Source organism: Orcinus orca, chromosome 6, assembly GCF_937001465.1.
Source record: "Orcinus orca chromosome 6, mOrcOrc1.1, whole genome shotgun sequence".
NCBI lineage: Eukaryota > Metazoa > Chordata > Mammalia > Artiodactyla > Delphinidae > Orcinus > Orcinus orca.
In genome coordinates, this window is record NC_064564.1 from 69,875,619 (window position 1) to 71,029,051 (window position 1,153,433).

At 41.8% G+C, this 1,153,433-nt stretch overlaps 7 protein-coding genes, 3 long non-coding RNA genes and 2 pseudogenes across 27 annotated transcripts; 7 read left to right on the forward strand and 5 right to left on the reverse strand.

Annotated features, from left to right (window-relative positions):
• Positions 1–35,142: 35,142 nt before the first annotated feature.
• PGM5 (phosphoglucomutase 5) lies at positions 35,143–221,745 on the forward strand. 2 transcript variants are annotated; one of them, XM_004276424.3, is made up of 11 exons: positions 35,147–36,097; positions 56,134–56,296; positions 63,177–63,323; positions 66,718–66,843; positions 71,070–71,260; positions 71,862–72,016; positions 147,547–147,662; positions 165,257–165,392; positions 169,026–169,209; positions 185,629–185,763; positions 220,234–221,745. In XM_004276424.3, the coding sequence occupies exons 1-11, from the start codon at positions 35,837–35,839 to the stop codon at positions 220,321–220,323; spliced, it is 1,704 nt and encodes a 567-aa protein (XP_004276472.1). In that variant the 5' UTR covers positions 35,147–35,836; the 3' UTR covers positions 220,324–221,745. The 2 variants fall into 2 exon arrangements, with proteins under 2 accessions (XP_049566802.1, XP_004276472.1); XM_049710845.1 differs by lacking the exon at positions 63,177–63,323 and having other exon boundaries at positions 35,143–36,097.
• Positions 221,746–228,547: 6,802 nt separating this feature from the next.
• On the reverse strand, positions 228,548–232,309 carry TMEM252 (transmembrane protein 252). Its single transcript, XM_004276423.2, has 2 exons — positions 232,032–232,309; positions 228,548–228,870 (listed from the first exon to the last, which is right to left on the reverse strand). Exons 1-2 carry the CDS (start codon positions 232,307–232,309, stop codon positions 228,633–228,635), a joined length of 516 nt encoding a protein of 171 aa, XP_004276471.1. The 3' UTR covers positions 228,548–228,632.
• A 159,258-nt stretch (positions 232,310–391,567) lies between these two features.
• PIP5K1B (phosphatidylinositol-4-phosphate 5-kinase type 1 beta) lies at positions 391,568–718,909 on the forward strand. 7 transcript variants are annotated; one of them, XM_033440218.2, is made up of 16 exons: positions 391,627–392,066; positions 497,847–497,931; positions 501,087–501,155; positions 553,255–553,296; positions 554,748–554,878; positions 567,069–567,186; positions 576,629–576,781; positions 589,248–589,547; positions 613,468–613,679; positions 615,015–615,098; positions 615,222–615,270; positions 618,111–618,195; positions 630,221–630,376; positions 641,881–642,025; positions 695,259–695,376; positions 718,162–718,909. In XM_033440218.2, the coding sequence occupies exons 3-16, from the start codon at positions 501,087–501,089 to the stop codon at positions 718,162–718,164; spliced, it is 1,665 nt and encodes a 554-aa protein (XP_033296109.1). In that variant the 5' UTR covers positions 391,627–392,066; positions 497,847–497,931; the 3' UTR covers positions 718,165–718,909. The 7 variants fall into 7 exon arrangements, with proteins under 7 accessions (XP_004276468.1, XP_004276469.1, XP_033296111.1 ...); XM_049710846.1 differs by lacking the exon at positions 391,627–392,066 and adding an exon at positions 474,858–475,096; XM_004276420.3 differs by lacking the exon at positions 553,255–553,296 and having other exon boundaries at positions 391,568–392,066.
• On the forward strand, positions 462,592–464,896 carry PABIR1 (PP2A Aalpha (PPP2R1A) and B55A (PPP2R2A) interacting phosphatase regulator 1). Its single transcript, XM_004276422.4, has one exon. It carries the CDS (start codon positions 463,304–463,306, stop codon positions 464,174–464,176), a length of 873 nt encoding a protein of 290 aa, XP_004276470.1. The 5' UTR covers positions 462,592–463,303; the 3' UTR covers positions 464,177–464,896.
• LOC125964623 (uncharacterized) lies at positions 511,894–513,255 on the reverse strand. The gene is made up of 3 exons (XR_007477814.1): positions 513,189–513,255; positions 512,952–513,045; positions 511,894–512,000 (listed from the first exon to the last, which is right to left on the reverse strand). It is a non-coding gene; the product is annotated as an uncharacterized LOC125964623 (long non-coding RNA).
• Positions 711,221–825,113, reverse strand: LOC117203876 (uncharacterized). The gene is made up of 3 exons (XR_004486817.2): positions 824,825–825,113; positions 746,852–747,671; positions 711,221–711,955 (listed from the first exon to the last, which is right to left on the reverse strand). It is a non-coding gene; the product is annotated as an uncharacterized LOC117203876 (long non-coding RNA).
• FXN (frataxin) lies at positions 763,393–785,454 on the forward strand. Its single transcript, XM_004276419.4, has 5 exons — positions 763,393–763,599; positions 770,246–770,343; positions 773,941–774,061; positions 780,167–780,264; positions 783,909–785,454. Exons 1-5 carry the CDS (start codon positions 763,432–763,434, stop codon positions 784,069–784,071), a joined length of 648 nt encoding a protein of 215 aa, XP_004276467.1. The 5' UTR covers positions 763,393–763,431; the 3' UTR covers positions 784,072–785,454.
• TJP2 (tight junction protein 2) lies at positions 824,239–956,665 on the forward strand. 5 transcript variants are annotated; one of them, XM_033440216.2, is made up of 24 exons: positions 824,239–824,410; positions 851,263–851,383; positions 912,783–912,836; positions 915,610–915,734; positions 916,897–916,999; positions 922,726–923,311; positions 927,314–927,417; positions 928,331–928,484; positions 930,018–930,126; positions 930,232–930,365; positions 931,810–931,876; positions 932,937–933,087; positions 936,810–936,918; positions 938,193–938,403; positions 939,259–939,446; positions 940,080–940,175; positions 940,909–940,988; positions 941,403–941,613; positions 948,452–948,552; positions 949,774–949,986; positions 951,175–951,285; positions 952,483–952,812; positions 954,612–954,697; positions 955,733–956,665. In XM_033440216.2, the coding sequence occupies exons 3-24, from the start codon at positions 912,792–912,794 to the stop codon at positions 955,896–955,898; spliced, it is 3,480 nt and encodes a 1,159-aa protein (XP_033296107.1). In that variant the 5' UTR covers positions 824,239–824,410; positions 851,263–851,383; positions 912,783–912,791; the 3' UTR covers positions 955,899–956,665. The 5 variants fall into 5 exon arrangements, with proteins under 5 accessions (XP_033296107.1, XP_004276463.1, XP_033296106.1 ...); XM_004276415.3 differs by lacking the exon at positions 824,239–824,410 and adding an exon at positions 871,724–872,352 and having other exon boundaries at positions 851,260–851,383; XM_033440215.2 differs by lacking the exons at positions 824,239–824,410; positions 951,175–951,285 and adding an exon at positions 871,724–872,352 and having other exon boundaries at positions 851,260–851,383.
• LOC117203875 (uncharacterized) lies at positions 875,786–879,984 on the reverse strand. Of its 2 annotated transcripts, none has more exons than XR_004486814.2 (3): positions 879,434–879,984; positions 878,675–878,879; positions 875,786–876,142 (listed from the first exon to the last, which is right to left on the reverse strand). It is a non-coding gene; the product is annotated as an uncharacterized LOC117203875 (long non-coding RNA). The 2 variants fall into 2 exon arrangements; XR_004486815.2 differs by having other exon boundaries at positions 878,675–878,850; positions 879,434–879,730.
• On the forward strand, positions 917,150–921,350 carry LOC125964751 (UDP-N-acetylglucosamine transporter-like; annotated as a pseudogene).
• On the reverse strand, positions 921,239–922,351 carry LOC101278578 (hypoxanthine-guanine phosphoribosyltransferase-like; annotated as a pseudogene).
• Positions 956,666–999,617: 42,952 nt separating the features above from the next.
• Positions 999,618–1,060,536, forward strand: ENTREP1 (endosomal transmembrane epsin interactor 1). Of its 6 annotated transcripts, none has more exons than XM_033440212.2 (11): positions 999,623–1,000,120; positions 1,010,130–1,010,186; positions 1,036,662–1,036,772; positions 1,044,169–1,044,297; positions 1,045,802–1,045,909; positions 1,046,030–1,046,163; positions 1,052,513–1,052,642; positions 1,052,816–1,052,894; positions 1,054,209–1,054,361; positions 1,056,618–1,056,910; positions 1,059,663–1,060,536. In XM_033440212.2, exons 1-11 carry the CDS (start codon positions 999,701–999,703, stop codon positions 1,059,864–1,059,866), a joined length of 1,818 nt encoding a protein of 605 aa, XP_033296103.2. In that variant the 5' UTR covers positions 999,623–999,700; the 3' UTR covers positions 1,059,867–1,060,536. The 6 variants fall into 6 exon arrangements, with proteins under 6 accessions (XP_049566880.1, XP_049566878.1, XP_049566879.1 ...); XM_049710924.1 differs by lacking the exon at positions 999,623–1,000,120 and adding an exon at positions 1,001,077–1,001,092; XM_049710921.1 differs by lacking the exon at positions 1,045,802–1,045,909 and having other exon boundaries at positions 999,619–1,000,120.
• The last annotated feature ends 92,897 nt before the right edge of the window (positions 1,060,537–1,153,433 follow it).

Below are 1,153,433 nucleotides of genomic sequence, written 5' to 3' on the forward strand. Positions count from 1 at the left end.
TATAGTCTTCATCTTTAGAAGTCAATTTGAGTCTTTTCCTATATCTTCCATTTCTCTGGTTAAAATGCTAAATCTTTAGCTTCTGGAACATATAGAATCCAGTTACAGTAACTGTTCCAATATATTTGTATACTAATTGAATCATTTGTGTCATTTCTGGATTGGTTTTGATTGATCTTTGTGTGTCATAGTTTCTTGCCTCTTCACAGCCCTGAGAACTTTTGATTGGATAACAGACATCGTGAATTTTACCTTGTTGGGTGTGTGATAAATGTTATTCCTATAAATATTCTTAAGCTTTGTTCTGTCACAGCATTCAGCTACTTGGAAAGGGTGTGATCCTTTCAGATCTGGCTTTATTAGGTGGTAAGAACAGCATTTAGTCTAGGGCTTGTTTGCCCCCTACTGAGGCAAAACCCATCTGCATCCTCGACTCTTGCCTCATGAATTGAGGTTTCCTACTCTAACTGATGGCACCAGGCACTCTTCATGGCCGCATGTGGGCACCCAGTGCTTTTCCCTCATGGGTCGTTCTCTCTCCAGTTTCAGGTAGTTTTCTCCCATGGATGCTCTAGTCAGTACTCTGCTAGATACACAGGGGGGTGAGTGTTCCCTGCAGTTCTGTGCAGCGCTCTTCTCCACAGTACCCTGCTCTGTGAATTCTAGCCACCTTGGCCTTCCCAGATTCCCAGTTCTGCCCTCTGCCCTCACGGAGACCCCTGGGCTCTGTCTGCATCCCCCTCCCTGTGCTGTGGCCAGGGAGCCCCACAAGGCAGTAAACAGGGACAATCGAAGAGCTCACCTCATTTGTTTACTGAAACTGGGGGATTAGTGTCCTTTGTTGCTTAATTCCAGTGTCTTGAAGACCATTGTTTCATGCCTTTTGTCCAGTTTTTTAGTTTTTTGAGGTGGGAGGGAGGGTAATTTTGGTCTCTGTTACTGTCTTGGCCAGAAGCAAGTCATTTACCCAAATATGTATAAATAAAATACATATTTATATGTATAAAATACATATTTATTTATGTATTTTATAAATACATATTTGTATGTACTTTATAAATACATATAAATTATATCATTACATATATCATTACATTACATCAAAATACATGTAATTTTATTTTAAGCTACTTTCATTTTAAGTCTTCTTTACCTGCTATCTAGGGCATTGCATCAATTATTTGGAAATTCTATTCAGATTCTATTATCTATCAATTTTATTTAAGGATAGTACGTGGGGCATTCCAGAATAGTCGTTAGACAAAGGGAGTATTGGGTCAGATAGAGAATCTCAGCTCTAATACCTAGAGTGACTTTATAATTTATTATGCATGTGGAGACACTGTTAAGTGTTAAAGGGGGTGCTTTAATAATTATGTCAGGACCATCGCCTAAATTGGACCATCCCAGGCGGCCTAGGACATATGTGTACCCCACCTCTACTCCGCCTTGTACTACTCATTACTTAATTCTACAGCTTTTATCGAGCTGCTTTATGCCTGGTGCTGGCATTGCCAAGATCAATAAGGCACAGGCCTTGCCTGAGGACTTAACCGAGAGGCAGGAGACATTTTGTTATGATTGAGTATGATCTGTGCTCTGACAGAGGAACACACGAGGAGCTGATGAGGGCCCGGTGAGGAGTACGTCTGACCCCAGCAGAGGGGCGGCTAGGGCAGCTCCACAGAGGAGATGAGTCTTGAAGCATGTTCACTGAGTTCTTGGGCTGAGAGGGGAGAGGGAAAAGGTATTCCAGGCAGTGTGTGTGGAGGCTGGGAACCAGGGGAACACAGAGTGTGATGAGAGAGTGATTCTGATTGGCTGGAGAACAAGGTACATGCGGAGCTGGGAGGAAAGGAGGAAGAATGCAGTTTCCATAGCAACGGCAGTTAATGTTCAGTGCTCACTTCCCACGTGCTGGAAACAATTCTGGCACTTTAAGCATAACTCATTTAATCTTTACGACAACCCAATGAGGTAGGTACTATTATTATACCCATTTTACAGATGAGGAATCTAATCTGAGGCACAAAGAGGTTAAATACCTTGCCCAAGGCCACACAGCAAGCACGTGGTGCATTTTGGAATTGAATCTAGAGTCCTTTCACTCTAAGCTTCTGAGAGCCAAGTGCTAAGAAGCCTTATTTTTCCAAGCCGAGGTGTGCTGAAGGCATTGTCCTGCAGGTAACCAGGAGCCTCTGAAGCATTTGACCAGGGAAGTGACTTGCCTCAAGGTGGCATAAGAAAGCAGTTCCGGTGAGCAGCCTTAAAGGGGGATTTGGTACTAGTCACAGAGATGGTGACGGTCTGAGCTAGAGCCGAAGCAGTGGCAGGGATGGACAGAGGGCATGGAGTCCCCAAACCCTCACGGGCAACATCCTTTGGCCTTGGTGATCACAGCGAAGGGTGCGGTAGGGTTCCAGGAAGACGTCTGATGTCCGACCTGTGCCCCTGCGTGGACACATTGGAGGAGGAGAAACAGGCTTGTCTGAGAAGGGAGTTCTAGACGATGACTTCCATCTTAGCTGTGTAGTATTTGAGGTGCGTGTACAAGTGCCAGGTGGAAATGTCCAGGAGGCAGTAGGAAATTAAAACCTAGAACTCAAGAGAGTGGTTTGGCGGGCAGGGGTGCAGCGTCCTCAGCTTGTAGGCAGGAGGAGAGCTGGCGTTTGGATGAGATCACAACAGGGGGTGAGTGGAAGAGAGAGGGGGTGAACACAGGGATGCCCCTCGTCAGCGAGTAGGAGGCAGCGAGGGGCTGAGAAGGATACAGCGGAGAACCAAGGGCCAGCGATGTTACAGATGCGGAAGAGCAACGGCAGGGGATAAATGAGTAGCCTGAGTCCAGGAAGGTCACATACAATGAAGACTGGATTTGGCCCTAGCAGGTCACGTGCAGAAGAATCCTGAAGGCAGGAGGAAAGCCACGGTGACTTAAGGGGTGTCTTCGTTTCCTAGGACTGCCATTAACAAGGTGCCTCAAACTGAGTGGCTTAAAACAGCAGACATTTATCTTCTCTAGTTCTGGATGCTAGAAGTCTGAAGTCAAGGTGTCAGAAGGGCCGTGCTCTCCCTGAAGGCTCTGAGAAGGGATCTGTTCCATGCCGTTCTCTTAGCTTTCAGTGCTGCCCGCAACCCTTGGCCTTCCTTGGCTTGGGGGCACATCACCCCAATCTGTGCCTCCACTGTCGTGCCGCTTTCTCCCTGTGTGCCATCTGTGACGACTCTTCTCATAAAGACACTGGTCACACTGGAGCCTTTACTTAACTAATTAAATCTGTAACAACCCTATTTCCAACTGAGATCACATTCTGAAGTTCCTGGGAAGGACATGAATTTTGTGGGGAGCACTGATCAACTCAGTACAGGGGTAAATGAGTAGCAAAGAATATTACAGACTCTGCTTTCAGAAGCTGGAGAGAGAACTGTTTCTCTGATGTTTAGCATGAACTTAGGCAAAGTCCTTCGGGACTTTTGTATTCCATGGAAGTAATGAAGAAGTGAATTTTATGGGTTTTCCCTATAAAAATGATGTAATATAGCTAGGAACGGCATGTTGAAGCATTCTTAATGAAAGTTTTTTCTCTTATTTTGAGAAACGAAAAAATTCTATTACTACTTTATTGATAGTTTACACTTTGCTATGATTGCTTCAATATTTTTAATAAAATGAATGAAATAAAACAATTAAAAAAAAAGCTGGAGAGAGAGAGAGATGGCGATAAAGGGAGGATTTTTTTTTCCAAGATGAGAGAGGCTTAAACAGGTACCTGTGTTGAATAAATGAAGGCGCCCTGGGGATGGGAAGGTTAGATTCCGGACTTAGAGCAAGGAGTTGATGGTGCAAGCCCCTGAGGGGATGGATCAATGGTGTGCAGCCCTGGGGTGGGAGCGAGTGGGGCAGGTGTGTGCAGATGCAGATGTGTTCGAGGATGGAGGGGGCAAAAAGCTGAGCGGGATGCAGCGTGACGCTGCGGCTCCGTGCGTGTAGGAGGTGTTCAGTAAGCAAATGAGGAGCAGATGTTGAAGTAAGCAGCTGAAACAACAGCTTGTGAAACTAGCCCTACTTTGTGGGTAGAGGATTAGTTAAGGATTCTGGCCATGGGAACCAAGAAGAGGAGGGTAATCTGTTCATGCCTATTAGAGAGCTTTGGGGGAGCAGTTTCAGTGTCAACCTGGACAATGTCCGTGAGGGCCGGAGAGAGAAGCCCTGCCATCAAGGGTGCCCACGCCTGACTTTGACATGAAGTCTTTGCCCGGCACTGAGGTTGCCCTCTATGTCATGGCTCTAGACTGTAGCAATGTGGGGGGAGTCATTATGGAAAAGGATGGAGGGGTAAGAATGAAGCCCCAGTGCTGAGATACAAAGAGGATTCTCCGTGGTAATCAGGCAGGGTGGTGGCAGTGCGGGTGGACGTAAGAAGACCTCTGCTGCTTCAGTGTCAGATGGAATTCAGTTCACGGAGAGCAGAGCCAGTCACCATTTGGACCCCTGTGTTGGCCTTAGTTTATTCTCAGACATGAGGACTACTGCTCAAGGTGAACTCGAGAAGGGAAACCCATGAGCACTTCCGAATGACAGTCACACACCTGCTGGGGAGGCCCTCCAGTCTCCCCATTCTTTTGCTTTGACGTCCCTTTGCCCTTTAACCTTAGAGTCTGCGTGAGGAACCAGTAGGTTTTAGGAAGAATTAGTCCAAATAAAATCCCTAGGATTTATCAAACGGAGGGGAAAGCTTAAAACAGTGTAAGAGTTTTCACAGGGCTTATTTCTTTCACATCAGTTTCGGGTCTATAGGGAGGAGCCTTTTCTGGATCAAACTATTTAATTGTTGTGGAGATCCTGGCTGAAAATCAGAGCAGATAAAAACCAGTTGAGGAAGGCTGAAATTCTAACCCTTTATGGTGTAAAACCAAGCCGAGCCCTAGCCCTGCGTTTTCACACATACATTTCAGTGAGGTGCCCCTGCAGCTAGAACAGTGGTTCTCAACCAGGGGTGATTTTGCCGTCAAGGGGACATGTGGCAATATCTGGAGACATTTTTTTCCCTCCATTTTTAAAAAATCGTGGCAAAACACACATAAAGTGTACCATTTTTAAGTGTACAGTTTAGTGGCTTTAAGTACATTCACACTGTTGTGCTTAAAGCCACACCATCCAGCTCCAGAACTCTTTTCATCTTGTAAAACTGGAACTCTGTACCCATTAAACGACGACTCCCCATTCCTTCCTCCCTCCAGCCCCTGACAACCACCATTCTACTGTCTGTCTCTATGTATCTGACTAGGTACCTCCCGAAAGTGGAGTCACACTGTCTGGGGGCATTTTGGATTGTCGCGGCTGGGGACGGGGCACCACGGGTGCTGCTCAACACCCTACAGTGCACAGAATAACCCCCACAATACACCATCCAACCCCAAGCATCAGTTGTGCTGAGGTTGAGAAACCCTGAGCTGGAAGAGCTGCGTTCATAAACCCAAACTGTGGCACATTAATCAACAGATACAGGTTATACCACAGTAATAGCCAACCTCCAAATCTCTGTGATTTAATATAAAAAAGTTTAATTTTAGCTCTAACACGAGGTACCCTTAGTCACTGACTGAAGCATGGTAAGTGTGTGATGGCTTTGAAAGCTCCCATTGGAAGAGCCCACTCACTTTCATTTACATCTTATTGCCCGGATCAAATCACATGCCCATGCCTCACTTCAAAGGGAGTGAGGAAGTACCTTTGTCCTCTATGCCTGTTAGGCAACTAACACATAGCAATTAAAAATAACCCTCATGGGGCTTCCCTGGTGGCGCAGTGGTTGAGAGTCCGCCTGCTGATGCAGGGGACACGGGTTCGTGCCCCAGTCCGGGAAGATCCCACATGCCACGGAGCGGCTGGGACCGTGAGCCATGGCCGCTGGGCCTGCGCATCCGGAGCCTGTGCTCCGCAACGGGAGAGGCCACAACAGTGAGAGGCCCGCGTACCACAAAAAAAAAACCCCCAAAACCCCAAAAAACCCTCGTGAAGGGAACCCTCTTGCACTGTTGGTGGGAATGTAAATTGATACAGCCCCTGTGGAGAACAGTATGGAGGTTCCTTAAAAAACTAAAAATAGAACTACCATATGACCCAGCAATCCCACTACTGGGCATATACCCTGAGAAAACCATAATTCAAAGAGAGTCATGTACCACAATGTTCATTGCAGCTCTATTTACAATAGCCAGGACATGGAAGCAACCTAAGTGTCCATCGACAGATGAATGGATAAAGAAGATGTGGCACATATATACAATGGAATATTACTCAGCCATAAAAAGAAACGAAACTGAGTTATTTGTAGTGAGGTGGATGGACCTAGAGTCTGTCATTACAGAATGAAGTAAGTCATAAAGAGAAAAACAAATACCGTATGCTAACACACATACATGGAATCTAAAAAAATTGGTTCTGAAGAACCTAATGGCAGGACAGGAATAAAGACACAGACATGGAGAATGGACTTGAGGACACGGGGAGGGGGAAGGGTAAGCTGGGACGAAGTGAGAGAGTGGCATGGACTTCTTATATACACTACCAAATGTAAAGTAGATAGCTAGTGGGAAGTAGCCGCATAGCACAGGGAGATCAGCTTGGTGCTTTGTGACCACTTAGAGGGGTGGGATAGGGAGGGTGGGAGGGAGACGCAAGAAGGAGATATGGGGATATATGTGTATGTATAGCTGATTCACTTTGTTATAAAGCAGAAACTAACACAGCATCGTAAAGCAATTATACTCCAATAAAGATGTTAAAAAAAAAAAATAACCCTCATGGTGTCAGCATCTGCTTGACGCGCTGGTATCCAGAGCAAGCCTTCCAGCAGGAGGGCTCAGGCTGAAGGTCAAGGGAAGCTGTGGCTGCACGTGCACCCGCTAGGGTCATTCGGTGATGACCTTGCTCTGCATCTTCAAGTCTTGCTGTCACATTGGCTGCTGCTCCACTTCCAGATTTCCTGTTGCTTCTCCTCCATCTCCTTTTTGGAGCTTTAGTCTACCTGCTTCTTCACCTGCAAACCCACTTCTTCTTTTGGGCTCAGGTAACGAGCAACTATGCCTGCGGCATCCTGGTACTTCCTGGGATCTCAGTCTTCATGACTTTGACCTAAAGGCTCTTGCATCGGACTGTTGGTTTCTTCTTTCTTTTTTTTTAATAGACTTTATTTTTTAAGAGCAGTTTTAGGGTCTCAGCAAAATTGAGTGGAAAGTACATATACTTCTCACATACCCCCTCCCCTCCCCATGCATAGCCTCCTCCATTATCAACATCCCCACCAGAGAGGTACCTATGTTACAACTGACAGACCTACATTGACACATTATTGTCTCCCAAAGTCCATAGTTTACATTAGGGGTCACTCTTAGTGTTGTATATTTTATGGTTTTGGACAACTGTATAATGACATGTATCCACCATTATATCAATAGTATAATGCAGAGTAGTTTCACTGCCCGAAAATCTCTGTGTTCTGCCTGTTCATCTCTCCCTCCCCCTAAACCCTGGCAACCGCTAATCTTTTTACTGTCTCCAGGGTTTTGCCTTCCCCAGAATGTCATATAGTTAGAATCATACAGTAAATAGCCTTTTCAGATTGGCTTCTTTCACTTAGTAATATGCATTCATGGCTTGATAGCTCATTTCTTTTCAGTGCTGAATAATATTCTATTGTCTGGATGTACCACAGTTTATTCCTCCATCCTACTGAAGTACATCTTGGTTGCTTCCAGGTTGTTGGCCACTTTTCAGAAAATGATTAACAGCAACTATGCTGAGACTCAGGTGGTTTGGAAAACATTTCAAATATTTACATGAGTAAACTCTTGCCCTCCATCCAATAGGTCATTAAAAAAAAAATCCTGGTGGTTTTTCATCCTGGCTATACACTAGAGTCACTGGAGGGCTCTTAAAAATACTCTGATGCCGGGCTCCATTTCAAGCAATTCTAAATTAATTGTTTGGATTTTTTATGTGCAGCCAGGATTGAAAAATCATCGTTTTATCTTTTCTGTTGGAGCACATTTTGCATGAAACTCATCCTGGTTGGTCCCATGAAGACATAGAAGTCAGATTCTCTGATCTGATAAGGCATTGATTAGTAACTCCTGTTCTTAAAACTTTTTTGTCTTTTCTCTGTTATAACAGAGGACCTCGATTGAATCAAAATTTACTCAAGTATATGGGAAGATTTTAAACTAATTATGAGGAAAACCTTGCCCTTAGCAGAGGTGCTCTTGAGGCTCACATCCATGTGGAAATGAAATGGGCCTTTGTCCAACTGAGAATAAAAACAATACTCATCACTTACTGAAGGGCAACTGTGTAATGAGCATCATAGGAAACACTTTTACGTATATTATTTAAAATTCTTTTCTTTAAAGTTTCAGTTTGAACCCATTATCAGTGTGACAATTTACTTGGAAGCCACATAAAAGTAAGAGAAAGCTTTTATTTTACCTTGCTATTAAATGTGGAACATTTTTTCCCCTAAGACCAATATATATTTTCTATTTTTAATTTATTTTAGATTTTTTATTGAGACATAACATTATATTAGTTTCAGGTGTACAACATAATGATTTGATATTTGTATATATTGCAAAATGATCACCACAGTAAGTCCAGTTAACATGCATCACCACACATAGTTACCAATTTTTTTTTCTCCTGATGAGAACTTTCAGTTCTTGACACGAGCATGCGAGGCTGGTATTACCATCACCTCTCTTTTGCAGCTGAGGAGACTGAGGTCCAGAAAGACTAAGGACGATCACACAAGTTGTAATTTGTAAACTTGGGCTTCGAACCCCTATCAAAAATTCACAGCTCTTGCTCTTTTTATTACATCACACAGCATAAACTCAGGGCAATCAGTACAATTTGGAGTCAGGACTTTCCTCCCAAAATATAAGCTGTGACATATATGTATCTGAGAATAATGTTCACGGCTTCCTCTTTACCCTGCAGCACCTGCATTTAGGCTTTTTGATGGCATCAAGCCCTCAGCCACCACTCTCTTGAGAAAGACCCTCTCATGGGTATATTAACTTTTCCAGGGCTCAAGCTTCCCTAAACCCTGTCTCTGCTAAACTATAGCCTCAGAAGTTGTATCTCTGCTGAGGTTATCTCAGGTATTACTGCAGAAAAGTCTTCAAAAGAATAACTATTATGGTTATGCCCTCCGTTTTATCGAGAGCTAGCTCTGAAAGTGTATTACCAGGTAGTAGCAAGTAGCACAAAGGGCTGGGAGCTTGAGGAACAGCTTTTAACAAGGTCCAGGGACAAAAAAAAAAAAAAAAAAGAATGAAGGCATGATTCCTCAGAGTGGACATGAGAATTATTTTCAAAGGAGGAAAGAATGCAATCTTGAGGCAGAATAATAAGGGGTAAGAATCAGTGGCTGAGGCCCCAGCAGTCAGGTCAAAACTTGTGCAGAAGGAAGAAATGTTTAGGATGGTGATTTGGGGTGAAGGGTTGGAGGGTTGGGAGCTGTCTTGGAGCAGTGCTTGCATAGCAAGCACACCATTTTCATTTCCATTGTGTGTTTATTTGGGATGACTTTGGCAGTGGGTCCCTGGAGTTTATAGGGGTTCAGAGCCCCTCAGGCACCCAAGGCACCATCATTGTGAGAAATGGAGTAAGAAGAAGAGTATAGAGTCATTGATGATGACATGGAGACATTTTGGTAGAACGAATGTAAAGGAAGTTGTTTTGATAACAAGTATCTGATCAAGGTCTTGGTGACTTTTTAGAACACAGAGTTGAAGACATTTTCCGTAATGTTTATAAGTCCCCTGTTACAGGGCCCATGTAATAAAGCTTTATTTTAGCTGATGTTCTCTGGCTGACGAAGACAGCTATCGTTCATCCATTTTTAGCTTTTAAAATTTTGTTAATGTCTCTGCTGCTGATTCTTCTCCAATTTTCTTTGTCCTTATGGGTCTGTGTCATTAAAACACTTTCCTCAGTGGTTTTGGGAGGAAGTTGAGACAAAGAGGTGTGCTCTGCCTTCCACATTTCTCCATGTGACTTTGGGGACCTTCATGGTCCTGCTCTGTATCTGGATATTTGTGTATTTCTCTCCCTCAGCAGAAATGCCATCGTCATGGGTCTGCATGAGGTCGGGATGAATTGGGCTGGACTTGTCACCCGGAATGGCTGAAAGATGACATATCCTGAGAGGCAAGTGCATGCTGTAAGAAAGAGGAACATCCAAGTCAGATGAGGGGCGAGGAAACTTAGGGCACAGGAAGAGAGGTCAGGGGCAGGTCAGGAATGGGTGCCTGAGGAGGAGAGGTCAGGCCAAAGGGTTTGGGACCAAGAACATCACAACCAAATCAAGGACCTCAGCAACTCCCTCTTTTTTTTTTTTTTTGCGGTATGCGGGCCTCTCACTGTTGTGGCCTCTCCCGTTGCGGAGCACAGGCTCCGGACGCACAGGCTCAGCGGCCATGGCTCATGGGCCCAGCCGCTCCGCGGCATGTGGGATCTTCCTGGACCGGGGCACGAACCCGTGTCCCCCGCATCGGCAGGCTGACTCTCAACCACTGCGCCACCAGGGAAGCCCAGCAACTCCCTCTTATTGGCCAGAGATACAGAGTTATTTAAAGGCTCAAAGACTGGCCATTCCGATTTTCAGCCTTAGGGCTTGTGTATTTATGTGTGGAGTATTTATGAATCCCTATCGGATAGGATTTGAGGGGAACCACAGCGCTCAGTTTACTCAAAGGATCAATCCTGGCAGCCTTGAAAGAGTCTGAAAAAGCTAGCATTGAATGAGTTTTTTGGTGAAAAATATTTGCTAGAATTAAAGCAAGCACTACCAGTTGGTTGCTTCTGCTTGAGAAGAGCCTTGGTAGGGAGCCAGCAGGGCTCACCTGACCCTGAGCAGTGTGATTTCCTGCAGTCCAGGACTGGTTGTTTGCAGTAACGTGTGCCTCCGTGTGGCCAAAGAAAGGGACTTGCTTAGATGTGAATCATAGGATATTAAAGCTGAAAAGAATCTTATGAAGGATGGCAAATTGGGTTCATTGTAAGGATCATCTCTGACCAATTGATAGTGGCTGCTAAGAGCCTTGGGTTAGAAAAGACTCCGAGGTCTTGTCTAGACAGAGAGAGAGCCATGGTCCACTGGAGAGTCTGCTGGGCATGGGGGCACATGGATGGGCGTGGTCATACCTGTAGCAGGATTTTGCCAGGCCCAGTTCTAGTTCTACGGGGGAAAGTGAGGCTCAGAGACATGTGTGATTTTTAGAGGTCGTCTCCTTATTGCTTTGTGTCAGCACATCTAGAACTTAAATCTCCTGCCTTCAAGAGGGTCAGCTGCCTCATTACCATGTCACAGGGCTAGGTTTTCCAGTTCCTCTGTATAATAAATATTTATGGAGGGCCTGTTTGGTTTCCAGCCCTGAAATAGGAGCTGTATATACATCAGTGAATAAACAGACCAAGTCTGTGTCCTCACTAACCTTACATTTTGGGAAGGAGCTGGATTAGTCATTATTAAGAGAAAGCAGGAAATGTTTGCTTTCTGAGGTAGGATACTGGAAGATAAGTCGTGATGAAAGGAAATCTGGGGACAAATCCCTAGCATAGGTATGTTTTAGCATTGCCGGGGTTGTGTGGTGGAGGGCACGGCTCTCTGCAGCAGTCAAAGGGCACCAGAAACCTCATCTCTTAAGACTCCAGGCTATCCTTGCTGTCCCTCATTCATGCCAAGCTCTCTTCTTCCTCAGAACCCTTGCACTTGCTGATCCCTCTGCCTGGATATCCAAGTGGCATTCCTTTACTTTCTTCAAATCTCTGTCAAAAATCCCCTTATGAGAGAGGCTTTCACTGGCCTCCATAGTACAGAGAAGCAGAAGGCAGCTGTGAGGGGAGAGCTTAGGCCACAGCTTTTATTGGGGTTCCCATCTGTGACTGGCTACTTTGAGAAGTTTTGGTGGGCTTTGGGCTCTAGAGGGTCTCCAGTTGCCTGGTACTTGGCCCTGGGATGATTAAGCCAGAGGAATATTGTTTCCTGGGTTGTAAGGGCCAGAAAGAAAAAGGATGGCTCTGGATTGGTTAGTGTGCCTATCAAAAGTATGCTCTGGCTGGGCCCTTTGTCATCTCTAAGAACTGGCTGACCCTGGGAGGAGCAGTCTCTCCTCAACTAGAAAGGTGTTTGAAGATGTCAAAACATCATAATATTCAGAAAATAAAGAGCAAATACAAAACAAACCCAAGCTGTCTGGCTCCAGGTCTGGAGACTCATCTGCCTTCGGAGCTTTGCAGGTAGATGGCGGGGCCGTGCACGCGTTCACCGGGCTCTGAATCTACGTACACCGTCACAAGTGCTGCGGCGGACTCTCAGGTGCAGTGCGAGCAGAATGGTTTTCAACCAGGAAAACTGCTCGAGGATTGAAGATTTTTGGAGCTGACCCGGGACTTTGGCAAGCAGATATTGGAGATAAAGAAGGGAGCTTACCGGCAGAGAAGCACCTCTGGGTCTGTTTCAGGGAAAGGCTGAGAGACCTGTAGGGTATTACAGGTGAGGAGAGGGCAGAGAGTGGAGGGCATTGAATGCCAGGCTGAAGAGGCTTGAGTTTGCTCTGTTTATGGAGAGGAACTATATGAGAAGGGCACACCTAGAAAGGACACTAGAGATCATTGAGTTCATGCTCTTTGTTTTATATGGGAGGAAACTGAGGCCTAGGTTCACACAGGTAATAAACGGCCAACGCTGGGAAATTGTGGAGGGGGCAGAGTTTGAGGAATTGGCAGGCTCTTGGGGTAACCACGGGCGGGCAGGGGCTGAGGGCTCTTGGGTGGGGAGGGGAACTACCCCAGACACAGGCTCCAGTCTGGGGGCAAGGGGAGCTCCTGGGACACCAGCAGGGACTAAGGAAACAGGCAGAGGCAGGAGCTGTGCTGTGCCTTGTTGCATGAGGGTGGCAAAGGAAGAAGAATTGGCAGAATGGTCAGAAGATGTGAAAAGAGACACAAGAAACTGAGACCATCTAGCGCCAGAGAAATCAAGGCAGGAGAGGATTGAAAACACGGGGCGGCCGAGGGTTCAAAGAGATTCAGAGTCTGAGTTAGTTGTGGACCAAGGAAATGGCTTTCTGTGTTACTGCTGTGAGAGGCACCCAGACTGCAAGGGAGGAGAGAACACGGAGGAGATGGGCGCCCCAGAGAATTCCAGATGCTGGCTGAAGTCAGGGAGGAGAGAGAGGATGGGCGCTTGAGAGAGAAACAAGTTAAACAATATTTCTTTAGGAGAAGGGAGATGTATTTTTTGGCTCAGGGGAATGAGTTAATCTTGCATAATGGGATTAAAGTTTTCTTTTTCTTTCATCTCTGAATCTTAGGTCTTTCATCTTGAAAATGGGGATTAAAAAGAATCTATGTCATAGGCTTATGAGGATTAAATGGGAAAACACACGAATAATGTTTAGTACGGTGCCTGGCACGTTATAAACACGTAATATATGGTAGTTATTTTTAATATTTTTTTACTACAAACTTGTGAAGGGCTCATCTCAGAGTCTTGAGGAAAGTATTACTTGCATTTTAAATCTTGGTACCTTACATTTATCACTTTATGGGGTCCAGTTGATAAAGAAGTACGAGTTCACGTATTCTGAAGGCCTGGGCTGGAAATAGGCCCAAAGATGCGTTCTTTTTATCTCACATACATGTGGAAATTATAGATTTTAATTAAGTGCTATTGTGTGAGCCCAGTTGCCTCCTCATGGGTGTTGGTGGGAGTTCACATCTCGAGAGAGAGAATTTGGTTTTGGATTTACTACTTACATCTGCAAGAGGAGTAAGTAAGCAGAGTAAGAACAGAAGACTCTCTGATTAGCAATTTAACTCTTTTTTCATTCTGATCTGAAACCTGCAATCCAAAATTGAGGCAACTTTTCTTATTTAAAGAAAACGATTTCCATAGGCTGGAATGATCTTGTTTAAGCAAGGATAAGTTGTAGATGATAGAGACGTTTCCCTTGGAGGAGTCCATCTCTGTGCTTTTTGGTGCAAACTCTTTGAAAAAGAGCCCCCGTCCAAAAAAAAGTGAGGGACTGACAGGAAACCAAGGGACACAATCTTTTTCTTTTCAGAGAAGACACCTGTGATGCCAGCTAGAGAGCAGGACCACATGGAGCGGAAAAGAATTAGTTACAGTCCTAAAACAGGGATAAATGCATCTGGTGTCAGATTAACTCCAGCAGACGATCTCGCTTGGTCTGAAACACTCGGACTCAACAGCATCCTGATTTCACTGTGAGAAACACATGTGTAAAGGCAACTTCTCAATAAGCAAAATGTGATTGGGTGCATCTTAGGTGGACACAAAGCAACAGGGGTAGGTCTTAAAAACATGACATTAAGTGTAACGATAAGAAATGAGATTTCTATTACGATGCCATTATGTAATTTAAAGCCACATACGCACACAGAGCAGCCCTACTCATTTGTACAGGGATACATGCATATTGAAGGACATAGCTGTAACGTATTAGAGAGGTTGCCTAAAAAATACGGAGGATGAGTGTGAGGATCAGAAATAAGAGGGAAAAAATAAAACGAGAGAGGCTTCGCACAGACTGATAATGACAGTGTGCTATGAATTGAGTATGAATTTAAAAAGAGAGAAGTCTTTTAGGTGTTGCTCTTTTCTTTGTTGCTGAGGATCAGAAATAAGAGGGAAAAAATAAAACGAGAGAGGCTTCGCACAGACTGATAATGACAGTGTGCTATGAATTGAGTATGAATTTAAAAAGAGAGAAGTCTTTTAGGCGTTGCTCTTTTCTTTGTTGCCGTATAATAAATCTGATGCAAAGGCAGAGTGCTTTTGGGAAAACCTGCTGTCCTAGAGGTAACATGGGTTTCAAGGGATTCCTCAGAGCAGTCTGGGGTGGCTTCCTGAGGGGAAAGCAAAGAGGCTGTGTTTTCCGCCAACTGTCAGATGCTGGGCACCATCTGTGGCAGAACTCCAGGGGGCGCCCTTCACACAAGCAGGGATGGCTGCAACCCGCCCATCTGGACTGGAACCCAGAGCCAGACTCCCTCAGGGTTTTTCCAGGGGCTGTATCCCAAGATATTTTTACAGCTTATGTTTAGAACTTGTTCTGATGGAAAAGTTATTTATGAGGATGAAAACAAGCAAGCTGGGAGTATTATACATTGAGAGAAATATGAGTATATGAGGGAACAGACGAAATACTTTAAGTGTTCATAATTAAACTTTTTTCATCCTTAAGGTGCTTGCTTCAACTCCAGCTTGTTTATGGGTCTAGAAAATTTCTTGGAATGAGTTTGAGCTTTGATCTCGTATGGTCTGTCTAACTAGCAGGGATTCCCAAAATGTGGTCCCTAGAACAGCAGCATTAGCATGGAGCTTGTTAGAAATACAAATACTCAGGCCCCACCAGGATCCCCTGAACCAGAGACTCTGGAGGTGGGGCCAGGCCATCTGTAGTTTAACAAGCCCTCCAGGTAGTTCTGAGGCAGTTAAAGTTCTAGAACCACTGATCTAGACTCCTCTTTCTTAAACCGGGCTGTACAGGCTTTGCTCGCTTATAACCTGCCAGCTTTTTTTTTTTTAATTATTTTTATTATTTTTAATTTTTATTTATTTTTGGCTACGTTGGGTCTTCATTGCTGTGTGTGGGCTTTCTCTAGTTGCGGCGAGCGGAGGCTACTCTTTGTTGCGGTGCGCGGTCTTCTCATTGCGGTGGCTTCTCTTGTTGCAGAGCATGGACTCTAGGCATGCGGGCTTCAGTAGTTGTGGCTCGCGGGCTCTAGAGCTCAGGCTCAGTAGTTGTGGCACACGGGCTTATTTGCTCTGTGGCATGTGGCATCTTCCCAGACCAGGCCTCGAACCCGTGTCCCCTGCATTGGCAGGTGGATTCTTAACCACTGTGCCACCAGGGAAGCCCAACCTGCCAGCTTTTTATAAGCTGAGGACTTTTGAAAAAAATACCTAGGGCCAGGTCAAACCCTAGACACTTACGCCAGAATCTCTGGGAGGTGGAGCCCAGGTATCAGTATTTCTTAAGTCTCTCCTTGGACTCATGTCCAAGGGCAGGCCTCTGCCCTTGGACATGAATGGGAATTGTCAGCTGGTCATCTTCCCTTTTATTTATTTAAGGCTTTGGGAACAAATGACAACCTCCTCTGGGCTTCAGTGTTCTCACCCATCAAATTACAGGATTGGGCAGTCACTAGACTCTCTAAAGGCATAACATTTTTGTATCTATGACTTTAAATTTGAGAAGGGGTGTCTAATGGAGAATACATGGGGAAGAGTGGAGGGCTTATTAAAAGTGTAGTTACACACTGAATTGTAAGAATTGCATTTTCTAATAATATGGTTGCCCAGTCAGGGTTTGTGATCTTATCTGATTATGGCATTTGGAGGAATGGGCGCATTACAAATAAAAATGAGATAAGAAAAGACCTTATTTGAACTTTGAACTTAATAATACTGCTGATTCTTCTCTTTGATTTGAGGAGGTTAAAGCTGTTGAAAATGTGTCCTGAATTGGGTCTATCCAGGCAAAGTGAAGATGGAGTCACTGTCTGGTGAATTTAAACAATGTAGTCAATAAAAAGGATAGTTGAAACTCTCTCTTTCATCAACACACATATATGAAGGGACAGACAAAATTTTCCATTCTTTTTTTTTAAGAATAACAATATAATTTATTATTTATCAAATTGATTTTTTATTTTATTAAAAATTTTTTTAACATCTTTATTGGAGTATAAATTGCTTTACAATGGTGTGTTAATTTCTGCTTTATAACAAAGTGAATCAGCTATACATATACCTATATCCCCATATCTCCTCCCTCTTCTTAATTATAGGGTTTGGGGAATTGAAATGCAGCCATAACTGCTTGCACCTCTCCACGCTCTCCACGCCAGCTCGCTTGCATACAGAGGCCTAGAGAGGACTTTTCCAAGTCAAATCTCCCTAGCCAAGCCTCACTCGCCTGTAACCTGCCATGTGCAGACAGAGGTCTAAGATTTATTTTACCTTAACCAAGAAGGAGCCAAAGAGTGGATGGAAGTCTTTATGGCTTTGTTGCTCTATGTGGAAAAGAAACAGACTGAGTGAATTTATGTATGATCCCTCAGGAGAAAGCATCTTTGTGCTATATTTCTTTTTGACCTGGAGACCCTGAAAGCAAGTTGGAAGAGGCAGTTCATAAAGTCTGGATTGGTGTGAGTTTTGGGGAGAGCCTTGATTACAAAGGAAGAAGTGCTTTATTTATATATACCAGATGTAATAGAGGATTCCCTGGTCTATCTTTCCAGGAGCTAGGAGCCTCTGGTGAAAATCACTTTGTCTCAGGTGGGAGTCGTTCCTCATCGGTCAGCAGAGCCTGATAAGAACATTTCCTCCCCAGGATTTGCTGGAATCTGTGTGTTCCCTTCAAATGATGACAAACTAATTGCACTGGCTTCCTGTCCCGTGCACAGTCTTTCTGCAGAGAATGGGGGAGGTCAACCTTTCTGATGAGCTGGCTTGCTTTTCTTTGCTGACATGGACCAACAGTGTTGCACTTAACATCTCTTACTGTAAGTGGTGCTGTTGGATCATTTTCCCATGTACACTTCCAATCGGTACCTAAGTGCATTTAGAGGATGATTTGTTATCAGAAGGATTGTTCCTTTTGACTCGTGGTATAATCTTTTTTCATATGATATTCTCTTCCTACTGAGATATGTGGAGACATCTCTGCCTCCTTCTAGTTTGCAATCCTGAGATTTCTCTTAGAGGCAATAAAAAAATTAAAGCAGTAGGGATGAGGTTTTGGTGCCTACTGGACATGCCTGTCCTAACCTAAGAGAGAAGCTGGGGGTTTGAGGATGCCCAGGAGCTGTGGCAGACAATGGTGTAAATAGATAGTGTGGGGGAAATGGGGAGGGGACTACAAATTACAGAAAATGAATTGATCATTTATATATAGAAGAAGTTTTTTTTTGAAAAGGAGCCTAGAAAGGTGCAGGAAAAAGAGAAGACTTTTGCCTTGATGATTAGCCAGGAGAAGTCATTATGGGCTGATTACATGTGTAAAAGCCATATTTAAAAAAAATGTATATGTATAGCTACATGTATGTGTGTGTTATTTTTATAATTAGCAGATGGATTCACTTCGTTTTTTTCCCTGGGCTGCTTCTCCAAGTTACTGTCCCCTGGCAGGCTCCGTTGCACTTAATGGCTCATCCCTGAACACTGAAGGACAGCTGAGCCTCATGACCCCTGCTCTGGGAGGGTTTGCAATGTAAACATTGCATCTCTAGGTAGCTCACTGCTTAGAGAAAGTATGTCACATTTTAAAACTGTGAGTCCTTTGTGATTTTCAGTGCTTATTTCATAAGCTTAAGAGACATTAGGCTTGTTAATATTTTTCACGGAGGAATGAGCTTAGTTGCTCTTGTAATTGATAAACTTGTTTTTCCTCCAGTGCCGTCAGCCAAGGTTCTGCAGCAAGAATAGGAGGATGACCAATGGACCAGCATCTCCTGCAGAGCATATTTGGACCATTTTTTACAGAATGAACATGCAAGAGCTTTAGTCTGGGGCAATCTGGCAGGAGAAGGCTGGTATACTTGGTTTCCTTCTGTCACACTTTTTGTGCAATGAATTAGACTTTTAAATCAGTAAATTCAGCGAGATGAGTTAGATCTTTGCACAAAAGCAGTGGAAGATTTCCAGCTGGTTGGGGGTATGATATGGAAATGTCTTGCTAAATCAGGGTCTGGTGGAATGTTGCTCTCCTGGCAGCCAGGCTCTGTTTCTCGGCAAGCAATCTGTTGGTTGCATGTAGGATGGAGCGCGCTGAGAGCGTAAGCACCGTCTTGCTTGTGGAAGACCTGGTGGTTCAGATGTTTTACATTAGGAACTGGGTGTGGGTTTTTTCAAGTTAAACTAAAGCAGCAGTTCTAGTAGGAGGAAACTCCCTGATCTGTGTCTTCTGTTTCTGGATGCTCTTCCTCAGAGAGCCAGATTTCAGCAGGAAGAGTTGTTAATGGTGGACTCTGGGCAACTGAAACCGTATGGGAGGGATGAGAAAGATGGAGTTATGTCATGATCTTCAACACTTTATTTAGAGGCTGTTGATGTTAGAATAATCAGTCAAGACAAACAAAGGCACTCACTTTGGATGAAAATTTTGTCTTGCCTTGCAGTTTTAGATAACTGAGTTCTAAGCCTCACACAGCAACACATTTTCCTAACTGATTTTTCCGGTTGTGCAAGCAGTGTCCAAATGATCAGGCAAATCTCTGGCTTCAGAACAAATATTTTATACCATACTGAGCCAGTCATCGGCACTTGCCAAGGTGAGGCCTGACCTCTCCTTTCCCTCCGTCTTATAGTTTCTGTGTATTAGGGATGAGCTTCCTCTTGATTCTGAGGATTGGCTCTGATGTAACCTGAATGAAGCCCTTAATATCCTTGTTCAAACAGAAACACAATTTGGCTCATCGTTTCTGAGTTCATCTTCGCATTTTCTTGCCTCTGGATACCTGGGACTTTCCTGCTGGAGGGCTGGATGTTGCTGTGTTCAAGGCTGTGCTATATCCAGAACTTGAGGCATGGGGGGAGGGGGAGTGCTCCTTCGGACTCAGGATACAAACTGGCAGGTGTTAAGGTGGGTGATCCTGGGTAACTCAGAACCGTCAGATTCCTGAGCGGGAGAACTAACTGCCCACACTCTTCCTGGCAATGTACATGTCCTTGGTCGAAAGAAGAGCCAGATGAGAATGTTGGATGAAAGGATGAAACTGATGTTCGTCATCATATTAAAAACAACTCAGATTGACTGGTCTTCTGATGGTGATCAGTGGCTGAACCTAGTAAACCTAAGTTAGGGCAGGTTCAAGGAGAAACCATGAGGTGGTTTTCTTTGTCACGTCCTGTCTTGCCTTTCAGTTTCCTGTCCCCACTCCTCAAGGATGCCCCCTGCCCACCCCATCTGACTCTCCCTTTCAGTGCCTTGCCTTAGGAAGGAGAGCCAACAAATTTCCAAGTGTTAGCATATATTCAGCCTTCCAGGATTTCTATTTCTGTTTTAATTAGGGAGCCCTAGGAGAAGAGCTGAGCACTCTAAGCTCCTAAGTAAAAATCTGAAAAGGTGGAATTTCTTATGACAAGGGGAGATATTTTGGGGCAAGTTGAGCTTTCCAGATGAGCTGGGAATGTGGGTGCCTGCTTCTTTGATACCTGAACTATGCCTTCATTGTAGTAGGTTAATTCCACTTCTCTTTTTCAAAATTTGGGACAATACTTGTAGTGGTTAGGCGATTTGAACCTGAGTTTTGCTATTTACCACCTGTGTGACCTTAGGTAAGTCACTTAATTGCTCTAAGCCTCAATTTCATCATGTACAATGGGAGTAATAATGATATCTTTTCAAAGAGTTTTTGTGCGCTTCTAATGGGGTAATACACATACAGATATATATATATATATATATTTTTTTTTTTTTTTTCTTATTTACACAGGATATTCTTTAAGGGTATTAAAAAATCTAGAAACATTTAGTTGTCTTTAGGGAGATAAACAAGGGCAGGGCTAGAACACTTCTCATTGCCCTTTTGTACTTTTTGAATTTGGAACCTTATGAATGTATAACCTACATACAATATTAAAATTAAAATGTCCTGATGTTGGGTTCAAGATGGCGGAGTAGAGGGACATGTGCTCACTCCCTCTTGTGAGAGCACTGGAATCACAACTAACTGCTGAACAATCATCGACAGGAAGACACTGGAACTCACCAAAACAGATACCCCACATCCAAAGACAAAGGAGAAGCCACAATGAGGCAGTAGGAGGGGCGCAGTCACAATAAAATCAAGTCCCATAACCACTAGGTGGGTGACTCACAGACTGGGGAACACCTATACCACAGAAGTTCACCCCCTGGAGTGAAGGTTCTGAGCCCCACGTCAGGCTTCCCAACCTGGGGGTTCAGCAACGGGAGGAGGAATTCCCAGAGAATGAGACTTTGAAGACTAGTGGGATTTGACTGCAGGACTTTGACAGGACTTGGGGAAACAGAGACTCCACTCTTGGAAGGCACACACAAAGTAGTGTGTGCATCAGGACCCATGGGGAAGGAGCAGTGACCCCATAGGAGACTGAACCAGACCTACCTGCTAGTGTTGGAGGGTCTTCTGCAGAGGTGGGGGGCGGCTGTGGCTCACCACGGGGACAAGGACAGTGACAGCAGAAGTTCTGGGAAGTACTTCTTGGTGTGAGCCCTCCTGGAGTCCGAGTCCGCCATTAGTCCCACCAAAACACCTGTAGGCTCCATTGCTGGTCGCTTCAGGCCAAACAACCAACAAGGAGGGAACTCAGCCCCACCCATCAGCAGACAAGTGGATTAAAGTTTTACTGAGCTCTGCCCACCAGAGCGACACCCCACCCAGCTCTACCCACCACCAGTCGCTCCCATCAGGAAGCTTGCACAAGCCTCTCAGATAGCCTCATCCACCAGAGGGCAGACAGCAGAAGCAAGAAGAACTACAATCTTGCAGCCTGTGGAATGAAAACCACATTCACAGAAAGATAGACAAAATGAAAAGGCAGAAGACTATGTACCAGATGAAGGAATAAGATAAACCCCCAGAAAAGCAACTAAATGAAGTGGAGATAGGAAATTTTCCAGAAAAAGAATGCAGAATAATGATAGTGAAGATGATCCAGGACCTCAGAAAAAGAATGGAGGCAAAGATTGAGAAGATACAAGAAATGTTTAACAAAGACCTAGAAGAACTAAAGAACAAACACCTAGAAGAATTAAAGAACAAACAAACAGAGGTGAACAATACAATAACTGAAATGAAAAATACACTAGAAGGAATCGATAGCAGAATAACTGAGGCAGAAGAACGGATAAGTGACCTGGAAGACAGAATGGTGGAATTCACTGCCACAGAACAGAATAAAGAAAAAAGAATGAAAAGATATGAAGGTAGCCTAAGAGACCTCTGGGGCAGCATTAAATGCATCAACGTTCACATTACAGGGGTCCCAGAAGGAGAAGAGAGAGAGAAAGGACCTGAGAAAATATTTGAAGAGATTATAGTCGAAAACTTCCCTAACATGGGAAAGGAAATAGCCACCAAGTCCAGGAAGTGCAGAGAGTCCCAGGCAGGATAAACCCAAGGAGAAACATGACGAGACACATAGTAATCAAATTGACAAAAATTAAAGACAAAGAAAAATTATTAAGAACAACAAGGGGAAAACGACAAATAACATACAAGAGAACTCCCATAAGGTTAACAGCTGATCTGTCAGCAGAAACTCTACAAGCCAGAAGGGAGTGGCGCGATATATTTAAAGTGATGAAAGGGAAGAACCTACAACCAAGATTACTGTACCTGGCAAAGATCTCATTCAGATTCAATGGAGAAATCAAAAGCTTTACAGACAAGCAAAAGCTAAGACAATTCAGCAGCACCAAACCAGCCCTACAACAAATGCCAAGGGAACTTCTCTAAGTGGGAAACACAGAGAAGAAAAAGACCTACAAAAACAAACCCAAAACAATTAAGAAAATGGTAATAGGAACATACATATCAATAATTACCTTAAGTATGAATGGATTAAATGCTTCAACCAAAAGACACAGGCTTGCTGAATGGATACAAAAACAAGAACCGAATATATATGCTATCTACAAGAGGCCCACTTCAGACCTAAGGACACATACAGACTGAAAGTGAGGGGATGGAAAAAGATATTCCATGCAAATGGAAATCAAAAGAAAGCTGGAGTGGCAATACTCATGTCAGATAAAATAGACTTAAAGAATGTTACAGGAGACAAGGAAGGACACTACATAATGATCAAGGGATCAATCCAAGAAGAAGATATAACAATTATAAATATATATGCACGCAACATAGGAGCACCTCAATACATAAGGCAAAAGCTAACAGCTATAAAAGAGGAAATTGATAGTAACACACTGATAGTGGGGGACTTTAACACCTCACTTACACCAAAAGACATCATCCAGACAGAAAATTAATAAGGAAACACAGGCTTTAAATGATACAATAGACCAGATAGATTTAATTGATATTTATAGAAAATTCCATCTGAAAACAGCAGATTACACTTTCTTCTCAAGTGTATAAGGAACATTCTCCAGGATAGATCACATCTTGGGTCACAAATCAAGCCTCAGTAAACTTAAGAAAATTGAAATCATATCAAGCATTGCTTCTCACCACAACGCTATGAAATTAGAAATAAATTACAGGGAAAAAAGCATAAAAAACACAAACACATGGAGGCTAAACAATACGTTACTAAATAACCAAGAGATCATTGACGAAATCAAAGAGGAAATAAAAAAATACCTGGAGACAAATGACAATGAAAACACGATGATCCAAAACCTATGGGATGCAGCAAAAGCAGTTCTAAGAAGGAAGTTTATAGCATTACAAGCCTACCTCAAGAAACAAGAAAAATCTCAAATAAACAATCTAACCTTACACCTAAAGGAACTAGAGGAAAGAGGAACAAACAAAACCCAAAGTTAGCAGAAGGAAAGAAATCATAAATATCAGAGCAAATAAATGAAATAGAAACAAAGAAAACAATCACAAAGATCAAGAAAACTAAAAGCTGGTTCTTTGGGAAGATAAACAAAATCGATAAACCTTTAGCCAGACTCATCAAGAAAAAGAAGAGGACTCAAATCAATAAAATTAGAAATGAAAAATGACAAGATACAATGGACAGTGCAGAAATACAAAGCATCCTAAGAGAATACTACAAGCAACTCTATGCCAATAAAATGGACAACCTGGAAGAAATGGACAAATCCCTAGAAAGGTATAACCTTCCAAGACTGAACCAGGAAGAAATAGAAAATATGAACAGACCAATCACAAGTAATGAAATTGAAACTGTGATTAAAAATCTTCCAACAAACAGAAGTCCAGGACCAGATAGCTTCACAGGTGAATTATATCAAACATTTAGGGAAGAGCTGACACCCATCCATCTCAAACTCTTCCAAAAAATTGCAGAGGAAGGAACACTCCCAAACTCATTCTATGAGGCCACCATCGCCCTGATACCAAAACCAGACAAAGATACTACAAAAAAAGAAACTACAGACTGATATCACTGACGAAAATAGATGCAAAAATCCTCAACAAAACACTAGCAAATAGAATCCAACAACACATTAAAAGGATCATACACATTGATCAAGTGGGATTTATCCCAGGGATGCAAAGATTCTTCAATATATGCAAATCAATCAATGTGATATACCATATTAACAAATTGAAGAAGAAAAACTATATGATCATCTCAATAGATGCAGAAAAAGCTTTTGACAAAATTCAACACCCATTTATGATAAAAACTCTCCAGAAAGTGGGCATAGAGGGAACCTACCTCAACATAAGAAAGGCCATGTACGACAAACCCAAAGCAAACATCATTCTCAATGGTGAAAAACAGAAAGCATTTCCTCTAAGATCAGGAACAAGGTAAGGATGTCCACTCTCACCACTATTATTCAACGTAGTTTTGGAAGTCCTAGCCATGTCAATCAGAGAAGAAAAAGAAATAAAAGGAATCCAAATTGAAAAAGAAGAAGTAAAACTGTCACTGTTCACAGATGACATGATACTATATATAGGTAATCCTAAAGATGCCACCAGAAAACTACTAGAGCCAATCAGTGAATTTGGTAAAGTTGCAGGGTGCAAAATTAATGCACAGAAATCTCTTGCATTCCTATACACTAACAATGAAAGATCAGAAAGAGAAATTAAGGAAACAATCCCATTCACCATTGCAACAAAAAGAATAAAATACCTAGGAATAAATCTACCTAAGGAGGTAAAAGACCTGTACACAGAAAACTATAAGACACTGATGAAAGAAATCAAAGATGACACAAACAGATGGAGAGATATACCATGTTCTTGGATTGGAAGAATCAGTATTGTGAAAATGACTGTACTACCCAAAGCAATCTAAAGATTTGATGCAATACCTATCAACTTACCAATGGCATTTTTTTACAGAACTAGAACAAAAAAAAATCTTAAAATTTGTGTGGAGACACAAAAGACCCCATATAGCCAAAGCAGTCTTGAGGGAAAAAAATGAAGCTGGAGGAATCAGACTCCCTGACTTCAGACTATACTACAAAGCTACAGTAATCAAGACAATATGGTACTGACACAAAAACAGAAATATAGATCAATGGAACAGTATAGAAAGCCCAGAGATAAACCCATGCACCTATGGTTAACTGATCTATGACAAAGGAGGCAAGGATACACAATGGAGAAAAGTCAGTCTCTTCAATAAGTGGTGCTGGGAAAACTGGACAGCTACATGTAAAAGAATGAAATTAGAACACTCCCTAACACCATACACAAAAGTAAACTCAAAATTGATTAAAGACCTAGATGTAAGACCAGACATAGAATCCTTAGAGGAAAACATAGGAAGAACACTCTTTGACACAAATCATAGCAAGATCTTTTTTGACCCACCTCCTAGAGTAATGGAAATAAAAACAAAAATAAACAAATGGGACCTAATGAAACTTAAAAGCTTTTGCATAGCAAAGGAAACTATAAACAAGATGAAAGACAGCCCTCAGAATGGGAGAAAATATTTGCAAACTAATCAATGGACAAAGGATTAATCTCCAAAATATATAAACAGCTCATGCAGCTCAGTGTTAAAAAAACAGACAACCCAATCAAAAAATGGGCAGAAGACCTAAATAGACATCTCTCCAAAGAAGACATACAGATGGCTGAGAAGCACATGAAAAGCTGCTCAACATCACTAATTATTAGAGAAAAGCAAATCAAAATTACAATGAGGTATCACCTCACACCAGTCAGAATGGGCATCATCAGAAAATCTACAAACAACAAATGCTGGAGAAGGTGTGGGGAAAAGGGAACCCTCTTGTACTGTTGGTGGGAATGTAAATATGGGGAACAGTATGGAGATTCCTCAAAAAACTGCAAATAGAATTACAATATGACCCAGCAATCCCACTACTGGGCATATACCCTGAGAAAACCATAATTCAAAAAGACACATGCACCCCAATGTTCATTGCAGCACTGTTTACAATAGCCAGGTCATGGAAGCAGCCTAAATGTCCACGACAGATGAATGGTTAAAGAAGATGTGGTACATATATACAATGGAATATTACTCAGCCATAAAAAGGAACGAAATTGGGTCATTTGTAGAGATGTGGATGGACCTGGAGACTGTCATACAGAATGAAGTAAGTCAGAAAGAGAAAAACAGATATCGTTTATTAACACATATATGTGGAACCTAGAAAAATTGTACAGATGAACCGGTTTGCAATGCAGAAATAGAGACGGAGATGTAGAGAACAAACATATGGACACCAAGGGGGGAAAGTGGGGGGCAGGTGGTGGTGTGATGAATTGGGAGATTGGGATTGACATATATACACTAATTTGTATAAAATAGATAACTAATAAAACTAATTTAAAAGAAAAAAAAAATTAAAATGTCCCTAAATAACTTACCAGGAGTTTGGTTAGAATAAAGAAATGTCACCTTAATGGCGACTGTCTCTTAGTTCAGGTCACTGATGAGTGCTTCACAGAGCTGGTCTCGTTGAATCCTCACAAGCGTTGTATGGGGAAGGTGCTCTAGAGGGATTCATGGCTGGGATATCAAAGCAGGGGCTTTGGCAGCTACATTCTGTATGTGTAATAAGTTTGAATTATTTTTGTTATAAAATACTTCAACCATACAGGAAAATATGCAGAAGTATTTTTCTATAATTATTTAAAGTGTTCTTAAAGCATGGTCATAGAGCTTAGTATCCAAACTGGGATACTCTTGAGAAAGAAGGGCCTTCTGTTGATAATTATGCTGGGTTAACAAATGTAAATTCAACAGGCTCAGGCTAACTGGGTCGTATGGGCACCTGGAAATCAAGCATTACTGTAACTGTTGAAGTCTCCCCTTGTGCCTCTTCCGGGCCCATGTTCTCCCCCGTCCCCCAAGGCAGCCATGATCTTGATATAGATGTGCGCACTGTTGATGATTTATGTCCATACTACATATGAGTGCATCATAAACTGTACAAAGTATTCCTTTGTGTGTTTCCAAATGTTACATAAATGGTATCTTATGTTGTCACTTTTTACTTCTTTTCCTGAAAAATTAAAGGAACTAGGGCCAAGGAATAATTATGTATTTGCTTTTGATTGGCGGCAACAGAAACTAATTCTGGCTAGCTTAAACCAGGGAGGGATTTCATAAAGATTATTGGGGCGTCTTAAGTACCCCATGACTGGGAAAGAGGAGTTCAGGACAGCTCCTGGGATTTGAGCAACAGGTAGGTACAGATTCAACCCCTCCCACACCTGTCATCAATATCAATATCAATATGGCCACAGTGGCCCCCAGTCTTTGTATGTCTGGGTTCCAATATTCGAATTCCAGAGACAGTAAGAGAATCCAGTTGGGCCAGGTGTCCTCCCTAGGTCAGCTGCCAGTATATGGTCAAGAATGCAGGGTAATGCAGAAAGGACATAACCACCGAGAACCTGTCCCATGGTATTGGGGCTGTTTCCAGAGGAGGGGAAACTGTGAGTAGGGCATCTAAAGAAGTGACAACGATAGTGAGCAGAGAAAATTTGGTGATGAGAGGGAAATCTCTGTGTTTATGGTTTCTTGTGAAGAGGAATATAGAGAAAAACACTTGTCCATTTGGGAATTCCCTTCTGGCATTTCTGAGGGAAATTTATATGGACTACCAAATTCTAGATTCTGAGAACTATCAGTTGAGAAATCCAGAAAACTGGAAGAAGTGTTATAATTCTCCTGTGAGAATTAAAGCTTAATAGTCCGTATAGAGACCTTACTGGTTTGAAGAAATTCACTGACTTCAAGTTGAAAGCAAGAGCAGGAAATATTGATGCCCAGAGACAAAGGTCCAGGTCAGCATTTTTGGGAACCGGGACATGAGCAGTGGAAGAGAAGCATCAGGGAGACTCTCTTGTGTCTGTTGCTCTAAGTGTCTTCATTGCTCTGTCCACTGCTGACAGTGAATAATTCTTGCAGATAAATATTAGTAAGTTTATAGGCCTTAGGATACTTCTTACAAATCGTATTAGTGGTGTTCTAAGAAATACCAGGTTTTGGAAGCAAAATATGTCCTTAAATTGGCTATTCTGGCAATTACTTCTCTGTAGTCCTCTTCACCTTGCCAGGAGATCCAAATATTGCATTATTTGAATTCTATTAGAACAATTGATGCTTTGTGGGGTTAAAAATTTCATTTAAAGAATGAGAATCTTTAAATATTTGTGGAATTATCTTCCAATTTAAAAATTATTTTTATTTAGCATTTATTTTGTGTTAACGTTCATTTCTTTTTAATGTTTTCTATGATCCTGTGTCTATCAGGTAGAGATCATTTTTACAGGTTATTGAATTCAATAATCTTGTCACAATTTGTTGGTTAATCATAATAATAAACCATACATTTGGTATTATACCTTGTTAAACAAAAGACCATGAAAACTTTTCATGTAATCCTATCACAGAAAAACTATTCTCTACTTATTATTTTTATTTATTTATTTATTTATTTTTTGCGGTACACGGGCCTCTCACTGTTGTGGCCTCTCCCGTTGCGGAGCACAGGCTCCAGACGCACAGACTCAGCGGCCATGGCTCACGGGCCCAGCCGCTCTGCGGCATGTGGGATTCTCCCGGACTGGGGCACAAACCCGTGTCCCCTGCATCGGCAGGTGGACTCTCAACCACTGCGCCACCAGGGAAGCCCCTCTCTACTTATTATTATGGTCACTTATTATTTTTCAAAAACATGTAAGTACAAGTGTTATGAAAATTACAGAATACTAACATGAATTCTGGAATTGCTGAGAATTCTCAGAAAGTCCATTTCCTCATTCTTGAATCCCAATGATTAATATCTATCAGAAGTTTGGACACAGTAAAAGGGAATAACACCCTATGTTGGACACCTGGCAGGGTCAATGATAAAACGTTACTGTTGAGCTCTGAGCTGCTGTCATGAACGATGTTCCTGAGTCAGTCACACTTGTTGGGGATCTCAGATGCACAAACAGAACTGTTGTTGGATACAAATCTCCAGGTTGATTTGGCTCCTACCGAAAGTTGGAAAAAATCAATTCCATGATAAATGAAAAGTGACTACTTTCTGGCTTCCAAGAAAACACTAGAAACAGGGGGAAGAAAAATGCCAAAACAGTGAAGGTACCCATGGGCATGGCTGTGAAGTTGGGAGCCATAGTTTAGTCTATGAAACTCCAACCACTGGCATCATTTTTGGGTTAAAACAGCATGTCCAGAAAATCCTAGGTTAAAATGCAGTGGTTGTGTGCATTGTTTCTCTATTTGCTTGAGTCACTTTTCAAATGTGTGTGTCCTCTGTAGATGTGCTCTGAGGGAATGGGGGAAAGGTTGGAAGAATCTCACAGAGAAAATTGGCCCGGCAGGGTGCAGAGAATTGTTGGGGATAGTAGTTCCTGGTTAAGTGTGTGAGTAAAACCTGAGCTGGACCTGGGCTGGGCTAGAGGGACTTGAGGATGGCATCAAACTGGCTGGTCTGATAACACAGTATTTCACTACCAGTCATGCAAATTCACCCAGACTTCATGGTTGAAAAAAACCCATTCATAAGGCAGGAATACTGGCTTGTACGGCAAGCCATGTTATTTAGCTCCATGGCATAGATGGATATAAAACAGCGTTTCAAAAAATGACTTTACATAGGAATGTTAAAATATTTATTCAGAGATTGGCCATATGTTGGGGGTCCCTTCCTAAAACCCAAACATAAAAACCACCAAAGGAAAATTCCATGTAGACTATGATTGCAAATGACTAATGCAATATAATTTAAGTAAAACATGGAAAATACATTAACTTTATTTATTTTTTTTTGCGGTACGTGGGCCTCTCACTGTTGTGGCCTCTCCCATTGCGGAGCACAGGCTCCGGATGCGCAGGCTCAGCGGCCATGGCTCATGGGCCTAGCCGCTGCGCGGCTTGTGGGATCTTCCCGGACCGGGGCACGAACACGTGTCCCCTGCATCGGCAGGCGGACTCTCAACCACTGCACCACCAGGGAAGCCCACATTCCCTTTTCAATAAAGATCTGAATTGTGTTCCTTTTTGAAGCCTTTAGAAACAAAATTCAGCTGTTAAAAAGTATTGAGATTCCTTTAGAAAAGTAAACTTTATTTGCCTTTTATAGAATAAAGAACTTTGATAACACTCTAAAGTTTTAAATAATCTGTTACTGTATATCATTGATATTTCTAGATACTGTGGGGGACACATGGAAATCAAATCTTCATTCTTGGCAGATCAGAGGCCTATTATGTTTAGGTAAAACTGAATTAAAATGAAACCTTTTGCTTTCCAAAAAGCACAGTTTTTACAAGTTAGTTAACATCAAGTGCTTTTCAGAGTTGACGCCAGTGCATGCAGCAGTCAGGAGGCCACATCTGCATTGGTTGTGCCCATCACCTTATGCTGGTCTCAGGAGATTTATGAACAGCATTTCAGTGTTCCTAGGCATCCTGTAATTACCTCCAAAAACAAACTCCAGAGGAACTGGAGTTTCCATGTGTGAGATGGATGGCTCTTTTTGCCCAGTTACGTATGAAGTCCTTAAGGGTCAATAAAAATAATTTTTTTCATCCTTAACACTAGTTCCCTAATTTGCATGTGATCTTATGCTAGATATTGTGCTGGAAGTTAATCAGACATAGTCCATTGATGCCTCAAAGACAATACTATTTGATACAAAGATTAAGAATTATTATGGTAATAATAATTATAGTAATAATTATTATAGTAATGATTATAATAACAATAATAACTATTTTAGTGATAGTAATAGTAATAATCATAATAATTACAGCAAGCACTTATTAAGCCCTTATTATGTTCCAGGCCCTGTGCTAAGCAGTTTTCACATATTAGGTCTCTGAATATGATCATCAACCCTAGGAGGTAGATAGCATTATGCCCATTTTACAGATGCAGAAAGTGAGCTTTAGAGAGGGTAAGCGACTTGTCCAAGGCCGACTGGGTAGTCACTGATGAAGGTTGGCAACAAAGTTTTGAAGCCTAGATGTGAGAACACAGAGACAAGTTCACAACCATTTATAAGATACACATGTGACATGCACATTTCCATCACTTGAACACTCACTTTAGTGGCCTTACACTGAAGGAAGTAGAGAAACAAAGTTCTGTTGGAATTACTATATGTTATTTCATTTGTTGGGGAACAGAAGGCTTAGTGGAAGGTGGCTTTTTAGGAGAAATATATAACTGACTTTCCATACCACTAGAAGGTGTTTGGGCAGATTAAAAAGGGAACTAGCGCTTCCTTAGAGGACTGCCCCGTGACATTTTCCACCTGCTTTTCTGCCTCTTGTCCTGTACTTTTGGCATTTCTTCTGCTCTTAAGAGTCAGTGAGTCAACAGTGTGTTTTTAGCATGCCCTGTGTGCACAGAAGTGGACTCCGACTCAGCAGGAATATAAAACTACCATGGGCCAGACCTGTGCCAGCCTTTTCTGCCAGCCAGGGGATCGGGGGCAGGGCAGTGTGGAAGAACAGAGTATAGAGAATAAAATTATATGTAAATGTATATGTGTGTGTGTGTGTGTGCGCGCGTGTGTGTGCGTGTGTATAAAATTCATTTTAAGTCTCATAATCACTCAAGGGTATTTTTTTTAACTGGGCAATTTTACCAGTGCCCCCGCTTGTACATTCTGATAAGTTCCTAAATGGAAGCCTGATAGAAGTTAATCTTTTAATGCCTCATAAGTAAAAAAGCAAATCATAGAATGATATGGCTCGAAGGGATCCCAGAGATCTACAGTGTTTCATGGAATATTAATGTCCTTGATCTCTTAATAGGTGTTTTGGAAATGGGCCCCATGGGCAAATAAAATTTGGGAATGCTGGGTTAAAGTTAAATAGGTATTTTTCCTGCGGAACTTCACGGCGTCTTTCATATGCTAATATGCTTTGTGAATCTCCAAAAGGGTGGATAAAGTCTGAAGTGTTTCAAGATGTATTTTACCCCACATTCTCTTTTTGAGAATTGCTGGTCTAGGTGAGCCAGCTAGTGTAGTCTCTACACGATGATAGCAGCTGACACCTTTTTAAGAGCAAGGAAATCCCAAGGGGAAGGAAGGATATATCGGTTGCCCCTGTTTCATGCCAAGAATTCTCAGTGAGAGGCCTTTCCCTGGAGGCTCAGAGAAGCCTGGAAGGCATCTGTAGGCGAACAGGGCCCACTTCATTGTGACCCACGCTATAGAGAAGCTCTGAACTCAGCACAGAAGGATGACCAGCCCCTTAAAATCAGGAAAATGTATTTATCCCTGACCTAGCCCACTGAGGACACATGAAGTGGGGAGGGGACTGTCCTAGCTGTAGCTCCAAAGCTAGTCTGAGTCCCTTTCCCTAAGCAAACTAGTTGTGTGAGTTTAGGTTGGGAAAAGCACTGGTTCAAGAAGACATTAAACTGATGCCCTTTCAGAGGTGTCAGTGTGAAAATGCGTATCATGAAACTCCAAGAATGGGATAGAGCATGCAGGATTTTAAAAAGTTACTTGACTATGAAACGCTTATGCAGCATTTGGGAGGCACTTGTGTTACAAGGAAAACCCTTTGGGAAACACTGATCTAATCCGACCTTCTCATTTTACCAGTGAGCAACTCTGGGCAGGCATTTCTTACCTGTGGAGCCCTCTCAGCTTCCTTTTCTCCATCACTGTGACACATTTGTTGGAATTAACTTGATCAAAATTGGGGGCAGCTTTGAAGAGATTTCTTTAGTTCATAAGCCCTTATTGTATGTTTCAAGGGCAAATTACTCTGTATACCTTGAGTTTCCATTGTCAAAAGCCACAGATTAATTCAACCAAACTTTATATAATATTACCTTTGCCCAAAGATGTTTACGTACAGTGGTGGTCTACAAAGATATAAAATGTAGTTCTTAGTATATAAGACATTGATAATAATGACAAATACTATATATAGATGGCAATAATATGAATATCTAACATTTATTGAATGCCCTTCTATTTGTCGGGCACTGTACTAATATATTTTCATCCTCCCAACAATTTATGAGGTCGGGATTATAATAATCCCCCTTTCACAATGATGATACTGAGGTGAGGAGAGGGTAAGGAACTATTCCAAGGCCACATACAGCTGGAGGAGAGAAGACATATAGAAAGGTGTAGCAGCACATGAAACATTCCTTATGAGTGGTACAAAGTGCTATGTGAATTCAGAGAACAGAAAAATAATATTCAAAAGACTTTAGCAGTGAAAGTGTCAATTATGTGGTGGGCAGTTACGGTTTGTTTGCCCATCTCTCCTGCCTTTGGGGACCAGCACCCCCTGACTTTGGAGGAACTTTGTCCCTTTCACTGTGGGGTTCCTGCTTTGTGGTTGGTTGCATTGCCTCAAACTGGACCAGAGTCTTTGGGAATTTGGGGATTAGAACCAAGGGAAGAGACTTTCCTTTTGGCTGGTAAAGCTGTAAAATCTTATCTGAGATGTGCCTGACTTGTCCTCAGCCCTGGGGAAGGAGCTGGGCTGTGGTAGGAGAGAATGATGGTGATGTCAAGAGAGAGGCAGGTCCTAGAAGTGCAGAGATGGAGTCCTGGAGACCTTCTGGTTATGTCTGAGGCTTGGAGGCTGCATCCTTTTCTTCTTGTCTGGGACAGAGGACTTACCACCCTCTCCTGGGAATGATACTGTCCTTCCTTGCAAAATGAAATGTTATTAGAAAGTGGTTAAAAAAAATCCCCCATCATAGAGATGTGCACAGGTCCTTAGAAGTGTTGACATTCTATTTGGTGCTAAGACAAGGCTCCCTCAACCATAAAGTCAGGAACTTTACAGGGGAATGGAGAGAGTAGAGGCAAAACAACAACAACAACACACACACACAGAACCTTCACTGTTGAAGAGAAAAGCTAGAGTCTCAATAGGATTCAGTTGATGACTTCACACTTTAATGATATTAATAAAAAGGGGAGGGGCCACATAAGAATTTGTACTGAATGTAGGTGCCATCTTGGCCACTTCCTTCAACCTCACAGAAAGCCTCCTTTTTCTCATCTGTAAAATGGGAATGATATGAATGCCATTACTACTTCTTTTAGTTGTTTTGAGCCTCCAAAGAGAAAACAGATGCAAGGCCTTTTGTCAGTTGCAAAACAACATATAAGTGTGAGCTGTTATTCACAGTCATCTTACTGTGATCAAACACTTTATAATCCTACAGCAAATCCAGCTTAGTCCCAGGAAGTGGACAATATTTGGAGGAGGAGAAGAAGCAGGAGATTTCAGTGACTTTAGTGGGCGCAAAAATGCTTTGAGGGTGAAAGGAGATAGAAGCAAAAATGAGAATTGTTTCTTCCCTTTTGGGGCTTTATCCTTTTTGCCTGTTGATTTTCTATGGGGAATTTCTTGATTTGGGATTTTTGGTGGGCTTTATGGAGAGAAGGCAGCACATCTCTGACCACCCCCCCTCCCCACCCCACCCCCAGATGCCAGAAAGCTTGTGAAAGGAGCAAGCCCAGTTCCTGGTACCCTGTCCTTGTTTAATTTGGGTTTGTTCATTCATTCCTGGTAGGACCTTACAAAGGGCTTTACCCTCCTCCTAGTGAAAGCGATGAATCCTGGTAAGAGCTCCGCAGTGTGGACACATACAGTGTGGGACAGCCTGTTTCTAAGCAGGAGCTGGGCCAGGGAGGGTGAAAGGGCAAGAAGAATAAGGAAATACGCGTCCACGCATCTGTGTTTCTGCTGTTGTGACCACCACAACAAACAAGCAAAAAAAAAAAAAGTTTTCTTCCTGAGAAGTGTGCTGCCTTCAGAGAGCCTGGGGAAAAGTGTGGATGGCTGGGTGGATCCTGCTGGATTGAAGGGCCTGACAGTATGTGATTCCCTGCAACAAATGGTAGTGGTGGGGTGTGTGTACACACGCAGACACACTCGCAGCGCCCAGCCTCCAATTTCAGCGCTGGCAGAAGATAACAATTCTCAGCTCGCTCTTCCAGGGTTATTTTTGGCTGGGGCTGTTCTCTGATGGCAAAAGGTTTCAGCCCCCTCCCAACTCCACCCCTGTCCTTGTTCAAAAGAGAAACTGGTGCTTGTAAACCGCTCACTCCCTGGGAGGCCGGGAGGCAGGGCTGCGGGTTGGAGGGGAGAGGGGCCGCGGGTACGGGGAGAGGACCCCCAATCCTGGTCAAGTTCTCACCACCCCTTCCCCGGCTGTTTTCTAGCGGAGGGTGTGCCGGGGGAGACGCGATCACCGGGGAAGGCTCGGGCTAGGCGCGCGAGGAGGCGTCCCCGGGATCGGGGTAGTTGGCACTGGGAAGGGGCTTTTGGGACACCCCGAAAGTGAGTCCAGCTGGGAGAAGAAGCTGCGGGCACGTCGGGCACTCCGGCCGGAGAGGAAGTTGGGCGGGTGCGAACTTTTCTTGGAAGGTAGAGGCCAAACTCTGCGGGGGCAGCTAGGGGCCGCGCGCAGAGGGAGGAGCGGTCGGCGCGGCAGGAGGGCGCGGGGCGCGGGCCGGCCGCAGAGGGGGCCGCGGCGCGAGGCGGAGCCCGGGCGCGCCGCCAAGCTGGTGGGGGCCCCGTCGGGCTGCAGATTCCCTCCGGCTCCCGGAGCCGCGGCAGGACCGGCCAGGAGGCGCCATGGAGGGGAGCCCCATCCCGGTGCTGACGGTGCCGACGGCGCCCTACGAGGACCAGCGGCCGGCCGGCGGCGGGGGGCTGCGACGGCCCACCGGGCTCTTCGAGGGTCAGCGCAACTACCTGCCCAACTTCATCCAGAGCGTGCTGTCGTCCATCGACCTGCGCGACCGGCAGGGCTGCACCATGGTGGTGGGCAGCGACGGCAGGTACTTCAGCAGGACGGCCACGGAGATCGTGGTGCAGATGGCCGCGGCCAACGGGGTGAGTGACATGCCGCCCCTCGCGTCCGCAGCCCCCCTCCTCACCCTGCCTTCTCCGCCGGCCTTCCCCAGGCCCAGCCTCGACCCCCACCCTGCTCCCGGGCTCGGCCGCTCCCCCAGGTCCCCTCCGCCCGCGTCCCGCCACCGCAGCTCCCCGCAGCCTCCCCGGCGCACCCGGGACGCCCGGGCTGTGTCGCGCCCGCCGCTCCGAAAGGCCTTAAGGGTTGCTCGCCCTTCTTTGAGCCCAGCCGGGCATCCCGACCGACCAGCCACATCGCCCTGAACTCTCTCTGGACTCTGACCATGTCCTGCACCTGCTCGCTGTTCTCGACTTTCTCTTCCCCAACCCTTTAAAAATATTTGCTCTGACCGTTTTCACTACCCTCCCGCTACCAATATATTGATAGTTGTCCCCCTCCCCACCCCACTTCTGTATCCCATTTGCAGTCGTCTTCTACTCCACATCTTGGCTCTGCCAAATTTAACAGTAGTGTTGGCTCCGAAGACAGACACACACACACACACACACACACACACACACCAGTGTTGGTTACTGACGTATTTAGCAAGCGTGGACCCTGAAGGTTTTTAATATCATTGGTTCATGGAGTTATATTTCATAATTGATTTGATTAGGGAAAGGATGGGACGGGAATCAGTGTGAACCTATACAGACTGGGCTCTCGGTTCTGGGGAGGCAAATCTCTAAATGGTCAGAAATGAGATTTGCAATGCTTTTCTTGAAGCAATTCCCAACTTCTCTCCAAGATGCCCTTTGGCAGTTGACAACATTTCATGCCTCTTCTCCCCTGCAGTTTTCATCCTCCTTTCCTCTCCCTTCTCGCACCACTTAAGTAGTCTTCTTTTGCAATCTGAATTCTCAGACCTTGAGTTTTTCTTTCTCCTTCCTTTCTCCCTATCCTACAACTAGACGCACCTTTTGACATATCCCCATACCCTGATTTCCTCCTTTCCAAAGCCAGCAGCGTCTCAAGAGGGATACTGACTTCAAGGGTCCCTGAATTCTCTGTGGGAAACATTGTCGAAAAGAGGAACTTAAGCCTTGTTAATGCAGTCAGATCCACACACATAGAACTTCCCTTTAAGTGAAACCTCTGCAGATGTATAAGTGAGTGTGAACATTTAAAAAAGAGAAACTAAACAATGATCTGGCTTTTGAATTCCCTCCTTCCCTCCTTTCCAACCCTATCCTTTTTAATTTTCTCATTTCTTGCTTAGAAAGACAACTTTGAGGTTGTCCATGCTTCACATTTGTCTACCCTAACTCCCCCTTTTCAGTGTTTCTGGAATAGGGAAAGAGGATTTTTTTTTTTTTTTACTAACCAAAAAGCAGTTGGGTGAAACAGGGCCTGGCTGGGGTGAGGGTGAGCTGGGTGGTGGGACTGTGATCTCCAGCCCCAGCAGATGATGCTGCTGGAGATTATAAGACTTGTATTTCTCTCTGGCTCCTCACTTGGGATTGATGAAAGTTGGCCTGAATCAGGGATTTGGAGAGAGGTTAACAAATGGTCTTTTACTCTTGTCTGACAAAGCCGTTCCCATGGAATGATGGAGAATAATGAGCCTTGGGAGAGCTGTGGCAGCTTTCATACTCCTTCCTGGGCCAGGTTTTCCAAGGAGTGAGAAAAACATGGCCTGTCCAATATTTATTGCGGGTCAGGAAAGTTTTGGAGTTACAGTTGTTGATTTGCATGGACGCGTTATTATTATGCTTTATTATTTCTTGGCACACTTTACCCTAAGGACTCTTCAGTCTCTTAACTTCAGTGGGTCTTCTCTGTAAACACATTTTATTGACTTTAAGAGTGGAGTTTATTTTAGGAGATAGTTAGCATACGTTAATATATACCTAAAATAGAGTCAAATTTAATCTACCAGTTGTTATGCAGGACAGAATGACAAACTAAAGTCCACACAGAAGCACCGTCTTTTATTTTTATTTATTTATTATTATTATTTTTTTTCTGTATGCGGGCCTCTCACTGATGTGGCCTCTCCTGCTGCGGAGCACAGGCTCCGGACGCGCAGGCTCAGCGGCCATGGCTCACGGGCCCAGCCGCTCTGCGGCATGTGGGATCTTCCCGGATCAGGGCATGAACCCGTGTCCCCTGCATTAGCAGGCGGAATCTCAACCACTGCACCACCAGGGAAGCCCGCACCGTCTTTTAAATAATCTGAAAGTATTAATTCTAAGATGGACGGGCATGGGGGAAAGGGATGGTTGACTCTTGTAACGATTTCAAACAGCCAGTTTTCACCAGTCTTTTCCTCATTTTGTTCAGCTTTGTGGGAGCTTTTGCTAAATCAAAGTGAATAATCAGAAGGCTGACTTCAGGCGAGAGGCGGTTTAAAAGGGACCACAGTAAGCAAAATTGGTCTTGCATGATTGCAAATTGATGGGGATGCACTTGCCTCCTAACTTGGCCTGCTGATTATACTCAGGAATAGGGAACTTCAATTCCAAATGCTTTGGCCTTTTTTTGATTTCCCATTGGATATTCATAGTAAAAAAAAAAAAAAAAAAGAAAATAGTAGAAGATAGAATTTATTCTCTTTGAACTGACTTGAATATGACCAGGTGGGCTGCATTCTCTCTCTCTGAAAAACCTTGGTTTTGATTGAAAAAGTTAATTTTACAAAGCCGTTTTTCTATAAAAAAATGGTTGTTGCTCTTCGCTTATGAAATTGCTGGAGGAAAACAGAAGTTTGGAATTTCTAAAACAATAAACTACACTATTAATATTTTAATATCTCATAAAGTTTGAAATAGATTCCTACACAAATACCTGTACAATTGGAGATTTTAAAAAACTTTCTCATAAAGTTATGAAACTTTAAAGCTTTCAGGGAAGTGTAGAGAATAGATTAACGACATCCATATGCCCTTGTCCTAGATTGTTGACATTTTTCTATGTTTGATTCATCTTTTCGAGGGTCTAAAGTATATTAAAATATATTAAAGAACATGACATTTTACCCTAAGTTCTTCAGTACGGATCTCTAAAAAAGAAGAACATTTTTCTTGATAGTGACAGTATCATTAACATCCCAAACAAAATAAAAAATTATTTCTTTACATTATTTATGACCCAGTCCACATTCAGATTTCTTCAATTATTCTGAAATGTCTTTTATACCTAATTTGTTCAGGCTTGTTTCTTCTAATCAAGGAACACACATTACATTTGTCTCAAGTCTCTTTTAACCTAGAAAGTACCTCCCTTTTTATTTTTATTTTGTTAACGAAATTGACTTGTTGCCGAGACTAGGTCGGTTGGTTTTTCTATAGAATGTCTCCTCCACCTCCTTTCTGGAATTTTCTGATTACTTCTTTATGGTGTCATTTAACTTTTCACTCTATTCCCTGTGTGTGTGTGTGTGAGAACTAGAAATCAGTCTAAAGGCTTAATTAGAGTCAGGTTCGGTATTTTTTTATAAGATTATTTCATAGGTGATGGTGTGTATTCAGTTGCATAATACAAGGAAACATAGTCTCTGGTTGTTCCATCATCCGTGATGCTGAGATAATTATAGAGCTATGGTGGTATGGTCCATTATTTTCCCCTTTGGGACTAGCAGTAGGCTGTGGGGTGCACTTTGTACCATGTGAATATTCAGTTCCTTATCAATTTTTACCCAATTGTTTTAGCATCCATTAATGATACTGGCTTGAGTTGATTATTTCATTAGGGGTTTCAAAATGATGATTTTCAAATTCTCTAATTCCATCTACATGTTTTAGTTGGCATTTTTCTATAAACTGGGTATTTTCCTCACTACTAGGCTATTTGATTATTCTGTAATATAGTTCCTTCTGGAAAGACAGAATATGTGTTTATTTCTCTCTCTTTTTTAATTACCAATTTTCAGAGTAAGAATTTGGTGAAATAGCCACCTCCATTGATGACACATGAATTTTGTTTTGTTTTGCTTTCACTTTTTCGAATATCACTATGGACTCCTGGATTTTTATATAATCAATTTGAATAGATTATTGAAGAATGAAAAGAAACTACCTTTTTTTTTAGTAGTTTTTACGGGGCTATGTGAATTTATCTAAAAAACCCCAGAAGTATTTTAATCCCCTTTTGAAGTTACAAACTATGTCATGCTATATAGAGCAACAGACAAACAAAAAACTAAGTATATGAAGTAAATAGTGTCATTTAAATGAATTGAGATCAGACTTAGTTTGAAACTAATTGATTTTTTTATCCTATTTCTATTTCCATCTGCTTTAGATCCTCCTCAGGGGTTTAGATCCTCTGTGTATCAATTTATTCTAATGTCTTAAAGAACTGAAAAGCCAAATGCATCATAATGGCTACAGGAATGCCTTTGCCCTTCTCTGGGTAGATCCATTTGCAGCTCAGGGCATTTGTCTTTCTTCCTCCTCTTTGTAAAAATCTACTTTTTTAGTCCTAAACTACCTTTAATATTGGACAGGTGACAGAACTGTATCTGCCTGAAGATGTTTCTGACTTTTTCTAAAGTCTTCTTTTTCTGAGATAACATTGTATATTGGCACTGTCTAACAGAACTTATTGTGATGATGGGAATGTTCTGTAATCTCTACTGTCCTAGCCAACTAGGACACTTGACTGTTGAATACTTGAAATGCAGCTGATGCTGCTGAAGAACTGAATTTTACATTTTATTTAATTTTAATTAATTAAGATTGAAACTTAGATAGCCACAAGTGCTTAGTAGGTACCATACTGGACAGCACAGTTCTATAATTTAACATTTAAAGTGTGTGTGTGTGTGTGTGTGTGTGTGTGTTTAATGGAGCCAGACTGTTACAATCAAAAGCAACTATCGGTTAAATAAAGGGAGGTCGACAAATACTACAAATACATAATTGGCAAACCCAAACCAGATTTCTTCATACAATAACCACACTCTCTTTTGACTTTAGCCCAGGAGGCAATGAGGTATGGTAGAAAAAGCACTGTATCAGCAGCTGGAGGGCTTGCCTTATTTTCCTAGCTCTGACATACAAGTTGCAGTGCAAATACTTTAGCCTCTTGACATACCAAGAAACCACTTGTTTTCTCATCTATAAATTGGGTATGATAGCATCTCTGAATTATCCTGAGAATCAAATGAAGCACTGCATATGAAAGCATTTTGTAACATCCACAGCACTAAGAAATGCAAGGGAGTATTACTATGGTCAGCTGAATACATCTCAGATAATAATGATTTGACTGCATGTATGGACTAACCTAGAGCTCTGTAACAAGTTTTAGCCAAGAGAAAATCCATTTGCCAGTTAGCCATGCACTATACTGGCCATATGATGATCAGCATTAATGATAATAATATTGGCATACAGTGCAGCTTACAGGATTCAAGAGCTCCTCAATGGCTTGTGAAATCTTTTAGAGGTAGAAAATGAAGTGAAATGATATGAGGAATGCTAGATCAGTGAGGGGCTTGGGCGTGCCCTCCGGATAGATGCTGGCACAGGTTGTATTTGATTGCAACAGGTCATAAAGACGTGTCTGTTTCCAAAGAATGAGAATACACTTGCCTTGGCATTTATGAGAACTATCTGGGCAACAAATTTTGGTTTGGTCCCAAAGACAAGGAACATATATTTGGAAGAGAAGCAGAGTGGGATATGGTGGTGGGTGGCCAGTAGTGATGAAAGAAGAAGGAAGCAAGAGAGGGAAACATGTACTGTAACACTAAGGCTTCTTTCCTGGAATGGATCTGGAAATCTGGGCGTGGCTAGCTCCAGGTCCTATCTCTAGAAGGCAAAAGAAGTGGGTGATGATTGCTCTGTATTTTCTATGGGTGTTCACAACAGAATAGGTGAATGGAATGGGCTACTATGGCCCAGATGTTAGGAAGGGCTGGTTTGTAATATATTAGAAAACCCTAAAGAGCCTCCCATAACTTTATCTTGCTTCCCTTCCCAAATCCTCATCCCTGAATTGTGGAGATGGAAAATCTATTATCTGAGCAAATAGCAAATTTTAGGGAGCCCTTCGTTCCACCCTTCTCCTTGTTTGGGTCTGTTCATTCTTGACTCTTTTAGCCTCAAGTCCTCATTCACTTTTTTATGAGGAAGTAAAAGGAGTGGGAGAGGTTTTGAGAACAGCTGGGCCCTCCCAGTTGCTGGGGTGTGTTATTTTAAGCTTTGTTTAATGTGTCCAGAGACCCAGATGGCATTTTTAACTAAGCTGCTTTATTAAATCTTGTGATAAAATATAATGATGTTTATTGAAAAGACAGATACCCATCAGCAACATTATGTCTGAAACCTGCCCTAAGAATTTTTTATAAAACATCTGTTCCCTTTGTGAACTCTGGAAGTTTGCTAGTTTCTGTACAGCCTTGAGGAATAGAAGTTGGAACCTATTTGGGGGGAATCTAAGGAGAGGTATTGGCTTTACCAACCTTACCCTTCATCTTTTGGGCTCCGGCCACTCTTCTGTTAGACAACAGTGACATGAATGGACACTGTAATAGGATTATTTGGGAATAATAGGCAGCAGAAAAAAAAAAAAAGGTCTGAATTTCCCAGGGATTTTTAAATTGAAAGTAAAAAGCTAGGGCTGCAATGTCCTTTGTTAGCCTACAGCCTTGACAGCTAATTGCAAACACTCAAGATTTGGCCAGTACGCCTTTACTGTTTATACTTGCATAGCCAAAGGGAAAGTTTTCGGTTCTTTCATCTGACTTGACTCGCATTACTTATGAATAAGAGGATATCTGGGGTATACACAAGACTTGTTAAAATCCACATTTTCTGAGCCTTTCAATACCTTTCATCTCCTGCATTGTTAGTGACGTCAAATTTTGGAGTAATGCCTGTATTTGTTTGAAGAAAAAAAATTTTTAGGAACACTGAATCCCCAAAGAAATTCTTTTTCTTGGCATAAAGTCACAGACAATTTTCTTTCCCTTTCCAAGTCTCTACTAATAGATGCTTTGTACACATAGAATACTTACTGCCTTTCTATTGTTTTCCTCTAATAAGAGTCTGGTTTGGTAGCTAGGGATATGTAGTTTTATATTTAGACATTTATAATAAAAAATAGAAAAGAATTTGAAATCATAGGACCAGAGTTTATCCTGCTTGACAAAAGACCTCACAGAATACTAGGAGGAGAGTTTTACAGCAGATGGTTAATATCTACTATATATGAAAAGCTTTCCCAAATCAATAAGAAAATTCAAACAGTTTAAAAGAAATATTGTCAACAGCAACCACAAATGCATGAAAAGGTGATCAACCTCATTAGTAACCAAAGAAATACAAATAAAAACAATCCATTAATTTGAAAAAAATGGAAAATACTCAGAGCTGGCATAGGTGTTGGAAAATTGTCATGTTTGTACACTGTTGGTGGAAGTTAAATTGATACAACTTTTTGATCAGGCAATTTGGCAGTATGTATCTAAATTAATAGAGTACTTGTCCAATAATCTAAGAATCCTTTACTCTAAGAATATATCCTATAAATTTTCTAATACAAAGGTAGAAACATTTATGTACAAGAATACTCACTGCAGCATTTTGCTAAAGAAAAACTTGGAGGGACTTCCCTGGTGGTCCAGTGGTTAAGACTTCACGCTTCCAATGCAGGGGGTGTGGGTTCAATTCCTGGTCTGGGGAACTAAGATCCCACATGCTGCTCAGCTCGGGCCACCCCCCCCCAAAAAAAAAAAAACTTAAAAAAACAAAACAGCTTTATTAAAAAAAAAAACTTGGAAACAATTTATATGTTCAGCAGTAGAGAACAGGTACATAATTTATGACACAACCACACTAGGAATGCATTAATATCCATAAGTGAAGGAGGTGGATCTATATGTGACATGAGAAAGATGTGGATGATAGTTTGTTAAAGTGAAACAAAGCAATTAGTACAGGGTCATGTGTAGCATGATCCCACTTTTGTGTATATAATTAGGCATAGAAAATAGGGTTGGAGGAACATAGTCCAGACAGTTAACAGTGAATATATCTGGGGTATGTGGGTGTGTTTGGTGGGGGAGGGGAATCCTTTCCCTTTCTACTCATATACTTCTCTTTATTAAGTAATTACACATGTATACATGCCTTGCTTTCATAATTAAACACATCACTAGAGAGTAGTTAAGAAAAAAAGGAGAAGCTCTGAATTTGAATCATTATACTATCATTTGCAACGTGTATGACTGTGGGGAAGTCACCTAGTTTTCTGGGGTTTGTTTCCTTGTTTATAAAAATAGGCACTGTCGTAATACTTGCCTCCCACATCTTCCAGGGGTTTGGGGAGGATTGAATGAGGTAATGGATTATTGTCAATTATTTTATTGATTCACATAGCACCACTATTACCAAACTATTTTTCTCTGATTAAAATAAAAGGACATGTGCATATATGCTTTTTATTCTCAGTAGCCTTACTGATCGAGGGCGCCCGTCGATGTGGTGATCACAGTTGCTTTAGTAAGACTTTCGGCATTTCTGCAGGCTGCTGGCTAAGGCTTGGGTGGCAACTGCTGAAGTCATGATACTCTCCCCTCTCCCAGCATGAATGCTCACACACACACACATACACTCACTCATGCACACACAAACACACATGTGTGCACACCCTGTCACGGTACTTGAGGTGGCAGCAGCTGCTCTGGCGTAGACTTTAACTCAACATAAAGGACTTCTTTTTGCGTGGTCTGTGCATTATTTCCTATTATGAATCAGCTGAGTCAATGCCATGCTTTTCAATCTTAAACCTTTCTGAGGCTCAGGCTACGTTAGGAGCAGACCCACCCTTCTATACCTGCTCCACTGCCCCAACTGAGGCCAGATCTTAATCTGCTCATTTCATGCGGATTTTCAAGCCTAATGGACTGGGCCATGTGAGGGATTACTGAGAGGAACAGACGAAGCAGAGGCTAAGAGACTCCACGCTCATCTGCTGAGTAGTCTGAAAATGCACAGCTGCAAGCTCTAGCGATGCTTTAAAGCATTTTGTCAGGATGTTTGTCAGGGTGCCTGTTCCTACAGCCCTGCTGAATGTTTGGTTAGGAGGCATAATCTTTTTTTGGACAGGATCTCCCAAATGTAAAGTGACAGATGCTAACGTGGAATATAATACAGAAGACCTAGCTTTGCTGTCATAAATAACAGTAAATTATTTAATCTTGCTGAGTTGTAAATCTGTGATTGCCAGAGGTCTTTAGTTCACTGGAACATAGTATAAGGGTTGGTGGCATTTAGCAAATGGACAGTAATTATTTCCCAACCAGACAGATATTGGTCTGATGGAATTTATTTAAAGATCCACATATATGTATTTTAATTGACTGTGACAACTACTCAGGGAAAAACACATAGCTATAAAGAGAGACTGAGATTTTTCCAGGAAAAAATACACACACACATATAGAGAGGAATATGTATATGAATCTCTATATATGTATTCTATCTATAAAAGAGCCAAAGATAGTCAGTTTTTTCTTTTGGGATTTTATATGTGTGTGTGTGTGTGTGTCTGTGTGTGTGTGTGTGTGTGTGTGTGTGTGTGTGTGTATACTGTCTACTTATAAAGGTTCCAGATGGAAAGTGTTCTTAAGCATTTAGATAGTTTATCAAATAGCATATGTGTGTACACATGTGCCCAGGACACCCCCTCCCCGAAGATACATCTTCTTCCCTGGATATATTCAAAAAGAGAGTAGAGCAGAGTCCCAGGTGACAGAAGTATCTGAAGACAGCATAGAGTTGAAGGAGGTGACTAAATGTTCCCAAATGACCTATGTTTCTATGATAATAAATAGAACTTGTGCTGGAGTTGGATGGACCAATAGTAAGAAGTATAAGTAGTATAAATCCTGCATTCCAGGCAGGATCTTGTACGGACAGCTCTCTGCTGTGAGATCAGTAACGTGGGTAAGTTAGCAGTCTGGCATGGGACATACCAGTGGACGGTGCAAGTCAGAGGCATAAATGGGGCAATGAAAATAGGAAGATCTGGGCCAAGACGAGGATACAGACATGAGGTCCTGTCACTAATCACCATGGACTTCAGCAGTTTCTTAATGAGCAGTTCTGGTGGTTAAAGAAGAAAGAAGACATTGCACTTATGTAGGTGTGTTACAACTAATTTTCTATTTAATTGGTGACAAGCTACTTTGAGTTAAATTTATTCCATAGGATTAAATTAGATAGTTTTAGTTTCACATATAAAAACATTTTTAGTTTCACATATAAAAACTTAGGTAAAAGAACACTTTTATATTGGTCAGTAAACCATGGTACATTTAAATAATGGAAGACTATACAGCCACTAAAATCATGTTGTGGAAAAATAGTCAGTGACAGAGAAAGATAGACTCCACAGAAGGGGTAGATATGTTAAGTGAAAGATGTAGACTACACGACAATCCCTTTTGTAAAAATATAAATATGTAAATGAGAGAGAGAGAGAGATATCCCAAGACACATAGACAAAGGTTAGACACTGAAATGTTTACTGTGGTCACTTTTAGGTTTACAGATGAGTTTTACTTTCTTCTTGCTTATGAGTACTTTCTAAATGTCATACATATACTATATATACATATATTTGTCATATATATAAAAGTCGTATATATATTTGTAATTAGAAAACCATTGCAGGTTGGTGAAACAACAAATGCATTCAACTACTATGAATTAGAAATTCATAATTAAGAATCAAGAAATGACACCAGCAAGGAAGGCAAGGGAAATATATCAAAGATTTATTGGGTGTCAGATGCTGAACTGGAGCTTGGCTGTGTTACTTTCTTTCACCCTCTATCTTTTAGGTAATAAAACTGAAATACAGAGGGTTCAGGATCTTGTCCAAAGTCATATAGCCGGCAGGTGGCAAGTCCATTTTTGCATCATTTCCCGTTGAATGCCAAAATCTCAGCTTATCTCAGGGCACTCAGCCCTGCTTTCTTGACCCAGATGGATCCAATAGTTCTTATCCTGGTACCTGGTTGGGTTGATCACCTCATAAAATGGCAGCAGATAGAGCCCTTTCTTCTTTCAGTGAGCCGAGTTCTATATCTTAAGGTAAAGATTTCAGTATCTTCCAAGCACTGAATTACCAGTAGGAACATAAGTTCCAATTTCATTGTCCCCATTCTGCACCCAAGAAAAGCTAGAGTGCCTGATCTTCTCAGTGAGACCTTGAGAATTGGTGGGCTGATTGAGGAATAGAACTGGGGCCAAACTTCCAGATGCCTGTGACTTTACTGCACCTGTTCAGATGTTGGGAATCAAATGTGAAATACAGCTTGGTTTGGTTCTAATGAACTCTCGTCTCACCCTCCAGCCCCTGGGTATGTGTGTCAAGGCTTCCAGGGGAACACGCATCTGAGGATGAGCTCGGTCTCCGTGTAACGAAACGTATAACTGCACAATTATCCATGTGCAAATGGAGAAGTCCCTTGATGTTTGGATAACTACATCCATGTCTTGAGTTTGTTATTTCTCAAAATTCCACTTAGCCATCTCCTGCTTACTCATGCACAGCAGTGATCAGGGGCTGGCACTCCTCTCTGACAGCAGGGACGAGAGACTGAAGCCTGGCCATCCACAGCAGCGTGGCTCTGGGATTCCTTCATGGCTTTTGTTTTTTGTTTAACCAAGAAGATGAGAAACAGGCATCTTTGTGTTTGTGGCTTTCCATGCACTTTGTAGGTGGACACGGTGGTGGCTGTGTGGTCCTGTACAGCACTCTGTCTGTGAAACATCAAGGAAGTTTCTGTTTAGTGCCCTTTTTACTCTCTCTGATTCACTTTGGGAATGACAGGGATGTGACACAGTGACCAGAGGTTATTGAAGAATGTCATGCTTACTTTTTCTTTTCTCTCTGTGGGACTCTTTTTTTATGACTTACTTAAAGTTAAAAGGAAACCAGAAAGTGGAAATCTTATTTAAGTGATTTCACACATGAAAACAATCCTGCTTTCTTTAGTGTTATGTTACTGGGGAAAAATCATTTGGTATCAAAATTCCACGTCTACCCTGAGATTCTAGCCTGAGGGTTTAAGTTGTATATTGCTGCTCTCTGGGACTTGAATCTGAGCTAATTAGCAACTGAACTCGTACTAAATCTAAGTTAGAAGAGTAGTTGTTAGTGTTCTGAAAAGAGGGAGCCATCAGAAATAAAATCATTAACAAAATTCGTTGTATATGGCACGTGGTGTAAAGTATGGATGTGCTGGGAGAAAGCTTCATGAAATAAAATTTTCTCTGTTTCAGGACACTGGTCTGTGGTATGTGGAAGGGCATATCGATTCCTGAGGCACTTGCTGTGCCCACTCATGGGTGGAGTAAATGGTGATGCAATCTAGGTGAGGCGTAAGAGTTGGTGGAAGACGCCGGCATCTAGTTAGAAGAATAAACTCAGAGGGATTATAAGTAACTGCACTAAGGGAAATGATTGATGGTAATTGCACATGGCTACCTGCTACATCCTCCCTTTCCCTAGCATTTAGCAGTCATGACTGGATAAGAACAAGTTAATGCTGGGTCTGTGTATCTGGGTGTCTGGGAAAGTGTGTGCCTCACGTATGTGTCTGCAGGCGCTGGTGTGACAGTGTTCTCATGGCTACCTGTGGATCCTGGTATCTGTCTGTATCTGTGTGCCTTCTGTGTGTGTGTGTAAGCAACGCTGGACTGGGGTCTACTTTGCCCCCCTTTCCTAGTGGGAACTGAAGGACATGTTTCTCAGTAGCAGTAAAGCCCACCCAGGTTGGTGCGCCATCTGCAGGGCTGGGTGGGATTTCCTTTCCTCCAGTCAAAGACGGACTGTATGGTATGGGTGTGACAGTTCCTCCAGTGCCCCTTTGGGAGGGTCAGCGAGGGAGCAGCAGAGTGCCATGGCTCAGACCTCCCCAGCCTGTGGTCTGGGTTTCACTCAGGAAGAGAAGTCAGATGTTGCCTGCTTCAGTGCTGTAAACAAAACCAAAGCCAATGATGTAAGTAGACCATCTTTTTCTTGCAAGGTAGCAGTCTGCAACATTGGCAGAGAATAGTACTTCTAAGACTTTTTCAGAAAGGGAAATGGTAGTTTAAGGGTTATTTAAGGTCTAAAATTGAATTTTAAATGTTGGGGGAGGGGAAGGGGCTTGGGGAAGGCAATAGCATGATTTGGGTCATGTTGAATTTCATGAAGAGTTTATATAATCTCATCTTACATGAATTTTCATGACCCTGAACCCTCTCAACTTTGCAGATGAAGACAAGGTGCCTCAGACAAGTGACGCAATTTGCCTTAGGTCAGGGGTGCAGCAAAGACTCATATCTAGATCTTTTAACTTTAAGTTGCGGTTGCTTTTTCTTTATACAACAGGGCTTCCAAAGGTTATGTTTCTTTGATCAATTACTAGATCTTGAAAGTCATAGCTTTTCTGATGACATTTGCCTTGGGCTAATTAGGAGAGGGAGAATTTACAGAAGAGGAGAAAACAGACACACAGAGAGGGTAATGTGAACACAGAAGTGGAGTTTGGACTGAGGGCTGGTCTCTGCTGGGGCACATAGGGCCCTCAGCGGTGGCCGCAGCCAGGTCAGCCTTGATGAGTGGAAGTCCATGTGCTGAGCCCACGCTTGATCTCCCTCCCTGCAGCCGTCGGCCACCCTGTTCACGAGCCCATTGGGCAATGACAGGAGTGGCTGGGGAAAGAGGCAGACTGGTTTGACAGAGCTGGTCCTTCTAGCCACTTGATTATTTAAATCCTCCTTTGCTGAGGTCACTTTTTGGTGAGCATTCCCACGGGGCACAAATATCTTCACGATTTTCCATGTCTTATCTTAGAAGCCTCATCACCCGCTCTCCTGCATCCCCTCCAGCAGTTGTCTCCTCTCAGAAGTCCCTCAACTATAGTTATATACAGTGTCCAGCATTACCTCATTTTTTTTGGTATTGGTGGGTTAATGAGCAGATCCACAGAGCAAAAACTTCCAGATAACTAGAATTTAATCTCCTATTAATCCTCCACTGACAACTAAAATGTTTCAGGTTGAAATTTTATTCAAGTGTATTTTCCCACTTTAATGTTAAACAGAGAAGCTATTACCTTTTAAAAAAATTCAAATTTAATAAACTGTATCTATAATCTCTCCTATTTAACAAATAAACCGTACATATTTATTTCTGTATTTTTCTAAGTGCTAGCCCCAAAGTGTACATAATTGTACATTGTTGTAATAGCTTAAAAGTTATTTAGATATCTGCATTTTGACTTAGCATTAAAGCATTGTCTGTGTTCCTTCTCTACTACTTAAGAACGTGTAAGTTGTTATAGCAAATAAACTTGAATATTTAAATGTTTTAACAAAACTTAAATGTTTTGTTATAGCAAAAAAACTTGATGTTTTTTTAACATCTTTATTGGAGTATAATTACTTTACAATGGTGTATTAGTTTCTGCTTTATATGAAAGTGAAACAGCTATACGCGTACATATATCCCCATATCTCCTCCCTCCCTCCCATCCTCCGTATCCCACCCCTCTAGGTGGTTTCAGAGTCCTGAGCTGATCACCCTGTGCTATGCGGCTGCTTCCAACTAGCTATTTATTTTACGTTTGGTGGTGTATATATGTCCATGCCACTCTCTCACTTCATCCCAATTTACATTCCCCCTCCCCATGTCCTCAAGTCCATTCTCTACGTCTTCTTCTTTATTCCTGTCCTGCCCCTAGTTTCTTCAGAACCATTTTCTTTTTCAGATTCCATATATATGTGTTAGCATACAGTATTTGTTTTTCTCTTTCTGACTCATTTCACTCTGTATGACAGACTCTAGGTCCATCCAGCTCACTACAAATAACTCAATTTCGTTTCTTTTTATGGCTGAGTAATATTCCATTGTATATATGTGTCACATCTTCTTTATCCATTCATCTGTCGATGGACACTTAGGTTGCTTCCATGTCCTGGCTATTGTAAGTAGGGCTGCAATCAACATTGTGGTACATGACTCTTTTTGAATTATGGTTTTCTCAGGGTATATGCCCAGTAGTGGGATTGCTGGGTCGTATGGTAGTTCTAGTTTTAGTTTCTTAAGGAACCTCCATACTGTTCTCCACAGTGGCTGTATCAATTTACATTCCCACCAGCAGTGCAAGAGTGTTCCCTTTTCTCCACACCCTCTCCAGCATTTATTGTTTGTAGATTTTTTGATGATGGCCATTCTGACAGTGTGAGGTGATACCTCATTGTACCTTTGATTTGCATTTCTCTAATGATTAGTGATGTTGAGCATTCTTTCATGTGTTTGTTGGCAGTCTGTATATCTTCTTTGGAGAAATGTCTAAAGTTGGTTCAGTGGGTTATGTAGGTTTCCTGGTGGAAGGGACTGGTGCCTGTGTTGTGGTGGATGAGGCTGGATCTTGTCTTTCTGGTGAGCAGGACCATGTCCGGTGGTGTGTTTTGGGGTGTCTGTGACCTTATTATGATTTTAGGCAGCCTCTCTGCTAATGGGTGGGGTTGTGTTCCTGTCTTGCTAATTGTTTGGCTGTGGGTGTCCAGCACTGTAGCTTGCAGGTCATTGAGTGGAGCTGCGTCTTAGCATTGAGATGGTGATCTCTGGGAGAGCTTTTGCCATTTGATATTATGTGGAGCCGGGAGATCTGTGGTGGACCAATGTCCTGAACTCGGCTCTCCCACCTCAGAGGCTCAGCCCTGACACCCGGCCGGAGCATGAAGACCCTGTCAGTCACATGGCTTTTGGGAAGTCAGGTCTTCTCCCATCATTCAGTAGGTGTTCTGGTGTTCTACATGTAGATGTATTTCTGATGTATTTGTGGGGAGGAAGGTGATCTCCATGTCTTACTCCTCCGCCAGGAGAGTTAAAGGTCTCCTCGGCAATTTTTATTCCCTTAAAAACAATGGAAAATTATTTCTCACTCACGTAATAGTCCAATGGGGATTTTGCTGGTGAACAAAGACTCTTGCCCATCCTGTGAGTTAGGCACCCAGGTTCTTTTCATCCTCTTGCTCTGGCATCTCCTCGAGCTGTGTGGTCACCTGTGTTGAGTCTGTGGAAGGGGAAATAAGCAGTGAGGAGAAGACGTATCTACTCCTTAACATCCTTAGCCCAGAAGGAACACACATTACTTCTTTCTCATTCTCATAGTAGTTTATCACTCATTGCGAGAACTGATCATGTGGCCACACCTAGATGCAAGGGTGGTCTGGAAAGTGTAGCCCCTGGCTGGGCAGCTGCTGCCCAGCAACAGTCCTGCCCTGTGAAAGGGGAGCATAACTTTTTGTGGTCTGCCACAGGTGCTCGGTCTTCATAATAATCCTTTTAGATGGCTGAAGAATATTCCATAAGTTGATACATCACACTTTATTTTACAGGTTCTTCATTATTAGTCATTTATAATGATTTAAAAAAATTTTTTTACCTCTAATGAATACCACTATAGGAAGTGTCTACACATAATACCTTTTTCCCCTTTAAAGATTATTTCTTTAAGAATAATCCTGAAAAATGGGAGAGAGGGAAAATTATGAACAAAAGTTACAAATATTTTTCACATTCTTGAATCTGCAGGTTTACTCCTTGAGGGTAGTGACTAATTTGTATTCATTACTGTACCTGCAGGGTCTTCTACATTGCCTGTTTCATGGTAATACTCAATAAAATAAGTTGAATGACTAAATAAATTTTAACAAAAGCATGTGGAACATGATTTATCTTGGCTCTGGATAAAATATGAGTGTGATTTTTGTCCTTTGTCTTTCCCTTCTCAATCAATGGCACCACCATCCATCGAGTTCTTAAAGGTAGAAGCTGTGAGTTGGCTCCTTTCCTCACTGCCCCTGTTTTAGTTATTTATTTCTGTGTAAGAAACCATGACAAAACTTAGTGGCTTAAAATAAACAAATATTTACTATTACAGTTTCTCTGGGACAGGAGGTAGGTGGTTCTGACTCGGTCCCAGTTGCATATTGGTGGGGGCTTTGTCATATGAAGCCTTGAAGGGCTGGAGGATCTAGTGCAAGGCGGCTCACCTGCATGGCTGGCAAGTGGGTGCTGGCTGTTGGTGGGAGGCTTCAGGTCCTCTCCATTCAGGTGACTACACAGGGCTCCTTGAGTGTCCTGGTGACATGGTGGCTGCTTCCCCCAGAGTGAACAATCCAAGAGAGCAGGGCAGAAGCAGCAATGTCATTTACTGGAAGTTACACACCATCGCTTCTGCAGTGTTCTACTAATCACTCAGATCTGCCTTGTTCGCTGTGGGAGGGTCCTGCACCGAGGCATGAATGCCAGAATGCACAGAGCATTGGGGACCATCTTAGGGGCTGGCTACTATATATCTCTTCCATATTTCATTCCACCCACATGTTCTGTTCATTCTCCTTCCAAAAATATATTCAAATGTAATCACTTCTTTTCATTTCTGCTGCCTCTGGTCTAGTCCAAGATGTTGTCCACACTCAGCTCTGCCGTGAGAGCCTTCCATCTGATCTTTCTCCTTTTGCTCTTGTCAGTCTCTAACGCATTTTGCATATTGCAGCCACTCCCGCATCATTCATTCATTTTTTTCAATTAATTAATTCAACATATACTTATTGTGTACTTAGTATATGCTAAGTTTGTTTTAGATACTCAGAGTATAGCAGTGAAAAAAACCAAAGTCCTTAGAACTTATATATAGTGGGAAAATAAACAAATAAAATGGAAAATATTAAGGGGTAATATGTGTAATACAGAAGACTAAACAGGATAAAGAAAATAGAGGCCAGTAGAGAAATTAGGGACTTATGGGTGCCCTACTGTATAGGGCTGTCAAGGGTGCTATCTTTGATTAGTTGACGTTGAAACAGTAACCCAAAGGATGGGGTGGGGCAGGCTTATGAATACCTGGATAAGAGTGCTCTAAGGAGAGGAAAGAGCAAATGGAAAGGCACTGAGCACACTTGATGTGTGTGAGGAACAGCAAACCAGCCAGTGTGGCCGGAGCAGAGGGAGGGAGGGAAGTGGAGAATGGCAGGTGATGGCAGTCAGATCATGTAGGGCCTGGTAGACCATGAAGACTTTGACTTTACCTGGGGTTGGTGGGAGACGAGGACAGACATTGGAATGCTTTGCTGATGTGAATGACTTGCTTTTTAATACGATCTTTTGGATTGCTCAGCCCATGATCTTTAAAAAATGTAACTGATATCAGGTCACTTCCACTGCTTAAAACCCTTCTATGGATTCCCCTTGTACCTAGAATAAAATCCAAGCTCCCTTAGCTCTTATAATTGTTACTGTTACTATTAAAATTAACACCCCGTTATTCTCTGTCACCAAAACCTGCTGATTTTTTCCACTATGTACCCAACTAGTAATTACTACTACCACTACTACTGTTAGGCTTATTTGTTTATAATCTGCCTCATCCACTTGCAAATATGTGCTCTGGGGAGGTTGTGGAGAGAGTGGGTCCTTCTATACTAAATTATCGCAAGAGTGCTTTGTTTTTGGAGCTCTTGTGTTTGCCCTTTAAAGGTTTTTTTTTTGGGGTCTATTTTCTCATTGTCATATCTGGTCAGTGACCTACTTCCCGCAATGCTATCGTTGGTGCCAGGGTAACTGCTGTTGAGCTGGACACGGGAGCTGGTTTTGGTTGTTGGGCTATGTCGGTACTTCTTAAACGTTAATAGACAAATGAATTATGTGGAGAAGGGGTGGGGTCTTGCTAAATACTGATCCTTATTCAGTAGGTGTGGGGTAGGGCTTGAGGTTTAACATTTCTCCCAGGCTCGCAGGTAATGCCCATGCCTCTGGCCCTTTGAGTAGCGAGGGGGTTTGATCACCAAACTTGGCTGAATACTGGAAACAACCGTGGAGCTCAGGATCCCACCCCGAGATTCCAATATAATTGGTCTGGAAGGCAGTCTTAGTACTGGACTAGACTACTAGACTACTTAGTACTAGAATTTTCTAGGCTTCACTAATGATTCTGATTTGTAGCAACATTTGAGAACCACTGGATTGGATGATGTTGGGCCCTATTTTAAAACAAAGCATATGGAGTAATGCTCTGCAGGGCTATGCTGTTTTCTTTCTTTTTAAAAAAATCAGTTTTGTAGCTATAGAGAGTCTGGCCACACTGATGGATGACCTCCAGATCTCTGCCTAGCATGGCTGGATTTCTCCAATGTCCCTAGCACATGTTGCCAAAATACGACTTCTGCCTTCAGGAGACTGGGCCTTCCCAGTGCAGTTAAAATACACTTGCAGACGATGAGGATGTAGCAGATCAGGTCCCTACTGTGTGAGCTTGTGCTGAGGCAGAGAAGGAAGCTGAAGCAGACAAGTGCTCTGTTTTTCTTTCTTGTAATTTCCAGCATGTACACGTGGGGTTTCTAAGCCAGTAATAAACTAAGAACTTCTTGTGTGATTCAAGCTAACCCTTTGGTCATCGGAAGTGGGTGTTTTCTTTAATATATTAAAAAAAATTTTATTTCATATTGGAATATAGGTGATTAACAATGTCATTTGTTGCAGGTGTACAGCAAAAGCAGGTGTTTTAAACTACTGAAAATCAATGAGGCAGATCCCATTTACAGGTTAATAACTGACTGAGATGTGGGTGTCCCACATGGTCTTGAAGACATGGGGAAGGAAAGACAATGCCTGAGCTACCCTTCCCCCCACCCCCTTTCACATGCCCCCCACCTTAACCCCACTCAGTTCTTTTTTTTTTTTTTTCTTTTTGTGGTACGTGGGCCTCTCACTGTTGTGGCCTGTCCCGTTGCGGAGCACAGGCTCCGGACGTGCAGGCTCAGCGGCCATGGCTCATGGGCCCAGCCGCTCCGCGGCATGTGGGATCTTCCCGGACCGGGGCACAAACCCATGTCCCCTGCGTCGGCAGGCGGACTCTCAACCACTGCGCCACCAGGGAAGCCCCACTCAGTTCTTTTTGCCAGGTGATTAGTGTGTGCTAATAGAGCCTGGGACACTTTCTCATTGAAATGCACTTCAATCCCATGTAACTGGATTGATTTTTTTTCCTTGGCTAATCTAGATTGGTCGGCTGATTATTGGACAGAATGGCATCTTGTCGACACCTGCTGTATCCTGCATTATCAGAAAGATCAAGGCAGCTGGTGGAATCATCCTGACAGCCAGCCACTGCCCTGGAGGACCAGGGGGAGAGTTTGGAGTGAAATTTAATGTTGCCAATGGAGGTATGTGGTTCAGAATATGGCTTAATTGTCATGATTTCTTTCTTTTTATATTGTCATAGTCTTACAGTGACCCACTGATGGTGGACAAGCAAGGAAGAGAGAAAATGGCTCAGAAATTTCTAGTGAGGTGCCTGTATTAGTCAGGGTTTTCCAGAGAAGCAGAACCAATAGGACACATAGACGGGCTCCAACCTACGATGGTTTGATTTAGAGATTTTTTGACTTTACAACGGTGTAAAAGCAATATGCATTCAATAGAAACTACTTCATTTGAATTTTGAATTTTGATCTTTTCCTGGGCTAGCAATGTGTGCGTGGTATGATTCTCTCTCGTGATCCTGGGCAGGGGCAGCAAATGCAGCTCCCACCCAATCACAAGGGTAAACAGCCAGTACACTTACAGCCGTTCTGTACCCATTCAGTCATTTCTGTTTTTTAGTTTCGGTAAGTATTCAATAAATTATATGAGATATTCAGCACTTTGCCTTAAAGTAGGCTTTGTAATAGATGATTTTGTAAAAGTGTTGACTAACATTGGTGTCCTGAGCACTCTTAAGGCAGGCTAGGCTAAACCATGATGTTAGGTGTATTAAATGCGTTTTCGACTTATGATGTTTTCAATTTACAATGGGTTGATCGGACTATAACTCCATTGTAAGTTGAGGAAGATCTGTATAGAGATTTATTATAAGGAATTGGCTCATGTGATTATGGAGGCTGCGAAGTCCCAAGATCTTTGGTCAGCAAGCTGGAGGCCCAGGAGAGCCAATGGATGTTAGGGTTCTGATCTGAGTCCGAAGGCCTGAGAAGCAGCAGAGTGTAAGGTCCAGTCTGAGTCAGGAGGGGCCAGTGTGTCAGCTGGAAACAGTCAGGCGGAGAGTGGATTCTCCCTTTCTCAGTTTTTTGTTCTGTCCAAGCCTTCAGTGGGTTGGATGAGGCCCAGCCACACTGGGGAGGGCAATCTGCTTTACTCAGTCTACTGATTCAAATGTTAATCTTTCCAGAAACACCCTCACAGACATACCCAGAATAACGTTTAAATGAACATCTGGGCTCTCTGTGGCCAAAGCAAGTTGACACATAAAATTAAGCATCACGTCGCCCAGGGTGACATGACGAGGAAATGGCATAACGGGATCTCAAACCCATTTTGGTCCTCTGTACTCCTCAGCACAGTGAAACGGTTGAATGTTGATGCTTATCTGACATGGAAGGACTCTGGATTTTAAAGTTGGAACAGACCCTCAAAATCATTTAGATCATTCCTGTCATTTTATAGGTGAAGAAATCAAAGCCCTGAGAGGCTGTTTGCTCAAGGTCACATGGTCAGACAGATGACTCCTTAGCATAAGTCCTACATTCTCTCTTTCCTATAGTGTTGACTTTCTCTCACTGACATGCCTAGAATTATTTCACTTTTTCTTATATTTATAGAAATTTATAGTTTAGAAGTCCTAGTGGGGTGGGATACGTGTATAGGGGTGAATTAAAATTTTTTTTGAACATATGTAAAGGTAGGAAGGATAATAAATGGATACCATGTTTCCATGACTCTGTGTTTCCATTTTGCTTAAAGGTAAATTACAGCATGAAGATACTTTGCACCCAAATATTTCTGACATCTCTTTAAAATAAAGACGTATTCCTGTATAACTGCATGATCACACCTAACAAAAATAATACTAATTCTCTAATATCGTCTAAAACCTAATCTGTATTCAGAATTTTCCAAGTATCCCCCAGATGTTATTTACATCTGTTTTGTTCAAACCAAGTTTTATCCCAGAACCATGCATTTCATTTGTTTTTTTAAATTTTAATTTTATTTATTTATTTTTTAAATTAATTTTTATTGGAGTATAGTTGCTTTACAATGTTGTGTTACTTTCTGCTGTACAGCAAAGTGAATTAGTTATACGTATACATATATCCCCTCTTTTTAAGATTTCCGTCCCATTTAGGTCACCACAGAGCACTGAGTAGAGTTACCTGTGCTATGTAGTAGGTTCTCATTAGTTACTTATTTTATACATAGTAGTGTAAATATGTCAATCCCAATCTCCCAATTCATCCCACCCCCCTGCATTTGTTTTTTAAGTCTCTTAAATCTCTTTTAATCTAGAATACTGAGTCTTCGTGTATATGTGGGTGGGAGCTGAATTTTAACCAACAACTGTTGCCATTATGAAGCATTCCTGGCCCAGGCAAAATAGCACGTCCTGAAGGGGAAGTACATGATTGCCCCCTCCTTGCAGCCATTTTGGACATTATCCAGAGAAAGAACATTACTCACATCGTGTTAAAAAAAACACCTTATGAGGAGGCTCATTCTTGAAAGTGTGATTCAAGAAACCCTGCTTCACTAAGAAGCACACCTAGGGCCAACATCTAGTCTTGCAGCAGCTACTGAATATTTCAGGAAAAAATATGCAGTGCATAGGTGTTCTGCACACTGATAACACGGGCCATTTCATGAGCTCAGAAGATGGGAATTTGTAGAGCAATGTAATATATAAGTTGCCAAACTAAATTGTGTATTTAAGCATTTAAATTAATGTCTGACTTCGTGTCTTGCAAGAGAATCTCAGTCATCTCTATGATAACTTGTGAGGCATAAGAGGGGAAGATATTATTTAAATAACCATTTCGTAGACCGAATTACAGGAGGTTATGAGACCTGTTCAGTTATATCCTGAATAGGGGGAGGGGGTTGAACTTATCGTTTAGCCTTTAACTCTGTTGAAAGTCCTTCCTCTTACATTTAATTCTTCATGTTTACCTGTCTTGGCATCATTAATGAGACTAACATTCCTGATGGCATGGAGAGATTCAGTTGGTTTCTTCCCACTTAGAGTGAGTTTTACCATGTTATCCTTCATCTGAAGTTGCAGACATTCATCTCTTCTATTGGGTGTCATACAAATACATCTTATGGCATAAGTTAAAAGCGAAGTGTCTATAGAATTAGTAGGCACATCCAGGGAAATAGGACACATCTAAAGCTATGTTGCTTTTAAATTATTTAGAGGACAGGACCTTTCTGAGCATGTTTTTAAATAGGGGAGAAGGTGCTAGAGGACAAAAGGAATCAGTAATAAAAATACTGATTTTTTGGAATAATAACAGTGTGCCAAGCTTCATAGTCAGAACTTTACATACATGTTCTCATTTAATCCTCATGGTTTAAAAAACTTGCCCAGTGTCACAGAACTCATAAGCTGTGGAGCTCATTTGGAACCTAGATTCTAAGAAGTAGGTAGAACTTCTGAGTAAGGAGGCAGAGATGAGGGAAGGAAGCACTTTGAGGGTGCAGAGTGGAAGTTTTGGGAAATAGTTGCCTATATCTGTTGAAAAAAAAGAAGAGGAAATGTAACTTGCTCAGATAATGGGGAAAGGATAGAGAAGGGGTTAAATGGAGATGTTTTCTAAAAGGTCCTCTGGGAAATTTGTTGAGGATTCCTGAGGGGTTGTGAGGACCGAGTTGAAGTTAAGCAGTCTCATTTTTCGGGGGAGCCAGTTGGTGTAATTTCACGACTGCCTTCAGCAATGCATGGGGGGAGTGTGGGAATAGCAGCAATGGAGCAGATGATGGTGATGTCCCGGGATTGGGGAATGGCAGTGTGGGCATGGCAGAGCGTAAGGTGGGCTGGTAGTTGTTAAGAGTGTCTTAGCTGACATCAGACTATTAGGAGTCAAACCCAGCCTCTGTCACATGAGTGATGTGACCTGTGTTAAGGTCACCTCTTCCAATTTCAGTTTCCTTATTTGGAAAATGAGGATACTAATGATTCTTACTTCATCTGCTTTTTGTGAATGCTGAATTCCACGTACGATGTGAAAGGTGGTATGTGTAAGTTTCAACAAATGTTGGCTTGTCTTATTGTACTAACAAAGGCAAGGCTCAAATGCTAGACCATAGGGTCCTTCTGGGATAAGAGACCAGTGAAATGAAATGGACCGATGGCCTGGGAGTAATCAAGTGATGTTGGGCATCAGTATAGGAATGAGGAACAGGTTCACAGGGGTACAAAGTAGGGTCGATGAAAGATTAGGAATTTGTGGGATTAAGATACTCAAATTTGATATTTTTGCAAGAAGCATATCAAAAGACAGTACTAGGACTGTACTAGGAATTGACTAAAATGAAGAGGGAAGTCACTGGAGTGGAAGATGTCAAGAACTGGGAAGATGTGAAGGGATGCAGAGGATGCTGATGGACTCAGAGGTTATCAGTGTTGCTTTTGGAAATCAGTGTGCTTTGGCAAACAAACTCAGATGGAGACTTTTAAAATGTGATGGAAACATCCCAAGAACGTAGTGTGGTGCCTGGGAGGCAGAGGGATAGACGTGTGTCATCTGGCAAGCATAAACAAATGCAAAAAGTAAATAGCACTCTTTACTTTTTAAGTTTTGCAAAAGAATAAAAAATGGTAAGGAGTGAAGCTGAGAAGGGCTATGTTTACTTCTTTGTGGTCTTCACTTTTCCTATGTGAGAAAACGTGGGTAAAATCTACTAGGCTATTTTCTATCCACTGAAATGGTGCTATTGCTATTCCTTTCCCCCCTCTCCCCCCGTTTTATTGAGATGTAATTGATATAAAAAAAACCGGCACACATTTAAGGTATGCAACTTGATGAGTTTGGTCATTATTCCTTTTTATATGTTCAGTGAACCTTTTTTGGGAGACGGTAACAGTGCTATGCTTTAAGGCAGCGCTGTTCAATAGAAATATATTGTGAAGCAGCTCATGCAGCTCAACATCAAAAAAAAACAAACAACCCAATCCAAAAATGGGCAGAAGACCCAAATAGACATTTCTCCAAAGAAGATATACAGATTGCCAACAAACACATGAAAGAATGCTCAACATCATTAGAGAAATGCAAATCAGAACCACAATGAGGTATCACCTCACACCGGTCAGAATGGCCCTCATCAACAAATCTACAAACAATAAATGCTGGAGAGGGTGTGGAAAAAAGGGAACCCTCTTGCACTGTTGGTGGGAATGTAAATTGATACAGCCACTATGGAGAACAGTATGGAGGTTCCTTAAAAAACTAAAAATAGAACTACCATACGACCCAGCAATCCCACTACTGTGCATATACCCTGAGAAAACCATAATTCAAAAAGAGTCATGTACCACAATGTTCATTGCAGCTCTATTTACAATAGCCAGGACATGGAAGCAACCTAAGTGTCCATCGACAGATGAATGGATAAAGAAGATGTGGTACATAGATACAATGGAATATTACTCAGCCATAAAAAGAAATGGAATTGTTATTTGTAGTGAGCTGGATGGACCTAGAGTCTGTCATACAGAGTGAAGTAAGTCAGAAAGAGAAAAACAAATACCGCATGCTAACACATGTATCTGGAATTTAAAAAAAAAAAGGTTCTGAAGAACCTAGGGGCAGGACAGGAATAAAGACGCAGACATAGAGAATGGACTTGAGGACACGGGGAGGTGGAAGGGTAAGCTGGGATGAAGTGAGAGAATGGCATGGACATATAAACACTATCAAATGTAAAATAGACAGCTAGTGGGAAGCAGCCACATAGCTCAGGGGGATCAGCTCGGTGCTTTGTGACCACATAGAGGGGTGGGATAGGGAGTGGGGGAGGGAGACGCAAGAGGGAGGGGATATGGGGATATATGTGTATGTATAGTTGATTCACTTTGTTATAAAGCAGAAACTAACACACCATTGTAAAGCAATTATACTCCAATAAAGATGTTAAAAAAAAAGAAAGAAATATATTGTGAGCCACATTTGTAATTAAAAATTTTCTAGTAGCTACCTAAAAAAGTAAAAAGAAGCAGGTGAAATGAATAATATATTTTATTTAACTTCATATATCCAAAATATTATCACTTCAACATGTTACTATAAAAATTATTAATGTAATGTATTCTATTTTTCTATAACTCTTCAAAATTTGATGTGTATTTTGTAACTGCAGCACATGTCAGTTTGACTAGTCACATTTCAAATGTTCAAGAGCCACATGTGGCTAGCAGCTATTGAATTGGGCAGTGTAGCTCTAAGCGCTGGGATATAAAAGAAATCAAGAAATAATTTCTGTTCAGTAGAAAGTTATAATATAGTTGGTGAGTGAGATCAATATACAAAGTTATCAATTATTTATGTTTTAGATCTTTCAATCTACTTATTTATTTGATTCCCAAACTCGTAAAAAACCTAAAGTTGCTTGCATGAAGATATAAAAATTAAAAAGAAAAGAAAAATTAAAGGAGGACAACCATTGATTTCATGTTCAGTTCATTTAAAGCCTATCACTTCACCTTAACTGTCAGCTTGACCTTGTGAGGAAGTGCATCAGATATTTTAAACCTCACTTTAAAAACTTGGGAGTCACGAGAGAGTGTGAGTTGGGGAAAATAGTGTATCCTGGTCAGCTTATGCATCAAATAGGCAGCAGATCTGGGAGTAGAAATCGTATTTTCTTTCTCTAGGTGCACTTGGGAAGCTGCAGTTAAAATCTGGAATCCCTCAGTTCTGTCAAATGCATATCCTGTTTGTGTCTCATATCCTGAATAAAGCTGATGACATAACCAGGTCTCCCTGGCAGGTGTGCAACTATTTTTAGGGAAGACACATCATTGTTTAGAAGTGGATTAAAACAAACCAACATGTGGGTTATTGGCCTACATGGAACAGGTGAGGCTGGACACGTTTCCTCCAGAGTGGAAGGATAAGAAATATCGAGGTACATCGAACTGTGAACTGGTGACCATTGTCTAGAGCAAAAATGAATCTTTCTCCTGCTTGGTGGTGGAGGAACTAATATTTCTCTGATTTAATTTTTAAGCAGATTTATTTTCGGTGGTGCATTATTTTCAAATTTTAGGTCCTGCGCCAGATGTCGTCTCAGACAAAATCTATCAGATCAGCAAAACAATCGAGGAATACGCCATATGCCCTGATTTACGAATCGACCTGTCTCGACTAGGAAGACAAGAGTTTGACCTGGAGAACAAATTCAAACCGTTTAGAGGTAACAGAGAAACAGTATTTTGAAGAAATCAGAATAACTCCGTGGATGGGGGTGACTCTGGTTTTTTCTTCAGGGAAAAGCACACACGAAAGTGATGGAATTATCAATCTCAGGAGTGGCACTTGATAAGTAGATGTAATCTGAGTGTGGTGCAGAGAGAAATAAAGGCAGCCAAGATATTTAGAACTGGCAAACTTTCAAAAACGACTTTCCAAACTCTCTATCATTTTTGGCATAGGGAACATTTCATGGCTGACTCTTTTACAGTGTTCCAGGAATAGGCTGTGGAGCCAAAACGTGTCTTTGCTTTTCTAAGCAATTAAGGTGAACATACCGAAATACTTTAGATAATTAAGAAGAGACCTTAAAAGGTAGTGGGGTTATTAAAATTTCCCATGGAAGGTAGGCATTTCTTTTCCAAGCCAGAACCACGCAGTTCATGTTGATTCAATGCACAAGTGATGATCACCTGCTCTACATTACACTCCGTGTTAGGAGATTTTACAAAGGAATTTACAAAGTACCAAATGGATTTAGGAAAATGGTTCAAGAATTGAAAAACTGGGATGAAGTTGTCAAAAAATATTATCCTGTACTATAGAATGAATAAAGCCTCTAAGTCCTCCATTATAACCTTTCAATTTGGAGATTAATATTGAACCATATAACAACATTAATGCCATGGATATGCATATCATTTTTTCACCCTTTATATTATCCTATTGTTTTTTTCCTAGAAGGCATATAAGTAGCGATAAAACTAACAATTTTTTACTCCTTCAGTGCCCCTATAAGCTTAAATCCAGTTTGTGTTAAGATGGTATCCTTATTTTACAAGTAATTTAATTTAGTTAAAAAGGTGAAATACCTGGCTTATGGCCACATGGTATTTTAGGGACAGAAAAGAGCTTGAAATGGACTGTTTGGAGTCACAGTGTTGGGCCAACTCTACCACATTTGTCTTGGAAGATTTTGAGTCAATTGCTTGCTTAGCTAGTGAGCAGAAATTAATTGAAAACCATGTGATATTTATTGGAAGCAACAGTTCCTGATTTTACTAATCTAGTTGAGAGTTTGCACACACACACACACACACACGCTTGCACAATCGCTTGACAACTAAAAGCAAGGGATATATTATTTATTTATTTTCAAATTTTATTTATGTATATATGTATGTATGTATGTATGTATGTATGTATGTATATGTCCGTGTTGAGTCTTTGTTGTTGCACGCAGGCTTTCTCTAGTTGTGGCGAGCGGGGGCTACTCTTCCTTGCGGTGCGCAGGCTTCTCATTGCGGTGGCTTCTCTTGTTGCAGAGCACGGGCTCTAGGTGCACGGGCTTCAGTAGTTGTGGCACAGGGCTCATTAGTTGTGGCTCGCGGGTTCTAGAGTGCAGGCTCAGTAGTTGTGGCGCACGGGCTTAGTTGCTCCGCAGCATGTGGGATCTTCCCGCACCAGGACTCAAAACAGTGTCCCCTGTATTGGCAGGCGGATTCTTAACCACTGCACCACCAGGGAAGTCCGCAAGGGATATTTTATGTTAAACAAATGATTTAAGTGTACTTGATTACATATGTTTAGAAGGACTGGCAAATAAGATGACTAAGAAAAAGCAGGTATTACCATCAGGAAGAAATTTTATTTATTTATTTATGGTATCTTCCCAATTGTATTTGTTGTCCAAGAGACCCAGATGTTTGGTGAGCTCAGATTCAGGCCCACTGCTCCAGGCACATTGCTAGCTTGATGAGTTTTCTATAATGCTACAGATACCACGAGGTAGATAGAGACATTCCCTGGCTCCCAAGAAGAATTTGGAGATAATTATTTGGGATAATTTATGTACTGTGTTCTTGCTGTTTTAAATGTTGAGCAAGGCTTGAGTTAATTGGAAACAAACCAGTCTTTGACATTTCACCTTAAAGGATGAAGAGCGTGAACTATGTGATGTGAACTTTCAGTTTTCATGGAATTCTACTTGCTTCCTTGTTTTTTACATTTCTGTTTGGTACTATGTGTTATCTGCTATAAATACCAAATGTATTGAGACAAGTGGTTCAGGAATTTCTGAAAAGAACCAGAATGAAATAATTGCCAAAAATATCCTAAATTGTAGAGTGAGTAAAACTTCAAGCCATAACCTTTTATTTTATAGATTAGTTTTTTATTGTGGTAAAATTTATGTAACGTAAAGTATATCATGTTAATCATTTTTAGATGTACAGTTCATATAGATTAACTTTTAATTTATCTTATAGATTAATATCCTCCAAATATCAAAAGATGATTAAAAACTATCTGTGTTCTGTAAACGGTAATTACATTATATTTGAATGGACACACATACTACCTTGATTTAAGTGCAAGAAAAAATATTTTTAGACATGTATTTGACTAGACGAAGGGACAGCTTCATATCACATATAAAATCTCATCCATCAAATATTGCTCCTGGATTTACTAAAAATTGTTAAAGGTGGATTGGTAATATCTTTAGTGCAGGTTTAAGTGTTTCAGGATTCTAAAGTAGTATGTTTTTTGAAAAATTTGAGAAACAGCATACATAAGTTTCAAAATTTAACTACGAATTTAAAAAGCAGGGCTCGTGGACAAATTTTAGTGCCTAAAATAAAATATTTATTACTTCTAGGAAAAGTACTTTCTGAGTATTAATTATGTACTGATTGCCAAGGTTGAAAAATGTGATGTATTCTGGGCTTTATGAATCTGTGAAATAAGTGGAAAAGACTTGTTTTGCATGCCTGGTCATTGGGTGGTGCAGGACACTGGAGAACATTTGTGTTTAATGAGGATTTCTAAATAGCTGGCGCTCACCCTGAAACTGGTACTAGACTGGGCATGCAGGAGACTTCACACAAACTCAGAAAAATATCCTTCACCACCAATTCAGAACCTGGATCTGGTTGGCACCATGGCATTTGGAAAGTAGGAGTCATTGTGGAGGTCACTTCTTGATTTGTTTCAGGCCAGTTGAGTCATTCTTTGGCCATTCCCCACAGGAGAGGCAACCGGCTGTGCCAAGATGCCTCTTAGCATTGAGGTGTTGCAGTTTGGGGGAGGGAAAGAAGGTGGGAGTAGGGACAGTAGGCATAGTTTTATCTTAACTACTTTATTCTTGTGGTTGATTTTTTTCACTTGCAAAGAAGAGTTTATAACTTGAGATTTTTCACACCTTTCGATCACCTGCAAACTTTGCAGCATCTTGATTGTGCTTTAATTTTTGATTTTGTCTGCAAATGGTTACTTCGCTTCCCACGTAAATGTGTGGGGTTATGATGTGATTGTGATCCTAATTTCATGCATTTTTATGCTTCCAAGTATTCTTCATGGGTAGTCACTGGTGTCTCCTTTTGCTTTCCTATCCTTAGTGGAGATAGTGGACCCAGTGGATATCTATCTCAACCTCCTTCGGACCATCTTTGACTTTAATGCCATCAAGAGTTTGCTGACTGGGCCCAGCCAACTGAAGATCCGAATTGATGCCATGCACGGAGGTAAATGCGTGTTCTCCTACCAAGTGGTGGGCAAGAAATGGTAAAGGAGACCTCAGTGTGTGTTGGGTTTCTGGGATTAAGAGGAAGGCTGGATTTATAGATATTCATACAGTGTGTGTGTGTGTGTTCAGGTATTTGGGATGCTCTGGAAAACTTCAGGGCTCTAATTTCTCTCTTTTGATGCAAATGAAAACAAAGCTTGAACAAAAGGTTTTGAGGCTATACCTGTTAGAGTGGAGATAGCAAAACTGTAGTTATTAAAATTGTTTTTTTTTTTTTTTTGCGGTACGCGGGCCTCTCACTGCTGTGGCTTCTCCCGTTGCGGAGCACAGGCTCCGGACGCGCAGGCTCAGCGGCCACGGCTCACGGGCCCAGCCGCTCCGCGGCATGTGGGATCTTCCTGGACCAGGGCACGAACCCGTGTCCCCTGCCTCGGCAGGCGGACTCTCAACCACTGCGCCACCAGGGAAACCCTCAAAATTGTTTTTGATACGTACACAGTTTAAAAGGTCAAATAGTTCAAAGTTTATTATGAAAAAATCCATTCCCAACTCCTTCCCCCAATTTCCTGCTTTTCAGAGGCTACCTTTTTTTTTTTAAACTCTTTCAGTGTTTTTTTTTTAAAGTATTGATCTTCCTGTTACTAAATACTATGATTATAATGCTCCTTGTTGATTTTTCAGTTTGGGGCATTACTGACTTCATACCATGGAAGATGAGGTTGTAGCTCTTTTTCACCCTCTCCAGTCACTAAATCCAAGCACACTTCCTTAAACTAATTATATCATCGTTTTGGGAAGATCAGTATCTACTGTCTACATTATCATAACACTGCTGAGCCATGAAAAATACTGTAATTATATTTTCCTTACAGAACAACTTCTTCTGTGGAATTAGTAATTGTCCTGTTTTCTCACTGTTTAGGTTTTGTGAAGTGTATTTACCACTCTTAACCCTCATATTCTCCCAGTGTCTAAATCTTCTCTCACTTCATTTTCCTGGAGACCTGGGATCTCCTCTGCTCTGCACTGGTTGCTCTGTGAGCTGCTGTTGTCCTGGAATCTCCACTTAGCATCATCCTGTAATTCCCTTTACCCCTTTCTTATGGTGACTCTCCTATTTCTGGATCCTTTGTCTTCCACTTTCTTGATTTACTCCTACATTTTGGAGGAACCAGTTCTCCAGGAACTCTGTGAGAGAAAGCTCATGGGAGGTAAATGTTTTGAGTCACTGTATATCTGAAAATGCCTTTTTTCTGTGCTCACTCTGAATTGCTATTTATCTGGATATAGAAATCTAGGTTGGATATTATTTTTCTTCAGAAGTTTGAGGGCATTGCTCCATTGTCTTCTAGCTATTACTACTGAACTCGAGAAATCTGATGCTGTTCTGATTTTTAATCTATGGTGTGAAATCTTTCTCTGTTCTTTTCTGGAGGCTTTTAGGGCCTTTGACATATCTTCAGTGTTCCTTCTTTTCACAATGATGAGTCTTAGTGTGAGACTGTTTTCCTCTATTGTGCTGAGAACTTGGAAGGTCCTCTTAATCTAGAAACTTGTGTCCTTTAATTCTGGGAAATTTTCTTGCATTACTTCTTGGATGATTTCCTCCATTATTTTCTCTTTCCTTTCTTCCCAGAATGGCTGTTGTTTAGATATTGGCCCTACTTGACTGATCCTTTAATTATCCTATTCTTTCCCCCACCACGCATTTTCTTTCTCTTTGTTTTTTCCTGCTTTCTGGGAGATTTCCTCAGCTTTATCTCCAAGTCTTTCCATTAAGTTTTTCATTCCACTATCATATTTTTAATTTCTCAAAACTTTTGTTTTGTTTTCCAAATAATCTCTTTTTAAAAATAGCTTCCTATTCATCTTTCGTGAATGCCATATCTTTTTTTAATAAGTCAGGTTTACTGAGGTATATAATTTATATGTAGTAAAATTGATACCTTGTTGGTATACAGTTTCATGAGGATTGACAAACATATATAGTCATGTAACCACTCTGACAATCAAGATATGGAATATTTCTCTCACTTCCACAAGTTCTGTTGCGGCTCTTTATAGTCTTACCCCTCCTCCTTCCCCTAGTCCCTGGCAATCACTCATCTGTTTTTTGTCCACACGCCCCCCCAACTGCCCCAGTTTTGCCTTTTCCAGAAAGCCATATAAATGGAAGCATACAATATGTAGCCTTTTTCTTCAGGCTTCTTTCACTCACCATAATGTTTTAGAGATGCCTTCATGGTGTTGTATATATCAGTAGTTATTCCTTGTTACTATTGAGTAGTATTCCATAGTAAGGATGTACTACATATTGTTTATCCATTCACCAGTTGATACAATTAGGGTTATTTCTACATTTTGGCTACTAAAAAACAAAGCTGCTATAAAGATTTATGAACAAGTTCTTTATGGGGATATATGATTTCCTTTGTCTTGGATGGATAAATACCTAGGAGTGGAAATGCCGGGTCATATGATGTATATGTTTAACTTAATAAGAAACTGCCAAACTGTTTTCCAAAGTGTACCGTTTGCAATAGCAGCAGAGTATGAAGGCTTCAGTTTCTCCATGTCCTCACCAACACTTGGTATTGTCAGTCTCTTCAGTTTTAGCCATTCTGTCACATCTTATTGATCTCTATTAGGATATGACTGAAATATACTTTAAAATATTTTTTCTCTTTATGTAGTTTCTGCTTTCTCCAGGTTGCTCTTTACTCTCTTTGTTTTGGTCTCATGTTAGATGCATTCCTCAAAAGTTTGGTGGTCGTTGGCTGCCTGGCATGTTTAAGAGGGAGGTACTAAAAATTTTGTTGGGAGCTCTGAGCCCATGTGTGGAACTTATCTTCCAAGGGCTTCACTCTGAGGTCTTCTGGCTGGGCTGTTTTGCTTTTTCCTATTGGGCTGGTTCTTTTCCCCAGAAAAGGCTCTTTCAGTTTCTTACCTTAGCTTTATCTGGCCTAGAAGGAAGACAGCTTCTCTTTCCAAACAGTTTGAGCGATGTTTTGGATTTGAGCCTCACTGCCTAGCTTGTACTGTGCGTTTGTCTCTGAATCAGTCACTCTGGTTGAGGGATGGAGGATACTGAGTGGCAGACCTAGGTCACCTCCCCAGCCTTAGGGTAAGTAGGGTTTAGCCACATCCTGATCACATGAACTGAGATGGGAAAAGGATTGGTTCTCCAAAGGAAACCCAAGATGCTGCTACTGGAGGAAGGGGAAAGGGGTGCTAGGCAGAAAAAATCAAAAGATGTTCACTCTTTGAGGTTTGAATTGTATTAGTGGAAAATAAATGGAAAGCAGTACTTTGATATATTTCAGCCAACAGGATTGTGCTGATCCCCAAGTGTGCTTGCTGTATGTTCTACCCCAGACTCCGTTCCCTTGCTTATAGTGTTCTTTCCATTTGGATGGCGTCCTCACTCCTGTCAAATTTATATTCTTCCAAGTCCTCCCACAAATGCTGCCTTCTTCTTGAAGCCTTGCCTGTGGTCATTTCTTCTTTCAAGCCATTGGATCGTATTATTTCATAAATATACATTGAATAGAACTAGTCTTACCATTGCAGTCACTCACCTGTAGATTTGACTCATCCCACTGCTAGACTGAGAGCCCAGTAATGTCGGAATTGGGTGCTTTGCGTCCCTTGATGCCCTCCATTCTTCACATAGGAGTTCCGTGTTAGGCACTCCACGGCTGTGTGTTGAACTGGAAAACACAGCTCCTTAACATTTATTTTGTAAAACGTACTTAGTTTTATATGCTTCAGTGTTTTACAGTGTTTAGTTATACACTTGGCAGAGTTAAAACGACTGTAGAGACAAAGAATGTTGCTAGGGCCTGTTAGTGCTTTTGCATATATTCAGCTGAAGCTTTTCGTACATAAAAAGTAACAGTCAATAAATCATTGTTAGGTAGTTGATTTATTTCTGGCAATATTTTAGATAAGTTTTGGAGAGAAATTTCATGGAACTGGATTATTGAATACAACTTCTATATGCCTGACACGGTCACTGGCACATAGCAGATGCTCAATGAGTAGTAGTTGAAGTAAATATTATTCTGTGTTGTGTCTTGAGAAAACTTGTAGAATTTACCTTTTCTTTTCTTGTGCTATTAAGTCATCTTCTTGTTCTAAGCAGAGCAAAACACCCTTGGTTGCGGGGGCGGGGGGGGGGCAGAGGTTCTGCAAAGATCTCATATTGCTGTGTATTTTTTTCAGTTATGGGACCCTATGTGAGAAAAGTCCTGTGTGATGAGCTGGGGGCCCCAGCCAATTCTGCAATCAACTGTGTTCCCCTGGAAGATTTTGGAGGGCAGCATCCTGACCCCAACCTGACATATGCAACGACCCTTCTGGAAGCTATGAAAGGAGGGGAATATGGGTTTGGAGCTGCATTTGATGCTGATGGGGTAAGTAGGAAAGTTTTCTGCATGCTGGTCCTTTTGCTATATAATGAGCCAAGCACTGGAAACCAGAGAGCTATTGGATACCTCTGGGGCTGACATGTATGGGGCATATGAGCCCTAACTGGCTCTGCATCTGCCCTTCTATCTAATGGCCAAGTATTGCGCTTAAATAGCCATTACTTTTCTTTTTTCAAGTAAGCTTATGTTATAAAGAGGTTATTTCTTTTTTAAAAAAATTCATGCAATACGTCTTTATTATGGCTGATTTTGTTGAAATCACCATGTTAAGAAGCGAGCTATTTTAGCAATAATCTCTGTTCTCCATTATGTTTGGGGGAAAGTGTGAATTAAGAATATAGAGCCTACTGAAGCCTGAGGAAGTCATCCACATTTCGACAGGTGGGATATATTCCCAGTCGTGTCAAGATCGTGGGCCCTATAATGTTCAGAGATCTTGGTTTCCCATGCCCTCTTTGGCTTCATTCAAGTTGTTTTATGTTGTTTAAATGTGGAATGGCAGTAAAGTGGCTTGTAATGATGATGGGAATGGGCTGCTGGCGGCAGATGCCTTTGCCTGAACATTTTCACACATTCTTTCCCACAGGACCGTTATATGATCCTAGGCCAAAATGGCTTCTTCGTGAGCCCTTCCGACTCCCTGGCCATCATTGCCGCCAACCTCTCTTGCATTCCGTATTTCCGTCAGATGGGGGTCCGAGGGTTTGGGAGGAGTATGCCCACCAGCACAGCCCTGGACAGGTAAGCAAGGAAGTCACCATGAAAGCCTTCATGGCAGGCCTCTGATATCAATGTTCCCTTTGCTGGTAGCTGTCACTTATACTCCCCTGCTCCACTGGGAACTTGTTGAAAGCATGGGAACTTAGAGACATGCTGTAGTATAGTGGGTAGGCGTGTGAAGAATCAGGTGGCCTCAACTTGATTCTTGGCTCTGCTACTTTTTAGCTGTTGGGAACTTGGGGGACTTATTTGATTTCTGTGCCTCTGTTTTCTTATTTTTAAAACGAGGGTTATAACAGTATCATCCTTACATGGATTGTTATGAGGTAGGATTGAGGTGATTCTTGTAAAACATGTAACAGAATGCCTGGTTCATTGTAAATATTTCACAAATGTTTAGTAAGAAAACTTACTAAATATGTAAGTGAGGTGGAAAGAACATGAGTCTTGAGGTCAGGTAATATTATGTTAAAATGCTCGTTTGTATCATCATCAGTTATGTAAAAACGGGGAAGATACATCATAGGTTTGTTGTGAGAATGAAATAAGATACTCATGGAAAATGCCCAATAGGAGACTCACTTAGTAGATAGAACAGTCTGAGGTTTCTTTCTCCTGGCCCTATCCATCCATCTTTTACCTTGTCTTATAAAACAGTGAATTTCAGAGACTAATATTTTCAAGCAACATATATTATTGTGGAAGCAGTATTTGTTTATAGTGGAAAGTTAGAAAACACAGAAAAATAAGAAAATGTAAACATCATATCTCTCTGCCTGACTTACTTATGTTAATTGATAAATGTATATTCCTTATTGGATCTCTTTATATACATATATAATATACATACGTAGTTCTAAATCATATATAATATACACAATATATAATATATATTTGCCTTTTTGTAAAAACCAAAAGGAGATCTGAAAGTACAGACTGCCTTGTAACTTGTTTTTTTTTCTATCAACAATCTCCCACTTTGTATTAATACATTTTTATGTCATCTAAAACCAAGATCATATTAAAATTTCCTCCGAGTGTCCCCAGAATGTCTTTAATAGAGGGTTTGCCCGAAGCAGCATCCCGTCTAACACCATACACTGCATCTGGTTGTTACATCTCTTAAGTCTTTTATAATCTACCACAATTCCTTTATCTTTTACTTAATGACAGTAATTTTTGAAGAGACCTGACCAGTTGTCCTGCAGAATCCCACCTTCTGGATTTGTGTGGTTATCTCTGCATGGTGTTACCATTCATTGAATCATTCATTAAGTAAATTTTATATGCAGTGAAATGAATAATCTTAAGGCTACAATTCAATGAGTTTTGAAAAATGTATACATCTGGGTAACAACCATCCAGAATAAGATATAGAACATTCCCATCAACCCCTATAGTTCCCCCATCCTCCTTGCAATACCCCTTAGGCAACCATTGTCATAATTTCTGCTGCTGTATTTAGGTTTTGCCGGTTCTTGAACTTCACATAAATAGAGTCATATACTATGTACTCGTTTGTTACTGTTTTTTTCATTTAATATATACTTTTTGATTCATCCACATCCATTGCCTCTGTCACTAGTTCATCCTGCTCTGTTGCAGTGTAATATGCCAATGTATGAATATATCACAGTTTACTTTTCCAGTCTCCTCTTGATGAACATTTGGGTTGTTTCCACTTATTAGCTACTATGAACCATGCCATTATAAGCATTCTTACACGTCTTTTTGTGGACACATCTACATTTCTTTAGTTAATATCTAGGAGTAGAATCCTGATTGTAGGGTAGATGTATGTTTAATTTTACAAGAAACTGCCAAGCTATTTTCCATCGTGTACTCTTATTTGCAATGTGTGAGAGTTCTAGTTGCTTCATATCCTCAACAACATTTGGTGTCGTCAGTCTTTTTTATTTTAACCATTCTAGTGAGTGCAAAATATTATCTTATTTTGGTTTAGATTTACATCGTTCTAGCGATGTTGAGCTCATTTTCATATGCTTATTGTCCACTTGTGAGCTCTTCTGTTACGTACCGGTTCAAAATGTATTTGCTCAATTAAAAATGCACTGTCTTTTTGTTATTGATTTATAGAAGTTCTTTATATATTCTGGATAATACATCTTTTTTTTTCTATTGGCCACACCGCCGGCTTGTGGGATCTTTCTTAGTTCCCTGACCAGAGACTGAAAGCAGGCCCTTGGCAGTGAGAGTACAGAGTCCTAACCACTGGACCACCAGGGATTTCCCTGGATAATAAGTCTTTTGTCAGATATATGTATTACAAACATTTTCCCCCTGTCTTTCACTTTCCTTTTCAAATTCTTTATTTTTTTTAACATCTTTATTGGAGTATAATTGCTTTACAATCGTGTGTTAGTTTCTGCTTTATAACAAAGTGAATCAGCTATACATATACGTATATCCCCATATCTCCTTCATCTTGCGTCTCCCTCCTACCCTACCTATCCCACCCCTCTAGGTGGTCACAAAGCACCGAGCTGATCCCCCTGAGCTATGTGGCTGCTTCCCACTAGCTGTCTATTTTACATTTGGTAGTGTATATAAGTCCATGCCACTCTCTCACTTCGTCCCAGCTTACCCTTCCCCCTCCCCACGTCCTCAAGTCCATGCTCTATGTCTGTGTCTTTATTCCTGTCCTGCCCCTAGGTTCTTCAGAACCATTTTTTTTTCTTAATGGTGTCTTTTGATGAGCATAAGTTTTCAATTTTGATGATGGCTAATTTTTTTTCTTATATAGTTGGTATATACTTTTTTTAATCCTCTATAGGAAATCTTTGCTTACCCAAAGGTCAAAAAGATGTTTTTCCTATGTTTTCTTCTAGAATCATTGTAGTTTTAATTTTTACATTTAAGTCTATGATGATTTTGAATTAATTTTTGAAAATTAATTAATTTTTGGCTGCATTGGGTCTTCATTGCTGTGTGCAGGCTTTCTCTCTAGTTGTGGTGAGTGGGGGCTACTCTTTGTTGTGGTGTGTGGGCTTCTCATTGTGGTGGCTTCCCTTTGCTGTGGAGCATGGGCTCTAGGTGCACGGGCTTCAGTAGTTGTGGCACGCGGGCTCAGTAGTTGTGGCCAGCGGGCTCTAGAGCACAGGCCCAGTAGTTGTGGCACACGGGCTTAGCTGCTCCGCAGTATGTAGGATATTCCTGGACCAGGGCTTGAACCCGTGTCCCCTGCATTGGCAGGCAGATTCTTAACCACTGTGCCACCAGGGAAGTCCCGATTTTGAATTAATTTTTGTGTGAGGTTCACTTTTTCCCCATATCCAGTTGTTATTGAAAACAAGTTACTTTTCCCTTGATGCATTTGTTAAAAATCAGTTGACCATATATATGTGGGTCTATTTCAAGATTCTCCCTCTGTCCCATTAATCTGTTGTCTATCCCTATGCCAATATTACATTGTCTTGATTATTGAAGTTTTAAAGTAGATATTTAAATCAGGTGACTCCTCCAACTCTATTTTCTTTTTCTCCATATAGACAAAGTTATGTATCTTAGGTCCTTTGCATTTCTATGTACATTTTAGAATCAACTTGTCATTTTTTTACCAGAGCCTGTTGAGATTTTGATTGAGATTGTGTTGAATCCATAGAGAAATTTAGGAAGAATTGCATTTTAATAATATTGAGATTTCTAGTCCGTGAATGTGATATATCTCTCAATTTATTTAGTTTTCTTTAATTTCTTTTGCATACTTTGTAGGTTAATTTCTCTTACGTATGTTTTGTAGTTTAGTGTGGAAGTCTTACACAATTTTTGTTAAATTGATTCATGAGTATTTTATATCTTTTCATGCTATTGTAAATGGAATAGTTTTATAACTTTAGTTTTCCAGTTGTTTGCTGCTAGTAATTAGAAATATAACTGGTTCCTGTAAATTGATGTTTTCTTCTTCCATCAGTGGGGAGATGAATCACATGCCTTTGGGATGCTCCCTATTTTACTTCTATCCCTCAGGTGATATTGATATCAAGTCATGGTGATGAACCAAGCGTCAACCTAAAATTCTTGCCTAGCAGCACCAAAAAGTAGGACGTATGATTCCATTTTTTCCCCTTTGCCTTTGTTTATATCTTTCTTTAAAAAAAAAAAAAAGATTCAGTGAATCTGTAGAGAGCAAAGCAAAAACCAGACCATCTCTAGAAATGGAGAACCCAGAGTCATAGAGGCTTCTGAGTCCTATGTGGGGTATTTAATATTGTGCGAGCATATTTAATAACCCCTTCCACTTATACAGAATCTTATAATTTAGAAAGAACTTTCGGAAATTTGAACTCACTTGATTTTTGCAATAATTTAGTAAGGTAATTGGGTAGGCATTAACTCTCAACATATTAAAGATGTTGAACCAGTTATCAGAGAGGTTAAGTGACTTGTACAAGGTTAAACAGCTAATAAGACAGCAACCCAGGATTTGAAACTATTGCATCTGCCCCATAACTACAACTTAATCAGGATGGTCCCTGAGAAACCAGTTGAAAATATTGCTCAACTCTCCTGTGGGGTAGTCAGCAGCTTTCTGTACCCTGGCCAGGAGAGGCTGGTTTTATTCTGACAACAAAAACCATTTGTCCTCTTTTCTCGTGGAAATTTCCCAGTAGTTCTTGATTTCACTTCATCCCCCCTTCCCAATAAATCTCTGTTTCGGTCAGAAACCAGAGGCCTTGCTTAGAAATTTCACAAAGGACCTGTTCTGATATGTAAGTGACCATTTAAAAGGATTATTCATGCTTGCTGGTTGGGATTCAGAATTCTGTGGGGCTCTGACGTGGTGATTTGTTTTGGGTATGTGATCTCTTGTGGAGTCCCAGGTGGATTCTCATGATGGACGCTTTATAAGCTTCTTTCTTCTTAGTAAAATAAATGCACCCTCAAAATTTTATCTTGACAGTGGTTTCCCATATAGGTTATTTTTTTTAATTAATAAAATCATAGGAATGTACCCATAAATGCCAGTCCCTGGCAGAATGGCAACGGAGTGGCTGAGACACATTCAATGATGCACTTGCCCAAACTCCTGGAATTCCCCAATAAGGGGGGCCTGCATCGTTGAAGCTGATGAATTATTCAGACAAACTTTCATTGTTCACAGACAACAGTTGTTCCCCGAGGGAAGACTTTTAGTATCTTTAATTTCTGCTCTTACAGTGTCACTGAAACAAGGATTCCATTTACCCCTGAATAATACAGTTTCAGTCTTGAAAATGGCATTCTTTTGGGGCTTTGTCATTCTGAATGTGTCTGATTTGTGGTTGCAGATGAAATAATTTTGCTTCAGATTATTTGAGAAGTAAAGCACATTCACGCTATGTTTGTGGCCCAAGGTCTGTCTCCACCCCATGAGGAGGTATTAAATAATCCTCAGTGTCATCATTCTTCAGTAATATTATGAAGCGCCCATCTGTGTTTGGGGCTGTGCTGAATGCTGTTTTAAGTAAGGCAAACACACTCAGACTTGAAGTCTCCTCGTTAGAGATATTTAGAGCCTCAAACACAGCGAGCATCCTTGTATACACTACAAGGGAGCGAGATCTGAAAAGTATGTTTTGACTACAAAGTCTGCCATATAAGGTCCACCACCCATAAACATGATGGTTTTTGCATTTTGTGTCACTCCTGTTTTTCACCATTTATTCACTGAAGAAATATTTATTAAGGGCCTTCTAGGTCCTAGAAAACTGTCCCTTGCCCTGATGGAATTTACAGTGTAATGGAGAATTTGAGTAATAACAAGTAAAGAAAAAAATAGAAGCACAAATTGTAATGCATGTTCAGGGGAAATGAACTTGGTGTGGTAATAATGGGCGGGTGTGGAACACCCTACTAAGATAAGGTAGCCAGGGAAGGACTTGCTGAGGAGGTTATGGGTAGGATCAAAGATTGGAAACGTGCAGATGGACCTGGCTTTGATGCTGAGATTAGAAATGGCCCATAACACATGTGAAAATACTTATTTTTTCAGAATGTAATCTACAGCTATTTGTTGCCAATCCCCAATGTGAAACATGTACTGTAGCTTTATCTTAAATATATTCAGGCGGTCATTGGAATGCAAACAGTGTTAATCCTGCAAGTATCTACTGATCTACGCTGACCTTGGTCCTTGCTACATCCTTTAGATCTGTGCCATTTTGTCTCCAAGGTCAGTCAGGATGCACGGCAGTAAGGGGAGAGATAGTGTTGTGAGCTAATATGTAATTACTCAGTCTCCCATACATCCCTTGTGCTATAGAGTGATAGGAATTATGAGAGAAAATACCCTTTATTGGAGTACTTATTGCCCTAAAACTCTCCATAGGTATTTAGGTCAGGGTCAAGGGAGAAAAGAGATGGCACCCTCAAAAGGGTTTGCTAAAAAGAATTTTGTAATAGTAGCTTAATGACCTGGTCCACAGAGGTATGGGTGAAGATAATGAAGGAAACCAAAAAAATCAAGAAGTGATGGAGAGGTATCCCAGGACTCACAATATCAAAAAGCTATGAATTCTCCCAGGACTAAAGGGTCAAGGGAGGGATCAGGGTAACCATAGCCTGGTGAGGTTTGGAGTTGTCAGGGACTGAGCTTGTCAGGGAGGTATAAATACCCCAACTTCTCTCTTTTCCCACCCTCTGATTTCCTGCTGATACCTCCTCTTGACCAAACCCAAGTGGAAGACAGAGGGTAACCTGTGGAGCTCAGCCTCCTAGGGAAGTGAATAGGGCAGAGATGGGCATAGAACGTAATGGGGACTCTTAAGGTGGAAGGGGGCAAACAAAGAATAAGCAGCGTAACCAGTACAATGGCCAGTCTTTCTGGTAATCTCTGCCCGCTTGTCTCCCAGTCTTATCCTTGTCCTAGTTTTTTGGAACTCGGGTGTAGTGAGTTGAGTTAATCATGCTCATCATTGAATAATCCTTTCGTAATTTGTCCAGTGGGAGACATTTCTTATTATTAAAAAATTAATGTATTTCTCTTTTCTTTGACTACCTTTCCCCCCAGAGACAACCACAAATGTGTGTTTATTGGGTGTCCTTTTCTTTGTGTATGTTGTTTTATTCGCATGTATTTTAAATGATTGTGACTAGTACCGTATAATAGATTGTATTTGGTTTCTTTTTTCCACTAAAGACTTTGTGTTAAGATCCTCTCAGTGGCTCTGTGTGTTGCTTCTAACTGCTGCATAGTAGTCCATCGTGTGTATCCACAGGTCACCTCTGTTCCCTCAGCTGTGAACACTCAGCATGCCTCTTACCTCCCATTACAATGAATAGCCCCTTGGGATTTATGTGAGAATTTCTTTCACATGTGTATCCAAGAGCAGAGTTTTTGGGTCAGAGGCAGTGTATACTTAATTTGACCAAATCCTGTGTTAGATTGTACTCTAGAATGGCTTCACTAGCCTGCTTTGCCCACCAGTTCCTGCATCTTCAAGACCAGGCCAATACTTTTATTGTCTAGCTTTCTAGTTTTCCCCCAGTAGAATAGATAGAGAGTAGTATACCGTTGCTGTATTAAATTTTCATTTCTCATGTTACTAATGAGCATCTGTTCAGATGCTTGAGATACTTGGGGATTTCCTTTCTATCAATTGTCTCTTCTTGTCCTTTGCCCGTTTTTCTATTTAGGGTTTTCTCCCCTTTTTGATGGATTTGCATGAGTTCATTGCATATTGTGGATATTAGGCCCTTGTTAATTTTAGGCACTTCTAATTTTCATCCTTTTTCTTCAGACAGAAATGAACCTGTGTTCTATATCCAAATTGCTGTCAGTAGACAGCTCTGCTATATACAACTCAAATTTATTATGTGTAAATAGCAATTTTTAAAAATGTTTCCCTAAAACTGTTCTTTTTTATGTTTATTATCTGAGTGAATTACCTATCATAATCCTAGATTTCTACTTCTTCCTCATTCCCAACACACCATTAGTCACTGGGTTCTGTTAGAAAAATCCCTGAAATAGTTCCTGAATCATTCTTTCCTCTCTGTCCCTATTTTTTACTTTCCTACTTCAGGTTCTCATAATCTTTTGCTTACATTATCGCAATAGTCAGGGAACTGGTCTCCTTGGCCCCAGACCTCCTCTTCTTTATTCCATATTCTAGAACACCTCAAGAGCGATTGTTCTAAGGCAGAGAGCCATGCACCTCCCTCCCTTGCTTAAAATGACTTGGTGGAGGGCTTCCCTGGTGGCGCAGTGGTGAGAGTCCGCCTGCCAATGCAAGGGACATGGGTTTGTGCCCCGGTCCAGGAAGATCCCACATGCCATGGAGCGGCTGGGCCCGTGAGCCATGGCCGCTGAGCCTGTGCGTCCGGAGCCTGTGCTCTGCAATGGGAGAGGCCACAACAGTGAGAGGCCCACGTACCGCCAAAAAAAAAAAAAAAAAAAAGTCTTGGTGGCTTCAGAAGCCTGCAGAATGAGATCCTATCTCCTGATTCTAAAACATGCATAATCTCTGGATTACTTACATCTCACTCTTGCCTACCATTTTTATCCTGCCCTCTAGACGTGTTATGCTGCTTACAGTTTTCCAAATTTGATGGCCTCTCACACTGATGTGCCTTTGCATATCCTGCTCTTTCCTTGAAATGTGTTCCCTTTGCCCCATCCCACCCCACTTTGTTCTTCCTGATCTTTCAAGACTTTGAATCAGCATCACCTTCTTAGTAAGTATTCCTTTGATGTCATGTTTCTCTACCCCAAAGCAATACACAGAACTTGCTCTTTAGAGATCCTTTTATCACAATTGTCACAGACATTGAAAACATATACTTGTCTGTCTCCTAATGTCCTGTAAACCCCCCAAAGGTGAAGGTTTTAGCCAGTAGCTTGGCATAGAATAGGTTCTCAGTATGCACTTATTAAATGAATGAATGAGATTTTTTCCCGTTTTGGATACTTCTTATTTGGGAGAAAAAGTAACTAGAATGCCACAGCTCTACGAACAAACATGCTTCTTTGGACATTTTTACAAATTAAATTTGTCGATGCTATCACCTGGTTGCACAGGAAAGTAAGTATACTGAATGATAAGAAGAAAATGAATGATGTATAATTGCACAGTCTTTTTTTGGGTCTAATAAAACTGTGCCTGACTTATGGTTTTAATTTACATTTAGGTAAGTTTGTAGCGAGTTGGATTTTAGTAATGATATGTGGGTATTGATTATAACAATAAAGATGAGATAAAAGGAAGCAACGACACAGCAGTTATTTCCTAGTCAATAACTAAAAACCACAGCCTGAACTTAAGCTCAGGTTTCTTTATTTCTTTTTTTTTTTTTTTTTTTGCGGTACGCGGGCCTCTCACTGCTGTGGCCTCTCCCGTTGTGGAGCACAGGCGCTGGACGCACAGGCTCAGCGGCCATGGCTCACGGGCCCAGCCGCCCCGCGGCATGTGGGATATTCCCGGACCGGGGCACGAACCCCTGTCCCCTGCATCAGCAGGCGGACTCTCAACCACTGCGCCACCAGGGAAGCCCAAGGTTTCTTTATTTCTTGCCCTGCTAAGTAGGGTGAGGAGTGAGGAGCTAAGTAGGACAGTTTGAGCATGCCTAGCATTGCCTTCCTCTATGCTTTTTGTGTTCACCTATTGGAGAGGATGCTGGCAATGATTGAGGCCTGCTTGTCAGTATTTCTGAGAGCTGGTGTCAGATGAGAAAGCAATTTCATGCCTACGTTCAGTAGAGGGCACTTATAAATTAATTAGCTAAAGCGAGAGGAATAAATTGGTAACATTTAAGACTAGAGGCTGCAAGAGCTTTGGAGATGTTGGATAAACCATCTTTTGTCAGTTGTTCAGAGCTGTCTTGGGTTTTTGCTCTCCGTGTTGATCAGAAAAACAATTTTGGATGAGCATTAAGTGACTTGCTTCCAAAACATATAATCATCATCACCCTTCCATGTGAACGCAGGCAAACCATTTTTAGAAATCAGCTTTCTCTGGCCTGCTGTATTTGCAAGGACTCTTTGCCACTCTTTGGTTCTGTTTCTAGAAAGGCATAGTCATTGTTAATGGTGTCCAGCATCCTTTTCTCAGCCCTTCCACTGACTTGGCACTTGTTGGCACTTGGCAAGTAATTCTGACCATTGGTGGGTTCTGCCAGTACTGAAAGAAGTTCCTTTACACCACTCTGGGCGATTGCGGATTAAAGAGCATTTTAAGCAGGGGTTTCGATGCCATTCAGTCTAGAGCTAAGTGGATGCAGTTGGTCTCCAGTGGGAATGTTGACTTTACGACCTGCTTTTATTTATTATCTCAATTTTGGTTTTTGGCGGGTGCATTTGGTTAATAGCCTCCTTTCTTTTTTGTGACTTAAAGATATTTATACACTTTAAAAATCAATCCCATTCGTTAATGCAGAGGGGCATGAGGTAATTTTTTGGGCTGATAAGAATGTTCTATATCATAATTATGGTGGTAGCAATACAACTCTATCTATCTACCTATCTGTCAAGACTCATGGAACTATATACTCTTAACATTGGTGAATTTTATTTTATATCAATTATACCTTGATAAAAGTGATAAAAATAATCAAACCCTATTTATTTGAAAGCAAAACAAAGAACTTGTCTTGGGTCTTCCTTTATGATTGGGGTCATGGATCGTGACTCTATTTGAATGACCCCAGATCTCAGAATCAAGGCTTGCATTTACCAGACCGTCAGTAAACACTGGCTGGTTCAGGTGAGTCCAGTGGTCTTTGGAGTCGCTGTACACTGTCTCCTTCTCTGTGGTGAGCCAGAACGTCAGTGTACTACCTGCAGGCTTGTCTTGCAAAAGACTTCCATTTAGAGCTGAAAGTTCTAAGATTTCAAGGTCATTAGTCAAATTTCTTAGTGACGTAAATATGTAAGGAAGACAGGATAGCCCAGCGTAACTCTTTGCTTGGTCAGTGTAACTGTATGCTTTGTCAAGCAGCCAGAGAAGCTTGGCACTTTACAGTGCTTTTAAATGATGGAAGATTATGATAAATCATCTCAGACCTGAAGATCCTCCTGGAGTGAAAGAGCTTTTTGTACAAAAAAAAAAATGGACTTTTTGTATTCGCTTTATAGTTTGAAATGAATTTTGTAACTCTCACCGAAAAATGTTTTCTAATGGATTTTAAACCTCAACCTGTTAGGGTAGTGTTAAGCTGAACCTGTTGGAACACTGCTTAAATTGCTAAATATCATCAATTTCACTTACCCATCAGGCTGAGGGAAGAATAGTATCGAAAAAACATGCACAGGGGAATCGAGAAACTGCCCCAAAGTTTTGCGTGCTCAGCACAGAGTAAGAGGAAATGCATTTTTATTTACAGTGGATTCTGTTACAGTATCTTGTTTGATATTCACACAAACCCTCAGAAGTATTTGTATCAAGTGCTATTATCAACATTTTATTTATAGAAAAAATATAATATTTGGAAATTAAGTAACTTGCCTACAGTTGCCCATCAAGAAGGAAGCAGTCAAGACTGGTGCCAGGTTGTCTAATTCCAAGTCTCCTAATTTCTTTGCTGTTCCTTATTGTTGAGAGCAGGAGAACATTCTGATTATATCAGAATGTCATTTGTGTCTATTGGCGTGTGTGTCTGTGTTGGGGGACCTATGTGTGTGGTGGATGACATCAGACAAGCAGAATTAGTTTCAACCCCAAGATGTCTTGTAATTTGACCTTGAACATCACTGCTGTTTAGTAAAGCTCTGGAAGAAGCAGTTCTTGGCTTTAATTTAAGACTTCCAGGAAACTGTTGACCGGAGTTCAAGGCAGCATTTGAATTTTATACCCTTACCTCAGGATTTGCTTGCAGTAGTAAGATCAGCAGTGGCTCTACGAAAAAACCTTTATCAGGTTTCGGCAGCCTTTCTCCATAACATTCTGTGTAAAGTGGGTGAAGCTGATAGGATTCCTTCTAAGAGTTTTTAATCTTAGGCAAGCAACACTGATGAGCAGAAACGTAAAAGATACCAATTAAGTACAATGGGGTCTTTTAGTAAATAATGTGCTGCCAGTTGTATATAAGATATCGATGCTTAGAAAAGGAAAAGAAAAAGAAAAAGAAATGGTGTCAGCTCCTGTCTGTATGCCCCAAACAGGTGAGGATAGAATTCAGACCTGGGAGTCCACTCATCTCATCTCTGATCAGGTTTCTGCCTGAGGTTTAAGTTTGTCATTTGGAATTCCAAGTTCTTTTACAGTCCCTGATTGCATCAGTGGTTTATATCCTAGCATGTTTGGTAAGTTGTTGCCTGTATTTAAGAATGCAAGTTCTCTATCCAGGACTTACAAAGAGATTGTATCAGTCAGGATCTTTGTGCTGCAAATGAGAGAAAACTAGCTGAAATGGGGCCTAAATAATAAAGGGAATGTGTTGGTCCACATTAACTGAAGTAGATTTGGCCTCAGGTGAACCTTGATCCAGCAGGTTAGTGATACCTGAATATTCCCTCCTCTCTGCTTTGCCTTAGGAGGTGTTACTTTCATCCTCAGGTGTTCCCTGCCTTTGGCTCTCCAGGCTCTCCCTTTGGTGGAGCAAATGTCTGCATGATTTCTAGGCCTCACGCTCTTACACTACCTTGTCTAAGAGGAGTTTTTAAAATATTTTTAATTTTTAATTTTTTTAAACATCTTTGTTGGAGTATAATTGCTTTACAATGGTGTGTTAGTTTCTGCTGTATAACAAAGTGAATCAGCTATACATATACATACATCCCCATATCTCCTCCCTCTTGTGTCTCCCTCCCACCCTCCCTATCACACCCCTCTAGGTGGTCACAGAGCACCAAGCTGATCTCCCTGTGCTATGCGGCTGCTTCCCACTAGCTATCTATTTTACATTTGGTAGTGTATATATGTACATGCCACTCTCTCACTTCGTCCCAGCTTCCCCTTCCCCTTCCCCGTGTCCTCAAGTCCATTCTCTATGTCTGTGTCTTTATTCCTGTCCTGCCCTTAGGTTCTTCAGAACCATTTTTTTTTTTTTTAGATTCCATATATATGTGTTAGCATATGGTATTTGTTTTTCTCTTTCTGACTTACTTCACTCTGTATGACAGTTTCTAGGTCCATCCACCTCACTATAAGAGGAGTTTTTTTTAAATTGAAGTATAGTTGATTTACAATGTTGTGTTAGTTTCAGCTGTACAGCATAGTGATTCAGATATATAGATAGATAGATATATACATACACACACACATATACATATGTGTGTGTGTGTGTATATATATATATTTCAAATTCTTTCCCTTATAGATTATTATAAAATATTGAGTATAGTTTCCTGTGTTATACAGTAGGTCCTGTCCTTTATGGTTATCTATTTTATGTATAGTATTGTGTATATGTTAATCCCAAACTAGGAGGATAAAACTCTGTATGTGTGTGTGTGTGTGTGTGTGTGTGTGTGTGTGACAAAGCTTTTCTAGAAAGAAGCAACTGAGAACATGTCCTTGAGTCTTGACTTTGGTTGGGGTTTATATCATCTCTGATCCATCGGTTCACTGAGGCCATGAAGGGTGGGAGATGCTGAAAGTTTTAAGCCTTTTCCCCTTATTAAGTGGAGCTGGGAGGACAGTCATTCCTTCCCATACCAAATGACAGAGAATGGATGCAGTTTTCCTCCAAAGCAAGATCTTTTCTTTCTCTTTCCAGAAGGAGTAGTGGTAGCAATTTAGGACCCAATAGATGACAAGGGGATGTGAGCTGGGTGAGTGCATTGGGGTGCAGTTCTGGAGGGAGAATTCAGGACCTAGTTAAGAACTCAAGAGGCCCTTCTTCTTGTTACCTCCTCATACCCCAGCCGATCCTCTACTACTTATGTAACTGACAACAGTGTTAGAGTGGTGGTGCTTACCCTGATCCTAGCATATGCTTGAGGATTCATCTGTCCTCTTTCCCATCCTCTTCTCTCTACGCTTCCTTCCTTTCTGTCTCTCTTCCTCCACCTCTCTTGCTCTTTCCCTCTTTCCTTCCTTGCTTCCTTCTTTTCTCCCTCCTTTATTCCCTCCCTCTCTCCTTACCTACCTTCCACTTTGTCATTCTTCAAAAACCATTTTTAACACCTACTATGTGCCAGGCACACTGCTAGGTGCTGGATACGCTGCTGAAATTCATCTCCTCTTCCACATCCTTTCCTCCTTTGTCAAACATCACCATCAACAAAATTTATTAATATTCTCCATGGAAGGTATTCTGCTAGATTCACAAAGGCTCATGACTTCAGTCTGAATGTTAATGATAGACTTGGAGAGTGTTTCCAAATCATGACGTTGTATCCTGCAGCTTGCCTTACACAGATTCTACTAAATTTAGGAGTGGGAGAGAAAAGAGAGTACGTGTGCTAGAAAAAGAGGACATAGGTTAAGGAGTGCAGACATTTCTGCCTGCCGGTGTACCCAAACGTGTGCGTGCATGGAGTGGAACGTGGTTCTCTTTGACTTTCATTGGCCTCTGCACTCAGACTACCTGGGTTTGAATCCTCTGCTCTCTGGCTCTGTGACTTTGGGCTGGTTCCCTAATCAGGGTCTTCCCTGCTAAATGAGATAATAACAGCATCATTCTCATTGGGATTAAATGAGGTAATGTATGGACAGTGCTTAGAGGAGTGCCATTCACAGTGAGAGCTCCAGGAAGGTTAGCTGTTATTATCATGATGATGGAATTTTAAAGATAACAAACTCAAGAATGGGCAGTGGATTCTAATAACTAGTCTGCAGTTCTTCCACACTAAGGAACTGGGACTAAACTTAGAGCCCATATCCCCCATGTAGCTAACAGTTATTGAGTGGTGTTCCTTCTATGGGTCCCTCACATTTCACAGTACAACAAGCTTTTAGAAGACTGCTGTGTGACCCTCAAATATCTGCATTTGGTAGTTTTTCAGATTACTTTGTAAGGAATGATTGTTAATTTTCTTTAGCTCTTCTCTGTGTGTAAATGGAACCTTTCAACTAGGGATCGAGGATTAGACCCATTGCCATTTGATCTTTTGCCTTTTTATTAATATCCTTCAAAGTTGTTACAGATGAAAAGTTCTTTGTTCATAGAAGCACTTGGACCCTGAACTGTTGGACCCTGGAAATCCCATCTCTTTAGAAAAACTGTATCTATGGGAAAACATAGGGTTTCTTTTTTTCTTTTAAAACACACCTGTGTCTGTCTGTATTTTGGCCAGAACCATGAAACCTCCAGAGTTCAAAGTTTTTTTCCTCCTGCTAATTCTGATGCTGGGATTTTGGTGTTGTGTTATATATAACGTGGTTTGTGTGCGTAACATAAGCACTTGCCCATTTCACGGTCTGTTCAGTATTCAGCCAAAAGCTAAAAAGGTAAAATAAGAGAAACATTATGACCAAATCAATTGCTCTGTGATATACCCGTGTGTGGGGAGGAGAGGACAGAGGAGAGATTTGTGAAAGTGGCTTTCTTTGTTATTAATATACCACTAGCTACTTCCTTTCTTAACAGTTAGCATCTCAATCCCAATTTATTGTTGTAATGGTTGTTTCCTGCTTTTATAATGACTTCTAAAAAGTTTATAAGCTCCTCTGTAGTCTGTTTATTTGCAGACTCATTAGCCAAGTCCTCTGGTGCACTAGGGAGAGTCTTGGGGGGTGGAAGGGTAAATACTCCTCCCTAAATGAGGTATATTTACGTGAATATTATCAAAGCAAGTAGGTGCCAGGAGCATGAGAAATTTGAGAATGAGAGTTGATTTGGACAAGGCTGTTTGGATTTTTGGTGGAAATTTCCATCTGAGGACCAACTCCTGAAGTAGGTCAGAGATCAGGGGCTGTGTTGTGGCTCTGGGTGGGCATGACATCAAGCCAGGGCGGGGGGACGAGAGGGAGCTCTCATGGAGATACGGTAGAATCAAACAGAAAAGGAGATATGTGTGTGAGCATGTTGGTACTTCCGACTGTACTACTGATTCTTATCATTTCTCAAAGCCTGGCTCTCCTCTTCTAGAAGGGAAGTAGTCAGGGCTGGTATAGTGGCCCTTCTCCACAGAGCTCCCAGGGACTCACACTCCTTCTAGCTCATTGCTCTGCCTCATGTGGGTGTAGCTTGTGCCCTCATGTTTCAAGATTGCAGGAGCTCCCACTACCACGTCTGCATTTTATGCAGCTACTGGAGTACAGGATAAAGAAGAGCAAAAGGAAGAGCAAAGATAGATACACAATCTTTTTAAAGAGGTTCACAGCCTAGATATTTGATGCTTTTGCTTATATCCTACTTGCCAGAACTTAATGATATGGCAACACCTAGCTGCAAGGGAAGCTGGGACATGGCGTCTTCACTCTGAATGGCCATGTGCACAGCTCAAAATCAAAGGTTTTCTATCAAGAAGGAAGGGGAGAATAGTTATAGCGGGACAACTGGCAGTCTCTGCCATGGGTTTAATTTAGGTGATGTTCTAAACATTCTTTATAGAATATTGTACACTATGCAGTTATAAAATATTATTTTCTCTAACCTTTGACATGGTGAAAATCTTTTATTCTTTTCTTTACTGAACAAGTTAGGATGATGACATAAATGATGACGATATGAATGATGATGATGAGGAAGAGGATATGATATTCCTAATCTACCAAAGAAAAGATAAACCGAAAGGACAACTGAATGAGAAAAGTCTTATTTCCCTCATTTTATAAATAAGTAAATTGATGCTCAGAATGGAAGAAACCCACTAACACTGATCCTCACCTGTGGAGTTATGATATAACAACAAAGATTGGGAAGCAAGGTTTTGGGGAAGGAAACAAGGTGATTTTTAGTTGTAAGTAACAGAAACCTGAACTCTAAATGACATAAACAGTAAGGGAAAGGTGTAGCTCACATATTAAAATGTCTACAAGGGGGCTTCCCTGGTGGCGCAGTGGTTGAGGGTCCGCCTGCCGATGCAGGGGACACGGGTTCGTGCCCCGGTCCAGAAAGATCCCACATGCCGCGGAGCGGCTGGGCCCGTGAGCCATGGCCGCTGAGCCTGCACGTCTGGAGCCTGTGCTCCGCAGCGGGTGAGGCCACAACAGTGAGAGGCCCACGTACCGTAAAAAAACAAACAAAAAAATAATAATAAAAATAAAATGTCTAGAAGGAACTAGCTCCAAGGGGGAGGAGGCTAACTCATCGCCTTGGTCTCATCATTAAGGAGCTAGGTTCTGTCATCCTCAGGGTGTGGTCTTTGTTCTTGGTGAGCTTTCCTCATGGATCGGCTCCAGCAAGTCTAGATCATTCCCCTACATGTGATGTGGTCTTATGGAAGAAAAGGGACTGCCTTTTATTTATGTGTCTTTTGAAAGTCAAGGAAACTTTTCCGGAAACCATCCAGTGCCGTATTTTTTCTTTTTTATAGTACATTCACTTTTGCTGAGGGTAAATAATAAAGTCATTGTTCTGCTAATGAGTAAATTAGTGTGAATGACTTCGGGTGGGCAACTGTCAGTAGCTGCTAATTCATTTAAAGTGTTTCCCCGGTGTCAAAAGACATTGTAGAATTATGGATGTTTCCTGAAAATGCCATTGCCTTTGATTTCACTTGCTTATTACAGTTTGTTCACTTACTTATCAATAACATTTATTGAATACCTTCTCCAGGTGAGATGGTGTTAGAAGTGAATACAGTTCGTGCTTACCCTCAAAAAATTTATGACTAAGTGAGAGAGACAGATATCCTGAGTAGCACTTACAATGCAACGTGAGGAATGCCATACTAGGAGCCATGAAAGTGCTGAGAGGAAACCATTTACGCTGGCCTGGACCAGGATTAAGACTTGTGGCTGTAATGGAACTTTCTTCTCTTAGGTTATGAATGTCTCTAGTGAGAAGCCCTTGAATGAGCTCCACAGGGACCACATTTTATTCTTTATCTTTCTTTTTAAATCTGAGTATAATGCTTTGACCATAGTAGTCGCTCATGGTGGTAAGCAGGGACGAGTCAGATCTGGAAAACAAAACATTCTGGAGCAAACCATCCACTGTGAGCAAAAAAGGTGTGACTATAAAGAGTAAGAGCTTTAGTTTCATGAAGACCTGAATTCAAGTGTGAGAGATCTACCGTGACTTAGCTGTGTAAATGTAGGGAAGTTACCTAACCTCTCTGTGCTTGTTTTCTCATCTGTTAAATGAAAATTAGAGTACTGGGGCTCCCCTGGTGGTCCAGGGGTTAAGACTCCACACTTCCACACTGCAAGATGTGCTGGTTCAATCCCTGGTCAGGGAACTGAAAAAAAAGAAAAGAAAAAGAAAAGTAGAGTACTTAACCTTGTTAGGTTGTTGTACAACTCAGATGGGATAATATGTGTAAAGTGATCAGCAGAGAATAAGCACTCAGTGGATACTGCTGTTATTATTACTTAGTAACATAGTCTACCTGATTTTTCCTCCCTCATCTAAATCTTCAGTTTTCCTGAATTGTTTGTTGAAGAAAATTCTTTCCCTCAATCAGAATGTTTCTGGCAACTGAAAGTGAGCCTTACGCATATTATGCTTCCTGATACTTTAGTTGAGAGTCATAGAGTTAACAGACATTTATAGTGTGCTTCTGATAAATATCACATGCTAGTATTTCCTACGTTCTGTTTATTCGGTGTTCTCTATTTCCTAAAATAGGAAAGGGTGCACTGCTGCAGAGTTGCCAAATTTTCTCCGCAAGTGGCCGGGTTTTCCTTAATTGATGAAATCACACTTTGTTGACTGGACCCATTTCCACAGGAACTTCTAGATCTCAGGGCTCATGCTCTGGGTGCCCCCTCCATCCCCTAAACGTGTTAGGTATTTTTAAGCCAAGAGTGTCAACTAGTCATGGCAGCTGCGTGTCAGAGACTGTATTTCCTCTAATTGGCTCCGGGGGCCATTCTCTTAATAGTTTCTCCCTTTTATAAAACTGGTGCCGTGTTCCATTTATGAGAAGAACACAGAATTCCAGAGCATGTTGTTTAGCAAATGGAACAGTGAGGTTAAGGAGAAATCCAGCTGCATGGAGGCCCCTGGTCTTATGTGTGGCTTGAAGAGATGGAGGACACTGATGTGTTCTTTGAGGAGAGATTCACAGTTTGACAGGAAACATCTAACCTTCATCTGCTCCAACCTCAACATGAGTGATGTGGTAGGAAACCTGTCGTGACTGTGTGGGTTCCATTTCTCAAGCCAGGGCTGGGCCTGAGATCAGGACTGTTTGGACACAGGCAGCACAACGTGGTTCCATTTGTCAAAATATGGACATAACAAGCAATGTTATTTGAGAGAATCCTGAGGCTACTTCTTATTTAAAGCAAACCATTTCTAACCTGTCTGGCTCTCTCTTCATGTCACTCTCTTTTGTTTTTGATGTTTTCTCTCCCTCATCACATTTCTGTTCTGGGTTTCAGTGATGAGTGTACACTTTTCAACCTTCATTCTACACCACATTCTCTCTCCGAAGTAAGAATGGCTCCCTGTGGAGGAGGATTCTCCCCAAACGTATCAAAATATCTCAGAAAAAAGAATGCAAACACACAGACTCACACCCACTCACACTCACAAAATTTTAGAGATTGTCATCTACCCCCCACCTTCAGGATTACTACCTAGAGTTAATTAAAGATGCTGTTACTGTAGGATTCGAATTGGTTTGCAGAGAAAACTGCCTCATTTTTCAATATCCAAAAGAGTAAAGTTGGTATCTGACACTGTCCAAAAATAACTGACATTCAAAAGAGTAAAGTTGGTGTTTGTCTCTGGAGAGTTCAAAGAGAGTGGAATTGCCATTAGGTCTGAAATAAATTGTGCATGCTTCTGGGAAGATGTAAGATCTGAGGAATTCCTTCTACAAATGCTCTGCCTATCTGATTATTGGTTAGCCAATGACTTCGCGCAATCTTCCAAAAACCCCACACTGAAATAGTAAGAAAAAATTAAATATTAGGTGAGGTACTTTGAGTCCAAGGGAGTCCACACAGGGAGTTATGGATGGCTCTGTTGGGATTGCTGCAAGAGTGCCCGAAGAGAGTTGGTGTATAAATACCCCAGCTCCCCTGACCCTCAGCAGGATCCTGAGGCATGTGTTTTCACAGGTTCCTAGAGCATCTTTGCAGGATTAAGTTTCAGTCACCTACTGTGATAACTGGCTTGAGAACCCAACCTTTATTAACTTTCTTCCCTTCTGTGTCTTACTTCCCTTCTCCCGACCTGTGTTCTCTCCACTTCCTTCCTTCCCCCACAGTGTGCGCTTGAATCCTTGCTTCAGGATTCGATCCTGCTCCTGGGGAACACAAACTAGGACGTCAGGAATATTTATCCTCTTTCTTCTCATTTGGTATTGATATATTTTAAAGCCCTAAAATTTCCCCGAATATGCAGATCCAATTATTTGTACCGGGCTTATGAAAAGCAGGGAATGAGAAAATTAAGGCACACAGAGAAACCTTACACAATTATGGTGAGATAACTCAGAAATGTGCCCAGCTCTAGAACTTTATCTCAGGCCCCTCTAAGCAGGAAATCTCAAAGGGGTGGTGCTTCTAGCTTTCATGATTACGTGTGATTTTGTTATTTTATGAAATCTACTGCTGTGCGACTCTGTTGAGGAAAGACAACTAGATAAAGCTAGAAAAATATACATCTGCCACAAAGGGAATTTTATCTCAAAAATGCTGTTTCCTCCTCAGCTCTGAATGTTGACAGATTCTTTCTTTCCTCACGGGGTTCAACAGGTTGGCTGGAAAGCCAGGATCAAATACCAACGGGAGGTGTAAAGACTGGGCAAGCTCGGGTCCCATGAGTAGCCATCCTCTTGCTAGGTCCTCCATCCTGATAAGATAACCACCCTCTTGACGGGATACAGGCCTGCTGGTGTCTTTATACTGTCTGCTGCAAGGATGGATAAAGTAGATACAGCTTTTAAATTAGGTTTAGCAGAAGGTTCCTGTGAAATAGGATTTCCTTGTCAAAAAACGGTGAGACATAGTGACAGACTATATTTGGAGTCCCTTCTTTGACAGTGGGTTATGCCTTTCAGGCTACTTCTGCTGAGAAGCACATGTGATAGCTCTTCACTCACTCTGAGATTTCTGCCAAACCTGGGGGACCTCTGGGAAGAAGCAGTGAGAGTCAAAGAATGAGGGAGTGTACTCTCCTGGGCCCTGGTGGGAGAGTGAAATGCTTGTGCCACATCTCCATTTGTGGAGAATTTTGATCAAGTACCTGGATGCCTTTTTTCATGGACCATTGGGTCACACATCCTCTCATTTCCATCATTCAGGGCAATATCCAAAATACAGGATAGGCATTTTTAACCACAAAGGTGTATTGAGAAATGAAATGAATGCTGGAAAAGGTACATTATATGCCTAATCAGGCAAGAAGAGGCTGAAAGCATATAGATGCTGCTAAATTCGGGGTCAAAATCTGTCTTCAAAACCTATTGACTTCAGCTGTAGCCACTGAGGCCTGCCTTCTTTTCCTGGCCATCGAGAAAGAGTTTTCTTCAGTGTTGACATCCACATTTCCCGGGATTTGATGGTATCTGCCAGGCTTTGGAGGAAGCCAGGGGAAGCCTCTTAGAGCTGCTCAGTTGAACCATGTCTCTCCACTGCCCCTGGCTTCCCAGGGACTTGAATTTCACTTTCTGTGTTATGGAACCTCTGGCAGTAACTGCTCCCTGCCTGTTACACTTCTTTTTTTGTAAATTAATTTTTATTGGAGTATGGTTGCTTTAGAATGTTGTGTTAGCCTCCACTGCACAACAGACTGAATCAGCCATACACATAGAGATATCCCCTCCCTTTTGGACTTCCCTTCCATTTAGGTTACCACAGAGCATTAAGTAGAGTTCCCTGTGCTGTACAGTATGTTCCCATCAGTTGTCTATTTTATACATAGTATCAATAATGTATATGTGTCAATCCCAGTCTCCGAATTCCTCCCACCCCACCCCTTTCCCCCTTGGTATCCATGCATTTGTTCTCTACGTCTCTGTCTCTACTTCTGCTTTGCAAACAGGTTCCTCTGTAACATTTTTCTCGATTCCACATATATGCGTTATTATGTGATATTTGCTTTTCCCTTTCTGACTTACTTCACTCTGTGTGACACTCTCTAGGTCCATCCACGTCTCTACAAATGACCCAATTTCATTCCTTTTTATGGCCGAGTACTATCCCACTGTATATATATGTACCACATCTTGTTTATCCGTTTGTCTGTCGATGGGCATTTAGGTTGCTTCTGTGACCTGGCTGTTGTAAATAGTGCTGCAGTGAACACTGGGGCGCTTGTCTTTTTCTGAATTATGGTTTTCTCTGGGTATGTGCCCAGTAGTGGGATTTTACCCTTCATTTGAGGCAGTTGCCAAAGCCCTCTCTGACACCACTGGAGAGAGGGGATTAATTCTCCCGTCTTTGATCTCTCCTTTTTTGCTCTGTTTCTGTCCTGACAAGAGCCAGAGCTGTTTTTCTTAGGGTCACAGAGGGCCTCTCTCTCTCTGCTTTGTTCTTCTCTCTGTCACGTCCCTGGATTATGGTCTCCTCACACTCACCTGCTTGCAGGGTCCCACGTTTTGTTTGCTGAGTTTGACCAAAGGCATCTCTGGCTCATATGAACTCCAGAGGTCAGATCTGCCTGCCAAACCCCAGTGCCCCATTCCAGAGGGCAAACCTACTGGAAGGCTTTTATATTTACCTCTGTGAACTCAGAGGAAGGAGTCCCCTGAGAATTTGCCCCATGAGTTTTCTGCCGCCTCCCACTCTGCCTCGGCTTAGACAAAGGCCTCCTGGGCTGTGAACCCACTGGGCCCTGTGCTCGACTTGACAGACAAGTGGTCTTATTTTTAGCTTACAGACCTTTTAGTTGGCATCCTGTCGCATTGAGGGTGTGAGAGAGAAGCGCTTTGGAAATCAGACCCTGTCACTGATAGCTTGTCCTGAACTGAAAGGGCGATAAAAGAAAGGATACCTTGTGTTCAGGAAAGAAGAGAACTGGGCTCTGCGTGGCCGCTGCAGGCTGCTTCTGTTTCTCTCGCCTTGCCGCCGCTCTTTGTGCAGATGACTCACTGCTCCTGACGCGCCTGCCCTGCGAGGTGCCGTGCCTTGGATGGCATCTCACCTAATCCCGTCTGAGCCCATGGGACTCGGTTTTAGCAACTGGCCGGTGGGAGTGGGGTGTGGCTGGCACCCCTGTTAGGGCCCTCTTCTCTTTGCCTTCAGGACCCCTCCCTCCAGGTCGTGTGCCTGGACCCCTCCTGCCAGCCCACAGCCTCTTGATTTGGGTGTCAGAGTCCGAGGGAGGAAGGAGGTGTGGGGAGATGCGAGTTCAGGAGGGAGGTTGATACAGCCTGAGGAACCAGGCTTATGTGAGCTAAGAGTCGACTGAAAAAAGAAAAGGTGGTAAGGATTTGGTGGCCTGTTTTAAAACGGCTGTAGCTTTTACTTAATACTTCACCAGGTGCCTCCCCCCACCTCCCACGGTGTATGTAGAAATAAACCTCTGCTTTGGGATTTTGACAGAAAAGAATCAGATTAAAGAAGACTTATGAAATTAGTATGATTTACTATAACACGCAATTGATCTCAGTTCCATAGCGTATTATGATTGCTTTAATTAGGAGGGAAATGCAGGCACTATGACGTGTACTTTCAGTTGTCTGAGAGAGAAGAAGATGAACAGCAGATAATGTCTTGAGGGCTTTGCTTACAGTTTTCAAGCTTTATGGCTGCTCACAATTTTCCATAAATATGCGGAGCACCCATCACTGGACGTTTTATGGGCAAAACAGCAAAATACAGGTAGATTTTTTTTTTACTTAATTAGTATATTTTAATTTTTTAATTAAATTTAATTTATCTTTAAATTTTATTTTTTTATCGAAGTATAGTTGATTTACAATGTTGTGTTAGTTTCGGGGGTACAGCAAAGTGATTCACATACATATACACATATCTATGCTTTTTCAGATTCTTTTCCCTTATAGGTTATTACAGAATATTAAGTAGAGTTCCCTGTGCTATACAGTAGGTCCCTGTTGCTTATCTATTTTATACACAGTAGTGTGTGTAGTTCCCTGTGCTCTACAGTATGTCCTTGTTGGTTATCTATTTTATATACAGTAGTATGTGTTTGTTAACCCCAAACTCCTAATTTACCCCTCGCCTCCACCCACCTTTAGTAACCGTAAGTTTGTTTTCTGTGTCTGAGAACACACGTAGATTTAATTATCAGCTCTCAGACCTCAGCTCTGTTCCTTCTCCTCCATTTCTACCGCCAGCCAGGCGTCCAGACAGAGGAGGGCGCCCTGCTTGGGAAGAGTGGTTGTAGATGGAGCCCTGCCTGGGGTGATTTGGCCTCCGCCAGGGCCAGAGTGGGTATTGCTCCTGACCCAGCTGGGCATTGTGAAGCTGAGGTGGATGAAGCCATACTTGAGAGGATCTGGGAGAGGGCATAGGACCCGGGTGGCTCCCACAGCTCCTCTGCAAACCATCTCCTCCTCCAACGCTTAGCTTTGTTTAGAAGCATTTCTTGGGAACCAGTACCCACTGCTCTTTTTATGTAGCATTTAAATGCTCCCAGTCTGGAAATGTCCGTCACCCATAGGGAATCATGCCCTCTGCATATTCTCAGAGCCCAAACGGAACACTTTCGTGGTAGAAATGAGAGAATTTTTGGTGTCACAACTAGGGTAGGCTTTGTGTCTTTTTTGAGATGGCCCTTTCCCCTCTTGTGAGAATTCTGTCAGGGTCTGACATTGTTTGGAAATCCTTGTTCTGCTGAGTGCTAGCCCTGCTGTTACAGTCAGATTCCAATCAGGTTGTGATGCTCCGTACTGAATGGTGCGGCTGCTTTTCATTTGGAGTCCCGGCTAAGAATAGTTGCCAAATGCATGAAAGTGCCTTGATTCCAGTATTTGGAGCTGTCACGCTTCGCAGACTAGATCAGGTTACCATCCAGCACTTTGTGCAAAGGTACACCAGGAGGAATCCCAGCTATCTAGTGGGATTGGCCATTCCTGCCTTACTGGGGGCAGGCATAGCCCAGCCCTCACTCTGGGACTCTGAAGACCCTGAAACTCTGTTACTCCCAGAAGCAAACCTCTGAGGTGTGGTGTGTTCCAAACAGAGACAGAGCTGCTTTGTTGTCTGTGATTTTGTGGGTCAGGGAAATAGTTAGAAATAGGTCACATCTGAAGAAAAGTCCTCTAACTGTGATTTTGAGTACAAATGAAGGAAAAGGATCTCTTTGAATTCATGCAGTAGGTCACAAGATTCATATTATCCATGAGGAAAAAAAACCACCTCACTGACCTTGAGCTTATTCACTTACAATGCCTGCAGATTAGACATGGGTTAGGTACCATGATGTATTTCATGAATATTATTATATCACATGGGGAAATGGGGAGCACTTTGTAAGCAGTCATGCGCCATACAAATTATTGCCATGATGAATTTTTCTTAAAATGGGTAACTTGAAGCATAAAGTTGATTAAGAGAGGCTATTGCCTGTGATCAGCTTAATATAGCCTCGTTTCTTAGTGTATGGCCAGATGTGGTGACTTAAAGCCTAGAGATTTTACTTTGCTCACCTGTGACCTTCAGGCACTCATCAGTAGGCAGACGATAAAGAGCCTGCTCTTGGTGCCTGGAGAATCCAGGACTTAGATCTAACTCTGCAGTGTACTAGTTAGATACCTTAATCTCTCTAAATTTCCTCATTTGTAAAATGAGGCTGTTAATACATGAATTGCCTCATGTGGTGGTTGTAAAAACTAAAATAAAAACGCATGGATGGTTTTGAATGTGCTATGAAACAGTGGAGTGTTAGAGAAGTGTAAGGTATTATGATGATCATAGAAGCTTTGAAAGAAGTTATATTAACTTGGGATTCCTGCTTTGGTCATGGATGGTTTCTTCTCTGGAAGGCAAAGCCGAGGAAAGATAGATGAATGAATCATGTGTGTGGGGTGTGTGTGTGTGCATACATGTACACACGTGGGTGCCTGTGTCCTGGTCATCTTCACTTTTGCATTAAATCCATTCACTGCTTTTCCCCTCTTTGGCCCTACATCTCAGGGAGCTACATTTCCCTAGGTCTCTGACGACTGCCAGCTTCCTACCTCAGAGGCGAGGAGCTAGTTCCTTTTGAATGGCTGCAGCATCTGGGCTCCTCTTGTTGCCCCTGTAGCCCTGAAGTTTGTGACCATTTCCTGATATTGCAAATCTCTGGTGGTCTCACTCTCTTCTGTTTGGCTGCTTACTCCTCCAGCTCCTGGATAGCTAATTCTCCATATTAAATTCCTACTGCTTGAAATACCTAGAGTTGATTCTGCTTTCCTGATTGGACCCTGGCTGATACAATATATTTGCTTCATAAGTGGATATTAGATTAAGACATGGGTACCAACAATTTGTAGCGAAGAAAGATTATATAGAATTTTAAATGAATATTTAGCAAACTTACAGTTCTGTAAATTTGGTTACCCTATTTTAAAACAGGGTACTGTGTTGAGTGTACCCTGAATCTGCTTGAAGACTTAGTTAAAATAAGCAGTTTAGCAAAGTTTGGGATCTAATATTCTGGAGCAGATTTTTTGAAAGTTTAGTTAACAAAAGTTTTTTCCCTTAAAATCCTTTTTTAAAACTTAGAGTAATCAACCAGATATTTTATGGTGCCTGAGTTTGCCAGATCTCAGCTTGGGTCTATGAAATGGGATAAGAGCTATATCATCATGTAATAAACATGAATGAAATAAAAACTCAAGCTTGATTTTACAGAAACCATGCTGAGAGAGGTTGTAATCTAAATCTGGGTTCCTCAATATTGCATTTACATACGATTAATTCTGAGTTCTGCTTATATGTTATCCTATATATTTGAGTCATTGTGTCTGTATAAAATTAAGGATAGGCACAATTGGTATGGAAACACAAAAGACCCCAAATAGCCAAAGCAATCTTGAGAATGGAAAACGGAGCTGGAGGAATCAGGCTCCTGGACTTCAGACTATACTACAAAGCTACAGTAATCAAGACAGTATGGTACTGGCATAAAAACAGAAAGATAGATCAATGGAACAGGATAGAAAGCCCAGAGATAAACCCACGCACATACGGTCACCTTATCTTTGATAAAGGAGGCAGGAATGTACAATGGAGAAAGGACAGCCTCTTCAGTAAGTGGTGCTGGGAAAACTGGACAGGTACATGTAAAGGTATGAGATTAGATCACTCCCTAACACCATACACAAAAATAAGCTCAAGATGGATTAAAGACCTAAATGTCAGGCCAGAAACTATCAAACTCTTAGAGGAAAACATAGGCAGAACACTCTATGACATAAATCACAGCAAGATCCTTTTTGACCCACCTCATAGAGAAATGGAAATAAAAACAAAAATAAAGAAATGGGACCTAATGAAACTTCAAAGCTTTTGCACAGCAAAGGAAACCATAAACAAGACCAAAAGACAACCCTCAGAATGGGAGAAAATATTTGCAAATGAAGCAACTGACAAAGGATTAATTTCCAAAATTTACAAGCAGCTCATGCAGCTCAATAACAAACAAACAAACAACCCAATCCAAAAATGGGCAGAAGACCTAAATAGACATTTCTCCAAAGAAGGTATACAGACTGCCAACAAACACATGAAAGAATGCTCAACATCATTAATTAGGGAAATGCAAATCAAAACTACAATGAGATATCATCTCACACCGGTCAGAATGGCCATCATCAAAAAATCTAGAAACAATAAATGCTGGAGAGGGTGTGGAGAAAAGGGAACACTCCTGCACTGCTGGTGGGAATGTGAATTGGTACAGCCACTATGGAGAACAGTATGAACTACATAAACTATATGTAGTTTAAAAAACTGCAAATAGAACTACCATATGACCCAGCAATCCCACTACTGGGCATATACCCTGAGAAAACCATAATTCAAAAAGACTCATGTACCAAAATGTTCATTGCAGCTCTATTTACAATAGCCCAGAGATGAAAACAACCTAAGTGCCTATCATCAGATGAATGGATAAAGAAGATGTGGCACATATATACAATAGAATATTACTCAGCCATAAAAAGAAACGAAATTGAGCTATTTGTAATGAGGTGGATAGACCTAGAGTCTGTCATACAGAGTGAAGTAAGTCAGAAAGAGAAAGACAAATACCGTATGCTAACACATATATATGGAATTTAAGGAAAAAAATGTCATGAAGAACCTAGGGGTAAGACAGGAATAAAGACACAGACCTACTAGAGAATGGACTTGAGGTTATGGGGAGGGGGAAGGGTGAGCTGTGACAAAGCGAGAGAGAGGCATGGACATATATACACTACCAAATGTAAGGTAGATAGCTAGTGGGAAGCAGCTGCATAGCACAGGGATATCAGCTCAGTGCTTTGTGACCGCCTGGAGGGGTGGGATAGAGAGGGTGGGAGGGAGGGAGACGCAAGAGGGAAGAGATATGGGAACATATGTATATGTATAACTGATTCACTTTGTTATAAAGCAGAAACTAATACACCATTGTAAAGCAATTATACTCCAATAAAGATGTTAAAAAAAAATTAAGGATAGGATATAAGTTCCCAAGTTCGTAGTCATGGAGGGCTTGGAGATGATTTTAAATGACTGTGTTGTACTATGTGATTAATGGGCTTTCCGATTTCAAAAGGCACTTGAAACAGCATGTAAAGAATTCTTTGAATCTTAGAAAGTTAGACAGTTCTACATTTGTTTTTTCGTCCCTCAGATCTTAACATTTCAGATACATCTGGGAAAAGACTTAAACATCTGTATTGAGGTTCAGAACAAGTATGAGAGTCAAGTGATGAGTTTTAACTTAGCTTACATTATCCATATTAAGAATGAAAATGAACAATTAAAGGCTGTTGATTAAATGATCAAAACACCAAACTTTTAAAGTATAAGTGTGTAAAAGAAATTACTCCTAACCTTATTTTAAAACATTGCACACTGATTATAATTTTTTTGAAGTTTAAAGCAGTTTGTCCAGTACCTTCATACTGTAAGTACTCAACAAATATGTGTTGAGTGAATAAACCACAAATAGAATTAAGAACGGGATATACTCCTGCCAAATCACTGAAGAAAATATAAAGCAGTAAAATTGAGGCACTATAGCAGTAGACAGAGTTAGCAACCAGTATAAAGTACAGAAAGTACAGAGCAAGATGACAGAAGGAAGTCCCTGATTTGTGTGCATGTATGGATTATAAATGTAAATGAATTAATATATCTTTTTAAAGGGCAAAGAGTCTCGGAATGGAGTTTAAATGGTTAAAAGTAAATTGTGAGGCAAAGATATATAAAAAGTTAGGAGAAAAAAAAGAAAGAAGAGCAAAAAGCAAGGTAAGAAAACGTTCAAGTAATGAAGATCAATAAGTTTTAAAATAGCTTTCATAAATATTTATGTATTAAATATCAGCATCAAAATATACAAATATTCTTAAATATGCAATAATTTTTTTTAGAAACTCCATAGAAGTGAGAAAACTTACTGTAATTCTCCTGACTTTTGACAGAACAAGTATGAGGAAAAATCCCCAACAAGAATAAAATAATGATTTGATGACTTGACAAGGTATTTAATAACATCAATTGGTTCCAATATGTCTGTATAGGAGGGTTTTAATCATCATCATCTTTTCGGAAGGGGTCTAGAGGAATCGTCTTGAAACTCCATTTGCACAGTAAGGACTCAGTTTTTGTTCACATTTAGTTAAATTATTGGGAGGGATTGAAGGAGATAATGAGGGTGGGGCAAAATTCCCCCACTCCCCACCTTGGTAGCACACTGATCCTCAAGATTCCCTGTATGCCCTGTTGCTCCCTCTTCCCCATTTAGGAGAGTAAAAAAAGTAAACATGTAGATGAGATAATTAAAGGAAATAAAATAAATTAGCATACTAATAGGACAATCAGTAATAGGATAAAAACATTCTGCAAAGGTAAAAATATTTTAAAAACATGCACAATAATTTGAATTCAAGAGTCGCAAAGCTCTTCGGGTGGCAAAGCCTCTTTGAAGGGAGAAGGCTCTAAGGAGCCGGACTGCAAAGCTTTGCACAGTCACGATTTGAATCAGGACTAATATGGGAATGGTAACAGTTTCAGGCAGGCCATTTCTCTCTCTCTCCCTTTTCTTCAGGGGCTGAGGTCCTTGGAGATCCATTAGCATTCCATGAATAATTAATAATTCTACACTACACTTGGAGCGGGCAGAGTGTGGTGTGCAGATACATAATCCTACCTCCTTCTTCTCTTTCTTCTCTCCTTGCCATGGGAGGAGCAGGAAGTGGATAGGGAAACAGGACAGCACTGGGGAGACAGAATTAACCCAGATGGGGAAGATGGGGCTGAATTTGAGGAGGCTGAGTTTTATTTTCAAACTCATCCAGATATCACTGCCGCCATGTCCCTTGACAAAATTAGAAGGAGATGCAGTTTGTGGACATTTCTCTCCTAACATCATTTCAGAACTCCTCACTCCTCCCTCCCCAGATCTGCCCTTCAGGCACCGCTGACCTCATGATGAACAAGGAGCGTGAAGTGTCTGAAGTTTTTCCCGTGTGGAGCTCTTGACAAAACCGGAGATGTTTAGCAAAGACAAGACTCAGCTTTGTAATTCCCACAGTGTTTCTCAACAACACTGCTCGTGAGAAGTGTTAATTGGTGTTCCAAAGCAAGGCAGAGGGGTTCCACAGGCAAAATAAGTTTGAAAAGGGAGGAAATAAAGATAGAATAGAGTGTTTTGTTTGTTTTTAAAGAAACTTTTAAAACAGTCTTTAACAGGTTGCTGTGATTCTCCGGTAGAGGGGTAAAGAATTCAGTCTTTCCCAAACTTATTTGAGAAAAGAACCCCCAACCCAGGTGAACCTATTAACATCTCTTAGGAACTAGGGTTCCTTGGGAACCACTTGGGAGAAATCTTAACCTAAGCCACTAAGTGGAAAAGCAATGGGTTTATTCTGTATTTAATCAGAGGGGAGATGCTGGTAGAAGTTTTAGGGAGAGACAAAATTTAACTCAATATAAGAGAAACTTTAATTATTAATTCTGCTCTGCAAAGGAATTAAATGGACATGCTTGAAATGGAAGCCCTGAAACCCACAGAAGCTAGTCAGCTCCATTGTCATAGATTTTACAGGAGGGAGGTTGAAATATTTGGTTTTAAAGATCCCTTCCAAAATCTGACACTCTGATTTCACGTTGCCCTCCCTACACAGACATGTCTTCTGATGTCCATGTCTTCCCTCTCTATCTGAAATTAACGTTATTATGTGATTAAACATATTTCTAGGAAGGCAAATTTGATATAAATCTCATTTCATTTGCTGTTCATTAAAAAAATGAAGTTTCTTATTCCAAATAAATGATTAAATTTTAATGAGAGATCTGTTTTTTGAGGATTTTCCTGTATGCTCTTTGTAGTCAAGGTCACCGCATCCTGTTTTCTGCCCTTGGCAGGCAAAGGGACAAGCTTAGGAACAATCCAGAGTATCAGAACTTCTACAGCAGTGAGAGAAAAAAAGAGCAAGAGGAAGGCAAGAGAGGCAACTCCCTTGATGACATGGTAGAAACATCCAAATAGCTACATTGTTTTCAAAAGATGACAGGCAAGGCTCATGGTGACAGTGTCCCATATGGTTAATGATGTCATGACAATCCAATCCACCATGAAAGGGAGAGGGGTGAAGTGTAGAGTAATGCAGATTCCAAGGTACTTTGCTGGTAAAAGGAGTTGTGGAAGCTTTCAATGGTGTGTGTATCTTAGAGGGAAGTGGGCTTGGAATTTTGCAAATGTATATTTGATATTACACTCCTTAATATACATAATGGAGAGAGAAAATCAAGAGCATACTCTCAGAGGATGCTGGGGTTGAATCAAAGCCTATCCTATGCATTGTCCTATTTTGCAGTTAAGATACCTAAATTCCAGAAATATTTTTAATACAGTTCAGTTCAGTGCTGCACATTCAGGTTAAAAGATTGTCTGCTTGGCATGTGGGAGGGAAACCATCTTGAAGCAATTGTATTCCTTGGTCAAACAGTAAGATAACACCTTAGCAACTTTTATTGACTTATAAATTAAAGCAGAGTTTTAACTTTCACTGCAGTAAAACCAGGACACAAAAAATGACAAGAGATGCCCAAAGTGGCTTTCTGCAACTGGGATCAAGATGAATTGTATTGAAAGAAGACTAGGATTCTCATTTTCCTGATTTTCAGTTTTAGATAAAAAAAGAAACACCTCCTGGTTCTCAACAAAGTTGTTTATCGCTGTTATTTGATGTGTGAAACCCCGTTATGCTACTCTAGATATATTTTTAAAATTAAATTTACTACTGAAAGCACTTTAAATTATTTAAAGATGTATATTGGTAATTAAAAACTAGCACATATTTCACCTATACTAGCCCAACAATGATTTGCATTTTCCAGAAACAGAGTAATATAATGGAAAGAAGGACTTTGAGAGTAGATGTCTTTCTAGTGTTTAAGTTTTCTCTTCTGACCTTGGACAAGTCACGTATCCTCCGGATCTCCATTCCTTAGGCATTAAAAAAAAAAGTGGCTTCATAATCATACAACTTATTTCCCAGGGTTGTTGGGAGTATCCAGTAAGAGAATATGTAAAAGCAGCTTGCAATTTTCAGGTTCCTTACACATCTGTGTAATCACTTTTAGTTCCTTTCTGGTCTTTGTTTATGTGTAAATGGTTCCAATCACAGTACCTTATACAAATTTGTGTTCTACTTTTTACATCTAACGTTATGTTGTGCTGTAATTTACTAGCTTTTCTTCTAGTGATGGACCTTTAAATGGTTTACAGTTGTTCCCTATTATAATAATATGGTGAAAAACATCTTTGTACATTTAAGCTTTTTTTTTGACCAATTGCTCTGGGACTAGTTCCAGAGGAGGGATTATGGAGTCAAAGTGAATGAACATTTTTTAATCTATCCTGTCTTTTGAGCTTTTCCCTTCATCCAAATACCCCTCCCTTTGGTAACTTTCCTAGAATGTCAGAATGCTTAAATGCCCTCTTGAAAGCAGCCAGCAGGATTCAGAATCTGCATTTGGTGGCCGTATTTCCATATTTAAACTCTATCAAAATGATTCAACTATAAGGCCTCCCCCTAGACTACTTGGTCTTCTGGGACAGGACTGTGCCTTAATCATCTTTGCATCCTAGTGTGGTCTGGCCTGTCATAAGATCTCAATGAGTGATGGTTCAGAGGAAATAAACCGAGCAGATGGCTAATGCAGGATAGGCTCCTTACCGTCACCTGACTTGCCAAAACATTCATTCATCAAACAGTTGTTAAAAATGCCAGACACTGGTGCTAGAAACTGGAGCTAGAGGGGCAAATGTAGCACAGGTGGCCTTATTGCCCTAAGAGCAGAATTCCCAGTGGGAGTGGTAGACTTTGGTCTTCAGTCTGCGAATTCCCCAAGAAGGGGTTAAAGGGTGGAGCTGGCCTGACCCATGTAACATGATTTCAGGGAAGGCTCTTGCTCTGATCAAATATTTTAATCATCTCCCCCTAATATCGGTCATTCTGTAAGCAAGATCTTGTTACAGAGGTTAAGATGACAGAAGGGGCCTCTGCTGTGTTGCTTGATAACCATATCTTGTGTCCGAGAACTCCAGACTGTGCTCTAAGAGCCAGGATGTGAAAACAGAGTTCCTTGACACAGCGGGGCTAGGGAGGGTACCCAAATCCCCTCTGGAGCAGAAGATCCCTGTTTGATCCTATTGAGCATCATACGGCCACCTGCTGTGGGCACGGATGCTGGGGGTCTCTGGCCAATGCAGGGAGGATCAGAATGCGGAGCTTTTGACTTGTATATGAATAAGTCCATGTCTAAATATCATGTGTATGCCACTTGCCTATTGCTGGAGAACTTTGATAAGGGGAGTAGAAATTGATAAACAGTTCGGAAAAGTTTGCCTTGGCCTCAGACTCTGGGTTGTTTTGCAACTGATTCCTCAGGAGTCTCTGTAATTTATTGAAGGCTGGCTGAAAGCCAATCTTGGGTCTACTCTGAAGCCTCTTGTAGTGTTGGCTCAGCTTGAACTCTGAGGGGAGAGATTGTCAAAGACAGCAGCTCTGCTCCAGAATTCTAATTACTGTTGTTTTCTGTGGAAACCCTCAGGGAACTCTGATACGGTTTTCAGACCCCAGATTGTTTCATGTTGGACAACCGCACTATTGAGCAATGACTTGGAGTTCTCTTTATGAGATAGAACATTGGGGCTTTCCTTTTACAGTATTCTGTTAAAGAGCTCCCCAAATTTGGCTAAAAAGTATACACTTGATTATGCTTTGTAGTACAGTCATCTGTAGAGTTTGGTAAAAATAAATGCACTGGACCTCACATACAGATGAAACTCAATTTGACAATATTTATTAATGTTCTAATTTGACCACGAAGATGTTATTTGCCCAAGATTGTCACTTAAACAATTGGGACTAAACAGTTTTTCTATGTTTCAGACAGAGTATTAATGATCTGCAAGTTTTAAAAGTCAAAAGGGAGATGGATCTAGCACAGTTGTCTTGCGTGGGGTATGGGTGGCAATTTCATATGTGCAGAGGTAGTTAGAGGTTTGGTGGGTGTTTGATTTACTTTTGACCACCCATAGATGATTTCTTTATCCAAAATTTATATTAATGAGCAAATGCTTTCAAACTTTTTGATTTCAGCTCCTATTTCAAAAGTACCTGTGCTTATTCTTTGCTTTGCCCCTGGCTTTCAGGCAGGCATGCTAATTCCTGTTTCTCCTGAGCCAGGATCACATCTTGTGTTTCGGCTGCAAGCTAACAACCTGTCAGGAGTATGGAAATATAGATCTGGAGTTTGTGATTCTGCATGGAATCAGGATTTCCAGGAGTGTCTGTTAGAGGACACTCTGCTCTGTGCTTCTCACTGCTTAATGTTGGCTCTTAATGTTAATTCAAAGCAGCTGCCGGAGACCCAATTTCCCCTGTAGGCTGCTGTCTCTGTCTTTCACATTCTGCAACCTTACGTGCACAGAAGTCCAATGCAACTGGTGGAATTTCTCTGAGTATGTGTGTTTTGGAGAATGATCCCCACAATTCAGATTTCCTGCATAGACTCATTGTCACATAACTGGGGAGGTGGAATCCATGGTGCAGGGCTGGGTTCAAATGCCAACTCCATTGCTTACTAGCTGGGTAGTCTTGGACAAATCTTCTAACTGTTCTGTCCTTTGCTTTCCTCATCTGCAAAATGAAGATGAACATTGTCTCGGTTTAGGTTTATCCAGTGGTTCAAGGTATATGGATAAAACACTCTAGGGTCTGCTTCAGTAATTGTTCTGTTGTAAGGATTATACCAGTCTTGCTGCAAGTATTATGTGAAATGATAATCTAAAACATTTAGGGTTGGAAGAGCCAGGTATGAGGCCTCTGCACATAGCCCCCCTGTGAGCAAGAGAAACCCGACTAAGCACCAAGGAAAAAAGAAACCCATCTCAGGGCTGTGACTATTTTCAAGGCTACTGTTTTTCTCTGTGGAACCCTGCCTTTGCAGCAAAACAAGGAAGAAGCAGGTGATTCTGATGTGCAGCGCAGAAGGACAGCCACTGCAGGGCAGCTTCTCCAACTCTGAAGGCACTCCAGCCGTGGGGCTGACAGGATCTTGGTGCTACGGCCGGCTGTCAGGCCTGAGCCTCTGAGGTAGGAGAGCCGAGTTCAGGATATTGGACCACCAGAGACCTCCCGGCCCCACATAATATCAATCGGCGAGAGTTCTCCCAGAGATCTCCATCTCAGTGCTAAGACCCAACTCCACTCAATGACCAGCAAGCTACAGTGCTGGACACCCCATGCCAAATGACTAGCAAGACAGGAACACAACCACACCCATTAGCAGAGAGGCTGCCTAAAATCATAATAAGGTCACAGACACCCCAAAACACACCAACAGGCGTGGTCCTGCCCACCAGAAAGACAAGATCCAGCCTCATCCACCACAACACAGGCACCAGTCCCCTTAACCAGGAAGCCTACACAAGCCACTGAACCAACCTTAGCTACTGGGGGCAGACACCAAAAACAATGGGAACTACGAACCTGCAGCCTGCAAAAAGGAGACCCCAAACACAGTAAGTTAAGCAAAATGAGAAGACAGAGAAATATGCAGCAGATGAAGGAGAAAGGTAAAAACCCACCAGACCAAACAAACGAAGAGGAAATAGGCGGTCTACCTGAAAAAAAATTCAGAGTAATGATAGTAAAGATGATCCAAAATCTTGGAAATAGAATGGAGAAGATACAAGAAACGTTTAACAAGGACCTAGAAGAACTAAATAGCAAACAAACAATGATGAACAACACAATAAATGAAATTAAAAATTCTCTAGAAGGGATCAATAGCAGAATAACTGAGGCAGAAGAATGGTTAAGGGACCTGGAAGATAAAACAGTAGAAATAACTACCACAGAGGAGAATAAAGATATAAGAATGAAAAGAATTGAGGACAGTCTCAGAGACCTCTGGGACAACACTAAACGTACCAACATTGGAATTATAGGGGTCCCAGAAAAAGAAGAGGAAAAAAAAAGGACTGAGAAAATATTTGAAGAGATTATAGTTGAAAACGTTCCTAATATGGGAAAGGAAATAGTCAATGAAGTCCAGGAAGCACAGAGAGTCCCATACAGGATAAATCCAAGGAGAAACATGCCAAGACATATATTAATCAAACTATCAAAAATTAAATACAAAGAAAAAATATTAAAAGCAGCAAGGGAAAAGCAACAAATAACACACAAGGGAATCCCCCTAAGGTTAACAGCTGATCTTTCAACAGAAACTCTGCAAGCCAGAAGGGAACGGCAGGACATATTTAAAGTGATGAAAGGGAAAAACCTACAACCAAGATTACTCTACCCAGCAGAGATCTCATGCAGATTCGATGGAGAAATTAAAACCTTTACACACAAGCAAAAGCTAAGAGAATTCAGCACCACCAAACCAGCTTTACAACAAATGCTAAAGGAACTTCTCCAGGCAGGAAACACAAGAGAAGGAAAAGACCTACAATAACAAACCCAAAACAATTAAGAAAATGGTAATAGGAACATACATATCGATAACTACCTTAAATGTAAATAGATAAAATGCTCCAACCAAAAGACCTAGACTGGCTGAATGGATACAAAAACAAGACCCATATATATACAGTCTACTGTAGACCCATTTCAGACCTAGGGACACATATGGACTGAAAATGAGGGGATGGAAAAAGATATTCCATGCAAATTGAAATCAAAAGAAAGCTAGAGTAGCAATTCTCATATCAGACAAAATAGACTTTAAAATAAAGACTATTACAAGACACAAAGAAGGACAGTACATAAGGATCAAGGGATCAATCCAAGAAGAAGATATAACAATTGTAAATATTTACGCACCCAACATAGGAGCACCTCAATACTTAAGGCAAATGCTAACAGCCATAAAAGGGGAAATCAACAGTAACACAATCATAGTAGGGGACTTTAACACCCCACTTTCACCAATGGACAGATCATCCAAAATGAAAATAAATAAGGAAACACAAGCTTTAAATGACACATAAACAAGATGGACTTAATTGATAGTTATAGGACATTCCATCCAAAGACAACAGAATACACTTTCTTCTCAAGTGCTCATGGAAGATTCTCCAGGATAGATCATATCTGGGGTCACAAATCAAGCCTTGGTAAATTTAAGAAAATTGAAATCGTATCAAGTATCTTTTCCGACCCCAGTACTGTGAGACTAGATATCAATTGCAGGAAAAAAACTGTAAAAAATACAAACACATGGAGGCTAAACAATACGCTACTAAATAACCAAGAGATCACTGAAGAAATCAAGAGGAAATCAAAAAATACCTAGAAACAAATGACAATGAAAACACGACGGCCCAAAACCTGTGGGATGCAGCAAAAGCAGTTCTAAGAGGGAAGTTCATAGCAATACAGTCCTACCTCAAGGAACAAGAAAAATCTCAAATAAACTACCTAAAGCAATTAGAGAAAGAAGAACAAAAAACCCCCAAATTTAGCAGAAGAAAGAAATCATAAAAATCAGATCAGAAATAAATGTAAAAGAAATGAAGGAAACTATAACAAAGATCAATTAAACTAAAAGCTGGTTCTTTGAGAAGATAAACAAAATTGATAAACCATTAGCCGGACTCATCAAGAAAAAATGGGAGAAGACTCAAATCAACAGAGTTAGAAATGAAAAAGAAGTAACAACTGACACTGCAGATATACAAAGGATCATGAAAGATTACTACAAGCAACTATATGCCAATTAAATGGACAACCTGGAAAAAATGGACAATTTCTTAGAAAAGCACAATCTTCTGAGACTGAACCAGGAGGAAATAGAAAATATAAACAGTCCAATCACAAGCACTGAAATTGAAACTGTGATTATGGTCACAGTTTCATATGGTCACCTTATCTTTTTTTTTTTTTTTTTTTTGCAGTACACGGGCCTCTCACTGTTGTGGCCTCTCCTGCTGTGGAGCACAGGCTCCGACGTGCAGGCTCAGCAGCCATGGCTCATGGGCCCAGCTGCTCCGCGGCATGTGGGGTCTTCCCGGACCGGAGCCCGAACCCGCGTCCCCTGCATCAGCAGGCGGACTCCCAACCACTGCGCCACCAGGGAAGCCTGGTCACCTTATCTTTGATAAAGGAGGCAAGAATATACAATGGAGAAAAGACAGCCTCTTCAACAAGCGGTGCTAGGAAAACTGGACAGCTACATGTAAAGGAATGAAATTAGAAGACTCCCTAACACCATACACAAAAATGAGCTCAAAATTAAAGGATTAGGATTAAAATTAGGATTAAAGACCTAAATGTAAGGCCAGACACTATGAAACTCTCAGAGGAAAACGTAGGCAGACACTCTATGACATAAAGCACAGCAAGATCTTTTTTGACCCACCTCCTAGAGAAATGGAAATAAAAACAAAAATAAACAAATGGGACCTAATGAAACTTAAAAGCTTTAGGACAGCAAAGGAAACCATAATCAAGACGAAAAGACAACCCTCAGAATGGGAGAAAATGTTTGCAAATGAAGCAACTGAGAAAGGATTAATCTCCAAAATTTACAAGCAGCTCATGCAGCTCAATATAAAAAAAACAACCAAACAACCCAATCCAAAAATGGACAGAAGACCTAAATAGACATTTCTCCAAAGAAGATATACAGAGTGCCAACAAACACATGAAAGGATGCTCAACATCACTAATCATTAGAGAAGTGCAAATCAGAGCTACAATGAGGTATCACCTGACACCTGTCAGGATGGCCATCATCAAAAAATCTACAAACAATAAATGCTGGAGAGGGTGTGGAGAAAAGGGAACCCTCTTGGTGGGAATGTAGATTGATACAGCCACTGTGGAGAACAGTATGGAGGTTCCTTAAGAAACTAAAAATAGAACTACTATATGACCCAGCAATCCCACTACTGGGCATATACCCTGAGAAAACCGTAATTCAAAAAGAGTCATGTACCACAGTGCTCTATTTACAATAGCCAGGACATGGAAGCAACCTAAGTGTCCATCGACAGATGAATGGATAAAGAAGATGTGGCACATATATACAATGGAGTATTACTCAGCCATAAAAAGAAATGAAATTGAGCTATTTGTAGTGAGGTGGATCGACCCAGAGTCTGTCCTACAGAGTGAAGTAAGTCAGAAAGAGAAAAATACTGTATGCTAACACGTATATTTGGAATCTAAAAGAAAAAAAAAAGGTTCTGGAGAACCTAGGGGCAGGACGGGAATAAAGATGCAGATCTACTAGAGAATGGACTTGAGAACACGGGGAGGGGGAAGGGTAAGCTGGGACGAAGTGAGAGAGTGGCATGGACATATATACACTACCAAATGTAAAACCGATAGCTAGTGGGAAGCAGCCGCATAGCACAGGGAGATCAACTTGGTGCTTTGTGACCACTTAGAGGGGTGGGAAAGGGAGGGTGGGAGGGAGACGCAAGAGGGAGGGGATATGGGGATATATGTATACATATAGCTGATTCACTTTGTTATACAACAGCAACTAACAACAATGTAAAGCAATTATACTCCAATAAAGATGTTAAAAAAAACATTTAGAATAGTTCCTAGCACATGATAGGCTTTTAGTATACATTAGTTTCCATTGTCACCTTAAGGGTCTCAAGAAAATATTAATGCTCTGCCTCTGAAACGAGACAGAACTCTAATTAAACTAAATGCATGCCTGCTGTGGGGAGTTTCCATTTTCTTAATTTCTGCAAGAGTAAATACAATCAATTGTTAAAAATAATCAACCAACCAGCTAACAAAACCAACCAACAAAGCCAATCAATCAACCAATAAAACCAATCAATTCAGATTCTAAAGCAGTAGAATGACGCTTAACTGCACTTCCTGCTAACACAAGTTTCTTAAAACACAATCTTACCTCAAAGAGTTCATCCAAATTGCCAGTTAATACTCTCCCTTCAAGAAGTATTTGTTGCTCTTATATCACACAAAAGACAAAACTCACTGCTTGACAATGTTCATGGTCAGTGTTTTTGGAAGTTAAATGAAACAAGTATATTTTGGAATGAAATAGTATAAAATATATTTGGAATGAAATGTGGTAAAAAATTTCCCCCAAATACAGTTTTTCATTGGTTCCTAGGAATTACACAGTCTTGGATTAAAGAGCACTCATCCTATTTGTCCTAGCATCTGGAGAAGAACAGGCCACAGTTTTTCTCAGACCTCCATCCCAGAGTTTAATGGCTATCACAGTTCTGAATTCTTTCTGAGAGATAATCTATGTTGTTGCAATTGAAGACAGTTTCTTTTTATCCTATCTTCCACACTCATCCTTTGAACAACAGCCAGGGATGGACTTGAACGTCATGATCCTGTTACACAGGGAAGAATGCCAGTGATCTAGAATAGGACTCAGTGTTGTTATTGCTGGGGGGAGGAGCAGTTTCTGGGTACCTGAGGCTGGTTATTATTTGCTTTATTCTCTTAACACCCTTCGGCTTTATTTGAAAGGCAAAACCCAATTGAAAACCTTCTGTTGTTATCTTGAGATATATCATTTGAAATGTAGAAATACTCTGCAAAATAAGCATACATTATTGAAATAGCTCTCAAAAATGAATACTTTGGGAAATATACAGTTTCCATTTGTCTTCTCTACAGTTTTGAAATTTAACCTTGAGATATTTGTCATCATTCTACAAGTTGAATTTTCCAGCTCAGATTAGAGTGGCTGTTACAGTTTTGTTTCATATTCCATTTCTTGTGCTTGCACTGGATGTGCATGAGCAATAGCCCTGAGCTGGGCTTGCACTGCTCCATGTCTCATGGATAATCAAATTAATACATTTCATGCTTTTCCTTTCCAGAATGTTTACTCTATTAAAATAAATTCTACTTACAGATATTTTCATTGTTTTTAATCTCTTCTAGCGTATCATTAATATAAGAGGTAAATAATTTAGAGCAAAATTAGGAGAGCATTTATATACTTTCCCCACTGACCTTCACATATTCTTATTTCCTTATTTAATCCTGATTTTCTCAAGACCCAATGATGTTAAATTCGTCCATCAACTTCTCAGGAATCAAATTTCCTTGGATGTTATTTCTAATTTGAGGACTTTTAACCCTTGTTTCCAGGTGTAAAAATGGCTTCAACTTTCTCATTTTTAGGGAAATCTCAGATTTCCTTTCCCATACCTGTATGTGTATATACTTGAGTTCTCCATATCTTGTCTCTTTTATGGTCAGAAATAAAGACAGCCAGAAAGTTTGAAAACTTCTAGATGATTGTTCTTTTCTAATTAGAATATTATTTTCTCACTTAATTCTTTCCTTAAATTCAAGTCCTTTGTCTTTTGAAATTAGGATAATCAATCATAATATGCACATAAGCATCAGATATTTAAATTTTCTCAGTAAATAGTTTTTGCAATGAATTTTACTCCATGGCTCTTTTTTTTTTCCCCTCCAGCTTTATAGAGATATAATTGACATATAACATTGTGTAAGTTTAAGGTGCACAATGTGATGATTTGATAGACAGATAAATTGAGAAATAATTATCACAGTAAGGTTAGTTAACACTCCATCACCACAAGTAGTTACCTTTTTTTATGCTGAGAACTTGTAAGATCTATTCTCTTAGCAACTTATAAGTCTACAACACAGTATTGTTAACTATAGTCACCATGCTGTATGTTACATCCTTGGAACTTATTTATCTTATAACTGGACGTTTGTACCCTTTGATTATCTTCACCCATTTCCCTCAACCCTCCACGCACCCCTGGAACCACCAGTCTACTCTCTCTTTCAATGATTTCTATTTTTAAGGTTTGACAAATAAGGATGTTTTTTCTTTTTGATGCTATTGTAAATGGGATTGTTTTCTTTTTTTTTTCTTCAGATAATTTATTGTTAGCGTTTAGAAACACAATTGATTTTTGTTTGTTGATTTTGTATCCTGAAAATTTATTGAATTCATTGATTAGTTCGTACAGTCTTTTGGTGGAATCTTTAGAGTTTCCTATATTTAAGATAATGTCATCTGCAAACAGAGACAATTTTACTTCTTCCTTTCTAATTTGGATGCCTTTTATTTCTTTTTTTTTTCCCAACTGCTCTGGTTAAGACTTCAACTACTCTGCTGAATTAGAGTGGCGAGAATGGGCACCCTTGTCTTGTTCCTCATCTTAGAGGAAAAGCTTTCAACCTTTCACTGTTGAGTGTGATGTTAATTGTGGGCTTTGCATATGTGACCTTTATTACGTTGAGGTGCGTTTCTTCTGTACCCAATTTGTTGAGTTTTTTTTTTGTTTGTTTGTTTGTTTGTTTGTTTTGCGGTACGTGGGCCTCTCACTGTTGTGGCCTCTTCCCCGCAGGCTCAGCAGCCATGGCTCACGGGCCCAGCCGCTCCACGGCATGTGTGATCTTCCCGGACCGGGGCACGAACCTGTGTCCCCTGCATCAGCAGGCGGACTCTCAACCACTGTGCCACCAGGGAAACCCTGTTAAGAGTTTCTGTTATGAATGGATGCTGAATTTTGTCAAATGCTTTTTCTGCATCTAACTGAGATGTTCGTATTATTTTTGTCTTTCATTGTATTAATGGATGTATCACATTGATTTGCATATGTTGAACTATCCTTGTGTCCCAGGGATGAATCCCACTTGATCAAGTGCATGATCCTTTTAATGTGCTGTTGAATTTGGTTTGCTACTATTTTGTTGAGAATTTTTGCATCTATATTCATCAGGGATATTGGCTTGTGGTTTTCTTTTCTTGTAGTGTCCTTATCTGGCTTTGATGTCAGAGTAATGCTGTTCTTATAAAATGAGTTTGGAAGTGTTCCCTTCTCTTCAACTTTTTGAAAGAATGTGAAAAGGATTGACATTAATTCTTTAAATGTTTGCTGGAATTCACCAGTGAAACCATCTGGTCCTGGGCTTTTCTTTGTTGGGAGGTTTTTGATTACTGATTTAATCTCCTTACTCATTGGTCTGTTCAGGTTTTCAGTTTCTTCATGATTTAGTCTCAGTAGTTTGTATGCTTCTAGGAATTTATCCACTTCTTCTAATCTGTCCAATTTGCCGGCAAATAATTGTTTCTAGTAGTCTCTTATGATCCTTTGTATTTCTGTGGTATCAGCTGATAATGTCTCCTCTTTCGTTTATAATTTTATTTATTTGATTCCTCTCTCTTTTTTCTTGGTGAGTCTAGCTAAAGGTTTATCAATTTTGTTGATCTTTTCAGAGAATCAACTCTTAGTTTTGTTAATCTTTTCTATTGTTTTCCTTTTCTCTATATCATTTATTTCTGCTCTAATCTTTATCATTTCCCTCCTTCTGCTAGCTTTGGGCTGCTTTTTTTCCCCTAATTCCTTGGAGTATAATATTAGGTTGTTTATTTGAGAACTTTCTTTTTTCTTAGTGTATGCATTTATAAACTTTCCTCTTAAAAATGCTTTTTCTGCTTCCATTTTCATTTGTCTCAAGATCATTTTTTTATTTCCTTTTTCTTTCTTCTTGGATTTAGTGTTTGTCAGAAGTGTGTTGTTTAATTTCCATGGATTTGTGAATTTTTCAGCTTTCCTCCTGTTATTGATTTCTAATTTCATACTTGTGGTCAGAAAAGATACTTGGTGTAATTTCTGTCTTCTTAAATTTGTTTAGGCTTGTTTTGTGGCCTAACATATGATCTCTCCTGGAAAATGTCCATGTGCAGTTGAGTAGAACGTGTATTCTGCTGATGTTGGATGGAATGTTCTATATATGTCTGTTAAGTGTATTTGCTCTATAGTATTGTTTCAATCCACTATTTCCTTATTGGTTCTCACCATGGTTCTTTTAAATACAGTTCTATGAATATCATACCTGCCTGTTCCCCTGGAATGTATTATATCCTGAATAAATTCTGGCCTTATGTGACTAAGTCTCAGAGCAGTGTGACATTCAAAGAAACAACCAAAAGCAAATGAACAGTGGTTCTAAATTTTGCTTGCAGTTCTCAGAACATGGTAAAGGGGATCCAATGTACAGATCTTGCCTAAGATTCTCATAACCCTGTTCTTCCATTTCCTTATTGTTGGAGACCCCCTGGAGCCTTCTTCTCCACTTTCTCTTTTCCATGACTCCCCAGTGCCCTCCACTCTTTTTTTACCTCTTGGATTCTGTCTTTCTAGTCCTTCCTCTTTCTTCCCATTCTTCTTATTTTGTGTCACAGGGACCCAGCAATTAAGTTGGCAAGATAAGAAAAAATCTCTTTAGAGGCTAGGCAAAGAGGAGGCACTAAGCAGGCAGAGACAATATTATCTTTACTGGGGAGCAGAGGCCTCCAGGGTTCAGAGTGAGGCTAGGAATACTCACATAATAATAAATTTCGTCTCTGTCTCAAAAGCATTTTAAAAAAGGACACGGGGATTTAATATAGCTATTAAAGCTCTTGCTTTACTTAGCTTAGGTTAAGCTTTCCATAACAGGCAACTTGTCCACAGTTCTCAAGCCTGTGGCAATGGAATGTGTGCTCAGAGAAACCCCTGATAATATATTTACAGTCTTCTTCTAGAAGAAGAACAGATACAGGGGCAAAATGCACTATTAAGAGTCTGAGTCTGTTCCATCTCAAAGGGTGGATTTTCTAGGATTCTGCTGTGGTTTTCCAGAATTTCCCTCTAGGAATAGGTAAAGGAGGCAGCTGGTTGGAAGGTGAGTGCTGGGGAGAATGAAACTTAGGTTTGAAAACACTTTATACAAGATGGAGAGAACGTCATTTTTCACATCAAAGAATACAGGGGTGGTGGTGGCTACTGAAGATCAATGCAGTGCCAAAGCTGCGCCCCCCACGTCCCACCCCCTTCCATCCAGTCCACCCCTAGGAGTTCCCACTGCTCATGTGCTAGCTGTTTGCAGCCCAGGAGTCTTTCCTGAATGCAGTCTGCCTCAGGTTACTAACATATTCTCAGATTATTCTGTTATTCTTGTTGGAGCCTTTGTGTTGTGTTGCTTTTTGTTTTTTAAAATTCCTCTCTCTATACATAACCACTTTAAACTGTGGTGTGTGGCTTTCCAGACATTGTACACACACGCACACACATACACACACACACAAATGCACATATGCACATACAGTTTTAATTTGTTTTTTAAACAAACAAAAAAATGAGGTCATACTTGCTCTTTGATCTGAAAATTGCCTTTTCACTTTACAGTTTTTCACGAATATCCATGGCAGAACATTTAAATATACTGTACAGTTTTTAACAGCTGTTTTATTCCATTGCGTGATAATGGAATCTTATACTCAACAATTCACCCATTGTTGGCCATGTAGGTTGCTTTCAGTTTTTCACTCTACAAACAATGGTGCAGTGGATATCCTGGTATATATATGTTGCACATTTTACTAGTATTTCTATACTATTGGCTCCTAAAAGTGTCCTTTCTAGGTCAAAGAGAGTATGCTTTCAAAATTGTACTTGCTGCTGCAGAATTAACACCCCTCTCCAAAGAAAAAACTTGCCCCCAGAGGCATGGGTTCTAATCTGAATGCTACTATTCCCTAGTCGTGCACTTTGAGCAAGTTGCTTCTTCCCTCCTCTGTGCTGGCTTCCTCTCAGTGAAATGAGGGAAGAGGAGCAGATGACAATCTCTGAGTTCCAGTAGCTCATGAACCTTTACATTTATAAATTGATGTTCCCCAATTTCAGAGAATTATATAGGACAGTCCCAAACCAATATGAAAATCTCCTCTTTAAAAGATTGCCGAGAGCAAAGGTAATTTAAGTTCCTTCTGATTTAGCTTTGATTAGCAAACAAATCCATTAACCCACTGGAGGATTCTTTTGAGACATTCAAGCTGTGAATTTTTCTTTCAGGGCTTTTTGAAAGCTGAGAGACAGTACTGAAAAAACTCCCATTTAGGCCAGATTTTGTTTATTTTGTCCAATTCAAGTCAGTTTGATGGCTGTGTGTTTATGTGTGCTCTTAAACATTCCCCAGTACTTGGACCGGGCACATTTGACCTGTTGGTCGACGAACAGATTTGGTTTGAATCAAGTTCCAAGTCAGATATAGCACTCATGTGATGGTAATCTTTCGTTTAAAGGCCATGTTTTGCTCACTGAACCTTGTAAAAATCAAATACATAAATAAAATGAAGAGGTTGGGAAAAATGTTATTTTGGTTTCTTTTAACCTTCTGCTTTTTGAGGGCTCAGAGCCAAAAGAAGGGGAAAGGTAGAACGATGGGGATTTTACTCTTTATTTACTTAACTGAACAAGTCTGCAGATGTTTGGAACCATCCCCTGTAAAATATATTACTCACCAGTTCTTAGGAGTCCCTCAAGGAAACAGTCCTGGTTTAATACCGCAGATAGCAAAGTGGATTTGAAATCTGTTCAGACCAACACAGGTATGGGTTAGAATTTGCATAGCTGGGATACATTTACGCCTACTCTGTGAGAGAGTGTTTGTAGTAATCCACGTGCTAGATAGCCAAAGGTCTGAAACCTAGTGTTAGAATTTTTGATTCTCTGTGATGTTGCAACCTAACCGGGGTGAGTGAGCATCACAAATTTTGCCAAAGAGTGATATTACTTTGACTTTTAAATGAATTTGAGCCATAACAGATTAGGCCAAGGGTGGCTGATCAGCTCAAATGTGGCCTAGTCACAGATTGGTCAGTGTCCCTTGAAATAGAGAGAAAGGTCTTCATAAACAGGAAATTAAAACACGATCAGATTCTTTTTTTTAGTCATCTTGAATTTAGTCGTGTGAATGTGACTAAACCAGGTAGGAATCCTCCTTAAGCAGGAGCAGAAGCTTTTAGGTCATAAGGTAGAGGAATCTGGTGGGGCTATGACAGTCATGAGTGAGTGGAAGTGAGAGGTAAGCCAGACCCAGAGTAATGAGAAAACAGAACCTAGAAGATAAAGTAAAACAAAAACCAAAAAACATATAGAATGGAAGATGATGCTGCCAGTGAGAAGGAATAGCTGGGTCAGGGTGGTGACAAGCCATGTCTCCTCCTTGGCTTTTGAAAAATGTATGTTTGTGAAGCCTGGTTATTCAGTGTTTCTTGGATTTCTTTTAAAGCTTGGCCTCATGATCAAAATATCTGTGTTCTCATTCTGCAATGTATATAGACTACTTCATCTCATAGAATCCTACCCTATTATTTGAGGTTAACTTGAATTGAGACTTTGTTCCTTGAAACCCGAGTTAAAAACTTTCATTATTAACTGCATTTTACAGATGAAGAAACCAAGGCTCAAGGTCATATTCTAGTAGGTTAAGGGGCTGGAATTTAGATTCTCTTTTATTTGACTCCAAGGCCCAGTCTTTTTACTCCACACTGTGTACTCAGATATATTTCCTGACATTCAGGTGTTTAACTTCAGTTTGGATAGCAATATGCTTTCACCAGTTAAGTGAACCAGCTTGGAACTAAGTGTAAATTCATCTTTATTAATGAATTTCTTCACTAAAATTAAATATGGTGTCATATTTATGCATAACTAACTCCTGATTTTCTAGTAGTGACAATAACTGAGTACTGGTTTGTATAAAAAAATGTTTGTAGCATACATTTCACTTCATTTTCTCTGTCAGGTCACATCACTTTGAAATTAAAATCAAATGAGACATGTCACATACCCTTCAGTAACTTGCAAATTAAAAATTCTTGGCAACATAAATTCAATAATTTCTGAGATTTTTCTTTCTTTTACTAATTTCCTCCCCTTGCTTCATTTCCTCCAGGTTCTTGTTGAAAGAGGAGGCTTTGCTAAAAAATATTCTTAATGGGGGAAAAGGAAGCTTGGCAAGTTCCATTAAATGATATGCCTTAAAGAAAAAGGAATTCTTAGTAATACCCCAGGGAGCCCAGTTCATGGGCAACAGTCTATAAATTGGTAAATATCTCTTTCCAAAGGGTGTTATACTTTACACATGTTGCTGCACCACAAAGTTTCCAAACAATGAATAGTTTGGCTACATGTAGGAGATCTGCAGGTATTCAAGGACCGACATCAAATTTTTCAAAGGAATACACACACACACACACGCACACGCACACGCACACACACATATACTATATAATACACAACCAAATTACTTTATAGAAATGCTACCAGTTTCTCTCTAGACCAAATGGATGCCCTGCAGTTACATTTTTGAATTATTTTGCTACCATTTAAAAATTGGTAGATTTTGTATAAAAATCCAGATTGTTATTGTTTTATTGAATAATTGCAGTTCTGGTGCTACTGGGCCTGCATTCCCGCATAGGAGTAGTTGTTTGGAGCTTACTGGAGGCTACCCCTAGCAGACATGGACTTTCTAGTTCACCACGGTCCCCATAATTCTCTGGTGTCATAGGTCCAACTGGTTGCTTAACCTGTGTGGCCTGTGGCGGCATTTGAGTTTGCAATCTTTGATTAAGGACCCAGAGTTCTTAAACTTTAGCCATTATCAGAGTGATCTGGAGTCGAATCTGAGCAGCTGCGGGTTATCTGTAGCTGGTTGACCATATTCTGAGAAATGGCTCTCCACAGCAGTTGTGCATCAACATCTCCTTTGGAGCTTTCCAAAAATCTACATTTTGTTCCCCACTTCCCAGTTCCCCTTTAAGAGCCTGTAGGTCTGGTGTGAAGCCAGGGAATCTGAAGGTTGAAAAAGCTTTCCTCTTGTTTCTGATTTTAAGTAAGATGAAGTAAGCACATTTTATACACCCTGTCTTCCACGGAAAGTAGCTTATAAAATCTGGACAGGAGTATGGAACGACTGTTTGAGGACTCGAAAAAGTAAATAGTAGCAGACAGATTGGGGAAGACCAGAACTTAAAGTACCACCAAACTGGTAATGGGTTTACCTTTTGGGTGTATCTAGTATCCTCCAGCTTGAACTCATTGCAGTCTAAAACCTGGAAGTGAACATCAGCACAGACAGAACTCCAGGATAAGTCCTCTTCTTCTGGCTCAAGGAGCCTAACACACGGAGAGTTTGTGTGAGGAGTTTCCCCAGTTTTCTTTTTTTCCTCCTTTTTTCCCATTCTCTCATGCCATAGCTCCCAAGAAGTTCAGGGGTAGCAGTAGCAATAGTAGTAAGGTGGCCAGCAGGAACCTAAAACTTAGGGGGAAGGAAACATTCCTCTCACTTGGAGAAGTAGTTCCAAGAGAGTAGAGAGAAACACCATTGCTTTGTTTTTCTTCTCTGTCTTCCCACTGCTTGACTCTCCCTATCCCCCGAAACAGGGGCAGACATGGGAAGTGTGTGGCAGAATGGAGTAAATAAAGTGCCAGCTTTCTGGTCAGAATACCAAAAAGAACTCCAGGAAAGCTGGAAAGTATCAGGGAGATCAAAAAGAGGGTGGGGTCAGGAAAAATGACCCTCAAGTTATGTGTATGAGCTACTGGGTTCGCTTCTGAGCTGAGCATGCATGGATCTGACCCTAAAACGTACACATTGGCTTTGAGAACTCAGCAGTACTGCAGAGTCTTTGAAAACTGAAATTATGTTAGACCAATTTACTAAAAAGACATAATAATCCTAAGCGTATATGCTCCTATAACAGAACTTCAAAGTATGTGAAGTAAAAATGGACAGAACAAGAAGGGGAAATAGAGAAATTCAAAATTCTAGTTGGAGAAATCAACAATTTTCTCCCAGAAACTGATAGAACAGACAAAACCAGATAGATTAGACAGAAAATCCACAAGGGTATAGAAATACTGTACAACACTATCCATCAGCCATGTGTTATTGACATTTATAGAACACTCTTACCATCAGCAGAATATGTATTCTTTTCAAGTGCATGGAACATTCACCAAGGTAGACCATATCCTGGGCCATTAAAACAAACAAAAATAACAAAATGTAAAAGAATTGTGTATTCCCTGACCATCAAGGAATTAGACTAAAAATTGGTAACAGAATGGTAAGAGGAAAATCTGTAAATATTTGGAATTTAAACAATATGCTTCTAAATAATCTGTGGGTCAAAGAGAAAGTTTCAAGGAAAATTTAAAGCATTGTGAACTAAATGAAAATAAACACAACACAGAAAAATTTGTGGGATGCAGATAAAGCATTACAGAAGGGGGATATTATAACATCAAATGATTATATTAAAAAATAAGACAGTTTTCAAATCAATAATCTATGCTTTCACCTTAAGAATCTGGGAAAAAAGGGAGCAAAATAAATATAAATCAAGTAAAAGACAGGAAATCATAAAGATAAGAGCTGAAATCAGTGATATTGAAAACAGTAAAACAATTAAAAAAATCAACATCCAAAAGCTGGTTCTTTGAAAAGATGAATAAAATTGATAATCTTCAATCTAGTAAATTTCTTCAATCTAATAAAGGGCATCTACAATATAACCTACAGCTAAAACTATAGTTAATGGTGAAAAACTGAATGCTTCCCCCCTCAAGATCAGGAACAAGACACAGTTGTCCACCCTCACTACTACTAATCAACATTGTCCTGGAAGTCCTAGCCAATGTGATAAGACATGAAAAGGAATTAAAAGGCATATAGAGAATGGAAATGAAGAAATGAGGCTATTCCTATTCACAGGTGACATGATTGTCTACATAGAAAATCCCAAGGAAGCCACAAAAAAGTCCCAGAACTAATAAAGGAAGATCATAGGATGCAAAGTCAATGCTCAAAAATCAGTCGTATTTCCTTATACTATAAATGTTCAGTTGGAAACCGAAATGACAAAAAGCAGTACTATTTACAATGCTCAGAACATAAAATACCTAGCTACAAATTTAATAAAGCACATAGGGATCTATATGCTAAAAACTACAAAACATTGGTGAAAAAATACCTAAATTGGAGGGACATACCGTGTCCATGGATTGGAAAACTCAACACAGCAAAGGTGTCATTTATTTTCAAATTAATATCTAGATTTAATACAATTCCAATAAATGTTCCCATAGGATTTTGGTAGATATAAACAGATCAATTCTAAAATTTATATTGAAAGGCAAAGGAACTAAAATAAGCAAAACAATTTTGAAAAAGAAGAATGAAGCTGGAGGAATCACATTTTCTAATTAGCATAAAGCAGCGTGGCATTGGCAAAGGGACAGACATATAGATCAATGAGACATGATAGAGAGTCCAGAAGGAGACCCTAATAAATATGGCAAGTTGATTTTTGACCAAAGCGCTAAAGCAATTCATAGAAGAGAGTATAATTTTTAAAACACATTGGAAGAATTAGAATGTCAGTCCAATTAAAAATGGGCAAAAAATTTGATCCACAGAGAATGTATAGATGCCAAATAAGCACATTATAAGATATTCAACATCATTAGCCTTTAGGAGATGCAAATTAAAACCACGGTGAGATAGCACTACATAATGATTAAAAAGGCTAAAATAAAAAATCCTGCTAATACTAAGTGCTGATGAGGATGCACATCTGGAGCTCTCATACACTGTTGGTAGGAATGCAAAATGGGACATACAGCTACTCTGGAAAACAGTTTGTCAGTTGCTTATAAAGTTAAACAGATGATTATCGTATGACTGTAATCTTACTCCTGTGTATTTATTCTAGAGAATTGAAACTTTAGGTTCACACAGAAACCTGGACACAAATATTTATAGCAGCTCTATTCATAATATTCTCCAAATGGAAGTAACCCAAAGTCCTTCAACAGGTGACTGGATAAACAAATTGTGATATATCCATACAGTGGAATACCACTTGGCAATAAAATGGAACTACTGGTACACACAACTTGGATGACTGTCAGGTGATTATGCTGAGTAAAAGGAGCCTGATTCAAAATGTCATATACTGTGTGAATCCATTTATATGGTACTTAAAAAGACAAAACTAAAGAGATGAACCCAGAGCAGTGGTTACCAGCGGCCAGGGCGGGTGATAGGTGTGACTATATGAGGGTGTTTCTTGAAGGTGATGGAAATGTTTTGTCTCCTGATTGTGGTGCCAGTTACATGAATCTATATACATGTCAAAATTCAAAACACACCAAAAAGTCCATTTTATTGTGGGTTAATTAAAATACATTGAAAAATCTTTCCTCCTAATGGTAAGTTGCTGTCTGGGTTGAACAGTACTTCTCTGGAGCAACTACCCAATGATGGGCCTCTTAAACAACAGTTTTGGAACTCTCCTTCAGAAACTTAGAACTCATTTTAGAGAATCACAGTAAATAGTAAATAACCTGCAAAAGGAGACAAGAAGACATTTCAATGCAAGAGCAGTAAAGAATCTGAAAGTTTGCCTTGCTGCCAAGTCAAAAGGAAAACACAAATATTTGTATAGCTTTGTAACAAAAGAGCCAGATGGGTTTTGTCAGGAAGACCTCTTAATGGCACTTACAGCTTTAAAATAACAAGCCTTGCTCCTATTATGTGGAAATTGCACGCAAATGTGCTGCATGTCAGGGACCACAGTGCTGCCCTGGGGAGAGGACGTTAAAGATAAAACCCAGACTGACAAGGAGGAGAATCTGTCTGCTTGTGTAGATGCGGTGAGCCCAATAACTTCTGGACGCTGGATCTTGAGATTGAGTGCACTACTTAGCAGGGTCATTTAGATCACTTTGCAGTTGTGGGTTCATGATTATTTCTGTTTTCAGCTGTACAGATAGTATCTTAAGCCCTTTAGTTTAGATGGAGTGTTTGGGGATCAAGGCAAAAGACTAGGCTTTTTTGAAAGAGTAGAGTGGTGGTTATTGATGGAGACAGGGGTTTTCAGTATTGCATCCCCACTCATCCAACTGCAAAGTCTCATATCCTTTCTGTTTCCAGCAAAGAGATATTTAACACCAACTTCCCTTTCCATAGAATTGAATCAAATGCTTGCCCATTATGGTTTTGGGTTAAGTAAGCAGGGGTCAAGTAGGGTTCTTGGCATATTAGTGACAGACCAACTTAAAAGGAATGCAATAGAAGAATAAGGGGTAACTCTGAGAATCAAAGGAAAAGCTGGTCTCAAAAATAATAGCAACCTGAGGTCAGGATGGCCATCATTACAAAGTCTACAAATAATAAATGCTGGAGAGAGTATGGAGAAAAGGGAACCCTTTGGTGGGAATGTAAATTGGTGCAGCCACTATGGAAAACAGTATGAAGTTTCCTTAAAGAAACTAGGAATAAAGTTGCCATATGATCCAGCAGTCCCACACCTGAGCATATATCTAGAAAGACAAAAGCTCTAATTTGAAAAGATACACACACCCCAGTGTTCATAGCAGCACTGTTTACAATAGCCAAGATGTGGAAGCAACCTAAGTGTCCATCAAGAGATGAAAGGATAGAGAAGTTGTGGTACATGTATACAATGGAATACTACTCAGTTATAAAATAGAATGAAATAATGCCATTTGCAGCGACGTGAATGGACCTAGAGATTATCATACTAAATGAAGTCAGACAGAGAGACAAATATCATATGATATCACTTATATGTGGAACCTAAAAGACATTACAAATGAACTTATTTGCAAAACAGAAACAGACTCACAGACATAGAAAACAAATTTATAGTTACCAAAGGGGAAGTGGGAAGGGATAAATTGGGGGTATGGGATTAACAGGTGCACACTACCATATATAAAATAAACAACAAGGATTTACTGTATAGCATAGGGAATTATATTCAATATCTTGTAATAAACTGTGATGGAAAAGAAAAAAATCTACAGATTAAAGAACAACAACAACAAAAAATAATAGGAACCTGGGTGCCAGGAATTATATATGGACAATCTTGTTAGACAATTGCCTTACAGATCAAGGAAGAAACTTTATACATTTTCCCCATGTCACTTCACTCAGAGCTCAGTCTAGGTTGAATCACATGCTTGCTCTTTGGCCAGGGAAGAGGAGGCCACCTTGAGTGACATGCAGTGGGAGAAGGGGGTAGGTCTACCAAAGGTGTTTCCTTGAGAAGGGGTTGGATATTGGACAGACAGAAACAACAGTTTCCAGATCACCATGGTGGGATATTCTACATTTTTAAAAATTAATTTTTATTAGAGTACGGGCATTCTACATTTTAAACTAAACAGCTCTGGAGAGTGTGTGACTGAGTGTGGGTATGGTGCAGGGAGGGGTGGGGAAGGTGTTACGGCAGAACAAGCAGTAGTCTAGGAACTAGACCAGGATCCCAACTCCCAAAGGACTCTGCCGTAAGGTGGCAATAAGATGCCATGGCAAGTTAGTTACTCTTCCTGGACCTCTGCTTTCCTTATTTAAAGAATGAAGAGGTTGGATTTGCTGTTCCCTAAGATGTCTTTTTGCTACAAATATTAAGAGAGGTATATTTTGGGGCCAGGGCCATGACTGTATTCCTTAGCTGGGTATAAGACTGTGTTAAATTCAACAGGATGTTTTGAGTGCTTATAGCAGTGGTTCTTAAATGCTAGCATGCATAAGAATCTTTGTGGAGGTTGGGTGGGTAGAGATGTCCTTATTCCAACGCATATTCCAAAGCCCTGTCCCCAGAGATTCGGATTCGGCCATGCTGAGTGGAGCCCAGGCATCTACATTTTAAACGAAATGGTCAGGTAGTTCTGATGCAGTTGATCAAGCCTGCAGACTTGCATACCTACTGGTTGGTTTTCAGTGAAACGAAAGGAAACCTTCTCAGTTGGAGCTGCAGTTATTACAAAATATTCAAAGTAGGGCAACGGGCATGGCCCTGAAAGCTCCCTCGTTAAGCCCACTAGATAGTGTGAAGATGCTGGGAAGACAGTGGACATCAGGGTAGCCAGGGACTCTACTGCCTTTGCATTGGGGCACAAGAGTCACAACCACCCAGGGCTCCTGCATTTTGTCCTCAGGCCTCTCACTCTGTTTGCCACCAGTGTAGCCATGTAATAAAGCTGTGGGGTAGAGAGTTGGCCATGAGTACCTTGAGAGTTTTCCTTATTGTACCAATCTTACGAGGCTCTTAAATAGACCTTTCTAGGTGAGGACATGTGTTTGGGGTCAGCAGAGTCTGATTTCTAAATTTCTGTTTTCAGAAGTTGAACCTCCAGGCTACACTTGCACATTAAACACATCTCATGTGGGGAGTTATGTTGAAGGATGCACAGTCCATTGTTTTCTTGAGTCTTATAATTTGTACTGTACCCTCTGTCTGGGGATCTCCAAGTGCTTTTTAAGAATATCTCACTCAAGGTGCTCCATGCATACATGTCATTTGTAAATGGTGAAGGAATATGCTTTATGTGTATAAAATGCCTGAATCCTTCTCTACTAGCTTGTACAGTGTGCCATTAAAACCTATAGTGGACATCCAAGCGTTTCTTGGCTTTTTGAGGCGGAAGAATTTGGTCATGTGGACCAGACTGTAGTCCAAATAGATTCAGAGTCCTGGCCAAATGAAAGTGAAGTACAGCCAAGGTGAAAGTAGTTTAAGTTGTGATATAACTTATACTTGGTTGTATCCAAGAAACCTACTTGTGTATTATATAATACACAAAATAATAGTGATTTAAAAATAACAATGCTGTGAGGACACTAACACAGTATTTAACTGTGGATATCATATGATTTATGATGTACAAAGCACTTTCCCATACACTTGTCTTCATTGGTTCCTATCTTAGGACAGAGACTGGATGGGGAAACTTGGTCTGTAACTTCTGACAAAATGGCTAAGGCCCTTTGTAGCTAAGAACTCTCTGTATTTGCAGCTGACTGTTCCTAAGTAGGACTGTGTCCCATTTCTGTGTTATGTTTCAAATGAAATTGTCCTTTCTTTTCAGATACTTGAGTGGTTGTGTATATGCCGTGTGTGTGTGTGTGTGTGTGTGTGTGTGTGTGTGTGTGTGTTGCATGGAGAAACAAAGGCTAGGGCTGGAGGGGGTGTATGCATGAAGGATACATTCTACAAGTTTTAATTCTTGCTTTATTTTTCTCTTTATCTGATTCTGAGGGGAGTTCAGCATATTCTTTGGCTTCGAGAAATGATATTTGAAAGAGGAATGAAAGTGTTTATTCTTCGGAGTTAAAAAAAACAACAAAACCTCAGCAAGTATGCATTCTGTTCCACTTGGTCTTGGAAGTCCTTTGCCAGCGAGATGAGCTTTATATCTTCTCTCTGGTGAAACTTCCCCACGTCTCCTGATCGACATTCCTCCACTTGTACGCTTCATAAATTAGGAGGGACGGTGCTGTTGTCATACTTGACCATATAAGGGAAAGAGAGGCCCCATGTTATTTGGTCCTGCACTCATGTCAGAACTGTATATACACTCAGGGCCTTTTAAGGGAACATGGTGCGTGCAGGGAAAACATCCCCAGGCAGTCCATCCATTTTCCTCGCTACTGCAGGGCTGGTGCCTGCAAGCTCTGTGTCACTCGGAAGCATAAATCACAGGGGGTTGCTGGCGCTGAGCTCAGGGGAGGAAAACCTCGGAGGACCGTGCTCGCTGCCTAGCGCCGTTGGCCTCTTCATTTTTACTAAAAGCCTATCTCACCACTTGGCCTTCTGACTTGCAGTGAGAACTTCACAACTTATACATCCTGATGTTCATTTGGACACCCCTCAGCCCGCTCCCTGTTACAAATTATTATGATGGCTGCAGTGAGGTGACCACGGCTTCCTTAAGATTTCAGATGAGTCTTGTCTGCACTGTAGCATTTGTCTCCATGTAGCATGAGGTCTCGACTTCAGAGAGGCTGGCCTTGAACCACAGAGCTTCCTCTTCCTAGCTCTGAGAACTCGGACACATTACATAACCTCTATGAGGCCCAACGTCCTTATCTAAAAATGGGGAAGATAAAGGCGGTAAAATCCATTTTAAAGTGTTTAGCACAGTGCCTGGTGCATAGTAAGTAAATGCTTGATACCTGTTAGCCGTTACTATTATTACTATTGCTGCCAGAAGAGAGCTATCGTTCTGCTCTTTGCAGCAAGAATTTCCTATAGCTCCCGCTGCTCCGATACAGCACTCTTTTTACCAACATTTTCTTTGAATTCAAAACACATCCAGAAGTCTTCTTAGCAGCCCTGAAGAATGTCTTGGCACAACTCATTGTACAGAGAATAGGTTCTGGAATCAGGCAGGCCAGGGCCTGAATCCCTGCCCAGCCACTTATCTGTTACAGCATTGGACAAACAACTTAATCTCTTGGTACCTCAGTTTTGTGGTGTGTAGTCTGGTGGTAATGGTTGTTTAAATCCAGGTATTTTGGTTGCCACGGGCAGAAATGAATCAAGTATAGAACCAGGACAAAGAGGGTTGATAGCAATCCTATAGAGATTTCACGGAAATAAACTGCAGTTCGGAGGGCTCTTCAGTGCTAATAGTAAGCAAGGTGGACGGACTTCCCTGGTGCTCAGTGGTTAAGGTGCTGTGCTTCCAACGCGGGGGGCACGGGTTCGAACCCTGGTCAGAGAACTAAGAGCCCACATGCCGCATGGCCAAAAAAAAAAAAAAAAAAAAGAGCCAACAGGTCTCGTCTGGCTCTGTCCACCTGGTGGACACCCGGTTCAGCCTTGGTCCCATCAGCTCAGATCACCCTGGCCGCAGGGCCTCTGGGCTGGGGCACTTTCTCTGGAAGAGGCAACAGGTAATGAAGCACAAGGAGGAGGAAAAATAATGCCTTGTGGGATTGCTGGGAGGAGTCAGTGCATTACCATAGGGAAGCACCCAGCATGGTGCCTGGTACTAGTCAGTGCTTGCTAAGTGTTCGCTCTGTCCCACCGCATCCCTAACTCCCTTCCCCAAGAGTAGACACTCCACTCCTAGAGCCATGGTACCAAAGATGGGGAGAGGAAGGAGCACTGATGTCACTTCCGGGTTAGAATTCAAAGGGAAAGAGATAGCTAAGTTTGCGGAAGAGAAAGAGAGGCCTTGAGAGGAGGGGGAGCTTCCACTTGGAGGCACATAGATTGTCTCCTCCGGTACAGCTAATCACACTCACTTCCTTCTTTGAATTCCACCCGCTTGAGCTACATTTCACAGAAAACAGAGTCCTGCATGATAGGTCAAAAGGACAGTAACACGACTGTGGGTCTCCTTCAAACTCCTGCCGCTCTGTTCAGGCAGGTCCAGCATCAGCCATGCTGCCAGGACAACCAGGTAGCTACATCATCCAGGCCAGGGGGGTGTTGGGGAGAACACTTAGGGAAGCCTGCACGGGACGTCCCTTGATGCCCCCGAACCTTCAAGGCAGAGCCCTGGTCCTGTCCAGAGGCTTCTATCCAGTACCCCAGGGGCCCTTGCTAATTTCATTAACAGACCTCCCTTCTCTTCTCGGGTTAGGTCAGAGGTTCTCAAACTGCTTTTCTGTTCACAGGCATAACCCACTCCCATCAGGAGCACCTGTTGTCCCCTGCAGTGATTCTCAGGCAGGTGGAGCTCTGCCTAGTAGAATCTCCCCACCTCTGAGTTTCTGATAATCCCTCCTGACCCTGTTAGAATGTAGCTCAGAGGTTGTTTTTCAATCAGTAAACATCCCTCAAGCACCTGTTCAGTACCTGACCCTATGCTAGGAGTTGATCTTCAGAGAAGGACACAGCCCTTGTCCTCCTGAAGCTGCTGGAGGAGATGGGCCAGGTCAGTGATGTTTTGCACGAGGCTATGGGAGAGCAGAAGAGACACCTGTGATGGGGTGATCTTGTTGCCTTCAAGGAACCTCTGTGGGTCTGGAGGTTCTTCCCAGAAACTGAGACTTAAAGGACATATAAGAGTTAGCTAGCTGAAGTGAGGGAAGCTGTATTCCTGAGTCCTGGGGGGCAGAAAGCATGGCTTATCTGGAAATTGCAAGCTTTTGGAGTCCCTGGAAGGTAAAACTGCAGAGTATTTCTTCAAGGGAGGACAGACTCTTTCCCTTGATGCCAAGCTTGGCTGTGAGTGCCCTGGGGCCCCCAAGGTCATAGCCCTTTTAGTTCCCATGCAGCACCTTCCCAGGAAACACTCTGTGCCAGTCCACAGTGGAGGGAAGCGGGTGGTGGCAGGTCCCGATCCCACACAGCCATCTCTCAGGTTCAAACCCCTCTGGCAGCCCCTGTTTCCTTGCAGGCTATCGCTAATGGATGAGTCACTTTTCTTTGAAGCCTTCAGAAGACCCACTTACCCCAAGGAGGGTGAGGATTTCTGCCTGTCAAATTGTGCTGCTTTTCTGGGATGTTTACTGTGTCACAAACACCCCCATCTCTTCCTGTGAGGACACTGAGACACACAGAAATGCAGCGACTTACCAGCAAAAGTTAGTGAAAGATGGAGTTAGGATTTTGACCCAGGTTGCTCCATCCAAGAAGCCCAAGCTTGTTCCACTCTGCTGCCCAGTCTCCCTAGAGCAGGGGTCCCCAACCTCCGGGGTCTAATGCCTGAGCATCTGAGGCATTTCTGTAATAATAGAAATAAAGTGCACAATAAATATAATGAGCTTGAATCACCCCAAAACCATCATGCCACCCCTGGTCCATGGAAGAATTGTCTTCCAAAAAACCGGTTCCTGGTGCCAGAAAGGTTGGGGACCACTGCTAGAGCACTACAGGAGAAGTGAGTGGGGAAGTAAACCCACTCCTCTCAGTAGCAGGTATTGTTATTATTCCAGTTTCTTGGATGTGAACCGCAAATAAAAGAGGATAAGTGGCCTATGAGGGTCACAGGATGAAAAGTATAAGAGCTGCACTTTGAACCCAGGCTTGTCAGATTTCAGAGAGTGCGGTACTTACAGGCTAGGGGGCCAGATGTCCCGCTCACATTTGCGGCAAGTGCTGTGGTGCGCCGAGGGCTGAACCTCAGCCTGCCAGGGTTTGATTGCCATCTTCCGTATTCTCTTGAGACAGACTCACATCTAGGCTAGCCCTGATGTTCAATGCCAATCTAAGTCTGGACTCCCAATCGAATAAGATCCTCTGAGGACTTCTTAAACATTGTACAATATGTACAGCAAAATTTGGTTATTAGCATTTTGAATACACGCACATATATATATGTATATATATATCATACATATATTTGTCATATTTAATCCAAATCCTTTACTCTGTATATATCTCTAAAGTAATAGAATGTTTGTAAATAAGGGTTTTATCTTGCCCAAAGTCTATATATATACATACAAATGTATATGGTTGCATTGCTTAATGGATCACCATCATTTGCATATAGTTTGTCTTCACTCACAGCTTTTTATAAACCTCCTAGAATAAGAATCTTCTAGAAATAAGAAACACTACTTGTTACAAGTATAGACACCAAGACCCACTATTCAAGATATTCTTGTGGAGGGGCCTAGCAATCTGTACCTTTAATAAGTACCCCAGATGATTGTTATTATCAAGAAAGTGTGGGTAGCACTGGTGTCTTCTGTGAAACTGAGTGATTAAGCATCGCCAGCTAGACAAGAGAAGAGGGAGACTCGTCCAAGCTGTGTGCCAGGTGAGGCCTTTAAAAACACTATCTGGGGGCTTCCCTGGTGGCGCAGTGGTTGAGAGTCCGCCTGACGATGCAGGGGACACGGGTTCGTGCCCCGGTCCGGGAAGATCCCACATGCCGCGGAGCGGCTGGGCCCGTGAGCCATGGCCGCTGAGCCTGCGCGTCCGGAGCCTGTGCTCCGCAACGGGAGAGGCCACAGCAGTGAGAAGCCCGTGTACCGCAAAAAAAAAAGAAAAACCACTATCTGGGTACCCAATAGATGTCATCTTACTCTAAGTTTATAAAAGTTTACATCGTAGGAAGTCATTTTGCTACTTTTATTTGAGTTGAATATGCACATTTGGTTTCACTAGGGGAAAGCACCCCAACTGTCATATTTCATCCAGCTAGAAAGTCTGTTACAAGTGAATGACCATATTTTTCTTCTGACCTTTGGAGCATTGCCTTGAGATTTTCCCAAGAAACTCAGTCAGTAGCCTAGTGCCAGGTTAGTGTGCTGGGGTTGCATGCCTCCATATCTGGCTTTCCAGATGGGCATTATTAACTGCATTGGATATTGGCAGAGAAAATGGGAGCTGGCTGAGAGAATTCTGGGATGGAATGTTCAGAAATAAATTTGTAGGACCTGCTGAAAATAAGTATAGTATATGCAGAATGTGGTGGGGATAAAGTGAAGGAGAAGATGAAGCATTCTCCCCGAAACCTTATTGTGCAAGAAACTACCTAAGATTCTGACAAGAGTTACACCACTTGCCCTTGCCCCCAACACACACCCACACACCCACACCCACACACACACACACACTCATACACACAATACACATGCATACACATGCCCACCCCCCCTCATGTCCACACACACACAAGCACACACATACACACACATGCCCACATGCCCACATACACACACATGCCCACACACACCCACACCCACACACACACACACACTCATACACACAATACACATGCATACACATGCCCACCCCCCCTCATGTCCACACACACACAAGCACACACATACACACACATGCCCACATGCACTTGGGTCATTTTATCCCTCATTGGCATCCTCAGCTTCTTTCCTAGGGCCTTTGATATTCATAGCCTTAAAAATAGAGACCTGAAAACAATTACAGTTGATCCTTGAGCAACACGGGTTTCAACTAAACGGGTCCACTTATATACAGATTTCTTTCACTAAATACCTACCACAGTAATACATGATTGGAGATGGGTTGAATCTGCAGGTGCAGAACCATGGATTCAGAGGCCTGACTGTAAAGTTATATGTGGATTTTCAGCTGCACAGGTGGTAGGTGGCCCTAACCCCTGTATTGTCCAAGGGTCAATGGTGTTAACTCCAAAATGAAGAAAACTGCAACATCGACATGAGTAACTGCTTAGTTTAATGTAAAAATGTAACATTTTGTCACTTTATTATTAAATTTAGTATCCAAGTAGTCAACACTTGAAAATAATTTGTAGTATGTATTTTCTCATTTTGAAAGGATTCCCAAGTGTACATGATAGATGAGAAATCTTGTCAATAGTTAATTGAGTGACTTGTAGCCTCATTTCAAAAACAAAATTATAAAAATCCTTTCAAGATTCTTTTAAAGCAAGAAGTCAGTTTTTATGTGAGATGTAGATATATTTTAATATGGTTGGTGTGATATGGGTTGAGGCCTCACCCTCACCTGCACACTCACAGAGTTCACCACTTCTGAGTGCTATTGGGTAGGGCATACGGTTGGAGGAAAAGAAAATGTGCTGTTTAAAGTTGTGTCTTCAACAGTCCAAAGACTGCAAAAGGCTTTAGGGTCCACCCTGAGTCATAGGACCATTGGGGAGGGTGTGATCCACCCCTTGCTACACCAGGAACGTGTTTAAGGGACTTGAGAGTCATAGCTTCTGCTCTGGCTACACGCAGGTGAAACTGATGGAGAGCTTCTGCATCCAGTTGCACAGGCTGTGCATTGTGTAAGGGCCCCGCATTCCAAGGGGCAATGTTCACGCTGAGGACACTTACATTTAAATATTTATTATGACAGTGTTTTCACAGGTGCATTAAAGTGCTCTCTTCTAAGAAAAGCAGTGTGCTACCACGCTTTTTTGAAAGCTGGAAATTATTGGGTCTCAAAGATGATGTAGTACCTTTAGCACCAGGGCACTGCTTGGGCTGCAGCCTGGGCCGATGGAAAAGGCAGTGCTTCTACCTCTCCACTCATCTGTATCATCCCTTCACCGTAGGAAGTGGTGTCTTGACCTGAAGAGAATTGTTCCTCTCACAGGAGACTATGCCCCTACAGTGGTTCTCAATGCCCAGAAGCCACCGTGTCCTCTGCTGACCCTGTCCCTCCTCTGTGGGTCCCCAATTAGGCCCAGCAATCAGCCAAAAACACGGAATGGATCCACACAGAGAAACATTTCCGTGCCTCAGTCTCTGAAAAGGGGGAAAGAACAGTTGAGAAGCATTGTAATTCCCCACGGAGGCTCTACTTCTTCAATTAATTTCAGGAACTGTGTGTTCTCACCAACCTATTTTGGTCCCCGTCCTCCAGAGACCACTAGGCCCTCTGAGAGAGAGTCTGTCCCACTGCATGGGTCACCCTGAATGCAAACAGCTGCTTTCCCCATCTCCTTCCTCTTCCCCTACTGCCTCCCTAGGGACAGAACCCCAGGACCAGATTTAGATAGCAGAGAGCCCTGCTGTCAGTCACCCTCACTGGCCCTGCCCCTGGACTGCCTGGATTGCCTATCAATCTTTTCAGCCAACTCTTTGTAATTAATTCCACGTGGAAGTTCATCCACCGTAACTTAATTTTATCCTGAGCTTTCAATGGTCTCATGTACTTGCTCCCTCTGGTATTTGAAGGACTTAGTTCTGGAATCTAAATGACGTTTGTACCCATGTAGGAGAAGTCTGTGTTCCGATGGAGCCCACAATGTTTGCATGGAATTAACAAATGTCATTAAGTACTTGCTCTGTGCCAGTCAGAGCCCTTACCCTCCAGGGGCTCACAGATTAGAGGCAGTCAGCTGTCCCAACATCTAATGCAATAACCTGTGCTGAGTGTGTAATTGGTAGGGTTTCCTGTGGCAGCACAAAGAAGGGACTGGACACATTGACCTGGATAGTCGAAATAGCCTGAGTGTAGGGGGCTGGATGAAAAGAGTGCTGGGTATCTTCCATGTGCCCCGGGATGCCTCTCCACTCTCTCCCTACACTCTGTCCCACAGGCTGACCTCTATGGACTGTATCAACTGGCTCATCTTCCCTCCTGATTTCAGTTGGGTTTGGACAATTGGGGGCACTACAGATGTCAGGCAGCTGGAGGAGAATGGGGTCAGGAATTGATTTCTCTCCTTGACGGTTTTCTATGGGCTGGCAACATGTCTCCTCTGAAGGTCATGGCTCCTGCCAGGCAGCCCTCTTCACCCAGCTCCGTCTCTGGTTCCAGGAATGAGACTGGGGGTGGTGTAATGCTCGCCCTGATGTTACTTGCCCTGGGGTACTGTACTGTCCATCGTGCTCCCCTTCTCCACTGCCCACACCTGCGTAAATAGCACCTGTGTTTTGGTTTTGTAAATTTATTTATTTTTGGCTGTGTTGGGTCTTCGTTGCTGCACACGGGCTTTCTCTAGTTGCGGCAAGCGGGGGCTACTCTTGGTTGCAGTGTGCGGGCTTCTCATTGCAGTGGCTTCTCTTGTTGCGGAGCACGGGCTCCAGGTGCATGGGCTTCAGTAGTTGCAGCATGTGGGCTCAGTAGTTGTGGATCACGGGCTCTAGAGCACAGGCTCAGTAGTTGTGGCGCATGGGCTTAGTTGCTCTGTGGCATGTGGGATCTTCCTGAACCAGGGATCGAACCTGTGTCCCCTGCATTGGCATGTGGACTCTTAACCACTGTGCCACCGGGAAAGCCCAGCACCTGTGTTAAACTCTCCTCAAATTACTCAATTTGAGTGTGTCATCTATTCCTGTTGGGACTCTTAACTGATATGAAGAGTATCCCCATCTATGTGAACTATGTGTGCCAGGATCTGAAGCTGCATAGTGCTTTAAGGAGGCTCTACCAAAATAGCAGTGTGCTCTGGCAGGAGGATAGAGGGAAATGCAGGAAGCAGCAGCTGGAGAGGTAACAATGCTAACAGCTGTTGCTGCTGTCCGTGCACTTCTCTGAATGTTTGGGGCTTCCCAGGGATCACCCTCACCCCATTTAGTCCTCCCTGAATAAGGAGATTCAGTGTTATTACATTTCACAGGTGAAAGAGCTGGGCTTATTGAGTTTAAGTAACTTGGCCAAGGTCACTCAGCCAAGAAGGGGTGGAGCTGGGTGGGGACTCAGGCAGTCAGAATTCAGAGTCCATCCTCTCGTCCACGCAAAGGTGTTTGGACTTGATTCCACGGCAGTGCACGTCTGCCTACCTTTCCTGTCCACTCAGCTTTACCTTGTGCTGTAAACATCATTTCCCACAAAAGGACATCAACTTCTCCAATAGTTTCTTTCCACATAACTATGTCTTATTAAATCAAAACTTTTTAAAAAGATAAATTAATGTGGCATGAGCTTTCTTTATACTTATCAGCAAAATTAAACCCAATCCTGAGTAAGGATGGACATCCTGGAAGGGTAAGTGCAGCCTTGAATATGTGATATCTTTCAGTTGGGGTGGGTGCTTCTGTGTCCCTTGATAAATACTCGTTTTCTCAGAGCCCATTTAGGGATGGCTGCCTGATGACTTGACATGACTTCCCAGGAAACGGCAAACTGGGTCATACATTAAGCCACAGATCTTTGAGAAAAGTGATAATGACATGATATTTTAATGTTTACCTCTGCTCATGGTATTACCCATAGAATGGTGATGTAGCATTACACAAATACTTCTTTTCTCTGGGTTTTGTTCTTCCTTTAAAACGAGTATCGGGCTTTCCTGGTGGCGCAGTGGTTGAGAGTCTGCCTGCCGATGCAGGGGACATGGGTTCGTGCCCCGGTCCGGGAAGATCCCACATGCCGCGGAGCGGCTGCGCCCGTGAGCCATGGCCACTGAGCCTGCGCGTCCGGAGCCTGTGCTCCGCAACGGGAGAGGCCACAACAGTGAGAGGCCCGCGTACCGCCAAAAAAAAAAAAAAAAAAAAACGAGTATCATTTTACAGCCGCTGTATATTTATTTAATGTTCCATGCCCAGATGTCCCATTTCTCCTGTTTTATGACATAAGAGCAATAAGATTTTTTAATACCATCCAGGAAAAGATGCTGATTGAATCCAGAAGAGGAAACACAGAAGGTTTTAAGAAAGAGAAGCTTTGTTTAGTGAGATGTTTTATCTCCTGGGTTAGAGCTGTCACATCAGTTAGTATTTACTACTTTTTGTCTACAGTTGTAAAGGAATTGATTCTAAATCTTCCAAGGGTATTATATAGGCTTTTAAAAAAGCTTCAGTAAGGTGTCAACATACTTTAAAATTCAAAGCAAAACAAAAAGACAAGAAGATGCTTCACTTTTTGCTCTTCAGGGAGCAATCTCATGGGAATCTGAAGGACAGCTGACAGTCAGTCTTCTCTTTACCGCTCAGCTTAACTGGAACACTTGGGGCTTAATATTTGCCAGCCCTAGCCCCTCAACAGTTTTTCTTTTTTGAAAATAATTAGAACCAGGAACAATTTACATCAAAGTTCTCAAGCATCAAGATGGTAAACATAGACACTTGTTGATTCCCAGACATAGGGTTCCCGAGTATTTGCGAGCTTGAGAGAGTGAACCTGTGATTCTTTCAATTTTACGTATTTTTCTCTTGGATCTTTGGTGCAAGTCCAAAGCCAAATTTTTTCTTTTAAGTGAACATCCTCAGAAATATGCCTGCCTTATGTTTCCTAACAAAACTTAAAATCTAATTGGGAAGGATCCTATTTTCCTCTGTAACACTTACCTAAAATGAAACTACAGAAGCTTTTAGATAAAGCAGCAAAAGCCCCTGGGTTTGGGGTCCCCCTTTGTTTGTTTTACAATTGCCCCAAATCTAGAATTTTTTAGGGAGCATGAAACATAGTTATATTTTGCTTTTTTTAAAAAAATAAATATTCTTTAAATGATATGTCCATTTCCCTTTGGATTAAGTGAAAGTTCCAATACCCAGAACAGTAATAGTGTTGTAATACCGTAGGACATTTCACAGTTGTTAGAGCACTTTCTTTTCTTTTTATACCATCTCATTTGATCCTTATGACTTCCCCGATAAGACAGGCAAGGGAGGTGTTATTTAGTATGTGAGTTTTGAGGTTTAGACCAGGCTGAGATACTACAGGCCCCAGGAACAAGCAGCTCGCTGCTGAAGTTGACATATATTAATATTTATGTATATGGTTGAAAAACTTTTGTGGTCATCTTATTGTGACAGCCTCATGTTTTATATTTATTTTACCTGAAAGTGTGAGTTGCTCCATTCAAAGGATGAGGAAGGAGTGAACTTTGAGATTGGTATTAGAAAACAAGGCCTAGTTGAACTCTGCTTAATTCTTATTGGTGAGCTGAGTAGGCTGCCTTAGAAATGCATTTAAAGTGCAAACTCACATAAGCCTTTTACCTCAGAGCAGCTCCAGCCAGCAGTGCCAGATATCAAAGAAGGGATCTGGGAGTGAACTCATCCATGTGAAAACACTAGGGGACAAACTTGCAGGCAGTTTTGTTCCATGTCTACCAGACCTTAACCAGCATGTCCAGAATGCTATTAAACTCCATCTTCAGTAGTTTATTTCCTGGGATGTTGTAAATAAGGCTAATTTAAACATGTACTCAGTCATAAATACTACAGGGGTTTTTTCTTTTAAATAAAACAGCTTATGGAACTCGATATCAAAAAAAGAAACAATCCAGTTAAAAAATGGGCCGAAGACCTAAATAGACATTTCACCAAGGAAGACATACAGATGGCCAAGAGGCACATGAAAAGATGCTCAGCATCACTAATCATTAGAGAAATGCAAATCAAAACTACAATGAGATATCACCTCATGCTGGTCAGAATGGCCATTATCAAAAAATCTAGAAACAATAAATGCTGGAAAGGGTGTGGTGAAAAGGGAACCCTCCTGCACTGTTGGTGGGAATGTAAATTTATACAGCCACTATGGAAAACAGTATGGAGGTTCCTTAAAAAACTACAAATAGAACTACCATATGACCCAGCAATCCCGCTACTGGGCATATACCCAGAGAAAACCATAATTCAAAAAGAGACATGTACCACAATGTTCATTGCAGAACTATAGACAATAGCCAGGACATAGAACCAACCTAAATGTCCATTGACAGGTGAATGGATAAAGAAGTTGTGGCACATATATATAATGGAATATTACTCAGCCATAAAAAGAAATGAAATTGAGTTATTTGTAGTGAGGTGGATGGACCTAGAGTCTGTCATACAGAGTGAAGTAAGTCAGAAAGAGAAAAACAAATACTGTATGCTAACGCATATATATGGAATCTAAAAAAAAAAATGGTACTGATGAACCTTGTTGCAGGGCAGGAATAAAGCGGTAGATATAGAGAATGGACTTGAGGACATGGCGTGGGAGGGCGAAGCTGGGGCAAAGTGAGAGTAGTAACATGAACATATATACACTACCGAGTGTAAAATAGATAGCTGGTGGGGAGCAGCCGCATAGCACGGGGAGATCGGCTCGGTGCTTTGCGATGACCTACAGGGGTGTGATAGGGTGGATGCGAGGGAGGCTCAAGAGGTAGGAGATATGTGGACATGTGTATGCATGTGGCTGATTCACTTTGTTATACAACAGGAACTAACACAGTATTGTGAAGCAATTATACTCCAGTAAAGGTCTATTTAAAAATAAATAAATAAATGTTAAATGAAGCATAATGTATATTTAACAAGGCACATCTCATGCGTAGCTCAAGGACTTTTTACAAAGAGCACACACCCATGTAACTACCATTGTAGATCAAGAAACAGAACAGCATTCCTGAAGCTCCCTCGATCCCCATTCCAATCACTACCTCCCCCTCCTCCCCAGAGATAACCTCTATCCTGACTTCTGTCACCAATGACTAGCTTTTTTGGGTTTTTTTTTCCAGCTTTATTGAGATATAATTGGCAGATAAAGCTATAATATATTTAAAATATACAACGTGATGATTTGATACTGATAGACATTGTGAAATGATTATCACAATCAAGTTAATTAACTCATTCATCACCTCACATAGTTTTTTTAGTGAGATTCTGCTTTCAGCAAATTTCAAGTACACAGTACATGTTAATAACTATAGTCACCGTGCTGTACATTAGATCTTCAGAACTTATTTATCTTTTAATTTTTTATTGAAGAATAGTTGATTTACAGTGCTGTGCCAATCTCTGCTGTACAGCAAAGTGACTCAGTTATACACATACAGACATCTTTAGAACTTGTTTATTTTATAAATGGGGATTTGTACCCTTTGACCACCATCTCCCCATTCCACCTCCCCACCCCAGTCCCTGGCAACCACCAATCTACTCTTCATTTCTAGGAATTCAGCTTTATTTTTTTTTCGACTCCACATTTAAGTGATACCTTACCGTGTCTGGTTTTCTCTCTCTGGCTTATTTCACTCAGCAGAATGCCCTCCAGTTTCATTCATGTTGTTGCAAATAGCAGAATTTCCTTCTTTCTTTATGGCTGAGTAATATTCATTGTATTTATATACCACATCTTCTTTATCCATTCATCTGTCATTGGACATGTAGGTGGTTTCTGTATCTTGGCTATTGTGTATAATGATGCAATGAACATAGGAGTACAGATATCCTTTTGAGATCCTGTTTTCATTTCCTTTGGATAAATATCTAGAAGTGTGATTACTGGATCATATGATAGTTCTTTTTTAATTTTTTGAGGAGAGGACCTCCATGTTATTTTCCATAGTGACTGTACCAGTGTACCTTCCCACCAACATTGCACAAGTGTTCCCTTTTCTCCACATCCACACTGGCTCTCTTATCTCTTGTCTTTTTGACAGTAGCCATTCTGTCAGGTTGGCTAAAAACCCAATAATAGGTGTGAGGTGATATCTCATTGTGGTTTTGATTTGCACTTCTCTGATGATTGGTGATGTTGAGCATCTTTTCATGTACCTCTTGGTCATTTGTGTGTCTTCTTCAGAAAAATTTATTTTCCTATTTAGACCCTTTAACCATTTAAAAAAAATTAGATTGTTTGTTTTCTTGCTATTGAGTTGTAAGCATTCCTTATATATTTTGGATATTAACCCCTTATTGGATATAGGGTTTGCACATATATTTTCCCATTCCATAGGTTGTCTTTTCATTTTGTGGGTTGTGAATATCCTCTTTTGTAAAGTGCCTAATCAAGATTTTTGCCCATGTTTTAAAGGTTATCTGCCTATTTTATTGATTTGTAGGAGTTTTTACATATAAACCACGTATAAGTCTTTTGTTGGATATATGTGATGCAGATATCTCCTAATCTATGTAGATGGAGGCTTTTTAAGAAGGGACTGAGAGTTCAGTATGTAGAAAATAGAACCAAGAGGTGTGCTCAGCTCTTAAGAAAGTGGATGTTTGAAGATAAATTAAAGGAAGAGCGACCTGGATCTTGTCCTTTTAAAATCTATTGGAACTTTCTTAAAGTAGAATTCCAAGAGTAGCTGATGCTGCCTCATGTACTTGATATAATTAGTCATTTTTTATTTGGCTGTTCTCTTGCAAGGTAAAGGAGAGTCATTAGTAACTGTTGGTATTCCAGTAGAATATTGTCACATACACTGATGTAGTACTGTGTAATTAAGTTAATACACATTTTAATACCTACTGTGGGCATGCACGGCGCTGGATGCGGGAGGTGCAAAGGTGGGTGTGCTGGCACCTCTACATGTAGTGAGCTTTTAGGAATCTTTCAGGATGCTTTTGTATCTGTTATCTTGTTTGAGCACATGAGGGTAAGGCGACCACCAGACTGGTAAAATAGAAATAATTTGTCCTTCTGTTTCTCAGACTTTTGACTCTCATATATTCACTGCCCTAATTCTGTAACATCTTTATTTTCAAGAAATGCCTTTGTCTTATCCTGATAGCCCCACCAATTAATACCTGGAGAAATTCTCTTTGCTCAAAATGACTAATTTAAATAAAACATGCAGAAATTACTTATCTCTTAATATAATATAAGGAACCTACAATGAGAAAAGACCATAAAATAGAGATACTTTTCCCCTTGCTATTCGACAATACTCCTTAAACAATAGATATTAGTCAACTGAAATCATGCAGAATTTATTGAGGGCAAGTCTGACAAGGTATTATGTTATCCTAGACATTGAAGAGCTATAAAGGTATATAAGATGCAGCCCCTGCCCTCAAAGAACTAACACACTGGTGGTTGTAGTGGTGGTATCTGTGTGTGGAGGGAGAGTGTTAAGAAGGTAACAACATATACAGTGACAATGTGAACATAAAAACCCCCTACCAAGAGAGGAAGCCTAGGGCAGGAAGGGTTACTTTGGATTGATAACGGCAATGAAAAAAGAATTGTATTTGTTACGATAATGGAGCTGGTGCTACAGAACTAATCCCAAAGTGTACAATGGCTCAAACATGGCAAGAGGTTATTTCTCAGTCATTAGAAGTTAAAAACAAGTGTTCCTGATTGGTGACTAATTCTGCTCCAAATGGTGATTCAGAGATCCAGATCCTTCCAACTTGTAGGTCCACCGTCTTCAACATGTGGCTTCTAGGATTGCTGGGCTTGTCCACATTAGACTGGCAGAAGGAGAAAGAGCATGGAGGATGGGAAATTTTAATAACCAGATTTGAAAAGCGTGTGCATTGTCTCCACTGGGGTTCCGTTGGCTAGAACTCAGCATGTGGCCACAGTGAACCTCGTGGGAGGTTGGGAAGTGTAGTCCAGCTGTGTGTCCAGGAAAAGATACTTTTGTTGACCACTAGCAGCCTTTGCCACAGGATTCATGATGGCAGGGCATTTAAGATAGGTTTTGAAGCAAAGTGAAGTATTTTGAGAGAGATTGGAAAGGAGGATTAATCCAGGTAATATGAAAAGCATAAAGAAGGACTTGTAAAAAGCAACAACAACAATGCAAGAGCATATTTAGAAAATAAGAGATGGTTCAGTTTTTAGCAGCATATGGGGAGTATCATGGGAGAAAGTATTGGCAAAATAGGTTGAGGCTATTTCCAACCTGAAGCCACATTTTTAGAGGTTTTAAAATCCACACTAAGAAGCTTATATCCACCATGTTTTTTTTGTTTTTTTTTTTTTTTTTTTTTTTTTGCGGTACGCGGGCCTCTCACTGTTGTGGCCTCTCCCGTTGCGGAGCACAGGCTCCGGACGCGCAGGCTCAGTGTCCCTGGCTCATGGGGCCTAGCCGCTCCGCGGCATGTGGGATCTTCCTGGACCGGGACACGAACCCGCGTCCCCCACGTCGGCAGGCGGACTCTCAACCACTGCACCACCAGGGAAGCCCACCATGGTTTGTTTTGTTTTGTTTTGTTTCGGCTACCAAGGCTCACTCCCATCTGCAGGAAAACTGTGGCCCAGATTCATTTTCTTTCTTTTCCTTCATATGCTGGTCTTTCCTAGAAAGTGAGTTTTGTTTGTCTCTGACACATGGTGGTGGTAGTCGAGGAGAGGGGTGCAGACCCTCAGCATGAGCTGCTTCATTTTTAGCTTTTGTACCAGAGACTCCACTGGGGCCTCCTGCCAAAAACCAGTCTAGAGCCTGGTATCTGCTGAATGTTATGCTTGGGATGGGTCCCAAGTTCAGTAGAAGGAGAAGGGAGGGGCATTCCTTTCTGACTGTAGGACACATCAACTCATGCTCAGGATCCGGGAATTTAATTACCCATATTGTTATCTTAGCTTGTACAGCTGCAGATGTGGCTCATAGTCATAAAAGTATCCGGTCCTTTAAAATCCAGCCTCAGCCTTCAGCCTGATGACCTCCTGACAGTGGTCAGCTGAGAAGGGTGGAGCTGGGGAAATCCTCTCCCCTCCTTTCAGTTCTGCCAACTTGGCTTTGAACCAACAAGAATGTTTTGGCCAGAGAATATATATCCCCACACCCTCTAGCCTCTCTCTTACCCTCACCTCTGCCCCATGTTGCATATTCTATTTCGTAATCTTATGCGTTCATTTTAGCTAAATTAATTTTGACCCCGGCTTTATTATGCGCTGCCCTAGAAGGCTTCAGTGTGAATGATTTCTCCTTCCTTGAGCTTCTGACCTTAAATTAATGGCTGTGAAAGCTTACCTTTGCTCTCCAATTTGGAGAGGATTTATTTCATTATTCCTACCAGGATGTAAACATGATTGTATATCTTTCTTAGACTACTGAGGAAAAGAGAACATTTGATGTAACACCCAAGCATCCAAAAGGTGCTTGTTTTCAAAGCAAACTTTTTTTTTAAGACTTTTTTTTTTTAAGTTGAACCTTTATTTATTTATTTATTGGCTGCGTTGGGTCTTCATTGTTGCGTGGGGGCTTTCTCTAGTTGTAGCGAGCGGGGGCTACTCTTTGTTGCGGTGCATGGGCTTCTCATTGCGGTGGCTTCTCTTGTTGTGGGCTCTGTGGGCTCTAGGTGTGCGGGCTTCAGTAGCTGCAGCACGCAAACTCAGTAGTTGTGGCTCGCGGGCTCTAGAGCGCAGGCTCAGTAGTTGTGGCATATGGGCTTAGTTGCTCCACGGCATGTGGGATCTTCCCGGACCAGGGATGGAACCCATGTCCCCTGCATTGGCAGGTGGATTCTTAACCACTGTGCCACCAGGGAAGTCCCTCAAAGCAGACTTGAAAGAGACTTGGCACACAGTTTTTTCAAGATTGTGAGCACATTAATTACATTTGGGTTCAATGGAAAGAGAAGTGTTATGTTCCTCTGGCAAGAGTTCTAGATATTTTTTCCTCTAGGTGGCCACAAAACAAACCTAAAGAAATCACTATTACATCGTGTCCTTTGTCCTATGTGCATTTTTCTTCCTCTTCTTCACCGAGATACCCTCACTGGTTCCTCTCCATGGTCACCTTCTGCACCTATAGTCATCAAAGGACTAAACCTTGCTGGTGGCAGGCATTTGATGTTTTTCTCTTTGGGTTGCCTCCATGTGGGGCTGATGAAACTCTTCAGGCCAGTGTCTGTGGCAGCAGCTCATTCCCCAGCCAACTTTGAGGTTTGTATATGTCTTGAAGCACTAAAACATTTGGGGAGACAGCATCGTGTAGTGGAATGGAACATGGACAGAAATTAAGCAGACTTGGGTCCAGAATCTAGCTTTGCCTCTTATCTCTGTGAGATCTTGAACAAAATACTTGACCTTCTGGGTCCTCTGAGCCTGAGTTTTGACAGTAAAGCTTAGTTTTAGCTGTTTTTAAATTTTATCTAAATGGAACTGTATAGTGTGTATTCCTTTGATACTGGTTTCTTTCACGTGATATTATGTTTGTGAGATTCATTCAAGTTGTTGCACGTAGCACTAGTTTGTTCAATGAAATTTATGCTATTGCATTATATATTGCAAATCATTTGTCCCTTCTACTTTGATGGACTTTTGTTTCAGTTATTACCAATTGTGATTCTATGATCATTTTTTAAAAAATCTTGTGTACATACTCTGTTGAGTAATGTCACCTGCTGGGCTCCCCAGGAAGCAGCTCTGAGATAGATTCGCTTCCAGGAACTTTATTCCTTTCTGCCATCAAGATCAAAGTTTCCTTCAAGAGCAATACCTATGGGGGAGTGAGGAAGGAGGATCAGACAGAGAAGTTGGAGCTGAAATGGCCCTACAGAGTTGTGCCAAATAGGGGCAAGAAGCCTAGACCTTTATACATCTCTCATTTGCCAGGCATTGGATGTGGATTGACCCAAGGAAGGGAGCATGATTTTGAGTGAGACATCTCTCTTTAGCAGAGAGTGGGGGCCACATCCGTGAGCTGTCACCATTCCTAGAAGCCATCAACATTCCTAGAAGCTGGTAGAGTGTTCCAGTCCTAAAAGTCCTAAAATGTGTGTGTGTGTGCGCGTGTGCGTGTTGGAGGTGAAGCTGAGCAGTGTACCACAGTGTCTACTACATCGTTAGTATTAACTTCTAGGAATTGAATTGCTGGTTCATAGGATATGTGTATATTCATCTTTAGTAGATACTGTCAAACAATATTCCAAAGTGTTTGCACCCAAATACCACCTTAATTTAAATTCTGAGATTCCCCAACTGGGATCTTACCACCAAGATAAAGGAATATATATAGAAGTGAAACATAAATGTGAGAATACGCTATACATTAACTGAACATCTTCTATATTATGGGGAAAGCAAAATTGAGTACCGTTGGAATAGGCTATTTATCATTCTCTACCTTATGGCTTGACATCTTGAAAACTGTCCATGTTGTTCAGGATGTTCTAAAATCTAGTTATGGCAGTAACAGATCTTAAAGACTTCCTTATGTGCTGAGGAAAAAAAAAAGGAAAGGAGAAATATGAATTAACTGTTGCCTCGAATTTCATTTTTCAGAGTGGCCAAATCAATGAAGGTCCCTGTGTATGAGACCCCAGCTGGATGGAGATTCTTCTCAAATTTGATGGACTCAGGCCGGTGCTCTCTGTGTGGAGAAGAGAGCTTTGGCACTGGTAGGCTTTATTGGGTTGGTGTTACTGGAGAGGGTGGCTGCAGAACTCTGTGACCCTAGTTTGGGGACCTGTGAGTCCACTGTGAAAGAAAGGCTGGTGAAAGAGTTAGAGGCCAAAAAAAAAAAAAAATCAGAGAAACCTATTGGGATATGTGCTGTGACACCTTCACGTCTTCTGCCCATTTCTTCTTCTTTTTAGAGAGAGAGAGAGAGAGAGAGAGAGGAAATATATCAGATTCCCATGTGTTCATCACATAGTTTCAACCATCATCAACTCCTGGTCAATCTTACTTTATCTCTACCTTCATCCACAAGAGGAGCCCTCCCCTCTGATTATTGTGAAGCAATCCTTAGTGTGAATCTTATAAGTATAAGGGGTACTGAGGGAAAAAAAGAAAAAAAAATATATTTTATATATATATATATATATATATATATATATATATATATATATATATATAACTGTAGTACCATTATCACACCTAAAATGTTAAAAAAATAATTTCTTCTTTCACTATTTTAAAGATGTCACACCATTGTCTTCTGGCTTGCACAGTTTCCAAGAAGTCGGCTCTAATTCTTACCACCATTGCTCTGTATTTAAATTTCGCCTACTTTCCACCTCTGGCTGGCTTCAACATTTTCTTTTTATCTTTTGTTTTTAACAGTTTAATAAAACGTATAGGTACATGTATATTTTTTTTAAACCCTGCTTAGCGTTCTTTGAGATTCTTGGATCTGTTGTTTGTTGTTTTTCATTAATTTTAGAAAATTCTCTGCCATTATCTCTTCTAATATCTCTCTTTCCTTATTCTCTCCTCTCCTCTGAGACTCTAATTACATAATGTTAGATAATTTGTGACCATGTGTTGTCTCAGAGCCCTTACATGCACTATTTGGTTTTGTTTACTCTTTATTCTTTTTGTGTTTCAGTCAAGATAATCTCTATTGGCATATCATTAATTCTTTCCTGAGCTGTGTCCAGTCTTTTGCTGAGCCCAGTGAAGGATTTCTTCATCTCTGATATTGTAGTTTTTATTTCTAGTATTTCTCTTTGACTCTTTTTAAATAATTTTCATCTCTTTGATGAAATTCCTGATCTATTCATGTCTGTTGTTTATCTTTTCCATTAGATCATTTAACATATTAAACATGGTTATTGTAAACTTTCTGTCTGATAGTTCCAATAACTGGTTATTTTCTAACTCTAGTTCTGTTGATTGCTTTGTCTTTTGATAAAGCAATGGTTTACTCTTTCTTTTTTTTTTTTTTTTTTTTTTCGGTACGCGGGCCTCTCACTGTTGTGGCCTCTCCCGTTGCGGAGCACAGGCTCTGGATGCACAGGCTCAGCGACCATGGCTCATGGGCCCAGCCACTTCGTGGCATGTGGGATCTTCCCTGACCGGGACACGAACCCGTGTCCCCTGCATTGGCAGGCAGACTCTCAACCACTGCGCCACCAGGGAAGCCCGGTTTACTGTTTCTTGATTTTTGCATGTCATAATTTTTCATTGAATGCTGGACTGTATGTATATAAGAACAGTAGAGACTCAGGTAAATAATATTTATACACAGAAATGGGCATACCTCTTCTTCTCTCAGGGCATTAGTGTGCAAAGTTACATTAAATATAGTCAGGAGTTGAGCTGGGTTTGGATTTTATTGTTTCTGTTATAATCTTTAGTATATCAATGTATCACAGGCTTCAAATTCTTCTGGTAGTGGGATATTTTTGCTATGTACTGAAAGTGATGATGGGGAGATGGAGGAGATTTTTCAGCGTTTCTGTTGCATTCACAGGTTTCAGCAGTTACTGCATGTCTGTGAGACAAAATAGACCTCTATTATTAGGTACTTGACCCTTTTCTAGTGGCAGCAGGTCTGTTTAGTATTGGTGTAGGATTCTGGGCCCAAGGTTTCCTACTCTTTGTCCAGGGACAGAGAGTTTTTACTTCAACCCCTATTTCAGAAGCAGTGGACCTCTGCCTGGATCCTAGGGATGAGAAGGTTTGAAGCTCAATCATCCAGGAGCTTAAGGCTTTTGTTTCCTATGAAAGAAATGTTTGGGGAACTAGAAGGGTTTCAGGCTTATCTCTTGGCAGGAGTTGATCATTTCCTGCATGTCAGCACCACCAAGTCTCTCTCTCTCTTTTTCCAGTCTTTCTTGTGAGTACCCAGTGGAGCCTATGGGAAATAACTTGGAATGTGCCCTTCATATCTGGGACTCCAAGCAATTTAAAACTATCATAATAGGCTATACTTGGTCTTTAAGAATGTTTAAAACTCTTATGTGACTTCTTATTATTCACCTGTATGGAAGCATCCTCTTTCTCCTGTGCTCTGCTAAAGGTGAGATGGTTTGTGTCCTGTCTTGCCTTGAGACTCTTTGGAATTCACTTTATTTCCTGTGACCTCAGATGGTTTTTTTTTAAAGTTATGCTGTAGTTTCCTGGCCTTTTCTTATTACTGGGATGGGAGTGACATTCTCTTATAGATTTCCACATCCTAAACAGAAGTGCAGAAGTGGAACTCCAAAAGTAATTTCTTAATAATTTCTCCTATTCTCAACATTTCCCTCGATAAATTTTTACAATTAGGATCCAAAAGATCTTACATCATAATTCGTTGATACCTCTTAAGTCTCTTTTAATCTGCATTTCTCCCCTCTACCTTTTCTCTTTCTAATTTATTCATTGAAGAAACTGGGTCATATGTCCTATAGAGCTTTTAACAGCTTTGATTTTAATGTTAATATCTTCATTTTCCTTTCTAATTTGTTTACATAACATATAAACATATAACAGATAAAGAAAAGCTATTGATTAATATGCCTTTTCTCTGGTTCACAGCCACCTTAACAGATTCTATCATTAATTATGACATTTTCTTTTCTAAAAAGTCTACATTTTTAGGTATACAGTCATATAATTTATGACTAAAGATTTTTTTTTCTAATATTTAGATCTTTTATTTCATATTCTTATGGCACTAGCTGCAATCTTCAAAATAATATTAAATAACAATTGTGATAGTTCATGATTTTAATGGAAATCAATTCAGTATTTTACCATCTATTTTGATGATTTCGTTTTAATATTGGTAAAATCCCTATCATGCTTATGTAGTTTTTTTTCCTATTCTAGTATTTCTTAGAATCACATTATAAATGGCTGATGGAAGGTGCCCTTTCAGAATCAAGTGATATATTAATGTTTTTTCTCCTTTATTATGTTAACGTAATGAAATACGATTGATTTGCTGATACCAAACCATCCTTGAATTCCTAAGAATAAGTCTTATTTGGTCATGCTTAAACAGATTGCAGTAAAACCACTCTAACTAGTCATAATGACAGCATTTCAGGCTATGTCAGGGTTCCTGAAGGAATTTTCTCCTGGGAAATTTTCTCCTTTTACCAAAATCAGCTAGACGCTAATAGCATTAATGGTGCAGAAGGGTTGGCAGGCACCTTTTTCTCCTTGGAAAAAGAGAGATCATATCAAGCTCTCTCAGTTACTACTGTTCGATCTCAGAACTTATGGATGGCAGGTCTGCTTGGGATAGTTGAAACTGTTATACTTTTTCTCTGCTGAGGCCCTAAAAATAGGTGTTCTGTGTATCCTTTTTGGTGTTCTGTGTGTCTAAACCAGTGACTGTGACTCAAAAAATCAGGGATTGTATATTGTATATAATAATTCTCCCTGCTGGTTATTAAAATAACACAAATCTAGCAACTGGAATGGAAACTGATAAGTCCAGGTTATCTCTCTCTCTCTCTCTCTCTCTCTCTCTGTCTTTATAAACATTTGTTCAGTGCTTACAATAGACCATAAATTTCTAGTCTTTAAAATTAAAGGATGAAGTACTTACAGAGTACAGGGCACTGTATTGGATGGTATGTGGAATACAAAAAAGACCATAGCCTTAAGAGATTCAAGATCTTTACATAGTTAGAAAGATGCACAGGTGAGTTTTCTACAAAGCAGAAACTTTAAAGTTCCACAATAGAGGAATAGAAAAAGTGCTGTGGGAGATGAGAAAAGGAGAAAGTGGTTTGGAACTGGAGGCTCAAAGCAGACTTCCTGGAAGAGATGGAATTTGCGTAGTTCTTAAAGAATGGGAAGGATTTGCACACATAAAGATGAAAGGACAGAGGCTTGTCAGATGGGGGCAACAATATCAAGAAAGGAATAGAAGTGGGAGAGTAGGGGCCATGTGTTGTAAGTAGCTAGCTGTTCAGTTTGTCTAGAGAAGTATTTTCCAAACATGAATCAAGACTAATTTGGGGTCATGAGGTTGGTATAGTCGTGAACAGCTTTTTAAGAAAATATAATAGGCTAGAAACTATCAGAATGCATTGTATTTAGGAAAGGTAAATGTTATTTTGAGAAATATTTATATGTAAATATGTGCACAGGTATCTACGTGTTTGCTAGATCTCACAGTAAAATGTATTTATTGTGGGTCATGGCCAAAAGACTGAAAAAGACTGGTCTATATCAGGGGTTGGCAAACTTTTTCTGTAAAGGGCCAGATAGTAAATATTTTAGGCTTTGTGAACTGAGAGGCTATGTACGGTCTCTTCCACAATTACTCAACTCAGTAACTGTAACACAAAAGCAGCCATAGGCAGTACATAAATGAGTATGGCTGTGTGCCAATAAAAGTTTACTTACAAAAATAGGCCTAAGTCCAAATTTGGCCCATGGGCTGTAGTTCACTAACCTCTGACGTATAGCGTAGGGTAGAGAAGGGAGTATCAAGAAACAGTCTTGGAAATACCAGTGGGGAGGGGCTCATTTCTGAAGCCCTTTGCCTGCTTAGCTTAGACGTTGAGACTTGACTCAACTGGAAGTAGGAAACCATGGTCTTCCCGGGGGGAGGTCTGCTTGCAGCCACTTTCCAGCAAGCTTTGCTTTCAGACTGTTATGCTGATTGCAACATGTAGGCTGGACTAGAAGGGACTTTTAAAAGCCTCTCATTGTTATATTTGCTTGCCATTTTCCTTTCAAGGAGCACAAGAGATTTTTCAATGTGTAGAGCTCTAAAGGTATTGCCCACCCCCACCATTCTTCAGGTTCTGGTGACACTGGCCTGATTTGCCAGGTGAAGCTCCTGAACCCAAGAAGTAGTTAAGTGACTCACCCAGGGCCCCAGAGCCTGGAAAAGGCCGCCACTTGAATTAAATTACAGTTGAACTAAAAGGTCTCCTGCCCTACGGTGTATGCTGCTTTCCACTGTGCTGATCAGTCTTTCCGATGAAAGCAATGGCTAATTCCATCTCTCCAGCACCCGACAGTGAATGACTGTTAGAAGGCCTGAGGAACTGGACCACTCAGTCTTGGAAGGAAAAAGTGGATTCATGCTGTTCCTCATTAATGCCGGTTCTTGGAGAGGCACTGAGCTGAATGTGTAAGAATCACCTGGGAAGCTTGCTAAAAATATAGATTTTTCTATCCTATCCTTGCTTGGAATCCCTGGCAAGGTGGAGCCTGAGAGTCTGCATTTTAAATAAGTATCCTCATGTAATTCTGATGTGCAGTCAGGAGTAGGAAACATTACTCTAGTGAAAACCAGTATTTGTTTTTCATCAGGAATGGTAGAAAGAGTGTGTCTGAGATGCCACCCCAAGTTCGGTTCAGGAAGTCTAGAGGCCTGGAATGTGAGGCTGATGAGTACGTTCAAGACCCTCACCTGCCACCTACAGACAAGCCACGTGGTCTCTCTGACCCCTTACAATTCCAGCCTGTAAAAGTCAGCTGATCACAGGAGCTCCCCATCTACCTTGGGATATAGTTCTCAAAACCAAGTGGGCTAATTAAGGAAGGAGAAAGCAGAGAGATGGCAAGATTTTAGACCTGAGACTAGGGAGACACTTCTAAAACTTATCAAAGCTTTCTCTAGTGGAGGCCTTTTTCAGTGCCCCGGGGGCATGGAGCTGTGTACCACCTGGGAAAGCATAGTTTAGTGCCAAGAAACCTTGAAAATATGGATCTGCCTCAGGCTCAGGAATGCCAAGCTTTTTGCGCAAGAGAAGAAGGATATACCCTGAGTGGAAATTTCCCTCAGGGGAAAATCAGCCGGCATCTTGAGCTCCCAGAACTTTCCAAGGTAACAAGCTGGTGATAGGATCAGAGTTCAGGCTTCTCTCCTGTGGAAAGGTGCAGGTCCTGGACAATAGGAAGCCTATATTTATTGCTCTGTCAAAGAACCAAGGTCATTTCAGAAGCCAAATCGTCTTTTGTGCTAGAGCCAGATATTCATCCACTTGCTGGGAAGGGCTTTGGAAAACTCTTTTCCGAGAGAAAGGAGAACATTTTACAAATCCTTTAACAGAAGAAAGCTGTTCATCTAAATGGCATTCTGGCTAACTCTCTCAAGTTCCAAATTGGAAGGAATCTGGACTTGTTCCCATACACAAAAGGGGATGTACTAAAATACTGAAACTAAGAGCTAAAAAACCAAAAACTTTGAGGTTTGGGGGCGATTTCTTGATGATGCTCTATTGGTTGCTATCATTGTCATCAGTTTTGTAAGAAGTCATACCATCTGGGGAGTGTATGAATTATCACGCCAAAGCTTGTCCCTTTACAGGTAACATAAAGAATTGCTCTGTTTGTGAATGCCTGGAAGACCTCCAAGCTGATCACCATCTTGAGTATTACTATTACTTTTGTTATGTATTTTTAAAAAGTTAATGTCAGTAGCCATATAAATTTGCCAAATAAAATCAGGCAATACAACAGTGTTTTCTCTTTCCAAGAAAGTGCTCTCTGTTGAGTTCTTCACAATAATAACAATTATCTTTTTAAATGAGCACTTAGTATGCACTGGGGGCATTGCTAAGCCTTTTGTATACCTCCATCTCTTTCTGGAAATTTGGAATTGAATCCAGGTCTCCTGGCACCAACATGACTTGTCCCTCATTGACACACCAACTTTTTTCACTGTGAACTCTGGTGCTCTTGACCTTGGCAATTTTTATATCTCTCCAGTCTCTAGCACAAAAGGAAGAGGCCCAGAGTATGTATGTGTTTCATTCACAGGAAATCTCGAGTATCTTTCCAATCTTTTGAGATTTTTCTGGATCCCTCTGCTTGCCATGCAACCGTAAATGCCCTGAGGACAGGGGCCATGTCTCTCTTGCTCAGCTCTATTTCTTATATATATGATAGGCTTTGAGTGATTATGGGTTGGATGGAAGGATGGAAGGAAGGAAGGAAGGAAGGAAGGAAGGAAGGAAGGAAGGAAGGGAGGGAGGGAGGGAGGAAAGGTGGATGGAAGGTAGATGGATGGAAGGAAAGAAGGGAGGAAGAAACAAAGAATTTCCATTTTGGTATTTCTTCTTTGCATTGTTAGTAGTTATATTTTTATCATTCTTGAGTGGTTGTATTTCTGGAAATCTGGGCATTAGGGTATCCCAAGATTTGGGAGAATTCATGAAAACAAAACCACATAAATATAGACCAGTTGGAAGGCGGTGAGGATGGATTTTATGAATGATATTAAAATTGGAATTATATAAAATTTTGAAATAAACTTTTGGTACTTTCAATTATCACATCATTATTAGCACAAATTAATAGCGAACAAAGTGCTTCTAGGAAAATTCATTCCCAAGACCTGTGTTAATGAACAGATTAAAAAATTTAAATCCTGTTAAGTATTTATAATTCATTTTATTAACGTATTTATTTCCTGGGGGGGAGTGGAGGCTGCTGACAATTACCTGTAAATAACCGTGTTCAATAGCGGCCGGGTTCCAGCTTTAGTGATCTTTTGTATATAAAGATCTTCTTACAGCCTTTAGCAGAGACAGTCTCTGCTCTATTGTCTTATGGTTCATATTACTGACTTACTCTCTGGTTGCTTTGTGAATGGACATTTTATTTTCCGTAACAGTTAAACAGTATATAACACTTTCAAGTTCCATACCTGCTTCTTCATCTGTATTTCACACATGAACTATGTACATCCTAACTCAAGATCAGGTTCACAGGAGTGCTGTTGAATATTGAATAGGTTTAACTGTCTCTTACTTATACAGTTATTTTTATTTAATGCCAGATTTTTTTAAGGTACAATAAAGGAAAGCTTTAGTTCATTCCCTATTTAGATAATCATTAACTCTACATTTGGCAGTTTTCACATCTGTCCAGTCTCTAGGCCAGAGAAGGAGGCCCATATATCTGTGAGTTTCAGATTATTGAGGTTCTACCACATTTCTTTCTCTTATTTCTGGCCGATTTGTGTAAATTTGGCTGGGTAGCAGATGTGACGTGAGGAGGCCGTGATGACAGCATTATCAGCACAAGGAGAGCAATTTCTCTGCTGGGCAAGTTGAAACAGGCTGTGTGCACATGTGCAATTCAATCTAGGCTGGGCCAGAGCACAGAGGTGCTGTGCTTGACGCTCCCCAAGAGCCTCCTTGTAAACTCTGAAAACTGAAACTCTCCTCTGGACCCTCTACAAACTCTCAACCCCTGTGCTGGGAAAGAGAGCTCCCACCTGGAGTGGAAAGAATGTCTCCATCAAAAACAAAACAAAACAAAACCTTTTCTTGGGGTCGCCACAGTTCCAGTTCCACTGACCCTTTCAATGATGAAAAGTGGCAAGAGGGGGTGTAGTGTGACACCAAAGTGTGGAGCAGAAAGAAAGGAATGGGGCCTCCCTCTGAGGCTGTGTCCACACTTACCCATGCATGCTGGGACTGGGAATCCTGGGAAATCATTCTTCAATCTTCACGGATTGAAGAATTCCAAACAGACTAAGGGTTTCCTTTCACAGTGTCTACTAGGGGGCTTTTAACAAGGGGGCCCATCCCTTGGTATTTAAGATGCAGTCCCTAAAGTTGTGCTTTGAGGCTTCCCCTGCTGCTCTCTCCCAGGTGCCAGGTAGCCCCACTGAGAACAAAGTACAATGCCTAAAGAGTGACAGGTCCTCAACCCTGTGGTGCAAGCTTTAAACCTGCTCGAGAGATTTCTGGTTCAGCTTATGACCAAGCAAGGAACAATTCTTAGAGGGTTGTGTTGTTCCCATCAGCACTGGAGACAAAGAAATGGGATGGGACATACGAGTCAGGAGGTCCCACTGTCCCGTACCTTGGCTTGCTCCTGTGAGGGACAAGTGTCAGCTGACCAGCCCTGACGTAGTTAACGCTTTCTCCTCCTCTGGGATAGATGGGATAGATGGTCTGGCTGCTGTAGGCTGCTGTGTTAATGAAACAGTGCTAATACTTGTTATTTATTGAGCATCTCTTGAGTGATAAGTACATTCTTAGGGCCTCTTATATGTCATTCCACTGAGACTTCTTGACTCTAAAATGAACTAGGGACCATAATGACCACAGATAAGGTAATTGAGGCTTAGAGAGGAAAGTCGAACCACTGGCCAAGTTCACACGGCAGAGCCAGGATTCAAACCCAGTCTTACTCTGCTGCTCCTGTTTAAGGACATGCCAAAGGTGTCCTTTTCTCCCATCTGGTTAATTCTTTTAGATGGGGATGGAATGCATGCCGGGGACGTGGAAGAATGGTGTCATGTAAGCAACACAGCACCAGGAGATGACAGTCCCGGTTAGACCCAGTTAGACCTTGACTCCCCCTCTCTGTCATTGAACTTCCTTACACAGATCACTTCTTTGGGCCTCAGTTTCCTCATTTGTAAGCTGAATCTGTTCAATGGGATGATCTATAAAGTTTTTTCCCATATATCTTTTTAGGTTGCTTCTAGCTTTTAGTGAGGAGTGAATCTGATGAATCACACTACATACTAGAGTTTCACCTGATCATTCATTTACTCATTCAATGAAGGTTTACTGTGCACCTTCTATGAGCCAGGGCCAGGATAGAATGATGAGTCATTTCAGATACGGGTCCTTCCCTCATGGAGTTTACAGGGTGTTGCAACGGTCAGGATACTAGCCAAGAGCCCTGCTGCATTATTGTGTCAAACACTATTATTATTATTTTCATCATCATCATCAAATTTATTGTTACATAGCGTTGGGAGCCAGGATGCCCACAGCACAGCATGAGCTACACGGTCGGTTACTGCCATCCTACCTTTCTTAGCTGACAGCTGGCTCTGACCCGCTTACATGCAGGACAGCTTTGTTTTCCAATTGTAAACATTTTAGAGCATTAATTTTTTAAGAAGCATTTCTTTTTTTTTTTTTTTTTGCGGTACGCGAGGCTCTCACTGTCGTGGCCCCTCCCGTTGCGGAGCACAGGCTCTGAACGCGCAGGCTCAGCGGCCATGGCTCACGGGCCCAGCCGCTCCACGGCATGTGGGATCTTCCCGGACTGGACCACGAACCCGTGTCCCCTGCATGGGCAGGCAGACTCTCAACCACTGCGCCACCGGGGAAGCCCAAGAAGCATTTCTTTTTAAGCATGGAAAAGTGACAATTTTTCCATGAGCCCTGCTTTTTGGCCAGATTTAAAGAGCTGAACATGAGCAATTTGAGACATGGAAAAAAAACAACAAAAACAACAACCTGTCACAGTTCAATAGCATGTTCTCAAATCTCCGATTCCCTGCAAGGGGTGCCTCCCAGTGTTCCCTCATGACTTCACTATTTTGAAAAGACAAATCCTTGAGTGGATAAAAAGAGGATGGAAAGAATTTCACTGCAAATTAATGAAAACTTCATCTGTAAATGAAAAGGGTAAATCGATAGGAGAGGAGAAGTAAAGGGAAATTTGGCAACTTCTCCTGAATGTCTAGTGTGAGGAGGAAAAAATACCAGTCCATCACCCAGATCTTCAGAAGGGTTGCCTCAGGTCTAACCACCTGGGGCACTTTATCTGCCTCATTGCAGCTCCTGAGGACCACTGGCTTTACTGGGCATTTCCAGCAGTGGTTATGTCCACAGGCGTTGGAGCCAAACTGCCCAGGTGTGAATCTTCTTTTCACCCCTTAGTGGCCATGTGACTTCATACAAATGACCTAACCTCAATCTCTTATCTGTAAAAAGAAGCTATCAAATTGTCAAAATTAGATAATGTATAAAGTACTGAGTGAAGTGCCTGGTGCCTTGCTGTTATTCTTCCAAAAATGGAATTTATCTTGCTGTGTAACTCCGTATCAAGAGCAAGTATACAGATATATTTCCTATCGTTTCTGGCTCTAGGAACTATGTGTGCTTAGATACGTGCTGTATATGCACATATCCTGAACACTGTCAGGAGCCTCTTTGAGCAAGTGGCCTTCCTTATCAGCTGGCCGGCCACCTTGGTATGCATGGGATGGAGAGGTTTCCTGGGACATTGTTCATTTCCTGTTAAAATGGGGAGAGTCCCAGGCACACCAGGATGAGTTGGTTACCCCACATTTGGCAAGGCCCTCACAAGATTTCCAGACAAAAGGGGTGGGGGAACACCATGATACTGAAGCTGGCTCCAGTGAGAGGCCCCCCCGTGAATAGGGCCAGGGGCATCCATTGAACTAGAGACCAATGACCACTTTCCTTTAGTGCCAAATTTGAGCAAATAGAAGAAGAGGCCTAATTCACTGCCCCTAAGTAATCTGCCCCCGATATGGGACTGTTTTGAGTAGGTTTCTCTTAAAACAGGTTCTCAACTCTGGCTGCTCATAAAAATTACCCAAGGAATTAAAAAATATATATACTGATGCCTGGGTCCCATTGCCAAAAATTCTGATTTTATTGGTCCGGGGTGGGGCCTGAGCATTGGTATTTTTAATAAGTTCTTTAGGAGATTCTAATGGGTAGCCTGGGTTGAGAACCACTAACTTATTTCTAGCTTGGAGTTGGCAACAGGTGCATAATGATTTATATTTTCCCAAATGACAAATTCAGACTTTCCTGATCTGAGTTTCAGCTGAGATGACTTGATCTTTTAGTAACATGTGTGGTGTTTTATTGAGTTGATTTGCCCGTGCTGGCATTTCCATTTGAGGAAAATTCCTTTGAGATTGAGTACTCTCTTTTGTCCCCCCGTTTCTTTTATGTCAGTATACTTACTGGTGTACTGCCTAGCTCAAAGTAATATGGTTTTAAAGCTTGAGAAAATTCAAAGTCTAGTTTTAGGGAATAGAAGAGTAGGGATGTTTCTGATAAGAAAAAAATAGACGTGTTTTTGGTGTCAGTTTTTCCTGGAGTTGTGGCGGGGAGAGCTGAGCCCCTTCCTTCTGGTATCTGGGTGGGGATGACTGCTTTTCCAGGCTGGTCAAAGCAAGTCTGAGTGGGCTTCAGGCTGGGCTAGCCTGGATAGAGGAAGACCAGTTGAGTGGTACTTACAGGCTTTGGAAATATGGGTTAAAGCTTCTTGCAGTGTTCTGAACCAGGTGGCAAGCTCTGGCTGCACCACCAGCCAGAAATCCAGAGAAAGCAAACTTCAAAAATTGTACTGTATTACTCAATGCTAAGGAGAAATGAGCTATTAAGACATGAAAAGACATGGAGGAACCTGAAATGCATATTACTAAGTGAAAGAAGCCAAACTAAAAAGTCCAATGATTTGATAATCTGGAAAAGGCAAAACAATAAAGATAATAAAAGGATTAGTGGTTGCCAGGGGCTACAAGGGAGGGAAGGATGAATAGTCAGAACACAGGGGAACTTTAGGGCAGTGAAACTGTTCTGTATGATACTGTAATGGTGGGTATATGTTTGTCAAAACCCATAGAATGTACAGCACCATCAGTGAACCCTCACCTGAACTATGGACTTTGGGTGATGATGTGTCAGTGTAGGTTCATCAATTTGTAACAAACAGCCCACTCTGGTGCAGGATATTGATGGTGGGGAGATTGTGTTTGTGTGAAGACAGAGACTCTTATGGAACTCTCCGTTCTTTTCATTCAATTTTGCTAGGAAGCTAAAACTGCTCTAAAAAATAAAATCTATTAAAAATTGTACAGGCAATAGTATGCATGTATAAATATTAGTGCCGAAGAATTTTTTTCTGGAATCTCATGTTCTAAAGATGGAGCAGCTGTGAATATATGAAGTAAAAGAGCTATTTTATTTGTTTTTCCCCAAACAACTGTTTAACTGTTCACAGAGTGTAGAGATTTTGCCTGGGAAGATAGGGAGTGAAACACAGGCTGAGTGAGCCCCTCTTTGTGGGCTGTCAGCAATAGTAGAAATGCCCTAGGGGCTATTGGGATGAATCTGAAGCTTTGTCCTTGCTAGTGGAGTCTCCCTGTGAGGTGAACGAAACACATCCCCTAAGCCCAGCTTCCCCCAAGGCTAATGTTGACAGCTCAGCAGTGAACTGCCTTCCCTGTTCTCATTTTCTGTCAAGTCCTAAAGCCTTACAGTACATCCTGAACCTAATCCCAAAACCTGTGAGCCCCACGAGGGAGTCAGATACAGTCTCTATGCTCTAAATAGCTATTACTCAATCTAAGAAATGGGATGAGCAATAGGTTCAAAATTCATCACTTGTTCATCAGCGGTGTTGATCCCTTTAATATCCCAGCTAACCCTTGGTAGATGGGATTTCATGTTTTCAAATGTGAATTTGTACACACCGTTGACCACTTTAAAATTTTTTTCTTATAATGAAAATAATATACATTTATTGTGGAAATACTGCAAAGGAAAAAGAAGCAAAACATTCGCAGTTCTACTGCTTCAGAGATAACACTGTTAACAGCTGGGCGTGTATCCTGTTGATAACCTGTGCACACACATAAATACATATCTAAATGTGTTTTTCTACCAAAAAAATACTGAATACTCTTTTTTGGTAACCTGATTTTTTAACTTGTATTAAAATTGGATGAACATCATTCCGTGTGTTACCAAAGATTCTTATTCAATATTTTATCTATCTACACAAGTTTTTGTCTGGATTTTCCACCATTTCCTATTCTTTAACAATTAGTATTCATTTTTCAACTTTCCCTCTTCTTTTAGAAACAATTTTTTTTCCTTTTTATTATTTCTTCAACTTTCTCTCTCCTTTAAGCTGCTTTAGTGAATGTCCCTTTGACTAAAATTTAAGAAATAGAATAGCTGGGTCCAAAGCTGGTTGCTATTTTAAGGCTGTTTATTATTATTGCCAAATTATTCCACCAAACTGTACACGTTTACACTGGTACTTTGCTAGTACTAGGTGTTCCCCTGCCCCTAATGAACGCTTGCTAATTTGAAAGTCCCCAGATGGGATTCCATTTTATGGACTTTTCTTTGACTGAGGTGAGATTGAACATTTTTTCAAATGTTTTTGACTGTTAATATTTTTCTCTTGAAAATTGCTCATTTGTGCCTATCCACCCAGTTATCTATTGGGGTTCCTCTTTTTCTGATTAACTTATAAAAACATTTTTAATGTAAAGTCTATTAGTCCTGTCATATATAGTGTCAGCATTTCTCGCATCCATTTTCACTCTGTTTATAGTGGGGTTTTAGGAAACCATTTGATGCCTTTGTATTTTCTGCACTTCCTGTTGAATTTATCTGTCACGGATACGGCATTATAGTTCACTTGCCTTAGAGTTATTAAAAGGAAAGTTGTTTCCCCAAAGCCCCCTCTAAAGCACATTATGAGAGTTCAGTGGAATCATGTGTGTGTAATTGCAAGTCATCAGTGTCTCTATCCCCCACCTCAAACAGCTGTAAAGAGCACAGTTAATTTTTTTTGATCATTGGCCCCTGGGCAATGTTTAACTTGTAGGTGAGAATATCCAAGCCAGTTCACAATTTACTATGTGGCTGGCGACAAAGGGTTGAGGTGGGTTTGTGTGGGCTTTTTTTTTTTTTTTTGATTCTGCTAAAATAACTTTATGTCTCTCTCCCCTAAGTTATGACATCTTATCAGATGTGAGACTTATCATCTAATGGGTCTATCTCTAGGTAATGTAATCCAGCTGGAGATTCAAGGTATGCAAAGCCCATGTTTTAAAACAAAAAGGTATTTCTCTCTAGACAGTAAATAAAAGTGATTTTTTTTCAGCTGTAAAAGGACAAAGGATTTTGAAATTATCCCACTGGGCAGGGCTTCCTAGACTTCTTTTTTTGCACTAGGCCATGGAGCTAACCCAGCATCTTCCAAATTTCTTCCATTTTTGTAGCAGTGTGCAGAGTGCCTTGGATGGGACTAGAGTCACTCCATGCTGTGATGATTAAAAGCCCAGGGTCTTCTCAGGCTAGAAGATGTCTAACTAGAAGATGTCTGGTTCTCACAACCAGACATCTAAAAGTGTCATCAGCAGACCATTGACCAGTGTATGGAGGAGTCAAAGACTTGATCATTTCTCCTTTTAAGTATCTTCACTGTCCTCTCAAGGTTGTATGTTTTTCTTTTTGAGGAAAAACATTTAACATTTAACACTGCAAATGTACCAAGAAGTATAAATGGTCCATAGCTTTGGTGAGACGTTCTCAAAGCTGCCTAACTTAACTAAGGTATTGTTTCAGTCCATTTTCAAAGTTTAAACAGTTCTGTGTCATTGGGTCTTCCTTTCTGAGTTTCTATGTTTCATAGCCCTGAAACCCAAGTACTGTTGTCCATTTTTATTGCTCTGTTGCAAGAAGAAATGATCCAACCCCTGGTCCCAGTCTCCTGGTCTTAAGACATTGCTGTAGCTAGAGTCAGAGGATAAAATTAAATGAATGACTGAGAACAATTTGCCTCAAAGCACGTTTTGAGGAATCAGCACCAGGTTGGTACTTTATGTGAATTACCAATAAGATCGACAACCAGACAACCACTTGTGACACCCCAGTCATTGATCTAAATACCTGGGCGTATTTAGTTACTTCATCATGATAGTAACCCATGAGGGAGGGGCTATTATTTCCCTATGTTACAGATGAGGACAGCAAGTCACATGAAGGTCAGTGGCTGAGCCAGAATTTGAATGTGAGCAATCTGACTCCAGAGCCTACCCACTGAGTGTGATTAAATTCATATGACAACCCGACAAGATGGGTGATGGTGTCCCCATTTTACAGATGAGAAGCTGAGACTCAGAAAGGTTAACAACTTTGCGATAACTTCTCACATTCCGGGGTAGTAGAAGAGTTTAGTTTTAAACCCTAATTCCAAAGCCTTCCCCATGCTTTTTCCATTATATCACCTTTCTTACACTACAACACATTCCTTTGTATTCAGGACAGAGCTTACAATTGGCCAATAGACAGATGCTTAAATGAGCCTCCAACATATTCCTCTGGGTTCTTTTTGCACAGGAAGCTACCTGTTTAGCCTGCACACTTGATCGTGTGAATGCCACAATATGAGCTGCCTCTCTTTCTATGTAAATAGCTAGAGGAATAAGCTTCCCAGTTCCTTCCTGCCTCAGGGACTTTGTGCTTTGTCCCCAGATCTCTGCATGGCTGACTCCTTCTTCTCCGGTATCAGCTCACGTATCATCACTTCAGCGGGGCTGACCCTGACTACCTGTATTCGTTTCCTAATGCTGCCATAACAAATTACCGAGAACTGGGTGGCTTAAAACAGCAGAAGTTAATTTTCTTCTAGTTGTGGAGGCCAGAAGTCTGAAATCAGGGGGTTGGCAGAGCCATGCTTCCTCTGAAGTCTTTAGGGGAGAACCTTTCCTTGCCTCTTTCAATTTCTGGTGTCTCCCTGCCTTCCTTGGCTTGTGGCAGCATAATTCTCATCTCCACTTCTGTCTTCACATAACCTGCTCCTTTGGATTTCTCCTCCCTGTGTCTTCTCTTCTCAGCATACTTGTCATTGGATTTTGGGCCCACCTGGGTGATCCAGGCTGATCTCACCCCAACATCCTTAACTTAATTATATCTGCAGGACTATTTCCCCAGATAAGGTCACATTCACAGGTTCTGGGTGGCCATATCTTCGGCGGGTAGAGTGGGGTTAGGGAGTACCATTCAACCCTACTCTAGGTGAGCTGCACTGCCCTAGTAAGGAAGTCTTTGCTGATATCGTGCTCTGTGACATTATCACCCAGTTTAATTTTTTTCATAGCTCTTGTCCTTATTTGACACATGTTGTTCTTTCATCTACTTTCCTGTCGCCTCCCTGCCTTCTTGAATTCAGACTTGTTGTATAAAGAGCTATCCTGTTCACTGCCGTATCCCTAGTACCTAGACCAATGCTTGGTGTACTGTAAGGATCACCGAATATTTACTGAATGAACGATACCATTAGTCAAATGTGATGTCAGCTTGGCTCTTGGATCCTTTCAACAACTTCCAGGATTTTATTTTACTTTTTGATATTGTTTTATGTTATTTGAATTTCGGTTGCATACTTTTAGAAATGCAAGTTTATTATGGGACATGGTTTTTTTTTTTTTTTTGCGGTACGCGGGCCTCTCACTGTTGTGGCCTCCCCCGTTGCGGAGCACAGGCTCCGACGCGCAGGCTCAGCGGCCATGGCTCACGGGCCCACCCGCTCCGCGGCACGTGGGATCCTCCCGGACCGGGACATGAACCCGGGTCCCTTGCATCGGCAGGCGGACTCCCCACCACTGCGCCACCAGGGAAGTCCTGTGGGACATGTTTTTCACACAATAGATAAATATATCCTACCATTTCAATGTAACACTCAAGTGCTAACTGGTCTTCATAGTTCATTTAGCTTTAACTTTTCCCCCGTGAACAAATCTTCAGCAGACTGTTCCTTTCTCCCATAGGCTCTGATCACCTCCGGGAGAAAGATGGCCTCTGGGCTGTCTTGGTCTGGCTCTCCATTATCGCTGCCCGGAAGCAGAGTGTGGAGGAAATTGTCCGAGATCACTGGGCCAAATTTGGCCGCCACTACTACTGCAGGTGAGAAGGGCAAGGGTCTCTGTATGGACCCTGGGAAACTGCTCTTAGAGAAGGTTTTTTTAAAAAAAAAAGTGGGCTAGAACCTTAGGAGGGAGGCATCTTTCAGGAAGATCTGAGGAGCACAGACGCTAGAGCCAGATAACCCTGAGAGGTGGTAACAGTGGTGTCAAGGAGTACCCCTCCCCTGGTGACACCCCCCTGTCATCTTTTCATCCTGCCTGTACGGTGGGCAGCCATCCCCAGAGGGAATCTGAACTACAGAACCTTGAAAGGTCCTTTGGTGGCCATGAAAGTTGTACAGTCATACTGGGGGCTTTCCTTGTTGGCTCTCCACCCATAATTATCAAGGAAAGGGAGGCAAAGACAGAAGTTCCCACTAATGGTCCAAACTGTAACCAAGATGCCTGAGCTGGCATCCTCTGAAGGGACCACATGGCTCAGGAGCCCCAGATTTTGCTAAAGTTTTGTCCGCATGAAAGGAGTTACAGAAAAAAGAAATATTACCCTGGGAAGGAGGGAGGGGAAAGGTCAGTGGCAAAGAGCTTAGGGTTGGGGGTTTCTACCACTTTCCTGTTGTTGAAGCAAGCGATGCGGGCAGAGTCTTCTGGCTGTGTGGCTGCCTGCTAGATATGCTAGTACCAAGCCATGGTTTAGGGGGAGCAGTGGTCGGAAAGGATGTTAACTGTGGAGAATGTGGGATTAGGGCAGGGAATCCTTGGGTAGTCTCAGCGGCTCTCTGTGTATTAAAAACAGAGACGGTGCCTCATTGGCTTTGCTTATGAATAGTTAACTACTTTGGATGTTTGGTTGCGTTTCAAGAGCTTAAGGGACAGAAAGAAAGCTTTAGACTTCCCTTATAAGGTGATTGTTTCTTCTCTTAAGAGGTCATTTACTTAGATAAATATCAGAGAATAAGGAAGCCTGTGATAGTTTTCAGTAGAATCAAAGAGACTGCAATACTGTGGGAAATGTAGACAGCGCCATCATATTCTTGGTGTCTGTTTAGTTAAGAAGGCTGAGGATGTGACAGGCGGGAAATCACCTCAAATTATTCATCGTGTTATAAAATAAGGACTCTCAAGGCAGGCGGGAACTTGTTTTATTCACTAGTATTTCTAACAAGTGCCCAAAATCCTGATTCCTGTGGGCTTTTTTGGCATACCAGAGGGACCAGTTGGCACAGCAAATCGTTTTATTGCCTGAGGCCGCTCCAAAAAATCCAACCTGATAAAATATATTATGACTGCCAGCCTCTGGCGTAGTGAGATCGCTTTGAGTCAGGGATGCGTTCCTCGTAATTTGTGGAATGATTATCTAGCTTTCTGCCAGCATTTTGAAGACATGGTATTATGATAAGTGTACTTGTAATATAGTTCATTTTTTCGTGGCCAAGAGGTTACATGACAATTACTTTTTTCATAACAAATACCATATTAGAGAATATAATGCAGTGGAGGTATAAATTCTTGTAGGACTTTGAATTATGTTTCAGATTTCTGTACAAGGAGATCACAGAGATAAAGAAAAAGGCAAGGGAATAGGTAGAATGAAAGTAAACATTTCCTTCAGCCTCTGGGAAAGGTAGGTTAAAAGTGCTTGTGAAAGAAAATGATTTCTAGCCTGACTGCTTTCTTGGTGGGGAGGAGATAATCAAACAATTTTGGCTTAACTAATACTGAGCCTGCAGTTGTATCTGAGAACCCAGATGATTTTCCTTGTGTGAGTGGACCCCAGAAGGAATTCTCCATTTTGAAATTTCTTTCCTTGAAAGTGTGTTGGTGGTGGTGATGGTCAGAGGGGGTTTTTTGGGGTAGTGAGGGGAAGGTAGAAAGTGTGTTGGTGGGGGTGATGGTCAGAGGGGGTGTTTTGGGGTAGTGAGGGGAAGGTAGAAAGTGTGTTGGTGGTGGTGATGGTCAGAGGGGGTGTTTTGGGGTAGTGAGGGGAAGGAAGTGCTAGAACCTGCATGTGCATGAAGATGAGCATTTGGGCAGCTGGTCTGATGACCTCAGCCATAGACTGGATGTGACCTGTCACATTAGCGTATTTTCTCAACTTCTGAATCTCTTTCAGTGCCTCTCTGTCTCCTGCTATACCCTCTCATCCCAACCTCCTGCCCCTCTCTGCTTGGCTAGGTTTTACCTTCCCAAAAAGTAATCTTTAAAGAGAATCTAGGATTAGAACACACACCTTGTGTAAGAGAGAACAGAAGAGAGGGGGGATGCAGGTGCAGGGGACCCATTGTTAGCCATGGTATCATTCCTTTCGGCCAATACCCTGTTGTCTGCTGAAGTCACAAAAGGTCTTGGGTGGGAAAAAGTAGTAACAACTATTCAGATCTTCCTTCTTTAGTTCACTCTGAGAACTCACCTTCTTTCCTGTTTACAGAGAGCCCAATGTGAGATCCCACCACAGCTGCGTGAGCACAGCTGCCCCACCTAGGGCTTCCTTCTTAAACAGAGCCCCGTGGGTGTGCCATAAGGACTTGGTCAAACCATCTGACATCGGGAAAGACCCTTCCTTATGGCAGTGACTAAGAATAAAAGTAATTAATAGTTTTAAGCACTGGTGTCGGGCATTGTGCCAACTACTTGGTATGCATTATCATATTTAAACTCCACAACAACAAATGAGATAAGGGTTATTTTTAGTCTTTTTTTTTTCCCTAATCACCTCCCAGCCCCATTGTTATATTTGATGTTCTTGGCTAGGGGGACCTTCTTTTTAATGGAATAATTGTGATATTTCTTCCAAGTTTCCAAGAGAGTTTTATGGTACATTGAATTCCCTTCCTCCTTCTCTCTTCCCCTGCCTTGATTCCTCTCTCTCCTTCCTTTCTTCCTTCACATCCTCCCATCTTTCATTCCATCACTTACAAAAAACACTACTTGTCAGAAGCAACAGAGAACAAAACAGGTAAGATCTCTACCCTCCTGGAGCTTACAGTACTCAGGGGCAAAGACAAGAAATAAGGAAACAAATATATAAACAAAGTAAATACAGATTGGGGTAACTACCAAAAGAAGAAATAAAGGATGATAAGAGGCGGGGGAGAGATAGAGGGAAGCTACCTTAGATGACTGGTCAGAGAAGGTCACTTTCTAGAGGTAACACTAAATTTGGAAGCTGAAGGAAGGGAAAGTGTCAGCTATTTGAGTAGCCTGGGGAAGATTGTACCAGGGAAAGGAAACAGATAGCAAGAGCAAAGGCCCAACGAAGGGAAAGGGCAAAGTGTCTCTGAGGACTGAAGAGGGGGCCCATGTGGCTGGAGCATAGCGAACCAGAGCGAGCGAGAGTGGGACAGAGTCAAATCAAGGACGTGGGCAGGTCAGATCCCACAGTGCCTTGTAGGCTGTGGTTAGGGTTTTGACTCTTGCTGTCAATGTGACAGGCATTTTTGGAGGGATTTAAAGGAAAGGATTGGCACAATTTGATGTTTACATGATGATGCTGGCTGCTGTGTGGGGAATGAATGGAGGGCTGGCAGGGGGAAGAGGGGTGACCAGCTGCAGATGCTTCTCTGTGCTGTTCTTCTTTAAACAAAACCAATGATTAAATGACCTTGAGAGGCCCACCCAGCTGCTGGTTCTCTGATAAGATTTGTGTTTATCCTGTGTCCTGCTCCTCCCTCACCAGGTTTGATTACGAGGGGTTAGAGCCCAAGACGACCTATTACATCATGAGGGACCTGGAGGCCTTGGTCACAGACAAGTCCTTCATCGGCCAGCAGTTTGCTGTGGGGAGCCACGTCTACAGTGTGGCGAAGACAGACAGCTTTGAGTACGTGGACCCCGTGGATGGCACTGTGACCAAGAAACAGGTACTTGCTATGAAATCGCCAGAACAGGTTATCAAGCAGAGGAGGGGTGGTGTGCGGTGGGGATGCAAAATATCCTACAACTGGAGAGATCTTCAGCGATGATCTGCTCCGAGCCCTTCATTTTACAGATGAGAGCCCTGTGGCCAGGAGAGAGGAAAGCCCTCGGCGAAGGTTACCTACCTCCTTAATGGCAGAGAGTGGATTAGAATACAGGGCCCTGGCTCTCTGTCCAGTATTCTCTCCACTTGGTAACTGATGGGCCAACACCACAAATAGATTTAGACCCAACATTTCTTTCTGAAATGTTTGCAGCCTGCAGTCCCTCTATATAGTGGCCATGACTGGTGACAGATTCAGAAAAGTTTCCAAGAGCAAGGGATCCCTTTCCTTGGGACCCCCAGGTACAGGGATGTTTCACCTTTTATTACCTTATGTCATTACCTTATGTCAATGATAGGAGCTTAGCCAGATGGGTTTGTTACTCCTGGTAGGGGAAGAGACAATTGGAAATTTTGCCCCACAAACCCCAAAGTAAGATTTGTGGTGGAGAATTATATTAAATGAAAGATAAGTGGCAAAATCAACCACAACTTTTATTATGATCTCATCTCTGTGAATTGTATGAGAGATGTTGAAAGCTATTACCATTATTTTTCTTCTTGATTTTGTTTATTTATTGGCTATGGCAATGTTGGCCACTCTGGGAGCACATTTTAACATTTATAGTCTAAATAAGACACTGAGTAATGTTAAGAGGAGTTCCATTCTAAAATCCCCAAATTCTTATCTTCTTATACGTGCTTCACCAAGTACAGACAACAAAATAAATCAGAAGCTGTAGGCTTTAGGGGACTAGATGTAACGGTAGATATTGCTATTTTTATTTTGACTGGTGTTTCATACATAGTCCTTGCCCTAGGGTCCCCTGACTTGCCGATGTTCCAAAGCCCATTACCCTCCTGTTACTCTTGTTATATTCTCCCTCTGGTCTGCTTAGTTTTGTAGTGATCTTTCATCTCTATCAAAATGTCAGTCTTTCATTCTTGAAGGCCTTCCATGGCTGGACAAATTCATTACAGTCTTACTTTGGAAAGGTGTAGGGTAGTGGAGAAAATAGTGTTTAAGAAGTTTGAAGACCCAGAATTGAATCCTATCCCTGCCACTTATTAGTTGGGAAGGTTGTTGGATTTCTTTGAGCCACAGTTTCTTCCTCATCTGTGAAACATCTATCTCACAGAGTTGTTTAAGAAATAGAACGAAATAGCATACATAAAAACTCCTAACCTTTACGCAAGGCTTTGTAGTTGTGATTTGTTTTGCACAAGGATGCTTTCTTGTAGAATGGATTGAATTCTCTCCAAAATAATACCAGTGAATCCCTGGAGATATGAAGCCAGCACACAGCACATGTGCATCTTTGAGCCGCCATGTCTCAGATAATCTATTCCAGTTTGGTACCATATTTTCACTTCTGTTTCACACAGGGTCCTCAGAACAAACTTCCCTAATCCAAGACTTATTTTGTTGTTGTTACTGTAGAATTTAAGAGTCGTAAAATACATGCTTTCTGAAGTATCCCTGAGAGGTTTTTTGTTCCCTGATGAGGAAGGCTTGAAAACTATTCCTTGAAGGGAATGTCTAGTCATTGGTAGGTTCTGGACCATATCAACTCATGCAGAGCTTGTTTGTTGAGCTCATTTGTTTTGCTGTTAAATCTACGAATACTCTACCTTGTTTCTTCTTCAATGCACTCAGCATTTGGGTGCTTTTTTTTTCTTGGCTTTTCTTTAATCATTCACACCAGGCTAATTCCTCAACTGGATCTCAAGTTTGGACTTCGATTTATTCTGTGTTCCTCCCCTTCAGCCCTGAATATTGGTTTCTATTTTTACTCCGGCATTTATTGATGTTTTCCCCATACTCTTTCATCTGTCCTCAAAGGTGACCATAAATAGACAAGTGCTACCAGGACCTGCTCTTGGGAGTTTCTCAAGTAACAAAGGAAGGGTAGTTGTTCATCTTCCTGGATTCCAGGACCCAAGTGATACCTTCATTAGCTGGTGGCCCTGAGTCACACTAGAGATTCTTGCTGGTCTGGGTTTGGCTCAGTGAGGGTTTCGGGAGATCAGTTAACACTCAGCGGCATCCCTATTGTCAGCAAGCCACAGATGGTTCTTTCACCACAGTTGTTCCTGTTGGAACAGAGGGGAAATTCCTCCACAGGTGTGGCCATTGCTAATCTTTCACCACTGAGGACCATGTTTCAGCACTCGTGGGATGTCAGTAGTATCAGCATTCACCTCAGGGGACAGTTGAGTCTGGGGCATAGTTTACGCAACGTTGTTGCAAAATAAACTATCCATTCCTAAAAGACATATTTGAATTTAAATAAACTAGTATTATTTTTAAATAGTCATAAAGTGCTTTGGTGCATTCATTCAGTAGGTATTTCTTGAGAGCCTATCAAATGCATAATATTGGTTTTTTTCATGGTGCAGTTTTTTAATATAAATATATAACTGCTCTATTGAGATATAATTCACATAACATACCGTTCACCTATTTAAAGTGTACCATTCAATGGTTTGTAGTACATAGAGAAAGTTGTGCAATTGTTACCACAATCAATTTTAGCACATTTTTTAATCAACCTCCCCCAAAATAAACCATCTACTCTTTAGCTATCATCTCCCTTCTAACCCCTGGGAACCAATGATCTACTTTCTGTCTCTATAGGTCTTCCTATTCTGGACATTTCACATAAGTGGAATCATATAATATGTGGTCCTTTGTGACTGGCTGCTCTCACCTAGCACAATGTCTTCAGGGTCTATCCGTGCTATACCATATATCACTACTTCATTCATTTTTATTGCCGAATAATAATTCCACTGTGTAGATAAACTACATTTTGTTTATCCACTCAGTTGATGGACATGTGAGATGGTCCTACTTTTTTACTATTATGAATAATGCTGCTGTGAATATTCATGTAGGTTTTTGTGTAGACGTAGGTTTTCAATTCTCTTGGGTACATACCTAGGAGTGGAATTACTGGATCAAATGGTTAACTCTCTGTTTAACCTTTAAAGAAGCTGCCAGATAGTCTCCAAACACAATTGTACTATTTTACACTCCTACTGGCAGTGTATGAGGGTTCCAATTTCTGCACACTTCCACCAACCCTTGTTATTATGTTTTTTCAATTATAGAATACTGTAACTTAAAAATAGTCTACTATATTATGGGTTATTTCAAGATTAAGATACAAGGAGACTTAACCTCCACAAGGAGAAACAGAAGTATGCTTCACCTAGCAAAACTGAAAGGAAACTTAATAATGTAACATCTCTGTTTGCTGTCGGAGGCCGATTGCTATGGTTTCTCCAGTGTTCTGTCATGTTGGAGTCAGACAGACATAGGTTTGAAGGCTGGCTTTGTCACTGCCTAGATTTGTGGCTTCGGGCATGTTACTTAACTTCTTTGAACCTCAACACAGTGAAGGAGAGGGGGAGGGCATGCTGATAATTACCATATAGGGTTATGGAGAAGGTTTTAGGAGAAAGACTTATAAAGCCCCCAGGCACAGTAGCTAGTACTCATTTGATGCTCAAGAAATATCAGTTCCTTCCCCCTTATCAGAAGCCTTAACTTGACTGCATGTCAGTCTGAGGAAAGGGCGTGAGTGGCATTTAAGTGTATAGGCTTAAAGTCAGATTGTCTTGGATTTGAGCTTCGGCTCTGCCACCTCCTGGCTGGGTGATCTTAGGCAAGTTACTCAACCTCCCTGTGCCTTTCTCTCCTGTCTGTGGAAATAGGAATAGTAATTGTGGCTAACTCATATGGCCATTGGGAGAATTCAATCAGATAATAGATATAAAGTCCTAGTACCTAATAAACATTAATAACTGGTTAACTAAAATAAGTTATGCTAAAAGAGCATCCTTGGGAAAGAAAGATTTTGGCATTTAATGAACCATAAATGATAAGCAAAGCAGTGGGGAAGAGCATATACAACAACAACTTTGCAGGGTGTCACGCGAAGATACGGGAAGGCCCCGTCAGTTTCTGAGCTATCTGTGAATTGATTCAAACTCACATTTCTCTGCCTCCCCCCAGGGCCCCCCACCCTCCATCACACATACATTTTGCTTCAGAAAGAAAAAGGTTTTTTAAGGCAGCTCTGTCCCCTTTTTGTCCTTGATTTGAGGTCAGAGTCAGGAAACAGACCGTGGGAAAAAAAAAAAAGCTGTTTTACATGTATCTCTAGAGATAAGAAATGCTTCTCCATCCAAAATGAAATGAAAATCCTGTTCTGGTGATAAGCCATCCCTCCCACCCGCACCCACCATCTACTCCACTCCTATGGAAATGTTCAGCAAAATCTATCCTGCCGGGCTTCCCTGGTGGCGCAGTGGTTGGGAGTCCACCTGCCGATGCAGGGCACGCGGGTTCGTGCCCCGGTCCGGGAGGATCCCACATGCCGCGGAGCGGCTGGGCCCGTGAGCCATGGCCACTGGGCCTGCGCGTCCGGAGCCTGTGCTCCGCAACGGGAGAGGCCACAGCAGTGAGAGGCCCGCGTACCTCAAAAAAAAAAAAAGAAAATCTATCCTGCCTGTGAGATCCTGTGGAGGTCATTCAAAGAGCAAGAAGGAACCCCCTGAAGTACTCATCCCCTGATGTGAATTCCCAGGGACCTCACTGGCTCACTGTGGCCTGTCGGGTCTCATGGAATTTACTATGGCTGCCTCCAAGTGTCTGATATTTTTGTGACCTTGGGTGCCAGGAGAAAAGTTGATGTATGTCTTCCATTAAACAGAACCCAAGAGAGGCTCTGATTTAGAAATAGCAGTTGAGAGGCGTGGTTCAACAATCGCAGCTCGTCTTTCTGTGGTCCCATGAGGATGTGTCACTTGTTATTTTCTGGTAAAATCTAGTCACATGAATGAATGATGATGGTTTCTTCAAATACGAGTGGGAAAAATAGCCAGTAGCTACTGTGAGAGTAGGGGAACAGTTGGATCAAACTGCTGACTAATTTAAGAGGTTCTTGATTTATGCCTTATAAATAGATGGGAGAGATGAGGAAGGGTTAGACGGCTCCTTAAGGCATGAAGGGTGGCCCAGTCTTTCCTCAAGGATGGATTCATTGTGCAAATATCAAGATTTTCCATGGTGCTTGGCGCGCTCTCTCTTCCCTCAACCATCACTTTCCCCGGGAACATTATCAATACCCAGATTATCTGTTAGTGTTTTCCTCCCCATCTCATCCTTCTAGCCCTGACTATGAGACTCTCCGGCTTTGGGAGAAGGGATGCTCCAATGCCGGTGCTATGAAAGAAAGACAACTTCACAAATGGTACCAGCACTGAATGATGGCATATTGCCACCAGGGTGGGCATCAGTCCAGAGCTATGACCTGTATTTTGAAAATTAGCTTTGAAATGAGAAACCTTGATACTTCAGGAGCAATATTTAACCAAACAAGTCTCTCTTTATGTCTCATCCAACTCCTTTATTTCTATTTAAAATATCAAAACTCATTAAATTCTATGAGTGCTGAAGTCATTTGCAAGTAAAAGTTCAGCTGATATTTAAAAAAAAAAAAAAACTGATGTAAATAAATGCATACCAGTTAGCTGATGTGGAAAACCAAATCCAATTTGATTATGTCAGACTAACTTTGAGCTTATTAATACCTCTTCAAGTTATGCAGGCTGTGTGGAAACATTTTTGATGTTGTCCTTAACCTGGAAAAAGAACCATTTGAAATTAGTTCAGAGACAAAGCACACTTTGAAGACTGATTCTGAAGTCAGTTTGCTTTTAGTGTTGTTATTTTAATATACAAGAAGGTATCTGTACTTCTTAATTTTGGTATTTAGAAATAATAAAGAAAGTGAATTGGCAATCTTGAAATCACATTTCAGTCGGACATGTGGTGCTTCAATATATACTGCAGTGTTGCCAACTCCTGGTCAACAGATATAGAGAAGTTTACTGAGGCCTCGTCTCTGGTGGCCTCACATGAAGGCAACTGAACAGTCTTAGGAAAATCTGGGGCCCCAGAGGGGCTCTCTACTCAGAGTTAACTGGTCATCCTTTAACTTCAAGCTTCAACTTTTATTACATTCCAATCAATGAACCAAGTGAGAGACTGTCATATTAACAATCCTTGTCCTATAATATGCCATTTGCTAGAGTGTGCTTTGGGCATCTAGAAGTAGAATTTAAGAAATCACTTCAGTCAGACTGGTTATCTCACCTACGGAATTTAGCTAAATCTGAATGTTAGTACCTATTAACAGTCCTTGAGTGACAGAAATGTTTAGGGAGTGAGGTGTAATCGTTAAATGTATACTGTGATCAAACCTGGGTTAAAAAAATCCTTTTTACGTTGCAAGTTGTGATGTCTAAAAAAATTTCCCTTAATAAATACACCTTCCTTTCCCACCTTAGTACAACATGGTGAAGGTCGTAGAAGTTTGATTCATTCACGTCTGCATCCATTTAATGACTATTTTCCAAACACCTACCACATGCAGTCAGCTTCCTGGGCATTGAGGATACAACAGCACACAGGACAGGCTAGCAGGGAAGGCAGACTGACATTAATCTTGTAATGACTACAGAGTTTGTCTAACAATATTACAGAGAAATCACTTATTTGGAAGTGCATAGCAGAAGAAACAAACCTAGACTAGGGCTCTGGAAAGCTCTCCATGGGGAGATGATACTTAAGCTGGGTCCTGAAGAATGGTTGGAAACTGACTCCGGCGAAACTATCTTATCAGACTACATGCTTTTCTTCCATCATATGTACTTAGACAGTTGTTTAGCTTTCCAGAGAAAGAGCTGGGTTTCCTATGGGCAATCACATTCCCCATGGGATGTTACAATAGCTGTGATTATGATTCTCAACTCCAGTGTTCATTCTACAACACTGTAGTTGTGGGAAATAGAGACAATTGGGCCGCTTAGTAGGATACCTTGAAAACTATGGATTAAAGAAATTTTTTCCTAATGGCTACTTTTCCTATGATTTTGCCTATTTGCCTTCCAAGGACCAAATATATTTTCAGTGCTTTGTAATGACCTGTTGGCTGATTTGGAAACAGAGAGAGGGAGACACTGTTTCTGGTTAGTTGGGAAGTTCTGACTCCCCTGCTTCCGATTTGTTGGAGTTTTGTTATAATGAATTACCTTCTCCTGACATAATTGATTGCTTTAGGGCTATCTTCTAAAATGTTGGTAGTAGAATCCTGCTAAGATGTGTGGTAAGAATCTAAGCATTCTGGAATGGCATCCCAGTTTCTTCCTACTGAACTACTAATGTCTGTGTGTAGTCAGGGGGGCAACTGTCACCAGGAAACATAAATATTAAAGGAAAAAGCTGCAAACTATCACAGGAACCGAGGGAGGAAGCTACCCCTGTTGTCTGGGTAAAGTATGTCTGAATCCCAAATATCCCTGAACCGGGCCTGGTGTTGAGTGAACAGGCATCAGCAGCCATTTTGGCCATTTTGGCCAAAGACCCAGGGAAATGGAACATGTGTGACCTAGTTCCATTGTTCCAGACTTGGTAGTTAGAATCTGGGTGAGGACTAATTTATGTCTTCACTTCCCACTTCGCTTCTCATCACCTAATGTGGTTTTTGCTGGATGTGTGTTGTAAAAGTGCACTTAAGAAGCCATTTGACCTTGATTTCCCCAGATAATTATTTGCAATTGTTGGCTCCCAAGAGTGCTGGTTGGTTGTTAAAAAAAAGGCTAGATGAGAATTGCTCCCAGGGGTAGGGCAGCTGGGTATGGCTGTGTAGTCAGTGCACTGCACAAAGGCACGGGCCTAATGCTGGAGGAGAAGCTGAAATCCAGACCAGCCAAGAGGAAAGATGCTCTCCTGTAATTTGTCCACCCAGAGAGGGCATTGCTTATAATTTATATGAGGGCATGGTATTCACTAGCAGCTGCCCAGCTCAGCCACTGGTGAACTCAGCTCACAGCTAACTCTGTGACTTAAACAAAGAAAAATGGGGTAATTCTAGGTGATTTTTTTCGTGGCAAGAAATGTCTGTCCAATCCAAATCTTCTGCTTTATAAGCTGCATGCTTTCTTCTACAAAATATGGTTCAGATGTTACACAGCGATATTTTCACCTTGAAGCGTTCCAGATAAATCGTTGGGATTTCCTGTGGGAGATAACATCTGAGTTAATCTCACAGAGTCACTCTCTTCCAAGCCTGTCCTGTCTCCAGGTTCATATGCCTGGGGTGGCCAACTGACTGTATATGCGACATTGTACCAGATTTCAGGGCCATATGCTGTTTTCCCCTGGAACTCTTCCTAAGTCGGTATTCGACTAGGTCAGATGCTGCCAAATAACTGTTGGTAATGTACAGTTCCTCCTTCCCCGCCTGGCTGCAACATGTCCTATAGTCTCCAAACTCACATCTGGCAGCTCTGCTTGTACTTAGCAACTTGCAGATTTCCCTGCGTTGATTTACACAAGGGCTTAAAAAAAAAAAAGAAAAAGGAAAACAACCCAAGATTCATTTATCAAACGTTTATCAGATACCTACTCTACAAAAGGCTCTGTGCCAGTTTGCAGGACCATACAAAACATATGAGATATTGTTCAAATATTTCACATGAGAAGCAATGTATGGCTCTCAGAGGTTTCATATGGTTCAACCTAAAATTATAAGCCTGTAGTGAGAAGACATAGGCTGAAACCCTGGCTCCTGCATTTACTGGTTGTGTTAATTTGAGCAGGTTTTCTGACTTCCCTGTTCTTTTCAGTAAAAGGAGGAGACGGCCTGGATGACCCTGAGGTCCTCCTTTCAAGACCTTAGGATTGTAAATTGACCATCCAGGAAAGAGAATTTTATTGCCAGGAAGCCAGTTCAGTGGGCGATATGGAGAAGATAAATGGTAACAGATTTTTGTGTTTAGTAGTGATTTCAGAGGACATGGCAAAGTTTTCAAAATAAAATTAATCTTAATTCTGCCTAATTTAAAAATAAGTATGTAGCATCGCACCACAAACCTTCGCCATTTAGGCTTTATATAGCAACCTTCTGCAAAATCTGGAAAGTTAGACAAGTTAGAGCATAGCACCATTTTCACTAAAAGCTTTAACATAAGAAAAATAATTCTATTTAGATAGTGATTTATAATTTTCAAAGCACTTTTCACATACATTTTCTGATCTGTTGCTCACAACAATCCAGTAAGCCAGGGTGTATTATTTTTCATCCGCTTTTTAGGAAACTAAGGCTTAGAGAGCTTAAATGACTTACTCAAGACCGCCAGCTAACAAGCCAAGCCAGAATTTCAGCTCAGTTCTCTAGTTATTCCTATATTGTTTCCAAACTCCGCAAACGGCAAACCGAAGAGGGGGCAAATCTGGGGAGGGAAAGAAATGCTACAGAGATAACTGGAAGCAGATTGCAGGATTTTTGTGTGGAGCAGTTCTTTAACAATTCTTTCTCATTGGGACAGAGCTAAGGTGGGCAAAACCCCACCCTGGTCACTGAGGCCTACAACTATGGCCACTCAAAGTGTTTCCCCTGGGCTGGAAGTGCAGTGCCCTTTGTGTACCCCACCCCATACTTAACATTATCTTCTCATGGAGGAGAGCATCTTCATCCCTTCTTTGAGCTTGGGGCTGTTGTGTCATCCTGGAAGTTCCCGCTCCTATAGCTGCTATGGTTACGGTGGTATCGTGGATTCCTTCACTGTTGCTTCAGGAATTCCTTAGGAGATTGTGCTAGAAACAATTAATGTCAGATGCTCAAGAGGAGATGCTTCTAGTGGTTCTGCTGCTGACAAGGCGCTAGGAGGAGGCTTTCAGGACTCAGCAGCAACATGATGTTTTATTAGGCCCCTGCGTTATGGCCTCCTAAGATCCCAGTCTGATGGTAGTATATGCAAGAAACCTCAGATCTTAAAGGCATCTTCCTTAAGACTGACGTGTGCTATAGTCAGTCACTTGGTACATGAGGGAGGTGACCTAGAAAAAAAAGGCTACGACAGTGCTGTCCGCATGTGGCTACACGTTAGAATCACCTGGAGAGCTTTTACAATCCCAGTGCCCAAGTCACACCCCATACAAATTAAATCACAATGTCTGGAGTGAGAGCCAGGTACCACTAATTTTTTAAAGACCCCTAGCTGATTTCAGTGTGCAGTAAATTTTGCAGTCAATAGGCTAGCTAATGATTTGTCCAAGATCACACAGCTGGGGACAGGAACTTACCATGGTTCAACTCCACTGTTTTTAGCTAAAACCGACCCTTGCCCTAAAAATGAAGGATGAGTAGACATAGTATCTTTCACAATTGCCCTTCAAGGTGAATATGTAGCCCCAGTTCATTAGTGAAGAATATGAGCGTGTTTCCAGTTGGCCTTGTTACCTGTGGAAGGAGGCCTTCCAGTAATGCTCACACCAGCTGTTGGACATGTAATGACATTCATTCAGCAAGTGTCTGTGGAGGGCCTACTGTGTACCAGGCTTGTCCTAGGCTGTATCAATAGACGGTGAACAAGGAACGTAAGGGTTTTCCCTCCCAGAGCTTATCAGCTAATGAAGGACCCAACGGCATAATTCAGTGATTCCAACACTTTAGGGTTAAGAGTGTAAAGGGAACTTATTTTATTCATTTGCACTGGGCCTTGTTTCTTCAAGAGGATTTGTGGCAGCAAACACACATAATGAAGTTGTTAGAATATAAATAAGAAACAGAAATCAAGACTAGGGAAAATATAAATAAGAGTAGAGAGTCAAGAACAGAAGAAGAAAAATTCTAAATTATGCAAGTCATAAGGATCCACTTGGGCTGAACCTCAAATTTGGCATTAAGTGTCCTGGCAGCCATATTAAAAAGGAAACTATGGTTAGTTATAAAGTTCTTGTTGTCAGAAAGAAAAAAAAATACCATTTCCTCAGGGAAGGAAAGGCTTTCCTAACAACTTGGCTCTTGAGGAGACGTCTAATGTGGAGCTTCACACAGTCTCCTATAGCGACTGCGAAAAATGGATTTTATAACAGTGCCTTGCAGACCCTGCAATAAAAGTGAGGATATAAAACAAAAATGCGATTTAATAAATCTATTTCTGTCATGAGTAGGTGATCAGAAGTAAGTTGATTTGGGCCAAATATATGTCCAGATGAACCTACGACTGGAAGGTGCAGTGCCTGGGGGATACCCTTATAACAGTCTTCATAGTTTCTCTCTACTGGGATTTCCATAGGCATACGGTTATATTTTTCATTTTCTGGGGTAGAGTTGAAGGGTAAGTGTTCCATGTTGTGGATAATGGAATAGTTTTTACCGGGGGTCAGCAAACATTTTCTGTAAAGGGGCAGATAGTAAATATTTTAGCCCTTGTGGGCCAGACGATCTCTGTCATAACAATTCAGTGCTGCGGTTGTAACACAAAAGCAGCCACAGACAACACATAAGTGCACGGGCATGTCTGTGTTCCAGTAAAGCCTGATTTATAAAAACAGGTGGCAGGTCAAATTTGGCTGACAAACTATATTGCCAACCCCTGGTTTAACCTAAAAAATTTTCTAAAGCCAAGTATATTATTGGTATTCTTTTGTTGGAATTATGGAACATTTCGAAACTTGGCAAGTCTTGGTCAGTGGTTACTTTGGCTTTATTATTTAGTTGATAGCAGGTGATGATACATGCTGGAGAGAACATGGTTCATGTTGAGGTTACAAATTCATTAAGCTCATTGGCACAACATGCAGACCCCAAAGCAATCCAGTACAACTATTCACACATCCAAGTGACGCTCAGCAGACACGGAACTACGGTCGTTGCAGCAGAGAGCTGGGCTGGGTCTAAACATTTTCTGTTCCATGTGGAGAAGGAGAATTGTTATGGTCTTCACTGGGAGGTCTCACAAAGCAACATGGATTCTCTATTAAGATCTCATGGTTCCTTAGGACAGAGAGAAGACACTGGATTATTTCCAGCAGGCTGATGTGTGCTATTCACTCTCTTATCATCTTTTCGAGTGCAAAATCTATTCCAGGCTACCCGATACAGATTCTAACCGACCTTCCATGAGTACAGCCAAAGATATGGCTACACTCAGTGAAAAAACAAAACAAAACAAAACATGATTTCACTGTAAAAGGGGCTTAGCTATGAGCCGATAATACATGTTGAAGGTTTATCATGGCCTGAATTCTTAAGTACCACCCACTGGCCATAAACTAATCTGGGAAGTCAATTGTGTAATGGAGCTACTTTAAAGGGTTAAGTCTGGGAAGTCCTCAGAAGAGGTGGCTTCAAGTGATTTAGTATCTGCAACAACAGGCGCTTTAGGGCTTCGGCCTTAAAGTCTGGAAAAACATGGCTGTGGGGCTTCCCTGGTGGCTCAGTGGTTGAGAGTCTGCCTGCCGATGCAGGGGACACGGGTTCAAGCCCTGGTCTGGGAAGATCCCACATGCCGCGGAGCAACTAGGCCCCTGAGCCACAACTACTGAGCCTGCGCGTCTGGAGCTTGTGCTCCGCAACAGGAGAGGCCACGATAGTGAGAGGCCCGCGCACTGCGATGAAGAGTGGCCCCCACTCGCCGCAACTAGAGAAAGCCCTCGCACAGAAACGAGGACCCAACACAGCCAAAAATAAATAAATAAATTAATTAATTAATTAAAAAAATTTTAAATATATATATATAAACATGGCTGTGAATATAATGGTGGAACCAACCTTTGGGGCTTCATTGTCAGTCTGAACAGAATTTGGTATACCATACTTTCTGGATAGCAGGGAATTGTTTTGTTTGCTCTGTTGGGAATTTCCTAACTATTCACTTCTCCAGCAGCATAAGGTGGTTAAGAAAATAATTTTGCTCATTGTGATAGAATATTTCAGGCTTATGGAGAGCAAATACTGTCTTTATCTTCATATACCCAGGGCTTAGCCCCATACCAGATCCCTAAGGGTTGCTGTAAAATGTGTGCCTAATGAATGAATCCCAGACAAAATCAACCTGTTTGCGTAGCTAGTGTCACAGAGTGATGGGCTGCCAGGAAAGGACATGGCTCCTTTTCATTACACAAATTGTGGCAGACATTGAACCCTCCAAAAGAGACTAAGCTTTTTGTTTGGGTATCGGGACAAAGCATGCCTACACAACTTAAAAAGCAGAAAACCACACAGATGGGATCGTAGTGTTTCCCAGCAGATATCACCAGATGGGGGAGGGAGAAAGAGATTAGCGATCAAGTTCACGTGGCATGTATGAATATTTTTAATAATGCTATTCTTAACAAGCAGGATTTGAGGCCAGAGACGTTTCCAGGGTAAATTTCTTAGGGAAAATGACTGGTATCAAAGTGGCGTGAGACTTCTATTTTTTAGGAAGTAACAAGTGACCAGACATATTATTTTGTTCCCGGCTCTCTTTCTTGTCGCCCCTGCCAGTATGCTTATTTATAACAATAACTTTCACAGTTGCCTTAAGGAAACCAATTTCCTTCAACAGAAGTCACAACATGATCTTACAGTCATACTTTTTTTTTTTTTTTTTTTGTGGTACGCGGGCCTGTCACTGTTGTGGCCTCTCCCGTTGCGGAGCACAGGCTCCGGACGTGCAGGCTCAGCGGCCATGGCTCACGGGCCCAGCCGCTCCGCGGCATGTGGGATCTTCCCGGACCGGGGCACGAACCCATGTCCCCTGCATCGGCAGGAGGACTCTCAACCACTGCGCCACCAGGGAAGCCCCAGTCATACTTTTTAAAATGTTGCTGCCACTAATGAGAAGAGATGCATAGAGAATAGTGACGTTCCGAGCCAAAAATCAAATCCTGGGCAGCAGTGTGAGGTGCTGCCACAGCTCTGCCCCGACCCCACCCTGGTGGCCAGGTCTTACCAGTAGGAAGGAAGGAGAGAACCAAGAGGATGAGGACGTACACAGAAACCCTCAGAACCCGGCAGATGCTCCAGCCCTGAGCATTTCATTGTAGGCTTCCATGGCTACCAGAGGAATGTGGGAATGAGGACAGAAACAGAGCAGAACTTAAGCAAAGTCTAACATCATGTGGGGGTAGATTTAACACGGGTAATTTGTCATACTGTAATAGATAAATTGCCTACCTGACTGCATTCAGCAGGTTCATAAGGGACAAACTTTGGCCCCAGGGACATTTATTTATTTTTTAAACATCTTTATTGGAGTATAATTGCTTTACAATGTTGTGTTAGTTTCTGCTGTATAACAAAGTGAATCAGCCATATGCACATGTATAATCCCATATCCCTTCCCTCTTGCATCTCCCTCCCACCCTCCCTATCCCACCCCTCTAGGTGGGCACAAAGCACTGGCTCATCTCCCTGTGCTATGTGGCTGCTTCCCACTAGCTATCTATTTTACATTTGGTAGCGTATATATGTCCATGCCACTCTCTCACTTCATCCCAGCTTCCCCTTCCCCTTCCCCATGTCCTCAAGTCCATTCTCTACGTCTGTGTCTTTATTCCTGTCCTACCCCTAGGTTCTTCAGAACCAATTTTTTGTTTTGAGATTCTATATATATGTGTTAGCAAACGGTATTTGTTTTTCTCCTTCTGACTTACTTCACTCCATATGACAGACTCTAGGTCCATCCAGCTCACTACAAATAACTCAATTTCATTTCTTTTTATGGCTGAGTAATATTCCATTGTATATATGTGCCACATCTTCTTTATCCATTCATCTGTCGATGGACACTTAGGTTGTTTCCATGGCCTGGCTATTGTAAATAGAGCTGCAATGAACATTGTGGTACATAACTCTTTTTGAATTATGGTTTTCTCAGGGTATATGTCCAGTAGTGGGATTGCTGGGTCATGTGGTAGTTCTATTTTTAGTTTTTTAGGGAACCTCCGTACTGTCTCCATAGCGGCTGTATGAATTTACATTCCCACCAGCAGTGCAAGAGTGTTCCCCTTTCTCCACACCCTCTCCAGCATTTATTGTTTCTAGATTTTTTGATGATGACCATTCTGACTGGTGTGAGATGATATCTCATGGTAGTTTTGATTTGCATTTCTCTAATAATTAATGATGTTGAGCATTCTTTCATGTGTTTGTTGGCAGTCTGTATATCTTCTTTGGAGAAATGTCTATTTAGGTCTTCTGCCCATTTTTGGATTGGGTTGTTTGTTTGTTTGTTATTGAGCTGCATGAGCTGCTTATAAATTTTGGAGATTAATCCTTTGTCAGTTGCTTCATTTGCAAATATTTTCTCCCATTCTGAGGGTTATCTTTTCATCTTGTTTATGGTTTCCTTTGCTGTGCAAAAGCTTTGAAATTTCATTAGGTCTCATTTGTTTATTTTTGTTTTTATTTCCATTTCTCTAGGAGGTGGGTCAAAAAGGATCTTGCTGTGATTTGTGTCATAGAGTGTTCTGCCTATGTTTTCCTCTACGAGTTTGATAGTTTCTGGCCTTACATTTAGGTCTTTAATCCATCTTGAGCTTACTTTTGTGTATGGTGTTAGGGAGTGATCTAATCTCATACTTTGACATGTACCTGTCCAGTTTTCCCAGCACCACTTATTGAAGAGGCTGTCCTTTCTCCACTGTACTTTCCTGCCTCCTTTATCAAAGATAAGGTGACCATATGTGCGTGGGTTTATCTCTGGGCTTTCTATCCTGTTCCATTGATCTATCTTTCTGTTTTTGTGCCAGTACCATACTGTCTTTGATTACTGTAGCTTTGTAGTATAGTCTGAAGTCAGGGAGCCTGATTCCTCCAGCTCCGTTTTTCGTTCTCAAGATTGCTTTGGCTATTCGGGATCTTTTGTGTTTCCATACAAATTGTGAACTTTTTTGTTCTAGTTCTGTGAAAAATGCCAGTGGTAGTTTGATAGGGATTGCATTGAATCTGTAGATTGCTTTGGGTAGTATAGTCATTTTCACAATGTTGATTCTTCCAATCCAAGAGCATAGTATATATCTCCATCTGTTTGTATCATCTTTCATTTCTTTCATCAATGTCTTACAGTTTTCTGCATACAGGTCTTTTGTCTCATTACGTAGGTTTATTCCTAGGTATTACCCCAGGGACATTTATTAAATATCACCCCATCCTTGTTACCTTTACCGCTTTCTGATTTCTGCATCACCAGACCAAGGGATCTTGAGCATCTGTTCATAGTTTTCCTCCTAACCCTCCCCCAACATGAACCAGAAGGCAACAGAAATAGAATAGAGACAAATAGATAACCTTAAGTAACTTCTAGGTTTACCTCACTGTCCTGTTTGGTGCATGTAGAGAGCCAATTATAAACTGTCACAATGCCGAGCATCTTTGGATGATAAAAATACACTAATCTCCAAGGTCGGTATTCGTCATTTTTAGCTGTGTATTCATTTGTTCACTGATCCATCCTTTGATATTCTTGCTCTTAGGGCCTGAGGATCATTTTCTCAGATGCATCTCGGCTCATCTTCCGGCTCAGTTCCTCCAGTGGTGTGCGGGCCACCATCAGACTGTATGCAGAAAGCTATGAGAGGGATCCCAGTGGTCATGACCAGGAGCCCCAGGTACCTGAACGGAGCTGTGCTCTCAGCACTGTGTGTCTTACTGCTCCTGGAAAACTTAAGGAGCGTTAGTGGGGGTGATTTGACTTTCTAGAGAGGTGTATTGATAGCTCCAGCTATCAAGGACAAACTGCGAGTGACTCTAAGCAGATTTAACTCATTTATTGCAGTGTTTGAAACAGAAAAATTGCTCTCAAGCATCTATGAGTTTAGACCAGCATTTCCGAAACCACTTGCCTCTCTTGACTGTTCTGCAGTTTGTTGATTGTGGTAACCTCAAGAGAGGCACCTTGTATACACCAGTTAAGGAAATTTTGAGTTTAGAGTCAAGCGGGTCAAACTCTTCAGAGCCTTGTCTATACTCATGTAAATGATGGGTTCCCAAGTGTTCGGAAAACTCTGGGTTGGACCATGTCCGTGAGGTGCCACTATAGATGCTACCCAGGGCTTCCTCTCTGAGGTTGCTGCATGGCCCACTGTGAGAGGAGGGGCCATGGCTGGTCTGAATTTAAAGTGAAGGGAGGACACTGACACAGCTGGGCTGGCCTGTGTATGGCAGAGCCCCCTCAAGCTGTCAGCACAGAGCTAATTAAAAACTCACTTAGAAAAGCAACAGCACAACCATATCCTCACCCCCATATTCGTTAAAGCTCCCGGCAACATTACTGAATACCAGAAAGTACCCATTATAATGCTGGGCACTTCCATCTACACTGCTAGCTGCCCCTCCCTGCCTTGGTCTCTAGTTCAGCCTGGGTTTTGAGGCAGAGTCCTTGAGGAAATGGTTCCTTGAGATGAAACCATTGGTTCCATCTGCAGTGCTTCTTTTGTGGAGAAGTAGAGAAGCAAAGAAAAACTCACTGCTTCTCAGTGTAGAGTTGCCCAGGATTCTCAGGTATCATTTGCCAAAGTTGCGCCATGGATGGAATAAGATACCAGGGAGGGTTATCTTTCTTTGTAAGTAATGTAGTGGTTTTTGTTTTTGTTTTTAATGGTATCTTTCTTTCGAGGGTCTCAAAGAACTTGATGAAAATAGTACCATAGAACCTTACACCTGACTCTGTAACCAGTGGATCTATCTGGAGTAAAATTACCCCAGATGGGGAAGAAGAGGCCTGGGAAGCCTCTGTTGTCAGAGTCACTGAGAGTGTGAAGGGGCAGAGCACGAAGCCAGCATTGAGACTTTGGCCTTTCCTTCTCAGGATCCCAGGCTCTCCACGCAGGGATGTGCCACGCTCTGCCAGCATAATTTGTTACCGAGTATATTTCACCCCAGATAGTACCAAATCATGCAAGAATTGGAGGCTAACACTGTCTTTCCATATAAAACTCTTCTACATCTCATGTTGGGAAGTGAGATTAAAGCAAGGGCCTGAAAGTCCAGAGCTACGTACAGGGTGAGGAATGATATTCCTGGCCTCACCAACTCTGACTCACTCTGATTCGAGGCTATTTTTTCCTCAACATTCCTTTCCCTATTTGCACAGGGTAAGTGGTTATGATGTTTTCTTATTTTTATTTACCTTTGCACTAACTGCAGAAGTATGTCCAAGCCATTAGACACATGTAAAAATACCCTATACACATATGAGTCTCTCTGTGAGGTGGTCCCCAAAGGCCAAGTGGTACCACTTTGTTTTTAAGGTTTACTTTGAAGTTGAAAACCACCACAGGTCTGCTGCTAGAAGGTTGTGTGGTAAGTATATACGTCAAAGAAACCATAAGTAGTGCTGGTTATAATCGCCATTGCTGTGTATTTCCCGTCCTGTTGGTTTAAAGTTTGCCACTTTGAATGGTTGGGAAATCCCTTCATTGATAGGGCTCTTCTTCTGATCGCTGGTATTCCTTCCCTTTGTAACCCTAAGTGAGGGTTTTGCCGGACGTAGCTAGGTGGGCCTCAGAATATTTAGCTTATGATCTAGCTAAAAATTTTAGATGAAAATAGAATGCCTTGTTCAAAGACCAGACATCACTGGCTCATCATCTTAAGCCGTACTGTGTAATATATTTCAGTCAAGATACAATTTAGAGTAAGATTTTAAAAGGCATCTAAACCCCTAAGGAAGAAGAAGCAGCATCTCTCAATAGGCCCACCTGTCTCAATTACTGCTGAACTGTCCCTAGGCATCTAAGTTTAACCACTGGGGGGCCTCCTTCCAGCACTGCTTTCCAGGACCACCTGCTTCTGCCTTCCAAGAGCTCTGGAAGGAAAAGCCTGCGGTTAACTGTTAACAGAGATCAAAGGTAAGGCCTTCTGCTCAAGCTGCTAATATTATTATTGGTCCAGGGCCTGGCAGGGCAACACCAGCGTGTGGTGCTTTCTTAGCTACAGAGACCTCTTCCACCTTTTTATTATTTTTTTAAATTAATTAATTTAACTTATATTTGGCTGTGTTGGGTCTTCGTTGCTGTGCGCGGGCTTTCTCTACTTGCTGCGAGCAGGGGCTACTTTTTGTTGCGGTGCGCGGGCTTCTCATTGCGGTGGCTTCTCTTGTTGCAGAGCACAAGCTCTAGGCACGCGGGCTCAATGGTTGTGGCTCACTGGCTCTAGAGCGCAGGCTCAGTAGTTGTGGTGCACGGGCTTAGTTGCTCTGCGGCATGTGGCATCTTCCCGGACCAGGGCTCGAACCCGTGTCCCCTGCATTGGCAGGCGGATTCTCAACCACTGCGCCACCAGGGAAGTCCCTCTTCCACCTTTTTAGCTTGTTCTGACTTAGAGCCCAGAAAGCAGAGAACAGATCCCACACACACACACACTCCCACTTGCACTCAGAAGCCCATAAAAGTACGTCTCTGGTCTATAGAGATTCCATTGATAATCTTATTCTAATGCCACAGGTATTTTTGGCTGTTTTACCCACGCTAACAAGTTATTTAACAAGAAGACTCCCTTATTACTGTCATTTAACAAGAGTTCCCTTTAACTAGCTTATCAGCATCTGGCTCTTCTACTTTGCACATGGATAGTTTCTTTTCCAGACATTTTAGACACATGTGAACAGAACATGTTTTAAACATTTATACTGTGGTTGCCTTGTGGAAGTATTCATAACTATCCTAGTGATGCAACTAGGAAAACTTGTGATACAATCTATATGCACGTAAGTCTCTACTCCTGAGTGTAGATTTTCCATTTGAGTCCTTTTGTCTAACAGTGATTATGCTATTTGTCTTAAGCTGATGTAAAATAATTTCTTATCTACATCAGAAAGTATTTTTTAAAAAATTCTCTTCATGTGCACCTAAGAATTGGTGGTGAGGGGAGGAAGTGGGGGGAGGGCTCTGATGAGTTGCAGAGGTGCTTGCCTTGCCCTCACCCTGTGTCCTTGGTAAATAAGGAAGGAAAGCTTCCAAGGCCTATTTCTTGGAGATGACACAGTTTTCAAAATACAAGCTTACTTTAATTTTACTGGCAATCAGTAGGCCTTCCATGAGCCCTCACACCAGCTGGGAATAATTTGGAAAAAGGGATGCGCCAAAAGAATTTAAATTCACAGGTAACCAGAAACAGTCCAGTTATTTCCATTTTCTTTCCCACCAAGCTTATTAGCAGGACCGCTAAATTCACTTTTTCTTCACCTTCTTTCCTTGTCCCTTTGAGCCTAAGGGTGGAATAGCTAATAAACAATGAAAGATCCAAAAGGAAAAGGAAGGAGAAGTTTAGCTAAGGCCTGGGGTAATCACAGGCTGATAATCAGTTCCCTGCTAATCAGCAGTTGGCTTTGGAACTATAATTGCAGGTTGTAACCGCGCTCCACCCCTTCCAGCCCCTGGAAGGAGACTGATCTTCTCTAACCCTCCTTACAAATTGAGGGAATTTATGTATGTATTTCTGATAAGCTGTACATACAACACCTTAAAAACTAATATCTAAGCACCAGAAGTCTCTCTACACTGGATTCCTCTGTCAAACCAAAGGCCATCTGGTGTTTTGTCCTAGCTGTTCTTATTTTGACTTTATAATCCAGCAATATAAAGCCCAGAGCCCTTTTGTACTATGCTGGGAGAGCATATAATTTATCTTCTAAACCACGGTACTTCTGAGAGTGAAAGGGGGCACTGATCCCAGATAAACAGCTGGTTACTCTAGCTACACACCTTCTTGCTCTCTGAGATCTGCACACCTCTTTGGAGACGGGTTTCTAAGAGCCTCAGCAGTATAAACCCAGTAGTACAGAGAAAGCAGGCCAGGAAGGGAAGAGTTAGATCAGTGGTTCTAACCCGGACTGCACATCAGAACCAATTGGGGGCCTTGGTGAGGATAACACGCCTGGGCCTACTCTCGGAGATTGACTTTAATTATTCCGCCTGGACTTATAGTTTAAAAGAGCTACCCAGATGATTCTGATTAGCCGAGTGCGTCTCAGACTTTAAGGTATATATGAATCACCTGGAGATCTTATCAAGCTGAAGATTCTGACTCAGGTTTGGGGAAGCCTGGAGAGTCTGCATTTCTACAAGCCCCAAGGCATATTGTGCTGCTGGTACAGGGGCCGCACTTGAACGGCTAAGAGTTAGATGAACTGTGAAGCCCTAAAAACAGGACCTTGAAAAAAAAATTTTAAGGGGGAAATTTGATTTTTATTTAGATATTTTTTCCATTTTCAGAATTAAACTTTTTTAAAAAAAATTAAAGTATATTTGATCGACCTTGAAATCTTTAAAATGGTCGAAGGGGCAACACCTGTTTTTAGTGCCCTTGCAGGCATGGGCCGCTGTCCTCTAGACTTCTCAGTTGCCCGGTGGACTCCACGTGAATGTCTTGTAGGTCTTTCCAACTTGACGCCTGCCAGCGCTCTGCTCCCCTCCCCCACCAAACCCTGCTTCTTTCAGTGTCTTCTTCATCTCAGTAAATGGCAGTTTCATCCTTCCAGTAGGTTCGGCCAGAAATCTAAGATTCATCCTTGACTCCTTTCTTTCTCTCCTACCCCACATCCAAGAGCAAATCCTATCAACTTGACCTTCAGAACACAACCAGAGCCTGACCCCGACTTACCATCCCCACCATTGCTACCCTGGGCCAAACTACTGTCCTCTCTAGACGATTGCGGTGCTCTCCTCACTGGCCTCCTTCCTTCCAGTCTTGCCCACACCCTAGTCTCAGCACAGCAACCAGAAGACTTTTTTAAAAAACATGTTAGATCACCTCATGACTCTAAAATCCTCCAGTGGGTCCCCAGCTCACTCAGAGAAGAGCTGAAACCCTTACTGTGGTCTCAGACACAACTGGAAATGGCCCCTTTTCTCCCTCTGACTTCACCTCCTACCTCTCATCCTGTTTCTCTCTCCACTGCAGCCATTGTTTGGTGAACATGCCAAGAATACTCTGCCTCATGGCACTTAACAGTGGCTGTTCCCTCTGCCTGGAATGCTTTTCCCTCTGATATCTGCATGGCCTTCCCCCTCACTCCTCAGTGAGGGTTACCCTGGCCACTCTACATAAAATAGCCCTCATACCCGAGTGCGACTTAGCTCCCTTGCCCTGCTTTACTTTTCTCCATAGTACATAGTCCCGTCACATATATATTTACTTGTTTATTTGTTTTATTGTCTGTCTCCACCCAGCAGAATAAAACACCAGGAGGCCAGCACTCAGTTTTTTTTCACTGTATCCCTAATGCACAGAATACCACCTGGCATACGGTTAATGTCCAGTACAATTTTGCCAAATGAACGGAAATACAAACAGTCCCCGACTTACCATGGTTCAACTTGATTTTTCTACTTTTTGATGGTGCGAAAGTAACAAGCATTCAGTAGAAACCGTACTTCTAATTTTGATCTTTTCCTGGGTTAGCGATATGTGGTCCCATACTCTCTGGTGATGCTGGACAGCAGCACTGAGCCACAGCTCCTGGTCAGCCACACAATCTCAAAGGAAAACAACCAACGGATACACTTACAACCACTTTGTATCCCTACAACCGTTCTGATTTTCACTTCAGTACAGTATTCAATAAATTACATGAGCCAGTCAACACTTTATTATAAAATAGTCTTTGTGTTAGATGAATTTGCCCCACTGTAAGCTAATGTAAGTGTTCTGAGCACGTTTAAGGTAGGCTAGGCTAAGCTAAGGTGTTCCGTATGTTAGGTGTGTTAAATGCATTTCTGACTTACGGTATTTTCAGCTTAAGATGGGTTTATCAGGAGGTTACCCATCGTAAATCAAGGAAGATCTGTATTGAGTGTTAATTACTTTGCAATATCTCACGCTGATTATATCACACAGGAAACTGTACTCAGTATGAACCTTGGTGCTACCATCAGGTTTTCTTCTGTGATTGAGGGTTTGAATAAAACCAGTTGTCATTTTTAAGGTCTACAATGTGCCAGGCACCATTCTACATAATTGGGTTGGCCAAAAGGTGCGTTCTACATATTGGGTTGGCCCAAAGGGCAAAACATTGTATGGAAAAACCCAGACACACTTTTTGGCCAACCCAGTATTTTAGATGTATCCAATATTTTATTATTGGTTCCAGTGGCCCCCAGAGTGGAATTATCGTCCCGCTTTTGCAAGTGAGTAAACTGAGTCAGGGAACATTCAGTCCCACGGATCAGGTAAGGTCTGGATTGGAGATTCATACTAGGTCTTAATAAAACCCATGTTTTGAGGTCCTGAGGAGGTCCTGAGGAGAGAGAATTTCTTCTTACCTGTGCTTGATCCCAAGATTGCACCTGGAGCCTCGGTTCAGTGTTACTGAGAGACTTTTTTCTCACACCAACAACCAATTCTCTGATTCTTAGCCACCAACGGGGTGTCTAACAGTTCAATTCAGTTGAGATTAACTACGTTGAGTTAGCCCAGACCCACAGGTTAAGGGCTCAGTCCCACAAGATTGCCCCCACTTCAGACACTAGCTGCAAATGGGCACCCAGGCTCCCCACATTTCCGCCCATTTGACTACAAATTCAGGGGTTCCCATGATTTCCCCCTTAGGCTTGATAATTTGCTAGAATGACTCACAGAACGCAGAAAAGCACTTTACTCACTCTCAGTGATTTTTTATAGAGGATGCAACTCGAGGACAGCCCAATGGAAGAGACAGGGCAAGGTACACAGGGAAGGGTGTTCAGAGTTCCACGCCTTCTTCTGGTATGCTGCTGCCGGAGCACCCTGAGGTCTTCGCCAGCTCAGAAGCTCTTTGAACCCTGTTGTTTAGGAGTTTTTGGAGGTTTCATTACCTAGGCACAATTGATTAAATCACTGAGTGTTCCTGATTGAACTCAGTCTCCAGCCCCTCCCCCTTCCTGGGACATGGGGGTTGGGTGGAGGGTTCCAATCCTCTCATCACCTGGTTGGTTCCTTGGGCTACAGTCCTCATCCTGATGCTGTCTGGGTGCTCACCAAGAGTCACTTCCTTAACATAAACTCAGGTATGGTTGAAACGGGCTTATTATGCTTGACACTCCTGTCACTCAGGAAATTCAAAGGATTTTGGAAGTTCTGTGCCAGGGACAAAGACCGAATCTATTCTTTATTATACTGCACTTACAAATGTTGATAACGGTGAGTGCTTTGAGAACAACCAGTTTTCTCCTCCTTAATTTGAATTAGCAATGAATAGGTTATTAAAAGTTATTAAAAGAATAATGTTATAAATACATACCAGTTACGTTTTATAGCTAATAGGGATTTAAAGTAAGTGGTTAAAAAGTTGGAGAATAAAGTTAGATATTGAAATAATGGGCGTGTTGTGGAAAACTTGGATATAGAATGGAATTCAGAAGTGACACATAGGGCTTCCCTGGTGGCACAGTGGTTGAGAGTCTGCCTGCCGATGCAGGAGACACGGGTTCATGCCCTGGTCCGGGAAGATACCACATGCTGCAGAGCGGCTGGGCCCGTGAGCCATGGCCGCTGAGCCTGCGCGTCCAGAGCCTGTGCTCCGCAACGGGAGAGGCCACAACAGTGAGAGGCCCGCGTACTGCAAAAAAAAAAAAAAAGAAGTGACACATAAATGGACATTAACTTAGGCATTCAATTTTCATAACAAGATGAAAAAATATATATGTATATGTATGTATACATATGTGTGTGTTTATGTATGTGTTTGTATATTTATATACACACATATATACACATGGTTTTGGAATCATACTACATAAATATATATCAAAAACAGTATGTCGTATTCAAAAAGAAAACCAGCACACAGATGTATTAATAGCCATACATGCAAGGAAAACCATGAAATACTTCATTTTTCTCCTCAGAGTTTAGTCTGTATTGCTGTAGTTTGGAGGTATGGGGGAGGGTGGAGTGATGCAGAGAGAGTTGAGAAGAGCAGCACGTGGTTAAAGGGTTGGGATGTAAACTCTATGGCCAAGTTGCAGAGCTGGCTCATTTTGCTTGAAAGAGAGGCGTGACCTGGAGGTCTTCAGGAATTTAAAGAATAATGTGATGCAGAGAAAGATGACCAGCTGTTCTCCATAACTGATGAATATGTAATTTGAGGAAATAAATTCAAGCTGAACTGGAAGTGATTCAGATTGCCTGTTAGAACAATTTCCCCACTTAAGATGGCTGGTTTGTGCTTTTCTAGAAGTCTCCATGACCACAAAGATTCAAATAATTTTTAAATATGGGCAAGGGTGGAAGGAACAGAGAAAGGTAACATTTCAACGTATTCTTCAGCCTAAAAATTTTGGTTCTGTGATTATTACTTTTTAAAAAAGAAAGAAAAGAAACAAATTCTGGTGAGGTGGGTTAGATTTCCCTCTAGTGGCCTAGAAAGGAATTTAGTACAACTGTTTTCACCAATCAGAGTCACTTGGAGCCGAATTAAAATGGAGAAAGAAGCAAACATGTATGGGTTTTCTTTATTTCTACTCATTTAGGTGAATTGCCCATTAAAAAAAAGACAGGGCAAACAGTCCTTATTTTTCTCACTTGGATATTGAAATCTGGACTCACGCTCTGCTATTACTGCGGATTGTTTTCCCTGGAACTGAGGGACCTTTCCTGGGATGGTCATCTGATGGGGTGTGATAAAGTCCCTTGGGCTTGGAATTTGGCAGGTGTTTTGAAGGGGCTAGTGACTGTCGCAATCCAGGGCTGTTTAGGGTTTTGACGACAATGCGCCTTTCCCTCGGCCTCTGCTGGGATCACAACTCCCTTTAAGGTACTGAGTGTGTGCTGGCTTGGGGCAGAGACTCACCCTGTCCCCCCACACTGTGGACATTCAGGGACTTGTGGGAAAGCGTGTGCCTTGATGACAGCTGGCTGTCACTCATGTCAATCCCACAAATAGGGCCCATCTTAAATCCTCCTTTTTTTGCAGTATATGCAAAAAAGACCCTTGCTCCAAATCTTGTCAGACTGTCTTGATATTGCTAATTTATCCCAAGAACCTAGTGGTCTTAAGAAGTAGATCAGCTAAAAGTCATGCCTTGATCCTGGCTCTGGGTCAATTTTGAATTAAGGTTTACAGACCCAAAGCTCTGAAAACAAATTAGATTTCCTCTCCCCACGTCCCCACGTGTCATTCAAAATAAAAACAAAATCAGCTTTAAAAATAAAGGTAAGGAAATCTAACAAAACCTTGGTATTTTTTCTCCTTACGAGGCTATTTATTTCGGCGCTTCTGCGTTATTGTGCCCAAAGCACATACTTAACCAGCTGTTGGTTAACCTGGAGTCTTGCTGGATCTTGTTTACTCAGCCTGAAAAGGGAGCATGAATGAATTTGCCTTGGTCACACAAGTACAGAGGGTCACTGGCCATAACTCCTCTCGCCAGGTGAATGGGCTTGACAAGCTGTGGCCGGCACAATCTGGCTTTCCCAGCATCCTCTTTGTTCCAGCCCAGGCGCACAGCACAACCAAGTTTCCATGCCTTTCAGCAGAAAGCTACTGAAGGCTCATAGGCTGGCGGTGATTCAGGCTTTCTTTGAATCAGTGCCCTTCTTTGGTGGAGAGTAAATCCTTTGCTTTACTCATAAGTTAAGAGTGTACCTTGGCAAATAAACACTGATGGTGAACCTTGAGATTGCCTGTGACATTCAGAAGAAGGCTCAGGACGAGACCATGCATTGAAGCAGCCTGAGAAGGAGGCAGCATTGTCTGGCTTCCCCACCACGGTCACGCTTTTTTCCCATGATGAACGCGGGGTCTGGGCAGTAGAGGTGAGGAATGTGGCTGTTTTTAGCTCTCCTGTCTGCTCTTGGCTGATTTTAAGTTTGATGCCCTAATCCCCAAAAGAGAAACCCTATTCAAGATGCAGGTTGGGGGGGGGGGGGTTCCGCATCCTTTGTTTTCGCTTCCCAGGAAAGTTGGGAGGTATGACGCAAACTTCCGGAGAGCGGGAGAGCAGCATATCAATAGCAGAATACTTCAGCCTTAGGCAGGAGGGAGAACAACGAAAGGTTTATGAAACTCTTGTTTTACTGTTTTTCGTTGTTTGTTTTTTAGGGGAGGAGCGGGTGGTTGGTTGCTTGGTTTCATTTCTGAGCACCTTTGTTGGTAGAAGTCATCATGTAAGGCATTGTTTGGTAGGTATTCGAAACTTAATTATAGGGGCATGGGAGGTAGATGAGGCTATAAGAGTGTTTTAAAATGTAGGTTTTATTATTATTGGGGTATGGTGAGGCCAGTAGGTGAGGAGAGGATTGTCATTGAAAAGGTAGCTTGTTACTCACCATTCCCAAGAGGTGAGACAAGTCACTCCATGCACTGCCACGGTGCGGGAGAGGTGGGGGGAGGAACCACGGTTGGTTACGAGGCAGAGGAATAGGGGGAAATGTAGCTAAGAGCTTTCATTGTGGTTTCCATGGAAAGGAAGAAGGGAGGCAGGGTTCGTAGGCTTAGGATTAGCTACTTTGAACAATTTCAGCAGGCTCTGGGGCATAGGGCTTCCTACGTTCCTAGTTGTCGGGTACTGGGCCCTGGGGTGATTAGGGCAGGTGGCTAGTGGTCTGAGTGTGAGAGCCCAACAAAGCAGGTGGTTGGGGAGTGAGCTCTAATTATAGAAGAGGGGGCCCCCAGGAGAGCTCTCTGCTCTCTCTAGAAATTAGCTAATCCTGAAGGAGCTGTCCCTTCCAGTGTCAGCAAGGCCCCAAATGTCAAAGCATTAGAATGGAGACATGCTTAATACAAAGAGGAAGAAAACACAGTGACTTTTTCAGGGGAATAAAACTGTGGAGGCACCAAGATTTTGCTTTTTTCATATACCGTTGAGGCCACGTGGCCCACATTGAGAGGCTGGGCTTTGGAACCGTACATCCTTGGTCTTGAGCCCTGGGTCTGCCATTTCCCAGTTCTGTAATCTTGGGCGACTTAATTTCTGTAAAGTTCTGTAATCTTGGGCAACTTAATTTCTGTAAACTTCAGTTACTTTATCAGTCACATGAGGATAAAAATACTTATTTCATAGGATTATTGTGATGATTACATGAAATAATTCATTTAAAGTGTTTTGGACAATGCCTGGTACATAAAAAATGCTCACTAAATGTTTGCTGTCGTTAATAATTTCGTTCTTGCCATTATTTTTATTAATAGCAATGTAGACCAGAGTTTTGATCATGTGAGGATCAAAAAGTCCCAGACTAACTAGCAATTTGTTTTATAATGGAATTAACTTGTCTTGTCTTATCATCTGCCATTAAATTCTCTGAGGGCCAACTGGATCTATGGGAGATATCCCAAGCGAACCGGCAGCTTTTAAAGATGTTGGTCTTATCAGAGGGTGCCGGGGCCCTGTGACACAATGTTTTAGTTACATAATACTGTATTGAAAGGTTCAAAAATGAATTTGAAATTCTCTTCCTGTCTGTGCATTCTCCTTTCCTTTTCTCCCTCCTCCCGTTATTTAAAATTCTTACATCCATGGAGCTAGTGGAACAAATTTGCTGCCCTCCTGGCTTGAAGCGAGAGGTACTGAGTTGGGGTTGCTCAATAATTCTGTTTTATCCAAGATAATGTGCCATTGGTTGGTTGTTCCCAACTCATTTGCCAGAGAAAAAGTATTTAAAGACTAGGGTAGATGTGAGATAAAGAGAGGATTTCTGGAGTCTCTGTTGCTTGTTATGAGGCGTGTGCTTGCTGACTTCAAAGCATTAAATGCAAAAAATTAGTCCCATGAGTTGGGAGATTGGGATTGACATATACTATTTTATATTATATATAAAATAGATAGCTAATAAGGACCTACTGTATAGCACAGGGAACTCTACTCCATACTCTGTAATGGCCGATATGGGAAAAGAATATAAGAAAGAGTGGATATATGTATTGATATAGTATAACTGATTCACTTTGTTGTACACCTGAAACTAACATAACATTGTAAATCATCTATACTCCAATAAAAATTTTTTAAAAATTAGTCCCATGGAGTAGGTGTTAGCAAGCTTTTTCTGTAAAAACCAGATAGTAAATACTTTAAGTTTTGCTCGCTGTAATAGTTTGCTAGGGCTGATGTAATAGTCCGACAGACTGGGTGCTTTGACAACAGAAATGTATTGTCTCACAGTTCTGGAGACTAGAAGTTCAAGATCAAGGTGTTGGCAGAGTTGGTTCCTTCTAAGAGCTCTGAGGGAAGGATGTGTTCCGGGCCTCTCTCCCTGGTTTGTAAATAGCTGTCTTCTCCCTCTGTCTCTATATCATCTTCCCTCTGTGTGTACCTGTGTCCAAATTTCGCCCCCTGTAAGCAGACCAGGCATATTGGAGTAGCGCCCACCCTCATGACCTCATTTTAACTAGATTGCCTCTGTCAAGACCTTATCTCCAAAGGTCACATTCTTAGGTAGTGGGGATTAGGGCTGGAACAGCTGAATGGGGGAGTGGGGGACACGAGTCAACCCATAACACTAGTCATATTGTCCGTGTTGCAACTTCTCAACTGCCGCTGTAGCATAAAAGCAGCCACAGACAATACATAAATGAATAAGTAAATTTATTTATGGGTATTAAATTAAACTTTGGATTTCATATAACTTTCACACGTCACAAAATATTCTTCTGATTTTTTTTTCAATGATTTAAAAACGTAAAGCTAAGTCTTACTTCACAGGCTATCCAAAAACCAGGTGGTAGACCAGACTTAGCCCGAGGTTCTAGTTCGCTGACCCTGGCCTTTTTGAACATTATGCACAATTTCTGATTATATTCAGGGAAGCATACATCCAAATGAGTTTGGCTCAACAATACATTTTGTAAAAGGTACAATTACATTCGTATTCACATGTGTGTTTATATAGAGAGATGAATTTTAATGTTTTCAAAACAAGTATCAAATATCCCTGGAAATCTCCAAAATTGGCCTTCTGAGATTGAATCCCCAGCATTTGATGGCAAGAAAACCTGAAAGGAAAATGTCTTCGAGTGTGTTTGTTTCATGAAATCGAATTCCTTTTTCAGGTGTTCGGTTTCTTATAGGAAGGATTCCTTCTTTTTTCTGTTTAAAGCAGTTGCTTACAACTGATTTTCAGATGAGCAGCATTAGAACCATCTTGGAAGACAAAGGAGAACTGTTCAGGAGGAACTTGTGGGAAAATGGTGTGAGAGAGAGTCCTGGACAGTACTTAGAACACATGGGCAGCAAGTGTGGGCCACTTCTACTTGTGCAAAGCCAGGAGTGCCCTGACATTGTGTCCTGGTGTGAATGGGGCTCCCAGGAGCGGCTAACAAGGCATGATGGCATTTCAGATGCTTTCTCAGTGACCCTCAAACCCACCGCCCACAGAAGCCCCACATCCCTTAGGAAGCCAAGTCTGTTGTTGCTTTTTGTTCTTGGTTTGCTTTTAGTTACAGCCTCAGGTATCACAATGAGGATGGGCGGTATGGTATTTAACAAAAGCTAAGATACTTTGATAACTGACTAAGATTTTGCAGCTGTACATTTTGTGCTGTCTTTAACCACCTGGGCATTTCTCTATTGGTGAATCCAACTGCTGGCCCCGACTTACATCAACATAGGGTATTTCATTTTGATGCTGCTCAGAATTTGCAGTCCTGATGAATTCACCGTCCGTGTAATGAATACGATTCACTAAGCAGTTTAAAAGCAGATATAATTTATACTGTTTCTATCAGTACCTGAAACTCTTGCTACCCAAAGAGTAGTCCCTGGTTCAGTAGCATCAGCATCACCTGGTTGCTTCTGAGATGCAGAATCTCAGGCCCCACCCCAGACCTGCCAAATCAGATTTTGCATTTTAAGAAGCTCCCCAGGGGATCTGTGTCCACATTCAAGTCTGAGCGTTCCTGCTCTGGTAACCTTCAGCATCCTTATTTCCACCTCTGTTTGGCAGGATTGACTTTCCCTCCAGACCAGATAAATCCTTCTAAAGCCAAACCACTAGGAGGCATTTATAGGGGTAACTGGCCTCTGCTATTCTCTCCTCCTGGAAGATTACAAAAAGTGCAGAAAATAACCCAGACAGATGTCCCAAGACCTTTGAAGACCTGTTTCCACTTCCCAGAAACTTAACAAAACAAGAAAATCAGTTTTACTTTGCATCACCATAGAAACCCTACCTCAGTATCAACTCCGTAGTGTTAGACTGTGTTTTCTTCACACAATTACACTAGTCATACTGAGAGATTCAAAATAACCTGGGGATGAAGAAAGTTCTGATTTGATTTTACAGAGATAGGAAGCCTTGCCAAAATCGTAGGTAGACGGTCTAGCACTACTTCGATGAAAAGGCCAACAGCATCCTTCAAGGACTTAAGGGCAGTATGGCAGCCACGTCACAGAGGCAAAGTCCACGGAAGAACATATTCTTTTGTCAAAAGTGGAAGAAACTTTCAGTCACTGCACTCATAAAACGTATATTCACCGCCCATAAATTCCAGGCGCGGTGTTTATATCGCAGGGAAGGCTGTACGTAGAGGGCTCGCTGCTGTCGCCTTAGAGCCTGGCGCTGAGGATTCCGCTGCGCTGCCCCTGCTCAGACAGCCTCACAGCCCAAGTTCTCTTTCTTCCCCGGTTGCTTCTGCCCTTTCTCCCTGTGGTGGTCCTCGCTAACTTACTGCTTTAGACACAGACACACCCTGAAGGAATGTGTTCCGAGTGTAGGCACGCCTGTTCCGTCTGTTTTCAGCTTTGTGTTGTCCACCTGCCATCTGACTGTGTTCCCTCTGGCTGGATAGAGGGGCCCCCTGTGCACACAAACAAAAAAGGAAGGGATTTCCTGGGGCCCAGAGCATCTGACTGATACAGAGAGATCTTAGTTCTGACCAGAGTGACTTTGGGTGTCTTTCATTCAAAGAGCTGAGAACACTGGTGATATTCTTAATCTTTTTGTATCTGATCTTCCGTCAGAAAAGATCGTATGAACTTCATTTTATGGACAAGGAAGCACAAGGCAGAGGAGTTGTTGTCTGTCTATCAAAGGTCAACACGCTGGGGCTGGAATGCTGGTCTACTCAATTCCGCCTCCTGCGGTCTTAGCAAGCCAGGCTTCCTGCTTCAAGAATAACAACAAGAGTAATAATATATTCATGAGCTTGTGTTACATGCCTGCCTGTATTGGGTTAGGGTAGAATGCTAAGTGTTTTGTGTGAGTTATATCTGATTCTCACCACAGTCCAATGGGATACGTACTCATCCATTCTTGTTATGCAAATAATAAAACTTTGGCCCTGAGGATTTGAATAACCTACTATTTCTAAATGATATAGCTGGTATTTGAACCTAGGCCCTGGCCCCAGAGCCCATGGTCTTAGCTAGGGTGCTGTGCTATGTGGTATCAAAAAATATAGGGTGGGCTTCCCTGGTGGCGCAGTGGTTGGGAGTCCGCCTACCGATGCAGGGGACGTGGGTTCGTGCCCCCGTCCGGGAAGATCCCACGTGCCGCGGAGCGGCTGGGCCCGTGAGCCATGGCCGCTGAGCCTGCGCGTCTGGAGCCTGGGCTCCGCAACGGGAGAGGCCACAACAGTGAGAGGCCCGTGTACCGCAAAAACAAACAAACAAACAAAAAAATATATATACACACACACACACACACACACACACACACACACACATATATATATATATATATATATATATATGGATGTGCACCCAGCTATGAAAAAATAGAGTAATCAGGGTGCCCGTCTTCAGTCTGGTATATCACTGATGCTCCCAACCCATCCTCTAAGAGTATTCTCAGATGCAACCCCTGAGCCCCACAATTCCAGAGCAGTGGGAAGTCTAGTTTCTCCTTTAGACTTCCTACCCCTGTTTATGTCCTCAAATCCTTTCCAAAGAATTAGTCCTCTCTTAGAAGGCTGTACCTTCTAGAGGCTAGAGAATGCCACAATGCTACCTGTGACCAGTTACATCAAGTGGGCTGGGGGGTGGCAGTTATGGGACATGCAAAGAGACTGTTAACTTTTCCCCTGGAGAAGTATTATCACCACCCCAGGGTGGGCTCCCCAATGGTGGGCCTGAAAGGAGATGGTGGGCTAGGCCACTGAAGATCCCCCTAGGCCTCGGTGGTTTCTCAAGGTGGGAAAGGAAAAGAGCCTGTGTTCTCAGAACTGCGCTCAGCCAGGAGTTCTCCCTGCCAAAGTGGACCTAGAGTCTCCTCATGTCTCTCCGTGGCTTCCTTTGCACGCTGCTTTGCCAGCCTCGGGAGTGCCCCTGGGAGGGCTGGGCTGAGAGGAGACAGCTCAGTCCACGTGGAGAATCTGAATCTCAGAGACTGCGGGTTGGGGACGACCTCAGCCCCTTCATTCCCCAAAACTGTTATGGCTCCTCGTGCAAATCTGCCGGCCCTCACTCACAGCCTTCAAGCCCCTCACAGTGAGACTGCCTGTTTCAGAAAAAGAAAACATGTAAGTTAGAATGTGCTAGATTCCTGGATATAGAACTATCCAGGCAAGATGTATCCTCATTAATATTGAAATCATCTAATTGCTTCTATTTCATTACTGCGTATTCAGTGGTGGCCGATTCAGATGCCTGTCAAGACAGGCAGCCAGTTCTAGACTGGGGCTAGTTTAAGACCATAGAGCACAGTGGGAACTCTGGTGACACTCAGCTCTCTCCAGTTACTGCCTTGTTAATCTGTGAGCCCAGGGTTGCCAGATCCCCCAAATTTTCAGAAATCTAGATTTCATAGGAAATTTAATATTGGCAGGAAAATGATCACCAAAACCAAAACAAAACCCTGTCTGTGTGAAGGACTTCTAGTATGGGTGGGCTAGATGATTCAAACTAACCTTCTCTCTGAAAAGAGAAAAGCTGAAAGAAATCTGTAAAAGTATCTTTGGAAAAGCATCAATGACCAATGACCTAATAAGATAGCAACATGAATAGGAAGGAGGTTGGGGCTCAGGGAAATGAGCCAGAGCTCTCTCTATCCCGGGGCATCTGCCTACCCAGGCGAAGGGCTAAGAAGAGCTGCTTTTGGCAAATTACACAAGGTGTCGGTGACAGGCATCAGGTCCAATGCAGAACCTGGTCTATTTCCACCTGCCTCTGCCACCCAAAGGACGAACCAAAGGAGGCTAAGAGGCAGACCTGTGTGGCACATTCCTGTGGCTGAAGGAAAAATAGTTAGAGCTAAGAACTCACCAAAGGCAGAGATCTTGGTACAGTAACCCCTGTTCTAGATGGTAAATTTGAAGGGAATCATTCCAAAGGTAGACTACAGACTGTAATCCAGGGGTTATAAAGCCACGGCTCTGAACTACTAGTGCCCTCAGGCATCTCACAGGAGGTGATGAAGGATGCTAGTGATATCCTAGGTCTCAAGTTATTTCTATAATAACTTTTTCAAACAAAATGGCCAGCAAACGGTAAAAGGTTACAAAGCACCTGAAGAGACAAAGCAGTGTGCACCAGAATCAATAGACAATATAGAATAGAGGGTAAGACACGTGGAGGATACATGGAGGTCCAGCATAATTTAATTGGAGTCTCAAAAGGAGAGGAGAGAGACTGGCGTATAGGTAAAACTTGAAAAGATAATAGCTGAGGATTTCCCAGAACCAATGAAGGAAAGCAATCCACTGTTGCTAGAAGCCTGAGCAGAGTAAATAAAAATAAATTCACATCTAGACACATCAGACTAAAACTACAGAAGATCAAAGACAAGTTGTTTGACTGACAACTAATTTTTCAACGGCAACCTTGACAATCAGAAGGCTGAAATAAAATAACTGACAGTCTAGAAACGATCTTTCTAAAATGAAAGCAAAATGAAGATGTTTTTAGACAGACAAAAGCTGAGAGAATGAGCTATCAGCAGCCCCATACAGAAGGAAATTCTCCAACATATTCTTCAGTTAGGAGGAAAATTATCCCCCATGAACCTCAGAGATGCATCGAGGAATAAAAAGCAAAGAAAAATTAAAACTAGGGGTTGGTTTATGTGAACATTAGCTGTATAAAACCTTAATAGTAATGTCTTATGGTGCTGACAATTTTTATCATATTAATATTATAAAGAGCTAAAATAGACAACCATAATAGCTCTAAGAACTGTGAGAGTAATCATACTTAAGATATACTAAGATCCTTGCGTATTTTGGAAGAAAGTAAATTTATGGATCATTATTAGACTTTGATAGGTCAAGGATTCATGTTGTAGTTTCTAGGGGACCATCACAGACATACACACAAAAATAGAAAGAATATAACTTCCAACCTAAGAGAGGAAAACAGAATAACTTAAAAAAATCAATCCAAGAGAAGAAAGAAAAACAGGTTGGTCAAATAAAAAGCATATAAGATGGTAGATTTAAACACAAATGTATTTGTTATTACTTTAAATATAGATGAACTAAGTGCTCCAGGGAAAAGACAAAGTTTGGATTTTTTTAAAAAGACGCTCACCCTGCTAAATATGTAGCTTGCACATATGAACATCAGATAATTCCCGCTCTTGCCTAAGCAGAGAATAACTAGTTATTCCCATATTTAGCAGGGTGACGCTCATTATAAGAGACACATTTTACATAAAAATACAGAAAATTTGAAAGTTAAAAAAATGGAAAAATATATACAACTAACAACCAAAAATCTGACTCTGTTAGTTTCAGATAAAGGTCAAAAGTATTGCTTAATATAAAGAGGGACTCTTCAAAATGATCAAAACTTTAACTCCCCCCAGGAAGACCTAATAATTTTAAATTTATAAAGCAAAAAACTGGTAAAACTATAAGAAGAAATAGAGAAACTGACAATAGCCCTGGGATATTTTAACAGCCCTTTCAGGAATTATTAGAACAAGGAGATAGAAAAATTAATAAGGCTGTAGAATATTTGAACGACATTGTTAACATGCCTTATTTAATGGACTTATATAGATACTACAGCAAACAATATCAACATATAAATTGTTTTCATGACACAGGGAACATGTATAAAAATTCACTATAAAAATTAACTGTGGGGCTTCCTTGGTGGCGCAGTGGTTGAGAGTCCGCCTGCCAATGCAGGGGACACGGGTTCGTGCCCCGGTCCGGGAAGATCCCACGTGCCGCGGAGCGGCTGGGCCTGTGAGCCGTGGCCGCTGAGCCTGTGTGTCCGGAGCCTGTGCTCCGCAACGGGAGAGACCACAGCAGTGAGAGGCCCGCGTACCGCAAAAAAACAAAACAAAAATTAACCATGTATAAAAATTAACTAGGCAATGAAACAATGCAGAGTATTATCACAAGGGCAATTAAGTTAGAAAGTATCAATAATAACAAAATGGATACAGAAAAGCATTTGATAAAATGCTTTCCTAAATCATCTATTCATGATAAAAACTCTGCAGATAGAAATCAAAAGGAAGTCCTTTAATCTCATAAAGAACATTGCTAAAGAAAAATCTTGGACATGGGCTATATGTGCTGACAGTATGTCATGCTAACTAGGGAAAAAATTTGATGAGTTCATGGAGAACTCAAATGCTCAAGGGCCTCAGAAGTACCAGCATCAGCTTTACATGTAATTCAAGTATGTAACTTTTATGCACTTCCCTGTGATTGCTGCATTTCACAGTCCTTAAAAAGGTAGTTTTCATAGCGTACCTGAAACAGAGAAACCTTTTACAGTAAAGGCATGAAGACAAATATTTTAAATATTCAGAAAATGGCAACTTTTCCCTCAGTAGAAGGGCAGTCTAGGGTAGTGAGATACAGCCCAGCTTTGCTGTTAAAATCATGACACCAACTGGGTTCAGAGCTCAGCTCTGCCACTTACCAGCTGTGTGTCTTTGAGCAAGTGATGTAACGCCTCTGAGCCTCAGTTTTCTCATCTGTAAAATGGGGATAATACTTCCTACCTCACATGATAGATATATCTGTTAGAGATTACATAAAATATAACCATCTATTATAAAGATTAACTCAACGCATGAATTTGGAATAGTGCTTGGCACATGGTACATATTCAGTGTCAGCTATTAAAAACTGCTGAAGAAGAATTAAAACTTCAGAACCCGAGGCGCAAACTATAGATGAGAGCAAGGAAAGGAATTTCCTTTTCCCAAGACTTTTGCAAGTCAGTAAATCAATTCTCTGTCTTCTTGTGTAGCCAATTCTATTGCCTGTGACCTAAACCCAGCCAGGAAACATAACATCTTCTGGCTTCCAAGACTGCTTAGGCAAGAGCGGGAATTATCTGATGTTCATATGTGCAAGCTGCATATTGAGCAGGGTGAGGCCTCCTGGCAGCCTTCAGTGACAGAGTCACAAGTGCAGGGCTGGAGATGCTGCTGAGGACCATGCTGTATCTCGTTTCATGTTTATCACCCCGTGGAGCAGGAACGATTATTAGCGTCCCGGTTTCAAAATTGATGCGCAGTAAAACACAGTGATGCACAGAGAGATTAAGAACCTTATCTGGTGAGGGCTGGAGACGGAATTAAGCCCAAGCCTAATGGATCCGTGCATTTAACCAACATACTGTAAGTTCTCTCACTGTACTTAAGCCTTAACCTCTTTCCCCACCTCATGAATGGTCAAGCAATGTATCAGCCTAAAGTCCTGTGTAGACGGCTCACCTTTCACTCTGGTTGCCTGTTGTTGCTTCACAAATCACCTTAACACTTGGTGGCACCCTACGACAATGATTTATGCCCGCTCGTGGACCCTGTAGGCTAGGAATATTTGGACGTGGCACAGTGGGATAGCTTGCCTCTGCTCCCTGATGTCTGGGGTCTCTGATGGGAAAACTAGAAAAACTGGGAGTGACTCAAATGGCTGGGAGCTGGAGTCTTCTGGAGGCCTCTTTACCTTTTTGGCCTCGAGATAGTAAGTCTTCTTGCATATAACATTGCTGAGGGCAATATGGGGAAGCCGCCGGGCTTCGTGACCCAGGCTCACTGAGTCACAGAACAGCACTTCTGTCAAACTGTATTGGTTGAATAAGGCTGCCAAGTTTCAAGGGAAGAGGGACTAGGCCCACCTCTTAATGGAAAGAATCCCAAAGAATTTGCAGCCGTGTTTGAAAACTAATTCATCATTCTTATCCTTTTAATTGGCTTCAGAATATCCAATATAATAAAGACGGCCTAAAGCCTAAAGGCAAACAATAGTTCAGCAGTATAGAGTTTCCAAGACATACTCTCTTTCTTCACACCTTCTGATTTGGAAAATGTTTTTGAAATGGCATTTCCCACTTCGTTTTAGTGAATAATATTTTCATTAGTCCAGATGGGCTAGACCAGTGCCATAGTAACCAACAACCCCAAAATCTCACTGGCTTAAAACCACCACTGAAAATAAGGTTTACTTCTAATTCCTATTATATATTCAGCACAGCTTGGCTGGGTGCTTGCCTCTGTGTTCTTACTCCAGGGTCCAAGTGTACAGAACAGGTGTCTAGAACATCGCTGTGTTAGGGAGGGAGAAATTGTCCTCTACCCTCTAGGTTCTTCTGGCTGGTCTAACTGACATGAGACAGATTAACAGGAGAAAATCAGACAAAATTTTAATAACATGTCTACAATTGGGGAGACCCAGAAAAACTGAGTAACTTGCCCAAATGGCTGAAACCTTCACCTTAAATACCATCTTCAGCTAAAGATAAAAGAAGATGTTGTAAGGGCTTGGGACTTCAAAAAGGGGGAAGGCAGTTGACCTGGAGATGGAAAAGCAAAGGTTTGCTAAATAAATGTTTTCTGGGCTGTGCAGAAACAATGGGACTTAGAGTGGATGCATCTCTAGGCCCTGTTTCTCCCCCGACACCAAGCCCATATTCTTTGCAGATGTCTCTGGTGAAAGCTCTATTCTGGGAACAGGCCCTCTATCTAATTTATTTTTTAGGCAGTTAGGGGGAAAGTCAAAATTTCTTCCTGAGTCTTTTCGGGCCTTCATTGTTTTCAGCTCGAAATAACCTACGTGCTAAAGAGACACTTTGGAGTGGCAGATTTGCTCCCCAACAGCTGGTTACCGTAAGGAGAGGAAGAGCTTTGGCTGAAAGTGACCACACACTGCCTGGAAATTGTCAAAGGGCCCCGCCTTACCATGAGAAGGCCTGGAAGCTCAGCCTTCTGTGGCAGGGAGGAGAGAAACAGTAGGTATCGGTGTGTGGCACTGATGACACCACAGTGATCCAGTAATGCCATGGAAGAAAGGAAGCTTAAATGTATTATTTGGAATAGTCTTTCTGAGCCTAGACCTATGAGGGCTTTGGGACCAAATATTTGTAACTGGTCTTCTGGAAGTGTGGAAAGGTGAGTTAGTTTGGTTGAATATGAACAGTGTGCAAACATGTTCAATTTCTGTTAAATGAACCAAATTCAAAAGTCTAGTGGAGGGGGCTTCCCTGGTGGCGCAGTGGTTGAGAATCTGCCTGCCAGTGCAGGGGATGCGGGTTCGAGCCCTGGTCTGGGAGGATCCCACATGCCGCGGAGCAACTGGGCCCGTAGGCCACAACTACTGAGCCTGCGCGTCTGGAGCCTGTGCTCCGCAACAGGAGAGGCCGCGATAGTGAGAGGCCCATGCACCGCAATGAAGAGCGGCCCCCGCTTGCCACAACTAGAGAAAGCCCTTGCACGGAAACGAAGACCCAACACAGCCAAAATAAATTAATTAATAAACTCCTACCCCCAACATCTAAAAAAAAAAAAAACGTCCAGTGGACACTGCAGATTGAGGAAGGTACGGGGAAGCTGGCTGAGGTTCCAAGCTTGGTTTCATGATCCTAAAGTGCACCTTAAGGAAAAACCTATGACCACCTATGTCTAAGAATCACAGGTCTCCGGGGATACCCTATAGTCCTGATAGACGTTCCATATTGGGCCTCAAGCTGTACAGCCACTAAACCCAGGCTGGCTGTAGGTGCTCTTCCAGGGTGGAGAGGGTGTAAGATCTGGGGTCAGGACACCTCGAAACTCAGTCAGGAGCTTTTTGGTACTGTATCCATAGATCTCTTCTTCCCCATGTGAAGCCACCCTCAGGAGCGAAAGCTGCACTCAGGAGCAGCCCTGGGGCGTGCACCATCCTCTCACCAACAGACCCACCACCCACATCGCGACAGCAGCCAGCTTCCTGTGACAGGGATGGGTGACTACAGGGCATGCACCCCGTGGCAAACCCTGGGGTCAGAAATTCAAATGACAGGCAGATAGCTCACCCATGTGAATAGGGCAGCAGGGCATAGGACAGTAGGAAGTTGTTAGTTAGAACTGGCATGCCATCTAAAGGCATTCAGTTCATATTTTTTAAAGTATATATTAAGTTTGTGCCAGCAAAAATAAGAGATGGTTGAGTGGATCTGGTGGCCATGGATCTCCAGTTTGCATGCCCCAGTCTAGCCCCATCACAATAGGTAAGTGCTCCCTCTTTCATGGAAAGAGAATGAAGGTTCAGGGAGGTTAAGGCGGGTGCCCAAGCTTGCACAGCTCATAACGGGTAGAGCCAGGCAGTTTGGCTTCAGAGTCCATGCTTATAACCACCATTCTTCACTGCAGATTCTAGAATAAGTGTGCTTTCAAGACCTGGGTATGCAGCAGAATCACTGTGGGAGCTTGTAGAGCTACACATTCCATTCCTGGTCCCTAGATTCACTGAAACAGCATCTCCATGACTGGAGCCCACAACAGCATCCCCAGGTGATTCTTACGTCGTCCTCAGGTAGCAGTCTGCTGACCAATCTTTGGGAGACTTCTGTTGATGCTTTTAATCCATCTCTAAGGAGCCAGGCTTTCTGGGATCTATACGCAGAAAGCCAAGCTGAATCACATTATTGTTCCAACCCTAGGAACCTAGTTTTTAAAAAATGACGACTACTAATAACCTAGACCTTGGCTTCAAAAGAGGAGGCAAATGGCTACAAGGAGAGTCCTTTGAGAACTTGAACTGGAGAGTAGTTCTTTTTTTTCTAAACCTCTGCTTTCAGTCTTGCAGTTATATTTCTGGTAACAGTTTTGCAAGTGGCAGTAGGGAGGTGGGCAACTCTAGGTTCCCTCTAAACTGGAAAGTGCATTCTACATCAGGGAAACCTTTGAAGTCTGCTGTGGAGTCGAAACGTGAAGACACGATAGGGACATTGGAGGAGGAAAGCAGAAATTGTGACGATCTGAACCATTTAGCTATTTCCCACCTTTTTTGCAATGTTTTTCGTGGCAGATGAGGGGATAGAAAGAGAGAAGAGAGGAAAGAGGAAAAGGGAAAGAGTGACCAGGGGAGCGGTTCTATAGAATGGAAGCTGTGAACTCTTGCAGGTTGGTCTGTGTTTGCGTGACAGGACAATGAAAGGCCACCAGGATTCTGCTTAGTGCCTTTTGGCTGTGCCCCCAAATGCTGGCCAGCATGTTTGTTTTCTCTCCTTCTCCAGCCCAACACGATACTTCTGAGTAGGGACCGAATGCAGCTCCAATTTATAGGAATAAATAGGAAAAATGGCTTCATGACTCCTCTGATTTATTTTGGATAAAACAAGCACTGCCTAAGCACTGCCTTTTGCTTCCTGAAGTCCCAAGTCAGTTGCAAAGGTGGGGAGGGCCATGGAGAAGGAGGCCCAGCTGGCCTGGTCAGTGCGGTTTCTGTTAGGCTCATCACTGCATTCCCAGAACGCTAGCTTAGTTCTTGCTTTGATTGAACGTCTTTGGGAGTATCTCATCGCTTATATCCTGGAATGGCTTTCTCCCCCTCAGAAGAGAGCTTTTAGGGAGGCCTGTTTTCTGACATTCACAAAATAGATGGGTTCCCTCAGGGTTGGGCTCGGAATTCAGATTTATCTATAGTCATTTTTCATATCCTCTATTTTGGTTAATTTTAGGTCCATTTTGGATCAAGATGGATAGATAGATTTATTACATGAAAAGGGGATTACAGTTAGGACCATGGTTGTATGTATTATATTAAAGAGCAAAATGTTTGCAGCATTTTCACTTAACTTTTTGTTTTTTTAAGGACTAATCTTTGTTTTAAAATTTATTTATTTTATTTATTTTTATTTTTGGCTGCATTGGGTCTTCGTTGCTGAGCGCGGGCCTTCTCTAGTTGCAGCCAGAGGGGGCTTCTCTCCTTGTGGAGCACGGGCTCTAGGCGTGTGGGCTTCAGTAGTTGTGGTGCACAGGATCAGTAGTTGTGGCTCACGGGCTCTAGAGAGCAGGCTCAGTAGTTGTGGCTCAAGGGCTTAGTTGCTCCGTGGCATGTGGAATCTTCCCAGACCAGAGTTCGAAACTGCGTCCCCTGCATTGGCGGGCACATTCTTAACCACTGTGCCACCAGGGAAGCCCTCACTTAACTTTTATTAGCAACAAATGTGTTTGATTTTTTTTTGTTACAGTTTCTCTTCTAGACATTTCTCAGGTGGATTTGAAATAGCTAGTCATATTTGTTACCCAAAATCTGGGCTTCTGTAAACAGGGCAGCATCTCGCCTCTAGGCCCCCTTTGTGCAAATTAGAAAAAGGCTCCCTCAGCGGGAATGCACAGGGTGGTGAGGCTAGGGGATGGCATCTTTGTGAAAAGACAAAGGCACCCTTCCTCTGGGAAAATGCAGCCCCTTGCCAGAATGCCTGGCTTGCTGAGAGAAGCCGTCATAGATTTCCACCCCTGCTTGCCTCTTTGGGCAGGGCCCTTATAAATTTGCCCTGACAGTTAGTTACAGATTCTTATACTTGGCTCTCTCTGTTACATTGTGTAAGTGTTCAAGATTTGAAGGGCAATGTAATCAGAAACTTTCTCCCTACTGTATAGCACAGAGAACTATACTCAATATTTTGTAATAACTTATAAGGGAAAAGAATCTGTAAAAGAATATATATATATATATATGTATATATATGTAACTGAATTATATATGTATAACTGAATATATAACTGAATCACTTTGCTGTACACCTGAAACTAACACAACATTGTACATCAACTATACTTCAATTACAAAAAGACTTCAGAAAAAAAAAGAAAAGAAAGAAACTTTCTCCAGTGCTGAGATGTATTGGAAACAAAGCCAGAGGATGCCTCCAAGTTTATAATTATAGCAGGTATGGACTTTTCCACGACTCCTATGATGCAAGGAATGTCACATTTCTGTATTGTATGGACCTCTAACTCCCGTCTGAATTGGCAAGAAGCTCAGCAGTAGCCATTTGGGGCTCCTTCCCTTTTCCAGATCAGAGGGGATGGAGCAGGGGGAGGGCACACGCCGTCCTGAGGGAGAGCGCAGGTCTCTGTGGTTGCCTTCACCTCTGCTGTTGTCCTGCCCTCTGTCTGGGGCACTGCTCTGGGCAGGGGCACAGAGTCTTTTCCCTAATAGCCCTTTCCACTGCCACAGGCCATCCTTTTCTCAGAGTTCTTTTCCCTTTCCTGCTTCCTCGGATTGGACAGCTTTCCGTTTCTTTGAACTCTGAATTGTGAAGGTTTCGTTCAACCCTATCTCCACATTAGCAGTTAGTGCTAATTAGAACCGCCCAAGCACCTGCTAACCCTTCACAGGCAGAGCAGTTCCTGCCTTCCCGTTGGGCTGAGGAAGAGGCAGGAGGGAGACTGGATGGACAGTCTCATCTCGTCCTGGTGAACCTTCCTGATGAAGGGGGTGCAAAGCACAAGTTAGTTTCTCAGTATACCGCCCACTGCACTAAGCACTCGAAACAATATCCCAAGCCCACCATTTCTTTCAGCATCTCTTATGGGCAAGACATAGTATAGGGAGGGAAACAGACACATTTAGGAAAAATTTTGCCTTCTAGTAACTTAGAGTTTAGTTGAAATGTGATAGAGGAAAGAAAAGAAAACCCTTACAAATTCCTGTAAATCAAGATAAAAAGGAATCATCAGAGAAGCAAGTGAAGGGGTCAGAGAATGGAGAGATCCTTCCTGGGACTATCAGAGAGATTTCATGAAAAAGGCCTTGAGGGATGGCTAAGATTTCAGCATCGGTCCACAATGAAAGAACAACACATGTAAAAGTGGAGAAGAGCGTGGGCTGAGAGGTCACTGTTCAAGGGGTGCAGTGGGGTGAGACAAGGAGCAGGCAGAAGACTGGGGAGGAATGGTGGAAAGGAAGGGTGTGTTCATTTCCTCTGGCTGCTGTGTAGCAAATTACCACAAACTGGGTTACTTAAAACAATAGAAATGTATTCCCTCGGAGTTCAAGAGGCCAGAATTCTGAAATCAAGGTGTCGGCAGGCACACATTCCCTTTGGAGCCTCTGGGAGAGGATATTTTCCTCACTCTTCCATCTTCTGGTGGCTGCAGGCGTTCTTTGGCTGGTGACCACCATCTCTGTCCCCATCACCACATCACTTTCTCCTCTGTGTGTGCATATGATCTCCCTCTGACCCTCTCCTCTAAGAACTCTTGTGATTGCATTTAGGGCCCAGCTGGAAAGTCCAGGATAATCTTGTCATCTCAGAATCTTTCACTTAACCACATCTGCAAAGACCCTTTTTCCAAATAAGGTCACATTCACAGATTGCAGGGGATGGGATCTGATATCTTTGGGGGTTGAGGCATAGTATTCTGCCTACCACAGAGGGTAAGACCCAACTGTCAAGAAGCTGACAGCCATACTGTGAGGGCAGACCTTAGGCTTAGGAAACCATCCAGGACTTTTACATTAGGGTTCCTAAAAGCGCACTCTGGTGAGCCTGAGAAGAGCTAGCAGACTCCTGCAAGCCAGGGGTAATAGGGGACTGTGTTAAAGGGAGGAGCCATGGGATGAGAAGGAGTGTGTGACTGCTTAGATGTGGGGAAAAGAGAGAAAGACTCACCAAAGTGCACTTCCAGCCCAGCTGATGGAGAGATTGGTGGGATCTGCTAGTAGCGGAAAGGGGAAGGTGGTGCCGTGAGCTGATTTGGTGAGGAAGTTACTTTCGATTTGCAAGAGGTTGCGTTTTAGGAGGAAAAAAAGCTTTTTCTCACTGGTGGTAGAAAGCTGGATAGTGATGGTTCCTCAAAATGATCCAAGAAAAACATACTTGGGGTTTGCTTATTAGTGTGATTTTGTTGTTTTAAAATTTTGATTTATTTTAGTGCACAAACAGACCAAAGGTAACTCAAGAAATCCAAGAGTAGGGCCAGGTCTCAGACACTAGACCTCGAGCAAGTTATTGATTCAGGCCCACCTGGCAGGAGTTAGTGGATCTTTATTTTCGAGATTATTGCGACGTACGCCATCCTTTTCTCTCTCCCAACTCTTTATTATTTCCCTCTGCTCTGTTTAATTTTTATTTCTCCAAGATCTTTTCTAAATTTCTTAGAATTTTTCATATTTCTCAGAATCTCTGCTTTCTCGTAATCCTGGATTACCCTGGTGCCTTATGCCCTTGTGATTAGTGAATTATAACCTCGTGGTTAATTTAGCTCCCACTGCTGGCTGGCTTATTCTTTCATTACTTACCAGTTTAAAAACATTGATCAGAAAAAATCTGATCAGCTGGTTCAGGTTTTGCCTCAGGCTATTGCTCAGTCACTGGCTAGCCTATGGATCAGCTGCCTGTAGGTCAGGGACCTACTCCTGGTCCAGTCAGCTGTGGCCAAGGAGTGGGACCATGTGAACAAACAAGGCAACCTAGGCTCCAGCTGGAGCAAGGCATTTGACAGGCACATCCGTGGGCGTTCCTTAGGACAGTGGTTCTCAAAGTGTGGTTCCTGGACCAGCATATCAGCATCACCTGGAATTTGTTAGACGTGCAGATTCTTGGGCCCCAGCCCAGATGTCCTACATGAGCAACTCCAGGGGAGGAGTCCAGCAATCTGCATTTTATCAGGCCCTCCAGGTGATTCTGCTACACACTCAAGTTTGAGAACCACTGCCTTAGACTAAGCCGACTGCACACGGACTAAAAATGAATGTTTGAATGAAATCATGAGAGACAGGTGGTTCATCTTTAACCCAAGCAGGAGTGTTGATGCAAGTTGCCTCCAAGCATCAGGCGAACGTGGCATTTGTTGTATCCCTATTTTGTGGTTGTTGGAATGTCAGTGTTCTATGTTGTTGAATGATCTGCATTCTCTAGGTTTTATTACCTGCCTCACACCATGAGCTAGGATAAGTACCGTCTTCCCCACGCCCTCCTTCCCACATGGATACTCCTCTGACTCTCCTGATGCACAGTCCTCACTGGGACCAGCCAAGCCCTGGGCTCCCTCCACAGATTCGAACAAATATTACTTAATAAGTGATGGTGTTTCTGGTTAGCATTTGTTTTTCTCCAAAAAAAATCCGTTAACTATTTACTTTGAGTCTTGTGACATTCAGATCATTTGCACCTCTCCTGTCTATTGCCGTCAGGGTAAGAAGTTCATTTGTTAGGGGCTTGTTTTTATGGCTCCAATTTACATGAATGTGAATCAAAACAACAACAATATAAAACGAGAGAGGAGATGAAAAAGAAAGGGAAAGAAGAAACCTCTTTCCTTGGGGGGGCGGGGGGCGGGTATGAACAGGTTAAAGCCTAACACAGGGCTAGGATGAGGCTGAGGTTAGCAGGGTATAGAATTTAAGGGGGTGCCAAAAAACTCAGTACTCAAGATAAATATTGTAATGCAATACTTTAAAAAATCAAAACCAATGCAAAAAAATCCATGAGGAGCTAAGTATCAGAATTTGAAATAGAGGCAGACTCCATTTCCCTCTCTAGGCTTATTAACTTGAGATGACAGCAAAAGCCACCCAAACCTCCAAGGTTGACTGGGGCCGCGGTGTGAGTACCCTCGAATGGAGGCATTGCCGATGCCGTTTGCGGCAGGATGAGAACTCTCTGCGTCCTACTCTTGAGCGTAGAAAAGTTATGTCAAGCGCTCTAAGAAGCACTGGAATTACAAAAAAGATGCTATATTTCTAATAGATTATAGTCTCTATTAGTTTATTTCCTTCATTCACCAAGAGTCATCTTGGAACGTCTAATACATTCACAAAACCAGAAATGCTCTTCTCCCCACTGTCCACCTGTTCTTGGCCAGTGGGGATGGCTAATCAGTCCTATCTGACCCCTCATCTGATGTGGGACTGGTCTAGTACAGTGGGATGACGATCCTACTTTTTCTTCATCTCTCCTCTTAGGCTCATCTTGTCCGCTCTGTTTTTCCTTGTCATTCACGGGTCTCGTGTTCAGAATTGTGGCATGGAAAGGGCAGTAGGGGAAGAATCACTATGTTCTTATCCCAGCTCAACCACCAAACAGATGTGTGACCCTGGGCCAATCACATCTCCTCTCTGGGCTCAGTTTCCTCATCTGTCACGCAAAAGAATCAAATTACATCATCCCGTGCTCCTCTCTGTTTCTTAAGCTCTGTGTCCAGCTTCTTCTCAGAAATTTCACATCCACAGGCTTCTAATTTTTTACCCCTCTTCTCACTCCCCAGTCTGAGGGCCTTTCCAATGGCTTCAGAAAAATGAATCTCCCTCTCTCTCCTTTCCATGATGAATGGTTGATGAAATGAGAAGAGTATCTGGGAGTCACACGTACCAAAGCTGTGATTTCTAAAGAAAAAGGTGACAGTAAAAATTCGGTACTACTGACCCTCCGGCTCACCCAGAGTGCCCTTCATGAATGGCCACAGAAGTCTCTATCAGCCTCATCATTTTCTTTTCATCAAACTGACATAGCATGCTTTTATTCCACCAATATTTATTCAATGCCTCCGAAGTAGCAGCACTTTTCTAGCAGCACTTTTCTAAATTAGACAAAGCTCGTGCTCTCATGGTGTAACCATTCATTCTAGACCATGCATCCTGTGTACACACACACATTCACATGCACACTCAAGCAAGAAAAACAAATACTTTATGATCCTTAAATTATGACTTGAAGCTCCCATTTCACAAGGCTGGCAAAAAATTCAAACTTGGGCACTTTTAGGGATCTCTCCCAGAATTCCCTAGGATCCTACAAGCATCTGAAGACTTTCTGGGTTCCTGAAAAATGTGTGAAAGGACCTCAGTAGTATTCAGTCCATGGTGATCATCACTGATGTTTTTCTTCCCAAACCCTCACGGTCTCTTGAGGGCAGATTGTTCCACAGCTTCTGTGTCAGGCTGGCCTGGAACTCTTTGCTCAGGGTGGGAGTTCCCATGTTCAAGGTCTTCCTCATGGAGAATTTCCAAAAATGTGTTTCCTTCCTTTCAGTTTGCATAATTACCATGGAAGCCTTCTTCTCTGACATGGTCAGGATAAGGGACAAGTACTTAATTCACTACTCCAAAAAGAGAGTTAAAAGGGGTAATTAAGTGTACACATATCTTGACCATTCTATTTTTTAGCACAAAACATATAAATGTATGTTTGTTTGTCAATCTTTTAATTTTGGTCCAACACCTTTTCTTTGAATATGAGCATACTCTTTGGTGTTGTGATTATCTTTCTACAAAAGATTCCCACTCATAATTCATCATCTGTAATGTTCACCTTTAATTTCTTTATTGTCAGTGGGAACTTAAGGCCACTTGTGAGGCAATCTGCAAAAAGAACGTTCTATACTTTAAAAAATTCTCCCCAGTACTTTACAGCATCTCACTCACATCTAATTGGACAGGCATGGCTAATCACCATTATCTAACTCTTTCCAAAACATTCAACTTAATTTTCATAGAAATAACTCTTCCTATTTATTCTCACATTTCCGTGGTTTACATATAATTTAATAAATTCATAGTTTCAATAACAAGTACAACAGGCATTAACATATTTAGGAACAAACGTAACTGACTCCTAATAAGCACATAACTGCTAGAGGCAGAAGTAGTTGAGCATGTTAGAGAGTCATCTGTTGGTCACAGACATCCAGTGTGCAGTGGACCTCAGTCAGGATGGTTTACAGAAGAAATGGGCACCATAGGTTCATCTGTAGAGTTCAGCAGAGATCAGTTAACGGAACACCTGCAGTGTTTACAGTATCGGTTACAACTGTGCTCCCTTACCCTCTTGCCGATAGGTACCACCACTTAAAGGTAAGGAGTAGAAAATCCTTAATCTTGAAACTTACAATGCTGTCAAACAAAATAGGTCTTAATTTTCGGTTTTAAAAAAAGTGAGGGTTAGGGTTAGGGTTTCAAATTCAGTTTCACTGCATTTTCTTAAATTGATAGGATATTTTAGCTTTATTCATCCTCCAGGACCTCAAAGTGATTGATTTTAGCTTTATTCTCTTTCTCTGTCCTCACTTTACCTCTCTTATAGGTGTTATGTAGACTTAGATAGCCGAAAAGGGGGGAAGAAGGAAAGAGGGGAGAGAAGACAGGAAGAGGAGGAAAGCTAATACTCTGACATCTGTACAAAGTGGGTGCTTGGCCCTTAAAGAATCCAGATGCTGCCCTGTGGGCATCCTGTGGAACAGGGCCTGGCAAAATGTGCCAGTGGAAAATTTTTCTGGGCACCAGTTGGGTTATTAAAAGGAAAAGAAATGCTTCTGTTTCTGTGTATCAAGTTGATGGACGTGGAACCAGAAGGAAGCAGCATTTGCTTGTGTAGTTGTGAAAAGGCTCTAGATTTTCACTTCTCTTCTGGCTTCCAGGATTACATCTGCGCTGCTTCATCTCGTCATCTCTATAGAGTGAGATAATGTAATACATTTAGCCATAAATGTATTAAACCATGAGACTTGCTGCTAGAGCATTCTTTCCAAAGCACAGTTCTGACAGTGTCAACGTTTAGCTCAGGAACCTCCAACATCTCCCCTTACCTAATGAATTAAAACCTTACACTTGGCCCTGGTGGTTAGGTCTCTCCAAACAAGTGTTGCTCACTTATGGCTCAGGAATGCCCTGTGTCCACACTCCACTCAGGACAACTGGGCTACTACTTGTGCTTCTGGCGCCCTGGGTGTTTGCTTGGGCTCTTGCTGTCTGATTAGAATGCATGCATTCCCTCCGTCCCGCTATCTGTTAGGAATACGTGTAGGTTGCAAGTAATAGAATCTTTCTCTCCCCTCCAAAAATACAGGTTTTATTTTCCTCAATATGATATCTTTTTTCCCCTTATGCCAGTATTTCCCAAACTTCTTTTCTGCCAGTACCCCTATATTAGTATTCGTCTTTAAATGGACTTAACTTTGTTTTCACTTAAATCTATTTTTTTTATTCTAGAAAGCTTACATCAGTGCTCTCCAAGGAAAAAACAGTATCCCTAGGTAAACTCCCTTGATAAATAAAACAGCATCCCTTGATAAATAAAATTCATCATAAAAAACAAATGCAATAAAAAATACAATGATATTACCTTCTATCTAGGTAACTCTTGCCTGAGGCATGCTCTGTCCTGGTAAAAGTGTTAAAGATTGGCAGCAAATAGATTTTCTCTTTGATGAAATTAGGAGGATTGAAGAAGAATGGAAAATAGACTGACTTTCTCAGTGTTCCGGTGCCATGCCCATGCACCATCTAAAATCATCTCCTGCACCACCTAAAATCATCTTGAGTGGTGTGTGCTCTCACTTTGGAAAACGCTGCCCGAGTCTCAGGAAATGATGAGCAGCTAAAGGGCAAGACGTGATTCTCACTTCCCTTCATGTCCTTCACCTTTCCAAGAATTATTCCCTAGGCCTCCAAACCTCCCCACCTCCTTCTAGGGGACGCTGAGGTGCCCCATGAGCCACTGTGTTATGTGATGGGAAGAAATGAGCTGTTATTCTCTGCAGCGCTAGCTGATGGATTGGTCTGTCTTCTCCAAAACATCAGGAGAGTAGGTTCATCAGATCCATGGACTTAGGATGTAGAATGAGTGTTTTTCCTCAAGTTCACGCACGTGTGTGTGGCGGGGGGGTGGGGTGGGGTGGGGCGGGGGCAGGTATGTGTTGGGGAGGGAATGTAGCAGAGGAAGACTGTGGGGTTTTCTGAACTTCCTTGATTCACAGCGCTCTGTTCCCGAAATGCTTCAATACTCTCGTAGTTGGGTTGTGCAAGCTCCTATCTTAGAGCAATGTGTTTGGGAGCCAGGTAAGACTTTGGAGATCAACTGCTGCCTCTCCTCTCCCTAACCGCCTGCACACTGAGTCTCCTCTTACGGAAGAGGAAACCAGGGACCAGCGAACAGGTGTCCAGATCCACAAATCAGAACTGAATCCAGATGCTTGGAATAGAAACCCATCCCTGCGGCCCTCCTGTGACTGACTCGAGTTGTTCACAGACTTTCTTCCTCCTTTTCCAGGCAGTGCTAAGCCCTCTCATAGCCATCGCGCTGAAAATATCCCAGATTCACGAGAGAACTGGCCGGAGGGGCCCTACTGTCATCACCTGAACGGAGGACAGATCACTCACCACAGCCAAAAGAACGCGCTCGGCGGGGGACGCTTCACTCATGCCTTCTTGCTACCTGTTTGTGCCTCTTATGACTTTGAAAAAAAACAAAGGTTGATTTGGTGGTGGGCGGGGTAGGTGGGGAAAGAAAAAAATGTCTGTTTTGTTTGGGTTTTAGTCAGTTTCTGCAAATGCAACAGGGTCTTCAGTTGTCTCTGAAAGCTGCACTGTCATCTGATATCTGCTTTATCACACAAGGGAACCTGCCCTTTTGAGAGAGAATCAGTGGGCTGGGAATAGTCAGGGCATCTGTGCATCGTTGGCGTCAGGTGAGAGAAGGTTCTGGAATAACGGAGGAGAGTGCAATGCCAGAAGTCAGCTGACCCTGAGCCCCAGGTGCTCCCAGACAGACCTAAGAAGGCTCTCCTCAGCAGCGGGAGGATTTAACTTTTCATCCCAGGTCAGGTCTCCCATGGGTGAAAGTTGTAGAACTCCTAATAGCCCACCTCATGCCCACCAACCACCTGATGGCCACTCACCCTCCTTCCCATCTCCAAAGTCCCCATGCCACCCCCTTCACATCTCCAAGAGCTTTCTACAAACCACAATGACACACTTTCAACAAAACATATCAAAGGGTGTTTTTCTCTCTTATTTTGTAAGTAATATCAATACTAGCTATTAAGCAGGCTGCATTCCTTCAAATTCAGCCATTCATTACACAGGTGGGAGGTCATTTCTTAGCAGGACTCTGAGAATGAATGCTGAACGTTTTCGGGCCCCGTCTTGATTATATCACGTGGGTTGGTACATGAGTTGATACTAATTCCTGCTGCGAAGGCAAAATACCACCATGTTGGCTGTCTCTCTGACTTTCTCACTCTGCTAACTTATCTCCCAATAAGGGCCTGTTTTCATGCACTTGTTTGGACACAGTTCAGATCTTACTGGTCATGGCTGTAAAAGGAGACAGTGAAATGCTGTAAAAGTAGGAGATGAAGTGGATGCTGGAAGAGAACCTTGCTGGTGGCACAGTGATGGGCCTGATGAGACGGCAGGGAGGGTGGGGTCCCCTGCTGGAAAGCAGAGGGTCACAGCTGGCTTTATTTGCCCAGAAAAAAAGATATTGTGTCCCTGGCAGCCTCCGTCAGTCCTCAGCCAGAACCCTGGGCGCACAGGACCTGTTTGCATATGTTTTGCTTCCTTGGGAACGCACCCACTTATCATGTCATTGGCACAGATAACGTGGTGCGCTTTGACCGTTCAGAAATGCATTATTGCTGTAGTCAAGATTAGGGGAAGCAGAGAGACATTCCCAGCAAGGTATTTGTTTCCATTTTCTATCTATGCTTCTGTCAGAAACTTGCTAGGACCTTTAGTAGCTAATAAAAAAGAAATTTCTGATTTCAACCTTACACAAGAATTGTGGATTTTTGCTTATTTGTTTGTCTTGCCATTTGACAAACTCCAGTATTGGTCACTCTTCTGATAAGTCTGCCTTGCAGAACACTTGCAAGGGCTGGTATTCATCATTATGATCTTGGGAATTTAGTAAATAAATGGAACAGAGAAGGCAAAGTGCTCAAAACTGCCTTTGGGCGTCAGAAGAAACGAACGTGGCATCTAATCTTTCATCACAAGTGTCTTGATTTCAAAATAATAGTAGGGTGGCTTTGAGCTGAGATTCTAAGGAACTAGTTATGAAGTTTATCAGCAATGGAATACAACTTGCCTTGTGGCTTTGGTTCTCATCATCTTTAAAGTGGAGGTCCATGGGACTTCCCTGGTGGCGCAGTGGTTAAGAACCTGCCTGCCAGTGCAGATTCGAGCCCTGGTCCGGAAAGATCCCACATACTGCGGAGCAACTAAGCCAGTGTGCCACAACTACTAAGCCCGTGTGCCACAACTACTGAAGCCCACATGCCTAGAGCCCGTGCTCTGCAACAAGAGAAGCCATCGCAATGAGAAGCCTGCGCACCACAACGAAGAGTAGCCCCCGCTCACTGCAACTAGAGAGAGCCCACGCTCAGCAACGAAGGCCCAACCCAGCCAAAAATAAATAAACAAATGTATTAAAAAAAAAAAAAAAAGAAAGTGGAGGTTGATGACAGCACAACTAGAGACACTCAGGCTTAGACAGCTAAGCCTATTTTTCAATATTTTTTCTCAAGTTGCTGAACTTTCATCATGTCGAACTCTGAAGTTCAAATGTAAATTAATCCTCATTTTAAAATCCTGTTTCTTTATTTCAGTATGGAGTCATGTGTGTCCAGCAACACAAATATAATTCATTCATTCAGCAAACACCAGTTGAACAACCACTCTATGCAGAGTCCTGGGTTTCTTTGGTGCAGCAAACGGATGCATAAAATATTATCCCTGCTTCTGTGAGTTTGTAGTTTGGGAACGGGAGGCTATGGCAAACATGCACAATGAATCAGGTAGACATGAAGGTTTCAGCAGCGGCACAAGCAACCGGCTGTGGGAATACACAGAGAGACTGACTCAGAGATGGAAGGCACTAGCACCTAAGGGATTTCCCAAAGAGTGGAGTTTCCTGGGCCTGGTAACCATTTCTATAATTTCACCAGGGGTGAATGTAGCAAGAACAAAGACTAGAAGTGGAGGGGTAGGATGGCTGGAGAAGAGGCTTGCTTTGGGTCTAGTGAGAGGTTGGCTTGCATGAGTGGGGCTGAAGCAGACACAACGTTATAAATATCAGACGAAGCAAATTCTTGGGCCCAGCTGCGGAAAGAAGCAGCTGCACAGCCACCTCTTTTTACGGAGCTTTTTCTCAGCGAGGTTGCAAAAGGGAAGGTCCTCTAGTGGCTCAGGACACAGCCTGCCTCTGGAACCTGCTTCAGATCACACTGCCAAGGTATGAATTCTGCTTTACATAAAAGTCAAGCTTCTCTTGCTGAGCTATACATGCACATCCTCTTGCCTTACCCTCGGGAGAAGTGAAAGACAGGAAGTCACCCTTCTGCACATAATGTTCTTTGGTTCTTAAAGACAGAGCTTCAGCCACCAGTCTCTCTTAGGAGTAGATGACTGGAGAGGTCCACGAATGTTGTCGGGACCACAGGAGAGAATCGTGGGAGGGACTGTGGATAGAGTATGGCAGCTGTCAGGCCACTCCTGTGATCGGCTAGGATCGAGGTGTCCACTCACTGCACCACGTGCTTCCAGAGCAATGACAAGCACCAGTGTATATAATGCAGTGATTCCCAAAGAGGGCAGTGCCACTCCCCTCCCAGGGAGTGTTTGGAAATGTGTGTGTATGTGTGCCAGGGAGGCGCTTAGTGGGAGGGGACCGAGGATGTGAAATCTGCTGTGTCAGCCAGTCCCCTAGATCAAAAAGTTGTTTTGCCTCATCTATGATTCTTGCGTTTATTGACTGAGCTTGGAAATGGATAGACAGCCATTATTAAAATGAGATCTTTTATCAATCTTACTGATCCAAGGTGCAGCCTACATCTACCGTGTTCTTGGCGCAAATAGTGCTGCGTGATGTTGCAGGCTGAAGGGCTTGCACAAGGCATGAAGGCTTTCTGCACAGGAAACTTCAGATTGATGACCAATCCCGTGGTGGCACAATGGGCTGACAGTTGGCCACACTGAGCCAGTGTTCTCTGCAGGTAATACAGGCAATGACAGGGTTAATGGCATGGTGACTTCTGATTGGCCAGCCTGGCTCAGTGTAAGGCACGGGATTTACCTTGGCAACACATCCATCAGCCACGGCTTGTGGCGGGTGTGGGGAATTTGAAATGCACCTGCGGGAACTGGTACAGATGACTCCATTTTATTGCTTGATTACCCACCGGCTACTCGCCAAACACGTGGACCCTGATATCCCAGACACCTGCCTTGAAGAGATTTCCATTCCTGAGTGGTGAAGGGGCTGAGACATCATGCGCCTTTGGAAATGAGGTAACTCCCAGTAAATCAGTCTTTGGCCCTTCAGAAGTTACAAACAGCAAGAGATTATCCGAGGCGGCAGAGCTTAGCAGAATGCCTGCTCCACTCCGACCAGCTGGAAACGTCTTCAGTGGACGGTTCATGCGGCTGACGACCCACTTGGTATGTGCATCAGCCTAAGTTGTCATGTCATGGAGCCTAGAATATGGTGAAGGGATGCGGTATAAACCCATGTCTTTATCATCTTCCCATGTCTCTTAGCACCTAGTGTGTGCCTTACAAAATAGGTGGCCTGGGGAGATACCTCACCAAAGACAGTGTGCTTAAGTAGAATCTTAAAGGATGGATACGAGTGGGAGTTTTTGAGTGGAGGGGCCCAAAGTATACACTCTACATTTCAGGTGTGCAAAAGATGCAGCACAGTGTGTTATAACTGACCTTGTCATGCTTATCTTCTGGGGGTGGAGGTGGCTCCTTAGATGTGATAAGATTAAAACACTGGAGAGTCATCACCTCTGAGAATTTCCCTTACGTGAGCCCGCCACCCCGCCATCCACATTTCGGAGGAGGTAACGGGTAAAGACTGCACTTTCTCATAGTCTAAGTGCCCTGCCTGCCGTTCACAGAATCGTGGTTCTCGATTCATCACCATTAAATTGATTGTAAACTTCAGGAGGAAGAGGGGATACAATGTCTACTTCCCCTGAGTGAATCTTCCAGGGGTGGCCAATGAATTTTCATTAATCACAACAGGACACTTTTTGGTTTTTTTTACTTTTCATTTTATATTGTATAGCCGATTAACAATGTCATGATAATTTCAGGTGCAGAGCAAAGCGACTCCACCATACATATACATGTATCCATTCTCCCCCAGATTCCCCTCCCATCCAGGCTGCCACGTAACATTGAGCAGAGTTCCCTGTGCTATATAGTAAGTCTTTGTTGGTTATCCTTTTTAAATATAGCAGTGTGTACATGTCAACCCCAAACTCCCTAACTATCCCTCCCCTCCACCCTTCCCCCCACCCTGTAACCGTAAGTTCATTCTCTAAGTCTGTGAGTCCGTTTCTTTTTGTAAATATGTTCATTTGTATCACTTCTTCTTAGATTCTGCATATAAACGAATATCATACGATACTTCTCTTTCTCTGTCTGACTTACTTAACTTAGTATGACATCTCTAGGTCCATCCATGTTGCTGCACATGGCATTATTTCATTCTTTTTTATGGTCGAGTAATAGTCCATTGTATATATGTACCACTTCTTCTTTATCCATTCCTTTGTCAATGGACAATTAGGTGGCTTCCATGTCTTGGCTGTTGTAAACAGTGCTGCAATGAACGTTGGGGTGCGTGTATCCTTTCGTACCGTGTTTTTCTCCGGATATATGCCCAAGAGTGGGATTGCAGGGTCATATGGTAGTTCTATTTTTAGTTTTTTAAGGAATCTCCATACTGTTCTCCATAGTGGCTGTACCAATTTACATTCCCACCAACAGTGTAGGAGGGATCCCTTCTCTGCACACCCTCTCCAGCACTTATCGTTTGTGGATTTTCTGATGATGGCCATTTTGACTTGTGTGAGGTGATAATCTCATTGTAGTTTTGATTTGCATTTCTCTAATCCTTAGCGACGTTGAACACCTTTTCGTGTGCCTCTTGGCCATCCGTATGTGTTCCTTGGAAAAATGTCTATTTAGGTTTTCTCCCCATTTTTTGACTGGGTTGTTTGTGTTGATGATATTAAGCCACATGAGCTGTTTGTAGATTTTGGAGACTAATCCCTTGTCGGTCACATCATTTGCAAATATTTTCTCCCAATCTGTGGGCAACAGGACACTTTTGTCTGACTCGCCCAGTGGGTTTTAATTGGTAGGCCTCTCAAAGGCAGGATTTGCTGTGGGTAGTAACCATGTTTCTGATGCTTGCTTCAGAGTACATTTGTTTTTTTAAAAAAAAGGGCAATAAATATCTCTTAGTCGTATTTCTTTATGAAAGGCACATGGCTCATTTTCTGACTCAATAGTTGATGTTCAATGATGTTAGGCTCTGCAAAAAGATTAACTCATCTGGATGCTGTGTTCCACATGGAGAATAAAATTTTGACTTACGCTCCTCTATTGATTTTTTTTCTGATACAAAACAGCAAAAAAGGGGAAAGTTTAAGTACAAAATTTATTGCAGGAAAGAGATTAAAACAATTTTCTTATGTAAACCAAAATTACATTTGTCTCACATGACTACCAGTAGTTGGAAAAACCATCTATTACAAATTCAAACTCTGGACGATAGCCCAGTTATAGAGCTTGTTCAGGTCAGTGAATGTGCTCAGACCCCAAGGAAAATTTCAGGATAACCATCTCAGTAGAGGAATAGAAAGAGATGACAAGAGAGAAATAATAAATCGCCTTGCTAATAAATGACCGCCTTCCTGTTGGAGAACCACGAGTGACCTTCATGTCCAGTTATGTTCTTGATGTCAAGGATTCAAATCACAGATGCCCAAAGTCCTGCTTTGTGTAAAGGAACCAGGATTTCCTTTTATGGCTTCCTGTGTATTTGTCAGGACATGCTTCATCTGAGCACTCAGCAATAACAGGGGAGAGGAGGCTACAGAGGCCCCATCCTATCTCTACAACCCTTATCCTCTTGAAAGCTCTCCATCCTTCCCACCGCTGTCCAAAGCCCTCCTGTGCCCGTTCACCAAGGCTGTCTATTATCATTAGGAACCATCTTTCATCAACAGTATAAGAATCAGATGAAAGGAAATTACACCAGGAGGTGAGGGCCAAGCTCCTAGGCAGAAAACGGAGGGCTTATTTACATTTTAAAAGAGCAGCCAGACTGTTAACCCTAAAGCAACCTTTGCTGCCTCTCTTTAAGATAGTGCTGCAACCCTGGGGCTCCACTTCCTCAAGTGGGAGACAAGTCCAAACTGTTCCCTGGGAGGAGGAAGTAGGACAGGATTAGCACAACCTAGCCCAAAAGTGTGACGTCAGCATGTCCTCCCATGCCCCCTAGGAACCTTTCTTCACCCTCCTGGAAATAACTGTATGTTGTTGGAAAGGTTTCTTAACGTCTCCAAGTCTCGATTTATGCATCTGTAAAATGGGAATAACCATAGCACTGATCTCTGAAGGCTATAGTGAGGGCTAAATAAAAAGCGTAAAAAGTTCATAACACAGGGCCTGTGATATAAAAGGCATTCCCCGATTGTTAGATATTAATCCCAACATAAAGTCCTCCCTTGATGGGGGAGGAAACTGAGGCCCAGAGAGATGAAGGTTTTTGCTCAAGCTCTAAAGCATCAGGCTGCATCTCCTCCCACCATTCTGCCACCTGATTTGTCCTCTTGTATTAAAACTTATAATAAGATATAATGAAGCTGATGAGGAATCACTGGGCTTTAAAATAAATGTCCTAAGTCTAAAAGTGCCTGGATCTGTATCTTGAGACACAAAGAATTTTCTGTTAATGATTAAGGTACTACAATATAGTCTCCTTTCTTTCAAATCCTAGAGATTTACAGGGGGGTTCTCTGAAATATATGGGTATTTTAAAACTTTTCAAGATGTATGTCCAATTCTGTATTAATACAACCTATGGCTAGTACAGATTCTTTTTTTCCTGAATCCTGTGTATGATGAATTTTTAAGTATTCTCTTTATTCAACTTGAGTCTCTAAGAAATCTTATCATATATGCTTGTACAACCATCCGTTCTTAAAATACTCATTTAAGATTTTGTACTTGAGCCATTTTGAAAGCAAATAGTGAAGTCACTTTCCTTTCACATAGAAATAAAATACACATATTTAAAATAAAGTCATTCAAAATAACATTCATGGGTTCCAGAGGCAAATCTCTTACAGTGTGAATTACTGTGTCACTCTGGTAATACGGTAAATGAGGATAACTTCAAAGCCAGCCAGCAGAACCCACAATTTAAATGATAATGCCCCTTCATGGCCAGCATGCTTTCCCTTTGTGATTATTGGTAATGCAGTACGTGAAGGTACGTGGTGTCCAAGCAGCATCTATTCCTCCCTTTTGGGGGTCTAGGTGATGGGAGAGGAGTTGAGAGAGCAGAAAAGCTCTCCATGGAGCAGAGCTCTCACAACACTTTTGCAGTCCAAAAGTTCACCTGGGTTGAGATCCTTTGAAACGTTTGCCTGGTGCCGACCACACCCTTCCAGGGCTCCGCTCTGCCCTTGCAGGCCAAGCACGTGTGCGGAATTGCATTGCTGTCACACGCAGCATCCCCTCTGCAGACTCCCATGTGGGATCACTGATGTGGCTTTTCCTCCCACAGTCCCTGCCTGGGTTTATTACTAGCAGCTGCATCCCATGAGGGTGCGTCATGAGGGCTGGAGAGCTTCCCCTGCTTCAGCACTCTTGGTTTTGCCTTTCAGCATCCTGCAGTGGCGTTGCTGCCTCCACCCTGTCTGCTACAGACTCGTCATAGGATGGTGGGGCCTCCGGGTGGGCATCACCTTCATCCTCAAATTCGAGGCCCATCTCTGTATACGGAGGTGGAGGAACACCCGAGGTCTCTTGCTCTGCAGGACAGCCTTGCTTTTCAGCATCAAGACTCTCTTCATAAGCAGGAGGGTAAAAATCTGGCCTGGGGGACAAAATGCCACAAACATACATGTGTTATTTAAGCGGTTCATGCCAAAGAGGCATATGTCTGCCTCTCTCAAATCACATCGTGTGAAGTTAAACTGTTAAGAAACATTGATTCGGAAACAGATGTTCTTCCCTGGCATCACCAGTTTTTTAAAAATGTGCTGCTCTTCCAGCAAAACCCTCTTTATCAGCCGTTGGACGTGTGCCTCTATACTAATCTTTTTCCAGACTATTCCCTCTCTCTTACTCATTGGAACCAGGGACTTTCAGTGTGAGATCCTTAGCAGGGGTAGGGGACATGGGGGCCTTGACTGGAGCATCTCTCTATCCAGTTATTTAGTTCATTCACATTTTTGTCCCCATTCACACACATCCTCTTCTACTCGATTGCACTCACTGTCTCAGATCCTCACAACCAACAAAATGGTGAATGAAAACCAGCTCCATGAAGATTCCGGAACTATATCAGATGCTTCTCTCTTTCCTATTACTCTTTCAATCAGCTAGGCCGCCCTTCCTCCCGCCGCCATACTTATTTCTCAAACTATTTCAACTGACAACTTTATGTAGATTTCAGTCGTGGTCCTTTCCATGCCAACAGGCCAATGGCTAAAGGAGCCGTTCATGCCAGAGCTGATGTACTCATCGGTAATCTTGCCCAGTGTTGCTAATTGCTAAATCCTCTGGCTTCTCCGTCGTGAATGGGATTGGGGGTGGCGTGGAGGTGAAGAAGGGGGAGGGTGAGCTTGATTTAGTTGTGTATTTATAGAGTGAGTCCTTCCAGTGCCTACAGGGAGTGTTTGTGGTACGTAACCACAACAGAACAGGGACTGCCATTTGTAGCCACAGCTCCATTCCAATGTTACCAGGCCCAAAACCAAAGAGCTGAAGGAGCTATCTACTGTACAGCATAAACCTCAGCCTTCACTCAGAATAGCCAAGGCTGTGCCCTGGGGCACATGTGTAAAGGCATTGAAGACAGAAAGTTGAGCTGTTCCCTGGAGTGATTTGAGAGGCTCCAGGATGACTGCTGCCTGCCCCCATGTCCCATCCACTTCTCCCATCCCCCAGCCTCCCCACACTGCTTCGCTTTCCCAGTGTCCTGAATTCCACCATTGCAGACCCCTTTGGGTACCCATTTTGAATGCAAATCCTTCTGAGAAATGTAACTTAACCATTTACTGACTTACTAGCCATTCTGAGTGGGCTGGGCATCTATTAGATGCAGCAGAAAGAGGCAGTAAAAGGGAGGTGTCGTGATACCATAGTTTAAAGTATTTCAGCACAGACAGTGCAATATTATGCATGTGTTAGTAAATTAAGCTACATCCTAAAGGCAATCAGTTATTCTTATCAGGAATTCACACTCTGGAGGCAATCATCTAACATTTATACCAAAATAAAAGAAAGAAAGAAAGAAAACCATCACTCTAGAAGCATCTTCTACAATCACTTCAGTTATCTTTAATTTTTTATCAAACCCAGAGACCTTGCAGTTAGTATAATAAACATTGGAAATGGGTTTTGGTCATTGTAATTAGTATCTTATTAATTAGCATAATCATGTCAAAAATCAACTGTCATGGATAAAAATCACTTATATTCAAGGTACATGGAGTAGCTAAAATATTGTTTGGCTAAAAAGTTCGTTCAGGGTTTTCCATAAGATGTTACAGAAAAACCTGAACAAACTTTTTGGCCGACCCAATATCTTAGATGAAGAGAATAAAAGAATTTATGGAGTCTTGCAGACTGTACCTTAAGGATGATGCCTGAGGTTTTATCCCTAAATGATTCCGTGTTCAGCCAGAAATTAGGAGATTTTTGGTTGTCCGATACTTACCATAAGGTTAACTGAAATTTTTTTATTGTGGTAAAGTACATATAACATAAAATTTACCACTTTAGCAATTTTAAGTGTACAGTTCAATGGTATTAAATACATTCACATCGTTTTGCAGCCATCACCATTATCCATCTTCAGAACTTTTTCATCATTCCAGACTGAAACTCTGTACTCATTAAACAGTAACTCTCCATTCCCTCCTCCCCTGGCACCTGGTAACCACTGCTGTACATTCTGTCTATGAATCTGACTGCTCTAGGTACCTCATATAAGTGGAATCATATAATATTTGTCTTTGGGGCTTATTTCTGGCCTATTTCACTTAGCGTATTGTCTTCAAGGTTCATTCATGTTATAGCTGCATCAGTATTTCCTTTCTTTTTAAGGATGAATAATATTCCATCTTTTGTACATACCATATTTTATTTATCCATTCATCCATTGATGGATATATGGGTTGTTTCCACAGTTCGGCTGTTGTGAAGAATGCTGCTGTGAACACTGGTGTACAAATATCTGTTCAAGTCCCTGCTTTCAATTACTTTGTCTATATACCCAGAAGTGGAATTGTTAGATCAAGTGGTAATTTTATATTTAATGTTTTGAGGATCCTCCATGCCACAGAGCAGCTGCACTATTTTGCATTCCCACCAGCAGTGCACAAGTTTCCCAGTTTTTCTACATCCTTGCTAACCTTGTTGTTTTCTGCTTTTTTGATAATAGCCATCCTAATGGGTATGAGGTAGTAAGGTTAACCAATTATTACCTCTGGAATATGAGTGCCTTGTCTCAGGGAAATCTTTCATGCAATGTGTGATCAGAACACCTAAGAGTACAGAAAGCTGGGACTTCACTGAGTTCACGAAGAGATTATATAGCTGATTTCATGCTTGCTTGCTCATTTGTTGCGTGACAGAATTTGGTCTGGGACTTGCTTTCCTTACAACCTGGTAGCCAGGTTGTGAGGAATAACTAACCATCACCTGCCTGTAAGGACAGCTCCCATGATACAACAAAAGAAAATGAGTTTGGCCTCTTAAATTGGCTTTGGTGTGTTTTTCAGTGGTGATGGGAGAAGGGTGGTTATTCTCTGGCATAAACTCCCTCTACTTCATAGTTTTCCCCAGAGGCAGCACCATCCTTCCTAATGTCTAATCCCAGAGTCATTCCCTGACAATAAAGCTTCAGTTGTAGACACATAGCCCCATGGGACGTGTAAGTTGCTCGCCAGTGGATTAGAAGTCATTGACCTTTTCCGGAACTCAGCCCCACCTCAGTGCTCCCCAGTCCTCTGGCTTCTCAGCACGTACCTGTCCACTGTGGCCAGGGGCAGGGCCCCCTGAGCACCGTACTGTCTGAGCACACGGCTGAACACCCCTTTGCTTTCACTGGCCTGGTGGTAGGTGCTCCAGAAAATTCCACTCAGAAGGATCACAAACCCCAGAGGCAGAAGCAAATAGGCCAGGATCAGGTTCCCCTGGCAGTTGAACAGGGAGCCCGAGGAAATGAAGAAGGCCCCCAGGCAGATCGTCAGGAAGCCCGTCAGAAGGGCAAAGGCACAGAGAACTAGACAGGTTCTGTTCTGCATCCCTGCTTCTTTGGAACCCAGCTCCCTGACCCTGCCACTCCCCTGCTTCCCCTGCTCAGAGAGAATGCTCTCATTAGCCAGCTGTCAGCTTTATATGCTCTGGGACCAACTGGCCTTTGGACAATTAAATGAAGCAGGCACTTAGAAGCTATTCATTAACTATTGAAAGTAACTGTAATATCCTTGGATCATTAACCTAAAAACGCAGCCTTGTGTGCTGCAGGAAGGCGTGGCATAGCTCTCTTGCTCTTCTGAGCTGAATGGGACCCTAGGTTGACCCCAGTTATTTGAGGGAAGGTCTCCCATCCTTTGATTAAAAGGGTCTCTTGATTCCCATGCGGGTGATTCCAAGCTAATGCTAGAGAAATTAGCATTCCTTGCTGAACCCTGTTCTTTGTGGTTTGGCAGGGAGTCCTTTCCTAATTGCTTCTTCCTTTTTCTGTCCTAAAAAGATAATTGTTAAGGCTCTTACCATATTTGTCTTGCTTCTCTCAGTGATCCTCCCTTTATTGCCTTCACTTTATAATGTTGGAAGGATTCCATGAAAAAAGCTGAGGGGTGAACTCCCTGATTCAAAGGGGAGTGTCAGCAGGAGGGGGAAGAAAGTGCTATGGAGAAGGATTGTAACTGACAGATCTTCAGGAATGTGAGGGGATTTCTGAGGATGGTTGTAAATGGTAATAATCTGGTGGCTTCTGCTCTGAGTCTGATTTTGTATCTTTCCCATCTTTCCCATTGTCCCATTGTATCTTTTCCCATTTCCCCAGCCCCAATGCTGAAATAATCCTAGGGTCATTTCTTGTTCATACATAGGTGTTGGATACATTTTTTTGCTTATTGCTCAACCACTGGCTACCACACTTGGCTCAGTAGAAGTATTTAAACCAGATCTCACCGTTCCTGCTCTCAAAAAAGCCACAGGTATTTGATAAAAGAGCATTCCCTAAACATGTGTAGCATGTTTCCACCTCCATGAAAAACAAATATGTATGAGAAGTGCTGCCTGTTCAATCCTTACCCTCCCCCCAACATATCTTAGGCTTTCACAGAGCGCACTAAAATATTGAAGGCTCTGAAAAGTCCTACAATTTTTTCCCCTCACAAAATACATATTAAATGAAATTTGTTTTGGTAGATGCTGCTAAAAATTGTTCCCTGTCTTCTCCTCTGTACCATTGCTCTATGTAGCACTGCCTTAAAAATTCTTTCCAGGGCTTCCCTGGTGGCGCAGTGGTTGAGAGTCCGCCTGCCGATGCAGGGGACACGGGTTCGTGCCCCGGTCCAGGAAGATCCCACATGCCACGGAGCGGCTGGGCCCGTGAACCATGGCCGCTGAGCCTGCGCGTCCGGAGCCTGTGCTCCGCAACGGAGAGGCCACAACAGTGAGAGGCCCGCGTAGAGCAAAAAAAAAAAAAAACAGAAGCAAAAATCTTTCCAGAACCAGCCTTCTGTATTCTGTTTGGAATTGGTTTCTTCCATCTTGTCTGTCTTTGGTTTAGACACCCTACTCCAGAGCAGGTTCATGCTCTGATCCCTTCCTTTTTTATTTGATGCTTTGACATGTCCCTGCCAAAAGTCTCCTCCCAGAGGGACTCTGGATCACTTTTGTCCAGAAAGGTTATCTTCAGTTCCTCTTTGATACTCCATTACTGCATTACTATTCTTTTCCATTTACTATCCCAATGGAAAAAGCAGTTCTTTGTGCAGTGCCCTAGTAGAAGTTCCATGTATACCCTTTCGCCTCATACCCACCACCTCCTCAGCTCTACTTCCATGTTATGGGCTAGGAGAAAGAGAGAAAGTCACCGGATAAAAAAGAATATACAGGGCTTCCCTGGTGGCGCAGTGGTTGAGAGTCCGCCTGCCGATGCGAGGGACACGGGTTCGTGCCCCGGTCCGGGAAGATCCCACATGCCGCGGAGCGGCTGGGCCCGTGAGCCATGGCCGCTGGGCCTGCGCGTCGGGAGCCTGTGCTCCGCAACGGGAGAGGCCACAACAGTAAGAGGCCCGCGTACCGCAAAATAAATAAATAAATAAATAAATGATAATAATAATAATATACAGTCCTTCCTCATTTCACCTCGTAACCTTTATCTTTATTAGCTTCAATCCTTATCCTCACCTACTTTCATCTTCTAATCTTGATATTATCCTTGTAGCCTTAAAGCAACCCCTTCTCCCTTTTTCTCCAACTGTTTCTTTTTTTTGCCATATTCAAAATTTTAATCAAATGTATGTTTACTTCCAGTATCTAACATGTCAATTTATATATATGTTTATTTTTTAATTTTTTTAACAAATCTTTATTGGAGTATAATTGCTTCATAATACTGTTAGTTTCTGTTGTACAACAAAGTGAACCAGCCATATGCATACATATGTCCGCATATGCCTTCCCTCTTGAGCCTCCCTCCCACCCCTCTAGGTCATAGCAAAGCACCGAGCTGATCTTCCTGTGCTATGCGTCTGCTTCCCACTAGCTAGCTGTTTTACATTCGGTAGTGTGTATATGTCGATGCTACTCTGACTTCGCCCCAGCTTCTCCCTCGCACTCTGTGTCCTCAAGTCCATCCTCTATGTCTACATCTTTATTCCTGCCCTGCCACTAGATTCATCCATACCATTTTTTTTTAAGATTCCATATATATGTGTTAGCATATGGTATTTGTTTTTCTCTTTCTGACTTACTTCACTCTGTAGGACAGACTCTAGGTCCATCCACCTCACTACAAATAACTCAATTTCGTTTCTTTTTATGGCTGAGTAATATTCCATTTTATATATGTGCCACATCTTTATCCATTCATCTGTCGACGGACACCTAGGTTGCTTCCGTGTCCTGGCTATTGTAAATAGAGCTGCAATGAACACTGCGGTACATGTCTCTTTTTGAATTATGGTTTTCTTAGGGTATATGCCCAGTAGTGGGATTGCTGGGTCGTATGGTAGTTCTATTTTTAGTTTTCTAAGGAACCTCCATATTGTTTTCCATAGTGGTATCAATTTACGTTCCCAGCAGCAATGCAGCAGGTTTCCCTTTTCACCACACCCTTTTCAGGATTTACTGTTTCTAGTTTTTTTGATAATAGCCATTCTGACTGGTGTGAGATGTTACCTCATTGTAGTTTTGATTTGCATTTCTCTAATAATTAGTGATGTTGAGTATCTTTTCATGGGCCTCTTGGCCATCTGTATATCTTCCTTGGTGAAATGTCTATTTAGGTCTTCTGCCCATTTTTTAACTGGACTGGTTGTCTTTTTGATATTGAGCTGTTTGTATATTTTGGAGATTAATCCTTTGTCCAATATATTTATTATTAGCATAAAGAATGTTGTACATCCCTCAATGTGCAATTCTTTGAGCACTTTCAGTTAAACTTACAGAGGAGTTCTTAGATTCAATTGGTCTTGAGGTTGACAGATTTCTAAAATGACCCCTGGAGATCCCTCCCGCCTGCTATCCATGTCCTCTTGAGTGTGGGCTAGACATAATGACCTGACTCTAACCTATAGAATATGGCAAAGGTTATGGGATGGTACTTTTTTTAAAAATTTATTTATTTTTTTATTTTTATTTTTGCTGTGTTGGGTCTTAATTTCTGTGTGAGGGCTTTCTCTAGTTGTGGCAAGTGGGGGCCGCTCTTCATCGCGGTGCGCGGGCCTCTCACTATCGCGGCCTCTCTTGTTGCGGAGCACAGGCTCCAGACACGCAGGCTCAGTAGTTGTGGCTCACGGCCTAGTTGCTCCGCGGCATGTGGGATCTTCCCAGACCAGGGCTCGAACCCGTGTCCCCTACATTAGCAGGCAGATTCTCAACCACTGCGCCACCCGGGAAGCCCGATGGGATGGTACTTCTGTGATCAGGTTACAAAAGGTTGTGACCTCTGTCTTGCTAGCAGACTCTCTCTATTGCCCTCATGGCTTGCTCTCTTTGAGAAGGAAGACACCATATTGGAGAAGCCCACATGACAAGACAGCTTCTGGCTGACAGTCAGTAAAGAACTGAGGCTCTTAGTCCCCCAGCCAGTGAGGAGCTGCATCCTGCCAATGACATGAAAGCCTTGCCCAGATGAGCCTTGAAAGGACCAGACCCTAAGCAACACCTTGATTGAGAGAACTTGAAACCGAGGACCCAGCTAAGTCATGGCCAAATTCCAGACCCACAGAAACTGTGAGATGATAAGTGTGTGTTGCTTTAAGCTGCGAAGTTTTGGGGCAATTTGTTAGGCAACAATGGGTAACTAAAACAGTTCTTTAGGACTTGGAAACCAGAGGAGACAATCGGTTTTATGTGTTTACCCAGTACCGAGCACATAGAAAGTGCCCTATCAAAGTCAGCTATAATCATCTTCACCATTATTATTACTATCATCACTGCTGTAAATCCAAAAAGCTGGGAAAGACCCAGGATTTCCAACGGAAAGGTCTGCACTAGGACTTGGGTCCCAAGAACAGGTAAATGGTAGAGCCCCCGAGCTACAATTAAGTATTAGAGTAAGGAGGGATAACATTCTCATTGAGAACTGCCCATAAAAGCGCATAGGGTTGGGCTTCTTTGTTTTAAACCAAAACTTAAGGATTAGTCAGGCTGGGCCTTATGACAGGTCAGGCCTATAGTTCCTGGGATCACATGAATATCTGAGTAAGGAAGTATCTCTATGTTTTCTCTCCTCCAGTTCCAATAAAGGGTAGCTAGTGCCTTATAGCTTGTCAAATAGGTTCTTCCTCTCCAACACCCTTTAAGGAGGTGTGTGTCATTCCAGAGCAGTGTATTTTGTTGTGGTGGTTGGTTTTTTGCTTCTTTGTTTTGGTGAGAAATTGAATAGGAAAAAGCAAGATCCAGGAAGTGGCAGAACCGTGGAAGATCTTAGTTATTTTATATAAAATTTATATAAAATAAAGAGTTCCTGGGCTCAGAGTATTTAAGGAGTTTATCTGGGATGAGATGGGGCCCCAAAGAGGAAGTATAGGGGAATCTGTAGTATATGAAGAAAGTAGATGAGAAAGGGGGGGTGAGGCAAAAATCAGTATAGAAATATGAAGTATTAGGACTTCCCTGGTGGTGCAGTGGTTATGAATCTGCCTGCCAGTGCAGGGGACATGGGTTCGATCTCTGGTCTGGGAAGATCCCACATGCCACAGAGCAGCTAAGCCTGTGAGCCACAAGTACTGAGCCCGCGTGTCACAACTACTGAAACCTGTGCACCTAGAGCCCGAGCTCTGCAACAAGAGAAGCCACCGCAATGAGAAGCCCGTGCACCGCAACAAAGAGTAGCCCCCACTCGCCGCAACTAGATAAAGCCCGCACGCAGCAACAAAGATCCAACGCAGCCAAAAATAAATAAATTAACTAATTAACTTTTTAAAAAAAGAAAGAAAGAAATATGAAGTATTTCTGAGAACGTGTGTGTCTCCTTCATGGTTCTTGAGACACACTACTGAAGGATTTATGTGGAAGTTATTTTTGCATGATTGTGTTTATTATTATAATTAAATATATAAATTATTAATTTTTTTTTTTAACTGTGATTCTCCTTCAGTTCTGAACCACATGCATCACTGCTCTATGAGCATTATTCCCCTCTGATACCTCAAAAATGACCAAGGATAACTAAAACCAGTGATCTGTAGTATTAAATAATCCTAATTACTTGTGGTTTCCCTGTTTCTTTGTGCTGTGGTATATGCCCTCTTTCCCCACAATCACTAGCAGTGGAAACAGTTTTGAAAAGTGAAAAATGAAAGAAGGTGTGTGCTTGCTTGTGTGATACTACAGTAGCACAAACATTGAGAGGAAGCCTTCTGGTCTTCCTCAGCCTTGAAGGGGCAGAAACCCCAGCAGAAGAGCAGTTGTAATGATAGAGAGGGAAAAAAAAAAGCAGGCCAGATCCTCAGAACTGGGGAAAAAATGAAAAGAGTCCAATAAACAGCCAAACACCAAAAATATCACCTTAAAGAGTCAGTTTCAGGAGACCTTTGGGCCTCTGGCTGGCCTTCCTTAGGCTGGGCCCTGTCTTCCGGCTCTGCCTTCACTCCTAGGTCTCCTTTCCTGTGCTCGCCCACCTTGCCACTTAGGCAGCACTCAGTGTGAGGGGAAGAGGCCAATGATACTGACTCCATTTCAGGCAGAGAAACTGCAAGAGGGAGAGATGGATGACTCATCTAAGTTAAGATGGTCAGCATGGGATTGATGAGAAAATGGATACTCTGGGAGGAGTGTGGACAGAGGCCCACCTTCTATAAAGAAACGTTCTGGGACCCAGTGGAAGCCAAGATCCCCCATCCCAATTCCCATCCCCTCCACAAGAGATTCACCTAAGAAATGATGTCTTCCTTCTAAACCAGTTTATTTATTATTATCATTCATTAAAATTCACCGATCAACAGTAGTGCCTGACTTGGCAGTAGGCAGTAACATGTTATTTGGTGGACAGCCCAACTATCTTAAAACGTAATCACTCTTTCAACACTCTGTTCCTTTGAGCATGACTGACCCACCAGTGCCGTTCTGAACATTGAGTGCAGCTGAGTTCCAAGCACTGTTCTGCCTTCTACATCCGAGCCTCCAAAACCTCACCCTTTTTTCAAACTCTCCAGTGTAAGATGTGTCTTGGAACTTCTAACAGCCCTCTGCACGCCCGTCTTTGTTGACTGAGCACACGGGCCAGCACCCTTCTCTTGAAAGCCGGAAAAGCATGTTGCCCTTCATGAGAAGTAGATGGGGACTTTGGAAAGAAGCTAATGGTGTGTAAAGGGTGTTGCGTAGGAGGGACATGGGGCCAAGAGCTGGGACAGAGTGGCCAGATTTCAGAAGGTCACTTGGGTTTAGGAAGTGAGGCTCTGTGGGAGGTGGGGAAGGTGAGTATCTGCGCAGTGAGGGATGTCACCTGGTCTGATTTCATGGTGGTGATTACTGAGTGATTTCTGGATTAGCCTTTCACACGTGTGGGTTCACTGGGCACTGGCCACTTCCTCCTCCAGCTCCTTGTTTTTTTTGCTTCTGACCCTTTCCCCCACCTCTCTTTTCTCCCCTCACTCACTCAGGAAGGTTTAAATGAAGGCATTTTTAGGTCAGCAGAGGACAAACAGCTTCAGAGAACAAGTGTGGTGTGGTGAGGTAAGGGGCTATGAGACCAGCACGCAGGACTCATGCTGCCCCTGCAGGGGGAGGCCCATGAGGCACTCAACTAGAGTACAGACTTCTGGGGGCACCAAAAAACTCAGTACTCAAGATAAATCAAAACTTCAAACAATGTTTAAAAAATCAAATTGGCAAATATGGCTTATGAGCTGCCCCCTGTTTCTGTACGTAAAGTTTTGGTGAGGAAATTGGGTCATGTCTGTGGACCAAACAAGACAAATTCTGCTCTAGAGAGAGCTCAGCTTCCAATTTAATCCAGAAACAAGCCAGAAGAGATTTAATTTCTTTATGGATCCTTAGAAAACTGAAAGGAGGCCATACTTCGGTGGCCACTTTGGATCAGAGCAGAAGCCTCAGGCCAGGGCAGCTTTGACTGCCTAGCTTACACCAGTTGGTGTGATGGCCAGTGACTTGGAAATATGAAGTGGGTTCTGTATCCCACCTCATGAAATTTTCTTTAATATTGATCTTCTATTTCCTACCTCCCTGGTTTTTAATACTCTTGGATGACTTAAATGATAGCATAATTAGATGTTCCTCAAAGATTTGGTAGAACTCACTCATAAAACCACAGGATCCAAGACATTTTTTTTCTCACTTTTTTATATGTTACAGTTTGGGTTTTTTTTTAATTGAATGCCAGATGGTATGCATATGATAGTAGAGGCTAAGGTAAGTAGTATTTATGCCATGCCTGGAAATGGGAACACCTCCTTCTGTGCTCACCTATCCGTGGACTGGGTCGAGTGAATCTAGTCAAGATTTGAACTGAGTTTGGGTTTCATTGTCACTATGGTTACCTTCAGTGCACTACTGGTTTCCAATTCTTCATGTGTTAACTGGTGCTTGGGGTGAGGGTTGGGTTGCTGGAGGGGTTTTTTTCAGTGTTTCTCCTCTGCTCTCAACTGTAGAGCTTCACTGTGGGCCCACAAGGGGTCTTCACACTCACCTATTCCCTCAGCAGTAGACTGCTGTTGCTTGAGACTGGTGCTTGCTAGCTGGGTGGTGGGGTCAGGGGCTTTCTCTGTTATCCTGTCCGCCTCAGCCTTAGGCAGGCTCTGTGGTCCTGGGTCTTGGAGGTGAGGGCTTTCTCAGTGGTCCCACGATTTTCCAACATTAGTCTCCTCTAAAGATCTGGCCTCAGGATGGTTCCCTGACCCTCCTCTTGAGGTAGAGGGTTTTTTTCCTTTTCGTTGACCCCAGCTACATGGGTTTCAGCTCTGTCCTGGGGGAAGAGGTTCTGCTGCCCTTCTCTCCCCAAGCTGCAGCTTAACAACGTCAGGTGGGGTTTTGACATTCATGTAGCAGCTTGGTGAAGGTCCACGGAAAAGAACCTAGAAAAGTAGGTGCGAACTCCCCTTGTGCCCACAGCTCCCAGTGGTTCTGTTCTCTCAAGTTAGCCCACATTTAACATTTAACAATTCACTAAAAATGTTAACTGGATTCTTCCTACCAGCTTGTGTGACCTACCACAAGTGAGCCAGGGCTCATGTCCCAGCTTCCCTTGGAGGCTCCTGTCTTTCCTTGGTCTTCAGGCTGTTTTCCCTTTAACTTCAGCTCTCTGATGGATTCAAGAAAAATAATGGTTTTGTAGGTTATCAGACATTTCCTTGTTGGGAGAGTGAGAACAAAGCTCTTTCCAGCTTTCTACATTCTAGGCAGAAGCAGACCATCCTTGGCACAATCTTTTTAAGTGGGGCAATTTTAATTACTTTTTCAAAGTTTCCTAGGGATTAATATAGTGTTATCTCCTTTTCTTGAATCAGTTTTTGCAATGTACAGTTTCCTAGAAAATGCACATAGAATATATATATATATGTTTCACTCGTAATTTTAAAATCTCCTCTGATTCTGTAGGTATGTCACCTTTCCATTTCTTTAACATTGCTATTTGTGTCTTTACACTTTTTCCTTGATGAGACAAGAAAGCTATTTTACTAGCTTATTTCAAAGATACTTGTTCATGTACTGATCTTTTCCAAGAGTCAGCACATTTGGTTTTATTATTCAGGCCTTTTTAAAAAGGCCTTTGTGTGGGCTTCCCTGGTGGCACAGTGGTTGAGAGTCCACCTGCCAATGCAGGGGACACGGGTTCGTGCCCCGGTCCGGAAAGATCCCACATGCCACGGAGCGGCTGGGCCCGTGAGCCATGGCCGCTGAGCCTGCGTGTCTGGAGCCTGTGCTCTGCAACAGGAGAGGCCACAGCAGTGAGAGGCCCGCGTACGGCAAAAAAAAAAAAAAAAAGAGCAAAATATATAAACATATAAATGATAGAAAAAGAAATGAAAATAGCCCTTAAATAATGAAAAAATATTCAACCTTACTTGTAATAGGAAAAACACTAAAATACAATTTCTCACCAATCAGATTGGTAAATCTCAAAGTCTGACAACACATTCTGTTGGTAAGACTTAGGAAAAGGCACTCACTCTCATATGTTACTCGTGGGAACACAAAATCTAGCAAAATTACGTTTGTATTTTTCTTCTGACCCAGAAATCACACTTCTGGAGATTCGTTCCAAAGATACACTGGCAAAAACCCAAAAGTATAAATGCATACATCCACTCATTACAGCAGCACTGTTTATAGTTACATAAGACTGGAAACACCCAAATGGCTATGAATAATGGGTCAGAAAAAAAACTAAGGTACATCCACATAATAGTGTTATACAGTTGTAAAGGAATGAGTAATATTTTTATATTACTATAGAATGATATCCAGGATATATTGATAAGATAAAAAGTCAAAGTAAACAACAGAGTTTAGAGTATAAAAAAAGGAGTAGTTGATAAAACAATGGTAGATACATGCCAGTATAAATTTGTCCAAACCCATAGAATGTACAACATCAAGACTGAATCCTAATATAAACTATGGGCTCTAGGTGATAATAATCTATCACTATAGGTTCATCAGTTGTGGGGTTTGATAATGGAGGAGGCTATGCCTGTGAGCGTGGCATGGGATATATGGGAAATCTCTGCACTTCCATTCAATCTTGCTGTGAACCTAAAATTGTTCTAAAAAATAAAGTCTATTAAATAAAGTCATTTTTATAAAAGAATGGGATAAAAAATATATATGCATCAATGCCTGTATATTTTCAAAAAGAAACAATGAAAGTATCAAACAAAATTAATTTTTAAAAAAGTGATTACCTTTAGGAAGAGGGAGGTAAAAGTGTAGGAGGGACAAGATTGGAAAACAGACTTGTCCGAATGTGACTTTTAAAAATAGTTTGGACATTGGAACTGACACACGCTTTATATAATTAAAACAAAATTAAATTAAAACTGAAAGACTGGGCAATCCCTAAATATTTTCTTTTTTAAATGAAGGACTTAAGGTTTCTGGTTCTGATGTAAGGAACTTGGAAGTTGCCACACCATTCTAACAAGTAAGGAGCTAAATAGACTGAAAAATCAACAATTTTCTTGGATCCATGAGAGTAGGGAGGACACAAGGCAAACCACTGCCTCCAAGATTAGAAAGACTGACAGGTGAATACAGGGAGTCATGGCTTCCCGGAGCCCCTCGAGACCAGGAACCATGGTAGGGACTAGTGCCAGTGCAGGAAGACACTGCACTGAAAATTGAATTGAAAATTGCTGGAGACTCCCCGTGGACAGCTCTGAGAGTTAAAAACTCCAGAGGGGGCCCCGTCAGAGGTGGACCCCTGCACAATATTGTGAGATTTACTTCTAGGAGCTCAACCAAGTTCCCACAGTAAATACTGGGGGGAAATCCCCTCATGCTTCTGGCAGGGGGAGGGGAAAAGGAACTATTCTGAAATATCCCTGAGCACTCTGTTCTTCTTAATGAGGCCTGCCCTCAGGAGAAACTAGGTCAGAGGAGCCTAACCAATATGGGAGAATGGAAATACCCAACTCTAGCTGGCTCTAGCCTTTGATATGGAGGAAGATAAATACCCAAATTCATCCCGTCTAGCCATCCTGTCCCACTTAAGGGGGGAGAAACAAAACAAAACAAAACAAAACTGAGAACACTTGTGAAGTTCACAGTCCAGAGGGCACAAGCTCACTAAAAACCTGAGACACAAACATTCTCATTCTATAGCGCTCCAGAACACTTCTCCTCCCTGCCACCTCTCCACCACATTACTAAGGGCCTGTTTACTGCTATTCCTCTTACCTGGTACATCGTGTCCAGCTGTCAACAAAGAAACAAACAACCAAGCAAAAACAAGGCCTACCAAAGGGCAAAAGACAGCATTTGAAAGATTAGAACCAGGCATTGTAGGGATGTCGGAGTTATCAGACCAGGAATTTAAAACAACTGTGATTAGTATGCTAAGGACTCTGATGGATAAAGCAGGCAGCGTGCAAGAACAGTCGACAATATAAGCAGGTAGAAATCCTAAGAAATAACCAAAAGGTAATGCTAGAGATAAGAAACACTGCAGTAGAAATGAAGAGTGACTTTGATGGCTTGTGTAGACTAGACACAGCTGAAGAAAGACTCTGAGCTAGAGAATCTATCAATAGAATCCTCAAAATAAAAAAGTAAAGGGAACAAAAGACTGGATAAAAAAGAAAAAAACACAGAAGAGACTATCCAAGGACTGTGGGACAACTACAAAAGGTGTGGTATGTGTAATGGGAATACCAGAAGGAGAAGAGAGAAAGGAACAGAAGGAATATTTGAAACAGTAAGGACTGAGAATTTCTCCAAATGTCAGACACCGAATCAGAGATCCAGGAAGCTCAGAGAACACCAAGCAGGAAAATGCCAACAAACAAACAAACAAATACATCTGGGCATATTTTCTGGCTACAAATAAAAAAAAAAAGAAATAGGAAACAAATAAAGCTAACTCCTGATCAGGTTGATAACCAACCATAATGAAAATAATTATTTTAAGTAAATTTAAAATGCAGTATTTTCACTTAGTGGAAAAGACTTTAATGAAAAACAAAACAAAAGCAAAACCTAGGAATAAATCCTACTATGTATTAAGTAGTCTTATTGTTAGTAAGAATATAAAGTATTATTTTCAAATTTTTCTATGTGTATGGTAGGATAAGCCAAACAGGTTAACGTCAGTATGGACAAAAATTTCAGCATAAGATACACATAAAAATCAAAGGTAAATAAGATCTGCATAGTCTTACATTTTAGCTTGAAAAAGCACTTACGAATTCATGAGTTATTTTGCTATTTATGAAAATTGCATATAATCTGGCACTGAAAAGCTTTTAGAAGCAAACAAACCCAACAGCAAAGAGCATCCCTAGCACTCAGATTGTGGTCTCTCCCCAAAATAAACAAACAAAACAAAAAAACCCAAAAAAACCCAACCATCTTTGTAGAAAAATGGTTGATTCTAGGTCTCGGGCAGAAGACCTAGGAGATATAATAGTGACCCCCAAGACAAGGAAACTAACAAAAACTTCAGGAGTTATGCCTAAGAGGTGTAGGAGCAAACCTGAAGGGGCCCTTACTAGCCTGCACGCATCCTCTGCACTACATATTGACATTTTGAACCAAATAATCCTTTGCAGTGGGGCTTACCTGTGCCCTGTTGTACACGGTTTAATAGCAGCCCTGACCTCTATCCACTAGATACTCAGTCATGGCAATCAAAAGTGTCTCCAGGCATTGGTGAACGTCTCCTGGGGATCAAAATTGTCCCTAGTTGAGAACCATTGCACTAGCCCAAGAAGGGGCAACCTGGGACCCAGAGTTTCAAAAACTGTAATGAATAGAAACAAATAAATTACCTAAAAACCCATGACTTCATATTTCTTCAGCTCTGAAAAATAGTCCTCTCTGACTTTTGGATGCCCTTCCATCTATTGCCTTTGTTCCCTCCATTACAAAACTCTCTAGACAGATGTAGTAGCTTCTGGAAATATCTTTATATCTTTGCACTGTTTTGAAAGAGCTCCTCGGCCCAATGTTGCAGCTCATTAAAATAATATTCATCTGTGCCCATGTATGGTCAGGCCACCCAAGGTGGCTGTTCTCTTGGTCTCTGTACATCCCCTGCCTGACCAGTGCCAGCTTCACCTACACGCTACTCACCTGACTGACCTCCTTTTTACATACTCGCCTCAGGCCCCAGCTGATGATTGTTCTTATCAAGGGGGCAGTGAGGGGCGTGCCCTCTGCTGGTTTCCCTGGTAACCAGCGAGCGCACCTGCTGTCAGTCCCCCTATAACTGGCAATCTCCCCTCCCCCGGGAGTGAAGCCTGCCATGTTGTCCTGCCCGCTGTTGGACGTACACAGTGGGGTGTAGCTCCAGGACCTTGCTGCAGACAAGTAAGCTCCCCCATCGGTTAAACCACCGATGTCTCTGTCGCTGACCCCGGGCTCTTTCTTCGGTCTTAAAGCTGGGCAAGTACAGGCCTTGTAGGCCTGCGGGGTGCCGCTCAACAGCCCGTTTGAATATTCAGCCCAATTTTTTTTTCTTTTTTTTTTGCGGTACGCGGGCCTCTCACTGTTGTGGCCTCTCCCGTTGCGGAGCACAGACTCCAGACGCGCAGGCGCAGCGGCCATGGCTCACGGACCCAGCCGCTCCGCGGCATGTGGGATCTTCCCGGACCGGGGCACGAACCCGTGTCCCCTGCATCGGCAGGCGGACTCTCAACCACTGCGCCACCAGGGAAGCCCTCAGCCCAATTTTAAGTAATGGTGATTCTATTTTCAGTAATCCAGAAGTCTGTGTATTTCTTTCACAAGGCTGCTTTTCTATGTTATGGCTGCAATAAGCATCCCAGGTGAATGAAGGTTCTGACTGAAGAGCCGCCTTCTAGGGTGTGTAGAGTGGAATGTTGCAGACATGCAGGTAGATTATCTTCGTGTGGGAGATGCCTCTCCCCAGCGTAAGAGGTCTGGGAACCTCTTGTATCAGAAGCATCTTGTGGTTTCTTTTTCTTGTCACCTCTTCCCACTCTAATTCTTGTTGTTATATGGGTAGACGTATCAAGTTCTGCCCTACTTCTCTGTCCAGCGTCCGTCCTTCTGATAGGAGACCACCCAGCTTCACTGGTTGAAGCAGTTGCTGAGGCTTTAACATAGGAGCAGACGTCATTCGTGCCAGAACTTCAGCGTATGATGCACATGCGTGGATCATGCTAAGCCCCTCAGTTCATAATACAGTCTTTTAGTTTATTTACCAGATAATTATTGACAAGGCCCCTCCCTACGCTGTACTGTTAACCCTGAGCTTGAAGTTCCTCTAGAAAGTTAGTGCACAAAACAGCTGTTACCTTTGCAGTGTCCTTCTGCTGGCTTTTCCCCCCCTGCTTTTATTGCTCTTTCAATCCAATTCTATCTTTCCTCTGTTTTCCAGGATAATATCTTCACATTATCTGATCTTTGATTGTAACTTTTCTTGTTTGGTATTTCAGTGGAATTTAGTGGGGAAGGAAAAGCAGACAGGTGTGCTCAGCCTGTCAATTTGATCCCCATATTTTTTCTGAGTGTATGAGTAGAACAACATATGTTTTCGAAAACATTATTTTTAATGAATGAGCCTTCATAGTTCATCATACTGGAGTGTATATACTAATTTTCTTCTCTTTCTTCACCACTAAATCATAAGGTCCTTGAGGAGAGAGAAGAATGTCAGCTTTGTAGATCCTTAAGACTAATTGAAATGTCTGGCATGTAGCAGTTCATAAGCATTCCTGATTCAATCTGATTTTTTTTTTTTCAGTTGAACAGGTGAGAACAAATGTAGAGACTTGGGGTAGCAGTGGAGAGAGAAAGCAGGGAGGAAGGTTGATTTGGGAACAGAGAACACTAACTGTGTGCGTTCCTGTGTTTCTATGTGATTCCCCCTCTCCTACATTTCTGTGCTATTGCAGCAGTTGATCCTCGTGCAGCCACTATGGAAAATAGTATGGCGATTCCTCAGAAAATTAAAAATAGAACAACCATATGATCCAGCTATTCAACTTCTGGGAATATATCCAAAGGGGAAAAAAAAACCCCACTAATTTGAAAAAATATATGCACTCCTAGGCTCATTGTAGCATTAAGTACTGTAGCTAAGATATGGAAGCAACCTAAGTGTCCACTGACGGATGAATGAATAAAGAGTATGTGAGATATATACACACACAGACACATACACACATGGAATACTACTCAGCCACAAAAAGAAGGAACTCTTGTGACAACATGGATGGACCTTGAGGGTATTATGCTAAGTGAAATAAGTCAGGCAGTGAAAGACAAATACTGTGTGATTTCACTTGCATGTGGAATCTAAAAAACAAAACAAAACCAACACCCAGATCCAGAAAACAGGTTGGTAGTTATCAGAGGGGGGAAGTGGGTGGGTAAGGGGTGGGTAAAATTGGTGAAGGGTGTCACTTGAATAGTGATGAATGGCAACTAGACTTATGTGTTGATCACTTTGTAGTATATACAGAGATTGAATTATTATGCTGTACACCTGAAACTAACAATGTTATACACCAATTTTACCTCAATGAAAGAAAAAGAAGTTGATCCTTAGTTGGACTGGGAAATATGGATGTTGAGATTTTCCTCTCTCTTTCTAAAGCCGTAGAAATAAGAACCTATCTTTGGAGCACAATGTTTCTTCCAGCACATATCACAGTATGTATAAAACACTCCAGAAGGGATGTGTTTCTAAGTTACAGGTGTAGTAAGAAATATAAAGATGGTGTTGATCTACCCAAGTTGCTCTTTACTGCCTCAGAAGGATGAGTCATTCTGTTTATGTTGAGAGACTGAAGTCAAGACTCCTCACAGCCAGGAGTGTAATCAAGTCGTGAAAATGCTATGATAGGAACTGTGAACTCTCATGGGATTGTGACATTCAGATTGTTAGAAACCTTTATGGAAGCGTATTGGGATGAATCGTTCACTACACTTGAACAAGTATTGGAAATCAAACCAAGAAGGCATAAGACAACATTATACTCACATATCATCAAACCTAGAATTATTTTTTCAAATTTTATAAATATAACTGGGAGCCTCAAAATCTGATGATTCCGATTTTCTATCCACAAAAACTGAAAAACAAATCCAGTCTTATTTTTTTTCTCTTTCACCCCCTGCCCTTTTTTTTTGTTTTTGACCATGCCATGAGGCATGTGGGATCAAATTTATTTCTTTTTTGAAAGATGAGTGAAAGAAGATTGGTGAGGACAACTTGCTGCTGATGAATAGGAAAGAGTTAGCAGTGAGTACCTTGGTTTAAATTGAAATATGTATAGTTTCTCACATCTCATGATCCAACGTGGAAAACACCTAAAACAATTGTGATAACAATTTGTTGAGTACCACCATGTACCAGGTACCACTCATTTACTATTTCTAATTCTTGCATCAATACCACAAGATAAATATCATAAGCTCCATTCAAGATCGGAGGATGCTGAGTTCTGAGAGAATCAGTGACCAAGGTCATTTAGAGCCTGTCTGCAAACCCTCATGGGCTCTATATCCTACACTCTTCATTGTATATCACAGTGCCTCTCTTGACAGCTCCGTTTAAGTCTGATGATTTTACTTGATTAATTTACAAGTGATAGACATTGATTGCTGCTTCTAATGGATTTTGTAAAAATTCTAGACTCACAGTATTACCATTTACAAGTGTATCAATCAGGATGGGGTAGGCTTTGCTTTGTGGCAACCTCCAGATCTCAGTGACTTTCAATAACAAAAGTTTATTTCTTGTTCACTCACCATGGCCGTCATAGATCAGCTGGGGCTCTGTTATAAGTTGACATTATCCCAGCTGAGGGAGGAATTATTCTCTAGAGCATGAACAGTCACAATAGCCAAGAAGAAAGGTGACCTAAAGGGTCTTGCATTGGTGATTAAATTTTGTCCCAGATGTGTCACACATCACTTTACTTACAACTCATTGGTGCTAATTGGCCACATGTCCCCAGCCAACCATAGGGGACCAAGAAGTGAAAACCTGTTATAGACCCAGAAGACTCTAATAGCCAGAAATATTTGGTGAGTGGCATTAACTCTTAGCAGGTTTGCCCCTCGGTGCTGGGGGGAGCACAGAGAGTAAGGCATGGTCTTTGTCGTTAGAAAACTTAGTGTGAGACATGCAAAAAATCAACCATAAGGCAAAGGGAAATAAGTTCTAAACTAGTATAAGCATCGCATTAGAGGAACACGGAGGAAAGAATGATTAATTTTAAATGGTGAGACTACAGAAGCCTTTGCAGAGAAGAATACAGATGAGCTTTAAAAGCTTGAAGGATTTCAAAGCATTGAAGGATTTTATAGACCTTCTTTTCTTCTCATCATGTGTTCTCTAAATTAGAGTATTCAAACCGTGGGTAGTAACCCATTGTAAGGCCATTAAATCAACATAAAAGTTTTGACCAGCACAGAAAAAGAACAGAGAATCACCGCACATCAGGCGTGGCAGAGGTGAGAATTGTTCAGGGTAATTTGTTTCTGGGATGTGTGTGTGTGTGTGTTGTAAAATACATTTCTTACTGTAGATCCTCATCAAAAAAGTTTGAGAGGGGCTTCCTTGGTGACACAGTGGTTGAGAGTCCGCCTGCCGGTGCAGGGGACACGGGTTCGTGCCCTGATCCGGGAGGATCCCACATGCCGCAGAGCGGCTGGGCCCGTGAGCCATGGCCGCTGAGCCTGCACGTCCGGAGCCTGTGTTCCACAACGGGAGAGGCCACAACAGTGAGAGGCCTGCGTACCGAAAAAAAAAAAAAAAAAAAGTTTGAGAGCCACAGGTGTATATGGTCTCATTATTTCTTTGACTCCCAAACCTTTGTCTTTACCTGTCTGTCTATATCAATTCCAAACCCATATCTTCAACTGCCTGCTTAACATATCCGCTCAGAAAGCACAGAGCAGTTCACAGTCAGAGCTCCTTTTGCCATCATCCCTTCCAGGCCTGCTCCCATCCCTACCCCACTGCCAGCTACAAACCTCCCTTGTTTCTTTCATCAGCCATCTACCCATCTTTCATGACCATCTACCCACTAGGCAAACTGGAACCCTGGGAGTCATTCTTGGCCCTTCACACACTACATTCTCTGTCTCTCAATTTTATTTCATGCCTATATAGCTTTCAAAAAGGTATCTTTGCAATAACTTTCACCCCTCTCCCTTACACACTACCATCCTGATGCAAACTACTGTCATCTCCCTTCTGGACAAGGGCATTTGCTTCCTAACTTGCCTCTCCACAGTATCTCTTGGCCCTTTCCAATCCATTCTTCACTCTGCAGACAGAGGGATCTATTAACCATGTCACTGCCCTACTAAAATCGAAAGGAAGAGCCACAAATCAATCTGGCTTGAAAGGTGCTCCGTAACTAGTCCCTGACCATCTCCCCGGTCTCTCCCTCATAGCTTCCCATCTGGGACTGCTCTCAGCCTTTCATACGTACCATACCATCTCATGTCTGGGTCTCTGGAGATGCTTTTCTTTCCAGGAGCCCTCTTCTCCCTTCATCTCTTAATGTATCCAAGCTTCCCTTATTCCTTGAAGTCTCAGAAGGCTGTCACCTCCTTAGGGAGGCCTTCCTTGGCTCCTGAGTAAGATTAGGTCCTTCCAACGTAACACATAGCACAATTGTAATTATTTACTTGTTCTAAGGTCTATATTCACCATGAGACTCTCAGCTCCGTCAAGGCCAAGAATGCATCTGCTGTGCTTCTTCGCCTTGGAACCACAGTGCCATGCCCAGGGTCTGGTACACAGCAGTGGCTCAATCATTCTTTTTGAATAGATTGAAGAAGACTGTATTTAAGACATTTCTTTAAATAATTACATGTGGCCAATTGTGATGTTACGTCCTCGAAAGAACACCTGAGTGCCTGAAAGTGGAACGTTGCCATGTGAGCTTTTCTGGGAGGTTTGGACTTCTTTGATATTCCAGATAAGGGCTGTCAACTCCAGCTCAACTTCATCTGTCTAACAGAAGCGTGTGTTCACCAGGTGTCTGACTGTGCTACTCATCTGATAGTAAGTTGCTGGCTAATCAGATCCCTACAATGAAATCGTTCATCCCCGTCGAACTTCTCTGTGTCGCTAATGATCAGAACACACATTCAGAGATGTGACTTAGTGATATCTGAAGTGGCGTGATTCTCTCTCTGCCTTCTACTGCCTATCATTCTTTTTCTGTCTTTTCGGCTCCCCTGCCAGCCTCAGGCCTACAGACAGAGAGGCGCCAGCTAGGCCACTGACTCCTGATAACGGAGGCCTCACTTACTTTACTTTTCATGCCCTTCAACATGTTATTCCTCAACCTGTCCCCAGGGGATACTAAAATCATCCGCTTGGCCTTGGCCTCTCTTTGAAGTTGAAAATTAAAATGACTTTTCTCCAGTTGCTTTAAGTAATATAGTTAAATATTACAGTGTGGTTGACCCCTGCCTCCCGACATCTCCCCTTTGACGTGATTCTGACCAGCCTGCTGATCAGACAAACATGGGTGAGCTACAGAAGGGAGTTAGCAGGGAAAGGGACATGTTATACTTTAATTAAAAAAACAAACAAACAGCCATTTCACGTTCCCAAGAAAGTTATCTTGGGACAGGCCATGGAGGCGCCCATACTGCATTCTGTAGAAACTACAAAGGCCAGGCCTCACTCGGGGTCCATCTTCCCTTCTGCACCAACCAGTGCAGGAGACGTGAAAGGGGCGGCTCCTTCCTGCTGCTGGTGAAAAGCCTACACACGTGTGGGGACTCTGCCGGTGTCTCCATCACTTGTAGCCCCAGCACTGCTCAACAGAGAGGAAGCACAGGCCTTTTCCTACATTTCCAAGCCACTGGTCAGAAGCAAAACACCCACTTGTTCCCCCATTAGGCTATGGGGAGACCTCTGCTGGTGGAGCGAGTTCAAATTTTGTTTAAATAAAGTCCCTGGCAGTGTGTCCCCTTCTCTGTCCATTCAGAGACAGAAAAGGCTGAGGTGGCTGCTGTGTCTTCTTGGCTTTGGGGAAGGATGTCTGCTATGGTTCCCAAAGCAGCTCCAGGGAAGTCATCACACTCTTAATGACCATTCTGCCTCTGGGGACTATTCGCCTTGTCTTCACTCCTGTGAGAGTCCACATCTTATTTTACGTGGACTCTTCTAATTATTTTCTCTCTCTACTTTGCCCTCTTCCCAGTGGAATATGTCTTGGCGAATTAATTGTTCTTGTTTCTTCACGTGCTTCCTGTGTGAGTGCAGTGCTCTGTACACCAAACTAATGCAGCCTTGGCTTAGTTTCGGTTCCCTGGAAGTAGGCTCTGTGATAGAGAGCTGCATGCAGGTTCATCAGGGGGTGCTCTAGGGGGCTGTACAAGTAAGGATGTGAAAAAGGCAGAATTGGGCAAGGGGAAAAGCTGTCCCACGATGCGGCTGCAACCCAAAGGCCTTAGCCAATCGTGCAGGGATCTCTGCAGCTGGATGGCCCTCCAGAGGTGTCCCAAAAGGAAGCTAGGGGCCAGGCCTTTGTTTCCCTATATCAGCTGGTCACTGGCCACAGGCTGTCCTTGGGAAGGGGTTTATTCTTGGACCAGGTCAGGTAGTTCCCTTCAGTGGAGGGGAGTTCCTGGGGACGGGGACGGCAGTGAGCTGCCCATAGCTGATAATCCCAGCAACTGGCAAGGGATGCGGCAACCCTCATCTCAGGGAATACCGCTGCATTGGCTCCAAGGCTGAATTTGGTCTTCAGATACATGTTTTTCTATCCACAGTATTTTAAAAAATGAGTGATTCCATAAAATAATCTAGATACTTAGCTTCTCCTAAAGTCAAAAGAACTGGTGAATCAGTCAGAGTCCAGGCAGGCAAAGAAAACCCACACTGGGTATTTCAACAGAGATTGAATGTCGTGGGGTCATTAAACAAGTGTAGGGGAGGCTGAAAAGTAAAAATGGGGGACATCGTGGTACCCACATGTAGTAACTACAGGAGGGAGCCACCGCTCCTGGGGTTGGTGGAATGAAGGGAATAAACAGGGGTTATCAAAACCCAGGGGCTCAGAGAAATCGGGTCTGTGGAGCTGGGTAGGAGGAGCCCCCTGTGAAGAGGTGGGAGCCCCTGGGGCAGCTGCTGGTTCCTTTGTGGGGATACAGGCTGATTCTGGGAGTGGGAAAGAAAGCTGGCATCTGAAACCAGATGTTGCTGCTGGCGTGAAGGTAACTGCCGGGGTGAGGCTGGCGCCTCCAACAAGCAAACAAGCACAAGGGACTTTTGCTCCCTCCTGTCTCCCGCCGTCCAGGCTCCCTCTACTGCCCTCTGCTGGCAGAACCTACCAGGAAGGCGGTTGACGAAAGAGAAAGGCCCCAGCATCGCTAAACTGAATGTAGAGTAGATAATAGCTTAACAACCGACACGTCACGGCGATTCTGCATCCGTGATCCTGCATGATAACAATCAAGGAGCTGCACCTCAGCTGCCTTTTTTAAAAAAATTGAAGTATAGTCGATTTAAAATGTTGTTTCCAAGGTACAGCAAAGTGATTCCTTTATACATATATATCTTTTCATATTCTTTTTCGTTATGGCTTATTACAAAATGTTGAATATAGTTCCCTGTGCTATACAGTAGGACCTTGCTGTTTCTCTATTTTATATATAGTCGTTTGTATCTGCTAATCCCAAACTCCTAATTTATCCCTCCTCGCCACCTTTCCCCTTTGATAACCATGTTTGTTTTCTATGTCTGTGAGTCTGTTTCTATTTTGTATATAAGTTCATTTGTATCATATACTAGATTCCTTCTAAAGAAGCTTACTTCACTTAGTACGATTATTTCTAGGTCCATCTTGCTGCAAATGACATTATTTCATTCTTTTTTTATGTCTGAGTGATATTCCATTGTGTATGTGTGTATATATATATATATATATATATACACCACATCTTCTTTATCCATTCATCTGTCGATGGACATTTAGGTTGCTTCCATGTCCTGGCTATTGTGAATAATGCCCTCAGCTGCCATTTTAAAGAGACAGGTGAGGTGCCCTCCAGTTCACTGATCCCACCTGGCCAGTGTCTCACTCATTTACCTTCCCAGCCGGGCCCTTGGGGGCTTCTGTTTGCTACCCCTGTATGAAAAAACTATTGCCCCCAAAGGATCCACATCTTCTTGAGGAGTTCCAGGAATGAGTATGGGCATGGGATTTAATGCCCCATGCATTAATCACAGCCAGTACCACTACATGATGTTTTTCCTGGGCCTAAATTCTCCTCCTCTGTCTTCTCCCCGAGTCCATAGGCACCCTCACCCAGCCCCTCTGGCTGAGAGAAGGTTGGGGACTTCCCATTCCTGATTTTTCTGGAACCTGGTTGTACCACCCGGCGCTGGGTTTGTAACCTGTCTGTCCGTCACCCTCCTCTTTTGTTTTCCCTCACTATCTTTGTCCATTGAAGAGGGAGCTGTGTGTAAGGCCAGACTGCTTTTCACAGCATGGGACTCGGCAAATGCTGTCTTGAGGGAATCAAAATTGTCTTGAGAGAGACCAAAGCCCCAAGTGGAACTGTTTCCCCCTGATATGGATTTGTTTTGTTTTGTTTGAAAATTGATGTGATCAGGAATTGGCAAAAAAAGTCACATTTTTCTGGCTTTCTAAGAAAGGCCACAAATGTTTTAGCAAATTAGTAGATAGCATTGGAGCCAATGATCATTTTGGAAATCAAGCCCCTGGGACCCAGACTACGGAAATATGGGTCATAGATCTTCAGAGCCTTCCAGCTTTCAGAGCCTGGAGCCACCGATTGGTTCAGGAGAAGGAGGCCGATGGGGCATCAGGTGGGAAGAGCACAGTGTCTGGAGGGGCCTAGGTCTGGCTGCCCCTCACTGCTTAGGGTCCATGGGCAGGGTCGTGCAACGCAAAGGCTCAGTGTCCTGACCCATGACCCGAAGGGGAAGTGGATTCTGTGATCTCCCTTGTTTTCCAACAGTTTTAAGATATTCAGAATTGAACTTTCCCATCTATCCTTCCCATCTACTCCTTAGGACCCCTAGCAGATAAGCAGATTCCTCAAATCAGTAGCCCTCCAAGCATCTTTACCCTGCCTCTGCTGAACGTGAATTGTCACGCCCACCTGATGCTTCGCCCACCCCTGCTCTGCTGAAGCAAGGACAGGTGAGATCCCACACCTGTGCTTTATTTCAAGCACAGAACTATAGTCTTTTTAAGAAGCGACCATTGATCATAGTGACTGATTGAGTGCCTACTGTGTGCCTGGCTTTGTGTACATGTGATGTCTACACCTCTGAGGTTGTTCTCATTTTCAGATAGAAACCTGAGGCTCAGGGCAGTCAGATGACATGGGGCAAGGAAGGGACAAACTCAGATTGGGAATCCAGAGCACATAGTAAGAAAATGATGTTTGAGAGTCTTTTATTCATTATCATTATGTTAAGGAGAAAGTCAAGTTCAGTTTTATTCTGGCATTAATGCATACTTTAAATTTTACTTTTTTTTTTTAAATTAATTTATTTTTGGCTGTGTTGGGTCTTCATTTCTGTGCGAGGGCTTCCTCTAGTTGTGGCAAGCAGGGGCCACTCTTCATTGCGGTGCGCCGGCCTCTCACTAACGTGGCCTCTCGTTGCGGAGCACAGGCTCCAGACGCGCAGGCTCAGTAGTTGTGGCTCACGGGCCTAGTTGCTCCGCGACATGTGGGCTCCTCCCAGACCAGGGCTCGAACCCATGTCCCCTGCATTAGCAGGCAGATTCTCAACCACTGTGCCACCAGGGAAGCCCTAAATTTTACTTTTTGTTATTTGTTTTGTCTTATGTTTTGGTTTTAATATATTTTTAACACCTCAGTAACACCTGCTTCTCTCCACCCCCTTGCTCCTTCTTCACAAAGAGAAAGCAAATCTCTGATCTTGGCAGGCAGGAGAATCAAGCTAGAAGTTAATAACATTGTTTTGCATGAATTCTGTCCGTTTTCATAGTTACCTCCTATTTATGGCAAGTGATACTGATTTTCCACCTGCAATTAGAGACATGAAGTTTCCTTTTGAAATAAACTTAAGTTTTAAAAAAAACTTTATCAAGTTAAAAAAAAATCAGTACCTAATAGCTGAGGTGTATTGGCTGTAGCAAATATCTTGCGGGCATGACCTTGCATAACGTTTCTGACCATCTCTGTGCCTCAGTTTCACCAGGATATGAATAACACCTACCTCCCAAGGTTGTTGTGAGGATTAAATGTGTTAACCTATGTCAAGGGCATAAAGCAGCACCTGGGATACAGTAAGCTCTACATAGGTGATAGCCAGTGTTATTATAATGCAAATGTGTGACATTTAGAGACGATTTCCGTTTGATTCTTGTGTGTGTCCTGAGGAAATGCAGGCTGATGAAACAATGACAACCAGGGGCATCCAACTTTTAAACACAGATTTATTGGTAAAAGCCATACCTAGTTCCACACTATTCTGTAAATTTTGCAGAGTGTGGGGAAAATTTTACTGTAATTTATTGTAATCAGCATGCAATTTACCTTTTAAAAATTCATACTGTGTTTATGACTATAAGGAACTTACAGCTTTCGCAGCGCTTTATTTTTAACATGCTGTCCCTGCCACCCCTCTTATCCACACACCCACAAAAAATTGAGAACAGTAGTCAAGCTGTGGAGATTGCTTCAGTAATCATTTACCAAGTACTAAGCTTATTAAGAAAAGTCCAGGGACGTTTAGCACGTATTTCACTCACATGGGGCATCATTATGATGAAGTAAAACTTTGGCGTCTTCTCAAACAACCAAATATCTGGAAATACAAAGTGGCATCTGTGTGTAGAGGTGAACTTTTAAAAGAGCTCGGGGGGCATATTTTAGTGTTACCACAGAGTTTCAGCAGGAATTAGCTTTCAACAACCCGCCACGTAATTTTGGAGATTAAAGGCTGGTGTGAGGTGTTGGTCATGGGAGACTGAGATGAAGCTTACCTGGGCTGTCAGGTGTGAGATATTTAGTAGTCAGCAACAATTAGGTCCTCAGGGTTGAAAGTAAAGGAGCATACTCCATGATATTTAAGGTACAAGGATTCTAAAGGAATACACTGTCGACTGAAGAAAAATTCACAACCTAAAGGACGTAAGTTAAGTTTTATTTGGGGACCTTACTGAGGACTATAGCCTGGGAGACGGCCTCTCAGATAATTCCAAGGAACTGCTCCAAAGAGGTTAGGGAAGAACCAGGATATATAGGAGTTTTTGCTTGGAGAGAAAAACAAAAACAAAAACCAAAGACAACTCATAGAGTTGAACATCAAAAGATTACTGCTAATCACAAAAACAGACATCTCACGTTAATGATTTCAGAGCTTGTCTGTGTATGGGAGGGTGCGAGAGTCTGGGGTCATTGAAGTTATTCCTTAGATATGCATCTTAACTATCTAGGGCCAGTCTCCTGTTTTTCCCCACGGTGAATTCTCCTCAGTGCGCCCAGTTAGGGGCAGCTACAGTGGATGATGGCTTGATGGCGGGCAACATTCTTTGTTTACCGAAGCGGCAGCCGACATTCTTTTGTGCGCACTTGCTTTGGAGAGGGTGTTGCAAAGAGCCCAGAGCTGGACGCCTCCTCAGTTTAGTCATGGTTCTCTCACCCTTCGTGAATCTGCAGCCTGTTCCTTAGATGAAACTCGCCCTGTCACTTAGCACCTCTGTGTCTCAATAAAATAAAAACAACAAAGAGCATGGTGATTTTAGCTTAATCCCACAAAGGCAAGGGAACCTGCCTTTCTCGTTCACCAGTGTCTCTAGGGCCTGGAACACTGCCTGCTGCGGAGGTGGTAAACATTTGAAAAAAATCAGTGAGGCTGGCGGTAGTTTGTTATCAAGATGAAAGATGGGGCAGGGTTTTCTCCCTTAGACAACCAGGCAGGAAAAAGCCAAAGGGTGACACTCCTTATGGAGTAACTTGGTCAGTCCAAAGAAATTGGGATAAGTGTGAAAGTCCAAAGGAAGGAACAGGGATGAAAACTGGACAGAGTCAGTGGTCAGGAGGTGGGCAGAACTGAACTTAAATGGGATCAGGGAAGGAAATGAGGTAAGGATAGCCCTGGTATCCATCAACTGCCTGGTACATGAGTAGGTTAGGTTGGCTTAAAGTTACGTTAACTAATATTTGACAAGTATTAAGTCCCTACTATGTGCCAGGTACTAGTCTAAGAGGCACTTGTGATTTTGCAGTAAAGAAACAAAAATCCCTGCAATCATGGAGCAGATAGCAACTGGCTCTGGAGGGAACATTAATAACGGCTACTTAATGATTTGATAATAGCAATTAATGATTGTTTACCATGTGTCAGGCATTGTCCCCTCCTAGCTCACTTAGCCCTCGTAAATGGCTGATGAAGTAATTTCTATGCTTATTCTGAGTCTTACTTTTCCAAGGGTCATCCTTCTTTAGACCAGCACCTTGTGGGACACAGCCTTAGGAGTAAGTAAGGTCAGAACTTATGGCCTGGAATGTTGCATTTCAACTCTGTTACTGACATGGAGGCAGGCAAGTCACTTTACCTCATCTCACTCTTTACGAAAGACCAAATAACATGGTTGTACTTAATGGAATAATATGAGGCTTTGGTGGAATGTTTATATGAATAATAAGTAAAGGAAATGTTTTAAAACAATGAGTATCAAATGTTTTTATCCCATGGCCTGTTGTCAGAAGAACATTAATAATGAACTCTTCTATAAATTCTCTCAACAATGATTTTATTAAAAAACTAATACTGCCCAATTGATAGGAGTTTGGTTAAAAATTCCAGCCAGATGGTGATTACTTGAAAAAAAAATCCTGATAAGTTAAACATACACACATTACGCTCTTGTGTAAAAATTTTCATTATGAAAAAGTAGATAGAGATACCAGCCCAAAGTGCCTGTAGGACAATAGTACTCCTGGATATCAAATAAGTTTTTGAGAAATTTTCAGCTTTATCAAGGGGTTCTCATTGTTTATCTCATACCTTCTACACATGGAGTTTGCTTATGTTAAACTAACTTCATTTATTTATTTAACTGACAAATGATTATGAAGCATCTACACTGTCCTCTGTGTAACAAGACAGACAAGGCAATTACCATCCAGTGGGAAGAAATATCCTGGACAAGTAAAGCTCGGGTGTTGACAGTTGTTACAAGAGGGAAACCCAGGATACTATTGTGGACTTTTGCTGGGTCCGGAGAGACAGGGATCGGCTGGCTTCACATGAGTCTTGGAGGAAGTCTTGCTTCCTAGCAGGAGACCTAGCCTTTTGCCATGTATACTTCTCCACGTATTTCTGGGAATGCACCTGGTGAATGCTTCTGTGTGTGAGAGAAGAAAGTGTAGCGTTTAAGGGCCCAGCCTCAGTAGCCAAGCCACTTAGGTTCAATTCCTGGCACTGCCACTTACTAGCTATCTGATCGTTAGGCAAGTATTTTAACTTCTCCATGTCTCATTTTCTCCATCTGTAAGATGGGATGGTAATAATACATCAGGGGGTGATTAGGAGGCTTGAGAGTGCTCATAAAGATAAAGTGTTCGGCGTGGAGGGCGTCTGTGGAATGCACTGATAGTATAATTCTCTTTTGCAAATCTGCCGGGCTGTCCTTGGCCCATTCAGCAGACCCTAGACTGCCCTTCCCTCTGAAGGTCTCCATCTTCCATCCAGATCCTCTTTCTTCACACTGCTGCTGCTGTCTCTTCCACCCAGTATCACCCGTAATTCCCCACAGCCCAGAAGAACCGAGCAATACCATTAGTATAGATAAAAAAGAGAGAGGGCACAGAGGGAATGTTCCCTCTCCGGCAGGGGCCCATAAGCATCTTAGTGTTGATTCCTGAGCTGGCTCAGGGCTTCGTCCTGGCCTTTTCCATGTGACCAGAGACAGTTCTGTGCAACGACCCACACCTCAGAATTTGCCCCCAGAAAATAGAACCATATTTTCCCCTCCCCCTAGTCTAAGGTCCACCACCAGAGCATCCTGCCCCTGGATCGACCCCTCCCTAGGATGGCTGAGAGTTGGAGCATCCCTTCCCTTCAGGGCAAGCCCCACCCCACCCACAGGGATGTGAGACAGCCCTGAGGCCCCAAAAGACAATCACATCAGGGTTTGATTTAGAGAGTCTCAAGAAGTGTGGCCATAATTGCATACGGGCCCCCCTGCCCGCCACACCGTGCTGTTCAGCTCCCATTCCCCAGTTCCTCCAAATCAAGATTCCAGAAGTCTTAGTCTCACCCAAGGTTGCCTTGACCTGGGAGAGCTTGGGGTTCTGAGAGGCCCACATGCCTAGGATTCAGCGTTCCCTGCTCTATCAAGGACTATTTTAGTTATATTATAGTTTAGGAAGAATTTGAGCATCCCTCTGGAGACTTAACTCTATTTTTAACATTGTTTCTATGGGAAAAGTGTTCCAAGCGACAATTTAAAACAGAATTCTTAGAATACAGCCTTTTCGTTGCTAGAGACTGCAAGTAATTGTTTTTTCACATGTAGCGATGATGTTGAAGCTTTCTTTTAAAAAATGCATCTAGTGTAAACAAATAGAACAAGGAAAAACAGGTGTTGCTTCTTGTGTTTTTTGGCAAGTTTTAAAAATTGAGGGTTTTTTTTTAAAAAAAGAAACTATTTTAATTTCAAAATTTAACATTTATTGAGTATTTATTGTTTCCCGGACACTGAGTTAAAGGCTGTTTGTGTATAATCTCATTTAATCCTCACAACAACACTCTAGGGTGGTATAATAAAGAATCTGACCCCATTTTTGATGCTTAGCTGCTGACAGCGGTCAAGCCCCCCCAGGCCCCTTGCCCTTCTCCCCCACATCTTGGCAAGTTTATTAAAAAAAAAACCTCAAGTGCTCCCTACTTTGGTGCTCTTGGGAAATTCGAACCATTTAAACCCCAGCTGCAAGGGGGAGCCTTCACTCCAGCCCCACCCCCTCATTATAGAACCTCAAATCCAGTGTCCTTTCCTTGTTTCCCTAAACTATTCTTGGACCTGCTTGGGGACCCACCTAACTCTCCCCGGAAAGCCTCCTTATGTGAGTTATAAACCTTTTCAGACCCTCTTGGCATCTCTGTGGCGTAAATTTTGGGTGAGGAGTCCATTTCATTTCCGCAAGGCGACCACAGCAGGTGACTACAGTATTCTCTATTCTACAGATGAGGGAAATGAGGCTCAGGGACATTAAGTTGTTTGCCAAAGGTCATAGAGCCAGTTAATAATATCATCTTAACTACTCTACTATTTCCCTACTACAGGCCAGATGAGCTTGGCCTAAAAATTAGTGAATACATTTGCAAATTAGTGAATACATTTGCTTATACCTCTTGCTAATATGTGACATGTGTGGAACACCTACCTTGTTCCAAGCCCTTTTTGTGAGTTAACTCATGGTATCCTCTTAACAACTCTTTGAGTTACATGCCATTATTATTCCTATTTTTATAGATGAGGAAACTGAGAAACAGCAAACTTAAATAACTTATGGAGGGTCAACCAACTAAGAAACAGCAGTGCTTGGATATGAACGCAGGCAGTCTGGCTCAGAACCCAGACTTTGAGTCACAGGGCTACAAGGCCTCATACCTGGTGAACAAACAAAGAAGCTGCTGTTACCCCAGGTTACAAGGATTGTATTCTTGCCACTGCTTAAGTGGACAACACCTGTTTAAAGAAAACCTTATATTAATGACAAATTCATTGATTTCGTTAGTGCTCTTATATTATCCATACATACGTCACTCAATATTGTATACTTCTAAAGGGAAAAGCCAATAATGTGTTGTCTTTGACATTCCTCTCTCTTCCCTCAACAACTAGGAGATTGCTTTTGAGACAAGAGGGGCTCAACAAGTGCCCCTTGAATAGCTTAAAGTCCATGGGTGTTGCAGAATGAATCCCTGCGATTTTACCTTCACCCTAGATACTGCACAACGCATCACTGCAAATAGGCCACGGCTCTTCTGCAATTGCCATGGAAACTCTCTAGAATTCTTGTTCTCTGTCTTGTGCCATCTGTCTGACTAAAGGTATAACAAGGAAAATAATGATCTGTAATTTCTTATAGGAAAGCACCCCAAATTTACCGGGAAAGATTCTTTTTTTTTTTTTTAAACCATCTGCTTTCCCTCTAGGCTTTCCAGAAACCTCTCTGCAGCCTAATAAATAAAACTATGAAAGTTTTCATGGCCGGTTCACCATACATGGCTACTGGCTCTAGAAAGCCAGTTATTTGGAAGATTAGGATTAAACAAAAACGTCTGAATCAAAGAAAATCAGCATGAATTACGGCACTAATAGTTGGAACAATTGTTAAAGCTAGTCTCTGATTCAGTCTGGGTACCCGAGGCAAGGCTCGCTGCCTTTAAATATTGGCTCTGACCTTGTCCCTCTCAAAACCCTTGGGCAAATAAGATTTATAATTTGCCCATGAACAAAGCTAGCTAAATAATGGCTTCCATGCAGAGCTGTTAGAAGATAAAGGAGGCTATGAAGGATTATGAGGCATAAAAAGTTACATAATTAAGTGTCAAATATAGTCATTCCTCTGAGGAAATAGTTCAAAGCTAGAGAGTAAAGTGTTTGAGTTGGAAGGCACTTAGTTCAGTGGTTTTCAATCTGTGTTCCAAGGAACCCCTGGATTGTCTCCGATTTCCCTCCGGAGCTGCCAGAGTTACGAAGTGAGTGTAGTCACCTCTCGACTCACCTACCAAATTTCCCCAAAGCAACTCTACATTTACTTGATTTTCATTGAGGATTCTCATAAAATTGATCTTAACAAGTAGTTAGTTTGAGAAACCCCTGATATAATCCAGCTCCCTCATTTTATAGATGAGGACATAGAACTAGCTAGGACTAGAGCAGTTCTCTTGATTCCCCAATCTGCTCTTCTCTCCATGGTCTTTTGGCTGGAAATAGAACACGAGTGCACAGCTGCCACTCAGAGACAGTTCTGAACCATTCTTCCCCACCTCCGTCCTGAACTTCATTCTCTTGTCTACTAACTTCTTGCTTCTCTAATTTTATTTTCACCAGGCCAGTGGGGTTTGCTGCCTGGCATAGCTTTTTCCAACAATAACCTATTTGCTCTTCAGGTAGATAACTAAGTAAATGTTTATTTCCTAAAAATTCTCAGTGCACTCTGTCTTGGGAAAAATAAACCCTGCAGAGGTGTATCAGCAAGGTGCTGGGTCTTGATATCTTTAAGAAATGGTACTACAAGTGACCCTCTTCAAAGAAAACACTATTTTTATTCATGGAGTGGGAAAATCATAAACTTCTTTGACATAAGTAAAATAACTAAAATTATGGCTTTTCATCAGGTGTTCCAGGTGAAAAAAATAATAATATAAAAGGAGAAAAGTCTGTTTTCTTTGTTACATGGAACTGTCTCTAGATCACAGCATTGGTACTACTAGACAGGACCATGGAGATCATTTCTCCTTCTGGAGAATCCATGCTTTCCAATATTGATCATTATTATCATCTTTAATTCTGCCACCATTTTTCTGAGCACTTCCTATGGACCAGGCAGCTGTGCTAAGCCCTTCACATGTATTGTCGTTTAATCTCCATAACTACTCTGGGTGTTACTAGTCTCCCCATTCTTCAGATACAGAAACTGAGGTTCAGAACACTTTCATTGAGGCTAGAACCTTGCACTACTACAGACAACCTCATCCACTTCTTTTCTAGGTAAATGGCGCCTCCTGGGGAACAGTGCAGCAGCCCTGGTTAAAACGACTCCCAGGTTCACAGAGCTAGTAAATGGCAGATTTGGGAATCACCCCAGGACTGTTGGGATCCAAAGCCCATGTTCTAACCACTTACACAAGCTTTTTTTTTTTTTACTTCAGAAATCCTTCTGTGTGCTCAGACTCTGTGAGTCTTGTTTTGGATAATTATTATTATTGGTAATATATTGATAATAATGAATCAAGGAGGAAGGAAGTTGGCTCTTATATATTGAGCATGACTCAAACCCACCACAAGTGCCCAAGGAGACTTTATTCATATTGGTTTTCTTTTTCCCAGATAGCAAATAATTTTAGTTTCATGGTATAATTTTTAATTTTTTAATTTTTATTTTGAAAGAATTTCAAACTTAAGGGAAAAGTTGCATTAAGGGTAAAGAATTCATGAATACTTGTTACCCAGATTCACCAATTAACACTTGGCTACATTTGCTTTATCAGTTTCTCTCTCTCTCTATATATATATAAATATGGTATCACATATGTATCGTATAATGTATGCGTATATATACATGTACATACACACACACATATACTTTTGAGTTCTTAAAGTGTGGTCCCTGGGAACAAGCATCACCTGGGTAGTTGGTAGAAATGCAGATTCCTGGGCCCAACCCCGGAACTACTAAATCACAAGTTCTGGGAGTGGCACCCAGCTCTCCAGGGGATACTGAGGTTACCTGGATTTGAGAACCACTGTCCTATGGAAGAACACTCGGGGGGAGATTGTTCTAAGCACTTGCTATTTTTCTCATAAAAGGAGAGAAGTTGGGAAGTGTATGTTAGTTTTTCTAGGGTTGACTGTGACATAAAAGAATCATTGTTGAATTTTTCTCCAGTCTGCTGAATTGATTCACACAAAGGGACTCCATAGGCTAAGGTAAGTTCTAGGGCTTAGTGATCTAATTAAGGTTCAAGTATGACTTTCCAAATTATTGCCTGGAATGAATTCACTTCTGTGAACTTAATCTCTCTAAAATTGTTCTAACTTTATTGCCCACACTCATGCCAAAAAAACTTACAGAAAAACAATCTTAACAAAGAAGCTTAATGACTATATACATTAGTGTTCACCAAAGTGCCTTATTATAATTTTCAGAGGATGAGAGTTCAAATTGAATCTACCCTTTCTAGAAGGCAATTTAATAAGATTGTCAGACATTGAGGTAATCAATGAAATCATCAACTACATAAAATTTCATTCATCCTTACAATTACAAAGTCACATTTCTCCCTTTAAACAAATGATTTAGGGTTTTACAACCTGCAAAGTGAAGATTCCCAGCTTGAAAGCGCGCGCGCGCGCGTGTGTGTGTGTGTGTGTGTGTGTGTATTTGAAAATGGAGCCTGAGTCTTACAATAGGTTGACATTGTTACCAATAATTATGTCTGTAACCTGGTTCAGTTACCAGCAATCATAAAATAGGCTGATCATGATTGTGTATGTAGAATAAGGAATAAATTTCTAAAGAAGGAACACTGGAAAACATTTATCTGGGCTATTAACGTCTGGGTACATCTCTGTGGCGCAGTCCTTTCAGGGAAGTTCCTTCATAATTAATATGACAATTAAGTCAAATTATAATAAATAGCTTAAATTTCAAAGCCTAGATTGTGATACATTTATTTCAGAGAGAAGGTGGTAAAGAAGAGCAGTAGGGGAAGGAGGGAGAGGAATAATCATCATCATCATCATCATCACCATCATCATCATCAGGGACTGTTTCTTAGAGTGTTCTAAAATGAAATCCTTCCTGTATTTAGGATTTTTGTGTCAAGAGGGGAAGTAGGTTTAACATTCGTTCCCTGGGGTTTATAAGCTATAGGACTTTGATAGTATTTGTGTATGTTTATTCTAAAACTTCAAAGCTCACAACATCTCAGATAAGGAAGATGGGAGAACAGATGAACAAAGGACACGACCTAATATATTTTGGGATAATTTTACTCCTTTCCTACAGGCAAATCAATCTTTTGGAAACTGACCATTTTCAATAATCTCCCTGTAATTTTGATGGTATATCTCCCAACAATCCTAACCATCATTTACATTTAAAAGTCTTCCAACACCCTGCTCATACCACCACCCCCTGCCCCATTTGGTTCTCTCTCCTTTGGATTCACTTTGACAACGGGCAACTCTTTCCTCTGTCCTAACTTCAAACCCAAGATGCAGCATGTGAAGTCCTGCCCCATATCAGATCACATTTCTGATAAGTGATCCATGAGAAATTAACAATACAGGTTTTATGGCAATGTAATCATAAGAGCTCTGAATTTGGGATCCAGACACCTAAATTTGAGTTTGGGTCTGGCTGCTAATTAGTTTGTAACCTTGGACTCATGCTAAAACTCATTGTTCTCATCTGTAAAATGGGGTAGTTGGAGTAGGTGAACCAGAAAATACCCTTGACCGTTCAACTTCTGATACCTTTTCTCCCCCAGTTTTATTGAGATATAATTGACATATAGCACTGTATAAGTTTAAGGTAAACAGCATGACTTATCTATATTGTGAAAAAATTACCGCAAGTTTATTTAACATCCATCATTTCATACAGATAAAAAAACAGGAAAAAAAAGGAAAAAAAATGGTTTTTTCCTTGTGGTGAGAATTATTAGGATCTATCCTCTCAACAACTTTCAAATATACCATACAGCAGTGTTAACTACAGTCATCATGTTGTACATTACATCCCTAGTACTTATTTATCTTACAACTGGAAGTTTGAAACTTTTCATCACCTTCATCCATTTCCTTCATCCCCCATCATCTGCATCTGATAACTGCAAATCTGATCTCCTTTTGGATGAGTTTGGTTTCCTTTGTCTTCTTCCTCTTCCTCTTCCCCTTCTTCTCCTTCTTCTCTCCACATGTGAGATCATTCAGTGTTTGTCTTTCTCTGTCTGACTTATTTCAATTAGCATAATGCCCATCCATGTTGTCACAAATGGCAGGACTTCCTTCTTTTCATGGCTGAGTAATATTCTAGTGTGTGTGTATATGTATATGTGTTTGCATATATATGTGTACATATATATATATACACGTACATACATATATATATCACGAGTTCTTTATTCATCCATTGATGGACACTGAAGTTGTTTCCATGTCTTCAGTATTATAGATATCATGCTATGAGCATGGGGGTGCAGATATCTCTTTGATATAGTGTTTTTGTTTCCTTTGTATATATTCCCAGAAGTGTAATTGCTGGATCATATGGTAATGCTATTTTTAATTTTTGAGGCATTTCCATACTGTTTTCCATAGTGGCTTTAGCAATTTACAATCCCACAACACTGCACAAGGGTTCCCTTTTCTCTACATCCTTGTCAACACTTATCTTTTTGATAACAGCTATTCTTATAGATGTGAGGTGATATCTCATTATGGTTTTGATTTGTATTTCCCTGATGATTAATGATGTAGAGCACCTTTTCATTTGTGTATCATTTTTGGAAAAATGTTTATTCAGGTTGTTTGCCCATTTAAACAATTGGATTATTTAGTTTTTTCTATTGAATTATGAGTTCCTTATACATTTTGAATATTAACCCCTTGTCAGATATATACTTTGCAAATATTTTTCCCGTTCCATAGGCTGCCTTTCCATTTTGTTGATCATTCCTTTTGCTGTGCAGAAGCTTTTCAGTCTGATGTAGTCCCATTTGTTTATTTTTGAATTTGTTGCTTGTACTATAGGTGTCATATCAAAAAAATCATTGCCTAGACCCATATTAAGGCGATTTTTTCCTATGTTTTTTTCTAGGAGTTTAATGGTTTCCAGTCTTACCTTTAAATCTCTAATCCATTTCAAGTTATTTTTTTCAAGTGTTTGTAAGATAGGAGTCTAGTTTCATTCTTTTGCATGTGAAGATCCAATTTTTCCAGCACCATTTATTGCAGAGACTGCCTTTTCCCCACTGAGTAATGTTGGCAAGTGTTAGTTGACCATATATGCATAGATTTATTTCTGGACTCTTAATTCTGTTCCATTGGCCTATGTGTCTGTTTTTATGCCAGCACCACGCCATTTTGATTACTATGGCTTTATGATATAGGTTGAAATCAGGAAGTGTGATGCCTCCCACTCTGTTGTTCTTTTTCCGGAATATTTTGGCTATTCAGGGTTTTAGGGGTTCTATATAAAACTGGGGGTTGTTTTTCTTCTTTTTTAAAAAAATGCCACTGGAATCTTGATAGGAATTGCTTTGAATCTATAGATGGACATTAGAGTAGTATGAACATTTTAACTATTCTTTCAATCCATGAACACAGGATACCTTTCCATTTATTTGTGTCTTCTTTGATTCATTGATGTCATAGTTTTCAGTGGAGAGAGCTTTTACCTCCTTGGTTAAATTTATTCCTAAGTATTTTATTGTTTTCAATGCTATTGTAAATGGGATCATTTTCTTTATTTCCTTTTCATATAATTCATTATTAGTGTATAGAAATGCTGTTGAATTTTTGTATGTTAATTTTATATCCTGCAAATTTACTGAATTTGTTCATTCTAACAGGTTTTTTTCTGGATTCTTTAGGATTTTGCTGGATTTTTAAGGATTATTTCTTTATAATCATGTCATCTGCAAATAGAGAATTTGACCTCTTTCTTTTTAATTCTGATACTTTTAATGTCTTATTCTTGCCTGATTGCTCTAGCTAGGACTTCCAGTACTATGTTGAATAGGAGTGGTGAGCATGGGCATTCTTGCCTTGCTGTTGATCTGAGAGGAAAAGCTTTCCACGTTTCACCTTTGAGTATGATGTTAGCTATGAGCTTGTCATATATGTTGTTTATTATGTTGAGGCATGTTTCTTCTATACCAAATTTTTTATGAGTTTTTATCATGAATGGATGTTGAATTTTGTCAAATGTTTTTTCTGCATCTATTGAGATGATTGTATAATTTTTTTCTTTCATTCTATTAATGTGATGGATCACATTGATTTGCATACTTTGAAACGTTCTTACCTCCCAGGAATAAATCCCACTAGATCATGGTGAATAATTCTTTCAGTGTGCTGCTATATTTGGTTTGCTAGTATTTTGTTGAGAATTTTTTGCAATCATATTCATCAGGAATATTGGTCTATAGTTTTCTTTTCTTGTAGTGTCCTTATATGGCTTTGGAATCAGGGTGTGCTGGACTCATAAAGTGAATTGGGAAGTATTCCTTCCTCTTCAATTTTTTTGAAGAATAAGCAAAGGATTGGCATTAACCCTTTTTTAAATGTTTGGTTAAATTCACCAGTGAAACTATCGGTCCTGAGCTTTTCTTTGTTGGGAGATTTTTTTTTTTTTTTTTTTTTTTTTTTTTTTGCGGCACGCAGTCCTCTCACTGTTGTGGCTTCTTCCATTGCGGAGCACAGGCTCCCGACGCGCAGGCTCAGAGGCCATGGCTCACGCGCCCAGCAGCTCCGCGGCATGTGGGATCTTCCCGGACCGGGGCATGAACCCGTGTCCCCTGCATCGGCAGGCGGACTCTCAACCACTGTGCCACCAGGGAAGCCCCTGTTGGGAGATTTTTGATTACCTATTTCAGTCTCCTTACGCGTAATTGGTCTGTTCAGATTTTCTATTCTTCCAGTCTTGGAATGTTGTATGTTTCTATGATATCTTTTTCACATTATGTCCCAAGAGCTGCAAATATAAGTTTAAAAAAAGCATAATAAATAGGAATTTAAAAGGAAATGAACATTTTAAAAGCACAACGTACTAGAAACTGTGCTGAGTCTATTTCTATGAATCAACTAATGTAATCTTTACAACTGTGCAAGATGTTTTCTTTTATCTCCATTTTATAGATAGAAAATTTAATTTCATAGGAGGCAAACAATTTCCCAAGATTACATGGTTTAAAAGCGCCAAGCCTGTCATTTGAACTACTTGGGTTTTAGAGCAAAGAGGTTTGAATCTGTATTTACAATTTTTTTTAACAGAATAGAACTCGTACAAGCAACCATGTGTGTTTGTTTTTGAATATGTATTTCGAGGTACATATATTACTTAAGGACAATTTAAAAAGTAGGGTCAGAGATCACAACCATTTTATTTTTTAAATTTTTTATTTATTTGAATGAGGTAAAGATTTATAATATTACAGTAGTTTTAGGTATACAGCATAGTGATTCAAAGTTTTTATAGGTTATGCTCCATTTAAAGTTAGTGTAAAATATTGACTCTATTCCCTGGGCTGTGCAATATATCCTTGTAGCTTATTTATTTTATTTTTTAAATTTATTTTTTATTGAAATATAGTTGATTTACAATTTTGTGTTAGTTTCAGGTGTATAGCAAAGTGATTCAGTTTTATATATTTATAAGTATATATATCATTTTTCAGATTCTTTTCCCATATGGGTTATTACAAAATATTGAGTATAGTTCCCTGTGCTATACAGTAGGTCCTTGTTTACCTATTTTATATATAGTACTGTATATATGTTAATCCCAAATTCCTAATTTATCCCTCACCTCCCTTCTCCTTTGGTAACCATAAGTTTGTTTTCTGTGTGTCTGAGTCTTTTTCTGTTTTGTAAATAAGTTCATTTGTATCCTTTTTTTTAGATTCCTCATGTAAGTGATATCATATAATATTTGTCTTTCTCTGTCTGACTTACTTCACTCAGTATGGTAATCTCTAGGTCCATCCATGTTGCTGCAAATGACACCATTTCATTATTTTTTATGGCTGAGTAATATTCCATTGTATATATATACACCACATCTTCTTTATCCATTCTTCTCTTGATGGACATTTAGGTTGCTTCCATATCTTGGCTGTTGTAAATAGTGCTGCAATGAACATTGGGGTGCATGTATCTTTTTGAAGCATGGTTTTCTCCAGACATATGCCTAGGAGTGGGATTGCAGGATCATATGGTAGCTCTATTTTTAGTTTTTTAAGGAACCTCCATTCTGTTCTCCATAGTGGCTATACCAATTTACATTCCCACCAACAGTGTAGGAAGGTTCCATTTTCTTCACACCCTCTCCAGCATTTATTATTTGTAGACTTTTTGATGATGGCCTTTCTGACTGGTGTGAGGTGATACCTCTTTGTAGTTTTGATTTGCCTTTCTCTAATAATTAGCAATGTTGAGCATATTTTCACGTGCCTTTTGGCCATCTGTATGTCTTCTTTGGAGAAATGTTTATTAAGATCTTCTGCCCATTTTTTGACTGGATTGCTTGTTTTTTTTGTTTTTTTTTTAATTGAGCTGCATGAGTTGTTTGTAGATTTTGGAGATTAACCCCTTGTCAGTTGCATCATTTACAAATATTTTCTCTCATTCTGTAGGTTGTTTTTTTGTTTTGTTTGTAGTTTCCTTTGCTGTGCAAAAGCATTTAAGCTTAATTAGGTCCTATTTGTTTTGTTTTGTTTTGTTTTTTGCGGTACACGGGCCTCTCACTGTTGTGGCTTCTCCTGTTGCGGAGCATAGGCTCCGGACGCGCAGGCTCAGCGGCCATGGCTCACGGGCCCAGCCGCTCCGCAGCATGTGGGATCTTCCCGGACCGGGGCAGGAACCTGTGTCCCCTGCATTGGCAGGCAGGCAGACTCTCAACCACTGCAACACCAGGGAAGCCCCATTTGTTTATTTTTGTTTCTATTGTATTTTCATTACTCTAAGAGGTGGCTCCAAAACGATATGGCTGCAATTTATGTCAGAGTGTCCTGCCTATGTTTTCCTCTAGGAGTTTTATAGTATGCGGTCTTACATTTATGTCTTTAATCCATTTTGAGCTTATTTTTTGTGTATGGTGTTGGGAGTGTTCTAATTTCATTCTTTTACATGTGGCTGTCCAGTTTTCCCAGCACCACTTATTGAAGAGACTGTCTATTCTCCATTGTATATTCTTGCCTCCTTTGTCAAAGATTAATTGACCATAGGTGTGTGGGTTTATTTCTGGGCTTTCCATTGATCTATATTTCTGTTTTTGTGCCAGTACCATACTGTTTTGATTATAAAGTATTGACTATATTCCATGTGCTGTATAATATATCCTTGTGGCTTATATATTTTATAGATAGTAGTTTGTACCTCTTAATCCCCTACCCCTATCTTGCCCCTCCCCCCTTTCCTCTCCCTACTGGTAACCACTAGTTTGTTCACTATATTGGTGAATCTGTTTCTGTTTTGTTATATTCGTTCATTTTGTTTTTTAGATTACACATACAAGTAATAAGATACAGTCTTTGTTTTTCTCTGTCTGACTTATTTCACTAAGTGTAATACCCTCCAGGTCCATCCATGTTGTTTCAAATGGCAAAATTTTATTCTTTTTCATGGCTGAGTATATTCCAGTGTGTGTGTGTGTGTGTGTGTGTGTGTGTGTGTGTGTGTGTGTATTTATCTATAAATAGATATTTATCTATATATATCTATATATAGATATATATCTATATTATATATATATATATCACATATTCTTTATCCATTCATCTGTTGATGGACACTTAGGTTGTATCTATATCTTGGCTATTGTATTGATAAATAATGCTGCTGTGAACACTGGGATGCATGTATCTTTTTGAATTAATGCTTTTGTTTTCTTCAGATAAATACCCAGGAATTGCTAGATCATATGGTAGTTCTATTTTTAGTTTTCTGAGGAACCTCCATACTGTTTTCTATAGTGGATACACCAATTTATATTCCCACCAACAATGTAGTAGTGTTCCCTTTTGTCCACAACCTTGCCAGCAGCTGTTATTTGTGGTCTTTTGATGATAGTTGTGAGGTGATATCTCATTGTGGTTTTGATTTGCATTTCTCTGATGATTAGCGATGTTGAGCATCTTTTCATGTCTCTGTTGGCCACCTGAATGTTTTCTTTGGAACAATGTCTATTCAGGTCTTCTTCCCATTTTTAATTTTGGGTGTTTTTGATATTGAGTTGTATGAGCTGTTAATATGTTTTGAACATTAATCCCCTGCTGGTCATATAATTTGCTAATATTTTCTCCCACTCAGTAGGTTGTCTTTACATTTTATCAATGGTTTCCTTTGCTCTGCAAAAGCTTTTAACTTTAAGTAGGTTCCATTTGTTTATTTTTGTTTTTGTTTCCTTTACCTTAGGGACAGATTAAAAAAATATCGCTATGATTTATGTCAAAGAGTATTCTGCCTATGTTCTCTTCTAAGAGTTTTATGTTTTCTAGTCTTACATTTATGTCCTTTATCCATTTTGAGTTTATTTTTGTATATAGTATGAGGAGATGTTTTAATTTCATTCTTTTACATGTAACTCTTCAGTTTTTCCAGTACCACTTATTGAAGAGACTGTCTTTTCCCTACTTTATATTCTTGCCTCCTTTGTCACAGATGAGTTGACTCTAAGTGTGTGGGTTTATTTCTGGGCTCTCTATTCTGTTCCATTGATCTATGTATCTGTTTTTGTGCCAGTACCATACTGTTTTGATTACTTTAGCTTTGTAGTATTGTCTGATGTCCACAAGGATGATACCTCCAGCCTTGTTCTTCTTTCACAAGATTGCTTTGGCTATTTGGGATCTTTTGTGTTTCCATACAAATTTTGGAATTATTTGTTCTAGTTTTGTGAAAAATGCCATTGGTATTTTGATAGGGCTTGCATTGAATCTGTAGATTGCCTTGAGTAATATGGTCATTTAAGCAATGTTAATTCTTCCAATCTATGAAAACAGTATATCTTTCCATCTTTTGTGTCATTTTCAGTTTCTCTCATCAGTGTCTTATAGTTTTCCAAGTACAGGTCTTTTACCTTCTTAGTTAGATTTATTCCTAGATATTTTATTCTTTTTGAGGTGATGGTAAATGGGATTGTTTTTTAAACTTCTCTTTCTGATTGTTTGTTGTTAATGTATAGAAGTGCAACGGATTTCAGTATATTAGTTTTGTATCCTGCAACTTTACCAAATTCACTGAGCTCTAGTAGTTTTTTTGGTGGTATCTTTAGGATTTTCTATGAATAGTATCATGTCATCTGTAAACAGTGACAGTTTTACTTCTTCCTTTTCAATTTGGTTTCCTTCTATTTCTTTTCCTTTTCTGATTATTATGGCATTATAACCATTATAGAGAATGAGAAAGTTGACACAGAAGAAATACATAACTCACTTAAGGATTAATTTTCTGGTAGTAGAACTGGAAAGGAAGGGATTTTTCATGGGGTTCTTCTATAGTTTTAGAAGTCAAAGATTCCACAGTGGACATTATGAAAACTATGTAGCCATAAGCAGTCTTCCAGGGAGGATGAAAAATTGTACCCTCTGAATTAAGTTTTTTAAAATTCAAGAAGCTATTTAATAAGTTGCAAATGTTTGTTTGGTGTCATATGAGAGATACCCTTTGAGGGATGTACAGATGGCATCACCTGCCTGAGAGCCCTAACAGCCATGCATAAGCCCTAGGCTGCATGGTTTGAATAATTTACTCAAATGGAAAGGCTGACTTGTTCCTTTAGGAAAACAGACCATTCATTTAAAGAAAGTGAAAATCTTTTTCTTTTCCTAAGATGGGCACAAAAAGCTGTGTAAATTCCATTCCACAGAAGGTGTCACCAAAAAAAAAAAAAAAAAAAAAAAAAAGATAGTGTCAAAGGAAATACTTCTAATGGAAGAATATTGGCCAGTAAAATGTACCTGCCCATTTTCCTTAGACCCCTGACTCCAAGGAAGTCTCTCTTCAGGACCCTTGTTTGGTGCAGTGAGTTGAGTCTGGACAGGGCTCCAAAAAGATAGTTGCTGCAGGCTTCCGCTAGCAGCGTTTACTGGCAAGGGGAAATATTCCCCAAGGTCAGGGGCAGGGACATTGCCTACATGCAGATAATCAGAAGGCACAGGATGGACTCAAACATTTGTGGGTTTCTCACCCCCTTCAGTGTTTCTCAATACGTAGAAAATCTCTTTCTATAAACTACTGACACCTTTTATCTCAAACTGTCAACACTAATAGTGGTACCAACCCATTTTTTCTACCACAGGTAGTGACTCATTTTCTTGGGACCAGAGATTCCATCACACATTTTTCAATCTGCTGCCCCTGCTCCCACACCACCCTTCCCAGCTGCAGAGCAAGGCATACCATGGGTGTCAATGAATGGTTAGTGGGTTTAGTTCATTCCCAGTTCGATTTTTTAAATACTTACAGGTTGGGCTATACAAGTCTCACAATTCCCTTGACGATTGCACATTACTACTAGTAGTGAAAGCTCAGAAGTAATCATAATTACTCAGCCATAAAAAAGAATGAAATAATGCCATTTGCAGGAACATGGATGGACCTAGAGATGATCATACTAAGTGAAGTCAGTCAGACAGAGAAAGACAAATATTATATGATATCACTTATATGTGGAATCTAAAATATGACACAAATGAATCTATGTACAAAACAGAAACAGACTTACAGACATAGGAAACAAACTTATGGTTACCAAAGGGGAGGGGGAAAGGGGAGTGATACATTAGGAGTACAGGACTAACAGGTACAAACTACTATACATAAAATAGATAAGCAACAAGGATTTACTGTATAGCACGGGGTACTGTATTCAATATCTTGTAATAACCTATAGTGGAAAATAACCCAAATATATATCTCTATGTATATTCAGTTATATATATATAACAAAGTGATTCCGTTTTATATATATTTATTTATTTATTTATTTATAAACTATATATATATATATATAAAAACGGAATCACTTTGCTGTACACTTGAAACTAACATAATACTATAAATCAACTATACTTCAATTTTTTAAAAAAGAAGTAATCATAGTGGGGGTTAGCTGTACATTTCTGAACTGCAAAAGCCAGCCCAAGTTCGCGGTCAGGGCTTCTCTTTCTGCTTCCTTGAAAAGTTGTGACAAGGGTCAGGTCACTTCTTGTCTTAATCCTTTAAATCAATGTGTGCCTGTCCGTCCGCAGTGAAAAGGGTACATGAAGCAGACAGATCTTCTAGATCCAAATATGGTGGAAAGGAAAGGGCCTGGGTTCCCTTCTGCAGCATCAGGCACTGTCACCCCTCACCCTTCCAGAGTCACTATCCTGTACCTTCAACTGCTAGAAACATAGTTGAGAATCAGAATGTACTACTTTTTTGTTCCCTTGTTTGTTTCTAAGACTCTGAAACACACAATACTTATGTAACAAAGTCTGTATACCAGGATCTTATTTTGGGTATGATTTCTACGGCAATTTCTGCCCAGTCTTCTAGACTGGACAGCCCAGGTGAGATATGCACAGATCCCTCAGATTCACTGCACATTCCTACTACAGTGCCACCCATGTTGGGAGTCCTTTAATGCAGACATAAGAAAGGAAGGTATCTTTATTTGAACATAAGCACCTCACTATAGGCAAACAAAATTTCTACTAAATAACTTGACACATTTCAACTAAAAAAAACCTCATGAATGGAGGTCCGGTTTTAATCTTTACTCCTTCTTTTGGAATAGTGGGTAGGGCTGTAGTTCTCTGTCCATGAGTAGCTAGGACAGAGCCACCATCTTATTTATGAGGTTTTCACATGTCTGTATATGCTCTTCATCATTATGCAAGATATTTATGACCACGAAAAGCATCTCCTAGACCGTTTGTTGCTGCTTCTCACAGGGTTATTTACATTGGTCTCTTCTTTTTCCGTCCTCATGTTATACTCATGATCACCTTCTTATGCTGCCCTGGGGATGGGCTTCTAGGGTCTCGTTTATTCTTTGGTCATCCACTTAGTAAGAGGCCTGGGGTCATGTCAGACCCCATCCTGTCCATTTTAATTCCAGGTGTAAGACTCCACTGGTCACATCTTTCTCGAGGGCATTCTTGTCGTGCACTGGTGACTCCAGTTCTTTAGAAGGTCTGACTCTGGCAGCTGACTCAGTCCTGCACTCTCAGTCTTGGGAGGGTCTCTTCCCTAATCACAGTGCCCTGGATAAGGAAAAATTAGCTCTCTGGATGAGCAATGTTTCTTTACCAAAATCTAATCCATAGAATACTAGGTAATAGGGATCTAAATACATGTAACATAAAGCAAAAAAATGATACCCTGTGTGTCCATATGGAGGGATTTGAGGGCCTTTACTCATTCATTGATTCACTCATTTACCACATCCTTAGTGAAAGTTCTAGAGGACACCACTGATATCCTTCCCAGGTCCCCAGCTTTTCTGTGTCACACAGCTAGCTGCTCACAGCTTCGCCTTTCTTCTAACTTTTGACTGTGACTGCTGAAGTCACCTTGTCCACTTAGAGACTCTGGGAGTTGGTGACCCACCGTGCCCTCATGGCCTCTGCTGCTTAATGACTGGCCTTACTGTGGAGGAAGCATTTGACATACCACCTTCCTTGCCTCCCAAAGGGACAAACTCTGAGGTGCAACTGATGCTCCAGAGCTCCCCTGGGACCCGGAGACCGGGACTTTCCCCTGGGATCACACCATTGCTTAACTTCATCCTCTTTTCTCTCTTGCCTCCACGATCCCTTAGCAACTTCTCCCAGGAACACGTCCTTAATAAATCACATGCACTCATATGTTTTTTAATTAAAATTTTTTTTAAATTTATCTTTAACTTTTTATTTTATATTGGAGTATAGTTGATTAACAATATTGTGATAGTTTCAGGTGTACAGCAAAGTGATTCCGTTATACATACACATGTATCTATTCTTTTTCCAATTCTTTTCCCATTTAGGTCATTGCATAATATTGAGCAGAGTTCCCTGTGCTATATAGTAGGTCCTTGTTGGTTATCCATTTTAAATATAACAGTGTGTACATGTCAATCCCCAACTCCCTAACCATCCCTTTCTCCCACCCTTCCCACCTGGTAACCATAAGTTTAGTTCTCTAAGTCTGTGAGTTTGTTTCTGTTTTGCAAATAAGTTCATTTGTATCATTTGTTTTAAGATTCCCCATATAAGTAATATCATATGATATTTTTCTTTCTCTGTCTGACTTACTTCACTCAGTATGACAATCTCTAGGTCCATCCATGTTGCTGCCAATGGCATTATTTCATTCTTTCTAATGGCTGAGTAACATTCTGTTGTATATATGTACCACATCTTCTTTATCCATTCCTCTGTCCATGGACATTTAAGTTGCTTCCATGTCTTGGCTATTGTAAACAGTGCTACAGTGAACATGGGGGTGCATGCATTCTTTTGGACCGTGTTTTTCTCTGGATATATGCCCAGGAGTGGGATTGCTGGATCATATGGTGGTTCTATTTTTAGTTTTTTAAATAAACTCCATACTGTTCTCCATAGTGGCTGTGCCAACTTACATTCCCACCAGCAGTGTAGGAGGGTCCCCTTCTCTCCACACCCTCTCCAGCATTTGTTATTTATGGATTTTGATGATAGCCATTTTGACTGTTGTGAGGTGATATTTCATTATAGTTCTGATTTGCATTTCTCTAATAATTAGCAATGTTGAACATCTTTTCATGTTCCTCTTGGCCATCTGTATGTCTTCTTTGGAGAAATGTCTATTTAGGTCTTCTGCCCATATTTTGATTGGGTTATTTGTTTTGATGATATTAAGCTGCACGAGCTGTTTGTAAATTTTGGAGACTAATCCCTTGTCGACCACATCATTTGCAAATATTTTCTCCCAATCTGTGAGTTGTCTTTTCATTTTGTTTATGGTTTCCTTTGCTGTGCAAAAGCTTTTGAGTTTAATTAGGTCCCATTTGTTTATTTTTGTTTTTATTTCCATTACTCTGGGAGACGGATTGAAAAATATCTTGCTGTGATTTATGTCAGAGAGTGTTCTGCCTATGTTTTCCTCTAAGAGTTTTATAGTGTGCTGTCTCACGTTTAGGTCTTTAATCCATTTTGAGCTTATTTTTGTGTATGGTGTTAAAGAATGTTCTAATTTCATTTTTTTAACATGTAGCTGTCCAGGTTTCCCAGCACCATTTGTTGAAGAGACTGTCCATTCTCCCTTGTATAGTCTTGCCTCCTTTGTCTTAGATCAATTGACAATAGGTGTGTGGGTTTATTTCTGGGCTTTCTATCCTGTTCCATTGATCTATTTTTCTATTTTTGTGTCAGTACCATACTGTTTTGATGACTATAGCTTTGTAGTATAGTCTGAAGTCAGGGAGCCTGATTGCTCCAGCTCTGTTTTTCTTTCTCAAGATTGCTTTGGCTTGCACTCATATTTTTGGTTCAGGGTCTGCTTCTGAGAAAACACCGTCTAAGATAACCACTTTCTACATGCAAGACAATGTGATTATGTTCTAGTGAAGAGACCGTAGTGGAGAAATTTAAAAATGAAATAAATGGGTTTTAAAATGTTGTTAAGCATCGTGGATCTCTAATGAAATACATGGTCTGTGAGTCAGGATCATGAAAGAAAAGAGATGGTATACTCAACTTACCTATGGGTGAAGGATCCATACTCAGAAAACTATAAGATGCAAGTGAAAGAAATTGAAGACGACACAAACAGATGGAAAGATATACCATGTTCTTGGATTGGAAGAATGAATATTGTTAAAACAACCATACTACCCAAGGCAATCTACAGATTCAATGCAGTCCCTCTCAAAATACCAATGACGTTTTTCACAGAACAAGAACAAATAACTTTAAAATTTGTATGGAAACACAAAAGACCCTGAATAGCCAAAACAATCTTGAGAAAGAAGAACAGAGCTGGAAGAATCATGCTCCCTGACCTCAGACTATACTACAAAGCTACAGACACCACATCTCCACTTCTTACCTTGTTATTTGTACTCTCAATCATAGACCCACCTTGCCTCTCCTCACTGTGATCTTTGCTCCCGTCTTGAGTCTGGTTCAGATTCTCCTCCACTGCTTGCCCTCCGCTTATCACTACCTGCAGGATCCTTTTCTGTGAGACAGCAGCCTCCGGCAGCACTCTGCCCTCCTAACCACTAGAGGGCAGTGCTTCCAGCCTAGGGAGCAGAACCCAACGCTCCTTCCCCACCCCTACCCCCCACAAGGAGACAAAAATCAAAAGAGGGCTGCCTCAAGAGCTCTCAGCTCGCATGATCAGCTGCCCATCCTAAGAAAAGTCTTTTAACACTTCCTTTTTTTAATTTTTGCTCTTTCCTACTCCCTGGGTATGGATTCCATAGGCACTAAAAGGCATACTTGTATTCAGATAGGAGATTATGTGTTTTGCAAAGAGGGGAAGAGTTCAGACGTTCCCGCTAGAGTCTATTTAACCTATTGCATAAAACAGAATTCTAATCAGCTCTGTTACCTCATTTCTGACTCCACAGTGGATTCGAAAGAAGGGTGGAGTCAGCAGTGGTGTTAGAAATGGGCAGTGAGATAGTGAGGGAACAGGTGAAAATGGAAATAGAAACAAGAACTCAGAATGCAGTGCAGGCAGTTCACATGCAGACCACCAGCTTTGTAGTAGAAAAAAGTCGGAGAACTGTACTCAGACCTCAGCCACTTCTTAGCACCTTATTGCTCTTACTTATGGGCACAGTCATTTTTTACAAGGAAAAATATGAGCCTCCTAGAAAATGGTTAATGTCGGTCATTGTACTCTGTTTAAAAACTCAGTGAAGAACGTAATGCACCTTTTAAAAAATGTTCGTCTTCTGGTTAAATAGTAATAGTTAACATTTGCTAAGTACAATGAGCTAGGCACTGTGCTAATATATTTATTACATTCTTTAATTGTCATAACTCTGCAAGGTAGGAACTATCATCCTCCTCATTTTGTAGGTAAGGAAGGTGAGGTTTTGAAAAGTTAAGTCAGGTGCCTGCCTGCCACCCAGTTAGTAGAACCAGTGCTGGAATTAGGCATGACAGCCCATGCCTTTAATCACTATCTTCTATCTGCAAAACCTGACAAACGTTATAGTGGTTCAGAGGCTACACCATCAGCTCTCTGGAGCATTTCCTTCATCCATAAACCATGTCTGATAAATGGGGCAAAATCGTACTACTGAAACTGGGTAATTCCAAGAGGATGCTCAAAGTAATGGAATAAACAGAACAATAACAAAAGGTATTGAATAAAAAAGACATACAATTCAATCATCCTAAAGGAACGAGAATCGATTTGATTCAGCTTTTAATAAATCTCTGAGGGGGAAAAGCATACACAAGCTCTGCCGGAGGTGACTCAGTGTTTACCAATCCGTCAGGTCAAGTCTGTCTTTGTCAGTCCACCGGTTTCTCTGTAGCCTTGGTCTCTGCCATCTCAGAAATGTGGATGTCTTCTCCTGCCCTCCACAAGAGGGCGCTGAGTTTCCCAGCACGGGACCCACCTCATGCCAAGAGACCCGCTGAAACAGGATAGAACCACTAGGGGGAAGCAGTGAGGTCCTTATGCTTCATTCTTCCCTGAGATTTCAAATTTGTACTCTTTGTTTTTGATGTCATCATTTTAAAGATGCTCTCATCTGAGAGACATATTTCATCGTGCGTGGATGGTGCCACAGAAAACCGGGCTCTGCAAATCACCGGGGCACACTTCAGCTCAGCGTTTCCATCTCATCAGGGCGAGTCTGATATCAGCAGTTAACTTTGCAGGAGGCCCCAGGTAAACAGCTTGCCTAGTAGAAAAGGCATTTTCTTCTACTCAGTCTACTCATAACATTTTGCAGGACATATTAAATCCATTAAACTTTTCCCCGTTTCAAGAATGCATCATCAATCACAAACAACTGCAAAATATCTGATTCTTGTCATTTCTTTTTTGAGGGAGTTAGAGTGAATACAGAAATACAAAGACAATAGGAGAGGTCGAGTCCGGATAGAAGTAGCCCACACACTCTTCAAATGAGTCGTTTGGGTTCTGAAGGAACTGTGCCACCTAACAGCACCTCCTGAAGACTCTTCTGGAAGACTACAGAATGCTACATCAGGTATGCCCTGAAAAGAGCTCTGAAGTGATTAACTCGACGATGATTACTCTGGGTTTGATTTTTCAAGCGCCCTCTGCTGTACATGTGGCTAAGAACACATCGCTTGAATGGATACAGTTAAGATTTTAACACAAATAGAAGTGGGAGATTGGAGACGGTTCAGGAGGTTCTTCAACAGGGACTAATAAATGGCCATTTAAAATGATGCCGAGGAGTGTACGTATTGATACAGAAAGATAGTCGCAAGATATTGAGTTTTCTAAAGTAAGTTCTAAAGCAGTATGAGCCCATTTATGTAACATAGATTTATATCCATGCATTCAAAAAAGTCTGAAAGGCATGTTCATTATCTCTGGATGGTAGAATTATAAGTGATATTTCTTTTTTCCCCTTCCTTTTGTTTATCTGTGGCTTCAAAATTTTCTACCCAAACCATGTATTGCATGTATGATTTTAAGTTCACCAAAATATGCACTTTGTATCATTTGCTCTGCAAGGGTTTGTTTAGGTAGAGCCTTCTGAACTTTTTACACAGGATGTTCTCAGACTCACACAATTCTCATCCCTCTGTGCGTACCCTGGATCCACAAGGTTGAATTAAGAATGAGCCAGGAACAATTGCTGCTCTCATGTGATGTCGTATTTGCCGTCTTGCTTTCAGAGGGCAATGCCACGTCTCCCAACTGTCCCCGCTCAAGGCTCTGGTCCCCAACGCCACCCCAACCATCTGACGTGTCCTGTCTTATTCTATTTCCCAAGCTCTGTGATTACATAGACCTTTTCCTCTTCCTTGATTGTCCCCTGCACGTGCAGGGCCCCAGGCCTTTGGTCAGTTTTCCCACCACCTGGTAAACCTTTTCCCCTGGCCTCACCTGTCAAAATCTTCTCCATCCTTCAAGGCCCATCTCAAGTGTCTCTTCACTTGGAGCCTTTCCTGAGTTCCCATAGGCTGTGAGCAATCGAGTGTTGCGAGGGTGGGAGTGGGTGGGTGATGAAGCCAAGACGGGGCTCCTGTGGTCTCTGCTTTTCATGGGTGCTTCTCAGGGGCAGTAACCACATCCACGAACAACCAGCAACCTTAGCCCCCCAAAGCCACCGGTACCAAGGGTGTTTATAAAGTGAAGTGACATATCTTAACCAAAACTACATGCAACAAACAAGAATTGGACTCTTACTAAAATGTTCTATTGTGATTGACAGGTTGTTTAAGAGAATTTCAAGAGCATATCTGAACACACCTTTCCCTCTTGAGTCACAGCAAAGGTTTTTGCAGAAATGATTTTGGTGGCCGCTGCTAGTCTAAGACGGCGGGAAAAGATGGTCTGGGAGCACACAGGGCCGTGAGGAACAAGCCCACCCCACACGCCCTGGGAGAAATGGCACACCAGTCCCACCCCGGCCTCTGCTGTCCCGGCCGATGGACATGGGCTCCACGGGGCAGCTGGAACTGCTCGGTCCCTGCACCCTCCCCACCTGAGAATTCCAGGTGGCCCCGAAGCCCCTCCCATCCTGTTTCCTCGTTCTGTGCTGGTCCCCCAGTGATGTCGCCATTTTCCCCACTGTCCTCCCAGCCCACCTCTCCCGGGCCTGCCCTCAGCCAGGCAGTGGGGGGGCCTCACTGGATGTAAGTGGCCGCTAAGGACAGTCGCAGCCCTCCCGGGTTGGAGGCAGACAGGTCCTGACCCAGCTGGGCTCAGCTACTCCTGGGTCCTCAAACACCCCACGTGCTTCCCTCCTGTTTCCCACAGGGCATATGCCTTGACCCCTGCCTGGAACTTTATATCTTAATTCCATTCCAACTCCCATCCAACCTCCAAGGCCAGCTGAGGTCTCTCTCCCCTAGGGCTCTTCTTGACCGTCCCCACCCCCAGAGCACGTGTCCCCTCGTCCTCACAGCACTGGCCTTGCTGTCACTCATTTAGTCCTGGGCACATGCAGGCTTTGCAATCAGGCTGCCGGTTCCCAGGCTGGGCCCAACCACTTGCTGGCTGTGTGACCCTGGGCAAGTTACTTACCTGCGGCTTCCTCAGTTTCCTTGCCTGTAAAATGGGAATAATCATAGTACCTACCTCATAGCATTGTTGTTAAGAATTCAATGAACGAAGCCAGCCATTCCTGCTACATAGTAAGAACTTCATAAGTGTTCATTTTCCCCTGGAGAGCACATCTTTCTCAAGTTAGTACATTCTTATTTACATTTCTGTAATTTACATCTTGGCTTCCTAACAAGGTTACAGCTCCTTTTCGTGCTACGACTGAGCCATTTATCTACAGGGCATTTTTGCAGTCTTCACAGCACCTACCCTGTAACCTACACACAGTAGGCACTTAATAATTACTTACTGCCCAACTCACAACATGGCAATAGGAGTGTCTTGTCATCTACAAAATAGACCAAAGCAAACTGCCGGTCATGGGTCAGTGTAGCTGACTCTGCAAAACAAACCACCCTGAAACATGGTGACCTAAAGACCCTGATGACTCCTTATTTCTCATGATTCTGCGGATTGGCTGAGGAGTTGTGTTGGTCGACAGCATTCAGCCAGTGGGTCCACGGGGCCGGAAAGTCCGAGATGGCCTGACTCACGTCCAGCCGTTGGTACTGGCTGTTGGCCGGGTTTCTTGATTCTTCTTGACTTAACTTCACACCCTCCAATAGGCCAGACTGAGCTTTCCAGCCTGGTGGGGGGTGTCTCGGGAATCTAGGGTGTTACAGCGAAAGACACATTACCCTGGAGGTCTAGGCTCTGGAACTTGCCGTGTCACTTTCACCATATTCTGTTGATCACAGCGGGTCCCAAGGCCAGCCCGGAGCGGAGGAGTGGAGAAATAGGCACCACCATTTGATGGGAGGAGTGGCAGAGTCATCTTGCAAAAGGGGTGTAGACAGAGGGAGGCCTGATCACTGGGGGCCGTTACCGGAAGCATTTCCCACACATCCTTGGTAAGAGGTTTGGTCAACTTGTGAGATGACAACCTCAGTAACCTTCCTCTCCCGTGCTTTGGGATTTCACAAAGAGTTGCACAATCATTAGCTGTTTTGACCTTCACAACGACGCCAGTTCCTCTGAGGCAGGGAGAAGAGGTATGAATCGTCTTTACAACGTAGACTAGAAAGCTGAAGTTAGACACGTGCCCTGCCTCGCACGGCGATTATTAACAGAATTGTACTAGTGTGACAGTCTCCTTTTTTATGAGTTATAAAATATTTGTCTTACAGAAAGTGTGGAGAGTAATACAAACACCCACCCACGTGACACCACCTTGCTTAAAGGCTAGAGTGTGAGTGGCTCGTTGGGGGCCCCCGTGCCTGGGTCCCCATCACATGCCCTCCATTTCCACATCAGCGTTCTCTCTATGGTGATAGCAGCCATCTTGAATTTGGTGTTTATCATTTCCACGAATAGTTTTTACATTTTTATTCATAAATAATACCTACCATACTGCATCATTTCTAAGGCACACATCTTTTTTTTCTTTTCCATTATAGTTTATTTCAAGATACTGCATTTAGCTCCCCGGGCTATACAGTAGGTCCTTGTTGTTTATCTATTTTATATATATAGTAGTTTGTATCTGCTAATCCCAAACTCCTAATTTGTCCCTCCCCACCCCCCTTTCCTCTTTGGTGACCATAAGTTTGTTTTCTATGTCTGTGAGTCTGTTTCTGTTTTGTAAATAAGTTCATTTGTGTCATTTTTTAAGATGCCCCATATAAGCGATATCAAGATGTTGATTTCATTACAAAGCTGGATTGGAAGTTGTGGCATGGCTGTGAAGTCGAGTGGGTTTGCTAATACTCTCCTATTTTGAACTTACCCTCCAAAATGTAAAGCACACATCTTTTTTCACATTTGAATATCTCAGAAATCAGGATGCTCTTATACCTGATGATACCTTACAATAGCGGCCAGCCAGGTGGCAGTCATGCCATACTGCCTGCACATCCTCCAACATCAAAAGTAGCAGGACTAAACTTGCAGAAAATTGTGGAGACAATAGTGGGGCACTCTTTTTCCCTTCGGGAACCAAGTGGTTGTGAGGAGATCGTGGGTACGGAGGTAATTCAGAAATGTCCAGCAATGTTCCAGAAGGAGGACTCTGAAGGAGCTTAGCTATACCTAACTGTAAAAATAGCTTAAGAACCCAGCGACAACAGCCATGAGTTCTCTTATGGATTGCTTTCAGGGATGCCTTATTACCAGCCCTCTAGTTTGGTGGAGGATTTATTATGTGGGAAACACAGACTTCAGTGACTTTAAGTCAAAAGAATTTAGAAGAGTCAGAATTTACATGTGGAAAAACTGATTTATTCCACTTCTATTTATTTTACTTTTTTATGCACACACAAGAGTAATATATGGTAAAAAAAAAGTGTCTAATCAAGTATAAAGTATCATATAATAAGTGACAAGAAAGCATTTTGTCAGAGTTTAATTCTCAGCATTTTTTCTGTCTTAAGGGTGTGTAAAGAAATGATAGACCTTAGAAGCTTTAAGTACAGGATGTCAAGTCGTACCTGTATTTCTGCAAACCATGGCTGTTTGTTCAACATTATGCTTTTGAGATTTTTTCAGTTTGATAAATCCAGCCCCAGTCCATTCATCTTAACTACTGCATAAAAATCCATTGTATAAATATAGCACGTTTTATGTATTGCATTTTATCCATTCTCCTATTAATGGGCAGTTAAATTGCTTCCAATTTTTTATTTCAAAGAATACAGTTATGAGCAACTTACTCATAACTTCTTGTGAACAGAATTTCTGGTTCACAGGGTACACATATCTTTGACTTTACTAGACATTCCCAAACTGTTCTCCAAAGTGTTTGTCTAATTTACACACCCACTAGCAGTGGTATGAGAGGCCCCAGTGCAAGAGCCCCTTGACGGGATTCCCAGTCTCATTTCTCATTCCCTCCAACTCACTCCCCTTACATAGTCCAAGTGATCACGAAAACACACAGCAGGTCAAATCACAACTCAGCTTTACCCCTTCCCTGGCCCTAACTGAGCTCTACCACCTCTTTCTGCCCTTGCTAACCCTCTGTCACAGCAGACCCACCCCTGACATTACAATCCAGCAACTTCAGAATCCTGCTATAGTTCCTAGCATGACACACACCCCTTCTCTGTCCTCAACCTCCGCATCTGCCATTTCCTCTCTCAGGAAGCCTCTTCCCAACTAAACTACCCTGCCGCACCTGACACCCAGTTTTTGCCAACTCACCCTCCATGAGTTAGAACAAACTTATCCCTCTCTTTCTCCTCAGAGCCTCCTTTGACCTCCCCTACGCACACACCGCTGCCTCTGGAGTGCGTGCCTCTCCGCATCCCCCACAGCGTTATCTCAGACACGCCCCATCGACACCTCCTCACACAGTGCTGAAATGGCCTCTTTGCTTGTTTGGATCTCGCGTTAGACTTTAAGCTCCCAAAATGGGAGCGGAGGGGAACAGTGTTGACCTTGCTCACCGCAGCCTTCTCACCCAGTAGCTAGCCCACGTGGTCTTCAATAAATTCTGTATTTGTTGAGTGAACAAGAGCATGTGTCAAGTCAGCAATGGAACCTAGTCATCCGGGTCCCAGTTCCTTGAATTTCCTACTAGGGGTTCCCACGCCACCCAAGACAGCTCTCCTTCCTAAACCTACAAATTATCAGCAGAGGGCCAGGTAGGCTACAGAAGCCACCGTGAGGGGGAAATACCAGGGAAGAAATGGGGAATTTGGGTGTCAAACTACAGAAATTCCTTTCGGCTCATTGCAACTGAAAGCCTTTAAGTGGGTCCTTGGGTGTTTTGTTTTTTTTTTAAATTAGTTTTTATTGAAGTATAGTTGCCTTACAATGTTGTGTTAGTTTCTGCTGTTCAGAAAAGTGAATCAGTTATACGTATACATATATCGCCTCTTTTTTAGATTTCCTTCCCCTTTAGGTCACCACAGATCATTGAGTAGAGTTCCCTGTGTAGGTTCTCATTAGTTACCTATTTTATGCATAGTAGTGTATATATGTTAATCTCAACCTTCCAGTTCGTCCCATCCCCTCTTCCCCCCTTGGCAACCGTAAGTTTATTCTCTACATCTGTGACTCTATTTCCGCTTTTTGTTTGTTTGTTTAAAGTATGTTTTTTTTTTTTAATTATTTATTTTTGGCGGCGTTGGGTCTTCGTTGCGGTGTGTGGGCTTCTCATTGCGGTGGCTTCTCTTGTTGTGGAGCATGGGCTCTAGGTGTGCGGGCTTCAGTAGTTGTGGCTTGCGGGCTCTAGAGTGCAGGCTCAGTAGTTGTGGCGCGCAGGCTTAGTTGCTCCACGGCATGTGGGATCTTCCCGGACCAGGGCTCGAACCCGTGTCTCCTGCACTGGCAGGCGGATTCTTAACCCCTGCGCCACCGGGGAAGTCCCTCTATTTCTGCTTTGCAAATAAGTTCATATATACAATTTTTTTCTAGATTCCACGTATAAGTGATATTATACGATATTCGTTTTTCTCTTTCTGACTTACTTCGCTCTGTGTGACGTCATACAGGGTGGATGGCCCTTGGGTGTTTAAAGGACGAATCTAAACGGTGTAATGAGGGAGCCAAGGAAGGAGCCAGCTGGGCCGGTCCTGTTCGCAGCCACCTACAGTGTACAGCTTGGGTAACAGAAGGCACATCTGGAGGTGTTCGAGAAGAAACTAGCCATTCTCTAAATAGGATGGAAACAAAATGGAAAAGGTTGAGTTAACGTTAAGAGATTAAAAATAGTCTGAGATTACTTTGAAAGAATGTGTCTAGATATTCGATGTGTTTTTTAAGACAAGGAATGAATTTGGCAGATCCTGAAAGCCTTCTCCGACAACTCAAGAAAAAGACAAAACCATTTTTGCCTTTGAAACGTCTATACTGACTCGGGGTTTGGGGCAGAATAAAAAAATCCTGAATTTAGGAACCTAACAACTTCCTTCTATGTCAAAGAGCGTAGGCTGACATCTCCTAAATCAGGAGTTCTTAAACGCTAGGATGCCTTCAAGTAACCAAAAGGGCTTGTGAAAACACCAGTTGCTGGACCCCACCCTCAGAGTTTCTGATACACTAGGTCTGGGTGAGGCAGGAAATTTGCATTTCTAAAAAGTTCTTAGAACCATAGAAAGGAATGAAGTGCTAACACATGCTACAACCTGGATGAACCTCAAGAACGTTATGCTAAGTGAAAGAAGGCAGACACAAAACGTCACGTATTGTGTGACTCCATTTCTATGAAATGTCCAGAATAGGCAAATCCGTAGAAACAGAAAGTGACGAGCGGTTGCCGGGGGCTGGGGGAGGGGAAGGAAGGAGTGACTGCCTAATGGGGACAGGCTTTCCTTTTGGAATGATGAAAATGTTTTGGGACTAGGTAGAGGGGGATAGCCGCACAACACTGAGAACGGACTACATGAGGATGAACTGTACGCTTTAAAATGGTTAATTTGATGTTATGTAAATTTGACCTCAATTGAAAAAGAGATTCCTAAGTAGTGCTGATACTGCTGGTCAAGGGGCCACACTTGGAGAGCCACTGGCCTGAGTTACAGCGCAGAGAGGGGAAGAGACTGAAGGGAGGTCGACTTCCAAAGTGAATGGAAGCTTCTCTGGACTCCACCAAGCTGGTCTGTGACTGAGAATTCTGAAAGTCTGACACAGGTTGTTGTATTGAACCTTAGTTCTCAATTTGGGCTGAGACCCAGCAGCTGGCAGCAGCTTCCACATTTCAGATCTAAGCCCTGGACCACTTAACACAGGTGTTTAGCTGAGAACCAGTTTTGCCCTTCGCAGCTGATCATTCACCTCTGGCAGCTTATTCTTTATAAGCTTTATTGGTTTTACAGGATGAGGGGAAGTTGCCAAGTAGAGAGAGAATTTCTTTGGATGTAGTCATTGGTGTTCCGTGAGTCTGACCACAGGCACTGGGGAAAGCATGAGAAGTCTTCCCTTTCACCTCATCAACCCTGTCTCCAAACACTACTTGCTATCCTAGGACCATTTATCTTTGTAAAGAACTTGAGAAGGTGGAGACGATTTAATCCCCGCTATAATATGTAAAGAGAGCGTTGAACCTGAAGCCAGAAGGACTAGGCACTTTTGAGCACATTGACCGGTTGTTTCCTTTCTCTCTGCTTGTTCCTCAACTGGAAAATGGAATAAGAATAGCCCCTTCACAGGGCTCTTGCAAGAGCCAAACCAGATAACTTGTAATTATCACAGTTATTTCCCACAGTTACAATGCGGCTCTACTCTTGTCTTCATGGATCCAATCCCTGTGTCTCACATCCTCCGAGTGATGCCTCTCCTCACGTGGAGGGGCAGTTCTTGATCTTTGTTTCTATGGCGACACATGAAAGATGGCATTTATGTGTGTCACAACACAATATGCATTTGTGTATTATTTAAGAAAAATCACTGCTGCTTCAGAAGACAAGAAATACAAATGGGAAGGGTGGATAGGTAGGTTGGTGACTCAGGGGACACGATAGGGCATACAGAGCGTGTAAATGCGGAACTGAGAGAGGAAAGAATGGAGGGACCAAGAGGTGCTTAAAATTCGTGAGGTAGTCAGTATTCATAAGGCCTTAAATTGACCCCAATGATGATGGCCATTCTGGTCCCAAGAAACACAGTTGAAGACCACAGTTGCTCATCAGGCTAAAGGGTAAACTACAGCTTGGGCCAAGTGTGCCTGCTCCTGGGATCCGTCATAAGAGCAAATGTGTGTTGTTGACTCGAGACCTTTCATCCGCCAATCTCCCTTGTTCAGACATCCGCACTGGTCTGTGCACTCATGCTATAGAGAGGGGTAGGATCAGTGGTTGCCAGGAGCTAGTGGTTGGGGGCGGGGGAGGATTGACAACAAAGGGGCCTAGTAGGAGAATTTGGAAGAGGGGGTGGAATTGATCTGTGTCATGACTGTGGTGGTAGTTTCATGAGTGTATACACACTGGCCAAAATTCACAAAACCGTACACTAAAAAGCATGAATTTTATTGCATGTAAATTATAGCTTAATGAAAAAATAAATAAATATGGTTTATTTAGCCCCCCCCAAATTATACTTCATTTGTTCTGGGGTATAACCAAGAAATTGTTTTACAAAAACTCCCCAGGTGGGGAATATCTGCTTCCGTCTAAGATGTAGTAACAGGGGGTGGATTTTCCTTCCTATTCCTACCTGAGACGACTAAAAAAACAGACAAAATATGTGAAACAGTCATTTCCAAGTAAGTGGATGCCAGGCAGCACCAAGGACAGTGAGTGAGCCTTGCAATCTGGAGGTGATAAATATGTTTATTATCTTGATTTTGGTGACGTATGTTAAAGCTTATCAAATTGCTCACTATATGTACAGTGTATTGTACATCAGCTATCTCTCTATTAAGACTTTGGTTTTATTTAAAGGTCCCCAGGTGGGCTTCCCTGGTGGCGCAGTGGTTGAGAGTCCGCCTGCCGCTGCAGGGGACGCGGGTTCGTGCCCCGGTCCGGGAAGATCCCACATGCCGCGGAGCGGCTGGGCCCGTGGGCCATGGCCGCTGAGCCTGCACGTCCGGAGCCTGTGCTCCGCAATGGGAGGGGCCACAACAGTGAGAGGCCCGCGTACCGCAAAAAAAAGAACAACATGACCACAGGTCATGACCACAGGTGATCCCAAGTGTATAGCCAGTGTTGAGCACCATCAGCCCAAACACATGACCTTACTTGGCCCTGGGATCTACCCTCATATGATTCTAATAATGTGAATTTAATGTTATGTTGAAGAATATGAAGTATTAATGTTTATTAGAAGACAGACTTTGCATAAATGGAACTCATTTTGGAAAATAAGTCTGCACTTGTAGGAATAATACTTATTGATAAGGATTCTTTTGATAGCTCACTGTAAAGAAAGATAAAATAGACCTTCCATGGAGAATTTTTAAGTGTTAGTACAAAACATGTCAATAGGGGCTCCTAGGCAATTTGGAATATGTATTAAAAGTCTCAAAATTGTTCATAACGTTTAACCCAGAGTTTAAACTAAGGAAGTAAGAAATGAGTGCAAGGGTGTACCACTGCAGCAATGCTGGGTTTTTTTTTGAAGAGCGAAGGAACTTTTCCCAGAAATTCCCTACAGACTTCCTTCCTGTCTCTTTGGCCAAAATAATGTCACGTGTTTATTCCCAAGCCGGTCACTGGCAAGATGAGTAGAATTATCCAGAACGACCTAGACCAATTTAGTTGCGTTACTTCAGGCTGAAGAAGGTCCCATCCTTCCCTCAGGCACATGGCTGTCCTCTATTTGGACAAACTCAGGGTTTACTGGCAAAGGAGAAAGCAGAGAAGTGGCTGTTAGGTAACGTAGTGAATGTGATATGATTCCATTTTTAGAAATAAAAAGTGAATATAGATAGGCAACCCCCCCAAAATGAATGAAATGCTATATATTCTTAAATATTATCTCCAGTTGGTGGGATTATAGTGAATATTTATTTTTCTTATTTCTGCTTTGCTTTTTTTCTTTCCTACATTTTCTGTAATGCATATATAATCTTTGACCAAAAAATTACCCAAGGAATGTCATTTTAAAATAAAACATGTTTAGCCCTCACCAGAGCTCTTTAAAAAGTAAGTTATAAGAGTAATTATGTTAAGATCCAAGCCAGGGCATTCCGCGGACATTGGAATCTGTCTGATGCAGCCTCCAAGGCAGGGCCTCTGCATCTGAATCAGATGAATCACGAGGACCCAGAGGCCCCACAGAGATTCCAGCAGCTCGGTTTTGAGGGGCCACCCCTGCTGCCTGGAAGACTGTGCCAGTTAGTTCTTTTCCCAACCCAGAGGGTTGAGCAGCAGATTCTAAGCCCGTCCTTAGAACATGGGGGCCGAGAAGGTAATGTAGATCAGACGAGGGAACAGAGTTACACAGAGACCCTTGCCCTCCCCACCCCCTATAAGCAGGAAGACAGAGATGGAGGAATGGAAATGAAAGGCATGAACAAGAAGATAATTAGAGACAGCAAGGCCACTGTCTGCCCCCAGACCACATGTCCGACAACTTGTGCTTGACCCTTAAGCACATTGATGTTGTGGCCAAGTCAGAGTGGAATTCTGGTGTGTCCCAAGTGTCACCTATGGCCACTTCTCAGTCCATACCTGGGATTCAAAGGGATGAAGGAGACCCAGAATGGCCAAAGTTGACCAAAACTGAGGGAAGACATTCAACAGCCGAGACATTTGACGGCAATCTACATTGTCACTAAACCTCTGAGCTGCCCTCAGACCCAGCCAAACCTGGCCCCTGCATCCGGGCCAGTCTCCACCTCCAGCCCGGTCTTGGGAGCACAGGGCAGGCAGTGCCGTCAGGGAGACGGAGAGGCAGCCCAAGGGGAAAAGACACCAGCTTTAGGGTAACAAAGACCTCAGTTCATATCCGCCTCCACCAACTCCTGGTTGTGCAAATTTGGGCGAGCTGCTTCCCCTCCCTCTGCCTCAGTTTGTTTACCTGTGAAATGGGGATAAATCTGTTTAAGGCACTCAGTGAGCTGGTGTATGCAGGGTGTGACAAACCTCCACATAATCCAGTGGAGAAGCTGGGAGAGGAGCAGTTGCCTGTGAATGCACCTCTGACACTTGCCCAGGAAATCCTTCTCTCCCTCACCTTGGACTTGGAGCACAGAAATTAACCGAGTGCCCTGAGGCCAGGAGTCTGGGGCTGTCATTTTCACTTCTCTGAATCAAAGTTTTGTTTTTTTTGGTTTTTTAAAATAAATTTATTTGTTTTTGGCTGCGTTGGATCTTCGTTGCTGCGTGCGGGATTTCTCTAGTTGTGGCGAGCGGGGGCTGCTCTTCGTTGCGGTGCGTGGGCTTCTCATTGCGGTGGTTTCTCTTGTTGCGGAGCGCGGGCTCTAGGAGCGCGGGCTTCAGTAGTTGTGGTGCGTGGGCTTCAGTAGTTGTGGCCTGAAGGCTCAGTCGTTGTGGCCTGCGGGCTCTAGAGCGCAGGCTCAGTAGTTGTGGCGCACGGGCTCGGTTGCTCCGCAGCATGTGGGATCTTCCCGGACCAGGGCTCGAACCCGTGTCCCCTGCACTGGTAGGCAGATTCTTAACCCCTGTGCCATCAGGGAAGCCCTGAATCAAAGTTTTGATGGAGGCAGATGACAGGTGCTTACTCTTGCCAAAAATAAACAAATAAATAAGTGGTTTTTGGGAAATGATACCCGGCTCACTTCACCTGTTCACAACCGGACCACCCAGTGCTGGGATGGCGAGCTCTGACTCTGGAGAAGAACAAATCGTGCCTGAGAGACCAAGGGAGATCACCAGAACCTCACTCTCTGCGGAGGATGGTGTGGGCGGTAGAAAGGAGGAGCAGAGAGGGAAGAAAGAAAAAGCAGCAGGAGGTGGACACTGGGGAGAATCCTCTGTCTGGGAGTAGCTGTGACTTTGACTTTGACTTATCTTTCCTCTGTTGAGCTCTTTGCTGGTTTAGCACAGTGAGGGAACTGGCTCATGGGAACTTGAGGGGAGGTGGAGAAGAAATTCTCTCCAATGAAAATTTCTGAACTACCCGCTTCATTAGTTCTACAGAGAGCGTCTTATGCCTGCAAGGAACACACAGGGATCTCTCTCCAGGGGGAAGATTATTCTTAGTGGCTTAGACGGACACCAAGTTCTGGTTCAAGAACTATTGAAACTGTCCTGAGGTGTGGGGGGGGAGGCGGGGAATGGGGCATGTGAAAATGAGAACCCTCAAGGTCATATTTATTCATGTATCCACATTGCATAGACTGAAAATGGATCTCTTACAAGGCTTGCCAGGCTATGAAAAATGATACGTGACAAAACACGGCCAGTATGTCAGAGTTTTTGTACTCCTTTCTTTCTTTTTTTTAACCTAGAGTGTTTTGGTGTGTTTTAGTATTTTATCTATGAAAAAGAATTGCGCTTGTGAAAATAAGGAGTTGTCTTTTTACAAGCGTTACAAGGTATTTTACAAGTTTGCGTTTTGGTAATAGTGCATTTGAGATTTCAGAGATCATAGATAATCAATTCAAACCTCCCACCTACAGATGGGGAAGCAGACTCAGAGGTGCAAGTACTTACCTGAATCCTTGCTGGTGTGGTTGACTCAGGACCGGAACTCAGGGCTTCACGTAAATATTAAGAATATTTATTAGTATTTACACAGTAACTAATCCTTAAAATATGGACACAATATTGCTCTGAAATAAAGAGTCAAACTGCACTACCCAATTTGTAACTGGAAACATACACCATAGAATCAACATAGAGATGTTACTGGTTCAAAGGATTCACGCGTGTCAAGTTGAAAGCAAGACCAAGAAATGCTGATGTGCAGAATCAAAGGTTAAGGTTGACTTTTCCAGGAACTGGGGCAAGGGCACCCAAAACCATCTAATCAGGCAGCCTTGCTAGCAGCTGTTGCCGTAAGTGGTCTCCATCGCTGAATGCATCTCCTCAGAAGTAACCACGTCCACATCTGTCGTGTGGCTTCTCTGGCACGTACGTGCCTCTATGTTTTTAAATAATCTACTCGTGGTGATTTCTTGATTTACCTACTTTATGCATCATCTGTTGATTTCCTAATTTGCAAGATGAAGATTTAGTACGTCCCCAATTTCTCCATCTGTCCCACCTATATTTGGCAGTTATTATAAAATTTCTGATTAGATCAATAATCAGCAAAACATTTAGTACAACCATGTAAATATTCTTGCCTGCCAAGTCAAGTAATAATTATGATATCCTTTTTCAACATTTTCTTGTTCTTAGAGTTAACAATTGCCTTATATTTTTAGATGCCCTCAGCTATCCAGGTACTGTCATTACTTTTTCCCAATAAAATGTACTCTCCCTCTAGTACTATTTTCCACATACATCAAGTTTCCCACCAGTTTTTTGTTTTTTTATCGGTACGCGGGCCTCTCACTGTTGTGGCCTCTCCCGTTGCGGAGCACAGGCTCCGGACGCGCAGGCTCAGCGGCCATGGCTCACGGACCCAGCCGCTCCGCGGCGCGTGGAATCTTCCCGGACCGGGGCACGAACCCGTGTCCCCTGCATCGGCAGGCGGACTCCCAACCACTGCGCCACCAGGGAAGCCCCGCACCAGTTTAATGTAGTTCCTGGTTAGGGCTCCCCTGCAGACCCAACCTCCTGCTCCAAGCTGGCCAATGCTCTGGAGGCTCTGCCCAGACATCAAGCTGGGGATGCCTTTCAACGGACTCTCTCTATCTTGGGTTGGATTCCTCTGTCTCCTAATCCTGTGTATTCTTCTTGGATGAATATCATTGCGGTGGAATACTTTCTGAGGAAGGGTGCATAGGCTATAAAATATTTTGTGAAAATGCTTGTATTCAACCGTCATCCTTACTTGATAGTTTGGCTGGGTAAAGACTTCTCTTTCATAGTTTTGAAGGTGTTGCTCCTTTGACATCTCTACCTTCCAGTGTTGCATTTGGGAAGTCTGATGCAACTCTGACTTCTAATTTTTTTATATGATCATTTTCTAGGGTATTCTCTTTGTCCCTTTGCCCAGGAAGCATGTACTGAGCATCTACTATGTATTAGACATTGTATTAGAGGCTTTCCATGTGCTTATCTTGTTTAGTCCTTACCAAAAACAAAAATAAAATCCTGAAATAGAAACTTCTCTTTTTAAATAAGGGAACTGAGACCCAGAGAGGGTAAGTAATTTACCCAACATATGAGAGACCATCACTGTAGGTTTTGCTTATGATATAGTGACGACCCCAAAATCTCACCAAAGTTTCTCATGGATATCACGAGTTGTCAGTGGGCTCTGCTTATCACAGTTACTCAGGGACCCTGGTTCTGGAGGTTCTAATTCAACATGTGCTTCTATGATTAGTGCAGCAGAAGGAATGTGACAAATCTCATCACAGTTGTCACAGTTTCCGCCTGGAAGTAACATGTTCCATTGGTCAAAGCCCACTCCATGTTGCACCTCACTTGTAAAGGCCATGGTGCTGTTTCCATGAGTAAATGCCTTCTTGGCATTTTTCTAGAAATGTGTATGTTTTTCCAAATCCCAAGTCCCAATACAATTCAGTCAAGAAATTGGGAAAACAGGAAAAAGTTGTGATTCTCCTGAAAGAATTAAACAATAAAGAAGCAGCATAGAGATGCTACTGGTTCAAGGGATTCACTCATGTCAAGTTCAAAGCAAGATCAAGAAACACTGATGTGCAGAATCGAAGGTTGAGGTTGACTTTTCCAGGAACAGGGACGGGAACACCCTAAAAGCCAAGACCATCTAATCAGGCAGTCTTGCTAGCAGCTGTTGCCATGTTTTCAGCGTGTGTTCATGGCCATGTCTGCTGGGTGAGGCATTCTTTCAAATAAATATCAATAAATTTGTATGCTTCATATATACCTCATCCAAATCCCTTGAGTGATGTTCTAAGAAATAAGTTTTGGAAACATTCAACACACGCTCCCATTTAGTGCTATTAACTTTGCTAGTAGATCTTAATGTTATGTTATTTGAACACAACCCAGTAATGTTCACTGGTGTTTTCCAGTGTTTGAATATTCCCTCTAGGCTACAGTTCTTTGTAAATACTTTAGCTGAAAGAAATGCAGAGAGCTGATGATGGGAAAATTGTCGTGGAACACTCTGACAGGAAATCAGAAACTGAACAAAAATCTGAATTAGCAAAAGCAATATCAATTTCAACAGCAAAATCAAAACCAGGGCAAAAAGAAAAGAAAAATAAATATTTTTAATTTTCATCATTAGAAAAGGAAATGAACTTATATGAAGCAGTATGTACTCTAACACTTGACTTGAAATTGCTTTTGGATGCACTGCTAACAACTGAACGAATGTCAAGGCAAAAAAGAAAATTGGTTAGGCAATTAATGTTTTGTGGGTTTTAAATTTTCATTTTAATAACAATACCTTATAGAAATATTTGTGTTACATTCCATTTTTATAATAATTTTCTTGAGTGTTTATCTTGTGTCTCTCCCCTTCTTTTAATATTTTTATTATCAAATGTCTCCATAAGGAAGAGATTATTTGTACATGTTATTGAAATATATAATCTTGTCACAAGAAATTGATTCGTAACTATAATAAACCATGCGTTTATTATTATATCATTTTTACAGAAAACCTCTGGCAGTATAACCCTATCACAGAAAAATGATTCAATGTTCATTATTATGGTTACCCATTATTATTTAAATATAGGTAAATAAAATGTCATGAAAAATACAGAATAATTTATGATTTCAGAGTTCCTGGGGATTCTGACCCCTTATTCCCAAATCCCAAAGACTGATGCCTTTTGGGAATTTGAAAAACACTAAGCAATGCAAGATAGAATTACCAAGTGCCTGAAATGACTGTGGCCAGAAATATTTGGTGAATACTTTGTACTTAAGGACCACTCAAATGATAGAGCCAGAACCCAAACCTTTTTTATTCCCAAACTCATATTCTGTCCTCTACCTGAAACTTCCTCTGTTGTCACTAACTATGTTTTAGTGTTCATTCATCCATCCATCATTCAGCAAGCATTTACTGAGCCCCATGTGTGGCAACCATATTGGTGTAGCACAGAGAAGTTCAACAGTATTTGGTGACTGCCTGACGATGAGGCACAAAAAGTACTTGAGCCTGAATCAGTGGTCCTGAGGGAATGAGACACAGGACAATCGACTTTTGATTGGGGGTAGAAGATATGGTCTAGGAAACAGTGGGGCAGCTTGGATCTAGAGTGTGGTAGATGTCTGCTGGAGTTACACCTAGTATTGTAAGTGTACTCATGGCAGGAAAAGAGGAAAGAAGGAAGGTCCTGAAATGGAGATGGTAGGCTTTTAGGAGAAAGATGAGAGGTCTCCAAGATGCAGAGCTCACTGAGTAGGAACATGGACTTTGACATCTGATAGTCTTGCGTTCAAATCCCAATTTTGTGATCTTAGACAAGTTACTGAAGTGCTCTGAGGCTCAGTTTTCTCGTTTGCAAAATAGGAACAATAATACTTACCTTTAAAGCTTATTCTGTGAGTTACGTATATTTATATTTACTTATAATGCATATCAGACTCTTAGCATTGTATCTGGAACATAGTAAATACTCAATAAGAGGTAGCTATTAATCATATATTTTTGTCATTTTGCCTGATCCTAAGTACTGGAAATTAAGAAATTTCCAGTATTTATGAATAATGTGCCATGAAGAGTTTTAGACATTTCTTTAATGAATCAAGAGTTCTTTGCTAAGGGAACCCTCTTGCACTGCTGGTGGGAATGTAAATTGATACAGCCACTATGGAGAACAGTATGGGGGTTCCTTAAAAAACTAAAAATAGAACTACCATACGACCCAGCAATCCCACTACTGGGCATATACCCTGAGAAAACCATAATTCAAAAAGAGTCATGTACCACAATGTTCATTGCAGCTCTGTTTATGATAGCCAGGACATGGAAGCAACCTAGGTGTCCATCAACAGATGAATGGATAAAGAAGATGTGGCACATGTATACAATGGAATATTACTCAGCCGTAAGAAGAAACGAAATTGAGTTATTTGTAGTGAGGTGGATGGACTTAGAGTCTGTCCTACAGAGTGAAGTAAGTCAGAAAGAGAAAAACATACACCGTATGCTAACACATATATATGGAATCTAAGAAAAAAAAAAGTGGTCATGAAGAACTTAGGGGCAGGACAGGAATAAAGACGCAGACATAGAGAATGGACTTGAGGACATAGGGAGGGGGAAGGGTAAGCTGGGACAAAGTGAGAGAGTGGCATGGACATATATACACTACTCAATGTAAAATAGCTAGCTAGTGGGAAGCAGCTGCATAGCACAGGGAGATCAGCTCGGTGCTTTGTGACCACCTAGAGGGGTGGGATAGGGAGGGTGGGAGGGAGACGCAAGAGGGAAGAGATATGGGGACATATGTATATGTATAGCTGATTCACTTTGTTATAAAGCAGAAACTAACACACCATTGTAAAGCAATTATACTCCAATAAAGATGTTTAAAAATAAATTAATTAATTAATTAAAAAAAAGAGTTCTTTCCTAAGGAGAGACTATTTAAAATGTAGTCTAACTTTTGGAGGAAGAAAATAGCCAAGCTTTCATATTTCCTTTTCTATTCAGTGATGGGAAAGGTTTTTCTTAGCATGTTTGTCCTGAAACCATGGATACGGCACAAAAATAAAAGAACGTGGCTGCCCTGGGATTTGGGATGCATGTGTTAGTCAGAAAGCCTAAATAAATATATCTAATATGTTTCCAATATCTTTTCTTTCAAGATAAATGTGGAACCCATCCCTCCTCAAGCCTGTTGTGGTGTCACAGTGCGCCCTCTGGTGGCCCATTTTTCAATGGCTTCATCAGCCCTGATGCGCAAAGTTAAGGAACCCTCTCCTGGTGAGTGCTTCCCTCTTCCACTATGGAGGAGGAACCACAGGTGGGGGACAGGTTTCTAAAGTCAGATTCTTGTAAATGGCCAGGTCAGAGCTGCTTCTATGATTTCCCAAGGAGAAATTGCTTTATGTGTGCACATTGAGGAGCTGCACCTGTTTTCTCAAGAACACGTTTCATATACGGTATGTGTCCTTGTTCCTATCTTGGTCTGTCTGGCCAGAAGTGAGGCCAATGGGTAAGAGGCGGTTCCATGATGAAACATATCACTGGTGAAGTGGGCCAACTCTAGGCTGTGGGCCTTGTATGCCATGTTAGGGAGTTGAGACTTACCACTTTAGCCAAATGATCCTTAAGGGAATGGGGAGCTACCAAAGGGTTAATTATGGTGGTTGGGACGTGATCAGATTTATACTGCAGAAAGGTCACTCTGAATGAAGTGAGAGGAGTGGATTGTAGTTCACAAAATCTTGGCGGCAGGGGGACAGTCAGGAGGCTGTTGCAGAAGAGCAGGTGAGAGATGCTGGTAGCCTGGACCAGGTGGTGTCATAGGGCTGGAAATAAGAGGGTGAATTCTTGGGGATGTTTGGAAGGTATCCTCACACAGGACGGTTGGTAATTAGGTGTGGAGAGTCAGGAAGAGCTGGGACTAGAGAATGCCGCCCAGATTCTTGGCTTGCGCAACTGGGTAGATAGTGGTGATGTTCACTAAAATTAGAACTCTGAGGGAGGCACAGGTTTGAGGGCGTGATCGCCTCAAAGGAGTTCAGTTTAGGATGTGTTCATTTAGAGGAACCCGTGGAATCTCCAAGTGCAGATGCCAGATCATTGCTCATCTGACTCTCAGGCTCAGGCTCTTGCTGCTGCGCCATGGCTGCCTCATCCTCCAGGCAGAGCTCAGACTTTGGAATGGTGGGGTGAAGGTGCTGTCAGGGACCTTTAGTCATTTTGGCCCAAATGGCTTGCCTGGGGCATCCCTTGTGCTGTTAGAGGAGGAATAATGGGGAAAGGCTGCAGGGAAGAAACCTCACTATTACAATATTCCCTTTTCCAAAAGTATCTATGCACCATAGTAATATTGTAATTGATTCAGGCAAGGGTTGTCAGTGGATGCTAAAGCCAGTTTCCTTGTAAACAAGATATCTACACAGTCTAAAAATATCTCTCCATAGATTATTTATTACAACAAAGGGAAAAACTACCTTTAGAGTGAAGAAATCTGGGTGACAATACCAATGTCTACTCATTGATTATTTACTGATTATGAAAAGGGCAAGTATCCCGTAAAGTGGAGAAATCATCTGGGTACCACATGATCAAAGTCAATGTCACCAATAATGGGACAAATTGACAACAGGTGCCTCTTACTGTGATGTGCTGAGAAGGACACAGCATGTACATAATTTGAATCTTGTCCGAAGGAAACACCAAACAAACCCAAATCAAAAAACCTGCTAGAAAACCACTGGCCTGTACTCTTCAAGAATAATCAGTATTGTAAAAGACAAAGGCTCAGGCACCATTCTGAAACAAAAGAGACTAAAGAAACATGACAACTAAGTGTAAATATGCAATCCTAGATTGGGAGAACATGTTATAAAGGACAATATTAGAAATATGGCAAAATCTGAATATGATTGTGTTCAGTAATAGTATTACATCATTGTTAAGTGTCCTAAATTGGATCATTATACTGTGCGCTCATTCTTAGGAGACACTTGCCCATATGTTTAGGTGGAAAGAATCACAATGTCTATAGCTTACCTCGAACATTGATGTTTCCTGCCGTAGTCTATATGGGTTGCTATCACAAAATACAACAGACTGGGTGACTTGTAAACAACAGAATCATAGTTCTCACAGTTCTAGAGCCTAGAAGTCCAAGGTCATTGTGCACATTCGAGTGAGGGCCCTCTTCTAGGTTGTTGACTTCTCCTTGTATCCTCAAATTGGGGGAAGGGTCAAGGGAGCTCTGTGGGGTCTCTTTTTTCTTTAATTTTTTTTGTGAATACTTTAAAAAATTTTTATTTTATATTGGAGTATAGTTGATTAACAATAATTGTGTTAGTTTCAGGTGTACAGCAAAGTGATTCAGTTATACATATACATGTATCTATTCTTTTTCAAGTTCTTTTCCCATTTAGGTTGTTACAGAATATTGAGCAGAGTCCCCTGTGCTGTACAGTTGGTCCTTGTTGGTTATCTATTTTAAATATAGCGGTGTGTACATGTCAATCCCAATCTCTTGATCTATCCCTCTCCCTCACACTTCCCCCTGGTAACCATAAGTTCATTCTCTAAGTCTGTGACTGTTTCTGTTTTGTAAATAAGTTCGTTTGTATCAGTTTTTTTAGATCCCACATATAATCGGTATCATATGCTATTTGTCTTTGTCTGACTTACTTCACTTAGTATGATAATCTCCAGGTCCATCCACGTTGCTGCAAATGGCACTATTTCATTCTTTTTTATGACTGAGTAGTATTCCATTACATATGTATATACCACATCTTCTTTATCCATTCATCTGTTGGTGGACACTTAGGTTGCTTCCATGTCTTGGCTATTGTAAATAGTGCTGCTATGAACATTGGGGTGCATGCATCTTTTCAAACCTGAGCTTTCCTCTTTGCCAATATATGCCCAGGAGTGGGATTGCAGGGTCATATGTTAGTTCTATTTTTAGTTTTTTAAGGAACCTCCACACTGTTCTCCATAGTGGTTGTACCAATTTACATTCCCACCAACAGTGTAGGAGGAGGGCTCCCTTTTCTCCACACCCTCTCCAGCATTTATTTGTAGACTCTTTGATGATGGCCATTCTGACTGGCGTGAGGTGATATCTCGTTGTAGCTCTGATTTGCATTTCTCTAATAATTAACGATGTTGAGCATCTTTTCATGTGCCTCTTGGCCATCTGTGTGTCTTCTTTGGAGAAATGTCTATTTAGGTCTTCTTATAAGGGCGCTACTCCTAATCATGAGGGCTCTGCCTTCATGACCTAATCACCTCCCAAAGGTCCCACCCCAATACCATCACATTGGGGGTTAGAATTTCAACATATTGGGTTGACCAAAAAGTTCGTTTGGATTTTTGGTAACATCTTATGGAAAACCGAACGAGCTCTTTGGCCAACCCAATATGAATTGGGGGAGAGGGAGGCATAAACATTCAGCCTACAGCAGTTGCTGACAATAATATTAATATGTATATTTGTATATATAGAGATAAAGCAAATATGATAAAATGTTAACAGTTGGTGAATGTAGGTAAGAGTGTATAGATGTTCAATGTACTCTTTTTGCAGTGTTTCTGGGGGGTATTTTTTTCAAGGTAAAAAGAAAAGAAATACATCTATCCGACCCATATACAAATAGAGGGGATTCTGAACACTGAAAATTCTAACCAGGGTCTCTTTTTTAAGGTCAACTCTAATATTATCTTTCAAAGCCACTAAATTCCATCTTGATGAAATATCAAAATAGCAAACAGGTGAAGGAGCAATTTCCTGTCCTGCCAGGCTCTTAAGAATGTACAGTATTTGCTGTCAATTTAGAACCTTCAGTGTTTAGAGAGGAATTTGTTTTCTTTTAAATCAAGGTACCTAAGTTGAAAGTGCCCAAGGTCCAAAGAGCAGCTGGAACAATCACTACCGCCCGCAGGCGTTCCTGTCCACTAGCCACATGTCAGTGGTTGGCCTCCGGAAGCAGCCAGGCTGTGCATGCACCGGCTGTTCCTGCTGGGGGTGGGAGTAGGGGCCGGGGCCATTTGGAGGCTCCTGTTCACAGAGCTCCTCCTGAATCTTTCTCACTGCCTGCTGAGCATGCGCAGGAAGTCAGGGACTCAGAGCGCTGAAATGGATCTTGGAAGGCGCTCAGTCCAACTCTCCCCGCCTTCCCATCTGTGGCTTTAACCTCCTCTACAATGTCCCAACCAAGTGGTCATCCACCCACTGCTTAAACATAGCCAGTGGCCAAAACTCCTAGACAGCCCCTCCATTTTCAAACGTCTTAAAATCATTTGAACATTTTTCCTCTTACGAACATGTATCAGAGCAAAATATCTACTATTTTTTTTTTTTTTTTTTTTTTTGCGGTACGCGGGCCTCTCACTGTTGTGGCCTCTCCCGTTGCGGAGCACAGGCTCCGGACGCGCAGGCTCAGCGGCCATGGCTCACGGGCCCAGCCGCTCCGCGGCATGTGGGATCTTCCCGGACGGGGGCACGAACCCGTGTCCCCTGCATCGGCAGGCGGACTCTCAACCACTGCGCCACCAGGGAAGCCCTTCTCTCAAAATTTAAACAACAACAACAATAACAACAAAAGACACGTCACTTAAACTGAGGCAAAATCTGATTGCCTGGAGTTTCCATTCTGTACCACACTCTGGGCAACTCAAAATAAGCCTATTCCTTGTTGCACATGGTGGCGAGTCAGCCATCTGATGCCACTTCTGGGGGCCCCCATGTTGTCCTTATTGAAGCTATATGTTCCCATTTTCTTCAGCTGTCGTTCAGTTGACAGGGTTTCAGGTCTCCTTGACATCCTGTCACCCTCCACTGAGCTAGAGCATATCAAGTGAGCTCAGAAAAAATCTATTTGCATGTTCAGGTGGCAGTTGGTCATCTGTTGAAAATTAGCAAGTCCATGTGTTCGTCCACTAACTTGGCCTAACTTTGTGGGTTCTCAAGTGCTCTATTAAGTGATTGTATCAGTGATGGACAAAGCAGGTCTGCAGGGCCCCCATGCAGTTTTTATCTCACAGTGCTTATAAAACCTGGCTGCCTTATCAATGCCAACCCAGGACAAGAACAGAAGGGGTGTCACATGATATCCTAGTTGGGCTTATCCAGAATAAAACCTTTGTCATAGCTCGAAGATGCTAATTCTGGATGGAAGGTTAAATTAGGAGAATGGGATTAACAGATACACACACACACACACACACACACACACACACACACACAAGATGCTAGTTCCAGTTTCATTTATCATTAGAGTGACAATACCTTCTGTTGGCCAAGTTGAGTCTTGGTTTAATGCCTAGTTGTCCTTGCATAATTATTAATGCCACCTTTACTCTTAAAAGTATTGCAATTTGGATGATTAGCTATATACATGGTCACCCCACTTATCACATACCAATAATAATATCTCCCTCACATAGAGAAATTTTCTTAACATTGGAAAGGGAACTTATCCCTGGCTTCAGCTAAATCCAAAACATTTCTGAACATTTCAGATCTATAGATGCTGAAATTCAGGGGATGAGGCTGTTGCTAACATGATTTTTCCTCTCTGGAATTACATAACCATTTGAAATGGGAGCCCCCAAACTTCATATTGCGAAGCCAAGAACCAGATTCCTTGAGACAACTGATTTCAACGAAGTCTAAGGTTAACAGGGTGGCCATGGTACATTTTTTCTTTCCCCTCTTCCTTAGCAATATGCATTCCCTTGAAACTCCATCCCACCTCTCCCACCCAGGAAAATTTATTCCCCCAGGAATCAAGAGAATCAGCCAATCGGTGCAAATTACGTCAGCACAGATCAAAGATGAAAGCACAAAGCACGTAGTCCAGAGTACTGAGTCTGCCGCTTACTTGTTCAGGTTTCTTAACCACTCCGTGCCTCAGTTTCCCCATCTGTAAAATGGGGATGATAGTGGTCCCTACCTCATACAGTTAACAGGAGGCTTAAATGAGTTATTAATTTAAAACAGTGCCTGGCACGTAACATGTGCTACATGGGTATTTGGTAAACAAACAAAAAAATGAGGTAACTTGACCTTGATTCCATGATTCCAAGACTGGAATGGTCAGAGGAAAGAATATAAACAAGAGGTGTGTGAGTGGATCTGCTTGACAAATTTGAGAATTAAACTGGGCTCTGTTAGGAAACATCCCTGGAGAATAGAGTTCTATCAGCTGAAGCATCCCACCCGGTGCAAACAGAGGAAATTGTCCTTTCATAGATTGGTGCTCTGGACACCTGCCTGCCTGCCATTTCCTCCTTGTCAATAAAGTCTAAAATAGACCAGCCTCATTAGTGCCAGGAGGACAGGAACAAATTAAATGGTGGCTACACTGAATCCTGTTCAAAGGTACAATGACTGAGGAGGAAACCACTGCCATTCCTTCGTTTACATGAAGCCTCAATGAGTGTTTTTTGGGGGGGACACACAATTGAAGCTCTATAATTTCTCCCATAATGTACCATCATTGTTTGTACGCAAGGCAGATTGGATGTTCAGGGAACTAGGGTTCTCACTATGCTGAACATATCAACAAACTACAAGTTATCCTTGAACCAGGTCTTTCCTAATTCTGAGTTCTTCCCCTGTTGTCTTCAGCTTACCCTCACTTCAGCTGGTATCTCCCCGTGAGGCATTGCCAAGAACTTCCTCTTCAAATCTGTCTCTCCCATGCGCAGAAGTTAATTACCCCCTTTCATATCATAACTTCCTTTCATGTATTTGCTAATGTCACAAGTTTTCCTGCAGTCACATGACTGTCCTGGGAAGTTTTGAGTCGATCTCATTAATTCAACTCAGAGTTGAAGTATAGATCTTGTTTCCCTTTTTTAGGTTCTGGGGAGATATCTCACTTGGCCTCCCATGCTGCCTTTGGTCGATTATAGATTTTGCTGGTTTTTAAAAAAAGTACGTCTGTGTGTGTGTGTGTGTGTGTGTGTGTGTGTGTGTGTGTGTATACTATATATATAGAACTTTAGTGAAAGAAAAATAAAAACAAGAAAAGAATTACTTTTTCCCTGAATTTAGAACCAGACTCTAATTCCTGTCCTAGACTGTCATGACCACAGGAAATGAGGAATATCCTCCCATAAAATGTTTTCCCTCATGATTTCTTTCAGATGCTTCAAAACAGAAGTTTTCGGTCTTTGCCCAAAATCTGGTTCAGGTTGTGTATTTATTCTGTGCCTGAGGGTGGCATGGTTTAGGAGGAGCAAATAACATTGGAAATCTCTTCTAACTAGGGTTGCCAGATTTAGCAAATGATAATTGAATTTCAGATAAAAATGAATACATATTTAATATAAATCTGTCCCATTCAAATTGGCAGTATCTGCAATATATGGGACATACTTATACTAGCAAGTTATTTCTTGTGTATCTGAAACTCAAACTTAATTGAATGTCCTGAGGGTTTTCTTTGTTTTGGGGTTTTTTAAAAAAATTATTTATCTTATTTTTGGCTGCATTGGGTCTTTGTTGCTGCGCGTGGGCTTTTCTCTAGTTGTGGTGAGCAGAGGCTACTCTTTGTTGCAGTGCACGGGCTTCTCATTGCGGTGGCTTCTCTTGTTGCAGAGCACGGGTTCTAGGTGCGTGGACTTCAGTAGTTGTGGCGTGTGGGCTCAGTAGTTGTGGCTTGCGGGCTCCAAAGCTCAGGCTCTGCAGTTGTGGCACACGGGCTTAGTTGCTCCACGGCACGTGGGATCCTCCTGGACCAGGGCTTGAACCTGTGTCCCCTGCATTGGCAGGCGGATTCTTTTTTTTTTTTTTTTTTTTGTGGTACGCGGGCCTCTCACTGTTGTGGCCTCTCCCGTTGCAGAGCACAGGCTCCGGACACGCAGGCTCAGCGGCCATGGCTCATGGGCCCAGCCGCTCTGCGGCATGTGGGATCTTCCCGGACCGGGGCATGAACCCGTGTCCCCTGCATCAGCAGGCGGACTCTCAACCACTGCGCCACCAGGGAAGCCCTGTGTTTCTATAACGTTTTTATAATGTAAAAAATTCCCTAACTAATACATGTTCCTTAGAGAAGTTTAAGAAATACATGCAAACAAAAATAAAAATCTCTTCCGTAAATCCAACGGGTGGGTATTACTCCTGTCACCATTTTCGTGCATGGTGAGAGCACGTTGGTGTGGGTACCAGCATTCAGTCTTCCTTCTTCAGAAAGCCACACCCATATTTTCCTCTGAGGATAGCCCCTCAATCAATGGAGCATCATTTCTAGTCCAACTGCCAATCCAGATGTCATGTCCTCCACTGCCAAAGCAGGTGACCAAGATGAGATTTCAGTCTCCAGCCAAGTGATCCTCAGGGATTGAAAATGGTAAAATTCCTTCATCCTGAGAGGAGAACTTTGAGGAGGTCACCCGTTAGTTGCCATCACCCAGACACCTGAGCATCCCTGCGTCCTGGGCCTTCTGAGAACAAATTCTTCAGCTTTTCCTTCAGTTCTGTTATGGTAAAATGATTGCACTGATGGTCCCAACTAGTGGCCTTCATATCCATGTCCTTTGCAAGAGTTAGAGCCCTATGAAGAGGTGGAGTCTAGTTCCTCGCCCTTTGGGTCTGGAATGCCTTGTGACTTGCTTTGGCCAACAGAATGCAGGGGAAGGGAGAGTGTGCCAGCTCAGAGCCTAGCCTTCAGGAGGCCCCGTGTGTTTCCACTCTCTTTCCTGGAACATTGACTCCACCATAAAACTGACCTTGTGGGAGATTGGGATTGATGTGTATACACTGATGTGTATAAAATGGATGACTAATAAGAACCTGCTGTATAAAAAAATTAATTAAATAAAATTCAAAAAAAAACTTACAGTGTTGCTTGATATGACATTTGAAGGCTTTAATTCAAATGAATACTTATAACAAAGAACTAAAATATATTTCCATCAAAAAAAAAAAAAAAACTGACCTCATCTTGGCCAGTCTGCTGGAGGATGAGAAACCATTTGGAGGAGAGCCCAGGGGCCTCAGCCAACTCACAGAAGCAGAACCACCTAATGGACACACAGGTGCATTCAGATAGATGCAAGACCAGCCTACATTCCTGAGCTAAATAAATTGATTTTTCAAATCACTAAGTTTAGGGTGGTTTGTTATGCAGCAGTAGCTAACTGATACATCTGTGAACTTCCACATCCTTCCAATAACTTCCTGTCCTGGAGAGCCAGAGTGAATTTCTGTGGCTGCAAACCAAGAGCTCTAATTGACACTTTCAATTCTTCTACCAGAATATGATCATATGATACATCCTCTTTTGTAATCTACCTTATTTCACTTAGCAATTGATTTTGAGCATCTTTCCCTAACAATAAACTGGGCACAGTAAAGAAGGAAAAATTGCCAAATACCACTTCAGAGCCTCTGCCCAAATCAGTTTCCATCATGACATAATGGCCTTTGGTCAAAAAGCCATTCTTAGATAGGCCTAGAATGATCCGTTCTGTTCAGCAGGAAGTGCCTTTAACCTGTTTCTCAGCGAGATTATTGAACAGCAGGATGATTTTTCACAGCTTGATGACCAAGAGAAGGACAGAGCCATGTCTCAGAGGTGCTTGAGAACAGTAACATTTCCCGTCATTGTTTACCTCTTTGGAAAAGGAAAGCATTCAAAATGTTCTATTCTTTTCAAATGTGTAAGACATTTGGATGGAGAAGACAGAAAAAGAGATAGGTATTCCCTATAATGATTTTATTTTTGGACCTAAAACTGAGTGATGGAAGTTCTGTAGTCCTTTTCTTCCTGATCATCCTGTTTCTATTATCCTTTTTTTTCCCCCACTAAATGGTAGCTTTAATTTGAGATACTATTTGTTTGCCAGAATGGGACAAGGGAAGGTGCAATGCTTGCCTAATAATCATAGTGCTAATGGAAATACATTCATACTTTCCAAAAAAAATGAGCGTTTGTCAAAATGGATCCCCTGCAACTCTGCAAATGTTTCTATTGGAGGGAGTTTTCTGGATGCATTATCTACATGGGTCCTTTCCAACAAGGTGCACCACTGGAAGTCAATTCTTGTCTTGATTGGTTTTCCTTTGAATTTGATTTTTGCTGATAATAACAATAGCTAGCATTTGTAACACTTCCTATCACATTTATCTCATTTAATCTTCACAAAAACTCCGTGAGGTAGATATTATTATGATTCCCCTTTGAATAAATTGAGGCTCAGGAAAGGCAAGTAAACAGTGCAAGGGCCCACAGGTAACAAGGATCAGAGCTGGAATGTCAACCCTGTTTATCAGACTCCCAGGTGAGAGTGCTCTACGGTACCTTGATGTTATATTGCCCCAATCACTCTGGAATTTTTTCCATAGTGATATATGGAAAAGACTTGATATATATATATATATGTATATATCAAAAAGACATGATATATATATATGTATAAAATCACCAAAATATGGGTTAAATACCTCTGATGCCCTTTTTATCCAATGGGAAGCAATAAGCGGTCTTAATGAATTTCCCTTCTATTCTAAGAGGGTATGATGTTGAAATCATACCTGATCTTCTCTGTTTCTTTCCACTTGAAGCACCTTCCTCAGTCTTCCACACAAGCCTGAAGGGGCCAGGAGAACACACAATATCTCCCTGAATGAGACGACTGGGAACCCTTGTACAAAACATCATTCAAGAACTTGAGAAACGTGCTCAGTATTACCGCAGGCAATTGCTGTGGTACTAGATGGTGAGAAAGAATACGCTGTGTGTAGAACAGGCTCTCCTCTTTCTGAAGTGGATCTCACCTTAAAGAGTAAACATGGGAAACATGAGAATACCTACAAGAGACACCAGAACTAAGAATTGCAGTACATCCTACAGATCTGTACTGTCCCACAGAACTTTCTATAATTATGGAAATGTATAATGTCTGTGCCATCCAGTATCATAGCCCCTGACCTCATGTGGCTATTGACCACTTGAAATATAGCTAGTATGACGGAAGGACCGCATTTTAAATTTTAATTAATCTTAATTAGTTAATGAACCAAAATTTAAATAGCCACATGTGGCCACGTCTGGCTGCCATATTGGACAGTGCAGCTCTGGATGGTTGCCAAAGTATAGTGAATGAAATAGGGAAGGGTGGTTGGGGAAGGTCTCAACGAGATGTATCTTGAGCAGTTTTTGAAGAGGGGTAGGGAGGAAAGAAAATGCAATTGGGTTGAAAAAGAAAGGAAAGGGGGAACACAAGAGCTTTGTCCTAGGAGAACACCACGGTTATAGATTCAAATGCCTACCACAAGGACTGTGAAAGTAACTTAGACAAGGGAAGCAGGTTGGGGGTAATGGGGTATGGTGGGGGCTCTGGAGAATTAGGGACCCTGGCCCCCTCTAACGCATAGGTCACTAGTCAGCTCCAGCCAGCTGTTGTCATACAGAAATGCAGACACAATGTTGACTACGCTATTTTTTCAGAGAAGTCAGAAATCCAGATTTGTGTGTGAAGTCATCTAATTTTAAATGTTGGCACCCATATCAGTCAGTGTAGGCTACGTGTCTTCAGCAGACACTATTGGTGCCCCCGTTCATGTCCACGTGGCATTCACCTTTGCCAGGCTGCCCCCGGTGAACACCTTTAACTCTCCTCCTGAAGACGTGGCACACACACTTGGCCTTCATGCAGGGAGGGCTGAGAGAGAATCCTGCAGAGTCTGAGTTCTTGGAAGCAGCTCTCCACCAATGCTAGACATGAAGGAAGCCCATCAATACCCCAGTCTCCCACCTCTCACTTGGGATGGCTGTGAGGTACCATCTAAACTGTCTCCCAGAGAGACCAGCTCGGTGCTTTGTGACCACCTAGAGGGGGTGGGCTAGGGAGGGTGGGAGGGAGACGCAAGAGGGAGGCCATATGGGAATATATGTATACGTATAGCTGATTCACTTTGTTATACAGCAGAAACGAACACACCATTGTAAAGCAATTATACTCCAATAAAGATGTGAAAAATAATAGATGAATAGATAAAGCAGATATGGTATATGTATATGTATGGAATATTACTCAGCCATAAAGAAGAATGAAATTCTGCCATTTGCAACAATGTGGATGGACCTAGAGGGTATTCTGCTAAGTGAAATAAGAGAAAGACAAATACTATATGCTATTGCTTGTGTGCTGAATCTAAAATATAAAACGAATATTTTAAAATATATATATAAAAAAATAATAAATTGTCTCCCAGAGCTCTCTGTGAGATGAACTCCAGCTGTCCACAGCAGAGACTGGCAGAGGCTGGAAACCCATTGGTTTCCATGCCTTCCCCATCTCACTCCCACCCTCGCCTACTCATGTTTCCTGGGATCACCTTCAAATAAACGACTTACACACCAATCCCTATCTTAGAACCTGATTCTGGAGGGACCTGAACAAAGATACAGGTTGTAACAAAGAAACTCAAAATCTCAGTGGTGAACTCAGCGAAGTTTTAATTTTCACTCCATCACAGCCAGTGTGGGTCATTGCGGAGATTTCTGTCTGGTCATTCAGGGACCTGGGTTCCCTTCATCCTGTGGCTCTGCATCCTCTATGATACCTTTCTTCTCTGCATTCAGCTGCAGATGGAGAGAGAGAACCTGCAGGCCTGGGAGAAGGATTTTTATTGGCAAGGCCTAGAAGAGGTGAGGAACCCTTCTGCCCACTTTCTACTGGCAAAACAGTCACGTGGTCCCTCATCCGCTCTGAGGAAGCTGGGAAATGCAGTTTTGCCGCGCATCTGTTACAGAAGGAAGTTGCTGTTTCTGCCACTGCAGCTTACCTAGATTTTGTAAAACACCGTCCAGACCAAAGAAACCATGTCTGGGAACCAGATTCAGCTTGTCAGCCACCAGTTTGGGATTTCTTCCCCACACATCATTCCCTACAATTGAGAAAAAATGCTAGCAAGTCACCCAACAAGTTCTTAACGTACACAGAAACAAGCGCGACACATTTTACCCAATCGTGTAATCAAATAAGTGTATGAAAATTGAATCTCTTCTTCCTTGACTATAATTTTATAATTTCAGGGAGAAAATTATCATTTCATTTCTGATAGTTCTTACATGGACAGTGTCTCCCAACGGAGTCGCTTTCTTTACTTCCTGTGCTCTCTGTGAAGTGATTATCTCTCCGTAAACAAAATATTTAAAGGTAGTCCTACGCCCACCTCATCTTTGAGCATCCTCTCCTTGGCTCTCTACACTCCAGCCATGCCGCCTTGGGGTCTTTGCAAATGCTGTTCCCTCCTCTAGGAATATGTACCCTCCCTTGTCTAGTCTCCTTTTCTCACCCTTTACCTAACTGCTCCTATTTCTGATTCCAGTCTCAGTATAAACATTGTTTCCTCGCAGAAGCTTTCACTGACCGCTTCAAATCAAGTCACTTTCTTCTGCCCAACGTTATTCTCTCGTTCCATCCATCACAATTCAGGACCATATTTGTATATTTTATATATGTCTCCTCCAGAGACCGCTCACTTCAGCATCATACACACAGCACACAGTGTCGGGCACACTGCTAGTGCCCAAAATAGATTTGTCCAATAAATAATACCGAGAAAAATCCACTGCTTTAAAGAATCTTCTAGGGATATTTTTTATAATTAAAATAACATTTTCCAATCTGTTTTGGAAGTTTAGTTAAACTTTATTGGGATTTAAGAACGAGGAGTATTTGTACATTGAATGCTACCTGAAGCAATGAAATAAAATAAAATTTCTTTCTTTATCCCAGAAATCCTTGAACTTAGTCTCTTCTAAAACTAGCCTAGATAAAACTCCATGGGATCATTTATGGCAACAGGGGTGGAAACATGAAAGCTCTTTGAAAAAGTGAAAGAGGTATTATTACATTGTAAAGGGTTATTTCTTAAGAGCATAATTGGCCGAAATAATCTACCAAATTGCCTGGGCAGGGGAGCGGGGTGGAGTCGGAGTTAACTTCCCCAATTCTTCCCTTTACTTTACCCTGCGCATTTCCAATGCATCTGCCATCACTCCTAGTTGTACTCCCAGCTGGAGCCCCTTCCCCGCCCCAGTCCTTTGCCACCAGCAGTCAGAGTGGTCTTTCCTGTTTGTAAACCTAACCTTGTAGGAATTGCTCTTGGTCTTAGAATGAAATCCAGATTCCTACAAGGTTCTGCACGACCTGCTTCTGGGCTACTTCTCCATCTCATCTGGTGTTCCTCTCCCTTTCTGTCAATCTACTATAGAACTATTAGTCTTTTTGTTTCTCAGACTCGCAAGATATTCCCCCTTATGGCTTTAGCGCCCTCTGCTTGGGATGCCATTCCCCATCTCTTTGCCTTAGCTGGTAAATTCTCAGCTGTCTGAAACATGATTTCTGCAAAGCGGCCCTTCCTGACTACTCCTCTAAATGTAGACCCCCCTCTTCACTGCCAAGTGCTATCACATCACTCTTCATTTTCCCCACAGAACCTATCCCCATCTGTGAGCATCTACTTTGTTATTATTTGCATCTCCCCACTAGGTAATGAGGATCATGTCTGTTTCTATTTGCTACCATATCCTCAGCATTCAGGACAATGCCTAGCAAATAGTAGATGCTTAGTTAGGTGTTTGTTGAATGAATGAATGAACGTTTAGCTAGCATATTATAATAGAAGGTTTATATCCACAGATGTTACATATCAACGTTGTTAATGTGTCACTATTATTATATCTGATATACACAATATCTTTATGCATGTTGATTCTTTGTGAATGTTCGGCCCAATCAGAGGTCACTTATATATTCCAATATTTCAACAGACATTTCTTGAGCATCCACCAGATGCCAAGCTCTGGGTTACTGTAAGTACTAAGCTCTCATTCCTAGCTGCACATTAGAATCATAGTGATGTAAATCATTTCACAATGTATACACGTATCAAAACATCACGTTGTACACCTTAAATATATATAATTTTATTTGTCAAAAATAAATGGAGTCCAATAAACCACTGATGTAAAAAATTAATTAATTAAATAAATTTTAAAAAAGTTTAAAGAGTAACTATGGATACAGTCAGGGAAAATGACTCCTGCTAAAGGTTATGTTTTGTATAGAAAAAACAAACAAAAAAAGAATCAAACTGATGTATACTGGGTCCCACCCAGACTAAGTAAGCTACATTCTCTAAGGGTAGAACTTGGGCATCTGAATGTTTTATAAACTTTGTAGTGTGTACCGTGAGAGCTGAGAATCCCTTGCTCTGTGCTGCCCAATACAGTAGCCATTAGGTACATGTGACCATTTAAATTTAAATTAATTAAAATTAAAGTTTCAGTTCCTTAGTCACATTTAAAGTGCTCACTAACCACATGTGGCACGTGGCTACAGTATCAGTGCAGACGTAAGGCATTTCCACCACCAGGAAGTTCTACTGGACAGTGCTGCTTGAGATATTCAAAGCAGAAGAAGACAGTTTCTGCTGTGGAAATGCTCACAGTTTAGGGGAAATTCTTCCTGAAGTCTCATCTTCTAGGAAATTTGAACCTATAGTATTGCTGTTAGGTAATTCGTATACCAATGAAATGTCCACAGGAAAGATACAAAACCAACCCAAGGTTTAAGAGGTAAACAGTGTTCTCACAGCTAACATAGAAATGATGTCAAAGAGGCTGGCTTGTGATGTGCACAGTGTCTGGAACAGAGAGGAGCTCAATAAACACCTATGAATGAATGAACGAATGAACGAGTGAGCAAATGAATGGAGAGCCGTAATGTATATGGACCAAAATGTGGTGTGCCCAATTCCCTTTCCCGCCTTCAGAGTCAAAACTGAAGAGACAGAATGGCCTGTGTAGAAATAAGGTCAGAGTGTTACATGAAAGGATTGAGGAGATTCTTAACAAGACTGTTTTCTTCTTCATGCCTGAGCTACATTTTGTCTTCAGTTGCTCTAATATGGCCCTGGGGGTCTAAGATCAGGAGTGAGCTGATCAGAGATTAGGAGTGAGCTAGTCAGACCATTTGATTCCGGGGCCAGCACTTGCCAGCTGTGATGCCGGGCGAGTCACTTAGTCAGGTCTCAGCCCTGATTCCTCATGTGTAGAAGAGGAGTATTGGTACCTCCCTCATAAAGTGGTGATAGCCAGGGATGAGTACTGCAACATGTGGACACTTTGAAAAAGAAAGAAAATGAAAAGGACACTTTACCTTGAGTGCACTGTGAACTCTTTATGTATTTAGGTCCTTTAAACTGTCCGGGATGCCCCGATTTTTTCTAAAACAGCAAATGAAGGGGTGGTAGATACAGGACTTGTATTGTGCTTTACAGCTGACATTCTCCAGTTCCTGGTAAACGATAAGAGATGTGAAGGTTCCGCTTCTGCCAGAGATTGTGTCACTCTAAGCTACCAAATGCAGAACAAAGCTTTAGTTTGGGTTTGACATGATTTTTGGTTTTGGGCTTTTGTTTTGGAGGGATTTGTTGCCAACTGGTGGGATTTGAACGTGTTTTCCCTGTAGGAGGCAGAGTCGGAAGTCTGGCCTGCTAAGACTCTTTTGGAAGCTGAAACTAAAAATGTTTATTTTAGCCCCTGTAGCTAAGACACGGCAGGGGAGAAAGTCCAGCATTCATTTTTATGCAGATGTAATTATACCCACCAAGCTCGGTGTGACCCGTTCAGCATCTGCCCCAGGGCCACCCCACCTGTTCAAACACCTGCCCAGGACATGAGTATTTGGTAGAACAGTACTTAATGCCGAGCCTAAGGCACCAGGGTTCCCCACCCACACCCAAGGACAATAAAGCCTTGTTCCACCTTTCCTTACCTACAGACTCATCTCTGAGTGAAGTACAGTCTGCCTTCCTGTCGGCAGATGTGGAAACCAGGGATACAGAGGGCCAAACATACAGGGTCATTTTATCTAAGGGACTTGAGTATCCTGGATTTTGGTATCTGGGAGTTTGTGGTGGTTCCTCGAACAAATGCCCCACGGATACGGAGGAACGACTGTACTTTCCTAGTTTCCTTCTCAATGACATCTGTAAAGTTACGCAAAAGAGAAAAAGAGAAAGGGAAAGAGAAGAACTCAAAATAAAGTAATGGAGTGTTAGTTTTTTGTGTGTGGTATCACAGAGATTGAGAAAGATACAAGAATTGGTGCGAGCCCTCTGTACTTCCTGAGTACTTACAAGGTCCTTGAAGAAGTGTAAAGGTACAAGACAAAGCTAATGGAGACATTCATGGTTTGGAATGGAGGAAATTAATGAGGCCACCTCTGAATACCCAGTTTGTCTGAGCTCGGGGTGGCTGCTTCACTTACATCACCAGGTTACTCCCCGATACTCCCCACTGTAGGTGCTGTTATGAATAGTCTGCAAGAAGTTCAGTGACTTGGGAAGTATAACTAGAGGGCTAAGAACATAGGCTTGGCGGCCCCATGGATATGGGAAGGAGCCCCAGCTTTGCTAATGACCAGCAGTGCGATTTGGGGCAAGTTATTCATCTCACTAAACCTCTGTTTTGCCATTTGTAAACTGGGGATGCTAATAGTGAACTACCTTTCTTATGAAGAGTCAATGAATGAGCACATGCAAAATGCCTGACGTATCACCTGTCACAGGAAACATGTCCTCAAAGCAAGGTTTACCATCATCCTCCTGCGAGACCACACACTGAGGGGTGTGGCAGAGCCAGGAGACCAATTTGGGTTGTTTTATTCCACTCGTAAACCTTCCATATGTTCACTTTTCAAAAACTAAGTTCAGAGAAGATAGTGGGAAGTAGAAGGGGATAAACAGGGAGAACACCACAAGAACTGGAAAGAGACAGACCCGTCCTCCTGTCTCTGGAACACACCCTGCATGTAGGTCCTTTGACTCCCATCCCAGGCCCTAGAGAAAATCTGTTTGGTGGGCTAAGAAGTATTTGTTTTCATCAAGAGCAGACACAGTAAGGCCTGTAGAATTCCCAACCTTGATGGTGAAGAGAAATTACAAGGTACATATTATATTGTTACAGGCCAACTCCCTGTTTTCTTCCCCCCAAGACTTTTCTCTCACCCTTTCCCCCTCTCTCCTTCTCTATCTCTTGACATTGGCCTCATTCTTCAAGGGCCACTTCACATCTCACTACCGCCCCATGATCTGGTCTCCCCTTTCCCTAGATGCCAGAACATGTATTTTCAGTTTAACATTTAAATTGATTTCTCTGTTTCAGAAGGACTAATCTCCCTTAAATAGACTTATGTACTTCCTTTGTCTATGCCATAGGGTTTGCTACTAAGTTGAAAACCTAGGAGGCTCTAGTGACCTGCTTGGTATGAATTCTTGTTGAGAACCAGACTGATTATGGCACTTGTGAAATGCTAGTGAGGTAACGAGGACCGAACTGAGAACTTGGCACAGAATTTTAAGACTTGGGTCTCCACCTGCAAGACACTTTCATCCCTAAAGAGAACAAAGCTCACAGTATTTTGTACCCGGGAGACACTGTAGCAGAGAGGTTAGCAACATGGGTTCTACAGTTTCTTAACTTCCCTTGCTTTTCTTAACAGTAAAATGAAAATAATAGTAGTACCTACTTCATGGGATCTTTGTCGGGTTTAAACAAGATAACGCAAGTCAGCCTCAGTGCAGAGCCTGGCATCTCCTAAGAGCTCATAGTTAGCTATAGGTAGGTTCAGAAATGAGGAAAACAATTGTTCAAATGCCAGGGTAGAACAGCAAACATACTCAAGAGGCTCACCTGGACATATTCCAGATACAGCCCAAGCTCTGTGAAATTATTTGAATGTATTTAGTGCTAAGCTCGCAGTAGGAACAGATACCGTGCCCATGCCAGTTTCTATGCCGTGTGCCAGGGGACAGGGAAAAAGAGCTGAAGAATGGCAAGGAGCTTGCTTCTGGGCTTGGGAAAACCCAGGTGGAAGTCAAAGCCACTTCTTGTCCTCTCTGACCCGGATCACAGGGACGAGTCAATTGAAGACACATGAAGTGACAGAGTTCCAGGTAGTGAACGTAGAGTTTTGTTGCTGTGTATTCCATCACGAGGGGAGTGGAGGGCTGAGGACACTGGGCTACAGTGGAACTGGGAGATTTTTTTTTTTAACAGAGGCCCCTTTTCAACACAGGCAATATTTCTTTTCTCTGAAACCGCTTTGAGGAGAACAGGCAGGCAGACATGATATCACTGAGCTGGAAACATCCAGCCTCAGAGGCATCTCTTGGCACAGCAGTCTGATCCCAGGGGGCAGTTGTGTTCGACAACGGCACAGTGTGGAGGGGGGAAATCAGCTGTTTGGGAAATGACTTTGGTCCACATTAATGCGCTGTCCTGAGGAGGTGGGGGGAGGAGTTCTTGGACTAGGTAGTGACTTGGTTTCTGGTGGTTGCTGGTCCTGCTGGAAGCACTTACAGCACTAAAATGAAGCTCCCCCAGCCACTGCACTTAGCATGAGGGTGCCACACATAGCTGAAAGTGGGTTCTGGTTCAAAGGCTCCTGTTCCAAATTTAACTGTGTGGTTTTTTTTTTTAAAAAAACTGAAAGGGCTTCCCTGGTGGCGCAGTGGTTGAGAGTCCGTCTGCCGATGCAGGGGACGCGGGTTCGTGCCCCGGTCCGGGAAGACCCCACGTGCCACGGAGCGGCTGGGCCCGTGAGCCATGGCTGCTGAGCCTGCGCGTCCTGAGCCTGTGCTCCGCAACGGGAGAGGCCACAACAGTGAGAGGCCCGCTTACAGCAAAAACAAGAAAACAAAATAACAAATTTAACTGTGTTTTTGATGAACTTGGTTGGGGGGGTGGGGTGGACACCTGCCAAGAGGGTCTCCGGTGGATCCTATTAACATGCATCCCCGCAGCTGGGGAAGTCACAGTGCTAAGGTGCACTTGGTTGAGCTCTGGGTTTGGATGTGATCATCCTCCTTGCCTGAATGGAGATAAAAGAGAACCGCCTGCGGTTACAGATTCAACAGAAGCATGTGTTGAAATGCACAGAGGAAACGTTGCAGGCTCAGCAATGATGAGCTCAAACTCTCTTAGGAAGGTGAAACGGTAGACTTCCTGATAACAGTATCCACTCCAGAGACAGCACTTGCTGCGTGCCTTGTCTGTGCGCTGCACTCAGGACCACACCTGCATGAATTATCTCAGACTCATCGCCATCGTCACTCTGTGATCTTCCTTTTCTGCTGAGGTGCCCGAGGCACTGAGAGGTCAGCCACCTGCCTGGAGTCACACAAGCAGGAGGCGCAGAGGCAGTGCTTGAATGCAGGTTAGCCTGATTCCAAAGTCTCTGTTCTTCCTACCAAGCTGCCCGTGTTAGTCACTAATGCAGGCGGCACTGACAGCAACACATACCGAGCACCTGCTGCGTGTGAGGGGAGACAGAAACCGTGCCTCCAAAACAGTTCTGAAAAAACAGTGAACTTTTTGTGTGTTACTAATTGGATGAGAATAAGAGCCATCTCTCAAAAAAAATAGGAATCCTTTTGAGAGGGGGGACTACGTCAGCTTCCTACCCAGCGTGCTTTGCTCAAGAGCCTATGCCTAGTAGGCCCTGGGCAAACATCTCCTGATGCTGAAAGGAGAACAAACCAAGTCTTGGGGCTGAGCGTCCTGAATTATGGTCCCAGCTCTACCCCAGACTAGCTTAGTGCCGTGGGCAAGTTACCTCACCTCTTTGGGACTCAATTTCCTAGTTTACAGGATAGAAATAATAAAGTGAAATTTTAATGTATGTCCTGGCCGACATCACAAGTTCCAGTGGAGATCACACGAAGTAATTACATAAACGTGCTGGAAAACACTAAGAAATGTCGTTATTGGGCTTTATTCCTTGGATTATTAGGGAGGGGATATCACTGAGGCCTGAGTGCTGGGGGATGGCCCCACAGATGCAGAGGATAAAGGGAGCTATGGAGTCTTCGGCATTCTAGAAGCCTTAAACTGGTCAGTTCTCCTTTTATGGTGGCTCATAATCAAGTTTGAAAGTCAGGGGGTTAAGGATGGGATCCAAAATCCTGTCCAGCTTTGGGATCAAGGGTCTCCTTGTTCAGTGCAAGTGGTCCTGCCACCCTTCCTCCCTGTGAGCTTTGCTGGCTTCCTCTTCCACACCCTCTCCACACCCAGGGAGTGACATTGCCTGGGGCTAACCCTCAAGACCCAGGGCCTGGACTGGAGTCGTTCTTATTATGACAGATTGCTTCACCACTCTAAACTGCTTCCTCAGCAGGAAAGAAGAAAAAAAAAAAAAGAAAAAGAAAGATGATAATGGAACCAACCTTACAAAACTATTGTAAATATTTTAAAAAGGTAATCACTATAAGATGCTGAGCCCAGTAGCTGGGAAATAAATATAGGCTATTATTAATATTATTACTATATTTATAATTCTAAGTACTATGTAGTTCTGACCTTCTGCCAGACTCATCCCCTGATATACTTGTTTTTAGCTAAAGTTCAATTTCCTAGAAAGAGATTTTAAAGAATTGGGAAAGGTTAGTGAAATCAAGGAACCAAAGGTCGCTAAAAATTTATAAGGCAAGAAGCCGGAAGCATCACTTTCCCAGGATCCAGGTTTTCCCCCAATAATCCAAACTGAAAAACATAAATTCGGACAGAGGTAACCTGCCTTGCAGGGTTATTTATAAATGAGATCAAAAGAATTTTACATTCCGTAGCCCCTCAGTTGAGAGTTTTGGAGAGAGCAAATTTTTGTGCGCGGTCATCACTATCATTTGCTATGAATCGCCTTAAATTTCCAGGCTCGCCATAATTCCAAAACCAACCCCCTGGAATCTGCCAACAAAAGCACACTGACTAGATTACAAGTCTTCTAAAGTTTCCTGATTCAACCTCGAAAGGCCAGGAATTCCTTCCAACAAAGAAGGTGAAGGAAAAGAAGGAACTTCAACAAAAATGTCTATTTGTGTTATCTCATTAAATATCTTCAAGGTTTATAGGTTTGGGGAAAGATTTCCTCTTTGGGTGAAGTGGCAGGAGGAAAGAAAGAGGCTCAAAAGCATTGCTTGGCTTTCCAGAAGTAATGGTGGAAAATCCCCACCCCAGAGGCTTCCTTTCTCTCTAGACAAACAGTGCTCCTGGAGTCACCGGAGCTTAAAGGTGAGGTAGTGAATTCATGCGCACATCCTGGTAAACCTGCAGCCGCGGGTCAGATTTCACTACGGTTAATTAAAAATGATCGAAGACCCGTCCCTTGGAAAAAAAAAACCCAAAAAACTCTGGGCAACCATTTTGTCTCAAGGAGGCTGCTCAGACCCAATGTAAAGTAGTTCTGGATATGTCTTGGTTGTGTATGGCGTTGCCTTGAAATAAGCAAACAGCTCTGGAAAAGATCTCATGACAGAAGAAAGTGAAGTGCGCTGTGGGGAAGTAGCAAGACGTAGCCTTTCCATCCCGGCAACTATCTGCCCTTAGGCTGCTCAGTAAAAGCCTGGAAATCCCAGAGCAGTAACTTGGTGGTCCCACCTGCTATATATTTGCCTGAGCACTTTTATGGTCATATCGACACTTGTCCTTCTGTTTGTGTAGTTTAACTTTAAACACACTTGTTCTCGGTTTTGGTGGCATTTTCAATTTCATTTCTTTTGATTCTTGACCCTCTCCTATTTCACGATCACTTCCATTCCCTTTGTGACACTTCAAGAAGAGAAAGCCTTTAATGAAGGGATGATGCCGTGATCGCCTTCAAGCCATAAACACAAGCGTTAATCTTAAATGAGAAGACTGTCTGCTTCCCTGCCCAGACTGGTTATATCTGAACTGACTTGTCAATCAGCATCTTTTCTGGTGAGGCATGTAGCCCAGCATGGCAGTGAGAACCCTGCAGCAGGCAGATAACGTTTTGAATCCTGTAGTTACCACTGAATAGTGCATGATGTCAGGTCAGTTACTTAACCCCTCTGCCTTCAGCTTCCTGATCTCTTTTTTTTTCTTTTTGCGGTACGCGGGCCTCTCACTGTTGTGGCCTCTCCCGTTGCAGAGCACAGGCTCCGGATGCGCAGGCTCAGCGGCCATGGCTCACGGGCCCAGCCGCTCCACGGCATGTGGGATCTTCCTGTACCGGGGCACGAACCCGTGTCCCCTGCATCGGCCGGCGGACTCTCAACCACTGCGCCACCAGGGAAGCCCCTGATCTCTTAAACTGAGAGTACAACAGCATCCTCCTCACAGAAATGTTATGAGGATTACATGATTTTATAAAGCTTCAGTAAACCCTAACTCCAACTACAGTATTTTATTGCGGGCTCACTGAACTAGATGCCTGAGAGAAAGAAGATAAAGTGGAGATGCTTAACATTTTATGACAACTTCAATGTGAAATTCACTTTCCCTAAGGATTACAATGCTTTCGTGACTTCAGTTTTCCCAAGATGACAGGGACAAGATATCATTCATTCTGAACGGCAGTTTCCTACTTTCTGGCCCCAAATCTGTGTCTATCCTCCAATTTTAATTATACCTTCTCTTCAGCCTCATTAGCCTCACCACATGACATGTGCTTTTCATCCAATACTCTCCTACCTTCCCAGAAACCTTAGATGTATCAATTATCCCTTCTTGCCTCTCAACTAGGTCCTTCCCATCAGTATCTAAGCCCATGAGTACTAGAAAATAACCTCCCTGGTCCATGTCCCCACTCTTGTTACTATTCCTTTTCTCTCTTTTCCTTCAGGGCCAGCCTTTTAACAAACGGTGTACTCATTGCTGCCATTTTTTCATAACTGATTCACTCCTTAGCCCATTATGATCTGGTTTCTAGCCCAAACGTTCCTCCAAGAGTCCTCACTAATATCCCTAATGCTCTCCACGTTGTTAAATCCAAAGACTGTGTCCGTCTTCATCTCACTGACCCTTCGTCAGTGTTGGACGTGGTCCCTCCTCCTTGACCTTCCTTGGCTCTGGGACATCACATCTTGGATTTCCTTTCATCTCTCTGGCTGCTTCTTTTTTGTCTACATTTCTGCCTCATTCTCCTCCACCTCCTTTCATTAAATGTTGAATTTCCTCAAGGCTCAGTCCTAGACCCTCTTCTCCCTTTATGCACTATGTCCAGGAAATAATTATCAATTATGATTTCAGTTATCATCTACCTGTCAATGAGTACCAACTTACATCTCCAGCACAGACTGTTTCTCTGTGTTCCAGGCCCAGATGTCCAACTACATATTAAATCTCCATTTGGAAACATTCCTTTTCAGCATGTCCAAGACCAAGTTCATGATCTTTCCCAGCAAATCTACTCCTCTTCTTTGTTCCCTATTTCAATGAATGGCACCATTATCCAGCCAGTGTGTAGCATCCTTGCTGCCTTCCTTTCCCTCATTACCATATCTAAGTTATCACCAAGGTCTGTCTCTTTCCCCTACAAAATATCTTTCAAAACAATCCTGATTCTAGTATTTCTATAGCCATCACCCTAATCTATGCTGCCATCGTGTTCTCTCTGTTTTATTGTACTTCTTCCCCTATTTACTCTGCTTTCCCAGGCCCCTTCCTTTCACACACTATAGACAGTCAACCATGTGATGTCTTTCCATAAAACTTGCCAATTGATCACATTGGCACTTCCTATAGATCACAGGAAAATAACTAAAATCCTTAATACGGTGTGGCAAGGACTGACTTTCCATCATATCCATTTTCCCTTCTTCCTTACAAAAATATTAGGATGGTAATGTCTCTCTCTCTCTCTCTCTCTCTCTCTCTCACACACACACACACACACACACACATTTCCTAGCCTCCTTTACAGAGAGAGATATAACCTGTAAAGTGCAAGCAAAAGTTGTTAAGTAGAGTGGCCAGGGAAGCCCTCTAAACTTTTCCTTTTAGTTCTTCTTCATGCCTGGGTTGTGGATGTGATAACTGGAAATCCAGCAGCCATCTTGAGACCTTGAAGGTGGAAACTAGTAACTAGAGGTGATAAGGCAGAAAGATGAAAGAAGCCCGGGCCCTGATGACTTTGTGAAACCACTATACAAGGCTTGACTGTCTACTTCTGGGCTTCTTTCCTATGAGGAGACAAAATCCTTATTTGTTTAAATTCACTATCATTGAATTTCTGGCTTTAAGAGTTGAAGTCAATTTCTAATAGATTCATACAGGATTTATAAGGCCCTCCATGGTCTGTCATCTCTCAATAGCTTCTTTCTGCCCCACCTTTCGCCCTTACATTCTTCAGTTCATACTGGCCTGAATTCAGTTGTTCAACTGCACCATGTGGGCTTTCCTTCACAGGGCCTTTGTATGCTCTTCTCTCTGTCTATAGGATTTTCCTTCTTGACCCTTCATCCTCCAGCCTGACCTAATTTACCTCTACTCATCCTTCAGATCTCAGCACAGCTTTCTTAGGGAAGCCCTCCCTGAACGTCCCTTTTACTCTTCTCATCCCCTCCCTCCACCAATCTAGACCAGGTTCCTTTGCTACGTGCTGTCATGGAACTATATGCTTTTGCTTCAGATACTTTTCCTAAGTTCAGTAATTAGACATTCATTTATGTAATTTTTGGATAAATATCTGTGCCCTCTATTAGATTTAAACTTTATGAAAGCAAGGGCCATGTCTGTTTTTGTTCAGAATTTTATTTCCAGCACCTGGCACAGTTCTTGTGTATGTGTGTGTGTGTATAAATATGTATATATTTATTAGGCACAATATATATAGACACAGACATACCTCATTTTATTGCACTTTGATTACTGTACTTTGCTTTATTGCACTTTGCATACACTGCATTTTTTACAAGTTGAAGTTTTGTGACAACCCTGCATCGAGCAAGTCATTTTTGTGTCATTTGTCCAACAGCATTTGCTTATTTTGTGTCTCTGTGTCACACTTTGGTAATTGTAGTAATATTTCAAACTTTTTCAGTATTACTGTATTTGTTATGGTGATCTGTGCTAGGTGATCTTTGATGTTACTACTATAACTCACTGACGGCTCAGATGAGGGTTAGCATTTTTTAGCAATAGAGTATTTTTTTTATTAAGGTATATACATTGTTTTTTTTAGACTTAATGCTATTGCACACTTAATAGACTACAGTATGGTGTAAACATAACTTTTATATGCACTTTTATATCATGTGACTCACTTTATTGCAGTGAACCAAACCCACACTATCTCCAATTTATACCTGTATTTCATGCCTAATAACTAAGAGTCAAGTGAATGAAGGAAGGAAGACCTCCAGTCTCTTTTTCATAATCGATCTCAGTTCCCCCTCATTCTCTCTTGCCTCAATCACTCTTTTGCCAAAACTCTCAACCACCTTGCACTAACGTTTTCATAGTAGAGGTATCCTCTACTTTTTGAAAGTTTACTTTACACCACTTCACTTTTACACAAGACCTACATTAGTACCTGTTTTCACTGACCAAAAGAAATCCGAAGAATTTTGCTTTTACAAAAAAGGGCAGAAAGGGCTTCCCTGTTGGCGCAGTGGTTGAGAGTCCACCTGCCAATGCAGGGGACACGGGTTCGTACCCTGGTCCAGGAAGATCCCACATGCCGCGGAGCGGCTGGGCCCGTGAGCCATGGCCGCTGGGCCTGCGCGTCCGGAGCCTGTGCTCCGCAGCGGGAGAGGCCACAACAGTGAGAGGCCCGCGTACCGCAAAAAAAAAAAAAAAAAGAAAGAAAAATAGCAAGAAGAAGTAGGATGGCATCTCTGACGCCACTTTAACTCTACTGATGGCTTAAAAGTGGAATTATTTCCTCTGTGATCCTAGCCATCCACCCGAGTCTGATAATCTTGGCAATCTTAATAGCTGAGCATTTTACGGTTTTCTCCCACCAAGATACTTAAGTTGTTTCACGTTTTCCTTTTAAAATGGTCTGGGGAATTCGGTTTGTTCCTACAGTGTGGTTGTGTCTACTTTCATAACTGATGTTGAAAACCTGTTTGGGGTATAAGGCCCAGGACCAAAATAGAGACTAGTAAGATTTAACTATTCCTTTAATCCACTCAACAAACCTTTATGAAGTTCCAGACTGTGGGAGGCACTGGGATAGGCAGGGACACACAAAAAAAGAAAAATGTCTTCATTGCTCTTAAGGATCCTCTCTGAAGCCTCAGTTTCCTCACCTGAAAAATGAAGGTAACAGTAATAACCCCTATCTTACACAGTTGCTGTAGGAATTAAGTGCGATAATATCAATACATATTAAGTTTTTAGTAGCATGCCCAGTGCATCACTGGTTGTTATTAAATTAGGTAGAAAGATAACAGCACCAGTGTTTCAACTGATAGGCAAAAATATATTATGACTTTATCATGGTTTGAGTAAACCAGTACTTAAAAGTGTAAAATTTTATTACAACTCCCATCACTAGCATTACTATCCTAATAGTCACTTAGGTTATTACCCACGGCCTTTGTTTAAGGGGAATTGCATAACGCCTATAAACCAGTTTAAGTTGTGTCTTTACAGCCTTACTCTCCGGTGCATGTACGATGACTACTACTGTCAAATAATAATAACTCCTAACACTTTCTGAGCACTTACCATGTACCGTGCACTGTTCCTAAATGCTTTGCAAGTATGATCTCATTTAACCCTCAAGAGCACACTAGAACACAGATACTATTTTTCATCACCCTTTTACAGATGAGGAAACTGATACCCAGCGAGTTTAAGTAACACAGGAAACTTCCCATGGCTCTTACTATAAACATGTACAATACTTTTCAGATATGCTCATGCGTGTGTGTCAGGAGGAAAATGAACAAGTATGTAAGTGTCCAGCTCTTACAATGCTGAGGATTCTGGTTCTACCTGCTCCATTTCTTCTCCTCTACTGCCTGAGGAAGGTCCAGCTTGCCAGAGTTCCATTATGTTGAATCTTTGTGCTGCAAAATGGGTAAAACAGATGGAGGGGGAGAAGAATAGGAGAAACCTGAATTAGGGTTGTAGGAGGAGTTTGAGGAGTGTTGAGGAAAGAAGTGTGGGAGTTGCCACAGTGTGTGTCAAACGTGGATGAGGGAGAAGAGGAATTTTGAGAGACGCTCACTCTATTGTGTTCTCAAAAGACAAGTAAATAACTTGAGTTATTTTTGACTAATTTTTTTGGATGCCAGATTGGGTTTCTTTGAAGAAGATGTGGATGAACAACTTTTAAACATCAAGGTTGTATATTTAAAACATTATAACTTTATCAAAACTGTCCTGATTTTATGTGTTTGTTTGCAATATAGTACCATTGGTGACAACAGGTTTTGAAAAACTTTGTCCTGGGATACTGTTTCTTACATTTCTTGTCAGTCAGAACGCCTAGAAATTACAGTGCCCTTTGCAGAATGCCATGAAATATTGCTATGTCTAATTCCCTCATAGAATAACTTTAAAAAATTATCAGTCAGGCTGAAAATAGATAAATGGAATTTGAGAGCTGGACAAGTATCCTAAAGAGATGAAAACACTCAGAATCGTAGAAAAGTTTACTTCCAGAAATGAAGACTTTATTACATAAACTCTGTGTAGATCTCTGCATCTTCACAGAGAACCAGTATATATGTGATAACCTAACAAGTCAAGTTTATGAGTCTTTCTGTTATAACTTTCCTACTAATTCATCCATTTTTGAGTAGTAGCCAGCAAGTAATTCTGGGTACAAAACATTAGAAAAACATTGTGGGGAAATTTTTTAAACTGAGAAAATTGATATTCGTTAGCAAAGAGTTTTCTGCGAGTTGGGAATCTGTTATTTGATATTGGTGGTAGAACATTTTAGTTTAGATCACTGAAAACTAGTGTTCCATAGGAAAAAAATATGAGAACCACTGTTACAGAAACAAAGGTGGTTACAAAGGGATCAATATGGGAGCTGTGCCTGTTGAAATAGGGTACCGATGTGCCATCAATCCTGTAAATGTTTTGAGAGTGGACATCGGACTGTGAAATGCAGCTAAGAACCAACATTTTCGCTCTCAAGAGTCCCTTTAATTGACGCTATCAAATGTCATTCAGAAAATGTAATCCACATGATATACTAATATTTTTCAGACTTGATGTTTTGACTAGCTTGTGGATGTAGATACTCAGACTTGTATAGATTTACATGAGGTTTTTGGGAAAAGAATTTGACAGTGGGTTTCTGTATCTGGCATTATGACAAACTACGTAGCCAGAAAACCCAAGGAAATGATCAGTGACCAAAAACGAAGAGGAAATTGAAAACTACGGTGATAAGCAAATAGACTGATGCTAGGGAAGCTTGGGAAAGAAGGGTCCCAGTTACTTAGTGTCTTCTGTTTTAATGGCTTTGGACCCGTGCAAGGTGGGGAGTTGAAAATGAAATTCCTGAGTAAAGCCAAGACCCCTGAAGGGCTATAACTTTGCCCGCTGGCACAAGGCAACAACCAAGAAACTTCTAAGTTTCAGTCTAGGTGTTGGTGGGGGAGAAATATCTCCCCTAAGAATCTGTAATCATAGGAATGTCCTCACATGGGTTAGGCATGGGTTTGGATTTCAAATCTACATGACTCACATGACTCAGGAAGCCTAGGAAATAAAAATCAAAGTGGTTTTGGGTGGGTCATACCCTGTAGCGACTGGCAAATGCACATGCAAAGCCTCTCTAGAGGGACACAGAGCAGCATGAGACTCCTAGAGTTTCAGATAATAGAATTTCAGAGACTATAAAATCAGTTTTAAAAGCGATTAAGGATTAAAAAAAAAAGAATTAAAAATATATGAAAAGAACAGTAATGAAAAATGAACAAGCTGAGTTGAAAATTGACAAAAAAGAATTTCAAAAAATGTCAATGTAGTCAATGAAATTAGAAACTCAAGGGAGCAGTAATACAAGTAAAATGCAGCTGAAAAAAGCATAAACAAACTGGAACACAGATCAGAAGAAATTTCTTAGATGGTAGCACAGAGAAATAAAAATATTAAAAATATTAAAGTGAGGATAAAAATAGTGTTTATAGAATGAGAAGGTATAACATACATCTAATAAGAATTTCAGAAGGACAGAATAGAGAGTAGGGAGAAGCAATGTTCAAGGCAGGACACTTAGACATATCATAGTATAACTGGAGAATACCAAAGGCAAAAATAAAGAAATTGGAGAGACTATTGACTGAAAAATGTCAAGAAATAATGATGAAATTCCATCACAATAAGCACACCAAACATCCATTTTTTTAAATGCAAGATACCAGTTTGTACTAAAATAAACCAGGCCCCCTTGGGGACATGGCTGATTCCAGATCTGTCTAGGAAATACCCAAAATGAACCTAGAGTATCTTGTCATAACCAACAGTAAGGAAATATCAAAGACTATGAAAGCCATGTTAAAATGGCTTGAGAACCAACCTGAATAAGCTCCCTTTGGCCAGAATGGGACAATTGAGTGAGAAAAAGGAAAATAACTGAAATGAGTTAAAGTAAATCAGATGTGTTAAAATCCATACTTCATACTAATACCAGTGATCACCTGGGAGGATTCCAAGGTATAATAATAGACACATAGATCAACCACAGTATTTTGAAAACTGGTAAACAAAGAGAAAACATCTGTCATTTGTCCTAATTTTCCTATATGATCTCAAACTCAGGATAACCAAAAGTATTTACAAAGGAATTTATAAAAGAGTTTAGCTAATAACTGAAAAAGTAATTAAGGAATTAGACTATCATTTTACACACCTTAAGGAAATAATGGGTCTAGACAAGGCTCACCCAAAACTGCTAATATTCCAAAAAACTAGCAGACATTATGTACCTCCTTATGTAAACATGCAACATCAACTATGGAGGTGTCTTGCAAAACACGAAATGCAATAAAAACACGAATCTGGTCAAGCCTCTAGATTAACTATCAACTTACAGGAAATAGAAGGGAGTGGGGGAGTGTTCGTACCTTGCGGACGCGATCAGCAAAATCCAGATTGTGGGAAATTCTACAGAGCAAACTAACCTGGTTCTTCAACAAAAGGTCTCAAGAGAAAAAAAAAAACAAAAAACGAGGAGGAACCTATAGACTAGAAGAAATTTAGGAGACCTACAAACAAATTACAATGAATGGATCTTATCTGGCTCCTGATTCAAAGTGTTAAAAACATATATAATACAATCAGAAAAAACGTGAACATGAACAGAGTATTTAATGACATCAAGGTATTATTATTAACTTTAGGTGTGTTAATTTATCTTGGTTATGTTAAAATGTACACACACACACATACACAAAATTCTTAAAGTATTCTGCCTAAGCACAATTTGTTGTCTTGTTAGTTAAAAAATCAAAAATATCTAGGAAATCCAGGACAAGGCAGTGAGAGTTGATGCGCAAGTATTAATTACGTAGAACAACATATGATGACCAGTGAAAGTAGTTATTCTTATGTTCAGGAGCAGCAGTGAGGAGCTGGTTTATACACTGTTGGGAACATGACAAATTGGGAAAATCTCTGAAACAGAGCTCTTAAACTTATTCAAAATGCCCATCAAGTGAGTTTTAATAAAATAGCGCTTTTTAAAAATGGAAGCGCATGGTAAGGAAGTGAACCACTTGGCATTCAACATCCTTTCAACCATGATGAGGAAAGCTATGAAGGCGTGATAGTAAACCTCAGAGCTAAGTGAATCTTTTTCCGGGGGAAAAAGATTATACAAATCATGTTCTCACAGTTTGAATGAGATGTCTAGGTCTATTTTATTTCCAACATTGTATAAAATGCTAACTCTAGGAAACTAGAAATGATTTAAAATATTACATCAGAGATATCATAATGGGAAAATATCATTTAAAAACTATTCAGGTAAAACTAACACAACATTGTAAATCAACCATACTCCAATAAAAGTTAAAAAACAGAACCAAACAAAACTATTCAGGTAAGCACATGCAAATTGCAGGAATTATGGGATTTACAGGGGAGAATTCAGAGTTAGAAAAATAGTGAGATTCCCCCATTAATTTATTTTGGGTTGATATGTTAACAGACAGATGTTAAGGTGGTTTTATTGATTTTTCTTTAAATGTTCATCTCTTGCAAAGAGTTTTTTTCTTTTTGGAATTGAGGGTCTTTTTATAGTCATCAAAAAAAAAAAAAAAAAACAAACCACATCCTCATGATGTGTTATTGTTCAGAAATACATTTTTAAAAATTTTTAATAAAACCGATTTGAAACTATTCATGGGTCCGAGAAGAAATTATAATGGAAATTAGAATTCTTTCAAATTAAATGAGAGTCGTGAAATTAAAAACTCAAGGTAGCAGTAATAGAAGTAAATGCAGCTGAACGGAACATGAAATAATCCAAAGCAAGAAGGGACCACACAAAACAGAAAGAGCACAGATTAATGAAATTGGAAACAGAAATATTGTTGGTGTTTGAGAGAACCAAATAGATGACTTTGCTATGTTCTTTCACATGGTGAACACACTGAGAGATCAAAGATCAAAGATATGAAGATTAAATTATCACCTTTATTGATGATAAACTGCTAAGAGGGTGTGACTTAGAGCAAGCATCAAATGGGTCTACTAATACTCCCCAACCACCGTCCATTTGTAGAACTGGGAACCACACACTAGTGAGAACCAGATGTGCTCACCCAGCATTGTTATCTTGCGCTGGTCTGGAGGGTCAAAAGAGAGCCGATTCCCAAGTGCTTAGGAGGTTTGATGATTTCCACTCGCCCAACCAAGAAATGGCATAGATGCAGTGTCTGTAGCCTTAGTGGAAAAACTCAAGTTTAGTGGTTTCAGCCTCGTGTGGCAAATAGATCTTAAAGGACAAAGCAGTATATTGGTAGCTGTTAATAGAGCAGGGCTAGCTCCGTCTATATAAATAGGGAAATGGGCTTAGCCGTAGAAGTTCAAACTATCTGGTTATCTCATATATTAACACAAACTGGGTCTCAGTTACACAGTTGTTTTTAATGTTTTATGATCTCCTAGACTTTCTAGTCCAGGCACTTTTTGACAAACCTTTGTCCTCATTCGAGGGGTTTTGTTGTCGGGTTTTTCTGTTCGTTTTTGTGGGTATTTGCCTCATTCCATCCCTGAGATTTGCAGCTAGACAGGTGTGATTCAAAACTATGTTCTAAGGTGTTTCCTGTAGTGGAGTAATTGGTTTGCAGTAGTAAGTCATGCTTTTCCACTAAAAGGGGACGGAGAGGTGGTAATCCACGAGATAAGCTAAAGTTAACTTGTTAGAAGAATTCCTTGATCAGAAATGATAAATTTGCGTTTTGTTGCTCTATTTCCTGAAAATAACTTGGAGATGCCCCTGATTTGTCCATCTACTGCTTTGATTCCTTGGATACCACTCATTCTTTCACGTTAAGCAAAAACAAGTAATTGTTGCAGAGGTCTCTGTATTTTGCAGCTGCCCTTTTGTAAGACGCACTTTTCCCAAATAAAACAATTTTAAACCGCCCCCCCCCGAAAAAAAGAAATGGCTGTCACCCAACTATAGATACTCAAGTTCACCTTTATGCAGAGGGATAAGGAATGGAAGAAAAAAGTCAGATTACTTAAGGAAATCTGTTCACATGTAAATCATAGGAGTGGGGAATTAGTATTTCCTCGTGTTAAGCACATGCAAAGGATCAACCAAATCAAATACTTCAAGTTTAATCAAGTAGACACATTTTGGGCAAAATTGAAAAAGAATATAAAAAGGAGAGAGAGAGCACAAATAAATACATGGAGGTGAAACAGGGAATATAAATGAAGATAAAGCAAACATTAAAATAATAAAACAATAATGTGAACTTTATACAGATAAATTTGAAAATTTAGACGAAATGGATAATTTCCCAGGAAAATATAATGTTGCATAACTGAGTCAGAAAAAAATAGAAAACCAAACAGGCTTATAACCATTAAAGAAATTGAATCTATAATTGTATAAAAAATCTACCCCACCTCACCACCCCCCCACAAAAAAAAAGGAAAAGAAAGAGAAGGTGGAAAGAAGAAAAAGGAGAAGGCAAGGAACCGTCACCAGGTTAAAATTATTTTAGTGCTCAGTTCCACCAATTATTGGAACATGTAAGTCCAGTCTTATACAAGTTCCAGACAATTTGGACCACCCAAATATTTCCCAAGGGTGACTTAAATTTCCTCTCTGAGAAGGAACAATTCTGTTTTCCTTTAAGTTTTTGAATTTTTTTAGTTTTTTACTTTCTTTTCATAAAGTATTCAAAGGGAGGCGAACAGGCTGTAAAAATATTGTTCTTTCATTTAATGGAATAATGGCTGTTGTGAAATGAGAGATTAGAGATATTTATATATATATTATATATGTGTGTGTGTATATATATATATATATATATATGGTATATGTATTAATTTTTAAAAGGTTGCAGAGGGGACCACGACACATCTATTAGAATGGCCAAAAATCAGAACAATGACCATACCAAATTCTGGGGAGAATGTGGAGCAACAGGAATTTTCATTCATGGCTGTGGGAATGTAAATACAGCCACTTTGGAAGACAGTGTGGCAGTTTCTTACAAAAGTAAACGTACTCTTACCATACAATCTAGCAATTGCACTCCTTGGTATTTACCCAAAGAAGCTGAAAACTTATTTCTACACAGAAACCTACATATAGATGTCTATAGCAGCCTTATTCATAATTACCCAAACTTGGATGCAACCAAGGTATCCTTCAGTGGGTGAATGGATAAACTGTGGTACATCCAGACAATGAAATATTAATTAGCAGTAGAAAGAAATGAGCTATCAAACCATGAAAACACTTGGAGGAAACTTAAATGCATATTACTAAATGAAAGAATCCAATCTGAAAAGGCTGCATACTGTATGATCCAACTATACGACATTCCAGAGAAGGCGAAACTAAGGAGACGGTAAAAAGATTAGAGGTTGCTAAGGGCTGCGGGGGAGAGATGACTAGGTAGAGTACAGAGGATTTTTAGGGCAGTGAACACACTCTGTTTGATACCATAATGATGGACATATGTCATTCTACTTTTGTCCAAACCCATAGAATGTACAACACCAAGAATGAACCATAATGTAAACTGTGGACTTTGGGTAATTATGATGGTCAATGTAGGTTCATCAATTATAACAAAAGTACCACGCTGGTGGGGGATGTTGATACCAGAGGAGGCTGTGCATGTGTGAGGGCAGGGGATATCTTTGTACCTTTTGCTCAATTTTGCTGTAAACCTAAAAGTGTTCTGCAAAAAAAAAAGACTAGTACGTTTTTTTAAAAGAGGAGACAATGCATGCATAATTAAGGTCAATTCATTTGATTACCTGTTCACAGGAGGAAAATTTTATGTTCCTCCTTCAACCAAGAAAAGCCAAGGAGTCCCATTCTAAGTTCACTGCCATAAGTGATCACGTTTTTTTTAAGAGGTGAAGATGATCCTTTACAGGTGTTATTTCGGAATTGCCAGCCTGCCCCCAGATTTCTTTCCAACCCCTACTGTTTTCCAGAGTTTTGCTGCTTGGGAAGCCCTAAAGATTCCTAAAACATTGTCCACGGGCATCCCTACCCAGATTCTTTCTATTTACTGTTGCCCTGCTTGTGGTATAACTGTGAACTTTCATCGGCATCCTCTTTCTTTTAATTCCCCAAAGTTATGAATTATGAGATAAAACGTGGGTTGCAAGAAGTCACTGATTAAGGATAATGGTCATAATCTAGTTCTTGGCCACCTGTTTACTTCCTTCCAGATGGCCTGTGAGCCATCACCTCTGTGAGGCTGCCCGGTTGCCCAGGTTGCCCGCTCTGAGCACCACCCGAGATGGGCTTTCTATGTGACCCTGAAGACTTCATGTCTGTTCAATGGGGTTTTTTCCCCTGCTTTCTGTCTAGAACTCATCTTTGCAAAGAGTTCCATTTCTTTGATTTAAGGCCTCCTCCCCCATTATATGTCATTCCTGGGAGGAGTAACCCCATAAGCCACACAGTGGAAGTGGATGGTAGACTAGGATAAGCTTAAGATGGCATTTTGCAAGGGGTGGGGGGTGAGGGCTGAATCTTATGTTGGACCAGTCACCCCTCCTTCCCCACAAGGTCTTCGGAGGAGGTAAATACAAACAGTAGGCAGAGCAAGAAAAAGTGATGCTTTTGATTAACTTCCTCAGTGAGGAGGTGCTGGTCTGGTTATCAGGGTGGACTTCATCTGATACCCACCCAATGCATCTAACATTGAACCTCAGAACCTACCATCCCAATGAAAAGCCACACACCTCCAGTGCCAGAGGAAAGGGAATTCAGGAATGCTTAGAGCTGGCTCCCGACTCCCCACTTCATTCTTCTCCCCAACCCTCCCAGGTGTGCCTGCTGCAAAAGAAGACAGACCATCTAAAGGGAGAAAAAGAAAAGGCTGATGCTATCCCAAGCAACCCCATGCAATCTGACCATTACAACTGGAAGAATATTAGTAAAGAGAGACACGCGCCATTCCATGTGCGGTCCTAGAAGCCATTCGGAGTGCCCTAGAATTTCACCAAGTCATTGTTGGCGACAGTGATCAAAACAGATTAGCACATCCTCTCCTTGGAGTAGGATAAAAGGCGGGGAGAGAAGAAGGGACTGAAGAAGACTTTCTAAAGGTCAGAATTTACCTCCTACAGCATTTACACATTAATATGAATTAATTAGTCACAGGAAGTTGACAAAATAAACATACGTTAGGAAAGGCTGAGAGGAAGGAGTCTATCCAGGGAGAGATGGGGAAAGTGTGGAGGTTCTGCTGTGCTAACATGTTCAAAGTCCCAAAGCTGGTCGGTGGCAGAGGGAAGATTTCTATTGAGTTCCTTTAGGTTTCAAAGATCACGCTCTTCCTACCATCTTGCGTACCAAAAAAAAAAAAGGGTGTCTAAAGAAGGCTTGACTGCATCTCAGCTACCTAAGATAGTATCACACCAAGAACTACTTGAAAATAAATTCCTGTGTCGGTATCTGACTTAATTCTTTTATGGTATTCATTCTTGAGAAACACCAGAAGAGAATGAATGCCTCATTTTATTTGATTAAAATAAACTTGTTAAAATAAACATGTCAGAAAAAGATTTGAGAGAGTTGTTTTCTAATCCTTCATGCATATTTTCTCTCCTTAAAGAACAGGAGTCAAAGAGATGGAATGCATCATCATACTTTGCACTTTAGCACCGCATATTCCAAATGCCTGTTAACGATTCAGGTTATTCTGTGATACCAGTTGACACCTCAAGGAGATCTCAAGTGGCTACACTGAGTTGTCAAGAAGCTGCCTGTTCTAGGTTCTTTGAATCTCTAAACAAGGCAAGCCACCCATACTATTAAAAAAAAAAAAGTTTCACTCCCTGGTATGTCATGCGATACCAGCAATGTGTATGGGAGACCGTAAAATGACACCCTGTGTCATTTATTTTCAAGAGAATGAAGGATTGACGTGGACATTTATTGTGGGAAGGAGTCACTGTGCTGCCATATTGTCAACTGAGAAATATGCTTCCCAGAATCCCCTCCCCTGTAATGATTCTGAGAGTTGGCCAAAAGTGACGCTGTCGAAGATCTGGAAGTGAAAGCAAAGAGACTGCCACTACTCTTTGAAGGTAGTTGTTGCTTAGAGGTGACGAGAGACCGCTTGAAAAGGCCGTTGTTAGAGACTCAATCTTCTTTTGAGACAAGTTAGTACCATCCTATTCTGACAGGCACTCGGATTCCAAAACGCCATTTCAAAGATGGCATAGACTTAGAAATCACACTGGTTTAAGAGTCAGAAGCTTGTCCTAAGACAACTAATAATAATAGCACACATTTATTGTTTGTGATCTGCTCTGTGATTCACAGTACATATCTCATTCAGTCTTCACAATGACCCTATGAGGTAGACACTGTAATTATCCTCATTTTACAGATGAGGAAACTGCGGCACTGAGATGTTAAGTAACTTGCTCATGGTTGTATATAGCTTATACGAGGAATATTACCAGGACCTGGATATTAAGCTTCACTGAAACTCTAAATTTATAGTTGTGTGTTGGTGGTCCAGTCACTTCAACACAAGAAGTCTCATTTTTCTCATCTGTCAAAGGAGAACGTCATACTGCGTGGCCTCTGAGGCCCTTTCTGGGACAGTTGGTCTATTACTCTACTTCCCTCATATTACGCAGTGACATTCTCCCCAGCAAGAATTTGATGCCACGCATTTAAAATTCCTTCATCAAAAATCACCTCTTGGGCTCCCCTGGTGGCGCAGTGGTTGGGAGTCCGCCTGCCGATGCAGGGGGCGCGGGCTCGTGCCCCGGTCCGGGAAGATCCCACGTGCCGCGGAGCGGCTGGGCCCGTGAGCCATGGCCGCTGAGCCTGCGCGTCCGGAGCCTGTGCTCCACGACGGGAGAGGCCACAACAGTGAGAGGCCCGTGTACCGCAAAAAAAAAAAAAAAAAAAATCACCTCTTAGGATAGATTGGGAGTTTGGGATTGACGTGTACACACTGCTATATTTAAAATAGATAACCAAGGAGGACCTACTGTAAAATAAATAAATAAACAACCAAATAAATAAATTTGTTGACAAAAATAAATTAGTTTTTAAAAAATCACCTTTTCGCTCCCCTCTAAGAAACTCATCCCAGGTGGCTTCATCTTGTCTTCATCTTTGTATCTTTTCATCCAGTACCAAAATGCAGTGGAAGTCAATGAGAAAGTGATTTTATATACAAGTTTTTGTTTGTTTATTTGTTTTTACACAGATCTTCCCAGCAAGTTACCCAGAGTGAATGTCTGAAGTTTCTTATAACTTGGCACGCTTTCTCTCTTCTGCATTCTAGTATGCAACAAAATTCATAAAGTAACAACATTTCCTGTTACTAAGTACCTGTTGTCCAACTTGTTTTTAGAAGGCAAAAGACTCTGGTATTCCTGGTTTTCATTTTGATGCAAAGAAGGAGTTCTGAAGCTAAGCTGAGTACAAGGAGAAGATCAGCTGGCGTTCCATGCTGCCCTTGGAAATGCTCACAAGGCCTACAACTTGAGAAGTATTTGGAGTCTTTCAAGTTCGGCAGGTTTCACAACCCATCCCTTAACTGGGCTCAAGGATAACAACGGCTCTAGTGAATTCTTTCCCACACACATTAGTAAAGACCATCAGAAGCTGTTTGCTTTCATCTGGCAGGCTCGGCAGTAAACCTTCACTGTCCTACCCCAGGGCTCTATCCACTTTCTGGTCCTCTGTCAACATCTAATCTGCTTGGATTTCATCGCCTCTGTATTCCACAGGATATGACGCTGGTCCACTGCATTGATGATATCATGCTGTTTTGACCCGGGGAGTAGGAAGTAGCCATTACCCCGGACAGCGTGATATAACACATCCATGCCAGAAGGTGGGAAACAAATCTGACAAAAATTCAGGTGTCTGCGATGTCTCTCCCATAGCCAGGATTTATGTGTCTTGGAATCAAGGGGTGCAATGAGACTGGCTTCTTTCTCTTTTATCTCTGGTGATCCGTTAGTAAAGTCTTTGCTTTATGTTCCCACAATTTTGCGCTCTTAGCTTAGAGATCTCAAATCCCAGTGGAGAAATGTTGCCACCAGCAGACACAATAGTGGGTTTTTAGCTGATATCTGACATGCTCTTCTGATCATTTTAGGCAACTCGTACCAAAGAACAAACTAACCAAAAACAAAAAAAAGATCTCAATACTTACTGGCTGGGGTGATTGACCCTGACCATCAAGGAAAAGTGGGGTCAAGGAAGAGTATGTCTGGAACATCGGAGATCCTCTTAGGCTGCCTTTTAGCCATCCTGTGTCCTATGATAATAAAGGACTTCCCTGGTGGTGCAGTGGTTAAGAATCTGCCTGCCAATACAGGGGACACGGGTTCAAGCCCTGGTCCAGGAAGATCCCACATGCCGTGGAGCAACTAAGCCTGTGCACAACTGCTGAACCTGTGCTCTAGAACCTGAGAGCCACAACTAATGAAGCTCATGCGCCTAGAGCCTGTGCTCTGCAACAAGAGAAGCCACCGCAATGAGAAGCCCGTGCACTGCAATGAAGAGTAGCCCCCGCTCGCTGCAACTGGAGAAAGCCCACGCACAGCAATGAAGACCCAACGCAGCCAAAAAAAAAAAAAAGTTAATGGAAAACTACAACATCCAATATAAACTGGATTGGTAATGGCTGAGACCCTGCTGGAATGAAGGTTTGGTTTACTCCATCATGCAAGATTATGATCAGCTGTACTGCTTGCTGATGGAAAAGAAAAAATGAAATATAGTAGTGAAAGAGAAAAGTAATAAATACCAGCTATGACCACATGACTAGTTGTAGAAATGAGGACTGTAGTATTTATGACTGTTTCTTCCTTGCTTTGACGTGAACATGTTTGTAATATATATTAACCAATACATTTTAATTTTTATTTTCCCAATTCTCCTACTATCTAACATAGGGTGTGTTAATAGCAGTTAACTTTATATCTCAGTGTTTAAGTTAAAGGCTATCAGAGTGTAACTCAGCTAGAAGAGGACTGAGCATCGTTCAATAATGGACAAATGTTACACGTGAGCTTCCAAGTAGCCTTTTTTGGGAAAAGGGTTTGCGTTTTTCTGCTATATGAGGAATAGCTGCATCATGTTAAATGGAAGCATGATTTCACTATTGTCTTTATTTGAAAGTTAAATGTAGTTTGTTTGTTTTTTTAAGCATTTATATACATGCCAGGGTGACGGAGAGTGGACTGTGGTGGTTTTGCTGTGTCACCTTGGTTAAACTTGAAGCTACATTTTCCAAAGATATATTTCGTGTGTGGTTCCAAGTTATAGTTGGTCAAAAGAGCAATTCTGTGAAATTTAGGAGGCAGAAGTCAGACAGCAGCCTTTATTCTCTAATGGTCATTTTGTTGTCCAATGTGGTAACAGATGGACGCAGAGGTGTCCAACAGTTTCCAGCTGGAACTTACTCTCTTCTGTTGCATGTCCAACTCTTCTTCCCAACTCTTGGCCCTGCTGACACACCCCAGATGTTTGGCTGAGGACCCCCAGACATGGCAGCAGCTTCCCATATATCTCGCCGGGAGCTCCCCCTTTCCAGCCCCTTCAGCAGCTCGACATGCTTGACTTCTCAAAATAACCAGTTGGTGATGCCTTCTCTGACGCTCCAACTTTCTGCAGCTTCTCCCAGAATGTAGGGTCTATTTTTCCATAATAAATCCTTTATCCCATAACACTTATAATCACTGGAACTCTGATGGATACAGACAAAATCAGAAACATCATGTGCAACTTCTCAAAGTAGCTATAAAGGGAATAGGCGTTCCATTCTTTATCCATTCCTTCTCCCTGCTGCCTGGAATGCAGAAGTGATGGCTGGGGCTCTAGTAGCAGTTCTTGGACCATGAGGGAGCAGTCACATTCCATGGATGGAGGAATAGCAAAAGAAGAAGCCTAAGTTGATGATTGGTAAACCACAACCTGCTTACTTCTGGCTTTTGTTTACATGAAGAAAAGCACATTTCTGTTTGGGCAACTCTAATGTCAGGTTTTATATCAGTCACAACCACTCTAATTTCAAATTTTCTATCACTCATAGCCAAACGAATCTTAACTGAAATAGTACCTGAAGACCTTATTTTTTCTTTTTTATTTGTTACATGTTATGTCATCATATTAATATACCATATTCTATTTAACCATTTCTCCCTGTAGATGGGCACTAAGGTTTTCTCCAATTTTTTGATGTTATAAATGATGATGCAGCAAATATCTTTGGGAATACACCTTTGCCCTTCCCTATTTACCAGTCTCTCCCTCCACCCATCTGTAAAGCCCCTCACGGAATTTTACTGTTCCCCATCTTTGTGCCTGGAACACTATAGCACTCCAAGCATGTCTGAGCATGAATGGATAAATGAATGAATGCCACATGGCTCTAGCCACAGTGCTGCAAGCCCTTCGCAACTGCTGGTCCTACTGACCAAGTTCTTACCTAAAAAGCCACATCCTACAACCACCCTGAGCCCAGGAAATACCTACACAGCCCCAAGATGCAAGCTAATTTTTGTCTTAATATCAAGTCCATGCCTGTTGTGCCTTCATGCATCTATCTATCCATTAATCCACCTGTCCATACATTCATTTCTTCAATGAACAGTTATTGAGCTCCCCTATAATATACCAGGCATCAGTGTCTGTTGCTAGGGATGCAATAATGGAAAAGAATGAAATAAATAATGGAAAAGTCCTTACACTCAGAGAAGTCTCAGCCTAGTGGGGAAGCCAACGGGGGACAATTATAAGGCAGAGGGACAAATACTCTGATGGGATAAGGTCCATGTGTTGTGGGTAGAGAGGAGGCCTTTCAACACAGACAAGGCAAGCGGGAGAGAGAACACAGAGTTCTTCAAGGGCAGCTCCTCTGAGTGGTGGAGGAAGGTAGAGGGTATCCCTAGGAAAAGAGAACAAGGCCCATTCGTGGAGAGGGTGTCCTGCAATTGCCTTTACCTGGACTTAAGCTTCTTGAATCTTGTCCCTGATCCCTGGTGACTCAGAGACACCCCGTGCGATGTTAGACTCATAACATCACTTCCTTCTCTGTTCTTTAATTGTATTATTTTCTTTTTTTTAAAACATCTTTATTAGAGTATAATTGCTTTACAATGGTGTGTTAGTTTCTGCTTTATAACGAAGTGAATCAGCTATACCTTTACATATATCCCCATATCTCTTCCCTCTTGCGTCTCCCTCCCACCCTCGCTATCCCACCCCTCTAGGTGGTCACAAAGCACCGAGCTGATCTCCCTGTGCTATGCGGCTGCTTCCCACTAGCTAGCTATTTTACATTTCGTAGTATATATAAGTCCATGCCACTCTCTCACTTCATTCCAGCTTACCCTCTCCCCTCCCCATGTCCTCAAGTCCATTCTCTATGTCTGCATCTTTATTCCTGTCCTGCCCCTAGGTTCTTCATAACCTTTTTTTTTCTTTTTTTAAGATTCTGTATATATGTGTTAGCATACGGTATTTGTTTTTCTCTTTCTGACTTACTTCACTCCGTATGACAGTCTCTAGGTCCATCCACCTCACTACAAATGACTCGATTTTGTTTCTTTTTATGGCTGAGTAATATTCCATTCTGTATATGTGCCACATCTTCTTTATCCATTCATCTCTTGATGGACACTTAGGTAGCTTCCATTTCTTGGCTATTGTAAATAGAGCTACAGTGAACATTGTGGTACATGACTCTTTTTGAATTAAGGTTTTCTCAGGTATATGCCCAGTAGTGGGATTGCTGGGTCGTATGGTAGTTCAATTTTTAGGTTTTTAGGGAACCTCCATACTGTTCTCCATAGTGACTGTATCAATTTACATTCCCACCAACAGTGCAAGAGGGTTCCCTTTTCTCCACACCCTCTCCAGCATTTATTATTTGTAGATTCTTTGATGATGGCCATTCTGACTGGTGTGAGGTGATACCTCATTGTAGTTTTGATTTGCATTTCTCTAATGATTAGTGATGTTGAGCATCCTTTCATGTGTTTGTTGGCAATCTGTATATCTTCTTTGGAGAAATGTCTATTTAGGTCTTCTGCCCATATTTTGGATTGGGTTGTTTTTCTTTTGATATTGAGCTGCTTGTAAATTTTGGAGATTAATCCTTTGACAGTTGCTTCATTTGCAAATATTCTCTCCCATTCTGAGGGTTGTCTTTTTGTCTTATTTATGGTTTCCTTTGCTGTGCAAAAGCTTTTAAGTTTCATTAGGTCCCATTTGTTTATTTTTGTTTTTATTTCCATTTCTCAAGGAGGTGGGTCAAAAAGGATCTTTCTGTGATTTATGTCATAGAGTGTTCTACCTATGTTTTCCTCTAAGGGTTTGATAGTGTCTGGCCTTACATTACGGTGTTTAATCCATTTTGAGTTTATTTTTGTGTATGGTGTTAGGGAGTGTTCTAGTTTCATTCTTTTACATGTAGCTGTCCAGTTTTCCCAGCATGACTTATTGAAGAGGCTGTCTTTTCTCCATTGTATATTCTTGCCTCCTTTGTCAAAGATAAGGTGACCATATGTGTGTGGGTTTATCTCTGGGTTTTCTGTCTTGTTCCATTGATCTGTATGTCTGTTTTTGTGCCGGCACCATACTGTCTTTATTAATGTAGCTTTGTAGTATAGTCTGAAGTCAGGGAGCCTGATTCTTCCAGCTCCATTTTCTTTTCTCAAGATTGCTTTGGCTATTCGGGGTTTTTTGTGTTTCCATAAAATTGTAAAATTTTTTGTTCTAGTTCTGTGAAAAATGCCATTGGTAGTTTGATAGGGATTGCATTGAATCTGTAGATTGCTCTGGGTAGTATAGTCATTTTCACAACGTTGATTCTTGCAATCCAAGAACATGGTATATCTCCCCATCTGTTTGTATCATCTTTGATTTCTTTCATCAGTGTCTTATAGTTTTCTGCATACAGGTCTTTTGTCTCCTTAGGTAGGTTTATTCCTAGGTATTTTATTGTTTTTGTTGCAATGGTAAATGGGAGTGTTTCCTTAATTTCTCCTTCAGATTTTTCATTATTAGTGTATAGGCATGCAGGTGATTTCTGTGCATTAATTTTGTATCCTGCTACTTTACCAAATTCATTGATTAGCTCTAGTAGTTTTCTGGTAGCATTTTTAGGATTCTCTATGTATAGTATCATGTCATCTGCAAACAGTGACAGTTTTACTTCTTCTTTTCCGATTTGGATTCCTTTTATTTCTTTTTCTTCTCTGATTGCCGTGGCTAAGATTACCCTGAATTAGCAAACAAAACCTTACTGTTATTAATACAATTTTGTGCAAAGTACTTTACAAATAGATTTATTGTTCACATTGATATTTATAGAAATTAAAAAAAACAGAACAGGATAAATGTAAATCTGGACTTGTGTTTTGTCTTTTTTTTTCTTTTCATATACCAGTTTATTATAAAGGATACAGAAGAACAGCCATATGAAGAGGTACACAGGGCAAGGTCCATAGGGTCTGGAGCACAAGATCCTCTGTCCCCATGGAACTGGGGTGGACCCACCCTCCTGGCATGTAGGTGCATTTACCAACCCAGAAGCTCTCTGAATCCCAACCTTTTGTGTGTTTATGGAGCCCTAATAACATAGGCATGATTGATTAAATCATTGGCCATTAGCAATTGATTCATCCCCTTGTGCAGAGGTCAGGGTGTGGAGGTGAAAGTTGTTTGTCTTTTTAGTATTAAACCTTACACCTACAATTCAGTTTTAGCCAAATAATAATTTCTCAACATTACTTTAATATTATAAATATGAAATCAATTGCTTTTCTTGTTTTAGTTTGCATTTAATTTATACATTTTTTTCCTTTTTGTCTAGTGTGTAAGAGCTATAGCACAATGAGAATATACCTAGCTTTACTTGTACTTAAATAGTGTTATACTAGAAGTGCTTAAGTGAACCCCAGGGAGTCTATGAGACTTTGTTTTTTCAGAAGGGCTTTGTACATCACTCAAGCTAGAGAAATACTGTCTTAAAGATTCAGAGGAAGGTGTTATCAATGTAGCCTGGGTTGTCAGTGCTGGGAGATACTTCTCCATGGGACTCTCATGTTTCTAAACGTCTTGTGAGCAGAGGTGCTCACTGACTTGGTTCTGGACTGTATCTTCAAGGATGTTTGCATCGTGAACAACATTGGCAGATAGAGACAATGTGTCTATGAAGCGAAGTGCAGATTTGGTTATAGCATTGGAAGATAGAGATAGTAAAAGGGGACCATGCTTACTGTCCATTATAAAAGGTTCTAGTTCCTTAAGCTCTGTGTTCCTCTCCTGTAATGCAGCCTACTGTGTATGCAGGTGTCACCTGATCCACTTCACAGTACCCTGTGGGCATCAGGACTTGGGAAACTGGCACAAAAAACGCTAGTACTCTGGCTATTACTACTGCTGTTGGTAAAGAAAACAAAACAAAACAAACAAACAAAAAACTATCCTGTGTCTTTGTCATGAAACCCAGGAGTTTCATGGCTCCTGCCACATCCATGAAACTGTAACTGGTTAAATTGTCAACTTGCAAGTAGCGTGGAATTTCAGACCCTTCATAGTTCTAGACAATCAGGTTGGCCCTATGGATGAAGTGGAGTTTGAGATATGACCTGAAGAATGGGTACAAATTGGCTGGGTGGATATGAAGCTGGCATTCCACCTGGGTGAATGTCACAAGATTCGTAATGGGAATTGGCTGTGGTCTCTAGTGGGGTGGTGAGTAGATTAGCCTGATGAGAATAGAGGATTGGGACTAAGAAATAACAAAAATTAGATTAGAAAATTAATTTGGGGCTATTTGTCATGTGTTTAAATGTTAGGTTAAAACAAATTCTGTATGTAATAGAAAATCTTTGAAAGTTTCTAGTCTCCTTCCTTCAAGTCATTGATTTATCTGTTTATTTACTTAAGTTTCTAAGCAGGGAGATGACATATTGAATCTCAGAGTATGATGTCATAAAAGAGTAAGGTGTGGTGTGATAAAAGAAAATCACCAGGTTTCTCATTCTGACTCTGCCATTTACCAGCTCTGTGACCTTAAGCAAGTTACTTCTCTGAATGCAGTGTTTCTATCTATAAAAGAAGGAATAATAGTCACCTTAGCTTAAGAAGGTGTTGCAAATGTCATAGATAATGTCTCTAAAATGCTTAATGTAGTGCCCAGTACATAGTGGGGTCAATAAATGGGGAGGAGTTTTAACTAGCTAAGTGCAGAATGTAGAAGAAGTGAGGACACCGGTTTCCTCTGTTTTGAAGTTATTACAGTTATATAAGGATAAGGTCATTAGGACATGGGCTAAGATAGTGATGGTGGTAACAGGAAGGACCCTGAATAAATGAAAATCTACTCGAACTTGGAGATAGATTAGACATGAGAGCTAACATTTATTGAGTGCCTACTGTGTGCCAACTGTTATTCGAAGCACTTCAGTATAATAACAATTCTCCTAAATATGCTCTAAGGAGGGACGATTATTGTTGCACAGTTGAGTAAGCTGAAGTTCACTGAGATGGAATAACTTGTCTGAAATCAAATAACCAAGAAAAAGCCAACCAAGACTCAAACCCAGGCCGCACAGTACAAGCCTGTGTGCTAAAATACCATGCTGCACTCTCCCTGGCCAGCAGAAGAAGTAAGGAAGCAGTCAGTGAGGACTTGCTGGTCTGGCCATCCCAACATCCTTGCCATGTGTGGTTCTGATGCTTCCTCTGTTTCTTCACATTGTGCGTTTTGCTTTTTAGTATGACTTGTAATTTTTTTTTTCATAGCTGGACATGGTGTACCAGGTAAAAGGAACTGCTATAAATATGTGGTGGTAAGGTATGGGGGAGGGGAAACGTGCTGTAGTCCTATGACTAGGTCTCAGTCTTTGGCCTGTGCCCCTGGACTGTGAACTTCACAAGTGTTTCTCAATTTTTTCCTCCCACCTTAGATGGAACAGGCTGGCGAGAATGGGATGGAGTTGGGCATTTCCCTTCTCCCAATTAGTTAGGCTCCGATAATACCCCAGCAGGTTAGGTTCTGGTTAACTAGTTTCTCCTGAGGGCAGGCCTTGTTCGGAAGAGCAGAGTGCTCTGGGATATTTCAAAATGGTTCCTTTTTTCCTTACCTTGCTGGAAGCCCAAGAGGAATTCCTTTTTATTTATTTACTATGGGAACCTGGCTGAGCCTCTGGAGGTAAATCTCACAATATTGTGAGAGCCCCAGCCAGGTCCCCCTGGAGTTTTTAACTCTCAGAGTTATCCCTACTGAGCCCACCACAATTTGTCAATTACAGTTCAGGTTTTCCTCCCCCAGCAGTGGGGCACCAGGGCAGTTTCTGTTCTGTGAGTCTCAGCTCTCTCTATGCACCTGTCTTTCCAGTCTTGAAGGCAGTGGTTCGCCCTGTGTCCTCCCTCTGTTACAGATCCAAGAAGAGTTGTTGATTTTTCAGTCTGTTCAACTTTTCACCTGTCATTGGTGGACTTCCAGTTCCTGTGGGATCAGGAACTGGAAGTCTTCCTTGCTGGCCTGGGAACTGAGGACGGTGGGGGGAGCAGAAGCTTGCACTGAGAAAATGATGCTGTGTGTCCTGACATGTTGAGTCTGTGGTTGGGGAACATTGGAATGGAGGTGGCCTGGAGGTGCTTGTGTGAGAGGCTACGTACGAAGGCACGGGTGTGAGGGTCACCTGCTACACAGGAAATGGTTGCGCTCTTTCATCAACGTCACCCTCTTTGACTGTCAAAGGTGTGTGACCTTGGGCAGAGACAGCCTAGCATAGCTGACCAGGAATTGGAGAAGAGCTAGGACACCTGGCACCCCTTGGACTAGGCTTGCAGGAGGTGGTGTTACACCTGAGCATACTATCTTCTCAGAAGGACACTCAGGCCACAGGACACAGTTCTGGGACACACTGCCACCAGTGACTCTTATTTCCCAAAAGCAAGGAGGTAAGACCATGGTCTTTTCCCTTTAACCCCTTAGCCCCCATCACTGCACTGTCTGCCGTGGTTGACTCGTCTTCCTTTCTCTGTGGTAGACATCATGGTATAGTGGTACAAGCTCCAGAGTTGGAATTACATGGGTCTGGGTTGAAATCCCAATTCTCTAACTCAATAGCTCAGCCACTGTGTGTAAGTTAATTGTAAGTCATTTAATTTTGGATGTGTGGATTTTTTAAAGCTGTAAATGGAAATAATAATACCTTTCTCACAAGGTTTTGGTGAAATAACTATGAAAAGCCTTTAGTAAGTGTTGGTTGCCTGCCCCCAGTGATTCCCTCGTCTTCCCGCCCATCCCCGGCCGGTTGTAAGCCCTGACCACAAATTCTTTGGCACTCCATTGAAAGGTGGGGAATCTGTGTCCCCTCTCCTCAAATCCAGGCAGGCTCATGACTGCTTCAACCAATAGAGTAGGGTGGCATGTCATTATGTGACTTCTGTGACTAGGTCAAAAAAGATGCTGCAGCTTTTGCCTTCTTCGCTGGTACACCTGCTCTTGGTGCCCCGAGCTGCCATGTAAGAAGTCTGACTACACTGAAGCTACCAGGCTGGAAAGGCCACGTGTAGACGTGGTGGACAACCACAGCAGAGCCCAGCCTTGTAATCACTCCCACCAAGGCACCAGACAAGTAGTAATGCTGAACTGGACCTTTCAAAGTAGCCCAAATGTCAGCGAAATACCACCCAGGGATCTCCACTGATGCCACATGGAACAGGGCCAGCCAGCCAAGCCCTGTCCACAAAACCATGAGATACAATAAACGGTTGTTTTAAGCTGTTAAGTTTGGAGTAGCTTGTGACCCAGCAACAGTTAACTAGAACAACCCCTTTAATCCCATACACTCCAATCTCCCAGCCTCCTTACCTGAAATTGCCAGTCCTGAGTATATTCTGATTTTAGGTTCATTCTTCTAATATTTCATCATGTGAAATGTGATTTGGGGGAAATTCATTCTATCTCCCTACGCCTCCTTCCATCCTTCTTTCCTTCAATAAGAGGTTCCTGAGTGTTTTCCCTGTGTCAGATGCTAGATTGGGCATGATTGCTTTCCTCTATGTCAGGGATCAACAACCTTGTTGAAACTACCAGAGAGTACATAATTTAAGCTTTGCAACTCTGCCTTTGAATCACAAAAGCAGTCATAGATGTGAACGTATAGGTATGGCTTTATTCCAATAACACCTTACTTACAAAAATAGGTGTTAGGTGGGGCTTCCCTGGTGGCGCAGTGGTTGAGAGTCTGCCTGCCGATGCAGGGGACATGGGTTCGTGCCCCGGTCCGGGAAGATCCCACATGCCGCGGAGCGGCTGGGCCCGTGAGCCATGGCCGCTGAGCCTGCGCGTCCGGAACCTGTGCTCCGCAACGGGAGAGGCCACAGCAGTGAGAGGCCCGCGTACCACAAAAAAAAGTAGGTGGTAGATTTGATTTGGTCCGCAAGACTATAGTTTGCTGACAGTCTTCCCATTGAAAGGTGGGGTACTTTGCATCGGCAGGGGCTACAGCAAAAGCATCAGGAAGAGGAAATTTAAGACATGTTTTGTTTTGTTATCATTTAGCAAATGCTGCTACCACCTTTGACACTGGTATTAAAAGTCTACAAACCCATCCTATAGAAATGGTACTTAACGACTGGCTGGGAACATGTTACCTGTGCAGATGTCCTTCTGGGCAATGTGTGGTACAGGCCAGCACTAGTGGCTCAAGAAAGATTCTCCCTCCACCCCAACTCAGATAGGACTTGGGATGCAAGGTGAGTCTTGGCTGACAGAAGGATGGATGTTCAGATGCGGAGATCATGGCACAAAAGCAGGTAGCCCCAAAGTACCAACAAGGATTTCAAAGAGGCTGATTGAGCTGGAGATGAGAATAGGCCTAGAAGAACTATAAGAGGTAAGGCAGAATGCTAGAGGATCTCATTCTGTGAAATTGAGAGAATGCCTCTTTGGCTCACTCATTTTTTCTGCGAGGAGTTGTAAGGACAAATCAGATAAGGTAAAACAGTTGTGAGCTCCGCAGATGCCTGCCACGTGTGACTGAGGCTATCATCTTTCCTATTCAGAAAAATAGCTCCTGAAAGGAGATGTCTTCGGAACATGGTGTAAACCCTCCCCCACCCTGCAACAGAGCTGGCGTTCATGGGAGGGAGCCAGAATAACATGTCATGTTCTAACAGCTCTTCCATCAGTGAGACTAAATACACATAAACTCTTCCAAATTTGTATCTGCTGTGAACATGAACAATGACACAGTGTCATTCCGCTGTGAAGTTCATCTGGACAGATTATATGCGAAGAAGGAATTGCACGCTCCATCCCTTTTCCTGACTTTTCCAGCTTCAACCTTTGTGACCAAAAATAAATAAATAAATAAACTCTGGGGCTTCCCTGGTGGCACAGTGGTTGAGAATCCGCCTGCCGATGCAGGGGATGCGGGTTCGTGCCCCGGTCCGGGAAGATCCCACATGCCGCAGAGCGGCTGGGCCCATGAGCCATGGCCGCTGAGCCTGCGTGTCCGGAGCCTGTGCTCCGCAACGGGAGAAGCCACAACAGTGAGAGGCCCGCGTACCGCAAAAAAAAAAAAAACCTCTGGCTTCACTTTTATTATCCTTTATTGGGTAGTTCTGTCACAAAGATAGTGGATCCAGATTAAGATGGAAACAGGACATTTACAGGAGATACAATGCAGGTTTTTCTCGCTATCTCAGCTTTGTATCTTTAAATCAGTTTATCTTAGTTAAAGGAGTTTATCGGAGGGTTACACAGGGAAGTAAATAGGGTGAGATATCTTTTCAGAGCTATAGATATCTTTTCAGAGCTATAAAGCAAGGCAGTCTTAAGAAGAACTAACAAAGTGTGGCGTACGGCACTAGCTCTAATCCTCCACGCAAAGGTCTGAGAAGCTAAGAGCAAATGAGCCTTGCTGCTGAGGCAGCTTCTCTGTCTACCTGCTGCCTATCCTGACTCTTCTCTGTGCCTCTTGCCTGGTAGCTTTGTCATTGTCTTCTGTCTGATTTCTTAGTGTCTTTTGACTTATACCTCCATTGTCAAGTGCTTACTCACTCTTTCTAGGTCTCTCATTAAAACTCCATTAGAGAAAGGGTGTGATTAGGGTAGTCAGTCCCATTAAGAGTAGAACCCACCAGTGGGAAGAACAACGCAGGACCACTGAACAGCCTGTGATAGCTTGGGATCAGTTACTCGCCCTTGGTTCCAGCAGCGGGGGCAGGGGTTGGGGGTCGGGTGGGAGTCGCTTTCCTCATAGGCACCTCTCCTGACCCAAGTCAATACACCTTAGCCCCAGTGTCCAGCCATGAGCACAAAGAGGCAATGCTCCATCAACTACCTATAGTGCTTCCACTCTTGTCCTGTGTCCACCAGTTTCCTAATTCTGAATTCTCAATCATGATTCCACACCTGGCCACTCATGTTTGTACATGCCTCTCTGGCTTCTGACTCTTCAATACCCTTCAAGGGCTTTGCCTCAGCCTACTCTGGCCAGCTCTCTCCATTGCACGTTGCCTCTGAAATAAATCCTGACCCAGCAAGCCCACTGGCAGTGGAGGGTACGGGTTACGCTGCTGTAACAAAAGACCCCAAAAGTATAGAGGCTCCAGCAAATATGACCTTACAGCTCTCAAGTAATAGTCCAGAATGATGTGCTACCATTATCTGCTGTCATTAACACTTAGCTTAGCTCTCTGGATCCAAGGTGGCTACTGCACCAATGCCGTTTTACCAGCCAGCCGAAAAGGGGGAAAGAGAAAAAGGGAAGGGCACATCCTTGATATTTCTCACATTACCTGTGCTCACACTCCACTGACAAAATCCTAGTCACGTGGCCCTCCTTGGCTTATAATAAGACTGGAAAATATTGTCTCTAGATGGGGAAGTCACACCCAGCTAAAACTTGGCGAGGGGATGGGTGATCGGATCATTGAAAGGAATGGGGGAGAGTGAGTTCCGTAGAACAACTAGTGGGCTCAGCCGTAGGGAACAACTTCTGGCCCAAGCCCAGGGGCAGTTCTGGATTTTAGGAGGCCTGAAGTTTATGCAACTCTTGGGCTCCTCTTTAAGATGAAGAATGCAAACTGATAACCACAAAATAATGAAGTCAGGACTTTGGAACTGGCCCAAGCTAGTGAGGGGCTGGAAAGCCTAAGTTTCCTCAGCTTCATGGTAAACCTGCCTCTGCTCAGGTCCATTAATCAATGTCCCCATCAAGTTCTCCCAACCCCTGCAAAGGGTAGTTTAAACCATTCCTACAGGATGAATTTTGTAGGCTTTCCATGCCAGTGCCAAAGGTGGTAGCAGCATTTTGCTAAATGATAAGAAAACAAAACATGTCTGAAATCTGCTCTTCCTGATGCTTTCACCGTAACCCCTGCCTGTGCAACGTAATTTGCTGGTGGGCTGCCCCAGGAAGGGTTGAAAAATGTTCTGTTGCTAATGGTGTAACTGGGTTACAGTGATAAAACTTGCTGCTGTGATTTCTCCTTCGGTACAGTCTACTTTCCAGCCCCTGAGTGGTGGAGAGAACTCCTTATTTATGGGCATTTATTCTATGCAGACAGGATACCATAAGAAACCTGTGTCGCAGCTGATCTTGGAAACTCTTACTGTGTCTTCATTTTCGTATCAGTAAGCACGCTGTAGGAGATGAAGAACAGACAGGACGATGGCATTATCCCGCACGCAGTCAATCAAGCCCAGGCTAATTAGATTCTCCAGGTGCTTGGATACTACGGGACTGCATACTACATAAATACATAGATAAACATTCCCGGCCATGAGAACCAAAGAATTACTGCAGAAGGCTGCAGGATAAGTCTTTAGAAAAGGCTTCAATGCTCTTGCTTGCATGCTCTCCCTCTCTTTTTTAGAAAACATAATGAAACTTCAATACAATTGAAATGCTATGATTTGTGTACTATTGATGTTTCATAGGGCACAGCAGTGTTCCTCAAAAAGTGAAAATCTGAAAATATACATCCTGGAGGTTAGACGAAATCGAATATGTAAATACTTCGCAGGTTAGGGAAATATTCAAGAACAGTTTGCTGTGAGGGATAATGATTGCTTCCTTATCTGTGTTCATACCATCCCTCAGCTACATTTAATCTCCCTGACTTTATATCAGAGATTTTTAAAAAATCATCTTCTTCATTCATTAAAGCTATAGCCTTAATTACAGCTTGCTTCTGGCTCTTCAGAAGCCATGGGTTTACTGATGAGCAGATCGCTCATGCACAGCAAACCCGCTCTTCAATAGCCTTAGCATATCTCTCCCACCCCCCAAACACCAGTATCTGTGTACCTAAGAGCATTGTGACTTCTCTGAATATGGACATCTGGGCATTTGCCTGGTCACTTCACTAGCATTTCCTCTTACGCCTTGCATGGATATTCTTCGGGGGTTCATCCTTAGTCCTTCCCCTCTCCTTTATTTATTTATTTGTCTATCTATCTGTCTATGTATGTAACTATTTATTTATACTGAAATAGAGTTGATTTACAATATTAGTTTCAAGTGTACAACATAGAGGTTCAGTATTTTATAGATCACACTCCATTTAAAGTTATCATAAAATAATAGCTATATTTCCCTGTGCTGTACAATATATCCTTGTTACTTATTTATTTTATGCATAGTAGTTTGTATCTCTTAATCTCCTACCCCTATCTTGCCCCTGCCCCCTTCCCTCTCCCCACTGGTAACCACTAGTTTGTTCTCTCTATACACTCCCTTCTTTAATTCAACATTCATATGTTGATGGTGTTTCATGCTTTATCTCCAGCTCAGAACTCTTCTTCCTCCCTGAATTTGGGATATCTCCACTTGGATGTAACACTAGGACTGTAACATTTCCAAACCTGAACTCGTTTTCCCCCCAACCAATCTGACCCTCTTCTCGTGCTCCATATCTCCATGAATGGCTGTCATCCCACCAGTCTGGGAGCCGTACTTGACTTCTCCCTCTCATTTTTCTCACTTTCCATGTTCGGTCACCAGCCTGTATTGATTCTGTGTCACTAATTTATTTCACATCTGCCTACTGCTCATTCTTCACTGCAGAGATGTTCAGCCAGAATCTCATTCTCTCTTACCTGGATTACCGAACAACTTTTTGTTCCCCTGCTTCCCACTGCTGGGGTGATTTTTCTAAATACACATATCAGTTATGTTACCGCCTTGTTTAAAACCCTTGACAACACCTCGCAACTTTCAGGATAAAGCCGAAGGTCCTTAGCATGGCATACGAAGCCCTTCTTCTGTCTCTTTCTTACCTATTTGCTAAAATCGAGTTACATCAGAGCTCAGAAAAGTCAGTGCTTTCTTTGTTCTCTGGAATTTTAGTGCCCTGCAGTTCTTCACTTGAAGACCTCGCCACCATTCAAGAAGCTTCCTCTCACCCCACTGCACTGGGTTTGGTGCCTCTTCTCTGTGCTCTCACAGCCCACTGTGTCTCCCTGTCCATGGCTCCTGTCACACTGCATGGATACTGTCTGTTATTTTTTGAGTTCCCCACACTTAGACTAAGCCCCTGAAAGTACTTGTTGTTATCATAAATAGACACTGTGCCTTGTTTTTCTTTGTGTTGCCTTCATCTTAGCATGGTACTGACATATAATAGATACTCAAGAAATGTCTATTAAATGAGTGAATTTGGTAGCAAAGAATCAAGTATTAGATGGATAATTGGAAATTTCTAGGAATTATTCAGATAAAATTCCTTGGGCAGATTCTACTCTACTGTTTAAGCTATTGCTTTCCATACTCTCAGATCCAAGTTTCTTACCACTTAAACCATAGCTAAGTGTTTGATGAACACCTACTATGTGCCAGGAACTGTACAGTCACCAAGGATGTCTGGCACATAAAGTAGTGTGTAACATTGTCCCTCCCTCAAGAATCTCGCAGTGCAGGTTAGAGACGTGGCTACTAACAAATAATGATATTGCAACGAGACACTTCCTATTGATTAATACAGGTGATAAGGGAAGTCAAAGGAATGAACACTTTATTTTTCAGAAAAGGAAATAAGGAAGGGGTGATATTTGAATCTTGAAGGCTGGAGTGGTGTTTACCAGGACGCTAAGGCGTCGGGAGTGGGCCTGCGGAGGACATTACAGAGGGAAAGATCAGCCCCTAGATTATGTGTATGACTGAATTCCAGGGATAGGTCTCAGAGAGTTCAGGTGGACAAAAATTGTGAAGGGCAATGCAGGTCATGCCAAGAAGTTTGGACTTCACCTTCCAGGAGATGAGGAACCACTGAATGGGTGAAGCAAGTTTAATCCAATTTGCATTATTGTGCGATCCTTTGGGTGGCTATGTGAAAGGTCTTAGAAGGAGAAAGAAGAGGCAGCAGGAGCAGCTAGGAGACAATTGCAGGATTCCAAGCTAGACTACGGAGGCCACATATCCTGTGGTTACTCACGCAAATTCCTGCATTCAAGTTCCAACTCTGTTGTTTACTAGCTTTGGCAAGTTACTCAACTTCTCTGGGCCTCACTCTCTTCAACTGAAAATGGAATTGTGAGAATAACAACTGATGAGCTAGCTGTGCAGGATTAAATGGAAATTTATACAAATGTTTAGAACAGTGCTCATCTCAAAGTATAAAAGCATTATTTTTTTATTCTATGAGAGCCTGAACAAAAGATGAGAACATAGAATACCGGAGGTAAGCCAAGAAATATCTAGCAAGTAAAACTGAAAGTATTTGGAGTACGAGAAGATATGGGGGTAAAGAAGATGGATAAGTGGAGGGTGATCCCCAGGTTTCTGGCTTGAGCAGCTGGTGAGTGATGATATCTTTCACAGGAATTTCTTTGAAGGTAAGTGATTGTAAGTGAGTTTGATGTTTTTTATCTTTTTAATTTTTATTGGAGTATAGTTGATTTACAATATTGTGTTAGTTTCTGCTGTACAGCAAAGCGAATCAGTTATACATATACATATATCCACTCTTTTTTAGATTCTTTTCCCATATAGGTCATTACAGAGTACTGAGAAGAGTTCCCTGTGCTATACAGTAGGTCCTTATTAGTTACCTATTTTATATATAGTAATGTGTTTTTGTCAGTCCCAATCTCCAGATTTATCCCTCTCTCCTTGTCCCCTCTGGGAACCAAAAGTTTGTTTTCTACATCTGTGACTCTCTTTCTGTTTTATAAATAAGTTCATTTGTACCATTTTTTCTTACATTCCACATATAAGTGATGTCATATGATATTTGCCTTTGTCTGGCCTACTTCACTCAGTCTGACAATGTCTAGGTCCTTCCATGTTGCTGCAAATGACATTATTTCATTCTTTTTCATGGCTGAGTAATATTCCATTGTATATATGTGCCACATCTTCTTTATCCATTCCTCTGTCGATGGACATTTAGGTTGCTTCCATGTCCTGGCTATTGTAAATAGTGCTGCAGTGAACATTGGGGTGCATATGTCTTTTTGAGTTATGGTTTTCTCCGGGTATATGCCCAGTAGTGGGATTGCTGGGTCATAGGGTAGTTCTATTTTTAGTTTTTTAAGGAACCACCATACTGTTCTCCATAGTGGCTGTATCAATCTACATTCCCACCAACAGTGCAAGAGGGTTCCCTTTTCTCCACACCCTCTCCAGCACTTGTTGTTTGTAGATTTTCTGATGCTGCCCATTCTAACCAGTGTGAGGTGATACCTCATTGTAGTTTTGATTTGCATTTCTCTAATAATTAGCGACGTTAAGCATCTTTTCATGTGCTTTTTGGCCACAATGGCAAATCTGAGTTGCTTGCAGCAAATTCAGGGCAATTTATTCAGTAGGCTGGTGGGAATATAGATCTGGGGCTTAAGGGGAGATTCTCAGGCTGAAGATGGAGAATTGGGTCCTATTAGCATCCAAGTGGGGATTGAAGCCATGAAAGTGTGTGTGGCCAGATGGCTTAAGGAGAAAGTACAGAGGAAGAAGGGAGGTGAGGGCAGAGCTCCAGAAGACACTGACACCAAAGCAGTAGTGGGAAAAAAATATCCCAGAGAAAGAGGCAAAGCAAGACAAAATAGAGGAATATGAAGAGAATCACAGCAGAACAAACTAAAGAAACGACAAGGTCACCTGTTGCTTAGCAATGGCACAAAACAGTACGTGCCTGAAAATATACTGTACCAGACCAGTGGCTCCAAATTCTAAATTTTATGAGAATTTTTAGGAAAGTCTGTTTTGTTGAGTCCAGCCTCAATTCTTTGAAGCTGCAGGTTTGTACTAATTTGCATGGACAGTTTGTATCCCAGAATCAAAGCAAAACTGTGGTATTGTAGCTGAAATAATTTTCCTTTTCAGGAAGCAGGCTGTAGGTAATTCAGTTTTCTAACAAACACTCACTGTTCGTTACATCAAGAGTTAAAACACCTACAAGGATTAACTCTTTGAGAAGTGATGAGGAAAGAGCCATGTGACACGGTGGTCCGCCTTTTTGGCAGTTCGGGAATTCAGAACAAATTCTCCAGTGTGGGTCATTTGAAACAACACCTAGTGTGTCATACATGAAAAATATATACATATCAGTAAGTGATACTTGCTCACAAGGAAATCAGTAAGCATTATCCCATAGAATTCTCATAATTGGAATTTATCCTGCTGAGGGTCTGCTAGAAGGCAGAAACAAAACTCCTCTGTACAGAAATGCATCTACCTAGAATTTTAAGACTTCAAGAAATTCCAATTCAGTGTTAGAATGTGCAGTATGATTGTGTGTGTGAAATTTGACTTTCATTTACTCGTCACATAGGTATTGAACTTCTACTTTTGTCAGGCAGTATACAGAGGGCAGGGCACACAGTGGCATCCAAGGCAGATACCCCCATGCCTTCCCAGAGCTCACAGTCATACAAGGACATCAGCTCAAAAGGTAACAGAAAAATAAACAAAAGTTGTTTTAATTTGTAATAAATACTGTGATGGAAAGAAGGGGCTAAGCAGGAGGACTACAGAAAGAGCTCGCTGTAGTTACTATGGTTGAACTAGAGGCTCACTTAGGAGGTGACATTCAAACTGAGCTTAGAGATAAGAAGGAGTAACCCTGGGGAGAAAATATTTGCAAATGACGTGACTGACAGGGCTTAATTTACAAAATATACAAACAGTTCACACAACTCTACATCAAAAGAAACATAACCTAATCAAAAATGGGCAGAAGACCTAAACAGACATTTCTCCAGAGACGACATACAGATGGCCAACAGGCACTTGAAAAGATGCTTCACATCGCTAATTATTAGAGAAATGCAAATCAAAACTACAGTGAGTTTTGATCATCTCACCCCGGTCAGAATGGCCATCATCAAAAAATCTACAAACAATAAATTCTGGAGAGTGTGTGGAGAAAAGGGAACGCTCTCGCTCTCTTGGTGGGAATGTAAATTGATACAGCCACTACGGAGAACAGTATGGACGTTCATTTACAAACTAAAAATAGGACTACCATAAATGATCCAGCAATCCCACTCCTGGGCATATATCCAGAAAAGATGAAAACTCTAATTCAAAAAGATACATGCACCCCAATGTCCACAGCAGCACTATTTACAATAGTCAAGACATGGAAGCAACCTAAGTGTCCACTGACACAGAATGGATAAATATATGGGATATATATGTATACATACATACATACATACACACAATGGAATATTACTCAGCTATAAAAAGGAACAAAATGGTGCCATTTGCAGGGACATGGATGGACCTAGAGACTGTCATACAGAGTGAAGTAAGTCAGAAAGAGAAAAACAAATATCATATAATATCGCTTATATGTGGAATCTAGAAAAATGGTACAGATGAACTTATTTGCAAAACAGAAATAGAGACACAGATGTAGAGAACAAACGTATGGATACCGAGCGGGGAGGGGGAGTGGGATGAACTGGGCGATTGGGATTGACATATATACACAATTGATACTATGTATAAAATAGATAACCAATGAGAACCTACCGTATAGCACAAGGAACTCTACTCAATGCTCTGTGGTGACCTAAATGGGAAAAAAGAGGGGATATATGTATATGTATAACTGATTCACTTTGCTGTACAGAAGAAGCTAACACAACATTGTAAAGCAACTATACTCCAAAAAAAAAAAAAAAAGAATGAAATAATGCCATTTGCAGCAACATGGATGGACCTAGAGATTATCATACTAAATGAAGTAAGCCAGACAGAGAAAGACAAATATCATGTGATATCACCTATATGTGGAATCTAGAATATGATATAAATGAACTTATTTACAAAACAGAAACAGCCTCATAGACATAGAAAACAAATATATAGTTACCAAAGGGGAAAGGAGGTGGGGGAGGGATAAATTAGGAGTATGGGATTAACAGATACACACTGCCATATATAAAATAAACAACAAGGATTTACTGTAGAGCACAGGGAACTATATTCAGTATCTTGTAATAACCTATAATGGAAAAGTATTGAAAAAAATATATATTGGGTTGGCCAAAAATTTCGTTCGGGTTTTTCTGTACGATCTTATATATGTATAATCGAATCACTGTGCTGTACACCTGAAACTAACACAATATTGTAAATTAACTGTACTTAATTTTTTAAATTTACTTTATTTTATTTATTTTTTATTTTTGGCTGTGTTAGGTCTTTGTTGCTGTGCGCGGGCTTTCTCTAGTTGCGGTGAGCGGGGGCTACTCCTGGTTGCAGAGCAGGGGTACTCTTGGTTGTGGTGCGTGGGCTTCTCGTTGTGGTGGCTTCTCGTTGTGGAGCACGGGCTCTAGGTGCGCAGGCTTCAATAGTTGTGGCACGCGGGCTCAGTAGTTGTGGCACTCAGGCTCTAGAGCACAGGCTCAGTAGTTGTGCCACACGGGCTTAGTTGCTCCGTGGCATGTGGGATCTTCCCGGACCAGGGCTCGAACCCATGTCCCCTGCATTGGCAGGCGGATTCTTAACCACTGCGCCACCAAGGAAGCCCTGTACTTAATTTTTTAAAAAAAGATTCTGAAGACAGCCATTAAAAAAAAAAGAGGAACAACTCTGGAAAGAGTTGGGGGAGAGCATTCCAGGAAGTGTAACCACACCGGCAAACCCTACTTGGGAATTCAAGGAAGAGACCGGTGTAGCTGGAGCTTAGCAAACAGGATTGGTAGGTGAGAGCTTCAAGAAGCATCATGGTATCGTTTTCAAGTAAGCAGCCTGAGGTGACCTCTAAAAATGGTTTGCCATTCACTTGACCCAGAAAACCCCACAAAATCATGCAAGTCAAGAGGTTCAAATCTTTGTGTTCACTTCAAGAATATTCGTGAAACTGCATCCGAAAAGCACCAAGTATACTTGCTTTACAGAAGCAATGTGTGCCATTCCATTGTCACAATGGTGGAGTTGATAGGTGTGCCCAGACCAAACAGTAGGGCTGGACGCAGGGTCAGTGGCCCAAAAAGAGTTCTGCATTTTTACGGCACATGCTCAAAAATGCAGAGAGTAATGCTGAAGTTAACGGCTTAGACGTAGGACTCTCTGGTCACTGAGCACATACAGGTTCACATACAGGTGAACAAAGCCCCCGAGATGTGGCAGAGGACTTACAGAGCTCATGGTCAAATCAACCCATACATTGAGATGATCCTTACTGAAAAAGAACAGATTGTTCCTAAACCGGAACAGGAGGTTGCACAGAAGAAAAAGATATCCCAGAAGAAACTGAAGTAGCAAAAACTGATGGCTCAGGAATAAATGCTGTAAAAAAATAAATGCAAATAAAAGTTAAAAAAAAAAAACCATCATAGTAAAGATCTAAATGTTTCCCTAAATTCATTGGGAAGGGTTGACATGGGAAGGGATGTGGCTAAGAAATTTAAATTCTTAATGTTTAAGAAGTTTCAACCAAGATGATACCAGAGGGCTTCCCTGGTGGCGCAGTGGTTGAGAGTCCACCTGCCGATGCAGGGGACTCAGGTTCGTGCCCTGGTCCGGGAAGATCCCACATGCCGCGAAGCGGCTGGGCGCGTGAGCCATGGCCGCTGAGCCTGCGCGTCCGGAGCCTGTGCTCTGCGGCGGGAGAGGCCACAACGGTGAGAGGCCCGCGTACCGCAAAAAAAAAAAAAAAAAAGATGATACCAGAAAACTACCAGAGCTAATCAATGAATTTGGTAAAGTAGCAGGATACAAAATTAATGCACAGAAATCTCTTGCATTCCTATACACTAATGATGAAAAATCTGAAAGTGAAATTAAGAAAACACTCCCATTTACCATTGCAACAAAAAGAATAAAGTATCTAGGAATAAACCTACCTAAGGAGACAAAAGACCTGTATGCAGAAAATTATAAGACACTGATGAAAGAAATTAAAGATGATACAAATAGATGGAGAGATATACCATGTTCTTGGGTTGGAAGAATCAACGTTGTGAAAATGACTGTACTACCCAAAGCAATCTACAGATTCAATGCAATCCCTATCAAACTACCAATGCCATTTTTCACAGAACTAGAACAAAAAATTTCACAATTTGTATGGAAACACAAAAGACCCTGAATAGCCAAAGCAATCTTGAGAACGAAAAACGGAGCTGGAGGAATCAGGCTCCCAGACTTCAGACTCTACTACAAAGCTACAGTAATCAAGACACTATGGTTCTGGCACAAAAACAGAAATATAGATCAATGGAACAGGATAGAAAGCCCAGAGATAAACCCACTCATATATGGTCACCTTATCTTTGATAAAGGAGGCAAGAATATACAATGGAGAAAAGACAGCGTCTTTAATAAGTGGTGCTGGGAACACTGGACAGCTACATGTAAACTAATGAAATTAGAACACTCCCTAACACCATACACAAAGGTAAACTCAAAATGGATTGAAGACCCAAATGTAAGGCTGGACACTATCAAACTCTTAGAGGAAAACATAGGCAGAACACTCTGTGACATAAATCACAGCAAGATCCTTTTTGACCCACCTCCTAGAGAAATGGAAATAAAAACAAAAATATACAAATGGGACCTAATGAAACTGAAAAGCTTTTGCCAGCAAAGGAAACCATAAACAAGACGAAAAGACAACCCTCAGAATGGGAGAAAATATTTGCCAATGAAGCAACTGACAAAGGATTAATCTCCAAAATTTACAAGCAGCTCATTCAGCTCAATATCCAAAAAACAAACAACCCAATCCAAAAATGGGCAGAAGACCTAAATAGACAGTTCTCCAAAGAAGATATACAGATTGCCAACAAACACATGAAAGGATGCTCAACATCACTAATCATTAGAGAAATGCAAATCAAAACTACAATGAGGTATCATCTCACACCCGTCAGAATAGCCATCATCAAAAAATCTACAAACAATAAATGCTGGAGAGGGTGTGGAGAAAGGGGAACACTCTTGCACTGTTGGTGGGAATGTAAATTGATGCAGCCACTGTGGAGAACAGTATGGAGGTTCCTTAAAAACTGAAAATAGAACTACCATACAACCCAGCAATCCCACTACTGGGCATATACCCTGAGAAAACCATAATTCAAAAAGACACATGCGCCGCAATGTTCATTGCAGCACTATTTACAATAGCCAGGACATGGAAGCAACCTAAGTGTCCATCAAGAGATGAATGGATAAAGAAGATGTGGCACATATATACAATGGAATATTAATCAGCCATAAAAAGAAATGAAATTGAGTTATTTGTAGTGAGGTGGATGGACCTAGAGTCTGTCATACAGAGCGAAGTAAGTCAGAAAGAGAAAAACAAATACCGTGTGCTAACACATATATATGGAATCTAAAAAAAAAAATGGTCATGAAGAACCTAGGGGCAAGACGGGAATAAAGACACAGACCTATTAGAGCATGGACTTGAGGATATGGGGGAGGGGAAGGGTAAGCTGTGACAAAGTGAGAGAGTGGCATGGACTTATATACACTATCAAATGTAAAACAGATAGCTAGTGGGAAGCAGCCGCATAGCACAGGGAGATCAGCTCGGTGCTTTGTGACCACCTAGAGGGGTGGGATAGGGAGGGTGGGACGGAGGGAGACGCAAGAGATATTGGGATATATGTATATGTATAACTGATGCACTTTGTTATAAAGCAGAAACTAACACACCATTGTAAAGCAATTATACTCCAATAAAGATGTTTAAAGAAAAAAAAAGAAGTTTCACCCATGACCTGTCTGAAATGTTATTACCCCTGTCCATATCCCTCAGTGCATAGTAGGCTGTAATGGCATGGCTGCCATTATAAGGGGCAAGATTCTTAATGGCATTTCCCCCACTGGTGACAGGTGCTTATGAATCTAAATAGCAGCTAAGGGCACTAAGCACTCCTTCGGATCCCTGGAACACTTCTTACATTACACTAGGGAGATGTTTACGCCTGCTCTTGACAGGTTTGGGTGGCAGATTCTATCCGTCTGAAGGAGAGCTTCCCTGACCTCACTTGTGAACTGATGTTTAAGTCAGGAAGGCTTAGCCTCTATTAACCCACGTAGGAAAGACTCACATTCAAAAGTAGCATCGAAGAGCTGGAGTGGTGCTAGCCGTCCTATAAACAAGATTTTGAGAAAGTAAATGGATCTTAAAAGGATGTAAGGATCTCTACCACTTAGTGACAAATAATTTTTGCTGTTCTCAGCATACAGCTTAGCAGTTTGTAGGTAGTAGATGGCTGGCTGGCTGAATGAGTGAGCAGCGTGGCATGAATTGAGAGGCAGCCTGGCGTAACAGAAGGCAGCCACGCTCTGGAGGAGCCAGACTTTGTCATGCTGGGTTTCTGGGACCCTCTGCTTTTGTATGTGTATTGAGGGGATGATGATGCTTTGCTGGGAGGTTGGATGAACATTGGAGAGAGTACTGATAATTTGGTTGCTGTTTTCATTCTCATCATCTCATTGTCCTTACTTGGTACCTTTGGCTCTCAGCCATCTCCTAAGTCACCCCAGGTGGGGTTGCATCCTGCCCCCTCTTATTGTCTCTGGTCATCTCCTGGGCTGGCTTGACTCACTCATCTCTTGCCAACCCCTGCTCACTCTAAATCCACCCCCAACCTCAGACCCTCCAGTTTCTCTGACAATACCTTCCGGTCTGGAACCCTCTTTCCTTCTTTCTCCACCTTCTCATCTTTCAAGACTGGGTGACACTTGGAAGGCAGTAAGTTGAGGCCCAACATTTGAGTTTTGAATGAAAACAAGCAAACCCACTGTGGCCTCATTCCTCGTCCTATATGCCAAAGGTGTTCCTGGAGGCCTCTAGTTACCTAAGATATTTTTGTGCTTAGTGACTCTCTGCATAGAGTCATATTAGGTTCGGTTATTTTTCAGATTCTTCTTCATAAAGCTGTGTTTCAGAGTCCAGAGTTAGTGGTGGGGAAATATTGCTTCCGGGAAATAGGAGGGATCCCTGGCTCGTGCTGGGGAAATAAGATTCTGTGAGTCACACCCTTTATTTATCTGAGACACATCAATAGTAAATAGATTTGATGCACCTCACCTGCTCACAATAAACAAGTGGGCGTGACACTTTAAGGGCACTTACAGTTTATAAAAAATGAAGCGCTTAGTCATATAAGAAACCTCTAGCATCGGATTTTTAAGGTTGCCAGTGAAGCTGAAGAGAGACAATTCAGGAGAGATGTCCACTAGACACAGTGTAAGCCTAGCCCTCCTTCCTCTATCTCAGCACCCTGAGCTCTACAAAAGTGATTTCTATCAGGCTGTCTCTTCATGGAGAAAGATTTGTAACTCATTCAGTAAAAAAATTCCTTTTTTCTTTAAAGTAAGAATGGGAACCATGTCGATAATAGGAAAATAAGTAACTGTAAGTGTACTGAGTGCTTAACAGGGACCTCGAGCCTCTCCCCACTGGTCCTCCAGAACATTGGTGACCAGACATTTACCTACAGGAGGAGGATTTTAAACCTCTTCTTGGAGACGGAAGGGTAGGGGTACAAAGATCTGGCCAGCCTAGGAGGAATGACTCTAGGATACTAGCACCAAAGTCCCCCCAGAAAGCCTACTTAGATCACCTTAGAGGGATGCTCGAAGTTAATAAGCTCTACCCATGCCCTAAGAGATACCAATCAGCATTTTAACGCCCCCCACACCCAAGCAGACAACCAAGATTGCCAGACAGCTTAGGAAAGCCTCCAGTAATCACAACAAACAAATAAAAATGGAACTAGGAAGAAACAGGGTATTCAGGGAGAAAAAAACTTCATCGCCATAAACTAAAATAAATACCTGGAGAGAGATAGAAGATATTGCAACCATGAAGTTAGAGTAGGATACAATAGTAAAGGACAATTTAGAAAACAAAAAGAGCTTTTGGAAAAAGAGCTTTTGAGAGCCGAAATAATCATGCAAAAGAGAGGTTAGAAGATAGAGCTGAGGAAATCTCCCAGATAGTAGAGCAAAATGACAAAGAGGAAAAAAGAGAAGAAAATAGAAGAGCGGTGGTCCAGAAAGTTCACTCTTACATGATGGGACTCTGCGAATGGGAAGATAGAAAAAACAGGGGAGATAAAATCAGTGATAAAATAACTCAGTGAAAATTTCCAGAACCGAAGAAGTGGGATTGCCAGATTCAAAGGATATACAGCATATAACGAATGAGAATAGACCCACACCAATGCACATCGTTATAAGTTTGCAAAAACACTGGAGACAAATATAAGATCTTAAAAGCATTGCTCCCCTACAGAGGAGCAATTAGAATAGGCGCGGACTTCTTAACAGCAAGACTGGAACCAAGAAGGTATGGAGCCATTCCTCCAAGATTCTGAGGAAAAATGATTCTGCCCTAGAATTCCATATCCAGCTAAGCTCTTTGTGTAGGAGGATAGAAGAAGGATTTTTCTGGAATGTATGATATCAAGAAAGAAATCTCCCATGCACACCACCCCAAAAGAGGGAGTACACCTAGAAAAGGTGAGATACCAAAAAACAGGAGATGCAACACAGCAAATGGTGAAAGCATTCCCCAGGGATGTGTCAAAGGGAGAGCTCAGAGTGACAGCTCTGCCGCAGATGCAAAGGGCTACCTGTCCAGATGGAACAACGTGGCATGATAAGAGCGCTGTCACCGTCATGATGCTTGCTGCCACTGTCCTCACTTAAACGGGAAAGTGTCGGGCTTCCCTGGTGGCGCAGTGGTTGGGAGTCCGCCTGCCGATGCAGGGGACACGGGTTCGTGCCCCGGTCTGGGAAGATCCCACGTGCCGCGGAGCGGCTGGGCCCCTGACCCATGGCCGCTGAGCCTGCGCATCCGGAGCCTGTGCTCCGCAACGGGAGAGGCCACAACAGTGAGAGGCCTGTGTACCGCAAAAAACAAAAACAAACAAACAAACAAAAAGGCAAAGTGTCTAGGTGAAACTGGCCGGGTCTGACTCCCCTCCATGCCCTCCTCCCTGGATCAGCAGGGACACCTATCACACCCTCACAAATGTGTCTGCTTTGCCCTATTGTTTTTTTTCTAATTGTGGTCAAATATACATAACATTAAATTTACCGTATTAATTATCAAAAATTTAACTATTTTGAAGTGTGCAGCTCAATAGTACTTAGTCCGTTCTTATTGTTGTGCAACCAATCTCCAGAACCTTTTCATCTTGCAAAACTGAAACTCTGTACCCATTAAACAACTCCCCATCCCCTCTCCCCCCAGCCCCTGGAGCCATCCTTCCCCTTTCTATAACTATGAATTTGATTACTCTAGGTACCTCATATTAGTAGAACTATACAATATTTTTCATAAAAACGCTGGCTTATTTCACTTAGCATAACGTCCTTAGGGTTCATCCATGTTATACCATGTATCAGAACTTCCTTCTTTTTTAAGGCTGAATAATATTCCACTCGCTGTACATTCCACGTTTTGTTTTTTCATTCATCCATTGATGGGTATTTAGGTTGCTTCCATATTTTGGCTATTGTGAACAATTCTGCTGTGAGCCTGGGTGTACAAATATCTCTCTGAGACCCTGCTTTCAATTCTTTGGAATACATACCCAGAAGTGGAATTGCTAGATTATATGGTATTTCTATTTTTTCAGCTTTACTGAGATATAATTGACATATAGCATTGTATAAGTTTAAGGTGTACATGGGTTGACTGGATACATTTATATTTTGCAAAATGATTACCAACATAGCCTTAGTTAATACCTCTATCACATCATATATTTACCATTTCTTTTCTGTGGTGAGAACATTTAAGAACCTCTACTCTCTTAGTCACTTTGAAGTATATAATATAGTATTATGAGCTACAATCACCATGCTGTACTTTAGATTCCCGAGAACTTACTCATCTTAAAACTGGAAGTTTGTCCCCTTTGACCAACATCTCCCCTTTTCCCCCACCCCCCAGCCCCTGGTAACCATCATTCTAGTCTCCATTTCTGTGAGTTCAGCTTTTTTAAGATTCCGCATGTAAGTGATATTATATGCTATTTGTCTTTCTCTGTCTGACATCTCATTTAGCATAATGCCCTCAAGGTCTGTCTATGTTGTCACAAAAGGCAGTGTGTCCTTCTTTCTCATGGCTGAATAGCATTTCACTAGTTATCAATAGTGTGTATACACTATTGATAAATCTTCGTTATCCATTCATCAGTTGATGGACACTTAGTTCTTTCCATACCTTGGCTGTTGTGAATAATGCTGCAACGAACATAAGAGTGCAGATATCTCAAGATAGTGATTTCCTATCCTTTGGCTATATGCTGAGAACTGGAGTTGCTGGATCAAATAGTAGTCCTAGTTTTAATTATTTGAGGATCCTCCATACTGTTTTCCACAGTGGCTGCGCCAATTCACATTCCCACCAAGACTGCACAAGTGTTCCAACTTCTCCACATTCTTACCAACACTTGCTATTTTGCTATTTTCTGCTTTTGTACTTTATAGTAGCCATTCCTAATGAGTGTGAAGTGGTATTTCATCGTAGTTTACCTTGTTTTTGAGAGCTGAGGGAATCCATGATGAATTCAGAAGACACAGGTTAGAGTACAAACCCCCTTGACCATATTTCTGGTAGACATCTAGTATCTGGGTGATTGTACAATATCGCCAAATGCCCCCACTATCGTGATCTGTATTGAGTTCATACAAAACGTCAATTTGTCAGATGGGATGATGAGAATCCTAGGTTTTACTCAGCACCAAACTTTACTAATGATTAAAAAGATACAGGCAAGCAACAGGCACAAAACAGAGCATTCTTTCCCTGGAGGGTCCTAAAACCACCAGTGTCCAAAAGTGTCCCTTTCACCTACATTAGGACATATCTTGGTGTCAGATCTACGTATGGGTTTTGAGCCATATATGCAGTTACTCTCAAAGGAAGTTATATCTGTTTGGGGGCCCTCCTCAGTTTTATACTTCATTTATATTTTATTTATTTATACAGGTAGGAAGTAATTACACAGTTAGGAAATGCCCTGCCCCTCCCATTCTCCAGCCAGCCATGCTCTTAATCCATAAATTCCACATTTATTTACAGCGATCAATCTAAACAGAGCAGGTAATTCATGTTGAAAACACTTTATAAGTAGACCTTTTCCGTATCTTTCTCCTCCTTAATACCATCGATGGAATTACAGCAATGGTCTGACAGAGGCATCCCCTAGTGGGGAAAGAGTGAGTTACAGGCCTGTGTTAATCCTTTTTCTCCCCCTTCTTTCCCCGGGACTCAGATGTGACGTTTGCCCACTGACTTCCCTAGAAAAGGCTCCCATAAGCTCCCAGGGAACCTGAAGCCCTATTCTGGCTCTGGGGAATCTTCCGCTTATTTTTCCTGGGAGTCTTCGTCTAATAGAGGTAAGATCATCCTGTCCTTACACAGCTAGGTATGTGCTTGCTACTCAGTATTTAAAACTAAAACATATTTTGTGTAGATACATACAGTAGTCACCACTTACCCATGGTTTCGCTTTCTGCATTTTCAGTTACCCCTGGTCAACCACAGTCTGAAAAGATTAAATGAAAAATTCCAGAAATAAACAATCCATAAGTTTTAAATGACACACCATGCTGAGTAGATGAGGCAATCTTGGGCCATTCTGCTCGGTGCAGCCCAGGTCGTGAATCATCCCTTTGTCCATCATATCCCACCAGGTGGTCATTCAGTAGCCTTCTGGGTCTTCAGATGACTGTTGATGGTACCGCAAGGCTTGTGTTCAAGTCACCCTTATTTTACTTAATAACGGTTACAAAGCACAAGAGTAGTGATGCTGACAATTCGAATCCACGAAAGAGAAACAGTAAAGTGCTTCCTTTATGTCAAAAAGGGAAAGTTCCCGATTTAATGAGGAAAGAAAAAAATTTTTTAAATATGTATTTATTTATTTGGTTGCACTGGGTCTTAGTTGCGGAAGGCGGGCTCTTTATTTGTGGCTCACGGGCTCCTTAGTTGTGGCATGTGGACTCCTTAGTTGCGGCATGCAAAATCGGTTGTGGCATGCATGTGGGATCTAGTTTCCCAACCAGGGATCGAACCCGGGCCCCCTGCCTTGGGAGCGCAGAGTCCCATCCACTGCACCACCGGGGGAATCCCTAGGAAAGAAAATTTTATGCTGAGGTGGCTAAGAACTATGGTAGGAACGAATCTTCTATTGGTGAAATTGTGAAGAAGGGAAAAGAAATTCATGCTAGTTTTGCTGTTGCAGCTCAAACTGCAAAATTATGGCCACAGTATTTGATAAGTGCTTAGTTAAGATAGAAAAGGCATTAAAGTTGTACAAGTAAGTATTTTGACAGAGAGAAACCACATTCACATAACTTTTATTACAGTATATTGTTACAGTTGTTCTATTTTATCATTACTTATTGTTAATCTTCCTATGGCACTTAATTTACTAAACTTTATCATGCGTATGTATGTATAGGAAAAAAAATAGTATATATAGTGTTTTGTACTGTCCGTGGGGGTTTTGGAATGTACCACCTGCAGATAAGGGAGACTGTTATATGTATAAGTAGGAAATCTGTAAAGAACAGCAAGGGACTGGTTAACCCCAAAGTAAGCTAAAGGTGTACTTCAAGGTGGGAAGGAGGGGACGTGGTTAGGGAAGGATGCATAGGAGGCTTCTCACGTGCTGGAAATGATCTACTTCGTAACCAGGATATACGTACATGGATCTTTATTGTTTTTCAAACTGTAAAATTTTATACTTTTCTGGATGTATGACACATTTTACAATACAAATCATTGAATAAGTTATAATATTCTGGCGATTTCTCAGTGGTTAGAAGACATACCCGTGAATTTGTACAAAAGCAATCCCATCATTTTGACCTCCGTGTTCTTTGGCATATTCCCCAAAGTCAGCATAGGATAGGGAGGTAGTAAAGGGAAAAAAAACCCTAACCTAGGAAAAGGCAGGTCACTGGGATCCCGACGTTCTGCCCTAACACCATAGCTGTGCTTCACTGGACAAGTTACTTACTCTCTCTGATCATCAGTTACCTCATCTGTAAAATGGGATACTCACACCTGTCCTGCCCATCTCTCAGGATTGTGATGAGAATCAAATGAAATAAAATATGAATGTGCTTTAATCTCAGAGCTTTGCTCTCTTTCACTGAGCATTCACTGAGCAGTTAGAATGCACTGGGCACTGTGGGAGACATTGGGGAAATAATGGGGAATAAAACTCAGCTGCTGTTTTCATGGAACGTGGAGGTTGGTGGGACAGAGAAGCAAGTAAATATAGGCTCTCCAGGTGCTCGAATGGGGAAAAGCAGAGAGCACATTGGGAGCACAGAGAAGGGATCTCTACCTAGTCATCACAATTTGAAAATAAGATAGTACCATATATTATATATCCATAATATATATGTGTGTGTATTATTTTTAAGGGAATTTTTCTACTTTGGGGCTTAAATAGAAGGCTATGGAAGTTCTATCTTACAAAATATGAATAAAGGATCATTCTTACCTCTCTCTTGCCTCCTACCTCTACTCCTCCTACACACCTACCTCAATTACAGTTCTTTGCCCACTGTAGTGCATTTGTTCATGTGTTTGTCTCTTTCACTAGATCACGGCCTCCTGAGGGCTAGGCTCTGTCTCACCCACCTTTTTGTGTCAGAGACACTTGGCCCAGGCATTGCTATCTTCTAAGGACTGAGAATCAAGTCTCCTTTATCATGGCCTCTCCCTACCTGCAGCCCCTCTTTGCCTCTTTAGGCTCTTTTGTACCACCATCCCCTGCTTAATGAAACTCCAGACTCTCTGGCCCCCTTCCTGTGCCTCAGTCACACCAAGCTCATTCTCACCCCAGGACCTTTGCACTTGCTGTTGTCTCTTCCTGGAGGGCTCTTGCCTCAGTTTGTTCTTCTCACTCAGGCCTTGGCTTAAATGATGCCCCTCGGGAGAGGTCTTCCGCAACCACTGTATCTAATACCACCTTTTTCTCTGTCTTCTCACCTGTCCCCTCTGTCCTATTACCTTGACTTATTTTCTCCAAAGCATTTCACTACCTGAAATTAGCTTATTTATTTACTTGTCTACTTATTGTCTCTCTCCTCCATTAGAGCAGGGCTCTTCATTTTGTGTGTGTGTTTTGTTCTATACCTCCAGTAGCTAAGCTATTACCTGGCCTATAGTAGGTACTCAATAAACTTTTTGAATAAGTGATTTAATGGATGTGTAGGTACTGTATAAGTATTTATATAATTGAGATGAATAACTGCTTCTTGAAGTATTTAGCAATGAACAAAGTTGGCTCAAGATTAGTGTGCTAATATAGTACCTGATACACAGCAGGCACTCAATAAGTATTTGGCCAATGAATAAATATACAGAATATATAAAGGACTCTTGCAAATCAATTTTTAAAACCCACAAACCAAGATATAAGTTGGCAAAGGAAAAATTTCTAGAAGTAATGGGCTTAGCAATGTTGCAGGATTCAAGGTCAACATACAAAAAGCAATTATATTTCTGTATACTAGCAGCAGGAAAGCAACCTTTTTTATTTTAATTTTTTAATAGTTGATTTACAATGTTGTGTTAATTTCTGATGTACAGCAAAGTGACTCAGTTATACACATATATACATTCTTTTTTATATTCTTTTCCATTATGGTTTATCTCAGGATATTGAATATAGTTCCCAGTGCCATACAGTAGGACCTTGTTGTTTATCCATTCTGTATGTCATAGTTGGAAAGCAACCTTTTTAAAAGTACCACTGACAAACTGCACCCCAAAAAAGAATACTTAGGTATAAATCTAACAAAATATGTGTAGGATCTGTATGGTGAAAACTGGAAAACACTGATAAAAGAAACAGTGAACTAAATATGTCAAAAGCTACATAGCCCTGGGATAAACCATAATGGAAAAGAATATATATATATACACACACACACATTAGAAGTCAACTATACTTCAATAAAAAAATAAATTAAAAAAAAGACACATAGCATGTTCATTGTTATAATCTCAGTTCTCCCCAAATTAATCTACAGATTCGACATAATCCTAATCAAAATCTCAGCAGAGTTTTTTGTAGATATCAACAAGCTGAATCTAAAACGGATATGAGAAGGCAAAGGAATTAGATTAGTCAAAATAACTTTGAAAAAGAGGAACCACCTTGAAGAGTCATGCCACCTGATTTCAAGAATTACTATAAATCTCCAGTAATCAAGACAGTATGGTATTGGCGGAAAGATAGACAAATAGATCACTGAAACAGAACAGAGAGCCCAGAAATTGACCCACACGTGTATGGTCAATTGATTTTTGACAAAGATACAAAATAGTCTTTTCAAGAAATAGTGCTAGAACAATTGGACAGCCGTAAGCAAGAAAATGAAATTCAACTCATATCCTGTATTATGTACAACAATTGACTAAAAATGCATCATAGACCTAACTATAAAACCTAAAACTATAGAACTTGTAGAAGATAAAATAAGGGGCAAAATCCTTGCAACCTTGGGTTAAGCAAGGATTTCTTAGACATGTCACCAGCAACATGACCCATAAAAGAGCAAACGGATGAACTTTGCTTCATCAAAATTAAAAACTTCTGCTCTGCAAAAGACACTTCAGAGAGTGAGAAGACAAGCCACAGACTGGGAGAAAATATTTGCAAATCATATATCCAACAAAGGACTTGTATATATGATATAAAGAGTTTACAAAACTCAATAATAAGAGAACAAACCCCAGTTTTTCAAATGGGCAAAAGATTTGAACAAACACCTTACCAAAGAGGCTATATGGATGGAAAATAATCCCATGATAAGATGCTTTTCACTATTATACATTAGAGAAATAGAAATTAAAACTGCAATGAAATAGTTTTACATCCACCAGATTATAAATATAAGTTTTACAACTCCAAGTGGTGTGGAAGATGTGGAAAAACTGGAACTCTCATGGCCTATTGATAGGAGTATAAATTTCAGCTGACTGACTCTGGTCCATCCAAATTATCTAGGATGATCTCCTTTACTTAAAGTCAACTGATTATGGAGTTTAATCACACCTACAAAATACCTTCACAGAATTATATATAAGGTATTATAATTATATATATATACCTTCACAGAACACCTAGATCAGTGTTTCATTGAATGACTGAGCACTGTAGTCAAGTTGACACATAAAACTGACCATCTCATGTATCAATAAAGATAAATCTTGTAAATATAATGCTGAACAACAAGTTGCAAAATGATATGTGAGGTATGGTAACCTTTATATGAAAGCTTAAAATAATCATAACAATTTAACAAAATTGATGTATACATGGATATATAAAACTATGTGGAACAATGATAAACAGTATCATAAAAATGATACTGTTTGACACTGGGGAGGAAGGAAAGGAATGGAATTGAGGGTGGGTATACTGTATCTGTAATTTTTTTTTTTAAGGCAAGAGACTCCAAAGCAAGGGAGGCACGTAAGAATCTTAATAAGCTTCACCCTGGTATTGCAATTTTAAAACTGTATTATTAACACTATGTGTGTTTGTAATCTGTCACAATCATTATTTTTTTAAAAAAATCATAAGGATTGCCCTCCTTTGGACAAGCTTGAAAAAGCACGTTTGCACTGTGCAGTCAACTTCAAATCAGCACCACACTGGATAGGATCAGAGAGTAAAAGGTTCTTTTTTCCCCCTAAATGTCAAACACCCTCTTTGGGGGCTACTTCAGTTTTTTTGCATGGATCAGTATTTCAGGGACTGAGCCTCACATCCTGGGAGCCGAGCATGGAAAATCACAGTGTTCATCGTGCTCCAGCCTGTGCCCAGAGGAGAGCATGGAGCGGGGTGTGAGTCATTCTTACTGGAGCCCTGACCTTGGCTGACCTCCACAGTGTCAAGCTCTGTAGCCAAACAGAACTCCTGACTTAAGGAGCTAGAGATAAAGAGGCAGGTGGCTAGTCACATGGCACCTGGCTGCTGATGGAATGAGACTTGTCAGACCTCCCAGGGGGCTCTCACCAGGGCCCGCATGTGTGTTCACACACTAAGGGACACAGCACTGAGCATTCTTCCTGAAGAATGTCAGAAGATTTCTGATTTAAGAGGTGGTTAAGCACAGATCCAGAGATTGCAACCTCCAGTATGCCTGCAGAAATCGATCAACTGATGTTTCATACAGCAAGGCAACATGACTCCTTTTGCAAAAATTAACTCTTTTTTATGATTCAGAAAAGTACATGATCTTTGTAAAAAATTGGAATATCTGAAAAGCTAGAGAGAAGAAAGCAAAAATCCCCCTATGCAGAGTTATTGGTGGTTATATTCTACTATTTTTTCTTTGTCATATATATTTTTTTCTATAGTCAATTCATCTTTTCAGCAATGATTATTGAGTACCTACTATGTGCCAGGCTTTATTCTAGGTGCTAGAGATATATAAATAAACAAAACCAAAAACATCAAGGTCTCTACCTTTATGGAGCTAGTAACGAGGAAGGTAAACCAACCATGGAAAAGTAAATACATAAAAATGCAAGAGAAATTTAGACTATATGTGGTATAGTGGAAAAAATAATACCTAAAAATACTCGACTTAACAATGTGCTGTTCTAAGCCCTTCACCCCATATGTATTAATACATTGAGTAAAACCAGTGTGCATGTGTGTGTTTTAGATGGAAGATCGTTACCATAAACCTTTCCGTACAATGGTCAGGAAAGTCCTCTTGCAGGAAATGACACGGGAGTCAAGGTTTACATGAAGGAAAGAAGACAACCAGGGAAGATCCAGGTTTTGAGGGCTTTCCTGGCAGAAGGAACAGCAAGTTTAAGTTCCCCGAGTACAGAATAGTTTAGCATGTTCGTGAAACAGAAAGAAAAAGACAAGCGTATCTGAAACTTTGGGGAGCAAGGGACAGAGTGGTCTGCAATGACACCAAAGACGTATATTTTGTGATCACACCAGGTAGGGCCTTGAGGGCCACAGTAAAGAATTTAACTTTTATTCTAAGACATTAAAAAGACTTTAGAATATTTTAAACAGCAGAGGGACAAAATCTGATTTCCAAGGGTTTAAAGATCGCACTGCACAGTGTTTGGCAAATGAATTTTAAGGAGGCAAAAGTGGAAGCCAGAAGACTTAGTTAAAAGTTTCCTGAGGTCATCCAAGCAAGAGGTGATGGTGCATTGGGCCAAGGTAATGGCAGAATAGATGTACAAAAGTGGAGAGAGTTAGGATTTTGTTGAAGTGATACTGTTTTTGTAGTTTTATGTATGCCCTAATTATTTTGCTTAATTTTATAAAATAAAAAGGATTTAGAAAAGTCTTCTAAAACAGAATTTTAAAGTATAACAGCCATACTTCAGGAGACCCAAGCTGGAGAACAAGCTGGGAAGCCTAAGAATGATAGATCCTGAGAAGATGAAAGGGTAACCCCAGACTGTCATTTTGGGGACTCCAAGGAACTCTTAAGAAGAGAAGAACCAGGCAATTTTTTCCAGCTGTTTCATTCTCTCCCCATCCCAACCCCTATTTTCACACTCTCATTTCAGTATGAGTAAAGGCCTGAACTTTTGTTACAGTTGCCACTCAAGGAAAAATTGAGACCCCCTAACTGACACAGTGCTTGTGCCTGACTTACCAACATCTTACAGACAGAATTTGAAGCTTGGGGGCCCTCTTTGCTGAAACTCTGCCCACGCTTAGGTCCATGCAAAGTTGAAGGCAGTCGCAACTGGGGTTTTACCAAAGGCTGTAGAGCTCACATTATGGATTGCTACACAAAGTCACTCTCTAGTACTTCTTCCTCTCCCGAGAGCCTGCCCTTTACTATAAAGAGAGACAATACCAGCTATTTTTCCTAGCCTCCCTTGCAGCAAGATTACCAATCTCAGAGTCTTGTCTTGGTTCTTAGATTTATTTCCTAATGACCACAGGATGCCTGCCTCTGTTTCCCAACAAGACTTTCCTACAGTCTGGATTTTGAGTCTTTATGATGTCATTTAACATGGTCTTCTGATCTCTGTATTTCCTATAAAATGATAGTTGTAAACCTCCACACATATATAATCCTTGCAACAACTCAAGGAGGCAGGGCTATTAATGTCCCCATTTTACAGAGGAATAATCAGCTAAGGCATAGAAAGTTTCCGTACTAGAGGTCATGTGGTCAGGGTTTGAGTCTAAGCAGATGCTTCTAACCTCTATGCCGCACACAAGGAAATATATCAGAGAGACATTTATGCAACTCCCATTGTTTGAACATTCACCAGGAGCAGATAATTGGTTGGCTTGTAAGCCTAGAAATCAATTAAGTCAATTAGCAGCAGTTAGTGAGCATCTACAGCGTGTGCTTATCTAAGCCGTGGGATGCAAAGAGTGACAAGATGCTGCTGAAGATTATGATGGCTGCCCTACTGAGAGCTTCCTGTGTACCAGACCCTGGGCTAGGTGCTATGAATACAGCGGTGATCACAGTCAAAATGAATTTCGCTGTGTATCTCAGTCTTGTGAAAGATGAATCACAGTGTGTTAAGTGCTATAATGGGAATTGTTGAGAGCTGTGTGGTCCATCCAGTGGTCACTAGCCACATGGGGCTATTTCAATTTAAATTAATTACAATTAAATAACACTTAAAATTCAATCTGTCAGTCTTTGTAGCCACTTTTAAAATGCTCAATAACCATATGTGGCTAGCGGCTACCTACTGGGTAGCACAGATTACAGAACGGAATCATTGCACTAAGTTCTACTGGACAGCACTGGTTTAGAGAGTTGGGAAAGCACAGAGGAGAGACACTGCCCTGTCGAGACTTGGAGGTGAGGAGGGGTATATGAGGAAAGGGATCCCAAAGAAAATAATATTTAAGCTGAGACTTGAAGACTGAGTAGTTTTAATCCTTACTGTACTCCTGTAAGATGTCTTATATCCCTATTTAATGAATGAGGAAATGGACTTTGAAAAGTTACAAAATTTGCCCAAAGTCTCAAGAAAAATGTGAGTGGGACCATTTGATCCCAGATCCATCTGTCTACTCAAAACACTAATGATTGTAATGCTAATACTCTAACTAAAGGAAACCAAGATATAAGTTGGCAAAGGAAAAATTTGGAACCTGGGCAAAAGAGACCTCTTTTAGAAGAAATGGGTGACAGCTTCAGAAATTTTTTTTTTAATTAATTAATTTATTTATTTATTTTTGGTTGCGCTGGGTCTTTGCTGCTGCCTGTGGCCTTTCTCTAGTTGCAGCGAGTGGGGGCTACTCTTTGTTGCGGTGTGCAGGCTTCTCATTGCGGTGGCTTCTCTTGTTGCGGAGGATGGGCTTCCGTAGTTGTGGCACGTGGGCTCAGTAGTTGTGGCTCGCGGGCTCTAGAGTGCAGGCTCAGTAGTTGTGGCGTGTGGGCTTAGTTGCTCCGCGGCGTGTGGCATCTTCCCGGACCAGGGATCAGACCCGTGTCCCCTGCATTGGCAGGCGGATTCTTAACCACTGCGCCACCAGTGAAGTCCCAGCTTCACAAATATTGATTGAACACTTTGTGCCGTATTTCAAAGCACTTGGTAAGCACTGATGTCGTTTGGGCAGTTTACAAAAACGGGGGCCTCTCACCACAGGGAGTTTGCCATCTCACTGTGAAACGGGTGCAGAAAAGTGAGTGTACTCTAAGTGCTTTGGGAATCACAAGTGGTGGCGATGGCTTGTTGTGAAGACTCCTTCGAAAGAGGAAGAGTTAAGGGGGTCTTGAAAGACCCATGGGATGTGATATGATATTGCTTATATGTGGAATCTTTAAAAAAGAGTACAAATGAACTTATTTATAAAACAGAAGTAGAGTCATGGATGTAGGAAACAAACTTATGGTTACCAGGGGATAGGGGGAGCAAGGGATAAACTAGGAGATTGGGATTGACATATACACACTATTATATATAAAATAGATAACTAATAAGAACCTGCTGTATAGCACAGGGAACTCTACTCAATTCTCTGTAATGGCCTGTATGGGAAAAGAATCTAAAAAAAAAGAAAAAAAAAAAAAGACCCATGGGATGTGAATAGCAGGAGCATTCCAGGATGGAGGAAAGGCTTGTAGGAAGGCTTAGGGTGGGAGTATACAAGGCCAATGCCAAGACCACAGGTAATACCTCCATCAGGTTGGAGATTTATTAAGACGAGATGTCTCAGTCCTTTCTGCAGGCATGGAATTTCAATGCAAATTCTTCCTGAACAACATTTATGGGTATGTTTATAAACAGATCAATTCAGAGGCAGGTCAAAGACATTGCTGATTTCCCCCTGATCTTAGAGAGCATCACTGATATCACAGCAGAGTCTGTCTCTTTCCAACAGGAAAGTCTTCAGGAACATAAACACGAGAGGTTTTGGGGGTGATGCATTTTTGATTTCAGAAGCATCATGGTGCTGCCCCTGTCTTTCACACCCCTCTTCAAACCCTCAAATGGACCCCAGCTCCAAGAGAGGGAAGGACATTTAATCATAGAGTGCAAAATTAGTTTTGGGAATTTTAAATCAATGTACTGCTATGCACTTCACTCTATGGGAAAAATAATCCAATTAACAAAAAAATCAGAATTGAATTGTGAACAGTGCAAATATGACACATCAATGTTGTACAAATGTTTTTTATAGTAGTGTTCACTCTTCACAAACTGTCTATGGTGTTCCTTTTTTTTGTCTTAAATTAATTCATGTACATCTTTTTGCACATCAATATAGTCCAAATAATATTTCCTTATAGTGATAGTCTGTAACATAATGTCTTTAGTTGTTGACTGTTGAGTTTATTTCTTGTCACTATTAATATCAATGCAATGAATAGTTTTGAACAATCATTACTTTTTAAGTTATGTAATTTTTTTAGAATATATTCCCCGAAGTAGAATGTCTGGGACATAGGTATTAATAAGTGTATGCTTTTTGTTAGTTGCTCTCTAAAAAGACTATGCCAGTGTTCATTAGGTGTATCTGTTCCCCCAAAACCCCATCAACACTGGGGTTTTGTATTATTCCTTTGCTTTCAGTAATTTAAGGTATTTGGAGCCATGGAGAATCTCAGCCCTGTTAGCTTAGGGACTTAGCCTTTCTGCCTCAACTGCTTCATTTGAGAATGTAAATAAGACTAATTTCTTGGGTTGGGGATTGCATGAGGTAGTTCAGGAGAAGCAGCTGGCACAGGGCCTGATGCACAGGATGTAGGCAGCCAATGTCTACTCCATGTCCCTTCACAGCGATTCAGAGGTACCTTAGAGCTCTCACTTTGCATTTTCCCTTTATTGCTGCTGAGGTTAAGCATTTTTTTCAGGTAATTATCATTGGGATACCTATAGAATATGTAAGAACTACTGTCCCTTCCCACTCTCCTCCATCTCCTCTGTCCCACAGGATGCCCCAATCTTGAACTAGACTCTGTCATCCTCTCTTTGCCACCTGGTCCAAGATAATCACCACAGCATCCAGACTTGAGGTCCAGTGCTAACAGGATATAGCTGAGCATCCTCCTTACAAACCCAAAGTTCCAGACTCACAGACTCTCTGAGTTTAAAGGAAGCCACAGTGGTTATCATCCCACTTTCATTTGGATGCTTGACAGCTTCCCATCAGCATAAGTGGTCTCTTCTTAAAATTGATTAAATAATGCCTATTGGGTAAATACTATGATGAATTTAAGGTGAGGCTAGTATTTGGTCTCTCTATTCTTGGCCCCCAAGCAGCACAGCGTTCTTGTACACTATGGTCAATTCTCACAGAAATTTTTTATCACTTAGCCAAATTTTGAGAAACATTTTAAGTTCTGAATGTCATAATTAAACAGAGTAGGAAGCAGTCTTCTGTTGATAAAACTCAGTATTTTATTTAATTGAATTTCTCCCATGCAGTTTATGTAGTTATGAAACACCTAAGGTCTACCTCCTTCTAGTTAATAGATGGTGTCTAAGATTGATAAATCAAGAAATAGAGGCTTGAGTATATTATTAAAATTATAAAAGTGGAAACTATTACAAAAATAAGAAACACAAAAATTGGGAGGCAGAAAGGAGGAGAGGATCTGAGAGTTAGTAAAACCAGGTTAATTTTCTTCTCTTTCAGAGAGTCAGATACTTTTTAATTTGATAGCTCAATTAACAAAAGTATAACTATATTATTTAATGTTAAAACGAGAGCCACATGAAGAACAAAAACCCAGAAACTTAAAAATGGTCTTCTCTAGAACTAGAGGTTGGATGGTGAGTAGGAAGGAAAATCTTACTTTTAATTTTAGATTCTTATATGGTTTTAATTTTTTGACATATGTATGTTATTTTTTTCCTTTTTAGAAAACTGCTTTATTGAGATTAATTTACATACCGCTCCATTCACCCACTAAAAGTGTACAATTCAATGTTTTTCAGTATATTCACAGAGTTTGTACATTCATCACTGCTATCAACTTCAGAGTGTTTTCATCATCCCCCCCCAAAATCCAGTACCTATTAGCAGTCACTACCATTTCCCCAGCCCTAGGCAACCACTAATCTATTTTCTGTCTTTATAGATTTGCCCATTTTGAACATTTCATATAAATAGAATCAAACAACCTGTAGATTTTTGTATCTGGCTTTCTTTGAATTACCATAATGTTTCAAAGTTCATCCACGTAGTAACACGTATCAGTACCCCATTCCCTTTTATTGCTGAATAATATTCCTTTATATGGATATATCACATTTTGGTTTTTGGGTTTTTTTTTAACTTTATTTATTTTTTTATACAGCATGTTCTTATTAGTTATCCATTTTATACATATTAGTGTATACACGTCAATCCCAATCTCCCAGTTCATCCCACCACCACCCCACCCCCGCTTCCACTTTCCCCCCTTGGTGTCCATACATTTATTCTCTACATCTGTGTCTCAATTTCTGCCCTGCAAACTGGTTCATCTGTACCATTTTTCTAGGTTCCACATATATGCGTTAATATACGATATTTGTTTTTCTCTCTCTGACTTACTTCACTCTGTATGACAGTCTCTGGATTCATCCACGTCTCTACAAATGACCCAATTTCGTTCCTTTTTGTGGCTGAGTACTATTCCATCATATAATATTCCTTTATATGGATATACCACATTTTGTTTATCCATCCATCAGTTAATGGAGATTTGGATTGTTTTTACTTTTTGGCTATTGTAAATAATGCTACTATGAACATTTGTAGACACGTTTTCCTGTGGATGCAAGTTTTCGTTTCTCTTGGGCATATTACTCTAGCAGTGAAATTGCTGAGTCATGGTAACTCTATGTTTAACCTTTTGAGGAACTGTCAGACTGTTTTCCAAAGCAATTGCACCTTTTTTATATCCCCACCAGCCGTGTATGAGAGTTCACTTCTCCACATCTTCACCAACACTTGTTATGATGTCTTTCCGATCTAGCCATCCTAGTGGGTGTGAAGTGGCCTTTTGTTGTGGTTTTGATTTACATTTTCCTAATAGCTAATAATGCTGAGTATCTTTTCATGTACTTATTGGCAATTTGTATACCGTCTTTGGAGAAATGTCTGTTCAGCTCCTTTGCCCTGTGCACATGTTATTTTCACCTTTAAAAATAGTATAAAATATATTAAAGCAAAGTAAACAAATACCAAATGTTAGAGGTGATGGTCTCTGTGTGAAGAAAATTAAGTTCTTTCTTTTTTGCTTTTCTAATTTTTTCTAAAATTTTAAAACATGCATAATTTTTATTCATCATCAAACATTAACATTTCCCTCATTTCTTTATCTTTCTCTGATTTGAAAAAGTAGCGCAAGGAGTTTTTTTAAAAGGAGACACGATATTAACCTAAAGGCAATAATAGCTAATATCTTAGCAGATTTCCCTCCAAGATATTTTACTAGACTTTCTGTACTTTTTGAGGTTGTAGCATACGTGCAATTTCAAATTATGCCTTTTATTCTTATCATAATATAGTAAATAAGCCCCTGCATATCAAACAAAGCTCTTTAGCCATTTCTTCTGAAAGTTTCTAGAGGAAATGCCACTAAATCTTTTGGTGTACAGAATGGTCATGAGAGAGGGCTTCTGTCTTATATTTGTTGCTTTAGAATTAAGGGAAAAAATTAGGTCACGCACCTAATACATACTGTCCCCAAACTGTGGAAAACACAAACCTAGTAGAACTTGTTGAGGACATAGCCTGGTCTTTTGCTGCAGTGTGATGCTCTCTCCCCACTTCACATAGGAAAAGACAGAAAGGAGTCTCATGCAGTAGGAAGAAGCTGGGCAACTCTCCAACTTCTTCTAACTTATATCTTCATGGTGTGGCTTTGCCTTCTGGCTTGAAGTATTTGTAAATCCCCACAGTACCACCAACTCCTGTATTTTTCCTTAAAGAGTATTTGTGCTAAAAAGAACAAGTATACTTCTCTTGCTTGTCCCATGCTTTTTCTCTTTCCCTCATTATAACTCTTTCTTCTGAAATCACTCATGCCATCAGGACAGGCTGACTGCAGATAGAGCTATGACTTATGTTTCTTTTCATCTTTTTTTTTCCTCCCAAAGGCTCCAGAGTTTGCAGTTGCAGCCACTTCAAAAGCTGATTGCACAGATTCCATTTTCTCCCATGACGATGGAATCAATAGCCCTCTCCTTGTGGCAAGAGTTCCAGAAAGACACTTTTTAACACACTTGCTTCAAGCGTTCAATTTTCTGTAACAATATAGGCTGCTGACTCTTTATGCTTCCATGTATGCCCACAAACGCTTCCAAGATAGCAATGCCATCCCAAACTACACACATACAACAGGCTGCTTCTCGTCTAAAAATGCAGGGAAAACACCGGGATGCAAGCATAGGAGAATAAATCTGACTACCAAAGACTCCCCCCAGGCCTCCAATCACAGCTGTGCAAGAATAAACTTAAGATGAATGATTCATCTTTAATTCAGCACATTGGGAAGAAAATATAGCGCTAACACCCATGCTCTCCTCTTCTTCCTGAGCACAGCACTTAGACATATCTTTCCAGGCTTCATACTGGTAGGTGGGGCCCTGGACCGAGTTCTGCCCAGTGGAATGTGGGTGGATGTGATATTCACCACTTCCATACCTGGCATCTTAAATCCTTTGCTCACTCTCCCAGTTCAGCAGGGATTTTGGAGGCCACTTGTTGAAGATAATGGTGCCACAAGATGGAAGGACCCAGGGTCCCTGAATGGCTGCAGGAAGCCAACCCCACCACCAGACCATATTGAACAGAGTCATGAACAAGCAATGAACCTTTATTATATTAGTCCGCATTAATTGGGGATTGGGGGTTGTATCTTTCATCATTTGCATATCCTGATTGACACATTTGCTTTTTCTGTCTCCTACCCCAGCAAAATATTCTAGGTTTCTGTGATAGCTTGCAGGCTATATCTTTTAAAAGTGGACAAAATAAGGGCTCCATTTTGCTAGCAAAGCATTCAAATTCAAATATTACCAAGAGGAGAAGCTTGCTAGTAAGGTTCTGCCTACATGGTTCCAAGTCCAAGAAAGTTCCTAAAGTTTTTGAGAAATAAAAGCAAAAATCAACACTGTCTTCCTGGTTCATTCCCATGGTGAGGTGTCACAGAAGACTTGAGAAATCTTAGTGGGGGCTTCATTGGTTGACTGAAGTTAACATTCGCTTCTCTTCACCAAGTATCTATTGTGTCATCAGCGTAATTCACACCGTCTCCCTTCAGACAGCAAGGCTGAGAAACTCCAAGTCTTGGCCCTGGAAGCTGCCCCTCCACAAAGGGTGGGAGCTAATCTTTCTCATTGTAAGCACCTGAACCCTTCCTGAAATGGCTGCAGAAAAGCATCGGTTAAACCAAGGACATCTTGGGTGGGCAGCCATTGCCTCTATTTAAGAAGCTCAAGTGTCTTTGTTGAATTCATTACCTTTTCTTCTTTTTCAGCCTTCCTTGTAGATTCCATTATTTCTTGGTATTGTTTCTAGACCTATCACCCCTTTATTGTGACCTATTTAATGTCAGATGTGCTCACTATTAATGAGAAACTGTTTTAATATTTCAATGAGGTAGAACACAAACTGAGCATTTCACATTTTAGGGCAAATGGGGCTTTGGTATGAGAAACCTATGCTTAGTCATGAAGAGTCCAGGGCCCATTCTGCCGACCACCTCCTGATCCAGGGATAAGACGGCAGCCCTAGGTTTTGTTCCCGGTTCTATGGCTGGGTTTCGTGACCTTAGATAGATTATTTCGACACACTGTTCCTCAGGGTATAACAATTGCAATAGATTTTGCGAAGTTTTGAGGATCCCTGCTGATTCGTTTCTGCCTCCTTTCTCTACTTTAAGCTTTTAAATTAGCCCCTCCAATCAAAAAGGGGTTTCTTTCTGTCTTATGAAGACCTTGACTTTCAGCTTCTTTAAAACCCAAGTTCAGACTTGATATACAAAATGTGTGTATAAATTTTACATGCCTTTAGAATGCTGTCTTAAATGCCGCTTGGTTCTCCGTGCCATCCTACCAATTCTCTATTTTTTCTTCTTTCTTCCCTTCATTCTGATATTCTCTTGTTTCTTGTTCAGTCTTCAAATCAAACACTTAAGTTTACGTGGTTTTTGGAACTTCTGGGCAAGGTGAACACCTAGAAAAGGTATGCATGTGAGTCTGTTTGTAACAGGAAAAAACCATTGAAGAGAAAAGGAGTAACTGAACTCAACAGAAAACAGGTTGCACAGGCCAACAGAAATTAGAAGTTGTAATGGCATATGCATTTTTTTAAATGTAAAAACAACATAACATCGAAACTTTTTAAATCTTAGAATTCCCCTACCCTAGCACAAGCACTTGAATTTTTAACTGTTTTCTTTCAGGAGTTGTTCACGTGCACGTTTTTCCACATAATTGTAATCTCAATGCATATAATTTTGTATTTTGGTATAAATTAGTTACGGAAATCTTTCTCAGCTCTTTTTCATATTTCTTAGATGAGTTACCAGGTATTTGGGGAAATATTTTTAGGGTCAGACCTGAATGCCTGCTAACACTGGGCCTCCAGTTTTCAGACTGTTTCTGGCTAACAGATGTAAAACACCAGCTGGTCTTGAGAGCTAGGATGATACCAACCTCTGGGTAAAGAGTAATGAGTTAAATAGATAGGGCTTGTAGATGGTAGAGTTGCATGTTTTCTAATTAAAAACAAACAAACAAAACCTTAGGGAAAAGTATTGAGGTGCTGGGAATTGCTTGAGAAAGGTTGAGACCCATGTGTACCCCTTCTAAAGGGTTCTGAGTCCTTAATATTCAGCCCCCTCCAAGCCTTGCCACTGTATGTATTGCAGAAGCATCTAAGGATCATAGACTGTCAGGCTTGTGACCTTTCAGAGCATCTCATGATACAGACATGAATCTGAATCCAAGAAATATGGAGCCAAGAGAGAATGCAGACTTCACTGTTGCAGGGACGGTCCTAAGCAGGCCTAGGACTCCTAGTTCAGTGCTATAGGGTTAAGGAAGAAAGGATGCAGCAGGAAGAGAAGCATAGCTAGAGGAAAGGAAGATGGTACAGGGAGAAAGAAGAGATGGAAGGGAATTGGGGGTGAGGTTCTCAAGTCTTTGCTAATTTTAAGAGCAAACCTGAAATTAGAGAGCATAAGGTGCCCCGCGTAAACGCACCCTCTGAAATGAGCATCTCAAGTTATATAGGGGAGTCAGCTAAGCAGTTAACTTTTCTTATCTGCTTAGAAATCAAATTTCTAGAAAGTGAAGACAAGACAATGTTATGAAAGATGATCCTTGAGGAGTCATGATGGATGCATCCTCTACTTTACTGTTTGATGTCCATGCAGGAAATGCATGCCTTTCATGTGGCATCTTGAGAATTTTTTCTTGAAAAATAATTAACAGATGAACTGCTAAAAGTGCCCATGGTTGATCAGTGTGCCCCAAATTCCCTCTGGCAACTCCTTTTTAGATATTTATTGGACTTCAGTTTGCCCTTGAGACATCACCAAAGAAAAGTTAAATAGGCATTAGCAATATAGAGAAACTCAACCTCCCTCATTTCATAGAAAGGTCCAGAAAGGACTTGTAACTAGTCCAAAGTTCCATAGCTTAAAAGAACAACCACTCCAAAACTTAGGAGGTGAGGTCGTCTCCCCACAATGGCTGTGATAAGGTCCTTTAATTCCTGTACATACATGCTGCCCCTCAAATCAAAAGTTAGAGTCTATTTCCTCTCCTCTTGAATTTGGTTGGTCTTGTGACTGCTTTGACCAATAGAATGAAGTGGAAGTAATGTTCTAGAACCTCCCAGCTCAGTTCTTAAGAGGACTGGCTGTTTCCAGTTCCTCCCTCTGAGAAGCTAGCTGCCGTGCAAGAAGTCTGACAAGGGTGAGAGGACCACATGGCACGAGGAAGTCCAAGCTAACCACGTGGAAGGAGAAAGGTCGGGGGAGGCAGATGGAGGTAACTGATGTGTGAGTGAAGCCTTCTCAGACCTTCCCCTTTGGTCCAGTTGTCAGCGGCCACCTAAATGCAGTCAATTGAGTGACCCTAGCCAATGCCCAGCTGAGCCCAGTTGACTCACAGACTCATAAGAAATAGGAAATGGTGGTTGTTTTTGGCTACGAGTTTTGGGGTGGTGTGTTACGCAGCAATAGATAATTAATTGAAGACGTGACTTAAAACAGCAACCATGTAATATCTCTCATGAACCTATGAGCTGGGTGGGAGGTTTGGCTGACCTGGACCAAGCCTGGCAGATCTCATTTGAACTTGTTTGTACCTCTGCAGTCAACTGAGGGCTGGCTGGTCACGGATGACCTCAGCTGCAATGACTCAGCTCTGTTCCACAGGGTCTTTCATCCTCCAGGGGGCTTGTTCTCCTGGTGATGGCAGAATTCTAAGAACAGAAACAGAAATGCACACAATTTTTAAAAAATAGACTTTATTCTTTAGAGCACTTTTTGGTTCACAGCAAAATTGAGGGGAAGGTACAGAGATTTCTCATATACCTCCTGCCCCAGCACATGCATAGCCTCCCCATTATGACCATCCCCCACCTGAGGGCACATCTGCTACACCTGATGAACCTACACTGACACCATCATTATCACCACAGACCACGGTTTACATTAGGGTTCACTTTTTTTTTTTTTTTTTTCTGGTACGCGGGCATCTCACTGTCGTGGCCTCTCCCGTTGCGGAGCACAGGCTCTGGACGCGCAGGCTCAGCGGCCATGGCTCACGGGCCTAGCCGCTCTGCGGCATGTGGGATCTTCCCGGACCGGGGCACGAACCCGTGTCCCCCGCATCGGCAGGCGGACTCTCAACCACTGCGCCACCAGGGAAGCCCTAGGGTTCACTCTTGATGTACATTTTAAAGTTTCGGACAGACGTATAATGACATATCTTCATCATTATAGTATTGTACAGAGTAGTTTCACTGCCCTAAAAATACTCTGTGCTCTGCCTATTCATCCCTCTCTCCCTCCAACTCTTAACAGCCACTGAGCTTTGTACTGTCTCCATAGTTTTGCCTTTTCCAGAATATCCTATAGTTGGAATCATACCATATGCAGCCTTTTCAGATTGGCTTCTTTCACTTAGTAATATGCATTTAAGTTTCTTCCATGTGTTTTCATGGCTCGATAGCTCTTTTTTGTTTGTTTGTTTTTAGCACTGAATAGTATTCCGTTTTACCACAACTTAACCATTCACCTACTGAAGGACATCTTGGTTGCTTCCAAGTTTTGGCAATCATGAATAAAGATGCTATAAACATCCACATGCAGGTTTTTGTATGGACATAAATTTTCAGCTACTTAGGGTATACACTAAGGAGGATGATTGCCAAATCACCTGGTAAGAGTATGTTTAGTTTCGTAAGAAACTGAAAAACTATTGTTCAAAGTGGCCATTCCATGTTGCATTCCCTCCAGCAGTGACTGAGAGTTCCTGTTGCTTCACATACTCGCCAGCATTTGGTGTTGTCAGTGTTCTGGATTTTGGAAAATTTAATAGATGTGTATTTCTTTGTTGCACAAACGTTTTTCAAACCTTCGTTTACATCAAGTCTGCTATTGTTCCACTGACCAAAGTAACTCATGTGGGTGAGCACAGAGTGGGAGGAGACTACAAAGTTAGAAGGAAAGGACCTGGATAAAGGGAGGTCATTAACTGGAGCCATTAATGCTCTCAAATCTACCATAAGAAATCTATGCATGTTTCTCATAGGGGAGTATTACACAGCATCATTAAGATTTTGGACTAAGATCTGAAATCAATTGGAGAAATTATACTCGAAATCAAGTAAAACAATTAGATAAGCATTATCTGATTTTTCAATATTTCCAGATTTTATGGCCAAGCCACTATTGCTAATGGTAGTGATACTGTTTTATTTCCAAAAGAAGGTGACTTTCCCAAAGTGCTGTTGATAGATTTTGAGCTAGAATCCAGGAGAAATATCAGGTCTCATGGTATGTGGTCCCTTGTTCCATTAATTAATTTACAGTAATGATGATCTTAAGGCTCTTGGTAGATTTCCTTAAAATCCTGTTTAATAGAGTTAGCTCTCTAAATGGCCAGTGGGGAGTCTGCTTTGTGACTTCTTTCTGGAAAATGAAGCCTGTTGGCATCTGTGCTTTACAGAAGGGAATCAAACTGGCTCTTCATGGAAAAGGGGGAGCGTGTATACACATGTATGCATCCATTTGTATGTAGCATGTCTGACCACCTCTGAGCCACTGTGTTTTAAGTTTGGTTTTACCTGTTTTCACCTCCTCTGCATTCCCAGGAAATATTGAGAACTGACTTTGCATTTTCACTTATCACTACCTCTCTGGGAAGCAGATTTGTTTTCTTCTCCTTGGATTTCAGAGCAAACGTCTGAGAAGCAGAGAAGAGACTGGGATTACCATCCCCAGATCCCAGGCAGTCTGCTACTTACAGCAGTGTGCTTCTGCCCTCTGCACAGTGAGTCACACCAGGCAGATGAAGGGTTCTTTGATTTGTTTCTCTTTCCTCCACCTGTCTCTCTTTAGACCCCAAATGGAACTTCGTTAGTCCAGTGTTTCTGGGAGTCATGGAACCTATGTTCTCGCCCTTTGGTCACTTAATGTCTCTGGGTCTCAGTTTTTACTTCTGTAAAGTGAGCATATGCTGGACTAGACTTGTGTTCTTGCTCTGAGCTTTGAAGAGCCTAGGATGCTAAAATAAAACCAGACACGAGTCACAGGGTCCTAAACAAGCGATGCCAAAAAAAAAAAAAAAACAAACAAACCCAAAACCAAACAAACAAAAAAAGTGATGCCCTAAAACTCCCAGTGATGGCTAGACACATCTGGAAGAAGTATGCTGGAAAAACAGTCTAACAGATATGTGTTACCAAGGAATTATTGCACTCCATTCTGAGCTCATGTGGTGGGAGGTGGGAGGTAAAAAGGATTTCAAAACTGAAAAAGAGGGTTTTCATTTGCTGAGAACGAACGGAGTATCCTTTCAAAGAAATTCATTTTGGCTTGCCAAGCCGGTGGTATCTGAGGATAAGGACCATGAAATGTTGGCTTTGCTCGGACAGAATGTGTCCCACATTTCCCATGAGTGTGTTCATTTGTTTTTTAAATAAGGGTAAGGTGGAAGGAAGGGGTGAGGGTGAGAAATACCACTTGCTTTGATTCAGCTGGGAGAGATCCGCTCCCTTTTCGGTTCCAATTAAGGACATTTAGCTATAGCTTCCACGATAGCATTCCCCTCCCCCGCCCCGCAAGAGAGCCCTTTAGACCTGGCCCGTGCCCTCTCCGCAGCTAGGCTGACGTCAGGTGAGATTACCAGGGCCCCACGCCCACTCAGTGCTGTCAGTAAGATTTAGCCCGAACCCCCATCACCACCCATCCGTGCTTAACGTCCCTCCAGCCTTCTCTCTCCCAAGACCCCTCGCCTACCCACTTCTACCTGTTTGGTAGGTCTTACTTCCTGGGAACACCTGCTGTCCTCAGACTAGCTTGTCCCTTCCTCGTGAAGGGGACACCTGTGCTTAAGTGCGGGTTCGGCACAAGCAGAGTTCCAGAGGACAGGCGACCAGGTGTTGCTGAGGAAGCGGGGAGCCCTATCCTAACAGCCCTGTTTTCCGGGGCTACAAGACTTTTAGCACCGCCGGAAAGCCCTTGGCTAGCCCTGGAGCCCTAGAGGAACCGGCCAGATCGAGGGGTCCACCCCAGCCCCGCTCTCCGTCTTAGGCACGCGGCGGCGGGACGGAGCGCCTTGTCCCCGAGCATCGACTCGGACGCCCAGTCCGACTGCAGCGGAGGCTCCCGCCACCTCTGCTGCAAACCCTTCTGCTTTCCCTGCAGGGCGTGCGGGGATGGAGCGAGGGGGTGGAGAGAAAAGGGGAAGAGCCTGGGCGGCCGGCGGGCGGGGCTTGTAGCCTCCCGGAGCCGCGGTCGCCGCCGCGCAGCCCGCTCGGTCTCTGCGCCTCGCTCTCTGCACCGGGACTCGCGCCCGAGCCCGGGGGCGCCCTGCTCCTCGGCCCCCGGCCCCCAGCCCCCGACCCCGAACGCGCCGCGGCCAGAGCGCGCCCGGCTGCGGAGCCGCTCGGAGCGGCTGGGGCTTTGGCGGCCGCTCGCGGCTCAGTCTGGCCGGAGGACCGGCGGGGAAGGAAGGGGAAAGCGGGGACACACACCCGCCGCGGCGCGCGCGCATTGCACACTCGCAGCCGCGCGCCCCCGCCGAGGCGCGTCGGGGGCGAGTTTGGCCCCGCGGCTCGGGCCCCGGCACCTGCCCGCTCCTCGAGCTGCGCCCCGGCCCGGGCCCCGCCCCGCCAACCCTCCGCCCCTCCGCCCCTCCCGCCCCTCGCCTGCACTGCTCTCCTTTCGCCCGGGGGAAGCGACAACGTCCCGATAACTTGCAGACTGTGGCGCAACTGGTCTCGACACCGGAGGCGCCCGAATGCTGTCCGGGTGAGGTAAGTTTCCTGCGCGTCCCCAGCCCCTCGTCCCGCGACCCTCTTTCTGGGCTCGAGCTTGGGGGCTCTGAGTCTCGGATGAATCCTGGAGGTCTCTCGACGCTTTCACTTTGTCCGCCTTGTGCTGGAGGTAGGGTGTAGGGGTTGCGCGTGGCTACCAAAGCGGGACCTTCATTCCCCCGGGCCACGGCTGCGCGCTCCCCGCGGGCACCCACCCGCTTACCACCCGGATCCCCGGAGCCGCAGTGACACTCGGGGGTCACTCTGGGTTCACTTAAGCAGGAGCCCCCTCCCCTTTAATGGGAGCCAGCTGAGTTTGGCTGCAGAAAGAGAGATCTCCCACCACCCTTCCCCGGTATTAAACAGCGGAGAACTTGTTAGGCGCCCCTGGGATCTCAAGAGGGGCTTGCGAGTCAGTGTTTGGTCATTTTTGGCGCCGGAGCCGGGTTGAACAGGTGCGGTATGGTTCCAGCCTAAATGCAGCAACCGACTTCTGCATTTCCCCTGCTTCTCTCCCCTAGCCCCGTCAACGTGAAGCTTCAGCAGCTGGGGAGGGGGGGTGGGAGTGTGGGGCACCGGAGAGGGAGAATGCCGGGGTTTGATTTGCCACACCGGTGCCAGGAGTCACCAAAACAGCAGACAACAAATGTCTGCTTATCGTTCATCTATGCAGATGAGCCTGTTGTCAGTTCTTACCAACCCCCCACCCCCGGCTCACTTGTCTCTGGTGCCCAGCGTGGTTGGATAGAAACCTGTTCCAGAGAAGTTGTTTGGATAGGCTGATGAATTCTTTCTTCTGATCAACTGAAATCAGGGTTCTCAGCAAGGAAATGCTGGTTACTCTGATGCCTTGTTAAAGGCAGCGTATTGCAGACCCAAAATACCGGCCCCCGCCCTTACTATTTTTCTATGACATTCTCAGCCTGCCAGAGGCCCTAGGTCCTAAGGTGAATGACTCTTGAGGGACCGGTTGGGCCTCAGAATGTGTTAGTCTCCTGCAAAGAAGCAGCAGTCTCCTCATCAATACTACTGAGCGTGGGTTTGGGTAACCCTTGTTGCCCCTCCCGTGAAAAGCGTCCACCCAGACTTCTGTCTCATTCTATGTAAAGGCTGAAGTGTTCTGCAGTGGTTAGGAGTGGAGAAAAGCCAAAGGGTTGGATTCATTACCCCTCTAATGTGATGAAGTAGAATAGTGTTCATGGAAGCTTTTGTCAGAGCGTTTCCAGTCGAAAGGAGGCCCTAGAAAAAAAACCTTTCTTAGTCAAGTCCATGCCAGTGGGAAGTTGAGTAAGCAGTAAACATCTCTGAGCTGAGGGAAATGGTGCGTTCTTTGGAGACTTAGGAAGACTGATGAGAAAGCTGGTAAGTCTGAGACTGAATGCACAATGATGTCTTAGTTGAGGAGGAAAACTGTTAAAAAATGAATAATAAAACCATGTTACATTTTTGTCCAAATTAAGACTAGAGGGATTTGGTAATAATACCTTACGTTTGCATCAATGCCTTGCTATTTGTAATTGTTTTTTAGTACTCTGAAAAGCATTTAATTCTGTCCATTTCTGAGGGAGGCAGGGCAAAGATTATTAACCACATATTCACAGGAGGAATGTGAGGCGCACAAGTTCAATGACTTATCAAGGTAACAAGTGGCTGGAATTAGAGTTGAAGCCTGGTTTCACCACCATTTCAGGTGGTGAAATCACCACCACCACCACCACTATCATCACGCAGTGTTAGTTCTGTACTTGTATAAGGTTTTTACAATGGCCAGACTTTTGCATTTATTGTGGTCTGTACTGTCTTACTGTGAATTACTGTTCACATTTCAACAGATGAGGAAACTGAGGTTTAGACAAGTGATTAGAGTTTTCTATAGTATCATGTCTAATCTAGTAGCTTACGGGACTAGAATTCAGAGCTTCTGATGTCTCGTCCTTTGCTTTGTGGATTATGCCGTTGTTCCACTTGTGATAGCAATGAGGACACATCATGGGATACAGTACATGCAATACACCAGAGACTGTTAAGCATGCCTGCTGGTGACCTGGGTTCTAGTTCTGGCACTATATTTGGCTGTATAACCTGGACCAAATTCTACCACCTTTGAGCCTCAGGTCTCCCACATATAAAACGAGAGGTTTGTATTATTTTTCTCCTTCTAGTTTTAGCATTCTATAATGCTTATCAATATATTTGTAATCCAGTGGTATCATTTTTCTCTAGGGGAAAGAGAAAATTTCACCCTGTATTAACTAAGGGATTTAGCTAATAACCTATTCCACCTGTATTCTAATTTACTCCCCGTTCCTCGTCATCGCATACCACTTAATGAAGGGAAAGAAAATTCCAAGTGCACTTTAGCTTAGCATCTGTATTGTTTAGTATTATTTTTTGATTTGGAAATATTCTCAGGGGCTGAACTACTCTAAAATAAATGTCAAGATTCACCTGAATATTCCAGACAGTCGACTCATACCTTTGTTTATTTATTTATTTATTTTTTTGGCTTTGGGGTTTGCATATAGTAAGTATTTAATGAAGAGTTGCTGAGTGAAGGAGGGAATGAAATCACTCATAAGGAAAACACATGCTGTAAAACATAGAAAGCATCTTATCATGCAAATTCCCAGCATCTGCTGACCCGTAAGGTAATTTACCTACACGAGGTATGCCTCCTGAAGCTGGCAGGTGCAGGTGCCCATTGTGTCTCTCCTACCTGAATACATCATATAAAGAAGAGTTTTTATTTCTCCGGGTCGACAGTAGACTCACATCATCTATGTCATGCTCTTTTGCTTGCCTCCCCCTGCCCCTTTAGTTGTTAGTAATGTGTAACTGGCTGAAATATATATTCCTAGAAATTGACTTGTGCCATTTTCTGAAAGAGTATATCTTGAGATGAAGAAACCAACCACTCTTATATTTGGGTAAATTTCAGCAGGTGCTAATACTGGCTCGTGGTTTCAGAGGGGGAACCTAATTAACAAAACCAACCTAGTTTCTGTTCCCTTTAAGAATCCTCTTCTCTTTCCACCCCTTCGTCCTATACGCACAAAAGTAGTGTTTTTACCTTTAGGAGTATGATGACAAATAATTAGAATGGGTCTTAAATATTATTAACAGATTCAGCCATTGGGGATTGAGGTAGATTTCCTTCTGATAGAGAATTAAAATATTAGCTAGTTCAGAAACTCGCACCTTTTATGGGTAAGACAGCTGAGGCTTGGAGAGGTGAATTGACTTGTTCATGGTCGAACAGATGTTTAGCGACCAGGGCTAATGTGGAATTCTTAAGAAGGTTCTTACTCAAGGTTTTGCTAGGGGTTCTATGGTGAAAGTGCATTTTTGACTTCTAGAAATCATAGAGGTTAACAGAAATTTTCTGTTTACTAGTAATTAATGAGTTGTCACTTTTTTTTTTTTTTTTTTTTTTTTTTTTGCGGTACGCGGGCCTCTCACTGTTGTGGCCTCTCCCGTTGCGGAGCACAGGCTCCGGACGCGCAGGCTCAGCGGCTATGGCTCACGGGCCCAGCTGCTCCATGGCATGTGGGATCTTCTCGGACCGGGGCACGAACCCGCGTCCCCTGCATCGGCAGGCGGACTCTCAACCGCTGCACACCAGGGAAGCCCGAGTTGTCACATTTTAACATTGTTTAGTATTTATATTTTTATACCTTCTTGTCCAAGCAGATAATTAAGGAGACAATGTCCATTTTCATCCATTCACCGTGATTCTCTTGGCTTATATATGTCCCTGAACTCAGAATTAATACTTTGCTCCAACCGGTGCTTGGGCAGAGAGAACTATTTGAATAGAAGTACAAATGTATGGTGGTTTTCCAGGCTTCTCTTCCTGGTTATTAAAGCCAGAAGCCAAAGGTGGCCTTGTCATACATTGGTAAAGTCATAAATATGTATACATTTAATTTCCATTTTCATTTTACTTGTACTTCTTTTAAATGGTGAGTCAAAAGATTTAATATCCTGGAAAAATCATTTTTTTCCTGTGGCTGGAGCCTTCATTAGTTACTCTGTAAAGCGTCAAGCCTGAAATGTATTTGTTGCAGAAACATGTTCTCTTTATATCAAGTACATTAACTGGGGTTGGAAGGAGTCCTTTTATTTTTTTTTAGAAGCTGCGCAGTTAGAACTGTACATTATGCAGCTCAGCTGTTCATTTGTGAACTTATCTATGGCAGTTCTTCTAAATGCCAGGGAAATTGGGGAGGGAGGAAACCTAGCCTTTTGTTTTATTTAGTATTTTTCTTTTTTAAAATAAATGGTAAACTTAATCTCTTCATGACATTTTTGAAGTACTGTGTAGTCAAGATTGGCTGCCATTGATGAAGCATTTTATTCAGTCAGGTTCCCTTTCAGTATAAAAGATGAGGGCAGGGAAACCAGGCTTGATTTTGGGTATTCCATTCTCAATTGCATACGAACTTCAGCAGAGGTGTATAAGGAGATGATATAGGAAAACACAGGAATCCTACCCAAATTAGGTTACTCTTGGGAAGATTTGAAACATAGTAATTGAGATGTTGTTACATGTCTAGTCAGCTGGCAGTCCTTGTTATTATCATTTTAAGTTAAACCCCTGTTTAAAAGGACAACTCCATGAAGTGTGTATTCTTCTTGTAGAAAGTCTTCTGTGTTGTTTATGGGATGAATTAAAAATAGGTGTGCAGTATGTCTGTGGGAGTTGACATAATGGGTGAGCAAGTTCTTGAGACCTGTTTCTCTAAGAGTTTTAGAAAGTCAGTTATAAAATTGAGTATTGTATTGAACTATACAGCATTGTGTGTGCAGTATTGCTCCCACTAAAAATGGGCTTGTGTGTCTTTCAGTAGAGGTTTTTCAGGCAAGGGTTGGGCTTGCAAGCACTGGAGGCCTAGAAAGTATAATTACCTGGTGTTGGAACTAAAATCCCAGGACTAAAGACACAGGACTGTAGACTATTCCTCTATTTTGTAGGAGAAAGGTGATATCTAAGACTTTGCCATCCAGTAATGCTGAGCAAGGGGTTTAGGAGGAAGTTATAGTTAGCCATAAAAATGTGTTTCTTTGCTTCATAGACTGGCACAAGAAATGCAATCGATTCTACTTATTGGGTAGTGGGTTTTCTTGTTTTTGCTTAAGTATAGTTGATTTACAATGTTGTGTTAATTTCTGCTATGCAGCAGTTATACATATATATTCTTTTAAAAATTCTTTTCCATTACGGTTTATTAGAGGATAGTCAGTATAGTTCCCTGTGCTGTACAGTAGGACCTTATTGTTTATCCAGGATTTTGCCCATCATAATCATCTCTTGATCATTTGGTCATGACGTTTGTTGATAAAGTAAGGAAACAAAACAGTAGCAATAAAAAGAAGCAAAACTATGACCAGCTTGAGGAAGCGGTAAGTGCATGATAGGTGTTTAGCTAATATTTGTCAGTGGGAAAGGTTAGGCATCATGTTTTATCTTTGTATTCTTGGAACTTAGCACTTTGCATGGGAAATGGTGGGGATTTAATGAATGTGTACTGAACAATTTATGAATTTACATGATATCACTCTTCAAAACCTTGGAGTGTTTTATAATTATTCTGATGTTATTATTTTCCAGACCATTTTAGAAATGTCAGGCAGGCTGATAAACACTAGTTTCAATAGTTTATAGTGGTCCTTCCTTTTACATCCTAAATGGTATTTATTCACCGGACCTCCAACTTTTTGTAACCAATATGCCTAGGAATGATGTTTTTTCTCTTCCTTAACAGAAATAATAATCTAAGTATGAAATGTATTATTCTTTTTACTTTTTATAAATATGAGATAAACATATTTTTAAAGCTCCCAGGGTGGCTTAAGAGTGAATTTAGCTCAGGGTACACAGACAAGAGTGGACTTTAAGCTTCTATAAGTTAATCAGTTTAAACATCACTTCCCTTAGGGGCTTTCTCTGATCATCTAACCTAAAGGGGACCTTCTTCATATGTTTTCTTCACCTATCACAGTGGACACTTACACATTTATGTATTTTACTTGTTTATTTTTTTATCACCTCAAATTCACACTCAATTTATAAGCTCCTTGAGGGCAGAGGTCATGGTTCGTTAACACTGTTTTTCAAGAAAGTGCTTGACGTATAGTAGGTGCCCAGTAAACATGTAAGTGAATGAATGACTAGGTCCCATCCATCCTGTCGAGATGAATTGAGCCACCATTGAGGTCACTCAAGCCAAGCAAGTTGAGCTGTGAAGACAGTTCTTAAAGGCTGGCTATGGCAGGTCCATGAGAAGGACAACTAGGTCCTCCAGAAGAAGGAAACAGTGCTTGTTTAGGTGAATAGGTTCTGGCATGCGTATGAAGTAGTATCTCTATTTAAAGAGTTCTCACATTTTATTTACTGAAAAATGAATAGCAGAGAACAGATAAGTAGAAATTACGAAGCGTAAGACAAAATGTTCCAAACCTATTAAAATAAGGTCTGAAAGTACCTAAATCCCAGACATATGTAATTCCTAATTAAGACACCTTAGTGATAGTATACAAGACAACATCCTGTGACACTCCAGGTAAAAACTTCCCAAGCTCAGCTGGTTTTTCTTTAAATGTTAGAAACATCAATAGCCCGGTCTCAGGGAAGAAGCCAGGATAGTGGTTCTCAGGTGTGGCCCCTTGACCATCATCATCTTGAACTTGTTAGAAACTTGTTAGAAATGCAAATTCTCGTACTGTTCCCCAGGCCAGCTGAATCAGAAACTCTGGGGATGGGGTTTAGCGATCTGGCAACAGGTTGATTCTGATGTACACTCAACATTGGCAGGAAATGTTAAATCCATTGCTCAAAATCTACGCCTCCTGAAGTGCTTGGTATTCCCAAGTGAATTTCAGGACCTGTGGAGAGGGTACCATCTGCCTGCTCCACTAGAAATACCAGAGGAGAAGTAAAGCCAGTCTTTGCTTTTCTCACATCCTTGTGGATCATAAGAAAACAATTTCATATGACTGGATTGGGTATCTAGGACTTCAGACAGTACAAAACTGCTCTGGTTAGTCATGGCCCTGCCAAGTGATGGTTACTCCCAAGGCTGGGAGATGTGGCTGAAGAGGGGTAAGACACGCTCCATGCATAGCTTATGTTTGGGTGTTGCTTCAGTAGGACCCCAGGTGGAGGAATGATTTCGGGAGCTAGTGGTTGTCTAGAAAACAGTGGCTTACTGACAATTCTGAATATTTCAGGTCAGTTCAACATACTAGATACTGATGGACCCCTTGGCCAGGACAGTACCAGGTGCCATGGGGTATACAAAAAAGTACAAACATGGCTCTGGCTCCACTGTGCTGAGAACTTGCTGTGTTCCAGGCACTTCTCAAGTGCTGTTTCTTTCATCTCCACCATGCTCCTGACAGCGGATCCTTGCTGATAGAGGAGGAAATGGAAACCTAATCAGGCAGGTACACGCTCATGGGCCCAGAGCCACCAAGGCAAGGTTCCATCTCTGGCTTTTCTGATTTTAAAGCCCACATTCTTTTCTCTGCTTCATGCAGTTGTGCCTCGAAATGTAGTTCTGGTACAAGAGTTTAAAAAAGGAGGACACAAGTGAATCTAAAATTTGTATCTCCAACCTAGGCCTCTCTGTGAGCTCTAGATTACATGATTGACATTGCACCTGGATATCTCAAAGGCACCTCAAGTTTTTCATGTCCAAGACCAGAATCCTGATTTTTTTCTCTTCATACCTCATCCTCTTGCACGGATGCTTAGCTCTGTGATGGGCACAACTAGCCACTACCTCGCACAAGGCAGAAACTTGGGAGCCATCCTTACCCCGTCCTTGTCATCCACCACATCTAACCCATCACCCATTTCTATAGATTTTGCTTGCTTAATAGCTCCCCCATCCGCCTGCTTCTCATTGTTTCTGCTGATTCTGTCCTAGTCCAGCTTCTCATCTCTCTGCTGGATTCCAGCCATCGCCTCCCTGGGCTCCTGAGTCCACCCTGGCTCTCCTCTAATCCTCTAATCCATCGTCCATACTGCAGCCAGAGCAATTGAAATGGCTGGAGAGGACCCTAGACTTGGCTGGCTGGATCCTTACCTCTCACATCCAGCCAGGCCCTCCAGGAAGCAGACACATCTTGGTCCCTGAACTCGTGCACAGGTCTGAGGACTTGCTCTTCTAAACAGCATCCTACTCTGATGCTTTTGCTCCCTGGAATGTGGTCAGGCCACGGTCATAACTATAGTCGGCTGCTCTTAAAGCCACAGGATGAAGACTTCAGTGTGATCCTAGGGACCGCCCAAGCCACACCGAATACCAAGATCTTAGAGTGGTCTGGAATCCCGAGGTGCACTCTTATTCTAACAGGAACCAGAGACTGCTATTTAGATAAGAGAAAAGCAGTTGTTGAGTAAGGAGTTAGTTGGAGGCCAAAAGCATTATCTTGGATGTTCTAGGTATTTTTAGGATGAATCCGAGGCAGGATTGTAGGATCCTACAGAAACTAGTTAAAAGAAATTAGCCTAAGCTAAGCTCGCATTTAATCTTTGCACGTGGCTTTTTCAGCTACTCCGTGTCCCTTGACTGTAAATAATTGAGAAGTACCAAGCTGTCTGAGTCAGTTCCGGCTGCTGAAACAAAGTAACATAGACTGGGTGGCTTGCAAACAACAGAAATTTATTTCTCACAGTTCTGGAGGCTGGAAATCTGAGATCAGGGTGCCAGCATGGTCAGGTTCTGGTGAGAACCCTCTTCCAGGTTGCAGACTGCTGACTTCTCTTTGTGTTGTCGTACAGTGGAAAGAGGGCAAGAGAGCTCTCTGGGGTCCCTTTTATAAGGACACTAATCCCATTCGTAAGGACCCCACCTTCATAGCTCTGTTACCTCCCAAAGGCCCCATCTTCTAATACCATCACACTGGGGGTTAGGATTTCAAAATATGATTTTGAAACACATTCAGTCCATTACACAACCCTTTATGGCCAACTCAGTGCCCTTTAGGAAGCACATTCTATGTTGAGACCCAGTACAGACATAAAGATATAAATAATAAATATATTCAAAATAAAGCTTTCATGGAGCGATACTTAGCTATACTGCGTGAAATGTGCTCTAGTATTTTCTGATAAGTTCCATCCCACCTCCAAACTCTACCAAACACTGATCATGATTCACCAAATTGATTTTACTCCCCACTGATGGGCTGAGACGTGCAATTTGGAAAACAGATCTATCCTATTGTGCCTTCCAGTGCTGCCTGTACAGAAGCTCAGGCCAAAGGTGTGCATTCATTGAGGAACTGAGTGTGACTTCTCATCTGGTGCTCTTCCATCCCTGTGTGTTCAGGGAGGGTTGTGAGTTAACAACTCCATAAGGCTCCCTCTGCAAGTTTTTTTTTTTTTTTTATAACATCTTTATTGGAGTATAATTGCTTTACAATGGTGTGTTAGTTTTTGCTTTATAACAGTGAATCAGCTATAAATATACATATATCCCCATATGTCCTCCCTCTTGCGTCTCTAATTTCTGTCAAAAAGCATTGTGAAATTCGGAAAGTAGGCATCTGATAGAACTTGGCATTGGGGGAAAGTAACTCATAAAGCCACCTTGTCAATTGCATAAGATAAATAATCTACAATGATGAACTATGACCTTTAAACTGGGACAGGGCTACATTTTTTCATCTACTGTTCACCCTAAAGTTCCTAATAATTTATTTTAGCAAGAATCTAAATAGTACTTTAAGAAAGAAAGACCTTACTTAAAAAATATGTCAAGAAAAGTTTGACAGTGTGGTTTGTTTCTGCCTGAATTTCATTGAGACATCAAGCCTGCCAATTTTAACTGGCTGTTTAAGCACAAAATGAAAGAAGCTTAAAACAGGGAATTCTTAGGTACTCAGAACTTTGGGGCAGGCTGTTTTACTTCTAGAATAAATTTCCTGATTGCTGAGGGTTTGCTTATTTAAGAATCAAAATTTATTATAGCCAATTTTTGTATAGAAAATTTCCCCAAAGTTGCTACAACCTTCCCTGATTCTTTAAAAGATTATACAGCACAGAGTGTGTCTCTAATGTTGTAATAAAGTGATAGCTTTCAGACTCATTCACGGATACAAGGCTCTTTGCACCTGTACCAAATGGCCCCGCTTTGCTGTTTTTGAAAATCTTACCTGCCTTGATTTTTTTTGTTGTTTTTTGATGCTATTTCTGTGGCTTTCAGCAGTGATAACCCTTCACTCACTCATTTGCTACGGAGAATCTGTTGTGATCTTGGGAGCCATATAACACCCATATTGTCTGAATTGTGTTTCCGAAATAGAGTCATCTTATGCATTGACTTGAGATTTATTTTAAGAAAGAAAAAGCGGTTTTCGAGGGAGGGTCTCAAGGAAGCAAGCTTTAGTTCTTTCTCATTCACTTAGGTCATTGGCCAATAAAGAGCATGTTTTTCTTATGTCTTGTTTTTGGGCTGTTCAGGTAAATGAAGTGCTACCTTTTTAGGCTGAGATATTCATGGTTTCTTTTTTATTTGTATAAAATATTTGTATTTACTATATTATGATCTAAAGCACACTTTCATAGACTTTTATCATTTAATTTAAACAGAGTGGTAATTTATGGGTGTTTTGGTGAGAGTTTCACTTTTAATATTTTATGCCCTTGGAGGATATAAATTACCAAAGGTTATTTCATGTCCCACTGGAGAAATTGCATAGAAACTTCTATTGTATAGGACTTCTGATGTCTATCTTCTATTGGAAAACTAACTTTAATACCTACAATAAAGCAAATAAGGTGCATATGAAAATTTTAACTGTTTTTAAGAAGTGATGTGAGCCAGAGTGTTCTTAGACTTACGAATTCATCATATGGAAACAAACAGTAGCGTCATTGCTTTGGCAAGCTCTATTGAAATGATGCCCTTTAGTGTTTTTCCCATGTAGTTTAGGCAGAGTGGTGAAGATTTATGGAAAATGAGAAATCAGTCTCCCATGCTAAGGATTAAGAGAGAAACATGCCTTTGCTTATATTTGTTTATAAAAGATCGAATGGAAATGCAGCTTTTAAGATTTGTATGGAGTTGGGCTTCACTATTTAGTTTTGCAGTTTCTCAGAAAATTCCTCTCCTACGTGGCAATTTATAACGTAAACATGATGCATCATTTCATTTTGTGCAAACTATCTGTAAGGAACAGTCACTTTCCACATATGTCAGAAGACTCCTGGCAGCATTTTAGAGCCTAAAGTGTCCTCCACAAGCCCTAGCAGCTTTAGAGACAGTCGCCAGCACTCCCTGACAATCCATTTTTATTGTTTTCTTCATTGTCTGCCTCTTGTACTGGAAAGTGAACTTCCACAAGGGGAGGGACTGTGTTCTGTTGGCTCTTGTATGCCCAACACCTAGAAAAGTGTCCAGCGCAGATGGCTCTCAATTAAAGTTTATTGAATGAATGATTTTCTTAAGCCACAACTGTCTTTTCTTCAACTTCCTAGGTCCCTCTTCCTTTGTAAAATGTTAACAGTCAAGCATCTAGCCTTCCCGCTGCTTCAAGCTCCTTTCCCAATGAGTGGCCTTGTTTGTGGCCAAATTTTAGTCTTTTTTCTATCTCTTGCTTTTTGGTCTGTTACATTTAGAACCATTTAATAATTCATGCCTCACTCTCTCTTAGCTGCTTATCTGCTCTTGTGAGCCCAACTCTTGCCTCTGTCAAAAGTCCCTATATTATGAAATCTGAGCTTGTGCCTTTCAAAAACCTGAATTTGTCTCCTTCCCCAAATTCTAGATTTTCATCAAAGATACCCTCTTTTTTTTTTTTTAACCTACTTTTGAAATTTCAGCAATCTTTTTATCTTGCTCATCTTTATTTCTGGGCAGCTACCAAGTCCAGAGGAAGTTTTTGAAAAGTTCTCTTCCATTTTCACGTGTATTTCCTATATTAAATGCTTCTTACCTGGACTATTGTAGCAGCTTCCCAAACGGCCCCTGTACCTCCCTGTCTCTCCCCCTTTAGTCAGTTATAATACTTGCTACCAGAGATTATAACTTCATCACCTCCATGCCCCCAAATCCTTAGATGCTTTGTTATGCCCCAAATCTAAGTACCTTGGTTTGGTCCATAAGAGCATCCACAGTTTGGCCCTAGTTCTCTAACGTCGTCATTGTCGTTGGTGTCATTGTCATCCTTGTAGTAGTGACAGCAACTACCATTTCTTAAACTCTTACTCTGTACCAAGCCCAACACACAGGAAGAAATGAAGTCATAAAGGTTCGTGGTATGTTTGGAGCTATATCTGATAATGAGTAGGGTAGGTGTGGGTGGGAGGAAATAGGGCTGGAGTGGTATGTTGGCTCCAGACCACGGGCAGCTTGTCAGATGGGCTAAGGAGTTTGAACTTTTCTTCTATAGGCAGAGAGGCAACAACTAGAAGATTTTCACAGACGAGTGATGAGCTCATGCCTTAGGTTAGATCAGCAGCATGGCCTCCAGTTTGGGAGGTGAATGAGGTGGGAATGAGACTGGAGACAGGGAGACTAGTTAGAGGAGATGATGTCATTACAAGAGAGATGATGAGAACCTGAATTCAGTTATGGAGGGGATGGGGAAGAGTGAGCAAATTAGAGATTTAGGAGGAAGAATCGATAAGACTTGTTACCACTTGCATGTGGATTTTGAGGGAATGAGAGAGGTAGATGATGATAATTCTCTGGCTTTGGCTTGACTAGCTGGAGAGATTGGAGAATGATGATCAACAGAGAGAGTATGGAGAAGAGGCAGCATGTATGTGGTGGCAGAGGTGGGAGGGCTGTAATGAGTTCAGTTTTGAACACGCATTTCAGATCCTTGTGGGGTATCTGGGTGGAGTGTGGCTGTAAGGAGAGAGGCCCACGATGGACACACTGGCTGTGTTATGGTCATGGGTCTTTGGGCAGCGATTCAAGCCATCGGCCTGGATGAGACCGAGATGCCTGCAGGACTTCAAGGTATACGAGCGTGGAGGCGAGGAGAGAGGCCTGGGATGGAGACAGCGTTATGATCTCTTGCCAGTGATTAAAGCCATGGGATTAGACGAGGCTTCTGGAAGGGTTTGTAGACCAAGAAGAGAACATGTCTGAGAACCACCATCATTGCCTGATCTTCCTTTGCAATTTCATTTCTTTACACCTTGGCTCATTACATTTTTCTCTTACTGAATCTTCTTCCGTTTTCTTCTCCGTTGAGGGGAGTGGCATCAGGGTTTCATGACACCACATGTATCCCACTTCTCTGATCCCCACACGTGCCCAAGAGTGATTTCTCGGGCACACACTCCCTCTGGCATTCTTGCTCTTACCACTCTCTTGGAACTTTCCCTCAAGGCTGACTTTTCGTTTGTTCTCCACTTAGCTCTCCACGCAGGCTCGAGTCCTGACAGCAGGGACCACATCTTCTCTCACTTCATGTTTCTCACCCAGCCTGACAGCTCCAGTGTCTCCTTCACACTAGCTGCTCCTACACCTTTTTGCTTATTTTCATTCTTCTGTAGAGAAATAAGGAAAAAGGTGAACAACTCCAAGTTCTCTAAGAATTTAGAGCAGTTGAGGTCCCTTGAACTAAATTGGAGGTGCCTGCTTACAATAAGTTTGTGGCTAGAAGTTTCTGTTTCTCACTAAACAAACAAACAAGAAACTTAATTAGCAAAAAAGTCCATAAAACCAGTGCAGAGGTCTTGTCATTTATCATTCTCACTATTTGAAACTTTCAGAGGAAGAGAATATATCTTTTGGCAGCTCCCCTACAACTACCATTGCTTATTGCAAGCAGAGTTTATCTCCAGGTTTCACTGGGTTGTACTTCCTGTGTTTTTAAATAACACTTCACATACATTTGCACAGGCTGAATCTGGGTGCAGTGAGAGATCTGTCCGTAGAAGCAGGGATTCTGGCTTATCCTGCCCCTCTCCTGGTACTGTGGTGACCTATGGTCAAGTGGCTTGACCTCTCTTGTACCTTTTTGTTCTCATCTGTGGAATGAGAATCTGTACACTGGCTCCTGGCCTAGTTCAAAGGTATGTTGTGAGGCCAAATGGAATGATGGCCTTTGAGGTTCTTAGAAAAAAAGCATCATGCACATTACATTAGAGAATTTATTTCATAAGAATTATGAAAGGAGGTCAGGCTCCAGACAGCCACCTTTATAGCCCATGGATAAGGAAATTTGAAGCAAAGGTGGCAGCATCTACTGTGATGGGTTTCCCATAAAAGAAGTCTCCTCCCCAATCCCCAGAGGCCAAGGGTGAAAGTGGGACTCTTTGCTAAAGTCTGTCTGATCAGAGTTCCAGAATTTAAACACACCCTCAGCATAGATGAGAAGAGCAACATACTCTGATCTTTAAAAAGGGATGGATCTTGGATGTGGAGGTTTGTTGAAGAAAGCAAAACTCATGTTTACTTGTTAAAGAAAAAGAATGCCGGTCGAGTAATCTATGACAAAGGATGTAAGAATATGCAAGGGAGAAAAGAGTTCAGTAAGTGGTACTGGGAAAACTGGACAGCTACATGTGAAAGAATGAGATTAGAACATTTCCTCACACCGTATACAAAAATAAATGGATTACCTAAATGTAAGACCTGAAAACATAAAAATCCTAGAAAAGAAAGTAGGCAGAACACTCTTTGGACATAAATTATAGCAATATTTTTTTTGGATCGGTCTCATAAGGCAAAAGAAATAAAAGCCAAAATAAACAAATGGGACCTGATTAAACTTAAAAGTTTTTGCACAACAAAGGACACCACCACCAACACGAAAAGACAATCTACTGAATGGGAGAAAATGTTTGCAGATGAAATGTATGAGAAGGGGTTAATATCCAAAATATATCAAAAAACAAACAACCTGGTTAAAAATGGGCAGAAGACCTGAATAGACATTTTTCCAAAGAAGACATACAGATGGCCAACAGGCACATGAAAAGATGCTCAGCATCTCTAATCATCAGTGAAATGCAAATCAAAACTGTATGAGGTATCACTTCACATCTGTCAGAATAGCTATTATCAAAAAGTAAATAGCAACTGTTGGCGAGGATGTGGAGAAAAGGGAACCCTCATGCACTGTTGTTGGGAATGTAAACTGGTGCAGCCACTATGGAGAACAGTATGGAGTTTCCTCAAAAAACTTAAAATTGAACTACCATATGATCCAGCAATTCCACTCCTTGGTGTACTTCTGGAAAAAACCAAAATATTGTTTTGAAGAGATACATGCACCTCAGTGTTCATTGAGCAGCATTATTTACAATAGCCAAGACATGGAAGCAACCCAAGTGTCCATCAACAAATGAATGGATAAAGAAGTGTGTGTGTGTGTGTGTGTGTGTGCGTGTGTGTGTGTGTATGGTGGAATATCATTTAACCATAAAATGAATGAACTTCTGCCATTAGCAACACAGTGGATAAACCTAGAGAGTATTCTGCTTAATGAAGTAAGACAGAGAAAAACAGATACTATGTTATCTCTTATATGTAGAATCTAAAAAATAAAACAATTGTATATAATGAAATAGACTCACAGATATAGAAAACAAGCTAGTAATTACAAGTGGGGAGAGGGAGAGAGGGGCAAGATAGAGACATGGGATTAAGATATACATACTACTCTGTATTATATAGATGAGGAACAAGGATATACTGTACAGCTCAGGGAAGTATAGCCATTATTTTGTAATAACTTTAAATGGAGTATAATATATAAAAATATTGAATCACTGTGCTGCACACCTGAAACCAATAAAATCTAAATTAACCATATTACAAATTTTTTAAAAAAAGAATGTTGGTGGGCAGCAAATAATTCATATGCTAGAGTCCAAAGTAGGACATCATGCTCAATGTATTATCAAGTTCATTGCTTATTCAGTTTAGATTGAATGGTATGTGGTGGTCATTATCACCCCTAATGCTGTGCCTCATATACAAAGATGGTCAGTGTTTCAGTTAGTGCCTATTTAGATGGAGTAGGAGAAGCTCCTAGAGGTCATTCAGGAGGCATTTTTAATACCTGTGGAATCCTTAAGGCTGCTTGAGGTTAATTGGACATTCCTCAAATGCTAATAAAAGCTTCAATTAATAATATAAATATTTATAGTTCAATGACCTGTATCACATGGCAGAGAGGTTTGACTGGAGTCACTGATGTAGGTAATACCTGATCAAAAGTGAGGGGAACTCAAAGAGTTTAACATCATTGGCATAGGGGTAATAACATTGGATCTGTAGTCATGACATGGGATCCACAGTAAGAGACCAAACTCTTAATTCCTTCCTTAGCCTGGCTGTGAGCATACTGGCATAATCATAATCACACAGGTGCTTTTTCTCAGTTTTCTGCCCTTAGAGTCGACTATGGACTAAGTATGGTGGACTTGGTTATGTTGGTAGGCTAGATTGCAAATTGTAGCAACCTCAGCAGAGTAAAAGTATAGCTGACAGAAGGTGGAATGTGGAAACAGAGAAAAGGGTTAAATGTGCTAATATTCTCACCTCCTAAAATGGGGAGTAACATATAGTTGTTAAAAGTTGGTGGGGGGACTTCTCTGGTGGTCCAGTGGTTAAGACTCTGGGCTCCCAATTAAGGGGGCCTGGGTTCGATCCCTGGTCGGGGAACTAGATCCCACATGCATGCCACAGCTAAGAAGTCCTCATGCCACAACAGCCTAAATAAATAAATAAATATTTCCCATCCACCACAATGAAGAGTAGCCCCTCCTCGCCGCAACTAGAGAAAGCTTGCGTGCAGCAACGAAGACCCAATGCAGCCAAAAATAAATAAAATTAAAAAAAAAAAGTTGGTGGAATTCTGGAGTTGTGCCATCTTGCATTCCCACTGGTGGCATATGAGAGTTACAGTTGCTCCACATCTTCATCAACACTTGGTATGGTTAGTCTTTTATTTTAGATATTCAGATAGGTGTATAGGGGTAGCTCATTGTGGCTTTAAATTGTACTTCTCTAAGGGCTAATGGTGTTGAGCATTTTCTCATGTGTTTATTTGCCATCCTTATATTTGGTGAGGTGTTAAACTCATGTATTCATTCTGGTAACTTCTTTTTTGTAGTATGCATAGAATTTTTTACATGGACAATCATGTTGTCTGTGAATAAAGACAGTTTTACTTAAAAAAAGTTGGCGGAAACACACATGAAGACCTGAATACGTAAAATCGCAAAGGTAATGAACAGAGGAATTAAAACAATGATATATATTAAACTTTGGATGGAAACCAGGGCAGTATGAGCAAAGTCCCTGATATGAGTCAAGAACAAGAGATTTAAGCATATTATCAAGAGTTATGGAGATAACTGAGACCAAAATAGAAAATTTTAAGAATGGTTGTCTTGGGAGAATGGAACTAATGGCAGGAATAGGAAAATCAAGAAATGGTGACTCTCACGAGGTCCTTTATATCATTTGATATATTACCTCGTACATGCATTTCTTTGATAAAAATAAATCATTGGTATATTGGTCATTAGATCATAAAGATAAAAAGCAACATGAAATAAAACAGGTAGAGGGTGAGAGCTGAATATTATAAGAAATACTGGGGAAATAGTCTGGGGAAATTATAAGAAATACTGGGGAAATAGTCTATGTTTAGACAGCTGTATAAAGGAAGGAGGGGCCCTAAAATGGCCCAAATAAGTGTTAGGTACATTGCTGATATGTACCTAACACTTATTTGGGCACTTACTACATTCTAGGTATTTTTTAAACAGTAGACATTCATTAACTTGTTTAATATTCACAGCAACCTGTGAGGTCAGTATTATTGTCATCATTTTATAAGTGAGGAAGCCATGGAGCAGAGATATACGTATGTAATTCGAGGCCACACAGCCAGGTTTCAAAGCCAGGTGGTCCAGCTCCAGAACCATCTCTTTTAGCTATGATACTATGTGATGTCTCATGGTAGGGTGACAGGTGTCACACCCCACAGTACATACAGTGCATGCTCACTGATTCTAAGATGATGACTTGTTCTTTGAAGCTGTCTCCTAAAGAGGTACTTGACTTAAGTTCACTAATAATTTAACAGATATTTGAGTGTCTATTGACATGGTTTTAGGTACTAGGATTATCCCATTTTAGTGGGGGAGGCCAATGATGAAGATGTAGAATTTATATTTACAAAAAATACGTGTAGAATTTAACATAAGATGCTGTAGAGAAAAAATAAAGCAGGATAAGGAGTAGACTGATGGTAGGGGTGGTGGAGGAATGTTATTTTAGAAAGCAAGGTCAAGGAAAACCTCTCTGAGGGGACTATACTTGAACATTGTCTTAGCTCAGGCTGCTTTAGCAAATATACCACAGGCTGGGTAGCTTAAATAGCAAACATATGTGAAGGTCCCAACAGATGTGTCTGGTGAGTGCCTGCTTCCAGGTTTGCAAATGGCCTTCTTCTCATGGTATCCTCATATGGGGGAGAGCAGAGAGAGAGAGAGGGGAAGCAAGCTCTCTCATGTCTCTTCTGATAAGGGCACTAATCACATTTATGAGGACTCCACCCTCTTGACCCAATTACCTTGCAAAGGCCCTATGTCCTAATAGAATATTGGGAGTTAGAATTTCAGCATGGGAATTTTGGGGGGGGATACAAACTTTCAGTCCAACACAAACATAAATCTAAATGAAGGAGAGAAGTGAACTATTCAATATCTGTTAATTATACTGGGAAAAGCATTCCAGGTAGAAGGAATAGTAAGTGCAAAGCTCTGAAGCAGAGCTCCTTTGGCCTGTTTGAGGAACTGTACAAATGGCCAGAGCTGTGCGAGTGGAGGGAAGTACTTGGTGCCCAGGCAAGTAGAGCCTCTTAAACCTGATAGTGACTTTTATTTTTGGTGCCCGACTAAGGCACTTTCCTTGCAGTCGTAGTTGAAACCTGGTCCTCCTTTACTCACCCTTCAATCATTAACAAGTAAATAGATATGACCTTCATAGTCATCACTCTTAAGGCTGTCACTCTTAAGCCTATGGATCCTTTTCTTTTTAAAATTGTTTTATTTTATTTTTGGCTGTGTTGGGTCTTCGTTGCTGTGTGTGGGCTTTCTCTAGTTGCAGTGCGCGGGGGCTGCTCTTCGTTGCAGTGTGCGGGCTTCTCATTGTCGTGACTTCTCTGGTCGCAGAGCACGGGCTCTAGGCGTGCAGGCTTCAGTAGTTGTGGCACGTGGGCTCAGTAGTTGTGGCTTGCAGGCTCTAGAGCTCAGGCTTCAGTAATTGTGGTACGTGGGCTCAGTAATTGTGGCTTGCAGGCTCTAGAGCTCAGGCTCAGTAGTTGTGTCTCACGGGCTTAGTTTGCTCCATGGCATGTGGGATCTTCCCGGGCCAGGGCTTGAACCCGTGTCCCTTGCATTGGCAGGCAGACTCTTAACCACTGTGCCACCAGGGAAGCCCCCTATGGATCCTTTTTAATATGTGTGATAGTTTAGTTCAAGGATCATGGGTCATGTTCGAGTGCCGCTTTAGAATCTTAGAGGCTTGTTCTAGAACTCTTGATGTCTGAAAGTTGTAGTATTTCAGTGTGACAACAGTGTATGAATATCTGTTGACCAATATGATTCCTGATGCTCCCGATGTCTGGATAAGATGTGTATGTTTTGCAGGGGAAAGTGAGGAGAGGGGAACCTGACATCGCATTGTGTACAGTGGACAGGGTCTGAGATAATTCAATCTCTTTGTCTTCCTAGCAAAGAACAGCCTCTAAAATGAGCCTAATGGTGCCCACTTCAGTGTGTTCTTGAGAGAATTAAAGGAATGCGGGTAGTAGGAACGAAGTAAACGTGAGTTCCTTTCACTTTTTATGTGCAAAGCTTTTTGTAAGGTGCTGAGGACAAAAGGGGTAGCATTTAGAGCGAGGGAGTGGGGTAAGGAGGCAATAGCAAAAACGGATGAGTGGTCCTTGCCCTCAAGGAATTTACAGTAGATAGGGGAGCCAGGCAGATACCCTTAATTAGGGGAAGATAATGCAATTAAAAGAAGAGTGGCAGGGGCTTCCCTGGTGGCGGAGTGGTTGAGAGTCCGCCTGCCGATGCAGGGGACACGGGTTCGTGCCCCGGTCCGGGAAGATCCCACATGCCGCGGAGAGGCTGGTCCCGTGAGCCATGGCCGCTGAGCCTGCGCGTCCAGAGCCTGTGCTCCGCAGCGGGAGAGGCTACAACAGTGAGAGGTCCAAGAAGAGTGGCGAAAGTGCTGAATGTGGCTTGAGCTAGGGTAAAAACCAGCCTCCAGTTTCCAAATTAAGCCTTGGAGTTTGTAGCGTGTGATGCTGTTTCTCTTCAGGTTTGAAGATAGGCTGGTGCTGAGGGCGAACACAGCTATGAAATTACTCTGAGAGAGTCACACATAATGCTAGAATTATGCTCTTTGCTTTTCAGAATTGCCTGTTTTTCACTGTATTTCAGGCAGTATTTCGTATTAAGCAAATTGCACTCCTTTTTGTTATGTGGATGAGAGGAGGCTGGGAAGGGAGCTCATTCTATTCCTCTTCCTCTTCCAGGGGCTGCTGTCAACTAGTCCCAAGGTAGAATTCTTCGTGAAGCTCCTGAAACCTTTGTGACACTGGAGTAAATAGGGAGGTGGAGGAGATAAGCATTTTATTTGTACTTCTCTGACGGGACTTACCGCCTTTCAGTGTGTATTTTCAGTTATTTGCAGGCGTGTCTTGTCTTCCCTGCTGAATTGAAAGTTCCCTGAAGGCAGAAAGATCTCTTGTTTATTTTTTAAATAAAACTTGTCCAAAGCAATTCCCTTTATCCCGAAGTCTTGCTGACAGAATGAATTACATGGATAACTTTTGCTTAATAGGGCTGTTCAAGGAGTATCCGAAACTCTGCATTCGTTTGGGTTTTGGCGTATTTGGGATTCAAAGGAAATTCATTCCCTCACCATTTCTAACTTAATCCTCTGCTAGCATTTTCCCTTTCGTCTGTTTAGGAATCAGCTACGGTATGTTTTAGTCTTCATTCAGATTTTTTTTGGAAACTCAGAACTATAGCTATGTACTGTTTGCAAAAGGACATCATTAGAGGAGGCACTGGTCCCAAATCTGATAGCTAAACCAGACATGTGGGTCTGGTAAACAGAAGCTGGTGGGGCCCAAAAGATGAGTAATTAACACGTCTAAGAGATGGAGGAAGGACAGTGTTTTTCCCTGGGCAAAGCTTTCTGCGAGGCTTAGAGTTCAGTAGCAGCTGGCATGAGAGTGATGGCAGGAACTGGGCAGAGCAGAGAGGTCTGCCTGTCCCTTAGGCAAAGCCTGGTGATTCTTTTTTTTTTTTTTTTTGCGGTATGCGGGCCTCTCACTGTTGTGGCCTCTCCCGTTGTGGAGCACAGGCTCCAGACGCGCAGGCCCAGCGGCCATGGCTCACGGGCCCAGCCGCTCCGCGGCATGTGGGATCTTCCCGGACCGGGGCACGAACCCGTGTCCCCTGCATCGGCAGGCAGACTCAACCACTGCGCCACCAGGGAAGCCCCAGGCAACCTTTAAAAGCTCATCATCTGGTGGTGCTGCTAGTGATGATGATGATGAAAAAATTGGAGCTTATACCAGTTTTGACGCTTTGCACCTGCTGAGGCGTTCAGCACCGTCTTCCTCTCGTAGAAAGGACAGTGGTTTAATTTAGCCATGGGCTACAAGGTGACTGTAAATACTCATGTACTTGTGTAATTGAATTGGTGGTAAACTTATTTTTAGAACTCTTCTAAGAAGCTGATAATCCAACCACAAAGTTGCCAGGGGGAAATGAGAAGCAGATGGCTGAAGAGGACCTCGCTGTGTTGTCCGTGCCCATATGGGATGGTGCTGGGTGCTGGTTGCTCCTCTAGCAGGGTGCCTTGCCTCTGCCCAGTTTCCTCCAAGTGTATGAGCCAGCCTGGCACTGCAGTCCCAACTGTCCAGACTTGCATATTTTGTTTTCCTCTGTTGGTTCATTCTGTGTCCATCAGCCCTCCGACTGGTTCATGTGTGAAGAATGATGGCTAGCCACAGTGCTTGCTAAAGAATTGGTTTATGATACAGCTTTATTGAGGTAGACTTTATATGCCAAAATTTCACCTATTTTAAGTATGTATTCGGAAGACTTTTAGTAAATTTATACAGTGGTGCAACCATCATTACCATCCAGTTTTAGAACATTTCTGTCACCCCAAAAGTTATCTGGTACCCCTTTTGCAGCCAATTCACCCTTTCCCATTCAGCCCCAGGCAGCCCCTGAAAATGATTTATTTTTCAGTCAAAATGCAAATAAGGATTTTGGTGATGCACAAAGTCAGGCTATATACAATGGAATTACTAAAATAAATCCATGGAGAGACATTTGCGCAAATAATTGCACATATAACACACTATTTCCTAAAGACTTGTTTTACAGTACTGTCTCCCATGAGTCCTATTGTCTGTGCTATAAACAAACTCTGTGATTTTTAGGTTTTTTGGGGGGAGGGACAATTGAATAAAAATATTCTCAGTCCATTTGAGGTCCACAGACCAAGGGTTTTTTTGGTTTTTTTAAAAAATTATTATCGGAGTATAGTTGATTTACAGTGTTGTATAGTTTCAGTTGTACAGCAGAGTGAACCAGTTATACATATATCCACTGTTTTTTTCTTTTTAAGATTCTTTTCCCATATAGGCCATTACAGAGTATTGAGTAGAATTCCCTGTGCTATACAGCAGGTTCTTATCAGTTTTTTTTTTTTTTAGTCATTTTATTTTTGGCTGCATTTGGTCTTCATTGCTGCGTGCGGGCTTTCTCTAGTTGCGGCGAGTGGAGGCTACTCTTCGTTGCAGTGAGCGGGCTTCTCATTGTGGTGGCTTCTCTTGTTGCGGAGCACGGGCTCTAGGCGCGTGGGCTTCAGTACTTGTGGCACGCGGGCTCAGTAGTTGTGACTCGCGGGCTCTAGAGTGCAGGCTCAGTAGTTGTGGTGCAGGGGCTTAGTTGCTCCGCGTCATGTGGTATCTTTCCGGACGAGGGCTTGAACCCCTGTCCCCTGCACTGGCAGGCAGATTCTTAAACACTGCGCCACCAGGGAAGCCCTAGTTATCTATTTTATATACAATAATGGGTATATGTCAGTCCCAACCTCCTGATTTACCCTCCCCCTCCTTATCCCCCGGTAACTATAAGTTTGTTTTCTAAATCTGTGACTCTACTGCTGTTTTGTAAATAAGTTCATTTGTACCCTTTTTTAAAAATTCCACATATAAATGATATCATATTTGTCTTTCTGTGTGCAACTTCACTAAGTATGACAATTTCTAGGTCCATCATGTTGCTGCAAATGGCATTATTTTATTCTTTTTTATGGCTGAGTAATATTCCAGTGTATATATGTACCACATCTTTTTTATCCATTCCTCTATTGATGGACATTTAGGTTGCTTCCATCTTCTGGCTATTGTAAATAGCGCTGCAATGAACATTGTGGTGCATGTGTCTTTTTGAATTATGGTTTTCTCTGGGTATATGCCCAGTAGTGGGATTGCTAGGTCGTATGGTAGTTCTATTTTTAGTTTTTTAAGGTACCTCCATACTGTTCTCCATAGTGTCTATATCAATTTACATTCCCACCGACAGTGCAAGAGTGTTCCCTTTTCTCCACACCCTCTCCAACATTTATTGTTTGTAGGTTTTCTGATGATCGCCATTCTAACGGGTGTGAGGTGATACCTCATTGTAGTTTTGATTTGCATTTCTCTAATAATTAGTGATGCTAAGCCTCTTTTCATGTGCTTTTTGGCCATCAGACCAAGATTTTAAATTTTCCTTCTGGGATCACCACTTACTAAAATACCTAGACTCTGTAAAAGATCAGTTAACTAGTAAGTGTGTATTAGGAGGCAGTGGATGTACTGAGCTGATTAAGAGCTTGAATTTGGGTTCATATTCAGGCTCTGCAACTTGCATGTAACCCTAGTGAACTCACTCAGCTCCTTTATTCCTCAGCATTTGCAGCTCTAAAGTGGAGGTAATTATGTGCCTACCTCATTGTTGGCAGATTAAACACTCAGTGGCAAGCTTTCAAATATTTGCTGATGTTTACTGGGCAATTTGAATGATCAGTGCACAAAGCGTATACAGAAAAGTAGATAGAGGAGTTCTCCCCAGTGAGGAGCTTGCAGTGTAGTTCAGGAGAGAATGCTCATGAAACCAGTGGTGCTAAGAATGCAAAGTGAGTAAGGTGGGGTTTAGGAGAGTTCAGAGAAGGGGAAGATCACTCCTGTGTGGGAGGCACACAAGATTAATGAAGCTGGAAGAAACAAGAGAATAGGGAAGTGGCCTACATGGGAGGGAAGGACAACAAGAACAAAGGCTCAAAGCTGCACCCAGCATGTCTCTACTGCTTGGTTAAGGACTTTTAGCCAGTGAGGACTGGTGTTAGCAGGCAGGTGGTCCAGAATGTGCCAAGTGGACCCGATACGGCAGGTCCTACTCCTTTCCCCCATACTTCTTTTCTTTAACATGGGGGTTGATGTTTGCCCCCAGGGCTTCCTGCCCAAGTGGTCCTGAGACTCACAGGAATGGGCTTGTCTCTCCCATCCATGGAAGAGAAGAGGAGAAACAGGATTGATAAAGAGGGAGGAACACGCTTATCTGTAAACCTACAGTCTGATGGAGGAGCCATTCTGCAGAGCGTTTGGTGAAGTTAAAAGGAAAAAAACCAAAGCATCAGTTTGACTGTTGTGGGGACATTCTGCTAACCAGACAGATGGAGACTAACGCTGAGGATACGTTGTTGACACAAACTGCAAAACTGGAAGAGGCAGTAGGAGATGGCTATCTCAGCCTCTGCGGGCTGGATAATTGGGCTAAAAAAAATCGAATACCTTGTGACCTTTTTTGGGTCATGTCTCAGAATAAAACAAAGGAAGTTGTTATATTAGACTTAACATTAACCGCTAAGGCAGAATCACTTTATGAGGTGGAAGATAGAGGAGCCTTTGAAGACAGTGATTATGATCTCTTGAAATTATTTTTAGCACATTTTGAGATGTAGAGAACTCTCCAGAAGATAGTATAGAGGATTCTTGTATACTTCACACAGAGTTTTGCCTGTCATTGTCTTTCATGAGTATGGTACGTTTGTCCCAATTCATGAACCAATGCTGATACATAATTATTAACTAACGTCCATACTTTATTCAGATTTACTGTTTTTCCCTGCTGTTTTTTTGTTCATCTCGTCTGGGACAGCACATTACATCTAGTTGTCACGTCTCTCTAGGCTCCTATTGGTTGTGACCGTTTCTCAGATTTTTCTTGTTTTTGATGATCTTGACAATTTTGAGAATTACTGTTTGGAAGGAAGTCACTATTTGCAGCCCACACTTAAAGAGTGGGGAGTTAACGTTTCTCTTCTTTTAAGGAGGTGTCCCTATAAAAATTATGTGGAATTTTTCTGCGTGAGAGATTTGTCTGTTCTCCATTTGTTTATTTATTCAATCATTTATTTATATCACTATGGACTCGTATTTGTTATACTTTGAGTTACAATCCGGGCCATGATTAGGGGCTAGAATTCCTGAAATTGAGGTGTCGGCAGGGCTGTGTTCCTTCTGGAGGCTCTAGGGGAGAATATCTTGCCTTTTCCAGCTTCGAGAGTCACCTGTACACTGTGACTCATGGCCCCTTCCTCTGTCTTTTTTATTTTTAATTTTAAAAAAATTTTTGGCTGCGCCCTGTGGCATGCGGGATCTTACTTCCCTGACCAGGGATCAAACCCGTGCCCCCTGCAGTGGAAGCGCAGAGTCTTAACCACTGGACCCCCAGGGAATTCTCCCCTTCCTCTATCTTTAAAGCCAGTAGCATAGCATCTCCACACCTCTCGCCTCCCTCCTCCCCACTTCAGTCTCTCTGTCTCTCACCTCTGCTTCTGTCATCACATCTCCTTTTCCGAATTCGACCCTCCTGCCTGCCTCTAAAGTGGACACGTGATTACATTGGGCTCACCTGTATAATTCAGGATAATCTCCCCCTCTAGAAATTCTTAATTTATTCACATCTGGAGAGTTCCTTTTACTGTGTAAGGTAGCATATTCAGAGGTTCTGGGATTGGGGGTAGCTGTCTTTGTTGTGGGGCAGGGGCATTATTTGGCCTACCGCAGTTGGTATTTTGTGGTTCATAGCCATTGCCGTCGTTAGACACTTAGATTGTATCCAGTTTGGGCTAGTATGAGATGCCTAAAGACATATTTTTGTATACTTGTATCTTCTTTTCTTTTTGCAATGTGTCCCTTAAGATAAATGTACAAGTGTAGGGTTCCTGGAGCAAAGGGCATGAACATCTTGTATTTGCTGTCCAAATACAAGTACATTTCTGGTAAATATAAGTATGTCCATTCCCCTACAACCTCATGAACATTACTTTGATCCCTTAAAAGGTATGTTCCTATGGTTTGTTATAAAATGACATTTCATTGTTGTGTTCATTTAATTTCTTGACTGGCTAGGTTGCACATTTTTGGTGCACGTGCGTGTGTGTCCAAGTGTGTAAGGTGTGTGGTGTGTCATTTGTATTTTGAGAATAGTATCTTAGTTTGCTTTGCTCTTTAGTTGTATATGGAGCTAGAAGAATAGAGACAGAGGCGGACTCTTGCTTAAGTAAGTGTGTAAGGCGGGTATCAATAGATGACATATACAGAACTATCTTGCTTTCACTTCTCCATCGAAGAGAATGATCTTCAAAATGGAACAGAATTAAGAGGGATTTTAGAAGACAGTGAAAGATCATCTAGGTAAGTTGAATGAGTTCACATCTCTAGGGCCCACTAGATTGTGTCTCAGGGTGTTGAAAGAGTTAGCAGATAGCATCTCTGCGTCACTGCCAGTGATTGTTGAGTAAATCTTGGAGAGTGGGAGAGGTTCCAGAAGACCAGAGACATGCAAATGTTCTGTACAGCTTTTGAAAAAGTCAAATTCCTAAAGCTGTTAATGTGGAAAAGCTCCCTTGCAAAAATTCTGCATTATTATCGTACAAATGATTTATGAGCCCGTAGAAGACACTGCATTGATCCCTAGCAACCAGTATAATTTTACTAATGTGTAGTGACTGATTTATCGCATTTTTTTAAGATAAGGGTTTTAGATTGGTAGAGTAAGAAAATGTCATAGACATTGAAGCATCTGATAAAAATCTCCCACAGGTCTCCTTATGCACTTAATAGAGAAAAGTTGGAGGATGATGGACTAATTACATTCACAGTTGATTCTGTTCATATGCCATAGCATAATTAGTGACCGAGTGTCGGCCTGGAAAGAAGTTTCTAGTGTCAGAACTTCAAGTTTTCCTTTGGCCCCAACTTAAGGAAGCTCCTTAGGATTTGGATAGAAATCTAAAAAGTCATATATTTTATGTGATTGATGATGCGGAGTTCAATGGCTTAGCTAAACCTATAGAATAAGGATTCACACTATGCAATACATACCCACCAATGATGAAAATACACCAACTAGATAAATTTAATAGAAGTGATGAGAATTTTTAAAAACTGAGGTTTTTAGAATTGAAATTGCAGTTCATTTTCCTCCTTCTTTGGCTTTCTTGAATTTCCCCCAATTAAAAATGAAAGCAGTAGTACTTGTATGGTGAAAATTATTATTTTATTTCATGTATGATGGCAGAATGGTGGGTCCACCTATATATGGTTGATATGAGAGCAAGGTATAATATAGAAATTGCTGGAATGAGAGGAAAATATCTGGGTGCTAACCCTGGCACTGCCATGAACTAGTTGGCATCTTGGGCGAGCAGTTGACATCACCTTTCTGGGTCTGAGTTTTCTTATCTGAAAGTTGGGGATGGCAAAGGGTGGGGTGAAGCTAATTGCTTTGCCCCATTCCCGCTCTCAGGTTCCATCAGGCTGTTACAAGTTCATCCTCATGTTCCTTGGTAAGTTTGGCCAAATTTCTAGACTAAATGGAACCTTCCAGACTTTTCTGGATTAAACAGACCCTTTCAGGCCCTCTCTGAAAGGGGCTCCATTTTCTTTTAATCTGCAGGTTCCTTCAGGTCTCCCTCCTTCAAGGTTCTGTTAGCCCATCCTTTTTTCAACCCTTTAATCCAAGGGTAATGAAGCACTGTTCTTGGGCCCCCTTTGATCTTAGGAAGACCAACATCTTTTTTTGTTTAGGGCTCAGGCCCACCTTTGGGATTTCTGGATGAGCCTGGAGCCTCTCCTTCACCACCCCAAAAAGTTCTCCATGGCTTTACCCAAGGGCACTTGCCTTCAGCATCTTCATCCTTCATCAGTCTACCCTGGACCATCCTGGCGACCACTGGCTCCTGGTCCTTGACTCTTCTCCTAGCTATCTTCCCAGCACCATTATTTTGATTTAGTTGTAGCCATAATGAATGTTTAATTTTGAACTTTTAAACTTCATATTGGTTCTCATTTGTATCTTCATGTTATCATTTCTAAAGGGGTTGAGAATATTTCATGTGCCTTAATTTATTCTTGTCTAATTTTCCCCTACCATTAGTCACCAAGTAAGATCTAGTGTTTTTACTTTTGCTTTTATAGAGTACAATGTATTATGCACCTTCATACAACCTAGCCTTTTGCTCCTTTTGTCTTATTGACTTAGATTAAATTCTCAGAGTTGATTCTTTTTATTTTATTTTTTTAATTGAAGTATAGTTGATTTACGTTGTGTTACTTTTGCTTTACAGCAAAGTGATTCAGATATATATATACACTTTTTAATATTCTTTTCCATGATGGTTTATCACAGGATACCGAATATAGTTCCCTGTGCTATACAGTAGGACCTTGTTGTTTATCCGTTCTGTATATAATAGTTTGTGCCTGCTAATCCCAAACTCCCAGTCCATCCCTCCCCCAGCCCCCTCCCTCTTGGCAACCACAAGTCTGTTCTCTATATCCGTGAGTCTGTTTCCTGGATAGGTTCATTTAAATTCTGAATTCTCAGAGATGAGAGTCTGATTGAGAGGTACATTGGTAGGATCCTTGTTGCATTTTAAGTGTTTTTGACTGACGAAATAAAGAAGAGAGATCACTTCAGCACATTACATTCTTTCCTTAAAACTTACAGATATTTAAGAATTTGGCATTTATAGTTAAACATATAAAATTCAGTCTCCTTCTAGGGCTTCCCTCAATACTGAAATAAGTTTGGTAGGAGGAATGTTTTGCAACCTGAAATATCTCAGGTTGCAGTACTTTTCAGCCTGCTCTTACCTAAATTTCTCCTTGGAGTCTTATATCATAAATTCTTCCAGTGTCAGCAATTTCACATTTTCGCAGCCCGTTTTAGGTCCTTCCTGCTCTGCTATGCCTGTGCATGCTATAAGCTTTGCCTTATTTCGCATGACGTGCGCAGCTAACTTCAGATTCTAAGTCTAAGTTAATTACTGCTTAACTCAGGCAACTGCTGTATTGTCCAGACTCCTGCATGTTCTCTGCCCAGCATAAGTATATCTTGGGTTGCCTATTATGTTTCTGGTTAGCACACTGGGCAGGAAACAAGCTAGCTGCTGTGCCTGTGACCAGGGTTAGAGTCTTTGCTTACCTGAAAAACAGTTCTTTGACTTGACACCTGTGGCCCGTCCTCTGCTACTGTGTCCTTGGAGGCCACCTCCCCACCGCTTGCCGAAAAAGCTTTCCCAGCCCCACCAGCTCAAGATAAGCAGAGCAAAATAGGAAGACACTTCTGTGTGGCCCATGGCTGCTCTGTACTTGTGTTTGCATCAGATGTCTGAATTTTCTCCCTTAAGAAATGAAAGAGCTTGAAACTGATCTTTTTGTCAGATTTAGGTGATGCTTTGTTCCTAACAAGGTTTCATGTTTATAAATAGGAAGTACTTAAAGCCTTTAGGATGTGAGAGCTTCTAAAGAAGGTTTTCAGTCTGTCTGCTTTTTCTGCGTGTTTTGGGGCTGGATAAATGTTAAGTAGTTCTAATACAGCATGATATGGTGGAATGGAAGTTAAGTGACTGTTGTATGTGATGTTAGCAACAGTGGAAGACGGAAAATAAGCCACTTCTTCCCCCATCGTCACAGAGATGCTTAACCTGTGGACAGAGGCGCCTTCTGATTTTGTTCATCTTGAAAGTCTCTGAAGGTGGGTTTCTATGCAATGCAGGAGTAAAAAATGTAACCAGAACTCTGGTTCAGTAGCTCTGACGAAGTCACCAGAGCTCCTTTAGCAACTGAGTTGTTTGCATGTCATAAAACTATGATATGACTCTAGGCAAATATTTATTTAGTGAGAAGTATAGGTGTGCACAGTAAGACTTTCTCCTTCCTTATGGAGTATTTCCTTCTGAAGTTCATTAGTCCCTGACTCCAGGACACCGTGATGTCATGGGAGTGGCACAGACCATACATGTCACAAGATCTGAGTTCAAGCCACAGTTTGGCTAGTTCTCCATTAGTTGGAAGACTTCAGGCGCCTGAAGGGGCCAGAGGGGCCAGAGGTGTTTTCCCGATAAAATTAAGAGGGGTTGGAGGAAGTGTTGGATTAGGTCATTTCTAAGAATCCTTTTTGCTTGAAAATCTCTTATTCGAGTTTCTAAATTCCATTTTACCCCTTTTAATATAGTTACTTATTCATTTAACCAAACTTGGGAAATACAGAAAATTATAAACCAACACACACACACATACACACAAACACACCCTGTATTTCCATAACACAGACAAAATAATTGTTCATGTTTTGGAGTCTTTTTCCTTCTAGTCTTTTTTCTAAACAGGTATGTAAGGATGTATAAAACATAGCGTGTACATGTATTTCAAAATTGAAATCATACCGTATATACATTTTCATGAAATGACTTCTGTTTCATTTAACATTGTATCATAAGTATGGTCCCATGTCATCCCAGTAGTGCTCAGAGTTTTATGCAAAACCAGATTCCCTTGATCATTTCTGCAGTTTCTTTTGACTTTTCCATATTAGAGACAACATTATAGGAACTGGCCAAGCTGCATACACTCACTTAGCCCGTGAACATACTGTAAGTCCAAACAGCCAGCCTCTGCCATTCCAAAGACAAGCAGGGCGGAATACCCCAGAGCACTCTGTGCCTTTTTGCTGCCCATTGCATGAAGTCAGAGTGGGCACGGCCAGGGGTCAGACTGAGGCTGACAGATAACCCCTACAAAATTGCGTATGCATGGTGACCCATCGGGGTCTCAAATGACCTCCACAAATTGTTTTAATTTGTGCGCAACCAGGTGAAACAGGGCTGACGCTGGGAAAAGTGAGAAAGGAGGTGAAGTTGGTAACCAAGGCCTTTCTTCCTGTGCCCTGCTCCACACCCACACCTCGTCCCCTTTGACACACCCCCTCCCCCAGTTCTCTCTGTCTCCCCTGTGGGCCTGCTACATTTTGTTCATGCTGCAGATAAAGTTCCTATCTCATGTTAACTGGAAGTTGTTGGATGTGGGGAGGGGCAGGGTAGGTTATAAGAAAGAAGAAATTGTCTCCCCACTTTCTATATCAATGAATTTCCAAGTGGAAAGCTAATCTTAGCTAAGGTTAGAAGATCATGTGAAGATGAACTGGTCAACATTTAAAAATCATTTTCTACTATTTTTTGTTTGCTGACGTGTAGTATTTCAACTACATTATAGGTCATGTTGGTTTTGAGTGACTTACCTGAAACTTAAACCCCAGGGAGCGTACATTAGGAAATACTCCATTCAGTGGGAAGTTTTATTACATCACTAGATGAGCTTTGAGGCACCTTCTAGTTCTGAAACTCTACGATTTATAGCATTGTTCCTATGGGAAAATGCATTCCAAGTTCCAAACAGCTGAGTCTTAGATCTCAGCTCCTTTAAGAGTTGTGGACCACTTATGTATAATATCATCTTTAGATGCAGGTAGGTGTATGTAATTCTCTTTATGTGTAGATAATGGTAATAAAACTGCTGTTTGAGCCCATATGATGTGTCAGATACTATAATCAGAGCCTCCATACATTCCCTCGTTCTCTGCACAGTGGTTCTTTGAGGTAGGCGTTATGATCTCTATTTTACAGATGAGGAAGCTGAGGCCCAGCAGAACCAAGACATGACGGGCTGCAGACCTGTCCCAACTCCAAATCTTGTGAGCTTTCTTCTTCGTTGCCTGATGCCTCCTAACCATCTGCTAGTGAACCTTTCCTCTTTCTGCTTTGCCCCCAAAGGTCCTTCCACAAGAGAGGTGAAAGTCAATTCTTTTCAGTGTATCTATTTTAAAGCAGTGTTATTCCCTTTGAGAGACCCAAAACATGGATTCCCTTAGACGGAGTCACGTACCATGATGGATCTTTGCTGTTGCTTAGTGGGGGTGAATGGACAGTTGACCTGGTCTCAGGGGCCTGTTGAAAGAGTAGCCTTAGAAAAATCTTTTATACAAAGTAACACTAAAGTATCCAGTTATAAGATTAATACACTAAAATTGGTAGAGAGTAGAATGGTGTAGTCAGAAATGATGGACAGCAGGTTTCTCCCTTTTTTAAAACATATTCAATTACAGTATTCACATAATCTAGCTTGAAATGTAAGCCAAGATATTCATTTGTTTGTTCATTCACTTATCAGCTGTAGGACTTTATTGAACCCTCTTAGGTACCAGATTCCATGCTAGGCCCCAAACAACGCAAAACAGATGAGACACAGTCTCTGCCTTCATGGAGCTCAAAACTTAGCGAACGCAGGCCCAGAAATACCTTTTAAAATTATCTTGATTTTAAATGAACTCTTATCAAAGTAGAGCATATATATCTTGTATAGCATGTATTTGGTACCAATATTTCCAGTAACATAAAGACTAGTCCAGTATGTGTCGATTCTCTAAAACCAACTCACATATAATGATGCTGAAACTGTTGATTTTGCACATTTGCTTGACCAAAGTGTCAGTTTATTTATCTATTTATTTATTTATTTATTTATTTGCGGTACGTGGGCCTCTCACTGTTGTGGCCTCTCCCGTTGCGGAGCACAGGCTCCGGATGCGCAGGCTCAGCGGCCGTGGCTCACGGGCCCAGCCGCTCCGCGGCATGTGGGATCCTCCCGGACCGGAGCACGAACCCGCATCCTCTGCGTTGGCAGGCGGACTCTCAACCACTGCGCCACCAGGCAAGCCCCAAAGTGTCAGTTTATTGAAGATGAGTTCTGTTTCATGTTTTACTGCTCTGCATCCTAAGATATGCTTCTCATGACCCATAAGACAAAGGGAAACTGAATGGAGGGAGTTAGAGAGTCCGCCATTTTGGGATTGATACCCTTGGGTTTACCGCTGGGTGTGAGTTGAGGTTCTGGGCTTCTCAGCTGGGTCTCAGTGGAAGGAATCCTATTAGAGTGATGTCTAAGGAGAAGACTGGTGAGGCTCCAAGTTGGGAACTCAGTCAGAGACTATTTCACACAGATCAGAGCTGAGCATGGTGGTGGCTCCCAGTGGCAGGATCCCCTCCTGGACCGTGTGTGTATTTCTGGAGGAGCAGGAGGGTGTTGGGGACAAGAACTCTGCTGTGCGCAACAGGTCAGTAGATTCAGCTGCTGCAGACTCTGCATGGCCCTCCCAAGGCTGGAGGGTGTTACAAGGGGAACCCAAAACCCACAGGGATCTTCATGTTCAAGTTGGGACACAGTGGACCTCATTTCTGGAAAGTACACTTTCCATGAGATGTGCTGCCACAAATCGTTCCGTGTATAAAGTGCCTCCAAGTAGATTTTGTGGGAGAGAATGGGGAAGGGGGGAGGGAGAGAGCCAACTTTATCTGGTTGTCAAAAACCAACTTTATCTAGTTTCCCACTCTCTCATTAAAATTTATTCAGTGGAAAGCATTTCCCCTGTTTCTGGATGAAAACATATCCCATGACTATTCTGATTCGTCTTACATAATAAAAAGTCCCAGTTTAATGTGCCAAATACTGAAAATGTCTTGTGTCATCTCATAGTCAGAGCTCCCAACTTCCAACTTCATTCCTACTTAGCCTGCTCCCCTTTTTCCAGGGAGGGCCTGTTGCAGCGAGAAGGGGCTGGGGTTGGATGCTTTCCCTCTTGCTTACTCAGTAGCTATTGCTTCTGGCTTGGGCAGGGGTGAGGGGGACAAGAAGGGGCTCAGGAAAAGTTTGATTGGCAGGCAGAATCACAGGTGAGCCGCTTGTGTGTTTTAAGTGTCTAGAATCGGTTCTTTCTCTGGTGGGACCCTTTTGTGGTTCCTCAGAGATATCCTCTTACCTTGTCTCTGGAGACCTCTTACCTCCAGTTTCTTTGGTGTGACTGCTGCACTCTGTCCTTTAATAGACTCTGGAAAGCCCCCTGGTCCATGTGGACTCCTGTCTACTGGGTTCCATTGTTGTACAAGAGGTGGCCCTTGTTGGGCAGAGCCTGAGATAGCCCCATACATGTGCTCAGGGTGTGGTCCATGTGTGGTCTTTGGGAAAGACTCATACATCTTTGCTCCCGCAAACTTGGGGGGAGCAAGCCAGTCCCAGGGCAACTGTTGTTTCCTCTGGCTTGTCCATCAGCATCTAGCCAGCCTACTTCTAGTCCTTTAAATTTCTTAAGTAGAAGTCATCAACAACGTTACCGTGTCTCCCACTTTGCAGGAGTCTCCTGCTCTCCTAGGCCCCTCACTAGGCTAGCAGGGGAGGGCTGGTACTTCTGCCTCTTCCGGAATCTTTTACCCTATGACCAGAGCTACAGCCAGCTTGCTTCAATCATTCCCTCCTTTTAGCTACCAACAGGCTGGCCCATCTGCACCCTCACTGTGGGCGAGGAGCTGAAGGTCAGTGAAAATAGTTTGGGACCATTGTCCTTTGAAGAATTGCATCCAGGCCTGGCACTTAACTTTGGAATCTGATATCTAGTCTTAGTGGTTGCCATGTCCATTTTGATATCCTGTAATACTCTTCTGGGAGGCCGTGCTTACCATACCCCCGATTTTGCCCTAGTTTCTTCCTCTCTCTTTTTTTTCTCTCAGTACTTTTTACTGAAGAGAAGTAACAGTACATGGACGAGTAGGTTATTGCATACAACAAATTCTTCAGACACATAGTTCAGTGTTCTTCCCAGCTTGTGCCTTTACATTCTAGTTTATCAAAGTGTCTGTAATAGATTCTCAGTGCAGAGGAGATCAGCTCTGCCTGGTTCTCTCTCTCTCTCTTTTTCTCCCTCCCCATCTCCCCATTCTCTCTTTCTTCTTTTCCCTCCCCCGCCTCTTTTCTTGGTAGCTGTTTGGCACAACGAAAGGATTTTCTAAGACATTTATTTAAAGTTTTTTTAAATTTATTTTATTTTTGGCTGCATTGGGTCTTCGTTGCTGCACGCGGGCTTTCTCTAGTTGCAGCGTGCAGCGGCTACTTAGATTTCCCCCTAATTTTCTGCCACTGCATTCTCTTTATTTCCTTCACAACACATATTTAGTATCTTTCTGTCCCATCAAATTGGAAGCCCTACAAAAGAAAAGTTCATACCTGTTTTATTCAGTAATATATACCTAACTGGTGCTCACTAAATATTTGTTGAATAAATGAGTGAAGGCATGAATAACCAAGTCAACTAAAGCCATCATTTCCCAAATGCATCTCTTCTTTTGTGTGAACTATTAACATCTGGGGGCTTGGTTGCATGGGATGCACCTTTGGGGTTTAGGAAGTGCTGATGGCTTAACTTTTGGTGTACTTTTCATTATTGTCCGTTTCCCCCCTTCACTCCCACTTTTTTTCTCACTCTTTTTTTAAAAATTTAATTTAATTTTTATTTATTTTTGGCTGCGTTGGGTCTTCGTTGCTGTGTGCAGGCTTTCTCCAGTTGCCGCGAGCGGGGCTACTCTTTGTTGTGGCGCGCGGGCTTCTCATCGCACCGGCTTCTCTTGTTGCGGAGCACGGGCTCTAGGCGTGAGGACTTCAGTAGTTGTGGCACGTGGGCTCAGTAGTTGTGGTGCACGGTCTTGGCTGCTCCACAGCACATGGCATCTTCCCGGACCAGGGTTCGAACCCGTGTCCCCGGCGTTGGCAGGCAGACTCTCAACCACTGCGCCACCAGGGAAGTCCTTTTTCTCATTTGTTTTCTAACAGGAACTTAGTTTGAGGCTGGCAGGGCCACCGCCCCATTTTACAGATAACCACAGCAAAAGGAGGAGGACTTAGGGGTGAGATCATGGAAGGGGTTACTGGCCAGTGTGGCCCAGAGATCAGCACTGCCAACTCTCTCCTGGGCTTTTCCCTGTCGTCACAGCTGTCCTCTGGCCTTGCAGCAAGGCTGTGGCCTGGCTTACCACTTCCAAATCACACAAAGGTGACAGCAGCCCAGCTGCCGTTTGGAATGCAAAGACTAGTTCCCCGCCCAGAGTCTATTGTGCATGGTGCAAAGCAAGAGATTCTCTAAGAGTCATCCCTAGGAAAGTGGTGCGTTTGCAGGTGGCATGTCCCCTCCCTGGGCTCAGCCCACATAGTTGGAGGCTCCTGGGCCTGCTTCCTGAGGGAACAGTAGCAGCTGGATTCTGAAGGAAGGTGTTGGGCTTGGACTGGGGTAGCTGGGCAATTGCCTTAGCTTTCATTCTGTCCCAGCTGCTCACCAGACTGCCCTGACCCCGGCCACAGTCAGAGAACTTTACATTCTTGAATGTTTTACTGGCACAGGGCCCCTGGGGCAGTCCAGGCTCCCTGAGGCGACAGCCTTGAGGTGCTCACTCAGGAGGAGGGAAGCTTATCTCATAAGTGCACATTCTTCTGGTCTGTCCTATCTGGTTATTATCACATCGAAACTGCAGCTGTTGACGTTTGCTTAATTACTGTTGATTGTGCAGTAATAGACCATCAATTTCTTTGGTTAGTTATTACTGCCTTGTCATTTTTTTTTTTTTTTTGCGGTAGGCGGGGCTCTCACTGTTGTGGCCTCTCCCAGTTGCTGAGCACAGGCTCCGGACGCGCAGGCCCAGCGGCCATGGCTCACGGGCCCAGCCGCTCCGCGGCATATGGGATCTTCCCAGACCGGGGCACGAACCCGCGTCCCCCGCATCGGCAGGCGGACTCTCACCCACGGCGCCACCAGGGAATCCCTGCCTTGTCATTTTAAAGTGCTCACTGCAACATGGCAGTATTTTACTTGCTGCTGTCTTTTTGATGATTATCATTATGTATACTAACAATAAATGCCTTACATTTGAGAGGTGCTTCAGAGTTAGTAGAGCATTTTCAGTTTGTTATCTCATTTGGCTTTTTTATAGGAAAATCCAAGTAGGCAACTTATTTTAGGAGAGTGGGAGGTAAGGTTTTTATCCTAGGTATTACTTGACTACAAATTTGGCATAATTAGTTTCTACACCAAGTATGTCTTACATTAGTAGTAAAAATTAAAAAGTGAATTTAAAATTTTTATGGCCTCCATTTCTTTAACACTTCTTTTCAAACTTCAAAAAGTAGAATAGTAGAGGACAGCTTCTGTCCAGGGACGTATAAAATAAATCATAGTTTCTTGGCTAGGTGCCACTACTCTAGGAATTGAACCAGATTATGGTTTAACCCTATATCTATCATAAAGAAAAGAGTTTGCTTAGCATAGAGGTGTCCGTTTCTTTGTCTTTGTTCATATTGAGGTGAAATTCGCACGACATAAAATTAATAACCATGTTAAAGTGAAAAACGGAGGCAACCGCCACTCTATCTAATTCTGAAACATTTTCATCACTTTAAAATAAAACCTCATGCCACTAAGCAGTTACTTCCCATTCTCCATTCCCTGTAGCCCTAGGCAACCAGTAATCTGCTGTTTCTATGGATTTAACTATTCTGGACGTTTCGTATAAATGGAATCATACAATATGTGTCCTTTTGTGTCTGGCTTCTTTCACTTAGCATGTTTTTAAGGTTCATCCATGTTGTAGCATCCATGCATGCTTCATTCCTTTGAATGGCTGCGTATCCAGTATTTTTAATATCAAAAAATTTGCGGGGTTATGAAAACTCCAATATCTACCCACACGTAGACCCACCATAGCCTTCCCTCCATTGGCAATAACATCCTCTCACCATAAGCTTGGGATTTTAGTCCATTATAATGTACATATCCTGAAGGAACCTGTGCAGTTAAAGCTGTAATTTGTAGCATATTACGTAAGACTCAGGAAGAAGGCTGTAGGCTGATCTGTGCAAGGCTTACACATAACTCTTTGTACAGTAAGATACCTCCAAGGGGGATAAGAAATGATCACTAGGGGCTTTCCTGGTGGCGCAGTGGTTGAGAGTCCGCCTGCCGATGCAGGGGACACGGGTTCGTGCCCCGGTCCGGGAAGATCCCACGTGCCGCGGAGCGGCTGGGCCCGTGAGCCATGGCCGCTGAGTCTGCGTGTCTGGAGCCTGTGCTCCTCAACAGGAGAGGCCACAACAGTGAGAGGCCTGCGTACTGCAAAAAAAAAAAGAAAAAAAAAAAAGATCACTAAATTATGTAAAGAAAATAATGAATTAATGCAAATATTCTCAAGACCCTCACATCATGTAAGTTTGTGCTTTCATGATTTTTACTGGTTATTCTTGGAGCACATGTCGATTTTTAGTCTCCTTTTATTAGTGCCCACTCGGTGGTTGGGACCTGCTAGTTTAAAATCTTTTCTTCAGCTTTCCTAAGTGTCGTGGCATAAAGATAAGAGACTGAGCTTCAGAGATGGACAGAGCGAGGTTCAAATCCCACCTCCACTGCTTGTTAGCCATTTGTCCTTGGGCACATGACTTAAAACTCCACCATGGGTATAATGGGAGTGTGCTATCTGCTTGTAGTAGGCTAAAAAATGGCCCTCCAAAGATATCCATGCCCTAATCCCTGCAACCTATAAATATTACTTTATCTGAAAAAGAAGAGGCTTTGCAGATGTGATTAAATTAAGGATCTTGAGATGAGGAGATTATCCTGGATTATCTAGGTGGGCCCTAAATGTCATCACAGTAGCCTAATAGGAGAGAGGCAGGGGGATTACACACAGAGGCCCAGAGAGGAGACGGTGATGTGAGGATGGAAGCAGACTGAAATGACATGACCATCAACCAAGGAGTGCCAGTGCTGGTAGCAGCCAGCAGCTGGGAGAGGCAAGGGACAGAGTCTCCCCTAGCACCTCCAGAGGGAGTATGGCCCAGCCAACACGTTGATTTCAGCACAGGAATACTGGCTTTGGACGGCTGGGCTCCAGAACCATGAAGGAATAAATTTCTGTCGTTTGAAGCCACCAAGTTTGTTGTCATCTGCTACAACCTTCTCAGGAAACAAATATCCTTCTTTTATATAATAACTTATAACTGCCTATTACTGGCACGTTATACTTAATTTTCCTCCTTTAGTCCTTGTGTCAATGGTGGTGTTTCTCAGACTTTGAGAACAGTGGCTAAGAGTTTTAGCTCTAGAGCAAGGTTTCTCAGCCTTAGCACTGTTGATAATTCTTTGTTGTGGAGCTGTCCTCTGCATTATAGGAAGTTTTGCAGCATTTCTACCCACTAGATGCCAGCAGCACCTTCGCTGCAGTTGTGACAACAAAAAACATCTCCAGACATTGCCGAATAGCACCTGGGGAACAGAACACTCCCTGTTGAGAACCACTAACCTGGAGTGTGACTTCTGGGTTTGATCCCAGCTCCATCACTGAGTAGCTGTGTGGTCCCGAGCAGGTTAGGCAACCCCACTGGGCCTCAGTTTCATTATCTATAAAATAGTAATAGTACCTACATCACAGAGTGGTTGTGAGGTTATTCAGATGACGTGAAATATGGGAAGGCCTCAAAACAGTGCCTGGTACCTAGTAAAATGTTTAATAAGTGAAAACAATTATTAACTCGTGCTCGGCCATACTAGTTTATCATATGATTTTCTCTAGTTTCCTTTGCAGAAATAATGAGCATTTTAAAACATTTCCAAATATGTAGTGACTTCCGTTGTAAAGATCAGTGTTTGAAATTAAACATCCTGCTTTCGTTGCCCTGGCCTCCCACCCCGCTACTCCCCAGCCCTGTGCCTGAGAGTTGAGGAATCATGGCTTGAATTGCATGCTCCGATCACCTGTCAGTCATACTAACTTACTGAACTCTTCATATAATTCCCTGGGTAAGGCGTAGCAACAAGAAAACCCCCTTCCATCTGTCAGTGATACTTCTATGATTCCATAATTACAGCTTTCTCCTCAGTGACATAGCTGTTGAATTCATGTATGGATGTGTCAGTGTCTCCACTCAAGTTTGCGAAATATTTAGCAGCATTTAGCAGTTTTTGGTGACATGTTAGAAAGCGTTTTGAATAGATACCATCATCTACTTTTGTGAGGAAGAGGAAAGCACTCCAACTGTGGTTTAGGCCATTGTGTTTCTTAGCACGGGGGACACAGCAGTGAATAAAACAAAGATTCCGCCATTCTCAATGAGCTTGCGTTCTAGCACAGAGGAGAACTATGCACAGTCCGTAAGTCAGCGGTGTAGTGTATTAGATGGTGATGAGAACTGTGGGAAAACAAATAGTCCAGCATAAGGGGGATTGGGAGTGCTGGAGGTGGCACCCGGGAAGAGATGCGGTCTTGAGCAGGGCAGGAACATGTTTGAATATTTTCATAGGGATAAGTGAAAATGTCTTTGACGTGGATTGAAACCAATGTTTGCTAATGTATTTCTGCTGATAACGAACAGTTGGAATATCCGAGGAGCTGAACCTCTGTTCCTTCTCCACAGTACTGCCTGGGAGTGTCTTTCACAGTTAAGCCATGTGGCTTTGGTTTATCCCAGCTGCCGTGGGAATTCTTGATAGAAATGGTTCCGGGATAATTACTGGCAGTGCAGTCTCAGGGAAGGACTATGCCTAGCAGATCAGAGCACTTTTTTTTTTTTCCTCTTACGTCAAATAGATCATCTTTTTCATTCTGGCTCTCCACATATAAAGTGGATGATCTGGGGACAAGTCACTTAATCTCTCCAAGCCCCAGTCTCCTTATAACCTTTGTCAGGACTAAATGAAATAATGTATTGAAAGCACTTTGACCTGTGTCAGGAGCATGATAAACCCTCAGAAGATGCTGGTACAGGCATACCTCGTTTCATTGCACTTCACTTTATTGTACTTCCAAGATACTGCATTTTTTACAAATTGAAGGTTTGTGGCAACCCTGCATCAAGCGAATCTATGGGTCATTTTTCCAACAGCATTTGCTCATTTTTCTCAGGTCACATTTTGGTAATTCTTGCAATATTTCAAACCTCCACTAGCAAAAAGATTATAACTCACTAAGGCTCAGATGATGGTTAGCATGTTTTAGCAATAAAATATCTTAAAATGGAAATGTACATTTTTTTTAAGACATAATGCTACTGCACACCTAACGGACTACAGTCTAGTGTAAACATAACTCTTATATGCACTGGGAAACCAAAAAATTCGTGCGACTTTATTGCAATATTCATTTTATTGTGATGTTCTGGAACTGAACCTGTGCTATCTCTGAGGTCTGCCTTTAGTTGTAATTTTACAATTAGCACAATAAATATTTCTAAGGGAATATGTAAATATGGTAATTGTAAAGTGTACCCGTAATTGTAAAGTGTACCCGTAATTGTTGGTTTCAGATGCATGCAAACATCTCTGTAATAAACTCTGCCTGCAAAAGGGGGGTCCTAGGTAGAGAGCCTGTGAACTGGCCTCTTGTGAGCTTGGGCCCCAGACACACTGTAAGGACTCTGTGCAGACCCTCACAAAGGGAGATTGAAATGAGAGCGTAGACACAGTGAATAATTCAGATAATAAATGTCTGGCTGTTGAAAAACGTGATTAATTAGTTCTCATGGATGGTTCTGTTGATTGGCTTTTCTAAGTAATTGCGTGGCTCTTCACTTTACTGATAGAGACCTAGATGGACATTTGTTAAATGGTTCTGGAGTAGAATCAGTCACCCAGTTATGCTGAATGACTTCAGAAATTCCTCCAAGAATCAAAGGCTTCGCTGGGAAAAGGTCAGGAGCGGGGGGTGCATCTGGGATGTACTGCCGCACTGCAGGAGAAGTTTTGGAACTGGTGGAGGTGGTGGCTGCGCAACATTGTGACTGTACCAAGTGCCACTGAGTTGTTCACTTTAACATGGTTACTTCTGTGTTATGTGAATTTCACTTCAGGAAGTTTTTAAAAAGTAAATTTCTGACACTGCCAAATTCCCCACCTCCTTGTCCAGTCTTTAAGAGTTATTAAAGGATATGATAGTCTGACATTTATATATATATAAATATATATGTAAATTTACATATGTATAATATATGGAATAACTTTTCTTTAACTTTACAAATGTATTAGAAGTTTAATATTTCAGTATATGCCAACACTTTGTGCTTGTTTGCTAATTTATACAATTCAGGCCTTCCCAGCTCTAAAATTTTATGGTGCTATATTGGTTACATAGATAGAGGCCAAAGCGATATCCCCACAGTATCTGTCAGGGTATCTTGCCCATAGTAGATGCCCAATAACTGTTCATTGAATTGAACGTATGTTGTTTTCTGTGTTGCTCATAGGTTATAATTTCATACTTTAATGGAAGTGGACTTACACTGTACGGTATTAGAGATCTTCAAGTTCAGTTTGCTCTAAAATGAGTAACCTAGGCCCAGAGGGGTTAGGTTACTCCTAGAGCTAGGGGAAGGGCAGGAAGTTGTGGTTCCCTGCCTTACCCAGTTTTATTGAGCTATCATTGACATACAGCAGTGTATAAGTTGAAGATGTACAGCATAATGTTTTGACTTACATATATTGTAAAATGATTACCACAGTAAGTTTAGTTAACGTTCATTATCCCATACAGGTACAAAAAAAAAAGAAAATGGTTTTTTCCTTATGATAAGAGCTCTTAAGATCTACTCTCTTAACAGCTTTCAAATATAACACACAACAGTGTTAACTATACTCATTATGCTATAGATTACATATCTCCAGTACTTATTTATCTTATAACTGGAAGTGTGTACCTTTTGACTACCTTCACACAATTCCCCCTTACCCCATGCCCTACCTCTGGTAAACACAAATCTCAACTTTTTTTCTTTGAGTTTGTTTTTTTCTTTTCGATTCCACATGTATGAAAGATCTATAGCACTTGTCTTTCTCTGACTTTTCACTTGGCATAAAGCCTTCAAGTTTCATTCATGTTGTCACAAATGGCATGATTGCCTCCATTTTTATGGTTGAATAATATTCTGTTGTATGTATGTGTGATATATATCACAAGGTCTTTATCCATTCATCTGTCAATGGACACTTAGGTTGATTTCATGTTTTGGCTACTGTGAATAAGACTGCTGTGAACATGGGGGTGCAGCTATCTCTTCAACATAGTGTTTTTTTCTAATTTAATTTTTATTTTATATTGGAGTAGTGTTGATTTACAATACTGTGTTAGTTTCAGGTGTATAGCAAAGTGATTCAGTTATACATATATCCATTCTTTTTCAGATTCTTTTCCCATATAGGTTATTACAGAATATTGAGTAGAGTTCTTTGTGCTATACAGTAGGTACTTGTTGGTTATCTACTTTATATATAGTAGCATGTATATGTTAATCCCAAACTCCTAATTTAAGTTTTTTGAAGTCTGTGAGTCTGTTTTGTAAATAAGTTCATTTGTATCATTTGTTTAGGTTCCACATATAAGTGATATCATAGGATATCTGACAGTTCACTTAGTATGATAATCTCTAGGTCCATCCATGTTGCTGCAAATGGCATTCATTCTTCTTTTTATGGCTGAGTAATATTCCATTGTGTATATGTAGCACACCTTCTTTATCCATTCCTCTGTCCATGGACATTTAGTTCCTTCCATGTCTTGGCTGTTGTAAATAGTGCTGCAGTGAACGCTGGGGTGCACGTATCTTTTCGAATTACGGTTTTCTTCAGATATATGCACAGGAGTGGGATTGCTAGTCAACATAGTGTTTTAATTTCTTTCAGGTATATTCTCAGATGTGGAATTGCTGGATCATATGGTAATTCTATTTTTAATTTTTTGAGTACCCTCCATAATGTTTTCCATAGTGCTTGCAGCAATTTACAATCCCATCAACAGTGCACGAGGACTTTCTTTTCTCTCAGGATGTTGTTTTTTAACTTAGCATTTGTGAAAACATGTGTGGGTAATTCATTCATCCATAGCCATTGGAATATGATTTGGTGTCCTTTTTTTCTTTGCCTTTTCTCTTTTTCCTCCCTCCCTCCCTCCTCTCCTCCCTCCCTCCCTCCCTCCCTTCCTTCCCTTCCTCTTCCCGCCCCTCCTTTTTTAAAAGATTCATGTGACCTGATGCTCTAGAAAACTTACGTTTCTAGGAACATAAGACCAGAGTTTCATTCCTCCTTTTGCCACTAGTTAACCGTGTGTTAAAATTTTAGCCAGTTCTTCCTCTCCGGGTTTCTCTTACCTCACCTGTCAAAAGGCCAGAGTAGTGCTTTCCCTGCCTTAAGGGTCAGGGACCAGACTAGATACTAGATGTGCTTTTGAGGCTTCGTTTGATTTTACATCCCAATTCAGTGATTAGTTGGTGGGTTTGCTTTGAGCTGACTTAAAGATGAGGGGCTATTGCAGGTTCTGTTTATAACTATCTTTCATACTGTCCTTAACTATTTTTCATACTGTTTTCATGATAGTACTTGAGAAAGGATATAGGAGGAATGGATATTGCTGTGGAAGAGGTGGAAAGGGGTCATATCTGGAGTGCATGCAGACAAGGATTCTATTGTATGTTAAGTTCAATGTAATAGAGTGTGGTTGTGTGAGATTAGAAAGTTTGAAGGGGTGTTGTGAACAGTAGGATCATTAGCCCCTGGGACATAAAAATGAGGCTGGCAAACTGTGTCCAAAACAAACAAGGTAGTTCTTTTGTTTTTTTAGTGAAAATAAAGGAGGAAATGGACATTTTTTTAAAAAGGGAAATAACCCAGGAAGAGCAGGCAGGAGGAAAAAATATGGAGAAAGGGGCAGTTTAGATTCAGTAAAAATAAAATCCAGTACCTGAGCTTACTGGCTAATATAATGCCACGTGAATCTTGAAATCTGCAAGTTCTATTTCATCTCTTCACAAGTCTTCCCCCAGCAAAATTTGCTGTAAATCTACTTTGCATAAAAGTTAAATATTTATTTGTATAAAAGGAATACATTGCTCATGTAGAAAATTTAGAAAGTACAGGTGATAAAAGAAGATAAAACCTCTAGTAACCTCACAATTTGGAATAACCAATTTAAATAATTTTGGTATGTATCCTTCAATCTTTTCTACGTCCATTCACTGCACATCTTCTAAAAACATATTCATAGGGGATATGCTGCTTTAGAATCTGCTTTTTAAAAAGTTAAGATGGCTTGACTATATTTTCTGTCTCTAAATAGTCTTCAATAATATTTTTAATCATTGCATTTTTAGTGGACATCGCATAATGTATACAAATTACTAGTGTCAGAAATGTATTTTAATCATTAAATATTATAAATATGCTTTAAACATCTGCAGTCATTTCCATGGGATAAATTCCTGGAAATGCAATTACTGGATCGGTGTAGTTGCAGAATGTTAGGTTTTTTAAATGTGCATTGCCGAATTTCTCTCTTGGAAAATGATACCTATATAGATTCAGAACAGCAGTGGGAGTGGCCAATTCCTGTTTGCTTGAAAGCACTGGATGTGATCACTTTTTTAAAGCCTTTGACACGTTAATGTTGAAAACAGTGTGTCATGTTTTAATTTGCACATATTTGCTTTTAGATATGTTTGAATTTGTTTGTATGATTTCTTTTGTAAATTGTCTTATGTCACTTGCCTGTTTTTGAAAGCAAGATTTTTAATCAGTTCACAAAAACTCTCTTTGGTTAAGGTTATTAACTCCCTTTCTGCCACATGTTGCAAATATTTTGTTTAATTCACCTGCCTTTCAGTTTTGTGTTTGGTGGTTTTATTTTTCTCAAAGATTAACATTTTTATGCTATCAAATCTAATATTTTTCCCTGTGATTTTGGCCTGTATTAGGCTTAGACATTTCTTTTCCACCCCATTATTATATAAATATTACCTTAATTTTCTTCCAGTACTTTTGTGGTTTCATTTTTCACACTTAATTTTATTGCATCCAAAATTTATTTTTATGTGAGGCAGGAGATGGGAATCCAACTTAATCTTTTCCAAAATGAATAACTGGTTGATGAACCTGATTTAATAATCCATCCTTTTTGCATTAATTTGAAATGTCATTTTAATTGTATGCTGAATTTCAGACTGTATTTGGACCTTCTTTTCTGGTAAGAACAAAACAGGTTTCAACTCCAATAGCTTATAACACATGTTGATATCTGATAGTGTGAGCTCTATCTAGTTAACTCATCCCTTTTCCTCCAAATTTTCGTGAATATTCTTGGCTATTTATTCTTCTAAAGGAACTCTGGAGTAATTTTGTCAAGTTCTAAAGACAATTTCTAATGAAATATTATTGATAATTGGAACTGCATTACATTTCTGAATTTATGTGGAGAGAAATTCTAATCTTTACAATTAACCTTTCACATTCAGCAGGATAGTACCTCATTTCATGAATTCAAATCTTCTTTTGTGCCACACAATAAAGTTACATGGCTTTCTTTATGTTGGCTCTGTATACCTCTCTTTAAATATATTTCTATTTGTTTACTGTCTTTTTCTTCCTTTATATATGTGACTTTTACCCTGTTATATTTTCCTGCTGGTTATTTCGGGAAATTAGGGAAGCTGTGGATTTTGTATGTTGACGCTGAATTGTTTTCAAGCATTTCTACTGGGTCTTATCAGTGAATTATCATGTCATTTCCAAATAATGTTAATTACATTTTCCAGTTTCCATTATCTATAATTGTTTACCATTTTGGCTAACACTTGTAAAAACAATAAATATTAAAATAACAGAGCTGATAGGAGGCATCCTTGTCTGCTTTCTGACTTTAAAGGGAGTGTCACTAGTCTTTCACCGTCATACATGATTTGTGGGTACTAAAAGTACTTTGGCAATGCCAGTCTCTTTCCTCTCCAAATAAGATATTTTTAGTAATATGTTATTTGTGTATGGCCTTCTTGATGTATAGCAGTTAAACTCTGTGAAAATGGTAGCTACATTTGCCTGGAGCTCTATGATGCCTAGAGCTTAGGTGCCAGAGGGACCTCAGAGAAGAACATATGTCTGGTGACGTATCAATCAAATAGATACCTTTCGTATTAGATTCTAAGTGATTTGCACCTCTCTGCCCTGCTGAACTTTTAAAAATCTATAAGAAATAATTTGAACTATATCATACTCCAGTTAGAAAAGTGGATCAAAATTCATGTAATGTAAAGTCTTAATTTTTCATGCAGTATTATCAAGACCTTAGACGTACAATGTAATTGAATGGTCGAAATTTCCACTCGTACTTCAGAGAAGAAATGTTTTAGGTTTATTGTATCTTACTTTGGAGACTACTTTCCTAAAAGATCCACTTTTTAGTAGTGATCCTGTTTTTTGGATTAGCAGGGTGGCACTTTGAAAGTACACTTATAAATATACCTCTGCTTAATGATGTTACAAGCAGTTTATAAAATGTATTAGGTGCTAATATCAAAGGAGCATGCTAACTCAAGATATTTTCAAGCACCTTAGGAATGTGGACCCTTTTTATTTGTTAACACTCCCCTGTACCAAAAATAAAAATAAAATAAAAAGGAAAATTGGTCTGTATGAGTAATACAAGTTTCCCCCCACCAAAATGTGGAAAATATTGAAAAGTATAAGCAATATACTCCTTCTAGTAGAGTTAACCACTGTTGGCATTTGCAGTTGTTTTTTCCTGTGTTCATGTAATTACAACCACACTGCATATATGGATTGTATATTGTCCTTTTATCTAAAATTTTTTTAATCATGTGTTTTTTGCCTGGTGGTGGAGCTTTTAAGTATGAAGGCTGGACTGTTTGGGCTGTGGGAATGGAGAATGAGGTGATCTGAGCAGGCTTACAGATGGCCAGAGTCCTGAGGATGAATCCCAGGATGAGCTCAGCAAGGTCCACCACGGTCCTCAAACAATCACTGACCCAGGTCCTCAGAGTGCCTGGAAAACAAAGCTGAGATTATCCTGCATGACCTCTGGGAGGCTTAGGGTCAAAACAAAATACTCCTTTTCTCTGAGCAACCGGGTGTCCTCTGGAAGCTGGCCTCCTCTGAGCGGCAGTGTAGACTGCCGTGACTTCTTTGGTCAGTCGTCTGGCACACGGGGATATTTCCAGGGTAGACTCACTCCTGTTGTGCATGAAGAATCCCGTGAAGAAGGAAGTCGGATAGATTGGTTTACTCCTAAGGCCAAATTCCAGGGATTTCTGTAGGGCCTTTGGCCATGTGATATTTTTACATAAACATTTTTTAAGACCCCTGTCTGATAGATCAGCATTTCTCTCTCTGTGCAGTAATACTAGTTCTAAAAAACTTATAGCTAATCCATTACCAAGACTGAAAATAGGGAGAGCTTGGATTGGCAATTTAATGCAAAGTATTTGTGAATTGCTTGTATTCTCATTTTGTCAGCTTGACACATTTGTAGAAAAAATAGATTTCTAAAAATGTATAATAACTGCTATGCAGTCTGTGTGCTCATTCTTAGTTTACAATTTTGTTTTACAAGGTTATCTGTAAATTAAGAGCCAACTAACAAACAAGGGATGTTTTAAGAAGGGTAATTTTTGTTCGAATCGTCCTTGTATTCCAATTGATTAAAAATAAAATTAGAAAAAACTTTTATCTGTGCCCTTGTTACAAAGTTTGAGGATTCTGGTCATATAGATGTGTATTCTTCTGTCATGTGTTCCCTCTATAATTTCTTCCTTGCATCAAACAAATGCCTGGTATTTTTGCTGTTTCCATTTTGTAGAGTATCAAATTAAAATACATGTGTATCTCAATCTGTTCCTTTAGGACATCACTGTCTGTTAGGAATATGAGAGCCACATGTGTAATTTAAAATTTTATAGTAGCCACATTTAACCTAATATATCAAAAATACTATCATTTCAACATTGAATCGTATGAAAAATTAAGGATACATTTTATATTTTTTCTTCAGACTGGATCTTCTAAATCCAGTGTGTATTTTACACTTAACAGCGCATTCAGACACTGGATTTTCATCAGAAATACTTGATCTGTATTTAGATTTCGGAAGCTTTACAGTTGAAAAAGTAGACTCCCATTCCCAGGTTGTTCCAAACATACCTAAAAGTTTCCCAGTAACAGAAACATCAGGTTTTTTAAAAAATGAAATAAAATTTAAAATTTACCTCTTATGTAACTAAGCAAGTAAAAGCTCAAGTGCCATTTTAGTTGTATGCCCAGCATTTAATTTTAGTTACTAGTAGCATAGGGCAGTGAAAGAATTGGAGAGAGAGGGAGAACGAGAGAGAACGTGTACGGCTTTGTGATTAACTAGCTGTGTAACCTGGAGAATAGTGCTACCTGCGGCCTTCTGGCCTGGATGTCATCATTTATAAATTAATTATGGGGAATGGACCAGATGTTCTTCTCTGAGGTCCCTCTGGCACTCATAAAATGTTATGAATCTTGTATGCACAGAGCCTCAAAACGCCACACCAACTTGACTGTATTTCAGACCATTTCTGTAAAATAGGTGGGTGTGAAGTGTTCTGTTTCATGATAAGGCTTAAGTTTGAGGGCAGAGATGGGAAGGGCCACATCAGATCTGGTCGTCTGCAGGAGCTCTTGGCTCTCCTTGGGGGGAATAAATGGTCACCTGCTACAGAAATTATAGAAATCATGTATCTCTTCTCTCAGGTGAAATTCCCTGTATTCCTTTCCTGTTGCTCCTGTTACAAATTCCTACAGATTTAGTGGCTTAAAACAACACAGATTTATTATTTTAGTTCTGAAGGTCAGAAGCCCAAAATTGGTCTCACTGGACTAAAGTTAAGGTGTCAGCAGGGCTGCGTTCTTTCTGGAGGCTCCAGGGAAGAATCTGTTATCTTGGCGTCTTTCAGATTGTTGAGGCCAGCAGCAGTCCTTGGCCCATGACCTCCTTCTACCATCAAAGCCAACAATCCCCGGTTCAGTCTCTCTGTTCCCTTTAAAGGCCCCTTATTTTAAGGTCTGCTGATTAGTAACCTTAATTCCACCTGCAACTTTAATCCCCCATGCCACAGTCACAACATAGTTACAGGTTTGGAGGATTAGGACTTAGACATCTTTGGGGGAGCATTTTTCTGCCTACCACATTGTCAAGTCTCTGAGGTTTCATAGTTTATATGAATAATTTCAGAGCAAGTCGTTTTTGTCTCTCTGTTCCCTCTTCCCACTCCGAGTTAGGCACAGTCAGCCAATAGAAGGTAGGAGTCAACTGTGGGAATTAGGGCTAAATAGTGACCTTGAATGACTAAAGAATTTCTCTTCAGCGAAGCCTGCCTCAGTCTCCAGCTGTTTCTTAAAGCTAATTGTGTGTAGAAGGTTCTTTGACCAAGGACCATGTTCCCACCCATGGAAAGACAGAAACTGTGTCCTTCTAAAGAAAATAAGAATGTATTGCCTAAGCTTTTTTTTTAACCTCTAATCAAAGATATCATAAATGTTTGCCAAAGTTCAGTGTGCAATTTTTTCTCTCTGCTGAGCAGGTGGTTGCAAGTTGTGGAATGTTGGTTTTCTGAATTTAGAATCATGCTGTCTTTGTGAACGTGCTCATTAAATAGAAAAATTGGACTGTCTTAATTCGTATTTCAGTCCACTCTTTTGGGTAGATTTTTATATCTGGCTCTCACTACGATTATTTGCGTCTCTGGTGAAAATGCCACATTATTTGCAGATTAATTATGCCATTATCAAAAGCTTAGAGGGAAATCTAAATTCACTGTTAGCATTTAGAGAAAATGTACAAGAAACTGATGTAGAAGAGACAAGGCCGGGGTTTTCTGAGTGTGCAAACTAGCACTTATCTTTCGGTTGACAGTGTTGTTTAGGCTTTACCCTGTGAAGTGTTGGTTTGGAGGGGAATGAACTGGTTGGGAGGCCTCAATGGTTAAGCACCATTTCACATTTATTGTGAGCTCTGTCCCGGCCATTCAGTCACTCAGCAACGTGCCAAATTCTTTGGAAGGCAATGGGGATACTGTCCTTCAGAGCTGCCATATTGTACAACCCCAGGAGTCACCATTTACATCACTCTGTAGTCTATGAATGGCACCCCCTGGATTTGTGCGGTGAAAGACTATGAGGCCTTACTCAGTGACCCTGATATTGCCCGTGAGAGAGCCTGTAGCCCAGTGGGGGACAGATTTGCATACAGACTCTTACAATCCCCATGTTAGGTGTGAGTGGATACATATTGGTAATAGGAGTGCAGAAGAGGGAGCATCTAACTTATCTTAGGGGGAAGTCAGGGTATCTAGAAAGGTTTCTCAGAGGAGGCCCTGCCTAAGCTGAGTCTTGAAGAATCAATAGGAAATGGTCAGACAAGAAAAAGTGGAATGTTTTTTCGGGCAAAGCCAATCGTGTGCAAAAGCATATGGCGTTTGCAAGACCTGCAAATATTTCAGTATGACTGAAGTGTGAGATTCATGTGGGAACGTGATGATGCAAAGCATTTAACCTTTCTGTGCCTTAGTTCCCCGTTTAGTAAAACAAAGAAAACAACGCTCGCTTACCTTGTGGGGTTTTATTAGTAAGATCTCATAAGTAAAATGCTTAGAACAGGGCCTTAGATATAAAAAAAACACTTAACAAATGTCAGCTGTTGATGTTGATCACAATCATATTACATGAGGTTGAAAAAGTAGGAAAGGTCTGCATAGCCCATGCTGAGGAGTTTCAACATCAGAAATTGTTGGGGAAATTGTTGATTTTTTTAAAAAAATTTTTATTTTGCAAGGCTGATTAGACCCTGGTGATTCGATTCTTACTACTCAAAATCATCAGAGAGACTGATGAAGAAAAATGACACTTTGATCAATTCATACTCAAAATGGAAACCTCTCAGCGTGCTGTGACAGTTGTGGCAATGAGGTGGTGTATTTTCTTCCCACGAGCTGGTAAACTTTCTTGAGCTCCTGTGTTAACATCAAATGGTCTCATAAGTAAGGATGAGGATTTGAAGCAAATGCAGATGAATGCTTTGAAGGGCTGGTTTCAGCAGACGATGCCAGCCCAGTGGATCAGCCTTACTTAACGCCATGTCTGCCAGACAAATGAGAATTCTCAGAGCATTTGGTTCAGGGCACCATCTCTCTGGAGACACCAGAGACACTGATTTTCTCTTCTCTCTCCTTTTATAGATATCCCTTTCTTGGGACATAATCCTCCCCTGATTTTTTTTTTTTTTTTTTAAATCATCACCTTTGTTTCAGCATGCTGTCAGGAGATGTCATGATGTTTCAGTTTATCTTGACTCTCTTTAAACTTGATTGCTTTTTGATGATACTAATCTCAACAATAAACAGTCTCCACAGTGGTCATTTTTTCATTGCATTCAGGAGCTAAGTGGTGGGTTATTTCCGGGAATATTTACTCGGTTAAGTCCATCCATTGTGGGTGAATTCACAGTACTATTAATTCCATAAAATGGCCTTTCCATTTCTTAGTGTCATCTTATTTTCCTAACCTGTTGCTTTAATCATCTCTTATACTAGATTTTAGAATCTGTTATATTTGGGGGCCTATAGCTCAATGAATGAGTTGGGAGGATAAGATTTGTTTCCCAAAGTTGCTATATTTGTCTAGTAATTCTTTTATCAAAGTACTGTTGAAGGACCTTAGAATTTTAGTATCTTTCTACTGAATGCTTTAGGAATATAAACTTTTTTTTTTTTTTTTTACTGGATTTTCATTTAATGCTAGAGTGTTGCTTTATACATTATATCAAGCGTTGCAAGGTCAGACAGATTAGACAATACTTTATCAAAACAAAAAATAATAATGGTAAAAAGACTGATAAAGTAAACCTTTTCTTGCCCTCACCTTTATTATGTGATCTCTTGATGTAAACATAAGCATCAGTGTTTCCCCCCAAAATTGATTTTATGTTTCAATTTATAATTACCTTGATTTCTTTAATGATAGTTATTTAAAAACACTGAAGCATTTCACACATTTGACGTGTGCATTTTAAAATAAAACTAGAGTTTAAGAAAAAGTGGAGAAGGCCCATCTAAATTTGCTGCCTTTTGGAATATGTATTCTGAATCTTGTTTTTAAGCATTTAAACAAAAATGCTTTGAGGGAATGCTACAATCACTGCTCATTATCTTGAATTCACTCGCAGGTCATTTGTTCTTAACTGTTTAAAAAAAATAAAAGTGAATGTTCACTATGTTATTGCTCCAAAGGAAATCAGTCACAATTGTTCATAATGGGTGCTTATTTAAAAATGAAAGCCCTGAAAAAAATGAAAGCTCTGAGAAAGATTGCACTCCTTATTTTTAATGCTTCAAACATTACAGATGTTGACAATGTGATGAAACTAGCCTGCCTCTAGTATTTTAGCGGTCTGTTCCATGGAGCAGTTAGAGATGAGACTGTATTATAATGAAATATCTATTAAAATGCTTATGCTATACTGGAAAGTTGGGTGTGTACCCGTGCTACACTGAATTCTGTGCTCCAACAAAACATTTTGTAATGTTCTGGTACCTGTTCATGTTAATGCAACATGGAGAAAATGGTTGCTCTCCCTTACTTGGAATAAACTTAGAGCAAAATTCGAACAAGAGCACCCAGAGCTATTTCTAAAAATGCAAGGCATGTTTTTCTTTTTTTTTTTTTAATTTCTCCAAAATAGGACTGAAGATTTTAAGAAATAAATATGATTTATTATGGCTATTCTGTTTATACATAGATACTAGATCATATAAAGAGATTTGGTAACTTGTGAAGAGCCAAAAAGTACATGAAAAAAAATACCCAATTTATTAATAATTTTAAAAATGCAAAAAACAGGGATTTCCCTGGCGGTCCAGTGGTTTAAGACTGCGCTTCCAATGCAGGGGGCGCGGCTTCAATCCCTGGATGGGGAACTAAGATCCCACATGCTGCAGGGCGAGGCCAAAAAGTTAAAAAAAAAAAAAAAAAAAAGCAAAAAACAGCAAACCTAAGTGCCACTTTTTGTTATCTAAGCCTAAGTTTAAGAACAAAAATGTTGAGGTTGAGGTTGAGGTGCATGTGGAGAGCAAGCACTCAGACTCTGTTGGGAATGCTGATTGATGCAGACTTTCTCAAGGGTTTTGTGTTCATCAGAAGCCTTGAAGTAAAAATCCTTTGATCTAGCAGTTCCACCTCTGGGAATTTAGCCTAAGGAAATAATTGAACAATGGAGCCCAAACTAAAGACAGTGATATTCATTGTAGCATTGTTTATAGTAGCAAAAATTGGAAACATCTCACATTTACATCAGTAGTTAATCAAATTATGGTTCTTTTATCCATTGAATATCTTATAGCTGTACAGAATGATGCTGTGCAGGAAAAGATGGCATAATATGGAAAGTAAGTTACAAATTAGTATGTATAACATGGTCTCATTTATGGTTTTAAAAAAAGTATACACTAAGGCTTGGTGGCTATACCCCTAACAAAATGTGAACAGAAGTATCACTGGAGAATGGATTGCAGGAAATATTTACTTTGCTGATTTTTTAAATATAAGAAATACAGACTTTTTATAAGCAAAAAATTGTTTTTAAATATATCTATCTTTGACTAGCACTTCTACTTTTAATAATCTGTCCTACCAGTATAACTGGAGGAGCATGCAAAGATGTTAGTTAACGTTCAATGCAGCATTGTTAAAAATAGTTTTTAAAAAATAACCCATCTACCTATCCCCTATTGTCAGGAATTTAAATAGGAAAGTCATGGTATAATCATGCTTCACCGCCATTGAAATTGAAGATGTAAATATGTATTTATTGATATGGAAAAGATGGTCACACCATATAACAAGGAAGAGACTGATTAATAAACGCTGTGTGTAGGTAGGAAGGTAGGTTTGTAGGCAGCCAAAAGTCTGAAATGTTCCACATGACAGTGTCAACAGTAATTATTTCTGAGTAATGGGTAATTTTTAACTTTGTATGTGTTTTTATTTTTTAAATTTTGTGTTTTTATTTGTATGTTTTTATTTTTAAAATTTTGTACGGTGAACAAGTATGTCTTTTGTTCTCTTATTACCAGAGAAAGTAAAAGTCAACAAAATTAAAGACCAAAAAGAAGAAATAACCAAAAAATATTGTAAGGTACTATGTGAAATTCCATGGAGATAGATGAAGTACATTTCTAGGAAATTTTACTGTTTCAAAGTGGCTCCCAGGAGAGAGAGCTTAAATCAATAACCATGGAAGAAATGAAAAATTATCAGAAGATGCTTTCTAAATTCAAAGTGCAAGGTCCAGTTGGCCTCAGTAAATTCTTCCAACATTCAAAGATATTAAGTAGGGTGACCATATAATTTATTAAAGGGAGTTTTACTTGGGACAAGTGATGTAAACTGGAGCTTTCCCATGTAAACCTGGATGAATGTTCACATTACTGTTACAGCTTTTTCTAAGCAAAGAGCAAAAGGCAAACTTCCAAGTTTTTTTATTCCAAAATGATCTTTATACCAGAACTTCACAAAGATAGTGTGTGTGAACATGTACACGTGTATGCTCACACACACCGAAGATCAATCCGGCTTATGAATATCGATGCAAAACCCTTCAATAAAATACCATCAAATAGAATTTAGCAGTACATTAAATAAATACATGGTCAAGTGGGGCACATCACAGGAATGTGAGCTTGGTTCAGTATTGGAGAAGCTGGGCTCCATATTAGATCAAAAAAGAAAAATCTATATTGTCATCTTAACAGGTGACAAAAATGCTTTGCTAAAATTCAACATCCAATGATATATTGATTGTGGCAATGGTTATGTGACTATATACATTCGTCACAACTCACTGAACCGTATTCTTTATAAAGGTGAATTTTATTGCATGTAAATTATATGTCAATAAACTTAACTTCATAAGAATAAATAAAATCAGTCTTTGGTAACAGAAAACATATCCAACACACATTCTGGATTATAAAGAAAAAATTTAAACTTAGTAAAATTAGAATAAGGATATGTTACTTTTGTTGCTTTATTTTAAATACCGCATAGTCTCATGACAAAGCAGCATCATATTTTGTGAAACACAAGAAGCATTCCCATTTAAGTCAAATGCATGATAAGAATGCTCATTTTCATTGAAATTATAAACCTGACTCAGAAAGTACCAGCCAGGAGACAAGAGAAAGTAGTAATAGATATAAACACTGAAGTGGAACTTATTATTTGTAGATATTTGAAGTACGTACCTAGAAAGAAGAGAATCAACTGGAAAATCATTAAAAACAGTAAGAGAAGTCAGTAAGACACAGGGCTGGTTATAACTGGTGCTGGTAGGGGTGGCAGTGGGAAGAAAAGGAAAAACTGGATGCATCCGTCATCCACTAGGAGAGGTTTCAAAGGTATCACCCACCATCATTCTCATGTTCCTGACGTGCACCAGGCCCCAGGTCAAGCACTGCAGGGTTTCCCTTTACTTCTAAGACATGGCTGCTGTCCTCTTAGCCTGTAGCCAGAGACTAGGTTGAGTATAAAGAAAAATGACAAAGGATATTGTGGAAGGAGGGGTCATCATGCAGCAGACCAGGAATGACAGTCCTGGGGAAAGAGGGCTGAGACTAGAGTGGCATGGACATATATACACTACCAATAGATAGCTAGTGGGAAGCAGCCGCATAGCACAGGGAGATCAGCTCGGTGCTTTGTGACCACCTAGAGGGGTGGGATAGGGAGGGTGGGAGGGAGGGAGACGCAAGAGGGAAGAGATATGGGAACATATGTATATGTATAACTGATTCACTTTGTTATAAAGCAGAAACTAACACACCATTGTAAAGCAATTACACTCCAATAAAGATGTTTTTAAAAAAAAAAAATAAGAGAAAAGAATGGGTTTTCAGAGGTCATGAGCTGGTGCCTCAGAGCCTAAACCAGCGTTTATACCCTTTTGATCAGGCCCACCCAGTGTGTTAATTAGCTTTTTTATTTTTTTGTAATTTAACATGTACAGATTGTGAGAATCCATGGTTTTGAAAATCTGAATGCTCAGCCTCTCTTGAAAAATTAGAAGCTTCAGCATTGAATGACACCCTTTTCTGCAAAGGGCAACAGTTGGCTAGAATTGCACAGTGGCTGTCTGTCTCCTTTAGATGCCCCCCAGCTCTCCAGTCTGCTGAGTGCAAATGCTCTTTCTTGTAGTGCTATCACTCCTCTGTCTGCCTGCCCTCGGAAGCATTTCAGTTGTTGATAATAAACTGAAGTGAGATACTGGGCACACGTGTAGACAGTTGACTTAGTCACACTATTGGGAAAAGTGGTGGAAGCATTTGAAGAAATTAAATATTTGCTTCATTAAATGCACAACTTCTTCAAACCCAATAATATATCCCTAGTTCCCTCATCTTATTTTAAAAATTAAAACATTATATACATTTAAAAAATTATTTTATTTTGTTTTTGGCTGCGTTGGGTCTTCGTTGCTGCACGCGGGCTTTCTCTAATTACGGCGAGTGGGGGCCACTCTTCTTGCGGTGCACAGGCTTCTCATTGCAGTATCTCATTGCAGTGGCTTCTCTTGTTGCAGAGCGCGAGCTCTAGGCACACGGGCTTCAGTAGTTGTAGCACGCGGGCTCAGTAGTTGTAGCTCACGGGCCCTAGAGCACAAGCTCAGCAGCTGTGGCGCCCAGGTCCAGTTGCTCTGCCGCATGTGGGATCTTCCCGGACCAGGGCTCAAACCCGTGTCCCCTGCACTTAGCAGATGGACTCCCAACCACTGCGCCACCAGGGAAGCCTAGGCTGTGGGGTTTTTCTAGCTTATAGTCTATATCCGGCTTCCAGAACTGCTAAGTATAATAAAAGCACTAGCATTAATTGCATTTTCCCTTCATTTTTGCTGAAGAAAAGTGGAAGTTTTCATGTTGTCAGTGATGGAGTACATCAAATGTAAGCAGCCCTCTGAAACTGTAACTAGCTATTATTGATGAAGAAAAGAGCGATGTAATTCCCCCAGATTTGACTTCTCTAAAGCTAAAGGTTATTATAACCTGTTGCTTGTGCCCCCAATTCCATTTCCTCCACTCACTCCAGGACTTTCTGTCCCAATTATCTTTCCTTTCCTGTCATTATTATTTCTCTTACCACTAGTCACTTCTCGGGAAAGAAAAAAAGTTTAAGAAAATCCTGTCCTTAAGAACCCTTCCATGACCCGTCATGGTGATGTTTTATTGCTTGCTTTCCTCTGAGTCTATGCGGAAGCACCTGGCACCCCGTCAGAACTTGAAAAATGTTTTCTCAGTTTGAATCAACCACATTTTTCAGAGCATAGTCTACTGGCTTCCTCCAGTTTCTTATCACCCACCTAAGGTGCAGCTCCTCCCAATTGCTGCACACTCCCTCCCTCTGTTTCTATCTCCCTCCCTCTGCCTCTCCCTAAGATCCCCAGGTATCTCCCAGACATCATCCTCCCTCCCTGCAAACAAAACCAAATCCTTCAGCATTTCTGACACATTTGACAAGTGTCATTTTATTTTATTTATTTTATTTTTTTTGCGGTACGCAGGCCTCTCGCTGTTGTGGCCTCTCCCGTTGCGGAGCACAGGCTCCGGGCGCGCAGGCTCAGCGGCCATGGCTCACGGGCCCAGCCGCTCCGCGGCATGTGGGATCTTCCCGGACCGGGTTACGAACCCGTGTCCCCTGCATCGGCAGGCGGACTCCCAACCATTACGCCACCAGGGAAGCCCGACAAGTGTCATTTTAAATCACGGTTTGCTGCTGGTATCTCCAATGTGATTGGCAGAGCCTCCAACTTCATTTCAGCTCTTCTCCCCTCCTTCCGTAAGGCCTGCTGCAGGCAAAAAGCCTCTTTCTCAGCCTTTGGCCATCTTGCTGAGGTCCTGTCCTCTCCAGGTCAAAACAGGGATAGGAAGGAGTCCAGATAACAGAAAAACAAAAATTCTCACATAAAGGTTTCACTCAGCTAGTGTTATTATTGGAAGATGGCTTCTCATGCTCCAAATTGGGCAGGTTAGAACAGACTCCCTGGGGATCCTGTCTGCAAGAATTCTTCATAGACCTTCTGTTATTCCCCTCAATCAGCTGAAAGCAATCTCCTCATCTTCTAAAATGTTAGTATATATATATTTTTTTAGATGTTGGGGGTAGGAGTTTATTAATTTATTTTAATTTATTTTTGCTGTGTTGGGTCTTCGTTTCTGTGCGAGGGCTTTCCCCAGTTGCGGCAAGTGGGGGCCACTCTTCATTGCGGTACGTGGGCCTCTCACTATCGTGGCCTCTCTTGTTGCGGAGCACAGGCTCTTCTAAAATGTTAATATTTTAATAAGTACTTGTGAGCAGTAGAGATGCTTTTCATTCCAGGAGTTTCCAACCTTCGGAGCACATCAGATTCACTTGGAGAATATTTTTTTTTAATAAAAATGGCAATACCAGGTCCCGGGCCTATTGAGTGAGAATCTCCGTACTGGGGCTCTGTTGTGTTTGTTTTAAAAATTCCGCAGATGATCCCGATGCTCACTTAAGGCTGAGGATATGAGAAGTAGCTTATTGTATGGTTAATAATGTGCTGCTTACCTCCTTCCTGGATTCTCAACTTCCCTGGGGTCTTTTTCATCTTTATAATACCCACTGCAGAGCCTTCATTGTAACAGGTTTTGAGTGTTTTGTGGTTTGAAGGATTTTGAAATCTCAGAGTTCTAGCAGAGAAGCTTTGTCACCAGTATTTGTTCAGTCTCCAAACTGAACTGCATGTAGATGCGGCACTCAATACATATTGCAGGAAGAGCTGGCTAGGTGGTCGGTGCCTAGGAAAGAGAAGTGAGGCAACAGTCTGGTTAAATAAGATGTACTGGTTATGGTTCTAGGATCTGTTTTGAGAAATCTCATGTCTGGCTGTGTTCTAAGAGTTTCGTGCGTATTACCTCAATTAATGTTCACAACAGTCATTTGATAGAGGGACTATTATCCTCATTTTTCGATGAGGAAACTGAGTCTCAAGGAGGGGAAGTAACTTGACCCCCAAGCCACGCCTGTGTAAGTTACACAGTCAGGATTTAAACCCAGATTCTCTGACTTCAGAGCATGATTTCTTAAATACTGTGTTGTAGTACTTTCCATTCAAAGGAAGTAGAGCTTTAGAGCAATTTGGGCAGATACTAGGGTTAGCCTCTTCCTTCCTCCCTGCCACCCTCCTTCCTTCTTTTCAGTCTGTCTTCCTCTCTGTAGTCTGTCTGTCTGCTCTTGTGGTGAGATTATTTCAGAAAATTCATCCTGGCAGCACTTATGCAAATTGGGTAGGATTGGAGCCATCCTCACATGCCCAAGACTCATTGAAGTTGTTGTAGTTGAGGGGCAGACGGAGTGCTTTAGTAATAGAGGCCAGAGAGAAAGGGGAGGCTATCAGATGTTAAGCAAGTAAAATTGAAGAGATTTAGTGATGGTTTAGATGGAAGATGTGAAGGGGTGGAGAGATCTAGAATCTGTGCAGTTTTGCTGTGGCTGTCTGGAGAGATTATTGTGTAATTCATTCTCAAGAGAAGAGTGGATCTGGGGTAGGGAGAAGTGAGCTTGTTCACAGACAAGTTTGAAGGACCTGTGAAAAGTAGAGTGGAATTGTCTAGTAGGTAGTTATATATTACAGTCTAGAGATAGGACAGCCCTACTTAGGGACATGAATCTGAGAGACGTCAGCACATTGGTCATAGTTGAAACCATGGAAGTGGATGCTGTTTGTTTAGAGAAAGAGTTGAAAGTGAAAGGGGAACCCGGAGAGCAAACATGAGGAAGCAATTTCTATGACTTAAATAAAACGTCTTGCCTCTGTGCTGGATGCCTTTTTGACCTTGAAGAAATCACTGGCTCTCTCTGAACCTAATTCCTTGCTGATAAAGGTTAGTGTAGGTGATTTCTAAAGCTCCTTTCAGAGCTGACATTCTGTGGTTCTAACACTTTGCATTCGTTTTCGGGACTGCTTTGGGGCAAGTAGGGCATTTATTAATTGCTGAATTTTGTAACCTCGCTAGTGTCTGTAAGCCCGTGCAATTACATGGATCCCTCATCTGTCTTTCTGATAAGCAGAATGATTATCCTGTAGGTGTCAAGTCCACCATCATTCTTTCAAAATAGCCTGGAGCACCATGAACATGGCAGGTTTGAGGAATCCACTTGTGTTACATGAGCTGTGAGCCTCTGAAAGCCAGACCCCTGGGCTTAAATTCCTCTACCCCTTAACTGGTTATGTCATCTCAGGCCCCTACGTTAACCTCTCTGTTCCTCCTTTCCCTCATCTATAAAATGAGGGTCATAATCCTAGAAATGGTGTAGGGATTAAATGAGTTCATATACACACAGTACTTAGAAGGGTACCTGGCACATATGCCCTCAGTTAATGTAAGCTACTATTGTATGATGATGATGATCATGATGACGACATTGTCTGGTAAAAGTGTCACAACCATAAGGGCTGAAGAAGTCTCCTCTTTTAGACTTTGAGCTTTCAAATGGAGAGTGAAGAAGAAAAATCTGTACCACTTCCTAATAAGTGGAACTTTCAGATGATAGAACTCCATGGGTGGTAAAACTTCATTTCCTACCAACAAGTTGAGCTGCAGGTGGAAAAGGCATACAGATGGTGAATTACGGTTGCATTCAGTTTATAAATTAGTAAGTATGAGATAGGAGGAAATAGAGCACCCCTCCATAATACATATTAGCTTAAAGTATAGCTGGGTGAAAGGAAAAGAACACATTAGAAACTGCCCTCTCTCTCAGTCATAGAATCCACTTTCTTCAAGCGTCTTAGAGGTTAGGTGACTCTTGGCTATGCAGCTGTCATCCTCTAAAGCCAAAAACATTTCCCTAAAGCATGTAGTTTATGAATCTTTAGGTCTGGGGCAGCAGCTTCAAACTTCTTAAGATCGTTTGGCGTGATCTTCAAAACATACCTACAAGGAGTCAGCTACCTGGAGAGAAGGGTGTGCATCTCAAGGAATGCATCTCTTGAAACTTCTTGCATCTTTTTCTGGTCCCTTCCCCCTTCCTCTTCCGGTTTTGTCTGAGAGTGGCTGGGTTCATCTTGTTTATCAGGCTCAGCCTAATGTGTGTCTGTGCAGTTCATTATATGCCAGCAAAGACAGTAGCACGACAGCAGAATTCAAAACAGGGTTTAAAATGAATAAATGAGAATAAGCCTGTGGGATTAGTCCCAGTTGAAAAGTTCAGCGCTATCAGGGAGGGTAGCTGCTGCTGTTGGGGACAGACAAATGACTTGCTGCGGGGAATAGGATTCACTGATCTAGCCACATTTTTAGTTCCTGATGGCCTCTCCACCCTGTGGGGTCCATCTCTTGTCAGGCAGACTCAGAGAGTGAAATTCTTAGAAATGTGTTTTTTCTTATTTCTCCTTCTTAGAAATTGTCCACCTAGTTGCACATGAACTTTTCAGTTCATACTTCTTAGACCACAGAAACTGTGTGTCTCTAAAAATGACTAATTGTCTTAGGGAAGAAGGCGGGGAGAGAATTTTATTTCACAGAATCAAACTAAAAGCAAGAAAACAAAGGAAGCTTTTTGATGAGAGTAGGGGAAGAGTAGGCAGGGTCATTTTGCAATCATAGCACTAAGTATTTTCATTGAGAGAAGCCTGTTTGTATAGGGCCTTTACCATTTGCAAGGCCTGTTACGGACATAGCTCGTTTGATCTTTACAACAAAGAGGTTGTGTCCCCACTTCATAAATGAGAAAAGCAAGCCCAGAGAAGTTGACAGACTTGTGCAAGGTCACTGTGCTGGAAGTATGATTGTTTGACTCCAGGTTTGGTACTTTTTTTTTTTTTTTTGCTATAGTCCTACTGGCACTAATATGTTGAGCCCTTTTAGAAGTTTCCCAGACATCCAACTGGAAGACCCAAGTATATAATCCAACTAGATTTGCAGCTTTTGCATGTTTCAAAGTTAACTTTATACATTATCCATAAAGACATCAGTTCTTTTTTCTTGCTTGCCAGATGGGCTAATCTTTTAAGGGAAAGATAGCAGACAGGTAGAGAGAAACATGAAAACAGTAAAGGACAACAATCATAACCTTGGTTTATGGCCTAGGAGAAGTTTAATGCCAAAGAGAAGGCACTAAAAAATGGGTACTGCCTAAAATGTATAAAATTGGCGAGGATTGAAAAATGATACCAACTCATTGTTCTACTTTAGTCGAAGGACTTAAAGTAGAGAGTGGGGGCTGGATGGCTATTTTTAATATCTTCCCTTGAAAAAAATTGAACAAAATAACTACAATTCACATATATTTGTTTGCTTGAACTTTGGTGAGGACCTAGGCTGTTTAAGGCTCCTCTGTCAGGCCTTTGAGGCCCCCTTTCTGCCTTTTTACTTCTTCCCTATAAAGATTGTGGCTCCATGCAAGTGGCGTGATGGCTTTTAGCAGTTATCGAAAATGAAAGGTGAGCGGGTCAAAAGCCCCGTAGTAAGCTTTGTGCTTTGATCTTCTAATCCTTGCTGCTGCTTTAAAGTTTTAAGGATTAGATTAAGCAACCTCGAGGGTAGATGCTAGGAAGAGTCTCTGTACTTACTGGCTCTCAGTAAGTGTACAGTAAATGGTTGATAACAGTTTCTGAGATCATCTACTATTTTTCTTTCATTATGATAACAAAATAAGTTCCCTGCGGCCAAAGTTGCGTCCTCAAACACTATTCTCATTCCTTCCATATGTAATAACAGGCCCCGCTGAGTTCCTCTGAGTTACTTTAACTCTGTTTCATTTCATGAATTATGCTTAGGAGGATACTGCAGAACCGACTGAACAGAGTACACGGATTGCAGTTGAGAAAGTCAAAGGCTCTAAAATGGGCTTCATTTCCTCTTTCATGCCTTCATAGAAATAAGTAACTTTGAGGGCTCTTTGGGAACAGGGCCAAGGAGAACGATCGTTCTGTTGGTGATCTGTAACTGGCCTCAGACAAGTGTCCAGTGTTTGTGTGAGGCTCCTGGAGTCTATTGGTGTTTAGGGCCCCAGTGAAAGGCAGCTTGAAGGGCGTGTGTGTGTGTTTCTATCTGCTTTCTTTGTCCTGTCAAGGCCAACTAGCTATTCTTCCCCTGATAATGTTGTGTGTCAGAGAGATTTGGAAGCTTAGTGTTGGAGTTTAGAGTTAGACTCGTGGTTAGCGTTTGAACAAAATATCTTCATCCCGACTAAAGTACATTCTTATTCTGTTTTGTCCTCCATTTACATTCCAAGTTCCCATTCTGTTTTTCTCTGTATCGATAACATTTTGAGGACAAACTTGATATGCAATAAAGTGTATACATTTTAAGTACTTAATAATTTTTTACCTATGTTGATGCCTGTGTCAACAGCACCCAGAACAGGATATGGAACATTTCCTTGTGTCCCTCCCAGTTAGTAGTCCCAAGGGTAACCACTATTTTGGCTGCTACCTCCATCGATTGCTTTTGGCTGTTCTTGAACCGCATAAAGAGGTAGTCAAAGAGTATGCACTCTTATGTGTTTGATTTCTTTCATTCAACATTGTACTGTAACTCATCCATCTTGTTGAGTAAAGAATTCCATTGTATAATGTGTTCACCCTTTTGACTGTTCTGTTCATGGACATTTGGGTTGTTTCCAGTTTGGGGCTATTATGAATAAAAATGCAAGGAACATTCTTGTACATGGCTTTCAGTAGACATAAGTACTCATTTCTCTTGGATATATACCCCAAAGTAGAATTTCTTAATCATAGAACATGCATATATTTTCTTTTAGTAGGTAGTATGATGTACTGCCAAACATTTTCCCTAAGTTGTTGTACCAGTGAACACTCCTGAGCTCCTATGCTTTGAAAGTACACTTTTCCTCTGCAATATTTTTATTCTAGATAGGTGATATTAATTAATGTGGGATATGGAGACATTTTCCAGCTCATCTCAGATTATACATGTACACATATTTTTGTATTTCACATTCATTCAATATGGATTCAGAGGTGGATATCTGCCTTTTTATATGCTTGGGGGTTTAATAGTCAAAAATTGCTCCTAGATGTTTATAGAACTCCTATTTGCTGTAGCCCCAAACTGTAAACGGTGCAAACTTCCACTACTGTTTGAATGGATAAATAAGTTGTGGTACATTTAAAGGGTAGAATTCTATACAGCAACATTATGTTGAATCTCAAAAATAAAATGTTGAGTTAAAAGAAATTGCTCCTAGGAATTAAAAGGAAACTACCTGTTAGTCTGAAAAAATAAAATATTAATCACAATAAAGTTTAATGAGTAGATGTTTGATTTTATGACTTACCCCTAAGTGTGGTATTTAATTCATACCCGGAGTGAAACCAGAAGGGTGAATTGACTTAGGGAAGATCTAGACCTGCCTCTGGTATTATTTTTGCAACAGGCTGAATTGCATTTTATGGCTGCTCTTTTCTTTCATTTATCTTTTATTCCTTTGAGACGAAGCACTAACTCAATATATTACATACTGCTTAGAATCCTCAGCCCTGAGCATTTTAACTCTGTCAAGTGTGTATAAGCAGATGGTTTAAAAAGAATGGAAACTTAGGACTTAAACGTCTTGGTTCACGTAATGGTTTGTTCGGGTAGCCTACCTGCATGGGCTGGAGGGCCCTGTAACTAATAATGATATTCTTGATATGAGAAAAGGAATTGTCAAAGTAAGGAGCACTTAGAATCAGTCTAGAAAAGCCTATTAGGCTTTTCTGGACTTTCAAATACCAGAGTTCTCTTCCCTTTTGGACAGAGCTACATTAGTCCATTCATTCATTCATCATTCACTTGCACAATGACTCAACAACTGCTTACTGAGTGCTATGTGCCAGGCCCTGTTCTAGATAATAGGCTTATGGTAAGGAACAGAGCAAAGGCCTTGCCCTCGTGGAGTTTGCCTTCTTGAGGATGAGGCAAGAAAACAATGTATACATATTGTCATGTGGTGCTCTGGAGGAAAATGAAAACAGAGTGAGGGGGATGGGAGTGTAGACTTGGTATTGGGAACTGTTGTTGCTTTTTACAAGGAAAGGTCATTCGCGCAGAGAGCTGAAGGGATGGAACAACTTGATGTCCACTGGAAGAAGAGTAAGCTAGGTGGCGGGGGAGCATGCCAAAGCATAGCAAGGAGGCCTCTGCAGTTGGAGGAAGGCAGTGACTGGGTAGGCAGAGGGATGGCAGGGACCCAGATAGAGCTCTATAGATCATTGTAATGACCTCGGCTTTTCCCCCCCCCCCGAGTGGGAATCCACCAAAGAGTTTTGAATAGGGAAGTGACTCTTCAAGTCTTATTTTTAAGGATGACCTTGAACATAGGGTGGAGAATTGACTGTAGAGAGAAGGGTAGAAACAGGGAAACAAGTGAAGATCTCTAATAGGTGTATGTTTGATTTTGTAGTTATCACCATCTCTGTGCTTTATTAGTAAAGATGATTATTGTGTTTATCCAGACATGGATGAACAATGTTGGCACATTTGAGGCACACTATTGATAGAAATAATTTAGTAATATGCAAATTAGCAATATGCTATGGATATTATAAAATAAGCTCTGTAGTTAATACTTTTTTCCTATTCATCTAATATTGATTTTCTTACAGAAGCTCTTCCTCTCTCTTCTGTTTTTATTCAGTACTGTTGTACCATTCTTTCAGCTGCTCATGCATGAACTTCAGTTGTTTGTGACTCCTCTCTGTTTATCCTCCATACAGCCACGCAGTCAGGTTCTGGGTTGTTACCTTCCGGTCTCCACATCCACCTCCTTTTTCTGCCATTCCCAACTTTAGTTTCGACCCTCTTTTCATCTCAGAGTTAACCATCAAATTCTCCATCTTTATTTTTTTTAATAGATCTTTATTGGAGTATAATTGCTTCCAATACTGTGTTAGTCTCTGTCGTACAACAAAGTGAATCAGCCCCACGCACACAAACATCATCCCCACATCCCCTCCCCGCTGAGCCTCCCTCCTACCCTCCCCATCCCACCTCTCTAGGTCATTGCAAAGCACCGAGCTCATCTTCCTCTGCTATGCTGCTGCTTCCCACTAGCTAGCTATTTTATATTCAGTAGTGTGTATATGTTGATGCTACTCTCTCACTTTGCCCCAGCTTCCTCCTCCCCACCCCCCACCCCCGTGTCCTCAAGTCCATCCTCTATGTCTACATCTTTATTCCTGCCCCTAGGTTCATCAGTACCATTTTTTCTTTTTTTTAGATTCCATATATATGTGTTAGCATACAGTATTTTTCTCTTTCTGACTTACTTCACTCTGTGTGACAGACTCTAGGTCCATCCACCTCACTACAAATAACTCAATTTCGTTTCTTTTTATGGCTGAGTAATATTCCATTGTATATATATGCCACATCTTCTTTATCCATTCAACTGTCAATGGACATTTAGGTTGGTTCCATGTCCTGGCAGTTGTAAATAGTGCTGCAGTGAACATTGTGGTATGTGACTCTTTTTGAATTATGGTTTTCTCAGGGTATATGCCCAGTAGTGGAATTCCTGGGTCATATGGTAGTTCTATTTTTAGTTTTGTTTTTTTTTTTTGTGGTACGTGGGCCTCTCACTGTTGTGGCCTCTCCCGTTGTGGAGCACAGGCTCCGGACGCGCAGGTTCATCGGCCATGGCTCACGGGCCCAGCCGCTCCGCGGCATGTGGGATCTTCCTGGACCGGGGCACGAACCCGTGTCCCCTGCATCGGCGGGCGGACTCTCAACCACTGCGCCACCAGGGAAGCCCTATTTTTAGTTTTTGAAGGAACCTCCATACTGTTCTCCATAGTGGCTGTATCAATTTACATTCCCACCAACAGTGCAGGAGGGTTCCTTTTTCACCCCACCCTTTCCAGCATTTATAGTCTCTAGATTTTTTGATAATGGGCATTCTGACCGGTGTGAGGTGATACCTCATTGTAGTTTTGATTTGCATTTCTCTAATAATTAGTGATGTTGAGCATCTTTTCATCTTTCATCTCTTGGCCATCTGTATGTCTTCTTTGGTGAAATGTCCATTTAGGTCTTCCGCCCATTTTTTAATTGAATTGTTTGTTTTTTTTGATATTGAGCTCCATGAGCCGTTTGTATATTTTGGGGATTAATCCTTTGTCTGTTGTTTCATGGGAAAGCAGCAAAAAGAATATAGGTTTTGAAGTGAGGTCTTGATTCATATTGGTTCAGATCTTTGTTCTTCCATGTAGCTATAGGGCCTTTTGCAATTTTTGAACCTCACTTGTCCCTTTATAAGATGAGCATAACAGTATCTGCTTTATAGGATTACAATGAGAATTAAGTGGAACTATAGTGTTTAAAGGGCCTGGCAGCATTGGGCATTTAGAAAATGTTGGTTCTTTCCACCTTCCTTCTTCCACTTCCCTCTAAGATCCATCCACCTGGCAGGCCCTAAAGCATAGCTCTCATTGTGTCATTCCTCTTGTCAACGGCTTCCTATTGCCCCACATGTTAAATACAGGCACTTTTGTTTGGCATTCAGAGCTCCAATTCTCTGACTCCAACTTTAATTTCCAACTTTTTCCCATTACCTATTCGTCTTCATGTACTTTATGTATTAGCAGATTTGCTATTTTATACTCATGCTTCCAATTCTATATAAAATATCAGCTATTAAAATCCTACCTGTCCTTCAAATTCTGTCTCAAATACCATTGCACTCACAAAGGTGTAAACTATCTGGAAGTGGTTTCTCCTAGTCTGAAGTGTTACTGCACGTGGAGGAGGCACCATCGTGCCCATGCTCTGGAGCCCGAAGGGCGAGGTCCCACCGCTTCCTGTCATCCTGGGCACATTACTGAATCCCTGCGTCTCAGTTTCCCCTGCAAACTGGAACAAGGCTACTTACTTCCTAGGGTTAGTGTGAGGATTAAATGAGATTCTACATATGATGCACCTTGAATAGCGTGTGGCACTTGGAAAATTTAAATCAGTTTCTATAACTAGAGGTATGAATAATCAACATTGTTTCATTACCAGGATCTGTATTCTATGGGGACTTCAAATTAAAAGCTGTTTGAGAGACAGTGGAGAGGGCATGGATTAGGATTCTCATACTGGATTCTAGTACTGGTTCCCACTACTAAACAAGCTATGTGATGCTGACTGTGCTGGCCTCTGTGGATCTTACTTTCTTCAACTGCAAAAAGTAGGCCAAACAAAAATCACTAAGCTCTCTTTCAGTTCACCTAGGCACATGGATATCTAATAGACACTTCCAACTCAAATCAAGCAAAACAGAACTCTTAATTTCTACTCCTCTAAATACACTCTTTCCCTATCTCAGTAAATGATACTGCCATCTACCCAGTTTACGTAAAACACCTGTGAGTTGCCTTTGAATTATCTATTTCTTTCACCATCTAAATCGAATCCATCTGCACATCCTATAGGTTCTACTTCCAAAACATATCCTGAATCCATCTACTTCTCCCCCATCGCCATTGATACAGCCCTAGTCCAGTAATCTCTTGTCTGTACTGTTGCCATGGTTCCTAATCCATCTTTGTCTCCACTCCTGCCTTCTTTCAGCCTGTTTTCCACAGAGCCAAAGTGATATCTAAAACATAAACCAGATAATATCACTCTCCTGCTTAAAATGCCCCAGTGGCTTTTCATCATACTTAGAATAAAAGCCAAACTCTTTTACCCCGTCATACCACTCCCCCCCGTTATGCTTCAGCGGCACGGCCCTTTTTTCTTTTCTTGCCAGCTCACCACACTTACGTTTGCCTTGGGCCTTTGCACCTGCTAGTCTCTATGGTTGGAATATTCATCCCCCAGATGTCCGCAGGACTTGGTTCTCGTCATTTAGATCCCAGCTCTATCTAATTGCCCCCTCCCTTCTACCAGTAGTGCTCTATCACACCACCCTATTTTATTTTTTCCTAAGGCTTACCACTATCTGAAAAATAGCCCATATATTTATCTCTTCTCCCCCAAATAGAAATTAAATGTCTCCATATTAGGGCCTAATTCCTACCACATTGCCTGGCACACAGTTAGTTATGTGCGAAAAAATCTGACTGAAGACACTAAAGAATAAATATAAACCGATTTTTAATGATATGAAAGTTTGTTACTTACATGAGCCAAGTATTGTGTTTTTATTTTTAAAGTTCGAGGACCTATTGGTTTTCCCCTCATTAAATTCCTCATCCTAAATGAACATGATTGAGCACATATGCCTGTGCTGGAAATACGATTCTAAATAAAACAATAGTAATACAGGTTGGTTTTTTTCCCTCTTTGACCGAGTTCCCAGATTTCCCCATTCTCTCCAACTCCTCTCCTACAGTACCACCTTACTGCAAATTACCATCATCTCTGGCCCCGAGGATTGCCTCCTCTCTGGTCTTTTTCTGTAGGTTCTAATCTCCCAGTAACGTTATTCCCCGGACTGCAGCCATGGACCTTTTCAGTCGCCATTATACCCATGGCTGGAAAACCTTCCGAGTTTTCACTGTTCTCAGGGTAAAGGTCCACCACCTCACGTCCCGCCAGCTTACTCTCCACTCCAGGCCACACTCCCTCCCTCCCTTCCTGGTTCCCGCCAGCCACCCAGCTGGCAGCCCTCGCTTCCCGCTTCCCAGGCAGTTCTACACCCCATCCTTTTGGCCTGCTTCTTGGGATCTCAGGAGATGGTCCCTTGCTCAGGGAAGGCCTCTCTGGTTAGGACGAACTCCACTCGTAATCATACAGCCCCACATCGCCAAGGACCTCTCTTTCAGAGCTCTAATTTTATAAATATATACTCCTGAATATGGTGGTAACCTTATTAACATGCGTTAAAGCAGGTCTGCGCTCACAGATATCAGCGGAAGGAACGTACTGACTGGCGGCCCAACCACTCCTCCCCCCTCCCCCTAGGGCTGCGACGCAGCTATTCTGCGTTAAGCGGGCGCCACGAAGAGAGACATTGTAGGGCGCCTGCGCCAAGGGGCACGCATGCGCAGAGGGACGAGCCCGCTGACAGATTCTCGGTGGCGGTGGCGGCGGCAGCGGCCCTGGACTGCGGGGAATGGGAATCCTAGGTCTTTGAGCACCGCCCCCGCCTCCCTGCCCGCGACATGGCTCAGGAGAAGATGGAGCTGGACCTGGAGCTGCCTCCAGGCACGGTTGGGAGCCCGGCGGAGGGCGGCGGCAGCGGCAGCGGCGGTGGCGGCGGGGGCCTCAGGAGGTCTAACAGCGCCCCCCTGATCCACGGCCTCAGTGACACTTCGCCGGTGTTCCAGGCCGAGGCGCCGAGCGCCAGGCGAAACAGCACAACGTTCCCGAACCGCCACGGCCTGCTACTACCGGCCTCCCCCGTCCGCATGCACAGCAGCCGCTTGCACCAGATCAAACAGGAGGAGGGCATGGACTTGATCAATCGAGAGACCGTCCACGAGCGCGAGGTGCAGAACGCAATGCAGATAAGCCACTCCTGGGAGGAAAGTTTCAGCCTGAGTGACAACGACGTGGAGAAATCCGCCTCCCCGAAACGCATCGATTTCATTCCGGTGTCGCCAGCACCGTCACCCACCCGGGGAATTGGGAAGCAGTGTTTTTCACCATCCTTGCAAAGTTTTGTGAGTAGCAATGGATTGCCTCCAAGCCCTATTCCCAGCCCAACGACCCGATTTACTACCCGGAGAAGCCAGAGTCCAATTAATTGCATTAGACCAAGTGTTCTTGGACCATTGAAAAGAAAATGTGAAATGGAAACTGAATACCAGCCAAAGAGATTTTTCCAGGGCATCACCAACATGCTTTCTTCTGACGTTGCACAGCTGTCAGATCCTGGTGTGTGTGTATCTTCCGATACCCTTGATGGAAACAGCAGCAGTGCCGGATCTTCTTGTAATTCACCAGCGAAAGTCAGCACTACCACCGACTCTCCTGTGTCACCTGCCCAAGCGGCCTCTCCATTTATTCCAGTAGATGAACTTTCATCTAAGTGATTCACCCACCCATCCTGAGACTCGGTTTTGTTTTTGTTTTTGCAATGGAGAGAAAAATGAAGTTGGAACAAGCACTGAACTTTGTCGATTAATTTGAGGCTATTTCCTATTTTACCCTTTTCCTTTTTTGGAATTTCCTGAAATGTTGTTATTCTAGAGAACTTTTATGGCAGATTCCTGCGGGTGCCCTTGAATTCAGTGTAATATTTTCAGACGTTTTCCCAATAAGTGTGTTGAAGCATACATCTTTACGCTGCTAATATGTCTAAATACATATGTTATCCCTTGATTTTTTAAAATAACTGAGAGCTCTATTTATTTATGCGATTATTAAGTTCTGATGCAAATATAAATGTTGAATTAATCAGCATAGTAAACTGATGTTTTAAAATTCCATACTTCATGCCCACACTAATTTTTAATGTTATTTTCAGTGATTGCTAATTTCTATTTGATGAAGAACAATAACTTACCTATGTACAGGTATTTTTAAAATGTTAGTTTTATCCATCCAGTGGTTGTCTGTTTTACCCAGGAATCCTTGAATATTTAAGTTTCTGGGTACAGAAGTGGATGGGGGATGGTGATAAAAGAGCAGAATATAAAAGTTTGCAACAAATCTTTTAAAATTAAATATATAAAAGTAAACATATTTAAAAAACATTTTCTAATGAAATTTTAATAGTAATTCTAATAAGTTGTACAAATATAGCTACTATACAGAATTTATTTTATTTTTTTTTTTAACCAGAAAGTGCATTCTTTTGGGCATAATCCTAAAGTGAAATGGGACAGTGCCTTGCAGTCTTAGCCCACTGTACATAGGCTGAGGCCAGGTTCTTTGTACCACTGCAAATTTTAAAGTTTTTCCATTGTAGAAGATGTGTGGGAAGCCCTGTTGAACTTCAGCAGAGCACCCAGGCAGATGAAACTCTCTCAGTCATTAATATGCTTTAAAATACCCAATCGTGCCTCAGTGAAAATCCTTGCCAACAAGGAACCAGTGCAACTTTTGGCTGCTTTTATGCTCTGCCCATCTGTCACCTTCTTGGTTTTCCCTGGCTCAGGAAGGAAGCAGCTGTTTCCTTGCCAACAGGTCCTTCCTCTCCACCTCCCAAGAAACTAGGGCATCATCGGTTAGACAAAGGTACAGTGTGACTCAAACTTCTGACAGTAAGCAACAACAGGACCGTGGAATTGTTTCAGGAACCTCTGTGGTTAAAGCTACAGCTGGACTTGACTGCCTGGGGGATGTCGTTTAATTAAGGGGCAGTGACTTGCCAGAGGAAATCAGGGGAGAGTCATCTAGGTAAATCATTATTTAACTTAGGTTTTGTTAAAGGTAGAATTGTGAAATGTTCTTTTCTTTGCCTTTTACAATTAAGACAAAGTATGAAAATATTTAATAGCAAATTTTTTTATATTATACTTCCTTATATTTCCTGTATCTTCCTTAACTAGATAAGTAGGTAGATAGAAAGAATGGCAAACAAAAGGGGAAGGGGAAAAAGAAGAAAAAGAGAGACCAAGAAACCAAGACAAAATGTTCCGCCTCACTTTAAGTTATTGCCTACAGAGACTTTAACAATTACGTGGAATTTTTACAACTATGAGAATAAATGGAACTGGTCAACTTTTGGCAGTTGCCTCAAGAATTCAGTTCATTACATCGAGGGTAAGATCGTGTCCACAGGCTTAAAATTCTCTATTCTGGGTAAAAGGGTTAATGTGCTCCAGTTCTGACCTTGTTCCTCAAATTCAAACGTATGTGTCCAACTTCCTGTTGGGCACTTCGACCTGCTTCCAGAGGTACTTTAACCTCAGCACCTTCAAAACAAAATTTATTATCTCTTCATTTAACTTGTTCTTGTATTACCTAAATTGATGTCATCCTATCTAATTTCTTACAACCATGGGAAGCATCTTTGACTTGCCCTTTTCTCTGTGTGTCAAATCCAGCTCAATCACCAAGTCCTGTCTACTTGTGAAGTGAATCTTGTGTCTCCCCTTCTCTATCTCTGTTGCCCTGATTTAGCTTAAGTTCCGGCGTAAGTGATCTCGCAGCCTATTTTCTTACCTCCCTTTTGGCCCAGTCTTCACACTGCCTCTAAAGTGATCTTTCTAAAATATAAACTTGAGTTTGTCATCCTCCTGCTTAAAATCTTTATATGCTTCTCCATTTTCTATAGTGTAGAGAATGCTTTCTTTAACTTGACATATGATAAGGTCCTTCATGAGCTGGCTATACTCTAACACAGGTTTAATCCTCTGCTCATCCTGTCCCAATTACACATCTTCCCTTCTTACTCTGTAAACACTAGACCACTTGATACTCTAAATATGCCATGTACTTTCATGTGTTTGTACCTTTGATTAAATTGTTCCTTTCCCTAAAATGCCATTTCTATCCTTTTTACCCAGGAAAATGCTGTTTCTTTTTATTGCATTTGAATTTAACTATGAAATAATGTATACCTTCTGCTTATAAAAATATTTAAACAATACAGATATCTATATAGTAAAAAAAAAAAAAATGAAAGTCTGCCTTTTACTATGTAAAATTCATCTTCACTACCCATAGGTAATTTCTGTTAATAATTCGCTATATGTCATACAAGATGTTACTTTGCCTTCCATGTATATGTGTATATAAATTCAGGAAACCAACATCTCACTGACATCTCTCTTTTCTTTCCCTCATATCTAATCATTCACCAAATCTTATTGATTTTATCTTCCAGAATCTATCTTCTTTCATCTGTACTGCCACCTGGATCCAGCCTACCATCATTTCCCTCTTAGGCCTCCTAATTCCCACTTGTCCCTTCACACTCATTCTGGTTGGCTACCCGTTCATCCTCCATACACCAACTAGAGTAATCCTTTTAAAATTGCAGATCTGATCCTTCCATCTCCCAGCTTAAAGCTTTTCATTTGCTTCCTGTTGTTCTTATGGTATACCAAAATGTATTAATTCTGCCCTAGGAGGCCCTGTGCAGTCTGACCCTTGCCTCTCCCTCCCCTTGCTTTCTGTGCTCCACCCTCACTGGCTTGCTTGCTTCTTGTTCAGTACATCTTGTTCTCCTGTTTTATGGGCTTTTACCAGATCCTTTTCCCTGAAGGTATAGAGAAGCTTTTATTTCTATAAGTTTATTTTTATATATAGGTGGTAAGTTTTAAATCAGATAAGGCTCTAAGAGTTTATATAGACAATTTAGATTATTGTATTATTGCTCATGGCTTCAGTCATTACTCTATAGAATGTATAGGCTTAGCTCATGTAAGAATTAGCTTCAAAAAAACCTTTTTAAGGTATTAGTATTGCTAATCTATAAACTTTGTGCTAGAAGCCCCAAAGCACATACCAACATTGAGTTAAGGTACAGTTTGTCATGTATAACAAACCTCTGTTGTATATTTTCCTTTATGATGTTTCTCAAAAACACAGTGTAAATGGAACATATAATTAATGGTCACCAAATCTGCAGCTGTGGGATGTCGGAACCTTTAAGCGTACTTAAAAGATCGATTGTAATCAAGAATAACCTGTATGGGATTGCCTTCCAGTGGTTCACATTTATCAGTTCAGCCGGCTACATACCTATAGCAAGAGACCACTCTTAGATATTTGGCATATAAGGGGGAAAGGGTCAAGACTTATGAGGGAAACAGGACTGAGAATTGTTTTCTTATTGGCATGTTTTTAGATGAGTAGAAAAAGTCTGAAGATCCAAGAGAGAAGTGGGAGATTGGGGGGAATAGTCGCCAAAGCAACAAACCGAAGAAGATGATGTAACTGATACTTCCTGAGTAGCATCAGTGAATAGAAGAAGGAGTTGGTCTTGGAAAGGTTGTCTAGAATAATTTTTTTTTTTCTTTTGCAACAGGAAGGAGAGTGAAAAGGCTAGGCAAAGATAGCAGTAAATGTTGAACTGATTTGTGTTGCAGGAGTTTAGGGGTTTGGAGGCAGGTGTGTATGAAAAGTGAAAAGAATTTGTATCTGATTGCCTCTGTTTTCCAAGTTTTAAGGAGTGTAGGGTGTTTCAGGGTGGGGCAGGAATAGATTTGGAAGCTTGAATGAAGTAAAGGTTTAATGCTACCTCTGTGAGAATCTGTAAAGGAGTGACAAGGGTGAGTAGGAGCTTTATTAGGCCACATTGGATGACAGGTTGCCATTGGATGTCCGGTGCAAAAGAAGTAGATTGAATTGACCTAAGTTTGGGAATTGGTTAAGCGGGAACTAGGTAAAGTCAAGTGTGTGAAGCAAATAAGTATTCTGCTGAAAGTGGAGTTGAGTGATTGGCCAAGATCTTGGAGATGCTAAGAGAAGTCAGCAGCGGGTCATGGAATAGGCCGTTTTTTTTTTTCCAAGGTCTTACGTTACAGTCATCCATGACAAAGTATACAGAGAATCTGATCTCACTGCAGAACTCTCACTTTAGCAGTTTTGCCCATATTTTTCATGTCTCATTGTGTTCAGAGACTCAATCCTGAATCAGCAAGCCTTGAGTTCCATTTAGTGGATTTAAAAAAAAAGTTTTTTTTGGAGTCAGATTGCTCACTGTAGCCAAGACAGTTCTTTATGCCTTCCCTACCTTGCCATGCAAGTAAAAAGGTTTTCTTAAAAGTTGATATGACCTTTATATTAAAAAGTATATATGAAGTACTTGCTACATGTCAGGCACTCTTCTAGCTGCTAAACAAATGTATTGTTTCATTTAATCTTCATCAGTATCCTCTGAGATTAGTGCCATATTATCCGCATTTTATGTGTCCTCACTTATCATGGAGGCACAGAGACATTAGGTACCTTGCTCAGGATTCCGAACTGGGAGGCAGTGGTTAAAAACACAGACTGTGGAGCTGGGTGGCTGAGGTAAGGGTCACTCTAGGTAAAGTCCTTACAGCGGTGCTGGGCAGTTAGTATCAACTGTCATTACTGTCCTTGTGGTGGTGATTGTTGTCATTATTGTCACCTAGTGTGGACTTGCTAAGGAATCTTCTTTATTATCCGTGAGTGATGAAACTCCTACTTTCACACTCAGTAACAGTATACTCTATCCTTCTAGGCAGCCTGTCCTTTTATAAGATGAGAGTTTTTTGACGTTGGAGTATTTCTTACACTGAGCAGACATTTCCCTTTGGAACTTACACCATTTAATTCAAGTCCAACTCTCTGGAAAATGCAGAACAAGCCTTATCTCTTTTTTAGATGATAGCCTTCCCTTCACAAATCAGAAACACTGATCCCTCGGTAATGACCTCTTCTTACTTCTGGATTGGGGGAACCTTGAGCAATTTCTTTAGTGTACTTCCTCTGTGAAATCAGGCTATCGTTGCTCGGCAGCCAGGATTTTCACGAGATTGTGATCCCTTTAATACTGTTCGCTTTCCCTAGTAGAAAAGCAAGAGATGGTCTAATAACATGAGCCATTGCCAATAGTAATAATAATAATTAGCACTAATATTTACTGAGTATTCAGTAAGGGCCTAGACACTATTTTCCATGCTTTGATTGTAATGAGTTTATTTAATCCTCATGACAGCCCTGTGAGGTAAATGCAATGATTATTCCCATTTAACAGATGAGAACACCAAATACATTTTCTCAAGTCTGTTACTTTCTATTATTTTTTTTTCCGTTTGAATTTAAGTCTTTTTTGCCTTTTCCTTATGAACAGACTTTTTTGGTTTTGTTTTTTGAGATAAAGCCTATTTTCCAGCTTGCTAGGGTTGCCACTTGTTTTGAATCAAACGATATGTTTACTTAAAATGATGGCTTTAGACATTATTATCATATTAGGGGAAGCAATCAGGAGGATTGCTTTCTTTACTAATAGGTTAAAAAAAATTAAAGTTGTATAGAAGGATATCATGGTTTACATATTTTAAAACTGATTTGCTATTCGAAATAAGAAATCCCCAAACTACAAATTTTAAATTATTGTTTTAAAAAAATTTGTATATATATGTATATGTTATATATGCTTTGTTATACTTGAGTTATACAGTATCCTTGGTTGTCCTTAGATTTTCACTCCTGGGGAAACAAAAGCAAGAACCATTTGACCGCCCCCCCCCAAACAAACTCTATAAGGTAAAAATGTATCATTTTTAGAGGAAAAGTAACAGCAGGATTTAAAGAGTGATCCAAAATCTTTTATTACCTAATTAACAAATTCGCCTTCTTTCTCTATAAGAAGCTCTCCCCAGAGGTTAGAGATTTAAATTCAGAACACTTGAGCAATCCCTGAGAAACTATTATTCTTCTTACCTTTACTTCATAGAAAATCACTGTTCAGCAAAAGGACCCAAAAAGGAAAACTTGCCTTTGAATGCATTTTAGAATTGGTGCTTAAACTTCAAGTTTCACAGTGTAACGTCCCTGCATTAGATATTTTGAAACAAACCATTGAAAGCCACAGTTTGTTCCAAAAGGTTAGTATCATTTTTGGAAGTTCAATAAATATTTTAAAATCACCTTAAAAGTGACTTTTGATTCTACCTATAAGGGAAATGAATCTGAAAAAGAATAGATAGGTAGATAGATAGATAGATATGTGGATAGATAGAGATAACTGAATCACTGCTGTACACCTGAAACTAACACATTGTAAATTAACTATACTGGAATTAAAAAATAAAAATAAGGAAGTTAACCTTAGTGAAGTTAAGTGATTTACCCAAGCTCACAGAAATAGTAAGTGGATGCAAATAAAATTTGTACATAGATCTGTACACCACCACCCCCCCGCCAAAAAAGTGACTTTTGGTTCTATATGTAGCTTGTTTGTGAAAACAGTTTTATAACAGAGAGGTTAGGCAGCTAACATCAAATACTCCAGTCCTGTGCATGCACAACTAAATGTACATGCACATTTGCATGTACACACACCTGACCTACTTTATGAGTTTTGTTCTGTGTGCTTGGGGCCTTATTTAGCTTTACTCCCATTTTAGATTTCCCCTCATTTTCCTCTCCTTGGTCTTCTTAGGTAGGTTAGACTTTGTAAATTACACACACACACACACACACACACACACACACACACACACACACACACACACACACACACACACACACACACACACACACACGTACTGTTGGCGAAAGTGTTTTGTGCCTTGATTTTGCATCAACTTTCCAAATTCCAAGTGCTGCCCTAAAAGAGAAATAGGTATTTGGTTCTCATACCTCATTTCTTTGTGCCTGATTTCTATTTCTCCTTTTTGAACTTTCGGAATAAACACTTGGGAGATGTGAAAATCACTCATTAACAAATTCTTAGGCAGTGTGACTGAAACTAGAAAGCAGAGTATGTGTAGCTTTTATTTACCTGTGAAAGTTCAGTTCTGTATCAGTGCCAGGGATAGTTCTGGTTCTTTCCCAATTGCCTACAATGGTCTTCCAAAACAAACTGACCTCTAAGGCTTGGCTAGCAAGGCAGGTTGTGAAAGAAGACAATTGAAAAAGATCTTTTGTGCCCTCGCAAAATAAAATTGGTTGAGGTGACCATTCCTGTGATTCAGACGATCCCTCCCTCTTACTTTAAGGACAAAGAATGATTTCACTGTTACAATGCCCGGAGGGTTACTGGAACTCCAGAGTGACAAGTAGCTATTGCGTGTTGGTGTCTTTTGGAAAGAAAAATGCGAGGTGTTCAGGAAGGGATGGGAGTGAGGAGATGATGCATGGATTGGGTATTCCTTTTGGCACGTGAGCCCTCGGACTACCATTGTGAGCTCCCTGTTGACTAGAGAGTGACACTGATGGTGGTTTTCTTCATGAATGTTTTTTCTTTGTTCCACTTCATTTGGGACTTGGGGTTGAATCAGTATGTGTTTAAGAATGTCTTCGACCATCTTTCCCTTAATGGTCTCGTCTTTTAAGTCTTCTAAAAAATGGTAAATAATAATAACAACGATAATTATCTTTCCTTATTATCAAAGGTTACTTTGAGTCAAGAATTAAAGTTCTTGGAGCTCTTTACCTTACCAATTTATACTAGGTTTCTAACTCAAGTAAAATTCTACACCTATCTATATATGGTCTTTCTGAAGGCCCCATTTTACCACACTGCTTGCTACCAGTATTTCTAAAATGCAAACCTGAAATTCAACTTTAATAGCTACCCCTTAACTTCAGGATTAAGTCCAATTACACAGTATGATAAGCTGCATATCTCCACATACCCCCTGAACCCCGGGACTCTAGCCACACTGAGCTGCCTGGGCTCCCCCAGCTTCAGGCTCCCATGTACTATCTGTGCTTTGACAAGCTGTGTCCTCTGCTGAGAACAGCACTTCCTCCCTTCTTCCTCTGCACTCCTTACCAACCTTTTGTCCTTAACTAACCCCTTAAAAACTTAGCCCGAGGGAGCATAGCTTCTGGAAAGCTTTTCCTAATGGCCTCTGCCTCTCCAGCCCTGGTGAGTTAGCTAGCTTTCTTGTGGGATCTTGTTATACCCAGGACTTCCTTCTATAAAGGCAGTTAACAGGCTGATGTGTGTTTGGGTGGTTTCTTGTTTCTTTAACCTATGTAAAAACAAAGGCTCTGTCTTTTACTTCTGTTCCTAATGCCTGTGCAGAGAACATTATAGTTACTCGAATTTATATTGAGTGGATGATTAGTGGATAGGTAAGTGGGTGAACAAATGGCACAGACAGTTTTTAAGGGAAAGGAATGTAGTAAGATTTTTAGTGGACCAAGTCTGGTCACATGGCTGGGCTCTTTATAGTTTGCTAAGAGACTAGAAATTCATTTGTTAAATAATTTTGATTTGAGCACCTGCCTCACATTGGCTAGTCTCTTAGGCTACGTCAGTGTACAAAACAGACTCCCGCCCTTGTAGAGCACACATTGTGCTTACATCCTAACAGGGTGGAGGTGGAGGGAGGGGTTGGCAATAAACATAATAAATAAGTAAATTACATCATATATACCGTGAGAAATGGCAAGGAAATCAAGGTGGCTGGAGCAGAGTTATTGAAGGGAAGGATAGTTGGAGGGGCTTAGAGAGGTGGGCAGGGATGGGAACTGCTGCCAGGACAGGTGGCATAAGGTCTCGTGTGCCATTAAAGGACACTGACTTTGACTATGAGAGATGGAGAGCCAGTGCAGGGGTTTGAACGTAGAAGTGGCATGACCTATCTTAGGTTTCAAAGGAAACACCCTTGCTGTCTTGACTATGAGGAAGCAGGGGGACCAATTAGGAGGCTTTCCAACAATCCAGGTAAGAGACAATGGTGGCTTGAACGAGGGTGGTAACAGTGGAGGCGTGGAGAAGTGGTGAAATTCTAGATATATTTTGAAGGTAGAGCCAGTAGATTTTGCTGACAGATTTAAGGTGGGCATAAGGCGGGGCTGGGACAGAGGGGAGAAGGAGAGAGAGAAACTGAAAGGATGGAGTTCCCATCGACTGAGATGTGGAAATCTGTAAGGTAGGATTTTTTGTTTCGGGTTTTTTTGTGTGTGTTTTTTTGCTGCTGTTGTTTGGCTGAGGGGTGGGGTGGGTTGAGGACGGGAGGTATTAGGAGCTCAGTTTGGATATGTTAAGTAAACGAACCTTATTAGACATTCAGACGGAGATGTCAAGTAAGCACTTAGATTTCTGAATCTAGAGTTCAGGAAAGAAGGCTGGGCTGTAATTACAGCACTGGGAGCCATCTTCCTGTGATGACAACTTAAAGAGAATACATGAGATCACCAAGGGTCATGTGAATGTGGATAAAGAACAGAAGAATAAGAACTGAACCTTGGGACACCCTGTAACATTAAGAGGTCAGGAAAAGGACCCTGAGAAGGAACAACCAGGGAGGGAAGAAGACCAAGAGAGTGTGCTGTCCTAGAAACTAGGGAAAGGAAACGGGGGAGAGGATAGAGTGATCAAATGTTACCAGTTGCAGCTGATCTGACAAGAGAGGATTGATTGTTGAGCCCTGGATTTAGCAACATGTAAGTTACAGGTCGCGGTGGTGAGAGTCATTTCATTGGAGTGGTGGGGTGGAAGCCTGATTAGAGGAGGTTTAAGAGAAAATAGGATGAGCAGAATTGGAGACAGCCAGATGGCTGAAGAAAGAGATTGAGTTCTTCTAGATCCTTAAGGATGAAGAGGAACTAAAGTGAAAAGGTCACCCCCTCTCCCCTTCTTACGGGTAAATTGTTATTAAGCATTTCACAAGCAATACCTCTTTACATATATGTGATTATAATTTGGGAAAAACCAAGGTCAAAAGAAATTGTTTTCTTTCCTTTTTTTTCTTTTTGGCTTTTTTTGTGAGGAGAAAAACCTATAGGTAAATGCTTTTACGCCAAACATGAGGAGACTGTTCAAGCAGAAGGCTTACTGATTCACTTCCTTCATGAATTCATCTGGTTCATTTTATTCCCTTGTCATCTATTTCTCTTAATGGCTTTTTTTTCCACTTATAAATTGAAATTTAATTCCACACCCGTGACACAATTATTTCTGCAAGTTTGGCCCAGTTTCTTAACCCAGAGACATTTTCCTCTTCAGTGAGTACTGTGAATTTTTTTTAAAGTAGTTAATTGTCCTCTTAGGTTTTATTTAGGGACAGATTTTTTTTTTTTTCCTTATCCCTTTTCACAATTGTTGCTGAACGGTGGGAGAGGAGAGTGCCAGGAATGATAAGAAAGAAAGAACGCTTTTCTTACTTTAAATTGCTACGATTTCATTCTAATCATAAAATATTGTCAGGTTCCTTCTTGTGGGTTGGGCAGTCCATCCCAGTCTTTCATACAAGAGGACTCAGGGACATCCAAACCATATTTGTACTCAGGAGGGAAGAGTGCTTTCTCCTGGACCTCCTTCTCTCTCCTGATACTGCATTTCTGCCTTTCAAGACTCCAGCCAAGTCCTGCTGACTTCATGGAGCCTTCTCTGCTTCTCCTGGCTCTAGGTAGTATTGGTTTCCTCTTCATCGCTATACCTACTGCCTGTAGCCCTTACTTTGTCGGGTTTCTTTGGGGGGGGGAGGGGAGTAGGGGGGGTGTAATGTCATGTAATGGTTATAAAAGCACTGCATCTGCAGACTTGTAGAACTGCATTCCTGACCTAGCCCTCCCACTTCCCTGCTTCGTGCAAATTAATCTTTGTGTGCCTCAGTCTTTTTACCTGTTGAATAGGAGTGGTTCCTACCTCAAAAGTCGTAAGAATTGGAGGGGAGAAGGCGTGTAAAATTATTTGGCAGAAAACTAATCATTTGAAAAAATGGAAACCTGAAGAATATATATAGTATATGAAATAATCCCCTATCTTTATGGCAGATTTCCTGAAAGAAAGAGACAATGGCTTATGTATCTTTCCTAATAGCAGTGCATCTCTATAGAAAGAACTTGGGGTTTATCAGTGCTGATAGGTGGAGCTTGGGAGACATGGAATGTTTGCTCATGGAGACCTGTGATACACATGTCATGATGTATTTCATTGTTGCACGTTAGAGAGTATTTCAGGCTTTAGGACCTCTTCCAGACTAAAACCCTTACAAGGCACAGGCTAGGGAGGGTGATGTTGCAACTTTGATGGTATGTGAAGTCAATACGCTTTCGTTTTAGTTTTCTTAACACTCGTGAAAGTTGCTGGGTTTTTTTGCCTCTCATTCACATTTTCACAGCCCAGAATTCAGAAATCTGCTTTAATTTTAACACAATCGATCAAATTCTGTATAATTAGGACAAGAGATTAGATGACATTTACTTTTAAGCAACCTTTCATAAGCTGTGTATTTTAATAATGTGAAAAAAGATTGAAAAGAAACAACTAAATAGGCTAAAACAAAGCAAATTACACTTTCTAATGATAAAAGCAATACAGATTCATTTGAAATTAAAAGAATTCCAATAAGCAAAAAGAAGTACACTTCACTGAGTTGCTGCTGTTTATCTTCCCATGTATATTATAGGCTTTTTCTCTTTTTTTTTAAATTATTTTTTAAATTATTTTTGGCTGCGTCGGGTCTTCATTGCTGCGCACGGGCTTTTCTCTAGTTGCAGCGAGCGGGGGCTACTCTTCGTTGCGGTGCGCGGGCTTCTCATTGCGGTGGCTTCTCTTGTTGTGGAGCACAGGCTCTAGGCGTGTGGGCTTCAGTACTTGTGGCACGTGGGCTCAGTAGTTGTAGCTCGCGGGCTCTAGAGCGCAGGCTCAGTAGTTGTGGCGCACGGGCTTAGCTACTCTGTGGCACGTGGGATCCTCCCAGACCAGGGCTTGAACCCATGTCCCCAGGCGGATTCTTAACCACTGCACCACCAGGGAAGTCCTATTCCAGGCTTTTTCTATGCTTAAACATGCACATGTAATTTTTACAAAAATGGCATCTATAGTCAGCTCCACAAACTACTTTTTTCCATATAATATACAGTGAATGTTTTAAATATACTTTCGCATCATTTTGCCTTCTGTGGCTGTACCATGTTATAGGTAACCAGCTGCTTTTGGTTCTCTAGCATGTTTCTAATTTCTTCTCAGTTACAGAGCGTTCTGATGTACATCTGAACAACTTTTAAAACGTAAAGACCACAGAACTTTCTTGGACTTGCCAACGTCAAATAGCTGGCATGTTAATTTCAATTCCATTTTGTCCATTTCTAAAGCATTCTTTTCCAACTCAGTTTTGAGTGATTTATTTGATGGTCATGTTTGGATCTCCAGTGTGTGACTGAAAAAAAAAAAAAAAAAAGAGCATAGTTCTCTGAAAATAATCTGTATTTCAATTTTTTTCATGAATCTAAGACAGCCTTTTCTTCATTTAATCCAAACTAGAGAGTTTTGGTAATGTCGCTAGGAACATGTTGCTCTGAGGTCTTTATCTCCTCTACTAGACCTATCTGTAATTCAGGATTAGTGAGGTCTCCAGGAGGTCAGTTACTGCTGTTTTGTCATTTCAGTGGAAAAAAGCCTGGAGCATTTGGAGGTGAGAAGGGGTGCGGAGATTGCATGGGTGGGTGGGTGGTGATGGAGAAGGAGGCCAGGATTAGACAGATACCTGCCCTCACAGACTTAAGGTTCCCACCCATTTTCATCTTTCACAGCTATGGCAACATGAGATCTCACATTTTCTAGGGTAGTCAAGATAACAAATATTGCCTCCAGCTGCCCATTGAAATGTCTCAGAAATCTTGACATTAAAATTGGCATACTTCTGTTTCATCCATCTAGAAATGATATGAAAATCCTTCGTGATGTCATGTTTGTCAGTATTAGGGTTATAAAATATGGTCACCAAAGGTGTAGGTCTTAGGAGAAGGAATAATAGAGATGACTTACTCATTTTTGCAGTAAATGTCCAGTGAATACCTAGTATGCACCAGGCACTGTGCTAGGGGCTGGGGATACAAAGAGGGGTGGGCAAGTCTTTAAGCTGCTCTTGGTGGGGTACACACATAGAAATTAAAAATGGGCAGTGCTTTGCTGAAATATAGACATATTTCCAAGATTCTATAGGAATACAGAGGAAGGAAATACAAAGGTGTTTACAAAAGAAGCAGGTCTTTAGCAAGTTGATATCCTCCAAGGGGAACATGAAGAGGGTCATGTAACATGTGCAAAGAACAGAGTGTATTCCAGCAATTTCCAGCCAACAAGAATTGCAGTGTTCATTTAAAACAAATAATTAATTCTTAAGTTTAAAAAAATTTTTTTTACTAATTTAATGTTTTCTTATTTCTCTATATTTCTGATTTTTAAAAAAACGAATTATTTATTTGTTTATTCCTTTTTAGGAAGTTATGAAATCATTTGATCCTAAAAGAGTAAATGAAATGAACTTGACTTAATAAGGTGTTCTTGTAACTGCCTCCATCTCAATGACATTCTTTTTCTCCTGCCTTGGATTTAATAGCTTAGAAATTATGGCTGTAGATTCATAAGGAGATCGAAAGATAGAATAGACAAAGACTATGTAGATCAAACTATCAAATTATCTGAGAATTTTTTCATGCTCTTAGTAATATTCCAAAGTATGATCAAGGTCACTGTGCACGGTCTTAGCATTGGAAAAGCCCTGGGCTATACATTCTGAGATTTCAAATAAAGTGGATTTACAGTGGAAAGGAACCAGAGTGTTAGACTAAATAGATACATTGTAACAGAGCCATAATGATCTTATTTAGATATTTTCCACATTAAATAAGGCGTGTAGTACTGCTCTGTTATTGTCATGATTTTTTAAAATAAATGAATTTGCATCCATGGTAGTTTTTTTTTTTTTTTTTTAATTCTCCATGGAGTACCACACATGAATAGAATAATCTGTTGGAGCCCAGATTTGAATTAAGCTTCCTCAAAGTATAATGATTCCTTCATTAATTTTAATCTTGTTTTATAAGCAAGAATTTTTTTAAGTTTAGGAAGCCTAATTAACAACATTTTGGAGAGTGATAATTGGGGTGAATTTCTAATATGGTTGTAACATTGTTCACTTGGTAAGTATTTCTTAAGCACCTACTCTAGGCCAGACACCAACCTTTCATTGACAATTTTATCTCAGTTTTCTAAAAGACACATTAATTCCCTTGCTTCATGGAGTTTATATTATAGTGAGAGGTAACACACCAAAAAAAAAAAAAAAGAGGAGAGGGAGGGAGGGAAAGAGAGAGACAAACAATGGAATCCTTGCCAATTACAATAAAGGTTAGGAAGGAAGTAAATGAGGGACTGAGATCTTGAATGATAGAGAAGCACCTGTTTTGTACAGGCTGGTCAGGGAGAAGCGTTACAGACCTGGAGTAGTGTGTGCAGAGCCCTTGAGCTAGAAAGAGCTTGGTGTGTTTGAGGAATTGCAGTAAGGCTAGTGGGGCCGGAGCCTAGTGAGTAAGGGGAAAAACAGCATGAGATGAGGTTGAACAGCAGGGTAATCAGCAGATCCTACAGGGTCTTACAGGCCAAGGCCAGGAGTCTGGATTTTATTCTAAATGCAATGGGAAAGCATTAAAGGGTTTTACACGAGGGACTCACCTGAACAGATTTCCTCTTCATGATCGTTCTTGCTTGTGAAGAATGGAAGTGGGGAAACCCATGGGGAAGCTGTTGTATTCATCTAGGCAAGAGATGCCGGTTAACAGGGACCCCAAGGGGTAGCAGTAGGATGGAGAGGGGAGGATGAAGAGGGGACCGTGGTTGTGAGACATCAGCAGGACTTGGGGGGAGGGCGGGGGGGGGACATCAGGCATGATTCCGAGTTTACTGACTGGAGTAAAAAGGGGGGTGGAGTGACATTGAATGAGATGGGAGATTGGAAGAGGCAGGAGTAGGGGTGTTTGAGTTCTGTTTAGGATGTATTACGTCTAATATACTGTGAGAAGCACCAAAGGGAGATGTCACTTGGACATGTAAGCCCAAAGCTAAGGAAAGTGACGCTCTAGCTAAGATTATATTTGAGATGACCACACTACCCATTAGAATGTTAGCTTGAATCGATTTTTTAAAAGTGCTGGGAGTGTGATTGATAATACCGAAACCCTCTCTCTAGTGCATATCCTTTGTTCATCAGTGACTCAGTTTAGGGCACACGCCAGTTGTGAAAATGAACGAAGTGGTGACTCTTCTCTTATTCCAAACGCATGGCACACAAGACCTTCGCTGCAGAACCTTCCAGATTCATGCCAGACCCCTCCCCAACATGTACCTCTGTATTTCCACCGTGACAAATAACTGGTAATTTCCAGAAGGCACCATGTTGTCCCACCTCTGTGGCTTTGCAAATGCTGCTCCTGTGTCCTGGAAATACCCATTCCAGCTTTTTCTACCTTGCTCTCCACGAGTCATTTAAGATACAACTCAAGGGGCTTTCCTGGTTGGCGCAGTGGTTGAGAGTCCGCCTGCCGATGCAGGGGACATGGGTTCGTGCCCCGGTCCGGGAAGATCCCACATGCCGCGGAGCGGCTGGGCCCGTGAACCATGGCCGCTGAGCCTGCGCATCCGGAGCCTGTGCTCCGCAATGGGAGGGGCCACAGCAGTGAGAGGCCCGCGTACCGCAAAAAAACAAAAACAGATACAACTCAGGTAGGAATCACTTCCTCAGAGGAGCCTTCCTGGAATCCGGGTAATGTGCCCCTTCCATGTGCTCCCCTGGGCAACCTGTATCCGCCCCATCTCGGTGCTGATTACACTGTTTTCTGACTGCCAGCTGGTCCTCCTGTTTCTTAGGCAAAAATCTCTTAAACCCAGGCAAGAGGGGCCCTGTTCTTGAGGTGTTTAGGTTTAAGAATTCCAAGTGTCAGAATTTTTTTTTTTTTTTTTTGCGGTACGTGGGCCTCTCACCGCTGTGGCCTCTCCCGTTGCAGAGCACAGGCTCCGGACATGCAGGCTCAGCAGCCATGGCTCACGGGGCCCAGCTGCTCCGCGGCATGTGGGATCCTCCCGGACCGGGGCATGAACCCTTGTCCCCTGCATCAGCAGGCGGACTCTCAACCACTGCGCCACCAGGGAAGCCCGTCAGAATATTTTGAGCCGTTGTCTCCACACCTATATCTCCTTCTTCAACCTCCCCTCGATTCCCAGACAGGAAACTTGACCCGAGTCACTGGTGTCCATGCCCATTCCCAGTGCTCCCAAGGCTCTCTCAGTTAGCACTTGCTGCTGCCACACAGGTAGGTGGTCCAGAGGTATTTTAGGCTGTCACTGTTCCTCTGCCTGCCTGCCTGCTGATAAGGTGAATTGAAATCGTGTGTATGGGGGGAGGAGGGCTTGCTACCTTCCTTGAACCAAGACTCAGTCGTCCTGAGCTTCTGATGGAAACTCCCCACGTAGGGCTATTCAAGGGGAAACGACAAGCCTGGGCAGCAGAGAACTTGGAATTCCAGGGAGACTTAGTGGCATTAACACTAGGAAAAGGGCACATATTTTTCCATGGATTGCTAATAATCAAAACAATGCTCGATCCTTCCTGGGTTGCATTCCTGAATTTAAACATCAGAGATTTATCCTTTTCCTTGATGTTAAGAGGGTATGTTTAGTACTGAGATACCAGCATGGTGGTGAGCTTTGAGGCAGCCTGCCAGGTGTGTGGGATTTGAAATAAATCCTAACACTGAAGATTGGGGATTTCACCCCCTATTTTCAAAGCCATAGGAATTGAAATAGTTTAATAATAAGATGGAAAGTTACTCCTGTGAACTTAATACACCACTTGAAAAGAAATCTTTGCCAGAGTGGACTGAGTCTCTTCCAACGGATAAGTGAAAGTCTAGACAGTTTTCACTTAAAGGTAAGGTTACTTTGCAGCATAGATATACCCCAGTAGGGTTTGAAGATGAACAGCTCACTCCAAGAGAAGCCCAATCTCAGACTGAAGTTCACTCCTTAGAACGGCCGCTCCACAGGGTTGTCTTCTTTTGTTCTGTGACTCATGCTGTGTTGAATTCTGCTGGAATGAATGACGTAGGCTTGCCGCAGGGTATCACAGCCCAGTTCAGCCCCTGTGCCATAGAAGCAGTGAGGGGATGGAGAGCAAGGCAGTGTGTGAGCGTACCAGAAAGCAGATTAGAAGAGACGCCAAAGGAGCACGGTGGGCATCTCCAGGCGGTGAGATTGCTGGCCAGTTTTATTTTCTTTGTGATTCTCTATATTTGCCCAATATTTCTATAATAGATATGAGTTGCATTTATAGCCATATATATATATATATATATATATATATATTTTTTTTTTTTTGCGTTACGCGGGCCTCTCACTGCTGTGGCCCCTCCCGCCACGGAGCACAGGCTCCGGACGCGCAGGCTCAGCGGCCATGGCTCACGGGCCCAGCCGCTCCGCGGCATGTGGGATCCTCCCGGACCAGGGCACGAACCCGTGTCCCCCGCATCGGCAGGCGGACTCTCAACCACTGCACCACCAGGGAAGCCCATATAGCCATATTTTTTTAAATGTTCAAAAAGGGATCCATTTGAAGAAAATGAGATGGGGGGAGGGATAAATTAGGAGTTAAGGATTAACAGATACACACTACTATATATAAAATAGATAAACAACAAGGACCTACTGTATAACACAGGGAACTATATTCAAGTTATTGTAATAACCTATAATGGAAAAGAATCTGAAAAGTAATTCATGTACACCCAAAACTAACACAGCATTGTAAATCAACTATACTTCAGTTGTGTGAAATAAACCTAAAACAGGGATGGAAGGAAGGAAAGAAGGAAGGAAGGGAGAGAGGGAGAGAGGAAGGGAGGGAGGGAGGGAGAAAGAGAACTCTTGTAGAAGTATTTGGGATGCAAAATCACCGTCCTAGTTTTTCATCTTGTTTCTCACTCTGAAAACTAAACATTCATTTATTATCCAATGCTAAAAAGAAGGAAGAAGAAAACATTTATGAAGCATTGACTTAACTGAAAATAAGTAAGGACTGAAAATAAGACTTCCTTTCTGTACTCAAGATAGCTTATCTAAGAAGTGTGGCAGACATTCTTATATGTACATTCATTACACTTTCAACTTTTAAGTCCGTGTGCCAAGCACTGTGCTAGGTTCTGTGATTTACAGAGAAATACACAGAGGTTATTGCCCTGAAAGGGCTGATAGTGTAGTGGAAAGAAAAGAAATTGAAACTGATAATTACAGTGTAATCAGTAAGTGTCACAGTAGGGGCAGGACCAGGGCACCATGGGAGCACAGAGAGGCACTGAGCCCTGACTTGGGAGGAGGAAGGGTGAATTCATAGAAGGAAACGATTGCCTTCGGTGCATCTTGAAGAATAAGAAACACCCAGCCGGGGAAGGGGTGGAGGAACAGTGGCATGTCAGGCTCTGGAGAGAGTGCAATGGAAGGAGGCAAGAGAGCACTATGGCTTCTGAGAACTGCAAATCATCCCATATGGCAGCAGCCATGCTGGGGTGGGCAGCAAGGAGAGATGAATTGAAGAGGCCAGGTCATGAGAGGTCATGTGCTGTGCTAAAGACTTTTGAGTTCCCCCCTGAAGCAGTGGGAAGCTACCACAGGATTTTGAAGGAGAGCGACATAGACAGATTTGCATTATAGAAAGATTCTTCTAGCAATAGTGTGCCCCAGCAAGGCAGACTAATTAGGAGGCTGAGGCAGCAATCTGTGCAATAAATAAAGAAGTCTCAATTAAGATAGTAACCGGGAAATGCGGAGAAAGAATCAAAGAACGTCAGGGAGATTGATTGAAAAGAATTTGATTGATGTGCTGTGGGATGAGGCTAAAAGAGGAGTCGGGATGACCCCCTGGTTTCTGGCTTGGACAACTAGATGGATGATGGCAGCATTCTCTGAGCGGGGACGAGTGTGATAGACTAGAATTTATAGTGCCCCTAAGATGCTATATAAGAACCCTGAAGGCAACTGAAAATATAGATCTGGAGCTCAAGAAAGAGATGTAGGCTCAAGAGTTATTGGGGACTATTCCAAGTAGGTGGCAGTTGAACCCCTGGGTAATGGAAGAGATTATGCGGAGGGAGTGAGAAGAAGAGAATACAGAAGACCACGAGGAACAGGAATTTCACGACGCAGCCCAAGAAGAGGGAGCCTGCCAAGGAGACCAAGGTGTGTTCCGAGACGTAGGGGGAAAGCCGGCTATATCAGGAAGGGGAAACCAGGTATATGCGGAATCCTGGTTCAGGCTCACTCTCACGCCTGCCATCCATGGAAGAAAGGGCAAAGAGCCAGTGACAAGTGGCAGAAATGCCCACACCAACTGAGTTTGCCTCTAACAAGTCTCCCTGGACATAAACGTCTGCCAACATTTCATTTGTAAAACGTCTGGCAATATAAGTTTTCTGTTTGTTTAACTGGGCGTATTGCCTCCCCCAAGCAAAATCAGGCTTCTGTTAGTAAAGACCGTAAGGAAAGGGATTTGGGGTAGGCAAACGACAGTGTTGGCCATGTGGGATAGCCAAGGGCGGAGGCACTGTCGATGGAGGAAGACTGGTCATCCATCAGTTCAACACAGATCTCAGAGCCCAGCGTGTGCAGGCTACTCCAAGGTCAATGCCGTGAAGAAGTCCAGAAAGGTGACGAATGAAACTTCATGGGTGAAGTAACCAGTAGCCCACTTGTGAAGTTGGGGTGGTTATGGGGGGTGGCTGGATTGCTGCTGCATCCGGAAGTGAAGGGGGAGGGGAGGAAGTCAAGGCAGGGAGCGAACACTAGTCTTCGGAGGATTTATCTTGAGCGTTAAGGGGAGTGAGAAGGTTGCAACCAGAAGAGGGCGTCAGGGTGAAGAAGACGTGTGCGGGAGGAAGGGTCTCAGGAAGGGTATCAACATGCTCATATTCCCAAGGTAAAGGGGCAGATGAGAGAAAGCCGTTGAAGGTCCAGGTCAAAGGATAACTGATGGAGAGAGGGCTCCAGATTGGTGTGTGCGGGAAGGAACACAGAACATTCCTTAGCTGTGCATTAGAGAGGAGGAGAGAGCCCCAGACTAGAGAGAAGGTTGGGGACCAGTGTGTGAGAGTTCACAGGTGGGAAAGGCAGCAAATGAAGGGACCATTCATCCCTCTGTGAAGCAGGAGGCAAGGTGCAGAGATTGTCAGGCAGGGCACCTAAGGAAATAAGTGAAGTCTTAAAATAGGCAGTCTTCGTAGAGGGGTTAGGAGCCCTTCTTTGGAACTGGACAGTCTGTATGCTCACAGCCTGGTTCTGCCACTTGACTGTGTGAATTTGGATAAGCTATTTAATCTCTCTGCGCCTTAGTTTTCTCATCCGTAAAATGAGGGTAATAACAGAAGCCTGTTACTTGGAGTTGTTGAGAGAATTAAATGGCTTGATTAATGTACTTTTTTTTTTTTTTTTTTGTGGTACGCGGGCCTCTCACTGTTGTGGCCTCTCCCGTTGCGGAGCACAGGCTCCGGACACGCAGGCTTAGCGGCCATGGCTCACGGGCCCAGCCGCTCCGCGGCATGTGGGATCTTCCCGGACCGGGGCACGAACCCGTGTCCCCTGCATCGGCAGGCGGACTCTCAACCACTGCGCCACCAGGGAAGCCCTTGATTAATGTACTTTTAACTGTGCCTGGCACAGAAAAAGTGCTCCATATGTATTATCTGTACTAATTACTATTAGCAGGACTGAGAGCAAATGCAGTCTGGGGTCACACAAACACCAAAATGTAAGCGGTCGATGGAGATTCTGCGAGCACAGCCAAGGAAGCACTGTGTTCTTCTAGGATAGAAGGATAGAAGGAATCAAGGAAGTCCTCAGAGACGAAAGACACTGGACTGATGCACAGGTCACGGAGAACAAATACCGGGCTTAGGCAAGAGGCTGTGGAAGAGCATATGCTCTCCTGAGACTTGAGAGGGGGCAGGTGAGGCGCGGGGCGCGGTGTGTATGTGTAAAGGCTCCTCCCACCTCCAGGGAGGCAGAAATGCGCAGGCAGAGCAGAGCCGTGAGCCCGAGACTCTGCAGGGCCTTGAGTGCTGGGAGTCTGCCCCGTAGCCACGTGAAGCTTGGAAGCACAGCAGTGACAGGATCCGCTGTGGCTCATGGTGCCCCTGCTGGTGCGAGTAGCTGAGGAGGCTGATGATAACAATAATGCTAAATTTCTGGAGTGTGTGCTCTACGCCCGGGACACCGTGAATGCTTACATGTTGGTCACTCCTCGCAGATGCCCTGTGAGAGAGATCCTGTCATTTCCCCTATTTCTCAGATGCGGAGGCTGTACAGCTGGTGAAGCCGGGCAGTCTGACTCCATCCCGTTTCCATGACCACTTGGTTGTCACCACCTTGCCCATTAGGGCGTGACTCGGAGGAAAGGGTGGCAGGCGGAGGATGGGGTGAAGACCTCAGTTAAGCCTGTGGTAGCTTATTGATAGTGGATTTTCTGTCCTAGTCAAGGAGAGTTTGGCCATAAAGATGAGAACCTCCTGCAGAGAGCTCAGGGGAATGGTGGATGTGTTCTGAAGCTACAGGACTCCCCCAGAAGCCAGCTGCTAGCTAGGGAGTGTGACTAGATTCCAGGGCTGGGTGTTGGCAGGCAGTAGTAATATCTGTCTGTCTGGAAACACAGAGCCTTGTCTGTGCACCATTCTCTAGTCTGATTAAATGGCGAGGTTCTCAGTTTCAGTGACTCTGGCTGGCTTCTGGCTCTCCCTGACCTGAGAAGTCCAAGACCAACCCCACTTGACCACTTAGTCCCTGCGTTGTGGGAAAGTTCTCGATATGGATATAACCCAGTGGATCAGCCTGGGCCTAGTGTGGCCCCTCGGTTCATCCTGAGGCTGGGATGGAGATGGGGAGGGTACCACAGGCGGGGAGACGGCTGCTCTTAGAGCTCCCATGATGGTCCACAATTAGCAAGGCTTGAAATATTAGTCACCCCGACTGGCCCCCAAATTCCGCAGACCCTGGCAGTGCCTGGGTTCTGACCGTGTTTGCATTGGCAGCACCACTCAGGGCTCTGTCCTTTCAGTGTCGAGCTCAACCTGGCCTTCTAGGTTCTCACCACCGTGACCCCTGCAGCAACTGCTGCGTTCACTCTTTCAATCCAGTCTTCCGTTCCCATTTCATCCTGTCTCCTTTTAAGCAATATTATTGTTTTTAATATTATTGGCCTCCTACTCAAACGCCTTCAGTAGGTGTTCTCTAGTTTTTCATATCTGTGGTTGGCTCCCAAGGCCATCTAGCCCGGGACTAATCACTGTCTCCAACTTCATCCCCCGCTATTAGGTCAGGACGATCTTCCTCTCTCACCAGGAGTAGTTTTCCCAGATGCACCCACCGCTGTCTCCTGACAGCTGCTCCATCCATCAGGACTGCCTACTCCAGACCCTCTCACCTCCTCTTCTCTGAACAACTCCTTTAGTCTTGATTCTCCAGTTAAATTGTTGGTTTGTTGAAAACACCTCTCTGTCACGATGTCTCAAACCTGAACACAGAACTTGGGAAATTTAATATTCAGGGACTAATAACTGATTTATGATCCCATGGCCTTGGGTTTTGGGGGTCAAGGTTTTTAATTTTTAATTGCATTTTTTAGAACATTCCATGTAAGCCCTCTGACTGTGATAATTGAATACCTGTTAGAAGCAAAGCCAAGTAAAAGCTATTAGCTCCTAATCCTGTTAAAGACTTGCCCATTATTTCTGTGCTTTTGTTTTGGCTTCTCTTTTAAGCACCTTGACAACAGGGACCATCTTACTCATTGTCATTTCCCCCCAAAGTACCTACCATAGAAGTGCTGGAATCAATGTTTGGGTAAATGAATACTCTTCCGGGTGAAAGTGCGTCATAAGTGGTCATCTCACTGCTGTTTTCCCTGTATCTAGACTTTTATATTTGTGCCTCGTTTGAAGCTTCTCTTATTATTTGTTGACTATTAAGGTTATTAGCCTAGAACTCTAGAAAATTTTTCACCTGCTCAGAGTCTCTTCGGAGCGTTTGCCATTCCCTTGAGCAGTGCGTTTCTTTTAGGGTCCTATCTACCCCCATCTCTGTCCTTTCAGATTTCCCCTCAGACACACAGCCCACAAACACTGGCCAAAAGAGAGTGCTTTGGGGTAAACTACGATCTGTCCCTTGTTTGAGGGGCATATAGGAGATCTGTGTTGCTGTGACTTTCTTTAAAGAAGATGAAATAAGCCCAGAAATACCCTGAACGCTGCTGCAGGAGCAAAACCAAATCGATTTTGGTTATTTTGTTTGGACTACTTCTTTTTACCAGTCATGACTGCATTCATTCCCATATGGTTTACACAATTATTATTATTGGACTAATTGAATAATTTCTGAGGCATATACTCTTGGGGGGAAAAAAGAGGAAAATAGGTTAGAAATAAAATGTGGAAAGGAAACATCATCTGGTAAATAAAAAATGAGAAAGTTTACAGTGTAGTAAGAATATAATGTTGTGAAGTCTACCCAATATCAAATGTCTAGTAAAACCGGGGAAAGAAAAATGTAAGCATTATATAGAGGTAGAAAGTCCAACTATGTGCAATTCTTAGTGACGGTCCCAGATGTCTCTGGGAAGAGACAAAAAAGTGACAATGTTTGTGAAGTCTTCATAGAGGCTTTTCCTTGTGCCAAATGGAAGCCCAGGTGTCATGACCATGTATGAATTTGCTCTCCTGACTTTTCAGCTCTTTCCCCAACCCTCTTACCCTACCCCTAAACACACACAAACACACAGTAGGTCTTTGTGTATTTAACATGAAAACGAGGGCAGGAGAAGATTGTACAATCATGGTGTTTTCCTGAAAGGCTGTGAGTTGCGCTGGTCTGAAACCAACACACCCGTCACAGTTGTTTCCATGGGCTACTTTCTTCTGTCTAATGTTTGCAGTGAAGCCTTGGTTTGAAAAGACGTATGAATTCTTTTAGCACAACCTTTGCTGGGAAAATGAATTACGAGTGGTTCATTTTATGCTGAGCCTTTTGTCATCGCCATTTATAGCTATTCTGTTTATTCACTTGGTGAGAGCCTTTCTGAGAGTTGATGAGTGTGTTTCGTGAGAGACTATAAGAGCCCTGCAATTTGTTTTGATTGGTCTCCATTTGGATTCATAGCGAGCAGGTGCCACCGTTTGGAATTGGTTTTGGCAGCAGCTTGGTTATATAAATATTAGATACATGAAACGAAACCTCATTTAAATTATTTTCATCAGTAGGAATAGGGGAGCATTACGCTGAATATAAGAGCACCACGGTTTTATTTTTACAGCTTCTGAGCTTACAAATGTGTAACATACCATATGTCTGAACATATGTGTGTATAGGTGGCCTCCTTTGTGCAGATACTCAACATGCAGATCTTTTGCATTTCTTTGAGAGTTTATGCAAATATTCTAAAGAAAGAAATATGAGCCTATGATTTCTTAATAAAACAGAAAATTTTTCCCATTTGAAAAATATAGGTATTTCTACTTTGGAAAATCTGTCAAGGATTGTTTTCAGTTTGGTGTATTCTCATTGCTTATATTTAAGCCTTGGAAAATAACCTATCACATTTTTAAGCCTTTGGTTTTTCCTGTCTGTTCTGTTATTGTTGTTTGTTGCCAAAGCCACATTAGAAGAGTATCAAACCCCTTCCAAGTGCACAGGAAGGACTACAATACTTCTTACCTCCCCAGCAAAACTACTTACAAGGCTGACATTTTCCTAAGGATGACTTTCTAGGTTTTCATGAAAACCATATACATTTTTTACAGATTTATTTTTATTTAGGCAAGGGACTGAACAGGGGTTTGTGATCATAGGTAGAAAGAGCAATCTGGATGTCTGTCTGTAACCCTATAAGTAACATCCTAAGCCTGCTTCTGGGTATATTCTTAAAATGCCAGATTCAAGATCTCAGAGAACACGCCGGAAAATGTGTTAAATATGCTTCATCCTGCTGGGGCTTTCTTTAAGCTGCCATGACACCAGGCATCTTCCTCACCCTCTACGTCTCAACCTTGTGTCCCCCCAGAAACTGCTCAGTTTCAGTGTTCCTCATAAATGAAGCTTTCCATGGTCCCTACAGGCTGACTTGGGCAGCTCTTTCTCCAAGAACCCTAGTAAAGCACGTGGCATGTGTATTGTACCTGTCCCCATGTCTGTCTCTTCTGCTGATGTGACTTCTTTGAGGACGAGAATCTGTTTCTGTCTTTATGGCTCCAGGGCCAAGCTCATAGCCTGACATGTACTGTTCAATGATGTTGATGAATGCATGAAAAAGTGAATTAGTTTGCTGGCAGATAACATGAACTCAGAAGAGCATAATTTAAACAGAAATGATTAACATTAACAGGCAGATACGACCAAGGCCCAAATTGTGTTTTAATTGCTTTCTCTATTGGGAAATGATCTAGGAAAGGTTACCATAGATAGCCTGAATGGCGTGAAAACACTTGAATTTGGCTAACTTGTGGAAGATCAATTCCCATAGGGCAGGTTGTACTCATGATGATCAAATGATTAGTGAGTCTCCTCATTCCAAAGAGGATCTGAGGGGAGGCTCTACCCAAGAAAGTTGGCGATGGCACCAAACCGGAAGCGCCATGTAACAGAGTCAGCAGGATTCGTGATAGAAAAGAAGTGGATAGGACCCAAGGTCATAGAGAATCAGTAGAAGAGATGGACTGAAAACCAAAGCCTTCAGAGGCCTCTTGCACTGTTCTTCCCATTAGTCCTTGTTGCGTTGCTTCATTGGTGTTTAATGAAGGGGTTGTTTTTATGGGAAGATCGGTAAGGACTCATGGCTAGTGCCCCTCGCCTCTTGTATCTATAGGTTGGCCTACTTAGTTGGGTAATTTGGTAATTAGTCATTTCCCCCCTCATTTGGCCTTGCATGAGGAGCAAACTCATCTGTGGCAAATTAAAATACTGACTTCGATGGCCCTAGCTGGGAAATTAGAGGTTGAAAGGGTTACATCTGACTAACTCGAATATGGCCCCCAAGTATAACATATCTAAAACCTTCGGTAACTGTAGAGCTTTTGTTTTTGTTTTTAACACCTTTATTGGAGTATAATTGCTTTACAATGGTGTGTTAGTTTCTGCTTTATAACAAGGTGAATCAGCTATACATATACATACATCCCCATATCTCCTCCCTCTTGTGTCTCCCTCCCACCCTCCCTATCCCACCCCTCTAGGTGGTCACAAAGCACCGAGCTGATCTCCCTGTGCTATGCGGCTGCTTCCCACTAGCTAGCTATTTTATGTTTGGTAGTGTATATATGTCCATGCCACTCTCTCACTTCATCCCAGCTTACCCTTCCCCCTCCCCATGTCCTCAAGTCCATTCTTTAACTGTAGAGTTTTGAAAAGCTCCCCTACCACCTTGTAAACTCAGAAATGCCCTCCAGATTGAGACTCATTGATGTCGAACAAGTTTTACAGGAAATAATTATGTAAATTAATATTGTCAGCTAACCTGATTGCCTTTACAAATTGAAAAATGCAATGCAATATTTAGTAGACAGTCTTCCAACATTTTGTCAAATAACTAGGAGGGAGAGTGTGGTATGGTAGAATGAGCAGTAGATTTGAAGTCAGACAGCTCTGGATCAAGTCTCAACCCCACCACCTCTTGACTTGACCCCAGGCAAATTGTCCCAAGTCACAGCCTCACTCCTACGCTTAATGAAGAGGCTGCAGTAGACCCTCGCTACTTTGTAGTGATCTATTTAAGCTCTTTGGAAATCCCCAGAGTCATAAAAATAGAAAAGTTTGTACCAGCTCCTAGCCTGCCTCCCAATCCACATTTTCTTTGGGAACCATGTATCTTGTGCATATCATTAGCTCATATCTGCTTTCGCACATTCATATTTTTATCTCATTTTTGTATCTCATTCTGTAGCCCATCACTGGCCTGTTTGTCTCAAAGCCATTCCTCACTCTTCTCCTGTTCTGTGTCACAGGGCAGGCATTCCTAGAGGATACATTTCTCGGGCTCCCTGTGTCACATGGTTTTCAGTAGGCTGGCCCATGGGAGCCATAGACAGGGATTGCTGGGTAGAGGGGCTGAGGGAGAATCTAGAGTGTATCCCCCTCTCTGTGCCCTGGGTAGTATCCGCAACAGTGACTGTCTTCACCATGCCTCCAAATATACCCCCTCCTTCTGTAGTTCCAACCTCTTCCAGTTCACCCTCGCCATGATGTTCCGCAGATCCCTCCGACTTTTGAGGTCTGGTAACACCCCTTCCCTTGGTGTGCCTCTAGCCCTTGGGGTGCCGATGTTAGTCTCTGCATTTCATCACCATCTTTTTCTTAGCTTTTTAACTCACCCATCACTTTTATAACTAATTCCATGTCTTAAATTCTCTTTCTTTAACATACCCAGAATAGGTTCTGTGTTCCCTCCTGGACCCTAACATCTCTCTTGAAGTGATAAAACATATTTATTGCCTCTACTGCTTAGAGTAGCTTAGATGAACCCAAGGCCTTGAAGCATACTGAAAAAACTGGTTCCCCAGACCCACCATGCAGAGGCAGTGATTTAGTTGTTTTGGTGCATGGCCTGAGAACCTGAATTTTCAGAAAGCTCCCCAGGGGTTCTGATGCTCAGCATTGGTAAAGACAACAGCAAACCAGGCTGAGATGGAGGGATTTGGGAGTTGCCATATTTCTTCACCACTAAGGGCTTCACTTCTACAAACCAGCCTCACAGAGAGAGCCTCAGCAAAATTAAAAATGACTGCATCCCATGGATGTTATAGAACAGTCAATTACAAGTGTCAGAATCACACAAGCTGAATTGAAGAATGCCAAAGGATTCGTTGCAGGATTAAATGAAATCTTTTTTGTGACAGCATCTCACACATAGTTGTTGCTCAATAAATGAGTCTTTCCTTCCCTCCAATTGAATGAAAGCATAGAAAGGTAGCAGGCTCTGAAATAGTATAAATTATTTATTCCTTATGCTAACAAAATCCAGATACCAAATACCAGAAAGGATAGATAAGCCATCATCAAGTCAAAAAAAATTTCATTGCTTGGCATGTATTATTGTTAGCTGAGCTGGTGTTTCAACAATCTAATCATATGACACTATTAATTGGCTCTGTTTAATGTCAGAAATAATTTAAGGAAATAAGTTCTAACAGGGAGTCTCGTGTCAGATTACATATTAACACATCTCCTAAGGAGACCTGAGTCTTATGATTATGCCCTTACTTGGCCATTAGAATTTCTGCATTCCAGGCTCTTGCCAGAGACTATAATTTTGAGTGGTCCCCTGTCCAGTTCTTATCAAAAGGTTGGTCACGAGAAATAATTTTCAGAGAGCACTGCCTGAAGGATATGAAGTCTGTTTGTTCCTCAGCTAGAGAGCCTACATATTATTCATGGTTTAAGTCATCAGATCTCCGTGTAACAGCTTCTTGTCAGTTTCCCTTTGCTGGGCAGGATTGATGAAAAAAGACACATCTGTCCTTATGGAATTTTTGAACTATGTGTTCAAAGGGAAAACTCTCATAGGTTTCTAGACAGAGAAAACCAATAAGTTACCAAGACAGAAGCATCAGACTAGCGTGAAACTACTCACCTGTAAGCCAGGAAGCAAGAAGACAGCAGTGACATAGCAATAGGGAGATGAAAGAAAGGTCTGGGAGCCAAGAATCCAAGAGATCTAGTTATACATGGGGACAAAGGAAAGACATTTCTGGACATGGAATGACACAGAGCAGACCATCCATGCGCCACTTCTTAGGAACTACTTGAGAAGTTGTTCCAACTGAATGAAAATTGAATCAGAACAAAGGTGTTCGGATAGGAGGAGATGAAGAGTCAAAGAAACAATGATGAGCAATGAACCTTGTAAAACTTGTGGTCAAGTCTAAATAAATGTTAATAATATGACTGTGAGCTATAAATTGTTCATTAAGAAGAGCTGTGTCGGGCTTCCCTGGTGGCGCAGTGGTTCAGAGTCCACCAGCCGATGCAGGGGACATGGGTTCGTGCCCCGGTCTGGGAAGATCCCATATGCCACGGAGCAGCTGGGCCTGTGAGCCATGGCCGCTGAGCCTGCGCGTCCGGAGCCTGTGCTCCGCAATGGGAGAGGCCACAACAGTGAGAGGCCCGCGTACTGCAAAAAAAAAAAAAAAAAAAAAGAAGAAGAGCTGTGTCAACTAAGAGGAGCTATTTAGTGGTTCAAAATGGAGCAGTCATTGAGAGAGTGAAAATATTCCATATATCTCCTCTTGCGGGGGAGGAAGAGAACAGATGTCATGGGTTGGGCTCTCTAGAAGAAGGCACTGGGACAGAGTTTTGGGTGCAAGATGTTTTCAGGGGTCAAAAAAACATATGTTGAAGTCCTAACCCCCAGTACCTGTGAAACATGACTTCATTTGGAAATAGAGTCTTTGCAGATGTAATGAAGTTAAGATGAGGTCATTGGGTGGGTCCCAATCCAATAGGACTGGTGTCCGTATAAGAAGAGGAAAATGCCACGTGAAGGCAGACAACAGAGGCACAGACTGGAGTGATGCAGCTGCATGCAAAGGAACGCTCAGGATGAACGGCCACCACCATGCAGCTAGGAGGAGGAAAGGAAGGATGCAGTCCAGAGCCTGGGTGGAGCAGGGCCCTGCTGACACCTTGATTTTGGACTTTCAGCCTCCATAACTGTGAGAGGATGAATTTCCGTCGTTTTAAGCCACACAGTTTGGAGAGTGATACAACCTGCGAAAGGAGGAGGGGGGAAGCACAGTCAGGCAAGCAGAGGAAGAAGTCAGACTTCCATGTAGGACCCACAAAGCCGGGGCCAACTCAGTGGGGAGCTGCCCCATCATTCAGTCACAGGCTGTGTGCAGCCCCAGCGAGGCCAGGGCCTGCGAGAGGAGGCTCCCTGCAGAGGCAGACCCTGAAAGGGCTGGCAGCCGGAGGCGTCTGCTGACCACACTCTTAGTGGTGAGCAGCCTGCCCTCCTTGAGGGGAGATCTGGGTGGCACAGGTCTGTGTCTAGCACAATAGACCATAGGAAAAATGCCTGGGTAGTGGGATGGCATAAAGTCATTTTATTATTATTATGTTTTACTAGAAATACATAGACTCTTAATGGTTTAAAAATAGAAAGATAATTATGAGCAAAATATATGTGGAATAAAAAATTTCAATTAATGGGAAAAAATAGAATTGTAAATTTTATTAACCCAGCAAGAAAGGAATAGATAAAAATAAATGCAGGAACCATAACTATAATTAATAGTAAACAAATATGATGCAAGTAAACCAAATATAATCTAATCACAATAGATGTGAATTTGTTAAGTCCCCTTTCAAATGACAAAGACTCTTAGATTGGTTAAAAAAAAATCCAGTTTTAAGCTGTTTGTCAGGAACACAGCTGAAACCAAATGACAATAACTAAAAAAGCTGAAGATAAAAAAATGGACAAGAAGATGCCAAGCATGTGCAAATAAAAGGGAGGAAGTGAGGATATTAGCATCAAGATGGAATCCAAGACCAAAATTATTAAATAAGAAAAAAAGATACTTTTGCAGATAAAGAGTACAATTCGCAAGGACACTATTATACATATATCCTTTGTACACGGCCAGCGTAGTTATGGAAATTTTAAGGCAAAAAATAAAAAGTAGAAATACAGGAGAATATGATTAACCTATAACCATATCAGAGAATTTTACTGTATTTTTTCATAATTTGACAAAGTAGACAATGTTATAAGGTGGCAATAATATAGTGTTTTTCTACCCTAGAGACAGGACACAGGCACGTTTTTCTCTTGTGTCTATGTAACATTTACAAAAAATTGTTTCTATGGCCATAGGAAAAAACTTGAGCTTGAGCTTGAGTGGAAGGGGAAATTTTACTTATCCCATATTTTGATCCCAGTGCAAACAAGAATATAGCAATGAATGAAAAGATTAATAATTAAAATATTATTATTAAATATAATAATATATTAAAATATATTATAATATATTTAAAAATATATTAAAATATAAATACTTAATGTTAAGAAACTCTCTTATAGATGATTCCTGGATCAAATTGAAAATCAAGTCCAAAATTACAAATTATTTGGAAATTAAACAATACTTCACATCAAAATTTATGAGGAAATCATTAATATATTCAGGAATACTTTGTAGCCTAAGTGATTTTAATACTATCTTTTTAAAAGAGTGAAAATAAACTAAGTAGTGCATCTAAGAAATTCTTTAAAGCCCAAAGAAAGAAAATATTAAAAGCTAAAATTAATGGAAATGGCCACAAAAACAAATAATAGAAAAGGGAAGTCTGACTAACAAAAATACATATTTATAACATATATATGCAACATATAATACATACACATTTTATGTCTACACACACACACACACACACATACACACACACATATGCATACATGCACACACACACACCCCATCAAGAATAAGGAAAAAGACATTACCTGGATCCCAAAAGAATCGAAAGACTTCAGTAACAAAATATTATGTGTTAACTTTATGACAATAAATTTAAAAATCTAAAGGAAATCGATGGCTTTCTAACAGAATTAAACATCAGGCTTGGGAGAACTCCCCCAAGTAAGACAGTAAATCCACAGTCCATCTAGGAAAAATTAGTAGATTTGACTATGTAAATATTTTAAATGTCTACCTGACAAGGCACCATAAACAGAGCCAAAAGATGAACAATAGCTTGCAGCTCATATGACACAGTTAATGTTTAATACACCAGGAGATCTTACAGATTGATTATAAAAGAAAAAAAGATAAACAGCACAGTATAAAAATAAGCAAAAGGAAATGAACTGAAAATGTAAATCACCAGTAAAGCTGTGAAGAGGATAGGCCCCGTTAGTGGTAAGAGACCGTGAATTAAAATGACTGAGGTGTCATTCTCTGCCCATTAGATTGGCAAACATTTTAAAGATGGCAAACATCCAGTGCTGATTAGTATGTCATTAAGCAGGTACTCATTATGCACTGTGGGACTCATTGCTTCACCCTTTTTACAGAAAAGAATGTAACAAAGGTCCTTCAAATACTTAATGCACTTATCAACTTTGGATCAATTTCCAGCATTCTTTCCCACAGAAATAAAAGTACTAGAACATTAGAGATGTTTATGTAAGTCTGTTTATTCCTTCTCTGGTTACAGTAGCCAAACCTGGAAACTGTCTGCATGTTTGTCCAGGAGGGAGTGATTGCTTAAATGATGGTGTATCTATTTTGTGGAATATGGTACAATTATTTTTTTTAAAGGTTACACCATAGGATTCCATTTGTAACTTTTTTTTTTTTTTGGTTGCGCTGGGTCTTAGTTGCGGCAGGCAGGCTCCTCCTAGTTGTGGCTCGTGGGCTTCTTAGTTGCAGCTCGCTGACTCCTTAGTTGTGGCATGCGAACTCTTAGCTGCGGGATGCAAGCGGGATCTAGTTCCCTGATCAGGGATTGAACCCAGGCCCTCTGCATTGGGAGCGTGGAGTCTTAACCACTGCGCCACCAGGGAAGTTCTGATACAGTTATTTTTAAGTGAGAGAGATATATAATATAGATTTGAAAAATATCTTTAAAATGCTGATAGAAGTGGCTGAAATAAGTGTGTGCATGTGTGTGTGTAAGCATAGGGAAGATTTTGGAAGGATAGTCAACAAACTGTTACCATTGGTTATCTCATTGGGGGGATACTGATGGGACCTTATTCATTTTTACTTTAAACTGTATTTTTAAAATTGGTTACCATAAGCAAGTATCTCTTTTGTATAAAAACATAATTATAGGACAAAAAGGTTTGTTGAACTGTCTTTGAAGTTATGTTATTGAACCAACCTTCATGAAAATCACAGTTGATTTATCACAGGGATAATATTGCAAAATTATCCACACATCACGTGGGGTCTCTTTTTTGAAGACCCACAGGAGAAACTTCCACTGCAGCCTCAATCCCCAATGTGGTTCATTTGAGCAACTGACTTGTTTTTATCTTATGAACATTGGGCATTTATGTAACTGATGATTTCTTCCTCTGCTGTGACCACTAGGAATCTCAGAGTCAAACTGGAGACTGACCAGGGTATTCAACAACTATACAGGATTACACGGCTCACATTCTGTGCACAGCCCATACTGCTGGCACCATCTTGTTCCTCACCTTTATCTTCCCTTTATTTATACACACATTTCTTTATTTTAGTTTTAACTGATTGCATTGTGTGTATCCCTATAGCCACCTCTGATCTCTTCTGGGAGATGAAGTAGAGGTATGAATAAATAATGAATAGTGATTTCTATTTTAACAGGAACCTGGGAAGGAAAACAGTCTCAACAATGAATAGGCCACTCATCACGACCAATAACAGATGACTTGCCATTTCATTGACAAAGGTAAGGCAGTACGGTCTATATTTTTAATTAATTCCAACGGACTCATTATAAGCCCTTACTCTTTTGTTTTATATTTACAAATACTCTAAATCATGTATCTAGTTCATGGCCTTTAATTTTGACATTATCAAATTGAAAACAAACAGCAAGCAAATAGAAACAGGAAATGTTGTGGATGTTGGCATGCCAAAAGGGGCAGAACCCAGGAGATGTGGTCTCTGCTATTAATTACTGTGTATGGTTAAATATTTGACTAGCATTAGTGTTTTCCTTATTTCTAAATGTAGCAGTGCTCACTGCAGCATACTTGGAGAATATAGCAAAATATTAACGTGATAACCCAAAGCATTTACAATCCCACCATCTGTAGATAATTACCAGTACTTCTGTGAATTTCTTTCCTCCTTCCTTTTTGCATATGTAGAAATATATATGATTATAATGTTTTTAAAAGCAATGTTTTTAATCCATACTTACCTTGGCTTCCATAGTTGTAAATGATGTACCTTAACGAGTGCAGAACATAGCAAGTCTAGGAAGAGACAGTAATTGTCGCTGTGACCATGTTAATAGCCGTTTGCAGTTGACCAGAGCATCCCCAAGCATCTCATTTACCTCTCCTACATGGATGTCCTGGTGAATAAGTCCGTGTGACCTTTGTTAAACAGAGACAAACAAACAAAAACCTTTGAATCCAGGTGATGTCTCATGGTCTGCTTTTAACATTATTATCTGCTTTGTACTGCCTAAAGGGAATTGTTTTTTTTTTTTAATATATTAAGTTTACCCACTTCTTTTCTACTGTCTAGTCAGGAATGATTTACAAAGTAATAAAAAAAGACTCATCATCCGTCCTTCATTCATGCCAATTTGTCAACCCCTCATTAAGACTGTATTTTCAAGCCCTTTCAGCATTGCTCTTGAAGTTTTTCAGTTTTAAAAGCTGCAAAGGCTTAGAAGTGAAATTACTGAAATGGCATTCTTTAGGGAAGTCTTCATTCTGTGGGCTCTATCAAACAGTTGAAGATTAAGGAAAATCCTACTCTTATTAGTGGTAGTACATACTAAATTGCACAAACATACTCTAATACAGAAATAGGGATCAAATATCAGATAACTCCTTATATATTCTTTTTTTTTTCTTATATATTCTTATAGTGATTATGTAATTTGAGTTTTCCAGGGGAATGATACAGGGTTGGGTTTGGTTTTTACCCTGAGCCTGATATTGTAAAACCTTTCAAATATCCCAATTCCACTAATATATTATTCAAAACTCATATTATGAAGTAACTAGAAAAATCAATTATTCTTTAAATAAGCAGATACAGTGTGGGAAGCAGTAGTGTATGAAACATCTGTCCTTGAAAACTTCATATTCAAATATGGACAGATTGAATGGAGACAAATGGAACTGAAAGTTTATCTAAGAGAATGCTTGGATTGGTGGGCAGTCATAGGTCTGGTGAGGTTGGCTTGCCATGGTCCGTTCTTTCATTTTCTTGGGTGGTTTTTAGTCACATCCAGCTCATGGCAGTCATTTAGTTCCAGTACAGAGAAATGGCTGGCAGATCCTTAGGTTTAGTGCATACTATGTTTATTGAAAGCCCAAGATTTAAAATGTGCTTCAAAGGCTTATGAGAAAGTCAGAAGTTTTCTCCTCCATGGTGTATAGAATGCTCCTCATTGCAATTTAAGATAAGACCCTTAAATATCATGGCACGCTGAGTTATGTAGTTATCCTTGTTTACCACATAGGTAACTGGTTTTAAGAAATCAGATGAATTAGAAAATGTAAAAACCTTATTATTAAAAGATGAGAGGAGCACATGTTTAAACATCTGATACCTCCCAATGAAAAATAAAATTTTATCTAAAAGCATTGGAAGAAATCACAAAAATAGTCAATAGTTTTAAGTATGAAAAATGTAAAACTTCTCCATGTCATAATTATAAAACAAATTAAAAGACAGCAGCATGGAAGATACTAATAATGTGCTTGTGAACAGATTAATAACCTTAATACATAAAAATCAATAAGGAAACCACTAATATTACTAGCCATAATAGGTAAAAAATCAATACCCAAGACCCCAATAGATCAGTGGGCAAAATAATAGAAAAGTTGCAAGAAGAAATACAAAGACCCAAAAAAAGATATGCAAACAATGTTAACCTTCGCTAATAATTTTCAAGGATGTAAATTAAAATCAGGAGGTGCTTCCTTTCACCTGTCAAATTAGCAAAGAGTTAAAATGATAATAGTCATTGCTAAGCGTGTAATGAAACCAGCTCCCACTCATTGCTGTTAGTGTGAATGGGTGTATTCTTCTTGGAAAGAAATTTAGCAATATGTGGTAAGAGCTTTCGATTGTTTAGTGACCTAGTAATTCTAGGAAACTAGTGCAAGGAAACATTGAAGGTGGACAAAGGTAGAAGCACACAATCATTACTGTTGCATTATTTGTAGAAACAAAACCCCTGATCCACCTCAACTGTCCTTCAATGTTGGCATTGTTAACTAAAGTATTAACGCGCAATTGTGTTCACCCAGTGGTGTCTCTTGCAACTAGAAAAAATTATTCTTACATTGAGATTTTTATAATCAAATGGGAAAATGCTTATTACATAAGTGTTCAGCGAAAAATGCTGTGTTAAGATAGTATCATAATATTTTTAGTATGAAAGTGCATGGAACAAAAGGTGGAAACAAACATACCAAAATGTGAATAGTGGAGTTGCCCAAGGGCAGTAGAACTGGGTAATGTTTTTGTTCTGATTCATGTTTTTGGTACTTTCCAGATATTTTTACAGGAAGTATATATAACCAGAAGAATAGGGGAAAGAAATTAATTTTTTAAGGCTTTGTAGAAAGAAACTTATACACATATGATCTGGGCTTGGACTTCCATGGCCTCTTTCTTAGAGCATACGGAGTAAAATGTGCTGCCAAAATGATTTATATGTAAAGCTTTATTTTGGAAAGACTGGGGAACACAGAATTTTTTTTAGTATTCTGAGAAATCTCTTCCTTTCTTGGAGACAACAGCATAACAACAAAAATGTAATTAACCAAAACAGGTAACAATATTATTAGCATATTGTATTTCGGAGTAGAATATCTAAATTCAAATAGGTACATTTTTCTCTTGTAGATGTCGTCTGCTGCTGAGAATGGAGATGCAGCACCTGGGAAACAAAACGAAGAAAAAACCTATAAAAAGGTGAGTGAGTGTGTTATCGTCTTTTTTCAGCTCAAAAAGAGGAACACTTGTATTGCTTAGAATGCTAATATTGCCATAAGCCTTTTCTTCCTCCAAAGCATTTGTATGTAAGTTACCGCCTTAGTTTCCTATTTCTGTAACAAATTACCACAAAGTTAGTGGCTTAAACAACCTAAATGTATTTTCTTACAGTTCTGTAGGTCACAAGTCTGGCACGGGTCTCACTAGGTCAAGATCCAGGTGTCTACGGGGCTGCATTCTTTTCTGGAGGCTCCAGGGAAGAGTTCATTTCCTTGTCTTTTCCAGCTTCTTGAGGCTGCCTGCATTGTCTATATCATGATTTCTTTCCGACTTCAAAGCCAGCAAAGGCCAGTTGAGTCTTTATCGGGCCCTATCACTCTGACACTTTAAAGGATGCTTGTGATTACATTGAGCCCTCCTGGATAATCCAGAATAATCCCTTTATTTTATTTTATTTTTATTTTTTATTGGGGTTTTTTTTGGCGGTACGCGAGCCTCTCACTGCTGTGGCCTCTCCTGTTGCGGAGCACAGGCTCCGGATGCGCAGGCTCAGCGGCCATGGCTCACGGGCGCAGCCGCTCCGCGGCATGTGGGATCTTCCCGCACCGGGGCACGAACCCGTGTTCCCTGCATCGGAAGGCGGACTCTCAACCACTGCGCCACCAGGGAAGCCCAATCCCTTTATTTTAAAGTCATCTGATTAGCAGCCTTCATTTCTTCTCCACCCTTACTCCTCATTGTCACATAATGTAGCATATTCACAGATTCCAAGGACTTGAACATGGACATCTTTGGGGGCCATTTTTCTGCCCACCACAGTTACCGTGATACAGAACACTGACAGAAGGTAGTTACTTGAAAACCCTTTTTATGCCTAAGAAGAAGGCCCTTATGTGTGTGCAGTGTTCTTTGTTCACTATGTGAACCTTTTTATTGACTTGCTACTTGCCACCATAATTTCAAACATCTTCTACCTTTAAAGAAGATTTGTAGCTTGGAATTGCATCTCACCCCTTTCTAAGCCTCTCAGATTCCATGTCTTCAGCCCATTTCACAAAAATCTCTTTCTAGACTTCCCAGAGTATCTTGCCTGACCACTCTTCGACTTCGATAAATTCTTGGTTCCTAACAACCAAGGTAATGTTCAGAAGCATTGCTGGATAATATATGTTCCCAAGCACTGCTGTTCCTGATTTTAAATGGACTGTACATTTTAGCTTTTTAGCTTTTAAAAGACCTTGCCCTCCTCCTCTCTGGGGAGTAGAAGGTTTGCGTATTGAAGCTTTGATATACCTTAACATTTCCTTTTGCCTTTTACTCTGTAATGGATAGCTAGCAAGAAGTTGTGTCATCAAGTCCCATGAGCCGTGTGATCTGACCACAGATTTAGGTCACGGAACTAACATGATGTATTTCCTGTTCCATTTTCATGTGGAATAACATGCCCTTTTTCCTGGTATATCTTTTCTTCTGACTTTTCTACTCAGCCAAACCTAGAAGTATAAACAGAGAGCTTGCCATCCAAAGAGGTGATGTGTTTGGGGAAGAGTAGGTTAAAGATTCCCGAGCTCACAAGTGTCATGTTACAGCTTCTAAAATTTGTTAATCCGAACAGAGACAGCAATACAGAATTATTTATTTTCAGACACAGGTGGAAAACGAAAGCCTATCTCATTTACCCAAGACTCTTTGTAAATTCAGTCATACATGGGACCAACACAGAGATGGTCAAACTGTCAGCCTGGCATTCCTTCAGAGCAGTTTCAGGCAGTTTTCTCAGTCAGCCTCAAGATGCATATTGTGATTCTTGATTGTGTTCTGATTTCCAGGAGCTCTTTAGTAATGCAAAAGTAATAGAAGGCATGTGACCATGCGATCTTGGAGTTTACTAAGTATGTCTTGCTCAAGAATTAGTAAAATAGGTTTTCAGTAATATTATAGGTATGATTCTGTGATGAATGTCCCTAACAGGGTATCTGACTCAGCAATGTTGGGAAGGTTATAAAAACTAAAAATCATATTGTATGATAGCAAATAATTCTGAAAAATAAAGAGAAGATGCAGGAAACTTAAGAGGACCAAAAAAATCTATGATTTTTTTTTTTTATGTGTGATGGCATAGGGACCTTTTTGATGACCTCTGATTTTAAAAGGAAGGTTAGCAACGGAAGAGGAGGACCCTCTCTGTAAGAAGAGCACCAAGACACAGCATAATGCCTAGAACTTTAGCCCTCAGTGAATATGGTGTTATTATGCAAAGCAGGAAGAAGGGATCATTTAGAGAAAGTGTTGCTTTGCCAACAGGTTAACAGCTCAGCTGAACTATTCAACTGAATTCTTCCGCATTAAGCAAGAGGTCTTTTTTTTTTTTTTACATCTTTATTGGAGTATAACTGCTTTACAATGGCGTGTTAGTTTCTGCTTTATAACAAAGTGAATCAGTTATACATATACATATGTTCCCATATCTCCTCCCTCTTGCATCTCCCTCCCTCCCACCCTCCTTATCCCACCCCTCTAGGTGGTCACAAAGCAGGAGCTGATCTCCCTGTGCTATGCGGCTGCTTCCCACTAGATATCTATTTTACGCTTGGTAGTGTATATATGTCCATGCCACTCTCTCACTTTGTCCCAGCTTACCATTCCCCCTCCCCATATCCTCAAGTCCATTCTCTAGTAGGTCTGTGTCTTTATTCCTGTCTTACCCCTACGTTCTTCATGACATTTTTCTTTTCTTAAATTCCATATATATGTGTTAGCATATGGTATTTGTCTTTCTCTTTCTGACTTACTTCACTCTGTATGACAGACTCTATGGGTGTTAATGGTGGTGTTAGGAGTGGTGATAGTAAGAGTTACATTAGCTACTGCAGATGCGTTTGTCTCTAGGCCCAGCTGAACCATGTCCCAGATGAAAGAACTTGAAGCTAGAATAGGGAAACCACTGAGTGTGAGCTTTGAAAGATTGGGAGAATGGAAGGTTTATCAAAAGGCAGGAGATGAGCAAATATCATCCCTATTTTCAAAAATGAGGAAAAGGTACATTCTGGAAACCAGATGTGAGACTGTTCCTCGGCATAATTTGAGCATGGGTTTGTAAACATATAGCTATGTACATTTAGAGAAGAAACACATGTCTTTTACAAACCTGCAGAGGTTCATAAAGATAGAGTTTATGTCAAATTAACTGCATTTCCTATTATGAAAGAATCATTAAGTTGGTCGCAGATACGGAGAATTCTCAAGTTTAGTGGATCTTGATTTAAAGGTACCTGGAACATTCTTGTCTCTACTGACATGATGCGAGTTGACCCTGTGTAGCTTCATAATTTTTACCCATGACCTTCATGAAGACATCAAATTTATACTTTGCAAATGTGCAGATGACAGAAAACTGGGAATGATAACAGGTTAGGTGGGTGTCATCAAGGCTTATCATTAACTATTTCATTTCATTAACTATTAACTATTGTCCCTTGCATTTCATTAACTATTGTCCCTTTTACAAATACTTTAAAATTAACTTTCTTTCCCAACCCTGAAGCCCTGACCATGGGGTATGCTCCTTTTTAATGAGTTTGATGAGCAATTGGATTTTACCTGTGACTGAAGCCAATCCAGGTTCAGAACACTCTGATCTTGGGTGCTAGGCATGAGAAGGATATCAAGGGAGTTTATGAGGAACTGACGGTTGAGTGGGAGAGCCAAGACATGAAAACAGTTTTAGAACACAGTAGTCTATAACAAAGGTTCAAAAGAGGAGAAATCAATATGGGTTAGAGTTAATGAGCGGGTTTAGGCTTTCTGTGTCAAGATGCATTGGGCAGCTGCCAGCAACACTCAGCGTCGTGAGTGCTGTGATGTCCACGTGTTTTTAGGGAACACTTAGAGTTCATGGAACACTGTTATGCTCTCTGAGTTTCAATTATTTGCACGTGATTGTTTAGGCTGACTGCTTTTTGTTCTTCCAGTTGACCATTTCTCTAATCCATTATCAGTTCCTGACAAGCCCAGGAGGAGTAGCTAAAATCAGCTGGGAAGGTTAATGTCTTCAGCTAATGGCTGAGATAAGAATTCTGATTTTAGCTGCTTAGAACAAACATGACGCCCATGAAGACAGGCATTAAGGGCTGTCTGGCTTCGTTACAGAGCGTAGTATTTCTGTTCTCAGTTCATTTACTGGGTGTCTTCCACAAGAATTGTAAACGCAGAGGCTTTAAGGGGCCAGGCAGGTAACAAGGGAGTAAAACAAGCAGGGGGAAGGTGGTAAACACGAGAATACATTCCTTTTATAAAGGGGACAGGGGGCCTTAAACGCTAGCTAATAGAGCTTTGCATGAGTCCTCACCCAGGGTTGCCAGATAACTGATTTCTCAAGAAACCAAAAATGTAGATTCTGATGTAAAATCTCCTAATTGTTAAAGATTGGCAACTGGTTCAAAATTGTTCAGAAATACACTCTGGAAGAAAGCCTGTACATAGTGGAAGATAACGAAGACGCCGGCCCCTTCCCCAAATGATTCTCCTTTTAAAAACTTTCATGGTCTAGCAGAATGTTGCAGTTAGTGTTTGGACAGGAGTCCACCGTGTCCCCAGGTGCTGGCCTCCTGAATAAAGCAACTTTTCCGTTCTTAAAAAAAAAAACAACACTCTGGAAAAAGCAACAAACTGTATCAATCATATCTGGTCCTCACATGGTGGCCAGTTTGCAATCTCTGCACTCTTTGGGTAGAGAAGTGAGATAGGAGAGGAAGATGCAAAAGATATGCGTGTAAGGCCTGGTCTCTGCTTCCTATATCCATACAATTTATTTAAGAGAAAAAAACAGATAGGAGGCCCGTGTGAAGAAAATAACAACTCAAAGTGGCGTGAAGTGCCAAGACAAGTGGCATTTCACTTAATCCTCTAGCGAGTCCTGACAAGCCCAAAGTTCCCTACAGTCTCCTGGGGAAAAGTCCTTTTCTTGGACTTGTTTGTTAGCAGAACATTTTGCTGGGATAAAAAGTTCTTACATGCCTCATTGCTTTTTGTCATGGCAGAAAATGCCACTCATTCGACGACTGTGCATTGACTAACCGAGTCATCTGTCTCAATGACGGGGAATCCGATGGGCACAGGCACAGAATCAGGGATGAACGTGATTTGTTGGAGGGACAGTAGAGTCTGACCTAGACAAAGCTACGTGTCATTGTTTGGGGAAAGCAGAGGCGATTTCAGAAGTATGGGCTGGCTCTAAGTGACAGCTAGCTTTGCGTGCTGGTTGGAGGAGTTTGGATTTCCTGTTCTGAGCCAGCACTGTCCATTAGAACTCTTGGCAATGATGGAAATGTTCTGTAATCTGTACTAATACGGTAGCTACAAGCTGTGTGTGGCTATTGGGCACTTGAAATGTGACCCATGTGTCTGAGGAAGGAATTTTTTTTTTTTTTCAGTACGCGGGCCTCTCACTGTTGTGGCCTCTCCCGTTGCGGAGCACAGGCTCCGGATGCGCAGGCTCAGCGGCCATGGCTCACGGGCCCAGCCGCTCCGTAGCATGTGGGATCTTCCTGGACTGGGGCACGAACCCGTGTCCCCTGCATCGGCAGGTGGACCCTCAACCACTGCGCCACCAGGGAAGCCCTGAGGAAGGAATTTTAAATTTTCATTTTAGTTAAATAAGCACATGTGGCTAACACCTACCATGTTGGACAGTGCAGCTCTAGGCAGTGAGGTACCATGACACTGGTTCGGAGATCAGTGACATGATGAAATGACAGTCTAAACCACGATGAAGGGTGACCTGAAAGTTTCCAGTCAGAGTAACTACTAGAAATTTTCTGCCATTGATGGAACTAGAGAAGTTTGAAGAAGAGATGTTTTTTAACAAGGTGATAAGGAAGGAAGGAAGCAGAAAGCAGGACATCAGTTCACTTTAAGAATGGTTTAAACTCGAGTTAAAATACCAATGCCAGAGGTCTGAGTTTTTTCTTTTTTGTATGTGAGGAAATTGCCCACCCCACATCCCCCACCTTTCCAAAACAAACATGTCAGCGTAGTTCAATGGCTTATCCCAGGTCCCTTAGCAATTCTTTGTCAGGAAGATGATGAAAAGGTCCAGGCATATGATGTCCTAATTGGTGACTTGTCCATCGGAAGCGATCAGTGTTTCCCAGTCGGCTGGCTGTGGATAGGTGTGGGAAATTTTTAGTCCTGTCACTTGCTTTCCTCCCTCTTTCACCTCTCCATCCCAAAGGTGTCATTCCAGGCTTGTCATCCTCCCTCCTCTACTCCTCCTTCCATCCTGGGCCTACCCACAACAGGCTCCCCTAGGAGATTCTGGTGTTGATGACTACCACAGGCTACTTGAGGTCTGGAGGGCCCACCTTTGGCACCAACACCCTGACTTCAGGTGTGGTCTGAATCTTGTTAACCAACTTCCGCCAGGACGGGCACACGTGATGAGAGCACTCAGCATGACCTAGTAGGAAACTGACCACTCTGGATACAAACAGGGTCCTTGATCCAAATTCCCCAGGTTGTTTTCATTTTGTTTTGTTTTTTAAGACCTATGTTGTCATGTAAATCCACTGTCTCAGTCAGTGTTCCTCTCAGTGGAGGCAGGCAGGGACCAGGTGGGAGGATGATGCCTGCCTCTTACCACATGGCAAGAGAACATGTCCCTTATGACTTTTTAAACATGAGTGAAGTCATGACTCAGCGATACTTTGAACTAAGAGGAAGCATTTATTTAAACACAAGCTCTTTTATAAAACGTCTCTGACAGATACGCAGGCAGCTATCAACATTGACTGCCTCTAGGGAAACATGGGTGGCGGGAATCTTGAGTCAGGGGAAGCTTTTCTGTATATACATTTAATGGCTATTTAATTTTGAACCATATGAATGTTTTGCCTGTTCAAATATTGAATAAGTAACATTTTAAGATGGGAAGAAGGGGTGGGGGGAAGGGTTAGCATGTGTCCCAAGCCCTGACTGCTCTTCCTTCCCTTCAGACTCTAGAAAGCCACGACTTCCAGAAATAAGACCCTTGCTTTCTGCCCTGGGGGAGCTACACTCTGTAGCTTAACAGAGACAGCTTTGTCTTTGCATTACGCAGCCCTCGTCATCAATAGCAACTACATTGGTCTATAGGAAGAGTGATGCTTTGGCATTCCAAGTGTTATTCCTAATTCACCTTAATCCAAAACACCCTAACCCAGTGGTTCTCAACCAGTGCCCAGGGAACATTTGGCAATGTCTGGATACATTTTGGTTGTCAAAACTGGGGGCGTGGTGCCGTTGGCATCTAGGAAGTAGAGGCCAGCAGTGCTGCATCCTACAATGCCCAGGGCAGAGCCCACAACAAAGAATTATCAGAATTTTAGCAGTGACAAGGTTTTTCAGCCAAACTCAACTACCCTTTTAAGTGGAGGGTAGATGTGAGTCCAGCTCTTTTGTTTTATTTTTTATTTATTTAATTTTTGGATGCGTTGGGTCTTCGTTGTTGAACGCGGGCTTTTCTCTGGTTGCGGTGAGAGGGGGCTACTCTTTGTTGTGGTACACAGGCTTCTCATTGGGGTGGCTTCTCTTGCTGTAGAGCACGGGCTCTAGGCACGCGGGCTTCAGTAGTTGTGGCGCGTGAGCTCAGTAGTTGCGGCACACGCGCTTAGTTGCTCCGCGGCATGTGGGATCTCCCCAGACCAGGGCTCGAACCCTTGTCTCCTGCATTGGCAGGCGGATTCTTAACCACTGCGCCACCAGGGAAGCCCCAGCTCTTTTAGATACTGGTTGTATCATCGTAGGCATTTTCCTTAATTGATCTGAATCTTAATTTTTCTCATTGATGACATGTGATTAATACTTGCTCACAGCTCTGTGAGGGTCAAACAATTTAACAGATGTGAACACATCCTGGGAAAAGTGGAATGCCAAGGAGTGAAGTGACTGTTGTATTAGCAAAAGCAGAATCCCTCAGCCTCTGATTTCCAATCAGATTTTAGTTCTGTTAGAACTGAGCACGGCAGCCAGTGTCGCTTCCTCCCCCAGCACTGGGCTTACGGGGAGAAGTGTTGTCACTTAGCATCCTGAAGCTGGCTCTGGTCTGGCCTGGGCATCAGAGAGTAGACAGAGCTGGAAGAAGTGTTTCCTTCCCAGCAGCAGTGGCTTCGGAAATAAGAGAGAAAGATGTGCTTCTAATGGTGGGCTGCCTTTGTGCTTTGAAAATTAGGCAGCAAGGAGATGAGCTGCACCATTCAGAGAGCTGGAGTTTTTAAATAATCTCGTTCAGTTTAGAAGCATGTATAATCATTTACCATTGCCACCCACCCCTTTGTACAGATCTTCCCTCCAGATCCCTCAGCTTCCATAGAAGATCACCTGTGCTTGTCTTCTTCCTTGAAAAGCCCTAAAGCAAATGATTTCAAATCTGCCTTGATGACTTTTAAGAAAGAAGTGGCAGGTAATTAAGCAAAAACTCTGAGCAGCTTCTGAAGAGGAAGAGAAGCCAACCCACCCCCGCCTCCAGGGTGGTTCCCTGAGCTGTTCATTTCTCAGTGACCTCGTTTAGCATTCACTTCGGAGGGAGCATCTGTATGTTAAGCCACCCAGGTTTGCCATGCTTCTGCATCCTGGTTAACCATGGAAAGCCCCCTAAACACTGACTCCAGGGGATAATATGCTACACGCTAAACTTGCTGCACAGTTTCCTTTGGGGGCAATAAGAACCACTGCATTGTTGCATTTGGTGTTCATGACGGGCTGGGAAGCTGGGGTTTCCAGTGTTTCTGTAGCGTCTGAGCTGGACCACCTGTTCTCAGGGCACAAGGGTGCTTTTGTTTTCAAGTTAAAAGGGTTAATATCCGCGGGTCATCTGCACGCCTCCCTGCAGCTTGGCCAGCGGGTTCTGATCTGGTCAGCAGTCTCCTGTCCCAATGCTCAGGGCTTGACCATTTTTATCACTACCACCCCTCTTCCCTCTCCTGGATACTTAACAAGGATTTTTAAAGGTGGCTTTTAAGATGTTGCATAAGATCATAGATATTTAAAATTCTGGAATTCTTCATTCTGGATTCCAAAAAAGATGACAGGCAATGTGTGTTAGATTCTCGGCTTATATCTACTTAATAGACACTAATAAGACATATGCCATGTGCTTATTCAGGACTTTTGATGTTTTATGAAGTTAGAATCTTTGGTTGCTGGAAGCATCTTATTTTTCAGACTCCAGTGGGTTTATTCTAGCCAGAAATCTATTAATTCAGCAAATCAAAGCATAATTATTACCAGTTGGAAGCATTTTAAAAGCTATGCTAGTAATAAGAACTAACATTTATTAAGTGCTTAGCATGTTCTAGGCACCATTCTAAGCACTTAGAATTATTAACTCATTTACTCTTATAAGTACCCTATGAAGTAGTACTATTACTCCCATTTTACAGATGAGAAAACTGAGGTACAGAGAGGTTAAGTTAACCTGCTCCGGGGCACACAACCAGTAAGTGGCAGAATAAAGCTGGGATTTTCACCCTGATTGTCTCTCTCTAGGGTCTGTCAGACCCTAACCAGTACATTCTCCTCTGAATACTGTGGTGCCTATGACGTTAAAATGGAAAATTCTCAATTATCCAGTAGAATAATGGGGGCCAGTGGCACAGATAAACCCAGCCATCTTTGGAAAGGGAAAAATGAATGGAAATAAACAATTTTAGAGCATGATTTCCCTAATTTAGTGGTTCAGAAGCCAACTTGTCTCCTCCAGAGTGTCTCACCTCTGAATATAGAATCTGAACTATAGCCTCAAGAATACTTTTTTCTGGAAAGTGCATAGTCATTTTGAAATGAAAAACAAATCGATTCCTTGGGCACTGAGCAGAACACTGGAAATAAAATGACGAATAAAGTCATAACTTCAAAAATTATTCTTGACCACAGAACTCAAAATTGTCAGGAAGGGATGAGATCTACTTGGAGTGGGTGACATATTCTGAACTGTCAAATTAGGAGAACATGTTTTAAAAGCTAACTATTCGGTAGACTGTCACAGGGGGGTAATAACTCACTAATAATCTACTCAGTAGCTGAAAAGACCTGATAAAGGAAGCACTGGGTCGAAGGGTGACCCAAGTTAGAAGTTATTTTCCCCTATGGGAGTCAGATTCCCCCAGATGGCCCACCTGTCTTTTCTGGTGAGTTCAGTTCACTGCATCTGAGACTTTTGTTATGAAAGGAAGATGAGATGGTTCGCCCTCTGCATGAGAGCCATCACCCCTGAGACACATAGCACTAGGGAGAGAAGAAAAAGAGGTTGGTGTGGTCCCTGGGGACTGTAATATTAAGGTCCTTTGTCCTCCTGAATTGATTTTGCTCAATTCCTGAGACATATATACATGTAGACACCCAGAGATATAAATTGGGTCCAATTATAAGGAATATAAGGAATTATATGGAATTGGGTTCAATTAGAAGGTCTAACTGTACTTATTTCCCGGTGGAGAGAAGATGGAACTACTGTTACTTTTATGCAAGTGCTTTCTCTTCATCCAAGATGTGCTGCCATCTGCTTTGCATTATGGATCAGGGTGCATTTGGTTATTGAAATATAGGCTGTCTAGGTGACATTCTAGTTCTCCTGAGCTAATTTTTCATATTGTGGCTTTGTCAATTTTAAGGGTGTGGTCAGTGCCTGGGCTGTACGACATACGTCTAATTGTACGTCCATGCGTTCACTCAGTTATTTAGTTGGTGAATATTTGTTTAGCTTGGCACTGAGCTAGACCTTGGAGGTAGGACAGAGGCCAAGACAGACATAATCCTGGCCCTGCTTTCATTGTTGTGGTAGAGACAGACCTGAAAAACTAAGCATAATAAAATTACTACTACCTTTAAAAGTGTTATGAAGAAAATAAACACAGGCAGTACTGCTACCTTTTAGGCGAGGTATTCAAGGCAGCCTAAGGAGGTGACACAGGTCTGGGATCACAAGCTTGAGAAGGGGCCGGCTGACAGAAGAGTGGAATTGAGAGCTTTCTTGATAGAACAGCATCTGCTGAGCCTTGGAGGCAGGAAGGAGTGGGTGGATTCAAGGACCTGAAGGAGAGCCCAGTGTGATGGAGCGTCCCCAGCATGGAAGAGAGAGGCAGCCTGAGCTGAGAGCCGTGGCTTTCAACTGGGGCTGGTTTTGTCCCCCAGGGTCATTAGACAGTGTTGTCACAACTGTGGGCAGGGGGTGCTCCTGGGCAGCTAGAGCCCAGGGATGCTGCTACACGTCCTACAATGCACAGGACAATCCCACAAAGCTACCGTCTGGCCCCAAACGTCAGTGGTGCTAATCGGAGAAGCCCTGGCTTAGAGAAGGAGGCGGTGGCCTAAGCTAAGGGTGTAGGCTAGGAAGAGGAAGAAGGAAAGGAAAGAAGTTCAAGGTATATTTCAGAGTTAGGATGGACTGGGCTGACGCATGGTTGCATGTGGGGGTGAGGTGACAGGCATGACTGATGAGCCCAGCATTCTAACTTGAGCACTTGGGTGGATTTCGTGGCCATTTATCAAGATGGAAAGGAATGGTGTGGGGAAAGGTTTGTGAGGGAAACTCAAGGTCTCCAATTTGGACCTGTCACTTTGGGGGTGTCAGTGAGCCATCGAAGGGGAGAATCAAGTAGGTAGTTGGAAGTGTGGATTGGGGACACTGGGGAGAAGTCCAGGTTCTGCTTCAGTTTGTCAAGCTGTTGATTCACAGGAATTAGTGAGACAGATGGAACAGAGAGGCCCCCAGACTAAGGAACACCCACATTTTGATATTACCTCCTAATACCCTCTCCTCCAGAGTGTCAGGTTCCTGAAATAAACAAAGCTGGCCAAGTCATTCCCTTATGATCTTCCGCTGGCCTTCTGTTACCTACAGGGAAAACCCACACTCCACAGCACAACATACGAATCGTTTGCAGTCCTCCCTGCACTGGGTGTGTCTTAACCCATCTTCTGCCATTGCCTTCAACACACACCAGACTCAAGGCACACTGAATGAGTCCATCCCTGTACCTCTCTGCCCATGCTGGTCACTGCAGACTGGCTGCATTCCAGAAACAGCTCTCTCAGGGCCCTTGCCCATGCTCCCAGGTAGTGACTGTTTGTCACTGCTTCCCAGGCCTCCTGCCCTTAACTCTGTTATCATGGATGACTTTGTTTTGTAATAATCGTTTGAAGTTATGTCCTGCCAACTGCTCTGGGAGCAGCTGGAGAGCAGGGGCCTTGCCCAATCATCTTGACATCCGTAGGGCCCACACAGTGCCTGACACATAGCATTGAAGAAATGTATCACTTTTTTCTTCTTAATTCTAAAATTGTTGTAGACTTTCCAGAGAGATATGTTCTTGAGCCTACAGTTCCAGATCTGCAGTTAGAGGTGAGATATTTTGGGGGGAGGGAGGCGGGGAAGAAGTGGGTAGAATTTGGGCTTTGAATGTGCAGATCATGGGAAGAACACTTTGAAAGAGCTCAGTTCGCTTCTGGCTTTTTCTGTTCAAAGGTGATAGTGATTGTCTGTGTCATGGGTCACCATATGGGTGTTTGAAAATCGGCTGTTCATGACATGGCATCGTCAAGTCCCCTAGTCTGTGGTCCACAGACTGTTTATGATCGGCCACATAGGGAAGAGCTTCAGCAATGAATTTTAAAAGGCATTCGTCTCCCATCCCTGTCATATAAAGGTTCTCTTCTTTCCGGATGTTGGCCCCATTAAAGGCTGCCCTAGATGGATGCCAGTAATTGTCAGGGGGATTGGGATTTGGTTGGCAGTCTGTTTCTTTGGCCCAGCAGCATAGTAAACACCCTTTTTTTTTTTGTAACTTTATGTTACAAACATACAGTTTGTAACATAAAGTTACAAAAGTTTGCAAAGAAACAGGATCCATGATTTTTTCAGGTTTGCTGTTTCAGAGGGAGGGAGAGGGAATCATAACTTAGCAGTTTTAAAAGCAGCTCCGTCCCTCACAAAATCGTGGAGGAGTGCAGACTTTAAAGCTGCACTCAGGACCCGAAAACAGGCAGTGATGAGAGTGCCGGCCCTTGGGTCTTCCTGCCTGCCTTCCTCACCAGCCACGGATGAGAAGGGGTGTGGCCGGGCAGTCAGGCTGGCTCTGCCGTATCTGAACTCAGCCTCGTGCAAGACAATGAATGTCTGCGCCCAGGAGTACCACAGTGTGGTTTGAGCATTAGATCTGAGGATGTATGAGAAGGCACTTGGAAGATGGTAGTTGGCTGTACAAATGTTAAATCTCTACTCTTGTTGCTGGATCCCCACTCACCCACAATGGAACTTAAGCCGCTTGAGAGCAAGGACCTGGCAGACCCGGCAGAACGCAGCTCTTAGTGAAGCAACAGATATTAGTGCCCCCTTCTCCACACTGGGACCCTGCTCGAATTTGGAATTCCAAGGAGCTTGAGACTCTGTCCTCTCTTGATGGTAGTTCCTACTATTGACAGGTTGTTTTCGAAAAGCAGTGGGATTCAGTGGCACAAGGAAATCTAACTTTTGTCCATTAAAGAAACCTGAAAAAAAATAAAAGACTGCATCCAGAAAGGGGAAATGTTTTCTTTCCTTTCCAGCATATTAAATAAAAATTTGAGGTCTTCTGTTGTAGCTTTACCATCACCCAGGGTCTGAAATAGTCTGAGGTAACTGGATAGTGTTTCAAGAGCCCTTTCTCCTCATTTGTCTCTGCCTCTAAGTGTTCTAGCTGCTCGTCCTGGGCCAGTGGAATTCTCCTGAGGAAATGAAAAGTCATTCTTTCCAAGGACACAGAGTGCAGTAGAATGGGGTGAGGATGTGTCATGGAAGACAGCAGGAGGGGAGAAGTGGGGATGGGCAGGGAAGTCCAGCTTTGCGTTACATGCATTTTCAAGAAAATCATGGAAAAACTAAGCAGCACGATCAGCACGGTCCTCCCCCAAGATCATTTCCTTATTTTTAACTTAATTATTTGAAACTTGAAAGCAAATCTATTCCACCATTCCCTCCCCTCCTCTGTTCTATGGAACATTTAATTTGGATATAACTGTCATATAAATTAGGGTGTCTTAAAATTGTAAGTACAAAAGAGATTTTGAAGCAGTGAAGTTGCACTTGTGAACAAAATCAAAGGATGAAGTCTTCTGAAATTTTGCTTGGTAAGATGAAATCCTGTTTCTCAAGGGAGTTTTACGTATAAAAATGTCCTAAGTTTCCATTTCCTTTCAAAATCTGGAATATGCCTACCTAAGCTACCTTGATGTTCATCACCACGCTTGTTATTCATTCATTTAATTTGTAAGCAGGCTTTTAAAAGCATATTGAATACTTCCATTGGCATATGTATTGCTATTTATTTATTTGGATTACGGAGGTTCTGGAATGTTTCAGGCAAGTTTACAAATGGGTGGGAAGAAGCTACACAGTATGAGAAAGCTCCTGGGTGCTCTAGCCAAGGGAAAGATATCCTGCCAGAAGACAAGTGGCTGCACAGAGCAGCAGCAGATGGAGCATATGCCAGTGGAGCATCCCTTGGACCTCAGAATCCTTTCAGGGACACACACAGTGCTTGGTGCCCAAGGGAGAGTCTGGCCAAACGCGAGGCACCAGGCCATAACCTTTTACCTTCAGGCTTCCAGCCCCATGAAGGAGGAATTTAGCAATCTACTCTTGAATAGCAAACATTACAACCATCCACACTCTTCCTACTTATTGACCCAGACTCATCCTCAGCAAAACTACCTTGAGTGATTTTGATTTCTAATACCCTGTGGATTAGAAACTCAAATGACCAGAGAGCATTCAGCACCCAATGGCCCAGGCAGGATAGCATCTTTGTTCTCAGCTTTCCAAGGCCTTAGGATACCTATCTCCTCATGTGTTCTTACTCAGTAGATAAATCTGGGCACCTACTGGTGTTAGGCAGCAGGAATACAGCAGGGAATACAAGGGACTTGGCCCCTGGCCTCATGAACCAAGTTAAACTGTCTGGACATCTTAGCACTATTACTGAATTACCTTTCCAAAAGTTATCCCACTTTAGACTCCCTCTAGCTGATCAGGGGAGCGCATATTTTCCCAGGTCCTCACCAACACTGAGCACGATTCTTTTCAAAAATCTTTGCCAACAGGATAGGTGAAAAATGCCCTAATTTTCATTTTAATTTGCGTTTATTTTTATCACTAGTAAGTTTGACCATTTTTTTCAGATGATTTTTATTCGCTTGTATGTCTTCTTTTGAGGATTATCTGTTTTAAGAGCTACTTATATATGAAAGGCTTGCAATTTTGTTGCCAGTGTTTTTCTGGTTTTAGATTAGGCTTTTAATTTTCTTTAACTCAAGATTTATAAAGTCAGATTTCTTGATATTTCCCCTAAAACTTTTGTCTTTGCTTTCATTTCTTAATTTTGTACTAGTAATGCCTTGTTTTAATTATAATATTCATAATGTAAGACCTCCCATGGTATTTTTAATTTTCAAAAATTTCCTGATTGATGTTTTTATATTTATCCCTTTAATTCAACTTTTGACTTCTAAGGTCATTTCCTCTAAAAAGATTTCTATTGTGATATTTGTTACAATTAAACTTATTAATGAATTTAGGGAGAAGTAGCATCTTTATTCTTCCAAGAATGAAGTGTCTATATATTTATTGTCTTTTCTGCTCCTCAGTAAATTTTTATTCAAAGATTTTGTACCTCTTTTTGCTTAAATATACTCTGAGTAATTTATGTGGGATTTTTTGGTTACTGTTTTGGGATTTTTTTATTCCTACTGTGAATAGGATTCTTTTTTTTTTCCCATTGCATTTTCTAACTAGAAATGTATAAGATCTTGATTCATGTGCGTATATTTTATAAAGTGCCAACTCGATCTTTTAAAACTATTCCACTAGGTCCATGATTGATTCTTGAGTATTACAGGTAATAATCATATCATCTGTGAATTATAAGTTTTCTCCTTGTAACCAGCATTTTGTATTTGGTTTTCTTGTCTTATTTTACTAGCTTGATCTTCCAGAATAGTATCAAAGAATCTTCATGATAAAAGGACAGCCTTGTCTTGTTCATGATTTTAAAGGGCAAATGGCTCTTGCACTGTTTCTCAGAGTGCATTCTTTGGCACACACACATTATTAATAGATACGTAAATGCAAATCCCTTGGTCAAATGCATTTGGGAAGTGTCACTCTAGTGCTTCCAATAGTATAATGTTGTCACGTAGCTCAATAATTATTTTTCATATTAAGAAAGTTTCTTCCTGACTCTAGTTTTATTAAAAGTTTTTTTGTAAACCTTAATTGGATATTGACATTTTTGTAAAATTGATTTAAGCAGACAATGAAAAGGCAGTCACTGGAAACACAGTTCTCTTTTTGAGATACTCTTAAGTACTTGAAAATAATAAAACCATGTTTTCCATAAAATATTGTTTAATTTAGATTCGGTATCAGTTCAGATGGACAGGATAATTGTATTATTTCCTTATAGTTTGGGACAATTTTTAGAATTTCTTCCTGTAGGCCTGCTGATCTTTCCCCCATACTAGAGTAATCTGTGTGGAAATTATCCTAAGGTTTAATGCCTTTCGCAAGCTATTCTGGGGTAGGCAAGTTGTTGAATTCGTTCTCCTCAGAAATTGTGTTTTGGGGGAAAAAAGGAGGGGGAACATATTTTTTCCACCTGAAATTCTTTGTTTATTGATCTCAGTTTTACTTTTTTTTTTTTTTTTTACGGTACGCGGGCCTCTTGCTGTTGTGGCCTCTCCCGCTGCGGAGCACAGGCTCCGGACGCGCAGGCTCAGTGGCCATGGCTCACGGGCCCAGCCGCTCCGCGGCATGTGGGATCTTCCCGGACCGGGGCACGAACCCGCGTCCCCTGCATCGGCAGGCAGACTCTCAACCACTGCGCCACCAGGGAAGCCCTCAGTTTTACTTTTGAATGTAATTTTGTATTATATTTGATCTTCTATTTCTTCATTTGTAAAATTGAGGATGTGGATGACAAGCAAATGCCCTTTAAGTTGCTCAGGTTTTTAATGTTGTTTTGTTTGGTTTTGATTCTGTGATCATCCCCTGCAGCAATTGCTTTACTAAGTGCATGCAGGATGCTATAGAAAAGTGAAAGTGAAGAAGGTGAAAGGTGGGCAGGAGGTTACATTTTACTTCTCAACTGCTTTAAGAAAGTCTGTGCTAGTTTTCCTTTGGTGCAAAGGTGATAATATCTTGCATTCTTTCCTGCCCTTTCTTAAATACCCTGTGGATTAGAGACTCAAATGACTCTATGGGTTTAAAAAGATTAATCCTCTATGGGAAAAAGTGGAGATTTCCCCCTTTTTCTATGGTCCAGGGAAAATGAGTACACCAGAAAATGATCAAAAGCCTGTCATGAGACTTACAAGACAATCTTGTAAGGAAATAAACTGAAGTGTGTATAAGCTTAAAATAAGTGTGTATAAACATGGCACTCTGACCCTACCCCACTTGCTCTTCAAGCCTAGGGGAATCATGACATAACCAGAGACTAAGATATAGAAGTGGTCTCATGGAAAGAAAAGGAGAAAGACCAGAGTGCTGTGTTCCTATTGGGTCCATCCTTGGTCATCTCTAGTCCACAGAGGTCCTGTAGAGACCGTCTCCCATCCGGAAGGCCAGATGTATACTCTTCCATGTCAAACCTGTCACCCATATATTCATTCATTCAACAAATGGTCATTTAGAGCCTGTTTTCTGCCATTCACTGGTACTATAGAGATATAAACCCATCTCCTTAATTTTAGCCCAGTGCAAATTAGCTGTGAAGAATGCCTTGGAAATAATTTTGTAAGTATTGAGTTTAAAGAAAGAGATAGTCAGCCAACAATCAGTCCCCTTGGTCTGACTTCAGTGTGTTTAAACTTACTGTGTGCTGCCAGCGTGTGACTTCTGCCTTAAAAAAAAAAAAAAGATAAACCATTCCAGACAGGTCCCAGTAGAACATTTTGTTTATAAATAGATCCATCTTTTGGGGGCTGGTGGATGAAAAGGTGGGGTGCCTCAGGTAGACAGGACCTAAAAGTATTGAGAGTGTTTTAAAATTAATACATGCATTAGTTTCCCTGCTGCAATAAATTTCCACAATCTTAGTGGCTTAAAACAGCACAAATTTATTATCTTACAGTTCTGTATGGTAGATATCCAGTACCATCTCACTGAGCTCAAATCAAGGTGTCCCAAAGGGCTGCATTCCCTTCTGGAAGCTTTAGAGGAGAATCCATTTCCTTGCCTTTTCCAGCTTCTAGAGGCCACTTATATTTTTTGGTTTGTGGCCCCTTCCTCCATCTTCAAAGCCAGCAATGGCAGCTGAGTCCTTTTTACATCTCACTCACCCTCTCTTTTGCCTCTTCTTCTTTCACTTTTGAGGACCCACATTTACTACATTGAGCCCATCTGCATAATTCAGGACAATCTCACCATCTCAAGTTCAACTGATTAGCATCCTTAATTGCATCTGCAACCTTGTAGGGTAAAATTTTGCCTTCTAAGGTAACATTCTCTTAGGTTTCATAGGTTCTAGGGGTTAGGACATGGACATATTTAGGGGTTGATCTTAATATAATTTAACAGCGTCTTCCTCTGTGTACCTAGAGCACTTTTCCATCCCTTTATCATGTCTGTCTGAGACTGTCAGTAGACCTTGGTGTAGGGGTCCTGAGGTGTAGACTATCTCCTGTCTGTATTTCTTTTTCCTCCTCTCTTTCCCCTCTCGCTTCTATTTAACTCCCTCCCTCCAATCAATAAGAGTAATAAACATATCTCCAGGACCTAAATCTTTCTGTAATAAATTTACATAGATAAGAGATCATTTTACAAGGTGTGAGCATGAAACTGGGCTTCTGATATTATTCCATGTGATTAAAAAGCAAATATGGCTCATGTGTTCAAAGATCTACTGTTTCATGTTACAGTAGTAACATGAGCCATATTACTTTTCAATCTTTGAACACAGTTTTGAAAAGCAAATGTTGATCTCGCTGCTGGAGATAGTACAGATGGTGTCCATCATTTCCTGTATTATTATGCATCTCCCACAGTACCATTTGCCATGTGATTTCTTCAGTGTTTACAGAAGCAGGTCACGTTTATGAAGCATGTCTGGAAGAAGGAAATGATTTATGGAAAATCTCTCCATGGGGTATAGAGTCAAGTGATCCCTAGGTTGGAATCAAGGGCTATAAATACTCTGGTGACTTCATATGCGCCATGGGACTGGTATTTTCCATCTTTCAGCACACAGTTTGGGTTAACTAGAATGGACCTTTTTAGTAGTTCTTTGGAAATGGAACACTAGCTATCCACAGAGATTTAATCTTGGGCAAAAACATAGGAACAAGGTCATCACCTCCGATGACAGGATTAGTCCTTTTTCTTGAAAGTAATTGGATATCTTGTGCATTTTTGCAGTTTCTGTTGAATTGAGAATACTCGTCATCACTCGAGATGGAAATAACAGGAATGATGAATTTAGAAGGAGAAGGATTGTGGGGTGGGTGGGAGTGACATTTGTCTGCATTATATTCTTAGAAACTTAAACTGTTAAGAGTTGGAAATGCCTCTGATAAAACTGTTCATTAACATGTAAGGAAGTAAAAGCCCAAATACTTATCTCTAGCCAAGAATGTGCTGAGTCAAGAAGCAGAGCTGGAGCTTAAGTTGCAAGTTTCTGGGTCCTCAGCCTTTCTCAGCACACTGCACTTGTTGCCAGTGCCTTTGGTGGCCGCACGGGGGTGAGCAGACCAAGCCATCTGCCCCAGAGACACCCTTCGTGTCCATTTCCACGTGGGCATTTCTTCTGAGCAGATGGCCAAAATACTTCCTGTGCCATTTACCCTGGAGAACTGGAGAGTCATCTGCTCTGGGCCACAGTAGCCCCTGTTTGTGTGTACGTGTGCAAGTAGACATGGAAGGCAGGGAGGGTGGGCAGGCTCGTCTGCACACACACACTACGCCAGCAGCATTTTTAAGGACCAGGATCATGACACAGGTGAACAGAGTGCACTTTCCTGTCCTGCTGTATCATTGGTTTTTTGTTTATAAATCGCTTCAGTAATTAGGTTCTGCACTTGGCTTGGTGCAACACAACATGAATTAAAACAACTGTGAAACTTCAAGACATTGTTCTTGATAAACCTAACATGCAAGGCATTCTTTTGACATGGACACCATATACGCAGACAACAAATTAAGCATCAACACAGTACTTTCACCAGCAGATGGGAGGTGATTTATCTTGGTGTATATTGTGAGAGTTTTGCACTTAGATGAAGTTGTGGTTTTCAACCAGGGCTAAGTTTGTCCCCCTCCCCTCGGGGAACTTTTGCCAATGTTTGGAGACATTTTTGATTGTCCCATTTGGAGGAAGTAGTGCTACTGGCATCTAGTGGGAAGAGGCCAGGGATACTGCTAAACATCGTACGATGCACAGGACAGACCCCACATACACAACAAAGAATTATCCAGTCTAAAATGTCAGCAGTGCCAAGGTTGAGAAACCCTGGCCTAAGGGAATCTATGACTTAACTGATACTTGGCTTTAGAAGGCTATGTGAAGAGTTGATTAATTTAGAAACAGCTTAGATTGTGCAATAAACATGCCAGTATAATACATGGCTTGAGGAAGTTTCCCTAGTCCAGTTAGGTAAAGGAATAAATTTGCCCCCCAGTCCCAGAACTGCCCCTGTGCACTGTCTTTCAGGCCTCTCTTCTCAGCTACTAGAACTGAAAATCAGCTTCCCTCTGCTCTTCTCATCTGTGGATTCTGTGGTTGAGGATTTAGATGTATTGTTTTTGTTTTGGGGTCATGATATAATTAGATAGCCAAACATAGTATTAAAGAAGATAATTAAGATTATAAAGACTAAGGAATGCCTTACCCTTATCCATTCTTTACAAAAACAGCCCAATCAGGGAACCCTATGGCAGGTGAGGAATCAGGCCTCAGTATGGTCAAGTTGTGGCGAAGTCTACTATGACAACAGTAGTTGAAAAGGGAGAAGGGTCCAGGGAGGGAAGACGTGGCGAGGAGGCTGCTGGAGCCCTGGCCGTACGCTGTGTTCTACTCAGGCACTGAGTGTAATAAGAATGATTTGTATTTCCTTGCTCCTTTTTGAATCTTTGAAAAAAACAATTTCCAAAGGGCTTCCCTGGTGGCGCAGTGGTTGAGAGTCCGCCTGCCGATGCAGGGGACATGGGTTTGTGCCCCGGTCCGGGAAGATCCCACATGCCGCAGAGCGGCTGGGCCTGTGAGCCATGGCCGCTGAGCCTGCGCGTCCGGAGCCTGTGCTCCGCAACGGGAGAGGCCACGACAGTGAGAGGCCCGCGTACTGCAAAAAGAAAAAAAAAAAAAAAAATTTCCATATTGTTTGGGTTTTTCCCCATTACCAGGTGGTTAAATTCCAACCACATTAAATCATGGGCTAGAGACACAGGTACTTCCAATCACGCTCATTTTGCAGGGCTGATGGCAGGTGGTTCCACTCCCATGAAATTAACGCTTCTTGACGATGCAAACCCATCAGTACGAGTGGCTGTGGTGCTTCGCATCAGGACCATCTGCACTTTTGTCTAGCAGCCCTGGTTGGTGGTGGTTGATTGAAGAGACTGGGGCTGCTTTCCTTCCCTTCAGTTCACAGTGAGACACCGCTCCTCTTGGGAAAAGCTATTTTCTTACCCAGCCAGACTGCAGAAATTTCCCCGAAGCCACATACTATACCAGGTATGTCTGTTTCACAAGCCAAGCCGTTTCTAAGCACATCCACGTCGCCGCCTGAAGCCGAGTGTCGGATACTCGTGCTGGAAGAAGGGTGCAAGGATTGTGCACAGGTCCAGGTCATATCAAAGTAGACCTGGAAGAGCAGAAGTTAGAGGTGTGGGTCAGGACACAGGTGGAGGCCATCGGAAGTCAAGACAAGGTCGGGAATCAGCCAGGCCTTTTCTGCAGCAGATTAAAGGAACATGTAAGAGAACATAACACAGAAATTTCTAGACAGAAAACTGCTTCCTTATATGCATCCTGAGAGTTAGCTACCGCAGGGCCTAAAGAGGTGCTGTGGTAGATGGCAGACAGGTTAGCACAGTTGGAGAGAGAGTGAGTATAGGGTCGGAGGTCTGGGCTGCAGAAACCCACCGCAGTTTCCTCTAACTGTTACCAAGAAAGATGGAAGGAAGCAGCCCTCTATCGAGCACTGGACTGTGGGTCAGGCGCTTTCACTTTAATAGCAGGTCATCCACCAGCTGGGGCCATCCGTGATCCATCCTGAGCTGGGCCACTGGAAGGCTGGTTTGTTGGGATCAAGTCAAGAGGTTCTGAGAAACTTGCTAAGAACAGTCACATCACCTGAAGGTCCAGAAAGTTACCTGAATCTGGTGGCGAGCTCCCATAGGAAGAATCCCAGACTAGGTGTTTATCTGTCGGTAACTCTGACACCAACTTTTATGACCTTAGGCAATGTCAAAATCAATTTAATGATGCTCTGAGTTCAAGAGAAAAAGACCAAACACATAAGTAGCACCTTCAGCTTTACCCAGCTGGCACTTCTGGAAATTGCTCATGGGTGAAGCAAGGTTGCTTCCTCCTGCTTCTCTTGTGAGAAAAGACTACCCTGTTCTCCTTTCTCAGTATCAGTCTTACTTACTTTAAGGGTTGTAGTCTAAAGTAGGCAAAATGCATTTACTTACGTTGTATTTTTTTTTTTACATCTTTATTGGAGTATAATTGCTTTACAATGGTGTGTTAGTTTCTGCTTTATAACAAGGTGAATCAGTTATACATATGTTCCCATATCTCTTCCCTCTTGCGTCTCCCTCCCTCCCACCCTCCCTATCCCACCCCTCCAGGCGGTCACAAAGCACCGAGGTGATCTCCCTGTGCTATGCGGCTGCTTCCCACTAGCTATCTACCTTATGTTTGGTAGTGTATATATGTCCATGCCTCTCTCTCGCTTTGTCACAGCTTACCCTTCCCCCTCCCCATATCCTCAAGTCCATTCTCTAGTAGATCAGTGTCTTTATTCCTGTCTTACCCCTAGGTTCTTCATGACATTTTTTTTCTTAAATTCCATATATATGTGTTATTTGTAATGAGGTGGATAGACCTAGAGTCTGTCATACAGAGTGAAGTAAGTCAGAAAGAGAAAGACAAACACCGTATGCTAACACTTAGGTTGTATTTTTTAAGGAGCAACTGTAATGGGAAAAAAAAAAAAGCAGAGAGAAAATGTTGGAATGCAATACGTTAAACCTTGCAAAACAAGTGGCTTCTGGTTGGTGACTGCATAGACTGAAAAATAAGTGAAATTAGAAAGTAGACTTATAGAATTTTAGATGGGAAGAAATTTTGGCAATCATCCAGTCAAATGCCTTCATTTTACAGAGCAGGAAATTGAGGCCCAGTGATATCATTAACTTTCTCAGTCTCACAACCTCCCCTGTAGCAGAAGGGGTCCCAAACTCAGATTTTTCTGCGTACTGCTGATCCCAAATGTCTGTTCGTGTTTGTTCATTAATATGGTGGGCCTTATGAAATATGGGCAGTAGTCGTTGTCTGTGAATGCTTTTTCTTCTCTTTTTCTCCCTTTGGTGAAAAAGCTGGTTTGGCAGAGCTAGGAACCTCCAATCATGTGTCTTTTCACTTGTGTCTGGACCTCGTCCTGCACCCCCAGCATCCAGCTGTAGGTGAGAGGAGGGAGAGGGCCTGGGACAATAGGTGGTGGCGTGGTGCCATGGAAAGGATCTGGGAGAAGCTTCTCCAGCGACCCGGAGCTGTGGTGAATGCAGAAGCATCTTAGGCAGGCAGGACCCCACAGCAGAGCTTCTCAGGGATTCAGGGGGAGGTACTGGCCCCTGTCAGTCCATCACATTCGCCTCAGTGACCGGCAGCCCGCTGGCCAGGGACTCTTCCCTTCCATCCTTATTGCAGCCCAGGTGTCCAGCTGGGTTTTGATAGTGCTTCTATTAGAGACGTAGGGAGCTTTTCTGGCAGAAGGGGCTGATCCTAGCTTTTGGGACCAGGAAAACCACAGTAATTGAAAGGGCCATGATAGGAGGGACCCAGAGGCAAGGGAGAAAAAGCCATCAGACATGGATCGAAGGAGCTGCAAGCAGATGGGAAAGTCCTGAGCTCCTACAATGGCTGGGGTTTTGTTGTTGTTCAAATGCACAGGGTTCTAAGACAGAAGATTTTGGAAATGGTTCCATGATTCTAAAAGAGAAAATGTGTAGGGAGAAAATCACATCTTGAATGCAATGTAATCCTAGATCTTGAAACATACAGGTTACATGGGCAAAGAATGCTTAATCGCTACTTGAAACTGTGCACAATGTTTCAGATTATCCCCTAACTTTAACCTGATTATTGAGATTCTTGAAAGATTCATGAATAACCTCTACTTCTGTCTATACATTTTAATTGCATAGTCTTTAGTGCAAAATGACCTAGAATTTATCTTTCAGATGTGCAGTGTTTCTGAATTTCAGTATTCATCCATAAGAAGAAGATCATAGGGTTATGGTGAGAAATCACTAATGCAAGTAACTTGACCTGGCCCGTACATAATAAGCACTTAAAACAATTACAGCAGAATCTAACGCAGTATTATAGAAGTATATGTGCATATCTATCTCACAAAAGGAATTATTATATTAGGGCCTTTAAATCCTTAGAACCAATCCTTTTGTATTGAGGAAACACCTAAATTCCAAATTTTAAAGCCCCATCAGATAAATACTAGCATTAACATTTCAGATCTTTTTGTTAAAAACTCTCTTGGTATTGTTTTTCTGTGGTTTATCAGAAATATGGGCAGAACTACCAAGCAAGTAGTAATACCACTGTTAACAATTACTGTTACGATCATTTAAACTAACTTAATGGTGAAAGGAGGGAGAGCTTCACTCCCCATTCTCTCAGAAAAGACAGCTTGATCCTAGGAATTTAAAGAGAAGCCATTTTTTTTCATCCTTTGTCAGCATCCATCATTCCTTGGTCTGACAGCTGCTGGTTCTGTTCTATAAGGAGCGTTAGGGCCTACCTATAGAAGAGGGGTCGAAGATTGACAGCACATCTCTAGCAGATGATGCTTTTCATTGTCAATCTACAGAAATCACTGTATTTTCAGTTTGTAAAATTATTTTTGTTTTATGTATGATTCTGTCTCATTTAGCAATTATAAGCCTTCCCCTTTCTTCCCTCTAAATCTTGGATCCTTTTTTTTTTTTAAATTTATGTATTTATTTATTTATTTTTGGCTGCATTGGGTCTTCATTGCTGCACACAGGCTTTCTCTAGTTGAGGCGAATGGGGGCTACTCTTTGTTGCGGTGCATGGGCTTCTCATTGTGGTGGCTTCTCTTGTTGTGGAGCACAGGGCTAGCAACAAGCCTGTGGAGCAGGCTTCAGTAGTTGAGGCATGCTGACTTAGTAGTTGTGGCTTGCGGGCTCTAGAGCGCAGGCTCAGTAGTTGTGGTGCACGGTCTTTGTTGCTCCGCAGCATGTGGGGTCTTCCCAGATCAGGACCCGAACCCGTGTCCCCTGCATTGGCAGGTGGATTCTTAACCACTGCGCCACCAGGGAAGTCCCAGAAATCTTGGATCCTTGAGCTTTGCCTCTCTATTCCATAAATATTATTTATTCCTGTAAAAATATATATATATACATATGTGTATATATTTTTCCATAAGTGTTATTTATTCCTATAGCATACGTATGGATATGTATATATTATAGTATCATAGAGAAAAACAAATACTGTACACTAAAGCATATATATGGAATCTAAAAAATTTTAAATGGTACTGATGAACCTAGTGGCAGGGCAGGAATAAAGACATAGACATAGAGAATGGACTTGAGGACATGAGGTGGGAGGGGGAAGCTGGGGCAAAGTGAGAGTAACATGGACATATACACACTACCGAATGTAAAATAGACAGCTAGTGGGAAGCAGCCGCATAGCACAGGGAGATCAGCTTGGTGCTTTGTGACGACCTAGAGGGGTGGGATACGGAGGGTGGGAGGGAGGCTCAAGAGGGAGGGGTTATGGGGATATATGTATGCATATGGCTGATTCACTTTGTTGGACAACAGAAACTAACAGCATAGTGAAGCAATTATACTCCAATAAATTATAAAATATATACTTTATATATTTTATACTTTATTAATATATATTCATTAAATATATAAAAATATATTAAAATATTTTAATATATATTATACATAAAATATTTATATATATAATATATATATTAAAAATACATTCATAAAAGTCCCCTCTGGCCTACTTAAAGAGTTTGTCATGAAAATTAAACTAAGAGGGGAAAAAAATTAAACTGGGAGAGATTTGAAAGAAGAAGCAAAGCTATTTTATACTATGGTATATGTCTGCTTCTATACCATTTATTATTTTTCTCATTTTATCTATTTTTTATAGATCAAGAAACTTAGTTATTAAAAACATTGTGACTAATACAAATCGAAGCATAAATGGAAAAAAAAAATCCAGTGATCCCTGCCCCAGGAAGAAGTTTCATTTCTGTTTTTGTTCTCTTTATTTGAGTAAATGTATAGCAATTAAGCCCACCTGTTTCATGAAGTCAGAGACCTTACCTCCTGAATAGTGACCAATGGCCCTGCCAGCAGTACTGGAGCACTGAGAGGTGCTGGGTTATTTCTCCTCCTTAACTAAAGACATTCTTCTTTTAAAAACTGAAGAAGTCAGTGGAATGAAAAGGAAAGGTTTGCAGTCTCTTCAAGTAGGTGATAAAAGATAGAACAACAAGATCTTATATACCACTGGTAGTTCCAGAAGTATATTAAATGTCCCTGTATGTCTTAGCCTCCCTTAAGGAGTTGTAATTATCCCCTCCCATTCCCTAAAACAGCAACAACAGCAGTGCGTGCGTGCGTGTGTGTGTGTGTGTCTGTCTGTCTGTCTTCATATGCAGCAAGAGCATAAGAGGCTAGGGGTGTAGGTGGGCAGCGGTTAGTATCCTCTCAAAGTAAGCGGGGCTAATACAAGGCTGGGAAGGATGGGTAAGAGAGTGGAGGTTCCTCGAGGGTTTCTTTTGGTGGAGAGGGGTTGGTTGTTTGTCCTACACCTGCCCTATGGAAAGCTGATAGACAAGCCTAGATTCTAATTCCTTTTCTAAAGATTCCAAAATGCCAATATTGTAGTGAAACCTTTCTACTTTGGCCCCATCTAGGAAGCCTTTCAATCGAGTGCCCACGTCTCCGTGTACCTAACCGGCAGAGTTCTGTGAAACTGTCTCGTGGGAACTCTAGAGGAGTGAGGCTTGGCTTGTCCCTGACCCACCTCCACACCTCTGGGCAAAGAGAGTTAACCATGAACTTGCTGGTCAATGGAGAGCACAGATAAAAAGAATAGAAGCTGGCTTGATATTGCTTGGAAATAGGCCCACACAGCCAAGAAACAAGTAGTTAGACTAACCATAGGATTTAGCTGGGTGTATGCTAAGTTGAAAGGCACAGTTGGCAAAGCTGATATCTCTGTATTCCTGTGTCTAGTTATGATGTCAGATGTGATGATTATGAGCATGGACTCAGGCTTAACAGATCTGGGGTTAAGGGCCAGCTTTGTCACTTCCTCATTGCGTGGCTCTGAATAAGCTTCTTTATCTTTCTGAACCAGTTTCATCTTAGGTAAATCAGGAGTAATAGTTTTACATTCCTTGTCAAGGTGTGTTGACATAAATGCACCTAAAGGAGAAAATACCTCTAACACACTTAGGACAATGCCTAGATAGACAGACAATAAACCCTCAGAAAATGCCAGCTATATATATATATCCACGCCACTTTCTCACTTTGTCCCAGCTTACCCTTCCCCCTCCCCGTATCCTCAAGTCCATTCTCTAGTAGGTCTGCAAACGTAAAATAGATAGCTAGTGGGAAGCAGCCGCACAGCACAGAGAGATCAGCTCGGTGCTTTGTGACTGCCTAGAGGGGTGGGATAGGGAGGGTGGGAGGGAGGGAGATGCAAGAGGGAAGACATATGGGGAATATGTATATGTATAACTGATTCACTTTGTTATAAAGCAGAAACTAACACACCATTGTAAAGCAATTATACTCCAATAAAGATGTTAAAAAATAAAAAAAATAAAGATGGCTTCACTCACGTGGGAAAAAAAGAAAATGCCAGCTAGATAGGAGGATGGTGAAGTGCTCTCGATGTGCTTCATTCATTCCCCACTAAAAGGAATGAAGCAGAAGTATGGCAAGAAAGATACTACCATAATGTAAAACAATTCCAGCTAAAGAGACCTGATTGCTTCTCACCACAGGGAAGCTAATCCTAAAGGTCCTTTTCAACCCTATAGTATAAGATTCTAAAGGGATAGGTAAACACGCACTTTTTTTTTTTTTTTAAAGAAGATGTTGGGGGTAGAAGTTTATTAATTAATTAATTTATTTTTTCTGTGTAGCGTCTTCGTTTCTGTGCGAGCGCTTTCTCTAGTTGTGGCAAGCGGGGGCCACTCTTCATCGCGGTGCGCGGGCCTCTCACTATGGCGGCCTCTTTTGTTGCGGAGCACAGGCTCCAGACGCGCAGGCTCAGTAGCTGTGACTCACGGGCCTAGTTGCTCACGGGCTCCGCGGCATGTGGGATCCTCCCAGACCAGGGCTCGAACCCGTGTCCCCTGCATTAGCAGGCAGACTCCCAACCACTGTGCCACCAGGGAAGCCCTAAACACGCACTTTTACAGTTTCTCTATATGTCTCTCTGCCCAGGTGTGTTTCTCAACCCTCCAAACACCTGGCAGGCTGTTGGTATATATTCCTGCAAAAGAATCCCCTGTCCCTATCAGCCGATTATGGAGTGCATCTCTTATTTGTTATTGCAAAAAAAAAAAAAAAAATTGTGAATATGGGTATAAATTCTTCTAAACTGCTTTCAAATTTCAAAAGCTATCTAGAGAAGTGCAAATTTTTATTATAGTAAAAAGGAATAAAGAAGAACTATTTGGTAGATGATGAAGAATACCTACAGTTTCTGCCCTGTGAGAACTAATAAGTTTAACAATAAAAACTCCTAAGAGCAGGCATGGAATCTTATTCATTTTAGAGTTTCCAGGACGATTATTTTGTAAATGCAGTTTAATTGGTATAAAATATTTGAGCATGTTATTAGTGTATAAACATAAAACAGGAAAAAATTATGAAGTTAAAGGCAAATAATACAATGAACACACAAAGAGGGTCTGCTTCGCTAGTGGTCAGGAAAATGGGAACTAAAACAGCAAGATTTGCAAAAATTAACAATATCAATGGTACCAGTGTTGGTGAAGGGTTGATGACAAGTGCATTCTTCTGTTCTGTTGGTGAGTGTACAAACTGATGAAATCTCTTTTGGAGAGCATTTTGGCAGTACCGGCAAAAGTATAAATGTGCATATCCTTTAACTCAGCAGTTCTTTTTCTAGGAATCGATGCTGCAGAAATTTGCAAGGAAGAAGTGTGCAAAGTTATATGAGCAAGAACATTCATTACAGCATTTTTTGCTGTTAAAAAGAGAGAGTAAGAGGGCTTCCCTGGTGGCGCAGTGGTTAAGAATCCACCTGCCAATGAAGGGGACATGGGTTTGACCCCTGGTCCGGGAAGATCCCACATGCCACAGAGCAACTGAGCCTGTATGCCACAACTACTGAGGCTGCGCTCTGGAGGCCGCAAACCACAGCTACTGAAGCCCGCGTGCCACAACTACTGAAGCCCGCGCACCTAGAGCCCGTGCTCCGCAACAGGAGAAGCCACCGCAATGAGAAGCCCGCGCACCGCAACGAAGAGTAGCCCCCGGGGGCTCAATGCAACTAGAGCGATGAAGACCCAACACAGCCAAAAATAAATAAATAAATAAATTTTTAAAATTTAAATTTAAAAAAGAGAATAAGAACCTCAATGTCTATCAATAGGAGAGTAGTTAAAACAGTTGTTTTTACATACAAACTGTGAAAATCTGTATAACTATTAAAAATAATGAGAATCTGTACAGATAGACATGGAAGGATGTTGTGTGAAAAGAACAAAGTGCAGTAGAGCATGAATAGCAGGATCCCATTTTTATATTTTTTAATGTATATACATGTGCGTGTATTTTCAGTGTGTAAAGAAAAGATAACATGGAAGGATACACACTAAAGAAGTGACAGTAGTTAACCCTGAAGAGGAAGATTGAGAAAGGCACATTTGTGTTTTACTTTCTATAGCTGAGTTGTTTGACTTTTTCTCGGTGAGTGTGGGCTACAATTTAATTTTTTTAATTAAACAATGCTATCTGTGTAGACATTTCTCTTTCAGTTTGAGATATTTTTGAGTCTGCATCACTTTTCAGGTAAAGAGCTCTTGGTCATAATATCGTAGGTTTATAAGCAGTTGGAATATAGGTTCAGTTACATGTAAAAGCAAGAACGTGAATAACTGACTTAAGCAAAGTTGAAATTCGTTTCTCTCTCACATAAGAGTCAGAGGTAATTTACTTCCTCTTCGAGTCATCAGGGGCCCAGGTTTCTATCTTGTTTTTCTGTCGTCCTCAATGTACAGCTTCCGAATGAGGAGGACTGCTGCAGCTCCGGCCATCACAGCTGCAGAAGACATTCCCCTCCCTGTGAACAGTGTGACCTGGGAGTTGGAAACATTTTTCTCTCACATCTTGATGGTTGGAAATTAAACACGTGACTACACCTAGCTGCAAGAGAACCAAGCAAACTACCCAATTCGAGTTTCTGTTAGCATCTAACAGGGGTTCTCAGCCTCGGCACTGTTGACATTTGGAGCTGGATAACTCTCTGCTGTGGGGTCCATCCTGTGCATTGTAGGAGCAGCATCCCTGGCCTCTGTACAATAGATGTCAGTAGCACTCCTCAGTTGTGACCACCAACATTGTCTCCAGACACTGTTCCATGTCTCCTGGTGGACAAAATCAACCCTTATTGAGAACAACTACTAAACAAGGAGGGTGAAGGGATACTGGGGACAACTAGCAACATCTGCCATAAGCATTGTGTTGCTCCCCCCAAAACAGTGCTTAGCACCAATGTAATAGTTTACCTTTAAAATCGACACCCCCTTACCAGGAAATATAATACTCAAGACTGTGGTAAGGTAGGGTTTTTTGATTCCAGAGGATGAAAATTCAATCCTTTCTTATTTTTATTTATTGAATCTACATTTGTATTTGTATCAAATAAATACTATTTTTATTTGAATATACAAACAAATGAAACTTTCTTCCCTAGTGTGTAGGGTAGCATTAAGGATATTATACTGTGCCACATTTATGATGAATGTCTCAGTCTACACTGTAATAATTGTAAAAGACTAATATAGCAACATTCATAATACTGTTCTATCCTAAATCAAATATTTCATGTGCGGTTGATGGCGTATCACTTTCTTTTTTTTTTCTTGTATGATCATTTTACAACTCTCATTTTGTCTTTTGTTTTCTTGTGTTTTTTTTTTAACATCTTATTGGAGTATAATTGCTTTAAAATGGTGTGTTAGTTTCTGCTTTATAACAAAGTGAATCAGTTATACATATACATATGTTCCCATATCTCTTCCCTCTTGCGTCTCCCTCCCTCCCTCCCTCCCTCCCTCCCTCCACCCACCCTCCCGATCCCACCCCTCTAGGTGGTCACAAAACACCGAGCTGATCTCCCTGTGCTATGTAGCTGCTTCCCACTAGCTAGCTATTTTACATTTGGTAGTGTATATATGTCCATGCCACTCTCTCACTTCATCCCAGCTTACCCTTCCCCCTCCCCATATCCTCAAATCCATTCTCTAGTAGGTCTGTGTCTTTATTCCCATCTTGCCCCTAGGTTCTTCATGACCTTTTTTTTCCCTTAGATTCCATATATATGTGTTAGCACACGGTATTTGTTTTTCTCTTTCTGACTTACTTCACTCTGTAGGACAGACTCTAGGTCCCTCCACCTCACTACCAATAACTCAATTTCATTTCTTTTTATGGCTGAGTAATATTCCATTGTATATATGTGCCACATCTTCTTTATCCATTCATTTCTTGATGGACACTTAGGTTGCTTCCATGTCCTGGCTGTTGTAAATAGAGCTGCAATGAACATTTTGGTACATGACTTTTTGAATTACGGTTTTCTCAGGCTATATGCCCAGTAGTGGGATTGCTGGGTCATATGGTAGTTCTATTTTTAGTTCTTTAAGGAACCTCCATACTGTTCTCCATAGTGGCTGTATCAATTTACATTCCCACCAACAGTGCAAGAGTGTTCCATTTTTTCCACACCCTCTCCAGCATTTACTGTTTATAGATTTTTGTTTGTTTGTTTGTTTATAGATTTTTTGATTATGGCCATTCTGACTGGTGTGAGATGATATCTCATTGTAGTTTTGATTTGCATTTCTCTAATGATTAATGATATTGAGCATTCTCTCGTGTGTTTGTTGGAAATATGTATATCTTCTTTGGAGAAATGTCTGTTTAGGTCTTCTGCCCGTTTTTGGATTGGGTTGTTTGTTTTTTTGATATAGAGCTGCATGAGCTGCTTGTAAATTTTGGAGATCAGTCCTTTGTCAATTGCTTCATTTGCAAATATTTTCTCCCATTCTGAGGGTTGTCTTTTGGTCTTGTTTATGGTTTCCTTTGCTGTGCAAAGGCTTTTAAGTTTCATTAGGTCCCATTTGTTTATTTTGTTTTTATTTCCATTTCTCTAGGAGGTGGGTCAAAAAGGATCTTGCTGTGATTTATGTCATAGAGTGTTTGCCTATGTTTTCCTCTAAGAGTTTGATAGTGTCTGGCCTTACATTTAGGTCTTTAATCTATTTTCAGTTTATTTTTGTGTATGGTGTTAGGGAGTGTTCTAATTTCATTCTTTTACACGTAGCTGTCCAGATTTCCCAGCACCACTTATTGAAGAGGCTGTCTTATCTCCACTGTATATTCTTGCCTCCCCTATCAAAGATAAGGTGACCATATGTGCTTGGGTTTATCTCTGGGCTTTCTGTCCTGTTCCATTGATCTATATGTCTGTTTTCATGACCGTACCATACTGTCTTGATTACTGTAGCTTTGTAATATAGTCTGAAGTCAGGGAGCCTAATTCCTCCAGCTCCATTTTTCATTCTCAAGATTGCTTTGGCTGTTCGGGGTCTTTTGTGTTTCCATACAAATTGTGGAATTTTTTGTTCTAGTTCTGTGAAAAATGCCAGTGGTAGTTTGATAGGGATTGCATTGAATCTGTAGATTGCTTTGGGTAGGATAGTGATTTTCACAATGTTGATTCTTCCAATCCAAGAACATGGTATATCTCTCCATCTGTTTGTATCATCTTTAATTTCTTTCATCAGTGTCTTATAATTTTCTGAATACAGGTCTTTTGTCTCCTTAGGTAGGTTTATTCCTTAATGTTTTATTCTTTTTGTTGCAGTGGTAAATGGGAGTGTTTTCTTAATTTCACTTTCAGATTTTTCATCATGAGTGTATAGGAATGCAAGAGGTTTCTGTGCATTAATTATATATGCTGCTACTTTACCAAATTCATTGATTAGCTCTAGTAGTTTTCTGGTAGCATCTTTAGGATTCTCTATGTATAGTATCATGTCATCTGCAAACAGTGACAGCTTTACTTCTTCTTTTCCAGTTTAGATTCCTTTTATTTCTTTTTCTTCTCTGATTGCTATGGCTAAAAATTCCGAAACTATGTTGAATAATAGTGGTGATAGTGGGCAACCTTGTCTTGTTCCTGATCTTAGTGGAAATGGTTTCAGTTTTTCACCATTGAGGACGATGTTCGCTGTGGGTTTGTCATATATGGACTTTATCATGTTGAGGAAAGTTCCCTCTGTGCCTACTTTCTGGAGGGTTTTTATCATAAATGGGTGGTGAATTTTGTCGAAAGCTTTCTGTGCATCGATTGAGATGATCATATGGTTTTTCTCCTTCAATTTGTTAATATGGTGTATCACATTGATTGATTTGCATGTATTGAAGAATCCTTGCATTCCTGGAATAAACCCGGCATATCTCTTTTAAGGGCAATTAAGTGGGCCTAATTTACCACTGCTGAATACCTTAAGAGTATAGTATTTTTATGTTAATGAGAAATGTTTGCTGAATATGCTTTTCCATTCCAATGAGAGTACGTGCTTACTGCCAGTCATATATATAAGGGGAAGATCATTTAAAAGAGAGCACAAAACACCTTTTCTTTGTTCTGCCTTTTCCATCACGTTTAGAGAATCAAATCTTCCTTCCAACAAGTGGATACACTGGGATCTTGTTATAAAGGCTGCTTAGTAGTAAGGGAAAATTAAACAGAAAGTGAATCCGTCTTGGGCTTCTTCCAAGGTGGTTGAGTGCTTAGTGTGTCAGAATGACCTTGTTATGAGGCAGTTTCACCACATAGGAGGTCTCTGCAGGTGCAGCGGAGGACATCATTATAATGGTGCTCCAGTATTCTTGTTTTCAAAAATGTCAGCTGCAGAAATTGTATCAGAAAAGTAGTTTCCAGCCGTGAAAATAACAATACCCCAAAAGTATGAAGCCACTCATACTGGGACAGGGGCGTAGTCATGTCTAGCTGCTGAGTGAGCAAACACTGTGTGCAGAGACTAATGGTAGAACTGGACCTGGAAGAGTCAGTGGGGAGCAAGGGAAACTGGAGACAACATTGAAGGCAGGGCGATCAGCGTGGGCAGAGACCAGGAATCACATGGCAAGTTTAAGCAGGAGAGTTTGGCGGAAGGTGTGGATTTGTGCGAAGGCAATAGGGTCTGTTGTGTGGCCTAGACAGCAGACTGTCCACCAGAATTTATGTTCCCTCTTCCATAGCAAAGCTGGAATTGGAAAGCAGCTGCAAAGCAAGCCCTCCTTGTGTCTTGGTGAGGCCATGTGGTTCGTCCTTGCTAATGGACCGTGAGTGGTCCACTAGCTTTAGCTAGAGGATCTGGATGGCAAATGGATGGCAGACTCAAATTAGATCACTTGAAGAGAGTTTAAGAAAGACACTGTTTGCAAACATGCAGGAGTGGATAAGGAAGCTACAATGGATAGTATAGTATCATGAAGCCCAACCCTACCCCGTTAGCTCTTTTAGACCTGAAAGAGAAGAGAATGGTACAGTTTCTAGGAGTTAGAATAGGAGTTATCTGGAGAGGCCCACAAGAAAGGAAAGGAGCTGTAACCCTCAGAAGGACACAGCAGCCTGAGTCAAACCCGAGGTAAGGGAAGGAGGGGAGTGGACACCCTGATGTCACTCTTCAGCCTCTTGTCAATCTTCTGTGGAGGCGTCCTATTGGCCAAATCCAACTGGAAGCCAGAAGGATAGGAAGTATTTTAATGTAGTTGTACAGGGAATGTTCCAGGACACAGAGTAGGATGGAGAATGGCTGAGTAGCAGACCTGGGGTAAGTATCCTGCACGGTGACTTCTGGCAAAGGTAGTCAGAAGTGGAAAGTGGGTGTTCCTTCACCATTCCTGCTCCTTCTATCAGCCAGCTGGATTTGGAGGACTTTGAGACCCTAGGGGATGTCACAGCCACAAGGATACAGGATGCCAACCAATAGAGGGAAGCAGAGCACCAATCAGGGACAACCATAGAAGACTATTCCTGATTGAGAAATCAACGTGTATAGAATTAAGACACCAGATTTCAGGGTTGTGCTTTTTACAGAAGTTAGAATTTGGAAATTTATGTATTACTGCAGTTAGCATTAGCAGGAAGTAGATTGTAGAAAATTTTTGAAGACCATGCAAGGAATTGAGGTTCACTTCTGCAGATAGTGAAAAAACATTGAAGGTTTTTATGCTGGGAGTTGGTGTTTAAAAACAAAAACAAACAAAAAACACCTGAGAATGGTGAGTCTGGCAGTCTTATGACAGGTGGAAAGGAACACAGAAACCAATTGATGCCACTGACCACAGCCCCACGTTTTAGCAGCAGGACCTGTGAATTAGTGAAGGACAGTGCAAGCTGAAAGGGTGCCAGTCCTCCACGCGGAACTTGGGAAAGGAGGTGGTCTCAGACCACTGCAGTTATCATCCTGGTCTGTGAAAGAGCTTGGCTGGCCCATGTGAAATGTGGAGACTGGAAAAAGAATTTTGGAGAGAGTTGTTGATGTCATGAGTTTACCCCTTTGAGGGGGGACTGGGATTAGGAGAGGGTTTGCCCGTCATCTTAAGCCTAAGGAAACGGGGCTTCAGTGAGACCACTGTGAATGTGATATGACCCCTGCAGGCTGGGGGATGCAGTGAACTGTAGTATTTTCTGGGAAACTGAAAGAACGAGAGAATTGTTGGTCAGCTGCTCTGATGGTGGCAAATCTAAGAGAGGGTTCTTAGGGAGGGTGGCAGATAAATGAAATGTGACCAGTTGAGGACACTAAGCTAGAGATAAAGCTGCTGTATGGTCATCACTGAGCCTGTCCCGGTAAGGACCTGGAGGAGCAGCATGGACCTACCAGCCAGAAGGAGATGTGTTCTTCCCCTAAAGGGGAGATGCAACCACCATGTAGAGGGGTAACTGCCGATCCTGTGAAAGCAGCATGCAAGAGAAAGAGGTGTACATACACACCTGGTGAGCCTTGAGTGCCTGGGGCATCTTACAACTGTACCCCTCTCCTCAAGTCAGACCTTTCCTGCTCCCTCTGACAATCAGTCAGAAAAGAGAAAGAAGCTTCCCCAACTCTTCCCCTTCCCATAATAAAGTTCATTATGATTACACTTCATAAGAGTATAATAGTTACATGGGTTTCTAGCTAGAGGCCTTGACTTAGAAGAAAACGAGATTTTAAGAAATGAGCAAATCCTAAGCATGCCTTTGTCATCCTTCAAAATGTATTTATAAACATAGTAAAAGTGCTTTCATTGAAGGACGTTTCCATTCCTGCCTGGAACACAAAATTTAGAAAATCTGAGAAGTACAAGACTTGACAGTAAAAAATCACCCAGTATCCCACAACCCAGAGATAATCATACAGTTTGATGTATTTCCTTCCTGTCTTGTTTTCCTCTGTGGTTGTGTATAAAACATTTGGAGTTTTTCTTTTTCAAATTTTATTGTACGTATTTTGTATCCTGCTTTTTTAATGTAATATTTTTGAAGTTATAGAACATTTTTTAAATATGGTTTCAATGAAGGCATAAGTTGACTGGAGTTTATCAAATAATTTTGTCAAATATTTTAGATCTGTACTTGGACTATGAATCAGTGATATGAATGAGAAAAGAATAGAGAATTTAATGCATAGCTTTAGACATTCCAAATTGTGACATTCGTATTATCAAATGAAAGAGCCACTTGTTGAGACTGTTGTCACTTCAAATTCTTCATGTGGTTTTCTCAGTTTTTCTGAGGCCATGTTTTCCTGATTTTCTTCCCACTCCTGTAATCACTCCTAAATCTCCCCCAAAGGTTCTCCTTTCTCTGTCTCCACCTAACTGTTGACTGTGCTCAAGGCCCTTCTAGAGAACTCCCCTTTCTCCCTAGGTTACTCATCCAGCCCTTTGGTTTTCAATACCATTTATATGCTCAAAACACTCAAATTCGAATTTTCAGCCCAAACCTCTGTTCTAAGCTCCAGACTTGTATCTTGTCACCTCCGTTTGGATGTCTCATTGGCATCTCAAATGGAACTCTTAATCTTCCCCCCAGAATATGTTCCTCCTTCAGTCTCCCCAACTCAGTAAAGCAACCTCAGTCCTCTCAACTGCTCAAGGAAAACGCCAGGAGGTGTTTCAGTACTTTTCTCTCCCTCATTTCTAGTTCATAGCAAGTTCTGTTTATTTTCCTCCAAAATGTATTTCAAATTCAACTCTTCTGTCCATCGTCTTGTTGATCACCCTACTCTAAGCCATGCACATCTCGATATGAACCATGACCATTGCCTCCTAATCACTTTTCCTCATATGTGCTCTCCAGTCTGTTCTCCACACGGCAGCCAGAGTGAACTTTTTCAAACTAGACAATAACCGTTCCCTTATTGAAACACATCAAACCCTTAACAGGATCGATAAGGCTCAGACCTAGATTCATCCCATCTTTGCAGCCTCCAATTCCGATGTTCTCCGTGATGCCCACCTTAATTTACCCACAGTGATTTGCTTTCAGGTCCCTAAACTGCTGCTTCTCTATGTCTGGAAATCGATTCCCCTGACCTCCTAATGTGACTGTCAATTCCTTGAGGGCAAGGACTCTGGCCAGGTCACTTCTGTATCCCCAATTTGTAGACGAGTGCCTGGCACGTGGTGGGCATACAGCCAGACTCCGTTGACGTGACCTGCCAATTCACCTTTCACATCTCAGCCTGCATGTCATTCCTGCAACACCTCTGCTAACTCCCCCATTCTAAACTGGATCCCCACCCCGCTTTCGGCCTCAGTCACATCACACTGTTGTTTGTATCACTGCCTATTATGAATGTGTATCTTTATTTTTTATTTTATTATTATTATTTTGAACATCTTTATTGGAGTATAATAGCTTTACAATGGTGTGTTAGTTTCTGCTTTATAACAAAGTGAATCAGTTATACATATACATATGTCCCCATATCTCTTCCCTCTTGTGCCTCCCTCCCTCCCACCCTCCCTATCCCACCCCTCTAGGTGGTCACAGTGCACCAAGCTGATCTCCCTGTGCTATGCGACTGCTTCCCACTAGCTATCTGTTTTACATTTGGTAGTGTATATATGTCCATGCCACTCTCTCACTTTGCCACAGCTTACCCTTCCCCCTCCCCATATCCTCAAGTCCATTCTCTAGTAGGTCTGTGTCTTTATTCCCGTCTTACCCCTAGGTTCTTCATGACATTTTTGTTGTTGTTGTTTCTTAGATTCTGTATATATGTGTTAGCATATGGTATTTGTTTTTCTCCTTCTGACTTACTTCACTCTGTATGACAGACTCTAGGTCCCTCCACCTCACCACAGATAACTCAATTTCGTTTCTTTTTAGGGCTGAGTAATATTCCATTGTATATATGTGCCACATCTTCTTTATCCATTCATGTCTTGATGGACACCTAGGTTGCTTCCATGTCCTGGCTATTGTAAATAGAGCTGCAGTGAACATTTTGGTACATGACTCTTTTTGAATTATGGTTTTCTCAGGGTATATGCCCAGTAATGGGATTGCTGGGTCGTATGGTAGTTCTATTTTTAGTTTTCTAAGGAAACTCCAGACTGTTCTCCATAGTGGCTGTATCAATTTACATTCCCACCAACAGTGCAAGAAGGTTCCCTTTTCTCCACACCCTCTCCAGCATTTATTGTTTCTAGATTTCTTGATGATGGCCATTCTGACTGGTGTGAGATGATACCTCATTGTAGTTTTGATTTGCATTTCTCTAATGATTAGTGATGTTGAGCATCCTTTCATGTGTTTGTTGGCAATCTGTATATCTTCTCTGGAGAACTGTCTATTTAGGTCTTCTGCCCATTTTTGGATTGGGTTGTTTGCTTTTTTGATATAGAGCTGCATGAGCTGCTTGTATATTTTGGAGAATAATCCTTTGTCAGTTGCTTCATTGGCAAATATTTTCTCCCATTCTGAGGGTTGTCTTTTTGTCTTGTTTATGGTTTCCTTTGCTGTGCAAAAGCTTTTAAGTTTCATTAGGTTCCATTTGTTTATTTTTGTTTTTATTTCCATTTCCCTAGGAGGTGGGTCAGAAAGGATCTTGCTGTGGTTTATGTCATAGAGTGTTCTGCCTATGTTTTCCTCTAAGAGTTTGATAGTGTCTGGCCTTTCATTTAGGTCTTGAATCCATTTTGAGTTTATTTTTGTGTATGGTGTTAGGGAGTGTTCTAATTTCATTCTTTTACACGTAGCTGTCCAGTTTTCCTAGTACCACTTATTGAAGAGGCTGTCTTATCTCCACTGTATATTCTTGCCTCCCCTATCAAAGATAAGGTGACCATATGTGCTTGGGTTTATCTCTGGGCTTTCTGTCCTGTTCCATTGATCTATATGTCTGTTTTCGTGACCGTACCATACTGTCTTGATTACTGTAGCTTTGTAATATAGTCTGAAGTCAGGGAGCCTGATTCCTCCAGCTCCGTTTTTCATTCTCAAGATTGCTTTGGCTGTTCGGGGTCTTTTGTGTTTCCATACAAATTGTGGAATTTTTTGTTCTAGTTCTGTGAAAAATGGCATTGGTAGTTTGATAGGGATTGCATTGAATCTGTAGATTGCTTTGGGTAGGATAGTGATTTTCACAATGTTGATTCTTCCGATCCAAGAACATGGTATATCTCTCCATCTGTTTGTATCATCTTTAATTTCTTTCATCAGTGTCTTATAATTTTCTGAATACAGGTCTTTTGTCTCCTTAGGTAGGTTTATTCCTAGATATTTTATTCTTTTTGTTGCAATAGAAAATGGGAGTGTTTTCTTAATTTCACTTTCAGATTTTTCATCACGAGTGTATAGGAATGCAAGAGATTTCTGTGCATTAATTATGTATCCTGCTACTTTACCAAATTCATTGATTAGCTCTAGTAGTTTTCTGGTAGCATCTTTAGGATTCCCTATGTATAGTATCATGTCATCTGCAAACAGTGACAGCTTTACTTCTTCTTTTCCAGTTTAGATTCCTTTTATTTCTTTTTCTTCTCTGATTGCTGCGGCTAAAACTTCCAAAACTATGTTGAATACTAGTGGTGACAGTGGGTAACCTTGTCTTGTTCCTGATCTTAGTGGAAATGGTTTCAGTTTTTCACCATTGAGGACAATGTTGGCTGTGGGTATGTCATATATGGCCTTTATTATGTTGAGGTAAGTTCCCTCTATACCTACCTCCTGGAGGGTTTTTTCACAAATGGGTGTCGAATTTTGTCGAAAGTTTTCCCTGCATCTATTGAGATGATCATATGGTTTTTCTTCTTCAATTTGTTAATATGGTTTATCACATTGATTGATTTGCATGTATTGAAGAATCCTTGCATTCCTGGAATACACCACTTGATCATGGTGTATGATCCTTTTAATCTGCTGTTGGATTCTGTCTGCCAGTATTTTGTTGAGGATTTTTGCATCTATGTTCATCAGTGATATTGGCCTGTAGTTTTCTTTCTTTGTGACATCTTTGTCTGGTTTTGGTATCAGGGTGATGGTGGCCTCATAGAATGAGTTTGGGAGTGTTCCTCCCTCTGCTATATTTTGGAAGAGTTTGAGAAGGATAGGTGTTAGCTCTTCTCTAAATGTTTGATAGAATTCGCCTGTGAAGCCATCTGGTCCTGGGCTTTTGTTTGTTGGAAGATTTTTAATCACAGTTTCAATTTCAGTGCTTGTGATTGGTCTGTTCATTTTTTCTATTTCTTCCGGGTTCAGTCTCGGAAGGTTGTGTATTTCTAAGAATTTGTCCATTTCTTCCAGGTTGTCCATTTTATTGGCATAGAGTTCCTTGTAGTAATCTCATAATCCTTTGTATTTCTGCAGTGTCAGTTGTTACTTCTCCTTTTTCATTTCTAATTCTATTGATTTGAGTCTTCTCTCTTTTCTTCTTGATGAGTCTGGCTAATGGTTTATCAATTTTGTTTATCTTCTTAAAGAACCAGCTTTTAGTTTTATTGATCTTTGCTATCGTTTCCTTCCTTTCTTTTTCATTTATTTCTGATCTGATCATTATGATTTCTTTCCTTCTGCTAACTTTGGGATTTTTTTTGTTCTTTCTCTAATTGCTTTAGGTGTAAGGTTAGGTTGTTTATTTGAGATGTTTCTTGTTTCTTAAGGTAGGATTGTATGGCTATAAACTTCCCTCTTAGAACTGCTTTTGCTGCATCCCATAGCTTTTGGGTCTTCGTGTCTCCATTGTCATTTGTTTCTAGGTATTTTTTGATTTCCTGTTTGATTTCCTCAGTGATCTCTCGGTTATTAAGTAGTGTATTGTTTAGCATCCATGTATTTGTATTTTTTTAGTTTTTTTTCCTGTAATTGATATGTAGTCTCATAGCATTGTGGTTGGAAAAGATACTTGATAAGATTTCAATTTTCCTAAATTTACCAAGGCTTGATTTGTGACCCAAGATACGATCTATCCTGGAGAATGTTCCATGAGCACTTGAGAAGAAAGTGTATTCGGTTGTTTTTGTATGGAATGTCCTATAAATATCAATTCAGTCCATCCTGTTTAATGTATCATGTAAAGCTTGTGTTTCCTTATTTATTTTCATTTTGGATGATCTGTCCATTGGTGACAGTGGGGTGTTTAAGTCCCCTGCTATGATTGTGTTACTGTCGATTTTATGGCTGTTAGTATTTGCCTTATGTATTGAGGTGCTCCTATGTTGGGTTCATAAATATTTAAATTGTTATATCTTCTTCTTGGATTGATTCCCTGATGATTATGTAGTGTCCTTCTTTGTCTCTTGTAATATTCCTTTTTTTAAAGTCTATATTGTCTGATATGAGAATTGTTACTCCAGCTATCTTTTGATTTCCGTTTGCATGGAATATCTTTTTCCATCCCCTCACTTTCAGTCTGTATGTGTCCCTAGGTCTGAAGTGGCTCTCTTGTAGACAGCATATACACAGGTCTTGTTTTTGTATCCATTCAGCCAGTCTATGTCTTTTGGTTGGAGCACTTAATCCATTTACATGTAAGGTAATTATCAACATGTATGTTCCTATTCCCATTTTCTTAATTGTTTTGGGTTTGTTATTGTAGTTCTTTTCCTTCTCTTGTGTTTCCTGCCTGGAGAAGTTCCTTTAGCATTTGTTGTAAAGCTGGTTTGGTGGTGCTGAATTGTCTTAGCTTTTGCTTGTCTGTAAAGGTTTTAATTTCTCCGTCAAATCTGAATGAGATCTTTGCTAGGTCGAGTAATCTTGGTTGTAGGTTTTTCCCCTTCATCGCTTTAAATATGTCCTGCCACTGCCTTCTGGCTTGCAGAGTTTCTGCTGAAAGATCAGCTGTTAACCTTATGGGGATTCCCTTGTGTGTTATTTGTTGTTTTTCCCTTGCTGCTTTTAATATTTGTTCTGTGTATTTAATGTTTGATAGTTTGATTAACATGGGTCTTAGTGTGTTTCTCCTTGGATTTATCCTGTATGGGACTCTCTGTGCTTCCTGGACTTGATTAACTATTTCCTTTCCCATATTAGGGAAGTTTTCAACTATAATCTCTTCATATATTTTCTCAGTCCCTTTCCTTTTCTCTTCTTCTTCTGGGACCCCTATAACTCAAATGTTGGTGCATTTAATGTTGTCCCAGATGTCTCTGAGACTGTCCTCAATTCTTTTCATTCTTTTTTCTTTATTCAGCTCTGCAGTAGTTATTTCCACTGTTTTATCTTCCAGGTCACTTATCTGTTCTTCTGCCTCAGTTATTCTGCTATTGATCCCTTCTAGAGAATTTTAAATTTCATTTAGTGTGTTTTTCATCACTGTTTGTTTGCTCTTTAGTTCTTCTGGGTCTTTGTTAAACTTTTCTTGTATTTTCTCTATTCTATTTCCAAGACTTTGGATCATCTTTACTATCATTATTCAGAATTCTTTTTCAGGTAGACTGCCTATTTCCTCTTCATTTTTTAGGTCTGGTGGGTTTTTACCTTGCTCCTTCCTCTGCTGTGTGTTTCTGTCTTCTCATTTTGCTTCACTTACCGTGTCTGGGGTCTCCTTTTCACAAGCTGCATGTTTGTAGTTCCCGTTGTTTCTGGTGTCTGCCCCTAGTGGCTAATGTTGGTTCAGTGGGTTGTGTAGGCTTCCTGGTGGAGGGGACTAGTGCTTGTGTGTGGTAGATGAGGCTGCATCTTGTCTTTCTCGTGTGCAGGTCCACATCTGGTGGTGTGTTTTGGGATGTCTGTGGCCATATGATTTTAGGCAGCCTGTCTGCTAATGGGTGGGGTTGTGTTCCTGTCTTGCTAGTTGTTTGGCATAGGGTGTCCAGCACTGTAGCTTGCTGGTCATTGATTGGAGCTGGGTCTTGGCGTTGAGATGGAGATCTCTGGGAGATTTTCGCCGTTTGATGTTACGTGGAGCTTGGAGGTCTCTGGTGGACCAATGTCCTCAACTTGGCTCTCCTACCTCAGAGGCACAGCCCTGATGCCTGGCTGGAGCACCAAGAGTCTGTCATCCACACGGCTCAGAATAAAAGGGAGAAAAAGAGAGAAAGAGAAAGAAAGAAAGAAAGGAGAAAGAAAGAAAGAAAGAAAGAGAAAGAAAGAAGATAAAATAATGTTATTAAAATAAAAAATAATTATGAAAAAAAATTATTTAAGTAATAAAAAAAAAGAAGAGAGCAACCAAACCAAAAAACAAATCCACCAATGATAACAGGCGATAAAAACTATACTAAAACAAACAAACAAAAAAAGCCAGACAGAACCCTAGGACAAATGGTAAAAGCAAAGCTATACAGACAAAATCACACACAGAAGCATACACATACACACTCACAAAAAGAAAAAGGGAATATATATATATATCGTTGCTCCCAAAGTCCACCTTCTCAATTTGGGATGATTCATTGTCTATTCAGGTATTCCACAGATGCAGGGTACATCACGTTGATTGTGGAGATTTAATCCGCTGCTCCTGAAGCTGCTGGGAGAGATTTCCCTTTCTCTTCTTTGTTCGCACAGCTCCCTGGGCTCAGCTTTGGATTTGGCCCCGCCTCTGCGTGTAGGTCGCTGGAGGGCGTCTGTTCTCCGCTCAGACAGGTCGGGGTTAAAGGAACCGCTGATTCTCGGTTTCTGGCTCAGGTGGAGGGAGGGGCACGGATGCGGATCGAGCCTGCGGTGGCAGAGGCCGGCGTGACGTTGCACCAGCCTGAGGCTCGCTGTGCGTTCTCCCGGGGAAGTTGTCCCTGGATCCCGGGACCCTGGCAGGGGCGGGCTGCAGAGGCTCCCCGGAAGGGAGGTGTGGAGAATGACCTGTGCTCGCACGCAGGCTTCTCGGTGGCGGCAGCAGCAGCCTTAGCGTCTCATGCCCGTCTCTGGGGTGCGCGCTTTTAGCCGCACTTTTAGCCCGTCTCTGGAGCTCCTTTAAGCAGCGCTCTTAATCCCCTCTCCTCGCGCACCGGGAAACAAAGAGGGAAGAAAAAGTCTCTTGCCTCTTCGGCAGGTCCAGACTTTGCCGGACTCCCTCCCGGCTATCCGTGGCGCACTAGCCCCCTGCAGGCTGTGTTCGCGCCGCCAACCCCAGCCCTCTCCCTGCGATCCGACCGAAGCCCGAGCCTCAGCTCCCAGCCCCGCCCGCCCCAGCGGGTGAGCAGACAAGCCTCTCGGTCTGGTGAGTGCCGGTTGGCACCGATCCTCTGTGCGGGAATCTCCCCGCTTTGCCCTCCGCACGCCTGTTGCTGTGCTCTCCTCCGTGGCTCTGAAGCTTCCCCCCTCCGCCACCTGCAGTCTCCGCCCGCGAAGGGCCTTCCTAGTGTGTGGGAACCTTTCCTCCTTCACAGCTCCTTCCCAGTGGTGCAGGTTCCGTCCCTATTCTTTTGTCTCTGTTTTTTCTTTTTTCTTTTGCCCTACCCAGGTACGTGGGGAGTTTCTTGCCTTTGGGGAGGTGTGAGGTCTTCTGCCAGCATTCAGTAGGTGTTCTGTAGCAGTTGTTCCACATGTAGATGTATTTCTGATGTATTTGTGGGGAGGAAGGTGATCTCCACGTCTTACTCCTCTGGCATCTTGAAGCTCCTTCATGAATGTGTATCTTTAATATCTCTTTCACCCACTAGACTAGACACTCTCATGAGAGCAACAACAGTGTCTTTTTTTGGTTTATGCTTTCCCCATCATCTAGCACAGTGCCTAGCTCACAGAAAATTCTCAGATCTTTGTTAAACGAATGAACAGCCTGTGACTGAATGGAGTTTTGAGGGGAAGTCTTCTCTTTGCCTGTGCAACCCTGGAAGAAATGCTGGAGTCAACCCTGAAATAGAGTGTGGTGTGCAGAATCATGGGGACCCCAAAGATGGCCACACCCTAATCTCTAGAGCCTGTGAATATGTTACTTTACATGGCAAAAGGGACTTTGCGGAGGTGATTAAGTTGAAGATCTTGCGATGGGGAAGTGATCTTGGATTATCCAGATGGGCCCAGTGTACTTACAGAGGTACTTGTAAGAGGGAGGCTAGAGAGTCAGAATCAGAGGAGGTGTGATGACAAAAACAGAGGGGAGACAAAGAGAGACATTAAGAAAGGTTTGAAGATGCTACTGGCTTTGCAAATGGAGGACGGGGCTGCAAGGCAAGGAATATGATTTACCTCTAGAAGCTTGAAGGGGCAAGGAACTGGATTCTCATCTACAGCCTATAGCATGCAGCCCTTCCAACACTTTGATTTTAGGACCTCTGACCTCCAGAACTGTAAGGTAATACGTTTGTGTTGTTTGAAGACACAAAGTTTGTGGTCATTTGTTACAGCAGCAGTAGAAAACCAACACAGCAAGGAGGGACTGGAGAAATGGGTTGGGGAACCTGCAGGTGAGAGGCAGTCCCGCCTCCTTTCAGAAAGCTTTAGGCTTGCCTGCTCACAAAGTATCCCATGTCCATAGTCCTACAGCCAGTTTTGTGCAAGCTATCCCTTTCTTTTTCCTTAATTCTCTCATTGGGATGAGCAAGAAATCTCTGCCCTCTTTGCCAAGTTCAGGTTCAGAGACGGGAGGGAGAACCTAGAACTGGACTTGAGTTGTCAGATGGGAAAGAGGGGCCAGGGTCTCCCTGGCTGAGCAAGGATTGTCTCCTCTTACTCTTAAGAGGTGTTACTGAACCATTTGTTTTAATGGCCTTGTTTAAGGTGCTTCTCAGTAAACATCTCTGACTTAGAATTAGCCTCTCTACATCTGTGGTTTTGAGAAAATGCATGTTCTGAGATAAAGAGAAAGCATTAGACCCCCTCCTTGGGAAAAAAATGCACATAGCAGAAAATTTCACACATAGTTGTTAGGGGTTCATGGACCTGTAATGTCCCCTTGCTCAAAGGGTAGTGCGTGTGTGTTTAGGATCTTTTTTTATGTTGGCATGCAGGAGTCAGTGGGAGGTACGGAGGGTCTAATATCATAGATGGTTTCCATGTCAAGCTAAGGTACTTGGAGTTAATCCTGTGGTGAGGATACTACAGACCCATTAGAAGGCGAGCAGGATGGTAACAAGATTAGATCTGTGCTTTTTAAAAAATCACCCTGGTAATGTATATATTGGCTATAATCCTGTAATTAGGTTATCAGATCACCTTAGGGAGGAAAATGCTGTTGACTTGAAATGTTTTCATACTTCCTTTTAAAGCTGGTGATATCAGATTGCATATTAAGTGATCTAATTTCATTGACAATGTGCTGTAGAAAGCAGTTTCCTGTAACCAATGTAAGAGCATTAAAATCTTACTGTTGTCGGGATCATTGCTCCCCTAATAGTGGGCTTACATAGACACTTAGTCTCATTGATAGTATCGTTATTATCTCACGGTTCAAGTACGTCTCGGCTTCAGCCACATCCATCTCCCGCAGAGAAAGTTCAGGCAGGTAAAGCAGTGCACACTGGTAGAGCACTGAACTGGTACCTTCTAGACCAGAATATCACTCCTGGCTCTACCACATACTAGCCAGGGGACTTAGGTCAAGTTAATCACCCACAGCCACAGTTTCTTTATAAAATGGGCATTAAAACCCCACCTACCCACATAACAACTGTGACAATCAAATGCCATCATTAAAAGGTAATATTGTGAAAACCGTAACGTATTATCCAAATGCAAGCTGACCTTAATTTTCTTCTTAGTATTGCCATCATTGCTGAACAAATTTGGGTTAGTAAAGAGGAACTATGAAATTAAGTGTGTGTGGTTTGCCTTTGTGGTGTGGTCTGGTTCTTTCTCCAAGTATCAGAGGCTTTAGAGGTGTTCCTAGTATCCACACAATATGTTGCCTCCACTTAGCCCTTGAAAAAAAACCCCGAATTAAAAATAGACTCTATTTGGCTGTGTTCTGAAATCTAAACCTATATGTTTTCACAGAGGTCAAAGGGGAAATGGTCACATCTCAGCATATTTAGAGCATATGCAAAGCCACACAGAGAAAATTGGAGGCACTGAGTATGTGTGTGCGAAGCTGCCAACTCGTTACAGACTCACTGCTCTGTTGGTGGCATCCCCGAGGAAGGAGGAGAGGAGTTTTCTCTCAGAGTGTTCAGGGAAAGAATTGCTGGTTCTAGAGGAGCAGACACCGGCACTACACACAGCAGGTTCTTTGTCATCATGATTTACTAGTCTGCTAATCAGAGACTCTCCAGCTAGCATTTCAAAGTGTTCTCGTAATTTTAAAGCACATCTTGCTCAAGAGTGATTGTGTCAGAAAATACTATGGTTTCTTCCATCCCGGCCACTGCGCCTAATGTCCAATGGGAAAATGTCAGGTAATGGGGCCTTTACTGCTGGTGGCTCTAAAGACCACATGCCACAGTGAATACAAGCGGACGTTTCCATGAAATGGACAAGATGCTTTTTAATTATACCCCAACACGTCAATGCTAAAGCATTTAATTTTACACAAAGATGGGGAGGAGGAAACCTTGAGGTGACGATCCTCCCATGGCAGCAGAATATCTCCTTTTGTTTCTACCTCACAAAGTTATCAGTAGTGACCTTAACAATGGAGTTCATACGGGTTTACCAAGTGGTTTACAGGTTTTTCTTACGCTTACCCATGGTTGGCTGTGATTAGAAGCAAATAAAATATTTTATCCCTATTTTCATCAAGAGGAATGGCTCCCACAGAGCTGCTTCCTTTGCTGAGGTCAAACAGCCAGACTTAAGACAGAGCTTCCAACTCTGATTCCAGGCTCATTTTGAAAAAAAAAAAAAAAAAGAAACACTGAAGCAGCGCAGGTTTTGCAGCCAGACTACCACGCGCTAACAATGTGAGTGGGGCAAGTCAGTTAACTTTGCTGAGCCTTAGATCCCCACGGGTAGAATGGGTGTGATTGTCGCTACCCTTCAGTGTCCTTGAAAGGCTTAAATGAGGTCAGAGATACTAACATGTACTTTATAACTTGGACTCAGGAGCCATACTCCCCAGGTATGAGTCCCAGCTCCACCTCTTCACTAGCTGTGTGACCTAGTGTAAGTTACTAAACCTTCCTGAGTCAGTAAGATGGAGATAGTAATAGTACCTACCTCACAGGGTCGTTGCGAAGATACAAGAGTTAATGTAACCAAAAGCACTTAGAGTAGTGCCTGCCTTTTTGTAATCACTCTATAAGTGTGTGCTATGATTATGGTAGATTGTGATTATAATTGTTGTTATCTATATATTAAGTGCCTGGCACAAATAGTTGATCAAAAAAGATTAACTTTATTATGATTCCTTTTATATCTCTCTTCAAAGCACTTGCATTTTAAGGAGCCTGAAAGGAAAGTAATAGTATTACAAGTCTGGTTTTTGGTTTAACTAAACAGATGTCAGCGGGGTCCTTTCCAAAATCTTATTCCTTCAGGGATTCAAAATTTAATCCTATACCACGGGACAGAGATTTTTTTAATGCTCCTTAGAGCAAGAGCACATGCTTGAGCCTCGCCGCAGACCTTCAGAATCAGAAGTTCTGGAGATGCAACCCGTAAGTCGCCTTTCTTTTTCTCAGTGCCTAAGGACTTTTTTTTAAGACTTGCTTCTTAGAGTAGTTGTAGGTTAACAGCAAAATTGAGAGGAAGGTCCAGAGGTTTCCCATACACCCCCTGTACCCACACATGCACAGCCTCCCATTATCAGCATCCCCCGCCAGAGGGGTGCACTGTTACAACCGATGAACCCACGTGGACACATCATAATCACCCAAAGTCCATAGTTTACATTAGGGTTCACTCTTGGTGGTGTACATTCTGTGGGTTTAGACAAATGCATAATTATGTGCATCCGTCACAAAGGTAGCCTACAGAGTCTTTTCCCTGCCCTGAAAATCCTCTGTGCTCCACGTCCCCTCCCCCAGCCCCTGGCAACCACTGATCTTTACACTGTCTCTGTAGTTGTGCTTTCAGTCTGTTTTAACAAGTGTCCCAGTGAATCCCCGACTTGCTAAGGTTTGAAAATACCAGATATGTCCTCCTGCACCTTTGACCACCCTCTGTTCCTGGGGGTGTGGGAGGGGGGACGTGGTAGGTGGTTGACAGAGAATTGGGTACTCCATGTTTGACAGATGTTCCAGTCCAAGAAGCCCTAAGTGACTGAATTCAGCAGAAATCCAGGTAGTTCTGGAAGCAGAGTCGGGGTGGGGTGCAGGGAAGGAAAAGCAGTTTGAGAGCATGTGAGTCTGTTGATAGGTCTGGAACAGAACGTTTCGGGATGTTGGGTCCTCTGGAAAATGCTGATGTCATGTCTTGTGCCGTACTGCCCTGAGTGATGGATAGAAGAGAAATCTCTTGAATTTTTATGTGAGGTTAAAATGAGAAAAATTCATTTCAGCCTTCAGAAGTCAGAGCTATTGGTACAAAAGGTCACTGATACCAATTGGCATTGCTGAGCTCAGAGCGGGAGCATTAAAATAGCAACTTTTTGTTTTTTAAGCACTGGTTGCACTATTTGGGCTTGACTCTCAGTCTTTTGCCATCTTGCTCTGGAATCATAAGTAAAAAAGAAAAACACCAAGATGTTTCTCTTACCTCCTGCAGGGACAGGGATAGGTAGTTTTCCTCACCCTAAGGGTGGTGTAATATTTGCAGTGAAGTAAGCAGAGCGATTCAATGATGACTCCATGGGAAAGTGATTGTTACTGCTTGTAGAGTGGAGGTGCCTGAGCAGTATGAATGATCGTGGCCATTTCAAGGGAAGTTAGCAAGTATTTACTGGGGACCTAGCCCTGTGCAAGATGTGGTTTGTTTGGGGTTCAACCTTGGTTGACAGGATTACTGAACCTTGGGAGAGGAAACCAGTCTCGGCGGGGCGGGGTGGGGGTGGATTGGTTGTAAGATAAAATTTAGTTTGGTGCCGTATATACTGTGTTTGTGATGATAGAGTCGCATCCAAGTAGGTTTAAAACGTCTGAGAGTCATATGCATAGAGCCGTTAGTTCCAGTATTTGAAGCCATTAGGAATGGATTGATTGTCTGCATAATTAAGGAAATCTAAGGATCAAGGATCAAACTTTTAGGGGCACTGCAATTATAACAAATAAAATATGAGGGGCTTCCCTGGTGGTACAGTAGTTGAGAGTCCGCCTGCCGATGCAGGGGACCCGGGTTCGTGCCCCGGTCCAGGAGGATCCCACGTGCCGCGGAGCAGCACGTGGCCATGAGCCATGAGCCATGGCCGCTGAGCCTGCGCGTCCGGAGCCTGTGCTCTGCAATGGGAGAGACCACAGCAGTGAGAGGCCCGTGTACTGCAAAAAAATACAAATAAATAAATAAAAAATATGAGAAGTTAGTGAAGACACGAGAGACTATGAGGTGGAAGTGGGCCCAGGACCATGTTCTGTCATAGAAATCAAGAGGATACATTTTTTCAAGGTGATATGTTTTTTGACGTTAAAAGCAAGAAGTAAAAAAAAAAAAACGTGGGAAAGTGGAGATGGGTCTTGGATTTGCTAAGTGAAAACGATAACTCAAAAGGAATTTTTTTTATAAAACAGATGATCTTTATTACATTCATTTAAGGCATGGTTTCTCAACCTCAGCACTAATGATATTTGGGGCTCGATAATTCTTCGTTATGAGCTGTCCTGTGCACTGCAGGATGTTTAGCAGTGTCCCTGGCCTCTACGCACTAGATGCCAGTAGTAACACCACCACCATCAGTTATGACAACCAAAAAATGTCTCCAGACAATGTCAGATGTCCCTGGTTGAGAACCACTGATTTAAGTATTTATTTAGCTCCTGCTGTGTACATGGTACTACACTAAACACTGCAAGGCATAAAAATATGCCACACTTTTCACCCTTAAGAGGAATGCATTCTGATTTTCCTAAATTGAGTTATTCTGCTATTTCTCCTATTATGTTGGTTAAAAGTATTTATGTACACATGCACATTTATGTACACACACACATGTTATTCCCCCAAGATAACATTGTCAATTTAATTATGGATTAATATTAGAAAAGTAGTAAATTGGAAATATTGGTGTTCCAATGCTATGTGTTTTATCATAGATCAGTGAAGGAAATTTTGATTATGGACCCATGGCAAAACAAGTAAGCAGTTTTCAAATCAAACTTTATATATTCCATTTGCATTTCTCTAATGATTAATGATGTTGAACATTCTTTCGTGTGTTTGTTGGCAATCTGTATATCTTCTTTGGAGAAATGTCTATTTAGGTCTTCTATATCACCTCACACCAGTCAGAATGGCCATCATCAAAAAATCTAGAAACAATGCTGGAGAGGGTCGGGAGAAAAGGGAACCCTCTTGCACTGTTGGTGGGAATGTAAATTGATACAGCCGCTATGGAGAACAGTATGGAGGTTCCTTAAAAAACTAAAAATAGAACTAACATACGACCCAGCAATCCCACTACTGGGCATATACCCTGAGAAAACCATAATTCAAAAAGAGTCATGTACCACAATGTTCACTGCAGCTCTATTCACAATAACCAGGGCAGGGAAGCAACCTAAGTGTCCATTGACAGATGAATGGATAAAGAAGATGTGGCACATATATACAATGGAATATTACTCAGCCATAAAAGGAACAAAATTGAGTTATTCGTAGTGAGGTGGATGGACCTAGAGTGTGTCCTACAGAGTGAAGTAAGTCAGAAAGAGAAAAACAAATACTGTATGCTAACACGTATATATGGAATCTAAAAAAATAAAGGTCACGAAGAACCTAGGGGCAGGACGGGAATAAAGACGCAGATGTAGAGAATGGACTAGAGGATACAGGGAGGGGGAAGGGAAAGCTGGGACAAAGTGAGAGAGTGGCATGGACATATATACACTACCAAATGTAAAATAGATAGCTAGTGGGAGGCAGCCGCATAGCACAGGGAGATCAGCTCGGTGCTTTGTGACCACCTAGAGGGGTGGGATAGGGAGGGTGGGAGGGAGGGAGATGCAAGAGGGAAGAGATATGGGAACATATGTATGTGTATAACTGATTCACTTTGTTATAAAGCAAAACTAACACACCATTGTAAAGCAATTATACTCCAATAAAGATGTTTAAAAAATTTTTTTATATATTCCAAAGGCTCAAATTATTTTTTGCTCTCTCATTTCTTATGAAGACAAACACTCTTCCTGATCCATAGGTATGTTACAAAACTTCTGATTTTTTAAAAAATGCAATGGTATCAATTATCCTTTGGTAGAAATTATAATTCTGTATATTGCAAGTGTCCTACCAAGTTTCTAAGTTCTTAATAAAAGAAAGATGGAGATTTTGGACTGGAATTTGACTTTAGGAACACTTATTGGAAAGATTACCACCGAAATAATTTCATGGCAAGAAGTGTCCTTGATATTTGGAAAGTACTCTCCCTTAAAAGAAGCAGCCTGTCGTCTTTCCAAACCTAGCTTCCTCTTTGCTTAGGAACAAGAAAGGAAATCTAACCTCGCTCTCCTGTTTTTGCTGCTTGTGACATTGAGCAAGGCCCCAACTACTGAGGCTAACGCCGAAATCCTTGTTGTCCCTGCAGACTGCATCATCTGCTATCAAAGGTGCTATTCAGCTGGGAATAGGATACACAGTGGGTAATCTCACCTCCAAGCCAGATCGAGATGTTCTCATGCAAGACTTCTATGTGGTGGAAAGTGTGTTCCTACCCAGGTAAGAACGTTGTTACTTGTGATGATTTCCATGGAAGGAAAGGAAGCTTCGTTGTGACATCTCCATATTGAAGACTTTTCTACCAGTACAAGACTTTATTATCCATGCCTGTGTACATCGTGTACTGATGTTCATGTTAGACCTTTGGCTTGCCCAAAAGCAATCCAAATGATTAGTACTTTCGGTTGCGTCAGGTGTCTTGCGTTTGTATGTGGTGATGGTGAATAGGGTTCATCCTTTGGGCCAGTTGTAATTAATTAGTTGTGATAATGCTTAGAAGACCCTATGGAGAAAGACTCTGAGATTCAGTGGGAAAGAGTACAGTAATCACAGAGTAATGTCTGCATAGGTTTAGAAAAAGAGGGCACCCAAGACGCAGCAGCTGGTGCCGAGTTTTTGCTAGCCCTAATTTAAAAGATGAGTTGGGGGATGCGCGTTTGGGCCTCCTGTCTGAGTACACTCATGTATCTCCTCTTTTAACTTGCCTCCAGAAAGCTTATGAGGATCCCCCTATTTTGATGCCATATTTGCAAAAACACCCAAGTTACCCATACATATCACGTCTAACTTTATTATACTGGGCGGGGGGAAGTCAAACTAATAAGTCTGAGATGGATGGTAGGGATGGTTGCACAACAATACGAATGGACATAATGCCACTTAACTATGCATTTTAAAATGGTTAAGATGGTAAGCTTTATGTTATACATGCTTTACCAAAATAAATAAATAAATAATTTATAAGTCTAATACTAGCTTAACATAGGAAGAGAACTACTCATGATTAAATTGGAAATGTAGCTACTACAGACAGGACTTTTCAAAAAAATAAAGATATTTGATTTGGGGGCTTGGGGCCAATTATATTTTCTTTGGGGCTATGAGGATTGACTTGTCATTTATTTTAAAATAACTGTTTCCAAAATAAGCCAATTTTATTATCAATTATTATTTGGCTTGAGTGAGAATGGTTGGACTGACACTTTTCCTCTCAGTGTTCTCATTGTCTTATTTTTTAAAAAAACCTTCAGGGAGATGGTACTTACATTTATTTCTATGTCCAGGTGTCAACTGCCTAGAAATAAAACCTTTAGGTGAGGGTGTCCATGTAGTCACAACAGAGCCCATGGATAAAAGAAAGTCAGCTATGAACCCACACAGCTTCATTTTGCTTTAAATGCTCTGGGCTGAAGAACAAAGTTGGTCTATGCAAGTTTTAAAGTTTGCTTCTCTAGGTTTCCCTAGCAGCCACAAGAACTAGTTTCCATGCAGAAAATGGACAACCCCAAGGCCTAAGATATAATCCTGTCTGCTTATGACACTGCTCTTCTTTCTATAGCTGGAAAATGTCCGTTGTGTTTGTTTTTAACAACCTATCATTCCAAAACAGTATGTATTAACTATTTTTTCTCTTTAAAGTCAGGAGGTTATGAGTTTATCTTAATGTTTTGGTATGTTCTGTTAGGCTCAAATTCCTGTGAATCAGGCTCAAAGTCCTGTAAATGTGTTTCCAGAATATTCTAATTCTCATGGTCTTCTAGGGCCTCTACCCAAATATTCCAACCTTATTTTTTTCTTCCACTGCAAAGAACAAGAGGAGCAGAGGCCTTTTGTAAGAGGCTGGCTGGCAGTGAGTTCAGGATGCTGGAGCAGTTACAGCTCAAGATGGGTGTACACAGAAGGGCAGGGTGCTGCATCCTGGCTGATCTTTTCTTCTCATAGTGTCCAATCAACAGAGCCAACCATTGATGGGAACCGCAGGAAGGCATGGCCCAAGCATACGGTCCCCAGGCCGGCAGCATCAGCATCATCTGGAACTTGTTAGAAATGCAGATTCTTGGGCTCCCCCCAGATCAACAAAATCAGATACTCTGGGTCTGGGACCCAGGAATCTGTTTTAACAGTTGCTCCAGGTGATTCTAAGCACATAAAAGTTTGAGAACCACCGAGCTAGCACATTGCTTCCCATTTTAGGGTGACAGTTGTTCTAGTTGATACCAAGTTTTGTTCTTGGAGCTCATAAAACCCTAAATGATTTTTTCTTTCTTTTTTTTTTTTTTTTTTTTTGCAGTACGCGGGCTTCTCACTGTTGTGGCCCCTCCCATTGCGGAGCACAGGCTCCGGATGCGCAGGCTCAGCGGCCATGGCTCACGGGCCCAGCCGCTCCACGGCATGTGGGATCTTCCTGGGCCAGGGCACGAACCCACGTCCCCTGCATTGGCAGGCGGACTGTCAACCACTGCACCACCAGGGAAGCCTCCTAAATGATTTTTTAATTAATATCTTAAATATCAAAATTACATCTGTTTAGCAACTGAATTGTACATGACACTGTATGAGATACGTACAACAAGGAGCACATAACTGAAGTCTTCATAGGCTCTCTTAGGCCCTTTGAGTGCCTTGATTCCTTTTGTTCACTGACAGTTTTTCATAAGCATACTGCATCGTTATGATTAAGACAAGAATGAGAGTTTTTTTCACCTTTTTATTCAGGAGTAAGAAACCAGAGTTGGACCTGGCTGGCTTCTGTATCTTTGACCTTAACTCTATATTCCAGGATAGCAGCAGCAGCCGCTGAATGGCACACGTCACTGGTGAGGGGCACCTAACTGACCCTATTTAGAGGAGTCCATTGTCACATTTAAAATATATCATTTAAAGCATATATAGCTTTTAAATGTCAATATGACATTAAATGTTTGATTCAGTCAAGAATTTCTTTCAGCAGATACTGTATTGTTTGTTTAAAGAACATATGTGCTCCAGATGCATTTATATGAAGCAGAAGAAACTTACATGGGGTCTTGTCTCAGTTTCCTCATCTGGGATCAGTTTCTTCATTGGTTTAGCAAAGGGATTGGACCCAGTATTTCTCAATGGAGGTGCTATTGGCTTTTTTTGGATGAGTTAATTCTTTGTGCAAGACTGCACATTTGTCAACCCCAGGCCATGCCAGTAACTGTAGCAATCAAAATGCCCCCCAAAGTGATGGATAAATTCAGTATCTTGATCATGGTGGTGGTTTCACTGGTATATGCATATGTGAAGATTAATAAACTTTATACTCTATTGTATGTCATTTATAACTCAGTAAAGGGGCCAAATAATGCTCCTTCCCTACCTACCCATATGCCTGTGGATGAGTAGAGAAAGGTGGGCAGGACTGACCCTTGTTGAAGTAACTGAAACATTCTGAAGTCTCTGGTGGCTCTAAAATTCAATGCATTTATCTGGGTCATAGAACTAATTGATTAGGGTACCTTGAGATGTTTTAATTTCCCACTGCTGGGAAGCTGCTGGTTCTGTTTCCCTTAGCAACAAAGTGCATTGTGTTATTTTTTTATTTCTTTATTTTAAAGTGGCTCAAAGTTATTTTCAGATATTATGTATTTGCACTACAGATTATTTCATTTTGTAGATGGAGAAAGCTCTGGACCTGTTTAAGACTTGAAGGATGATATAATACCCTTTTCAGCTATCTGGTTCCATGATCTTCCAAGGTCACAAAGTAGATGAGTAAGAGAACCATGGTCATATCTTAATCTTTTGACCCCAGATTCTGTGCCATGATCAGAAACTCAGGGTTGCAGATAAATATTCCCATGTAAATGGAATTAGGAAGAAAGAGGATGTTTTATAATGTTTCTACCATGTAAACCTGAACCTGAACTGGCAAGAGGAGGCAAAGTTTATGTGCCAACTATGGACCAAGCATAGTTTTATTAATAATATTTATATAATATGCATTATTCAATTATTGTTATTACTTTCATCTTTGCCATAGAAAAGCCATTTTATATATGAAGTAACTAAGGCCCTGGGAACCAAAGTGATAAACCAAAAAATGGTAAAGCCAGGATTTGAACTCCGGGGTGGCTGGCTCCAAAGTTTTGTTTCTCCCGACACTATGGTGATAAAGCACAGGAACAGTATTTCTGCATTTTTGAATCAAAAAAAAATCTAGAATTATGAAACTAAATCTACCTGTCTGGCCCCTTGACAATGAGCTTGAATCTGTCCCTCTGCTCCCCTGCAGGAGACACCATCACTGCCTTCTCTGGAAAGCTGGCAATAAAAGTTTATATATCTTGCCATATTCAAGAATAATTATCTAACCAAAGACTTTGTAAAACTCTCCTGAATTTTCATCTCCTCACTTATGAAATGGAGTTTAGCTTGCTGTGAGGACCATTGCAAAGCACAGACTGCCCTTAGATTGATGGACGCTCTTTGGGATTTATTTGAATCTCCAGGGAAAACCCTCAAAGAGAGGAGAGAATTCCGCAGAACTACTGTAAGGGTGAAACATTATTCTAAATGACAAGCAAACATATATGTCAAAGGTCATATAAGTGTTGTCATATAAGTGTTGCCAGATATCAGTGCTAGACGTTATGGTTTTGACAGACTAGCCAACCACCTGCATTTCAAGTTTCACTGACATAAACTCATCCAAGAATCTGTCTGTACCAGGGGTCAGCACACTACAGCTCAAGAGAAAAAGCTGGCCCCCTGCCTCTTTTTTTAAATAAAGTTTACTTGTAACACAGCCTCACCCATTCACTTACATATTGTCTGTGGCTCCTTTTGCACTACGACAGCACAGTTGAGTCGTTGCAACAAGACTCTAAAAAGATCGCCAACCCCTGATCTATACAGACATTCCATACCAGGTTTTATATAGATGTGGATAGAACACAAAGCTGCCAGAATATTTTTCTCTGGATTACATGAGAGGTGTGACTGTCACTGGACAAGCCGATAACACAAGGTCCCTTCAAGTCAAAACTTTTTAAATATTTGTTCAACATTTATGTAGCGGGGATGCGGAAAAATGATTTTCTGTCAATAAAAATTATATACCTCTTCCTTTAACTCAAAACTGAAAGATTTATTGCATGCACTGAATATTACATAACATTTTAACTTACTTGAAATTGCCTTGAAAACATAATTTCCCAGTGTGGTAATAACTACTTGAGAAGTTTAACATTTAGATGATGAACAACGATATCACATGTTCCCAGTAAATGACACCCCAGAATGCATTCTTTGGTTTTGGAATTTAAGCTGTCTTCAGCTACTGACTTTTAAAGACTGGCTGTCAGCTGATTCGCCTCAAAAGACGGTGCAGCCTCGTGTTTCACAAGGCGGCTCAGGGGTACCCATCACAGATGTGCTCAGCAGAAGGAGGTTGGCACCAGCAGGGGGGTATGTCTGTTATTTTCTTATGTTTGTTTTGTTTTTCCATTCAAGAGCACTGTCTAATTTGGCAAGAGAGAGGACCAGTTTCTGTTTCACAGGTTAAATAGTCATATGTGAAACCTGAGCGATCTCTACCTTGCCTGAGTTGGCAGAGGCAATTAATAATGCTTAAAGCTGCTTCTTCATACCCTGACTTACAAAGGTCTACTTTGAAGACTGGCTGCCACCACTAGTTTGTTACTGGACTGTAGTGTCACTTGTCCAATTGTATTGCACTTAAGTTTTCTTTGTCTCAGTATCACCATCTGTACATTAGGACAAAGGACCCTTCACTGATCCTGCCTCATGGGAGGTGTGGTCATGTTTGCTGTGATGGTTAAACGTATGTGTCACCTTGACTGGCTAAGAGATGCCCAGATAGCTGATAAGACATTATTTCTGGGTGTGTCTTGTGAGGATGTTTCTAGAAGAAAGTAGCATTTGAATCAATAGACTGAGTAAAGAAAATCACCTCACCAGTTTGGGTGGGCATCATCTAATTTGTTGAGGGCCTGAATAGAACAAAGAGGTGGGAAAAGGGCTAATTCACTCCGTGCTTGAGCTTGGACATCCATCTTCTCTTGCCCTGGGATGTCAGCATTCCTGGTTCTTGGGCCTTCAGACTTGGACCAGGCCTTATACCATTGGCTTTCCTGGTTCTCAGACATTCGGGTTTGGACTGGAATTACACCACCAGCTCTCCTGGACCCCCAGCTTGCATATGGCAGATTGTGGGACTTTTCAACCTCCATAATTGCATGGGCCGATCCCTCATGATAAATCTGTCACCTAGAAGTTGCTGACCCACTTGTTTTGCCAGGAGGCCACAAACCCACTAACTGTCGGTTACAGTTTGAAATCAAGGAAGCTCACCATATATAAAATGCTGCCTCTAAAACCTCAAAGCTCTGGGCCTCAGCTCCAACACTGGACCCCTTAAGGGTCCTGGAGATGCTTAATCAGTTTCACCCCATTGCTTCGCACCACATCTCTCCACCCAGTGCCACCAAAAATGACGCTTGGCTATCAGGCTCTGAAATCACATACACAAAGCTGGGTGTTCACGGTACATACAGATGAGAACCCCAGCATGGCTAATCAAACGCAGCCTACCTGAGGCCCTCCTGGGGAAGTAATTGGGGTATTTGGGCAGGTTGTACCTGAAGCCTCTAACTGGATCCTGAAAAGGAAGACTAACCGGGGAACATGAAATTGAAGTTAAGGCAAAGCTGACTGCTTGTGACTTTTCCACTGCCCTGATGTGGATCTAATCTCCCCTCTTGTTTGTTCCTGGCTAGCCTCCGTCAGTACTTTCCCTCCCTGGACTTTGATTTCCTTATCTGCTAAATGGGAAATTCCAGACGGTGGCTAATGCTTCCTCGAGCTTCAGCGTTGTATAATCCTAAACATTTATTGCCATTAAGAAATAACGTACTTTTGGACTTAAGACGAACACTAACTTTAAATTAAATGTAGTTAAATTAACAATTGAACACTCCTCCGAAGGGTGAATATCAAAATGCCAGAGCTGATCCATAATCAAACTTGGCTTCTTGGTGAAATAAGGGAGGAAAGGACAAGATAGAGAAAAGTACAGTTTTTTAGTTGAAGTTTCTTCCTCCTCTGGTGGAGTTACCAAACTCTTTCTTTAATAATTTGATAGGACGGTACTGTGTGTTGGCTTACTTGTTTAGGTTCTTACTTGGCAAAAGCAAGTTGGAAATCCCGTGTCGGCCTCCAGATTTTTATTGGTGACATTTTACCAGCTCTTGGGATCCAGACATGTCAAACCCCTGGTGGAAACCTCACAGCTGAAATTTCCAAAGGCTCGATTCTATGCCAAGACAGGAAAGTGGAGTTTTTTCCCCCAATCACTACATAAATGGATTGAAGAAACATCAGTCTTAAATTGTGAAGAAGTCTGCTCTTCAGCAGAGTCCGTTTTTGCTGGAGAAGTCTAGGTGCTGGACAGTCTCCTGTGGGCTACCACCCAGGCTCCAGCAAGGAAAGCCTGCAGGAGTCTTTGGTGGACCTCTTCCACGGGCCAGCAGACTAACGCTGATTGCGGTTGTGTTACTGCCTTGGTTTAGCCTTTCGTGCGCGTGCAGAGGAGCCTCTGTGCTGGGCATCAGTGGACCAGCACCCACACTGGTACCCAGTAGGTCTGCCAGTGCCCAACCTGAGAAAATCAGGTTAGTGTCTGCTGGCTTATCCTCACTGCACCCGCTGTTTGGTGTTGCACTTGTGCCCTATACCTCCTGAGAAACTCCAGCTGGAGCCAACAGCCCATTAATTTGCATTTCCTGCAATAGAACTTCATTCATGCCGAGTTGGTATTTGTTACTCACTGGAGCAGCTTAATAAGCAGAAGCAAACCCTTCTGCTGTGTGGTACCCAGTGTGCAGAGCTTTGTTTTGGGGTTATGGCTTTTACCCCTAACTTAAAAAAATTTTTTTTAATGTTGTAAATGGTAATATGTAGAAGGGTTAATCTTCATGATGCTTTTAGAAGAAATACTGTGAAAAGTGTCCCTTTCATTCCTGTGCCTTTATTACCTGTCTAACTCCAGTGGTCACTGTTACTTGGGGTCTGTATATCCTTCAAGGATTTTTTGTGCAGATACATGCCAAAGGTATATTTTTTGCTTTTGTATGCAAAGGGTGGCATGCCATACACAGTATTCTGCATCAAGCTTCTTTCACTTAATCTGTCTCAGATCTCACCACGTCAGTACATAAGCCTCCTCGTTCTTTTTTAATAGCTGCGTGGTATTCCAGTGTGTGGCTGAACCATAATTACGTTGACTGGTTCCCTTCTGAGAGACGTCTAAGTTGCTTCCAATCCTTTGTCCTTACAAACAGTGCTATAATGAATAACCAGGTACAAACATGTCATTTTGTACAAACAGCAGTTTATCTGTACTGTAAATTATAGCCATGCATTTGCTGAATCAAGAGTTATGTACATTTGTCATTTTGACAGGAGTTGTGAAAATGTCCTCCAAAGGAAAAGTATCAATTTGCTTTCCCACTAATAGTGCCTCAGGGTACCAGTCTCCCTTGAGCTATATCAATGTTTTAAATTTCTGCCCATCTGAGAGAGAAAATGATATCTCGGTGACCGTGAATTTGCATTTATTCTATTATAAGTGAGATTGAACATCTTTTCATATGCATAAGCCATTTATGCTTCCATTTCTGTGAAGTGCCTGATTATACCCTGGGCTATTTTTTTTACATATATAACTTTTCGGTCTTTTTCTTTGCTGTATTTTGGAGCTCTTTGTATTGGGAGATTAGCTCTTTGTGATATGAGTTGCAAATATTTTCTCATTTTGTCACTTTCATTTTCCCTTTTTTTTTTTTTTAAGCCAGTTAGTCACTTCATTCTCCATGTGACATGTCCAACCCTGGGCTGTCTCCCGTCAGCACACAGCCTTAATCATCCAGACACACTGAGGGCTCCCCACTGGCCAGGTGCATGGCCTTTCATGTTTCCATCCACTTGGCCATGTTATTTCTAGAGGCTCAGTACCAGGCCTCAGAGAGCACAGCTTGTAAAATGGCAGAGATGGAACTGGAACCCAGGTGTCCCTGGACCACAGGGAGTTAGGAGCATCTTAACTCCCATACAGGGTATCCAGTATGATTTAACAGAATGCAAAGTCTTAATGTTTGTCAAAGGAAAGCAGAATTCATAAGCTAAAACCTACTAAGAGAAAAAAAGTGGCAATGTTTTATGATCCACTATTAGGGAATGTTCCTCTCCATTTCAGGCAAATGGAGAGGTTCAAGATTGTATAACCTCAAAAGTTAATTATTAATATATTGTTAGTTATGCTGTGCAGAAATTGCCACTTTCTATAATGCCTGTGTTAAGTATTACCCCTGCCCCCTTTTCATCATCTCCATTTATACAAATACAATTTATTGATGACCCCATACAGGCAAGCCTGCCTCACAGTTGACCCTTACCATTCTCTGTATCTTAATGTGGCCCAAAGCTAGCTAGATTTTTCTCATTTTTAGTGATGCGGTGGCTTTAATGTAGTTTTTTTTTTTTTTTTTTTTTCCCGGTACGCGGGCCTCTCACTGTTGTGGCCTCTTCCGTTGCGGAGCACAGGCTCCGGACGCGCAGGCTCAGCGGCCATGGCTCACGGGACCAGCCGCTCCGCGGCATGTGGGATCTTCCCGGACCGGAGCACGAACCCATGTCCCCTGCATCGGCAGGTGGACTCTCAACCACTGCACCACCAGGGAAGCCCTCGATGCGGTGGCTTTTAATACGAGCTGTGTCAGGGTGGATACCTAAAGAAACGAATGTTCCCTTTCTCTAACCAGAGATGTTCTCTGTGTGTGTGTGTGTGTGTGTGTGTGTGTGTGTGTGTGTGTGTGCGCGCGTGCGTGCACGCATGTGTCTGCCTGTCTCATTGCCAAGGAAACCTAACACTATCCTTTTTACACCATTGCTAAATAAACCATAGTACTCAGGGAGATGTGAATCCAAGGAAAACTATTGTAATTAATACTTGCTTCAGGGAAAGGTGAACAACTCAAGAAGCTCAGAGTTACCAAAAATGAAAATGATAATAAAAAATACTGTATCCTCAGGGGCTTCCCTGGTGGTGCAGTGGTTGAGAATCTGCCTGCTAATGCAGGGGACACGGGTTCGAGCCCCGGTTTGGAAGGATCCCACATGCCGCGGAGCAACTAGGCCCGTGAGCCACAACTACTGAGCCTGCGCGTCTGGAGCCTGTGCTCCACAACAAGAGAGGCCGCAATAGTGAGAGGCCCGCACACCGCGATGAAGAGTGGCCCCCGCTTGCCACAACTAGAGAAAGCCCTCGCACAGAAACGAAGACGCAACACAGCAAAAATAAATTAATTAATTAATAAACTCCTACCCCCAACATCTCCTTAAAAAAAAAAATACTGTATCCTCTCTAATAAAATCTTGGGCCCCCCAACTGCATGGAAATAAATCATTTAAAGAATAATTCCATGTAAGTGGAACGGGTGTTTTATTTTACTCTTGAATGTTGAAGGTGATCTGCTGTAATGGAATGAATTGCTTTGCCTGAGATTGAAAGGAGAAAACAGAGTGGAACAAATTAAAAAATTGGCAACACTCTTAACCCACCGAAAATAGCCTGCTTCAGAACCCAAGGCATTGTGATTATTTTTACTTGCTTGCAACAGTGAAGAAGGATGTCAGAGGTCATTTTGAACCTCTGCTTTTACCTCTTATGTCTACATAGCGCATGTTTTCAAGTTATATTCATATAAGTTCCAAAATTATTCCTTTTGGCAATCCCATAAAAGCTGTAACTGAGTGCATGTCTCCTCATAAATCCCAAAATATGGAATGAGGAAATGTTTGAATACCATACCTGGGTGTCATACAAGCATTATGAATATTCAGCTGTACTTACTTAGGGCAACAGTAGCCATTTAAGTGAGCAGGTGATATGGGGGCTCTTCCATACATGAGCTCTTCTCCCAGGCAGCCTCCGTTCCTGTGTCACTCCCCTCCTGTGTGTGCCTTGCTGCTGCTTGAGTGCAGTCCTGGCCTTTCCAGATAAGATTTATTATAAGAGGATGGCCCCTAACAACACAAGCCAACTACTTCCTCTGGAACTCAGCAAAAGGAACAGTCATCTGTAACCATGCAGGGGAAAACCTGGCCGCACTGGATACATTGAACAGATCAAGGATGGTCTTTGACTATGGTGATTTTGACTTTATATGTTGACTTTTGAACCTAAGCGTCACCTAAGAATCAACTTTACTGAATTAGCATTATCTTGAAAACTCATTTTTTCCACTCAAAAAATACTTATCGTCTACCATGTGTTAGGTGCTGATACAAAATTCTGACTGACCTCAGCAAACTTAGTAGATTCCAAGTGCTTGTTGTGTGCTAAAAGCCTTTTTATTTGCACAGTTGATTCGTTTAACATCCATGAAAATCAGCCTTCAGTGTCCCATCTAGAATATGGTAAAAAGAGATCCTGGATCTCTACATAAAAGTATATTATTCTGCATTGTTCTAATTTCTTACAATGAAGGATTAGGTGACTTTTCTGATGTCATGTGAAATATATCTAGTCAAAGAATAAAATGAATGGTAAACATCGTAAACATCAAAATTCAGGGTAGTGGATGCCTCTGAGGAGAAGGAAGGGTATATGATCAGTAAAAAGTACAGAAGGCAATTCAACTATATGAATAATATTCTTAAGCAGCATTTTAGGTTCATGAGTATTCACTGATTTCTTTATACCTTTTATATATCATAAATTTTGCACAAAAATGTTCAAAGGTGAACCCAGAAGAGGGAAAAAAATATAATGATATATATATGGGAATGGAAATCAGGTTTTAAAATCCCTAAAATATCTAAGGTCTTTTTCCTGTAACTATGGATGTAAGAAAGAGTTCAGATTCAGGACCCATCTATTTCCACTGTGATGGTTCTCTCTGTTGGTGAGATATTTTCTAAATTATTTTACTTATTCCTAGTTTAAAATGTTTATCCAACATTCAAAATTCATTGCCAAAAAAATGCATTTTGGGCATTGCTCCAAACACTGAGCCCTGGATCTTATACCTAAAGCATTACATCAGTGGTTTCATTGGGGAAAATGGAGAGATTTTCCCAAGAAGGAGGCAGAGGGGGATGATGAATTTTCAGGTTAAAGACACACTGTGATTGGCAAGGGATGCCTGCTTGGAGTGGCCCCTGCTGCGGTAGCATCTGTTTTTACCTGATGCCCATTGGCCTTTGTGACATGAGGTTAGAGAGACCCAGTATCAAGGGATGTTTTCCTAGAGGGGAAATTGGCACAGGACAAATAGAGCTAGAATTTGAAGTCAAAATTGTCTTTGCTAATGTTCCTTCTCTCTCTCTTTCTTTTTTTTTCTTTTTAACATTTTAACTGCAGTGAAGGGAGCAATCTGACCCCAGCACATCACTACCCAGACTTCAGATTTAAGACATATGCTCCACTAGCATTCCGATATTTCAGAGAACTTTTTGGTATCAAGCCTGATGATTACTTGGTAAGAACCTATCATTTTCCTTCCTTCTCCAGAAATGTGTGACGTCAACATTTTTCTCATAGCAACAGTGACAAGTGGCTTGTGTCTCTTATTTTACAAAGCTCTGGAGCATAGTAAAAGTTCCAAGTTTCATAAGGATTATAAATTTAGCTTCAGGAAATGTAGTTTGACTCTGCAGCTCTTACCTGATAGCTACAAAATGTGCTATGGTAATTGATAGTTGAATAAGTGGGGTATCGGTTGCTACTTCAGATAATTATTCTAACAGATATATTATAATTAGTTATAAAGACTCCTGTGAATTTTGCTGATTGGATTCTGTATGAAAACCTTCCTATTTTAATTGACTTATTTATACCATTCGTCTCAAACCTGCCTTGGCCCACAGCCATTTTCACCTTGACCTACAATTTGAATATGATTTTAAAGCAGCTGGATAGTTTTGTTTTCAACAGCTCTTCATGCCGGCTCTTTCTAGAGGTGTTTTTGTTTGGTACCAGAACATGTATTATCCTTAGGCCTGTCTCTTCTCCCTGTCTGCCTCCTTGCACACAGTGGGTACAAACACAGCCGCCTTATTGTGAGAATGTCTGATGTGACCTCAGAGTTTTACCTTATTCCTATTCAAGAAGCCAGGAGCTCTCTTTCTGTTTCAAGAGAAAAAGTGGTTTATCTCATAATTTGATCACTGTTAACACCCTGGGGCTCTTGAAAATTGGTTTTCAAGAAGCTTTAGGAAGGATACCATCAAATAGTTATTGTTCATCCCATTCTGAACGATCTTAATAAGACTTGAGTCAGATCCTAGAAGAATCCTTTGCAGAGGAAGTACAGCAACATGTGTTACTTCTTAACAGAGAGTATTTAAACTGTATCTTATAATTTGGGTAAGGTATAAATGGTTAACCTCAGAGCTGATTCTGTTCTGGGATGATGAAAACCCACGAATTTAGCTGGGCCCTAAGAAAATAACATGACTTCTGCCTGATGAATGAGAGAATACTGGTTCCTCAAGACACATTAATAAGTCTTCACAGAGCATGAGAACTGAGTAGAAAGTCCTTGGGTGCCCTGCTGCCCTTAAATGTGCACTGATACAACTCAACATCAAAAATAAATAAATAAACAACCCAATTTAAAAATGGGTAGAGGATCTGAATAGACATTTTCCCAAAAAAGACATACGGATGGCCAACAGGCACATGAAAAGATGCTCAACATCACTAATCATCAGAGACATGCAAATCAAAACCACAATGAGCTATCACCTCACACCTGTCAGAATGGCTGTGTTGATCTCTGCCTCACCACACCCCTTGGATGGAGAGACCAGGTGCCTCTACCCAGCATTACCAACCCTGCCCTCCCAACCACTCAAGTACAACACAAACACACACATTTGCAGGATTGGGGGGTGGGGTGTACCTTAGAGAAGATCCTTTAGTTTCTGGCCATTCTGTAATTACTGAGGGTCACTGTCATTCACGAAACATGTTTGGAGAACCCAGTGGGGTCTTGATATTGTGTTATTGAAAATAAGATTGATAGCTCATCTTCTGCCATACGTTACCAGTTAATGGATTCTCTTCTGACTTACCTTGAGCTCCTGCCAGCCAAGGAGATGCCACCAGACTTGCATTTCATAACACAGATTCAATCAGTGTGATGAGATGGCTGTCTACCCTGAGTAGGTCTTCCTTTAGTGTTCCTGTGGCCGCTGACAGGCAGGCTGGGAAGCCCATTCTTTTATTTAGTCTTTCTCACAAGATTTCTCTCCTTGGGGAAGGCCTTTTTCTGAGCAACAACTCACACAGCTTATACAGTTTCCTAATGAGCCTTTAAGCTGGAAAAGTTACCTTCGTAATGAGGTCAGAGTATTTACAAAGGAGCAGGGGAGACCAAGCTGATGACTTCTCAAAGCAAAAGTCCTCCTTCGTGTACCTGGCAAGAGGTGGTTAATTGATCACTGGGTACTTTGAATACCAACTGTAACTAATATACTTTGCTAATAATTATGGAGAGATTCAAAAAATTATGAGTCATGGCACTCAGAGAACTTAGAATCCAATTGGAATGATGATTTATGTGGGAAAACAACGAATTCTACCAGGCAGTAAATAAAAAGATGGAAGCAAAACAATAAATACTCCAGGATTTCAAAGGAGGGAGAGGTCTCTCTCTGTTGGATTGATGATTAGGGGGGCTTCTTATGGGCATGGCGTAGTTTAACTGTGACTTAAAAATTGCAAGGGATTTGAGTAGGTGGGAAAAAGGGAAAGATGTTGGGACAGGGTATAAGGGTAGGGAGCAGTGTTAGCACTGTCAGCCAGAGATGCAAGTGCATTAAATATTTAGAAGGACTTTGAGTGGTCCAGTATAGCAGGAGGGGAAGGTTTTGATCAGGAAGATTAGAAAGACAGTGCTAGATAATTCAAATAACCAGTTGTGTGTTTTGTGGTTTTTTTGTTTTTGTTTTTTTAATTATAGGAAATTGGTGAAATGTCAAGACTGACTAGATATTTGATTATGTTGAAGTTTTGGGGGTTTTTTGGTGGGATGATGGTATTGTGGTTGTGTTTGTTTTGTTTTGTTTTGTTTTGTTTTTTTGCGGTACGCGGGCCTCTCACTGTTGTGGCCTCTCCCATTGCAGAGCACAGGCTCCGGATGCGCAGGCTCAGTGGCCATGGCTCACGGGCCCAGCCGCTCCGTGGCATGTGGGATCTTCCCAGACTGGGGCACGAACCCGTGTCCCCGGCATCGGCAGGCAGACTCTCAACCACTGCGCCACCAGGGAAGCCCGTGGTTGTGTTTTAAAAGAGGAATCCTTGTCTTTTAGAGACACATACTGAAATATCTGTGGGAGAAATGATATGATGTCTGCGATTTGCTTCAAAAGAATCTGAGGGAAGCAGCCAGGGCAATGGTTGAGGGTGTAAAGGAAACAAGGCTGGCCATGAGTTGATAGCTGAAAATAGACACGTTGAAGCCAGAAGATAGACATGTGTGTCAATTCACACACAATGTTAATTAGTTCTCTTTACTTTCGTGTATGTTTGAAATTTTCCATAATGAAAAGTTAGGGGGGAAAAAAAGATGGGATCAGACAGATAAGTGTGCTTTTGTTTGATTGCATTTTCCACCTCCCTTATTAATTGTACACACAGTTCAGTAACCGGACCCATCTCCGGGACCTGCAAGAAACAGAACAAGAGCAGTGGGCCTCTAGCTAAACATGGCTGCCTGGTCCCCAGTGGCTGGGGCCACCCACAGCCCAGGACCAAGGCAGCTCACCTTATTGGTCTTGGAGCTTCTGGAAGCTCACTCTAAACTACTACATCTGAGGAGCCCACCCAGTCATCTGGAGTGTGGTAGATGAGGAAGGGGTCTTTTGCCGGACACAACATACTTCAGAAAGTCAGGTGGAAACTCAGAGACCATTTCTTTTTTTAAATAAATTTATTTATTTATTTTTGGCTGCATTGGGTCTTTGCTGCTGCGCACGGGCCCTCTCCAGTTGCAGCGCACGGGCCCTCTCCAGTTGCAGCGAGCGGGGGCCACTCTTCGTTGTGGTGCGCAGGCTTCTCACTGCAGTGGCCTCTCCGCTGCAGAGCACAGGCTCCAGGCACCTGGGCTCCAGTAGTTATGGCTCGTGGGCCCCAGAGTGCAGGCTCAGTAGTTGTGGCGCAGGGGCCCAGCTGCTCCGCAGCATGTGGATCCCCCCAGACTAGGACTCGAACCCGTGTCCCCTGCATTGGCAGGCAGATTCCCAACCACTGCGCCACCAGGGAAGCCCTCAGAGACTTTTTAACCCAACTCTTCATTGTAGATGAGGAATCTGAAGCTGGTGAAGGGAGGTGCCCAAGGTTACCCACGTTGGGGACTGGAGGCAGAGTCCAGGCCGGAACAGTGGTCTCACCTCCTTCCCTGGTGCTCTTTCCCTCTACCAGTTGGCCTCATGCTTCCCAACCACTAAGTCTCAGACCTCTTATTAGATGTGGTCTCAAGATGGCCACTCCCTAGCCATCAGACTATGAACTGTGGTTATCCATTCTGAAGAATACAGCCAAAGAGGTAAAAGACCCCTAACAAAGCACATTTTCAAAGAGTTAAGGCCAAAAAAGCACAGAAAAATGAATTAAAACATCCCCTGAAAAACTGTGTGAAGAAAAAAAAAGGATACGGTGCAGATCACAAACGCATGCTGGCATCTATCAAACTGGGGTTATCTAAACCCAAATTTGTGAAGATGTACTGATCTAAATGGGAGAGGAAAGGAGAGGGTAACTTTGCGTACGGATTGGTAACTATTGGTAGATTTGATATTGGATCTCTGTGATGTTTGTATTTCTACTTAGTCTTATACTGTTGCATCTGGATTTCAGCCTGAATAACTCTGATTACATTCTCAGTACCATTAAAACTCACCACGTGCGTGCCAATTACAAGTTCATGTTGAAACGTGCATAATTTGGATATAAGACAGTGTGGTGAAGGTATGTCCACGTGCACCGCACAGCAATGCAAACGCTCCTTATTCCTTATTTGTTCCTAAATAAATGCCTCCCAGGGGAAGGCCAAGGGGCCCCAGAGCATTTTTTTCCCATTTCTGCTTGGGCAACAGGCCTTTGGTTCATTTCCTTCTTTACCAGGTGCCTGGGTATTCCCAAATCCAGGGTGATTTATATGATATTTTTCAGGCTCACCAACACCCATAAGAAAGAGAGCGGGGTGAATATTTGACACTGTGGAGGGTAAGAAATGGCAGGAAAAATGATCTCCACCTCACTGTGCAAGTTTACAACGTTAATTTGCCTTGGCAGGTTCCAGCTGGGTTGTACTTTGCATTCTTGCCAGTGGGTACATAGGGAGGCCCTGCAGGAAATACAAGGCAGGGAAGGAACACGTCGGAACAGCTTGCGCAGATGAGAGGGCTGGGAAGGTGCGTCAACCCAGGCGTGTACACAGGGGCTTGTTGATCGTGGCTAATTAAAACGTTCCCATAGCTCCTCTATATTTGCTCTGAAAAGGCAACATTTCAGAGAAGATTGCTCAGCAAGAGAACATGGTAACCAAGTTGCAGGGTGGAAAACCATAGAACTACAGGTGATAATGGTAATAGTCCCAGGTGTTCAGCATCATAATGCTAGTTTATGGCAGACTGATGCTGTGCTAGGAGTGACCCCAAAATGGTTATTAAAATAAGTCAAAACAACTGATTTCCCCATTCATATTCATTTATAAATTACATAATAAAGGAGTATTTGGCAATTAAGTAACCAATGAAATAGCCTCCAGATTGTGTTACTGCTTGTAGAAGAATTTGAGAGTTTAATTGGAAGCAGATGTTCACATCTGAATCCAGTTTTCCCTAGACAGCTCTTCCTGGATCACCCCCTAATTTCTCTATTTGCAGAAATAGATCACCCCCTAATTTCTGCATTCTTTGCTTTTTTTGTACTTTCACAACATTTACTCCTATCCGTAAGAAGGTTCTGTGCCAGAAATTCAAACCCCATGGAACAAAAAATCAGAATCCTAAAGGGAGTCTGGGGTCTGCCTTCACTTTTTATGAGACTGGGATCCACACCTTTATTTTCCCAGGTCTCAAATTCATGATTATACAGAAGACCCAGGTTTTTTCTTTCTTTTTTAAAAATTAATTTATTTTCTAATTGAATTATAGTTAATTCACAATGTCATGTTAGTTTCAAGTATACAGCGAAGTGATTCAGTTACATGTGTGTGTATGTGTGTTATACACACACACATTCTTTTGCAGATTCTTTTCTATTATAGGTATTACAAGATATTGAGTAGAGTTCCCTGTGCTATACAGTAGGTTCTTGTTGTTTATCTATTTTACGTATAGTAGTGTGTATATGTTAATCTCAAACCCCTAACTTATCTTGTCACCCCCAGCCCATCTCTTTTCTTGCTTCACCAAGAATATCTTAGTGTACCTTTGGGTAGCCCTCTTGTCGTGGGACTTAGGCTGAAACCCTCAGTACATCCTAGGGCACTGCTGACTCTCCAGCTGTGTGTATGATCATGTAATGAAAAATGGCAACAGCAATGACTAAGTGGTCACTCTGCTTGGGGTTTCAAAAGCATTCGTTTTTAAAACTTTGAGCTGCTGTTAGGTAGATATTACCATCGTTATTTTAGAGATGAGGTTCCTAAGACTCCAAGATGCTAAGTTCCTCACTCAAGGTCAGAGAACTGGCTACTGACAGAGTCATGATTTTAGAAACATCAGTCGATTCCAACTCCCAGGCCTTTCCTTCCGCGTGGACTCTGCACACAGCAGGGAAGGTGCCCTCTGCTTCTTCTTGGCTTTTATAGCATCCTGTGTGCAGTATGAGGACTATTTTTGTTTTCCTCTCTTATCCTCAACTGCTTCATAAGGGCTTAGGCTGCATTGCTGCTTAGCAAGAGAGCTTCAGGAAGCAAGGCTAGAGGAAAAAGAAGGAGGAGGTAGCAGATGGAAGTTGCCAGTGACGCTTAGGAGGGCAGCAAACACTTGCTTCTTTCTTTTCCTGGTGGATTTTGTTTCCCTTACCCACAGTGCTGCCAAAGCAGGTTAATTTAAAAGGTAACATCTAGAAACTTCCTTTTCATCATTCTTCTCCCAGTTTCTCTGTTTCTTCTCCTCCCTCCTTCCTTTTGTTCCTCACTTCCTCTCAGATTTTTCTGTGATGAGGACTTAAATATTCACAAGCCCAGATAAAATGCTTTGGAGGATGTTCAGCCCTGGTGTTTTCAGATGCCTCCATCCTCAAAGTACAGTTCCTTAAGTCCCTGCTTTTGCCTCGCACCAGGGCTCGTCTGATCTCACACCATAGCGTCCTTACCTTTTTCTCTGCCCCTAATGTTTCTCTAGTCAATAATTGGGATTTATTAGCTAATAAACACTAAGCTCATTAGCCCAAAATTGACTGTTCTGCTGGGTTGGGGCACTTCTTGGTGAGACAGCTCTTCAGTTGGTAAATTTCAATCATTCATTTGACAAAAATTTATTGAGTTCCTTCTGTGTACAAGGCACAGGTCCTGAACTGTATCAGAGTATAAGACAGTCATAGTTTCTGCCCTCATAGAGTTTTACAATCTTATGGGAACTTGGAATAACTAAATAGGCAATTAAGGTATTTTGTGGTAACTTGTGTGACGAGAACATTCAGTGCCAGGAAGCAGTTGATCTGTATTCACAGAACCAGGGAGAGTTTTCCAGGGCAAGCGCTGTCCAGCAGACACTGAAGGCCAAAGTCACTGTAACAACCTCCTCACTGTGTCTTCCTTTTGTCCACCTACTGTGGGCTCTCAGCACAGCAGATGGCATGGTCCTCTGCTCCAGATGCTGCAATGGCTTTCAGCTCCCCTAGAGAAAGGGCCAAAGTCCATACCATGGCCTATGGCTCCCTATGTGTCGGGTCCACCCAACCCTTCTGGCTTCTTCCCTTTCAGCTCTCCTCCCTGCTCCCTCTGCTTCAGCCATGGCCTCCTTGCTGTGCCTTGAACTCTCCAGGTCTCAAGACCTTAGCATTTGCCCTTCCCTCTGCCTGGAATACCCTTTCCCCAAGTATCCCCAGGCCTCTCCTCAAATGCCACCTTCCCAATAATGCTTTTAGTGACCACCCAGGCCTCATCATTGCTGGCACTCGCTGCCCCCCTTTCCATGCTTCCTTTTTCTCAACAGCACTTGGCACGTTCTGATGTATAAGTTATTTACTTGTTTGTTGACTGTTTCCTCCTACTAGAATATAAGCTTCCTGAGTGCCTGGGACAGTACAGACAGATGCTCAGTAGATACTTTTTAAATGTTGAATGAACACATGAATGATGCATTTCTGGCATACAACTAGAATCATGTGTGAAATTAACCACATCACCCTGAGGGTTTTCATGAAGAATCAGCAAGCCGAGTATATGTTAAAACTGGTATGTCAAGTATATAAGTGCATACTCATTCTGCCAAAAATACTCTGTTATAATATAATGCTAGTCTAGTTTCTGTTCTCAAGAAAATAAGGGGTTTTTTTTAGAATAAGTTTTATTCAGTGGTAGTCAACCAGGTAAAGGTAGCATGGAGGTTGTTTCCGATAGAGGAAAATGCAAAAGCCAAGAGTGTGTGGCACACTTAAGAAAACGAGAAATAGTTCTCTGTGTTTACAGGTAGAGTTTGAGGAGAGAAGTGATGAGAGAGAAGGCTGGAGAGCAGGACTCCATCATTCATGGACTCAAATGCTCTCTTAAGAAACTTGGGTATTCTCTTCTTTGTAAACAGTGGAACCCACTGAAAGGTGTGAAGGCGTGGAAGGCTATGCAATTCAGAAAGATCTCTGGTCTCCTGGTGGAGAATGCACGGGGCGGGGGGCGGTCAAGAATGGATAGCTGAGAACAGGTGGAGATCGCCATAGTAATCAAGGCATGAAACGATGAACCCACTGAACTTCGGGTATTGGAAAAAGAGATGCCATGAAGGGGACAGATATTATCAATAGTCTGGATATGGAAGGTGAAGAAATGTGAGACATCAAAGAGGATGCCCAAGTTTCTGGTTTGGGGAGCAAAATGAAGATAATGACGCATCAACATAATGATGCTTCCATTATCTAAGATAGAGGAAAAGGGGAGAAGATGGAGGACGGGAGAGGAGGCAGATGATCTAGAGTCACCACGTACAGTTGTACAGGGTGTGCACTGCCCAAGAACACCTGGCTAAGGTGAAGGAATGAAGACCGGAATCCATTCCTTCATCTATTCACCAACCCGTATCTGGTCCAGAGCTGCATCTGCCAGGAAAAAGAGTTCCCTCTTTCTAATTACTACAAAGTCACCACAAGGGCTAACCACAGGCCCGAGATGAACTCGCTTTTGAACTTGTTACATGTGCAGTGTTTCTGGTATAACCAAATAGAAATGTCTGTTGAAAAGTTAGGCATACAGGTCTGGATCCCTAGAGAGAGATCTGAGCTGGAGATTGAGAGGTTAGAGTCATTTCCTTGTTGAAACCATGAGTGGATGACCTCCCTTGGGAGAGTAAATAGTGAGAAGAGAATAGGTGTTGGTGTCAAGTGACAAATACACAGTGTGGATCCCACCTTCTGTTGTTATTCTATGGGCACTTGTTGGAAACAAAGCAGCTTGGTCAATACCACTGTTGGAGTTATCTCATTGGACAAATATGGTGATTGTGATTCTGTCATACTGGGGGTGGAGGAGGGCATGTTGTTTCCCATTGTAGAATTATTAAGGTAAATGGATCAAGTAAATGTTTAGAAATCTCAAAAGAGACCTCTTAGCATACGTGGAGTCTTCTTTCAAAGCTCTTGGAGAGGGCTTCCTATTTTAACATGGCCAAGATATATAATGCTGTGATTTTTCTTCCTTGTATGCATCATACACATTAAATGTATTTCTACTATTTATTTATTTGCTCTTGTAGTATTCCATATGCAGTGAACCTCTCATAGAGCTCTCTAACCCTGGAGCCAGTGGATCCTTATTTTTTGTGACCAGTGATGATGAATTTATCATCAAAACAGTTCAGCATAAAGAAGCAGAGTTCCTTCAGAAGCTCCTGCCAGGCTATTACATGGTAAGTAACTACACATAATTGAAGCTTCGACTTAAGGTTTAATTACTTTCCTCCGCAGTTTTCTTTTATATGTTTTTTTCAGTGGCTCTTTGGCATGTTTCCTTGTCTTTGGTGAGCTTTATTTTGCATTTAGAGTATACTATGACATTCATTGAATAGATTTTTAAAAGTAAGTAGAACTGAATAGTAGAGCATAGCTGTTGACTGACTCAGTCCTGAGCTTACATCCCACTCAGCCGTCAGCTAACTAGGTGAATAAGGTAAGCTCTAAGCCTCAGTCTCCTCAGTCTTTGAAGGCTGGGAAACACCTATCTTCCATGGTTGTTGTAATAAAGAAAGGATCTAGGATGTAAGATAAAGGAAGCAATGCATTGCAGAGCTCTTTGCCGCAGTACATAGTACTTACATGAGTCGTTAACATTCATTGAGGGCTAAGCTCTGTGTTAAAACACAGCTGTAAGTGCTTTGCATGCAGTAACTCATTTAATCCTCACAGCATCTTGGATACTTCAGTCATTGCCATTTTATAGATGAAGTAGTTGAGACAAAGATAAATGGAATCACTTGCCAAGGGTTATTTAGCTAGTGGGCCGTAGAAGTGGGGCTTGAATACGAGCAGTAGGGTTCCAGAGGCTGCATCTTTAACCCCTGCACCATGTACTGGCATACATTCCGTATTAGCTATTCTTAGCCATTACACTTCAGAGTTTAGGATTTCATCGGTTAAATATAACGTGAAAATCGCCTTCCATGTAATGTTTTAGAGACAAAGAAACAATAACCTAGCCCAGGTGGATTTGCTAGTCATTTAGACCAGATTTTTAAGAAATAAACACTTTTCCTCAGTAGTTTTGTCATTTTCATACCTCTGGTTTCTTTGTACTTTCATAGCAGTTATTAATTTTTTGTGATTGGAATGGCTACAGGGAGAAGTTTGGATTTCAGAAGCCCCAGTTCTGCCATTCATTTGCTATGAGAGGTGATAACTGTCATCTTTGTTTCAAAACAAAATTGATGAAATATGCCACTTAGTATGTAAAAATATTATTTAGTTCCAACATCAGATAAGACAACATTAAATGCTATAAATTAGTCCCACATATAAAGATAGGAATCAAAACTCTAAACAAAAATATTAGTGGGCAGCATATACAGATTTTAAAAGATTTTGATCCTGAACAAAACTGGGAAATATTTTTTAGCACAAATTGTCTACTTTATGTCAGAGAAAATAGAAAATACAGAAAAGAAAAACAATGCAACCAACTATATTTTTCTCAGAAATACATATTACTGATATTTTGTATATATCGTTTCAAATATATTCTAGTCATATACACATTTTTAAATAATTTAAAATTGCAGTCAAACTGACAGCACTCTTTACTAATCTGCTAAGTGAGTAAATCTTAAACTTCTATACTTCTAAGCTTAGATAGACTAGTCTCTTTTATAAAACTACATTGTCCAATATCATAGCCATTAGCCATATATAGCTATTAAATATAAATTAATTAAAATTAAATAAACTTTTAAAATTTAGCTGAACAAGTAATTTTATCCCAATCATGTAAGCTAGTATAACAAACAATAGAATTCATCCCATTAACAAGAAGAAATGTGAACATTACATGGTTGTCCATATAGATATTGAGGAGAAATTAAGGCACTCAAAGTTCAGTATCTTCTCTTAATTCTTAAAATTGGCATGGAAGTTTTTAACATAATAAGTAAATAAATGAACATATACATATTATACATTTATCAGTCTCTAAGAGTTCACATGATGTCTCATGGAGAAGAACAAAAGCTCTTTCACTGGAAGTCATAGAAAAAATAAGGATGCCCTCCATCAATGGTCCTTTCTGACATATTTGCTAAAATTTCTATCAATAACTTTGAGTATAAAAAAAAGAAGAAAAGTATAAATACTGTTCTCTGCAAATGATACAATTGAAAATGAGCAGAAAAAAAAAAAAGAAAATGAGCAGAATTTCAAGAAAATAAACCAGTAGTTTCTAGAGGTAATGAGAATCCAGTAGATTTTTGGGATATATGATAAATCTACAAAATCTATCATATTCCATTATGTAGATCATATAAATTTGGAGGGTATAAGGGGGAAAAAAGAATCCCATTCATGATGACAATAAATTATACTGATTATTATTAGAGAAAAATAAATAAATAAATGAAGACATACTATAATTCTGATTGGGAAAGCAGATATAGTAAGTATAACATATGAACAACAATCCAAAAAGAATTTTTGTAATAAGAACTCAAATACTTAAGTCTATAAAAACAAATGAACAAGACCAATATGAAGGAAACTACAAAATGTTATTGAAGGACATAAAGTTCTGAAATAATGAAGAAATGTGCATCATTCCTGAGCTCAGAATTGTAAACATTTTAATTCCCCCCATACCAACTTATAAATCCAGACTAATTCCAATCAAAAATTCCAATAGGATTTTTTTCCCTGAACTTGACAAAGCTGGTTCATTTGAAAGTGAAAACAAATATTATTTTAAGCACATTTTAAAAAACAAACAGTGGAAGGCAAAAGTCGACAAACTTTTGGACAAGGAATGACAAACCATTTTCAGGAAAAAAGAAAAATGGTGGGCCTGCCATAACGTACACCAAAAATATGTAAATCTATAGTAATATTAAAGATGTGGCTTTAGTACAGTTCTAGACAGAAAGATTAATGGATTCAAATAAAGTGTCCAGAAATATTTGACATTTTATTGTATGATATAGGAGGGACTTAAACACAATTGAGAGAGGACAAATGGTTACCCATTTCGGAAAAAAATTAAATCCCCTATTTCAGATCTTTCCCACACACAAAATTGCTTCCAGGCAAGGGAAACAAAAGCAGAAATAAACAAACAGGACTACATCAAACAAAAACACTTTTGCACAATGAAAGAAACTATCAATAAAATGAAAAGTGAATGAGAAAAGATATTCAGAAGTGGTATATATGATAAGGTGTTAATATCAAAAATATAAAAAGAAGGGACGGTCCAGGATCATGACGAGTTACGGCGGGGATAAGGGAGGAGGGGGGTGTGGGCTGCTTCTTCTAGATGCTAGGGAATGCAGCTGGACCTGGATCCAAAGGAGGCTCTCCATATCAACAAGTCCTAGAGGACATTGCCCAGCTGGAGGACCGAGCAGAGCGCAGAAGGCCGGCCACCCTGTGTCTTTGGATTAGAGAATTTAACCCATCTACACGTAAGGATCTTGGTGCTCAGGCGAGATGTCAGGCCTGAGGCTCTGAGGTGGGAGAGCCGAGTTCAGGACATTGGACCACCAGAGACCCCCAGCCCCACGTAATCTCAATTGGCAAGAGCTCTCCCAGAGACCTCTGTCTCAAAGCTAAGACCCAGCTCCACTCAATGACCAGCAATCTCCAGTGCTGGACACCCCATGCCAAACAACTAGCAAGACAGGAACACAACCCCACCCATTAGCAGAGAGGATGTCTAAAATCACAGTAAGGTCACAGACACCCCAAACCACACCACTGGATGCAGTCCTGCCCACCAGAAAGACAAGATCCAGACTCATCTGCCAGAACACAGGCATCAGTCCCCTCCACCAAGAAGCCTACACAACCCACTGAACCAACCTTACCACTGGGGGCAGACACCCAAAACAACGGGAACTATGAACCTGCAGCCTGCAAAAAGGAGACCCCAAACACAGTAAGTTAAGCAAAATGAGAAGACAGAGAAACACACAGCATATGAATGAGCAAAGTAAAAACCCAGCAGACCAAACCAATGAAGAGGAAATAGGCAGTCTACCTGAAAAAGATTTCAGAGTAATGATAGTAAAGATGATCCAAAATCTTGGAAATAGAATGGAGAAAATACAAGAAATGTTTAACAAGGGTCTAGAAGAACTAAAAAGCAAAAAAACAATGATGCACAACACAATAAATGAAATTAAAAATTCTGTAAAAGGAATCAATAGCAGCATAACTAAGGCAGAAGAACGGATAAGTGACCTGGAGGATAAAACAATGGAAATAACTACCACAGAGCAGAGTAAAGAAAAAAGAATGAAAAGAATTGAGGAGAGTCTCAGAGACCTCTGGGACAACAGTAAACACACCAACATTCAAATTATAGGGGTCCCAGAAAAAGAAGACAAAAAGAAAGGGTCTGAGAAAATATTTGAAGAGATTATAGTTGAAAACTTCCCTAATATGAGAAAGGAAATAGTCAAGTCCTGGAAGCACAGAGAGTCCCATACAGGATAAATCCAAGGAGAAACATGCCAAAACACATATTAATCAAACTATTAAAAACTAAATACAAAGAAAAAATATTAAAAGCAGCAAGGAGAGAGCAACAAATAACCTACAAGGGAATCCCCATAAGGTTAACAGCTGAAATTTCAGCAGAAATTCTGCAAGCCAGAAGAGAGTGGCAGGACATATTTAAAGTCATGAAAGGGAAAAACCTACAACAAGATTACTCTACCCAGCAAGAATCTCATTCTGATTCGACGGAAAAATTAAAACCTTTACAGACAAGCAAAAGCTAAGAGAATTCAGCACCACCAACCCAGCTTTACAACAAATGCTAAAGGAACTTCCCTAGGCAGGAAACACAAGAGAAGGAAAAGACCTAATAACAAACCCAAAACAATTAAGAAAATGGTAATAGGGGCCTTCTCTGGTGGCGCAGTGGTTGAGAGTCCGCCTGCTGATGCAGGGGACACGGGTTCATGCCCCGGTCCAGGAAGATCCCACATGCCGCAGAGTGGCTGGGCCCGTGAGCCATGGCCGCTGAGCCTGTGCGTCCGGAGCCTGTGCTCCGCAATGGGAGATGCCACAAGAGTGAGAACCCTGCGTACTGCAACAAAAAAAAAAAAGAAGAAAGTGGTAATAGGAACATACATATCGGTAATTACCTTAAATGTAAATGGACTAAATGCTCCAACCAAAACACACAGACTGGATGAATGGATACAAAAACAAAACCCTCATATATGCCGTCTACAAGAGACCCACTTCAGACCTAGGGAAACATACAGACTGAAAGTGAGGGGATGGAAAAAGATATTCCATGCACATGGAAATCAAAAGAAAGCTGGAGTAACAATTCTCATATCAGACAAAATAGACTTTAAAATAAAGACTATTACAAGAGACAAAGAAGGACACTACATAATGATCAAGGGATCAATCCAAGAAGAAGATATAACAATTGTAAATATGTACACACCCAATGTAGGAGCACCTCAATACATAAGGCAAATGCTAACAGCCATAAAGGGGGAAATCGACAGTAACACATTCATAGTAGGGGACTTTGACACCTCACTCTCACCAATGGACAGATCAAACAAAATGAAAATAAATAAGGAAACACAAGCTTTAAATCACACATTAAAAAAGATGGACTTAATTGATATCTATAGGACATTCCATCCAAAAACAACAGAATACACTTTCTTCTCAAGTGCTCATGGAACATTCTCCAGGATAGATCATACCTTGGTTCCAAATCAAGCCTTGGTAAATTTAAGAACATTGAAATCATATCAGGTATCTTTACTGACCACAATGCTATGAGACTAGATATCAATTACAGGAAAAAAACTGTAAAAAATACAAACACATGGAGCCTAAACAATGAACTACTAAATAACCAAGAGATCACTGAAGAAATCAAAAAATACCTAGAAACAAATGACAATGAAAACACGACAACCCAAAACCTATGGGATGCAGCAAAAGCAGTTCTAAGAGAGAAGTTTATAGCAATATAATCCTACCTTAGGAAACAAGAATAATCTCAAACAACCTATCCTTACACCTAAAGCAATTAGAGAAAGAGAAACGAAAGAATCCCCAAATTTAGCATAAGGAAAGAAATCATAAAGATCAGATCAGAAATAAATGAAAAAGAAATGAAGGAAACGAGAACAAAGATCAATAAAACTAAAAGCTGGTCTTTGAGAAGATAAACAAAATTGATAAAACATTAGCCAGACTCATCAAGAAAAAAAGGGAAAAGACTCAAATCAACAGAATTAGAAATGAAAAAGGAGAAGTAACAACTGACACTGCAGAAATACAAAAGATCATGAGAGATTACTACAAGCAACTATATGCCAATAAAATGGACAAATTCTTAGAAAAGCACAACCTTCCGAGACTGAACCCGGAAGAAATAGAAAATATAAACAGACCAATCACAAGCACTGAAATTGAAACTGTGATTAAAAATCTTCCAGTAAACAAAAACCCAGGACCAGATGGCTTCACAGGTGAATTCTATCAAACATTTAGAGAAGAGCTAACACCTATCCTTCTCAAACTCTTCCAAAATATAGCAGAGGGAGGAACACTCCCAGACTCATTCTACGAGGCCACCATCACCTTGATACCAAAACCAGACAATGATGGCACTAAAAAAGAAAACTACAGGCCAATATCATTGATGCACATAGATGCAAAAATCCTGAACAAAATACTAGTAAACCGAATCCAAAAGCACATTAGAAGGATCGTACACCATGATGAAGTGGGATTTATCCCAGGGGTGCAAGGATTCTTCAATATATGCAAATCAATCAATGTGATACACCATATTAACAAATTCAAGGAGAAAAACCATGATACTCTCAATGGATGCTGGAAAACTTTTGACAAAATTCAACACCCATTTATGATAAAAACCCTCCTTAAAGTAGGCATAGAGGGAACTTACCTCAACATAATAAAGGCCATATATGACAGACCCACAGCCAACATCGTCCTCAATGGTGAAAAACTGAAACTGTTTCCACTAAGATCACGAACAAGACAATGTTGCTCACTCTCACCACTATTATTCAACATAATTTTGGAAGTTTTAGCTACAACAATCAGAGAAGAAAAAGAAATAAAAGGAACCCAAGTCGGAAAAGAGGAAGTAGAACTGTCACTGTTTGCAGATGACATGATACTATACATAGAGAATCCTAAAAATGCCACCAGAAAACTACTAGAGCTAATCAATGAATTTGGAAAAGAAGCGGGATACAAAATTAATGCACAGAAATCTCTTGCATTCTTTTACACTAATGATGAAAATTCTGAAAGAGAAATTAAAGAAACACTCCCATTTACCATTGCAACAAAAAGAATAAAATACTGAGGAATAAACCTACCTAAGGAGACAAAAGACCTGTATGCAGAAAACTATAAGACACTGAGGAAAGAAATTAAAGAGGATACAAACAGATGGAGAGATATACCATGTTCTTGGATTGGAAGAATCAACATTATGAAAATGACTGTACTACCCAAAGCAATCTACAGATTCAATGCAATGCCTATCAAACTACCTATGGCATTTTTCACAGAACTAGAACAAAAAAATTCACAATTTGTATGGAAACACAAAAGACCCCGAATAGCCAAAGCAATCTTGAGAAAGAAAAACAGAGCTGGAGGAATCTGGCTCCCTGACTTCAGACTCTACTACAAAGCTACAGTAATCAAGACAGTATGGTACTAGCACAAAAACAGAAATATCGGTCAAATGAACAAGCTAGAAAGCCCAGAGCTAAACCCACGCCCATATGGCCACCTTATCTTTGATAAAGGGGGCAAGAATATACAGTGGAGAAAAGACAGCCTCTTCAATAAGTGGTGCTGGGAAAACTGGACAGCTACATGTAAAAGAACGCCATACACAAAAATAAACTCAAAATGGATTCAAGACCTAAGTGTAAAGCCAGACACTATCAAACTCTTAGAGGAAAACATAGGCAGAACACTCTATGACATAAATCACAGCAAGATTCTTTTTGACCCACCTCCTAGAGAAATGGAAATAGAAACAAAAATAAACAAATGGGACCTAATGAAACTGAAAAGCTTTTGCACAGCAAAGGAAACCATAAACAAGACAAAAAGACAACCCTCAGAATGGGAGAAAATAGTTGCAAACAAAGCAACCGACAAAGGATCAATCTCTAAAATAGACAAGCAGCTCATGCAGCTCAATATCAAAAAAACAAACAACCCAATCCAAAGATGGACAGAAGACCTAAATAGACATTTCTCCAAAGAAGGTATGCAGATTGCCAACAAACACCTGAAAGGATGCTCAACATTGCTAATCATTAGAGAAATGCAAATCTAAACTACAATGAGGTATCACCTCACACCGGTCAGAATGGCCATCATCAAAAATTCTGCAAACAGTAAATGTTGGAGAGGGTGTGGAGAAAAGGGGACCCTCTTGCACTGTTGATGGGAATGTAAATTGATACAGCCACTATGTAGAACAGTATGGACATTCCTTAAAAAACTAAAATTAGAACTACCATATGACCCAGCAATCCCACTACTGGGCTTATAGCCTGAGAAAGCCATAATTCAAAAAGAGTCATGTACCACAATGTTCATTGCAGCTCTATTTACAATAGCCAGGACATGGAAGCAACCTAAGTGTCCATCGACAGATGAATAGATAAAAAAGATGTGGCACATATACACAGTGGAATATTACTCAGCCATAAAAAGAAACTAAATTGAGTTGTTTGTAGTGAGGTGGGTGAACCTAGAGACTGTCATACAGAATGAAGTAAGTTAGAAAGTGAAAACAAATACCATATGCTAACACATATATATGGAATCTACAAAAAAAAGTTGGTTCTGATGAACCTAGGGGCAGGACAGGAATAAAGACACAGATGTAGTAAATGGATGCGGGAAGGGGGAAGGGTAAACTGGGACGAAGTGAGAGAGTGGCGTGGACATATATACGCTACCAAATGTAAAACAGTTAGCTAGTGGGAAGCAGCCGCATAGCACCGGGAGATCGGCTCTGTGCTTTGTGACCACCGGGGGTGGGGGCTGAGGATAGGGAGGGTGGGAGGGAGATGCAAGAGGAAAGAGATATGGGGACATAAGTATACGTATAGCTGATTCACTTTGTTATAAAGCAGAAACTAACACAACATTGTAAAGCTGTTATACTCCAATAAAGATGTTAAAAAAATATATACAAAGAACTCATACAACTCAACATGAAAAATAAACAACCCAATTAAAAAATGTTAGAAAGTGGTCAGAAACAGGCACATGAAAAGGTGCTCTATATTGTTAATTATTAGAGAAATGCAAATCAAAACTATTACAATGAGGTATCACCTCACACCTGTCAGATGGCCATCATTAAAAAGCCTATAAATAATAAATGCTGGAGAGGGTGTGCAGAAAAAGGAGCCCTCCTACACCGTTGATGGGAATGTGAATTGGTGCAGCCACTACAGAGAACAGTATGGCGATTCCTTAAAAAATTAAAAATAGAACTACCATATGATTCTGCAATCCCACTCTTGGGCATATATTTGGAGAAAACTCTAATTTGAAAAGATGCACCCCAGTGTTCATAGCAGCACTTTCTACAGTAGCCAAAACATGGAGGCAACCATGTGTTCCTTGACAGATGAATGGATAAAGAAGATGTGGCACATACATACATAATGGAATATTATTTAGCCATAAAAAAGTGAAAAATAATGCCATTTGCAGCAACATGGATGGACCTAGAGATTATCATACTAAATGAAGTAAGCCAGAGAAAAAAATATCATATGGTATTACTTATATGTGAAATCTTAAAAAAGGATACAAGTGAACATTTTTACAAAACAGAAACAGACTCACATACATAGAAAACAAAACTTATGGTTACCAAAGGGGAAAGGGGGTGGAGGGATAAATTAGGAGCTTGGGGTTAACAGACACACGCTACTTTATATAGGATAGATAAAGAGCAAGGTCCTACTGTATAGCCCACGGAACTATAATCAGTATCTTCTAAGAACCTACAATGAAAAAGAATGAAAAAGTACATATATATATATGTATATATATATATATACACACACACACACATCCACACACATATGCATGCATATAAAACTGAACCACTTTGCTGTACACCAGAAACTAATACATTGTAAATCAGTTATACTTCAATAAAAAATAAAAATCGGCAGAGGATCCGAATAGGCATTTTTGTAAAGAAGATGTACAGATGTCACAGAAAAAGACAGTTAATATCACTAATCACCAGAGAGATGCAAATCAGAACCACAGTGAGCTATCACGTCACATCCATCAGAGCGGGTATTATCAAAAAGACAATAAATAATAAGCGTTGGCAAGGATGTAGAGAAAAGGGAACCCTCATGCCCATTGGTGGGAATGTAAATTAGTGCAGCCACTATGGAAAATAGTATGGAGAGTCCTCAAAAAATTAAAACTAGAACTACTGTATGATCCAGCATTTCCACTCCTGGGATTTATCCAAAGGAAACAGAAACACTAATTCGATAAGATATATACACCCCTGTGTTCATTGCACCATTGTTTTATGATAGCCAAGATACGGAAGCAGCTCAAGTGCCCATCAATAAATGAATGGAAAAACAAGATGTGGTATGCATACGCAATGAAATATTACTTAACCTTAAAAAACGATGAAATCTTGCCATTTGTGACAACATGGATGGACCTAGAGGGTATTATGCTAAGTGAAATGTCATACAGAAAAAGACAAATACTGTTTGATTTCACTTATATGTGGAATCTGAAAAACAAAACAAATGACCAAACATAACAAAACAGAAACAGAGACATAGACACAGAGAACAAAGAGGTGGTTACCAGAGGGGAGAGGGGTGTGGGGGAAAAAGAAATAGGTGAGGGAGATTAAGAGGTACAAACTTCAGTTGCAAAATAAATGAGTCATGAGTATGAAATGTACAGTGTGGGGAATATAGTCAAAAATTATGTAGTATCTTTGTATGGAGACAGATCTTAACTAGACTCATTGTGGTGATCAGTTTGAAATGTACAGAGGTAGCAAATCACTATGCTGTGTAACAGGAACTAGCATAATGATGTAGGTCAATTATACTTCAAAAACAAACGAACTCATAGAAAAGGAGATCAGATTTGTGGCTACCAGAGGCGGGAGGTGGGGGAAGGGGGCGTTAGAGGAAGGTGGTCAAAAGGTACAAACTTCCAGTTATAAGATAAATAAGCATTAGGGATGTGATGTACACCATGGTGAATATAATGACCACTGCTGCATGTTATATAGGAAAGTTGTTAAGAGAGTAAATCCTAAGAGTTCTCATCATGAGGAAAAAAATTTTTTTCTATTTCTTTAATTTTATATCTATATGAGATGATGGCTCATTGTGATGGCTAAACTTATTGTGATACTCATTTCATGACGTACGTAATTCACATCAATGCTCTATGCAAACTTTCTGGAAGAAGAAAATTCCATGTGAAGTAAAAAACCAAATGTAATCACCAAAATTATTAAAAATTTGTAAGACCATAGAAGAAATTTATAAATTTCTTGGGGTATAAAAAGCTTTGCTAAATAAGAAGCCAAAAAAGCACAAGAAACAAGTACATAAATGTGATTACATGAAAAAGCAAAACATTTGTATAACCAAAAAAAAAAAAAAAAAAAAAAACCAGGTATAAAATTAACATAAGCACATAGGATATTTCTAAAATGATAGAAAGTGAGGACAGTAGTTTCCACAAAAGTTGGGAATTGGGGGAAGGATTAAGAATAGTAGACTTTTCATTATATAAATGCCTTTTAGTAAACTATTTTTTACTTGTTGCCTACTTTTAAAGTGAAACAAAAATAGGTGTGTATTCCCTATTTTTATAACAAAAAAGACAACATAGTGGAAGAAAATATTTACCCCGAATAGAATAGGAAACTAATAAATATCCAGAATATATCAAGGACTCCAACGATGACAAAAACGTAAAGAGAAATGAGCAAAGGATAGTAACACAAAATTATCTTTGAGGTGGCTAAAAATATGTAAAAATATTAAATTTCTCTAGTTATTAGTGGTATTCACATTTAAATTAAATTAAATTGGAAACAAGTTGTCATTTTTCACCAACCATGCTTACAAAGATTCTAAAGTTAGATAATATTCAGCACTGGTAAGAGGGGTGGGAAATATGTAATCTTACAAAGTGTGGTAAAGTGGTCTAGCCATTTTGGAAGACAGTTTCTCAGGAGCTATTAAAATTTTAAATGTTCATCCCTCGTACCCCAGCAATTCATTTTCTCTTGAGCTACCTTAGAGAATAATCACACATGGCACTAATCACATCTTTGCCTGATTTTAGTCGGAGCTAATTTGGGACATTCTGTCCATTTTCAATTCAGCCACTTTTAATGCCCTGAGATCAGAATGATAAAGTTGCTGTTCCCATAAGCCGACTTAAAAACTAGGTTAGGAACAGCAAAATTTTAACAATGGCCATTAACAAAAATAATCACATTCCATTTTTAATTATCATTTTAGATGAAAACACGTCATAGTGGAGCATTATTTTGTAAAAGTAGAGTTTAAACCTTTTTTTTCCTTTTTCTTTTTTTAGAATTTAAACCAGAATCCAAGGACTCTTTTGCCCAAATTTTATGGACTGTATTGCATGCAATCAGGGGGCATTAACATCAGAATTGTGGTGATGAACAATGTCTTACCACGCTCCATGAGAATGCACTTTACATATGACTTGAAAGGCTCAACCTATAAGCGAAGAGCCTCCCGAAAAGAGAGAGAGAAATCCAGCCCCACGTTTAAGGACTTAGATTTCCTGCAAGACATGCACGAAGGGTTGTATTTTGATACAGAAACATACAATGCGCTCATGAAGACGCTTCAGAGAGACTGCCGGGTAAGGAAATGTCATTGCTGTGAATGCCTTTGAAAAGTCATCTGTGGTAAGGTACCTTTGTAAGAATGTCCAAAAACTGTCACATGGAATCCCATCATTACCAATCCTGATGCTGATCCAGGCTTCCCTGTTCTTGAAGGAACTGGTGGATGATAAGGGAATTGTCTGGGGTCTGTTGGTTTTATTAATAAGCTAAGTCAGCTTTCTTTGATCAAATGAAACAATTTTTTTTTTTCTTTTCATCCTCCCCTGTGGGAAAGGTGTTTAAAGTGGAGGGAAAAGAAGTTTAGGTTTAACACAGTGATTAGCGAGAAAAACCATATACAAGACTTGGATGAAGTAAGATTCCAACAGGGGAGAGTAGCTTAGAGAAAATGCACTTGGTGGGATTGATAAGTGGATCCCTGGAAATACACTGTATGTGCAGAACCATGAGGTGGGCCCATTTGCTGAAATTGCTTTATGTGATCTGAATAAGAGGCGATCAGGAATGAGGCTTGACAGAGCAAAGACCATTCCATGCAAAGTAGCCAGAGAGACTGTCAAGAGGAGGAGTTCCCCCAGCCAGCAATGCATGAGAAAAAAAGAAAAAAAAAGTAAAACCAAAGTCCAGGATAAATTTTTCTGACATGGTAAATTTACAGAAAGTAGGTAAAAGCCCTTTTGGAGAGAGAGATGAAATGCAACTCTGCTAGGTTCTGAAGGATGATGATCATTTGATTAACAGATTCTCAGGAATGTTATTTCCTGGCCCAGATGAACTTAGGAGAACCATGCAGGTTCTCAGCTGGGTTGGGCACGTTGGAGATGGGCTGAAGGCATGCTGGTGCGAGGTTGGGTCCAGGCCTGACCAGGGCTTTCTGGAGAAGGGAATAGGACTCATGGGGCCTGATCACTGGGAAATATGGGGTGTGCCTTGGCTTCCTGGGCCTTCTGTGGACTTGGTCAGATGACGCACCTTGTTACAGGGGAGGGAGGGTCCCTTCTCTGCCAGAATCGAGCTCACCTGAAGGTAAAGAAGGCGGTCTAACCACCGCATGTAATGTATAAAATGGGGAATCCTCAACGAGAAGCACAGCCCCACTGTTGCTGGGTTTTTTCTTTCTGTGTGTTAAAACATCTCTGATAACGCATAATGATGTGTCCTTGGAATTGTTTGTTTCATCGGTAGAGGATTTACTCCACAGCTCCTGTCCTTTAGATGCCATTCATTGATGCTTCGAGTTTACCAAGCTAGCCTAAGATATTTCCCTTTTGTTTTTAAATTGAAGTATAGTTAACTTACAATGTTGTGTTAGTTTCAAATGTATGGCAAAGTGATTCAGTTATACATATATGTATATATATATATTCTTTTTCAGATTCTTCTCCATTATAGGTTATTAGAAGTTACTGAGTATAGTTCCCTGTTCTATATAGTAGGTCCTTGTTGTTTACCTGTTTTATATATAATAGTGTATATGTTCATCCCAAACTCTTAATTTGTCCCTCCCCCCCTTTCCCCTTTGGTGACCATAAGTTTGTTTTCTATCTGTCAGTCTATTTCTGTTTTGTAAATAAGTTCATTGTATCATTTTTTTAGGTTCCACATATAAGTGATACCATATATTTGTCTTTCTCTGTTTGACTGACTAAACTTAATAGCCTAAGATTTTTTAATGCATTATTTCTTTTAATTATCTCAGCCACCATTTGACATCAGTACCATTCATACTCCCATTTTAATTGGTGAATAATTAGGTTCTTAAAAAGGTTAACAAACCTGTCCAGCATCACCTAGCAAGTCAGTGGCAGAGCCCACACCTGTTTGGGGACAAAGCATGTGCTCTTAACAATTGAAATTTAAAGATTCAATGTAAGGATTTTTTCAAAACTATCTTTTCAGAAGTCATGGGAATAACAGTGGGAACCGAGCAAACAAAAAGCTATCCAGCTGATCTATTCAGATATCTGGGTGCATATGAGTGACTCTTGTTTTTCTTTAAAAAGGAAAAAATAAAACATACACACATTTTAGGAGAAACCTTTTCCTGTGCTTTTCAACCCTGACAGGATGTGGGTGAAAAGTGACTCTCAGTTCCCCAGGGTTTCAAACAATTTTAGATTTGCTTTCTCTTTGTGTGTGTGTGCATTTCTTGCCTCTTGAATATGGAAAGCCTTTTTTCTGCTGTTTTCTAAAGCCACAGGCTCCTATGCCAGAAAAAAAAAGGAAAGGTCAAATGTAAAAAGCCATTGCACAGGATTTGTCTGTTTATTAGCATTTCCTAAGCCCAATCCTGATAGAACAAGGTCAAACATGACTCTTCGTCAGGAATGAGACCCTGGGGATTTGCCTTTTTAGTTTTTATTTTTTGAGGATTTGTTGTGCTAAGGCACATAAAGGTCAATGTGGAGGTATCCTAAGCCTAACTCCCTGTCTTTCATTGCATTTGAACTTGTCAAAGACACAGATCATGAAACTTCCTTAAATTGCGCACATCGGCCTTCAGAAAGGCTTTTCTTGGGGTGGAGTTGGAGCATGGGAATGGCATGCTGCGGGGGAACCTGAGTCCCTTCTGTGATCTGCCTTGACTATGACCAAGGCCTCTGTGATCTGGAGTCAGCAGCTGATTCTCAGATCAGAGCTACCTGGAGGAAGGCACTTTTCTGGAATGGTAGGTCTTAATATTTAATAGTCATGGGCCTCTTTGTAAAACTGATGAAAGCTGTGAACTGTCTTTCATGAATCCCTTGCAGCCCATCGTCTCTCTACCTGCTCCCTACCCCGGGCTAATGACCCCCATCCTAGAGCCGAGCAGACTCATCTCTCTTTCTTCAGGTCATCCTCTGAAGGGCTGGAATAGGATGTGTGGTTGGCATTGCCCACAGCATCTCTTACCCTGACATTTCCCTCACTTTGCAGAGCTGAGCTTTAGCACCAGATGAGGTGCTGTGGAGATCCAGGGAGGATGTAAGTTCCCCCTGGGGCTGGCACCGGCCCCAAACGATCGGGAATCTCTGCTGTTAACAATCCTCTGAGTGAGGCAGTGCTGCTAAGGCTCTAGAAACAAGTCAGGCAGGGGACTGGATTACTGTGTCACCAGCCCAGCCAAAGAAAGGTGAGCTACACCCATATTAGGATGCATTCTTTTACTCACTTATCAGACATGTATCGCAGGCCTCCTGTGTGCCAACATGAGGTGAATGACCTCTATTTTTATTTTTTTGAATTTTTTTGAAGCATCAAAAAATGTGATTTATTAATATGTGATAAACATACTCTCAGCAAGAAATTTCAATCAATTCTGATGTCAATTCATCATCTCAGCGGTAGCAAGATCTTTAAGACAGAAGTAAGGTTAGGATGGAGGGAGGGAGGGAGAAATGAAGGAAGGTCAGGTGTCTGGATGCCTGGATGTTAGATCTTCCATTGATAAGCTGTATGATATTCGACAAGTCATAACTTCTCTAAACCACAATTTTTCCTTAATATATAAGCTCATCTTATGTCCCAGGAGCACTGTGATGATTAACTTAGATGGTGTAGGTGACATTATTTTATAAATGATAAAGCCGATATAATATAAATTTTTATATTTATACATACTTATATTTATTATTATAAATTATTTATTATTATTTATCTTTATAAATAATATGAATTTTATTTTATTGATTTTTTATACAGCAGGTTCTATTTTTAATCAGTTGCCATTCAGAATATTAAGTGCAACGATAATATTCTAAAGCATTTGAGGGATCAGAGTAGGTAACATCATAGCTTGGTTCTGAAGAAGGAGAAGAGTTCTCCAGGTAGGCAAAAAAGTAGAAGCATATTTCTAGGAAGAGAAAATAATATAAGCTAAGCATGAAATGGCATAACATGTTCCAAGAACTAGAGTTGTTTGGTGTTGCAACAGTTAATAGTAAAGGAACATGTGAGGTAGGAGAGAAATGCCGTCAGGAACCAAATAATGTCAAAAGACCCTTTCTGCTGGTGCCAGGTCCTCTTAAGGGTAAAGCCAGGAATCCCAGACCTTTGGACCTCAGCTTTTCTGTTGTTCCCAGATAGAAACGATAACCCTCCTCACCTCTTGCTGCTGACTTTTTGCTTCCTGCCCCCACCTCTTTCATACTTCGGCGTGACGTCTCAGATCCCAGGACTCCATTTCCCTTGCGTAACTGCTGGCCGGAAGATACCTGCCTGACTCATTGACCCAGCCTGACCTGCATGCATTGTGCCCTGCTCCCCACAGCCTACTTCCCTGACCCCCCATCAGAGCTGCTGCTTCTGGACTCTGCATCCAAAACAGCCTGGGCCGCCTCAACCCACAATGAGCCCTCTTGACAAATGCCATCTTCCCCTGCGCCCTTTGAGCAGCCCCCGAATCCTTTTCCCCGGCTTCCCCAGCCCAGCCTCAGGCCCTTGCCCGTAAGCCTGTCCCCCTGTGCTGGTCCATGCCTACCAACTCCTCCACGTGGCACGCCGGCCACTTGGAACTCTTCTAGGGAACGGAGCGCACTTTATCCTTCAACCCTGCCGAGGCCACTTGCCCACAGGCTTCAGACAAAGGGCTCTTTCCAAAAGCAGGGATCCAGATCTTGGGTTCTCTCTGGCTCCCACATTGCCGTTCCCTGTAGGCTACGTCTGGGGAAAATGGACATGTGAATAACTGGGTTCCCTTTCTGGAAGCATTTCCTCTTCTTTGGCCTCACCCTCTGCCTGCTGTGACAGCCATCTACACCCATAAGAGAACTTGGCCCAGGATAAGAGTTATGTCAGCAGAGAGTACCGCCAGGGCATCACAGGTCACTTGCCATCAAAAACAGGAAGTAGGATTTATTCAAACCATCCCCTGTGGTCCCCATGTGACAAGCTGAGAGACACATCCTATGTGAAAACTGGTGTTCCCAGGTACTCCATTATCTTCCCACAGCCTGTTCCTCTGCCCGTCCTCCCTGGCCTGGGGATATGATCAGCATGAAGCCAGTTGCCCACATCAGTACCCTGAAGCTACTCTTTCCATCCTTCTTTCTTGTTCTCTTTCCCCACACTCAGTAAATCACCGTGTCCTATCCAATCCTTCTCCTAAATAACTCTTGAATCTGCCCCCTCCTCTCCAGATGCACAGCCACGGCCCTTATTGAGACCTTTCCTCACCTGGAGTTTTGCAGTAGCCTCTTTACTAGTTTTCACTATCACTGCCTTTCAGCATATCCCTAATGCTGCTGCCAAAGTGATCCTCAGATCAGAAGACCACCAGTTCCTGAAGATCCTCTAGTGGAGGTCCTCTACTGCCTCTGGGCCAGAGCCATACTTACTTCCTAGCTTGGAACATTCAGATCCTTCCCGATCTGTTCCTTGCTGCTTCTCCAGATGCTCCTTCAGCTTCCTTCTTCAGCCTTCTCTTCCCTCTCCCCAGAGCATCTCTACTCTCCAGCCATTCTGATCTACTGGACATGTTCTCTAAAGGTTTTGGTCTTTTTTTTTTTTTTTTTTTTTTGTGGTACTTGGGCCTCTCACTGTTGTGGCCTCTCCCGTTGCGGAGCACAGGCTCCAGACATGCAGGCTCAGGACGCGCAGGCTCAGCGGCCATGGCTCACGGGCCCAGCCGCTCCGCAGCATGTGGGATCCTCCCAGATCGGGGCACGAACCCGCGTCCCCTGCATCGGCAGGCGGACTCTCAACCACTGCGCCACCACGGAAGCCCAAGGTTTTGGTCTTTTAATACATGTTTCAGTCCACTGGACCATTCTTCCCCTGTCTCCTTTACCTGTCCCCCTCCTACTCATCTCTTCCGTGAAGACCACCATGCTGCGGTTCCCCAAGCCTCCGGGGCTGACCTCTTTTGAGGGATTTATCACACTATTTTATTTATTCACATGTAGATCCTTGAGCATGAGGATCAAACCTTAAAGTCTTTGTTAGCTTCACTGCCTGGTGCTTAGTTAGTACTTAGTAACTGTTCATTGAAACACATATTCGAGGGACGTCTCTGGTGGAGCAGTGGTTAAGAATCCACCTGTCAGTGCAGGAGACACAGGTTCAATCCCTGCTCCGGGAAGATCCCACATGCCGCAGAGCGGCTAAGCCCATGCGCCACAACTACTGAGCCTGTGCTCTAGAGCCCGTGAGCCACAGCTACTGAGCCCGCATGCCACAACTACTGAAGCCCGCACGCCTAGAGCCCGTGCTCCGCAACAAGAGAAACCACTGCGATGAGAAGCCTGCGCACCGCAATGAAGAGTAGCCCCCGCTCGCCACAACTAGAGAAAGCCTGCGCGCAGCAATGAAGACCAAATGCAGCCAAAAATAAATACATAAAATAAATAAATTTTAAAAAGAAAAGAAAAAAAATACATATTCGAGCAAGGGAATAAACTATCTGATGATAGAGGGAGACAGGTTTAGTCACACTTCCAAAAACAATCTATCTTTGGTGACTTTTGTACATCTAGCTGTCTTTCAAGTTCTGCGTATTTTTGAAGAAGTATCCACTTTCCCTGCAATGCCTGCCACATATAGCATTGAGAATTTAATAAAGCAGATGATCTCCCTTTTGAATCACTTGGGATTTTTTTTAAAAACTGTACTGATTGTCCCCATGTTAAAAGTCATTTGTGTAACAGAAGTATTTTTATCTTTCAATTATTTTCCCATAGAAATAGTATTGTAAATAGTCATTAGACTTTATTTTATTTAATACTGATCCTTGTCTCCTTTAGGTGTATATCCAGTCTCCCTAGCTAGACTGTAAATGTCTCAAAGGCCAAAGCTCATTCCTTATACCGCTCTGCAGCTGCGTACCTGGCTTATTGTGTACACTCAGTACATATTACAAGATTAGGAAATTAAAGTTGACTTGAAATTTACGTATTAATTTTGGAAGAACAATTGGGAACTGTTTTGTGTGCATTTTAAATTTACTATAATTATTTCTTCTCTGACATATTTATGAAAAATCTAAAATGTCTCATATCATTTAATTAATTTGATAAATTATTACATCCTACAATATTTATTGATAATTCTGGGGAGATGACAATGATAAAGTATATTAGTAAGAACTTGTGTTTGCAATTGAAATAGTTCTTATGTGGGAGTCATATCAGACAGTCTTGATAATTAATGACCTAAATGACTTATTTTACATTTATTATTTTTTTTGTTGAGCAGCAAATTTATTAATTTTTATGTGGTGTGGAACCAATTTTCCTTTTTCACACAAATGTCTGTCATCATAAATATTAATATTAATGAAATATTAATGAAACTGGTCTTAAGAATACTGAGACTTTTTGATCTGCAAACTGGGATTTCATCCTAACTATGTATGGCAAGCTCTAAATTTGTAGATCAGATTCTTCTCAGCTATAGGCATGTTTGTATGAGTTACAGTGTAGGTTATTTTCTTTAATACTTAATTTAGCATAATGTTACTGCTTACCCCATAGCTATAAATTTCTTTAGCATTAATTTTTTTGCATTTAGTTTAGACAGGTTCTTTTCTTTTTTCATATGTATTGGTTGCCTTCCAGTTATCTTTAAGGAGGAAAAAAATGTTTCAGACCTAATAGAAAAAAGATGTACATCTCTTACTGATGACAACACTTACATTTAAGCTATTTCCTTTATCAGTAAGGAACTGGAGTTTGTTTTTAGACTTCAGCTAAAATATGGGAAGGGGACAAGGATATCATTGACTCCACATCTCTGTTCCAGACATTGAAAGATTACTTCCGAAAAAAGATATAGATAAATGCACTATTTTGCAAATTATGTCTTTAAAACACTATAATCCCATGATATATTTTATTTGCTCCATTGTTTTAAGTTATGAGTTTTGCTATCTCTTATTAGTTATTTGTAATACCAACATAAAGCAAAGATAAAGTTGGTGAAAAAAAATAAGTAAATAAAACCAACTTACGGAGTCCAAGATTGTTTGAGCTGGAAAGAATCATAGGACTTCCCTGGTAGCGCAGTTGTTAAGAATCTGCCTGCCAATGCAGGGGACACAGGTTCGAGCCCTGGTCGGGGAAGATCCCACATGCTGCGGAGCAACTAAGCCTGTGCACCACAACTACTGAGCCTGTGCTCTAGAGCCCGTGAACCACAGCTACTGAGCCCGCATGCCACAACTACTGAAGCCCACACGCCTAGAGCCCATGCTCTGCAACAAGGGAAGCCACCACAATGAGAAGCCTGTGCACCACAACGCAGAGAAGCCCCTGCTCGCCTCAACTAGAGAAAGCCCACGCGCAGCAACGAAGACACAACGCAGCCAAAAATAAAATATAAATAAATTAATTAATTAAAGGAGAATTTTTAAAGGGCAATGAGTTTAAAAAAAAAAAAAGAAAATCATGAAGTTTCTGAGAAACAGTGGAACAATGCCTTCTGTGCTCTGGCCTGAGAGGAAATGATCTTGGACATAGATGTCTGTGTCTAGCCAAGCCACGTTTCCCTGTGAGACTGGAAATGAAGGTGTCACATATGCAAGGACTTAAAAAACTTCCTACCTCTAAATCTTCTTTTATAAAAAAAAAATTATTTTGAAATAATTGTAGATTCACATGCAGTTGGAAGAAAAAAAATACAGAGAGATCTCATATACTCTTCACCTAGTTTTCCCAGCAGTAATATCTTGTAGGACCTTAGTACAATATTACAACTAGGAAACTGACATGGGTACAATGCAGGGATCTTTTTCAGATTTCACCAGTTTTACATGCACTCATTTGTATGTGTGTGTGGGTATGTATATGTATCGTTTATGCACATGTGTATTTATGTAACCACCACAGTCAAATATAGAACAGTTCTTCCACAAAGATCCCTCCTGCTCCCCTTTTATATGTGGCCACAGACACCTCCCTCCCATCGCACCCCTCCCCAGTCCCCTGCAACCACCAATCTGTTTTCCGTCTCTATAATTTTGTTGTTTCAGGAATCATATGGTGTGTAACCTCTGAGATTGGCTTTTTTCAGTCAGCATAATACGCTTGTGATCCATCCAAGTTATTTTGTGTATTGGTAGTTTACCCTTTTTATTGCTGAGTTATGTTTCATGGTATATGGATATACCACAGTTTAAGCATTCACTCATTGAATAACGTGGGTTTTCTGTAGTTTTTGACTGTTATAAATGAAGTTGCTATGAGTATTTTCATAAGGGTTTCTGCATAAGCACAAGTTTTCATTGCTCTGGTATAAATGCCCAAGTGCAGCTTCTGTGTTGTATGGTAAGCACGTGTTTAGTTTTGGAAGAAACTGCTAAGCTCTTTTCCAGAGTGGCTGTACCATTTTGCATTCCCATCAGCAATGTATGAGTGATCTAGTTGCTTTTCATCCCCACCAGTATTTGCTGTCATCACTGTATATCTATATAGACACACACACACACACACACACACACACACACACACACACACACACACACACACATTTTGGGGGAGGGGGCTGCATCGGGTCTTTGTTGCTGCATGCAGGCTTTCTCTAGTTGTGGCGAGCCGGGGCTACTCTTCGTTGTGGTGCGCGGGCTCAGTAGTTGTGGCTTGCGGGCTCAAGAGTGCAGGCTTCACAAGTTGTGGCACACGGGCTTAGTTGCTCTGCGACATGTGGGATCTTCCCAGACCAGGGATCGAACCCACGTCCCCTGCCTTGGCAGGCAGATTCTTAACCACTGCACCACCAGGGAAGTCCCATGTCATCACTATACTTTTTATGTTAGCCATTCTGATAGGTATATATTTAAGTCTGTTAAAAAAAAATTGCTTAAGTATATACTTCACCAAAGTAAAAGATAAATCCAAAAAAGAAGTAGTTTGGGGATAAAGAGTGGTGAAAGTGAAACAAAAGAGCTTACAGTTAACTCTAATGGCTGATCATATGTCTGTGGGTCTTAATGCAATTGGTAGGGATTCCTGAGAAAGAGACACCTGAGGTACAGGACTTTAGCGCTAATAATAATCATTTCCATGAGACTTTAAAAGTTCATAGCACTTGATCTAACTCTATTCTATAGCCATTGGTATCTCTATATTGTATTGTAATTACGTGGGTACACGTTTTATGTTTGCCTACTAAAATCTGCTCTCTAGGAGAACAGGAATTGTGTGATTTCATTTTCCTACCCTTCAGATCACTTAACAGAATAGCAGTTGTCTCAGTGTTAATCTTTTGATGAAGCCTAAGAGATAACATTTTTTTTTAATGTTTATTTATTTGGCTACGTCGGGTCTTAGTTGCAGCACGAGGGATCTTTTGTTGCGGCACGAAGGATCTTTTGTTGCGGCGCGCGGGCTTCTCTCTGGTTGTGGCGCATGGGTTTAGTTGCCCTGTGGCATGTGGGATCTTAGTTCCCCGACCAGGGATCGAACCCACATCTCCTGCATTGGAAGGTGGATTCACAACCACTGGACCACCAGGGAAGTCCCAACAACAACATTTTTGAAATTATAAATCTTACCTAATCAATAAACATAGTAAGAGCAAGCTTTGTTAATAGTGTACCCATGGTTTGATACGAAATAGTACCAGAGTTAATCATCATACCAGTGTTGTGAATTGGAGGATAATGGTTTGAAGTACATTTGTATTGCTCACCTGGCCAGCATCTGTTAATGACCAGTAAATTAGTCAATTGCAACTGTGTTGACCGCCCAGTCCACTCAGGTATTTATTTAGGTGGTGACTGGTGTCCCCATTTAAGACTCTCTGAACGACACAGCTGTTCATCAGTCCTGGAACGGGGCTGATGTTTGTCCAGCTTTGGCACTTGCTGCTCTGCATCTCTCATGCAGGTGGGTGATGGGAAGGAGCTCCCACCGCAGTAACAGAAGGGACAAGATGGTCAGTACCAGAGAATTTCAGGGTAGCTGCCAAAATCCAAATACTCTTCTATGTTGTTGTTCATGCCTGACTTTCTACTGAGTAAGACATAGCTCAATTTGAGCCAGACAAGTAATTCTCAATATTTCAAAACAGCTATTCCAGTTTTGGGTAGAGGGAGCATTCTATCTTAGATATAACCTGTAGGTACCAAAGTAACTTAGCATTTAAAACACATCATACATGGTATATAGTCATGAAATACGTATGCACAATATAGTACCCAATACATGATTTTGTGGATGGTAAGGACTCATTTCCAAGGCTCAGTTCATCCATAGGTTGTTTCCATTAACATTTGCTCTGAGCCAGGCAGTGCTTGACATTTCAGATAGATTGTCTCACTAATCCTCACAACAGCCCTGCAGAGTGAGTGCCATGATTCCATTTTGACAGATGAAGTGGGGACCCAGGAGAGGTTCAGCTTCCCCGGGTCTGCAGAGCTTATAGTGCTGGAGCCAGGATTTCCACCCAGGTCTCTTTGGTTGCAAAACCCAGGTTCTTTCATCTGTGCACTCTCCTTAAGGGGCTTGTAGGTGTAATGGAGGAAAGTCTGTGGAAATGAAAGTGTTAAGTAATAATTTGGATGGACGCAGAGAGGGTGGGCTGGAAGTGCCCGATCACTGGTTTTCTAGCTCTGACACAGAGCTGGTGAGAAGGTGCTATAGGGGTTAAGAAAGGGCTCCATCAAAGTAGAGAACTTGGTTTGGACAAGGCAAAGAGTTAATGAAGTCTCACAACCTACTTCAAGGAAGGAGGGAGAGAGGAAAATCGTGCCAAGTGACTGAGGGAACAAAAAGTAAAATTAGTAATCCAAACATTTAGTTTTGAAAGTTTAATGAAAAGCATAATCAAGCCCATTGACACTTGCCAACTGTTACCAACATGTGTGCACATGAAATCCTGTTAACTTAAAAGCAAAACTTCTTTCTGAGAAATGTGATGATTACAGTGGAGTCGATTGTTTTTCCAATCCGGTGGAGAGGGAGACTGGGGACGCAATGTGGGCTGTTGAATCCTGTGTGAGCAGCTTTTGAGAATTCTCATTAACTCCAGAAATTGAAGGATTATCGAGCCAGTAGTTGTTTTTTTAATGCTCACTTCAAGCCAAATGGAACAATATAAAAATTTCTACCGAAAAGAATGGAAATGGGAGACTGGAAATATCTTCCTCGACTCCTTTAAAACTCCTTTATCTTTTCCTCTCATAAGAAATAATACCTAAAGATTAGAGAACTCACATATTTCCTAAGGTGTGGAGGTGGTGATGTGTCTAGCTAACTTTCATTTTAAGTAATTTGTCACATATAAATATAAATATACAATAATTCCAGTCAAAGGAAGCTAAAGTCTTTGGGCTTTATGAAATAAAAATAGTATGTGAGGGTTTCCTGCTTTTGTGTGAATAGAACCTACCTGTCTTTGATTTTGTAGATGACCCTGGGTCTAGAGGTTAGGTCACTGTAGGCCCCAAATAGGAGGACTCACAGAGTATCTGAGGGCAGGGAGCAACGGGAAGGAAATGTCCCCGTGGCCATATCCTCCTCCCCTGCGGGAATCCTGGGAAACCAGAGCAAAGAGGTAGAGCAGGAAGGGGAAGTGGCCGCGGGGGACATGACAGTAGCAACCCTGGCTTTGAAGATGTGTCTGGAAAGGCTGTGAGGTTGGCCGGAGTGGATCCGGTTGTGGGTGCCAGTGTAAGTCTGTCACACGGGTGACCCTGTGAATTAGAGCAGGGTTGTAAATAACCAAGCCCATGGGAGACGGAGGGGTGGCGGACCCCAGCAACTTACAAAACGGAGTTGAACCTCCATAGCTTAGGAGATTCTGGAATCTAGTAAGAGACTGAGTTCCAGAGACTTAAGAAGTATTTGAGAGTTTCCAGGGTCTGGGAAAATGTTACAAAGTTTAGGAAATGGATCAGAAATATGCCCTGTGGAAACACTTTTAAAGGGGGAAAAATCTGTTTGATTTTTATAGGGCTTTATTTTATTCATTCAACAGTGCCCATTTACTGAGTACCCACGTTATGGAGGAAGAGGGCCTACATGACTGCCTTGTGAAAGGCAAGGTACTTCTTGGGCCACGCACTGGTTCTAGTTCTTTCCAAAAAGCTCAGCACATCTGGCTTCTGAGAGGCTTTGGCTCGCGTACACAGCTCTTCATCCCTGGCCCTATCAGCACTTTTATATGCGTCCTCTCTCCTGCAAGTGACTGTCCCTTTGATATCACCATTGTTCTTCCTTCAAAGACATACCTTAATTGAGTTATTTCAATCCAGCAAGGATAACTACTCTCCTCACTTCTGTTCCTCGAAATTCTGCACTTCTATACTGTGAGGTAGAGAATCTCCACAGGAGAATTTCTACCTTCCCTCAAAGGAGTGAAATGGCCAAGGACAATCTGTTATTAGTGAATTTATATATTAAATTTCAACTTTTTAAAATTTATTTTTATTTTTGGCTGCTTTGGGTCTTCGTTGCTGTGTGCGGGCTTTCTCTAGTTGCAGCGAGCTGAGGCTTCTCTTCGTTGTGGTGCGTGGGCTTCTCACCGCGGTGGCTTCTCTTGTTATGGAGCACAGGCTCTAGGTGTGCGGGCTTCAGTAGTTGTGGCTCACGGGCTTCAGTAGTTGTGGCTTGCAGGCTCTAGAGCGCGGGCTCAGTAGTTGTGGCTCACGGGCTTTAGAGCTCAGGCTCAGTAGTTGTGGCGCACGGGTTTATTTGCTCCACAGCGTGTGGGATCTTCCCGGACCAGGGCTTGAACCCGTGTCCCCTGCGTTGGCAGGCAGATTCTTAACCACTGCGCCACCAGGGAAGCCCTAAATTTCAACTTTTTATAAACAAAAGGATATATCTGTGCACTTCTCTACATGTATACTTGAAAAAACTATTTTAAAAGGGATACATAGTCCACTGGATATATTAGTTGTCCGTAGCTATTAGGGAGGCAGGGAAGTTAAAACCTAATGTTTATTTAAAATATCCTTATCCAGCCTGAGAGTGAGCCTGGCTAGAGTCCGATATTGTTGACTTCCTCTCTTCATTCCTCCACATGAAGACCTCGTTTGTAAACTTTGCCCGTGTTCAGTCAACTTCAGCTGTTCCAAAAACAAACCATTCTAGATGCCAACTCATGGTTTACTGTGTTTTCACAAGAACCTGGTAATCTGGCTTCGGATGATCATGGACATTCTCTGGAGATAGAGCTCTGCCAGACTCTGATATTCCTCTTTATGAAAGAGCTGTACAACTTTTTCTAGATTATTAGCAATTTCAGAAAATATGTCGACAACCGTATTCTCAAGGAACAGAGAAAGCAGTGATTCCGGGTTGCAAATTTATTCTCTCCACTCAGAGGTGTAGGGAAAATTGAGTCTCTTAATTTTCCATGACTACTCTTTTGCTCACTAAAATCCAGTCTTGAACTTACCAATTAATAATATTTCAGTCTTTTCGGGTTTAAATAGTCACGTCTCAATTTTAATAGTCTTCTTATTCAAAGTTGAACTCCCTCTGAGGACTGGTGTAGACTGACCCTCTTTTATCGCTCCATCTTTTTAGATACACACCATTGAAAATGTAGGGTATTGATCACATCTTGACATACAGAGACTAGAACATTGCTACAGGGCCCTCCACTTACTATATTCTATTTCCACCTCAAAACATCACCCTCATGCTGTGTGGGATGTGGCACTGAGCTACTGTCCTATGCTTTCTTTAATTTTGACCATGTACATATATAATTGTTTCTTAAATAAATCAAAATACCTCAAGACCCCAAAGAATTCATTTCTAGTGACGGCTCCCACAACCTGGGTTTTCTGTCACTTCTTAAAACTTACCCCACGGGTAGGTACTTGTTCTTCGTAAATCGTAAGTTTTTCCGTACAAATGATGACTTTCCCAGACTGACTGTTCCTGCCCTGTGGAACCTTTTATGATCTCAGAGCATGGTTTGGCTTGATTTTTCTGGCTTCAAACCACCACAGGAATCTTGGTTGACAAATTGTACCTTCCCTTCCTACCAAATTAATTACATGTCATTCAACAAATAGTTTAAATTCTTGCTCTGCAAAAGGCTCTGTGCTAAGTCTGTGGGAGGGATAAAAATGAATAGGATATGGCCCTCGCCTCAAAGAAGCCTAGTGTTTAAACCATAAGGCCAGACCACTGAGGTCTTATTTATTGTGGACAGATTACCCCATTCTTCTTTGCTCTCTTTGTTTGTTAAAGTGCAGAGGGGAGGGAAGAGGACTTTTTTCCTCTTTACCCAGAGAGGCAGTTCACCACAGCAGGTGGACTGTAGTAGACAGTGAGGAAGATTCGGGAATTGCACCTCATACATTGAAGTGGATGTGGAAACTTGTGCCACGTGTGGCCTCTGAGTCTCACTGGACAGCTGGACAGCCCCAGACTCTCAACTGTCCCACCAGTTAAGCCACAGTGAAGCAAATTACTCATGGCAAAGCAAACCAAAAGATAAAATGGGAAGTCCTTGACAATTTTAATGTGTTACTTTTAAATCTGTTTACAAATAATTTATTAAGACATATTTATGTGTAGAAATAAAGTGTCTTTAAAGAAAAAGATCCATAACCCATCTAATATAGAAGATGATGAATATATATATTATTCATTCATATATCTTTTCATAGATAGATAGAGGTTTTAAAATAATAAATGACTATTTCTGGTGCCTCTAAGGTATACTTCTATTACTTTAAGCTTTTTAAGTGAGCAAAAAAAGCCTCTGTACAAGGTAATCAAGCACAGCTCAGAATTCTAAATCACCACATTAGACACAGTGAAAAACACACTATTGCCATCACTAGGCTAAGGACTGAATATTTATTTCAGTCTGCTTTACCAGTCAAAATTGTATGGCTCATCACAGCCTGTTTTTTCTCTTTATTATATTAGCAAAGAACACTCTGAGCTGTGTTGAGGAAATTAAGTTAAATTATAAAACAACATTTAGCTTTAACTGGGCTTGCACATGTGAGTAATTCTGGAGCTGTACTCCAAGGAGCCTACTTTGCGGGTAAATGGCAGACCCTTGGATTCATTTTACCGTAAACCAATGGGTCCAGGAATGTCTATTTGTATAAAATCTTCAGGATACTGTTTTGAATTGTGTTGTATCATCGAATTAACACAAATGTTTTTGCCAGTCATTTACTCTTTTTTTTTTAAATTTTTTAATTTTTGGCTGCACTGGGTCTTCGTTGTGGTGCGTGGGCTTCTCATTGCGGTGGCTTCTCTTGTTGCGGAGCACGGGCTCTAGGTGCATGGGCTTCAGTAGTTGTGGCTCGTGGGCTCTAGAGTTCAGGCTCAGTAGTTGTGACGCATGGGCTTAGTTGCTCTGCGGCATGTGGGATCTTCCTGGACCAGGGATCGAACCTGTGTCCCCTGCATTGGCAGGCAGATTCTTATCCACTGCGCCACCAGGGAAGCCCAGTCATTTACTCTTCATTCAAGGACTAGACAAGGCCAGTTAGAAAATTACTCAGGGCCCTTGATACATCTTCCTGTCAGCTCCACATCTTTTTAATTTGGTTGGTCTTTAGATCTTTCATCAAAGAATGATCAGGTGAGATGAGTGTAGAACATAACAACTTTTCTGCTTTAATTATTTTAGTTAAGATCCCAAATAATTTTTTATTTTTATCTGTGCCATCTCTTGCCTGTCATTAGCAGAGGTAGTGGTAAGTTAACTCTAAACAGGCATATGAATGTATTTCATCTAAGCATTTCAAAGCAGTATATTAAACTTTACGTTTTGAAAAATTCAAACCTATGCAAAAGTGGACAGAATATTATAATGAACACCCATGTACTCTGTACCCAGCTTCAACAGTTTTCAACTTGTAGCCAATCTTGTTTCAGCCCACTTCCAACCCCCCCCCCAAAGAATTTGAAGCACATTCCAAACATCACATCATTTTGCTCAAATATATTTTAGTAAGAGTCCCTAAAAACTAAGGACTCCTTTTTGTAAAAGTAACTAGAACCTCTTTATCATACCTTTACAAAATTAACAATTCTTACTCGTCAGTGTCCAAATTTCTAGTTGTGTCAGAAATAAAACCTTGTTTTATAGTTTAGATCAGGATTTAAATAGGATCCACCCCCCACCCTTCACCCTGGTCACTTATTTTTTCATTGTGGATATTTGTTGAAGAAATTGGTTTGTTTATTCCATTGTCCAGCTTTTGTTGATTACATCCCTATAATTTCTTTTAATATGTGCCTCTCTCCCCCTTTTTTTTTTCCTGTAGATTGGTTGTTGGATCTAAAGGTTTGGTCAGATGTAGGTTTGACTTTATTTTTAGTGCTCTCTCCTCGCATCTGGAGGCACATAGTGTCAGAATGCCTTTCTTCCTGTGATGTTAGCGGCATTGCTGACCACTGACTAGATCCGTTAATTCATTAGGGGTTGTAAAATGGCAATGTTCTTGTTTTATCACATATTAGCGAGAATGCTCAAAGGATTTCTAAACAAGAGAGTGCTGAGCACATAACAGGTGCTCAGTAAAATATTTAATGGATGGATTAATTTTCATAAGAGCCCCCGTGACATGGGGAGTCATTAGAAACCTTGCCTAAGATCTGATTAAAGAGCATCTTTTTCCTCCTAGAATCACCACCCTTCTTTCTCCACTTTGCATAAAGCATCGCTTACAGATGACTTGAATTATTTTTGCCACTCTTAATATCTTCTGGTGCTGTTCTTCAACAGTCTTTTGGACTTATCTGATGATTTTCCTTTCTCAGTCTTATGCCAACTTAACTTCACATTCCTTACCGATTGGAAAAGCAGAGAAACGGAGGACAGGAATGCTAAGGAAACCCTAAGATGTGTTTCAGAACAGAGCCTCCACCTTAAACTCAGCACCAAGCACTCTCGGGTGGTTAAAGGGTCTTTGAAGTTGACCCAGCCTGTGACATGCTCCTTCTGCAAAGCCTTCCTAAAAAGAAATGTGATGGTCTTACCAGCTTCCACGCTCAGACTAGTTTATAACCAACAAGCTTGCCTTTTATCTGCCATTTAGTTGCGTGCCTACTGAACAGTGAATTCAGAGTCTCTAAATAACAGCTTGATTTTTGTCCCTGACACAGTGCGTATAAATACCTCTGGTGTGGGAACGTTTGAAAATACTGTAGGCTATTAGCTCTCTTTTCTTCTGACGACAGACCACAGAATCACAGTAAATGCTTTCAGTGCTGAAGATTTTTCACAAGCATTGTAATTGTGAAGCGGAGAATCTAAGTTCTTATATTTGAGATATAAGATGTATTGCTATACATTTTTTGCTGCTGAATATTTTTTCACTTGCTTGCTCACAGGGAAAGCAGTATAACAAATGCACATTTCTGCTGTGATCTGAGTGTACAGCAGGGAGCACAAAGTAAAGCAAGTCTTTGGTGAGCAGAGCAGCCTTATGTGCATCGTAGGAAAAGTATAGATAAACCGAGGGTCAAATTTTATTCCGTAGAGGGGCACTGATAATGTGCTTGGGTTTTCAGAGAGGAGGTGTTTTCCTAATATTTCGTGCAGATCATGAGTAGAGTTTTCATGGAGCTAAGAATTGAGATAGACTTTGAAAAAACAGTGTGATTTGAATAAGGACCTTCTAGAAGAAACATGAACAGCATGAGCTGTTCATCTTACCTCTTCAGGGCACATTTTGGGGTAATTAAGGGATTTCCGTTTACTAGCCTGGGAGGTATCTCTAGACAGGTATGAAATAACAGAGAGATGTTGGCTGGGGCCACGGTAGCAAGGACCTTCAGTGTCACTTGAACAATGGTGAGAGACTACAGGCTTTGAGGAGAGGTGTGATGTCACCTGGTCAAGTAAAGGTGTCAGGAATGGATCAGAAAGGGAAAAAAGGGAAGTTGAAATCAAAGCTTTAGCAAGGAGAATCATTTTGATTATAGAAGCTGCTGGACTGGGCAACTTCATGAAAGGAAAAGGAGTCATGGAGTCTGAAATCCACATTAGAATGATTTCAGGTAAGAGAGAAAAAGTGAGAAAGAACTGCCTTGGGGGGAAAGTGTATAGAAGTTTAGAAACGTCCAGAAGGCTATGGGAACTGTACAGGACTGGAGGTTAGGAGTGAGTTTGGACTAAAGGTAACATTTTAGGAATTGTCTGTAGAGCAATAATAGTTGGAATCTACCCCTAAAAGATTCTTAAATCTATCCACGTCTCCCTTGAGCTCCCCTGCTGCCACCTCATTCAAGTACCGTCAACCCTCACGTACACTACTGATACCCTTCAGTCAAAAGTAGGTCCCCGTTTTGTGGGGTATCTCCACAGCACCCTGATTTTTCCTTCCAGGCCTTATTCCAATCTGTGGTTCAAGCTTGTGTAATTTTGAGGATGGTGTCATTGTCTGTTTTACTTACTCCTGAAGATCTGGCAGCTTCCAGGGTGCCTGGCACAGACTAGACACTCAACTTGTTTTTTCCAAGCAAAAAGAGTAAATGAACATCACTACCAAAGAGAAGAAAAAGAGAAGAGTTGAAGAGAGAACTCTGGTGACTATTTTTAGGGCCTAGAAGAAAAAAGTGGGAAAAACGAATAGGAAGGCAAAGAACCAAGAGAAGCTGGGCCCCAGGAGCTGAGGATGAGTGGAGGTTCCAGTGGAGGGTGGTCAGCAGTGATGGATTCTACAGGTGGAAGAGAACAAGGACGACAAGAAAAAGTAGTATTTATTGGGTGCTTTCTGTATGCCGTGACTGTCCTAAGACTTTATGTGGTTGAACTAATCTTCATACTAACTCTGTGAGGCAGGTGTCCCTGTTATTTCTGTTTTACAGATGAGGATGCCAGGCCCAGAAAGGTTACATGCTCTGCTCAAGGACAAACCAATGGGGGAGCCACAAGTCCAACGAGGCCACCTGGCCCCAGAGCACAAAGTCTGTACTACCATGCAGCCATTCTGGCTCCTTCTAGCAGAGGGCTAAGGGCTATGGCCCAGAGATGGAAAAGGAAAAAACTGGCCACTCTTTATGACCTTTGGCTGTGAAAAGAGGATAGCAGTGCCTGTCATTCTAAGTTAGGACATCTCCCACGTTAGGTGTAGACCAAGTCTACAGAAATCATATGTGAATGAGAGCATACCTGATGCGTTGCCAGCCATGAGAGCCTAGAGGATATGCTTTATTTCAGAAAAAGATAGGTTTTTTAAAAACTTTTTATTTTGTATTGGAGTATAGTTGATTAACAATGTTGTGTTAGTTTCAGGTATACAGCAAAGTGATTCAGTTATACATATACATGTATCTATTCTTTTTCAAATTCTTTTCCTATTTAGGTTGTTACATAATATTGAGCAGAGTTCCCTCTGCTACACGGTAGGTCCGTGTTGGTTATCCTTTTTAAATATAGCAGTGTGTACATGTCAATCCCAAACTCCCTAACTATCCCTCCCCCCTACCCTTCCGCCCTGGTAACCTTAAGCTTGTTCTCTAAGTCTGTGAGTCTGTTTCTGTCAGAAAAAGATAGTTTTGATCACATCGTCAGGATTTTGTAGCAGCTGCTTTAACATTGACTTTTATACCACATTCCGATATTATTACTGACTTAAAAATAGTCCTTGAGAAATAAGAGAAAAAATAATCTGGCTCTGGCGATAAAAAGCATTGTGGTATTTCAGCTTGCTTTCAGTTTTACATACATCTGTGAATCTTTCCTGGAGTAAGGTCTTGCCCAAGCTAGATGGGAAAGCACCTGTATTTGACTTGCAACTGTGTTTTGCATAGCAAATGCATAGGTACAGGATCCACCAGCAACAGTGAGGTCAGGCCGACATGCTGGGAGGAAATGTGCGCCTGAGTGACTGATGAGACGAGTGTCTGTTATGTTGCAGGATGTTGCACCCTCTCAAAGCTCGCATGTTAAGATTTGGCAGATGTATCGATTCCTTTCATTAAAGATCTGAGAGGATATGAATAACAGAACTATTTTGTTCGTAATTGATGCAGATCTGCAGTGCACGTGACTAAAATCTGTTCCCGGAATTTTTCATTACACAAGTTTGGGAATTTGATTTAAAATATATGTCTAGGGCTTCCCTGGTGGCGCAGTGGTTGAGAGTCCGCCTGCCGATGCAGGGGACATGGGTTTGTACCCCGGTCCGGGAAGATCCCACATGCCGCGGAGCGGCTAGGCCCGTGAGCCGTGGCCGCTGAGCCTGCGCGTCCGGAGCCTGTGCTCTGCAATGGGAGAGGCCACAGCAGTGAGAGGCCTGCGTACCGCAAAAAAAAAAAAAAAAAAATATATATATATATATATATATGTGTGTATATATATATATGTCTATATATTTATCATTTTCTTCCTTAACGTTTTTTATGGATGGTGACTTTCCCTAACCCCAAATCCAAATATCATGGCCAACTTTCCACACAATAGGAATAAAATTTATCCTTTTTTTTTTTATTTTTTTTAAGGCTTTCACTCAGAAAGTAGAAGCCTGGCCCCCTGAGGACAGTGAAGCCCCTTCAGGGTTGCTGGCAATCCAGTTTAAAAGTACAGAGGAAAGGGTCTTCCCTGGTGGCGCAGTGGTTGAGAGTCCGCCTGCCGATGCTAGGGGACGCGGGTTCGTGCCCCGGTCCGGGAGGATTCCACATGCCACAGAGCGGCTGGGCCCGTGAGCCATGGCCGCTGAGCCTGCACGTCCAGAGCCTGTGCTCCGCAACGGGAGAGGCCACAGCAGTGAGAGGCCCGCGTACCGCAAAAAAAAAAAAAAAAAACAAAAAGAGTATAGAGGAAACTAATCTCTGTTTAAAATTTATTTGTAACTTTTTCTTAGTTCTCTAAGTTTTGGTTTGTATGTTTTTTAAATAAACCCAGACTGATATTTGACCACTTAAAGCAATGAAATCATTTCTTGCCTCGTCTACCAGTTGAAGTTGGACCACAGCCTGACTTCATATTTCTTATAAAATGCACATGTTCTCTTTGGATTGTCCTTGGGCAAGAAAGGAGACTCTAAGTACAAATGAAACAGTTCACGTTGAATCATGCATTAAAAAAGTATTATAAGAAATTCTAAGAAAAAGTATTGTATAAAGAAAGCTTATTAACAAGCAGGACTATTATATGGATGCTTTGCAGAGAAAAATGAAACAAATATGGAGTCCACGAGTGCCTTTCAGTTTTCACTACTCTAGATGCCTGTTAGGAACATTTACAATATTGTCACAGGGACTGATTAGAATTTGCTTTTGAAACCAGTTCACTGCTTTGGGCGGGGGGGGGGTACATTTACCAATTGGCACTTTGGGCTGTGCAGGGCACAAGGCTGTGACTTTCACCCATTGAGCACAGGGCTGTTCCCTCCGGCAGATCGTGAAGCCATTATTTTATAGCCCATTGACCAGAATTTCTGTGTCAGCCAGCCTTTTCCTGCTGAACATCCAAGCTGTGCTCCTGGGTACCACAAGCCCAGAACCTTTAAAGGAATCAGGACACACCAAAAGGGCACTAGTAAGCAGGCTAGAAGTACAGTGATATTTTTGTTGGCTTTTTTCTTTTCTTTCTTTTTTGCGGTACGCGGGCCTCTCACTTGTTGTGGCCTCTCCCGTTGCGGAGCACAGACTCCAGACGCGCAGGCTCAGCGGCCATGACTCACGGGCCCAGCCGCTCCGCAGCATGTGGGATCTTCCCGGACCGGGGCACCAACCCGTGTCCCCTGCATCGGCAGGCGGACTCTCAACCACTGCGCCACCAGGGAAGCCCTTGCTGGCTTTTTATGATTTCCGTTTTCAGAAGTATAACCCGATCAAAAGCACTTGGGCTGAGGGAGAATGAGAAGCGTAAGATATTCTGGGTACGTATTCAATCCCTGGTTAAACAATTATCTATAGACTCCGATCTTCAAAGGCATTTCCTAGCTAGGGTACAGTGATAGATTATCTTGTTGGTTCAGAGATAGCTATTCTGCTGTGCAAACTGGTCTTTCTGGGCTGTTTTGATTTCCTGAGCAACTTTGTGTGAAAAATGCCAAGGTGTTAAAAAAAAAAAAAAAGAAAAGAAGAAAAAAAAAAACCTGTTGTAGGAGGAGAATCATAGACAAACTATTAGGAAAAGAACTTTATCATAGAGGAACACACCCCATTTTCCTGAACCCCTCCTGAACACTCTTCCTCACTTGAAGGGTCCTGAGTGTCAAAGACTTACCCACACTCGGAAGCCATGTTGATGGCCTGTCTCGCATCTCGACCGTGTCTCCGTCGTTTTCCTGTCAGAGCATTGCTATCTCCTTTGTCTGGCTGCATCCAGCTACTTTCACTTCCTTCTCTTTCCCACTGTTTGCTGAGTGGATAATTAAACAGTGAGTCCTGTTCTTTGTTGAGACCATACATTTAGAAAAGACTCGCTGCAGGGAACCGAATGATAACTTTGAAAGTCAAGCTTTGAAAAGGAGACCACTAAACTCTAGGAGGATGAAAGTTTATGAGAACAGATTTCAGACAAAAGCCCATTCCAGCTGAGTCTTCGTGCTGAGGAGGGTATACAGGCTTATGGAAATCATTGGTTGTTGGTGTCTCTCCTCTAGTGCCTAAGATGCTGGAGTTGACTGCCTGGGTTCAAATCCCGGCAGTGTGAGTTATGAGCTGCGTGATATTGAGCAAATTATCTCTCTCTCTGTGTCTCATTTTTTGCATCTGTAATACAGAGATAATAATAGCACCTAGCTCAAAGAGTTGTGAGGATTGAATCCAAATGAACCGTTTAGCACCTGGCACATGGAAAGTGTTCAATAAATGCTGTTGGTGAAACATTCATGGAGTGCTGAGGAAGGATGTGCTTATTCTATATTTACATAAAAATATCTCGGAGCCATGGTGATAATCCTTACTGCACGTGACCTAATCATAACCTCAAATGTTTTGATTTTGATTTTTCCTCTCTCAGCCACCCTCTGGGAGGCAAGCAAGAGCTGCATGTCTGCATATCTCTCTGATTCTGCGCAGATGAGATCTACAAGCCATTTGAGTGACGGGCCTCCTTGTTCTTTTCCTTACTCAGGTGCTGGAAAGCTTCAAGATCATGGACTATAGCCTTTTGCTGGGAATCCACATCTTGGACCATTCCCTCAAAGAGAAAGAAGAGGAAATTTCACAAAATGTGCCTGATGCTAAGCGGTCTGGGATGCAAAAGGTCCTCTACTCAACAGCAATGGAATCCATCCAGGGTCCAGGGAAATCAGGAGACGGGATCATCACAGAGAACCCGGACACGTAAGTGCAGCGCCTGCCCACACATTTCCTTGATCGTGGCAGCCAACGCCATTGGATAATTAAAGGCAAGCATGTTCCCTTCATGGTGGCTCTTTAGGAATAGATTCCTACCTGGTGCTAAAGTGGATTAAGCCAGCCTTATTTCCTTTCATCCACGGATAACTAGATGAGTGGCAGTTTTTCGAGTTATTATCATTCTTTCACCCACATGGTTTCTTTTTCCAAATGGCTCCATTTTTTAACAATGGCTAAAAATGTTTTTATCCCTATTTACTACATATTCAAAACATCCACCACAAACAGGGTGAATATTCTTTGAATTTGAATAAACATGTATTTAAGCAAATACATGCTAGAACTTATGTCCGCAATTCAGAGCTTTTTAAGTGCGTTAGAGGATTCTGTTGTCCTCGTCCTATACCCTGGCAGATGTGATCTCTTGCTTCAACGAGATGTGATAGTAACTGCAGGATTAGTTTGCATGTATAAAAAATGCACATTGACTAACAGAAACAATTACAGTCAACCATTTCAGTAATTTTCTTTGGTTGTGTCACGTGTGTGTACTTAGCTGAGCAAGGAGACTGAAAGAAAGAAATCATTTCTCCAACAATGACTAAATCACAGGCACACTTCACTTTTATGAAGGAAATTCATACATACTAAATATTTTTTTAATCCTTCCTATAAATCCATCTAAATGTCCAATACCTGATTAAACAAATTATTCTGTATCAGTATAGTGAAGTACTATACAGCCATTAAAAGCACATTAGCACTGAATATGAAGAAATGTTCATCATTTAGCAAGTGAAAAATTCAGGTTATAAAACATGATAAATTAAATAATAGCTTTTGTGTATTAATAAATATACACACACACAGGAAATATGTACCAAATGTTGATAGTGTTTATCTTTGCATCCTAGGAATGGATTCTTTATATATTTTTTCTTTGTGCTATTCTATATTTTATTTTAAAATCTCACGGTAAGTATATAAAAGTGTTGCATTTTTGATGAGCAGTATTTTAAAATACTTTAAAATTCTTGCTCTTGGTTTTAAAGTAGGAATGATTTTTTAAGTGAATTCTTCCCATCCAGCTCTTCAGAATTGACAGCTATGGTGTTATTCTCCTTCAGGGGAGGTACATCGTTCTGGATTCCCAGGAAGACTTTAGCTGAAGCAAAAAAAAAAAAAAAAGAAAAAAAAAGATGAAGGGAGAGAGAGTCCAGGATTCTTAGAGACTACCCATTTTCATTTACAGTCTATTTATTAGAAATGATTTTTAACTTCCTATTCATATAAATTTTTTCTCTTTTGCTCTATTCACAGAATGGGAGGCATTCCAGCTAAAAGCCATAAGGGAGAAAAGCTACTTTTATTTATGGGCATTATTGATATTCTGCAATCATATAGGTAAGAAATTTGGGGAAGTAGTCTTTTATTATTTCAAAATAAATGAATGAAAGGTTCTGAAAATTCACCAAATGGGAGTGATTTTATATTCTTATTTTTATTTTTCTGTCCATTTATGTTTAGGTTAATGAAAAAGTTGGAACATTCCTGGAAAGCTCTTGTTTATGATGGGGTAAGTGATTTATCATGCTCCTTATTAAACTGTATATTTTTCTGATTTCTCAGAGACTTCAAAGTATGTCTAGGAAGCCATGTCACTTGAAGAGGAAAGGAAACAAAGATCTTTATAAACTCAGAGTCTCAGGCTAGCAGATTGGTTCAAATCTAAGGACAAAGACAACATAAATGTGAATAGCTCTTCAAATAGAGGCCATCCAGCCGGTGACTAGGTAGAGGCCAGAAAAACAAAATGAGGTCTCGTTTTTACGTGCAATCTGCAGGGCCCAATTATGAGATGGTGAGAAAAAGGAGGAGACTTTTCAAAGACACTGGGAAGACCAGTAGGGCACTTGAACTCAAGTTGTCCCAAGACCAAGCTTCAGAGGGATTTGAACCCTACTTTGATGGTAAACAGCCCTGGGCTTGAACTCTGCGTTCAAACCACTTTACTAGCCATGTGTCCCAGACACATTGCTTGCTTGTCATCTCTTAGCCTGGTTTCCCATTTGTAGCAGAAGCCTAGTAATAGTACCTCGTACCTGCCTCATAGGCTGATGTGAGGGTTAAATTAAATAATGCCCCTTAGTGTTCAACATGATGCCTAACATAATAAGGACATAGGAAGGGAAAACTTTTTCGGTTGTGTTGGATTTATACATGACAAAGGCTGACTGACATGAGGATGTCTTTTGGACCCAGAAGTGGCATGACTGAAGAAAACCATCGGTTATCTAAGAGCAGCCTCTGTCTCTCTCTCTCTCTGTACACGCGCATGCGCGCGCACGCACACACACACACACACACACACGAGACTTCCTATCTAGATGTTAAATTTGAACTTCCTGCTGTTGACAGAACATTTATGGCCTCAGCCTCCCTCAGTTAATAACTCAAAGTGACACTTCCAGAGAATATATTGGTCAAAGATTTGCTCACACATTTTTTTAAGATGTTAGCAGATGCTTTCCTTTGAAGCAAAGATAAATTATAGATGCTATTCTTCTCCTTTTTTGGAAAAGAACACCCACTTTTTCAGTTCTGTGGAAGACTGGGAATAACCTTTCAGCATGAAAGATCTGCATTTTGTCCACAGGCTAAGGAATGACCTTCGACAGAATGCACTTTTAAACAACAGATTCACAAGTTTGTTTCTGAGAATCAAACTTAGGCTTGTTATTCAAATCAAAGATTCTTTTTATGAAAAGGCCAAGATGGTAGGTTAATTTTTTTTCCTTCTAGCTGAGAAAAGTAGCAACTACATTAATGCCTTGAACATGGAAGGGAAAGAGAGTAAACACCCTCTGTTTCATTCTCCTTCTGTTTATTGACACAATTTCAATTCCCTGTTACCAAATGAGATTTGTGCTCTGAATGGCCTAGTCCTCTATTGGTCAGATGCTTCTAAGGAGCCCCTACTTTTGTCTAAATAAGATATATCTTCTGTTTTTTGGTGTCTTTTTTTAATTACACAAATATATAATCAGCATCTCTGTGCTGATTATATATTTGTATAATTATAAGCAATAATTAAGACTTATTTTTGTCTTTTTACAAAAGTGCCTCTTCTTTAAACACTGCTTCTTCATACCAAGGAGAATCACAATCTAACTTCTCTTGGAAAGCAAGAATCTTAATCATCTTGCATCCTACATATTTTTAAATGATGGTACTTGTGAATTTGTGTCCACTTCCAACAGGAGCTGACTGAATACTGGGGAGAGTGCATGTCAAACCAGTGGGAAATTTTCCACCACATCTGCAGAATCACTGATAGTCTAGGGGACCATTTTAACTTGGCAAAGAGGGTTTCTCCATACTGTGTCCTTCGTAACTCAATCATTACAGAATTACCTTATGCCTCATTGTAACTCCCAGTTCCACAGATGAAAAGACTAAGGCACTGAGATAGTGTCTTTACCCAGAACCACACAGCTTTTTAAAATTAGAGCTAACACCAGAACCGGGTCTCTGGATTCTGGTCCAGTGTGTGTTTTTTCTTCTAAACCCATCACAGACACTTTATAGTATCTAAACGTAAATTTTTAGAAGTTTCCCTGTTGGACGCCATGAACCTGAAATCAAAATGGAGCACTAAATAAGCAAATTTACTATTTTTAGCAATGTGTATCTTGGATAGTAAATAAATGACTACTGAATAAACACATAGAATTAGCTCCTTCATCCATCTTCTTTCCTGGACTTGTAATAAAATGCCCCCTCAGTCCTTAAGACTCCTACCAAGCATGAGAGAATTAACAATTTAATTCAATTCAACTCTATCTAATTAGTAGATAAATTGAACATAACAGGGGTCATCAGTCAGCCTTGTCTCCTAGGAGTCTTCCCGGTGTCTACATACCTTATTATTGGGAAGTGAAACCAGCAAACTTTTTTTTTTGCCCTCTATCTCACTCTTACTTTAGGGCTGTTTTGCTCCTTTATGTCCCCAGTTTTTGTTCCTGACTGAAAGTGATATGTCTTTATTCCAGATGACACTTGAGGCACTGGCTTCCATGTTAAAAAATGGAATTTAAAAGCCCCTCATGGCACACAGTGGAACAAGGATCAGCTGTTTGGGTTTATGAAGCAGAGTCTTTGCTATCTCACCCCTGCCCCTCTTAATGCTCTGTTTCACCATGAGTATCTGGAACCTCTGCTCAGATTGAGCCTTGTGCTTCCTGCCCCAACCCAGCTCCTGGGCACACAGCACGTGGGCATCACTCTTTTGTGGCTCCCAACATCCACACCTTCTGGTTAAGGACATTGGCTAACAGAGAGCCAACTGCATAGAGCTTTCCTCTAGCTTGAAACAAACTGAGAGGTAAACCTCTGGTACCTGATTTGTCTTTTCAGGACACTGTTTCGGTTCATAGACCAAGCTTTTATGCAGACAGATTTCTAAAGTTTATGAATTCCAGAGTTTTCAAGAAAATTCAAGGTAAGATTTTTATGAATTTCTTTTTTTTACCTTTAGCACTTACTGGCTGACTTCACTTTGTAAGATTTTTATTGGAAGAGTTGGGACTATTTATCTCCCAAAAGTGGTAATCACTTAGTAATTATGGTTAAGTATCCTAGCCAGGTATTTATTGATGCTGTAATCATTAAAGTCTAATTTTGTGCTGGAAAAAATTATAAACTGCCTAAAATCCAACCCTATAATATATTGGTTAAATATGTTATGATACAGTTAAATAATGGAATAATATGCAACAAATAAAAAATGATGTATTAAAGGTACATTTAGTCCTTATAGCTAGCTTCATTCACATATATATAGTTATTGGTCTGCATACCTAAATGCACAACAAAATTCTAGTGGGATATATAAAAATGTTAACAGTAGTTATTCTCATGGAGTGTTCTCCAGAATAGACCATATGTTAGTCCTCAAAACACATTTCAATAGATTTTAAAAGATTGAAATCACGCAAAGTGTCTTTTCCGATCACAATGGAATGAATCAATAAAGAGTGAAAACTGGAAAATTCACAAATATGTGAAAATTAAACAACACACTCTCAAACTACCAATGGGTAAAAGAAGAAAACACAGTGAAATTAGGAAAAACTTAGAGATGAATGGAAATGAAAATACACATTCCTAAAACTTAGAGGATGCTGCAAAGTCAGTGCTCAGAGGGAAATTTATAGCTATAAATGCCTACATTAAAAAAGAAGAAAGATCTCAAATCAATACCCTAACTTTAAACCATAAGGACATAAAAAAAGAAGAGCAAACTAAACCCAAAGTTAACAATGGTTATTCCGAACCATGAGATGGTGTGGCATTTTCTTTTTCTTTACATCAATATTTATCAATTTTTCCATAATGGATGTGTATTATTTATGTAGAAAATTTTTTAACTATGTGAAAAGGAAAAAGTAACCCTGCTGTTACTTATGTTATTTTATCATTTAGGTATTTTGTGGTCCAATTTCATAACAGTTTAGCCACACAAAAAAAACTGAGAGTAGAATATTCATATTTTGTATTTATATAAGACAGATTTTTTTCTTATAATATTTATTGGAGTTTTTTGTTAATGAAAGTAAAACAATTTCTTTTTTAAGGCTTTTTTCCCCAGCTTTATTGAGATATAATTGACATATAACATTATGTAAGTTTAAGGTGTACAATGTGATGATTTGATGCACATATATATTGCAAAATGATTATCACAATTAGGTTACTTAAGACTTTCATCATCTCACATAATTACAAATTGTGTGTGTGTGTATGTGTTTGTGTGGTGAGAACATTTAAGATCTACCCTCTTAGCAACTTTCCAGTGTGTAAGACAGAATTATTAACTGTAGTCTCCATGCTGTATATTAGATTTCAAGAACTTACTCATCTTATAACTGGAAGTTGGTACCCTTCGACCAATGTCTCCCCATTTCACCCACCCGTCAGCCTCAAGTAACAATTCTTCTACTCTCTATGTCTATGAGTTCAATTTTTTAGCACATGTAAGTGAGATCATACAGTATTTATCTTTCTCTTTCTGGTTTATTTCACTTAGCATAATGCTGTCACGGTCCATCTATATTGTCACAAGTGGTGGGATTTCCTTATCTTTTTCTATCCATTCATCTGTCAGTGGACGCTTAGGTTGTTTCCATGTCTTGGCTGTTGTGAATAATGCCTCAGTGAACATGGAAATGCAGATATCTCTTCAAGATAGTGACTTCATTTCCTTCAGATACATACCCAGAAGTGGGATTGCTAGTCATATGGCAGTTCTCTTTTTAATTTTTTGAGGAAACTCCATACTGTTTTCCATAGTGGCTGCACTAATTTACATTTCCACCAAGAGTGTACTAGGACTACCTTTTCTTCACATCCTCACCAACATTTGTTATTTTTTGTCTTTTTGATAATAGCCATTCTGACAGGTATGAGGTGATATGTCATTGTGGTTTTGATTTGCATTTCCCTAATGATTAGTTATGTTAAGCATCTTTTCATGTATCTGTTGGCCATCTGTATGTCTTCTTTGAAAAATGTCTATTCAGGTCCTTTGCCCAATTTTTAATCAGATTATTTGCTTTTGTTACTATTGAGTTTTATGAGTTTTTTATATATTGTGAATATTAACCCCTTATCTGATATATGGTTTGCAAATATTTTCTCGCATTCTGTAGGCTGCCTCTTTATTTTATTGATTGTTTCTTTTGCTATGCAGATGTTTTTTAGTTTGATGTAGTCCCACTTGTTTATTTTGCTTTTGTTGCTTGTGCTTTTGGTATAATATGCAAAAAGTCATTGCTAAGATCATTGTTGAGGAACTTTTCCCTATGTTTTCTTTCAGGAGTTTTACAGTTTCAGGTCTTATGTTTAAGTCTTTAATCCATGTTGAGTTAATTTTTGTGAGAGTAAAACTGTTTCAATGTAAAAATATTGGAAAATACAAAGAAAACCATAAAGATTATTTGATATCTCACAACCCAGAAATATCCACTATAAATATTTTTTCTTCCAGTTTTATTGAGATATAATTGCCATACAGCACTGTATAAGTTTAAGGCGTGCAGCCTAATGGTTTGACTTACATACATCATGAAATGATGAGCACAATAAGTTTAATGACAGCCATCATCTCACAGAGATACAAAATTAAAGAAATAGAAAAAAGTTTTTCCTTATGATGAGAACTCTTAGGATTTACTCTCCCAAAACTATCCTTTATAACATGCAGAAGTGTTTGTTATATTCACCATGTTGTACATCACATCCCTAGTGCTTATTTATCTTGTAACTGGAAGTTTGTACCTTTTGACCACCTTCATCCAATTCCCCCTCCACCGCCCACCCCCAGCCTCTGGTAGCCACAAGTCTGATCTCTTTTTCTATGAGTGTGTTTAGTTTTGAAGTATAATTGATCTACAACACTGTTAGTTCCTGTTATGCAACAGAGTGATTTGATATTTTTATACATTTCAAACTGATCACCACGATAAGTCTACTTATGATGTGTCACCATACAAAGATATCACATAATTATCGGCTACTCCCTACACTGTACATTTCATACTCATGACTCATTTATTTTGCAACTAGAAGTTTGTACCTCTTAATCTCCCTCACCTATTTCTCCCACCACCATCTGCCCAGCAGCTACCTGTTTGTTCTCTGTATCTATAATTCTGTTTCTGTTTTCTTACGTTTGTTCGTTTGTTTTGTTTTTTAGATTTCACATATAAGTGAAATCATACAGTATTTATCTTTCTTTGTCTGACTTATTTCATTTAGCATAATACCCTGTAGGTCCATCCATGAGGTCACAAATGGCAAGATTTCATTCTTTTTTATGGCTGAGTAATATTCCAGTGTGTGTGTGTGTGTGTGTGTGTGTGTGTGTGTGTGTGTGTGTGTGTGTGTGTGTGTGTGATCTTCTTTATCTATTCATGTATTGATGGGTGAGCACATAGGTTGCTCACATATCTTGGCTGTTGTAAATAATGCTACAGTGAACATAGGCATGTGTGTATCTTTTCTAATTAATGTTTTGCTTCCTTTGGATAAGTATCCAGCAATGGAATTGCTGGATCATATGGTAGTTCTATTTTTAGCTTTTTGAGGAATCTCCATACCGTTTTCCATAGTGGCTGGTCAATTTACCTTCCCACCAACAGTGCCTAAGCGTTCCCTTTTCTCAACATCTTCACCAACAGTTATTATTTGTCATCTTTCAGATAACAGCCATTTCTGTTGGCATCTCTGTGTCATCACTGGAAAAATGTCTATTCAGATCCTCCACTACTAATATTTTCACGTACTTCCTACCATCTTTATTTCTGTGCTTTGTATATTTATATAAAAATGGTAGCATAGTGGTGTACAATTTTATGTATATGTCCTCTATTTTTCACATATTATAATATGAATAGTTTCCCATATCACTGTATATTGTACAAAGAAACCATTTAAAATTACACTACAACATTAAAATTATATGGGTATGCCATAATCTATTTAAGATTCTATCATTTGGACATTTACATTATTTCTCCTTTTTCTAACGAGTATTTTTGTGAACATGATTTTAGATAAATATGGTGTCCAAGCTTATGACTATTTCTTTAGGATAGATTCCAAGAAGAAGTACTAAGGGTTTAAAATGCAGATAACTGCACAGAATGCTTATGCCACTCTAGACTTCCACGAGAGTCTGTATTCTTCTAGCCTTTAGCCAGAATTATTCTTTTTAAATTGTGCTACTTGGATAAGTAAAAGATGTTATCTGGTTGTTTTATTTTGTATTTCTTAAGTACTGGTGAAGTTCAACCATTATTCATGTTTATTACCCATTTGTAGTTCCTTTGAGAATTGAGCTTTGTAATATTTGCTCATTTACATTAGTGTTTATTATTTTTCCAAATGATTTATATGAACTCTACACGTCAAAGATATCAATCTCTTTTTTTAACCTTATTTCATTCTAAGAAAAACTTTCGTTTCGCATTTGACTATCTCAGTGGTATCTTGAAATTGGTCTCAAATTGAGACCACTACCAATTAAATTTTCTGTTTAAGGTCTTTTTTGCCTAAGATGGACCATAACATAGTATTTATTCAGCCTGCAATCCTGTGTGAATACCAACTTGGTTCAAATTTTGAAGGAAGATTTTCTGCCTCTCTTTACCCTTTGCCGTGGTTGAAAATCATGAGTTTCCTTGTGGCCCCTGGTAGGTTTATGGAGGATGTAACCCATGGGATCCCAGGTTTAGTGAGGCTCCTCCATGAGATTCCCCATGTTGGGAGTTTTTGCCTTCTTAGTAGTGTATAAATTAATGGTACAGTCAATGGCATCCTCAATTGCATGAAATATGGTGTGAGTTGTGAACCTTTCCAGTTTGTATAGTTTATCATGTTTTTGATGTAACAAGTCTTTTACTTCTCAAGTAGTCAAATCTATTTTTTTCCCATTTTGATTTCTTAGTCTACTTTTTATAGCATCTTTATTCAGATATAATTCACATATCAGGAAATTCACCCTTCTAAAATGTGCAATTTGGTGATTCTTAGTATATTCACAAAGTTGTACAAACATTACCACTATCTAATTTTAGAACATATTTATTACCCTGAAAAGAAACCCCATATCCATTAGCAGTTACTCTTCATTCCTTCCTCTTCCCAACCCCTGGCAACTACTCATTTATTTTCTGTCTCTATGGATTTGTCTATTCCGAATATGTCACATAAATGGAATTATCCAGTATGTGGCCTTCTGTGTTTGGCTTTTTTCGCCTAACATGATGTTTTCAAGGTTCAGCCATCTTGTAGTACTTTAGGTTTAGCCATCTTGTAGTACTTTATTCTTTTTATTGCTGAATAATATTCCATTGTATGGATTTAACACATATTGTTTATCCTCTCACTAGTTGATGGATATTTGGGTTGCTTACATTTCTGGCTACTACAAATAATGCTGCTATGAAAATTCATGCACAAGGTTTCTGTGGACATAAGTTTTCATTCCTCTTGGGTACATACCCAGGTGTGGAAACACTAGGTCAGATGGTAACTCTATTTAACATTTTGAGGAACTGCCAGGCTCCTTTCCAAAGAAGCTACCCAATTTTGCAATCCCACCAGCAATGTATGAGGGATCCAATCTCTCCACATCCTCCCCAACGTATGTTACTATGTGTCTTTTTCATTTTAGACATCTAGTGAGTATAAAGTAGTATCTCAATGTGGTTCTGATTTGTGTTTTTCTAATGACTAATGATGTTGAACGTCTTTTTATGTGCTTATTGACCCTTTATATCTTCCTTGGAGAACTGTCTATTCAAATACTTTGCCCATTTTTAATTAGATTGTCTTTTTATTGTTGAGTTGTAAGAGTTCTTTATATATTCTCAACACATGTTTCTGTTATCAGGTGTATGATTTACAAATATTGATTTAATTTATAGTATATGGTGTGAGGTAGGGTCCAAATTCATTCTTTTGCATGTGGATATCCAGTTGTCCCAGCACCATTTCTTTTTTTCTTTTTTTTTTTTTAGCGGTACGCGGGCCTCTCACTGTTGTGGCCTCTCCCGTTGCGGAGCACAGGCTCCGGACTCGCAGGCTCAGCGGCCATGGCTCACGGGCCCAGCCACTCCGCGGCATGTGGGATCTTTCCGGACCGGGGCACGAACCCGTGTCCCCTGCATCGGCAGGCAGACTCTCAACCACTGCACCACCAGGGAAGCCCCCAGCACCATTTCTTGAATGGGCTCTTCTTTCCCCCGTTGAATTATCTGGGGTTATTTTCAACAAGGATTATTTTTCCTTGTTGAAAAATCAGTTGTCCACAAATATTAGGACTAATTTCTGGATTCCCCCAGGTTGGTCAAGAACCTGCCTCACATCCTGAGTCCATGCCTCCCTGAAGGTCACCACAATTTACTCAGTTACCCAAACCAGACATGCAGGCATCAAGCTTTGTCAAAGCCTAACCACCCATATGCAATCACTTACCAATACCTAGTCTCACCTGGAAATACCAAGAGTTCGTCCCCTTCTTTCACAGCACCTCTCCTAGTTCAGCCATTGTGATTTTTATGGTTTTGGTTTGGGCTTTTTTTTCTTTTTTTCACATAAAGTTGTGGCCCTCATGTTCCTCTCTTACCTCCAGTCATATCCCCTTCCAATCCAATCTCCCCCAACCCCAGCCAGAGGCATCAGTTTAAATCTCCTCTTGCTAATTTCCTATTTAAAACTCTTCCATGCTTAAAAAAACTTTTTTTCTTAATAAAAACTTCAGTGTATTTCCTAGTACACAAAATCCTAACTTCGCTTCTGAGTCCCTGTGTGATGTGGCCTCTCTTTCCCTAGCCGTGACTTTTCTCACACCCATTCCATGCTCTACCCTACCCTCAAGCCTCCAGCAGCTCTGAGTGCCCTGCAGTTACCCCTAACATTCCAGGCTGCCTCCACATCTGTACATGTTCTTGTCCCTTTGCCTGTAGTGATCTCCATCCTTCCCCTGGTCTTCCTTCACATCTCAGCTCAGATGATGCTTCCTTCACAGCAGTTACCATACTCTGCTATAGTAAGCTGTTGTTCTATCTCCCCCACTTGACTTTGAGTTCCTGAAAAGTAGGGGCTGTGTGTGGTTCTTATATATATTCCCAGAAGCTAGCACATTTCCTGGCACATTGTAGGCCCTCGATCATTATTTGATGAATAATTGAATGAATGAATGGACTTTTCATCTACTACCAGCTTTTCAAAGGGTAGCCATTTAATTAGTAAAGTTGACAGTTTAAAATACAACTTCCAGATCCTTTATCAGCTATAGTTAACTTAAAGCCCTTAATTCCTACAGTCATACTTTCTTTTTTTTTTTCTGATTGTGAAAGTAATACATGTTTATTATAGAAAGTTCAGAGGAACAAAATGCAGATTGAATTACAATAATGAAAATGCATTACCCAGAGAAAGTCACAATTTAAACTTGGGAATATAAATTTCCAAATATTTCACTAAGCACATACACACACATTCACATACCCCTTCTGTTGTGATTTTATTTAAAAAAATAGTTTATTACTCATGTTAGCTAAGTTTTACTGCAGCAATAAATTAACTCTGGATTCTCAGCGGCTTAATAAAACAAAGATTATTCCTTGTTCAGACTTTCCCAGCACAGGTTGGCAGGGGGCTCTGTTCTACTCAGCCATTCAATGACAGGTATACTTTCTTTGTATGTGAAAACTTCCCCTCCCCATCCCTACCCCCAAGAAAACAATACTTGGTCTTCAAGTTTCTTTTTTTAAATCATTTTTTTTAGCCTTCTTAAATCTGTTATCCCACCCCAGAATTGAGTCATGCTGTCAATGTAGTAACGTTTGCAAAATCCTATAATTCTTTCTGCAAATATTAGTCACCGTAATGTTGGAACCTCACTGAAATTCTCTACCCAGATAATGTGTCTAGAGTACTAAAACTTAGTTTCCTGAAAGGAATAGAATAGTACTGATACATTAATTAATTAAAAATCAACTGTCCTGGGCTTCCCTGGTGGCACAGTGGTTGGGGGTCCGCCTGCTGATGCAGGACGTGGGTTCGTGCCCCGGTCCGGGAAGATCCCACATGCCGCGGAGCAGCTGGGCGTGAGCCCGCTGAGCCTGCGCGTCCAGAGCCTGTGCTCCGCAACGGGAGAGGCCACAACAGTGAGAGGCCCGCGTACCGCAAAAAAAAAAAAAAAAAATCAACTGTCCTAAAATTTCAGAACAATAGTTAATTCTTTCAACCAACATTTGAGCACCTATTATGTACCTAACACTATGCTAAGCATTAATAATATAGAAAGCTTTTTTTAAAAAAAAATTAAATTCCCTCGGTAATTTCATGGTCCGTTTTGGGTCAGGGATTGTAACATGTAAAAGATTTATAATGTAATAAAGCAGCTGTTAATAGAGTTTTTGCATAGGCTACGGTAGGTACACAAAGAGAAATAAAACCAATCTTCCCAAAGAGAGCTTCACAGAGAAAAGAATATTTAAATTAAGTCCTGAAACTATAAGGCAGCGTTTATTAGGAAGAGAGGCAAGAAGGGCATCTCAAGTAGAAGGAACAGCATGTACAAAGGCCCAGGGGTAGGAATGAACATGGAGGTTCAGGGGATGGCAGATAGGTGAGCTGAAAAGCAGTTAAGGGTAGGAGCAGTTGAGTAGCGGGATGTAGAGCTGGAAATGGACACACGATACCTGTCACCATTATTTAGCCAAAGACAAATCCAAGAGTTTCTGTGGACAAAAGAAAGTAACCAGTAACCCAAACCATCCTTTGAGATTTTCCAGTCAAAACAATTCCCTGATTAGGTGCTCACCTCCTGGTGGCAGTAACTTTCCAAAGTCTCCACAGCCCAGCCACCCAAACACAACAGCTCTAGGCTCTGGAGAAGAAGGAGCTTGGCTCTTTGCTTGATGTTTTATATATTCTCCAAAAACCATGCCCATTTCCTCCAAGTGATAGAGTTATCAAACCTTACGAAAGGTATAGGTGCACATGATTAGATTTTTACAGAGTTGAAAATACACCCTGATGCCAATGATTGACGTCAAACCTTTTGAAACCTACTGAATCCAATTGCCACAACCCAATCTCTGGTATAAAAAAAAAAGTCACAACTTGAGTTCACATTTGTAATCCATGAAATTGTTGTTTGGAAAATAAATGATCTCCCCAAATATGAAAAAAAAAAAAGAGTCCCTGAGGTATTCAATTTCTGCAATATTCAAGTCCTTATCTACTGAATGAGGCTCAGATAATTCCTTTAAGGAAGATTGACCATTTAAGACAAAAGTGAAGGCTTTCTTTAGGTGCCATCTGGTCCTGGCGGGGGTTTGTTTTGGGGTCTTCTCTGCTGTTCATTGTATGTGATGCTGATAACGAGCAAAGAGCTATTTCTTTGGGGGGATCTTGGCCTTTCGTCCATGATAAGCCACAACAAGTACAGTTGTCTGAGCATCTTCCCCTCATTCACTCTTCCATGATGCTGCCAACATTCTTCTGATCCTGGTTGTTTCTCAGTTTAGAGAATTAGCACTGACCTAAGAACTATGCAATTCTCAAACCTTTTGGTCTCAGCGCCACTTTACACTCTTAAAAATGACTGAGGGCCCCAAAGAGCTTTTATTTATGTGGATTATAGCTGTCTATATTTAACCTTTTAGAATTTTAAATTGAGGAAAATTTTAAATATTCTTACAAGGTAACAATAAAAAAATTGCACGTTAACATACGTCAATATTAACAAAAAAGTAAAAAATTTCTAACAAAGTAATTATGAAAAATAATTATGTTTTCCAAAACAAATAATTGCTTGGGAAAAGTGGCATTATTTTATATTTTTTCAGATCCCTAATTCTGGCTTAATAGAAGACATCCAGACTCTCTCGTATGCTTCTGAATTCAGTCTCTGTGGTGATACCACAGCTCATGTAGCATCTAGAAAACTCAGGAAAGTGTGGGAGTGAGGAAGATAAATAACTTCTTAATATTGTTAAGAAAATAATTTTAACATCACAGACCTTCGAGGAGAATTTCAGGGATTCCTAGCAGTCCCTGAACCACATTTGAGATCCTCTGACTTAGAAATTTTAAAACACAGTTGACCCTTGAACATCACAGGGGCATTAGGAGTGCCAAAGCCCGACACAATGGAAAGTTCACATGTAACTTAGAGTCGGCCCTGCACATGTGTGCTTTCTCAGCATCCAAGGATTCAACCAACCCCAGATCATGTGGGACTATAGCATTTGGTATTGAAAAAAATCCATACATGAGTGGGCCCACACAGTTCAAACCTGTGTTGTTCAAGTACCAGATTCAAACCTGGACTGGATTGAAAGGTGAGAGTTGAGAGTTTATGAAAGCTAGCAGATAGAATATTAAAGCCAAAGCCAGCATATGGATAGTTACTTCACACCTGTAAAGCAAGTGTGACCACTGTTTTGATGAGATGAGGAGTTTAAAAAATGACACATTTGGTCCACTTATTTGCCACTAAAATCCATTTGATCTGTTTTTAAACATTCCGAGTCTCCTCCCCTCAAAGAAAAACAAACTCTAGTTTTATCTTATTCCTCCCTCACTTTAACCAGAAAATAGGATGCCACAGAGCTAGGAAATGAACCACAGTTAGGCAACTTCAAACAAAGACACCTGGGATTTCATGGTTTCTAGCTCTGTGACCTTGAGCAGGTCACAGTTTCTCTGCTTTCAGTTTCTGGACCCGTAGAAGGGCCTACCTCCCTCAGATGACCACCTGGATAGTTTGAGATAAGGCATGTGGCTGCTGGCTTCCAAATTCTCAAGGCTTCTAAAATGTTATTGATTACAATTATGTTATTATGGTTATAAGACTGCTCACGGGACACATAAACCTTCCCTTCTCTTTAAGTGGAGAGATTGCCCTCTATTCTTTCCTCATTTGTGTGTCCCAAAGTCCTTCTCCAGTTAAGCTTTTGCAAGCTGCTGATGGGATGCCCCTGACGAGCAGTGTAATCTAAGCTCTGAGATTCCCAAGGCTGAACACAATCACTGTAATGCACCTGCTGTCAGGTTATCCCTATATGCAAACCTCCGAAGGAAGAGAGACACTGCTACCACCAAGTTCAGGGGAAAGCGTAAAGAGGTCTCAACCTCCCTCTCCCTCTCCCCTCCAATAAAATTCTCCAACAGTGTTGAGCAAGAAGAATGATTGCAGCATGGAGAAAATATACATGGGGATGGTCTGGCTGCAGCTGAAGCAGCTCCCACTGACATATCAGAAGTAAAGTCCCAGCCTTCCGTGAGCGTGATTGATGGTGAAGTACACTTGCCTTGGTTCAGGTTCCCAACACACTTCAGAAGTTATACAATGCTGTCTGGACAAAAATCAGGAGTGAATTATACATCTGAAGTAACCATGACCTAGAAAAGACCCAAAGGCAGGAAATTTCAGTGGAAAGTCACTGAAAGAAAAAAGCAACCAGAAGTAACTTGGTTAAATTGGGTAACATGAGTATAAGATTAAACATTGGCATGTTTAGAAATTCCCAGTCCCAAGTTCATAAAACTGGGGTCATGAGAATTCTCCTTACTTTACCATCTGTGCTTATCGACCCACTCAACCTCTTCCCAGCCCTAGAAAAACATTGCTTGGAGGAGGAAATATAATTCTTCAGCAGCATTTGAATTTCACCTCAAATAAGACTATATTTCAACATCTGGAGAGATATATCAATCCAAATTTATTCTAAGCTATTCTGATTTAAGTCAAATCATTTTGGACAAATAAAATTGCCAAAACATAATATCATCTCCCTTTCCTCATGTATATAAAACAAAGCATCTTGCATCCTACTGAAATAATGACTAAGATCTTAATAAATCATGAGTAAAATTTTAATTTAATAAATATATTCATGTGGTTTTACAATAACTATAATTGTCTCTCCTTTTCCTTTTTCTAGCTTTGAAGGCCTCACCTTCTAAAAAACGGTGCAACTCCATTGCCGCCCTGAAGGCAACCTCACAGGAGATTGTGTCCTCAATCAGCCAGGAATGGAAGGATGAGAAGCGTGATTTGCTGACCGAAGGGCAAAGTTATAGCAGCCTCGATGAAGAAGGTAAAGACATGGAACTTAGAAAAAGAAGAAAAGATAAAAGTTCTTGTGACTTTACTTGTATAAGTAATGTAAACGCACAGTAGAAAAATGAGAAAGTACTTTCTCTAGGAAACAAAGTCTCTTAACTAATTTTTAAAATGATGTTTACAGTATGACACAGTTAATGTAAAATTTTTATAACACATAAACGATACTGTATATGGTTTACGGTAAAAAAAATTAAAACAGACTAAAATATTCAGAAACAAAGATCTATAATTCCACTACCTGAAGGTAACACATGTGAAGGTTTTGGTGTTTTTACTAGTAGACCTTGGTCTGGGCTTGTATATATATATTTTTCAAACATACACACACATTATATACATATACATACATACGTACACAATGTAACAGTGAATTACCAATTTATTTAGGTCCTCTTTAATGAGTTTAATAAAAGTTTTATAATTTTCTCCTGGCAAGTCATATATTCCTACCTTTTGTTAGATTTATTTCTCAAATGGTTATAAACATAAAGACATAGATACATATTTTCTGTCTTTTCAGGTAATGTGTATATATATATATATATATATATATATATTTTTTTTTTTTTTTAATGACAAAAATGATTTAATGGAGCGGCTGGGGTTTCTGACAAATACCAACCTAAAAGGCCAAACAAAGAGTCATTCCCAAGAGCATCAACTTTGCAGGTTACCCTCAATTAATTTCATCAACCACCCATCAGAAATCTGTTTCAAAGGCTCTGATGGCAGATCACCATTTGGGCAGACCTTTGGAAAGAAAGCCTCCCGTTTGCTCTGGCTCAATTTCTGCCTGCATCAGGGAACTACAGAAGTTAAATCTGCACTCAGTAAAAAAGGGCGTGTCTGAATCTCAATGATACTTGAGTGTCTGAGAGAAACTCTGTTCTCTATTTCTATTTCACAAAGGACCCGTAATGCATGAAGCTGACAAAGCAATGATTAAGGCTGAGCTTCCTATAGCCTCAAACAGTGTTGCTTAAATTGGGGATTTGGGGAGGCCACCAAAATCCCGCGCAAGTGTTGACCTTTGGCAGAGTTTCTCTTCAGCACCACCCTCTTCTCTTTCTCTCTGGTGCTGGGGAAGGAGTCTTGGGCTTAGAATGATCTGACATACGTTTATTGAGTGCCTACTATGTGCCAGGCACAGTTTTAGGATCTTGAAATTTGGCTTCAAATCCAAGATCCAGCAGTCCTAGCTATGGAACTAGCTGTGGACCCTTAATATCTGAGCCTCACTTTCCGCATCAGTAACTGGGGCTGATTGTGCTACATTCTTCATGGGGATATTTTGATAATTCACGTGGATAATATACAGCATAGAACCTGGCACAAAGTAGGTGGTCAATAAGTGTTGCATTTAATAGGATCTGTTTCCAATACCCCTGGAAAACTCCTCGCACGTTGGCACCTTTCGAGACTATTCAAAGCTGCCCCATCCAGGTGCTCCGTATTCTGAGACAATCCAACCACTATCAAACTTTTGCATTAAAGAACATTCTGGAAAATGAATACAATACAGCATTAGTATTATTTAAAGAATGGCTTAATAGGGCACCTTCCCAGAAATGTTTAGGTTTAAACTCCACTCATCCTTTTTTTTTTTAACATCTTTATTGGAGTATAATTGCTTTACAATGGTGTGTTAGTGTCTGCTTTATAACAAAGTGAATCAGCTATACATATACATATATCACCATATCTCCTCCCTCTTGCGTATCCCTCCCACCCTCCCTATCCCACCCCTCTAGGTGGTCACAAAGCACCTAGCTAATCTCCCTGTGCTATGCAGCTGCTTCCACTAGCTATCTATTTTACATTTGGTAGTGTATATATGTCCATGTCACTCTCTCACTTCGTCCCAGCTTACCCTTCCCCCTCCCCATGTCCTCAAGTCCATTCTCTATGTCTGCGTCTTTATTCCTGTCCTGCCCCTAGGTTCTTCAGAACCTTTTTTTTTTCTTAGATTCTATATATATGTGTTAGCATATGGTGTTTGTTTTTCTCTTTCTGACTTACTTCACTCTGTATGACAGACTCTAGCTCCGTCCACCTCACTACAAATAACTCGATTTCGTTTCTTTTTATGGCTGAGTAATATTCCATTGTATATATGTGCCACATCTTCTTTATCCATTCATGTTTTGATGGACACCTAGGTTGCTTCCATGTCCTGGCTATTGTAAAGAGTGCTGCAATAAACATTGTGGTACATGACTCTTTTTGAATTATGGTTTCCTCAGGGTATATGCCCAGTAGTGGGATTGCTGGGTCGTATGGTAGTTCTAGTTTTAGTTTTTTAAGGAACCACCATACTGTTCTCCATAGTGGCTGTATCAATTTACATTCCCACCAACAGTGCAAGAGGGTTCCCTTTTCTCCACATCCTTTCCAGCATTTATTGTTTGAAGACTTTTTGATGATGGCCATTCTGACTGGTGTGAGGTGATACCTCATTGTAGTTTTGATTTGCATTTCTTTAATGATTAGTGATGTTGAGCATTCTTTCATGTATTTGTTGGCAATCAGTATATCTTCTTTGGAGAAATGTCTATTTAGGTCTTCTGCCCATTTTTGGATTGGGTTGTTTGTTTTTTTGATATTGAGCTGCATGAGCTGCATGTAAATTTTGGAGATTACTCCTTTGTCAGTTGCTTCATTGGCAAATATTTTCTCGCATTCTGAGGGTTGTCTTTTTGTCTTGTTTATGGTTTCCTTTGCTGTGCAAGAGCTTTTAAGTTTCATTAGGTCCCATTTGTTTTTTTGGGTTTTTTTATTTCCATTTCTCTAGGAGGTGGGTCAAAAAGGATCTTGCTTTGATTTATGTCATAGAGTGTTCTGCCTATGTTTTCCTCTAAGAGTTTTATAGTGTCTGGCCTTACACTTAGGTCTTTAAATCCATTTTGAGTTTATTTTTGTGTATGGTGTTAGGGAGTGTTCTGATTTCATTCTTTTACATGTAGCTGTCCAGTTTTCCCAGCATCACTTATTAAAGAAGCTGTCTTTTCTCCATTGTATATTCTTGCCACCTTTATGGAAAATAAGGTGACCATATGTGCGTGGGTTTATCTCTGGACTTTCTGTCCTGTTCCATTGATCTATATTTCTGTTTTTGTGCCAGTACCATACTGTCTTGATTACTGTAGCTTTGTAGTATAGTCGGAAGTCCAAGAGCCTGATTCCTCCAGCTCCATTTTTCTTTCTCAAGATTGCTTTGACTATTCGGGGTCTTTTGTGTTTCCATACAAATTGTGAAATTTGTTGTTCTAGTTCTATGAAAAATGCCATTGATAGTTTGATAGGGATCACATTGAATCTGTAGATTGCTTTGGGTAGTATAGTCATTTTCACAATGTTGATTCTTCCAATCCAAGAACATGGTATACCTCTCCATCTGTTTGTATCATCTTTAATTTCTTTCATCAGTGTCCTATATTTTTCTGCATACAGGTCTTTGGTCTCCTTAGGTAGGTTTATTCCTAGGTATTTTATTCTTTTTGTTGCTATGGTAAATGGGAGTGTTTCCTTAATTTCTCCTTCAGATTTTTCATCATTAGTGTATAGGCATGCAGGTGATTTCTGTGCATTAATTTTGTATCCTGCTACTTTACCAAATCCATTGATTAGCTCTAGTAGTTTTCCGGTGGCATCTTTAGGATTCTCTATGTATAGTATCATGTCATCTGCAAACAGTGACAGCTTTACTTCTTCTTTTCTGATTTGGATTCCTTTTATTTCTTTCTCGTCTCTGATTGCTGTTGCTAAAACTTCCGAAACTATGTTGAATAGTAGTGGTGAGAGTGGACAACCTTGTCTTGTTCCTGATCTTAGTGGAAATGATTTCAGTTTTACACCATTCAGTTTTTCACCATTGAGAACGATGTTAGCTGTGCGTTTGTCATATGTGGCCTTTATTATGTTCAGGTAAGTTCCCTCTATGCCTACTTTCTGGAGGGTTTTTATCATAAATGGATGTTGAATTTTGTCAAAAGCTTTCTCTGCATCTATTGAGTTGATCATATGGTGTTTCTCCTTCAATTTGTTAATATGGTTTATCACATGATTGATTTGCGTATATTGAAGAATCCTTGCATTCCTGGGATAAACCCCACTTGATCATGGTGTATGATCCTTTTAATCTGCTGTTAGATTCTGTTTGCTAGCATTTTGTTGAGGATTTTTGCATGTATGTTCATCAGTGATATTGGCCTGTAGTTTTCTTTCTTTGTGACATCTTTGCCTGATTTTGGTATCAGGCAGATGGTGGCCTTGTAGAATGAGTTTGGGAGGGTTCCTCCCTCTGCTATATTTTGGAAGAGTTTGAGAAGGATAGGTGTTAGCTCTTCTCTAAATGTTTGATAGAATTCGCCTGTGAAGCCATCTGGTCCTGGGCTTTTGTTTGTTGGAAGATTTTTAATCTCAGTGTCAATTTCAGTTATTGGTCTGTTTATATTTTCTAGTTTTTCCTGGTTCAGTCTCGGAAGGTTGTGCCTTTCTAAGAATTTGTCCATTTCTTCCAGGTTGTCCTTTTTATTGGCATATAGTTGCTTGTAGTAATCTCCCCTGATCTTTGTATTTCTGCAGTGTCAGTTGTTACTTCTCCTTTTTCATTTCTAATTTTGCTGATTTGAGTCTTCTCCCTTTTTTTCTTGATGAGTCTGGCTAATGGTTTATCAATTTTGTTTATCTTCTCAAAGAACCAGCTTTTAGTTTTATTGATCTTTGCTATTGTTTCCTTCTTTTCTTTTCATTTTTTTCTGATCTGATAATTATGCTTTCTTTCCTTCTGCTAACTTTGGGGTTTTTTTATTCTACTTTCTCTAATTGCTTTAGGTGTAAGGTTAGGTTGTTTATTTGAGATGTTTCTTGTTTCCTGAGGTAGGATTATATTGCTATAAACTTCCCTCTTAGAACTGCTTTTGCTGCATCCCATAGGTTTTGGGTCATTGTGTTTTCATTGTCATTTGTTTCTAGGTATTTTTTGATTTCCTCTTTGATTTCTTCAGTGATCTCTTGGTTATTTAGTAGTATACTGTTTAGCATCCATGTGTTTGTATTTTTTACACATTTTTTTCCTGTAATTGCTATCTAATCTCATAGTGTTGTGGTCAGAAAAGATTCTTGATACGATTTCAATTTTCTTAAATTTACCAAGGCTTGATTTGTGACCCAAGATATGATCTATCCTGGAGAATGTTCCGTGAGCACTTGAGAAGAAAGTGTATTCTGTGTAGAGAATGGACTTGAGGACACGGGGAGGAGGAAGGGTAAGCTGGGATGAAGTGAGAGAGTGGCATGGACTTATATATACTAACAAATGTAAAATAGATAGCTAGTGGGAAGCAGCTGCATAGCACAGGGAGAGCAGCTCGGTGCTTTGTGAGCACAGGGGTGGTATAGGGAGGGTGGGTTCCCGTTGTTTAGGGAGGTTCGTAGTTCCCGTTGTTTTTGGTGTCTGTCCCCAGTGACTAAGGTTGGTTCAGTGGGTTGTGTAGGCTTCCTGGTGGAGGGGCTAGTCCTTGTGTTCTGGTGGATGAGGCTGTATCTTGTCTTTCTGGTGGGCAGGACCACATCCAGTGGTGTGTTTTGGGGTGTCTGTGACCTTATTATGATTTTAGGCATCCTCTCTGCTAATGGGTGGGGTTGTGTTCCTGTCTTGCTAGGTTGGCATAGGGTGTCCATCACTGTAGCTTGCTGGTCAACGAGTGGAGCTGGGTCTTAGCGTTGAGATGGAGATATCTGGGAGAGCCTTCGCTGCTTGATACTACATACAGCAGGGAGGTCACTGGTGGACCAGTGTCCTGAACTCGGCTCTCCCGCCTCAGAGGCACAGGCCTGATATCCGGCTGGAGCACCAAGACCCTGTCAGCCACACGGCTCAGAAGAAAAGGGAGAAGAAAAGAAAGAAATAAAAAAATAAAAAATAAAATTATTAAAATAAGAAAATTAAAAATTATTAAAAATTAAACAGTAATAAAAAAAGTAAATAAAGAAGGAGCAACCAAACCAAAAACAAATCCACCAATGATAACAAGTGCTAAAAAGTATACTTAAAAAAAAAAAGACAGAACCGTAGGACAAATGGTAAAAGCAAAGCTATACAGACAAAATCACAGAAAGAAGCATACACATACACACTCACAAAAAGAGAAAAAGGAAAAAAATATATATATCTATATTAAGAAGAAAAAGGAAGAGAGCAACCAAATCAATAAAAAAAACTATCAGTGATAATAAACTCTAAATACTAAACTAAGATAAACATAAAACCAGAAACAAATTAGTTGCAGAAAGCAAACCCCAAGTCTACAGTTGCTCCCAAAGTCCACTGCCTTGATTTTGGGATGATTCATTGTCTATTCAGGTATTCCAGTGATGCAGGGTACATCAAGTTGATTTTGGAGATTTAATCCACTGCTCCTGAAACTGCTGGGGAAATTTCTCTTTCTCTTCCTTCTTCGCACAACTCCTGGGATTCAGCTTTGGATTTGGGCCCGCCTCTGCGTGTAGGTTGCCTGAGGGCGTCTGTTCTTCACTCAGACAGGGCGGGGTTAAAGGAGCAGCTGATTCGGGGGCTCCGGCTCACTCAGGTCGGCGTGAGGGGTACAGATGCAGGGCGAGCCTGCGGCGTGGGAGGGAGGGGTACAGATGCAGGGCGAGCCTGCGGCGGCAGAGGCCGGCATGACATTGCAACAGCCTGAGGCTCACCATGTGTTCTCCCAGGGAAGTTGTCCCTGGATCATGGGACCCTGGCAGTGGCGGGCTGCACAGGCTCCCAGGAGGAGAGGTGTGGATAGTGACCTGTGCATGCACACAGGCTTCTTGGTGGCTCCAGTATTAGCCTTAGCGTGTCATGCCTGTCTCTGGGGTCCACGCTGATAGCTATGGCTCGCGCCCGTCTCTGGAGCTCGTTTAGGTGGTGCTCTGAATCCCCTCTTCTCGCGCACCCCGAAACAATGGTCTCTTGCCTCTTCGGCAGGTCCAGACTTTTTCCCAGACTCCCTCCCGGCTAGCTGTGGCGCACTAACCCCCTGCAGGCTGTGTTCGCGCCGCCAACCCCAGTCCTTTCCCTGTGCTGTGACCGAAGCCCGAGCCTCAGCTCCCAGCCCCGCCCACCCCGGCGGGTGAGCAGACAAGCCTCCCGGGCTGGTGAGTGCTGGTCGGCACCCGTCCTCTGTGCGGGAATCTCTCCACTTTGCCCTCCGCACCCCTGTTGCTGCGCTCTCCTCCGCGGCCCCGAAGCTTCCCCCCCTCCGCCACCCGCAGTCTCCGCCCGCCAAGGGGCTTCCTAGTGTGCGGGAACCTTTCCTCCTTCACAGCTCCCTCCCACTGGTGCAGGTCCCGTCCCTATTCTTTTGTCTCTGTTTTTTCTTTTTTCTTTAGCCCTACCCAGGTACATGGGGAGTTTCTTGCCTTTTGGGAGGTCTGAGGTCTTCTGCCAGCATTCAGTAGGTGTTCTGTAGGATTCGTTCCACATGTAGAAGTGTTTCTGATGTATTTGTGGGGAGGAAGGTGATCTCCATGTTTTACTCCTCCGCCATCTTGAAGGTTTCTCCCCAGGTAGTATATTTTTAAAGTTTGGTTTTTCTGGCTGTTTGTTGCTACTGCATAGATCTCACATCTTTTTTTCTTTCTTTCTTACTTGCTAACTAGGACTTCTGGTAGAATGACGAATAGAAGTAGTGATTGTGGGCGGCCTTGCCTCGTCCTGATTTTAAAGGGAATGCTTCTCGTGTTTCACTGCTGAGAAAGAATTTTGCTGTATTTGATGCCCAGAATCAAGTCAAGAAAGTTTCTTTTTATTCCTAGTTTCTAAAGTTTTTATCAGGAATGAGTGTTACATTTTATCAAATATTTTCCTCTATCGAGTTGATCATTTGGATTTTCTCTTCTAATCCTATAAGAGGAAGTGACATTTTAGATTTTATTATCAGTATATTCTTTTGGGAATGCCAACATCTCCCGAAAATTTCTTTTATTTCCTGTAGAAGATTAGATCTCTTCTGGGATTTTTCTTTTCCTCAGTCTTCAGAATAGTGTGTTCATCCTTTTCCCTTCTGCAGCACTTTTCCATATCTGTCATGTTGGGTTTCTTTCTCATCTTATAAACCAACTTTTATGCAGATTTGGTGATTTCAGCTGGAGTTACTGAATTGCCCTTGCTCCTCTCTCTGAGTGATGGCTCTAGTTTCTGACAGGCATCCACCTCTTTCCCTAAACTTCCCTGCATTGGCATCTCCCTACCACACTGCCTAATTTTCTAGGATAAACTTATTTTTAAACTGTGATAGTTAAACTTTCAAATAGTGTGCTCAATATGACTTCTATCAGCTATACCTCAGTAAAAATGTATATATTGCTTCTAAAGTTTAAGCCATGAGACCAGTTGTTAATCTTAGGGTTAAGTATAATAAATACACTACACAGCATCTAGAAAGTCTGGAAACATAAGAAGCAGTGCACAAATTATGCTTTTTTCAACTGAACTATTGGACTCATTGCTTTAGATCTAAAGGTACTTCACCAGAAAAAGTCTTTGAAGGTTGAAGAAAAACCTATTGAACACATTCTTTGAAACTGTTGACGTACTATTTTTAAATGAGTTTATCTTGACAATTCTCTGCATCTACAAAGTTTGCTGCAAGGTTCGGCCTTTCTATAATGCTCTATACTTGGGGACTTCCCCTTTCGTAATGCACCAAGTTATTACCAAATTTCCCTCCAGTTTTTAATCATTTGTTTTCTATCATTCTCAGTATGTCTGGGTTGTATTAGTTTCCTTTTGCCATGTGACAAATTACCAGAAAGTTAGTTAGCAGCTTATTATAACCTCCATTTATTAGCTCACAGTTCTATAAGTCAGAAGACTAGCAAGGCTTACCTGCGTTCTCTGACACAGCTTTTCAGGGTCTCAAAAACTGGGATCAAGGTGTCAGCTGGCTGAGTTCTCATCTGGAGTTTCTGGAGAAGAATCCTCCTCCAAGCTCATCCTGATGCTGGCAGAATTCACTTCCTTGCAGTTGTAGAGCTGAAGTCCCATGTCGTTGCTGTCTAACAGCTGTGGGCCAGGCTCAGCCCCTAGAGAGCATCCTCATTCCTTTCCATGCAGCCCCCCTCCATCTTCAGATGGGGAATTTCTTGCAGGTCAGTCCCCCTTACACTTGGAATCTCTGCCATTACCATCTCTGACCTCTAGACACAAATTTAAAGGGCTCACATGACTAGGCCAGGCTCACCTGAATAATCTTCCCTTTGACTAACTCACAGTTAACTGATTAGTAGCCTTAATTACATCTGCAAGATTCCTTTTGCCACGTAAGATAAAATAATCACAGGAGTAATACCTCATCCTTCTCACAGCTTCCACCCACACTCAAAGGGAGATTATACAAGGGTGCAGGTCATTGAGAGTCATCCTAGGATTCTGCCCACCACACTAGTTATTTTAAAAAACTGAAGAGTATGGGCACATAAGGGAACAGTTCTCTACTTCAAAGAACTGCTCCTAAGGGTCAGCTACCCAGTGTCTGGGTGCTGTCTGACCTGGGCCCGAGTCACTGGACAGGTAGTGTTTTTCTGTATTCTGTCACTCAGCGAGCCTCTGGTTTATGAAATCAGGCTGAGAATGCCCAAGACCTGAGTCTGCATCAGTCTAGCTCTATCTGCCTTGTATTTAGTAGTGATTGATTGGAATCTGATGTGAGGTTATTTTTCAGATTCAGTTTTCTATGTTACTGAGAGTTTTCGTATTTTTCTCTGTATTTAATGAGAAGGTGGGATCAAGTATATATATTTTTGGGGGGGGGATCAAGTATATTGAAGATTGCTAGCCAACTGTCGTATTGAAGCCTTTCTGATTTTTGCATGTTGAGCGTGTTGTCACTTGTGTTTTCATATGATTATCATCTGTTATTCATCATGGCAGTTCTTTATTTTGATCTGAATCGGATGCAGAGCTGCAGCATCTCATACATTTTAATGTGTGTCTGGATTCCTCGTCCAGAGTCCAGGCCTTCTGTGCTTGCCCCCTTCTCCCTCCATGCCTCGCCCCACCTCTCCATCTATATCCCTCCAAGTCCAAAATCCAAACCTCACACTCACATGATAGTGCCTATTAGGATCAATTTCCATTCGTTCACTTCCTGACAGTACATAATTTTGAGCCTATTGTGCCTATAAAGGAATACAAGAAACACCATAAGGTTATATTGTATTTATTATCATCTGTTTTAGTTTAGTTTGGGGAAGTGATTAAAAAGAATCCACAGTACAGCGTGGTGACACGAGCTAATAATACTGTATGGCATATTTGAAAGTTGCTAAGAGAGGAGATCTTAAAAATGCTCATCACCAGAGAAATATGCTGTAACTGTGGTGATAGGACGTTAATTCAACTTACTGTGATGATCAGTTCACAATATATACATAAGTCTAATCACTAAGTTGTATACCGTAAAACTAATACATTGTTATAGGTCAGCTATAGTTCCATAAAATTATATAATATCTCCACTGGTGAAAAATAAATCAGCTTGAGCCCAACTATAGAACTTTAAAGACAGGATTCATCCACAGTGTTCTGTCTCTGGGAACGTGCATGTCTCTTTTTAAAGGAGCTCTGTTCTGTGTGGCTGGACCTTTAAACAAAATACTATCTCTGACAAGCTGACCAATAATGAATGTGAATTTGTCCAAAGTTTATGATAAGATGATTAAAAATGATCCGGAAAAAAAAAAAAAGATCCAGATTCAACTCTCAAAAACAAAAATCCACATAGAGAGAGTAGGCAGAGTCACTGCTCAGCCTTGACTGTTCCACTTTCCTGATGAGGGAGGGCTCTTGCTTAAGTATTTTCATAGGTACCTACATTTTAAAGAAAAATAAGAGTTTTCTCATTTTTAAAAAGGCAGCCTTGCTGTTAGAATATAATGTCAAGAAGAGCTGTGGATAATATTCAAAGATGTATGTGGGCTCAAACAGGGTTAAGGTATAGCTGGCTGTTAGTCTGTGAAGCATTTGTTTCTTGGCTGTTAACAAGTCTGAGTTCTTAGATCTGCACTGAGAATCACAGATATGGGCATAGCCTCGGGAGAGGAAAGCAAGTTCACTGTCTGTTTATACATTTGCCAATCATCCTTTTAATCTCTGTCGAATTATCTCCTTAAGCTCCTAGGAGCTTTTTATGTCATCTTTCGAGAAACAGTAAATCACTTTATTAGGTTTTTAAAAGAACATTCATAATGGCATTTCCATAAGCCATTTTGTAAATTAATGCAGTTTCCTTTCTGTTTTACCTGTTTGCGAGAAGCTATTTTACATTTCTGCTGTAGTTCAGAAGAGCACAGTTATTTCCTAATTTAATTTGCAGCCTGGTATGTAGAATGAATGCCTTTGACTCATTTAAATTATTATATACACTAAAGCAGCATTTCTTACCGAGATTCATGAGTGTTTGTTTGCTTTTTGTCACCCAGCATTGGGATCCCGACACAGGCCAGACCTGGTGCCTAGCACTCCATCACTGTTTGAAGCTGCTTCCTTGGCGACCACAATTTCATCTTCTTCCTTGTACGTCAATGAACATTATCCACACGACAGGACCACGCTTTATTCAAGCAGGTAATACTTAGTGCAATCAAACTACCAGTCGGCTCTTACCACACTAACATCACAGCTAGCCAGTATCTCTGAATGAGAGCAAGTCATCCCTAACAACCAGGATGGGACCGTCACCTGCCCTGTAAGAGAAAGAGAAAATGCTGGATATTTACTGTGACAGGAGGGAAAACCCTCCTGATTTTTCTGTACGGTTAATCATTATGTCCTGTAGAAACTGTGTACTTTGTGGAAGAAGATGAATCTTTCATCATTTTTATTTTAATAATCGTATGAGTGGATTTTTTAAGCAAGCACTCCTGGTTAATGTTTACACAAATAGCTACAAAGTATCTGAATATTTTCTTTCCGTATGAGTGACCTTAGTAACTACTGACAGATAGAATAACAGCCCCCACAGATTGTGCACAGCCTAATCCCTGGTATCTGTGACGCTGTTACCTTATAGAGCAAAAGGGGCTTTTTTAAAAAATTTTTTTAACATCTTTATTGGAGTATAATTGCTTTGCAATGTTGTGTTAGTTTCTGCTGCATATCAAAGTGAATCAGCTGTACATATACATATATCCCCATATCCCCTCCCTCTCGTGCCTCCCTCCCTCCCACCCTCCCTATCCCATCCCTCTAGGTGGTCACAAAGCACCAAGCTGATCTCCCTGTGCTATGCGGCTGCTTCCCACTAGCTATCTATTTTACTTTTGGTAGTGTATATATGTCCATGCCACTCTCTCACTTCGTCCCAGCTTACCCTTCCCCCTCCCCGTGTCCTCAAGTCCATTCTCTACATCTGCGTCTTTATTCCTGTCCTGCCCCTGGGTTCTTCAGAACCATATTTTTTTTTTTTTTAGATTCCATATATATGTGTTAGCATACGGTATTTGTTTTTCTCTTTCTGACTTACTTCACTCTGTATGACAGAATCTAGGTCCATCCACCTCACTACAAATAACTCAGTTGCGTTTCTTTTTGTGGCTGAGTAATATGCCATTGTATATATGTGCCACATCTTCTTTATCCATTCATCTGTCGATGGACACTTAGGTTGTTTCCATGTCCTGGCTATTGTAAATAGAGCTGCAATGAACATTGTGATACATGACTCTTTTTGAATTATGGTTTTCTCAGGGTATATGCCCAGTAGTGGGATTGCTGGGTCATATGGTAGTTCTGTTTTTAGCTTTTTAAGACAACTCCATACTGTTCTCCATAGTGGTTTTATCAATTTCCATTCCCACCAACAGTGCAAGAGGGTTCCCTTTTCTGCACACCCTCTCCAGCATTTACTCTTTATAGATTTTCTGATGATGGCCATTCTGACTGGTGTGAGGTGATACCTCATTGTAGTTTTGATTTGCATTTCTCTAATGATTAGTGATGTTGAGCATCCTTTCATGTGTTTGTTGGCAATCTGTATATCTTCTTTGAAGAAATGTCTATTTAGGTCTTCTGCCCATTTTTGGATTGGGTTGTTTGTTTTTTTGTTATTGAACTGTATGAGTTGCTTATAAATTTTGGAAATTAATCCTTTCTCAGTTGCTTCATTGGCAAATATTTTCTCGCATTCTGAGGGTTGTGTTTTTGTCTTGTTTATGGTTTCCTTTGCTGTGCAAAAGCTTTTAAGTTTCATTAGGTCCCATTTGTTTATTTTTGTTTTTATTTCCATTTCTCTAGGAAGTGGGTCAAAAAGGATCTTGCTGTGATTTATGTCACAGTGTGTTCTGCCTATGTTTTCCTCTAATAGTTTTATAGTGTCTGGCATTACACTTAGGTCTTTAATCCATTCTGAGTTTATTTTTGTGTATGGTGTTAGGGAGTGTTCTAATTTCATTCTTTTACATGTAGCTGTCCAGTTTTCCCAGTACCACTTATTGAAGAGGCTGTCGCAACAGGGGCTTTGCCATTATGACTGAGTTAAAGGTCTGGAGATGGGAGGAGTATCCTGAATTATGCAGATAGGCCCAATGTAATCACAGGGTCCTTGTCAGAGGAAGTCAGGAAGATTAGAGTCAGAGAAGGAGATGTGATGGCAGAAGCAGAGGTCAGAGAGAGAAAAGATTTGAAGATGCTACACTGTTGGCTTTGAAGGTGGAGGACGGGGCATGAGTCAAGGAATGCAGGCAGAGTCTAAATGCCAAAACAGGCAAGGAAACAGATTCTCCCTTAGAGCATCCACAAAGGAGCACAGTTCTTCCAACCCCTTGAATTCAAGGACTCCTAACTGCCAGAGCTATAAAATAATAAATTGGTCTTATTTTAAGACATTAAGCTTCTGACAATTTGTCACAGCAGCAACAGGAAACTAATACAGGGACTCTCAAACATTTAAAGTGAACTTGAATATTGGGGAGGGGTACTGAAGTTTCTTAGATAGAAAGTTAATTTGTTATTATTATTTTTTTAACAAAATATTCTCAAACATTGGTTCTCGTAATAGAAAGTACCTCTACAAAGAGGTCACAACGTTGTGGGATTAGCTATTTTTTCTATGTTTATATATGCACTTTTGTAACTAGCTTCAATTACAGGTCAGGGATAACTGTGTATACATTGTCAAAAATTATCTGTTAAATGTTGAACTGGTTCTTGTCATAATTCAGCTCTCAAGAATCAAGATCAAATTTGTGCAGGTGAAATGTTTTTTATACTGTAAGTCATTTCCCCCTCCACCCTAGCAACTTGGTTCACTTCCAGAAAGAGGACTCAATATGGGAGATTCATTTTTAACGTGTGCATATTTATAAATTCTAGCTTGGTCTTTTGGCAAGTTAAGTTTTGGTAGTTGGAGGTTCTAGAAATTCTCTTTTTGTTGCTGTTCCCTTCTCTCTGGGCTAGATACAGGTTAGGTGGTAGCAGGTGAGACAGCCCATCTAGGTCTAGAGAAAAGGAGCAAATGACGAGGTGAATCACAAATCTTCCCTGGGCTTCTGTTTGGATAGCTCTGCTGTAGGACCAACAAATAAGGCTCCATTGTAAATTATTCAACTCACCTGAACTGTAAAAGTAATTTGGTTAGCTTCCTCAAATTAGAAGAATTTAAAGTGACTTATACCTAAAACGAATGTGTACCTTGAATGTTCAAGTTTGTTACGTAAATTTGTCAAGCAACAGTTTTTCCTATCTGTATGGTACAGCTGAAGGCGGTTGTTTTGCTCTCAAATATAAATAGCAGCTCGAAAGATGGCTGGAGAGTTGCAGGAAATGCTTTGCAAGGTCAAAAACAATTCTCATGTGAAGCTGCGGTGGTTTCTTACCATTTGCTACTGTTCTCATTATCAGGGCAGATAGTTGGATATGTAATAAATTATTTACTAGAATTTTCAGCACAAAAATAAAAGGGTTTTCTTTGTTTGTTTTTGGTGGCAGTGGTTTTGACTAAGTATTCAGTCTCTTGGCCAGAGGTATTCAACTCTTGGGTATTCATAAGGTTCCTTCAGGATCTGAATCAGAGTTCCTTCTGACTCCCAATCCCTTCTGGCCAGCTTGGGAGCAAGCTACCTCTGCATGCTCCAGGGCTATGGTATAACTCTTGGTACTTTTATTTATGCTGACAGTGGTTAACATGTATATTTAGATGGGAAAAGCATCAGTGTTATCTATGATATTTCTGCCCCCCCCCTTTTTTTTTTTGAAGAGAATTGTTTGAAATAAATCTTCTGTGGCATTGTATCTCCAAATTGTGATTTGATATCTTATATTTAGCTATCCATCCGGGTTCAGTTGCAAAAACAAGAAACCACTCTATCTTAAGCAGAAAGGGATTTGATACAGGGAATTCGCAAAGTCTTTAAAAAGGCTTGGGAAGTGGGCTCTGGGCTGAACATCAGAAAACCACGCCAGCTACACACCACTGAGCTGGCCCACCAGCAGCCTTTGTCAAAATCAAGTGGGTGCTCTTCCAAAGGAATGCAAGCCAAAGAAAAGCATGTTGTGAACCTAGAATTTTTTTTTTCTAGAGCGCTATACAATTTATTTATTTATTTATTTACTTACTTATTTATTATGTTATCTAGTTTACACATATTAGTGTATATATATGTGAATCCCAATCTCCCAGTTCATCCACCACCACCCCTCGCCCTCTTTCCCCCCTTGGTGTCCATACATTTTTTCTCTACATCTGTGTCTGTATTTCTGCCTTGCAAACCAGTTCATCTGTACCATTTCTCTAGATTCCACATATATGCATTAATATACGATATTTGTTTTTCTCTTTCTGACTTACTTCACTCTGTATGACAGTCTCTAGGTCCATCTACGTCTCTACAAATGACCCAGTTTCGTTCCTTTTTATGGCTGAGTAATATTCCATTGTATATATGTACCACTTCTTCTTTATCCATTCATCTGTCGATGGGCATTTAGGTTGCTTCCATGACCTGGCTATTGTAAATAGTGCTGCAGTGAACATTGGGGTGCATGTGTCTTTTTGAACTATGGTTTTCTCTGGGAATATGCCCAGTAGTGGGATTGCTGGGTCATATGGTAATTCTATTTTTAGTTTTTTAAGGACCCTCCATACTGGCTGTATCAATTTCCATTCCCACCAACAGTACAAGAGGGTTCCCTTTTTTCCACACCCTCTCCAGCATTTGTTGTTTGTAGATTTTCTGATGATGTCCATTCTAACTGGTGTGAGGTAATATCTTATTGTAGTTTTGATTTGCATTTCTCTAATAATTAGTGATGTTGAGCAGCTTTTCATGTGCCTCTTGGCCATCTGTATGTCTTCTTTGGATAAATGTCTATTTAGATCTTCTGCCCATTTTTTAATTGGGTTGTTTGTTTTTTTAATATTGAGCTGCATGACCTGTTTATATATTTTGGAGAGTAATTCTTTGTCCATTGATTCATTTGCAAATATTTTCACCCATTCTGAGGGTTGTCTTTTTGTCTTGTTTATGGTTTCCTTTGCTGTGCAAAATCTTTTAAGTTTCATTAAGTCCCATATGTTTTTTGGGTTTTTTTCCATTACTCTAGGAGGTGGGTAGAAAAGATCTTGCTGTGATTTATGTCAAAGAGTGTTCTTCCTGTGTTTTCCTCTAAGAGTTTTATAGTGCCTGGTCTTACATTTACATCTTTAATCCATATTGTGTTTATTTTTGTGTATGGTGTTAGGGAATGTTGTGATTTCATTCTTTTACATGTAGCTGTCCAGTTTTCCCAGCACCACTTATCGAAGAGACTGTCGTTGCTCCATTTTATTTCCTTGCCTCCTTTGTCATAGATTAGTTGACCATAGATGTGTGGGTTTATCGCTGGGCTTTCTATCCTGTTCCATTGATCTATATTTGTTTTTGTGCCAGTACCATATTGTCTTGATTACCGTAGCTTTGTAGTATAATCTGAAGTCAGGGAGTCTCATTCTTCCAGCTCCATTTTTTTCCCTCAAGATTGCTTTGGTTATTCGGGGTCTTTGTGTCTCCATACAAATTTTAAGATTTTTTGTTCTACTTCTGTAAAAAATGCCACTGGTAATTTGATAGGGATTGCGTTGAATCTGTAGATTGCTTTGGGAGGTATAGTCATTTTCACAATATTGATTCTTCCAATCCAAGAACATGGTGTATCTCTCCATCTATTTGTGTCATGTTTGATTTCTTTCATCATCAGACAGGTCTTTTGTCTCCTTAGGTAGGTTTATTTATAGGTATTTTATTCTTTTTGTTGCCATGGTGAATGGGATTGTTTCCTTAATCTCTCGTTCTGATCTTTCATTGTTAGTGTATAGGAATGCAAGAGATTTCTGTGCATTAGTTTTGTACCTTGCAACTTTATCAAATTCATTGATTAGCTCTAGTAGTTTTCTTGTGGCATCTTTAGGATTATCTATGCATAGTATCATGTCATCTGTGAACAGTGACGGTTTTACTTCTTCTTTTCCAATTTGTATTCCTTTTATTTCTTTTTCTTCTCTGATTGCCATGGCTAGGACTTCCAAAACTATGTTGAATAATAGTGGTGAGAGTGGACATCCTTGTCTTGTTCCTGATCTAAGAGGAAATGCTTTCAGTTTTTCACCATTGAGAATGATGTTAGCTGCGGGTTTGTCATATATGGCCTTTAGTATATTGAGGTAGGTTCCCTCTATGCCCATTTTCTGGAGAGTGTTTATCATAAATCAGTGTTGAATTTTGTCAGAAGCTTTTTCTGTATCTATTTAGACGATCATATGGTTTTCATTCTTCAATTTGTTAACATGGTGTATCACATTGATTGATTGCATATATTGAGAATCCATGCATCCCTGGGATAAGTCCCACTTGATCATGGTGTATGATCCTTTTCATGTATTGTTGGATTCTGTTTGCTAGTATTTTGTTGAGGATTTTTGCATGTATATTCATCAGTGATATTGGTATGTAATTTTCTTTTTTTTTTTTTTGTGGCACGCGGGCCTCTCAGTGTTGTGGCCTCTCCCATTGCAGAGCACAGGCTCCAGACACACAGGCTCAACGGCCATGGCTCACGGCCCAGCCGCTCTGCGGCATGTGGGATCTTCCCGGATTGGGGCACGAACCCATGTCCCCTGTATCGGCAGGCAGACTCTCAACCACTGCGCCACCAGGGAAGCCCTAATTTTCTTTTTTTGTAGTATCTTTGTCTGGTTTTGGTGTCAGGGTGATGGTGGCCTTGAGAATGAGGTTGGGAGTGTTCCTTACTCTGCAGTTTTTGGAAGAGTTTGAGAAGGATGGGTGTTAGCTCTTCTCTAAATGTTTGATAGACTTCACCTGTGAAGCCATCTGGTCCTGGACTTTTGTGTGTTGGAAGATTTTTTATCACAGTTTCAGTTTCGTTACTTGTGATTGGTCTGTTCATATTTTCTATTTCTTCCTGGTTCAGTCTTGGAAGGTTATACCTTTCTAAGAATTTGTCCATTTCTTCCAGGTTGTCTATTTTATTGGTATAGAGTTGCTTGTAGTAGTCTCTTAGGATGCTTTCTATTTCTGCACTGTCCATTGTAACTTGTCATTTTTCATTTCTAATTTTATTGATTTGAGTCTTCTTCCTCTTTTTCTTGATGAGTCTGGCTAAAGGTTTATCAATTTTGTTTATCTTCTCAAAGAACCAGCTTTTATTTTTATTGGTCTTTGCTATTGTTTTGTTTCTATTTCATTTATTTCTGCTCTGATCTTTATGATTTCTTTCCTTCTACTAACTTTGGGTTTTGTTTGTACTTCTTATTGTAGTTCCTTTAGGTGTAAGGTTAGATTGTTTATTTGAGATTTTTCTTGTTTCTTGAGGTAGGCTTGTATAGCTATAAACTTCCCTCTTAGAACTGCTTTTGCTGCATCCTATAGGTTTTGGATCGTTGTGTTTTCATTGTCATTTGTCTCTAGGTATTTTTTAATTTCCTCTTTGATGTCTTCAGTGATCTCTTGGTTATTTAATAACTTATTGTTCAGCCTCCATGTGTTTGTGTTTTGTACGTTTTTTTCCCTGTAATTGATTTCTAATCTCATAGTGTTTTGGTCAGAAAAGATGCTTGATGTGATTTCAATTTTCTTAAATTTACCAAGGCTTGATTTGTGACCCAAGATGTGATCTATCCTGGAGAATGTTCCATGCACACTTGAGAAGAAAGTGTAATCTGCTGTTTGGGGATGGAATGTCCTATAAATATCAATTAAATCTATCTAGTCTATTGTGTCATTTAAAGCTTGTGTTTCCATGTTAATTTTCTGTTTGGATGATCTGTCCATTGGTGTAAGTGAGGTGTTAAAGTCCCCCACTATTATTGTGTTACTCTCGATTTCTTGTTTTATAGTTGTTAGCAGTTGCCTTATGTATTGAGGTGCTCCTATGTTGTGTGCATATATATTTATAATTGTTATATCTTCTTCTTGGATTGATCCCTTGATCATTATGTAGTGTCCTTCCTTGTCTCTTGTAACATTGTTTATTTTACAGTCTATTTTATCTGATATGAGTATTGCTACTCCAGCTGTCTTTTGATTTCCATTTGCATGGACTATCTTTTTCCATCCCCTCACTTTCAGTCTGTATGTGTCCCTAGGTCTGAAGTGGGTCTCTTGTAGACAGCATGTATGTGAGTCTTGTTTTTGTATCCATTCAGCAAGCCTGTTTCTTTTGGTTGGAGCATTTAATCCATTTACATTTAAGGTAATTATTGATATGTATATTCCTATTACCATTTTCTTAATTGTTTTGGGTTTGTTTTTGTAGGTCCTTTTCTTCTTTTGTGTTTCCCACTTAGAGAAGTTCCTTTAGCATTTCTTGTAGAGCTGGTTTGGTGGTGCTGAATTCTCTTAGCTTTTGCTTGTCTCTAAGGCTTTTGATTTCTCTGTTGAATCTGAATGAGATCCTTGCCAGGTAGAGTAATCTTGGTTGTAGGTTCTTCCCTTTTATCATTTTAAATATATCATTCCACTCCCTTCTGGCTTGTAGAGTTTCTGCTGAGAAATCAGCTGTTAACCTTATGGGAGTTCCCTTGTATGTTATTTGTCATTTTTCCCTTGTTGCTTTTAATAATTTTTCTTTGTCTTTAATTTTTGTCAGTTTGATTACTATGTGTCTTTGTGTGTTTCTCCTTGGGTTTATCCTGTCTGGGACTGTCTTCAATTCCTGGACTTGGGTGGCTACTTCCTTTCCCTTGTCAGGGAAGTTTTCAACTATAATCTCTTCCTATATTTTCTCAGTTCCTTTCTCTCTCTCTTCTCCTTCTTGGACCCCTATAATTTGACTGTTGGTGCATTTAATGTTGTTCCAGAGGGCACTTAGGCTGTCTTCATTTGTTTTCATTCTTTTTTCTTTCTTCTGTTCTGAGGCAGTGATTTCCACCATCTGTCTTCCAGGTCACTTATCCATTCTTCTGCCTCAGTTATTCTGCTATTGATTCCTTCTAGTGTATTTTTCACTTCAGTTATTGTATTGTTCATCTCTGTTTGTTTGTTCTTTAATTCTTCTAGGTCTTTGTTAAACATTTCTTGCATCTTCTCTATCTTTGCCTTCATTCTTTTTCCGAGTTCCTGGATCATCTTCACTATCATTATTCTGAATTGTTTTTCTGGAAGGTTGCCTATCTCCACTTCATTTAGTAGTTTTTCTGGTGTTTTATCTTGTTCCTTCATCTGGTACGTAGTCTTCTGCCTTTTCATTTTGTCTGTCTTTCGGTGAATGTGGTTTTCATTCCACAAGCTGCAGGATTGTAGTTCTTTTTGCTTCTGCTGTCTGCCCTCTGGAGTGAACCTAGAATGCTTTAAAAGAAACTAACATTTTAAAATCATATTGTTTCACTACAATGCCCAGATCCTTTTGAAAAATCACTAGCTTCGGCACCACTTGGCTCCATTGCTTCCTGGCATTTATCTGCTGGAGGGGAGAAGCATGGACCCTCCAGGTCAGCAACCTCTGCTTTGTTCACCTCTGCTCTTGCCTGCCTGCTCCTGTGGGCATTTCTGCTTTTAGCCTTGATGTATAAGAAAAGCCAAAGACATGCCTTGGATTTTAATGACTGCCTTATGGAAATCATAAGGAAAAGGTGCGAAAAAGGCACAGACGTGCTAAAGAACCCTGAAGAGAAGTTATGGCAAGCAAACCCCTGGGAATCCATATCCCTCCTTCCCTCCCCACCATACCCACCCCTAATTATTCAACAGGAAAACCTTACCAGCAAACTGAAAAGAAGTTGTCATATTTTGTTCCTATCATTTTTTCCTTTAGAGCCCTCCTAGTCCTACGTGGTATCTCTTGAGGTAATACGTAGACAATATTCTAAGTCTCATGTGGCCCGCTAAGGTTTAAGACCTAATCCAGATAGCCTGGAAAGAAAACTGATGTTATAATTCATGTGTTAGGTTTTTCTCTTTCTTTATCTATGAATCATTTTTCTGTTAAGGCAGAGTGGTCTGTCTTCCCACTTTGCATTATACTAAACATATCTGCACTTAAATACACTGTAGATACTTCAGCTAGTGGTTGTCATTCTGTCAGTCTTTTCAGAATCCTTAAGTTTGAAAAGTGTCAGTTAGTGCCTGGATGTCTCCACACCTAAATTGTATACCGCAATGGGAAGCTGCTGTCTCTTAGAATTTTTCCTTTTTTAAAATGATTATTGTTTGTGACTTCAAAAACCCCAATTGCAATTTGTTCTTTTTTTTTTAAGCGTACTCCAAAAATTGACTAGGAAGCAAAGAAAAAAATAGTATCATTTTTTAAAGTATATATTTGACCTGTTTATTGGGGGTACATATTTTCAAGTTCTGCTCAACAGTCCTGTGTTAGAGCATGCAATTCACAGGAATAAAAAGAAACTATTGTGGATTCTTGCTTCCCAGTCAAATAGTGGGATTTATATTCTGAAGTTTTTATTCTTAAATTTTTCTTTCCTAATAATAATTCTGTCCTTTGAAAGGAGGTATAAATTGAGCACTAAGAAATGCAGAGGCAAATGTGTTCTATCTCAAAGTTAAGAACAAGTTAGTTTAATGTTGTGGAAATTGGTTACACACATGAATATTAATTCTTTTTGTGATTTCCTGCACAGTTGGTAGCAAAGCTGAAGCTTTGATTATGCATAAGGATAGAAAACCCTACTGCATTCCAATATATTTGTCCTTTCCCCGTCAAAGATGCCTTTTCCAACATCACCACTCTGTCTAGTCTCATGTTTTGCTAGTGGCTATTTCTAATAGTTGACTCATCCTGAAGACATTTGGTGTATTGTGAGAAGGGCAGATAGGTCAGAGGAAAACCACTGGTCATTTGCCCATAGAGGGACAGCTGACAAAGGCTCCCTAAATGATGGGTCCAACATTCTAGACCTCAGAGGCTGCCTCAGTGGTTCCAAGCAAAGTTCTGTGCCGCTTTCTTCCTGCCTGTAAAATATGGCAAACCTAGGAGGGGTGGAACCATTGCCTCCAGCTAAAAGTACCTCCCCACAAATCGCTTACCCCTCAAAGTTAAAGACATACAAGTAGAGCCATCCCAAAGAATATTAGAGACCCATTATCTTACAGATGTGTCTAAAAGATGAGGAAAGAGAAATGCAGAGACGTGCATTATGTGACATGTCCAAGGTCACATAGCCTGCTAATAGGATTTAAACTGTCACACAGGTCTCTGGGGTCCAAGCCTCATGTTCTTTCCACTGTACCACCCCTTTCGTCATGGTCTCCAAAGACTTCTGGTCTTATCCTTGATGTGTGTGTTATGCACAGATGGTCAACTGGTTGATTTTTTTCCTAACGTGAATTCTGGCCCTGTGTTTGAGCCGTTTTTTGCTGCTTAATAACTATAGTATTTCCAGTAGGCAAAGTGCTGTGCTTATGTTAACATCTACCTATGATGTTTATTCTAGAAGTCATTGGGCTAAGTTTGCTTACTAAAAACGTGGTAGCTATGGGAACTTCTCTATCATAGTACTAGTCATACTTCAAATCGCCAATAATAATCCAATAACAACTACAAAAACAGCTAATTATTGGACCTTAGTAAGGGTCTGTGTTAAGTCCTTAACATGAGATCAAGTCACTCAATTCTCACAGCAACCCTATAAGGTCATTATCTTCGTTATCTGCAGTTTACGGATGGGAGTTGCTTAGCAACATTAGCTAACTTTCCTGAGGTCAAATGGCTAAAAAGTACAGCCATGATTTCCATGCACAGCATTGACAGAGAATATCAGGCACGAGCCTCAGCCGTTCAACAGCTGCCCTCGTCCATATCATCACGTCTCAGACAAGATGGCTTTTAGATGATGCTTTTAATGGAAGTTCAGTAACATCCACACAAGTTCTCTTCTTTCTTACCCGTTTTGCCTTTTCTTTTTCCATGTGATTTTGAGTAAAGGTTTTTCATTTCAAAGATGTTAGATTCTTAGTGTTCAAACACTAAAAATATGACATATTAAGTTAAATTCATAAGAAACCTAAAATAACTGTTTCCTTATGTTTTTATTTTCCAACTCTACAGGTTGACTCCAAATTGTTACATGATCATTGAGAAGAGACTTATTTTTAAATTGAAATATAGTTGATTTGTAATTCTATATTAGTTTCAGGTGTACTACATAGTGATTCAGTATTTTTATAGATTATACTCCATTCAAAGTTATTATAAAATATTAGCCAGATTGTCTGTGCTGTACAATATAACCTTGTTGCTTACTTATTTTCTACATGGTAGTTTGTATCTCTTAATCTCCTGCCCCTATCTTGCCCCTCCCCCCTTCCCTCTCCCCACTGGTAATCACTAGTTTGTTCTCTGTATCTGTGAATATGTTTCTGTTTTTGTATATTCATTCGTTTGTTTTATTTTTTAGATTTCACATGTAAGTGATAACGTACAGTATTTGTCTTTCTGTGACTTATTTCGCTAGGCATAATACCCTCTACGTAATACCCATTACATTGTTGTAAATGGCAGAACTTCATCGAGAAGAGACTTTTGTTAGGTATGTTGTTGCTTGATTTAGGAAATCCCATATCCTCTGTTGACATAGTAAGGTTAAAAGGAAGCTTCATTACTTACAAAATGAAGGGAGAAGAAAGTTGGGTGCAAGAACTTGCTAGTAATTCCAGTTCTCTAACCATAACCTCCAGGGAGGGCCAGCACGTGCCTGCAGTCTCTGCTGTGGCCACGGCAGCTCCCTGCCATACCCAGATGCCAGCTGGGGGCCCTGCCAGCCCCTTGGAAGGTCTCTGCAACCCTCCTGTTGATGCTGAATTTTGAATCTGACCCCTCCAGACTCTGTGCTTTTATGCTTCTTCTTCTGAATACTCCTACCTGCAGACAGACCTCCTTGACCCCTCCAGCCCCGGCCAGGTTTTTCTCTTTCACTTTCACTATTATAAATCATCAGTTAGGGCATTAGTCCTCAAACTGCCACTTCTAGCTATCGAACGTTGGGCAAGTCACTTTACCTTTGTGTGCCTCCGTTCTTCATTTATAAAATACGGATTATGATGCTACTGCCCCAGAGCGTTGTTAGAAAGATTAAATGAAATAATAATTAGGAAGCACTTATGCCTCTTGGCACATAGTAAGCAGCCTCAAAACACTTGTTAAAATAATCAAGTGATTCCAGACCCTAACACGTTGCAGCGTCCCCATAAGTCCCACTGTTAGGGGCAAGATATAGTTGTTTTTGGCAGAAAGCCCTCATGGAGTACTTTATTAGTCAGAGTTCTGTCAAGGAAACAGAAAACACATTTGGAACTTCAAAGAATTCAGGCAAGGGAATTGGTTACAGAGCATGGGAGGCTGGAAGAGTGAAAGGAGGGAGTTGCAGAAACGCAGGTAAATAACTAACTGCAGGAGGCAGCTCCTAGCAGGAGCCCTACCGTGTCACCAGAACCTAGACTCATGAAGGAGGGCCCCACGTGGGGACCAGATGCCCCCTTAGGAGCAGGGACAATGGAGGAGGACGTCACCTAAAGAGCTGGGATAGTGGCAGGGACAAAACCGGCTCCAAAGACATCGTCCAAAGAAGGAAGGGAAAAAAATAAGGGAAGAGACCCTTCTCTCTTCCGCCCACCCCACTTCCTGACAGTGTCCTCAACTGGCAGAACCTGTCCAAGGAGACTGAGGAATGTGGTTTGCCCAGCATTGCAAAGGAGACTTGAGACAGCATATAAATAACAACCAGAGCACACAGAGCAAAAACTTAGATAGAAGTAAGGTCTTTCGCAGAAAAGAATTACAAAGATCAAAGCTTCGCAGAGATGGTGTGTGCGTGCAAGAGCAAGAATCGGTCTAGACTCTTATAAAAGGAATCATAGAGTCAATTTAGTAGTATGCCAAGGTAATAATGGAATGTAAGGTAGCCGTAATTGTTTTCAGTACTGTGTGCAATTAGAGACTCTGATATTTACCAACAAGTCTGTCTGACAGCCAATAACACTTTCCCTGGTACTGCGCTAGAGTAAATGCTGGTTATTCATAGAAATGTCTTAGCTAATTCCAGGCACATGGGATAGATAAAAAGGTTCTTCAGCTCAAGAATTCCACAAAGAGATTTGTAAGCCTGGGGAATCCAGGTGATAGAGCAGCTGATATAATTTGGAGGCAAGATAGCCATCACCCATGCCCTAACAAAGCTCTTTATTGCCAAGACCCCAGCCTACCCCATCTCATCAACTGAATAAAACTCAGTTCAGAGCAAACACACTTTTGGCTGGTGGAGAGGTGTGGTGTCACTTCCATTCTCCTTAGAGTGAAGAGAAGGATTTAGTCAACTTTTGTCTCGTGTCGGGAAACTAGGTCACCAAGAAAATGATGATACGTGTTTGGGGGAGAGTAACACTCCCAGAATCCTGAAGCAGAAGGCTGCTTTGTTACCCAGCCTCCCAAGAGAAGAATATCTCATTTTAGAAATTAGGACCTTTTTAGGCATGCTGGGACTACAGGCGAACCTAAGAGCCGTGTCATATCTTTCTCCAGTTGTGACTGGGGCACCTGCAGAGAAAATTGGAGCCTGATAGCAGCTTCATTATATGCCTGTTAGTTTAGCTTCCCCTCCTCAAACCCAGGCCTTTTTTTTGGCAAAAAAGAAACCAGATTTACATCATATAGTCTACACCTGGATCCTGAGTTTGATTTTTGATTCTCCGATACACCTAATATACACAAAGTAACAAACCTCATTTTTTCCAAGGCTAGCAGGAAGTGGATCCCCAGCATCCTGTGTTAAATCCTTCTGTTATGTGTGGAATTATCTCCCCAGTAGCCAGCTTCATCTCCCTGTGACTTAGATGACTTGTGCTTTGGGGTAAAGATTTCACCCTGGAAGTCCACAAATGTAAACCTGCTGCTGAGGACTCATTAATTGTGGAGAAACTAACGGAGCTCCCCGCCCCCCCACTGGCTGACTAAACACGTCTACACAGCCAGCTTAAGCTCATGATAGTCTGGGTGACAGGAGAATTAGGTAAGTAATGAGGGAATTAGGAGACAATGATAAAACGTCAAATCAGAATAATATTAATCCAAAATGTAATTATTTAATAACCTGCTTTCAAGGATAAAGTAATAAAGATGAAATATATAATGATATAAAGGAGCTCATTACTTTTCTGGCCAGCCATATTAAAAATTAGTGTTTGGAAGGTCACAGAAGACCTTAAAAACAACCAGACTTGTTTTCTCGACAAAGGATTTGGCTAAAATGAAAATTCATCCTGATGGCTACTGGAGAAAATATGTGTTAGTTTCTCTGTCTTTTCTTTTGTTTGTTTCTCATCACACTGGAAGAATACTTTTGAGTATTTAAGCACTAATGTCTGGGAAAAGGTGTTTTATCCTTTATTTATATGTAAGTGCATTTGGGTCCATGTCCTGATAATTCTATCTGCTATTACTGGCCATTTTCTTTGTCCTCACTGAGTTGTGGTAGAAGAGAAGGCAGGCAAGCCAAGGCCAAGTTAATGAGTGAATTTCCCTGCCCATCCTCCTGATACTTTTCCAATCCCAGTAGCAAAACTTGCCCTAAAAGAATCATGGAGCTTTGGCAATGGAAGGGTCCTTTTCACATCATGTCATCCACCCCTTTTATTTTTTTATATCAAAATTCTGTGTACTGAATTTAACAGTCAAATAGTTGTATAAAGTTTATTAGGAAATAGAGAAGGTCCTTGTTCACCTCCCCCTACACTTTACTGTCCCCAGATGTGACCACCTTCAATTCTTTTAGCTGATTTGTTTGACAGTTAATTCTGTAGCTCTAAACAGCATGCTTATATTGCTGTTTCTCAATCTTTCAGGTTTAGACATTAGCTAATAACTTCCCACTATAGAAGATGAAGATTTAGCTGTCTTTTCCCCATTCCACACCCACCACCTACATGCCTCCTTCCCACCCACTCTTCTAGTCTTCCAGTATAGTTATATCATGATTGTGCTTAGATCTATATCGAGTGTTTTATTATAATCGTGTGAATATTGTGCTTGGGTTTCCTTTTCTGTATGACTTTTTATTTTCTCTGTAATAATCATCTTGTTCTTTCGTTTGCTTAGCTTTCTATGTATTTGTATTTAATGGAAGCCTAAACTCTCCACCAATTGTCTTAATTGCTTCCCAGACTATTTAGATGCATCATGTTCTGTTAATTTCACTGTCTTACAGAAGTTTCCCCCAAAGCCTTCTGACTTGCTCCCATCTGGATTGGATTGCCCTCTAGGGCCTGAAGTTCATATGCTATCTTGGAGTCTCCCTTCTCCACCATCCTGGGATCCTTATCAACTCTTGTCTGTGTTGGTTCCCCTGTTTAGCATATCCTGTATCTGCCTCTTTTTTGGTTTACTCCCTCATTTTGGTGGAGCGCATCCTCCAGTATCTTCCTGAGGATTCATGGGAGGCAAAATATTCAAGGCCTTGCATGTCCAAACAAGTCTTTATTCTCACCCTAACACTTGATTGATAGATTAGCTGATATAAAACTCTACACTGTAAATCTTTGTTGTTGTTGTTTTTAACTGTGAAGGCTTTGCTCTGATATCTTCTAGTTTCCAGTTACCATTGAGAAATGCAGTGCTGTTCTGATTCCTGATCTTCTGTATATGGCCTGTGTTTTTTTCTAGAAGCTTATTATCTCTTCAGTTTCCCCCTAGTGTCTCAGTGGTTCATGATAATAGGCTTTGCTGCAGGTCTATTTTCCACCAATCTCAGAGGGCCTTTTTGATCTACAAACGCATGCTTTGGAGTTTGGGAAAATTTTTGTAACTGTTCTTTTATTTCCTCCCTCTACTTTCTTTCTTCTTCCTACAACTCCTTTTATGCATATAGAATCTCCTGGATTTGTCCTCCAGTTTACTTTTCTCTCTTTATTTCCATCTGTTTGTCTTCCTATTTCACTCGCTCAGAGAGTTCCTCCACTTTATCTCCTAATCTTTCCACTGAGGTTTTCGTTTTTGTTGCCACAGTTTATGAGAATTCTTTTTTGTTTACTGAAAAAAGATTCAGTAAAAAAAATTCTTTTTTGTTTACTGGACTCCTTTCTAGCCATCTTTCCTTATTTCACAGTTGAAATTTCTTCTCTTTTCTCTCTGAAGAGATCAGGATTTTGTTTTTTGTTTTGCTCTGGTTTTTGTCTCTTTTGGCCTCAACTTTCACGTGGGTTGCCTTTTTCTGTTCGTTTTGGTCTGCCTCTTTCATAGTCAACGTTTTCCTCAAATTTCTGGAAATCTTTGCTTGTTGCTCAACCACACGTTTGAATGGGAAATTAAAAGTCTGACTAGAAGCTTAAGCATTTGAGTTGACCAAGCTTCACTAAAGGGCATCCAGTTGGACTCTTTGATGTGGAACCAGTGTTGGTGTCCACCAGTCTTTGCTGTGACCCGATCTGATTCCCTATAGAAGATGCTCCCAGTTTCTTGCTTGGAGGGGAAAGTCCTGGCTGTCAGCCTTCTGGGACCTTTGGCAGGGAGGAGGGCTGGGTGTCTCAGCATCTAATAGGCACATGTTCAACCTCATCACTCTCTTTTCCCTCAGCTGCCTCTGGTGTCCCTAGGTCCAGATGTCCTCTGTTCTATGTCCTCATCAGAGGGGAAAAAAGCCTTCCAGTGTGCTGCTGGAATGGACCCAAGTGTTTGCCTGGCTACGTCTCTCTCTGCTTTCCCCACTGGTGGCTTAGGATTCAGCTCTCTTGGGTTTGCAATCAGTTACTACCTGTCTACGTAGCTTCTAGGCTCCAAAATGTTGTTTGTTACCCTCTCCCCATCTTCTGCCCTTTTTTAAGTTTATGGCTTTTTTTAACCCTTTATTGTTATTTTAGAGGGGTTGGAGGTGACAGAACAATTAAATGTGTTGTATTCCATCTGCTTCTACTTCTTTGTCTATAAATTAAGAGAGGCCCAGAGAGTTGCCGACTGAGTATTCTGAAGTTGCAGCATAACTTAATAGCAGAAATGGTACTAGGACCTATACTTCCTGTCCTTGTTCAGGGCACCCTCTTTCAAAATAGACATCATCAATAATGGATTCCTCCATAACGAGTATGTGCCTGGTTCGGTGTGAATGAGTTTAAAAGTCTATTTTGCCATGAGTCCTTTGTATTTTTGCTTTGACTGGTAGCTCATCACGAGGCTGTAAATCAGGAAGCATCCCCCACTCTGTGACTTTCTCTTGTCTCTAGCCCTAGGAATAAAGCATGAGTCCTTGGGGTTAGCCTACCACTGAACTAAACATATCGTCTGATAATTAAGACATGATTCAGTTCATCTGCTTTCTTAGATCTCCCTCAACCCTCAGCAAATAGACTTGCACTGGGCCTGCCCCACCAGCCTATCAGACAGATCTAAATCCTAAAAGTGGACATTGCCTCATCTCAGTGTCCCAGGCTGGGATCCTTACCACATCTATTAACATAGATAATACACATTCTCACGTACTTTAATTCAGTATCCCCAAACATTTGGGGAGGACCTTCTAGTCACAGGACATTATATAAGATGCTAGAGAGGATGGAAAAGATGGAAAATCTTTGGTCTTAAAAAACTATCATATTTGAATAAATAGAATGGAAGGTGAGTGGTATTCAGTTCAATGAAAGATCTGTGCAAAGTGAGTTAGGAGAACAGAGTTAGGAAAGATGACTTGCCCAGAGCTGTCTGTGACACCCGCAGCAACGGAAGGCACTAAAGAGCAAAAACTATGTCCCTAATGGTAGTGTCCCTTTCTCTAGCTCAGAAAATGTTTCTTCATTATCCAAATGCAACATTTGGGGTGTATATTCTTAGTTGAACTAAGAAGGGATCCCCAAAAGGGAAATGCTGTTTTATTAAAAACTTAATTCCAGGAAGATGTATGCTGATCATTTACTTCTAGCCATATTCGTAACAATAATTAATGCATCTACCTTTTCAAGTGCAGGCAGATGCCTTGAGCTTATCACTCCAGACAGTGTGAGAGAGCAGAGTTCCCCAGTTTGCCCTTGATTGTCATTCAGTCCCATGTGTCATTCTGTGGCTGAGGCAGATTTAAAATTCATTTCTGTGCCTTAGTGACATAAAAACAGTTCTTAACAAACAAGGGGCTCCCACATAAAGTCCTCTCAGTACGTTCTCTGGAGAACTAGGGAATTGGATATTTTTGTTGAAGAACACACAGTTCTCAGACATAACCGGAGCATGGTACCTCTTTGCTAAGACAGAAAGGCAGGTCACCTGGGAGCTGGCCTGAGATTAAATAATTACATGAATTCTGGGGGATGGTGAGCGCTTCATATTTTTATAGCACTTATCTAATAATATTTATAAAGTCTTTTGCTAAATATGGAAGATTTTTGAAAATTGATGAGTTATATGGTACCATTAATTAATGCATAATTTTTACATTTCTTGTTATGATAATAATATTAAGAACATGTATTGGATGCCTACTCTATACCATGTAGTCTGCCAGGCACTCTACAGGTGTTATTTTATTTAATGCACCTGTCAACCCTGTAGGGTAAGCACTAGTGGAGTTGGTTAAAGGGACTTACTTAGAAACATACATGACAAGAATATAGAAAAGTCAGTTATTATCAAGGCCACTGTGTACCCAAACCTAAGAATGTATTAAAAAAATGTAATAACTTGACCCATAAAATGAATTTCTAGATACTAATGAATTTTTTTCCTTAAAAATCTATAGTTCTTCAATCATAATGACTATATTCTCAGTTGCATCGTTTGAAAGCTTTCCTATTTTAAGATCTCATGAAATGTGACCTTAGTCAATTAGGAAGTACCCCATAACTGACAAAAAAGAACACAAGTTAAATAACAAATAGTCCAGTCAGTGGAATCATGTGATGTGATTTAGGCTTAGATCAGTGTTTCTTATATATTTATATGTTGTTAGAGAATGTATAAGATATCTTATGAAATCTTGTCACTTTGCATTAAGAAGTAGAAGTGAGCCCAGTAATAGTTAGAAATGCTTTCAGCCCAAGTAACAGAATACTGATGGGTAAGCACAGCTTAAACTAGAACTTTCCAACCTGTATGGTGAGACCCACTGCTGAGCCACAGAAAGAGGAGCAGAGATATTTATTCCCCCCTCAGTCTAAAGGGTGGTGAGGGAGACCTAGGACAGCCAAAGTCCCAAGGGCTATTCATCTCAGGAGCCAGCAGTCTCCTCCATGTTCCCTGTAGGACAGTATAAATATTATCCTGTCCTATGAATGTCATGACACTAAAAAAACATTGGGCGGTACTGGCTTAAAATATAATAAAGAAGATTTGTCATTTATTTGACATAAAGTCTGGAAGTGTGCAGTCCAGGATGGGTGCAGCTGCCCAGTGACATTCTCATGGATCCAGGCTCTTTCCATATTGTTGCCCCATGGTCACAAAGTAGCTGCCACAGCCTTAGACATCATGTCCTCACTCCAGGAAATGCATTCAAGAAGGAAACAGGAAGAGCAAAGCAAAAAAAAAAGGGAGGGTGTTTCCTATGGTGATGGTATGTTCTTTTATCCAATGGGTAGGGGAGCTGGGGGGAACTTTCCCAGTCATGGCCCCAAAAGACCTCCTTAACAACTCATGGTCAGAAGTAGATTGCATGACCACTTCTTGTGGCATAGGAGTCTGGAAAGAGGCCTACCTACTCTGAGACTACTGATCTCCACCCACTACCTAAACTCAAAATTTGGGGGTCCTGTTAGCAAAGACAGGGAGCTGTGCCAGTTGTATAGGCACCAGTGGTAGTACCAAACATAGCCTGTAAGGAAAAAGTCAGGATTTTTTTTTTAATGAGACAGATTTTCTGCTTCTTAATTGTTCAGACTGTTTCAACTAAAATACCACCCACCGGATCATTTACCCCTGAAACTAAAAGCCTCCTGTGTGGAAGTGGGTTTCAAACAGAGCATCCTACAGATAAGAGAAAAGTTTGTGCAAATATTAGTCAAAGAAATTTAAGTTTTTTCAGTATTCATTTTCATTCAGAGACATCCAAGCAGCATTTATGATTTTGTAGCTTTGAGTTGTAGAACTAGGTACGGTTTTTCACCTTTTTTTCTCCTGTTTGATAGTTTACTAAATTTCATCGTGTGTCACATTCGCAATGAAAAGGCATTAATATTTTTAATTTTTAAATCTGATGGAATCTTTGGAATGTTGTGTGAGATGTCTCCAGAGTTAGACCACAGAGATGGTTTTATTTCATTTCTTGAACATTAAAATTAAAAGTCATTGTAATGCATATGTCTCACACCACAAAGTTTTAAAGATTAACTTTTCTTTATTTGAGCAGTATTAACTTTGGATATTTGGAGATATTTTTTCTCATTTCCTGAAAATTGACAGAGCAATTATTTTTATCGCATTGCAAAGACTATATCTGAGACTCATGGTACTGAGTGGAGAAACTAAACATAAACACTACCTTTGATTAATTGATCATTTTTAGAAGGTTGGTTCATAATATTCCCAATACTGACTTGGAAGTAAAAAAGAATAAGAAAAAGAGAAAACACCACTCACCCAGAATCCTTCCTTGATAACTTGATCTTGGATTTGGAAAATAGAACTAATTCTTGACCAATTTTCGGTCCATGATAAGGAATACACTTTTCCAGCTTTGTGAATTCATTTTCTGATTATAACAGTTATATAAGAACTTTATAGTGTAGGGAATTTGGAAAAGAAAGCAGTTATTCTTAATCCTACCACCATAATACAATTTTTAATGCCTTTGTAAACCCCAATCAAGCTCTTTTCAGATTTGTTATAGGATTATAATTATAGCATAAATGCTACTTCATATCATGCATATTTTTATGGCACTGTTCTCATGCTTTTTTCATATTTTTTTAGATTTTATTTTTATCAAAGATATACTTTAGAGTCAAATAGTTCTTCAGTTACTACTAATGAAAACCACCAACCCATCCATTCCTCACCCCCATTTCCTCCTTCCCAAAGGCAATCACTTTCACCTTTTTCTCTGATTTTTTGGCTGTTTCTCTCTCTCTCTCTAAACAGAATGCTTGTGTTTCTACTTCTTGTTCTCATTTTGGAAGAGGATAATATAGCTCCCTTTTATTACGCCTACCTCCACACTAACCCTTCTCTACCCCTCTATCCCCGTAGTAGAGTTGCATCATAATTTTGGTTAGATTGTTATTTACCTTATTATGTCACAATCACTATTTACAGCTGTGCCTTATTATAAAATTTCATTACTTTTCCTTGTATTTTTCCCCAAAATAAATGATGTTCTGTTCTTTTTTGTTTACTTAGTTGTCTAATACTTGTTACTAATTGAATCTCAAGCCATCATCATGCATAACTGGTTCAGATGCATCAGACATTGCATCACTGTCATCACCTGAAGCATCTCTCCCTGGAGCCTTCTGACCTGATTCAGTCTGCCCTCTGTGCCTGATGTACAACTGTCATCCTGAGAACTTCCTTTACCTTTGTCTCCGGTATTGGCTCCCCTGCTTCATAGTTCTCAAATCTTCCTCTTTTGGGAATTGTTCACATCCTCCAGTATCTTTTTGAGAAAAGCACTCGTGGGGAGCAAATTTTTTGAGTTCGTTTATGTCTGAAAATGTCTTTATGCTTAGCTCACTCACATAACAGTTTGGCAGGCTGTAGGATTTTATTATGGAAACAGTTTTCCTTTAGGTTTTTAAAGGCATTATTCCATTGCCTCAGGCTCCCCAGGTTTTTACTGAGAAGTTCAAAGTCATTCTGCTTCCTGATCCTTTATATGTGACCTATTGTTTTCCCAATATGAAAGTTTAAAGATCTTCACTTTGTCCTAATAAAGTATGTTGGAGTGGGTCTTATTTTTATTAATTGTAAAGTATATCCAATGGACCTTTTCACTCTGCACACTCATGTCTTTCAGGTCTAGGAAATTTTCTTTTACTTTTTTTGTTTTGGTTTGGTTTTTTCCTTTTTTGTTTTGTTTTGTTTTTAGATCTAGGACATTTTCTTTTTTTTAATTGAAGTATAGTTGATTTACAACATTGAGTTGGTTTCAGGTGTACAGCACAGCAATTCAGCCATATACACACACACACACACACACACACACACACACACACACACACACATATACATGCACACTTTCAGATTCTTTTTCAGATTCTTTTCTCAGATTCTTATATTCAATATCTTATAATAATAGGTTATAAGATATTGAATATAGTTCCCTGTGCTATACAGTAAATCCTTGAGGTATTTTATATATAGTGGTGTGAATCTATTAATATCATATTCCTAATTTATCCCTCCTGACCCCTTTCCCCTTTGGTAAACATAAGTTTGTTTTCTATGTCTGTGAGTCTATTTCTATTTTGCAAATAAGTTCGTTTGTATTATTTTTTTATATTTCATGTATAACTGATATCATATGGTATTTGTCTTTCTCTGTCTGACTTCACTTAGTATGATAATCTCTAGGTCCAAACATGTTGCCGCAAATGGCATTATTTCCTTTTTTATGGCTAAGTAATATTCCATTGTATATATGTTCTACATCTTCTTTATCCATTCATCTGTCAATGGACACTTAGGTTGCTTCCATGTCTTGGCTATTGTAAATAGTGCTGCTGTGAACACTGGGGTGCACATATCTTTTGAATTAAAGTTTTCGTCTTTTCCAGATAATATGCCCAGGAGTGGGATTGCTGGATCATGTGGTAACTCTAGTTTTAGTTTTTTAAGGAACCTCCATACTCTTTGCCATCGCGCCTGCACCAATTTACATTCCCACCAACAGTGTAGGAAGATTTCGTTTCTAGGACATTTTCTTGATGATTTCCTTGCCTCTGTTTTCTCTCTTCTCTCTGTATTTCCTCATTTGAAAATCAGAACTGCTGGGCTGGCCTTCTGTGTTTCTCTTGTTTTTCTCTATCTCCCATCTCTTTGTCTCTTTGCTCTGTTTTTGTGTGTGTGAGATTTCCTCAAATTTTCATCCAGCCCTATTACTGAGTCATTTCTACTATTGTATTTTTACTCCCCAAGACCTGTGTCTTGTCTTTATTGTTTTTTAGGTATCATATTCTTTTGTTTCATAGTTACAGTTACTTACCTGAGGTTATGAGAGATAGTTGCGATGTGGATGTTTTGGCATTTTCTTCTCCATGCATGATCTCAGTTTCCCTCCAATTAGGTTTTTTTTCTGTATTTTCCATCTCTAGCTTTTAAAATAGTGACTTTTCTCAGATTTATGGTAATCTTCGGTTGTCTGTTCATACTTAAAAGGGCACCACTACGAGTCTATAGAAACAGAAAGTGGATTGGTTGTCAACTAGTGCTGAGGGAATTGGGGAAAATGGAGAGTCCTGCTCATAAGTACAATTTTCTTTTGGAGGTGATGAAAATCTTCTAATATTGGTTGCGGTGATAGTTGCACAACTCTGAATATACTAAAAACGTTGGATTATATACTTTAAATGGATCAATTGTATGGTGTGTGTATAATATCACAATAAAACCATTTCAGACAAAAAGTGGGACACTAACAAGATAATGAAAAGCTCCATGTGTGTGGCTGGGGCTTGTCATCTATGGTTTTCACTGTACAGTGATCTGGCTGAGTTGTTTACTTGGGGGAACCTCTGATAGTCAGTATCTTTCTCTTCTTGGGTTGATGAGATTCCCCAGGAACGACTCTACCAATCTCTCCAGCCTGGAGGATAAAGGCTGGCTGCCAGCATTCTGGGACCTGAGTGAGGCAAGAAGGCTGCCTCTGAATCGAGCAAGCTAACACCCACCTAATCTCCTCATTTCCAGAATGATCTCTAGCCCGCCATGGTGCCTGATGGCCCCTGGTCCAGAGACCCTCTATTCCACCCACTGTAGAGAATCAGTCTCCATTTGTGTGTGTTTGCATGTGTGCCAGGATTGAGAAAGGGCAGTTGCCCCATGGTAGGGAGTGGGAGAGATGATCTGCCTGCTTCTTTTTTTTTTTTTCGGCTGCATTGGGTCTTCATTTCTGTGCGCCCTCGGTTGTGGTGCGCGGGCCTCTCACTGTGGCGTGCTGGCTTCAGTAATTGTGGCGAGTGGGCTTAGTTGCCCCGTGGCATGTGGGATCTTCCCGGACCAGGGGACGAACCAGTGTCCCCTGCATTGGCAGGCGGATTCTTAATCACTGAGCCACCAGGGAAGTCCCAATCTGCCTGCTTCTTAAACGTACTTATCTTAGTTGCCCCCCACCACATACACACACATATACTCACTTTCAGAGACCCCTGGTGCTTCTATTTCCTAAGCTTTGGGGGAGTCTGTGAATCAGGTTGGTTCTAGGCTTTTTTTCTCAATTTCATGAGTTCCTATGGAGGAAGCAAAGGTGGAAACGTGTTTACACCATTTTTACCTGAACACAGATACACATTTTGCCTTCTCCAATTTTTCAGGAATGTAACAATATGTAGTATTGAGATTACTTTATTATTTAAAATTCTGATTTGGGAAAAAAAACATAGAATAAACTGTTGATTCTGGACAAAATACTCTTGTTTTATGCAGAATCCAAAGATTTGATGATATTTCTCTGCTATCAAAGGAGGATATATTATTTTTCATATGCAAATAGAAAAACCAATCCTCTCTGAATTCAGAGAACCAGTTAAGTGCATTCAAAATTATTAGGCTTGTGTTAAACTGATTTAAGATAAATAGATGAAGTAAGCTTCTCCTCAAATCATGAAGCATTTCTTTACCTTAGCAAGTGAGCAAGGTTCTCAAATTCTGACTGCCCCATAAAGATTAGATGGATTTTATTGTTAATTTTCCATAGATAAAATTAGATGTTTAATACTTGCCTTAAATACTCTCACGTTGTTCTTTGATTTGAAGAGGATCATTCAGCCCATCTAGACTGAATCTGGAGCTCAGGGTATTAAAATGATGGAAAAGACACTGGCCAAGCTTACCATCCTCTATGATACTTGACCTTGAGGCCAGGGGCTGACTTAATTCCTCTTTGCATTTCTGGTACCTAGAATTGTACTTGGTATCTAGTTAACATTTCTTGAAGCTTATCACGTGAATAAGAGAGGGCAACGTTCATAGTCAAAAGCACAACTGTGTCATATATATTGACAACTTCAAGACAATTGTAAATTGTACCTCCAACTAAACATTTCAGTGTAATACAACCTTGGGCCAAGTTCTGCTTGATAATAACCATGATCTCTACTATTACCACAGTCTCTAAAACCTTACGATTCTGTTTCTCAACCTAAAATACCATCCTTTTACTTTTAAAAAGAACCTTTATCTTGCTGTATTGAAACTTATATTTAATTTAGATTATTATGCAAAGCCACTTGACCTTTCCAAAGCATCACAGCCATTCAGAACTGACTACATAATTCGTGGGATCTCCTGCAAAATAAAAATGTGGGCCCCTTGTTCAAAAATTATTAATAGTTTCAGGATAGCAACTTCAGGGCATTAAACCAAACAAGCGGTCCCTCTAAGGATGACATGCTGACCATTTCTGGAAGGAGTATACTTCTGATGTTTCTTCCAATAAAAGTTTACTTTGGTTCAGTTGTTACAGGGCTGACACTCCCCTGCTCAGTGACCTTTCCTATGAGAGCAGTTGGGGCATTCATTATACAGTCTTTGCCTGAAACTCTGCATTTCAGATACATGCTGGCGTTCAGTCACATAGCTATTACACTTCGGACTTCAGTTCCTTAGACTGCACACTTCCCACCGTGGGCGTTCAGTAATTGTTGGTGATAATTTTCAGGTGCTTTCTTTGTGCTCTGACAGTAGCTTTCCATAGGTGACATTCTTCCAGCCAAATTAAAGTAAAATGCAAGATCTGATCCCCAGGGGGGAAAGAACTTGAATAAAAATATGTCTTCTATTTCTCAGCTCCTGGCAGTTGGTAGAGCTACTTATTTTCCCCCATCACACTTGTTTGTCAGTTCAGTGTGTCTGAGCACCTGCTATTCATATCAGAAGGAAATGAAACCAGTGGCATTTTTCTTTCCCAGTGGCAGTCTTGAAACTTCCTTCTCTTTTGCCAGTAAGCCATCATTCTTCTTAGAGACTGCTTTTATACTCAGGCATGTCCGAGTATTGACTTGTTGGTTTTGAACCTTGAATCTGATAGGCACTTAGAAATGTATGCGGTTCCACCTTCACCCATAGGGGCACTTTACATGAACCCAGTGGACTAAATGTCTCTTAAGGGTTTACCAAAGGATGATTGTGATCCCGTTAAGAGAAGTAAAGGTCCTAAGGGAAGTAAAGAGCTAATATTTGTTGATCACGAGTAAACGTTCGATCTTTGCTATCTCAGAAGAGGGGCATGTATTCATATGTTGACTTTGGATAAATTGGCATCGCAGTTCTGTGGTTGCCTTGCTGTGAAGGATGCTCCCTTGGATCCGCCCCAAAATAAGCAGTACCTGATGCAGGGCTAGCCGGACTCCCCGCACAGTGCAGGAAGCTGATGGGGCTGGCATGTGGAAGCAGGCTGAGAGCTCCCCTTCCCAAGGCAGAGAGTCAAAACCCATGCCTAGAAGTTACAAAGATGCAATTGTTCTCTAGAAGGAAGAGTTGATAGTGTGGTTAGAGAAGAAATAGGCTACCTCTGAAAATGCTAAGCCTCTCGCTGGAGCTGAATGACCATCTGGGAGAGCTGCTGGGGAGGGGAGAGAAATATCACGTGGCTTTCTTAGCTAGAAGGCCTTTTGGTTTCCTTGTAACCTTGCAGTTCTGGGTTTCTCTTAAGGTAACTCCCAAGAGAAGAACGCTTGATTGTAACCAATACAGAGCCTTATGGGAGGAAAGTCTAACCCATCTTTGCCCTTTCTTGTGAATAGGGCGAAGCCAGGCCAGCAAGCATGTGGCCTGAAATGGGCCTAAGGCTTACACTGCGCACACCTGGCATGGCATGCCTCCTTTGAGGAAGCTGTAACATTATATAGCCATAATTTGCAGTCTGGAAGGGTAAGCTAGCGTAGAGACTTTTGAATTAGAATGCCAGTCTGCCGTTCAGCAGCTACGTGACTTAACCTCCCAGGCCTCAATCTCCTCACCTGTGATAAGAGAATAATGATATCTTCCTATAAGATTATTGTGAGGATAAGACGAGAAAATATGTATGACTATCTAGTGCCTAGAATGTAACATGTACTCAAATATCCAGTTTTTTAGTAAGATAGCCCTTCAGACCTTCTTGTAGACACACTGCATGCTCAGTAGTATGCCCAACTAACACCATTAGAGGACACCTGAACTCTCCTGGGTCCCCAAGGATGAATGATTCCATATTCTGTCTACATTACCCCAGGACCTCCAACCAGGAAGCTGGTTCCACCAGTGATAACCAGTGGATTGCTTCTAACTGGTGATAACCAGTGGACTGGTTCCAACCAGTGACTGTGAAGATGTGACTTGAAAGTACAAGGTGAAGTACAAAGGAGCAGAGAGTATCCCTGGAAAGGCTAATGTTGTAGCAGAGTTTACTTCACTGTTGCCACCTCTGATGGTCAGCCTAGTTCTGAAAGACCCAGCCTTGCAATGTGAGCTAATACCATTCATGGGCTAGGAATGGTTTAAGGAAAGTAACCCAGTTCTGAACCCCTGTACAAAGTTTGTCCAATAAGTGAATGACGAAGTGAATGAGGTCAGTCTTCAACCTTTGAATTAACTGTAGAATGATGCCAGAGCTCAATATTTACTGAGGATTAGAAGATTCAACCTAGTCCCTCAGTGGTTCCATAGATAAGCCATCCAAAGCTACAGATATCTATCCTTCTGTATTAAAAAAGAAAAAGTAATTGGTGTTCAAACAGCAAAACGACGGGGATATGTCAGAGGGCATGGGAGCCAACGGAAAGAATTCTCAACGGGTGAAACTGGAACAAGTCGAGCAATAAAATAACATAGTAGTGAATTATAAACCAAAGAATAAATAAATATACAAGTCCATGCTGATATTGCTGTGTGATTGAATAAATAAATAAATGGGGGAGAAGAAACAAATCTCCCATCAGAAGAATTCCAAATAATTATGTAGCTACCCTGCCCTCAAAGAGGTGGAGCCTAACTCCCCATCCCTTAAGTGTGAGCTCTACCTAGCAGCTTGCTTCCAAAGAACACAGTATGGGAAGGGAGGTAGGGGTAACTTTACAGTGAAGCAACCTGGTAAACACCACCTTGGCCAGGTAATCAAGGTTAACATCATCAGGGATCAGTCATGTTAATACTTTACACCCTTGATATGATATGATGAGAATGGTACTTTACGTCTGTGATCTTCCTCCCAAAAGCCTATCATTACTGTCTAACCATGAGAAAGACATCCGCCAAACCCAAATCGTGGGACATTCTACAAGACACCTAATAAGTACTCCTCAAAACTGTCAAGGTCTTCAAAAACAGGGAAAGTTTAAGAAACCGTCACAGTCTATAAGCTTATAGCCCAAGGAGATATGATGACTAAATGTAATGTGATATCCTGATGGGGCCCTGGAACAGAAAAAGAGCATTAAGGAAAACTTACAAAATCTAAATAGAGTATGGTATTTAGTTTTTTGTTGTTTTTTTTTAAGTGGTTGGTGTTTCTTCCCGCAAAGTGACATCACCAAAACCTACACGACAATCATTCATTATAACAGCATTTCTTATAATGTGAGTGTTGGGGATCACGTTTTAAAACTACCTGTGAGGCTTTACTTGAAATGCGGTGTACTCGGTATACGTGTTGTACACACAAGGACACAGGTAATCTGTTGAATGGTGTAGGTCTTTTTGCAGCCACACTTAACTGTGATTAACGTTTTATGCAGATTATATTTTAACCTGCCTTGGAACCTCGACCCATGTAAGGCTGGTATGGATACCTTTGGCTTTTATAGCTCAAATTTCCCAGTTTCCAGAATTTGGAGTTGGGTCAAAGAAATTTTCCATGCGTTTGTGTCCGGGGTAAGGAAAAGTTTCTTGCTTATATTTAACTGCCCATAGTTGACATACAGACAGCCGTAATTTCTCTATGTCCCAAATATAGGAAACCAGGCTGTGTCTCTCCTGAGGGAAAGGTACATGTAGTCAGACCATGTTCCATTCACTGCAGGCTTAGGAAACTTTACTCAGAGATTGTTGCCTTGGCAACACGTGTCATCGTCATCACTCTAAGGCACTCTTTTTTACATCAACTCCAGCCTTTTCCACTGTCGAGGAGACAAAAATCAAAGCAAGAAAGGCGTATGATTTCTTTGATACTGGTTCTGTGCACACTATTGGCTTTTATATCTTGATACCGTTCCTCAAAAACAATCAGCCCATCTCTTCCTGAGAAAACGTTAATATTTTCTGTGAACTCATATGCTGTTTGCATTGATTTTGTTTTCATGACTGTCCCTGGATAAACGTGTGGAAGTTGGTCCAAGTTTCAGATGAGTCAAATGCAGTGTAGAAATAAACTACTTCCTCACATATTGTAGCTGGTCTTTTTCACAGGGACCTGTATGCCACTTAATAAATTACCTCTCTCCTGTGAGATTATATAGTTCCTTGATGCCCCAATTGAAGAATTTTCTGTCAGCATCCTTATTTAGGGTGACAATAGTGGGTAAAATACATTGCTTTAGGAGAATAGAACGCCACAGGGCTGTGTTCTCAAATATTACGGCACATGTAACAATTCCGGAAATAATAATCAGATAGGGTTCTTTGCTTGCAAGCAAGAGAAGCTGACATTGCAACAGGAATAAAAGCTGGCATTACACTGGGAAAATAGCAGTTAGTTCACATAATGTAAAGAAAAGGCTAAACTGTCAAGTCAAGGGAAGAATATGAAATGTGACGGGATTCATTCATTCATTGAGCAATATTTACTGAGCGTCTACAATGTCCCAGGCACTGTGTCCACGGTGAGGATATAGCAGGGAATCTGTCATGCTCTTGCTTCCACTGAGCTTGCTTTCTGAGGATGTCAGACCCACAGACAGCTTCACATTTGCCTGCTGCTGGTGTTATTACTGAGCTCCTATAGTTTTCATCCATCATTCATCCAAGATTCAGATCCCTTAGAGTGTCCAATGAGCATAGGTTAGTCAAAGACACCCTCACGGGGTGAGGTGCTGTCATGTACATTCCCCACAGGACCACATGGAATGAGGGAGGGCTAGTTCTCCAAAGGCTGAGTGGGCTGCCCTTACCAGCAGAGGAAAGGCGTGCTGGGTGGGCAAAAAGAGAAATCCACTCTAATGTAATACTACTACTGTGAAGAAAGCAATGAGCAGGCTCAGATGTGGCTTAGGATCCTGGCTAAGGCCACTTATAACTAAATAAGTATAACCTTGTGTATGTTTTCATAACCTCTCTAAAGATCCCTTTTTTTATCTGTATAAAAATAATCCCTACCTCATAGAATTGTGTTTTTTGTTGCTATTTTTCTCGGATGCCCTCTCAAGGCCCTTTACAATCACTACCCACTTCCTCCTTCCCAAACCTCACCACCCGCCTGACCTCTAATGCTGTTTGTTAGTTTTGCCTGATTTGGGACATTATATAGATAGAATCATACCATGTACTCTTTTGTATCCAGCTTCTTTGCTCCATATTATTATGTTTGTGGGTTTCATCCATGTTGTTTGGTGTGGCTATATTTATTAATTTTCATTGCTGCATAGTATCCATTGTATACCAATATTTGTTTATTGATAATGGACATTTGTGTTGATTCTGGTTTAGGGCTACTATATAAAGCTCCTAAGGATATTCTCGTACATGACTTTTGGTATCACATGCATGCATTTTTAGGGGGTGTATACCTAGGATTGGAATTGCTGGGTCGATAAGTATGCTTTTCTTCAAATCGTTTTCACCGTACACTGCCCCCAGCAACGTATAGCAGTTTTAGTTGCATCACAACCTTGCCAGTGCTTGGCATTATCATAGAATCATTTTGATATTTAAATCTGGATCACATTTAATAGCCAGTTGAGAGCTTGTTGTGATAGTTGCTTAATAAAGTTGTATATTCACGCAGTTGTGAAATATACATAGCGTCTATAGATATTTCCCATGCTTTTCTAACAAATAATATTTCAGTACATTCTGCAGGTAAGGTTTTCATCTTAGCATGGAAGTCCTTGCTGGGTTGGATAATGTGTTAGACAGTCCTTACTGGATTGGACCCTTTTTTGCATGTGTTGATGGTAAAGCTTTGCTTGGTAAAGTGTCACATTCACTTCAAAATGGGCATTCTGCCCCAGCTCCCAACTGTGTCTCATGAATGATGTTAATGGTGAAACTGCCAGGCACTGAATCTCTCTAAGCTGTTCTACTGCTCTCTTCCCTGTTCAAAACCAAGACAGGCATCAGTCTTGCCTGGGTCGTGCTGGGGTTTTAATCTGCAGTGGCAGGTAGGGTAAGGGAGATCATACACTTACTAGCCTGCCAAACCTGGGTGTTCGGGCACAGTACTTAGCTTCTCAGGACCTCCTTTGCTTCAGGTATGAAACTGTGTTGATAATACCCACTTTGATAGGTTGGTAACATTGTAAATGAGATAATATATATAAAGGGCCAGGTTCAGTGCCTCAATAAGGGGCAGCTATTACTATTCTTAGGGGTGGTGGTTTTTGTGGTTGTTTAATCTCAGGCACGATATGCTTAAAAGTGCAGAATTTTTTAATTGGACAGTGTCGAAAAAGACCACAGACTCAGCATTTTAAAGTAAGACTTAGCCATTTGAAGAACTACACTGCCAGAGGTAGAAGAATACTCACCAGCCAAGGGGCTGGGACCACCATACCCTGTCTTCCTAACATATCAACATTATAAGATATCTTTTGTACCTGGGCATATCCTACACCTCCCACAACAGCCCCTTCTGGGAATTGCTTTATGATCTACTAGAAAAGAGAGCCTTGTTCTCACAAGTAAACAAGCTTCAATAGGGAAAACTGAGAATACACATTTGAAAGAAGGTCAAGTGTACATTTGGAAACTAGAGGAATCACAGTGTGTGTTCACGAGAACAAAGAGGCGTGTGACATTGAAAATCTGTAAGAGGGTCTTAACGGTTGTTCAAGGGAGTTACATGGAGGATATATTTGTTGCGTTTTAATTTTTAATTCTATCATGGGACATGAAATGCTTTTGATTATGGAGGTTGACTTCCTCATTTAAAAAAACTGGCCATTATTTAGCCCAACACTTTTACTTTAAAAATTAGGAAACTAGGGACTTCCCTGGTGGGCAGTGGTTAAGAATCCGCCTGCCGGGCTTCCCTGGTGGCGCAGTGGTTGAGAGTCTGCCTGGCGATGCAGGGGACACGGGTTTGTGGCCCGGTCCGGGTAGATCCCGCATGCCGCGGAGCGGCTGGGCCCATGAGCCATGGCCGCTGAGCCTGCGCGTCCGGAGCCTGTGCTCCGCAACGGGAGAGGCCACAACAGTGAGAGGCCCACGTACCGCCAAAAAAAAACAAAAAAAACAAAAAATCCGCCTGCCAATGCGGAGTCGATCCCTGGTCCAGGAAGATCCCACATGCCACGGACCAACTAAGCCCGTGCGCCACAACTACTGAGCCTGCGCTCTAGAGCCCATGAGCCAGAACTACTGAAGCCCGTGCACCTAGAGCCTGTGCTCCGCAACAAGAGAAGCCACCGCAATGAGAAGCCCGTGCACCACAGAGAAGAATAGCCCCCGCTCGCCACAACTAGAGAAGGCCTGCACGCAGCAATGAAGTCCCCATGCAGCCAAAAATAAATAAATAAATATTTTTTAGAAAATAAGTAAAAATAAAAATTAGGAAACTAAGGTAAATAGAGGTGACATTACTTATTCAGCATCACTCAGCGCACAAGATAGGTAGTAGCAGAATCAAGAGCAGAATCTAGGTCCTTCAACTCTGAATCCAGTGACCTTTCCACTGATCCTTTCTTAAATATTATGAGGGTTGAGGCTGACTTTCCAAAACCATTGCCCGGTGAAGTCTAAATTTATTTAAAGGAGCATTTGTTTTCCCTGAAATTGTTTTTCACTGAAACCCTGTTCCATCTAGAATTATAGCCGGGGTTAATTATAGGTTGTCAAGACCAGATACTGTGTCAAGTCTTTTAGATGCTTATTCATTATGTACTTGGAACAGGACTGGCCTACGCTTTCACGATTACCGCTGGTGTTTGGTTGTTCCTGGCAATTAGTAGGAAATTGTCCTACACAGGCAGTATTGCATCAAGGGGATCATCTGAGATCATCTTTCCTGCAATGTGAAGAAAAGCGTTGGGTAAACAAAGTAGGTCATTAATACCAAGATAGATGAACTTTTGTTCATCCAAATGTTGTAGATTTTATTCCCTAAATATATATTATCTTCCCTACAAGAAGGTATACACTCTTTTCTAGCTCTCAGTTTGTAGAACTAAAAGGAGTGGGCTCTCACTCTTCAAAGTTGAAATGTTCATGCAATTGTATTTTTAATGTCTGTTGATTAAGAAATTGCATATGGATGTATAGATTTGATTATTCTGAAATCCCACCAGGCTCTATTGTTCACTGACTGGTAACATTTTTTTTTAACATCTTTATTGGAATATAATTGCTTTACAATGTTGTGTTAGTTTCTGCTGTATAACAAAGTGAATCAGATATATGTATACATATATCCCCATATCCCCTCCCTCTTCTGTCTCCCTCCCACCCTCCCTATCCCACCCCTCTAGGTGGTCACAAAGCATGACTGGTAACATTTTGCCAGCAGCCATAGTGATTCAGATGGAAGCAGCAACTCCAATAGATTGTGTCCAAAATGTCTCCTAAGGTTTTCCTTTAGCGTTTGTCCAGCTGTGTGCTGGAGCCTGCTCCTTCTGGCTCTTGAGAGTCAACTGTGAAATTTTGCAAGCCAGTTGTTAAGCACAGCCATTATTAGAAATTAAATTACATAAACTAACAACTAAATGAGTTATATTTTTTAAAAGATAATACTCAAAGGTCATCCCTTCCTAATTACTTCACTATATACCTACTGTTATTTGCCCTTGAGGTTGTTTATGTACACTGGATCTGTATCATGGGAATGCTAGGTAGTCTTCTATGGTGCATTCCATTCCAGCTCCTCATTCAGCGACATCACATTGGTAAACTGAAGCAGAAGTATTTATTCCACGGCAATTGTCAAGCGCTATAAGTCAGGGCTAGATTTATTGTTTTGTTAATCATCTCTTTTTAAACCTTCAGAGTGTGTCATATCTATAGCCATTGTATTGTCAATAGCATAACATATTGAGGACGTAATTTTCCATTATTTGAAAACTGTTTTTCCACTCATCAGAAAAGTAGCTCATATCATTGACAAATGAGTGAAGTTCTGACGAGTGTCTTTATTTTATTTTTGTCTTATTAATGTGAAGGAAAATACCAACCAACATCATGTTAGAACTACACAGTCATCTGCTGCAATCATAAGTTGGCTGTGGAGGCAGTTCTACCAAACTCAACAAAAGCATTCTATGACAATCAATTGGTTATATGGAATTGACAGTAAAGACTATTGCATGTTTTATTATTTTTTGTATATTGTGTGCTACACATTCTTTGCCAGTAAAATTTATAGTAAACATATATATACACAGACATTTTTTCCCAAAATTCTAGTTGTTAAACACTTCCCAGTACACCACTCCTTATATGCCACTGAAGTCCATAAAATGTCTATTATAATTCTCTTCAGTGATAATATTAATAAGAGCTAAAATGTATTCAACACGAGCGACAGACTTTATAAGAGTTACCTCACTGAATCCTCACAAATGCTGTTATGTTGCTAGAGGCAAGGGGCCAACGAGGAGGTAAATTCAGGCACCTCCAGCTTTAGTGGAGAAGAGGATGTTCCAAGGGCAAGAAGCGTGGGAGACACTTGCATATAAATTGCTCACGTCAGCCTTGTGATAAACAAGGAAAGTCATCATATGGGTAAAGAACAATCTCAGAGAGATGGAGTAACTGCCTAAGTGGCAGCTAAGTACCACTGGTTAGAAGGGGAAACCACGAGGGGAGAACCAAAGCTTTCAGGTGCCTCTTCCTAAATCAACTCACGTGTCATATAACTACGTCATCTAAGGAAATGCTGTGGAGGCCTCTGAATGGTAAATACTTTGAGAACATTTTTATTAACAGCCATTGAGAAATTTCACATTAATAGGATGTAGACATGCATATGAAAGATAGGCATTATCCAAAATTAATAACCTAAATCAAACTCCAAAAATGGATAATTTAGACTTCTCCAGAGTAGGTAGAATAAATGGGAAAGGGTATAATTTCAGTGACAACTTTTAAACATTAATATTTGTATTTACAGATTGCTAAGCACATTTACACATATCAAAGAGTCAGGTATGTGAACAGTGTAAAATAATGGGTAGCCTTTTTTATGGTGTTTTACAAACTGCCTAATCATTTATTAGATGACTTATGTGTTTTTTCTGGAAGGTAGGATTTCTTGAGCGTGACATCTGGTAAATGGCTACATATCTGACCCCAGTAAAGTCAATGGTATTCAGAGCTCCTGAACACCAGCCAGGTCCAGCCTACAGAACTGGACGCTGACCCCTGCAGGCACTCTCAACAGCAGCTGCAGAGCAGAGCCAGCATTGAACCTCGAAGGCATGGGCGAGGCCCTTCAGCAGTGACCAACATCTTCCTCATGCTTTGCCAGGCTCCCCAGGATGGGCCGTTCTGGTCCTTAGTCATTCATAGACGCATACCACACCATGTCTGGACTGCATGTCCCACTGCCTTACCATTCTGTTAAGCCAGTATTTCTTTTTAGGTTTTAGTGTTTATTTATGACAACCTGATATATTAACTTGAATGCCTATGACCATTTCTCTAAAATACTAGTTTCCCAAAAAATTACATAGGAAATAATACATATGCACAGTTTTATCGTGCTGAATATATTTGGAACTTATATTTCCTGTTCTTATTTTGCATAGGTTATTACAAACTGTTCTCCCCCAGAACTCTTATTTTTACAGTATATACTTTTAATAAAAATGGCATATGTTTAAGGTGTAAAACATGATGAATTGCTATACATAGTGAAATGGTTACTGTAGTCAAGCTGATTAATATATCCATCTCCTCACATAGTTACTTTTTTTTTTTTGAGACTAGGAATTGGTTTTATTTACTCGAAGTTAGCTTGTTTCTTCACTAGATTATGGACTCTTCAAGGTAGGGACTATGTTTTGTGTCTGTTTTAGTTGTTTTGGTTTGATTTTGTTTGTTTTTAAGATCTACTCTGTCTGCATCTTTCAGACATACAATACAGTATTGTTAACTACAGTCACCATGCTGTCCGTTCCATCCCCAGGACTTATTTTATCTTATAACTGGAAGTGTGTGTGTGTGTGTGTGTGCGCGCGTGTGTGCGTGTGTGTGTGTGTGTGTGGTGAGAGCACCTGAAATCTCCTCATGTAAATGAGATCATGCAGTATTTTTCTTCCTGTGTCTGTAAGGCAGTATTTCTTAAACTACAGGTTCTAGAACCACCTGCTTCAGAAACAGCAAGTGGGTAAAAATTCAGCTTCCTGAGCCTGTGAATTCTAATGCACGGTTGTATGAGAACCACTATTGAAGCTAATGGGGTGTCCTGACTGTTGATTCTAAAGCACCTAGTTTTATTCCTTAACTTAAAAGAAGGGTTTTGGTGTATAAAAGGACCACTGCGAGAGATAATTAAAGCTGAGCCATGATTTGGAAGCCAGAACAATTCCCAGTTCTTCTCAGAGATGCCAATACTCTATTCCCACCCATCTCAGCCAGCCACCTCCCATCCTTGGCAAACTAGGGCTCTGTGCGATTTCTCTCCCCTTAAGCTCCTTCTGTTCCTAATGACTCCAGACAGGGTGTTGACCTGTCCAGCAGAGACCAGCAGTTTCTGTGACATTTTCCGATTATTCCAGTCAGAGCTTATAATTAGTTTGGCCTTGGCCCGGCCACATGTGAGAAACCTTCATGTCATTATGCACCTCTTTGAAGCTAGCAGGCCCACTAAAAATCAATTCTGCTAATGGTTTTCTGATAGCCTTGAACAGTGATAATTACAGTGTACATCTGTGAGAGCAAGGCTGCCTTGTAATCTGTTCTCGTATTATTTTTTTCCAGCAGCTTCTGCAGACTTGATAGTAATTTGGATTTTGAGTAAATGATGCCACTTGTGTGCTGAGGTGGTCATTTCCACCCAGTGCATGTTTAGGACATTGACATGAGGAGGACCTGAGTGGAGTCCGAAAGCTAAGGCACAAACACTATCTGGATATTCCTGGTAGGCTCAACAAATGTTTGGGAGATTTTCCTGGAGTGCCTTACTTTTTAAAAACAGGAAATGTAGTGTTTAGCAAAGAAAAGGAATAGTACGTTTTTCAGGTACCCAAATTATAAATTTCCTGAAGGTTAAGTTTACTGATGTTATGGGCTAAGGAAAGGAAGGGAAAGTTAGTGAGCCCCAGCCCACTGGCCAAGGCAGGGTTTTCCTTTAAGCATTTATACCACCGGTACTAGTTTGCTGGGGTGGCCGTAACAAAAGTACCACACGCCGGGTGGCTTGTCTCGCTGTTCAGGAGGCCAGGAGTCTGAGATGTTGACAGCGCTGCTTCCTTCTGAGGACTGTGGGGATGAATCTGTTTCATGCTTGTCACCTGGCTTCCGGTGATTTCCTGGCAATCTTTGGCATTCCTTGGCGTACAGAGGCATCACCTGGTCTCTGCCTTTATCGTGACATGGCATTCTCCCTGTGTGCATGTCTGTGTTCAAATGTCCCCTTTTTATAACAACACCAGTCATACTGCAGTAGGGCCCACCCTACTGCAGTATGACCTCATCTTAACTAATTACATCTGCAATGACCCTATTCCCAAATAAGGTCACATTCTGAGGTACTGAGGGCTAAGTTGTCAACATACAACTTTTAAGGGGATACAATTTAACCTATAGCACCATCTCTCTGAATAAGGATTTCTTTTTCTGGAACCTTTTTCCCCAGTCCTGCTAGGAAGTAAGTGTAAAGAGATTGCAGAGTATCTGACTACAAACCACCATCCGTGGGAGTCACGTCATTGAGGTACAGTGTAGGGGGTAAGGGTGCTGTGGTTCGGAATTATTTGTTCACTTTATCTTAAACCCTTATTGGTTCCATTGGCTTACACAGCACGGGCATGTCCATTTCAGCATACTGTATTCCTGATAGGCTGCTCTGACCTCAGACTTGGTTTTCTGGGGAAGTTGAAAGAGGGCCAACTAGGCTAAGGATCAAAGCTTTTGAAAGCTGGAAGGACCTTTCCGAGTTCAAAGCCCTGATTTTTACAAAGGAGGAAACCGGGGCTCAGGGCAGTTAAACGGCTTACCCAAATACAGCACACACCACACTTAGTGCCAAGTTAGTACCAGAAGTCAGCTACCCTGCCTCTTGTTCTAGCTTATTCTTGCACATACCATGGAGGCCATGGGTCCCCTGTGATTTAAAAGGTCCCAGTTCCTGTTGCCTTTGTGGTGCTTTTCTCTAGCTAGAGTACTGTTTTCAGTGCATGCCACTTATCTGAGGGTGTTTGCATGTTTATGTTTGATAATAATGATATATATATAGTCATTTTCCTCTTTTTAACATCTATCATCTCACCAACTTTTTTGAAAGCTCCTTAAGCCAGTGACTCAGCCATGTGAGAACTGTTTACCAACTTATTTTTCACTTTCAGCACAGTACCTGGATGAAGTAGGCACTCAGTATACATTTGAATGGATGACTTATAGTTTTGTGAGTAGAAAAGCAGGTACTGTTTTTTCATGCAGACAGTTCATTGTTGAAATATAATTTGTGTACAGTAAAATGCACAAATTTTAAGCGTATAGTTTCATAAATTTTGACAAAAATGTGTACACTCCATTAACCATCACCCAGATCGAGATAAAGCATATTCCCATCATACCAGAAGTTCCCTTCTGTGCCTTCCTAGTCATGACCCCCCGAGGTCAAGGAGACATTCCCCTTTGTTTTCTCCTGGAAGCTGAATAGTTTTAGCTTTCACATTTTGTCTGTGATCCATCTCAAATTAATTTTTGTGTATGGGGGTATCAGAGTTCCTCTTGCTGTTCTCTAATATCTATTCCTGCCTGTCTTAAGTCAGATAATCAAGACTTATTTACAGTAATAGATTTGTCATTTGGAAACAGATTTATATATGTCCTTTTTCCTTTTATATGATTAAACCATTGTTGCTGGGGATATCTTAGGAACATAGCAAAGGGTGAATTTTTGGCAGTGGTTGGACACTTGAGGGAATATGTGTGGCATTGCTCCAGAGTCAGGCCTGGGTTCAAATCCAGTGCCACCATTTATTAACTGTGGTTAGATACGTTAGCCTTAAAACTCACATGTACAAAATAAATAGGAAGAGACCCAACCCAGCAGGGCGATCTTTATTGTTTTAATCTTTATTGGAACATAGTTGATTTACAGTGTGGTGTTAGTTTCAGGTGTACAGCAAAGTGAATCAGTTATACACACACATATATCCACTCTTTTTTTCTTTTAGATTCTTTTCCCATATAGACCATTACAGAGTACTGAGTAGAGTTCCCTGTGCTGTACAGTAGGTTCTTATTAGTTATCTATTTTATATATAGTACTGTGTATATGTCAATCCCAGTCTCCCAGTTTATCCCTCCCCCAACCTTATCCCCCTGGTAACCATAAGTTTGTTTTCTACATCCAAGATTCTACTTCTGTTCTGTAAATAAGTTTATTTGTACCTTTTTTTTTTTTAGATTCCACATATAAGTGATATCATATGACATTTGTCTTTCTCTGTCTGCCTTACCTCACTCAGTATTACAATCCATCCATGTTGCTGCAAATGGCATTATTTTGTTCTTTTTTATGGCTAATATTCCATTGTATATATGTACCACATCTTCTTTATCCATTCCTCTGTTGATGGACATTTAAGTTGCTTCCATGTCCTGGCTATTGTAAATAGTGATGCAATGAAAACTGGGGTGCCTGTATCTTTTCAAAGTACAGTTTTCTCCAGGTATATGCCCAGTAGTGGGATTGCTGGGTCGTATGGTAGTTCTAGTTTTAGTTTTTTAAGGAACCTCCATACTGTTCTCCATAGTGGCTGTTCCAATTTACATTCCCACCAACAGTGTAGAAGGGTTCCCTTTTCTCTACACCCTCTCCAGCATTTATTGTTTGTAGATTTTTTGATGATGGCCATAGTGACCGGTGTGAGGTGATACCTCTTTGTAGTTTTGATTTGCATTTCTCTAATGATTAGTGATATTGAGCATCTTTTCATGTGCTTTTTTGGTCATCCTATCAGGAGGATCTTTGGTGATTAAACGAAATAATGTCTGTAATGCAATCATCACAGTATAAACATCACCGTCAATGAGGACTGCTAGCTTTATTTTTTTTTAATATCTTTATTGGAGTATAATTGCTTTACAATGGTGTGTTAGTTTCTGCTTTATAACAAAGTGAATCAGCTATACATACACATATATCCCCATATCTCCTCTCTCTTGCATCTCCCTCCCACCCTCCCTATCCCACCCCTCTAGGTGGTCACAAACCACCGAGCTGATCTCCCTGTGCTATGCGGCTGCTTCCCACTAGCTATCTATTTTACGTTTGGTAGTGTATATATGTCCATGCCACTCTCTCACTTTGTCACAGCTTACCCTTCCCCCTCCCCATATCCTCAAGTCCATTCTCTAGTAGGTCTGTGTCTTTATTCCCATCTTACCCCTAGGTTCTTCATGACTTTTTTTTTTTAACATATTTATTGGAATATAATTGCTTTACAATGGTGTGTTAGTTTCTGCTTTATAACGAAGTGAATCAGTTATACATATACATATGTCCCCATATCTCTTCCCTCTTGCGTCTCCCTGCCTCCCACCCTCCCTATCCCACCCCTCTAGGTGGTCACAAAGCACCAAGCTGATCTCCCTGTGCTATGCGGCTGCTTCCCACTAGCTATCTATTTTATATTTGGTAGTATATATGTCCATGCCGCTCTCTCACTTCGTCCCAAATGTGTGTGGGAGGATGTTGAAAAGAAAAATAAATCTCCTAGAGATATATGGTGGAAAAGTTCCCTGAACTTGGATGGGGGTTCCTTTTTGAAAGCATTCTCCCTCCAGCCACCACCCACACACGTACACACGTTTTCCTCAGACGGAGGGCCCTGACCTCCTTCCTCTGCTTGCTTCTGAAGCTGCTGGTCGCAGGAGCTCAGTTGCTGCCAGCTCTCTCAGCAGCTGTGGCTTCCGGTCCCCAGAACTAATAGACCTGGCAGCACACTGTTTGCCTCTCTCTTCGCCTGCCAGTTCAAAGTGCTACTCTTTGTGTTCTGTCTACAACAGTGTTTGTGCCTCAGGTGTCACTTACGCAGGGAGAGACGAGGGTTAAACCCAAGTGTTAGACCCATAAGGCAGCCATTGCTCAATTCCAAAGAGAGAGCCTGCCGCTCTGCTTGCCTTTATTAGAAACAGGCAGCCTCCTTGTCTAAAAACAGCCAAAGTGGGAAAGCATGGAAGTGGCTGAAAAGGAGAGAAGACAGAAAGAAAGCATCAGGTCCTTCTGAAAGCCTCCTGTCTGGCAGGGTAGGTTAGGAAAGTGAGCGGTAAAGCATTCTGGATGCAGTGACCATGGCCAAGGGCTTCCCACCTCTCTGGGTCCATACTTGGCGGGAGGGGCGTGGTGGGGGGGGGGGTCTTGCAGATGTGCCTGTACACTCAACCAAGGAGCTTGGCATGAAGGAGATGCTCATCCTGGCACAGGCATGAGACTCGCTGCAGGCCGACACTATCCCAGCTGCAAATAGGCACCCCGGTGCCAGGGCTTCAGAACTCCAGACCCTAGAGCAGCCTCCACCCCCAAGCCACCCCAGCCAGAGGTGAGATTTTCCAAGAGGGACATGTGACCTTGCCTTGATCATCACATCAGAAGTGCCTGAGTCATGCTGGGGTGGGCCTGCCCATACGCAGAGTGTGTCTCTAGGACTGAACAAGTATTTGTAGCCTTTAAGTGAGACTAGGCTATACTTGTCGATTTTCTCTGCAAGTAGAGCTTTCCCGTCCACATTTATTATCAGTCAGTGTTCCGGTAGCTAAACTTAGACTAGCAGAAAAAGAATTCTTTCCAAAGTGTTATGATAAATCTGTCTATGCCAGCAGACCTCCTCCAACAAACACCCCCCTCCCCCCACCCCCAGGAAACAAGCAGAGTCCCGGAGGTAGAAGTCATAGTGATATTGCAGGTAGTTTATACAGAAGAGCATTACCCTCTGTCTGCCTTTCTTTCACTTGCATGTTCTGGCTTGGTCCTCTCGATGGCCCTGGGAGGTGGGCTGGACGGGGACTGCCGTTCTCACTTTCAGAGGAGGAACCAGGACCTCAGGGTCATGACTTGCCCAGCGTTGTAACTAATAATCTGAGAAGCAGGGCTTGTCTTCAGGCCTCCACACTTAGTCCAGATGCTCCCTAGGTTTTACCCACATGGCATTCAGTCCATTTCTAAAGGGCAAAAACCTCCAACCATGAAGCAGACTAAAACGTGGTAGGAATTTGAGCAAAAGTTTAAAAAAAAAAACAAAAAAACAGAGAGATTCCAGTTAACCTTGATGATGGGAACATTTTTCTTTGCATGGCCCAGCAATCATGATTTTGAATCCAGAGAGGGAAATGTAACCCTAACACACTGTTGGCCAGGCATTAACAACATTTACATAGTCATAATAATATTAAACTCTGTGTATTGATTTTCTAATTTTAGAATCAGTCCATGGACAAGCAGGAAAAATTGGTTATAGCTACAAGATAAGAATAAAGGAATATAAGTATGACTAGCCAAGACAAAGTAAAGATTTTTAAAGATCTTTTTAAAGTGTATCTAATACAGAGTGAGAGAGGAAAGCAGGGACAAAGAGTAAATAATATGGGAAATTAAAGATATATGGTTTGTGGTTGATGGACTAGAAAAAGTTATTAAGTATATGATTTACAGTTACACAATAAATAAACTATAAATAGCAAATGTTGGGAGGAAGTACGAAGTAGGGGTAGGCAAACATCCTTTATATTGAATCAATAGATGTTGCCTTGGGTTGAGAATATATTTTATTCCCTGATTCATCAAAAGATATGAAGGGAACCACCAGAAGGGCTAAAAAGAGAAATGGTGAAAGGTGCCACCTTTGGGGAGATGACTGGGGTACAGGTGAGAGCAGGAGGTTGTTTATTTCATCATAAGTCATCTGTATTGTATGATACATTATGATGTTACTTTGACCAAAAAGAAATTAAGGCAGTGAGAGGATGACCTTCAAAAGACAGAAACTGTGCTTTTAAAAGACAAAAACCCTATGTTCTCTGAGCAAATGCCTTCAGGAGAATTAGCTATAAAACACTCATTAGGTCTGCAAACAGAAATCAGAGTGTTCCAGGCTACTAAATGACTGATGTCTGTTTTCAGCAGTCCAGCCAGGCTAATGCTCTCCTATGAAGCCAAACTAATGTTGCTGGTAACAGAAAGGAGCATTTTTGTAAATGACAGAGAAGCCTGCGTGGCATCAGAGAACCATTAATGTCAGCTCCCAGAGGGAGCTAGGAGGACAATAAAATTCCCCCTCCTTGTACTGCTCTTACCTGTGACAAGTTTGTGATGTGTGCAGAGACCAGAGCACAGAGCAGCTGAAGAATATTGGCAGTTCCTCTGCTTTTACAAGGGAGGAACAGAACTAGATAGATTAACGGTTTCCTGAGCGCCTTGTTGCAAATTAGGTGCAATTAGCCCTCAGACAGTCTCAATTGAGGGAACTGTGGCAAAACTTGATGGTGCAGAACGCAGGCAGCCAGCCAGACTTTTAAACCCATTCACGTAAAACTGCTTCTAGACGTGGATCTTCCCAAGCTGCAAGGCTGAGGAATGGCAGGCCCTCTGACTGGATCGCTGGGTTTGGAAGGCATTCTACCCAAGAGAGATGCTCTCACTTAAAAGTGACCCTTAAAACGGAATCTGGAAAACTCTCAGCCAGAGAAATTAGAAATTGATTCCAAATAGGCTTGTGCCCAGGAAATCAACAGTGAGTAAGAAAACAGGGCAATAGCAAGAATATTTCCCAGTGTCAGAACTGAAGAGAAATGAACATGAAATTGATCAGTGACATAAACATTTAAGTGAAAATCCCCTGTTTTAAAAAAATTTATTTATTTTTGGCTGCATTGGGTCTTCATTGCTGTGCGTGGGCTTTCATCTAGTTGAGGCGAGCGGGGGCTACTCTTCGTTGAGGTGCGCGGGCTTCTCATTGTGGTGGCTTCTCTTGTTGCGGAGCACGGGCTCTAGGCACACGGGCTTCAGTAGTTGTGGCACATGGGCTCAGTAGTTGTGGCTCGTGGGCTGTAGAGCACAGGCTCAGTAGTTGTGGCGCACCGGCTTAGTTGCTCCATGGCATGTGGGATCTTCCCGGACCAAAGATCGAACCCGTGTCCCCTGCATTGGCAGGCGGACTCTTAACCACTGCGCCACCAGGGAAGTCCCGAAAATCCCTTTTAGAACATATCTTACCTTTCTGCTTGGGGCCTCTTCAAAGAAGGAGGAATTTGCTGTTGGCTAGGGATGCCTTTATTTAGGTTGGATGGTTTATTCTTACATTACCTCCCTACTCTTTTAATAATTGCTCTTCATTAATTTTTTAAGTAGCAATGACATACACATTCAAAGTATAGTATAAAGGTTCTTAAAGCCCAGATAATACTTTATGTCCTTATGTGAATCATTTTCCCGTATAACCTTTACTAACCTCTTTGCTAAAAATAACATAACGGAATGTTAAACTGAAATATTTTTACTATCAGTTTCACCAGAGACCCAAAACAAAAGCAAGGTGTGAGACTGCAGGACATGCAAAGGAAGTGGTCAAAAACCGTTAGTTGACCACCACCTCCAGTCCCTAAAAGAAGTTAGAGAAGCCAAGAAGAGTTGGCAGTTTGAGTGTGATATTTGGAGAGAGCTGTCAGGGAGTGTGGGTGCCTGTCCCAGCCCAGGGAAAGGGACTTCAGTGGGGCTTCAGAGGACTTGCTAGTGTGTCCCATGGAGTATAGGAGACCTGGATGTGTCCCCTAGTGTCTGACTCATGCCTGAGACCCCAAAATCTCCAATGGCAGAGCCCGGAAAGTACGCTGCTTGGAAATGGTCTATGCCACTCACTCACTTCTCTCCCTTCTGTGCTTTATTTTTCTCCTTGGTGCTTTTGACCAACATAATATGTGCTTTAGGTATTTTTCTCGTTATCTGTTCTCCTCAGTGCTATGTAAGTTCCATGAGGCAGAGATCTCTGTTTATTTTAATCTCTGCTGCATCCTGGCACCTAGAATACAATGTGCAACAATGGCTGTTTGTGTTGTACATTCGTTATCACTCATCACTCCAACAATCCTGCATGTTTGGTATTATTATTCTCATTTTACATGTGGGAAACTGGAGTTCAGAGGGGTTAAGAAACTCATCCAGTATCACACACACAGCTAAGAGGAAGAGCCAGAATTCAAAGCCAGTCATCTGATTCCAAAGTTCATGCTCTACCTGGAATGCCTTATCTGCTCAGGTATCCGTTTCCCTAGGGTGTATTCTCATTCTTTCTTGGGCAGTAGGTAGGACCTAATCTAAGAGTTTTAGGGAAGTAAAATGCCAGTTCTGTACTCTGATCTCACTCAGTACATACTGAATAATGAAGATAACAAATATTTTTTAAAGATTAATCAATTGATTATATAGCTTTTGCTATTTTTTTAACATCTTTATTGGAGTATAATTGCTTTACAATGGTGTGTTAGTTTCTGCTTTACAACAAAGTGAATCAGTTATACATATACATATATCCCCATATCTCTTCCCTCTTGCGTCTCCCTCCCTCCCACCCTCCCTATCCCACACCTCTAGGTGGTCACAAACCACCTGGCTGGTCTCCCTGCGCCATGCAGCTGCTTCCCACTCGCTATCCACCCTACGTTTGGTAGTGTATATATGTCCATGCCACTCTCTCACTTTGTCACAGCTTACCCTTCCCCCTTCTCATATCCTCAAGTCCGTTCTCTAGTAGGTCTGTGTCTTTATTCCCGTCCTAACCCTAGGCTCTTCATGACATTTTTTTTTCTTAAATTCCATATATATGTGTTAGCATACAGTATTTGTTTTTCTCCTTCTGACTTACTTCACTCTGTATGACAGACTCCAGCTCCATCCACCTCACTACAAATAACTCAATTTTGTTTCTTTTTATGGCTGAGTAATATTCCATTGTATATAATGTCAGATTATTCTGAATGCATTTAATGGGACTTTATAAATGCCTGATTATTTATATAGAGCTATATATTTATATGTCATTTTGTTTTAAGTATTAAAACATTGGAAGCTTAAATAGCTTTGTTGTTCTTGTGAACTATTAGATATTTATTATTTTTAATAATGAATATTAATTACTTTTTTAAACTGTGGTAAAATATACATAACTTAAAATTTACCATCTTAACCATTTTTAAGTGTACAGTTCAACAGTGTTAAGTACATTCACATTGTTGTGCAACCAATCTCCAGAACCTTTTCATCTTGCAAAACTGAAACTCTGTACCCATTAAACAACTCCCCATTTCCTCCCTCCCCTCAGCCCCGGCAACCACCCTTCTACTTTCTTATCTCTGTGAATTTGACTACTTACATGAGGAAGTAGGTGGAATGATACCACCTATAGGCTACTGTGAAAAATGCTGCTGTGAACATGGGTATATTAGTTTTAGGGTTACCATAACAAAGTACCACAGACTGAGTGGCTTGAACAACAGAAATGTATTTTCTCACAGTTCTGGAGGCTAGAGGTCTGAGATCACTGTGTCAGCAAGGTTGGTTTACTCTGAGGCCTCTCTGCTTGACTTGTAGACGGCCGTCTGCTCCCGCTATCTTCACAGGGTCTTTTCTCTGTCTGTGTCCTAATCTCCTCCCCTTCTTATAAGGACACCAGTCATATTGGATTAGAGCCACCCCAATGATCTCACTTAACCTTAATCACCTCTTTAAAGAGCCGATGTCCAAATACAGACACATTCTGAAGTACTGGGGGTTAAGAGTTCAAGATATAAATGGAGGGTTGGGGGAGGCACACATTCCAGCCCATAACACTGGGGGAACAGAAATGAGATTGCCGGCTCATATGGTTAACTCTTAACTTTTTGAGAAAGATAGATATCTGGCTTATAAAGCATACTTTACCTACTTACTTTTCCTCAAACCTTTCTGGCCATCATAACTCTTCTCAAACAGAAGATCTCCACAGCTCATATCAAGCTCACAACAATCCCGCATGTTTGGTATTATTATTCTCATCCTCAAATCCTGCATTTGTTTATTATTATTCTCAAATCTTTATTAGTATTCTCAAATGGTTATTATTCTCAAATCCTGCATTTGTTTTTGCTGGTTTATATGATGATTTTCAAGCTCCTAGGTACATTGGCCTCAGCTCCCTCAACTTCTGCAGTGGCACATTTCTAAAATTTCATCACAGATGACCATAGAAAAAGTGTTTAATTGGAAAATGAAGTTTATATCCCAGCTCTATTCAACTGCAGTGTGACCTTGGGCGAATTACTGTGCCTCCTCGGGCCTTAGTCCCCTCATCAGCGGAGTAGGGATGCTGGGCTGACACATACACAGAGGGGCCAGGCAGAGGTGATGCAGATGGGTAGAACAGGCCAGGTGTGACGCCGAAGAGAGCAGTGGGGACCCTGGGGAACCAGAAAGGACATGCTGCAACCTCATCGCTACTCAGAAATGTGGGCTCAGAGTTGCCTGCTCTTCTCGTTTCTTATAAGAAGCTGTGGAAAACTGGGTTTGGTAGGAATTTCCTGTTTCTTAATTTAGCAATCATTCAAATTAAAAAAAATCTCCTTGGGCCCAAAACACACTTCTCCCAGCCAGACTGGGTCTGTGGGCCAGCAATCTGCACCTTGTAGGCAAAGCATCCTCCAGGATAAAGGTCCCCTTACCTCTGCTCGTGCTTCAGCAGCACTGGCCCTGTGACACTGCAGATGCTCAGGCTTCCCCAGCCTGCACGCAGCATCTCTCCACCTCAGGCCTTGAAATCGCAGAGCCCAACTCTCTCATGTCAGGTCAACTAGAATTTTTTTCTCTATTAGGAAAAAGAAGATGTTTTCTGAATGACCGGCAAATAAATCGGGGGGTTATTCAAAACAGATAATTCTAAAATGGATGTAACCTAAAAATATCTATTCCATCACATTTCTGATATTTCTAATACTATGTACTGAGAGATCAAGCTTAGAATCATGACCCTTGGTGGGAATATACGTTGGTGCAGCCACTATGGAGAGCAGTATGGAGGTTCTTTAAAAAGCTAAAAATAGAGTTATGTGTTACATATGATTCAGCAGTCCCTCTCCTGGGCATATATCCAGAAAAGACAAAAACTCAGTTCGAAAAGATGCATGCAGCAATGTTCATAGCAGCACTATTTACAATAGCCAGGACATGGAAGCAACCTAAATGTCCACTGACAGATGAATGGATAAAAAAGATGTGGTGTGTATATATGTGTATTATGTATGTATGTATGTATACACACACACACAATGCAATCTTACTCAGCCATAAAAAGAATGAAATAATGCTATTTGCAGCAATATGGATGGACCTAGAGATTATCCTACTAAATGAAGTCAGACAAAGACAAATATCATATGATATCGCTTATATGTGGAATCTAAAATATGACACAAATGAACTTATCTACCAAACAGAAACAGACTCATAGACATAGAGAACAGACTTGTGGTTGCCAAAGGGGAGGGGGGGAGGGAGAGGGATGGACTGGGAGTTTGGGGTTGGTAGATGCAAACTATTACATTTAGAATGGATAAACAACAAGGTCCTAATATATAGCACAGGGAATGATATTCAATATCCTGTGATAAAACATAATGGAAAAGAATATAAAAAAGAATGTGTATATGTGTATAACTGAGTCACTTTGCTGTACAGCAGAGATTGGTACAACATTGTAAAACAACTATTCTTCAATATAAAAAAAAGAATCATGACCCTTAGGTACCTCATGAAACTTTTTTAAAACTTTATCAATATATATTTCACATACTACAAAATTCACCCATTTACAGTATACAGTTTTGTGAGTTTCGTATATTCACAAAGTTGTGTAACTGTTACCAGAACCTAAATTTAGAATGTTTTCAATGCTTTAAAAAGAAACCCCACACCCAATAGTAGTCACTCCCTATTGCCCCCTCACCCCTGCCCCTGGCAGCCACTAACCTTCTGTCTTACAGATTTGCCTCTTCTGTACCTTTCACCTAAATGGAATCACACCACATGTGGTCCTTTACGACCAGCTTCTTTCACTGACCGTGTTTTCACGATTCACACATGTTGTTGCGTATATCAGCGCTTTGTTATTTTTTATTGCAAAATAATATTCCATTGTATGAATTCTTTATCCATTCATCAGTTGGTGGACATCTGGATTATTTTCACATGTTGGCTATTATGAGTAATGCTGCTGTGAACATTCATGTTCAAGTTTTCGTGTAGGCATATATTTTCATTTTCCTTACGTATATACCAAGGAGTGGAGTTGTTGGGTCATATGGTTTTGAAGATACACAAAACTGTTTTCCAAAGTAGCTGCATCATTTTACGTGCCCATCAGCAACGTAAGAGGGCTCTCACTTCTTCACATCCACCCCAACACTTTATCATCTGTCTTTTTTATTATAGCCGGCCTAGTGAGTGTGAAGTGGTATCTCATTGTGGTTTTGATTTGCATCCCCCTAATGAGTAATGATGTTGAGCATCTTTCCATGGGTTTATTGGCCTTTTGCATATCTCTTTTGGAGAAATGTCTATTCAGATCCTTTGCTCATTTTTAATTGGGTTATTTGCCTTTTTGTTTTTTTACGGCAAGTGTTCTTTATATAATCTGGATATAAGTTCCTATGAGCCTCACTTTTGTCCCCCAAATTTAAGGATGCTCAGAATATTCTGCTTACTAAGATAGGAATTATTCTAATACATGTGAGAAACAGTGTAAATAACAGGAGGTTTGTGGGGTTTTTTAAATATGCTTGTTTGATTTTATCAAATTTGGCCATATGCTACTGAGGAAATCTGGTATTTTTTTCTGTAATCATATTATATCTTAGCTAAAAGAATCGATAAATGTACCTATTAAACCCCAAAGAATACTCTAATTTTTTTTTCTATTTTAATTTAGTCTTAACCATGCTAGTGGCTCACTCATCATTTCCAAAAATAAAACAAATATTAGATTGAAAAATACTTGCAAAATGGATTTACTCCTAGGGAGGTGAACTCTGGATCACAAAAGGAAAAGAAAAAGAGAAGGATTACTTTTTGCTGTATTTTATACTACATGTGGTGCTATTAAAAAATTAAATTTAAAAAGAAAAAGCACTTCTAGAATATTCTTGGTTATACCCTTAATCTTAGGATGGAAATAATTAAAAATCATAAGGAAAACCTTAGACAAAAAGAGGTAAACTTAGATTTGAATCTCATCAAATAAATTATATGTTTACAAAATAACCCAGAAGACAGTAGAGATTTTTTTAATTGTATCAAATGTGAACCATACATAATTTCCGACCACTTTGTTTCTTGCTTTGCTGTTTAAGTAGATAAAGCATTCATCTCTCTCATAAGGCTTAACCAGGCTGAACTGTTCTCTACACACGGGATTAGCGAGTGGCATCTTAGCAGTTAAAAGGCAAAAGCCAATTAAAACCCATCACTGCATCCTTGCTCTTAATCCAGAAAATAACCTGAGCAATGTTCATTACCACACAGTGCCTCTCCAAACAGCATCCCTTGAAACCTGACGGTTTACTTAACCCAAGAAATCTGTGAAGGTTTACAATATAAAGTCATCAGCTCAATGGAAAAAGGCCACATTCACCCTGCTCTTTAAAATCAATCAAAACAGACTCTCTTTCCCACATCGTATAACCCATCTTGGGTTTTTGGAAAGCAAGAGGACTTTTCACCTGTGTCCAGAATTTAAAGAGAAAATATATCAAGCCAAGGTGAAGTGGCTTTCATCTCTGAATGTCCACATTCTCAAATATCACCAAATGGAAGACCTATGGGAGATCCCTCCTTCTCATTCCTCTTACTACTAGTCTGGATTCTTACAATTTTGCATTATATGTTATATAAATGAACCTGATTTAATAAGATCCACACAATTCTTTTGACGATTTTTTTTAATATTGAAAACCTCAGAATTTCTATTTCATGTATCTTCAGTTAATAGGTAAACATGTACACAAGTAGAATTATGTGTAGTCCCTAGACTAGGGGAGGGCAATAGTCCTCAGTAGTCGCCTGTCCAGCTGGGAAGCTCAGACGAAAAGCCCAGAGGATGACTTAGATGGAGAGTTTTCAACGGGGTGAGCTCAGAGCTCAGCCCGAAGGGGTGGCAGCCCTGGTGATGGGGAGTGAGGGAGGAGGCCAGTCTTCTGCACTCGGGCTCTCAGCCCTAGTGCCCGCTGCCAGGTTTGTCCCACGTGGCCGACAGCCAGCCCCCTAGCCCACCTCTTCTAATATCAACGTCACACTCTTCCACCATTGCTTGTAGATATTTTGTTCCTGCAAAATCATCACGTGGAAATTTCCACAGGTTAAAAACATAACTAATTTTTATTTCAGTGGGGGAAAGGTTGTACATTCCTTCCATCCTTCCTTCCTTCAATCCTATAAGCCCAGGAGGTTGGGCTTTCACCAGCCCCCCATGCTCCTTTGAGAACCATGGATGTAATTGAACCTTTCATGCCAAAAAGAAAAAAAACAATAGAAATCATCACTGCTAATGAGGCACAAGGTTATCTTCTATAAACTAGCAAAGCATCAGTACTGTTGAGAGAAGAATTTAAACAGTGAGAGCTAACTGTTCAGAGTCAGAGATGTCAGAGATGATTGGCCTTGTGAGCGTGGAGCCCACAGATCACCTCTCAGAAGTGTGAAGTGTCTCACGCGCTGAAGTAGACAGAGAAAAGTCACTGTCAGTAAAGCCAGATCCTTGAAACTCAAGTGAGCATCTCTCTAGGTATAACCATATTTCCTTCAAATGCCCTAAATTTGTTTTCTTGCCCCAAAGCTTTCCCACCTCAGCCACCACTTTGGAGAAGTCCTTTGATTTTTTTCTGAAGGTCACATGCTCATCATTCTTCTTTATTTTTCCAGTAAAGGGTTACCTTCCAGTTCAACCTTTACCTTGGAAGAGGGGACCATCTACTTGGCTTCTGAGCCAAATGCTCTGGAAATGCAGGACGATAATGCCTCCGTGCTTGATGTCTATTTAGTAAGTAATTTCTGGTTTCTTCCCTTTCCCCTCCTGGTTTACAAATGGGCCTGGGCCATGGCTCACACAAGAACAAGTTCTGTGAGATCAGACATGCTTGGGTTTTGTCACTTCTACAAAGGGTGTGTCTTTTCACAAGCCATGTCGTCCCACAGTTCCTGTAGAACAGCACACAAAAGAGTATCTAGCATAAAATCCTAAATCACTGTATGTGATGAGAACAAATCCCCTACTGTTGAAGCCAAGTGGGGCGCCTCAGTGTCACTGCCCACAGAGTTATGTCTTCTTTTATTTATTTATTTATTTATTTGGGGCTGTGTTGGGTCTTCGTTTCTGTGCAAGGGCTTTCTCTAGTTGTGGCAAGTGGGGGCCGCTCTTCATCACGGTGCGCGGGCCTCTCACTATTGTGGCCTCTCTTGTTGCGGAGCACAGGCTCCAGACGCGCAGGCTCAGTAGTTGTGGCTCACGGGCTTAGTTGCTCCGCGGCATGTGGGATCCTCCCAGACCAGGGCTCGAACCTGTGTCCCCTGCATTAGCAGGCAGACTCTCAACCACTGCGCCACCAGGGAAGCCCGAGTTATGTCTTCTTTGACTCAACTGTATCCACTTGTGTGTGAATCTTCTTCGCCTTGGGCTTACTCCCTTGATAAACTGGTAGCCTAAGAGGCACAGAACCAAGTTATGAGAAGAACCTGAATTCAGTGCCAAATGATCTTGACTCACTCCCTCCCTCAGTTGTCACCAGCTGTGTGATCTGGGCAGAAACTTCTCATTACCGAATTAAGTCATATGGACTGTGCCCAGGCCCTAGCTTGGCTAAGGCCCTCTGCCTCAGCTGGGAAACGTTCTTTTTCCATTCGGGTTCGTGTAGCCAAATAATGAAGCTGAGATCAATGCGGCACAAGCTGGATTCAATGGCCAAAAAATGGAGAAGCGAGAACTTAGTTCACACATCAACTTCTCACCCACGTGGTGAAAAGGATTGTATTTTAAAGAGTAAAGACAAAGGGAGGAGGAGTGAGGCTAATGATGGAGAGGCATGTGCGTTAGTCCACCTGGGAAGGGGCAGGGCTTTTCGAGGGAGTGGGGTGCCACTCTCTTTTTATCCTTTTTTGGTCCTTAATCTCCGGTCGTGGCCACCAGTAGGTGTATCATTGAATTCGCTAATGTAGTAAAATCAGTGTATAGTGAGACTCAGGGTCTGTCGGAGGTCAGATTTGTCGCCATCTTGGTCCCTGCTGGTTCCATCTGATGTTTTTGTCTGTCTCTCCCTATAACTTCCTTTCTTATCTCCAGACCCTGTGACTTAAAGATTTATGTTAACTCCTGCTAAAGGTGGGGAGTTGGCGGGTTTTGAGCAAGGACCTGGTGCAGCTCTGGCAACACTCTACGTGTCCTTACTGGCCAAAGGAGGGAACTAACACCTGCCCTCCCTACCTCACAAGGCTGCTTGGAGGATTGTGAGTGATCACGTATGGGAACACCCTTTAGTGCGCCTCAAGCTGTCTGTGGAGGCTTAACTGAATTGTTAGCTGAGGCCCAGAAAGATACCCCGATGGTCTGGACTGCAAAAGAGGAGACTGAGTCTTTTCCTTACAAAGTACATCTCACGCTCATTCTGCACGCCCCTTCCACCTGCACAAAGTCTCGTAAAACGGGCAAGTGCTGATTCCGAGTTTGCTACTTTTGAAAGCTTTGCCGAGCCTGAGCAAACACTCTCCGTCACTCTCCATGTGCAGGCTCGACCTTGGGCATCAACACCACTCGGTGTGTGTCTACAGCAGCACATCTCCACGCCCCCATCCTCTGCTTCCCCGTATCCCCTAGCCTTGCACTGTATCTCCTCAAGTGTACTTAGCAGGACATCAGCCCCAAATTGCTACTCCTCAGCCCAAAGCCTTGCAGCGTCTTCCCACCTCTCCCAGAACAACATCCAAAGTCCTCAAGGCCCTATGCCTGTCTGGTCTCCCCCGCCTCTCTAACCTCCTGCCTTACTCTGTGCTTGCAAACGCTGTTCCGGTCACACTGGCCTCCTGGGCATTCCTCCCACAGACCAAGCACATTTCTGCCTCAGGACCTTACTGTTTCCATCTGGACACTTTTTCTCAGCTGTCCCGTGCTTGCTTCCTCCCTCCCTTCAGGTCTCAGCCCAAACATCTCTTTCTCAGATGAGCTTTCCTTGATCCCCTGTATAAAACAGCAACCTCCTCCCCACCAACCATTGTGAGAGGATTTTTTTGTTTTTACATCGTAAATATCCCAGTTGTGGTACACGGTCTTTTTGCACTGAACGGTACTCCTCCCCACACTGCCTTCACTTTTTTAAAAAAGTAGGTTATGGGCTTCCCTGGTGGCGCAGTGGTTGAGAGTCCGCCTGCCGATACAGGGGACGCAGGTTCGTGCCCCGGTTCGGGAAGATCCCACATGCTGCGGAGAAGCTGGGCCCGTGAGCCATGGCCGCTGAGCCTGCGCGTCCGGAGTCTGTGCTCCGCAGCGGGAGAGGCCGCAGCGGTGAGAGGCGCGCATACCGCAAAAAAAAAAAAAAAAAAAAAAAAAGTAGGTTATACTGCAAAATCCTTGCAGAAGAGTTGGCTCCCCTCCACAACCAAGAAGATAGGGAATTAACTAGGAAAAAATATACGGTATTTTTAAAATTTTCATCCGGAAGTAGAAATCAGGAAAGCTGAAAGACCAGGTGAAATCTCATCTTCCTGAGCTGAGGGCTCATGCCACTTGCGCGTATCTTTACAAAAAACCAGGTTTGCACCAGCCGGGGGCCTGCGATGCTCCTGAGTGGAATGTAAAACCACAAGGTAGTTAAATGGCAATGCTGGCGCCGGTTCCTTATCTGTTATCCCTTATTCCTTTGGTAGAAAAGTTATCTTATCCATTGTTTTGGTTGTTCCTCCTTGGTACTATCAGTTTTATTTCTAAGAATGTTGCTATTTATTTGGTTTTATTAGTGTCTAATTTATTGGGTTTTTTAAATGTCTTTATTTGAAATTGAAAAGCAAAGCACTTCAGAAGAGGATAATGCTTCCTCAGAAGCCATAGGGAAAAGCCACAGCACTTAATTGTTGCTTGTATTGAGAGCATGTGAGGACCAATTAGAAACATCATGGGCCTTTAGAACTGAGAGAGAGAGCGGTGGTGGTTAGCTGGCTTGTGTGGTCAGCTGAGCAGTCTTCCTAGCACAGCATTTGTTGTGATTCAGAAGCATTGGAGGACAGGAAAGGAGAGGGAAGTCGGGCTGTAGGAGGGTAACAAGACAGTAGAAACTTTTCTCACCAAGCTTGGAGAAAAACTGATCGTTTCATCTTATTTTATAGCTAATAACAATAAGCTGTGAAATATTTTGGGCATTTTCTTTATTTTACTGGCGTATAGTTGATTTACAATATTGTGTTAATTTCTGCTGTACAGCAAAGTGATTCGGTTATACATATGTACATTCTTTTTTATGTTCTTTACCATTATGGTTTATCATAGGATATTGAATATAGCTCTCTGTGCTATACAGTAGGACCTTGTTGGTTATACATTCTCTATATAATAGTTTGCATCTGCTAATCCCAAGCTCCCAACCCATGCCTACCCCACCCACCTTCCCCCTTGGCAACCACAAGTCTGTTTTCTATGTCCGAGTCTGTTTCTGTTTGGTAGATTTTGTGCTTTTATTTTGTTTTTTTATTGAAGTATAGTTGACTTATAATATATTATTTTAGCTTCAGGTAATTTGATACTTTTATAGATTATACTCCATATATATTGATAGTTATAAATATTGGCTGTATTCTCTGTGTTGTACATTACATACATCCTTGTAACTTGTTTGTTTTATACTTAGTAGTGTGTAACTCTAAATTCCCTTCACCTATCTTGCCCCTCTTGCCACCCCTCTCCCCTCTGGAACCAACAATTTGTTCTCTGTATTTATGAGTCTGTTTTTGTTTTGTTTTATTCATTCCTTTATTTTTTTAGATTCCACATACAAGTGAAAACATATAGTATTTGTCTTTCTCTGTCTGATTTATGTCACTAAGCATAATACCCTCCAGGTCAGTCCATGTTGTTGAAAATTCTCATTCTTTTTTATGGCTGAGCAATATTCCATTGTGTGTGTGTGTGTGCGCGTGCGTGTGCGTGTGTCACATCTTCTTTATCCATTCATCTATTGATGGGCATTTAGGTTGCTTCCATAACTTGGCTATTGAAAATGATGCTGTAATGAACATAGGGGTGTGTATCTTTTTCATTTTTTTCTGGATATATACCTAGGAGTGGAATTGCTGAATCATATGGTAATTCTATTTTTAATTTTTTGAGGAATCTTCATACTGTTTTCCATAGTGGCTGTACCAATTTACATTTCCACCAACAGTGTACTAGGGTTCCCTTTTCTCTACATCCTTGTAACACTCATTATTTGTTGTCTTTTTGATAATAGCCATTCTGACAGGTGTGAGGTGATATCTCACTGTGGTTTTGATTTGCATTTTAGTGATGTTGAGCATCTTTTCATGTGCCTGTTGGCCATCTGTATGTCTTCTTTGGAAAAATGTTTGTTCAGGTCCTCTGCCTGTTTTTTAATCAGGTTGTTTATATATATAACGTTGAGTTATATGAGTTCTTTATACATTTTGGATATTGACCCATTATCAGACACATCATTTGCAAATATCTTCTCCCATTCAGTAGGTTGCCGTTTTGTAGCATAGGATTTTGAACAATAATTAGAATGGCCAATATGAGTGCTTACCATATGCAGGCACCATCCCAGTGCTCTTCTTACGCTAGCTCTTTCATGAAGGTGTGTGTTATATTTGTCTCCATTCATGCAGATAAGGAACCTGAGGCTTAACTGATCAGCTCTCAGAGCTAGTAAATGGCAGAGCCAAAATTCAAATCCAGCTCCTACCTACGCCCCCTATCACTGTAATGTTAACCATGAAGCACCGTATCACTGTAGTTGTTACTGATTGATTGATGTGTCCATCTCATTGGAATCATGCTCCTCGTGAAGGTGAGAGATGGATCCAAAAAAGAAGCGAGGGCTTCCCTGGTGGCGCGGTGGTTGAGAGTCCACCTGCCGATGCAGGGGACGCGGGTTCGTGCCCCGGTCCGGGAAGATCCCACATGCCGTGGAGCTGCTGGGCCCGTGAGCCATGGCCACTGAGCCTGCGCGTCTGGAGCCTGTGCTCTGCAACAGGAGAGGCCACAACAGTGAGAAGCCCGCGTACCACAAAAAAAAAAAAAAAAAAAAGGAGAGTAGTTTTTATAAAATTCCACTTTCATCTTGGTTTCCTTTCTATTTTTTCAAGTTTTAGTGCCACAGTTCTTAAACTTTTTAGTCTCTGAATCCCTTTACATTCTAAAAATTGAGGATCCCAAATAGCTTTTGTGTGTGTGGGTTATATCTATCAATATTTTATATTTTTAAAATGCGAAAATTTTAAAATACTCATTTAAAATAGTAACTATTAAAATGTTAAATAAATTTTTAGGAAAATAACTTTTCCAGGACAAAAATAAGCTTAGTGAGAAGAGTGGCATTATTTTTCTTTTTTGCAGTCCCTATTGTCTGAAGAAGCTGGATTCTCATATCAGCTTCTACCTACATTGGTCTGGCATGCTCTGGCACATGACTGTATTCAACTGGGCACCCATGAGAGGGAATGAGAATGAAAGGGTAAATCACATCTTAGTATTAATAGGAAAATAGTTTGACCTCATGGACCCCCCAAAATGGTCCCCTGCAGAATCAAATAAGACAAGAATTAATTAGAAATAGGCACCAGGATACTATGCTTATCTCTGCCTCTCATTAATCACTGACCTTGAATTAATCAACCTTTTTGGTCCTCAGTTTTCTCATCTATGAAATGGATCATTAAGTCACCTCTTAAGACCCCTTCTAGGTCTGACTGGCGATGACTTATTCTAAATTACAAGGAGTTGTAGAAATAAGGTTTTTCCCAGAAGAGCTATAGCTGTTTCTTCAAATTTCACTGTTTCATCACATATTCTACCATCAACCGTCACAGTATTTAATTTTTGTGGCAATGCATCTAGAAAGTTCTGCACCATTAACTTGTAATTCCAGGGTGTGTTTTCATGCTGGAGATTTTTATTTAGCATGCTCTTCCAATCTTAAAGGATACAGCTCATTGCCTTCCCTTCAATATTTTCATTTGCCTCCACACTGTGAAAGAGTGGATGGCAAAGAAAAGCATCAGAAGGGAAAACCAATCTTGCCTACACCTTTGTCTCTCCTTCCTCTTGACCTGATTAGAATCCTCTTAATCGCAGCCATCCTTACTGCAAGGGCAGTTGAAGGCTTCTGTGGTGACATTATATTGGGTGTTATAACCAAACATAGATTTCTCTTGTAATGTTTCTTCTCCTTTAAGAATTGGTAGTTGTAACTAATCCCCTAGTGCTACTGTTTGCATACGAATGGACAATCCTGTTTATATCACTGTAAAATGTGATTTAAACTCAAGTGATTTATGCACACCAGATAACATATGAAATTTCCTTATTAAAGATCCACCCACATTATGTGCATTATGTGCATATAAATTAGGCTAGCTATCCTGCTTTTTCTGATAATTTGACATGAAATTAAAAGGATAGGTTACCTTAAAAGGCTGCTAATTGTTCCAGCACCCTTATTGAAGCATTTGGTTCAGGTTCCATGTTCCTAGTTATTGCTTGGAAAAGGCCATTCACCTTCACGCTGTAGTTCCAGGCTGTCTGATTCATTTTCAAATATTCAGATCATCGTGTTTTTGAAGATGATTTTATCCAATGACCAAAGCGGTGTTTCCATTGAGTTTTGAGTTGATGACACAGATTAGGGTATTTAAAAGAATACAACAGAGAGAAGCAGGCTCTTGCTTTTAAATGGGCAATCATGCCATCTTCATAATAGGGCTAGATTCCACTTTTTGAATAGTCCGATATTCTAAGGCACTGATCACGACAGCTTATTATTTCAGTTCCTCAGGCGACTCCTTTACCTGATGTAGAATGCAATTTGGTGTTAATGGAAAGAGGAACAAGCAACAAAGGCAGTGCAGCTGAAAAATGTCATGGGTGAGCGTGTCCTTTTTTTATGACTAGCTGAGAATGCATGGGTAAGTGGGAGATAATGGAATTGCTTTTTTAAATAATATAGAAGTTTGAAAGAGGGCTGCCACAAAATGACAGTTTTCTCACTTCTGTTATTTAGGTCTTGAGTTTATGCCCTTTTCTTTTTACACTTTTCCATATTAACAGCCTCTCAATAATATGTCCTTTCATCCCGATATGCGTTTCTTGCAAGGTGGCTGAAGTACAGAAATAGCTGTGGGCAAAGAAACAGTTAAGCCATTTTTTTAGCCGTGCCGGTATTGGAGATCAGTGCTCTGATGTGCAGTTGTTGGACAGTTTTGTTATTTAATGTGTCTTTACGGTGCTTAATAATACCCTTTCGTCGTGGGATGAAGGGTGGCAGAGAAGTGAAAATGATTGTGAATTAACAGCTTACCAGACTATTATGTATGAAAAAAAGCCCGAAAAAGAGAAGAAAAACACTTTAAATTAGCTCACGGGGGTCCTAGGAAATTCAGTGGAACTTTTTGGCAAGAGAAACTGCCTTTCTGGACTTGACTCTGCTGGCATGGACATTAATGACTCGTATGTGAAGAATCGGATCTCTTGAATCCCTCCTCGCATGAGCCAGCATTGGCTGCTGCCAAAGATGTTTATTTGAAACAGTGGCATTTCTATCGCTTCTCAGCAGAGAGCTACAGTCCCCACCAAACAAAGATGCTGCTCGAGTTTTTGGCAGATTTCAGTGAGACCAAAACAGGAAGAGAAGAAGCAAAGGCTGCCTTTGGGCTTGTAAGGCATTTCACCAGAATGCCATTTTCTTTCACCATATGACCACATCGTTGAGAAATGAAGAGATTTCAGAAAGAACAAAATAGGGCCCTTTTTTTATCTCTAGGAAGGCTTGACCCTCTTAAGTCACTGACCAAATAATATTTCTAAGACATGTGGAAAAGCTGAAAAAATGGATCCAACTTCCTGCACCCCGTGGCGCCTAGAGGGATTCCTGTCCTGCAACAAGAGCGATGCCAGCTTCAAGTTAATGAGGCAACCCGCTGGGCCGGATTAGGAGGTCACTGTCAGATTTTTTTCTTTTTTTTTAACAAACAGTATTAAGCTGCTGTTTAAGGATTAGCTTAGGGAATTGGAGTTATAAACGCATACTGGCTTTTCAGTTATATTAGGCCCACAGTTAACAATTAAATGACAGCATACAGGGCTATGGTAGATTCTTTTCTGTTTTGTCCTAGCTTTACAGTGAATCCTGGCCTCACAGGCCAGGTGATTTCCACCTTTCTCAAGTCCAGTTCTGCTCTTGCGCTTGGCTGGGTCTATTCACCCAGGCCCTCCTTGGGTGGCACCATTATTCTTCTTTCTTTACCTCCTAACACCAGCCTCTCTCTCCTTCCCCCGCTCCCTCCACACTTTGCTGCTTTTGTTTCTGATTTTGATTTCCATCTTCTCCATCGTCATAGGAAGCCAGTGTTTGCTAGGCTCCTGAGCCTTCAGAAAACACAAAAACAATTCACAAGGAACCAGATTAGGAACAAATGAGAACTTTAGGGAAAGCAAGTTTAAATCACACCTGTGGACCTTGTGAGCCGGGCTGTCCTCCTTCATGCCATTCGCTCTCCTGGGACCTGAGAAGGAATGGGAAAATTGGGTAGAAGGGAGGATGCATAAATACTGTCCAGTTAGTAAAGAATAAGGCCTCCCCAAGTGTGATGGATGGTATGAGGATGACTAGGGAGTGGAGATGAGGGCCTGGCATCCCTTTGGTTTGTCTTTGCCTGCGCTCCTAGGGCTGCCGTGACAAAGTACCCCAGGCTGGGAGGCTTAAACAACAGAAATTTGTCTCCCAGTCTGGAGGCCAGAAATCTGAGGTCAAGGTGTTGGCGGGGTCCTGGTACCTGTGAAGGCTCTAGGAGAGGATCCTTCCTTGCTGCTTCCAACCTCTGGTGGTCCACGTGGTCCTCAGCATTGTTTGACTTGCAACACTCTAATCCCTGCCCCAGTTCACACTGCCTCCCTGTGCCTCTGTGCCTCTGTGCCTCCTCTCTTCTTGTGAGAACACCAGTCACTGGATTAGGGCCCACCGTAATCCAGGATGAACTCATCTTAACTAATTACATCTGCAAAGACCATATTTCTGAATGAGATCACGTTGCAAAGGTTCCAGGTGTACGTGAATTTTCGGGGGACACTATTCAACTACACCGCCTTACCGAGGACATGTGACTTACCGAGGACATGTGAAAGGGCACACACGCTCTTTACCACGCTTGGCCCCGTGTTTTCATTCACTTCCGGTCTCCCTGGCTTAGTCACTGTGAGGTTGGAGAGAGGTTTCCAAATTATTGTGGACTCCTCGCAAAAAGGTGTCAGGTAAACGAATGTATTAACTGATACAGTCACCTGTTGGGGACATATTGTGTATCAGAAATAAAATCCCTGAGGGTGGACCAGGGCAATGGTATTTTTAAAAGCTCCCCACACATACAGGGCTGAGACCCAGTCAGCCTGTTGACAGGGTCCTTCAGCTCTGAGCATCCTATAATTCTTCTGTGCTAGATGAAAGGGAAATCTGTATCACTTCCCTAAGGGCCCTCCTAAGATGGCTGGCCAGTTAGCTTTGCTTTACATCAGAGGAAAAATGAACTTGATTCTAAGGTGAACCTTAATCACATTCAAGTTTGTGAACTGGGCTTGGGACTGCGTTCCTGCAGCAGACCCTACTGCCACCTAGTGGTAGGAAGGCGCCTCTGACCAAACAGGATAAGGAGCTTTTGAGGTCCTTGAATTGAACGCTGCTATTAAGTGCGAGTGTGAGGCTCAGAGGGCTGTCTCCACCCCGTGTACTTTACGGTAGCCTCCCACTGCTGTGCACGCACGTTTGGCAGGGGCGCATCCTTCAAACGGCAAAGGCAGCTCCCTCAACCTTGCAAGTTGAACTAGAGGCTGCAATTACAATCAGGCACAGAAATGAAGGTGCTAATCTTCCCTAGGATCCCATCGTGCCCTTCTCATCCATTAAGGCCAGTTCCACTTGAGCCTCTTTGAAAAGGCCCTATGGGAGTTTGGGGATTCAACCCAGAAAATGCTTCTTTCTGCTGCTTAGGCAGCAACTTTAATGAAGTATCAAAAAATATGGAGTGAAAAAAACCTTTTCTTCACTTTCAATCTTTGACAGGCTGTCCCCTTACAGCCACTCCACCCCCCAGGTAACTGTAGCTTTGGTGGTAGCCCCCAGTGGAGGATAGGATTAAGTACAAAAAAATTCAAATATGGATCCTTATTTTTTTAAAAAAACTTTCTAAATCCCAGTAATGGCTAGTGTATTTGTTTCCTAGGGCTGCCATTACACAATATCACAAACTGGGTGTCATAAACAACAGAAGTGTATTGTCTCACAGTTCTGGAAGCTAGAAGTCCGAGATCAAGGTGTTGGCAGGGTTGATTCCTTCTGAGGGCTGTAAGGGAAGCTTCCCTCCTTGGCTTGTTGATGGCCGTCTTCTCCCTGTGTCTTCCTTCTGAGTGTCTTGTCTCTGTGTCCAAACTTCCCCTTTTTATAAGCATACCAGTCCTATTGAATCAGAGCCTACCCTAAGGACCTTATTTTAACTTCCTTACTTCTGTAAAGACTGTATCTCCAAATAAGATCACATTCTGAAGTACTAGGGGTTGGAGCTTCAACATATGAATGCAGGGTGTCAGGGGCAGGCGGGTGGGTGGGGGAGGCACAATTCAATCCATGCCGGCTACTGTGTGTTTTTGTAAAGAAAAATGGTACCAAGAAAAGTGCTGAGAGGGGCGTCTTGGTAGGGGTGCAGCTTCTGGTTCCTACACTCTAGCCTGTGGCTGGGGGCCTCTGGCGTCTCACCCTTTCCTTCTACACAGGGAGAGAGAAGCCAGTGGCCTCATCCCAAGGCAGTGCTCCTTTTTGAATAAACCCAGTACCATATTCCTCTCCCTACACTACCCAGAGTGAATGTGGTTGCAGCCCCAGGGCTGCATGATATATTAGATAACAAGGTGACCGTTTGGATTTACAATTAGCAGAAGTCACTCTCATGCAGGGAAGTCCACTGTAGAATTGTCAGCCCACATAAATCACTGATTTCCTCCAGCTTTTCTTAGGTCTTTAGAAAACAAATTAATCAGGCAGGGAACTGTATTAAAATACTGCTGCTGCACTAACAGTTTTGAACTGAGAGGCCATAATCCTAAATACATCCCACGAGGCATCTGAAATCAGTGCCAGCTTTTTCTTGGGTCTGTTCTCTTATCAGTAATCTATCTGCTGGTTGGTGTGGAACGCTTTGATAGGGCATTTGAAGGTTGGCAGGAGGCCTGGTACTCCATGTGCTGCCAACACCTCAGAATTCAACAAACATTCTACCAGATAGGCACAACATGGTAGTTTTCATCCAAATTGTACATACTCTTCAAGGTTGTTCCAAGTCCCACCTTCTGCCTCAAGGCTTCTTTTTTTTTTCCTGTACGCGGGCCTCTCACTGCTGTGGCCTCTCCCATTGCGGAGCACAGGCTCCGGACGCGCAAGCTCAGCGGCCATGGCTCACGGGCCCAGCCGCTCCGCGGCATGTGGGCTCTTCCCGGACCGGGGCACGAACCCATGTCCCCTGCATCGGCAGGCGGACTCTCAACCACTGCGCCACCAGGGAAGCCCCTCAAGGCTTCTTAATTAAGGCCCTGTAGTCTCTGGTTCTTGGGAAAGAATAATTTCACCACTGATTCTGAATCTAAATATTTTTTTAAGTGCAAAGGTAGGAAATTTAGACCTAAGTTTCCTTCCAGCTATAAAACCCCATAGCGGTGTGATTGGACTCCATATATATAGACTGTGTCCTGATTTCCGTAGCATTAGTGTTATGTATTTGTTCACCTCCTTAAAAAAAATGGTGCGCTTTTGGACACCAGCAACTGTTGTTCAAAGAGAAATCCCCTATTCCAACCTATTTCCAAGTGATTGTGCCTTGTGAAGTACCCCCAATATGAGGTAGATATGAATGTGATAAAAAGTAAATATAGAGCCTTATGTTAAAAAAAAAAAAGATTTCCAGAGAACATGGTGGCTGCTTGGTGTTTGAAGCATCTCTGGTGAGCCCAGAGATGGAGGGGACTCCAGACCCAAAGGGATGATTAGGGTGGGGCGTTGTGAAGCCTTTACATGTGTTTGTGGTGATGCTGTGAGTTTAGACTAAAATGAGGGGAGTGAGGCAGGATGAGCTGGTGCGCTCTCATGGCAACAGATAGAACACTGGCCAAAAGAACAATATGAACTAGAAAGGAAAACAGTGGGGCTGGGGAAAACGGGCTCAGTATAGGAAAAGGAAATAAGGGACTTGCCACCTACAATAGCCTGGAGAGAAATCAATATTTTCCTTAAGGGTATTTTGGCAAAGAATTTCAACTTGAATTCAAAATGAGGCTGCCCTTGGACACCAGAGAGGAAAAGATCCTGCTTCTGTGGGACCCTGGAGCTGAACTCTGAGGCAGTTGTAGTTTAAAAAGAACATTGCCCCCGAGGGTCAGGAGCTCATGGAACAAGGATACCCCAGGGACTATTTAGCGTGGTCATCTTAGCCAGTCTGACAGTCCTGAAGTTCTGCTTTGTTTCAGCTCTGCCCTTAAATCCCCTCACAGCACATTCCAGATCTTATGAAATTCTATTGGCTAAATATGTCTTTTAAACAGTAGGTTGAGGATATATATGTGTGTGTATCTTTTAGGGAAAAGGTTGAAAAAAAGGGAGGGTTGGAAATGAGCCTAGAAATGAGACCTTGGAAGAGAAACTTCTCGTCTTTGATGCCCTCTGCACCTGGCTCTAAAAAGTCAACTTAGACCCTCCAACTTAGCCCATCTTGAAGTGATCTATACTTTGGGGGTCCCCTGGGGCAATCTGGCTCCCAAAAAGTGCAGTCCACCGTCCCAAAGGGCTTTGTGGTTAGCAAACAAACTGCTTTTGCTTTGCTATGTTCCCTTATTTCTCTGGGTCTGTGTTTTAAATCATTTTATTGAAAAGGCTTTGAAGTCTTTGACCACGTGTGTGCATTACTGTGTAGTTTCAATCACCGAATTAAGTACTTGAGTTTAAGTGGAAATAAAAATACAAGCCTCTCACACACCCACACACTTACTCACATATGTGGATAAACAATGCTAAGGATTAAGGCCACAGAAATACCTAAAACCTCTACTCCTTTCATGCCAACTGTTATCACACCTTTACCTTCAGGTCCCAGAATTTAAAATATATCATGCATTCTCAAAGCATCACATGCTTAGGAAGAGACACTGGCATCTGTGTGGATGTATGATCGCGTGCAGTCAGACTGGCTAAGATGACCACACTAAAGAGTCCCTGGGGTATCCTTGTTCCATGAGCTCCTGACACTCAGGGGCAATGTTCTTTTAAAACACAGCAGTTGGGCTTCCCTGGTGGCGCAGTGCTTGAGAGTCCGCCTGCCGATGCAGGGGACACGGGTTTGTACCCCGGTCCGGGAAGATCCCACATGCCGCGGAGCGGCTGGGCCCGTGAGCCATGGCCGCTGAGCCTGCGCGTCCGGAGCCTGTGCTCCGCATTGGGAGAGGCCACAGCAGTGAGAGGCCCGCGTACAGAAAAAAAAAAAAAAACACAGCAGTTATTAGGAATTGAGGGAACTTACCTCAACATAATAACAGCCATGTATGGAAAACCCACAGCCAACATCATTCTCAATGGTGAAAAACTGAAACCATTTCCTCTAAGATCACGAACAAAACAAGGTTGTCCCCTCTCACCACTATTAATTATTTCAACATAGTTTTGGAAGTTTTAACCACAGCAATCAGAGAAGAAATAAAAGGAATCCAAATCGGAAAAGAAGTAAAGCTGTCACTGTTTGCAGATGACATGATCCTATACATAGAGAATCCTAAAGATGCTACCAGAAAACTACTAGAGCTAATCAATGAGTTTGGTAAAGTAGCAGGTTACACAATTAATACACAGAAATCTCTTGCATTCCTATACACTAATGATGAAAAATCTGAAAGAGAAATTAAGGAAACACGCCCACTTAGCATTGCAACAAAAAGAATAAAATACCTAGGAATAAACCTACCTAGGGAGACAAAAGACCTGTATGCAGAAAACTATAAGACACTGATGAAAGAAATTAAAGATGATACAAACAGATGGAGAGATATACCATGGTCTTGGATTGGAAGAATCAACATTGTGAAAATGACTATACTACCCAAAGAAATCTACAGATTCAATGCAATCCCTATTAATCTACCACTGGCATTTTTCACAGAACTAGAACAAAAAATTTCACAATTTGTATGGAGACACAAAAGACCCCAAATAGCCAAAGCAATCTTGAGCAAGAAAAATGGAGCTGGAGGAATCAGGCTCCCAGACTTCAGACTATACTACAAAGCTGCAGTAATCAAGACAGTATGGTACTGGCACAAAAACAGAACTATACATCAATGGAACAGGATAGAAAGCCCAGAGATAAACCCACACACCTATGGTCACCTTATTTTCCATAAAGGTGGCAAGAATATACAATGGAGAAAAGACAGCCTTTTCAATAGGTGCTGGGAAAACTGGGCACCTACATGGAAAGAATGAAATTAGAACACTCCCTAACACCATACACAAAAATAAACTCAGAATGGATTAAAGACCCAAATGTAAGGCCAGACACTATAAAACTCTTAGAGGAAAACATAGGCAGAACACTCTATGACATAAACCACAGCAAGATCCTTTCTGACCCACCTCCTAGGGAAATGGAAATAAAAACAAAAATTAACAAATGGGACCTAATGAAACTGAAAAGCTCTTGCACAGCAAAGGAAACCATAAACAAGATGAAAAGACAACCCTCAGAATGGGAGAAAATATTTGCCAATGAAGCAACTAACAAAGGATTAATCTCCAAAATTTACATGGAGCTCATGCAGCTCCATATCAAAATAGCAACTCAATCCAAAAATGGGCAGAAGACCTAAATAGACATTTCTCTGAAGAAGATATACTGATTGCCAACAAACACATGAAAAGATGCTCAACATCACTAATCATTAGAGAAATGCAAATCAAAACTACAGTGAGGTATCACCTCACACCGGTCAGAATAGCTATCATCAAAAATTCTGCAAACAGTAAATGCTGGAGAGAGTGTGGAGAAAAGGGAACCCTCTTGCACTATTGGTGGGAATGTAAATTGATACAGCCACTATGGAGAACAGTATGCAGGTTCCTTAGAAAACTAAAAATAGAATTACCATACGACCCAGCAATCCACGACTGGGCATATTCCCTGCGAAAACCATAATTCAAAAAGAGTCATGTACCACAATGTTCATTGCAGCCCTATTTACAATAGCCAGGACATGGAAGAAACCTAAGTGTCCATCAACAGATGAATGGATAAAGAAGATGTGGCACATATATAGAATGGAATATTACTCAGCCATAAAAAGAAATGAAATTGAGGTATTTGTAGTGAGGTAGATGGACCTAGGGTCTGTAATACAGAGTGAAGTAAGTCAGAAAGCGAAAAACAAATTCCGTATGCTAACATATATATATATATATATATATATGGAATCTAAAAAAGAAAACAAATGATTCTGAAGAACCTAGGGGCAGGACAGAAATAAAGTCACAGACATTGAAAATGGACTTGAGGACATGGGGAGGGGAAAGGGTAAGCTGGGACGAAGTGAGAGAGTAGCATGGACATATATACACTACCAAATGTAAAATAGATAGCTAGTGGGAAGCAGCCGCATAGCACAGGGAGATCAGCTTGGTGCTTTGTGACCACCTAGAGGGGTGGGATAGGGAGGGTGGGAGGGAGATGCAAGAGGGAAGTGATATAGGGATATATGTATATTTATAGCCGATTCAATTTGTTATAAAGCAGAAACTAACACACCACTGTAAAGCAGTTATACTCCAATAAAGATGTTTGAATAAATAAACAAACGAACAAACACACACAGCAGTTCAGTTGGTGATAGAACTGAAATGTTCTGCCATCCCTTACCTGAGATATAGCTAGGTTCTCTCGCCAAAGCACCAGTTCCCATTTCTGTTTCTAAATCCATCAGGTCAGGAGAGGGTTGAGTCTCAGCACCTCAGAAGTTGCTGGCGTTCAGGGCACTAATACCTGAAGAACCCATCTTCATGTTGGGGAGGTGGAGGGGATTCTACATGCACCATATTTTGAAGAATAAACTCAAGCTATGAGTTTCTTCCCAGGGTAGACAGACAGCTGACACTTTGTCTCTTCACTGATGGCTAATGTAGGACTTGTGGATTATAATTTGAAGAAAGGAAAATTATTGCACACTTAATACCAAATAATGGATAATAAAATTGCCTTCTGGAGCCAGCTCACTGTGGCCAAGTTTACAAGCAGGGAGATGCTGTGCTTTCAAGTTCCACAGAAGACTTAAAGACCTGTCAGGAAAAAAAAAAAAAAGACCTGTCAGGCCACCTCATTTTATTAGGGTTATAAATGGACACTTTCGGGTAACCAAACATGTCATCCCAGGATTACATTACAACATGGATATAGAATTGGCAGTTCTCACCCAACTTTGACATTCTTGTACCCTGGGGGTGAGAGTGCTTAACAAAGTTTATAGAAACTTCTACAAGACCCTCAGTCTTCAAAAAACTTGATTCCAACGGGACAAGAAATAAGATGGTGGAGTAGAGGACTTGAGCTCACCTTCTCTCACAAAAACACCAAAATCGCAACTAACTGCTGAACAACCATCAACAAAAAAAGACTTGAATCTAGCAAAAAAGATATTCTACACCCAAAGACAAAGAAGAAGCTACAACGAGATGGTAGGAGGGGCACATTCACAATAAAATCAAATCCCATACTGGTGGGTGACCCACAAACTGGAAAATAATTATATCACAGAGGTTCTCTCACAGGAGTGAGAGTTCTGAGCCTCATGGCAGGCTTCCCAGACTGGGGTTCTGGCATTGGGAGGAGGAGCCCCCAGAGCATTTGGCTTTGAAGGCCAGCAGGACTTGAGTGCAGGAGCTCCACAGGACTGGGAGAAACAGACTCCACTCTTGGAAGGCATGCAGAGGTTTCACATGAACTGGGACCCAGGGCAAAGCAGTGACTCCATAAGAGCCTGGGCCAGACCCACCTGTGGGTCTTGGAGGGTCTCCTGGGGATGTGGAGCTGTGCTCCACAGTGAGCTGTGCTCACTGCAGGGGCAAGGACAATGGTGGTGCACGCCCCAGGGAATACTCATTGGCTTGAGTTCTCCTAGAGGTCGCCATTTTGGCACTGAGACCTGGCCCCACCCAACAGCCTGCAGGCTCCAATGCTGGAATGCCTCAGACCAAACAACAAACAGGGTGGGAACACGGCCCCACCCATCAGCAGACAGGCTGCCTAAAGTCATCCTGAGCCAACAGCCACCTGTAAACACACCACTTGATGTGCCCTGCCCATCAGAGGGACAAGACCCAGCTCCACCCACCAGTGGGCAGGCACCAGTCCCTCCCACCAAGAAGCCTGCACAAGCTTCTGGGCCAAATTCACACACCAGGGTGTAGACACCAGAACCAAGAAGAATTACAGTCCTGCAGCCTGAGGAACAGAGACCACAAACACAGAAAGTTAGACAAAATGAGATAGCAGAGAAATATGTGCCAGACGAAGGAACAAGATAAAACCCCAGAAGAACAACTAAGTGAAGTGGAGATAGGCAAGCTACCTGAAAAATAATTCAGAGTAATGATAGTAAAAAATGATTCAAGATCTCAGAAAAAGATTGGAGGCACAGACCGAGAGGATACAAGAAATGTTTAATAAAGAGCTAGAAGTTTAAAGAACAAAACAGATGAAAAATACAATAACTGAAATGAAAAATACACTAGAAGTGAATCAATAGCAGAATAAATGAGGCAGAAGAATGAATAAGTGAGCTGGAAGACAGAATGGTGAAAATCACTGCTTCAGAACAGAACAAAGAAGAAAGAATGAAAAGAAATGACAGTCTCAGAGGCCTCTGGGACAACATTAAATGCACCAACATTTCTCCTTCTGGGACTCCTATAATGCGAGAGAGAGAAAGAGGGCCTGAGAAAATATTTGAAGAGATAATAGCCAACAACTTCCCTAACATGGGAAAGGAAACAGCCACCCAGGTCCAGGAAGCACAGAGTCCCATATAGGATAAACCCAAGGAGGAACATGCCAAGACGCATATTAATCAAACTGACAAAAAGATAATGAGAAAGCATTAAAACTAACAAGGTAAAAGCAACAAATAGTACACGAGGGAATCCCCATAAGGTTATCAGCTGGTTTTTCAGCAGAAACTCTGCAGGTCAGAAGGGAATGGCATGATGTTTTTAGAGTGACAAAAGGGAAAAACGTTCAACCAAGAATACTCTACCCACCAAGGCTCTTGTTCAGATTTGACAGAGAAATCAAAAGCTTTACAAGCAAAAGCTAAGAGAATTCTGCACCACCAAACCAGCTTTACAACAAATGCTAAAGGAACTTCTCCAGATGGAAAAGAAAAGGCCATGACTAGAAACAAGAAAATTACAAATGAAAAAGCTCACCGGTAAAGGCAATCATATGGTAAAGGTAGGAAATCATCCACACACAAATATTATATAAAAATCAGCAATCATGAGAAGAGAAGGTACAAGTGTAGGATATTGGAAATGCATTTAAAAATAAGAGACCAGCAACTGAAAACAGTCTTGTGTGGGTGTGGCTGTGGCTGTGGCTGTGGCTGTGTGTGTATAGACTGCTATATCAAAACCTCATGGTAACCACAAACCGAAAATCAACAATAGATACACAAAAAAGAAAAAGGAATCTAAACACAGCACTAAAGTTAGACATCAAATTACAAGAGAGGAGAACAAAAGAGGAAGGGAAGAAAAAGACCTACAAAAACAAATCCAAAACAATTAACAAGATGGCAGTCAGAACACACATATTGATAATTACCTTAAAAGTAAATGGATTAAATGCTCCAACCAAAAGACATAGACTGGCTGAATGGATACAAAAACAAGATCCATATATATTCTGTCTACAAGAGACCCACCTCAGATCTAGGGACACATATAGACTGCAAGTGAGGGGATGGAAAAAGGTATTCCATGCACATGGAAATCAAAAGAAACCTAGAGTAGCAATACTCATATCAGACCAAAGAGACTTTAAAATAAAGCCTATTACAAGAGACAAAGAAGGACACTACAGAATGATCAAGAATCAATCCAAGAAGATATAACAATTATAAATATATATGCACCCAACAAAGAAGCACCTCAATATATAAGGCAAATACTAACAGCCATAAAAGGAGAAATCAACAGTAACACAATAATAGTGGGGGGCTTTAACACCCCACTTTCATCAATGGACAGATCACCCAGACAGAAGATCAATAAGGAAACACAGGCCTTACACATTAAATCAGAGGGACTTAACCGATATTTATAGAACACTCCATCCAAAAGCAGCAGAATACACATTCTTCTCAAGTGCACATGGAATGTTCTCCAGGATAAATCATATGCTGGGCCACAAAGCAAGTCTCAGTAAATTTAAGAAAATTGAAGTTGTATCAAGTATCTTTTCTGACCACAACACTATGAGATTAGAAATCAACTACAAGAAAAAAACTAAAAAACACAAACACATGGAGCTTAAACAATATGCTACTAAACAACCAGTGGATCACTGAGGAAATGAAAAAATACCTAGAGACAAATGAAAACGAAAGCATGACAATCCAAAACCTAAGGGATGCAGCAAAAGCAGTTCTAAGAGGGAAGTTTATAGCAATACAATCTTAGGAAACAAGAAAAATCACAAACAACCTATTCTTACACATAAAGCAACTAGAGAAAGAGGAACAAACAAACCCAAAAGGCAGTAGAAGGAAAGATATAAAGATCAGAGCAGAAATAAATGAAACAGAGATGAAGAAAACAATAGCAAAGATCAATGAAGCTAAAACCTGGTTCCTTGAAAAGATAAACAAAGTTGATAAACCTTTAGCCAGACTCATCAAGAAAAAAAAGGGAGGAGACTCAAATCAATAAAATTAGAAATGAAAAAAGTTACAATTGACACCACAGAAACACAAAGGATAACAGACTACTACAAGCAACCATATGCTAATAAAATAGACAACCTAGAAGAAATGGACAAATTCTTAGAAAGGTACAATCTTCCAAGACTGAACCAGGAAGAAATAGAAAATATGAACAGACCAATCACAAGTAATGAGATTGAAACTGTGATTCTAAAACTTCCAACGAACAAAAGTCCAGAAGCAGCTGGCTTCATGGGTGAATTCTATCAAACATTTAGAGGAGACTTAACACCTATCCTTCTGAAACTATTCCAAAAAACAGAGGAACACTCCCAAACTCAGGCCAACATCACCCTGATACCAAAACCAGTCAAAGATACAACAACAACAACAAAAGAAAATTACAGGCCAATATCACTGATGCACATAGACGCAAAAATCCTCAACAAAATACTAGCAAACCGAATCCAACAATACATTAAAAGGATCATACACCATGATCAAGTGGGGTTTATCCCAGGGATGCAAGGATTCTTCAATATATGCAGATCAATCAGTGTGATACACCACATTAACAAATTGAATAATAAAAATCATATGATCATCTAAATAGATGCAGAACAAGCTTTTGACAAAATTCAGTACTGGTTTCTGATTAAAAACTCTCCAGAAAGTGGGCATAAAGAGAACCTACCTCAACATAAGAAAAGCCATAGGTGACAAACCCACAGCTAACATCATACTCAGTGGTGAAAAGCTGAAAGCATTTCCTCTAAGATCAGGAACAAGACAAGGATGTCCACTCTTGCCCCTTTTATTCAACATAGTTTTGGAAGTCCTAGCCACAGTAATCAGAGAAGAAAAAGAAATAAAAGGAATACAAATTGGAAAAGAAGTAAAACTGTCACTGTTTGCAGATGACAGGATAGTATACACAGATAATCCTAAAGATGCTACCAGAAAACTACTAGAGCTCATCAATGAATTCGGTAAAGTGGCAGGATACAAAATTAATACACAGAAATCTGTTGCATTTCTATACACTAGCAATGAAAGATCAGAAAGAGAAATTAAGGAAACAATCCCATTTACCTTAGCATCAAAAAGAATGAAATACCTAGGAATAAACCTACCTAAGGAGGCAGAAGACCTGTACTCTGAAAACTGTAAGATGCTAATGAAAGAAACTGAAGATGACACAAACAGCTGGAAAGATATACCATGTTTTTGGATTGGAAAAATCAATATTGTCAAAATGACTGTAATACCAAGGCAATCTACAGATTCAGTGCAATCCCTGTCAAATTGCCAATGGCATTTTTCACAGAACTAGAACAAAAAATCTTAAAATTTGTATGGAGACACAAGAGACCTCGAATAGCCAAAGCAATCTTGAGAAAGAAAAATGGAGCTGGAGGAATCAGGCTCCCTGACTTCAGACTATACTACAAAGCTGTAGTCATCACAACAATATGGTACTGGCACAAAAACAGAAATATAGATCAATAGAACAGGATAGAAAGTAATAGTGTGAACATGTTTTAGATTAATGAGAGTGAGCAGTCTCAACTATAAAACAACAAAAGTTACAACTCACAATAGGCTCAAATTACGAGATGTAATACTTTTAAACAGAATCCTCTTTGATATAGTTTGTTTCCTAATAATTTTCAGTCATTTCAAACTGTTTACTCAAGTATTTTCAGCCTCCAAATGAATGTGTTGGGCCACACAATCTCTGTGATCCCAACTGCAACCTTCTTTACTATTTTGGAGACACTACTATTGCCAGGCACTAAATGATATGTACAGAATTTGTGTATATCATGTATGTGTGTCTATTTGTACAGATACTATTTCCTCATAGAAAAGTTTATCACTTATAAAGTAGGGTTTATTACTCCCATTTAACAGATAAATAAGGTGCAAAGATGATTAACTAACTTGCGTAATGTCCTGTAGCTGTAATAATTAGAGATAATAATTAGAGAGAATCAATAGATTTAAGCCATTGTGTCTGACTGACCATGGTACCGCTTCCCCGTATATATCTTGGTACAGCCGTCAGGGGTTGAATTAGCCGCCTCTGAGCTTAAGTGGCTACCATTTTAGGTCCAGTATTTGCTGGACATATTTTTTCCTCCCCAGCCACAGGGATAGTGTGTAAAAATGCACACAGCATTCATGAGTTCCAGACCATGTTCAAGTTGCTCTGATTGGCTTCAGGCCTGATATACCACAGCACATCCCCAAAGCCCTGTGCACTTGGAGGGCAGGAGTGTGTTTTAGCCAGCGCTGTTTCCTTCAGAGTCCCTAGCACTAAGCTGTGATGTGGTAAGCGCTTGATAGATCTTGGTGTAATTTACATGTTGCAGGTCCAGGGAAGCAGATGTTCATCATTGTAAAAGAATCAATTCCAGACCTAATGCCCTCCCATTTCTACCTGCATGTTTTCCGGGCACAAGTCATTGGAAGAAAGAATGAACTTGTTCGCAATCATGAGGCGCCATTATAAATTGATGCGAAAACTTAGTCTTACATCTGCTTTCTTTTTTTCTCCCCCAGTAAGTGAAAATGGTGACCACCTAAGCAGATGGATGAGGCAGGAACACAGTTGTGGGAGAGAAGTTTCTCCACTCCACAATTTCCCAAAGGAAACTGGGCTGAGCCCCACTACACACAGAGTCATCATCAACTGGACTTGGAGTTTGCGAGATGTCAGGGGAGCCTCGGCCGAGAGGCTGATCGGCAGATGTGATGTGAAAAATACCACACTCTTCTGTCATTTGCTGTTGCTTGCTGAACTGTGAAGAACTGCATGAACTCTATTTAAGCTGCTTTCTATACCATTGCCAATCACCTTTTTGGACTTGGAAGTGCTATTTTACTATTGACACTTGCATTGTTTCATTTTGCATGCATCCAGTGATTATCCATAAGCAACATATGTAATCTGCTTATATATTTTTAAAAAATCTATCCATGCAAAATGGTAACGTCTGAATTATGCTCTTTTTCAAAGTTATAATCAGCCCATGTCATTAAAAGTTTAAATTGGTTTCATATAAAGATCAGTGTAATAGGTCTGCATATACTTTATAGAAAATTAGCTTCTATAAAGATTTTTTCACTGTTTACTAGTGAAATGAGAAAAGCAAAGCTATTTATAAAAGGCCTTATGTCGTGTACATACATTGTCTTTGAAATATTTGTGATTTAGTTTATTGCTTGTAAAAGAGATTATATAATTTATTTAGTAAATACTATTGTAAACTATAGTTTTATTGAGAGAAATAAAATATTTTGTTCTCAATTGTGGTATTATATTAATTCAGGTGGTTTATGGTCTTTACATTTCTTTCTTTTGTTAATAAAAAAGAAGTAACTTAGATACCCATCATTTTTACATATTCTGAAATCCTAAATAAACTGACTCTCGTGATTGATGAAAATGGAGAGAAAATTACCTGGGCCCTGAGAAAAGACTCAATAGCAGATTCTGCTCAACTTGTTCAAGAGACTTTCCCAAATGTCCTGGTGTGTTAGTCAGCTTTCACTATGTTATGTTGTGGTGACAAACAATCCCCAAATCTCTGGATTGGGATCCAGAGCAACCCCTGTCCAGGACATGCCACTTTTACAGCAGAAGAAAAAATGTGATAGTGGAACCATGGGAGCTCGTAAAGCTTCTGCTTAAACATGGTTTACAGAACTCACAATCCACTGGCCAAAGCAAATGACATTGACAAGTCTGTCGTCAAAGTGTTGGGAAGTGTACTTTTCACATAGAAATAGACTCAGCAGAGAGGGGCAATGAATATTTAAGCAGTTAATACATCTATAGTATCACATGAGTGTCCCAAGCAGCAGAAGGTTAAGAGGTTGCATAATCATACACTGCAGAAAAAATCATTAGAAAACAAAAAGACATTCCTGATGAGTAAGATGCTCAGTGTAAAATACTTCAAGTTAAAGCAAGCTGGTTCTCATAAACAAACATAATATTAGCTTTTGTAAATACAGCTTGGAGCCATGGTGACTCAGTATTAAGTATTCATTTCATCTGCAGAGTTGGTGCTGGGAATTTATCCTGGGTTGGGCTGTCAATGGGAAATTTTACTGAAGTGGATTGTGGAGGATTCTTCGCCTCTCTCTGCCTGGTATCCATATGTGCTAGAAGATGCCCGATCTTACTATAGGGGTTTACTTAGCTGCAATCCTGCTCTTCCCCCTCCCATTTGCATCCATTTATCTAAGCAGGGGTCCTTAAGCCCAGGACCCATTGATTCTTAGGAGGGTCACAGATGGATATTAATAGGGCCATGAAATAATATACACAAGTTGGGTATGCCTTTGTGTATATGGGGGCTTTTTTCATGAAGAGAAAGACAATAAGTTCCATCAAATTCACAGTGGCTTTGACCCAAGAACTGTTGAGAACCGCTATTTTAAGGCTTAACTCAAATGCTATTTCAATGCCATGAAGCTGTCCATGATGCCCAATCCTCTCTCCCCACTGCGACCGTCACCCTTGGCCAGTCTGCGGTCAACTCACCTGTCTCAGAAAACCTCAACACTTTGTACCTTCTTTTAAAAATTGAGGTATAATTTACATATAATAGAGTGCACAACTATTAACTGTATGGTGCAATGATGTTTTACATATATACACACACCCTTGTAAGCAGCACCTAGAACAAGAGATAGAATATTTCCAGCTAACCTACAGGTTCTTTCATGCCCCCTCCCCATCAATACCTTTGGTAGGATTGATGCCTTCCCATCAATGCCCCAAAGGTAACCATTATTATTATTTCTATCATCATGGATTAGTTTTGCCAGTTCTTGAACTTCATATAGAGTAATAGAGTATGTCCTCTTTATCTAGCTTTTTGGTGTTATTGTTATTCAACACTGTATGAGAACCATTCATTTCATTGTATACAGTGAAAGCTCATTCTTTTTCATTGCTGAGTAGTATTCTGCCATACGATTATCCCACAATTTTCTACTCTATTGCTGACTGACATTTCGGTAGCTTCCAATTTGGGGCCATAAGCATGCGCACTGAAAGATAAATAATGAGTCCCTAGACCTCTTCCTCCACGCAGTTCCTAGATGCATACAGCTTGACTTCTAACACCCATACTGGGTGTGGAAGAATTTTCTCTGAAAAAACTATCACTACCAGGAAGTAGATGACCATACGCTAATTTGCCTAAGATAGTCTGAGTTTATGCCAGACACTCAGGCATAATAACAGTATATACTTTCACTCTCAAAAATGTTCCACTTTTACCACAAATTATATAGTTACCTTACCGAGGGGGAAAGCTTAAAGGTAATAACACTGGAGATTTCCCTAACAACTGACTCAGCCAAGGCACCCTACAGTGAAGTTCCACTACACCCCCCACAGCCAGTGCTCACTCACATTTTAGTCCCCACTCAACGCACAGCCAACCAAATATCACAAGACAGCTAAGGATATTCTCTAAAATGAAACTGAAATATACAAACAAAACTGCCGCTGGGGTAAACAAGGACTGCAAGAAGTAAACTTCAGAACAAAAATTACCATACGTCTTCAAAGATAATAAATTATACAGCATCCATGAAGCATGATCAGGATGCTGTGACAAAAATGAACATTCTTACAGATGGCCAAAAAGCACATCAAAAGATGCTCACCATTACTAATCATTAGAGAAATGCAAATCAAAACTGCAATGAGCTATCACCTCACACAGGGCAGAATGGCCATCATCAAAAAAATCTACAGGGCTTCCCTGGTGGTACAGTGGTTAAGAATCCTCCTGCCAATGCAGGGGACACAGGATCAAGCCCTGGTCTGGGAAGATCCCACATGCCACAGAGCAACTAAGCCCGTGTGCCACAACTACTGAGCCTGCGCTCTAGAGCCCGCGAGCCACAATTACTGAAGCCCGTGTGCCTAGAGACCGTGCTCTGCAACAAGAGAAGCCACCGCAATGAGAAGCCTGTGCACCGCAACAAAGAGTAGCCCCCGCTCACCGCAACTAGAGAAAGCCCACGCGCAGCAACAAAGACCCAACGCAGCCAAAAATAATTAAATTTTTTTTAAATACTTAAAAAAAATTTTTTTTAATCTACAAACAAGAAATGCTGGAGAGGGTGTGGAGAAAAGGAAGCCCTCCTACACTGTTGGTGGGAATGTAAATTGGTACAGCCACTGTGGAGAACAGTATGGAGTTTCCTTTAAAAACTAAAAATAGAACTACCATATGTTCCTGCAGTCCCACTCCTCAGCATATACCTGAAGAAAATCATAATTTGAAAAGATATATGCACCCCAATGTTCACTGCAGCACTATTTACAATAGCCAGGACATGGAAGCAACCTAAATGTCCATTGACAGAGGAATGGATAAAGATGTGGTATATATATACAATAGAATATTACTTATCCATAAAAAAGAACAAAATGATGCCATGTGCAGCAACATGAATGGACCTAGAGATTGTCAGACTGGGTGAAGTCAGTCAGACAGAGAAAGACAAATATCATCTGATATCGCTTATATGTGGAATCTAAAAAAAGGTTACAAGTGAACTTATTTACAAAACAGAAATAGAGTCACAGATGTAGCAAACAAACTTACAATTAACAGTGGGTAAGTGGGGGGAGGGATAAGTTGGGAAATTGGGATTGACATATACACACTACTATACATAAAATAGATAACTAATAAGGACCTACTTTATAGCACAGGAAACTCTACTCAATACTCTGTAACGGCTTATATGGGAAAAGAATCTAAAAAAGAGTGGCTATCCTTTACATCATGTTGGAGTTAGTATTTTTGAAAACTTTGGGGACAAGAATGTGGAGGTGACACACATCAAGTTAGAAAATGAAAAAAAGGAACACAGATGACCAATTCTTCCTCTCCCCATTTCTAACCTTATAAGAACCCATACTAATTTTTTATGTGCTAGCTTCTTTACATACAGTATATCATTTAATAGGCACAGTGGTCTTGAGCAAACATAATGACCTGTATTATATATAAATAATAGAATGTATAAAGCACCTCAAAAATTTTGTAATTAAAAAAATTAAAAATTGGATATGTGTATATGTATGGCTGATTCACTTTCCTGTACACCTGAAACTAACAAACACAACATTGTAAATCAACTATACTCCAATAAAAATTTTAATAGATAAATAAATAAATACAGGGAGTCTAGTCAACCTTAAGAGCCCACACTTCTAACTACTATACTATATAACCTTGTATATGTAGCAACCTACATATGTATATAACCTATATATGTTATATAACCTCATATATGAAGGTTCTATGCAGACAAAATGATCACTGTGACAAAGGGAGAGATTTATGCAGGGAAAACGTAGAAAACAAAAAAAGATAGTTGCAGTTTATATAAGAACTTAGAGCTGCATGTGTTAAATGAGAATAAGAAAGTATGAAAACAGTAGGTGTTAAATAAAATTACAAGACTACATATTGAACTGATACATCTTGGCATGTTAATAAACCCATGGAAAAAGATCTAGGATTAACTAGGATTAGTGTAGCAGTTAAGAAAAATGAGATAGCATACCCAAATTTTTGCATAAGTAGATGGAATTAAATGCAAAAATAATCAGTAAGAATAGCATCTATGCATTGAAAACACATTCAAGGACATGTGTTATGCTTCACCAAACAAAACAAGGCATTTCCATAATGTAAGCATCACAGAGGCATTTATTTAGTCTGTTAGTAAATACTTAGTAACTAGGGATATCAATACTTATAGAATTTTCTTTTAATTTGTTTTATTTAAGTTAATTTTCTTATACATGAAACAAAAATGAAATTGTAACATTCAAAATTTTTGTGCAGTGCATTTGCATTGCTAAATTTTATGGATCAAAATATTCCAGAAATCATACAAATTTAACTTTCTGTTTCCAGTTTTATAACAAAGAAAATGATAATTTATAATATTCATTGTTTGGGGCAGACAGATAATGATTTCAGTATATATTTTAGTTTTTAAGTGATTAAATAAATATATGGAAAAAGAATGAACATTCTGAAAACATAAAAGAGCTCTTGGAAATTAAAAGCATGATGGCAGAAATTAGGATCTAACTGAGAGAGTGGTTAGGAGATAAGATTCAAGATACATCCCAAAAAGATTAAAAATAGGTGAAACGAAATAAGAAAACTTGAAGACCATTCCACTAGAACCAATATCCAAATAATAGGACTTCCAGAAAGAGAAAATAGAGACAATGGATGTAAGAAAAGCCTCAAACAAATGTCAGGAAAATTTCCCAGAGCTAAAGGGTGTGAGTTTCCAGATTGAAAGAGACTCTGAGCACCCAGAACAATGGATGAAAATGAACCTTACCATGCAATTTCAGACCACCAAGGATGACGACAAAATTCTACAATCTTTCAGAGTAAAATTAATTTTATATAAAGGCTCAAGGCTCAAAATTGTATCAAATTTCTCAACAGCATACGGTAGCTAGAAACCAATGGAACTATGCCTTCAAAATTCTGAGAGAAAGGTATTGCTAACCTATAATTCTATACCCTGTGTATTAGTCAGTGTTCTCTAGAGAAACAGAATAGTAGAGACATAGACATGGATAACAGATTTATTTTAAGAAATTGGCTCAGACAACTGTGGGGAAAGACAATTCTGAATTTCACAGGGCGGGTTGTCAGGCTGGAAACTCAGGCATGGTTAATAGAGCAATCCTGAGGCAGAATTTCTTCTTTTCAAGGACACTTCAATTTTTGCTATAAGGCCTTCACTTGATTGGATCAGGCCCACACATGTTATTACGGGTAATCTCCTTTACTTAAAGTCAACTGATTAAAGATCTCAATTACATCTATAAAATATTTTCACAGCAATACCTATATTAATTTTTGATTAAATAACTGGGTGCTCTACCCTAGCCAAGTTAATACATAAAATTAATGATCACACCCTGGAAAACCAATTAAAAGTGAGGGTAGAATAAAATTACCTATGAAAAATTCATTTCCATCTTCCCTTTATCTAGAAACTCCCCAAAGATGCGTTTAACCAAAATGAGATAGTAAATCAAGAAAAAGAAAGCCATGAAATAGAAGGCCATTGGATCCAGAAATCAAGAGATCCAACCCAAGAGGAAGGAATCCCCAGGATGAACATAAAGGGAAATCTCAACATGGCAACAATGGAGGAGATCTATAAATAAATCACTCCAGATTGGAGTAGGTCAGATGGCTCTAGACACAACTTCTCCAAGAAGGTAAAAATACCCAAAAGACTTATAAAGTAAGGACAGAAAATTAACTCTAGGTATACTGTATCTGAGCCTGGAGCAGGGGGCAAAGGGGTAGGGGTGGGGAAGGTTATTAACAGAAAAAAAAAAAAAAAAACTGGTGAAATCTGAATAAAGTCTGAAATTTAGTTAATAGTATTGTACAAAAAACAACACTGAGTTTGGAAAAATAATATTAGCATCTTATGTAAGTATGACTCAATAGAAACTGGGTAAATGGTATATAGAAACTCTGTTCTAGGGAATGCCCTGGTAGTCCAGTGGTTAGGACTCGGTGTTTTCACTGCCATGGCCTGGGTTTGATCCCTGGTTGGAGAACTAAGATCCCACAAGCCATATGTGGTGCTGGGAAAACTGGACAGCCACATGTAAAAGAATGAAATTAGAACACTCCCTAACACTATACACAATAGTAAACTCAAAATGGATTGAAGACCTAAATGTAAGACCAGACACTATAAAACTCTTAGAGGAAAACATAGGAAGAACACTCTTTGACATAAACCACAGCAAGATCCTATTTGATCCACCTCCTAGAGAAATGGAAATAAAAGCACAAATAAACAAATGGGATCTAATGAAACTTAAAAGCTTTTGCACAGCAAAGGAAACCATAAACAAGACAAAAAGACAACCCTTAGCATGGGAGAAAATACTGGCAAACGAATCAACAGACAAAGGATTAATCTCCAAAATATACAAACAGCTCATGCAGCTCAATATCAAAAAATCAAACAACCCAATCCAAAAATGGGCAGAAGACCTAAATAGACCTTTCTCCAAAGAAGACATACAGATGGCCAAGAGGCACATGAAAAGATGCTCAACATCACTAACTGCTAGAGAAATGAAAATCAAAACTACAATGAAGTATCACCTCACACTGGTTAGACAGGGCATCATCAGAAAATATACAAACAAGGAGAAAAGGGAACCCTCTTGCACTGTTGGTGGGAATGCAGATTGATACAGCCACTATGGAGAACAGTATGGAAGTTCCTTAAAAAACTAAAAATAGAATTACCATACGACCCAGCAATCCCACTACTGGGCATATACCCAGAGAAAACCATAATTCAAAAAGACACATTCACCCCAATATTCATTGCAGCAGTATTTACAATAGCCAGGTCATGGAAGCAACCTAAATGTCCATTGACAGATGAATGGATAAAGATGTGGAATATATATACAATGGAATATTACTCGGCCATAAAAAGGAACAAAATTAGATCATTTGTAGAGACGTGGATGGACCTAGAGACTGGCATACAGAGTGAAGCAAGTCAGAAAGAGAAAAACAAATATCGTTTATTAACGCATATATGTGGAATCTAGAAAAGTGGTACAGATGAACCAGTTTGCAAGGAAGAAATAGACACACAGATGTAGAGAACAAATGTATGGACACCAAGGTAGGGGAAGGGGGAGTGGGATGAATTGGGAGATTGGGATTGACATATATACACTAATATGTATAAAATAGATAACTAATGAGAACCTGCTGTATAGCACAGGGAACTCTACTTCATTTTGCTGTACAGTAGAAACTAACACAACATTGTAAAACAACTATGCCCCAATTAAGAAAAAGAAGAAGAAGAAAAAGAAAGAAACTCTGTTCTGTCTTTGCAAATTTTCTGTAAATCTGATATTATTTTCCAAGAAGTTTATTAAAACTGAAAAAGAAATAAGCAAGAGATTTAAACAGACACTTCAAAGAAAATATATGATTGGCAAATAAGAACAAGAAAAGATGCTCAACATCATCAGTCATTAGGGAAATGCAAATTAAAACTATAATGACATGCTACTACACATATATTAAGATGGCTAAATTTTTGTAATTGACAATACCAAGTGCTGATGAGAATGCAAGGCAATTCTAACTGCCATACTTTGCTGTTGGGAATGCCAAATGGTACAGCCACTAGGGAAAAATGTGTCAGTTTCTAATAAAGTTAAACATACCCTTATCATATGACTCAGCAATTCAACTCCTGGTATTTACCTTAGAAAATTGAAAACTTACGTTTGCATAAACATTTGTACATGGATGCTCATAACAGCTTTATTAACAATCACCAAAAACTGAAAACAACCCAAATGTCCCACAATGGGTGAATGGATAAACAAACTGTGGCTCATTCACACAATGAAATGATACACAGCAATAAAAAAAGAAAAGAACTATTGACACACTCAAAAATATGGATGAACCTAAAAGGCATTATGCTGAGTGAAAGAAGCTAGACTCTACAGGTCACTTAGTGTATGAATTCATTTATATGACATTCTAGAAAAGGCAAAGTGATGGGGTTAGAGAACAGGTCAGTGATTGCCAACTAAAATAGGGGCAGCATGAGGCAATTTGGGGGGCAAAAGAACTGTCCTCTATCTTGATTATGGTTGTGGTTACACAAAATTACATATGTGTTAAATCTCATAGAATTGTTCACCAAAAGAAAAAATTAAATTTTACTGTATGTAATTTTTAACCAGTTAATTTTAAAACATACGTAAAATAGACTATTAAAACTCTTAGATGGCAGAAACTAACACACCATTGCAAAGCAATTATACCCCAATAAAGATGTTAAAAAGCAAAACAAAACAAAAAGAACTCTTAGATGTTTTATATAAGTCTCATGGTAACCACAAAGCAAAAACCTACAGTAGATACACAAATAATAAAGAGAAAGGAATCTAAATATACCACTTAGAAAATCATTAAATCACAAAAGAAGAGAGCAAAAGAAAGAAACAAAGGAAATACAAAACAGCCAGAAAACAATTTTTAAATGGCAATAAGTCTGTATCTGTCAACAGTTACTTTAAATGTAAATGACCTAATTTCTCCAGTCAAAAGAGGTAGTATGGTTGAATGGATTAAAAAATGATAATAAGGCCCAACTATATGCTGCCTTTAAGAGACTCACTTCAACTCTAAGGATACACAGACGGAAAGTGAAAGATGAAAAGAAAAATATTCCATGCAAATGGAAACTGAAAGAAAGCTGGGGTAGCTATACTTATATCAGAAAAAAACATAGACTTTAAGATAAAGATTGTAATAAGAGACAAAGAAGGTTATCATGTGATGATAAAGGGGTCAATCCAACAAGAGGATACATTTGTAACTATTTATGCACCCAACATAGGACTACCTAAATATATAAAGTAAATATTAACACATTATTGACTGGGGGATTTTTGCAGAAACAAACACCTGTGGCCGTAATACGTCTCCAGCAAAAATGTGTTAACAGACCTAAAGGGAGAAATAGACAGCAATACAATAATAGAAGAGCACTTCAATACCTCACTTTTATCGATGGGTAGATCATAAAGACAGAAAATCTATAAAGAAACACTGGACTTAAACTACATATAAGACCAGACAGACTTGACATTTTCAGATCATTCTATCCAAAAGCAGCAGAATACACATTTTTCTCAAGTGTACAGGGAACATTCTCCAAGATATGTCATATGTTAGGCCACAAAACAAGTCAATAATTTTAAGAAGATTGAAAAAAGTCATGCATCTTTCCTGACCACAATGGTATGAAAATAGAAATCAATGACAAGAAGAAAACTAGAAAATTCTCAAATACATGGAGATTAAACAACATGCTCCTGAACAACAAATGGGTCAAAGAAGAAATGAAAAGAAATCAAAAAAATATCTAGAGACAAATGAAAATGGAAATACAACATATCAAATCTTATGGCATGCAGCAAAAGCGGTTCTAAGAGAGAAATTCATAGTGATAAATGCCTACATTAAGAAACTAGAAAGGGCTTCCCTGGTGGCTCAGTGGTGGAGAATCTGCCTGCCAGTGCAGAGGACACGGGTTTGAGCCCTGGTCTGGGAAGATCCCACATGCCGCGGAGCAACTAGGCCTGTGAGCCACAACTACTGAGCCTGCGCGTCTGGAGCCTGTGCTCCGCAACAAGAGAGGCCACGATAGTGAGAGGTCCACGCACCGCGATGAAGAGTGCCCCCGCCTTGCCGCAACTAGAGAAAGCCCTCGCACAGAAACGAAGACCCAACACAGCCAAAAATAATTAATTAATTAATTTTAAAAAGAAACAAGAAAGAGGGACTTCCCTGGTTGCACAGTGGTTAAGAATCCGCCTGCCAATGCAGGGGACATGGGTTCAAGCCCTGGTCCAGGAAGATCCCACAGGCTGCAGAGCAACTAAGCCTGTGCACCACAACTACTGAGCCTGCACTCTAGAGCCCGTGAGCCACAACTACTGAGCCTATGTGCCACAACTACTGAAGCCTGTGAACCTACAGCCCACGCTCTGCAACAAGAGAAGCCACCGCAATGAGAAGCCTGCACACTGCAACGAAGAGTAGCCTCCACTTAGTGCAGCTACAAAAAGCCCGTGAGCAGCAATGAAGACCCAGCACAGCCAAAAATAAATAGAAAAATAAATAAATTTATTTTAAACAAAAGAAACAAGAAAGACCTTAAACAACCTAACTATACATCTTAAGGAACTAGAAAATTAAAAACTAAGCCCAAGTTAGTAGTAGGAAGGCAATAACAAAGATCAGGGGGAAAAAAATGAATGAAATAGAGACAAGGAAGACAATAGAAAAGAAAAGCTGGTTTTCTGAAACAATAAACAAAGTAGACAAACCTTTAGTTCAACTTTCCAAGAAAAAAGAGGAGTCAAAAAAATAGACAAAATAGGAAATGAAAGGTATTACAACTGATACCACAGAAACACAAAGGATCATAAGAGACTAGTATGAACAACTGTATGCCGACAAATTCGACAACCTAGAAGAAATGGATAAATTGCTAGAAACCTACAACCTACCAAGACTGAATCATTAAGAAATAGAAAATATGAACAGACCAATTACTAAGGAGATTCAATCAGTATCCAAAAACTGCCCAACAAAAGTCCAGGCTTTCATTCGCTGGCTTCACTGGTGAATTTGACCAAACACTTAAAGAATTGATACCAATCCTTCCCAAACTTCCCAAATGTTAGCAAGGATGTGAAGAAAAGGGAACCCTTGAACACTGTTGGTGGGAATGTAAATTGGTGCAGCCACTATGGAAAACAGTATGGAGGTTCCTCAGAAAATGAAAAATAGAATTACCATATGATCCAGCAATTCCAATCCCGGTTATATATTCAGAAAAATCAAAAGCACTAATTCAAAAATATACATACACCCCAATGTTCATAGAAGTATTATTTACAATAGCCAAGACATGGAAGCAACCCAAGTGCACATCAACATATGATTAGATTAAGAAGATGTGAGACATAAGATAGATAGACAGACATAGATATAGACATACAGATATAGATATATATCATGAAAAAGAATGAAATACTGCCATTTGTAGTAACATGGATGGACCCAAAGATTATGCTTAGTCAAATAAGTCATACAGAAAAAGACAAATACCATATGATATCATTTATATGTGGAATCTAAAAAATAATACAAATGAATGTATATACAAAACAGAAACAGAGTCACAGACATAGAAAACAAACTTGTGGTTACCAAAGGGGAGAAGGAAGTGGGGAGGGACAAATTACGCATACGGGATAAACAGATACAAACTACTATATATAAAATAGATAAGCAACAAGGATTTACTGTATAGCACAGGAAACTATACCCATTATCTGTAATTACCTATAATGAATATAATCTGATAAATATTGAATCACTATGCTGTACACCTGAAACACTGTATTTTAAAGTAACTATACTTCAATTTTAAAAAATCAAAAAAAGAAAAAAATCAAAGACAATGAAAGAATTCTGAAGAGAAGTTACATACAAGGGAAGTCCTGTAAGATTATTGGCAAATTTCTCCACAAAAGCTTTTTAGACCAGGAGATAATGGGATGATATATTCAAAATACTGAAGAAAAAAAACTGTGAACAAAAAAATCTATACCTAGTAAAACTGTCCTTCAGAAATAAAGGAGAGATAAAGACTTTCCCAAACAAACAAAAGCTGAGGGAGTTTATCCTCATTATACCTGTCTTATAAGAAATGCTAAAAGGGAGTCCTTTGAGTGGAAATAAAAGGACTTTAACATCATAAAAATTTAAGAAGGCAACCTAAAACTCACTGGTATGGTAAATATATAGTCAAAATTAGATTCTATAATATTGTATAGTGGTGTGTAATTCACTTACTACTCTAATTTAAAAGTTAAAAAAAATGTAAAAACCAACAAGGACCTACTGTATAGCACAGGGAACTCTGCTCAATATTATGGAGCAATCTAAATGGAAAAAGAATTTGAAAAAGAATAGATACATGGGGCTTCCCTAGTGGCACAGTGGTTGAGAGTCCTCCTGCCGATGCAGGGGACACGGGTTTGTGCCCCTGTCCAGGAAGATCCCACATGCCGTGGAGCCGCTGGGTCTGTGAGCCATGGCCGCTGAGCCTGTGGTCCGGAGCCTGTGCTCCGCAATGTGAGAGGCCACAACAGTGAGAGGCCTGTGTACCGCAAAAAAACAAACAAACAAACAAACAAAAAAAGGATACATGTATATGTATAACTGAATTACTTTGCTGTACACCTGAAACTCTCACAAGATTGTTAATCAACTATACTCCAATATAAAATAAAAAGTTTTAAAAAAATGTAAAAATAACCATAGCTACAACAGTCTGTAGTTAGTTATATAATAGAAAACAATATGATCATTAATGATCTAAAATGTGATGGGGAGGAGAAGTAAAATTGGAAAGTTAAGGAACTCTATTGAAGTTAAGTTTTTATCAGTTTAAAATAGGATGTTAGGGCTTCCCTGGTGGTGCAGTGGTTAAGAATCTGCCTGCCAATGCAGGGGACACAGGTCCGATCCCTGCTCTGGTGCGTGGGCTTCTCATTGCAGTGGCTTCTCTTGTTGCGGAGCACAGGTTCTAGGTACGTGGGCTTCAGTAGTTGTGGCATGCAAGCTCAGTAGTTGTGGCTCACTGGCTCTAGAGTGCAGGCTCAGTAGTTGTGGCACACGGGCTTAGATGCTCCGCAGCATGTGGGATCTTCCCAGACGAGGTCCAGATGGCTTCACTGGTGTATTTTACCAACATTTAAGGAACTGATGCCAATACTTTTCAAACTCTCCCCCCAAAATCAAAGAGGTGGAAATACTCCCAAACTCATTTTATGAGGTCAACATCACCCTGATACCAAAGCCAGGAAAGGACACTACCAGAAAAGAAAACTATAGGCCAATATCCCTGGTGAATATAGATGCAAATATTCTCAGCAAACTACTAGCAAACTGAATTCAGCAGCGTATTAAAAGGATAATACACAATGATCAAGAGGGATTTACCCCTGAGATTGAAGGATTGTTCAACATACACAAAATCAGTGAGATAAATCACCATAATAGAATGAAAGAAACAAATCATATGATCATCTGAATAGACAGAGAAAATGCATTTCGCAAAATTCTAAACCGTTTCATAAAAATTCTTGACAAATTAGGTATAGAAGAAATAGACCTCAACATAATAAAGACCATATATGACAAGGCCACAGCTAACATCATACTTGACAGGGAAAGGTTAAAAGCTTTTCCTCTACATCAGGAATAGGACAAGGGTGCCCACTCTCACCACTCCTATTCAACATGGTACTGAAAGTCCTGTCCAGAGCAATCAGGCAAGAAATAGAAATAAAAGGCATCAGAATTCGAAAGGAAGAAGTAAAACTGTCTCTGTTTGCAGATGACATGATTTTATATATAGAAAATCCTAATTATTACACCAAAAAAAAAAAAACAACTGTTAGATCTAACCTACAAATTCAGTGAAGTTACAGGATACAAAACTAACCTACAAAAATTAGTAGCATTTCTATGCACTAATCACAAATTATCTTAAAAGGAAATTTTTTAATGATCCCATTTACAATAGCATCAAAAAGAATAAAATAGAGACCCATCCAGCTTGTAACAGAATTCAGGTCACAGTGATTAGTTACCATAACAGGAGGAAAACCAAAGGTCAGGCAGTTCATTTCTGAAGAGACCAGAGCCCACAGCTAACCCCAGATGTTGAGCATGAGGTGGGGCAGAGACAGCCCTTCTGACCAGCTGCAAAATAATCTCTGAAAAAGCTGGGTTCAAGATGGCGGGGTAGAAGGACATGCTCTCACTCCCTCTTTTGAGAACACCGGAATCAAAACTAACTGCTGAACAATCATCGACAGGAAGATACTGGAACTCACCAAAAAAGATACCCCACATGCAAAGACAAAGGAGAAGCCACAATGAGATGGTAGGAGGGGGCGCTATCAAAATAAAATCAAATCCCATAGCTCCTGGGTGGGTGACTCACAAACTGGAGCACACTTACACCACAGAAGTCCACCCACTGGAGTGAAGGTTCTGAGCCACACGTCAGGCTTCCCAACCTGGGAGTCTGGCAACGAGAGGAGGAATTCCTAGAGAATCAGACTTTGAAGGCTAGTGGGATTTGATTGCTGGACTTCAGCAGGACTGGGGGAAACAGAGATTCCACTTTTGGAGGGCACACACAAAGTAGTGTGAGCATCAGGACCCAGGGGAAGGAGCAGTGACCCCATAGGAGACTGAACCAGGCCTACCTGCTAGTGTTGGAGGGTCTCCTGCAGAGTTGGGGGGCAGCTGTGGCTCACCATGGGGACAAGGACACTGGCAGCAGAAGTTCTGGGAAGTACTCCTTGGTGTGAGCCCTCCCAGAGTCCGCCATTAGCCCCACCAAAGAGCCCAGGTAGGCTCCAGTATTGGGTTGCCAAACAACCAACAGGGAGGGAACCCAGCCCCACCCATCAGCAGACAAGCGGATTAAAGTTTTACTGAGCTCTGCCCACCAGAGCAACAGCCAGTTCTACCCACCACCAGTCCCTCCCATCAGGAAACTTGCACAAGCCTCTTAGATAGCCTCATCCACCAGAGGGCAGACAGCAGAAGCATGAAGAACTACAATCCTGCAGCCTGTGGAACAAAAATCACATTCACAGAAAGATAGACAAGACGAAAAGGCAGAGGGCTATGTACCAGATGAAGGAACAAGATAAAACCCCAGAAAAACAACTAAATGAAATGGAGATAGGCAACCTTCCAGAAAAATAATTCAGAATAATGGTAGTGAAGATGATCAGGACCTCAGAAAAAGAATGGAGGCAAAGATTGAGAAGATGCAAGAAATGTTTAACAAAGATCTAGAAGAATTAAAGAACAAATAGAGAAGAACAATACAATAAATGAAATGAAAAATACACTAGGAGGAATCAATAGCAGAATAACTGAGGCAGAAGAATGGATAAGTGACCTGTAAGACAGAATGGTGGAATTCACTGCTGCAGAACAGAATAAAGAAAAAAGAATGAAAAGAAATGAAGACAGCATAAGAGACCTCTGGGACAACATTAAACGCAACAGTATTCGCATTATAGGGGTCCCAGAAGGAGAAGGGAGAGAGAAAGGACCCGAGAAAATATTTGAAGAGATTATAGTTGAAAACTTCCCAAACATGGGAAAAGAAATAGCCACCCAAGTCCAGAAAGCGCAGAGAGTCCCATACAGGATGAACCCAAAGGGAAACATGCCGAGACACATAGTAATCAAATTGGCAAAAATTAAAGATAAAGAAAAATTATTGAAAGCAGCAAGGGAAAAATAACATACAAGGGAACTCCCATAAAGTTAACAGCTGATTTCTCAGCAAAAACTCCACAAGCCAGAAGGGAGTGGCATGATATACTTAAAGTGATGAAAGGGAAGAACCTACAACCAAGATTAGTCTACCCAGTAAGGATCTCATTCAGATTTGATGGAGAAATCAAAAGCTTTACAGACAAGCAAAAGCTAAGAGAATTCAGCACCACTAAACTACCTCTACAACAAAGGCTAAAGAACTGTTTTAAGTGGGAAACACAAGAGAAGAAAAGGACCTACAAAAACAAACCCAAAACAATTAAGAAAATGGTAATAGGAATATACATAATGATAATTACCTTAAATGTAAATGGATTAAATGCTCCAACCAAAAGACACAGGCTTGCTGAATGGATACAAAAACAAGGCCCATATATATGCTGTCTACAAGAGACCCACCTCAGACCTAGGGACACATACAGACTGAAAGCAAGGGAATGGAAAAAGATAGTCCATGCAAATGGAAATCAAAAGAAAGCTGGAGTAGCAATACTCATATCAGATTAAATAGATTTTAAAATAAAGAATGAAAAAAATAAAAAATAAATTAATAAAGAATGTTACAAGAGACAAGGAAGGACACTACGTAATGATCAAGGGATCAATCCAAGAAGAAGATATAACAGTTATAAATATATATGCACCCAACATAGGAGCACCTAAATACATAAGGCAACTGCTAACAGCTATAAAACAAGAAATCAAGAGTAACATAATAATAGTGGGGGACTTTAACACCTCACTTACACCAATGGACAGATCATCCAAACAGAAAATTAATAAGGAAACACAGCTTTAAATGACATGGTAGGTCAGATAGATTTAATTGATATTTATAGGACATTCCATCCAAAAACAGCAGATTACACTTGTTTCTCAAGTGCACTCGGAACATTCTCCAGGATAAATTACATCTATTTGGGTCACAAATCAAGTCTCAGTAAATTTAAGAAAACTGAAATCATATCAAGCATCTTTTCTGACCACAACGCTATGAGATTAGAAATCAATTACAGGGAAAAAAACGTAAAAAACACAAACACATGGAGGCTAAACAATATGTTACTAAATAACCAAGAGATCACTGAGGAAATCAAAAAATACCCAGAAACAAATGACAATGAAAACACGATGACCCAAAACCTATGGGATGCAGCAAAAGCAGTTCTAACAGGGAAGTTTATAGCTATACAAGCCTACCTCAAGAAACAAGAAAAATCTCAAATAAACAATTTAATCTTACACCTAAAGGAACTAGAGAAAGAAGAACAAACAAAACCCAAAGTTAGCAGAAGGAAAGAAATCATAAAGATCAGAGCAGAAATAAATGAAATAGAAACAAAACAATAGCAAAGATCAATAAAACTAAAAGCTAGTTCTTTTTTTTTGTGGTACGTGGGCCTCTCACTGTTGTGGCCGCTCCCATGGTGGAGCACAGGCTCCAGACGCACAGGCTCAGTGGCCATGGCTCACGGGCCCAGCAGCTCTGCAGCATGTGGGATCTTCCCGGACCGGGGCACGAACCCGGTATCAGCAGGCGGACTCTCAACCACTGTGCCACCAGGGAAGCCGTAAAAGCTGGTTCTTTGAGAAGATAAACAAAATTGATAAGCCATTAGCCACACTCATCAAGAAAAAGAGGGAGAGGACTCAAATCAATAAAGTTCCAAATGAAAAAGGAGACGTTACAACAGACACCGCAAAAATACAAAGCATCCTAAGAGACTACTACAAGCAACTCTATGCCAACAAAATGGACAACCTGGAAGAAATGGACAAATTCTTAGAAAAGCACAACCTTCCAAGACTGAACCCAGAAGAAATAGAAAATATGAACAGACCAATCACAAGTAATGAAATTGAAACTGTGATTAAAAATCTTCAAACAAACAAAAGCCCAGGATCAGATGGCTTCACAGGCAAATTCTATCAAACATTTAGAGAAGAGCTAACACCCATCTTCTCAATCTCTTCCAAAAAACTGCAGAGGAAGGAAAACTCCCAAACTCATTCTATGAGGCCACCATCACCCTGATAGCAAAGATACTACAAAGATACTACAAAAAGAGAAAATTACATAAAAATATCACTGATGAATATACATGTAAAAATCCTCAACAAAATACTAGCAAACCGAATCCAACAACACATGAAAAGGATCATTCACCATGATCAAGTGGGATTTATCCCAGAGATGCAAGGATTCTTCAATATATGCAAATCAATCAATGTGATACACCATATTAACAAACTGAAGAATAAAAATATATGATCATCTCAATAGATGCAGAAAAAGCTTTTGACAAAATTCAACACCCATTTAGTGATAAAAACTTTCCAGAAAGTGGGCATAGAGGGAACCTACTTCAACATAATAAAGGCCCTATACGACAAACCCACAGCAAACATCATTCTCAATGGTGAAAAACTGAAAGCATTTCCTCTAAGATCAGGAACAAAACAAGGATGTCCACTCTCACCACTATTATTCAACATAATTTTGGAAGTCCTAGCCACGGCAATCAGAGAAGAAAAAGAAATAAAAGGAATACAAATTGGAAAAGAAGAAGTAAAATTGTCACTGTTTGCAGATGACATGATATTATATATAGAGAATCCTAAAGATGCCACCAGAAAACTACTAGAGCTAATCAATGAATTTGGCAAAGTTGCAGGATACAATAATTAAGGCACAGAAATCTCTTGCATTCCTATACACTAATGATGAAAAATTTGAAAGAGAAATTAAGGAAACACTCCCATTTACCACTGCAACAAAAATAATAAAATACATAGGAATAAACCTACCTAGGGAGACAAAAGACCTGTATGCAGAAAACTTTAAGACACTGATGAAAGAAATTAATGATACCAACAGATGGAGATATCTCCCATGTTCTAGGATTGGAAGAATCAATATTGTGAAAATGATTATACTACCCAAAGCAATCTACAGATTCAATGCAATCCCTATCAAATTACCAATGGCATTTTTTACAGAACTAGAACAAAAAATCCTAAAATTTGTATGGAGACACAAAAGACCCCGAATAGCCAAAGCAGTCTTGAGGGGAAAAAAAGGAGCTGGAGGAATCAGACTCCCTGACTTCAGACTATACTACAAAGCTACAGTAATCAAGACAATATGGTGCTGGCACAAACCCAGAAATATAGATCAATGGAACAGGATAGAAAGCCCAGAGATAAACCCACGCACCTATGGTCAACTAATCTACGACAATGGAGGCAAGGATATACAATGGAGAAAAGACAGTCTCTTCAATAAGTGGTGCTGGGAAAACCGGACAGCTACATGTAAAAGAATGAAATTAGAACACTTCCTAGGGCTTCCCTGGTGGCACAGTGGTTGAGAGTCCCCCTGCCAATGCAGGGGACATGGGTTCGTGCCCTGGTCTGGGAAGATCCCATATGCCGTGGAGTGGCTGGGCCCGTGAGCCATGGCCGCTGAGCCTGCACGTCCGGAGTCTGTGCTCCGCAACGGGAGAGGCCACAACAGTGAGAGGCCCGCGCACCACACACACACACAAAAAAAAAAAGAACTCTTCCTAACACCATACACAAAAATCAACTCAAAATGGATTAGAGACCTAAATGTAAGACTGGGCACTATATAAAACTCTTAGAGGAAAACACAGGAAGAACACTCTTTGACATAAATCACAGCAAGATATTTTTTGATCCACCTCCTAGAGTAATGGAAATAAAAATAAACAAATGGGACCTAATGAAACTGAAACGCTTTGGCACAGCAAAGGAAACCATAAACAAGACAAAAAGACAACCCTCAGAATGGGAAAAAATATTTGCAAATGAATCATCAGACAAAGGATTAATCTCCAAAATATATAAACAGCTCAGGCAGCTCAATATTAAAAACACAAACAACCCAATACAAAAATGGGCAGAAGACCTAAATAGACATTTCTCCAAAGGAGACATACAGATGGCCAAGAGGCACATGCAAAGCTGCTCAACGTCACTAATTATTAGAGACATGCAAATCAAAACTACAATGACGTATCACCTCACACCAGTTAGAATGGACATCATCAGAAAATCTACAAACAACAAATGCTGGAGAGGGTGTGGAGAAAAGGGAACCCTCTTGCACTGTTGGTGGGAGTGTAAATTGATACAGCCACTATGGAGAACAGTATGGAGGGTCCTTAAAGAACTAAAAATAGAATTACCATACAACCCAGCAATCCCACTACTGGGCATATACCCAGAGAAAACGATAATTCAAGAAGACACATGCACCCCAATGTTCACTGCAGCACTATTTACAATATCCAGGTCATGGAAACAACCTAAATGCCCATCAACAGACGAATGGATAAAGAAGAAGTGGTACATATATACAATGGAATATTACTCAGCTAAAAAGGAATGAACTTGGGTCATTGGTTGAGACGTGGATGCATCTAGAGACTGTCATACAGTGTGAAGTAAGTCAGAAAGAGAAAATCAAATATCGTATATTAACGCATATATGTGGAACCCAGAAAATGGTAGCGATGTACCAGTTTGCAGATCAGAAACTGAGACACAGTGGAGAAAAAATGTATGTACATCAAGGGGGGAAAGAGGCAGGGGTGAGGGGTGTGGTGTGATGAATTGGGAGATTGGGATTGACATGTGTATACTGATGTGTATAAAATGGATGACTAATAAGAAAATATAAATAAATAAACATTAAAAAAAAGAACCTAGGGGCAGGACAGGAATAAAGATGCAGACGTAGAGAATGGACTTGAGGACACAGAGGGGGGAAGGGTAAGCTGGGACGAAGTGAGGGAGTGGCATGGACTTATATATACTACCAAATGTAGAACAGATAGGTAGTGGGAAGAAGCCGCTTAGCACAGGGAGATCAGCTCAGTGCTTTGTGACCACCTAGAGGGGTGGGATGGCAGGGCGGGAGAGGGAGATGCAAGAGGGAGGAGATATGGTGATATATAAATAAATAAATAAAAATTTAAAAAGAATAAAATACCTAGGAATAAATTGAACCAAGGAGGTAAAAGATCTCTACTCTGAAAACTACAAGACATTGATGAAAGAAATGAAAGGTGACACAAATAAATGGAAAGGTATCCCATGTTCATGGATGGGAAGGATTAATATAGTTAAAGTGTCCATATTACCCAAATCCAAATGCAATCCCTATCAAAATTCCAATGGCATTTTTTAAAAGTGGAAAACACAATCCTAAAATTTATAAGGAACCACAAAACCCTGAATAGCCAAAGCAATCCTGAGAAAGAAGAATAAAGCTGGAGGCATCATGCTTCCTGATTTCAAGCTATAGTATAAAGCTGTAGTAATTAAAACAGTGTGGTACTGGCATAAAAACAGACACATAGACCAATGGAACAGAATCGAGAGCCCAGAAATAAACCCATGCATATATGTTCAACTTGGACAAAGGAGCCAAGAATACTCATTGGAGAAAGACAGTCTCTTCAATAATTGGTGCTGAGAAAACTGGATATTCATGTGTAAAAGAATGAAACTAGACCCCTGTCTTACACCACTCAAGAAAAGCTAACTCAGAATGGATCAAAGACTTAAGTATAATACCATAAAACTCCAAGAAAAAACAACAGGGAAGGGCTTCCCTGGTGGTGCAGTTGTTGAGAGTCTGCCTGCCGATGCAGGGGACACAGGTTCGTGCCCCGGTCCGGGAAGATCCCACATGCTGCGGAGTGGCTAGGCCCGTGAGCCATGGCCGCTGAGCCTGCGCGTCCAGGGCCTGTGCTCCGCAACAGGAGAGGCCACAACAGTGAGAGGCCCCCGTACCGAAAAAAAAAAAACAGGGAAGAGGCTCATCGACATTGGTCTTGGCAATCATTTTCTGGATATGACACGAAAAGGACAAATAATAAAAGCAAAAAATCAACAAATGGGACTATACCGAACTCAAAAGTTTCTGCACAGCAAAAGAGATACACAAAACGAAAAGATAACCTACAGAATGGGAAAAAATATTTGCTAATCATATATCAAATAAGGGGTTATTATCCGAAATCTATCAACAATTTGTAAAAATAACAAAAAACAATCTACTTTTAAAATGGGCAGAGGAACTAAATTTCCTCCAAAGAAGACATCCAAATGCCCAACAGGTACATGAAAAGATTCTCAACATAACTAATTTTCAGGGAAATACAAATCCAAACCACTATGAGATATCACCTCAACTGTTACAATGGCTATTATCAAGAAGACAAGAGATAAGGAGTGTTGGTAAGGAGGTAGAGAAAAGGGAACCCTTGTACACTGTTGTAGGAATGTAAATTGGTGCAGCCACTATGGGAAAACAGTATGGAGGTTCCTTTAAAAACTTCTTAAAAAATACCATATGATTCAACGATCCCACTTCTGGGCATATATCCAGCGGAAATGAATACAGGATATCAAGGAGATATATGAACTCCCATGTTTATTGCAGCATTATTCACAATAGCCAAGGTAAGGAAACAACCTAAGATCCATCGATAGATGAACGGATTAAGAAGATGTGGTACATATATACAACGGAATATTGTTCAGCCATGAGAAAGAAAGAAATCTTGCTATTAGTGACAATATTAATTTGCCTTGAGGACATTATGCTAACTGAAATAAGTCAGAGAAAGATAAACACTGTATGATATCACTAGCATGCGGAATCTAAAAAAGTCTAACTTGTAAAAACAGAGCATAGAATGACGGCTACCAGAGGCTGGGGGTGGGGGGGATTGGGAAACAGTAGAGATGTTGTTTAGATGTACAAACTTGCAACTAGTAGATAAATAAATCCTGGAGATCTAATGTGCAATATAGTGATTAAACATAAAGATATTGTATTGTACATAAACTTGATAAGAGACTAGATCTTAAGTATACCCACCACAAAAAAAAAAGATAATTATGTGACATGATAAAGGTGTTAGCTAATGTTACACTTATATATTGAGATACGATTACCATTGTATCAAGTCAACATGTTATATATCTGAAATTTACATAATCTCAATTATATCTCAATTAAAACAGCAAAAATTAAAAGCTTCTGTACAGCAAAGGAAACCATTAATAAAATGAAAAAGCAACCCACAGAATGAGAGAACATATTTGTAAATCATGTATCTGTTAAGAGATTAATATGCAAAATACATAAGGAACTCATACAACTGAATAACCAAAAAAATCTGATTTTAAAAATGGGCAGAGGAACTGAATAGTTATCTTCCAAAGATATACAAAAGGCCATCAGGTACATGAAAAGTTGCTCAACATCATTAATCATCAGGAAAATGAAAATCAAAACTACAATGAGATACCACCTCATACATGTTAGAATAGCTATTCTAAAAATACAAGTGATAACAAATGCTGGCAAGGATGTATGGAAAAGGGAACCCATGTTCACGGATCAGTGGAATTAATATTGTTTAAATAGCCATACTACCCAAAGCCATCTACAGATCCAATACAATCCCCATCAAAATAACAAAGGCATTCTTCACAGACATAGAAGAAACCATCCTAAATTTTGTGTGGAACAACAAAAGACCTTGAATAGCCAAAGCAATGCTGAGAAAAAAGAACAAAACCAGATGTATCACACTCTCTGATTTCAAACTACATTGCACAGCCATAGTAATAAAACAGTATAATATACACTGGCACAAAAATTGACATATGGACCCGTGGAAAAGAATAGAGAGCTCAGAATTCAATCCTGGCATATATGGTCAACTAATATTCAACAAGGGAGCCAAGAATACCCTATGGGGGAAAGGATAGTCTCTTCAACAAATGGTGCTAGAAAAACTGGAGAAATACATGCAGAACAATGAAATTGAACCGCTATCTCACCTCAGTCACAAAAATTAACTCAAAATGGATCAAAGATTTAAACATAAGACTAGATACCATAAAACTCCTGTAGAAAACATAGGGAAGAAGCTCATCGATGTCGGTCTTGACAAGGATTTTTTGAACATAACACCAAAAGCACAAACATCAAAAGCAAAAATTAACACATGGGACCACACCAAACACAAATCTTCTGCATAGCCAAGACACTACTAACAAAATGAAAAGGCAGCCTTCAGAATGGAAGAAAATTTTTGCAAGTCATATATTGGGTAAGGGTTAATATCCAAAATATATAAAGAACTAACATAATAACAACAACAAAAAAGCTTTTATTTTAAAATGGGCAGAAGAACGAAATAGTCATTTCTCCAAAGAGGATGTCAAAATGGCCAACAGGCATATGAGAAGGTGCTCAACATCACTAATCATCAAAAAATGCAACTCAAAACAACTATAAGAGGGACTTCCCTAGCAGTGCAGTGGTTAAGACTCTGCACGTCCAGCGCAGGAGGTGTGGGTTCGATCCCTGGTGGGGGAACTAAGATCCCACATGCTGCACGGTGTGGCCAAAAAAAAAAAAAAGGATCAGTTAACAAAACAACTCACCTCACACCTTTTAGAATGGCTATCATGAAGAAGACAAGTGACCACAGGTGCTGAAGAGGATGTGGTGAAAAGGAAACTCTTATACACTGTTGATGGGAATGTAAATTGGTCCAACCACTGTGGAAAACAATATGGAAGTTCCTCAAAAAATTAAAAATAGACCTACCACACAATCCAGCAATTCCAATACTCCTGGGAATATACCCAAACGAAATGAAAACCCAAAGATGTGATATATACACAATGTAGTATTATTTAGCCATGAGAAAGGAGGATATCTGGCTTTCTTGTGACAACATGGATGGACCTTAAGCACATTTTGCTAAGTGAGATAAGCCAGACAGAGAAAGACAAGTAGATGTTACATAATATCACTTATATGTGGAATGTTAAAAAAAAAAAAGTAAACCAGTGGTTAACAGGGGATGGGGGGATACAGGGATAAGATTTAGGATGTTTAAGAGCACAAACTTGTAACGAGTACTAACATAGCCATAGAGATTTAATGTAAAGTTTATTAAACACAGACAGTAATATTGTACTATAAGTATGTACTCTGAAATGGGTAGAAGGAACCAAAAGGTATAAACTTCCAGTTGTAAGATAAATACAATCTGGGGATGTAATGTACAGCATGGTGACAAATATACAATATACTACAGTCAAATCTACAATACTATATTGTATATTTGAAAGTTGCAAGGAGATAGGATTTAAAAGTTCTGTCAAAAGGGAAAAAATGGTAACTGTGAGGTGATAGATATTAACATATAGTGGTAATTATTTCAAAATATATATCAAACTATGTTGCATAGCTAAAACTAAAATGTTACATGTCAGTTACATCTCAATAAAAAATTAAAATTTTTAAATGTATATTATTTCCTTTCTTCTGCTTGCTTTGGGTTTAATGTGCTCTTCTTTTGGCTTCTTAAGATAGAAACTAAGGTCACTGATCCGAAATCTTTTCTAATACAGACTTTTAGTGCTGTAAATTTTTTTCTAGATATTGTTTTAGTAGCATCTCATAAATTTTGATATGGGGTGATTTCTTTTTAATTCAGTTTGAAATATTTCCTGTTCCCTTTTGATTTCTTCTCTGATCCATAGGCTACTTTTAAATGTATTATTTAGTTCGCAAATATTTGGGGACTTTAAGAATTTTCCTGTTGTTGAGTTCTAATTTAATTCCATTGTGATCAGAGAATATACTTTGTATGACATAATCCTTTCAAATTTATTGGGACTTATTTCATGGCCCAGAATATGGTCCATCTTGGTAGATGTTCCTTGAACACTTGAGAAGAATGTTTATTCTGCTGTTATTGGGTAGAATGTTCTATAAATGTCAATTAGGTCTGGTTGTTTGATAGTATTGTTCAGGTCTTCTATATTCTTATTGATTTCCTGTCTATTCTATGAATTATTAAAAACATACCATAGGAATTTATGAGAAGACAGAGTGTATAAGTGATGGGCCCTTCATCACTCCCTCAGGCCACCATGTCAGAACACCCACCAGAAGAGACCCTTGACTGCCCTCCCCTGTCGATTCTATACAATAGATTGTATCCCCCATTGCAAACACCTAGCTAACAGACATGACCATTTATCATCTCATTTTCTCTTCATCCTGCCCTTTAAGTTTGACAGTCAGTTCTGCATACCTGCAGTTCTGATTACACACCTGGGCTACATCACTTTTAGCTATGCTTTCACCTGGCCCTGCAGGCTGGAATGAAAATAAAGAGGAACTCCCAATTGCTTGACTCCAATTAGAAGGTTTCTACTGTAACTGTGAATTCTTTCCAGTTAACTCAGCAAGTGTTGGTTAAGCAAGTGTATATACTGCGTGCAATACCCGGTTCTGAGCTTAGGTTTTAATCTTGGACCAATAAACGGGGATTGACTACATATTCAGTGAGGGTCTGATTGCAGGGGAGGTGAAGGAGGAAAGAACTAGTGTTGATAGCAAGAGGAGCCCAACTTCCCCAAAAGGGAAACCCACATTCCCTCAAGAAGAACACAGCAGCCGGGGAACATTGCCCCTCCGCATTTTGGATCAAGGCAGTGCCTTGGCAGGTGGGACTTCTAAGTCTTCCCCACAGAATAATCTTAGAGACCCCCTCTTTGCTTTCAACACAGGCAACTGAATAAAATTCTGCCCATTTCTGATAATAATTACCTCCAGATTATTCAACAGAATTGATACGCAAAGAACAATTACTACTAAGTTGCCTTCTTAGCAGTAGTCCCATGCTTTGGAGGTGGGACAGTTGGTTGAGAAACAGCCATGTGCCATTCAATGACAAGTTTATATGGCATTAGTCTCTGAAGTTCAATTAGAAAAACTGAACAGAGTCTAGAATGAGCACAGGCTGCATACAAGAAACAGCTCAATACTTTGTTTACAGGTCAGAACATTAAGTATTTAGTTGTCCCAGAGCCAGCACAGAATAACTACACTCAACATCTTTCCACTTTCCCTTCTTCTTTTCCTCATGGTCTTGGGGAGCAGGGGAATGTGCATGTGCAGGGGAATGTGCATGTGCAGGGGAATGGGGATCCCTCTGCAGTCATATAAATTCTTTCATTTGATGGGAAAAAATCAGAGAAGCAGGCCACGGTGCGTCCAGAATGTCCTGCTTGGAGCGCAATGAAGAGGGGAGAGCCAGCCCTGCTTTGTGTGCTCATCTGAAGACAAGATAACCTTTCGCCCCCAAAATTGTTTAGTGGGAACACACCAGCTGACGCCCCTCTTCACTGCTTACGTAGCTGTTTCCAAATGGCCAGTAGTATAAGAAGGCTTTTTATGAGTCAATTCTAACTTCCTATCTGTAAAATATTTTATGAGAAGAAAAGTATTCCCCCAGACTTCAAACAAGAAAAAAAAACTGCAAATATCTATCTCCCCAAGAATTACTTATGTAATACTGCATTTTCTGGTCCAGAGAGAGATACTTAACTGGATTTTGACAAACCAGCTTCTAGTTTGTTTCCTTCCTATTAGCAGAATAATGTAGAAGACCTTTGAACACCAGTTTCTATATCAGATTTATAAGCAGCAAGGATATCTATAAAATGTTGATTTTAAAATTGGCATGCCCTCTGTTATACGAAAAAAATATATTTGGGGAGTCAGGAAGTTTAGAAGATGGAGAAAGTTTACTGACAGTAACTTAACAAGTACTACATTACTTAACAAAAATCTTGGCAATCATCCATCCATCCATTGATACTATTGATTTTTCTCTATTATGGAAATGGGCTGAAAAACATGATAATCAGCATTGTAATATTGTTGGGATAAAGAAAGGGAGTGGTCCTAGAAATAGGCCCTACTTGTTTACCTTAAAGTATTTCTTCTGATACAAAAGAAACTTAACAGTGGTTACCTCTGGGAAACAGCACTAGGAATTTAGGAAAATGTGGATTAGAAGGAGGGAAATTTTTACTTTTCATTTTATAAACTTCTGAACTGCTTAATGTTGCCCATGAATTACTTTACTTGTAAAAATACAAATGAGGTAGAGCTGTAAGTTTTGAAATGGTAAAGATCTGTAAATTAAGTGAAGTCAGTACATCATATTCATTTAAAAATAGTTATATTAATGTGTATATACATGTAAGTTTACATATATATTTACAGTATCTAAATGTACCAAAAATATCTATAAAAAACACCATAACTTGGTAGTACTTACCTCTGGGGATGAGAGTAAGATGAGGAGTAAGGTATTAGTCTACATTCCTCATTATTTGGCTTTTCACAAGTGCATTTCCTAATGTTTATCTTTTTATTTTTTTTTTATTATTTTTGGCTGCGTTGGGTCTTCGTTGCTGCACGCAGGCTTTCTCTATTTGCGGTGAGCAGGGGCTACTCTTTGTTGTGGTGCACGGGTTTCTCATTGCGGTGGCTTCTCTTGTTGCAGAGCACAGGTTTTAGGCACGTGGGCTTCAGTAGTTGTGGCTCGTGGGCTCTCAAATGCAGGCTCAGTAGTTGTGGCGCATGTGCTTAGTTGCTCTGCGGCATGCGGGATCTTCCCGGACCAGGGCTTGAACCCGTGTCCCCTGCATCAGCAGGTGGATTCTTAACCACTGCACCACCAGGGAAGTCCCCATAATGTTTAAATTAATAAGATGAGGACAGTTTTTATAAAATCTTTTTTCCCCTCCTTGGAAGTTCTTCTCCTTCTCCTAGTAACAGCACCCTGCTGGACCTGCACCTATCCCATTTCGTCTGTTTCTGGTGGGTTTCCAACCACAGGCTCCACCCACCTGAGTTAAAGTCAGGGGTGAGCACATGACCCAAGATAGGCCAACCAGCTCATCTCGCTCAGAAATTTGAATCTTGAGCAGAAACACATGGGGACTGGAGGTACCTGTAAATGAGTCATCCAAAGACAGCGTCTTCAAAGGCTACCCATGTGTATCTGAGGCTGTGAATCAACAAGTTTCCTGGGCTCCTATCCTCCTTACTTCTGGTTTATCAATTCTTCATTTCTGTGTCCTTTCAGTAAATTCCTTAAAAAAAAAAAAAAAAAAAACAAAGCAAATGGAGAGAGAGTAACAAATTTATTGAAAATAATAAATTCAGGATTTATTATTTAACCATTGAGTCCATGGTTCCTATAAGACATTCAGGTGGAAATGTCTAATAGACTGTTGGAAATGCGGGCTTGGAACTCAGCAGAGAATAAGAATTCTTGGCAGAGATTTAAGAGGTATGAGTGTGCAAGCCAAAGTAAGTGATTCAAGAGAGACAAGACAGCAGAGTCAAGGATGGGATTGTGGGAAATACCTCCACCTGAGGAGGGGGGAAGGAATATCAGAACTGCCATTTGCCCACCATGGTTAATACCACCATAATACCATGGTATCTGGGGAGGCCCGCCATACTCAGTCCTGAGACCTTGAAGATGATTTTTTGTGCATACCTACCCACTGGGCATTGTCACATGGTTGCAATGTGACTGCACGTGCATGACATATAGTCATTATCATATAACATATAGACAGTATACCCAGGTGACTGAATAAGAAATTGTACCCAGGACAAGATGTTAAATCAGATAGTGTGGACCATGAAAAGAGGCTTTGCACCCATTTAAGGTAAAACAACATATGAGTTTCTCAGGGACCTCTTCTGCCATCACCATAAAAACCCACATTTCATGACAAAGAGTTGGGGCCCTCAAGAGAAATAGAACAGGAGAGCATCTAATGTTTTCCTTTGGAGGTCCCATCCAGGGCACCTGACACCTGGTGATCTAGCACCCCTGCCAATGAACGCTAGAAAAGGCCCAGAACACAATATTCTACATCAACTATACTCCAATTAAAAAAAGGAAAAAAAGTTAGTCAATTTTATATACCCAAATCACCCAAGATGGTGGTCTTCTGTTGGAATATCTGTACACAGTAGGCCTGCATTCCCAACGGATGCTATTCAGCCGTCCTGAGTTGCAGCCACACCTTATATAAACATTTTCTCTGCGTTCCACAATCCCCCCCAGCCCACCCCACTATCACCACAGCACAGAGCCCATGACAGTTGCTGCTTATCATCCTGCTTGTGCTGTGGGTTTTTCACATCAGTGTTGAGAAAAGTGAAATCGTGCTTATGCCTGTGTCTCCAGCAGCACAGGAAATAGAAAGGCACTCCAAGATGGCCATGTGTTCCATAGGGCCTGCTGCTCATTTCCAGTAACTGCCTGGCCCCTACGGCATTTGGGTGTGTGCCCTCCATTGAAATCTCTGTTTTCCCAGCAGGAGAACCAACGTGCCTCATAGCCTATGGAGCAAAAACCTGAGAAGTGAGAGATCCCACCTCTCATTATCTTAATAATTAGATACCTCTCTAATACAAAAGGAAGTTACATAAAAACAGTAAGAAAGGAGGAGCACGCAATGGCACCAGAGAGCAAGTTCCAGAATTAAGGAAATGCATGAAGTTTATATCCTTTATAGGGGACACAGGGGGCTGGAGCCGAACCTGACCTGTGAGGGGAGAATGGGGAGCTGCTATTTAACAGGTATAAGTGTCCCCTACGCAAGATAAGTTGTAGAGACCTGCTGTGCCTATAGTTAACAATACTGTATCTTGAGACTTCCCTGGCGGTCCAGTGGTTAAGACTCTGCGCTCCCAATGCAGGGGGCGTGGGAGCGATCCCTGGTCGGGGAACTAAGATCCCGCATGCCACACAGCACGGCCAAAAATAAAAAATATATATATAAAAATATATATATACTGTATCGTGCACTTAAACTTTGTCAAGAGGGTGGATCTCCTGTTAAATGTTCTTACAAGATTTCAGGAACTATGAACCTGGAGTGGGACAGACCTTCATCCTCGTGAATACTGGAGCCAGCCTTTGACAATCCAGAGGTGAAATAGAGGGACGACTGTGGCCCGGGGGCCAGAGGGCTCAATCAATGTCAATATTTAGGAATGATTTGGAGGACAAAAGATAAAACAAGGAAGGGAAAAGGGCATTCGTGTTACATCCCAAGCCTGGCCTGAAAAGATCAAAGTAGAGGTGCAAGATCATGAGACCTTAAGGACCCAGGTGTGAGTCCCAGCTCAGACACTTCCTGGCTGGAGGATCTGGGCATATGAATTAGCCTCTGAGCCTTGGTCTGTAATGGAGACAATAATGGTACACTCAGTATGGCTGTTAGGAGAATTAGGTGAGATAGTAGACATAAACTACTTAGCACAGGGCCTAGTGATGGTAGCCATGCAGAAAGCACATTCAGTCTACGTTCTCAACTCTAGAGCACTGAGGAAAAGGCTTCCTCTGAGCTCTGGTCCAGGGTCTCACGTGAAGTTGTAGTCTGTTGGCAAACCCCTTTCCTCACTGGCTTGTGACTGGGTAACTCAGCTCCTGGCCATGTAGGCCTCTTCGTATGCTGCCTGACTGTCCTCCAAGTATGGCCACCAGTTTCCCCTAGAGTGAGTGATCAGAAAGTGAGTCCAAGAAGCAAGTCACAGTCTTCTAAGACCTAATCTCAGGCATGACATTCCATCACTTCTGCCACATCCTATCGCTCACACAGACTAACCCTGGTACAATGCAGTACAATGTGGAAGGAACCACACGAGAGTGTGAATACCAGGGGGGATCCTTGGAGGGCCATCTGGGGCTGGCCACTACACTTCCTCTCCATCTTCCTTGCTTTATTTTTCTCCATACCACCTATCACCAACTGACACATTATTTAACTTATTTGGTTTATCGTCAGTTTCTCCACAATAGAATACAAGACGGAAGAGATTTTTTGCCTGTTTTGCTCACCATTGTCTCATCAGCCCCTAAAACAGTGCCGGCACACAGTGGGGCTTCATTAAACATTTGTTAAATGGTGAATAGTGGGCCACCCAGCTGCACCATTTCTACAAGAAATGAGCCTGAGTTCCCACCCAGGACATCACTGCTCATAGGTCCTACCCCCACTTCTTAAAAAAATTCTAGTACGTGATTCTCACAATTTTATTCGTGAGGCAATTGAAATCCAGGGAGATTAAGGGTCTTCTTGCCCAGGGTCAGCAAATGGTGCTGTGGATCTAGGACCCGTTGCCTTGCCCTTGACCTGAGCACTCCCCGTCTCCCAGGGCCTACCTACAGCCCGGTGCAGCATATGACCTTACTGACAAGTCATGATTCACACAGGTTGGTTCACTAATATGATAATTCAGAGTGCTTCCTATAATTAATAGCTTGTGTATATTAGTTCGTATGGCTTCCACTCAGGTAGCGAGGTACTGCGGGAATGAGAAGCGGAGCTAAAGAGCTTGGAGAGAAGGCGCTCACCAAGTGCTCTGACTCAGTTCTCCTTTTCCCTGGAGGTAGTGTCATTTCACTCCAGAGAGAGCCTTAAGCCCAGGCTGCACCCGTCGGTGTTCTATACTTGGGGAATGGGGAGCAGTTGTCCCCACAGATGGGAGAGGGTTCTATCACCTCAGGATGAACCAGTTCTGAACCACTACCCCATGCAAAAAAAAAAAATTACCACACATTTAGCAGCTTAAAAAAAAAGAAAAGAAAACGAAGACAGAAACCATAACATAACCCCTTCCCCAGTCCCAGGGCCCCATGCGCGCGGGCCCCTTTGCTGGACGATGGAGTCCCGGGGTGTCCCACGGAGGGAGCTGGGCTAGTCTGAGAGTGGCTTCCTAGGTAATCCCTTGTCTCCTCCTTCAGGGAGGGGGCCTGGGACCACGAAAGCCCCTTTCCCCTCAAATCCTACCAAAGTATTAAAATATGTTAACAATACACACGTATGGTGGGGAGGGATAAATTGGAAGATTGGGATTGACATATACACACTACTATATATAAAATAGATAACTAATAAGGACCTACTCTATAAGTACAGGGAACTCTTTTCAATACTCTGTAATGGTCTAAATGGGAAAAGAATCTAAAAAAGAGTGGATATATGTATATGTATAACTGATTCACTTTGCTGTACACCTGAAACTAACACAACATTGTAAATCAACTACAATAAAAATTTTAAAAAACCACACACACACATAAATTCAATTCAGTTGATCAACAAGCTCACCTCCGAAAACCAGAAGTGCAAGGATAGCAACAAAGATGCCAGTTACACTTCCATATGGAATTCCTGCCCCCTACTGTGGTACCCTGATTGCCTAAGCCAGAGGAGAGAGGAACAGGCAGGGCCAGAGTCCTCGCAGAAAGCAATGGAGGGGTTGACAACAGCATCAGGTTAGGGGGAAGAGAGAGGGCAACACCACGATGGCCAAGGGCGAAGAAGGGTGGGTACCCAGCCACTCCCCGTTCCTCACCTAAGTCTCGCCAAGACGACCCCACTCCTCTGCCCCACCTGCAGCAGCGAGGAGAGGTGCCCAGATCCGCTGCCGGGCCCTGGCTTCTCAGTGATCCATACGGGCCTGCCATCTCCTGAAGTGGGGACTGGATGTCTGTGCTCCACCAGCCAAAGTGGTCCCAGGGGAGCTCTCAGCCCTCTGGGGCCACAGGTGTGTGGACATGGCCAATCATGGGCCTAGTGCATGACAAGGGTTAGATGATGTCTTTGTTTTGCACATACAGTTTCACTTAATCACACAAAACTCTGAGGTAAAGGTGTGTTGCTTGGTTTTACAGCTAAAGAAACAGAAACTCAGGTTAAAAAACAGACCAAAGTCATACCAATAGGGAGGGGCAGAAATATGAATACTGTTAATGACAGTTATCTAAAACTTGGAAGTCAGGCAAAAAGATGGCTTTGGGCCTTTGATTCAAAGTTATACTAGGACTGTGGTTCTCAACTAGAGACAGTTTTGCCCACCTACCACCAAGGAACATTTGGCAAGAAGCATTTTGTCTAGAAGCATTTTGATTGTCACAAGTGGATGGGGGAGCAGATACTACTACCGTCTACCGGGTAGAGGTCAGGGATGCTGCTAAACACCTCATGAGGCACAGGACGGCCCACACAACATAGAATCGGCCAGTCCAAAATGGCAATAGTTCCACTGATGACAAACTCTGCTCTAGGACAATGTGACAAAGTCTGACTTGTTACTTGGTATTTATTAGGTCTCAAGAACGTCAACTTGTAGAAGACTGATAAGATGCAAACGGTTCTTGGGACTTCCCTGGTGGTCCAGTGGCTAAGACTCTGTGCTCCCAATGCAGGGGGCCTGGGTTCGATGCCTGGTCAGGGAACTAGATCCCACATGCCGCAACTAAGAGTTCGCATGCCACAAGTAAAAAAAAAGATCCCGGATGCCACAACAAAGGTCCTGCATGCTGCCACTAAACTAAGACCCGGCACAGCCAAATAAATAAATATTAAAAAAAAAGATGCAAACGATTCTTGTCTAGGAAGGTACCCGGAAGGTTCTAGTTTTACAGACCTGAAGGACACTCACCTGTCGTGGCTTTAACTTAGCAATCTCACTCCAGCACTCTCATTATCACTGTCCATATAGCTCAGTCTCTTCCATCCTCTTTTTTTTTTTTTTTGCGGTACGCAGGCCTCTCGCCGCTGCGGCCCCTCCGGTCGCGGAGCACCGGCTCCGGACGCGCAGGCTCAGTGGCCACGGCTCACGGGCCCAGCCTCTCCGCGGGATATGGGATCCTCCCAGACTGGGGAACGGACCCGCGTCCCCTGCATCGGCAGGCGGACCCCCAACCACTGCGCCACCAGGGAAGCCCTCTTCCATCCTCTTTGAAACCACCTTTGCCTTCCTGCTGGTTCTCTCTTGTACTTCTCTAGGGCTGCCATAACAGAATACCACAGACTGGGTGGCTTGAATGACAGAAATTTATTTTCTCACAGTTCTGGAGCCTAGAAGTCCAAGATCAAGGTGCCAAAGGGGTGGCTTCCTCGGAGGCCCCCCTCCCTGGCTGGTAGATGGCTGCCCTCTTGCTGCCTCACATGGTCTTTTCTCTGTTCCTGTGCAACCCAGGTGTTCCTTCCTCTTCTTATAAAGACAACAGTTATATTGGATTAGGGCCCCACCTTTGTGACCCCATTTAACCTTAATTATCTCTTTAAAAGTTCTATCTCCAAATATAGTTACATTCTAAAGGACTGGAGGTTAGGATTTCATCCTATGAATTTGGGGGGAATGCAATTTAGTCCATAACACCTCTCTACTTAATCTTTGACACATGCTCAGTACATATTTGTATGAGAATTATGTTTTTAACTTTTTAAAAAATTATTCTTTGCAAATATATCTAAGTCCACACAGTCTACATGTTTCTGCTATACCAGTTTGAGGGCTATTGTTACGTTAACAAAAATTCAACAAGACTGACTCTCCCAAAGTGATATTTCAGGTACATCGTATGCTTCTCTCTTCCTGTCCTCTCAACAAGACTCCATTAAGAGGTTTTTGTACAGTGAGAGTCCTCTGCCTGAAGCTTTCCTAATCTGTCAGATCAAGGATCAAACACTATGACACATGTCCCCAAGGGATCCTGCAGGGACTCTCTCAGCAAATAAATCCAAACCTTTTTTCTGTCCACTGAAAGTTTCCATATTTAGCATATTATTTAAATAATTCACATGTTTCTGTTTATTGTCGAAAACATTTTAGATTTATTGATCGATTAATTTGTTGAATAGCTTATGAACTCAATCTACAGTAAATTCAAGGTCATGTATCAAATTGCATTCCAGAGCTGGGATTCAGATTCTGGCCCCATAATCAGTCTCCTGGGACTTACGGCTAGTTCTCATTCCTCCTTATAGAAAAATTTGCCCCCGGCAAATGTCAGAAAAGAACATCCTTGGTAATTTCTCTTATCAATCGATCCAAGCAAACACAATGGGCTTGCTTCTCCCCAGAGCTGAAGTCACCTCCTGGCAGGAAGTTAAGTGTTAGGCTCTGAGTCAGGGCACTGAGCTGAAGCTGAAAGCCAAGCAAGAATGAGTGAGATTTGGAGACGAAAGTTTTTATCACCTGTGGTGGACTGGGAGCGCATGCATTTTGGGCACCCTGGAAAGCTTTCCCATCCGCCTTCATCTGGCAATATGCCCACACCCCCTGGCATGACCAATCACATCACCCCATCCCCTTAGCAACAGCGATTGCTCCAAGGGGTAGTAGGTACATGACCCCAGCAGAACCAATCAGAGCCCTTCCCTGGGACTGATACAGGCACACCTTGGGATATTACAGGTTCGGTTCCAGACCACCTCAATAAAGTGAATATCCTAATAAAGAGAGTTACACAAATTTTTTGGTTTCCCAGTGCATATAAAAGTTGTGTTTGCACTATACTATAGTCTATTAAGTGTGTAATTGCATTACATGTTAAAAAAAAGCAATGTACATACCTTAATTAAAAGTACTTTATTGCTAAAAAATGCTATCATCTGAGCCCTCATCGAGTTGTAATCTTCTTGTGGTAGTAACGCAAAAGATCGCTGATCACAGTCAACATAACAAATACAATAATAATAATAAAAGTTTGAAATATTTCAAGAATTACCAAAATGTGACACAGGGACACGAAGTGAGCAAATGCTGTTGGGAAAATGGCTCTGGGAAAGTTGCTCGACACACAGGGCTGCCACAAACCTTCTCTTTGTAAAAAATGCAATATTTGTGAAGTACAATAAAGCGAAGGGCAATAAAATGAGGTCTGCCTGTATATGGAAACTAGTGAAACTATTGTTGTCTAAGATTGTAGGGTCAGAGCACTGAGTCAGAAATCCAAAAGCCTGGGTTCTAGTCCCATTCCAATCATGGGCACATCACTTAAGTTCTCTGGGCCTCCATTTCTTCATCTGAAAATTAGGGGCAAGTCGGAGAGGACCATATTAGCACCTACCACACACACACCTATGAACACAACACTTTCCTTTGGCCCAAGAAGAGTGCATTTCAGTAAGAAACCTGGTTTTCTTTTCCAGCAAGAAGGATACAGAAAGGTTTGCTGTGGGAAATCAGAAGAAATGTTATCCCAAGGCAGGTGGGGCCGCTTGGCTGTTTTCACCACCTGGGCTGCTCTCTTCCCCGCAAACCATCTCAAGACCCTCTGGGCAGAAGGCTTTGCTGGCAGTCAGCCAACTCCTCGAATTCTGACGTGCTCTCAGATCATCAGACATTGCGCCGTATCAAGCAAACTCACTTTCAAACACGCACAGTCGGAGGAGACCTGCCAACTCGTCAGACAAGGCCAGTCCTCAACCCCTCCTCCAATCAAAATTCAGTCAGATGATTCCAATTCCTAAGTGACCCAGAATATCAGAGAAAGTATCCAGGCCATCAGACATCTTGGAATGTAAGTTCCATGAGAGCAAGAATTTTTGTTTATTTTGTTTATCACCGTATCTCCAGCACTAGAACAGTGTGTAGGCACTCAATAAATACCTGACTGAATAAATTCTGACAGCCCAAGAGGTTCTGTGATTAGCTCAGGTTTGCCCAAGCAGGGTCAGAGTTGAGCCTAGAATTCAGGGACAGAGAAATAAAAGAGAATAATAACTGTCAAGGTCTAACTATATGCAGATAATCATTTTTTTTAATGTATTCCTTATTAAATTTTTTTTTTTTTTTTGCGGTACTCGGGCCTCTCTCACTGTTGTGGCCTCTCCCGTTGCGTAGCACAGGCTCCGGACGCGCAGGCTCAGCGGCCATGGCTCACGGGTCCTGCCGCTCCGCGGCACGTGGGATCCCCCCGGACCGGGGCACGAACCCGTGTCCCCCGCATCAGCAGGCGGACTCTCAACCACTGCGCCACCAGGGAAGCCCCTTATTTCATTTAAATTCTTACTACACTATGTGGTGGATACCACTATCATCCTCGTTCTACAGATGACGCTTAGGCAGCAGGTCACACAGCAGCACTGTTCATCCATTCCTTCATTTGGCAAATAGTTACTGAGCACCTGCTGTTTACCTGGCACCGCATCCAGCAGGAGGATACAACAGTGAACAGGACACACGTGGAGCTGCTATTCTAGTGTGGGAGACATCCAGTGAGCAAGCAAGACACAGACGATATACTTGCCAGTTAGGATACATGCTACAAAGGAAATCAATGGAGGGAGGTGACGGAGAGAGACCGGCGTGGAGGGAAAGGTCTCCGTTAGGTACATTGTTCAGAGCGGGGCTCCTTAAGGAGGGAACATGCAACCTGAGGCCTGAAAGATGAGAAGGGTCCCCCTGGGATGAACTGGAGAAAGAGCGTCCAGCAAGAAGAGCAAGTGCAAAGGTCTGAGGGACAGAAGGGCGTGGCGAGTGGAAGCACTAGAAAGGGGAGCAGGTGGAATGGTGAGGAGGGGGTCCAGGATGAGTTCCAGGGGTAAGCAGAGGTCAGATCTCTTTCCCCAGGAAAACGCAGAGATGCTGCCCTTCTCCATACACTTTCTTAGAATGTTTCTGGAGCTTGTTCTCCATCGAAACAAGGAAGTAACCCCAGAAGAGGGAAGGCATGGAATTCAGATGGGGAGTTCCAGGATGGAATTGTGCCCTGAGCCTAAAGAATATCATTCCAGGGCTTCCCTGGTGGCGCAGTGGTTGAGAGTCCGCCTGCCAATGCAGGGGACACGGGTTCGTGCCCCAGTCTGGGAAGATCCCACATGCCGCGGAGCGGCTGGGCCCGTGAGCCATGGCCGCTGAGCCTGCGCGTCCAGAGCCTATGCTCCGCAACAGGAGAGGCCACAACAGTGAGAGGCCCGCGCACCGCAAAAAAAAAAAAAAAAGAATATCATTCCAGGTTGGAGCAGGAGGGAGGAGTCTCCCAAGAGAGGGGTTTCTGCAGGACAGGACATTCCAGGGATTTCACACAATCCTGGGGAAGCTGAGGAATGTAAGAATACAGTCAAGGCAGACAACACAAGTTGGGGGAAGGCAATTAAAACTCCATGAAAAACACCTAACTGTCCATGAAAGAAAATGTATCAAATATAAATATTGGTTGTGCCATGGATAGTATTTGCATAGTAATAATTTATGTATTCAACAAATATTGAATATTTATTGAGGACCTTCTATATGCCAGGCCCTTATCTGGCTCTAGGGACATATCAGGGAACAAAAACAGGCAAGCTGCTTCCTCTCATGTAACTTGTATTCTCGTTGGGTAGACTCATGTATTTAAAAAAGAATGAGGGGCTTCCCTGGTGGCACAGTGGTTAAGAATCCCCCTGCCAATGCAGGGGACATGGGTTCGATCCCTGGTCCGGGAAGATCCCACATGCCATGCAGCAACTAAGCCCGTGCACCACAACGACTGAGGCTGTGCTCTAGAGCTCGCATGCCGCAACTACTGAGCCCATGCGCTGCAACTACTGAGCCCATGCACTGCAACTACTGAAGCCCACGCGCTCTAGGGCCCACATGCTGCAACTACTGAGCCTGCGTGCTGCAACTACTGAAGCCTGTGCGCCCAGAGCCTGTGCTCCACAACAAGAGAAGCCACCACAATGAGAAGCCCGCACACCACAACAAAGAGTAACCCCCCCGCTCACTGCAACTAGAGAAAGCCTGTGCACAGCAACGAAGATCCAACGCAGCCAATAAATAAGTAAATAAAAAATATTTTAAAATTAAAAAGAATGAGATTGGTTTTGCCTTGCATCCTTGTTCAACAGACCAAATATATACACCTACTGCATTGTGTGGAAGAATGTTCACTACACATTTACTGTAGAAAACATATTCTAAGGGGTGATTTCTTGCTCTCTTTGAGTACGTTTTTTCAAATCTCCTAACTTTTTATAAAACATAGATCATTTGTGCAAAACACTAAATCATTGTTTTGGGAAAAAAAGAATGCCTTAAGAGAGGCATTCCTACACTGCCATCTGTGTGAAGAAACAGCTGGCTGTGGTGGGAGGTGAAAGACCAGGTATGAGGCCATTGGAGTTATCCAAGCAAGAGAATGGTTTTAAACAGGGACCAAAAAAAAAAAAAACTGGGCAGATTTGGTATACATTTTGGAGGTAGAATTGACAGAACTCATTGAGGGGTTGAGTGTGGGGAGTGAGGGAAAGGAAGGTGGAGGTGGGAGGGTGACAACCCAGGTTACTGCCAAGAACCATTCAGTGTCTGAAGATAATATTCATTGAGACGGTATAGACTGGAGAAATTTCAGATTCGGGGTAAGACTATTTATTTATTTATTTACTTACTTATTTTCAGGGGTAAGATTTTAAAAATCCATTCACTGGGTCTTAAAAGTTTTGAGACTCCAAGTAAAATACAAACAAACATCTCAAGGATGACATTACTCTGTAAATCTCTACTGGCCAGTATCAGTTAATTCCATACTATTTCTTGGCAGTGAGACCCAAGATAATAAAGGCATTCCTAGAGGAATAAGAGGGCAACAAAGAAGACCATCATTCACTTTTTCTTTCATTCATTCACTCACCAATAGAGTGTCTTATTTAGCTAAATAAGGAAAGTCACAATGACATCACAGCCTGTGGAAACACAGAGGAGGGTGCCTAAGACACACTTGTGAGAACAGAGAGGTTGGTTTCAGCAAAGACTGTGGAAAGGGTCACATCTGACATCTAAGTTGAATCCTAGAGGAAAAGAAGGAGATAGCCACATGTTCTAGTTATCATGACTGTTGAACAAATTACCCCCAAACATACTGGCTTAAACCCATGCCCATATCTTTTATGCTCACAGATGCTGTGGGTCTGGAATTCAGACAAGGCACAATGGGGATACCTTGTTTCTGTTTCATGGTGTCTGGGGCCTCGGCTGGAAGGCTCTAAGGCTGGGGCTGGCATCATCTGAAGGCTGGTTCGCTCACTTGTCTAGTGGTTGATGCTGGCTGTTGACTGGGGGCCTCAGTTCCTCTCTATGTGGTCTCTGCTTGGGCTAGTTTAGATTTTCTCAAAATAGGATGGCTGGTCCCCTGAGCAAGAATTCCAAAACGATGGAGTTAGGAGAAACCTATATCCTTTTTATGACCTAATCTTGGAAATCACCCAGCATCACTTCTGAGGAGTGTCAAAGACTTTGGAGTCCATGTGAGATGAAATAAATATTTGTGGGGCACTCTTTGAGAAATCCAATCTTCCACACCAGGCAAAGAGATGGAAAACTAAGGAACAACATGAGGGATGACCCAGAAGGGAAAGAAAGCAACGCTGGTTCTGGGAACTGTGAGTAGTGTGTGAAGGCAAAGATGTCTAGCTGCCTCCTAATACCCATTCACCACACCCCCCAAATTTTTTTTGGTAGTTCCCTGACCAGGAATCAAACCCATGCTCCCTGCATTGGGAGTGCAGAGTCTTAACCACTGGACCATCAGGGAAGTCCCATCCCCTTTTTTTAAATTTATTTTTTAATTGAAGTACAGATGATTTACAATGCTATGTTAATTTCTGCTGTACAGCAAAGTGACCCAGTTATACACATATACACATTCTTTTTTATATTCTTTTCCATTATGGTTTATCCCAGGATATTGAATATAGTTCCCTGTGCTATACAGTAGGACCTTGTGGTCCATCTGTTCTATATGTAATAGTTTGCATCACATAACCCCAAACTCCCAGTCCATCCCTCCCCCATTCTCGCCTTTTTTTTAATCACAGGATTTCCAAATTTTAGTTGGACACATTGGCTGCTCAGCTAAATGACTCCATTTCCTGGCCTCCCTTGCAGCTAAGTAAGGTCACATGATTAACTTCTAGCCTATGAGATGCAAGTGAAAGTATTAGGTGAAAATTCCAGAATGTGTCTTTTGAAGGGAGAGGATGCCTTTCCCTCCACCCTGCTGCCTAGAATACATGTGTGATGGCTGATATACTGGCAACTATTCTGGACTGTGAGGACAAGGTCCACACCCCAGATAACAGATTGGAGAGCCGGAAGGATGCCTAATAACTTTGTTGAGCTGCCCAAGAAACCTGGATGCCAGTTTCTCAACATCTTTGGATGTGAAAGAGAAATAAACTTCTAAATTGTTTAAAACATTATTTTCTTGTTCTCTGATATACTCAACAAAATCTAATCCTAATTGGTATACTCAGATTACCCGGAGAGTAGGGTACACAAAAGGGAGTGGAAAAAGCACTTATCTTTTTTTTTTAATCTTTATTATAGTATAATTGCTTTACAATGGTGTGTTAGTTTCTGCTTTATAACAAAGTGAATCAGTTATACATATACATATGTTCCCATATCTCTTCCCTCTTGCGTCTCCCTCCCTCCCACCCTCCCTATCCCACCCCTCCAGGTGGTCACAAAGCACCTAGCTGATCTCCCTGTGCTATGTGGCTGCTTCCCACTAGCTAAGAGCACTTATCTTGATGGTGGTGAAAGGGAACTAACAGGAGTGCTATGGTTAGATTAACATTTTAGATTTAGAAAGATAACCTCGTGACACCAGCTTAATTCACAATTTTGCCCAAGATGTACCCTACTGCAGTGGTTCTCAAACCTCAAGGTGCTTCAGATTTCCCTGGAGGGCTTATTAAAACACAGATTGCTGGGCCCTAGTCGTAGAGTTTCTGATGGGTAGGTCTGAATAGGACTTGAGAATTTGCCTTTCTAACAAGTTCTCAGGTGCTGCCAAAGTTGCTGGTCTGCATATTTTGCAAATCACTGTCCTAGAATACATCTCATCAAAGTACCCTAAGGGCCGACAATGTGAGTTCCAGGGAAATTCTCCCCCCCTTCTCAACCAGATAGGCATTGGGGTTGCCACACACCACCTCCTAGCACCTGCCTTTAGGGGGAGGCAACCTAGTGAGCAGGGGAAAGGCACTGGTACCTACAGGGTCCCTCCACATCTCTGCACATCCATGGTGGGGGGGGGGGTGGCTGCAGCCTCTTACCAGGTGTGCCCAATTGCCTTTGATCACCTCCCAGAATCTGGAGAAGAACAGATTCTTGGGAGACCTTAATATTCTCTGCTCTGCTATTCCAAGCCTGTTTCCTTGGCTGAAAAGACAGGGCAGTGATTTCAACTTTGCAGGCAGTTGGAGCAGGTACTGGGGCGCTTTCTATGCCAGAACATGCTAAGCATGCTGGTTAATAATAATTCAACTCTCTAAGGAATCATGTTCTGAGTGTGTGAGGAAGGGCCTCACTGTTAGTGCCACGGGTCTGGGGCCGAGGCCAACAACCAACACACTTCTCTTTGCCTCCAGTGGATTCTACCAGTGTGGCTTTAGTGAGTGCTTCTCAGACTTGGCACCATTGGCGTTTTGGACTAGATGATTCTGTGTTGTGGGTGTCCTTCCTGTTCATAGCAGGATGTCTAACAGCATCCCTGGGCTCTACCTACTAGATGCCAGTAGGGCACACACACCCTACCCCGGCCTAGTTGTGACAATCAAAAGTATCTCCAGGGCTTCCCTGGTGGCTCAGTGGTTAAGAATCCGCCTGCCAATGCAGGGGACACGCATTCGAGCCCTGGTCCGGGAAGATCCCACCTGCTGTGGAACAACTAAGCCCGTGCGCCACAACTACTGAGCCTGCCCTCTGGAGCCCGCGAGCCACAACTGCTGAGGCCCGCGTGCCTAAAGCCCGTGCTCCACAAGAGAAGCCACTGCAATGAGAAGCCCGCGCACCGCAACGAAGAGTAGCCCCTGCTCACCGCAACTAGAGAAAGCCCATGCCCAGCAACGAAGACCCAACACAGTCAAAAATAAATAAATTAATAAAATTTATATTAAAAAAAACAGTATCTCCAGACACTTTACAAGGGGGAAATGGTTTCTCCATGCCTAACATCTACATAACAGGCGCTCAATAAAGTGCTGCTTAGAATTACCTGAATGCAGGAAAATGTCTCCCAACCAAAAGAATGAACTGTCAGAGAGCCAGTCAGATCCCACCTCCTTTACCCTGTTTTTCAAGGCCCTGTACAAATGCCCCTTCCTCCATGAAGACTTCCCTGACTGCCCCCACCCCTGGTTGTATATACTCTCCCATGCAACACTGACACCCATTTAACACTTGTCATTGTCCTAAGTATTTATACGTGTGTCTTATCTACTCTATTCACAAAGTACCAAGGTGGCTTTGGTAGAATTTTAACTTTCTATCTCCTCTTCTCACTATCTTACCCATAAAGATGATATTCTCTAGTACACATATTTGACATTTTCTAAAGCATATTAAAATACGAAAGAACTTTCACAGTTCGTATTCCTTTGCACTACACTACCTAAGTAAAATTTTATTTTAAAATGTATTAACAACTTAGTATTTATTGTGGACTTAATAGGATCCAGGGCCTGTCCAAGAAAACTTCACATAGATTAACTCATTTTATCCTTATAACAACCCTGTTAAGTAGAAACTTGTATACCCCATTTTACAGATGAGGCACAGAGAGGTTAATTAACTTGCCCACTGGCCACACAGGTAGGAAGTGGGCAGGGAACATATTTAAATCAGGCAGTCAGTCTCCTGTCCGCAATCTCCTAACTGCTGTAACCTATACTGGCGGCCAAGCAGCTTCAGGACCCCCACCCGTTCACAGCAAAACTGCAGCTCCCAAAGCCTTTTGTATAGAATTCGTCAGCAGCGGGTCACTAAGCTGAAGTCTCTGGGGTCAGGGACCTTGGTTACGCATTCACTATGTTGCCCAAGGGGTAAGCCCCCTGCTTTGCACGAAACAGATTCTCTATCTATTTTTGTTAAATGCAGAAATAGAGCAACGCAGGGAAGTTCTTACTGAAGTCTACCTTCTGCTCGTTTCCCAAGCCTGCAGAAAAGGGAAGCTTGCGACTGCAGCTACAACCCGTGACCACCAGGCGACGCCCGGCGTCCCCGGAGCAGGAGGCGGAGCGGCCGCAGATCGGGAGGAGCATGTGGACGCTAGGGCGCCGAGCGGCTGCCAGCCTCTTGCCCCGCTCGGCGCCCCCGGGCTCTGCCCAGGCCCGCGCCGGGGCCCCGCGGCCAACGAAGGACTCCCGGCTCTACGGCTGCCGGGGCCTGCGCACCGGGACCGCCGCGGCCGGCAGACCCAGCCAGCCCGTGAGTATCCGCACGGGCCGCACGCCGGCGTAGCGAGGCCGCGCACGCCGGGCACGCGCACCCGCTCCAGCTCCCGCGGGGCCGCGCTCAGGCGGGGGAAGGGCGGCGGCGCCCGCCGTGCATTCCCCAGTCTCCGTTTCTCCCGGTTACAGTTGCACTGGCTTCCGCTTTCTGGTGAGAAGACAGAGATCTTATCATGCAGTGCAACTGCGGGAACCGCGCGGGCAAGGGCAGGGAAGGCGGGCGGGCATCGGCTCTTAGGGACCTGTGGTGGCTCTAAGCTTGTAAATTCTCTTTGCGATAACTTTAATAATATATGCCAGGTACTATAATATACATGGGCTTTTATGAACGAAACGCTTTCAGCGAGCGAGGTAAAGATGTCAAAGTTGTGGAGCACAGTAGCTAGAGCAGCAGGGCTTTTGGATCGGACCTGGGTTCCAAACTCTGGCCCCTGGACTCAGCAGAGCTCGGGGACGTCGGGGGATCCCAGAACCTCTCTGAGGCCTGTCTTCTTTTTCTCTGAAGGGGAGAGTACCCATTTTGCCGAGCTGGCATGCAGTTTAATTAACACATATAAAGCCTTCAGCACTTAATTGCACTTATCTTCCCTCGCGGGGATACAAAGAAATACCTGACCCGGTTACTCCACGACTTGAAAGGAGGAAGCCCAAAGAAAGGCTGTGGGGTTGAGAAGGTTACACCGGAGGATGGAGGTGATGTTTAATCAGGGTCTGAAGACGGCAGGGGGCGGTGAGGGGCTCTCAGAGCAGAGAACGGCGTGGATAAAGGCCGGGAAAGTGGGCAACGATCAACTCTGAGTGGTTGGTCCGCTGGATGGATTGTGGATGGTGAAGGAGGCAGGTGAAATCCAACCCAAATTGTTCACGGAGCTCCGGAATTTGGACTTTAGGCCTACACCTCCTGTTGACGTGTGTTATTTGACCCTGTTTGAAGAAACACTGGGATTGGTGGTCAACACTCAAAGCTGGAATCACGGATTTCCCCCTCTTCTCAGGAAAACTAGGTAGTTATGGCCATGCTGGTCCCACGATCCCCTTCTGCAGTTTATTACTCTGATCCTTCTGTGCTGCTCTCACCTGGAGCTGCCCTGACGTGCCCTTCCACGCCTGCCTGTGTCCTCAGCAGTTTTTAATTTAGGAGAGTGACAAGATATGGTGTGGTCTTTTGGACGGTACCTAGTGGCTGTTAAGGGCTGTTGATTCAGAGGCGCACCCGGGAGGTGGGCACTTAGCACATACTGGGATTTGGGCCACTGGGAAATGCTAGGTGGTTAACAACCTAGGCTACCCATTGGGCCCCTTTTTCCATAGTTAATCAGGTTGGTTTAACCTGTCTCTTCCGCAGTTCCCTTGCACATCTTCAGTACTTGTGGAGTTGGGTGGATGATAGTGGCAACTGGGATCACGATCCTGTTTAATCTTTTTAAGGCCTTAACTGTCCTCAGGTTGATCCCTTGGACTCCATGTGGGTCCTGATGACTTCTGACCCAAGATTGTTTGGGGAGTTCATTTGGGGACCCTTTTCTCCGGCTTTATTTTCTCTACCCGCTGCTTCTACTTCCACAGCAGAAATAGAATGGGAGCCACCTGTGCAATAAGTTTTCTAGTAGTTACATTGGGAAAGTAGAAACAGGTGAAGTTAATTTCAACAATGCATTTACGTAACCTAGTATAGCCAAAATGTTACCATGTCAACAGGTAAGCAAGACTGAAAGATCATTACTGAGATATTTCACATTCCCTCTTTGTACTCATTCTTCCAAATCCAGTATGGATTTCATACTTCCATCCCTTGTCCATCAGATGTTAAACTGAGGTTATTGTGGAAATACTTGATCTATATTTAGATTTTATAAAATTCACAACTGAAAAAGTAAATTCACACACTTGAGTTGTCCCAAACATATTTAAAATTTTCCAGTAACCTTATTGAGTATCAGTTTTAAACTAAAATTAAGTGAAGTTTAACATCCAGTTCCTCGGTCACTCCAGCCATGTTTCAAGTGCCCAGTGGCCACGTGTGTCTGGCGGCTGCTGTGTGCACAGCTTTGGAGGTGAGCACATGTAGCTTCTGATTGTCAGGCCTCAGTTCCAGCTGCTCAGCAGAACCCAGAATCCACAGAAATGCCTTGCAAGCCTGCAGCTCACAGCCCTCCACTGCCTGCCTTATTCACCCCGAGGCTTGGAGAAGACCCTGCTTCCAGCAGGCAGCCTCCGACCTTAATAATAAGAGAGTGTGACAGTGACAGGGTCTCTAACCTTTCCCCTTTAATGCGGGAGGCAGCGCCAAGGAGGAGACACCTAGGTGCCACTGCTCTTAAACAACTTCAGAAGCTACTGCAGCCACTTCTGCATACCTCAGAAGGCGTTTAGGCATCTATTAATTTTTCTAGAGGGACACGATCATCACTTATGACCCCATGGCCTTTGCCTGGGTGGGTTATGCCCTACTTCACTCTAAATTCACTGTTATTGTCTTCCACAGACAGTATACATGACTCTATATGTAGAGTCTATACACAAAAGGGTATTTAAAATATCCATGGGCTTCCCTGGTGGCACAGTGGTTAAGAATCCGCCTGCCAATGCAGGGGGCACGGGTTCGAGCCCTGGTCCAGGAAGATCCCACATGCCGTGGAGCAACTAAGCCCGTGCGCCACAACTACTGAGCCTGAGCTCTAAAGCCCGTGAGCCACAACTACTGAGCCTGAGCTCTAGAGCCCGTGAGCCACAACTACTGAGCCTGAGCTCTACAGCCCGTGAGCCACAACTACTGAGCCTGAGCTCTAGAGCCCGTGTGCCACAACTACTGAAGCCCACACGCCTACAGCCCGTGCTCCGCAGCAAGAGAAGCCACTGCAATGAGAAGCCCGCGCACCACAACAAAGAGTAGCCCCTGCTCGCCGCAACTAGAGAAAGCCTGCGTGCAGCAACAAAGACCCAATGCAGCCAAAAATAAATAAAATATTTTAAAAAATATATCCGTATTGTTTAAAGATTAATAACAAACTCCCATCTTCCCACCACTAGGTTAAGAAATTGAATATGGAGTGTTCCAGGGACTTCCCTGGTGGTCCAGTGGTTAAGAATCCACCTTCCAATGCAGGGGATGTGGGTTCGATCCCTGGTTGGGGAACTAAGATCCCACATGCCTCAGGGCAACTAAGCCCGTGCACCACAACTACTGAGCCAGCGTGCCGCAACTACTGAGTCTGCACGCTCTGGAGCCCGCACACAACTAGAGAGAAGCCTCTGTGCTGCAATGAAAGATCCCGCATGCCGCAACGAAGATCCCACGAGCCACATCTAAGACCTGACGCAGCCAAATAAATAAATAAATATTTTTTTAAAAAATACAATATTGAGTGTTCCATGAAGGCCTGGTGCACTTTCCGTTACAGCCTGGTCCTCCCTGAGAGGACTCTGCTATCCTGAATTCTGTCAGGCATCCCCTTCTCAGAGTTTCACCTCCTGTGTATGTCTCCCTAAAGCATGTAGCATTCGTTTAAAAAAACCATTTTGCTGTATTTATTCTGCTGTGCCGTACTCCTTGTGATCAATGTCGTTGTGATCAGTGTTTGAGACTCAGCGACACTGATGCACACAGTTGTCATTTATTTGCTTTGTCTGCTGTATAGTAGCCGTTGGGTGAGTCTGTCACACCTTGTCCAGGCTCCTCCCGTCACATCCGGTTGAGTCCAGTGAGCTGCTCTTACAGTGGTGCTGCACTGGGCGTGCCCGTGCGTGGACAGAACCTCCTCTTGGGTGAAGTCCTCAGACTGGCATTGCTGAGCGAGGGGCCAGCAGATAACCCACTCACTAGATGTCAAGAGTGGTCGTGCCGGTTTGTCCTCCCCAGCAGCGGACGAGAGCTGATTCTCTCTTCAGGCTTGTGGTTTGACAGGGCCCAGGAGACCGAGGGGACCCTAGGGTGAAGGCTGGCCTCCCTGCCGACCACCAGGCCAGGCCTTAGTTGAGTGGTGTGGTTCCAGGGCCTGAACTTGAGCCTGTGGGCCCAAGAACTATCTAGTACCTCCTCCGGTGTCTCCCATGAGCCAGCCCTGTGCTGCGCTCACGGAGTCACTGAACCCTGGAGACTCGAGTAAGTAGACCCGCACAAGACACATAGTCGGATGGCTCCAGGTGACGTGGCCGCAGGAAGGGTGGCCCTGGGGGGCTCCCCACCGTGAAATCCACCTGCCTCCCTTGGGCAAAGGCCGGATTTTGCCTCTCTGACCTCCTACCTCTTCACACTTCTGTTGACATGCTTCCAAATGGAAATTGACGGAACCCTCAGGCCGCGGGTTTGGGATATTGATGTCCTATTGTTGGATCCTCATAACCAGTCTGCGAGGCCGGTACCATGATCCCTACCTTCAGAGGAGGAAGCAGAGCTTGGGAGGGTTAAGCAGTTACCCAGGGAATGTTAGATGGGGAAAGCAGGTGAGAGACAAGGCAGGGAGTCTTTGGCCACTGTCCTCTTGTGATTCCACACAGCTGAATGGAGTCTTCCACTCTGGCTGTGAATGACTACCTTGCTTTTAGACCAGCCCTCCCACCAGACCATCGCAGATGTAAAATTAAAAGACAAAAACAGCTGTGTGAAGGTAGCAGAGAGACCGAGACAGCTAGGATCTGAGGGGCCAGGATCCCGGAGAGAAGGGAACTTGACTGAGGGGAGCCCTGCATTCTCAAACCCCTCCCCTCCGTGTCTGGAGTGTCTGTATCATTCCCAGGATGTGATTCTTTCCTTTGGGGCCCAGACCTTGGGTCCAGACAGCGTGGGTTCCAATCCCAGCTCTCCCACTTTGTGTGTTTGTGTGACTCTGGGCAAGTTACCCTTCCGTGCCTCAGTTTCCTCATCTGTAAAATACAGATACAGTCGATCCTCCTTATTCCTGCATCCTCTACTTGTGAATTCACCTACTCACTAACATGTATTTCTATCCCCAAAATCGATACTCAGGGCACTTTTGTGGTCATTTTCGAACGTGTACAGAACAGCAGAAAATGTGAGTCACCTCCACTCACATGTCCCTGGCTGAGGTCAGACAAAGTGCCACTCTGTCCACTTCTCAGCTCCCACACTGGAAACAAGGGTCCTGTTCACAGTCTATCTGGTGGCGCGTTTTTCACATTTTCGTGACTTTCGTTTATAATTTCAGTTTAAAGTGGCCCGCAAGCATCGTGCTGAAGTGCTGTCTAGTGTTCCTCTGTGCAAGAAGGCTGTGATGGGCCTTAGGGAGAAAATACGTGGGTTGGATAAGCTCCATCCAAAGCGTGAGTTCTCGTGCTGTTGGCTGTGAGTTCAGTGTCAAGGAATCAACAATATATATTCAACAAGGCACGTTTGAACAGAAACACGTAAAACGAGGTTATGCATTGATCATTTGGTGAACATATGACCAGAGGCTCGCAGGAACCTCTCCATATTTCCCTTAGTAACTTGCTAATCCAGTGTTTGGGGTAACTTTATAGGACATCACTGTCGTGAATAGTACTTCCCTCATTGGAATGTAATGAGAACTGAGTCCCTTTGTCTGAAGTCTGAGGACGCTACCCCGCTGATGGTGAACACTCTAGAATGTGCTGTGGCGATACTGTGCTTATCACAGCCGCTCTCTCACTTCTCCCTTCTGAGCCAACGTTTTTAAACGGCCATCCGCGTTCCACACCCCCATTTCCTCCGCTCACTTCTCAGCCTCCTCCTTTCTCAGCTTGCCCAGGGCCCTGATGGCTCAAGAGAGTAACCACAGCCTCTGCCCCCTTCTCTTTGTGGCAGCCACGTGCTCTGTGGAGAAGGTGAACCTTGCCACCAACCTCAGGAAGGCGCTCGGTGCCTTCCTGGGATGAGGTCCAGCAGCCCACCTCTCCATCACTCCCCTGCCGTCTCCGCTCGGCTGTACCACTTCTCCCTCCGTCCAGACCTCCGTCCCCTCCACCATCTCTCTGGCTGGTCCGCCTGCCTGGCAGTCATCAGCTTAGACCCCAGTCCTCAGAGCCGGGCTCCAGGGCGCTTAGCAGTTACGTACTGAAAGAAATCAGTGGGTCACGGTGTCCCCTGCAGATCATGTTAGTGAGATCTGTCACATAGCACTGGAGGCACAGCCTGTCTTCTGGACACCTGCTCTCTGTTGTCGCTCACTTTAGGCACATTCTAAGAACGTTGCTGACACTTCCTACCGCACCCCCAACCCCCTCTGCACCACCACCCCCCACGCTAACCGCCCCAGCCCCATCCGGAGCGGTGCTGCCAGCAGCACCTCCCGTGGTGGTGGTGGGTGTGTCCTGTCTGTGCCACGAGCCACATGATGCCACAGGACACCCGAAACGTGGCCCATGGGACCGAGGAACTGACTTTTAAATTTTTATATTATTCAATAACTTTACATTTACATAGCTGCCTGTGGCTTGTGGCTACCGAGTTGGACAGCACAGGCTTAGCGAGAGCCCGGGAGAGCACAGTTTGATGCACTAAAAGAAGGCGAAACAACTTCCTGAGAAAGATACACTCCGAAGCACTTTAGCCTCGTCAGTCCCGAACGTAGTAGTGATATTCAAACTGTGCCTTAATGGACTGTACGTTGTAAAATGGTAACGTTCTTCTTCACTTTGGCTTTTAGAGTCTGAGCCTCTGCTGCCTCAACCAGATCCTGAATGTCAAAAAGCAGTGGGTCTGTTGGATGAATTTGAGGACAACGGGAACTTTGGGTGACGCTGGGTGAGATAAACACCTTCCACATCAGAGATCTCTTCCTCCCTCTCCCTCTCTCTCAATATACAGCATGTGCACACATACACATACTTTTTTTTCCTTTTCTCTTACCTTTTTTAACAACGACAACAAAAAAAATAAAGAAAACCAAAACCCATCCCATAGCAACCCATCCCATCTGTTTTCTCCCTAAGCAGCAGCATTCATAAGCGTCTTTCCACATCACTACTTACCCACCGCATTATTATTATTATTTTTTTTTTTTTTAGCGGTACGCGGGCCTCTCACTGTTGTGGCCTCTCCCATTGCGGAGCACAGGCTCCGGACGCGCAGGCTCAGAGGCCATGGCTCACAGGCCCAGCCGCTCCGCGGGATATGGGATCTTCCCAGACCGGGGCACGAACCCGTGTCCCCTGCATCGGCAGGTGGACTCTCAACCACTGCGCCACCAGGGAAGCCCCCCACCTCATTATATTTAATGAAATAGTATTAAGTTTTATGGATGTACCATAATTCATTTAACCCATCCCCTATTGCTGGACATTTAGGTTGTTTCCAGAGTTTTGTTATTATTCTCTTTGACAACTTAGTAGTTAGGGCAGGCCAAACTTCTGTAACAAGTAGACCCCAAACTGCAATGGCTCCAACCAGGAGAGGTTCGTGTCCCCCCTCTGTCGGTGGGGGGTGGCCAGACCTCTGTGAAATGATTCAGGGAGCCGGGCTCCTTCCACCTTCCTATCGCCTATCAGCAACTTACTGTCCTCTGCAGGTCGAGGCCAGGTCACCCTGTCCAGATTCCACTCCACAGAAAGGGACAAGAGCATGGAAGGTCTGGAGGTGACATCTGTCCCTCACTCACATTTTAGCAGGAAGGACTTAGACTGGGGGCCCCAGCTAACAGCTGGGGAGGCCAGGAAATGTAGCCTAGCGGGTGCCTGGAGGGAGGACGCAGTGGGTTCTGGGGAAAAGCTGCCAGGCACCGCTGCAGCCCACTGCCCCGCACCTGTATCTGCAGGGACTCTCCTTCCACACACACCCCCAGGCTGCAACCACAGGACCATGCAGTCACTCATCCACCTCGAAGGCCGAGGTGTCCAGTGGCACTGGGACAGCCTCTGCCCTGGCTCTGGGGGACTCCCGTCTATGAAACCCTGGTTGGAGGCTCTTGTCTGTCACTCCCCATGGCTGCAGGGGAGGCAGGCGGTGGGACCTGTGACCTCCTTGGGCAGACTCTCTGCTACTGTCTCCCAGTCCCTCCAAGCAGTCCTCTGAGGTTGGGTGGGACCTTTGCAGGAAGCCCCAAGTCCAGCTTCCTTCTTCAGGGTCTACTTCTGGCCTCTGGGAAGCACACCTTCGACCTGCTGTGCTAAGGACAGCCCACTTCTGCCATGGCCCCCCTGTCATCGACAGGTAGCACCTGTCAAGCTCTTGACTTTGGACTTTATGCCTGAGTCAGGGGTGCCTTTATGTTCCCCAAGCTCCTCCAGGCACATGTCAACCTCTCCTGGTTCTCTCCAGATCCCCCCTCCGTCGGCTGTAGCCGAGGAGACGGAGAGGGAAACATCCAGCACAGCCCCACCGCAGGCCCCCCACTCGCCATGTCCTGATCAGCCCTGTAGCCTTCCCCACATTGTGCCTTTGAGGTGGGGAATGGGCTGGGTGGGGGAGGGGCCATACTGCAAACCTCTATCTTGCACTCACTGACTGGCAGCCACTGGTGTCTTCCTGGGGCCACTTAGAAACTCTCAGATGATGGAGCTGTCCAAGACGCCTCCTGTAACCTACAGACAGGTCCTCACCTGGGCGCAGAAGCTCATACAGGGAGGTTTATAGCAATTTTCTTTGTCATAATTTACATACCATAAATTCCACCATTTTAAAATGTACCATTCAGTGGTTTTTAGTGTCCTCAGAAGGTTGTGCAACTTTCACCACTGTCTAATTCCGGAACATTTTCATCACGCCAAAAAGAGACCCCATAACCATTCGTAATCACTCCCCATTCCTCCCTCCCCCAGCCCCTGGCAACCACTAATTTACTTTCTGTCTCTATGGATTTATAGCAATTAAAAAAAATTAAAAGGTAGTACCTATACAGGAATGTCTCCAAGTTAGAAGTATACAGCTTGATAAATGTTCAAAAACCGAAGATACCATGTAACTCAAGAAATGCTTCGAGAAATAGAATGTTAGTTACCAGCCCCTTAAAAAGCAAGCCTTCTGCTCACTTCGGGTTATGAACCCCTCCCTGCCCCAGAGTAGCACCATTCTGATTTCCAATAGCCTGGGTTAGTTTTGCCTGTTTTTTAACTTTATATAAATGATACCATCAAATATAAATATGTCTCTATGTGGCTTCTTTCGGTCACCATCAAAAGAAGTGTTTCATCCATATTGTTATATTTACAGACAATTCTGTTTTGCACTGTAGTATTCCATTTTATGAACATATCACAATTTATTTACCTATGGTATTTCCTATGGATACCTGGGCAGTGTCCAGTTTGGGCTGTTGCATGGTTCTGCTATGAACATTCTAGCATGGTGCATGTCTCTTGGTGAACTTGGGTATGCTTTTTTTTTTTCTTTCTTTCTTTTTAGAGCAATTACAATATTTATTAAGTATCAAATTGTATTATACAATTCTATATTTCTGTCATCTGAATTATTTTTTTCAAATCGAAATTGGTTTTGGTCTTTTCACTGCTAAGGAAATTTATATTTGGGTATGCATTTCTGTTGCGTAAATGCCCAAGAGTGGAATTGATGGGTCATAGGATATGAATATATTCAATTTTAGTAGAAGTATCAACAGTGTTCCAAAGTGATTGTCCAATTTACTTGCCCATCAGCAGTATCTGAAAGCTCTAGTTACTGTACTTCCTGGCCAACTCTTCATATTATCTGTCTCTTTCATTTTAACCATTCTGGTGGTATCTCAATGTGATTTTTTAATTTGCATTTTCCTGAAGATTAACCAAGTTGAGCCCCTTTTCATACGTTCATTGGCCATTTGGATATCTTTTTTCTTTTAATGAAATCTGTTCAAGTATTTTGCCCATTTTTCTATTGGATTTTCTTTTCTTATTGATTTCTACGAGTTCTTTACCTGTTCTAGATATGTCCTTTTTCAGATATATAGAATAAAGATATTTTCTCCCACTTTGTGGTTTGCCCAACAAATTTTAACAACAAAAGCAATGGAAGCAACCTCAGTGTCCTGCTGAAGGGGACAAACTGAATGAATAACGTAAGATAAAATACTATGAAAACTGTATGTGCTAATATGGAACGATTTCCAAGACATATGAAAGGAAAACTGCAAGGTGCTTCATTGATATATTTAAAAGATTGCTCAAAAAAAAAAAAAAAAAAAAAAGATTGCTCATCACAGCTGACTCTGGGATGGGGGCTGCCTATTTGGGAAGAAAGGCTTACTTCTCTGTAAACCCTTTGATGCTGTTTCAATTTTTACTTGGTATATGTTAGATATTTTCCATCAATTTAAAAAATCTAAGTAAAAAATAAATATGTCCATCGATGTTAATAGAACGGAGCGGTTTGCTGATTGCATGATCGGGGTTGTTTCTGTTCCCCTCACAGCCCTCTGGACGATACCACCTATGAAAGACTGGTCGAGGAGACGCTGGACTCCTTAGCAGAGTTTTTTGAAGACCTTGCAGACAAACCTTACACATGTGAAGACTATGATGTCTCCTTTGCGGTACCTATTTGCTTCTTTTCATTCTTCTGTATCCTCCCTAGGAATTTTAGCTAAGATAAAGAATTCCTCTCCGGCAGTATGCGGTTATGGATGGGACCAAAAGACTGGGGTTCTGGTGTCAGCCCTGCATCACCAGGTTTGTGACCTTGGGCAAGTCACTCAGCCTCTCTGAGCCTCACGTTTGCCTAAAAATACAGATTCTCAAGCTTCACTCAATACCTGTGAAGATAAATCAGGGAGGGACCCAGGCATGTGTTTGTGTAGCAAGACGCCTCTCATCGTGCAGGCAGGCTAGTTCCTAAGCGGGGTGAGAGATTGCCCGAGATGTATTCAGACTAGACATGGGCCCCACTCCTGGGAATTCTCATACAGTGGTCAGGGTACAGTCCTAGGAAGCATGTTTTTGAAAAGCTCACCTGAGGTTCTAATGAGCATCCCTGGGTCTCATCCCTAGGGATTTTTATTAATCAAATAAAAATCGGTCTAGGGTGTGGCTCAGGCCAGGCTTTGGGGTTTTTGAAGTTTTTAGAGTAACTTCTCAAAGGATTCTAATGCAGCTGGGTGAGAACCCCAGGGCTGGATGAAATTTAAGCCCCAAATCCTAGAAGCCAGGGCAGTGCTGGTGTGTATCAACTGGCCACCAGGTGGCAGACTTGAACAAGGGTCTGCCTTTGGGTTTAGAATTATCGCTTAGGCCTTAGGGAGCAGCTCTTTTTTGCCAGTGGGAGCACATCCCCTGCAGAGGTTAACCCTCTTGACAGCAATTAATTAATACCAGAAAATGTCATGAAGAGTGCATTTGGGATTAAATCATGGAATTATTTAGGACAACCAGCTGTCAGGCTAAAGCAATAGAAATGGTATTGGATATTGCTGTTGGGGGCACTGGATAGAAAAGGACTCCATCAGATGGGCAGGTGTCAAGCCTAGTTGTAAGGACAGTAAGGGCCTTGGTGGTAACGAGGCAAGAAACGATTGAATGCCTTCCAGGTGGATTCGTTGGTCGCTGTCAGCAGCAGAAATGTCCCAGCGGGGCTGTAGACGTGCTTATGCAGGCAGCCTCAGAAGACAGGGCTACTTGGAAACCATTACAGACTGGCCTCCGGAACTTGACCGTCTGTGGGATGATTAGAGCCGGGGAAGTTACAGGTCTCCTCTACCCCAGCCTCCTTACCAGGCTCTGTAACTATGGGGAAACCAAGGCTCAGGCTAAACTCTGCCACGCATGCAAACCTTTAGGTACATGGCACAGAAACAGTCACACCACCTGTTCTTACAGGATTAATGAAGCCCCTGCTTGACTCAAACGCTTTGCGTGAATGTTTCATTAGAGGCAAAGGTGCCAGTATTGTAGCGGCTGGATTCTGCTTACCTCACTAAGGCAGGCAACAAAAGCTTCTGCTCAGTGGTGGGTCAGGACCTTACCTACCTTCAGAGTGTCTCTCTGAAGAGTGATTCAGCTGCTACGCTTTCCAGAGTCTAAAACCCATTCTTGCAAGGGAAGAGGCACCTGAGTTTTTCTAGCCAATCCATACACTGTACATTGAGTACCATTCTACTCACTAGGGAAGAAGTATTTCTAGCAAATCATTTGCCAAGTAGGAAAATCTCTAGTGTAGGTGTAGAAGGCTAATGGCATATAGTAGCTCCCTCTGTAGTTTGGACTTCTAAGTACTTTGAAATGCTATCTACCCTCGGGTGTGAATTCCTGATTAGAGTCCTTCAGGTGCTAGCAAACTCATGTATTTCACATATAAGATAAATCAGTTGAAATTACATTATAGACAGCAGAACACCTGTAACACCATTACTTGAGCTTGGCTGGAGTGCAGTCTTTCTGTGCCCTCAGGGTCCAGCTGGATGTCACCTCCTCTCTGCAGCCCTCCTAGATGCTCCAGGCAGACACCACCCTGCCCTCCTTGCCCAGCACTCTGAGGCTGATCACCCTGTGTTGTAACTGTCTCTTTACACATCAGTTCCCACGGCTACACTGAGCTGGACAGCTGGAACACTGCCCATTCCTGGTCTCCCAATGCCTGGAACATTGCTAAGTACTTAGCGGGGACTTAACGAATGTCGATTCACCATGTAAATGAAATGAGGCGCACCTACTTTTCCAGAACATGCTTTCATTGATGCCACTCAGCACTTAGTGCTGTTTTATCCACTGGCTACTGGCCAAATAGGCAAATGAAAGGAATTCTCTAGATACACCCAGGCCACGTTTCTTCACTTTCCTCCTGTGGACTGGGAGACGTGAGCAGCTTCTTGGCTGCTGTGTGGTCCATCAAGTGGGGCGGGTCGCGGTGGATGTCAGTGTCTGGGTCCAGGCCTCGCTGCTCACTGGTAATGGTTATCAGAAGGAGCTGCCTACAAGAGCCCAAGCCCCTCCCATCACCAGGCAACCACGGAGTCCGCTACACTTGATGCGTGAGAAGCACCACACTATTTAGAGAGTTACCTCCAAACTGCCCTCGTTTTTCTTCCAGGCAGAGCCCTGGCCTCTTAGACACTTTAACGAGAATCTGCTTGCCGCCATGTCCTTCGTTCACTGAGTTGTCTGTATATTATTGCCATAGAACAGAGGTTTCTTAACCACTTGGCGATCAGGACACCCTGTGAGAATCTGACTGCTCTCCCAAGAAAAACATCCCTGCATACCTATGAGAGCTGTATGCGAGCTGTATGCAGACCCCCTGAAGACCAGCTCTGGGTCCTAGGTCACACACCCCAGCTCAGAGTTAGCACTTCATTGGATATGGTGACAGAGGGCCTGGCCTAGCGTCCTGCGTTTGTATTTTCTTTCCGAGAGCGCGTCAGTGAATTATCTGCGAGGGCAGGTCCTTCAGCTGTAAAGGAGAGGTGACAGTAACCTCTACTTCCCCGGGTGTATCTTAGGATTCAGTGAAACAATGTAGGTAAAAGTGCTTTATAGTCATTATTCTTATTCCTTAAGGGGAAGTCAGCATCTGTTTTAGGAGTGTGGGAAGCCACATGCACGTATGTGAAATCCCGACTCAACATGCCATTCCCATATGTGCCTGTTTCTGCAAATGAGCTGGTGACAACAGAGCCTGAGCCTCGCTATTTTTGCTTCCACTGATATTGCCTGTCGGGAATCAAGCCTCACCAGCTGTGGCCAGGGTCTCTTCCAACTGGTCAGTGCCTGGGTCTCAGCAGCTGCTAAGTATTGCCTCTCTCTCCCGCACTGCCCTGCATTAAAGTCTACCCACTCTCTCAAAGTAGACACTCAGATTGCCCGTTAAGGAATAACACTAATGGACAAAAAACTCTCTTTATTTGGTCTACTTGAAGACAGTTGCAAAAGCTTTAAGAACTCCTGGGAAACCAGTAAGACAGCTAGTTTCCCTTCTCTTGCCACTTTCCCTTGGAAACAGCTTCTGGCTCTGTGGGGAAAAACGTCTAATTACACACCACGAACAAGAGGGGGCGTGGTTGAGTGTTGCCTTACATAACCTTGCCCTTCATGTGGTACGTGTGTGTTATCACAGTGCCTGGTTATCAGCCACTCAGTTCACTCATCCACAGTTTTTTTCTAATTCAGTGATATTTTGTACAAATACTGAAAGTGCTAGGATGAAAAGACAGATCTGCTCTCAAGGTGCTTATAGTAGTGGAGCGAAGGGGCAGGTGACCAGCAAACAAGCTAGCAGCTCAGACGCAGTGAGGAAAGCACAGAAGCTGTGGGGACATGCACGGGTCATGGTCCCAGCTGAGGGGCGTCAGGGGAACCTTCCCAGAAGCACCTCAGCCCCTCGCCCTCACACTGTCTCTGAAGGAGGCAGAGCAGATATTGTCCCAAGGAGACGACACAGCTGATGGGGCTTAACGCACATCCCTAGACCTGGCCCCCTGCCTTTTCCGCTGCATCGCGCACCTCCCAGGTGTAGGGTCAATGCACATTGGAGCATTTAAGGGCCACAAGTAGGTCAGATTAGAAGAAATTATGTCTTGATTCTCTGGGCCTCATATCATATGGAAAAATAAGCCATAAACTATATATGGAGGGGGGGAAGGAGTGACTGCTGATACGTACAGGGTTTCTTTGGGGGGTGACGGAAATAGTCTGGAATTAGACAGTGGGGATGTTTGCACACTTCATGAAAATACTTTGTGGAATGCTAAAAACTACTAAATTATACAGTTGTAAGAAATTTTTAAATAAATGAAAGGTAGTCCTAACAAAATAGTACACGTGGGTTTCAAGAAAAAATGTTTTAAAAAGCAAACTTATGTATACTGTGATCCTAGCCCTGCATTTAAAAACTGCAGCCGATACCTGAGAGTAAACAGCTCATGTCGCTGATTAATGGGATTGAGAGAGCGCTTCGTGTTATGGAAACAACAGCATCTTATGGACCCGAGCAGACCTGCATTTAAGATCAGCCCTGCCGTTACTAAGTTTTCTTTATTACCCTGTCCCTCTGTTGTCCTCATCTATAAATTGGGATAATGATTCCTACCTCCACGGTTATGGTCACGGAGAAAGCAGTTTTACACAAAGTGCAAAGCACAGTGCCTGGCACAGAGTAGGTACTGAAAAACAGTAGATGCTATTTTTATTGATGTTTGCATTTTATTTGTACCACCTGTATTTATTATACCACCTGTATGCCTCTATAATTTTGCTACGTTTCTTTTTTAATCAGAAAAAACATTATTTAAAAAATAACCCAATAGTGTCCTCCCCATCCCATGCCTATGAGTTATATTATTATTGGCACTTTCTCCGCCATGTTTTGTTTGTTTGTTGTTTATTTTTTTCCATACCGCTTGTGGGTCCTAGTTCCCTGACCGGCGAGCAATGGAACCCGGGCGACCTGCAGTGGAAGCACGGAGTCCTAACCACTGGACCACCAGGGAATTCCCTCCACCTTTTCAACAGCTCTTTGTGTTTACAAACCAAACACAAAACTTTTTCTAAGAACCACCAAACACGAAACTTTTTCTAAGAACTTTTTCCTTGGTGGACAGGGGCTCTGAGAGGCACAGAGAAAGGCTGCCTGTCTGCGGCCGTGCAGGGGATGGGGGGCAGCGAGGCTCCCCGTTCACCAGCTCAGCCGTGTAGCTGTTTCTTTAATATCCTGCGCATTCTAGAGAGACCTCAGGCCTTGGGAGTAAAGGGCTCCTTTGTTGAAAGAGGGTTTTCAAATTTAAATGAGCATTTATTGGGCAAAGGTGGACCAGCCAGTCTTTTGACGAATTCAAGGCTCCTGTAAAGGAAAATAAAGCTGGAGAGGGGTATCTGAGAAGCTTGTGAGCTTGGGAAGGGTCTGGGAATAAGAACCCTAGTCTGGAGTGTCAGCCTTCTGCTGGCAGAGCTCAGGCTACTGCTCTTCTGAGACCAGCAAAGCAGGTGGTTTGATTATTTCCTTCTCTCTTGCCTTTTTTCCTTTCTTCGGTCATGAACTTGGCCTGCCCGATGTTTGTGCTGACTGGGACCGTCGGTAGAGTTGGTGTCTCCATTTTTTTTTTTTTTTTTTTTTTTTTGCGGTTCGCGGGCCTCTCACCGCTGTGGCCTCTCCCGTTGCGGAGCACAGGCTCCGGACGCGCAGGCTCAGCGGCCATGGCTCACGGGCCCAGCCGCTCCGCGGCATATGGGATCTTCCCAGACCGGGGCACGAACCCGCGTCCCCTGCATCGGCAGGCGGACTCTCAACCACTGCACCACCAGGGAAGCCCAGTGTGTCTCTATTTTTTAATGTCTCTAGTATGTTCTGACCGGTATTTGAGGAACCAAGGCACCAATAAGGATGTGGATCCTTTCGTTTGCCAGCTGCAATACCTCTGACTAGTCACTTAACTAAGGATATTCTCACCTTGCCCACCTCATAGGAAACGAGGAAAAGCACTGAGATTTTTAAGTGTCATCGTGATTAATCATAGTCTGATTCTGAGAGTAGCGCTCTTTCTGCGTTACCTCCCAATTCCAAACACTAAATTAAAGACAGTTCTTTACGGTGTATGTTGCGTACCTGTATAAATGCAAAGTGTTGAGATATAACAAAATAGGAGGCGATTATGACACAGTGATAACTCTGTCTTGTTTTATTTTCTTCATGCTTTTTCCATCTGATGCACCAGAGTGGTGTTTTAACAGTTAAACTGGGTGGAGATCTAGGAACGTACGTGATCAACAAGCAGACCCCAAACAAGCAAATCTGGTTGTCTTCACCATCCAGGTACGTTCAGAAGTCAAAATCTCTCATTGTTCAGCTTGCTTGAAACAAGACTTTGTGGACCTTTTAAGAAGGGTCACCCTCATGTGTTAGCAGCTGTGTAAGTGAACCTTTTCTGATGTTTCACAGCATGTCTCATGCTCAGTAGGAAAGCTTACTGTGGTTCTATCACTTCTTGTCTGGTGATTCTGTGGCTCTAAAAGCAGATAGTGGGACGTTAACAAGACGCCAAGTGAAAAATTTTTGCAGCCCACCTTGACAGTTTTTCTCTACTCAATCATTGCCGTGCCTTTGAAAAAGCCACTTTTGCTTTTACAGCATCTGAACAAGTTGCCCTTTGTCTTCAAAGTTTGGCCTCTGGTTCATTTTGAGCATCTCAGTTAAAGGCCAGTTTAATTCCATTTGCAGAACAGGGCTGTGTACTCTGTGGAGGTGGGAAGGTGTTTTAAACAGCCCTTCTAGGGCTTTTCACCCCTCCTGCCTTTTCCATTGATGTGCTTTCAATCTAGCGGAATAAAAGATTGTATTGGAGACGGTCTGTACTGCGTCTCAAGGCCTGAGAACATGCAGGGAGAGAGGGTCCCTCATCCCTCTGGCTGCTGTTGAAGTGGTTGTAAGACAGTAAAAGAGACGCCCACAAAAAGCTCTCAGACCAGCCTTCCTGGTCACTCATTAGCACTTCCAAAGAGAACGCGCTGTGAATTGGGAAAGGCCCAGATATAACCAGCATGGAAGTCTTTGAAAGCCCCACGGTTTTTGCATCAAAACAAAAAAAGTATTTAACTCTTCTCCTGCCCCAGTGTTGACATCACTTTTAGGCAGTTAATATTATACTGTTTATGGTGCTGTGTGATTCTTCATTCAAAATAAAGAAAGCATTAGGCCTCCTTCATCCCAGCCTCGTCTAGGAAGTATGTTACAATTCAAGAAAAACAACTCCAAGGAATCACTTGTCATGTCTAGCGAGGCCCTTATTCACAGATGGTCTTGCTTTTAGATCCAGGTAGTTTACTTGAAGTTTGGCAGGGGCCGGGGGGTTACCCTGGGAGGCCTATTAGCCTGTTCTCTTTGGCCTCAAACAGTTGCCCTGACCCTAACTGTGGCCATGTACAAGGGCTGCAGTCTTGTCCTTCATCTCAGAGGAACTGGCTGGATCAGCTCCAATCCAGCCATCAGCTTCGGGAATCGGTGGCTTTGTAAAGAGCAGGCAGGGCACCAGAACCAGCTGTGATGGCTCCACTAACAGAATTCCCTCGTGTTGCATCTTGAGACAGAAAAAGTCCTTATAGCATTTGGACACACCTACCAGCAATAGGATCCTACCGCAGGCATGTTTAGAAAAATCTACTGCTGGATAATAAGAAATTCTGAGAAATTCCAAGTTTTGTTGCTTTTTTAAAATCTGTAATTCATGAGGGGAATCTGGAAAGAAAATCTGCCGAGCAGCCATTTACTGTCATGGATACTACGTTCCTCAAAGAAAAAATTTATTTTCCACTCAATTTTTCACGCTGGTCCAAAATAATCCTTCCTAGGGCTGCATTTCTGATATTTGGGAGGCTTTTTCATCGACAGCGTTTCAGGTCAGAGGAAACAGTGGCCTTCCCCCATCACCTTGCTTGAGGAGATTGTAGGGTGGAATCAAGGAGAGGTCTGGGTGGACAGCTGGGCGTCCGAGGCAGCGTGGAGGGGCCTGGAGGTTCTCACACTTGCCTGGCACCCCAGCAGCAAATCGGAGTCCAGGGCCAAGGGAACGTTCTCTGGATTTGATCCAGGTTATTATGCCTTTACGTGTTCAGCTATTTGTGCATATGAAACAAAAGTCCAGTGCTTTTGGTTTGTCCCCATTATCATTATCCCCATTGTTAAGTTAAGTGTTCAAACCCCTGCCTTTGGTGGATAATACAGAAATCCTTGATGTTTTCCTAACCCCCCAAAGATGCTTCCCTTCTAAGCTTTCTTCGTCCCTGGCAAACCCGTCCCAGTCTTGGACTTTGGAAGAGCTCCCCTGAGTGTGCAGGTGGACTCAGGGGCCCCTTCCTTCCTGTGGGCTCTCAGCATCCTCTGCTCCTTTGTCCATCAAGGCGTCATCATGTAGCACCATTAGCTGCTGGCACTGATCTCTGGTGGCCTCGGCCTGCAGCGGCTTGAAGCAGGATTTCGGTTCCCGGCCGGAGATTGAGGTCAGGCAGTGGCCCTGAGAGCACTGAATCCTAGCCACTAGACCACCAGGGACCAGTGGCTAATGACGAGGCCCTGGCCCATCAGCTGTGTAGAAATGAATTTCCACATAGAGACGGAAAGTAGTGAAGCAAGTAAAGTGTTATTAGGAGGAAAAAGAGTACAGTACGTGTGGATAGACACACTTGTGGGCTCAGAGAGAGAGTCGCGCCCTTGTGGTAGTTTGAATCACTTTTATGGAGCATTTCTTCCACGTTTCCTTTAACCGATCATCTTGCTTTGCCTGGTTCTGAGGCCATATTTGGTACATCTCAGGGTCCTCCCCTGTGTACATGTGCATCTCTTAGCCAAGATGGATTCTAGCGAAGAGGCCTATGGGTAGTTGACATCACTTACTATGGGGTGGCGCCCCCTCCCTTTTGACTTGCAAGGAGCCTTTCTCTGCATGTGTAGTTGGGAAGGTCTCCTTGACTTTGAGAATGAGGGATATGCGGCCTTTTGTCTCTTATCTGGGCAGGGCTCAGCTCTTCTCCCAACTGTCCTGCTATTGATATTTTGGAGTTTCTGTCCACAGGGAAGGAACTCCAGGTGCTTACCCTGAGGCCTATCTATCTCCTGCCTCAGCACGTGTTCCCCCCACCCCCCACCCCCACTCCACTAGGCCCAGAGGAGGTGGAATTAATGGGCACACTCTGTGTCCATCTGGAATAATAAGACACAGCGAAACCTAGCCACACCTGGGTCCACACAAACACAGCGTTCCCAGCGTGAAGTGCACGTACGGCTTGTGTTCACTAGATGAGCTTGAGATGGATGAACTAGCCCATCAAACTCTCACCTTCATGGACTTAAAATTGAATTAAGAAAACTATTTTTTAAAATAATAATACAGATGGTTGCCAGGGGCTGGGGAGAGGAGTGAATAGGGAGTAACTGCTTAATGGATATGGAATTTCCTGTGGGTGATGAAAATGTTTTGAAACTAGATAGAGGTAGTGGTTGCCCAGTGTTAGGAATGTACTAAAATGAAAATAATAATGTAGGTAAGGGACAAATCATGTCAGTGGTACATGAATGGCCATCATCTAAAAGACACTGCTGTGATATTACAGGTATCATATGTGAGTTAGGAGAAGCAAAAGATCAGAATGTGATACACGGAGACTCATCAATAGGGTTGAAATATTTTCAGGTCTTGACAGGTGTTCTGTGAATTGTACCAGAGGATAATTGTGTAGCTGCTTTTTTTTTAATTGGAGTATAGTTGATTTACACTGTTTTGTTAGTTTCAGGTGTACAGCAAAGTGATTCAGTTATATTAAATAGACCCTAAGAGGAGAAGTCAAATACATGGCTTGTTAAGTATTACTTTCTAGATCTGCACTGCAGTCATTCAATTTCTTGGTGAGAGTTTCTTCTGAAGGGTTGTCCCCATGGACTTACTCTGACTGTGTTTTGTCCTGCAGTGGCCCCAAGCGTTACAACTGGACCGGGAGAAACTGGGTGTACTCCCACGACGGTGTGTCCCTCCACGAGCTGCTGGCCACAGAGCTGACTCAAGCCTTAAAAACCAAACTGGACTTATCTTCTCTGGCCTACTCTGGAAAAGGCACCTGCTGCCCATCCTAATGCTAAAGACATGGGAAGCTCTAAAGCCAAGACCCCAGCTTCGTTCTGCAGCTGAATGGCTAGTTCTTTTCCATTCCTGCTTTTGAGGACAGCTGCATTATGTGTAACGGCTCTGTGAAAAGACCGTGTCGCCTCCTGCCCTGCCCCTGAGTTCAGATTTTTATTTCCGTAGGTTTCTTTGGATTTATCGTCTGAGTTCCTCCCTCACGTGATAGCCCTTATCTTTCGTAATGTCTGTATGCCCATACCTTTAATATATAACCTCACAACAGAGAAAAAGAGGAAGGACAAATTCCAGGAGGAGAAATGAATTGGCTTCACCACTCATTCTCTGAAAGACTTACTACAAAAACTGCATGAAGAGCGGCTGGCCAACCTTGCCATCCCATCTCAAAATGAGACTCATTAAAGGGAAGCCTAATACATTCCTACTCCTCTTGAAAGCGTAAACACTTCTGAGCCCAGTGGCAACTCGGGAATTCTGAAACCAAAGACCCTTTTCTGTTTGTGCTTTGTGACTGCCAGGGTGTGGCCCGCATGGGGTGACACAGGGAGATGCGGTGCCGTGTCTTCCATATGTGCATGTATATGTACGCACACATTTACATATGTGTGTACATACATATTTTTTAAATTTAAGGGTCAGTATAGAATAAGCTATTGCAACACTGGTCTGTGGATGCAAAAAATCTCCCAAAAGCCATCTCTGTAAGCTCATGGATATAGTATAATAAATGAGGTCATGGAGCTGACGAGGTGCTTGGTAAATTGTGAAAGGCCACGTAAATGAAAAGATGTTGGTGTTAATGAAAGGAACCCCGGTCTTACACTTGGCCCAGCCCAAAAGTAGTTGTCTGTCTCTGGGCAAGTTTCTCGAACTCCCTGGACCTCTGTTTCCCTGTGTTAACAGAAAGGGTTAAACTGGATAGAATATAGTCGATTCCCAATTTAGACATTTAGTGGTCCTGTCAGGCAACTTAACAGGCCAGCTTTAATTCCCTCTAGTAGAGGAGATGACAGTGAACAGTTTTTTTTAAGCTATAGAGTAAGTATATGGTTTTGAGTTTTGTTCTGCTTGAATTTCAGTTGAATTCGTGTTCAAATAATCATCTTTTATTGTGCCATTACTGTGCTAAGCCTGGGCTGTAGGCTGAATGCTAAGGTGTTGATCCTAACCCCCAATCACAGCCCTCATAAGTGAGATTAGTGCCCTTATAAGAGAGACCCCAGAGAGCTCCCTCATCCCTTTCACCATGTGAGGACACAGCGAGAAGACAGCTGTCTATGAACCAGGAAGCAGGCCTTCACCAGACACCCAGTCTGCTGGGGTCTTGATCTTGGACTTCCCAGCCTCCAGAGCTATGAGAAATAAATTTCTGTTTATAAGCCATCCAGTCTCTGGTATTCTGTTACAGCAGCCCTGATGGACTATGGCAGCCTGCTATACCATATGACCTCGTTTGCATTGTTACTGACCTGCATTTTACACATGAAGAAACCAGGGCTCAGGAACATTAAAACTCGCCCAAAGTTAGGCTCCTGTTCTGCTACTTCCTTACTAAAGCAAGATTTTTTAGTGACTAGTCTATGCAAATCTATAACAAAGGCTTTTGCAGTAGGAAAACCAAAAACACATTCCACTGTGGAAAAAAAACTCTTAACAATAGAATATAAACAAATGCTAAACGAGTATTTAAAATATAGTCCTTTTTCAAAAATAAATTATTTTTTAGTCCAGTAGAAATTTTTAAGTGGGGTAGGTCAGTACCAGTGAAAAAAATAAATCGTGTGTGTGTATATGTATTTCCTGCTTCTAATGAAAGTTTCGTTGTCCCTCATTTACCTAGAACTCAGTTAAGTGGTGTGCTCTCCTATATGGGACACAACATAAAATTTAAAGAAGTATTTAATTGGGCTGTGGTAACATGAAAATGGAAATTAGGGACTGTGCTCTTAATCTTTTCCTTGTGCAGCCTTTCAGGCCTACTTACTTGTATTTACGTACAATTCTAACTGGTTTAATTATTTAGATTCTAAGACCCTGGGAGATTCCCATTTAAGGCGGCAAAAAGACTGCAAGCACAAACAGCAGCTGGGGGAGGAATAAAAATCATGCTCTGACAAACTGGAAAAGCAACACGGTGTGCAGCCAGTGCCCCCCATACCTCGGACCCTGGGAGCATCATCTCATCTCTGGTATCACCCGTATTAAGGATGAATTCTCAGGAAAACATTGTAAATGTTCAGTATTATTTAGCATAATAATGTTAACGGGGCAAGAAAATATATTACATAATTTTAGAAAGCTTTCTATTATGTTTCGCTTCCTGAGTGGATAGACCCTTTGCCACTAGAAAATAAAACTACCCAGAATGATTTATTTACCTCTGTGAAGATACAGAAAAGCACTGGGGTATGTAAAAGAGAGCCTGAATTTTGGGGTTTTTTTTTTTTTAATCAGAGTTTTAAAAATTTGATCCAAACTCTGCCACTTAACTTGTTTGTTGACACTAGCCTCAGTTTTCTTGTCTGTAAAGTGGAGAACCTAACCTGTGGTACGTGGGCCATGAGCAAAGCAAACACATGACAAATACTATCATGTGTGCAGCATAATTTCATATTCAGATTTGGGATTTTCCCCCAAAGTATGATTTATGACATCCTCTACTCAACCTCAAACTTAGTCAAAACACTTATTTTGGTTATCTTGGTGATGGATTCTGATTCCCTGGAAGAATTTTTCTTGCCCCTTAACAGTACTTGTATTTTACTCCATCTTCTTCATAGCTTCTAAAACTAATAAGCCAACCTTATGTTTGACAGTTTGTATTAAATAATAGGTTTATAATAGGTTTCTCAAGCTATACCTGACTCGATATTCCAATAAACCTCATTGCTACTTCTGAAGAAAGACCCCTGTTCATACATGTAAAGTCTGTGTGGATTGGCTATACACGGTTGCCAAGGAAAGCGGACTTTATACCTCCAAGGTACATGCTAAGATTAAAGTAATTTTAGGGGCTTCCTTGGTGGCCGAGTGGTTGAGAGTCCACCTGCTGATGTAGGGGACGCGGGTTCATGCCCCGGTCCGGGAGGATCCCACATGCCGCGGAGCGGCTGGGCCCGTGAGCCATGGCTGCTGAGCCCGTGAGTCCAGAGCCTGTGCTCCGCATCGGGAGAGGCCACAACGGTGAGAGGCCCGCGTACCGCAAAAAAAAAAAAAAAAAAAGTAATTTTAGGTCATGTCCAGTTGAATTCTTGGCATGGATTTATCTTTTGCAAATGAAAACAGCTACATACCAGAAAAAGAAGGAGGGGCACAGGTATGAAATTTCATATAAATTTACCCTGCTGTTCAAAACTATAACTTCATGACTGTCTTTCTGTGTATACTACTATTAGAGTAAGAAATGGCTTCAGATCCTTGGCTTGACTTAATTAACCATGACATTTTAAAGATCCCAATTAGTGGCCCCTGGGAATTTATAAAACTGAGCTGACTTATATCCTGATGTTTGCTAGAGAAACAATCTGAGCTCACCTGGTCCATTTTCTCTGGATGTATTATTTAAGATAAAATGTTTCAGCTCTCAACACACTGGGTATAGAGGGAATATACCTCAACATAACAAAGGCCATATATGACAAGCCCATAGCTAACATATTCAAGAGTGAAACGCTAAGAGCTTTCCCTCTAAGATCAGGAGAAACACAAGGATGCCCACTCTCTCCACTTTTATTCAACATAATATTAGAAGTCCTAGCCAGAGCAATTAGGCAAGAAAAAAAGAAAAGGCATCGGAATCAGAAAGGAAGAAGTAAAGCTGTCACTATTTGCAGATGGCATGATATTATAGATACAAAACCCTAAAGGCTCCACCAAAAAACCGTTAGAACTAATAAACCATTTCAGTAAAGCTGCAGGATACAAAATCAATATGAAAAAATCAGTTGTGTTTCTAAACACCAACAATGAACTATCAGAAAGAGAAATTAAGAAAGCAATCCCATTTATAATTGCATCAAAAAGAAATAAAATGCTTAGGAATAAACTGAATCAAGAAGGTGAATGATCTGTATACTGAGAACTTTTAGACATTGATGAAAGAAATTGAAGGAAATACACATACATGAAAAGGTATTTTATGTTCATGGATTGGATGAATTAATATTGTTAAAATGTCTACAGTACTCAAAGTGACCTACAGGTTCAATGCAATTCCTATAAAAATTCCAATGGCGTTTTTCACAGAAATAGAATAAACAATCCCAAAATTTGTGTGGAACTACAAAAGACCCTGAATAGCCAAAGCAATCTTGAGAAAGAAGAACAAAGCAAGAGGCATAACACTTCCTAATTTCAAACTGTACTACAAGGCAATCAAAACAGTATGGTATTGACGTAACTGAGACACATAGATCAATGGAACATAATTGAGAGCCCAGAAATAAACCACCACATATTTGGCCAATTAATTTACAACCAAGGAGCCAAGAATATACAATAGGAAAAGGATAGTCTCTTAAATAAATGGTATTGCAAAACCTGGACAGCCACATGCAGAAGAATGAAAGTACACCATACACCAAAAAAAGAATGAAAGTCTTACACCACACAAAACAACTCAAAATGGATTAAATAACTGAACCTAAGACCTCAAACTATAAGACTCCTAGAAGAAACATAGGCAGTAAGCTCCTTGACATGAGTCTTGGTGATGATTTTTTTGGATTTGACACTAAAAGGTAACAAAAGTAAAAAAACAAATGGGACATCAAACTAAAAAGCTTCTACACAGCAAAGGAGAAGAAAATATTTGCAAACCACTTATCTGATAAGGGGTTCATATCCAAAATATACAAGGCACTCATACAACTCAATAGCAAAAAGTAAATAATGCAATTAAAAATTGGCAAAGGAATTAAGTAGACATTTTTCCAACGAAGGCATGAAAATGACCACAAGGTCCATGAAAAGGTGCTCAACATACTAATCATCATAAAAATGAATATTAAAACCACAATGAGATATCACACCTGTTAGAAGGGCTCTCATCAGAAAGACGAGATAACAGAGGCTGGTGAGTATGTCAAGAAAAGGAATTCCTTGTACACTACTGGTGAGACTGTAAATTGGTACAGTCACCATGGAAAACAGTATGGAGGTGCCTCAAGAAATTAAAAATAGAATTACCACATGATCTAGCAATCCTACTTTTGGGGATATATCCAAAGGAAACAAAACTAGTATCTCAAAGAAATCTATGCCCTTTATACTCATTGCAGCGTTATTTACAATAGCCAAGATACAGAAACAACCTCAGGGTCTGTTGATGGACGAATGGATAAAAAAAATGTGAGACATATCTATAGCTGTATCTTTACTTAGATATAGGTATAATGAAATATTTAGCAGCCTTAAGAAAAGAAGAAAATCTTGTCATTTTCAACAATATGGATAAACCTGGAGGGCATTACACTAAGTAAAATAAGCCATACAGAGAAAGACAAATACTGCATGGTATCACTTATATGTGAAATCTAAAAATAAATAAATGAATACATAAGTTTTTTTTTTAAAAGTCAAACTCATAGAAACAGTAGAAAAGTGGTTGCCAGGGACTGCGGGGTAGGAGAAATGGCATGATATTGGTAAAATGGTAGAAACTTTCAGCAATTAAAAAAAAATAGAATGTTTCTATTCTTATATAAGAGAGATAATAATCCAGAACCAGAGAGTTTAAGCCAATAAACCAGAACAGATTTTTTGAGCTGTCTACTGAAAACTTATTTAAACTGTTGAGGAAAACACCTGTACCCAACAGGAAAATGGGCTCACAAAGACTTTCTGCTGCTCTAAAAAGAAAAGTCAAGCCCATTGAGGCTCTATCCAGTTAGAAATATTAGTGCAAGACAAGCCTCTATTTCCACTTGTGTTTCTGTGATATGTGGGAGCATTGGTAATGCCACATCTTGACCCCAAAGTTTTTTGCTCCAATTTCTGCCATGTTAAGTGGAAAAGTAGTTAAATTATATAGAAAGATAAAAGAGTGCACTGCCCAGTTACATTAACTTCCTACCCCTTCCTTCAATGCTGAGATTTTTCCAAAAAGAAAGTGAATGAAATAAAACCAGAAGAGAAATAAAAGTTTAAAATCTCCAAGGTTCAAAAGTAATAGAAGTAAATGAATTTAGGGTCAGGGTTGCTGTGTAAGGCTGCCCAGGCTGTGCACTGCACAACTCTCAACATTACTATTTATGAAGATTACAACAACCACAATGTGATGTGAATGGTGTCACCTAGAGCTGTGCAAACTGTTCACAGCATATCCACCTGATCCTGCTGGAATTCATTTTGCCAGTTTATCAGCAATTCTCCTCAAATGCTTCACCAAACATTCCTAAAATCTGCCCTCCTACCCACCCCCAATTCAGGTCTACATCATTTCTTACCTGTATTATTGCAGAAGCTTTCTTGCTTCCACCTCCCTCCCTTTTTTTTTTTTTAGCTCATCACCCATGCTGCCTTCAGAGTGAGCTTCCAAAAGTATAAATATGATCTTTACCTCTATAAAACCTTAGCAGGACCAGGTCAGACAAGACCAAGTATCATAGCATAAAAAGTGAACTTCTCTGACCTAACCCTGCACTGACACCACAGTATAATTAAGCTTTTCTCACCCTTCGCTCTCAACATTTGGCTACAAGTCCAAATCCCCAGCTCCCTAAAGACGCTACGCTGTTTCACATGGTTCTGAGACTTGGCCAGCATTGAATCCATTTTTATCCTTATTACCCACTTTTCTGCCTCGGGCATTCATTTTACCTGAAAAATGTTCTCAGCACAACCTTGCTGACCCCTCCTGCACTCAGCCTCTTAACCTGGACACCCTTGATTGTTCCATAATCTCACAGCACCTCATGTTTCTCCTTCCCAGCACTGATGGCAAAGGGAATTCACTACTCTAGAATTTTTCACTTCTCCTGGACTATACACTCCAAGAGGACAGAACTTCATCTCCCCCGTTTACTGCTGTAGCTCCAGCATCTAGCACAGTTCCTTGCATACAATAAGAGCTCCATAAATGTCAAATAAATGTGTTGTAATTATGTGTTTACCAGTACAGCCCAAGTAAAGTTCAAATAAACCCAGCTCCTGAAGTGTTAACAAGAAATATAACTTTTACAGAAAAATGGTTGGGGGGGTGTCAATTGAGGGTGTAGAGGAGGGGAGAAATCCTTTTCCTCTACCCATTTTAGATTGTTCAGCTGGGGGGGGCTATAAATTAGACTGGCAAGAGACAAATTAAGGGGAGAAAAACAAACAGAAGTTTATTAACATGTGCATTGCACATGCATTCACAGGTATTGAGTACTAAGTATTGAGTAGCTCAAATGGGTGGTTGGAATTTGGGTTTAATATACCAACTTAGGTTAAACAAAGGCAAAAGGGTTTTGGGTGGCTTTTGAGCATGTAAGGGAAGTAATGGGAAAGTGACCAGGGGAAGTATGATAAACAAGGGTTGTTTAGTAATGTTTGTTATGCAGATTTAAGTTGCTGCCCTCTCCACTGGTAAGAACTGTTAAGAGTCCTCCTCTTCCTGGCAAAGGGGAGGGAGATGGCTCTACAAATGGAAATTTCCTTTATAAATGTAAATTTCCGAGGAGGGGAGTAGGAGGGCATGGAGGTGTCCTCCTACCATCAAAAATACATCTACAGGGCTTCCCTGGTGGCGCAGTGGTTGAGAGTCCGCCTGCCGATGCAGGGGACACGGGTTCGTGCCCCGGTCTGGGAAGATCCCACATGCCGCGCGGCGGCTGGGCCTGTGAGCCATGGCCACTGAGCCTGCGCGTGCGGAGCCTGTGCTCCGCAACGGGAGAGGCCACAACAATGAGAGGCCCGCGTACCGCAAAAAAACAAAACAACAACATCAAAAAAATACATCTACATACAGAGCATTCTCACTGAAAACAAACTGAAGATGGTCAGGAAGACTCTTGTACAACCAGGGCTATAAGAAAGATTCACACAGAATTGGGTAGGAAGGGAAGAGAAGTGATAAGGTCAGGACATACACCCCTGGGAGGGGACACAGAGGAGGAGGGTGAATACACAGTCTCGGAGATCCTCCCTAGGAAACAAGTAGCTCGAGCCACATATTGAGTGCCCCAGGCCTGGGGTCCAACACAGGGAAGACAAATCCCCCTAGCTGGTTTGAAAACCAATGGGACTAACAGGAGGGCTGTAAGAAACCTGGACTCTGCTCGTGAAGAGCACACACACATTTGCTCACTCCCAACACAAGGCAGAGGAAGCAGATTGAAACTACCGGGCACTCTGGCCGTTTTCCCATGACTACCCCAGCATGTGCACCAGCCTGAGCTGAGCACCCACTCCAGCCCCTATTGCTCCATAGCGCAGCTCAACACCAGCCTGAGGGTGGCAGCCAAGGGGAGCCATTGCTGGCATTACAGAGGCAGCAAATCAGGAGAAGTCCAGGGCACTGACTGGGGCTAGGACCGCCACAGCCTTCTCCCCTACCCATGCCAAGTGCCCGCTCAAGCCCCACTTGCTCCAGCACTGCTCCCTTTTGGAGTGAGAGTGCCAGTACTGGGTAGTGCACATTAAGAGGGAATGGAACCAGCTCAGACCCAGCCCTCAGAGCTTTTGCTCCAGAAACTTGTGACCCACCCCTGCCCCCAATAGGGTGGTGCTGGCCACTGAGCAGAGTAGAAGCCCCACACACCTGGCTCTGGCTCTAGCCCCTCCATCTCCAGCCTCACTTCCTACCAAGATGAGAGTTGCCAGCACACTCTGTGGGGAAGACATGACTCATTCTCACATCAGATCAAGCTCTACCACCAAAGCCACTGGGCGCTCACAGACTGTACAGGGACAATCCCATACAAAAACATCCCTTCAAGACCTAAATAGGTAACTATTTCACCTGATTTCATAGAGAAATTAGGCAAAATGAGAAGACAGAGGAATTTTTTTCAAATGAAAGAACAATAGAAAATATCTGAAAGAACAACTAATGAAAGAGAAATAATTTACCAGGGCTTCCCTGGTGGCGCAGTGGTTGAGAGTCCACCTGCAGATGCAGGGGACACGAGTTCATGCCCCAGTCCGGGAAGATCCCACATGCCGCAGAGTGGCTGGGCCCGTGAGCCATGGCTGCTGAGCCTGCGCGTCCGGAGCCTGTGCTCCACAACGGGAGAGGCCACAGCAGGGAGAGGCCCGCGTACCAAAAAAAAAAACAAAACAAAATTTACCAGATAAGAGTTCAAAGCATTAGTAATAAGGATGCTAACTGTATTAGGGAAAAGAACAGATGAACACAGTGAGAACACTAACAAGGAACTAGAAAATGAAAAAAAAAGAACCAGTCAAAACTGAAGAATACAATAACTGAAATGAAAAACACACTAGAAGAAATTAATAGGAGGCTAGGTGATACAGAAGAATGTATAAGTGATCTGGAAGATAGAATAATGGAAATAATCCAATCAGAACAAAAACAACCCCACAGATTTTTAAAAATGAGAATAGTTTAAGGGACCTCTGGGACAACATGAAGCATACCAACATTCACATTATAGGATTCACAGAAGGAGAAGACCCAGAGAAAAGGATCGAAAATGTATTTGATGAAATTATGGCTGAAAACTTCCTGAACAGGAAGAAGATATCCATGTACAGGAAGCACAGAGGGTCCCAAACAAGGTGAACCCAAACAGACCCACACAAAAACATATCATAATTAAAATGGCAAACGTTGAGGATAAAGAGAAAAATTCTAAAGGCAGCAAGAGAAAAACTAAAGACTCATATACAAGGAAACTCCCACAAGGCTATTAACTGATTTGTCTGCAGAAACTTTGCAGGCCAGAAGGGAGTGGCATGATTTATTTAAAGTGCTGTATGGGGAAATTCTGCAACCTAGGACACTCTACACAGCAAGATAATTATTTAGAATTAAAGGAGAAATAACGAACTTCTCAGACAAGAAAAAACGAAAAGATTTCATCAATACTAAGCCTATCCTAAAAGAAATGTTAGAGGGTCTTCTGTAAGTGGAAAAGAAAAGGCTATAACAAGAGTGAGAGTCAATAGGAAAGGAAAAATCTCACTAGTAAAGGCACATATACAGTAAAGTCTGTAGATCAACAACCTAAATAAGCTATTACAAAGACTAAAAGACAAAAAAAATTGTAAAATCAACTATAACTACAATAAACAGTGAAAGGATAATATGAAGATATAAAATATGACAGCAAAAACACAAAATGTGGCAGAGGGGAGTAAAAAAAAGGTAGATCTAGGGCTTCCCTGGTGGCGCAGTGGTTGAGAGTCCGCCTGCTGATGCAGGGGACATGGGTTCGTGCCCCGGTCTGGGAAGATCCCACATGTCACGGAGCGGCTGGGCCCATGAGCCATGGCCGCTGAGCCTGCGTGTCCAGAGCCTGTGTTCCGCAACAGGAGAGGCCACAACAGTGAGAGGCCCGTGTACTGCCAAAAAAAACAAAAAAAAGGTAGATCTTTTGGGATGTGTTTGAACTTAAATGACTACCAGTTTAAAACAAGTAGACAAAGTTATAGGTCAACATATACAAAGCATATGGTAACCAATAATCAAAAACCTACAATAGATATACAAAAACTAGAGAGCATACCACTGTAGCAAATAATCAAGCCACAAGGGAAGAAACTAAAAGAAGGACAGAGAAGAACTATAAAAAGAACCAGAAAACAAGTAACAAAATGGCAATAAGTAAATACCTATCAATAATCTCTTTAAATGTTAATGGAGTAAATGCTCTAATCAAAAGACATAGAGTGGCTGATTGGATAAAAAAACATGACTCATCCATTTGCTGCTTACAAGAGATTCACTTCAGAACTAAAGACACCAAGAGACTGAAAGTAAGAGGATGGAAAAAGATATTTCATGCAAATGAAAACGACAAGGAAGCATGGGTAGCAATACTCATATCAGACAAAACAGACTTTAAAATAAAGTCTATAACAAGTAACAAAGAAAGGCATTATATAATGATAAAGGGATCCATAAAAGAAGAGGATATAATGCTTGTTAACATATGTGTACCTAATATAGGAGCACCTAAATATATAAAGCAAGTATTAACAACCATAATAGAAGAGATTGACAATAATACAATAATAGTAGGGGATTTTAATACCCCACTTACATCAATGGACAAATAACCCAGACAGAAAACCAATAAAGAAATAGTAATCTTAAATGCCTCATTAGATCAGCTGAACTTAATAGATATCTTCCAAAAAACAGCAGAATACATTCTTTTCAAATGCACAAGGAACATTCTCCAGGATAGATCATATGCTATGTCACAAAACAAGTCTGAACAAATTTAAGAGGATAGAAATTATATCAAGAAATATTTCTGACCACAATAGTATGAAACTAGAAACCAATTACAGGAAGAAAAGTGGGAAAAACACAAACACATGGAGACTAAACAACATGATACTAAAAAATCAATGAGTCAATGAAGAAATTAAAGAGGAAATCTGAAAATACCTTGAGACAAATGAAAATAAAAACACAACTTTCCAAAATCTATGGGACGCAGCAAAAGCAGTTCCAAGAGGGACATTTATAGCTATATAGGCCTACATCAAGAAACAAGAAAAATATCAAAAAGCAGCCTAACCTACTATCTAAAGGAATTAGAAAGAGAAGAACAAACAAATCTGAAAGTCAGCAGAAAGAAGGAAATAATAAAGATCAGAGAGAAAATAAATAAAATAGAGATCAAAAAACATTAGAAAAGATCAATGGGGCCTCCCTGGTGGTGCAATGGTTAAGAATTAGCCTGCCAATGCAGGGAACACGGGTTCAAGCCCTGGTCCAGAAAGATCCCACATGCCATGGAGCAACTAAGCCCATGCCCCACAACTACTGAGCCTGCACTCTAGAGCCCGTGAGCCACAACTACTGAGCCCGTGTGCCACATCTACTAAAGCCTGCACACCTAGAGCCCATGCTCTGCAACAAGCCACCACAATAAGAAGCCCACGCACCACAACGAAGAGCAGCCCCTGCTCACAACTAGAGAAAGCCCGTGTGCAGCAATGAAGACCCAACGCAGCCAAAAATGAATGAATAAATAAATTTATTTTTTTTAAAAAAATCAATGAAACCAAGAGCTGGGTTTTTGAAAAGATAAACAAAACTGATAAGCCTTTAGCTATGCTTATCAAGAAATAAAGACAGAAGACCCAAATAAACAAAATTAAAAAATAAAGAGGAGAAATTTTTAAAAAGACAAGATATCACAGAGATATAAAAAATCATAAGAGAATACTACAAATAGTTGTATGCCAATAAATTGGATAATCTAGAAGAAATGGACAAATATTTAGAAAAATACAGCCTTTGGGACTTCCCTTGTGGTCCAGTGGTAAAGAATCTGCCTTACAATGCAGGGGATGTGGGTTCCATCCCTGGTCAAGGAACTAAGATCCCACATGTCGTGGGGCAACTAAGCCCGCATGCCACAACTAGTGAGCTCACATGCCTCAACTAGAGCCCACGTGCTGCAAACTACAGAGCCCACGCACCCTGGAGCCTGTGCGCCACAACTAGAGAGAGAAAATCCGCACGCCACAGCTAGAGAGAAGCCCGTGCACCACAACAAAGAGCCCGCACACTGCAATGAAAGATCCCGCATGCCGCAACACCCAATGCAGCCAAAGAAAAAATAAAAATTTAAAAATACAGCCTTTAAGACTGAATCATGAAGTAATACACAATCCGAACAAAATGATCACTAGTAGTGAAATTGAATTTGTAAAAAAAAAAAAAAAAAAAAAAACCCAGCATACAAAACTTCAGGACTTGATGGCTTCACAAGGAATTTACCAAACATATAAAGAAGAGCTAATGCCTATCCTTCTCAAACCATTCCAAACATTGAAGAGGAGGAGACACTCTCAAATTCATCCTACAAGGTCACCATTACCCTGATACCAAAACCACAAAAAGACACTAAAAAAAAAAAGTACAAGCCAATATCTCTGATGAATATAGATGCAAAAATACTCAACACAATATTAGCAAACAATACATAAAAAGGATCATACACCATGATCAAGTGAGATTTCCAGGGGTGCAGAGTGGTTCAATATCCACAAATCAATCAATGTGATATACCACTTTAACAAAAGGAAGGATAAAAATCACATGATCATCTCAATAAATGCAGAAAAAGCATTTGACAAAATTCAACATCCATTCATGATAAAAACTCTCATCAAAGTTGGTGTTGGGGGCTTCCCTGGTGGTGCAGTGGTTGAGAGTCCGCCTGCCGATGCAGGGGACATGGGTTCGTGCCCCGGTCCAGGAAGATCCCACATGCCGCAGAGCGGCTGGGCCCGTGAGCCATGGCCGCTGAGCCTGTGCGTCTGGAGCCTGTGCTCCGCAACAGGAGAGGCCACAGCAGTGAGAGGCCTGCGTACCGCAAAAAAAAAAAAAAGTTGGTATTGGGAACATATCTCAACATGATAAAGGCCATTAATGACAAACCCACAGCTAACATCATACTCAGTGAAAAGCTGAAAGCATATCCTCTAAAATCAGGAATAAGACAAGGATGCCCACTCTCACCACTTCTATTTAACATAGTATTGGAAGTCCTAGCCACAGTAATCAGATAAGAAAAAGTAAAAGGCATCCAAATTGCAAGGGAAGAAGTAAAACTATCACTATGCAAATGACATGATACTATATATAAAACTCTAAAGTTGTCACCAAAAAAACTATTAGAACTAATAAACAACTTCAGTAAAGTCATAGGATACAAGATTAACGTACAGAAATCTGTAGCTTTTCTATACATTAATAATGAACTGTCAGAAGGAGAATTCAAGAAAACAATCCCATTTACAATTGTTTTGAAAGGAATAAAATACCGAGGAATAAATTTAACCAAGGAGGTGAAAGATCTATACCCTGAAAACTGTAAAACACTGATGAGGGAAATTGAAGATGATACAAAGAAATGGCAAGATGTTCCATATTCATGAATTGGAAGAATATTTTTTTAATGTACATACTACCCAAAGCAATCTACAGATTTAATGCACTCCCTATCAAAATACCCATGACATTTTTCACAGAACTAGAACAAAAAACCTTAGAATTTATATGTAACCACAAAAGACCCCAAATAGCCAAAGCAATCTTGAGAAAAAAGAACAAAGCTGGAGGTATCACACTCCCTGACTTCAGACTATACTATAAAACTATAGTAATCAAAATAGTATGGTACTGGCACAAAAACAGACCCATGGATCAATGAAACAGAATAGAGAGCCCAGAAATAAGCCCATGCTCCTATGGTCAATTAATCTATGACAGTGGAGGCAAGAATATACAATGGAGAAAAAACAGTCAATCCCTGGTGGGGGAACTAAGATCCTGCAAGCTGCACGCTGCCAAAAAAAAAAAAAAAAAAAAAAAAGGTGGGCGGGAGTGTTTGCATAAAACCTAAGCACATTCTCCTATATACTATAAATCATCTCTAGATTACTTATAATACCTAATACAATGTAAATGGTATGTAAATAGTTGTCAGCTCCCAGCAAATTCAAGTTTTGTTTCTTAGAAATTTCTGGAATTTGGGGGGGAGATTTTTCTTTTCTTGCCAAGCCATGCAGTATGAGGCATCTTAGTTCTCCGACCACGGATTGAACCCATGCCCCCTGCAGTGGAAGCGCAGAATCCTAACCACTAGACCGTCAGGGAATTCCTCAGAGAAGAATATTTTCTATTCATGGTTGGCTGAACAAACTGATGCTGGACCCGTGGATGCAAACAGCTGAATATATAGTTATTTATCATAAACTGTGTCATTAACATTAATAGGTCATGAGCTTATTATTATTTCTAAATTAATGAATATTTTGAATATTAAATTAATAAGTACATAAAAATTTCTCAGTTTTAATTTTAAATATGGGGCTTCCCTGGTGGCACAGTGGTTAAGAATCTGCCTACCAATGCAGGGAACACAGGTTCAAGCCCTGGTCCAGGAAGATCCTACATGCCGCACAGCAACTGAGCCCGTGTGCCACAACTGCTGAGTCTGCGCTCTAGAGCCCGAGAGCCACAACTACTCAAGCCTGTGCACCTGGAGCCCATGCTTCACGACGGGAGAGGCCACTGCAATAAGCCCACGCACCGCAACAAAGAGTAGCCCCCACTCACCGCAACTAAAGAAAGCCCGCGGTGCAGCAACGAAGACCCAACGCAGCCAAAAATAAATAAATATGTATATAAATTTTTTTTTTAATTTTTAAATATGGTAAAAATGAATAGATACAGTACACACAAACAAAAGCTCTTTGGAATCCTCGATAACTTTTTTTGTTAATAGACTTACCCAGGCCCCCTGCATTGGGAGCACAGAGTCTTATCCACTGTGCCACCAGGGAAGTCCCTAGAGCAGTTTCAGTTTTACAGCCAAACTGAGCAGAAAGTAGAGATTTCCCATAGGCCCCCTGACCTCACACATGCACAGCCTCCCCTATTATCAATATCCCCCCGAGACTGATACATTTGCTATAACTGATGAACCTACATTGACACATCATAATCACCCAAAGTGCATAGTTTACATTAGTTCACTGTCTGGGTGGTGTACATTCTAGTTTTTTGGACAAAATGTATAATGACATGTATCCATTATTATACTGAATAAATTGAAGACATGACAACCTAAAATATGCTGCTTTGGCATACTGACTATTTTGAGCTGAAGGCACTTGGAAAAACAGCAAATGCAGGGAGAGCCTTTCTCTGAACTCCCCTTATCTGTCACCTCCTTTGGAGGCAAAAGAAATTCACCTGTCATAAGTCTCCTCCCAGGTAATTTCACAACCAGGAAAGATTGGATTTTCTCACACTCAGACAAATTTTGTTACAAACTATTGCTGGGAAGGAAATTTTTTCCTTCTAGTTTCTTCTGGCTGCTCTAAGAATTAAACTGACAGGAGACAGGCTAACAGGGGAAAAGTCAAACAAAAGTTTAATAACATCTGTACATGGGAGACACCCAGGAAAACTGTGTAACTTGCCAAAATGGCCAAAACCCTCCCCTTAAAATACCATCTACAGGTAAAGACACAAAGGATGTTGGTGGTAGTGTTTTGGGACTTCAAAGGGGAGGAAGACAATTCACATGGAGATGGAAAAGCCAGTGTTTGGTAAACAAGTGTTTGCTGGGGGCCAAGCACAGACAATGAGACAGAGGGGATTTTCAGCACCAACTGCTACGTTCCTCTTTGTCTACCATGCCTGATTCATATAATACTATAGATATCTGCGGTGATAGTTCATTTCCTGGAACAGGCTCTCTGTATAAATTATTTTAGGCAGTTAGGGGGAAATGTCAAAGTTCTTCCTGAGGTTTTGGGGCCATGTTTGTTTTCAGTTTGAAATAATTCCCATGCCAAAGAGACATATTTGGGGTGGCAAATTTTGCTCCCCTACATTTTCATATCTCCCATCTATTCTTCTAAGGGTCCATTCATCTTTTCTAAATATTATTTACTTTTCTCTAAACAGCCTACATCCCCCAATAAAGATGTTATAAAAACTCTCAAATATCACTGCTTTTGGCGGTATTCTCTTTTCTTCCTGTGATGTCCCCGTGCATATATTAAAAATTAATACATTTGTATACCTTTTCTCCTGTTAATCTGCCTGTTGTCAGTTTATTTCATAGACCCAGCTCTTGAACATAGGATGATAGAAGGAAAGTCCTCCCCCCGCTCCATAACTGTATCATACAGAGTAGTGTCCTAAAAGTGCTCTGTGCTCTGTCTCTATAACCGTTAAGAGTATAAGAGATCCTGAGATTTTTTAAGTTTGGGAATCACTTCGCCATCCTATCTCACTAGAGATCCGCAGTCCCACCCAGGTTTCCTGAATTTGTGGAATTGCTGTGAGACTCCAATTTTAGACCCTCAAAAGCCTCTCACAGCGTCTCCTAGCTGTTGTCCAAGAACCCTCTCTGCATTTGGGCTTCCTAATTTTTTTCCCCCTTTTAAAGGCCTTTTTTCATTCAATTCTGTGGTATGTCACCTGCAGGGTCCTGCTTCTTCCAGATCTGACAGCCAGTCCTTTGCAACCCCAAAGGACACATTTTAGGGCACAGGGGCATGGAGGAGGGGAGAAAGTGAAGAGTCTTTTCATTCATCTGCCCTCAGGGTGTGCTATCCACAAGATAATGGGACCTGACTCCTTTCTCCTAACTGAGTTGTGCCCAACCCTGGGGGGGAGGAAGCGGGAATCAGAAACGTGAACCCTGCCTCCCACTCTGGGTTGGAGGTCTCTGGATGGGTAGGGGGCTCTACCCTGCTATATGCCCTGACATTGCTTCCAGTGCGGACTTCCTGCCTCTGCAGGCTCATGGTGGGAAAAGCCAGAGCAACTCTGGTAGGGGGTGTCTTGCAGAGCTTTTAGCAAGAATTAGTAAGGGGAAAGTTGAAAGACTGCAGGATGCCGTAAAAACATCACAGTAGACACCTTTCCAGACACTCACTGGAATGTAGATGGGGCTCAGCCTCCATCCCATCACAGCTGCCCTGGTCTCATCTTTGTGGTTCACGGCACTATATGACTGTAGAAGAACTCCAGCTCTGGTCTGGCTGCTCTTTTCCTCCCTCAGGATTGTTCACCAATGTTTACAAAACTTTTGCTCAAACTACCCCAAGCTCAAGGTAAAAAGTGCAAGCCATACAAAAAGGTAAAGTCATCTGACTCTCAGGGAGAGTTCTGTTCACTAAGCAAACTCCTGGACGAACTCCAGGGGCAGAGCAGAGATCTGCATCTCTGACCAACTCCCCAGGGGGATTCTTATGTAAACTGCAATCTGAGAGCAGAAGGAGAGAAATTAAGGGTTTTAGAGATGCTAAGAGCGGTTATTTGGAAAACCATAGAATAAGGTGGATTCTGAAAAGGAGGAGAATCCAGACCTTTCTTTCTGCTCTGAGAGAAGCCTGAAAAGAGCAATTATTTCCTGGAGAAGTAGCCAACTCAGGTGGAAGGAAGTAACCTGGGCTGGGAAGGGAGGGAGGAAGTTGGAAGCAGGGATTATCAACATCCCCTGCCTCACCCCCATGGCGTCCCTGGTGGCGCAGTGGTTAAGAATCCGCCTGCCAATGCAGGGGACACGGGTTTGAGCCCTGGTCCGGAAAGATCCCACATGCCATGGAGCAACTAAGCCCCTGTTCCGCAACTACTGAGCCTGCACTCTAGAGCCCTTGAGCCACAACTACTGAAACCCGCGCACCTAGAGCCCATGCTCTGCAAGGAGAAGCCACCGCAGTGAGAAGCCTGCGCACTGCAACGAAGAGTAGCCCCCGTTCTCCGCAACTAGAGAAAGCCCGCACACAGCAACGAAGACCCAACGCAGACAAAAATAAATAAATAAAATGTATATTAAAAAAAAAAAAGAAAGCATTCACGGCTGCGTTTGGCTGCAATCCTATAAATACATTCTTCTCTCAGATTGGACACACGAGTATAGAAGACTGGCCATTAAAAAGATAAACAGTATTAATAATATTAATAATCATGATTGCCAGTAGTGTTGAAATTTTCTGGAACCCTTTCCTGAGTTGCCTAATGCCCAGAGAAGGAAAATAACAGTGTTTAGTAGACATGAATTATAGGATCAGTGCACGTAGCTATCAGTGCACATAGATGATGAACCAAGGCTTGTAAGTTGGTTTCGTTTTGGTCTAATTACATGTTTGTGGTGTGTGTGTGTTTAATTTCACTTTTTTTTTTTTTTGCCTCTGACTCTTCCTGATTAAAAAAAAAAAACACACACAGGGCTTCCCTGGTGGCACAGTGGTTAAGAATCTGCCTGCCAATGCAGGGGACATGGGTTCGTGCCCTGGTCTGGGAGGATCCCACATGCCGCGGAGCAACTAGGCCCATTAGCCACAACTACTGAGCCTGCGCATCTGGAGCCTGTGTTCTGCAACGGGAGAGGCCGCGACAGTGAGAGGCCCGGGCACCGCGATGAAGAGTGGCCCCCGCTCGCTGCAGCTGGAGAAAGCCCTCGCATAGCAACGAAGACCCAACACAGCCAAAAATAAATAAATTAATTACAAAAAAAAAAAACTTTAAAATGGTAGGAAGTGACATACACCCTTGATGGATCTGTATTTATGTTAAAATATTGGCTTAGTAAATTTAACTGAGAAGAGGAAACTGTTAAAGGCAGTGTTTCTGCCTTTATTTAATGATTCCTTTGTTCAACTGACTTTTATTGATTGCTCATTTGATCCAAGCCACGTGCTAGGATACAAAGGTCAAGGAAGGCATTGCCTCCTCTTAAGGAAGTCATGGTCTCCTGGAAGAAATAGAAAAGTAAACGAATAAAATGCATTGTGAAAAGAGTGCATACTATAGGCATACAGAGACCACCTTATATTTGTCCAAGAATATGTAAGACTGCTTTTTAAAGTTATAAAAGGAAAAAAAATTTAAAATAAAATTATAAAAGATACTACATTGTACCAACAGTCCAGCACCTTGTTTTTTTTTCTTTGATTGACTGATTGATTGTTTTAATTCAAGTAGTTGATTTTGGGTGTGTGTGTGTGTGCGCGCACGCGTGCATGCTTTGTTTTTCACTGTACAATATTCCCTGGAGATCGTTCTACTGTAAAGAAAAAAATGTTGCCTGCCATTCCAGTTTTATAGGGATCAAGCCATTATCCACTGCAGTGCACCTTGTGGGAATTCAGAATAGAGAAAAACAGGAAGCATTCTGTGCTTAGGATATACCAGCCCCTAGATAGTTAAGATACATAACTAAGGAAATTTTTCAATGACCCCAGATTCTTGCATGTTTCCATACATAGAAAAGCACTAAAAAAGAATGAAATAATGCTATTTGCAGTAACATGGATGCAACTAGAGATTATCATACTAAGTGAAGGAAGTCGGAAACAGAAAGACAAATACCATATCACTTATATGTGGTATCTAAAATATGACACAAATTAACCTATCTACAAAACAGAAACAGACTCATGGACATAGAGAACAGACTTGTGGTTGCCAAGGAGGAGGGGATTGGGGGAGGGATGGAGTGAGAGGTTAGGGTTAGCAGATATACGCCATTATACATAGAATGGATAAACAATAGGTCCTACTGTATAGCACAGAGAACTATATTTAATATCCTGTGATAAACCATAATGGAAAAGGATATTTAAAAAAACAGACTGTATATATGTGTATAACTGAATCAATTTGCTGTGTAGCAGAAATTAACATAACATTGTCAATCAACTATACTTCAATACAAAGAAAGAAAGAAAGAAAGAAGAAAAGAACGAAAGAACGAACTTGAGATGTCTGTTCAACAATATTTTTCTGCTTGACTACATGTTTTTCTCAGCAAAAAAGTTCGTATATATCCTGGGTCCTCCCTTCCAGCTTCAGAACAGTTTCCCCAGGCTATATTCCTCAGTAAGACACTGAAAAATTCTACTTACAGCTCTTATGTAGTGCGTTTTTTTCAAGAGGACGCTACCAGGTAGCTGTGCATTTTTGAATAGATCCTCTGGCCCTAGGTGAGTGGTGGGTAGGAGGAAATGGGACAGTGGAGACTGAACCAGGGAGGAGAGTTAGCCACGGTGGGGTTGTTGCATTTTCATCGTTTGATGCCTGGTTGGGAGTGGAAGGCATCCGGGCTGGTACTCCATGTAACGGGCACTTCACTTACCCTCTTGCATTACTTTACGGTTTCTCTAGTGGAAGAGGAAAGTGGTGTAACTGCTAGGGTAAAACTGAAAAGCTATTCTATTTATGCTGCAGATACGGTGGGCTAAGTGCTGTGCTGGTGTTCAATAATTATTGTGGTAAATACAATTTACTGTAAGGCTTAAGATCTAGGTAAGTCCATAGGAGGATGTTAAACATATATAATTCTTTTTTTGTGGGGGGGGGGGCAGCACGCCACATGGCATATGGGATCTTAGTTCCCCACCAGGGATCAAACCCGTGTCCCCTGCAGTGGAAGCGTGGAGTCTTAACCACTGGACCGCCAGGGAAGTCCTGATCTCATCTTAATGTAACTACCTCTGCAATGACCCTACTTTCAAATAGGTTTACATTCTGAGGTACTAGGGGTTAGGGCTTCAATATATTTGGGGTCGGGGGGAGACACACTTCAACCTATCACAACCCCTCCCCCAATATCTAAACAACCCTAATTAATAAATCTTCACTCAATGTTTCAGACATATAGGAGTTCTAAAACTTCAATCTGTCTTAAAGATTTTGCCATATACATTTGTAACTGAAGCATTAAATAAATAAAAATTTGCCAATTGTAGAATCCTCTGGCTCAGTTTAAAAATGCTTTGTTAGAATTATTTCTGGGTGGTGAGAATTGGGGGTAAATTTTAATTTACTTGTACTTCCCTGTATTGCATTGTTTTCAAATAGTCATATCATTTTTACATTTTGACAACGATGCATCTAGATTTTCAGAGAAATGAAGAAACCCATGTTACTCTGTTTGCACTGAAAGGATAATGGCTGGGAGATGAGCCGATGGGAAAAAATGGGACTCGTGCAAAATAAGGTAGAACACGACCAGGAAAGTCACAGTGAGGCCAAGCGTGGGAAGGGCAAGTAAGCTTGGAAAGGAAACTTAGAGATTCTCCATTCCAGCATCTACCCAAGTGAGTCCCAGGGGTTTATGGGAATAAAAGAATTCTGTGGCCAAGGAAATCTGGGACACCCAGCACTTCTCTCCCTCTTGAAAAGTTACAATGCATACATCTGAGAAGTCCCGCAGTGCAGAAACCTGTCCAGCCCAGAATTTCCCAGACATCTGGATTCAAAACCCTTTTTGGGAAAACCTATTAAATCTATTAGAACTGGCATTTTACTCTGCTCTAGTCCACCTCTCCCATTTTATACATTAGAAAGTCGAGGCCCAGAGAGGTGAATCGAGGTCACACAACTAGTCAGAGGCAGAGCGGGGACAAAAATCCAGGATTTGTCCCCATACCCGCTGTTTCCTGAATTTCTTCCTGCTCAGGGTTGGTGAAGTTCTGTCGGGAATGCTGAAGAAGAGAAAGATGAGTAGGACATCTCTGTCGGATTTAGGAAGGGAGGAGTCAAGCTGTACCTAGAGCAATAGAAGTGTATTTGTTTCAAATGGTTGTTGAGTTTTTGTTTGTTTTGCTACCTATCATAATTCTCAAGTAACTTAAATTGTTTTTTAATGTTTATTCCCTTAGTTCATACTCCAGAAATCAGTCAAGTTTTGTGCATGAGTTTTGCAGCTTGCACATTGGTTCCCCAACTTAACTCCATCTAATCTTCCACTGGTCCCTGGTTGGACTCTCCCATGAGAGAGATGTCTGTGGTGACATGACCAGACCATGGGGTTTCCTGCAGGTCAACACGGATCTCTCCCTCCACGCTGCCTCAAAGGTAGAGGTTGACAAAGCTCTGCTTTCCACGGTTTCAGGATCCGCTCATCAGAAGCCCTTTTGCTCCTCTGATGAGATACAGTAAACATCTGCCCCGGTGACTCCCTCGGAAACTCCACCAGGCCTAAGGGCTCAGTCAGGTGGACGCAGACAGGGCTGTCTCTTCTCTCTGCTAGTGAAGTCTGTGTGTTCTGGCATCACTGTGCCCTGGCAGGACACAGCCACCAGCATCCATGCCTGAAGCTGACGGACAGCAGCCTCATAGAGGGTCTAGCTGTGGAGAATTGTAATGTCCTGGAGGCACACGTGACTAGAAGCCAATTCTGACAGGCGCGCTTTGAGCACCTATTGTGTACACTGCCACCCTCCTCTCAAAGTTTACAGTCTGGTCATGAAGAGACGCAGAGACATACAGGACCTTGATCAAAACCCAAAATAGTGCTTGATGAGAGGCTTAAAATACCAGATGAACTCAAGGAAGTCGGCAACTGCTTCTTGTCATGGTCCGAACGTGGGTTGGAGAAGAATTTCCAGACACAAGCCAGAATGTAAAAAAGATAGAACTTATTAGAGGGAAGGGTCACTGCCAGAGCAGCGGGCCGACTCCCGAGTAGTCTGGCAGAGCCGAGCCCAAATAATGTGCTATTGATCGATCTTTATAGCCAGAAAACAAAAGAATGGTCCGAGGTGAAAATTTTGTTTACTGATTGGTCGAGGCACATATATCTTTCTTCTGTAGGGTGGGAGTGGGACAGGCCAGATGCCTTTCATTATTTGGGACAGGTCCCTTCGCCCAGGCGGGCGTCGCCCAGGTGGGCTCAGGAATTTCGTAACCATCGCAACTTGGTAGGGAGAGCGATTAAGAGTCCGGTAGGGGGTGTAACACTGAAACCTTTCCAGGCAGGGCTGTCCTTTGTCCTTGAAGCATCACTGTCCTTGGAGCGCCACACTTTTGATTGGGAGGAGAGGGTCTTGAAGGATGAGCACAACTGTGGCAGGTGGAGAGGGGAAAGGGGTACAAAGGGGTCAGCTGGAGGGGGAAGTGGGACGTTCTGGATACAGGGGAGGTTTGAGCAGAAGGAAGCGGGGAAGAACACGGGTGTGATAAAGTGAGGAGAAAAGGATACTCTTGCTGGGGTGTGGGCAGCACGGTGTGGGAGAGGAACTAATTCCTTCTAAGTTTTTCTGGCTGGTCTGAGAATTAAATTAACATGAGTCAGATTAACAAAAGAAAAATCAAACAAAAGTCTAATAACATCTATACATGGGATAAAGCCAGGAAAACTAACTCGCCAAAATAGCCAAAACCCTCCCCTTAAATATCATCTTCAGCTAAAGACAAAAGAGGATATCGGGGGTAGTGGTTTGGGACATAATGCACATGAAGATGGAAAAGCAAATGTCTGGTAAATAAATGTCTGCCGGCCCTGCAGAGACAATGGGACACAGAGTGGACTCTAATCACTAGGCCCTGCCTCTCCACCACACCTAGCCCATCATCTTTGCAGATGTCTCTGGTGATAGCTCTATTCCAGGAACAGGCTTTTTTTTTTGAATTTTTGAATTTAATTTTTTATACAGCAGGTTCTTATTAGCTATCCATCTTATACATATTAGTGTATATATGTCAATCCCAATCTCCCAATTCATCCCACCACCACCTCCCCTCCCCCCATCACTTTCCCCGCTTGGTGTCCATACGTTTTTTCTCTACATCTGTGTCTCTATTTCTGCCCTGCAAACCGGTTCATCTCTACCATTTTTCTAGTAGGAACAAGCTTTTTATGAGAATTCATTTAGGCAATTAAGGGGAAGGTAAGAAGAAAAACTTCCTGAGTTTTCCAGCCTAAATTAATCCTCATGCCAAAGAGGTATTTGGGGTAGCAAATTTTGCTCCCCTACAATGGGGTGGAGAGGAGATGGAAAAAGACAGGTAGGGTCTAGACTGTAGAGGCCATGAATCTATTGCCAAGAAGTTGGATTACACTCCTGTATCCCTACTCCATGAAGTGATATGGGGGAAGGAGAGACATGCTTATAAATTATACGGCTATATTAATTATTATACTGGGACTGTTACCTTCAAAGAAATTAAAATGTCATGCCATCTATTAAATTTGGACCTTCTACTACAGTTAGTAAAAAGCCACAGCTGGTTTGGGGAATTTTTTTGTTGCCGTTATTCATGGTGTTGGTTTGCTTATGACCTAGTATCTTTGTTAACTCTTACACGAGACTTTGAAAGGCAGAGAAACTAGAATGTTATTTCTCAGAGATGATCTAGGTAACATTCTGTGGTTATCACTTGTTATTTCTTCTTCTCCTTTTAGAAATAGTATTTGTGTTTCTTCTAAACATGCAGAATTTGAGAGCACAGGAATAGTAAGATCAGATCTATGTTTTAAAAAGAAAACCCAGGTAATTCTAGGGTCAATGTCTAAACTGGATTGGATTAGAAGGAGAGAAGCTAGAGATGGGAATACTAGTTTCAGACCTAGCTTGCTAGTTTGCTTTTATTCACTCACTCAGAAAATCTTTAGGAGTATCTACAATGTGCCAGGCACTTTCTGGGCAACACAAATAAAGGAGTGAATGGACTTCCCTGGCGGGCCAGTGGTTAAGACTCCACGCTCCCAATGCAGAGGGCATGGGTTCGATCTGTGGTCGGAGAACTAAGATCCCGCATGCTTCATGGTGTGGCCAAAAAAAAAAAAAGGAGTGAAGAAAACAAATGAAGCATCAGCTCTCCTGGATCTTCCATTCATCTGGGGGAGTATAGATAATAGACATATGAATCTACAGTGTTGGGTACTGATGTGCTAAGAAGGAAAAAGAAACAGGTAAGAAAGATGAAGTGTGCTGGGTGGACCTATTTGTATTCCTTTTTGTCTTTTTTTTCCTCATTGTGGTAAAAATGTCCATAACATAAAATTTACCGTGTTAACCATTTTAAAGTTACAATTCAGTGGCATTAAGTACACTCACATTGTTGTATAACTGAAACAGGAGGGAAGGGGGCAGGGCACAACCTTTAAAAGAATGACAGCTGTTGGGGATACAATATAACTGGTTACAACCAACTAGGTCCAAGATGGCAGGAGATTCAACTTCCAGTAGACCTTGAGCCTCATTATACGCTAATTGTAATACATCAACATGCTAAATGACACACCTACCAGCGCCATGACAGTTCCAAGGCTAACCATAAAGGGCCAAAAGTGGGCCGTGGCCCAATTCCTGGGAAATCCCCACCCCTTCCACAAAATAGTTGGAATAATGCTCCCACTCGTTAGCTTATGAAGTTACCCAGCCCATAAAAACTAACCACCCCCATATTTCGGGGCCGCTCTTGCCTTTTGAGACAGACCACATTCTGTCTATGGAATGTGTATCTCTGTGAATAAAGCCACTTCTTACCTATCACTTTGTCTCTCACTGAATTCCTTCTGCATTGAGACATAAAGAACCTGAGTTTCATTAAGTCCTGAGACTAGGTGTGCAAGATTTTAATTAAAAGACCATGGGGGGCTTCCCTGGTGGCACAGTGGTTAACAATCCGCCTGCCAATGCAGGGGACACGGATTCGAGCCCTGGTCGGGGAAGATCCCACATGCCCGGAGCAACTAAGCCCCTGCGCCACAACTACTGAGCCTGCGCTCTAGAGCCTTTGAGCCACAGCTACTGAAGCCAGTGCACCTAGAGCCTGTGCTCCGCAGCAAGAGAAGCCACCTCAATAAGAAGCCCGCGCACCGCAATGAAGAGTAGACCCTTCTCGCAGCAACTAGAGAAAGCCCCCGCGCAGCAACGAAGACCCAACGCAGCCAAAAATAAATAAATAAATAAAATTTAAAATAAATAAATAAAAGATAATGGGTTCAAGTCCCAGCCCATGGGTTCAAGTCCCAATCTGAGTTGTGAGGTTTCACAACTATAACCACCATCCATCTCCAGAACTGTCTTGGGTGGAGCTCTTTTTGCTAGAGTAGTTGAAGGCTTCTCTAATACACTAGCATCTGAGTAGCAGCCTCAATGAAGTGAGAACAAGCTTGTGCACAGCTTAGGTTAGTGTGTTCCACACCCTGGAAACAGTTAAGACGACATCAGTAGCCCAGGTGAGAGTTGATGTAATAAGGTTTGGTGTAGCTAAAACTGCACCTCCAGAGCACAAAGAAGAAGGGACTTGGGAGTCACTTTTCTCCTGGAAGTAATGCATTGAGCAGAGATGTCAACCCAGATCCATGAAGAGACAGACAATTCAGTGCTAAGCACAAGCTCTTTAATCATGAAGAGGATCTTCGTATTTTTCCTGGGATCCTGCATCAAAGAGCATATGGTGGTTGTGAACACAATTTATGAGGCTGTGAAGTTTACTGAGTTTCCTTTTTGAGTTATAGAACTTTCTTCCATCAGATATGATTGAGGAGTCATGAGTTTCCTATGGAATGTCCTTTAGCTTGTTGGTACAAGTTTCCCCTGTGGAGGAGCAATTAATCATACATTATTGAGTACATTCCATTTTTCTAGGTACAGAGGAAAACAGGGACATGCCTATGTCTCCTCTACTTGGTCATCAGAAATACCTCTAGACCTTAATCTGTTCAGCTAACCTAATAATTTGTCATCCATGAAACCTTCATATGTTCTGCATTCTGCATCCGATTCTTCCTGTTCAATGAAAGATCCAAATCATGATTTCTGACTTAGGTGGATATTTGAAAGATTAACTTGCTGTGCTGATATCATACAGGAGTCACAACACCAAGCCTTGTGCCACAGTCAAATAAAGAAAATGAAGGGATACACAAAAGAAATTGAACATGTTGTCCTCCTTTGAGTTGCCCTTCAAATTTGCTTTCTTTGGAAACTTGCACAGAAACTTAAATATGTTTGCCCAAGGTGGGTGCTTGTTTTCTTACTGATATGAAAAGCAGTAAGAGGAAATGGAGTTGTTTTGCCTGTAAGGAGGAACAATCCTTGTAAACAGAGGCCGAGTCAGTGAAAATTCACAGTGTAAGAATCTGGGGGTATGTAGGGACTTCCCTGGCGGTCCAGTGGGTAAGATCCCCCCTTCCAATGAAGGGAGTACAGGTTCGATCCCTGGTCGGGGAGCTAAGATTCCCACCTGTCTTGGGGCCAAGAAACCAAAACAGAAGCAACATTGTAACAAATTCAATAAAGACTTTAAAAATGGTCCACATCAAAAAAAAAAAAAAAAAAAAGAATTTGGGGGTGTGTATAATGAGTTTGCAAAATTTTCTACAGGGCTGATACAGCGTGCAATAGTTAGGGTTACATATATTGTGTGTTTGGGCAGGGAAAGCAGAGACTCTACAGTTTATAAAGAAGCTGCAAGTACAACGTGATGTGTTGAATAACCCATCACTAACTACATATCTCCCTGGGGTTTAATTTTACAAGTTCATAATCCTTTATCTGAAACTCTTGGGCCACGTGTTTTGGAATTCAAATTGTTTTTTCAGAAATGTGGTGTATATACTACATAGCATTACGTGATACTTCCAGCAGAGTCTGGAATTATTTAAACCCATCGATATATTCCCAGTGAAATGTATGGTTATTTGTACTAGGTAGAATAAATAAGGATCATAAACAGACTTACATCAACAGTTCAGGTCAGATTCTGTTGCCAAATTAGTTTGAGCACCAAACCTTTGGTTTCAGAGGCAAAACTCTGAAATTTCAGAATTGTGGCTAAGGGATTGTAGATTTATATGCCCTTTCTCTGTGTAATTCTGAAAAGCAAGCAATTGCTTGAACCAATCTTATGAGTAGCTAGGATGCTATGAATCAACAATCTGGGTCTGGGCAGGAAGGAATTACTCAACACCACATCCTTCTACACGCTGCGGATGTGTCTGTAACAGGAGGTCTTTTGTTGGGGGGTATTTGGTATACATCAGTGGGACCTGAAAACACACAAGTAAGAACTAATAGACATATGCAGGGCGCTTTTTTCTGGCTCACCAGAAGGCAGAAACCCAATGAATCATATCCCGCTAGGCAGGTGCGGGCAACAGACAACTGATATCTCCCAAGTGTATTTGAAAGGATCTTATTACCTAAGATCCTAAGGGGGGTTGTTGCCTTGTTGCCTTGGCAACCATAGGTAAGGATAATGAAGTCAGCTCATTTTAGTCACTCTTCAGTTCTCAATACACTTTCTCGCAGACATGGCTGCCTAACAGTTGCCACACCTGCACTCAGGACATATTTCTTCTCCTGGAAGATTCACGCGGCACCTGTGGCTGCTCTATCCCTGGGCGTGCTCGTGGACCATGCTCTCCAAACAGGCCACACGCCGGACAGCCTCTGGTTTCTGTCTCCTGGGTTTCAGATTAGCTAGCCCAACGCAAAGCAACCTGGACAATGTGGGTCGTAGGATGGCTTGGGAGCCAGGTGAGTAGCTTTTCATTTTTTCCTCACTGTGGGTATTTCCTAGTGAAGGAACATACAGAACTTTCTTGACAGGAGCCTTTACTCATATCAAGTCAAGAAATTACTATTTTACTTTTGACTTATTATTCAATAAGGAAAGCATACCTTGATGAGGAGACTAATTTTTCAACTCAACACATTATTTTTTATTTTTGACTGCGTTGGGTCTTCGTTGCTGCGTGCGGGCTTTCTCTCGTTGCAGCGAGCGGGGGCTCCTCTTAATTGCGGTGCGCGGGCTTCTCATTGCGGTGGCTTCTCTTGTTGCGGAGCACGGGCTCTAGGCATGTGGGCTTCAGTAGTTGTGACTCGCGGGCCCTAGAGCGCAGGCTCAGTAGTTGTGGTGCACGGGCTTAGTTGCTTCACAGCATGTGGGATCTTCCCGGACCAGGGATTGAACCCGTGTCACCTGCATTGGCAGGCGGATTCTTAACCACTGCACCACCAGGGAAGTCCTTGTGAATATGTTGAGCACATATTATGTGTCACTGTGCCAGGTGTAAGCAGTATCTGCAAAAAGTTGAGAGGCTAGAGTAAGTGTGTATGGGTATGTGTGACTGTGGAACTAGGAATAGCCTTAGGAGCTACGTTTGGCCTATGTAAGCACAAAAGCTTACAGGAAAGCTCATAGGCAGACTCAGCTGGTGCAGGCTTTTGCCTACCCTATACACTAGATGTCTGAAGGTGGAGGAACGGTCTTGGACCCATGAAGATCAAAACCACAGGCAGAGGGCTTCCCTGCTGGCACAGTGGTTGAGAATCTGCCTGCCAATGCAGCGGACATGGGTTCGAGTCCTGGTCCAGGAAGATCCCACATGCCGCAGAGCAACTAAGCCCGTGTGCCACAACTACTGAGCTTGTGTTCTAGAGCCTGCGAGCCACAACTACTGAAACCCGCGCACCTACAGCCCGTGCTCCGCAACAAGAGAAGCCACCGCAATGAGAAGCCTGCGCACCGCAATGAAGAGTAGCCCCGCTCCCCGCAGCTAGAGAAAGACCGCGCACAGCAACGAAGACCCAATGCAGCCAATAATAAATAAGTAAATAAATTTATTTAAAAAAAAAACACAGGCAAAGATGGCAGAGCAGAAAGAATGGAAAACCCTTGTCCCCTGTGTTGTTGTTGGGTCTTTCTTGTCCCCTGCTTTAATCTTAGAATTGCTTTACAAAAACAAACAAACAAAAAAAACCCGAACTGTTTACCTCCAGATATTTCATGATGTGAAACAAAATAAAGGCCTATCTTGTTTGGCCACTGTGGTTGAGATGCTGTTATCTATAGCCAATTATAATCCTGACACAATGTTCTTCTAGAGATTTTCCTCTGTGTATGTAGATACATAAATTCTAACACTAACAACAATCTATGAAGCAGGTAATATTAGCCTTATTTTTAAAAGGGAAAACAGGTTCAGGTAAATCCAGGGAGCTTACCTCAGTCACTGAACTGGAAAGTTACCACACTGGGATGTATGCCCAGGTCTGGGGGACTCCAATACCCAATGTTCTTTCTCCTGTACCGTGTGCCTCTCTCTAGAGTTCCTGGACTGGCAGAGGAAGACACCCCTCCAAGTCTTTTTTTTTTTTTTTTGCGGTACGCGGGCCTCTCACTGTTGTGGCCTCTCCCGTTGCGGAGCACAGGCTCCGGACGCGCAGGCTCAGCGGCCATGGCTCACGGGCCCAGCCGCTCCGCGGCATGTGGGATCCTCCCGGACCGGGGCACGAACCCGCGTCCCCTGAATCGGCAGGCGGACTCTCAACCACTGCGCCACCAGGGAAGCCCCAAGGCTCTTTTTAAAGTACACATTGTAACAAGACTTGAAGCAACAGATTAACAAGCACTTGTTAAAAAGAAAAATGAGTTAGCTCAGATCCATTGCTCTTCCTGACACTTTTCCTTTTTGCACAATTGTTTTCAATCCCTGTTCATCTGCATGCAGAGCTGCAGCTATTCTATCCATACTACTTATTATTCTGGGGTTTTTTTCGGCTAACGAAAGTAGCTCTTGATGTTTCTATATAACTCACAATATTTGAAATTTAAAAATACTCAATACAGTCTGTAAAATGATGAAGAGGGGGAAAATCATCTGTGCCATTACTATCTCCCAAAACACCACAAAGTTTGTATTTTGGTTTATTTTGTTTCTGTCCTTTTGCCTATGCATTTCATTTTTGCGTTGGGGTACTTCTAGTATGTGAATTTTGTAGTCAGTCATTTACACTGAATATTATATTGTAAGTGTTATCCACAAGCTCCATGAGGACAACACTTTCTCCATTTTTTTGTTCATAATTGTATCACTTGTGCTTAGCACAGTGTAGTAAACCTGGCTCAATAAATATTTGTTGGCTGGATAAATATTGCTACATACTCTTCATACTTAATATACATATACCCACATAGTGTTCCTTTTAGTGGATATCCCTTAATTTACCCTACTTTCCCATAATTATTGGATATTTCTGTTGTTTTCATTTTTTGCTCTTATGAATATGTTGATGAAAAGTTTTGTGCATATAGTTTTCCCTGCATTTGTACTATTGGCTTAAGATAGGGGTCCCAGTGTAAAATCACAGGGTCAATGATTTTTTTACAAATCTTTATGTGTTTTCTGAAAATACTTTTTAAAACAGCTGGAGCAGTTTACAAAGGTAGTAGCAATGCAGCAGGGTCAACACACCCTCACCTGCCCCGGGGTTTTTTTTTTTTTTTTTTTTTCCAGTACGCAGGCCTCTCACTGTCATGGCCTCTCCCGTTGCGGAGCACAGGCTCCGGACTCGCAGGCTCAGCAGCCATGGCTCACGGGCCCAGCCCCTCCGCGGCATGTGGGATCTTCCCGGACCGGGGCACGAACCGACGTCCCCTGCATCGTCAGGCGGACTCTCAACCACTGCGCCACCAGGGAAGCCCTGTTGTGTTTTTAAATTGTGGCTATTGACTTAAGCAGAAGAATCCCTCAATCAATTAACATGCTTATATAACATCAGTTTAGGGTCACAGGCATTCTATGCCAAATAAATACTCATTAAAATGTGAGCCCATAATTTTGGTCATGTCCCTAACACCCCTACTATTATCCGATGCATAATAAGCACAGGTGCAATTCAACTGTATCTCAGCCTCTAACTTCTATGATTGATCTGTACATGTAAATACTAGTTGTAATTATTACAAAACTATTAGTTTATTGTTTAAAGCTTTTTGAGCATCATGAGAAAAATGATTTTTACACAAAACACTATAAATAATCACATCCTTGTTTTTCTACTAAGTTGTTCAATGAATTTATCCATATCTATATATATTTCTATCTCCCTGGAAATTCCAGCCCCAGGGAAAGTATGCTTTTCATGCATATTTAAAATTAATATTCAACAGAAGCTTAACTAAAACTAGAGACAAGACAAAGTACTATATTTTTATGAGCTGTTTGTCAAAGTCCAAATAATTAACATTGTTGAATGTCATAAGGCAGGCAGTGTGCCACTTACTTGAACTGATATTTTCTTATAAAAACTTCCAAAGCTTTGGGTCATAGGAACTATGAATCTAGAGGTACCTCCTGGCTCTAAACAGAGAATCGTAAATTGGATGACTTAAGATGTCATGCCAAAGTAGAGCGACTACAGAGGGTGTTAAGGGGATCAAAGTAATCTTCAACCCAGTGATTGCTGAGCATGGCTCTTGACTTGCTTCTCAACACTGTGACCGCCAGCCACACATGGGGTGTTTACCTGCCCCATTCCTGCCTTTGCCCAGGGAGAAGGTGGGGCTGCTGCCTGCTGTGGCCCCATGGAGGAGGGCCTTGGCCCAGGAGCAGCCCTGCTCTCAGGTGTGTCTGGGGATGAGGCCAGGGCAAGGACTGTTGAAAGAGCACTTAGCAGTCCTTTGACCCATGCAGTCATGGCCTGTTTCTCGGAGCTGCAGCTGGCCTCATTCAATCTTCAGAGAGCACTAGAGCCCCATGACCATGACCTCCCACCAAGTCCCCCTCAAGACAGATGTGCTCCATCCCCCTAGGATCACGGCAAGTGTCAGTCGGAAGATGGCTGGCAGGTTTTCTAGTCCACCCCATGCATTCATTTTACTTTTGCTTTTAATTAAATTCAAAACAGTACCCCAAAAATGCAGGTCTGTCTTCACCACCATTCACCTCTCCCCCTAAATCACAGCTTCTCTCACTCACTTTTCCAGTTGACCACCATTGCCAAGATGCAGAGCATCCTTCCAGCCCTTTTTCTACTCATTTGCATATAGATGTGCATGTATTTATTGCATAAGCAGGTTCATACCATATGTATTGTTCTGTGACTTGCCCTTTTATTTAGCAACGTGTCTTGAAGAACTTTGCATATTGGCTCATATAGATTAGCTCACTGCTTTTTTTTTTTTTTTTTTGCGGTACGCGGGCCTCTCACTGCTGTGGCCTCTCCCGCTGCAGAGCACAGGCTCTGGACACGCAGGCTCAGCGGCCATGGCTCACGGGCCCAGCCGCTCCGCGGCATGTGGGATCCTCCCGGACCGGGGCACGAACCCGTGTCCCCTGCATCGGCAGGCGGACTCTCAACCACTGCGCCACCAGGGAAGCCCCTAGCTCACTGCTTTTAACTGATGGAGAGCGCTCCTCAGTCGGTCAGCAGAAACAGCTTAAAAAGTTGTGACCCCCAAATCAGACAAAGCCAAGAAAGCCATCAGAATTCAATTCAATCCCCCTCCCTCAATTTTTATACAGGAAAAAAATCAAACATACAAAATAGTGGAAAGACTGGTATAGGAAACACACACATACGCTCCACTAGATTCAACAACTGTTACCACTTTCATTGGCTGTCATTTTAATATCTGCTAGAGTTGTTTGGTTCTAAGTTGAGAGGTATATGGAAAGAAGCAGGATTCATTAAGTCCCAAGGTCTTAAGAATTAGGAAGAAAAGACATTTACAAATTGTAAGAGCCAAAGAAATATAAAACCTTCTCAGGTGCGTGGAAGGTGCACATTTCTATGAGCAGAAGAATTAGTAACCTAGGGATGTGGGCTAGAAGGCTACCCCTTCTTGAAATTCTGGAGTGACTGGCATAAGCATAAATGATATTTAGTGAGCTCCACCCAGCTGCATTTTTCTGGTAGCTATGCATCTCTGACATACTTAGGCAAAGTATGGGATGATATATGTATTTATCCCCAAAGACAGGGGATGATATATGTATTTCCTTGATGAGTGAAAAGAAGAATCACTCTTTTTGCCTGCAAATTCTGATGGTCTGAAATGGTCTGAAATCTTTTCCTTAAAGTTCACTAAGAAAGTTATCATCTGCCTAGAGGGTGGGCATCCTTTGATGCAAAGGAAAACTTAAAATCAAATATAGAAATGCAATATTATACAGGAATAAAATTGGATGAAATATAGCTATACTCAAGAAGCTGAATAAATCTTAGAAACATAATTTGCAGTGAAAAACAGCTGGTTGCAGAAGACTACATACAGTGTGATTCTATTCTTATAAAGCTCAAAAACTAGCAAATCCAAACAATATATTGTTTAGGAAGATGTACATGTCTTGGTAAAAAAAAATTTTTTTCATGAATGCATAAATTAGGATAGTGATTACCTTGAAATGGATGGGGGGGGTGAGTAGGATTTGCAAGCATGTGGCATAATCAAAAACACTGGTAATGTTCTATCTTTTTTAAAAAAATTTTTTGGCTGCATTGGGTCTTCGTTGCCGTGCATGGGCTTTCTCTAGTTGCGTAGAGCGGGAGCTACTCTTTGTTGCAGTGTGTGGGCTTCTCATTGTGGTGGCTTCTCTTATGGCGGAGCATGGGCTCTAGTGCATGGGTTTCAGTAGTTGCGGCACGTGGTTTCAGTAGTTGTGGCTCGTGGGCCCTAGAGCACAGGCTCAGTAGTTGTGGCTCACGGGCTTAGTTGCTCCGTGGCATGTGGGATCTTCCCGGACCAGGGCTTGAACCCGTGTCTCCTGCATTGGCAGGCAGATTCTTAACCACTGCGCCACCAGGGAAGTCCAGGTAATGTTCTATTGATTAACAGTGTGGTGGATTCCTGTATTCATTTTATTATATGCTCCCAAGCTTACATAGATGGTACTTATATTATTTTGTATGTATCAAATATAACATAATAAAATTTTGTAGGTGAAAATAAAAGCTAGACTTACAAGATAGAATAATAAAAATGTGTAAAATTAAAGCCTAAAGAAGAATTAGGGTTTGGGATCTGTAACTTTAATTAACTGGATACTCATTTTGGAACCAAAGCAAACCTCTGAATAGTTCATACAAAAAACTACCCTGAAAGGTACCAAAATACATTTAGCACATCATCCAGATGTACCATTGTTTATCTAGCCATTCTTTTAGTGGCATTTAATTTTAATTTTTTGCTATTCTAACACAGAGGAATAAGCATTCTTAAATATATTTCTTTCAATATGTGTGTAAATATTTGTGGGGTATCTAGGTATCTAGAAATGGAGCTGCCAAGTCAAAGAGTGAAAGACTGAAGTTTACACTCAAGGAAATTAAATATAAATTTGTGGCCTGGGTGGTGGGGCATTGCAGAGAGAACTGGAGGAAGATGGCCAAAAGGTAAACTTCCAGTTATATTATTATAAGATATTATAAGATAAATATTATAGCATAAATAAATACTAGGGATGTAATATACAACATGCTAACTATAGCTAACACTGCTGTATGATATACAGAAAAGTTAAAAGGGTAAATCCTAAGAGTTCTCATCACAAGGAGAACACTTTTTTTCCCTTTTTATTGTATCAATATTCACGATGGATATCAATATCCATGATGATGGATTTTAGCTGAACCTATTGTGGTAATCATTTCCCAATATGTGTAAATGAAACCATCATGCTCTATGCCTTAAACTTATACAGTCATGTATGATGATCATTCCTCAATAAAACTGGAAAAACTACAAAACTCAGGATCATACAGGCAGCAAGTAGCAAAGTCAAAACTAGAAACAAGGCTCTTTCTGGGGCTCGATAATGCACCTATTGCCCGTAAAGAAAACACCTATCTCACCAAGGCAAGTGCCCCACTTTAGACTGTGATTTGACCCTTTCCCCATCCTGTCTGTCCAGTCTACACGTGAAGCACAGTATTGATTTCAGAACCTCAGGACACAGAATACAAGAGCTCCCTGTCACGAGAGGCAGCAGAATAGGGCTTTGTCTCCCGGGAAGGCAAGACGGTTTCTATGGGACTGACTTGGTGTCAGTGGTGGGAAGGGAACCTCTGCTGAGTTCTGAGTCAGAACCCAGAGTTCTTGTCCCATTTTTCAGAGTACTGTCCCTGTGGTCCATGGAAGTGTCTTTTTTTATTTCTAAGAGCAGATTTTGCAATGTTTAGTCTTCAGAGTGGAAATATTTATTACTGAATATGCTGAAAATGCTATTTTGCTGATTACAGGAAAGCACAAAGGCATACATAAAGCCTATAACCAGAACGAAAAGAGTGGGTGGGAAAGACAAAGAGAATGTCAGTTACCAGCTGTGCCAGCCACAGTCCCTTTCTTCCCACCTGAACACATTCAAAGAAAATCCAGAATCCAAGTCTTCTCTGAAATGTTCATTTCATTTCAGATACAGAAAGAAATTAAACAGGTGTTTTATTTTGTGTGTGTCTGTATATGTGTGTGTGTGTGTATATATGGCACCCAAACACATGTAGTAGCAACAACAACTCCATGCAGTAGATTGAATCAGTGGCATGTGATTAAAATATTTTAAAAATTTCCCTAAAATTTTACTAACTTAGGGACTATCAAGTTTCCCCAAATATCTCACCATTTTGAATCAGGCCCCAAACAAGAAATACATGTTGTATTTTATTGGTATCACTTAAGTCTTTTAATCTATATGTTTCTTACCCCATCATTTTTAATGCCTTGCTACTTTTTGAGGAAAGTGGGCCATTTGTCTTTTCGAGTTTCTCACATTCTGGATTTTGTTGATCATGCCCCCTAGTAGCATTAACACATTCCTCTATTCCAGTAGTTCCTCTAAACTGGTAGTTGGATCTAGAGCTTGATCAGATTCAGGTTTGCTTTTTTGGCAAGAATGTGTCATTTGCAGTGTTGCGTATTTCTATCATATCGCACATAACGTCTGGTGGTCTTTTCTATGAGATTAGTGGCCATTGATGACCATTGCCTTGATCCATGATTTTATAGGGTTTTGGAAAATACTGATATTCTTATTTATTTGCTAGAATAATTTCCTCATCAACTATTTAGTTACCCTGAGATACAGGTTGTACAGGTCTTAGCTTGGGTTTCCCAGGAAGCAGAGTTCTTGAGACATGGGCTTTATTGGAAGCATGGTCCTAGGGAAAGAAGTGAGGGGTGGGGGAAGCCGAGAGAGCCAATTCAAGCCCGGTAGGCTGCGGCTTCAAGCACTGATTGGTTGATTCTTTGTGACTTGATTTCTGAGAAGTGATATAGACTGAGTTTCAGGACACTTCGTCCTGGGAGAAAAGGAAGGAATATTTATTTATCAGCTTCTATCCCTCACTGGTCTTAGGTTAGACCACGAAACATTAACCCACGCACCCTTCAGGGTGGTGTATGCATAGGCACCTAGATAGTTTCCATGGATCCCCACACTGGCATTAACAGGGAAGTGCTGGGGTAGAAGGTAGGAGATGAGGTTATTTGGGTTGTTCCTGTATGAAGGTGGAAAGAGCCCATGTAGAACTTACTGCTGCAGCAGTGGCTGCAATAAGAGACAGGTGAGGCAAAGAAGATCTGAAGTGGTACATATGAAGTGTTAGATACAGTCCAGAAGACGCAGGTAAAATGTGTAATTCTCTCTTGCAATTTACCAGCTTTCAAAATAATGAATTAGTTCTACTGCATCTGCAAAGGTAACCAATCAGGTTTTTTTACCCCATTTTTAAGTATCCTCGTGAATCATGGAGATATACATATTTGATATGTCTCAATCCATTGCAGTTACTTTCCTTACTGATGCTCAACTTTATCCCACTTTAGCCAGTGGGTGCTTCTACAGGTTGGCCTCCGCTTCCATTTCATGTGAACCTATTAGTTTTTGATAGCTTCCTTGCTTTCTGAATTGACAAGATGCTCCAGTCTTATTTTGGGTACTTCTTACCTTTAAACTAAAATAAATCACTTCTCCAAGTAGGTCTAGTTCCTTTTAGGGAAAAATGCTATTTAGAGACTACAATCTGGGATCTAAGAGTGCTTACTCCTACTAGGTTGGTCACTGTTTGGTGGACATTTTGAGTAAAAGACCTTGGAAAAACATTTTTTAAGTATATCATGAGTTCTAAATGATAATTTCAATTCAAATTTAATATCGCTTAACTTGATTTTGTATTTATCTCTTTTATTCTGAAAAACATTGATTCTTAAAAACACTAACATAAATTACTAATAACATTGTGATTACTGAAAAGCTGTTTCTGTTTTGTTTTTTAACATTCTCTTCATCCTTAGGGTATATTCCTAAGGGATGTAGGGTCAAATAATTGTGTTTTAAAGTCACCTCACATAATTTCCCTTTACGTGGTTAAGCCATCAACTCGATACTACATTCATTAGTTGCATTTTGCTTTTTAAATTTTTGATTTAATTTTTCATAATTATGTAAAATTGACATCATTCCAAAGTCAAAACTACAAAATCAGATATAGTCAGAGAAGTCTAGCCTCTTTCCTTGTACCTTCCATCTTGTTTCATCTCTCCCAAATAAGTAACCATTTATCTTTCCATTTAAAAAATACATAAGCAAATGTATCTATGTGTTCCTGCTTTCTTAGATAAACAGTAAGACACTATTTACACCTTTATTCATCTTGCCAGCACTATGTTTCTGACAAACTACTGCTCATCTTTTTAAAAACTGTACTGTCCCCTAGGCTCAATCTACTCACTTCTTGGAATAACTTGTTGATATGTACTCCCCCCCCACAAAGTCTAAACTAAATGAACTTTAGTTTTACTTATTCCATTACTTCTGGCAAACGTTTGTGTCAGGAAGAGGGAAGGGGGGCTTGGCAATCATAAACAAAGCTGTCTTGAATGAATGAGGGTATGATCTTCCCAGGATTTTTTTTTGGTAGTAAAATACACAACATAAAATTGACCATTCAAACCATTTTTAAGCACACAATTCAGGAGCATTAAGTACATTCACATAGCTGTGCAACCAACACCGCCATCCATCTCTACAACTGTTTCATCATCCCAAGTGGAAACTCTGCACCCATTAAACAATAAGTCCCCATAACCTTCCCAGGATTTTTAACAAGACTAAATGGAAGAGGCACCTGCTTGCCAGTTGCAAGCTTGGGTCCTAGGAGGATTCTGCCCTCCCAGCGGAGCACAGATTCCCGTGGTGACTAAGCCAGCCCTCGGGTTAACGCTCCCGCCCTCACCTATTGTCCCAGCGGGAGGAACCGGTATTTCCGGATTGGGGCCTCAGACCCTGTGATCCGGCTAAGGGTGAGGTTGGTGGAGGAGGGGAACGGAAGTTGATCATATAAGTTAACTTTCCACCAAAATAATTAACCTGCCTTCCCATCCCACCCACCCCCCCACCCCCCCGCCAATACCACCAGTCAAACACCCACATGGTCCACAACGATCCTCCCGTAGTTTTTGAAAGGGGAACGACGCTCACCCCTTCCTTGCTCACACCCCTGGAAGGGATCGAAAAGCCGACCAGGTCACGAAGAAAGAAGGCAGCACAGCGAATTCCGCTTGCCCTTCGGGGGGAAGAAAGCTCACCGGCAGTTTTACAGAGAAGGAAAGAGGCAGGGGAGAGGGCGCGCGGGCTGGAGTGACCAAGCGGTCCCTGCGGCCGCAGCCCCTACCCCAACGCTGGGTGGCGTGTGTGAGCCACCCTCTGTCCTTCCCAGTACCCCAAAGTAGCACTGCAATAAACTACATTTCTCCTCCGGCTCGCGCGCTAGGCACCCTCGGGGGCTCGAAATAAGCAGGTGACAGCCGCTGCCCACCCTCGTCTCCTCCAAGCCGCCGCTCTCTGGCTCACCGCCGCCCCGATCCCCCTGCCCCCACCCTGGATTTTTTTTTTTTCTTTCTCCCAAACCTCCAAACAGGAAATAGCTTGAGTCACAATAATACACAGGAGCAGCGGCCGAGGCCACTCGCGCCCGCCCATTCGCTGGGCCGCCTCCAGCACTCCGGCTCCGCGAGGCGCCGCCGGCGACGCGCGCGGGGAGCGCAGAGAACACCGGCCCAGCAGCCGGCGCCGCGTCGGAGGCTCCCAGGCGCCCGTCAGAGCCGCCTTCGCCCTGCCCCCGACTCCGCCGACTGCGGCCGCCACCCGCCTCCAGGCGAGTACCCTCCTCCCGGTCCCTCGCTGGCCACTGAGCGCCCGCAGGCGTCCCGGCGCTGCCCTCCGCGAGGCCGGAGAAAAGCCGCCCCAGGCGCAGCCTCCACGCTCCAGCAGCGCCCGGGATATCTCCCTCCGGTCCCGACTCTGGCGGGGGAGGGCTTTGCGGGCTGCGGCGGGGCGCTTGCCCCCTGGTCCTTCATGGGGGCGGAGGTGGGGGGCAGCGTGAGTAAATGCTCTGTCACCCCATGCCCCTGTGGATTCGGGCTGGACTTTATTGGGCATTGATTATTTTCCCTTTCTGGGGATGCTTAACTGACTTTTGCCTCCCCATCTTGGGGACCATTCTGGAAGTGGGTTTGGGCGCACAGCTGGGGCAGCTACAGGTGACTGGGAGCCACCTTCTTTTTCCTACCTGGCCTGGAGCCTTCTCCCCCAAGGGATGGGAGCTGTTTCACTTTCTGTTGAGCTTCTCTTGAACCAGATTCAAAGGGCCTCTGAGTTTCTGTCGGCGCAGTCAGCGTTTGCAGTATCTGGAGGAGGCAGGATCTGGTGGCTTGGATTTACGCGGGCCGAGGGGGGCGCTGGGTAGTTGGGAGCAGGTGGGCGCCGCCTGGGCTGCCGGCGGAGTCTCAGCCGCGGAGCCTGGAAAGTGCGCACACCTGAGAACCCCGGAGATGCTTGTCAGCCCACGCAGCCCGGGAGCCGAGATCTGTGCTCCCAGCTCGGCAGAGTTTGAGGGAACTTTTTTTTTTTTTTTTTTGCACTTTCTGACCCATTTGTAAGGAAGGGGCCGAGCTTCTCAACATGCTGGGTGTTGTCAGTCTTCAAGGGCTACATTGTGAGGTTCTTCTATAGGGAACTCAGTCAAAACTGAGTTGGACATCTTTATGTTGGATAAAGGCCACTGAATTCCAGGCATTCTTCGAGGTTGAGAAGGGTGTTTTCAAGACTGTTTTGAAGTCGGTTTGAGGGCTTTCTGCGAAACTGCCGCTGTCAATTATCCTTATCAGCTGCGGCTGCTTGCTAGTCCCGGGGTGAGTGGGTTCTCTTAGAAGGCTCCATTCAGTCAGGCCTTCTATCCAAGTTTCTTAGCGCACTTTTACAAACTGTGGTTGGGAGGTAAGTTAAGTCCTTAGCCAATTCTTCTGAAACACATGATCAACCCTCCACGTTTCCCGGTGAGGGAACCGTGGTTCTAAAGGGTTAGATTGATAGGGTGACTGTCTTTACGTCAAACGCGCTGGGGCCTTGCGGCTTTGAGTGAGGTTCAAGGTCCAGCAACAGCGATATCACCTGAGGGCCTGTTAAAAATACAGGACTTCACGCCTGCCAATGCAGGGGACACGGGTTCGTGCCCCGGTCCGGGAAGATCCCACATGCCGCGGAGCGGCTGGGCCCGTGAGCCATGGCCGCTGAGCCTGCGCGTCCGGAGCCTGTGCTCCGCAACGGGAGAGGCCAAAACAGTGAGAGGCCTGCGTACCGCAAAAAAATAATAATAATAATTTTTAAAAATACAGGACTTCAGACCTACCCAGAACTGCTCAATCAAGGTCCCCAGGGGACCCTTTGCATATTAAGGCTTGAGACTGGCAGAGGGTTATGTTGGGGTGAAGTTTTTTGTCCAGTTTGAAGAAGTGATTTACATTTCCCTGCATGTCCACCCAGTCCTACATTTGAACCTTCGTTTTGCCAGACCAGGACAAACACTACAGCTTTATGGGTCACAGCACCTCCACCCCAGGTGCCAGGCTCCTTAAGCCTTTGGGTTTTTTGTTTCTAGGTACTTTGATTCTTTCATCGTTATTATTGTGATAAAATACACACAACATAAAATTTGTCATTTTAACCATTTTTTTTCTGCCCCTCTAGGCGTCTTGTGGGATCTTATTTCCCCCACCAGGGATTGAACCCAGGCCCTCAGTAATAAAAGCGCAGAGTCCTAACCACCATTTTTTTTTTTTTTTTTTTTTTTTTTTTTGTGGTACGCTGGCCTCTCACTGTTGTGGCCTCTCCCGTTGCGGAGCACAGGCTCCGGACACGCAGGCTCAGTGGCCATGGCTCACGGGCCCAGCCGCTCCGCAGCATGTGGGATCTTCCCAGACCAGGGCAGGAACCTGTGTCCCCTGCATCGGCAGGCAGACTCTCAACCACTGCGCCACTAGGGAAGCCCCCTAACCACCATTTTTAAGAGTACAATTCAGTGGCGTTAAGTACAGTCACAATGTTGTGCAACCATCATCACTATCCTTTTCCAGAACTTTTTCATCGTCCCAAACAGAAACTCTGTACCCATTAAAGAATACCCTATTCCCCGCTCTTCCCAGCCCCTGAGTTTCTGGATACTGTTAATGACATTTTCTGTAGGGTACAGAAAAGGTTGAACAGGAATGTGAAGTAAAACTAAAATCATCTTCTCAGAATATGAATAAACGTTTGGAAATTCCTGGGTCACTGGCCTGGTGGACTTGGCATTTTAACTCCAGATTCTTAAAGTGCATGTGCTTTCTTTTAATGGAGACAACCTGAAACTATGAGGACTTCCTCTTTGGTCTGGTTGGAAAGGAATGGAACTACCCAGGGCTCAATCTGCACTAATTAACTAGGTGCAGATGACTGGTAAAAATCTCTGTGCTTCTTTTAACTGGCTTTATTTTAGGGGTCGTGTTTACATTGAGTTTAGCATTTTGTTTTTGTTTTTTAATACTGATCCAAACTCATTGTTGAAAGTAGTTGAAAGAAAGCTTAAGAAAAAGTGTTGTTGCTGGCGTATATATAGGAGGAAGAAAGATTTGAAATAATTTTCTAAAAGACCCCAATCTATTTTGTTACTGCTTTAATGTTAAGTGAGTCTAATGGCCCAAGAACATTATTTCTGGTTGTAAAACTGTATAATTTAGAAAAGCTTTGTTGTTGTTGTTTCAATTGAAGTATAGTTGATTTACAATGCATTAATTTCAGGTGTACAGCAAAGTGATTCACTTACACACATATGTATATCCTTAAGATTCTTTCCCATTATAGGTTATTACAAGACATTGAATACAGTTCACTGTGCCATACAGTAGGTCTTTGTTGTTTATTTATTTTGTAGATAGTAGTGTGTATCTGTTAATCCCAAACTCCTAATTTATAGAAAGCTTTGTAATACTGAAAGTAATCTGCTTGCATCTGCTCAAAATTATCCAGGTTGTGGTTTGAGGACATGCTTTTCAGTGAGAACAGAAATGTGAATTGGCAAGCTAATAAAAATGGTTTCATTCATGATCTAACAAAGGCATTGTTATAGATCAAGAATGTGGTTCAGAATACATAAGTGATCAGAGATATTGGGAAGATTTAATAAGTAGCTGAATAGTGGCAGATCCTTAAAATTCTTCCCAAATTCTTTTTTCTCTAAGACCCTTGACTTTTCTTGTCTTATGACTTTCATCAGAATGAGGCTGTCACCTTGTAGGAAGGAACTTAGAGCTCCCTTTGATTGAAAAGTCCCTTTGAAATGATGAATGAAGATAATTCAGATAGGCAAGATTTGGCAGAAAATTCTCCTTTTTCACGAGATTCTTGCATTCACAAAATTTCAGAATGTTATTATTATTATTTTTTTAATTATGGTAAGGCAAAAAGAAAATGTTTCCCCTCCTCCACTGTGTTCTCTTCGAAATAGCAATATAGTTCAGTGTTTTATTTGGTGAACAAATGCTATTTTGTAGTCCACACAGGAGAAAACATTCCTAGAAAGTGTTCGGTGAATGGATTTATCAGTAATTCAGTGATGCCTGGAGAATCACTTGGGGAGTTTAGTAAAAATGGAACCTCTCCAACTACTCCAGACCTTCTCTGAGTGAGACTCCGTGCATTGGAATCTGTAGGTTTTAATAACACCTTGGGTGATTCCGATATATAATTAGGTTTGGGAGTCACACACACATGCAAACTAAGATATTGAGAAATTAATCTGAAAGTGCAAGAGAACGCAATTTTCTATTAAACATGAAATAAAATTAATGATGAATTCTTCCTTAAAATTAGGTAGTCATTGTTTCAGTTTGGCAAACTGAATAAACACTTTTTGATGTTGGTCTTCATTCTTGAGATCTGAGGTTCAGAATCCTGAATGTGCAGAAAAACCCACTGATCTCCCTAAGGTATCAAGGTATTAGACTATTTGATCCAACATCAATGAACTTTTGTCAAGTGCCCATTTTGAATTGGGCATTTTCATATATATTCTCAATGAATCTTTACAATGACTTTGAGAGAGGTGTTTCTTTTCTTATAATATTACAGATGAGAAGACTGAAGCCAACCTGGGCCTTCCTACTGTAGAATATGGTCTTTTCCATGGTCCTTCCATGTAGAATAATAAATCCCTGCCTACTAACTCCCTTTCACCTCCAAGAAACTATGTATTCATTAATTCTTTTAATTAATTAATTAATTTATTTATTTATGGCTGTGTTGGGTCCTCAGTGTTGTGCGCGGGCTTTCACTAGATACGGTGAGTGGGGTCTACTCTTCATTGCGGTGCGCAGGCTTCTCATTGTGGCTTCTCTTGTTGCAGAGCCCCGGGCTCTAGGCGCGCAGGCTTCAGTAGTTGTGGCACGTGGGCTCAGTAGTTGTGGCTTGCGGGCTCTAGAGTGCAGGCTCAGTAGTTGTGGTACATGGGCTTAATTGCTCCGCGGCATGTGGGAATCTTCCAGAGCAGGGATTGAACCCGTGTCACCTACATTGGCATGCGGATTCTTAACCACTGCGCCACCAGGGAAGTCCTCATTAATTCTTCATTCAAATCTTTTGGAACATCAGGTACTAGCTGCTCTAGGCTTTGAAGCAAATAAAAAATGAGCCCAAACTGAAATAAATTCCAAAAGAGCAAAGGAGTCAACAGCAAAGTGTTCTTTCCATGGTACCACAAGACCTCTCATGAGTGATCAATTAGACTATACGTGGCTTGAATGTAGCATTAGCATAGCTAGTCCAGCTCCCAGAAAAAGCATTGGGCGTTCTCCTTACTGAGACCGGTCAGCAGTACCATCTCTGCATATCAACCTGATGGTATCTACGAGGCACCCCAAGATGCTACACAGTGTGGAAGAAAGGGCACAGAATTCAGGTGCAAAAGAACTGATACTTACCCTGACCAGCTGACTGAGCGGGAATAAACCTCATAAACTTGGAGCCACCGTGTTCCTAAATGTAAAATTAGGGAAATAATTATCTCCCCCTAAGATTATGGTAAGGACTCAGAAAGACCTTTTTTATAAAAATGCTTGTAAACTGTAAAATGATAATAAAAATGTCTTACCTTCATTTGGGAGAAATTTACAATGCAAAGGAGACAGAAGAAGCCACACATCTGAGGTACCTCACACATTTTACTTAACTGAGTTTGTTTGTAATTCTCTTCTAGCTTCTAGGTCATTCTTTAAAAAACAGTCTTATTGAGATGTAATTCACGTGCCATACAATTCACCTATAAAGTGTGCAATTCATTGATTTTGAGTATATTCACAGAGTTGTGCAACCATCACCAGAATCAATTTCAGGACCTTTCTGTTGCCCTAAAAAGAACACCACCCCTTCGTGAAGCCCTTCCACCCCTTAGCTGGCACCTTCTAATCCCCTACTTCCCCCACCTTAAGCAACCACTAATCTACTTTCTGTCTATAGATTTGCCTATTCTGGACATTTGATATAAATGGAATTATACAATATGTAGTCCTATATTTCTGGCTTCTTTCATTTAGCATAATGTTTTCAAGGTTTATCTACATTGCAGCATGTATCAGAGTTTTCTTCTTTTTATTGCCACATAATGTTCCATTGTGTTTATCACATTTTGTTTATCCGTTCATCTGTTGATTGACATTTGGGTTGTTTCTACTTTTTGCCTATTATGAATAATACTGCTGTGAACATTCATGTTTTTATGTGGGCATATTTTTTCATGTCTTTGGGGTACATACCTACAAGTGAAAAACATATCTAACTCTATATTTAACATTTTCAGGAACTGCCAGACTTTTCCAGAGTAGGTACACCAGTTTACTATCTCATCAGCAATGTGTGAGAGTCTCAATTTATACACATCCAAATCAGTCTTTTTTATTTTAGCCATCCTAGTTGGTGTGAAGTAGTTTTGTGTGTGTGTGTGTGTTTTTTGCGTTACGTGGGCCTGTCACCGCTGTGGCCTCCCCCGTTGCGGAGCACAGGCTACGGACGCGCAGGCTCAACGGCCATGGCTCACGGGCCCAGGCGCTCCGCGGCATGTGGGATCCTCCCAGACCGGGACACGAACCCATGTGCCCTGCATTGGCAGGTGGACTGTCAACACTGCGCCACCAGGGAAGCCCTATTAGGGTACTCTTGATTTTATTTTCAAGTACCCCCAACAGGAGGGTAGGCTGATGGACATTTTGATGTGAGTTTGTACATTTTTGTTCTTTCCCAAGCTGCATGGCAGTGTTTTTTCTCTATAGCTGTATGGAGAATCATCTTCATGTTCTACAGTTACAAATCAATCCTGAATCTTTAAAATACCTATTAGCATTTTTAGAGGCCCACTCTATTGAACTTGGGTTGTGCTGTTTGGATCTGGTATTACTGGCAACTGTAGGGAGCAGTAAGAGAAACAGGGAAATCATCTGGATTTAGAAAACGAAAATCACCTCCATTTGAAAATTAAGACAGCCTTAGAATAAGCAAATGAAAGTGTGTGGTTCAGTGGTCCTAACACATTGGGCTGTGTCTGAATCACCTAGAAGCTTGTTAAGACCCACATTACTGACCCCCTGAGTTTGGTTTCTGAGTCAGTCAGTCTGGGGTGGGGGCCAGAGAATCTGCATCTCTAGCAAGTACCCAGGTGATGCTGATGCTGCTGGTCTGGGGGCCTCACTTACAGAACCAGTGGATTGGAGGCATTTGGAAGGGTAGGACCGAAGCAAGAGTGAGGGAGGGGACGAGGCTAGAGGTGAGCTCACGGATCCCGTGTGTACAGGAGCTTAGTAGAGCTGAGGAAGTAGATGTGACCCAGGGATTCTGTGGGGAGGGGTGGCTGGAAGAGAAGCCTCTGAGATGGGGGAGAGGTGGGGAGAGAATTCTGAGGAGACAAAGGCCAGTGAGGCCCCCCACTGTAAACAGGGGACTGAGGACACGCCTCTTCAGGACACGCCTCCATGTAAACAGGGGACTGAGGACACGCCTCTTCACCACTTCTAGGAAGGCCAGCGTTACCAGGTAGTGGGATAGGCTGCTTGGGGACAGGGCCAAGTGTGGACTTGCCTTCATAAGATAAGGCGTCCTTAGGCCACAGTCCTGGAGTCGTGACTGGCCCTCTCCCTCTTGCCTGTTACCATGAATCATAGTCAACCTAGAACCCGAGGAGCTTTGTAAGCCAGAGCAGGAGTCCTTTGTGCAAGTAGTGGCCGTCGAGTTTTAGTTTTCTTCCTTTCACACCTTTGCCTGCTCAGCTTAATGGCTTAAAAAATCTGTGCTACCAGGTGTCTAGTCTCCTTAGCATAACTTGGCATAAGCCTATTCTGAGGGTGGGTGCTGACAGTCAATGCTGTGAAGGTCAGAAGGTTTGCTACAGAAAAGAAATCCAGGAAGGGCGGCGGCCCACTGCTATTGGGTCCTGTGAAGTTGAGCTGTGTCCCACCCTCCCTGCAGTTTCACAGACGTGAGACAAACATCTCCTAATTTTATTTCATATTTTTCTGAAAGGAATCCTCATTGTACCTGAGGATATAAAGCACTTCTCTTGGGCTTTGGAACAAGGCCAAAACCTGCCCCGCAGTGTTCTGTGTTACCATCTGGGGGCACCTGCGGTCAGCAGAGGGAGAGGGCTTAGCATCAGTGGGTGTTATCCCTGCCCAGCTCTGCCTGTGACTTGCTGCTGAGCTCAGGAGCTGAGTAACCACCGCCTACTTTAGACTCACCTTTGTGTCCTCTATCCCACTCAGCGAGTTGCACAATTTTACATGCCTGTGGGCCCAGGGTGTGCAATTCCTCTGGTAATGGTCAGAACTGCACAGGAGGTATTTCTCAGTCCTGCTTCTGGGAGAGATTGTATCTCGGGATACTTAAGGTCACCTCCAGTTTCAGTGATTCACTAGGAAGACTCACAGGCTTAGCATGTAGTCATAGCCACCTCTATGATTATTACAGTGAAGGCAAAAGTACACGATCACAATCTGAGAACACCGGGCGCAAGCTTCCAAGTATCTTCTCCCAGTAGAGCTACGCGGGACATGCTTAATTCCGATAGACCACATGTGTGAAATGTTGCCAGCCAGGGAAGTTCATTAAAGACTCAGTACCCAGGGTATTTTTTCTGGGGACTTATTATTGTTGGCATCCTCTGCAGAGCATGTACCAAAAGTTCAGATGCCCAGAAGGAAAGCAGATGTTTAGCCTAAACCGCATTATTTGTGTACAGAGTTTAGGGACAGTGGACAACTTTAATCAGTCCTGAGAACGGTGGGAGATGCCTCAGACCCAAGTTCCCTGACACCGTTCTAGGGCCAGTCTTGGAAGCAGGCCTCTCAAAGGATGTTCAGGCTTTTGTGCTCAGATGGGGACGAGGATGGAAAGCAAGGACGGTGGCAGAAGCCCTTGCACTTGGAGGAGGGGTCCGTCCATGCAGCTTCAGAGGCTGGTTCTGTAGGAGTTTTTCTCCCTTTGACCAAAGCGGCAGAGGGTAGAAGTGAACTTGGGTTTTGCACTTAGATCTTGGCTTTAGGAGGGTAATAGGGACTCCTTCACTTCAGGGACAGAGAAGGGTGAGAGGGCACATTGGCAAAGAGTTCAAAGCCCTGTTCATTCATGTGTTCATTCATTATCAGCATGCCCCATTGATGCCATACTCTGCCAGGCCCTGTGGCAGCTGCTAGGGGTACTGCTGTCATGGGATCCTAGAGGGAGACAAATCAGTAACGAGGTAATTCCATTTCATTATGATGGGGACATACCAAGGGCCCCAGGCCACCTACCCAGGCTTAGTGGGTGTCAGAAAGTATGAATTTTGTCATCAGAGCAACCTGGGTAGGAATCCCACCTCCACTGCTTCTTACCAGTGTGGCCCCGGGAAAGTTAACCTGGGCATTTGGTGCCTGAGTTTCTTCATCTGAAAACAGGGAGAATTTCCATCCACCTCTTAAGGTCCTTGTGAGAATTAAACAAGGTAATGCCTGTGGGGAGCCCTTATCTCGGTGGCTGGCACAGAGGACGTGTTCACTATGTAATGGTTCAACCACATCTAGGCAAGGGGAAGGGTGTGTTAGCAGGAGGGGGTGGCATCTGCCATACCTGCTGTGTGCACAGCCTAAGGTCAGAAGGCATCTCTAGCCCTGAGTTCACAGGTGCACCTCAGGCTTCCTTCCTGCCAGCTCATCCTACTAACCGATCTGAGAACATTCTTCGCTGTTTTGCTTTTCTGACTCTTGGGGATATTTTTTCCTCTGCCTGGGATGCCTCAGCTGCTTTTGTCCGCCTCAGGAATGCCTACTCATATTATTAAGACCTAACTCAAGTACATTTTCTGTGAAGAGTTTCCCAAGCCAAGCCCCTTGGGCAGGATTGTCCCCTCTTTCCTTTGTCCCACCCTTGTTCCATGGTCACTCGCCTCCCTACTGCAGTGTGCTGGGTTGCAGTTACTTGTTGCTCCATTCGACTGGATGGCTCTGGAGGGCGGGGACAGTTTCGTATTTTTTGTAGGTACAACATCCATGAGAGTGTTGGATAGGGAGCAGTTCAGTGGTTGTCCCAGGAGTGAATGAATGAATGGAGTATTGGGTTGGACTTAGAAAACCCAACAGGAGATGGATGCAATGTCAGCCAAATAGGTATCTGCCTTCAGAACAGAGCTTACAGTCTAGTGGGGGAGATAGATAGTACACAGGTATAATGAGAGAAGCGACACAAGGGAAACAGAGTCTGGCCCAGCAGCAGGTGCAAGGGGAGCGGGAACAGAGAGAAAGGGGCGGTCCAAATGTTGATGCCCTGGGCAGTGTGAGGTTATCTTCTGGATATCTTCTGGAGCCTGGGTGGCGTTGGAGGCTGGAAGGACTGCTCAGCAGGGAGCCGCCCCAGGAGAGCCAAGAGTCCTCCCGTTGGGGATGGAGAGGTGGATCAAAGGATACCAGCACCTCAGCTGCCAAAGGGCAGGAGATCTAAGTGGACACTTGGAAGGTTGAAGTGGTCCACTTGGGAGCATGGAAAACTGGGGTTGAGGAACACAGGGTTGATTGAGGAAGTGGCTCCCGGTGAGCTGAACAACCTGTGGGCTGGATCTCCAGCCTTATTCTGCTCAGGCTTCCATAACAAATTACTGCAGCCTGGGGGGCTTAAACAACAGACATTTGTTTCTCACATTTCTGGCGGCTGGAAGTCCGAGATCGGGGTGCCAGCATGGTCCGGTTCTGGGTGAGGGTTGTCTTCCTAGCTTGAAAAAGGCAACCTTCTCACTGTGTGCTCCCATGGCCTTTCTTAAGTGCGTGCGTGTGGAGAGAGAGCCATCTCTCTCCATCTTCTTATGAGGGCGCTTATCCCATCATGAGGATCCTACCTTCATGACATAACCTAAACCTAATTTACCTCCCAACACCCCACCTCCGATTACCGTCATGCTAGGGGTTAGGGCTTCGATTGATGCATTTTGGGAGAACACGAACATTTAGTCCATAATAACCTGGGCCAATAAATATTTGCTGAGTAAATAATAATCATGGCTAGCACTTAGATAGCACCTCAGATGGTTAAGGCCCTAAGTGTTTTGCATATACTTATTCAATTTAACTTTAATAGGTAGGTGCCATTTTTATCCCCTATATACAGATGAGGAAACTGAGGCCCTGGAGAGGTATAGAGGCTTGACCAGGTCACACAGCTAATTAAATGTGAAGCTGGGATTCAAACCCAGGCAGTCTGGTTCTAGAGAGCAGGGTTTTAACCATTACACCCTATTGCCTCTTAGGAAGTAAACCCTAATATTATTGGGTATCTATCATACGCTGATGCCTCTTAGGAAGTAAACCCTAATATTATTGGGTATCTATCATACGCTGATTCCTGAGAGAGGAGAGATGCTGCAGATACAAGGTTGAGTACGACGTCATATCTACCTTCTAGGCCATCATAGAATGCTGAGAGAGACAGAGCTGTGATTTTTGAAGACAACTGAAATATATTGAGGCCAACAAGGAACTTTGTTTCACCTTTCTTTTGTAACTGTAGTACGTAGCACCATTGGCAGAGGAAAGTGTTTTGCTATTTCAGATGTATCTGGTGGCTGAAGTGCTCACAAAATTATATATATATTGTTTAGGGAATAGTGGGCTGACTCATCAAATTAAAACTGACTAATTTTACTAGAGTTTCTAAAGTACTGATAATAATTAAATGATGGTAACACATATCCTAAAATTTATAACACTATCAAGATACAATTTGAGAAAAAGTAGAACCACTTATATGAAAAAGTTTTTTTAACTAAAAATAAATATAGATAATTTAGAAATATTTTACAGGAAAATTTAAAACAAAATGACTTTAAAAACCTTGTGGTGTTTCAGCATCTTGACTATTAGGGAAGCTCATGTATATGTGGAAGCTCAGTAAACCCAGGAGGTAACTAACTCACTTTTATTGTCTGGATGGGGGTGTACAGGGGAAAGCCCAGCCCATGAGGAGGAGAAGGCCAGTGACCCCTAGGTGGGAAGCCAGCTTGGTGATGGTTGTGGAGAGGCAGAGCTTCCTGGAGAACGAGAAGGAAGAGGATGTCTTCTTGCCACAAACTCCACATTCGGATCCACTGGAAATAGCGGATTTGGGAAAGAGGAGGTGAGGGAAGAGGAAAGCATGCAGTCAAGAGGGGGTTAGAGGGTAGGGGTGAGATATCCTTCTGTCTCAGAGGAAGCAGCACTTCTTCTAGGGATCAGGAAGCAGATGTTCTGTCTGAATCCTCAGCTGCGTGGAGGTCCACTCAAGAAGGCACTAGAACAGAGTAGGAAAGGGTCAGACCTGGGCTTGAATATCGGCTCTGCCACATAGGAGCCGTGTGATCTAGGGCAGGTTTCTCAACTCTAAGCCTTAGTTTTCTCTTTGTAAAAGGGAGTCAATAATATTGCCTTCTCCCTGAATTGCTGTGGTTCAAGTTTCATTGCTCTTACGGTTATTTTTTTGTCTCAAGTCTGCACCCTTCTGTCTTGAGAGGAGGGGGTTTTGTCTAGCCTCCCACACTCCTCCAATGATCATAAACTCCTTTTGAAGGAGTAGAATTTGGCTTGAGAAGAACACGGGGTCACTGTAGCTTTTCTTCCAGGTCTCCAGCTACTCACTGTCACAGCTCAGCCTGTTGTTTGCTTCAGACCTTTCCTCCTCTGGCTCTGCCTCAACAGGCAATATCCCAACAGGCTGCATTTCTTTCTTGTGAAGGAGTCATATCATCTCATTTCCTCTCTCCTGAAGGTTTGGGGCTGCACTTTCACTCGAGGCTTGTTCAATCTGATGTCACTAAGATGACCTGTTAAGTCTGCTTTTCTGTTCTCTTCTTCTGCAACATTGGTGTAAATTGATTTTTTCTCTCCATCTTGGGTGGTGAGATGCATGCTTGGTTTTGGAACATTAGTCAGTTTCGTCCTGGATCTTCATGCCCGGTCATCAACATTATTGCCATCCCCTGATTCCAATTTATTACCCCGTTCTCTTCTCCAAGAGAAGGTGATTTTTTTAAAAAAATTTATTGAGATATAGTTGATTTACAATGCTGTGTTATTTATATATACATGTATGTATGTATATATACTTTTAAAGATTCTTTTCCATTATAGATTATTATAAGATACTGAGTATAGTTCCCCGTGCTATACAGTAGGTCCTTGTTTTTTTATCTATTTTATATACTTTATAGTAGTGTAAATATGTTAATCCCAAACTCCTAATTTATCCCTCTCCTCCCCCCACTCCCACTTCCCCTTTGGTAACCGTAAGTTTGTTTTCTGTGTCTGTGAGGGGAAGCTGATCTTCAGTCGTCAGTCCCACCAGACACTTGATCTAACACCCCACACAAGCCCTAGAGTGCCGTCTGGAGATCCCAAGTCTTTCTCAGTTGCTCATAATAGTTTTATATGGGATTTAACTTCTTCCTCTTTTATTTTATTGGATTCAGCTTCCAGAGAACAGATCCTTCTCACAGTATCAGACATTGGCTCATCTTGAACGTGATACATTTTCTTTTCCCAGTTGATTTGCTATAAAGCACATAGGCTGGACCAAATCACAGGCTGGACATGTCCAGGCAACTAGCTTCTTCTGGGCTTTTATCTTTTTCATCTCAGTTGATGAGGACTTTCCTTTTTTTTTTTTTTTTCCATGTTTAGGTAGCATTATGGATTGAATTGTATCCCCCCACCACCCAAATTCACATGTTGAAATCCTAACCCCAGTACTTCAGAATGTGACCTTATTTGGAGATAAGGTCTTAACAGAAGTAATCAAGTAAAACTGAGTTCATTAGGGTGGGCCCTAATCTAGTATCACTTGTGTCCTTATAAGAAGAGGAAATTTGGACACAGACACGTACAGAATGAAGATGATGTAAAGACATAGGGAGAAGGTGGCCATCTATAAGCCAAGTAGAGAGCCCTGCCTCATGGGCCTCAGAACTTTGATCTTGGACTTCCAGCCTCCAGAACTGTGAGATAATAGATTTCTGTTATTTATGGCACCAGTCTGTGGTACTTTGTTACGTCAGCCCTCGCAAACTAATACAGTCAGAATAAGAAATTCTGCCTGGAACCAAGAGAGATGTTAACACAGCAGCTGTCATGCACACTCCACCATCTCCCACTGATGTCCCAGGAGAGCGAGACAGGGGTTCACATCATCAGGTTCTTCTGCCTTGAACTCTGAAGTGTCTCCTGGGTTTGCCAAAAGTACAGCTTTGGGGCAGAATGAGGCTCCTCCAGGGGGGCCCCGTGCTGAGGCTCTGTGGCCAGCTCGGCCACAACACTGTGATCACTAAACAGGCTCTGCCTGGAACCAAACCTGTGTCTGACACCCAGGCAGACCACTGCTGAGGTGGATTGGGGTGGAAGCCAAACCCACCAACACTGCCCCAGACTCCTTCTTAACCTTTAATTAATCTTCTCCTTCCATGGCCCAGAGGACCCACGCTATCCTCTGCACATGCCTAAATATATAATTTAAATTCATTGTGGTTCTACTGTTTTTTTCTTTTTTTAAAATTAATTAATTTATTTATTTTTGGCTGTGTTGGGTCTTCGTTGCTGCGCACGGGCTTTCTCTAGTTGCAGCGAGCGGGGGTTACTCTTCATTGCGGTACGTGGGCTTCTCACTGTGGTGGCTGGAGAGCATGGGCTCTAGGCGTGCGGGCTTCAGTAGTTGTGGCTTGCAGGCTCTAGAGCTCAGCCTCAGTAGTTGTGGTGCACGGGCTTAGTTGCTCTGCGGCGGCATGTGGGATCTTCCCGGACCAGGGCTCGAACCCGCGTCTCCTGCATTGGCAGGCGGATTCATAACCACTGCACCACCAGGGAAGCCCTGTGGTTCCACTGTTGAGAGATTAAACAGAAAGTATTTGAGAGAGAGCAGAAGTAACCTAGCCAGGTCTAGGTGGTTCAACCAAGAAGAGCTTTCTGGAAAAAATGAAGACGTAACTAGCAAGTAAAAGAAAATAACACACACACATGACATATATTTTATGCTGGACATTACATGTGCCAAGTGCTTTACAAGTAAAAACTGATTTAGTTTTTTTCAAAATTTTCCCTGTTTATTTCTTTTTTTTCCCCTCCAGTTTTATTGAGGTATAATTGACATACAGCACTGTATAAGTTTAATGTATACAGCATAATGATTTGACTTACATACATCATGAAATGATTATTACAAGTTTAATGAACATCTGTCATTTCATATAGATACAAAATTAAAGAAATAGAAAAAAAATCTTTTGTGATGAGTGCTTTTAGAATATACCCTCTTAATGACTTTCATATGTAACATACAGCAGTGTTAATTATATTTATCATGTTGTACATTACATCCCTAGTACTTATTTATCTTATAACTGGAAGTTTGACCTTTTGACCACCTTCATCCATTTCCCCCTCCCTCTACCCCCACCTCTGGTAACCACATATCTGATTTCTTTTCCTATGAGTTTGTTTGTTTGTTTGTTTTTGAAGTATAACTGACCTACAGTGCTATGCTAGCTCCTGGTATACAACATAGTGATTTGGTATTTCTGTACATTTCAAACTGAACACCACAATATGTCTAATTATGATATGTCACCATACAAAGATATTACACAGTTATTAACTATATTCCCCATACTGTACATTTCATACCCATGACTCATTTATTTTGCAACCTGAGGTATGTGCGCCTGATTTAGTTTTTAAAACAGCCCTATGAGGTCAGTGTTATTATTAGCCCCACTTTACAGATGATGAAATTGAGGCAAAGAAACATTAAGTGACTTGTCCAAGGTCACACAGCTAGTTAGTGGTAGAGCTGGACTTCAGTCCTGGGCAGTGTCGTGCCACAGTTCATGCTAAGGAGGTTGGGGGTGGGTGTCAGCAGGTGGGATGTGGGATTACGTGAACTACTTCTCTCTAGCCACTGGCCACAGACTGCTGGATCTCAACACTTCACACCTTGTGTAGTCCCTACCAAGTTCCAGAGACTCTGTCCCTTTCCGAAAGTTGCAGAGCAGAGGTGACTGATATCCCCTAACCCAATGAATGGCCAAGCCCTTTGTGACTTAAACCAGCTCCTGTCAGTGTTGTAAATTCTGTGCAATGCCACTGCTCATCTGCTCCCAGGCAAGAGACCTGCCAGAATCCTACAGCTCTACGTTCAGAGTAGAAATGTAACATGAACACAGTTTCTACCAACAGTAATAAGGAGTGAATTTCCCTCACATAAGGAGTTGAAAGTTTTTTATTTCTTAGGAATGAGGGTACTTATAGAATTACTATGTATTCAAGTTATTTGGGAGGTACAGTCAAGTGATTTTAATTTTGGCTTTTAATTATTCAGTAGCAGAGATTAAAAATTTGTGAAATATGGTAAGGGAGAACTTCCCCAGTTGGTGAGTACCACCTGAGCTGGGCCCCTTTCCTCTGCTCCCTGTAGCAGGCCCAGAGACCCTACTTTCTCTTTTTGATGGTTTCCATCATTCACTTCAGCCCCTAGGTTCCTGTACCCTTCAGTCAGTCTCCCTATTTTCCCCACAAAATCACTCATCCTTGGGCTTTTCTGTAGCTGCAGGGGAGGGTCAGAAGTTTGTAAGTACTCCTTGTGCTTGCCTGCAAAGAAATGAGGAGTAAGGAAGGTTTCTTACAGAGGTATTGGGAATGGAAAAAGAAGGACAGACGGGAGAGATGGAAGGAAGGGAGGGAGATGATATCCACTGACTACAAATACATCATCTCATTTATTATTTAAAGCCACCTCTGCAGTGTGGTCTTCTTGCAGCTTTACAGATAAAGAAATAGGTTCAGAAGGGTCAAGTAACTTGTTCAAGGTCACATGGTGTTAAACAGCAGAGGTGGGATTCAAATCAAGTCTTCCCATTTAAACTCAGCTCTCTTTCCCTGTGTCAGGGGTTTGGTATGACTGGGCACCCCAGGGATGGGTGAGGATGGCTTCAAGGTCTCATGCCAGGAGAGCCAGGAAAAGGCAAGAAGCAACTGCTGCTGGGGGCTGGGCAGTGGGTTCCTTCAGGTAGATATTGGGTTGGATGGGAGGACAGGGTTGAAAGGACAGATTTGGTGACATCCAGTTGAAGGTAATAGTATAAACCCAGTAGTGAGTGCATTTTGAGACTGGCGATGAAGAGAGAAAACTAGTATGAGATGACCGGGGGTTGGCGGGGGTGGGGGGGAGAAATGGGGGGGGGTGTTAAATCTAGGAGATCCGCAACTAATCTTGAACTCTTTGTAATTCTCTTACACCACGTAGTCTGTTTTTCTTACAGTGTTCTAGTGGCTCATCTGAGTAGCAAACATGTAAAGATGTATTCTATATGAAGCTACTGGAATCGGGGTGTGGGGATGAAATTATGCCTAAAGTCATATAATTTATCTTATGTGCAGTGGAGTTAAAAAAAAAAAAAAAGGGACTGTTTCCCCGACTCTTGTACTTTTAGTTAAGGCTTTTTTCAGCTCTCTGAAAAGCAGACCACACCCTGTATAACAGCCTGTTTGGGACATTAGTTCATTTCCATTTTTATACTTCTAAACACAGGAACAGTTAGAATACCCCGTGAAGAAGGATGTCCACTGTTTTCCTCCCACAGAAATAAGTAGAAATAATCAGTTCAAAGAGAAGGTCAGTCTTATCTGTGAATTTTTATATTCAATTTTGATTATTCAGAAAGAGAACTTGAGCATCCTGACTTAAAAGTTTTTTGGATCATGTATATTTAACAATTTTTAAAAAATAAATAAGTGATTTTTAAATCAGATAGTTGTAGTTATAAAGAATTTCTAGAACTCTAGAAATTGGAATTAACCAAGTAAATGAATATTTCCAAAGATGTTATAGAATTACAAAGAAAATAGCCTTATAATTACATATCTGGATGGAGTGTTTTGGTTAGATTAATTTTTTTCTGTATTATTGTCCTCATGTACTATTATGAGGGAGTTCATACAAAGATGACAGTTTTTAAAAATGAATAAATAAATTAGAAAACTGAACAATCTTATTTGTGGAAGAAAAGCAAATTCTTTCTAATTACTTGCTAAAGCAGAATTTTTTTCCTAGTGAAAGACCCAATTTTAATCTTGTGTGACATCATCATAGATAAGAATCACTTTGTAAGAGTTATTACGTTAAATGCATCAGAAATTCCTACAGAAAATGAAACTCTAATATATGCCTTTTATAAAGTATTGTCACTTTCACTGTAGTAAAACAGCTTCCAACGGATAACAAGTTGAGCTTGATTTTTGTTGTTGGTAACTCAGACTTCATTTCTTGTGTGAGTGGGTTGTGTCATTTCTTGTTTGAGAGGGTTGTGTAGTCATTTTTATCACACATCATTAGAAATACAATTTGTTAGAACAAAGACTGTTGTATAAGTATAATTACATCGTCCTGTATGATTAAATGAGGGCTGTATTGGAGCTTTTTCTGGCAGTGGCAGCTGTAGCCAACCAAGTTCAGCCTATAAAAGAATTCCTGTGACTAACTGGTACTAATTGTTTGTAGAACAACCAGTGGGAGTAGTATCACGCATGCTATGGAAATGGAATATTCCAAGATCAAATGGTTTGTCCCTTGTTTTCACCACTTACTTGTGGTCAGATTATATTACAGTATCCATGGGAGATTCATTCCCGGACCCCCAAGGATACCAAAGCCCAGAGATGCTCAAGTCCCTTATATAAAATGGCATAGTATTTGCTTACAACCTACACACATTCTCCTGTATACTTTAAATCATCTCTAAATTACTTATAATATCTAATATAGTGTAAATGCTACATAAATAGCTGCAAATACAATGTAGTTGCTATGTAACTAGTTGTGAGTACTATGTAAATAAACAGTTGCCAGAGCTAGGCGAACTCAAGTTTTGCTTTTTGAAACTTTCTGGAATCCTCCCCCCCAACGTTGGTTTTATCTGTGGATAGTAATCCTCAAATGTGGAGGGCCAACTGTAATTATATAATCGGGCCAAGTGAAGCGGGGGCTTTTAGTCTGTTGCTGGTTTTGGAAGATAACTTGGTGTTCATCTGTTCAGGCCTCCAATAAAGAGGGAAATTGAGGCTTAGAGAGCAGTTGAAGTGTTAAGTTACCGACCTTGAAACTTTTTTTTGCTCACACACACACACCCCATCAGATTTTTAAGCATACTCTATAATATATATGAGTATATTACTTTATAAATTATATACTTTGGGAACTAAGATCCTGCATACCTCGAGGCGCAGCCAAAAAAAAAAAGATATACTTTTATGTAATTTGAAATATACAGTAAGTTCCCTACATATGAACCTTCACATTGTGAACTTTCAAAGATGCGAATGTTCATTCCCATGCCCAGTCAGGTAAGTTCGTTCCCATGTCTAGCGTACATTGTCACATGCAGCTCGCCCTCCGTCTCCTATCGCTGACGATCCCTCAGCTCTACCATCTCCCACCTCCTCTCCCTCCTCCTGTCAGTAACTCTTCTTGCCTGTTCACTTGATGCCAGCCCCTGTATGCCAGCTGTTGTACTGTACTACTGTACTTTTCAAGGTACTGTACTGTAAGATTAAAAATGTTTTCTTTATTTTTTGTTTGTTTTTTATGTATTACTTGTGTGAAAAGTATTATAAACCTATTACAGTACAGTACTATATAGCCGATTATGTTAGTTGGGTACCTAGGCTAACTCTGCTGGACTTATGAAGAAATTGGACTTACAAATGCGCTCTTGGAACGGAACTCGTTCATATGTAGGGGACTTAACTGTATTAGTCCCTAAAATAAACATTACAAATATTTAATAACATAAATGCTTAAACTAAAATTTTAATAGAGAAGAGACAAAAAAGAAATAGATGGTTTAATATTTTCTTCCCACACCCCAAAGATTGTTGGTATATGCACCCTACTTTGGAGACCACTGATTTAGGTCCCTTAAGTTAAAAAAAAAAAGAAAAAGAAAAAAGAAACTTGCTGTTAAGGAAAGAGAGAGACTGTGGAAGAAGAGTTCAAGATTTGGGGGGATGTGGAAGGGTTTGCGACACTTATTCACTGTGAATATCTAGGTTAGTCAGAAGTATTACAGGACGACTCTCTTTGATTTTACTTCCCTTCTGTATATGAGTTTGTTTAGACAAGGAGCACTACAACTCGTATTGCAGTAAAAAGAGAAGAAGAGAAAATAGCTTGAAGAAGTGGTCAGGGAGGCATATAAATCAGAACCCTTTCAGAGTGACAAAAACTCAACTAAAACTAAATTTCACAAAAATCAATTTATTATCTTAATAAAAGTGTACCTAGGATCTCCTAGGATGACAGTTATCTTAGGCATAGCTGGATCGAGAAACTCAAATGATGTCATCACATTTCCCCTGGTACTGTTTCTCAGCAGCTAGTGGAGAGCCCTTTCCACCTGGTGGGCAACATGATTGCTAGCAGCCCTAACCTCCTATCAGCCCTGGTTACCAACTCCGGTGGAGAGAGGGCATTTCTCTCTGAATGTCTTATTTTCAGCCCAGGGAGGGCTGGTCTACCCAGGCTGGGTCATGTGGACTCTGACCCATTAGGTGGGCCATATGATGGACCATCCACCTTTACCCCATGAAAAGAGGGTAAGAAAAGTCCTTACAGCTGAGAGGAGACATTTATAAAAAAGGGAGAGGGGTTTGATTCTGAATATCTCCAAATAGTTATTATTTCCATGCTAGCAGAGCTCACCTCTGTTGGGTTTTAGAGGTATTTAAAAAGATATTTAAAAAAAAAACAGAATTGTTTCTCTATTAATTAATCTTTGCTTTGCAGTTGACTCAAGCAAAAAGTTTATAGCATTTAGAAATGCATTGCCATAAATGACAACTGGAACTCCTTTTTCAGTGTCAAGAGCAGCCTTGAGAGAGGTATTTATAGAAGGAGCAGATCTGCTTCTGATTTTAGTTCACCCAGAGGCATGCAGGCATTTTGGACCAATTACTATTTTATTACTAGACCTTGAGATAAATCACATCCTGTGCCGTTAGTACTTGAAGGATTAGTGGCTTCAAGGATTTATGTGTGGATTAATTGGGGATTGTACGTTAGATTGCCGTGTTTAAAACCACCGTCATCCTGCAAATCATTTTCATTAGTGCTTTATTCAAAATTCTCTAGCCTTATATAATACTGACGTTGCAGGGAAGTTTCTTTATTTATTCGTGGTTTGGCCATGGCCTCTCCCCCATGCCTTACCCCCTACAGTGGAGTGTAATAGCTCTGCCTAGGGGTATGCTGAGCATCTAAAAGCAGAGCAGCTTCTGGTATTGCAAAGATTACTTCATCTGCTTCAGCGGAACAGTGCCCAAAATTTACTTGACCTTGTACTGAAAGAGACAACATGAGGTACAAGAAATATATGGCTATTCTGGAAGCAGCAGTTGGTATCACCCCACTTAACAAAAGAGAACTTCTACCTGAGAGCAGAAGACACGTGAACCTTTGGCAGCACCCCGGGTAAGCAGCGGAGACCAGAAGATGCTTTGTGTGTTTCTGGGGCCTAGATGGAAGAAAGTGTCATCCCTGTCATAAGGGTAATAGATGTTGAGTTCTTCGCTGAGAACTTGTTTCTTTCTTTGCTTTTCTTTTTGTGTAGTTAGCCTCCCATTTATTTGTTTAGTTCTTATCAGCATTTTAAATAACATTGCTCCCCAAAGCAATTTATACACTTTATCTCATTTATCATATTCATTTTCTAAGCACACTACCTTTTTATGGCTAAAGTTAAATTCCATTTCAAGTTCCATCTTAGCTGATTCCCAATTTGTGTCATCTCAGCAAATGAGAACTTGTTTCTTCCTGGCAGATATTGCCTTCCCAGACTGAATTAAAATAGTCAGTAATGAAATTCATGGAAATAATACTCTAAGAAAATTCCTGGTCTAGCAGTCAAGAAGATGAAGTAATGGGTGTGTCTAGAGCCCATTTTTACATTCAGATATTTTAATTTCATGATTTTGAAATTTTTTACACGGTCTATAAACGTAGCAGTTCTTAAAGATGAAGTAAATTGTGACTTATTTTTTTTCCTACAATGCAAGTATTTTTCTGACTGAAATGTACATGCAGACTATGTTTCAGGTAAACACTTCTCTTGAAACAGAAGTCTTTGCTTCACATCTCTTTTTACAGCCCCACTGATTTACCATGTTGAAGAAGCGTTTCTGAATGGTTAAGAGGCCTCAATCCTGACTTTATTCTCTGAAGTCCTTCATCCATGTCTTTTATATGTTGAGAAGTGTAACTGAAGGTGTCTGTATGGTACACAGTATTTTTTTTATTTTTAAGAAGATGTTGGGGGTAGGAGTTTATTAATTAGTTTATTTATTTTTGCTGTGTTGCAGCTTCGTTTCCGTGCGAGGGCTTTCTCTAGTTGTGGCAAGCGGGGGCCACTCTTCATCGAGGTGCGCGTGCCTCTCACTGTGGCGGCCTCTCTTGTTGCGGAGCACACGCTCCAGACGCACAGGCTCAGTAGTTGTGGCTCACGGGCCTAGTTGCTCCGCGGCATGTGGGATCCTTCCAGACCAGGGCTCGAACCCATGTCCCCTGCATTAGCAGGCAGACTTCCAACCACTGCTCCACCAGGGAAGCCCCGGTACACAGTATTTTTAAAGACCAAATTCAATTTTTAAACTGAACAAGCCACACATTGCCACTCAAGGACCAGCTTGAGGCATCTGTCTAGCTAATGATATTTCTTTTTAAAAAATAGAAAGTCACTAGCTCATTTTATCATATAAACAACAGATATTCAGAAAAATAAGGAAGAAAAAAATCATCCGTAGTCCCATCTTCCTGAAAGGATTACTATAATCATTTAGGTCAGTAGTTCTCAAGGGAGGGGGTGCAGTGGCAGGAATTGTCCCCTAAAGGATATTTGGCAATGTCTGGTCACAGTTCTGGTTGTTCCAGCCCTTGGGGGTTGGATGTGGAATTGGTATCTAGTGGGTAGAGGCCAGGGATGCTGCCCAACATCCTACAATGGACAGGACGGCCCCCGCCCCCCACAATAAAGAATTATCCAGTAAAAAAATGTCCATGCTACTGCTGTTGAGACACTTGATTTAGGTAGATTCTCTTCGAATCTAAAAGGTAGTTTTTATTGGAAATAAATTAGGTATTTCTTTGGGAAGTTTCAGAGATGCTTTAGAATGGAATCCCGAGGCGGCATGATGACAAGGATGACTTTGCTGTTGTCTTGAAAGTCAAAGGAAGTGAGTATATGTGTAGAGGGTGCAAGAGGTATAGAGTGACCCTAGGAGAGGCATTGTGGGTCAGTGTTTAGTGATGACTATGGAAAACATGTTGTAATGACCAAAATGTGATTCCTCAAGTAGCCGCTAGAGATTGGGCATAACTTAGCCCGGCCCTTTGTCCCAGAATGGCAGAAATTTAGAGCTGGGAGGACCTTTTGTAAGGGGTGGCAAACAAGTTTCATAAGTCAGGCCAAAGCCTGCTGATGGGTGGATGACTTAGAGGGTCAAGTCAGGGAGGATCCCCAGGCCACGTATGGAATATTGTGAATAATGAGGGATGTTTGTTCTGGACATATAATATGGAGAATTGGGAAGCTGCAATACACATGGCTTATATCTTTACCATTCCTTAATTCTAATTTGGTCTTCGAATTTTACAAGTGTGAAACAGCCTCATCTGAAGTCATCATGATCAAGGGCTTGGCCCTCACAGACAGCAGCTGGATGTTCTTAGTTTCTGGCTCAGGATCATTCATTAAGGGATTAACCCTAAACAAACACACATGATTCAGATGTGTAAATTGATTGCCACATTCTTTATTTCTTTTTGGAGATAACCTTTTCCAGCCCTCAGGATGAGTAAGTACCCTAGGTAGAACCACCTCTGGTTCTCCTCAATTCCCAAGTCTAGCCAAACAGAAGTCAAATTATTCATTCCAAAGTGATCCTTAATAAGGGAAGTTGAGTGTTCCTTTTTTTTTTTTTTCTTAAGAGAACATTCCTTTAAACCTGATGAAATAGCACTGCATCACAGGTCAAGATCTTCCCTATATCTGTAAAACTTTGAGTTCCTTGAATATATACATGGACAAAACAGTATTTTGCTGACTCTCATGTTTTGTTTGCTGACTCTCTTATCACCTCACACAGCCTTCCTGTGGACATATAAATATCCCTTGCTGACCTTGTAGTAAACTCTCCTTTCCTGGTATCCTAGGACGGATTATCTCCTACTGATTAATTTACTTAATGAGTTCTAAATCCTTCAGAGGCACCTTGATATCTTATTTCTCACCCTTTAATGTGCATATGAATCACTCTGTTAAATGCAGATTCTAATTCTGCAGATGTGTTGGGGTCTGAGAGTCTGCATTTTAATATGCTTCCAGGTGATACTGTCAGTTCAGGTGATGCCCACCCAGTGGATGGTCCAGATGCTGATGCTTCAGTCTTGAACCACACTTGGAGGAACAAGCATCTAGAGAGGCACTTTCCATGATATCCTACTTGTTCTCTCTTGACCTCAGAGTTCTCTGATCTTCCTGAAAACTTTTTGTCCCAATACCTTCCCTCCCTGCTGCTGTTAGACATCTCAGTGGTAAGAAGCTAGGTGGTTGGCTGTGCTGCTACAGAGGGAAATCTGCCCACCAGCATTCATACTGGAGATTTCTGTTGAGCTGGTTGACTGAATAGTGGGGCCAGTATTTCTTCCAAGAGTTCTATCCCTTTCATTCTTTTCAAGAAATATTCCAGTTGCTTCAACTTACATATAATACTGCATAGTATTTAAGAGCAGCTCCTTTTGTGTTTCAAAACATAATTGGAAGTCAGGTCATGATTGAGTTTTCAAACCTCGAGGAATTCTTTCACCACCAACCCCCTCCTCTCTTTAGTACTTTTGTCTTGCTGTCTGCAAACAGGCCTGTGCTGGGGCTTCTACTCTGCAAAATGTAATCACATGATAGGCCAAAACTGGCTGAACCAACCAATTGACTGTACGTTGCAAGTTTATTGAAGCACAGATTGGATGTCTTACACATGTGTCTATTGACCCTAATGCCCGGCAAATGACAGGTGCACAGCAAATATTTTGCCAGTGCTTGGTTTTAGCATAGACACAAATGAAAAAAAAATTTTTTTTAAAAGAATTGACATCCATTTACAAAACTACTGAGCCACTTATGGATTTCCCTTTTATTTTTTTATTTTTTTTTTGTGGTACGCGGGCCTCTCAGTGTTGTGGCCTCTCCCGTTGCAGAGCACAGGCTCCAGACGCGCAGGCTCTGGACGTGCAGGCCCAGCGGCCATGGCTCACGGGCCCAACTGCTCCGCGGCATGTGGGATCCTCCCAGACCGGGGCACGAACCCGTGTCCCCTGCATCGGCAGGCGGACTCTCAACCACTGCGCCACCAGGGAAGCCCTAGATTTCCCTTTTAAAATTTTGTGAAGTTTTCCAGCACTAACTCATGTTACCTGACAAAATATTTGCATATTGAACACCAAGAGTATTATTTAGGTTTTTCTTCCAAGCTTATTACTGACAAGGTAGCCCTAGTCAATATTAGTGTATTTCAGAAATGGCTAATTGTTATTGGTGGTTCCTGTACATGTCAAAAACATCAGGCAATATCATAAAAGAAAGTTAAAATCAGGATGTTCTCAAAATTCAGAAAACTGATTTAATTCAAAAGCAAGCCATTTCAATAAAAGCAGCAAACTCTCTTTGGAACTGACACCTGTAGGAAAATTTCATATTAAGGCCAAAAGCATAACCAAGCCCATCTTGATCTGCTGGGCATGTATTTATCGTGGGAAGTAATAATAGAAACCATATATGGGCTGGGCTGTAATCCTGTTGCTTGCTTTGTAGGATATCCAGATGGCTCTGCTTTAGCCTGGGCTCACATTTCCTGCTGATCCTTGGAGAAGGGAAATGTGTCCCCTGCCTGTACAAATAGAATGGACACTATCTCTTATTTCTGTTGCATTGTGTAGGGAGTGTTTTGCACAGATGCCACAATATCACTTTGTCTAGCAAACAGAAGAGTATGTCCAGAACTGGTGAGAAGCCACATTCCTCCTCCCACTGTTAGGGCTCTCTGCGATGCCCCACGTGAGGCTGCCGGGGCCCAGGCCCAGCCCAGAAATGAACTTGCCTCCTTGCGTTATGTGAAAGGCACATGCAGGATTCAGAAAAATGTCCAGAAGGGGTTTTCTTGGATTTCCCTGGGATGAGGGGTAAAAAGAAAAACGTATTTGCCATCTTTTCTGATTCGTGGCAACCCACACATAAATATATAGAGACTAGCCAGTATTGTAATTATCTTTTAGTTGAAAATGTTTTCTCTATTGTATATTTTAAAATGGTAAATTTTATATTAAGTGTATTTTACCGCAATTTTAAAAAAGTTTTCTCTAGATGTTTTCTCACCTGCTGGGTACTTTTTTTTTTAACCTGAAAAGTAAATTCTTATAAGAGCTTGGTCCTCAGGTGGATTCATGGTGCCCAGCTTCACGTGATTACTCATTTTTTTCCACTTTTTGAAGACTGGAAACATTAGGGGCAGCAATTTCACTCAGAGATATATTTCCAAGAGAAATGAAAACTAGGTCCATATACACATTTGTGCATAATAGCTAAAAAGTAGAAACAACAAACCAAATGTCCATCATCTGTAAAGTAGATAAGTATGATATATCCATACAGTGGAGTGAAGCTCTGACACAGGCTACAATGCAGATGCAACTTGGAAGCCTTAATGCTAAGTGAAAGAAGCCAGTCACAAAAGGTCACATATTGTATGAGTTCATTTGTATGGAATCTCCGGAAGGGGTAACTATATAGAAACCCAAATTAGATTGGTGGTTGCCTAGGGCTAGGGTGGGGGAAGGGAGGGAATTGGAGGATTAGGCAGTGATATCTAAGGGGTCCTGGGTTTCTTTCTTGAAGTAATGAAAATATTCTAACATAGATTGTGGTTATGGTTGCACAAGTCTGGGAATATATTAAAAGCCATACTATAAATGGGTAAATTGTACAGAATGTGAACTTCAGTGCATTTCGAAGATCTTGCCAAGCTGGGCATGACTGTGCCGGATTTTTAACAACACTGTCTTTTTCAGGGTGCGAAGTACCACATTATTATCATCTCCCTGTGAGTGGGATTGGCACCCCAGCTGCACCTCCGGGCACAAGTGCTCCAGGAAACACAGACTAGTGCCGGTTGACAGCCTGCTTTACCAGGTACTTGCTTTTTTTTGTTTCTCATCAGCCTGGTTACTGGCTTTCCTCCACCAAAAGTGTGATGTAAATTATGTCACATCCTGGAAGTCAAGGCCACCATTTTTGATGTTGCTGATAGTGAAACTGTTTAATATCCAGGAAAATTTAATTGTAATGGCCTATTTCCCAAAGAACAGAAAGATCTTACCTGCATTTATGACCTGAATGGATAGGTAATTTTGGGCGAATGCCAGCTGAGGTGCTTCCTGCTAAAGCATGTAAGTCCAACCCCCGTAGTTCAGAATAAATGCCTAGCAAGGTATTTTGATGTCTAGGGTTATAGGTCATTTTGGTAGGTCACGTTTGTTCTATTAGCTTTGAGGTAGCTGAATTATATAACAGTGGTAAGCACTTTGCTGAAAATAAAAAAGACATCAGTCACACTGGCTTCTAAAGATTAATTATGTACAGGCTCTTAGCAAAATAGGTGAGTATTACCTATTTACTGATTCAATTTTAAGTACGAATTAAATGGCATTTACAAGGTATTAAATTTTATTTTGACAGATGCTGGGATGTATTTGTTCTTAGTTACACTTACCACTGATTATAGGCCTGACCATGGATGGCTGGAATGGGGTTAGAATTTTTTCCGTGTGCTTGTTTCATAATTCCTGTCTGTTGAAGCTCGAGGACCCTGCTGGGGTGGATTCCAACTGCATGTCAGCATTGGAGTTTAGTGGAGTGTGAATAGCAGCTGTTCAAATCCTAGGGTTCCTGCCTTCCGACTCTGTGATCTTGGCACATCTGAATATCTGAGAGCCCCAGATCTGTAAAAAGGGAGGGTTAGGGAATTCCCTGGTGGTCCAGTGGGTAGGACGCTGCGCTTTCACTGCTGAGGGCATGGGTTCAATCCCTGGTCAGGGAACTAAGATCCCCAAGCCGTGCAGAGCAGCCAAAAAAAAAAGGGAGTGTTAACCTGAAGCTGAATGAGTTAACATACAGCAGGCACTGGGCACGAACCGAGGCCTTTCTTGGAGTCTAGTTGTCCAAATGGGGACACTTGCGTGGGGAGGTCCTTAGTGTCCACTGAACTGACAGGGCTGGGAGTGGATTTTGTTTACTGAGATGTTCTCTGTGGAGCTCGTAAAGGTTCCAAACATAAGACAGATGCTTGCCCAGACCCCGGAAGTGGTTTTCCTGAAAGTAGATTTCTAGGTAGGATCTGTTGCTTTAGTCAAATGACTTACAGGGGCTGCATGGAGTATGGCAGAGGGGCTGGAGCCGGCATTGTCTTTGGAGGGAAGGATCTTTCTGACTCAGGCAAGCCCTTTCTGATAAATATCTCCCTGGTCTGATTCCCTACACTAGTGACCACATTCCCTTCAACATCAGTTTGTTTTCCCAAGTCAGCGTCTTATTCCAAAGCTCTTTCATGTGTAAACACTGAAGCTTGGGTTTCTGGGTAAATTAGCCTCAGGTGAGCTTGTGTGGTGAGGTTCTTTTTTTCCCCACATGGCTATAGTTTCAAATCCAGCAAACATTTATTAAGAGCCTTTTATTTGCCAGGCACTGGGCAAGGTGTTTTCACCCATCTTGTTTATCCTCAGAACATTCCTGAGGAGCTATTGCCAGCTCCCTCTTGCAAAAAGGAAACTGAGATTCAAAGATTTTAAATGGTTTCCCCAAGATCGCATAGCCTCTGATTCCTAAGTTCAGTGAGATTCCTATAGTAGCAGCTGTTTTCTATACTAACTTTACAGAGCTTGAAGACTTAACTCCTAAACTAGGATAGTAACAGGCTTTTCTCAAGGGCCAGTTCCGATCGATTGATAGTGGCTGCCTGGAGCGAAGGAATCCTAGATGCTGTCCACGTTTGTTGAGCAAGAATGTTGTGATCCATAAGCAATGTCTGGTATGGGCGGAGGAGGGTCCCTGTAGAGCACACTCTTGACCTGAGGTTTCTGATCGTCAGCTTCTACCTGCGGCTGTCCTCCTTTACAGTCTTGGAGGCTCTGGAGAGCACTATTTGCCTGGCACTTGTTTGTTGCTACTTTAAGGGGCTTTGGTGTTCACTTTTCTGATGTGGCAAAATCACCTTTGCCTCTTTGCTCTCAGGAAGGATGCTAAGAGTCTGGGCAGAGACTCACTTCCTAGATACGGATTCTCACTGTTAGGTAATTTAGATACTTTAGAGTTATTACCAGCTCATCCCATAATATGGGCATAGAAAAGTGAGTTGAAGGTAAAAATTAAAAACTTCTGTGCCCCTGGGAGCCCCTCTGCAGTGCCCTCTCCCCTGGGGGCGCCTCATCAGTAGGGGTACCTGGGGAGCTCACACCAGCAGCCCAAGCTCTTAATATGGAATTGAAGACACTCATCACAGTAGCTCTAACTTTAACTGCATCAAAATCACCTGGAGGGCTTGTTAAAACCACAGATTCCGGGGTCTCACCCCCCAGAATTGCAGCTTCAGTCAGTCTGGGGTGAGGCCCAGGAATTTGAATTTCTAACAAGTTCCCATTCAGGCTCATACTTCTGCTTTCCCAACCATGCTTTGAGAACCACTAAGTTGGACGGTACTTTTTTTTTTTTTTAATTAATTTTATGGCTGTGTTGGGTCTTCATCGCTGCAGACGGGCTTTCTCTAGTTGCGGCAAGCGGGGGCTACTCTTTGTTGCGGTGCACAGGCTTCTCATTGTGGTGGCTTCTCTTGCTACGGAGCACGGGCTCTAGGCATGTGGGCTTCAGTAGTTGTGGCTCACGGGCTCTAGAGCACAGGCTCAGTAGTTGTGGTGCACGGGCTTAGTTGCTCCATGGCATGTAGGATCTTCCCAGACCAGGGATCGAACCCGTGTCCCCTGCATTGGCAGGTGGATTCTTAACCACTGCGCCACCAGGAAAGTCCCTGGACAGTACTTTTAACAGCTGCTGTAGAGCATGGTTTGTTTATAGGTGGTGTGTGGCCAGTTTCCCTACCTGTGGTGAAGGGTTTCTTTCCTCAAACATTTAATGAGCACCTCACACAGCACTGCCTGAGGGAGATTTAGAGGAACGTAAAGGCTTGTCCATCTGGGCATCTAATTTGGGATCATTAATTACATTGCTGTGTGAAAAGGGCTGCTCTCACCCTGTACTGTAAGCAGAAGGCCTGAGGCAGTGATTATGTGACAGGAGGCCTCCTGGGGGAGGTGATATTGGAGAGGAACCTGAGGAGGGAAAGTCGTTGGCCAGGTATGCAAAGAGGGGAAAAGAAATGCGGGGAGCCGGACTGTGCATCAGAGGCCTGGAGATGCTGCACTGAGTGAGAAGAAATGTTGTTTGTGGTGAGAATTCCATTGTAATTCTGATAGGAAGTGAAGTATCAACCTACAGTAATAAAGGTGGAAGCTTTTTGTTTATTGGGGTGCTTATTACAGTGTACTTGGTACTGCGCTGAGTGTTTTACCTGCATGTCTTCATTTAATTCTCATACCCACCCTATGAGGTGTAGGTCCAACTGTCATCTTGATTTGTATTAGTTTCCTAGGACTGCAGTAAAAATAAAATACCGCAGACTGGGTGGTGTAAACAACAGAAAGTATTGTCTCGCAGTTTGGGAGGCTAGAGGTCTGAAATCAAGTTGTTGGCAGGGTTGGTTCCTTCTGAGAGTTATGAGGGAAGGATCTGTTCCAGGCCTCTCTCCTTAGCTTGTCGGAGGTCGTCTTCCCTCTCTATGTGTCTGTCTCTGTGTCCAAATTTAACCTTTTTATAAGGATACCAGTCATACTTGATTAGGGCCCACCGTAAAGACCTCACTTCAACTTGATTACCTCTTTACAGACCCTGTCTCCAAATAGTATCATATTCTGAGGCAATGAGGGCTAGAACTTCAACATGTGAATTTGAGGAAACACGATACAACTCATTACACCATTTTACAGATACAGAAATGGAAGCTTAGAGGGTTTAGATAAGCTGACCAAATCACACAACCATTGGGTCCAACCATGTAAACTTGCCATTTTTATAGCTCAGAAACAGTTGAATAGTGGCGATGTCATACTTTAAACCTAAGAAGTAGCAGAACTGGGGCTTGTCGAAACCCAGGTCTGATTCACCTTGTGCTCTTTCGCCCAGTGCTTCAATTTGTTTACTAGCTTTTCCTTGTTTTCTGCTGTTTCCTCATTCACTGGGAAAAGCAGTGGTGTGGAGATTAGGATACCAAGCCACTAGCCTGTTTGTTTCTGGTTCTTGAGTTTCTGGATGAGATACTCTTATATTACAGTTTTCTATACTGCCTGTTTAAGGAGAGTGGTCGGAAATTGAGTATGTGAAATTTAAAATTCATTGCTAGTAAAATGTTAAATACCTATACATACACAGGTTATCTGAGTATAGATGTTCTATTCTTTTTTCTGTAAGAAGGGAATTACACCCCACCTTTTTTTTTTTTAACATCTTTCTTGGAGTAAAATTGCTTTACAATGGTGTGTTAGTTTCTGCTGTATAACAAAGTGAATCACCTATACATAAACGTATATCCCCATATCTCCTCCCTCTTGTGTCTCCCTCCCACCTTCCCTATCCCACCCCTCTAGGTGGTCAAAAAGCACCGAGCTGATCTCCCTGTGCTATGTGGCTGCTTCCCACTAGCTATCTGTTTTACATTTGGTAGTGTATATATGTCCACGCCACTCTCTCACTTTGGCCCAGCTTACCCTTCCCCCTCCCCATGTCCTCAAGTCCATTCTCTACGTCTGCGTCTTTATTCCTGTGCTGCCCCTAGGTTGATTAGAACCACATTTTTTTTAGATTCCATATATGTGTGTTAGCATATGGTATTTGTTTTTCTCTTTCTGACTTACTTCACTCTGTATGACTACTTCACTCTGTATGACAGTCCCTAGGTCCATCCACCTCACTACAAATAACTCAATTTCATTTCTTTTTATGGCTGAGTAATATTCCGTTGTATATATGTGCCACATCTTCTTTATCCATTCATCTGTCAATGGACACTTAGGTTGCTTCCATGGCCTGGCTATTGTAAATAGAGCTGCAATGAACATTTTGGTACATGACTCTTTTTGAATTACGGTTTTCTCAGGGTATATGCCCAGTAGTGGCATTGCTGGGTCATATGGTAGTTTTATTTTTAGTTTTTTAAGGAACCTCCAAACTGTTCTCCATAGTGGTTGTATCAATTTACATTCCCATCAACAGTGCAAGAGGGTTCCCTTTTCTCCACACGCTCTCCAGCATTTATTGTTCGTAGATTTTTTGATGATGGCCATTCTGACCAATGTGACGTGATACCTCATTGTAGTTTTGATTTGCATTTCTCTAATGATTACTGACGTTGAGCATCCTTTCATTTGTTTGTTGGCAATCTGTATATCTTCTTTGGAGAAACATCTATTAGGTCTTCTGCCCATTTTTGGATTGGGTTGTTTGTTTTTTTTGATATTGAGCTGCATGAGCTGCCTGTATATTTTGGAGATTAATCCTTTGTCAGTTGCTTCGTTTGCAAAAATTTTCTCCCATTCTGAGGGTTGTCTTTTCGTCTTGTTTATTTTTTCCTTTGCCATGCAAAAGCTTTTAAGCTTCATTAGGTCCCATTTGTTTATTTTTGTTTTTATTTCCACTACTCTAAGAGGTAGGTCAAAAAGGATGTTGCTGTGATTTATGTCATAGAGTGTTCTGCCTTTGTTTTCCTCTAAGAGTTTTATAGTGTCTGGCCTTACATTTTGAGTTTATTTTTGTGTATGGTGTTAACGAGTGTTCTAATTTCATTCTTTTACATGTAGCTGTCCAGTTTTCCCAGCATCACTTATTGAAGAGGCTGTCTTTTCTTCATTGTATATTCTTGCCTCCTTTGTTTATCTCTGGGCTTTCTATCCTATTCCAATGATCTGTATTTCTGTTTCTTTGCCAGTACCATACTGTCTTGATTACTGTAGCTTTGTAGTATAGTGTGACGTCAGTGAAACGGATCCCTCCAGCTCTGTTTTTCTTTCTCAAGATTGCTTTGGCTATTCAGGGTCTTTTGTGTTTCCATACAAATTGTGAAATTTTTTGTTCTAGTTCTGTGAAAAATGCCATTGGTAGTTTGATAGGGATTGCATTGAATCTGTAGATTGCTTTGGGTAGTATAGTCATTTTCACAATGTTGATTCTTCCAATCCAAGAACATGGTATATCTCTCCATCTGTTGATATCATCTTTAATTTCTTTCAGCAGTGTCTTATAGTTTTCTGCATACAGGTCTTTTGTCTTCTTAGGTAGGTTTATTCCTAGGTATTTTATTCTTTTTGTTGCAGTGGTAAATGGGAGTGTTTCCTTAATTTCTCTTTCAGATTTTTCATCATTAGTGTATAGGAATGCAAGAGATTTCTGTGCATTAATTTTGTATCCTGCTACTTTACCAAATCCATTGATTAGTTCTAGTAGTTTTCCAGTGGCATCTTTAGGATTCTCTATGTATACTATCATATCATCTGCAAACAGTGACAGCTTTACTTCTTCTTTTCCAATTTGTATTCCTTTTATTTCTTTTTCTTCTCTGATTGCTCTGGCTAAAACTTCCAAAACTATGTTGAATAATAGTGGTGAGAGTGGACAACCTTTTCTTGTTCCTGATCTTAGTGGGAATGGTCAGTTTTTCACCATTGAGAACGATGTTGGCTGTGGGTTTGTCATATATGGCCTTTATTATGTTGAGGTAAGTTCCCTTTATGCCTACCTTCTGGAGAGTTTTTATCATAAATTTGTCAAAAGCTTTTTCTGCATGTATTGAGTTGATCATATGGTTTTTCTTCTTCAATTTGTTAATATGGTTTATCACATTGATTGGTTTGCATATATTGAAGAATCCTTGCATTCCTGGGATTAACCCCACTTGATCATGGTGTATGATCCTTTTAATGTGCTGTTGGATTTTTTTTTGTTAATGTTTTGTTGAGGATTTTTGCATCTATGTTCATCAGTGATATTGGTCTGTAGTTTTTTTGTGACATCTTTGTCTGGTTTTGGTATCAGGGTGATGATGGCCTCATAGAATAAGTTTGGGAGTGTTCCTCCCTCTGCTATATTTTGGCAGAGTTTGAGAAGGATAGGTGTTAGCTCTTCTCTAAACGTTTGATAGAATTCACCTGTGAAGCCATCTGGTCCTGGGCTTTTGTTTGTTGGAAGATTTTTAATCACAGTTTCAACTTCAGCGCTTGTGATTGGTCTGTTTATATTTTCTATTTCTTCCTGGTTCAGTCTCTGGAGGTTGTGCTTTTCTAAGAATTTGTCCATTTCTTCCAGATTGTCCATTTCATTGGCTCTTAGTTGCTTGTAGTAATCTCTCATGATCCTTTGTATTTCTGCAGTGTCAGTTGTTATTTCTCCTTTTTCATTTCTAATTCTATTGATTTGAGTCTTCTCCCTTTTTTTCTTGATGATTCTGGCTAGTGGTTTATCAATTTTGTTTATCTTCTCAAAGAACCAGCTTTTAGTTTTATTGATCTTAGCTATTGTTTCCTTCATTTCTTTTTCATTTATTTCTGATCTGATCTTTATGATTTCTTTCCTTCTGCTAACTTTGGGGGGGGTGTTGTTCTTCTTTCTCTAATTGCTTTAGGTATAAAGTTAGGTTGTTTATTTGAGATGTTTCTTGTTTCTTGAGGTAGGATTATATTGCTATAAACTTCCCTCTTAGAACTGCTTTTGCTGCATCCCATAGGTTTTGGGTTGTCATGTTTTCATTGTCATTTGTTTTTAGGTATTTTTTGATTTCCTCTTAGATTTCTTCAGTGATCTCTTGGTTATTTAGTATTGTATTGTTTAGCCTCCATGTGTTTTTATTTTTCACAGATTTTTTCCTGTAATTGATATCTAGTCTGATAGCATTGCAGTCAGAAAAGATACTTGATATGATTTCAGTTTTCTTAAATTTACCAAGGCTTGATTTGTGACCCAAGATATGATCTTTCCTGGAGAATGTTCCATGAGCACTTGAGAAGAATGTGTATTCTGTTGTTTTTGGATGGAATGTCCTATAAATATCAATTAAGTCCATCTTGTTTAATGTGTCATTTAAAGCTTGTGTTTTCTTATTTATTTTCATTTTGGATGATCTGTCCATTGGTGACAGTGGGGTGTTAAAGTCCTTTACTATGATTGTGTTACTGTCCATTTCCCCTTTTATGGCTGTTAGTATTTGCTTTATGTATTGAGGTGCTCCTATGTTGGGTGCATAAATATTTACAGTTGTTATATCTTCTTCTGGGATTGATCCTTTGATCATTATGTAGTGTCCTTCTTTGTCTATTGTAATAGTCTTTATTTTAAAGTCTCTTTTGTCTGATATGAGAATTGCTACTCCAGCTTTCTTTTGATTTCCATTTGCATGGAATATCTTTTTCCATCCCCTCACTTTCAGTCTGTACGTGTCCCTAGATCTGAAGTGGGTTTCTTGTAGACAGCATATATACAAGTCTTGTTTTTGTATACATTCAGCCAGTCTGTGTTTTGGTTGGAGCATTTAATTCATTTACATTTAAGGTAGTTATAGATATGTGTGTTCCTATTACCATTTTCTTAATTGTTTTGGGTTTGTTATTGTAGGTCTTTTCCTCCTCTTGTGCTTCCTGCCTAGAGAGGTTACTTAATCATTTGTTGTAGAGCTGGTTTGGTGGTGCTGAATTCTCTTAGCTTTTGCTTGTCTGTAAATGTTTTAATTTCTCTGTCGAATCTGAATGAGATCCTTGCTGGGTAGAGTAATCTTAGTTGTAGGTTTTTCTCTTTCATCACTTTAAATATGTCCTTTCACTCCCTTCTGGCTTGCAGAGTTTCTGCTGAAAGATCAGCTGTTAAACTTATGGAGATTCCCTTGTATGTTATTTGTTGTTTTTCCCTTGCTGCTGTTAATATGTTTTCCTTGTATTTAATTTTTGATAGTTTGATTAATATGTGTCTTGGTGTGTTTCTCCTTGGATTTATCCTCTATGGGACTCTCTGTGCTTCCTGGACTTGATTGACTATTTCTTTTCCCATATTAGAGAAGTTTTCAACTATAATCTCTTCAAATATTTTTTCAGTCCCTTTCTTTTTCTCTTTTTCTTCTGGAACCACTATAATTCGAATGTTGGTGCCTTTAATGTTGTCCCGGAGGTCTGTGAGACTGTCCTAAATTCTTTTCATTCTTTTTTCTTTATTCTGCTCTGTGCTAGTTATTTCCAGTATTTTATCTTCCAGGTCACTTATCCGTTCTTCTGCCTCAGTTATTCTGCTATTGATTCCTTCTAGAGAATTTTTAATTTCCTTTATTGTGTTGTTCATCACTGTTTGTTTCCTCTTTAGTTCTTCTGTGTCCTTGTTAAACATTTCTTATATTTTCTCCATTCTGTTTCCAAGATTTTGGATGTCTTTACTATCATTGCTCTGAATTCTTTTTCAGGTAGACTGCCTATTTCTTCTTCATTTGTTTGGTCTGGTGGGTTTTTACCTTGCTCTTTCATCTGCTGTGTATTTCTCTGTCTTCTCATTTTGCTTTACTTACTGTGTTTGGGGTCTCCTTTTCACAGGCTGCAGTTTCGTAGTTCCTGTTGTTTTTGGTGTCTGCCCTCAGTGAGTAAGGTTGGTTCAGTGGGTTGTGTAGGCTTCCTGGTAGAGGGTACTGGTGCCTGTGTTCTGGTGGATGAGGTTGGATCTTGTCTTTCTGGTGGGCAGGACCACACCCGGTGGTGTGTTTTGGGGTGTCTGTGAACTTATTATGAGTTTAGGCAGCCGCTCTGCTAATGAGTGGGGTTTTGTTCCTGTCTTGCTAGTTGTTTGGCATAGGGTGTCCAGCACTGTAGCTTGCCGGTCGTTGAGTGGAGATGGGTCTTAGCGTTGAGATGGAGATCTCTGGGAGAGCTTTCACCATTTGATATTACATGGGGCCGGGAGGTCTCTGGTGGTCCAATGTCGTGAACTGGGCTCTCCCACTTCAGAGGCTCAGGCCTGACACCTGGCTCAAGCACAAAAACTGTCAGCCACCCACCTGGTTGGTGGGAGGAGTCTTGGTCAAAAGCAGATTCTGGGGAATTCCCTGGCCCAGTGGTTAAGACTCCGTGCTTTCACTGCAGGGGGCACGAGTTCGATCCCTGATTGAGAAACTGTGGCAGGCACCTGACACTTGAGAGAGCAGAAGGGTTTAAAGTCAGAAGAAGTGGATGAAGTGATGCCTCAGTCACTTGCTGCTTGTGGAACCCAGGCACAGCCCAAATCTCCCTCAGCCTGTTTCTCACATTAATGGAAGTTTGGAAGAAGTTGATTCCAGTCCTCATGGATGAGTTTGAGGGGTTCAAGACTTCAGTGGAGGAAGTACCTCCACTCAGCCCAAGGGCTGTTACAACGTTGTTGGGCTTCGCCTGTCACTTGCGGCTGGTGCACCTCCTTCCTGGCCCTCAGCTGAGCTGGAAGCAGACACGAGATGTTCTATTCTTAATTTCCATCTCAAACCAGCCTAAATGTTTTAAGCAACGTGCACTTGTATTATAAATACATTTTCTTGGAATTATTTCAGCATTCTGAGATTCAGGCAACTTAATTGTCAAGCTATAGAGATCTCAGACAAATAGTTTTGTCAGTACCCAAAGAATAATTCCGTACTTTCTTCTCTAAGTATTTAAAATGAAAGAGCATTGCTCCAAATACGTAGATACAAAGACTTTGTCATTTTAGGAATTTAAGCAAACTTTCATTGTGACAAATTGGTGTACCATTGAAGTGGAAGAAAAATAAAAATATGAAGTGTTTATTTTTGAATGTGTTAGTTATAGTCTACCATGTTTTCCAAACAAAAATTAGAGTGCATTGTTCACTTATGAAATCAGCAAGACAGAGAGGTGGCCATTGGCCTATCACTGGAATCTGAGATGTCTGGACATTTTAAGTATAGCACATAGATGAGTAATAGTCCATCTAGGTTCTGAAACATAAATTTAATTATACTCCTGCATGTTTTAGAGAGCCCAGAACCCAAAAATTCAAAGATGACTAGGGGCTTGTGAACCCAGAGCCCCACCTCTCTCTTACTTTTCACAGCCACATTTCTTAAATGGAATCTCTGTACTTATCACCCTTTTTCCTCCCCACCACCTGCCTCTCTCTTCAGCACTTCATCCTCCACCTACTCCAGACACTCAGGGATCCAGTAACTGGCTTTAGGTACCCTCTAGGCTAAGCACAGTACTGCCTAAGAAAATTTTCATGGACAAGGGCTCTTCCGTGGCTGAGATATGCAATTGAATTTTCAATCAGCAGTTACATTGTCTGTGTGTGTGCTGCCTTTATTGTGCTCCTGGTGCTGTGGCTGTGTGGGGAAGGCTGGAGTAAGCTTATTTTATGATTCCCATTATAATAAAATAATGCAGTTAGCTTCTGGTTGGGAGGAGTGTCATCACTGGAGCCCTGATTTTGGTACTTCACGTTTTCATTAGTTCAGTGGTTGGTGACAGTGATTTTCATTTCAGCCAAAATTTTGATTCATTTAGAGGTAATGTGATTGTAGGGCGAGATTAGACAAAATACCCTGGACAGGAATTCCCTGTTGCTTGCTTCTCTCCATTACTCTAGGAATGTGGGAAATTACCTTGATGCAGTCTTAGCCTCCAAGAACACTGCCAGGCAAGCTCTCCCAGAGATTATGAGACAGAAAGGCTCAGACACCAAAGTCGGGTGTTGCAGTCACACGATTTATTCAATTTGAAAACATGCAGTGAGAAGCAAGGGAAAAGATTCGAACACTTTAACATAGTTAGGTTAGGATATTAATAGGGTGAAAGGTCCATACTCTGGAACCTGTGCTTGCAATCTTTATATGTCCTGTCTCTGTGCGGTGTCAGCTTTCCCCAGTGACGGTGTGGTCACAAAGACCAGACCTGTTGTTGAACAAGGGGTCTTAGCAGATAAAAGGTGTCTGAAGCCAGCATAGGCTTGCTCCATCGGAGGGACGGAGGGCAAGTATACCTGGCCAATAGCTATAGCTCACTAGTAATTTGTCTGCATTTTGGGACAGAGTATACATGGGGCCAGAATTGGACATAATGGGTGTCACCAATGGGTGATCAATTTAGGATGATTTAGCTGTCAATATGGAGGCAACATGAGCTGGGCTTTATTATGTATCATTAATATTTTATTAGATAGGGAATATTTATTATTAACAATAATATAGTTATAAAAATGTATTATTACATTATATTATAGCTAAACAAATACAATTGTAAATTAGATATTATTACATTTATTAATATTTTATTCAATATGAATATTTACGATTTACTTTGTCCTTCCATCAGAACCCTTCTATTTATAAGTAACATTCTTATTTGTTTCATTCTTTTCGTCTATATTTAACATAAAAAACACTCCATTTATTTTGTTTTATAACATATCTTACACGTTACTAACATACTATGTACACGATAAACATCTTTTTTTAAAAAAAAAATATTTATTTATTTAGGCTGCACCATGTCTTAGTTGCAGACTAAGTTGCGGACTTCTTAGTTGTAGCATGCGAACTCTTAGTTGTGGCATGCATGTGGGATCTACTTCCCTGACCAGGGATCAAACCTGGGCCCCCTGCATTGGGAGCGCAGAGTCTTACCCACTGGACCAGCAGGGAAGTCCTGTACACTATACACATCTTATGAATTGTGCCTGAGTCTTACAAGCTACTTGTTTTCTCATTGTCTATGGAAAATCTTAAGAGTTTCATCCATCTGATTTTTACTTTGTCCTCTATACCAGTTTTTAAAAGAACTTTTAAGTATTTATTCAGCAAATTATGGTATATTCATACAAATGGAATATTATGCAGCTAGAAAAATGATAATATAGATCAATATTGCCATGAAAAAATTAGTCAAACGATATTCCTATGTAGAAATAACAGGTAGCAAAAGAGCGTGTCTAGTATAGTCCCAGGTATATAACGTTATGTATGATATCTACATGCTTACCTGTGCATAGGGGTACCTGGAAGGATGCTCATCGAATTATTAACAGTAGTTTGCTCTGGATGATGACACTTTAGTTGCATTTTACTGTTTTTTGTGTGATCTACTGTATGGCTTGTGTAAATTAAACAAGTATCATTTATTTAAAAATAACTGAAATCCAAACATATGTGTATATATAAATACGAATGCAAAACAGCATACCAAGAGGATTATAAGATCAGACCCTTTCGTTTGTAAACCAAAGACGTTTTTGCAAGTAGAGAATTATTTTCTGACCTTGGAAATGTTTTACCTCCCTTCAAAATGGTAACCTTCCTGTCTTGGGTCAGAGAATTGTAACCATGTCCCTTTAGCAGAATGTCCTAAACCTCCCTGATGATAAGGCTCACCCTGGTGGGTACCTGCTAAAAATGTAAATTTCCCCAGGGCCCTTCTCAGATCCACCGAATCAGTATCTCAGGGAGGGACCTGGGATGCCTCAGGTGATTCTTATCATCAGGAAAATTTAGGAAGCTGTTCTTATAGAAACAAATGCTACGAGCCATGTTTCAAGCTTTAGAGCCATGTTTCAAGCTTTATCGAATGCCTCTTGGAAGTGCCTTTCCCAGGCCCAGCTTCCTTTGTTTTAAGAGGCCTGCACTGTTTTGCGTGGCTGCCCTGGAAAACTGTCTGTTTGCAGCTCTTTTCTAAGGCCCCTTTCAGGTCTGAGGATTCTTTGACAGTCAAGGAGACACTTCAACAATTTCAATCTGTGTCTATCAGGGTACTGAGATCTTAGGGCTAGAGGATTCTGTCGATAATTTTTTTAAAAGAAATTCAGGTGTTGCCAGGGACCCCTCTGGTCTTCCTGGAGGACTTGTGTATCACGTGGACAGTCCCCTGGGCCTCTCTCACCTTGGATTCCCTCCCTTGCATGGGAGATGAGGGCATTTTTCCTTAAAAAGGAAAAGTATTACCTTATTAAAGTGTTTTTCTTAAGGAACTTATTCTGGGAAAGGGACCGCTGGAATTCTTAGCACCAGAATCGTATTTGAATTGAGAATTCTAATTCCTGGCTTACTAGCCGGAGTCCAGTGACATTTGCGGCATCTACCTTTCTAATATTGTAGAGGAAGATTTTCACAAATATTCCCCAGCATTGTTTGTTCGGTTGTTGTATCAGCAAAACCCTTCTTAAGTTCTGTTAAAAGGAGCCAAAAGGAAAACAACAATAATAACAACCAAAGACTTACCTCTACCCCAACTGTGTGCAATTGTTTTATTGCTGTAGAGGCGAGGGGCCAGAGAGCAGTGATGAGAATGGGCTTTGAGTCCAGTAGGTCTGGAGTCTTACCCACCATCTACTCCGTGATGACCTTGGGCAAGCTGTTTTCCTCCAGGAAGTTTGGTTTCTTCATCTTAAACTAGGGCAATAATGCCAAATATACAGGGGTGATGCGAGGATTTACATTAAATCAGTTAAAGTAGTGTTTGAAAGATTTTGTCGCACACAATGTGCATTTAATCAATTACTTTCTATCCAGGTTTTTTTTGTTTTTTTGTTTTTAATGGAGTAAGGTTAACAAGCGGCACCTGTCCCCGAAGAGTGTGGATTTTATATACTCTGCAATGTAAATAGTAGTGAAATAATAAAAAAAAATATCAAAACGCAGAGCACAGTGCCTCTAGGACCCAGGGCACCTTGCCAGGAGGGGAGGGTTCCCCCACAGGCAGAGTGCTCTCTCTAGCAGGGTCTGTCCAGATGAGACCATACCCCAGAAAGTGCTTTTAGGATCTCCAGGTTTGGAGTTGGATTATGCTTTATCTCAACTCCCTGTTAATCAGGCTGAGTACACCTTGCCTTGCCTGCCAGCCTGAGCACACCCAGACCAGCCCCATAAGTCTCCTAGAAGCCTGCCCATTGACAGCCTTGCACCCCAAGGTCAGCCCAGACCACAGCCACCTCCTTCCAGCCAGAACTGCCCCCCGTAACGCCAGTCTGGGGCCTCCTCAGACGTATAATCCATGCAGCTGACTCTGAGTTGCACAGCTAATTCTTTTGACAACTTTGTGGCCAGGTGAACCCATGGCCGAGTTCTTACACAGGGTGGGGCGGGTATGGGGGGTGCTGGGGTTTGGAGTTTGTGCCACTGGCAGGGAGAGGAGAGGCGAATAGAAGGCAGCGTCCATTTAGAACTGAGAACTTTCTCTCCCCGTTAAGTCTGATTCCTGACGTGTTCATCCTTTTTGCTCTTACTCTAACCCTTTTCATTGTAGTGATGATAGCAGCAATGCCAACATGTTACCAATGGTGGTAATAATGATGATGATGTTTAAAAAGAGGGGGCCCTTTCTTGGGCTGTTCTCCCTTCCTGCTGTTGTTCCTCTCTGGTCTTCACTTCCCCTAAACAAACCTGCTACCGCCCCCCCACCCCTTTCATACCCCTGCACTGGGCTCTCTGAAACCCTTGATTCACAGTAAATGAAACACTCAGCTGGACTCCACCTCCTTGCTTTAATTTAGACTTGGCTTTCTCCTGAGGGCATTGCTTCCCTGATAACTACCTCGGGATGCTTCCTACTTTAGATGGAAAGAGAAATCTAAGCAGGAGCTGGCTCTGTGGTCCAGGCAGAGAAGCTCCAACAAAGGCTCTGGGGCAGAAATGAGCTTGGCAGGGTCTCAAGAGCAACAACTACAAAGAAAGGCCAGTGTAGCTCCAGGAAGTGAGGTTGGGAGTCTGCAGCCTGAGCTGTGCTTGGAGAACGCAGCAGGGTCCACTCATGTAGGACGTGGAGGCTGCCTTAGCTCAGGCTGCTATAACAGAACACCACGGAAAGGGTGGCTTAAACAACAGACATTTACTTCTCACAGTTCTGGTGGCTGAGAAGTCCAAGATCAAGGTGCTGGCAGACTTGGTTCTTAGTGAGGGCCCTCTTGCTGGCTTGTGGACGGCCACCTTGTCGCTGTGTGCTTACAGGGCCATTCCTAGGTGCACGCACCTGGAGTTAGCAAACTTTGAAAGTGAGCAAGCATAACATTAAATAACGAAAGGTGAAGGCATGAGGGGCAGAGCAAAACTTTGAATGCCTCTCTCCTGGATGTTCTTTTAGGGGCTGTGGGTGGCTGCTTGTGGAAGAAGGAGTCCTTTAAGTGAATATGCACAGTTATTGGTATGGTCCTTTGATTTGGAAAGTTAAGGGGATGCCGGGCCTTGTCTCCTGAAAAGTGCCCTTTCCTCAGGCAGAGTTTTAACTGTCAGCACTTCAGTCGTACATGTACTTGAGCAATTCTTGTGCCTTGTCATCGTTTGTTTACATGTCTTTCTCTTCATGCTGTGAGCAATCCCCCTGTTTTACATTGCCTTTATCTTCTGTATACCTACCCCAGGGTACATGCTAGGCATTCAAGAAACACTTATTCACCAGCTCGGTGCTTTGTGATCCCCTGGAGGGGTGGGATAGGGAGGGTGGGAGGGAGGGAGACGCAAGAGGGAAGAGATATGGGAACATATGTAAAAAATAAAAAAAAAAGAAACACTTATTGAAGAAGAGTGTCTTTATAATTCTAATCTGCCATCCAGTGTGCAGGCCAATTAAATTGCTCAGTTAGCCTGGACCTTTTCATGTCAGGTTCCTTTGCTCCCATTTAATCATACTTTATAATCATGTTGCAAATATGTATGTAAGCGCGCGCGCGCGCGTGTGTGTGTGTGTGTGTATCCCCAAATCTTAACATTCTTGAGGAAATCTAATTAAAAGTGTTTAGTTTATTACATTTATTTGAGGTCTTCTGACTATAATTTAAGGATCTTACACTGTAATACATAATGACAAGTGTTGAAAAATTATCTATTGCACAAACAATAACTACAATTTAAAAAGAAAAATATACACAATCCTATCCATTCATCAAACCATGTTCTCATATAGTTTCCAATTCTTTTCTTTTGTAATTTCTTGGTTATTGCCATCAGGATAGATACTTTTTTTTTTTTTTTTTTTTTTGGCTGCACTGCATGGCTTGCGGGATCTTAGTTCCCCAACCAAGGATCAAACCCGTGCCCCTTGTAATGAAAGCGTGGAGTCTTAACCACTGGACTGCCAGGAAAGTCCCAGACTTCTTTATATAATTTTAAATGATGGCTTGCTATGCCAATTAAGTTGATTTGCTGTAATTTAATAGCCCTCCATCCTTGGACATTGATGGTTTCCACCTTGTGTTATTAAAAATAGGCATACAATGAAGTGCTGTCCCACCTCCCAGTCACCCTCTGTCATCTAACTTCCAGTCCCATCTTGCCATTGAAACAGCGCTGGCCAGGATGAGCAGTGGTCCTCTTCCTGGTGAATGTCTTCTGTTGTTATCTTAGTTGAACTCCTCGAAGTTCCATGTTGGCTATTCTTCCCTTCTTGAAATTCATTCTTCTCTTGACTTTTTGGACACCTTGCACCAGAGGATTTTTTCCTTCCCCTTCTGGCAGTTCCTCTTTTATCTCTACTCTGAGGACTCAAGCTTGCCCCTTAAATATTGGCATTCCCAGGGATGGGTTCTATCCTTATTCTTCTTCTGCCTCAGTCTTCATCACTTCTCTGAAAAGTCTCTTTATCTCCCATGACTTCAGCTTTCTTGATACATTGGCGATTTCCAAATCTCTTCCTCCACCTCAAATCTCTCTACGCAAACACTCATCAATACCTGGCATATAGTAGATACTTGAGCGTCTCCACCTGGAGAACGCGTAGTCCTCAAAACCCAATCAGTCCTTAATCGAATTCACCATCCTTCCTCAAGCCCCTCTCAACATCTGCTCCCACTCCTGTGTTTCCTATTTTGGCAAAAGGCACCGTCATCGACTTAGTTAAGCCAGAAACCTAAGAGTCACCGTAGACTTACTTCCCTCTTCCTTACCTCACATCTGGTCAGGCAGGCACTCAGTCTGCTGATTACACTTCCTTAATTTCTCTTGAAGTGGCTCCTTTTGTCTAACTTCATAGCCGCATCATCTCTCACCTGCATTCCCACAAAAATTCATTTTTTTTTCTTTTTTTTTTTTGCTGGTCTTGTCATTCTTACTGATGCCCCTCCCCACAACTGCCACCCAACTCATCCATCTTCCAAGAAGCTGACAGAGTGATCTTCATAAAATGCCAGTCTAATCCCTCTTCTATTGTGTCACAGTAGAACACTGCCCCTGCTTGTCTGGACAGCCTTACTTCCTGGTACCTCAAGAGCAAGCCCATGGTCTTCCTTCCTTGTTTCTCTACTTGTTATTTATTGCCTTCATCTGGAAAGTTCTTGCCCCTCTTTTTGTCTCACAAACTCATTCCTACCTGTCCTTTAGAATGTGTAAGCTACCTCATTTCTGGAAAGCCTTCCCTAAACTCCATACCCCTAGTCTGGTGAGGAACACATCTCCTGAAAGCCCCCAGACTACCCTGAGTCTGCCAGGAATGTCAACACTTACGTCGTTTCTTATAATTTACTGATTGTCTACTACAATAAACTGACTCTCTGAGGATAGAGCCTAAGTCTTTTATGAGGGGGTTCAGACTTGACAGAAGGTGTTTGGTAATTACTTGTTGGATAGAAGGTCTTCAGAGAAAAAAATTCTAGGAGTGAGGTTCACATGTGCACGCCCACATATGAAAAATATGTACTACTATAACTTGTTTTTCCAAAGAGTTGTATTGATTTATACTGCCACCAGCAATGCTACTGTATTAATTGAATCACTTTTTTTCAACATCTGAGTCAGAACTATGTATTGTGCCAAAATATTTGTATTTCTACTGTAAAAGTATGTCATCATTTGGAGTAGTGTGATGCAATAGAACTTTCTGCAATGATGGAAATATTCTATATCTACACTGTCCAATGTAACCACTAGCCACATGTGGCTACTGATTGAGCACTGGAAATGTGACTAATGTGACTAAGAAACTGAATTTTTTGTTTCCTTTAATTTCAGTTAATTTTTAAAAATAAATTTATTTTATTTATTTATTTTTGGTTGCATTGGGTCTTCGTTGCTGTGCGCGGGCTTTCTCTACTTGCGGCGAGTGGGGGCTACTCTTTCTTGAGGTGCAGGGGCTTCTCATTGCAGTAGCTTCTCTAGTTGTGTAGCTCAGGCTCTAGGCGGTGGGCCTCAGCAGTTGTGGCACACGGGCTCAGTAGTTGTGGCTCACGGGCTCTAGAGCGCAGGCTCAGTAGCTGTGGAGCACGGGGCTTAGTTCCTCCGCGGCACGTGGGATCTTCCCAGACCAGGGCTCAAACCCATGTCCCCTGCGTTGGCAGGCAGATTCTTAACCACTGCACCACCAGGGAAGCCCTAATTTTAGTTAATTTAAATGTATTCAATACTCACATGTGGCAAGTGGTTATCATATTGGACTGTAGAACTCTAGAGAGAAAAAGGAAATCATTCAGCAGATATAATTGCTACATTTTGGGTTCCCTTGTTCCTCTTTAAATGCTTAGTGGTGTAAGCTCATGTCACTAAGGTGTGACCAGTTCACAAATGCTGCCATTGTTATTATTTGTCCGAACTGCCTAATTTGGGAAACATTTTTAAAAAATGGCTCTTTCATCAGGAGAGTAACACCTTACATCAGGAATACAGCCAAAACGTCTAATTCTGGAGACTCGAAGGAAAATGGGAAATGTTACTCACAGTGCTTTTTATTCAGAGGCAGGCACTTAGCCATTCCAAAGGAGGCCAGAAGCCTCACACTTTCAGAGAGGCATCTGCTGTACTTGTTTTTCCACATAAACTGCCAAACTTGTTTTGATTAGGCAGGAAGTGAAGCAACTTTTCAGGGAGAGAGCCCGGCATCTGTATCTTGTCAGCTGGTCAGATCAGACCTTTTACCTTTTACCTTCTTGTGAGTGTAGGCCGAGTTTCGCTTTTCAACTTAAGAGCAGGATGGGCCATACTTTTTTCTCTTACAACATGGTTTCCTTAAGATTTCAAATCCACCATTATATTTTTAATCAGTGTACCTGTTTTGATTCTCCAAATAATTTACATGCCCTTAGAATAAGGAAACGCTTATTTATCGTGCACAATTCTTTATACATAGAGGACTCTAAAACGAATAAATGTACTGAGTTGAATTCGATGAATCCTGCCTGATAAGCATTTGTGACCTACTTTTTTAAAGAAAGCCTTTGAAAAGCTGGTGATGGGAGAGGAGTTTTAATCGCTTTACTGGAGTTATTGGAAATGTGCCAAAGAGATAACCTGGAGTGCATTTTTCTCAAAAGTCGTGTTTTAAACGTAGGGGTACAGTGTGTGTGTGTGTGTGTGTGTGTGTGTGTGTGTGTGTGTGTGTGTGTGTGTGTGTGTGTGTGTGTCTCCTCTAGGCAAGACAGAAAAAACTTTTCGGTTTCTGCAAACCTCTCCAGAAAGGGTTCGTACAGGATGCGCACGCGACCTTGAGGGAAGAACCCGTGGACAAACAGGCCGCCCAGGGCTCGCTGCTACACGCAAACTTGCAGCGCTCCCCCGGCGGGCGCCCGGAGCCGGACCTGCTGCTCGCAGAGCTCGCCGCGGAGCGAACCATCAGGTCCGCCGGTGGGGGGGTTGGGTGTCGGGGCCGCGGGACGCTCTGTCCTCAGGATCCCCCTGCTGCTGCCGCCCTCCTTCGTCCCCGGCCGGGAGTCGCGCGTGACACGGCCCTCTGCGGGCCCCTCGAGGGTGCGGCGCCGGCGAACCCTCCCCCGGGTCGCGCAGGGGTGGTAGCGGCCCGTTTGAGAGTTTCCCGGGCCAGGCGGCGGGCGCAGAGGCGCTGCCTCGGGCCGGGGGCGGGCCGACGCCGCGACGAGGGGGGAGGGACAAAGGGGTGGGTTCCCGCGGGCCGGCACCTGGCTAAAACCCGGCCGCGGGGCGGAGGACTGACCTGCCGCCCAGAGGAGAAGGAGGAGGTGGAGCCGGGTCCTGGACCTGCGCGACCACGCGGGACCCTCGCCTGAAGATGCCGGTGCGAGGAGACCGCGGGTTTCCACCCCAGCGGGAGATGTCAGGTTGGCTCCAAGTAAGTGCCCTCTTGCGTCCCACTTGGTTGGGAGAAGGGTCGCGAGGACGGGGCATGGGAGCGCGTGGTGGGCTTCCCAGATGCGCATTAGGTGGCTGGGATTCTCCCATCCGGAGGTGGGGTTGAGGGCAGGGACTAGGTTTCACCGGACAGGGGTGGTGGCTCGTGGCCTCCAGGGCTCCTGGACCCTTTTCTCTGTTCTCTAAAGTCACTTGGATTTCAGGTTAAGTCGGAAGTAGGGAAGACTGTCTTGAACTCTGTCTTGGATTGGTGCTACTTCGGAGGCATCTCGTTGTTCCTGTTGTGTCGCCTGCCCTATGCCTTTGTGTTTTCCTTCTCGGTTTCAAACCGCACTCTCTACTTGATGCAAAATTACAGGCGTGTGTGTGTGAGACAAACTGACAACTCTCTGGAGACCAGAATCCTCTCTTTCCCTTTTAATCAGTTGCCTCTGCAATATAAGTAAAAATTATTTGCAATAGGGAATGGATATGTACTCTGGTATTATCTTACCTGTCACCAGTTCTTTTTCTTTTGTGTCTTCATTTGTAAAGTTTCTGCTTTACACAGTCGTTTATTTTAAGTTATAAATAATCAGGGTTTTGACTGCAGGGTTTTAACATTCTTGAAATGTGGATGAACTTGGGAGGGAATACTCCAGGGCTTAGTAATGGAAAGGAATACAGCCTCCCACCTCTATTTTAGCTTCAGTTCTTAGGCAGCGCTGCTTCCTTGGCAGCTGTCTGGCCTGAGTAATGGTTGTGGTTTCCCTGCAGTTCCCAGCGTAGACTCATCCCATCCTAGAAATTGCCCTCCCTCCCCCTCCCTCCCTCCTCCCTCCCTCCTCCCTCCCTCCTCCCTCCCTCCCTCCCTCAGCTAGGGGAATCGCAGCAGAGAAGAGCCCCTTTTCCTCAGATCTCTAGGTGGTCTGAGCTGGGTGCGCTGACAGTCACCTTGGGAGAACAGGTCCACCTGTGTCAGGATTATTCCTGGGAGAGACAGTCTACATGCAAACCTTGGAAGTGGACCATTTTCATTTTAAGTGAGGAGTTACTAGTAGTGATTGCATTTGTGGCAAAGTGCCATTTAATATCTTGCCTGAGAGAATGAAATATGGTTATTCAATAAATTTTCATGAACAACTTCACTTCAGTGTGGGGAATACAAATGTTAAGAGTGTGCCTCTACCACACCGTCTTGTTGGGGAAGAATGCAAATAATTAAGACTCTGATGCATTCCAATTAGAAGCATGAACGGGATGCTGTAGTTTCCCCTCTCCGGGGAGACTAGAGAAGGAGGGTGCTTTAGTAAGTCAACAGTGGCTTTTGAGGTGTTTTTTGAGCTTTTTCAGAGCTGCTGTCAGATTGATGAAGGGAGGTTGTTTTCCCCCTGAGTTGCTGCTGCAGCTTTTTCAGGACCACACAGCTGATAACTTAATGAGCACCCACTTGTGCTGGTCCACTGTGAGCAGGTGGGGTACAAGATAAGCAAGACTCAACTTCTGCTGTCAAGAGTCTGTTCGATCTGAAAAGTTTAGATGTTTTTTAAGACTCTGCAAACTCTCTCTGCTGGGATACCTGCGGCTTACGGAGGGAGTATGCGATACAGATGCACACTCTGCAATGCAGAAATGCAACAAAGTGTGGGTTTGTTCCGTGCACACTCTCTTCAGGGTTTCTTTTTGGGAAGAAAGTTTGCCTTTGAACAGATACCTTACAGGGTAAGCCAGTCTAGAAAATGGGGCTAATAACACGTCTCATAAGACGAGGACTGAGTGAAATGACATAGGGTACCTGGCTAGTGGATGCTAAGTAGACAGTAGCTAGTAGTCATCCCTCAGTATCCTGGGATGGGGGGGAGAATGGTTCTGGGACCCCCCTCGGATACCAAAATCCAAGGATGCTCAAAGCCCTTTATATAAAATGGTGTAGTATTTTCCTATAACCTAAGGGCATCCTCCTGTACACTTTAAATCCTCTCTAGGTTACTTACAGTACCGGATACAATGGAAATATTATAGAAATAGTTGTAAATACAATGTAAATGCTGTGTAAATAGTTGCCGGTGTGTGGCAAATTCAAGTTTTGCTTTTTGGAACTTTCTGGAATTTTTTTCCCCCACTGTATATTTTTGATCCACAGTTGGTTGAATCCTTGCATATGGAGGGCCAACTGTAATAAGAACCAAAACAGGTGCTGAAAACTCTTAAGTGCTGGGCTCTGGGTTACTAAACACAAAAAGGAGGTACCAGGTGTGTTAGGGCAGTTGCTGAGGGAAAGAGCAAGAGATGTGCACACTCTCTTGAAAGGCTTTAAATGCCAGGAAGAGAACTTTAAGAAAAAGAAAAAGTCCCAGAAATCCCTAATGTATTAATGACTTGACTTTTCCTATAAAGAAGTGAACCAGTTTCCCAGTAAACAGGGCTACCCCCCACACCCTACACAGGGAATATTACTCTTTTGGGGGCTCTCATATGCATAAGACCCCAAATTTTTTAGCATCACCCCCTGGGGAATTCCATTTGCAAGGGTTTCTGCCTACATTTGTTTAACTTTTAATCTGATTCTTTGTACATTGACAACAGGTCACAGCCAGACATTGCTCTTATGCTGGAGAAGTGCCTGGGAATTCGAGGGAAATGATAAAATCCCTCCAGTGACTTTTTTTTTTTTTTTTTTTTTTTTTTTTCCAGTACGTGTGCCTCTCACTGTTGTGGCCTCTCCCGTTGCGGAGCACAGGCTCCGGATGCGCAGGCTCAGCGGCCATGGCTCACTGGCCCAGCCGCTCCGCGGCATGTGGGATCCTCCCGGACCGGGGCACGAACCCGTGTCCCCTGCATCGGCAGGCAGACTCCCAACCACTGCACCACCAGGGAATCCCCCTACAGTGACTTTTGAGCTTAGCAAGGTTTTCTCTTCTGAAGGCTTTCTTTTTAGGAGACAGAAAAGTTTTTGAAACTAGGCGGGGCCACTGTAGTCCTGTGTACTGTCATATGTTCCGTAGTTAAAAGTTATGCAGATTTGGCTGGGGTGTGGCATGAGGTGTGGGAGGGGCTGGTGGGGTGAAGATTCAGGAAGGGTTAGTAATCACGCTGAAACTTTCAACATACCTCTACCAAGAATATGAGCCATCCGGGAATTCCTTGCCTAATCCCTAAAACAAATCCCATTGAGGAGCTGTGGCTGCAGATTAGTTTATCGAGGTTGAGAGCTGACACCCTATCAAATGCCTCATTGGTCAGACTCTAAGCAGTAATGGGGGCCAACAAGTGCTGGCTGCAATGGCCTTGGACCAGCCCACCTTGGTATTGAGAGGCATTTTCCATTGAAAATTGGGTGGGTGCGGCAGAATGATTATCCCATGTGTTTTACTGAGTTGTTTCTTCATCCTAAATCCAAGGGGCAGGGGCAGAAACATACAGTCAGACAGAAGTCAGATTCAACACCTATTTAGTGGGTTAAAAACTTCGATGTTTTACATGGACTTTTTTTTTTTTAATTCATTTATTTATTTTTGGCTGTGTTGGATCTTTGTTGCTATGCATGGGCTTTCTCTAGTTGTGGTGAACGGGGGCTATTCTTCACTGGGCTGCATGGACTTCTCATCACGGTGGCTTCTCTTGTTGCAGAGCACAGGCTCTAGGCGCGTGGACTTCAGTAGTTGTGGTGCGCAGGCTCAGTAGTTGCGGCATGTGGGCTCTAGAGCAGAGGCTCAATAGTTGTGGTGCACGGGCTTACTTGCTTCGTGGCATGTGGGATCCTCCCGGACGAGGGCTCGAACCTGTGTCCCCTGCATTGGCAGGTGGATTCTTAACCACTGTGCCACCAGGGAAATCCCTACATGGGCTTTTTTAAGGTTAAAAAAGAAATGTTCCCTAAAACGATTTAGAACCTACTTCGTCCCCACAAGAATTTTTATGACGACCCTTGTGAGAGAAAGCTCGTATAGCTAGCAAATTTATGAGGGTCTGAGGTGGCATTCCCATTAAAAATTTTGCAAAACCTGTATAACAGCAATAGAGAAAAGTTATCAGGCACTCAGTCCTAACATCCGGTATTGGCAATAGCTAGTTCCAGGTTTGAAGGTTACCTAGGAAAGCAGTCGATTAACTTTGTACACTGCCTATGGCACCGTGTGAGGAAGAGAGTTCTGAGTTGGAAAGTACCTGCTTCCGCTTTTGCAGCTTGATTAGCAAATGCCCTTCTTGGAACTTAGCATCTGACTGCTAGAACCTGGGCAGGCCTGCATGGGCCTTCCCATGACGGTGACTGTTTCATTCGGGTTTTTTAAGGGGGCTCGCGCCTCCATCATCCAAAGCTGTGTCAGTCTCGATAACCTGTGAACTCAAAAGGGAGACTCAGGACTGTCATATTGAAAAAATGCCTATTAAATTAAACATTTTCTCTGCCTTTTTTGCTGCCTTCAAAACAGTGTTGTTTCCAAAGTGTGCTGTGCAGACAGATTTACAGGTGGCACAGGGAGGGACATAGCCCATTCTTTAATTACTGTGCATGACCCTTGTAGTTCAGGACTAAAAAACATAAAGCCGGTCACCAAACTCATTTATTTCATGGATAGATTGCTTAGAATGAGGCAAAAATAAGTATGAAATAAAACGGTGAGTTCGACTTAAGAAAAATAGTAAATTATCAGGATGAGTGGTATGAGAATAAGGCCAAAACTGTGAAGACAGCCCTTGAAATCTGAGATTTGGAAAATACTCTCAAAATACGAGTGTGACGCTTAGGTATGGAGAGCTAGGTGTACCTCAACCACACCTTAAGGACAGTCGGACACAGAATGGCCCAGAAAAGCCAGGAAAGTTGAATTTGATGGACTTTGTGTCTTAATATGTGCATCTTGCTCTTGTCCACCCAGTTCTCTTTTCTGTTGCTGCAGACAGTGTATTCGTGAAGCTATTTAATGTCTTCCCTAAGTCTCATTCCTTTCTTTGCTTCCCGCAAGCCATTCTGCAATTTTAAGGTCTGTTGGTGTGACATTTGTGGTAGGATAGAGTGAAAAGGGGGAAATGCTTTGGCACTCCTGGGGGACATCACTCTGTTACCAAGCGTATCTCAGTCACCATCCGTCAGCGCCTAAGAATACAGAGACCCAGGCAGCCTCACATGTAATGCATCTAACTCTTTAAAAATGGAGCTTTTATTGGGTCTGCAGAATAGGCTTTAACAAGGATTGTTGTAGGAATTGGAAGTCTTGAGGTAGGAAAAAAGAAACCCTGCCGTGACCTGGAGAAATGAGCAATTGAAGTTCATGTTCATGATAGGTGAATAAAACCACAATAGAAAACACTTTGCTTCAGTCAACAGAATCCCTAATTGTATGTGTGTGCATACTCTTTATGAGAAGTCCTAGGCTTTCAATTAGTAACTTTAGTCATTTAAAATCACTACAGATATTTGTTTAGTGCCCCTGCCAGATGGTTAAAGTTAAATCAGGTCTTTAACCTTAAAAACATAATGCAGCTTTTCTTAGTCACTTATACACCATTGTGTGTTGCAAACCATAGCAGTATAAATTTCTGTAATAATGAATGTTTATTTTTACTTTCAAACTAAATATTTAGCCTGATTAGAATATTCATAGATTAGAGGTTCTATTTGTGTTTCTCTTTCCCCATCATTGTGTGTGAGTGTTGAGGGGTTGGAGAGTTTGGAGGGTGGCAGGAACGGTAATAGTGGTGAAAGACCCTTGATAGATCCTTTGAGAGTAAGATATTTGTTGGGTGTTACATAGGAAGCTCTACTGACCCCAGAATTTCAAATTATACCATTAATTATGGCAAAGACTTCATGTCACATCCTTGAATACAAATGTTTACTGAATTTTACCCATATGCATATGTAAACATGGATTTCAGAGTTAATATGATTATTATTTGTATTGTAGACTTTACTCAGCCAACACAATATATACATTATGTTCACAAGAGAAAATGACATCATCTTTGAAAACTAATTATAGTATGCTTCATCTGACACCCGATATAAGCAAGGGACTAAATATATAGCTATATATTTATAGTTAGTGACAATATAGTTAGTGACAAGTCAGAGGCATTTAGAGAGAATATATGTAATACATTGTGGGAGAGAATTATTGGGATAGTTTGCTGGTCGGTAAGAGTTATTAGGCTGTAATTAATAGATAATGATTAGAATCCAGTTGTATCTTTGCCATTGTATGTGTTAGAAAAACCTTTGATAGAGATGAGAGGACACTGCAGATACTCTAGACTTTGTCACTTAGTTGAAGTTGAACCGGGGAAATACTGCATTCTAGTCATCAGTAGGATTTACTGACCTTCTCTTCTAAGACTTGTAGCTTCTTGGAGCTTTGTTCTTCGGAGGAGGAAATAATGTTCCAAGTGTAGCTGTTTGTTTCCATTCGCTGAGAGCCATTTCTTATAAGGGAAGTGTTCCAAGTCCTAGGTTGTGGGGTTCCTTCTCTGCCTCCTCTTGCCCGGAGCACCTGAGAGCCTGGGTGGCGGGGAGAAGGGGTGATGTACCTGTGTGAGGCAAGTAGCCCGTTCTCAATCCTAGGAAGGCTGTTGCCAAACATATCTAGCAAAGCAGAATGAAATTCTTTGAAGGAGTTAGTATTAGCAAAGCTCGTCCGGACTTCCCTGGTGGCGCAGTGGTTAAGAATCCACCTGCCAATGCAGGGGACACGGGTTCGAGCCCTGATCCAGGAAGATCCCACATGCCGTGGAGCAACTAGGCCTGTGCGCCGTAACTACTGAGCCTGCACTATAGAGCCCACGAGCCATAACTACTGAAGCCCGCGCGTCTAGAGCCCGTGCTCCACAAGAGCAGCCACCGCAATGAGAAGCTCACGCACTGCAATGAAGAGTAGCCCCAGCTCCCCGCAGCTAGAGAAAGCCCGCGCACAGCAACGAAGACCCAACGCAGCCAGAAATAAATAAAAGTAATGATTTTAAAAACCCGATCTTTAAAAAAAACAAAAAACAAAAAACTCGTCATTTCTGCTTTTGAAAAGAATGAATAGTTTAGAAGAAACTTCCTGGTGAGCTCATTTTTAGAAGTCCAGTTTCTCCCTTACCCTTCTTCACTCGGGCTGAATCATTTGCCTCCTGGCCTGTGACAGGTTAGCGTGCACATGCCAGTGTTTATTCGAGCCCTTATCACATCTGCCACATGCCAGTCATTTCCCGTCAGCCGTGAGCCCCTCCCTGGTCTGAGTCATCTTGGTCAATCCAGAAGCTGACAGGGCACCAAGCACATGCACTAAGTGTTGACCTCATTGTACTGACTTGATCAGAAGGCTTGTTGCATAAACTAGTAAGAATTGAAGACATCGAGAACTTAGAAAAGTGGATTCCTGACATTGATATAGTGAGTGGATGATAGTTTGTCCATTAGAAAAAGAAAGGTGTAGAATTTTATACAGACCCTTTCTTTAATGGTGTATAAGCTGTTCTACGAATTAGCTTGGTGACTTGAGCTAAGGCGTGTAATTCTAGTTCTCAGTTTCTTTATAGGGAAATGAATAATTATATTTGATCAACTCTGAAGTCTTTTACAGTGCTTAAGATTCTGAGTGTTTGGTATAAAGCCTAGAGAATATTCTAGGTAATTTCTGTTGGTTCATGCCATCTTTAAGTGCTTCCACACTCCTTAAACAACTTGTGTGTTTTCTTTCTCTCTGTTTTCTCTTTTAAGAAGAGAGCCAATGCATTCTCTCTGCAAAGCAACTTCCAAAGAGTGGCTGTCTTGTTTAGCTCATGAAGTGATGGAAAGATCTATTATTCAGTTGCAGCTTAAATAATGTACCAGCTCAGTGGGTGCTGAATTCTCTTCCTCACTCTGCAGCCCCAAGCCAGCAACTGCAGCCATCTCCCAGGGCTTCCTGAGAATCGTTCTTTCTCCTTCCTCTTTCCCTCCATCCTTCCTAGTAAAAGCTGCATCCTGGGAGCCTCCAGCACCCCTCCTTTCCCCATGGACTCCTCTCCCAGGGACCGCATTGCCTGTAACACGAGCACGGAAGGTAAGGCAGGCCTGCCACTGGGAAGCCTTTCTGATTTGTTCTTCACAAATGCGCTGAAGACGGGCCTCCTGGTGACTGTCGCAAGACCTCATTCACTGTTACTGACTGATGTGAAGTCACTCGCCAGCAGCCATGTTTCAGGATTACCTCAGGCACATCAAAGTTTTTCTGCCTAAGTTCAGGGAGAGCACTTCGCCTGCCTCGGCCCGGTCTGTTTAGTGTCTGGGTGAGTTTTGAGAGGGGAGAGAGATTTGTGGCATCTCAGACACCCATTGAAATTTTCCAGAAATGGAACTGGAAACATTCGTGCTTTTCCTTCTGGCGTTATTGTTAAGTGTCTAAAAACAGTCAGGTGGCGACACATTGCAATGAAGAGGCAACGAGTTCATTTTGAACATCGGTGGCCTTCTTTCTAGCAGAACCTAATTTGGATTTTAATCAAAGGTCTGGGAGAAGTATTTGGTCTGCTTATACTGCTTAAGCGCACAGTTTGCAGATGTCTTTACTCAAGAGTCAGGAAGAGGCAGGAAAGGTAGACTCAATTTACCAAAGAACTGAGGTGAAAAACATTTGCCTGAAACTGAGAAAAATTTTCCTATGGGAACAGTGGTATCCTGGGTCTGTCCTCCAAAGCCTGCTTACTCACAATGGAGCTTTTTCTATATTATTATTTTTAATTTTTAAATTGAGGTATAATTTACAGACAGTAAAATGTACAACTCTCAAGTGGAGAGCTTGATTTTTTTTATTGTAGTAAAACACAATAAGAGCCACTATTTTAACCATTTTTTTTTCTTTTAACGTCTTTATTGGAGTATAATTGCTTTACAATGGTGTGTTGGTTTCTGCTGTATAACAAAGTGAATCAGCTATACGCGTACGTATATCCCCCATCCCCTCCCTCCCAACCTTATTTTAACCATTCTAAGTGTGCCCTCAGTGGCATTTCATTGTGGCAATTAATTGCAGCCACCACCACTATCCAGTTGCAGAGCCAGATGAACTTCTACGTGAATGTATTCACCTGTGTGATTACCACCTAGATCAAAAAATAGAACTTTCCATCACTCCAGAAGGTTCTCTCGTCACTTTTCCGACTGTTCACCACCCCACCCACAAGGGAACCTCTCTTCTGACATCTCTCACCATCCTATAGCCTTGCTTCACCTTGAGAGGATCTGTATAAATGAAATCAGCATTTGGTGTCTGGTTTCTTTCCTCAGAGTAACCTTTGTGTTGTTATACAATTCAGTACTTTTCTTTTATTGCTGAGTAGTAAATACTCCGTTTGCATGAATTTACCAGTTTTGTTTATGCATTCTTTTGTTGACGGATATTTGGGTTGTAGTCAGGTTTTTGTTTTGTTTCTATTATGGATGAAGCTGCTATGAAAATCACCTATAGCTTGTTCTGTGGGCTTATGCACCCATTTCTTTTGTGTAAATTCCTAGGAGTAGAATTGCTAGATCATGGGTTGGAGATAGGCTTACCTTTCACTCTGTGTGTTTAACTTTCATTTTGTGATGTTGAAGTCAGGCAGACCTGGGTGTGAATTCTTCTTGTCCTGCTGCTTACTTGCTTGGCCTTAGGCAATTTACTTCTCTCAGGTTCGGTTTTCTCAGCTGTGAAATGGACATTACAGACCCTCTGGGTCAGGGTTCCCTGAAGAAAACAGACATCATTCTAGCTAGTTCAAGGAGAATGAAACTTAATGGAGAGAATTAGGTGCCTACAGAGCAGAAGGGCCCATTGCTAGTCTCTGATTTGCCCCCTAGAAAGTTAGAAAGCTGCTGCTGCCCTGAGCCAGGACCTCCAAACAACCCTGTTACCGTCTCAGCCTCTGTAGCCCAGAGGAGGCTGAAATGATAGGGAGCTTGGAGGTAGCTGCAAAGCTGAGGTCTGGGAAATCAGTTTTTGCCTATGACTGCTGCTACAGGAAAATGAGAACAAATGGCATCTGCTTCCCTTCATCCTTTTAGATCTTAAATAAATACTTGCACCTCATTGGTACCCTGTTGGCAAAGGGATTGGGGGCTTCTGGTCTCTGGGACTAGGGGAAGCTGAGTGCCAGCAAACAAAAGGCATAGATGCCTCCTGGGGTTGCAGTGGCAATTTAATGGCAGTGGTTATAATTTACTTGTATCATCATTATTACTGAGGACTGCTTTCTATAATTCGTGTTCAGAATTATAGAAATCAGTCCTTTGACTTTATAATCACCTGCTGGAGTGTGGATGCTACCATAAGTCCTACCTGTCACATAAGGTATTGTTTCTCTGAAGGGCCTCAGATTCTCAACTGCTCTGTGATTCTTGGTACTTTTCTATGTGAGTAAGCTTGAGAAATTATAGTTTGCTAGCCTACAAGTTAATACAGACTGAGAAGTGACTTGATTCTAAGAGCTGCTGCTTTTATGTATAACTTTATGAAACTTAATGAGTATTTTCTTTTTGAAGTCATTTTGATTTGTTTTTATTTTAATTTTTAAAAAATTTTATTGAGGGCTTCCCTGGTGGCGCAGTGGTTGAGAGTCCGCCTGCCGATGCAGGGGACACGGGTTCGTGCCCCGGTCCGGGAGGGTCCCACATGCCGCGGAGCGGCTGGTCCCGTGAGCCATGGCCGCTGAGCCTGCGCGTCCGGAGCCTGTGCTCCGCAACGGGAGAGGCCACAACAGTGAGAGGCCCGCGTACCGCCAAAAAAAAAAAAAAAAAAAGTTGATTTACAATGTTGTGTGAGTTTCAGGTGTACAGCAAGGTGATTCTGTTATACATATATATAAATATATATACTCTTTTTTAATATTCTCTTCCTTATAGGTTATTATAAGATATTGAGTATTCCCTGTGCTATACAGTAGATCCTTGTTGGTTATCTGTTTTATATATAGTAGTGTGTATGTTTTAATCCCAAACTCCTAATTTATCCCTCCCCTGATTTGTTAGTTTTTAATAAAGTAAAAGGTGATATATAAATCCGGTTTATAGGTGGGCTGAAGAGAATGTCCCCTTTTCCTCCCCCTGTCTTCTTTATCTTTTGACAAGTTAAATGGTAAGAGATTCAATCTTTATCCTATTTTGTGCCTCAAATCTCATGCTGACAGCACGTTCTAGTCTACCAAAACATTGGCAATAGTGTCTGTCCTACTTCTACTTATTTGTGAAGTACGAGCCGTAACGTATTGTTCTTGAAACATTTAAAAATATAGCCTCAATTTTGGCAAAATCCTCCCTATAATGATGTCTCATGTGGAAAGAACTGAGTTTTTCTTATTTTAGAATGTCTGTGAATCTTCTCTCTCATTCGAATAATTTTCCCTATGACCCTGACTGGTTAGGGACCTTACTATTATTGCTTTCAGGAAAGTAGCTAGAAGCAGACTGGCCAAGCAATTTATTGATTAATATTTTATTTTAGGCTTCTATCTACAGTGCTACTTCTGAAGACTCCTTTCAGAGAAATTTGAAGCGATAAGGAAAGCATATATTCTAAGGGCCAAGATAAGCATGAACAGTAACTTCACTTCAGCCACTTGTTTAGCAGTTAGAGTGAGCTGGTTCTGTGCGAAGCTTGCTTAAATTTGAATGTGCTAGAAATATATTGACAGAATCTCCTGTTTTATCTCTTTTTCGCCAGACTTATCCAGTCGGCCAGGACTAACAATGGATGTCCAAACAGTTTACGGTGGCTAATACAATGCACAAAGGTTTTCTTTGTTTGGAGAGTGGAAAATAGAGCTGAAGGGGAGCTTCTTAAGGGCACTGACCTAATTCACTCCTTCAACAAAAATGATTGGTTATAAACATGTAGGTATTTCTGATCCAGGTGCCTATAAATATTTCAGCTAGTAGTGTTACAGCCTGAGGAAGGGCCGTGTGGTGCTGCTTTGTGTATTTTTGTAAAATAGCTTTATTTTTATTTGACAATATCCTTTAAAATTAAGGAAAAAAAAAAAAGTCAAGTTCTGGCATGAGCTGATATTCCACAGAAGCTAGGGAATTAAGAAAGGCTGCTGGCATTGCATCATCACCCTCCTCAGTCCTTGAAACCTCATATTTGGGGACTGGTTAGTCATCTGCTTTTTAAAGATAAAGTTCCTCTATAAAATGTGGGGAAACAGAGCTTGGTTAAAATTGAAATTAGTTCGGGCATTGCTAAATTTTCTGAATTTCTTAAATTTCGTGGTTGTGATTTACTTTGTCCAGAAGTCATACATCGATGATGGTTTTGCTGTTTATTACCACTGAATATTTGCAGGCAGTATGCACTGTCTTAAAGAATCTCTCTCACTTATTAATAGAACAGGAGCCAAGGAAAGTACACATGTCACTGGGCGGGGGTCGGGCGAGGAAGCTCACTTGGCTTTAGCGTAGTAATAAGCTCCAAGGAACAATGGCATTGTTGTTCTCAGTTGTCTTTGAGTGTGATTGGATGATCACATATAAATGTTGGCCTGATTGGATTATATCCCAGTAATGAACTGTCCTGAGAAAACAGCAGTCACATATCACTCCAGTCACCAGATTTGTCCTTTTGGCTTTATATACGGGATAGTGATTTATGCAGCCAAGTGCCCTGGCAACTGGGGTGCTGTCATGTCCGTCTGTCTGTCTCTTTCGTCTCTTCCAACTTGGGTATGTTGGCTCTATTTGTGTAGTCTGCTACATTGGATAGGTTATTATCTTCCTGAGAAGCCACATAAGCTTTTTGATTGGGTTGAGCTTAGTCAAAACGAATGCTTGGAAAACAGTGAACTGCCAAAAAAAAAAAAAAAAAAAGTCCTCAATTAGATGTAAACTTCAGTGCGTGTGTTTATCCTTTCGGAAGAGCAGTGTGTTTTTCACGAGGCCTGGATTCTGCCTAGTGTTGGGAGGAGGGTCACTTTTAATGTGGGGGGTTGATTGTGAGTTCTCAAGGGCAGGTCTGATTCTTGGCATTACCAGTCCAGGCATAGAATAGTCACTCATTAAATGAAGGAAGGTGAAAGGAAGAGAATGGAGACGGTAAGTCCTAAAAAAACTGAAACGAGATTGGCCTGGGTATGTTTTCTCTTGCCTTGCTGTGTTCCCCCCCCACCTGCCCCTCCCCCAAAACAGCACTTTGTAGGTAGCTTGGAGACTGTTTGAAGCTGCAACATTCCATTCCGTTATTGGACCAACAAATGTAAAATATGCATTAATGGAGTTTGTGGAAGGGCTCTGAAGCTGTGTCCTTGATTTTTGCAAATAGGGGTGTGTTGGGGGTCGGCTCACTCAGCTCAGTTCCCAAGTGTCCATCAGAACTCCTGATGTCTCTGTAAAATGCCTAATTGTGAGGGGGCCCAGGACACAAAGTAAGATGCAGTCAGACCTTTCTGTAGTGAAGTGGTTGATGCAGTGTTAGACCCTTGGTACAGATCTCACTGAATCCTCCCAACCAATTGGGGGTAGGTGTTAAAACCCGACTTTTTTTTTTTTTTTTTTGCGCGGGCCTCTCACTGTCGTGGCCTCTCCCGTTGCGGAGCACAGGCTCCAGACGCGCAGGCTCAGGGGCCATGGCTCACGGGCCCAGCTGCTCCGCGGCATGTGGGATCTTCCCGGACCAGGGCACAAACCCGCGTCCCCTGCATCGGCAGGCGGACTCTCAACCACTGCGCCACCAGGGAAGCCCCTAAAACCCAATTTTATAGGTGAGGACACCGAGGCTCAGAAATGTTAAGTAACTCGTCCAGCATCACATAGTTTGTACGACAGGGAGGGAATTTGAGCCAAGGTCCCTTTAATTTGAAACCTATAGGTGCTTTCAACTCCCAGCCTCTGCTTTTCAGAATCATATGAGCAGAGAAATAAGAGGGAGAAGCTAACAGCCCTCTGTTGATTTGAAGGATTTTACACATTATCACTGAAAGTATACAGAAATTTTTCCTTCAGGGAATCATGAGTCACAGTGAAATATCAGTGTTTTTAAGAGATGTTTTCATTCTTCAGTGACCCATGTGTGTCCATTACCGTAGGATGCCCCAAAGACGCTAAGGTGTGTAAGACACAGCTTTATGGGGAAGTAGATTTCATAGACAACTAGTTAAAATCATAATTTTGTTATAGAAATATTAAGACTGTCTTGTCAAGTGAGAGAGAGTCCACTGTCTTCAAGTCCACAGCCTCTAGTTAGAAATGACTGTGTAATCCCATCCCACAGAAAACAACAATTGTAATTAATGTCAAGAAAAACTGGTTGTGGCTACCAAGCGTCTGGATTGTGGAATTCGAAAGAATGTTCATCTTTGATGTGCTGTGTTTGTGAACTTGCCTGTTAAGGATCAGAATTCCATCAGGAGTTTCATCAGGGTCAAAGTACATCTTTTAAAAAAACACTGAGAGGTGTAGGTTACCAGGCACTCACACTTTAGTGGGAAGTAAGTCATCTTTTTCTGATATCTAGCTGAGACTGAAAGCATTGATACAGTGAGAGTTTGGGTTGGGGGTAAAGGTAGAGAGGGAATTTGGGAGCCAGAACATTTTGCTGATGGAGCAGACGTTGTGTGTTGGGAGTTCACCTTTGAATGCTTTGGGGTAGGAGGACCTTGAAAGCCAGAGCAACCAGCAAGGGGTAGAAAGAGCTAGAAAAGCTCCAGATATAAACTTTGTTTCTTCCTGTTCCCCCTGGAGTCTTATTAAGGGTGCTTTTATCTTTTCCTCATTGCCTCACTGCATGGCTTTCTTCTCCCAGGATCCAGAATTGATGAGTTTGATGAGCTTCCATGGACAGTCTAATAAGGTTGACACAATTAGAAATGCTGATTCTTGGTTCTAAGTTCAGCCCTGACACAAGCTGGATATATAGAATTCTGACCAGATTCTAAGTCAGACTTCATGGTGGGCAATGGAAACTTCTAGTGTTTTCATGTTCTCTTTAAATTTGTCTTGGGTTGTGGGTGCCGCACCTTTACTGTCTTTTTGTGAGGGTACACAGACAGCAGCCCAGCTTGAGGTCGGGAGCAAAGGTGTTTACTTCTCTGTGTCCAACACATCTCCTCATTCTTGCCCAATAAGCGTGTTGATAAGGCGCCTCCCTGTAGTTAATCATCCACTTGGAGGATTATCTGAAGCAAGATTCTGATCTCAGGCCAGTTTCCCCTGTGGTATGTGATTGGAAATTGTGAACAAGTTCAGATTTTTTAGGTAAAATATAACCAGAGAAGTTAAGTTGCTACCAAAACCAAGTGTACTTCACTTTGTTTTGTTTTGCTTTTTAAAAAGTTTTTGGCTGCATTGGGTCTTAATTGCGGCACGCGGGATCTTTCTCTGTTGAGGCATGCGCGGGATCTTTCGTTGCAGCGCTTGTGCTTCTCTCTAGTCGTGGCGTGCGGGTTTTCTCTCTCTAGTTGTGGTGCACAGCCTTCAGGGCGCGTGGGCTCCGTAGTTTGCGGCACGCGGGCTCTCTCTTTGAGGCGCTCGAGCTCAGTAGTTGTGGTGCGTGGGCTTAGCTGCCCCCGTGGCACATGGGATCTTAGTCCCCGACCAGGATGGAACACGCGTCCCCTGCACTGGAAGGTGGATTCTTTACCACTGGACCACCAGGGAAGTCCCGAGTTCACTTTGAATTGACCTAACTTTTGTATTATGTACCAACTAAAAACTTATGCCTTATTAATTAAAAAAAGAAAAGAGAGCTTCCCTGGTAGCGCAGTGGTTGAGAGTCCGCCTGCCGATGCAGGGGACACGGGTTCGTGCCCCGGTTCGGGAGGATCCCACGTGCCGAGGAGCGGCTGGGCCCGTGAGCCATGGCCGCTGAGCCTGCACGTCCGGAGCCTGTGCTCCGCAACGGGAGAGGCCACAACAGGGAGAGGCCCGCGTACCACAAAAATAAATAAAAAAAGAAGAAGAAAAGAAAGAAAGAAGCAAACAAAACAGGATTATCCCCAAATAGTGACTGGGTGCTGAGTATAATTCTGAGGCTTATTGAGGATAGAAGTGAAAACCAAGGTGAAGGAAAGCAGGAATCAAGAAGTGTGTGCACCTCCCTGTGTGCTGGCTGTGAGCACCTCGCTGGCTAAACGTGGTGCCTTGCTTGGCGAACAGACACCTGCACATCTATTAGTAGTCAGTTATTAAATTTTGCATAAGTGTGGACTAGGGGTTGGCACACCATAGCCGGCTGCCTGGTTGGGTGGTTTTTTGGGTTTTTTCCTGCCTGGTAGCTAAGAATTGTTCTTATCTTTTTTTAATGGTTACATTTTAAGTTGCTATATAAGTATCTATTTAATATCCTCTACTTGCAAAGCCTAAAATATATACTATGTGGCCCTTTAAATAAATGTTTGCTGGGCACTAGTTTAGAACTTCCAGAAGCAGGATGCTTGGTTTCTAGGCAGTTTTTCTGCCATCTGGGTATAGGTATGTCAGATGCTGACTTATGAAAGGTTCTGGCTTTATGAGGATACTCTTGTCCAAGGTCCCTCTTGGCTATGGGAAAGCCAGATGCAGAGGAGTGTGGATCTTAGCACTGAAGGGCTGGTTTGCTTCTGGTTTCAGTCTCGGAAGGTGACTGGTAACAGGCCAGTCGAGAAATTATGAGTGTAGACCTCCTCTGGTTAAGCAGTAACTTAAGTACAAGAAAGTGTGGAGAAAGTATATGTCAAAGCTCATTTTGGTTTTAAGATGTTGAAAGGCCATAAAACTGAGATGTCCCTCTACGATAAAACATGTGTCTGTGTTTTGGATTTTCTTATTTATGCTCTGCATTTCCAGCTTTGGAACAGATAATGTTTGTCGCATTTCTAAGTTGTTGGCTATTTCATTTCCAAACAATTCATTCTTTCCTGTGGCTGGCGGGCGGGGGTTGGGGGGGGACTTCAAAGATATGATAAACCACCGTCATGGTCAAAGTCGTGAAGAAATGTAACGCAGAAGAGGAATTAATGTCGTTTTTCCAACTCAGGGGATTTGGAAAGGCTTGAGGCTGATAGATCAGTGACTGATACCCCAGTTCAGTACACATTCACTGCCATTGTTCTCTAGACTATTCCAGGCCTTTCTGTATCCTAAAAAAGGCAACCTTTGAGAGTGGGGACTGTGTTCTAAGTCGATAGGCCTTTGTTTTCAAAGCCTGAGTCATAGTAGATACTTAAATGCTGAATGACTAAATGCTATCTATTTCCAAAATCTTTTATTAAATGTGTATCATACTGCCTTTTTTAGAGTGAGATTAATTTAATATAGGAAGTACTCTTCATTTGTGTGAAACTTTCTGGTTTGTAAAAACTTCCACATAGGGCTTCCCTGGTGGCGCAGTGGTTGAGAGTCTGCCTGCCGATGCAGGGGACGCGGGTTCGTGCCCCGGTCCGGGAGGATCCCACATGCCGCAGAGCGGCTGGGCCCATGAGCCATGGCCACTGAGCCTGCGCGTCCGGAGCCTGTGCTCCGCAACGGGAGAGGCCACAACAGAGAGGCCCGCGTACCGCAAAAAAAAACCCAAAAAACCCCCAAAGAACTTCCACATCAAATTCCACTTGATCTTTTCAAGAACCCTGTGAGGTGGGTATTAACACCTGAGATGTTCAGCAAACTTAGAGGTTTTACAGCTGCTTAATGACAAACCGAGAACTCATCCACTGACAAACTAGAACAGCTGGAGAGAGCTCAGCGTGTTGTGTTGTTGTCTGGACCCTGGCCCCAGCCCTCCGGGGAAGCAGAAGCCTGAGTCTTCTGGCAAATGCAGTAGAAGTCCTTACCTGAATTTTCTTTCAATAGACAGGTTTTGGTTGTTGCCTTTCTTCAGACTAGCACTCTTTTTTTTTTTTTTGGCCGTGTCTCGGGTCTTGTGGGATCTTAGTTCCCTGACCAGGGATTGAAACCTGGGCCCTCAGCAGTGAAAGCACTGAGTCTTAACCACTGGACCTCCAGGGAATTCCCCCTGATGAGCAGTCTTGATGGTGCAGTTTGTTACCTTGGTCCTTTGGCTTATTTTGGTGTCTGCATCCATTTCTCAGAATGCCTGGTAAACATTCCTGTTTCCTGCCCTGATAGCAGTTTCTTGCCCACTCCTAAATTATGTACTTGCAGAGGTGGCTTTGGAACTTGGCTTAGAAATTATGGTTTGCTTCATTCTTTCCTCACAGTATAAGGGGATCTTGACTGGGGCTTAAACCCTTGGGTGGGCCCTGGGGTTCAGCTGCCCTGAGAAAGCCGTTACTGCCCTGGGAATTCAGTGCACCTCTCCCTTACTTCCTTCTTCCCACCTCCTGTACCCAGTAATCTACTGGGGCTATTGACCTAGGCTTAGATTTCTTCCCTGCTTCTCAGTAAAATGAGGAATTTGGACTCAAATATATAAAACTACAAATCCACTTGTGCCATTGATCTGCCTCAGACTTTTACTTACTTTACTCATAAATGAGAGGAAGATCCTTACTGAGACCCAGGCTCCCCCATCTGCCTCCCTCTTTGTGCCTCAGGCGTGGTGGTGGTCTCTTGTCTTGTCCTCCCTCAGTGGGTTGCATTCCCTATTTCCACGGGGTCACTAAGAAGGAAAGCCTTCCCTGATGTCCCTGGAGAGGCCAGTTCTTCCTATTCTAGACCTTTCTGTACTTGCCCTTTAAAGCACGTGTCACAGTTTTAGTTCTACAGTTGCTGACAGGCTCCTTGATTTACAGTTGGGCCCCCATTAGCCTGTAAGCTCCATGAAGGCAGGACCTTGTTTATTTTCCTCACTGTTTAATCTGTAGTGCTCAGTACAAAGCCTGGCATGAAAAAGGTGTTTAATAAATATTTATTGAATGAACCAGTGAATGGACTCCACATTCTACGTGAAACTCTAAATCCTGTAACTTTTTCTCCTGGAATATGTTCCACCATACCAATTAGGTCCTGCGATTAACAATTAGAAAGTGCTGTCTTCTACATTCCAGATGGTTTAAATTGCTTTGACTATCCCACAACCAGAGCAGGGTCAAAAACCTCATAGGATGTTAATTGATTGTAATATCTAGTAGCTTTTTAAAAAATATTAATGAGTGACAAATAAAAGTGTAATTTTCCTCTTTTAGTTTTCTCCCTCGAGTTGCAAATGTACCTTGCCTCTTATAAAAGCTATAATGGTGGGGTTTTATTGTAATTTTTAAAGTTTGTTTCTAATCTCCCCAAATTACGTTTTGAAGTTTTAAATTTGAAACAGCAATCTTTTTTATTTCTGCATCATTGCGCCACCTAGTGGGTTATATGTCTGTTACTGTGCGGTGGCCTTTGCTGATTTCCTAATAACCACAAATTCCACAAAAGGGAAATGTTGGGTGCCTTTTTATGCTTTAAGATCACATACAATTTCTGCCAACAATTTATGTTACTAGGCATAGACAGGTTTTTTGAGAGGAGCTTAACATTGTTAATTCAGAATTTAAAAAATAATATTGACATATCTGAAATTTCCCATGTCACCAATAAAGGAAAACAGTGGCAAAGAGTGGGGACAGGAGGGTGTCCTACACATTTTTTTATGGATTGTCCATTCAACTCAGTTTATATAATAATGCCATACAAGATACTAGATCAAAGAATGTGGTCTCTTTCTAAGTTTAGCAATAAGGCTGTTTCAAACATCTGAACTTTTTCTTTCAATTTTGTCATGAGAAGAAAAAATTAGAAGCCTAACTATTTAGGTACAACTTGCTTCCATTTCATCTGCTCTGTTTTCTTATTAAGTCAAAATCATTAGTAAAGCTTGCTGATGTGCATTTTCATTATTTTTAATAACTTGCTTGGGCTCCCACCTTTCATTGGTGTGGGAGCTGGATGTAGGAAACCTCACCTTTCCCCTTCCTGTCTCTAGTCTTTGCTGTCCCCTCCCCTGAATGGAGTGTATTCTTGAATAACCAGGTGGGTCTTTGTTTTCCTCTGTTGATTCCCTGAGATACAGTGCACACTCATTATTCTGAATGTACCGTGCAAGTACACATTCCATTGTCAAGTTTATGATATTTAAAATGTACAACAAATATACAACTCAACAACAACAAAAAAAAACCCAATCAAAAAATGGCAGAAGACCTAAATAGATATTTCTCCAAAGAAATACAGAAGGCCAATAGGCACATGAAAAGCTGCTCAACATCACTAATTATTAGAGAAATGCAAATCAAAACTACAATGAGGTATCACCTCACAACAGTCAGAATGGCCATCATTAAAATGTCTACAAATAGCAGATGCTGGAGGGGGTGTGGAGAAAGGGAACCCTCCTACACTGTTGGTGGGAATGTAGGTTGGTGCAGCCATTGTGGAAAACAGTATGGAGGTTCCTCAGAAAACTAAAAATATATAGAATTACCGTATGATCCAGCAATCCCACTCCTGGGCATATATCCAGACAAAACTATAATTCAAAAAGATACATGCACCCCTACGTTCATAGCAGCAGTATTCACAATAGCCAAGACACGGAAACAACCGAAACGTCCACGGACAGATGAATGGATAAAGAAGATGTGGTACATATGTACAGTAGAATACTACTCAGCCATTAAAAGAACAAATGCCATTTGCAGCAACATGGATGCAACTAGAGATTATCATACTAAGTGAAGTCAGTCAGAAAGAGAAAGACAAATACCCTATGATATCACTTACATGTGGAATCTAAAATATGACACAAACGAACCTATCTATGAAACAGAAACAGAATCACAGACATAAAGAACAGATGGGTGGTTGCACAGGGAGAGGGGGTTGAGGGAGGGATGGAGTGAGAGGGTGGGGTTAGCAGATGTAAGCTATTATATATAGAATGGATAAACAGCAGGGTCTGACTGTATAGCACAGAGAACTTTTATTCAGTATCCTATGATAGACCATAATGGGAAAGTAAATTTTAAAAAGTATATATATATGTATAACTGAATCACTTTGCTGTACAGCAGTAATTAACACAACACTGTAGACCAACTACTTCAATTAAAAAATTAAAAATAATAAAATGTATAACAAATACTTAGGCAGTTAAAGCCATAAATTATAAACTTTTAAATCTCATCCATAGATTAACGATTTAATAGAAAATTATTGTGTCTCTTACTGAGAGCTAGTTAAATTAGTGTTTTCAAAAGGTCATTTGCTAAGTTTTATCGATGTGCCTACAGAAGGAGTTCAAAATACTCTTTGCCCCACAATCTCTTCCTTTTCTTGCAGGAAAAGTTTTAAAAGAATACCAGAAAGATCTTTAAAGTATGGAAACAAGCACTGCTTCTGTAAATAAGTAGTATTTTGTTCTCAAAATGGCATTTGACTCATCTTGATACAGCACTGTAAATTGCTAGAACTTGTTTTAAAAGTAATAGGTCAGTACACATGAAAAGGCTTAGAAATGAGTATGCTCTTTAATTCAGAAATACTGCAAATTATGGGGGGAGTGGCTACACGCACAACAGTGGCTGCCATAGTATTTGTTATGTAGCAAAAAATTGGAAACAGCATTAAAGGATTGCTAGGGACATGGCTAATTATTTACTAAATGTGGCTGTTTACAGTTAATTTAAATTAAAAGTTAGACATTCAGTTGTTTAATTGCAGTAGCCACATTTCAAGTGCTCAGTAGCCACAAGTGGCTAGTGGTTACCATATTGGACAGCACAGCTACAGAAAGAACACTGTCATCATGGTACAAAGTTCTGTTGGGGACCCGTGCTTCTCCATCTTTAATGTGCACATTAATCACAGGGGGGGCTCTTGTTAAGATGCATATTATTATCCACAGGTCCAAGGAAGTGCTTGAGATTCAGCATTTCTATGAGGCTCTCAGGTGTTGGCAATACAGTATCTAAAGGTGAGGTTCTTTATGTGCCTGCATTTATTCCCCAATTCTCAGGGGAAAGGCATGTCTTTGAGGCTCAGGACTCTGTCTATAGGCTTCCTAATTTTCTGGGGATTAACCAGGCACACTGAAATATGGCAGAAGCGTCATGTTGCTCCTTTTTTTAAAAAAAATTATTTTATTTATTTATTTTTGGCTGCATTGGGTCTTTGCTGCTGCACACAGGCTTTCTCTAGTTGCCGCGAGCGGGGGCTACTCTTGGTTGCGGTGCGCGGGCTTCTAATTGCGGTGGCTTCTCTTGTTGCAGAGCACGGGCTCTAGGCGCGCAGGCTTCAGTAGTTGTAGCTTGCAGGCTCAGTAGTCGTGGCTCATGGGCTCTAGAGCACAGGCTCAGCAGTTGTGGCGCACGGGCTTAGTTACTCCGCGGCATGTGGGATCTTCCCCGACCAGGGCTGGAAACCATGTCCCCTGCATTGGCAGGCGGATGCTTAAACCACTGCGCCACCAGGGAAGCCCCATGTTGCTCCTTTCTGTGTGAGCTATCCTCTGATGGTGCCTTGGGTCTGGGAGGGACAGTTGACCTTGGGTATTTAATACAGGGCCGATCCTGCTGGCAGGATTTAGCTGAGCACACTAATTGGTTTTCTAACCTGCCTTTTGACAAAGCAGTTTATATACCTTGGTACCAGCATGGGTGGTGGTTTGTACATGTTTGTTTTTTTAAGTAAAGCTATATTTTAAAGTTTATGGGCTTAGATTTAAAATCATAGAGTAGACAGGGCTGTGTCTGTGTTGCCAAATGAGCTCCTTTTTTGGCTTATCAATGGCTTCTTTGTGATTACAAATAAGAATGGCCTGTTAAATTATAATTATACTTTGTAACTTAGTGTAGCAGAACTGTGAACATAGAGGTCTTAAATGTAATTATCTGTTGATGGTGTGTTTTTGTTTTTGCCTCACATCTTACTAAAATTGAACTTATGCAGATCCGGATTCAGATCATGCCCATCCACTTACTAGCTGTGGAGTTGTGTGTGAGTCTCTTAATATCTCAGGATATGTACATACATGTATATATATAAAAACAGATATATATATGTATATAAAAATGGGTTCCAGGACCCAAGGTGGATACCAAATTTCAAGGATGCTCAAGTAAGTCCCTTATATAAAATGCCATAGTATTTGCACGTAACCCAGGCAGTTCCTCCTGTATACTTTCAGTTATCACTAGATTACTTATAATATCTAATAATATAATGTAAATTCTATGTAAATAGTTGCTTGCATGTGGCAAATTGAAGTTTTTTTTGTTTTGTTTTTGTTTTTTTATTACAGTATTCATATTTTATTTTTCTTTAGTGAAAAGATACTGAAAGTACAGAAATATAGCATCACTGTGAAGAAATCCTTTTTTTTAATTTTTGTTTTATATTGGGGTATAGTTAATTTACAATGTTGTGTTAGTTTCAGGTGTACAGCAAAGTGGTTGTACATGTACACATACATATATCCATTCTTTTTCAGATTCTTTTCCCATGTAGGTTATTACAGAATATTGAGTAGAGTTCCCTGTGCTATAGAGTAGATCCTTGTTGATTATCTATTTTATATATAGTCATGTGTATATGTTAATCCCAAACTCCTAATTTATCCCTCCCCCCCAAAGTTTTGCTTTTTGGAACTTTCTGAAATTTTTTTTTCTTAATATATTTTCAATCCATGGTTGGTTGAATCTGCAGAACCTGCAGATACAGAGGCCAACTGTAATATGCATTAAGGTTCCTCCATGTCTTTTCATGGCTCCATAGCTCATTTCTTTTTAGCACTGAATAATATTTCCTTTGTCTGGAGGTGCCATAGTTTATTTATCCATTCACCTACAAGAGGGACGTCTTGGTTGCTTCCAAGTTTGGGCAGTTATGAATAAAGCTGCTAAAAACCACATGCAGATTTTTGTGTGAACATAAACTTTCATCTCCTTTGGTTAAATACCAAGGAACATGATTGCTAGATCGTATGGTAAGAGTATGTTTAGTTTTTTTAAGAGCCTACCAAACTCTTTCACAGTGGCTGCACCATTTTGCATTCTCACAAACAGTGAACGAGAGGTCCCATTGGTCCACATCCTCACCAGCATTTGATGTTGTCATTGTTCAAATTTGGATCATTCTAATACGTATGTAGTGGTGTCTCATTGTTACTTAAATTTGCATTTCCTCGACGACGTGGAGCATCTTTTCATATGATTATTTGGCATGTGTATATCTTCTTGGTGAGGTATCTGTTGAAGTCTTTGGCTCATTTTTTAATCCAATAGTTTGTTTCCTTATTGTTGAGTTTTAGGAGTTCTTTTGTATATTTTGGATAACAGTCCTTTATCAGATGTGTGTTTTGCAAATATTTTCTCCCAGTCAGTGGTCTGTCTTCTCATTCTCTTGACATTGTCTTTCACAGAGAAGAAGTTTTTAATTTTAATTGAAGCTTCTTAATTCCTTGTTTTGTGGATCATCAGGCCTTTATGTTTTCATATGTAAAAAGGGAGGAATTTTATAGTTTTTGGAAGGATCAGTGGTCAAGAGCCATAATGCATTTAGCACAGTGTCTGGCACGTTGTGACATTCAGTTAATAATGGTGTATGTCATGCCCCCTCATTTAATCGTGTTTTCACAGGGGCACGGCCATTAGGGAACTTATACCTAACTGGTTATTGAAAGAGCCAGAAATGAAACAAAATAAAGTCCGACCCTATTCCCTTCCTGCACTCTCTTCTTACCAAGTCACTGAGGAAGAGTTACTGAGCTGGATTGACTGAACCCAGGCCAACTGCTTGAAAGTGACCATCATGCTTTTTAAGATGTTCTGAGTTGTCAGAGTGATTGGATCCGTTGCAGGTCTGGTGCCCAAGCACCAACAACTATGGCTTTTTTTTTTTTTTTTGGTTGGTTGGTTGGTTGGTTTCAAGGCCAGGGACCAGTCATCACTCATGGGTAGGTTCTGAAAGGCACAATCGCTGTATAGTGAAAGAGGCAATGTACTTCAGTCGAAAGGATACAGGCTTTGTAGCCACACTGACAAGGGTTAGAATCTATCCTCTGCCACCTTTAACTTGTATAACCTCAAACAAGTTACTTTATTTCTCTGACTTCAGTCTTCTTTTCTGTAAAATGAGTCCAATAATTATGATAATGATAATAGCTGAAAGTGGCAGAGCATTGGTTGTGTGTGTGCAGCACCACCCTGAGTTCTGTACATGAACTACCTGATTAAATTCTCACAACAGCTCTAGGGGAGTGGGTCTTGTGACTACCACTGCTTTACAGATGGGGGAAACTGAGGCAAGGAGAAGTTAAGTAATGGAAGTGGTGGAGCAAGGATTAGAATCCCCACTTTCTGGGAATTCCCTGGCAGTCCAGTGGTTAGGCCTCCGCCGTCTCACTGCTGAGGGTCCAGCTTCAATCCCTGGTAGATCCCGTAAGCCGCTAAGATCCCGTAAGCCACTAAGATCCCGTAAGCGCAGCCAAAAAAGAAAAAAAAGAATCCCCACTTTCTGACTGCAGAATCCATGATGCATTCTTTAAATTTAAAAAAAAAAAAAGCTGTATTGATATAGTTCACAAAATAAAAGTATACAATTCAGTGGTTTTTAGTATATTTACAGAGTTGTGCAACCAACACCATATCAATTTTAGAACATCTTCATCACCCCAAAGAGGAAACCCTGTACGCATTTAGCCAGTCACCCCGCATTTCTCCCCGTATCCCCCTGTTCCTAGGCAACCACTAGTCTACGTTTGGTTTCTATGGATTTGCCTCTTCTGGACATTTTACATAAATGCAATCATAATATTTTGTGATTTCTCAAAATAGTATGCCTCTGGCTTCTTTAATAATGTTTTCAAGGTTTATCCTTGTTGGAGCATGTATTGGTATTTCTTTCCTTAATAGGCTGAATAATAGTCGATTCTATGCATATACCACACTTTGTTTACCCATTTATTATTTGATGGACATTTGAATGGTTTCCACTTTTCTGCTATGATAAGTAGTGCTGCTGTGAACGTCTGTGTACAGGTGTTTGTGTGGACATATATTTTCATTTCCCTTGGCTTCCATATGCGTTCTTATTGTAGTTAATCATACTCTGGGAGAGTATGATTTCTTCTGGGAGAAAGAAAACAGTTTCTTACTTGGGAGTGGTCACCTTGCATTGCTGCTGCAGAACTAATGGTGGAGACCTTTACGGAGAGTGGTAATTGTGTGATGGCAATGGGCAAGGCTCTTCACAAGCATTACTCCATTCAGTCCTCACAACAATTATAATAGGGTAGGGATTTTGAGCCCATTTTATAGATGAGGCAACTGAGCCTCAACAAGCAAACTGCTCAAGGTCACAGAGCTTATAGAGTGTGTGAGAGATGAACTTGGACCCAGGCATGTGCAGTGACCTACAGGGCTATTCCCACCATGTTATGTGGCTGCCATTGTCAGGGGTATTTATGACAACCCCACCTCCCCATTGAAGGTTTACTGGCCTGGATTTTACAGTGTTTTTGTGGGAGTTTGCTTCATTTCACCCTGTGAAACAGATGATGATATACTTGTTTTCACCAAGTGGCAATGGAATTGAGTGGGTGCCCAAGGTCATGGATCAGTTGGGAGGGGCAGAGTCTTGGCTGGAAGTGTCTTCCTGGGAGTCTGGGTTCATTGCTTTGTGCCTTTCAGCACAGCTGCTTTCAAAACTGCAGATTGCATCCCTAGGAATACTGTCATCCTCTCCCAGTTCTCTATTATTTCCTTAAATATGCACTGAAATTTTACCTTAGGTAGATACTCTGGTACCCATCAGCAATAACTCCAGAATCTAATCCTGTGAATTCTGTTGAGCTATCAAGAATCCCTCTTTAAACTTCTGTGTGTAGCTTTTTTCTTTAACCCTGGTCACACCCAGGCTGTGTCAGCTGTGAGTTGTGTGCTATAAGCACACCGTGCGCACTAGTTGTTCCCTGTCAGCGCTCACCTTCGTGAGTTGTGAAGGGAGGGTAAGGAGCTAGTGGTGACATTGTAATCGCATTTGAACATGAAATACTTATGAAATAAACTATGAAAGATTTTTTTTTTGGAAACCAAGAATTACATAAGGGGTTGTTTAACTCACTGCTTACTAGTTTACTGCTACCAGGAAGGGTTTGGTTTTGAAGAGACACAGGCAGGTGCCTTGAAGCCAAAGACTTGGTTTATAATTTTAAAAACTACTCATTTTAGGAAGAGCAGTTTTTTGCCTTTTCTAGGGAAAAGGGGTTCCTGTGTACTTATTTGACGGGTGTTTCACAACTGGGTCTGGTGAAGAGAATTTTGACTAATTCACAGCCATTAAAATAAGACCAATTTCCTGGGGGAAGGGTGGGGGGAGGGTGAAACACAAAAGCCCTGTGATCAGCTAGAGGTAGGTGGGCTATGGTTTGCCCACCCATCCTGAGGCTGGCTGGCTGTTTGTTTATACTCTCTCTTGAGATGCCTTCTAAAATGACATACTGGACACAGCATAAAAACACCATAGGGGGCTTCCCTGGTGGTGCAGTGGTTGAGAGTCGGCCTGCCGATGCAGGGGACGCAGGTTCGTGCCCCGGTCCGGGAACATCCCACATGCCGTGGAGCGGCTGGGCCCGTGAGCTATGGCCGCTGAGCCTGCGCGTCCGGAGCCTGTGCTCCGCAACGGGAGAGGCCACGACAGTGAGAGGCCCGCGTACCAAAACAAAAACAAAAACAAAACACCATAGGAATCCTGGTGCAGGTAACCATTAGCCCAGTTTATCCTGGTGGTGGTCTCCCAAGATTTCATGTCTGCTGTATAGAGCCTCCTGGGAACCTTGATGATTTCACTTTGTGCTCCTTCTGTCTTACTTGCTTTCTTCCTCTCTCCTTTTATTTCCTTCCTTATGAGGTGTCCACATAACATTTATCAAGGGCTTATTGTGTGCAAAGCACACATCACATTCTACACATAGAAAAGGAATCAAATCTGGGGTGGGGCTCCAGCCTCACATCCGTATCTGACAGCGTTAACTGTGTGAATTACGGCTTCAGCTTTCCTGTTTGTAGAATGGAGACAGTCGTAGCTAACTCACAGGGTTGTGGGCATCAGTGACAAACTGAGAGCCATGGGCGAGGTGCCTGCTGAGTGTTAATGGCTTCCTTCCGTTCCAGTTGTTCCAGTTCCCATAGCCGTCTGGTCTCCTGTTTCCAGGATGGCTGTGTGTTTTAAGACTCCCAAGCTGTAATTAAGTTATTTAACACATCTGTCCGTGCTGAGGACGTAGCATCCCATGTGTGTTATTAAACAGCTTACTTCCCAGCCACACCGAGTGCTTGCAGTGTCTTGCACACACCTTACAGATTATCCCTCCTGCTCTGCAGTTCCCTCCCCAAGTCATCCACCCACCCGACAAGTTAGTCATCATTCAGCACTGAGCTCACGTAGAACGCAGGAGGGCCTCCCCTGCCACTGGGGCACACTTCCATCCACTGCAGACCTCCCATCCCGGTTAATAACACGCATTCATGCCATCAATTTCACATTGTATATACCTGCCATTACTTCAGGGGTCGCCTTGCTCCAGCCCCATGTAGCCTTTTTTCTTTCATGATTATAAGCTTGTTTCTCACCTCATGACCTTTGCATCTGCTGTTCCCTCTCCTTGGAGAGAGGTCCAGATTTTCTTATGATTCATTCTTTCCAATGTCGCATCCCATGGCATTTACTGCTACTGGAGATTATAATATATGTTTACTTGTCTGTTATCTCCGTTAAAATCCTCCCGGTGAGGGGGAGGACACTGGGTTGTATTCCCCCCAGCATCTACAGCAGTGTCTGACACGTGCTGGGTTCTTGGGGAATATTCGTTGAATGAATGAGCCTTGTATATTCGTCTGCTGTTGTAGTTGCATTGACTTGTGATTACTGTTTATGTGTCCCAGTTCCCCACTGGACTGTGACTGCCCGAGGGTGATGATGTAGGGTAATTTTTCTTTTATCCACAGGGCGGGTGTCTAGTTGCTCGGTAGATGTTTCTCGAATATGTGACTATGGAAGTTAGGAATCTTGGAAAAGGTATCCCTAAACTATTGAGATCTTCTCATGGTGGCAGCTGTTCACCACAAAGTGTCCTTTTGACGCCACTGGTAGAATAGCTGCTCATCAGAACAGGCTGCAGGGGTTCTGATGGCCTTTTCACTAGCGGCCCCTCCTGCCTTTCTTTTTTCAGGGTCTTTGCCCTGTGCTGTTCTCTGGGTCCTGCACAACCCCACTCCATCCCCAATTGTATTCACTCTACAGACCTCATCTCAATGTCCCTTGCTCATGAGAAACACCTCCCACTCCCCACTCAGCCAGGTAGGTCAGGTGCTAGCTGCTGTCAGACTTCCTGAAGGCAGCGCTGTGTATGATTTGATCTTCATTTGATCCTCAAGGTCTGGCATATTGTACTTGGTAAACATTTGTTGAATGAGTGAGTAAAGAATTAGTATATGTGCACACCTCCATTCATAGCAGCATTATTCACAATAGCCAAGAGGTGAGAGGAACCCAAGTGTCCATTGGTGGATGAATAAATAAAATATGGCATATGTATACAGTGGAATATTATTCAGCCTTAAAAAGGAAGGAAAGGCTGACACATGTTACAAGGATGAACCTTGAGGACATTATGCTAAATGAAATAAACCAGACCAAAAAAGTCAAATACTGTATGATTTCACTTACGTGAGATATTCAGAGTAAATTCATGGGAACAGAAAGTAGAATAGTGGTTGCCAGGGGCTGAGAGGAGAAGGAATGAGGAGTTGTTCAATGGGTATAGAGTTTCAGTTTTGCCGGATGAAAAAGTTCTGGAGATTGGCAACAAGAAAGTTCTGGAGATTCACAACAACGTGAACGGACCTAACACTACTGAACTGAACACTTAGAAATGGTTAAGATGATACATTTTATGTTATGCAGTTTTTTTAGCACAATTTTTAAAAAAGAGTGAGCGATGGCAGAGACTGTGACTTTTGGAAATCATAGAAGAAGAATCTGGAATTTGTAACTTGTGGGATGCCTATGAGTTCTGGGCAATATGCATAAATGTAAGGGAAAGAAGTGTTTATTTCCTCTTCGGGGAAGCAGGAGTGTTTACTAAGGACAGTCACAGTAAAGGAGTGAGCTGCTTTGTGCCCTCTGTCCTTGCTTCTCTGCGCCTGGGGCCCTGGGCTGGTCCTGGCTGGTCAGCCGGGGTCGCGTCCTGAGAATCCCCTCGGCTTCTAAGGGTCCTGCTTCAGTGGGACTCCTTTGTCCTCCCTGCCCTGCCCAGTGTAAGATTTGAAACAAACTTTCATTCATTTCCTATCCTATTTTGCTGTCCCAACACTTCTGAAGGACTTACTCTTGTAGAGTCCAAGGGAAGGACGTGAACGTGTTCGAGTGCCCGTTCAGCAGTGCACTTTGTAGGGAAAGGTTGCCTCATCCCAGGCTGACATTCGCCCTCCAAGGTGTAGGTGTGTTATCCCCATTTCGTGAAGGAGACAGATTATCCCAGGCCCACAGCTAAGTGACGGAACAGAGATTGCCCCCAGATCGTCTGCCTTTAAAACTCACGTCCTTGCGTCTGCTTCAAGTTGCTTCCTATATGGTCTGCATCTCGTGGTCCACATTTATTTCACATCTCAACCTTAAATAAGTCAGGGGGCTCACTCTCACTCGCTCTGGCCCATTGGTGTCACATACACTGTGGTAGTGAAAAGGACCCCCAGCTCCCTGAGACCATGCTTCCAAAATCCCAAGTCCAACTTTCAAACCCCCGGTATCCCATACAGTCTTCCTCAGCTGTTCAGAAACCCAAAATGTGCTTTTCCACCCCACCCCCACAAGTGGTAAAGACAGAGAGAGAAATGGATAGCAGGGCGCTTTGTTATTCTTTTATCTTCGAAATTTACAGAAGGGGGAGAGAGAGGAAGAAGCTCTGCTTCCTGAGCATTCTGTCCCTGCGGTGGCTCTGAGCTGCACCAGCAGCCCAAGTACAGATTTATGTATCTCCAAGGATGAGCAACTTCTTATCTTCATGCCTTTTAATTTTCTAGGTAACAGTAGCAATTCCGTTCTTCTGAAACATTACCAGTAGCTGTTCAGCCAGTTTATGCTTTTCTTGTGTGTGTGTGTGTGTGTGTGTGTTCGTATGTGTGTGTATGGGAGTATCTATGTAAATAAAACTTCTCTACGTGTCTCTAGAATGCCCTACTTACTTAATAATTTCTACTTGGATATTGAATCATTCTGCATGTCTAAAAGGAATATTTACTCCAGTTCTCTGGTTCCCTGGCACAGGAGAGAGGGAGGAAAAGAAAGCTAAAAGAGCGGTGCAAATCCAGACTGCTTTCTTTTCTCCTCACAAGTCGTGCTTTTCAAAGCGTTTGGCGTCCCTGCTGTAGGGATGTGTCACTGAGAGATGACAACAGGATTTGCTGGCAATGTGGGCCACTATTGTATCTGCCTTACGTAACCACGTGGAGTGATGGCAATGGGTGAGCAGCCTGGGATGTAGGCAGTGGTCTGGTTGCTTAACCTCCAGGGGCCATGAAGACCACTCAGGTCCTCCAGAGGATGTGGATCCAGGCTGTTAAAAAGTTGGGGAGATTGAAAGTCCATGTGAGTCCCTCTATAAGCTCTCCCCCTTTTCTTTCCTGACCTTTCTTTTGTGGGAAGTTGGGTGGGGGGGAGCCTTCTCACAGTGGTTCCTTTTTCCTTTGCTTTATTTGTGCTTCTGGCAGCTTTCAGTAACAAATTGTGAGATGCAGATTGTAGTCATTGGTGGGTTTTTAAAATACTTGTATTATTTTTAGCAGACGTATGCAAAACTGGTAGCCTCTTATGGGGTTTCTGAATCAAAGGCTGCTGTTTTCCATGTGTTGGGAATCTGCAAGCACGGTGTTGCTTCCTGGGGGTAACTTAATAGTTTGTTTGTATTTGGGTAATTGTAATTTCTTGTTTGGGGAAAAAACTTTTTGCTTCCTTATCCTGCAGAAATGTATATTCTTATTCTTTTTAAAAATACTCTTATATCTCAGATTCTAAATGATAGAAAAAAAGCTTTTCCCTTGTTCTGTTTTTCCTTTTATAGTTTGAACATCTGTAGCACTATAACATGTGTAAGTGTTTACTTTTATGGTGGGTGGGATTTTTATCAAACATGTACCTTATGGGCAGATGTTGATCAATCTTTAGCTTTGGCTCTGACCCTCCATCACTGGGAAGCAACAATTTGTAGACAAAAAGCTTAAAGATTTCCTGTTGGGGCAGTGAAGACTTTTGGTGTTTGCCTTCTGGTTGGTTTTTAACACGTTTCCATATTCTTTATGTAAAATATGGGATTTACCTGTTTGGCCAAGATTTTTCAAAGGAAAGAAACTTTATAACAACTAGAGAATATTTTTTAAAAGATCGAATAACTGTTTGTGTTTGTCCCTTTCTCATTCTGCATGTAAATACCTTACTGCTAACACAGTGTTTTATTTATGGTAAAAAAGAAAAAAATTGGCCCCCTTTTATCTTCCTGTGTTGTCTAGGAATGAGTCATTACAATTTTGTGGGGGTGTTTATTCACACTACTTACAGGAAAAGTGAAAGTGATGCGGGGAAGCGGAGGTCCTCCTGCTGCTGGAATGTTGACTCTTGGGGTGAAAAGGAGACTTGGCATCTTCTGCAGCCTGCTGCTCCCTTAGAGCTAGCCTCTCCTCCACCTCGCCTGCCTTCATGCACCTCTCAAATTACTGCTACGATCCCCACCCTGCCCTCCTCCAGTCCAAACGGTCACACTTTCTTCTGCTCTTTGGCTTTGCAAAGTCTGTACTGCATTAACAAATATTTGGTATGAGGTCCTTGGGCCAGGAATCATTGAGTACCCTTTGTTCACTCATGAACCCGCCCCACTTTCCCCTCTGCTTTTTGTTTTGTTTTTTTGGGAGGGCGGGGGCACGCGGACCTCTCACTGTTGTGGCCTCTCCCGTTGCGGAGCACAGGCTCCGGACGCGCAGGCTCAGCGGCCATGGCTCACGGGCCCAGCCGCTCCGCGGCATGTGGGATCTTCCCGGACCAGGGCACGAACCTGCGTCCCCTGCATCGGCAGGCGGGCTCTCAACCACTGCGCCACCACGGAAGCCCTCCCCTCTGCTTTTTAACTTACAAAATGTTCGGTACATATCAGAGAATTACGTGTCTAAATCATAAAGCATAATTATAAAATATACCCATGAGCCCATCACACATACCCATGAACCCTCCACCAAAATGGACCCAAGGTCCCTTCTCACTCCTCTGCCTCACCCCAGGTCACGTACACATACATACACACAAACATCTCTAAACAAAAGATTGGTTTTGTTTGATTTTTTTTCCATTGTAATAGAAAACGCATAACATAAAACTTATCGTTTTAGTCATTCTTAAGTGTACAAGGCTATATTAAGAATATTCACATTTTTATGAAACAGTGTTTGCTCTTTGAATTATATAAAACTGATAGCACACTCTCTAAATTCTTCTGGGATGTTTTTCACTCCATATGATGTTTGAGATGCATCTGTGTTGTAGGTGTGTGGCTCTAGTTTATTTTCATTGCAGTATAACATTGCATTTTAATAGTATATCACAATTTATTTGTCACTTTTGCTCTTGAGAGACCGTTTGGGTTGTCTCCAGGTTTGGGCTGTTCAAACATTGCTGCTGTGAATACTCTCTATGTGGATCTATGTGCACATACTGGCACATTGTTCTCAGGCCCCTGCGCAGGAGAGGAATCACTGCGTTGTGAATACGCGTACCTTTACTCTGATATATGTGTGCTTGTAAAGCTCTCCAAAGGCTAAGCAGCTCCCTGCCGGCATTCATGCAGTGTAAATATTGACAGCAATTCTCTGATCTCTGCACAGCCCAGCACAGGTTGGGTGGGGCCCAAGCCTGTTGGCCCAGTTCGAAAGGCCTGATCTCAGCTGTCAGCTGAGTTGCTGCACGCCAGTAGGCTGTCCCCGGCCATGTACCCGGAGCTGATTTTCTGGGGAATATGTGTGATTGTGTGGGGTGTCTGTGTTTCTGGAAAGATAGTATATAGTTGAGGCAGACTTTCAGTGATTGGCTTTTCGGGGCACACCTGTGGTTGATAAGCTCTACATGGGCTTTGGCTGTTTTTTTTTACCAGTGTAGTCCAGGTGCCACAAACCACATACTTGGCACATAATGGATACTCAGTAAATATTTTTGAGTGAGTGAGTGAGTGAATAAGTGAATGAATGAATGAATGAATGAATAAAGGGTTTTCTCTGAGACTTTGTAAAAAAGTCACAGCTTTGTGGGCTAAATACAGCGTGGTGTACTTTTAATTCTCAAAGGCACTATTAAAATTTATTTTACTCTAATTTCCTCACCTTTAAAATTAAGATTTAAAATTTATCACTTAATATATTCTTTTAATATTATATTTAAGTAGTCAGTGGTTTGTGTCACAACCCATTAACCCTAGGTAAGAAGAAGTCTCTTATAATCTGAGCAGTTTCATGACAAGTTGGTGAAGTCTTTGGCACCTGGCAAGGTCTGATTGATTAAAAATTTGATTCAGTCCTGTTGGCATGGTAGTGGTAAGGGATTCATCCTTTCTCTGCCAAATCGAATTTAAATTACTACTGCAGGCAGCACAGGGATGCTTAAAGACAGTATAATCTTATTAAGGAAGAACAGTGAATTTCAAAAGCCAGGTGCTTGGACAACATTTTGAAAATAAATTTTGTAGTAATGCACTTATTTTGCTAAATGATAAAAAATTTTAAATCCAAAACTTTTAATGGAGAGTTTGCTGTTTTTATTTTTGACATTTATTCTAAAAGCACTGAACTCATAAAAATATTCTCTGCCATACCACAACTCCTGGGGAGATTTAATATTTTTTGGTATTTACTCTTCCAGTCTTTTCCCTGTATGCTTATAAAAATAAATATATCAGGGAAATAAAAAACAGAAACAAACTGATGTTTTGTGTCTTGATTTTCCCCCTCAATAGACATTTAAGTATAGGTATATATATATGTAACCAATCTGTTGTTGGACATTTCACTGATTATCTATTAAAAATTATAAGCAGCTGTAAACAAATTTATATGTATATCTTTGTGCACTTGTGCAAATATTTCTGTAGAATAAATTCCTAGAAGTGGAATTGATTGATCAAACGGTACGTAGATTTTACATTTTGAGACATATTAATAATTTGCCCCCTGGAGGGTTTATACCAATTTATATTCCCACTGCTTCTACCAACAGCAGGCAGACCTGAAAATACAAAACGAATTTTTGGGCTTCCCTGGTGGCGCAGTGGTTGAGAGTCCACCTGCCGATGCAGGGGACGCGGGTTCATGCCCCGGTCCGGGAGTGGCTGGGCCCGTGAGCCATGGCCGCTGGGCCTGCGCGTCCGGAGCCTGTGCTCCGTAACGGGAGAGGCCACAACAGTGAGAGGCCTGCGTACAGCAAAAAAAAACAAAACAAAAAAACCAACGAATTCTCTCTTTCTAATTGAAAACACAGGCATCATAAAGAAAAAACTTTAAAAATGGACAGAAGTTAAATGAGTATTTCAGTGCCTATGTATTTCATTGTGTTGATTCATTTAATCTAAATGTCACTCTCTTTTTGGACATTGTGCTCCCCTCCACCCTATAGCACTGCCCAATCCTAGGGGTCATTGTCATGGTACTGGTTCTTTTCTGATGACTTTTAAATACATTTTTGGGGCAGGGTACTGTGTGCTGTTTTTCTTAATATACGGGAGAATAGCTATATTCAAAGAGGAGTTGGCAACTGTATTTATTTTACCACAACTTACAGAGTAATTCACTTTGTTGAAATTTGTCAGCTTTAAGGTATAGTGAAGAGCAGAGAAGAAACTTGGAAAACATACATGCTAGTAAGGTCACTTCCGGGTGATAGTGGATTGGTTGTACAAAAGCCACTTTGAAAACCGAAGGTGCCAAGAAGTTAGGAGGTATTCTCTGGAAATGGAAAGAGATGCTCAGTTCTGATCAGCTGGGTTTCTGCTTACTATTTCCCTTTAAGAAAAAATCCTTTTTTTTTGTTGTTTTAAATTTACTTATTTATGTATTTTTTTAAGTCACAATTTTTTAAAAAAATTAATTTATTTATTTTATTTATTTATCTTTGGCCGTGTTGGGTCCTCGCGGCTGCGCGTGGTCCTTCTCTAGTTGTGGAGAGCGGGGGCCACTCCCCATTGTGGTGCGCAGGCTTCTCATTGCGGTGGCCTCTCTTGTGGTGGAGCACGGGCTCCAGGCTTGTGGGCCTCAGCAGCCGTGGCGCCCGGGCCCAGCTGCTCCGCGGCATGCGGGATCCTCCGCGACCAGGGCCCGACCACTGCACTACCAGGGAAGCCCTGTTTATGTTTTGTTTTGTTTTGTTTTTTTGGCTGAGTTGGGTCTTCATATGGGCTTTCTCTAGTTGCGGTGAGCGGGGCCACTCTTTGTTGCGGTGCGCGGGCGTCTCATTATGGTGACTTCTATTGTTGCGGAGCACAGGTTCTAGGCGCGCGGGCTCAGTAGTTGTAGTTCGCGGGCTCTGGATCGCAGGCTCAGTAGCTGTGGCGCATGGGCTTAGTTGCTCCATAGCATGTGGGATCTTCCCCGACCAGGGATTGAACCCGTGTCCCCTGCATCAGCAGGCGAACTCTCAACCACTGCACCACCAGGGAAGCCCTGAATTCTATTTTTAAATCTCTCAAGAGTTCTTGGAGCCAGATGGTACTAACCAGGGAAATGTCCCTAAAGTGAGTACATAGAGGGAGGAGGGAACTAAAAGACTATAAATTCCTCTCAATTTGAGTAATCAGTTATAGCTACTCAAGAGTGGCTGGCTCATCTTTCTTCTCTACATACAAACAAAATTGCCTTTTCCTAATCCCGTTCTATCAAAGGATAAATTATCTGCTCCAATATATCAGTTATTAGAATTGCCTTTTGTGCTAAACGTCTTTCCCCCCCAAGCCTAAGAGTTTGTTAACTGGGTAAAACAGGGACACATTATCTGGACGTGTTTTGATTCTTTTCTCTGTCATTAGTAGCAGTGCAGGAATGGCACAGTTGATTTTTTTAAAATTTTAATGTAAAGGAAATAGTTTTTCTTAAATTATTTGTATATAATAAGTACAGCAAGGCTTTTTATTCATATAATTAGATTCCTTTCCTTTGTGTCCTTATGTTTTAGATATTCTCTGTTTAAAAAAAATGTAGCAGGATCTACTTGTTTTTAGTCCATCTTGACCATCTGTCTTTATATTTATTGTGATTACTCTTCTATATTCTTCTATATTCATTTCTGCAGTCACAGTTTGTTTTGTATTTGCCCTGCTTTTTCTAAATTTCCCATTTTGTCTCTTCTGCCTGCTTTTGGATTGACTTTTGTTTTGCTTTGTTTTCATTTTATTTTCCTCTCTGCTATCTTGGAACTTATATATGCCAGAAAATTTAACATGTGGGCTTTACCCAGTGAAATTCAAAATTAATCTACAGTTTAACTCTACTCTTGAATAATTAAATCATGTTTAAGTCTTCTGGATTTACATGCTATGTTGCCCAGTGTTCTACTTCTGTCTTATTTGTTTAACTCTCACAAATCATACGTTATTATATTGATTAGTTGCATACAGCCAATATATGTCCAGGCTTACATTCCTTCTTGCGTCTTAGGTCTTCCTGCTGGGATTATTCCTTTCTTAAATTTATCCTTTGGAAGTTCTTTTATTGCTTGTGATAACCTTTCCCAATTTTTGTTTTAAAAAAAATATGTCTTTCTGCCCCTAAATCAACAGATACTGTTTTAAAGATACTGTTCTACCGAGTTCAGCCTTTCATTATTGCTGTTTCAAAGTCAGCTCTTATTCTCTTTGCTCTTTTGTAACCTCTTCTACCTATATGCTCTCATCTCTGTATCTTTTTCTACAGTAAGATTACCATGAATTTCAAAGTGGTTTTCTTTCTTTTTGAATTTACCCTGCTTGTGATGTATAAGCCTTCTTGAACCTGAAAAATCATCAAGTCCTGAAGAGCTGTTGTGACTTTGAGTATTGCATCTCTCCCACACTCTCTTATCATCTCCTTCAGGAAATCTTAGAAACATTGTACGACTTTCTCACTCTTAATTTCTTTCAGGTGTCCCACTTTTTTAATGCTTTGTGCTGTATTCTGGGTAATTTCTTCACATCTTTCTTCTAATTCATTATTGCCTTCAACCATGTGTCATATGTGGTTTAATCCATTTTTTAAATTTAATACATTATTGACTGGGGGATTTTTGCAGAAACTAACTCCTGTGGCCATAATATGTCTCCCGTCAAAAATGTGTTAATTTTATTATATTTTTGTATTTCTAGAATTTTTTCTTTAGATTTGCTTGGTCATTTTTTTAAAAAATAAATTTATTTATTTATTTTTGGCTGTGTTGGGTCTTCATTGCTGCATGCAGACTTTCTCTAGTTGTGGCGAGTAGGGGCTACTGTTCGTTGCGGTGTGCGGGCTTCTCATTGTGGTGGCTTCTCTTGTTGTGGAGCATGGGCTCTAGGTGCGCGGGCTTCAGTAGTTGTGGCACACGGGCTTAGTTGCTCCATGGCATGTGGGATCTTCCCATACCAGGGCTGGAACCCGTATCCCCTGCATTGGCAGGCGGATGCTTAACCACTGCGCCACCAGGGAAGTCCGGCTTGGTTATTTTTGATGTTCTCTTGTGCTTTCATTATACTTTTAATTTCCCCTTTTAACTTCTTATGATAAACAAACATATGAAATATTATACATCCTTTTTTTGGTCTGTGGTTATATTTCCAATATTTATAGTCTTTGATTCTGCAGTTTTTTGTTTCTTTTAACTCTCACTTGCTTTGTGTGTGTGTTTAAATTGTGAACTCGTGTTCCTCAAATGCTTATCTGAGGGATTCTCTGAAGCCTGTGTTTTAATGTGTTTCTAGGGGAGAATTTCATTCTTCTCCATGTACCTGGGTGGTGCTACCAATGCAGTACCACTTTGAGTGTGAGGGTTTGGGAGGGGGGAGGGTGTGGTCACATCTGTAATATGAATTTCAGCCTCAAACCTGAGTGAGTACAGGTCTATTGATACAGGAATTCTCCATGGAGATATTTTTAGTTATTTCCACTCTACCCAGAGCCAAGAATAAGGTAGGCAGGCGACTGTCCCTGCTGTCTCCATTGCCTGATAGTGTTTTTGCCCCAAATACATTCACTCTGATCTGATCTCCACCCTGTTTGGAGCCTACAGTTTCTCTTTTCCCGGACTCCTGTTGAAATGCCTGCTTCAGTGCTGCCTTATTTCTCTGGCTTTGAGCTTTCTTGGCATTTCTTGCCTTTAAGGATTTCCCCTCAAAGGCAGCCTGCATTTAATGAATTATTATTATTGAATGATGTCCACTGTTTTCAGGTTTGTCTAGACATCTATTTTTTTTTATTTTTTTATTTTTTATATTTTTGCGGTACTCGGGCCTCTCACTGTTGTGGCCTCTCCCGTTGCGGAGCACAGGCTCCGGACGCGCAGGCTTAGCGGCCATGGCTCACAGGCCGAGCCGCTCCGCGGCATGTGGGATCCTCCCGGACTGGGGCACGAACCCGTGTCCCCAGCATCGGCAGGCGGACTCTCAACCACTGTGCCACCAGGGAAGCTCTAAACATCTATTTTAGAATACTGTCAGAAACTGAAGCCCAGTGGTCTTTATGCTGGCATCATCATCTTTCACACCCACAATACTGGTGGAGAAAAGGCCAAGGGGTCCCACAGATTACACAATTTGGCAGTCTCTGTGATAAGGCCAAGGATTCCTTTAGACATAAAAATCCATAAAACTTGAGTTCCCTGGTGGTGCAGTGGTTAGGACTCAGCACTTTCACTGGCATGGCCCCGGGTTCGATCCCTGGTCAGGGAACTAAGATCCCACAAGCTGCACAGCGTGGGCATCCCCCCGCCCGCCCCCACACACAAAAATGCATGAAACTTGCCTAGGAGGTCACCTTTGACTGGAGGAAGGGAGATTTTTTTTTTTTTTAAGGAATGAAAGTATATCTGTTTGCAACTCTAGATAAGGGCTTTTATCATGACAGTGTTTTGGAGTGGTGATAGTAAAAAAGCTCAACACTTAGTATTCTAGTCGTTCTTTTTTTTTTTCTTTTTGCCATGCTGCACGGCATGTGGGATCTTAGCTCCCTGAGGAGTGATCGAACCCGTGGTCCCTGCATTTGATGTGCAGAGTCTTAACCACTGGACTGCCAGAGAAGTCCCTAATATTTCATTCTTTTTAGGGTACATCTCTCCCTATGTTTTTCTCTAATTTTCTAGTATTGTTAAGTTTGCCATTTCATTCAAGGAGAGTATATTTGAAAATATAATAGGTAGTATAATGTTCCTAAAAAATACCCACTCTTTGGTGTATAGAATGTGTGAGCTGGCCTTTCTATGGAGACATTTTGAATTATAGTTTTATTTCTAACATTGAAATGTTTGTGTTTTTAATCAAATTGGTTTTGATTTTTCTAAAACAGGCCCCAGGCATGGAGGAGTTGATATGGGAACAATACACTGTGACCCTACAGAAGGTGAGTACTACACATGTCATATCTGCTACAGTCTGTTCTTGAGTTTACAGATCATGGATCTTTTTTTTAAATTGAAGTATAGTTGATTTACAATGTTTCAGGTATACAGCAAAGTGATTCATTAAACACACACACACACACACACACACACACACACACACACAAACACTTTTTCAGATTCCTTTCCATTATAGGTTACTACAAGATATTGAATATAGTTCCCTGTGCTGTTCAGTAGGACCTTTATCTGTTTTATATATAGTTGTGTGTATCTGTTAATTCCAAATTCTTAATTTATCCCTCCCTCCCCTTTTCCCTTTGGTAACCATAAGTTTATTTTCTATGTCTGTGTATCTGTTTCAAGTTTGTAAATAAGTTCATTTGTATCATTTTTAGATTCCACATATAAGTGGTATCATATGATATTTGTCTTTCTCTGTCTGACTTACTTCATTTAGTGTGATAATCTCTAGGTCCATCCATGTAGCTGCAAATGGCATTATTTCATTCTTTTTTATGGCTGAGTAATATTCCATTGTATATGTATACCACAACAGATCATGGATCTTATTTATTTTTACACAAACACAGTTATTGCATTGACAAGGATTTGCATGTTGTTATTTTTTTGGCTAAGGTCTGTATAGTATAGAAAATTATAGAGGTTAATTAATGTATTGAGGTTAATTAATTATTCACCTGTCTCCAGATAGAATAGTTTATGAAAAAAGAGGGGAAAGGAAGGGAGGAATGGAAATAATCTGTTCCGTTTAAGGACGTTGAGGTAGCTTCTACAACTTTTGTAATTTTAATTATAGCATTTGTAACTTATTCCCTCAGTGAGTTTTAAGTCCAAACTGAAAAAACGTTTTTTTTAATTTAAAAAAAATGTTTTTTGGCTGTGCCGCACACATGAGGGGTCTTAGTTCCCTGACCAGGGAATGAACCCGTGCCCCTGCAGTGGAAGCTTGGAGTCCTAACCACTGGACCGCCGGGGAGTTCCCCAGACTAATTTTAAAATGTTAGTTTAGCACTCAGGAGACATGGGTTGTAGTCTTTGTCTCACTCCTGATTATATTAATAGGTTCCGAATTAATCAGATTTTAAACAACAGCCCCCTCCCCACAGTGGGGTTGAAAGTAGAAATAAGATCACATGGAAGTGTATTTTACTTAATTTTTAAAGGTATTTCACAGGTATTGCCCCTCTTGATTAAATTAATTAGGTAATACAAAGAGCTTCTAGTACTTGGAATCCAGCACATAATCACTGCTTAATAAATGTTAGCTCTGTTCCTTTTTATTCTGACAGCAGAGTTTGAGGTGCGCATGATAGGTGCTAGCCCCACTCGAAACAAGCGCAGCACCAAGAGTTTGTAAGTGACTTGCGTGCGGTTGAGTCAAGCTAGACATGCACTCGTGATCCCAAAGGCTTATTCCATCAAGCTGCCTTGGTCAGCATCTAACTTTTCCTGGGCCCTGCATGGCTCTTTCTCCACTCTGAGTCTCTCCAGTCTCTGTCACCTCTTAGATGGATTGTAAGTTCCTCAAAGGGAGAGTTTTCCTTTGACCATCACAACCATGAACTTCAACCCTTGACTTCAGTGCAAATTTGGTTCTTGAATAAATGTGTATTAAATCGATCCAGGTAGAAAAACACAGATTGGTGCTCAAGTGCTGAAACTTCTGGAGCAGTAATCATGATTTCTTCAGTTGAGAGGCTTCCCCCTTTAGGTCTTATTTTTCACCTCTTGTCATCTTCTGACTCTTCTGTCTGCCCTTCCACCACATACCATTTGAGTTTGGACCCCGAACTGGCAAAGGTGAGAAACATTTTTGGCCTGGTATAGAGGATGGAGCTCTCCCTGTGTAAAACCAGGTACCAGGGGATAGCACTGCCAAATTCAAAGCCGTGTGATTAATGAACAACAAGCCAGCTTGTCTGTGTTGCTGTTTGTTATCGATTGCCACAGTGGGCCCCACGTGGGAACTTATCTTGAGGTGAGGGTTCTTTCATTCTCTGAGAAGATTTTTACGTAATGAAACCTGTATTTAGTGTGATAGTCACATACATGCCCCTGTGATCTGGATGAAATCCGGGAGCTTAGCTTTTTTAAACACCGAAATGAGTTGGGATTCTCTATTATTTGGGTTCACTGTGATACATTTCTCTATTAATCTTGAATCTAATTAATCTGTATTTCCATCTTATATGCATGTAGAAAAGAATTTAATGCTTTGCTCTCTCATGAGATCTCAAAACTAAGTTCATCTTTGGATTTTATCTTTAAAATCCATTTCCTTCTTTTTGACCCTATATGAAAGTGAAACCACTAGCTCCCCTAACTTGGAAGTTAAAGGTATTCTTTAAAAATATGGTTTTAGCATAGATTCAGTTGTGACCAGCCCATCTGGCTCAGGCCTGGATATGAGAACAGGTATGATTGGTGAATCCAATAACACATCCTTATTTGGACAGAAGATGTAATTTCCCATCCCCTGCCAGCTTCTAATGATAACTCCAGTCTGTGCTATCAATCTTGTCCAGCTTTCACAAGGCTGTTTCTTTTAGATAAGGAATTTCCCTTTATAAACCTGTCAGCTAACCATGATGACGCTGTACTCTGTTTCTCACTTGTTTCTTTAAGCCTTCTGTTCCTGAGCTGTCTCCGGTTATTGGTTTGACCTTTATTTTATCGAATGCTTGTAATAAATCCTGAAAACCACTTATAGAAGGATTTTATTTTAATTTTTCTCTTAACCCCAATGAACAGGATTCCAAGAGAGGATTTGGAATTGCAGTGTCCGGAGGCAGAGACAACCCACACTTTGAAAATGGGGAGACATCAATCGTCATTTCTGACGTGCTCCCGGGTGGGCCCGCCGATGGGCTGCTTCAGTGAGTGTCCTTACTCCCTGCTCCCAACCCCTGCCAGCCCACTGGTTGGCCCTAGACAGGGGGCTTTGAGTGGTGTGCACTTTTAAAATTCAAAAAGAAAAGAAAATTTTATATATGTATATTGAAAAGTCTTCAGGCAGTAATGGAGACCATAACACACCATGTTTTAACAATCCCCAAACCTTTGGGAATATCCAGACTTTGAATAGAGGTAAGCAATAATTTCCACAGGAAGATGGTTATAACTATCTATCGTAACTATCATTCCTGGGTTTAGGAATCATTTATGAACATCGAGTGTAAAATTGGCATGCTCTTTTTTTCCCCTAATGCCTACCCACACTGTCTATATTTATTTTCATTTTTATTCGTTAAGAATGAGGATAGTCTGCTTAATGATTATCTAATTTGTAAGAGGGATGTAGAAATTGGAGAAATTTACCAGATGAAAACCCAAGTTTTCCAACTGCCAGGCTTCTGGTCTGAAGAGCAAATGCCATTGGAAAAGGTGCATGTCTGAGTCCCCTTAGGATAATTTCTCAGGGCAGAATCTAAAGTTAATTACACAGCTGCCTTGGCCACATGGCTCCAAAATTTAGCTTCTGTTGGCATTTCATCTCCATGGTCCTCTCCAAGTTAGTATTCTTTCATACAGAGAGCATGGTAGAATGTTTACATGATTTTTTTTTGATGAGACAAAGTAAGAGTTAGGGTTCTGTGACCTCAAAATTTCTTTAAGAATCTGAGGCGAGCTCTTGATTTCATCCCCTCCAAAACACAAGTGAATATCAACCTCCTTTGGGGAGATCTGTAGACTTGCTGAAGCGCACCGTTTACCATGGGTAAGGAGGCCCTGACACACAAGTTCCACTTGTGCTCAAACCTTGCTGCTATCCAGTGCCTCCTGGAGGGACGTGGGTTTGGGTCCTTCTCCCCAGGTGGTTTCCAGGAGACACTGTCCACAGTGGGCTGAGTGGCTCCTGGGTTCCTTCCTCAGAAGAGCTCAGACCAAGTTGATGGATTAAGCCTCAGGAGTCATTAGACGCTGAGCCCTTTAAGAAGCATTTTGGGTCAATCCGCCACTTTTATTTGTTCCTAAATAAATGATTCAGAGGGATGAGATGGGAGTTCTTCACATTCCGTTTTTCTGTTTTATTTGCAGAGAAAATGACAGGGTGGTCATGGTTAACGGCACCCCCATGGAAGGCGTACTCCATTCATTTGCTGTTCAGCAGCTGAGGAAAAGTGGGAAGATTGCTGCCATTGTACGTTCTGGGTTTGTTTTCAGCTCGTCTCGGTAGGACTTTGTTTTTATGCCCAGAAGAAAATGACTACTTGCTCTTCAGCCCTATCTAGGGACCACTATTTCCATATCCTTAGTACTTTGGGAGAGTGATGTTAAGGGTGATGTAAAGATGTACGTGAGGGATGCCTCCCTGCCGTCTCCTTATCCTACTCCTGACTTAAGATCAGTGCTTCTCTTGTCTGAGTGAATTTGCCTTGAGCCAGGTTAAACAATTATTCCCTAAGAGAATTAAATAGATTGAGAACAATGGTAAAACAGCATTCATTTAGAGACTAAATTATGAGCTCAGAAACTCATTTGTAAAGGCCCTCACAGGATCTGTTCTATCTTCATAAACTCCTGTTTCTTAGGAGATACTGGCAATCTGTACCATTCACTCATTTATTAGCTCACTCAGTCATTCAGCAAACATTGGTTGAAAATGACCTGAAGCAGGTGTGAGCTGCAAGGAGTGTTCACTCCAGTGGGGCAAGTGGACACACTAAGCGAGAATTGGAACACAGTGTGTTAGGGGCAGTGCTGGGGGGGATGCATTGGGTGTGTGGTATTTAACTTTTTTTTCAACTTTATATTATGAAAATTTTCAAACAAAAAGAAAAGTTCAAAGATTAGTATAATCAACACATATATCTTCTACAATGTTAATATTCTGCCATATTCACTTGATTTTTCTTTATGTATGTATATAAAGACATACTTGTGTTTTTTTTGTTTTTTTTTTGCGGTACGCGGGCCTCTCACTGTCGGGGCCTCTCCCGTTGTGCAGCACAGGCTCCGGACGCACAGGCTCAGCGGCCATGGCTCACGGGCCCAGCCGCTCCGCGGCATGTGGGATCTTCCTGGACCGGGGCACGAACCCGTGTCCCCTGCATCGGCAGGCAGACTCTCAACCACTGCGCCACCAGGGAAGCCCAGACATACATATTTTTAGTGAACCATTTGAGGGGAAGTTGCAGACATGACAGTTTAATCCTTCTTACTTCTCAAGTCTCCTAAATAAGGACATTCATCTGCATAATTATACTACTATTATCCTATTTAAGAAAAGTAGCTACAGGCTCTATGGCAGGGCTAATGGCGGTCTCTGGGAGGGCTCACGAAAATGAGTACTTCCCAGAACTGCTGCTGCCAGTGCCCTTGTCCCCATGGTGAGCCTCAGCTGCCTGCCACCTCTGCAGGAGACCCTCCAACATTAGCAGGCAAGTGAAGATAAGACATTGTCAGCCAATCTAAAATACCTTTCCTTGGGAATTTTGGTCTTTCAGGCTACCAGTTTGGTTCTAACAATGTGTTATTCTAGGACTTTAAAAGAGGAGGGGCCTCTTTATCTATCATCTACAGCTGTGGCTGTTGCTGAACTTTTGAAAACAATGGCCTGCATTTTATTAGTCTACAAAGACAGCAAATGTAGTCTAAGAGCACTGAATTGAATACTACATGGTGAAATTCTTAACAAACCTATGGAAACGCCTAAACTTGCTATTCCATCAGGGATATATACTCTTCAGAATTATTTACTCTCTGTGGCACTGTCAAATCTAGACGCAGCTACTTATCAGGTCACATATCAGTTGAAAATTCTTAGGACTGCATTATTTTCTGTGTCGATGCTTAGTAAAAAAATTAGGTGTGTACCAGTGGCTCTCCCTAGTAATTTTGATGACAGGAGTTGCTTTTGTACAGTGGCCCTCAGATTCTCAAGCGCTTAATTCTTTTTCTTTTAATTTTTTATAAATTTATTTATTTAGTTTTGGCTGCGTTGGGTCTTCGTTGCTGCGCACGGGCTTTCTCTAGTTGCGGCGAGCGGGGGCTTCTCTTCGTTGTGGCGTGCAGGCTTCTCATCGCGGTGGCTTCTCTTGTTGTGGAGCACGGGCTCTAGGCACACGGGCTTCCGTAGTTGTGGCACGCGAGCTCAGTAGTTGTGGCTCGCGGGCTCTAGAGCGCAGGCTCAGTAGTTGTGGCGCACGGGCTTAGTTGCTCTGCGGCATGTGGGATCTTCCCGGACCAGGGCTTGAACCCGTGTCCCCTGCATTGGCAGGTGGATTCTTAAGCACTGAGCCGCCATCGAAGCCCCACAAGCGCTTAATTCTAAGGAACTTTCACCTGGCTCACAATTCGTAGGCCTCATGGCAGTTCACACAGCATGTTTTTCAAGTGGCTTTGTTGGGTTTTAGTTAGAGAAAATCTTAAAAGAAACCAAACAATCAGTGTGGGTAAGAAACATTCAGCTTGGTTTTTTGGGGAGTATATTTGGATTAATGGGTGTATATGTTTATGAAGGAGAACTGGAATCAAAGAATGGATTTTTTCAGGGGTATAACCAGCTGACATGGATAGTTGTTGTTCAGGCACTGGGAGGCCTCGTAATAGCTGCTGTGATTAAGTATGCGGATAACATTTTAAAAGGATTTGCAACCTCTTTGTGAATAGTATTATCAACACTGATATCTTATTTTTGACTACAAGATTTCGTACCAACCAGTGTCTTTTCCCTTGGAGCCATCCTTGTAATAAGAGCTACTTTCCTATATGGTTATGATCCTAAACCTGCAGGAAATCCCACTAAAGCATAGTGGTAATACTATCTTTACCTGGTTTTTCACATTGGCGCACTGGGAGTCTCTACATTAATCCTGAACAGAGGACTTCTACAGATTCTAAGAAAAAATCACCATGCTGAGTCTGATTATAATGTTCAAATGGTTTGAAAATATACAAGTTTAGGGATAAAATACATGTATATGTAACAAAATGCCCATTGCATCTAGAAATCAGAACTTGAAAGTATTTCCAGGGAGTAGAATAATTATCAGAGGAAACTTGAAATCTGAGTTTAAAAAGATTTTGTTTTTGATTGCTGCAGAAATAACCTATGCACTCTTTGTTGCACAAGCACACAACAAATGTCAGACATCAATTTTGCAAATTAGGTACATTTAATTTTATTAAATGTTTTTTATCTTACTCTTTCTGTACAGATATATCAAATAACATGGATATTCAAAGTTTGAAAATTATAATTACGTATAATTTTGCACATATAAAGCTGTGAAGAAATAGAAGTATGATTTGAAAAACATTCTCATGTATCTCAGATTTTTATATTTATACGGAAGATTACTAAACAAAGGATTGCTATATGTTGCAGATGTTCAAATGCATAAAAATTGATAAAGTAACATTCTGGGTCTGACTTGTCAGAATAAAATTCATATTTAAATTTAATGTAAAGAAATATACACATCTATTTCTCCATCCACATTTTAAGATCTTTTAGTGCTTCAAAACTGCTGGAAGCAATCCAGTTGTTCCTGTGCTAGATAGTAGCCAGTGACTTTTACACTAATGGAGTTTTGTCCTTAATCTCTTAATTGTATTTCTTTTCTGTAAATCAGATAAATCCTTGTTATTACTTTAAAATTAAAAAAAGAAAAGTAATAATAACTCTACAATATCATTTAATATACAGTCCATACCCTAAGATGACTTTGGTAGATTATTTTTCTTCCCCATCCAGGATCCAATCAAAGTTCACTCATCACATTTGGTCCTAATCACTTTAGTCCATTTTAATCTTTTTTTTTTTTTAAAGAGACAGCCTTTATCTTTAGGATTTTTACATTGAAGACTTCAAAAAGTGGTAGGTTTTTAGAACTTATTGACGTGTATTTAAATGGAACTGTTGACAAAGATTCACCAGAAATAATCTGAACAAGCGGGAAAATACAGTTAATGCTCCTGAAATCTACTAAAGTAATTCCAGGACATATGGTTTATCCAACATAACAATACCTCTAAATGCTGTCACTGATATGAAACTGACTGCTTCTTTTCTAAACATACAGTGGTATAATTAACAATATTCAATCACTTCTGTTCTTTCCTGAATATATAAAAATTAAAATATCAATTAAAAAACTAATATATTCTTGTCTTTAAATGTTTCTTACAGATACAGTTTCAATATTTTCATTCAATAGCGGTGTGGTTTAAGAGACTTCATTCACAAGTCAAACAACAATCCACCCAAAGGGAACTGACAGTCTATAGGCTCATAGTGCAAATAAAGAGTTCGGGAACTCGGCAACTAAAATACAAAACAGATAAAATTCTTAGAAGATACATGCAGTAAGCTCTGCTAAGCAGCTGGCCACAGAACTAGAACATTTGGTAATTTTCCTGGTGATTTCAGTGGGACTCCAGATGTTTCCAAACTCGAACTCTCAGGCTTTGTATTTTGCTTTCCCAGTTTCGCTAATGACACAAACATGGTTCAAATCCCTGAAGTATTCATTGTAGTCAAGGGCATATCCTACAACAAACTTGTCTGTAATTTCAAATCCAACAAAGTTTGGTCTATATCCAACACTTTGAGGGGTCCTTTTCACCAGCAAGCTTGCAGCCTTGACCATCTTTGGATTATGCTGCTTGACCAAGGAAAGCAAGGTTTGCCTTGTTTTGCCAGTGTCAGTTATATCTTCAACAGTCAAGACATTCTTTCCAGTTAAACTTGAGAGATCGTCTCCACCAATTACTTTTTTTTTTAACATTCTTATTGGAGTATAATTGCTTTACAATGGTGTGTTAGTTTCTGCTGTATAACAAAGTGAATCAGCTATACGTATACATATATCCCCATATCTCCTCCCTCTTGCGTCTCCCTCCCTCCCACCCTCCCTATCCCACCCCTCTAGGTGGTCACAAAGCAGCGAGCTGATCTCCCTGTGCTATGCGGCTGCTTCCCACTAGCTATCGGTTTTACATTTTCCACCAATTACTTTTACGTCACCTGTTGACTGGTCATTACAGTAGCTCTTCAGTCTGATAAAATCTAGGCATAGGTATAGATCTATCACTATTTCTGTTCAGTGCTTGGACGTAATCCAGCAGGTCAGCAAAGAATCTATAGCCCGCCTTGAGCACACAGAGGGCCACGATGTGATGGCCTCCCATCTCCATCACATTCTCGAGCCAGCCGTTCGGTCCTGTCCATATTTAGTCCATGAAGAATAAACACCTTTTCCAAATCCTCAGCATAATGATTAGGTCTACAGAATAAATCTAGGTCATAACCTGGTGCATCATCACTAATCACGACTCTGGGGCTGCGGGTCGCCATAGCGGAGCCGACTGGTGCGCGGGCTGAGGGCAGTCTCGGGAGGAGAAGCCGGCGGCGGGTCCGAACAGGAGGCGGAGGGCGGGAGGCTGCGCAGCGCGGGAAAGCGGAGTGGTCCGCCCGAGCGCTCTTCGCTGCCTCCACTCAGCGCCCTCGCCGGTCCATTTTAATCTTAAAGGATCCCTCTTTTACCTCTTCTCTCCCCTTACCTGCCCCCCACCTCTTTTGAATGACATTGACTTTTGGATGAACCTACGCACTTGTATACAGAATGTCTCACTTTCTGGATTTTCATTTTTGTAACTTAGTGACTTAAATCCCTTTGGTGCTTTTCACACTTTGAGTAGAAGCAGATTTTGGAGGCACTGTGCTCAGAGTTTTATACTTATTGTCTTATTTTATCCTTGACCCCCTGAGGGGGTCCTCATTTTCCAGATGAGGACCCTGAGGCTTAGCAACTGGGTGGGGACACAAGAGTTTTACTGGAAGGAGAACCCGGGCTCTTAACCACTGCATTCTCTATGTTTGGTTGTGATTGTCTTGCGTCCCCACTGTTTGTTTTGTGACAGGTGGTCAAGAGGCCCCGGAAGGTCCAGCTGGCCCCGCCGCAGGGCAGCCCTCCCGTCCACGAGCATGACCGGGCTTTCGAGCTGATGGATGAATTTGACGGCAGAAGCGCGCGCAGCGGGTACAGCGAGAGGAGCCGGCCCAGCAGCCGCGGAGAGTGCAGCCGCAGCTGGGAGGACAGCCTGGAGAGGGGTCGTCCCCACGACCGGGCGCGCAGCCGGGAGCGGGACCGGAGCCGCGGCCGGAGCCTGGAGCGGGGCCTGGACCACGACGACGACTACTACTACCGGCGAGCCCGAGAGCGCAGCCGTGGCCGCAGCCTCGAGCGGGGCCTGGACCACGACGACGATGACTACCGGCGAGCCCGGGAGAGGAGCCGCGGCCGGAGCATTGACCCGACCTACGATCGCGCCTACAGCCCGGAGCGGGAGTATGGCCGCAGGGCCCAGCCCGATGCCCGGTACGGGACGTCCTGGAGCCGCAGCCGCGAGCACCTCCACTCCCGCAGCCCCAGCCCCGAGCCGCGGGGACAGCTGGACTCGGACAGGCCCATCGGGATCCTTCTGATGAAAAGCAAAGCAAATGAAGGTAGTCATGCTTGATGAAGAAAAAGCACTATAATAGCTAACTCTTACGTGGAACCTGCTGTGTGCCAAGCACTGACCTAATAAATGCTTTGCACAGATTAGCTCATTTTGTCCTCACCACCACCCCCTGTGGGAGTTAGTCATATCTTCATTTTATAGACAAGGAAACTAGTGGCACAGAAAAGTTCATTGACTTGCACAAAGTTGTATCATCAGTGACTAAGCCAGGTGGTGGAAATCTGGCTTTAAACTAATAGGCCAGTGGTTCTCAGAGCAGCATAAATATCACCTGGACGCTTATTAGAAATGTAGATTCTCAGGCCCCAGACCAGCCCCTACTGAATCAGAAGCATTGGGGTGGCCCCTGGGGTCTCTGTGTTAACAGCCTCTCTTGGTGAACCTAGTGCAGCTTAAACTGTTGAAACCACAGTAGGGGACAATACTCCAGGTAATCTTGACTGAGTTTTTGCTCTATGCCAGGGCCCTCTGTGGAATAAATACTTTCTAATTTAATCCTCACCAGAAGCCTTTGTGGTAGGTAGGAGACTTCATTCCTCTTTTACAGGTGGGTATAGCAAGGTGCAGAGAGGTTTTTGGTGTGTCCACAGATGAGGCAGGCTCTGGCCCAGGCTGCCCGTCCCATGTTGCGTGCCTGGAGCAGTTGCATACGCTTAAGCACATCCAGATTAACTAAACCCCTTTGTGGCAGCTGGACAAGCAAGTAGCACTTGCAGTGAGGTGAGGCTTCTGCAACTCAGAGATGGGAGGTGACATGCCCACATCTTGAAGCTGGTAAGTAAGTGGTAGAGTTGGAGCTCAAACTTCATCTCTTGGAAATAGATGATAGGAAACAAGTAGGTGAATGAACAGGGATTTAGAGCCCCATGTTGAGCTATTCCCTGCATTGATTTTTAGCTTCCAACTTTTTGAATTCCTGGTAACATCTTTTATCTCTGCATGTTCTCTAATTGTCCTCCTTCAAAGAGGAAAAAAGATAAGAGTACCCAAGAGGGCAAAGTGAAAGACCTCTTGCTTTTTAGGTTGGGAATTTGCATTTTAAAGAGCCTATCAGATGAGAGGGTTTGTTTTCTTTAGTTCTTCTAGAGGAGCTTAAAGAGTTGAGTTATACAATTGGGTATCTATTGAAAGGATATTGAGGTAACTGCAAGGATGCGAATAATGGGATACTGGAGCCCAGGTCCAGAAAACAAAGGTGAAAGTTGAGATGGTACTATCTCTGAGGAATGTGAATCTTGGGAGATTTAAGAATTCTAGAAAATCTTTATAACCATGGATAATGACGTATTAATTCATCAACCCCCAAGAATTGCAGAGTAAAAACCATTCTGCTTCCAGATTGTGGACCGTAGAGAAGTTTTGAGAAAGATAACTTGACACAAGGCCTCCTTCACAGAAGGCTGATGCACGTCCGGTAGGACTTGCACCCAGATTCTTGAGTTCCCCGTTGCAGTGCTTTTCAGTATTTTCCTCCCCCTCTCTCTCCTCTTCCCCTTCTTCCTCTTTCTCCTTCTCTTCCCCCCCCGCCCCCGCCACAGAAAGAACCACATCTTGCAAATAATCGTGGAGGCACCAATATGTGAAAAACTTGGCCAAGTGTTTCACGGAACGGTACTTAACTCTGAGTGATGATTTTTGAGAGGTTCTCTTACATTAAATTAAAAGATACTGGACCCAACTCACTAAATTGATTTCAAGACTCACTCATGAGTTGTGACCCACAATTAAAAAGATGTTTGTCCTAAGAAACTGCCCACATCATGCCTGGTCTTAGTAATACTAGTAAGGAACAGAGAGGGCTCATGCCCCTTTGCTGATGCGCCATTTTACTGCTTCTGGGCCATTTTGCTTTTTAAACTTAGAATTCAGTGTTTGCTTGTTTGTTTTTTCCAAAGTTCTGCTTTTTAAAAGATTTTTTAAGCCTCCTTTTGCTAAGATGACACGGTAGTTTAGCTATCACTGGCTAGAGTTGCATAAGAATTAATCTTTACAAATATCTGGCTGCAGGCAAAACCTACATTTGATTAAGAAAAATAGGATCCATTCACATGGCCAGCTTTTACATGTTTCATGGGCATCAGATAGCCTTGCTGGTAAAAGTCTTAGAAGATGGCCAACTGACTTTTTTTCCTCATTTGAGAGGTGCCCACAAACATACCAATAGCAACCTATTTGTAATTTTACAATAAGAGTGCAGTTTTTAAGAGGATGGAGGAATTGTTGACACGTGAGAAAGAAGTCATTGCTCAAGTTTGTCTCAACCTTCTGTCCTGGGCTGTGAGGCTGTTTAACCTGTAAGGAATTGCCATCCCTGAAGAAAATGCTGTCTGTCTTACCTTTATTCTTTCTTGAGTATCAGCTCCCTAAAGGGCAGGGGTGGACCTTAACAGCTTTAATCCTTGTGGTAAGATCTGAATCTAACTTACTATAAGTCACTTAAAACTTCTCTTTAAATCTACTTCTAAGTGGCAGAAAGTTACTTTATTTTGAATTGATAAGATTTTTTTTTTATTGGAGTATAATTGCTTTACAATGTTGTGTTAGTTTCTGCCGCACAGTGCGGTGAATCAGCCATATGCATACACACATCCCCTCCCTCTTGGACCTCCCTCCCACCCCCCATCCCACCCAACTAGGCCATCACAGAGCACCAAACTGAGCTCCCTGTGCTATACAGCAGGTTCCTACTAGCTATCTGTTTTATACATTGTAGTGTATATATGTCAAACCTGATCTCCCAATTCATCCCACCCTCCCCTTCCCCACCGTGTCCACACATCCGTTCCGAGTCTGCCTTTCTATGCCTGCCCTGCAAATAGGTTCATCCGTACCATTTTTCTAGATTCCACAAATATGCGTTAATATACGATACTTATTTTTCTGTTTCTGACTTCACTGAGTCCATAACAATAATAATAAAAATTGAGTGTGCCTCTTTTCAAACCTGCTAGGTTTAGGTAGCTTCCTAAAATAACCAAAATTCATCCTTAAAGTGTGTATTTTTACATGTTTAATAAGTAAAATCAGAATAGTCTGAATAGTATTTAAAATATTTTCAAATGTACATACTTAGTAAGTACAGTGGTTTTTCTTGAGAACAATGCAAAGTCCATAAATCCCCAGAGCTGTGCCAGTTTTAGTTGAATACTTTATTTGTTGCTTTGCTGGCTTATCTACCCCTTTTCTTCACACAGTGACATTTTTTCAGTGCCAAATCCCACACAATCTAAATTGTTACAGATAGAGGGTTTGCTATTTGTGGTACTTTCCTGTAGGCAACTGTATTGTCAGTAGAACACGCCTGTTAAGATGTACTGAATTGTTTTTTTTTCTCCCCAACATTTTGTTTTGAAAAGTGTTAATTTTGTGGCAAATAACTCAAATAGCCTTCACCTAGTTTTACCAGTTGTTAACATTTTGCCACATTTGTTTTATTTCTCCTTTTTTTCCCTTTCTCCCTCCCCCGTCTTCCTCCCCTACCGCATCTCTCTGTCTCTAAATGGTGTTTTGGAACCACTTAAAGGTAAGTTGCAGGCAAAATGACCCTTTACCCCTAAATATTTCAGCAGGTATCTCCCAAGGATAGAAACATTGCCCTTCATAACCATAATGCCATTAATACTCTTAAGAAAGTTAGCATTAATATGCCTTTTAATATAGTGCAGTTTATTTTGAAGTTGCTCCAAAATAATGTAATCCACCCCTACCCCCCACCTCTACCCCATATTGGATTGAGGATCTAGTGAAGTTTCACGCAGTGCATTTGGTTTTTATGTCTCTTTTAATCTAGAACAGTCCCTCTGCCTCTTTTTCTTTTTTTTTTAATGACATCGACTGTTTTGACAAGTGAAGGCCAGTGGGCTTACAGACTGTCTCACATGCAAAATTAATTTTGCATACATATTTTTAAATCATCCTAAAAGCCAGCCTTAGTTTTCTGAACACGTTGATGAAATATGTGTTTGTTTGTGTGTTTGTCTTCTAGAGTATGGTCTCCGGCTCGGGAGTCAGATCTTCATAAAGGAAATGACGGGAACAGGTCTAGCATCTAAAGATGGCAACCTGCATGAAGGAGACATAATTCTCAAGGTGGGTGGGTTCATGCTCAGCTTCCTAGTCTGTATTTCCGCATTCAAGTGCCAAGTCAGTGAAACTTTGTTGAGATAGGAGTCAATAATAAGACAAAGCCTGGAAGGGCAGCAGAGAGATCATTTTTATCAGGAAAACCAGACTTGGAGATTTGTAATAGTGTAGTGTCAGTTAAAAACAAAAATCTTGGAGGTTCCCTGGTGCAGTGGTAAAGAATCCGCCCACCAATGCAGGGGACACGGGTTCGAGCCCTGGTCTGGGACGATCCCACATGCCGCAGAGCAACTAAGCCTGTGCGCCACAACTACTGAGTCTGCGCTCTAGAGCCCACGAGCCACAACTACTGAAGCCCGCGTGCCTAGAGCCCATGCTCCGCAACAAGAGAAGCCACCTCAATGAGAAGCCCGCGCACCACAACAAAGACCCGACACAGCCAAAAATAAAATAAATTAAAATAAATTTAAAATAAATTTTAAAAAAATCTCAGCAAAGTCTTTCTTCTTCCCTGTTTATTAAAAGTTTAAGCTCCTGTTCTCTAAACGAAGGAAAGATGAGAGGGCAAGTTGGTGGTATATGAATGCTGAATATTTAATCGTTTTTGTAAACCTCTCTAGTCAGGAAACATGTTCCAGTAGTAAACCAAACCATCGTCTTGAGCTTGGAAGTTAAATAAATTAGCAGAGTAACTTAAGTACACTACAGCTTTCTCAGGCCTGTGTTTGGGTTCCAGGCATGTGGGGTTATATTTAATTTAAAGGATAATTCATTTTTATTCAGTCAGTCATCCTAAAGCCCACGTCTGTTTGAGTAACTGAGCAAAGCCCTTAACTTTTTAGAAGAGGAAAATAAGAATTTTCTGTTTTGCTGTGGGTAGTTGTATTGCATGGAACATTACTGTTCTTCATAAACACAGATAAATGGAACCGTAACTGAGAACATGTCTTTAACGGATGCCCGAAAACTGATAGAAAAGTCAAGAGGAAAACTCCAGCTCGTGGTGTTGAGGGACAGCAAGCAGACGCTCATCAACATCCCCTCGTTAAATGACAGCGACTCAGAAATAGAAGGTAAAGAAAGGGGAGGCTGTGAGCTGAGCTGGAGGAGAGGAAAACTGTTGCTTCTGCATTGTCATCTCTATCTAGCATAGCCATTCACCTGGAAGTTAAATTTCTAACAGAAGCCTCTCTTTTAAACTTTAATTCCAGGTTTGGTTGTTATTTTCTTATTAAAGGGTCTGTTGAAATTAGGATTCCAGTATGAAATTCTGGTGTACTTGTGAATCCCTGCGGACTCTGAGGCCATTGAAAACAAAACTTGTTAGTAAAAAAAATGTATGTGGGAGTGGTTCACAGAACTAACCACATACATTTGTAAATTGCTCATTCTTGTGCTTTATCATGTGATTTTTTTTAAGTGACTGTTAATATTTCCAACAAAGAGAAGACAATGTAGAGGATAGTTAAAACTGGTAGACACTATAATAGACTCAATCAGAATGGATGAATAGTCTGGTATTCATTGGTTAGCAATCTGTGTCACCTCTTCTCTTATGAAGCTATAGTCGTTTCTTTTTTTTTAATTTGAATATGAATTTTACATAAGATAACATTTATTTATTTGGTCTCTCTTCATTAATTTCCACAGCCAAATCCAACTTCTTGTCCTTCAAAATGGTCTTGTGTCTTCTTAGCCCTTTACTTTTTGGCGGGGCGGGGGGCTCTTGGGCATGTCTTTATTGTTTATTTTTATTTTTTTAATTGAAGTATAGTTGACATACAGTACATACGATAACATTTTAACCATGTAAAAACTACCAATAAAAATAAATAGGCATGCTATTTCCTACTTAATCATCTAGTATTGGCTTTGTGCAGAAAAGCTTAGAAAATATTAAGTTCTCAAGTTTAGAAATGGACTTGTTGATCTTTAAAAGAATTACTTTATAAAACCTTAAAACTTGGTTTAATTTCTATTATATACAATGTCTAATCAGGTGGTTACTGCTCTGAATACAGGAAAACACGTAGAGCACAGGAAGAAATGCCAGGGTGCTAGGAGCTTACGGGTTATTTCCTTGTTACTCCAAGTGTGCTGCTTAGCCCACTAGCAGCATCGTGTCATCCAGGAGCTTGACGGAATTGCAGAATCTCGGGCCCGGCCCAGAAGAGTTGCATTCTAACAAGATCCCAGGTGATATGTACGCACATTAAAGTTTCAGAAGCACTGGTCTGTGTGCACACTCAAAATGAGTGTGTGTGTGTGTGTACCTGTGTATATACACTAATATAGATTCACACATACACACACACATATATATATTCCCATCATTGGATTTTGTCTCTTCAGTGTCAGCTTTGATGGAAAGTATGATGAAAGAGGAACATAAAATTCTGGATTTAGCGCCCTCTTTGTTAATTAATGCCTTTCCTTTCAAACGATCAGATTCTTTTTTTTTTTTCAACGAAAGACTCAGACTAATAGCACATCTACTGCCTGCCCTCTCTTCCATTTCCCCTGTTTCCTTGCCCAGAGAATAGAATAATTTCTGGCACAGGTCTCAAATGTTTTATTAAGAAGTCTTTTCTTATTTTTGAAATCAGATATCTCAGAAATAGAGTCAAACCAATCATTTTCTCCGGAGGACAGACGACAGCAGTATTCCGATTATGATTATCACTCCTCGAATGAAAAGCTGAAGGAAAGACCAAAGTAAGATGATGAGTATTTTCCCTCGCCCACATCCCTGTGAGTGTACGCACATATGTATTTGCAAATCTGTCACGTGATGAGACGTTAACATGACGTGTGCTTAAGTTCAAGAGAGGACACGCATAGCAGATGGTCCAGGATGGGCGCCACACCCACTCCCTTTAAGTCCACTGGAGATATTGCAGCTGCAGTGAGCGCAGAGCCCAGCAAGGAACCCACATACCAAGAGGAAGTCCCAGGTGAGGCTCATTTTAAACAGTCATGTTCAGGTGTCAGTGCTTGGTAATTCCAGAAGGTGGCTGGAAAGAGAGAGAGAAATTATTTTAAAATCATTTTTATATATGGAAGAGGCACTCCTGTCTCATTTAATATTGAGAAAAATACAAAGAATAACAGCTCTTTCTGTGTGCCAACAGATTGGTCACCTTTTGTTATGTTTCATTAGTCATGGTCCTTTTGTCTCCCATCCCTGATCCCAACCTGAACTGTTATCTGCTCACAACACTTCTGACACCAACTGTGTGGGTTTTGTCCTCTGCCCAACTACCAGTTCTCGAATTCTCCAGACACCGACCGGGTGTCGTACAGTTCAATTCGGTTCTGGCACTGACTACCCAAGTTCGTGCAGACCCCACAGGTTAAGGGCTCCGTCTCACAAGATGCCCCCACTACAGGCGCCAGTCACGAGTCCCGGGTTGCCGCCTTCACTTCCGACCAACCAGCTCTAAACTGGGGGTTCCCGTGACTCTTTCCTCAAGTTTGATAATTTGCTAGAATGACTCACAGAACTCAGGAAAGCACTTTATTTACTATTACTTTTTTTTTTTTTTTTTAAATACAAGATACAATTTAGGAAGAGCCAAATGGAAGAGCTGCATAGGGCAATGTCTGGGGAGAGGGTGGAGAGCTTTCCTGCCCTCTCCAGGCACATCACCCTCCCAGCACCTCAATATTTTCACCCACCCTGAAGCATTCTGAATCCCCTTGTTTATGGGGGCTTTGTCATGTGCATGGCTTTCTCTTCCTGGTGACCAGCCGCATCCTGAGGCTCTCCAGGAGTCATCTCTTTAGAACAAAGGATGCTCCCATCACCCAGGAAATTGCAAGGGATGTAGGACCTCTGTGTCAGGAACTGGCCTCAAAGATGGAACATTAGAGCAAAAGATACTCCTGGCACCCCTTTCACTCCAGAGATGAAAGGGACTTTAGGATCTCTGAGGGTGGGGAAGAGACCAAATACATACTTCTAATTATGTCACAGTCACATTTTGTCAAATTTGATTAGTTGAAGTCCTTTTATGTCCCATTTCTGATCTCAACTCCATTCCCTACCCCTGCCCCCAACCCCATAAAATTATCATGATTTAAATGCATAAATATTTATCCATGGAAAAAAAAACAGCATTATTACATGGCTTTTAAGTTACTTAAAAAATGCTACCTGCTTGTAAACGTGATTATGCATCTTGGATTTTAAAGGTTCATTTTCTTCTCACTTCTTTTGAGAAATCATTGACACCTACTAATGCCTCAAACTTAAACTTAAGACATTTTTGTTTGATGTGATAACATATGTAGCATAGGGTACAGACTTGAATTTTTTGTGGATTTTGTGATCTTTATATTTAGAGACAAGACAAAGCCTGTTAGTCCAGGTCGGTAATGATGTTTTTTAATCCACAGTTCCTCCACCAAAACCAGCCCCAAGAACTGTTCTTCGTCCAAGTCCTGAAGATTTAGCAATATATGGGTATGTATTTCAGTCTTTCTTGCTTTCCCCCTTTCTTCCTCCACACAGCTCTATCTCCTTAATGGAAATTTGGAAGAATGGTTTTCTTAAACTTTAGATGGTGATTTTGCATATAATCAGCTGCCCTTTAACCAACCCCTATTGCTACTGTTTGTGAGAAAGAGAAATCATTTGTAGGACGAGTAAAATGTGGAAGTGAGTGAATGTTAACTTTGTCTGCTTGCCTGGCTAGTTTTCCAGATGTTATTTTGAATACTTGAGTTTGCCAGGTCAAGAACGCCCACGTGGATGAAGTATTGCTTAAGTGTGGTGCCTCTGTAGGGGCTATAGTGACAGGTGATCCTGGCATGTGGAGGGAGGGGAGAAGTGATACAGTGCTCTGCACTTGACAGTGAGAACCCCTGCTTCCAAGCAGTGGCCTCTGGATTCGGATCCTGCTTCCCTGGACCCAGGCTGTGTCTCCATTTGACAGGATCCCTGTGGGGTCAGCAGGCTTTCCTTTGAAAGAACCCTGAAGTAGGAATCAGATGGCCTTGATTCTTGCTCTAATCCTGCCCATTATTTGCTTTTAATCTTGAATGAGTGACTTAAACATTCTCTATTTCTGTTCTTCACTGGTAAAGTGGCCTACTCATATTCATCTCACAGCCCCAAGGAAGATAAAATTATAGATTATGTGAGAAAAATGAGAGAGAGCTTTTTTTTTTTTTTTTTTTTTTTTGCGGTGCGCGGGCCTCCCACTGCCGTGGCCTCTCCCGTTGCGGAGCACGGGCTCCGGACGCGCAGGCTCAGCCGCCATGGCTCACGGGCCCAGCCGCTCCGCGGCATGTGGGATCTTCCCGGACCGGGGCACGAACCCGTGTCCCCTGCATCGGCAGGCGGACCCCCAACCACTGCGCCACCAGGGAAGCCCCGAGAGAGATATTTTAAAAGGGTAAATCACTCTATAGATAGAATAAATTAAATTGCTCACTGCTAATGTTGGTTTTCCTTTACCCCACCCCCAACCCCCCCCAAAAAAATCTCCCATCTTTCTTTCCTGAAACGGAACCCATTGCAGCCCCAATACCAAAATGGTGAGGTTCAAGAAGGGAGACAGTGTGGGCCTCCGGTTGGCCGGTGGCAATGATGTCGGGATATTTGTGGCCGGCATTCAAGAGGGTACCTCAGCGGAGCAAGAAGGTCTTCAAGAAGGGGACCAGATTCTGAAGGTAGGAAATCCCAGCCCTGTTTCTAAATGTTACTGGGGAAGAGTGGGGTTTTCTGGAGGGTCTTACATAAGGGACAGGAAAGTGGTCCAGCTTGTGAAAATAGACCAACTGCAGGTTTGTTGCTGCCAAGCATCAGGTCTCTGTTTCCTTCGAATGGGTCCTGTCTCCTAGTCCTGGAACCCAAAACTCATCCCTATGTCTGTGGGACTTTATAGTGTTCAAGACCCTCACAAAGATTTTTATTAGTTTGATTAACAAAAAAATGGAGACTTCAGCTAAAGGGCTAGGTAGAAGAGCTTTCAAAAGATCCTGCTAATGGTTGGGTTTTAGTTGATGCCCCTGCTTGGTTGTCACTCTTCAGGCTGTGTGCTGGAACTGAACAAAGGTGGGTATTGGCATCAGATCATCTGATTTGAATCCTGTCCCAGCTTCATATGAGTCTGTGGCCTTGGCTTCGGCTGTGAGACTCGGGTTTCTGTATCTGTTCACTGGGGATAAGCATACCTGCCTCGCAGGCACCCTGGGAACATTAGAACAGATGATACTCGCAAGGCGCCCAGCAGAGTTCTTGGCACAGAGTAGGAAAGTCAGTGTCTGTTCTTTATCCTGTTGGAAACTAACGAGTTGCTGCCATTCAGTGTGTTACTTACATCTAAAATTGTCCAGGAAGGAGAATCCCTGGTTAATCAAATATTGGTACTTTTCAATTTACTATATATATGTTTGTATAATCTATTGGTTTAAAAAAAAGGATAACCAACTCATCTCTGACATTTTATCATGTATTTTCCACTGACTTCAGTATTAACTTCAGGAACACTGAGTACCTTGTGACTATAAAAATACAGAATGCTGGGGAATTGTCTACACCAGAATTTCTGCTTCTGTAAACTTGCATTTCTTATGCGTACTAGGTGGTCTGGTAAGAGCGTCTAGCCTCAGAGGAGAGGGGAGAAAAGCAGAATTCCCAAAGGAAGCAGGCAGAGCACAAAAAGAGGTGGTCCTTTTCCTTCTTGGCCCTTGGCCTCGTGGTGGTAGTTCAGATTTCATTTCTGGAGCCGATGAAGAGCAAACCTTGACCTTGAGCTTTGCTGAAGCTTTCCAGTGACATTCTAGACCCTCTTCGGCTCTGGACAGGATCCTAGAAGACTAAGTGTACCTGAGTGAACCTCAGGGTACCACATGATCCTAGGAAATAGCACTTACCAAGTGCTACCGATAAGAGCCCCGTTTGAGTGCCAGCTTATACCAATTTACTCGTGGGCTGATGCCAAAGAAGAAAAAGCGTGTTTCCTAACTGATGTGGGACCGTAGGAAGTCAGGTAGGAATTTGGAAACTTTTGCTCACGAAGGTTCAAGGATGACATATTTTTGTACCCTGTGGGGAAAAGGATTTTTAGAATTTTCATGAAAAAAAATAGTAAATTCACTTAGGGGCTTGACAGACCTCTCTAAGTCGTCAAAATGAGAGTCACTTCCATGTGTAAAAGTCATGATACACAGTGTTTTCTACTTGAGAAAGTGTCTTGTTTCCTGTTACCACCTTGGCGACAAGGAAGAAACTGTGGGAACCAGCTTCTTTTTTTTTTTTTTTTTTGCGGTACTCCAGCCTCTCACTGTTGTAGCCTCTCCCACTGCGGAGCACAGGCTCCGGACGCGCGGGCCCAGCTGCTCCGCGGCATGTGGGATCTTCCCAGACCGGGGCACGAACCCGTGTCCCCTGCATTGGCAGGCGGACTCTCAACCACTGCGCCACCAGGGAAGCCCAGGAACCAGCTTCTTTTGCAGTAGTCTCATCTGGAGGTCAGGCAGTAGATGGTCCTCATTCTTGGGTGTGTGGAAATTTTCTGTTGACTACAAAAGGAGCCCTCAATTCTTCAAAGGGGTGAAAAAGATTGAGCTCACCTACTGGGGCAGAGAAGTTGTGATACAGCCTTAGCGTAGCTGACACAGAATCCTCTTCAGGCTCACAGCAGACACAGCTAGACCGTGTAGACTACTAAATAGATAATGGAAGAGGATATTTATTGGGGAGGGCTGTACAACCTAACCAAAGTGCTGTCCTGGCCTTTTTTCCTTTAATTTGTTTCAGCACTCCTTTTCATGGTCAAATTGAATATATCAGTGTACATACAGTAAGCACTTTACTCTGCTGTGGGTTTTTTAAGTGCAGCTCTTCCTTTTGTAAAGGTGACAGCTTGACATGTGGAACGAAAAGTGAGTGTGCTGTGGCGAAATATGTGCCTTGTAACTAACAGGAGTGCACATGCTTTAGTGCTCGGCTTACCTATCTCTTTGCTTATTTTTTTACCTGGTATGATTGTCATTTCTCTTTCAAAAACTATTAGAGGAAGGGAAAGAGAAAAAAAAGCTCCTAAGTTTGGTTATTAACCATGTGGATTTTAGCTACCATGTGTTGCTTTAATTTTGACCATTATAGTTTTTGGCTTGACAGAAGGTCAGTCTCTGAATAGAGAAGGACAGAGGGACCTCCAAGGTCCCATGCCCTGTGGCCCTATCTTATTTAAATAAACAAATACAAGCATGTACAGTGCATATAAAAACATACACGTGGCCACATATAGACACAGATGTAGATCTGCAGATGGTGCACAAGAAAGGATTAATTACCAAAGCGTGAATATCCCTAATTCAGGGACAGAGAGATGGGAATGAGCTGTCTTAAGTGCTATAAATATTGTTTCAATGGAAAAGTTGACGTGATTGGTTTAGTAAATCACTCTATTTTAAACGCACCAAGTAAATTTTAATCTCATGCCTATTTTCACTTAATGGTAAATTCCAACCTTAATTAAATTAGACTCAATTAATGGTTTTTTTCAGTAGTAAGGCATTACTCTTTGATTAAAGGATTCTACAAGTCCTCAGTGACTGAAGAAAATATTTCAGAGGAATTCTGTATCTTCACTTCTGTAATACATTATCAAAATATTAGGTACTTTAAAATCATTTTTACATTTTACTTATGTGTAATTATTCTGTTTTAAAGTGGTTTTCAAGGTACAAGACAAAGATGTCAAAATGTCTTTTTCTTTGTCCCACTTTTCAGTTTTACCTGCTTTCTAACTTGTCTTCTGAGCGCTATTTACAGTGTACCCTACTCAGTGGGGAATACATGTGAGCTTCTTGCCCATTATGTATCAGAAGCTTAAACTAAAAGCCTATAGATTAGGCTAATGGTCTGCCACCTAAGACTAATGTTCTTCAATTTCAGGTGCTAGAAGCTGTAAGAGAAAGGTGGATTTGGTCAGAATCCTTATTTGCAATCTTTTATTTGAATCAATTTGAAAAGTATTAGTGCCTTAAGCTGGGCCAGCACGCTCATTTACCATAGACCCCACCACTCCTTATTGCATTACGGTAATTGGATTTGTACCTTCCTGGCCACCTCTACAGGAGATTCAAAGAAGAGAGGGAAGCGGACACAGCTACAAGAAATTCTAACCTGATCCAGTGATGAGTCCTTGGTGGAATGGCGCAGTCCTAAGGGGTGTGCAGTGTGGGGAGGCAGGAGGATATGGTGGTACCCACAGCCCAGGCCGGGTGCTAAGAGTCCCTGGGTAGGGCACTAAGGACTTCTTTACATCTGAGGTTTGCTGTGGGCAGGCCCTGATGAAAACAAACAGATCAAAAGCAGGTGGCACCTTTTTGAAAACAACTTATTTCTTCTTGTTTTGTTTTCTGTTTGCCCCTCCTATCAGGTGAACACACAGGATTTCAGAGGGCTCGTTCGGGAGGATGCCGTTCTCTACCTGTTAGAAATCCCCAAAGGCGAAATGGTGACCATTTTAGCCCAGAGCCGAGCTGATGGTGAGCAAGTTTGGTTATGAGTTTAGTGGGCGGTAGGAGAGGGAGGTAGCTTGGGAGCACAATAGGAAAATCTGGGTATTAAAATCTCGAAGTGGATCCTGACACCTGATCTCTAGGTCGTAGGTATGTGGAAAGAATTCGGGTACCATTTAACTTTCTGTACACATGTTTTCTGTGCACCTACTGAAAGAATTTCACTAGTTGTGTGATTTTGGAGTAAAACTGCTTTTCTGGACAGAGATCCATCCTTAATTACTGCCTGAAGTTATTATTGAGTTTTTCCATGACAGATGGAAAGGGCCACACCCGCTGGTCAGCTCTCATATTAACCCGTATCAGTCTGACAAGTTGCTTCACCTTTCCAAGCTTTATTGTTCTCATCTGTAAAATGGGGGTTAATAGAATCTTCTTGTCTGCTTCAACTAGTACAGTTGATTGGCAACTGTATTAAGGTTCTCCAGAGAAATGGAACCAATAGGATGTGTGTGTGTGTGTGTGTGTATATATATATATATCTATCTTTCTATACATAGAAAGAGAGAGACAGAGACAGAGACAGGCAGACAGAGAAAGGGAGAAAGTGAGCTATTTATTGATACTGTGAGGAATTGGCTTACATGATTATGGAGGCTGGCAGGTTCCAAGATCTTCAGGGTGAGTTGGTGAGCTGGAGACCCAAAGAGAGCCAATGGTTTAGTTCCAGTCCAAGTCCAAAGACCTGAGAACCAAGAGAACCAATGGTGTAGTTGCTGTCCAAAGGCGGACTGGCTCAAGATCCAGGAAGAGCCAGTGTATCTGTTTGAGTCTGAAGGCAGGAGAAAAGCTGACGTCCCACTTTGAAAGGAAGAAGAGTTCATTTTTCTCTTACTCGGGGGACGGTTTACCTTTTTGTTGTGTTCAAGCCTTCAGTGGACTGGCTGAAGCCCACCCAAATGAGGGAGGGCAATTGGCTTTACTCAGTCTGCCCGAGTTAAATGTTAATCTCATCCAGAAACACCCTCATAGACACACCTAGAATAATATTTGACCAAATATCTGGGCACCCCATGGCCCAGTCAAGTCGATGCATAAAATTAACCATCACAGCAACTCGTGAACTTAGTTACTTGTCCTTCTTCCTGTTGGAACTATGGTTCCCGTGGGGCCTGTGTGCTGAGTTCACTAAATGCAAAGAAAGTAAAGAGGGTGATCAGAGTTCAGAGAGCTGATAACTCTTCCAGAAAAGACCTCTGGCCAAGCTGAGTACCACATGCAATGATGCTTTTGTCTTTCAGTGTATAGAGACATACTGGCTTGTGGCAGAGGGGATTCGTTTTTTATAAGAAGCCACTTTGAATGTGAGAAAGAAACTCCACAGAGCCTGGCTTTCACCAGAGGGGAGGTCTTCCGTGTGGTAGATACGCTGTACGATGGGAAACTGGGCCACTGGCTGGCCGTGAGGATTGGAAATGAATTGGAGAAAGGCTTAATCCCCAACAAAAGCAGGTATCTTGAGACTGCACGCTCCCACGCAACCCCTTTAAGCCTTCCTCCCACAAGTAGACAACACCTCCCCCCGCCAAAGGAAGCCCCATATAACTTCATCATTTGTCATCACGACCTCTCCCATCATCCATTTCTTGTGTATGAGGAGACCTTGGAGATACTGCGGGTTTGGTTACAGACCACCGCAATGAAACGAATATCGCAGTGAAGCAAGTCACACAAATTTTTTGGTTTACCAGTGCATACAGAAGTTATGTTTATATTTTACTGCAGTCTATTAAGTGTGCAATAGCATTATGTGTAAAAAGAAAATGTACATACCCTAATTAAAAATTCTTTATTGCCAAAAAATGCTAACCATCATCTGAACCTTCAGTTAGCCATAGTGTTTTTGCTGGTGGAGGGTTTGAAATTTTGAGAGAATTCCCAAACTATGACACAGAGGCACAAAGCGAGCAAATGCTGTTGGGAAAATGGTACCGACAGATAGACTTGCTCAATGCAGAGTTGCCACAAATCTTTAATTTGTAAAAAAAAAAAGCACAATATCTGCAAAGCACAATAAAGCGAGGTACAGTAAGACAGGGTGTGTCTTATATCAGCCTAAACAGAACAAGCCATGTCATCATGTTTGTTACTGAGCTATTTCTGCTGGATTTTATGTGCACCTAGCCTTTCTCTGCCTCCGTCCAGAAGAGGAAGGCCCTGTGTTTCTCACCCCGTGCAACTTGCTCATTGTCAAGCTGCACCTCTAATCTAAGTCCATGAGTGACATTGACTGAATTTGATTAGTGACCCACACATTTGCGCATTTCCTGGCTTTAGACCTTTACTTCCCCTGGTTTCTTCTCTCAGAGCAGAACAGATGGCCAGCGTTCAGACTGCCCAGAGAGACAGCAGTGGGGACAGGGCAGACTTCTGGAGGATGCGCGGCCAGAGGTCGGGCGTGAAGAAGAACCTACGGAAGAGTCGGGAAGACCTGACGGCCGTTGTGTCAGTCAGCACCAAGTTCCCGGCTTACGAAAGGGTTTTGCTTCGAGAAGGTGTGGAAGCCAAGTGGGCCAGGAAATAATCCGACTGGGCTCAGAGCCTGTTTTTCTTTGTTTTTTAACTTTAATGATCACATTCCAATTTATCTGTATCCCTTAGGCCAAGCCAGCTTACAGATTGGAATCATGTTTAAACATGAAATAAGACTTACAAAAAAGTGAGCTGTGCCAACTCGTAGTTCTACAATCTCAGTTATTTTTTTTTTAATACTACCATTCAGAAGTTCTTATATATTCTGTAGAGCAAAGCTTATCTTTAGTAATAGTGGCAGAAGTGAACTATAATAAAAGAGGGAGGTCTTTTATTTTTCAGAAAAGAGCTAGTCTGAATTGGAGGTGGGAGAACACACAGTTTCTTTCATTTAGTTGTATTATCAATATATAAAATACTTTTGCTTCTTAACAGCTAAGGACATGTAGATATCTTCATGGCTTTTTTTTAAATTGAAGTATAGTTGCTGTACAATATTATATGTTACAGGTGTACCATATAGTGATTCATAATTTTTAAAGGTTATACTTCATTTGTAGTTACTATAAGATATTGGCTATATTCCTCATGTTGTACAATATATCCTTCTAGCTTATTTTATACCTAATTTCATGGCTTTTCTTATCTCATTTCAGCTGGTTTCAAGAGACCTGTGGTCTTATTTGGCCCCATAGCAGATATAGCCCTGGAGAAGTTGGCAAATGAGTTGCCTGACCTGTTCCAAACTGCTAGTAAGTCTGTCAGTGATATTTTTTTCTCCACCAATTTTTATTTTGAAAGATATCTAACATACAGAAAAAATAATTAACACCCACATACCCTTCATCTGGGGTCACTGTAACGTTTTGCCATCTACACTCTTTCCCCCATAGACACACACATGCATACACACAGACACACACACAAATTTTTGTAATTTCTGCTGCACTGTTTGAAAGTTTAAGTTGCAGGCATTATAACAGTTCCTACCTCTGTGAATCTCCTAATTCTCCTCCTATACAACCACAATACCATTATCACAGCCAAGAAATTTAACATTGATACAATAATTTTATTTAGTATATAGTCCTTTATTCAAATTTCCTTCATTTATCCCAATTATGTCTTTCATAGCTTGTTGCTACTGTTTTTTTTAAATTCAGAACGCAACCAAGGAGCATGCAGTACTTTTGATTTTTATGTCTTTCTGGTCTCCTCCTTTTTCTAAATTAGTTTGTAATGTGATATTTTGAACAGTCCAAGCCATTTGTCTCATAGGATGTTCCCTGTTGGCCTGGCCTGTTTCCCCTGGTTAGATTTTGGTTAAACAGGTAGTGTGGGTCCTTCCCATTGCCTCTCATTAGGAGACAGCAAATGTTAGCTGTCCCATCCTTGCTGATGCTAGGTTGGTGTACTTGGTTGTTACTGGTTTCTAAAATTTTATTCAGTCCCTCCCCCGCCCTTTTTCTTTTTTTGCTTTTGCAGAAACAGAACCAAGAGATGCGGGATCTGAGAAATCCTCCGGGGTGGTGCGGTTAAATACCGTGAGGCAAATTATTGAACAGGTGAGGAAATTCACCAGAAGGCCATGCTGTCAGAAAGAATTGGGTCATGGATTGCTGCAGTCTTTTCAAGAATAGAATCTATATTTTTAATAATTATTAACTGTTAATGATAAAAGCTGACTATAAACATAAGCTGTTTCAGTATGTGGAAACCAGCTGATGTTCTGTGGCACTGATATGTTGGTTCTCTCTGAGTTCTAAGCATTATACCAAATAACCTGTTAATTCATTTTCTCAGAAGTTCTCATAGATTGGTAATATTAAAGTGGAGGGTAACATTTTCTGCTTTTTGATTTAAATTGGTACATTTTATCTGATGCAGCCTTTACTTATCAATACAAACTCGTTGATGCTATGTGGCTTTACATATTCACTCACATACCCATTTATGTAACTTTTTCCCATTTCTCACAGGAAAAGCATGCGCTCCTGGATGTGACTCCTAAAGCCGTGGACCTGTTGAATTATACTCAGTGGTTCCCGATTGTGATTTTTTTCAACCCAGACTCTAGGCAAGGTGTCAAAACCATGAGACAGAGGTTGAATCCGTCATCCAACAAAAGTTCTCGGAAGTTATTCGACCAAGCCAACAAGCTTAAAAAAACTTGTGCACATCTTTTCACAGGTAAGTGAAATACAGAATGTAGCCTCTTTGCTCAAAAGTGAGAAATAGAGAGTTGTAGAATGGAAGGAATAGGAAAATAATCAGAATGGAGAATAGTAATCTGAAATTCTATTCATGACTCCTTGAAAAGTCGCTAATCCTATAAAGTGAGTATACTAGACTCCTGGCGTTTGTACATTTAGCTTTGTAATTTTGACTATTTGAAAATGATCATAAAGATCCATAATACACAATACCTGGTCATTTTGATGAGGCTCAAATTTCGGGGTGGGACTACGAAGCTAGTGATTAAGCCTGGTGTAGCACCAAGTACCCATATCTGTTATGGATGGTGTCATGGTTCTCTGCTTACCATCCATGCATGTGCTGACTTACAAGGTGATCAGAACTTGGTTTCATTATTTTAAAATGTCCTTGAAATAGAAACTTGAACACTCTGGATATTAGACGATATTAAGGATTTATTACTCCTATTTTTAAGGTGAAAATGATATTGTGGTTATGGGTTTTTTTAAGAGTTCTTATTTTTTACGCATATATGCTAAATAAAATATTTATGGATGACCTAATATCATGTCTGGGATTTGCTTAAATAATCTTAAGTGAGACTATAGGCCAGACTGGCCAAGAGTTGATAGTTGTTGGGTGACGTGTACATGGGAGTTTGTTAAACTGTTCTCTTCACTTTTGTGTATGTCTACAATTTTCCATAATAGAATTGTTAAAAATATTTATTTATTTATTTGGTTGCACTGGGTCTTAGTTGCGGCTCATGGGCTCCTTAGTTGCAGCTTCAAGCCTCCTTAGTTGCGGCACATGGGCTCTTTGGTTGCAGCAGGTGGGCTCCTTAGTTGTGGCACATGGGCTCCTTAGTTGTGGCATGCATGTGGGATCTAGTTCCCCGACGAGGGATCAAAACCGGGCCCCCTGCATTGGGAGTGCGGAGTCTTATCCACTGTGCCACCAGGGAAGTCCCATAGAATATTTTTTAAAGTTCCTGAAATGAAGACCTACTGCCTACTGCTACTGTTATTCATGAAAATAAAATGATTTAAGAATGTGACCTGTTTTAGTAACTGAATACGTGCACTATCTATGAAAATGACTAGTTCTGTGAATGTGGTATAATTAAGGGTCTAACAGGGTGGCATGAAGTTTTTGGTCATGTAGTTTTGTGGGAGCAACATGAGGAGACTGTGTGGATGTAATTAATATCCTTAGGATAATGATAGCTCTTTTGAGTTAGGTGCCAGTCATCACCAACCTGTGTCATTTTTAGCTTATCTGACACTGGGAAGGGGAGGGGAGGGGGTGAATGATTGATGAATGTCCACATTAGACCCTATTTTACTCTTACTGGCTTTTCTTGTTAAAGAGTGAGATGCACTCCTTACCACTATGGTGAAGTGCTCTAACTAAGAGGTAGGTAATCTAGTCAAATGCAAAGAAGGGAATGGTGTGTCATCAACTGGGTTTTTGTGAATGTAGTGTCTTAAGAGCTTGTTCTTTTGGTATGTTCATATATAATCTTTCCTCTGTTGTTTTTACTACTACTACTATAATTATTATTATCATCATTACTATTTTTATTATAGCTATGGCTAACAGTGGTACAGACTTTCATGTGTACTGTCTTATTAGGCCATAGGAAAGGCCAGGTGATTTCCACAAGGTCACATATTAGTGTATGGCGAAGCCCAGACTAACACTGTAGTGCCTCTGACTGTGGGTCCAATATTCTATATACTTTACAGCACAGATGTATTATCCTAATGCTGAAAGGGGTCATATAGTGCTGTTTCTCCATTTAATAGATAATTTGCCCATTGAACTGAGGTCCATATGATTGCGACTAAGCTAATCAGGAAGTTGAAGGTTTGGGGATAACTAAAGTTGGAGGCTGTGACTCTGTGGGTGTCCAATTTCATCTAGAACTTGGAGGTGATCCACTGTCAGCATAGGTTGCCAACCTTCGGTATGGAATTATTTGGTCATCAGGATGGATGGAGCAGGGTGCCAGGTAACTTATCAAAGGGCCCCAGTTGTCTGTGAGATGGCCTTTCGCAGCAATCTTCCAGACTTCTAAAGTTTAACTCTTGAGAGCTGTGTGAATGGCCCCACTGAGCGCTTTCTATGCCTCGTGTCTCACTCAGCCTGGCCAGGCTGTGATTTGATTGTGTGCACCATGGCCAAAATCCAAGGTTTTTTTATTATTTTAAATTTATGTCATTTTAATGAATTAATAATTGGGAAAGATAGAGCTACTATGATAAACAGTAATTCAGAATCAAGGCTTATGTTGCAGGTGGTCTCACCAGGCTCAATATCCTTCTTTTTTCCTTGTTGCACAGTAACAAGAAAATCTTGTTTCCCGCAGGTGATTATTTAATTATGACGGTCTGAAAATGGCTCTTCTTGAAGTTACTGTGTAGTAAACGTGATTGAGTAGAAGAACTGAAGATTTGTAAACTGTTAGTGTGTTGGTAAATTGTTAGTATTTCAGATATAGGACAGATCAGGGCTTAGTATGATAATAATAGTGAGTAGTTACAGGAAAAGCTAACATTGCTAGTGCTTGTTGATTTACATTTTTTGTACTGTTATACTTATTGTTATGTCTTGGTCATTTTTGAAAGTTATAATTTATTTTATAAATTATTTGGTCTTTTGTTTTTTTACATATGTCCATTACTATTTTTACAATATAATAAATGCCTTTTACCTAAAAACTAAAAAAATTAAAATGGCTCTTCTTGCAAACTCAAGATACTTCTTAATTAAGTGGAGATGACCAGGGAAACTTCATTCTGAGATTTGCCCCAAAGCAAATTAACTTGTCAATGTAAATTAAAATATTAGGCTGCCCAACCCTCCCCCCTCATTTAAAAAAAATTATTTTAGAATACATTTGCATGCATATGTTGCAAAAATTATTTTTTAAAACCTGAAGTTTAAGTTACATGCTTTCTTGGAATTCCTGAAGCACTCAGTTCATGGTTTAAATACCACGGAAATGGAATTATGGACTTAGAGACCCACACAGGGCCACCCTTTGTATGAAACTGTGGGATTTTTAAAGTACCAAAGGATAGCACTTTTATCAGTTTTCTAAGATTTCATTAATGTGAAATTTCTATAATTCAGTCCTGAGATTTTGGAAATGCTAAACAAATGCTATTAGTGATACTATTTTACGCTTTTTAAAAATCTTTATAGGGCTTCCCTGGTGGCGCAGTGGCTGAGAGTCTGCCTGCTGATGCAGGGGACGCGGGTTCGTGCCCCAGTCCGGGAAGATCCCACATGCCGCGGAGCGGCTGGGCCCATGAGCCATGGCCGCTGAGCCTGCGCATCCGGAGCCTGTGCTCCGCAACGGGAGAGGCCACAAGAGTGAGAGTCCCACGTACCGCAAAAAAAAAAAAAAAAAAGTCTTTATAAACGTTACATATTGTAAAAGAAATTTTCTATGCCATAATATAGTGTTTGAGAAAGCCTGGGGAGAGGAGTGAATCATGTACTAGTCAAAAGTACCCAAACCGCAGGAGGCAGTTCTTGGTTTCCCAAGGACACGTAGGGTCTTGTGAGGGCCACAGGAAGCAGATGGAAGTTGCCACACTCCCTGGCCGGGCACTTCAGTTGATGCTTGTCCATTTAGAGAGGGTCCCTGCCACATGAATAGCTTTACTGAAATTTAATTTATATACGCTATAATTCGCCCACTTAAACTGTACAGTTTAGTAGTTTTTAGTATATTCAGAGATGTATAGCCCTCAGCACCATCAATTTTAGAACTTTTCCATCACCCAGAAGAGAAACTTCATACCCATTACAGTCACTCCCGATTTCTCCCCAGCCCTCCAGCCTCACGTCACCTTTTGCTGTTTTTCTCGGTGCTCCCCAACCTCCTTGGGTAGAGAAGGAGAAGAAGCACCGAGCGCACTTGTGCGGGGACTGGGAAGGGATGCCCCTAGAATCCCAGGACTCCCACCCGCGAGGGAGGCTGAGTGAAGCTCCTTTCAATATTTCACTTTCTGGCGTTCTATCCAAGGGAACATGGGTCTAGTCCAGAGGTTGGGAACAACAGGAATTAACCAGTATTGCTTGTAGTCAAAGAATCTGAAAAAGTTAAGGAGCAGAAGCCAATAGTAAACCAAAGGAACTTGATTTCAAGTGAAGGGAAGCATCATAGCTGTGCACCCACCTGTTAAAGAGAGGTCAAGTGCATGAGTTGGATGTTACCAACTTAGTCGGAAATTACATTTTTATGGGGCTTAGGAAATTAGTTACTGTAAAGCTCTTTTTTTTTTTTCATATACTCAATGTGGGTTCAATAAGAGGTTTCTGACTTTTTTCATTTTATCAGGGGGCATGAACATATTTTCTGCATTTCACAAATGCCCCTTTTTTTTTTAGCGGTACGCGGGCCTCTCACTGTTGTGGCCTCTCCCACTGCGGAGCACAGGCTCCGGACGCGCACGCTCAGCGGCCATGGCTCACGGGCCCAGCCTCTCCACGGCATGTGGGATCTTCCTGGACCGGGGCACGAACCCGCGTCCCCTGCATCGGCAGGCGGACTCTCAACCACTGGGCCACCAGGGAAGCCCCACAAATGCCCCTTTTAACTTTAGGTTTTCCTCATGATAAATACACACTGTACTCATCTCAGACAGCTCCAACATAAAGCTTTAAAAGGCAGCTGAATGTTCTCACTTAGTGCAAATCACCCATTTTGTCTATATGCCTGATCTCACTTCTGTTACCAAGAGGACAATAATCTTTTTAAAATAACCATGATAAGGATACAGAAGTCCAAGGAATCAAGGTTACTTTTCCTTGAGTTGTCCAAGGTATCGGTTTATTCTAATGCTATAAATAATTAATAACCAAGGAAACTGTAAGCTCATTCAGGATTTTCCAAGGTCAGTGTTAGGACTCTTTAAATGAAAGAATGCTATACGTTACTAGGAAGAAAACCTGAAGCATAATTGCTTACGAAATTTGCTTACTGGTTCTTTGTGGCTCTTTACCAAGAATTATGCAGACTTCAGGATAGGTGGGACAGGCTGCCAACAACTTTTATCAACAAGTTCCCATTTTCTTTTGGGTGCCACATAATGCAATACCCCTTAGTTACAGGCCATGGTGTGATATAGTTTTTAAAAATTCTAATTTACCTTCAGTTTGTTCATTTTAGGCCCTATTTTTTTTTTTTTTTTTTTGTGGTACGCGGGCCTCTCACTGCTGTGGCCTCTCCCGTCGTGGAGCACAGGCTCCGGACGCGCAGGGTCAGCGGCCATGGCTCACGGGCCCAGCCGCTCCGCGGCATGTGGGATCTTCCCGGACCGGGGCACGAACCCGTGTCCCCTGCATCGGCAGGCGGACTCTCAACCACTGCGCCACCAGGGAAGCTCTAGGCCCAATTTTGATTATCTGGTTTATCCCCCTTAGGTCCATGAATACATATTGCTGAAGAACAATCACATGTGTTTTACTTGGTTGGTATTTTATACTGGTGCTCTAAATTCATGTTTGTCATGCCGTGGCCAAGACCATAGACTCTAAAAGCAAACTTCTGAGTTTGCATCCAGGCTTTTCCTCTGGTTTGGTGCGAGGCCTTGGGCTAGTTACTTTCACTACTGTGCTTCAGTTTCTCATCTGTAAAACAGGGATAATAGCAATACCCACCTTGTGAGGTTTGTTAAAGCATGAAATGAGCTAATCCATGTAAGGTATTTGGAAAACTACTTGGTCAATCATAGTAAGTGCCGTTACGTAAGATATACTTTGTTCTGAATAGAAAATGTATGTTCTGTAAATACACACCTGTACAGTTTGGTTAATCTATGTCTATTCTAAAATGTTTAATCCTATCAAAATGATATTCATTTAAATGTTATCTTTAGTTTTTTATTGGAGATAACATGTACCTTGGTATATGTTTTTCTCACTTATAATGTTCCTGTCTATGTATTGCTCTTTAAAACACAGCATATTTATATTTGGTTCAGATGTGTTATCTTTGCCCCTGAAAACACACTGTTTAAAAACACATTTGGGAGTTTCCTGGTAGTCTAGTGGTTCGTATTTGGCGCTTTCACTGCCGTGGCCTGGCTTCAGTCCCTGGTTGGGGAGCTGAGATCCCACAAGCCGTATGGTGAGGTCAAAATGAAAACAACAAATTTTTTTAAGGTAGCTTTTCTGAAAAATAGACATTCTTTAAAGAAATTAATCCATTTTTAGCTTTATAACATCCACCTATAATGTAAACTCCAACAGCCAGATGGTAATAGGTTTTTTTTTAATATAAATTTGTTTATTTATTTTTATTTTTGGCTGTGTTGTGTCTTCGTTGCTGTGCACAGGCTTTCTCTAGTTGTGGTGCGCGGGGGCTACTCTTCGTTGCGGTGCGCGGGCTTCTCATTGCGGTAGCTTCTCTTGTTGCAGAGCATGGGCTCTAGGTGCGCGGGCTCAGCAGCTGTGGCACGTGGGCTCAGTAGTTGTGACTCGCAGGCTCTAGAGCGCAGGCTCAGTAGTTGTGGCGCAAGGGCTTAGCTGCTCCGCGGCATGTGGTATCTTCCTGGACCAGGGCTCAAACCCGTGTCCCCCTGCATTGGCAGGACGATTCTTAACCACTGCGCCACCAGGGAAGCCCCAAGATGGTAATGGTTTTAATTACATTCGACTAAAGGGATTTAGTGTTCAAATATTTGTAAACACTTTCTCTTTCATCTGCCAAAGTTTTAACTTAAATATGAAAGTTAGGATAAATTATGTCCAATGGGATTTCTAATAAAAATTTCTCTGGAAATTGAGGCACACCTTTTGGTTTGCATTTCTCTAGCTACAATCAACCTAAATTCAGCCAATGATAGCTGGTTTGGTAGCCTGAAGGACACGATTCAGCATCAGCAAGGAGAAGCAGTTTGGGTCTCCGAAGGAAAGGTATGTGGCACAGATACTCTGCTATGAGGTGAGAGTCCGCGTTCTGAGTTTTTTCTCCAGAGGGTAGTGAATGTAGTAAAACCATGCCCATTTCAAGTGATCCCAACATGTGCATCAGTAGTTCGAAAATTTATAAATTCTCTGAAAAAGTAATAAAATGAAGGGACGTTTACAAGAAAAGCAGAATGGGATATATGCAGCCCTACATTCACTTCCCTTTTGCTTTTAACGTAGTAACTAGTGTTTTGTTCCAAGCACACTAATCAGAGCTTACAAGACCTTGTGTTGAGCTCCACAGCTTATTATGAAGGACTTGGGAAACTCAGAGTGGAGAGGTGAGGTTGAGTTATGTGGAGAACACGGTTAAAAATTAATAGAAAGAAGAAAAGCTAATGGAGTTTGAATCATTGGCTTAGAAAGAAGTCTGGCAGAGAATGTGTCCTAGGGATTTGAGTAGGTGATGGGAGAGCATTGGGTCCTTGTATAGGTGCCTAACCTTGGCTCGCGTCTCATCTGTGGAGGCAGTTTACACGCAGCCCTACTTCAGGGAGGAAGCAAAGAAACTATAGAATTCCCTGTGGTTCTAGGAGCCTTTGGTGCTGGTATTCTGTGGTCCAGCTGAATTGAGGTAGTGTGTGAGACGTTAGAGGTACGATGTTTGTTGCAGAAGTGCCTCCATTACCGATTAGATGGTTGAGCCTAGTCTTGCCCTTAAGGAACTGCGTGTTTAGTCAGAGTATTTAGTAGCATCTACTGAGTGCTTATACCCACTATGGCTTTGTGCTAGCCTCTGTGGTGAGAACACGTCGAACGGGACATAGCTTCTGCCCTCAAGGATTTGAGAATCTCATGGATGAGCGGCGAGGTGTGCAGCTCAAGGCAGCGTGCACTATTGGTAGGAGACAAATACAACAGAGACAGCTGGAGGAGAGCCAAATTCTGGAAGAAAGTGCAACAGTCTGAGGAAGCCTGGCTCAGTAGTGGTATATAGGACGGATGGTGGCAAGGAGAGGTAGGGCGGAGGGTTTCTAGTCTGAGTCTCTGCACAAAAATTAACATAGTAATTTAAAGCCAAGTGATTCCAGGAGGATAAAGGTGACTTCCCTTTCTAGAACAAGTCAAGGTTTCGGTCACTTGGCTGTGCCCTTGGGAATTTTCTTGAGTCCTCACTCCCAGGAGCCATGTCAGATCCCACTGACCCTCCAAAACAAATTCCTCTAGATGGAAGGGATGGATGATGACCCCGAAGACCGCATGTCCTACTTAACCGCCATGGGCGCGGACTATCTGAGTTGCGACAGCCGCCTCATCAGTGACTTTGAAGACACCGACGGCGAAGGAGGTGCCTACACTGACAATGAGCTGGATGAGCCAGCTGAGGAGCCGCTGGTGTCTTCCATCACCCGCTCCTCGGAGCCGGTGCAGCACGAGGAGGTGAGGCGAGGAGGCCATGGGCTGCCCGGCCCTGGGCAGGAAAAGGAGGTTCTGGCGTTTCACTTGAATTCCTCCGGCCAGCGGTTTATTCAGGGTGCTGTGGCAGGTATTCCTAAGGGTTGGAGTGGATGATGTCTAGGGAGCCTCTCATTCCAAGCCAGTGCCTGTATGACTGTGGATGTGGTCCATGGGGGAGTGGGACAGGAACTAAGCGCCGGGAGAGGTTGAGTGGTCAGCATTCATCACACAGATGCTGTCGGGCATGACGTCATGATATCGGGCCAGCTGTCCAAATTACAAGGGGGACATTATTTTTAAATACAGTATTGTTATATTTACTTGTAACCTTTGATTAGGTCTCTCTCTGTACTCTTAGGTATCCGTGCTTTTTCTTCTCCACCCTACCTTTAACCTTTCTAATCTTGCAAAAACTCCTGTTTCCCCATCAGTTTCCTTCTCTCTTGTATTTCAATTTTTTAATTGAGTTCGCTGATTAATGATATGTCTGATCTCATGTACTATGCATCCACTGACCAGCGAATAGACAGCTTCTGTGATCCTAGGAATCACACTGCCAGCACTAAGGATCAGAGCGATTATTAGTTACACCTCAGAGAACATTGGGATAATTACCTCTGTAGACAAGACGCTTCATATATTTGTATAATTATTACTGTGGACTTCTCTTTAGCAGTTTAGCTCATTTCAATGAATGGTTTTATTTATTTATTTATTTATTTATTTATTTATTTATTTTTATTACCAAAAACACAAGTTGAAAGGAGGAGCAACTCACCATGACAAATTAGTATATACTGCTGGACAAGTGGTAAAGAATAAATTAACTCATGAATGTCTGCAGATACAGCTGAGCTAATGCTTTAAAATGTTAACGCTGTTAGTGACAAAAGAGATTTTAGACTTTAGGAAGACCTTTTGTTTTCGTACTTTAAAGGGAGAGATGCAGCTAGTTTTGGAAAAATGTATCTTAAGCACTTGCTAATGGGAGAATATGCCTGGTACCTGCCTTTTTAGTAAAGAAGCACTGGGTCAGTAGCTCAGCTTATGCAAGTTATGAACCTTAACGTCTGAATTCCCACAAGTTTGAAGAACTCCGGCAAAGCAGACCAGTGCTCTCTTCTTTCTGCTGGGATGTTCTTGTTATGAATGAACCTTTATGTCTTGTAGAGCATAAGGAAACCTAGCCCAGAGCCAGGAGCTCAGATGAGGAGGGCTGCTAGCAGAGATCAACTTAGGGACAATAGCCCGCCCCCGGCATTCAAGCCAGAGCCGCCCCAGGTACGTGGCTGGGAAGCCCAGGATGGGAAGGAGAAGGAAACATATGCCCCTGGAGCTCCTCGCATAGCCAGGGAGGAGCACAGACAATAATATGGTATTGGATTATGTTTTTGACTTACCAGGTTCTCTATTAGAGCCTATCTTTTGGCCTTTTGGGTGAAACCAAAAATTAGGAAAAGGTGAAATAGTAGAATGGAAAGGCAGTTTTAGAAGAACATATAATTTTAGGACTATTAGTGTTTGTTTCCTTTTGTTTTGGTTTATTTGTTTATTTATGTAGAAAGAATAAAAGTTTGATAAATACTGCATGCCCAGAATCACCTGTCTTAGAATCTGTTTTTCTTCTTCTGTCCAATTAAATTTTTCTGCCCATGATCTGATTTAGATGCACCTGAAAAATCCTTCCTGGTGACGTGCTAAAGAAAACAATCACCACCATTGTTGACAATGCATCTCATTAGGAGGACCATTTAATTTATTTTTTAAATAAACCATTGTCCAGAACAGAATCGGTGCGAGGACACATGGGCGTATGTCATACGATGGTTTACCCCTCTCTGAATCAAAGCTATGACTCTAGGCTTTTCCTTATAACCCAATAAAATTTCTCTCTCTAACTCAATGCTTTAGATAAGAAGAAAGTAATAATTGATTGGGCTTTCAGAAGTAATTGATGACCTCCTAAAATAGAACAGTGAAAATTGACAAGCAGGCCTAGGATGGAAGTATGAAGAAAAAGTGGCCATCAGCGTGATATGCTCCCTCTCTACTCCCCACCCCAGTCTCCTGCACCTCTGGCTGGACCTCCGGGCCGGGCACGCACCCTCCGCGTGGTGTGAACTCGGGAGCCACTATTCCATCCTGAAGCCTGACTTGTTCTGAGGTCTTCTCCAAAATTCTGATCTCCTCTAGTACAAAGTGAGGTCTGATCCACCTCTAGCACTTGCGGGCCTCCTAGCACGTCCCCAGCACCCTCTTGCTTTCCTGAGCACTTAATTCTCTTCTGTAGGGAGTGAGGTAGGGCTCCGGATGCCAGATCAGTGGCCGTGTGCCTTTCCGTATTTGATTCCTTGTCGGAATGGAATTTGTTGACCACCTTTGGAAACTGATCAGGAAATGGAGTGTATTAAATCACTAATAGAGATTTGAAAATAAACCGAAAGCTCACGGTTAAAACTATGTCATTGCTCTCTGCAGGCCAAAACCCAAAACAAAGAAGAATCCTTTGACTTCTCTAGATCCTATGAATACAAGTCAAACCCCTCAGCTGTTGCCGGTAATGAAATTCCCGGGACATCTACCAAAGGATGTCCACCTCCTATTGCAGCAAAACCTGCCTTTGGACGGCCTATACTGAAGCCGTCCACTCCCGTGCCTCCCCCAGAGAGTGAGGAGGTGGGAGAAAGCAGTGAGGAGCAGGACAGCGCCCCCAAGTCTGTCCTGGGCAAAGTAAAAATATTTGAGAAGATGGATCACAAGGCGAGATTACAGAGAATGCAAGAGCTCCAAGAAGCGCAGAATGCAAGGGTAATTCTTTTTCAACCACTAGGTCATCTTAGCGTGTCATCAGTAAGAATTTTAAAGAAGTTTCATTGCAGTATAATGATTTGCAGTCCTTTTGCCCCTGCGACAAACATGAAAGGATGTTCACACGCGTGATACAAAGGCACATCCTGTATGTGTGTCATTTCCAGGTGGCCAGCTATCAGCGCATCCCTTTTTCTTCCAGTCAAGAAAACCTAACATTGTAGGCGAATAGGATTCTGCCCTTCATACTTCAGAACTTTTTATCAGGTTCTAGAATGGGGAAGTGTGACAAGAGAGAATTAATGGCCTCTTTGAAATTGTTTTTTGTTAAAACAGTTGATAACTGAGTTTTAATTTGCTCCCAGATTTGCCATAGAAACTCTGCACACCTTGGTTGCTAAAATTGAAAGGCCCGTAGATTGTCCTTTTTGATACTGTTTGAATTTTTGTGCCATGTGCACAAAAGCCTTTCAGAAGCCAGAGAAGAATTTAAGCATATTCTGCCCAGTGGTTATGGGAGTTTTTTTCATTTAAGTTTGTCACAACAATGGCAGTGCTTCTGAGGCTTTTTCTGATTTTTTTTTTTGTTTTTTTGGTGGCGGGGGCAGGAGAAGGAAGGATTTATTACTCACCGTAAGTAAGGAGAACACTGGGGATCTTTTCCCAAAGTAGCGTCTCCCGAACTGCAAAACTGGGGAGGTTTTAAACTAAGGGTACGTGCATATTCATCAAGGGGCTTGAGTAGAGAATTCAGCATAGAATTGGGGCAGAGCTTGACAGAGTCCAAGCTTTAGCTGATTGAAGTCAGGAGGGTCAACGTCATCGTTCCATCCTCCACCTGGCTGGGGGCCTTAGTTCCTGGTGTCAAGACTTACTGAAGCTCTTTTTTTTTTTTAACATCTTTATTGGAGTATAATTGCTTTCCAATGGTGTGTTAGTTTCTGCTGTATGACAAAGTGAATCAGCTATACATATACATACATCCCCGTATCTCCTCCCTCTTGCATCTCCCTCCCACGCTCCCTATCCCACCCCTCGAGGTGGTCACAAAGCACCGAGCGAAGCTCAGGTTCTTTGTGTCTCATCTCAGAAAGAATTCAGTGAGAGATAAAGTGATAGATAAGAAGTGGATTTATTTAGAGGTACACATTCCATAGACAGGACACTGTTCGTCTCAACAGGCAAGAGTGGCCCTGGGAGAAACACACTCCACAGAGTGTGGGCCATCTCAGAAGGCAAGAGACCTCTTTTTTCTTTTCTTTCTTTTTTTTTTTTGGTGGTAAAGTATACATAAAACTTACCATTTTAACCGTTTGCAAGTGTTCAGGGGCATTCAGTGTATTCACATTGCTGTGAACTACCTCCACCATTCGTCTCCAGAATTTTGTCATCCTCCTCAGCTGAAGCTCTGTATATGTCAATATTAATGACCCCCACCACCTCCTTCCCCAGTCCCTTAACCAGCATTCTACTGTCTGTCTCCATGAATTTCACAACTTAGGAGCCTCATATAAGTGGAATCATACAGTATTTGTCTTTTTGTGACTGGCCTATTTCCCATAGCATAGTGTCCTGAAGGTTCAACCATATTGTAGCATGCGGCAGAATTTCATTAGTTTTAAACATTTTTCCTATGACATATACCACTAGGCATCACGTACAACCCTAGAAGCTAGAGATTTGCTTCTCTTTTTCCTCTTCTCCTTGAAATGGGATTGGAAAATGGAACCAGCAGGGAATGAGCAAGCTGACTGTCTAGTCATTCATCCCTTCTCTCTTTTTTTTCTTAATCACCACAGATTGAAATTGCTCAGAAGCATCCCGATATCTATGCAGTTCCAATCAAAACACCCAAGCCGGAGCCCGGCCCACCCCAGTACACAAGGTAAGAGCTGCTCGGAAGGTATAGGTCTAAAAAAGGGGCTTGTCTAGGACTTGGATGCCTAAGAAAGAATTTTTTTCACCTACATTTCAAAGTAACAAGAAGGTTTGTTCTTTTTCCTGGTCAACTGTTTGCTTATTCAGTCAAATTAATTGTAAAGATCATAGAGTCAAAATTTTATGGTAGTGTTGATCGTGTGCTAAAACTGACACAGTGTAATCATTGACGTTCCAAGTCAGTGCCATTAGACCCATTGGGGCACAGATGTGTTAAATTATGTTCAGATAGCACATGAGCAAAATTCCTGGGGCTTAGATGCCAGTTGTTTCATTGCTAATATTTTCGAGCTCTTAGCCAAGCTCGTTAATTCCTTTGCGTCACCTAGCAAAGTCAGGCCACTTGTTCTGAGCTGTGGTCTGAAGGGAAGGTGACATCAATCGACCGGTGTTGGTAAGATGCTTTATGTTGAGAGTGCTACATAAGCACTAGTAATTATCACAGTGTCTTCCTGTTGAGGTTTTACGCTGGATCATTTCCTGCTTCTGAGAATAGGAAACAAAAGAAAACAATCACATTTTCTTGCAGCCATTCTGACTGGAAACTGGAGTCTAGTTTTAACGCGCAACAGAAAACTAGAGGCAGATTTCTTCTTTGCCAGTTGAACTGTGGCACAGCCTACCAGGTGGCCCCTGGAAACAGAGGGGATTTGGTATAATTGACTGAAACTGGCAAAGAACTTGCTCTGCTTGTGAGCTTTTAGCCAGTGAGCTTAAGAAGGCACCCACATCCGGCTGGAGAGTTCTTAGGTCAGGGAGCACGTGACCAGCTTCCCCACTCGCTGCTCGAGTGGGCATTGGCCTTGTTATTCCCGTCCTCACTCCTACCACTCTGGGAACCTGGAGCCGGGCCAGGAGTGCCCTGGCTTGTCAGCAGAGTGTGACTCAGGTGAGCCAGCCGTCCTGGGCAGTTGACCACTGCATGCATCACGGGCGGGGAGGCCCGAGATTTCGGCTTCATGTAACCCTCTCACTTTGTTAGTTCCAGGCCCCCCGAGCCGCAGAAAGGCCCTGCCAGACTTTATCAGGATCCCAGAGGAGGTTATGGCAGTGACGCCGAGGAGGAAGAATACCGGCAGCAGCTGTCGGAACACTCCAAACGCAATTATTACGGCCAGCCTTCCCGATACCGGGACACGGAATTATAGATGCCCGAGGATTGACTCTTGGGTGCCCCGCTGCCGCCCACTCAGAGCAGCATTCCCACCAGCCGTGGGAGGATGGTTCTCTGCAGTTTTGATGCACTGTGGAGATGTAGGGGCACTTCCTGGGGAGCCCAGGAGACTGAGTCTGTGGAGCTCATGGCTTTTGGCTCAGAATTAAGAGAAACACTACCGTCTGATACTGTTACCTGCTTCAGTGGACCAAAATCTGTATTAATTCTGTTTGCGTATTTTTAACATATATATTAAGAAATGATAACTATTTTTCCTCATTAATAGCTGCTTTCCAGGACCGTTTCAATGAAAGACAGAATGTGAAAAAACTAAATAAAAATACTATGTGACTCAAATTGAATTCAAAGAAGTAGTTTATTACAACTATGTAAGTGCCTTTGATGAGAAGTGTCTTAAATTTTCTTCTTTTGAAGCTTTATGCAAAGCCATAATGGACTAAAACATGTTGATTAAATTTTTATACCAGTCTAAGAGCTATGGTTTTCTCTGTACCGTGTCATCTTTTCAAGACATTTGTCTTTGTAATATTTTCCATAAATTCTGACTGTATATATAATAGCTATACTTGGTAGTGCTAAATAGCTTGAAGTCCAAGAAGTTGGTATAGAAATATTTTTGTCTATCTGTTTAAAACCATGTGTTCCACAAAAGCAGATACTTGAGAAAAACACATTCCCAAAATTGTGTGTATTGACTGCAGTCAGTTTTATAATTTAATAAAAAGGAGGACATTGTAATCAAGGTGCTTTGTGGTGGATTTCTACACTACTTCCTACTTTTTAGGGCAGCTTTTATTTCAATTACTGATCATAAAAGTGAGGACATGCTCATCGCTGAACATCGGAAAATAGAGACATATGAAAAAGAAAATAAAAATTACTTATAGCCCCATCCCTCAGATAATTTTGGTGCATTTCCTCCAATTATGTATTTGTGGATGTCCGTGTGTGTAATAGCTGGGTGTACACTGTGCAGTTCTCTTTCCTGCTTTTTCTGTTTGAACATTTCAGGTAGGTAAAACTTACGCAACATCATTGCTAATAACTGCAGAATAATAATACATGCCGTGACCACTGCTGCATAAGTAGATAGTTCTACTAGTGTTGGCCGTTTCGATTATTTCCTATTTTTTGCTTCTTTTTACAGGAGATGCACCTTTTTATATATAATCCATTTTTGTATATCAATGATCAGCATTCCAGTCCTCTTCTTTAGGTGGGTACTCAGAAATGGAATTACTGAGTAAAAGCAGAGAACATTTTTAAGACTCTTGATGTTTACTGCCAAATTGCTTCCTAGAAAAGTTGCATCCGTTTATACTCCCGCATTCACTCTTAAAGGCTAAAATATGTTTAGAATTTTTAAAAAACAGGCAAGGAATTTAGGTTTGTGTGAATCAAAAGTACCCTGAATTTAGGAAAGGAGAAGAGTCTTGGTTCCATTAAGGGCTTTTTGTAATAAGAATTCACACAAAGATGATAAGCGTGTGTTTAGCAGAGTTGGTAATTCAGCTTATTCATAACTGAGTTACATTACAAATTTATCCTTGGTTGTATTGTCAGTTTGGTGCTCTAATTTATATACCATTCAGTGCAGTACCTTGAATTGAGCAGACTTCAAGGCACTGACTCAGATCTGCATATTTCATAAATAAAAGCCACCTTTTGTGGGTGGGAAAAAGAAAACAGGTTAAATATATGATGGTTTAGTTTGCTTGTGTTCTTCAAATACAGGAATGAGCCCTTTTGCAAACTCAAGGAAGGGAGGAGAGGAGGCTTTTGATCAGGAGCTGGGCTGTCATCTGGCTCCAGCACTTTTCTGTGATGCGTTAGGTGGTGAGGGCAGGAAGGAAGGACCTCTGTTCCCTAGAATGTCCCAGTGGTGCCCAGTGGACCACCAGTGTCTGCCCCACACCTTTTTAGTTCATTTTCAGCTTTGTCCTAGGGAGGATTTAAGGCTGCCTACAATATATGTGGAGTATAAGGAAGAAAAACTGGTGCTAGGCAAATGAGGAAAGGGAAGAATGTCAGAATAGGAAGGACAAGCATGAGGAGGGAGCATAGTGTTCACTCTACATGCAGGAAGGGGGGGAGCTGTCCCAGAATTCTCTCGCCTCCCCCATTCTTTTTATTCTGTGGGGTCTCATTTTGCCTCATGCAATCATGACCACTTACTTGCAAGGAGGACTTTGGAGGTCCATTTCTTACTGGTTTTTTTTGTAGGGCAGTAGCGTGATTCTGAGGGCCATTCAGTAAACGTTCTGGAGAAAGCACCTAAAACTGCGGTGTAGAAGCATCACTCTGACTTCTGATCTAATCCAGAGAGCAATTCTAGAGCATTCAGGGCCATTCCCTCTCAGATAGCAGCATGACATGCATGAAGCCCCAAGGAAAATGCGTTACCCATCTTTCTGCAAAATCCATTGTACTCAGAGTGGGTGATGGGTGTTTAAAACACAGGGTAGATCGTGCAGCCGAGTGCAAACCTCACACGAATTTGTAGGATAAAACGGGGGGCTTATGTAAAGTTTTGTACCCTCAGCAGGTCTCTTTGGGGCACCTTCTACCCTCCAACCTGAGACTTCCGGAGTCTGCATGGTAGTCCTGCTTCATGAGCAGCGTGTTCAGCCTCTGCTGGTTAGAGAAGTGCAGCATAATCTTCTATCCATCCCTGAGTTTACTGCTTCTGTCAGCCGTGCTTTTGTCTGGTGTAGGAAACAGCAGTAGTTGCGGGGTGGAGGCTGGGGGAGATGGTAATTTGGGAAGCAGACCCCAAGATCAGGTTTTGAGTTCAAGTAGTTGGTTTGGGAAATACAAGGAAACTCTACAATGGGAGACCAGAACTCAATCCCCCCAAGAAATGCTAGTCAATGGTATGAAACACGTGCCTCAGAGTTTTCCCACCCAAGTTGGGGGCAGGGGCTGTGCTGTTTGTTCACCAGCTGGCTTCAGACTTTGACTGAGGGCTGCTTAGTGCAAGTATGCTTGCTTTTTTTTTTTTTTTTTTTTAACATCTTTACTGGAGTATAATTGCTTTACAATGGTGTGTTTCTGCTTTATAACAAAGTGAATCAGTTATACATACACATATATCCCCATATCTCTTCCCTGTTGCATCTCCCTCCCTCCCACCCTCCCTATCCCACCCCTTTAGGTGGTCACAAAGCACCGAGCTGATCTCCCTGTGCTATGCAGCTGCTTCCCACTAGCTATTGGTTTTACATTTGGTAGTGTATATATGTCCGTGCCACTCTCTCACTTCGTCCCAGCTTACCCTTCCCCCTCCCCATGTCCTCAAGTCCATTCTCTAGTAGGTCTGCGTCTTTATTCCCATCTTGCCTCTAGGTTCTTCATAACCTTTTTTTTTTAACATCTTTATTAGAGTATAATTGCTCTACAATGGTGTGTGAGTTTCTGCTTTATAACAAAGTGAATCAGTTATACATACACATATATCCCCGTATCTCTTCCCTGTTGCATCTCCCTCCCTCCCACCCCTCCAGGCGGTCACAAAGCACCAAGCTGATCTCCCTGTGCTATGCGGCTGCTTCCCACTAGCTATCTACCTTACATTTGGTAGTGTATATATGTCCATGCCACTCTCTCGCTTTGTCACAGTTTACCCTTCCCCCTCCTCACATCCTCAAGTCCATTCTCTAGTAGGTCTGTGTCTTTATTCCTGTCTTGCCTCTAGGTTCTTCGTAACCTTTTTTTTTTTTTTTTTTTTTAGATTCCATATATATGTGTTAGCACACGGTATTTGTTTTTCTCTTTCTGCCTTAGTTCACTCTGTATGACAGACTCTAGGTCCATCCACCTTGCTACAAATAACCCTTTCGTTTCTTTTTATGGCTGAGTAATATTCCATTGTATATATGTGCCACATCTTCTTTATCCATTCATCTGTCGACGGACACTTAGGTTGCTGGCTACGTAAATATTGATGAGGGAGACGGTGTCCTGACCCTGCTCCCTCTCCTTACCCCTCCCCCCACCTTCAGGCAAAGAAATGCAGAGGCAGGCGGTTGACAGGCTAGAGCATGCAGCGGTACAAATCCTGAGGAGCCCTGACTGCTTGTAAGGTGATGATGATTGGGCTGTGAATCTACTGAGCCCTCCAAGGTGAGGGATTTTTTCTGTCTAGTGTCTTAGAATGGGCTTGGAGAACATGAGTAGAACAAGGGAACTATCTGCTAGGGAGAGTGGAGCAGGAAAGCCTGCGTACCTGTATTAGGGTTCTCCAGAGAAACACAACCAGCAGGATGTGTGTGTTCAAATAGAGATTTATTTTAAGGAATTGGCTTTTACCACTAGGGAGGCTTGGTAAATCCTAGATCGGACTAGAGGCCCAGGGAATCTTGTAGTCTGAGTGCAAAGGCGATGGCCTACTGGCAGAATTCCTTCTTGCTCGGGGAAGATCAGTTGTCCTATATTCAGGCCTTTAACTGACTGGATGAGGCCTGCCCACATTAAGAAGGACACTCTGCTTTACTCAAAATCCACTGATTTGAATATTAATCTCATCCCCCAAGCACACTCACAGAAACATCAGGAATAACCTTTGACCAAATAATCTGGCCACCATAGCTCAGCCAAGTAGACACAAAATTAATCATCTCGGTATCCTTACAGGCTACCCCTGCAGCTGTGCTTCTTGTCCAGTGTTAAAGCATGAGTGAATGAATGAACAAATGAACGAATGACTGAATGGACCAAAAGAAGGAAAAGTACATATATTTACACATCTTTATAGATTTTATATGATATTTATATAATCACATATGCATATATTATATGTGTACTTGTATTTTGTTTTAAATAAAGAAGAGTTAATTTAATTTTAATGAGTAGAAAAGCCCTAAAAATTAAGAGAAAATGGAATTCCCTGGCGGTCCAGTAGTTAGGACTGAGCACTTTCACTGCCATGGCCTGGGTGCAATCCCTGGCTGGGGAACTAAGATCCTGCAAGTTGTGTGGCACGGCCAAAAAAAAAAAAAAAAAAAATTATGAGAAACAAAACGAATAAAAAGGATTCAAATAATAGAGTCTGCTTGCCAATGCAGGGGACAGAGGTTCTAGCCCTGGTCTGGGAAGATCCCACATGCCACAGAGCAACTAAGCCCATGCGCCACAGCTACTGAGCCTGCACTCCAGAGCCCACGAGCCACAACTACTGAGCCCACGAGCCACAACTAATGAGCCCACATGCCACAACTACTGAGACCGCACACCTAGAGCCCGTGCTCAACAAGAGAAGCCACTGCAATGAGAAGCCCGCGCACCACAACAAAGAGTAGCCCCCACTCACCGCAACTAGAGAAAGCCCGTGTGCAGCAACGAAGACCCAACTCAGCCAAAAATAAGTAAATAAATAAATTTATGTTTTAAATTAAATAAATAATAAGTAGTGAAATGAGATTTAAAATAAAAGGCTCAATGGCAATTAAAATATATGTGAGTAAATAGGGAGATAAATACAACCCATTGCCATCCTACCTTGTATTTTACTTTTTTACTTTTTAAATTTTTTAATTTTTTGGCCATGTCACATGGCATGTGGGATCTTAGCTCCCCAACCAGAGGTGGAACCTGTGCCCCCTGCGGTGGAAGTGCGGAGTCTTAACCACTGGACCGCCAGGGAAGGCCCCCTGCCTTTTATTTAAATCATGCCTATATGTACATAGGTATAAAATTGGCACAGTCTACATTCCCCAAACTATTGGTTGCAATGGCAATATAGTATTTTGGTATTTATTTTGTGCAGTAAAAAGTGAGATGTGGTTTCATTGCTTCTACATTGTCCTCAGATGCTATTCCACCTCAGAGGGGGCCAGAGTCCAGGTTCCTCTGTCCTTCTGAGCTTAAGTCTCTCCAGGAAGGATGGTTGGGGAAAAGATATTGACTGATATAAATCATCCTGGGAGAGATGCGTTGAGTTAATGAGAGTAGATCTGTCTCTGAGGACGAGAGAAGAGAGGAGTAGAAAAAATGAGGGGGGGCTGGAGCTGGACTAGAAACTTCCCAAACCCCCTTTCTCCTCCTTCCCAAATCCCCCACTGAATGCCCTCTTTGCTTTCCACAACCCTCTCCTCCCTCCCTCCGCCCCCGCCATTCTAAAATAACTCCATTACAGACTGCTGTAAGTATAGATGGAGCAAAGGATCTGTGAGAAACAAATGGTGAATACACATAAACCTCATTAGAAGCCCAGGAAGAGGGAATTATAGCAAGATACTTTGGAAGGGTTTGAAAGAGCGGAGGGATGGATTCTGAATCTTTCCAAATGAATGCACCTTTGAGCCAAAATGTAAATGACTCAAACTTCAGGCATTTTAAAATATCAAAATGATGTTTTATACCAATAAATAAACTGGCATTTTATTACTCAAAAATACTATGATGGCCAGGATATAAAGTCAGTAATCTAGTCCCTTCCCCAAATCAAATGTTAGTTCCCCCCAGAGCTGGTTCCCTCATTATCCCTATCCTGCTGAGGCAGCCCATATAGGTTATGAACTCAGATTCTGGAATCAAAATGGTTTTATGTTTAAACCCCAGTTTTGTCAGGTATTAGCTTAGAACCTTGGGCAAGTTACCCAACTATCTTAAGGCTCAGTTTTTGCATTTATAGAATAGGGATAGAAAATTATAACTCTGTATTGTGGGTTTTATGTGGCACTTTAATCAAATGATCTGCATAAAATGTTTGCAGTAGTAGCTGGCACAAAATAAATGCTCAATAAAAGTAGCTAGTGGTCTAATTCCCAGTGGTTTTCCCATATCAATTTAGAAATCTGAGTGGTGTCTGATTTTCTTACTCTTCATCCAAATGATGACCTACTTTATTCTACGTAAGAACTATTTTTAATTTGCCTCTCTGTCCCTTTTCCCACAGCCACTACCCTAGTTCAGCTGGTTGTAAATAATCCTCCACTAGCCAACAGGCATGATCATCTTTCTAACATAGATGAGTGGTGTATAACTTGTTGATTCGATACACTTACATATTGCAATATAATTACCACCTGGATGTTAGCTAACACCTCTATCATATTATATAATTATCATTTCTTTTTTGAGGTGAGAACAATTAAGATCTAATCTCTTAGCAACAAAGTTTAATTGTTAATCATGGCATTCAGGTTTTCCTACTATTTGTCCCTGTCGAGTCTGTTCTTCACCCTTCTGTGTATCTATGTTCTTTGCCTTGTGACTTTACAATTCCTTCCTCTAAAGACTCAGAATGTATTTCCCCACTCCTTGGCTTTGGATTGACCATATGACTTGCTGTCCTGCGCCTCTGCCATCCTCCAGGGAATTCCTCAGACTACCTGCTGTGGCCCAGGCAGGGTGGGAGGGTTATGGAATAGAAACATGCTAACTGACCCCAGCTTAGATCAGCAGATATATGAGAAAGATTACACAAGCTTTGTGTTTAGCCACTGAGTTTGGGGTAGTTTGCTTTGTAACAATAGACCCCCAAATCCTTTTTCAGGTTAACTTTCTCCTGCAAAGTAATGTATGTTCCAACTTCATAGGAGGACTTGTCCTCACTGCATTTCTTGAATTCTCTGCTGTTTCTTCTGCTGGGAATACCTTTCCATTTTCTTCACTGTTTTTCAACATCCTAGGCATTTTTCCAGGATTTTTCCAATCAGCTAATATATCCCATTCTCTGGCAGGCCTTCTCTGATGCCCCCAATCCAATTTAACAGTGACTCCTTCAACACGTTTCCATAGCCCTTCATCTATATTCTCTGATATTCTAGTTATCAATGTGCAGGACTGCTCACCACTCACTTCTAAACTCCCTTAAAAGGAGTGTGAGTGTGTGTGTGTGTGTGTGTGTGTGTGTGTGTGTGTGTGTGTGTGTTATTCATCTATGTATACTCTTCAGTGTCTTGCATATATTCCAGAAATGTTTGTTGGAAAATGGAACGAATGAATGAAGGGAGAAATAAATTAAATGCAGTGTCTGTGTTTTGTCACAAAAGCATGTCAGTGACATAAGATTTTCTAACATTGTGCCCAGTTTAAACTTCAACACTGATAGCTCTGATATAAACTGGAGAACTTTAGTAAAACAAGCTGAGGAAAACTATTAAGAACTTAGTGTGGCTAGCAAAAGACAGGCTAATATCGATGTATAGTTTTCAAAAGGATAAAATTATGATTCTCATGCAAATATAAAATGAATCCTTGTCAAAGATTTTTTTCAGCCCATTACTTAATGAGGGAACCAATAAGATATTAAGACTGGTTTAAAGAACATCTGAGGAACTAGTTATAGATAAGCAATTAATTAAGCAATATTAGAATAAGAATTCAGAGTTAAATAAAAACTGGTTAATATCCTACAGGATAGGAAATGATAACCTTTGTCTTTGTCTTTTCCACCAGGCAGAAATTATTTGCGTCTCTACGAGACAAAAATCTACACATTAGCGTGTAATTTGACCCTGTCTGGGAACTTTGATCAATAGTTTTAGCCATCATCAGTCACTATGTGAATTATTATGCTTCATAGTCACACAAAAATATTTTGTAGATCCTTAGAAAGATTAGTTCTCTAAATTTGGATTATAGCAGGAATTTCGGTAAGCTAAGTCAATGAAAAATATTTACTGAGTGTCTCTGTGTGCAGATAAACACAGGCACTATGTACTGAATATGAACTATTCTCTGCCTTTCAGAGGTTTACATTGCAAATTACTTTATTTGCCTGAGAAATGCCTAAATTGATAATCTGATCTGTTCTTTGCAACAGCCCTGCATAGTAAGAATGGCAGGTGTGGCTATCCCAGTTTTATAAGTAATCTATAACTTAGTTGTGTAACTTGTTCAGAATCCTTCAGCTGATAAAAAACATGTATAGTTTGGGTTCAAAACAAAGTTTTCTGCTTGTGAATCCAGTCTTCCAGTCTTTCTTTCTAGAGTCCGCTTCTACAGGATCTCTCAAAATAGTTTGTTGATCACGTTGTATTGTTTTCTATTTACAGTTAAAATTTAAAAAGCACTTTGAAGCCGATTCTGCAAATTGCCAGAAGCTATGGAACTAATCTAGTTCATAAACATGTTTTGTTTGACCTGCACAGGGTGATGAAATTTTTTTTTTTTTAATTTAAAAATCAGCAGATTTTACGTACAAGTCCAGATTGGGGGCTTTCCTTTTAAAAATGGTAGATGTGGCAGTTCTGGGCGCACATCTTTGCATGGCAACCATAGGCTGGGGCTGGGTGTTTGCTGCCCCATATAGAACCCACCCAGGCTCATTTACTAATATGACCTTCATGACAGGTGAGAGGGCATTGAGTCTGCAACCCTCCCTTACCTCTTCCCTGCATCCCTTCCCCACCATGGCTGCTGAGTGTGCAGCATCCACGCAACTGCAAGGGATGCCAGCGTTCTGAACGTGCAGAAGGAACTCTGCTGCTCCCTGGCATGGTTTGTAACTTACTCTACAAGACGGGCCAGAAATTTCACCTGGCTCTGGAAAGAACTCATGAGTATAGCTCTTCAGGTCCTGTTCTCTGTGTCTACTACAGTTGAAATGTGTTGGAATAAGAAATAGAGATTTGGGAGAAGGTGACAAATATATTTTTGTTGCTTAGAAAATTAGCTCCCAAAGCTCTGCTGAATAAGGACCAAATGGGATTTCAGAGGGATGGCTGTCCACCTTTGTTAGCAGGATGATTGCAGAGGTCACATTTGTGGAGCTGGTCTGGGGAAATGCATTCTGAAAACTTCTCTATAGAAATAGAATGTAGTCCAGGGCATTACAGGAGATTAGATAATGGTTTTAGGCCCAGCTCCTGGACTTGTCCCTGGGCCTGTATTCCTCTTCAGGCCTAGATGAATTAACATTTCCTAACTTAGTCAATACTTACCTATTAATAGATATGGATGTGACAGAGGGGAATGGGAACCAGCTCTCCAGCCTTGTGCATTTGTACTAACTGGACGGAAGGATGGTAACGTTCTTTCTGTGAGATGGGGGGCAGAGGCAGTGCCTTCTCCCTGTTTGTCACTTTCTTATCTGCTGCACAGATGATTGAGCTGATTGAGCTGAAAGAGGAAAAGAGTCCTGTGAGAGAGAACCTCAGAGGCTGGGCTGGAGCTAGTCCCATCCATCCTCAGTTCAGAGCAAGGGCTGGTGTCTCAGCTGATCTGGCTGCAGTGCCTCACTGGTCCTGGGACCTGGGGTAAGTTGCCTGAGCCTCAGGCTCCTCATGTACAAAATAAGGGTTGAAGTAGTTCCTTCTACAAAGTGTGATGGTGAGAATTAAGTGAGGAGCCTACCTAAGGGACTGGCCCAGGGTAGGCACTACAAGAATATTAGCCCAAACCTACCACCAATGTATGTCAACCTCCTTTCTTTTTTGACAAAGCCTAGGGAGTAGAATTCCTCTGAAGGCAATGAATTCACAAAGCACAGTGATTGAGGATGTTGGCCCCTGAGCGGACTACCTGTGTTTGAATCCCTCTCTGAAAGCTATTGATTAGTTTTATAACCTCTTTGTTACAGCCTCAGTTTCCTCATCTGTAAACTAAGCATAAAAATTGCACCTATCTCAAGAGGCTGATTGTGAGGGTTACATGCTATAATACAGCTAATTTCTTAGCACAGGGCCTGGCACATGGTAGGTGCTCAACAGATGTAAGCCTTAAAAAACAAAAACAAAGAAACCTAGATGCAAAAGTTCTTTTTAAACTGAGGTAAAATTCACATAATATGAAATGAACCATTTACTATTTTAAAGTATACAATTCAGTGGCATTTAGTACATTCACAGTGTTGGGCAAGCATCACTTCTATCTAGTTCCAAGGCATCTTCATCACCCCAGAAGGAAACCCGGTACCATTAAGCAGTTACTTCCCATACATCCTGCCTCCGAGCCCCTGGCAGACATGAGTCTGCTTTCTGTCTCTATAGAGTTGGCTATTCTGAATGTTTCATATAAATGGAATCATACAACATGTGACCTTTTGTTTCTGGCTTCTTTCGCTTAGCGTAACATTTTGGAGGCTCGTGTGTGAATGGAAATTGACTGAGGGGCCATGCCTCTTCATTGTGATTCACGCAAGTCTCTTCCCAAACCTAACGTTTTTCAGCTTATACAAATCAAATAAGACTTTTGAAGCCTAGCCATCTACATGACCATGATCAACTAGCCCACGTCAAGATCTCTGCAGATCGGATTGCTGACTACTGATCCACTCTGCTCCCTGCTACCACAGGCATGCCCACCATGTCTTTGAGACTTACCCCGGGATCCCATCATTTTCCTCCCTGAGAAGCTCACCAACAAGGAAAGGACCAGAAATTGCCCTTTCTAACCTCAAAAGAATGTCTGAAGGCTCAGATATAGATGTCTGGATATTGATAGAATATAAATGTGTGGGTTAGTGCTCTCAATCTATTTTATTTATTTATTTATTTGTTTTGGGCTGCATTGGGTCTTTGTTGCTGTGCACGGCTTTCTCTAGTTGTGGCAAGCTGGGGCTACTCTTCTTTGCGGTGCACGGGCTTCTCATTGTGGTGGCTTCTCTTATTGTGGAGCACAGGCTCTAAGCACACTGGCTTCAGTAGTTGCAGCACACGGGCTCAGTAGTTGCGACACGTGGGCCCTAGAGCACGCGGGCTTCAGTAGTTGTGGTGTGTGGGCTCAGTAGTTGTGGCTACAGTAGTTGTGGTGCATGGGCTTGGTTGCTCCGCGACATGTGGGATAGTCCCGGACCAGGGATCAAGCCCGTGTCTCCTGCATTGGCAGGCGGATTCTTAACCACTGCGCCACCTGGGAAGTCCCTATTTTTTTTTAAACCTTCCTTCAAGTCAGTAAGGAAAGCTGAAAGCCTAATAGAAAAATGGGCAAAAGATAAAGTTTCCTTAAAAAGTGATACGTATAGCTAATAAAGATATGAAAAAATATTCAACTCCGCTAATAACGGCATGAAAAATAAGACAACGAAGAGTTACTATTTTTCATCTGTGGGGAAGGAAGTGGAGACTTAGAGTCTCATGTTTTATAATTGGAGTATAAATTGGTACACATTTTTTTTGCAGGTCGACATAGCAATATACATAAGACCCTTCAACATGTTTGCTTTTGCTCAGCAGTTCCACTTCAAGAATTTATACTAAGAAAATAATAAATGTACGAAGATAGCTGTTTTTATGAGCATAAACTTGGAAACAACCTAAATATTCAACATAGGAACTTGCTTTAAATAAATTATGGTATATACATGAAATATTATTCAGGCATTCAGTCATTCATTCAATAAGCACTCATTGAGCACATACGTTGTGAGAATATCATTGTAAAATCTAGGAATACAGATATGTCTTTTTTTTTTTTTTGTCTTTTTTTATGGACCTTACATTTTAAGGGTTGGTGACCTGGAATAAATAGATAAAAACTTTTTTAAGCTGGGGTGTGTAAGTGCTATGATGAAAATGAAAAGGGTGTTGTGATAAAAAGTGATTAGGGATGGGGCTACTTTAAGTAGGTCAGAGGAAGCCTGACTGAGATGACATTTAAGTAGAGTTTTACATGGCAAGAAGGGCATTAGAAATCACTATTATGTAGGCCTATATTTCTTGACCTGAAAAGATAGTACAATCCCTGTTTTTTTCATAAAGCCATATGTGTGGGAGTCGGTCAGTGTGTATGCCAGAAAGAAGTCCAAAGAAACTGACATTGATTAGGATCCTTTCCCAGCTGCTAGTAACTGAAAACTCAACTCAAAGCTGATTTAATAATGAAGTCAGTTGATTCCTGTAACTGAAAAGGCAGGGTTGCCCGGGGCTCAGTGACATCCCAGAGAGCCTGGTTTCTGTCTCTCTCTCTCTTCTGCATTCTGTGGAGTTGCTTCTTTTCTTATGATCCCAAGATAGCTGCCAACGGTCCCTGGGGCTACGTTTCCTCATTCACTTCCAGTAGAACATAGAGAGAATCTTTGTTTGAGTGTCCTAGAAGATGCACACTTCACTGGGGTTGGTCTGGCTTGGGTCACATAACCACTGCTGAACCAAATTCTCTGGCCACGGAAATGGGCTACAGTGGTGAGCTGAAGCCATTAAGGACCGGACAGTGGAACTGAGAGTGAGGCAATCCCTAACCACCAGGCTGAGAACTAGAGGGAGAGAACAGGTGCCAAAGGAATGTGGGCAGATTTTGCCCAGAGAAAGAGGGAAAGTCCTGGGTAGCAAATACCAGTTGTTTACGTACAACAAAAACAACAACAAAACACACCATAAAGTGCATAGTGTTTGGGGCTTCCCTGGTGGCGCAGTGGTTGAGAGTCCGCCTGCCGATGCAGGGGACACGGGTTTGTGCCCCTGTCCAGGAAGATCCCACATGCCGCGGAGCGGCTGGGCCCGTGAGCCATGGCCGCTGAGCCTGCGTGTCTGGAGCCTGTGCTCCGCAACGGGAGAGGCCACAACAGTGAGAGGCCCGCATACTGCAAATAAAAAAAAAAAAAAAAAAGTGAATAATGTTTGTATTTCTGAGCTTTGGATAATGGAATTACTGCTGATTTTCACTTTCCTTTTTATTATTTATTTTTTTATTTTTATTTTTTTGCCCAGATCTTAGTTGCGGCGCGTGGGATCTTGGTTGCTCTGTGCGGGATCCCTTAGCTGCGCATGAGGGACCTAGTTCCCTGACCAGGGATTGAACCCGGGCCCTGTGCATTGGGAGCGTGGAGTCTTAACCACTGGACCACCAGGGAAGTCCCTACTTTCATTTTTATACTTTACTGTATGTCTGTGGTTTTTTGGGTTTTTTTTTACAATGAGAATATATTGATTTTATAACTGCAAGACAACAAAGTTAATTCCATGTTTTAAATCTGGCAAAATGAAGAAAAGGCATTAAATGAATGAAGACTTTTTTTTGGCCTTTGTGTACTAGCTCTCTACTTTGAATTTACTTCTTCTCCCCTAAAGCATTGTTTTTGCAACAAAACCGGCTATTCCGGCCTTTTCCCTGAGTGAAAAGAAAGGCCCTTTGACCTGGCTCTCAGTGTCCACAGAACCTCCCTCCTCCCCACCCAGTTTCACTTAACAATGTAGCAGCGTGCCTGCTGGCTCGCTCTTCCCGGCTTCAGATGTGCTATTCTGAGCCACTGGAATTATTCAGCCAGTTGAGAGTTCTCTTCGGTGACCACTGAGATACCTCAAACTAAGAATAGGACTGTGACTGATGAAGAAGGGCGACAGCGATGGGGCCACGAGGAGCTTTGCTTGCTTCCTGCCAGGGATTCCGTAAGACCTAAAACTCAGCTTTGTTCTTTGCTCCTAGGTTTTCCATCGGTCTGTGGTTTGCTGTCCACATGTTTCTGTGAAATCTTATCAGCTGCATCATCACAAAAATAACATGGGCTGGAGAGGCTTATCAGAGTTCTCAGGGAATGTTCCTTCTCAGGTCGCCTTGCAGCTGGGAGCCCTGGGTGTAAATGTGCCAGACAATTCCTGTTGTACACTTGGGGACTTTTTCCTCAGAGGCCTTTTGATTTGAGGCCAAAAAAGATAATTTTGCATTTTCTAAGAGCTTCTGAGAGAGACCAGTGAAACTGTCTGCCCTCTTTGCACAGTAGAAGCGGTTCTAAAGAGGCAAAAGATTTTAAAGTTAGAGGGTGGGGCTCCACCTCTGCCTAGCTCTGTGGCCTTGGGCAGTTTTAAGATTTTTAAGCCTCAGCTTTGTCATCCATAAAATGGGGATTATTAAAACCCACCTCACGGTGTTGTTGTGGTGATTAAACTGTGTTTGGAAATACGTAGCACAATCAATGCCCAGCAGATACTAGCCGATATTATCCTACAGTGGAGAAATTCCTTATGCTTCTCAGGAAGTCTCATGGAATCACGCTCCACGATCTAGAGTAGCAACTTCAAAGATGTACGCTTTTATTGGTTTTTCCTCCTTGCAGGTCTATTCTCCCCTCTCTTTCACTCTGGCTCCCTGGGATCTCCTACCACATAGACCACCTGCACATAGGTCCTTGTCTTGGGTTCTGCTTGGGGGACCCAGGGTGAGATAGCTACAGATGAATAAAAAACAGCAGAATATACTCAAGTGGTTTGGAGTTATACTTTTCATAAGATTAAGCATTACTTGATCATAACAAAGATAATGGTGACAACAGTGTTGACAATGATTAGGATGATTGGGGATTATTGGGGGGAGGATTGCTGATGGTGCCGCCACTATTGGGTATTCTGCTCGTTAAATTCCACAAATTCTGTTTTTAGCAAACTAAGCAATAATGAGTAGACGCGTATGAACGGGAGAGAGGGTTTGGAGGAAGCCAAAAAGCTGGAGGTGGGGCTTCCCTGGTGGCGCAGTGGTTGAGAGTCCGCCTGCCGATGCAGGGGACACGGGTTCGTGCCCCGGTCTGGGAAGACCCCACATGCCGCGGAGCGGCTGGGCCCCGTGAGCCATGGCCGCTGAGCCTGCGCGTCCAGAGCCTGTGCTCGCAACGGGAGAGGCCAGAGCAGTGAGAGGCCCGCGTACCACAAAAAAAAAAGAAAAAAAAAGCTGGAGGTAATAAGGCCCAGGGGAATGAAATGATTCAAAGCCCCACTGCCCATATATCTTTTCTTCTTTCTTAAAAAAAAGTGGGGTAGGGGTGACTATAAAATGCCACTGCCAAAAATAGAGTTCTAGCAGACACAGCATCAGGGTTAGAAATGGTCAGCATTGGGTAAATTACATTCTATACAGTGTACAGTCAACTCTCAATGATTCTTTTTGTTTTTTAATAAATTTATTTATTTAATTTTGGCTGTGTTGGGTCTTCGTTGCTGTGTGCAGGCTTTCTCTAGTTGCAGCGAGCGGGGGCTACTCTTCGTTGCAGTGCACGGGCTTCTCATTGCGGTGGCTTCTCTTGTTGCGGAGCATGGGCTCTAGGCACGCAGGCTTGCTTCAGTAGTTGCGGCACACAGTCTCAGTAGTTATGGCTCACGGGCTCTAGAGCGCAGGCTCAGTAGTTGTGGCTCACGGGCTTAGTTGCCCCGCGGCATGTGGCATCTTCCCGGACCAGGGCTCGAACCCGTGTCCCCTGCATTGGCAGGTGGATTCTCAACCACTGAGCCACCAGGGAAGCGCCCCAATTATTCTTATGCTTCTGCAGGTCTCTTCCCATTTTTCATGTCTTTGCCTCCCTCGTGGCCGAGCTGTATGTGGCAGCAGAACCCTCCCTGTGGTTACCCCTCCAGTCTCGGTGCGTTGCTACTGTGACACAGGACGAGTAGGAGCCTGCAGATGCCAAGGTAAGGACCTTAGAAGGTTTCACATTTTATGCTTGGTTTGCTGTCCTAGTTACTCTGGCTGTCTAATAAATTACCTTAAAAGTAAGTGGTGGAGGGCTTCCCTGGTGGCGCAGTGGTTGGGGGTCCGCCTGCCGATGCAGGGGACACGGGTTCGTGCCCCGGTCCGGGAAGATCCCACGTGCGGCGGAGCGGCTGGGCCCGTGAGCCATGGCCGCTGAGCCTGCACGTCCGGAGCCTGTGCTCCGCAACGGGAGAGTCCACAGCAGTGAGAGGCCCGCATACCGCAAAAAAAAAGTAAGTGGTGGAAATAGCCACTTATCATGCTCATGGATTCCGTGGGTTAGGAGTTTGGACAGGGTGCAGCAGGGACAGCCTGACTCTGCTCCACAATGTCTGGGACCTCAGGTGGAGCCCTTGAAGGCTGTAGGCTGGAATCATCTGAGGGCTCATTCACACACACATCTGCCAGTTGATGTCGGCTGTTGGCTGGAGCCTCAGTTCTTCTCCACTTCAGATTTCCCACGTGGTTCCTCTGTGAGAGTTGGCTTGGACTTCCTCACAGCATGGCGGCAGAGTTCTGAAGGCAAGTGCTCCAAGAGAGGGAGCCAGGAGGAAGTTATATCTCCTTTTCTGACCTAGCCTCACAAGTCATGAATAATTTCTACCACATCCTCTTCACTGAAGCAGTCACAAATCCCATTCAGGTTCAAGGGGAGACTAAATAGAATCTGTCTCTTCTTGGAGAGAGGCAAGGTTCTGGAAGAATGCGGGACTGGAAATTTTGCTGCCACACTTACATACAGGTCGCTAAGGGAGCTTCCACCAAGGTGCTTCCAAGACTGGATAATTGCATTTTGAAACATGGAAAGGTGATGGTGTTGGGAAGGAGTAAATGGCTGGCTCTTCTGTGACAAACAAGGATAGATTTCTTTTTTTATTTTTTTTAAATTAATTTTTATTGGAGTATAGTTGATTTACAATGTTGTGTTAGTTTCTGCTGCACAGCAAAGTGAATCAGTTATACATATATATGTATAAGGATAGATGTTTGATCTACTTTTCCTGAGAGACCCCTGAGAGCAAATCCAAGAAAAAGGAGGGCCAAAGCAAAGAGCCTCGGTAAATAGTGGTTACCAGATTGGTTGAAACATACTGCCTGCCCCATGACAGTGACCTTAAGTTTAAACAGTTGGATCTTCTGACAAACCTGAAGGACAAAGCTCTGTGAAGGCAGAGACTAAGTCGGCCTCGTTCTAAGATGTGTTCAAAGAGCCTCACACATACAGCTCTGGCAACGTGTGTGGACAAGGGGGCCCTGGGGAGGGCTGGGTGTTGGCGAAGATCTGGGAATAAAGATTACGTCCCTAGCTTGACCAGTAGGGTTACATTCTGAATGTCCTAAGGGGGCACTCGTGCTGTCAGTGTATTGATCTTCCAAAGGTGGCAAAAGGATTGCAAACCTCTGAGGTGCTCTATGAAGAGGACCCTCAAGCCTTGTATGTACTTTGGGGCCCAGTTCTTCATTCATGCCCATTTCCTCAGGAAGGTACCTGAAAGTTGCAGAGGATTTCATGAGATATTCAGTCCTTGCTGAGAGGGGGCAGGACCAGTTGCCTCTATTTGCATACTCTGAGTGGATTCATTGGGTGACTGTTAGGCACCAGATGTTGGATACAGGTAAGATTGTGTTTTACCGACTCTGTAGCTCCAACAATGCTCTGGAGTCTGATGGGGAAATGCTAAACAAAAGAAGGAAGAACGAGAGACAAGCAGGATGGGGGAGAGGTGGCCCAAAGGAGAGGGAGGAGAGGAGACTGAGGCTGAAGCTTCTGCCCCCTTCCTTTTACTAGCACTTCTGGGCTACCCCTTGGTGAAGGGCCCACATGGAAGGACCCTTCTGGGTTCCCAGCACTGTGACTCTCAGGTAACTACCTGCTGATAACAGCCAGGACCTAAAAGTAGATGAGAGTGGATGGCTGGGGAAAGGGTGCTTCTCGCCTGGAGACCCAGGCTTTGCAGACTTTTTCTTCCCTTCCTTTAACAAGCATATCCTCCTCTAGAAGGTCAGCTGGCACCTGCCCTTTGCTCCCTCTTCATTCCTTCCTTCATTCGCAGAATATGAAGCCGATGTCTGGATCTGAAGCTGCTATATTATACCATGAGGCAAGAGTCATGTACAGAAAATAGCAGAACAGCAAGATCAAACAAACCTACATCCCTGATGACTTTGTGATGCTATCTACCCATCCTGTACAGGCTGCGCCTGGAATTCTTTTATATCTCAGAGATAAAAACTTACGGTTTGTTGAGCCAATGGTATTTTGGACTTTCTGTCAGTCATCAAGAGCACTGAAGATGTAGTACTTCTTAAAGGAGTGCTGAACTATTGTTTACAGGAATTTTTGGCCAAGTTTCTGACACCCATTTTGAGAAGTTTCTTAGTATGTGACGGGCAATTCTTTTGCATGCATTTTAGTCACAAAATATAACACAGTGTCATCTAGTCCTTTCTTAGGTCTCATAAAGCACAGACCTGCAAGGGCATATCTATCTAATCAAGGTCATTTCTCCAACAATGAAAATTTCTTTAACTAATATCAATTTTCTATGCAACTGATCTGTTTCAGCACCTTTCTCTGTACACAATAACGTTTCATTTCCATGCTGAATTTTAGTGCAATCTTTTTGAAGATCGCTTAACTCAACACATGCATACAATAATGCATTCTATTCAAATGAGGTGATGATAATGTGAACAGCCATGACCAAGTTCAGTCTTTGTGAAGGTAGCAACAAATATGTCCTGACTGCTGCCTGGTGAAGAGTAATTCCGCAATGTCATAGATTGTTAGATCCATGCAGCCTAATTTCAAAGATAATATAGTGTGTCTTAGAATCAATGACATACAGTAAGTTTTGATGTCTAACAAAGAAAAATCCTTCCATCTTGATGACTGTTGTTTTAAGTTACAAAATTTTGGGGGTGATTGTTAGGCAACAAAAGCTTAGTGATACAATCATTTATAAGAATAACCAGGAAATGCATCTGTCTCTAAAATTATACAAATTCCTCATTAAATAAAAGTTAGACATGTGTACAGCTTCAATTCTTGACACACATTTTCTGTGCTTATGATAAAAGGAGAAATGACTTCTTAGCCATTGCCTTTATTTAAATGGCAACTTGTTCTTTCGTAAATAACCATCTACATTGGAAAAATCTGAAAGTCGCCCAGATTTAGGCCAAGGAGGAAAGACAAGTGAGTTCAGATAAACCACGAATCACACTGTGGCTGAGAACTCAGGCTGATATCTCTGAGCATTTATAGCCAAGATTCAGTCATTTAAAAATCTGTGCTTAAGTGATGAGTAATAAACCTTCCGAGAATTAAAAGGGTTCTTCTTGCTGTCAACTCCATTCCAGTTCCTGTTCTCTCCTCCAGAGGAATAAAGAGTCAGATTATCATCTGAGCAACCTTATGCCTACATTTTTAAAAGGAGTACCATTTTGCTATTGACAGTCAGTGAAGCTGGGTGATGGGCACATGGGGGTGCCTTGTTCAATTTTCTCCAGTTTGTAGTATGTTTCAAATTTTTTATCGTAAAATATTTCTTTTAAAAGGCTGCCACTTTAAACAAAGTTCCAAACAATGGTTAATATTCAGTAAGCATTTACCCATATTGGTATTTGTAGTTAGGTGCTCACAATGTATATTACTCCCTTAAAAATATCTAGATCATTTCTGCTAGAAGTAGACTCTGAAGTATTTATAAATGTAATGACAGGTGTCTGGGGTTTGCTTTAAAATAATTCAGTGATAAAGGGAATAGAGAGCATGGATGCAACAAGATTGGCCATGGGCCAGTAGTGGTTGAAACTGGGTGATGGGTACATGGGGCTGCTTATAATGTCCTCTCCACTTTTGTGAATGTTAGAAATTTTCTATAATAAAAATACTTTAAAACGATATGTCTAGGGACTTCCCTGGTGGTCCAGTGGGTAAGACTCCGTGCTCCCAATGCAGGGGGCCCGGGTTCCATCCCTGGTCGGGGAACTAGATCCCGCATGCACGCCGCAACTAAGAAGTCCGCATGCTGCAACTAAGAGTTTGCATGCCGCAACCCAGACCCGGCGCTGCCTAAATAAATAAACAATATATGTTTATGATCTGGCAGTCCTGCTTCTAGGCATATACTCCCAGAGAATTGAAAGCAGAGACTTGAACAGATATTTGTACACCTATGTTTGTAGCAGCATTATTCACAGTAGTCAAAAGGAGGAAGCAACCCAAAAGTCCACTGATGAATGAATGGATAAGCAAAAGGAATTATATACATATAATGGAACATTATTCAGCTTTAAAAAGGAAGGAAATTCTGACAGATTGTACAACATGGATGAACCTTGAAGACACTATGCTCAGTGAAATAAGCCAGACACAAAAGGACAAACTGTCTGATTGTACTTATATGAAATATCTAGAGTATTCAAATCCACGGAGACCGAAAGTAGAATTGTGGTTGCCAGGGGCTGGGGGAGGGGAGAATGGGGGTTGTTATTTAAAGGGTATAGCGTTCAGTTTGGGAAGATGGGAAAAACTGGGGAGATGGGTGGCAGTAATGGTCGTACAACAATGTGAATGTGCTTAGTGCCACTGAACTGTACACTTAAGAATGGTTGAAATGGTAAACTGTACACTTAAAAATGGTTAAAATGGTAAAGTTTAACCATTTTTCATATATATGAAACATATATATTGCACCACATGAAAAGACATGCCTAGTTTTAAAAAGTCTTCCTAGGGAGAGAGAAGTAGACAGGGAAAAACAGAAAGCATATGTGAACGTCATAAGCATTGCTTGATCTCTAAAAGCAAGGGTAGGGACTTCCCTGGTGGTCCAGTGGTTGAGACTCCTCGCTTCCTCCACAGGGGCGCAGGTTCCATTCCTGGTCGGGGAACTAAGATCCCACGTGCCACTCAGCCAAAATAATAATAGTAATAATAGTAATAAAATAAAAGCAGTAGTAACCCTTTCCATCCTCATCCATACCCATCCATCCGTTCCTTGTACAGATGCTCTGGGTTACTCTCCTGCTCTGCCCTTTTCCCCCAAAGTCCCGGTGCTTCAGAATCAGGAGATGAGGTGTCACACAGCGTCAGTCACAGACAAAACTGTGCAAGGGCGCTCTCCTCCGCCTGCCTCCCATCCATGCTTCCCCTGTCCTCTCAGAGGGTGTTCCGACCTGTTCCTGCCTTTCTCTCTTCCTCACCAGACCGAACCACTAGGCCACTCTCCTCATTTCTCTGAGGAGAAACCTGAGGCCTGGAGGAGGAAGGCGGCTCATTCACTGTGGCCAGAGGAAGGAGGCTGTGGGGAGGGACAGACCAGTGTGACCTTGCCCTACTCTTTGCACATCACACACGCGACGTCAGACCTCTGGGTTCTTCCCCCTGGCTGTGCTGACTTTCACCACTGCCCAGGTTTGCCGGTGCTTCCTGAATAGCTAGAAGTCTGTTTTGTCGTGGAAAATACTCCCAGAATGCTCTAGCAGAACTCAGTAGAAGCTCCTTATGACACATCATTTGGAAGAAGACCCATCATGGGACTAAATTCTTCAAAAGTTAAAAATATCAAGGTCATTGAAAAACATATGCTACACCTCGGGATGGAAAATGTTGTTTTGTAAATAGAGCTGTTGAAAGACAGGCAAGGCAAGATTACCCCAAAAAAGGGAGGTGAACGTATTTTCAAACAAGTTGTTTCTGCCAGTTACCCGTCTGATTTGTCTTTTCGCTTGTTCATACCTTCTCTCTCCCCTACAGGGTGTTTAAAGTGGCTTGCAGAGATGTCACAGTAAAATAGGGTTAAAAAAAAAGTTGACACCATCACGCTGAAGAAAGCCTGGTATAGGAAAAAAAAAAGATGTTCCCAGGGATGACTTGGGTGTACACGTTTCATGCCATGGGATCCTACACTCTCTGCTGGTGGTACAATACCAACTGGATTCTGAACTACTTGGCAGCCAAAACAAAGTGGGCAGTGCCATCGATGACAAGAATCACAATTGCTAAAACAAAAATAAATCAGCTCTTCGGGAGAGGCAGAACTTTTCCTGGAACTTCCCTTCCTACAACTGCCAGGAAGCCCTGCGTGATGTAAGGGACAGTATCCTCATGATTACCCCCGCAGCAGAAACAGTAGGCAGTGTCAGTGTGCCATTGAAACACGTCCTGTGTTTCTGTATGTGTATTCCATGTGAGAAAGGAGTGACACAGAAGTAAAGGTTAAGGAACCTCCAGAAGTGGGCAGAAGGGTGCAGGCCAGGTGTTTAGCTCTCAGATGACCAGACACAGTTGAAAGTCAAGGTTAACTTGGGGCTATCAAGTGGAGTGCAGATAGTGTAACATTCCTATTATTCCCCATAATAATACCCTTGGCAAAATCTGGATGACAGGGAGACCCATCTGACTGACTCAGGGACTTGTCTATGGAACTCGCATCTGATCCTTGTCTGGACCCTCCCTCTGGGTGTGGAAAACCTTGCATACAGCTTCTGTGACCTGGTTCTCTTTCTTGCACACTGTACTGTCCCAGGCTCCCCCACACCCTGTGGGGCGAACCCTCATGAACCCGAAGTCCTGTCCCTGTAGTGGTCCTGGTGCTAGCAGTTCTTGCATTGGCCTGATCCTCTGTTGACTAGATATTCAAAGACACTTCCCAAAGAATGCTCAGCCTCTATAGCTCTTGATTTGACAAAAAGGTTTGTGCCAAGGTCGAATCTACTTCCTCCACTAGGCTCTAAATTGCTTTGTTATCTTCCCGGCAGTGGAAGTGATAAAAGAAAAGCCTTCTGATTGGGAACTAGAGCAGATATGTTTATGGCAGTGATAAACTGTAGAGGTTTTTTTCTCCTACCACCTTCATCAATTTAGACAAAAATGTTTACGTGCAAAATCCAGAACAGAAATAATAGTTTGTTTTCAATTTTGGTTTCACTGGTGTTTTATAGATTAGTAGTCGTTAACGAAAGCTCAACACAGGGCCACACTTGGGCATTTTGTTCAGCCCTGCACACTTGCTATTTTTATGGGCCTGATCCTGTGTGTCCCACGTGGGCTCTGAGTGGTAGGGAGAGAATGACCAGATACCACCCATCACCAGGAGGCGCTTGAAGCAACAGGCTCTCTGGGTGCCAGGCACAACGTAGGAGGAACATCTTCCCTAAAGAATCCTGATCCTGGATCCTAAACAGCCCAGACCAGAGAGGCCTCATCAACAGGCATTGCCTCGTCTTTGGGACTTCCAAGAGTTGAAGGGAAGGGCTCAAAGGGGAGCTTTGCCTCCCCTACAGCAGATATTGGGTCTAATCAAAGAACACACAACTGGCTTCTGGCAAATGCAATGGGCTTACGGAGTCCCTCACAAGGACTGTGGGAACCACACTATTGGTCCCCTCTCAGCCCCTTCCCGAAGCCCTTGGATATGGGGACCTGCCCCTCGTTCTTTGGAAGGGAGGATTGGGGGTGGCCAGGAGGGAGTTGTGCAGATGAGTCTGTACACGATGTTGACTTAAAAAAAAAACATGCACAACGTGAGAGTTGCAAGTTCAGTTTTATTTGGGGCAAAATGAGGACTGCAGCCCGGGAGACTGTTTCACATAACTCTGAGAAACTGCTCCCAGGAGGCGAGGGGAGGAACCAGGATATATAGGAGTTTTGCAACAAAGAGCAGGTAATTGGGAACATCAAAAGATTATTGTTAAATAAAGAAAACCAGGTATCTCAAGTTAAGGAATTTAGCGCTTTTCAATGTATGGGAAGATGCAAGACTCTGGGCTCACTGAAATCATTCCTTTGATATGCACCTCAGCTATCTGGGGCCTGCATTTTCACACCCTGAGTTTCCTCAGGGCTCACCGCAGGGAGTGGCTGCAGTCTGATGGCTGCTAGATGGCAGGTATTCTTTTCAGCCCTGAGTTTCCTCACGGCTCGCCAGCTCACGCTGGAGGGCTGCAATCATTGGTGGCTGTGACATCCTTTGTTTATTGATGTGGCAGGAAATATTCCATTTATAAATATTCCATTCCAGTTATAAATATTCCATTTATCAACAACTTACCTCAGCTCTGTGCATGGAAGCATCACTTCAACGTTTCATTGTGGTAACTTCACAAAACCACCCGTTTTTAAGAAAAACCATTTATTTGAACACATGAAAATTTTGGTACATTTACTTTAAACATCTGTAGTCACAACCTTCAATATATTTAAACAGGTACAATTCTGATTAACTTGCTTAATAAAAAAAGTTGACTTTTTTTGTTGTTGTTTTTTGCGGTACGCGGACCTCTTACTGTTGTGGCCTCTCCCGTTGCGGAGTACAGGCTCCAGACGCGCAGGCTCAGCGGCCATGGCTCACGGGCCCAGCCGCTCCACAGCATGTGGGATCTTCCCGGACCGGGACTTGAACCCGTGTCCCCTGCATCGGCAGGCGGACTCTCAACCACTGCGCCACCAGGGAAGTCCAGAAGTTGACTTTTGATATACAACCTTATTATTTTTCCATCTTTATTGAGGTACAATTGACAAATTGTAAATGTACATATTTAGGTGTACAACTTGATGTTTTGATATATGTGTACACTATGAAACAATCACAATCGTCCATCACCTCACATACTTACCGTTTTTCTTTTTTTTTTAACTTTCTCTTTCCCCTTTTTTTTTGGTGTGTGTGGTGAGAACACTGACGATCTATCCTCTTAGCAAATTTCAAGTATACAATGAAGTGTTATTAACTATAGTCACATTGCTATACGTTACATCTCCAGAAGTTAATCATTTTGCGCAACTGACTGTACCTTTTGACCAATTTCCCCATTTCCCCTCTTACCAGCCCCTGGAAACCACTATTCTACTCTCTGCCTCTATGAGTTTGACTACTTTAGGTTCCACATATAAGTGAGATCATGCAGTATTTGTCTTTCTGTATCTGGCTTATTTCACTTAGCCTCCAGGTTCATCCATGGTTAATGTCCTCCGGGTTTGTACATGTTGTCTCAAATAGCATAATTTCCTTCTTTTTTAAGGCTGAATAATATTCCATTGTGTATATATTGATATATATGTGTGTATATATATATGTGTGTATATAATCTGCATACTGTGTATCAAAATGCCCATTGTGAGTATATGTACACACATATTCATATACAAAAATATATACATATATACAATGTATATATAACGTGTGTCCATTGGTCAGTGGACACTTAGATTGCCTCCATATCTTGGCTATTGTGAGTAATGTTGCAATGAGCATGGGAGTGCTGATGCCTCCTCAAGATACTTACTTCATTTTCTTTGGATATATACCTAGAAGTGGGATTGCTGAATCGTAAGATTGTTTTACTTTAATATTTTGAGGAAATTCCGTACTGTTTTCCATTATGGCTGTAACTATTTGCATTCCCTTCAACATTACGCAAGGGTTCCTTTTTCTCCACATTCTCGTTAATATGTGTTATCTTCATATTGTAGTCAGTTTCTCCCTTCAGATCTGTCAATATTTGCTTTATATATTTAGGTGCTCTAATGTTCGGTGAGTATATATTTATAATTCTTATATCTTCCTGTTGAATTGACCCTTTTATCATTATATAATAGCCTTTTTTGTCTCTAGAGAGCTTTTGATTTAAAGTCTGTTTTGTCGAAGTGTAGCCACTTCTCCCTTTTTTTGTTTTTTGTTTGGTTATCATTTGCAGAGAATATTTTTTTCATCTTTTCACTTTCAGCCAGTGTGTGTCCTTAAATGTAAAGTGAGTCTCTTGTACACAGCACATCACTGGATCCTTTTTTTTTTAGTCCATTCATCCATTCTTTTGATTGGGGTGTGTAATCTATTTATGTTTAAAGTAATTATTAATAGATGAGGACTTACTATTATCATCTTGTTAGCTGTTTTCTATCTTTTTTGCAGTTGTTTTGCCCCTCTCTTCTTCTTTTGTTGTCTTCCTTTGTTATTTGTTTTGTTTTGTTCTTCCTAGTGATTTGCTTTGATTCTTTTCTCTTTGTCTTTTGTGTATCTGTTTATAGGTTTTTTCTTTGTAGTTATCCTGAGGCGTGCATTAAAATATCTTGTAGTTATACCCATCTATTTTAAGTTGATAACAACTGAACTTCAATCACATACAAAAACTGTTAAATCTTGGTTTTTCTGGGGAAATGAGGTCTGGGACCTCCTAGTCTACCATCTTGCTGATGTTACCTCTTTGATATGTGACTTTAATTTCCTAAAGTATTTTGACACTTTCTGTCCAATCCTTCCTCTCCCGTGCTGCAAAACACCTCGTGGTAATTTATATTGTGGTCAGTTTGTCTGTCCTTCTCATGTGTTTATTGGTCATGTATATATCCTCTTCTGTGAAACATCACATCATGTCTTCTGCTCATTTTCTAATTGGATTGTTTGTCTTTTCATTGTTGAGTTTTGAGAGTTCTTTATGTATTCTAGATACCGGTCCTCTGTCAGATACACAACTGCAAATTTTCTTCTCAATTCATAGCTTATCTTCATGTCCTCTTAACAGCTTTTTGCAAAAGTTTTTAATTTTGATGAGGTCCAATTTTCAAATTTTCTTTTCATATATTGTATGATTGGTATCAGAACTAGTAAGTCTTTACCAAGATCTAGATTCCAAAGATTTCATCCTATTTTTTCTGAAAGATTTATAACTCTAATATTACATATAAACCTGTGATCTATTTTGGATTAATTTTTGTATAAGGTGTGAGGTTTAGGTCAATGCTCTTTCTTTATTTCTTTCTTTCCTTCCTCCCTCCCTCCCTCCCTCCCTCCCTCCCTCCCTTCCTTCCTTCCTTCCTTCCTTCCTTCCTCCCTTCCCCAGGGATTTCCAGTTGATCCAGCACCATTTGCTTAAAGGATCCTTACTTTTATTTATTTCTCATTCACAAACAGGAGAGGAGACCAACAGACGGAGAAACAGATTTTAATGACATAATTGGATCTAGGCTGTGGCAGGTATAGGAACACTGGATAAAGATAATAATTAGGTAAGAGGGAAGGATTGCCCAGGGAGTAATTAGCGTAGTTACGCACTGTTAAAAACTAAGGAAAAGAGGGAGACATTTGATCTATGTGTTTTCCATTTTTAAGGGGGGAGGAAGATTGGTGGGAAAGAGAATGGAAAAAGTCCATCTGCATCTTTGTCCCTAGGTGAAGTAGCAAAGTTGAGCTGTCTTGTAATTCTATGGAGAAGGAGGGTGAGGAGTAAAACAGGATAGCATCCAGGTGGGTGTTTCAGGAGATTGTATGCAGCTGATTAGAACCTGGAGAAGACGCTGTTTCCCTCCAGGTAGCCTCCAGGACTATAGTGGTGGCAACACCTCTTGCAGAGCACCCTAATGTCTCTACGGCATGACCAAACTTGGTATCTCCCTGGAGAGGAATGCCAGGGCTGCCTCTAACCCTCTCCTCACTGCATTTGTCCTCTTCAGCTTCCTTGTGATGTTGGAATGTAACTACTTAAGGACTCAAGAGCCTTCCACAAGAGACAGGAAGGTTTTGCATTCCAGTACTTGGTTCCCTGCTATGTAACCTGCTCCAAATTTTTCCGTTATTTTTTGGAATGAAAAAACCAAACGCGGTATGGCTTCTTCGGAAAAGCAAGGTGATTGCTCTTCAGCTTGTTTTCAGAAAATAGACACTCTGGAGGGCTCTTTTCAATAGAGATTTAAAATTCAAAAAGAGTGAGGCTGTAAGGAAAAAACTATTTTGAAACAGTTAATTTTGTGTGTGCACTTTGTTAGTGGTTGTAGTGAAATTTGGAGCAGAACATAACCAAACATTTTGGCACTTATATGGAGGGAGCAAACAATAGGAAGGGTGATATAACTCACTTAAAATTTTTTGTTTAAAAAACAAGAGAAAGAGCCACCTGGCTAACTGATTAGCTCTGGGATTCTTCCAGCAGGAGCTATTAACATAAAAGAGGGGAGGATAGGACTATCTAAGTGGTAATGGCTTATTTTCTGTCTTCATTATACAACAAACTGGGTTGCACCTGTAACATATTCATGCCATATGATTCTTTCACAGCTTTTCTTAATGTAATTTCTTCACATTATCTCCAATACTTGTTATTGCCTATCTTTTCTATTCTAGCCATTCTGGTAGGTGTGAAGTAGTATCTCATTATGATTTCTCCCCAATGTTGAGCATGTTTTCATGTGCTTATTGGCCGTTTGTATATCCTCTTTGGAGTAATGTTTATTCTGATCATTGCCTATTTTAAAATTGAGTTCCTTGTCTTTTTATTATTGAGTTGTAAGAGTTATTATTGAGTTATTTAGCATACCAGTCAGATGTATAATTTGTGAAAATTTTCTCCCAATCTGCAGATTGTTTTTTCATTTTCTTCATGGTGTCCTTTGAAGCACAAACTTTTTAAATTTTGATGAAGTGCAATTCATCTATTTTTTCTTTTGTTGCTTGTCCTTTCGGTGTCATATCTAAGAAATCACTGCCTAACTCCAGGTCAGGAAAATTTACTCCTATGTTTTCTTTTAGAGATTTTATGGTTGTATCTCTTACACTTAGGTTTATGAGGTAATTTTTGTGTATTGTGCAAGTTTAATATTCTGTACACGACAAGCAGCTTAAATACACGTTTCCTTATTGCAGCATTTCCCAAGGCTCTTCATTGTTAACAACTTGGTGATATTGACTATGACACAACTCTCCCTCTGTGAGCTGGGGTTCTCCTGCTATACAGCTTTTACCTGAAATTGTCAAGGTCCCTGGGAATATTGAAATGTTTGTGTTGCCAGAGGGAGAAATCTAAATCAAAGTAGCCAGAAAAGGCGATTTTGTTGGAAAGATATCAAGGTACCTCATGTAACGGAAGGAAGAGTTGAAGACCCTGAATGCAGGACGTCTGAGGTGCGGCTGGTCCGGAGGAATGGCTGGAACTAGGACTTGAATGCCACTAGGACAAGTCTCTCTCTTGCTCTCTCCCTTCCTCTCTACCCTTCCCCCCTCTTCTCGCTCTCACTCTTGCTCTTTCTCTGGGTCTTACTTCCATTTCTCTCTGCCCGTCATCTCCACTCTCCATGCAGGCTGGGTTCCTCCACGAAGCCCACAACAAGACTATGGGCAGGGCTTCCCTGGGGGCGCAGTGGTTGAGAGTCCGCCTGCCGATGCAGGGGACACGGGTTCGTGCCCCGGTCTGGGAAGATCCCACATGCCGCGGAGCGGCTGGGCCCATGAGCCATGGCCGCTGAGCCTGCGCGTCCGGAGCCTGTGCTCCGCAACGGGAGAGGCCACAGCAGTGAGAGGCCCGCGTACAGCAAAAAAAGACTATGGGCAGCTCACAAGACCCTGGACTCCAAGCTCACACCAGAGACTCTTCTTTTTCCCCAGTTCCAGTTTGAAAAACTTCTAGGTAAGATCTCTGATTGGCCACTTGGGGTCATGTGCCCCTCTGGACAGTCAGCACAAGCTTTCTGATAACACTGAGGGTGGGTTTTATTTGTAAAAAAGACTCTTCAGAAGTTTACTTTGGGTTTAAACAAGTTGTTCTCAATGTATTATAGCTCTAGTTCTTGCAGAACTTTTAATTCTACTTATCATCTTGTAGTTGTTAATCACTTTTTAAGTGCTTTAAATATCATTTGGTCTGTTTGAAAACTCAGTTAATGAAACTGTTTCAACGTTTCAAACATCCTTTATCAATTTAATGTATTTGATTTTCTTTTAAAGTATTTTAATTGCTTGACCAAACAAGCCAATCTTCCTGAAGAGTTAAATAACTCTTAGAAATGCAGTAAATTAGCCTTATAAATAAGGGAAACCTAAAATTCTCATAAGTGTTCCAGTTCTGTGCCTGAACTTGGTAGGATTTCAACATAATATCTTAAGTCTAACTTATTCAATTGAATGTTTTATACTGGAGTTACAAGGCTGTCACTCTAATGGAACAAATTCTCTTCAATATTACAAACATATAGGATATCAAATCTATTCAGAGTCTTTCTAAACACCAAAGTATTAATACCATGGTTTTGATCCCCTTAAAAGAAATTTTTTAAACTAAATTTATTTATTTATTTTTGGCTGCATTGGGTCTTTATTGCTGTGCACGGGCTTTCTTTAGTTGCGGCGAGTGGGAGCTACTCTTCGATGTGGTGCAAGGGCTACTCATTGTGGTGGCTTCTCTTGTTGCGGAGCACAGGCTCTAGGCACGCGGGCTTCAGTAGTAGTGTCACGTGGGCTTCAGTAGTTGTGGTGCACGGGCTCTAGAGCGCAGGCTCTAGTAGTTGTGGTGCAGAGACTTAGTTGCTCCGCGGCATGTGGGATCTTCCTGGACCAGGGCTCGAACCCGTGTCCCCTGCATTGGCAGGCGGATTCTCAACCACTGTGCCACCAGGGAAGCCCTAATATATGGTTTTCTGTGACTGGCTTCTTTCACTTAGAGAAATAGATGCTGAACTTGATCAAACATCTTTTTAGGAAATATTAGAGGGATAGCTTACTTTTTTTATTTGGACATTTCATATGGATTTGTCTGACTTGCAGTCACAATGATGAGGTTGTTCTATTGAAATGGACCAACCAATTGTGGTCCTGAAGGGCGGTGCTGGGAGGGTCCCCTCAGATCAGGTGCCTGCCCCATACCCAGTCTGCAGATGGGGGTGGAGTCAGGCAAGAACAAGGCAGCCCTGACTGGGAACGCATGGTTGTGGTAAAGCAAAGAACAGTCCCTGGACATGAGGACAGAGAGAATTGAAGATGACTTCCTTAATTCAGCTCTTTGTGGGCCCTCTCCCATGTTTTCTGAATCATCTGTAATGTGGTGCACAAAATATTGCTGTGGTATACCGGGAAAGAGACTGAATTAAAAGTCAGAGGCCTAGGTTTTTCCTTTGACTTTGCAGTTTGACTTGAAGGAAATCCCTCTATATCTCTGAACCTCAAGTTCTTCATCTATTTAAAGAGTGAAAATTTACTAGCCAGCATGGTTGTTGGTGTATTATGAGATGATGTGACTGAAAGATCTGCACAAACGTGAGACGTATGAGTGTCCAGTGTCTGTCTTCTCACTCCTTCTGATTCTTGGTATCCTGCAAGGTTGCTCCATAGCCCACTGCTTCCTGGAGCTATTTCAGGTTTAACTCTGGTTAAGTGCAGCGTCTACCCCCCCCCCCTCAGTGCATGTTGCCATTGGGGGTCTCTGTTTATAAGGCCCATTATCAGTGACCTCTGGGGTCCTCAGAGGTTTCCCCAGGCTGCATCCATCCACACTTCCAAGAACACTGAAAACCAGGCACCACTGCCTCCCACCCCACTCCCACTTTAGGTCTCCACTCACCCCCTCCATCCCAGCAAAGATGGTTTGGTCGTTGGTTACGTCAGTCCCCTCAGAGGTCTGTCATAGACAAGCTCATCCTTAGTCATATTCTAAGCTGCAAAGGCTATGAGTTGAAGAGGGGCACAGCTCCTGCTCTCTGAGCTACGTTCTGAGGCTGACACAAAACATAGCCACCACAAGTGGGACACCTGATATGTGGGTGGCAGGTAGCCTGACACCAGGGCTGTGGGGCCCTGGCCTGTCTTTCAGCTTCATTTACACACACACACACACACACACACACACACACACACACACGCACCTTTCTTTGTAGTTTCCCATTGAGATGATTCATAATCAAGATATTCTTCTTCAAAGGAGACCAAGGCACCTGGAGAAGAGAGAAATTCTATATGCTTGAATTTAGAATTATATGTCAGAGCTGGAAAGAACCTTGTACATGATCCAGTCTAAATCCCGCCCCATCTCTCTCCCATCCCTCGTTAATGGAAAAGACTGAAGCTCATTGAGGTGATGTGACTTGTCTAAGATCACACAGCAAGTGAGAGAAAAAGCAAAGATTACTCATTCATTCATTCAATAAAAGTTTATTGATTCCTATTTACCAGGCACTGCTCTAGGAGATGAGAATATAGGCTTATTCCACACAAAGTCCCTCGTGGAGCTTACATTTGTCATATCTCCATGGAGATAATAAACAATGTAATGCCAGATGGTGTTAAGTACCAGGAATAAATCCAGAATATGAAGATAGGGAGTGAAGGAGGAGGGGAAGTGCCACATTTGATAAGAAGGTCAGGGATGGTTTCCCTAAAAAGTGACTACAATAAGGGAACAAGACACTTCCGGGAGAAGAGCATTCCAGATAGAACAGCAAGTGCAAAGGCCCTGGTGCAGTAAGGAGGCCAATAAGACCAAGATGTCTAGATTTGCCATCCTGAGCTCCTTCATCAAACCACACTGCCACTGAGTCATCAGGGGTGTCCCAAGGGACTTCATGCCACATAATGTGTCTAGGTTTGAGGATGACTATATAAACCCAGAGTCACCATGCTGCCTGGGTTGGAACAGAACTTGTGTCCCCCATGTGTACAACATTGACCCAGTACCTCAGTGTAACATAATAGAAACAGCTCTGAGCTGGGGATCAGGAGACCTGTTCTATTGAGTGAGTCATCTAGGTCAAGCCCTCTTGGAAGATCAGATTGTTGCTTAAAAACATTTCTTTTTAAATTTATTTTTGGCTGTGTTGGGTCTTCGTTGCTGCATGCGGGCTTTCTCTAGTTGCGGCGAGCGGGGGCTGCTCTTTGCTGCAGTGCGCGGGCCTCTCATTGCAGTGGCTTCTCTCGTTGCGGAGCACGGGCTCTAGGTGCGTGGGCTTCAGTAGTTGCGGCATGTGGGCTCAGTAGTTGTGGCTCGCGGGCTCTAGAGTGCAGGCTCAGTAGTTGTGGTACACAGGCCCAGCTGTTCCGTGGCATGTGGGATCTTCCCGGACCAGGGCTCGAACCCATGTCCCCTGCATTGGCAGGTGGATTCTCAACCACTGCGCCACCAGGGAAGCCCTGCTTTTAAAATTTTAATTATAATTTAATGTTTAGTTTTAGAATGAGTGAGTACCCAATTTTCATGTATCCTGACCTTTTCTTGTTGTGGTTGTTATAACTAAGTACAGAGATATACACGAATCTTAAATGCACAGCTTTATGAATTTTTATGTATGTATATATCTGTGACTATCACCCATATCAAGGTGTAGAGCATTCCAGTGTCTCTGAAGCTTCCTTTATTATGTATCTTCCCCCATTCCCCTCCACCCCCAATACACCACCCTCGCCTCTGGCAAAGATCACCATCTGACCTCTGTCAGCGTATATTAAGCTTGTCTGCTCTTAAACTTCATGTGGAAGGACTCATACAGGATGCCCCATTTTTTTTTTTTTTTTAATGGGCCTCAGCGTGTGGCTTACGGGATCCTAGTTCCCCAACCAGGGATCGAACCTGAGCCCCCTGCAGTGAAAGTGTGGAGTCCCACACACTGGACCTCCAGGGAATTCCCAGGATGCACTTTTTTTGTGCCCGTCTTCTTTCACTCAGCATTGTGTCTTTGAGATTCGTCCATGTTAGTGAGAGTAGCAGTAGCTATTTTTTTCATTGCAGTGTAGTGTTCCATTAGATGAATATAACATTTTGTTTCTGCAGTGTCCTGTTAATGGCCATTTGGATTGTTTCCAGTTTGGGGCTCTTATTGAAAAAACTGCCATGAACATGCTTGTGCACATCTTTTGTTTGGACAATAAGAACTCATTTCTCTTTTACTTAGTGTTTATACTTAGAAGTTGAATTGTCTGAGCTTTTTTTTAAAGTTCAGGTATTTCTCAGAAAATCATGTGACAGTAGCTATTTTTAGTATCTGTTAACCCTAGATCCTGGAGTCATTATGCTTTTAATGACTTTATTCATTATGAACATACCTGTGTACATTTGGAAAAATATCCATATGAAACATTATTTATTCCGTCTTCAGATAAGGCATGGTGTCCAAGTGGTTCTTGAGCTACAGGTGGGGAATCATGGCCTTAGAGAATGACTAAAGTGTCCTTGAGACATAATCCTCTATGATTCTAAAAGGCAGTGTTCCTAAAGGTACACATATATTTTAATTCTCAGTACAGCTTTCTCCTCTTGAGCTGTATGCTGGTGCTTAGAAATGGGGCTCCAGGACTTCCCTGGTGGTGCAGTGGTTAAGAATCCGCCTGCCAATGCAGGGGACACAGGTTCGAGCCCTGGTCCGGGAAGATCCCACCTACCGCGGAGCAAATAAGCCCTTGCGCCACAACTACTGAGCCTGTGCTATAGAGCCTGTGAGCCACAACTACTGAAGCCCGCGCGCCTAGAGCCCGTGCTCAGCAACAAGAGAAGCCACCGCAATGAGAAGCCCACGCACTGCAAAGAAGAGTAGCGCCTGCTTGCCTCAGCTAGAGAAATCCCGTGTGCAGCAACGAAGACCCAACACAGCCAAAAAGAAAAAGGAAAAAAAAGAAAAGAAAAGAAATGGGGCTCCATGCTGAAATTGTGTGGCTGTTAGACTCACAACATTATTCTAGCATTGAGTGATGAATATATGCAGTATCAAGTATTTTCTTTTCCTTTCATCAGGGATCCACCATCCCCCAAATTAGAGTCTAGAGTGCCATGGAAGGGTCCAGCAAATACAGTATGCTAGTTTATTCTTGGGGATCAGCAGGGAGTAGGGGTCCCTAAGACATCCTCTGACCAGGGTGACGGCTCGTCAAGGGGTGATGTGAAGGTTTTGCTGCAGGAAGGACGGACGGCAAACCAAAATGACAACTAGATGGGTTGTGGCGAGGTTTGGTATGGCAGTATTGGAGCTACTTGTTCTGTCTGTCTAGCGCAGTCCCTCCTTTCTCCATTCCTAGCACAGACCCTACGTCCTAAACTAAAGTAGGAATGTGACCCAAGATGGCCCGTTATGGTGCTCTATTTTCCTGGCCTCAGGGATTGCTCAAAGAATGGGCAGAGAAGCTGGGCTGCACCAATCATGATCCTTCTAAGGACTTTCCTCGCTAGAGAGATGGGAGGATTCTTCTTTTCTTGGATGTAAACTGGAAAGATGAGATGCCAGAGTTCCTGTAGCCATGTCTGCTGTCATGGACACAAGCCTGGTAGAATGACAAGAGGTAGAGAGATGGTCCTGGCAGGTTGCATCCCTGTTTCTTGTCTCTGATGGCCACAATACACCCCCTTTCTTTTTTTAAAAAATACATTTAATTAATTAATTAATTTATTTATTTATTGGCTGTGTTAGGTCTTTGTTGCTGCACGCAGGCTTTGTCTAGTTGGGGCGAGCGGGGGCTACTCTTCGTTGTGCGCGGGCTTCTCATTGTGGTGGCTTCTCTTGTTGTGGAGCACGGGCTCCAGGCACGCGGGCTTCAGTAGTTGTAGCACACGGGCTCAGTAGTTGTGGCTCATGGGCTCTAGAGTGCAGGTTCAGTAGTTGTGGCACACGGGCTTAGTTGCTCTGCAGCATGTGGGATCTTCCCGCACCAGGGCTCGAACCCATGTCCCCTGCATTGGCAGGCGGATTCTTAACCACTGTTCCACCAGGGAAGCCCTTACATCCCCTTTCTAGTCAAACTGGTATGGATTAGCCTGTTGAGCTTTGGTGGAAAGAATCTGAACAAATACACAGCCAACTCCTTCATAGCCAAACCTACTACTTAGTAGATGGTCTGGGTGGACTTAGTCTTGAGAGCTGGCAAGAAGGGCACACATGGCTGGCTCTTCCTTTGGTAATCACTGCCAGTGCTGAGCAGAAACCGAAGTCCTCCCGTGTTTCAAAAATGATCCTGTCTCATAGGGCTTCCCTGGTGGTGCAGTGGTTGGGAGTCCGCCTGCCGATGCAGGGGACACGGGTTCGTGCCCCAGTCCGGGAGGATCCCACGTGCCGCGGAGCGGCTGGGTCCGTGAGCCATGGCCGCTGGGCCTGCGCGTCCGGAGCCTGTGCTCTGTGGCAGGAGAGGCCACAGCAGTGAGAGGCCCGCGTACCACAAAAAAAAAAAAAAAAAAAAAAGATCCTGTCTTGACGATGCCACAAAAATATGAGCTACCTTTCTGGAGTGTCTCCCCCGTGCAGAGTCTAGACAGGAATCTAGACAAGATGTCAGGCAATCACAATATGGTGTGGCGAAGACCATGCTGGGAAGTAGAGAGTGAAAGAAAGCACCAAGCAGGCTCACCTTACCTGGCCTCTGGGGGGCCTCGTGGGGGTGTCGAGGACAGCTTTCCAGAGCACAGGAGCTCCAGTCTGTAACTGGGGGTGAGTAGGAGTGTCCTGGGAAAATGTTAGGTAGGTTGAGCACCAAGGAGGTAAGCATGCAACAGTATTTTTGGCAGAGGGAACAGCACGTTTAAAAGCCCCAAAGTAAAAATGAACCTGGGATAAGAGACTGATGTATGTCAAGATACCAATTTATAAAATCAGAGCAAGGTGTGCAAGCGAGCGTGTGAGAGGCTTTCAAATGCGCAGAACTCACATCTGCTATCAAGGGCAGCCTGTTTCTCAAATCAGAAGAGGTGCGAGAGTGATTCAGTATCATACCATTTCATGGAGAGCAACTTTATTTTCGTGCTATGGACTGTTGAGAGACAAACAGTGACTACGAGCACAAGAGGCCCAAAGGTGAATCGTTTTCCTTTCGTTTCTTCCTCTTCTTTTTTGGCTCAGTTCAGCTAAGGAGCTACCTCATAGAGATGTGAGTATTCCAAATAACGCACACAAAGCCTGGTCATAGCAGACTGCCAAGACCAGTAGCTAGTGTTATGAGGAGGTTCAGAGAAAGCACAAGGTTGCTCCTTTTCCTGCATCTTAAGCTCCACGTTCCTCATTCTCAGTTCCTGTCCCAGGTACATCCTCTCACAGGATGACTGACAGCAGTTGTGCCCTCTCCATGCGGGGGAGACCCCACCTCTTTCTCCCTGGATGACCAAGTGGTCTTCAGTATGTCAATGGCTAACGCATTTTAAATCCAGTGAATCTGTACATTTCCCATAGGTAGTCAGTCTTGAAAAACCCAATATGTGGGGACATCCACAGCTCCGTCTACATGGGCCATACCAAGCCCAGGCCAAATCCCTCTCGTCCTCTCTCCTCTGCTTTGATGGGCAGGAATGCCCATCCTCTGACTCTCTTTGGGGGCCCGAGGTTTTGTCTTCTGTGAATAGTTGCTAGAAAGAAGAAAACATGCACATACACACGCACACAGATGGAAAGGTATATTGGTCTCTGAGACATAGCTTTTGAGGGCATCTCCAACCTCTGGGGAACTTTTACTAAATAAATATGCTTGGGCCTCACCCCAACACACACCTCATAAATCAGTATCTCAGCAACTGGGGGCTTAGAAATTATATATATATAATTAATTATTTCTTTTTTGTTTTTATTGAAGTACAATTGACTCATAATATTATATTAGTTTCAAGTGTACAACATAGTGATTCAATATTTTTTTTTTTTTTTTTTTGGCGGTACGTGGGCCTCTCACTGTTGTGGCCTCTCCCGTCGCGGAGCACAGGCTCCAGATGCACAGGCTCAGTGGCCATGGCTCACGGGCCTAGCCACTCCGCGGCATGTGGGATCTTCCCGGACTGGGGCACGAACCCGTGTCCCCTGCATCGGCAGGCGGACTCTCAACCACTGCGCCACCAGGGAAGCCCAGTGATTCAATATTTTTATACATTACAAAATGATCACCATGATAAGTCTAGTTATCATCTGTCACCATACAAAGTTATCACAATATTATTGACTCTATTGCCTGTGCTGTACATTAGAGTCCCTGTGATTTATTTATTTTATAACTGGAAGTGTGTACCTCTTTTTTTTTTGGCCATGCTGTGTGGCATGTGGGATCTTATTTCCTCGATTAGGGCTCGAACCCATCCCCCTGGCATTGGGAACATGGAGTCTTAACCACTGGATCGCCAGGGAAATCCCAGGAATTATGTATCTCTTTATCTCCTCTTCTATACAGAGGTGGTTCCAGGGGGGAAGGGGGGACGTGGGATGAGTGGAATAGGTGAGGGACAAGTTGGATATATTTTTTAAGCTCCCCTAGTGAGTCTGACAATCACCCCAGACCAAGAGCCCCTTAGTGGAGGATATGAAGTCTGCTCACATCTGGCAAACACAGCCTACCTTGTTATCCTACAGCATTTTCCTAAACATCTTTGTTCCTAAAAGTTCTAGGCTTCACATTTGCATAACTAAAAGTCTTGTTCAAGAGATTTCTTTAAAACAAAGGGATGGTCTCCACTCAAAGATGAATTAATTACAGCTTTGACTTATACAGAAACTTGAACCTGCAGGAAGCTCTGGTATTACAAGGTTTCACACACACACACACACACACAAATACACAAGTTCTCTCTCACACACACACTTATAAAACACATTTTATTACATATATTTGTGTAGCTTATCTCCCTTAGAAAGTTATAAGCCATACATAATTTTTACGGCAGTTGACTTGAATTGTATTTTGTGAGATTTGCGTTATAAGAAGCTCTTCAGTATTTAATTTCAGCAATGTGAAAAGTATGGCTGCAGCCCTTCCGGTTTAACAAATAAGTCTGTCTTGGGGCCGGTGGCGTTAGAAATCCTTACAACCGGTCTGCACCATTATTTCAGAAAAATGGGGTGCCTGGTTTGTCCAGCTCTGCTCAGGGTTACTTTCTTTTCTTCCTTTCTCTCTCTCTCAATTAAAAAAAAAAAATTCCATAGCTCTTTCCTTGCAAAGTGAATTGTTATTATGGAAGTTGCCATTCCATTTCCTGGACACAATCCTTGTACAAAATTGTACCTCGTGGAAAACCAGGAGACCATGGAACTGGAGGCCTTAAAGTTTAGAATGAAGGACTTTTCATTTTGCCTGGGTATTTTGGGTCTGAAAGTTTACCATTCTGCACCCCAATTCACCTGCTTTTCTTGGTCTCTGCTTTCTTACTGGTGACCTGACAAATCATGGTGATGAGAATGGCTTGATTTCAAAATGCAGGCCTTGGGGATTCCATGTGATGACATGGTCCAGCCTCAGGCGGAAGAAGCATCACAAATTTGCACTTGACAGATGAAGCAGTTGAGGCTAGAGAAGCTTGATGCTGCTAAAGATCACAGAGTGGAGGAGGGGCTAGGGCCCTGGATGTCTGGCTCCTAATATAGTCCCCTTTCCATTAGAACCCAGTGGTCTAAGCCCTTCCTGTGCATTAGAATCACCTGAGCAGCGGTGTCTGCCTGGGGACCAGCCAAACTCCTCCCTCCAACATATTTACATCTCAGTTTGTCTTCAAGCCAAATCCTCTGTCTTCCCCTTCCAGCTAATTTGCTACTTCTTAGTCCCTTCCCATATAAAAATCCCCAGGCAAAGATTCTCGAGTCTGGCTACTACCATCCATTAACATTTTTAAAAAATTTGTTAAAATGTAGGCTCCCCATCCTCTCCAGAGTGTCAGATTCCGTGCAGGAGGAGGAAGCCCATGAACCTGCATTTTGACCTGCTTCCGGAGTGGTTATTTAGTCCTTGCACCAAACTCTGCGAAGCTGCTCCAGAGTAGCCATGTTGAATGAGGACTTCTAGATTCCACTCTGCCTTACTCAGAGAAGCTCTTCTCCTCGTAAAATGCAAGCACTGGAGGCAGGTTGCCAGGGAACAAGTTTTGAGGAGTTTCTGCAACGGCTCTCACTCTAACGGGGAATAACCTCCTGTAATTAGCTGACACGTTGGGGCTTCTGAGAAATGGTGGGAAGAACTGAAGAGTTTGTGTTAAAGTGCCCAGCGTAACCTGAGTGAGAGAACCTGAATTCCTGGGAGGTAAAGTCTTTGAGTTCGGGGAGTGGAAAATGAGGTAGAGGGAAGGGAAGAGTTGATGGAAATTTCTCCTCCTCGGATTTGGCTTTGATATCGAGGAAAGCTGGCAGCTGGGTTCCACCCAACAATACACTACAATCGTTGTTTCCTTGAACTTTCACCTACATAATGAGATGCCTGGTCAAATTTTCCATGTGTTCTTCTTTAATTACTTTTAATATTTTTTGGTAAGGGCTTTATTGAGTCATATAGATTCACATGTAATTTTTATTGAGATACAATTCACCCATTTAAAGTGTTCGATTCAATGGTTTTTAGTATATGCACAAAGTTATGCAATCATCATCATAATAGATTTTGGATTCTTTTCACCTGAAAAAGTAAACTGAGCCTTTAGCTATAACCCTCCCCCAATTCAATCCTCTAACACACCCCCTCTGCCCCCATCCCTAAGCAACCATTAATCTACTTTCTTTCTCTACGGATTTGTCTGCTCTGGAGATTTCATATAAATGGAATCATATAATATATGGTATTTTGTGACGATCTTCTTTCACTTAGCGTGATGTTTTCAAGGTTCATTCACGTCGTAGCATGTTCCACTACTTCACCCTTTTTTATTGCTGAAAATACTCGATTGCATGGCTATCCTGCATTTTGTTTATGCAGGATAAACAAATTCATCCATAATACCACATTTTGTTTATTCATTCATCCACATTTGGGTTGCTTCCACCTTTTGGGCTATTGCGAATAAAGCTAATTGTGTCCAAGCTTTTATGTGGATACGTTTTCACTTCTCTTGGGTATACACCTAGGAGTGGAATTACTGGGTCAAATGATAATTCTATGTTTAACTTTTTGAGGAACTGCCAGACTGTTTTCCAAAATCCTCACTTAATTTTTTAAAGCCAACCTGAAATCAATGGCTCTGAATCATCATATAAGAATTTAGTTACATACAACTCAGCTTGATCACGTATAAATAAGGACTTACTGTAAGCAACTGCTTGGCAGATGCAAGAGTCAAGCTTGGGTTATAAAAGTCGAAGCTCAAATACTCAAGAGTGCTATTTGGTATAATCTTAAAGGTTGGAGCAATTTTTTATGGATTTGTGTTTATGAAAAAGAATCTTCACAGCTATAAATGTGGCCAATAACAACAACATAAAATAAAATTACTGCACAACAACTCTTAATTAGAAGCTTTGAAAAACGTTTAGTGGCCTGAAAAAATAAGTAAAGCTATTGGATAAAACTATCTATGGATTTAAGTTACCCTCGGCTATCATCGTTTCTGTATAGGGAAGTAGACAAAAAATTTAAGAAGAAAGGACTTAGAAATACTTTAAAGTGTTTAAATATAAAATGCAGAGAACTGCACAAAATGTAACTCCATAAATTTTCTCAAAATGAGTCTCACTCATGTAACTGTCGCCCACAGCAAGAAGCAGATGGTTATCAGCTCCCCTGGAGCTCTCCCTTTCCAGCCATTAACCATCCAACAGAAGAGGATATCTGACTTCTAGCACCAACTTACCCAGACCCAAAGAATACATTTTTTTTTTTTTTTTTTTTGCGGTACGCGGGCCTCTCACTGTTGTGGCCTCTCCCGTTGCGGAGCAACAGGCTCCGGACGCGCAGGCTCAGCGGCCATAGCTCACGGGCCTAGCCGCTCCACAGCATGTAGGATATTCCCGGACCGGGGCACGAACCTGTGTCCCCTGCATCGGCAGGCGGACTCTCAACCACTGCGCCACCAAGGAAGCCCAATAATACATTTTTGACAGCATATTTCAGGTGTCAGGGACTGACCACAGGAATAGATTTAAGCTGAGAGAATTTCCCAAGACTCAATCAGACTTTTTTATATTTCACAATATAGTAGAATCTTAAAAATTAAATACCTTTAAGCTTGTGCATAAAATAAAATGTACAAACTAGCACACAAGAAGCTTTCAGTTTAACATCACCTGCCATTTAAGAATATGTACTGTAAAATGTTTTAAAGTGCATGAAACAACATACTTTAAATGTTTATTTTAAAAGACAGGTCCATTTTTTTCTCCAGGATTTGAAGTTTATTTTCAAGAGGAGTTTGTAAAAGAAGTCCTTGGTACTATTAATCACAGGTGCTTTATTTATTTTATTTTTTAACATTTTTATTGGAGTATAATTGCTTTACAATGTTGTGTTGGTTTCTGCTGTATAACAAAGTGAATCAGCTATATGTATACATATATCCCCATATCCCCTCCCTCTTGCATCTATCTCCCTACCACCCTCCCTATCTCACCCCTCTAGGTGGTCACAAAGCACCGAAATGATCTCCCTGTCACAGGTGCTTTAATTATTCAAAAAGTGTACATGTAAACACACATGCACATTGGCAGTGCATCACACTGCGGGCTGAAGTAAGTAATGACCAAAATAAATATAGCCTTTGCAAGCAGAGCATAAAAACGGATACACATTTCCTTTGGTTTATTGGACAGGAGGATATAAAATACCCTCACCTTACTGATAAAATGAGAAACCTAATACAAAGGCTGTCTTACTGCAAAGCGACACTGCTCTGGTTCTTAACCTGGGAAAAAAAAAAAACTATTATGATCATTTTATGTATACGAACACTTTCAACACATAAGAATTCTTCCGAGGGAAGGGTAGACTATTAGGTAAAATCATTTTACAAAGGCGAGTCAGTTTTTTAAGCTCTAAATATATCTTATAAATTACCAAAAACAGATTATGTTTTTATTAGGCTGTTTCTTTGGAAGTTTGGGATTCTACATTCTACCAGGTGATGCCTAATACAGCTCATGAGTCAAGATGAGTCGGCCACAGAGTGTAACCCTTGCCACGCGCTCCGGGCCGCCCCCGCTTCTTTCTTTCTGGAGGCGGGATACTTCCAAGGTAACCTTGGGCTCCTGCTCGCTCCTACTCTGGTGCAGGGAAAGCACTCCCCGCCCCCCCCACCGCCACGCCTCAACTTCCAGGCGGAGGGGACGCAGCACAATGTCAGCGCCCGGAAGCCCCACGCGAACAGTGACTTGGCTCTGCGTTGTGCTTCCCCGAAGCCCTGAGCCTTAGAGTTTTCCCATCAAGTCACCCACAGCTCCTCTTCCTGCCACCCTCCCTCCCCGGGGGAAAAAGTTTAAAGCCAGGCTCCCTTCGTATTAAAGGTTGCCAGAGTCGCTCTCTGGGCTGGACCTGAAGGGGCCGAGGGTCCACAGCGCTTCGGCGACGCTCCTGTCCCGCCCCAGCTTGGCGGGTGGGGACAGTCTCAGACCGTCGGCTGCCTGTACCTCCGCGCCCAGACTGCCGTTCCCTCCTAGCCCGAGGGACCAATTTTAAATATTGGGGCAGGGCACCTTTCCTGGAGACCGGGGAGCGAGCGTGGGTTCGGCCGGACCCCAAAGGGTGGCGGCGCTGCGCGGCGTGAGCGAAGGGCGCGCGTGGGTGTGCCCGGGTGGGAGTGGGGCGCACCCGGGCGGCCGGAGGCGGACCCGCCGGCTGGCAGGTGGGTGCGGCCGGCGGGAGTCGGGGCGGCGGCAGCGGCGGCGGCGGCAGCAGCAGCAGCAAGTGGTTGGGCCGTGCGTATTTCCTTCCCTCCCCCTGGGCCTCGGAGCCCGCCCTCTTGCCCAGTGCGCGGCGCCCGCGGCTCCGCTCCGCGTCCTCTTACCGCCGCCACCGGCCGCTCCTTCCCCGCCCGTCCATGTCCCTGCCCGTGGTGCTCCCGGGCTCCTGCTGCCCTGTGGCTGGGCTCTCGGGCGGGCCGCAGGCCGGGGGCCCGGGCGCCGCGGCGGCCGCCGCCCAGGAGCCGCCGCTGCCCCCGCTACGGCCGCGCTGGCCCCGGGCCGCGCTGCAGCCCCCGGCGCGGCCTCGCTGCGCGGCCACCGCCGCCGCCGCCGGGGTGCTGGCCCCGCCGCCCGCGCTCTCCTCCCGCCGGGCCGCCGCCGCCGCCGCCGCCGCCGCGGCCCCGGGATCGGCGCTGCTGCCCGCTCGCCCGCTGTTGTCGCTCGGTCTGCTGCAGCTGATCCTGGGCTGCTGTATGGTGGCACTCAGCTTCGGGGCGCTGTCGCTGAGCAGCTCCCCGCAGGTGAAGAACTCGTGCCCGTTCTGGGCCGGCTCTTCGGTGAGTGCCGCGCGTGCCCCGCTCACTTCGGCAGGGCCCACCCGGGGAGCAGGGGGGCTCAGGCCGTTCGCCTCCACTGCCCCGTGATTGATCCTTCGGGAGCACAGCCCTTCAGGCCAGTTGAAGTTTTTGGAGGCGTTGAGGCTGGGGAAAAATAAAGGGGTAAGAGAGAGAGGAATTCTGGGGTGAATTGGGTTGCACCTGGACAGTGTCTATTCCTTGTAGGCTAAAGGGTTTTGTTGTTCCTGTCAAACTAATAGAATAAACCCGATTTCCGGCTCTTTGGGAGATTGGAAGGATGGGGGTGGGTGACAAAAAAGCGGGAAGAAAATGAATAAACTTCTTTCAGCTATTGAGTATTTACTTGCTGACAACGTCCGCACGGGGAGGGCAAGGATCTTGATCTGTTTTGTTCACTCATGTATCAACAGTGCCTGGCACATAGTAGGAGTATTTGTGGGATGGATGAAGTGACAGGTTGGCGCACGTCACTTGTTTTTATTCCGGACTAAGGCACAAGTAAATGTTAAGTGTCTGGTGTAGGCTAGCTCCACTGTATCTGGGGACGAGTTCAGGAGGTAATAACAGGGTGTGTGAACGCACCCACGTACTTGGTCATTAAAGGAGGGCCCTAAGCCCGCACTAGGTTCCTGGAGCCACGCAGACTGATGGGCAGAATTTAATTCTCCAGAACCCGAACCCATCGTGGATGAGCTTGCCGAAGTCCCAACTAGCCGGAGATGTCTGCCCCGCTCCGTTACAGGCCCTACCGGCCCTGCCTCCTCGGACAGGAAGGCTGTTCTGGGGCAAAAGGCTGCTGCCCTCGAGCGTTTATGGAAACTGGTGGCTGCTCGTCCCTGCCTCCTAACGATTTCACAGCTTCCAAGGCATCCTGCGTCTTGAGGTTTGCTGAGGATTGAGAGACCTGGAAATAGGTTTTCGTGGAATGATTGTGGAAGATGAATATTTAAAGTAAACGGCCTTTCTCTAAACTAAATCTAAAAGCCTGGCAATGCCTATAGTTTTTACTAAGATCTGTAATGAATGTATATTTTGAATGGCTGAAAATTGGCCTTGCAGGTCCACACAAACCCAGATTCAAGACCAAATTTTAAGAATATAGGGAGAACTAATTGAACCCAAAGTAATTGTTTGAAAGAACTGTAAGAACATTAGGTACCTAGAGCCTGGCCTGGCATTTTATACTTAAACTGATGCCGGTTTGTTCTTTTTGAAATACTTTAATGCTGGATGATCTTACTGTGGTGGGTGGAATTCACAATCTGTGCATCGTGTAAAAGGAATCCCACCCTCCTGGCCCTACCCTTGGGCTCTCCCACTGGCCTCTGGGAGTCCTTTAAAACTTCAGAAAGAGGAGTATTCCCAACAGGGTAGGGATTAGATCCGTTATGCTCCTTAGTCCGCTTGTCAGACTAAATTCAGCCAAATGGTGGCTGCATTTTATTTCTCTAAATACCATGGGGCAGAAGTGACTCTTGCATACATTTTTAGGGATTTGCTCTTTGTAAAATCATAATCTCTTGTCTTCTCAAAGATAGCTAGTTTAGGATTATTGAAAACTATTTTTTTCTCTCCTAAAATTAAACCCCTAAATCAGTGTACTATTGTGAATTATTTCAGAGGTAAATACACTTTAGATGTCAGTCAAGCCATAGTTAGATTTGATGAACTATTAAAAAAGAAAAAAAAAAAGAGGAATCAACCAGAAGATAAAGGCTGCTAGCTTGGGCCTGCTGGCTGGGCACATCCTTGTCTGTGGGACCCAGTAAACCAGAGCTGGGAAAGAATGAGTGATTTGGAACTAAGTCTCTTCCACAGGGTCCTTTTCCCACACTGTGCCCCCAACTCTATACGCAAACTTGCAACTGTTTGTTATTCTTATTTGTTGTGGCCTGTTTCTGAGGTTGTCCTCAGAATTTGCAAAGTGACAACAGAACCGACAGATAGTACATGTCCAGAGCAACTGAATAGGATTTGAGAATGGCGTCAAGCCCCATGACTCTCCTGGTGTTGCAGGAAAAAAGTCTCAGCAGTAGCATACCTTTTGAGTTTATGTATGTGAGAGAGATGGTTTTTTTTAAACTCTGCTTTATGGAAAATTTTAAATTTATTCAGACACTGTACAATGAATCTTCATATACCCCTCACCCAGCTCTAACAGTTGTTTTATCTCCTGTACCTCTTTCTGGCTCTGCTGCCGGCTCTATGTGTTCTTTTTTTTGGGCTGCACCGGGCAGCTTGTGGGATCTTAGTTCCCCGGGCTCTTGGCAGTGAAAGCGCAGAGTCCTAACCACTGCACCACCAGGGAATTCCCGCTATGTGTTCTGATAACTCCAGAAGGATGGGTGTTCTAAGCAGGGTAGAAATTAGCTTCAGCGTGCCCTCTAGTCCATTTGTCAGATTCACTTCCCACGTTATTTTGAAACAAATCTCAGACATCACATCATTACACCTGTAAATATTTCAATACATGTATGTTTTTAAAAAGAAAATGTAAGTGGACTAGAGAGACAGCAGAGAAGTGACCAGGAAGTCTTAAGAACCCCACTCTACCTTTAAAATTTTATTTTGAAAATTTTAAATCTCAACACATACAGAAAGAACCCCCATTGACCCGTCACCCAGCTTCAGTAGTTATCAACATTTACATGGTCACTGTATACTCACACCCGCTCCCCCTTGGTAACACCCACTGGATTATTTTAAGGCAAATCTCCAGTATTGTAGTTTCAGCATTAAATATTTCAGAATGTATTTCGAAAAGAAAGGGGCTTAATAGTTAACAGGAAGGGGCTTGATAGCACGTTGTAACTAATTTAAAGACAGCTAAACTAAAGTTTTTATGAGAAAAGCTTAAGAATTATGACTTGAGGACTGCAGAATTTTTTTTAAATGACAGCTTTATTGAGATATAATTCACATTCCATTTAAATCTACTTATATCACCCATTTAAAGTGTGCAATGATTTTTATTAAATTCACAGTTTTGCAACCATCTCCACAATCAATTTTAGAAAATTTTCATCACCCCCCAAAAGAAACCCTGTGCCCATTAACAGTCATACCCCATTTCTTCCTTACTCCATTATCCCTAAGCAACCGCTGATCAATTTACTTTATGTCTCTATGGATTTGTTATTCTGGCCATTTCATATAAATGGGATCATACAACAAATGGTCCTTTGTGACTGGCTTCTTTCACTTGGCATAACATTTTCAAGGCACATCCATGTTGTGACATGTATCACTACTTCATTCCTGTTTATGGACAAATGAGATCCCATTGTGTTGCTATACCATGTTTTATTTATTGCTCAGAAGTTTGACTGGCATATGAAAGTAGGTAGTTGAGTGGCAGTGCCAGCTTAAGTCTAAGGTTACTTCAAACCCACATAGGAACACAGTAGAAGGATATCCTCATATTTCAAGCTTTGAATGACCATTATATGCCTGAGTCTGCTGTATCAACTAAGTCAGCAAATCTTTTGGCTGCAGTAAAAATTTTGCTCATAAGGGACAAATATATTCATTTGAAAGGACTATTTTGTTAAACACACTATAGTTCAAGAATATTTTTCCATCTATACCGCTGTAAGTGTTATTCTCACCTTGAGCCCAAGATTTGGAGTCTTCCTTCACTTGTCTGAACCTTGAAGGTGTATTTTATCTATTGTAATATATGTTTGAGAATTAACAAGTCCTATAAAGACTCTTTTCCCATACTTTACATACTTACTTTCAACAACTTGAAGGGAGTGTTTTTAATGTGCTCATTGTTTTTGAGCACTCTGTGATCATTTATTTTCTTGCTGGTGTCCTTGGTTAATGACTCAATCTATTATTATTCCCAAAGTTCATGAAACTAAGCGAGTAGACACTTTAAAAACATGCTGAAGTTTGACCCAGGTGAGGGCAGAGGGAGGATCTCCATGTCCGTGTTCAGGCCACGCTATCCTGGCTCCTGATTTGGAGGCATAGTTAGCTAATAGTAGTTAGATTCCACTGGGACTACGGGAGACCAGCCTACCACACTGTTTTAGATTAATGGAAGAGTAAAGAGAGTTGCATTGGTCCGTGTCTCCCTCAAAAAACAAAATTCCTGACTCTGATGACGTATATGATCCTTGGGAGATATTTCAGGCAAGTGGTAGAGAATTAGTTATTGTTTTTTGTTTTTCTCTGGGGGCCCTAATAGCCTTTATCATCTACATACATTCATGTCTCTCTGTTGAAGTCACTGACCTGAACCCATGGTCCCCCCTCCCTTGAGTCTGTGATTCTTTGGCAAGATTCCAGTTCCTTATAAAGAGACAGACATTGGTGAACCTTAAGGTAAACCTATTAAAAAAAATTTACAATGACAGAATGTAAAAAAAAAGAATGAATGGTCCAGAGTGGAAACTAACACAAAAATTCTAGTCTCTACCAGTTAAACAACAGTAAGTACATTTTTTTTCTATCATAATCATCAAATACTACTTTAATATTGAAGGAGTATTTTTAAGTATAACTTTTGAGATGAATTTAATTTTCTTTGGTCCTTTATTTTACACAACAGCAGAGTCACATGGTAAGTTCTTTTTCTAATTGGAGTATAATTGCTTTACAATATTATGTTAGTTTATACTGTACAGCAAAGTGAATCAGCTATACGTATACATATATCCCCTCCTTTTTGGACTTCCTTCCCATTTAGGCCCCCACAGAGCACTGAGTAGAGTTCCCTGTGCTATACGGTAGGTTCTCATTAGTTATCTATTTTATACATAGTAGTGTATATATGTCAATCCCAATCTCCCAATTCCTCCCACCCCACCCCCTTTCCCCCTTGGTATCCATATGTTTGTTCTTCTCTACGTCTGTGTCTGTATTTCTGCTTTGTAAATAAGATCGTCTGTACCCATTTCTTCAGATTTCACATATATGCGTTAATATATGATATTTGTTTTTCTCTTTCTGACTTACTTCACTCTGTATGACAGTCTCTAGGTCCATCCATGATGATAAGTTCTTGAGCAGGTCATTGAGCCTCTCAACCTCAGTTACTCATCTGTAAAATGGGTGGGATGATTCTTGCCTCAGAATTGATTTTGTGAGAGTGTAATTAGAGAACATTTAGGAAAATGCTTCGTTGCTGAGTCCTAGCCCCAGGCCTGGCACGTACTAGAACTTCTATCAATGTTTTTTAAACATCAAGGCAATATTTAATTAAGATAAGGTGAACAGGCTAGTTTTGTTTGTTTGTTTGTTTGTTTTTTGGTGGGACATTGTGGTAACCGACAAGCATACATGAGAAATACCCAGTTGTCCACTTTGTCAGATCTTTTACTGAGTTACCCTGGGCAGATAAAGAAAGATACATGCACACATACATTTAAAAAATATATCCAGTGTAAAAGCTATAGGGCAAGATAGGTTATTAAGAAGTGGGACACCTATAACATGGCTCTTTTTAACTCTATGTTTAGATATGGCAACTTTTGACAAACAATTCAGAACATTTTTGCCCTAAGGTATGTTAATGGATTAACACAGAAAAATAAGGTAGTAGAATTACATGCTTTTGACTTTAATGATTTGATTTTTAAGCTGGAAAGTTAAGGCACATTCACCACGTATGGTGGGTAACAGTGATTCTTGCCTGGAGTATCGTAGAATCCTTCTTTGCAATATCAGAAAAAAAGAAAGGCCTCTGCTTTTCCCCATAAGCTACAAAGAATGGGTCACAAGTGAGTGAAACCAAAATTGTAATAAATCTCATTATAGTGATATAGAGATAATTTGGTGTTAGAAAATAGGTTCTCGCCTGTTTATTCCGAGCAAGTTGCATCTTGCACTGGGTGGAAAGAATGCTGATGGAGTTGCTTTTTGCTGTTGATGTACTCTTTCAAGAAGCACGGGAGTGAAAAATATGTTTAGGCTTACATAGTCATCTTTGAGCAAGTTCATCTCCTGTTTTTGACCTTCATTCATTTATTTATTCATCATCCATTCAGTTGTTTGTTGACTCTTGCCGTAACTAATTGAGTGCCTCTAGCAGCCTTTAGTGGTACTTGAGTGAATATTCAGAGATCCAAGCCCTCATGAGATTGCAAGTGAGTGTAGAACACAATTGAACAAGGAATAGCATTATGGGGTAATGGAAGGCCAGTGTTAAGGGATCTTGAGTCCCTTCTGATGGAGCTCCAGCTGCTGCTGCCATTGATGGAAGCGGAGGCATTGAATACTCTGCCTCTTCCTCTTTCACTTCCCCATCCTCTCTCCCCAGTCATGAATTGCACACCCCTCCCCGAAATGTGAACCTCCATTCCCTTCAGTCTTGAGCTCTTAAACGATTCATCCCCAGCTGCAGCACTTTTATTCCACATTCCAGAGGCTTCCTACTTCCTCTGCTTCCCCTTCTCTTATCTCACCACTCACGGGGTTCCCCAAGTGTGTTGGGCTTACTTAATCTTGAAGAATGGGAGGGCAGGGCTCAGGACAGAGGTGGATGTAACTACAACTCCCACCTACAACTAGAATGTAGTTTCTTGAAGCATCCTATAAAGAAGGGTGGTTTACAAAAATCCTGTTGAAATTTAACATTTGTGTGTGCTGAGTCTACAAAACAATTCAAATGGAAATGATATCTTTAAGTATTTTGTCTTCCAACCCATGAATGTGGTATATGTCTTGATTTATTTGGGTCTTTAATATTGATCAATAAGCTTTATATTTCTTCCTACTGAGGTCTTAAGTTTCTTTGTCACATATATTTTGAGATTGTTGATATTTCTTTTTTTTAAATTTATCTCATTTTTTATTTATTTATTTTTGGCTGTGTTGGGTCTTCGTTGCTGTGCGCGGGCTTTCTCTAGTTGCAGCGAGCGGAGGCTACTCTTCTTTGCGGTGCGTGGGCTTCGCATTGCGGTGGCTTCTCTTGTTGCGGAGCACGGGCTCTAGGTGCATGGGCTTCAGTAGTTGTGGCACGCGGGCTCAGTAGTTGTGGCTCACGGGCTCTAGAGTGCAGGCTCAGTAGTTGTGGCACATGGGCTTAGCTGCTCCGCAGCATGTGGGATCTTCCCAGACCAGGGCTCGAACCCTTGTCTCCTGCTTTGGCAGGCGGATTCTTAACCACTGCACCATCAGGGAAGTCCCAACAATTATGTTTTAAATTTAGTTTGCTCATATATGCAAAGTCCTCTCTAAAGAGAAAGGGAGGGAGGGAGGGAGGGAAGGAGGGAGGAAGAAGACTATCTAGCTTAGGGGACTTCTCTGGCGGTCCAGTGATTAAGACTTCTCCTTCCAATGCAGGGGGTGCGGGTTCGATCCCTGGTCGGGAGCTAAGATCCCACATGCCTCGGGGCCCAAAAACCAAAACATAAAGCAGAAGCAATATGGTAACAAATTCAATAAAGACTTTAAAAATGTTCCACATCGAAAAAATCTTTAAAGAAAAAGACTCTGTGCTCCCAATGCAAAGGGCCCTGCTTTGATCCTTGCTCAGGGAACTAGATCCCGCATGCCACAACTAAAGATTCCGCATGCCACAACTAAAGATAATGCATTCCAGAACTAAAGATTCCGCATGCTGCAACTAAAGATCCCGCATGTGGCAACGAAGATCCTGCATGCCGCAACTAAGACCCGGCGCAGCCAAAGATAAATAAATAAATAAAAATAATAAATAAATAAATAAATAAATAAAATTCTTGAGTTTAAAAAGAAAGAAAGAAAGCTTAGTTCTTTTGTCCTAGAGACCCTTCATTTGAAATGATAATTGTATATGTCATGATCTATTAAAAACATTTTATTTATTTATGTACTTATTATACACATGCCCCTTTCAACTTAGCAACGCTACTCCTGGGACTTTATTCAGCAGAAATAAAAAGCACTTGTTTGTAAGGTTATATGGCCATGATGTTTACTGCAACATTGTTTGGGGGCAAAAAACTGGAAAAAGAGTGAATACCCATGAATATGGAAATGATTGAATACATTAGGTAGTGGTTGTACAAAGGAATATTATGTAACCATTAAATGGAAATGAATGAGAGCTAGTTCAGTAAACATGAAGTGATTTCCAGTGAAGTATTTGTTGAGAGAGAAAAAGAAGAGGAGGAAGAGTATCTTTTATGATTCTTTTTTTTTTGTAAATATCATACCCCTGTGCATGTGTGTGTATAATTCAAAGCCAAGTAAGGAACCTGGACCCCAAGATGTCATGGATTCCAAGTTCCAATTTGTAAGTAGATGTCACCCATACCCTCTAGACAAGCCCCACCAAGTGTGTTTCCAGGAAGAAATCGTTTAGAGGAAGGAAATATCCTACTGAATTTAAGAAGATGAAAGGATATAGTGCCCAGTGAGCAGGCAGCTGATAGTATGTTTAAACATAGACGTGATACAAAGAAATTGTCTCCTGTCTGCCCATATATGTTTTTTGTGTGTGTGTGTGTTTTTTTTTTTTTTTTGGCGGTACGCGGGCCTCTCACTGCTGTGGCCTCTCCCGTTGCGGAGCACAGTCTCCGGACGCGCAGGCTCAACAGCCATGGCTCACGGGCCCAGCCACTCTGCAGCATGTGGGATCCTCCCGGACCGGGGCACAAACCCATGTCCCCTGCATTGGCAGGAGGACTCTCAACCACTGCGCCACCAGGGAAGCCCCATATATGTTTTTTGGTCTTTGATATAAATGGGTAGACTTGTCCTCTACTGGTTTGTTGTGAAATGATTACCCTCAGTCAATAAATGGAGAAGAGAGAGTATCGCAGGTAGGCCTGTGAGCTTTGGGTTTCAAGTAGCACTGTAATCCTTACTGATTTGTAGTTAAATAAATAGTTATTGTGAAATGGTGCATTTGAGTGATTTTGGTAAAAAGTGCACTTGAAAGAAAATCCTCATAACTGCTTTCAGTAGATGCACTTTATTACGTACACAAAGGTCATCAGAGTGACCCTGGGCTGAATAATTACTTTGCTTATCCTTTCCTAACTGCTTAGTGAACTGTGTTATTCAAAAGGCTGATGTTGTCTTCCAGATTACGTTTTGGCAAAATGCTGGTTCTTCTTTACTGAGGATTTTAGGTTATTGTTTATTGACGTGTCATTTTGCAACATGAGATATTTCTCACTGTAGTCCCTCCGCCTTTGAGGAATAAAGGTTCAGGAACATTTACTAATTGCCAATCATGTGATAAGCGCTTTGCTAGGAGCTGGGGATTCAGAGAGACAGGACAGGCATTCACAGTCAGTGGGCAAGACAAAAATGCAATGAGTTTTTTTTGGGGAAAAAGTTATATGTAGAGGGCTTACAGGAGTGTGGGGTGTCAAGATTAATATGGCTTATCAGAGGTGATGACTGTGTGTTGGGGCCTTGTAGAATGCATAGGAGTTCTCAGGCAGCTAGGAGGGGAGTTGAGAAGAGAGGACTCTGTGACAAAGAGAAGCACAAAGTCCTGGAATGTCTAGAGCCTGGCCAGTCTGAGGAAGGACAAGTATGCCTGGAAGGAGGGTGGGTCAGGAGTACATGGAAACCATGCTTGAGAAGTAGGCAGGGGAAGATCCTGGAAGGCCTTGTTTACCATTTTGAGGAATTGACTTGTCCCGTGAAGGATGGGTACCTACCAAATGAAGGGAGGGCTGCAGCCAGACATTCTTTTTATGCGGCTGACTCTGGTGACAGATTAGGTGCTACTGGGGGCAGGAAACCTGGATAGGAAATACTGATTCCTTAACTCAGAGGATAGGCTAGTTTCTGTTTGTATGTTCTTAACTGACCTTAAGAAAAAACATACGCAGTCAGTGAAAAAGTTTCCGGAACTTGGACAAGAAAGATAGTCTAAAACCATATACCAGGGCTCATGTAATCAACAGGAATATTAAATGTTTGAGTTAGAAGCCTTTGAAATTTCAGTATTTTAAAAAAATATATACTTCAGAGACTGGGGATTAGTTTATTGGAATTGGTCCCTTTTCTAGATTTATGATCCTGTTTATCCTTGTAGGTGATACTCTCTGGAATCATAGGATTAACAACTTGGAAACGGCCTATGATACTCCTGGTATGTACTGATCTTACAAATTTTTATCCTTTGTAAAATGTGCTGTTTATGAAGTCAGTTGAAATAAGTTGTTGAGGAAGTGCTAAAGCTTCCTTGTTCATTAAAAAAAGAAGTTAACAGTGGACAATATTAGAAGCCAGATGTTCTCATGACAGTAAAGTAAGATGATAATTTTGCTGCTTTTCTGATTCACTTTAAGCTTCTTATATACCCAGTTCTATACATGTGTTTCAAGTTCCAGGATTAGATCTATTGTAAAGATATAACAAAAGCAAAGCAAAACAAAACTAAATAGCTGGGACTTCCCTGGTGGTCCAGTGGTTAAGAATCTACCTTCCGGGACTTCCCTGGTGGCACAGTGGTTAAGAATCCACCTGCCAGTGCAGTGGACACAGGTTTGAACCCTGGTCCGGGAATATCCCACATGCTGCAGAGCAACGAAGCCCATGTGCCACTACTGAGTCTACTCTCTAGAGCCCGCAAGCCACAACTACTGAGCCCATGTGCTGCAACTACTGAAGCCCACATGCCTAGAGCCCGTGCTCTGCAACAAGAGAAGCCACCACAATGAGAAGCCTGCGCACTGCAACGAAGAACAGCCCCTGCTCACTGCAACTAGAGAAAGCCCACACGCAGCAATGAAGACCCAACGCAGCCAAAAATAAATAAATTAAAAAAAAAAAAAGAAAAAGAATCCATCTTCCAATGCAGGGGACGTGGGTTCGATCCCTGGTCAGGGAACTAATATCCCACATGCTGTGGAGAAACAGCCCATGTGCTGTAACTACTGAGCCTGTACACTCTGGAGCCTGCGTGCCACAACTAGAGAGAAGCCTGTGCGGCGCAACGAAGAGCCCGCGTGCTGCAAGTAATAACCCAAAGCAGCCAAATTAATTAATTAATTAATTTAAAAAATAGTCTTAAAAAAACCCCCACTAAACGGCTTACTCTGGGCATTTTGAACATACACAAAAGTGAAGGGAATGATATAATGAACTCCCTGTACCAATCATCCAGCTTCAACAATTATCAATCCTTAGCCAATCTTGTTCAGTTAGACCCTTACCCATTCCCCACCCCTTCCACGTTCTTTTAAAGCAAATCTCAGCTTAAATCATAAATACATTGTTTTTTATTGTTACAGTACTTTGGTTGGGCGATCTCAGAATTTCCTTGCTTAGACTTCCTATATTCTCTCTTTATCACACCTATATTATATGTTCATCGTAATAGAGACATATATTGTTGACTTTATCCTTTTTTTAGTTATTCAGGTAAAATTCACGTAGTATAAAATTAACCATTTTAAAGTGTACAATTCGATGGCATTTAGTAAATTCCCATCCTTTATTTTTATTTATGTCCTTTTGATTCAGGGAATACTATAAAAAAATAGACAAATGCCAATGGAGAGGCCAACTTACAAGGATGAGGTAGAGGATCTAGGAAATTCAATTTGAAGTATGCTTAAAAAAATTTATTTTTCTGTATAGCATCTCTTATGTTTCTCCCATCCATTTTGAAATAGGGTTAAATAATTTTCTGAATTCATTCCATTTATATACATAACGCAGCCAGGCTGTCCTTCAGACCACTGTTTGCTAAGTGATGGGTAACAAATATAAAACTAGTTAAATTCTTAAATACAAGGAGATGAAGCACATTTCAGGATACAGTGAGAACAATGGAGCCCAATACTGTGTTGACGATCTTGAAAAACTGAACTGAAGAGTTTTCAGACCCACAAGACAATGTAGGCAACATTTTACAGGTCCATCAATTATTGCATTTGGTGAAACTTTGTTAATATTTCCAGAAGGAGTAAATGATTGATACAGCATTTTAATATATTAGACGTCAGGATAGGAGAAAATGAGGCTTTGGATGAGTCTTCTGGCATGTGTTATGAGTGCTTGGGGTTTGTTTTACAACTCTAGGTTTACAGTCACTGCAGAAAAATTTTTGATGGTGTTCAATGTTTATACTAATATTTGGTTATAGGCATCATCTTTGCACTGTCCTTTTCCATTGGGTCAATATTGAAATGCTCAGTCATACGAACCTCAGGTATTTAAAATCAGAAAACTATCTAATCTAATGCTATTTGTACTTTTAAAATTCCAAATGGTGAAGAGAATATGAGTGCTTGTTCTAGATAGATATTAAGAAAGTCCACCTTTTAAAATATTTCTTTCTTTAACATTGTTTTCTTTTGGAAAGGTGCCCTTGTAAATTTATTATGTGAGCTCAAGCAACTTTAAATGCAAATGACCTTAATAAAAATGTATTTCTCATCCTTGTTAAGTATATGTACTTTGTCACAAAGTTGTAACCAGTTTGTACATACCATGTTGTGCTCTGCTTTTTCTGTTTAATATGAAATTAAGTTCACATTAGTAGCTATTATGTTTCCCTGTACGAGGAGTCCACATGCCTATCACTTAGAATTGCTACGCAGCATTTTGTCATATTTCTATATTACCATCAGTCCTAAGCCTGTTGGACATCTGAGCTTCGAAGTTTTGACTGTTATGAATTATGTATTTAGAAGGTCATTTAGTGATCATTTTGAAATGTTAATTAACATCAGTTTATAAAGAAGATAAATTAATTGGCAGGAATTGTGCAAGGGAAAACTTTCTGAGTATATCAGTAGGTCATTTGAGCCTTAGTCAGTATCATAGAGGAAAAAACAGTCCATGGGAATCTTAGTAGTGTATCATTATAACCTCTGCCAAATGCTTTTGTTATGTTAAAAAGCCAGATGAAAGAAACTGACGCACCAGTCAGACACTCCTAGTTTGAGTCCTAGTTCATTTACGGAAGAGCTATGTCACTCTGTGCAAACCACTTAGCTTCTCTGAGTCTAGTTTTCTTTTCTGAACAGAGGATAATCTAGTGACACTCAATGGATACTTTCCTTTTTTTTTTTGGTTCCCCACGCATCCCCCTTTCTGAGTTTTAGGGAATCTGCCATCAGATGATTTGAGTGGGAGGCTGTGTTCATTAGAGAAGCCAGAAGTGCCCGTGTGTTTTTGCAGACCCGGGCTGGGCTGGTCAGAGTCACAGCCCTACCGCCATTCACGTCCCACACTCTACCTACAGGGGCGCCTTCTGACTCTGACACAGCCAGGCTGTCCTTCACAAACCTAGGACTTTCTTTCCCTAGCTGTTTGCTTGGCTGCCTTCTTCTCTTCTGGGTCTCAGCTCAGCAGTCATCTCAAGAGAGAGACCTTCCTTGACCACCCTGATTGCAGCGACCCCTCCTCTGTGCCCCTCACCGGGTCCCAGCACTGAATACTGGCTTCTTCTTGGTCTGTAAGTAGCCTGAGTGTGCCTCACCTGTCTCCCCCAGTAGATGGTCAGTCAGTTCTGTGAGGACAGGGGTCTCTCCCCAGGACCACTGTGCTCAGGACACACTTAGGTTTGAACGGTGGCAGTAATTTGGCAACCAATGAGAAATTCAGATCCTGGATTAGTTCTCAAAGTTTCTCTTTTACATTTGTCTTAAATTTTTCTCACTTGTTTTTGTTCACTTGAACTCTGTATTTACCACCTTTTAACTTCAGGGTGGTTAGAGAGTATTTTGGTAGTGGAGTTTGGGAGGGGGCTAGTTGGTCTCTTTAGAGGATTTCAAGAGGCAAGCTGTTCTCATTTTGAGTTGTTGGGTGTCTACAACATTTGAACACTTCCTTTTGAGAGCGTTTACATTTGTGCTCCCTCTTTGTGTTTGTTTCAGTGATTACATCAGGTTTATACTGGTTTGAACAAAGAAGGTCAGTTTGACCTAGTTCCTTCAGACTCAAGTTTTCATGGAAACTCAGAGTTGGAAGATTTCATTCACTGGGTCCTCTTCTTTCTACTGATAGAATACTCAGGTGTCCAGAACAAAATAATAATTTTGGGAGACACTTTGTGAATGTTTGTAGCTATTTTGGGCTGTGACTGGGATTAAGGTTGGGGGTGTGTGCATGTGTGTGTATGGTATTCTATCAAGAATACTTGTGTATTTTCCATCAAGAGCAAACATTTTCCTTTTTTTTTTTTGCGGTACGTGGGCCTCTCACTGTTGTGGCCTCTCCCGTTGCGGAGCACAGGCTCCAGACGCGCAGGCTCAGCGGCCATGGCTCACGGGCCCAGCAGCTCCGCGGCATGTGGGATCTTCCCGGACCGGGGCACGAACCCGCGTCCCCTGCATTGGCAGGCGGACTCTCAACCACTGCGCCACCAGGGGAGCCCAAACATTTTCCATTTTAAAAGAATGTTCCTTATATTTTCTAGATATCATTCAGTTTTCATTCTAATGAAGTGTTTTAGACTTGTTTAGAAATCACAGACTCAGTGCTGGGAATGCCCTCAAAGATTGCCTTACTTAGGCACCTCAGTTGGAAAACAGAATTGTCTTGATAAGATAGTTACTGAATTGGTGGACTGGACCCGGGCTGGTGTCCTAACCAGGGTGGAGACCCCCTGTCTCTGCCAGGAAGGTTCTTTCTCCTATTGGATTTGCACAGCCAGGAACAAAACTGATGCTGAGACTGGAACAGCACAAGCTTTTCTTTTTCTTTTTTTTTACTATAAAGATGTTTTTATTTTATTTTTTTTCACATCCTTATTAGAGTATAATTGCTTTACAATGTTGTGTTAGTTTCTGCTGTATCACAAAGTGAATCAGCTATATGTATACATATATCCCCATATTCCCTCCGTCTTGAGCCTCCCTCCCACCCTGGAACAGCACAAGCTTTATTCGATGGCCAAAGGATGGAGAAGAGGGAACCTAGTTCTCAAATCCACTTCTCAACCCAATTTGAGGGAGAGACACCAAATATATAGGAGGGTCAAGGTAAAAGGAGGGAGGGAATTAGAAAGAGTGGGAAGAACACTCATGAGTTATTCGAGAATCAGAGTGTGGTTTGGACCTGGAACCGATGCAGCTCTCCTTTTCAGTCCTTATGTGGGCTTTTCCAGTTGTCATGGCAATCATCAACTGTCATGGTGCTGGTGGGTGTGTCATAACCTGCTAATGTATTACAAAGAACGTATAATGAGGCTCAAGATCTACTAGAAGTCGGGCTTCCCAGGTGGCGCAGTTGGTTGAGAGTCCATCTGCCGATGCAGGGGATGCGGGTTCGTGCCCCGGTCCGGGAGGGTCCCACGTGCCGCGGAGCGGCTGGGCCCGTGAGCCCTGGCCGCTGAGCCTGCGCGTCTGGAGCCTGTGCTCCGCAACCGGAGAGGCCACAACAGTGAGGAGATCTACTAGAAGTGAAATATTCCGTCATCTTGGGCCTATTTGGTTCTAACCAGTTCTTTTTTTTTTTTCTTTGCAGCTTCCTCCTGAAGCTTAGATTAAGACTAACTGGTTTCTGTTTGAGGGAGGGGCAGGGGTCTGATTCTGGGGCAACAGCCTCAGTAACAAGATGTGTTCTCCTTTGGTGGTACATTTGGTGAGAATTGCCACTGTGAAAGCCCAGCCAGGCATTCTGCCTACAGTTTTGGTTGCTTATGAAGGTAATTTGAGCTATAGTTATTTTTATTTTTCTTGTCAGTTTGGAACAGAGGGGATGAATATGACCTTCAAGCTGATAAAAGACAGTTTTATCCTTTAGCACAAAGAATGAAGGTTCTTCCCTGGTGATGTTCTTGGGTCACATATGTGGTTTATTCTCAACTGTGGGTCCTGTTGATTTGAACCCTAGACTAAGAACAGAAGAGGTAGATGAATTGGCTGTTTTTAGAAAATGATCCATCAGTTTCTCTTCTAACTTCAAGATTATAGTATTTGGGGTAAAGCCTCCCTCATTCCCCAAAGAGACTAAAAAATGGCGTCAGTATGATACACGAATATCTTATTACCCCTCAGCTAACAGTTCAAGTAGGCTAGGCTGGTAAGATGGTCCCACTCCATTTGGGGATCCAGGTTCTTTCCATCTTATTGTGCCTCAAAGGGAGGGTCATGAAATGTCCAGACACTTTGTCAAAAGAGATTGAGGAACTAGTCTCACCAGATAGTCAGAAAATACTTACAGGTGGGTTATGCCGTGGGACAGATGGTGGCCCTTTCATTTCTGATGATAAAAGAACAGGAGGGAGCAGAATACCTAGGCACAGTTTAGGAATCTGTACATTTATAAAAGGAACTCTGAAGCTCTGGCTTGTGCAGCCTGGTTCTTTCAGGAATATTTCATGGTTGTCAGTCATTTGGAATGAGCTCCCTGGTTTGAGAGTTCAAGAAACCTGCATTTTAATGCTGACACGTTACCACTAATTATTGGATGATCTCAGGGAAATCTCTTGATTTCTGCAGGTATAAAATGAGGGGTTTTTTTACCTGTAGTATTTGTTGCATCCCCTTGTCTTGAATACCACTGTTGATTTCCTGAAATCCCGTTGATCAAGCAAAGCTAAGTTTATTGGACCTGCTGAAGTAAGGGAGAACACCTTACCCGTAGTTCTCAGAAGGAGTGAGTCTAAGAGAGGATATATATAGAGTTTTAAGACCCCGGCTGAGTGATTTTAAGGTGAGTCTTGCAAGATAGGCAATTGACTGGACTTGGGCAGAACCTATGAGATAGTAGCTTTGGATTGGTGGGCAAATGGAGGGGAGGACCTTGAAGCAAATTTGATGAGTAAGTTGTTAGTTTTGATAACTATTTTAGTTGGTTCACAATCTTACCTTTGAGGAGCAAGTATTTCTTGGAGCAAGTAGCTCAGTTATCTTTGCTTGTTCTCAGTATTGTTTATTATAGGGTCAGAAGAGTATGGCCAGTCCCAGAATTAGCACAGGGACTGGAAATTATGTTGGTTTTAGTTCTCATCATAAATTTCATGGAGGACCCATTCTTTTTTTTTTTTTAACATCGTTATTGGAGTATAATTGCTTTACAATGTTGTGTTAGTTTCTACTGTATAACAAAGTGAATCAGCTGTATGTATACATATATCCCCATATCCCCTCCCTCTTTCGTCTCCCTCCCACCCTCCCTATCCCACCCCTCTAGGTGGTCACAAAGCACCGAGCTGATCTCCCTGTGCTATGCGGCTGCTTCCCACTAGCTAACTATTTTACATTTGGTAGTGTATATACGTCCATGCCACTCTCTCACTTCGTCCCAGCTTACCCTTCCCCCTCCTTGTGTCCTCAGGTCTATTCTCTACGTCTGCTTCTTTATTCTTGTCCTGCCCCTAGGTTCGTCAGAAACATGTTTTTTTGGATTGGAGGACCCATTCTTCTTTTTTTTTTTTAATGTTGAGCCTTTTTAAAATTAACTTATTTTTTAAAATTTTTGGCTGTGTTGGGTCTTCGTTTCTGTGCAAGGGCTTTCTCTAGTTGTGGCAAGCAGGGGCCACTCTTCATCGCGGCGCGCGGGCCTCTCACTGTCGTGGCCTCTCTTGTTGCAGAGCACAGGCTCCAGACGCACAGGCTCAGTAGTTGTGGCTCACGGGCCTAGTTGCTCCGCGGCATGTGGGATCTTCCCAGACCAGGGCTCGAACCCATGTCCCCTGCATTAGAAGGCAGATTCTCAACCACTGCGCCACCAGGGAAGCCCCGGAGGACCCATTCTTAACATCCATTATGCTAATTAAGCAAACAAATACTTTCATCAATCGGACAACTTATTTCCATTGTCACTCTGCTAATTTAGCAAAGCTGCTTGGATGTTGTTGGGAGATAAAGATAAAAGCAGCAGCTTCTGGAGTATGGCTTTTTTCATAAATGCTGAGTATCCTGGAATTTGAATTCTTAATCGTCCTGAGGGTGTAGCTTGGACCAGTCAATATGTACATGATATCACACTGTCTGTGCTGAAGTTTTTGGAGGTGTATTTCAGACATACTGTAGTATGTGTGCGTCTGGGTTGCCGAAGGGCCTTCTCACCATCCTGCATTCTGAGCCCAACAGGCCATAGTGATCAATTTCTGAATATGCCTCTGAGACAACTACATGGACTGTGAATGATTTGGGGCAAGGGAGGAGACCATTTTGAATCAGGGAGCATCTTAAAATAGATGTCGTGTGAAAAGTTGCAGAATAATGTGTATGGTACCCCTTGTGTTTTTTAAAAACATCGGGGGGATCATACGTGTGTTTGTAGTTACATGAAAAATTCTTGAAAAGACATACAAGAAACTGTTCACAGTAGGCACCTCTGTTGAGTGCAGTGGGAATGGGAAGGAAGGAGACTGACTTTCCACTTTATGTCTGGAGAGGACATGTGTTGTGTGAAGTGGAGGATGTTTTAGTTTCCCTGTTTTGTTTGGGTTCTGGCTGTCGGTACCTACATATCTGAACTCTCTTCCTCCGGGGTTTGTTTATCTGCCCTTGTGTGTCCTGATGAGAGGCAGGATCCTGTCTCTGGCTGGAAGCTTCTGAGGCTAGATGCTTACACTCCTGCATGCCGGCAGCCAGGGTGTGAGCCATGACCTCCTCCCCACTGAAGCTCCCGCCCAGGACTTGGAAGCTGGAGCCCTTGATGCAGAATAGCCGGGGCAGTTTAGAATTCACTCGGCAAAAGAGCCAACTTGTGTCCAAGGCTGGCATCCAGTGACCTGGCTTTCCTGTGGCATGACCTTTGTAGAGGTCCCAGCACCCAGCTTCCCTGGGCTCCTTCCCAGATTTGTGAGCCTGGTTCCTGTGGATTCTGTGAACTACCCGATAGCCTGCTTATTTAGTCTGAGTTGATTTCTGTTGTTCATAACATAATCGGGAACTCCGACTGCTGTGGGACCATGATTTTTTTTTCTTCTGCCAATGTTACTTTTACAAGAATTTTTAAAAAACCAGTTCAAAAATAAAGAGATTCATTTTAAACATTTGCTCATTTATGGTAACTCAGTTGAAGAACAAGAAATCCAGTGGGTGCTCAAGTTAGATTGACTGATGGTTTGTGCTTGACTTGGGTGGAAAGTGTTAGGTAGATGAGCTGGTGGGGGCAGTTGTCGGGGGTGGCGGTGGTGGAATTGGGTCTGACTAGCTGTCACTTCTCAACGAGGATACAAAGGGTTGCCTTGTAGAGCTCTTTAGTGAACAGAAAAGAATAATTTATAAACGGACATTGTGTATTAGCAGGTATTCTGCATGTTGATGGAGTGTAGATTTGAGTCAGACCTGGATCTGATTGGGGTCCCATAATTAGATGTATAGTTTAGGGCATAATAAATAAATCACCTCTCTGAGACTTTTCCCTATTTATTTCTATATCTATAAGATATATTTATTTATATATGATATACATACATGACACAGTATATGTATCAAACATATGTGTATATATGATATATACACACACATACATAGATACCATAGATATATATTTCAAACATACCACTGTGACATTGTGACATTTTATAATTTACTAAGTACCTTTTAAGAGGAAAAGAATCTTTTTTATTTAAAAAAGGGGGAGCTTGGGCTTCCCTGGTGGCGCAGTGGTTGAGAGTCTGCCTGCAGATGCAGGGGACGCAGGTTCGTGCCCCGCTCTGGGAAGATCCCACATGCTGCGGAGCGGCTGGGCCCGTGAGCCATGGCCGCTGAGCCTGCGCGTCCGGAGCCTGTGCTCCGCAATGGGAGAGGCCACAACAGTGAGAGGCCACGAACCCAAAAAAAAAAAAAGGGGGGGAGCTCCCCTTCTTATTGAATAAGAATAGCCTTCTTATTCTTATTGAAAGTAATAATTAGACCTCTGTGCATTTTTCCCAGCATCCAAACCTGACCACACTCCCCCAAATTAACCATTTTAATTTCTCTCTGCTTTTAGTGCCCCTGGCAGTTGTCTCCATCTCACTAAAAGGGAGGCATGGGTGACACATTCTCTCCTATTGAAGTTATTTTTATTTGAAAATAATCTTTATTTCTCCTATTGATGGCTTTATAATTTTAAATAATATTATAAAGTTCTGTTTCTTAATTCATTAACTTTGGACAGTATCTTTTGATTCTCTCTTTTATAAGATGAAGAAATTAGCAGTTAGCTCTGCTTCTTTCCCCCTTTCACCTCCTGTTGATGGTAACATTTCCTTTATATAGTCAGTGATTTAACATTAACATTTTACTCTTAAACTATGTCATACCATTCAGATTTTGTCTGTAAATTGTTTCTAAAAGAGTGAAAACCGATAATAGCATTTATAGTATTTTCATTATATGAATGTGATTGAAATAGGAGGTTAGAATTGGATTCTTGCTTTCCAGATTCACCTGAAGCCAAAATACAACCCATGCCAACAGCTCCCACGTTCCAGTGTGTGTTAGACTATCTAAGCAGGACTTGTAAAGCTTCTGGGTGAAACCAGCTTTGCAGCCCTTAGCTGATGTCCATCCCCCAGCCTATGAAAGGATTAGGGGTTAAAGAGACAAATGTTTGGAGATAGTTACTGAATTGCTGTGGCATTTTAAGTTCCACCTCTGCATGGGGGAGGGGAGCGGTGCTTAAAGATAAGCACTGGAGAACCTGAGACAGGTCTCACAGTGGTTGACTGGACTGGTGTCAGACTCCTGCCTGGGGAATTTAAAGGGCTGGCTGGAGTCCTTGTGACCTGAGAGTTAACGGCTGCAGTTGGGAAATAATTGTACTTTCACAGACCAAGCCCAAGAAGTGTACTTCCAGCTGACCAGATGGGTGGGCTCTGTGAGAGAGAGTAGGCCTGAGATGAGCTTATATCCTGCCCCAGGGAGCCCCTTAGAGGAGTGAGGGGACCAGAGCAGAGAGAGGCCGGGCCTGCCCTGACAGATGCCCACATTAAGGGAACTGCAAGTTCAAGAATGGGTATCTCAGAGGAGCCAATGGAAGCCTCATTCAGGAGAGTCTCCTGTAAACACTTGCCAAGGCCGGTTGTGAACAATCAAGGGGACTCTTCCTGCCCCCCACCTTGTTTACGCACTTGGCCTGGCCTCCCCCTTGCTCCCTCCTCTCCAGAGTGGCAGGGCTGTGGCCGGCAGGCTCATGAGAAGTGGACACAAAAAGCAAGGAAGTAGAGGAGATTATGTCTTTTCACTGCCTTTCCCACTGCAGACGTGTTTGCTCCCTACAAGAAGAAGCCTGATGAGAAGGAAAGAAGGTGAAATTTAAATGCAGTTTCAAGTTTTGACTGGGACACAGGTCTGGACATTTTAAATACCAAAATGGGACTTTTTGTGACTTGAAGTTACTGGAGGACTCTTTGTATCTGATGTTGACCAGAGGAGTCATGGGCCCAGCCTCAGATTTCATCTAAGGGTTCAGGAAGAGCTAGCCCTACAAAGTGGGCGTGAACAACATCGCTGGGGTGAGGGTGGAAGCAAAGTGGTTTTCTGTTGATGCCCATGAGTCCTGCTTGTTCAGAGGATCAGCTGCATTATTTTCTGTAGCACCAGGAAGAATGATTGGATCTGGAGAGAGAGCAGTTTCAAGCAGCCAAGTCAAATCTATTATTCTTTTTTATTCTCTATCGTTTGCTCAGCATCATGTCATATTTTAGTTTGCTTCAGCTTTGGACCATGACTGATATATACAGTGACGTTTTTCTTAGCGTTTCTAAATGACTCTTCTTTTTCTTGTTGGCAAAAAAGGTACCTAATCTCAGAGATCATGTAGCTGCTGCTTCTTCTTTTTTTTTGTGGTACACGGGCCTCTCACTGTTGTGGCCTCTCCCGTTGCGGAGCACAGGCTCTGGACGCGCAGGCTCAGCGGCCATGGCTCATGGGCCCAGCTGCTCCATGGCATGTGGGATCTTCCCGGACCGGGGCATGAACCCATGTCCCCTGCATCGGCAGGCGGACTCTCAACCACTGCGCCACCAGGGAAGCCCTTCTTGTATTTTTAAACAGCTTTATGGAGATGTAATTGGCATATCACAACATTCACACATTTAAACTGTACAGTTCAATGGCATGTTCACAGATATGCACAAACATCACCACCATCAATTGTAGAACATTTTCACATCACCCCAAAAAGAAACCCTGTACCCGTTAGAAGTCACTCCTCATTTCCTCTCCATATTCCCACCCTAGGAAACCACTAATGCACTGTCTGTCTCTATAAATTTGTGTATTCTGGGTATTTCAAACAAACAGAATCATATAATATGTGATCCTTTGTAACTGGTTTCTTTCACTTAGCATTTTTTTTTAGCACAATATTTTTAAGGTTCATCATGTTGTAGCATGTATCAGTACTTTTCCCCCTTTTTATTGTTGAATACTATTCCATTGATGGATATACCACAGTTTATCTATTTATCAGTTGATAGACATTCCCACTTTCTGTCTACTATGAATAATGGTGCTGTGAACATTAGTTTTTTTGTGGACATGTTTTCATTTCTCTTGGCTATATGCCTTGGGGTGGAATTGCTGAGTCATATAGTAACTCCATGTTTAACATTTTTAAGAACAGTTTCCCAAAGCAGCTGTGTCATTTTACATTCCCATCAGCAGTGTGTGCGGGTTCCAATTTCTCTGAATCTTTGCCAATACTTATTATTGTATTTTTAATTATAGCCATCTTTGTGGGTGTGAAGTGGTATCTCACTGCGTTTTTGATTGGATGCTGAGAATTTTCATGTGTTTACTGGTCATTTGCGTGTCTTCTTTGGAGAAATGTCTATTCAGATCCTTTGCCTCACCATACCTCACCATAGTGACATTATCACAACTAACAAAATTACCCAATTTCCCTTTTCAAGTCCCTTATCAGATATATGATGTGCAGATATTGTCTCTCATTCTGTGGGTTCTCCTTCAACTTCTTCTGTGGCATCGTTTGAAGCACAAAAGTTCTTAATTTTCATGAAGTTCTTTTGTTGCTGTACTGTCATATCTAAGAAGGCTGGTCTAATCTAAGGTCATGGAGATTTACTCCTATATTTTCTTCTAGGAGTTTGATTGTTTTAGCTTATACTTAGGTCTATTTTGAGTTAATTTTTGCATACGGTGTGTCAGTGGTCCGAGTTCATTCTTTTGCAGGTGGATATCCAGTTGTCCCAGCACCACTTGTTGAAGAGCCTGTTTTTTCCTCATTGAATTATCTTGGAACCCTTGTTGAAAATCAGCTGACTCTAAGTGTGAGTTTTACTTATCTAGCTTCTTAATCATACTTTTTGCTAGTTGTTTCACTTTCTCCTTTGGACATTTCTAAGACTATTAACTTCCTATTCCAGTTTGGACTTAATTGTTTTCTAGGTCTCCTGTACAGATGTCATCTAAATATTTCTTTTCTTGATATTCTTGGATTAGAGCCATTGTTTCTTAGCTCTCAAGCCTCATGCATTCTTTTTTCTTGAATTCCTTTTTCATTTTGCCAGAGAATATTCTCAAGTAAAAGTTTTCATGAAGAATGTAAGGGAAACGAGCTCTCTAAGGGTTTGAATGTCTTGATGTGTCTTTGTTTTGCCCTCCCACTTGAGTGATAGTTTGGCTACGTATAGAATTTGGGGTTCAAGATGATTTTCCTTCCAAAATTGGAAGGCAGTGCTGGATGACTTCTGTCACTGATGCTGACCTGATTCTTGTTCCTTAGTGGGCAGCCCCTTTCTTTCTATCTGGAAGCTTTTAGGATCTTTATCTTCGTTTTGATAAAGTTTAATTTTCAAAAAGATAAAATCATGACTCTTAGGCAAATATAAAACGAACGTGTCAGTAATGAGGGAAAACTGGTTCAAAGCACATTTGAGGAGCTAAGTATTTATAGGTGATGTTAGGAGAAGATTGCTGGGATAGATACAAAACTGGTTGATGTCCAGCAGAGCCATAAACAGTAACTTTTGAGGTTTTCTGTTCCATTGGACAGAATTTATTTCCATCTTTACTGAAAAAAAAATCTGCAACTTAAACTCTGCCTCTACAGAGTCATAAAATAGCTGATCAAATAACTAAATAAGTAAATGGAATACCCAGTAATCTCTTTTGCCCATTTGCAAGTTTCAGATAATTTTTCTGACAGTCTTCTGAAATTACATGAAGGTATATTTAGGTGTGGGTCTTTTTTCCTTCATACTTTTTGACTATTTTTACTGTTGAATATTTGAGTTTTTTAAAATTTGAAGACATGTGTCTTTCTTCAACACCAAGCAGTTTTCTTTGCTGTTTCTTCAATTATTTCCTTCCCTCCATTTGCTCTGCTCTATTTTTCTAGAACATCTAATAGTCAGATGTTGGACCTCTTGAATTGATCATCTTTGTTTCTTAACTTTTCAAAGTCTTATACTTTTTATTTCTTTGTCTTTTTCTTTTCTATTCTCTGAGTAATCAGTGTTTTCTCCATGGGGGTCAGTAGTTCTGGTTGACATCTTGGTCCTTCTTGTTTGGTGCTGTTAGATTTTTGAATGTCTGTTGTTCCTTGATTATTCATAAATTCTAGTTGTGACTGAAGAACTAGGTTGGTAATATTTTTAATGTTTGTAATAATTTGTAATAATAAGAAGAATAGTAATAATAGTAAACACATAAGTAAGATGCGTGTATTAACCCACTAATCCTATAAGATGTTATTAGTATCCTCATTCTGAGGAAACCAAGGCACAGAGAGGTTAAGTAATCTGCCCAAGGTCACACAGCTATAAGTGACAGAGTTGGGTTGCAATTTCAGGTGGTTTCTATGTAGAGTCCATATTCTTAGTCACTACCCTTGTTTTTGTGGGTCTGTTTCCACAGCAAGCTTGTCTGTTAAGGGGTGGGAGGGCTGCTGGGAGCTCTGTGCAGCTGAGCGGGCCTTTGTGATGGATAGGCTTTATTTTAAGGTGTGCTTGAGAGAAGTAGATGACTCTGTTATACCAAAAAGAAGACTTGACTTGGAGGGACTATTCCACCAGGACCCCTGTATCCCCAGGCACATTACTCAGCTCTTTTATAAAGGAGTTCATTAGTAATAGCTGGTGGGCACATGCTTCTGCTTCTTGTTACTTTTGCACCTGCAAAAGCCTCTTTAATATTTTTTTAATGTTTTATTATGAAAATTCTCAAACTTACAGAAAAGTTGAGTAAATAATGAGTTCTCATATATCTTCCACTTGGATTCAATAGCTTTTAATGTTTTGCCTTACTTGCTATGTTTATATATAAATATTTTACATTAAAGTGTTTCAAAGTTTCAGACTTCATGGTACTTCACCCCTGTATGCTCTAGGAGGCATCTCCTAAAAATAAGACATTCTTCTACCTCACCGTAATAACATTATCATAAGTAAGAAAATTATTTGTAATTTCCTAATGTCATCTAATATTCAGCCCATATTTAAACTTTCCCAATTATTCCAAAATGTTATATAATTTTTTATTCATCAAAAAGCTTTTCAACTGAAGTATGATTTGTGCATATTTGTGTATGTATATGTGTACAGCTTGACGGATCATTCAAAAGTGAATACTCCTATGTGACCCTGTTCTGTTCTTCAAAATCCAGGACCCAGTCAAGATTCAGTCATTTTATTTGACTATTCTGTCTCTTTAGTCTTCTGTATTCTAGAATACTCTTCCTGCCCCCCTTTTTTTTTCTTTTTCCAGGAATTGACTTTGTGAAGAGATGAGTCCAGTTGGTTTCTTTATCTTCTCCCCCCTCATCTCCTTCCCACCTTCTCCTTTTCTTCATTTGATATGGGAAATTTCAAATATACTCTTAATATGAGAGAAACACAGCAACCCCCCACCTTGTACTCATTGCCCAGCTACACATGTTCAAGATTGTCTCCCCTACACCCCTAACCATCCATTTCTCTTCTCCCTTACCACTGCGTTGTTTTCACATAAATCCCAGCCTTCACATTTCCTCCTTCAATATTTCAGTACATATATATAAAAGACATGGCTGGGAGCCCAGCAAGGGCTGTTAACTAGAGCATGGACATGTGACCTCCTCCTGTAACAGCCACCCAGCATGGAGACTGGGTTCTGAGAGGGACTGTCTGTAATGAGTGTTCCAAGAGGCCCAGGTGGCCCAGGCGTCATCTTACCATCTAGCCTGGATGTACCAGAATGTCATTCCTGCTGCATTCTCTTGGTCAAACAAGTTCCCAAGACCACCTTAGAATCAAGGGGAGGGGAATTGGAAATTGGACTCTACCTCTTTTCCTCTTTTTTTTTTCTTTTGTGAGTAAAATGTACATATTTTAAATTTTTTTTTTTTTTTTTTTGCGGTACGCGGGCCTCTCACTGTTGTGGCCTCTCCCGCTGCGGAGCACAGGCTCCGGACGCACAGGCTCAGCGGCCATGGCTCACAGTCCCAACCGCTCCGCGGCATGTGGGATCCTCCCGGACCGGGGCACGAACCCGCGTCCCCCGCATCGGCAGGCGGACTCTCAACCACTGCGCCACCAGGGAAGCCCCATATTTTTAATTTTACAATTTTAACATTTAAAAGTATACAGTTCAATGACATTAAGTACATTCACAGCACTGTGCCACCATCACTACTATCCATTTCCAGAACTTTTTCATCATCCCCAACAGAAACTCTGCACCCATTCAACCATAACTCCCCATTCTCCCCTGGAAATTACCATTCACTTTCTGTCTCTATGAATTTGATGACTCTACATAGAATTGCAGTCTTACAATATGTGTCCTTTTGTATCTGGCTTATTTCACTTAGCATACTGTTTTCAAGGTTCATTCGTGCTGTAGCATGTGTCAGTACTTCCTTTTTAAGGCTGGATAATATTCCATTGTATGTATTAGTCTTCACCTCTTGACGTGAGGAACAGCCTGTAAAGTACAGAGGGAAGGACTTGACGGCAGCTGTCTTTGAGGACTGTTGGCTCTGGAAAGTTTCTCAAGAGCCTCGATCTTCATTGTGGGAAGTCGTTAAGATCTGACCCTCTAATTTGCTGAACCTTGAGAAGCTAAGAGCACTGGAGAAGGGGCTAGAAGCAGGGAAAGAACGAAGAGTAGAGATGCACAGATGAAAGAGAAGAATAACTTAGAAGGAAAGTGAACTCTTAAGAATCACAGATCTGCAATTTTCCTTCAAACTTTCTGCTGCCTTTCTTATCTTCAAATCCAAATATACTTCTGCCACCTTATTCCCCAGGGGCAGAGCAGACCACGTTCCTGACCCTCTCACCTTGTTCGAAGAGTACATCCCCTGTGTCGTGTCATCCTCTGATTATTTCTCTTGAGGCTCTCATTAGGATATTTTCCTCCTGGTCCTCTGCCACATTCCTGATGAGAATATATTAATTTAGAGTGGCAGAGCTGCCTAAGTTGTACCAGGGAATTATGGAGCCAGACAGATTACGAGGTCGCCCCCTTCTCTGCTACTCCTGATTGCTTGGGTCATGAGAAGAGTCACTTTTCTGAGAAATGAGGGGTGCAATGTGCTGAAAGGCAGCCCTGGGGGATGGGGGATCTGCAAGAGAACAGGGCAGGGGAGGACCCCAGGTAAAGCAGAAGTTCCTCTCACAAGCTGAAGCCTTGAAAATACCCTGAGATTTGTATATTTTCCTCAGGAATTTGCACCTCTCAGTTATAAGTGCTTTTAGCTCACCTCGAAGCTGTGTCCCAAACTAGTGAAAATTTGTGTCTCACTCTGGTGGGGAGAGGAAGAAGCCCTTCACTACTGTTGAAAAAGGAATTCAAAATAAATGTTATTACACTTGAAATATTTTATAAAAAGAAAATCTGGGCTAGCCATAACATGAGTAAATCTGACACTTAAACGTCTCTGAGAGGAAAGAGAGACAGCTGGTTCTGTTCACAGCCACGGGCCTGTGTTTGGCTTGTTGGCAGGGAGAACCAGTCTGGACATTGGTAATATATCTGCCAAGCTTCTGGAAGAAGTTTAAAAGATGTCAAGGGAGTGAAGCCCAGGAGCAGGTTCTCTTGGGATCTGAGGATTAAAGGCGCCCTGGCAAACCGAGTCAGCGCATGTGTGAGCTCCTGAAACAGCTTTAGAGCAGCAGGAGGCTGGGCTTTGTGAGTCGCTGTGATTTACTATGTTTTGTTGGTTGCCGTGGTGCTGAGCTGTCTATCAGAAGATTCATTTTGCTAAACTAGTTCAGAAAGGTTTTAGTTTGGTGTCTTGTCTTGGATTTTTTTTCCTGGTGTCATTGGTGTTGTATTCAGATAACTTTGCTCATGATTCTACACCTTTGTATTAACGTGCTTCTCCAAACTGAATTAAAATTGTAAATGTTAAGAGTCCAATAAGTGGTTATGTTCATTGTCATGGGTCCTATGACATTCGTCTTACTAACCGGTGACTGATCAGTGGTTTGGGCTTGGACTTCTTGTCTCTGAGAACATAAATGTTAGAATGTTGGTCACATTCCCAGCCAGATCACAGAATGTTCTTGTTTCAATGGGAAAATGGAACCTGAATTCTAAGGACTGGGTGCTTTGTTCTTCCACCCAGTCACCCACCACCCCAACTCCTTCCTACAAAGATTTGGGACAGAAGTCCCATCTTCCAGCCCCAGGAAGGGGTGAGTTCCCACCAGGAGCAGTAGCCATTTTCATGCAAGCAGTGATAGTTAATCTGGTGTTTGCCTTTCAGGGCCTGTCTGTATATGTTGCAGAATATTAGTAAGGATGCATGATACCTCCATATAGTGTTTATAATAAGAATCAATTTTCTTTCATTTGTTCATTGATTGATTCATTCATTCATTCATTCAGTAATATTTAAGACCACCTTGTTTTTGTGCCCCACTGGAGAAAAGTGTATTCTGTTTTTCATTTATTTTTGAGCAGTATCAAAAGAGTGCCTGTGGGGGAAAAAAGGCATAGTGACTAAATAGGTAGCAGTGATATTTTCTTGGGAAATTAAAAGAAGAAAGAAAGTGTGAAAGAAAAGGATTCTGAGGCAGTGGTAGTATTTTTTGAATTAAAAGTTTTTGAGAAGTTTCTAAAGGAAAGAATTTGGCGAGCTTTTGATATTTAAATAGAAAAAAATACACACACACAAGTTCACTAATCCCATTCATGAGGAATAAATTCTGTTGTTTTGCCTTTCCTCATTGCTATTGTAGGATTCAGTTTTCTCAGGACCACTGAGTCAATTTATGCTTGCCCATTGACTCTGCCCTTGTGACCTAATTACCTCCCCAAGGCCCCAGCTCCTCATACCATCGCTTTGGGATTAGGATTTCAATTTACGAATTTTGGGGGACACAAACATTCAAACCATAGCAGTGGGTTTTATTTCATTTATGAGTGGACTGCAATTTGTTCATCTGTTCTCCTATTCTTAGACGTTTGGATTGTTTCTAGCGTTTGGCTATTATGAACCAGTTGCTCTGAACATTCTTGTACGTGTCTTTTTCTAGGCATATACACTAATGTATATACCTAAAAATGAATTGCTGAGTCATAGGGTGGTAGATATTTAACTTTATTAGAAACTGCCAGTAGTTTCCCATAGTGGTTGTGCCATTTTCTAATTGTTTCTGAGACTCACAATCAGTCCTTTTCTAGCCTCACTTTCATATCCAGAGGTATCTGCTGCCACCCATTTCTGAACATTTGGAGATTCTGAGGAATAAATTCTGCTGTTTTGGCTTTCCTCATTGCTATTGTAGGAGATTGAGTTTTCTCAGGACCACTGAGTCAATTTATGCTTGCCCACTGGTTTTCTAACTTCTAAAATTTTACAGCCGTTTTTCTGTTCTCTCTGTCCTTATGGATTTCTGCATTTAAAGTATTTCCTTTATTGCCATTTTAATGGGTTTTCAGGAATTAGTAGAACTAAATGCTTAAGTTCACTAAACTCATTCATTTTTAAGCTACTCTACCTTCACGCAATTACTGGAACTGTTTACTTATTTAAACATACATGGTTGACTTTTCAGATGCATCTTGAGCTTGGAGCAGTAGGGAAGTAAAAAGCAAAGTGGAAGTCCTTAAGCAGCAGGGAAAGGTCAGTCTATTTAGAGAATGAAATCTTGTATCAAAAAAGACACTCATCAATACCAAGCTGTGATAGGCATAATTATTTAATGATGTTATGTGATGGAGATTATGGGGAACTTTCTTAGCAGGTAGGAATGGGCAAACTGAAGGTGATGCTTCTTCTTGGATAGCCTCAGGTTCCCCAGACATTCTTTTATTGGGTCACTTAATTGAGACCTGGAATGAACTCGGGGCACAGTTGCAAGAGATCAGTGTCAAGGTGAATTCCAAATACTCAATTGAAAAACATACCTTTTGTGTCAAGCTACCTGGTATATAAGTATCAGAAGATACTCATGATTCAAGTTAGTAACAATAAAACCCAAAACATAAAAGGCTTAACTCATGTTGCCTGTCCTTGTGAGAGGACCAGCTCTTTGGATCCTGGATTTTGCATTTTACCCTAAAAAGCCACAGGATGCAGTGAGGCAAGCTCTCTGCTTTCTGAGTCCCACTGTCTTTCATGTCTAAAGTACAAGTTCTAGGAAGACATTTCTCCATCAGCTCTGGGCTTTTCTTTTTCTTGATGGTAAAACCCAGTGATGAATTGGCTTCAGTAGAATTCAGGGACTGTAACCCACGGGGTTCACTTCATTGAACAAGTAATGTTGAATTTGAAGTGAGAACAATAGGAGCTAGGCTTAAACAGCAGAAAAAAATTAGGTTAAATGTAAGGAAAAATTTTATAGAGAAGTTGTTGTTAGTCAAGGTCTTGGTAAAACACAGATGACAATAAAACTATAACTTGACAAGCAGTTAATTACGGGCCTGTTCACAAAGGTCTGTGCAGGGTGTAGGGGACAGTGAAGCTGTTACCATCCCTAGTCCTGACGGGAGAACGGTGGTCAGAATCCGGAAGTCGGGATCATGTACAGAGGGACCCCTTGAGACCTTGAGAGGACCTGTGGCTTTTCTTTGTTTTTTTTTTGCGGTACGCGGGCCTCTCACTGTTGTGGCCTCTCCCGTTGCGGAGCACAGGCTCCGGTACACGCAGGCTCAGCGACCATGGCTCACGGGCCCAACCGCTCCCTGGCATGTGGGATCCTCCCGGACCGGGGCACGAACCCGCGTCCCCCGCATCGGCAGGCGGACTCTCAACCACTGAGCCACCAGGGAAGCCCGACCTGTGGCTTTTCATGAGGAACACAGCCATCCTGAGGCTGCAGAGAGGGAACCAGGAGAGGAACACCCCAGCCTCACTCTCCTCCCTCCCTTGGATCTTCTGCCAGGCCTCCCCATTGGCTGAACCAAACCAGACACCAGAGGGCAAAGGAGCCCCAGTGATACGGTCTGCGGGTCAGTCTCCATGGGAGGAGGGGATGGAGTGAAGAGTAGAGAGAGGATCTAGAGGGGCCAACAGGAGACACCCCGTACACGTGACAATGGTCATCGTGGTGGAGTGAGTTCCTAAAGCAGGTCGCAGAAAGAATTATGGAGAAGTTTTGGAAACAATATACCTACAGATCATTCTTACAGTTTGTATATATCCTTTCCAGCTGCCACAAATTCAGGTGCATCACAAGTGTAAGATACAAGGTGCTGGTATTAGATGGAATGAAATTCATTTTATAATAAAAAGGTGCTCCCCTAAAGAGGAAATGCCTATTATTAGTAATAGTAAAACTGGTTGCCTAGCATTTTGCGAGATACAGAAGATTTTCATATACATCATTTTGTGTGAGTCTCTCATTAATCTTGGGAGGTACCTAGGATGATAGACCTTTTTTTTTTTAACCTATTTTGTTGAAGTATAATTGATTTACAATGTTGTGTTAATTTCTGCTGTATAGCAAAATGATTCAGTTATACATATATACACATTCTTTTTCATATTCTTTTCCATTATGGTTTATGATACGATATTGAATATAGTTCCCTGTGCTATACAGTAGGGCCTTGTTGTTTATCCATTCTATGTATAATATAGAGTTTATGTCTGCTAATCCCAAATTCCCAATCCATCTCTCCCTCCCCCTCGCTCCCCCTGGGAAACCACAATTCTGTTCTCTATGTCTGTGAGTCTGTTTCTGTTTCGTAGGTAAGTTCATTTGTCATATTTTATTTCACTTTATTTTATTTTTTTAAATAAATTTATTTATTTATCTTTGACTGCGTTGGGTCTTCGTTGCTGCTGCAGGCTTTCTCTAGTTGCAGGGAGTGGGGACTACTCTTCATTGCGGTGCGTGGGCTTCTCATTGCGGTGGCTTCTCTTGTTGCGGAGCACGGGCTATAGGCGTGCAGGCTTCAGTAATTGTGGCACATGGGCTCAGTACTCATGGCTCATGGGCTCTAGAGCGCAGGCTCAGTAGTTGTGGTGCGTGGGTTTAGTTGCTCCGTGGCATGTGGGATCTTCCTGGACCAGGGCTCAAACCTGTGCCCCCTGCATTGGCAGGCGGATTCTTAACTACTGCGCCACCAGGGAAGCCCTGTGTCATATTTTAGATTCTACAGATAAGTGATATCATATGGTATTTGTCTTTCTCTTTCTGACTTATGGTAATCTCTAGGTCCATCCATGTTGCTGCAAATGGCACTATTTCATTCTTCTTTATGGCTGAGTAATATTCCGTTGTATATATGTACCACATCTTCTTTATCTACTCATCTGTCCATGGACATTTAGATTGCTTCCATGTCTTGGCTATTGTAAATAGTGATGCTATGAACATAGGGATGCGTGTATCTTTTCGATTTATAGTTTTGTCCAGAATATGCCCAGGAGTGGCATTGCTGGATCATATGGCAACTCTGTTTTTAGTTTTTTGAAGAACCTCCATGCTGTTTTCCATAGTGGCTGCACCAATTTACATTCCCACTGAGAATGTAGGAGGATTCCCTTTTCTCCACACCCTCTCTAGCATTTATTGTTTGTAGACTTTTTGATGATGGCCATTCTGACCGGTGTGAGGTGGTACCTCATTGTAGTTTTGATTTGCATTTCTCTAATAATTAGCAATGTTGAGCATCTTTTCATGCATATGTTGGCCATCTGTATGTGTTCTTTGAAGAAATGTCAATTTAGGTCTTCTGCCCATTTTTCAACTGGGTTATTTTGTTGTTGTTGTTGAGTTGTATGAGCTATTTGTTTATTTTGGAAATTAAGCCCTTGTCAGTTGCATCATTTGCAAATATTTTCTCCCAGTAGGACAATAGACCTTTTTAACAGATGAGAAAAGTGAGTCTCATGGAGGTTGTCTAAGATATCACAGCAAGCAAGGGGAAAGCCTGATCCCAAATTCTGGTGTCTTTCACAAAGAGAAACTCAAATCACCTGCAATGATTTTTTTAAAGGCAAGAATGATGACAATAGAAGAAAATATAAGAAATTCTTCCCTTTTCCAGGTATAGCTCTGTGGGCTTTGTGACTATGATGTTCTTCACTAGTAGGTGATTTTTCACTGTCTTCTGTTTAAGGGGATGCCATCTGGTGATGGTTCAGATGGATATTTGAGTCCTGGATGTTATACCATTATAACTAGGTGAAAGCCAGAGGGGTCCATTCTGAAGGTCCCTGTATATCCTGAATCCCTTATAACTCCAGTATTTTGTACGGTTGAGCCTGATCCAACCTCTGGAAGAGATATGCTTGGTATCCTAATATCTGCCATGTCTGATATATATACCACAGTGGTCTACACTAGAGTACGGTAAGTCCCCTAGAGTACGGTAAGTCCCCTACCTACGAACCTTCAAGTTGAGAACTTTCAAAGATGCGAACATGCATTCAAGCATGAGTGAAATGGCAGCTTGTCCTCCGTCTCCTATCGCTGACGGTCCTTCAGCTCTACCGTCTCCCACCTCCTCCCCCTCCTCCAGTCAGTAACTCTTCTTGCCTGTTCACTTGATGCCAGCCCCCATATGCCGATGTTGTACTGTACTTTTCAAGGTACTGTACTGTAAGATTAAAAATGTTTTCTTTATTTTTTGTGTTGGTTGGTTTTTTATGTATTGTTTGTGTGAAAAGTATTATAAACCTATTACAGTACAGTACTATATAGCCGATTGTGTTAGTTGGGTACCTAGGCTAACTCTGCTGGACTTATGAACAAATTGGACTTACCAACACGCTCTCTGAACGGAGCTCATTTGTATGTAGGGGACTTACTGTAATTAGATGACCATTTGGCCAGTGTTTGGCCAGAGTGTTAATAATAGTAATAAAAAAGCCAAATTTAGGGATAAATTTGGGGAACAGTGCACGGCTATTTTGTACACAGCCGTGTGCCTTGGCCCATGTCCTCATTCTGGGGTTCGCAGGGCGGCATTCTGGTGATGTGGCTTTAACTTCTCATTAGCAGCCCCTCCAGTGTAGGAGAGAAGCCAAGCCCACCAGGCAGTGAATCCCTGGGGCCTTCTCTCGTCTTGTTTTTGTTGTTCTGACATTTTAGAAGTAGATCGTATTCACTATATGAACTCACACTCCTGTCTTGGCAGCTGTACTCAGGATTTTCTTCCTTATTTAAAAAATATATATTAAATATAATTTATATAAATCCCAGATCATAAGTGTTCAGTTAGCTAAGTTTTAGCAGTTGGATACACCCATGTAGCCAATATCCAAAATAAGATATAGAACATTTTTATAACTCCAGAAAATTCCCTTATCTCTTCCCAGTCAGCCCCTCACTCCACGCCTCCTCCCCAAAACAGGCAACTACGCTTTTTTTTTAAAAAAAGCTCATATATATATATATATATTTATTTATTTATATATTTATTTTATTTTTGTCTGTGTTGGGTCTTCACTGCTGTGCGTGGGCTTTCTCTAGTTGCAGCGAGCAGGGGCTACTCTTCGTTGCAGCACGCGGGCTTCTCATTGTGGTGGCTTCTCTTGTTGCGGAGCACAGGCTCTAAGCGCGTGGGCTTCAGTAGTCGTGGCAAGTGGGCTCTAGAGCACAGGCTCAGTAGTTGAGGTGCACAGCTTAGTTGCTCCACGGCATGTGGGATCTTCCCGGACCAGGGCTCGAACCTGTGTCCCCTGCATTGGCAGGTGGACTCTTAACCACTGCACCACCAGGGAAATCCTGTATTGATTTCTTAATGGTGTCTTTTGATGAGCTGGATTTAAGATTTTAATGGAGAGATTTGGGGTCCAGTGTTGGGTAATGAACTCTCACCCACTCCATATCTGATGCTGCTAAGTTTCAGTTATGAAGATTAGTGGTGGGCTGGTAGGAATAAGGATTATAACCATGTTTTCTTTTTAAGGCATCTGATATTTCATTAAAAAAAAATTTCTAAAGGCAAGTTCAAGACTTCCCCATAGTAACAATTATTGTGTTGCTGGGTGTGAAGTTTCCAGATGTATTAAGTCTCTTTGCACAGCAACTGCCAGGGCATAAAAGAAGCCCATGTTAGAAGACCATGTCCCGTCTTTTGCCAATTATGCATTCTCATTTTCCCAAAAGCTTTGGCAGTGCAAGAGGGGGCTCTTGCAAGGGGGCACAGTGCAAGTCAAGTACTACAGACCTGGAAGAATCTAGCCTGGGAAACAGTAACACAGTAGCCGCTTCCAGCTTTTTCCTCAAGATTTGATGACAGGGCACACAGTCCTTTTACAAATTAACAAAAAAGGAGAGAAGCAGAAGCCAGATTCCTCAGTGAAAAACGAGTCGCCTTGTTCATTGGTCAGGAAAGAGTCTTCAGTCAAGTCCAGCAAGGGTCTGGATTCCTGGAGTCACTCGGTATTTATAATTCATAAGCTCCTCTTGGAGAGGAAGGAAGAATTCCTCTTAAGAAAAGTGGCATCATGTGATACTAAATATTGACTCATAACCTGGGTCTGGGGAGATACTTTCAAGCTTCTTGGAATACCAGCAATAAAGGATGAGCTTTCTGTAGTAGAGTTCACGTGTGAACTCATTTGCCAGCCAGTTCTGACATATCAGCTACCTGAAATGTTGCTTGGTTCTAACACTGATAATCATTAGCTCCAATCTTTTATATTTACATTAAGGTTTGATTTTGACAATAATCAGAGTTCTCAGGTTGAAAAGCCTTTGTAGTCTCTAATTTGCGCTAAGTAAATACTGGCTTCTTGGTTGATTTCTGTCGATTTTTAATCATTTAGGGTAGTATTTGTAATATTTAACTTTGGATACAAGTACATGGAAGATCACTGCACACCTTTTCTTTAGTACCAACACTGTTTGGAACTGAAAAAAGACTCATCTTTATTTTCACACATACTGTGATTTCTGGCTGGTAATGACTCTGAGCTCCTTGATTTTCCTGGGTTCCACTTATATTCTAGAATTCTCCATTTGTCTAGTTACCATGATCCTGTAAAAGTCAGAAAAAAATAACAATGGCTCAAGGAGGAAATAGCCATGGCTTAAGGTAGTGTACAGCTAACAGAACTCCCTCATTTGCAAAGAGCAAGAAAAATAGGGACTGGAAACTGAGAAGACTTGAGGGTCAGGGACATTCCTCAGCACAATTTAAAACATTCTAAAAAATGAAAAAAAAGAAGTTTGTACATTAAAAACATTGTTCTGACTTTTTTTTAATGTTTCCTCTAGGGAAAGAATATGAGTTTTTTTTTACTCAGACAAAACTATCTCTGAATTTAGCCACGGTCTTTTTTCTAACTGCCTCTTTTCTTGCTGTTTCAGGTGAACCTTTTTGTGCTGCTCTCTGTGGTGTGTGTCCTTCTGAATTTAGCCGGATTTATCCTAGGCTGCCAAGGGGCCCAGTTCGTGTCCAGCGTGCCCAGATGTGATCTGGTAAGCAGTTCTGAATCATCACTGTGCGCCTGGGCCGACCCTGGCCTGCCCGGCTTTCCCGGGTGCCAGTGTGTGGCTGGCAACACCCAGGACCAGGCAGCATCTTAAAATGAAACCTGAAGTTGGTCAAAGGAAGCAGGAAAACAAAACCAAGAGCTTCCTGCTAAGTATTTTACTCAGGTTGTCAATTTTTTTTTCCAAAGCAGGGACCAGCCAGGAGAACCACATGCATCATTAGTTAGTGAATAGATGGATCAGTTGTCCACAGTCAATATCTATCCGCTCTCATCTAAAGAGGAAAAATGGATATTATCAGAATTTAGGTCAGCAGTCCTTTATCTGAAACCTTTGGAGGCCAGGTGTGTTTCAGCATTCAGAGTTTTTCCAATTTTTAGAAGGTAAATGTGATGCATATACTGTTTATTCTGTAACATCCCAGTGGAGTCTGGACAACAGAATGTAATGCAGAATTTTTGGTTTCCAGAGCTTTTTGGATTTCAGAATTGTGGTTAGAGGTTATGGACCTGTACTATGTCAATTTCTATTTTCCTGTTTTTTAATTGTTATAGTAAAATGCCCGTAGCAAAAAATTTAGCATCTTAACCATTCAGTAGTGTTAAGTACATTCGCATTGTTATGCAACCGATCTCTAGAACTCTTCCATCCCCTCCTCCCGCTGGCCTCCGGCAACCATTCTTTCTTGTTGTTTTTTTAATTTTTTTTTATTTTTTGCGGTACCCGGGCCTCCCACTGTTGTGGCCTCTCCCGTTGCGGAGCACAGGCTCCGGATGCGCAGGCCCAGCGGCCATGGCTCACGGGCCCAGCCGCTCCGCGGCATGTGGGATCTTCCCAGACCGGGGCACGAACCCGTGTCCCGCGCATCGGCAGGCGGACTCTCAACCACTGCGCCACCAGGGAAGCCCAACAACCACTCTTTCTGACGCTGTGGATTTGACTGCTCTTGTTACCAGATATAAGTGGAATCATACAGTATTTGTCTTTTAGTAATTGCTTATTTCACTTAGCATAACATGCTCAATATGTACTCATGTTGTCGTAGGTATCAGAATTTCCTTCCTTTTTAAAGCTGGATACTATTTCACTGTATATAGAGGACACATTTTGTTTACCCTTCATCCATCGGAGGGCACTTGGGTTCTTTCCACCTTTTGGCTATTGTGAACAATGCTGCCACGGAAATGGGTCAGTTCTCTGGAATATGTGCCTGGAAGGTGGAATTGTTGGCCATCTCTGAACTTTTTGTTTTGTCTTGTTTTGTTTTGTTTTGTTTTGTTTTTGCCGTATGTGGGCCTCTCACTGTTGTGGCCTCTCCCGTTGTGGAGCACAGGCTCCGGACGCGCAGGCTCAGTGGTCATGGCTCACGGGCCCAGCCGCTCCGCGGCATGTGGGATCTTCCCGGACCGGGGCACGAACCTGTGTCCCCTGCATCGGCAGGCGGACTCTCAACCACTGCGCCACCAGGGAAGCCCTCTGAACTTTTTAAGAGGACTTTTCTGTAACAAATATCTCCCTGTGGCACAAAGCAAAAGAAGTGGACTCTTTACAGGTTGTAGTAAACCTCATCTATCTGGAACTTGGTTCCATGGCAATCTCGCCCTTTCAAAACCAGCAGGATGCAAGTGAAGAAGGCTGCCACATTTCTCAAAACACTGTGACCAGGTCCTTGCAGTGAAACTCATGGCCTTCCCAGATAGGAAAGCTCCTCCTGGACTCACTAAAAACCTATTGCTCTTCCTTAACAACCCTTCACAAATTTGTTTGATTTTTGCCATTCCCTCACTTAATAAGTGTAAGTTTTGGAAGCACAGGCTCACAATGTTTTCTGGTTTTTAAGGCCCTGTATCATTTGCCCTCATCCTGCTCTCCTGCTGCAGCAACTCACACTCCCTGTAATGGAGCCCGAGCCCGCATGTCATTACCCAAGCTCCTGCCCTACTTTCCTGTTTCTGACGATGCTGTCTCTCCCCCGACCATTCCCTGTCCCTTACATCCCTGTTCATCCAAATGGTGTCAGCCTTTTAAAGCCTCATTCAACAGTGATCTTCTTAAGGAAATAGTCCCTGATCCCCAGGGAAGGTAATCTTCCAGAATTCCTATCTGTACATCTCTGAAGCATTTCTCTTTCCTTTTTTGGACTAAAGGTATTCATATACCTTTCTTCTCTCTTCTCCTGGTCTGGAATCTTCCTAAGAACAGTGTCTGGCTCTGTATTTTCTTGGGAGTTTTCAACAGCACCTCCCACAGACTTCTTTACATACATAGAGTTCCCAGAAAATAAATTTTAAACAAGGCTTGTTCTTCCTGTTACTAATTACACAGAAAATTGGAAGGGGCAAAGAGAACAGACAGGCTAGAAGTGAAAAGTCATAATATTTTAAAAGACAGTTCGATAAAAGAGTAGCATCTATTATATGCAAGACCCCATGCTAGAAACTGCAGAGAGTAGAAAGAAAAGTCAGACATCGTTTCTGACCTAGACGTTTATCACGTAGCAAGAGGAGTGGGATAACCATGGCAGGTGCTTGATCAGTGTTTGTGGAGGGAATGAATAAATGCCCAACTGCAAAGCAAAGGAGTCTGTGATCAGCCATCAGAGTGAGACACAGTGCTCTGGGGGTGCAAAAGAAGAAGGACTTCTACTCTTGGGAAGAGGGGAAAAGGATACCTGGAACATAGGTATTTGAGATGGGCCTTGAACAATAAATAAATAAAGGGAGTGGGTCGAAGCCAGGAGAGGAGAGGATTCCAAGGGCAGTGGTTAGTTAGTAGTTAGTTAGCCTGAGTGGTTAGATCACTGTTGGCTCTGGAACAAACAGAAGCCAAATTACAAGGCATAAGGGTCTATATGGTTGACTTTTCTGAGAAATACTGTGCTTCTCTACCCTGACTCCCTGTTAGAATCACCTAGGGGAACTTTTTAAAGAATACCCAGACTTGGGCCCCATACTCAGAGATTCTCAACTGCCCTGGAGTGGGGGTCTTAGCATCAGTATTTTTTTAAGTTTTAAAGTGTATTTTTAATTAAAAAGTTTTCCCACCACAAAACCAACTCTGGGATTGTTTCTAATTATATAATTGGACAAGCCATAAAAGTGTAGGATGGAACTTAAAAATCATTTGAAATCTCACTGTTTGGGGACATCATAGTTAACCATTTGACAGGTTTTTTGCACTGTCTTTATGGATAAAAACACACCTAATTTTTCATCAACAGGACCATATTGTAATTGTTTTTCATTAGGGAACGTATTTGGCAAGTGGAGTCTTTCTGAGGAAGGGATTCTCTCCTTCCCTCTTTGCCTCACCATCTACACCAGTCACCCTGAATCCACGGTAACAAGCTGGGGGATTTCCTTTCATGTTTCATGCTCATGTAACCTTATGTAGATGTGTATGGGGTGGGGTTGTTCACTACTTATTCTTCAGAAATGGGAGCTTTTGTATCCACTTCCCTGCATATTGTTTTTCTCACTTAAAGATATATTAGGTACATCTCTAACACCCTTTTTTCCTTTGAACAAGTCAGTTCTCTATTTTCTTGTTGTCCGTTGTGGTTTGGGTTTTGACAGATAGAAGCAGTGCTGCTATGAATACTATTCTGCAGATCTCCATCGGGGCTGTGACCTAAGCGGAGCAGGCTCCCAGGACAAGGATTGTTCTTCTGTTTATCTCATTTTTTTTTTATAGCACATTCAACCATTTGCTGATTCTATCCATTTTTTTAAAAAACTGAGATAAAATCTATAGCGAAATGACCAGATCTCAAGTGTGCAGTTCATTAAGTTTTGACCAAAGTCTACATTCATCATGACAAATACACTCATGTGTACACCCCAGACAAAATCTAGAGCATTTTTATCACTTTAGAAAGTTATTTGCTGTCTTCTTTCAGGCAGTCTCAACTCTCTCATAGGCAACCACTGTTCCAGTTTCTTTCACCATAGATTAGTTTCGTCTGTTCTTGAACTTCATGCAGGTGGAGTCATGTACCTTTTTGTGTCTGACTTATTTAGCTCAGCATGATGTTTTTGAGATTCATCCATGTTTTTGGGTCATATCAGTTGTTTGCTCTTCCCTTCTCACTCTCTTTTCTTAATCAGGGCAATATTTCATTGTATAAAAATAGCACAGTTTGTTTTATCAGTTCTCCTGTTGATGGGCATTTGGGTTGTTTCCAGTTTAGGGGTGTTATGAACAAAGCTGTTGTGAACATTTTTGTATAATTTTTTGGGGGGCCTGTTCGCATTTCTCTTGAGTAAATACATAAGTATGGAATTGCTGGGTCATGTGGTAAACGTATGTCTAACTTTAAAAGAAACTGCTCAACGGTTTTCTGAAGTGGTTGGGAATAAAATGTATGGACAGTTCCTTTATTAAAGAGCTTTAACTTACATTTCTACCGGTAACCCTCTACCTACAACAAGTGTTACCCTCTAATTTTTTGCCAGTCTGATGGGGCTAAGTCAAGATCTCACCGTTGCTGTAACTTGCAGTTCCCTAGTTGCTAAAGATGGCATCGTCATTTTGGGGAAATCTTCCCAGAAGATTCTAATGTGCAGCTAGGATAGAGAGCCATGATAGTGATTGATGACGGGAGGAAGGAGAGGATCTGACAGCTTCAGGTAATAGTGTCAAGTATGAAAGAGGGATTTTTTCATTTAAGAATGGGGAGATTCGACAGGGTTGTTTGCAGATGGTTAAAGACATTGAAGAGAAGTTAGAATAAGTTTTCAGAAATATTGGGCAGATGGGATTAAGAAGGCAGGTGAAGGGTCAGAAACAGGAAGAATGAGGAACACAAAAGGCACGGTTGCCTAGAATCATTTTGCACGAAGCCTCAGGGCTTTCCTATATCAGCTGGGCACAGTGATAGATATTCATTATTGTTTGCATAGTGATTAACTTTCAGATAAGATCCTTTGTTTAAAGGGATTAATTATCACTAACCTGGAAAATCTTGCCATCCAAAGTTTCCAGAGAGCTGAGGTTTCTGTATGTGCAGCCCACACAGGATTGGTTTCTGTCTTAAAATAATGCCTTGGATTAAGAATGGACTCATGTGGGAAGGGAGTACTTTGTAAGATGACACCTAGTCTTACCTAGGGGAGGTGAAGTCCTCAGGTAAGATCTTGAGGCTTATACAATGTAAGAAATGGAAATTGCACTGTGTCGCGTTGAAAAACGTGAGCTTGGTTCCTGCTTGGTGAGAGAGGGCCTTGTGTACTTGAACAGAATGGAGACATGAGAAGAATGAATCATCTCTATTAGGTGCTTCTTTGTTATACTAAATAATGCTGTTAGTATTAAAACAGGAAGTTCTCAGCAGGAAACCTTCAAGGAGAAAGCCCATTGGGAGTAATATTTACCTTATGAATTTAGCCTGGTGTAAGGATATGATTAACTATGGAAGAGCAGCGAAGAGAAAGTCAGAGATCCCTGAGGGGAAAGAATAGTTCCCACCTGCCTAGGGAAGTCCTGTCTGAATGTCCACAGAAGTTTTCCTTTAGAAGCCAAGAATCTAGATATTAGCAGCAGGATGTACCTTCAAAAATGTGAGACAATGAAAGAAAAATTCAAATAGAAACAGCCTTGTGCCTTTGTGTGTGGAGTCGTGGATCTAGGTGTGGGGACGTCGCTGAGATAACAAGCTCTTGTGGACAAACCAGGAAAAGACAGAAACCAAAGTAGTTGTGAATTGATAGATTATGGAGGCCATCGAGGTAACTCTAGTTGTAATTCTTTGTATCAGAGGCAAAATTTATAAAAAATCTGGGCATCCGTGTTTATTTTAGTAATGCGTCCCTTTCAATATGATTTAAGGACAAGGAATAAAAAATGTTCTAGGATTCATGGAATTCTGTAAGAGGCAAAACTAATCTATATGGAAAAAATATCCAAACAGTGGTTGTCTCTTTGGAGGGTGTGGGCAGGGGTCCATAGGAAGGGACGTGAAGGAATTCTCTCTGGTGATGGTATGTTCTGTATGTTGATAAGGGTTTGGGTTACAGAGGGATATGCATGGCTCTAAATTCCTTGAATGGTATGCTTATGATTTGTGTATGTAAACTGCAGTTCAAAAGAAAAAGAAAACCAAACCAAAAATTGTGTAATCCAGTGGTACAAATTTTTCCCTTTGGCTTCCTAGTCAACTTATATTAGAAGGAACTAAGTTTCCTCCTTATATGGAAACTACCATGAAATTTTCCACTATGACTAGAGGATAAGAATCTTAATTCAGTGAGAAAAAAGGCTTTTTTTTTTTCTGTTAAGCAACAAAAGCATTGTAAATGTTCAGTCATTCTTAAAGATTCCTGAAGAATTTTGCAGCTAGTGAAGTCAAAGCCGCCTATTTAATTGAACAAGTATGAAAGAGGTGTGGCCTTTCTTTTTAGCCAAAATAGAATAGCCAACTTTAACAGCTCAAGCTGCAGAGCAAGTAAGAATGAACCTCTGCTCCCAAATTATGGGTCTTATTAGCCCAAATCAGCTAGTTCATATGTTCCCAACCTGACTCAATGGAAACTTGGAAAAGTGACCCAAAGTTTGCAAAGCATCTCACTAAAAATATATGAGATTATTCATCAGTAATTGTATCACTTCAAATAAAGAAAACTTCTTCTACTAGACTCTGTGAACACACTGAAGATGTGAACTAAGAGATCTCTTTAAGCCTACATGGTTTAGGGCTACTGTTCACCAAATAGACCTTGTGCTTCTTCCAGGCATGTGGTAGAGTGAACTTCCTTGCCCTCTTGGATTAAGTGGAGCCATATGATTTACTTTGGAGTGTCATTGTGTGAGGAGTGTCATTTCCAAGAGGAAGATTTAAGCTAGGGTGACCAGATTTAGCAAGTGAAAACACAGGACGCCAAATTAAATTTGAATTTCAAATAAAGAGTAATAGTTTTTTACTATAAACATATCTCATGCAATATTTGGGACATACTGACCCTAAGGAATGACCTGTTTATCTGAATTCAAATTTAACTGAGTGTCCTACCTTTTACCTTGTAAACCTGCTTTAAGTGCCCATGTGCAATTCATCATGTGCTCTCCATGTCTCTAGCATAGTGACCCTCAATCCTCAGATAGTAGATGCTCCATCAACTTCGGTCCCTAAGGGAATATGATGAGCAGAGCCCTCTGCTGACCTGCAGTGGACATGTAGCATAGTCAAGAAATAACCTTGGTTGATTAAGCCACTGAAATTTGGGGGCTGGTTGTTACCCAGCATACCCTAGGCTGTCCTGACTGATGTAGACGTTGCCTGACACTGAACCCTGCCATGTCTCATTCTGTAGGATTGGTGTTCCATGGTGTGGCCTGTGTATTCTTACTTAATAATTAAATTGTTGTTCTGCCTTTTCCCCTTAAGGTGGATTTAGGTGAAGGCAAGATTTGCTTCTGTTGTGAAGAATTTCAACCAGCCAAATGCACAGACAAAGAAAATGCCTTGAAACTCTTCCCAGTTCAGCCTTGTAGTGCTGTTCACCTTCTACTCAAGGTATCTGGAATAGATTCCATCCCCCACCAGTAACTACACCACAGAGACCCCAAGGAAGGCAAAGCTCCCTGAAATATTCCTCCTTTTTTACCTCCTTCAAATAACCCTATTGAAAGCAGATATGAGAGACTCCTTATCAGTGACCTAGAGAAAGAATTGAGAACCCACAGGTTATTGTGTTTCTCTTCAGTTATGAATGGATAGCTTCTTTGTGCTCAAGAATTATAAGCTAGTAAAAAATGTAAAGGAGCCTAAATGCATACACATGTATATGTGTACGTATGTGAATTTACATATACACGCACACATATGCACACATACACACCCATGATGTCGCTACACATATAAGATGTAGTTTTAGCAGAACCTCTAAAGTCCATGCCCATTTGTTATTGTTCTAATGCTCCTTTGTTGGCTTAAATGAATCCTGTAGGCTGTTGAGTGCTGCCGTTCTAAAACACATAGACTAAGGAGATGTATTGGCCAGAAAGTACAAGAGAAAGTCAAGACACTACCTCTTGTTTAATAGGCCGCAACTATACTAAGCGAAAGAGATGAAAAGCAAATGATACCAGCTGAAGAGAAATACAAAATTAACCTTTATTAGGGAATTGGATAAAAATCACGTCCTGACTTAAGGTCTGTTAGCCCACTGAGTGACAAGCTCAGTTGGTGAACCCTGAGATACTAGCTTTTGGATGGTCCGTCACTGATGGCTTTCTTTAGATCTTTGTTTTGGGTTTATTTTCTTGTGGGGAAGAGGAGTCTCTAAGCAAAGAGAGAGAAGCTGTCAGCTCTCTGAGTTTCGGAGGATGTGAAAATGGCCTTCTTTCTTTGGCTTCTGGATTTTCGGTAGCTGAGTCACTCCCAAACTTTCTGAGCCAGGACTTTGCTTGGGGAAAGCCCCGCTAAGCAGCCAGGACTGTGGCAACAGAAACTTTTGGAATTGGCTTTGCTGCTATTTTGAGACATGTGTTTAGAGGAGACAAGCCCTGTTGACACTCGGGCCAGCCTGCCCCCTGTGTTGTCTTCATTGGGTGCCCGGGGCAGCTCTGCCAGTGGCTCCTGAAATAGAATCAGTGGCCATGAATTAAGCAGCGTGCTGTCCTGGTGGGAGTCTGTGGGAGGGGGGAGGTTGGGATTTGCTATCACTGGGTACGCTGACTTCAGAAGAGAAATTCAGTACTTTGCTGGAAGGGATATTTCCAGACAGGATTCTGATGCAAAAAGAAATATGGTAATACCAGGTCTGCCCGGGACAGGAATCTTCTAAGATAAGTTTTTAAAATTAAGAAGTACACACTATTGCATGACAGTGTTAATAATAACCAGTGTGTGTTTGGCACCCAGCATGAGCCAAACACCATCTAAGTCCTTTACATGCATTTTCTCATGGGAATTGTCTTCCTTGGGGCAGTATTATTATTATTTTTTAAAGTTTTTATGTTGCGTTCTGGTCCTCAGTTTTGAGGTACTCAGGTGCGTCCTTGTTTCCTGGTTCCAGAAAGTCCTTTTCGCCCTGTGTGCCTTGAATGCCCTGACCACCACCGTCTGCTTGGTGGCAGCCGCCCTTCGCTACCTTCAGATCTTTGCAGCCAGAAGATCCTGCGTCGTAAGTCCATGCAAGGCGGCAGGGTGTCTGTGACTCCACTGATCCCACCCTCGGACCTTGTTGTGTCATCCGTTGCTTTTCTCCCCGAGCTGTTGACTAACCGAGGTGCTGTTTAATTAGGATGAATCACAGATTTCTGCGGAAGAAGTGGAGGAACACAGACGCATCCCAGACCCTGACGACTTTGTGCCACCAGTGCCTCCCCCTTCCTATTTCGCCACGTTTTACTCGTGCACACCCCGGACGAACCGCAGGTATCCTCCCTACATACCCCCGCCCAGGTCTCTGGGCTGCTCTCAGTTTTGAGGCCGAAGGGTCTCCAGAACTCACAGCATGGGCTCTGACTTCTCTCCAAAATCTAGACATTGTATTATTTTCCAGGATCGTCCGGTTTTTCTCTCTCTTTTTTGGTCTGACAAATTGCATGAAACCAAAGAAAAGTCAAACCTTGACCTAAGGATATAGTTTTTCAATTTCAATTAGCTTCTTAGGAAAACTGACACCCAGTGAGATAACTGCTGTAATTTGACATGATTGAAAACTGCTGTTGCCCTGGAAACGCTCTCAGTCGGGCCAAATCGATATTCATTGTAAACCATCAGCAGGTCCTCAAATCATGAACTTCTTCCCAGCCATTAAAAAAAGGTTAATTATTAATTACATCTCCTCGGTCTAGAAAAAAAATAGATACCGTGTTTATTCTCCTTTTCAAATTCTAGCTCGAAATTTGATCGTCTGTTTCTTAAATCTCAGAAATCATTATTTGTAGGATGAAGTGCTACATGCATTCATTTGGTTGTTAGCCACTTCTAGAATTGTACCATTCTAAAGAATGACTTCATTTATTCATTCAACAAACATTCACTCCATCCTCTGCTGCTTACTAGTTACTGTGCTGGGTTATTGGAATTCAAAATGAGTTATACCAACTTCCTACCCCTATCAAGGAGCTCACAGTCTAGGTCATTAAAAATGAGTGTTGAAAGGATCACAGTAGTACTCAAAAGGGAGATTTTGAGTGCAAGAGGAGGACTTCCTAACCTAGACTGGTGAGTGGGCTGCAGAGAGCTTGAAGGAAGAGTCAGCTGGTCAGGGTTGGCTTCCAGGATGAAGTGATGATCTTACTCCGAATTTAAAGGCTAAAACAACCCTACATTTAAACTTAAACCCTACATTTAAACTTCTAAACAACAAATCTCTGAATTCTACAAGAAAGACTAGTGTCTTTCCCTTGCTGTTGAGAGGGCTTGGAATTTCTACTTTTTAACCCTGAGGTACACGTGGAGAGTTGTCAGACAAATTTGATGTCAGGCTTGGGGTTTTTGGAAATCCATTTTCTAGTGCTCAGGGCAGCCACATGTCATTTTGAAAGAGCTCACCAGTGGGCTCCCACCCAGACACTGTTAATGTTCTTTTCAATGGGTTATCTTCCTGACTTGTCCCTCAGGCTCGTATCTAAACCCCACTCGAGCCCCTCCCCTGCCCACCCACCTCGGCGGAAATAAGAGATGACCGCAAAGCTGGAAAGGACATCAGCTGGCTGGACAGATGGCCTGGGGGACAGCTCAGCCTCCCTCTTGTACAGGGACTGGTGGGCTGGAATTTCGAAGCTTCAGGGGCCAGGATGGCTTCGCTGGTCGTTTAGGAAATGAGCCAAGAATTACAGAGGCCAGAGGGACATAGCAACAAAACACATATTCTTTGTGTACCATAGGACACGTTTGCTAAAAACGTAGCCCAATCTCAGGCTGTCTGCAGAGTGCACATTGAAGGACAGTAAAAGTGCCTGTTACTCCATGGTTGGGGAGAGAAATGCCCTCTTCAAGAAGAGTTCCTTGGCTCTCTGAGGTTGCGGGTGAGCACTTGGTTGACCTAAGAAGAGGCAGCAGACATTTAATTTCATGCTGTGGCAGAAAGGGAAAGTAAGTCATGTGGGTTTAGAAGTAGTGCTGACCTGTGGGATCCCCCGGCCTTCTTCCCTCTTTCCTTTCTCTTCTCTGCACCTCCATAGTCATGCTTATCACTGTGGGTCTTTGAGCATCTGGGTGCATCCCTGGATTTGCCCCTCTGAGCTCTGAGCCAGCCCCTGGCCAAGTCTGAGCTGGAAGAAGACAGACGAGCTTGTCATCAAGGGCTCTACCAACCAGAACTTCCCAGAGGAACATGGGGGAGGGGGTTATGCAGAGCACCCTTGAGAGAACAAGAATGCTTGGCCTAAAGTATATATCTGGAGCACTAGCTCATATCTCCAATGGGCAAATAGCCTCATTTTCTAAAATTCTACAATATCTGAATGCAGCCACTTTTTTTTTTTAACATTTTATGTATATTTTAAAAATTGTAGTTGATTTACAATATTGTATTAGTTTCAGGTGTACAACATAGTGATCCAATATTTTTATAGTCATATTCCATTTAAAGTTATTACAAAACAATGGCTGTATTTCCCTGTGCTGTACAATATTTTGTGCTGCTTATCTATTTTATACATAGTGGTTTGTGTCTCTTAATCCCATGCGCCTGTCTCCCCCACTGCCCCTTGCCCACTTCTCCTTTTCAAATGGCTAAATTTATTCACCTTTAGATACATATTCTATCAGAGATATTTTTAAATTTGACTGACTTTGCTAGATTCTCAGTATAAATCAACATCATAGACACTAGCTGTTTAACCCCAATTGATAATTTTCTTTCTTATAAGCAGGCAGGCAAGAATATTAACAGATGTTTATCATTAATATTTCCACAATCAGTTATGTTAAGAGTTTTCACGTAATACAGGCTCCCGTTTTCCTGTAAGGTATTAGGACCTCTCAGAAGAGCTTTATTTATTTAGCTTCTATAAATACAACCATTTCATGCATTGGTATCTCCTTGAAAAAGGGCTTCTCAAGTTACTCTCATAAGTAGAAGCCTGATTGCAGTCAAGGCTTCTATCCAAAGATGGTTATCTACTTTGTGAATCAATTTGTAAGTACTGGAGGGGGCTGTGTACCCCATCTCCTCTACTCCAGGGAGTCCCCCCAGTCTCAGAAATTGGCTTGAGCCAGGAGTCAAAAAGGAAAGTCTCCAACCTAATTCGTGAATGTGGACCTGGTTATACTGTGGGGATGTTACCTGCTAGAGAAAACTGAAGATGAGCGCATGGGAGCCAGGTTGACCTGGGCATTTCTTAAAGGTGAAAGCAACAAGGCCCACCCATTTCCTCTCCAAATGAACTTCAAAACCCAAACTCAAGTGGAGCTGGGCTGTGCCTAGGCTTGACTCTGTGCTCAGCTTTGGGCTGGGCGACCCTGCCTCACTCCCCACTCCCACACCCCTACCGACATGTGCCCCGTGGAAGGGCCAAGCTCTCTCAGCACACAGAGGAGGATCGTTCTTTGGTCAAGGTCATATTAGTTGCTCCGTCAGCCTCGGATAAGTTCTCAGGGCCTATTTGTAGCATCAAAGCAGAACGTATTTTGCATGATCTGTTTGAGTTTCCTGTTCATCTTGAGGTCTCATGAGCATGAACCAGCGAAGGTTTCCTGGAGACTTTGGGATGAATTTGAATAAGCCCAGGCTCTGGAGTCTCTTAAAAGGGTCACCTTGGGTGGATCTCTTACCATTTCTGAGCCTCAGTTTCCTCATTCACCTGCCTTGTCATGTGACTCCTGAGAGGATTGTTATGAGATAATGGGCTAAAAAAATCTTTCTACAGGCAAAAGCTTTAGACCGTGCTCTACCATTGTTAGTTGCATGGTTTCAGATGTTTTTGGCATGTTTCTTACTCTTAAGAAACATTTAGCCCTTAATCTTACCCCTACCTTATCAGGCAACAGTTTTCTAAAGACACTCATTTTCAGTAAAAGTTTGATCACCTGTCCCAGCTATAACAGGGTTTTGATTTCAACCACCATAATCCATTTTGCTTAGCAGTGGTCTCAGTCCTGGCTGTGCCTTGGAACCACCTGGGAGCACTGACAGCATACAGATACATGGGCCCCACCACAGGCAACTAGGGCAGAGTTTCTAGAGGTAAGGCCTGGGCCATGCCCAGTTTAGGAACCCTCCTGGGTGATTCTGCTCTATAGCTGGGTTGAGTACCATAAGGGATCACGAACAAAACCTGTAGCAAACAGACCTATTTCCCTCCATGGATCCTTATTTACCCAAAAGTGGTACAAATAAGGAAGAGTTGCTTAGTAGGAAAGGAACTTTCCTGCTACATCAACTCTAGCAGCATCTTCCATCTAAATGAGGCTTTGCTGGTCATTGTAGTAACCACCATAGAAGCCATTCATTTTTCAGCCAATTTAGATAAAGTGTACCCCCTTTCTCCCCCCAGTTTTCCTTCTTGAAGAGATTCTGTAGTAGTTTAGGATCTAAAGCGAAGCCCGTTCCTCCCACTTCTTGGTCCTAAGCAAGCCCTCTCTCTTCTATAGGAACATATAGGTAGCCACTGGGTTGGGAATATGAAATATACAGCACCAGAGCTAACAAGCAAAGCTGGGGGATGAACTTTCCAGGCAAGGACACCACAGTGAAGAAACGCGTGGGGAGTTGACTGAGGGGGGATTGTAAGTGCCGGAAAGATGCTCACAGGATTATGCTAATTAAGGATTAAAGATTGGCCCTCTGGAGCCGAAGGAAGGAGTGCATAGGTCTCAGTGAGTAAAACAAGTTGCCTTGTTCATTGGTCAGGAAAGTCTTCAAGGTCAGGTCCACGAAGGGTCTGTATTCCTGGAGTCACTTGGTGTTTATAGTTCTTAAACAGCTTCAGCTGGAATGGAGAGTTGGCGTGAAACCCGTGGGCAAGTCCTCCTCTAAGGGAGAAGAATATCCCTTTCTTGATGACTTTACCAGGACCCCTCCCAGCCAGGCTAGGGAGGGACCATTCCTGTAGGTGCCTCTCCTCAGATGTGCTGAGCCTGCACACATCCCTGCCTGGGGTGTCAGCACGTGACCTTCTCCTTTCCTCTCAGGTCAAGCACGAGCTGAGAGTCTTGTTTTTGAATAAAGATGCAGGAAGAAAGGGGAGCACTTTCTCACTTTTTCATTCAGGCTGTAGGAATCTCATCCTTCTAAATCCCAGCACTCCAGAAGTTTTATTGTTAGGAAGACAGAATATCACATCTTTTTCAATTTTTTTCTTCCACCAATTGCATTTTTGTAAATGGGCACAAATGAAACAATCGCAAATGCAGTTGAAAACAAAACAAAACAAAACAAAAGCAGTCCCTTGTAGGCAGCTGGCCCCAGAATTTCTTTTCATCAATCTCCTTTAGTTTATGTCCATTTTTGCATTTCAAGAACAAATGTTAAACTTTTGCTATTATCTTTTTTTCATTCCCCAACACTTCATGGCCTGAGTACAGTTTTTTTGGTCTTCTGTGTATTTTTAAAGTTGTGATATAATTGACGTATAACATTGTATTAGTTACAGGTAAACAAGTAATGATTTAACACTTGTATATATTGTAAAATGGTCACCACAATAAATCTAGTTAACCCATCACTACATATAGTTACAAGTTTTTTTTTTCTTGTGATGAGAACTTTTACGACCTACTCTCTTAACAACTTTCAAATACACCATGCAGTATTATTAACCATAGTCACCATGCCGTGTATTACATCCCCAGGACTTATCTGCATGTATTTTATAACTGGAAGTTTTGTCCTAAGGTACAAACTTTCATGTATTTTTAACTGTCGTTTTCAAATTTAGGTTCTTTGTTATCTAGATAATTTGTGTGTGTGTGTAACCTTCTGTGAATGCTGGCGGAACATCTTGTGGGTTTTTTGTTTTTATTTTTTGCTATCAAAGGTCTCTCACCCACAGGCCAACAGCCACAGCTACAGCAAGCGCTCCATCAGTGTTTGTTGAATGACCACCTTTAGGAAGAGGCACTCTGTGATTCCTCCTGCAGCATTGCTGCTTTGTCTCTGAGCTGTGATGTTGTTCACTTTTTTTTTGAAAAATGTATTCATTATTTCAAACGTTTATTTAACAAATAGTGAGTTTCTACCATGAATTAGACGTGAGGGAAACCCGGGCAAGAAACTTTTGTCATGTACTAATGTAACAAATAATTGAGTTTCCCTGAATCTTTAGTTTGTTTGTTTGTTTTTTATTGAGGTAAAATTCACATAACATGAAATTAATCTTTTGAAAGTGTGTAATTCAGTGGCATTTAGTACATTCACAATATGGTGCAACCATCACTTCCATCTAGTTCTAAAGCATTTTCCGCACCTCCAAGGAGACCCCGTACCCATTAAGCAGTCACTCCCCGTCCCCCCCTTTCCCCAAGCCCCTGTGCAACCACTAATTCGCCTTCTGTCTCTTACGGATTGTTGTTTGCTCTTTGACTAGTAAATTTAAAAGGAATGATGGTATTGCATTTTCTATGTTGTCACTTGCCTAAGAATTCTGGGCACTCCATCCGAGAGCAGCTTAGGTTATTCCCCTGCTCCTGGACCAGGAGGTTGTAGCCTGGAGCGGCGAGTGAGTTTCCCCATTGTCAGTGGATAACCCTCTAGAGGTGAAGGCCAGTATGCTGGAGACACTACCATCAGATGGCCAGAACACGCTTCCTGATACCAGGATGCTCTTCCTAGGATGGTTGGTCCTGATGTTATACCACTGCCACATATCTACGGAGCGCGCATCAAAGGCGTGGAAGTGTTCTGTCCTCTGGACCCCCCGCCTCCCTATGAAGCTGTGGTGAGCCAGACGGACCAGCAGCAGGTACTGTCCATAGAGTTTCTCTTTGGTACATCGACGGCAAGTAGGAAAAGCAGCCACACAGAGAGCGGGGTGGGGAAGGGACCATGCCCTGTAGATCTTTTCAAGTTCACTCCAGTCCAGATGGTGGCTGAGCTGAATATCAACAGACAACGCTCTGTTTTCCTGTGTTGCAGGGATCTTCATTCCAAATGCCAGAAGGATCAGGAGCTGCCACCAGCCCTTTGGAACCGATCTGCATGCCAGTGATTCAAGGTAATAAATACATTATTGCTGCCCAAACTCATGATTCAGTAGACTAAAAATGGTAAAATAATCATCTGTACGATATTTTGTTGGAGGTCAAATATTCTTGGAGCAAATGGTTCAAGCTATATCCTTTTTTCTGGGTATAAAAATATTATCAACTCTTAGGGCTTACAAGTAGGAAATAATATGTGAACAGAAATAAAGATCTCTTTAGAATCTTTTACGAATAACCAGACTTTTCAGAAATGGATTACAGAGTTTAATTTGGTTTTCCTGTGTTTTCTGATCTAAGATCTTTTTTCTCCTGTTAAAATAAGATAAGCTCTTGTAAAGAGACAAAAAGAGTTTTACCTATTGCAGAGTGATTTGCTCATTTATAACTAAGGACCCAGGTCATACTACCTTCACACGTACTGAATGCTGATTTGCAATCCTGCATTAAATACTAGAGTCCGTTTACAGTTATCCTTGTAACTTAAGGGAACATTGTTACCGCTTTCTCTCTTTGGAGAGGTTTTAAATGGCCCAGAGAACTGTCCACAGGACAAAATTGCAAATGGTGATAAATAATGGATCAACTTTCAGCTATTTTAGGTGGAGGTAATTTTTCAGCAGCGCCATTTAGAATGGATTTCTGCTCTGTTCACCTTCCGTCTTAAGTAGAATTATGCAGCAGGATTCTGTTTCCTAAGTATGTTTTTAATTCTTACATTTCTTAAAAAAGTTTCCCAAACCACGAGTCAGGCTCACAAGTGATGGGACTTTATTTTCCTGAACAGCAGTCATCCAGTTCCAGAGTGCTTTGATTCATTTAGTGGCCACTGGCTCTTTAACTTGGCTTTCTGGGAGTTTCCCAGCCTAGCCCGTAGACACACCCTCTGCTTGCATTTGGCCTGCAGCCCCAGGGCAGCCACCCCGCCTGTACCCCCATCACCTTCCACCTAATCAAGGTCAGCCTGAGTTGTCAGAAAGGGTAAAACGGCTAGGACCTTTCCGATGCTGCACGAGGCTGCTCCACTGGAGAAGACGCCAAGCACCTTTAGGCATTTTAGCATGGCTTCTTTTTCTGCTCCTGGATTTAGAGCTTTTTGTTCGTTTGTTTTAGGTGTGGAGGGGTAGTTTGAGGAGGCAGCATTTCCCACGGTGCTGCAAGATAAAAACTTACTGGGCCCACAGCCTAAGCAAATATTATGAACTGTATTACCCTTGTCCCAGAAGGTTTGGGCTCACAGGTGTTTCCTGCCCAGCATGTTGAAGGTGCCAGCTGAACAGAAATGATTTCTGTTTCTCCTCTTTAAAAAAAAAAAAAAAAAAAATCAGGTGGGGACATTCCTAACACACCTAGAGAAGAAGGCGCAGCCATTTCAACTCCCAGCTCCAACCAGCTGTGTCCGGCGAGGAACCGGAGAGCTCTCCAGCCCCCGAGGACGAGATCCAAGAGTGACCCTGTGCTTCATCATTCTGCAGAGAGAGGTGATGTCATTTCCCAAGTTCTTCGCAGGGCACTGTGCTTGTTCGCCTATAGGTGCCGAGTGGCTCTGGCCACCCAAGGCCCTGGGGTTCAAGAGAGAGCTTGGAGGGGGGCTGACAGGTCTTGGGAAAATCAGGTATTCTGCATGCACGTTAAGGGTAGACATCTACCATGTCTTTTAAGGCTGCTAAGAATTTTTCTTGTCAAGTCACTGTCATCAGAAGCGTTTGGTTGCACGTGATACTGTGCTGAGTACCACACGAAGAAGACAGTGCAAACCTAGTTCTGATTCCTAGATGCTCCCAGTCCTGTGGGAAAGAACATTCTCTCTCCAGGAAAAAGTCAAAGGGGTGTATTTTTTACTGCCCTCTTCTGAAATTCAACACTAGTTATCTTTTTACTGTGCATGAGTAGATTGAATTATTTAAATCTGACCTTGCTTTAAGAACTTTGGATAGAGCGAAGCTCTCACACTCCACCTCTCTCCCTTTCCGTTTTGAGTTTGTTTGTGTATAGATGTTATTTGAATAATTTTAAATTTTAATAGTTACAATTTTTTTAATTAAAAAAAATTTTTAACTGAAAATAACATTGAATCTTCTTTTCTGAATATATGACTGCCTGAACATCTTCAAATACCTCTTCCTTGTAGAGAATTGTAAAAAAATAGAGGAAATAAAGGAAGAAAATGAAAGTCTGTAATCCCACCAGCACAGGCTTCTTTCGGTGACTTGTCCTAACAAGTTGCCTATGCTGTCTTCAAGCTCTGTGCAAATACAGCTTTGCAGACCCTCTGGTCCTGCTCTGTCCCGGGCCCCACGTCATCTCCTAGTTGTATTCTGTCCCCCTGACAGCCTGTGTTGTTTGCTACAGCTCTGGACTGACCGTGTGGGAGCCAGAGGGAACACTCCTCTTGTCTCTCCAGCGGCTTCTGAGCGGGGAGGAGTCCTGCCCGGGACTGAGCGCCCTCTGGCCCCTCAGCTCCCCGGACCTGTCTTCACCGTGGGGTTCTCTGCCCCACCTGGCAAGCTGAGGACTCGGGATGGCCACCTGCAGCTTCCACAGGAACTTGGCTGTCTACACAGCTTAACGAGATCTTTCCAGAACCCGCTCCCCTTCTGCAGCGCTGCAGGGGCAAGGATGACACGTGTTTACCCGTTGGAGTCCTCTGCTGTGGAAGGGACCAGGTCGCCTTCAAGCGACAGTGGAGTCCCTGACTCTGTCCTCACACATGAGTGTCTGTAGTGAGTGTTCCGCGAAGAGTCAGGTTCTCTGTGATGTGCACGTGGCAGCCGAGGAAGACGGCTGCCAACCCCTGTTTAGAACTCCTCATGCCTGCCTTTCTCCAGAGGAAAAGGAATGCTCCCCTTCCTCCACCTGTTTTCCCACCCCCGCCTCCCTTCTTCCTTGAATATCTAAATTCCTGCTTGTCAGACCTTCACAGACTGAAATCTCCAGTGTCGTGTACCCTGAAGGCTGCTGGCTGGCTTATGAACATGTGGAGACCAGGCCTGATTTCACTTTACCCATCTGCCAGTGCAGTAATGTTCTGCCAGTCCTTATACCCTTGCTGAAGTAGTAGTTGTGGAAATTAGCCTGTGGTGGATTTCCCAGGCCCTCTGTTGACTTCCAGAATGACGTGTACTTTTTCTGCACTAGATTTCTCTTTCTGTAATAGTCAGCCCTAGCGCCGCCTCCCAGCCGTGGTGTGACGTCGATACTATAAGTCAGTACAGTGCCCCTGAGGATGTTTAGGACAAAGGTACAGTCAGTGTGAGCAGAGCATTCCATTCATGCCACAAGTCTCGTCTCTCCTCAGTTCCTCTCTTCCTGTGGCTTCTTCATCCTCTCCCCAGAACATTCTTCCATCAGTCAACTGTGTTTTTTCTGCCTGCCCAAACCATCCCTATGTATTGGTGATCACCCCCATGAAACCATTGCTCCATCATGATTTGCATTCTGGATGCTCTTCTCTGTCATCTCTCTTTACCTTGATGGTTGCGTTTTATGTGGCACAATAAAATATTTGGGGGACGTGTCCTATTGAAATTACACTTCAAGGAGTAAGCTCGTGTCGTAGGTGTTAGGGTTTTTTTTTCTTTTTTTTCCTCCTGCAAGAGGAAAAGCAAGATGTGCATGGCCGTCAGCATTTGTCACATGTTTTCCACATGGAATTGCGTGGTTTGTGCTGTTTCAAGTACAGATGTGTGTTCACGGGGCTTGGCCAAAAGGTGCGTGTTGTTTGTCTCTGCCCACAGCTGTCCCCGTGCTCAGCTGTGAAGCCGCGACTCAGACTGAGGGAAGACCAGACCTGGCTGCGGTGACCTTGAGAAGAGGGTTGAGATCCCGGGCTTCGAGATGCAGACCAAGGTCTTTAATAGATTACAAATCTTACATGGACACCAAGTTGCTGGTGGCGAGGTTCCTGGAGCAGTCCTCCTGCAGCATGACCCCGGACATCCATGAACTTGTAGAAAACATTAAATCTGTTTTGAAGTCCGATGAGGAGTACATGGAGGAAGCCATCACAAGTGCCAGTTTTCTAGAACAGGTAGTTATATTATTAATATCAGGCATGAATCCGATGACTTGTTTCCATAGCAGCTGAAGCGGCTTCTCTGGTTTCCTGTCGAAGGCACAGAAAGTCCATGGTCACTGTATCAAGGGGAATGGGGTTAGGAGGTGTGGGGAAGGAGAGGAGGAAGTTGCGTGCTTTCTTTTCACATGTGACTTTGCCACAGCCTTCTTGGCCCAAGAGAAGAGAAACCGATTTTTCCGAGATATGGAAGCATGCTTGGAAAAAGAAAAGGGAGCAGCTCAGGGATGAAAGCAAGGGCTATGGGCAGTGTGGAGTACCTTTAACATTCCATTTCCTAAGTTGAACGTTTCCCTTGATCTGGCACGTTTTTTCAGCCCTTCAACAATGATGGACATATGTGAATTTTAATACTGGCAAGATTCTGGGAGCCGTTCATGTTCCCATGAAATGTTTGGCAAGATTACCTAAGCTGATAGACTTAAAGGAACGAACACCTTTTCCCTTCCATTTATTAAAAAACACACGGCAATCCCCAAACAAGTAGCCTGTGAAAAGATAAAACCGGGAACGTAAATATTCCACTTGCGTGTCAGGTTTCTCGTCTTTAAAGTGAAGTGTTGGACTAGGTGGTCTCTACACCCGTATCTCTGAGTGAATGGAATTTCCCTCTGACGAGAAGTGGGAATGGGTCGCAGCTTTCCTCACCCACCTCTTTCAAAAGCAGCGTTTACCTTTTGGGTGTTTGCTCTGTAGCTCCGTGTCTGTGGGGTAGCCGTAGGAGACCTCAGTGCGCAGTGGCTCACGGGTGTTACTCGGCTGTGCCTGTGGGTTTTACGTGCCCATCAAATACTTCTTGAGTGGAGTTGGCCTGATTCTCAGGGTCATTGCCAGATACTGGATCCTAGGTACGTTTTTCAGGCAGATTGAACAAATCCCCACCTCACTTTCCTTTCTGTTCCCCTTCCCACCTGCTGGCCTCTTCTTACAGAAGCCAGAAGCCAGATTCTGTCCCATCCCTCAGGGGACTGTGGGGAGCAGAACAGTCTGATTACTCGTGTGAAGAGGTCCATGAACCATGGGCCCTTTTGTTGTTTGCTTTCTAAAAAAGTGGTCAACCAGTAGTCCTAGGTCAGGCTCCAGTTGGTAGCCTGTGTAGGAGAGAGATTTACACGCACATGTCCCTGGTCTCCTCCAGATGTCATTCCCTGCCTCCTTCCCTCTGTTCACCCCAATTGCCTGAAAAACAGAAGCAAGTATTTGGAGCTGCCAAGTTCTGGTGAGGTAAGAGCTGGAGCATCTGCAGAGCTGTGGGTCTGGACCTTCTGCAAAGTCTTGCTTGATGGAAAGTAGCTTTGGGGAAAGAGAACAAGCACTTATAGTTCAACAGATGCTATCGCTATAAATGTTTGCGAGGTCTTTGTGCACAGACTGGATCAAAATTCAGGTACAGGGATTGTTGCAGTAGACTCTGGGCCATCTGCCGGGGCTTCCAGAACTGGATCCCAGTGGTGAGGTATCATAATGCCACACCATCCCCCAGACAGAAGGAGGCAGGGACAAGGGCAAGGGAGCTTTTATTTCTGACTCTACCCAGCTTTGCACATTTTCACCTTCTCTAGTATTATTGGGATGTGTTTTTATATCCATTTTAATTTTTTACCAATATCCAAACCACTTGTCCTAACTTACCATGTAATAACAGTAGACATCTATGAATGTTGGAATTTTCTTCTTACTCAGGAAACAAAAACAGCCTTAAAGACAAATATAATAACAGAGTGTTAGAAAAATTTGATGTCCCATCTTTTGGGGGGATTAACCTTTTAATGACCTTAAAATCTCAGAATGGTGGAAACTAAACAAAAAGACATCCCAATGATCGTTCTGTGATGTTAGATGGTAGTAAATCACTTGAGTTTTTCCCAACATGCTAACAGCAATATAGGTCATACAGACACGACTGTGTAATTTTAAAAACTGTATGTACACAGCAGTTCTCCTCTTATCAATCTCAGTTGGATCGGGGATTGCCCATTTTTGCTGTTATATGATATATTTAAAGTTTTAAAATGTTTTACAATTTTAATATTTAAAATGTGCTGCATTGCAAAATAGATCTAGCAGTAGAAACATTCTTAACAGCTTTTACAAATAAATTGGCCTAGTTTTTATGTTGTTTTCATGTTTTTTCTTAATTGAAGAGTTATCAGATCAATTAGAAGCATCATTAGTTTTAGCTGACATTTTATAAACTTAAGCAGACCGATGGTTTTACAATTTTCAAGTATATTGGGATCACCTGAGTTCTTGTTAAAAATACAGATGCCCAAGCCCCGTTCCAGATTCCCATGTCAGAATTGCTAGGGGGGAGCAGGGAATCTACTTTTCTGACAGGCTCCCCTCCCCTCTCGTGATGTGCAGACCCAGTGAGAATCAGTGGCTTAGACCACAGGGAAGTTGGGGAAAAAGTGATGAGAAGAACGTTAAATATAAAGCAGGAGATTGCAACAAACAAAGAGTTAAGCATGGTAGGTCTACAGCTGAAACAACAGAAAATTTGGGGTATTTCTTAGGAACTTCAGAAAAGAGGCAACATGTTAAGAGACTCTCTGGAATTCCAAGTGGGTTCCACCTTGGGAAAACACCCTTTTTTCTTTCCCAAGGCGACTAAACTAAATATTACATGGATAAATGTAGGAGGCAGGTCTGAGGACCACATCTGGTGAAGCTTAATCTCTTTGTCACCCTGTTTATTCTCCCAAAGATCATGGGCCCGATGCAGCCCAGCACTTCCAGGGCCCTCGTGCTGCCCTCGAGGAGACAGCCTGGCCTGCTGCACCTGCGGAGCTGCGGAGACCTGAGCACCTTTGTCCCCGCGGGGAGGCCGAGAGCCGAGAGGAGGCCCCGGCGAGCGGAGGCTGAGAGGCCACACAGCCTCATTGGCGTCATCCGAGAGACTGTCCTGTGAAGCTGCGGGGCCCGGGCTTCTGAGGAGCAGGAAGAAAGATGGGCCCTGGAAGGCACCCAGGGCCTCTGAGGGGATGGATCCCCTTCCTAACCCTGTAGTTTCTTGGCTGGGAGTAGGGGTCCCCCTCTGGGTACTCCTCAGAAAGGGGGGCGCTCTGGAGAACATTTATTCCCGTTCTTTGGCTCCCCTTTCTGCCGGCCAAGGGCACTCGAGGAGGAATGACGAGTTATTCCGGACCCATTTGGCTTTTGGACGCGCAGAGTTGGAGGCCGTGAATGAAGCCGCATCTCCTTCTCTGCCCGGGTCTGCCCTGCTGTGGGCGGAAGCGGCTCAGGATTCTGTGCCCGCCGCGCCCCTCGCGGCTCCCCTCCTCACTGAGTTCTTTACCTGGCTGGAAGGGCAGATCTGCGGGGCGGCTGTTTATCTGCTGCCAAGTGAGAGTGGAACTGGCACGGAAGCAGGATGATTAACCCTGATATACTGCGATGATCAAGGCTCATGTGAGGTCACTTTCAAATCACACTCTCTTTAGGAAAGACAGGAAACTTGTTTGGTGACACATTTTATTGAAAGACATTTAGGGAGAGGATTCTTGTTGATTCCATTTATTCATGCTTGCAAAACTAGAGACAGCTAAGGCAGAACTGAGAATAAAAGTGTTTACCTTGGACTTCCGGGCTCACTGTGCAACATTTGTTTATGCTTAGGTGGCCAGGCCTTACCTTACAGTGGGTTTGGAACTTGCAACAGTGGTGGCCAGGGGGTCAGGTCCGGGCAGGCCACCAAAGCAGCTTAATCTCAAAAGCACCCAAGCCCCGTGGATAGCAATGCATCCTTCATCCATTCAGTCAGTGCTTGGCTTCCCTGAGCTGCCTTCTCGTGGGGTCATGAGCAATAAGTCAGTAAAGTGGTTACAGATTGAGGATTAGTGCTAAGGAGGATGGGGCCATTAGAGAGGGCTTCTTTGAGGAAATGACATTGGAACTGGACTTGACTTTGAGGGTCAGGGAAGAGTGTTCCAGGCAGAGGGAACGGCCAGTGCAAGGACCACGGTAACTGCAGCCCCGAGCGAGGGGAGAGGTGAGAGGAGCCTCAGGCTGGATTTTTCTAACAGTGAGATATGATGGAAGAGTTTGCAACAGAAGAGTGCAGATTTAATTATATTTCAGATGATCACCATGCCACGTGGGGACTAGTTTAGGTCAGGATATGGGATAAAGTGGCAGTGAGGAGCTAAACAAAGAGGCTGTACACTGTGAAGCTGGCTGTCCCTGTCGGGTACCGCCTGGGCTCCGGGTACTATGCTGGGGGCTTGACAGTCTCATGTCACCCTCGCAACAGCCTAAGAGGTGGAAGCTGTGATTGTCCCCATTTTAAAGATGAGGAAAATGAGGTTCAGTACCTTGCCCAAGATCACTCACAAGTTAAGCACTAGAGATACCATTCTCACCCAAGCCGCCCGTCTCCAGAAAGCACTCCATTCCTTGACCTCCCGAATAGTAGCAGTTTGCCATTTCATGTTTCTGTGAGAAAGTGGTTGCTGAGACTTCTGGCTTGGTTTGTGGAAGCACAGACTTCCCCAGCTCCAAGACAACAAACAAGGCCAGAGTGGGAATTGGGGTGAGGTCAGGGCACTGAGTAAAGAAGAGGGGAAAGACTGGAGGCACAGAGCTGGGGTGCCTCTGTGTTCTGGGGGAACACAAACTGAGGGCATCACCTGATGCCTATCAGCAGGAAGTGAAGACCTATCTCAGCTTTGAAGAATTGTCCCTCAGCCTGGGGATAGTCCCATGTATTTCCATGGTCTGAAGGTATTGGTGAACTCAGAAAACTGACTTTTGTCTTCAAGGAATATTAAAGTAAAAAATATATATTATATATTACAATATATATTTGCCCTGGGAGGGAACTTAGAGGCCATGCAATTCATCTCTCTATTTGCTGGGTGTAATATACTTTAAAAAATTATTTATTTTATTTTTATTCTTATTTTTAATTTTAAAAAAAAATTTAATTTTACTTTTTTATTGAAGTATAGTTGATTTACAATGTTGTGTTAATTTCAAGTGTATAGAAAAACGATTGTTATAGATTTTTTTTAAAGATTTTTTTCTGTTGTGGACCATTTTTAAAGTCTTTGTTGAATCTGTTACAATATTGCTTCTGTTTTATGTTTCGGTTTTTTGGCCTTGAGGCATGTGGGATCTTAGCTCCCCGACCAGGAATTGAACCCACACCTCCTGCATTGGAAGGTGAAGTCTTAACCACTGGACCGCCAGGGAAGTCCCCTTTATTTATTTATTTATTCTTTTGTAGATTCTTTTCCCTTTTAGGTTATTATAAAATAGTGAGTATAGTTCCCTGTAATATACTGTAAAATACGTAGGCATTAATAATGTGCTATTTATGTGTATGTATAACTGAATGTACCACGGAGGGCAGCTCTTTTGCACTTAGAGCATCTTAAGAATCCAGTCCAGACGTGGTAACAAAACATCTCAAAGGTACTTATCAAAATTACACCAGAGGGCTTCCCTGGTGGCGCAGTGGTTGAGAGTCCGCCTGCCGATGCAGGGGACGTGGGTTTGTGCCCAGGTCTGGGAGGATCCCACATGCCGCGGAGCAGCTGGGCCCGTGAGCCATGGCCGCTGAGCCTGCGCGTCTGGAGCCTGTGCTCCGCAATGGGAGAGACCACAACAGTGAGAGGCTTGCGTACCCCCCCAAAAAAAAAATAAAATTACACCAGAAGGTTGACTAATTGGCATGAGAGGTGTTTGGAATACGTTTTCACTGGGGAAGTAAGTGATGTTCAAGATCTTGCTAGCTAGAAGCACTGGACAGTCGTCAGTGTTACCTCTGCACCGGTGCGGAGTGAGAGGCTGGTCCCTACTTCAGGAGACTGTCATGGCATGGAGCAGGACACAGGCTGCTCCTCCAGAATACTGTTGCCTCTGCCTCAACCTTTCACGCAAGTTGTGTGTCCCAGTGTCCTCAGACAGAGCAAGTCTTGCCCAAGCTTACAACCTATTTCGTGCACACTTGCCAGTGAGCTTTTGTGTCTGGCTGGCAGAATTTCCCCAAGACTTGCTTTCTCTGGAATGTCCCAACAAACGGTGAGGGGTAGGGAAGGGGTCCATGGCCCCTAACTGCCTGAGGTAGCCCATATTTACCAAAAGAACCAGCATTTGCTGAACAGCCACATTTGCTAGGTCTGGTCATTCTACCCCTTCAGTTTGCAGATGGGGAAACTGAGGCAGAGAGCTAAATACAGAGCAGCAGCAGGAGACCAGTGCTTCCGGCTCCTGGACTAGGGCTGTTGGTGCAGGTCAGAGCTTCTCACTATTTGCGATGAAGAATCAGTTTTTTTTCCCTCCAATCTGTCACAGACCAAAAGCTTTTGTAAACTATAACAAACTGACTAAAAGCTATCTTAGCTCAAGCTGCTATAACAGCATACTGTAGACTGGGTGCCTTTAACAACAGAATTATTTATTTCTCACAGTACTGGAAGCTGGGAAGTCCAAGATCAAAGTGCTGGAAGATTCAGCATCTGGTGAGAACAGCCACCTTCCTGGCTTGCAGACAGCCACCTTCTTGCTGTGTCCTCATGTGGTAGAGAGAGAGGGCTCTGGTCTCTTCATCTTCTTAAAGGGCACTAATCCCATCATGGGAGCTTCACCGTCATGACCTCATCTAAACCCAGTCATTTGCCAAAGGTTCCACATTCAAAAACCATCGCACTGGGGATTAGGGCTTCAACATACGGATTTTGAGGGGACATAAACATTCAGTCCATAGCACTGATTTGCCAGGAGAAAGAAATAACCGTAATATAAAAAAAGACATACAAAATACAACCCACCCCAACCTTGTATTAAATAAACTTTATTTTTAAGAGCAGTTTTAGGTTCACAGCCAAACTGAGTGTTCTCATAGACCTCCTGCCCCCCCACAAGCACAGTCTCCTCCACAGTCCACATCCCTCACCAGAGTGGTACATGCGTCATAATCCAGCCTACACTGATGCATCATCATCACCCCAAATCCATAGTTTACACAAGGGTTCACTCTCGGTGTTGTATATTCTGTGGGTTTTAATAAATGAATAATGACATGTATCTACCATTAAAATATTATACAGAATAGTTTCTCTGCCCTAAACATCCTCAGTGCTCCCCCAGTTCATCCCTCCCTCCCTGGAACCCCTGGCAACCACTCGTCCTTTTACTGCCTCCATAGTTTTGCCTTTTCCAAAATGTCACATAGTTGGAGCACACAGCAGAGAGCTTCTTCCGATTGGCTTCTTGCACTCCGTCTTTATGCATTTGTTTCCTCCATATCTTTCGGTGGCTCAGTGGCTCATTCAACCCCCTTATTAAATTATTAGATTCAATAGTCATAATAGAACTCTACCCAGTTAACAAACACCCTCAATCTGAACTTGCTCTTGTTAGGGACCGGGAACAAAGAGTTCTTGGCTCATGTGCACAACCACAGTTCTGGTTGGGGTTCTCATTCTAGCCTGAGTTTCCCAGTTCTGTGTGATTCTGTGTGGACATTGATGGATGGGGAGGGATTAATGGACTGGGAAGGGGAGGGCAGGAAGACACCCTTCCCTCTGCACCCATGTTGTCTCCAAGGGTGGCTGACAGCTAAGGCTCCCCTCGCAGAGAAGCCCACACCGAGAAGGCCTCAAGCTTTGGTGAATCCCTCAGGATTAGGAAGAACTGGCAGAGGAAAGGGGTAGCTGTTGCCTCCACCCAGCAGGAGAGGAATTGGGGAAGCATAATAAAGGAATGCATCTCCACCTCCCCCCAGGCACGGCTGGATGCAGAAGAGAACAACAAAGGGTGGGCGAGGCTAGGGGCCTGGGCAAGGGCATCTTTGTTTACATGGTTTTCATCTCTGGGGTTCTGCAAGGGAAGCCAAGTCTGGGGCCAGAATGTACCACATTTCTTCCATTTCTCTCTCTCTGCAGGAGCTTTCATCCTCTCATTCATTCAGCTGGTATTTATTGAGCTACGGAGTAGCAAGCAGTGAGCCAGCTGCTGAGGAGAGAATGCTGAGTAGTGAGAGGGGGACAGACCAACAATAATAATAATAAATGCAAAGTTACATTTCTCTTGCCTGCTTCTCATAGCTCTGAGGGACTGTTCCAAAGAGGTAAGGTAGGGGCCAGGGTATATACGAGTTTTTGTTGAAAAAACACGTAGTACAACATCAAAAGATTACTACTGACTGATCACAAAAAACAGACATCTCGAGGTAATGATTTCAGTGCTTTTCTATGTGTGAGAAGATGCAAAGTTCTGGGTGCCATTGACAGTATTCCTTAGATAGGCATCTTAACTATCTAGAGCTAGTATCCTGTTTTCCTCCACCCTGAATTCTCCTCAGTGCTCACAATCAGGGGCAGCTGCAGTGACTGATGACTTGATGGCGGGCAACATTCTTTGTTTACTGAAATGGCAGGCAACATTTTTTTTTTGTCTGCAGAACTATGGGAAGGTAAAGGAAACACCACTGGAACCCACGGGAATTGAAACATTAACACCAGTGTATCACTGCAAAATAGTAATCATGACTAATATTTATTATCAGCTATCTTACTAGCAGGCAGTCTTCACAATAACCTTCATAATTCTCCAGTGTATGGTCAGGCCACCCAAGATGACTGTTCTCTTGATCTCTGTATAACCCCTGCTTGCCCAATGCCTGCTTCACCTGTACTCTATTTACCTGACTGATCTTTTTGCATACTCGCCCCAGGCCCCAGCTGGGGATTGTTCTTATCAAGGGGGCAGTGAGGGGCGTGCCCTCTGCCGGTTTCTCTGGTAACCAATGAGCGCACCTGCTGTCAGTCCCCCTATAACCAGCGTCTCCCTCCCCACCCGGAAGCGCAGCCTGCTTCCGTCCTGCTCAGTGTTGGCCGCACACGGTGGGGTGTCGCTCCAGGACCTTGCTCCAGACAAGTAAGCTCCCCCATCGGTTAAACCGTTATGTCTTTGTCGCTGACCTCGGGCTCTTTCTTCGGTCTTGAAGCTGGGCGAGTACAGGCCTTGTAGGCCTGCGGGGTGCAGCCCATTAATTGGAGGAGCAGCCTGGAGACCGAGGAAGCTCCTGTGAACGCTGAGATGTGGGGAAATACCGGACGGGGAATGGAATGTTGCAAGGGCCGTCCACTAACTCCTGTGGCCCAGAAGTTCCAGGGGTGATCCTGAAAGTTGCGGGGGAAGTCCCAGGGTGGCCGTCCACCAGTATATGGGGCTTGTGGTGGCTATCCTTGCGGAATGGGGGCTGCCAAGAGATCTGGAGAACAATGGCCCCTAATGGCTCTGCTATTGCATCCAAGTGAGCCTTTTGTAATTGGTTTAATTGGTTCCTCTCTAGAAGAAACTGGTATTTCTCTTCTTGTGCCTTTGAGATGTAAATGACTTACCTGGGCTCTCAGGAACTTTAATCATGTGTGATCTCTAAGACTGAAAGGGAAAAAAAGAGCTTTTAGGTAAACTCTACAGGAATAATTATGTTTGGGGAATGTCTATCTAAAATAATCTCTCCAGATTTTGGAAACTTGAAACTAAGTTTTTGGTTTTTTTTTAAAAAATTGACTTATAGTTGATTTACAATGTTGTGTTAGTTTCAGGTGTACAGCAAAGTGATTCGGTTATACATATATACATTTTTTTTAGATTCTTATATAGGTTATCACAGAATTTTGAGTAGAGTTCCCTGAGCTATACAGTAGGTCCTTGTTGGTTATCCATCTTATACATAGTAGTGCCTGTGTGTTCATCCCAAGCTCCTGAATTATCCCTCCCCTCCACATTTCGGCTTTGGTAACCATAAGTTTGTTCCCAATATCTGTGAGTCTGTTTCTGTTTTATAAATAAGTTCATTTGTTATCATTTTTTAAAAAATGTTTAATTTTATTTATTTATTGCTTTGTTGGGTTTTCGTTGCTGCACGCAGGCTTTCTCTAGTTGTGGCGAGTGGGGGCTACTCTTCTTTGTGGTGCTCAGGCTTCTCCTTGCGGTGGCTTCTCCTTTTGCGGAGCCCGGGCTCTAGGTGCTTGGGCTTCAGTAGCTGTGTTGCCCCGCGGCATGTGGGATCTTCGTTCCCTGACTAGGGCTCGAACCCATGTCCCCGGCATTGGCAAGCGGATTCTTTTTTTTTTCGCGGTACGTGGGCCTCTCACTGCTGTGGCCTCTCCTGTTGTGGAGCACAGGCTCCGGACGCGCAGGCTCAGAGGCCATGGCTCACGGGCCCAGCTGCTGCACGGCATGTGGGATCTTCCCGGACCTGGGCACGAACCCGTGTCCCCTGCATCGGCAGGTGGACTCTCAACCACTGCGCCACCAGGGAAGCCCGGCAAGCGGATTCTTAATCACTGCACCACGGGGAAGCCCTGTATCATTTTTTTTTAGATTTCACATATGAGTGATATCATATGATGTTTGTCTTTTTCTGCCTGACTTACTTCACTTACTGTGATGATCTCTAGGTCCATCCATGTTGCTGCCGATGGCATTATTTCATTTTTTTTTATGGCTGAGTAATATTCCATTGTATATATGTACCACATCTTCTTTATCCATTTCTCTGTCAATGAACATTTAGGTTGCTTCCATATATTGGCTATTGTAAATAGTGCTGCAATGAACATTGGGGTGCATGTATCCTTTCGGATTATGGTTTTCTCTGGATATGCCCAGGAATGGGATTGCTGGGTCATATGGTAGTTCCATTTTTAGTTTTTTAAGGAACCTCCATACTGTTCTCCATAGTGGCTGCACCAGTTTACATTCCCACCAACAGTGTAGGAGGGTTCCCTTTTCTTCACACCCTCTCCAGCATTTATTATTTGTAGAGTTTTTGATGGACATTCTGACTGGTGTGAGGTGATACCTCATTGTAGTTTTGATTTGTATTTCTCTGATAATTAGTGATGTTGAGTATCTTTTTTATGTGCTTTTTAACCATCTGTATGTCTTCTCTGGAGAAATGTCTATTTAGATCTGCCCATTTTTGATTGGGTTGCTTTTTTTTCTTTTTTGACAGAGCTACATGAGCTTTTTGTAAATTTTGGAGATTAATCCCTTGTTGGTCGCATCATTTGCAAATATTTTCTCCCATTCTGTGGGTTGTCTTTTCATTTTGTTGATGGTTCCCGTTGCTGTGCAGAGGCTTTTAAGTTTAATTAGGTCCCATTTGTTTATTTTTGTTTTATTTTCATTACTCTAGGAGGTGGATCCAAAAAGATATTGCTGCAATTTATATCAAAGAGTGTTCTGCCTATGTTTTCCTCTAAGAGTTTCATCGTGTCCGATCTTATATTTAGGTCTTTGATCCATTTTGAGTTTATTTTTTGTGTGATGTTAGAGAATGTTATAATTTCATTCTTTTACATGTACCTGTCCAGTTTTCCCAGCACCACTTATTGAAGAGGCTGTCTTTTCACCACTCTATATTCTTGCCTTCTTTATCAAAGATAAGGTGACCATATGTGCGTGGGTTTATCTCTGGGCTTTCTATCCTGTTCCATTGATCTATATTTCTGTTTTTGTGCCAGTACCATACTGTCTTGATTACTGTAGCTTTGTGGTAGAGTCTGAAGTCAGGGAGCCTGATTACTCCAGCTCCGTTTACCTTTCTCAGGGTTGCTTTGGCTGTTCAGGGTCTTTTGTGTTTCCACAGAAATTTAGAATTTTTTTGTTCTAGTTCTGTGAAAAATGCCATTGGTAATTTTTTTTTGGCGGTACACGGCCCTCTCACTGTTGTGGCCTCTCCAGTTGCGGAGCACAGGCTCCGGACGCACAGGCCCGTGTGGGCCCAGCTGCTCCGCGGCATGTGGGATCTTCCCGGACCAGGGCACAAACCCGCGTCCCCTGCATTGGCAGGCGGACTCTCAACCACTGTGCCACCAGGGAAGCCTGCCATTGGTAATTTGATAGGAATTGTATTGAATCTGTAGATTGCCTTCAGTAGTATAGTCATTTTCAGAATATTGCTTCTTCCAATCCAAGAACATGGTATATCTCTCCATCTGTTTCTGTCATCTTCAATTTCTTCTATCTGCATATTATAGTTTTCAGAGTACAGGTCTTTTGCCTCCTTAGCTAGGTTTATTCCTTGGTATTTCATTCTTCTTGATGAGATGGTAAATGGGATTGTTTCCTTAATTTCTCTTTCTGATCTTCTGTTGTTAGTGTATAGAAATGCAGCAGATTTCTGTGTATTAATTTTGTATCCTGCAACTTTACCAAATTGATTGATGAGCTCTAGTAGTTTTCTGGTAGCATCTTTAGGATTTTCTATGTATAGTATCATGTCATCTGCAAACAGTGACAGTTTTACTTCTTCTTTTCGAATTTAGATTCCCTTTATTTCTTCTTCTTCTCTGATTGCCATGGCTAGGGCTTCCAAAACTATGTTGAATAAAAGTGGCGAGAGTGGACATCCTTGCCTTGTTCCTGATCTTAGAGGGAATGCTTTCAGCTTTTCACTGTTTAGAATGACGTTAACTGTGGTTTGTCATCTATGGCCTTTATTATGTTGAGGTAAGTTCCCTCTATTCCCACTTACTAGAGACCCATCATAAATGGGTCTTGAATTTTGTCAAAAGCTTTTTCTGCATCTATTGAGATGATCATACAGGTTTTATTCTTCAGGTTGTTAATGTGGTGTACCACATTGATTGATCTGCGGCTATTGAAGAATCCTTGCATCACTGGGATAAATCCCACTTGATCATAGTGTATGACCCTTTTAATGTATTGTTGGATTTGGTTTGCTAGTATTTTGTTGAGGATTTGAGGATTTTTGCATCTATGTTCATCAGTGATATTGGCCTGTAATTTTCTTTTTTTGTGGTATCTTTGTCTGATTTTGTTTCAGGGTGATGGTGGCCTCAAAGAATGAACTTGGGAGTGTTCCTTCCTCAGCAATTTTTTGGAAGAGTCTCAGAAGGATAGCTGTTAACTCTTCTCTAAATGTTTGATAGAATTCTCCTGTGAGGCCATGTGGTCCTGGACTTTTGTTTGTTGGAAAATTTTTAATCACTGTTTCAATTTCAGTACTTGTGATTCACCTGTTCATATTTTCTGTTTTTTCCTGGTTCAGTCTTAGATGGTTGTACCTTCCTAAGAATTTGTCTGTTTCTTCTAGGTTGTCCAGTTTATTGTCATATAGTTGTTTTATAGTAGTCTCTTTTGATCCTTTGTATTTCTGTGGTGTCAGTTGTAACTACTTTTTAATTTCTAATTTTATTGATTTGAGTCCTCTCTCTTTCGTTTCTTGGTGAGTCTGGCTAAAGGTTTATCAATTTTGTTTATCTTCTCAAAGAACGAGCTTTTAGTTTCATTGATATTTGCTATTGTTTTCTTCCTCTCTATTTCATTTATTCCTGCTCTGATCTTTGATATCTTTCCTTCTACTAACTTTGGGTTTTGTTTGTTCTTCTTTCTCTAGTTGCTTTAGGTGTAATGTTATGTTGTTTATTTGAGATTTTTTTTTTTCGTGAGGTAAGATTGTATTGCTATAAACTTCCCTCTTAGAACTGCTTTTGCTGCAACTCAAAGGTTTTGGACTGTCGTGTTTTCATTGTCATTTATCTCTAGGTATATTTTGATTTCCTCTTTGATTTCTTCAGTGATCCATTGGTTGTTTAGTAACATATTGTTTAGCCTCCATGTGTTTGTGTTTTTTACAGTTTTTTTTTCCTGTAATTAATTTCTAATCTCATAGCATTGTGGTCAGAAAAGATGCTTGATATGACTTCAGTTTTCTTAAATTTACTGAGGCTTGATTTGTGGCCCAAGATGTGATCTATCCTGAAGAATCTTCCATGTGCACTTGATAAGAAAGCGTATTCTGCTGCTTTTGGACGGAATGTACTACAAATATCAATTAAGGCCATCTGGCCTAATGTGTCATTTAAGGCCTGTGTTTCCTTATTGATTTTCTGTTTGGATGATCTGTCCATTGATGAGAATGTGGTATTACTATTATTGTGTTACTATCAATTTATCCTTTTATGGCTGTTAGCATTTGTCTTATATATTGAGGTGCTTCTATGTTGGGTACATATATATTTACAATTGTTATATCTTCTTGGATTGATCCTTGATCATTATGTGGTGTTCTTTTTTTTTTTTTTTTCCGGTACGCGAGCCTCTCACTGTTGTGGCCTCTCCTGTTGCGGATCACAGGCTCCGGATGTGCAGGCTCAGCAGCCATGGCTCACGGGCCCAGCCGCTCTGCGGCATATGGGATCTTCCCGGACCGGGGCACGAACCCATGTCCCCTGCATCAGCAGGCGGACTCTCAACCACTGCGCCATGAGGGAAGCCCCTATAGTGTTCATTTTTGTCTCTTGCTACAGCCTTTATTTTAAAGTTTATTTTGTCTGATATGAGTATTATTCCTCCAGCTTTCTTTTGATTTCCATTTGCATGGAATAACTTTTTCCATCCCCTCACTTGCAGTCTGTATGTGTCCCTAGATCTGAAGTGGGTTTCTTATAGACAGCATATATAGAGGTCTTGTTTTTTTATTCATTCAGCCAGTCTGTGTCTTTTGGTTGGAACATTTAATCCATTTACGTTTAAGTTAATTATAGATATGAATGTTCTTATTGCCATTCTGTTAATTGTTTTGGATTTCTTTTTGAAGTTCTTTTTTCTTCCCTTCCTCTTTTGTTTTGTTCTCTTGTGATTTGATATCAATTTTTAGTGATGTGTTTAGATTGCTTGTGTGTGTGTGTGTGTGTGTGTCTATTGTAGATTTTTGGTTTGTGGTTCCTATGAGGTTTTGATATAGCAGTCTATATGTGTACAAGATTGTTTTAAGTTGGTGATCTCTTAATTTCAAATAAATTTCCAATATTCTGCATTTGTACTCTCGTCTTCTCTTGATTGCTGTTTTGTTTTTTGTTTTTTGTTTTTTTTTTTTTTGCTCTACACGGGCCTCTCACTGTTGTGGCCTCTCCCGTTGCAGAGCACAGGCTCCGGACGTGCAGGCTCAGTGGCCATGGCTCACAGGCCCAGCTGCTCCGCGGCATGTGGGATCCTCCCGGACCGGGGCACGAACCGGTGTCCCCTGCTTTGGCAGGTGGACTCTCAACCACTGCGCCACCAGGGAAGCCCTGATTTCTGGTTTTGATATCATATTTGTGAGTGGATGATTTCCTACCTTTACTTTATGCTTGCCTTTACTGGTGAGCCTCCTCATTCAAAATTTTCTTGATTCTAGTTGTGGCCTTTTCTATTCCACCTAGAGAAATTCCTTTAGGATTTGTTGTAATGCTGGTTTGGTGGTGCTGAATTCTCTTAGCTTTTGCTTGTCTGGAAAGCTTTTGAATTCTATGTTGAATCTGAACGAGAGTCTTGCTGGGTAGTGTATTCTTGGTTGTAGGCTTTTCCCTTTCATCACTTTAAATATATCATGCCACTCCCTTCTGGCCTGTAGAGTTTCTGCTGAAAAATCAACTGATAACCTTATGGGGATTCCCTTGTATATTATTTGTTGCTTTTCCCTTGTTGCTTTTGTTTTTGTTTTTGTTTTTTTGCAGTACGCGGGCCTCTCACTGTTGTGGCCTCTCCCGTTGCGGAGCATAGGTTCCGAACGCACAGGCTCAGCAGCCGTGGCTCACGGGCACAGCCGCTCTGCGGCATGTGGGATCTTCCCGGACCGGGGCACGAACCTGTGTCCCCTGAATCGGCAGGCGGACTCTCAACCACTGCGCCACCAGGGAAGCCCTCCCTTGTTGCTTTTAATATTTTTTCTTTGTCTTTAATTTTTGTCAGTTTGATTAATATGTATCTCGGCGTGTTCCTCTTTGTTTTTATCTTGTATGGGACTCTCTGCACTTCCTGGAGTTGAGTATTTCCTTTCTCATGTTAGGGAAGTTTTCAACTGTAATCTCTTCAAATTTTTCTCAGGCCCTTTTTCTCTCTCTTCTTCTGGTACCCGTATATTGTGACTGTTGCTGCATTTAATGTTTCCCAGAGATCTCTGAGACTGTCTTCATTTCTTTTCTTGTTTGTTTTTCTTTATTCTATTCCGAGGCAATGATTTTCACCATTCCATCTTCTAGCTCACTTATTCGTTCTTCTGCCTCAGTTATTCTGCTATTGATTCTTTCTAGTATATTTTTCATTCCAGTTATTGTATTGTTCATCTCCATTTGTTTGTTCTTTAAATATTCTAGCTCTTTGATAAACATCTCTTGTAACTTCTCTGTCTGTGCCTCTTTTTCTGAGATCTTTTTACGAGATCTTGGATCATCTTTACTATCATTACTCTAAATTCTTTTTCAGGTAGGTTGCCTATCTCCTTCTCATTTAGTTGTTCTTATGGGTTTTTATCTTGTTCCTTCATCTAAAACGTATTTCTCTGCCATCTCATTTTGTCTAACTTTCTGTGTTTGTGGTCTCCTTTCCACTGGCTGGAGGATCGTAGCTCCTCTTTCTTCTGGTGTCTGCCCTCTGGTGGGTGAAATTGGTCCTGAGGCTTGTGCAGGCTTCTTGGTGGGAGGGACTGGTGCCTGCCTACTGGTGGGTGGAGCTGGGTCTGGTCCCTCTGGTGGGCAGAGTTATGTCAAGAGGTGTGTTTATAGGTGACTGTGAGCTCAGTATGGCTTTAGGTACCCTGTCTGCTGATGGGTGGGTCTGTGTTTCTATCCTGCTGGTTGTTTGTCCTGAGGCATTACAGCACTGGAGCCTGTGGGCTGTTGGGTAGGGCCAGGTCTTGATGCCAAAATGGCAACCTCTGGGAAAGCTCATACTGTGACCTCTGCCACAAGTGTCCTTGCCCCCCACAGTGAGCCCTAGCCAACCCCCCCCTCCCCAGGAGACCCTCCAAGACTCATAGGTAGTTCCAGCCCCGACTCCTATGGAGTTACTGCTTTATGCTGGGTCCCAGTGTATGTGAAACCTTGTGTGCACCCCCTAAGAGTGGAGTCTCTCTTTCCCCCAGTTTTGTGGTGCTCCTGAACTCAAGAACGTGGCTGTTCTTTTGCTCTCTGTACATCCCCTACTCAACCAGTGCTTGCTTCACCTATACCCTACTCACAGGTCTGACCTTCCTACGTACTAGCTTCAGGACACAGCTAGTGACTGTTCTTATCAAGGGGGCAGTGAAGGATGTGACTCTCTGCTAGTTTCCCTGGTAATCAACAAGTCAACCTGAGGTCAGTTTCCTCTACAAATGGCAGTCTACCCTTCTCCCCAGAAATGAAGCCTGCCCCCATGCCCTGCCTGCCATCCACCACCCATGGTGAAGTGTCACTGCAGGACCTTGCTTCAGGCATGTAAGCTCCCCCTATCCATTAAACCTTGATGTTTGTTGCTGACTCTTTCTTTGGTCTTGAAGCTGGCTGAGGACAGGCCTTGTAGGCCTACAACCAGTTCTTATAGCTTGGTGCAGCCCAACAACCAGTTCTTATAACTTGACTTGATTTCTCTTGTCTAATTGCATTAGCTGATATCTCTAGTACAGTGTTGGAGAGTAGTAGAGATCATTGACATCCTTGCTTTGTTCCTGATCTTAGAGGAAATGCCTTTGATGCTTCCTCATTAAATAAGAGATTTAGGATGAAAGTATATACATTCTATCATGTTGAGGTATACTTATACCTCAGTTCCTAAGTTCTTGTCTGTTTTTCTTGTTTGTTTTTGTGATTTTCATGAAGGGGTGTTAAATTTTTCTCAGACTTGATAGGGATAATCATGATTTTTCCCTTTAGATTTTTTTTTTAATGTGGACTATGATGTTAATGGATTTCTAATAGTGAGTCACCTTGCATTATTGAATAAATCCCTCTTATTCATGGTGTACTATTTTCTGAATGTGGTTTTAGATTCATTGTGTTTGCTAATATTTTATTCAGAAAGTTAGCAATGATATTTATGAACAGTACTTGTCTGTATATTTCTTTATATCTGGTTTAGGTATCAGTGTTATATTTGCTTCCTAAAACAAATTATATTTGAGTGAAAGGAGCCAGATTAAAAAAATTAAAATAACAGCAACGATAGTAAGGACTATTAAGAAAAATAAAGCATGATAAAGGGTTAGGAGGTGATGAGCATTGCTGCTTCAGACAGAGTGACCAGGTTAGGCCCTGCTGCACTAGAGGAAGTGCTCAGGGAAATCCTCTTTGTTGAGGTGACATTTCAGCAGGAATCTGGATGAAATGAGAATGAGCCACATGGGAGCAGGTAGAGGAAGGGCAAAGGCCCTGAGGTAGGAGTGCTTTTGGTGTGTGTTCAAGGAGTACTGTGAATGGAATGGAATTAGCAAAAAAAAAAAAAAAGATAGATAGATAGGAAATGAGATCAGAGAGGTAGCCAGGGACCAGGTCATATTGGCTGTTGTAAGGCTCTTGGGTTTATTTTATTTATTTTCTATTGAGTATAGTTGACGTACAGTATTATATAAATTACTGGTGTACAATATAGTGATTCACAATTTTTAAAGGTTATACTCCATTTATAATTATTATAAAATATTGGTTATATTCCCTGTGTTGTACAATGTATGTTTGTAGTTTATACATAATAGTTTGTACCTCTTAATCCTCTACCCCTATTTTGCCCCTCCCCCCTTCCCTCTCCCCTCTGGTAACCACTAGTTTGCTCTCTATATCTATGAGTGAGCTTTTCTGTTATATTCACTAGTTTGTTTTATTTTTTAGATTCCACATGTGATACCATATATTATTTGTCTTTCTCTTTCTTATTTCACTTAGTATAATGCCTTCCAAGTCATCCATATTGCTGCAAATGCAAAATTTCGTTCTTTTTTTATGGCTGAGTAGCATTCCATTGTGTGTGTGTGTGTGTGTGTGTACAGATATATACATATTCATTAACAGATAAATGAATAAAGAAGATATGGCATATATATATGGTATATATGGGGTGTGTGTGTGTGTATATATATATATATATATATACACACACACACACACACACACACAACATCTTCTTCATTCATCTGTTAATGGACACTTAGGTTGCCTTCTTATCTTGGCTATTGTAAATAATGCTGCTATGAACATTAGGGGTACATGTATCTTTTTGAATTAGTGTTTTTGTTTTCTTCAGCTATATACTCAGAAGTGGATTTGCTGGGTCATATGGTAGTTCTATTTTTAGTTTTTTGAGAAGCCTCCATACTCTTTTCCACAGTGGCTTCACCAGTTTACATTCCCACCAACAGTGTAGGAGGGATCTAAGGCCCTTGGTTTTAGCCTACGTGTGATCAGACCCAGTTGGAAGGATTTGAGCAGGGGGTTAACATGCTTTCTCCATGTTAACGGGTTCATTCTGTCTACTGTTGGAGGGGGAGGTGGACAGAAGAGAGAAAATGGGAGACCAGTTAGGAGGCTCCTGCATTAATCCAGTTAATAATGGCAGTGGCTTGTTCTAAGGAGGGCGCTGTAGAGGTCATGAGTAACATGGTCGGATTCAGATGTGGCTCCTGCCACAGCCGTTTACGTCCAGGAGGTGGTGCTACTGACATAAGACAATGAAGTTTCTGCCACTTTGGTAAACTCCTAGCCAATTGGTGACCATTCTTTGAGCAAATACCTGTGCTCTATACCATGTGCCAGGCACTCTGCTAGGTGTAATGGGTAAAGAAGCGAGCAAGACAGACACAGTCCCCACCCACAAGGCACTCATAGAGGAGCAGGGAAGCGCGGTGGATTAAAGATACATTACAGCACGGTGTAATAAATGCTGTAAAAAGTACTCAAGGCATCACACAACAGCAAGCAAGTTGTCCTGGAAGGGGCCACAGAAGATTAAAGAGGGTTTCCACAGGCAGCAAGGGCATTACAGGCAGAGAATGAAGTGGCAATGGGAAAAGCTGTATGTGCAGAAAAGATAGTATCCAGAAGCAGTGAGGAGTTGCAGAAGAGGCAGGATGAAGAGTTAGAACCAGGCTTGTAAAGGCCCAGGAATGCCTTTCTAAGGCGATTGGACTTTATCCTGGAGGCATATGAGAGCCCCTAACAGAGCCCAGAAGCAGCCAGGAGCATAGGTTAGAGTGGAAAAAACTGGAAATATGAACCCCTGTTGAAATGTTATTGCTAATACCGTTAGGAAAGGTTTAGGATTTCAGAACAAAGAGAATGATTGCGGCAGTTTGAAATACCAAGAAAATCAATTGAAATAGGAAATTGAAATAGGCCTTCTGTCCAGCAAGAAGACTAGTTAAAATATTCTGCATTAAAATTTTAAAAAATTATATATGTGATAGAACAGTATATTGCCATTAAATATGGTTTCAAAGAATTCTTACTGGCCTGGGGAAGAGTTTATGATAGAATGTTAAACGAAAGAAGTAAGATCTAGGAACACAGCACAATACACAGTCTGAAAGGAAACATACCAAAAAGTTCCTAATGATTCTCTCTGGGTACTGACACTGCATATGATTGCCATTTTCTTCTCAGTTTTCTAAATTTTTGAAAAATTTTAGATGAATATGCATGTTTTGTAATCAGAAAAATTGGTTATAAATAAAAATTAAAAAATAAAATAGGGACTTAATATAATTGAAAAGCCTGGCTTTAGGAACCTGATTTAGAGGACTACATACTTTGGAAGCAGAATTGGGAAAACTTGCTAGCAGATAGGGTGTGAGAGGAAGAGTATAAAAGGACTAAAGCATCACCTCTTTCTATCCCTTCTCCACGAAGGAGCCAGAGCAGTCCTGTTAAAACATCCCTCTGGTCAGAACCCTCCAATGACTCCCACCTGGCTCAGAATAAAAGCCAGAACCCTGGAGTCACTTACAAGGCCCCACGTAAAGCTCCCACCCTACCCTGGGATGATCTCTGGCTTGGTCTTCTCTTTCCCTCTCTCTCTGCTCAGCCTGCTCCGACTTCCTCCCTATTTCTGAACATGTCCATGTGTTCCTACCTCAGGGCCTTTGTACTTGCCCTCTCCCTGCCTGGAATGCTTTCTGATCACTTGCTCCCTCACCTCCATCAGTCTTAACTCAAATGTCCCCTTATCAGTGAAGCCTTTTCTAGCTCCCCCTACCCCCAGCCTCCAAAACTAGAGCCCTCTGGCACTCCTATGGTTTCCCTGCTTAATTTTACTCCCTAGCCCATGTCACGACTTCAAATAACTATATATTTTACTTACTTTTTATTTTATTTTATTTATTTTATCTTTTTGTGGTACGCGGGCCTCTCACTGTTGTGGCCTCCCCCGTTGCGGAGCACAGGCTCTGGATGCGCAGGCTCAGCGGCCATGGCTCACGGGCCCAGCCGCTCCGCGGCATGTGGGATCCTCCCGGACCGGGGCACGAACCCGTGTCCCCTGCATCGGCAGGCAGACTCTCAACTACTGCGCCACCAGGGAAGCCCCTTACTTTTTATTTTTTGTCTCTTCCACTAGAACACAAATTGCAGGAGAGCAGGGATTTTGTCTGTATTTGTTCACTGTGGTGTCCCCAGTTCCTGGCACAGAATTAACCCTAGATAAATGCTAATTGGCTGAATGAATGACCATAATCTGAATAAAGAACCCAAACGTTTCATTCACCACCAAAAGATCATCAGATTTACCATTGTTTAGTAAATGCCATTAGATGGCTAGACTTCTTGGTGCATTTAGAATCCACTTTAAAGTATTCTATTCCCACGTGATTTGTTGGTTTCTGTGTTTGCAGGAATAACATGACTCTATTTGTGGCTTAGAGATTGGGGGTGGAAGTGGGTAACTGAGGCGGGGACCCTGGCAGAAGGGAGGCTGGGGTTTGCCGGGGCTGATCCTTCCAAGAGTGTGTGAAAGTGCCATCCTTGATGTGCTGGATCCAGCGCGGTGCCCTGGATGCTCTGGTAGCAGTTGCGGGACTGGTTCTGGTTGGGGAAGCACAAGTCCAAGGGTGGCGTCGGTGGTTTCCGCTTGGGGGGTTTCTGGGCATCCCATATCCAACATCCACTGAGAAGGCAACTCCAGGCGGTTGTCAACACACCCACGGGATGAGCTGTGCTTGTGGCTCCCTAGATGTCCCCTGCTTCTGGTGTCCAAAGCTGCAGAGTGCCCCCACCCCCTGCTGGATTGGCTGGGACCCCTGGAACCCTGGCCAATGAGAGCCACTGAGCTGGATGGAAGGTTCTGGAACTCAGGGTGGGGTTGGTGGAGACCCCTCCCCTGCCTCCTGGTTCCAGCCAGATGTTTCCTCTCCACCTAATCTATTTTTGCATGGCAGTAACTTGAGCAAAGCAGCAGAACAGGAAGGGTTTATTCCGTGCCCTGTCTTCACCCACTATGGATAAGCCAAGGGAATAGCAGCTGACTAGTTTCTCTTTTACTAAAGAGAAATGAGGATAACATAGGCCCTGAGCAATGCATGGGGAGTGAAATCTACACCATGCCAGCCCTCAGACTTAGTTCCCTCTAGAATCAGAATCATGGAGTTTATTGAATTAGTTGCTATACTCCCATAAGGCCCACCAGGGGGCTATAGAATATCACAGATCAGCCCAGCAATCGCAGGAGGCCAGGAGAGCCAGGCACACCACAGAGATGCCTGGCTCACCTCCAGACGGGGTGATTCTGAGTATCTTAATGGGGACCCCAGATGAAGATGCCAGCCACGGAGACTCTGCTGGGACAATCACTGCTGACACCCACAGAGTGCTTACTACAGCCAGGCACCATTCCAAGTCCCTCATCTGTTTATCTCATTTACACTTCAGAGACACCCTCAGTGCTAAGCACTGCTAGCATGTCCCATTTCTCAGATGAGGATACTGAAGCACAATGAGATGAAGTAATTTACCAAATGCCTCCGTGCTGGTGAGGGCCCAGGTAGTAAGGGAACCAGAACTCACCACGTACTTACCCACCCTCCAGCCACACAGCTGATGCGGGGCCCTTGCTGTGAGCCCCTGGGCACAGCTGGTATGGACCATACCAGCTCTGCATCCTCAGTTCCCAGCACAGTGGTGGGCACCAAGCTCAGAAGTTGAAGAAATGGACTAACGATGTCTCAGGTGTGAGAATGGAAGCTGGCAGATAACAGCACAGGTAGAATTTGCGTGTGCGTTCCCCCAGAGCTACTCTTTAGTGAAGAGTGAAATAAATGAAATACCATGAAGCTGCATATGGACTTGCTCCTGTCTGGACTGCATGGGCCTCAAAACCTAAGTGTAGCCAACCTTTCCTGACACACTGTGACTTGACTGTGCTCCTCTGCGGCCCCAAATATCCTGTTCTTACCCCCTATTCTAAGGTGGCTGCATATCTATCTCCCTGGCCCTCTGCCCTTACCCCACATCCAATCCCCCTGCCACCAAGCCCCCTGTAGGTGACATCTTGTGATGAACATCCTGCTTGGCAGTCCAGGTACCTGTGTACCTGCAGGCCACGCCTCTGACCACACGCTCCTGCAGGAAGAGTGAGTGGCACTGCATAACCAGGATTGAGTTGAAATCATCCCTCTGGTACTTTGGGCAACTTACCTACTACATGTGAGTTCAGATTCTTCATCAGTATCTGCTTTGTGACATTGCTGTGCGATGAAATGTTGTAACATACATGCACCTCATCTGCCTGGCATCTTAGAGGTGGTCAAAGAATGCAAGTTCTCATTGTGACTGTTAGTGGGGCTGGTTAGAATTGATTAAACCCTGGTGAGTGGCAAGCATTCTGTTTTGCTCTGAGGCCACTGCACCCAAGGGACCCTCAGATGTCACCCAGAATGCATCTCTTTTCTCACCTTGCCAAGGCAGGCCCTGGGGACCCCACAGAGCCTGCCCACCTAGTGCTGTGACCAAGACTCACCAAGATTTTGTTGATTCTTTGCTCTCAAATGGGCCATAAAAAGATTATTGTTTATTTTATGAATAAAGATTTGCTGGCTAAATCCCCACAAGTAAGCTTGGAGATGGTCCAAGAGAAGCTGGAGAAGCTGGACTGGAGCAGGTGTGCTGGTAAGGGTTTAACAACCGGCTCTCTGGAGGGGAATATGTGTGTGTGCGCACACATATATACACACGTATATGTACATATGTATTGTAAATACACACCTAGCCCAGGGCTCAGAGAGGCTAGAAGAGGACCTGCAGGAGCCGCTGGATGGTCTTCGCCCTGAGCCAACTGCGGGAACCAGCAGCCCAGGGACACTGTGTGTGTGCTGCAGCAGCATCCAGCTCTCTGCTACATTTTCAGTGCATCGTGGCTGACGCTTCATATCTGCCATCCAAATCTCCCTCGTTCTCTTGTGGACAACCCTAATTTGGAATCACATAGGGAAGAGAAGTCTGGAAAACCAAGTTCCAGCTTAGCTAAGCTGACACGGTGGAAAGTCACCATGCCACACTTTCATAGTACCAAGTGCTTTTGTATCCTCTTACCACATTCTTCCAGGCCTCTATGCCTCTGCATGGACTGTTCTCCCCAGCCATGGCACCTGGAAAGTTCCTACAGCACCTTCAAAACCCTGCAGAGATATCACCTCCTCAGAAAAGAGTTCCCTGACACTTTCCCTCCAGGACCAGTTCTGTACTTTGTACATAATGCCTGCCTCTATTGCACATGTTAATGGTTCAAGGACAGAATCTCTAATCTTGAGAACTGAGCCAAGCTGTGCCTATTTTACAGATGAAGACATAGTTGCTCAGAGTAGTTAATTAACTTGCCCAGGGTAACACAGTGAGAATATAATTAATATAAAAGCTGAGCTATAATTCAAATCCTTGTCTATGACTCTTCTAATTATAACCCACCATGACTTACAAAGTTGAGAAAAATTTGGTCCCTACCCATAAGAAACTATTTAGTGGAGGGGAAAGAGAGCTGTCATATAGTTAAGCAGCTGGTAAGGTGGCCAATAGGAGCAGAGTGTGGAGTGGGCTCTGGGGAAGGGTGTGCAGAGTAGCGATGAGGCTGTGATTCCCACCTTCTGCCTCTCACACTGTCACCCTCAGCCCTCCTGGAGTGGCTTCTGCCAGCCTAGCAGAAGTGATGGGGTACCAGCAGTTTTCTGTGCTTTTCTGCCCAGCTCTCACAAAGACCCTGGAGGTGGCCCAAGGCTGAGGTCACGGCAGTGTGCTCAGCCTGCCCTAGGCTGCTCTCAGCCCGGCCAATAGGAAGATGAGCCTGCCCCCACCCCATTGGTCAGCGGCTGGGATTACACAAAGGAGCAGTAGCGTGGGAGCCAGGGAGTGGGGTTCTAGCTGACTACTCACTGCGTGGCTTCGGATGAGTCCTGTTCCTAGTTAGGACTTCTGTTTCCGTGTTGTGGCATGCGGGATGTTAGCTCCCTGACCAGGGACCGAACGCGCGCTCTCGGCAGTGAAAGTACAGAGTCCTAACTGCTGGACCGCCAGGGAATTCCCAGGGACTTTTGTTTCCTTATTTGGAAGCAGGGGGCCTGTAATGGGTGGCTAAGATTCCTCATTAACTCAGTCACCATCTGGGATCCAGTTAGTCATCTGGATTGGGCATTTCTAATGTTCCGTCACCGGAGGGTGCCAATTCCTAGCTCCTGCTACTGATGGGAGCACAGAAGAGGCGATGAGGAGAGCTGAGTGTGATGGAGTGAGGGGGTTTGTGTGGAAATGATTAGGGGAGTGTGAGTGTGTGTATGTTTGTGCACGTGTGCTCGCGCAGCACTGAAGATCTTACCCTCACCTACATTCACCACTGTGGCACTTTACCCCACTGGAGTGAGTTCATCTCCAACCACTTGCTGCCTCCCTCTCTCTGCTCCAGCTACACTGCCCTACAGCCCTCCCTGCAAGAGGGGGCCTCAGGGCCTTTGTGTGTGCTGTCCCTTCTTTGGAACCCTCATCCCCTAGACATCTACAGGGCCCCACCTTACTTCCTCTCAGTGAGGCCTTCTCTAGCCATTCCATATAAAATACTACCTCCAAACTCATTGCATCCCTGTGTATTTTTATCTTAAAAATTTTGGTAAAATATACATAATATAAAATTTACCATTTTAACCATTTTTAATTAGATTAATTTTTAATTTCTTAATTTTTAACATCTTTATTGGAGTATAATTGCTTTACAATGGTGTGTTAGTTTCTGCTGTATAACAAAGTGAATCAGCTGCATGTATACATATATCCCCATATCCCCTCCCTCTTGCGTCTCCCTCCCACCCTCCCTATCCCACCCCTCTAGGTGGTCACAAAGCACCGAGCTGATCTCCCTGTGCTATGTGGCTGCTTCCCACCAGCTATCAGTTTTACATTTGGTAGTGTATATACGTCCATGCAACTCTCTCACTATCCTAGCTTACCCTTCCGCCTCCCCGTGTCCTCAAGTCCGTTCTCTAGTAGGTCTGCGTCTTTATTCCCGTCTTGCCCCTAGGTTCTTCATGACCATTTTTTTTTCTAAATTCCACATATATATGTTAAAATATATGATATTTGTTTTTCTCTTTCTGACGTACTTCACTCTGTATGACAGACTCCAGATCCATCCACCTCACTACAAATAACTCAATTTCGTTTCTTTTTATGGCTGAGTAATATTCCATTGTATATATGTGCCACATCTTCTTTATCAACTCATCTGTTGATGGACACTTAGGTTGCTTCCATGTCCTGGCTATTGTAAATAGAGCTGCAATGAACATTTTGGTACATGACTCTTATTGAATTATGGTTTTCTCAGGGTATATGCCCAGTAGTGGGATTGCTGGGTTGTATGGTAGTTCTGTTTTTAGTTTTTTAAGGAACATCCATACTGTTCTCCGTAGTGGCTGTATCAATTTACATTCCCACCAGCAGCGCAAGAGTGTTCCCTTTTCTCCACACCCTCTCCAGCATTTATTGTTTGTAGATTTTTTGATGATGGCCATTCTGACCGGAGTGAGATGATATCTCATTGTAGTTTTGATTTGCATTTCTCTAATGATTAATGATGTTGAGCATTCGTTCATATGTTTGTTGGCAATCTGTATATCTTCTTTGGAGAAATGTCTGTTTAGGTCTCCTGCCCATTTTTGGACTGGGTTGTTTGTTTTTTTGATATTGAGCTGCATGTGTTGCTTGTATGTTTTTGAGATTAATCCTTTGTCAGTTGCTTCATTTGCAAATATTTTCTCCCGTTCTGAGGGTTGTTTTTTGGTCTTGTTTATGGTTTCCTTTGCTGTGCAAAAGCTTTTAAGTTTCATTAGGTCCCATTTGTTTATTTTTGTTTTTATTTCCATTTCTCTAGGAGGTGGGTCAAAAAGGATCTTGCTGTGATTTATGTCATAGAGTGTTCTGCCTATGTTTTCCTCTAAGAGTTTGAAGGTGTCTGGCCTTACATTTAGGTCTTGAATCCATTTTGAGTTTATTTTTGTGTATGGTGTTAGGGAGTGTTCTAATTTCATTCTTTTACATGTACCTGTCCAGTTTTCGCAGCACCACTTATTGAAGAGGCTGTCTTTTCTCCACTCTATATTCTTGCCTCCTTTATCAAAGATAAGGTGACCATATGTGCGTGGGTTTATCTCTGGGCTTTCTATCCTGTTCCATTGATCTATATTTCTGTTTTTGTGCCAGCACTATACTGTCTTGATTACTGTAGCTTTGTAGTAGAGTCTGAAGTTAGGGAGCCTGATTCCTCCAGCTCCGTTTTTCTTTCTCAAGATTGCTTTGGCTATTCGGGGTCTTTTGTGTTTCCATACAAATTGTGAAATTTTTTGTTCTAGTTCTGTGAAAAATGCCAGTGGTAGTTTGATAGGGATTGCATTGAAGCTGTAGATTGCTTTGGGTAGTAGAATCATTTTCACAATGTTGGTTCTTCCAATCCAAGAACATGGTACATCTCTCCATCTATTTGTATCATCTTTAATTTCTTTCATCAGTGTCTTATAATTTTCTGCATACAGGTCTTTTGTCTCCTTAGGTAGGTTTATTCCTAGATATTTTATTCTTTTTGTTGCAATGGTAAATGGGAGTGTTTTCTTAATTTCACTTTCAGATTTTTCATCATTAGTGTATATGAATGCCAGAGATTTCTGTGCATTAATTTTGTATCCTCCTACTTTACCAAATTCATTGATTAGCTCTAGTAGTTTTCTGGTAGCACCTTTAGGATTCTCTATGTATAGTATGATGTGATCTGCAAACAGTGACAGTATTACTTCTTCTCTTCCAATTTGGATTCCTTTTATTTCCTTTTCTTCTCTGATTGCTGTGGCTAAAACTTCCAAAACTATGCTGAATAATAGTGGTGAGAGTGGGCAACCTTGTCTTGTTTCTGATCTTAGTGGAACTGGTTTCAGTTTTTCATCACTGAGGACGATGTTGGCTGTGGGTTTGTCATTTATGGCCTTTATATGTTGAGGAAAGTTCCCTCTATGCCTACTTTCTGGAGGGTTTTTATCGTCAATGGGTGTTGAATTTTTCAAAAGCTTTCTCTGCATCTATTGAAATGATCATATGGTTTTTTTCCTTCAGTTTGTTAATATGCTGTATCACGTTGATTGATTTGCGTATATTGAAGAATCCTTGCATTCCTGGGATAATCCCCACTTGATCATGCTGTATGATCCTTTTAATGTGCTGTTGGATTCTGTTTGCTGGTATTTTGTTGAGGATTTTTGCATCTATGTTCATCAGTGATACTGGCCTGTAGTTTTCTTTCTTTGTGACATCCTTGTCTGGTTTTGTTATCAGAGTGATGGTGGCCTCATAGAATGAGTTTGCGAGTATTCCTTCCTCTGCTATATTTTGGAAGAGTTTGAGAAGGATAGGTGTTAGCTCCTCTCTAAATGTTTGATAGAATTCACCTGTGAAGCCATCTGGTCCTGGGCTTTTGTTTGTTGGAAGATTTTTAATCACTGTTTCAATTGCAGTGCTTGTGATTGGTCTGTTCATATTTTCTATTTCTTCCTGCTTCAATCTCAAAAGGTTGTGCATTTCTAAGAATTTGTCCATTTCTTCCAGGTTGTCCATTTTATTGGCATAGAGCTGCTTGTAGTAATCTCTCATGATGCTTTGTATTTCTGCAGTGTCAGTTGTTACTTCTCCTTTTTCATTTCTAATTCTGTTAATTTGAGTCTTCTCCCTTTTTTTCTTCATGAGTCTGGCTAATGGTTTATCACTTTTGTTTATCTTCTCAAAGAACCAGCTTTTAGTTTTATTGATCTTCTCTATCGCTTCCTTCATTTCTTTTTCATTTATTTCTGATCTGATCTTTATGATTTTTTTCCTTCTGCCAACTCTGGGGTTTTTTTGTTCTTCTTTCTCTAATTGCTTTAGGTGTAAGGTTAGGTTGATTATTTGAGATGTTTCTTGTTTCTTGAGGTAGGATTGTATAGCTATAAACTTTCCTCTTAGAACTGCTTTTGTTGCATCCCATAGGTTTTGGGTCGTCGTGTTTTCATTGTCATTTGTTTCTAGGTATTTTTTGATTTCCTCTTTGATTTCTTCAGTGATCTCTTGGTTATTAAGTAGTGTGTTGTTTAGCCTCCATGTGTTTGCACTTCTTACAGATTTTTTCCTGTAATTGATATCTAGTCTCAGAGCGTTGTGGTCAGAAAAGATACTTGATACGATTTCAATTTTCTTAAATTTACCAAGGCTTGATTTGTGACCCAAGATATGATCTATCCTGGAGAATGTTCCATGAGCACTTGAGAAGAATGTGTATTCTGTTGCTTTTGCATGGAATGTCCTAGAAATATCAATTAAGTCCATCTTGTTTAATGTGTCATTTAAAGCTTGTGTTTCCTTATTTATTTTCATTGTGGATGATCTGTCCATTGGTGAAAGTGGGGTGTCAAAGTCCCCTACTATGATTGTGTTATTGTCCATTTCCCCTTTTATGGCTGTTAGTATTTACCTTATGTATCGAGGTGCTCCTATGTTGGGTGCATAAATATTTACAGTTGTTATATCTTCTTCTTGGATTGATCCCTTTATCATTATGTAGTGTCCTTCTTTGTCTCTTGTAATAGTCTTTATTTTAAAGTCTATTTTGTCTGATATGAGAGTTGCTACTCCAGCTTTCTTTTGATTTCCATTTGCCTGGAATATCTTTTTCCATCCCCTCGCTTTCAGTCTGTATGTCTGTATGTGTCTGTATGTGTCCCTAGGTCTGAAGTGAGTCTCTTGTAGACAGCATATATACGGGTCTTGTTTTTGTATCCATTCAGCTAGTCTATGTCTTTTGGTTGGAGCATTTAATCCATTTACCTTTAAGGTATTTATCAATATGTATGTTCCTAATACCATTTTCTTAATTGTTTTGGGTTTATTATTGTAGGTCTTTTCCTTCTCTTGTGTTTCCTGCCTAGATAAGTTCCTTTAGCATTTGTTGTAAAGCTGGTTTGGTGGTGCTGAACTCTCTCAGCTTTTGCTTGTGTGTAAAGCTTTTAATTTCTCCGTCAAATCTGAATGAGGTCCTGGCTGGGTAGAGTAATCTTGGTTGTAGGTTTTTCCTCTTTCATCACTTTAAATGTGTCCTGCCACTCCCTTCTGGCTTGCAGAGTTTCTGCTGAAATAGCAGCTGTTAACCTTATGGGGATTCCCTTATGTGTTACTTGTTGTTTTTCCCTTGCTGCTTTTAATATTTGTTCTTTGTATTTAATTTTTGATAGTTTGATTAATATGTGTCTTGGCGTGTTTCTCCTTGGATATATCCTGTATGGGACTCTCTGTGCTTCCTGGACTTGATTAACTATTTCCTTTCCCATATTAGGGAAGTTTTCAATATAATCTCTTCAAATATTTTCTCAGTCCCTTTCTTTTTCTCTTCTTCTTCTTGGATGCCTATAATTCGAATGTTGGTGCATTTAATGTTGTCCCAGAGGTCTCTGAGACAGTCCTCAATTCTTTTCATTCCTTTTTCTTTATTCTGCTCTGCAGTAGTTATTTCCACTATTTTATCTTCCAGGTCACTTATCCGTTCTTTTGCCTCAGTTATTCTGCTATTGATCCCTTCTAGAACATTTGTGTGTGTGTGTGTGTGTGGTACGCGGGCCTTTCACTGTTGTGGCCTCTCCCGCTGCAGAGCACATGCTCTGGACACGCAGGCCCAGCGACCATGGTTCACGGGCCTAGCCGCTCTGCGGCATGTCGGATCTTCCCGGACCGGGGCATGATCCCATGTCTCCTGCATCGGCCGGCAGACTCTCAACCACTGCACCACTAAGGAAGCCCTCTAGAGCATTTTTAATTTCATTTATTGTGTTGTTCATCTCTGTCTGTTTGCTCTTTAGTTCTTCTGGGTCCTTGTTAAACGTTCCTTGTATTTTCTCCATTCTATTTCCAAGATTTTGGATCATCTTTACTATCATTACTCCGAATTCTTTTTCAGGTAGACTGCCTATTTCCTCTTCATTTGTTTGGTCTGGTGGGTTTTTACCTTGCTCCTTCATCTGCTGTGTGTTTCTCTGTCTTCTCATTTTGCTTAACTTACTGTGTTTGGGGTCTCCTTTTCACAGGCTGTAGGTTCGTAGTTTCCATTGTTTTTGGTGTCTGTGCCCAGTGGCTAAGGTTGGCTCAGTGGGCTGTGTAGGCTAAATCTCCCTGATGCATGGGGCTGGGTTCCCTCCCTGTTGGTTGTTTGGCCTGAGGTGACCCAGCACTGGAGCCAACATTGCACTTGGTGGGGCTAATGGCAGACTCTGGGAGGGCTGACGCCAAGGAGTATTTCCCAGAACTTCCGCTTCCAGTGTTGTTGTCCCCATGGTGAGCCACAGCCACTCCCCGCCTCTGCCGGAGACCCTCTAAAACTAGCAGGTAGGTATGGTCATTCGCCTATGGGGTGACTGCTCCTTCCCCTGGGTCCTGATGTGCACACTACTTTGTGTGTGCCCTCCAAGAGTGGAGTCTCTGTTGAGACTCCGAGTCTCTGAGTGCAGTTGAGACTCTGAGACTCGAAGTGGAGTCGCACAGACTCTGGGTCCTGTGAAGCTTCGATGCTTTGTGGTTCTAGAAATCCTATAGGAGACGGTCCGCAGCACGTGAAGCTAATGCTGTCAGTAGAGGTGGTGAAGCCAAAGATCTGCAGTTCCAACTAGAGGTGCCGATGTACATACAGGACAAAATCATCTTGTGTGAATGTAGTTCAGGCACGTTGAAGATGAATGCAGTCATGTTAATGCCTAACATCTTCTGTCTTGTGCCTCTCCTCATGGACCCCCTCCTCAGTTCCTGAGGCTCCTGTAAGTCATGTACAGGGGAATGGAGAGTGGGCTCTGTCCAGTCTGAGCCCTGAGTTACCGTGTGTGTATCTTAGGATACTTTGTATTTCTGTGGTGGCTGTTGTAACATCATCTGTTTCATTTCTGATTTATTTGGGCCCTCTCTTTTTTAAAAAAACATACTACTGTTGTCTTTTGTTATTTACAGAAGTTTAATAAGTGTTTGATCTACTACCCTTACTCAGTGTATACTTTTTGCAGTGAATTTTTACTTTTGTTTGTTTTCTTGTTACTATCAATAATTAGTGAAACTTCTTTTAAGCTACCGTCAACATTGCTTATAAAGCTGCTTTATTCGTGATGACAGAGCTTTAATGGAAGTCGTGTTCTGGTTGTAAATTAGAACGCAATGTGCCAGCAAAAAGTCCCTTAAGTTTATGTCTCATTACTTCTTGTTCTTTTTTAAATTTAATTTTTATTTTTTATCAGAGAAAATTTGATTAAAATGTTTTGTTTGTTCTAGGTGTGCAAGATGTGGTTCTTTTACACATATACATGTATCTATACTTCTTCAGATCGTTTTCTCATGTAGGTTATGACACAATGTGAGTAGTCTTCTCTTGGTATTCCGTAGGTCTTTGGTGATTATATATTTCACATGTGTTTGTATATCTGTGTTAACCCCAATATCCTAATGTATCCAATCCTCACACCTTTCCATTTGATGAACCATAACTTTGTTTAATGAATCTGTGATTGCCTTTCTCTGTGGAAATATCTTCATTGGTATCAATTTTTAGCTAACACCTATAAGTGATATTATAGGATATGTGTCTTTTGCTGTCTGACTTAGTACAATTTGCCTGATTACCTCTAGAATCATCTACGGTCCTGCAAATGGCATTGTGTCATTTTTTTCCTTGGCTAATATTCCATCTGTACATGTACCAGTTCTTCTTTGTCCACTCACCTCTTGATGGACTTTTTGGTTGCCTCCATGTCTTGGCTATTGTAATACTGCTACAATGCACATTTGCCTGCCTGTGTCTTTCCAATTCTGTCTTCTTATGTTATAGGCCCAGGAGTGGGCCTCCCGTATTATACGGTATCTCAGGATTTACCTTTTAAATGCACCACGATTCTGTTCTCATTAGTGGCTCTTTCCAGGTTACATCCCACTTAAAGTTGAGGGTATGCATTTCTCCACAACACTTTCAGCATTTATTGTTTGTAGTTTTCTTGCTGATGGATATTCTGACTGGTGTGAGCTGATACCTCTTTGTGGTTGAATTTGCATGTGACTCATAATCCGTTGAAATTGAGCTTGAAGGCATGTCCTTGTTATTTTTCAAACTGTGATTACAGCTTAGTTCTTCAAAGTGTTTTCCTAAAGTATGTGTCACATTTAGAAATTTATTGGCCATTACCTCCCTCAAGACATTTTGAGGCCAGGTTTCATTTACAGCCCTGCAGTACTTGTTCACATGAAGTGACCATTAGCACAGGCTTTAAAGCTGCTTTTGCAGGTAACGGCCAGAGTGTGGCAGCCTTTCTTCATTCCCCATCCTGGTACTAGGGAAACAGATCTTCCGGCCAGTGGTCTTCCTCGGTTATAAATTAGAGTGGAATGTGCCTGGATAAACCCCGAAAAGCTGATGTCTCCTTACTTTTGTTTGTTTTTTTAATTTAATTTATATTTTTATTGGAGTAATATTCCATTGTGTATATGGACCACTTCTTGGTGCACTCCTCTGTTGAGGGACATTTTCATTGCTTCCAAGTGTTGGCTACATTAAATATTGCTGGAGTGCAAGATTGCCAGCCTGTGACTTTTTTGCGGGCCTCTCACTGTTGTGGTCTTTCCCATTGCAGAGCATAGACTCCGGACGCGCAGGCTCAGCGGCCATGGCTCACGGGCCCAGCCGCTCCGTGGCATGTGGGATCTTCCTGGACCGGGGCACAAACCCGTGTTCCCTGCATCGGCAGGCGGACTCTCAACCACTGCGCCACCAGGGAAGCCCCGCCTGTGACTTTTTGATTCTCATTTTCTCAGGTGATAGGCCCAGCAGTGGGTGTGACTGATTGACTAGTAGCTCAATGTTTACCTTTTCAAAGCACCTCCATTGTGTTTTCATTAATGGCTCTTACCCCGTCCCCCTTAGACCCGAGGGTATGAATTTCTCCACAATCCCTTCAGCATTTATTGTTTGCAGCACTTTTGCTAATGGCCGGTCTGACTGCTGTGACCTGATAGGTTTTTGTAATTTCTTTTTCCATGTCTTTAAAAATTCCTAAAATTCACCATTTTTCCACGCCCTTTTCTTTTCTGTTAAAAAAAAAAGTGTGAGTACAATATATCTCTTGAAATTGTCTTCTTGGAAGGTTGCCCTCTTTTGAATTTTTTGTCGATATTCGACCCCAGGATATTTTTGGAGGGTAGGTGTCATTACAGACTGCAAGTTTGGTGAATATTTAGTGACCATTAGCACTGGGTTTAAAGCTGCTATTGTGGGAAACGGACACAAGGAGGCAGCATTTCTCCATTCCCAAATCTGGGTACTAAGGCAGCAGAGCCTTTCTGGAAGTCGTGTTCCTAGGTTGTAAGTTAGAATGGAATGTACCAGGAGAAACGCCCGTAAGTTTATGTCTCATTACTTCTTCTTGGTTTTTAAAATTTATTTAATCGGGGTAATGATTAGATATTTTTTGTCCAGGTGTACACAATCTGATTCATTTGTACAATATATATGTCTATTCACGTTCAGATCCTCTTCCCATGTAAAATATTACAGAGTGTTCCGTAGACCTCCCTTGCTATATGGTCCGTCTTTTTGATATGTTTATAATATGTATTTGTATACATATGGTAACGCTAATCTTAATTTATCCATTCCGCCCACTTTTCCTTTTAGATAAGCATACTTAATTTCTAAGTCTGTGAGTGTCTTTCTCTGTGGAAATATGTTCATTTGTGTTAGTTATTAGATAACGCCTATAAGTGATATCATAGGATATAGGTCTTTTGCTTTCTGACTCACCTCATATTCTGTGATTATCTCCAAGCTCATCTATGGTGCCTCAAATAGCAGCGTTTCATTGTTTTCCATGGCTAATATTCTGTTGTGTACGTGGACCACTTCTCTATCCATTCATCTGTTGGACATTTTGGTTGCTTCACTGTCTTGGCTCTTGTGAATAAGGCTGCAGTGCAGCTTTTGCATCCCGGGCCCTCTCGATTCTGGTCTTCTCAGGTGAGAGGCCCAGTGGTGTGACTGCTGGATTGAATGGTACCTCAATTTTTACTTTTAATCGCAGCTCCTTTCTGTTCTCATTATTGGCTGTTACCACTTTACATCTCACCAGCAGCTAGAGGGTACACAGTTCTCTAAAACCCCTTCAGAATTTATTGTTTGTAGACTTTTTGCTGATGGTCAGTCAACTGGTGTGAGTTGAAACCTTTTTGTAGATTAGATTTGCATGAGTCTAATAATTCCTGAGGTTGAGATTTTACCCATTTTCCTTTTTTTAAAAAAGAGAGTGAGTCAAACTTACGTCTTCATACTATTGTCTTGAAAAATTTGCCAGTTTTGAATTTTATTGACCATTACCTACCTCAGCACAGTTATTTAGGGCTGGTGTCCTTTACAGCCCTGAGTCCTTGTAAATGTTAAGAGACCATTAGCTGTGGGCTTAAAGCCACTCTTGCGCAAAACGGCCACAAGGCGGCAGAATTTCTACATTTCCAACTCTGGGTTTTGGGGCAGCAGAGCCTTCCTGGAAATTGTGTTAGTAGGCTGCAAATAGAGTGGAATGTGCCAGGGCACATCCCCAAGAGCTTATATCTCCTTACTTCTTGTTTGTTTTTTAAATTTAATTTTTATTAATTATCAGAGCAAATTTGATAAAAATACTTTGTTTCTCCTAGGTGTACAGAATCTGGTTCATCATATCAATGTATCTGTCTATTCCTCTTTGGGTCCTTTCCCGTGTAGGTTATTACAGAGTGTTGAGTAGACCTCTCTTGGTATTCCATAGGTATTTTGTGATTATATATTTCATATGTCTTAGTACATGTCTGTTAACCCCCATATCCTAATTCACACATTCCTTACACCTTTCCATTTGATTAAACATAATTTTTTTTCTTAATCCATGCTTTTCCTTCTCTTGGAAATAAGTTCATGGGTATCAATTTTTAGGTAACACCTATAAGTGATGTTATAGGATATCTGTCTTTCACTTTCTTTCTTACTTCAAGTTGGGTGATTATCTCGAGGGTCCTTATATGGTGGTGCAAACGGCACTGTTTCATTGTTTTCCATGGCTAATATTCCATTGTTTACATGGACCACTTCCTCTTTGTGCATTTTTCTGTTGATGGACATTTTGGTTTCTTCCAAGTCTTGGCTATGTTAAATGTTCCTGCAGTGCAGGATTGCCAACCTGTGTCTTTTCCATTCTGCTCTGTTCATGTGATAGGCGCATCAAAGGACCTACCAGATCACATGGTAGCTCAATTTTTACACTTACACGCACCTCCATTATGTTCTCACTACTGGCTGTTAGCAGTTTACATCCCCCCAGCAGCTAGAGGGTACACAGTTCTCTGAAACCCCTTCAGCATTTATTCTTTGTAGACTTTTTGATGAAGAACATTCTGACGGCTGTGAGGTGAACATTTCTGTAAATGGATTTGCATGGCTTTATTAATTGGCGATGTTGCGCATTTTTCAATTCCCTTTTATTTTAAAGAAAAAAAAGAAAAGACAAAATGTGCGTAAAATATGCCTCTTGAAATTGTTTTCTTGAAATGTTGACGTCCTTTGAATTTTCTGGTCGATTTACGACCCCAGGATTTTTTTTGATGGCAGGTGTCATTTACAGGCCTGCAATTATTTTGAATATTAAGTGACCATTACCGCTGTTGTGTGAAACGACCAGAAGGTGGCAGCACTTCTTCTTACCAAATCTGGTTACTAGGGCAACAGAGCCATAATGGAAGTTGTGTTGTAGGTTGTAAATTAGAACGGAATGTGCCAGGAAAAGCCCCTTAAGATTATGTCTCATTACTTCTTGCTCGTTTCTTTAGTTTAATTTTTATTCTTTATCACAGAAAATTTGATTACAATGCTTTGTTTGTTCTAGGTGTGCAAGATGTGGTTCTTTTACACATATACATATATCTGTTCTTCTTCAGATCCTTTTCCCATGTAGGTTATGACACAATGTTGAGTAGTCTTCTCTTGGTATGCCGTAGGTTTTTGGTGATTATATATTTCACATGTGTTTGTATAGCTCTGTTAACCCCAATATCGTAATGTATCCAATCCTTGCACCTTTCCATTTGGTGAACCATAAGTTGGTTTAATGAATCTGTGATTGCCTTTCTCTGTGGAAATATCTTCACTGGTATCAATTTTTAGGTAACGCCCATAAGTGATATCATCGGATGTGTCTTTCGCTTTCTGACTTACTGCAAGTTGCGTGATTACTTCTAGAGTCATCTACGGTGCTGCAAATGGCATTGTTTCATTTTTTTCCTTGGCTAATATTCCATCTGTACATGTACCAGTTCTTCTTTGTCCACCCATCTGTTGATGGACTTTTGGTTGCTTCCATGTCTTGGCTATTGTAATATTGCTGCAATGCACATTTTCCTGCCTGTGTCTTTCCAATTCTGTCTTCCTCAGTTATATGCCCAGGAGTGGGCCTGCTGGATCATATAGTAGCTCAAGGTTTACCTTTTAAAGGCACCTCCATTCTGTTCCCATTAGTGGCTCTTACCAGGTTACGTCCCACTTCAAATTGAGGGTATGCATTTCTCCACAACCTCTTCAGCATTGATCGTTTGTAGTTTTTTTGCTGATGGTTATTCTCAGTGGTGTGAGCTGATACCTCTTTGTGGTTGGATTTGCATGTGTCTCATACTCCCTTGAAATTGAGCTCTCAGGCATGTCCTTTTATTTTTCAAACTGTTATTACAGCTGACTTCTTCAAATTGTTTTATTGAAGTATGTGCCACATTTTGAAATTTTTTGGCCTTTACCTGCATCAAGACATTTTAAGGGCAGGTTTCATTTGCAGCCCTGCGGTACTTGTGCATATGAAGTGCCCATTAACACAGATTTCAAAGCTGCTGTTGCAGGTATCGGCCAGAGGACGGCAGCATTTCTACGTTCCCCACTCTGGTACCGAGGGAAACAGACCTTCCTGCCAGCGGTGTTCCTCAGTTATAAATTAGAATGGAATGTGCCCGGATAAACCCACCAAAGCTGATGTCTCCTTATTTTGTTTGTTTTTTAAATTTAATTTATATTTTTTAGTGGAGTAATAGTCCATTCTGTACATGGACCGCTTCTTCTTTGTGTATTCCTCTGTTGATGGACATTTTCGTTGCTTCCAAGTGTTGCCTATGGTAAATATTGCTGGAGTGCAGTATTGCCAGCCTGTGACTTTTGATTCTCATTTTCTCGGGTGATAGGCCCAACAGTGGGTATGATTCACTGACTGGTAGCTCAGTGTTTACCTTTTCAAAGCACCTGCATTGTGTTTTCATTAGTGTCTCTTATCGCGTCCCAATTAACACCGAGGGTATGCATTTTTCCACAACCCCTTCAGCATTTATTGTTTTTAGAATGTTTGCTCATGGCCATTCTGACTGGTGTGAGCTGATAGGTTTTTGTAATTTATATTTGCATGTCTTTAATAATTCCTAATATTCAGCATTTTCCCACACCTTTCTCTTTTATTTAGAAAAAGAAGTGTGAGTACAATATACCTCTTGAAATTGTCTTCTTGGAAGGTTGCCCTCTTTTGAATTTTGTGGTCGATTTTCGACCCCAGGAAATTTTTTTGAGGGTAGGTGTCATTTACAAAAAAAAAGGAAAAGACAAAATGTGAGTAATGAGTGTGAATATTTAGTGACCATTAATGAGTGTGAATATTTAGTGACCATTAGCACTGGGTTTAAAGCTGCTGTGTGGGAAACGGCCACAAGGCGGCAGCATTTCTCCATTCCCAAATCTGGTTACTAGGGCAGCAGAGCCTTTCTGGAAGTCGTGTTCCCAGGTTGTAAATTAGAATGGAATGTGCCAGGAAAAAGCCCCTGAAGTTTATTTCTCATTACTTCTTGTTCGTTGTTTTAATTGGGGTAATGATTAGAGTACAGTTTGTCCTAGGTGTACACAATCTGCTTCATTCGTACATCATATATACCTATTCATGTAAAGATCCTTTTCCCATGTAAAGGATTACAGAGTGTTCTGTACACCTCCCTTGCTATGTGTTCGGGCTTTTTGACATATGTACTTAATCTGTATTTGTATAGGTATGGTAAACCTAATCTTAATTTATCCATTGCCACCACCTTTCCTTTTAGATAAGCATAGTTTGTTTTCTAAGTCTGTGTGTGTCTTTCTCTGTGGAAATATGTCCATTTTTGTCAGTTGTTAGGTAACACCTGTAAGTGATATCATAGGATATATGTCTTTTGCTTTCCAACTTACCTCATGTTCGGTGATTATCTCTAGGCTTATCTATGGTACCTCAAAGAGCAGTGTTTCATTGTTTTCCATGGCTAATATTCCATTGTGTACGTGGACCACTTCTTTATCCATTCATCTGTTGATGGACATTTAGGTTGCTTCCATGTCTTGGCTATTGTGAATAAGACTGAAGTTCAGCTTTTGCAGGCTTTGTCTTCTGGATTCTGGTCTTCCCAGGTGAGAGGCCCAGCGGTGGGCCTGCTGCATCGAATGGTAGCTCAATTTTTACATTTAAACGCAGCTCCTTTATGTTCTCATTATTGGCTGTTACCACTTTACATCTCACCAGCAGCTAGAGGGTACACAGTTCTCAAAAAATACTTCAGCATTTATTATTTGTAGACTTTTTGTTGATGGTCAGTCGACCTGTGTGAGTTGAAACCTTTTTGCAGGTTACATTTGCACGAGTGTAATAATTCCTGAGGTTGAGCTTTTATCCATTTTCCTCTTTTTAAAAAGACAGTGAGTAAAACTTATGTCTTCATACTATCTTCTTGAAAAATTTGCCTGTTTTGAATTTTGTTGGCCATTCCCTACCTTAGGACAGTTTTTGAGGGCAGGTGTCCTTTACCGGCCTGAGTCCTTGTGAATGTTAAGTGACCATTAGCTGTGGGTTTAAAGCCGCTTTTGCGGGAAACGGCCACAAGGCGGCAGCATTTCTACATTTCCAACTCTGGGTTTTTGGACAACAGAGCCTTCCTGGAAATCGTGTTCGTAGGCTGCAAATTAGAGTGGAATGTGCCAGCGCAAACCCGCAAGAGCTTATATCTCCTTACTTGTTGTTTGTTTTTTTAATTTAATTTTTATTAGGTATCAGAGCAAATTTGATAAAAATGTTGTTTCTCCTAGGTGTGCAGAATCCGGTTCATCATATCAATGTATCTGTCTATTCCTCTTTGGGTCCTTTCCCGTGTAGGTTATTACAGAGTGTTGAGTAGACCTCTCCTGGTATTCTATAGGTATTTTGTGATTATATATTTCATATGTCTTAGTACATGTCTGTTAACCCCCATATCCTAATTCACACATTCCTTACACCTTTCCATTTGGTTAAACATAATTTTTTTTTCTTAATCCATGCTTTTCGTTCTCTTGGAAATAAGTTCATGGGTATCAATTTTTAGGTAACACCTATAAGTGATGTCATAGGATATCTGTCTTTCAGTTTCCTTCTTACTTCAAGTTGGGTGATTATCTCTAGGTCTTTATATGGTGGTGCAAACGGCCCTGTTTCATTGTTTTCCGTGGCTAATATTCCGTTGTGTACATGGACCACTTCTTCTTTGTGCATTTTTCTATTGATGGACATTTTGGTTTCTTCCAAGTCTTGGCTATGTTAAATGTTCCCGTAGTGCAGGTTTGCCAGCCTGTGTCTTTTTCATTCTTGTCTGCTCAGGTGATAGGCGCATCAAAGGACCTACCGGATCACATGGTAGCTCAATTTTTACCTTTAAATGCACCTCTATTATGTTCTCACTACTGACTGTTACCAGTTTACACCCACCCAGCTGCTAGAGGGTACACAGTTCTCTCAAACCACATCAGCATTTATTCTTTGTAGACTTTTTTCTGATGGTTGGTCGACTGGTGTGAGTTGCAACCTTTTTGTAGATTAGATTTGCAAGAGTCTAATAATTCCTGAGGTTGACCTTCTATCCATTTTCCTTTTTTTAACAAGAGAGTAAGTCAAACTTACTGCTTCATACTACCTTCTTGAAAATTTTGACTTTTTTGAATTTTCTTTGGCCATTCCTCACCTCAGGACATTTTTTGAGGGCAGGTGTCCTTTACCGGCCTGCGTCCTTGTGAATGTTAAGTGACCATTAGCTGTGGGTTTAAAGCCGCTCTTGCGGGAAACGGCCACAAGGCGGCAGCATTTCTACATTTCCAGCTCTGGGTTTTTGGGCAACAGAGCCTTCCTGGAAATCGTGTTCGTAGGCTGCAAATTAGAGTGGAATGTGCCAGGGCACACCCCCAAGAGCTTATATCTCCTTATCTCTTGTTTGTTTTTAAATTATTTTTATTATCAGAGAAAATTTGATTAAAATGTTGTGTTTGTTCTAGGTGTACAGAATCTGTTTCATTATATCTATGTATCTATTCATCTTTGGTTCCTTTTCTGTGTAGGTTATTACAGAGTGATGAGCTCAATTTTTAACTTTAAACGCACCACCATTCTCTTCTCATTACTGGCTGTTACCAGTTTACGTCCCAGCAGCAGCTAGAGGGTACACAGTTCTCTAAAACCCTTTCATCATTCATGTTTTGTAGCCTATTTTGCTGATGATCATTCTGACGGTGGTAAGGTGAACGTTTTTGTAGATTGCATTTGCATGGCTTTATTAGTTCCTGATATTGAGATTATTCCATGCATTTTTTTAAACCAAAAGAAAAAGAAAGAAAAGACAAAATGTGTGCAAAATATGCCTCTTGACATTGTCTTTTTGAAATGTTGACGTCTTTTGAATTTTCTGGTCGATTTACGACCCCAGGAATTTTTGGAGGCCCGGTGTCCTTTATAGTCCTACACATATTTTGAATATTAAGTGACCGTTAGCTCTTGGTTTAAAGCTGCTGTTGTGTGAAATAGCCACAAGGCGGCAGCATTTCTCCTTTACCAAATCTGGTTACCAGGGCAACAGAGACTTAATGGCAGTCCTGTTCTAGGTTGAAAATTAGAATGGAATGTGCCAGGAAAAATTCCTTTAAGTTTATGTCTCATTATTTCTTGTTCATATTTTTAATTTAATTTTTATTTTTTATCGCAGCAAATTTGATTACAATTTTTTTTTTGTGCAAGATGTGGTTCTTTCACACATATACATATATCTATTCTTCTTCGGATCCTTTTCCCATGTAGGTTATGACATAATGTTGAGTAGTCTTCTCTTGGTATTCCGTAGGTCTTTGGTGATTATATACTTCACCTGTGTTTGTATATCTCTGTTAACCCTGACCTCCTAATGTATCCAATCCTCACAGGTTTCGATTGGTGAACCATAAGTTTGTTTAATGAATCTCTGATTGCCATTCTCTGTGGAAATATCTTCACTGGTATCAATTTTTAGGTAACACCCATAAGTGATATCATCGGATATGTGTCTTTCACTTTCTGACTTACTACAAGTTGCGTGATTACTTCTAGACTCATCTACGGTGCTGCAAATGGCGTTATGTCACTTTTTTCCTTGGCTAATATTCCATCTGTACATGTACCAGTTCTTCTTTGTCCACCCATCTGTTGATGGACTTTTGGTTGCTTCCATGTCTTGGCTATTGTAATACTGCTGCAATGCACATTTGCCTGCCTGTGTCTTTCCAATTCTGTCTTCTTAGGTTATATGCCCAGGAGTGGGCCTGCTGGATCATATAGTAGCTCAAGGTTTACCTTTTAAAGGCACCTCCACTCTGTTCCCATTAGTGGCTCTTACCAGGTTACGTCCCACTTCAAATTAAGGGTAAGCATTTCTCCACAACCTCTTCAGCATTGATCGTTTATAGTTTCTTTTCTGATGGTTATTCTGAATGGTGTAAGCTGATACCTCTGTGTGGTTGGATTTGCATGTGTCTCATAATCCCTTGAAATTGAGCTTTCAGGCATGTCGTTTTATTTTTCAAGCTGTTATTACAGCTTAGTTCTTCAAATGGTTTTTTTGAAATATGTGCCACATTTTGAAATATTTTGGCCTTTACCTCCCTCAAGACATGATTGAGGGCAGGTTTCCTTTACAGCCCTGCAGTACTTGTTCATATGAAGTGACCATTAACCTAGGTTTTAAAGCTGCTTTTGCAGGTAACGGCCACAGGGCGGCAGCATTTCATAGTTCTATGAAATGTAATTGAACAGACTATATATATATATATTTAAATTTCCATTGTTACTTTTTTAAAGTACAATTATAATTCAAGTTCTTTGTAACAAGTGAAATTTAAAAAGATTAAAGGAAAAGATAATATTTTACCACTTGCCCTCCTTTCCCATTTACTGAAACGACCAGCATAATGTGTAGATTTCTCATTTTATCCAGGTGTTCTATACATCTAGAATATCATGTTTCTCACTGTAGAAAAACTGATTTAGCTCTCACACTTTTCATAGGCTACATAACAGTCCATAGAACAGAAGTACCAACAACTTCAGACTTAGCTTTTTGAGGGACACTCAGGTTACTTACTCTTTTATTTTGTTATTCTGCTAATTTGTTTTAACCCAAGAAAATATTTTTTTAAAAAAAACAAAATTAAGCTAGGGGTAAGGATTAGGGATTAGGGTACGGGTTAGGGTTAGGTTACAGGTTAGGGTTAGGGTAAGGGTTAGGGAACAGTTTAGGGTACGGGTTAGAGTTAGGGTTAAGGTTAGGGTATGGGTTAGGGTACTCTGTGGATTAGAGATTGGGTTAGGGTTAGGGTACGGGTGAGGGTTAGGATTAGGGTATGCGTTAGGGTACAGATTAGGGTACGGCTACAGGTTAGGGTTAGGATAAGGGTTAGGGTACGGGTTAGGATTAGGGTAAGGTTTAGGGTGTGGGTTAGGGTTAGGGTTGTGGTACAGGTTAGGGTTAGGGTACAGTTTAGGTTATGGCTACAGTTTAGGGTAAGGGTTAGGGTACGGGTTAGTGTTAGTGTACGAATTAGGATTCTGTCGTGTAGGGGAAGGCTTAGGGTAAGGGTTAGGGTTACAGTTTGGGAACGGGTACAATTTAGGGTGCAGGTTAGGGTATGACAACATGTTAGGGTTAGGGTACGTGTTAGGTTATGGGTTAGTTTTAGTGTACGGGTTAGAATAAGGGTACGGGTTAGGGTAAGGTTTAGGGAGACGGTTAGGGTTAGGGTATGGTTTAGGGTACAGTTTGGGTACAACAACAGATTAGGGTTAGGGTACGGGTTAGTGTTACTGTACGGGTTAGGATTAGGGAACGGGTTAGAGTAACGGTTAGCGTTAGGGTTAGGGTTAGTGAATGGGTACGGTTTAGCGTACAGGTTAGGGTACGACAATGGGTTAGGTTTAGGGTATGTGTTAGGGTACAGGTTAGTCTTAGTGTACGGGTTAGGATTAGGGTACAGGTTAGGGTAAGGGTTAGGGCTAGGGTTAGTGTTAGGATTAGGGAACGGGTACGGTTTAGGGTACAGGTTAGTGTACGACAACGGGTTAGGGTACGTGTTAGGGTTAGGGTTAGTGTTAGTGCACACTTTAGGATTAGGGTACGGGTTAGGATAAGGGTTAGGGTTCGGGTTAGGATTAGGATTAAGGTTAGGTAACGGGTACGGCTTCGGGTACAGGTTCTGGTATGACAACGGATTAGATTTATTGTACGTTTTAGGGTACAGATTAGTGTAGTGTACGGGTTAGGATTAGGGTACGGGTTAGGATAAGGGTTAGGGTTAGGGTTAGGGGTAGAAAATGGGTATGGTTTAGGGTACAAGTTAGGGTATGACAACGGGCTATGGTTAGGGTAAGTGTTAGGGTACAGGTTAGTATATAGGTTAGGGTTAGGAAATGGTTTAGGGTTAGGATTAGTGTACGGGTACGGTTTAGGGTACAGGTTAGGGTACCACACGTGTTAGGGTTAGGGTACGTGTTAGGGCATGGGTTAGTGTTAGTGTACAGGTTAGGATTGCGGTTCGGTTTATGGTAAGGGTTAGGTTTCGGGTTAGGGTTAGCGAGCAGGTACATTTAGGGTACAGGTTATGGTATGTCAATGTGTTAGGGTTAGGTTACGTGTTAGGTTACAGGTTAGTGTTAGTGTATGGGTTAGGTTTAGGGTACGAGTTGGGATAAGGCTTAGGGTTAGGGTTTGTGTTAGGGTTAGGGAACGGGTACAGTTTAGGGAACAGGTTAGGGTACGACAATGGGCTAGGTTTAGGGTATGTGTTAGGGTAAGGGTTTGGATTAGGGTACTGGTTAGGGTAAGTGTTAGGGTTAGGGTTATAGTTAGGGAACGGTTACGATTTCGGGAACAGGTTAGGGTACAACAATGGAATCGGGTTACGGTATGTGATGGGGTACGGGTTAGTGTTAGTGTATAGTATAGGATTAGGGTACGGGTTAGGATAAGTGTTAGGATTAGGTTTAAGTTTAGGGTTAGGGTTAGAGTTAGGGAATGGGTATTGTTTAGGGTACAGTTTAGAGTATGACAACGGGTTAGGGTTATGGTACATGGTATGACAACGGGTTAAGGTTATGATTCATGTTAGGGTGTGTGTTAGTGTACGGGTTAGTATTAGGGTACGGGTTAGGGTAAGGGTTTTGGTTAGTGTTAGCGTTAGGGAGTGGGTACCGTTTAGGGTACAGGTTTGGGTATGACAGCGGGATAGGGTTAGGGTACGGGTTATGGTACGGGTTAGTGTTAATGTACGGGTTAGCATTAGGTTACGGGTTAGGTTAAGATTTATGTTTTGGGAACGGGTATGGTTTTGGGTACAAGTTAGTGTACAACAAAGTGTTAGGGTTAGGGTAAATGTTAGCGTAGAAGTAGTGTTAGTGTATGGGTTAGGATTAGGATATGGGTTAGGGTAACGGTTAGGTTTAGGGTTAGGGAACGGTTACGGTTTAGGGTAATGTTTAGGGTACGACAACGGTTTAGAGTTAGGGTACGTGTTAGGGTACAGGTTAGTGTTAGTGTACGGTTTAGGATTAGGGTACAGGTTAGGGTAAGAGTTAGGGTTACGGTTAGGGAACAGGTACGGTTTAGGGTATAAGTTAAGGTATGACAACGGGTTAGGGTTAGGGTACGCGTTAGGGTACGGGTTATTGTTAGTGTACGGGTTAGGGTATGGGTTCGGGTAAGGTCTAGTGTTAGGGTTAGAGAACGTGTACGGTTTAGGCTACTGGTTAGGGTATGACAACGGTTTAGGGTTAGGGTATGTTTTTGGGTATGGGTTATTGTTAGTGTACGGATTAGGATTAGGGTACGACTAAGTGTAAGGTTTAGGGTTAGGGTTAGGGAACTGGTACGGTGTAGGGTACAGGTTAGGTTATGACAATGGGTTAGGGTTATGCTACGAGTTAGGGTGTGGGTTAGTGTATGGGTTAGGATTAGTGTATGGGTTAGGATAAGGTTTAGGCTTAGGTTTAGGGTTAGGTAACGTGTTAGGGTTAGGGAACTGGTATGGTATAGGGTACAGGTTAGGGTACAACAGCAGGTTAGGGTTAGGGTACATGTTACGGTACGGTTTAGTGTTACTGTAGGGGTTAGGGGAAGCGTACGAGTTAGTGTAAGGTTTAGGCTTAGGGTTAGGGTTGGGAACAGGTGTGGTTTAGGGTACAAGTTAGGGTACGACAACGAGTTAGTGTTAGGGTAGGTGTTAGGGTATGGGTGTTAGTGTAAGGGTTAGAATTAGGGTACGGGTTAGGGTAAGGTTTAGGTTTAGGGTTAGGTTTAGGGAATGGGTATGGTTTGAGGTACAGGTTAGTGTACCACAACGGATTAGGGTTACGATACATGTTAGGGTACAGTTTAGTGTTAGTGTACGGTTAGGATTAGAGTACGGATTAGGGTAAGGGTTAGGGTTAGGTTTAGGGTTAGGTTTAGGTTTAGGGAACGGGTACGGTATAGGGTACAGGTTAGGGTACGACAACGGATTAGGTTTAGGGTACATGTTAGCGTATGGGTTAATGTTAGTGTACAGGTCAGGATTAGGGTACTAGTTAGGGTAAGGGTTAGGTTTACGGTTAGGGAACGGGTATGGTTTAGGGTACAGGTTAGGGTACGACAACGGGTTAGGTTTATGGGACGTATTAGGGTACGGGTTATTGTTAGTGTACGGGTTGGGATTAGGATATGGGTTAGGGTAAGGTTTAGGGTTAGGGTTAGGGTAAGGTTTAGGTTTCGGGTTAGGGTTGGGCTAGGAAACAGGTACGGTTTACGGTACAGGTTAGGGTATGACAATGGATTAGGGTTAGGGTACGTGTTAGAATACGGGTTAAAGTTTGGGTTAGGATTAGAGTAAGGGTTAGGGTTAGGGTCAGCATTAGGGTTTGGGTTACGGTTAGGGATCTGCTAGGGTTTAGGGTACAGGTTAGGGTAAGACAACGGATTAGGTTTAGGGTACGAGTTAGGGTATGGTTTAGTGTTAGTGTATGGTTTAGGATTAGGGTACGGGTTTGGGTAAGGGTTAGGGTTAGGGAACGGGTACGGTTTAGGGTACATATTAAGACAACGGATTAGGTTTAGGGTACGTGTTAGTATTTGGGTTAGTGTTAGTGTACGGGTTAGGATTAGGGTACAGGTTAGGGTAAGGTTTACGGTTAGGGTTAGGGAATGGGTACGGATTAGGGTATGCATTAGGGTAAGGGTTAGGCTTAGGGTTAGGACTATGGTTAGGGTTAGGCTTAGGGTTAGGGCACATGTACGGTTTAGGGTACAGGTTAGGGTACCACAATGTATTAGGGTTAGGGTATGCGTTAGTGTTAGTGTACGGGTTAGGTTTAGGATACAGGTTAGGCTAAGGGTTATGTTTAGGGTTAGGGTATGGGTTAGGTTAAAGGTTAGTGTACGACAACGGATTCAGGTTAGGGTAGGTGCTAGGCTACGGGTTAGTGTTAGTGTATGTTTAGAATTAGGGCACGGGTTAGGGTTGGGGTTGGGGTTAGGGTTAGGGATGGTTACGGTTTAGGATACAGTTTAGTATACGAGAATGGGTTACGGTTAGAGTAGGTGTTAGGGTATGCATTAGGGTAAGGGTTAGGGTTAGGGTTAGGTTTAAGGTTAGGAAACGGGTACGGTTTAGGGTACAGCTTAGGGTAAGACAACAGATTAGGGCTAGGGTCCGTGTCAGGGTACGAGTTAGTGTTAGTGTACGGGTCCGGATTAGGATACGGGTTAGTGTAACAGTTAGGTTTAGGGTTAAGGTTAGCGTTAGGGAACGGATACGGTTTAAGGTATAGGTTAGGATACGACAATGGTTTAGGCTTAGGGTATGAGTTAGGGTACAGTTTAGTGTTAGTGTACGGTTTAGGATTAGGGTACGGGTTAGCGTAAGGGTTAGTGTTAGGTTTAGGGAATTGGTATTGTTTAGGGTACAGGTTAGGGTACGATAATTTTGTAGTGTCAGGGTACATGTTAGCACACGGTTTAATGTTAGTCTACGGGTGAGAATTAGGGTACGGGTTAGGGTAAGTGTTAGGGTTAGTGTTATGGCTAGGTTTAGGCTTACGGTTAGGGAACGGGTACGGTTTAGGGTACAGGTTAGTGTACGACAACGGATTAGGCTTAGTGTACGTGTTAGGGTACAGGTTAGTGTTAGTGTACGGGTTAGGATTAGGGTTCGGGTAAGGGTTAGGGTTGGTACGGTTTAGGGTACAGGTTAGGGTACGACAACGGATTAGGCTTAGTGTACGTGTTAGGGTACGGTTTAGTGTTAGTGTACGTGTCATGATTAGGTTACTGGTTAGGGTAAGGGTTAGCGGTAGGGTTAGGGTTAGGGAACGGGTACAGTTTAGGATAAAGTTTGGGGTACGACAATGGGTTAGGGTTAAGATACATGTTAGGGTACGTGTTAGTGTCAGTGTACGTTTTAGGATTAGGGTACAGGTTAGGGTAAGAGTTAAGGTTAGGGTTCGGGAAGGAGTACGGTTTAGGGTACAGTTTAGGGTACGACAATGGATTAGCGCTAGGGTACGTTTTAGGGTACGGGTTATTGTTAGTGTACGGATTAGTATTAGGGTACGGGTTATGGTTAGGGAACTGGTACAGTGTAGGGTACAGATTACATTATGACAACAGATTAGGGTTATTCTACGAGTTAGGGTATAGGTTAGTGTTAGTGTATGTGTTAGGATTAGGGTATGGGTTAGGCTAGGGTTAGGCTTAGGGTTAGGGTTAGGGAATGTGTATGTTTTTCGGTACTGGTTAGTGTACGACAGCGGGTTAGGGTTAGGGTTAGGGTATGTGTTAGAGTACGGGTTAATGTTAGGTTACGGGCTAGGACTAGGGTAGAGTTAGGGTCTGGTTTAGCATATAGGTTAGGGTACGACAACAGGTTAGGTTTAGGGTACATGTTAGGGTACTGTTTAGTGTTAGGGTATGGGTTAGGATTTACGTACGGGTTACAGTAAGGTTTAGGTTTAAGATTAGCGTTAGGGTTAGGGAACGGGTACGGTTTAGGGTACAGTTTAGGGTATGACAACTGATTAGGGTTTGGGTATATGTTAGGATAGGGGTTAGAGTTAGTGTACAGGTTAGGATTAGGGTACGGGTTAGGATAAGGGTCAGGGTTAGGGTTAGGATTAGTGTTCGGGTTAGGGAACGGATTCGGGTTCGGGTACAGTTTAGGGTACGACAACGTGTTAGGGTTTGTGTACAGGTTAGGGTATGGGTTAGTGTTAGTGTATGGGTTAGCATTTGGGTACAGGTTAGGGTATGACAACGGGTTAGGGTTATGGTGCATGTTAGGGTATAGGTTAGTGTTAGTGTACGTGTTAGGATTAGGGTACGGGTTAGGGTAAGGGTTAGGTTTAGTCTTACGGTTAGGATTAGGGAACAGGTATGGTTTAGGGTAAAGGTTTGGGTACCACAACAGGTTAGGGTTAGGGTACGTGTTACGGTATGTGTTAGTGTTAGTGTACAGGTTAGGATTAGGGTTAGGGTTAGGATACAGGTTAGGTTACAACAACGGTTTATGGTTACGGTACATGTTAGGGTACAGGTTAGTAGTAGTGTACGGGTTAGGATTAGGGTACAGGTTAGGGTAAGGATTAGTGTAGGGTTAGGGAACGGGTTCGGTTTAGAGTACAGGTTAGGGTACGACAATGCTTTAAGGTTAGGGTATGTGTTAGGGAACAGGTTAGTGTAGTGTATGGGTTAGCATTAGGTTACGGGTTAGGGTAAGGGTTAGGGTTAGGGAACGGGTACAGTTTAGGATACAGTTTAGGGTACGACAACGGGTTAGAGTTAGCATACGTGTTATGTTGCGGGTTAGTGTTAGTGTACGCGTTAGGATTAGGGTACAGGTTAGGGTATGGGTTAGGGTTAGGGAACAGGTACAGGTTAGGGTACGACAACTGGTTAGGGTTTGGGTACGTGTTAGGGTATGGGTTAGTGTTAGTGCACAGGTTAGGATTATCGTACAGGTTAGGATAAGGTTTAGGGTTAGTGTTAGGATTAGGGTTAGGGTTAGGGAACGGGTACGGGTTCAGGTACAGGTTAGGGTAGGAAAATGGGTTAGGTTTATTTTACGTTATAGGGTACAGGTTAGAGTTAGTGTACAGGTTAGGATTATGGTATGGGTTAGGGTAAGGGTTTGGCTTAGGGTTAGGGTTAGGAGTAGAAAATGGGTTTGGTTTAGGGTACAAATTAGGGTATGACAATGGGTTATGGTTAGGGTACAGGTTAGTGTTAGTGTATGGACTAGGATTAGGAAATGGTTTAGGGTTCGGTTTAGGGTTAGGGTTAGGGAATGGGTACAGTTTAGGGTACAGGTTAGTGTACCACAACGTGTTAGGGTTAGGGTACGTGTTAGGGTATGGGTTAGTGTTAGTGTACGGGTTAGGATTAGGGTTCAGGTGAGGGTAAGGGTTAGGTTTAGGGTTAGGGTTAAGTATCGGGTACATTTTGGGTACAGGTTATGATACGACAATGTGTTAGGGTTAGGTTACGTGTTAGGTTACAGGTTAGTGTTATTGTTCGGGTTAGGTTTAGGGTTCGGGTTAGGATAAGGCTTAGGGTTAGGGTTTGTGTTAGGGTTAGGGAACGGGTACAGTTTAGGGTACAGGTTAAAGTACAACAGTGGGTTAGGTTTAGAGTATGTGTTAAGGTACGGGTTTGGATTAGGGTACTGGTAAGGGTAAGTTTTAGGGTTCGGTTTATAGTTAGGGAACGGTTACGGTTTCGGGTACATGTTAGGGTACGTTAACAGGTTCGGGTTACGGTTCGTAATAGGGTACGTGTTAGTGTTAGTGTATAGTATAGGATTAGGGTACGGGTTAGGGTAAGGCTTCGGGTAAGGGTTAGGGTTAGGGAACGGGGACGGTTTACGGTACAGGTTAGGGTACGACAACGGTTTAGGGTTAGTGTACGTGTTAGGTTACGGGTTAGTGTTACTGTACGGGTTAAGATTAGATTACGTGTTAGACTAAGGCCTAAGATTAGGGTTAGGGTTAGGGAATGGGTACGGTTTAGCGTACGGGTTAGGGTACGACAACATGTTAGGGTTAGGGTATGTGTTACTTTACGGGTTACTGTTAGTATTTGGGTTAGGATTAGGGTACAGGTTAGGGTTAGGATTAGCATTAGAGAACAGGTATGGTTTAGGGTGCAGGTTCGGGTATGACACCAGTTTAGGGTTAGGGTATGTGTTCGGGTAAGGTTTGGTGTTACTGTACAGGTTAGTATTAGGGTATGGGTTAAGGTAAGGTTTAAGGTTAGTGTTAGGGAACGAATATGGTTTAGGGTACAGGTTAGGTTACATCAATGGGTTAGGTTCAGGGTATGTGTTCGGGTAAGGGTTAGCATTAGTGTATGGGTTAGGATTAGGGTACGGTTTAGGGTAAGGGTTAGGGAACATGTACGGTTTAGGGTACAGGTTAGGGTACGACAGCGTGTTAGTGTTAGGGTACATGTTAGGGTACGTGTTAGTGTTAGTGTACGGGTTAGCATTAGGGTATGTGTTATGGTAAGGTTTAGGGTTAGGTTTAGGGTTAAGGTTAGGGAATGGGTACGGTTTAGGATACAGGTTAGCGTATGCCAACAGGTTAGGGTTAGGGTACATTTTAGGGTACGGGTTAGTGATAGTATATGGGTTAGGATAAGGGTACGGGTTAGGGTAAGGTTTAGGGTAAGGGTTAGGTTTAGGGTTAGGGTTAGGGTTAGCAAACGGGTATGGTTTAGGGTTCAGTTTAGGGTACGACAATGGGTTATGATTAGGGTACTTGTTAGGCTGTGGGTTAGTGTTAGTGTACGGTTTAGGATTAGGATATGCTTTAGGGTAAGGGTTAGGGTTACTTTTAGAGTTAGGGTTAGGAAATGGATATGGTTTAGGTTACAGGTTAGGGTACGACATGGGTTAGGGTTATGGTACATGTTAGGGTACGGCTTAGTGTTAGTGTACGGGTTAGGGTTCGGGTTAGGGTAAGATTTAGGATTAGGCTTAGGATTAGGGTTAGGGAATGGATACGTTTTAGGGTACAGGTTAGGGTACGACAACAGGTTAGGGTGAGGGTACGTGTTAGGGTACGGGTTAGTGTTAGGGTTAGGGTAAGGGTTAGGGTAAGGGTTAGGGTTAGGTTTAGGGTTAGGGAATGGGTACGGTTTAGGGTACAGGTTAGGGTACGACAATGGGTTAGGGTTATCGTATGTGTTTGGGTACGGGTTGGTGTTAGTGTACGCGTTAGGATTAGGGTACATGTTAGGGTAAGGGTTATGGTTAGGTTTAGTGTTACGCTTACATTTAGGGTTAGGGTTAGGGTTAGGGTATGATTTAGGTTACAGGTTGGGATACTACAACAGGTTCGCATTAGGATGCGTGTTAGGGTACGGGTTAGTGTTAGTGTACCGGTTAGGATTAGGGTTTGGGTTATGGTTAGGTTTGGGGTTAGGGTTAGGCTTAGGGTTAGGGTATGGTTTAGGGTACAGCTTAGGGTACGAGATTGGGTTAGGTTTAGGGTACGTGTTAGGGTACGAGGTAGAGTTAGTGTACGGGTTAGGATTTGGGTATGGGTTAGGGTGAGGTTTAGGGCTAGGGTTAGGTTTAGGGTTAGGCAACGGGTACAGTATAGGGTGCTGGTTAGGATACCACAACGGGTTAGGTTTAGGGTACGTGTCAGGGTGCGGGTTAGTGTTAGTGTACGGGTTCGGAATAGGGTATGGCTTAGGGTAAGGTTTAGGGTAAGGGCTAGGGTTAGGTTTAGGGTTAGGGTTAGGGTTAGGGAACGGATACGGTTTAGGGTACAGGTTAGTGTACGACAGTGGTTTAGGGTTAGGGTACGTGTTAGGGTATGGTTTCGTGTTAGAGTATGGGTTAAGATAAGGTTACGGGTTAGGGTAAGGATTAGTGTTAGGTTTAGGATTAGGAAACGGGTACGGTTTAGGGTACATGTTAGGGTACGACAACGGGTTGTGGTTAGGGTGCGTGTTAGTGTACAGGTCAGTTTCAGTGTACGGGTTAGGATTAGGTTACGTGTTAGGGTTAGGGTTAGGGAACGGGCACGGTTTAGGGTACAGGTTAGGGTACGACAATGGTTTAGGGTTAAGGTACGTGTTAGGTTACGGGTTAGTGTTACCCTAACACGTGACCCTAACCCTAACCCTTACCATAAGTCGTACCCTCATCCTAACCCATACGTGTCAGCTTCACTTGTGGTCAGGAATGAATGCTTTACAGATTCACTTTATGGCTTCACTTTATTCCCTGCGTGTGTGCTGTGTGTGTGAATGTGCATGTGCATAGGTATGTGCACTTGCACACTTTAGTTAGTGTTCACTTGCTCACGTTGGTGTGTGCATGGGCATATGCGTGCATGTGTGTTCATATGCTAGCGTGTGAATATATTTGTGCTGTGCAGCTGCATATGTTTGTGTGTGTGCTGTGTCTGCCTGTGTGCACAAGTGTGTGTCGGTAGAACCACTTGCTGATATATCCACATGATAGACCCATGTGTGTGAAATGTACCTCCTATGAGATCAGCCCTAAGCTAGTTTAAACATGATCAAGTTCTCTCTACATTTTAGATTTAGACCTCTGCATGTCCTGTCTACTGATTATTTTTAAAGCTGACCATGTGTTGTCTATAATAAGAAGATTTAGACCTGACCATGTTCTGTGTATGCTAGGACTAGCATGTGTATGGGTAGAAACCCAGGCTTGCCTCAGTACTGGGAAGCTCCGTGCCTGCATCTGAAGGTCAGTGCTTAGATGTCTGGGGTCTGGAGCTGAGGTGGGCTTCTCTACGTAACAGCCTCTCTTCTGAGTGTGGTTACCTGGTCCTCCCAAGGGTCTGTGCTATGGTCGGGGCCTTAGTCTTAATCCCTGCAAGGTTCACCTTCCCTGGGGCTCGGGGAGAATCCGCAGGAGGGCTACCTGGCAATAATTCCAATTCTCCAGCATGTGCATGGTGTGTGGGGAGGCAGGTTTAGCTGATGAATTCATTTCAGGGCACGCAGATTGGGCAAAAGGCCGATGGGTAACAGCTGAGGCTGCTGTTGAGCTCTCCTTCCAGTCTACCATCCCTACTCAGCAGACCAGAGCTGCCCCTAGGCTTTCAGCCCTGCTGTCCTGTGAGTTTTCTCAACATGTAAGTGAGATGAGGAAGGACAGAGCCTGCCAGAACCAAGATCATGTGTTCAACTCTAGCATGAAAGCTTTAAAAACAGTTAAAATCACACAGAATCAAAGGGAAAAGAGGAGGACTTCTCTGGGACAAGTGTGGGGAGAGGAGACCCACCTTACACTTTTTCCCTGGGTTCCCAGGGACCCAGCTTGTTTCCACAGTAGGGGAGCTACCAGCAGAGCCATGGTGTCCTGACCAAGGGGACATGTGACCCCAGGTGCAGGGTCTGGGGAGGTGAGTTCACCCTGGGACTGTGGACATGTGACCCAGGTGGAGGTGTCTGGGTAGGAGGGGTCACCTGTTGAGAGAGAACGTGTGACTTTAGATGCAGGGTCTGGGGAGGTGGGTCACCCTGGTGAGTGTGGATGTGTGACCCCAGGTATAGGGTGCGGGGACTGTGTGGGTCTCACCACATCTGCATGGGTCAGGATCACATGTACGGGGAGACCGCATATGTGCTCTTTGCCTGCTGTGTGTCCTGTCCCCTTTGAGATTTCCACCCTCTGCATTAAGGGTGTTGCCCTGATTAACCTGTGGTACCTTTTCTTATCTTAATCTTGTCACATTCATATGAGGTCAGGCATGTTTGAGTGGGTTGCTGCTCTGTGTTCTGGTAAGTAACAACACTTGGTTGTATCATGTTAATATCATCACATATCATAAGTCTAATATATGGGGGTCACCACTGCCTGGGTCCCCCTGGACAGAGGTCAGGTGAGCACAGACTAGCCCCCCCTAAGAATGGTCTCCCACGTGCTCTGTGAGGGTACCGTGATGGCCCCTAAGGTAGGGGACTGTGTCTGGGCCTCCGACATTTGTGATGAGGGGGAGTCGAAATGGAATCTCAATTAACAAGACATTATTTTATGAATTTATTTTAAGTGAAATAAAACACACGTCACATACCCTTTACCATCATCTCCATTTTAAGTGCACGTTTCTGGGGCATCAGATCTATTCACTTTCTCGTGGAGCCGTCACCACCATTCCTAGGACTTTTCATCTTGCAAAACCAAAATTCCACAACCATGCAAGTCTCACTCCCCACTCCCTCCCACTGCCCCTGGCACCGATATCCACTTCAGTCCCTGAGTTGTCGACTCCAGGCCACCCACTGGAGTGGAATCCTGCAGTGTTTGCTGACGGGTCACTGTGGAAGAGCTGACTTTCAGTCTGAAGCTCTGCCTGTTTGCATCTGAAGAATCTGCATTTAAGGAGAGGGTGTTTGAGGAAGGGGGTGTATGAGGGACAAAGGTGTCCGGGGTGCAGATGAGCCAGGGCCTGACCAGCTGCCTTTTGGGTCCTCTGGTTCCATCTCTTGGCCTGGGCCTCATCTGCATCATCACTGGCCCCGCTGGCACCCCTGGGGTGTTGTTGTCTGAGTGAGATTCCCCTGGTGCCCCTGCTCTCCTCCCCTCCTCCTGCTGGTTGGGGAGGGAACTGCTTGCCGTGTGGTCTCTACTCCTGAGGCACGAAAGACCCTGCAGCGTGGACCTGCAGAGTGTGGGTGTGGTCCCAAGAGCATGGGACCCACATAGGACACAGCACTGGGGCATGACAAGTGCTAGGGCTGCCTCATCACTGACAGGGAATGTTGCCAAGATCCTGCTCGGGAGGGCGCGGTGGGTGGCCTGGGACCCCAGAGGCCCCATTCCTATCCTGGAGCTTGGACAGTGCATCCCCATGGGCTCCAGATTCACCCCATATCTCAGCCATATCCCTCTGTCCTGTCTTTGAACTCAGGAAAATGAGGTGTCTTGTGCACAGCATAGGCCTGGTCCTGTTGGTATTAGGATTCTTTAACTTAGGAGTCCTGGGATAGCAGCTCTTTTTAGGCCTGAGAAGGAACAGCTCACGAGTGTACAACAATTTCGGATGAAACTAACTAATATTCAATGACTATCTCTAACTACTCGGCTGTTGACTTCTATTAGTCATTATTCTCCTGGTTTTAGCTCTGATGTGGGGATTACAGAGGAGTCAACATTTAAATCTTCATAATCTGTGTATTTGTAGCTTCAATATCATTACTGACCCATAGTTTTTTATGGTTTGGGAAGAGTTATTGATTTCACGTATCACGTAAAGGATTCACCATGATGATAGAGCAGCTAAGATGACAATAATGGCTGGTAAATTGTTCACATTTTCTCTACTTGTGCATCTATTGTATATATATGAGTTAGTTTAGATGTCAATATTAGTGAAATAATATAGAGGACTAGAGAGCTTCTTTTAAAAATCACTATTAATGGGCTTCCCTGGTGGCGCAGTGGTTGAGAGTCCGCCTGCTGTTGCAGGGGACACGGGTTCATGCCCCGGTCTGGGAGGATCCCACATGCCGTGGAGCGGCTGGACCCGTGGGCCATGGCCGCTGAGCCTGCGCTTCCGGAGCCTGTGCTCCGCAACAGGAGAGGCCACAACAGTGAGAGGCCCGCGTACCGCCAAAAAAAAAAAAAAAAAAAAAAAAAAAAATCACTATTAATGTGTGTGATGAAAATGTAAAAGTTCTTTCATAATCGGTGATGTTGTGTCTTGAGAGCCTAGATGAAATTGATATACCTTAGTGATATACAGGATTTTAGCCTGTGATTTAACTTTGACAAAGCTACATCACTTTTTACTTTTATCTCATTTATTGAGAAAGACGTAATTGTTATGGTGTTGGCTTGAAACTGGTTGAAAAGGACTTGAGTCCTTCCATATTTTACATTTACATAGGTAGGATCTTGAAACATAGGATATGGTGGAGGGCATTCTAGGATATGGTGTAACCATTCTAGGTTAGGAGTAGCAGTTTCCATTGCTAAGACTTCTTGTTTAGACGCAAATGCTTTTCAAAGTATGAAGATTATTAGCATTACTGCTGCTACTGAGATGAATGAGCCTAAAGACAACATATTTCATGTTGTGTGTGCCTCAGGGTACTCAGACTAACGTAGTGACATCCCTGAGAGGCCAAGAAAGTGATGCAGGAAGTCATATTTACTACTACAAATATACTTGTGAAGTGAATTTTTGCTCATGCTGAGTTAACTGTATAACCTGAGAATCGTGGGAATCAGTGTAGGAAGCCTCCTATAATAGTGAAGACTGCTCCCATGGACATTAGGTCATGGAAGTGTGCTACTACATAGTATGTATCCTGGAGGACAATGTCTGGGGATGAGTTGGCTAAGATGATTCCTGTCAAACCACCTACTGTAAAAAGAAAAACTAAAGCCTAAAGCTCATAATACAGTGGGAAGTCATATAATATTACCTCCGTGAACAGTTGCTAACCAGGGACTTCCCTGGTGACGCAGTAGTTAAGAATTCGCCTGCCAATGCAGGTGACACGGGTTCGAGCCCTCGTTTGGGAAGATTCCACATGCCGCGGAGCAAAAAGCCCGTGCGACCCAACTACTGAGCCTGCCCTCTAGAGCCCGTGCGCCACAACTACTGAAGCCCACGCGCCTAGAGGCCGTGCTCTGCAACAAGAGAAGCCACTGCAATGAAAAGGCCGCGCACCACAATGAACAGTAGCTGCCGCTCATCGCAAGCAGAGAAAGCCCATGTGCAGCAAACAAGACCCAACACAGCCAGAAAAAAAAAAAAAAGAAAAATTAAAGAAAGAGTTGCTAATCAGCTAGATACTTTTACTCCTGTAGGGATAGAAGTAATTACGGTAGCTGATGCAAAGTATGCTCCTGAGTCGACAGCTATCCCCATGGTAAACATATGATGGGCCCACAAGAGAAATCCTACAAAGTCAGTGGACATGACTCACTATTCCCAAATAGCTGAAAGGCACTTTTCATCCTAAATAGTAGGTAATGATATGTGAGTTTATAACAAACCCTGGTAGGCCATGAATACAGACTTCAGGGTGACCAAAGAATCCAAATAGGTGTTGGTACAGGATTCGGTCTCCTCCTGACGGGTCAAAGAAAGTAGTGTTGAGATTTCTATCTCTTAACAGTATGGCAATTCTGGCTGCTCGGACTGACACTGGTAATTATAGTAATATGGCTATAGTTGGGGAAGATTAAACTAATAGTGGTGTTCGGTATTGGGATATGACTGCTGGTTTTGTATGAAAGACTATAGTAATAAAAGTAATAATACCAAGAATTGAAGAGACACCTGGTAAATGTAAGGAGGAAATGGTTAGGTCGACAGAGGCTCCTGCGTGGGCCAGATTGCAGGCTAGAGCTGACTATACAGTTCCACTGGTACCAGAACCAGCTTCTGCTGTTGGTGATATGAGTAGGAGTAAGAATGATGGGGGAAGTAGTCAAAATTTTACATCATCTTTTTGGGGAAATGCTACCTCAGGTGTCTGAGTTATTAGTGGCCCAAGTCAGTTTTCAAACCCTGCAATCATAATGGGTACAACTATAAAGAAAATTATTACAAGTGCAGGGACTGTTATGACTACCTTACAGATTTGGGCATCTCCAAGTAGCGCTCCAGGTTAGCATAGCTCAGCCTGGATTAATATACTTAAGGTGCTGCCTGCTACTCCAGCTCAAGCACCAAATAGTAAATATAAAATGCTGATATCCTTGTGGTTTGCTGAAAATAATCAGCAGTGTATGAACAGAGGTAAAATGACTGAGCTAGCTTTAGGCTGTAAATCTAAAGACAGAGATTGAGCCCTCTTTCTGGCAAACCCTGTGGTGAATCAAATTGAACTGTGACTTCAGAGAAGCAGCTTCAGTTCTGTCGGTGATTTTCCTGCCTTTTTTTTCTTTCTCAAATGAAGGAGAAGTAGACTGAAGCCAGTTGACTAGAGGATTTGCCTGTTAACTATAGTTTCCTGGAGTTAACACTCATCAATCTCGTAAAGATTTGGCTTAATTACAATGTTTGCTTTACATTCAATTGATGTAGGATGAAGTCTTGGAATCCTTATTTTTAGAATTAAGTAAATTTTACTGGTTTAGGGTTTTGAGAGCTCTTGGTCTGAACTAACCTAAATTCCTAGTCCAGCACTGATAGAATGGGTGTTTTGTGTAGTAATCATGTGGGTATTATGATTGGTAATGATGGGAAGGTTATTTCTTTGTATGTTCAAATTGTTTTGTTTTTGTGTTGTTTCATGAAGAGAATATAGTTAGTGATGTGGAGTATGTTAGCTGCAAGTAAAAATATATGCTGAGGACTGCTATGATGGCTATTAGTGTTGGTAGAATGATATTGTCATTTTTGTTATCTCTTGGATAATTATTCATTTGGGTAAAAACCCTGGTAGTGATGGGCGATGTCCTAATGATACTATAATGGTGAGGAAAAGGATTGTGATGGGAGGTGTTTTATCTCATGTGTGTGGTAATGATACTCTTGTAGTACATGATCTGGGCATAAATAAGAAGAGAGTGTTGTTATGATATAAATTAGTATGTTTAGGATTGTTATAATTGGAATATACTTTATAATAGCTGTTACTCATCCTATATTGATGAGGAGGGTGTAATTTTTTCAGGTGAGTATGGCTAAGTCTGCCTCAGCCTCCAGCTATGATTTATAATATCACTATGATTAATAGTATATTTAGCTTGATAGATGGTGACATGTGCTATAAAACTGATAGGGGTGCACTTTTGTCATGTAAATAGCATCAGGCCTGCTGTTCATGGGATGCCTTGTGTTACTTCGGACACTCAGAAGTGAAATGGGGAAAGTCCTACTTGTGTGACAAGGGCGATTGTCATGAAGGTGGATTCTGCTGGATTGAAGATTTTTGTTATTCACTGTGTTCTTTGCCCAGAGCATATTAGATTAATGATAATAGCCATTGTAAGTAGTATTGATGTGGTGGATCGTTTTAGGAAATATTTATTGGATGCTTCTGTAGCTTATGGGTTCATGTTTTTTATTAGAATGGGGATACCATTAACCAGTGTGAGCTTGTTATACAATTATATTTCCTGAGAAAATGGTCAGTAGAATGACAGTAAAAACAATGAGAGTTTATTAGTACAGGAAGGATAAACGACAACATTTTGGGGGTATGGGCCTGAACCTTACTTAGAGAACCTTACTGTATAGCATGTGGTTAAAGTGGTAGCATGGAGAATGTAAAATTCTTAGGAAGAATTCAATTCCAGGAATAAGAGCATTGAAACCTCTATGATTTACTCTATCAAGGTAACTCTTTTGTCAGACATATTTCTTAAGTTTGTGGTGGGTTGCCTGGTACGATGACAGGTAGTGAAAACTCTCATATACATAGAGCTAATGTTAGTAGTAAAAAAACTTTTTATAAGAGATGTATATGTTGATCATATCAAACTTCTGGGTAGGATGCTCAAATTCATAGAAAGGAGTTTGTTAAATGTGTTTTAATGATGACTTGGGCTGTATATAATTCTGGCACCTAGGGATTGTCGAATGCTCCTAAAAATAGATTGTTGTGGAAATGTTTATTATAAGGAAATTGACATATTCTCTAGGAATATGGGGTGAATGGGCCTGCTACATTTTCTACATTGAAGACATATACAGGCTTTGATTCTACTTCTGTTAAATCAAGTGGGGCTTCATTGGATTTCTGCTACTGTGGAGATAATCAAATTCTGGGTAGGGGTCAGGAGAAAATTAGTCATAGGTGTTCTCGTGTAATAATTACTGTTGAAAGTGTAAAGGATCCACTTATCAGTAAGACTGAGAATAGAATAACTGCTACGTTACTTCATATGAGATTGTGTGTGCTACTGTCCCTAGGGCTCCAGTGAGTGAGTACTTTGAATGCGAAGCTCATCCAGATCTGAGGAGGAAATAAATGGCTAGGTGTGATATGGCTAATATAAATAATATGCCTACATTTATATGAATTAGTGGATAAGATATGGGAAGAGGAATTCATGTTGTGAGAGCCAGGGTTAAGGCTAGCATTGGGGCAATAATATATAAATTGATGATGTTGATGGACATAGTAGTTCTTTAATAAGTAACTTGAATGCCTCAGCAATGGGTTGCAATAATCCATGGGGGCTGATGATTGTTGGCCCTTTCTGGATTTGTATATAGCCTAGGATTTTCCATTTAGTTAATATGAGGAATGCTATTGTGAATTAAATTGGATCATTTGTGAAAGAATGTTGATTATAAACATATTCTTAGGAAGAGGACTTGAACCAGTGCAGATAAAGGTTTCAGTTTTACATAATTCCCGGGCTCTGCCACCGTAACAAACCCGGTTCTACAGTAGGGTATGTATAAATTAATTGAATGTAGATTATATCATCATTTAGTTTGCAGACATTTTGTAAAGTAAGCCGTATTGCTCTTGTCCTTTCATACTGGAAGAAATCTGCAATGGACAGAAAGCAACCAGGATGACTCCAGTCTGAACTCAGATCACGTGAGACTTTAATCGTTGAACAAACAGACAATTAATAGCAGTTATACCATTGAAATGTCGTGATCCAGCATCAAGGTCATAAACTATATTGCCGAAATGAACTCCAGAATACAATTACACTGTTATCCCTAGTAAAACTTGTTCCGTTGATCAGTGTTTTAGAAGAACAGGTGATAAAGCATTTTGACTAGCTGGTCTAAATTTTGATCACTCAGAGGTGGTTTTATTCTCCAAAAAATAAATGGCGCACAGGCTCAAGGCGCACCGGCTTCAGTAGTTGTGGCGCACAGGCTCAGTAGTTGTGGCCCCCTGGCTTAGTTGCTCCGTGGCACGTGGGATCTTCCAGGACCGGGGATTGAACCTGTGTCCCCTGCATTGGCAGGTGAATTCTTAACCACTGCATCACCAGGGAAGTCCCAGAATCGCAGTCTCCCTTTTAATATACCTTAAGCCCAAAGAATCCATGGAAAATTGTTACAGAAAATAAGACAATAAAATATTGTAAGGACTCTAACAGTAGCATATAGTACACAATTCATATAGACACATCCCAGGCAGTTACAAAGTATATTAAAAGGTAGGCTGGGGGCTTCCCTGGTGGCGCAGTGGTTGAGAGTCCGCCTGCCAATGCGGGGGACGTGGCATAGGTTCGTGCACCGGTCCGGGAGGATCCCACATGCCGCAGAGCGGCTGGGCCCGTGAGCCATGGCCCCTGAGCCTGCGCGTCCACAGCCTGTGCTCCGCGGCGGGAGACGCCACAGCAGTGAGAGGCCCACGTGCCGCAAAAAAAAAGAAAAAAGTAGCTGCAATTTTATTTTATTTTTTATTATTTTTTAACATCTTTATTGGAGTAAAATTGCTTTACAATGATGTGTTATTTTCTGCTTTATAACAAAGTGAATCAGTTATACATATGCATATGTTCCCATATTTCTTCCCTCTTGCGTCTCCCTCCCTCCCACCCCTCTAGGTGGTCACAAAGCACCGAGCTGCTCTCCCTGTGCTATGCGGCTGAGGGAGGCTGCAATTGTAAAACAATAAGATAAATTATACCCACAAACTCCCAATATTTCCTGAAACATTGCAATCTGAAACCCCATTGTAGGAAGCAGAAGATTCCAGGAGACATTCTACAAATGAAGGACTCTAAACCCTGTGGTTGGATAAGGAATTCTGGAAGGAAGGTATCCTCACCCAAGGAGAGCAGGTTCCTGTACTTCTCTAACATCACATCCCTGTACAATTCCCACTCATCTTGGTCCAGACATTCTCACTCCTCTTGAGAGAAATCTATGGGCACATCCTGGAATGTCAACAGTCCCTGAAATTAAAGGTACACATGCCGTGTGGCCACGGAAAGAGTTCATAATGTGACCCAAGAAGAAAACAGCAAGTTAAGAGAACTGGTTTTAATTTGGAAGAGTGTCTTCAATTATCCACTATATATATATATATATTTTTTTTTTTTTTTTACAAAGTAACTTTCTCTACCTTATTTCTAACTACAAGAAAAGAGTGTGGCATGTGATCCACAAAACCAGTATAGAGACTATACTTATCTGGAAAAGAAATGATAAATGATGGTTTCAACACAGGCATATGCATTTTTGAATGTTTTATTTATATCAAATTGGATAAAATGTGTGTATTTCTCAGACAGAAAAGACCTGTAGAGGTAGAAATGTACCTTTCAACTATTCATGGGTACACAAGTACACTAGGGAGATTGTAAAAGTGCAGATTCTGATTCAGTAGGTCCGGTGGGCCTGAGTTCTATTTTTTTCATAAGCTCATTTTTAACTAGTGATGCCACAGTCTCTGATTCATTAACAACGACTGTGAATAGCAGAGACATAATTAGAAAGGTAAAAATTCGTATTTAATTTTGAACTTAAAGTGTTTTATGGATTGTACACCTTTAGTAGGATAGTAAGCACAGCAGCAACAATCATTTGCGAATATTTACTATAGACCGTGTATGTTTCTAACTGTTTTGTGTAGGATTCCAGGAAAAAGGCCTGGGCTGCGGTCATAGTGGGCGGGGCCCCCAGGCCGGGCCGCCCCTCCAGGACCCCTGCTGGGGCCCTGCGCTCCTGGCGGCTCCAGCCCCTTCCCAGCCCCCCCTCCCTCCCAGAAGGCCTCGGGGCAGAGCGGTCCCACCCCCTGCGCCCAGAACGGAGCCCGCGTTTCCACAGAGCTGGAACTCCCGGCTCGGGGTCTCTTCCTTCCGCCGTCACGGAACTGCCCCGGAGCCCGACGGGAGAGCGGCCTCACTGAGGCTGCCGGCTCTGGAGGGGCCCCGGCGGCCGAAGCCGCGACAGTCGTGTGGACGGCTGGCCGGGTAAGTGGGCTTTGACCCTCTGCCTGGACCGGTGCCCGGGCGGCAGCGCAAGACAAGCTTTTGAGGGGCACGGGTTCGCTGCCACCCGCCGCTGCTGTGTAGAAAGAGCGGCCCCCAGTGTCTGGTCCCGGGGAACTTCGGTCCCTCCTCTCGCCCTTGCCTTTGGCCTGGCTCGCGGGGCCTGGGGGGCGTGGGGAGGATGTCGTCTTGAGCGTCCTGAGGGGAAACTGGGCAAGGGAGGCGCAGGGTCCGGCTGCAGCGTCAGCGCCCCTCCTCCCGACTGCGGAAAAGCGGCTGAAAACTCCTCCCGAGGCTCGCAGGCCCCTTATTCAGCCGAGTCCCTCTGCGCTCCTTCCTCCCTGAGCTGAAGTACCTGGGGGAGGGGACAGGGCAGGGGACTGGCGCAGGTAATGGGGAACATCAAAAGGTGATTGTTACCTAAGGAAAACCAGCTCTCCCAACGTGAGGAATGTAGCGCTTTTCTTTGTATGTGAAGATGCCAGAGTCTGGGCTCACTGAAATCCTTCCTTTGATATGCACCTCAGCTCTCTGGGGCCTGCATTCTGTAGTTGCATATCCTGAGTTCCTCAGGGCCCGTGGCTCACACTGGAGGGCTGCAGGTGCTGGTGACTTTGACATCCTTTGTTTACTGAGATGGCAAGAAATATTCCATTTCTCACAGGACTGAGGCGCCGACAGTGAGAAAGAGTCGGAGAATCTCACTCAGCATGTACTTTGGTTTACATATAGATAATATTTATATGTAACTGTGCTAATAGAGGTTCTCAAGTCCAATCAACTTGTACTACTGCCCTCTATGTATTAATTTCATCAATATCATAAGATAAATGCCTATAGAATTGACTTAATCCATTTAAATAGGATAATGATTTTTGAAGGAAACATAGTAGAACTATAACAACAAAACCTTTACCACTAAAGGCTGGGTCTGGAACAACCTAAATAAATGTTCCATTGTTAAAATATTGAAAGATGTATTCAATACAAATATCAACAAAAATGACAATAAGGGCAGCAGAATGTTGAAATGTTCTATCTTTATCATTAAAGTGGCAGAAAATCATTTATTAGTAGGCACTGGGGGCAGAAGATGCCTGATTTTATATATTTGTCATATTTGTACAGTTGCTTCAACAAGTAACTTAAAGACAAAATGGAAAAACAAGGAGGTTTGTGCCTGAGATCGTGTTGATGTGAAACCAGGGATGGCCACCTTGTGCCAGGTGAGTTAAGTTTACCTGGCAGGTAGACCGCAGAGCTCCTGAGAAGCAAGGATTGGAATTTTTCTGCTGGGTGCCCCTTAGGTTCTGTGACTTGACTGACTGTGAGTCATGTTTTAGGAAAGACCTGATCACAGGAAAAGGGTGGGAATGGAGTGATTTGGGGAGCAACTAACAACATTCATTATGGCTCTCGGCCTGAATGAATTTTAAAGAAACAGGAAAACAAATGCTTCTTATGGAATCAGAGAATGTGAGGGCTGGACAATCCTACAAAATGAGGAACACCCATCCCATTTTCCAGATGAGAAAACAGAGGCCCATCAAGGTGAAATCCCTCGCCCAAGTTGCACCCGTCTCTCCTCCCCACTACATGGTTCATGAAAGCAGGACTCTTCCTGTCGTGATCACTGCTGAACCCCCAAAAGGGCCAGGCATCTAGCAGCTGCTCCAAAAATTTTGGTTGACTGTAGGAACAATGCTATTTCTTTCTTTCTCACTCTTATTCAGGATTGTGCCAAGAACTCCCCAGTTTGCAATGTAATTCGATAAATGTAAATATTAATTGAGTTTTGTTGTGATGAGGACTTAGGCTTTGAAGGTAACAGACTTGGTTCAGATCTTGGTTCTGCCACTCAATAGCTGTTTGGCTTTGGGAAAATTACTAAACCTCTCTGAGCTTATTTCCTCCTTTGTAAAGTGGGGATAAATGTATCTGAGCCAGCAGAGCACCTGTATGAGAGATGTGCACTAAATATTGGTATTTCTCACTCTCCCACGCCATCTCTCTGTTCTTCCCAGAGAAGTTGTAGAGAAGGATATAGTACTTTTTAAAAAATAATTAATTAATTAATTTTTGGCTGCATTGCTATGCACGGGCTTTCTCTAGTTGCGGCAAGCGGGGGCTACTCTCTGTTGCGGTGGGTGGGCTTCTTATTGCGGTGGCTTCTCTTGTTGTGCTTGTTGTAGAGCACCGGCTCTAGGCGGGCGGGCTTCAGTAGTTGTGGCCTGCAGGCTCAGTAGTTGTGGTGCATGGGCATAGCTGTTCCGCAGCATGTGGGATCTTCCCTGACCAGGGCTCGAACCCATGTCCCCTGCATTGGCAGGCATATTCTTAACCACTGCGCCACCAGGGAAGTCCGATATAGTACTTTATAAAGAGGGGTTTTAATTTATTTCAGATAGTGTACATTTTTCTTTTAGAAAAGATTATTACACTATAGAAACATTAACACGCAATACCACTACAAATGCAGAATTCTATGGGTTAGGTATTATCAGTAAATTTTATAAGTAATTGGGCAAATGCCAAAGCACTAGGTACTGGGGAGTAAGAAGACTCAAATCTGGGGTGCCCCACCCCAATTTCAAGAACAGGGTGTGTTTTTCAAATCCATGTTTCATCTGGTCTTTGTTTCTCATCCTTCCTCTGTGTCTGCCTTTCTCAAGACGGCTCAGATCCTCCGCTTTCACACCCTCCCGGCTGGCTGTGCCCCAGCTTCCGTCCCGGAACCTCTGCATGCATGGGTGTGCCTGCTCTCCCTGTGCATCACCAGCTGTATCGTGCACTGCTTGCTGTACCCCAGGGTGCCTAGACCCTTCTGGTACATGAAGTACACTCTCATCACCATGAGTGCATGCCCATCCCCTTACCTTATATCCTGCCTCTAAGGCAGGCTTGGGGGTGACTACAGTGTGCATTCAGCTATGTGAGGTGCTGGGATCAAAGTGAAGTTCCCAACTTTTGAAGTTGCAGGCTTGAGGGGCACACAGTGATTTAAAGTCGGGTCACCTGACTTAAAGGGGGGCTGATTGATTTAAAGCAGGGCAGCTGACTTAAACCCTGCATCCCTCAGCTGCAAGACGAGACCAACTTTGGCGGTGCACGGATTCGCTCCAAACCAGCACTACTGTTCAGGAAGAGCTTCCAGTAGCGCCTTAGTGCAGGGGGACTTGGTCCGTTGTCTTGCCGCTGCCCTCAGAGGGGGGCCACTGGCTCTTCTGGAGGAGAATCAGGGAGGGGGAAGTGCAGAGTCCAGGCTGCAGTTGCGGCACCCCTTGTCTGATGGCAGGGAAGGGGGGGCGGGGCTGTGTGGTGTCCTGGGGCTGGAGTCACCAGGTCGACTTAGCCTCTCAGCCTCCTAACCTCTCCCCACACACCCCACAAGAGTTTCCAATAATATGTAATTGCGCCTTAGGTTCTCTGTCTTCAAACTCATACCCAGGCTCCCAGGTCCATTGATTCAGCCAATTCCTCTGTGCTCTTTCTTCTTTTAGATACAGTCCGAGAGGGAGGGGCTAGGGGATGGGACTGGAGGGACCCCGGCAGCACTGGCCTCAGCTGACTAAACAGAGCCAGGGCCTGCGCTATCACACATGTGCGAGGACACTTAAGGCGGAATCGAGGGGGCCAGTTAGAGGCAGTCCTTGCTGCCTCAAGTGAGTGTGGATCACCGTCGGGTGGGGAGCACGCTGAGCCCTGAGAAGTACTGTTAGGAGGATGTGTTCCTCCCTCGGCTTCAAGGACATGGGTGGGCTTCAGGGCTCCAGTTCCCCTCCAGGCCTCCAGGTCCGACTACACCCCAGCGGCCTTGCAGACCTGGCTTCCTGTCCCAGAACTTGCCAGGCTCCAGGAAGAATCCAGACTGCAGAGATGGTGCCTGAGCGCTCCAGCTTAAAAAGTGCTGGCCCTGGGGACCCAACAGTGGAGGGAGGAAGGGTGAAGGGAGTAGGGGGGGTGGGGTAGGGAGGGGTGGCTGCCCTGGGAGACGTTGAGAGAGAAATATCGCCGCCCCCACCCCCTGCCCCCTGCAGCTGACCCATTGGTGCCTTAGGATCTCAGGGCCTTTTAGTCAGCGTGCCTTTGCTTCTTTACTCCTGTGTTCAAAACTGCAAAACCAACTCTTCATCCTCTTGCTGCCTTGCCAGGACTTTTAAAGCACTGTTCTTTTGAAGCACTCGTTCCTTAAACTGCAGTTTGGAGCTGTCCCAGCTATTTAAAAGTGTTCTCCTTAAACTGAGACTAAATCCTACTCTTTTGGAAAAACGACCTTCACTTCAGAGGAGATCGTCTTTTCTGTCCATTCCTTCCTTCTACTGCCCTCTTAAGAACCCCTGTGCTCAAAGAGCTTGGTGATTTATTTTTTGCTTGATGTCAAAAAGAAACCTTCCCCATGAACCCCAAAAAGCTTTCCTGGAACATAGGTGTTTCAAAACCATGACAGTGTTTTACAGTTAGTATACACTGGGTAGACTGCCTAGCAATCCCTCCAAGAGCCAGAGGTGAGCAACACCTTTACTTATTTGATTGGATGCCCTTCAAGTTTAGGAAGGTCCCATTCTTATTCCCCAGCAGGTAAGACAGAGCCCTGGTTGGCTGTGGCTGTGATTAGATAACTTCTGATGATTTTATTTCCCTTACTGAGCTGCTACTTCTAGGTTAAATTCATTTTATTACCTGTCCTTTTTTTTTTTTTGCGTTATGCGGGCCTCTCACTGTTGTGGTCTCTCCCGTTGTGGAGCACAGGCTCTGGACGCGCAGGCTCAGCGGCCATGGCTCACGGGCCTAACCGCTCGGCGGCATGTGGGATCCTCCCGAACCGGGGCACGAACTAATGTCCCCCGCATTGGCAGGCGGACTCTCAACCACTGCGCCACCAGGGAAGCCCTACCTGTCCACTTTTAAAGAAGGACTGACAAAGTCACTGTAATAGGTCAGGAGTCTGAGCTCAGGGTTGGTCAAAGGTACTCACAGGGCGGAAGGTGGAAAAAAATAGGTGGGTAAAATAGGAGGGTTGGCAAGTACAGCCAGGACACCCGTGTTCACCGTGCATACTAATAAAGGCCAGAATCTCCTCATTTATCTCTGGTGGGAAGTTCTGATGGTTTCACAGGATCAAACTCAAATCATATTCAAAGTAGGGGGCTTCCCTGGTGGCGCAGTGGTTGGGAATCCGCCTGCCGATGCAGGGGACGCGGGTTCGTGCCCCGGTTCTGGAAGATCCCACGTGCCGCGGAGCGGCTAGGCCTGTGAGCCATGGCCGCTGAGCCTGCGCGTCCAGAGCCTGTGGCCCGCAACGGGAGAGGCCACAACAGTGAGAGGCCCGCATACCGCAAAAAAAAAAAAAAAAAAGATACAAACTAGGGGATTTCCCCTGAGCATAAAAGGAAGAATCCACCCCTCGCAGAAGTTGCTGCTGAGGAATAAAGAAGCAGGTGTAGAGAACGGACTTGAGGACACAGGGAGATGGAAGGGTTAGCTGGGATGAAGTGAGAGAGTGGCATGGACATGTATACACTACCAAAGGTGAAATAGATAGCTAGTGGGAAGCAGCTGCATATCAGGGAGATCAGCTCAGTGCTTTGTGACCACCTAGAGGTAGGATAGGGAGGGTGGGAGGGAGAAGCAAGAGGGCGGGGATATGGGGATGTATGTATACGAATAGCTGATTCACTTTGTTATACAACAGAAGCTAACACAACATGGTAAAGCAATTATACTCCAATAAAGATGTTAACAACAACAACGAAAAAAACAAAAAAAACTAAGTCAACCACGCCAACAGAGACATTGTATGTGTTTACAGTTCAAGAAATCCAGAAGAGAATCCTTTATTCTGTATGCAAAGAATGGTCCATTTGAAAAGAAAAAAACTTTCTAAAATGTTGTTTTTCCATTTATTGTTCAGAACATCATTTTTATACTTCTGCATTTCTTACTATTCAAAGCCAAGTCACGTGAGTTACAGGGAAGCAGCTGATTGATTTAAAGTTGGGTCATGTGATTTAAAAAACAGTGGCAGTTGATTGATTTAAATCCCGGTCATATGACATGAGGAGTGGGTGCTAAAAACGGCTTTTTCATCTCTGGCTCAGAATATCATATTTACCTTGGTTTTTCTTATGATTTAGAAAACTTGAGCTGTCTTTCCTTGGAATCATCAGGAGAAAAATACAGTATTTCAGGTTCATTCTTGAAACCAACCTCTCACGGTTAAGGTGTATTGACTAAAAGACCTTCCTTCAAGAGATTCCAAACCTCTGTAGGACACTTCATTGTATTTGGAGAAAAAAGAAGAATGAAATCATGTCAGCAGCTGCAGGAGGCAAGGCAGCACCCAGGACTAGGGAAGGAGGAGGAGGAAGGGCTGAGAGTTGCCATTAGAGCAGATAACGTCCAGAGGGCGCTGAAGCACCGGCAGAGCCCACCTGCACTCCCACTTTGGCACTCCAGGGTCAGAGTTGGGTTTGGAGATGGGGCTGCTGTAACCCCAAGGAGGTGAGCAGAGAGGAGGAGTTGATTACCGGTCGCCTCTGACTCTCTTTCCCAAATTGCCTGGCTTCACAGGGGGGACAGAGTTTTGCTTTCAGCAACTGATGGGGCACTTCCAGGCTGGTGGGGTTGCCCAGTGACCTGACAGGCTGACTGCAGTGTGACTGCCCTTTGTTTCTCCAGCATCTGTACATCAGGAGGTGCATGGCTGCGGGAGCCCATTCACCGCCCACCTCCAAGGGGGATGGCACCTTCCCTGGCTGTACCCTATGATCACCAGGTACTTGAAATGAATGCAAGTTTTCTGACTTCAAGGAAGAGCTCACATAACCCGTTCTGCCTCATAATGTGTGGGATTTACTATAATGGAAGGACATTATAAAGAACAGGTAGAAAACTCACCTGTTGTTCTCCATGTAGGAGTTTATTTTGCATGAATCCCTCCTACATGAGTAGATAGCAGAGGTTTGTTTTGTTCCCGTGTGTGTAGTTGTGGCACAGGATGTAGGTATGGTGATTTGAAGCCCTCAAAGAAATATTCTCAGAATTCTCAAGACTTCTCTTGATTGGAACCGAAAGACACCTGGAAAAGGAGGAAAAGAAAAGGAGGAGGGAGAACGAATGACTGTTTCTCAGTAAATTCACCTTCCTGGTTGATTGTTCTGTCTTCTCATTTCTTTTAACTTCTATGTATGTCTAATGGAATAATGTAGAAAGGCTGATTTTTATGCTTTAAAAGATTTTACATCACAAAGAAACTAGAAGTGGCTAGCAGAACTTATTCAAGTCAATGTTACATAGAGACTTTGATATTAAATTTATACTAAAATGGGTTATTCCAAATTTACTCTTTCTTTTTGAGTGAATATTTGTAACATATTTTTGCAGATAATAATTTATCCTAGATATACAAAATTGTGAGAATGGGTACCGTTTTTCACCACTTAAATGATTTCTTTTAAACGAATAGATCGTATACTTTAAATGCCAATGTTGAGTCTTACATGTTGTTTTTTAATTCCTTGATTTCCAAAACTTGTGTATATTTAATTGATTTCTAATAATCGGTGTCTCCCCTTTATTGTTTCTTACTTTATATTTTATTGATCTATAGTTAATTTACATTATTATATTAGTTTCAGAGGTACAACATAGTGATTCATAAATGTTTAGATTGTTCTCCATTTATACTTATTATAAAAGAGTGGTTCTGTTCCCCATGCTATACAGTACGTCACTGTAGATTATTGATTTTATACATAGTGGATTCTTCCTCAGAATCTCCTACCACTATTTTGCTTCTCCACCCTGTCTCTCCCTGCTGGTAACCACAAGTCTGTTCTTTAATCTGCGAGTCTGTTTTGTTGTTGTTGTTATTTATTCAATTTTTTAGATGCCATGTGTAAGTGATAACCTAGCAGGCTTGTTTTTCTCTGCGGCTTATTTTACTAAGCATAATACCCTCCAAGTCCATCCATGTTCTTGCAAATGGCAAAATTTCATTTCTTGCTGAAGTCATCTTAAAAAGTCTTTTTTATCCCCTAACCTATTAATGAACACTTAGTTTGACTCTGTATCTTGGCTATGGCAAGTAACACTGTTATGAACATTGGTGTGCAGTTATTTTTTTGAAATAGTGTTTTTGTTTTCTTCTGATATACCAGAGTGAAATTGCTGGATATTATGGTAGTTCTATTTTTAGTTTTTTGTGGAACCTCCATTCTGCTTTCCACAGTAGCTGCACTACTTCACATTCACATCAAGAGTGTACAAGAGTTTCCCTTTCTCCACATCCTCACTAACCTTTGTTATTTGTGACCTTTTTGATGACAGCCATTCTGACAAGACTGAGGTGATATATCGCATTGTTTTGGTTTGCCTTTTATTGCCGATTAGCTATGTTTAGCATCCTCGTGAGTTCTGGCAGTCTATATGTATTTTTTCCTTGGAAAAAGTTCTATTTAGGTCTTCTCATTTTTTTAAAAAAGATTTTGGGTGTTGTTCTGATATTGAGTTGTATGTGCTGTTTCTGTAGTTTAGATATGAAACCTTGCTTGGTCATCTTTCTGGTGTTAACCTCTTATCATGTGCAAATATTGTCTCCTTCAGCAGGTTGTCTTTTCATTTTGTCTTTGGTTTCCTTTGCTGTGCAAAATCTTTTAAGTTTAGTGAAGTCCCATTTGTTTATTTTTCTTTTTGTTTCATTTGCCTTAGTAGACTGAACCCAAAACTGTCGCTATCATTTATGTTGAAGAATGTTCTGTATTTTCCTCTAGGGGTTTTATGGTCCTACATTTAGGTCTTTATTCAGTTTTGTGTTTATTTTATATATGGTGTGCTAAAATACTCTAATTTTATTCTTTTCCATGTAGCTGACCAGTTATCCCAGTACCACTTATTGAAGAGACAGTTTTTTCTCCATATTGCCTGCTTTGTCATAAATCAATTAAATATAGGTGTGTGGGCTTATTTCTGGGATCTCTTTTCTATTCCAGTGATCTTTGTGTCTGTTTCTGCTCCGGTCCGATTCTCTTTGATTACTGTCGCTTTGCAGTATAATCTGAAGTCAAGGTGTGTGATGCCTCCAGCTCTATTCTTTCTCAAGATTGTTTGGCTATTTGGGGTCTTTGTGTTTCTGTACAAATTTTAAAATTACTTTTTCAAGTTCTGTGAAAATGCTTTGGTATTCTGATAGTGATTGCATTAAATCTGTAGATTGTCTTTGGTAGTATGCTTATTTTAACAGTATTAATTCTTCCAGTCCATGCACCTGCTATATTTTCCCATCTTTTTCTGTTGCCTTCAACTCCTTTCACCCATGGCTGATAGATTTCTGAGTACATGTCTTTTACCTGCTTAGGTGTGTTTGTTCCTAGGTATCTTATTCTTTTTGGTGTGATTGCATATGGTATTGTTTTCTTAATTTTTTTCTTTCTGACAGCTTTGAGTTTTGTTTTTTCTTCTTTTTCTAATTCCTTCAGGTGTAATGTTAGGTTGTTTATTTGATATTTTTCTTGTTTCCTAAGAATAAGCTTATATCACTATAATTTCCCCCTGTGAATTGCGTTGGCTGTGTCCCATAGATTTTGGTGCATTTTGTGTTCATTTTCGTTTGTCTCTGGGTACTTTTAGAATCCCTCTTTAATTTCTTCAGTGTTCCTTTCTTCCCCTTTTATTCCCTTCATCTGTGATGTGAGGACTATCTTTAATATTACGTTTGGATTTCTTTCAGTTTTTTTGTGTGTGTGTGTGTGTGTGATTATTTAAGTTGCTGAGCTCTTAATTTCAAATGGACACTAACAACCCTGCACTGTTACTCTGCTCCCCCACAGTTACTGAATTTGACCTTATATTTTACATCTACTTGTTTTGTGTGTCCCTTAACTTCTTATTGTGAATATAGATGATTTTATTACTGTTTTCTTTCATCCTTCCTATTAGCTGTGTACATGGTTTATTTACTGCCTTTGTTGAATATTTGCCTTATCCAATGAGGTTTTTCCTTTAGTAAGTTTCCTTTCCTAATTTTTATGTTTCTGTCGTGGCCTTTTCTTTTTCACTGAGAAAAGCCCCTTTAAGATTTCTCATAAAGCTGGTTTGGCGATGCTGAGCTCTTTTAGTTTTGCTTCTCTGTAAAACTTTAGATCTCACCATCAAATCTGAAGGAGAGCCTTGCTGGGTAGAGTATTTTTGGTTATAGGCTTTTCCCTTTCATGACTTTAAATATACCATGCCACTCCCTTCTGGCATGCAGAGGTTATCCTGAAAAGTCAGCTGATAACTTTATGCAAGTTCCCATGTTTGTAACTTGTTGCTTTTCCTTTGCTCCTTTTAATAGTGTCTTTTTATCTTTATTTTTTTGCCATTTTAATTACAATGAGTCTTGGTGTGGTCCTCTTTGGGTTGATCCTGTTTTGGCCTTACTGTGTTTACTGGACTTGGATATCTGATTTCTTTCCCAGGTTACGAAAGTTTTCAGCTCTTATGTCTTCAGGTATGTTCTACACTGCTTTCTCTTTCCTTTTTGCTTCTGGGACCAGTATAATGTAAATATTAGTACACTTGATGTTGTTTCACGAGTCTGTTCAACTTTGCTCATTTCATTTTAATCTATTGTTTTACCGTTCATCTTCAGTGATTGCCAGTACTCTGTCCTTCAGTTTTCTGATTCATTCCTCTGTATCATTTAGTCTACAGTAGTTTCCTTTTAGTGTATTTTTCATTTCAGTTATTGTATTCCTCACTTCTGTTTTGTTGTTCTTTAATGGTCTCTTTTTTTAATAAATTCTAACTTCTTGCTCTGGTCGTCTGTTCTTCTCCTGAGTTCTTTGATCATCTTTATAGTCATTACCTTGAGCTCGTTGTTGAGGAGATTGGCTGTCTCCACTTCACTTAGATCTTCTTCTGAGTTCTTATCCTGTTCCTTCATTTGGATCGTGTTTCTGTGTCACCTCATTTTTCTTAACTTGCTGTTTTTATTGCTATGTATGTAGTAGGTTCGTTACATTTCCTGACCTTGGAGAAGTGGCCTTTTGTAGGAGAGGTCCTATGTGTCCCAGCAGCCCACTGTCCCCTGGTCACTAGAACTATATGTTCTAGGTGTACCCCCTATGCGGGCTGCTTGGGCTCTTCTGTTGTGGTGGGCTGACTACTGTGGGTGGTCTGGTAGGCTTGGCTGCCCCCAGAGTGCATGTTTGCCAAACCCTGCCTAGTATGGAGGCTGTCTGTGCTGCTTGGTGAGGCTAAATCATAAGGCAGCTGGCTGCACAACTCTGGGGGACACCGAATATAGTGCTGGTTCACTATGGGTTGAATTGCAGTCCAGGTGATATCAGGGCTAGTGCCCAGTCACTGGTCCTGGGGCTGTGCTGGCTACTGCGAGGAAGACACAGGTCCTGAGCTCTGGCTGCAGGGCCCAGGAGTCGCAGAGTTGGTGTTGGATCACTGTTCCTGACACAGCTGTCTGCAGGGTCTGGGGTATCCCACATCTTGTGTTGGCATTCTGATGGGCAGGGTCAGGACCCAGCTGAGTCCGTGGCTGCTTCTGGCCTGCAAGTGAGTGTTCTGGTCACACAGGCTGCTGGGCTGTGGTATTCCTGGAGCTGGTGTGTGCCTGTTGGTGTATGAGGCTGTTCCCACTGCTAGGGCAGGTTTGCTGTTGGGTACGTCCAAGCTCCATCCAGTCCCTGTGCAGTAATCACCTGCCGATGGTGAGGCTGATTCCGAGGCCAGAGCAGGCTCACTTATCAGAGGGGCCAGGGACTCTGGGGCTGGTTGGTGTCTGTCCACTGAGGTGTGGAGGCTGGTCCTGGGGCTTTTGGTGGCTGGGCCCATGTCCAGGGGCAGCTGTGCATTCAGAGGGTCTGAAGGCAGCCTGTTTATTGGTGGATGGGGCTATGCCCCTGCTCAGTTAGTTGCTTGGCCTGCAGCATCCTAGTACTTGTGTCTATAGTCTGGTGGAAATGGGTAGGGCTAGGTCCTGAGGCTAAAAAATAGAGGGAGGATTCTGAAATTATGCTTGCTGGTACCAGTGGCCACGAGGTAGAAGGAGCTCCCCCAAATGGCTGCTGTCAGTGTCTATGTCCCTGAGGCTGTGCTGTAGTTGCCTCTTGCCTCTCTGGGACACTCTCCAAGATCAGGTGTGACCCAGGGTCCTTTCAAATGACTGCTTCTGTTCTGATTCTCGGGTCATGTGGGATTTTGTGAGCATCTTTTTTTTTTTTTTTTTTTTTTTTTTTTTTTTTGCGGTACGCGGGCCTCTCACCGTTGTGGCCTCTCCTGTTGCGGAGCACAGGCTCAGCAGCCATGGCTCATGGGCCCAGCCGCCCCGCGGCATGTGGGATCCTCCCGGACCGGGGCACGAACCTGTGTCCCCTGCGTCGGCAGGCGGACTCTCAACCACTGTGCCATCAGGGAAGCCCTGTGAGCATCTTTTAAGTGTGGAATCTATTTCCCACAACCCCCTGGCTCTCTGGAAAATAAGCACTACTGGTCTTCAAAGCCCAACTTTCTAGGAACTCTTCTTCCCAGCACAGGATCCCTGGGCTTGAGAGCCTGATGTTGGGTTCATACCCCTTGCTACCTGGGAGCACCTCTGAAATTGTAATTATTCTCTCATTTGTGGACCACCCACCTGGTGGTATGGGTCTTGACTCTATTGAGATTTTGCCCTTCCTTCCTGTCTTGCCGAGGTGCCTTCCTTATGTCTTTAGCTCTAAAGCATCTTTTATGGTAGGTCCCGGCCTTTTTCATCAATTGCTGTTCTGTAAACAGTTGTGGCTTTGGTGTGCCCATGAGAGGCATCAAGCTCTGGGTCTTTGAATGCTACCATCTTGGACAATCTCTGCACTTCATTCTTAAATCATATTATTTAATTTTTCTTAGTATCTTATTTGATTAGTGACAGTTTGAAATTTATTATCACTCATGTTTACTTCTCCTGTTTTAAAAAATTGAATAGTGCATTCATTCATTTTGAAATGAAGGTAGTGACCTGTGAATTTCCATACCTCAAAAATCAAGGATAGGACAAAAGCCTTTTCTACCTTTGTTACCCTCAAACTCTGCACCCCACTCCAGCCTGGGGATTAACCTCTTGCACCCATGTTCACCTTCTGTTTTTGGACCGTTAACCATCACTGCATCTGTATGTGTGTTGACAAAGTGAACTCTAGTGTTTCCAGTTTTTGTCTTTTGTTTTTTGGATTAGGGAACAGTCCTACTATGAATGTACATTTACTGGTCTGCTGAAGTTCATATATAAACCTGTCAAGCACATTACCAGAATTGGAATTGCTTGTATATACACTTTGATAAATTTTAGAGACAATGGTAGAACAGAAGTAAATTGTATTTCAAATCCCACAATATTCTCACACCATGAAAACCCTTCCTTTTTTAATATATTTGTGTGTAGTTTATCTTTATGCCCATACTATATTTCCCAGAGATGGGTAAGTTTCTTGCTAGCACATTTACCGTATTGTTCAAAATCAGGTGTTTAGTGGTTTAACATGATCATATTTCCATGAACTTGCAAATACAAGATCTTCTCTCACACTGTCTTTTACTCCCTGCTGTTTTATATTGCCCTCCTAATTCTCACTCCTGGTCTTTCTTTATGTTCTTCATCAACCTGGATGGGTTATACTATTTTCTCCCTTATTCAAGACCAATAGAATAGAATAGAACACCGAGAAATAAACCCTGATATATGGCCAAATGATTTTTGACAAGTTGCCAAGACTTTTCAAAGTACAAAGGATAGTATGTTCAACAAATGGTGCTAAGAAGTCTTGTTGTCAACATGCAAAAGAAGGAAGATGGACCCTTACCTAATATCATATGCAAAAATTAATGAAAACGTATCAAGAAATTAAATATAAAACATAATAAAATAAAAAGTCTTAGAAGACACAGGACAGGAGCTTCATGACATTGGATTTGGCAGTGTTTTCCTCAATATGAAATGAAGGAACAACAAAGGTACAGCTAACAAAAAGAATAAACAATTTGCAGTACATAATTAAAAAAAATGTGTATCAAAGAAATGTAAACAGAATAAAATGGCAACCCACAAGATGGGAGAAAATATTTGAAAGCCATCTATCTGACAAGAGATTTCTATTCAGAATACACAGAGAACTCCTACAACTCAACAAAAAGCAAACACCCTGATTCAAAAATGGATAAAAGACTTGAATAGATGGTTCTTCAAAAAGATGTACAAATGACTAATCACTTGAAAAGATGCTCCGTATCACTAAATGCATGTTTATATATTTGTGTGCATGCATACACACACAAGCACACAGACACATACACAAGCAGAAAACAAGTATTGGTGAGGATGTGAGGGAGCTGGAAGCATTGTGCTATGTCAGTGGGAATGTAGAATGATACAGCTGCTTTGCAGAAGAGTATGGCAAGTTTTCAGATATTGAAAAATAGAATTACTACATGATCCAGGAATTGTACTATGATGTGTACCCAAAGGAATTGAAATCAGGGTCCTAAAGAAATATTTGTACTCCAGTGTTTAGAGCAGTAATAATCACAGTAGCTAAAATATGAAAGCAACCTAAGCGTTCATCCACTAGTTCCTGGATAAGCAAAGTGTGGTATACCCATATAATACAATATTATTCAGTGTTAAGAAGGAAAAGATCTAGGAATATGCTACAACAGGGATGAATCTTGAGGAAATTTAGCTACCAAAATGCCATTTTTGTGACTTTTAGTGAGTCATAACAATACAACTACTTATTTCAACTATATGGGGTACTTAGTGTAGTCAAAACCATAGAAATTGGGAGGGTAATGATGCTTTTCAGGTGGTTATGGAACAAAAAGGAAGGTTATGTTTAAAGGATATAGAGTTACAGTTTTAAAATGTAGAAAAGAATTAGATAAATGGTGATGTTCATCGCCCAATAATATGAATGTATTTAATATCACTGAACGGTGCACTTTATAATAATTAACATGTTATATTTTATGTTATTTGATTTTACTAACATACAAAATTGGGAAAGAATGTAATATCAGGAAAGGGAGTAGCCCTGGGATAGAGCAGAGAGTAATCAGAAGGGTGAGACACTGCATATGTTTAAGAAGAAGAGCTGAGAGTCTTCATTGGACAGAAGAGACTTTATAAAAAAGAAAAAAGAATTACTCTGAGGGTGTATTAAATAGATATCTGTGGGTGTACTGCTGTTTCCCATGGGTTATCTTAAAAGAGTCTTTAATAAAGTCCATAAGGCTTGCTGAGGCTTTTTAAAAAACTGGATTCCCTAGGAGATAATTAGAGGGTGGTACTTAAGTCTATGTCTAGGTTGACAGATTTTGCAGGGAAGACGAACCTGAGAACAGTGGAGGTCCTGAGAGTGTAAGTACATGGAAATTAGAAAGAAATAATAAAGGGAATTAGGAAAACTTTGGACTTCGAAGGTCATGTATTCCTGAGTCAGACCTGAGGTTTCTAAGGAGTTATATACACAGTTGCTCTGTGCATTACTTGTTGATAAAGATAAGTGGAAAAACTAGAGTCGTTTCCATGTGTAGGTAAGATATAATGAGAGGACGGAGGTGGAAAGTAGGGAGGCCCAGAGAAAAGTGGGAAGGTCATATTGGGCCACGATGGTGGTAATATCCCGCAGAACAGATGGTAGGGCAGGCTATGGATTCATCTTTTTTATTTCGGTTCCCCACCGCATCCTTAATAATTCTTTGGGAATATTTTATTGCTCTGTGATGCAGGTACAGAATTCAAGTGAGGAGACTACACCCTCAGAGTCCACCTGTCTGAGTCCTCAGTGTACTTCAAATGATGGAGAGTTATTGCTTCTTTATGAGAAGAGTTAGTACCTCGTAGCTAAGCTTAAGCTGGAGCTTATGCAATATTGATTCCATTCTATATATACTGTTGGCATGGAGGTTCCTCCTCTTTTCTTGACCATTATGAAATGAATCTATATTTCTCAATATTTGGGTATATCAGATAAATACATTAAGTAAAGGAATCTTATATATTGCTCCCTGCATAGTTTGCTCTTTCTTGTTTCTCTTTTACCTTTACTAAATTAGCACAGGGAGAGACCTTGAAATGTTCTAATCAGGAGAGATTAGAACATCATATTTCTAGAGAGGTTGATTGGACAGAGCAGGGGTCCCAGTGAGAATCAAAGCTTCTGTTTCTACTTGGAAGTGTACCTGTATAGAGTAGAGGGCTCCAGGAAATATCCTAGAATATTGCAATAAGAGAGGCAGGATCTGGTACCAGATCAGTGTACTATGACATGTTTGTCAGTCATCTGGTGTGAGATTCTCAGATCCAATCCCATATGGCAGTGCTGAGTGCAGAGTGATGAAGAACCTGCGAAAGCCTCTGATTGCATGTTAAAGATGAAGCTTTGATTTTGGGGAGAATTTTCTTACCTGACTGAATGTCACCCTTCTGTGGGGATGACATTCTGTGCTTTTCCTCTCTTGATGACCACTGACTGAAAATCATTAGAGGATCATGTCTAGAATGCATTCTTTATTTAATTTCTTAAAGAAGAAAACATAGAAAACATTTTTATCCACTTTCAAATTGAGGATCAAGGGGGATGGCATCAGTGAAAATGTCAGAGTAGGGAACTCTGGCTTGTGTCCATCGCCAGAAACACTGACATACGTGGTAAAACCTGTCAGAATGATCTTATCAACACATGTAAGTTTTCTTTTCTTTTTTGCCCTGTAGATTTATCTTTCATTGAAACTTAACTTACTACAGGATGTGGAGAATAAACAGGGAAGTAGAAACTGTATTTCCTGATGAGAGAATCACTAAGTCACATTAGCTGTTCTGAGCTATGTCTTACTTACCGTGACTGTAATTAAAACAAACACACTTTTTTTTTTGTAAGTCAGTTCTGACATTTCCTCATTAAAGACAAGGTAACAGATACAGACTTAGATCTACCAGAATTGAGCAAAATTTTGATTGTACCTGTGTTGAATATATGAACATGACCTGCTACAAATCTTCATTATACTTATTGCCACAACTGACAAATTCCCTTCTTCCACTCCTGATATGTTGCATGTAAGGAGTGCATAGGTCACTAACCCCAGCTGGTCACTGGTAAACTGCCACATGGATTACTGCATGTTTTCCTGCTGGAAGACCACACATTCTCGAGTATCATGCCTGCAGAGTATCTGGGCTCTTCTTTTTTCTGGATAAAGGTTAGATAATCACCTAATTTCATGAGAAATATATAAATTGTATTTGCATATTCTTCAGGTTTTTATTTATCCATTCTCTTTCAAGTCCTAAGTGCAAATATTAAAGTGATTTCCAAGAGGGTGGTAAATAAGACAGCTGCATTTATGCTCCAAAATTAGCAATAAAGCATAATACAATTGTAAATGCATTAATGTGTGATTAATATGTAGATACTTATGTAAATGCAATTTTAGTAATGCTTTGTGGAGAGCTTCAGAATCTAGGTATTAAAAAAAAAAGAAGAGGGAGTTCTTGAAACTCTCAGGGAATTATAGAGAAGTCTTTGTGTCTATAAATATCAATCTGAAATAATGCATATCCTCAGAAATAAACTAGGCATAAAATTGTAGGATAAAACTTCATGAAATGAAAGAGCATGTGATGGCCATACAAGAAAAAGAATATTCTCAGAGAATATTGAACAGTGTGGAGTTCAGCAGAAGGGTAATACAGATTCAGAGAGTAATACTTTGGAGAGCCTAATTATGAGTTCCTCATATTTCATCTTTGGAGAGACGGTAGTCATTTGAAATATGATGTTATAAGATGACGTTAACATACTTAAATACTTTCATTTAGAAATGACCACTTAGAACCAGAATAAATGAAAGAGAACACAAAATTATATTTTTGTTGATTTTTGAAGATCTCAGGTGAGTGCTGATAATTTAAAAATACATGATGTCTTCCACTGCAAAGGAGCTGGTTACAGTGGAGGATTCCTGGAATGAATGTCAATATTATGACATAGTATGAGTGTGTTTCGTGTTTGGTAATTGCAATCATTGTTGCTTTTGTTGTGGTCATCCATTTACAATGCTTGGTGTCAGTTGATTTATTGCTTGTAAAAATAAAATACAGTCTGTGTGTGTGAAAAAAAACCATACATGATGTCTTGATAAAGTTGTATGGAATTTGAGATCTGGAAAAAAGCATTTCTTCTCTGTAGTGCTAGGATGCTAATTGGACATTTTTGCAAGAAAGAGATTTCAGGATGCAAATCTCATGTCTCTAAGGTGGGAAGTCAGTTCATGGCGGAACATCCTATTAAACTTGTGTGAGTGCAGAAATATTTCTTTGGAAGGAAGAGGTCACGAATCCCTTTTTAACAGTTAGTGGTTTATAGTATACTGAATGAGCAAAATGGCTATTTCTGAACTTTAGAAAAAAATAATATAGTTTTTCTGCATTTATATTATGAAGCGGATATCAAAAATTCTTTATTTTGAAAAACAGTGTAATCAATTTGACATAATTCATATATATTGAACCTGTGGTACACACACGCAATAAAACTTACATCCAGAATACCTTTTGCACTTAAGAAATATTTTCTAGTGTAGTTGATTTACAATGTTGTGGGTTTTTTAAATACATGTTTATTGGAGTATAATTACTTTATAACACTGTATTAGTTTCTGCTTTACAACCAAGTGAATCACCTATATGTATACATATATCCCCATATCCCCCCGTCTTGAGGCTCCCTCCCACACTCCCTATCCCACCCCTGTGGGGGACATAAAGCACCGAGCTGATCTCCCTGTGCTATGCGGCAGCTTACCACTAGCTCTTTCACATTTGGTAGTGTATATATGTCAGTGCTACTCTCTCACTACGTCCCTGTCTCCCCTTCCACCCTGTGTCCTTAAGTCAGTTCTCTACATCTGTGTCTTTATTCCTGCCCTCTCACTAGGTTCGTCAGTACCATTTTTCTAGATTCCATGTATATGTGTTTGCGTATCGTATTTTTTTTTCTTTCTGACTTCACTCTGTTTGAAAGACTCTAGGTCCAACCACCTCACTACAAATAACTCAATTTTGTTCCTTTTTATGGCTGAGTAATACTCCATTGTATATATGGGTCACATCTTCTTTATATATTCATCTGTCGATGGACATTTAGGTTGCTTCTATGTCCTGGCTATTGTAAATAGTGCTACAGTGAACATTGTGGTACATGTATCTTTTTGAATTATGGTTTTCTCTGGGTATATGCCCAGTAGTGGGATTGCTGGGTCATATGGTAGTTCTATTTTTAGTTTTTAAGGAAACTCCATACTGTTCTCCATAGTGGCTGTATCAGTTTGCATTCCCACCAACAGTGCAGGAGGGTTCCCTTTTCTCCACACCCTCTGCAGCCTTTATACATTGTTGTATTAATTTCTGCTGTGCAGCAAAGTGATTCAGTTATATACATATATATATATATATATATATATATATATTCTTTTCCATTATGGTTTATCACAGGATACTGAATATAGTTTCCTCTGCTATACAGTAGGTCTTTGTGGTTTGTCCATCCTATGTAGAATACTTTGCTTCTGCTATTCCAAAACTCCCAATCTTTCCATCACTCTCTCCTTGGCAACAACAACTCTGTTTTCTATATCTGTGTGTTTGTTTCTGTTTCGCTGACATGTTCATTTGTGTCCTGTTTTCGATTCCACATATAAGTTATATTATATGGTATTTGACTTTCTCTTTCTGACTTACTTCACTTAGTATCATTATCTCTAGGTCCATCCATGTTGCTGCAAATGGCATTATTTCATTCTTTTTTATGTCTGAGTAATATCTATTGTATATGTATACTACACCTTCTTTATACATTCATTTTTCAGTGAACATTTAGGTTGTTTCCATGTCTTGGCTATTATAAATAGTGCTGCTATGAACATAGGGTTTTATGTATCTTTTTGAATTATAGTTTTGTCTAGATATATGTCCACAAGTGGGATTGCTAGATCATATGGCAACTCTCTTTATAGTTTTTTTGAGGAACCTCCATACTGTTTTCCATAGTGGCTGCACCAACTTACATGGCCACCAACAGTGTAGAAGGGTTCCCTTTTCTCCATACCCCAACCAGCATTTGTTAACTGTAGATTTTTTTTAATGGTGGCCATTCTGATCAGTGTGAAGTGATACCTCATTGTAATTTGGATTTGCATTTCTCTAATAATTAGTGATGATGAGCATCTTTTCATGTGCCTATTGGCTATCTGTATGTCTTCTTTGGAGAAATGTTTATTTAGGTCTTCTACCCATTTTTCCATTGAGTTATTTGTTATTTTGTTATTGAGTTGTATGAGCTGTTTGTATAGTTTGGAAATTAAGCCCTTGTCAGTCTCATCATTTGCTAATATTTTCTCCCAGTCCACAGGTTGTATTTTCATTTTGATTATGGTTTCCTTTGCTGTGCAACAGCTTATAAGTTTGATTAGTTTCTGTTTCTTTTTTGCTTTTACAGTAAGTCCCCTACATATGAACAAGTTCTGTTCCAAGAGTGCGTTTGTAAGTCCAATTTGTTTGTAAGTCCAACAAAGTTAGCCTACGTACCCAACTTACACAGTCGGCTATATGGTATTGTACCATAATAGGTTTATAATACTCTTCACACAAACAATACATAAAAAACAAACACAAAAATAAAGAAAACATTTTTAATCTTACAGTACAGTAACTTGAAAAGTACAGTAATACAGTACAACAGCTGGGATACTCGGGCTGGCATCGAGGGAACAGGTGAGAAGAGTTACTTATTAGAGGAGGGAGAGGAGGTGGGAGAAGGTAGAGGTAAAGGATTATCAGCAGTAGGAGACAGGGCAAGCTGCCATTTCACTCATACCTGACGTTGATGACACAATTCTGGTTCCTTGCTGGATTTAATTCTATCTACCCTCTTGAAAAATGATCCATTGATGTCTGTGTAGTAGCTCTTTTTTTCTCATCATAGATGACAAGGTAGCACCGGATTGCGTTCTGAATGGCTGCTGCCAACTTTGGGTACCATTCTAGGTTCGGGTCCTGTGCCTCAAAAACTAACAGTGCTTCCTCAAATAAAGAAGATTCCCTTGCCGTTTTCTGTGTTGTGAATCTCTTCAGTTCTTCAGTTACTTCTTCTTCCTCCTGTCCCTCTTCATCCTTTCTCTGGGCCTCCAATTCCATCAGTAAGCTCCTCATGTTGCACAGCAGGGAGTTCAATGAAATCGTCCTCTTGCAGATCTAGCTCCAGCTTCTCTCTGAGGGTCACTACGTTGCTGAAGACCTCTTCGGACTTCTGATCTACCTTCTCAAATCCACAAAAATCATGAACAAACTGTGGGCAAAGGTTCTTCCAAACCCCGTTCATGGTGACCACCATACCCTCACACCATGCAAAGTCAATGTTTTTATGGTCTTGTAGATGTTATAGTCCTTCCAAAGTTCTCCCTAGGTTGTTCCTGATTTGTCACTTACCTTACTGCCTGACAAAAAGTGTGACATAAATAATATTTCTTGAAAGTCGCTCTAGCTCCCTGGTCCATAGGTTGGATGAGCAACGTAGTATTCGGTGACAGATGCACTACTTTGACGTTGGGATGAAAGTCATTCATGGATGGGGCATTGCCCAGAGCATTGTCGAGCAGCAAAAGAATGTTTTGCTGGAACGTCCTTCTCCAAGCAATATTTCTCTACATCTGGGATAAAGTGGTGGCAAAACCAGTCCTGGAACGTGGCCTGTGTAATTCAGGATTTGGGGTTACGCTTCCACACAACAGGAAGAGAGCCCTTGGCTATGTTTTTAGGGTTCTTGAGTTCTCTGAATGATAAACTAAGAGAGGCTTCAGCTTCATATCACCGGAAGCACTGCCACCAAACAACAATTAGCCTATCCTTTGCTGCTTTACAGCCCGGCATCAACTTTTCCTCCTTACTGATGTAACTTCGGTCTGGCATCCTCTTCCAGTAGAGTTGTGTCTCATCCACATTAAAAACCTGGTTGGGTAAATACACACCATCATCAGTAATTTCTCAAAGTGTTTCCGGAAGTTCCCGGACAGCTACCCTATCTGCACTTGCTGCCTCTCCACTTACTTTTACATTGTGAAGGTTGGCTCTAGCCTTGAGCTGATGAAACCAGCCATGGCTGGCATTAAAAGATGTGCCCTCTGATTCTTTGCCGTGTTTCTTCTTCAAGTCTTCATAAAGGCTTTTGGCTTTCTCTTGAATCAGCATTAAGCTGAGCAGGACTCAGCACTGATGTTGATCCTGCATCCGCCCACTGAGAAGATTCTCCATCTCCTCCATCACTTTTCCATGCTTCTTCGATATTTTGTCAACATCATCAGCACAGCAGACTTCACATGTTCCATGATCTTGTCCTTGTTCTTTAGATTCGTGCCAATGATTGAATGATTCATGTTATAAGAATGAGCGATGTCTAACATCTTTTTGCCTCGCTCCACTCTCTCAACTACTTTCACTTTTGTTTCCATCATTATCGCTTGGCCCTTCTTAACAGTACCAGCTACACGACTGCTGCTTTTACTCTTGCTTCCAGACGTCTTGGGCTTGAATTAAAGGTACTGTACTACTGTACTCTATACAGTACTGTAAAGTACACAAAAGCACAACCACTTATAGAGGATGCAAGCACATGACAATGTGTGCCAGACACGTGAACTTACATGACTGGACATGCGAATGGACGTTTGCATCTTTGAAACTTTACAACTTGAAGGTTCATATGTAGGTGACTTACTGTATTTGTACTGCCTAGGGAGAACTACCTAGGAAAACTGTGGTATGATTTATGTCAGAGAATGTTTTGCTTATGTTCTCTTCTAGGAGTTTTAAGGTGTCCTGTCTTATATTTAAGCATGTAAGCCATTTTGAGTTTATTTTTGTGTATGGTGTGAGGGTATGTTTTGACTTCACTGATTTGAATACCGCTGTCCAACTTTCAAAACACCACTTACTGAAGAGACTATCTTTTCCCCATTGTATAGTCTTGCCTCCTTTGTCGAAGGTTAATTGACCATAGGTGTGTGAGTTTATTTCTGGGCTCTCTATTCCATTCCATTGATCCTTGTATCTCTTTCTGTGCCAATACCATGTGGTTTTGATTACTGTAACTTTGTAGTATTGTCTGAAGTTTAGGAGGGTTGTGCCTCCTGCTTTGTTCCTTTTCCTCAGGTGTGTTGACAGTTCTGACTTTTTATGGTTCCAGATACATTTTAGGATTATTTGTTCTAGTTCTGGGGAAAATGTCATGGGCAATTTGATAGGGATCACATTAAATCTGTAGATTGCTTTGGGTAGTATAGCCATTTTAACAGTGTTAATTCTTCCCATCCAAGAGCGTGGGATGTCTTTCCATTTCTCTGAATCATCTTCAGTTTCCTTTACTAATGTTTTGTAGTTCTCAACATATAAGTCTTTCACCTCCTTGGTGAGGTTTATTGCTAAGTATTTTATTTTTTGATGCCATTTTAAAAAGGATTGCTTGTTTACATTTCCTTTCTGATATTTCATTGTTAGTGTAAAGAAATGCAACCAGGGACTTCCCTGGTGGCTCCATGGTTGAGAATCCACCTGCCAATACAGGGGACATGGGTTTGAGCCCTGATGCAGGAAGATCTCACATGCCATGGAGCAACTAGACCTGTGTGCCACAAGTACTTAGCCTGCACACTAGAGCCCGTGAGCCACAACTACTGAGCCCGTGTGCCACAACTACTTAAGCCCGCGTGCCTAGAGCCCATGCTCCGCAACAAGAGATGCCACTGCAATGAGAAGCCTGCGCACCACGACGAAGACTAGCCCCCACTGGCCACAACTAGAGAAAGCCCGTGCACAGCAATGAAGACCCAATGCAGCCAAAATAAATTAAAAAAAAAAAAAAGAAAAACCAAGAAATGCAACTGATTTATGTATGTTAATCTTGTATCCTGCTACTTTGCTGAATTTGTTTATCAGTTCTAGTAGTTTTTGTGTGGAACTTTTAGGGTTTCCTTTATATATATTATCATGTCATCTGCATATAATGACAACTTTACCTCTTCCCTTCCAATGTGGTTAGATTTTATTTCTTTTTCTTGTCTGATTGTTGTGGATAGGACTTCCAATACTATATTGAAGAGAAGAGGTGAGAGTGGGCATCTTGTCTTGTTCCAGATTTTAGGGGGAAGGCTTTCAGCCTATGAACATTGAGTATTATATTGGCTGTGGGTTTGTCATAAATAGCTTTTATTATGTTGAGATATGTTTCCTCTATACCCACTTTGGTAAGTGTTTTTTTTTTTTTGGCGGTACATGGGCCTCTCACTTTTGTGACCTCTCCCATTGTGGAGCACAGGCTCCAGATGCGCAGGCTCAGTGGCCATGGCTCGCGGGCCCAGCCGCTCCGCGGCATGTGGGATCTTCCCGGACCGGGGCATGAACCCATGTCCCCTGCATCAGCAGGCGGACTCTCAACCACTGCGCCACCAGGGAAGCACTGATAAGTGTTTTTATCGTGAATGGATGTTGAAGTTTTTCAAATGCTTTTTCGGCATCTATTGAGATGATCATTTGTTTTGTGTTTTTCCTTTGTTGATGGGGTGTATCATGTTGATTGATTTGCATATGCTGAAACAACTTCGTGACACTGGGGTGAATCAAATTTGGTCATGGTGTATGATCCTCTTATGTGTTGTCGGATTTGGTTTTCTAATATTCATTTGAGAATTTTTGCATCTATATTTATCAAAGATATTGGCCTCCAATTTTCTTTTCTTTTTTTTTTTTTTTGCGGTACGCGGGCCTCTCACTGTTGTGGCCTCTCCTGTTGTGGAGCACAGGCTCCGGACGTGCAGGCCCAATAGCCATGGCTCACGGGCCCAGCCACTCCGCGGCATGTGGGATCTTCCCGGACTGGGGCACGAACCCGTGTCCCCTGCACTGGCAGGCGGACTCTCAACCACTGCGCCACCAGGGAAGCCCCAATTTTCTTTTTTGGTAGTGTCTTTCTCTGTGTTTTTTTTAAGTCTTTATTGAATTTGTTCCAATATTGCTTCTGTTTTATGTTTTGGTTTCTTGTTTGTGAGGCATGTGGGATCTTAGCTCCACCATCAGGGATTGAACCCACCCTCCCTGCACTGGAAGGTGAAATCTTAACTGCTGGACCACCAGAAAAGTCCCCATCCGTTGTTTTTTGTTTTGTTTTGTTTTTAGTAAATTTCTTTATTTATTTTTGGATGCATTGGGTGTCCGTTGCTGTGCACGGGCTCTCTCTAGTTGTGGCGATTGGTGGCTACTCTTCATTGTGGTGTGCAGTCTGTTCATTGTGGTGGCTTCTTTTGTTGCAGAGCATGGGCTCTAGGTGTGTGGGCTTCAGCAGTTGTGGCTGTCAGGCTCAGTAGTTGTGGCTCCTGGGCTGTAGAGCGCAGGCTCAGCAGTTGTAGCACACAGGCTTAGTTGCTCCGCGGCATGTGGGATCTTCCCAGACCAGGGCTCGACCTATGTCCCCTGCATTGGCAGACGGATTCTTAACCACTGTGCCACCAGGGAAGTCTCCCCCATCTGTTTTTGATATCAGGGTGATGGTGGATTCATAGAATGTCTTTGGAAGTATTCCTTACACTTCAATCTTTTCAAAGAGTTTGAGAAGAATCAGTGTAAGTTTTGTTTTGTATATTTGGTAGAATTTGCCTGTGAAACCATCTGATCCTGGACTTTTGTTGGTAGGGAGTTTTTTTAAATTACAGATTCCATTTTGCTTTTAGTGATCAGTATGTTCACGTTATCTATTTCTTCTTGATTCAGTTTTGTTCGGCTGTAAAAAAACAACATATATTTTTAGGTTATGTTAGCACCTAAATACTTACCATGTATTAGACCACAAAAGAGTAAAGAAAAAAATATTAAAATATTTTTTTTTTTGCGGTACATGGGCCTCTCACTGTTGTGGCCTCTCCCGTTGTGGAGCACAGGCTCCGGACGCGCAGGCTCAGCGGCCATGGCTCACGGGCCCAGCCGCTCCGCGGCATGTGGGATCTTCCCGAACCAGGGCACGAACCCATGTCCCCTGCATCGGCAGGCGGACTCTCAACCACTGCGCCACCAGGGAAGCCCAAAATATTTTTTCAAATAGAAAAAGTATTGAAATATTTTTAAGAAATTGGGATAATAATATTAATTACAATAATGACAGATTGTTCTGAACTTAAAGACTACTTTATCTAAGATGCTTATTATATGCTTATTATAAGCATGATATTATATGCTTATTGTTTTTAAATACATGGAATGTTTTCTCCTTTCTAACGTAATTCTTTTATTTTACCTGTATATTGTGAAAAAAATTTAGTTGCACACAATATAAAAAATTACACTTTAATAGGAGATATTAATCCAGTTACATTTACTATAGTACTGAAAATACTTAGGTTTAGAGTTACCATGTTATTGAGTGCTCTTTTTTATTTATTTATTTTAAAAAAAGATTTAATTTGGGGGAGGGCAAAAATTATTTATTTATTTATTTATTTATATCATCTTATTGGACTATAATTGCTTTACAATGGTGTGTTAGTTTCTGCTTTATAACAAAGTGAACAAGCTATACATATACATATATCCCCATATCTCCTCCCTCTTGCGTCTCCCTCCCACCCTCCCTATCCCACCCCTCTAAGTGGTGACAAAGTACTGAGCTGATATCCCTGTGCTATGCAGCTGTTTCTTACTAGCTATCTCATTCACATTTGGTAGTATATATAAGTCCATACCACTCTCTGACTTCGTCTCAGCTTACCCTTCCCCCCCCCATGTCCTCAAGTCCATTCTCTATGTCTGCATCTTTATTCCTGTCCTGCCCCTAGGTTCTTCGGAACCATTTTTTTTCTTTTTTTTTAGATTCCATATATATGTGTTAGCATATAGTATTTGTTTTTCTCTTTCTGACTTCACTCTGTATGACAGACTCTAGGTCCATCCACCTCACTACAAATAACTCAATTTCATTTCTTTTTATGGCTGAGTAATATTCCATTTTATATTGAAGATGTGCAACATCTTCTTTATCCATTCATCAGTTGATGGACACTTAGATTGCTTCCATATCCTGGCTATTGCAAATAGAGCTGCAATGAACATTGTGGAACATGACTCTTTGAATTATGGTTTTCTCAGGGTATATGCCCAGTAGTGGCATTGCTGTGTCCTATGGTAGTGGTAGTTCTATTTTTAGGTTTTTAAGGAACCTCCATACTGTTCTCAGTAGTGACTGTATCAATTTACACTCCCACCAACGGTGCAAGAGGGTTCCCTTTTCTCCACACCTCTGCAGCATTTATTGTTTGTAGATTTTTTTGATGATGGCCATTCTTACCTGTGTGTGGTGATCCCTCATTGTAATTTTGATTTGCATTTCAATTTTGATTTGCATTTCTCTAATAATCAGTGATGTTGAGCATTCTTTCATGTGTTTGTTGGCAATCTGTATATCTTCTTTGGAGAAATGTCTATTTACGTCTTCTGCCCATTTTTGGATTGGGTTGTTTGTTTTTTTGATATTGATCTGCATGGGCTGCTTGTTAAGTTTGGAGATTAATCCTTTGTCAGTTGCTTCGTTGGCAAATATTTTCTCCCATTATGAGGGTTGTCTTTTCGTCTTGTTTACGTTTTCCTTTGCTGTGCAAAAGCTTTTAAGTCTCATTAGGTCTCATTTGTTTATTTTTGTTTTTATTTCCATTTCTCTAGGAGGTGGGTCAAAAAGCATCTTGCTGTGATTTATGTCATAGAGTGTTCTGCTTCTGTTTTCCTCTACGAGTTTGATAGTGTCTGGCCTTACATTTAGGTCTTTAATCCATTTTGAGTTTATTTTTGTGTATGGTGTTAGGGAGTCTTCTAATTTCATTCTTTTACCTGTAGCTGTCCAGTTTTCCCAGCCCCACTTATTGAAGAGGCTGTGATTTCTCCATTGTATATTCTTGCCTCATTTATCAAAAATAAGGTGACCATATGTGTATGGGTTTATCTCTGGGCATTCCCTCTTGTTCCGTTGATCTATATTTCTGGTTTTGTGCCAGTACCATACTGTCTTGACTACTGTAGCTTTGTAATATTGTCTGAAGTCAGGGAGCCTGATTCCTCCAGCTCTGTTTTTCTTCTCAAGATTGCTTTGGCTATTCGGGGTCTTTTGTGTTTCCATACAAATTGTGAAATTTTTTGTTCCAGTTCTCTGAAAAATGCCATTGGGAGTTTGATAGGGATTGCATTGAATCTGTAGATTGCTTTGGGTAGTATAGTCATTTTCACGATGTTGATTCTTCCAATCCAAGAACATGGTATATCTCTCTATCTGTTTGTATCATCTTTGATTTCTTTCATCAGTGTCTTATAGTTTGTTGAGTAAATGACTTTTGTCTCCTTAGGTAGGTTTATTCCTAGGTATTTTATTGTTTTTGTTGCAGTGGTAAATGGGAGTGTTTCCTTAATTTCTCCTTCAGATTTTTCGTCTTTAGTGTATAGGAATGAAAGAGATATCTGTACATTAATTTTGTATGCTGCGACCTTACCAGATTCATTAACTCTAGTACGTTTCTGGTAGCATCTTTAGGATTCTCTATGTATAGTATCATGTCATCTGCAAACAGTGAGAGATTAACTTCTTATTTTCCGATTTGGATTCCTTTTATTTCTTTTTCTACTCTGGTTGCTGTAGCTAAAAATTCCAAAAGTTTGTTGAATAATAGTGGTGAGAGTGGGCAACCTTGTCTTGTTCCAGATCTTGGTGGAAATGGTTTCACTGTTTCACCATTGAGTATGATGTTTGCTGTGGGTTTGTTATATATGGCCTTTATTATGTTGAGGAAAGTTCCCTCTATGCCTACTTTCTGGAGGTTTTTTAATCATAAATGGGTGTTTAATATTGTCAAAAGCATTTTCTGCATCTATTGAGATGACCATATGGTTTTTATCCTTCAGTTTTTTAATATGGTGTATCACATTGATTTGTATGTATTGAAGAATCCTTGCATCCCTGGGATAAAACCTACTTGATCTTGGTGTATGATCCATTTAATGTGCTGCTGGATTCTGTTTGCTAGTATTTTGCTGTGGATTTTTGCAACTATGTTCATCAGTGATATTGGCCTGTAGTTTTCTTTCTTTGTGACATCCTTGTCTGGTTTTGGTATCAGGGAGATGGTGGTCTCATAGAATAAGTTTGGGAGAGTTCCTCCCTCTGCTATGTTTTGGAAGAGTTTGAGAGGAGGAGAGGTGTTAGCTCTTCTCTAAATGTTTGATAGAATTTGCCTGTGAAGCCATCTGGTCCTGAGCTTTCATTTGTTGGAAGATTGTTAATCACAGTCTCAATTTCAGTGCTTGGAATTGGTTTGTTTATAGTTTCTATTTCTTCCTGGTTCAGTCTTGGAAGCTTGTGCTTTTCTAAGAATTTGTCCATTTCTTCCAGGTTGTCCATTTTATTGGCATATTGTTGCTTGCAGTAATCTCTCATGATCCTTTGTACTTCTGCACTGTCAGTTTTACTTCTCCTTTTTCATTTCTAATTGTATTGATTTGAGTCTTCTCCCTTTTTTTCTTCATGAGTCTTGCTAATGGTTTATCAATTTTGTTTATCTTCTCAGAGAACCAGCTTTTAGTTTTTTTGATCTTTGCTCTTGTTTCCTTCATTTCTTTTTCATTTATTTCTGATCTCATCTTTATGATTTCCTTCCTCTGCTGACTTCGGGTTTTTGTTTTTCTGTCTTTCTTTCTCTAATTGCTTTAGGTGTAAGTTTAGCTTGTTTATTTGAGATGTTTCTTGTTTCCTGACGTAGGATTTTATTGCTATAAACCTCCCTCTTACAACTGCTTTTGCTGCATCCCATAGGTTTTGGGTCTTCATGTTTTCATTGTCATTTGTTTCTAGGTATTTTTTAATTTCCTCTTTGATTTCTTCAGTGATGTCTTTGTTATTAAGTAGTGTATTGTTTAGCGTCCATGTGTTTGTATTTTTTACAGATCTTTTCCTGTAATTGATATCTAGTCTGATAGCATTGTGGTCGGAAAAGATACTTGATATGATTTCAAATTTCTTAAATTTACCAAGGCTTTTTTTATGACCCAAGATATGATCTATCCTGGGAAATGTTCCATGAGCAGTTGAGAAAAAGTGTATTGTGTTGTTTTGGATGGAATGTCCTATAAATATCAATTAAGTCCATCTTGTTTAATGTATCATTTAAAGCTTGTGTTTACTTATTTATTTTCATTTTGGATGATCTTTCATTGGTGAAAGAGGGGTGCTAAAGTCCCCTACTATGATTGTGTTACTGTCGATTTCCCCTTTTATGGCTGTTAGCATTTGCCTTATGTATTGAGGGGCTCCTATGTTGGGTGCATAAATATGTACAGTTGTTATATCTTCTTCTTGGATTGATCCCTTGATCAATGTAGTGTCCTTCTTTGTCTCCTCTAATAGTCTTTATTTTAAAGTCTTTTTTGTCTGATATGAGAATTGCTACTCTAGCTTTCTTTTGATTTCCATTTGCATGGAATATCTTATTCCATCCCCTATCTTTCAGTCTGTATGTGTCCCTAGGTCTGAAGTGGGTCTCTTGTAGACCGCATATTTACCGGTCATGTTTTTGGATCCATTCAGCCAGTCTGTGTCTTTTGGTTGGAGCCTTTACTCCATTTACATTTAAGGTAATTATTGATATGTATGTTCTTATTACAATTTTCTTAATTGTTTTGGGTTTATTATTGTAGGTCTTTTCCTTCTCTTGTGTTTCCTGCCTAGAGAAGTTCCTTTAGCATTTGTTGTAAAGCTGGTTTGGTGGTGCTGAATTCTCTTAGCTTTTGCTTGTCTGTAAAGGTTTTAATTTCTCTGTCAAATCTGAATGAGATCCTTGCTGGGTTGAGTAATCTTGGTTGTAGCTCTTCCCCTTTCATCACTTTAAATATGTCCTGCCAGTCCCTTCTGGCTTGCAGAGTTTCTGCTGAAAGATCAGCTGTTAACCTTATGGGGATTCCCTTGTATGTTATTTGTTGTTCTTCCCTTGCTGCTTTTAATATTTTTTCTTTGTTTTTAATTTTTGATAGTTTCATTAATGTATGTTTTGGCATGTTTCTCCTTGGGTGTATCTTGTATGGGACTCTGCACTTTCTGGACTTGATTAATGATTTCCTTTCCCATATTAGGGAAGTTTTCAACTATCATCTCTTCAAATATTTTCTCAGTCTCTTTCTTTTTCTCTTCTACTTCTGGGACCCCTATATTAGAATGTTGGTATGTTCAATGTTGTCCCAGAGGTGTCTCAGTTTGTCCTCCATTCTTTTTTCTTTATTCTGCTCTGCAGTAGTTATTTCCACTATTTTGTCTTCCAGGTCATTTATCCATTCTTCTGTCTCAGTTATTCTGCATTGTTTCCTTCTAGAGAATTTTTAATGCCATTTATTGTGTTGTTCATGATTGTTTGTTTGCTCTTTAGTTTTTCTAGGTCCTTGTTAAATGTTTCTTATATATTCTCCATTCCAGTTCCAAGATTTGGGATCATCTTTACTATCATTACTCTGAATTCTTTTTCCGGTAGACTGCCTATTTCCTCTACATTTGTTTGTTCTGGTGGGATTTTACCTTGCTCCTTCATCTGCTGTGTGTTTCTCTGTCTTCTCATTTGGCTTTGGAGACTGTGTTTGGGGTCTCCTTTTCGCAGGCTGCAGATTCATAGTTCCCGTTGTTTTTGGTGTCTGCCCCCAGTGGCTAAGGTTAGTTCAGTGGGTTGTGTAGGCTTTCTGGTGGAGGGGACTGGTGCCTGTGTTCTAGTGGGTGTGTCTGGATCTTGTCTTTCTGGTGGACAGGTCGGCATCCATTGGTGTGTTTTGGGGTGTCTGTGGCCACAT

Bases quoted from the DNA above. Each gene is read 5' to 3' on its own strand.
- FXN (XM_004276419.4), top strand. From the start codon at position 763,432: ATGTGGACGCTAGGGCGCCGAGCGGCTGCCAGCCTCTTGCCCCGCTCG. The intron at 770,344-773,940 runs GTGAGATAAACA...TTCCCCTCACAG, and splicing joins GGAACTTTGGGTGACGCTGG to CCCTCTGGACGATACCACCT. The intron at 780,265-783,908 runs GTACGTTCAGAA...TTTGTCCTGCAG, and splicing joins TGGTTGTCTTCACCATCCAG to TGGCCCCAAGCGTTACAACT.
- ENTREP1 (XM_033440212.2), top strand. From the start codon at position 999,701: ATGTCCCTGCCCGTGGTGCTCCCGGGCTCCTGCTGCCCTGTGGCTGGG. The intron at 1,010,187-1,036,661 runs GTATGTACTGAT...TTGCTGTTTCAG, and splicing joins AACGGCCTATGATACTCCTG to GTGAACCTTTTTGTGCTGCT. The intron at 1,056,911-1,059,662 runs GTAGTTATATTA...ATTCTCCCAAAG, and splicing joins GTGCCAGTTTTCTAGAACAG to ATCATGGGCCCGATGCAGCC.
- PABIR1 (XM_004276422.4), top strand. From the start codon at position 463,304: ATGGCTCAGGAGAAGATGGAGCTGGACCTGGAGCTGCCTCCAGGCACG.
- TMEM252 (XM_004276423.2), bottom strand. From the start codon at position 232,309: ATGCAGAACAGAACCTGTCTAGTTCTCTGTGCCTTTGCCCTTCTGACG. The intron at 228,871-232,031 runs GTACGTGCTGAG...TTTGTCCCCCAG, and splicing joins CCCCTGGCCACAGTGGACAG to GCCAGATTTTTACCCTCCTG.
- PGM5 (XM_004276424.3), top strand. From the start codon at position 35,837: ATGGAGGGGAGCCCCATCCCGGTGCTGACGGTGCCGACGGCGCCCTAC. The intron at 66,844-71,069 runs GTAAATGCGTGT...TATTTTTTTCAG, and splicing joins AATTGATGCCATGCACGGAG to TTATGGGACCCTATGTGAGA. The intron at 169,210-185,628 runs GTACTTGCTATG...TCTTGCTCTTAG, and splicing joins GCACTGTGACCAAGAAACAG to GGCCTGAGGATCATTTTCTC.
- PIP5K1B (XM_033440218.2), top strand. From the start codon at position 501,087: ATGTCGTCTGCTGCTGAGAATGGAGATGCAGCACCTGGGAAACAAAAC. The intron at 567,187-576,628 runs GTAAGAACCTAT...TTGCTCTTGTAG, and splicing joins TCAAGCCTGATGATTACTTG to TATTCCATATGCAGTGAACC. The intron at 630,377-641,880 runs GTAAAGACATGG...TTTGTCACCCAG, and splicing joins TAGCAGCCTCGATGAAGAAG to CATTGGGATCCCGACACAGG.
- TJP2 (XM_033440213.2), top strand. From the start codon at position 903,769: ATGAAGACCACTCAGGTCCTCCAGAGGATGTGGATCCAGGCTGTTAAA. The intron at 930,127-930,231 runs GTAAGATGATGA...CGTGTGCTTAAG, and splicing joins AAGCTGAAGGAAAGACCAAA to TTCAAGAGAGGACACGCATA. The intron at 949,987-951,174 runs GTGAGGCGAGGA...TATGTCTTGTAG, and splicing joins AGCCGGTGCAGCACGAGGAG to AGCATAAGGAAACCTAGCCC.